The 1,153,433-nt window shown below is 39.1% G+C and overlaps 2 protein-coding genes and 1 pseudogene across 10 annotated transcripts; 2 read left to right on the forward strand and 1 right to left on the reverse strand.

Annotated features, from left to right (window-relative positions):
• Positions 1 to 315,863: 315,863 nt before the first annotated feature.
• Positions 315,864 to 529,928, reverse strand: Runx2 (RUNX family transcription factor 2). 8 transcript variants are annotated; one of them, XM_076860128.1, is made up of 9 exons: positions 435,812 to 435,904; positions 435,533 to 435,736; positions 426,786 to 426,942; positions 420,649 to 420,753; positions 367,676 to 367,849; positions 347,778 to 347,880; positions 343,193 to 343,199; positions 321,102 to 321,156; positions 315,864 to 316,448 (listed from the first exon to the last, which is right to left on the reverse strand). In XM_076860128.1, exons 1-9 carry the CDS (start codon positions 435,902 to 435,904, stop codon positions 315,970 to 315,972), a joined length of 1,377 nt encoding a protein of 458 aa, XP_076716243.1. In that variant the 3' UTR covers positions 315,864 to 315,969. The 8 variants fall into 8 exon arrangements, with proteins under 8 accessions (XP_076716243.1, XP_076716239.1, XP_076716246.1 ...); XM_076860124.1 differs by lacking the exons at positions 321,102 to 321,156; positions 343,193 to 343,199 and adding exons at positions 318,018 to 318,083; positions 529,856 to 529,928 and having other exon boundaries at positions 347,719 to 347,880; positions 435,533 to 435,888; XM_076860131.1 differs by lacking the exon at positions 367,676 to 367,849.
• Supt3h (SPT3 homolog, SAGA and STAGA complex component) lies at positions 477,906 to 936,395 on the forward strand. Of its 2 annotated transcripts, none has more exons than XM_076860132.2 (12): positions 477,906 to 478,062; positions 491,421 to 491,521; positions 695,673 to 695,757; positions 780,532 to 780,618; positions 783,624 to 783,714; positions 792,839 to 792,978; positions 821,624 to 821,699; positions 828,014 to 828,126; positions 828,894 to 829,001; positions 832,881 to 833,048; positions 843,477 to 843,587; positions 935,105 to 936,395. In XM_076860132.2, the coding sequence occupies exons 2-12, from the start codon at positions 491,421 to 491,423 to the stop codon at positions 935,144 to 935,146; spliced, it is 1,122 nt and encodes a 373-aa protein (XP_076716247.1). In that variant the 5' UTR covers positions 477,906 to 478,062; the 3' UTR covers positions 935,147 to 936,395. The 2 variants fall into 2 exon arrangements, with proteins under 2 accessions (XP_076716247.1, XP_076716249.1); XM_076860134.2 differs by lacking the exon at positions 477,906 to 478,062 and adding an exon at positions 514,765 to 514,830 and having other exon boundaries at positions 491,442 to 491,521.
• Positions 511,597 to 512,103, forward strand: LOC143401688 (eukaryotic translation initiation factor 1-like; annotated as a pseudogene).
• Positions 936,396 to 1,153,433: the final 217,038 nt, after the last annotated feature.

Raw genomic sequence — 1,153,433 nt, forward strand, 5'->3', positions numbered from 1 at the left:
ATTCCCTGTTCCTTAGCATCCATCTCTTGACTACGGGCACCAAGCAGGAGGATAAAAAGTCAATATGTTGAGGAAGAGCAAGTAGAAGGATGGAAGGATTCCAGGCTCTCAGAGGCATCACTGAGCCACCGAGCCTGTGCCTGAGCCTCCCATTACTGATACCTCCAGATATCAGTAATGGGATATCTTTGATTGTTGTTCCCTGCCACCCTTCATGGTCTGGTCCCAACCTACTAGTCAGCTCAGTTTCCTCTTCATCATGACTCTCATCCTCCAGCCTGTACAGGCTTCCTGTCATTCTCAGGCCACTTTGTATTTATGCGCCTCTCACTCCTTAGGATGCTGACTTCTGCTTCTGTTCCAGCTGATGTACACTCATGCTCTTCCTTCAAGATCCAGTGGTCCCGGTTCCTGCTCCATGAAGCCTTCGTTATCTTCCTCTGGGTACTTTGCTTCTGCCCCATCATTGGGCCAGGTACACGTTCACAGGCTGTGTTTACATCATGGTGTTCCCCACGATTAGGAGCCACTTCAGGTCAGGGGCAGCATTTTACTTACCCAGCACAGTACGCACTAGGGACTTAATAAATGTTTCCTGACTGAACAATCGATAAAGCCTGGCTTCTCAGTGGCGACACACCCCCTGCCATACTGGGAGCCCACACACTGTGGGCACAGCTCACAACCCTTCTCTGAGCCTTTTATTCTCCCAGGTGCTCTAGTTCCATGTTACCTCGTAGATTTCTAGAACACCAGAGTTAAAAAAGATGTCCTAGGGTTTATTATGATGATGGCGGTTGAGTAAAATAAAAGATTCCAGACAAAAATATATTTGGGAAACACTGAGTTAAATAAAATTTAAACAAAACTGCTGTGATTTGAGTAAGTGTCCCACAGGAGCATGTGTTGAAGACTTTTCTTTGTCATCAGCCTGTGACACTATTGGGAGGTGGGACCTAATAGAAGGGTCTTAGGTCGTTGGAGGCACATCCTTGAAGGGACCAGCCCCTGTCTAGTTCTCTCTCTCTCTCTCTCTCTTTTTTTTTTTTTTTTTGCCTCCTGGCTGCCATAAGATGAACAAGCTTCTTCTACCATGTGCTCCTTCCATAATGTACGGTGCCAGGACAGGCCCAAAATATAATATTTGACAGGATCAAATATAACCATGGACTCTGAAACCACAAGCCAAAATAAAGCTTTTTTCCCTCATTAAGTTAATTATCTCAGGCATTTTGTTACAATAATGCAAAGTGACTCACACAGAGTCCTTCGCTGGAGAACTTCTCAGTTCCACCCCCACCCCCCACTATGGAACCCTCTCTCTCAAAGCATTCCCTGGACTTGGTTCTATGGATACACCATGGAACTCGCTCTTCTACAAGATCCTCGTTTGACAGGTAAGAATTTTCTTCCTTGGGCTACAGAGTCAAGCCAGCCTGCCTGTATCTGTGAATCTCTCCACCCCACTCTGTGGCTCCTTCTTGATCTTCTCCACCACTTTCTGGCCACACCACTAATTTAGCACTTGGCCTGGTGGGTCATGTATGCACTTATGTCTAGAACTAAATTATAACTTTCTAAATGGAAGGAGCCGTTTCAACACTCTTCTGGTCTTTTCACTGTGCATAGAGTTGGTCATGTGGTCAATAACATACTGAAGAAGGAATAGTAAATTGATGAATGAATGAGAGAGATAAAATTTGATCACATTGTTTTGAAAAGTGATCGCATCTCTTTGGGGACTAGAATAGAGGCAGCATTATTTTTTTTTTGTTTGTTTCACTAAGAAGAATGTTTTCCATGACCTCAGCACAATACTTTCTTATCATAGCAGCATCCTAATTTCAAAGGTGTTAAAACAAAAACAAATGTGTATCTTACAATTAATGAAAGACAGTAAGAAGCCTAAAGCAAATTTCAGCTTTACAGATAACCTCATTCTACGGGGAACTCATTTCCAAATTGCCCAAAGCCTCAGAGTGGGAAGGGAGTGGGAAGGAGGAAGGTTTGGCATCACAGGGTTAAAGAAAAATAGCTAAGGAAGTTCTGCCAAGGGCCAAAGCGGTGAGTGCCTTGAGGTTTTCCAGGGTGGTGGCCATTGCTGTTGAGCAGCCTCCAGATGAAACCTAACAGGCAGGGCACACAAATGGCACCAATTAATCTGAGATTGGTAATGACATGTTTGTTTTGGATTGAAGGAATGCCATTGTGGCTTCAGTGCAGTGGTTGGGTTGTTGTGGACGGAGGGTGGGGAGATATGTGTCCTGGACACAGTCATGTCATGGCCCTTGGGAATGTTCCAAGAGGGTTCTAGGGTGTTTGGGGTAGTTGGAAGTTTGGGGGATAAAAGCATTTTCTCCAAGAAGCTCAAAGAAAGGCAGCAACTCATTGCACATGGTGATCCTGTGAACCAGAGGCTGAAGCTCACCTGCCGATGGCCACCAGGCATTGGCTATGGGCCCCTGCCCTCTTATTGACAGGAACCACTGTGCTCTGGAGTTGATCTGCATAGCCTCGTGTTTATTTGTTGTTTGTTTGTTTTAAGGAAGCCTTCTTTCCCTGACTCTATGAACCCAGGGGCAGGGAAGTCATTTCCCCATTTCCAGAACACAGTCCAAGTTCACAAGCCCCACATTTCAAACCAAGTCCAAGCCATCGGTGGTTTTCCTTTGGCCAAATTCAACCTTCTGCACTGGAGAGGGTGGCCTGGGGTGGAAGGGCACTTATAGGGCTTATTAAAAATGGGTACCAAAGTCTTCTGGGAGAGAAAATAGCTCTTTCCAGAGAGATTTTCATGATTAAGTGCAAATGAATCCCAAACACATGGATCAAATTTCCCTGAAATTACACACAGTTTTTAAAATTAAGGGGGGAAAAGGGAATGGTTTTTCTGGTAACCCCAAAACATCTGAAGAAGAAACACACACACACTCATACCAATGAAAATAAACCAAACAGTGGTGTTGGAGGTTTTCTATTGGTGCAGAATCCAGCTGAGTTTGACCTTTCTTGGTGAGTAAGGCTAAGACCTGCCCCCACCCCATCACCTGGCAGGGACAATCTGAGGCTGAAAGGCCTTCTCCAGCTGAGAAGCACTGTAATTTTGAAGAGGGAGGCAGGGCAGACAGGGAAAAAGCCCATTTTCTGTCAGTTAAGCTTCTCCATTAGTTACCTTTACCTTCATGAATGCTGTTAAGATTTGGGCTTTAACATACATAACTTTAAATCAGTAATATCCTTCATGGGTTCATGATTTGTTGGCTCCATATGTAACCTCTTGGCCCATTAAATTGGCTCCAACTCAAATCCTGTTGTTCTTTTACTTTCAGCCTTCTTTTTGTTGAAACAGAAGGGGGCATGGAGTGGAGGAAGGAGGGAGCGGGAGTAACAAGAAGAAACTAGGGAAAGAAACAAAAAAATGGGATTCCTTCTACTGAAATTTCTAAATGTGGAATTCATTGTCTGTACTGGCTTCGAGGCAGAAAAAAAAAGACTAAGAGTTTAAATATTTGTTGAAGTCTGGATTTCTCCCTGCACCCGTCTCCCCCACCAGCCGCTCTTGTGAAATTAAAGCTGAAGCTAGCAGTTCGCATCTAACTTTTGAAATGTCACCGGCAATGCTGCTATTATTTCGATTTTCTGGGGAACGCCCGTCGGTTCCCTGCTGCAGCTCAATTAAGCTAACTCCGCTTCTTGCAGATCTGGCCTGACAGCTGCATTGAATTTGGGTTCATTGGTTGATTTATCAAGCCTGCTGATGTATAGCCGCATGATTTAGGAGCACCAAAAACCCTGGAATGCACCGAAAAAGCAATATATGCATTATTATTAATAATAATAATAAAGATAAATGTCAGCCCCAAGTGACTCTGGTGGCCCTTGCCACTCCATTTAACATTTTAACGGTGGCATGTGGCCCCTGCGTGGCACTTGGTTCTGTCTGGTTCCTTCAAGGAGGCTAAGAAAAGGTTATTTGTCAAATGCTAGGTTGGAGTGGAAGGGGGATATTTTCAAAGCTCTAGGTCAGACCAGCCCAGCTGCATTCCTGTCCCTGTCATTGAACGAGCTGAACTTTGTCACATTATTAAGCTGTCAGCAACGCCAGGGCGTTGTTTAGATTTCTGGTGGGAACTCCTCACACATGCTCTGGGGCTCCATGGGGATTTTATCAACACCATTGTAAAACATGCACAAATGAGCTGAGCTGGAATTGCCCTGGGAAGACCAGGCTCCCTCCGCCTTATCGGGCAGGAATGGAAATACCAGAGCAGGGCTCTTGTGCCACCCACAGACAACCTCCCCGGTGCCCTCTGCAAACACCACCACGCCGGCAGGTCCTGTGCTGTGCCCTGACATCTCCCCCTGAGTGTCGATGACTGAAAGTTCTGCCTTGACCTTGGCCAGATTAGATGCCAGGAAGCTCAGAGTTTGGATGCATGCAGAGCTGATATGGCCCAGGACCGGGACTCAGGTCAAGGGTGCCCTTCAACTTCCCGGATTATCTCTTTTTCCTCTGTGATTCTACCCCTGAGATCCAAATGCTCTCCTGTTATTAGTCCTCCAGACTGGGAACTAGGAAAGCTCCAGATTCAAATTAGAGATGTTGAATTGTCCAGAATTATGGGGTGCACTGCCTCCACAAGGAAGGCCTCCATTCAAAGGCAAGAGCCATGCTTCAAAGTTTCACTATCAGCAGTGAGACTCCTGGGAAGGGGTTCAGGACTGGGGGTTTCCAGCAGCCTTCAAATCACACACTGCACTCGGCCCACGCTTCATATGGGGTGGGAGAGGAGTGCCTGCCACAGAGCTCCAGGATCCCTCCGGTCTCTGAAAAGCATCATTCTCCCGGCCAACAGCCCCACCAACCAAAGGAACTCCAGGCACATTCCAGGCACCCTTGGACTCCGTTAAAACATCAGGATAGCTTTGAGCAGCATGGGGTGAAGAACAAAACTTTTTCCCCTACTGGCTTTGTGGCCTCAGGCCATGAGGATATATATTGGATTTTTTTTTTTTTTTGGTAGTTCTGGGGATTGATCCCAGGGCCACGTGCATGCTAGGCAAAACAGTCCCCGGCTTTTACAATGTATAATAAGTAACAGCAGAACATGCCTTGTAGCCTGAAATGAGGATCAGATGATATGGCACAGATAACAATGCTGAGTGTACTTCTGAACACAGTAGGCACTCAATAAATTGTGGCTCTTGGGATGAATCCCCACCACAAAACAGCAGATCATTTTTTTCTGTTACATCAAATATGTGAACGTCGGAAGACAAGAAACCACCTCCTCAGACAGGACCACAGGCGATCACTTTACAGAGAAGCAATGTCTACTCTTAATCCATCTTGGAGGAATATCGATCATCTAACTATCCTTAGAAACTACTCTTAGGGTTCCTTTGACCTATTAAAAATTATTATGGGCTAGGGAAACATATGGATGGTTGGATAAATATGTGGCTTATATGAATGAATAAGTAGGGAGATGATTTATGTGAGTATGAATAGTGTGAATATCATATATGCATATACTTTTATACATATGGAAGTGTGCACAGAAATGGATGAATGGATGAAATATATATTACATATATTGTGTACACTGCTGCATGTATTTTTATCTATTTAAATATATGGACATGTTTATATAGAAAGATCACAAATTGACAGATGATGAGTAGATGGGTAGATAGATGGGTACATGTTGGATTGATGGATGGATAGATAGATAGGTGGATAGATGGGAATAGATGAATCTGTGACATGTGATTCATTGTCATGTAGAAGCCCACAACTCTGATGCTTTGTTTTCTAAAGAAATCATAATGCAGGCCTGGGTGCTCCTCAACACTCCTGGCTCTTTCGGCTCAGGTATGGGGCTGCTCCAGGTCCTGGACTGTCTCTGCATGAATTTGAGAAACACACTCGACTCTCTGGCCACTAAGGAAGGTTCACTAGTGATCCAGTCCTTCTTCAACTTCCATGATTCTTTTTCAATTTGCATGATCCAAACCAGGACAAAGGAGTCGGAGCCACTGTTCAGAATCCACAGGCTGCATGGGGCTGAAGCTATGTGGGCAGGGACACTCACACACCGAGCGACCCATACCTAAATAGAAACACATGGCCTCTTCCCCTCCCTGTTCCAGTGCACACCAGCACGTGGGTGGTCCCCACAGGGAAGTGGAAAAGAACGTGTACCTGCTTGGAGGATTTTTTTTTTCCACAAAGAAGAGCCCCAGACCTCTCTCCGGACCTCCCACTACTGAAAATTTGGTCCATCAAGCTGCAAAGAATAGTTCAAGAAGGGGAAATTTCTCCTAACAGGGCCTCTTGTTACCACCACTGAGATTTGTCTAACAACTTTGTTAAACTGGGTCCATGCCGGCCCTTGGATGGATGCTCTGGGCACAGCAGGTGGAAGCCACAGACCTGTCACAGGACACAAATGCCTTGAAGTATTTCTTCCTTCATTACGTGGTAGTAGGTGGTGTTAATAACCATCCTAGATGCTGCCGTGTTGTGAACAGGCAAAGCCAGAGGAAGATAAATGGCCAACCTCAGTCTCTTGAGCGCAAGATCCTGAGATCCTGAGAGAGATCACTGACATCCCATGGCTCCAGTGGGTTTAGACTGAGGAGACCTGAGAGGCACCTCAGTTCTGCCAGCAGATGTGTTTTTCATTGTGCCATCTCCTCTGCTGTGGGAAGGGAAAAATGATCATACTTTCCATGGTAATTTTCAAAGGGGCACTGATAATTAAGAATAAATGAAGGGGCTGGGGCTGTGGCTCAGTGGTAGAGCACTCACCTAGCACGTGTGAGGTCCTGGGTTCGATCCTCAACACCACATAAAAGCAAAGAAACAAAATAAAGGTATTTGTGGACAACTAAAAAAATAAATTAAAAAAGAATAAATGGAATTGAGGCCTTTAATAACACCTATACCCAAGAGGATTAAATAAAATAGTACACAATGTTCTTGATGCTGAGGCTGGCGTACAACAAGAGCTCGATAATTATTATTATTGCTATTGTCATCATTGTCAGTAGGTCTACCTTTTAGATGTGCTGCATGCTAAGCTAGATGCCATAAAAACTGTATTACATTTAGTCCTCACAACTTGAAGCGGGGAGAAAGTATTTTGTGCATTTAACAGATGACAAAACTGAGATTCAAGGGGGCTGAAGCTCACACCCAGGCTCTGTACTTCCAAAGTCAATGCTTTTCCATTTCTAATGAAATAATGTGTGTGGAAGCACAATGCTGTTGACGACTCTCATTACTATGACTTCACTACAGACCCTGGCTTCTCGTTCAGTCACTGGAAGTGAGGATACATTTGGCTACCTGCAACAGCATGTTCAGAAATCAGTGGCCCAGATGATAAAAGCATTAAATCATCTCACATAAAATCAAGAACGGAGGAAGGTGTTTCTAGGCTTGGTTCAGTAGCTCCACGAGGTCAGAACAACAGGGATTCGGATAGACATTTCCATGATGCTCCAGCCTTTACCTCCTGGCTGCAAGATGGTTGCCAAATGCCCCAAACATCATGTCTTCCATACCACAGTGTGTCACAAAGGAAGGAAGGGATCAGGAGTGCGTCTCTTCATGTGCCTCTGTTTTAATTCATTTTTGCTGTTATGACACTGAAACTGGGTAATTTATAATGAATCAAAACTGATTTCTCACATTTATGGAGGCTGGGAAGCCCCAGACCAAGGGCTATCATCAGATGAAGGCCTTCTCATTACGTCATTTCATAGTGGAAGGCAGGACAGAAATGGAAGCTAAAGTTGTCCTTTATAACAAACCCAATCCCACCCATGAGGGGGGAGTCCTCATGCCCTCATCACCTGCTCAAGGTCCCACTTCTTCATACTGTCACAAAGACAACTAAATCTCTACGTAAGCTCAGCAGGGGGCAAACAGTTAAACCACAGCAGTCTCCTTTTTTAGAAAATTATTATTTGGAGATGCTTGCTTCCCAGAGCCAACATAAATCCAGGGACTGGACACAGGCGCTCTGGGCCAGGGAGGGAGGACAGGTCTCCAGATATCTGTAGCAGCGTTCTACTCAGATCTTATTGGCTGAAGGGAGTCACATATCTATTCCTGAACCAATCATGGACAAAGAGGAAGAGGGCTAGAGTTGACTAGAACAGCCACATCCATCCCCTGGGACCGGAATATTGGAGCTCTCTCCTTAGCAAGAAGGAAAGGGGTCAGCTACTGGGTGACCAGCAATTCCCCTAGATAGTGTCCAGGCCCCACTTCTATCTCACTCAGAGGCCGTGCCCTTCTGCTGCCCACCTCTCCCTGCTCCCCGCTGGAGCCTGCTCTGGCCAGCCAGTCTCATAACTACTCGAGCCCACACCACAGTCAGGCTCCTTGCACTTTCTCCCCATGATGCTCCTTCTGTTGACAATACCTATCTCCTTATGCCTTTTGCCAATGATCCTATTCCGTGATAAAGCCCCAAGAGGCCACTCCACCTTTTCATAGACTCAGGCGCACTAGTGCTGTAGTTCGAAGGGAAAGAGTCTGGCATGGTGGTTAAGAGTAAGACCAGGGCAAAGGACAGGTAGCTAGCTATCAAAGAAATGGAAATGGGTAGATAGCACTCCCCATCATCTGGTTGCTAACAACCTCCGGAGGAAGGGAAGGACCACAGTTTCCAACACAAGCAATCACCCCCTAGATGGCTCTCTTCCTGCCCTTTTGGACACATTGGCAAGATACAGAGAGGAGGGGACGTGAGAAGAAACCAGACAAAATCTATAAAAGGTCCAGTTCTGGACCCCCTCCTCTCCAGAGTAGTCAGCCCCTACCACCCCCCACCCCTCTCTCCTATCCTTTCTACACTTGCCTTGGCCTTTCTTGGGAGTTCCATTTTTACCAGCAGTGGAACAGGAACCCAATCCTGATTTTCAAGACCAGTTTCAAAAGCACAGATTCTAGAGCTATTCTGCCAATATATGAATCACTGTCTGCTAGGTATTGTGACCTTGGGAAAGTCACTTGGTCTTTCTGGGTCTCAGTTTCCCCATATGAAAATGGGGTTAGCACTGGCACCTACTTTATAGGATTATTGTATAGATTAAAGGGGTTGATGTGAAATGACTTTAGAGCAGTGTCTGACACACAGAAATGACACTTATGTATTCCCTTTGTATTTTTTAATTATCCCTTCTGCAACTTCTAGTTCATAGCACTGCAGAAGGTTATCAAGGTCAGCCAATCCCCATAGCACTTCCGAAGACTGAGGGACAGAGTTTAAAATGGACTTTTCCAAGTCATAAATGGCAATTACCTACCTTGGCAAATCATTGAAATATGGGCCCTTGTGAAAGTGATAAGGGAGTTCTTAGGGAAACTTTGTGGAAAGTTTCAGAGCCTCTAACCCAGGGTTTCTCAAAGGTGAGGACTTTACCACCATCATTAAAATCCCATTGAAACATGTTTAAAATGATGACAAGGGACCCTCTTTCAGATCCTCTGAATCAGTCTGTCTTGGCCCAAAGCTCAAGTTTGCTATGCAAACTACAGATGATTTGAGAGTGAAGACTGGTACCCATGGCTGAAGGGGTGGCCACTCCCTCAGACAGAAGGTTAACATGGGTGATGACTAGAACCAGGGAGAAAGTCATCTCTGACGACCAACCCAGACTCCCATGGGGGACATGAATGTAGACTTAGATAAGAGGGCATATGGTGAAAGGATCTCTTGGGCTCTAGTTCAGTTGTCCTCAGTGAGAATCCTGTAGGACTCTATAGAGACTAAAGCATTTGTTCAAAATGATGGATTTTCCTGAAGGAGTCATGTTACGTAATGAGAAAAACGGGGCGGAGCCACTATTGCAAAACCCAGCCTGTCACTCAACTCTCAATCTTGGGAATTTTTCCCTTGGTTAATTCCATTTAAAATGTCACTGGAAAAGTCTGGAAGTCTAAACAACTTAGAGGAGAAAATGGGATAAAAGATCTTGATATTAATTTTCTGTTGTTATATAATAAACCATCACAAACTCAGCAGTTTGAAACAGCATTCATTTATTGTCGGGCAGCTTCTGTGGGCCAGGAGCCCAGGCACTGTTCAGCCAGGTCCCCTGCCTGAGGATCTCTCAGAAGCTGCTCTCCAGCCAGGGCCAAAGGCTGATCTAAATGTTCGACTGGGGAAGAATCTGCTTCCAGAAGATTCAGGACAGTATTCAGTTCCTTACAAGCTTGCAACTGAGGACCTCAGTTTCTTGTTGACCGTTAGCCAAAGACTTCTTTCAGGTCCTTGCCATATGGACTTCTCCAGAATAGACTTTTACTTCATCAAACCCACTGAAGGAGTCCACTAGCAAGAAGGAAGCGAGAATCTTTTTAACCTAATCATAGAACCTCATCAATGCTGCCATGTTCCATAGATTATAAACAAACTACTCAAAGGAAGGGGATTGCATAAAGCATGACTATCAGGACATGGGGGTTACTGGGAACTCTCCAGTGACTGCTTCCCACAACCCATATATTGAAAAACTGAAACATTCCTCTGTCAAAGGGGTTGAAGCCTTGAAGAGAACTATAGAAGATGCAAATATGTTACCTGGGCAGAATTACATTTAATCCACTTGGATCATCTCCGAAATTACTTTATTACATTAGCTAATCACCTTATAATCATTCACAAAATATTACTGATAACTGACTATAGTGAGATGTTTCCAGGCACACAAGCAGAAGCAAAAAGGGACTGCCCTCAAGACGGTTTTAGTTCAAAAGGAGGGATAAATTACTCAAGGGCCTCATGTTTAATTCCTCTTGCCAAAACCCTCACTCCGAAGAGATGTCCCTAGCATTTCCAGAAGCAAAAAATCTCAGGATCTCCTCCTAAAAGCAAATATATTGTCCCAGGAGGGAGAACCCAAGTGATACACTACAATTCAGCAAGTTTGGGCTGACGATAGTCACAGAACAGGTATAAATTGAAACGCAAACTCAGATTATGGTAGCAGGCTGTTAGGCCAATCCTGCCCAGAGCTTGGGGGTCTCAGAAGGGGCCCTCCATGACTGAGGAGAGAGGCTGTGGCCGAGAGTGCTAGAAGAGCAGAGGAAGGAAGCACCAAAGGAACATGCTTCACCAACATTTCTGTCTGGGGTGGACTCTGGTTTCAACCAATAAAAAGTTGGCAAAGAAAGGTGCTTGGTAAAATATGGGACCCTGTAGCCAATGTCCACCACCTCCAAACATTATTGATGACAAAGGAAGTAACAAGAGTGGGGTCATTCATTGTTTTTACGCATTCAACAGTGTTTCTTGAGTGGCTAGTTGGTGCAAAGCATGCTGGCACTCTCCCACAAGCAGGAGATATTGTAGTACATGGAGAGAATCATTCTCCAGTTCACTTGGGAATTGCTGCCAAGAAGGATAAAACATGGCTCCAACAGAACTCCTTTCACAGAGTTCTCTGTGTATGTGAACAATGAGAGAATCCAGCCTGACATTTATAAAGTGGGAGCCTCTGTGAAAAGCGCTTCTTGGAAAGAGAGCAAGAGGAAAGGGGCCCAGGGATTTGGGAGCAGCAGCTGATAATGATGCTAAATGAGCCGCTCCTGGTAGGGTTTTTAACTTGCTCATTGAATTCTAATTGGTGTGGGAGAACTGAGATGCAGAGATAAACAAACCGTCTTTGGGTAAGGAGGTGTGAGGCTCCTCCCAGCGCCAGCCCAGAGACCAGGATGCCAGGCTTTCTGGGCCTAGGAGGTGACAAAGAGCATTCTCCAGCTGAGATTCCTAAAAAGCAAAGTCAATTGCTTTATGCTTTTCAAATTTTACTGTTGGAAGTAGAGAGAAGAGAGTGCTTTCCCTGAGCTACTTATTCTTTTTTTTTATCTCAAGCACCTGAATTCTTTAATGAACATTACAGGATGTTAGTTAAGTCACTGTAGTCAAAACCATGCCCCTACAACGAAATCGGTCCCCTGCTGAGGGAAACAAAACCCAAAAGTCCACTTGTGAAGTCTTCTTGTGCTTTCTGCTTAGCAGGATCCCTCACCAACAAAATGTGCCCCACTTATCCTTGTGTCTAGGAAGTTTTATGCTTGCCATTTCAGTTGATCATAGAAAGCAAGGCTTTTACCAATAAATTGTAATAGCATCACATAGCAAAAGGCAGCCACATCAATTATTCTAGGAGGTAAGGGGACAGAACTTTAGAATGAGAAGCTTCTCCTCAGATGTGGGTCAGCACCAGCCCAGTCTCTAGAGGTACATCGGCCAAAGGCAGCTGCAGCTTTTCTTATTTCCAGTGCTTCTAGGAATCACAGCTCACCTCAAAGACACCCCTCTGCCTTTTCTTCATGGTTAGACCTGAAAGAGTTTAGTTCAATTAGATAAAAAATATTGAGTTCAGTAAATAATTACTAAAAATTATTAGTTCAATATACCAGCCTAGGATATGTGCCCAACAGTACGGTAGAAATAAAGATCTGGACATTTCCCTTGTAGGGCAATTTAATCCCTTGCATAGTTTTAATTTTGTTCTCTTGCCTTTGAAAGAGAGCAAAGGGCTCTTTCCTCCTTTTTATTTCAGTAGGTTAAAAAACAGTAACTTTGGGGAATAAAATTGAATCTGTGAAAAGCATATTAAATCAGCCACATATGAAATGAAACAGGAATTGTCATAGTTCTATTTGTTTTGCAATTATGTAAAAATCAATAGCAAAGAAATGAAAATTAAGTCTATGTAGGGTCCTCTGGAAGAGAAAAAAAAAACATTCCAAGATACTTCTCCCACATCCTAATCATTTTTCTCTTTGTATCAGTTCAAGGAAATCACTTGTGCCAATGAGGAGTGCCCAAATCATTGCCTTTGACCTAGACCAACCTCCCAGCTTGGGCCCATTTTCCTTGGCATTCAAGGAGCTCTCAAAATCCAGTTCATGCTGTGGAGCCAGCGTGGAGAAGAGGCTCAGAGACAGATGGCTGCACCTCTGCACTGGAGTTCCAGGAGAGCTATGTTTGAGAGCTCAAGGGCTCTGGGGGAAAGATTTGGAAACTTCAAAAGAGTTTAGAACCCTTGAGACTCTGATCATGATGCCTAACTCATGGCCAAATGGGATTAGTGTCCAGATGAGGAATCTTTCTTGGGACAAATCTTACCATATCTTGCAGAGATATTGAACAGTGCACATCAGGGCTGAGGGAAGAGACACTGTCTAACTTGGTGGTAACTCTCTTCCTGGGTCTGTGTTCATGATGTTCCCTTATTATTTTGATTTCTAGCCCTATTTCAACACTTGCAATATTAATACAATTAGAGACCAAAGACGTACATATAACACATTGCAATTTAACTCCCCTGACTTTATGTAATACTATGATTTGTGTTATTTCACATTTCTAACATTTACTTCTCTCCCACACAGTTTCTTTTCTGGAACATAGAAGATACTACATTAGGAATTATCCTGGTGGCATTTTATGAGACATGAATACTGAGAAGTGAGGACAAGTCACACCTACACCAAGAACTTTAAAATGAGAAGCTTCTCCTCAGATGTGGGCCAGCATAAGGTCCTCCTACCTTGACACTTCACATGACCACTTCTTCCTGCTACACGTGACCTATATCAAACCCGTCAGATTTGCTAAAACATTACCAGAAAATGAGTGATCTCTGAATTTCACCATAAGAAGCAACATGGAGATCCTCTGCTGTAATTCATTCTTTTCAGAAGCCAAGAAAGGGTACAAATGTTGCCCTGGTTACAACAAACCAAGACAAAGCTTGGGTCCAATGCCAGGTGTCCACACTGGGCTCCATGTTGGGTTCCCTTGAGAAGCTCAGACACTGACACCATGGAGACACTTAAGTATCCAGTACATTCATCCTCAGTCTTTTTGCAATGGCCATTTTATTCTTGAGTATGTACAATCTCTGTCCTGTTGCCCAGAAGGGTCTATGTCCTGACTCCTATGGTTTCTCTTCTCTGGTATCCCTTATGTCCAACCATCTCCTTTCCCCACTGGACAGATACTTGTCCAGTGGAATTGAACTTCTCTGTCTCTGTTGTAACTTTCCCTTGAATGATCTTCTAGCAGCTCTTCACATGGGCCTGTGCACGCAGAGAGAAACAACAATAGTCAGCAAGAGGAATCTGAGTTAAAGGAAACGTGAATATTCTAAAAGTGGAGAATATATTTTAGCTCATGAAGCAGAGCTGATCTGGAAATAATCTGGTTTCGATATGCCTCTCGTGGAACCCTTCAAATATAAAAACTCACTATCTCTAATTTCTTTTGTTGCAATTTTCCAATAAAATCTGGCAGGGGCCCAAGTTCTCAGAGGACTAATAGGGATAAGAATGTCCCTGATTTTCCCTTCAAAATTAGAAATCATTTCAACGTGAGGAGCCCAGCCACAACTGGCACAATCCCCATGGGTCTCTGGATTTCAGGAAAGGGAGTTGGGCCTCTCTCTGGCCATCCCAGCCGCCTCCCAGACTTATAATTATTCAGTCAGCAGCCCAGAATTGTGGCCTACTTAGTTTTCTCTAAAAGCACTTAAGGACAGTTTAATGAAAGGAAAGAGCAGCAGAGAAAGGGGAAAAATGCTTTTTTTAGGAACTGAACAAAATATCATGTTTTCTTCTCTCTCTCTCTTTTTTCCCTTTTTGCAATATTTCTCCTCAGAGAAAATTATAGTCTTTAGGGCCAGCAATGTGCTCTGTATGTTTTGCTTATTACAGTGGTTAAAATGAGAACCACGGGTGATGGAGTATCATTATAACATTCTTGATACTCCTGATATATTTGTGCAAACATAGTTGTGGGCCGTGTCTGCACCACCATGAACCAATGTTGTCCAGAGAAGATTCTCCTTGTCTTTGTTGATGTGCACAACCTCTGGCCTTACTCTGGAATCCAGAGTTTGTATTCCTTTTTACAGTTTCTGCCTCTTCCCAACCATCCTGTTCTTTAATGGATCTCCTTTTCCACCTCTCTCAAGCAGCCTTGAAAGGTTTCCGTGCCAAACAATTTGCAAAGGAAATGGTTCAAGTTAGAAACGGAGTAAAATGGAGTCTGTAATCACAGCGTTGGATTTCCAGTTGTTACCACTTCATTCCCTTTGGTTTGTATCTGGTTCTCTCTCTCTATTTTCTGTTCCTGTCAGTTGGAGCCCAAGAAGAGGCCCTCCCACCTCCTCCTGTACAGGGGGCCAGAGAGCCCAAAATTAAAAACATCACACCACCACCTGACAGCACTGAGAAAACAGAGACATGAAATATTAATAAGATCAGGCAGAAGCAGCGCCACAGGAGTGCAGGAGCAGAAGGGTCCTCAGAGGGCTGGAGCATTGCAGGAAGGCCCCAAGGGGAACCTGAGCCCTGAAGGAGGACTGGGGCTTCGGAAAAGGTGAGAGAAAGGAAGAGAACTTTCTAGACAGAAGGAGCAGTAAGGCTGGAAGGACTGCCTAGGAGAACCACTGTCTTCCCATGGGCCAGCTCTCTGCAGGGATTCTCAGACTCTCCAAAGGAAAGCTTCCTAAAAAGTCATCACTTACATTCTGTATAGGCTGATGTGCCCACTTTGTGGGCCTCTGGTGCTAATGACACATATTTTCTGAGTTTAAACCTTTTTCTTAAAAATGTAGGTTTCTCCTCAGTCATTGGATTCTAACTGGGAACAGAAACACTCTGATATTCTGACATAAGTTACAATGCTCTCCTCAGAAAAATTAACTTAAGCACAAAAATTATAATTTTAGGGGACCCCTGAAGTTCCCTCATGAAACTGAGGTTAAACATCTTGACCAAATTGTCAGGGGAGACAGACTGATTTTTATTCATCTTAGTATCCAATGTCCAGAACACAGAAGCTAATAAATAAATGTGAGTGAATGACTTCTGCATCCCCTTCACTCTTCAGCCCCAAGGGGCTTCCATCAGTCTTCCCTCCCAGGCTCATGGATTCACCTTACCTGCTGATCCCAGGTACCCACACAGAGGCTGTCCCTAGGACCTGCTCATTGCGATTTCTGCTCCTATCCTGGCATCCCCTCTTTACTTGTCCATCTTATATGTCCTAAGGCTGGGCTCTGATTGGCATCTAAGATGGTAATCAGTTGAAGGAATCCATGTTGGCATGTGAAAGGAAGAGAAACAGACGAGTCTGTTTCTTTCCAAGGTAAACTTCATGCATCTTCATGGCTGCTTTCTGGAGGAGCCTCCATCTTGTTTTCTAAACTCAAGTGTCTCCATGAAGAGAACTGAAGCCTAGAGAGATGGATGTGTGTCCTTGGAAGGCCAGAGGAAAGGATGCTTTGCTACAGGGAAGCTCTTAGCACTCTACTCGGTATACTCCATGTTAAAAAAGGATATCCCCAAATTAGAAATAACACAAAATGTTACTGGTTTCCCTACAGCTCAGAGTCAGGCCAGAGCAATGTCTGACAAGCCTTCCTCTCAGCCGCCTGATTCTGTTCTGGGATTTTTTTATTTTATTTTACTTAATTAATATTAAGAGCCCAGCCTCTGTAAAGTTAGATATTAACTTGTAGACGATTCATAAATTGCATGTACTTTTATCTGGTACAAATGCAAGCAACTTCTGACTAATAGAAGCTTGCAAAGCCTCCAGTTTTATTGTCTTGCAGGACTTGAACTAGTTTTGTATTTGAAGTTTCTGTCTTAATCCAGCAAACTTTGTTTTATTGTCTAGATGTAGTGTCATCTCGTATTCTCTGTCAAACTAGTGTTAGCACCTTGAAGAATTCCTGATTAATGAATTGAATAAATCTTTTGATTTATGCTCACCCTCTCATGGCATGGGAATTGTTATTTTAATTTTTTGAAAACCATCAGCTACATTTCAATGAGGAGCAGCAGCCAAAGTCAGAGTATTTTAACACTGGGCACTGTACCGCAGCTCTTCTCAGATCCTGGCATGCACGCGAATTACCTGAGATCATGTTTAAATACAGATTCTGATATGGCAGTTCAGGTTGGGCACTTCTCCCAATCCTCCAGGTAGTGCCAGCTCTGCTGGCCAACAGACACCATCTCAGGGGGTCTGAAGAATGCAAATTGTCCTTACAAAGCCTCCATGGGTGGTGCCCCCTCCCTGTCCTCCACTCCCCATACTCACCTCTTGACTACCAAGGAACTGGGCTTGGTGGGGAGTTGCTGGGAACTTTGGGGAAAAGGTTTAAGTGTATGTGGAGGGGGGTGGGTAGGAGAGTAGGGAAACATAAAGGAAATGAAGTGATTCATGCTCAAGTGCGATTGCGTGAGCACTAAATGCAATCAGAGGGAAACCCAATCTCCCTGCCGCAGGGGGACCGTCCAGCTTGCAGCACGCGGTCCAAGCAACACAGCCTCCACCCACGCCGACGGGCACCACCCAGGCTCTTCACCAGGGATCCCTCCGCAGCTGTCAAGTGCAAGGCCAGTTCCCAGGCTTCGTGTTTTCTATGGCAGTTGAGCCATGTGCACCTCCTTTGGGAAGAGGCGAGGTAGGTCCTTTTTGTTTTCAGTGGGCTCTTTTCAACACTGTGGTGGCCTGAGTGCTGGGCTGCGTGCTGTCCTGCGTCTTGGTACACTAGTCTTTTTAATCCTTCCCATTTCTTGGAAACACAGAGATCTCAGCGTCTCCAAGAAACACCCAGTTGGTTTAGTTCACTGCTACCCGGGGGCCTTTCCTAAAGGAAAGAGGCACATGTTCCCAGGGAGGAGGGGAGAGCTTTGGCCGGGGCCTCAAAGCCTGTTCCCAGGCTGGGCAGTGATTGGGTGAGAAAGGGAAAGAAAAATAGAACCGGAGAGCCATGGAGAGGAGGCAGAGAGACAGAGAACGCCGGAGAGACTTGGAGTTAGCTTTATTCCATGAAAGAGCTGTCCTTTATTCTGAGAATACAGTCTGCCTTTTTGGACGTAGTGATAATTATCTTCATTGAAATGATACTGGCAGGACACGACAGGTGGTTGCTTTGTTTTTGTTGGTGCTTTTATGTCCTCATTCAATAAAACAAAAATCCAACGATCCCAGGTTCGTCGTCCCATTTAGGAAGAGATTGATCTTCGTAGGAAAGTCACACACTAAGAACATCCTTTATTTTCCTCAGTAGGACTGATAAGAACCACTTGCCCTGGGCTCTTGGGCAGCAATTGAGACCTGCCTGAGTAACTTAGTGACCCTTAGTGACCCTCTTCCAGGTGACTGGAAAAACCAACCCTTTATTACTAGGCTGGCAGCACGGGAGCAGGTAACTTTCTACCAATCTACCCTCCATCACCAATCTGCTTGGAGGGAAGCAATGATCAATGAAGTATCTTCTCCAGTCCTTTAGTGTAGAACTCGGAGACCCGGGAATGAGTCTTGGCGCTGCCACTTGAGAAGTCTATGAACTTGCACAAGGGCTGTCATCTTTTTGAAGCTGAAAATACATTCAGAGTTGCCAAGATAATAAAATCAGTAACATGTATGGAGAGCTCTGTAAAAGGTAATGTAAAAGAGCTGTGAAACTCTAACCTATTGTTACACAGCCCTTCAGTCCCTCTCACCACCTTCCATGTACACCTGAAACACTGGGGAGTGGATAGGCACAATTTCCCGCTCACCTTACCTGCTTTTGGTGGGGCACAGTTAAATGGCCTTAACTGACTTCCAGTTATTCACTAGGTTTTATGGATCTGGAGTCTATTAGGGCATCAAGAACCATTCAGGTCATTCAAATGTGTATCCAAGGTCAATAACCACTGCTTTATAGAAACTGAGGTAGAGGAAAAATGGATAGATAACTTGGTAAGTGGCAGATTATCAAAAGCTCTAACATAATATCTCTAAAAAAGATCAAGGGTTATTGTTTCCAATCACACATGAAAACCAGGGATTCTAGAAATCAAATTACTGCCCCAAATCACTTACCATCAGTAAGTGGCAAGGATGCCACCCTCATTCCAGCAGATTCTGAAGCCCGCTCTTAACCCTACAAGCCCGATCCCCATTCCCTGTGTGGAGAACCAACTCCCAGCTCTCAGTCACTTGTCAAGGGGAAATTTTTTGGTTGGGAACCCAGGCCTCAGATTGTCCCAGCTCTACCACTTACCCAGAGTGTAGCCTTGGACATGTTCCTTCTGATAGGTCTTATACAGTTTAGGAGAAATAAAAAAATCATCTCAGTTTCTATGGAAACAGATGCACAAGACAAACACAGATACTTTGTTTCTGTAAAAATCGTACTACTTAGCTTTCTCTATGATGAATTCATACTCATCATTAGCTAGAAGTTATTCTTTTTACCATAAATTAAATGTAAATAAAATGTCATTGGAACATGGAACATCCTATACTTTAAGGGTTAAATGAAATATTTTTATACTGTTTATGTTGAACATTATCTAACTTCTTGGACTAATATTGGACATTATGCCATCAGTGTACATTAGATGTAACACACACACATCTGTTACCAAAGCTAAACATCTAACTGGGGGAGTGGAAATATAATATAATAAAGAGAAAGTATACATGAGGAAAACCGAACTCCAAAATGCTTCAAATTACAACATGATGCTTTCTACTTTATTTAATCAAGTCCTTTCTTATAACTCAGTTAAAATGAGAGGGAAGAGAAGAGAGGGAAAGTAATACTAAAATTTATTCCTAATTTTAACTCTAAAGTACACAATAATCATAGTGATTTGGTGAAATAGAAGTTTCCAAAGCAAAAAAAAAAAAAAAGAATAGTTCTGTGTTTTTCCTGCAGGGCCTCTCTTCAAGAAGATAAGTGCAGAAACTTTACCTTAATCATTTTAATATTCTGACCTTGGAAAATAAAGATGTTGGTAAGGTACACGTTTGCTTTAGAAAGGGATGTGGATCACAGATGGTGGGTCAGGTTCACTGAAGTTCTCAAAGCTTTTAGACAGGAACAAATTAGGCTGACAGAGTATTTCAATTACATATAGTGAAATGACCCAGGTACAGACTCAAAACTCCATATGTCCACTCTATGTTAGTCCACAATTGAGTTAAAAATGGGAAGAAGAAACCAAAAATAAAATCTGGGCACCTAAAACTTCCTTGACCTTGTCTATCTCACAAGCCATCTCCTCCTTCAAAACCCTCCTGCCCCAAAGTCACTAAAAAAATGGCAGGAGCCAGCAACGACTCTGCCTCACAAAGCAGCAATGAAGCTACACGCCCCCTCCTTGAAGGTGTCCCTGTCCTCCTACAGGAACCTTCCAACACTAGGACATCCAGAGATCCATTAAAATAAGGGTCAGTATGTTACCTTTTTTTCCCCCCTAAATAAAGTCATGTTGAGCACAGTCACCTAATTTGTTTACATATTGTCCAGGGCTGCTTTGGTACTACAAGCATAGTTGAGTGGTTGCAATTGAGACTACGCGGCCACAAAGCATAAAATATTTACCTTCACGGGAAACGTTTGCTGGACCCTGTCCTAGAAAGAGCTCCGTTTTGGAGCACCACTATTTGCATTTTATAAACTCTGAGGCTCTGGTTCTCAACATTTTTGTACACACTGCACACCTGATGTGGGGAAAAAGCAATTCTCCCTGTAGTGGAGATGACCCCATGCACATGTACCCATAAGCAAACGAGTGTCCGTGCAGCTAGTGAACTTTAAACTTCAGGATTGCTCACCTGCACATGGCCTTGGATGGGCTCTTGTGATGTGTTCATACCGTTGTGTGTTTTTGTCACCTTTGAAAAAGTAAGATGTAGAGACGGCTTTCTCTTTCCCTTCCATCTCTGCATCCATCAATCTTCTCCGAGTGTTGAGCAGGGCTAGAAGGCTTGTGGGAATTTGGGGATCCAGCTAAACAGATGTTGAGACCATGAGCTGGGAATACATCTAGTTTGGGTTTAGGGGACAACATGGAAAGATACATTGACAGAGAGAGATCTCAAAGTCACTTCTTTGTGTGGGTGAGCTATTGGCAGTCCTCCCAGATAGAAATGAATGACTTGCAGGCTCCCCCAGCTCACTGCACTGCCCTATTTGGTATCATAGTGCAAAAGTGCAGGCTTAGTTGTCTTGGAACTATCTGAACATGTGCTAAGATGCCCATCACTGAAACCGTGTGGTAGCAGGGAAGAAAATGTTTTTGAAATGTGTGACCCCAGAAGAGAGTCTGTGGAAAATGTTTCCAAGTCTTTCCATTTGTATATAGATTATATAAGTCCTATAGATTTATATAGATTTCCCAAGTCATAACATGTTGAATGACCCTATTAATAACAAATTGTGATATTGAAACTTTTCTATAAATAATAAAAAAAAACTCTCAATCAATAATGCTAAAGAAAAGGTCAAATTATTTCTGCAGAAGCTATTACAACATTGTTATTGTATAAAGATATGATCAGAATTTGCAGCCATTAAATATAGAAACTATTACAGAATGCATCAAACTGTTAATTAGTTAAAATATCACCTTGTTTTCTGGACTGTGTGATGTACGTGGTCAGCTTTTTTGTTCTTTTTAACCTCAGGTGTTGCTTTACCACTGAGCCACATTGCCAGCCCTTTTATGTATTTTTCATTTTATTTTAATTTGTTATAGAAACAGGGTCTCACTAAGTTGCTTAGAGCCTTGCTAAGTTGCTCATTCTGGCCTCAAACTTTCAATCCTCCTGCCTCAGCCTCCTAAGTCTCTGGGATTATAGGCATGTGCTAACACACCCGGCTATGGTCAGCTTTTCAGAATTAGTAATTTATTGTGAATTTATTTTCATCTAAAAACCTTGTATCATAATTGTATATCCTTTTAAATAAATAGGGTACCTCAAATAAAGCTTCAAGCCCACAAAATGAGGAATTTTAGTTATATATTTGCAAACACTAATATATAATTAAAATAAATTTTTCTTTTTCTGATTCTGGCCATGAGCATCAGGGCTTCTTAATGAAGGGATTGACAGTGCCTTAAAAATATAAATAAGTGAATTATTAATTTAGGTGAATTCATTACTCTCAGAGTACCTTCCAGTCCAAGCGGCCATGGTTCATGGTGGGCACACATTTCAGAGCGAGGCTGACCTGGCTCTGGATCCTGACTTCACTCTTTCTGCCCTGTGTGTTTTTGAACAGAATATCTAACTTCCCTGTGCCTTTATTTTTCACCCATCAAACAAGGATAGCCCAGAATGCAACACACTGTTGTTGTGAAGGTGAAACCAGGGAGCCTGTGTTCAAGGTCAAGTTCAGGACTGATGCACAGTGGGTCTTGCACGCCAGCCTTTCCCTCTGCTTCACCATCTGGGTCTCTCAGGGAGCCCCCAGCAGCTCACTCGCAGAGAACACAGCTGGCAAAGAGACACTGAGAGGAAAGCCTCTGTAATTAATGTCATATTCACTCAATTTCAAGTCTAGACAATATTTTTCTAAAACAATTGCTTCTGAGGGCCAGTAATAAAAACAGAACAATGTCAGTCATCAGAGCTCAGAAAGGGGAGGATAAATACTGCCTGACGGGTCCATTCTAACTTTGATCAGAAATTCTGCGATCCTCTGGGAGCCTGGGAGTAAATGATTTCCACACTTCTCCACGGCTGTTGGTCCTTGCTGTGCACGGCCCATGTCTCAGGAACAAAAGACAGGAATGCGGGGAGAAGACGCTTGAAGACCCTCTTTGAAAGGATCCAGAAGGCTGGGCAACTCGGGGAGCAGCATTCACTGCCCTCCAGAGATCCCTGTCCTGGATCTAGTGTGAGATGGGGACTCTGAAAGCTGTGGGCAGCCCCAAGTCTCTGACCCAGAGTGTTTCTCCGGTCAGCTCTCCAGGGGGCTGAAATTCCCAGCCATCTGCTACTTGGGGTGACCTTAGGAGCTGCCCTGGAGCAGCAGAGAAGGTGAAAGAGGATTGCAGCCTGCCCTCATATTGGGCCTGTTGGAGGATCACAGAGGATCGCAACTTGGAGAGGGCGGTATTTGGGCAGAATTCTATGTAAATGGCACCAAAAATGGACAAAGTCGTAATTCAGGTGCGGGCAATTGCATCTCCTGTCCGGAGAAGGTTCTTCACATTGTCCTCCCTGGAGCAGGGGATGAGGACTAGAAACAGGAAGTGCAGAGGTGACAAGAGGGGAAGAGTGTGAGGGGGCGACAGTAAGCAGGAGAACCAAGCCAGCGGCCTTTGTCACAGCCCCAAGGAGGAGAGGACTCACAGACAGGCCAACAGAGGTTCCCACGCACTCAGGGCGCAGCAAGAAGACGGACCTCCCAGCCCTTAGGCTCCTTCACCAGATCCTGGTCCTGACATTTCCTCACTCAGAGGAGATGTCTCGGCCAGCAGGGACCATGTGGGTCATCTATATCTACCCTACCCCTCCAGACTGCCAGAGTTGAAGAGGATGGGGCTTCTGAGATCCAAAAAGAACAACCACATTCTCCCGCCCCCCCCACCACCCTAGTGTTGTTTAGGTTAAGCTGTTCACAGCACAAAAGAGGAGCTTAACCCAAAGCTCTGTGCCATCTCCTGGGCACATGCACTCACCAGGCACCTGACTATATCCTGCAGGTCCACGTCATACTATCCAAGAAGCATTGCTCGGTTTACGTAGAGCCTGTGCCCTGTACTGAGGTTTATCTACCTTGTGATTTATGTGCATTTACTGATTTTCTTAGTACCTGCCCCTGCCACCTAGAGAAAAACCACAAGAGGGAGAGGGGCTTTCAACAGCTCTGAGGGCAAGAGGTGGGCCCAGGTGGAACAGTAGGAGTGGTGAACGAGGTGTTCTGGAAGTCGGGGACGGATCCTGCACCAGGATAGGAAATAGCAGGGCTCAGCACAGGGTTAGGCCTATGACAGCTCTCAGTCATCTGCAAGACTGCTAGCATCACTTTGCAGTTTCTCATTTTTAACTCCCAACCTATCACACAGGACAAAGAAAATAAATCAAATACATGGGACCCCCTGTGCTTTGAAAATTGGAGATGTCAATAATAATAATAATAGTGGCTAATAATCATCACAATGTTCTGCAATTTATAGAGTATTTCTGCATGTATTCTTCTTTAATCTTTGCAACAACAAAACAGTGAAATAAGAATTAATTTTATTCCCATTTTGCAAATTAAAAAACAGAGGCTCAATTGGGAATTTTTTCTAAGGTCTGATAGCCCATAACTGTGGAAAATTAGATTGAGTACCAAGACTTTTCTACCACCAAGGGTACATAATCCACTCTTCTAAATCAACTTCCATCTGAAAGCCCTCAACAGGTTGTGTATGGCAGTGGGGGCCTGTTAACTTCACATGCCCCCACTGCAGCCCTGACAACAAACTGTATACTTCACAGATAGTGTACTGCATAAGAATATGGTTTCTAAACTTGGAATGGAACCACCGTTTGACCCAGCTATCCCACTCCTTGGTTTATACCCAAAGGACTTAAAATCAGCATACTACAATGACACAGCCACATCAATGTTTATAGCAGCTCAATTCACAATAGCTAAACTATGAACCTACCTAGGTGCCCTTCAACAGATGAATGGACAAATAAAATGTGGTATGTAAACACAATAGAATATTACTCGGCCTTAAAGAAGAATGAAATTATAGCATTTGCCAGTAAATGGACTGGAGGATATCATGCTAAGAGAAAAAAGCCAGTCCCCAAAAACCAAAGGCCGAATGTTTTCTCTGATATGCACATACTAATTCACAATAAGCAGGGGACTGGGGAGGCTAGGAAAGAATAGAGGTACTTTGGATTAGGCAGAGGGGAGTGAAGGGAGGGTATGGAGGAAGGAAGGAGAGTCGAATGAATCAGACATTATTACGCTATGTGCATATATGACTACATGACCTGTGTGATTCCACATCATGTACAACCAGAAGAAGGAAAAGTTATATTCCATTTATATATGATGTGTCAAAATGCATTCTATTGTCATGAATAACTAATTAGAACACATAAAAATACACACTCAAAATAAAAAGAATATGGTTTCCAGAATCGATTTCTCAGGAGACCTGCCTTAGTTGAGGTGAGGCACCAGGAATGACAGCAAGAACTGGAGTGATGACAGGTCACTATGCCAAGACCCCAGAGACAGGCAACAAGAACACTGCACACAGGCTGTCGGCTGGGATCAACTTCGCCATCTAATTCCAGGTGGCCTTGAGCAAACAACCAAAATGTGTGGTTTTCTCTTTTGTGTTTGGGGGATTGTAATGCCTGACTTGCTTTCTGCACAAGGTGATTTGAAGACTGGACAGGCTAGGCATGATACCAGGAGCAGACACTGTGGATTAGTGATATGATAGCCCTCCCCCCAAAATCTTAAGAACCTCACCCATTTTTTAAGAGTCTTCCTCTCCCACATGGTCCTGCATGCTCACAATAGTGGCTCCATTCAGTGATTGTGGAGGGAGAGGCACAGAGTGTACACTGACCACTGAGATTGGGTCAGGGGCTCTGCTTGTTGGGGAAAAATTTTCCTTGCTTTTGAAAAGAGGCATCAGGAAAAAAATGTCTTCTCCCCCTGACCATGGCCATATCTGGATAAAATACAGGTCCTGCTGCAGACATCTTGCTACCATAAAGGGACATGTTGAGCCAACTCTCTCTGAGGGTGGCAGAGCAGAGAGGTGAAAAGAACATGGTTCTTTTAGAATTCACTGAGCCACTTAATCAACAAAGCCTGAAGATGCGCTCTCTCTCTGAAATTGACATATAAAATAATAAATAAATTTTTTACTAAAGACAGTGAAATCAGGATATTGTGTTGCTTGCCACTGAGAGCATCTTAAATAAACCAAGTGATTGGTTTATCACTATAATGTATACACACACACACACACACACACACACACATATTTACATTTATTTATGCATATATCAGTATTTATAAACACAGACACATATGTATACATAGCTGTACTGATATGTGCACATATATAATTACATATGCATATATAGTTATTTGTGTGTGTGTATACACACACACACACACACACACACATATATAGTTAAATATATAACTATTATTTGTATAGAATGCTCCAAACGCTCTGCTTCAGTGGGATAATATTAACAAATTTCCAGGAAAGGTCAGAGAAGCTGGTAATACTCAGGTACAAGGCCTAGATCAATGATGGGAAATGGTATAAAATGGAGCCTCGCTGAGCTCCACAGTTTCTTTTCCTTTAATGCTGTTCAGAGCTGTGCCTACCCATTGTTTATGCTTAGCAAATGATCACTTAATCCAAGACTTGAAAAGCACGTATTATGCAGTGTAGAAGGAAAAAATTCCACCACCTCACCAAATCTGAGTGTGCACCCACCTTTGCCACTGGAATTTCTGGAGCTCATTCATATCTACTGTGTATCAGAATAGGGGCAAGCCAAATGCATGAAATAATTTGGAAGTCATAAGTACATTGCTGCTGCTGCTGCTGCTCCTCCTCCTCCTCCTCCTCCTCCTCCTCCTCCTCCTCCTCCTCCTCGTTCTTCGTGAAATGGAGATATGCTGGCTGAACGAAGAGTTCTATTTTCTAAGTAGTAGAATGCTTTCTTTGGCCAGGCCAGAAATGACCTAATGAAAGAGATTCAATTGCATTGAAAGGAAGATAAATTAAAATATAAGTAGTAAAATTGCATATTTTACTCAACTGAACAAGGACAGGGTGTTTTCCTTCCAATAGCTGTTCCCTCATACTATCCCTTCTGGTTTGACAGCAAATGGTAAATGTCTTCAAAATTATTTCAAATGTTGCAGGATTGTGTTTGTTTAAATGTTTGAATTGGGAAGGCAGACAAGTGTTCCTGCTAGAGAATCAGGATAATGTCACAGGGATGCCTTGATTGGACTGGTGACTCCCAGTTATGGCAGAGCTCATGTTTATTCCAGCATATGGTAGGTGTCCGACACATATGTTTTAAAGAATGAAAACACAATATCTTCAGCAGAAGACCCCAAGCATCACCAAAAGGGGGTGTTTAATACTATGAAGACAGGTGTGAGATATGAACTGCAATAAGCTGCTAAAATAAATATTGCATTCATTGGAAAACCCCCTGCTTTTTGGAAAATATATGACAATGATAATTCATGCCCATTACGAGCTGTTGGAATTCATGATCTCAAAGCACCTTAAATGGAAACATTATTGTGAAGAGTATGGGATTTATAGTCCACCTTACTGGGATCCTGTTTCTGTTTCTCCACGTATTCCTCACATGACCACAGGCAAAGAACTCAACCTCTCTACCATAGCTTCTTTACTGGCCAAATAGATGATGACAACTGTGCTTTCCTTATAGTGAGGCTGCAAGGATTGATAGAAATAATGAATGAAAAATACTTGCCAAGGTGTCTGGCATATTAATCCTTGTTAGAATCAATGGAAGGAAGAAAGGAAGGATGAGTCAGAGGGAGGAAGGGAAAGTGGTCCATAGCTTTTAAATCCAACCAGTGATACTGAACCTAGTTCTCTAAGACCAATTCATGGATGATATACACAGGAACCTGTTGAGAGCCACAGCTTTCTGTGCATCTTCATGCCTTTCAAAGCTTACAAATCCAAATCCTTTGGATTTTCCACTTTCATCAGTCATTACTTTCACACTTAAGGCAGGTCCAAACTTGCCAAAGAGATCCTTAAGGCGCTCATCATCCATGTCTTCTCCAAAATTCTTGATGTAAACATTGGTGAACTCTTTTGCCCTAGCTCCAAGTTCTGCTTCTCGTTCTTTACGAGATTTAAATCGTCCAACAAATACTTTGCGATCATTTAGAAGCATTCCATTCATTTTTTCAATAGCTCTTTCGGCTGCTTCCTGTGTCTCAAAATGTACAAATCCATAGCCCTTGGAACCATTTCCATCACAAACCACCTTATATGAAAGGATGTTACCAAAAGCAGAAAATGTTTCATACAGTGCTTTATTATCAATGGAAGTCTGAAAGTTTGCTGAGGCACCTTCGGCTGTGGCTCTCAATAGGAATCCAACTGACCAGATTCTTTGATGAACCAGTACCCTCCTATAATTTGCTTACCTTATTGCATTATCATAGTTTGTTTGCAAACTTATCTGTAGCTTAAAAGTGAAGATCACAGGAGCATGACTAATACTCATCATTTTATCTTCAATACATTTCTCAGCTTTGGGCGAATAGTAGACACTTAATAAACATTTGTAAATTGAGTCCGTGAGTAAGTGAGTGAATAAAGAATTTTGCCTTAGGTCAGACCTGTTTTCTGTAAAATATTAAATGATTGACAGGGAGTCTATTGGCAGTTACTAAGTCAAATCTGAATGAAGCCACTACAGAGATCGTCTCTGAGGGCTAAAAAACGATAGGCTCCCATTGCTGCCCCGCTGCCAGATGAAAACCACATCGTGTGGCAATTTACATTGTGTTCTTCTAACATCAAGAGACGCAAGACAGCCTGGCTCCTGCCATCTTATGAAAAATTCTTCTCCAACACACTGGCTACTGTTCTCTCTATTGAATTGCAACTTTCCTCCCCTGGATATCGATAAACAGCTGCAGAGTCAAATTAGTACTGTTTACTGTCAAATTAAGATGGAAACTGATCCTTTCTGTTCTTTGTTTACAGCGCCTGTACTGCTTGTCCCAAACCTCCAGAGTAACTAAATGCGAGTGGATGGCTTCTGACGGTGGATGCTGTCCCAGATCAAACAGAAGGCAGATTTTGTTTGTCTTCTAAAATAAACTATCTTTTCAGGTTCATGGGCTCGGAATAACAGCTATCATATTTCGCCAGCTGTTTTTTATTCCTTTGCTAATTTTACAGCCTGGTCTTTTAGAGGGAGGGCTCTGTCTTTGTTCCGTGCCTATGGTGCTGGTTCAGTGCCAAGGGAACAGAATATTCACAGAAGCTTGGGAAGCTGCGAGAGTGTGTTTGTGATTTGGATGCGTGCATAATGGTGTTCCGAAGACTCATCATGAAGTAAACAGTGTTTATTGTCAAAACCTAAATATTGTAGCAAACTCTAAATAATAGTTTTTAAAATCCAGATCCTGTTACCTAATATTTATTTTCCTCCTAAGCTCTTCACCATTTTCATATTCCAAAGGCAGACCTTCAATAGATTGCCATAAGTTCTTTTCTTAAAATATTGAACAAGGCAGAGGTCTGTGGCATGTTATGCAGAACCACCTGCAGATCAGCATGATTCTACCAGTTGTTACTTTGGGGACATGGCTATGAAAACTGTTTTAAAATCAGAGAAATGTGCTATCCTTTGATGACACTCTTTCTATCTTGCGTGTCAGCCTGTTAGGAAGAAGAACCTTGCATATTGCCTCATTAAAATCCAGACATTCTGCTTCTGTGGCATTTTCTGGATGAGTCAAGGCCCCCACGACAGATGGAGCGATATTATGCTGACGGGAGGGCTTCTCGGGGAACTCATGCTGCCTCCGGGTGATTACCAGTTCTTTATTTTGTACTTCAAACCAAATTTTTTCAATAGCTGGGTCTAGATTCAATCTCAAGAGCCCTGTCACAGTTACTGTTCTGCAGATAGAGCCTCTTGTTGGATCCTTTTCAAAACCAAGACCAATAATTTTCCAAATTCATCCATAATTCATTCCACAAAGGTGTTCTGCATGCATTTTATAATCTTAATGATACTTTTGTAAGGCAAGTTCCACATTCCCACTTTATAAAAGAAAGAAAGAAAGAAAAGAGCAGAGCACTCAGAAAAGTTCATCCCTGCAGCAAGAGTCAAAACCTGCTTCTAGAACAGAGCCTGGAGATGGCCCTGCCTTCCCTCTTCTGCAGTTCAGTCTCAACCTGGCTTCCAATCATCTCTGATGGGACCCCACCCTTGCACTTCAAATTTCTACTCTTCTGCCTGTGGTTAGAACGTTGACCCCTAGAAATGTTGTATTGGGAATTTAATCTCCACAGTCATGTGTTGATGGTATTTGCAATTGGGACCTTTAGGAGGTGACTGGCTCGTGAAGGTTCTGCCCTCATGAAGGATTAATCCATTCAATGGATCAATGGATTAATGGATTATTAAATGCTTTTTTTAGGGTATTGGGAACTGAACACAGGGGTGCTTTAACACTGAGCTAGATCCCCAGATATTTTATTTTTAAGTTATCTTGAGACAAGATCTCATTAAGTTCCCCCAGGCTGGCCTCAAATTTGCCACTCTCCTGTCTTGGCTTTCCAGGTTGCTGAGATCACAGGAGTGCGCCACCACACTGGGAAGATTAAAAAACCAAGCTCTTTCTGGATCACTGTGAAACTTTGTGGAGAATCTCCACCTATCAAGAAGTCCATCACCAGATAAAATTATTTTCTTTTTAATTTAACCAATCTTAGGGATTCCAGTATAACAACAGAAAATGGATGAAGAAATCTTCCACTTAAAGCTCTAGACAAACCAGGCTACTTGGTGAGCCTAAACCAATCCTGCCTCCATGTTCCAATTCATGGTTCAGGTTCCAATGGGAATCTTGCCATTCCCTAGCATAGCAAGGGTCCAGTTAAAATACCACGGCTCCCATACATCCACTCATGAACACACACACACACACACACACACACACACACAGAGCTAATAACAAGACTGGCCAGTCATTTGACAATAACTAGGAAAAGCCCCTTGCTGGGAGGGTCTTGAGCTTTTGCTCTTTCCAAGATTCCAGCTGAGGAAAGTACTTAGGGGTCCCGGGGTCCTCCAGGAATACTGGGCTGGGCATATACAGTTTCAGTGACTTTATCTTGTCTTCCTCCTCTCATCGATGCTACTCCTGGTGACACATCCCCTTCCGCATTCCTCAATGCAGTCAGACACAGGAGAGAGGAGAAATGTCAGATTTGCATGGTACTCACAGAGTGACACTCTAGGCAGATCTCAGTTTGTAGGAAGCTAGAGCTACTTGTCCAATCAACCACTCATTCCCACATTCCTTCAGTAAGAAAATGTTCACCATCTACCATCACCATCTACCAAAACACAGTGGAGCCAGCCCGGTGGCCCATGCCTCTAATCCCAGTGGCTCAGGAGGCTGAGGCAGGAGAGTCACAAGTTCAAAGCCAGCCTCAACAACTTAGCGAGGCCCTAAGCAACTACGTGAGACCCTGTCTCTAATTAAAATGTGTTTAAAAGGATGTGGCTCTGGGGTTAGGTACCCCTGGGTTCCGTTCCCAATACCAAAAAAAGAAAAAAGAAAAACACAGAGGAAGATAAAAGATGGGTAAGATGGAAAAGAAAGGGACCCTGAGCCCAAGAGTTTATAAATAGTGTGAAAAATAACCTCAAAGGTCATAAATCAATACAGTAGTTCATAAGCAAATCCCAGTAGCTTGGAAGTCTGAGGCAGGAAGATCGTGAGTTCAAAGCCAGCCTCAACAACTTAGGCCCTAAGCAATTCAATGAGACCCTGTCTCTAAATAAAATATTTAAAAGGGCTGGGGAGGTGAAGAAAAGATAGTTAGGGGGCAGGGAGGGACAAATGCATGAAGGTAGAAATTGCAAGAGGAACTCAGGCAATGATAATTAAGTCAGAGCACAGGACACATCCATGCAAATTATGGAAACCAGACAGGAAGACTAGAGACAACTATGGGCACTGGGCTAATGAATTTTTCCTCTTCTGGATAGGTGATAGAGAGCCATGAAGGCTTTCAAGAAGGAAATTGATGTGATTGACAGGATATTTCAGAAGGTTAATCAGTAGCCTACGGTTAATCTGTGAGAAATGGAATAACAGGGGAAGAACAACGGCACATGCCACATGCTCTGGCTTCATCCCACATCACAAATCATTTTGGACATCCTGTGAGTCCTTCTCACTTTCCTTGTTCACCTGTATTTACATAAAACAAGGAATCCTGGAGTGGATTCTTTTATTATTATTTTTTTTTCTTTTTTTTTTTTAAAGAATAATCTTCAGTCATACATGATTTATAGACTGGGATATGTTCTGAGAAACTTGTTGTTCGGCAATTTCATCATTGCATGAACTACGGAGTGTACTTCACACAAACTAATATGGCTCCAATGTCACTCGGTGTCAAATATGTGGTTATCTCTTACGTGGCACCAACTGTGCCTGTGCTGGCTCTAGTTATGAAGGAAAACAGCCATGGTTGAGTGAGACCAGCTCCTAAGGATTGGAAGAAACTAAGCTGAGGACTTGGATCTGGTGTAACAGAGTCCAGCAGCAGCAGCTGCACCACTAACAATGATTGAACACTCACTGTCTACGAGGTATTTAATACAGACTCCTGATAAGATGAGGAGCTAGGAGGAAGTGGCTGAGTTTCCACTGATCCACACCATATTATAATTCTAAATTCTTTTTGTTGTGTGCATCATTCAGGCCCAGAACAGAATTTCCAACTTCCATCCTGAGAAACAGCTCAGGGATCAAGTTGGGCATACTGTATTCGGGAGTTCCAGTTTGGCTCTATCTTGGGACCTGATCAATATTGAGATCTAGATTCCTTTTTTCTTTTTTCAAATATTTTTTTGAGCCCAGCTATTTTGTCCCACAAGGCAGCCATGTTTCCTGCTTTCATAAGAAATGGTGATTTGTTGTTGTTGTTGTTGTTGTTGTTGTTGCTTGAAATACCTGAAGGTAGAAACATTCACTTCCAGTTCATGATAATGAGGGAGCCTGGGTATAAGACTTGACCCAGATAATTATTCTGGGTCCCAACCTTTAAACCTCCCAGAGCCTCCATTTCCCTGAGGTTAAAAAGACACAAGTTGCTGGGAGAATCTCAGCTCTTCGTCAGAGACTATGATTCCGGAGTTTCCAAGAGTTCAGTGGTACTGCAATCAGATGGCTCCCCCTCTCCCTGCTTCCGCTGCTCTGCCCTGCTGAAAGGTTCCTGCTTTAGTGGCGCATGCTTATTACCAGTAGGCCCTTTCCCACTGCTACTAACTGGACTCATTCTCATGTGGGTACATTCCTGTCCTCAGAAGGCCTGAAAGGTCCAGCCAGCTGTTCACTCATGTCACTCTGAATCTAAGCCTGCTCCTTGATGGGACGTCCTTTCTCTGTTTACCTAATAAGCAAATCACTGAATCCATTGTAAAGCTCATTTTGGAAATGGGGTAGGATCTGGTGTGGAAACAAAACTCTTCTCTCAACAACCCCACCTCATCTCTTTCCCTTTTATCACCACAACTCTTCTTGCACCCAAGAAATTAGACCCAGAAAAGGTATCTTCAGCAAAGACACACATCAGGGAAGAATGGACGGCTTTGGAGTGATTAGGTCACTAGTCAAAACCCAAAGGGCATCCATTAATTTGATTTCACAAATATGTAGTCAGTGCCTCCTAGACATGCTTCTCTGCCATTTGGTAGCCCAGGAAGAGCTGGATTCTGCTCCTCTATCTACCATTCATAGGCTCTGACCCTTGACAACTGCCAGGCCTCTCTAGGCCTCCCGCTCACCAAGGGGGGACTAGAAGGGACATCACTAATGACTCTTCCAGCACCAACCTTTTAGGATGTTAATGAGTGCAGGGACAGAAACCAAAAACCACCTCCTGCAAAAATGGAATCGCTTTGCCATTTCTGTTCTTTATTTGACCACAATTACTGGAATTATTTAGGACATATTTCCATGTTGAGGTCTAATTACAGAATTTTCTAATTTTATTTTGTTGTTGTTGTTGTTGCCATTTGAATCCAACTTGTTTTGTTCATTTCCTCGGGTGGAAACTTTGAGCGCTGAGTGCATTTTTATGAGTGTCTTTAACAGAGATTTAGATGCAGCCTCTCTGCCTTGGTATGAAGTTCCTTGAAATTTACAGCAAAATAAAACAGGGAGTCACTTTGAATTTAGGTCAAAGCAAATTTTAATATCCAAAGAATTTAATCAGAAGACTGGAGTCTATATTACTGCTTTAAGATACCAGATTTGGCATGTGTTCTATTTTGTTATGAAGGGACCCTACCCATCTCAAGGCTGATGCAGTACATATTAACATTCAAGACCTCGGGAAATCTCATTTGGATTTAAATTTAACTCTGTGTTGCCTAGCATTTGTTAGATTAAAAAAAAAAAATCCACGGTTCATGTGTAGTCTCATAGATCAAATCAAATGGAATTCCCTAGTTAAGAGTGATTCGAGAGTTATAAAATTGCTCAAAACATTCCCAAAGTAAATATAACATCTCACTAATTCAGATCTCACTAATTTAGAATATACGCATCTTAAGGAAACACAGACACACCTAAGCTAATAGTATACATGATTTTTTTTTAAGTATACATGATTTTTAAGGAGTGTTTAATATTCTTAGAAGACATTGTTTTAAGTGCATTAAAAATACCTTTTGCCTTTTTTTAAAAAAGTACAAAATACAAATGATTCTAAATGAGCCCTCCAAGTTGACTCAGTAGCTCTGCTGTGCATGGAATGTGTTTAGCCACGACTTGTGACATTGATTATAACTGAAATCACTTGTAAAACATCCTATAATTCTAGCTTTTTCCCTTCAGGATATACTGGTGCCACAACTTAATGGAAATTAATAATATTGCTGCTATATAATATACCACATTGGAAAATGTGATGTGTTTGATCATGGCGCAAAATTTGCTTTATATGACTCACCACAGGGTAATGGCGAAAGCATTTGTGGTGGGAAGACTATTGGAGGTAAGTTCGGGTAAACATAGAAGGAAAGTGTATCATCAAAAATTGATCCAATCATCTTGTGACCAGGCTAATAAAGCCCAGAAAGGCAAACCGATTTGTCTAAGTTTCTCTGGTTTAGCCTGAAGTGGAGCAGGAGGTAGAAGCAAGGCTCTTGGCTCTAGGGTCAGGTTCTTTCTTATTCTTTTTCTTTCTCTTTTCTTTTTTATTTTTTTGCAGCTCTCTTAGGTACTTATTTTTTAATGATGCATTGTAATTGTATATACATGCATGCAATATAATAATATAATTTGGCCAACATCCTTCCCTAACACTTCCCTCTCTCTCCTCACCTTCCCCTCCCCCCGTTCCCTTTTTTCTATTGATTCTCCTTTGATTCTCATATCATTACCTCCCACCTTTCTTCTCCTTTTTTCTCTCCACAGACAAGCCTCCATGTATAAGAGAAAATATACAACCTCTTTACTTTCTGAGTTCAGTTCACTTCACTAAACATGATGGTATCTAGATCCATCCATTTTCCTGCAAATTACATAATTTTATTTTTCTTTATGGCTGAGTAAAATTCCATTGTGTATGCATACCACATTTGAAAAAAATCCATTCAACTATTGATGGACACCTAGGCTGATTCCATAATTTGGCTGTTGTGAATTGTGCTGCTATTAACATGGGGGTGCATGTATCACTATAATATGATGACTTTAATCCTTAAGGATAAATACTGAGAGGGGTATAGCTGGGTCATATAGTGGTTCCATGCCTAGTCTTTTGAGGAACCACTCCCTTCCACCACTCCATTCCAGAGTGGTTGTACTAATTTACAATCCCACCAACAGTGTAAAAGTTTTCCTGTTCTTCCACATCCTCTCCAGCAATTATTACTTTTTGTATTTTTTTTTGAGTGTAATGAAATTTATTTCATCCAAAACTCCTACTTTGTGAGAAGGAGACATTGCAGAAGATACAACTTAAACTCAAAACCCAGAATAACGTCGATCCAAATAAGATGTGTTTGGGCAACTCCTAAAACAACACAGAGTAATGATAATGATGAAAATAATATTAAAGAGATTTCCGTAGAAGTGTTATTATTAGTTATTGAGCATATACTAATTTCAGACACTGCAACAGGCGTTGGCTTGTTGAATCCTTAAGACTGTAAGCCAAGTATTAGTACTCACTTTACAGATGGAAGAACTGAGGGCCCAGAGAGCATAAAAAATATGCCTGCTCTAAAAGAACAATAGTTCAGGGAGTCTAGGTTTAAACTCTACCATGAACTGTGTATCCTTGACATGTCCTTTTAAGAGTCTCAATTTTATTAAACTATAAAGTGAAGTAGGTTGACCACCTGACTTTTAAAGACTCTTTAGTTATGATCCCATTTATATTTCACTTTTCTCAAGCCTTAATCTAGATGTTCTAATACGATCTCCTGAAAATCTTAGTGATAATAGTGTATGACATAATATCAGCATTAGCAAAGGTTGAATAAAGGCTTATTATGAACTAAAATCCATGTAGAATACTTAAATTTTACTTCATTCAATTTTTTTTGCAGTAAATGTGTAGGGTATGGTGAAAATGCCAATTCTGCACCTACTTCTTTTTTTAAATTAATTTTTGGTTTGTCTTAATTAGTTCTACATGATAGTAAAATGCATTTATGCACTTTGATATATCATTCATAGATGGCTGCCATTGTGACTGGTGTGAGAAGAAATTTCAGTGTAGTTTTGATTTGCATTTCCCTAACTGCAAATGGTGTTGAACATTTTTTTCATCTATTTGTCAAGGTCAGGCTTTTTCATCACCTTTCTGTTTCCTTTATGAGAGGTGCAGAGCTCGCTCCAGGCATGTCTCGCTCTTCCTTAAATGATCTTAATGCTGACCCAGCACCTTAACAAGTGAACCTTAACAAGTGAACAGTCAATTGTTCATTTGTTCAAGGTACTTTAAGAACCCGCCTTCAAAATTGTTCAATTTTCCCCCAAGCCACGTACTCCGCCTCCAGGACTTATTTTGTTCCTAAGCATATAGCTCAGTGGTCACCCCACACAGACCCAATTACTATGGGAGGTCAGAAACACGTATGTCCCACCACATTACTTTGCCTGATCCTCTGCTTCTTCCACCCTGCTACTCACTGGTAAACCAAGAATAGGTGGGTATTTCAGGGAAAATGAGCTGGGAGATCACCAAGGCAACCTGGATTTGCTTCCAGTGCCGCTCAAGAGCCACAGGCCGTAACCTGACTCTTGACATGTTAACCACGGATCCTGGAAGCTGTTTTCTTTCTGGTTTGTGATTTTCAATAAGATCCCAAACAACCAAAGAGGAGAGAAAAAGAACAAGCAGAGAGAGAAAAATCCCCAACCTTCCAAAACCAGACATTTATCACAGTCATTCACACAATGACCTCAAGGGAGGTCACTGCTACTTAAAAATTGGCTTTGGTGCTGCGGTGAGCACCAACAGGCATTTTTGGCCTGACAAACCAATTAGCCAATGATCATATCCACTTCCTTGCTCCTTCCTGAATTTCTTAAACATGTGTTTCTTGGAATGCACCTCTTTTGCCACATAGACCCAAGTGACAAATCATCAACACCAAAGTACCAGTGCTCCATGACAAACCACTAGTATGTATTGCGACTGCCAGAGGGCAGGAGTGAGCGATAAGCCAGGGTACCAAATTTGGTAAAACGAAAAGAAAAAAAAAATTCTGTTTGTACGAGCTAAGTATTATGTTCCCAAGTGTGGGGATGGCACTTACTTATTTGCAAAATATTCTGAGATCTGTTACAATGATGAGGAATTTTGATGAGAAGAAGGCTTGTCATCAGGGGCAGGCTGGCTGGCTCCCAGGGAAGCAGTAACTTGATGAAATTACTGCAGTCCACACACACACTGGTCCTCACCCTGGCAGGCTCCACAGCAAGAATCAGTCTGCACTTACCTGGAAATGCAAATCAGTTTCTAATAGACTGGTGTTTGATAACCAAGCACCATTTAGGGGGCTGCTATATGAATCAGTCCTAAAAGACTACTGGAGAGCATTGACTCAGAGGTTAGCAAGATAATCTTGAAAGACCTTGGCCACAGCCAAAGCATCTGCTTCCTTGAACAGGTCTGGATGATCCTGTCCATTCAGGGAGGATTTTTTTTTCTTTCTTTGGTGATGCTGGGATTGAACCCAGGGCATTGTGCATGCTAGGCAAGCACTTTACCACTGAGCTACAGCCCCAGACCACATTCTGTCTTTCTAAGTTCTAAGCTTTCTGTTTCCCTTGCCTTCTCATTCTCCCCTAGAGTTCCTGAAGCCCGTATAAAGTAGAGCCGGTATTTGAAGTCATAGGTCTCTCTCCAAAGGCCACCAAAGCTACCCTTGGTTTCTTCAGATAGTCTGGATTCCTTGCTTCCTTTGGTTGTTAATTTTTTTTAACAGAGAAAGTGAAATGTAGGATTAACCATAGCAGAGAGAGGAGGAAGGAGGTTCTGCTCAAGTTTAGTCATAACAAGACCCTGATGAATTAATTGCCACGTTGGAGAGGACGCTGAACCTCAAAAATCAGCCCCCACCAATTAAAACAATAAACAACAATGACAATAACAAAATTCCATCTTTTCAGTGCCAATCTTTCTCAATTGCTTTGGTTGATATTTCTACCCTTATAAAGTCCAATAAATATGACTAAAACTTTACTAGGTTATTAACTACTTGCTGACCACAGAACATTATTAGAGCTATAGTTGGTATAAAAGATTGTCCTGAATCCTTTTTCCCCTGTCTCCATCCCCTAATGCAAACCTGTTTTCTTGTAACTTCTCCTCAAGCTGAGGTGAGGCAAATTCTGTTTACTCCAAGATTATGAGTGGTTAAGCTCTCATTAATTGGAATTTTTTTAAGCATGGGGATTCACAGAGTCAGATAATTTATATCTTAGGGCACTATAATGATCATATAAACCAACTACCTCATTTTATAAATGAGGAAATGAATGCCTAGAGCCTTGCGTCAAGACACCCAATTAGTCACAGAGTCAATATGTACAATAACATCTAACTACAAATCTGATGTTCATTCCTCCTAGTGGGGATGAAATTAAGCCAGGAAAACTGTCATATGAATGGGGGAAACGGATGCAGGAATGTCCTCCTGCTTCTCCATGCAGGTATTGAAATTCAAAGGCTAGAATGTTCCAGATATCACCAGAGACGTTTCCCCTCACCCCTGTAAACCATGCCTTGTACTCTTAGGCACTGGGAGACATCTAGGCCTCTCTTTCTAGGATTGAGGGAAATGAAGTTGAACATGTCCTTGTTTAGTGACAGAGCCTCATCTATCCCAAAGACAGTGCATTCAGGAGGGAAGGATTCGACATTGCACGTGGATGACGCTCCACAAGCAAGGCCGTCCTGGAGGGAGAACTGCAGAGTGTAGGGCAAACAGAAACGGGCAGAATCCCAGCTGAGGGAGGGCTGGAAGCAAGGTTTGAGGCATCACGGCTGAGAGAACTGGGGAGTTCTGTTCATAGCTGAGAGTGAGGTGAAGAGGAAGAGCTGAAGAGGAAGAGCCTGAACGGCCCCCCAGAGACGATGAGCTGCAAGAAGCGGGAGCCTTGTAATGGCTGCCTGAAATAGGCCCCACGGTGGGAGCCATGAAGAACTTCCTGCTGAATCTGACAGGAAGTGGAGGAGGGGAGAAAGAAACTGAGCACTGGCCTCCCCGGCATCTCACCCGAGCACTTCAGGGGGTACAGAGCAGATGGTGGCAGAGTTCCAAGTACTCTTTAATTCCATGGCCAGGGCAGATCCAGGTTATGTGGAGCCTGATGACAAAATAATTTGATTTTAAGAGAAAAACAATATAGAATTATGTTACAAATAATGAATTTTGTTAGAAATTATAATGTGCTACAAACATGAATTTTAACCTCAAATGAGAAAATAAATCAAAATATATTGCCAAATTTTTTTTAAAACATCAAATACCACAAACGTCACAAAGAGAGATATTTTCATCAATTAACTGTGTTACATTTTAGATTACTTTTTATACATTTTTATCTGCATATTCCTCTTGATACATTACTTCTTTAGATAATAATGATTTTAAGTATTATTTTCTATATGGAGAGAAAATAAGCAATTAAATAGCAAGATGATTTTTTTTTTTTTTAGCTTTTGAGTATTTGGGGATAATAGTTTGCATTGAACATTGATATAAACTAAATCTTTCACTTATGATTTTAGACCCCTGATGAAGAATTCCCCACAGCATAGCTTCGGCCCCACATATGTAATTAGCTTCCCTGATATCACTTCCATAATACCAGTGCCAGGTGCCTTAGGACACAGAGAAAATGGGAGATAATTTTGGTTTTATACCTTTATACCATGGGGGGAGGATTCTACCCATGGGTGCCAGGCATACAGATGCCATTCCCACCCATCCATGCCATAGAAACAATGGCAAACCAAACCACCCTAAGGCAGCCCCCAAAACCTGAACCAATGACTCCCCAACTCAGTTACCCTGTATGAGATAACCCAAAGGCCCATGGCCACTCCAGGGTCATCTGACAGGAAGGGAAGTGTGATAGAAGAAAAGTGTGGAGAAAGAGCAGCCCTAGCTGATCGTGTTAAGAGCTTACCTTTGTAAATCGTACCAAGACGTAGGAGCACAGGGCCTCCCGGCAAGGGGTGGGGGAGGGATCCCAGGCTAGGGGTGGGGGAGGGAAGGTCCCACACTTCACCGTCAATCCAGGTCTTAAATCTGGAGGTGTCAGAGCTGCTGATAACGCTGGACACCACCCCCCTCACCTGATGGAGCCACTTTTAGGCTTGTGGCTTGGGGAGAGTGGTGAAGGTGGTCCCAATAATCCTTAAAATGCATCCGTGTGTGGCTGGATTTGTCTGATGAAGTGAGGAGGAAGGTGAGGAACCTAGACCAGCAAACATCTACCTCCAGGGGTTGATGAGCATGGTGGGGAAAGGGAGCAAAGAGCAGTCCAGGGCCAGTGTGGGAAGCAAGGTGACAGGGAAGACAGACACACACAGCCAGTCCCCTAGTCAGCTCTGGGCACCGTGGAAAGTGGAGCTGCAGTGCCCACCGGAAGGAGAGGATTTTGAAAGTTTTTGGTCAGCCAGGGGCACTCATGTCATCACCTGAGCAAACCCCAGGTGACTGAAGTGGGTGACCAATGGGGCAGTGTCCCCTTCGCTTCTGAAGAGAACACATCTTATGGAACAAAGATTCATCTTTCCATAATTCCCAAAATGATGCAGAGAAGGGTGTTCTGCAGGAGATGGAGGCCAGGTAAGAATGGGTGAAGTTCACGTGGGTGCCATCAAGGCTGGGAGATTCAAGTCCAGTCCATGGACACCATGACTCAGCCTGCTTTGTCAAATCCCCTCTTAGCATCTTATGCATCTGACTTTGAAGGGTGGAAGACTGTGGTTCTCCTTTCCAGACCCAACATTTAGGGGCAGGAAGGTCAGATTGGAGCAAGATTTCGACTTACTCATTTGTCCGTCATTCATTCAACACTTCCTGAACTTCCCGGTGGGGTGAGATAGACTTTCAGCTCTTAACTGCCCAGTAAGATAGCCGTGCCGTCTCACCTATAGCTGGTGGGCACTGTGCAAGGAGACAGTATCACTTAATGCTCAAGGCTCAGGATTCTGGAGCCACAGTGATGTGGGTTTAAACTTATAGTCACCCCTCACCAGCCGTGAGAATGCAGGTGAGCCATTTGACCTCTCTGAGCCCCTGGTGCCGTGGTCCTTACCTATATAATGAAAATAGTCATTTGGCTTCTTGCAGGGCAAACGTGAGAATTAAAATGTGCAATCCCCACATGTTGGGCACCACTCCTGGTATACAGGAAGAACTTGGTAAGTGAGCTGTTCAGCTCCATTCACATTTTTATTCTCTTAGTGTCCCCATGTGGGAGTTACGCTGTAGCATAGAGCTGTGAGACTCACGTGATTGGAGGGAAGAAAACTCTGCCTTCAGCAGCCATTAGCAGGGGGCAGCACTGTGGCCCTGACAGCACCAGAGAAAGCTGGTGAGAGTGCAGGGACTTGGAGGCCTGTGCACCCACACAGAGCAGGAAACTGACAAAGACTGTGAAGCAGCTAGACAGCTATATAACACGGGCACGAAGGTAGCACCTTCTGCAGGCTTTCCAGAAAACTGGGGGAAGGAGCACTTGAGAGAAGTTGGGGTTCCTGTTGTCACAGGCAGAGCAGAGCTAGAGAGCTGAGTGCCGCTGAACTGGATCCCTCCCATCAGGCTGAAAGTGGGGGAACTCTTATTAAGCCTGCGTAAGCTTAATGGGTGAAAAGCAAGAGACAAAGAGCCCAGGTCAGAGGTCATAGTTTCTTCTTGTTTCCCATCTGAGACAAATGATTTTGATAAAAAGAGTCAACAAGGACATAAAGGAATAGTTCCTCATGCTGAGCCCAAAATACTTAGGGGAAAATGCAAGACTGGCCTTATCTTCCTCCCCAGCTCCTGTTTTCAAATTTTTACCCATAAATTTAGCAGCAGAGGGAGGGGTAGTGGGGCTCCTGGTAGTGGTGGCACTGAATAGCTTCTGAAATTTAAATAGGAGTTTACCAGGTAGGAGAGCCAACAGTTGAAGGAGCCAGGAGAGGCCTGCATGGGAAGAAGGAAGGAAAGGAATGGGAATAAAATTGGAAAGCTAAGTTGGAGTCAAACTATGAAAAGCCTCCTGTGCTAAACTCTATACTCAATTCTGCAGGATTGGGAGACCTGCTGAAATTTTATAGGCAAGAATTAGGAAGCAGATAGAACCATCGGGTATGTGTTTTACTAAGTAGTCCCTGTGGCTGCGTAAAAAGTGTTACATGTCAGGAAAAAGTCAAAGTTAACTCTCATGTTCTGAGTGCTGCCGTGTGGACCTAGGATGCAGTGTCACTAGGCCTGCTGACCTCATTTCTCTCTCCACGGCTGGGACATGTTACGAGGCCCTCACCAGCAAGCCTCTTTCCAGGGAGTTCCTGATTCTTCTGATTCCTCATCATAAGGACACAGAGACCAGATTGGAGTCTAGCTTTCTCAATGTTCAGAACAAGGCTACCCCTGAAATACCCATGCTATATATAATAAAGGAGCACTCAAGCTAAATAGGGTAAATTCACACTTTATTTTGAAGCCATCTTTCCATTATCATAGGAATCAGAGTAAGCTAGACGTGAGCCCCTGGGCCCCAGGCAGAGTGTGTATGTGCAGGAAGATCTAAGACACCAGGAAGCAATCTGGAGCATGAGGAACTGTTCCTTTATGCCCAGGTTGACTCTTTTTATCAAAATCATTTGTCTCAGATGGGAAACAAGAAGAAATTATGACCTCTGACCTGGGCTCTTTGTCTCTGGCTTTTCACCCATATCAGAGTGAGACACGGGGTAGAGGGGGGTAGAGGTAGGAGATTAAGGCTTTTTGTTGGGTGTGCAGCCCCCAAAATTCCCCTCACTCACAGGCTGTCAGAGCTTGTCCAGCCTACCCAGCCACTCTCACGCCTTGCCAAGGGGACCATCTGGGAGCAGGGACGAGGCTGCTCTCAGGACAGATGGGAGTCCCACACTTGTGGTGCTCTAGTGTGCTAAGAAGCCATCCTGTCTGACATGATTGAGAGCAAGCTTAAGACTGTCTCCAAGGCTGTAAATGGTCAATGGTGAAGCGACCTTTAGATGCAGGTCACGCTTTCCAACCCTGACACCCAGACAGCCTCTCCCATGGTACCGTGGCTTAATTGTAGCACCATGCCAGTCCCTGAGTGCCTATGCTGTTTGTTTGGTATGTGATGGACTTCACTTCTCACCTGAGGTCATTTAAGGCAGGGGCCCAATCATTTGTGTCATTATTTTCCATCACACCTGACTCCATGCTGAGCCCAAAATACTTAGGGGAAAATGCAAGGCTGGCCTTATCTGACTCCCCAGCTCCTGTCTCCATATTTTTACCCATTAATTTAGCAGCAGAGGGAGGGGTAGTGGGGCTCCTGGAAACTGCAAAACCTCCAGGCCACCGTCTGTCTCCAGTGCTGAGGAGGGCGAGCTAGTCCAAGGTATCAAGAAGCTTCCAAGTGTGCTGCTTAATCATGCCAAGTGTTGCAAACATATCGTGACATTCTTTATCTTCCTAGTAAATCAGGACTCACAAATTCCATAGCCAGGCATTGCTCTAGACGGCATCTGCACCTTGGAATTTGCCCAGGAGTGAAGGGGCCCCCGTAGGTTTTTAAACCAGCCTCTAATCTGGTTTTTAACCAGCCCTCCAGGTGCTTCTGAGCAAGCCAACAACGGGAAGCACTCTTCTGAAGGCTTTTTGCGTTCTCATTGCAGTTTAGTCTCCTTGGCACCTGGTGAGCCAAATTCGATTGCGAGCACCTCTTAGGCTGTGGAACTGAGGTGCAGAGAAGGTGGGTGAACTGCTCAAAGTCACACAGCCAGGCCTCGAACCCTGGCAGATGAGTTTCCAATCCCCTAGTCACGGAGAGAGGGCTTGACCTCAGGGCATTGGGGACCTCCAGTGATATCTGCAGTACCCTGGGAAGCACGTCCAGAGACAAGAGTCTGTGGGCACAAGACAGGGCTGCTGGGAGTTTGGTCTGGTGAGGACAGGTCAGTTTTCCTGGAACTTTCCAGGGCTTGTGAATTCAGGCCCATCTCAAGGCAGGGAAGAACAATTTGAGGAAGTGTCTGAAGGTGGCGCTGCAGAAAGACTAAGATGCTTCTAAAACCATCACAGGCAAAGTCCAGATTGTTCCATACTGTGCTCAGCTCAGGGCTTGACACAGCAATTTCTAACCACACTTAGCTAAGTCCAGTGACGAGGAGCTCATAGAACGCTGCTTCAGCCCTTGGCCATGGAGGGTGGTATCTATGTTGTACCAGAGGCCTCATGTCTCCTGTCACCGTGGAACCATTGTACCTAAAGGAAAATGGCTAAGAGGACAAAAGCACATCCAGGAAACTCCACCTGGGTTCTCAGGCCCAGTTGGGGCTCTCCAGCTGGGGTCCTGGGCAGAGCTACAGATGACAAATACAGAATTCCTATGACTGATACTATGAAATTTCTTTAAAAGTTATGCTTAAAGATTTTACTAGCCTCAGGGTTTGGAGTAAGAAAAGAAAAGAAATTGAAGGGATAATGGTCAATGGTAGAGCGACCTTTAGATGCAGGTCAGTGTGGGGCACACTGCAGTAAGTTAAGCAGAGCAGGTTCCAAGAGCTTTCACCTTTCTTCTTCTGAGCTGGTCCATCTCCTGGACTCTAAGGGCAGGGAATTAACGTTCCCTGGGAGCCTACCACACTGGGTGCTTCCCGCATGCCACCCTGACCAATCACTATCACCACCTTCAACACAGGTGCACCCATTGTACCCACTTTGCAGAACTTAGACGAGACAAAACTAATCTCAAACGTCCTTCTGTTTATCATCCACCTAATGCCTTCTGCTACAACCAGTTATCTCCAGGAGTCTTGAGCCTTTGGCTGTGGAAATAGGTCCCCAGAAACAACAAACTGTGCTTTAAAAATACATTAAATACCTCTTTCACTCTTCCCCTCATCCCTGCTCCTCCTTCCTGAACTTTCTTCTCTATTCTCATCTTATGGACACATGGACTTGTTAAGCATGTCAGTCCAGAAAGGAATATTCATTTATTTATAAGAACATGAAATGGCACTGTTTGTTTGAGTGTTGACAGGGAAGAGCCCAAGTGCAGGTTCTCTGGCCCCGTGGAAAACCCACTGTAACAGTCCTCCTCACCTGAACCATTAAGGTCTCACAGTCACTCACTTAAGGAATATTTATTAATTTTAAAATTTTCAAAATAAATCCTAAAGTTCAAAATAGTAGATGGAGCCTTTGTTACTTCTCCCCCACCCCCAATCTCATTGAAACAACCATGCATAAATGCAAAAATTAAATCCATAGCAGGCATGAAAGGAAGACTCTCAGAAGTAACACAGAAAAATTCACAAATATCTGAAACATGGAGATGGCTTAAAGCTGAGTGGATGAAACTGAGTGAAAAAAAAAAAAATCTAACTCTGAAAACAGGTTCAGGAGAACTGGCTGGAGGTGGGGCCACCCTTGTCGGGGAAGCCTCGGTACAAAGAGCCAGGACAGACTACAGGGGACTTGACTAAAGCCCTTTCCAAGTTTTACAGCCCCCACCCTCCTCCTCGGGGGGCATCTGGCTGCAATGGCATTTGCCTGTGTACAAGAGGATCCACTTGGCTTTGGCTTTGGGAACATTCTCCTCTGCAGGTCTCCTGTTCAGTGATGTGGATTTGCTCAGATGACTCAGTTCTGCAGCATAGGATATTTTCATAATCACAAAGCTCCATCCTGTATATTGCTTTTCAGTTTGTCAAGTCAACCTACAGACAAGACTTAAGAGACCTAGAATGCAAAATCTGTAAACCTTAAGAAAGGTAAAAGTAAATGTTATAATTTGGAGAAGGAACGCGGAGAGAGTAGAGAAGCTCCTGGTGCTGTTACCTCCTGTTCTAGTCAGCCAGGTAAGTTGTGTGTCGGGACTGTTCTTGGCTTTTTGAGGATGGAGGCACCAAAGGACAAATATTCTCCGCCCCAGAGAGCTTCTATTCCCGTGGCACATCAATAGATACTGCCCATAAGTTGAGGAATCATGAAATGAGGATCTAAGTCTATGTTGGCCTTGGGGAATGGATGTAGTTTGAGTTGGACAAATTCAAGACACAGATTTTAAGTGAATTATCTCAGTTTGATATGGGAAATAAAGACCAACATGGCTAAAAGAGGTATGCAGGCTTTGAGCTCAGGACTGGCAGGGGAGGGAGATGTACTCTCCAACGGCCCAGACACTTTGTGTCCTGTGGGTATATTACTGTTTTAAATGAAATGACTGGAAAACAACTTTGTTTATCCTGGGAGAAATATAAGGTAGATATTTTCATTTCCATTTTCTAAATGATAAAACAAAAATCAGACCTTAATCAAGTACTCATGGTTAGAAACCAGATCTCTAGACCACCCACTCCAAACGCCCACACCCCAACCTTGGGGCTTTGGATGTAGACTGACAAGGGGTGGAACCCTTGATTGATTGCTCATTATCTATCTTTGAAAATAAGGTCAATTGACTACTACCCCATAGCTTGAAGAAGAAATACATGCTCATCACCCAGTACAAGACACATCAAAGGCCATCAAAATGTAACTTTCTATTCTTTATGCTTATTTTGTCCCCCATTCAAAATTTAGGACATTAATACTATTTGTCAGTCATATTCTTTCTTGTCATGTCATGTGAATCATCACTAATTCTGACTAAATTGATAGCAATTCATTCCAATGTGCAGAATTGGCCATATCAAAAGACTTGTCACCATTTAGCAAGGTAGAAAACGTCAAGTTTAAAACATCTGGCAGGAAAGTGTGCTTCCGCTGACACGCGCAACCAATGGTCCCATTGCACAAGTGCTTGTGAGCATGTGGTGTGAAGAATGCTGGGAAGACTCTTACCTTTATCCCCCCAAGTACCTCTTTCTCACTCACCACAAGGAGAGGTCACCCTTAAAATCATCCATTTGAACCTTGAAGAATTTCCAATTTCCCTGGTCTCCTTTGGAAGTGCAATTGTCCCCAGCCATAATCACTTGGAAGATCCTTCTAAGGAAACAGAGTTCCCTGGGACCACAGCAAGGGGGAGCAGTCTTGGAACAGATGAAGGAGAAGAAGAGGGAGAGAAGCAGAACAACATGGCGGGGAAAGCGCAGGAGCCCTCCTGCCCAGGCTGCCTAGGTTCCTCTGCCCATCACAGCCAGGAGGAAGCAGAGCTCCCTCCCACAGGCACTGGGTGGGCAGCATATAAGCGCTTTTGTGAGCCAAGCACGAACTGTAGGCACTGTGCTAATGCCTCACAGGCACGGCTGCAGCGCACTCTCACAACCCCATTGGGTCGTCACTATTGTTATTTTCATTTTACAGATGAAGAAACTGAAGCCCAGAGAGGCTGACATACCCAAGTCACACAGCCATGTGATAGAGCCTGGAAGTGAGGTGAGGCAGTGTGACTCCAACACCGTGCTCTGCAGATCCCAATCCCGTAACACACACACACACACACACACACACACACACACACACACACACACATCCTGGGAGGACTTTCAGGGAATTCTTCTTTTTTAGGACTGCTAGGTGCCACGTTCTACCTTTTAGAGAATTCATTCAGTTTCATGTAGAGAGACCTAATCTGATACTAGTATAATAGATTTATTCCTCTGTCACTCAAGAGGACAGAACTGGAGCTGAAAGGAGAGGCTTACAGGAGGCAGACAGCAGCAAAACTTAAGTAGAATAATAATAAAACCAGGTTGCATGGGATGTAATGAGTTCCTGGTGAGTGGAAGTGTTTTAGCTTAAGCAACTGCAGTCAGGGCATGGACAGATGGTCTACACTGTGGGGAGGATGTTGGAAGAGATGAGAAGCCACCTCCCTCCCCGGGGGTCTACTCAAACACACTTCTCCAGATCCACTATTACGAAGCGGTGGGCTGACCCAAGCAGGCCTCTCAAGAGTGTACAATGTGATTCTCAGATTTTCTGATATCATCTTCATAGTTTCTGGGAGGAATTTAATAAAGAACAGTGAGGATTCTTCCCTTTCATCTCCTAAGGGTAGGTCCAACCTGACCTGCCCAGACACCCTTTCCTTTTGCTGTCTGCTTCCGGAGAGTGCTATGAGGAGTCAGTCTTATTTTTAAAAAAGAAAAAAAGAAACACACATGTATGATGAGTTCTACGTCTTTGCCTCTGAAGAGGAAATGCTGTGTTACTGTAAATAATGATTTGCAGGTCAGTGAAGGTTGTTAAATGTCGCTATCTTTTTCTCACTTCCCTGCAGACTCTCGTAATTACTATTGCTCTGCACCCAACCGGTGAGAGGCATATTTCTCTGTCCAGGAAATGACAGCAGCATGGTAACCTCTTCTCTGCAGGGAAGCCTGTGCATCTGTGCATCAATCCCCTCAGAAGTCTGGGTTGAGGCCGTCCACAAGCCTCCACAGAAATAGCCACATGGGAAGGCAGCAAGTATGCCCAAAAGACCTAAGGCTTCGAGTCCTGACACCTGAGTTCTAAAGCTCTCACACCAGCCATGTGACCCTAGACAACTCATGGGGGCTCCTGGACCTCTTTGTTCACAATACCGTGACTAACAAATACCACAGCTACATGAGAATTTATTATCTTATTCAATATTTCATTCAAATATTCAGATAATCACTAAGGACCAGGCACTGTTGTAGTCCCTGGGACTCAGTAGTAAACAAAGCAGGAAAAACTCTCCCTCACCCTGGAGGAAGAGCATAAAGAAATAAATAAGCAAAACATACAGGATTTCCAAGGTTTGGGGCAAGAAGCAAAGCAGGAAAGTGGGGTGAAAAGTGCTGAGGAAAGAATCTCTTAGGAGGATGCTAATGAGACCTAGACCCCAAAGGAGGTAAGAAAGTGAGCTAAAAGAACAGCTGGGAAAGAGCTCTCCAGGGACTAGGACTAGCAGATGCAAGGGCCCGAGGCAAGCATGAGCCTGGCGTGGAAAAGCATCAGAAGGCCAGAGTGGCTGAACCGAGTAGTCAAGAGGAACAGTATTCAGACAGAAGCAGGTACCGACAGGACAGGGCCCTGTGGGGCTTTTGACTTTAACTCAGGGAGACAAGAGCCCATGGAGAGTTTTGAGAAGAGGAGTGGTATGACCTGACATAGGTTTTAAAAGAATCTCTCTAGCTGCTGCATTTAGAAGAGAGAACTGGATAGTATTCCCCACGATGTTCTAGAAAGCACAAAGTACAATGTGAAAGTGAAATACGGTAAGAACTTGGCCCTCCAGACCTCTCAGGGAATAAGCTGTTCTGGAGACCAGGTGAGGTGGGCTAGAGATGGCTGCAGGTTCATTGCCACTTTCCTCATTGATAGGATCTGGTCCTGCGGCAACTTTTTATCCGGTAAGACCGCCGGAATGGTACTGTGCCAGAGCTCGGCCTTTGTGAAGACTGGCAGCTTCCTCTCTGCCATTTGGAATCCTCACTGTTCTCAAAAACCATGTCACATGGAAAGGCCACGTGTAGGCAGGCACTCGGGTGAAAACCCACAGGGGCTCCCAGACAACAGCCACCAACAATTGCCAGTCCTCCCAGTGAACCACGTCTAAATGTTCCAGTCCAACCTAGAACTCTGCAGCCCAGCCAACCTCCTCTGCACGGAAGGACCTCCCCGCTTAACCCACAGCATCATGAGATGCCATGAAGCGGCTGTTGCTTTAAAACCACCACATTTTGGGGGTGCTTTGTTATGCAGCAGTAGATAAATACAATTTCAGGGTTTTGTGTTTGTTGTCTTTGTTTTTGCTTTTATTTTCTTTTAATTTTATTTTTTTTAGAACTGAGAGTCTACCCAATTAGGCATCAAGAACTTGAAGAAGAAAAGCATTCACCGTATTGAATGAATACGGATATTCTATTTTAGAATATACATTTTCCTTCCTTCTCGAACAGAGTGTGCCCACATTGATTTCCCTTTTCTTGGTGATTCAAATTTACCAATGTGAATATTGGGGTAGGGCTGTCTTATGATGCCCAGGCGCCTACTGAAGCAGTTGGGCCTTTCCCCCTTTGACTTAATTAGCTCTGTGCTTGTCTTCTTCGTTCGGTGTCTTATATTAAAAACAAAAATCATCCCTCTTCGTCATGTATTTTTCTGCTGTGCCTGTCTATCCGGGCTCTTCTTCCATACCTCTTCCAATCCAGGCTTTTCATTTTGAGTGGAAGACGTTTAAGAGTAATTTGAAAAGTGGGAATAAGTGAGCTCTGAGTTAGGGCCCGATTCTTCACGATCTTGTATTCCTGGATTCCGTGGGGGTGGTTTTGCCTGAGACCTGGTTCTTTGCAGCACCCCATACGGATAGGCCTTCTGAATCACTGAGTTTAGGATGAAGGGGAGTTAGCCTTTTATTCCTATAAATCTATTTATAACCTCACACATAGGATCATGGATCTAGAAGAAAGCTGACAGAGATTCTTGAGTGCCAGTCCCTCTATTTATGGCTAAGACCTAGAACACATGCTTGATTTGTATGACGTTTGAGGAAGAGTTCATGGCAGAGGCAGGATTAAAACCTAGGCCTCCACCTGGTGGGCCAGTGTTCTCCCACCAGGTTGCTCTGAGTACAATTCTGTCTCATGATCTATAAATCCCCAGTGAGCCCAGCAGGCCTGAGGACCCACTCCCAAGAGACATCCTAAAGCACAGGGGACATGTGCTCAGCTGTCCCCCTTAACAGCCAGATGAAACGAAGCAAGTTGTTCAGGATAGTAAGTTCCACTACCCAAGATTCATAGGAAAAACATAGGAGAGGGACTGAGGTTGTAGCTCAGTGGTAGAGCATTTGCCTGGCACATGTGAGGCACTGGGTTCGATCCTCAGCACCACATAAGAAAAAATTAATAAATAAAATAAAGGTATTGTGTCCATCTAAACTAAAAAATGTATTTTAAAAATAAATGAAAGAAGACATGCTGAGATTTGAGGGCTGTCTGTGGCCCTGTTATGATTCCTGTACTTACCATCAGCCCTCTGTGTTAGCCCCAGCATGCAGGGGTGGTTCTCTGGACTGGAGACCCCAGCCTTCCTTTCTCCCTATAATCTAACCACTGGGTAGGAAAGGTTCAGCCCTAGACGCTCCGAGTGGCATCACGAAGAGGAGATGGTCCCATGAAATCTCTGCCAGCATGTGTGTGACTGACGGAGGTCGAGGAGGAGCTGTTGAGGGACCCAGCCTGCCCAGATCCAAGTCTGCTGGCTCCTGTCCATGGGTCCCAGTGAAGTGGGTGAGCAGTGACTTGCCACATAACCCTGAGGCCAGCAATAAGATGCAAATTCTTCCTTTCCTCCAGCCTCCTCCCCCTACCATCAATTCCCTGAAGACTGTGAGGTCCCCAATACTTGTTTTGGAGAGAATTTAGTCAGTGCTCAGAGGAAAGAGGAAAAAAAAAAAAAAGGCCAGTAAATCAATAACAGATTTTTCTTCCCATCAGTTGGTTTCAAGTATTGAGCCAATGTCAACCAATCTAGAATTTCTAAGTTGTAAATAAAAAAAAAAATGAATGGTAAGATTTTTATCTGAGCTGTCTCAAGAAAGCCACTATTGAGAGTCCTGGTTTATTATACTCCTCACGTAGCCTGAGGTGTGAGCCTGCCCCCCTCCCAACCCCCGCCCCGGGCCAGCCTCCAAGATTTAACGGGACAGTTTTCATTTCTACCTGATTCAGTCTATGGTCCTTGGATGTGCCACCTCTGCTGGATCTTCTTGTTTCTACTCCAACTTATTTCCTTCAACAGATTTCTTGTATCCTGAAATAATCCTACAGAAACATTCAGACCAAGGAAGGACATGACAGGACCCTAACCAACCTCCTTGTCCAGGATTAACCTAGCACTGCGTGGAAAACAACAACAATAATAATAACAGTTACTAATCATGGAGCACCTACTCTATGTCCAGCATGGAGATAGCCACTTTTCCTGTATTATTTCTGATTCTTCCAGAAAACCAAGTGCTTACAATTACCTCTGTTTTGTATACATATAAAGGAGACTTACACAGCAGGGTGAGTTGCTTAAACTCCACAACTAGTAAGAACAAGGAACTATATGACAACTTCCTTGTTCTCAAAGGAGTTTTGCTGGGCGTGGTGCTGACCTGTAATCCCAGCTACTCCAGAGGCCGAGGCAGGAAGATCCCAAGTTCAAAGCCAGCTTCAGCAACTTAGCGATGCCCTAAGCAACTTAGCAAAAAGGTATCTCAAAATTTAAAAAAAAAATTAAAAATTAAAAGGGCTGAGTATGTGGCCCAGTGGTTAAGCACTCCTGTGTACAATCTCTGGATCCTTGGTATCAAAAAAAAAAAAAAAAAAAAGAATTTTGAAAACACATCTCCCATCAATTATCCAGGAATGTTCTCTTGCTTCTAACCTTACGCTGACATTCATTCAGTCAATAAATTTTTATAAAGTGCTTATTATGGGTATCTGTAAAGGCACTATTGATGACAGAGGAAACATTTTTACAGAGAACAATTATTCATACAACTCTGAAACATAATGGAGAGAGAGAGGGCAGTGCAGGCCAGGGAAGCCGGGGGACGATTCTTGGAAGGAGACTTGGGTTGAGTCTAGAAGGACGAAAAAAGAAATTGTTCAGGGGGCATTTCTAGTCAGGGGAACAGGTTAGGCAAAGGCACACCAAGAGGAAGCCTGTTGGGAGGAAATGGAAATAGGTCTCAAATGGAGGAATGAGACTATGCTCGACTCCTACAGGGACTGGGCCAGAGGGGGACTCTACAGTTGGACGATTAGAAATAATAATTCTGATGCTTCAAAATCCTTCCTCTCAGAATGATTCAAAGAGTAATCCCCGTGTCGCTGGGATTACAGGTGTGTACCACCGTGCCTGGCACACTCTCTTAGTTTTCCAGTTTTCCTGGAGCATCGTTGGGACAGACACACACACACACACACACACACACACACACACACACACACACCTTCTGAGGACAAAGATTAGTTCTCAATGAACTTCCGCCAAGAGAGGCAGACACTTTCCTAATAACTTATAGTTTGCAGTGTTAACCTGCTCTCATTTAATATCAATGAGAACTCTAGGAAGTGCTTGTGGCACCTAATATTGTCCTCATTTTAGAAATGAGAGTACAGAGATTGACATCTTACCAAAATCTAGTCAGTGGTAGAGCCAAAGCTGGAGCTAAAGCACAGCTGGTTAGATGCTCTAAGAGGGAGGGTTAAAAGGTTCTCAATTAAATCTCTGCTTAGCTTCTTGTTACAGCTGCTGCCACCAGTACCCAGCTTCCTCATCTGCAGGCCATTCCTGCTGAGACAGTGCTCTCATTCCCACACCCAAGCAGGCAAAAGGCCAAGGAGCATCCCTGAGGCCTGTGGTTTAATTTTTAATCTTAAATCACAGTGACCTTTGGAAATGCAGAACAACTCAACCTCAGATGAAGAAGTCACGACCCTCGGCCTCATCTTTAAACAGAGGATCCCTGCTACCCTTAGCGGTTCAGCTGTCAAAAATGGTACTAGGGGCTGGGATTGAGGCTCAGCGGTAGAGCACTCGCCTTGCAGGGGCGGGACCTGGGTTTGATCCTCAGCACCACATAAAAATAAAGGCATTGTGTTGTGTCCATCTACACCTAAAAAAATTAAATAAATAAATATTTTTTAAAAAATGGTGCTAGGAAGCGCCATGTCTCAGAGGTTATCTGGGAATATCCCATTGTCTTTTGCAGTACACATATTCAGGCAGTCAATATATAGATTTAGAGGATGCCTTCTCAACCTTTGTTTCATTCTGATTCCCCTGAGGAAACTTTGTAGACATTTCCTCATCCCCCTATGAAAACGAATGCCACAGACACTCACACCAAGGCCACAGACCATCGTATTACCTAAGGTCTATTCACACCCTCTGCCTCAAGAATCAGTTGTTGTCCCTTGGGGGCATTGCCACTCTGTTAGAACGCAGGGTTCAACGTACTGGCTTTGTGTGAGGCTCTAAAGTGAGGAAACGACCTGATCTTTGCCCTCAAGTCCAGTATAAAGTGGGCTTTATCCTACATCATCAGCCATCCTGGGGAAAGAGACACCAGGGGCCCAGGCCTAATTTCTCACTCCAGGACTTGAGTAGCTTTCAATTGGGTTTCAGCTCCAAGCCATCGTCAGCGGGGGTTCTCGGTGCAGAAAAACTGGCAAAGACCTGTAATCTGTGTGGAAATATGGTTGGGAGGTATTCACCACACATTTATGGCATGAAGAATAATTTTTGCTAAGAGAAAAAAAGAGCTGTTTATAATGAAACACAAGACAGAATGGAACAAATTCCTTCAAAAAATAAAAAAATGGTTTTTTTTTCAATCACTTCTATTGAAAAACCATTCAGTAGGATTTAAATAGCCAATCCTACCCAAGATAATGTTTCAGTTTCTTTAACAAGGGAAAGAATTTGAAGCTGAAAAGCCAACTGCTACTTCATTACTTTAATGGAAATCCCCGTGAATGCTATGATCTACTCAATCATGGGCTCATAGGTTGAGTCACAAAAAGGTAGCACATGCTAAGAAGGAGACTGAATGGGAAAGTCATTCCATTTCACGTTAGCACCTTGAGACATGTTATTTTAATGCTTCTGGTGGGAGTGGGGGAGAAAATTAAACACGTGCCACACTCCTTCATTCAGCAAATATTTATTAAGTGCTACTATGTGCCGGCATCATGTGAGGTGTTTAAAAAAAAAAAAAACGAAGTCCATTAAGGAAAGATGTGGTACTTGTCCAGCATCTGTAGCAAGCCTGGTCTCGTACTTTATACGTGGGAGTTTCTAAGTGTATTATTGGAAAATTATTACACAGGAGCCAGGAGGCCTGGGTGCTAGATCCACCTCTGGGTCTAGCTGTGTGGGCCTTTGTCAGTTATCTAATGACTGGGTGGGACTGGATTTCTCCATCTATAAAAATTAGAGGGCCTTGTTAAATGGTGGTTCTCAACCACTGCTGTCACCTGGGGAACTTCAAGGAAATATCAATGCCTGGGTCTCAACCAAGACCTACTGACTCAGAAACTCTGGAGATGTGCTAGGCATTTTTTAAAAAGCTCCCCAGTGATTCTTCCGGCTCATTTTCTTTGATAAAGATTAAGGACAAGAACCTAGAGAGAGACACATCTGAAAACAAGATGGCAGCTCTGACTTCCTGACCACTTGGGGCAATTCTCAGCATATAGAAAAGGCAAGGTTTGCCTCTGTGCTACCAGTTCCTGTTTTAGCATATTTATGCCTTCCTTCCTCCTTTCCCCCATTACCATCTGCTTCCTGATTCCCTTTCTCTCTTGACCCACTTGCTATGGTCTGGTGCCCACTCTATTTCTCTTCTGCTTTTGGTAAAACATATGGTAGCATTCATTTGCAGCTTAAAAAGAATTCATCTCAAGAATTTCTGCTCTCAGGAAGAACAACCTTACAAGTGAAACCAAAGCCTTTATAACCCTGAGAAAGCAATTACAAGCTTCAGACAAAATAGGTTGGGATACTTACTTCTAAGAGGAGCAATAACGAAAGCAAACCATGTACAATAGCACATCTCTCCCTATTTGTAAGAGTCTTGGGCACTGATACCCAGTGGAAAATTAGACAACACTTCTCAAGGATTTAACCTAAAATGTTAAGAAATGAGGAATGGATTGAGAAGCCTTCTGGCCAAAAAAAAAAAAAAAAACTTCTACCCAATGTTAAGGTTCCCAGGCACATTCTTAAAAAAGGGAAATTCTATTAAATTAAAATGTTCTCTTAAGATTTCCAAACAGTGAAAACCCCAGGTGCGCCTGTAAAGTCCAAATGTTTTATCTTCCTGAAGACACTGACACTAAAATTTTAAATTTCTCTACAATAGCCTGAACATAGAAGGCATTCAACTACCCTTCAATTTCCCTTCTGATAAAAGAAGTATATTTTACATTGTTAAAGTAACAAGGGGGCATTTTTTTCTAAAGTCTTTTTTTTCTTTTGGTCCCCAAACCAAAAACCCTTCAAGGAAGAACTCAACATTCAACTTTCTCATCCTGTCACTTAGCAGAGTGTTGGGAAGAATTAATGAATGAATGAGTGAACAACTCCCTCCTTGAAGGCTTTTCCTGTAATTTTTTCTCTTATATAAACCACTATCCTTTCCTTATTCCCCCAAATGTAATATTTCCCACCACACGAAGACTTGAATGATAACAAGAATATCCATTGCCACGCCTATGTCCACCCACACTGTGGCCAATGCCACCCTCTTGCCTTTGCATATACATCATGGAAGTTTATGTCCAGGTGATGGGGTGGCTCCTCATGACACCTTTATAAAGAACTTCCTGTTCTGAATGTTCCATTTAGGTACATGAAAGTTCCCTTCAGTCTCCATTGGGAGATTAGATGTTTGGATCATATTCATTACGGTATTTTTTTAACTTTCATTTTGAAACAATTACATAGTCACAGAAAGCTGCAGAAATGTTCAGAGAGGTCCCCTGGACTGTTCAACAAATTTTCTTCAATACACCAATAACTTGCCAAGTATGTCTGTGTAAGGGAAGTGGGCTACAGGGTGACCGATTCGTCCTGTTTTACCCAGAACTGAAGATGTTCCCAGAACATAGACTTTCAATTTATATATATATATATATATATATATATCTTAATATATACATTTTTAGTTGTAGATGGACACAATACCTTTATTTTATTTTTATGTGTTGCTGAGGATTGAGCCCAGTGCCTTCCACATGTGAAGTGAGCACTCTATCATTGAGCTACAACCCCAGCCCTAAGACTTTCAATTTTAAGATTGGGACAGAGGGCTGGGGATGTGGTTCAAGTGGTAGCATGCTCGCCTAGCATGTGTGAGGCACTGGGTTCGATTGTCAGCACCACATAAAAATAAAGATATTGTGTCCACCTAAAAAGTGATTTTTTTTTTTTTTTTTTTAGAAAAAAAGATTAAGACAGACTCAGGCAAACGTGAAGGAGCTGGTCACCTTAGAAAGAGCTGAGCAAGCAGTCTTTGCTCAGGGACCATCTCCACAGCTGGTTCTGCAGCTCTTCTGGGCTGGCTCTCCACACCAACCTACCCTCTCTAGCTCTTGAATCTCACCTTCTGTTTGCTGGCCCTCATGTCCCACTGTCTGGATCTTTCTTTTCCTTTAGATCCCTAATTTAGAATTATCCCCTTTTGATAGCCAAAGTCCCCCTGTGGCTATCAAGATTTGCATTTATCCCTGCAGTTAAGACCCCTAGACAGGGCAGCAGGAAGCAATGGTTCTCAACTCTCCAGGTGGTTGAGTGATTTTGTGCAAATCATCTTCCAGCTTTGGACTCCTTACTCAGAAAATGAGGGAATTGGTATAAAATAGACTTTTTGCACTCAGCACCATTTTTTAAATGGTAATGGAACTTATTTTTTGATATTTTTTATTTGTTCTTTCTAGATATACATGAAAGTAGAGTGTATTTTTGACATATTATACATACATGGAGTATAACATTCTAATTAGGATCCCATTCTTGTGGTTGTACATGATGTGGAGTTTCACTGGTCGTATATTCACATATGAACACAGGAAAGTCACGTCTGAAGACTTGTTTGGTTGTCACACTTAGGGCTGCTCCTGGCATCTGTGAATAAAGGCCAGGGATGCCACTAATACCATGGCCAGGACAGTCTCTCACAACAAAAAATTATTGGGCCCCAAATGGCATAGTGCTGAGTGTCACACATGGCAGTTGGACTGCAAATTGGTGCAACCACTCTGGAAAGCAGCATGGAGATTCCTCAGAGAACTTGGAATGGAACCACCATTTGACTCAGTTATCCAACTCCTCAGCATATACCCAAAGGACTTAAAATCAGCATACTATGGTGACACAGCCACATCAGTGTTTATAGCAGCTCAATTCACAATAGCTAAGCTATGGAACAAACTCAGGTGCCTTTGAACAGAAGAATTGATTTAAAAATGTGGTACCTATACACACTGGCTGAGCAATAACTCAGCCATGAGGAAGAATGAAATTTTGGAATTTTTCAAAATTTTTCAGTAAATGGATGGAACTGGAGAATATTATGCTAAGTGAAATAAGCCAATCCTGAAAAACCAAAGGCTGAATGTTCCCTTTGATATTTGGATGCTAACACACAATAAGGGGTGGGGGGAAGAATGGACATTCATTGAATTAGTAAAAGGGGAATGAAGGGAAGGCAGGGATGGAAATAGGAAAGACAGTAGAATGAATCGGACGTGACTTTTCACCCTGGAGGTGAAGCCACCCATCTGAGGAGTAGTTTAACATATATTTCAAGTCACATCTAATTCTGAAAGCATCCGATGAAATTTATCCCCTGAAAATTATGGGTGATGAATAGCTTCCCCTCAGCCTCCCAAGAATATTTGCATTTTCAAAGTATGGCCTCTTTGGGAAAAAAGTCTACAAGAATCTTCACTGAAAATTAAAAGCAGTTCTTTTTATGGTCATAGTTTAAATTTTATTTCTTTCCTCCTCTTTCTCTTTTTTCTTCTTCTTTTTTTGTTGTTGTTTGTTTTGTTTTGTTTAATATCTATCTGACCATGCATTACTACAGTTTGTTTTTTTTTTAACTAACTGGCTGTTATTCGATTTAAATGAAATCCATCAGTGGAATTTCAAACCAGGCCTAGGAGTGTGGATTTGAGGGGGTCATAGTAAAAACAAGCCCTTGAACTCACATCACTGTGCGCTGTTGAGATATTCTCCAATGGTTGTATTTGCTTCTGATTTTTTATGATGTATTTATCCAAAATCGGATTGTTTTGGCAAATAAATGAGATTTTTGAAAATGCTTTTTATACCAACAGCAGCTCTCTAGCTCAGGATACCTCATCTAGAATTAACCAGTGCTCATCATCTCTCCTCCCAGAAGAATAGTCAACCAAAACCGATGGCCTCTCACACTGGGTCTGTCTGGCTAAGGGAGAGTCCTGGAGGATGGGATTCTTGTAAAAATAAAAATTAAAAAAATTTTTAAAAATATTCCAAAAGCTTATGGATTATTTACTTTTCATACAGAATGCCAAGTATTTGATTGAACCATATGAAACTGTCAATAGTTGACTATTTCTACAAATTGTGATTCCATATGGTTTTCCCCTAGTAATATTCATTAGGTGTCAAATAGGTTAAGAAACCCACCCATTAACTACAGTGGTCCTACTAAGTGCCTTGACATGGATTGGGGTAGAAAGTTGGAAAGCAGGAGCTTGCCATGACTTGGCTCAGTGTCCCCCAAAGGCTCATGTGTGGAAAACCTGATATGATCCCCAGCATGTGGCATTATGGGAGGTGGTGGAAACTTTAAGAGGTGGGGTCATTGAGGATGTTTCTTCAAAGACAATTTTGGAATCTGGTCTCTTTCATTTCCTCTTTTTAAATTTTTTCCCTTATTTCCCGCCACCATGAAGTGAGCAGCTTCCTCTGCATTGCTATACTGCTGTACCACAAGCCCAAAAGCCAGAGGAATAACCAACAATAGACTGGAAACGCCTGAAGTCATGAGCTGAAATAAACCTTTCTTCCTTCTAAGTTGATTATCTCAGGTATTTTTTCACAGTGACAGAAAACTGACTAATACAGTGTTGCAGTCAGGGAACCCTGGCTAGCCTAATCCACCCTCTACTGAGTGATGGGGGTCCTCTGGGCATCAATGTGACCCCACAGGCTAACTTGATCCATGATGTCACCAAGAAGAAATGTTCTGCCTACGCAGTGTGTATATTCCCTGAGGGCAGAAACCATGTACTATTATACAAATCTGTATGTCTCACTCTGTGCCTCTCACACTTGGGAAGGACATGGCAGGAACATCTAAATCATATATGCACTGAAATGATTTATTCTGATACCAATCATATGTGGATTTCTTCATCCAAAGTGTATTTATTACACAGTGCTTGCAAGGAAAATTCTAGATAATATAATTGGTTCAATATTTCTGACCCAGCTCTCAAGACATTTTCAGTCTATGCAAATCAGGCAGGCCTGACAAAGTGGTTTTGACATCAGAATCGAGGGCAACTTGGTTCCATGTGAATGGCTTTATCATAGAAATAACTGAACAGGGGCAAACTCCCTCAAGGTTTTGTTCAAGACCTCTGACAAAAGACAGAGCACAATTAAATTGAAGAAAAAAGTCTACTTGGAAGGAAAAAAAATGTGCCTACTTCATTAATAATTCAATGGTCTTATACTTTGCAACTCATTCTTAGATTCTTAAAAATTATGAATCGTCAAAAATACACATTAGCAGTAAATACTTCAAAAATATCTCAAGCTGCCAAAGTCAAATGAAAGCAATGAAGGAGATCAATTCTATTTTTTTAAATTATTTGGGGTGTATTCCTTCTTTATAGCATTTGTAGTCTCTGAGCAGATGTGGCTTAAATCGGGCCTTCCCATTGGGAGGAAGCCAAGGTGATCCATTGCCGCAGTCTGGCTGGGCACAAGATCACGAGCCACTCAAGCAGGAACAAACTTTATTTTTGAAATAGCCGCCAATACCCCGTAGGCTCCCGGGAAGATTGCCGATCCACCCATGCTGCGCTCTCCCGGTCCTCCCGGAATCCCAGAGCAAGTTTCTCCCCCGGAATTCCCTCCTACTGCACTTTCCCAACCAATGGGAACTCTCCAGGAGTCCCGCAGCAGGCCGAGGTGAACAGCAGGAGTCCGGTATCCATATGAATGTAATTTTTAACATAATCATATCATCTCAATGGCTAGCTGGCATCACCTTTCAATCAAAAATGCCATGCATCATATTAATTGGCTGTGGCTCTTAGCATCTCCCCCCTTCTGTTTAATTAAGCAACAAGCAATGTGGCCAGGGACCGTGCCTGTTAGGTTTGTCCAATTCAACATATGGTTCTTACCCGTCATCGGAAAACTGACCTTTAGGCGTCAGCCTCCTGTCTTAGGTTGATACCACTGCAACTGGATCATACCCGTCACTGACTACCGGTCCAGCATATAGCCATACTTGTGGATAGGCCTATGCACCAGTCGGGGGGTGAGGTTCTTTGCCTCACCTCTGTTGGCCCCCAGATTTGGCCTTGGTGCCAGTGGGGGGGTGAGGTTCTTTGCCTCACCTCTGTTGGCCCCCAAAATTAGACCATCACTAGTAGAAGGGAGGATACAGAAATGCCACGACACCAAATCAGTTGATGGCTCCTTAGGAAAAATTGCATCACTGGTGACACATCAGCAAAGATACGCCAGCATTACCATAATTCGCTGCATCAACAGATAGATCACAGTGCATACAAGTGATACATAGTCCAGGCAAGTTCTGTAAGCAGTTCAAAGCGGAGGAATCTATCAATATGTCCATTTCGTCCCAAGGTAAATCGACTCATTGATTGAGCATTACTTGTTGAGTTATTATTCATTGATATATCAATTTATACAGTTTGTTGTGATAATTATCGAAGAAGTTGTAGTCTGGTTTCATCTTTGTCTTCACCGGCACTGGGATGAAAATAGGAATTCTGACAATGATGTTAAAAAAAAAAAACATTTCAACAGGTACTAAGAAAACATTTTTTAGAACAATTTACATTATCCTGAACAGAATTATTAAATATAATGAAAAGGAAAGGTGAAAGTAAACAAACAGATCTGTTAACCTGCTTATTTGTACACATATTAAAACAATCTTCAACAGCTGTTTACCCAATTTAAATTAAACCATTAAAATCACGTGAATAATAAAAAAATTTGGATCCATATTTATGAGCGCTCCTCATATATGATATATGGACATACGCACATACAGACATATAACACAAAACAGAAGTATGCACACATAACATACAACACATAAGACAATAGCAAAGGCCTTGTAGCTTTATCTAGGTGAAATCTCCATTGCAATGTTAAAAACTCCACAGTCAAAAAATAAAACTGATCAGAAAAACATTAACCTAGGTCTGTATGAGCTCAAAAATAAAATAGAACTTTATGATGTGGGAAAAAGCAAATAATAAAATAGACATTGAAAAAAGCATCCTGGTTAATCACTGTCACAGATGTAAGAATAGCCAAGCTGGAGTTCTGGATATCAGCTGTTATGGATTTCAGTCAAATCATCTTCTTTTTGGTTTGTAGAAATTGTTTTAGTTAACCTCTCTGGAATCCAAACCGGCTGCTGTTCTCCCTGTGGAAAAACAAAAATAGAGCCCCGACTCCAGACAATCACTGGGTCAGGACCTTTCCATTGTCCTGTTAGAATATCCTTCCAAAGTACCTTAGGCTTATGTACATTTTTTGGATTCAAATGTCTTTCCGCAGCACTAAGCCCTGATGAATCCAAATTTTAAAAGTTTAGAGTAAAAAGGGTTATTTTAAGTTTATCTTTGGGGGATATATACCCCTTTCCAATTCCCTCCTTTTGTTTTAATAAGCACATTTTAATAGTTTGATGAGCTCTTTCAACTATGCCTTGTCCCTGTGGATTGTATGGAATTCCTGTTATGTGAGTAATGCCAAATGATGAGCAAAATTGTTTAAAAGAGGTAGAAGCATAACCAGGACCATTATCTGTTTTTAACTGTTTTGGAACGCCCACAGTGGCAAAATTTTGTAAGCAATGAGCTATAACATCTTTAGTTTTTTCTCCAGCATGAAGGGAGCCCATCAAAAATCTGGAAGAAGTATCAACTGTAACATGCAAATATTTTAATTTTTCAAATTCTGGCAAGTGTGTGACGTCCATCTGCCAAATATGGTTAGGTATCAGTCCTCTAGGATTGACTCCAAGATTAACTTGTGGTAAAAATGTCACACAATTTTGACATTGTTTTATTATATGTCTGGCTTGTTCTTTAGTTATTTTAAAACGCTTTTGTAAAGTATTAGCATTGACATGGAACCTTTTATGAAAACTTATAGCTTCTTCTATTGTGGAGACAATATGTATGTCATGTGTAGTTTTATCTGCTAATTCATTGCCCAAACTAAGGGCTCCAGGCAATCCTGTATGTGCCCTGATATGTCCTATAAAGAATGGATCTTTTCTGTCCCAGATTAGACTTTGTATAGTGGAAAACAAAGAGAAAACAGTAGAAGAAGGGGAAATCCTACCAGCGTCTTCAAGGGATACTATAGCATTAACTACATACTGCCTATCAGAAAATAAATTAAATACAGAATCTTTAAACATCATAAAAGCTTGTAATACTGCATTAAGCTCTACCTTTTGAGCTGATTGTTTGGGTACTAAAAATGTAAAAGTTTGATCAGGAGTAACTACTGCTGCTGTACCATTATTTGACCCATCAGTGAATATATTTGGAGCATTCATGATAGGGGTCTTTCTTGTCATTTTTGGAAAAACTACAGGATGCTTAGACCAAAAAGACAGCAAAGGATTAGATGTTTCATTATCAAATGAAACATTAGATTTACACATGATTATTGCCCAAGTGTTTAACTCATTAGCTAACTCATCAATTTGATCCATAGTATATGGAGTAATAATTTTATTGGGAGAAATCCCAAACACTCCCTTTGCTGCTTTTATTCCTTTGAGTATTAATTGTCCTACAGCCTCAGGATATCTAGTAAGAATAGTATTAGGAGAATAAGATAAATGTATCCACAATAATGGACCTTCTTGCCAAAATACTCCTGTAGGAATATTTTTGTTGGTAGTACAATAAATAATAAAGGCAAACTTATATCAATTCTATCCAAGTGCATATTTTCCATATATGTTTCAATGATTTTTAATGCCTTTCTTGCTTCAGGCGTTAACATGCAGGGTGAATTTGGATCTGATGGACCTTTTAGGATATCAAATAAAGGTCCTAGCTCTCCTGTTGGTATGCCTAGATAAGGCCTTATCCAATTTATGTCTCCCAATAACTTTTGAAAGTCATTAAATGATTTGAGTTGATCTACTCGTATTTGAATTTTTGGTGGACGGACCATGGTTAAGGATAACAGAACTCCTAAATAATTAATTGGAAGATTTAATTGTACTTTATCTATTGCTATCTCTAGATTATAACTTTTTAATAAATTTGTAAGTGTGGCATAACATTCTAGCAATGTGTTTTTATCTTTATGTGCCAATAACATATCATCCATATAGTGAAATATTTGTAGTTCAGGATTTTGATTTCTAAGTGGCTGGATTGCTTTGTTAACATAAATTTGACACATAGTTGGACTATTAGCCATCCCCTGAGGGAGTACTTTCCATTCATATCTCTGATCAGGACCTTCATGATTTAGTGCAGGGATAGTAAATGCAAAATGTGGACTATCCTCAGGATGAATTGGAATTGAAAAAAAAAATCTTTAATATCTATAGCTAAAACATACCAGGTTTTTGGTAAAGCAGACAATTGGGGAATCCCCGATTGAGCAGGTCCCATAATAACCATCTCATTATTAATGGCTCTTAAATCTTGTAATAATCTCCATTTACCAGATTTCTTTTTAATGACAAAAATGGGAGTATTATGGGGAGATACAGAAGGTTGTATATGTCCCTCCGCTAATGGTTGTTTGACCAGGTTATGGGCTACTTGTATCTTTTCTTTAGTCAGGGGCCACTGAGGAACCCACACTGGTCTGTCTGATTTCCAAGTAATTTTGATTGTCTCAGTGGCCCTTTTTGAAAACCCAACCCATGTTTATTTATTTCTTGATCTATTTGAATTGGTGCTGTCATACCTTGTTCTTGTTCTCTTAATCTTTTTTCTTTCCTAAAGCCTTGTCTAGCCCTAGTAGTGGGCACGTTAGGACTGATGTTATTTGTTAACGTCAAACCTAATTGATCTAGGACATCTCGTCCCCATAAATTTATAGGAAGATGATCCAATACATAGGGCTGTATAGTTCCTTCACATCCTTCAGGATCCTTCCAATCTAATACCATTGCACTTCTATGGGGATTAGTCGCCACTCCTAGGCCTCGAAACGTTTGAGTGGCTTGTTGTAATGGCCAATGTTTTGGCCATTCTTGACGAGATATGATGCTGAGGTCAGCACCTGTGTCCAGCAGCCCATTAAATTCATGTCCTTGAATATTTAGTTTTAGCATGGGGCGAGAATCTAAATTTAATGACAGCATAGCCCCATCTACACCTGTGGAGCCCAATCCCCTGGTACCTCTTTCTACAGTATGACTGGAAAATTTATCATGTAGGCTGGGTATTATTAACAACTGTGCTATTCTATCTCCTGGTGAAATTACTGATATACCTCTTGGAGAACTAGATATAATTTTTATTTCACCTTCATAATCGGGATCAATTACCCCAGGACTTATAAGTCCTTTTAGTGTAAAAGAATGTGTCCCAATAATAAGCCTACTGTTCCTTGGGGAAGAGATCCTTTTACTCCTGTGGGAATGATTTGAACTCCCATCTCTGGAGTTAGTACTGCTCTTGCAGAGGAGCAGATGTCCAACCCTGCGCTCCCACTAGTTTGTCTGATGAGGGATTTAATGGATAATGTGTCCTGGGCACTACCTTGATGGTGCTGCTGGGTTCCTCCATTGCCCCGTATATTTGTGGTTTTGGGCCCTGGAGCATTGGGCCCTCCAGTCCGTTTTTTGGCAATGGAGCCTGATGCCTTTCTCCACGATATCGTGGGTAAACACTTGGTCCTTGTCCATTTTTTGATAACGGAGTGCCCTCTATGGTGGTTTGAGAATGGCATTCATTAGCCCAATGTCTCCCTCTATGGCATCGTGGGCAAATACCTGGTATTCTATTCCTTTGATACCTAGCTTTGTTAAACCCTCCTCCTATGGGGCAACTCCTTTTAAAATGTCCTGTTTAATCACAATTGTAGCATGTTTTTGGCCTGGCATCTAAAGCCTATTGTACTGCTGCTAAGACTTGCCCTTGTACATTAATGTCTCTACACAATTTAATATATGTGTTTAAATCTTCATGTCTCCATGGTCTAATGACCTCTCTGCAGCAACGATTTGCTTGGTCATAAGCCAGTTGTTTTATAAATGGCATTGCCTGTTCTGTATCTCCAAATATTCTAGAAGCTGTCTGAATAAGCCTATCTACAAATTCAGCGTATGGTTCATTAGTTCCTTGTATTACCTTAGATAACTGTCCTTGTAAATCTCCATGCCCCTGTAAAGTTTTCCATGCCCTAACCGCATCTACAGCAATTTGTGCGTATACACCAGGATCATATTCAATTTGTTGCCATTGACCCTAATAAGGTCCCTTTCCTAACAACATTTCTAGATTTCTTTGAGGGTAACCGGCTGCTGCATTTCGCCTAGCTGTCTCCGTGCAAAATTCCTCATTGGCAACCTTCCATAACAAATATTGTCCTCCATTTAGCACAGATCGACACATGTTAGCCCAATCTGCTGGTGTCATGTCCAAGTTGGTAATAGATTCGACCATACTTATGGTGAAGGGTGCTTGCGGGCCATAGGTTGTTACAGCCTCCTTTAATTGCTTCACTGTTTTGAAATCTAAAGCACGGTGAATTCGTTGCCCTCCTGCCTGCTCAAGTACAGGGCACAGGGCATGCTAATCTTTGGGGTCCTGCCTCAGGATTTTGTCCACCTCCGGGAGTTGAGGGCCGCTCAGCTGTAGGTGGAGCTGTTGGTTGAATTACGCCCTCTGGTGATAGAACGGAGTTAGTAGCAGCCTCCTGTTGTAATTCCCCGCCTGATGGTTGTTTTTTCTCTAAGCTTTCTTTCTTCAAATTTTCCTCTGTCTGACTAACTCGAGAGACCTTCTCTTTTGCTTGACCTGACATGTTTTCTACCACAGTCTGGACCTCTAATAATTTACTTAACAGTCTTTCGGTTTGTTTTTTTACTAGTTTCTAATCTACTATAAAGGTAACGCAACCCAATAAGATAACATAAAACAAAACCGAAACAGAATGAAACAAAAACGGAGCAAAGAATAGTTGTATCAATTTTCTCTTTCTCAGGGCCGAACAACTTCAAACCTTGAGCCAACCATTTTTCCCAGTTTGCCTGAGAAAATTCTAGGGATAGGCAGCTTGAAACAAAAACAAAATAAATCAAAAGAAGAACACATTGTTTTTTGAAATGGTCACCCATTCTGTCGCCTTCCCTCAGAGGCGAGCAATTTTACTCACCTCCAAGCTTCAGGCGTCCCCCGCTCGGGCCACCAATTGCCGCAGTCTGGCTGGGCACAAGATCACGAGCCACTCAAGCAGGAACAAACTTTATTTTTGAAATAGCCGCCAATACCCCGTAGGCTCCCGGGAAGATTGCCGATCCACCCATGCTGCGCTCTCCCGGTCCTCCCGGAATCCCAGAGCAAGTTTCTCCCCCGGAATTCCCTCCTACTGCACTTTCCCAACCAATGGGAACTCTCCAGGAGTCCCGCAGCAGGCTGAGGTGAACAGCAGGAGTCCGGTATCCATATGAATGTAATTTTTAACATAATCATATCATCTCAATGGCTAGCTGGCATCACCTTTCAATCAAAAATGCCATGCATCATATTAATTGGCTGTGGCTCTTAGCAATCCATGCCTGCTAACTGGAGCTGTGGATGGTGCAGCCTCGCTAGGACCTCACATAAGGGAACAGGGGAGGCCCCCTTCTCTGGACTCTTTTTATAAAGGCACAAATTCCATTCACAAGACTCCATCATCATGATCTAGTCAACCCCTGAAGGTTCCACTTCCTAATATCAACATCTTAGGTGTTAGGATTTCAATATGTAAATTTGGGGATGCATGGGGGTATAAATGTTCACACCATAGCAAAGGGGAGGATGCTCTTTCATTTTCCATAGGAGCTCAGTGAAAGTCTCAAAGTCTGAAAACCTCATGTTTTCATTATTTTCCTGTTTCACGCTGACATTTACATAACTAATGGCTGCTTCCAACGTGGTTTTGACTGGCTTTACACTACTGTCAGACTTTGGGCAGGACCCTTGGTAGGTGGCACAAGCCCATGACTGTCAGCTCATGATCCTGCATCCTGGGACTTGCTGACTCTAGAGTTACCATGAAGGAACAATCTAGAACTGAGCTCAGTTCCAATCCCTCTTTCAAAGAGAACCTGGCCTACGACAACTTGCGTTTCATTCCTCTTTAGACAGTCAAGATCCCCAGAGAAAAAGAAAGCTATGGAGGACAGAAAAAAAGTCAGTCTGAGCAAAGGCCCACAGGAGTTCTGAGTACACCCTCACCCTCTGCCTCCTGAGTCACCTGGTGCCAGTCATGTACCCACTGGCCTCACCTACAAATCGCAGAGGCTAAATCAGACAACCTTGAAGTTGTTTCAAATTCTAATTCTCTGAAACTCTATAGCCAGTTATGAAAAAAAAATTATGCTTTTTTTCTGCTCTCCCTCCTTCCGTTCCTTCCAATCTCTGTGTCCCTCTCCCCCTCCCTCCTTCTCTCCTTTTTCCATAGGGCTTGCTAAAGGCTGGCAATTGCTTCCCAGCAGCCAAGTAGAAGTCATTACCAGAAGCACCGCAGCTAAACAGAGGGAAATGTTTAGGTAAGCATTATAATGGGCATGGAAATAAAGAGACCACAATTCAAAGCATAAGTCATCATAGATGAGAATGCACATGTTTGGGGCTAGGTTTATGAGAAATGAGCAGGATGATGCTGCGCTGGCGGATCTCGGGGCTTGTGTTTTCTTAATGCCAGGAGTGATTTATTTTCTGGTAAACAGTTTTGCTCAAGTAGGGCATCCAATTACTACAAACCTTGTTTAGTATAAAAACTAACTGCATAGAAAAATATTGCCTTAGCAAGGTTTAACTGGTTGTTAATCCAAACATGTGGCGGAGCCCGAATTCCAGGGCTCAAAATATCCTCCAATTCTCAGCAGCATCTGAACACCAGAGATGACAGTCATCACTCTCGATGAGGCGTGACTCAGAGGTAGTATATGGAAAGAGGTCATTTCCAGAAAAATCATGTATGGAAACCAAACCTGCAGGGGGAGGGGAGGTCTCCCTCAGGTACGATGGGCTCCTTTGAAGGATGAGGTTGGGCTGTTTGGTGGGAACATTAAGAAAGATGGAAAAAAAATTTTTAAATCCTCCTTTCCTCGCAAAGCTCTTCACATACAGCTCCATTGCCTGGGATGTTTCATCACCTTTAGAATATATTTAAAACAGACACTAGTGACAGTGGCTTTTTTAAGTAAAACAAAGCCCTTGACTTTTTACTTTTTAACAGAAAAAAATTTTAATTGCCTCCTTCAATTCTCAGGGTCCGCCTCTGAGCATCCAAAGACCTAATTGTTATACTTTAAAAATATTTTTTTTTCAAGCTTAAAAGAAGCTTGGAAGAATTCAAGAGAGAAAGAAAAAGGAAAAATGCAAGAGAGAGAAGAAGCAGGGAGATCTGGTCATTGAAAAAATTTAGCTTCTGTATCCAAACTATGTCTTAAAAGGAGAAAAAGAGATGATCAGTTGAATGTCCGAACTTCCCGTGGTGGCCCACCTCTCTTTTCTGGGGTGCCTCGGGCAGTTCTAAAACTTTCCAGCTGTCCCTAGGAGGTGTCTGGTGACCACATAGTCTGAGCACTGCGCATGCGTACTCTGCCTGCCTGTCCTGGAGGGTTTCTTTAAAATTCTTTTCCTATTTCAAGGTGGCAGTTGGCAGCCAGAAAGATCCTAAATGACTCTGGAGCCATCCGAGTGGAAAGGAACGCAAAGCATCAGCTCCTCCCCTGCACACAGGCTGCTGGGCTCCACCCCAGGCAGAGGGCTCCGGGCTCTGGGCTCGGGGTTCCCAGCCACAGGCGATGCTACCGACTCTGAGAATCATGGCGCCTCTGGGGACTTGGCCTCCGGGATCACCAGCTAGGCCTTCCTTCTGCTGGCTCGCAGACCGACAACAAAAACCATTCCACCACGTTGATTCACGCAGATCACATTAATTTAAGAATTCCAAAGAGGAGGATTTCATAATTCTCCTTGGTTGTTCATTCCAGTCTTGCAACCCTATCAACCAAGACCGGCTTCATCTCTCACCCTAATCTCTCCTGATGCAATTCTAGCCTCTCAGGTTTTTTTTCTCCCCCCCCTGTCTTCACTAGAAATGAAAAACAGCTGGACATCATCTTCTGCATAATAACCCTCCATAAACTAGGAGGCCATTATTAAATCACCCGGGTCCTTGTCTTCTCCAGGTTAAATGACGCCAATGCCTTCAGCTTTCCCTCATGGCTGCTGGTTTCCAACTCATTATTTTCATGACTCTCTGTGTCACTCAAATTGTCGAGGCCTAGGCTAGAAATTTTATGAGGATTTGACTAATACTAAGTAGGAGTGTGTGTGCATGTGCATGTGCATGTGCCTGTGCACACGCCCACATGTGTAGGGGGGATGTTAGCTCTGTTCCAACATGTTAATTTTTTAAACCTTTTTTTTTCCACTGTGAAAGATACCAAAAAATAGTTTATGTAACATACATCACAGTTTTAAAAATAAATAAATAAAATAAAACGAGAACTTAAGCACCCACCACAAGTTATTTTTTCTATTAACATTGACTTTGTGTTTGATTTTGCTTTGAGAGGAGGACGAGGGTGATTACATTTTAAATCACATTTACATTTAGAGCTCAGTGATTACATTTTGAACCATGATACTCTTTTAACTCTGACACACATGTTTATTATAGCCTCTTTCAAGTCTGACAATATTTAGCTGACGCATCAGAAGTTTTATAAGATGTCTCATTCTAAAAAAGCTGAACCCAAGACAGAAAACTCTTTAACTGGGGAATGTTTCCAATGAGCCACGTTACTGAATCTATTTCTCTCTTACTGAAATATGCATGCCATGAGCTAACGCACAACATTTTCATCAGGAAATGTCAGGGAACTGGTCATTTAATCATGCTTCTATCAGATGATATTTGATGGTATCAGTCTCATCATTCAAACAATACCAAGAATCAGATGTGCTTGGATTCAAGTGAGTTAGAGATCCAAGTCCCCGAGAATTTACATGGTGAATTTTCAGTTCTTATCAGACAGAAGGATACCACACTTCATGGAAACATTTGAAATGAGCAGCATTAACAAGTCACCATAGTTTTGGAGATTTTATCAGGGGAATATGCTAATGAGGTAGCATTGTCTTATTGATCTTCTGCTTTTCATTTATAGTCAACCTGCACTTTTGCTTGAGTCAAAAGCCAAAGAGACTCCTAGACATTAGTCACAACTTCCAGTTCACTTGTCAGGAGAGAACTTTGGAGCATTTGTTTTCAATGTGGTTATGACCTCTCTGATCTGCAGAGGGCCTATCCTGGGGCCTAATCACAGAAGAGCCCTCAGTTTACCTTCCTGACTCTGCCTTCAGAGCTCCATCAGAAGTGAAAGCGATGTTCTAGCCACCCTTGTATCTTTTTCCTCAAGCAAACTGGGGTATTTCTTGCTTTGTTTGGTTGGTTTGGATTTGCCACTTGGATCTCCCACCTGGTGATGCACTCCTGGGGCTGGGACTAGTCTTACCTCTCGTTGTGTTTCCAAATGCTTCCTCCATGACTAATTAAGCTTTGTGACTTGGTATCAAACTTTTTTTTGTTTGTTTGTTTCTTCCAACATCCCAGATCCAAAAATTGAAGCGATTTTTGACACAGGCCTCAACTGGCTTTTCTACATGTTCCCAGGAAGCTGCACTATTTGCTCCCTACATCCTGCCCCTGTATCCAAAACCCACCCCTTCCCTTGGCTTCTGGTAAAATGTTTTTAAAGCAACTGCATGCTTCCTGAGAATTTATAAAGACTATTCATTTCCATTTTTTTTTCTAGCTAATGCCAACATTTTAGTTCCCCAAGCTAAAATTAAGTAATATGCAGGATTTTTCTTTTCTTCGTTGGTAGCCACTTCTCTGTGGACATTTCCTGCAAGCTTTCCTCTCTGCCTGACAAAAGCAAGGACAGATTATTTCTCATCCTTGTAGCTATTCAGGACTCCAGGTAGGGCCACCCCAGCAGTCAGTTCTGTGCAGGATCCAAGGTAGGGATGAAGTGGGCTACCTACTCTAGAAAAGAGACACTTGGCCATGAGGGCCACCCACCTGACATCATCCTGGGGCTTTGGACTGGCCTTTTAAAAGGGGAAAAGAGAAAAAAAAATAATAGAGCAAAACTGATCTCAGTACTACCCGTGGAGGCATTAATGTGGTTTCTAGCAAACTGCTCATAAAATTCATGGCTGCAGCTAATTGCTACCATGTTCTTCCTCATATACTCCCATATTAAATTTGAAAGAAAGAAAGAAAAGCCCTTTCAAAGCCATATTAATCCATGCACAGCAGTGGAATGCATGATCTAAAGTAAGCCTTTCGCATCACCACAGCTATGTGGGCTAGCTGTCAAACGGTGGATTTCATGTCACTCGCAATACAATGAACAATGCCTTTGCCAGCCGCTAGCTCTACCCAGCCCGGCTCCCCTCACCCTCGGCAGCCTTAACCAGCATGGAATGCCGAGTGAGCGCACACATGTGGGTGTCAACCTCCCTGCCCTCTCCAGGGAATCTGGTGTCTGTCTGTCTCCCTGTGGCCCACAGAAGCACTGCTTGGAAATCCACAGCAGAGGAGCAGTGGCCAGGGGCCAAATTCTGGCTGCCGTCCTACCCCCCATGAAGATGTCTCACTGCATGTGCCATGCAATGTTCTAAGGTCAACCTTGTCTTGAGGAAGTGCTTGTAAGGACTTAACCATAAACTCAACAAACCTATCACACTTTCTAAAATTCTTACTATTAGAAAGTCCCTCCTGGAATTAATTATCCCAAGTATTCATCTGAACTGGGCGGCTGCTCAGCTGGTGGGCCCTGGCATGGCTGTGTTTGTTGCTAAGGTCAAATCCCATTCTGGTTGATCTGACATCCATTCTAATAGAGTGTAGAATCTATTCCAGTTGGTGCTGGCATCCCTTTTGATGGTTCAAACCAATACCTAGCTGATTGTGATGTACTATTCATATGTCAAATGTGATAAGTCTAGCCAAGAAAACAGTAAGTTCAAACAATATCAGAATAACTGGGTAGCAGTTAGCCAAAGGCATGGCCAGGTCTGCAATGGATAATTTATCTCAGAATTTCCTGTTTCCGGGAGCTGGCAGTGGCACAGGCCTATAATCCCAGCAGCTCGGGAGGCTGAGGCAGGAGAATCACAAGTTCAAAGCCAGCCTCAGTAAAAGCAAGGCACTGAGCAACTCAGTGAGACCCTGTCTCTAAATAAAATACAAAATAGTGCTGGGATGTGGCTCAGTGGTCGAGTGCACCTGAGTTCAAGCCCCAGTACCAAAAAAAAAAAAAAATTTCCTGTTTCTGCATAAAAATATGACACTCTCCTGAGTATAACAGGGATGTCATTGCAGAATTGCCACTTCTTTTTTCAAACCTGTCTGAATGCTGAGACAGGTGAAATGAAAGAGAATTGATGCAGCCTCCTTGATAGGGAAGGACTGAGCAGAAGGACTGAGCCTGTAACATCTTATCTCTCCCTCCAAGCTCAGCCTCATGTCCTGTAGTGCCGAAACACGTTCCTTTGATGCCCTGGATCCATTCTGGCCTTAAGCCAGCTCCAACCAAGCCAGGTGGTAAGTTAGAAACCCCATCCCAATCAAAGGATATGTTTGGAGTTGGTTTGGAATTACAATTGATGGCTCACAGGAAAGAGATAACCATTTTGTGTCCACCAAGCTTTAGTCTCATGCACTTGGTCCCTGTTACTCCATGTCTGACTATTTCCATGGAGATGGGTGCCCTTCCCACAATGCAGTTCTGTACTCCATTCACCTTCAGAAGCAACTCAAGCCTCTCCTCTTCTCTAGATGGATTCCTCAATCCCCTCACCCCTCCATCTGCTGCTAGAAGAATAATTCTGGAATCATGGAGTCTCAAGACAGTTAGATCTCAGCTCTAGGCAGTGAAGAGATCAAATGGACATAAATGTGATCAATTTTCTCTTTTTCTTGAGTTTTTTCTTTTTTCTTTTCTTTTTGTTTTGCTTTGTTTTGTTTTTGAGTACATCCTTATATCAGAGTGATAGAATAAAACCAGATATGGACCCAGAAAAGCCAGAGAAGAGAAGAGAATCAGGGAGGGGGATTTGGCAAAAGGCATGGTATAAACTAGGAGATATTTGGGTGTCCTTGTGAGTGACTGGTGCCTTGTAAAGTATCTCCGTAGGCACTAGTTGGCCTGATGTTTGGGTCCCATTCCTGTCTACCCATCAATCCCTGCCATGTAGATCCTGCTTTTGACTAACAGTGACATAACGTATTCTAAGACATTAAGGGGCTAACCCTTCTCAAAAAATAAGGAAAGCCAAACAGCTGGTACTCCACTCAATGGAGAAAGGCAGGAGACCAAAGCACATCCAAATCCTGGAGCATCTCTCACTCCATCCTTAGATGCTAAAGTGGGACATCTCAAGTGTCTCTTCATTCAACAGAAGTCAAGCAACATCTCCACCTGGTTAGAAAAAAAAAAAAAAGAAATCATTGCAGTTGAAATGAATCAGTCTTGAACAGATGGCTCTCAGAGGGCTATTTTAAGAGATAGGCACAAAAGATGAACACTAATTCAAACACTAAAATACAAGTTTGGTTTAACTGGAAGAAGAGAGAAGAGTCTCAAGGAGGTCAGTGTCTTTCCTGATAGGGTGACTGGCCATTCTGATTGTCCAGGGACTGAGGGGACTCCCAGGTATGGAATTCTTTAGGGCTAGAATTTTTGTAAAATTGGTGTCTTGTAAAGTATCTCCGTAGGGAGAGCCCTAAATAAACCAGGACAGTTGGTCACCCTGATCCACAATAAGTAGACTAATGCAAGAGTCAAGGGAGGTCTTGGGGCTAGTTTCATTGCTATGCATTTGAAGGATGATAGAACCAAACAGATCTTTTCAGCTCTTGTTTGGCTTTTATCTTATTCTCTCTGGAAAGAAGAATGCTCTTCAAGCCAAGAAGAGTGAAATAAAAATCGAGTAAGTGTCTATCAAAGCACCAGATGAATGTAGAACTAGTAAGAGTGGATCCAGCTGTCCAAACTCAGTCAAGAGTTCTGGCCTGGAAACTTTTCATCTGAGAGAAATAGCAGTAGGAATTACCAAACCCCTGTGGACAGTCATTAGAGAAAAGTTCTCAAACTCAAGCATGCTTGATGTCTTCCTGGGAAACTTTAATGGGAAGGCAGATATCAGGATCCCACCTTTGGACACTCTAAAATGTGGGATTCTACCTGCTCCATAATTACTCCAAATGATCTCTTAAAGGTGACTCTTTAATGGGCCACTCTTTAAAAAACACTTGTTTCAAGAATAATGGTGAACACGCAACCACTAGTGAACAAACAAGCAGGCAAACAAAAAGGATTAGAGATTTAAAAAGAAAATACAAATACATGTATGTGGGTATTTTGTGTGTGCATGGGTGGACGCCATTTTAATTTTCAAATAAAAAATTTCTAAGGCAGACTTTACAAAACACCACCTCAGGAGCCATTGCCAGTTCCTATCAGAGAAAGGAAAATGCTCCTCAAAGAAGAGACAAACCGATAGAGGCTTTAGAACCTGGTCCTTGATGCCCCATCTCTCTAGAGATCTTTGCTTTTAACATCACTAACCACTGTTCTGAGTCATCTGTATATCTGTCTGGATTCAATGTCTTTACACACACACACACACACACACACACACACCCAGTGAGCCTCAAGGTAAAGACCAAGGCACCTCAACAAACCAAAGTATACCATCGACAGCACTTGGGGACATTTTTGCCCCTCAGTGGGCTAGACAGTTGCAGGTATGCAAAGCAGAGTCCTGGAAACCACATGGCTAAAAATACCTGGGTTGGTACCTCCCTGCCACTCACTTGGCCCGCATGCTAATATCGGTATTTCCTTCCTATCTGGTTGTTAATTCTCTGAAATGCAAACAAAGAAGAAAGGAGGAAAAAGAAGAGACCTGCCAACTAGCTCCACAGAAGAATTCCTGCCAGATTGACGATACCTATCTCTTGTTAACTTTGGTTTCTGAAATAATAACTAACATGTGCATAGTACTTTACTCTCAGACGAAGCCCTCTTATGTCTATTATTGTTTCATTTTATCTTCCCATCAGCCTCATGAAGTAGATAGAACAAGTGGTTTAATGACACCTGAGCCCTAAGGGCTGAGATGGGGTCAGAGCTCAGAAGATCAGAGGTAGGATTTGAACTCAGGCTCCTGATTTCGAATCCAAAATCACAGTTCTCTGGGCCAGACATTGGCTCCTTAAATCCTCTGTGGAAAATGGGGCAGTGCAAATTACTTCACGAGCTAATTTGTCCATTAAACAAAGGGCTCAGACAGTTGTGGCTGATCACTGTTATATTTGTGTTTGCTTTTCCTCAAAAATCTCAAAATTAACTTCATTATGTTTCTGAGTGGGCAGATGCCAACACATATCTGTAGGGAATTATGACTCTGGGCTGGAAGGAAGCTCCCTCTTGGATGTCTTGCAAGACCCATCAAGGAACGTGATGGAAATTGAGCCTGTCATTAATGAGACAGGGCAATTTGGCACAGAGAAAAAAAATTTCCTAAAATGACTGTGTCAGCAACCTCATTGCACTCCCGGCTGAAACAGATCAGTAACCAGCTCCCAGGGGGCAGGGACCACGTGGCTAAACACTTACATCTGCCTCTGTGCCCAGCACAGTGTCACAGCCAGACGGGCTGCCTGGAATGTTTCTAAAATGAACCATTCAGGATGACTCCATGATTTGGTGTGAATATTCTATGTATACAACCAGAGATGTGAAAAAATGTGCTCTATATATGTAATAAGAATTTTAATGCATTCTGCTGTCATATATAAATAAAAAAATACATAAAAAAGAAAGAAGTCTAGGAAACATAGCTGAGGAGTAAAAATATTAGGATCAGAAGGTAGCCCATCCCAGCTCCTTTATCATAAGAGCATTTTCCTCTCCTTTCTCTTGGGTAAAGCACTCTAACGAAGAAGAAGAGGAACTTTGCATCTTTTTTCTCGTTAATCCATACAAAATCCACCAGAGGAAGCAAAGAAAGCAATCAAACCAAAGTGGGTTAATAGCCGAGGGGGAAGCTACCCAAATTCAAAACCTCGAGTCCGAGCTAGGAGAAAATCAGTGTCAATCACATACATTTGTAAAATGATCCTTCCCACTCACGTGAAGTTGCCTATATGTTTAAGGGTTAAATGCATTACCAGCTGGCAAATGACCTTCTGGAGAGAGAAAGGGGAAGCAAGAGAGGCCAATGCTTCAGAAGTAACGTGTTTAATAAAAATAATCTCTCCCCCCTCACATTTCTGACACCGCCAGGCAGTCACACCATCCTGTCTCGGGTCACCAGATGCAGCTCCATGAACTTGGAGGAAATTATAGAAATCCATCATGGCTGAGTTTTCTGACCTGGTTATTACTTGCTGCTTTTTATCTTCCAAACGGTCCCTAAATTTAATTGCCTCGTTGTAATGGATTAACCTCCGAGGTCCACAGTAGCATTTGTATTGTGTTCAAAGGGAAGTTTGCGGCTTCTGAACCAGGTTTTGGAGAACACTTGCATCAGACCAAAGCCATCCCTGCTTTGGTAACTGGGTAACTCCAGCAAGTTCTTGTCTGCAGAGGTCGCACAAATGTCCAGGCAAAGAGAAGCACACAAAGTCTCTCCTGGGACATGGAGGAATCAGCACCATCTCCAAGATGATTCCAAGATGGAAGAGGAGCGAGCAATAACCAAGGCACTAAATAGACATTAGAAGCTCTGGGTTGAGGAGGAGGGAGAGACACGGGTCTTAGTCTCTCCTGTCACATTTATCTCTCCATTTCTTCTAGGTCTTTCAAACATGTCTCTGCCATTTCCTACCCATAAAAAGCACCTTACTTGACTCATATCCTTATCCCTTTGCTATTTCTTAAAAACAAGATTCTTAAAAGATATTCCATACCTCGCTCCCCTCCTACTCATCTCGACCTTCTCTTGTCAGAATCACCAACAACCTTCCACGGAGCCCGATTCCCTAAAATCTTTTGTGGTTCCTCTTCATTCCCTTTGTGGTAGACACCTTCCTCCTTGAGACCCTCCAGACAGGTAGAACCACCCGTCTCCTGTTCCCTTCTGACCTCTCCATTCCTTCCCACAGGCCCTCTCCAGTTCCACGCCCACCCACCTATCACGTCAGCGTCTTTCCTGGGTCCTCTTTTCACTTCTCCCTCATTCCTATGACTTTAAATGTCATCTCTACCTGGTGACTTTAGAATGTATGTCACTTCTGAATTTCAGAACGTCTGAATTCAGACGTTCAATTGCTTTTCTGACATCACTGATGTGTCTCAGAGAGATCACAAGCCTCCTCCCAAATCTCTTTTCTTAAGCGTCCACTTTCTCAGTAGAGGTCAAGTACAGCCACACAGTCGTTCAAGCTGGATCTGGCTGGGCGTCATCCTTGAGCACCACTCCTCTCTCCTGGCCAATCCACAGGCCACTCCTGTTGCCTGCACCTTCCAAGGATATCTCAAAAAAGTTAGCTTTGTGCCACTGTGACCAAAATACCTGACCAGAACACACAGAGGAAGGAAAGTTCATTTTGGTTCATGGTTCCAAAGGTTTAGTCCATGGTTGGCTGGGTCCACTGCTCTGGGCCCAGGGTGAACAGAACATCACGACGGGCAAGGGTCAAAGGGCCACAGGGAAGATGAACCTTTCAAAGGCCCACGTGACCCACCTCCTCCAGCCACAACCACCTGCCTACAGTTCCACCCAGTCAGTCCATTCAGACTAGGATGAACTGATTGGGTCCCAGTTCTCACAATCTAACCATTTTACCCTGAATATTTCTCCATTAACTTTGGGGGGATATCTCCTACCCAAACCATAACACTCTTTCCATTTCCTTGTCTCACAGCAGCCCGTGACCCTCAAGGCAGGATAACACTCCCTCTCTCTATCTAATCCATCCTGCTTGTTTGTTTTCTGTTACTCAAATGCACCAAGCTCATTCCCACCCCAGGACCTTTGTACCTGCTATTCTCTTCACCTGGAATATTCTTTCTTCTGATCTTCTCATGCCTGGAGTCCTTCCTGTCATCTCTACAGAGAGGCAGTCCTTACCCACCTAAGATATAAAATGCCAGAGAGACTGCAGTACAAAATCTTGCTCAGGAAATTGAGAAAAGTTCATTATTTTATGGGAAAGGAGGACCCTTTGGATCAGGGATACAGAGAGAAACTGATAGGTTTAAAATCCATTTTGTAGATATAATTAAAGATACATGGTGATATTTGTGTATGGAAGAAGGGGTAGGAATTAAGGATAACTCTTGGATCCCTGACATGGGAACATGAATGGATGGTAATGTCCTTTCCCAAGATGGAAAAGAATAAAGTTGGGAGGAGAAGTCTAAGAGTCCCTTCTTGGGCATGATAAGACTGGGGTGCCTCAGAGGTACCCCAGTGAAGAGTCAATTAGGCACTTAGGCGTGGGCTGGGCATGCAGAAAAGAGGTCTGTGTATTTCCAGGTCTGCAGTAGGTGCCTTGAGAATAGGAAGTGTCAGCATCAATGATATTTAGAAAATCCTAAGAACAGTGGAGGCTGAAGAGGGAAAGAATGTGCCGTGAAGAAAGAATGATGCAAAAGACATAAACTCAGCAAAAGAGACGAAGCAGAAATGGCCATTTGTGCTAAGTAAAGGTCAGAAGAGAGTCTGGGGAAGCAGGAAGAGGTCGATTATGTCAAACACTGCAGGATAGTCACAAAGATGTGCCCTTGACCTTTTGCACCGTAGGGGCCATCGGTGACTTTAGCACGGGCAGTTTTTGGGCTGGTGGTGAGGAGAATACAGACCGAGACCAGTGGATGAGGAAGTGGAGGCGGACGGCGTAGGCAACACTTTCAAGAAACTTGGTGAATGATGGTAAATGGGGTAGGATGGAGGGTGAGAGTTCGGGGGGGGGGGGTGTCTTGGCTTCCCTTAGCTTCCCACTTGTGCAAATGGCTCCCCAAACTAACAGAATGAGCAGACAAGAGTGACAGGTTGAGGATATACAAAAGGAGCGAGATGATTAGAAGAGTAATGTCTCTGAGACCCTGGAGAATATAGGGTTTGGAGCATAATGAGAGACACATATGTCATTTTAACTTCCTAGTAACCACACTAGAAAAAGGTAAGGAGGAAGAAGTGCACTTCATTCCAAGAACATACTTCATTTTTCTCCGAATATTCAAAATACTATCATTTCAGCATGTAATTAGTATAAGCAATTATTTATGAGCTATCTTACATGTACTTCTCATACTAAGTAGTTTATATTTGCAGTACATTTCAGTTGCGACTAGATGCATTTCAAGTGTTCAATAGCCACATATGGTAGTGGCTGCCATATTGGACAGTCTTGGTCTAGAGCCCAGGTAGAAGAACTGGCTTAAAAAAAAAAAAAAAGATATCTTTTAACACAGTGTTGATATTGTACAGACTCTTAGTAATTCAAATGTCAAACATACTTTGAACACTTAAAATCCTTGTTATTACTTTTATGAAATTTCTTCATATTCAACTTTGAGTTCCTTGGCCTATTGTGTATTTGGAATTTATGTGCAGCAGCAAGAAGAATCACTCTATTTCTCTAAGTTATTCAGTAACTACATAAATAAAAGGGTCTAATTGAAAATTTAAACAACTAAAATATGAGAAAATTTCCAAAGAAAACCTTAAAATAGCACATCGCCATCCTTGGTTGGGTAAAGCATTATCTCTGAATACTTTAATGTAAATGATAATGCCCTAAGGCCTAACTTCAAACTGGCTTTTTAAACATTTAGGGCTTAAGAAATTCCCAAATGTGTTTGGTCAAGCATTACTATTGTTAACTATTTTTTTTACTTGTCTTTTGTCTCTCTTTTTTCTCTTCATCTATTATTTTTCATCTGTTCTAATTACTTATACATGGCAGTAGAATGCATTTTGACACATCATACATAAATGGAGCGTAACGTCTCGTCTTCTGGTTGTACTTGATGTAGAACCACACGGGTCATGTGGTCATATGTGCACACAGGGTAATAATGTCCATTCATTTGACGCCTTCCTACCCCCCATACCTCCTCTCCTCATTTCACTCCCCTCTGCCTAATCCAAAGTACCTCTAAAGTATTGGCCTTTGACGAGGCAAAGAAAATTTTCTCCATGGAAAGATAGAAAGGAATAAGAGCTAAGGAAGGTTGGAATGTTGGGCAATGGATGAAGGAGGAGCAGGGGAGGAATATCAAAGACCACTTTGTATAACTAGCCACCCATTACTTATTTTCCATCAACATGTCCCTCTCCCTTCAAATTCCCTTTTCCATACCTGTTTTGGAAGCTGCTAGGCTTCTTGAGTCCTAGGGGTGGGCAATCTTTATGTTGGAAAGCCTCCTATAATATCCAAAATAAATCCCCTTTTAAGCAACGCAGGGTCACTCTTACTCATTCTTCCCATATATTCGTGGAGACCAAGTGTCATTCTGTGGTAAAGCCAGTGCAAGTTCCATGTCCTGAGTCCAATCTTGTCCCTAACACTTCACTATCCTGGGCTGTTCACTTCCTAAGGATGGTCTCAGCAACCCACAGAAGAAAGAAAAACAAACACTAGCACATACCTAAATGCCCGCGTCCACAATCCATATTAAGAATCACAATGACAATACTACAAACAGAACCAACCACTTCCTCCTGGAGCTGGCAGCTGATGATCCTCAAACCTATCGCTCACTCATATAGGATCAGCAGAAGCCCAGGTGTGACTAACTGAAGCCTTTCCTCTTTCTCCCTTCACAGTTCCCACGTGGACTTTGAGGTAAATCTGATCCACATGTTTCTGATTCATTTACACTTAACTCATCCAAATGGTGTTTTCTAACAGCGATTCGATGGTCAAGAAGTCTTTCTTAAATATCCTTTCTTACAAATAGGGTGTTGTGGTGTGCCAAGGGGAAGGGGGGGAAAAAACCCAGAGCCCCCCCAAAGGTCTGAATTTGACTTGCAACTATAAAATCATGACATGTGGGCCAAATGCTTTCCCATCATTCCTGAGAATGTTTCTCCCCAGGTGATTTTTTTTCCATTTCTTTCAGTGATGGACGGAGTGAAATGCTGAGGCTGGGCAGGGTCCCTGGTCCAGGATCACTGAGATTGCTCTGGACACCAAGTGGAAACAGGCAACAAGATGCCTGCGGAAAGGATGTTTTCAGCCAATTCTTCTTCCCTCCCTTGAAATTCCCTTTACCTCCAGGGTTTACGGGGAACCCCCTGTGATCTGAATAGATGCTTCTTTCCTCACCGCAGGGCACTGTCTGTGCTCACAGACTTCTCCCCCAAGGCGTGGCCCTTTTTGCTGCTTGGAACCTCACTTCTTTCTTCATTTTTTCTCCTCAATGAGAGCTCTGTGTCAAAGGCTTCAGGAAAACAAAAATCTCAGAGCATGAAGAATTTCATGGCCCTGCAAAGAAACTGAAGATACATTAGTGCAGACGTTAGGCTGATAAACCCACCGACGCCCTTTAACTTAAGACTTTAATTAAAATGACCCTTGGAAGGGGGATTAAAAATAAACACTGGTTTATGGTTTCTTTCTGGAATCCTACAGAATTTATATGAATACACTCCTCCTGGTTTATTATAGCTTCCTAAGATACCCTGCCCAGATGGATTTTATTCCTGCCATTTGGAATCAGGACAAATCTTAAGCAGCCCTCATGGGCGTAGATACTCTGATCTTCCTCCATGTTTGTTTCTCTTTGGGAAACTTCCAGATATGGGCCACTGGACGTGCGTTACACTAGAAAGATGAATTTATGAGGTCTCTCTGGTGAAGGAGCAAACCGTGTAGTCTGGCACCAGTAACTAGGATACAATAAATGTCCAAAAAATATATGTGTTGAATTGATCTTTTTCAACAGAACTCAGTAGGTCTATGGACCTGGTAAAACAGAGGACAGGAATCCTAGTCATGGGGTACAAAGAATGGGGAAAAGTTGAAGGGTGCAGAGGGGAGTGAAACAAGGAGAAATGTAGAGAGAGGTAGGGTGAAGACAACTATAGACGCTGGCTGTTCCCAAAAGGCAACGAATGATCATTTCTAGAAAGTTTCACCAAGGCAAGCAGTATAGAGAGTCCTCAGAAAACTTGGAATGGAACCATCATTTGACCCAGTTATCCCAGTTCTGGGTATATACACAAAGGACTTAAAATCAGCATGCTACAGTGATGCAGCCATATCAATGTTTATAGCAGCTCAATTCACAATAGCTGAGTTATGGGACCAACCTCGGTGCCCTTCAACAGATGAATGGATAAAGAAAATGTGGTACATGTATACTATGGAATATTACTTAGCCAAGAAGAATGAAACTATGACGTTTGCTGGTAAATGAATGGAGCTGGAGAATATCATGCTAAGTGAAATAAGCTAATCCCAAAGAATCAAAGGTCAAATGTTTTCTCTGACATGCAGATACTAAATCACAATAAGAAGGGGGTGGCTAGGGAAGAATGGAGGTACTTTGGATTAGACAGAGGGGAATGAAGAGAGGAGTACGGGGGTAGGAATGATAGTAGAATGAATCAGACATTATTACCCTTTGAACATATATGACTACACAATCAGTGTGATTCTACATCATATACAACCAGAAGAATGAGAAGTATGTATGTATGATGCGTCAGAATGCATTCTACTGTCATATATAACTAATTAGAACAACAACAAAAAACCACAATTCTATAACCTTATCTATAAAGTAGCCAGATAGTGGCCCATTTTATAGAGGACACTGAGTGAGCTTCAGAAAGCTTTGTTAAATCTAAGCCTATTTGGTTGGTAAATTATATACTTGCCCTACTAGGTCAGTTCCTGAAACACAAGTGCTTAGTATATTTTGGTGGGGGTGGGGGGAGAAAAGAAAGGAAGAAAGAATGAAAGAAATTTTAACCAAGTGACAGTGGACAAGGCAGAATAATCAGCACTTTGCACAATATTCCCATCTAGGGCTATTTCACTACAATCTTTCTGGAACAAGAGAAGACCACTATTTGGTGTATATAAGTGGAATTATTTTGAGGGGGTCATGGAAGAAATGAGGCACAATCTTTGAACCAGGAAGGAGAATTTTCCTGTTGCTCTTAGAGACCAGGAGTTCACTGGGCCCAGGCTCTAAGACTTGGACACCCAGGATCTATTCTCACAGTATGAGCTGTCTCTGGGGAAGTGGAGGGAGCCAGTAGCACCAGCAATAAGGACAGTGGCCCGTTTATGGCCAACAACTCTGATGGCCCACAGCCTCCAGCCCAGTACCCCTGTATCAGCTGTGGAGGTCAAGAGCAAAGAGCCTGCCTCTATAAAGACCATGCCCTGCCCTGTGAGCTTGAGCCAAGTGGTGCCCCATCCTGAGGCTAGAGTCGGGTCACCACCTGCAGATACCAGATGAGAAAGCAGAAAGGCAATACCAGACTACTCCACACGGACGCAGAGACCAAAAGGAGAAGGTGGGGGCCTGAGGGTTTTCTCCAAGCACAGCCTCCTACAAAGCTCTCAGAAACGTCCAAGGGACATTTTGCAGGTGGTGTCATTCGGAAAGCAGAACTCAGTTCTTTAGAAATATGTAGGTGACGTAAGTAATGCCATCCTTGGGGGCCCAGCCAAACCCTTGACTACCTGATCCAATAGTAGCACTTCAGGTGGATTCCTCTACATTGGAAACCAGCTCTCTGCCATCTTTTGCCATCATGTAGCATCTTTTGCTGGAGTAGAAGGGTCAGAACCGAAAGTTGGTTTGTATTTTTAGGATGCAAGGAAGACAAGGTTAGTGTAACCCAAGTGACACTCCTAGATCCCCAGAGATCTCTCATCCTGGTGGGTTGGTCCCACCTTGAACCACCTAAGCTATTGCCCCCTGTTCAAGAGGATTCCTGCTGCCTCCCTTGGCCTCCCCCTGAGATGCTCCTCAGTGCCCCCTGCTCCCATCAGCTCCCGCCCCAATTTCCTGTTCACTCCCACTAGGGAGGGGGTCTCACTCCCTCACCTCATCTCTTCGTCTTTGGGGATAGGGAGTGTCCCCACAGTCCCTTCAACAATATGCTAAAAAAAAAAAAAAAAAAAATCACTCGCTGCTCATTGGCCTATGGACTTGTTACGTGTGTGACAGGAAAATATCTGGTGGTCATTTGTGTCCCCGCCTATCTCCTAGATGGCCTGGACCTGGAAACTCCGGAGATCTTTAATAAACTGAGCCCCACTTGATCATCCTCAAGATAATGCTTTTCACTATCAATGGCAATAAGACAAAGAGTGTCTCCAGACTTTCTTCACGGGGATTCATGGTATGGAATTCATGTGACAGTGCAGTTCTTGCACACACACACACACACACACACACACACACACACAGTCTGTAACTGTGCTAGTTTTCCGGGTTGAAGGACTGGGAATAGTCTGGCTCCCTGGTCTGTAGGACCATGGACGTCCTGTTTGTCTGGTTTATCCCTCCACGTCCAAGTCCACCTGGCCTCTGTCCCAGGAGGCTCCTTCGTGAGTAGCTCCCACCCTGGGCCTCCCGGGCCTTCTTCTTCTCTCTGGTTCAGGTACTAAAGAAAAGGAGAATAAATTCTGGATATTTATTCTACCCATTTTCCCCAGGCATCTGAGGTTGTTTTTTTCCTTTCCTTCCATCCCTGTGGGGATGCCCTGGGCTGCTGTGTCCCATCTGTTGTCCTTGATGGCCGTGACAGTGCCTCTTCTGCCCCTTCATGGGCCTACGTGGCAAAGGCTCTGCCTCTAGCCATGCCCCTGCACTCTGGGTCTCCTCTACATGGTGACAGCACCTTGGGAGTAGGCCTTGCAAAGACACTGTCAGAACTAACCTAATTGGAAGGCACAATCTGCCTCTATAAAGACCAGGTCCAGTGAAAGAGTCATGAAAGATTTCAGACTTCATCCTTGATAGTTAGCGACCAAAAGGACAGTTAATAAAGTTTAGTTGCTTTGGAAACCAATGGTTATACGTTTTTAAAAATTTGCATGTTTTATGTAAGGTAAGCATTTTTGTTGTTCAATAATATTAATGTAAATTAGGAAAAACAAACAGAGCTAAAATATGTGATAAAAATATTGGGGGAAATATTCATTCTTGAAATGGGACAAAAACTTGAATCATAAAACTTATTAATAAATTCTCGTGAATCTTTACAAATGTATGTGATTATTTATGGTCATATGATTTACATAAACAGGACACTATATTGAGTCTCTGTTAAAAAGATATTCACACACACACATACACACACACACACACACACACACACACACACACAAGCACCCACCCACAATGAAGAAACACAGTGATTGTTGCTGCATATCTATTTACATGATATATTATGTTTTTTTGGTCTAATGGTGTTAAAGAAAGAACAAGTATCAAGAATCTCATTAATCAGAGACATAGGTACATTGCCATTGAAAATTAAAATCATATATCTTGGGTAGTGATGATTTCATAGTTTATTAAGGATGTGTGAATATCTTGAATTTTGCTGGAAGACAGGGTCTCACTCAAGATAGGAGCTCATTAAAAAATATCAATAATTTGATATCTGAATAATGAATGGGCAACCAGATTATAAAGAGCATATGGCCAGGGTCCTCTGTTCACTTCTTCTAATTTTGAGAATTGTTCACAGCACTGAGCTCAGAGCTGAGCACCTAATGGTAATTGAAGTATGGGTCTGACCGTTGACCAAGTTGTATTATACCAGCTCATCTGTCACTTTCTCATACACATGTGCACACTCACACACACACACACGCACACATCTGCAATCAGATTAATGCCTCCTTTACTTGACATTATTGTTAGTACATTTCCCAAATAAATAAAAGTTCATCCATTGAAAGTTTTATTTTTTAATTGGAATCACAAAACTTTCTAAAAGAAAATATACACCAACTTCTTACACAGAAAAGTCTCAACATAACATAAACTGCAAACAATGACTAGTGATGGTTCTAATTAGGAACCTCACTCCCTCACGGGGCCCTCACATTCTGCTGAGGCTCTTGTTATCTATCACCAGGCTATTTATTATTTTAAAACTCCTTTCTCAACAGCTGAGGCAGTGAGGTTGCTCTCCTTCTTACGGCACCTCACATCTGCTGGCAGCAGAACATAACCTGAGAACTGGGCTGGGACCCATCCAGGTGTGGGGCTGAGTCTGAGTTTGTATGAAAATGTTTTTGGTAACTTCAATCATCACTCCAGTTAGACTTTTAGGAAAACCAAAAGCCAGCTCTTCCGGGAATGAAATTCACTGGAGGGCAATGACCTCACATTGAAGCCCTCATTTGGCTGCTCTTGGGGCTCTTCAGGATGCACCATATCCAAGCACCCTGAGTGGAACCCCATGGCCTGTCCACTTCCTCAGAGAAGGAGACCTTCCCGCTAGTCATGAGAGGAGACTGTTGGGCAATTGACTCTGCTCAAGAGCCAGACAGCCCTATGACCAGGTTTCATCCAGTGAGTTCCATTAAAAGAGCAGGATCTGATGAAGAAAGAAAACAGTGGTAATTCAGATAATAGAAATGATATTTTTTTCAAAAGTGTAATTAATATACACTGAGTTTTTTGTTTGTTTGTTTGTTTTGTACTGGGAATTGAACCCAGGGATACTTTGTCTCTGAGTTATATCCACAACCCCTTTTGTTTTTTGAGATAGAGTCTCACTATGCTGCTGAGGCTGGCCTCCAACTTGTGATCCTCCTCTGCCTCCCAAGTACAGGGAATTATAGGCATGTGTCACCGTGTCCAGGCCGTAAAGCATTTTAAGAAGGCAATGCTTTCAGAAACCAAGAACAGGCTGTTATGCAAAAGGAAAGCATCTAACGAACAATAAAGAGTTCCCAGAAATAAAATAATGATAATGATAATATTTCAAGCAATCATGATAAAATAATAATAAAAATACAACAATAGAGCAAAATAGCCTAAAGACCAAGATGGTGGTCTGGAATTCATCACTGAGCAAACACCTCAAAATGTGGATCAATAAACAGAGATGGAAACTGTGATAAGAAAGTTAAGAGACCAGTGAAACTCCACATCCATCACAACCACAAGAATGGGATCCTAATTAGGATATTGTACTCCATGGTTGTATAAATTTGAAATATACTCTACTGTCATGTATATCTAAAAAGAACAAATTAAAAAAAAATTTTAAACAGAAAAGTTAAAAGACAAGGGAAGGAAAATCTATTAAATTTACCATGCATCCAGTAAGAGTTTCAGAAAGACAAAGCACAGGGCTGGGGCTATAGCTCAGTGGCAGAGCACTTGTCTAGCATGTGTTGAGGCACTGGGTTCAATCCTTAGCACCACATAAAAAAATAAACAAACAAAATAAAGGCATTCTGTCCATCTACAACTACAAAAAATTAAAAAAAAAAGAAAGACAAAGCACAGAAGCAAGGAGAAAATAATCCAAGAAAGGAAGTTCCTGAGTTCCTAAGTTGAGGAACAATCAAAAATCTTCAGATTGGAAGGGGGCTATAAATCCTCAGAATGCCTACAAAGGGAGCCTCGCTAGGGACAGGATATATTTCATATTTTTTAAAAAAAAATAAAGGGAAAAGTGGAAAAACTTCTAAGAAAAAGGTAGTTACTCTAAGATAACTTGAATCAGACTAACCTCGACTGTTCATTACTAATGGAAGATGCTAGAAGTCAGGTAAGCAATGGAAACACACACGTTTAAAGACAGACCAAGGACTCATAAAATGCAATGCATCCTGCAACAAGCCTGGGGACAGACACTGCCAGTTTCTTGCCCAATATTATTAACATTTTATTTTTTAGAGAACACCCTTTCTCATGGGTGGAAGCAGTTATCAAAGTACCTGGATAAAATTGTTCATATGTGAGACTCCCTTGAAGAGTGAGCCAAGAGTGACCCTGTGACTCAGTTCTGGCCAATGAGCAAAAGTCGATCCTTGGAGCTTCCTGGATGGCTTTTTCAAAGGAACAAACACAACAACCTGGCTACTTAGACCCTTTGCATTTCCCCGGTGTGCTTTTCAGAAAGTGGCTTGATGCCATCTTTTGACCGAAAGGACAAAACACTAAGTAATAAGAAAGTAAATAGAAAAGGATAGAAATAACCTGGATTCTTGATGAAAAATAGAACCACAAAAATATTAAAAGAAATATGGGAAAATTAAAACAAAGATATCTTTAGAGGAGAAAAGGCCATTCTAAATGTGACACAAAATACAGAAGCCATAAAAAGATTAGCAAATTTGACAAATTTAAAAAGTTAAATCTTTGTGAGAAAAAAATAACACCACCAAAAGTCAAAGAATTAAAGACAAACTGGAAAGAAAAAAAACAGAATTGCAAATCATATCATAAAAAATGAATTTCTTCAATATATAATGGCATAACTGCAAATTGCTACAGAAAAAAAAGACTTAAATAGAAAAATGAGTGAAATGTAACAGTTCACAGGAAAAAGAATATAATCACCTGTGTAGGAAAAGATGTTCTACCCATAATTAGTGAAAACTGAAGCTACAGTGAATGATCATATTCTTGTTTGAGTTTGCATATTCTTGTTTGAGAATGCATATTCTTGCTTGTGTCTTATATTATAAAATATTCTGGGTAGATGAATAAGCAACTGCCCCAGCATAGTAGAACTGGATGGTTAAGTCACAATGACAGATAAAACATTTACATTTGACCAAATATGCTTTTCTTTTAATTAAACATCTTACTGGAGGTAATTGTAGATTCTCAAGTAGTTCTAAAAAAATAATACAGAGAGATTTCCTGTACAGTTTACCCATTTTCCCTAAGTGGTTACAATGTGCAAAACCATGTATTACAATTTCACACCTAGGATACTGATATTGATATATTCAACATGCAGGGAAATTTCATTAGCAGATTCCTCAAGTTGACCTTGTACGACCATGCCCATTTTCTTCTCACCCCTGACCCCTTTAGCCCCTGGCAACCACTAATTTGTGCTCTATTTCTATTATTTTGTCATCGTGAGAACGTTTTTACAAATGGGATCAAATAGTATGTAACCTTTTAAAATTGTAATTTTTCACTAAGCATAGTTCTTGGGAGATTCATTCAAATGATCTAGTGTATGGATTGACTGTTCCTTTTTATTGCTGGAATATTCCATGGTATGAGTATATGTCCCAATTCTTATTTTTGTTTTAAACTCTTCACCTATTGAACAATATTCAGGTTGTTTTCAGTTTGGAGTTATTTTGGATAAAGCTGCTATAAGCACTTGTGTACAGATTTTTGTGTGGACTCAAGTTTCCCTTCTCTGGGATCAATGCCCCAAAATATAATTGATGGGAGGCTTGGTAGCTGTATGGCTAGTTTTTAAGAAACTGCCAACCTCTTGTGACTGACTGCATCATTTTACAGCCCCCGCTTTCCATATGTGAGGGATCCAGTTTCCTCACATCCTCTCCAGAATATATGTCACTAATTTTTATTTTAGCCATTTATTTGGTGTTTAGTTGCCGCAGTCCAGCTGCAGCAAAATAGCCGGGGGGTGATAAACAACTTGTGTACTTTGATACAGCAGGAGTAGGAGCCGTTTATTGTAGGACAGGAGGGGTATATATACATTACACACAGCTTATCTAATTAACATAAATTAGATACATCAGTCAACCAATCAGGAATCTCCACACTTAATGGCTCGCTGGCCTTACCTCACAAACCACTCCCTCTGGAATTTTGCCAGGCGCCATGCAGACTTGTTTACAGACTCTAACATTTAGTAGCATCTCTTTATGGTTTTAATCTCCATTTTCCTAAACTTAATGGTTGTTAAGCAAATTTCCATGAATTTATTTGCCATTTGTGTATCCTCATGGGTGAAATGTCTCATCTTGTCTCTGGCCCATGTTTTAATTAGATTGTTCATTTACTGTTCAGTTTTGAGAATTCTTTATATATCCCAGAGACTATGCTTTGTATATATGTAGTTTGCAAGTATTTTCTGTCTATAGCTTCTCTTTGTGTCCTTTGACCAGGGTCTTAATGAGCCAAAGTTTTGAATTTGAATGAAGCCCAATTTATCATTTTTCTTTTTATGAATTATGTTTTGGGTATCAAGTCTAGAAATTCCTTGCCTAGCCCTAGATCCAGAAGATTTACTCCCTCTACTTTAAGTTATATAATTTTGGTTTTGAATGTACTATCTATTTTCAGTTAATTGTCAGGTGAGGTGTGAGATGGAGACCAAGGTAGTTTTGTGTGAGTCTGTGGAGGGGAGGGGGGGAAAGTCCAGCTGCTCCAGCATCATTTGTTGCAAAGGCTACCTTCCCTCCGTGACAGTTGGACCTCTATAAAAATTTAAGCCTATAATCCCAGGGACTCGGGAGGCTGAGTCAGAAGAATCACAAGTTCAAAACCAGCCTCAGCAACTAGTAAAGCCCTGTCTCAATAAAAGCGGGGGAGGGGGCTGCGGATGTGGCTCAGTAGTTAAGCACTTCTGGGTTTAATCACTGGTACAAAAATATTATATATATATATATATATATATATATGGAGAGAGAGAGAGAGATAATTTTATGCCTAACTGATATATATATATCAGTTAGGCATGTTTGTGCAGGTCTATTCCCAGGTTCTCTGTTATGTTCCATGGATGTATGTGTATTTCATACCACTAATACTACATGCTTTGAATTACTGTATCTCTAAAACTTTAAGTTGGGTAGACAGATTCCTCCCCTATTTGTTCTTATTTTTCAAAATTATTTTGATTATTCTAGTATATTTGACTTCCATATAATTTTACAATAAGCTTGTCCTACATCTATAAAAAATTATTTTGCTGGGGATTTTGAAATGGACTGAGTTAAACTGCAAATCAATTTGAGGAGAATTAACATCTGTACTGTGTTGTATTCCAGTGCATAAACACAGTATGTTTCTCCAGTTATTTAGATTGTGCTTTATTTCCTTCATTAGCATTTTGTGGCTTTCGGTATACAAGTGACGTTGTGGAGCAGGTCCCTCAGAAAACACATCAAGTCCCAGTTTTGTCCAAATTGAAATGTTTTTATTTACCTGGCAAGCCAGCAACTACTCCCCACAGGACACATAACTGTTTCTGCAAGGAACAGCCCTGGGCCTGAGCATTTTAGGATATTTAAAGGCAAAAAACACATCTTGTGTTGATGTAGCTGCAAGCAAGCAGGTACAGAAGCTAAATTGGGCAGTTAGTGAGACAATGCAATGGGTACATTAGTATTTCCCACAGGACTTTCCAGGTCAGCATAGCAGCAAGCAAGCAGAAGGGAAGTGGGTTAAATTTACCCTAGTTCAGTACAAGTTAGAGAATGGTTACTAACGTCTGGACAATCAATCTTTGGCAAGGTACATTGCCCAAGAAATATGGAAACCAAAGAGAATAACTTTACATTTGTAAGACTTGCTCTTTTGTGTTGCCAAGTATGTTATGCTAGGTCACTATTAATGGGTACAAAGGTGGGGATTTCCCATGGGAGAAGCATTTCTTACATGATATGGAGTCTCAGGGTATAATGTAGTCTGTTTGGTCATTGCCTATATAGCCTGGCCCATAACAGTCAGGAACATGTTTTGTTTGATTTCCATCTAGATATTTTATCTAGTTTGAGTGATTAAAACAGTATTGTATTTTTAAATTTTTAATTTGGTATTCAAGTGTTCATTGCTAGTTTAAAACTATAATTGATTTTTTTATACTTATCTTGCATTTTCCTAACTTTACTGAAATTTCTTATGAGTTCTGAGAGGTTTCATTTGTAGGTTCCTTAGGACTTCTGACACAGATAATAATTTTATCTTCCAACAGGGACAGTCTTATTACTTCCTTTCCAAGCTACATGCCTTTCATTTTGTTTACTTGCCTTATTGCATTGGCTTGTAACCCTCAGCACTATGTCGGACAAGTGGTAAGAGTGGTCATAACTTTCCAGTCTTTAAGGGACAAGCCTTCAATCTTTCACATTAAGTATAATGTCAGCTTTAGGTGTTTGCAAATAATCTTTGTTAAGTTGAGGAAGTTCCTTTGTTCACATTTTTTTGAGTTTTTATTATGAATGGGTGCAGACTTTTATTAAATGTTTTTATTAATCTGTAATAATTATGTGATTTTTTTCTTTAGCCTATTAATATAATAATACATTGACTGATTTTCAAATATCAAAGTAGATTTGCATCCTAGGTGGTATAAAAATCAACCTATTAATGCAAACTGGTTGTACTGTCTTTGAGCCTCATCTGAGCTATCCCTTCCCTGACCTCCCTACCATTTCTCACAAGCTGAAGGGGCTGCCAGCACTGCCTGCCAGCGTGAATCCAGGGAAGGACCACTCAGCCAGGATGCTGGCATGTGTCACGGGGAAACCAGTGTTCCAAAGAAGATAGCACTGTGGATACAGCAGGCTGGGGGAAGGAGAAGCCAGATGTACCCACTGGGCCAACCTTGCTGCCTGCAGAACAAGCTTTGGTTGGTCAACAATTCCTACTTGAGAACAATACGGCTGGTTAATGCTGACCAACCATACCCATAACCACACAAAGAAAGAAGAGAGAATGTATCAATCTATTGTTAAAATGTAGTGTTCACATGTAGAATCTCATATTCGCTTACTTTGCTTGCTAGATTCTAAAAACTCATTATGCTTTTTTATTTGTGTGGAATAAATTCTCATTAAATCCCAGACATTGCCACATTTATTCAGTGCTAACTCATAAAAATGCCCATAGACCTGAACATTGCTGGCAGGCTTGGATAACGCATCTGCAACAGATGGAACTCGGAAACTATTCCTTCTAATCCAAAGACTATATAACATCTAAGCATCCTGGAAAAAAAACAGGCAAGAGCGGTGTGTGTAGGATCTTTCTCTGGGTCCAAGACCTCCAGGGAAGCCAGAAAATGGGCAAATCTTCATCAGAAGCAGAGGCCATCTATAAATCTGATTCTTTCATATGAGTCATCAAGAGAAGAATTTATATATGTCTAGGAAAGTGGAAAAACATTGTCCAGCATTTTAAATTGAAAGGTCTACATTTTCTATTTTTCTTCCCTAAATTAGTGACTTTTTTTTTTTCATTAAAGCTCCTTTTAAAGAGAGACACTTTAGACATTTCTTTCCTAATTGTCTCCCCATGTCCCTGCCCTATGAAATTTGGATACCACAAATAGACTGTATGTCTGCTTATGTTGCTGGGTAGAGTTGAGCTTTGGAGGGTCCCAAACAATTGTAGTATTGACTTCATTTTCCAGTGCTCCCCCACCATCATGAACAATATTGCCCCTACTAAGAATGCAGTCTTGGATGAAGAAGTCTACACTCTGCATAAAGAGTTGGAGCTGTCAATTGTAAATTCCATCTTCCAGCTTCATATTCATGATGTAGTTCTTTTCTTTCTACCTTCCCAACCTCAAGGTGGGCTACACTTGGAGTTTGAGTGGTCTTGCCAAGGAGGACAGTGTGACACTACCTTCTCTCTTGTACTCCTCTCTTGTGTTGGGGAGGAGGGGCAAGGGATGGAAGGTATACACCTTCTTAGGTGAGTGCTCACTGTGAGCATTTACATTTCCAGACTTCTTGGTGGGTTATAAATGCCAGCCTAGTTTATTATTGATGAACTTGGTATGGTCAGGCCTTGCTAATAAGATATTTAAAGATACTCCCCTAAGCATAGGTGAGATAAGGCCATATCTTTCATTTGTCCTTCAGACCATGGAATCACCTACTTGTTCTGTTGTCCCAAACTGCTTTGGTTTAGAAAAAAAAAAAATATATATATATATGGTTCTAGAAATAATAAGTTTCCAGGTTCAAATTACCCTTTCAAAACCCCAAATCTGGAGCCCATAACATATTCAGGAGTTGTTTTCTACATTCTGCAACAAGGAACTTCAGAGAGTGTCGGGAGCCATTCTCACACTTGACTGGGTGACTCCCGGTTAGGGTCTGAGGCGCTCTGGCTGTGTCGGAGCTTTCCCGGCCCTCTCCTGATGAGAGAACCTGTCCGTGTGGGAGTGTGACTGACCACGGACCCCGGAGGCCCAATCACTGACCCTGACCTTGGAGTGCGCCCCCCCCCCTTCAACCTTCATTGGATGGAATTATCCCCTGAATTTCTTGCTCCCCAATAAAAGGCTACTCCCTGGGGTGCTCGCTCGCTCTCTCCTGCCAGCCCTGAGTAACCCTTGCTGCCCTGCCGGGCGGTTAGAGGAGGGAACCAGAGAGGGGAGCCGTCTCGGACCTGGTCATAGAAAAAGGTAACTGAGTCTGTGTGTTTATTTCGATCTCACTAGCTAACTTTTATGCCAAGAACCTCATTAATGAAACCATTGCGCTGGCCGCATGGTAGAAGAGAGGAATATGGAGGATTTGCTTTGTATACCCTCTGGAATAAGGAACTACAATATTGTTCATGGTGGTGGGAGAACTCTGGAAAAGGAAGTCAATACTACAGTCCTTATCCCTTCCTGGTGGCACAGTGCCATCTATCTTCAAGGGTCTTTCTGCCTGGTAGCCTGGGTATGGGCTCTCAAACTTAGTGATCAAAGAGTAAAATGTCCACCTTTTTCTACTTGTTGGACTCACTTTTAAGAGTCTATTACTCAGTGTACATGAAAACTTATGTGTGTTTTTCTTGATGTCTCCATCCTTTGGCCTCAGAGGGAAAGGCTGCCTGGAAAGGGAAAGGGAGAATGGTGTAGGGAATCATGGTATCCCTCAAATGGGCAGTCTCACCCCACTCCCTGGTGTACACTGTATCTATTAGAAGCATGGATGGGGACTAATAGGAGCCATGCTTCCTGATAATGCTTGACTCATCAATAACAAGAAAATAGGATCTCCTTTTCACTGTTGGCTTCCTTTCAGGTCTTTTGGTTCCTTTACCCTCATAATGATGACTTGCAAATATGCCTTCAGGTTGTTGGTAACGGGCCTAGTCACGACTCCACTCCATTGTGAAATTCCAGTTGGCTCAACCTGTGGGTTGCAGTCCAAATCATCAAGAGAGGGAAACTGATGGACCCTGCTTCAGACAGGGGTTCAATTAGATGTGGACAAAAGAGTACATCAACAGGTAATAAATGTCTTCCTATGGATAATAGATTGATCAGGCCTGTGGTTAGGATGCCTGTATCATCATATCAAACTGAGGTATTCTGGAGAGTGAATGATGGCATTACTAATAATTGCTCCAGAATCATTAAGCATAAACTAGGATTTTCTCAAGTAGACCAGGATATATGTTGACCCTACTAGAGGGACGTCCAGAAAAGGAAGAGCAGGTCCCTTCATCATATCGTGGAATAAATTACCCAAGAAGCTCCCTGAAGACAGGAATTCGTCTTGTACATCTTTCCATCTTGGAATACACACAGTACCAGAGAGAAGGTACTCCATAAATCCTTGTGGAATGAATGAAAGTATTTTTTATTTCTAACAAGAGTCTTCCATTTGCAATGTTGGTCTGTCTGGAGTTTTTACCCAGAACTTCAGTCATTCTGCACACACAGGGTGATGTTGGCAATTCCTTGCCAGGAACTTCAGCAGAAACTGTAGTTGCCCTCTCTCCTGACTCCATAGGGCAAACAGAGCAGGGAAATAGAGGATGGCTGGGGGTGATGAGAGGAAGGGTCTCAGAACAGGGAACATGAGGGCTCAGAAAGCAAGACAACCTCTAAATACAGGAGCAAGTCTACAGCCTGGGGGCGGGAGCTGAGAACTACCTCTGAATTCCATCTCTTTGCAGTGCCAGATGAGTGGTCCCTTATGGTGCCTGTGGAGGTCCACAGCTCCCAGCTGTTCTTCCTCTCAGACACTCCAAGATCCAAGATCCAAGATCTAGGCTATTCCTAGGCATCTCCCAGAAATACATCTTTGGAATAAGCAGAATCACCCCATGAGATTGGACTGACCACCTTGCCCCTTCCTGCATGTAATAGTTGCTCTTCTTACAACTCTGTCAATAGAGCCCCAGGTTTCTAATCATGTTCTGCAGGGCATCTTTGACTGTAGAGATGATAATAAGAATAACAACCATTAGCTCCATGAAATGAAAATTTTATTCTTTTTTTTAGAGTGTGAGACCACAGGGGTTTTGGGGTTTTTTGTTTGTTTGTTTTATTATTACATTAAGTTTAATATTTAATGATTTTCTACAAAAATAATATATGTGTATACCAAGAGTAACAGACATGTTCATGAGCAGGCGCCTATGTGCGTGCATGCGCACATGCGTGCACATGCACACACACACACACACACACACGCATACACACCACTTTCTCACCCAGTTCTTCTTCACATTTTGAAACTACATTTTTTATTTATTTAAACTGTCATTCATATTGTGTTTTATTGTTGACTCTTGGATTTGTGAATGTTTCACTTGCTTTATCTTGTTTCTCCTTATAAGTAATTAACACACTAGGAGGAGTTGCTTCCCCCCCACACACACCCCATCAGCACACCCCAGGTATTGCTCGGTGGCAGAAGCTCTAATGCCAGGCATTTCCCCTCCCTGGGTGGCAGCTGCCTGGATCTCACACATGAAGCCTCAGCATATTTAACTTGGCTCTAACGCATCTCCTTGCAAACTCAGACTTAATAAGGACAGGAAAATGATTACAGAGGTGTTCTTGAAGACATACAGAGTGAGGGCACCTTTGTCATTGGTCAGTGACAACAGCAAACATCCCACTATGTGTCTCTGCTAACCTTAGGCTCCTGGAATTTCCCTGAGGCCTAGTTGCCTCAAAAACCCTATAAACAGTCCAGGTTGTTTATTGGAGAGGGACTTTGCTTCTCACCCACCATTCACCATTGCCCTGGGTGGCCCGACCACCCTTGCTTTTAGGCTGGGGAAAAAGGGCAAATTCAGGTTTATTCGACACACTGAATTGTCACCTATAAAAAGAAAACACAAAGAGCAGGGTCCTCAAGAAGTCAGCCAGGGCATGAAAACATAAGAGTATTTAGATTTTAAGAAAAATAAGGTTATAGATTCTGTTTTGTTCTGGATATTTCAGATTATTTTGTGATGGTTTAGGGCTGATAAAAATACCATGTTTGAAACCACAGGTTGGCAGCCATGGCCTGTGGGTCAGATCTGGCCAGCCGCCTGTTTGTAAATAAAGATTTATTGGAACTCAGCCACACCCACTTGTTTACAAACTGTCCATAGCTGTTTTTGTGCCCCGAGGCAGAGTTGAGAAGTTGCAACAGAGACCCTATGCGGCTCACAAAGCCTAAAGTATTTAGTCTCTAGTCCTTTGCTGAAAAGTTCACCAAGCTCTGTTTTAGACCAATATTGACATATAGTCTCATTTTCCTAATTTATGAGGAAGAAGTTTATATATCAATGCAAAAGTGGAACAGATGACTTCCCTCAAAATGTACCCCCTCTCATAGTTCATAAGCATAGTAGTTTTGTTTTTTGTTTTTTTGTTTTTTTATTAGAAGTGTTTCCTAGATTGGCAGCAAAGAACAAAATGCGTGGGCTATAGGACCATGCACACAGGCTATAGGACTTTGAGCCAAATTCACTTTGAGCCTTGCCCTCTTGTGCCTCAGTTTTCTCATCTGTATATAGGGATAGTGATCATACTTAGCTCCTCAGGTTGTGATGAGGATTAAATGAATTAATACATGTGGTCATATTAATGTATTGAGCCTTAGTGCAGCCTCAATGTATGTTGGCTCCTATAAGTTCCTGCTATGGTTTGAATAAGAGGTACCCCGCAAAAGCTCATGTGTGAGACAATGCAAGAATTTTCAGAGGTTGAAATGATCAGACTATGAGAGGTATAAACTATGAGTGGATTAGTTCACTGATGTGCATTAATTTGGTGGTAATTGTAATTGTAGGTAGAGAGGGTGTTCCCAGAGGTGGTAGCCACTGGGGGTGTGCTTTGGGTTTACATCTTGTCCCTGGTAAGTGGAGCTCTCAATCTCTGCTTTCTGGGTGTTTTCCTGAGCTGTTTTCCTCCCTGATGCCCTTCCGCCATGCTTTCTGTCTCACCTTGGACCCAGAGCTAAGGAATCAGCCAACCATGGACTAAAACTATGACAACATAAGCCAAAATAAACTTTTCCTCCCCTAAATCGTTCTTGTCAGGTATTTTGGTAATAGCCACCAAAAAGCTGATTATGACAGTTTTTTCCATGTGTGGCCATTTTTCTACAGTGAGCATGTCACAAAACACACATGAATGGAACAAGGAGAACAGGGAAAAGAGGGTCAAGTCATGTTACCACTTAGTAAAGTCTAAGTATAGGCTGAATATCCCTTATCTGAAATTCTTGACACTAGAGATGTTTTGGATTTCAGGTTTGTTTGTTTGATTGATTGATTTTGAAATATTTACGAATATAATGAGATATCTTTGTAACGTGACTCAAGTCTAAACATGAAATTCATTTATGTCTCATATACAGCTTACACACATAAGCTGAAGATAATTTTATACATAATTTTTTAATAATTTTATGCATGTAACAAAGTTTCACAGTGTGGAATTTTCCACTTCTGGTGTCATGTCATTGCTCAAAATGGTTCAGATCTTGGATCTCAGCTTTTTGGATTAGTGATGTTCAGCCTTCCTAAACACCATCCATAATAATCCATGAACATGCAGCAGAACATGATCTACTGGATTCCTCGTATTAGATCCAAACAGTTGAACAGAATGACAACACTTAGCCCTGAAATTTGCTCGATTCACCCTCTCCAGAGATCCAGTTATTTCTATTCACACTCATACTTCAATAGGTTAATTTTCCCTTGGATACAATCATCCGCCTGGGCTTAGCACGCAGCTCTTTGCAAAGTGCTTAATAAATGAGTGGCTTTCCCCATGTCCTTACCCAAGTGCCGCAAAGTCAGACACACAGGTTAAAAGAGGCTGATCTGGGTTTGAAAACAGGAAAACTAATCAGGCTATTGCTCAAAGCAAGTCTAAAGAGAATGGGAATGATTTGCCCCGAGCACCCAGTTGGGCATTGCCCCTTGACAGGGCTGCGGAATCAATTAGACTAATTAAATGAGGTGGAAAATTACTCTTGCAAATAAGTTGCCATGAAAGGCGAGTCTTAATTTGGCCTAAGGGAAAGCAAACAGCCCTCCCCCTGTGTCTTGCCAGAGTCTATGAATGGGGAATAATTGGCAATTTATGTGTGTGTGTGTTTTAAGGCCATGGTACAAATATGTTTTTGTTGACAAGCAGCTGAGTCTTTCCCTGGTATAAAGAGAGAGTTTCTAATTAAGGGATAGTGTAATTGTGTGTGTTGGCAGAAATGTCACATGTTTACCGTGGCTGCCAACATAGGAGCCTGGGACTTAGGCCAAGAAGGACTCTGGGAGCAGCACCTCTCCTGGGTCCTGACAGCCTCTGCTTCCTCCCTTCCTGGAGGGGTTCCTCAACTCAGGAACCTGAGAAATACTCCATCACAAGCAACATGGGAAGACTCTGTGGGTTAAAGATAATCATAACCATAATAAAAACTCCTCATCTCAGGAAATCCACTGGAGAACTTCAGAATGATGTTGTCGAAGTGTAGGAAGGTGATCAAATTTACTTGAAAAAAAGAAAAGTGATCTGGTGGTCCCTGTCAGCAAGGAGAGGGGGGCAGGGCCTCCCTCTTCTGAACCCCAGGACCTTTCCAGCCATGCCCCTGCGTACAACCCCTGCTTCATCCTCAGCACCAGGGAGGCCTTGGATCCCTGGGACCAGAGTCACCCACAACCCTGCACGGCTCTCCATGCTGACCTCCTCGCGTTGTGTAGCTCTAACAAATGTTTTGTTTTTAAAAAAAAAATCTGATTGGTATGTCATTCCCAAAGATCTCTTCCCCCAAAGGTATGTGGGCTTTAAAGAAAGTGGGCTGTGGGGAGGAGGAAAATGCCTGCTAATTAAGATATTAAAATAATCACAGGGTGGGAGCCTCTCCCAACACCTTGCTCTCAGTTCCCGGTCAGACCTAGACAGTATGGCCCCACTGAGCCCCAGGGGCCCTTCAGGTGAGCAAGGCCAACGCAGGGTTCTTAGCCAGCTCTGATTGCTCCCCCTGTTTTCCTGGCCCCTCCCATGGGAAGCTCCTGATGTTCACCCACTTTTCCCAGTGAGCTCAGCTCATCTCTACCCTGGGCTCCTGAAATCCGGGACAGTCCATCTACCAGGGGACAAGGGGCTGATCAGCCAACCACCCAGAATGGGGCTGGATGGCTAGACCTGAGTGATCCTTGAGAAGTGGACCCTCACGGTGATGGAGGGAGAGTCCACAGATGCAATCCTTGAATTGCCAGAGGACTGTGTGCCCTACTGACACCAAAAAAAATTAGTATGAGTTCCTCTGTGTTGTGACAGGGCCCGGGGCTCCATTTATGAGACGAGTTCAAGAGGCACTGTGTAGCTTGGGGTTAAGAGCCGGGTTTCTGAAACTAGCTAGAAGGAGGGAGGGAGGAGGTGGGGGAGGAGGAGACCAGAAAGGAGTCCTTAATCACTGTGGGCTGTTCTCCAGAGTCACCTCATTTCACCTCTCCCAGTACCCATGGAACTGACCGTCCAAAAAGGACCTTTGAAAGAGAGCCCTCTTGATAAAGCTCAGACATTATATCATTAAACATTCCATTTGATCTGTAACTCTCAGTCCACCCTTGACCTTCACCCCATCCCTGAAGACCCTCTGTCCTACCTAAAATGAGGCTCATGGGCAGGTAGTCAGGAATGTGTGCCAGGGTCTTCCTCAGAAATGACTTGATATTTTTTTAAAGCTGACATTTTTTTAAAAAAATGGATTTTAATTTTTATTTAGTAGATCTCTTTGAAAATTAATAAAAAAAAAAGTAATAGATGCTTCTTGGGACAAATTTCACAGTACAACTATAAATGAAGTTAGTCATTCCTCCCCCAGATCCCACTCTATTTGATAATTAATGTTGATTAATTATCACATTACCCACTATGATCACTGTTTTCCAGATGCAGGAACAGTGCTCTGGAGAGAAGAGCTACTGGCGCATAGTCAGGGAGCCAGGCACTGGGGGACCTGGGGCTGCAAAGCTTGCTGGCTATGTGCCTCTTCACTGTCCCACGCTGTTTCATGTTTCAGAAGGGACTTGGGGTTGAGCTGCACAGCCCAGAGGTGATCCACGTACTGTCCCCCTACCCCACTCCCAGGCCAATACCACCTCTTCCTGGGTGACCAGCATCATGAAGCAGCCTGGACAAGTCCCTCCAGACCTTATGTCTGAATTTCCCTGGAAGCTCACTGTGTGGGATCAGTCTGAAAAAATGGCTGGGGAAAAATAAGAAAAATGGTTCTTATTAAGTGAAAAGATGAAGTTAGAACACAGGCCTCAAGAAAACACTTTGTTTTCTGGCAGGTGCCTTTTTTTTTTTTTTTCTTTTGTCCAAAACACATGGATTTAAAGTGGGCCAGATGTGGCCTTTTAAAGTACTACACAAAGATCACATAAATGAATCTGTGGGACAAGTTCCTATTTTCCATTTCCTGTTTAGTTATTTAAGCAACGGGGGTGTCATGAGTTCTTCAGGAAGTGGGAGAAGCCCTTGAGAACCCACAGGGAGCTCTATGGTGGAGTCTCAGAGACCGGCCTGAGCAGGGCCTGGGGGTAAACCTCACACTGGGAAGCATTCTCTTAGGCTGGTCCTACTCCACAATTCCTGTCCAAAGGCCTAGTTTTGTTTTGTTTTCAAGTTGCTTTTTTTTTTTTTTTGAAATTTTAACAATATTTATTCTTTCTTTTTTTTTATCGGTTGTTCAAAACATTACAAAGCTCTTGACATATCATATTTCATACATTAGATTCAAGTGGATTATGAACGCCCATTTTTACCCCAAATACAGACGGCAGAATCACATCAGTTACACATCCACATTTTTACATAATGCCCTATTAGTGACTGTTGTGTTCTGCTGCCTTTCCTATCCTCTGCTTTTTATTGATGACATTTCCATTTGAAACCTGAACACACAAAGCAAGAGATTCTTTCATCTGAACTCAAGAAGACCACAATAGACTGGAGTTTACCTCTTTCTGTTCAACTGTTTAGAAATGGCAGAGAGGAGGCTTTGCTTTAAGTTTGCCAGGAGACAAGCTTCCATACCTTGGAGTCATCTGACCACAGTCATCCCCCGCTGGAGGAACACACAGGAATGAGACCAGGACTGGCAGGTGTTTCCTTATCCCAGGCCCAGAGTCCCCCCTGGGTCAAAGAATGCCAGTGTTTTCTCTGCCCCTTCAAGTGTGACAAGCACTGGTGGTCCCTCATTTCTTAGTGTTCATTACAATTTTGTTTTAATATGAAACACATACTCTAATTTGAAAATGAATGAGTTTTGTTAAAACAAATAAAATTTGGCACATTTTAAAGAGTTTTGTTGCAACCCAAGCTAAGAAACCAATAGCCAGGGTTGAAGGTTTAGATAGAGAAGGATGGAAATGGGCTGATCGGATGTCCCTTTCTGAACTCAGAGCTATCTTTGGGTCCACTGTGACCTGATTGTCACAGTGTGTGGATCTTGCTCACTCCAAATACAGAGACATGTCTGAAAAAGAATCTGGAGGAATCAAAAGTGTCTATCCAGCCTGGTGATGAGTGACAGAGATAGATTTTTTTAAAAATTAGCCACAAAGCTTCTCATTCCTAAGGAAAGACCATAAAGCTTCAACAGCCCCTTCTGTGCCTCCGCCACACTGAAAGGTAAGCCAAGACCCCCCCCAAAATTTGTGTTCCAAAAGGACGATGCTGTTCTGGATAGCCACGGCCCGTGGCTCCTCCACAAGGTTGCAGGGATTGTCAACCTCTCGTTAAACAACTCCAACAGGAGCCCCAAGAAGTGAGGGATCTTTTTCAAAGTAGCATTTTTTAATCTTTGCATCTCTGCAAATTCTACAAGGCTCTGTGGGGTTGGGTTGGGGCCAAGGCAGGATTATATGGAATTGTAGTTTTCAGAATAAGCTGCTTCCTACTATTAGCAACTTCACACCTACAGGTAAGGTTCCACCCTCCCCTCCCTGCTTCTTAGCCAAAAAGGATATTTGTTAATTCTGTCACGTGAAGTGTGTGTGTGTGTGTGTGTGTGTGTGTGTGTGTAGCAGGCCCTGTGTATATGTGCACACCTATTTACAAGGTCTGCACTGCCACATCCTCACCTTCACCAAAGAAGACTTTGCCAAACCCCAAAGAAAATGCTTTTTGTAGATAAAATGCTTTTTGTATCTCCTTTCTCTTCTTACGGATTCTCCTCTAGATCTTGCACAAAATCTGATTCATTCTTTTCCATTTCAATCTCATCTAGGTTTTCTTTTACCTCTACTTCAAAATCACAAAAAAAAAATGGGTCAATTATTATTATTTTTTAACAGCTTCAGTCCCAGGACCCAGAGCCACTGTTTCCAGCTATCCTTGCTGGCTTTGATCTCTCTGCAATATCTCCTACCAGAATTCCCCAGAAATACTCCATTCACCAGGATGCATGGCCAGGCATCTCAAGTGTTCCTTCTGGGTTATGTTATAAATTTTGGCTGAGACATCAACACATGTCAGCATGTTACTTTCAGTGACATGTTTGTCTTTTCTTTGTTAGCTTTGGTCCAAGGCTGTAAATCCATTTGGGGAAGCAAAGTTTCCAAGCCTAAGCAAAAAGTCACCCAACACGCTTCAAGGACTTCGGGATTTTTCTTTCCCCGTCCCTCCCTCCTTCCACCACTCCCCTCCCCTGTTTTCCTTAGAAATCCAAGTGAAAAGGATATTTGATGATCAAAGTGAACTCAGCTGGCACGGCATGAATGAGCACAAACCAAGGGGCTCCCGGTGACCTGCTGCCTTTGCTCAGACCTTGAGGAGATCCATCCCCCAGGCCCACATTTGCTGCCTCTGGCGGGAGTGGGGGAATGACAGCCATCTCTCCTCGTTTTCAGATGAACTTCGCAATTTTCTTTTTGTCTTTTCATTGACAGTAGCGGTCTATGCCCAGGTTTTAGCCCTGCTTTATCAGATCTCTTGTCTCCTTTCTCATTATTCAAAATATCTCTGATCTGTCGGCAGTTGGTCCCTGGGGTGACTGCAAAAGTTCCTCCCAGGAGTTCTGAGAGCTGCCAACCAGCCTTGGCTCCAGGTGGGGCTGCTTCTTCACTCACTTCCTTTTGGTCTTGAGAGAAAAATTCCTCCTGGCTGACTTTCATCATCACCTGAAGTCGAAAATGAGATGCCACCACAACCTGGCCCAGAGACCAAGGAGAGTGTTGGAAAGGAGCAGGTGGGGTTATGCGTTCCTCGGGGGGCCTGCTGAACATGGTCAGCAGAAAGCCTGTTTACAGGTAGCAAAAGAAACGTGGTTATACTGCTCTTTCCTTAAAACAAAACAAAAAGGCTACCGAATATCAATATACAGCCTGAACACACAGCTTAATCATTGACCTTAAATCTAAATCCAGTTAGATGGTTCCAGAAACTCCCTGACAAAGGGTGAAGACTGATCACCATTAGGGTGTCCTAAAGAATTTGTCACAGACTCTGAAGAAATCTATAGCAGGAGATGGTGAACAGGACAATCAACCAGAAGTCAGGTTACCAGGATTTTAACGCCAGAACTGCTTCTGTGTAACTATGAGCAAGTTATTTAATTATTTTAGGCTTCAGTTTCCTCACCTGTAAAACGAGGGATGTGGGCTAAATCTCTAAACTTCGATGGGTTCCAAAAAAATGTTTTCAACAAGCAAGTAATACTGAACCAAGCAAGTATCAGTATTCTCTCAAGGAAACTACTTTGAAGGAAAAACATATATTTATTTGGATATACAAGTTCTGGTGTTTGTTAAAAAAAAAAAAAAAAAAGATTTTCATTGCTTTATAGTCACACCTCGTATATTCCAGCTTCTGTTAGAAGCCTTTTATGGCTCTGTCATTCATAAATTTGTCCAAACTCTTTTTTAATCCATTTACATTTCCTGTCTGTACAGCCTCTCAGGGTAATGAGTTCCATAACTTTATTACGTGCCAGGAGAAGTATTATTTCCCTGTTTTCCCTAAACTTACTTCAAGCTTCCAAACTGCCTGCTTGACCTCATATTTCTGGATGTTATGAACAAGTTCATCCATAGTCTTTGCCTTACAAGCTGGAGTTAAAATCATCTTAGTTTGCTTCACAAAACAGCAGGCCACACACACACCTTCTCCTATTATGGTTACATGGTAAATAATTCATACAATAAATGGCACTGCTGATGGTATGGGAATGTCCTGCTTCCAAATGATCGTGAGTCAGAAGAGCCTAGAAGTCTAAAGTGCAGGTTTTGGAGCAGAAAGACCCAGGCTCCAAATCCAGCTCTGCTGCTTGCTGTGCGGTCCCTCTCCGCCTCATTTCCTCATCTGGAAAATGGAAAACAGTACCTACCTCAGAACTTGTTGTGAGAGTTGACTAATATAATTTTTATAATGTGCCTAACACAGTGCCAGGTCCATTGTAAATATCTCCCCAACTCTCGCAGTTGTTAATGACAGCTAATGAATTCCAGGACACTAGGTAAACTCCAGTGTTCGGTGGTTCTAGCGTCATTGCTCTCATCGTGAGCAGGGCCCACATAAGTGGTTGACGAAGAATAACCTAAGCTTCTATGCTGGAGATGATGAAAAGGTAGGGGTGGAACTGATGTTTTAGTCTCTAGCAAAAGTGGGTAATGTTTAAGAAGAGATCATTGGCAACAGATCCATAGGAAATCTGCTCTCAGCTTGAACTAAGTGGCACCAGACATGGACAATAAATATTTACAAGGTGCTAGAGGAGATTTGGAATGAAAAGGAGGAAGGAGAAGCCAAAATGCTCTTTCCAGAGCAATGGCTATGGATCTCAGGTAGTAGGAATTCAATTTCTAGTTCTTACTAACCAGTGTGTGACCTTGAACAAGTCAACGCCTATCTCTAAGTCTAGGTTTTCTTACAGATGGAATAGAATGAATCTAGTTCACTGATTTAAAAACCATGCCCCTTGAAACCTATGTCAGGAAGGAGGAGGAAAGTGGTTAAAAAAAGAAAGAAAGAAAGAAAGAGAAAGGGGAATAGGATGTTTGTCCTCATCCCTAATTCAATCCAAGTCTCCATACTTGTAAGGTCCTAGAACTGGTTCTTAAAAGAACATTGTATAGAGGCAACATTACTTTTAAAATAACCTAAACCACCCAAATGTACACTATGAAAATTAAAAGGCACCAAAAATAAGTGAGGAAAAGCAGAGTTACCTCTCCCATCTCACACTGTCTGGGTTATGCTGTCATTGAGCCAAGTGGCAGACTGGGTTCCAATCTCTCTCTCTCTCTCTCTCTCTCTCTCTCTCTCTCTCTCTCTCTCTCACACACACACACACACACACACACACACACACACACACAGGTTTAAATCCTTTCAGATGCATAAACTAATGCTACTGCAATGAGCTTCCATTTCAGATTTCAAATTTGGTTAGCAAAAGGCTTTCCCAGCTATAAAGAAAAATAATTGACACCAGTAAACTAGAGACTGAGATGCCTTCCACTCCAACAGACCAGATTCCAACAAGAAGAATGTAAGCTTTGGATTCAGGAGACTTATTAGAGGAACTTGGACAGAGTCCATCCGTATAAGGGGAAATTGGGGCAATTTATTTGTGCACCTAATCAGACAACCAACAGGTGTGGGAATTGGAGGGAAAATAAGCCAAAATATGTAAGCATTTCTGCATGAACACTGGAAGTCTAACAACAACCACAAGAAGAAAAAAGAAAAAACACTTGGCATCCAGCAGATCCATAACTAACTGGCATCTCCACAAGTAACTGGTTACAAGACAGGAATAGAGGAGACTCTATAGGCTGTTTCCTGAAGACATCATCCCAAGGCGATGTCAGGGCCAAAAAGGCCAATAAAATCCAAGGCACATCATCAGCATGATTGCCTTTTTGGCAATACAGACACTTGATCCAACTCCTTAATAAAGGCATGGTGTAATCCATCCAGGATCATTTGCACTGTGCTCATTTTCCCATCCCCAAAAGGTATAATGAGCTGGACGAGGCAATCCCCAAGACAAAGAGGGTAAAGAGAGCAAAGAAGCAAGAGGATGGGAGGGAGAGGGAGAAGTGAAGACCATAGAAAAGCATATCAAAGAGGGGGACTGAAATTATTAAAGCGGTAGAAGGTTTTTTAATCAGGAACACTTGAGAGAGATGTTACCATGAGCTCTAAACTATCTACAAAATCACAAAAGAGAAAACAAGATGGCTGAGGGCTTTCCCTGGTGTCTCCCTTCCTTCTTACCAATCATAGGAGCTTGAAGAAAATAGTTTGGGACTCACAAAAAACATACTCTCTTTATTCAATAAAGTAACATATATTTAAAGAATACTTCCTGGGCATTTTATTTATCTGCAGGAAATGCATGGAACTTGCTATTCTATGAAAAGAATCTAATGGTTGTTATACATTCAAGAAATTATAAAAAATCACAGATACATTTGAGAACTTGTAGTAAGAAGATTATAACTATTTATCTTTGGAGGACAGCTGTCATCTTAAAATAGGAGTATGTTCTGGAGAATCTGGCTCAAGTGTCTTTAGGATTTCCCATTAGTCTGCTAGTTCCTGGAGGGATGGACCAGTCCTGGAACTTCCTCACATCTTGCTAGCACTCTGTCGTGTACATATTCAACAGTCATTAACAAACCACATTGCATTGATTCATTGAAAGAGTTGGTAAATATGGTCTCTCTAAAAGCCTCTAGGTACTTTCAATGTTTCAATAGGATACTTGAGATCCACTCCTAATAATCATTACATGCCTTGTCATCTGAAAAACTGCATTTTCTTAAAAGAAAAAAATTCTTTGGAAGATTTAACCTGTTTGGTTTTCTAAGATTCGTATCTAATAAACCTTTAAGAAAAGCATTCAATTTGAATAACAATAGAATAAATTCAGTCTATTTGTGATACTAGGAAACAGTCAGGGCCAATCAATTTCAAAACCAATCTCAGGGTTAGGGCATCCAAATAAAACAGCAGTTAACCAACAATTTTCATCAGAGCATGACTGTTAATGCTGAGCCTAAGCAGGAAAAGGGCTATTCATGAGCTATCAGGTTTGTCATCAGCCCCTTTGAGGATTAACCAACCAAGACACAGGAGATGGGGAATTAGAGTCTAGTTCTATGGTGAATTAACTGTGTGGCCTCAGGTGAATGATTTGGTCACTCTGGGCCTCAGTTTCTTCATCCATAAGTATGTAGAAATTATCAACTAAGGTCAAACCCCAATCCTAGAATTCTATCCTTTTAAATCTATGGGTTAAGAAAAATGTTGCGTTTTCTGCAATCGAGGTTTTGATTTCTTTTCCTAAAAAAGATAAACTATCTTATTATAACTTAACGTACAGTTCCTAGAGAAGACTCTCTGTGTGTCCATGTGTGAGTGTGTGTTTGTGTGTGTGTGTATACGGAAGGGTAGTATGGTATGAAGTAGGGTAGATGAGGAAAGTTAGATAATGTAAGAGTTTAAATAATAAACTCCCTTTAAACTTCCTTGATTCTAGAAGCAAACAGCTTCTCTCTGAGATGTGACCACAAGTCATGCCACGTTTCCATGTGTGGGACAACCCTCCAAGAAGAAATGTTCCTTCTGAGAATCTTCTTAAGGCCCACCCTCTACTCTGCCTCTAGAGGAAGATCTCCTTCCGATTTGGAAACTTGAGGACACAATTCTTAAATGATCAAGAAAGGAAAAAGCAGAGTCCAAGGCAAAAGAATGCGCTGAGGGAGGTGTAAGAAGTGGGCTGTGGAGAATGACAAGAAGTCTTGCCATAGAAGTCAGAGAGGGGTGGCTCATTCCAGACACCATGAACCCAGGAGGAAATGGAAGGACACTCCAGGACTCCTTCCAGAGTTCCAGATCTTTTCCGGCAACACAGAACCCAAATCAGTGAACTCCATGCTCTGCAATGACATACCAATGGGTTCTGACAAAGAAAATGAGAACAGGAAAGGGCATGCTTCTTGAAAGGTGAATGGAACCAAATGGCCAGTGCTTCACACATGGTAAATGCTATCTATGTAAGTGTTTGCAAATAAACAAAAATAAAAACACTTGTGGTTCAAATTCTAGGTGAACTATTGAGGCTGCCCCAGGCATCTTGAAGTTTTTTTGGCAATGTTATCTGCAAGGCTTTCTCCATTTATATGAATAATGGACTTGAGCTGTGTGAGTGTCACAACAAGTCTGCATGGAGAAAGGTCTTATTCACTTGCAGCCAACATCAGATGAATTGAAGACATATTTTGCCCTGTGGCAAAAGAGGATATGACCAAGTAGGATGTGTGACCTCTACCCTCAAGAAGATCGCAATTGCTGGGGAGGTAAATTTATACGTGTGTCCAGAGTTAAACATCTACCCGAGACGTGCCACCAGAACGTGTAAGAAATCCCAGATGACAAAGGCCACAGGAAAAAATGTGGGGTAGGCAGGTCAGAGAGGGCTCTGCAGAGAAGTGCTTGAATGGTAGGTATGAGGGGCATAATGGAGAGAGAAAGAGAGACTTCCAGAAAGTTGGAACAGTGAGTATAGGAACCAACATCAGAAGAGAAGGGCAGTTTGGGCAGGTTAATATGGAGACTCTCGGGGCAGGGGGCGGGGGGGGGGGAGCAGGAGTAAGATATGATGTTGCACATGCTCAAGCTAAGCCACTTGGACTTTATCTTATGAATAATAGGGATCCTTAAAGAGAGGCTCTTGGCCATCCAGATCCCTCAGTGAGTCTAAGATAGCATTCATTTCTGTCAGTGGTAGTCCTTGGCTCCTAGAAGCCATGAAAACACTATTCAGAGGTGCTACTTTTCCACAGGGTCTTGTTAGATCTTCTTCCCAAGTTATGGGCATCCCACTAATCTTGAACAAGATCTTAGACTTGTAAGAAATTACCAAACCCCAAGTCCTAATCGTGTGCAGATTATTTTTATTATTTAGTTAGTTTACAAGGTCCTTGGCAGCAATGTGCTCCCTGGGCTGGCATAGTGCACTGCACAGAGGAGAAACTAAAAAAAAATAGTTGGTAAGAAGCAAATGGATCCAACCATTTCTTAACCATTCTAGTAATTTGGACCTCACCTGCAGGCTCAGGCAGAATTTACTGTTCAGAAAGTTCTTCCTTACTTTGAGCCAATGTCTGTGTGTGGATTCCTGACCTCCATGGGTTCTAGTTCTGCTGTTTGAAGAATCGTGTGACAAATTCATTCATTCCTCCCATGTGACTGTTTTTTTTTTGGAGTATATGAAGACACTTGTTGGGTCTTCCTAGACTTTTCCTCTACAAATTAACGTCTCATAAAGAGCTCAAAGGAGCCAACCTGCTGGTGTGAATAATGCTGTATTCCTTTTTTTCTTTTTAATTTTCTGGGAAAGACGGGTTGCATAAAGTGTTGGATTCTGAATTTTGTGTTCTGGAAGGGAAAAGTTCCCTCCAGAGGCTAGATCCATGAGTCCCTGAACTTTTGGACACACATCATGTTCCTTCAGGATGTGTTATCAGTCTCACTACAGCCAAGTGGGCCACTTTCCAATGAGTCTGGTCCCTTCTCCCCACAAGTCCCCAAGACCCCCTGCTGTAGAAGATCTGGGCATCTGTCATCCTCCCCCACTTTCATTTCCCACAGATGGCATTTTCCCAGGCAGGAGCACTGTCAACATCTGCTGGCAGCCTTTACCTCCAGCCTCTCTCTCTACTCTAAATCTCAGCCATTACCATTTAAGCCCACTTCCTCCAGTTCAGTCCCCAGTGCCTCAAGCAAGCGGGAGCAGCTGGTTCCTCATCCTCCACACCATAATCCTTCAAATCCTTGAAAACCTTCATTAAATCACAATCCCACCAATGTCACCACACCCCTAAGCTTCGGGGAATGTTCAACTACAAACCAACATTTCACCTTCAAAAATAGAGGGTCATAGTTAGCCTTAAAAAAAAAATAGAAAACACTAGTAGTGAGCGGAGCTATTCTGTGTCTCTGTGCATAGAGTTTTTTCATGCATTGATATGAAATGTTCATATCTTTGTTATTGTGGATTATGGTCAAAAGAGTTTGCTAGTTTTCCCCCAGCTCAAAGTTATGGCTGTCCCTAGCTAAGGTCTGAGCTCACAGGGCTACATGGTAGAAAGAGCCCTAGGTCAAGGCTATTAGACTCTGGGTCTCAAGGTAGATACCACATCTCTCTTGTTCGACAACACCATGTCTAGCTCAGAATTTGCATAAGGGGAGTGTCTAATAAGTATCTGCTAAATGAATGAACACCCATCACTGGCCAGATGACTTTTGAGACTCGGTTCATTATTTAACTCTCAGTTCAGCATTTTGTGATGAACTTCGAGTCCCCTCAAGTCCTAGCCTAAGAACCTAAGACCATCCATGAGCCCTGGAAAACACTCTTTCAATGACAAAGGTTGGCTCTGGTAAACTCTCTGTTCCCCCAAACTCACACTGCACAAATAACCACCCCCTGGGTAGGAGGTATGGGGATAAGCTGGTGTTGAAAATGAGCTAAGAAAAAAATAATAATAAAGTAAATTCTGCCCAGTGTATGTCATGTTGTGGTTTATACTAGATTAATGAAAGCCCCACATGGCATAATTGTGTTTACAGTGAGCTTATGGGAGTTTTCCCCCAAGGTAGGGAAAGGGGATGAGGTTAAACAAATTATTTAGCTTTCCCTGACCTGACTGGCAACAGAGATGGAGAACAGTGGCTAAGGAATGCCCTTCTCAGTTCCAGCCCAGGTCATGCCTATCTTGAGCTGCTTTGCAACAGGGCACTGGTCTTCCATCAGGAGGTGGGAGAGAGTTTCAAGGGGTGACCCGAGAAGGTCTAAAGCTCCAAATTGCTTCCTGTGGGCACACTGTGCCTTGTCTAATCATGAGGAAGTGACTTCCAGCTACAAGTTAGTAAGCAGCTGGTATGGCAGGAATAAAAGTCTCTGCCTTTTTTGGATGGGAAAACTGAAGCAAAAAGCCAGTGTGATGGCCTAGAACTAGAATTCTATTATCTTTTTTTTTTTTCCTTTTTCTGTAAGAATGCCATTATCTTTATTGCCGTCACCCAGTTACTTCCCACACTTCATGGAATCATGGGCAGCCCACCCCTAAAGGATGTAATAGCCTGAGCTGCTATTAAAAAGAACACACCAATCCTATCTGGATGCTGAGTCTACACAACACCAAAGAATCTAGCTTGAATTAACATTTTACCAAATGAATTCAATGAATTACAGGTTGTACTGGCATGTTTGACTTTGGTCTAAAAACAAATTAATTTTAACTACAGCTTGGGGAGTGTGGATATAATTTTGCTTAGTTTTTATGGTTGATTTTTTTTTCTGTCAATCTATGGTCATTGCCAGCTTCTCTTTAGTCTGTAAAGATATTTTTAGGTATGAGACTGTACTAACAGGATGTATGTAATTTATTGGCAGAACTTTTCCGTCAACCCGTCAGTCATTTTTGATTCCAAATTACATGGGCCCAACCCAGGTCTGGGATACATTCACATTAAATGATTGTGGATCATTTATTTCAGAAATGATAGGTTGAAGAAAATGTGCTTTGCACATGAGAAATGAAATCCCACAGCACATCAAGTTTCCTGTTTCCTTGAGATCCTTATTTTTCCATTTAGCCTCTATTTTAACTTTTCCTCCCTTTTACTTAAAGGACTTAAGAGGATCCAAAAACAGACTACAAAAGGCCTCGCCACCCACTCCCAGAGGGCAGGAAGGAAATATTCACAATCACAACTGACACTTTGTAGCACCCTCAGGATCCCAGCACAGATGTTTTGACCCCCCACTATGCAGGCCAGAACACCTCATCTCACCTGTATTAGGTGATGTGACCAAGGTGAGCCAGTAAGGAAATCGGGGAGCCAGAACACAAACCCTGCTCATCTGTCACCCACTGTGTTCTCTTACCACACACAGTCTTTCCCCAAAAATGATTTCCACCATTTGTTGAGTCTCCTTGTATACAGTGCCTAGCCCAGTGCCCGTATCCACATACCAAATTCAGTGTGGTCAGGATTGGGTCAGAAAAGCAAAACCCCTGTGATCAGATGGCACAAGTTCTGAAATGGGTCCTGCTCTGATCTTGGAAATTGGCTAGCGTGGGCAGCTGGGAAGGGAAGAAGGAGGTGACATGGGGGAGGCCAATGACCAGTAGAACAGGGCACTTCTCACCACCTCCAGTCTGTGACCTGGAGGTGTTGGGATGAGCTGGTCCCTTACTTGGGAGCTGCACATGCACTGGGCCCAAGCACTGTAGAAGCTGAAAGAGGAGGTCTGTTGGAGCTGGAGGCCACCGGGGCCCATAAGGGGAGCAGCACTGTGCCCAAGCACCAATAACACCTGCCCAGAACTTTGTGAACAAAGTTAGCAGGACAATTATAGAGGTTCTACCCTGTGACAGTTCTTACATAATGATATTACTATTTACATTTTATCTATTTAAGCTTTTCAGGTATATAATATACACACTGTGATTCTTATGTGTAATTGTGATTGACTATGACAAATGCATACATCTGTGTAAAGCACACCCCTTTCAAGATACAATGTATTTCCATTATTCCAAAAAGTTCCCTCCCAGTCTACACCCCACCAGAAGTAACCACTACTGTGATTTCTTTCCCAATAGATTGACTTTAGTACTAGGTTGGTATTAATACTACAATAGTACTAAAACTTTGTATAAATGGAATCAAACTGCATTTTTACCCTTTTGTGTTTTGGAATCTTTCATTTGAGATAATGTTTAATAGATTGTCCATGTGGTTGCATGTATTAGTAGACCATTCGTTTTTGCTGCTGAGTACTATTTTATTAAATGAACATACAGCAGTTTATCCCTTCATGTTGACAGCATCTTAATTGTTTTTTTCATTTGGAAGCTTTAATGAACATAGTGACTATGAACATTCTTGTACAAGACATTTTGGGGGGAACGTGTGACTCTGCTTAGCATGGGATTACTGAGTCATGAAGTAGAGATGTGTTTAATATAATTAGAAACTACTTTTCAAAGTAGTCATTTATGACATAGGTTAGTGTCCTAGCACCCAGTACCTCTGTATGTGACTATATTTGGAGATAGGATCTTAAAAGGGATAATGAAATGATAATGAGGTTACTAGACAGGGCCGTAATCCAATATGACCAATGTCTTTATGCAAAGAGGAGATGAGGACATCCAGAGGGAAGACAAGGTGAAGACACCAGAGGAGTGGTCATCTGCAAGCCACGGACAGAAACCCCAGAAGAAACCAACCTGCCGACACCTTGGACTTCTGGTCTCCAGAACTGTGGGAAAATAAGTTACTCAGGCCACACAGTCTGTGGTGCCTTGTTACAGCAGCTGCATGAACTAATACACAGTAGCACCATTTTTACAACCCCAACAGAAATGTGTGTGATTTCTGACTGCTCCACACCCTCACCAACACATGAGGCTGATGGCATTTTTATTTTTAGCTTTTCTAGTGGGTAGATAGTACAAATATTTATAACTTTCATCTGCCTTTTCCTGCTAGCACAATTTCAGATGCCACTTGCCCAGGAGTCCACCATATCCTCTTTGGCCTCTTTCCAAACCATTTCCTCCACAAACATCTGATCCCAGCTACCATTCAAAATCTTTAAATGACTTTTCTCATTTTTCATAAGATTGACAATTTTGTGAAAAGGGAAAAAGAATGAATAATAACAGAATCTAACCTGGGAATACTTCCCTTGAATACCTTATAACCTATATTTTATTTAGCCAATAGGATTTGTAGCATTTCATGGTGCAGATGGTCCTGGACTTAGTTTGACTTACAATTTCTCAATTTTATGATGGTGTGAAAGTAATACACACAGTAGTATGCTTTGAGTTTTAATCTGCTCTTGGGCTAGCCACATGTGGGTACAAAACTCTCCAACGATGTTGGGCAGTGGCAGCAAGCCATGGCTCCCAGTCAGCCCTTCAATCACGAGGATAAACAATCAGTACTATACAGTGCGTGGTATTCAACAAATCACGTGAGGCGGTCAACAGTTTATTATGAAACAGACTTTGTATCAGATGATTTTGCCCAACTGTAGGTTAATGAAAGTATTCTGAGCATGCAAGGTAGGTCAGGCTAAGCTATGATGAAGTATGGTGGGTTTATTAAATTCATTTTTCAACTTAGCAATATTTCAGACTTATGATAGATGGATCGGGGTGTAACCTCATCATAACTTAAGAAGCCTAGTGCTTATTTTATGTTATTTATACACATTTCAATAAAGTCTCAATGTGGATAATACCCACTATGATTCTAGTACTTTTTTTTTAGCGGCAAATTTCCTTTACTCAGGTATAGCAAACACTAGAACTTGAAGCATAATATAGTAGTGCAATAAAAGGACTCTCAGAAAATTTAAAAGAGGGATGGTAGAAGAATTAATGATAGGGGATATCATTTTGTTAATTGCCTGCCTGGAACTTACACGGAGTTCTCTATATAAGGCCCTTAAATACAACAGATGTCTTCATCTTGAGTTGTATAGAAATCACAAAAACTAGTCTCAATAGGAACATAAAATAAAATCTGAAGGCACATTATCTATCAAGAAATATATTTCGGGGGGGGGCTGGGGTTGTGGCTCAGTGGTAGGGCACTTGCCTAGCACATGTGAGGCATTGGGTTTGATTCTCAGTATCGCATATAAAATAAAATAAATAAAATAAACGTCCATCAACAACTAAAAAAATTATTTTAAAAAAATATATTTCTTCAGGACCCTTGAGAACTATCTTTGTTCTGGTCCTATGACAAGTGAGATCCTGTCATGATGCTGTACAAACCCAGCTCTTCTCACAGTAGTTACCAGGACAACAGCAATGGCACAAGAAGTGAAAGTAAGATTTCTCCAGGGAAAGATGAAACTCCCAAATGCAAATGATAAGTAGCGGTAGGGAGATACTCTCTGCCCTGGCACAGAGATGGAACCTGAGCCCAGTGAGGTTTAGGTGTTTAGGGATCTGGGCTGCCTTCTGCCTCCAGAATTCAATTTTGTAAGTCTCAGGGTATTTGTGCCTGATGGTAGGTATAGCGCAACCACCCCACAGGTGGTGATCACTTGACAAAATAACTGAACTTGGTGAAAGCTTTGTGACTATGAGTCATTATTTTCAATCCAGGACAATGCAAAAATTAAACCCACCATTTCTGAACGAACCCTCTCCTCTTTTTTTTCCTATTTGTAACATTCATCTCTAGACCATTATTCCCCAACTCCTGAATAGTCACTAAATATGGATTGCCACTGAGATACCATTTACTTCTTCTAATTGGTATATATAGACCACTTATATTCAATGCAATTATTAACTTGTTTGGATTTAGACCTACCATCTTATTATTCTTGTTTGGCCTTCTGGTTTTTTCCCCTCTCATTCTTGCTTGTTTTGGATTATTAAAATAATTTTATTTACTTTTTTTGGCTGTATCTCATCACACTTTCTTGGTATCTGTTCTATACATAATCTTTCACAGTCTAAACAGAGCTAATATTTTACTTTACGTAAAATGAAGAAGTCCTCATGTAAAATGTAGATACCTCACCATCACATATGTCCCTTCACGTGTCCCCTTTTGTTATAGTTGACTTATGTATTATATTTGCATACATATTGCATACATGAATTATATTTGCATGAAGATTCCACCAACATTATAATGTTTGCTTTTGATGGTTATGCATATTTTAAGGAATATTAAGAGAAAAATAGTCTTATAGTATATTTACTCAGATATTTACCATTTCTTTTATTTCCAAACTATAAAGCTTTCCTCTGATACTCTCTTTCCTGAAAAACTTCTTTAGCACTTTTTTTTTTTTAAACAGCAGATCTGCTGGCAGAATTCTCTTAGTTTTCCATCATCTAGGAATGTCTTTAGAATTCTATATTGTTAAAGAAAAAAAATACCTCAAGAATAAAGATGAAATCTTTTGGCAATTCTTTCCTGTCAGCACTTTGAAGATACTATTCCAACACCTTTTGTCTTCCTTTGTTTCTAATGATACATTCACTCACTCAAATTTTTGCTTTCTCCTATAGTTTTTCTCTCTGGATGTCTTAGAATTTTTTTTTTATCTTGGGTTTTGAGAAATTTGAAGATTGATTATGATGTACATGAGCTAGATTTTCTTAGAGTTTATGTTGTAAAATCTCACTGAGATTCTTGAATCTGTACATTGGTATTTTCACTAACTTTTGGAAGAGCTCAAACAGTATGTCTTCAAATTTTTCATGCCAATGTATTTACCCAATTCTTGTGAGACCCATTTTGGACCATAGGACCCCATTATAAAAATTTCTCTTAATGGGAAAAAATGGTTTTATCATAGGGTCTTAGGTGCCCTATCTATCACCACAGTGATTGTAATGCAGCTCCACAAGGTGCCAACTTCCAAGCAGGTCCAGAAAAAAAATTCATATATGGACTCCCCCATACTCTTAGGCTTGCAAGAGCACCTGTCATTCTGACCAGAAAAAAAAGAGGATTGTTCTCAGATAATTTGCTGGTTTTGCCCACTGAGAAGTTTCTATGGCTCAAGCTACCCTACCCTCAAGTCAGGGCTGTGAGATTGGGGGAGTCGATGGGGACATTCTTCAAGTTTGTTTCCCTATCCAACATAACTGCTACTTTCTTTTCAGAGCCCTTAAGTACTTTAATTTTTATTTCATCCAATTTTTAGTTGTCTTTAATGAGAGAGTTGAGTTGTACCACTGTTACTCAATCTTCGTCACCAGCAGAGGTCCTATGGAAACTTAGCAAATATGAAAGATGTGAAATAGTCATATTTTCTAGTCCTTCCTGTGTTCATTTGGGTAATTTGTATCTTACATTTGTCTATTTAATCTTAGTTATAAAATTCACTGGCAGAGTTATTCATAATATTTGTTATCTTTTTAGTATCTTAGACTGTGTAATGATAAATTCTCTTTCATTTCTCATATCAGTAATTTACTATTTTTTTCTTTTGTTTTGATCAACCTAAATCTAAGGGCTTAACAAATTTTGTGATCTATCCACATAACTAATGCTTAGTTTTGTTGGTATTCTATATAGTTGTCCATTGTTTATTTGGTTGATTTCTGCTCTTAATTGTATAACTTTCTTAATTTCACTTATTTTGGATTAAATCTGTTCTTTAAAAAAAAAAGTTAAAAGAAAGTTTAGATCATTGATTTCACCTTTCTTCTTTTCTCAGTTAAGTATTTAAAGCTACAAATTCCCTCTCAATACTACTTTAACTATATCCCACAAAATCTGACGTTGTGTTTTCTTTATAACTCAATTCCAAATATTTTTTCTTTTCCTGCAATTTCTTCTTCCATTTATAGATTATCTGTATTGATTAGTTTCTAAATATTTTGGGATTTCTCAGTCATCTTTTAATAATATATTTCTAATTTAATTCCACAATGGTCAGAATTCAGGTTATATCTTATTTCAGTTCTTTGATGTTTACTTAAACTTGTATTGTAGCTCAAAATAAGATCTAACAATTAAGGTTTCAAGCACTTGAAATAAACTTGTACTCTGCAGTTGTTTGGTGGGGTATTCTGTAAATGTCAATTGGATCAAGTTAATCGCTAATGTTATTAGAGTCTTCTATGCCTTAACTCATTTTCTATTTGTTCTATCAATTGCTAAGAGTGTCAAACCTCACCAATGATAATTTTGGATTATTCCTTAGGTATAGATTTTTGTTTCATTATTCTGAAGTCCTATTATTAGGTGCACATACATATAAAATTATTATGCATTCTTTATAAGTTGACCCTATTATCATTTTGAAATGTCCCTCTTTGTCACTGGAAAGATCCCTTATTCATACGTCTACTTCATCTGATATTTATATAGCCATACCATGCCAACTTTTTTTAATTAGTAGTATTTCCATGGTGTATATTTTTACATTTTTCCCCCTTTAATCTGTATGTGTTTTACTTTCAATGGATTTTTGATAGACAGTATATTAGAATCTTACTATCAGTCTGAGAAATTTTGCCTTTCAAAGCAAATGTTTAGTCCATATATATTTAATGTAATATTTGATATGGTTGAATGTAAGTCTGTCATCTTTTCTATTCACTTTATCTGCCCTTTTACTTTTCTCTTTTCCTGCCTTATTTTGGATTTAGTTTATTTTATAAATGAGGTAAAAGGAAGGTTAATTTTTTTCATTAATAGTCATTGTGCTTCATTTTTCCCTGCTGTTTTGTTTTGTGAAAATTTATTATAAAACTTTAACTTATGAGTCCTCCAAAAAATAAGATTTTGTTATTTCATGCATGAGAACAAGTCTCAAAAATTATACTTCCATTTACCCACCCCTTGTACTTTATTATCATACATTTCAATTCTCTATATATTATAATCCCCAAAACACATTGTTAATATTTTTTCTTTAAACACTCTACTAGTCTTTAAATAAAATTATGAACAAAATTTAGAAGTCTTTGCATGTACTCCATATTTAGCATTCCTAGATCTTTTTATTCCTTCTTATGCCTCTGAGATTCTGTCTGGTATCATTTTCCCTGTGGTGAACCTTTCTCCAAATACTGACTTGGTAATGAAAAAAGCTCTGAGCTTTTGTTTATATAAAATGTCTTTTTTTTACCTTAATCTTAGAAAATGTTTATTTTTAATTTTGTGGAAACAAAAAGGGAATATCTTAGTTGATGTTTTTTATTTCAGCACTTTAAAGATGCTTCTCTTGTCTTCTAAGTTATGTTGTTTCTAAGGAGAACTCTTTGATCATTTTACCATTGTTACCCTGTTTGTTTGCAGGATGTCTTTTTTTCTTTTATGACTTTTCTCTTTTCTTTGGTTTTCAGTATTTTAATTATATGACTAGGTTTGTAATCTTTTTTTTCTGTTTAGAGTTTATTGAGCTTTTTGAATCTGTAGAATTATATGTTTCATCATTTTTTTAAAATCTCAGTCTTATTTCTTCAAATATTTTTCTGTCTCATCTTTTTTATTTTTTCCTTCTGAGATTACATGTTAGAGAACAGAATATTGTCCCACAGACAACTGATATTTTGGTCTTTTTTTTAATTTCCCCATTTTTTCCCTTGTTTCTTCTTTCTGCATGTTTCATTGAACAGTTTACCTTCCTGTTTTTAGTCTCATCAGTCTTTTATTTGGTAAGTGCTCAAACTGTGGTTAAGCCCACCTATTGAATTTTCTACTCTGACACTATATTTTTTTAACTCCAGAGTTTCTATTTATTTCTTTTTTTACATATAAAATTTTTGCTTGTCCATTGATATTTCTCATGTCTTCTGATTATTTTAATATTTTCCTTTAAATTTTTTACTATATTTAAAATAGTAGTTTTTTAAACCTTTGTCTACCAATTTTAGCATCTCTGTAATCTATCTAGGTTTAATTATATTGACTAATTTTTCTTCTAGCTATGGATCACATTTCCTACATTTTGAGTTTATATCAGCTTTTAATTGTATAGAGAACAATGTGGCTACTATATTGTTTTAAAGCTTTACCATATCTCATTGATTCTTAGAACTAACTTTTCCATTTTAAATCTTCTGAAATGAAAATGCATTCTGCAATTAACAAGACATAATTTTTCTTACTTTTACATAAAATGGTAATAATGGTAATTTTTTTAGTTGTTGGTCCTTAAATTTCATGAAATGTGGTACTAATGTCCATTCCATCAATAGTACAGGGAAGTTACTCTAAACTGCTTTGACACAAATTATCTTTTCCAATACAATGGATGAATAAACAATACATTTTTATTCCAATTTGTGTTCCTTAGCTATTAGAAGGGTCATTTGACATATAAAGTATCTGGGGCCTGGTGATGTAAGTCCTTCCTGTCCCACTCTACTCAACACATATCTTTGGATAAATTTTACTAGTTGGAGAAATTCAAGAGTCTAATAATAATTATTGCCCTTTGCTATTATTCTACAGACAAAACAAAAAAAAAATAATACTCACTTACTCTAAGGGCTGTTATTGAAACCAGCAAGCATTATGACAGCTACACAAGATATTAAAATATTTCCAAGTGCAATCACACTTGCCTGTAATTCCAGCAACTCAGGAGGATGAGGCAGAAGGATGGGAAGTTTGAAGCCAGCCTCAGCAACTTAGGAAGTTAGGAAGACCTTCAGCAATTTAACAAGACCTTGTCTCAAGAAAATAAAAAAGTTCTGGAGCTAAAGCTCAGTGGCAAAGTGCCCCTGGATTAAATCCTCATTAGAAGAAGAAGAAAAAGGAGGAGGAGGAGGAGGAGGAGGAGGAGGAGGAGGAGGAGGAGGAGGAGAAGAAGTTGTTAAAATGTTGACACATTTCTAGGCAACTTGGTAAATAAATACCACCTAAAGCAACTGAAGTGTTCCCAGACATCAACCATCCCAGTCATTCCTGTGATTCTCAAGGACCACACAAAACTTTCCCACCTTGTGCTATTGCCAATGGTCAGCCTTTAGGAGAAGCGGAGTGCATAATGGAATTAAGAGGACATTGACCTTCCAGTTATCCTCAGGGTTACCCCAGTACTGGGCTACTCAGCCTTAAAAACGTACCCTCAGAGAGAAACAGGGAAGGGGATATCATTTTCAAAAGTGGGACCAATAAGAAGTAGCCTACAGTCCCAAATCTTAATCACTTGAAACATTAAATTTTACTGTGTGAAATTTCACTTACCTAAAAGGTAAATTCTGCTTATCCTGTTGGTCAGCTGGTTAGCATTACTTATTGTCTACCATAGTAAGGGCACAATTTGGTTCTTGAAAAATCATATAGACAATGGGACAAGGACAAAATGAGATTCAGGAACAACTGAATATCTGATGTTTTTACCAGTAAGAAATCCTCATAAGCACCATGAGCATGGTTTCTTATATAGAGCCACTCAGAGAAAGAAGAGACTTACCTCTGCGTTAACAAAGGAGAATCCCAAGACCAGACACATTACGCTGCCTTCACAGAACACCATAGCAAACACATAAGAACCCATTTAGACAACCTCAGCTATTCCAGCTCAATTGTTCCCATTCCAAGTCTCTGCCTAGGACCATGGCTTGGTCACCTTGAGCTGCTGGTCACTCCCTGACTCAGTGTTCAAATGCTTAACATTCTTTGACTACTGTGCAGGACTTAGGGAAAGAGAGTCCTGGCCTCTCAGATCTCCCAACTAGACCACACCCTTCTCTACCCCACCCTCCACCAGGGTTCCTGCACTGAGATGCAGCTGGCTGCAGGCTTGCCCAGAGATTGGGTGGTGGGACTGATCCCAAATCAGGGCAAGTCCTTCTCAGACACCAAGTTCCTTCTTTCCCCAAGATTGAAACAAATTAAAAAAAAAAAAAAAAAGGGTATCCCATTCACAACTTTTCCTATTGTTTTGGAAAGAAAATTCTCTCTAGTTCGGCAGTGTTTGGGTATAACGTTTACAAGATGCAAATCACTACATCCTTACTTATTTGCATTCTAGAATGTACAAAAGAAAGATAAGCAGCATAAAATAACTCCAAGGAAATTTAGAAAAAAACCACGAACTCATATTCTATCTGCTGCTATCACCACTGCTGACTGATTAGATATGAAAGTTTTTAAGAAATCATATCTGTCCTCCAGGATCTTACAGTCTTACTTGAAAGGACGTATAAAATCCAGAGCTAAGCTAATTCCCATAAGTTATTTTCAAGAATCACTCAAGTCTCCATTTTTAAGCTCTTGCTAAGAACATTAAAATTCGAATTCTGCTTAAATGAATTTGGAACATCTAAGATTAATGTATCCTATTACTTTGGTCAATTTAGTCTACCAGTGAAAAAGCAAAGTAGTCAAACCACTGACTTGGAATTGTGTGGATACCTTCAAAAACGTAAAAGCAATCAAACTGACAACTGAAGTTCTGGGGATACCCTAAAAAAGGCAGCAGTGTCCACTTTTCAATGATTATACAAACATGGGTTTGTTGAGAAAGTTCATCAGCAAAAAAAAATAAAAAGAGAAGAAGCCTTGTACCTTTCTCCTCTATCATACTGGAAGGCCAGTTAATAAGAATTTCAGATGAGCAGAGAAATATCTATTAAAAAATTGAGTTCCTGTCTTCACAATGCCAAAATATCTAGTAAGTCTGGCTTAAAAAAAAAAAAAAATGTCAACCCAGATGTTTGGCACTGCATAGACAAAACATCCAGATGACCAGCTGAACTTGTGAATCAGTGGCTGAAATGGACCAGATGTTCCGGCTGCTTAGGGCTTCAAGGCCCAGCAGTCCTTGAGGACCTCAGGAGAGCAAATGGCCCCACCAGAACTCCAGCACTTGCACGCCTTCCCTGGAAACAGCAGTGGGTGTGCAACATAGTGAGGTTGCAATTAGACCACTGAGGACCACTGTAGGAAAACCTAGTAAAAAGCACAAGAAAGACATAATGCAATACTTATCTAAAACCCATGTTTTGGGAAGTTGCTGAGTCACCTCTGTCTGGAGGCCTTGTGGTTGCATTTCCAAATATTTCCCCCTCTGTCTTTCAGCCTAGCCTCTGGGATACCCTTTTCTAAACCAGGGTGCTGTGGGGCTTCTTTTAATAGGCAACAGACAAAACAGAAATCTAGAACTTTCTCTTTTCCTATCACTTGCCCCCTGCTTGCTCCATTCTCTCTCTCCTATTATGTGCAAAGTGGGAAAAGGAAGAATAAGAATTATATCCAGGGTAGCCAGGTATGGTACACATGCCTGTAATCCCAGCTACTTGGGAGGCTGAGGCAGAAGGATCGTGAGTTCAAAGTCAGCCTCAGCAACTTAGCAAGGCCCTGAGCAACTCAGTAAAACCCTATCTCTAAATAAAATATTTAAAAAGGCTGAATCCCTGGAACGCCCCCCCCCCCAAAAAAAAATCATACCCAGGGTCCTTCTGCTCTACCCAAGCAATGGGTAAACTGCAGACAAGGCCCAGAGCTGGAAAAGGCAGAGTCAAGCAGGAAGGGACCACGGGGACGCTGCCACTGGGAGAGGAAACCCGTGGGGCTGTAGCCAGAGAGGCCCAGGACAGCACTTAGGAGACTGTTAACCAGCAGGGTGGGACAGAGCCACAGAACCTGGAGTCCCCTCCAGCAAATTTGTCTAAAATGGTACCTTGCAGGAAACTGAGGGCAGCCGGCAGGGAAATGTCTCAAAACACCATGTGATTACTAAGCTCCCAACTGTATTTAGAAAGCAGCTTTGGCGGCCGTCAGAAAGTCCTGACATGCATTTCGTCTGTTATATAACTTTTGTTTTCCGAAAGGGGTTTATTTTGTTTCTTTTTTGAAAATTCATTAAAATAGTTCCTTCATGTCAGTATTTTCTGGGACCTTCCCTGGGACAATTTCTGGTGCATTTTAGAAGAAAAAAAGAAAAACTGCTTTCTTGCCTCCTTTCAAGAGAGACTTATTAAAGCAATCTTCCTACTGCCACCCGAGGAGGACTAAATGCTCATCAGGATACAATTAATAGAAGGAGTGAAGAGATGTGGGAAAGAAAATAGAAAAAGGAATAATTGCCTATTTCCCTCATGAAGTCAGCTCAAATCTCTGCTGGTTGAAAGAGATCAGAATCCCAACTGGAAAGTTCAAAGAACATCAGCTACACCCCAGTCCTGACCCCAAAGCACATGGGGCGCACCCCAGTTTCACTAACTCGGAAAGATGGCAGAGGCAGACAGGAAAATTTAAATATGAAAATAAAAAGTATTATTTTCCTCTCTTTGGATGAAAACATCCCTTCTCCCGTTTCTAACCACCCCCACCCTGCCTCGCTTCCCCCCTCCCCTCGCCCCCTCTTCTCTCAGGGATTGGCTTTATTTAAAAAACTATATTTCTGCCCAGGCATTCAAAAATGCTGAGTGCCTCAAGCAAAGTAGTAGAATAAGCATGTTTCTTACTGCTTCTTGGCAACTCTGCGGCCCAAGACCTGCTTCCAATTAGAGATCATGTGGCTTCAGTTTAGTATTATCATGAAAATGAAATTACCACTTTAGAAAAGTCAAGTTATTTTGGAAGTGAAAACTGCAGGTCAGAGCCCACCAAAATTCCAAAAAATTTGCTCAAGAAACATCTTGTTGAAGGGTCAAAATGGCCTGGCTGATAAACATCCTGGGGTAGTGATTTGTGCCACTCCTCCAACAGGCACCCCCAGCCCTGTTGGGAAGGTCAAGTTCATTGTCCTTCAAGAAAAGGCATCCTTCTGCTAGCAGATCCCTGCCTGCCCTGCATACAGAGAGACGGCTCCAGCTTCTCAGGCCCCTGACATGCTTGGCCTGTGATCTCAGCCACTCACCTGCTGGCTCTCTACCTTCTGAAGGTTTATGTCTTTTCCCTTCAATCCCCCGCCAAAGATTGTAAATTCCTGAAAGCAAAGGCCATGTCTTTACCTTTTATGTAGTTTCATAAATTCTTAGACTGGGAAAAGACCTAGTTCAATCACTTAATTTTAAAGATAAGGCATATTAGCTAGTTTCTGGCGGACACGCTCTGAGGACCAAGGCCTCCAGCAATATTGGGTCTTCCTTACAACCCCTGAGTGCTTGACCACAGGTACCCTTGAAATGTGAAGTTGACCTCACACTGCAAGCCTTGTATACCAGCACTGTGGTTAAGACCCTGGAGATTCAGAAGTACTAGGTCCAACTCCACTTACTAGCTCTGTGACTGGAGAAATTGCTGATTTGAGCCTTCATTTACTCCTCTGTAAAACTGGGGAAATACAAATATCTATCTCACTGGTTTGCAAAAGATTAAATAAGACAGTGCACGTAAAGTATTTAGTCTATGTATATACAGTCAGTAAGTACGGAATCAATGATGATCGTTTTATTGTCATTATTATTATTATGTGGAATGTGTTTGATGGAACTCAAACACAGGGTTTCTTTTATAGAAGGTTCTACAGCATGTGATATGAAAACATGGGTTTGTTTAGAGGAAATGGCCTGTGTCAGCTTTCTGGAACCATCTCTGTTATTATGAAATTCCAGGAACTGGAATAAAATAGCAAGGGGGTGGGAGAGAGGGTTGAGTGGGTTCTTTGCGAAGCAGCTTGAACAGCCAGCCAGGGATCAGCCATGGGCTGAGCACGATGCATGGGGCACTGTGTGGAGGACTGTGGGAAACTCGGGAAAGGTTCAGCTCAGGTTCTATCTTCCAGTCTTGTTGGCTATATGGAGTACATGGGAAGAAAACTAAAATTCCAGCTCTGTATATTGTCTCACAGGGTCTATTAACAAGTGCTTCAAACGTACAAAAAAAAAAATAGAATGGCTTCCAAGTGGTTTGGGTAGGGAGGATGTCACAGAGAAGGTGAAGATTAAGGTAGGTTTTCAAGGACTGGGAGGATTCAGCCAGCTAGAGACAATGGAGCATTCCTCCTGATGCACGGAGAAGGGTGTGTGCTAAGGCCCAGCTGAAGACAGTTTTGGATGTGTTTAAGGCAGTGATATTAAACTGGCTAAAGCTAACAGCACCCTTAGATTAGGGAGCTGAAGAGTGGAAGAGGTGCTTGTGAAGCACCTGGAATGCTGTACTTAATACGGGGCCTCAGTACATTTGTGCAAGGGATGGTTGTACCTTAGAATTGTGCAGGGTACAATCTTAAAGATGGTCCTAGCAGCTTGTCTAACTTTGGAATCATCCTGCAAGTAGCTGGGAGGAGCTGAATTTTTCTAAGATTTTTTATTTGTATCTATGATGTTGAGGATCACTTGGAAACTTTTTTGGAAATTGGCAGGAAGTTGATGAAATAACGGACCCGCATTTGGGGGGTACAATAAGAGAAAAGCTGTGGTAATTTAAAGCCCTTTTTTGGTATTCACGCTCTAAGCACCTTTGGAGGCTAAGAATCCTGATTCAAGTTAACAGGGTTTTTGAATTGAAGGGGGTAGAGGGTGAGGGGGGTGAATGAATTCAGAATAAATGTATCACAGTTGTCTGACCTCTCTGTGAGCTGTTCTAAAATGCTTCTTACCCAATAATAAGATTTCTGGAATGGTTTAAGGGGAGAAGGGGCAAGCTGTGGGGCTGAGGGGAGGGCAGGAGGAGCCATGGTCCTATCTATAGCCCATCACAGTGGCAGGAAATGAATGAGAAGTGGCTAGGGAGGAGGATTTGGTCACAATTGCCCCATTTCTTTTTTTTCTTTCTTTCTTTTTTTTTTTTTTTTTTTTTTGCTGTCTTTGGGAACAATTGTTCTGTGGCCTATGTCTAAAATAGAGACAAATCCATGATTGTGCCAAGAAAAACTTAATGACGTAGCACACACGAGGTGGGGGTGGGCCAAGGAGGGAATGTATTGCAAAAGAAAACAGTGGTGTGTGGTCCCCCTCACACACATTGGCAATCAATGGGTAACTTCAGGGATCACAGGCTACTGGCGGATGCCACTCAGCTCTGAGTTTTTACCAGGCCAGGAGGACAGAGAGGAGCCCGCAGCACCCTGAGGCTCTTCAGCTCTGGGTTCCACGGAACCCTAGGGAAGACCAAAGTTCAAAGGCGACTAGAGCTTTTCTGCAAGGTGTGGAGCAGATGCTGGGGCGGGGGTGCCAATAGCATGCGAACAGATGCCTGGGAGTTTCTGCCATCGACACCTACTTGTAGATTCAAGTTTGAGCTGTCATTTGCAAATGCCTGTGTAAAATAATCCTCCTCCCATGACCTCAACGGGGCATGACTTGGCTGGGACTGAAGCATCCTGAGGAGAAAAGCAGCTTGTCCAGACTTCACAGAAAACTTAAAAGATCCCGGGGAGGGTCCCACTGCTCCCAGGCAGGAGGATACTGTGGAGGTCAGGGATCCTACCACCACACCAAAGAAGTTTCTCCAGACTGCTGGGAGCAGGGAGGAGGAGATGGGGTGGGAAGCCCACAGGCCACAAGGCCAGGTCCTTCTCACTGTGCCCCCACCTAGCGCAGTGTCTTCTGAACAGGCCCAGGCAGAGGCCAGTTCATCCCATAGCTTCCCACCCAGTCCAGAACAGACTCCCAGCCACCCAGCCTCAAGGTATTCCTTGAGAAAGAAAAGGTCTCAGAATAGCTGACAGGTGGCCCAGGTCCATGGACTGCAGGAGCTGGGGACATGTCAGTTACAGAAGGGGCTCTGGGAAAAGGCTTTGCACCCAAAGGTCTCCAGGGAGAAAGGGTGATGACCTGCATTTAACTGTCCTCTTTCATTTCCAATGTTGCTTGGATCATTTCAATGGAGGTCCCCAAAAGGATGATAGAGAAGAGAGAGAGCCTGAGGTCCCTCCGTGCAGGCAACACTGCCCTTTGGGATATGCAATGCTTCCCTCTTCCCTTTGCCAGCCTCTGTCTGTTGACTGACCTTTTCTCCCCCACACAGGTGTGTGTGTGTGTGTATGTGTGTGTGTGTGTGTGTGCACGTGCACATATAGGTATATATTATATTATGTATCACAACATGTTATGGTTTAGATGTGAAGTGCCCCCAAAAGCTCCCGTGAGACAATGCAAGAAGGTTCAGAGGAGAAATGATTGGGTGGTAAGAGTCTTAACCTAATCTTGAGTTAACCCCGGATGGGATTAACTGAGTGGTGACTGGAGGCAGGTGGGGTGTGGCTATAGGAAGTGATTAGTTGGGGACGTGGCTAAGAGCTATCTTTTTTGTATCTGGAAAGTGGTGTCTCTCTCTTTGCTTCTTAATCATCATGACATGAGTGGCTTCCCTCTGTCACACTCTACACCATGATGTTCAGCCTCAACCTGAGCCCTGAGAAAGGGAGCCAGCCTTCTGTGGACTAAGATCTCTGAAACCATGAGCCCTCAAATAAACTTTCCTCCTCTACATTGTTCTGGTCAGATCCTTTAATCACAGCACCAAAAAAAAAGCAGACTAAAACACCACCCAGTGCAACCCAACATAGTCTAACGTAAGGGGAATCCACACAATGCCTTGCATGGCACCATGGACGTCAAGACCCTTGACGTCTTGATTTTTTGACCACATCAGTTCTACCAGCCCCACCATGATGAAATCCAGAAAGAAAAGGCTCTCTCCAAGACCCCTGCCCCCACCGCCATTTTCCCATCAGGTACCACATCCCATCAATGTTCCAAATATTTTTTTGTGGATGCATGTTTTGCTCAGTCCTCAAACTCAAAAGCTCCTGGGTCACTTGAACAGCCCATCATCAACAGGCCCCCAGGATGACTTCCATCCAGCCTAGACCCACTCACTCTTGAGGATGGCAGGAGGGGCTCCTCCCAGTGCCACGGGCTCTTGGGCCTCCTTTCCTGACTCCGTTTCACCTCCTTATCTGCTCCTGTCCCATGAGGAATGAGTGTCCCTCCTTGGACCTCCTGCCCGTGCCTAGGTAGTGCCAGCAGGTGCATCCCTCACTCTGTGAGTTGCTGATTCCTAATTCTCCTGCTCTTTTATATCCCTGGACATTTAAAGAAAAAAAAATTCTCCCAAATTTTATTCCAAATGTTGTAATATTCATATATCTGTGGGCATTCAAGTCACCCACTCAGGTCCCCAAATATGAATTTGGAATCACCCCAGCCATCCCCACCTCCCCTGAGTCACCCCCTTTCTCCTCCGGTGGCTCCTACATCTCCCGCTGGGCTCAGAGATGCATCTGCCTGCATCTCATCCCTCAGTAGACCTGTTCACTATTTCATCAGCAGACATTTGTTGGACAGGCACATCAGTTAGGAAGCAGCTGTCGAAGTCCTTCAGGGTCTCACAATCAGGAGGGGAGAAGATAATAAACAAATAATAATCAGGGAGTGACAGCCATGAAAGAAAAATCCAGCCAGCTAAGGGGCTAGAGAGTGACTGAGTGGGTAGCCTCTTGGGTGGTAAGGAGCTGACCAGGAAGGCCTCTCTGAAGGGTATACACTGGCCAAGAGTGAAGGACACCTCTCCTACTGGAAAAAAAAATAGCCTCAATTCTCCTGGCAATGAAAGGTAATAATAAATATTCCAAATCCTCATATTATGGTAGCACCTCTCATCGCCAGATCATTTGCCCCTCACACCTCCATGGACTATCAGCTGTGCTTCAAAGATACTGACTGAAGCTGAGGCACAGAGAAGGGAAGGGACTGTCCCAAGGCCATTCAGAGAGAAGCCAGTGGCAGAGCTGAATGGGAACCCAGTCCTCCTCATTCCCAGCCAAGGGCTTCCTAGAAGAATGGATCATGTTGGAAAATTCTGACCTCAGGTATTTTGCTCAAGATTTCCATCTGAAGCACATCATCCCTGGCTGGAGACTTCTGCATTCATTTTTCCAGCAGAAATGCTCTCCCCAAGGTAAAGAACTTCCTGAAGTAGAGAGGATGCTTGTTTCTTCTAAAATAGTCTCAGTTGTTGACTGAAAAGGGTAAAGTCTTTGAGGATGAGAATGGGAATAAATGGGAGAAGAAGGATAGAGTGTGAAATAAGAAAAGGAGAAGAGAACAGAAGGTGCAGAGAGAAAGCAAAAGAAGTCATGGGTGGGCGGGTGTGTGCAGAGGTAGGCACAGGAAATGACCTGGATAAGCGTTTCCAGAGCTTTGTGATCTGTTCCTTGTATAACACATACGGGCTTCATTAATAAGAAAGTGTGTGTGTGTGTGTGTGTGTGTGTGTGTATGTGTGTGTCCTGGAACATGTATTAATCATACTGGCAACAAGCAGATGAAATTGATGATTCCTGAAACTTCCTCTGAAATCAGCTGGATATGCCAGGTACATGATGTTTCCTCAAACTGGAACCAATACACACATCCTCCATGGGCTAGTGTCCAGGATGCCTCCCTCTTGTGCTAACCCCTCACTCTGGGATATACCCCCAAACTCTCTTCTCCTTCTCTCCTGGAGGAGGGAGCTTTGTATCATCTCCCCAACCGGCTTCTGCCAGGGAAAGCTTTTACTTCTCAACATTCACACTTTTCCAATAAACCTCATTACTCCACTTTCTTCCTTCTGGTTCCTTTTCCCATGGGTTCTCCCATTGGAATTTCACTTTTACTCACACTTCATCCCAATCTTTCAGAGATAATCTTCAAACAGAGTGTACCCAAGGAGAACCAGAGAGATACCATGACTTTCCAGAGGGATACCACGCAAGAATGATTTCAGGGAATAGCATTCCATGTCCTGAACGTCCACAAATGCCCTGAAGTTTGGCACCTTGAGCCCGCCATGTTTGCTTTCCCACTTTTTCTTTCATGGCCACCATTTTCCTACCTGACAAAACATGGCACATTTCTTGTCACCCAAATCTTGCTTTGGGGATTACCTTGGTGAGTAAAAACCTCTGGAATACCAAACAAAGGGACCGTTTGATAGTGCACAACTTCTGAAAGGAATCCCTTGAAATCAAAGCTACAAATACTTTGGTAAGAACCTTATTTTATCCAGGAACCAGTTAATGGCAGTACTCTGCACCTTTCATTATGTGTCTATCTAGCTATCTGTAAATTAGAAATGGATAGTTGTCATAGAGATGCGTTTGAATGAAACTTTGTCAGATACTTTGCTAAAAAATATAAGGCACATCTGACTGATTTGATGACGTAAACCACCTTTGCCAAAGAGGATTTATACAACTGGAAATTTTCACAAACTGAATGAGTGAGTGCTAAGGTTAGGAGAGAAAATATATTTAAAGTGCATACACAATATGCAGACATTACAGCATTTGCAACTATCAAACTTATAATTGAATTTTTCTAGATGTTACAATAAATCATATTTTTGTTCCCAATACCTTCCTTACAAGTAACTTGATTTGGATCAGGCATGGCTGTATGACCTGCATTGGCTCATGGAAAATGAGGCTTACTCATACAAAGACTTGAAAAGTCACCACCTAATTTTGGCAGAGTTCTTTTCCTTTTCCTATAAGTGGCATGTCCCAAACAATATGCTCCTTTAGCCTGGATCCTGGAAAACAAGTACATGTGTCACAGAGCCACAGACAATCTGTTGCCAAAGCATTGGATAAACAAAAACACTTTGTTTTTACAAGTAACTAAGATTTGGGGTATGCTTGTTATAGCAGCATAATCTAGTAAAAGCTGACTAAAAATATCTGAGTGGGTAAAAAACTTTTCAATTTATTTAGAGAATGTGAGAACAAAAATACTACAAATCTCCATTTTAGATCAGTGATAATTTCCCATGAAATAAATCATCTTTTACTCATCCCATTCTTTATGCTTATTGATCAGATGTTGGTAGTGAGCACAGGAAATACAGAGAAAGAACAGAAACTGCCCATTTTCAAGGAATTATAGTCTAATACAGCAACAATATGTGTCACAGAGGTCTCTGTCTGATTATCATGCCCATGGACAGGGGTCCAGAGAACAGAGGCCCCAAGGAGAAAGGAATGATTACATGAATGTAAGGTAGGGGACACGGAGGAGAAATTACTGCAAGAGATCAAGTAGGAAAGGATATTTTATATAGAAACAGAGGCATTTTAAATCCATAGAGATGTAAAAGAACGTGGTATGTTTACAGAGCTAGAAACATCTAGTATTGCTGCAGTTCGCTTCAGAAGCAGTGGAAAAAGGTAACACCTATGGCAGACAGACCCTAGCTCCCTGCCTTCTGGTGCTCTTGCCTTTGTGTACTGCTCTTTCTTTGATACTGGGAAGGACCTATGGCTTACTGCTAATCAACATGAAGACTTGTTGCCCCATGATTTCATTCCAATGCACAGGAGATTCGAACGCCTGTCCTAGAGTCTCTCTTCCCCTTGCTGGCTGAGAAAGCAAGCCACCAGGAAGTAAGTGCAAATCCATGGTCAGGGCACTGCAGTGGCCGCCAGGAGCCTTCGGATGGCCTCAGACATTGCCACACAAAGCGACAAATTCTGCTAACAATCCAAGTGAACACATGGGTGGATTCTTGGCCCATCATGAGACCACAGTCCAGGTTGATAATTCAACTGCAGCTTGTTGAGACCTGGAAGCAGAGAACCAAGATCAGTTTGTTCCCAGACTCCTGACCCACAGAGACTGTGAGATAATAAATGTGAATTGTGTTAAGTCACTAAGTTCGTGGTCATTTGTTACACAGCATTAGAAAACTAAAAGGCAGCCGGAGATGTGGAGAGAGGTTGTGCTAAGGAGCTCAGATTTCAATCAGTAGGTCGTGAGGAGCTCTCTCCAGGAGGACCGCTCAACAAGGAAATGCTACAGAAGTTCAGTTTTCAGAAGATTGCCCTGACAACAAGCAGGGAGAGACTTCAAGGACAAGGCTGGAAGCCTCTCATCTTCCCCTGAGCCAGGAATACAAATGAGCATTTGACCTCAGACCAAGAAAAATCATGAAACATGTATTTATTGAACATCTACAGGAAGCTGTGGTCAGGGAAGAGGAAGACAGAAAGAATTACAGAGCATGGCCCCGGCCCTTAAAACACTGTGTCCAGTTGGGAAGCGAGGCTCAGAGGCAGACAAAGGTCAGTTGATTGGTCTTGTTTCATTTGATCTTATTCACTAACAATTGGATCAGTGGATGATACTTAAAAGAAGAAATGGATTAAAATCTCTTCCCACGGGTAAGGCAAGGAGGAATCCTGTGAGGAGAGAAGCTGAGGTCCATCCTGAAGGGTGGGAGGATTTGGATGAGCAAAGGTAGTAATGGAGTGGCCTGCAGACAATTTCTTGGGGAGAAAGCCTAGATCTGGGAACCTGGGGAAGGAAACCTGGAAAGGATTGAAATGAGACTGGGAAAACTTTAATTTTTCCCCTTCTTTGCCTCTAGTGCTGACCACATTTTATAAGGGTTACCCAAGAAGGCTTCATGGAAGAGGTAAGTGAGATGGTTCTGAAAGAGAGGAGGGCTTAGACCTGTGTCAAGGAGCAGAGAGAATCTTTCTGTGGGGAGGAAGAGGAACCCAGCGCATAGCATGAAGTGGGGGACAGGAGGAAAGACCCGCTTGTTAGAGAATATGAAGAAGCAGGGAAGAGAAAAGTCAGGTAGGACCAACTCTTTACTTCAAAAGTCTTAAAATCAGTGTCCTTTTGAGTTCAGATGTCCTGAGCTCACGTATGATCGCGTCACTCCCTATTTATCTCCTTGTGTGATTTCCTATTTGGGATAAAATCAGTGCTCCCTCCCATCAGGTACAGAGCACACCTGCTCATCTCTCTGCCCTCAACTCACACCCCACAGTCCCCAGCATTCAGCCCATCTCCTCAGAACACCCAGTTCCTCTGTGCTCACCAGGCTCAGTGAATGGAGGAAGTAGAAGCACACTGGAGCCGAGACTTCCCTGAACTCACCCCCATCCAGGTCCTCCTTTGCCACTCGCTCTCATGGCACCTGCCTGCTTTGTGACACGTAGCACACTTGGGACCACAGCCTGGGTGATGGGTGGCTGAGTGTCTGGGTGTGAGTAGAACACACAAGGCCTGGTCTAGGTGGCCTACCTCCATGTTACCCAGACCCAGCCTGGTGTCTGGCTTGGAGCTGGCACTCAATAAACATGGGCCCTTTGAGTGGAAGGACCCCTGGCTCCACCCCCTGCTGGAACATAACCCAGTGTAGAGGTCAAGGACAAAGGCTTGAAGCTGTTGCTTCTACAATTCACTCTGTGCCGGGCTCCTGTTGCTTCTACAATTCACTCTGTGCTGGGCTTCATTCCCAGAGCATGAGAAGAAGCCACGTCTCTAAGGCTTCCTACTCACCCACTTGAGATAAAGCACAACCAGAGGCGAGTAGACACCACTAGTTGGCAATAAGTTGAATGCTTTCAAGGCCAATCCTCAAAACAAGGTGAGGAGAATCACAGGACAGCGAAACTGCGGCCACTTCTAGCAATTTATGATTCTCAAAAAAGCAGCGTTAAAAAAGAAAGGAACAAGATCTGGCCGGCACCCCTGCTCTCACCGTAGCTGCAGATGCTTTTACTGGCAAGTTCTCAGAACAAACTTATGGGTTTGTGTTTTTTAAATCACCATTGATAGATAAGAAACCAAGAGATTTTGATATGCCTAAGGTCACGTGGCAAATTAGCAGTGGAACTAAGGTTCAAACTCAAAACCACGGGAGAGTCAACATATTTATTGAACAAGCATTGTTCAGATGTGAGCTCTTGGGTTTCATCTGGTGACTTCATTCCAATTGTATGTAGACTGAGAGAAACCTCAGTCTGGCAGAGGGCTTAATAATCAGAATATAAGAGGATTTAGGACTCGCTGGGGTTGGTGCCAAACTCGGTACTGAGGACAGTGAGTTAAGAGGAAATGAGTGCCTGAGAAAGGTGACCTTCTTCAGAGAGGGAAGTGGGGAAAGGACAGCACTGGAAAGACTCAGCCAGGATGCTGGACGTCCCAGGAGGTCCCTGCGCAGGGGAAAGCAGGTCAATGGCTGGTGCCATTGAGAAGAATGGTTTAAAAGTGGGGTGTGGTGGTGCACGCCTATAATACCAGCTACTGGAGGGCTGTGACCGGAGGATCACAGGTTCAAGGCTAACTTGGGCAAATTATCGAGACTCTCTCAAAATAAAAAATAAAAAGGGTTGGGGATGTGGCTCAGTGACAGAGTGCTTGCCTAGCGTGTGAGGCCCAGGGTTCCATCCCCAAGGCTGAAGGAAAAAAATGGAGCCACTCAACTGGGTTTGAATCCTGGCTCTAGTACTTCTGCTCTGGGTGACCTCCGGGAGAGGACTTGATCCAGTTAAGTAGTTCCTTCCCCCATGGTATTGTTACACAAATTAAAGGGGACAATTCAAATAAAGCAGGGTGGTCAGATTGAACCCACTCCATGTCTCTTGAATAAAGCAGAAGTAGAACACAGAAGCACGCATTCATTTATGAGTGCACTGTCTTCACGCTACCATGAGGAAGTTGGGGGCTACAAGGGAGAACTTATGGCCAGCCAAGCTGAAAATACTTACTATTTGTCCTTTCAGACCTTTGATGTAAAGCATTTACACATCCATTGAGTAAAATACAGTCAGTACACAGCCTCGTGTGCTCAATAAATTCAGATGGTCCCCAATTTACAATCTTTCAACTTTATGGTGGTGCAATAATGATACACATTCAGTAGAAACCGTAGTTTGAATTTTGAATGTGGGTCTTTTCCCAGGCTAGTGATATAGGTCATGAGGCTCTCTTGATGAGCTGTGCAGTCTCTGGGAGCCGCACCTTCCAGTCAGCCCTGCCATCACGAGGGGAAACGAGCGGTACTCCACGGTACAGCATTGCTAAGCTAGGATGTTTAGTAAGGTAGCTGCACTAAATAATCTTTAGCTTACGATATTTTCATCTTATTTCTTATCAGGACAGAGTCTCATTATAAACCAAGAACATCTATATCATCTCTTATCATCTAATCCCTCTTCTCATGAGACTTGTCCAGGACTGCTAAGTAAGGTAGTAGAAAAAGAAACAGGATTCAATAAAGAGAGTTTGGCAGGAAACCTGATCCCAGAGAAGTGCATGTCCAGCTCAATTCAAGGAAATCTGCACATTAAATCCCATGTCTTATGAATTGAGCTGAATACAGAAGCAAAACTAACTAATCAAGAAGAAAAAGGATACAGATGGTAACTTTCCTAATGTGTGTTTATTTTCTTATTAAGAAAATTCAGAAGGAGAGACTTGGAGAAAAAGTTTTCCAGAAAGGATGCTTGATAGCATTATCTGAATTAAGTTTGGGAACTGTCTAATCTTTGCAGTCCATGATTTACATGCCAGTGAAGTAGATTGAAAACTTTTTTTTGGAGAGGTTTGTAACCCAACAAACACCATCTAAAATGTAAATAATGATAACAGGCACAGTTGGGTCAATCATACTGATTATGTAGATACTCGTCACCTGGCTTCCACATCGCTATCCATGGCAGACATTACTAGTTGATTACGACACATTTTTCTCCCTGATTCCAGACTGCTTCAAAAGTCTCTGGACTCTCATACTCTATGAATCTACCAGGTGGCATTCAAGGTGAAATAAAATTGTCATTCCTTAGATCCATGGCACATGGTGGATTTTTTTAAGTTTTAATTAAATGATTAATAAATAATTGAATTAATGAATGGATGAATCGGGATGTGATTCAGCAGTGGACTTTTCTAGATGCACCTAACTGACTGCAGCGGCAAAACTTGTTTGCTTATTCAATAAATCGTAATTGCATTAGTCAGGACCCCATCAGGATATAGACCATGAAGGAAACAGATCAGCTCAAACGGAATCATTTTGTGAGTTTAATGAAGAGATTATTAAAAAGGACTGTGCAGTACCCTGGGACTAGAGATGGAGGGAGCCACCATGTTCCACGAGTCTGGCAAGAGCTGTGGCTTCAGTGGAGGGTCCCAGCTGACTTGAAGGCTGATTTGCTCCCAGGGCCTTTGTTAGCTGTGTCCAAAGGGAAGCCGAGGGCAGGGGAGCCCACGGACAAGGCTCACAGGAGCCAGCCCAGGGAGCAGCGCAGGGTGGGCAGGGGCAGGGATGGATCTGGAGGGGCAAACAAAGATGCCCAATATTGTCGCATGAGACCCGCTCTAGACACAAAGGCACAGCAGTGAGCAACACAAGGGCATACTCATAAGACACTTGAGGTCTAACAAGAGAAACACTAAACCGATTACTGTGTTAAAATAAGATAATTTCACACATATGAGAAAACCCAAAGCTGGTGGTGTTTGTTTGTACTGCCTTTTCCTAAATTAAAAAATGAACCATCACTAACAGATAATACCCATGCCAGGAGAGAACACTCTGCCTAATCGACTGTTTACTCTTTAAAAAGAAACTAGGCTCTGTTTTCCTATCATCTTTTTATCACATGCTTGTTTCCAAAGTCAGTCTCTCTTTGATAGTTGGAGAAAACAGATTTTTCTGGTTTTGGAATGGGAGACTTGTTTAATCCTGGTTTCTTCAATCTTGGTAAATCAGGGAGAGAGATATGTCCAGTGGGCAACACAAGAATGCTTTATTTGCGTAAGAAAAAGAAAATAATATTTTTTTTTTCTGAGTTGCAGGAAGACAGTCTTGACAATACTTTGGTATTTAACATCCATCATCTCAAGAGACATTTTATTTCCGATCTGTTCTGGATTCTATCCAATGAGGACCATGACGTTTCTATTCACCAAGAATCTTTCAAGGTTTTCCCTGTAGGATAGACCTTAAAGGTTATTTAAAAAAAAAAAAAAAAAAGTATACTGAGCCAGGGGCTTTGAAGATTCTCTAAAAGGGACCTGATGGAGGGGTTGGCGAGTGGCTGGCAGGGTGTGGGGGTGAGATGGGGAGAGATTCTCTCTTTATTCTGGAGTGTTTGTTACCAGGACACCAAGTCCTGATCCCAGAATCAACCAAGCTCTGTCTTAAGTTAGGAAAATAGAGAAGGTCTGGCTAGACTTCAGAAAAACACACAAGCAAATGCACAATGTGATAGATTCACAATATTAAATTAAGTATTCAGCAATCAAACTCTTAAAACACATTCCAGAACAATGAAACGAGAGAGAGAAAGAGAGAGGGAGAGATAAAGATCCCAAACCAGCTGAGCCAGTATTTAAAGCCTTTTTAATTTCACAGAACCCATTTTTTTTTTTTTTTTTAATGGCATCCAGGATCTGCTGCTGGCTTTTCGAACGGTCACATGATCTCTTGTCCAGATGTGAGGGTGTATATCTGGGACCTGACCAGCCAAAAACCGCAGCACTTTCCTTCAGCTCGTAGCTTGTTACTGTAACTCAACCGTACTCCTCTCTGCTACAGAAGCCCCACATTAATATGTGGTACAACAACAATAACACAGGAGGGGATAAAGTTAACCAAAACATTCGCAGGAATCTGGAAAAGAGGAGAGACTGGGGCAGGGCGGGAGGGGAGCAAGGGAAAGCCCGCTCAGATAGGTTTATTTGTCAGCTCCACACAACACTGAAAATGAAACCTCCAAGTGGGTGGTGGTCTGAAAACTTCCCTTTTTCTCACCTACTGTGAACAGCTTTTACCCGGGACAAGACTTCCTGGAGCTTTCTTCAGGAAATTAGCAAATGCCTCTGTTTGGAACATCAGGTTGCAGGAACCCACAGCAAGACCAGAAAGTGCCTCAAGAACCACAGAGTGCAGGGCTTCTCCTTCAAAGAAATTTCTGGAAGCCCAGACCTTGACCACAGAGGGGGTGGGGAAGGGGGGGGCAGCTGCAAGGAGGCAACCGCCGGCCTGCCCGCCTGCCTTTGTGTCTTTGCCAGTGACCTTTGGGGGACTAACCCATCAAGCTGCTCAGACAGCTCCTGGCATTCAATTAAATTCGTTAAGCCTTGGTTTCTTCATGTGTGAAGTGGAGATAATAATAGAACCCGCCTGAAGGCAATGCACCAGGATTAGACGGAAAGCACCCAGCATAGAGAGTGCTTCCATTCCTCCTGAATCCACAAATACTGACTGAGCACCTACTATGCACCATCTGTTTTAGAGGCCTGGCAGACCTCTGTGAACAAAACAAAGATCCTGACCACAGGTCCTTGGTATGGAAAGGAACAGTAAATAAGCCAGCAAATTAGCATGCACAAAGGAGACAGGTGCTCTGGCAGAAAGAACAGTCTGCTGGGGTACCCGAGGCATGTGGGGAGCATGTGTCCTTCAATAAAGCGATAAAGACAAGCCCTGATGGGATGGTGGACTTTAAAAGTAATTAAATAAATGAATGTTATTTCTAATCTCAATGCACAAAACACATCTTTCCACCCAGCTGGTTCTTCTACCGTATTTCTAACTCTGGCTGTTGAGAACAAGTGACTTCATGTGACAGAATGGATTTTTGTGGACAGATACTTCCGACTGAGACCCCCTTTCCTGCTGGTCCAACCTCGGATTGGCTGGCCAAGGAGGTGGAGCAAGTCACTCCTGTGGAGTGCCCATCATGTCGCTGCCTCCATCTGGCTTATGTGTGTTTTCTCCCATGGTTAAAGCAGAGTGGTTAAGATGAGCAGAGCCCCAGGTCCCCTTCATGACATCGAGACTGTCCTCCAAAGGGGTATCAGAGGCGAGAGCCCGAGATGTATTGAGGGGAGGTCACATATTCTTTCTGCCTAACTCACCCACTTGCAGGCCCCCAGAGCAGATGCCGCTTCCGGGCCCTTACCCGACCTCGTCCACATTCAGGAGGACACTCTTCCCTCTTCCCCTGAGTGTCAATCCTTCCAAATCCTCGGTGCTCTGCTCGGTGTGACTTCAGCTCTGGTGGTGAGAGGGGAGATTTATTTCCATAACTTTCTGTGGAGAGCGCCTCACAGAAGATGCATTGTTCCAAGTGAGATTTTTTTACGAGGGCTGTGGAAAAGGCAAGAAATCTCCTCCCCAGAAATAATGTCACATTTCTTTGAAGTCATGGACTTTGAAAAAGGAATAAGGAAAAAAAAATGGCAATCATTTCCTTAAGTGGTACACAGGTATCTGTATGACGTGTAGATTTCATGTGGGGATGTCAAGGAATACATACACACGGTAGGTCACATTATCTCAGGGTTGGAAGGGCGATTGCAGCAAGATTTCTCTTCTCCCCCTAAAACACTGTGAATTGTGCCTGCAGGAAGTATATCCTGGGTCACAGCCTGGGGCAAACCCCTTCCAGGCTGCAGTAAGTCCATCTGCTCAAATTCTGCAGAGGGTACCTGACAATGCCCGGATCTTAATTCACAGCCTAAAGGTGATACTTGGGTTCATTTTAAAACATTTCATCCTGTTTAAGATGGATTTAAAGGCAAAAAAGTTAATAAACCCTGACTTTTAGCAGAGTTTCCTGTCTCCAGTGGCTCATAGGAGCCTTCTGGAACACAGTGTTTTTAATTCATACCTTTAGCGTCTTCACCACCAAGTATACCAGCGTTTACTCTGCTAGGTTCATTTTTGTGGCAGCAAGAAATAGTCCATTAAAATAACGAAAATGGGTGGCAAGAAGGCTCATGTATAATTTCCCCCTGATAATATCTGAAGTATAAATTACTCTCCTCTCCTCCCTATAGGCATACTCTGATTTTTTTTTTTAATTGAGCCTTTTGATTCTCCTTGCTGTAAGAATGTGATGGAGTTGAAAGAATCGTGGTCTGGGAAACGTGATCCTCTCTGGTTCTGACACCAACTGCCTGATTCCTTTTTAGGTGGGTTGTTTATCTTTCTGGCTTCAAATTGCTCTTCCATGAAAGGCCAGACTGTCCCAGGAAATCCTGAAAATCCCATGTTTTTGAAAGAGGGCATTAAAATTATGTGTGCTTCAGTTATCAGAGATGAGCATTTGATCCACAGCTCAGCCATTTCCTAAGCAGGTGACCATGGGCTAGGGTCCATTTCAGAACAGTCATCGGTGACATTTATTGGGAAAATGAATTGAAATAACATACGTGTCAGGGACACACATTTGCAAAACAGACATGATTAAATATTCGTTTTCATTTCACTGGGTTCCCTTTCTCCCCTCAAGCCCCGGAGTTGACAGGGAACTTGAATAAGGTACAAAATGGTTTAGAAATCCATCCACAAGGAATTTCTACCCATTTGAAAATCATTCTTTTCTACCCATGTGGCCCAAAACAGAGAATTGATCATGTGGTCAACAGATTCTCTTCTCTTTCTGGAATTGATGAGCCATGCTGGGCGGCCGATGGTGGTCATTTAAGACTCTGGCAGGACATTTGGGAAGCAACCACCATTGGACCCCTCCAAATCACATTCCATAGTCACCCACTGGTTTTTCCAATGTCAGATGAACCTTTCTTGTCACGGTCATTTCCCTGAATCACATCAGGTTGGACCCTTTGCTTATCTGTCTTTAGGTAAATATGATGTGTCAATCTTTTCATGGGAGGGAAGAGAGTTTTGAGAAATGTCTGGAAGGAAAGCAGACATTTTCTTTGCCCCCTCAAAAGGCTTTCCAATAGCCCAAGTATTCTGAGAATGTGTCCAGCCATCTATGGATGGGACTTTCTCCCAAGATGGAATAATCCTTTTGATCAGCCCAACCTGTCAAACCCAGAGGTCAGTAAGCCTCTGGGTTTGATAACAATTCCTTGCTGCTCTGAGGTAGTATATGGTTGTAGAATACAAGTCTGGTGTGTTGATGGTTTTGTGAGGCTGGCCATTGGAAAAATATCTAAATCTGCCTTGTTTCCTGAATGAATATGATTTGGGGTGTGGAGGTGGAAGGGAGAAGAGAAAAATGAACAGGAGCTGTGTGAAACTCAACCGTTTCAGTTCACAGGGCTTTGAGTTAACTCATTTCAGTTTCGGTTCATACAGATTTCCCTCGTTTGGAGAGAAGCTTTGACTTTCAGGTTGAAAGAAGCCAAACAGAGCTGAAACCACATTATTTGACGTACTTTCATGTTGAGTCAAGGAGAAGAAAGAGGTGGAAGGGCTGCCCCAGCCTCATTCCAATTTCTTCTGCAAAAACTCACACCTGATCCACGGCCAGAGTCCTCCTGCTCAACTTTCCCCCCAGCTAGACTCAAGTTGAAGTGTGAACGCAAACTGCCCATAAGTAACTTATCTCAGAGATTCCACTCCCTCAGCCCAGGCCCGACCTGGAGGAAGCAGTAGCAGTCAGCAGGCAGGAGCAGGGCCCACCCTGAAAAACCATCAGCCCCCACATTTTGCCCTATTGGTTTTCTGAAATCTGCCTCGGGGCCAGGGAAGGTGATCAGCAGGGAATTCCGGAATCCAACCCCACCTCCACGACTTCTGATCAGCAGGATCTTGGGTGATCTAATCACCAACCTCTTGATGCAGATGTCAATGTTTTGGTGTTTTTTCTTTGTTTTTGTTTTTAATTTCTAACATTTGTCTTACTACCCAGAATCACATTGTTTCTGACATGTTGGCCAAGTCAACGTGCTAAGTAAAGATGCGTTCGTGGTTGCTAGCCCAGTCTCCATGAAAGTGCTACAGGGTTTCTGGAGGAATTAGTAAAGGGTGGGTAAGAAGGGTTCAGGAGCATAAGAGGCTGCTAAGTACTTGAGACTGATAAGGATAAGCAGAGCACAAAGTACCCAGACCCCTGAGCTGGAGGGGTCTGCACAGGAAGAAGGAGATTTATGGAGTAGAGCTGGAGACTGTGGAAATCAACCCCACCTATTCCAGAGCTTGGCTGCAGACAGGAGACACGCTCAAAGGAATGGGCTCACCTCCTGTGGAAATTAAGGCCCCTCACCAGTGGGAGTGGCCACAGCTGGCCCTCTCAGTCCTACCCTTTCAGGCCAAGGTCATCTTTCAAGCCAGATCACATCCTATCCCCTGTGAGGTCTCACCTGAGGAAAAGGTTGACCAGTTCTCCAACCCCATGTTACATGCATGTCCAAATAGAAAAGAGAGAAAGAAGGAGATAGAGAGGGGAAAACACAGAGATAATCCTCCATGGAGGAAGAATAGCTGCTTCCAAGGTTGCTTTGATTTCCAAAAATTAATCAGCATGCATCCTGACAAAATTCCAACAACAGGTGGAACTGCTTTAGATAGAGATCATTCACTGGAAGGAGAAGGAGAAATCAGATTGGATCCTAAATAAGAGGAGGATCTCCAACGAATACAGATAGGCCCCAATCGATGAGAATGTGGTTTGCCAGACATTTTGAATAAACAAAAGTCCACATTTCATGGGCAGAAGAGCCTTGGTGAGATCCTATCAGGATAGATGTTTGGGGAGGCCTAGCATTGTTTTTCTCTAGAAGTAGATACAGCTAAAATGTCCAAGCCTTGACCTGGGCTCAGTATTGAATCAAGCCAATCTTTCACAGCCTGAACCTCATCAGCTGATCCCACAAGCCCCACGTGACACACAGCTCTTTACAGTCACGCTTCAGGCTATTGCAGAGTCAACCCAAGGACTGAGAGACAAAAGAATCCATCCCCACTGTGCTAGGGGAACTTGACGTCACTGCAAAGCCTGCTAGAAGAAAGTAGTTCTAATGAAAATCCTTGAGGTATGAATCCAAACTCAGCCTGGAACCCAAAGACCTCCCTGAGCAAAACAAAGGTAGCAGACCACCTTTCTCCAGACTCCACAAATGCCCAGCAGCAGTGAGTACTGACTGTCCCCTATGTCTATCCTCTCCTTCCACAGAACTAAAGATTCATGTGGTTTTGTGGGGCACCAGGATACAAGGCTAAGAATTGCATTTCCTGGGCTGGGGCTGGGGCTCAGTGACAGAGCACTTGCCTAGCATGTATGAGGCACTGGGTTCCATCCTTAGCACCATGTAAAAATAAATAAATAAAATAAAGGCATTCTGTCCATCTACAAGTACAAAAAAAAAAAATTTAAATAAATAAATAAAAAGGATTGCATTTCCTAATCTCTTCTGCAGTCTAGCGTGACCATGTGACTCGGTGCTTGTGTTTGTAATTCACGTGGTGTTCACAATTGACTGGAAATGGTTTGATAGCAAGGTTTTACCTTTTCCCAACCTGGGTCCTTCCCACTGGCTCTAATGTAGATATAACGGTTGGAGTTCCATCAGCCATGGGACAATGGCTGTGTAACCTGAAGAAGTTACACATAGCAGAGAATTAGGATCCCAGATGCCACGGAGTGTCACGTCATGTCAAACCATGGTGGCCATGGTTTGACACCTGCACATTTCTTGAACACAAGGTGGAAATAAACTCCTATCTTTTTACGCAGATGCTCAGAGCCGTGCGGAATTGTAACTGATACTTTTCCCTAACAGGTTGTTTGTTTTCACACTTATTTCCTCCTCTAATTATTCCAATATTTTCTATTTCAACCATTCCAATTATTCAGTTCATAAAAATTAAGACACATAGAGCATTTATAGAGCACTTATACACCAGGCACTCATGTGAATTTATTTATCACAACAACTTACGAAGTACACTTTCTTTCTACTCAAGAATATTTATTAAAAGAATGTTTGCAATAATCAAAGATAGGAAACAATCTATACTGATAGGAAACTGACTATATAACTGTGTTTGTGTTAGTATGAAAAGAACTATGAAGCTCTATATACTGTGTATTTTGGAAGCAATCTCAGGTGTGAGGTTAAGTTTAAAAATAATCAAAGTGTGCTTTTGAAAATCAGGAAACTGAGACGTGGAACGCTTAAAGAACGTGCTCAAGATTACATTTCTTATAAATGGTTTGGTGCCTGAATCTTGCTCATCTAATTTCAACTATGGAAAGTGGTGGAGAGGGATGGTTGGCCTGGATTTTCAGCCACTGAGTGGGGGTCACAGTGACAAAGGATGATTCCTGAGATCCATTCTAGTTCTCAAAGTTCCAACACTCCATGGACAGGAGACGTTGAAGGCCCTCGGGTAACCAGCAAAGATTCACTTGTGCGCATGACACTTTTCTTCCTGAGGGAAACAGTGAAGTGGAGCCTTTAAATATGATGATTCTAGATTCATCAGGAAACTCAGTCACAATTTGCATTTCCCCAACTTTCTGGTTCACTGAGTCTCCTTTCCTTCTACTCAGGATAAATTCAGTCAAGATAGAACTAACTCCTTTCCAATATTTTCTATTTCAATAATTCCAATTACTCAGTTCATGTAACCCCAGGGAGGGCTACATGGTCAGGGACATTTAAAAATAAAATTTTTAAAAACACACACACAAAATAAAGAACACAAAATTATCCAAAACCCCACAAAGACCATAAGCTCTTAACATAAAAGAATCCTATAGAAGAGTCTGAGACTTGAAAGCAGAAGACGTTGGCTTAAGTCCTGGACATTAGGAAAGTCACTTCTCCTCTCTGAGTATCAGTTTCCTCTATTCAAGTTGGGATTGATAAGACTTGGCTCAAAAAGCTGGCATGAAGATTAAGTAGCATGAGCAAAACACATTGTAAATCAAAAAGCACTATAAACATGTAATCCCTAGCTGCCCTTCCCAAACGTTGCACCTCCTTCATACGCATTTTCTCTATCATTCGTTCCTCGTTACAGTCCCATGGGGTGTGTAACATGGACATTATCCTCATTTGACAGAGGAGGAAATTGAGAACTGGAAAGGGAGAAAATTGGCCAACTTCACACCTATGACACATCAGCTTTTCTAGCAGACCCCCCACCACCACCCGAGCCCCAATCAGCCCTGTGCCATCAGTGAAGCAACAGACAGGGAAACTCGTGGTTAAGAATCTGGATGCTGGAGCCAGACCGCCTGGGTGTGACTCCCAGATCTGCCGCTGTAGCCTGTGCAACTTTAGGAGATAGCTTGACCCCTCTGGGCCTCAGCTTCCTCATCTATAAAACTGGGATGTATTAAGGTCAGAGACTGGAGAAGGCTGAATGATTCTGTGCACTATTTTAGCCATGTTTTAGAAGTTTTGTCTTCAAATCTCCCCACTTCAAGCTGGTACCTTTCCTAAATGACAGTGCTCTGCTTGGTTCAAAGGGGCAATGGAGTCTGTCCCCTTTTGTTCATTCCTCCCTCTGGGCTACAGTATCACCTTTTGCCATAGTCCAAACCTCTGGAAGGAAAAGGAGATCACAAAAAGCATACTGTTTCCTTGGAACCCCAGGCTATGAGCTCACCCTGGGCAGAGAATCTCCATCTCTGAACAAGAAAGGGTAGAACCTGGGGAGCATCAGGTAAAGTGGGAGGAGGGGATCCAGTCCTGGCTGTCCAGGCTCAACTCGCACTGTGTAAATACTCCCGGGCTGCACAGACTCCCACGGCCATGCTCGTGTATGCATTTACATTGGGACGAAGCGGATGAATTGGCTCAATTCACTAACACCCTTGTTTAATTTGGAGCCATGCACACCCGACTGCAAAGCAGAATGGCCGTCTTAGAAAGCACTTGTGTATTTAGGGAACATTGCATGCATTTTAACCAGAGATTTCCTCTGTGTGTTTATTTCCAATAGTGCAAGAGCCAACGGCTGGCAGGTTTGCTGCATCTCATCTGTGGGTGCTGGAGCAGGATGATGGACACCCTTGAACAGGAGGCTGGTGAGGGGAGTGAATTGAAAGTCAGTGGGGTTCCTCTGTTCCCAAGGGCTGGGGAGAGGAAAGGGCCAGTTTTGTGGAGTGGGAGGAGGATATGAAAAATCTGAAGCACAGGGTGCTTTCTGAGGGTCTATTTTATCCAAGCCATCAATGTAATGCTCCCTGTTTGAATATTGCTTTTCACACCTATTCTGTCAATTGCTAGGCAGTAGGGAGGCTCTGATTACATCTTGGGGTTTGCACAAGATGACCCGAGGCTCAGGTAGGCCGCCAAGCTCCACAGTAGCGGGGGCATGCCCTTGTTGAACTGACACCCCATTCCAGGCATGTGATCTTGGACAGGTGAGTTAACCTCTCTATTCTTCTCTTTCCTCGTGTTACTAGTCATGAGATGATGAGGATTACTTGAGTTCGTGCATGCAAAGAACTTAGACTAGTACCCAGCTTGTGGTGAGCACTCAATAAATATTAATGGCTGCCACGGCAAAACCGGTGATATCAATGGTGATGATCTGATGGTGAAGATGCTTCTCTCTCTTCCTTTTTGACCAATAACAGTAACAGATTACAGTCACTTAATGCCTAATGTGTGCCTCTGATGGGCACTTGGTGTACATTATGGTTGGAAAAGTTGAACCTCATGAATGTTAAATAACCGGCCTAATAAAAAACAGAGGATTTGGATCTGTCCCTCCTCGGTCCACTGTGCTCTGCCATACCCCATGCACACAGCCACTTCATCTCTAGGTTGGTGGAACCACATCAAATGGCTGCTGGGAAGGGTGGCATGGGATATAAATAGCTGAAGGTGCAAGCAGACCTCCTTGATGCTTGCCTCTTAGCTGTTTGTCCTTCCTCTTCACATTGTATTTCACTTCTGTCTTTACTTTTATGCCACCACCTACCAGCTCATGTTTCCAAGTGTCCTGTTCATGATCTCTCTCTTAGGAAATTGCTTTAGGAAGCTTAGAAGATTTAAAAGTTTTTCTGAGGTTCCAGGATATTTCAGTTCTAGTTTGGAACTCTAAGTGGAGAAACTGGTGACCAAAAATGATAATGGCACATGATCTATTGCTGGGGCCAATAGAAACTGAGCCCTGAAACCCTGACTGGGACAGGCACAGTTTTGCCTACAGAGACAAAGTCCCTACTCTCACAGGCCTGAATTCTGGAATGCGATGCTACAGCTCCGGATATGTAAATGACATAATCCTACCCCTGTTTCTCTGAAGCTGCATTCTTTATGGGAAACCACATTTCAAAGCATCCACCTGTTCAGTAGAGCCTGGAGTTAAGAATCTCTGCATCCAGCTCCATTTGGGAAAGACGGGGTGGGGTGGGACACCCAAGTTCAATCTTGGTTCTTCTTTCCTCATCTTTGATCTTCAGCAAGGATTGGCCCCTCTGAGCCTCGGTTATTTCTCTTCAAGAAAGACAATGCTTAATACCTCCATAACAATGCCTTGTTTTTTCTAATACTTTTTTTTTAACCAAAAAATATGTTTCACATTAATATCATATCTAATCATGTGAAGCCCATCACCAGAGTCATCTCAAGCACTGATTCTCTGGGTTTCTCCCGAGCGAACAAAGTAGTAGCTGACGACCCATATCACTACCAAGTGACCCAATTCCTTTTGCAGATCAGGGTACAGAATTGAGGAGAGTAACCCCAATACTACCGGATGTGCTGACTGAGAATGAGCAGTGTCCAGGAAGTGAGAGGAGGCTGGTTGGCCCCAGACAGGTGGCCTGTACCTCCCAGGCCCTCTGGCTTGCTCACAGTTGCTACTTAGCTTGCCAACAGAAATGCAGTTGCAGATACCTACAGTCAACCAACCAACCGTGGCCCAAAAAACAGTAGGTGGAAAATTCCTAAGTGTTAAACTGTGCACCATTCTGAGAATTGTGATGCCACCCTGCTACATCCCCCTGGATGACACTCAGGCCTTTGACCATTGCATTCGTGCCAGGTGGGGACTGTCACTTAGGAGCTGTCTTGGTTATCAGATCTACTGTCACGGTATCACAGTGCTTATGTTCAAGTAACCATTGTTTTCCACTTAATAATGTCCCCAAGCAAAAGACAGGTGATGCTGGCAATTTAGATATGTCAAAGGGAAGCCGTGGAGTATTCTGTTTAAGAAAAAAAAGTGAGATTTTTAATAAAAGAAAAATCTGCTGAGGTTCCTAAATTCTAGGGCAAGAAGAAATCTTCCATCTGTGAGCTCATGAAGGAAAAAGAAACATCCTGGTTTTGCAATTGTACCTCAACCTGCACAAGTTTTGGTCACGGGGTGTGATGGTCCATGCCTTGCTAAGATGGACAAGGCATTGGAGTACAGTGCTCAATGCTATCTGAGGTTCCAGGCTGTTATGGTTTGGATGTGAGGTGTCCCCCCACCCAAAGTTCACATGTGAGACAATGCAAGAAGGTTCCGAGGAGAAATGAATGGGCTGTGAGAGTCTTAACCAGTTAGTGAATTAATCCCTTGTTGGGGATTAACTAAATGGTAACTGATAGGGTTGTTTCAAAGACTCCATCAAATAATATGAGTCAAGAACTTAGGGCAGCAACCACTTAAAACGTATATAAGAATGACTAATTTTTATCAGGTAGAGGCAGGAGGAAGAAGAAAAGGGAGTTCAGGAGAAATAACAGGAGTCCAACACTTTACTTCAAACATTCATAACTTAATTTTATATTTAGAAGTTGATTTTTAATGGTTTTCATAATATACATTGCAAGATACAAAGTCCACAGGAATGTAAATAAAAATCGGCCCCAGTTCTATCCCAGGCAGGAGTCAGGGTTTGGATCAGCGTAAAATTGCCATGCTTTTCAGCAGCCACCAAGGGTGCATAAAGGACTCCTCAGGGTCCCCCTGGCTGTGAGATTCTAACCGATGGGGGAAGGCAAGGGGGAGTAGAAGAGAACCCTGCACCTCTGAGCCTGAGTGGGCTGGAGAGATGAGTGTGGCCACGAGGCTTCGTGTCCCTCACATGTCTTGCCAGCTCCTGGCCCTCGTCCCAGACCCCACTGAAAGGGGAAGCAGTGTTTCAAGGGGTGAGGACGTCGGGGTGGGTGGCAGTAGCAGATTTTATAGGCCGATGTTTTCTGTCTGCCTCTTCACAGAAGAGGCTCAATCCTGGAGTTCAAATGACCATCAGTATTCCAGAATGCTCCAGAGTCTTCGTGGGATTTGGGATTTTTCAAGCCATTAGTCAAGCTGAAACACTCTCCTAGATATTTAGGAGGTGGGGGTGGGATGAGAATGAGTATTGACATCTTTGGCTTCCAGATACCTGCTGCAAGTTTGGAGATCCATCTTCCCCTACCCTCCACCTGCCTCCCATTTAAGCCAAGCCCACAGAGGATCCTGGGTGACTTCTGCTTCCTCCACACCAGGTTCTGACCTTCTGGGAAACCCAGTGCCAGTCACCACTGCTTCCACGGGCTGGACCGCGGAGGGCACCTGCCCTTGGTTAGGATGTAATGGACACTGTAGAGACTGAGCCAGACTCAGCCCTCCCTTCCCCTGCCCAGAGCAGCCATCTCCTGTCACATCTGCTAATCTGACGGACTGCCAGACCATTGTTGCCAGGTAGGCTAAGACCAGCCCTGTGACAGCTGTAGGAAGAAGTTGAACTACTAGGAGATCGTCACCTGGACTTTCAATGCATTCTGGTCCTGCCAGAACCCAGACCCTACTCAGGCATCCAGGATGCTGCCACCAGACTCAGTTGGCAGCATGGGCTTCTGACAAAATTAGGCCCTGAGGAAACCTGAGCTTCCCTCTTCTTGGGCTATGTGAACTCAGAGTGCATCTGTCCTGTCCACATCTGTGCCTTCAGAGAAGCATGCAGGAATGAGGAAAAGGTGCCCCAGGCTAGTCTGAAGAGGAGCCCAGGAAAACTGTGCCAGGTGTGCACAAGACACCAGACTCACAAGAGTGGGAACATTGGGTGGCTCAGGGAGGTCACTGCCGTGAGCCATGAACACACCCTCCCTCCATTCCCCACCTGAGTTGGTTGTCTTAATAATGCCTGTATGTAGATAGGGAGGAGGCTAAGGGGGAATCTAGATAGCTCAGGGATACTTGTCCCCAAGACCACAGAAAGAACTCACCCAGCCCTGGCAGGTAGAAATAGACTCGCGCCAGGTAGAAATAGACTCACGCCATCTTTAACGCAGAAGGGCCACGCTTCTCATTAGCTCCTTTATCACAGTTGCCAAACTCCTCCATCTACTCCAGCAGTGTTCAGGGAGGTAGATGACTGCTCAGGGCTGGAGAGACTGTTTCACCAACAGTCCCCATCCTAGACCTAGAAGATGACAGACAGAGGGACTTCCCTGAGTACAAGCCTCTGCTCCCCAGAGCTCCACTCCCCACACCTCCCTCTGGCCCTGTGGCATCCAAGATGGCAGCCCTATCGCAGTCTCCTTGCCAGGACTGATTAGGCAGACAAGCCTTCCGCCACTGCACTGGCCCAGGCCCAAGTTCCCTGCACATGTCATTGCGCCACCAGCATTGGGGGAAGCAAGTGTCCTTAGGATTATTTAGCTGAAGTTTGACTGAACCGTGGATGGTCAAGTGGAGAAAGAGCCTTCTTTTTCAAACCCAGTTGAACTGCGTTATTACCGTTTCATTTATGACAATTCTTGTAACGTGTGGCTCATATCTATGTTGATCACAAGAACTGTGGTGTAGTGACTCCCAACATGATTCCTACTTAAAAGACCCCTAAGGGTCCCTTCAGGCTCCTTGCATAGGAAACTTCTCTCCTGCCTGTTTGCAAAATCCAAGGGATCACCGTCTTCAGAGTTTCATTCCTTTCGGTTAAGTTAGTGTCCTCTGTCAAAATATTAAAATTCCAGGGAGGGATAACACATCGAGTATCAGGCTCCAGCATCTGGGAATCCATTCATCATGTTTTCATCGCCTCCTCGCTGGCTGCCACGCGCTGGTCTCCCCTCCCTCCCACCCATCTTCTCCCCTGCCAGGCAGAAACGACCTGCATGGTCCCTTCTCGTTTCCCTACCTGCAAACCTTTGCTAACTCCCCTTCTCCTCCCAATGCAAACCAAACTCTGAGACTCCTTACAGTCCTAGGTCTCTGCCTGGGAGACAGCAATCCTTCACCGGCCTCACCTTGCTCCCAGCCCCTCAGGCTGCACGCTAGGCTCCTTGGTGTCCCCAGAACTAGTCAGGCCCTTTCACACCTATCTTGTCCCAGGCCATCCCACTGGCCTTCCTCCACTCTCCTCCTGAAGAAGTTTACCTCACTTCCTTTGAGATCTGCCTGGAATTCTCTTTGATCAGGCTGGTTTTGCACACCACCCTACTCTCTCTATGCACACACCCTCAACCGCCCCCAACATTCTTCCTGGAGAGCTCTGCACAGGCATGCATCATATGGTCCCGTGATCATATAGGAATATACTTAATACCACATTGCTCTGCACTTATGTAGGATACTACAATCCTACCCCCTTTCAACTAGGAACTCTTTATGGACAAGGACTATGTCTTGCTCATCTGTACCTCATCTGTACACCCAAATCTCAGCCTTCCACGAACATGTCCTCTTTAACCCCTGTCAGTCACCTGGGAAATTTTTAGACGGGAAAAGGAAGTGATGTGTGGTGGGGGTGAAGGCAAGGAGGATAAATGCAATCAGTACATCACACACACATGGACTAAAGACAACAGGCAGCCACATGAAACCTAGATGGAGATGATTCCCCAAAAGTAAGAATCCGGAGCAGATGTCACCAGCCAAGCCATGGTTTCCAGAGCCAGCCAAAGCTCAGCCAAGAGTGCTAGCAACTTTAGCTTTTAACATCTCTCTGCTAGACTTTACATTATTTTTTTTCTTTGATGACCAAGTTATTCAGAGATTTGTTTACATTTCTCCATGTGCATGTTATCTTTTTTGTTATTTTTACCCTAATTGCATTGTAGTCAGAAAACAGCATTTTTGTGATCCTGATTTCTAGTGCCTGAGGTTTGGCCAATTTCTATAAACATTTATACCAGAAAGAAGATATGAGCCCCATCTGGGGTGCAGGGCCCCCTGTCTGTCCATCATACAGGACCTGTTCACTGAGTTGTTCAAAACCTCCACAACTATGCTCGGAGGCCGTCCACTTGATGTACAGGACACCGTGCTAAACACCACCCGTGTGACAGTGGGATCCACACACTCTCCTTGTCGTCCATTCATTCTTTATAAACTGGTCTGCTCTCAGTTGCCTCCAAGAGTCTGTTGCCTCCAAGGACGAAAGGGTCTACAAACCGGAAAGCTGCATGTGCAGATTAGTTATTACTGTCGAAAATTTTTGCAAGACCTGTGATCATTGTCAGAATAAAACCCCTTTCAATAGCTCTGTAGGCCTTTCCCACTCCCCAGTGTCAGCTCGCAGCCGCTGCACGAGGCTCTTCTCACTCCTTTGGGGGGTGCCAGTGGTCACAGAGGGAAGAGCCTTGCTCAGGTCCCTAGTTAATAAACAGCAGAGGCTGGCACAGAGCCCAGGCTGGCCGCCTCCAGCACCTGTGCTTTACTGTGGTTTTTTTTTTTTTTTTTTCATTGCTTAAATTGCTTTTGTAATGACGAAATGCTTAGTATACACACAAGATAATACACATAACGCTACAGAGAAGGTACAAAGAATAAGAAAACAAAACCCGTGTCTCCACTCAACCCAACACAGAGCCACCGCGAATGCCTTTGAATGTCCTCCCAGTTCTCATTTCCTTCTCTCCTTCCCTCTCCTAAATTTTGTGGGATATTTTCACCTTGACTTTTTTATCAGTAATTTTACTATGTAGGTATATACATAGATATGTGTAATGCTCTGTTAGGAAGTTATGCCTAATTCTGTACCTTATGTAAATCGGTTATACTACACTTGTTCTTCTGCAACTTGGGAGATGCATCTGTGTTGCTAAGCTGGGGAGGAATACATTCCTTTTTTGCTGTGTAGTATTCCACTATATAAATATCTCATCATGTATTTATTTTTTTCTATCATTGGTGGGCGTTTAGTTTGTTCCTACCTTTGCTATAACTCTGACACTATAAAGATTCTTACCTCTTAGTGCACCTTTGAGTTTTTCAAGTGTCTGAATATGAGAAGTATGTCTTGCTTCAGATTCAGTGGCCTAAGCAACAGAATTTTATTTTATCGCAGTTCTGGAGCCTAGAAGGCCAAGATCAAGATTTCTGGTTCCTGGCAATGGCCTCTTCCTAGACAGCCACCTTCTCTGTGTGTCCTCACATGGCAGGGAGAGAGAAACAGGTGTCTCTCCTCATAACTAACCCACACTCATGACCTCCCCTGATCCTAGTTATTATCCTAGGGTTGAAGGAAAGCTCTAACATGAGTTTTAGGGGTGCACAGTTCTGTTTATAGTAGTACGCAGATCTTCACCTTAACTCAATAAGTGCTGTCAAGAAGTCAATTCAAAATCCATGCTCTGAACTACTTCCTTTGACAGACCTGCCGTGAACATCCTCCAGTCAGATTCAAAACATTCTCTCCCCAAGAGCTTGAGAATCCTCCATGTAGCATGACCTGTTTCCCTTTCCTGTCGGTCCCCCAACTCCCTGCTCATTTCTCGCCTCCCACCTGGAGTTTCTCTTCTGCTTGTCTTCCTGGCCATGACACTGGCTGGTATCACCTGTGCTCACCCATCTCCCCAGAATGACAGAGTTCTCCCAGGGCAGAGCTCAAAGGCCCCGGAGAGAGAGACCTCAGCCCGTCCACAGTCAACCATCAGGAATAAGCCATACTGCTACGATCTCCTTTTAGAGGAATTTATGGAGGGTCTTTTTATGTCCAGAGAAAGCTAGCAGTGATCAGCATCTTATACCAAGGGGTTTGTTTATGGCAAGTGACAATTCCCCGTATCACCCACTTTTCCTTCCTCCCTTCAGTCAGTCTTCATTGGGCAGCTGCTACATGTCCTGTCATAGGTACTGATGATATACTAGAGGAAAACTTTGGTGAAACCCATCTTTCTTTCTTTTCTTTTTTCAGTGCAGTGCTGGAGATGGAACCCAGGGCCTTGTGCATGCTGGACAGGCACTCTACCACGGAGTGACACCCCAGACCTCATTTGATTTTCATTATTTTATTTTGAGACAGGGTCTTGCTAAGTGTCCACGGTTGACCTTGAACTTGCAATCTTCTGGCCTCAGCCTCCTGAGCAGCTGCCATTATGGGAGTGCGTCACTGCCAGAGCTGACTTTCTAATGGATGACGATCGCAGAAACCAAACCAACCCACCAACACGGGCCTTCATCCCATCTGCAATGTGCAGCTGACCAGGTGAGAGAACTCTCTGGGCAGGCTCTGGGCAGTAGGCCAGGGACAGCTTTGGGGGCAGCCATTAGTCTGCTGACCACCAAAACCACTAAAAGGCTCTGAGTAGCAGAGAGATGTCATGTGACCTGCTTTCTAAATGGCTTCTGGGGGTGGAAGAGACCAGGGAGACAAGGGTGGATGTGGAGGAACGGGGAAGAGGGTAAGGGACCACAGGGGAGGGGAAGGCATGCATGAGCAGTGCGGACTGTGGGAAGGCTTATTGCAGGTGTGCTTTAAAAGGAGGGCCGGTGGGATTTCCTGATGGATTGGACCTGGAGGGTGACAGGAAGGAAAGAGTTGGGGTGACCCAAGGACTGTGCTCAGCACATTAGAGATTGAAGCTGTTGGAGGAGCAGACGCCCCATGAGAGGTGGGAGAGAGAAACCCAAGAATACTTCCACCAAGAAAAGCTGAGCTGTACATCCCTTTAGGATCTTCTGTGTTAATAGAAGAAATGAAACACCCAGGAAAACACAACTGATCACTGACTGAAACATCAGACCTCATTCTTACCAACAAACACTAGCCCCAGAGCCCTCATCTCGGGAGGCCATGTCTATTTATTCCAAGGCTGCTGCCAAAATATTTTTGGAATCCTCTTCTAGGACTTGGGTTGATTTACGGATCATACAAGAAAATCAGCCTTAGCTAGGCACAGTAGCACACTCCTGTAATCCCAGCAACTTGGGAGGCTGAGGCAGGAGGATTGCAAGTTCAAAGCCAGCCTCAGCAAAAGCAAGGCGCTAAGCAACTCAGTGAGACCCTGTCTCTAAATAAAATACAAAATAGGGCTGGGGATGTGGCTCAGTGGGTTCAATCCCCAATACCAAAAAATTTAAAATTAAAAAAAAAAGAAAGAAAGAAAATCAGCCTTGTCATTAATTTTTTTCTCTCACACGGTCATTTTAAACATTGACTTTATAAATCAGACCTGACCGACTTCCAATATTGAAATCATTTCCCCCAGGATGACCATCTGCCACCGCTGAGGGTATACAGGTCTCCAGCTCTGGTCCGGCCATTGGAGAAGTAGCCTATAACTTTGAGGGAAGACGAGTTTCCTCCTACACACCCATCTCTGCTTCGTGGAGGGGAGAACCACGTTTCTCCCGAGCTCCAGGGCTTCCTGTGAACACGGGGCAGCGGGCTGCAGTGAGGGTCTTTTTAACAGCCTGGCACTTGTTTGGATGAAAAGGTGCTAGAATAATCTGATTTAAAGTTGCGTTGCTGTTTGATAGTGGGTCATCCACACATTTCTCTTACCATCCCAACGAGCACGGACCTGATCTCATTTCTTGCTTCATTCTCGAAAATTCTTTGGATGGAGTCTGTTCATCTGCAAGATGTGAGTGGTAACTGTGTCTTCTTCAGAGGGGGATTTTGAAGAGGAAATCAGATACTTCATAAAAAGCACTTCACACAATATCCAAGAAACTCTGAAGAGACCTTAGCCATGGCTGCTTCCCTCCACCCACGTGTGTGAGCACCGTTACTAGATTACGGCTCACCTTTTCTTTTTCCCTAGAAGAAACCTATTTTCTGGTTCCAACTGATTTTTGCTTTCTTGTCACTCTTTTCCGGCTTTCCTAGGACTCCCTTTGAGTCCCTCTACTGCCTGGCTGGTTTGGGGGGAGGGTGGCTGGGTAAGCTCTCCTCCCTGTCTTCTCTCTGCCTCCCACTAATGTCCCCCAGGCCACCGTCCTGCCAGCCCGCATCTTACCAATCCTCAGCCTCCTCCACTTCCTTCAGGACTGACATGTGGTTGTCAGTGACCGACCGCCCTGGCCTCACCTCACAGAATGACGCAGATTTCACAGGCGCAATGTGGGATGCCCTGTCCTGGCGGATGGGGGTGATGAGGAGGAGGGGTGAGACCCAGCTAAACCTCAGCTCCCCTCCTGCCCCCCATCCACACATCCTCACATTTTCCATTAGTCTGAGAAATGACCATCTGCTGTAGCAGGAGCACTTTTCATCTCTCACAGGGAATTTTCGGAGCATGTTAACAGGAGGATCCTGAAAATCTGATTCCCTTGTAGTTGGTTGTTTGGAAGTTTAGCACCATGGGGGAGATGGTTTTGACTGAAATGTCTTCTAGAAGCTCCACACACAAGTTGCAGAGAATCATTATCCATTTCTTCTATTGGAACACAGGTTAGCGGGGACCCAAGGGGCAGCTTAAGGCTGTGTCCACCCACTCCTTCCCCTTTCTGTCCCACTTCTCCTCTAACCCTATTCCACCCTTAAATAAGAGTCAGTACCCGGGTTGATTAGGCCACTGCCCAAATTAGATGATAAAATGAATTTAAAAGTGCCTCTCTCTGTGCCTGGCACCTAATAGACACTTTGAAGACAGGTTAATTGTTTCTCCCATCCTCCATGTCTGCCCACCGAGACCATGAAGTTGGGAACCAAGAGGCCACATGCAGACGTGCTCCTGCAGGACAGTCTTGTCCGTCCTATGGAGGCTTCCCAGCCAGCTCCTCACAGGCCAGCTGCAACCGCCCAGCCCTGCCTGTCTGTCTTCCTGAGACTCTGGACTCTGTAGAAACTTCCAACCCCTTGATTTGACAAATGACTTTTTGAGTGGAAGGGGGTTTTACATTTAATACATATCATAAGAGACATCAGAGTATGCTCAGGAGATCAAATAGTTTCTTCAGCTAAGAATGTAAGCATTATCCCTATTAATATCTTTCCAACAAAGGCCCTGAGTTCTCCACCCCCGGTTACTCTATGATCTCAGTTTATTAATGTAGCAGTCCCTCCCCTTGTTAAGCTTCCCTCACCGCAGACTCTCATTCCAGCCTGATGTATACCCTCCGTGGAACACACCTCCTTGGCAAGCATTTAATGTAAGGGGGAAAAAATCCTCCATCATCATAAATCGTAAAATCAAACAACTGAACACCATCTCCTGGGAAATAAATTCTGAAGAGTTAAGAAGGGAAAAGAGAGGGCTATGATTATTTTAATCCAATTCCAGATGCTCCAGTCCTCTCCCCAAACAAAGCCCGAATTAAACCTGAGCCTCATTCAAAGGGATAATGACTGAGCAAGTGTGTAAGACAACGTTTGGCAGATAGTAGATGCTCAGTTAATGTTTACTTAAAAATAAATGAATACCTGCATCCAGCAGTCCTGCAGACCATGCTCCAAACAAGCCCTAGCCTGAAAAGACAAGACAGGCTTTTATAACTAAAGTCCCCACCCCGACCCCAGGTGCTCTGCTTTTCAAAACTGCCTTCATGCTTATTAGCTTGTTTGACATATAGAAGCTTGCACTTGTCCTTGAGAGAATGCATCTCTGTGAAGGCCCTCAAAGAATTAACTAATCCAAACAGACCTGCATGAACACTGAGAAAATCCTGTTCTCCCAAGATTTTGCAACCATCTAAAACATTTGAAATCTCTATGAATACTACAAAATAAATAAACAAACAAACAAACAAATAAATAAATAACTGAGATTGGATACTTTGACCTCCAAGGTCAGAATGGCAAATGTACTAGCCAGAAATGTTCCCTTACATTTAGCCAACGCAGTCATGAAATCAATGTCAAAATCATGCACCTCCTGGTTGATGCGTCTGTACAGTGGGAACAAGGTGGTGGGCTCCACTTCCCCACCAGGATTGCTGGGGGATGAAACTGGACAGTATAAGATCCTTGCAGAAAGGAAATCCATACACACAAGCCAGCCACAGTAGGTGAAGGACAGGTCACGTGAGAACCAAGGGGAGATGTGCTTGGTGCTGAGCTGAAGAGGGAGTCCCTTGCAAAATGACACCAGGCAATAACCAGGAGTTACTGCAGGTCCCGTTCCTTCATGACAAACAGTAGATCCCAGGCCCTGGTCATATTGCTAGTCCAGGACCTTAGCTCTCCTAGACGTGACTCCCAGAGTTGCCATCCACACGCTAGAGAAAATGGGGCTTCTCTTGCCTCCCTGCTCCTCACTCCTTATAGGTCGGGTAAACTAACATCTCCCTCCCAGAGAACTGCTGTCAGAATCCGGTGAATCCCGAGGCCAGGGCGCCCAGAGGTACTGTACACATGTGAATTCAACCTGAAAGTGTGGTCTTCAAAGAAACCATTCCACTCTCACAGCCCCTCAGAGGGAAGACGGGCTTCCTTACAGCTTCCTGTGTAAATTTTTCTCCAGTTCTGCCTCATTGCTCTGGGTTTCCTCCTACCACCCGCTCGGTGGCACTTCCAGGAGCCTTGGAGAGTCCCATGCTGGGAAGCAAATGGCCCTTTCCCTTAGGCTCTGTCTTCTGCTGACTGAGGTGGTGTCCAGAGGGCAGGGAGGACAGCCCGGCCTGGTGGCTGGTGGCTCCTGGTCTGCATGCCAGCTCTGGACTGGGCGGCTCTCCCAGCAGGCCCCAAGCAGCATGCAAAGCAAAAGGGAGATAGACAAAATCCTCCCACCTGGCCAACCAGGTGTGTTCCCCTCTGTCCCCACAGGCTCAGATCCCAGGAGTGCTGCACCTGCTCACCCACCCCCATAAGAACCTCCCATCAGAAGAACTCTGGGAACCAGATAGGACTTGGAGATCATCTGTCCCAGACTCTAACCTGGGTCCCTGAGCCCACTAGACATCCTGCCAGGCAACCATGGGCTTCCTAAAGGTATCCTCAATGTTTTTAAAAAGTAATCCATAAAGCATCTAAATTTGCCCCTAAAGAAACCAGGCTGGCTAATTGTGCTTCAAATTTCTTTGCTTTCAGTGAAATTATACCAACTCAATGTGATCGCTCTGCTTAGCAGATAATGATAAAAGTTCTGACTAGCAGTTTGTAATTTAATTATTTTTTAATAAATGCGGCTTGTAGACTTTTTTGGTTTTGTGTAAATCAAAGTCCATAGGAGAAAAAGTAATGAAAGAGTGCCTTAGTGCAAAAAAGGTGGAGAACCCACAACCTCCCCTCAATTTTACAGGTAAGGGATTAGGTCTTTCCCAACCCACATGGATATCCTGACTCAGAAGCAAGAGCGCACGTCCAGGGGTCTCCCCGCCTACTCCAGTGTTGCCTCCCACATCCCACATGCCATGCCCAGCCTTTCAGGCAGCCTTGCTAATTAAGTGGCCCTAACCAGGAAACTACTCATTGGCCAAGTGATACATAGGTGTGAACAGTTCCTTCTAGAACTATGCTGGCCAACAGGTCACCACTAGACACGTGACTATTTAAATTTAAATGAATTCAAGTTGCATAAAATTTAAAATTCAGTTTCTCTAGCCACATTTCAAGTGCTAACTAGTCACATGCAGCTAGTAGCAGCTGTGGGCTGGACTGAGCAGATACAAATCATCTCCATCATTGCAGAAAGTTCAGCTGGGCGGACTGCTTTAGATGTGGTGATTCTAATAAGGAACGGTTCCAGCCCTATGATTGGCGGACATGTAGGTGCCTCTCACATCACCCAGGCTCTGACTAGACTTATGCCCCATGGGTTGTCAAGGACCTGGGACTAGACAACCTGACTCCATTCCCTGGGGTCAGCTGGAACCACAGACGGTCCCACCTTGGCCAAGAAAAGATCCTCCCTGGAGTGGCCCCATGATTTCCATGACTAGAAACTGCTCTCAAGATTCAGCCACCCTGAATATCCATGAGTTTCTCTGTCCCAGGAAGTCAGGGGAAGGCGGTTCTTCACCCACCATTGCCTCTTACTAGCTGTGCACCTTCAGCAAGTAGCTCCCCCTCTCTGGCATTCAATTCCCCACTAGGGAAACAACGGAGGCTTTTGAAGTCTTAAAATTCTCTGCTGCTCCTGTCATCAGTTCATGCGTCTCCCGTGGACATGTCTCATCTTTCTTGGGTGTGTGTGCATTTAAAGGATTTTTCATCTTCGTCAAGGGAGTACTGTGGGGGATCACCTTAGCCAACTCCAACATGTGTTTGAACGTAGAGGATGTAGCTCTGCAGACCCTAAGGCAGCTGCTCTCCACGCAAGAGTCCAGTAGGGGGCGATATTGCACAGAGGCGATTTCCTAACAGCTGTTCCCTACAGCTTGTCCTTGTTCCTGCACCAACTCCGGAGGGGAGGAAATGTCTTTTTCATCCTTACAGCGCCCCGCGTCTCCTCTCCATGTACAGGGACAATGTGAGTCACAGCTGACAGCCTCCAGACAGGCTCAGGAAAGTCCCTTGTGCCCTTTCTATGCATTTAATCCTAATGAATTTTCTCTTCCCATTTCCAAATTACAAAATTGAGGTTATTTTCTCAGGTGTCTTATTTAGCAGCTGTCAAAAGTTGGATTCTGGCAAGATCAACCATTTTGAACAGCTTGATGTCCCAGAGGGGTTTTCCCCTTCTCTGCCCTTCCTCTCCCTTGTTAGAGCAAACTTTTATAGTTTGCCGGTTGCCTGAGACCCTGGCAGCACACCTCTTGATAAAGAATGTTTGTAAGGAAACAAAAATGCATTTCCCTTTCACCTGCCTAATTGTTTCATTTTCCTTCTCACTTTGACATGGCACTCTGAAATACTCCCCAGATGAGAGTTGACGCCACCCAGGATCCCACACCATTAATCTCTCACCATCTTCTGAGAATGAGACTGGTCTGACCTTAGCACAGCTAAGAACAAAAGGTTCATTGGAATTTCCAGCTCCTGTGATTTCTCCCTTCGGTTCTTCAGAGGTAATGTGAGAGTGAAAGATGTACAGAAGGCCCAGACTGCGAGCAAGTAGGGTGGGGTGCAGGGGGTCAGCAGGACCAGCATCCTTTGCAACTTCACAGTGAGTTTCCGTACAAAGGCTCTTTTCTTTGTAAATGTCCCATTGAAGGTGTGAGGACTCCAGATTCTAGAAGGTGGGCCTGGATCCAGCCTCACCAACACCACCCCATGCCAGACATTCTCTCTCCTGCCCTAGAAAGAGCAGGTGAAGGGGTGCTGAGGACAGAGACCTCCAGCAATCATGTCCTCAGTGGAAACCAGAGGCACCTGTCCCAGTCAGTAAAGCTATGTACAGCAGCCCGGTTGCTGTGTCAGAGCAAAGAAAACACAGCTCTAGGTGGAGAAGGATTTTGTTCCCTGAGGGTAGCTCTGCAGGCTGAATAGACAAAGGTGCAATAAATGGGGAAATTCTCAAGCAAAATAAGGTATATTTGCTGAAGGTCTATCTGAGTGGGGATTTTCAAAATATTTTCTAAAGCTCTGAACTGTTTGGAGATCTCAGCCACATTGGATAGAGAAATAAATGCCTGTGTTCATTAGCAGAGCTGGGGGTGTGGTGAGAAGCATCTGGGCTTTAGGGCCAGACATTGGTTCAAATCCCAGCACCATCACTTTCTACTCAGATAACCTCAGAGAGGTCCCCTGGACCCGCTGAACCTTTGTTTTCTCATCTTTAAAATATTTTGGTACCTTCTTTTATAACTGATTGCCAGGAGCACATTAAATGCTCTGGGTAAAGCAGCACGGGCCCTGGCATGCTCTGAGCACCCACTAAGTGTTAGCTTCAGCCATTACCTGGATAAAGAAATAACCCCACCATGTTCTTCTGAGTGTGGAGATGCAGAGGTAAAGACAGTCCTGTTTCCACAAGCAGTGGTCAAGATTAAAATTCTGATGCCCTGTGACTGACCCACAAGGAAATGTCATGGGGGCTTGTGATAGATGCTTCCTAAAATTGGCTTCACGTTCTTCCCAGCGGCCCTTGTGTGTTCGGTGCTCTACAAATGAAGCCACATGTCAGTATAAATGGCAGAGTATTAATCAACTGAAAAACAAATATTTCTCAGATCCAAGGCAATAAAACCCTGTGGAAAACCCCACTCCCACCCCATAACTTGAACTCAGGCAGGAGACTGTCTGTCCTCATTCTAGCTGTCAATACTCTGAGCCCTGCTCAGAACATCCTCGTGGAGGGGGATGTGTGAGGCAGGGTAGACAGCCCCATGTTCCCCGAGGCCACTGCCCTGTTGGTGTTGAATGGCTGGGGCCTCAGTCCTTCCCCTTCCTCCTAGAGGTGCTCCATGCTCACAGGAGACTCAGGACAGCCTGTCCTGGGACTCCCACACCAGCATGCTACTATTGCTAGTGAGGAATAGTAATAATGCAATAAGTTCCTTGGGTCCAGGCAAATAAAAAAGAATAATAATAATAATAAAAGTTTTTAATGAAGAACATCATTTCCACATCCTAGGACCTCAAGATTGGCTAGAAATTAACTATGATTCTTTCCACAAGTGGTCAGTAATATGTTGTCACTAACAAATGAAAACTGGACTGGTCTATTCATTTCACAAATTTTTATTATGTACCTATTGAGGGTCAGGCCATGTGCCAGACTCAGGAAATCTAAAACGAACCAGACATGGGACCAGCCTTCAAAGACCTCACAGGGGGCCAGGACATTGACAAGACAGGGGGATCAGTGACGCAGGGTGTGAATGGGGTACCATGGAGCCTGCAGGAGGGGGACAAGCCCAGGCAGTTGACATTGAGTGCTTCTACCTACAACCATAAGGCCAAGTTCTGTGTTGAGACAGTCAGCACAGCCTGGGGCGTGGGAGGGCTCCTGGAGACACAGAAGAGGAAGCAAGGGAAGAGAGCCTGAGGCCAGCAGGGGTCAGGGAGGTGCAAGAGCTCCCAGGTGGCCACCGGTGAGAAGCTCCGACTTTCAGTGAGTAAGGGAACCTCATTCCAAAACCTCATCCTTCCCCCAACCCACAATGTCTCTGATTAGTAGTTGCACCAGATTCAAAATACACAAAGCCAGAGCACAATTCACACTGAATTTGAAAGAACAAAATTCAGATGGTTGTTCCAGAACTAGAGGGGACCTGCAGGTGTCCCTAAACGTGTCCCTTCACGGTACCCCATGCACAACCTGATTTTTGGAAACAGATCCCCTTGTCTTGTCAGGGTCCTGGCCACCTGCTGAGATCTTTGAAGGCTGCTCCGGTGTCTGGTTCATTTTAGCTCATCTCCCCGACCCACCAGTGCTGAAATGAGGACCACGTGGCCAGGCTGTACAGCTCCCCGAGGAAGCACACGCCACAGCCTCCTTCCACAGCATTCCATGACCTCAGTCCTCAAATATGGAGAAACCTGTCTTCACATGGCCGCCATCACACTGTGCGCCAACGGCCTCTTGCTGGGCACTCATGATGCGAACAGCCTAATATTATTAGTTTAATAACAACCTTAAAAAACAAAACTTGTGAAGTCAAAGAATGAATCAAATGCCCAGACATTACACTCCACTCCCTCCCCGAGGTCAGCAGCTACAGATGTAAATGCTGGTTTCGAGCTGCTTCATCTAGTCCATGAGCAGACCTGCGGCCAGCTCAGCCCCACATTAGGTAGGATTTGAGAGGCGCCAACAGGCCTGCCTGCCCTTGGTGGCAGCGCTCCAATGACTTATTCATGTTTTAAGTGAAGGTAGTGGGAGTTTGGGGTTTTGTTTGTTTTGACTATTTTAAAAGCAGTGGCAACCCTCTTTCATATGAAATCTTGCTGAGTACCCCTGTATGGATCATAATAGCAAGTTCCTAACTGGCCTTGACTCTGTGCAGGATGTTGGACCTCATCTGGTCCAGCAGCCGCCCCGGCCGCCAGACCCTGCTGTTGTGCAAGCCTCCGTGCAGAGAAGCGAACTTGCCCAACACCCCACAGCTGGGAGTGGGTAGAGTCGGGGTTCAAACGCAGCTGGTTTGGTTCCAGAGTCCCCCTCTCACTGGCCGAATGTGTGACCCCAAGGCGGAAGGCAGATAAAAGCAGACCAGGCTGGCTGAGACCAAGGTGGAGGACAGGAGTTTTCAAGCTCTTCCTGATGACCTCAGGACACATCTGTGGAAGCTTAGGGCTCCGTGACACACAGCTTAGATGCCACTTAGCTATCAAAGATCATTTGAAGGTAGCTTCTCCTTCCTGGAAGAAGTAAAAACATCAGTGCGTTCGTGGGGATCTGTTTTCAAAAACCAGGGTTCTGAAGAGAATGGGACTGAGGACAGGAGAGTGGTGACTAGGGAGAGCCCAGCTGCAGGGTGGGTGCAGACCAGGCAGAGGGAGGGCTGGACCCAGAGCCTGAGCAGGAGGAGGAAAGGGGCCTGGGACAACAGAGCGTCCTACCAGGGACCAGGCTGACAGCAGGTGTTTATGAGGACTGTTCACAGGGGCCTCCTGGTGGCAATTTTCTGGGCACCGAGCACTAAACAATGGGGTAACTCCCTGGCAGAGGCATAGCGTGACTGCAGCCCTGGGGGGAAGGTCAAGAGAGCAGTCTGCTATGAGAGCGTCAGGGCTCCCCATAAGGTGACACTCTAGGTTTCGGTTTCTATCTTGATAAAAAATTTTGCAATTTTCGCAATTGCAGAACAAATAGAACCATGACTCATATCTCACAATTTGCCTGGCAAATCTACTGTAGGGTCATGTCTCTGTCAAATGCATGTTTTTCAGGGATGAAAGCATATCAGGTAGACTATTTGGCCCAAGGTGCGCATGATAATGGGCACAGCAGGACACACGTTGTCCGCCCCTCCCATCTCAGGTTCAATACCAGACACCAGTCATGAACCTGGTTTCCGGGTTTCAGTGGACCTGGGAGCCCAAGACTGCACGTTTTGATGTCTACGCAAGTGCATTTACTGTCTGCTTTTTAAATCATCTCTGAACCGCCTTGTTATCCTCTGTAACTTCATGAGCTGAATGGTTTGAGGCTCATTGTTTTTAAAGGGTTTAAAAATAAGAATGGTAAAAGTGTGAGTAGAAACTTTCAAGATAATGTAATTCAAGAGCTGATGATGCACAGGGTGAGATCTTGACATTTTAAAGGAAAAAGTTAAAACACATCATGAAACTGAAAAAAACAGAGTTTTGCCCTTTGGTTTCTAACTAAAGAATCAAGTCAAGAAGTTCAGAGTCTCCTGTGGAAGAAAAAGACTCAGAGGCCAAGTCTGTGTCACCAGTAGACGATGACCAGCATCGTATCAGCTACATAAGAGATGTTAGGAACTGTCAGAGGAGCGGGTGAAGGGTAAGAATACACATACAAACACTCAAGCTACTAAGTCTGCAGAAGCCAGTCTTGCCAGGCTCCCTACCCACTAACCAGATCTCACCACATTTCGGGACCATGTTCTTAGTCAAGATTGTGATTTTTTTTTCTTTTTAAATATGTATTAATACCTTGAGAATGAGTTAATACAAAACTAATCTTCTCCTGGTTATATCTCACATTCGGTCAGCACCTTTCACTCAGACCCTTTGAAATCATCCATATTTTCAATTCTCAGGCACAGTGGGCTGCGAAGCCCCAAGGTAAAGGTCATGGTTTCCCATATCTCACACCATCACTGCCTTTTACGCTCTCCTGGGTGCTCCTGGGGAGTAGAAACCCAATTCAAGGGACTCCGTGGAATCCTATTCATTTGGAGAATAGTCTGAAATGAGTCTTTGTTGTGTTGCCTACCTACACAGGCACGGGACAAACTGTAAATCCTGGTTATTGAATTTAATCCTCCCAAATCACCCAGGAGGGAAGCGTAATTTTGTTCATTTTAGGAAATAAGGAATTGAGAGACTTATCCAAGCCCCAGACGGGAAAGGGCAGAATCAGGATCCCAGGCCTGGTCAAACCCAGTGCCCATGGGTCTTTACATCAAGGGCTCACAGCATTAGTGGACGTAGGACTGGTCAGAAACGGGCACCTTAGCAGGGCTAACACCGCAAAGGATGCTATTTGGGAGGGTTTTTCAAAAGGCCCTTAGGTGGCGGTGGTATTTAAGGAGACCTCACTGCAACTCAGTTCTCACTGTGTAGCAATCCACAACTCCATGGCTGCAGCAGCTTCTCAACAGGTCCCAAGTCCACTCTTGTCCCTGCCCAGGCCACCCTCCAAAGTCGGCCAGAATGATTGAATACAAATACTTTAAAGGCACCCCTTTCACACTGAAAACCCTTTCACACTGCCCACAGCACTTAGAATAAAGGACCAAATCCCCATATACCAAGATATCCTGCCCAGCACTGTCCACCCCTGCAGGCCCATCCCACTCCTCTGCCCATGCTCTGTCCTTCAGCCTTGGGTGTCCGCTTCCTTCTTCCTGCCACAGAGCCTTTGCACATGCTTCCCCGCCCCCTCCCTGAGGGTCCTATCCCATCAGAACACCTTCTGCCCTTCTCTTATCTAAAGTGTCCCTTCCTTGGAGAGGCCTCTCCTGATGACAAGGTGACGCCCTCTGCAGCGCATTCAAGAAAGCCCCACACTCAGCTTTCATTGCACTTTTCAATGTTGGATTGGGATAATCATTTTTGTCTCATGTCAGTCTCACGTACTGCTCAGAAGGGGAGATTTGAATCAAGAGATAACTGTACAGGCAGGAAGCCCCATCAGTCTTGTTCATTTCCGTGTTTACTACCCCTGCCTGCCTCAGCATCCAGCATGTAGAAGAGGCTAAATCAATGCTTATTCCACTCAGCAGGCAATTAGTCATAAAATCAGGACACTCTTTAATCTAGTTTCAGGCCCAAGGGGCTAGTCATCTCCCATATCTACTATCTGACACCCTTAACTTCTGTCAGAACCAATATATGAGACGCTGATGGAGCACAGAGGTGACACACACGTTCTAGCCACCCATTTGCCAGGCTCCCCACACTATTTAAATAAGTGGAATAACAGTGACATCTAACATCTAGTAAGTGTGCTAAGAGATTGTCATATATCATAAGCCCAAACACTGTGATCCTGTACGGTTTTCACCTGGGAGGCTTCATCTCATTTCCAGGAAGAGTCCAGGTTCTAGGTTTGGCTCCTCTCTGACCTCATCCCCGCCTCTCTCTGCCCCTCTCCCAGGGCTCTGGCCACAATGGCAGCTTGCAGCTCCCAGGACACACCTAGCAGCTCCCTGCAGGCCTCTGCGCTCCTGATCCCCCAGCATGGAGCTCCTCTCCCCAGAAGCTGCAGCGCAGCCCCATCGGCTCCTTCCAGCCATCTTCCCACGGGCCTCGCCACCTGTCCTGCTCTTCCTAAGCCCCGTTCAGCTCCACTTTCCCGCTGCAGGGTCGCTGCCGCCTGTCTGTCCACTCACTGCCTGGCCGCCCCACCCCAGGTGGGGGCAGTGACCTCTGTCCATTTTGCTCCCTGCTGTGTCCCTACTGCCCGGCACACAGGGAAGACATCAGTGCCCCACAAGTGGATCCTTTCATTTCACCCTGGCCTCAGGCTGAGGGACAGGCACACCACCCGGGTACCTTCCTTGCCTCCTTTTCTGCCAATGCAGCCACTGCCCTGCTGGCTCTTGGAGCCTCAGGCCCCAGGACACATGGGGTTCATACCACACCCTCCGAAGCCTGCTCTGAACAGGTGGCCTGTTTCAATTTCCCACAGCATTAGCCAAAGGTGAGTTTCCTTATGTCTCAGTCGATCCTCTGCCGTTTGTCTGGCGGATGTTTGCTGGAAATGGAGGCCCTCAGCGAGCTGGCCACCTGCCCTCGCTGGCTCAGGGTTAGGTGCCACGTCTGCCTCTCAAAGGCCACTTCCGGTTCTTTCTGTTGAATTGTTCTCCTGTTCGCTCATTTTTCTGATCTCAAAGGAGTTTTTTGGTTTTTTTAACCTTTTCAGACATGGAGCACTTAAGAAACTTAGCATTTTAAAATAGTGGTCATGACCAGAGTTGGGAAAAAGTCTTACACACACACACACACACACACACACACACTCACACACACACATGCATGCACATGCATGCACTCATGCGTGCACACACATACACTAGGCCTAACCAACAGGAGTAAATGACTGTAGCCTGGCACGGAACAGGAAACTTCCACACCTGCTCAAAGCTGCCCAGGGCTCTGTTTCTGCACACAGGGCAGGACCTGGGCCCTGGGATAGCCATGAACTTGGTCTTTTTCATTTTGGAGGCCATTTCTCTGAACTCTTCCCCTACCCATGACGCTCAGTGCCGCCATTCATTCCTTCAATCACTTTGCTTCTGTTTGAGGCCTGGTAGTCCCCTAATGAACATCCCCAAGGGGCCCCACCAGGCTCTCCACTTCCTGTCCTGCAGCTACTTTTCTATCCCTTCCACCTGCATTAAGCTCTGTCATTCTCAAAGCTGCCCCTTGATTCAGTACAACCAATTTCTTTGGCTCCATCAAACCACCCTGCTTGCAAATTCCCCTCTCTCTCTCTCTCTGGCGCCCTCCTCAGCCATCAGCCTAGCTTCCTCTGTGTCTCCCGCCACTCCACCCTGAGAATCTGAAAGGGAAGCAGTAATAGTGGAACTGAAATTCAATGTCAGTTTCAGCTAACTTGAGCAAGGCACACTTTCACCCGGGTGTCTCAGATCTTGCTCCTGGCCGATGAAGATCACACAAGCAAGGGGAAAGGGCCTTTGGTCCCCTACATTCACAGATTGGGCAATCACAGTCAGTACCTGCTGCTGAAGAGAGGGTGTGACCTTGCCTTCACTCTCTGCCTCAGAGGAACCCTCAGGGCTCCATGCACCTGCTAATTCCTTGATTCAGAGCTTTGTGGGTGCAGCAGTCCATTCAGGGCTTATTTCTTTGCTAAAGGTGTCATGAGCCTCAAGAATTTCCTATAACTTGCAAATATTGTATTATGTATTATTGAATAGAATTCGATGGATAAAATTCAGTTCTTTTATTTGCACTCCCCTGGCGTTTTGTGACATGCTAAAAGAACACTGGACTGGGACCAGGGGGCACTGAAAAGGAACTCTGCTTATTAGACTTCCTGGCTGGTTAACTACAGGCCTGACTTCCCCAAGTCTCAACCTTGCTCCTTCCCTACCTGCATCACAGGGGTTGCTATCCCTTATTATTGATCTCAGTGTCCTTAGCAATCAACGAGATACCTGATATGTGGTACAGATGAAACTGAAAATATTTCAATTAAATTGAGTCCATGGTAAAGAAGGATCTTTCTGTGGAGTCAACCATCCCAGTGATGAAGGCCTCATTACTACATAAGAAAAAAATCTCTGCATCCTTCGGGGATGCCCATGGAGTGAGTGATCCATCCTCCAACCCCAAGACAGAAAAGAGCCCAGGAGACCGGGCAGTGTCAAGTACACCAGGCCATCCCTAGGAACCACAGCCCACAGGAACAGAGCTCTTGAGAGGGACCACAAGCAGAGACCCAGGGCAGGACTGAGTCTGGGAAGCCAGGCCCTGCCAGGAAGAAGAGGCAAACAAGGACCCAGAGTTAGAAAGGGAAGGCTCTGGGCTGTGGGCAGCAGGGATGGAGCAGATAAGAGCTGAGAAACAAAGTGGGGTGTTTTTGTGAAACAAGTAGAGATGGTATCGAGGGGCAGGTACACAAGGACAGACTCACACTCTGAGTGTCTGGAATGTTCTCAAGCAGCTGAATCATGCTGAACGGAAACCATCCCACCCTTTTTCAAATCCCATAGCAAGGCGTACTTCCCAGGGCACTGCCCAAACGGCCTATCTTTGTGGTTCTTTGAGGATGTGTATCTTCCCGCCCCTACCAGACTAGAAAGTCTGAAGGCAAGATCCAGGTCTTACTCATCTCTGGGCCCTTCTCAGCCCACACCCCATGCATAGCCCAGTGTCTCGCACATCATCCATCTAATAAATAGTTTGATGGGTTAATAAAAATATGACACTCATTCCAAATATATCCAAATAAAATATAACCCCAAACACTATTGATTCTTATAAACTAGTTTGCTCATTTAGCTTTAAACTCCTCTGGGTTTGTGAGTTTTCTCCTCTATTTTTCAGAATTTTATAGCATACATATTTAATATCCAAAAATATCGCTATTTACTTGACTATGTTTTTCATACCAATCGTGTAAGGATGGTTATCATTTATGGAAACTTGGGGCAAAATAGGTGGCTGTTGGTCAAAAACATTTGGCAGACCTTCCAGAGCAGCCAATCATTGCTAAGAGGTGGCTGCTAAGCTAAGACTGAGTGCCCCAGCTCCTTCCGGTGAGACTAGACAACAAAACCAGTGCTCATCAATGAAATGTGACCCAAAACAAATGCCTCACATTAAAGGCCAGGGCTATGAAGAAACCGATAAAGCTTCCCCACTCTCTCCTTCCCTTTGCCACCTGGAAGCAGAGGAGTTCAGGTCCCACGGGGTGGGAAAGTCACAAGATGAAAGACTAAATCATTGAATGACAGCTAAGAAGGCCTCTTGGGTCCTCCACTTAGGAGTCTCAGATGGAAGCCTGGATCCCTGAGTCACCATGTGGAGGAGAGCCTCCTGCTTTCTCCAGTTAGTCTATCACATGGGCAGAAAATAAACTCAGATTTCATTAAACCACTGAAATTTGACATTTTAAACAACTAGTGTGAATGAATTTAAGTACCTACTGCCTGCTCTGCACTTTATGCAAATTACTTCACAGGACATTTGCACCAGCCCTGCATTGTAGATACTATCACTATTGCTCTTTTTATTTTCCAAATAAGAAAACAAAAACAAAAGGGGTTAAGTTACTCAAGTTGTCACAGCTAATAAGTGTTAGAGCTGGAGTTGGACTGAAATTTGCCTGGCTATAAATGCTGTGTTTTTTCCCACTGCGTCAGACTGCCTCCCATCCATCAGTGATCTTGGAACTGTCTTTGACATCATTTTTAAATTAGGGTTTTCTGCCCTGATCTCGACCTACACTTTTCAAAAGCAGTTGAGATATATGTCTCCTATTTCTTTCCAAAACTCCTACCATCACCTGGAAGAATTATGTATTCCAACCCCTGGAGTGTTCTATAAAGACTTTAATTTCTTCCTCACCTGTTCTGACACAATTCTTTTACTATCAGAACTGAATTCTTTCTCTAGGCAAATACTTAACCTAATACTGTTTGACTTCTGTTTTTTCACCAGTTTGAAGGTTAAGAAGAGAATTCATTATGGGTTTGGGGTGGGGGACAGGAAAGAGAGCGGTGGGGGGGGGGTAAGAAAGTGTATGGATTTATCAAATCCCAACTAGTCTCTGCTTGCTGCAGAAAGCCCTCTCGGGCATTTGATTAATAAGATTTATGTCAGTGTTCACTCTGTTGCTTTTTTATCTTCTGACTGAGACATAGAATAGTTCCAGTGACTTATCCAGGGTAATACACTTTCAAGAGGCAGACATGGAAAGAAAACTAAGTTAGTGTGAAAAGAAATAGGAAGAAAGGTCAATTAAAAACCCATCTACAGGAGCTGGGGATGTGGCTCAAGCAGTAACATTCTCGCCTGGCATGCACCGGGGGCTGGATTTGATCCTCAGCACCACATAAAAATAAAGATGTTGTGTCCCCAGAAAACTAAAAAATAAATATTAAACAATTCTCTCTCTCTCTCTCTCTCTCTCTCTCAAATAAATAAATAAATAAATAAATAAATAAATAAATAAATAAATAAATAAAAATAAAAACCCATCTACAAATAGGAATTCATAAAAACAAGGTACTTCAAGTGATAAATAATGATAGTTATTCAACTTAAAAAGAATAAGGAGGTGACCACCCAAATTATTTTTGAGTAATTGAAAGTAACTCAGCTACTTTGATAGTATCCTTTGTAAAAGGTTACTTGATTATGTAAACTATATTCTTGATGATTTAACATACATATCAATTATATTGAATTGGATTATTAACTGATGAAGTTTTCAGAGGGCATCAAAAAATACAAGGCTGTTGTCTCCATACCAGACATCCTTAAAATGCTGTCTACTACCAACCAAGTGGACTCTGAGGGCAAGGATTTCATCTGTCTCCTCTGCTCAAGCACCTAGGCCAGTGCCCAGCACATAATAGTTGCACAGTAATAGCTTCTACAATGATTAAGTAAATGGGTAAACATTTTGCTTCCTAACCATTCCACCTTCTTCTTTGACTTGAGATCATTTTTGTCATCATTCCATGCCCCCTTAATTTGCTGTTTGCCACAGTTTGAGAAACTAAAAGAGAAAAAAAAAATGTATGGATAAAAGAAATTGTTGTATAAATCAGTAGAACTTTTAGAACTTTCTGCTGTAATGGAAACTTCTGTGTACCTTGTCTACTTACTATTATTGAGCACTCTAAATATGACTAGTTCAGCTAAGAAACTGAATTTTTAATTTTGTTTAATCTTATTAATTTAAATTAAATTTAAATAGCCCAGTGTGGCCAGTGGCTATTGTACTAGACAATAGAGGTTTTAAACTAGGAGTTGAAGAAAAGTCAATAGGACTTATCTGGGGCCAAGGGACAGATATTTTGAAAATTCAGCAGACTTTATTTTTTATTTTTAACTTCTGCCCTGTTGTCCCAAGGTCTAGGCACAGGCCTGGAGTTGGGCAGGTTGGTTTGGCTCAAGGGGGCCAGTTGCCTCTGTGATAACAAGAAGAAGTGGGAAAGCAGGTTGTCGGGATGCTCCTGAGGCCCCACGAAGCTGCAGAGGAACGCTGGTCTTTTAAAGAGAAACCTGTCATGGCGTCCATCCTGATCACTCGGGGCAGGCAGACCTTCAGAGCCACCCAGAGCAGCCCAGCTCCGAAACCCCTTGGGCACAAAGCACACAACTGCTACCAGCCTGGTCAAGGTCAGCACAATGCGGGTTTTGTTTGCTTGCATTTTAAATCCCCAGACTTGGTTGGAAATGCTTTTCAACAGGAGACTTCAAGTAATCACAGTTAGCATAAAGGCTCCTGAGACTGTCTCTATCCTCAAGGGAAAGGATTGTTTAATTTAGGCGGAAACTTCAGGATCTATTCATACATGCATATCTCTTTCCTGGTTGATGATGACATTGCTCACACACAGCCTGCAGGCCCAGACCGCTGACCTCGCCACTGACTCCCAGGAACAGGTTTGGTCTTAGCCACTCACACGGTGCACCAGGTCCTATTTCATGACCAAGTTTGTGTCATTCTTTTGCTTTTCAAATATATATATCCATATCTATGCATAGATACAAGTATGTATCATATGCATACAGGTATCTATACCTACACATACATGTATATATATGTAATATAATAGCAATGACTGATCATTAAAGAAATTGTAAAAATCAAAAGCAAAAAGCGTCGCAAAGGTCTCCATCCAAAGGCAACTTCAGTTGACATTTATTTTACTGCATTTTTTCACCTGTCATTCTTCTATGCATAGATGGGGAATTTCCCCACTTGACCTGGTTGTAAGCATTACATACAGTGTGTCTTGTTCTTTACTATCTCAGGAGCATTTCCCCTTACAATCGTATAGACTTAACAAACATCATTTATACTATCTGCACAGTATTCTGTTAAGAGAAGGTACCATATTCACTTAATCCTTCCCTTTTGAAAGACATTTGCTTTCTATCATTGCCTTGTATGAAAGCATAATAGCAAATAACTTTGTGTGTACAGGCCACACACACACTCACCAGTTTCTGATACCCTCCCTAGCATACAAACATAGAAGTAGAACTTCTAAGTTCATGAACCTTGGTTAAAGGGAAAATGCCATGATTTGAAGATGAAGAGCAGAGGATAAAAGTGGACAAACGGAATCAAGTCCATAAACCAATGATCTTGACCGACTTTGTGTAGGCAGGGCGGAATCAGGGGGTCTCCTAACAGAAACAAGTTTACATCCTAGCTTCTTATCAAAACGTTCACTTAACCATGCCACATAAAAATATGAAAATTGAGATCCCACGGATCCAAAACACGGTCTTCCTTCTCAACATTCCCCTAGCTGAGCTGCCTGCCCCTCCCTCTGCTAAGACACCGAGTCTTCTCTTCTCTTTTCTGGACAATAAGGAGGGGATCTCATCTGTTCTCATTATAAAGCTCAAGGACTTCACTGGATTTTAGTAACATAATGTCACAATGCCGCCTAAGGAAAAGCGTTTGGAATCATTGACGAGATCCTCCAAGGAGCACAGGCGGCCCTGGCTCCCAACCAGGCTGTGCAAAAACACTCTGAACTCTTACCCTGTCCCTGAAGCCGAGTGTGCGCCCGCTGTGCTCCTCTGATCAGGGAACAATGGGTTCACCCCAAGGAAAACTGAGAAACAAAGACGGACACAGAAGCCAATCAAAAGCAGGGACCAATTCTGAATCGTGCAGGACTTCAGGCCAGGCTGGGTGTGATTGCGACGGCTACCACCCAACAGGACCCGAGGGGAACAGCGGGCCTCCCACATCTTGGCCCTGGGTCAAAGTCTCCTTCTCAAAAGAGGCGCTGAAAAGAGTCTGAGTATTAATTTGCCTTTTGTGGGACATTTTTGTGAGGCTATAAATCCCTCTAGATCACAAACAGGCCCCTGTAGAGGTGTTCCTAAGCTGACTGAACTTGATGAGATCCGAAAGGAAGCAGTTTCATCTCTGTTGGGGTGGGGGACGGCTTGATCTGCATTCAGCCATTTGAAGCGATTGCGATGCCGCAGCTCTAGTGCCACAAGATTGTTGGAAGCAACAATAGAGAACCCGGCACCTGGGGGGCCCTGGCGGTGGAAAGATTTTTAAGGAAGCATTTCTCAAAAGCAGGATGTGTTGAGACCCAAAGGTTGAGGTTCAAGGTCAAAGGGAAGGAAAGGGCAACATTCAGCTATATGTGAGAGGCTTCCTATCATTATTAATCAAGCCGTCAGACAATCCAGGGAAGTCAGGGAGATGGTCCAGACACCAGTGACCTGAGGGGTCCTGGAGGTTAACTGCAGTGTAAGACTTCAGGGTTGCCTTACTCACATCTCTAACCAGGTGGCCCCGGGGCCTGATTCAGGCACCAGCCCCAGCCCCAGGGTCCAAGGCATAAGTGCTCCCAGATGCAGAAAACAAAGGCATGGCCCCAGCAGGAGCAAGCTATTGTGCTGTTGTTCCTTATATAACTCTTGTGTTAAGAGGCCCCTTTTCTTTCGTGTGCATGAGAAAGGCCTGGAGAAATCTCCAGTCCAACATGGAAAAATTCCCAGGGTGGAGCCCGTGCATGTGAGGCTAACTCCTCTGCCCCTCCAAGGGATTCTGATATTGGAGTTTGAGGGAACTTACTAGGGTTTGGATAGGGTTGAGAGCATCCTCCAGGAGCCAAGGGTTGGAAGCTTGGTCCTGGGTGTGACCATGTTAAGAGGTGGCCTAGCAGGAGCTCATTAGTTTATAGGGACATCACCCTAGGAAGAGATTGGTGTAGTTCTTAGGGCACCCTGGTCAGTTCTCCTGAGAGTGTTCTTATACAAATGCAAGCCCCTGGGCTGGGATTGTAGCTCAGTGGTTGAGCGCTTGCCTCGCATGTGTGAGGCACTGGGTTCTATCCTCAGCACCATTTAAAAGAAATAAGTAAATAAAATAAAGATATTGTGTTCATCTACAACTCAAAAATATATTTAAAAAATAAAAATAAAAATGCAAGGCCCTCCTTGCGCTCTGGTTTCCATCTCACCATAGGTTCTCCCCCTCTCAAATGCCCCTACCATGATGCCATCCACCATGCGGTACGGCAAAAGAGGCCCTCACCAGAACTAAGCCAATACGGGTGCCATGCTCTTGAATTCCAAAAACTGTTAGCTAACTACATTTCTTTTCTTTATCAATTATCCAGCCTCAGGTATTGCATTATGGTCACAGAAAATGAACTCATACAGCCTTATTATGACCAAGACCTTCTCCCAGAGCCACATGCCTGGTTCCATTCATGGACCCAGACATCACACTTTTAGTCAGGGTTTGATTAGCTCTGTAACAAGCTCCATGCTCCTGGGGTGAAAAGGCCATCATTTTGTGACCCCCTTTTTTGGAATGAATCACATTCATTGTCCTTTGTGCATAAAGCTGATGACTCAATTCTGGCAGCAGCCTTCTTGTAAGATGGTCCTTTCCAGGCCCCATAAGCAAAAGATTTAGTCAAATCTGCTAATGCAGGTAAGGCTATAATTAGCTGACTATGGTTTCATCCTCAGAATGGCCCTTTCGGGTTGTATTATTATTCTCCAATACTATTTCACCCCTTTTCAATCTACCAGAGCTGCAGCCAACACAGCCCTCAAATAATACAAGCAAGAAATAGTGAGTGGTTGGGGCTGTTAGTTATCGTACCAAGAACTGGCTAGCACATCCCAGTTCCTTGACAAGTGAAGGAATATAGTACACTCTTTCACCCAACAGGCTTCTTTTAAACACCTACCATATGCCAGGGATTATTCAAGGATGAATGTGCGGACTTGGCAATCAAGAGTCCGGCCATCCCTGCCCCTCAGCTTTATCCCCTCTGCTCTGGAAGCAGATCTCAGAACCCTTTCAAGGGCTCTCCAGCTAACTCCAAATTAAAGCCTTAGTCCTTTGTTCTGGGTTGTGAGACCCCACACAGAATCCGGCTTTTGTCAACTCTGGACCTCATTTTGTGCCACTCCCTGTGGCCAAATCTCCCAAACCCTGGACCTCTTTGCTGTTCCTTGAACATTCCAGGCAGGCTCCGAGCTCAGGGACTTTGTGCTTGCCTTTCAGAGACACCACAGGGCTCACTCCCTCACCTCCTCCGCTGTCACCTTGTCATTGAAGCCTTCTTTGAACACCCAGGCCGGACGGTACCCAGCCCCGCTTGCTCCCCCACCTCACACACTCAGGACCGTGGCAACTGTCTCGGCGGTTCTCTGAGCTTGCTGTCCAAGACTGAGGTCCCAGAGACACACCAGAACATGCTGCTTGCCCTTCTGCACTGTGTTGGCACTCACACTGATGGTGCAAAAGCACTGAGGAACTAAAGCACCGACGCCTGCGCATGAAGTGCGTCATTAACACCAAACCACTCTGGCGGTCATTGTCCCTCACTGCTACACACCCACTATGAAAATAGGAAGAATGTCCCTGAGGAACCTGAAAATTAGTAACTTTATTGAATCTCAGTCCTTGAGCTCATGTCTTTTTTTTTTACACGTTTTTTAGTTGTAAATGGACACAATATCTTTATTTATGTATCTATATGTGGTGCTGAGGTTGGAACCCAGGGCCTCACATACACTAGGCAAGTGCTCTACCCCTGAGCCCCAGCCCCAGCCCAAGCTCATGTCTTTTTAATATGCATAAAGCCCTTTTGCCACCTACCAAATATCTATTTGTCACAAGGGAAAGCACTTGTGCAGTTGTGTGAGTTGCAAACTGAACTAGCAATTTTCTTTTTTCACGGAACACATTTTTAGTTGCAAGAACAGACGAGACAATCAATGGTTCTTCAGCCTTGGGCATTTGAAAGGCATTTTCTGGAAAATAATTGACAGTGTTTGTTGCCAAAGATAAAATACAGGCTTTCGAGCAAAGATTTTAAAGGTTAAAATTTGTATCTGCTACTTTCCAATACTTAAGGGCTGTTCTGGTGAGATTGGTGAAGATTTTTTGTATTAACTAACAGTATGTTAACACTTCATAATATGGTGACTCCATACTTTCCAAATGATCAAGTCATGAAGTATACAGAAGATGCTAAAAGTGCAAGATAGACAGGTGGGTTTTAATGGAACAGTATGGTTAGAGTTTTAGATTTGATATTGCAATTGACCTGTAAGAAACTTGCTTAATAATGCTTGCTTAATAATGGTAAAGTGTCAAAAAATATATCCCCACAAGTAAACAAAAAGATTATTAAAACACTCTTCCCTTTTGCAACTGTATGTCCATATGAGGTCAGAGTTTCTTTACAAGCTTCAACCAAAACAATTTATCAGCACAGACTGAATGCAAAAGCAGGTATGAAAGCCAGCTGTCTTCTATATATAAACTAAAGAGATCTGCAGAAAGGTGGAAAAAGAAAAAAAAGAAAGAAAAAGTGCCCTTCTCCAAATTTTTGTTAGTTTTGACAAAATAGTCATTTTTCTCTGTTACTTGCACGAAAATGTAATGGAGATCGTATTGTCATTTTAAAATATCCATACATAAATATATTTTTTAAATTTCTAGTATTGTAAATCTTGACAGTTATAACTTACATAAAGGATAGCTCTTTGAGGGCCTGGGTAACTTGAGAGTATAAAGGGTACTGAGACCAAAAAGTGTGAGAGCTGTTGCAGCATGTAACTTACTTAATAACTAGTTTTTCGCCTCCCTCCTTTGGAAGGCAAGTTACAATAAGGCAGAGATTGTTTTCCGTCTTGTTGGGTGCTGAGTAGCAATGCCTGGCCACAGTGGGCACTCTGTGGGTACCTGCTGGATGCCTGGAGGGGTGGATCAGTGCATGAATGAAAGTGGCCTCAAGGATCCTCGGAACTCAGCCCAGGCACCGCCTGCAAGGAGAGCCCAGGCCCCCCAGGGCCCTCCGCCCGTTATTAAAGTGTTTTCCACCTTCCCATCCTCTCCACATCCAGTGCTCTCTCCCTTCCTGGACCCCCAGGCTCTGATCTTCATTTTACTCATCCTGGCTCTAATGGCCACTGGCTTACCTTGTTTATGTGAATTTCCTTTTCTTCCTGTCAGACTGAAAGATCTTGGAGTTGCCACAGTTCAGGATTCTTGAATCTCCTCTCAGCTCTGAGGCAGCACCTAAGGCTGAATGAGTCTTCAACAAATGCTTTTTACCCACAAGGGGGACAGACCACATGAACAACATCGCATGCACACCAACACTCAGAATTGTTTGTCTCCAGCAGCCAGTTTAAACCTTTCTCCAGTGGCACCTGGACTCCTCACATACCTTTTCCTACAGCTAAGCCCTTCAGGGGCTCTTGAAGGCTCCCCACCAAGCTTGCCCCAGGCAATCCAGCAGAGCAGTGAGAACAACTCAGAACCAGTGCTTCTTTGTGGGGATCCCTCACTAGCCAGTGCCCCAGATCTAGGTTTCTGCCTTGTGGCTGTGGGCCCAGGGACCAGGCAGGACTCTTGGTCTGAGTGACAACGGCAGCATTTCTTGAGCAGCTACTCTATGCCAGTGAGCAAGGACACAACAATACGTCATCCCAAGGCCACTCAACATCTAGTAGGCAGGGACCCTAGGAACTTGCGGTAAGGATCGGGTCTGATTGGTTTGTTGTGTCTCCGGACCCCGCAGTGCTTGGTACATAACGTGTGGCCAATCAATGTTTAGTGAGTGAGTGAACCCCATAAGATGAATGCTCACTTCCCATTTTACAGATGAGCAAACTGAGCCTCATAGAGGCCACCTCGTCCCTCCATCATGACACTGTTCCACTAGTGGCCTCTACCTGGACTTCCCCCGACATTGCTCTCTCCACCCAGGTGCACAAACCCCTTGTTCAGATCACAGGCCTTCCTGGTCTTATTGTTCATTCAGTAATAATCTCTCGGTTTCAGTCACCTGAGACAAGGCACTTGGGTCCTTCCAACTCCTGTCACCCTCAGCAGACCAAGCAGACCCAGTGGCAAAGGCTGATTAGCCCTTGATTTCAGCTGGTTAGGAGCCAGTCAGAGAGCAGCCCTCCCAGGCCACAAAGCCACCGGCTGTCGATGCACATGCCGCCCAGAACCCTTCTGTAGGCTCCCGCATCTCTTTGGCTGGAAGAAGAAGACAAAGAGGAGGTTGGGCCAAGTCAGGCTGATCTACTTCTCCAAGTAGTCCCAGCCTCCCTGCCCCTAAGAGCTGCCGTGAACCAGTGGACGCAGCTGGGGCGCGGCAAGCAATGCCCAAGTTCACCTCCTGCCCCAAGCCCAGCCACTCAATGGCCCGCTCACTCGCATCCTTTGCCCAGTGATTGCCACTGACAGTACAGGGATCCAGTGGCGCTGTGTGCAAGCCAACTCCATGGCTGAGGAGGACGGCCAGGCTCCAGGCAGGGGTGGCCGACCCCAGCATGGGAGTCCTCAAGCCTCCTCAAGCTCTTGCCTAAGAGACAGCACCTACTTGGCAATGGGGGTAGAAAGGATAAGGACAGTCCCCGCCCCTGAAGCTTCTGCACAGAACACAGAGACTATGGGGGCCTTCGCCAGAACGATAACAATGACAACAATAGTTTATATTATTTTCTACTTTAAAAAGTGGTACACTTCAAAGGCAAACAATTCAAATAACACATCAAAGCACTCAGAAGATTTCAATTACTGTAACCCCACCCATTACCTAGAATTAACTAGTGTGGCGATTTAGTACCACTCTTCTTTCTTCTATATGTATCTTTTTCTTTTTTTTCCTTTTTTTTTGGGGGGGGGTGTACTGGGGATTGAACTCAGGGACACTCGACCACTGAGCCACATCCCCAGACCTATTTTGCATTTTCTTTAGAGACAGGGTCTCACTGAGTTGCTTAGCACCTCACTTTTGCTGAGGCTGGCTTTGAACTCACGATCCTCTTGTCTCAGCCTCCTGAGCTGCTGGGATTACAGGTGTGCTCCATCACGCCCAGTGGTACATATAACTTCACTTGGTAATATATTACTACCTTAATGTTCATCCTGTTTTGTAAATAAGCTATCCATCTACCCAACCTGGTACACATTTTCTCCACCAAGTAAATATTATTTTTTTAATTTTAAAAGCATCCAAATGGAATTAATTTAAGCATTAATTTGTTTAACTATCCCCTCTTATTGACCATCTAGGTTATTTCCTTTTGTCACTATTCTGATCATTTGAAAATAAATCATGAACTTCTTCAATTATTTTCTTACTAGAAATGGAGCAACTGGGTCAAAATATGTTTTCATATATATTTTTAAAATTTTAAGCTTTATTAAAATATAATTGACATGCAATAATTGAAGTGCACAATTTCATAATTTTTGACATATGTATAAACCCAGGAAATCACTCAAAGTCAAGATTAAAAAAAAATCCATTACCCCCATAAGTTTCTTTTTTGGCTCTTTCTCATCCTTCTCCCAGTAACCACTGCTCTGCTTTCTGTCACTGCAGATTATTTAGCATTTTCTGGGGTTTTAGATGAATAGAATCATGCAGTCCATACTACTTTTTCCTCTGGTTGCTTTTGCTTAGCACAATTACTTTGAGACTCATTCATATTGTATTATCAATAGTCTGTTGCTTTTCACTGTTGAGTCATATTCCACCATTTGGATAAAAATGTGCACCTACTTTTTGTACTCTTGGCGCAGCCTACAAAATGGACTACAGAGCTTCTTGAGACCCTTTATCACAAAAGCACGGTTATTTAGAGGGTTGATACCCTACAAAGTTGACAATTGCAATTCCACTTATTGTAAGTGCTTCATTCTGCCCCCGAAATTACATGACCTCTGACCCTCCCTGTTTCTAACACTAGTTCCTGGGGAGAAAAGAAAAACCCAGCACAAGGACCAAGAAGAGACCAGGAGGAAGAGCAGCCGTCGGATATTGAGCCCTGTGGCTGGAAGCTCCACTCGGCAAGGCCAGCAGGGGCTGTTCCTGGGCCCTGCCCTGCTGGCAAAGGAGGTGACACTGAGCCAACCTTGCTCGCAGGGCCCAGGCACGATGCAGCTTCCCGGAGCACACAAACGTGTGTGTGAGGTCCCTGTTCTCCCTGTGCCCTTCACCCTGCATGAACACCATCGACACAGACAAACGAGACTCTAAAACAAGAAGGGAAAAGCCACTGTGTTTGTATCTGCTTCCCCACTAGACGGTAAAACCACTAGAGGGGACACTCTGCGGCTGACTCATCCTGCCCCACAGCTTCTCAGGCTGGTGACCTCGCAGCACACTGTTCCTGAAGGCTGCTGACTACATTTTCTTTGAAACAGCTCAGCTCCTACCCAGAACCACCGAGACAGAAATCAGGGGACCGCAGAGAAGACGGCTGGGGGCTGGGCCAGGGCCTGCCTCAAGGAGAACATACGAGAGTGGCCTGGTGGCGCTCCCCTCCTGCGGGCTGCTCCTCCACAGGCAGCCCTGGGCCTTCCTTGAGAGCCACCTCCAAACTCCCCAACGGGGCCGGCCACTTCCCCCAGCTCCCTTATTTCCTGTCGCAGTGAAACTACTTGTGTCACCACTCAAGTGGATTGGGGACTTATTGTGTGCCCAGTCCCCCACCCCAACACCCTTCATAGAGTCCAGAGCTGGTGGAGACCACTGCCACCCCATGTGTTGGAGGGACACAGGCAAAGGTGCCTCTGAGAGCAGCCTCCACTCCTGGAGTGGATAAGGGGGCTTTCTGCAGGCTCCAAAATAAACCTTGAAAAATAAGTATTATTAGATGCAAGGGGTCGGGAAGGAGGCAGAGGCCACACTGCACTGGGCAAAGGCAGAAAGGAGGTGGGTGTGAGGAGAGATGACGAAGGTCTCCCAAGCCCCAGCCTACTTAAAGTTGGAGTGACTGAGGTGAGCATTTCGGCAGATCACTTGTGCTGCAATTTGGGAGTGAGTAAGCTGAGACCAGCCCAGACAGACAGTATTAGGGAACCATAGTCATCAGCCAAAGAAGCATTAAAGGATTAGCAAGGAGAGTGTTGGCGGATGCAGAACCAGGGATTTAGAAGGTCAGATTGGTAATACTTAGTGTTTCACGGCAATGTGGGGGTTCAGGGGAAGGAAGAAGTCAATAGCGACTCAAGTTTCCAAAGTGACATGTATGTGGGTGCTGTCCCCATTAACCAAGACAGATAAGGCTTATTCTCCTTTCCACCCCCAGAGGCCAATACAGTTTCTAAGATATAACGAGCATTTAATAAAATGTTTCTGAACGGATTAATGGATGAATCAGTATAAGAACAGCCCCAGTCTTGCCTTCACGTTCCCCGGCAAGCAGACATCTACACAGAGCACAAACTGGTGCCCTGGAGCTGAGCAGCTGGAGATCCTTCAGGAAAACCTTGGGTAAGATAATGCACATAGTATATGCTCAATAAACAGCAGATTTTATTATCAGAAGCAGAAACCTGTAATACAACAAGTCAACCTCTCTGAGCTTCACTGCAAAAATAAACAAACAAAAATATGATCGGGTTTTGTAAGAATTAAATGAGATAATGGAGAGGGATGTGTTTGTGCACTGTAAAGAACTGCCTTAAAACTAAAATGATTATTGTTGTGTAGGATTAGGAAGGAAACTCAGACCCCTGACTCTCCTGGAGAGACCAAGGATTTCCACCCAAAGCTTATGGCTTTTTGTCCTTGACTCAGAGCCTGTGATTCAGGTTGGAGACCTGCACACTGGGCTGCTTGAAAGCCAGGCTTGGGACCTCCAGGACCACCCAGGAGCCTGTACAGCCATAGGACACCAGCGTCTTGTTGACTTAAGAATATGAACCACTGGAATGTATTACACCTGTCTACTGGCCACCTAGCCTTTTAGTTCCTCAAGGTGTTTAATTTAATCTGCAGAACTCTATACAGAGGGGCCCTCATTCCCTGTGAGGTTATTGCTTGCTTTTATAACATGAAGTTAGGAAATTATAAAATTGCAGAGTGTGGGAAAAATATCAACAAAAACCTTGGTTTGACCACCTACCTACCCACTGTGTGGTCCTGAGCAAATCATTTCATTTCTCTAAGACTTGGTTTCCTCTCCTACAAAATGTTGCTCATAATCCCTGCTTATCTCCCAAGGTTGTAATGAGGGCCAAGAAAGTATTTTGTGCAGTATAAGTCATTTAAGGGTACAAACACATGAAATTTTTTTTGTCATTTCTGATGTATTAGTTAGGTTAGGCTATACTATGCTCCAATAACACAAGAGTCATATTTTCTTCACCAGAAGTAAGAAAGATGTGGATTGGATGGCTCCTCAGAATAACTCTTCTCCATGCAGTGATTCAGGGACTCAGGTTCCATTCATCTTGAGATGCCAATATCTGGACATCTTGTTTCCAAAGTGACTGTATCAGAGTAAGTGAGGGATGGTGGTTTACCCCGAATGTTATTTAATGTCATGCCTGAGAGTAGTTATACATCACTTCCTCTGGAAGAACCCAGTCATATGGTCCCAATCACACTGCAAACAGAGGTTGCAGATGTGGAAACTTTAGAAGAGTCCATGAGATAACTGGTGAATACCATAGTCTTTGCTACCCCCTGCATTAATGACAAAGAATTAACATGTTGAGGAAAGTGCAGGACAAAGAGCAAAGATTTACAATCAAACAAATTTGCAACTTACTGCTATATGACTGAGAGGTTCATTTAATTTTTTGGATTCCCAATTTCCTCATCTTTAAAATGTGGAAATTGGGTGGGGGTATTGTTCAATGACAGAGCCTGTGCTTAGCATGCACGAGGCCCTGGTTTCAATACTCAAGAGTGAAAACACAATAAAAACCTAAAATGGGAGGTGTTAATAGAACCTACCTCACAGTGTTGCTGTAAAGATTATATGCAGTAATGGACATAAAGTGCTTTATATTTGGTACATCGTACATGCTTAATAAATGATAGGTGTTTACATTTGTTTTCTATTCTATGAACTTGGAAACTGTTGCCTCATTTCTTTAAGGTGAGTATTCTGTATCAATTTCAGAAGGAAAAAATTTTAAATATCTATCCTACCTATCACCCCTGACACTTTTTTTCTAGTATAATTTGATCAAAATGAGCTTTGGAAAGAAGCAGTCATCTGAAAGACTATATTTGTTTGTGAAATAAACAGGTTGCATGGTGCTACAGGGGCCAAGGGTTAGGACTCCCACTAGTCCACAGAGGACCTGTTTGCAAGTTAGAAAAAGCACTTCCTCTTGGTGTATTGTGATCCCATGGGACTTACTACCTGATGAGTATGGATTCCACCCACTCCTCACCCAGGCACCTTGGACAGTGACTAACCTGCACAACTGTAGAGGGATTTACAATGAAGAACATCTAGTGGGGCCAATTCTCAGCGCTCCAATGTCTTTGGTTTCCCTGAGTGGAGGCCACTCCCAGCCCAAGGCTCAGAAAATGTGGCCTATTTGAGACACACACCACATCCTTCCCGGGATGGGAAGCCTGGGAGGCATCTTCAAGACCTTATCTCTAAGCTAACAGGTCCCTTAACCTTCCCTTGTCTCAGTTTCCCCCCACGTAGAATAAACTCAGGATAAGTTTCAAGTGTATTGTGGAGGATCTAGGATGAACAGGATGAACTTAGAGGAATACAAACCAACACAGACGCATGGAGCATACTATTCACTTATGCGTATAGTTGATGAGCCTGTACAACGATTAGCAGTCATGGTTTCTGAGGAAATACCTTATAGGACGCAGTTTTACTTAATTGTTCTGAGCATTTGCTTCAGGTGAGGACAAGGTAGGTGCTAAAGGGTGATGTCAAGAATTATAATAAGCTGGGGCTGAGGTTGTGGCTCAGTGGGAGAGAACTTGCTTAGTACATGTGAGGCATTGGGTTTGATCCTCAGCACCACATAAGAATAAATAAATAAAATAAAGGTATTATGTCCATCTACAACTAAAAAATATTTTTAAAAAGCCGGGGACATCCCAGCAGCTCTGGAGGCTGAGATAGGAGGATTGAGAGTTCAATGCCAACCTCAGCAACGGCAAGGCACTAAGCAACTCAGTGAGAACCTGTCTCTAAATAAAATACAAAATAGGGCTGGGGATGTGGCTCAGTGGTCAAGTGCCCCTGAGTTCAATCCCTGGTGGAAGAAGAAGAATGAGGAGGAGGAGGAGAAGAAATAAACAAAGTTAAAAAAAAAGAATTACAATAAGCTACAAATAAGAAAAGTTTGAAAAACAAGAACATAAATGATTGAGAGATCTTTTTTCTTCCCCCTCATGTAACTTCAAGTCCATGAACAAGGGATCCAGAGCAGATATTGTGGCATTTCTTTCAGAGACCCTTGCTCTTTCTGTCCTTCAGTCATTCATAGCTTGTGCTGTCACCCTGAGTCCTAATGTCCTCCAGCAATGGGTTCCCATTCCAGGTAGGAAGAAGGGTTGGGCAAGTCCCTGCCCTCCTTCAAGGAATGCCGCTCAGTACATGCTTCTCATTGGCCAAAGGAGTATTATGTGACAACCGCTTTCTGCAAGGGAAGTTGGAGACTGTAGCTGGGCACATGGTTCTGTAGCAAGGAAGAAGGGAAGAATGGATATTGAGAAACCCTTAACAGCTCCAGATGGCACATATGACTAGTTGATCCAAACAAGGAAGAAAAGAAGTGATTTTTAAAAAGAAAAAAAGTACATGGGGTAATTCCCAGTGTCAGTCATCTCCTTCCGCTGTAATGCTGCCTTACAATCACAAAACCTCAGCGACAAGCAACGGTGAGCATCTAGGGTCAGCTGGGGATCAGTTAAGAGGCTCTGATGATTTTGTCTGGGCTTATTCTCATATCTGGAGTTTGTCTGGCATTTAGATAATCTATACTGGCCTCAGATGGGACAACTGGGGGACTTGGCTGTACTCCTCAGTGTCTCCTCCTTCAATGGGCTACCTTGAGCATGTTGTCATGGCAATGGATGATGCACAGGAGCAAGAGGGAACATGAAAGGTCTCCTGAGGCCCAGGTTTGAAACCAACACACACCACTTTCTCTTTCTCCTGTTGGCCAAAACGGGTGTGTGACTAACCCCAGAAACACCACAAAGGGCAACACCAAGTTACATGGAGAAGGGCATGGATATGGGGAGGGAAGAACTGCATCATTTCTATACTCTTCCACCGGCCCCCTCCTTGGCTCTCAGACCTAGGAGCTAAAGGGGCAGTAACGGTTAAAAGGATTCTCTAGAAAAAAAGGGTTCCTCACATGCACACTCATAGATCAGAAGCTAGAAGAGTTATGTCTGAGTAACATAGCTACTTTTTTTTTCATTTTTGAAACTATAAAACACTATATCATATATCTAAAACCTGACACTGCATTAAAAAATAACATCCTAAATACGCATTTTTTAGATTAAGAGTTTATAGCATTTTTTCCCATTTTTATTATGATAAAATACATATAACCTAAAATTGACCAACTTAACAATTTTCAAGCATACAGTTCCAGTGGTATTAAATACACTCAAATGCTGTGTAGCCATCACCACCATCCACCTTGTTTCATCTTATAAAACTAAAGCTACACCCACTAAACACTGTGCCCCCAACCCTGGCAACCACCTCTCCCATCTCTCTGTTGTTGGCTACTCTTCCTCGTGTAAGTGGACTCACCCAGTGTTGGTCTGTTTGTGATTGGCTTATTTCACTTAACACCGTGTCCTCAAGGTCCATCCCTGTTGTAGCAGGAGTCAGAATTTTCATCCCTTCTAAGGCTGAATAATATTCTGTCGACTGCATATACCCTGTTTTGCTTATCCATCATCTGCTGACGGACCCTTGGGCTGCTTCCATATTTCAGCTCTTAGGAATAATTCGGCTGTGAATATATGTGTGAAAGAATCTCTTTGAGACTCAGCTTTCAATTGTTTTGGGGATTGACTCAGAAGTGAAATTTCTGGCTCCTGAGGCAACTCTATCTTCAATGTTCTGAGGAACCACCATGCTGTGGAGACAGGCCTTTGACATGCCCACCAGCTGTGCAGAGGCCTTACTCCGGTTCCCCTTGTTGCGTTCTGGTCTGTAGGTTGCTTGTTTTCATCTTGGTGGGTTTGTAGCCATCCTAATGGGTATGTGGAGGCATCCCATTGTGATTCTGATTCAAATTTTTCTAATGATTCATGACGTTGAGCATCTTTTCATGTTTATTGGCCTTTTGTACATCTTCCTTGAAAAAATACCCATTCAAGTCCTTTTCTAAGCTTTTAATTGGGTCATTTTGTTGTTGTTGTTGAGTTTGGGGAGTTGTGTATACACGCTGGAGATGAATCCCTGTGCTAGACATGATTTGCAATCCTCTCCTCTCCCCTTCTGAGGGTTGTCTCTTTACTCTGTTGATGAGGAAAGAGAAAAGAAAAAGTGGGGGAGGGAACGTCTTTCCAGAAAAGTGGAGAGAAAATGTCAGAATTCTCATTTATGTATTTATTTATTTATTTACTTACTTACTTATTTGGTACCAGGGATTGAACTCAGGGGGACTCAACACTAAGCCACATCCCCAGCCTTATTTTTTGTATTTTTTTAGAGACAGGGTCTCACTGATCTGCTTAGCACCTCGCTAAGTTGCTGAGGCTGGCTTTGAACTCACGATCCTCCTGCCTCAGTCACCTGAGCTGCCGGGATTACAGGTGTGTGCCACCACCCCTGGCCAGGATTTTTAAGAGAGAGAAAATTCAGGGGGACCACAGCTGCAGACTCGTGGAGGAAACTTCTCCAGATATCCCACCAAATCTGTTTCGAAGCTGTCTGTCACAGTGCTTCTGCTGTGTGGTGGGGGTACAGATTTAGCTAACCCTACCAACTCCATCTCCCTAGACACATCCAGCAAGGTTGCCATGACCACCAAAGGTAAAAGACCAAAATGAAGCTCGCTCATCAGTAGCCTTGCTCCTCCCAGAGTCACGTACTAGAAAGAGGTTTTTCCTCTGGGTCTCATGCTTATTGTGTGTTTGTGGTCCTGTAAGTCACAGCAAGGAGAGAGGGACACCAGGGAGAAAAAGAAAGTGTCCACAGGAAATGGCCCACACAGAACCCAGGCTTGAGGACCAACCAGCTCTGAGAATCATCAAGGAACCCTCTTTCTCTACTGAAAAAAGGAGAGGAATGCTTGTGCTTAGGGTGAAGGGGGATGGATTGCAAGAAGCTGCAGTCCTACTTTAGGCTGTTTCCCCAAATGAGCAGGTGGAACTAGGTGAACTCGGGCTCTGTGGTTAGAGAGAACCCAGGTGCCACCAGCACAGAGTACTCCTGAGGACCATGTATGCGTCCACCCAGTGGGGAGAAGACGGCAGGCACGCTCCATCCTGGGATGGCGAGGGATTCCTAAAAGCTCCAAGCCCAGGAAAGCAGGCTTCTCACTATGAGCCTATGAGAAGGAGGTGGGTGTTCCTGGGAGTCCTTGAAGTGGAACTCTCAGAGAGAAGAGGGAAGAACCTGAGAGTGGATTTGGAGAGTGGGGGTGATGGAGAAGGGGTATTTGGCAAACACCCCTTTTTGCTTAAGCCCTCCCAGGAACTGGAACAAGGAAAGCCCTCTAGGCACATGTGGGCAGCGTCCACAGTAGACTACCTCAGTTCCCAGACCCCAAAAGGGTGGCCATGTCCAACCGAGAGGGCCAGATGGCATTTTTGAACCTGATGTGCAGTTCTAAGAGGAGAATGGATTGTTGTATTTATTATTGCAGTTCAGGGGCTCAGAGCCTTTAAATTCATTGGACCTAAACACCCATTCATCAACCAGACAGGATCTGGCCACCCACCCTGGGCCTGTCACCTGTGGGACATCTTATTCCCTTCCTAACTCTGTGCCATTACCCCTCTGCCACCTGTGGAGACCCTGTCCTGGGAGACATGTTAGAGCTACCCCTCAGTCCTAAACAGAAACCCAGCAGGAAGGCCTCATTTCCTCAGCCTCTCTTCTAGACCAAATTTCCTGCCCTGAAATGCTGTCCACGGACAGACCAAATAGCAAAAAAAGAGAGAGGCCTTTGAAAATGAACATCCGGGGTATGTGGCCGGTGAGAGGAGACAGGATCTGGCCACCCACCCTGGGCCTGTCACCTGTGGGACATCTTATTCCCTTCCTAACTCTGTGCCATTACCCCTCTGCCACCTGTGGAGACCCTGTCCTGGGAGACATGTTAGAGCTACCCCTCAGTCCTAAACAGAAACCCAGCAGGAAGGCCTCATTTCCTCAGCCTCTCTTCTAGACCAAATTTCCTGCCCTGAAATGCTGTCCACGGACAGACCAAATAGCAAAAAAAGAGAGAGGCCTTTGAAAATGAACATCCGGGGTATGTGGCCGGTGAGAGGAGGGTAATGCAAAGAAGGATCTTGGAAGAGCTCCAGCTATTTTATTCTGGCTTTTTCATTTCAGTCTGGAGATCTGGGACACATTGATTCACAACTTTATAGTTCTTATTCAGCATTGATTTATGGGCTGACCAATCTGGGCCTAATCAGTTGGAGAAGGATTGGGGATTTTTTGTCTAATAATGTTATATTTATGAGCCCACGAAGTGCACCTTGGCTGCAGCCCGGCCTGGAGTCAACTGCACAGAACTTCTAAGCTCTTGCAGAGGGAACGCAAAGTCCATTTTCTGCCCTCATGTCATGCTTAAAGCTCCGCTGTATGTTAAAGGCTCCTGGTGTCATCTCATATTTAAGCTCCAAATGGCTTTCCCGTAAATCTGTAACTACCATGAACAGCTACAGCAGTCTGTTCGCAGTTCCGTGTGCCTGTCACTTTGGTTTTTTTTTTTCCTCTTTCCTCCTCTGACCACGGCAGTCACTAGCTGGATGTGGGAACTCCAGCCGCTATTGGGTGCTTGCTGGATATCTCCCAGCTGCAGAGAGACCAGGGCAGCATTTATTTGCTTGGAGAAGCCCAGCCAAGGCCGTGCAGAGTTCAGCGGGTTATCATGCACTTCCGGCTTGATTTGTGGTTATTCTGGTTCAGTGACTATAAAGAAATGAGTGTCCTGGCTAGACAGGAACTAGTTGAGAAGGCTGCGTGGTGGGAGGAAATAGAGGCACTCAGATAGCAAGCATCTTTATGTATTTCTTTGACGGGAAGGCCTTTTCCTTGTCACACTCTAAGCAGCTGTCTGCTCTCAGCCCCTACCTTGGGTCAGTTCCCACCATGTCATTTGCAGGGTGCCTTGGACAGCAGTGCCACCTCCCAGCTCACCAGCAGACAATGGCAACTTTGATCCCTTAGTTCACCTTTGGAAGTCTCCTTACAAATTTAGCACCAGCAAGAAATGCAGAAGGAAGAAGGTTGCTTATTCTAAATTGCAGGGCCTGAGCCCTGAGGATGTGGCCAGAACTACCTGTAAAGAGGGAGACTTCAACACTCTAGGAAGCCTGAGAACCCTCCCTGGGTGAACAAATGGATCATCCAGGCCAGGGAGGGGCACACATTTCTGCAAAGGGCCAAAGTGGGTATATTTCCAACTTTGAGCATCACAAAGATGTCTGTCATGTATTCTTTTTTTACAATGATTTTAAAATGTAAAAATCATTCCAAGTTCACAAACTTATAAGAATAATTCATTGACCACATTTGCTGATCCCTGGTTTGGACAAACTAGAATTTTTTTTTTTCATTTAAAATTGATGATTCACTCCCACAAGTGAACACTTGCGTGCACACAAATGAACGGGAAGACTGTGGGAGAGGATGTGCGCGACAGCTCCAGGCAGTCCTAACCCGCCACACCTCATCCTCCTGGGATGGATGTAACACTGGAAAAACTCAGTTCAGGGGAAGCCAAGAAGTGGCACAGTAGAAAGAACACAGGCCAGGAGACAGGAGGGTTCCTTCCAGCCCAGCTCCGCCTTTGCCTGGTGCCCCTGAGCAGGTCCCCTGGTCTTTGTAACCTTTCCAATAGCCTTCATCAGGACCAAGGGGGTCAGGCCAGTTGATGTCCAAGTTCCCTCTCAAACGTGATCTTCCACGTAGGCATCTCTACAGAGAACAAAGTGTGTTGTCAGAGGAAGGACGGAATAAAACTGTTCCACGTGTTCACTCTAGCTCAAAGCACGGCCAAGTTCCAAGTGACCACCCTGCATCAGAAACCCTCCCTTTGGGAGCAGAGTGGCTGGCACAGCCTGATCAGGGACACCCAGGAGGAACGCTCCTTGGCCAGGAGGGCTGGACATCACTGCCATGCTCACCACGGAAACAAGTTCTGCAGCCCGCATGCTGCGCCAAGAATCTGGGCAGCTGGAGGAGCCATGCCACTGTGGGCAGACATGGAGGCTCCCAGAAAGCAAGCAAAGGCGAGGCCTGGAAGCTGCAGTGGAGACAGGTCGTCCTGACCTTCCCTCCTGGGCCAGCGCCAGACTGGCCCACAGACAGGTCTCCCTCTCCATCCAGGCAGCCAGGCATCCCTCAGGAAGCAAGAGATGGAGTTCGCCACAGCCGCGCTGTGCCTCAGGACAGCTCCCCCCATCAACATGTACTGAGCACCAGCTGCATGCTTGGATGGTGCTGGAATCACGGGGACGGTGTGGACAGATCGCAGCGCCTGCTCTGGAAGGCATGGCTGGGCCAGAAAGTTAGCACCTCCCGCGATCATGAGAAGGCATTTTGGAGGTAGAAACTGGAGCCAAGAGCCTGGGAAGATGCTCTTGGTGGTCCCTCAACGGGGACTTTGCATGTTGATATTGTGGAACCCGCTGGCCTTGTTCATGAAAGCCTGATGGAGCAAAGAAGCAGTGAGGCTCTTGTTTTATAGGAGGCTTAGTAATAATTTGGTGGCAAATGCCCCCTGGGCCTTGGGACTCTAATGCAGTCACCACAGGGACCTGCAGAAATCCTGGCTTTTTCAGATGCTCTGGGCAGAACTGGTTGTTGAAGTCAGATGGCCTGAGAGGGGAGGGAGGAGGGGAATAAAATACAGTAACAACAAGCAGGGTTATGTGTACCTTAAGTACGGTTAATGGCATTGACCTGAAGGACCTGGAGAGTTATCAGTGCTTTGGAGCCACCAAGGTGACACAACTCTTCTGTCCCGTAGTACTTCCCTCTCCCCCGCTCCACCTAGAGTATGAACCATGCCATTGGGGATGTAGCTGGAGGGCAGTGGAGGCTGAGGGTGACGAAGTCCCTTTTTTTTTCACTTTCCTGGCATTTTCTCCTTTTTCAGAGACATATTAACTTCCAGAAAGCAAATATGCTGCCACCCAGAGGGACAATCAGCAGCCAAAGGCAGTTCAACAGTTTTCAGGCTGTGAGCTACTAATAAAAGAGCGAGGCCACCCTGGACGGTGGCATAGACAGGGCTTTGGACACAGAAGTTCTGTTAGGTACCAGCTGTGTAATCATGGGCAAGTCACACGGCCTCTTTGTGCCTTGGCAAAATAGGGGTCAGGGGCTCCAGTTCCCAACTTGATTTATAGGGTCATGAGAAATAAATGAGATCCTTTATATAGAGAATAAGCAACACAGGACAGACACTTGACAAGAGCGCAGTAACTGTCCATGCAGATGTCCTGATAAAGGAATATGGACAGGATCAGTCCCTGGGAAGCTGCTGTGGTTTGAATGTATGTCCCTTCCAAATTTATATGTTGAAACTTGGACCAAATATAATAGAGATAAGTGATTAGGTCTATAGAACTCCACTCTCAATAATAAGTGTTGGTGAGGATGTGGGAAAAAGGCACACTCACACATTGCTGGTGGGACTGAAAATTGGCGCAGCCAATCTGGAAATCAGTATGGAGATTCCTTGGAAAATTTGGAATGGAACCACTATTCGACCCAGCTATCCCTCTCCTCGGTCTACCCCAAAGGACTTAAAAATAGCATACTACAGGGACACAGCCACATCAATGTTTATAGCAGCACAATTCACAACAGCTAAACTGTGGAACCAACCTAGATACCCCTCAGTAAATGATGGATTTAAAAAATGTGGCATGTATACACAAAGGAATATTACTCAGCAATAAAAGAGAATAAAATTATGGTATTTGCAGGTAAATGGATGGCGTTGGAGAAAATAATGCTAAGTAAAGTTAGCCAATCTCCAAAGAACAAATGCTGAAAGTTTTCTCTGATATAAGGTGACTGACCCATAAGGGGGTAGGGAAGGGAAGCATGGGAGGAATAGATGAACTCTAGATAGGGCAGGAGGGTGAGAGGGGAAGGGAGGGAGCAGGGGGTTAGCAATAATGGTGGAATGTGATGGACATTATTATCCAAAGTACATGTATGAAGACATGAATTGGTGTGAACATACTTTATATACAAACAGAGATATGAAAATTAAGCTCTATTTGTATAATACGAATTTCAATGCATTCCACTGTCATGTATTTAAAAAATAAAACCAATCAAATATTTTTTTAAAAAAATGAATGGATTAATGGCCCTGTGGAAAGGATGGAGGGAACTATCAAGCTTGTTTTTGCCCTTTTGCCCTCTACCACATGAGGACTCACCAAGAGAAGCAGATAGGACCCTCACCAGACATCAAACCTGCCAATACCTTGATCTTGGACTTCCCAGCCTCTAGAATTGTGAGAAAATACATTTCTGCTGTTCATAAATTTCCCAATCTCGGGCTTTTTGTTACAACAGCACAGAGTAAGATATGTCTTACAGGCAAGCTGGCTTCCTGTCTCTCAGAGTGGCAATACACACTGCTTTACCCTCTCTTACTCAGGGCCTCACAGCCACCAAGAAGGCTCAGAAAGCAATCCGTCTGCACTCTGCCCCAGAGCTGTCTCTCTGGGACTGTTTCTTATAGCACACTCTCCTCTCTTGAGTGGCTAAGAAAGCTGGGGCGGGCGGGGGGGGGGGTATTCACCTTAGGGCTCTACCTATGGCTGGGTCCAGAGGGCAGCATCTTCTACTGGCATGAGCAGGGCCCACGTTAATCTCTATGGACAGCCGCTGTCTTTAGATCTACTACTGCTGTGACTCACAGTACTCTGTGACAATCATTTGCCAATTTGCTGTCAGCTGCATTACCACCTTCTTTGCTCTGCTCTGTCAGAGGGACTGGGTCCCCATAAACTGCATTTCCCAGACTCCCTCCAACTAGCCCCCACTGGTTCCCGGAAGGGGCAGCACCGGCAGGGGACTGGAAGGTAGGAGAAGAAAGTAAGTGGCTTTTCCCTCTGGTTTCCAGTGGGGTCTCTGGCAATTGTGATAGCTCTGGTGACATCTAAGGGTGACAGCATCAGTATTGAGGACTCTGGCCAAGCAGTGCTGTCCCTGAATTCCTGCCAAATCACCTCAGTTTTACAGCCAGGGCCCTGCAATTACACCAATCCTGGGTCCCACAGAGACCTCCCTTGCTCCTCCAGTCAGATGGCAGCACTTTCCTGTTGCTGCTGGTTTCTGGGTGAACTTACCTCACCACCACTCCTCTTGCAGCCCTTCTAGAACCCTTATTTCCAATTTCTGAATTAGATGCCCTCAGTGGAAAACCCTGGATGGCTTCTGTTTCTCACCAGAACAGGACTACCACCTCATTTCAGTGACCACCCATGAGTCAGTTCTTCAAGGTAGGATAGTGCATCTCTGGTCTGGCCTGCTGTGCTCTGATTTTTAAGTTTAATCTCCAGGAAAACAGTCTTGTTGTTATTTCCCCATTTCCCACAAGTTCTTGAATGAAGCCACCCCAAGCCGCCCCCCTCACCATCCTCCTACTGGTCATTCACTTCCCCTTTTTGAACCTTGAGGAAGACATAGCAGTAACCTAAAAAAAAAAAAAGTGGAAGTGGATGTCCTGGGTCCCGCAATCCTACCTCTAGGAATTTAACATCGTAATTACCAAAGAGCAAAAATATATATTCCTTACAGCATTTACTTATAATAATGAAAAGTTAGAAGCATAAGGAGAAATTGTTTATGCAAATTTTGCTCTCTAAATAGCATCTTATTTTAAAATGAAAAGATTTCCATCTTTTATTTTCGAGATTAGAGAAAATGAAAGGTTAGAGCAGGAATACTGTGATCACAGGTAAGATTTCACACACATAAGATTTGCACATAGACACAAATGTTGCAAAGTGTGGTTGCTAAAATATGGACAGTTGGGCTGGGGATGTGGCTCAAGCGGTAACGTGCTCGCCTGGCATGTACGGGGTGCTGGGTTCAATCCTCAGCACCACATAAAAATAAATTAAAGATGTTGTGTCCACCAAAAACTGAAAAATAAATATTAAAAAATTCTCTCTTTCTCTCTCTCTCTCTCTCTGTCTCTCTCTTTCTTCTCTCTTTCTCTATCTATCTTTAAAGAAATAAAATAAAATATGGACAGTGGTTATCTCTTGGGAGTGGAACTTTCAGTGGGCTTCCTATTCACAAACCACCTAGTGGGCTCTGGCCAAAGGCTCAGTCACTGCATCTGAATTTAGGATTTATATACCAGGCCCTCTTTTTCTTGAAAAATTTCTATTTTTATTGCTTTTAATCTAATGCAACGGAAGTCAGATCAAATTGAAATAAGAGGCTGTTCAAAGAAAAACGAGTAAAATCTGATGCTCCCAGCGGCTGCTGTTGAATGCCAGGTTGGCTGTTCTTCTGCTGAAGGGAAGACCGAAGGGCAGTCCCTTTGGTCCATGGGCTCTCTTCCTGAAAATATGAAAATGTGAGTAAGGCTGAGGGCCTCAGACCTGGAAGGCAGATCAGACCAAGGCTGCCTCCAAATGATTCAGGACCAGGAAAGAGGAAGTAACAGTAACCGGATTACCACAGAAGGGCACTTGGGCAGCACTTCCTGGAGTGCCTGGCCCCTTCACCTCCAAGCTTGACTCAGGGAGCAGGTGTCAACCCCACTGGACACAGGTTAGGAGACCAAGGCTCAGTCCCCCAAAGTCAAACCACAAAAAACCTGTTCTACCTGTGAGTGACATTGTCACCACACCCTGTGGCTTCTCCTCCATCCCCTTCAAATTGGTTACAAGCTGGAACCCTTGATAACCCCTCTCTGTGAGACACTAGGCTGGGAGGCCCTGGGGGGCAGGGACCTGATCACATTCATCCTTGTGTCCTCCCGCCCCACCCTGGGGCACCAGCGTTGTAGACATCAGTAAATGTTGAATTGGAATGAACTTCACTAAAACTTCCTTAGAAGTGAATGGCTAGAACTAACATACCTGCCTCAGAAAGAGAGAGAATTTTAAAATATAAAAGTTTTAGTTTGAAGTTGAAGACTTTAGGCAGCTGTGGGGTACAAAGACAAGCAGAAGTTGCTGGAAAACAAGGTAACCTGAACTGGCCAGAATCCCAAAGCAGACAACCGCTTACAACTCTCCATTCAAAGCTGTCTTAGACCAGCATCAAAATCTCCTTGGAGTTGATTAGAGATGCTGAGTCTCAGCCCCCACACTCATCCCCTCCCCCAAGCTGTGGAATTAGAGTCTATTTTAACTGCTCTCCACATGGTTCCTGCTCACCCAAGTCTGAGAAGCACCAGGGTGGGGGTGGGGGCCTGCAGGGACCAGGCTGCTACCAGCACCAGGACACAAGCTGGGAGCCCTGCAAAGACTGGAATTTTACTCTGCGAAATGTGGTTTCAGACCCTTGGTTTGTTTCTGGAAAAGGAGCAGCATGTTTGCTTCTGGCAAATGAGCATAACTTCTTAAAATTCTCAAATAGGAAGGTGAGAAGAGCCTGCTAGGGAGTCAGATGGGGGGAGTTATCTCAGATTTCTGAGATTTACCTGAATAAATGGATTTCAACCAGGGGACACTGGAAATGTCTGGAGTCATTTTAGGTTGTCACAGTCAGGAAGACCACAGTCATCTGGTGAGTAGAGGGAGGCCAGGTTTGCTGGATCCACCCATTCTGCCCAGTTACTTGGGTCCAGAAGAAAGGAATGGAGAAATGGGAGTTTTAAAAACTCCTGAGAAGTATTAGAAGGCCACTCTTCATAGATATGAGAAAAGGTGAAATAAGATGCCAGGAGTAAAGGAGGGCCGGGCCAGGCCACTGAGCCCCGCAAAGGAGGGCAGATGGAAGGAGGAAATGGGCACCCACAGGCTAACATCCAGAAAGTGGATATAAAAATTTTTATTTATTATACAAAATACTTTCTTATTTATAAAAAAAAGATTTAAATACCCACTCCCATTTTCCCAAATGCATCAGTCTCTTTTCACTTCTCTATTTCCCAAACTTCTTGAAACATGGTTATAATGAGAAAAAATATAAATTCGTTTCTCAGAAAAGATTTTTAAGAAGTAATGTGTGAAAGTCACCAGAGGGGGATACACCATCGGCTCTCAAGAAGGAAACTCTGGAGCTTGAATTAATGCTGTGGTGACAGTTTTTTTTTTTTCCTCCGGGTTGTCTCCCCACATCACACACAAGTCACAGGAGGTGGGTGGGGAGCATGGTTCTCCAAGTGTCTTGCCCAGGCACATTTTCTGCCTGGAACTCAAAACAAAAGAAGGGCATTTGAAAGGCCAGGAGGGCCCACAGGATGGGGCTGAGAGGCAGCTTCCAGACTGACGTGCCAGGGACGTCCATTCTGCTAAGCAGGCTGAACAGAGCAACCGGTTCTTTTACTGGGTTTGCTTGACTCCCAGGGACCCACCGGCAGGGAGGCCTTGTGCACTGGGCACCCTTTGTCTTGGATGACCCAGCCACGCTCTTACTCCATTAGTTGGCATCTGGGGCATCCGGCAGGGGCTGGGGCTGGGGTCCCAGGGATGAGGCCAGTTTAGTGAGGGCCCTCGCTATGACGTCCAGGTGGCCGTTCATCGTCCGCAGCTCCACTAGTATGTCCCCGACATTGGCCTCCAGGCTGGCAGTGGCGGCGGGCCGCGCGCAGGGCGGCGGGGAGGCGCGCGGGTCCTGGGTGCCCTCCTCCTTGCCCGCTGCGCCAGGGCGCGGGGCACGGCCTGTGTCCTGACCCTGGGCCGACGTCCGCTCCCGCTCATCCCTGCGGACGCAGGGAGAGGTGGCCGAGGGGCAGCCGGGCAGCCAGTCGACAAGGCGTGGGGCAGCCTCCGGGGAGGAGGCGAGGACCGTGTAGAGGCCAGCGCGGCGAGGGGCGCAGGAGACAGGGGGCGCGCCCGCGGGGAGTGATGGCGGCAGCAGTGGGGTCAGCGCCGCGGGGCCCGGGGAAAAGGCCTGTGGTTCGCAGGAGGAGGAGGGGGAAGGCAGGGCGGTCGTGGAGGGACCAGGCTCCTCCGAGGAGAGGAACAGGGTGGTCGAAGACTGCGAGTCCAAGGTACTGGGCTCTGAATCTGTCAAGGGAGAAAGGAGAGAGGGTCACTCAGCCATCCATACCCATTGGCATTTATCAAGTGTCAATTCTGTGGCCAACTCCATGCTAGGTATTTGAGGAAATGAGTGCAAAGGTGGAAATTGATTTCCTACCCCTCAGAGCTTGCAATCCAGTAAGGAAGAGTGGGTTATATAGTAGCTAATGTCTCAAGAAAGAAATGGGCAGGGCTGGTACAGAAACCAGGCACCTGGAAGCAGGGAAGATCATGGAAGCCCAGAAGGCATCCTGGTGAGAGGATCTCCACTGGGCCTAGAAGGTAGTACTGGAGGGAAGACAGAAGGAGTTTCAGGCAGGGGATGACCTTGCATCCCATTTGGGGGCAGTCTGGCCAAGGGCAGTAGGTGAACACTTGACAAGAGGGCCCTTGCCTAGGATTCTCAGAAACAGAAGTGGGCTAAACAGATGACCCCCCAACACAATCCTAGAGTCTCTGGATGAATTTCAAGGAGTTCAGGGCCAGGAGCCAGATGACCTTAGTGCTCAGGTTGCCAAACAAGGCCATAGGACAGGGCAAACCCTGTTCCTCCTTTGGAACTTGGTTTCATTTCTCCAACCATTCAAGAGAGTAAGGCCTAGTTACCTCCAGGACCCTTCTGGACTGATTAGTCAAAGTGCCTTCAGAAGTCCTCAGTTTGAATCACTGATCTAAGTCCACATCACTCTACAAACATACCTGTGTCCGTTTTCCCCTAATCCTTTTCAGCCTCCAGGTAGAAAGTGGGTGGCAGCTTCTTGTGACTGGGAATGGTAACCAGGTTTACCAACCTCAGATCAAAGGTTCTACCTGAGTGAGAACCACCTTAGCTCAGCTGTCTTAGCTGCCGTGTTTGCCATCTTCAGGTGCGTGGTCCATGCTCATCCTGGAACCAGTTCTGAGTTTTACTGGAGCCAAGTCTCTGAGGCTCCTCTCCCAGTTCCAGCAAGAGCATCTGCACTTGGCTTCCTGCCTTGTCTGTCCCTTCTGCCCCACCCTTTGAGGATTCCAGGCTTTTCAAGGCAGAATTTGCAGGAGTACCTCAGCTCATTATCTGAGGAGAGTGGCAGGATGAGTCATGGGTGAGCACAGCCACTGCACGCGAAGATGTGTGCTCTCCCCCTCGTCATGGGTGAGCTGCTCCTTCATCTGGTGTCTGGCTGACACTCAGAGCAGCCCTAGTCATCTGGTGAGCGCTTGGTCCCACATCCGTCCTGACTTCAACGTCCAGACACAGTCTCACAGAGCTCTTGGCCCCAGATCTTCAGATATTCAGCTGGGTGGTTGGGGGGTCATGTCTTACTGGACTAGAGAGGCAATTATTCCTCAGGCAACACCATGCCACCCCATTTTGAGAAAAAGCCACCAATGGACCTGAGAACTTCTGATAGAAATTTCATGGCGCCTTCTGCTATCGACTTTCCCGGAACTGCCTCGCCTCCACCAAAAATAAATTTCCCCGGGTTACCATGATTATCTTCTTTTACAAATCAAGAATCGCAAATGCTCCTAAGCACATGGGTACAAGAGAAACTCCACAAACAGTTTAGTCTGATTTCACTTGAGAAAGATGATAATGAGCTTCACATATTCAGTCCTTGGAGCAGATGAGAGACTTGTACAGTAAATCAAGTCTACTATGTAAAAAATGAAATAGAAGCAAGCACACAGAATGTTCTAGAGCAATGTTTCCCAAACCTGAATGTCCATGGCATTTCCCTGGGACATTGTTAAAGAGAAGATTATTATTCAACATATCAAGGGTGGGATCTGAGATCCTGCATTTGATGTATGGGCTTTTTAAATCAATGTCATCATTTATTTGCACCTTCAGGGGTTCCTATAAAATAATATCAGGGTCTTGCTGTACAAACAGCCCTTTCTGGAGGTTGGCGGCTCCAGTGTACAGGTTGGAATTCCTCAAGCTCCGTAATTTCCTCCCTTGTCCCTTCCCACAGTCCTAGATCCTTAGCCTGCTTCCCTGATCTTCTGAGCATTATAACCACCTGACTCTGTGTACTTTGTTGTTGCTGTTGTTTATCAAGTGTAAGCCCAGTGAAGACAGGGATCTTGCTTACTTCATTCTCTGCTGTGTCAACAGGACCCAAATGGTGCCTGGCACATAGAAATGCTCAATGAGTGCCTATTGAACAAATGCCATGTAATCATCATCAGTCCAGAAACACAGCTCCAAACACAACAAACCGATCCAGCTGCATGCTATTTGGCCATTCAACCCTCCAATTATTTGGAACCCATGCAATATTTGGAACATACTTATGCTAAAAAAAATATTCCTTGCTTATCTGATACTTGAATGTTTCTGTGCATCCTGTATTTTATCTGGCCACCTTACAAAAAGTCTAAGCTTTCATCCTGTTTCATAGATAAGACTAAAGCAAAGATGAGTTAAATGTATGCATAGAATTAGAAGAAATCTTTGCTGCTATTTGGATTAATTGCTTTAAATGCAGAAATAGAGATCAATGAGGAACTTGCTGTTCTGTGACACGGATGAGAACTGAGAACGGCACCTCTTCTCTCCTAGTGGGCTCCCCATCATTCAGTCACAGGTCAAATATGCACTGAGGGCCTCTTGTGCACCAGGCACAGCATGAGGCTCAACTAGACAGTGTCTCCATCTGAAGGATCAGATGGGGCCATGGGATCTCTCTTCTCCCACAGGGGTTAGGTTGCCTCCTGCTGCAGAACAAAACCCAGTGGGCAGATCAGAATGAGGAAGAATTCCAAAAAAGCTGCGTGACAGATGCCCACCAGCTAGTTAGTTAGTATGGATTTGCTCACAAGATTCTGAACCTCACTCACAAACATGAGCTAGGCTGGTGGTGAGCCATCATCACCCAAAGATCAGGTACAAACTTCCCAAAGTTACACTCCTTCTCTCCCCCTCCCTCCTCAGCCCTCATTTACTCCACCATTCTGGGGAGAGCTGCTCCTTGAAATGCAAAAGATAAGGTGTGACAAAATTCCAGTGATTCCTGTTCCCATTCCAGTCCTAGAAGTTCTTTTGGAAAAAAATTGCTTGTGGAAAAAAAAAAATCCTGTAAGTCAGTATTTGAAAAAATATTCAGGGCTGGGGATGTGGCTCAGTGGTGGAGTACTTGCCTATAATGTGTGAGGTCCTGAGCTGGATCCCCACTGGGGGAAAATAAAAAAAATGTGCAGTGTCTCTAGAAATGAAAGGATGACAAATGAAAATAATAAATTACTATTTTTCACTTGTAAAATATTCAAAGTATTCTCAGGCAAACACTTGCTGAAGACAAGATCTCCAGGAAAGACACATTCTCATCCCCTGTTGGTAGCCGGTCGATGTGATCATTAGCAGTGGGTCACCTCTGCCTCTGCAGAAAGCAAAGCCACTTAGAAACATGTGCTCTACTATTGAGTGAAAAAAAAAAAATTTCCAGATCTTATAATGTGGATGACCTTTCAACTGCTTATAAAAAATATGTACAATAAAGATTGGGAGAAAGCACATAAAGATGTCAGGCATATGATTCCTTGAGCTTGCCTGAATTTTCAAAGACTTCCACAACAACCACACACAGGTAGCCTCCCCTCCTACTGACCTAGGCAGAAAGTGACCCCTTCACACCATGCCTGTGTGGCCAGGCCTACTGGCCACTTTCTGTTCAATCTTGTTGCTGAACTGGGCTCCATCATTTCTTGACTGGCAACTATGCACTTGGAAAATTAGGACCCATTTGGCATTCCTTGTCACCTCCCCAGACACCACAGGCTGAGGATGCCTGTGGAAGGACTGAAGTGTGCAGCCTGACTATGGGAACTTGAGACCCTTCAGATGTTCTCCCTGAAAACCTGTGCCTCTCACTGCCCTTCCCCTCCTGGTGAATAGCCTTCCATTTGTTCAGCCAAACCCCCAGGGCCAATCCTGACCCCTCTCTTTATCTCACCCTCCCCACCTCAATTCACCAGCAGTTATTATCAGCTCTACCTTCAAACTAGATCCAGCATCTGACCCCTCTGTCTCCAGGCAGGGCCCAACTATTGGTGGCTGGGCTCAGACCAGGAAATGAGCCTCCTGAGTTCTAGGGCTCATTCTCCCCACACCTAAAGCCTTCTAGATTGGAATGAATTACTTAGAATTGACCCTTGTTCTTCCACCTCTCCTAATCCTTTCTGACCACCCACTACCACTGTCCCAGGAAAACCCTTTGCCTAAGTCGGTCCTATTTTGGGCATTTTAGGTAATAGCTAAATTTATTCATTGATTCATCCAGTAAACATGTACTGAGTCCCTACAGAGTGCCAGGCAGGATTCTCTACAGTGTGTGAAACCAGAGCTAAACCCTGCTCTCATCATGGGGGCAGAAAATAGTCAAATAATTGCACAAAACAAATATGTACCTGCAGCAATGATGCAATCTACATGTTATGAACTAAATATGTAGGAGGTGGGTAAAAATCTGCTAAAAGAGGAAGGTTTGACCTAATCAAGGACTTTCCCTGAGGAACCACTGCTGAGGCAGACCTGAAGGGTGAGCAGTTAAGTAGCAAGGGAGGGGAGAATGTCGGAGCCTGAGCAAGTGCCTGCGGTGGAGAATGTGCTACAAATACACAGACACCTAGAGAAAGTCAGTGTGGCATGGGTGGAGAGAGCTAGGGGAAGGGGGCAGGAAGAGGGAAGGCTCAGGAGAAGAGTGGGGTTCAGGGGCTGTAATATATGACATGTACTACCAGTTGTCACCCAACATCCATTCCCTCACCCTCATTTTTAGCTGGACTTGCCGCAGTCTCTGGCTGGGCACAAATCACGAGTCTCCACACAGCTTGTAGATTCAAACAGCAATTCTTTATTCCCAAACTCACACCGGCTGTCTACAAACACGTTCTGGGGAAATCCACATTCTCTGCCCAAATCCGCACTCTGCCCTAATCCACTACTCTGCCCAAATCCACTACTCCTGGGCTTCTGTCTCCCAAATATACTGTCTGACCCTAAGAACTCAAGAGGAACTCAGCAGCAGGATACGCCCTATTCTAAAGGGGGAACACCCTAATCTCCTATTATGCTAAACCGCCCTATTCTAAAGGGGGAACAACCTAAACACGGATCCTGCCCTGGTCCTTGAGCAAGGTCACCTTACATGCAATGTCCTGCAAAATGTCCTATTTCCATGAGTCCTTCCACTAAAGAAACATGTGGGTACACTGGCAAGGAAATTGTCATACCTACTTGGCTGATGGCTCCCAGCAGGACTATGACCACGTAGAATAAGATTGCATTTTCTAGTTTCAGCTAGCAATAGCCATGTGACTAAGTGCTGTTCAGAAGAGTGAAAAATGTTATAATTCCTCCTTCTGTAGCCTGGGGGTTGGTTGCAATGGCTGGAGCCCAAGCAGGCCTCTTCAATCATGAGGTGGAAACCATACATGTAAGGATGACAGAGCAGAGAACTCAAGTAGCCTGGGTACTCCGTGACTTTTAGGAGTTGCTGTGCCAATTCTAACTGACTAAATTGTAGACTTTTCATATGAGGAAAAAGAATTTCGGTTCAGTGGTAGAGGACTTTCTTAGCATGTGCAAGGCCTTGGGTTCAATCACCAGTACTGAAAGAAGGAAAGAAAGAAAGGGGGGGAGGGAGGGAGGGGAGAGGGAGGGAATGAGGGGGAAGGAAGGAGAGAGAGAGAAGATGTTTATCTATTCAAATTTGGGTTTTCTATTACCAACTCTTAATATACATGGCCTTCCTAGATGTTTTAAGGGATTTTGCTGTTATTCTAAAAGCAATGAAAAGCTTTGGAAGGGTTTTGAGCCCGAGTGTGTGTGTGTGTGTGTGTGTGTGTGTGTGTGTGTGTGAGTGATGTTCAGTTTTGTGTTTCGAAATGTTCACCTGTCTGGCAGGTGAGAGGTGGTTGGGTGGAGTGGGCAGGACAGAGCTAGACAGAGTGAGAACAGTTAGCAGGTGGCAGTTACAGGTGAGTAGGGTGGAGGCTCTGGAGATGCAGGGGAGTAGACAGATTCCAGAGGCAGCTGGAAATGAAAGGACTTAGTATCTGCAAGGAGGTGGGGGAAGAAGGTATCAGAGAAATGCGTGTCCTCCCAGGCTTCAGCGCAAGGCTCCAGAAACCCTGCCTCTGGAAAGAGAACTTTCCCTTTCCTGCTCTCTGGAGTCTGGGAGGCTCCTGCCCAGACCACACCCAGGCCTCTGGCACCGCTCATCCCTGACACACCTCACCAGAGGCAGCCCTCAGTTTCCCAGGAGCCTGGAGGAGGAGAAGCTCTGGAGCCCCCCGGGGTGGGCGTGGGGGTTGCTGGAGGAGCAGAAGTCTGTGGGAGGCGGGGAGCTTGGTCTGCAGGAGAGACCTCAGGGCTCAGCACTGCAGCTGGGCCTCTGCCTTTGATGGCTCAGCCTTGGCCGGGCTGCTGCCGGCGCCCTTCAGAATGACCGGCACACAAAAAGGAGAGCTGAGTGTCTGATGAACTCAGCTCAATAATATTCACTTCTTTTATTTTCCAGGAACGTCATGAGTCCCACAGGGCAGTCTTCTGGTTTTAAGACCTGGTGAGTCAAGTCTACAAATACCTCTGACTCAATCTGATCCCAAGTTCTCACCAGGCATCTCCCAGGAGTGAGGCTCAGCAGGAGAGCGGGGACTGGCCCACCGTGATGGGGCGGGGATGGTCAGCTTCTGAGTGAGTTGGGTGGAAAGAGCTGGAGACTTGACCTGAACCACACTCTCAGGGAGAGCCCACGTGTACTGGGCACTTACTAACTCCAAGCCAGCCGGCATCTCTTCTAATCTTCATGGAAAACTGCATGGATTCTGTAATTGATCTCATCTTACCATTGAGGACTCCAAGGCTCAGCTACGCTAGGTCCCCTGCTCCCTGGCACAAAGCTGGAAGCTTATGCCAAAGGCTCTTCCATGTGCAGGAGGACCTGTGCTTTGGGAAGTGTGGCAGGCACCAAGAGAGGGGGACGGAGGAGGACCCCTGTGACGGGTCTGCTGTACACTATGCCAGAGATTTGCACTAGGACTGCACCTGGGAATAAACCACCTGGGAATGCCTGGCATGGGAAAAAGAAACAAGAAGTTCATCTGGAGAGCCTTCTCAACACTATCTGTGTCCCCAAAAATTCACTGAGGATGTGAGTGGGGTGGAGAGGAGGTGCCCTGTGGTTGAAAAGCTCCCCAGGTGATTCTAATATGAGGTTTGCCCAATAAAAGCAATTCCTGTGTTTTCTCACTTAATTCCAACAGTGACCCTATGCTTGTTTGCAAATGGACAAACTGAGCTCACAGATGCTGATGGCTTGGACATAACCCACCCACGGTGGGCAAGACCCTTATCTCAATCTGTTTCTGAATGACTCCACCCCAATGGTGGTGCTCATCCATGTTGATCCCATTCTCGCAGACCTCACAGAACAGAGAGGGTCAACCTCCTCTGTTTTGTGTTGAATTTTTGTCCCTTTGGTCTCCCTTTTGTTTAAACTCAAGTGCCATCCAGCAGCCGCCTGAGAGGAACAGGGCAGGCTCCAGCCTCTGAGTCCAGTGGATTGGCCCGGGGCAGCCAAACCATGGGCTCTGCTCCAGCCCCAGCAGGGATGTGCCCATTGACTCTCCCAACAGCACTGCCCACCTTGGTGGCCTCAGCCCCTGCTGGGCCACCATCTAAGGGTTAGAGGCCCAGCCTTGGGGAAACTGGGAAAATCCTTGTTCTCTATTTCCAGCAATGTTAGTGACTTCCCAAGGAGTGACAATGGAAAAGCCATCACTCATTTACCTCTGTGTAAATCACTCAGCCTCTCATTCCCTGGTGACTGAGGGTTGGGCTAAAGGAGAAGGACATTCCCCATGAATCAAGTTCATAGCAAAACTCTGGGAAGGGTGAGGGAGCCACATGGACTGATCCTATCAGCTGGAAGGTGCTCCTTGCTCAGAGTTCTCTTAAGGAAGGGAGGAAGAGGATATTAAAGCAGGTAATAGACACTCGTGGTCACAGCAGCAGTATACACAATAGGCAAAGGGTGGAAGTAATGTGTCCACCAGTGTATGAACAGATAAAGGAAATGTGGTGCATACATACAATGGAATACTACATGGCCGTAAAAAGGGTGGGGATACATGCAGCAACATAGATAGACCCTGAAGACATCATGCTAGGTAAAATAAGCCAGTTGCAAAAGTTAATGCACAAAATAGTATATGATTCCTCTTGCATGAAATTCATGGAGTAGTCAAATGCATGGAGACAGAAAATAGAATAGTGGTTGCTAGGGGTTGGGGATACAGGAGAGAAGAGAGTATTCCATGAGGACAAGAAAGTTCTGGAAATAGATGGTGGTGGTGGTTGCTGAACAATGTGAACATCCTTTATGCCACAGAACCATAAGCTTAAAATGGTTAGGATGGTAAAGTCTGTGTTGTATGTATTTTACTACAATAAGGCCAGGAGGTATGACACCTTAATTCACAATTGTGCCCCAGAACTTAAAAAAAAAAAAAAAAAACCTACATATGCATTTTGTAAATGTCCACAGAAGTAGAGTGGAGGAGAGGTGACAAAACACCTGCCGATGAGGACATTATAGATCAGATGCCATGAAACACCCCAGGAGGTCCCTGAGGATAAGGAGTACTTACCCAGCCCAGGCCCCACACTTCAATGCACCTCCAAGATGTTTCTTCTGCCAGTCAACAGAGTGAAAAACTTCTATGAAAGCCTCTTTGTTGAGACTGCAGATGCAGGTTAGAGGAAAGGAAAGTCTAGAACCACTCCTAGACCCATTCTGGTTCCTCAAGCAAAATGCTCACCACCTCCGAGCACTTCACAGACAAGCCGCTGCTGCTTCCTCAGGATCATGCATCCCCACTGGCAACAATGACCACGGACACAGGAAGGAATCATTTCTGTTCAGGAGTTCCGTGGCCCTCCACCACACTGCTGGCCACCTCACCCTGCTAGCCTTCGCCCTGCTTTAACTGTTCTTTGAAGCAACAGGTGGGAACCAGGCATGCTCTCACCTCAGGGCCTTGACACTTGCTGATCCCTCTGCCAGGGATGCACCTCCCTCAGTAACTGCATGGCTCGCACCCCCCAGTCCTTGCTCAAAGCACCTCCTCAAGAATCTTCTTAGAATCCTACCTACATGTGCCACCCCCACCCCACCGCATCAGCCTTCTGTCCCCCTGACCCTGTGCAGTCGATGCTGTAACTCTCCTGCTGGCGCCCCCAGAGCACTCCAGATGGATCAAACTGTGCCTGCATGAGGCTTGGAGGATCATGTCCTCAGTTTGAAATGACTGAGTGTCGAGTGCACGGGCCGAGGGACTTCATCAAATGGCTGAAAATTTAATGAGGACAGAAGGTTGAGGGAGCTTATCTACTAAGCCAAGGAATTTGAACTTTAAGCAGGCAACGGGGAGCCACCAAAGTGTCTTAAGGAGGCGAGTGATAGATTTGATTTGCGTTTTTAAAAGATTACTCTGGCATTCGGCCTAGTGGAGGCCGACCTGGAGAAGTAAGGCTGGAGGCGGGGAGACCAAATGTCCCAAAAGATGCCTCAGCAATAAAGGAATGGAAGAGCGAGTCCAGCCGACCAGTTTAGAAACATTTTTTTTTTTCTAGGAATAGATTGAATTTCAGCAAAAAGAAATTTTCCTGCCACCCTTTATGACAATACTGTGAATGTTGGCTCCTGCCCTCGTTCACGTTGGCCACCCTTGGTCTTTCATGCATCACCATTCAATAAAAAGCAAGCATGGGTTTTATGGGATTGTTTGTTAAGCCCTGAGCCAAGCTTTTTTACTCGCTCAGTCTGGCCACTCTGCCAATTTGTAAATTGGCTGTCTTTTACATATAGGGTGTGAAAGATAACTCTATGCATCTTGGTGAACACAGCCCTTTGGAAGGAGACAGATGTGACTGTCCATAACAGATTTTTTTTTAAAGAGCTGATTGTACAACCTGTATATTCTTTGGCATCAATATGTCTGAAGTACGGGGGAAAGGAGAAACAGAATGAGAAAGCTATTCCTACACCATAACCAACTTTGGCTCAGGAAGCAAAAGTCAAAATAGATTATGTTCCTTAGCAGTGCCTCCAGGGTTGAACAGTTCCCAAATCAACCCATTTAATCCTTCCTCCTGGAAGGCCACTCACCTTTGAACTTTCTTTTCTAAAATACCATTAAAAAAAAATAACAATGTCAGGGCACAGTCCAGACCCTGCAGAAGCCCAGGCTCCCTGCCTGCAGAGGGAGAACTCATCCAAGGGGCCATCTCACTTGTAAAAAGCAGGCTGCCTATGAACTCCACGGAAAGAGCTGGGCTATAAAAGACGGCATTTTGGCTTTAACAAGGCCAGGAAGCCCGAGCACAGCCAGCTGGGTAGTCTGAACGAACCCAAGGATATTAGAACCCGGGGTCACATGGAGCCAGGACGCCACCAGGAATGCAGGGAGGAGAGACAGTCTGGCGAGGGGCTGGGGGAACAACTAGACCCCTTGCCCCCAACTGCTGCCAGCTCCACATGAGTCAACAGGAGAGGGAGGCAGCTGGGACATCAGGCGGGAGGAGCGGTCTCACAGGATGGATGACAGGCAGCTCTCTGCTCAACCGCGTGGGGCTGGCCAGGGCCTCTTCACACAACAAAGCTCCAGAACCTCTGGGGGTGCCAGGTGTGGCAGAGGTACACAGCCACATCCACCCACCAACTCATCCAGGGCATGCATCTCAGAGTTTGCCCCAAGATGCCCCTTGCCAAGCCACTACCTGCACTGAGGAAGGACATAGTGGGACACCCATCTGGAGAGGGGAGGGGGTGATGGCTCCATTCCCTGAAGCGCCAAGCAGCACAGCTTTTAACACAGATAATTAGTGAGTTAGGACAGAGCTGAGGAAAGGGCCCGGGGTGCTCCAGGTCCCTCCCTTGTCTTGGGGAATCAAGTGACCCACTTGGTAAATATTCATTAATTGAATAGCCCTATCTCTCTGGCACTTCATGCAGCCCTGGGAGCAGATCTTGGTTCCTAAAAGCTGATGCCCTTGTGTCTGCTGCCGCCTGTGACCACAACCTCCATGCACTTAGGAGCAAATACTCCTAATTGCCCCGATGAGGCACTTTTAATACCCAGTCCTTTCTCCCAAGGATTCCTCTGAGGCTGGACCTCCCAGCCAAGCAGCTTTGTCTCTCCCTCAGGACGTCTTTTCTAATTTGGGCCTGAGCTTTCCTTTCTCTTCATTCCATGCCTTTCCTCCTAATGATAACCCTTTGTGCCAGGCTCAATTATATACAGAGCTCAAGTGAGCAAGCCCGACTCTAAATTTGGCCTTCTCCATTGGAAGGGAGGGCCTTGGGCATTTTGCTTTGCCCAGAAGGAAAGATACTGCTCCCTGTGGAGAAACTAAGCCAAGGAAGGGGGGAAAAACTTTTGCAAAAATAAAAATCTAGAATGAAGAAACAGACCAGCACCAGCTGCCCCAGTCACTGGGGCCTAAGGCTGAAGCCACATCTTCAGCCAGGCCTATTAGGACTCTTTGCCCTGCCACAGGCATGCAGAAGCAACAGACGGGCTTTGATTTTTCCTTTTAAAAACGTCCACCAGCCTGACCCTACCTATGCTCTCACTGCAGGGTTAGCAGAGGGTGAAATGAGAACATGCGCCGGGAATTTCCTGACTTCTGTGAATTTTTCTCAAGATCTGGCTGTGAGTCAACGTGATGCACTTGTGACACGTGGAAGAACTTGCAGTGGCTTCCCCTCCCTTCTGGAACACCATGAAAAGCATCTCCCTGCTGAGTAACAGAGGATGAAAATCCAGAATGCCCCCTCCCCCATTCTCCCTCCATACTGTCCCCAAGGGAGAGGAGCTAAAGGAACTGTTTCCACCAAACTTCACCAAGACATTAATACTCTGCAGAACTACAGGAAGAGCTCTGTGCATGCAGCTGACCTCCTTTCAAAATTAAGCTCTTGTGTATGATTTTGTTGAACTTTACATTTTTGGCATTTAGAAAATGGTAGGGGGTAAAGAGAAAAGAAATGAAGAAGAAAGGAGGAGCCTGGCTCCGATTTACAGTGTTTGACATAATCTGAGAACCTAAAGCATTCCCTGAAGGTCCAGGCCAACTGAGGGGAGGTAGGTTGAGTCACTCTTTCAATCATATTGATATGGACAACCAATCTCAGATCCTCAGACTAAGTAGATTCATTACAATTTCATGTGTGAGTTGTCTGGCTACCAAGAATGGATGTCACTTGCTAGTGGAAACCAGATACCACCTGTCTCTCCTAGTGATAGTTGATAATTGCCCCCCAGAGTTTCAGAGAGGAGTACTTAGATCAATGATATCCTTCAAAAGATCCTGGAATCAGAACTAAGGGAGTGTGAGGATGAGACTGTAAATGTCTGCGAAGCCTGGCCTCCCACGTGGGGCTGGGAGCAGATAATCAAGCCCTTTGCAAACTATGCAAGCACACCCAACAGCAGAGGTTGTGAGTGTCACCATCCTTAGGGTGCACAAGCTTCAGCACTTGGGACCAAAGATGAACACCTTTGACAAATACAGCACAGAATTTCTAAGGTCCTTATGAGTTTAGGTGGAATATCTTTCTCTTTTTCAAAAGCAGAAATAGAAGGACACTAAGAGAGTTGCACCAAGAGTGAAAACAAGACTTCCTGTGCCCCAAAGCCACGCCTCTAGCCACTTAGACCCCATCTCCTTCTAGCTCAAGACCCTAGGGGACAGCCAAGCATTCACAGCTGTGGAAAGCATAACTTGGAAAGGGAAACCTCAACTTGAAGCAAAAGCTAACTGAGGAGAGTCACCCCGTTTCTCCTCTCAGTCTTTCCTGAGCGCGGACCTCAGCTCTGAACAGTGACAACTAGAGGTCACGTGCCAGAGCAGCTCTGCACCCCCACAGATCAGGGCATGGGTTGCCCTGCTCTCCCGGGATAGACTTTGGCCACACACACTGGGCCACCACCAGACGTGATTCCTGAGGCCACCACAGGCTCTCACACTTTCCACCACTCTGGGTACTTTGTGTCACTCTTGGGTAAAAGTGAGACCTGTATTTTCCAGGGTGCTCTCCACCAAGGTGAAGGTCATTTCTCTTGTTCCCCTTCCCTCACCCTGTCCTTCTCATATGCACAAGCACACTGGCATGTGGTCTCACCACTGTCAAAAGAGACAACCTTTCAGTTTCCCTCTCATTCTGGCGGGGGGCGGGGGGGAACCTGGGGGGCGGTTATTTACTTACTTATAAAAACCAAGAGAATAAGAATGAGGTTAATAACATGAAACAAGTCAGAACTAAGATTATAAAATATTTCATTTTAAATCTTCGTTGCATATTATAGATATGGTTTGTTTATGGTTAACAGAACCTTTCCTTTTCCTGGCCAATCACTTCACTGCTGGCTCTTTGCTTGTTGGGGGGTGGGAGGGCGGGGAAGGGCTTCCTGAGCTGAGGTTCCACCCAGAGGCAAGACCCTCAGCCTGGATTTTGTTCAAGACCCAGACAGGACACTCTCATTGGTGGGTTCTAGAAACGTTTTCTTTCAACTCTCTGTATAAAAGCTGTAGTTCGCTTTTATATAAGATGAGCAAACGAACACTCCTTTCCATGGTTGATGGGAAGAAGTTTAATTATTGCAAATTTGTAAAGTGTTTTAAGGTGCAAATATTAAAGGAGTAACATGAGGGGAAAAAACACTACTGTGCAGCAGATCCTGCTTAGTTGTCATGAAGGACCCGCAGCCCTTCCCCAGGGTCTGATGTTACTTGGAACAAGTACCAGGAGCTCTGAAGGCTTTAGAAAGTCTTTATGTAACTTCTTGACCTGATTTTCCTTACCTTTTTAAAAAAATTGCCTTTTTTCCCCTCTAAATTCAGCCAAACCCTTTGCCTGCTCCGTGTATAATGAGAATGGAGGTCCTCTTGGCATTTCCTTGCCTCCTTCCGCCATGGCTCCCTCCTGTGCCCTGGTTCTCCACTTGTACCTCCTGTTTTCCCACTTGACACATTTTTGTAAATAAAAACAAATTTGACTTTGAGCCCTTAGCTGTAAATTTTGCTTCTGCCTCTTAGACTGAGCACCAAAACAAGGTACTGAGTCCCCTTCCTAAGCCGGTGCCCTGGCAAGGACACAGAGTCAGAGTGGAGCCCTGTGCCCAAGGAGCCCAGGCAGCACCAGATGGCTCTTCCCTACCCAAGGCTTTGGAACATAGCATCACACTCAGAGTGTGGGAAAGCACCCAGGCAGCTGCTCAGGGTGGCCCTGGGGCAGCAGCCAAGAATGCTCATTGTCCTGGCTGCAGCTGTGTCCCTAAACAGGTGCTGCCTGGAGGCTAAGTGCCCAAATGGGTGACAACCTCCCTGCCCAGGCACACAGAGACATCCCAGATCAGGAACTGGAGGGCTCTCTCCAATTCCCACTTCCTTTCCCTGAGGCCACAGAAATAGCGAGCAGAAGGCAAGTCACAGGTACCAAAAGGCAGCCGGGGCCATGTTGATTAACAGGGCACTCAGCAGGTCAGGGCAGCCCCTCCCTGACCCCAGACCGCTCTGGCATCACTCAGGGAAGGAAATGTCCTCAGAGGAGGATGCATCTGGTTCTTCACTGGCTGGCATCACACCAGGCACCAAACAGCTGCTGCCACCCACACCACCCTCCCTGAGAATCCCTGCCAGGCTCAGTGTTCTGCTCCCCAAGACCAGAGGAAGCAAACAAAGGAGAAATGGAGTGGGTCTCAGCCTGGGGACAGGACGGAGCTAGGCAACCTTCCTTCTGCCCCTGGGGCCCTCTTTGCCTCATCACTTCTTTCTTCTCCTTCACCTGTTCCTCCTCCTCCCCTACCAACATCTTCTCTCTTTGTCTCCTCTTCTGCTGGTCTATGTTCCCCCCTTCTGCCAGTCCTCCTTTCCTCTTTCCTAGCAGCATGCTGTCTTCTCAAGGCTGGTTACCTTGGTGTGTATGTGAGGGTCGTGTGTGTGTCTGTGTTTGTGTGTGTGTGTGTGTGTGTGTGTGTGTGTGTGTGATCTCTTCAGTGGGGAGGGACTGAGCCTGGTACAACTGCACAGCAACCCCCATCCTATAATCGTGTTTTATGCATCCCTGCAGAAATGAAAACCAGATCAGAAACACTGGATGTGAGTCCTGCTTGCTTCTGTGTATAAAATCTCCTACCCCAATGTGTTGTGCCTGGGGAATAAACTCCTATCTTTCTTACCTGTGTTCCACTTTGAAAACAGGGTTTCCAAGGGGCTGTTAGCTGGAGCTCCATGAAAATTCAGTCCCATGATCAACTCATGCTGGTACATTCTGAACTAAACAAAGCTAAGAGGTTTCCTTACTATAGGAATTCTCTAAAACCGTAACGTGATGAGGGGCATGGTAAACATGCAAGAACAAAAGACAGAATTTAATTTTTTCTCAATTTATCAAGTCCTCCATTTTCGAGGAATAGTTTGAGAGGCAAATATCCCCCTCGGCCTATGCTGCAGTAGCCATCAGCTCCTAATCTGCACAGTGCCTAGCACAGGACCCTGGAGAGTCTGTCACTTAATAAGCACCAGCCCCTCTGCCTTCCTTCAAGCCAGAAGAGCAGAAGTTCTTCCAGAACCTCAGACTGTCCCTTTGGCAAGTGAGGAACTAGCGCAAGTCTTTATTCTGGGGTACATTTCAGCCATGGAAAAAAATAAAGAGATACCAAGTTACTCTGTCCCCCATAAGGCCCCCATACAAAGCCACACCCCACAGATGTCCGTTACCAACAGTACCTGCAACAGTACAACCGACTCATTGCAAAACCGGGAGAACCACAGATCTGGCACTGCAGGCTAGGGCTATTGATTACAGCCCTTGCCCTCCTGTTCCCACTTCCTCGGACCTGCCTCACTCTTTCAAGCCCCTCACTAATTGACACACACGTCCTGAATCTGCAGGAGCTAGGGCTCTAGGACCATGTCCTGGTCTAGAACCCTCCAGATGGCCCCATGGCCAGGACACATGCCCTTGGCCAATTTTGTTTCCTTCAAATCAGGGGAAAGTGAGGGGTCTTCTTCCTGGGAATTCCCAGAGCTGTCTGGGAATGTTGGCAATGCTGCACAGCATGGGACTGAGGTGGGTAGGAGGCACTGTGGGGGCCAAGCCAAGGAAAGAGCCAGGGAATTCCCACAGGGCGCCATTAGCATGGAAGCTTTGAAAGGCAGCCTGTTCTTTACAAAGGGTCCATGTGCCTATTGCCATTCAGAGCAGCAGTGTTGCCAGAACACTTGTTCCTATCATTTCCTTCTTATTTCCCAGTGATACTGTCCTTACAAAGAGGAATGAGGACCATGTCAGAATCAGGCAGGTGAGAGTCCCTGAACAACTGTCAGTCTGCTAAGAATCATACCAGCACTGCAGACCAATACATGTTGCTTCCTCTTCTGGTGCCTTGGCAGAAGTACCTGGAGGCAGGCAGGAGAACACAGCTCACGAGCGTCCACACCTCTGTGCCCAGGTGTAAGTCACTTTCCAACCTGGACCTCAGTGTGCTCATCTGCAACATTCGCACAATGGCTCTCTCCTGGCCTGTCTGGTGGGGGCCTCTGAGATTCTTGTTGGCGGACAGCATATGTGAGAGCCAAGTACTCCTCACTCTTCTATCCCAAGCTTTCCTTCCTGCTGCTCAGCATCTCTTCCCCTTGAAGACTCATCCAGACTCCCTCTCTGCTAACACATGAATGGACAGGAGACCCAAAGTTCTCAGCTTGTTAGATGCCAATAACAGAATTTCACAACAAGGATCCCCTGAGCTGCCTTGCCTGGAACAAACCATGCATCTTAGAAAAGACAGGACCACCCTCCCATTCCCATTTTCCCAACCCTGACTATGACCGTCTCCTCACTTCTGCAAGCCCTTTCCAGAGAAGCTCTCTAAGAAGTGGCAGAGCAAGCACTGCTAATCAAGGTGACCTCACCTCCATCTTTCTTCCACGTGTCACTCACATGAGTGAGAGGGAAGTAAACTAGTGGGGGGAAAAACTGAGGAGGAGAGAACAGGCTGGCTCTCTCACCACTCCAACGGCCAGGGCCTGCACTTCCGCCACAGATTCTCTGAGGCTGGTTCCCAGCATCATGATCAGCATGATTCATTTGGAGACCTAAGAAGAGAAGATATCCTTTACCCAGGCAGAAGAGCCCTCCAAGTAGCCCAGGGCTCAGGACAGGTGCCCAGTGCATCTTTGCCTCCCTGACTATGACTCACAGAGCCCCATCAGCCAAGTCCCAGAATTTGGAGTCCCAAGATGAGTCCCAGCCCTTCCACCCGTCTCTGTCTCAGCGAGGAACCTACTGCAGTCCTTATTCCCAAGCTGATACTGCCAGCTTCCCTTCTTTAATGTCAGCGCCAGAATGCTCAGTGCTTGAGGTAGCACACAGAAGAGTCCAGAAGCACCACCTGTAATGTGGGGGCCCTTTATCTAGAGACAGCACACAGGGGGAGAAGCAGGAAAGGGAAAAAGAAATGGGGAGAAGAGAAGAGAAAAAGGGAAGAATGTTAGGCCAGGAAACCTTTAAAAATGAACTTTCTCTTCCCAAAAAGGGGGGTCTGAATGGCCAAGGAATGCCACAGAAAGGAGCACAAACAAGTAAATAAAAGTCTGGTTATTTTAGGACTCGGGGGAGAATGGCTGCTGGTGGTCTGCGCCTTCCTCTTGGGGGGTCGGCATTCGTCCCAGGGAAGAAACTGGCTCATCAGCAGTCTGGCCCTGCCGCCCGCAGTGGCCAGCATGGCAGCGCGGTGGGCGGCCACACGGGTGGCAGCTCCGGCCACACCTCAAGGCTGTCCATCCATGTGTGAGAGCAGTACTTTGATATCTGGCCACGAAAGGGCAAGTTCTCAAAGCCCCCATTCATGGACCCTACACACAGGAGCAGCAAACAGAAAAAAAAAAAATAGTGTTTCCCATTGGTCTAGAAAGGTGGGTTCCTGTTTATTAATGGAAGACCACATAAAGAATGCATGGTTGCAAATGTTTCTTCCAAGCAGCACAGAAGCTGGTGGCTGGAGGTTAAAAAAAAAAAAATTCCATCCAGGAAGTACTTGGGACAAAAAGTTGCCGCTGTGGGCCCCCATACTAGTTTTAGAGGGAGAGTTCTACCAAAGCACAGGGCCTGCCTCACCAGGCCTGATTTAGGGTATTGGGCTTCCCAAAGCCAACAGCGGGGATAGCAGTTGCAGTGACCCCTCCCCACCATCCTGTTTCCTGCTGATGCCCCCCTTTTTCTTCCTTCTGACTCTGCAGCAGTGAGAAACACCCAAGGGGGATTTTTTTTTTTAAGTCATTGGCAATTAGCTCCCTGTGAAAATCAAAGAAGGGTGCAAAAGAGTTCCCTTGGAGGAAGGAGGAAGCCGGTGGTTCTCAAGGCAAGATCGGCTCCCACCTTCCATCCCAGACCACAGGCTGAACTTCCCACCTACAGCAGGACCGTGGAAAGGGAATTAAGGAGCAAACTGGAGATAAGATGGAGGCTGGGGCTCTCTTTTGAAGCTTAATTAAAGCAAACTGATCAGTCTTGTGCTGCACATGCCACAGACTATACAAACAGCAAAGAAAATCCTTAACAGGGAGATATGTTGTTCAAGAGCAGGGGCGTGGGGAGGAAGCTGGTCCAGACTTCAAGTGCAGTGGAGAAAATCTGAACTATGATAATTAAACACAAATCATGCCTGGAGCTGGAAAAAAAAAAAAAAAAATCCTGGTCTCTCCAGATAAGGAGGAAAGGGACCAGAAGGGAAATGGATTCAGAGCTATCTACATTTAATTTATTTTTTTGGCAAATCCTAATTTCTAGGTGAAGGGATCAAACAGGTCTGTCACCAAATCACAAAGTCGTCTCAAATATGTGCAGAGTGTACCCCATCTAGCTCCCGGACCACCAGCATGTTTTATGATTTCTTTACACTACAAATATTTGGCAGTGCTGAAATCACCCAATAAAATGAACCTGGGGCTTCATCTGCAGTTCTGAGGTGCTCTTCAAGTGTTTTCTGGAGACTGGCCCAAAATAACCACTGCTCATCTTATTCATATCACAGCAAAATATGTCCTCCTTCCCGTCTGCCTACCACCACCTGTGAGGGGAGGGGAGGTCTCGATCTGGCGTGTGCGCTCGCTGCTTTTGCTGTTGATGCGGGCTCTGTTGTTTTCCAAACACACAGACACAGATGCGGTCAGGATGGATTGCCCAGGGGTGACAGCCAAGTCCCGTGAGCAGACTACAGAGCCAGTCTTGACCCTCTGCAGACAAGGAAGTCCAGGCCAGCCAGCAAGGCAGGGGCCACACCTGCCACTGTGGGCACCCACAGAGGTAGCTTCATGGCCTGAGTCAGGAGACCAAGTCACAAAATTCTTCCATCCTGAGTCTTTCTGCCTCTTACCCTCCATCTTCCAACCTAGAGAATGAGGCCAGGTCAAGTTCATTCAGGGATGCACAGGAGCAAGTGGGGAAGAAGGCGTGTAGGAGGCAGAAGGATGCCAAGGTTCAAAGGTGTCTGCCTCAAGAGGTGGGTATTGAAAGCAAGGAGAGGGAAGAAAAGCAGGAGGCAGCCTCCAGGACATCAGGCAGAGAGGCACCATCAGCAGCTTGTCTGTCCCTGACCACCCAATAAGAGCTCACCCACATGAAGACCTTCACCTTTCCCTGCTGCACCATCTTCTTTGTAGGTAGAAGTGCTTGTGTGATTTGGGTTTCACCCCAACCATCCTGGTCTTACTTAGAGAATTTGATGTACTTTTCCTTTCTTCACAGATGAGAAAATAGGTCCTAAGAATGAAATGAATCAGAGGAAGGCAGGCAGGATTCCTGTGGCTGGGCCTAACACTCTACCATCCAGAGTTGCTCAAGATCGACCAGGAAGGTCTCAAACACCTTCCTAAAAGCCTGCAGGAATCTTCAGTTGCCTTGCTAAGCACCTGTCTCCAAGAGCCCCCATTAGTGAGTTCCAGACCTGAACTTGATGAGCAATTTCCTCCACCAGCCCACAAACTTCTAAAGCCTGGACCACACTAGGAAGGAAGCAATCCAGGACAGCAGCAAAAGGACCCAGCATTGCACCCTCCTCCTCCTGAGCCGAGCTCATGGACACAGCAGGTTCCATCAGCATCCCCCCACACACACCCACATCCACACCACAAATGTGCCCCCTCCAGGAATAAAAGCTAGATCTGGGCCCCAGAGTGTAAGATAAAGAAAATCAGCCCTGCTGACCGTCAGATGGAGGCATATCTAAAAGACCCTGAGAAGAGCAAGACAGGGACAATACAAGTCAATGTTTCTCCCCAAGACCACACCATGCTGCAAAATGAGTCACGACTCCTCATTTTAGTGATTGTGTTGTTAATGATTTCCCCAATTCTTCTTCTTCCCTCATGGTCAGCAATGGCTGAGATACCAACTACTAAATGGCCCCCCTACGTGCTGACATGCAATATGGAGTAGGTCTGTGTTTCCTCCAGTCCCTCCTCACAATCATTCAGTCTTATAACAGTCCCCTCCCCTTTCTGTCCTCCTAAGATGCCCCTGGTTCCCGAGGTATGTTCTTCTTTGCTTCAGCAAGTTAACAAACCTAGTTCTAGTTAATGATGGGTTTATTGTCAGTGATTATCTGTTGGATTCAGTTTCCAAAGTAATTAAGGCTAAGTCTTCCTTCAGACCACAGTAAACCCAGCTTCCACCAGGACAATACTGATGTTCTGCTGAGACATCACCTAGTCACCAGCAATTGGTTTTCCAGAGAGTTGTAACAGTCCCAACCACAAGGTCAACCATCTATGTCCTTCACCTTCCAACTTCTCCTGGAGGCTGCATTTCCAGTATGCAACTAGGAGCTCCAGGAGAGGGAAAGAAGAAGAGAAGAATACCCTGAGCTCTGAAATGCAGGAGTCATCTTTGTACGCCTGTTGTTGTTTTTATTTTTGCAATATTTTATAATTTTTGAAATAATAAACACTGCAAAAAAATTCAAACTCTAGAAAAAACACAAAAAATAAAACTAACTTGAAACCCACTAACCTATTACTCACCATTAACATTTTGGAAACCATTCTTTTATCCATCTCTTTATATCTAAATATATGAACACATACACAGTTCAGTATCAGTAAGGTATCATGGGCACTCTTAGTACCCACCTTTTTCTCTTGTATGATAATTATTTCCTATATACCATTTCCCCACTTCCACACTCCCAGTCCAAGTAGCCCGGGTTAGCTCTTGGGCCTCCTGCCATGCTATGCCCTGCTCCACTGAAGGGTTAGGTTTTACCAGTGGCTTCCAGGGAAGAAATAAATGGAGACCCACATATGCAAGAAGGGAGTCTCTAGAAGTCATAAGACCTCAAAACATAAACACTGATGTGCAGCTGTCATTTTAATGATCACTGGAGTTGTTGCTGAGCCATAACTGAGTTCTGCTTAAAATACACTTGTGGAACAAACAGAGCTGCCTTAAGGTGTCCCCCTCTTCCTCCTCCCAGAACTAAGTTAGATGAGTGGGGGGGCAATGCGGATTCTGACATTCCCCACCGCCCCTTTAGGTGATTCTTTTTCTGTTGGTATTTTCTGATGGTTCTCTATGTGCAGCAGTGATTTGGGCAGGATGGTACCAAACCAGGCCATTTATAGCCTCCTTGATGGCTCCACTCCCCACACAGAAACCTCTCCCCAAGCATACTGAACCCAGCTCCACTCTACTCCCATAGAGTAGCTGCCTCCTGTCTCTCTTTCCCTCAGCAAATTACGCTAGATCTTGATTTTCCTGCCCTTCACCTAAATGGGCTAGCCATGTTTTGCATTGAACTCTTCATGCCTGCCGATGCATGCCACTTATTCAATGTCTCAAATGACATCTTCCAGATTCCAAGTGTGATAAATGCCCTCTTCATAATAAGCTACACTCTACAGCATGTGATAAAAATCTGTGTCACTTTAATCAAATCTGCTTTAAGAAATTCAGATGTATACTGAAGATGAATTCGATGGTTATTTTTTGCTTATAAAACAATTATTTGCATAAGGAAGGAATATTCTATTGGGGGCTATAGATTTGTGCCCAAGGTTACAGGAGTATTCTTATTGCATTCAAGAGAGGGGTGCACATCTGGCTGCCTGTCTGTGTGTGTTTTCTGCATCCTTGAGCCTGGGCCTCTGGTCTTTGGCCTTTTAAAATCAGAACCAGGTTGCCTGCCACATAGCTCTCCCTGTGTGTCACTCTCCAGAAGCACCCCTGCGAGCCAGATCTCTGCTGTGCAAACAGGTGCTGCAGAGTTCACCCAAAAGATTTTTTTAAAAAAACAAAAAACAAAAACTTTCCACTCAGAGCAGGCAAGCTTTACTTTTTTAAAATAAGTGTTACTTAACAGAAGGCCTCATAAAGCTCAGAAAACACGGGAACATCTGGTAAATGGTGTCAACTTTACACTTTCTCCAGCACAGGGTACAAGACTCTTGTTTCCACTGGCATTAACTCAAGAAAACAGAGCTCTGAGCTGGTGCATCTCTGCGTTCCTTGCCCATTCTGATTTTCATGGGACAGTCCCAAGCCAGCAGGTCTGTCTTTGCCTTCAACCAGGCCAGCAACAGGCAACCTCAGGGCCCCAATCCAAGAGGCAGGGAAGAGGTGGGGAGGGCAGAATAAGAGGAAAGCCCAAGGACATCACCCCTGCTCCACAGACACCCTGCACACTGGGAATTGGGCCACCGGGGCTGGGGGAGCCAGGGGTGTCACATGTGATGGCCTTTTCTGGGTGCCGTTAAAATACCATGAGAAATTGTGGTGTTGATATTCGTTCATTTATCCTAGATGTTAAAGCCCTTTGCCTGGGTTGGGTGCCAGGATCTGGGGAGGGTTACTCAAAAACATGTAAAGTCAACATTTCTGAAACTCTCTGGAAATGCAGTCAAAGTTCCATCAGCAGATGCTATTTTCTACACCTGTTTTCATATCATGGCAAGTAAGGGCTCCACAGTGAGGTCCTGGCTCTTCTCTTGGAAAAAAGGAAAACTGCCTTCCCACTGTGTGACTTTGAACCCCAAGGGTAGCCATAAGAAAATGTCAGAGAGACTATCTAAATTTTGTGTCCCTAAGAAACACCTCCAATAGCAAACACTCATCTTTGTGCAAAGCCTTTTGGGATGCACCGTATTCAGGACTCAGGACCTCTCACTGTCGTAAACCCAGCGGACACCTAGCAGACCAAGCACCTGGGGGCAGCTGAGCACCTGGACATGAAGGAGGACAGCTTATATGTTCTTGGGCAAGACCCTCAGTCTCCATGTCTTCATCTGAGAAACTGCTCTTTCTCACAAGACTAATATAAGAAGCAAAAGACTTCACACATATGAATGTGGTTTACAAGCCATTTCACAATTGTTATTTATGATTGTGTTTTCTGAAATCTTCATTTAAAAACTCTATCAGTCTAATGAAAAGTAACAGAAAGTCTGCCAAAAGGTTTCTTGGAAAGAAAGTCTGCTGCTGGTGAAATATACTGTGTTAGAGAAAAGAGTTCTTTGGCATACACACCCCTACCAGTTCCCTGTGTCTCCTGCCTTTGAAAGTGGAGCTGCAGCAGCCATTCTGTAATCGTGAGGCTACAAGCCTAAGGCTGCAAAGTGAATATGTTGAAGATGGCAATCTATGCCATCTGTGCCCGGTCTGTGGCAGGAAGGAGGCACAGAAAGGGTCTGAATATTTGATGATATCACTGAATCAATGCCAGCAAATGCCTGCTTTAGGACTTTTTGTTATTGCAGGGAGGTGTGTGTCTATTTACATAAACTATCATTGATTTGGTTTTCGGGACTGAAAAGTTGTAACATTATCTAGGCCCTCTGTTCTCACAGGACCTTGTGTTTTCCTCTAAGGAATTCATCATATTATAATCATTAGTTTCTGTGAGTGTGATTATCTCTTTAATTTCTCTAGCCCAGTTAGGTTTTAAGTTCTATAAGGGTAGCAATGACAGCTGTCTGGTTCACCATCAAACCTCCAGTTCCTGGCTCAGAGCCCAGCATATAGCAGAAGCTCAATAAATACTGGATGAATGAATGAATGAATGAATGACAAGCACTTGTTTTGAATAGACACTTGTCACTTAACTTCCTACTCCAAGAAGGATTAATATGAGGATCTCTCAAATTAGTATTTAAACTCTGGCAACATGGAATGACCTCGCCAGCACTTTCACTCCAACACTCATTTGAGTCAGATTTTCCATGCCAGTCAAGCCATCTTTCCTTGAGAATAATGCCCAGTGTAGACCGCCTAGAGGAACCTCAATACATACAAATAAAGATCGAACAGAATCTGCAGCCGCTGAGAATCATTTCCCATAAGATATATGCACTGTTTATAAAGGGTGATCAAATCCCTCCCTCTAAATGTCAAGCCTCCACCAAAGCTCTGAGAGCAGGAGATCCCTCCGTGAGCAACAACCCCCATTCAGTTACCTGATTTTGCTTCAGGAAGCAGGAAGAAATTTTTCTTAATGAAAATACTTCTTTAGCAAAGGAGCTGCTCCTGAGCTGTTACTACTTCTAGTCTCAGCTGGAACTAGCAACCCAAAAGCTGTCCCAGAAAAGAGAAGGAAAAAGAATTAAATCACGCCACCCACAAGGGAGCCAGAGCTTACAAACCAGTTTCCCAGGGGTTGGCTGTGAACACGGTGTGGAGGGTGGCCTCTTTCCTCCATTGCTGCCCCTTGTCCTCTTGTGCCAAAGGGTGTATATTACCTTTCCCCCTCTGCTAATGCCAGCACACAAACTCCTGGAAAGGGTCCATCAACAATTCCGAGGCAGGATCTCCCACATAAAGCAGGAGGATCCTGAGTTTCAACTTCCTGTCTCCACACTCTACCTCCCAAAAGGAGGGAGGCTGGCTCCCTGGAGGCCATAAAGCATAATGGTCAAGAACCACTATTCCAGACCTGGGAACTCTGCCACTTCCTGGTTATATAACCCTGGACATTTTATCCAATCTATAAAAACTCGCTCTCTGCTTTGGTAAAAATGGGAAATAAATGAGATAACCCATGGAAAGTGCAGGCTTGCCGTTTAGTAGATTCCAAAAATCGTCAGATATTTTTTATCCAGAATCAATCAGAGAAGCGCTTGCCTATGGCCCTGTTCTCTAGGAGTTGTTGATTGTCCCTCAAGGCCTTTTCTCCTGATTGGTCAGTTCCCACCACCTATCTCCAGTGCTGTGTGTCCTCTGAGTCCACCTGTCCCTCTGAGTCTCTCTCCCTCTAGGTGAGTTCCTTCAATTTGAAAGCCGCCTCTGGGGAGACATAGAGCCCTCAGTCACAGCCTTTGTCACCCTGAACTCTGCTCTCCCATTCTATGTCAGGGAAATTACCTCCCCTCAGCCTGTTTTCATGGTCTGAAAAAGCAGGCATAACAATTTCTACTTTGCAGGATTGTTATAAAGTTTAAAAATTAAATATCTGTAAGTGCCAGGCACATACTGGGCACTCAAATCACGCTTAATGTTGCTATTAATATTATTCTTCAAGATCCAAGTAAGCATATGCCTAAATCAATGGGGGAAGGGGTAGAAAAGCAGCAAGGGCGAAAAAAAATTTTTTTCTTTTCTTAAAGCTGAGATGCAACTTGGCAATCAGCTGGGGTCTGGAAAGGGAGCCGGCCAGCCACCCAGCGCGCCGCTGCTTCCCGTTAAGATCCTGCTTTCGAGCCGAAGTCCCGCTGGGCAGGGTCCAGAGATGCCTGGCACAGTACTGGCACCACCACACAAACAAAGAAGAATGTGTGGCTGCAAATACACACACAAATTTGGATTAAAAATAAAGTCCCCGGATGGATCCACCAAACTTATATTTTGGAAGGATTTCTTTCTCTGTGTCTCTCTGTGTCTCTCTCTCTGGCAATGTTCAAGGCTCCTGAAAATAGAGGTTTATTATGGAAATGCTGACAGACCCTTAAATAGAGCACTGTATTTGCAACACTGTAATTATGCCTCCATTGAAAAGCTCCAAAGAAAACATGATTTCCTTGTGCAAATAAATCACGCATGGCTTTAAAGACCCAGATTTAAATCATTCCACCCATAAACAATAGTTGTCTTCCCCGTAGGCATAGATTATAAATAATAACGACTTAAAAACAAGTAGGCCTACACCAGGGAAATATAGGCAGACCATGATATTTTGTAAAAATGAATTCACATCTCACTACCGTTCTGTGTGAGTAGGCACCAGATGAACCTTGTCCCTGCATTGATTTGACGGGGCCTAGAAATTGCCCCTGGGTAAATGAATAAAAGATCAAGATCTTCTTCCATTTATTCTCAGCACAAGATTCTCTGTCTCTCTCTCTCCCATCTAACAGTATTTGCTTTCAACCCTTCCTCAGCAAGATAATTTGATGTTGGACCCTGGCAATAACCACCTCAAGGTGACAGGATCTCGGATGTGCCCAGTGGCTACAGTTGCACTCTCCCCTTCCACAGAAAATAGTGTGTGCACTTCTCTGGGCTCTCAAAGTCTCACCAAAGATGCGAGGCCACCAATACTTTGGAATTGAATCCTGACCAGTACCCTGAGCTTGACACAGAGCATGTGTCTGTAGCCTCAGCAAAACATGCTCCAGATTTCACAGTCCTGCACCAAGACTGGATAAGGGGCCATTATGTGACTCTGCTGCAGCTCCCAGCAGTAATAAGAAGCACACCGTGGCATTGGATGATGGGCTTTTCATTTTTTTCCATCCAGATTGTGGTTTGCTTATTTTCAAACAGTTATTGATACTTCCAAATGGCAGTCGCTAAATGACAAGTTTCATTCTGGCGATTATCAAAAATGAAACTAGCAGAGTTGGGGCTATAATTCTTTTTCTGAACAGAAAAAAAATCTGCATGAAAACTGAATAGATGTGGCTATAAATACTTATTTATACCTATAAAAATTAAAGTATTAGTTTTTCCAATAATGAAATTCTATCTGGGTTTTTCACAGAGGTACTTTTCTTATTTGGGGATAAGTTAACTCTTAAGTGGTCTTTCAAATTACAAATGAGAGGGCTGGGGTTGTGGCTCAGTGGTAGGGTGCTTGCCTAGCACATGTGAGGCACTGGATTGAATCCTTAGTACCACATAAAAAATAATAATAAACAAATAAAGTTTTTAAAAAGGTTTAAAAATTAAAATTAAAGATCAAATTATGTTCCTTCTGATTTTCTATCTTGTGACATTATAACATAAGTCTATCTTGTAATATTCTAATTTTTTCAGAACTGGGTGGGAGTTACCTAAATCTACATACAACACATACAAACCAAGGAGCCCTGCTACCTAGGCTTGGTGCAGTGCTGTGTTAAAAACAATCCCACAGAAAACAAATATAATTGAAAGTAATTTGAATCTTTTCTTATTATTTTTAGAAAATATCAACTGAAGAGAAGGGAAACACACAGGCTTAATACAAAAAAAAATTTCTCTTTATGGGCTGAATTGTGTCACCTCCAAAGTCCATACATGGGAGCCTTAACCTCCCAGGTGACTATATTTGGAGACCGAGCCTTTAAAGAGGTAATTAAGGTTAAATGAAGTCATAAGGGTCATCAGGGTGGAATTCTAATCCAACCAGTGATGCATGCATAAAGAGAAAAGGCCATGTGAGCACACAGCAGACAGTAGCCACCTGCAAGCCAAGAACAGACTACACCTGCCAGCGCCTTGAACTTGGACTTCCAGCCTCCAGATGTGAGAAAGTAAATGTCTGTTATTCCAACCACCCAGTCTGTGGCATTGTGTATGACAACTCTAGCAGACTAGTACAATGCTTTTTAGATATCTTTCACACTTATTCTTTCTCTTACACCTACCAGTGCCCTTTCCTCCACTCCCACACCCTATGTCCTTCAAACTTTCCACTTTATTCCTGCTTTTTTTCCAGTTCCCTCTTTGGATTAGTCTTTATTATATAATTATATATATTTATTGGGCTTCTCTGACTACTTGAGATATTTGTATCTCTCTCTCTCTCTCTCTCTCTCTCTCTCTCTCTCTCTCTCTCTCTCTCTCTCCTCCCCCCCCCCTTTTCATCTTACCCTAACCAATATAGGAGATTCCAGAAGATTAAGACCTTTCCCATCAGGATCCTATGGAAAGAAGTGAGGAGAATGGTTATGTACATACTACAATCTGTTGCATTACATTTTTATTGTTATTATGCACATTATAATGTTGCCTTTTTGTATATTTTTGTATACTTCAAGATCATAATGTAGAAGTGGCTGGGAAAAGAAAAAAAGGGATAAAGGTTCAGAAGGACAGAGATGCAAATAACAGCACTGCCTCCATAATATTTAAAGTATAGTAAAAATAAAAATAAAAGACCAAGTATTGGGCTGGGCTCATGGCTCAGTGGTAGAGCACTTGCCTAGCACATGTGAGGCCCTGGGTTCAATTCTCAGCACTGCATACAAATAAATAAAAAATAAAGGTCTATTGACAACTAAAAAATAAAAATTTAAAAAAGATCAGTATTTTTTGTCATTTAAAACAAAGAATACAAATATTTGACTACTATGTTTGCCACACTGACAAAATTGACCAAAAGTCTTGACATCCTGTCCACCTGGTCAGAAATGAGTGTGAAGGTAAACAGGTTGAGACGGTGTCAACTCTGGGACTCTCCTCTAGGAAAGAGCAAAAGCTGAGTAAACCTCGCTGGGCCATCGCCAACAGAGGAGAAAGAAGGGAACCGGAAACGATGCATGGAACAGGGACAATTTTCCAAGCACCAATAGAAGATTGGATTTTTGTTTCGGAATGGGCTTGTTTACAATTGACAACCAAAATATTTAGAAATGTAATGAGAAGAAAAGGTCACCACCAGTTCCAACAAATTCTACTGTTAGTCAGCAGAGTGCCTGCCAGTCTGGATCCAGGCATCTGTGTGCAATTATGACAGCATTTACGATACCTCTTCCTCTTCAAAGCCCTTTCCCCAGCATTAGCTAATGAGTCCTCACAATACCCTTATCCAGAGGTGTCTTAGAAAGAGGGGATGAGATGGCCCAAAGAGGCTCCATCTTCCCTAAGCTGGAGAGAGGTGCTTCCTGAGGGTACAAATGTTTGTCTCTAATGGGGTACATACCCCCGCAGGTCTTCAAGGACTTCAGAGTTCCTGGCCTCCCCTGACTGCAGGAGCCATCTGGAGAGGAGACTATGAGCTTTATTGCTGCCATTCCCCACAATCTGTCTGAAAGACATGGCTCCCTTTCCCGGGAGGGAAACTGGCATCTATCTCTCTATCATTGGTTTTCACAGTCCTCCTGCAACATGGGCTGACTTTGGGCTGTGTCACCCTAGTAAAGCTGTGACTAGAATTCCCAGAATTCCATTTTCTGTCTGATTCCAGGTTAGGGTTTTCCTAACCCTAAGGACAAAAGTCTCCAAAGGAGCCCAATCTGGAAGATGGAGGGAAGGAGGTGCAGTGGTCCCAGCACCTCTGTGGCTTGCAATTGCTGCCCTGGCCCACTCACTCCTCCATCTTGAGCAGTGGAGCAGAGCTGGGCCCAAGTTCCTGCAGATCCTACAAGATCAGATCCCTCCTTCAGCTTCTCTGAGTCCTGGCCTAGGCATGTGCTTAGAACCATGGTGAAGGCCAACAGTTCCTGCAAGTCTTCTGCATTGTCAAGTTGGTGATGGTTATGAACTGAATGTTCAGGTCCTCCTAAAATTTATGTGTTGAAACTAAATCCCCACTGTGTAAAATTAAGAAGTTGGGCTTTTGAAAAAGTACCCTTATAAAAGAGATTGAAGGGAGCATGTGAGGACAGCTAGAAGGCACCATCCATGAAGCAGAAAACAAACCCTCACCAGACACCAAATCTGCTGATCCTATGATCTCAAATTTCCAAGCTATAAGAAATGATTCCTGCTATATATAAATTACCCAGTATTTGTTACAGCAGCTCAATGGACTAAGACACTGAGTAACACACAGGAGTTCCAGTGGTCTTTATAGGGGCTGTGTACAGATCCATTCCAATCCGTCCTTGGCTGTCCCCACTTCTTATCCAACCTTTGCTTCCCAACTGCTGGCCTTCAGTGACTTCAAGCCTACCATGACCTCTTCCCCAGCTCCTGCAAATGTGTGAAGTATAATCCCAGAAAATTCCTATATACCATATTACTCATAGTGGGTCAACTTTCTTGACCAAACTAACTGACACAGGTGATCACAGAACTGCCAAACAAAATGAGGCCCCAACCAGGAGTTGCATCCCCTGGAGCCACCCACAGTTCAGATGAGCCTCTCAGTTCCTCCATCTTTCTCTCTCTTGTAGACCTGCTTGGCTTCATTTCCTATTAATCAGGACTCAGAAGAGCTGTGAATCTGAGTTCTAAGTCCCTCATCCATCCACTGATGAAGTCAAATAAGTGTCTGTAGAATGAGGAGCTGCCTAACAAGGACTCCACCTGTACAAACTTCAGTCTCAAGTGGGAAACTAATTTGGGGGCCTAAATTAGCAGTCTAAATATTTTCCAAGAAAGGCCAACTATGGAAGAAAGAGAAATGGTTCAGTATAACCCTCCCAAGGAGCTACCACTTATATAAGGTGAGTGCATTCACATTCCCTAAATCCACACTGTAAAGGAGGGCCAGTGGAGTGTTGGGGAAGGCTATCGACGTATGGATGCTGCACTGATCATTTGCTTGATACCATCAGATCCAAAGTCCACCATTTCCCACTCATCCATCTATTCAAAATGGAATGACCCCTGTAAGCTACCTAGCTCCCCTAACCCCACATACACTTCTTCCAACTCCACTTGGACAATGAGAAACATAGGCAAGAAATTGGAGAATGGGCAGGAAAGAGAAGCCAGGCTTTAACACTCCTCCTGCATTTTGGACCAAGTCAGCCACAAGATTAATGATCTCTGAAAGCCACTATTTCTCCAAGGGCTGGAAGAACAACAGTATTACTTGAGCTCAAGAATTTGAGTGCCCAGTTGGAAGCTGGTTCTAGGACAAGTCCAACTGGTACTATCCTGGATGGGGAAGAATTCATTTCCACAATGTCTAAGTTACTGGGACTAGCTTTTTTCTATTGATTGTACAGAGCAATATACAAAGTGCTAAAGAAGAAGAAAATCAAATGGTATCTCTGCACCCAGTCTTTGGTGGGATTGTGGAGTTAGAGAAGAGACATTGATTTAAGTTTCCCCCTAACCTGTGAGAGCAGGTATGGACTAGAGGAGTTTCTCGAGTCATATAATGGGTTTCCACTCATTCCTTCCACATCATCTTACTCAAATTTCACATCTTTCATATATTCATCAGCATATAATGAATATCTGCTAGGCTCTGAGGATACAAGATGGACAAAAATGCTACTGATCTCAAGGAACTTCCAACCTAGCACTCAAGTATGGGCACATGAAGGCCCATTCTAGTTTCAGCCCTTTCCAGTTGATCAAAGGGCAGTTAACTAACCTACTGGACTGAACCAGTGGGATTGGCGTAGAATTACCTACTCCAATCAAAAGAGTGGGATAAATTCATCATAGCTAGACTCTTTCTAGTTCCTTGTGTCAAGTGTTCACATATGTAACACAGGGCTCTTCAAGTTCATCTTCATGGCAATCCCCATCCCGAGAGCCATTCATATTGGAGGTAGTGACAAGCACTCCCAGGGATCAGATCATCTTCTCCTCGAAGTTACAATCCTAGTCTCTTCAGGGTTGGACATTCTCATCATTCACATCTCTGCCCTGTGTCCTCTGACCATGGATAGTCCCGTCTACTAAACTTTCAAGGTTGCTTTATCCTTACATAGTCAATCTCTGTATCTTCCCTCTTCTTCCTTCTCCAAATGAGACACTGACCCTGATACTCTTCAAGGTTCCTTCAGATTATCTATCTACCTCATCCTTCTTATCAGCTTTGAATCCCTCCTCAGCACCTAGGAGGTTCTGAAAAACAGAAGGCACTCAACACATGTTTGTTGAATGAATGGGTGATTACTCTGTAGTGGGAGGTAGCCACTGATGTGTTAACTAAACATTGTCTACCAAGCACTGGTGTAGAAACCCTGCCATAAGTACAGCAACGGGCTCATGCTCAGACGTCACTGGAGCTAAATGCTAAAAATACAAAGAATAGCACTGAAGCCCCAGCCCACGCACTGGTCAACTGTCCACAAAAGCAGGCTGACTGCCGTCCCCAGACTTGCAAAACTAGTTTTTCCCAAGATTCAGCTGGTTTTATAAAATCAAGATTCCTAAGGAAACATTAGAAGTATCCACTTCCGAGTCCCATCCCCACTGACTCTTGCAGGAAGTTGGCTCAGTGTGGATCTTTAAAATCGTCAACCAGTATTTCAACTTGCTTAAAATGTGGATCATAACAGACTATGTAGGTAGAAAACTTCTTCATTTTCCTTTACCAAAGTGGCCTACAAGCCAAAAACCCACAGAGAAAGTTCCCCAGTGTACGTTAGAGATCACAGGAGAGTGTCTGTTAGTAGCTATAAGACTTTCCTCATTCCCAGACCTCAAACCAAGGTCTCTGGCTCATTTCAGTCAGAGGTAGACTTCCCTGAGGCCCAGACCTATGCCCAGCCCTACTAGAAATAATCAAGAAGCCAGAGATGACTCAGCTCCTACTTAGACCCAGGCTGACTCTTCTACCAGTCAGTGCATCCAGGTTCCTGACCTTGCTTGCTTTCACTGCCAAGGTATGTTTGCCCTGTTCAGCCTTCACCAAGCCACTGGCTGACCAGGGGCTTGCCTTGACCTCTGGGAGGACAGGCTCTTCCCTCTTGGCCTGCAGACCCCAAGCTCAATTCCTGCTCCTTGTCTGCATGTCCAGTCCTGACAGGAGCCACCCACACTCGGGGCTATGAGTAGCTCCCCCCCAGGAGAAAACAAAACAAACACAAACCAATAAAAACCCTGGCTGAAGATTAGACAGCAGATTTGCAGCAACTTGGGCGCCATGTAGAATGAACACAGAGTGCCTCATGCCATAAGATGAAATCAGTGTTCAAAGATGAACCCAAGGATGGATTATAATGTCCCCCTGCCTTGCTGGGATTGGGTGGCAAAGGCCTGTCCTTTCTCTGCCTTCTGGGCAGGAAGTCTTCTATGGCTCTTGCATTCCATCCAAAAAACAAAAGAGGGGGTGGATTTCTCTGAACCCTTGCCAGGTCGCACTGAGGTGGGTGTTGGGTCTTTTGAAACTGTCAGAATGAGTATGCTTCTGATTATGGGGTTCCCAAGACTCTGAGCCAGGTTTTTTTAAGCACATACATTTTCTTCCTGGACCACAGCCACATTGCTCTGGCTATGTTAATCCCCCCAGTAGTCACACTGCTTCCCAGGGCATCCAGGGAGTTGCTTGTTTTAGGGAAATCCTGTTAGTTTGAACTCTGTTCAAGAATGTGCCCAGTGTACTTCAGCCCAAGAGCAAAGTAGATTTTGCCTGGAGAGTTTAAAGCACTTGGGGTGTGGGGGCAGAGATAATCTGTGAACTTGGGAGTCAGGAAGGATAGTGTGTACATCCAGTGGTCAGTTAGCTCAGCCTTGCAGTCTTCTGACCAGTGATCCTGGACTAGCTACTGGAAGATTCCCAGGATGACCCGTTAATAAAGCATCAGTTTATACTAATGTGGCAAGAACAACCTTAGAGAGGGATTTGTCTTGGTCATTATAAAGACCTTCTTTTTCCAGTATGTTCTCTGGGCCCATGTCTGTGTCTGACAGACCCAAGACTTGTCGATGCGGTGCATTTGCTGATAAGATGATGTGCTTCCAGGCTTTCCCCTATTACTTTCCCAATTCATCAAAACTTGCTGACCCTCTGTCACTATACTGATAATAGACAATTATTATTCCCCATTAATATTTTTCATAAAAACCCTTAAAAATAACTGGAGCTGGGCTGGGGCTGGGGCTCAGAGGTAGAACACTCGCCTGGCACGCGTGAGGCACTGGGTTTGATCCTCAGCACCACATAAAAATAAAATAAAGGTATCGTGTCCACCTACAACTAAAAAATAAATATTAATTTTTTTTTTTAAACTGGAGAAGGCCACTTCTTACATAATGGGAATTCAAAGCATGCCAGTTGTTTGCCACCCTCACGCTCGGGACCCTCCACCTCTGTCTGAAAACTGCAGAAGCTCACCATCAAGAATCATTTATTTGGCTGAAAGCTCTTATTGCATGTTAAAAAGCAAGGTGGAGAGGCAGTGGACAGAAAATGGGACTGAGAATCAAGGGTCCAGTCCTCTTCCTGGCTCTCCATTGGCTAGTTTCGTTAACTCAGTCACTTCACTTGTCTGGTCCTCCCTGTGCCAGGAGTCTATCAAGGACCCAGGGAATAATGGCAATGTACTGACTCAATGAGATCACGCAGCCTGTAGGGGGCGCTGTCTAAATAGTAGCTGCACAGATGAGTTCTTGCAGCATACCAGTCTGCCTGAGAGAGAAGATGTTGTTATGGCTTGCACTTGTGCGTTCATCCCGATTCTTTTCTGATACTGAGTTTTATTTCTGAGGTAGAAGGAAAGAAAAAACTGGAGAAAGGAAGGTGGACTATGGAGATAATGAGCTAGAATGTAAAACATGTCACCAAGAAAAGGAAAAGAAAGCAAAAAGGGAATTTCAAAAGGACTAAATAGTGCCGAGGAGAAAATAAGCCTCCTTCATAGTCTTGCTCAACTTTGTAAACCTTCCTTCCTTACATCACAACTAAAATATACACCAGGGCCTGTGGCCCAGTAAATTGCGCTAATAGAGAATGTTCTGAATTTGAATCCAGACTCTTTCTCTCATTTTAGAAAAGTTATTTCACTTCCTTATCCCTTGATTTCCTATTCTATAAAAGGGGTTTCTGTTAGTCCTTAGCTGGCCAGGGACTAATTTTTATTTTAAGACTAAAAGCAATAAAGCATGTTAAGTTCTGCCCAAATGATGCATGTTAAGCTACCCCCATAATGAGTCACTGTGTGTAGGCTATTTTCATTTTCTTAGAGGGGAACACAAATGACCTGAACTCCAGGAGGTGCAAAGGAGATCATACTCTTTAAATAAGAGGACAAAGATGGTGAGTGTTGCAAACGGGAAAATTGGCTGTGCTGAATAAGCTACATGAAGGAAGTGTCTGAGACCTTCTTAAGAACCTCCAAGTAATCCATAGACACCAATTTACTCCTCTTCCGAGTGCACCCCCTGCTAAATGTCAAGTTGGACTTATCATAGCAGGGGACTTACCCTCACATGTATGATGTATTTTCTGTGACGCATTTGAATTTTGATGGTTCTTAACCAATGAGTTATTTTTAGCTAAGAATGAACAGTTAGACAAAAGCTCTTTAAAAGTTAAATGATCATCCTAGAACCAGGTCGTCTGAAGCCTGGAGATACAGCCATGCTAGAAGGAATGAAGATGGGTTAAGTGGGTGTGTTTTCTTCTCAAGCCACACCCTGAGATTTTTATCACCATCAATAATGATGTGGGCTCATAGCTTGAGCAACTTTGTGAACTACTAGGGCACAAAAAAGTTTGCTCAAAAAAAATTGATCTAATAATTTTTTTAAAAAAATTATTCCATAGGGTTCTTTTCCAAAGAATAAAGTAAATAAAATCCAAAATCTTACAATGGTTTCAGTGTCTTACATAACCCAGATCCTTTTGTGACCTCATCTCCCTTCACTCTTCCCCAGCTCCTCCTCAGTCACTGCCAGTCTCACTCTCTCTTCAACTTGTCTTACTGTGTTTCTAGAAATTTCTCCCCAGATATCTACATGGCTTGTGCTTTCACTTCATTTAAGTCTCTCTCCAAATGGTACCTTATCTGAGAATTATTTTCCCTCATGATTACTGTGGTGTTTACATACAGTGCCTGGCACACGGCAGGCACCTAATAAGTATTTCTTGAATTAATGTATGAATGAATTTACTGAGTGGATGAATGAATGAGCAGTGATGCAGTAAGGTGGCAGAGTCATTAAGCTAGTGTTGGTTGCAGGAGGTGACTCTTCTGGAGAAAGCTGCATGGTAGTAATCCTATATGTTTTATAAGGGGAACACAAAATAGAAGATCTGGCCATAATGGTAATCCATTGGGTATTCTTATTTAGTCCTAAAAGATACAAGTTCCTCTTCAACTCATTGTTGTATGTACAGAAGCCTAGATTGGAACGAGGACAGTTGGATTCAATCCCAATTCAGTCAAGTCTAGTACATGATCTTGGACAAAACACAAGCCAGAATCTGAACTTCCTCATTGTAAATAAAGCTAAAGACAACATCTTCCTCTGAGGGCAGTGAGAGTTAAATGAGATGCTGTACTCAAAAGATCTTGGAATTGTAATATACGATGTCAATGGGGTGGATGCCAATGTTATATAAGAAAATTTAGAGGGTGGCTTCCTTTTGAAAATTTAATATTTGATGATATCACTAGAGCAATGTTTTTTGAAACCATGGGTCTTTGCCTATTAGTGGGTCATGCAATCAATTTTACAACTTAGAACCAACTTTATGTGTGTTCTCTCTCTCTCTCTCTCTCTCTCTCTCTCTCTCTTGTTTTGTCTTTTGTTGTTTTTGCAACAAGTAAGAAAATAATGAAAAATATTTCATAAACTTTTATTTGAATTTTATGGATGTGTTTATAGTGTTATTAAATCAATTTGTCACTGTGGATTACCATTGGAAAGTTTGGAAAACCAAAGACAGTAGAATGAATCAGACATAACTTTTTTATGTTCATATATGAACACACAACCAGTGAAACTTCACATCATATACAACCACAAGAATAGGGATCCTATTTAGAATAAGCTATACTCCATGTATATATAATATGTCAAAATACACTGTACTGTCACTTACTTCTAAAAAGAATTTAAAATACATTTATTCATTTAAAAAAAAAAAGAAAATTTGAAAACTGCCATGCACAGTGGCACACGCCTATAATCCCAGCAACTTGGGAAGTTGAGGCAGGAGGATCACGGTTCCAGGCCAGTCTCAGCAACTTAGCAAAACCCTAAGCAACTCAGTGAGAACCTGTCTCAAAATGAAAAATAAAAAGGGCTGGAGATGTGGCTCCAAAGTCAAGACCTTTGAGGTTCAATTCCCAGTACAAAAGAGGGGGTGGGGAGATAAAGTTTGAAAACTACTGATTCAATAGAATCTGTTCTGGTCCTGATTTGGGTGATCAAAACCTGAACTGGAGTACAACACAAGTAACTATTATTTTATTTCATGTTGTCTGCATAACTCTGTGGGGTAGGTTCTCTGTTACTCTTGGTTTTTCAGAGATTGAGCATGTTCACAGTCACACGGCAAACAAGTTCCAGCCCAATTTTTACTTTTGGTTTCAGTGTCTCCTCCTGACCTTACAGTCCTATCACTGGAGTGGAAGAAGTGGAAAACTAAGGGAAAGAGGAGTCAATATTCACATCAAGGCTCCAGTCCTGAGTGGCTAGAAAATGCTTGTGCAAATGTCCAAAAGGAGCACATCAGCAGCGTGAGTTGGTCCATGGAAGGGAATGGAAAAAACCCGAATTTTAAATGATGGAAGGATGCCTAAGAGTCTATAATTTTCAAGTCAAAAGAGAACTTCAGCCCTTGGTACAGAATTGCTGGCATTTCATAAGACACAAAACCTCTCTGGGTTTGTATATACTGGGGTCAGAGCCAGCCCCTTCCCCTCCTCTTGTAAAGGAGCACGTCCCGCACCCAAAAGGCTAACAGGCGCTTAGGAACCGTGTACTTGCCTCATCATGGCACCGACATCTTATTGACACATTTGGATTGTGGGGCCAACATCCTTCCTTTTCTCCTCCAAATTGTAGCCCCCCCCCCGGCCCATTCAGAGGTCAAACAACATGACTAAAAAGTAATTTCCTGTTGTGCCTCTTCTGGCTTTGAGGGTATCTCTGAGCTCCTAACAGGTTCTTCCGAACATCTCAACCTAATTTCTCTGATTACCACGTGAGGACAGTGTCTTTAGAAGATGTGGACACCATGTGGGCTGCAGCCTTGTGAATAAGTGCTGACCCAGGGCAGCCATATACTAAGCATCTAAAGTGAAAGTCAATCTCATGAGCAGAGTGAAACTTAAGGTTCATATATCAACAAGGAGTTACCAACAGGACACAACACTGGTGTCAAGGGACTTAAGCTATTAGATAACACCTCTCTTCTCAGTTTAGTGACCCTCTGAGGTGAAGATACAGTCTGTGGTTAAAGCTGTGGGATCTGGAATCAGAAAAGTAAAAAACAACAACAACGTACATAAATGACTAAGCTGTTAACCTAAGATGTTCCATAACATTCATGATTAGTCTGCATGGTAGGCTAATAATAGTTCCCCCAAAGATATCCACACCTTAGTTCCTAGAACCTGTGAATGTCACCTTATGTGGGCAAAAATAACTTTGCAGATGTTAAGGATTCTTAAGATGGAGCATGATATAATTTGGATCTGAAAAGTTCTCCAAAGGCTCATATATTAAAGGCTTGGTTCCCAGTCCATGGTGTTATTGGGAACTGGGAACCTTTAAGGTATGGACCTTACTGGGAGGTTTTGGGTCATTAGGGACATGCCATCAAAGGGGATTGTGGGACCCTGAATCCCCTCCCTCTCTCTCTCTCGTTCTCGCTCTTGCTGTCGCTCTCGCTCTCACCTCACCACCATGCACAGTCGGCTCCACCACACTCTCTGCCATGATGTGCTGCCTTACCACAGGCCCAAAGTAATGGAGTCAATCAATTGTGGACTGAAACTTTCAAAACTTGTAAGTCAAAATAAACCTTCTCTTTATAAGTTTATCGTCTCATGTGTTCTAATACAGTAACTAAAAGCTGGCTAACTCAGGAAGATTATCCTGAGTTATCGTAGTGGACCCTAAATAAAATCACAAGTGTTCTTATCAGAGAAAGGCAGAGGGACATTTCACACTCAAAGAAGAAAAGGTAATGTGACCACAGAGGCAGAGACTGGAGTGATGTAGTCCAAGTAATGCTGGAGTCACTACAAGCTAGAAGAGTCAAAGAACATACTCTCCCCTAGTCCATCTGGACAGAGTGTAGACTTGCCAACACCTTAATTTTAGCAGTGATTCTGATTTTCAGACTGACTTCTGGCCTTCAGAATATGAGGGAATACATTTCTATTGTTTAACCCACAGTTTGTGGTAAATTGTTACAGCAGACATAGGAAACTAACACAGTCGTTAATGCAAGAGATGTGAAAATGCCTAGCATGATTAATGTTACATAGTAGACACACAAAAAATGTTTATTTCTTGCCTCCATGCTTTTTCCCAGCTCTTTCTACCGTTTTGTGCCTTCTGTTTTCTCACCTTCTTTTAAAAAGAACATTCAGTGTGTAAGGTACAGAAAAGGGAGCATAAGCTTTGGAGCTTCAGTTCAAGTTCAGTTCAAGTCCCATTGCTGCTCAAGAGATGAGAAAACTCCGGCTAGTATGTGACCTCTCAGTCTTTTCATTTGTAAAATGGAGATAATGTCCTCTACTTCACAGGGTTCTTGTGATAAGCAAAGGATGTAAAATACCTAAGTTTTCTATCATATATTCATTTGCCTTGCAGGTTCAACTTTCCATATTTGGAGAAAAAAAGAAAACCAGGAAAACACAGATATAGTACTTGATGATAATAATTGAACAGTGCTGGTAATTAAGACCAATGATTTTCTCTAGGCATTTGCCCAGGGAGCATGTGAGATGAAGCATATGGATATACTCTTTCTTCCAGGGCCTCAGGCCTCGGATGGTTCTGCTGAAGGCATTGGCTGAGTGCAAGTACAATAGCCAAAGACGTACTTTTATAAAGCAAGACAACTTTTTTATCTGGTGCCTCCAAAGAAACAGACATATTTAGGAAAAATCACCAACATGGTGTCTTTTTATGGTATTTTCATTTATAGTTTAAGCAAGCATGGTGCACACTGCACAGCCAACTTTAGAATGCAGATGCAGGCACCATGAGACTGATGTTATCTGAACAGGGATGCTCTGGGCCCACCCTGCCCTTTTCTTTAAACCTTCTCTGAACCAACTCTCAGGGAGCACCATAGGCACCAAAGGCCACTGGTTTACTAGTCTTTCAGCAACACGTATTTAGGCACAATTATCCTGCTTGTATCTAATCTTCATTACAAAACATTAATGCAGACTTGCAAAGATGCCACCACAGGGCATGACTCCCCAAAGTTGGAGAACTAAAAGTTCATGAGACCCATCAAATACCACATTATCTGTACTTTGCCCTCATGCCCTCAAAAAATAATAATTCTTTTTTTTTTTTTTAGAGGACACTGGTCTTCCTGCAGCATCTCCTACCACTTCAAAAGTGATTTTTAAAAATTATGGCAAAATTTATTACTAAACAACCACATCCATATCCTCTAGCTTTTGGGAGGTAATAAAACAGAGAAATAGCTCTATTAGAGTCGTAACAGCCAAAACCTGTCATTCCATTCAAAGGGGAGAACCTACCCACCTTAAAAATGGGAGTCTCTCAGAAGTAGGGGGAGGAAAAAATGCTTCTCTGGCTTCTTTAAATATCTTCCTGTATTTAATTTCACTGAAAACCACACTTCTGGCCCTACCATGCCTGCAGCCTTCTCATTACCTCCAGCAATTTCCATGGCATCTTTTTTGAACTCTGAATTCCCGGACAGAGTTGAGTGTGGTGTTGCAAATTAGTGAATCATAAAAATTAGAGCTGGAAAAGGCTTGTGGGGTCATGGGGTTATCCTCTGCCAATTCGAGATGGTTCTCTGTGGTTTATTCCTGAGTGCTTTGTTCAAACTGGTTTTAAGTCAACAGTACATCCCAGAGGGAGGGGAAAAAAGAACAACAACAAAAAAGTCTTTGGCCCATCTGTTTCAGTAGCCAGCCTAACCCAAGAGAGGGAAGCCTGGAGCCACCAACTGGGAAAGGCAAGATGAATCATGGAATGGAGGGCTGGAAGGGACTGCAGAGGGCACAGAGACCAACATTAAATCTTACAAATGAAAAGAGAGGGATTCAGGGAGTTTAGAGCACAGTACCATGAGGATCGCATGAGACCCATAACAAGGAAAGTAGGGCCTGGACCATCAAAGGGACTCAGCAAATATTGGTTCCATTTCCTCCATCGGATCATCTTCTGCTTGCCTTAGAGTTCGCTGCATGTGCACATTAAATTGTGGCTTGCAAATTTTGCGAGGGTGGATTCCCTAGATTGTTTATTTTTACATCCTCACAGTGCCTAGAGCAGGATCTTTAAGAATGGGATGGTTTAGCAAGCGCTAGTCATGTGGAGTTGAGTTACTATAAAAATGGTCTCTCTTCTTCATACAAATCTCACTAGCTTGTTTGTCCTTGCCCTAGTCTTCCAGACTTCAGAATGATGGGTGTACATGAGAAGAAGTGGGGTTTAGGTCCATGTGAGCAGAGTTTTCTATGGACTACTCTGAGACGGACTGGGATGCCTCCAGAGAGATGTCAGGCACAACTGGACACTGGGCAGAAACATGAAGGAAGAGGACTCAGGCATCTGAATTAGGTTTAGAGTACTGACCTCTGAGGTCTCATCCACCTTCAAGTCTTTAGACTTAATGATATAAAAGAGTTTTATTTCCAAATGCACATAAGGTTTCAACTAGTTGAATCCTTTAAAAGTCAAAGCCTTCTCAAGACAGATCCCCATAGTCTCTCACGCTTATAAATCAAACACATCAAAATATGGCTCCAACTGAGGGCAAGGGGGGAAGAGAAGTCCCCAACGTTCTCTCCCAAATGCACCTCTTGATCTAGCTTAGAGACTTCAAAAGTTATCCTTTAATACACTTTTTAAAACCTCATTTAACATAGTCCAAAGTCGAATGAGTTCTGTGAGTTAGTTTGGCAGAGAGATGAAATCACATCAAATCCATATTCATTATAGACATCCCACATGTCATCTGTAAGGATGGATGGGTGCTCTCGTGTGGGAGGAAGGGTAACTCAACAAAAAAGCTGAGGGGTTTACAGAGACCTGTCTGCTGCCTTCCTGTTTCACCTCCCTTTAATTGATTCGTCCCCAAACACTGAGCAGCCAGGGAGACTCATCCATTCTGGCTAAAACTCTTTTATGCTTAATATTCTTCCCAGTCTTCACATTAGCTAGTTATGTTTAAGCAGGTCTTGGAAGTCATTTGAAAATTCTTATGTGTTGTTTTTTTAAATTCTAATATATTTTGGTAGTATCATTGTAAAAAAAAAATAGAAAATATAGATAAACACAAGAAAAACCTCACCCTCTTGGGGAGAATCCTATATAAGTTTTAAATCTTCCTTTCTCCCCTGGTTCCTCTAGGGCAATAAGAAAAAATAGGGTTAAAGATAACTTTATAACTAGGGTCACATCAAGAATCTGCTATAACTTTTAGTTAACTTTACTCTTGAACTTTGAACAGGAAAAACCTAGAATAGGGGGTGAATGCAAAAAACAGAAGTGATACAGGCTATTTAAAACATTCTCCCCCTTTTGGAGTGGAGAAGGAAGAAAGCAATGGATAAGGCCTTTTGACCTAAATTATTCAGATTTTCAGTCATCACAATCACAGCTAGCAGTTATTCAACATTTATAATGTGCCCGGCATCCTTCATCTCATTGAATTTGGATCTTCTAGAGCTTTCCTAAGGGTGTGCTAGAAAAGGGATAACAACGGGCATACCTTGGAAGAAAGCCCTGACTTGTAGCGTTTGCCATTTTCTATGGTGTAAATACTCACAAACTTCAAGCTATGACACAGAGTTGGAAAGAGATGCTGAGGAATACATCATTGAGCATTTCCAACACTTAGACATAGGTATAAACATCCCAAAAAGAATGGATAATAAGTGAAATATAGTAATATAATTAGGAAGTGGTGAGCTCTGAGTATTTATTACTTATGTTTTTTAAAATATTAATTTTTAGTTGAAGTTGGACACAATACTTTTATTTATTTATTTTTATGTGGTGCTGAGGATTCAACCCAGGGCCTCACACTTGCTAGGCGAGTGCTCTACCCCTGAGCCGCAACCCCAGCCCCTTACTTATATTTTTAATAAAATTTATTCAATGAAAAGTTTGTACAACTTAATTTTTATTAATGGCTGTATTTAACAATTGTCTTGCAAAATTCTTTACAAGAACTAGATACAGTACTCCACTGAGACTTCCTCACGGCTTCTTCTTCACCTTGCTAGGAAAATACAACTTGATTCATGAGCTTTTGCTTTACCTAGATTTAGACTTTGTTTTAATATCTTCTAGAAGTTTCACTTATCCTCCCCGTCCTTTGATCTTGACTATCGCCAACAGGAGAGGTTGGGGTAGAGAAGGGAAGTTGATGTCCAGAGTTAAAGAGTCTTCCATTGAATAAAATTTTGAAAAAGAGGAATCATAAAAGCAAGAAATGTAAGGCATGATCAAAATGATAACCATGAGCTACATGTGCCTACTAAGCACTTGAAACGTAGGCAGTTTGAATTGAAATGTGCTATAAGAAACACACCAGATTGGAAGATTTAGTTCAAAAATAGGTTAAATATCTCATTAATAATTTCACATCAATTATAGGTTGAGTTGATATTTTGTACATGTTAAGAATTTATCATCAAATTAATTTTGCCTGTTTTTTTTTTCTTTTTAAAATACATCTAAAGAAAATTCTACTTATGTAGCTTGCATTATCTTTCTCTTGGATATCACTGCTCTGAGGAGTAGCCAGGGTCAAGGATAACCTTGTGTAGAGATGGCATTTTGAATTATGTAGTCTCAGATTTCTCAAGTTAGAGGCACTGTTTCTGAAGCTCACAGGCAGGCTTGGTGGGAAGGTTGATTCTCTCAGAGTTTTTCAGAAACTCAGGCTGACTCTGATTTATTTATTGCTGACTGTGAGGTGCTGTGTGAACAAGAGCCAGCATGTGCTAGCACAGCATGAACAAACACGGCCGCTCCTTCACGCCATCTGACTTCCTTACTACTACTGTCCCCCAGACCAGCCGCTTTAATCTAGGTCTACTGAGGAACTCCTGAGAACAGCTGGAGTCAAGTTATGAAACACTTGCCATGAGCTAGCCCTGAGCTGGGTCTGTGAAAGACTGCGATTCAGATTTATGGAAGAAAGAGGCCCACAGATAGATGGTCAATCAATTTCTGACATAGGAACGGAAGCATTTCAGCAGAGAAAAAAAAAAAAATAATTTTCAACAAATGTTGCTAGAACAATTATATATTAATATGCAAAAAAGAACTTCCATTCCTACTTTGAACCATTAAAAAATTAGCTCAAAATGGCTCATAGGCCTAACACTTAAAATTATAAAAATTTTGAAAAAAAATTAATAACTTCTGTTCTTGGAAAGATATCATTAAGAAAATGGAAAAGGGGCTAGGGTTGTAGCTCAGTGGTAGACCACTTGCCTAGCAGATGTGAGGCACTAAGTTTGATCTTCAACACCACAAAAAAATAAATAAATAAAATAAAGGTACTGTACCTATCTACAACTTAAAAAAAATGTAAAATGGACAAGTGAAGCCTCAGACTGGGAGAAAATATTTGTAAATCATGCATCTTATTAAAATTGTATCTACAATACATGAGAAACCCTCAAAACTCAAAAGCAACAGAGCAAGTGACCCAATATAAAAATTGGCAAGTTGTTTGAACAGACATCTCACCAAAGAGGATAGACTGACAAAAAGATGCTCATCGTTATCAGAGAAATGCAACTGAAAGCCACAATGAGATAACACTACCACTAGATACCTATTAGAATATCTAAATTAAAAGAACTGACCGTCAGTGCTGTAAGGATATGAACAAATGCAACTCTCATACAATGCTGAGTGGGAAGATAAAATGGTATGACCACCTGGAAAACTGTTAATCACTTTCTGAAAAGCTAAACATACCTGTGTGCCCCATTCTACTTACAGGCATTTACCCAGGAAAAATACAAATATAGGGTGTACGATATCACTCATATGTGAAATCTAAAAGCATTGATCTTGTAGAAGTTTAGCGAAGAGTGTTAACCAGAGGCGGGGAGAGTTGAGAAGGCTGGGGAAAGGTTGACCAAAGGTACTAAGTCATAGTTAGGAGAAAGAAGTTCTGACATTCTATTGCACAGCAGGATGACTCTGAATAATAATGTACTGAATATTTTTAAAAGCTAGAAGAAAGGATTTTTGAATGCTTTGACTATAAATAAATAATAAATATTTGAGGAGATTGATATATGTATATGAGCATTATATAATGCATATTCAAAACACAATATGATACCCCATAAATATGTATAATATAAATATGTACCAGTTAAAAAATAAACTAAAAAAGAAAAATGCATGTATATGTCCATACAAAGGCTTATACATGAATTTTCATTGTATCTTTTCTTGTAATAGCTCAAACTGAAAACATCCTAAATGTTTGTTAAAACATAGGTCAATGAATACAAAGATGCCCAACATCTGAACAATGTTATATTACTCCACAATAAAAAGGAGTGAATTATTTACATGCAACCGCATAGCTGAATCCTTGAATGAAAGAAACTGAATGAAAGAAGCCAGACCATCCCTGCAAAAAGAATATATATTATTTGTTTAAAATCCTAGGAAATACAAACTAATCTATAGTTAATAAAGTAAATCTTTGGTTGGCTGGGGACGGGGAAGGTTAGGGGGAATCAGGAGGGAGGAATTATAAAGAGCCACAAGAAAACTCTTTGAGGTGATGGATATATTCATTTGATTGATTGTGGTCATGGTTTCATGGGTATATACATATGTCAAAACTCATCAAACTGTACACATTAAAAATGTGTAGTTTATTTCCAATTATACCTTGAGAAAAAAAAAGTATAAGGGTTGGCCTTATCCTTGGGGAGCCTACAAGAGAAAGTACATAATCAATCACCCTGACTTTCCCTTTAAACCAACTAATGGATGGTGGCCGCAGAGTTTCTACAGAACAGGGGCTTACAGATGATATTCATGGGTGAAAATGGGGCCAGGAGCTCCTGGTAACTTATCCTGAAGGCGAGTGAGCATTGCAAACCGTTGGACTTTTTAGATTGTTTATTTGGGTGGTTCGTGAATGTTTATGGAGATCATGGGAGGGCTGCTGATACCCTCCTGTTCTTCTTGTTCTGCTGCAGAGAACACTCCGCTAAGAATCCTAAGTAAACAAGTAAACAAGATGGATTCCATTTATTATCTGGTCCCACATGGCCAGTCGAGGGCCCTCACAGCAGCTTCCCCACCTCTCTAGCACCTTCTTTTGTCTCAATTCCACGCATGCTCCCTGGGCTACCTTGTAGCTCTCTTCTCAGCTACTCTCTCAGAGAAATCAGTGCCTGGAAAATCCTTGTGCTATTTCTCTCAACAGGATTTGTGTTTTCCTAGACCTACAGAAAAAGACACAAAAGGATTCACATATAGAAGGGACATTTCAGATTCTGTTGGAGCTAAGGAGACCTTATCCCGGCATGGACAATCTCCTGCAATGGCCTACCTTCAGTGACAAGCCAGAAGAGCTTGTCCCCCTGGTTACTGACTTGCTGGTAGGGGGAGGCCAAGCCAGTTACTCACTTCCTTTCAACTTAAACACTTGCCGAAAAGCACACGGTGGGGAAGCTCTGGACCTGTGCTGCCTATTGGAAGCCCAGTCTCGCTGGCCACTGAAGTTCCACCTGTAACGGTGAAGTCCACACTGAGAAATGGGAACAAACTCAATGTCCTGTGAAAACATGTGCCAGTGAGACCATGCCTGCCAAAGGGTAGCTCAGGGTCTCCATGAAGAAGAGTCCTTTTTCCCTCCAGGTCATAATGACTGAGCCAGGTTAGCTCTAGGTGGTGCTGGAAGATGAGCGCCTGGCTTTCTGAGATGGCACAGGCCAGTCCTGCAGGTGGCCTCTCCACAGCCCAGCTCTCCCAGGGATGGTTGAGATCCAGGTCAGAACGCAGTAAGAAAGACAAAACAACAATACTGCTGCTAGAGTGCTTTTAATTGTTCTTTTGATTCTTTGGAAACTTAACACAGGATCAGGAAATCTCAGTTGGAAGAACAGTAGAAGTTTTCTAGCCGACTACCCCGCAGATACATGAATCTCTACTCCATCATCCCTGAGAAGTGGCTGTCCAGTTCTTGCCTGAATGCCTCCAGGGAGAGCTTTATTTTAAAACAAGCTCTAATTGTTAGAAAGCTCTTCCTTATATGTACAGCTGTGAAAAAGCATGAGGAAGTTCTCTGTCTTGATGTGGAAAAATCTCCAAGATACACTATCGAGTAAAAAAAAAAAATGTGAACAATGTTTATAATATACTAAATTTTGGACCCTAAAAATGAGAAAAAGTTGATATTAATATTTGCTTATATATGCCACTAAGAAGCTCTAAAAGAATACACATGAAACTTTAGAAAAAAATGACTGCTTATAAAGGAAAGGTGAAACCCAGCTGAAAGTAATGAGAGCTTGTGAAATTTACTTCATGCCAGGAACTGTTCTAAGTACTTTACACGAATGAACTCAATTATTTCTCACAACAACTAACAAGAAAAGGACAGTTATTGTCCCCCTTTTTCAGATTAGGAAGCAGAGGTTAAGTAATTTGCCAGAGATTACACAGCTAGAGAGTAGCAAGCTGGGACAAACCTAGGCCCCTGAGCTTCAGAGACTGCTATCTAAGGACCATGCCCAATAGTACCTACCAGAGCAGAGAAAAGGAAGGGAGGTTTGTCCTTGTATTTGTTTTTAGGTCTTTTTTTTTTTTTTTTTTTTTTGACACTAGAGATTGAACTCAGGGCCACTCTACTACTGAATCACATCCCCAGCCCTATTTTGTATTTTAATTAGAGACAGGGTCTCATTGAGTTGCTTAGCACCTCACCATTGCTGAGGCTGGCTTTGAACTCATGATCCTCCTGCCTCAGTCTCCTGAGCTGCTGGGATTACAGGCATGCACCACCATGGCCAGCTGTTTTTAGGCTTTTAGTTAGTTTAGTTGTTGACTCTTTGATTGGTTGGTTTTTGATCCACGTGAGTAACTATATATTTAATAAGAATTTCTCTGGCTGCTGTGAGAAGAGAATATTAAAAAACTGGAGGAGCCAGTCTGAGAAAGAAAGAAAAAGAAGGGGAAGGAGACAACAAGGGAGGGAGGATAAAAAGAGGATGAGAGAGAGAAAATTAAAGTTCCTTCCTAAACTGAACCAAAACCTGCTTTCCTGAAGCTTCTTTTGCTTTTTGGTCCTGGGTTGGTTCTCTGGGAAGCTACCAGGTCCTGCTAAATAGACTTCCAGTCTTCATGCTGATCCTAGATGCCCCAGGCTTCCATGCTCTTCACCATGCTGACTAGTTTTTCTCAAATAAGCTCCATGATATCCACTGCTCTCTTGAGGCTGGGGCCCCAAACAGAACCTGGATCTTCCACACTGCTCTGGCCATAGGATTATTACCTCCCTTATTTTTAAACTCTATTTCTACTAATGCAGCCTTGTTTGCACGTGCTTTAAAAAAAAAAAAAAAAAAACTCATTTTTGTGTTACAATTAACTAAAAGTCCAACACTTACTCCCATGTACTCCTGTTTATTCAACTCTTCCCCACTCCTGACTGGTATAATAGTAGTTTTCTGAGCCCAAGTCTGGGACAGTAAATCTCTCACCATTAAACTTTATCTTGTTAATCTGTCTGTTCTATCTCATTGTTCTAGTTGGATGCTGGCTCAGTTTTCCAAAATCCTCAAGATCCCTCCTGGCCTTATCTCAGCCATTTGGACAGATAAATACACTTAGTTCCATAGAGGGGGGGATTTGCCTGAAATCTCACAGATTATTGGTGCTGGGCTCTTACCCTCCACTCAGTGCCCATTCCAGAAAGGCCTTGTGTCACCTTAGGACCAACTTAGCCTGGTGCCTGCTGAAGCGCTCCATCCTGCATGCACTGTGTAGGCCCAGCATCCAGCAGGAGCACCTTCAATAGGAACTGGGAGGAAGCGCACAAAGGCAGTCCCATGACAGAGTGGTACAGTCAGAAGAGAAGGCCCTCATGTGCATGGCATATGTTCAAAGTTGGCTGGTGATTATACAGGCTTAATACATCATGTTCTAGATTAGCTGCCTGGGGTTTTCTGAAGCTTGTGCCGAAATCAGAGATGCCGTGGGGATGACATCTTCCTTATCTGTGAAGTGATGTGCTGTGGAGTTACTCAACAAGCAATCCCCAGAGACCACGAACCAAGGAGCTGATCCAGGAATTCCACTCCCGTCCGCCTGCCAGATGTGCAGGTTGAAGTGTGTTTCGATGCTCCGCGTGTCTTCTCTCCAAGAGACAAGATCAGGCAACTATTTCAGATGAATTTTTAAAAAGGGGGGTGGGGTGGTGGGAGGTTGCCTACCTAATCCTTATGCTGGCAACATGTCTGATTGGCAAAGTGGGTGGACAAAGTGAAAACAGGGCAAGTCCTTAAGATATCTTAATGTGTGATTGTAATGACTCCAGAAAGCACGGCAGGGGGACAGAGAAGTGCATTTGGGCTGATCGTACTCCCTCACCATGTCCCTGGGAAGAGTCAGGAAAGCACAAGTAGCAACGAGTGACTCCCTCCTCAAGAACTACGAATGCTTGTGAGCTGAGGTGATGCTGGTTGAGGAGCAAGGAGCCATAAGACAAGTGGAAGGCCAGCCTTCTGTAAAGGTCATGGCAGGACACACCACAATGCTAATTAAGTCTCAGATGTCATCAGAGACTTGGGCTTGACTACACAGGGGTGGAATTTACAATGAAAGCTTACTCTAGCCTAGAACCAAGTGGTCTCCAACTCTGACCCTTCCTCCCTAGAAGGGCCCTTGACTATTATATAACCCCTGGGTGCCTCAGTATCCCCAACTGTGGGATAGCTATCAGGAGGGTAGGATGCCGGATAACAGAGATGATTCATAGCAGCCACCCTGCCAGCCTACCTGATGTTCCATAAATAGAGAGATGATAACAGCAGGAAATTCTAATATCTGAATTACTTAAAGAATGATGGAGAAGAAATAGGATTCTTTATTATTGCTATTTTGATGAGATTCAAAAGATTACCTATGGGGGTATGTTTTTCGAAATCCTGAAACAAAATTTCTTTCTCAACTACATAACAGTCTTCACCTTGTCAAAACATGTAATAGAAAGTCCCCAGGACTCTACCAGGGAAATTAAAACCCTGAAAAAGTGGAAAGGCCCCTAAAACATGCCCTTCTGACCCCACACCAGGAGCGGGTTAGTGCAGGAAGATGTCTCAAGTATGTTCAATTGTGAACTGGGTGCAGCTGGCACCCCTTAATGGAGAAAACTGGTTCCAAGTATGAGTCACACTGATTATACCCTTGGGACATCGTTCATAAATATCATCTGTCCCCAAAGACTTCCAAAACACAGGAGTCATGGCAAAACACACACACATATATACATGTAAGCAAGGGTTCCAACAATTGGGCCATTGTTCACAGTAGAAAAACCAGGCACACCCTTTATCTAAGATAAAAAGAAAATGCAAAAAAAGCAATCAAATGAAATCTATCTTGCCTAACCTGAAAAACGACAGTTGGATTAGAACATTGTCTATGATCCATTTTCTGTGAGCCACCTTTCTGGGAGCTTTTCAGTGAGAAAAAAAAATCTATTTTGGCCAGCCCTCCCTTAAATAACAAACCGTTCCTTGCCATCTTCCCTGGGTCCTCTTTTGTGGCTATCCTTGCAATCAATCCCATTCTCAGGGGCTCAGCCCCTGGGTAATTACGTTTTCTTCTTTCCTATAAAAATGCGTTCTTAGAAATTAGTTCTCTCTCTCTCTCTCTCTCTCTCTCTCTCTCTCTCTCTCTCTCCCTCCCTCCCTCCCTCCCTCCCTCCCTCTCCAATTGGGAGATAAAATTTTAGCAATAACTGCCATTTTCAGCATTCTGGGCACCTACAATCTCCTAAATAGGTGGGGTGAAGTGTATTCTCCTCTACTCCACAAGGTAGAGCCTGTATTCAGCTCCTCAAGACATTCCCTTCCTCCTTCCTTTTCATTCCTGCCCAGATCAGAAAGTCACTAGCCTTCCACAATGGCCTCTTGTTGCCACTCTGGCATCCCACCCCAAACAAAACTCTACAGGATGCTTTTCTATAGTAAGGCCAGGTCCAGCTGCTTTCATCCTTACTGAGCCCCAGCAATGGGGTAGAGCTTGGAAGTTTGGGGGCTTTGTCCCCAACCTATCGGTATACTTGGTAGGGCTCAGGAGCCTTTCCGCACATACCATTTGGAGATACACATATAACTCTGTTCACAAGACCCCTCCCCAGAACTCCTCTCTCAAATGCAAAATGAGGAATTAAACAGGAGTCCTATCCCCTCATTAAAAAAAAAAAAAATCCAAGTGAGGTCACAACTCCCACATTCTACAAGAATACCATCTCAAAAGAGAAATGACTCACCTTATGCCTGTCCTTTAAAGGGCTTTAGTCAAACAACTTCCCATTGGACACCCATCTAATCTGCCCATCCAGGGAGCAAATGGAAAGTAGTCTAGCATTGATTCTGCATATTCTAACACTCGTATAAAAGGAGAGAGACCACACAGAGAAAGAGACAGAGAGAGGTGGACAAAGATAGGCAGAGAGGAAGGGTGATTCTCATAGACCACCTTTCAATTTCTTCATAGGTCTATTTGGTTTTTATATGTATTCTGAATCGACTTGGGTAATATACTTTAATAGGAAATTGTCCATTTAAAATACCAACTTCAGGCTGGGGTTGTGGCCCAGTGGTAGAGTGATTGCCTAGCACATTCAAGGCCCTGGGTTCCATCCTTAGCACCACATAAAAATAATAAATAAAATAAAGGTATTTACAACTACAACTAAAAAAAAAAATACCAACTTCATGGCATAAGATTATTCATGGTATTCCTTTATTTTTAAATTCCTATGTTTATAATTATGTGCCTTTTAAATAGTTGTTCATGCAAATTTTCCCCTACTTTGTCAATTCCCTGTTTGTTTCTGTTTCATTAATCCCTGCTCACACATTGTTTTCCCTCCTTCCATTTTCTTTACCTATACTCTTAAATTTCTCCTAATTTCCTAAGTTGCTCATTTAGCTCATAAAATATAGACTTTTCTAGTTGTAATGCCCACTCTCAACCAGTTACATGATCACATAAGCCGTGGGATCCACTCCTCTCAGGAGAATACAAGGCAGTACAAAACACCAGCCCAACAGATCAGTCATGTCTTTCTGTGGAAGTCCTCACCATAGTGCAAGGGCTATTCTATGGTTTTTAAAATGAGGTCCCTGTGGTCCAGTGAGAGAAGTAGTATAAGATCAACAGCAAGTTAGCAGCAGGGTTGCACCTTGACTCTAGGTCCTCTGTCTCTTTTCCATACTGTCTTAACTTGAAAACCAAATGGTAAGTGTTTAAGCATTAAAACTCTACCTCCACCAATTTCTTTGTCAGTCAACTGGAAATATGATCCTTCTTTTGACCATTCCAGATCACAATCTTTGGAACAAAACAGTTGCCTATAGTTAAAGGTTTTTGGTTGATTGGTTGGTTTTGTGTGTGTGTGTGTGTGTGTGTGTGTGTGTGTGTGTGTGTGTAGTATTGTTGGTGATCATCATTAAATGATGACTCAATGTTTATTACCAAGTCAGATTGAGGTCAAGATGTCTTTTTCTTGTCAGTTGGTTTGCCTGATCCATGATCTCTACATTTATTACCCAAAATGAGCCCAAAGGTCATAAGTCACTTAATTCATCAAATCACATCAATGGATATAGCAAATTTCCACAGAATTCAGTGCAGGAGAGAAGTTCTACCCAGTACTATGACACATTATTATCTGGATAGGACAGAGAGAATAGACCCAAATTTATTTGAAGCCAATTTCCAATCTATATATTTTAATGGAAAGACTTTCTTTACCAGTATAATTTCTTTATTTGTTATAAATCCATTGAGATTTTCTGTTTCTTCTTTCGTTGGTTCTGGCATACTTTCCTTTTAGGAATTTATTCATTTCATATAAATTGTTTAATTTATTGGCATAAAGTTGCTCATAGTATCTAACCCCTTAATCCTTTTATATTCCATAGGGTAATTACCAACTCTGGTAATTTACGTCTTCTCTCTTTTCATCCAATAGCCAGTTAGTTCAGTTACAATTATTCAAGTTTTGTTGAAATTTTTTTCTAAGAATAAACTTTGGATCTCATTAAATTCTCTTATTGCTTTTCTGTTTTCTATTTCTTTCATTAATTTTCTCTCTGTAATTTCTCTTCCTCTGCTTTCTTTGGGCTTAATTTACTTTTTTTTTCTAGTCTCTTCAGATATAAGCTAAAGTTATTAATGTGAGATCTTTCTTCTTTTCAAATATATATGCCTGGAAGCACATATTTCCCTCTAGAAGCACAAATGGAATGATGATGTGAGGACCCCTGAACGTTAATTCCTCCACAGAAGCAAAAACATTGGCAAAAATGTCAAAATAAATCTTTATGGAAATCTTTAAGTCTTTGTCTATCCTTATGTCTTTCTGTCTAGCTATTCTGTCAAGTATTGAATCTAGGGTTAGTGCCCTAATAATAAATGGTCAATAGAGAGTTAATACATTCATTAAGGCTTCAACTATTGTCAAATTATCTATTTCTCCCTTTAATTCTGCCAATCTTCAGGCATTTTAGTACTCTGCTCTTCAGTATGCCTAATCTTAAAATTTTTATAACTCCCTGGTAAATGTACCCAGGTATCATTACAAAATATCCCTCTTTGTTCTTAATGTTTTTGTCTTATAGTCTATTTTTGTCTTGAAATTTATTTTGAAATTAATGTAGCTAATTCCAGCTGTCTTATGGTTCCTATTTGTATTATATTTTTTTCAATCTCTTTGTGTCTTTGAATTTAGTCTCTTGAAAAGTAACACATACTGGAGTTTTGTTTTTTTATCCAGTGTGACAATCTCTGTCTTTTTTTTTTTTTAAGAGAGAGAGAGAATTTTAATATTTATTTTTTAGTTTTCGGCGGACACAACATCTTTATATGTGGTGCTGAGGATCGAACCCGGGCCGCACGCATGCCAGGCGAGCGCGCTACCACTTGAGCCACATCCCCAGCCCCCAATCTCTGTCTTTGATTGGAGTATTTACTCAATTTATCTTTAACACAATTACTGATATGCTTGGATTTACAGCTGCCATATTCTTTTTTAAAAAAATTTATTTATTTTTATGTGGTGCTGAGGATTGAACACAGGGCTGCATATGTGCTAGGTGAGTACTCTACCGCTGAGCCACAACCTCAGCCACTTCTTTTTGTTTTCTAGGTGTCTCATGCCCTTTTTAATTCCCTGTTCTTCCTTTACTATCTTATTTTGTGCCAAATAAATAATTTCCTAGTGTGTCATTTTAACTCCTTTGTTTGCTTTTTAAACTATCACATTAATTATCTTATTAATGTAATAGTTTAAAAAGAGATCACACAATCTCTTTTGGATTAATATTAACTAAATTCCAGAATAGCATGAAAGTTTGCTCCACGATAGCCCCATTTTATCCCCTCTTCTTTGTGCTATTATTATTATTGTCATTGTTGTTATTATTATTTTTTGATATATTTTTAGTTGTTAATTGACCTTTATTTTATTCAATTATTTATATGTGGTGCTGAGAATTGAACCCAGTGCCTCACACCCACGAGGCTAGTGTTCCACCACTGAGCCACAATCCCAGCCCTGTTGTTATTATTGCTATTATTATATTTTATATCTTTATATGCTCTAAGCCAGATAATACAGATATATGAATTATCTTTTAAATATAATATGAGAATGAAAGAGGAAAACATACAATAGTCTGTATTTATCTATGTAGTTACCTTTTCCAGTGTTCTTTTTTCTTTATGTGGCTTCAAGTTATTCTCTGGTGTCATTTCCTTTCAGTCCAAGTTACTTCCTTTAGTATTTCTTGTAACATAGGTCTGCTCACCAATGGACTTTCTAGTATTTGTTTATCCAGGAAAGTGTTTAAATCATCTTCATTATTGAAGAACAATTTTGTTAACCACATATGCTTGGTTGGCTTTTTTTTGTTTTTCCAGTACTTTGAGGATGTCACAGATTATCTTCTGACTTCGGTGTTTGTGAAGGATATTGAACTTCATTATTCTTGTGTATGATGTGCTGCTTTTCTCTTGCTGTCTCAAAATTTTCTGTCTTAATATTTTGTTGTGTCTAGAAATAAATCTCCTTTTACTTACAGTACTTGTTTATTGAGCTTCTTGGATATTTAAATTAATCTTTTAAATCAAGTTTTGGGAATTTACAACCATTGTTCCTTTAAATATTTTCACTGCTTCTTCTCCCTTGCTTCTTCTTCTGGAACTCACACCACATACATGCTAGCATGCCTGACAATGTTCCACAAATCTCTGGGGCTCTATTTATTTATTAGAAGCTGGGTTTTTTTTTTTCTGTTCTTCAGTTTGGATTATTTCTATTGATCTATCTTCATTCTTCACATTTGCCGATTCTGTCTATCATGATTTCAAATCTACCATTGAGGAATCCTAGGGAAATTTTTATTTCACTTATTGTACTTTTCAACTCCCAAATTTCAATCTGATCCTGTACAGAAGAATTTATCTCTTTGTTGATATTCCCATTTGATGTGTCATCACCATGCTTTTCTTCCATCCTTTAAACATGGTTTCTTTTAGTTCTTTGAACATGTTCATGGTATCTCCTTTGAAGTCTTTGTCTGGTTAGTCCAAATCTGGTTTTCCTCTAAGACAGCTTATTTTGGCTGCTTTTATTTATTTTATTTTTCTGTGTATGGATCATGCTTTTCTGTTTCTTTACATGTCATATTTTTTGTTGTTGCTGAAAACTGCACATTTCAGTTAATATATCAGCAACTCTTGATTCTGATCTTCCCCACTGCTGAGGCTGTTGTTGCTACTTTAGTTGGTTAGTAGGACATCTGTTGGCTAGTGATTTCCTCAGAATAACTGTAGAGTCTGTCTTTCTAGAGTGTTTAGCCACTAGTATATCTGCTCAAATGTTTTTAAGCCTAGCTTCCTATGCCTTATGTTCAGCTAAAAGTGTGTGGAAAGTTAAAGCCCTCTCTGGTCACTCCAGAGTCTGGCACTTTGGTGTAACTTTCCAGGATTTCAGGGATGCTCTCAATGTCCACCATGGCTGTCTCACTCCTTTGTTCATTTCCAGCAAGTTGCCTTCTTATTTGCCTAAACTAAGACTGCAACCTCAAGGTGGCTACAATTGATCTTTCTTATTCATTTGTCACCAATATGGTTCGTGCTTCCCTAGGGTTTTTCTGTATACTACTTCAAAGCAAGTCATTCTCCTCCAGCAGCAAATTGCTGGCTTTCGAGGCTTTCCCTGAACTGGTACAATTACTGTGAGATGAGCTGGAGTGCAGGTGGGGAGGAAAAGGAAGTCCCACTCCAAAATGCCACAGGTTTGCTCTGTTCTTAACTAAGGTTCAGTAGTTTATAGTGAATAAATGCTTCTCAATTGGTTGTATATCTTTAGCTGGTCTCTCAGAGTCCTTGTTGTTTTTGATAATTTTGTCCAGTTTTATCACTGTACCAGGAGACTTTTGTCAAGTTTCTCATTCTACCATTCCAGACATAAACCTCATACTATATCTGACATGCACAATATTATAAGGTAATATTATTGTGCCCATTCTATTGACAAGGAAACCAGGTTTCATAGAGGCTGAAAAACATGCTGAAAGTCATGACTCAGGTTTCTCAAAGGTATGTACAGAGAATTCAGGACTCTCAACTCTGGATCTGAGGTTCCCCACTTCTTTGAGGATACTCTTTATAAAGATGTCATCTTGAAGAATCTTATACATCTCCACAAATAAGGTTAGGAATCAACACTCTGGTTTTGATGATTCAGATAACTCTGTCTTGGTCTTGGTCATGCATGATGCAGATAGAGGTCGTTTTTATGATGTACAGCCCATGGTCCAGCTGCTAAGCAAGGTGCTGCCACATTGCAAATTTAATCCTCACAGCAATCTGGAAAGGAGGGAGGGATGCCTGGTCATGCTCATCCTAAGACTATAGAAGCTCAGGCCCAGAATTTTCTCCGTTTTTAAATGATGGAGGTAAGATTCAAACATAAACTTCAGACTCTAAGGGCTAGTGTCATACATAGTTCAATGTTCTCCTTCAATTGGAATGTCATCCAGCTAAAATAAAGCAGGGAACATGGAAAAGCCCTGAGAAAACCAATATGAATAATGAAATATTTAGAAATAAATCAAAGTAGGAAACTAAGGTTGGGGATGATTTGGTCTAGAAAGGAGCTAAAATAATAAACTTTAAATATATAAACTGATACCAACATTTGATAAGCACTAGATTTTATTGCTGAGGAGAAAAAAAAAAAAGCAAACAATAGGAGTGTATTTCTATTCCATCAGGAAAATCCTGTTTCTTCCAAAGATTCATAAGACACTAAAGCCAGATACTCAAAGCTTCAGGAACCGTTTTTCAAGTCACCTTATGGTAATATGGTTCAGATAATTACAGGTGAATGGGTCAATGAGTACTGAGAAAGGAGAGGCTTGTGGAAAGAGGGCTGACCTGTGCCCAGAGATGAGTAGGCTACTAAAGACGTGTGTCCCTCACAATCGTCCTTGAGTCCAGCCTTCACTCAGATTATCCAACATTTATTCCTTGGAGCAAAGAGTTAGGAGGGGGACTTAAATCCTGCACAGCCCTGACTGCACCCCCACCAGCAGCTAAAACCATAAGCATATGTTTTTACATTCACTTTTATATTAACTTCATTTTGCTAGAGATTTCATTAAAACCCACTTCCACTGCTGATATATGCAACATGAAATCCTCCAGATGAATTGGTTCTGTAGATGGTGACAACACTCTTGCCACACTCCATGGATCAAATTGCTCTTTATCCACTTGACTTGGCTGGAATGTAAAGGCAAACGCTAAGCAAATGCTCTGAAATCAATAGCTACAGAGTGTTGGTTGGTTTTTTCTTTTTTTTTTTCCCAATGTAGATCCCAAAGGAGACTGACACACAGATTAGACAAATCACTTTTCATAATCCTAAGGACGGCTGCATGATGTATCCAGAGTATTAATCAAAGGCTGAGACCGAGTAAAATGTGAATTAAATTTCTTAATGGAGAGAGACATGAACTCGCTGTCCTTAGATCTCTGGTTGTGGACGTCTCTAAGGCAATGAAAAATTTAGCTACCCAGTTTATAATATTCTGAGAGATATATCACCAAAGTGACAAAACTTATCATGGTTACAGTTTCTGTTTAGAGAACTGGGTTTCCGATGTGGTCAAAGGGAGCTCAGGGGCTGCTGGCAGAGAATTTAAGGGTAGCCCATGAAAACCAAGGTCCTCTATATTTGGGGTCATTTAAAGATTCCATGATCCTTCCCACTAGTGCCTGGGGGCCTGTCTGAGTCTCTACCAAACAGCCGGGCTTAATATTTTTTTTTTTTTATTTTGTCCATAGAATTGCAATGAAGTGAAATATTTTGCTTTCTATGCCAGAAAAGCCAAGATGAACCTAAAAGAAACAAGACTAAAAGCAAATGAGATTTAATACTAAAACTGGAAATAAGCCTGCATTGTGGTCTTCTGTGAAGGTCAAAGTCACACCATCTGAAGTCAGTGCTATAACACTGGTTGAGATAGGGATCAATGGCAAGAGGAAAATGAAAAGTCAGTAGAAGTGTTTGTAAAATGGGAACTTTTTTCTTGCCCCTCACAAAAATGGGAGCTGGGGTACTACCGAGTCAGTCCGGTACAACTGTGTATCCCAGGAGGAATGAACACAGCAGCAGTTGGAGAAGACTCCCCACAGAGATGGTCTCAAGTTCTTTGAGGATGGATGGAACCATCAACCCAGGGGGAAATGTTACCAAACACAGCATTTGTATGTAAGGAACTTTCTCCTAAGGAATTAAAAGACTTTTATGGGTAATACTGACTTATCCCATGACCATCTGGTAGAATGAGAGATTTGAGGGGAAGCCAGCAGTGAAGATGGGGAGACCAATCAGAAACCCAGAAAGCTCATGCTAGAAAGTGACTGATCCGAGAGAAAGCAAGCTGGTGAGAAAGAAGTAGAGGTGTCCAGTTTTCCAAGGACTCAAGAGCTGCAGTTTACATGCCTTCCCCAAAACACACACACACACACACACACAGAGAGAGAGAGAGAGAGAGAGAGAGAGAGAGAGAGAGAGAGAGAGTCTGAGCTTTCCTATGACTTGGTTTTCCTCATTTTAAAAACTGGGGTTACAGTGACTACCTCACAGGATTTTTTAGTACCAGGGATTAAACCCAAGGGCACTTAACCACTGAGCCACATCCCCAGCCTTTTAATTTATTTATTTTGAGACACAGTCTAGCTGAGTTGCTTAGATAGGACCTTGGTAAATTGCTAGGCAGGCTTGAACTTGCAATCCTCCTGCTTCAGCCTCCTGAACCACTGGGATTACAGGTCTGCACCACCATGCCTGGCAAGATTCAGGGAGATGATTTGAGCAAAATAATTGATCCTAAACCCTTGCTTTTCCATGTCCATCTAGAAACGGCCAGTCACTGACAGAGGCAAAAGGTAAGGGGCAGCCGGTTTGACTGTGGAAAGAGTGAAGCCTCTTGCGACCCCTCAAAAAACTGAATTCAGTATATATTCTAGACTCTATGTGGCCTGGATTAAAGCCACATGCCAAAATGACTTGCATTTTGTCAAGCTGAGAGTGCACTGAGTCATTACTGGAAGTCAGGCTTCTTCGGCCATGCCTATCTGCTTCTTTCTGTCTCCAATGGTGTTCATAGTAATAGGGAGGAGGCTGAGTTCTCTTCCAGTTTGGAGATTCTGTGAGATTATCAGCAATTATGCAGTAAATCTTGAAGATCTATTCCCCCGCCCCCCGCCCCGCCTTGAATGCAGCATGATATAGCTGCAAGGTTACAAGATGCATAATTAAAACCCATTCAGCTGACAGATTAATGGGGGTGCAGCAAAGGCCACATAGCAGTAAATCAGGTAACTAAACACAGCAACATTGGGCAGAACACTGGCACTAAACTGCACATCTTTGGCAGTATGCTGGCCAGTTCTCAGAGTCCTAAAAGAGTATCTGTTTTATGAGGTTATTTCTTTTTAAGGCACCTCAGCACAAATACTTCTGTGGGGAGCTTGTCCTACTGGCATGCATCCCTCCATTGCCCTACTTCAGAATCACCTGCTTACTATGCATAATATATGTGGGCTGAACAGTTAGTTAAATGTATATGTAACATCCATGACTTCTTAGGAGGACTTAGAACTACACTTTCTAACTAGCCAAAAAAAGAAAATTAACAAGCTCGAGATGTTCTTATTACCAACCGCTTAAATAAAATTTGGTAAAAAGGAAGTTTAATTCCAGAGTGTTCAACAGATAAAACCAATAGACCTGAGTGGTTAGATAGCCTCATTCTAGATTGGACAGTTTGCTGAGACTCACATTGCCAGACAAATTCAGTATCTCCTCTCCCAGGAGATCTCAATTCTTTTGACCTTTGTCCACTTCTTTTCATATTTCTATAATTTTGAGAGCATGTTTTCCCAATCCCAAGACACCTCTATGCCTAATAATGAGTTTCCTCCTTGTCTCTGTCTCTAATCTTTCTCTAAACCTGGGGTCTTCCAGTGATTTTTTTGTGTCTACCCTAATTTTTTTTATTAAATTTTTTAGATGGCATCTAAACTTCATCATGGTATGTTTCAATCTATAAAAGATGTACCGACTGGCAATTTGTGCACTCTACTAGTATTTTAACTCTATTCTCATCAAAACTTTCTTGCAACAGATTTTGATTATTGTGCAATTGGGAAATGTCTACTACATGACCTAAATGGCAAAACAGTCTCATTGTCAACCCTACTAGCCAAATCAGACTCACTTTCTCACAAAGAAATTCTAACTCCATTTTTCAGCTCAACTAAGTGTTTAAATATATGTTCCATGCCACAAATTTATTTCTGAATTGTTCTAACAGACCAGATGAATGAGTGGATAGATGGATAGTTACTACACATACAGGTATACATGGTGCTCACCATGAACACACACACATAGGTTCACTATAGGTTTGTCAAAAGACAAATAACTTCTTCCCCCTGGCAATATGTCTCCCTATAGTTCTTTGCTTTGTTCTCCTGGGCCTTCGCCTTGGGAGAAATGCCTCTCAAATGATCCCATTGTTTAGAGACCTAGAGGATATTTAGAACCTGATGTAATGTTCTAGAGTGAGATTGGGATGGGTGGGAGAATTATTTTTCTTTCTTTCTTTCTTTTAAAGTATGAGAAGGGCAAAGTATAAGGGAAGATTGGAAAGGAAAACGAGAAGTATGTTCTCAGGCCATCAAATGTTAGAAAAGAGTGTGCGTGGAAATTAAGTATCTGGAAATCCAGGCCAGTAAACCACCTGCATCCATATAACCTCTGGAAAATCTTCAGGTACTCCAGGAAGGATGCACCACCTCTCAACATAAAGATGACTGTGCTTGATAAAACACACAACATGGGGGTTATTCTGGGGCAAGCCCAGAGAAGCACCATCTGCTCCTGTTATTCAGCTGTTACAGGCAAGGGGCATCCCTGAGGGATCCTCATTCACTTATTCATTCAACAAACATCTTCTTTGTGTGAGGCACAGGGCTTTGAGTGTTCCCTTGACGTTGAGTAACAGAGATCATCTTGAATGGTCACTGCCATCAAAATACATAGGTGCCTACAAGCCATCCTTTGTGATAACTTCCTGTCAAACAAAACCAGGGCATGTGTAGACAGCAACTGGTTACTTGGTCAGAAAAAATCTGCCTGCAGTATTTCCAGACACTCGAGCCATCTAGATTCCAGACCTCGAGTAAAATAAAATAGTAGAGGTGGGAGGGGTGCCTGAGGGAAGAGGTCATATCCTAAACTCATCATTAAATTGCTGGGAAGTGTGAGTGATGAAAAAGGCCAGAAATTATGATCCTTTGGTGAATTGGGATCTTGCTAATGTTTAATTGGGTCTCCTGCGAAGCATTTAAATCTATGGGCAGTTATCAAGGGTGAGAATTCTACTCTAGTGGCCCCCAAATGATTTCACCTTCACTTTCATTTTAGTGGTGGAGGAAAGCCAGGACATTTGCTAAAATATTTGAACTGTGGGTGTGTGTTTTAAGGCCTGTATGTGTGTGGTAGCCACATATTTAGTATTAGATGATCTCTTTCAGCACATTGGTCACCAAAACCCAGGGCAGTCACATGGAGGTCCAATCACCTTAGACATGCCCTGCATTTCTGTTCCCCTCCATAAGTCTCCTTAAGTCTGAAATTTAAGTGCTTCCAAATAAACAAAAATAGTTTGCAAAGCACTCCATAACTTCTGTACCCAAGCCTCTTCAAAATAAGCAAAAAAAAAAAAAAAAAAAGTTGAATTTTCTTCTTTTAAATTTCACCTCATCACAGTTTGGGGACTGGATACATATAGCAAAAGCACTGGACCAGGAGGCAAAAGACCCAAGTTTTAAGTCAGCTTTGGGGAAGGACTAAGGGGCTCTAGGGGTAAATCTGGGCTCCAGGGTGTGAATCTGGGCTCCACACTTCCTTGCTCTGTGATCTAGATAAGTTATATAAACCACCCTTTGCCTCAGTTTTCCCATCTGGAGAATGAGGAGCCCATCTCACAGGAAGTGCTTGGCCTCAAGCCCCCCTCCACACACACACAGGACAGCTCCACCACAGCTGCTATGACATGGCAGGGGTCAAGGAACCTCGTAGTTTCTCTAGGCCTCTGTTTTCTGCTCTTCTCTCCCAACATGGAAAAAAATAAAACAAAAAGCAACACTTCATTTTTTAAATTTTTTACCAAAAAAGCAAATGGATCACATCCAGTTTTTTCCTCCATTAAACTGCAAATGTCTTTAGGCCTAGGACCCAACTCTTGTTTTTGTATCCCAGTCCTCTCCATTGCCTAATAGCGTCTTAAACATGGTAGCCATCAATAAAATGTTTATTGGCTCGAATTATCTCTGAGTTTAACTTTGTGATAAGGAGTAAATGGGTGAAGCAGTTTTTGTGGGGGTGTTGAAGTGAGCCTGGGAGAGCCTGCTTGAGTGAGAGTAGGTGTGTTTATTAGTGACTTAGCAAGGGACTGGGGGTGTGGGGGGGTACTGCACAGGGTATGAACATTTCTGTAATTACTGAGACTGCTTGAACTGACCCAAAGACTTCACCATAGCATAAATCTCCATCTGGCAGGCAGAGATTCTGTTATTAAAAGAGAGAGAGAGAAACACAGAGAGAAAGGCACATTTAAACTCCCAAATGAATCAGATTTTGACCTTGATCTTCCAAAGATAAATTTGCATGGGGAGAAAATGAGTTACATGTTTTCCATCTTTGCCCTTTCTTGCCTTGGTTTATCAAAAATATCACCTAGAAGGGGGCTTTTTTTTTTTTTCACTTCAGGAAACAACAAAAATCAACCCATGTCTCTCCATGGGGGCCGCACCCATTACAGTTGTGAATAACACCAAGCACAGATAAAGCTTTTTGAAGTGAGCCTGGGTATCCAATACTGTACTTAAGAAATCTAAAATTAAAAACAAATCTAAACAGTGGCTATTACTTTGTTTTATTTTTCTTTTTAAATAAAGGAAAGAAAAATTTAAAAACACCCAGCATTTTACCTAGTATGTATCTGTAATGACTCACCTCCAGAGCATTCTGGGGGGGGGAAGCCCACTTCTGTTCTATCTAGGAAATTCCCTTTTCATGGGAATGAACGTCTGGGCTCCCACGCTCACAGGTCTAGAGACCATGGCCTTGGAAAGTGGGTCTGTCTCCCCTCTAGAAGCCACAAGCCCTAAGGCAAGCTAGTGCTTTCTCCCTAACCAGATCATATTTTTGGATCTGAACGATTTTATGGAGGGGGCTTAAGCGACTTCCTACATTCCTGTTGTGGCTCTTAATTTCTTCTACTTGCAGTGAAACCCCTACAGGGAAGCTGTAAAGAAAATAGAATAAATAAAGAGGGAAGAAAATGTTTCTCTTCTCTTTCCTCCCTAAACCCCCTCATAAACATCCCACCCCATGTCACAAAACGTATGGCGACCACTAAGCCTTGGCAGTATTTTGACACGGTGCACAGTCCTTTTCTCCTCCCCTATTCCTTTGAGGTTCATCTTGCAGCCCGAGGCTCTGTTCCCCTGCCAACTTGGTGGGAGTGTTTAGTGACTGGAAGGCTGTGGCCTGCTCTCCCCAGAACTTCACACTTCATTTTTCCATATCCCTGGGAGCAGCAGCAAATATTTCACCAGCCTGGTTTGCCGGCTACTGCCATAAATCAGACTTAGGCCTCAAAAAAATATCCAGGCCTGTCAAGGCATTAAGCTTTTATTTTCTGACTCGATCCAGTGGTAAATGAGAGCTTGTATTTTCCTTCAAAACTGTAAAGGGATTTTTAAGGATTGTCACTGGATGGCTGCCAGCTATGAAAGATACAATACAGAGTGTAGCTGGTTAGGAGAGATTTGAAAAAAGTCTTAAGTATGAAAAATGTCTTTTCCTAAAGGTTTTTCAATGAAATGAGAAACAGGGCTTAAATTTCATAAAGGTTAAGAGAAAAAAAAAAAAAAAAGACCTGAACTATTTATGAGAGAAGCATTAGGAAATGGAAGAGTGGCGCTCTTGGAGAAGTATGAGTTATATTTGTTATGCGTGCTTACTCCTGCTCACCCCCCTTTCTTCCTCTTTCTTCCTCTGTGTACACAGATACTCAGGCCGGTTCATTAGTCAGTTCCTGCCATCATTACTGATGATATGACAGCAAGAACAAACAGACTGGACAGTTTTATGTGCTGTATATTAATTGCTTCATAATTTAGGCCTGCAAACCAGGACAGAGAGACAAGTCCACTTGGAAAACCCCCTGCTTAAAATTCTGAGCAAGTTTGCAAGGTGCAAACCATGCCTATGAGATCACTTCATAATGTTTCCCCTGGTTGAGTAATCAAATCTTAAACCCCAAATGCTGAACACCTTGTTGCAGTTGGAAAAGTGATGGAGTTCAAATATGCAGGTACTGCACCAAAACATCATGTCCAGGAAATCTGGAAAAAGGTGCAAGAGAGCAGGCTAAGATCGGGAGTAGGTGTAGAAAAACAGTCTGCTGAGGTTTTGTGATGTGTCATGTTTCATTGAGTTTCCCATATAATTTCAGTAAAATGTAATTAAATGAGAACAAACATAATCTTTCCTCTGCCTAGACCAGGACATATACTTGCAGGCTGGGATCTCAAGGAGGTATGGGAAGGAGGGCAAGAAATAACTATGGAAATGCTGAACCTCTGTGAAGTTTTCCAAGTAACATTTAAATCACGATGTGACTGATGCAGACAATAACCAGATCATTTCTACAATGTGATCTGACTTTATAGTCAGCAGAGTTGGGTAGGACTTATGGGAGCAGAATGGCAATGGACCCTGGAAAGTGGAAAAGAAATGAAGTTCAAGGTTGTAATTGTAAGGAGAGTGGGAGGGACACAAATCCTTGGTGACTTTACAAGGCTTCCACAGACCTTTGGCCTGACTAGTTAAGTTATTTATATAAACCTCTTCCACTACAACCTCAAGTCTGTTAGTTGAAAATCTCAGGTGTTCTCAAAGTGTGGGAACCTTGTTTTTCCTGGGTGTTGCTTTTTCTTCTTGAGGGAGTTCAGAAGAACCTAAAACTAGACTTCCTGTCTTCAAGTAGTTTGAGCAATGGTTCAAATCTTGGTGCAATCTCAGAATGGAAGTTTCTAAAACTCACCCTCCACTACTTCAAACCTTTCAGTGGCACACGGAGCCAAGAAGTCAGTGTCCTCTCTCCAACCACATCCCTCACCTCTTGCCTCCCATCCAAAACCTGTAATAATCCCCTTTTGAAGGAACTTGCTCAAGGTCCTCTTACCTCTGGTCTTTTCCCTCAGCCTGAAACATTACCCCAAATGTCTGCAAATTATGGCGCATAGGCCAAACCCAGCCTGCCACCTATTTGTGTATGGTTCAAAGGCTAAGAATCATTTCTACATTTTTAAATGTTTTTATTTTTAAACCAAAAGAATAATAATATTTTTGACAAGTGAAAATTATACAAAACTCAAATTTCAATGCCCAAACATGAAGTTTTTGTAGGGCATAGCCATGTTCACTGTTGTACTTATCGTTTCCAGCTGCTTGCAGACCATTACAGTGCAGGGGAGTAGTTGTGACAGAGATCGTGTGACCTGCTACTATTTACTATCTGGCTCTTCACAAAAAAAAAAAAAAAAAAAAAAAAAGTGTGCCGCCAACCCCCACTCACCTCCCCTGAACAACCACAAAAAATGTGCCTTCCCCACACTGAGCTGAACAACCAGGCTGCCCTTCAGATCCCCCTACTGACTGACTCCAGGCTAATTTTTCCTACCTTATACAGGCTACATCACTTCTTTCAGAACAAATATTTTGGAGCATTTCAAATTATAATATGACAAAAACTATTAGATGAAAAACTTAAAAAGTCATCAAATCAATCACTGAAAATACCCTAATTGAAAACTGGAATAAAATACCCAAAATGTTCATTGTGGTTACCCATAATAGTGGTATACAAATGAGTTTAATGTACTTTTGATTATTTGTATTTTATATGTTTCTATATCTGTTTTCTAAATGTTCTCTATAATAGACTTGTTCCAAATTTTCTATAATGTATGAAAGTTATTGAGTACCTTTCCACACATGGCCTGAGCTAAACACCATGGGAGAAATGCAAATTTGACTCACTGGGTTGACCATTTAGGAGAGCAACTGTTACTACTACTATCTGCTGAGAAAATGTGATTAAGTATTACTGGGTATTGTATATGTGTGTATATCTGCAATCTCCTATTTTGTTCTCTCTTCCAGAGGCATCAACTTGTTTATTATAAGTCCTTGATATGTCTATATCCTTTTTTAAAATTAGAGCAGATGTGTTTGAATTTACATTAAAGACATTCTGCTGTGATATCATTCCTTTACAACTATTTAAGAATTGTTTTCCTAATTTCCCAAAAAGATTTTGATTATTGTTAATTGTCCAAAGACCTTATATTAAGTGAACTCTCAGATATGTTGTGGGCTTAGCTGCTGTTGTGAATGGTATCTTGCATTTTCTCAACTTTTCTAGTTATTGCTGGGGGATAAAGACTCTTGAATAAGGCAAACTTGCCAGAGAAGGGAAGACACAAATCAAACAACAGAGGTTTCTCTTACTGACCACTGTACTGCAAAGTATGGAGTTTCAGTCCAAACCTGAGATCTAACAGATTGGGACAAGGCAGAGCAGACAGGTGAGGGTGGGAGAGACATCTCTTATCTGTTCCCAATCGCAATTCTATGCTCTTTGTGCCTGTGCACCTAGCATGTCTGTGTACCTGACACCACTTTGACTATCCAAACTCACCATACAAGCACGACCCACCAAGTAATACACCTTTCCTTAAAAAAAAAAAAAAAAAACAAAACACCTTAAACATCCTAATTTCTTTCCCTGGAGTCTTGCTGAGACTCCAGGCCCATAATCACTTCAATTAATCCGTTGGCAGGCAGCAAGCACTGGCTGTGTCCTGAGCACCCCTGAGCTTTCCTAGTAGATTTAACACGGCCTCCAGCATCTTGCAGATGGCAACAGATGGAGCACACCTACTGGTTCAACAACATTCGGAGAATTCTGGAGTGATTGTTCATCAGAGATTTTCTGTCCTGGCTGGTCCCTTTTTCTGCCGCCACCACCACCTGGGCTAAGTCATTTCATTGTCATCACTTCCTATTTTCTCCAGAGGTTTGCTAAGCATGTCATTTTGTCAGGTGAAAAACAAATCAGACAATATATACCCTTTGTCTACATCCATGAAGTATTGAGAATAAGCTTTTGAGAAGCTTTCCAAGAGGCATTAGATAGTCAAGCCATCCTTAGCTGATATTTGCTCAGCAATAAGCAATGCTAACTCTTAGCATGGCTGTGCCCTACTCTTCCCCAGTGACGTGCCTTCTAAGTATAGTGAGTCATCTGTTTCCTTCAATAACTAGACCAGTAGCTTCTGATCACCTGGGAGCTTTTAACAAATACCAGTACCTAGGCCCCACCCCAGTGAAACTGAATCAAAATGTTCCCATCAGCTATGCCAACAGTATCATATTCTGGTCCGAGACCAAGCAAGACATTTCTGTGGGGGCAAGGAAGGAGGAGTGGGATAGAAAGCATGTCTTCTGACCCCACCTCCCTCTAACCACATCTAAGTTAAAACCACAAAACCAAGTAAACAGGCAAAGGAAGGTTGATATAGCCATGGGAAGGAAGGGGGTGGGGTGGGTGAGGAGGATGAGGAGGATGACAGGCCCCATTTCAATAACAGAATCTTCCTCAAGTTCAGAGTTCCCATGCCCCATGGTGGAGTTGATCCTTGAATGCCAGGACAGGTTGCTGATGCTGACATGGGAAGGACTGTACCATTCTAGCTTCTATGCCAGAGAGGGTCGAGCTGTGGCTAACTCCAGATGTTACTTCCCTCTCTCCCTGCAGCTCCAGGCCACCCTCCAGCTCATCCGTGTGTCCCCCATGCTCACACCTGCACCTGCATAAATTGTGCCGATGCTTCTGAGTTTTCCACCCACTTCTGGGAATTCACTTCCTAAAATGCCAAAACTTTGGCAGGCCATTTCAGGAGCAAGGTGGACCATATGACTTAGTAGGATGTGTACTAAAAACTATGGGTACTGATTTCATTCTGGGGGTACTTGCGGTGGAACAGTTTGCACAGTGGGGGTATTTCTGAGAAAGGAGGAAACCCACACTTGGAGTCCTTGTCTGACACATTCACCAAAGTTACAAAGAAACAGAAAGAGCATTGTCTCCATTTCTGTTTTCCTAAATGACTCTTTCCTGGCTCAGGTCCTCTCTGCTTCCTCTCCATGCTAATAAATAGCTTTTTAAAAAATTTTAATTTGTTATATATGACAACAGAATGCATTACAATTCATATTACACATATACAGCACAATTTTTCATATCTCTGGTTGTACACAAAGTAAAGTCACATATTTCATGTCTTCTCATACATGTACTTAGGGTAATGATGACCATCGCATTCCACCATCTTTCCTACTCCTATACCCCATCTTTTCCCCTCCCTCACCTTTTCCCCTTTGCCCTATCTCGAGTTCATTCAATCCTCCCATTCCCCCCCCCCATAGCATATTATGAATCAGCATCCTTAAATCAGAGAAACCATTTGGCATTTGGTTTGGGGGGATTGGCTAATTTCACTTAGCATTATATTCTCCAGCTCCATCCATTTACCTACAAATGCCATGAGTTTATTCTCTTTTGATGCTGAATAATATTCCATTGTGTATATATACCACATTTTCTTTATCCATTCATCTACTGAAGGGCATCCAAAATAAACTTGTAGAACAATGGTACAGAATAGAGAACACAGAGACTAACCCACATAATTACAGTTATCTTATATTTGACAAAGGTGCCAAAAACATACATTGGAGAAAAGATAGCCTCTTCAACAAAAGGTGCTGGGAAAATTGGAAATCCATATGCAACAAAATGAAATTAAACCCCTATCTCTCACCATGCACAAAAATCAACTTAAAGTAGATCAAGGACCTAGGAATTAAATCAGAGACACTGTGTCTATTAGAAGAAACAATAGTCCCAAATCTCCATCATGTCAGATTAGGCCCCAACTTCCTTAGTAAGACTCCTATAGCACAAGAATTAATTTCAAAATCAATAAATGGGATGGATTCAAACTAAAAAGCTTCTTCTCAGCAAAAGAAACAATCAGTGAGGTGAATAGAGAGCCTTCTAATTGGGAACAAATTCTTACCACATGCATGTCAGGTAGAGCTATAATCTCTAGGATATGTAAAGAACTCAAAAATCTTAACACCAAAAAATAAATAAATAACCCAATCAATAAATGGGCCAAGGAACTGAACTGAAACATCTTTCATGTCTTCTCATACATGTACTTAGGATAATGTACATGTACTTCTCAGAAGAAGATATACAATCAATCAACAAATATATGAAAAAAATATTCAACATCTCTAGTAATTAGAGAAATGCAAATCAAAACTACTCTAAGATTTCATCTCACTTCAGTCAGAATGGGAGCTATTAAGAACAACAATAAGTGTTGGTGAGGATGTGGGGGAAAAGGCACACTCATACATTGCTGGGTGACCAATTGGTGTAGCCAATATGGAAAGCAGTATGGAGAATCCTTGGAAAACTAGGAATGGAACCACCATTTGACCCAGCTATCCCACTCCTTGGTCTATACCCTAAGGACTTAAAAACAGCATACTACAGGGACACAGCCACATCAATGTTTATAGCAGCACAATTCACAATAGCTAAACTGTGGAACTAACAAATAGCTTTTATTGAATGCTAGCTATATTCTAAGTGCAATGCATGAACTTCTTTTCTCTCTTTGGTTATATTCTGTCTGTAGATGAAGAAATGGGGGCCCAGGGAAATCAGGACGCTTGCCTCAAGTCACATGGTCAGTAGTGGCAGAGGAATGTTTGCACTCAGGCCTGTCCAAGACCAAAGCAATGGCCTGTGACCTCCACATCATGGTGTGAGCTTTTCAGGCTACTGACTTGGTTTGTCAGTAAAATTAAGAATTGTTATTCAAAGGGTCTGACCACTATTAACCCCATTCATCAGAACTCAGAGCTACTTGGGCAATTCTGATGGAAGCATTGTGAGCTCTTTTGGGGAGTACCCATGGGCTTAGGATCAGTTACTTGACTCTTCCAACCGCATTTGTAAAATGAGCCAATAGAACCTGCTTCATAGAGTTGTTGAGGGAATAAGATAACACAGGGGCAGGGACTGGGATTGTGGCTCAGCGGTAGAGTGCTTGCCTACCACTTGGAAGCCCTGGGTTCGATCCTCAGCACCTCATAAAAATAAGTAAATAAAGGTATTGTGTCCAGCTACAACTAAAAAATAAATATTAAAAAAAGATAACATAGTGGCAACATTCAGTACAAAGCCAGGTTTACCATAAGAGTACCATAATGTAGCCATTTCATTAATAGCATTATCAGAAATATAATTGCCAAATATTTCCTCACTCTTTCAGTGAACAGTGACAGAGGGCCCTGTACCCGTCACTGAGGTACCTTTATAAACTATATATTTAGTACTGCTCTCAGTTGATGTGTTCATTATCTCCCCAGGTAGACAGTCCTCTATGGAAAGTCAGTCACCGTTAAGAAGGTTGCCTAAAACCGTGGAGTCATCAGAGTCAGTCATAATGGTATTTTGAATTGTGACTATTTGAGGTGGCCACCTCCCTTCCTATACCTTTGAATACTGGAGCCAAGATTCAAGAGAGCCTGTCCTGTGGACAGGAGGGTTGGAAGAGCAGGGAACAAGCCTTCTTGAGCACCTCCATGTAGGCTGCCTATGACTCCCAGTGCAGGAGATGCTTTTAGGAGGCACCTGAGATGCTTTCAGGAGAGATGAAGGCATTAATAACACTGACTGACACATGAGAAAAGAAAGGGTTCATGCTGAAAAACTCCAGGATCAGGATCAAATCACTTTGGTTCCCATGTTGTCCACACCCCTAACTAGCTGTGTTCTGAACAGTGATTTTTTTCTCTCTCAATCTTGATGTGCTCATATGGAAAATGGATGGACATAATAAGATTCCTTTCTCATATGATCATGTAAGTGCTAGTGGGAAGATATTTGGAGAGGAACTCAACAACTTTTACCCATCTTTATTATCCTTGGTCAGATTTTCTTATTAGTCCAAGAGGAAAGTTTCTATTGAATTTGTTGATAAATCTAACACTTGTGAATCTCCCACTTGAACCAAAAGAGAGCAATCCTGAGGCCCAGAGACTTCCACAGTCTAGCTAGGACTTAACATTGCTTTCTTCTCATTGGTGTGTGTGTGTGTGTGTGTGTGTGTGTGTAAGTACAGGTGGTGAGAGATAAACATTTAAATAGTAGAGCAGGTTGCAGCTAGATAGTGCAGTCTGGCATCCTGACTGCAACATTCAAATGACTCAAGTTTAGGGAACATGAAGGGCTTCTGGCCTCCAGTTAGAAATAAGAGACTTCAAAAGATAGAGATGTAGAGCCAAGCTTGGAGTATGGTTTTATCTCTCTTTACCAATATGTCCCACCAATAGAATTACATCTTTGCTTTTGAGCTATTTTTCAGACTTCAGAGACCACCTCACGTTTAATGATCCCCTTCTTCTAACAGGTCACACTCCATTGCTGTAGTTTCACTCCATGGAATTGCTTCCAGGCTGGGGGATATGGGCTAGTCCCATAGTGGTATGAATTTGTTTTTTGGGTCTTCTTAAAAACATAACAACAAACTGTTTCTAGGTGTGGCCAACTTACATATGGCCAATCTCACTCAGAAGGCATCACTTCTGACTATTTCCTTCCTTAGATGGCAATTGTGGCACCTTGCTGTATGTAGCCTCTCATGTTCCAACCACACATGTGAGCTAAATGATCACCTCTGGGACAGATGACAGGGAGCCAAACCCACATGAAGGGTTTATCTTGTGGCTCTGATAACTGTTTCTCACTTAGTAAACCAGCGACTCTTGGAAGACACTGTTGGGAGTAAACAGTATTACTTTGCACAGCTGTGGTTATGGGTCCTAGAAATTAGTGAACTAAGAAACCCAAGAGATGTGGATAAGAATAAGAGATGAGAATCATAGAATTTAAATGAAGTTCCCTAAAATGCAAAGCAGTATAGAGAATTCTTGGAAAACTGGGAATGGAACCACCATTTGACCCAGCTATCCCACTCCTCAGTCTATACACAAAGGGCTTAAAAACAGCATACTACAGGGTCACAGCCACATCAATGTTTATAGCAGCACAATTCACAATAGCTAAACTGTGGAACTAACAAATAGCTTTTATTGAATGCTAGCTATATTCTAAGTGCAATGCATGAACTTCTTTTCTCTCTTTGGTTATATTCTGTCTGTAGATGAAGAAATGGGGGCCCAGGGAAATCAGGACGCTTGCCTCAAATCACATGGTCAGTAGTGGCAGAGAAAGGTTTGCCACTATTCTGCTTTACACTATTCTGCTTTACTCTGCTCTCACATGAGGCTATAAGAGATTACTTGAGCTGCCTAAGATCATACACATCTCAAACAGAATCCCTTTGTGTTTCTGAACCAAATTCTTGCCATGTCTTCTTTCTTCAATGGATAGTTTAAAATAAAAATAGTAAATATAATCCCTTGTTGTACATATGTAGCACCTTATTTCTAATAAATGGTGTTCCTTCAGCCTGCCCACCCATGATACACACAATGGAAGTGCTTCCGTGATGGCTCTGACTGAAGCCTCACTTCTAGTCCACACATACCACTATCAAAAGTATAGCTCAAAGAATCATTAACAAAGAGTACAGGGCTTATGTGTCACAGGCCTCATGTCTACCGTGCACTTTAGAGCAGTGCTGCAATTAAAAATCCTCTCCCCCATAATATATATAAGAAATATGTATATTTAAGTTAACTAATTTTTCAAAACTACAATGAGATAGCACTTCACTCCAATAAGAGTAGCTATTATCAAAAAGACAAAAGAGGGGGAGGGGATATATCTCAGTTGGTAGAGTGCTTGCCTTGCATGCAGAAGGCCCTGGGTTCGATCCCCAGCACCCACCCCCCCCACACACACACACACAAAAATGACTAGGAGTGTAGCTCAGTGGTGCAGCACCCCTGGGTTAAATCCCAGTACTACTAAAAGACAAAAGATAACAAGGGGGGTGAGAATGTGGAGAAAAGGGAACCCCTGCACACTGCTGTTGGGAATGTAAATTAGTACAGCTATTAAGGGAAAAAGTGTTGAGTTCCCTTTAAAAATTACAATTAGTGCCAGTGTGATGGCACACGCCTATAATCCCAGCAGCTGGGGAGGCTAAGGCAGGAGTATCACGAGTTCAAAGCCAGCCTCAGCAAAAGTGAGGCTCTAAACAACTCTTTATTAAGACCCTGTCTCTAAATAAAATACAAAAAATAGGATTAGGGATGTAGCTCAGTGGCTGAGTGCCCCTGAGTTCTATCCCTGGTTATGTTACCCGCCCCCCCCCCAAAAAATTACAATTAGAACTACCATATATTCCAGCAATCTCACTACTGAGTATATATCCAAAATAAATAAAATCAGAATGTCAAAGAGACATTATAGTCCAATGTTTATTACAGCACTATTCATAACAGCCAAGAAGATACAAGTGATGAGTGGGTAAAGAAAATGTATTACATATACACAACAGAATCCTATCCATAGAATATATATAATCCTATACAAAGAATAAAATCCTGTCATTTGCAACAACATGAATGGAACTGGAGATCATTATGTCAAGTGAAGTAAGCCAAGCACAAAAAAGACAAGTACTTCACTATCTTACTCATATGTTGCATCTAAAGGCATTGATCGCATACAGATTGAGAGTTGATCTCATGGAGTTGTAGGCCTTTTTGTATGGTTAGTTAGTAATAATAGTTGAACTAATAGTAAAACAGTGGCAGTATAATATAGCAGTAGTAATAATAACCACCATCACGTATTAAGCTTTCACATGGAAGGTCTGTATGTCCACTATCTTACTTAATCTTTACAAAAATCTTAATGATGTAGGTATCATTCCACCTTACTGATGACATAAACTGAAACTCAGACATATAACTTGTCCAATATTACCATGCAAATTAAGTAAAGTCTTGTCTTTTTTTGGCAATAGGGTAGACTAGATTTTTAAAGACTCCCTCAGAAGATGAGGAAAAATATAAAAACTGTTTAAAACATTTGACAGATCTAGCTAGAAAGTGAATAATTCCTTGGATTCCACAAATTACCAGAAAGCCCAAATCCAGAGTCATCATCAAATGACAGAGTTAGCATTTCCCTCACATGAAAGATAAAACCTGAATCCCATGATAAGTGAAAGGTCAGAAGGGAGACACTCAAACAAACCCAAGATGACTGAAGGACACTATTATTACTGAGTGAACTAGCAAAACAACCACCCACAAAAGCCAGAGGATGGGAATATATGCCTGACTTGGCCTTCACTCTGAGTAGAGAAGAAACAGAAAAAGAAAAAATTCCTCTTCCTATTTCTAATTACAAATTTGCACTTTTATGAGTTTTGGGCCTAAATATATATAGCGAGTGTGGCCAAAACAAAAACCCTGAAAGTTTAAATTGGTTCCAAGTTGGTGATACCCTCAGGCATCTAGCAGAAGCACGTTCCAGTCTTCTCAGGAAGAAAATACTTTCAAATAGCATTTCAACAAATTCCTACATATTAAGTTAAAAAGAAAATAAGTTCATTTTAAAAAATCACTAAACACACAAGTAAACAAACCACCCTGAGAGACAACAGAAACAAGGCCTTTAGAAGTCACAAACACTTGAATTATTTGAGCCTAGAATATAAAATTAGGATGTTTAATATGTTCCAAAAATATGATAAGAGATTGAAAGCACAGTAAGGGAAAAAGAAACCGTCATCATTGTCCACATTTTAAAAAGGATTAGATAGATTCAGAAATAAAAATATGATAAATTAGAATTTCAACTAATAGGCTAAAAAGGATAAAATGGACTGAGATACTGAAAAGACTGCACAGACTCTACTAATTGAGGAGCAGGGAGCAATGAGAAATAGTAAAGCAATTAAGAAAATTTCTAGAGGAAGTAATAAAGAAAATGGAGAGCAGCAATATTACAAGAGGTAATAACTGAAAAAACTCCAGAATTAATGCAAGATATCAGCTCACAAAAAAAAGCCCAGAAAATATCAAGCAAGATAAATAAAAAGAAATTAATTCCCAGATATGCTACATTAAAAATGTAGAACAAGATAGATAAAGAGATTCTTAGAAGCAATCAGAGAGAATAGGCAGATTATCTAAAAAAAAATTACAAGTTGATATCTGGGTTCTCAAGAATAGCAGGGAAAAATACATATATTAATAATCAATTATCTAATGTAAAATAAATAACGGCCTGGAATTATAAGCCAGGACAGTTATCTTGCAAAAAATGGAGGAGGGAAGTCAAAGAAACACAATTTCAAACCATTGCAAACTGAGAGAATTTATAACAGAACACTCTAATTGTACAAATTTTAAAAGGATGTACATTTCAGAAAGAAGGAAATTATCCTAGAAAGTAGGTCTGAAATTAAGTGAATCAATGGAAAATTAATTGTTTTATTTATTACCTTTAGATATTACCAAATTTATTATCTTTAATTATTTAAAGGTAATAAATAAAGGTAAACAGGTAGATACATCCAAATAAACACTTATGTCATAAAACAAAAATAATGTATAATTCATGAGTTTTTAAAAATCAAGAGATAATTAAAATACCAGACAACAATTACACACAAAATTTAGAGGTGAGAAATTAGAATGCAAGAATTCTTTGTTTCTTGTATTTTTCATAAAGATCTTAAATATATCGATTAACCTACAATTATATTATTTTAAATATGTATATTAATATTTCTATGGTGACCACAAAAAATTAGAATATGAGGGGGAACCTGAAAGGGTAAGATGAATAGGAGTAATCAATGTAAAGTAAGGAAGCAAAAGGAAGATATAAAAAGAAGGATACAAGCTATTAGAAAGCTCAAAATGGACTTTTGGAAGATCCAACATGGCGGCGGCCGTGGAGAGCTCAAGTCTCTGACCTCTTCAGCTGCTCGGGTATAGGGAGTCGTAAACTGTCTAAATGCTGTTTGCTCAGGATCACTAGGCAATGCTGAGCTGATGTGGATCTGGGGCAAACAGTCTGGGCCTCTCAGAACACACACCAAGCCCGGATCGGATGCATTCAAGCTCCGGTTCGCCTGCTTCTCGCAGCCATACTGCTGTGACTCAGCACTAACGATCCCGCTGAAACAACTGCTTGGCCCTTCTGAACTGAAGAGGTAAAAGCCAACCGAGCCTTCATAGGCAGTGGCCACAGGACTGAAACAGGACTTGGGAGAGACAGTTAGGACCCACCCGTTGCATTGGTCACCCGGCAAAGGGTCACCATTTGCATGGGATACCACCATGGCAGAGAACTGACATCACCAAAACGCAGTGAGGAGATAACTTCGTTGAAACCAGCGGCAACAGCATCAAATAAATTTATAAGAATAAACAGTAACTCAGCAGTCAAACAGAACAAGAAGTAACATGAGCAGCATGAAAAAGCAAGGAAGAAAAGGAGTACAAACAATGCAGGACAGCCTAAATATTCAGGAGGACATAGAGTCATCAGAAAAATGGTCATATAAAGAACTCAAGGAATACCTTAGACAGATGGAATGGAACCTTAAAGAGGATACGAGACAGCAAATTCAAACAGTGAAAGAACTCATTGAAAATGAATTACATAAACAGATAAAACAAGAAGTTAAGCATCTTTATCAGGAGAGAGAGATTATAAAAAACAAAACAATAATTTTAGAAATGAAGGAAACTATAAACCAAATTAAAACTCAAATGAGAGTATCACTAACAGAGTGGAGCATGTAGAAGCCATAACGTCAGATAATGAAGACAAAATATATCATTCTGAAAAGAGTCTAGCCAACTCAGAAAGGCTGGTAAAAAATCACGAGAAACCATCCAAGAGATATGGGATAATATAAAAAAAACCAAACTTACGAGTCATCGGGATAGAGGAAGGTATAGAGATTCAAACCAAGGGAATGAGTAACCTGCTGAATGAAATAATTACAGAAAACTTTCCAGAAATAAAAAAGGAAACGGATATACAAATTGTAGATGCATACAGGACACCGAGCACACAAAATCACAGTAGACCAACGCCAAGACACATTGTTATGAAGATATCCAATATACAGAATAAAGAGAAAATATCAAAAGCTACAAGAGAAAGGAGGCAGATTACATTCAGGGGTAAACCAATAAGGTTAACAACGGATTTTTCATCACAGACACTGAAAGTGAGAAGATCCTGGAACAACGTATTTCAAACACTGAAAGACAATGGATGCCAACCAAGAATTCTGTATCCAGCAAAATTAAGCTTCAGGTATGACAACGAAATAAAAATATTTCATGATAAACAAAAGCTAAAAGAATTTGCAGCCAGAAAACCAGCATTGCAAAGCATCTTGAGCAAAACACTACACAGGGAAGAAATGAAAAACAATAACCAAAACCATCAGTGGGAAGTGCCTCGGTAAAGACAGAGGGCGGGGAGAAAAAGCTAATCATGGAGAAACAAACTAAATTAAAAAAAAAGATAAATAATCAAACATGGCTGGAAGTACAAAACATATATCAATAGTAACTCTAAACGTTAATGGCTTAAACTCTCCAATAAAGCGACATAGGCTGGTAACATGGATTAAAAAAACAAATCCAACATTATACTGCCTCCAGGAGACACATCTGATTGGAAAAGACATATACAGGCTGAAGGTGAAAGGTTGGGAAAAAATATACCATGCACATGGTCATCGTAAGCAAGCAGGGGTGGCCATCCTCATATCGAATAAAATCGACTTCAAGACTAAGTTAATCAAAAGGGATAAGGAAGGACATTATATACTGTTAAAAGGAACCATTCACCAACAAGACATAACAATTATCAATATTTATGCTGTGACATTCAAAAAACAAATTCTCCTCAAGTTCAAGAATCAAATAGACCACAACACAAAAATTATGGGCGACTTCAACACACCTCTCTCACCATTGGACAGATCCTCCAAACAAAAGTTGAATAAAGAAACTATAGAACTCAATATCACAATCAATAACCTAGACTTAACTGACATATATAGAATATATCAACCATCATCAAGTGGATATACTTTTTTCTCAGCAGCACATGGATCCTTCTCAAAAATAGACCATATATTATGCCATAGGGCAACCCTCAGTAAATATAAAGGGATGGAGATAATACCATGCATTTTATCGGATCATAATGGAATGAAACTGGAAATCAATGATAAAAGAAGGAAGGAAAAATCCTACATCACATGGAAAATGAACAATATGTTACTGAATGATCAATGGGTTACAGAAGACATAAAGGAGGAAATCAAAAAATTCTTAGAGATAAATGAAAATACAGACACAACATATAGGAATCTATGGGACACAATGAAAGCAGTTTTAAGAGGGAAATTCATCGCCTGGAGGTCATTCCTCAAAAAAAGGAAAAATCAACAAATAAATGAGCTCACACTTCATCTCAAAGCCCTAGAAAAGGAGGAGCAAAACAACAGCAAATGTAGCAGAATGCAATAAATAATTAAAATCAGAGCGGAAATTAACGAAATTGAAACAAAAGAAACTATTGAAAAAATTAACAAAACTAAAAGTTGGTTCTTCGAAAAAATAAAGAAGATTGACAGACCCTTAGCCATGCTAACGAAGAGAAGAAGAGAGAGAACTCAAATTACTAACATACGGGATGAAAAAGGCAATATCACAACAGATGCTACAGAAATACAGAAGACAATTAGAAATTATTTTGAAAACCTATATTCCTATAAAATAGAAGATAGTGAAGACATCGATAAATTTCTTAAGTCATATGATTTGCCCAGACTGAGTCAGGAGGATACACACAATTTAAACAGACCAATTTCAATGGATGAAATAGAAGAAGCAATCAAAAGACTACCAACCAAGAAAAGCCCAGGACCGAATGGGTATACAGCGGAGTTTTACAAAACCTTTAAAGAAGAATTAATATCAATACTTTTCAAGTTTTTTCAGGAAATATAAAAAGAGGGAGCTCTTCCAAATTCATTCTATGAGGCCAGCATCACTCTGATTCCGAAACCAGACAAATACACCTCAAAGAAAGAAAACTACAGACCAATATCTCTGATGAACCTAGATGCAAAAATCCTCAATAAAATTCTGGTGAATCGGATACAAAGGCACATCAAAAAAATTGTGCACCATGATTAAGCAGGATTCATCCCTGGGATGCAAGGATGGTTCAATATACGGAAATCAATAAATGTTATTCACCACATCAATAGACTTAAAGATAAGAACCATATGATCATCTCGATAGACGCAGAAAAAGCATTCAACAAAGTACAGCATCCCTTTATGTTCAAAACATTAGAAAACCTAGGGATAAAAGGAACTTACCTCGACATTGTAAAAGCTATCTATGCTAAGCCTCAGGCTAGCATCATTCTGAATGGAGAAAAATTGAAGGCATTCCCTCTAAAATCTGGAACAAGACAGGGATGCCCTCTATCACCACTTCTATTCAATATAGTTCTCGAAACACTGGCCAGAGCAATTAGACAGACGAAAGAAATTAAAGGCATAAAAATAGGAAAAGAAGAACTTAAATTATCACTATTTGCGGTGACATGATTCTATACCTAGAAGACCCAAAAGGGTCTACAAAAAAACTACTAGAACTAATAAATGAATTCAGCAAAGTGGCAGGATATAAAATTAACATGCATAAATCAAAGGCATTTCTGTACATCAGCGACAAAACTTCTGAAACAGAAATGAGGAAAAACACTCCATTCACAATATCCTCAAAAAATAAAATAAAATACTTGGGAATCAACCTAACAAAAGAAGTGAAAGATTTATACAATGAAAACTACAGAACCCTAAAGAGAGAAGTAGAAGAAGATCTTAGAAGATGGAAAAATATACCCTGTTCATGGATAGGCAGAACTAACATCATCAAAATGGCGATATTACCAAAAGTTCTCTATAGGTTTAATGCAATGCCAACCAAAATCCCAACGGCATTTCTTGTAGAAATAGATAAAGCAATCATGAAATGCATATGGAAAAATAAAAGACCCAGAATAGCAAAAGCAATTCTAAGCAGGAATGTGAATCAGGCGGTATAGCGATACCAGATTTCAAACTATATTACAGAGCAATAGTAACAAAAACAGCATGGTACTGGTACCAAAACAGGCAGGTGGACCAATGATACAGAATAGAGGACACAGAGACTAATCCACAAAGTTACAACTATCTTATATTTGATAAAGAGGGTAAAAGCATGCAATGGAGGAAGGATAGCATCTTCAACAAATGGTGTTGGGAAAACTGGAAATCCATATGCAACAAAATGAAACCGAATCCCTTTCTCTCGCCATGCACAAAAGTTAACTCAAAGTGGATCAAGGAGCTAGATATCAAATCAGAGACTCTGCGTCTGATAGAAGAAAAAGTTGGCTCCGATCTACATATTGTGGGGTCGGGCTCCAAATTCCTCAATAGGACATCCATAGCACAAGAGTTAATAACAAGAATCAACAAATGGGACTTACTTAAACTGAAAAGTTTTTTCTCAGCAAGAGAAACAATAAGAGAGGTAAATAGGGAGCCTACACCATGGGAACAAATTTTTACTCCCCACACTTCAGATAGAGCCCTAATATCCAGTGTATACAAAGAACTCAAAAAATTAGACAATAAGATAACAAATAACCCAATCAACAAACGGGCCAAGGACCTGAACAGACACTTCTCAGAGGAGGACATACAATCAATCAACAAGTACATGAAAAAATGCTCACCATCTCTAGCAGTCAGAGAAATGCAAATCAAAACCACCCTAAGATATCATCTCACTCCATTAAGATTGGCAGCCATTATGAAGTCAAACAACAACAAGTGCTGGCGAGGATGTGGGGAAAAGGGTACTCTTGTACATTGCTGGTGGGACTGCAAATTGGTGCAGCCAATTTGGAAAGCAGTATGGAGATTCCTGGGAAAGCTGGGAATGGAACCACCATTTGACCCAGCTATTGCCCTTCTCGGACTATTCCCTGAAGACCTTAAAAGAGCGTACTACAGGGATACTGCCACATCGATGTTCATAGCAGCACAATTCACAATAGCTAGATTGTGGAACCAACCCAGATGCCCTTCAATAGATGAATGGATAAAAAAAAAAATGTGGCATTTATACACCATGGAGTATTACACAGCACTAAAAAAATGACAAAATCATGGATTTTGCAGGGAAATGGATGGCACTAGAGCAGATTATGCTTACTGAAGCCAGCCAATCCCTAAAAAACAAATACCAAATGTCTTCTTTGATATAATGAGAGCAACTAAGAACAGAGCAGGGAGGTAGAGCAGGAAGAAAAGATTAAACATTAAACAGAGACATGAGGTGGGAGGGAAAGGGAGAGAAAAAGGAAATTGCATGGAAATGGAGGGAGACCCTCATTGTTATACAAAATTACATATAAGAGGTTGTGAGGGGAATGGGAAAAAAATCAAGGAGAGAAATGAATTACAGTAGATGGGGTAGAGGGAGAAGATGGGAGGGGAGGGGAGGGGGGATAGTAGAGGATAGGAAAGGTAGCAGAATACAACAGTTACTAATATGGCATCATGTAAAAATGTGGATGTGTAACCGATGTGATTCTGCAATCTGTATTTGGGGTAAAAACGGGAGTTCATAACCCACTTGAATCTAATGTATGAAATATGATATGTCAAGAGCTTTGTAATGTTTTGAACCACCAATAAAAAATAAATAAAAAATTAAAAAATTTTAAAAAAAGAAAGCTCAAAATGACAGAAATTAATCCAAACATTTTGTTATGACAAATAATGTAAATGGACTAAAATTTACAATTAAAAGACAAAGACAATGAGGCTAGGGTCTGGCCTTGGGAGAAATCTTTTTTAAATTATTAACTAATTAATTAATTTAATTAATAACTTTTTATGGTTAAAAACTCAAAAATAGGCAATGGGCTTTTATAGAATTTTGAGTCAGGAAAGACTTGAGAAAGGAGTGTACTTTGGGGAGAGGAGCACAAGATAGACTGAGAGATCAGGAGACAAAAAGTAAAGTTGGAGAAGAAAAATGGGACAATTAAATCAATCAGTATGATAAATGTGTGTAGAAGGAAAGGATAAAGTAAAAGCAAAGAGGTGACAGAACTTGTTGACTGTTCTTGTTCCTACAGCTCAGTGGTAATAAGAACAACTGAATGAAATTGAAGAAAGAAGCAAATTACTTCATGATCATGATATCAAAATTTTCTCCAGTTTGCTCTGGTGGGAAGCTTACTTCCTGCACGTTCTGGAGCTTCCAAACAGAAAAGTGGCCCCCTTTCTGATATCTTTCCTTTCAGTTGTCTAGAAAAACAGGAGGTAAAGCACCACTATGGCCTTCAAAGCCTCCTAATATGCAAGTCAATTAAAAAAAAATCCCCATCTGAATGTTCCCCAAAGACACTTGCCAATCCCAAACCACAATACTGGAGTACTGGAGTATATGGAATAACCCTGAACTTTCACATAAATTGTTGGAAAGGAGCGGTAAGTAACCCAACTGTGTCATGGCTTTCTAATGGGGCTAGCAAGCACACCCTCTATACTCCGAACCAAGCTCTTCCTGAAATCACGTTTTTCCAGTGGTTAGGTACTAAATCTTAGGCAACCCAAAGGAAAAGAAACAGGGGAAAACAGGGGCACCTTTTCAGCGCCTTTGGAATGGTATCATTTTCAGTGCCTTCAGAATGGTATCCAAACTGACCATTCCACAGACCTTCTAGAGCTCTACTTGTGTGACTAGCACAAGTCACTTAAGACTCTCCGGGCTTTAGTTTCCTCATCTGTAAAATCATGATGGCAATAGCAGACTTGTTAGTTTGTTGTGAGAGATAAGTAGCATAATGCTATAGAAATTACTTGGCAAGGGGCTGGGGTTGTGGCTCAGTGACAGACGGCTTGCCTAGCATGTGTAAGGTACTGGGTTTGATCCTCAGCACCACATAAAAATAAATAAGGAAAATACAGATAAATTTTCTTTAAAAAAAAATTACTTGGCAAAGTACATTGGCTAGTTCACTAACTTAATACTTATTTATTTAAATAAGAATTTTTAAGAGTCTTTCCATTTCTAGAGAAATGCTAGTGGAGATGTAAAGGGAGATACAAATGATATGGAAAAATATGGAAGAAATGTAGTCAATAGGGCTGATTAAAGGGAAAGAAAGAGATGGAGTCTTTATGAATTTGGAAAATAAAAGCCTGTCCTATTATGGAAATCATCTTATCAGTGACCAAGGTAAATATGTCAAGAGGGGAAGCCTTGCTTCTGCAATGAGATGACAGGATCTTTGAGGCAAGAAACTCTGCTTCCTCACCACAGCACTGAGCACAGGTCAACCATTATTTCAATTCTGAAAAACTAAAAGCATTTGTTAAATAAATAATGATCAAGTGAAAGAGTACATGAGTGCAGGGGAAAGGACAGCAGGAAAGAGAATGGGAGAGAGTAGGAGGAAGGGAAGGAAAGGAGAGCAAACCATCATGGTGGAGGAGGCAGACCAGTAGCACCCTCACCAACTTCTCATTCACTCAAAAGCTGGATGGAACTCTGAACCTCGAGGCCATTTGTGCATTTTAATCAGAATCCTTTCTCAGTAGGCAGCATTCTCTTAGACTTCATCCCCTGCCTCCTCCTGGCATTTCTGGAGGTCTGAGCCCTGCAAAATGACAAAAGGCCTAAAAAGATGCACAAAGGAAGTGGCCTTCATTGGTTTTGCTGCTTTGTGGGTCCAGAGGCAAGTCTGACCTTGAAGCTCTGGTGCCTGCCCTGCTCCAAGCCCAGCTTCTACCAGAGTCTGCCTGTTTCCATGGCACTAGCCAACTCTTACCCTCATCACTGGTATGTAAAGTCAAATTCAAGCATCTGCACATGGAGTCAGGAAATGGAAGGAGGTATTTATTTTCCTGAAGACAGTTTGTTCTCTTGATAAACTACAGTTTTATTTTATTAATGCTAATAGTGGATTATGTTTATTCTCATGATTAAGCTTCTTCACCCCCTTCAGACTTCAGCTATAAATAGGAACTTCTTTGTTCTGTCTCCTCTGGGCAATAATTGCAAACATAAACTAGGGGAGACACCCTCATGTCCTCCGAGTCTGTTGGTCAGTTTCTCCACAAGTAGGCAGTCACACAAACAGACAGCTTTGTTTGTGTTTTCTCTGAAGTCACAATTTCTTCCACCAAATGTTTATGCATTCCAGCATCTCGAGAACCTCAGGACCAAGATGGATGGTATTTTTATATTTGTTTGAACATGTGCACTTAATGTGCTTGGTTAATTGGAGTAATTAGTAGTCTTTTCATTCCAAGGCCGTTGCTGAAATTAAAACAGGGCTGTTGTTTCTTTTAGTGCACTAACTGAAGAATTTTTATTTTGAAAGTGACTCAGGGTTTGTGGGTATGAAGTTCTGTGGTGTAACAGGAGGAAAGGACAGGATTCCAAGGATCTGGGCATCTTTGGGGAGCATTCCCAGCTCTATTTAATCTTTCCAAATTTTGATCTGTCAATGACCACAAAACCCAGGGTGATACAATTTATCACTCAAACTAGGGCACTTGTGAAAATGAAATGGGATTCCATTACTGATTTTACCCCAACAACATTCCCAAACAGGCTCTGTTCTGGCAAACCAGAGTATGGTCACTTTACCAATGCCTCATATGGTCACCTTACCAATCCCTCACAGGTTTTTGTGAGGGACTCATTACTTCTCATTTGTTCCTTTCACTAAACCAGGAGGATAAAGCCTCGCTCAGCTCTAGTTTCTCTTATTCTTATTCTTTGCCCACCACACTGGCCCACACACCTGGTCAGGCAGAGGGTGGGTTGGTAGCATGTGAGCATGTTTGGCAGGACTGTGAAGCAGAGGAGAGCCCAAGTGGCAGAGGAAAGAGCTGCACCAATGAGTGGGCAGGACATCCCCGTGTGGAAGGCTGAGCATATCCAGGAGCCTCAAAAATGGCTGCAGCCTTGTGTTCTCTCCCATCTCTGCCCGCAGGTATGGATGTTCCTACAATGAGCTCCAGGGATCCTATGTGGCAAAAGGAGATTAACTGAAAAAGCATGAGCTGTCATGATAGAATCTTTCAGAAGATAACTCTATACAAGTTTCTAGACTGAGAGGGCTGGCCACAGGCAGCCATGATCTGTGTCCTACTACAGTAACCCCCATCTGTGACTTACCCAACAGGCAGCACTGATTCTATTATCATTTCTACCTGCTGCTTCTCTCCACCTCCCACCTCTCCTATTCTCATCCTTCCTGCTTGGTGCAGGCTAATGTCCTCTGCTCTGCTAAGCTAATTCTCCCTGATGGCAGCATTTCTACCTTCACAATTTGGCATCCCTGTGATGTTTCCCTGTGTACATTTTCCTGTTCCTGTATTCTCATTATTCAGGTATCATCACTCAATAACCATTCGACAGCAGTAATACTTTTCACATGGAAAGAATTGAGTTTTTATTGATGGCAAATGTTGTGATGAACTTTCAAGCCTGCTTGGAGCCAGCGCAGCTTTCTACTGGGTGAACCACACTAAGATGTGGTTCCAAGGGAAGTCTTTGAAGGGTAGACTGAGATCTGCTTTTGAGAATGGGTCCTGTGAGCCAGCAAGGGGAGGGGAGAGTTTCCCATTAGCAAAATCTCATCAATTCAAAGGTAGAATAGTAACATTATTAATAACCTGATAGTTACATCCCACTGGGTATTTTTTTCCATCACTTCCCTGGATTCCTAAAATGAAGGCAGGATTAATATTATTCTTTCCATGTCACAAGTTAGACAATGTTGTAACAGGCTGACTCCGTGAGCAAGGAGTCGTGTGATGAGTGGGAAGGTGGCACGTGAGAAGGAGATCTCAGTAGGCCTGAAGGACATCTTTAGAGATCACAGATGCTCTCTGAAAATCAGGAGTTCATCTGAGGTTGACCTCTACTCAAGGTCCCTTTTTCCAAATATTAAAGCCTGGCCACCAAGTCCAGGCACAGTGCTCATCTAAACTGCTCACCTACAACACAACTAGACTTCCTAGCACCTGATCCAGACACAACAGGAAATCAGGGATTATTTAGCACCATTGGTATATGGTGTGGCAAACAGAATGTGAATGCCATGTAGTGACTGTCTCCAATTTGGCTGAAAACAATATTGACAAGACTTGGCCATTCCCAAGTGGACCTAACAAGATGATGACAAACACCAGGTGCTGAACTGGTGGTGACAGTGATGCTAGTGTATTCATACATATGAGCCTGTCAGCTTGTTTGGACCTAGCCCACCCCTGTACTCCTCAGAAGCCAGTCTTAGCACTGCCTTGGTTAAAAAAGAAAACTGGGGGACTGGGGTTGTAGCTCAGTGGTAAAGTGAGGCCCTGGGTTTGATCCTCAGCACCACATAAAAATAAATAAATAAAATAAAAGTATTGTGTCCATCTACAATTAAAAACAATTAAATAACTTTTTTTTTTTAAAAAAAGAGAGAAGTGGGAAATAAGACAGGAACTTGAAATTGATATAAGGACGCCACCATCACCACCATCACCACCATTTTGTAAATATGGAAGCTAAAGCCTCAAGACTGAGGGAACTTGCCTGGTAGCAAGGTTAGCCAGGGCAGAGCAGTGCTAAGAACCCAGGCCCCTGGCAGAGAACGTCACCCAGTCTCCTGTGTTGAACCAAAGGCTTTCTAACTGTCCATGGCTCTTCTTCTTCCTCCTTAACCTATTGACTTTCCTTTGTCTGCAGCTGGTATTCAAGGGACTCACCAGTCTACCTGAGTTGAGGATGTTTTGTCTACACATTTGTTTTCTCCACACTCCCGGCCACACTCATTGCCGTTGCGTAGTGTAGCAAGTGTCCATCCCCTTCCTTACAACAAGGGAACATCCCAGCAGAGTCCCCTGAAGGCAAAGTTACTTGGGCAGCAGTTTGTGCAAGGAGCACCTGAAGGCTGGTATGAGCCCCCACAGAATGTCTCTTTTAAGAGGGGAGATGCATGCTCAGTGTGCACCAGGCATGCCCCTGGAAGCTCACCATGGCCTGTATCCTCAGCTCAGCCTCAAGCTTGTCCTGCTTCTAAACACACCATATTATCTGGGACAGGGTTGGGAGGAAAGGTGCTTTCGTTTCTAGGCCACCTCACCCATTATTCAGGCATGTCCCTTATTAGGGCCACCATCTTATTGCTGGTCTTACTAATCGGTTCATAATACAGCATTCAAACTCTTTGGACCTCAGATCTTCTGTCACTTCAGACCTAGCCTCCCTGGCTCCTATTTCAAAGGATGTTTTCCTTCCTATCCATTTGGACTTTCTCTAATTCTTCATTTACTTTTTATGTTTTGATTGGCTTATGAAATGTCATATTTAATTCTCAGCCAATAGGATGCTCCTATAACAGTTCAGTGTCAAAGAATATTGAAGAGAGGGCCTAGACCATGATCAGTGTCTACACTTACAGATTGTAAGACTGTCGAAGATGCCATCTAACAGATCTGCAGCTGACCAAGCTATATGTAGAATTCTTAATTTGTATTTTGCTTGACAAATGAACCAACCACTGGAAACTTTTTTCTTCTTCCTTCCTTCCCTTCAGAATCAGCCATCTAGTGCTACCACCCCCAGCATTTGGTTGAGGAGGAAGTCAAAGCCACCAGACAGGGATGATGACTAATGAGACACTGCTTTCACAGCTGTTATAGTCTCACAGGTGCCTGATCTGCCACACTGTTCTATCGCATCCTCCATCCTTTCAATATCACTCACTGTCAGGTCTTCCTCATTCCATCTTTGTGGTTTGTTCCCCCTGGGTTCTTCTGAGGAGGGCTGCTTCAGGGCTGCTTTCCCATACACTCACAGCCATTGCTCTCTACACTAAATAGTATCAAGGATCAAGTAGCTATTCCATGCCAGACACCATGCGAGGCACTTTTTGTATTTTTTCATATAATTCATATATTTTTTCATGTAATCCTCACCATGTTCCTACACAAAGAAATAAGAAAATCAAACTCAAAAAGGACAGAAATTGGGCCTGGGGTTGTAGCTCAGTGGTAGAGCACCTGCCTAGCATATGTGAGGCCCTGGGTTCCATCCTCAGCACCACATAAAAATAAATAAATAAAATAAAGGTATTGTGTTTATCTACAACCAAAAATATTTTTTAAAATATAGAACAGAAATTGCCCAAGATCAATGAAAGATTCAAGTCATATACACCTAATCCCAAAGCCTGTGCACTATTCAATATTCCACTGAGTGTTCTCAGGCAAACAGTTTCTACCATGGACGTCTGCCAAGCACAAGAACTTTCACCATAAGCCAGGTTTTCTCCTTGACCTTTGTATTTAGTTAATTCTTTCTCGTCATATTACTGAAGCCCACAATCAAGGATCTGCCTTCAGGAAAGCAGATGCAGTCCAATGAACAAATACAGTTTGTGGTGCAATTAGCAATCCTGAAATAACAAACCCCTCAACCTCAGCCATATGATCCCAAGCACAAGCCGATCCCAACTGTACCCTAGCCTACAAGTTCATTTGTGGTTTCCACACAGACTCAAAAATTAGGAAGAGTCTCAAGGAAATCCAGAAACCTCCTAAAGAAAATTGTCTCAAAACTTTGAGGGAGCAGAAAGAGGAGAGATGCTGGAGCCGGTGAGCCCATTGTGTGTGCATCCTTCTCAACACTGGTTTTACTGACGCCATATTGGTAGCTTAAAATAGGTAATGTGATAGCATTTATATCACAAAAATCAGCAAACAATACAAACAAGAGTTTTTGTCTCTTCCTTCTCCTTCTCCTCCTCATCTTTTTTTCCCTTCAGAGAGATAGTTATTAAATATTTGTCAGCATTTTCAGAAATATATATTGTGAAAAGAGTAGAGGCTCCCTTGTAGCTTTGCAGACCTATTTGCCATGTTGTCCCCTCCCAGGCCAGATCACCATGCCCACTTAGGACCCCCCTTGTGGTCAAGGCTTTTCCTCCCCATCCTCCCTCCCCCAACCTTAACAAAAGTAGTCACCAGTATGGCTCTACCTCTGAGGAATTGCCACTCGGCAAGCAGTGGTGCACCTGGCAAAGACACAGAGGGACCATGACTCGGTGCTGAGGAGAGCAGTGAAGTCTTCTCTGTGTTGCTGGTTGGGGAAGGAAACCTGCAGGCACAGCAGGAAAGTCAGAAAGAACTTTGCAGGGGCAGGAAGCTGGGTTAAAACTGGAGACGACAGTTTCTGGGTTTAGAGTTTTCATGTTTCCCTCTCCAAGTTGTAGGAAAGGACTGCTCTTCCTTGAAAACCCAGATGTATTCTCTAGTCCCCTCCTGGGTCTGTGGAGTCCCCTCCTTCCTGGCAAAGGCCCCAGATTCCCTCTTATTCAGTTTCACATTTTAGATAAAGGAGTTGAAGGAAAGAGAGGTGGAGGGAAGGTCAGAAAGAAAGAAGGGCAGAGAAATGGAGCACAAACAAAACAGAGCCAGAAGCTGAAGAGGAGAGGCAGAGGGAGTATGGCTTTTTCTGAGGGACCCAGGATGAGGAAGAAGAGTGGGTCAGGCTGAGGACAGCCAGTGGGCAGAGGCGAAGGCCTCCATTTCACACATATCTGCCATGAAGGATTTCTCAGCTCAAATCCATTCTATGCCCTGCAGCCAAGTGAGCCATCCCCAAACATTACTTTCACTGGCCACCTCAAAAACTTTCAATGGCTTCCTCTGGCCCAAATCAGCTTTGCACCTGAAGTCTCCTTATCTGGCCTCAATCTCCCTTCTCAAGCCCATCTCCTTTTTTCCAACAAGCAGCTCTTCTCAGGTATCCAAGCCTTTGTCCTCACTGAGTTGTCTGCAGAGGACATTCCCAATTAAAAGAGACTAATGAGGCACAATAGCTAATGCAATGTATGATCTTTGATTGAATCCTAGAATTTTTGTTAAATCACTATAAACAATATTCTTGAGACAATTTGAGAAATTTAATAATTACGATGTGGCTCAGTGGTCGTCAAGTGCCTGAGTTCAATCCCAAGTACCCTCCCCCCAAAAATTACTATTTAGTACATTTCATATTATTTTCTATATTAATATATTACTTTAATATTTAAGTAGAGGTAAATAATGTTTTATTAAAGTTTCCTGGGTGTGATCATATCTTATATATATGTAATAAGTATTTAGGTACAAAGAATCATAATGTTTACTTTAAAATGTTTGAGAAAAAATACACATACATACGTGAATGTACACGTTTGTACACACACACACACACACACAGAGAAAATTTGGTGAAATATCAGTTGGTGATTAATCTAGGTGTACAATATTTATTGTAAAATTCTTTCAATTTTTCTGAAGCTTTGAAAATGTTTCTAATGAAGTTGGATTAAAAATAATATAACAAACCTAAGGTAACTCATATCCACCATTTACCACCACTCTGGCTTGCCCAGTCACCTCAGAATAAAATCTGAAGACTTTCAAGTCTACTGATCCTCCATGGTCTGGCCTGATTCCATCTCTTACCACTTACTCTCTATTTTCTAGCCACATTCTAAAATGTAGAATGTACATAAACCTCCCCATTGTTTCCAGAGCCAAGCCTGGGCATAATAACTAAGGAAGCAAACAAATATATAATCAGATAAAGAATTACAAGATTAGTTTGTATAAATGTAAGAAGAAAAACAAAGTGTTTGCCTGCCCCAGGGCCTTTGTATTTACCACTCCTGTTGTTTGGGATGGTTTTGCCTAGAGTTATAGCTCACTCTCTCTTCCTGCAGGTTTCTATCCAAGTAGATCCTCTTTGGGAAGCTCTTTTTGGGTTGGGGGTATAAGTTAGGCACTTTCCTAGCACGCAGGAGGCCCAGTTTCATCCCCAGCAAACTCCCCCCACCGCACCCCTTTCTTTGCAATATCCCCACTCACTCCTTCTTCCTTTGCTTTTTATTTATGCAAAACCCTTATTAAAACTTGATATTATCTTATTTTATTATGCGTTTACTATTTACCTGCCTTTGTTACCTACAGTGTCTTTAACAGTGGATGGCACATATTTCATGTGAAATATACACACGAATGAAGAAATTACTCTTTAAATTTTAACTTGACATAGGCCATGCCTGACTGGGTATTGTTGGTTATCTTTTCATGTGTATGTATTCTCCATCACACCTAGTTATGGTAAATTACTTTTGATTTAATAATTTTGCCTGAGGATAATTTCAGGCATCATATACACAAATTCTCCCTTTGGAAAGTGCACGTGGAGAGAGCCTGTGTTGTAATCCTGGCTCTCCCACTTGCTGTTTATAGGACCTTGGCCAAGCTGCTTAACCTCTCAGAACCTTTGTTACCTTGCTAGTAACATCATTATCTATTCTACTTTAAAGCTGCTACATTAAAAGATCAAGTATATGAATGCTTTATAGTTTACGAACTATAAAGTACTGCAAAAATATAGTCTATTATTTTACCTGTGAGAAAGACTTGGAAAAATAAATACCTCAAGTACCACTGAACTATTAAGTAAAATAGCAACAGTACTATTATAAAAATGCAATTTTCCTATACTTACTCTTTACAGCAGTACTGTCCAACAGAGCTTACCATAATGATGGAAAACTTCTCATGCCATCGAATCCAGCAGTCACTACACATGTGGCTAAGGAGCCCTTAAATGTACATAGTGTGACTAGGAAACCACATTTTAAATTTTATTGATTTTGTTAAGTATTAGAGTTGTGCTGTCGCATGTGACCAGAGACTATGCTATCAGACAACACAGCTCTAAGGCATTGTTTTGCAGAAAACTCCTTTAAGCCCTAACTGCAAAGGGATTAGGTTTTGCAAGAATCAAGAAGCTTGGTGACAGAATGGAAATCTTGTGGTTTAAAAGAAAAAGTGTGGCATGGAATGAAGACCAGAAAAGAACGATAGCAGAGGGTGGCTTCCTTTGTCCATCGCCACACAATTTTGAAAAGGCAAATGCCATCTGCCCCTTTGAAATTCCTTCTTATTTGTTGCATGGCCTTAGACAAGATATTGAAGCTTTCCGAGCCTTGGTCTATTTACTGTTAAATGGGAATGCCTACCTTATAGGATTATTGTGAAGATTAAATGAGACCAGTTAATGATACAAAGTGACTCACACAATCCCTAACACAGAGCAAACTCTGAACCCTCTAATCCTCCTCTCCCCACACCCTTCTGCTACTAGAGAGCACAAGGAGGTGGGGACAGCAGCCTTTCTGGCTGCTGACCTTGCTGCTGATTGGAGCTGCACAGCCGCACATGGGGCATCACTCCAGCTGCTGCAGCCCCAAAGCAGCCCCACTGGCGCACACCCAGCCTTCCTCCCTCCATTCAGCCTTCTGAATGCCTTGACCTCACCCAGTACTTTGCTCTGAAGATCTCTGAAGGCTTCAAAGCTTCCACTTTGGATTCAATACAAACGATGTTCCTTCTGGGTATGTACACAGGTGGGAGAAGGCTGAGGGTGGGGCCCAACCACCTCCTCAGAATCAATTTGTCCTTCACTTGGCTCTTGGGGAGATTTCCCTGCACCACCAATTCCTCTGCTGATGGTAGAAAAAAATGCAAAGTCTAGTTCAGCCCCACAGGGGCTGCTGAATGAAAGGGTCTCTTGGTGTCTGCTGGGGCAGCCCCACTCCACTTAAAAAGCAGGTGGTGGGGGCTGGGGTCATGGCTCAGTGATAGAGTGCTCGCCTAGCATGCATGAGGCACTGGGTTTGATCTTCAGCACCACATAAAAATAAAATAAAGATATTGTGTTTACCTAAAACTAAAAAAAAATACTAAAAAAAAAAAAAAAAGAAAAGAAAAAAGCAGGTGGGTGGCTCCAGGTTACAAATGTAGCAAATGAAAATCTTAAGCAAACCTAGAGACCAATCCATCAGTGCCCAAATCTCATCTCTCAGACTGTCTCTACCCTGTAAGTAGCACCAAAGCCCGTTGTGGAGTAGGGAACTCTGCCAGCACTCAATGTGAGTGGAAGTTCAACAACATGCTGGCAAGTTCTTGCCACTCCCACTTTAGAGTTGGGGCCTCCCCTTGAAAGTAGGTGGGCATGTGACTGCTTGGACCAATCTAGTACAGAGAAAACAGGAACATGTGTGACTTCTGAGCTGTCATGAAAGACTAGTGCTCCTACAGGTGGGCTGGGACACCTGCTATAGGGGCCTAAGCCTCATGGCAGAAGTCTAGTGACCTTCACTGAGACTGCTGCCCTGGAGAAGGCAGGGGGAGTCCTCCAGGAGGCAGTCTCAGCTAGGACCACCCCTGGACCAACCTAGCATGTCAGGGAAGACACCTCAGAAGATTCTAGCACTCACCTGTCAAGTATCCCCCTGCCTTTTGGAGTCTTCCCAGTGGAGGCCACAGGCATTTATAGAGTAGAGATGAGCCATTCCTGCTATGCCTGTCCCAAACTCTGACCCACAGAACTATGAGCATAATCAAATGTTGTTCTCTTGCATCACTAAGTTTTGGAGTGATTTATTGTGCTGTGACAGACAAGGGTCCATTGACTGAAGTGCCCTGACTCCTTGTCAGTGGACTCATGTGGTTCTTCTACCTGTTAATAAAAAAAGAAGCAAAGTTGGACATGCATAAAAGTCGTCTGGAGTAGAATTGGCTGGTGGGGAGGAGGACACAGCCAGGAGGAAGACTTCCTACGTTTTATTTTCTGAACTTGGATCTTTACTTTTTAAAATAAATCAGGAACTGATAGAAAGGAATGAAGACCTGCTAATGTAATTTAAGTGGGTGGCTTTATTTGGAAATTTTCATGTTGAAATTTGTTGGTTTTATTTGTTTTTTAATGTTTTGCTCTGTTTATTAAGCTAGCATTTTCTCTTTTGGTCACTCCATGTTCCTTCGAGTCACATGGAATATACCCCAGAATAAAGGCAAAAAGTGGACATTATGAGTTGCAGTGTGGCTATGACGAAAAAATACATTATGCATTTAAAGGGACTTTATTGTCTATGGAACAAGAGGAAGAAATATGGATCCACCAACATGTTGCTGAAGCTTGGGCAAATCAGTTTAACATCACCAGGCTCAGGGTGGGCATTCACAAATTGGACTGAATGAATTCTAAGGTCCCTTTTCTGATATTTTGGAAAGAAAGAAGTTGATATATTTATTAAGAATAACTTAATCTGTGGGAAGCACCATGCAAGGCTCTTTATAGAGATTATTTTATTTATTCATTAAGAAAAAAGTTCTGAGAGCCACAATATTTATTGTGCATATGAGGATAACAAGGGCTAGTGAAATGAAGAGTCCCATTGCTGGGAAGAGGAGGGGTGCGTTTCTAGAATCAGCATGAACACCTCCAGGGAACACTGGTTCCACAGTGTTTCCCATCCCTTGTGCCCACAGGCTTCCAGAATCTGGTTCCTAGTCTCTAATCCTCCATGGTTGGGGGTGGTGGTGGATCCTAAGTACACACCTATATACTGTCATTAAGAACATAGGTATCGTGAGTTGGGAATGTAACTGAGTGTGGAGCCCTTTTTGGATTCAACCCCCAGTATTAAAAAAATAATAATAAAAAAAAAGAGGGGGGATAAAAGGGGATTGTGACAAGAAATGTTAGCCTCTTTTTTCTGGAGTGTCACTGCTCTGCTTCCCTGAAAAGGGGGCTCTTTGAACCCCCGCTGCATCTCTAAGTGACAGCAAGGAAGCCCTTCCAGCACCCCTGATCCCAGGTGCTCTGTCTGTGTAAGCCTAAAAGAATCGTGTCACCCAGTTTTTCCCTGCAGATCTTGAAACTGTCAAGTGATATGAACTGGCATTTTTCCTTTAACAAGAGTCCCTCAAGTGTTGGTTTTCTGATATATACTTAGTTCATCTCAGGACTCAAGGACGCATATAATTACTCCTTCCACAAAATACTAGGGATTCACTTTTTTTTTTTTTTAGGGGATTCACTTTTTGCTGCCAAATAGAAACCTCTTCCATTACCATGGTGCCTCTTACCCCTGTATTTGAAGAAGAAGTGTCTACCTGTGCAGAGATGCCTCCTGCCCCTAAATCCCTTTTCCTTGCTACTGATGCTAGAATCCTGAAGTAATCACAGAATGTTGACCAAGTCCCATGCAATCAGACCTGAGAGGGATCACTGAGAACTGTGATATGTAAGAGAAATCATTGCAGAATGGTCAAGGCCGTGGGTTTCAAAGTCAGATGAGATGGGTTTCAACTACATGTGGTGGTTTACAAAGAACAGAAAATTCTCTGCTTCCTCTCCCCCTGGGTTGTGCACTAGCTTCTGTGATTAGATTTGACCAATAGAACACAGTGGAAATGATCCTCTTCCGAGGCGGCCCTTAAAAGATCTGCAGCTCCTGTTTTGGTGCCTCTCAGAAATATGTTCCATGAAAGAATTCTGACTGCCCTGGAACCTGTCAGGAAGCCCAAGCCAGCCATGTGTGGAGGGGGAAAGGCCTGTGGAAGACTCCCAAGAAACTAAACCCACCCTTCTTGGACATTGCAGCCCAGCTCCAACTGAATGCAGCCAAGTGAGCTACACCAGTGGATCCCCTGTGGAGCAGAACCATCTTGCTGAGCCTGCCTAAAGTCCTGACCCACAGAATTGATTTGTGAGCAACAAAATGACTGTGGTTCTAAACACTAAGTTGTGGCATAATGTGTTAGCTAGCAATGGATAACTAAAACAGAGTCAAGAGGATTAGAGTGCCAAGCTGACGGTATAACCTACACATACTACCAATGAGCAATTGGGTCAGAAATGTAAGGGAATCTCTCTAGAAGAGGGACCTAAAGATTTGTGGGAAAGGAGTGAACTTGTATGAGTGAAAGGACAGGGGTATAGGGGAGAAAATTCTACAAGACCCACTCCTTAGGCCTCTGGGAAAATGCCCTGAACATTTTGGACAGGAATTTTCAATCACTTCTACTGCAACCACCTAACAGCCTTAACTCTGGAGAGCTGGGCCTGAATTTGGCTTAAAATGATCTCTGTAAGTAAGAGGATTTCTCCAAAGTCCTGTTTTAACTTTATAACTGTTATGAATTCTACACTGCATCATGTAATTTTTCATCTATACTTAAATATAAAAAATGATCGAAAAATTATTTACATATTAAATTACTTAATTTTCCCCCATCCACACAAATCTCTTCAAGGAAAATAAATACTCTCAAAGAGGGGTCACAATGACACCTGAGACTCTGTCAGACTCTCCCTTCCTCTGGGGGCAAAGACTTGGGATTTTTCTTTCAGGGTCTAGTCACACATCTCCAGTAGCCAGAACTGGCTTCTGGGTTCCCCACTCTTCTCAGTCCCACCTTGAAGCTAGGCTTATGTTAACAAGGAGCCCCAGTCCAAGAGACCACTTGATGACCCTCTCCAGACATGGCTTAAAAACAATCCAGTTGTCTCTGAACTAGTCGTTCGTTACCAGGTCCCCAGACCTACAGAGTGTCTGAAAAGCAACCTAATGCAATTCTATCTTCCCAAATGTACTCAATGCTCCCCAAACTTTTTTTTTTCCTTCAGGCAATTCACATATATGTCTATAGCCTTTGTGGATGTTGACACTTGGAAGCAAAATAGAGGAAAGCTTTTATTATTGTTTGCCATTTGAAAATAATTATCAGAGCGGGTGATGTGTATTAAAAGAGACAGCTTGCAGTTAGCATCCCAGAGAAAGCTTTCTAGACCTGGGTGAGCCTACACTACCTCTCTGCTTTGCAAGAGGGGACTGCCTAGTGCCAGACTTGGATGCCTACCAACTCAAATGAGAGGACTGAGATGCCTCCTGGACAGGGAGGAGGATGCTGGAGTGAGAATGCTGAGAATTTTAAAGGGATCATCACCTCAGTGGGAGACCAAAAATCTGCCCCAGACAGAGTAGCTACCCCAACAGATGGTGCCCTCCAGTCCAGTAAGGCTGATTCAGTGTGACTGTGAAATTCCAGGCCCTGTTTCTCTCCCTCCATCCGTCCCTCCTTCTCTCCCTCTCCCTCCCACCTCCCCCGCCCTCCCCCTCTCTCTCCTCTGTGTGCACACACACATCCCTCTTGACCCAGCCCCAGCCCAGGATCTCCACTGCTCTCCACAAGAATTACTCCCTCCCTCCTCTCAGTCCTATCTGGAAATGTAGCTGCAGCTTTTTAAAAGTGAGGAGCCCTAATAAGGTACTTTGTGGAAACCAAGTTAACTGGGCCAAACTTGTGTTCAAAAAGTAATCTAGAGGTGGGAATGGGTGCAACTGCTTCTTGCATACAGGGTTTCCATTTGGGGTGATGAAAATGTTTTGGAACTAGATAGAGATGTGGTTGTTCAATGTTGAGTATATGCTAAATGCCCCCAAATCCTTCACTTTAAAAAAGTTTTATGAATGTTACCCCAATTAAAAAAAAAAAAATCCTAAGAAAGTAAAAAACCCTCTAGAATCCTACCTGCCAACACACCTTCACGCTGGATGTTAGTCTCCCATTTGCTAATGGGAAGTTGTAGGAGAAGGAGCAGTTGTGGCTCTCTCTGATAGTTCTGATTCCTAGCTGGGCAAAGACTTCAGATAATCCCAGGACACAGAGAAAATAAGATCAGCAAGCTTCCCAGTAGGGCTAAAATTCACTGGCCTTCCACAAGGTGGATTTGGCAAGTGGCTGAACTTCTCCTATGTTCCTCCTCTGTGAGCTCAAACATATCATATGAGACTCTGGAGAGGAGTCCATAAAAATGACTATAAGACTCAAAAACCTGGGGAGCTATATATCTGAATCCTATAACTTCATTTCTTCCTCAACCACTAGCTAGCAGTCAGCAATAAGTGCCTACATCAGGCAGTGCAGGATTTTTTTTTAATATGTGATTTTTATCTTCAACAGCCCTTGCCAATCCAATTCAAAATAAATAGAAGAGAGGCTATGGGGATCGTACACCACCCAAACCTAAAAAGAAAATGAAAGGGGTCCTTCTTACTTCAACAAGTTGACTTGATATTTAGAAAATGATCCTTTTGGCAGAAGAATATTTTTACTTTGTGTGTCTATATAAATACTCTTGATTTTTTTTATATAGAAAGCACATCACTAGTCTCTAAAACGAAACATGGTTTTGATTGAACCAGACTTGCATTTATATCTGAAGCTCATTTGCTAACAATAGAACTGGCTTTTCCATTTGCCAAGATCAATGTTGACCTGTTTTCACCTAAGTTTTATAGATGTCAGAAAAAGAAACCGTGCACTGCTCAGTGGCATACCCTGGCCTTTTTCAGCCACACTTGCTTGCATTTTTGCAGCTCCTTTAAATTCCCCTTGTCACAAAAGCTAACAATAAGGTCAAGTATTTCAGTAAGAAATATTGAATTATTATCCAACTTTGTCAAACAGCCAAGAACCTACGAAAGCTAACCACGAAATGTAGAAGAGAGCGGCTTAACCTCAGGCCTCCCGGTCCTGCCTCCATTGCATGGGGAAGGATTTTGGCACTGGGGGGTTAGGGAGGAAGGAGGGTGGGTAGATGGGTGGAATGGGAACTGGACGGCTCACAATCACGTCCAGGCTCCCGTCCCTCAGGGGTGTCTTGTTGCACTCATTTGCTGCTGCAAAGAGCCAGCTTTGATTTTTCTTGGAGAGGGCTCCAGGCACCCTACCATCTCAGCCATGCCAACATCACGAGGCTGCCGAGCTCTCCTGAACCCCTGGCCATATCCCTGTCCATCAAGGCTAATTTCTGTGACAACATAAACTTCGCTGTGTAGCCAATAAACTCAAACCCGATGGAACTTGATGTGGCCAGGAAGGAGAATGACAAACTGGCAAGATGTTAGGGCTGGAAATAGAACTCATTTTACCAGCCAGTGGTTTGGGAGGGGGTAGAGATGGATTTATGTGTGTGTGCATGTGTTTTATTTGTCCTAATAACTCTAATAAAGATTCCATTAATCAATAAAGTGACTCTCACAGGAACAGAAATAAATGCAAGGCTCCAAAATGAGCCTCAGGTAAAACCATAACTCTCATTTTCACCCTAACCCATGGTGGCTAAGGGCACAGCTCCTTACTTGAAGTGATCTGTGCAGGGTACTTGGCAAGAGAGAGAGGAGAATGAGGCTTGGCCTTCAGCTGGACAGGCAAGAGCAGCCTGAAAGCACAGAGCAGCCCCAGGAAGGGAGATGAGAGAGGCCAAAGCATCTCAAAGCACTTCCAATCCTCCAAGCAGTCTATGGAGCTTTGGGGGTGAGGTTTTAGTGATTCCAGAAAAACTCCCTTGGAATACAAATATACTTCCTCAAGGGTCAAAGTCAGGACAGGTTCATTTCATAAAGAGGAGGTCCACAGGACATGGTTAGCAGGTATGAGCTTGGGAGAAAGGATAAGTCTCCATATTGTCCTTTAGGGGCAAAGTGGGCCTCCCAAAGAGAGGTTCATATATATGGCTAGAGAAGACCTCAAAGTCCTGCTTTTAAATCTTATTTAGGGTGAGTCACAGGCATACCCATAGTGGAGCTCTCTGAATGAGTGACATTCAGAGTGTAGACCTACCCCAACCATTTATGTTTGTCTCCCTTCCCTATTAAATACTGAAGGGTCCTATGTGCCACAATTTTTCACTTGGCAGTAGATGCTGGGCAAGCAACTGGATAAAATGTATCCATGCTGTGTACTGAAAATGTGATATTTTATGCTATCATCTCAATATTTGTTACATCTATATCCTCTTGTTAAAGATTAAAATTTCATGTTCTTTTTTTTCTACATTTTGATAACATGGCTTTTAATTACTACATTCTACTATTGAATATGGCTTCCCAAAGTATGACTTTTATCCCACAGAGATTCTGATCTGCTCAGTCCGCCCTACTCACTCCAACTCCTTTCAGAATCCCTTTTGCTCTTCTTATCACAGGGCCTGGGGTTACTCTCGTCTCTTTTTCTTTCTGAAGAGCAGTCCTTGGGAGTTCCGTGGTGGAGGTATTTGCCTGCTCCCAGGTACTGTGCTGTGGGGGAGACGGGGGGCTGACACCAGCCTAGTGTTAGACCCAGAACAACACATTCAGATCAATTCAAATGTCATCTTCCTGACTTTCCCAGGAGTTGCTGTCTCCTTGGTGTCCCCATGTCCTTGATTCACATCTCTGTCAAAGCACTTTCCACACTGTTTCTCTCTGAGCAGATGATAAGCTTCATGAGGGTAAGAAATATGTCTCATTCATTTCCATAAAGTGAAGCAAGTGCTCAATGTTTATTGAAAGAATAAAATGCCACCTTTCTCTTAAGATCAAACCGGATTGAGAATTGTTAAGCAAAGAAATGACAATTGTTTTCTTTTTTTAAAAAAAATATATTTTTTTTTAGTTTTAGGTGGACACACTATATTTTATTTTTTATGTGGTGTTGAGGATCGAACCCACTGCCTCGCGCATGCCAGGCAGACGCGCTACCACTTGGGCCACATCCCCAGCCCAATAACTGTTTTCTAAAATAAGGGATAAGGTGAAGCTATAAATTCCTCTTCTCAGCCTCCCCCTCCTTCTGCCCTATAAATGCAAATGTCTTAGTACTTGTATCTGATAATCAGTTGGCACAGTGACAGTTGTGTCTATCATTAAACAGGAGGGTTACATGATTATGTTACTAGTTTTGTCTAAAAACACTACACTTTAGCTGTGCGCACTGTCATTGCCCTGTTAGCATGGGTTTCCTGTTCTATTTTTAAGTTGAAGAGACGTTGGCTCTAGGTAATTCAGATAGCAAGCAGATAAAAGGTACAATTGAGATGAGAAGTATTTTTCAAGATTAGCACTTACATTTGTTTAGGTGGCTAGGTTATAGTGTTAATCACATTAAGTCTCATCTCTGTAGAACAAAGCATGAAAAACTAGAAAGGCCTTTCCATCTCAAGGGCATCTGTCCTTAGTATGGAAGGCAAGGGACTTGCATGAGAAAAGCCCTCCTGTCTACTAAGGGAAAATAAGCTCAAAACATGTTGCCAATGGACAGGTCATCTTTGACCCAGAAGAAACGGCACCAATGCTCTCAGACTGAATTTTTCACCAATAAGGTAGGCCTGGTAGACAAACTTCAACCAAGTTTTTATAAAGTAATGAACAGCAGAGGTCTTCTTTAGGTTAGCTAGAGAGTGTGTGGAATCAGTATGTTGGAAATTAATTTATGAGTATAAGAAAGTTTTAATGAATCTAAATTTAATGCCTAAGTTTATAACAAGTCAAAATAGGCTCATGAAAACTAGAAAAGTAAATATGTATAACTGGTTAATGAAAACAGAGCAGAAGATGCTACTGTTATAAAGGAAGGAAATGTCTCTTTCAGTGAGCAATTTTAGGAACTGTTTAGAAGTGGACTTCCTAACCCTTGACTTCCAGTCATCTATCTACAGGGTCATTTGCTTCAGTGACTTGGGACTTCATTTCCTCATTCTCTATAAAATGGACACTTTTTTGCCAGTTCCACTAGAAGCAATGGACCCTCTTCTCTCTCCTGAGGCAAGGCAATTCCAACTGCTTCTCAAAACTTCCCATGGTTTCTCCATTCCACCTCTGTAGGTAAGAGTGGCATGGTCCTTCCAGGGAATATCTGACAGGCAATTGATGACCATCCACATTTAAGGAGAAGGTCTGGAGAGATTAAGTGGCTAGTTCAAATAACACAGCATGGGCTGGGGTTGTGGTTCAGTGGTAGAGCGCTCACCTGCCATGTGCAAGGCCCTGGGTTCAATCCTCAGCACCACATATAAATAAATAAAATAAAAGTATCGTGTCCAATTACACCTAAAAAATAAATATTTTTTTAAAAAGATAATGCAGCAAGTTAGAAGGGATTAAGGATCTGGAGCCCACATCTTTTGCCACTTCCTGCTGCCTCCCTTTAGATACACTGTTCAAACCCTTAATGCAGAATTGGCTTTATAACTGCTACACCAGGGAGGAGAAAATGGAAAAGTAGCTTTTCCCACTTTGACTATGTGAAAATCACCCAGTTTTTAAACACCACACCACCCATACATGTGGTGGGAATGAAAGGTTCATGTGACTAAATATAGATGCTAAGTACCTTACAAATACATAAGTGTTTTAGGAAATGAGAAATAGGAAATGAAATTGGCTATAAACAGAAATCAAAACTACCTAAATTCTCTCTACAAACAAATGGCTAACTTTTTAATCTCTATTTTTGGCAATCTGTTTTTAGCCTTCTGAATTTGCTTAAAATAAATAATGGCCTCATTTACTGAGATGGAATAAGAAATTCCATCTGAACAGAAATGCTTTCCGCTGTTTTCTGATGGTGGTAGTCTTCTTGCGTATTGCCCTGCCTATGGAAGGTGTTCAATAAATATTTATAGGGACGAGAAAGAAAAGAAGGCAGAAAAGATGGGAGGGAGAGTGGTCATTTCCATTATCTGGACTTTTAGTAAAATGGAATATGAGTTCCATATGAAATATATTTAAGACAATAGTCTGTTAAATGCTTTAAGATACACACGGAGATACCCACCTATTCATTCAGTGACTTCAGTGATGTAGTGGAGCCCAGCCCTGAGCTCCTCTGGCTTCTGCACATGGCACAAAGCCTTGCCCACCATAGGGTTCCAAGTCCCCTTCCAGGCTTCAGCCAGTTTTCCTCAGCCTCTCGCTTGCACCCCAGCCCTCTCCACCACACTCTTAGTTAGTGTTATCAAAAACAAGGGGAGTCAGGGGCGCCCCTTCATCAGGTGGACCTGAACGCCATTCATGGGAAAGAAGGGTTGAAGTTGACAGTAGTTTCTTGGTTTGGGTCTTTGTCTTATATATATGAGACAAATGCTGACAAATCAAGTTACTTTTTACTAAAAAAAAAAAAAGTTAGATTTTTCTCAGTAGCAATGTTTACATGAAACTAAATGGAAAACCTTGGAAGAGACCACAGATTTGAGACTGGGATCAAGGTAGAGTCAACATTCCTGTTCTGAATGTGTCAAAATGTCTCTTGTATTTATGTACTATGTGAAGAGATGTCTCTGTGTTCTTTATGGAAGGTACCCATAATAAATCTACTGCCAAACTTAGCTTTGATGGGCAATAGGGAAAAAAAGAAGTTTGAAAGTAAAAAATATCATTTTCAAAGAGCAATATTTTTTAAATACTAAAATAATATTTTTACAAAATTGCTCCACTTGGGACTTCAGCTCTATTGTGATCAAACTAATTAAAAATTTTATTTATGCTTTTAAAAAATAACTATCTTAATTATTATAAATAATAATAATAGGTGGCATCTATTTTACATCTATTATGTGCTCGACACTTTGCTATCTCACTAATTCATTTACTTCTCATGACCTCCATTAGACAGATGAGAGGAGATTGTGCCCAGAGTTGTAGCTTAGGAACACAGGCGTTGGGATCAGGCAGATCTGGGCTTGAGTCTTAATAGCTGTGTAGCCTGGGACAAGCCTGAACCTCAGTTTCCTATCAGTAAAATGAGGATGAAAACAGTACCAGCTTCTTCATAGGTTGCTGGGAAGATTGAGATAAGACCTGTGAAATATTAAGGAAAGTGCCAGGTACATAGGCCATTATGCTATTGGTAGCAGCTCTGACTTTTCCCCAGAAGGAAATTAAAACAATGGCTTCCAGTACCATCCTAAAGGGAGAAGGAGGAAACACATCTTGGTTCCCCATTCCTTCCTCTCCCAGGATGTTCATCCTGGTGAGATCAAGGCAACATGAACTTGAAGCAAAAAAGAAAATAGTGAGGAAAGCACGATGAGCCTGTGCTGCAGGGGAAGGAGTGACAGATGGTGAGAGGAAGGACGGGGGCTTAGGAGGCCGAAATGAAGAGGAAGGGTAGCAAAGGCGGCTTCTTGGAACTTATTATTGGGGTGAGCTCCCCACCTGCTTCTATTATCCCTTTCTTCTCGCTCTCTCTCTCTCTCTCTCACTTGCCCATTGGCCTTGGGTGCCAAGCCCCAAAAGAGACTAGAAAGTTTTATGTACACCCCTCCCTGGAAGCACCTCTGCTCTCCAGAAGTGACATCAGGGAAGCATTCCAAGGTGGCATGATCTGGCAACAACGTGTCTCCTGGTCACAGTCCATTCTGGTCATCCTGGCCCCATGGAGCCCCCCACCCCACTAGCTCTGGTAGCTCTCTGGGAAAGAAAGCAGCACGTTACATGCATGACATATTCTAGAACAAAATAGTATCTGATAGGTTTGATAGAATCTTACTGGAGACACAGGAGTGAAAAAGAAGGAACAAAGATGTCATTTTAAAATATTGGCTTATGTTCAGGATTTCACTATTTTCTATGGCAAGGAGCAAGTAAAAATTCCTGCTATTGATGAGTATTTTCTAGAGTCACTGAAAGCCCAAAGACCCAGGGCTTCTGACTTTCCCTCTTGGGAAAGCTGAAGCTGGTCTTCTGGATAACTTAGAACAGGGTTGGATGGCAAAGGCGAGAGGCTCAAAGGCCCCCAATAAGCAGCTCAGCCAAGGAATGGGTGCAGGGGGACAGGGGGACACACTGTGTTTTCAGCTCAGATTCTGTGATGTCTCTGCCAAACAGGGGTTTACAAAGCAAAACCCTCCAGAGAATTCTCATACTTTCTGGCTTATTCTCCTGGTGTTCATCTTAACAGGAATCAGCTGTTTGCCTTCTCACTTATACAGCATGTTGCCGGGGAGAAGTTAGCATCTGGTCTGGCTATTATTAAAAACAAGAACATCCTGCTCTGCTGGGAGAACAGCACCACTGGCAATAAAAGGACAGAGATCATTTGCATTCAGGATTCCAGAGATGGGTTTCGGCTTAATATCTGCTAGCCCTCCTCCACCACTGCTTTCATTTTAAAGTTTCCTGATGTATCCATCATTTGGTCTCCTTTTTCGGAAACAGAGCGTACTTTTTCCTCTCACAGGGAGGCAGGAACTCGGGAGCTGTTCAAACTCTGATCTGGTCCTGCAGTGTGATAAAGTTGAACTACCAGAGGAATTTTTTTCTTTCTCTCTCTCTTTCTTTTTTTTTTACAACTGAGGAAATGAAAAAGTAAACAAGACTGGGACAGCATTGGTATTTAGGCTCCAGCTTTTTGTTGTTGTTTTTGTCTTTTTCTGCTTTTGAGCATTGGGCTGGAGCCTGAAGGAACCATATAATATGAAAAACCCTAAGAGGGTTTTATTAGCTAATAAAAAAACTTAGTTCCTATTAACCACTTAACTCCTTACTAAAGCTCAGCACTTGCCTCCTTCTTGGAAGCTTCTCTGTCCCTCATGGCCGCAAGGACTGAAAGCTGGTCCACCAACCTCTCTGCAGTTCACAGTTTGTGTTCCAGAAGATGTGGCTGGGAATGATATTCAATAGTGATCTCCGCACTTGTCGCCTGTGAGTGTACCAATGAGAGGATTTCTGTCCCTAGATCCACTATGCCAAAAAAGACTCTTTAGGCAGAAAGAAGTCAAGTCATTTTGATTTTAAATATTAAATGACTGTTACAGAAAACAAAATGAGGTGAAGGTATTGCCCTGCTTGGGGCAAAAGAATGAAGAGAAATAGAGAAACAGAAAGTGAAACTGGTCAGAGTTGTTTCCCTGCTGGGGACGGATGGAATTATTTTTGAAAAACGAATTGATTAAGTAAGGAAAGTATATCAAAGGAAATTTAAATCATAAAGCCGTTTTACTAATATTCCCACAATTTTGTGTTTCATGTGGTTCTGTTGTCAGCTTTTTGCTGTTTTTTAAATCATGGTTTGCACATTCACCTCAATCCATCATCCAGATGCGCTTTGGGGGTTCTTGGTACTCCTCTAAGCACACCCTTGTGTTGTGCTTTATCTCTGATCTTTATCTCTGATCCCACTAAACCTGCTCCCTCCTCCTTCCCTTTCCACCTTCAGGCTAATACTGTTACTTTGGGTGCTCCAGGAGAAATTTTCTGAGGCCTATGGAGCACAGAGCCACTTGAGACCTGGTTGAATTTTTTGTGTACTGGGTCTAGTTCCAAGACTAGAACTTAGCTCCAAGAACTACTCTTTGAAGAGCTCAAGAGAAGAATTTTGCTCTTTTAAAAAAACATTTTGCTATATGTTCTTTGTTTTGTTTATTTATCTTGGTTTCAAGGATCAAACCCAGGGGCACTTAACCACTGAGCCACATCCCCAGCTATTTTATATATATATATATATATATATATATATATATATATATATATATATATTTTTTTTTTTTTTTTTTTTAAAAGAGAGACACATGCCAGGCGAGCGCGCTACCGCTTGAGCCACATCCCCAGCCCTATATTATATTTTATATAAACAAATATATATGTTTGTTTGTTTTGTTTTTGTTTTAAGACAGGGTATCACTAAGTTGCTTAGGGCCTAACCTAAGTTGCTGAGGCTGGCTTTGAACTTGCAATGCTAAAACATAAAGCAAGTTTTTCAGAAAACCCTACTAAGTGGCCCAACATCATTGCAACATAAGAGTAAGAAAATGAAATATATTTTAGTAAAAGTTAAGTGAGTTTCCAGAAACTTGACCCCCCTGCTTTCTAACTGGCTGAACATATCTGAATAGCAGGACTGGGTTGAGTCAAAAGAAGCTCTTGAATAACAGCTTTACAAAAATGAATAATAGCCTCTTAAATGTCAGCTTCCACCATGCTTCCTTAACCAACATCTCAAGGAGTGTCCAGGATCCCTAACCCTAATAACTCATCAGAACAAGAATAAGTAACTTCTTCACCACTTGTGGAGTGAAGGTGGTATTTTTTGTTGTTGTTGTTATTGTTGTAGCAATTGCAGGAATAACAAACAAACAGCTAAGACAAATCAATGCTGTGCCAAGAAGTGAGTTTATGGGGACAGTGAGCCTCATCTCCCTTTCCATTCTTCCTCCTCATACCCTGCTCTCTCCCTTCAGGTGAGCATGCATACATACATACCTGCACATACACACACATACACACACACACACACACACACTCACACACACACACACACCTTGGCATATTACTCTTTGTATCTTCAGTGGATCCTTTTCTTTGCTAAATTTCAATTCATAGCTTTTAAAAATCACATTTCCAAGACCTCCAAATTGAATAGCTACCACTGAAAAGCCCCTGGGAAGTCACACAGAGGTTTACCAGGATGTATGGGAAGGGTTGGCAGGAGGGGAGATTGCTTTGCCTTTACTCAGAGCCCATAACTTAAATATAGAGGATCAGCTTTCCATATATTCGTTCCTATTTGGTCTTTATTAAGCACCTTTTCCAAGGTCAAGGAGACAGTCCATGGTAGACAAGCAGAGAAATGGTTGGGGAATTATTTGGAGCATATCTGGGGTACGTAGTCATAGGGTGCAAGAGGGCCATCTTATCACCCATAAAGTCATGTCATTAGTGCTGGGACAATTCTGCCTCTTAGAATTGTCTCTGGGAGCAAATGTGAGAGTGTGCCTGCAAATTCACAGGTAAGCTGACCCCTACTCACAAAAACTGCAGCAACCACTCTTTGTCCTCTATCTCCCTAGAAAAATTTAGACTGCAACAGTGTTATCGTAAGCCTTCTACCTTTTCAGATGCCCCTAAACCAATTGTTTCCTTGGAAGGATCTCTAAACTGATTTTCAAGTAGTTGGGACAGAGAGGCCAATTGATTGGATTGTTTACAGTTTAAAAGAATGTAGTTCATTAAATCAAATGAGTCGGTCTCTCCATTTTTGCAGTGGTTCTTAGCTGTGTCATTATTATTTACCACCCATTTCCAGAGGGAATAAAAAAACCAACTCATGACAGTCTGTAAGACCTGTTCTCACTGACTATGAATGAGGGCTTCCTCAACATCCTCCTTTGCCTTTCAGAATGTTTTCACATCCCATAAATATAAACATGTGGCTCTTCAACCACATCTGTAGATAATAACTTCAGGGGGCTTCCTGTTTACATGGTAATACCCATTTCCCAGCCAAATAAACTCTGTAACAGAGAGTTAAGGTGTTTATTGGGCCAGACTCAAGCAGGTTTGAGTTAACAGGAAATACTCTCACAGAAATATCTGATGATTAAATATTTGGGACATGAGGAGTCAAAAACACTGAAGGAACTGCTTTCTTCTTCTGCCTATCCTTTCAGTGAGAACAGAGAAGCCGTGATAAATCTGGCCAACCAGTTTAGGCCTAGCAAAGCCCCACAGCTGTGCTATTCACTGACTGTTACAGATCAAGATGCAGACAGGAGGAAGAAGCACAGAGGAAAAGCCAGAAGCACCCTCACATTGCATCCAAACCTAAGGGTCCATCAGGTAAAGGAAAAGAAAAGGTCCATGAACATCTATTACTGAAAAGCCTCTCAGTCTTCTGCCTGGTGACCACTTTTTAATAAGCAAGGTATTCTCATATAGCTCTGGCAATAAAGTTTGACCTAAGAATTCAGACAGAACCTATAATCCAACTGTCCCCCATCAATGGAGATTGTTGGCCTCCCCCACCCCCACCCCAGGGACATTTGGCAATGTCTGGAGAAACTTTGGGTTGCTGTGCCTGGGAGGTGATACTAGGATCTAGTAGGTAGAGGCCAGGGATGCTGCTAAATGTCCTACAATGCTCAGGACAGTGCCCCTGGAATACACAACAAATAACTATCCAGGCTGAAAGGCCAATAGTGCCAAGGTCTAGCCCAATACCTTTCCATAAGCCAAGAAACCGAGACTCAGAAAAGTGATGTGCTGCACAAAACTGAAGAAATGCCCATGCCACCTCCCTTGTGGATGACCTTTAAAGTCACACAGATGCTTAATCTCCATAAATAAGTAAATACATATCCTCAAAAAGTCGCAAACAGACTCCCTGGCCTGAGCTCTTCCAAGTGCTTCTAAGAGATTCCTATTAGAAATCAGACTTCTCAGAAAACAGGGAAGGGTTAAGACTGAACACATTTTCCTAACGAAGGCACCTAACTCTCAGTATGATGTGAGCCAGCTTGGTGAGTGACCACACTTCTCCATAACATGGTTTCCTGGGTCCCTCTTTTAGAACTATGGTAAGCCAAAATATATAAAAAGCATAGGTCATGAAGCAAGAAACCCCCCTATTCCAGGCCCTCAACCTTATCATAGGGGAGAAACTTACCAAAAATAAACAGTGGCCAAGAAATTAAAATTTTCCAATCTACAGTTTTGTTCACTAGTAGAAATTTTCTGCGGCTAGAGCTCTCTAGACCACGGTCCATTTTTTTCTTATCCTTGGGCTTTGGCTGACTTCATTTTTAAGAACTCAAAAGAGATGGGAAGGAAAATAGAATATTCTCTATATCTAGGCTACTTGAGACCTGACTACAGCCAGGGATTCACTTACTGGGCCCTATTCATGTTCCCAGAGATTAGGAGACTGAAACCATCAAGGCTGCCATTTATATGCCATGACTGGTCCCACGGGTGGAATACAGCTTTATCCAAGGACAGAGCAAGCACTACTTTTCTTCTGACAGGTTAAGGACACAAGTTCACTGATAGATTCTGTGTTCACCCCTCTCCAAGCATAGGACAAACAAGAGCATAGTGCTTACCAAGATTTTTTTCCTCTCACCACTAACATTTGATCTCTGATCTTACCCAGCCCTTGCCAGCCCTGAGACCAATAAGTGCCCAGGTATAGGCAGAGTAGGCATCAGACTGAAGAAAACGCGGATGAGAAAAGATCCAATGTACACACATAACAAAACCAAAAAAGCCATTTTATTGAAAATTAAATTCAAACTTCAAATTAATATTACAATCATGAGAAAAATGCCAAATAATTCAATTTACAGTTGCAACATACAATACAAATAGTCCCTTTGAATTTAAGAGTAAACTCATCCACAATCATGACCTGTGGCACAAAGCAGAATTTGTACAATATGTGCATGGAAAGCAAATCTTGGGCAATAGCAATTGGAAAAATAAAATAAAAATGAAAAGCTTGTATTTACACAAAATGCTACAAATATTTTTGTTCCACAGAAATCTAAAAATGGTAAAACATATCCAAAAAATGGAATTTTATTCAGAATACCTAAGAAATTACTGTAAGTTATGGTTTTGGCTGATATATTTTAAAGTACTGCATTAAAAAGCAAACAATTATTTGTAAACATGAAATAAACAGACAACTAAAAAATTCTCACACAGAAAAGTATTTTTTAAATGCATTATCTTTTAAGAACAACAAATTCAAGTTGGAAGAGTCATCTTTTATTTTTTTTATTGTTCTTTCAAATATCATAAGTATGATGATTAATTTTGCTAATGCTGTGTTTTCACGGTTAGCCTCGATTCTGGGGACCCTTTCTTCAGTATGATGGGAGCCCTTTAAGTCATCACACATATCTCCTCCTTTCTGAATTTACAGTGGATAGTCTCTAATGATGTGGATTTATTTCTCTGCTTATTTTAAAAGGGCTCTGGGAGTGGGGGGTAGGGGGTCAAGGGGCAGGGAATGAGACAGTGTAGAGACCAAACAGGTTAACCTGCTAAGACTCAGTTCCAGCCTGGATGTCACTTCAATTAATCCAAAATCAAAGCTGTGGCACCTGTTCTGGAACTCAGACATAGGTTAAAATTTGTGAGACAACTTGAACAGATTAAAAAAAAAAAAAAAAAAAAAAACTATGGCTGTGTTGGTCCCACTGTGAATTCCAGCAATGTTTGTGCTACATAAAGAATGTGATTTTAATCCCAAGGAAGCAGAATGCTGACTTGGTACATGGTTCCATAGTAGGAGGAAGAGTGCTTTGGTCTCAAAATCACAAATCATACACATGACCCAGTGCAAAGTAAGGGTTCAGGGGAAGAGATGGGGGATAGGGGTATGAATGAATGAATTTTAGCCCCCAAGCCAAAAAAGACAGAATTTGTTCTAAAACAACGTGAATTATGCTTATTGGGGGCCGTCAGAGTGAGGGTGGAGAGAAGTGCTTGAATTTTTCCCAAGGAAAAAAACTTAAAGTGTTTCTGGGTTGCTGCCTGCAGCCACTATCATAACACTTCAACATTAAAGCATCCCTATGGTCACTTACTATGTGTACTGTAAACTTAAAAAAGCCCTTTTAACATTAAAAAATAATGTACAAATATAGTACCTTTTTATTAAATAGGGTGCAGCAGGCACTGATGGTAACATTTTTATGTCAATTAATTAAAAATTGAAATGTATAACCAGACACTGGCTTTTTTAAGTGCTGCTGAAACAAACACATATTTTATACTTACAAATAAATGGACAGTGGTGTGCTTCAAGCTACCACACACAAACAATAAATAGTATCAATTACTACTTCCATCTTAAGTGATAGAAAAGTGGCTTATATAGCTAAGCATACTTGGTATACAACCTTTAGAAGGCAAAGTGTTCGGGGTGGGGGTTGTTTGTTTGTTTCCCCTTAATTTGTATTAGGAATTAGGATGAATTCTAAGGGAGACTCTCCAGGAAGCAAACATAGGTCTGCCTGCCCCACGGCTGCGTTGTTTGTGGCCTTGAGAAGGACTAGAGCGCAAGGGGGCGACTGGGGACCAAAGGCAAATTTCTGCAGAGTTCTATTTAGAAAATCATGGGATTCAGATGAAAGTGCCCTGATGTGAGGGTGAGAGATTGGGGATTTGCCTGGTGATGTCATTAAATGATACTGACTTGGATTGAGGATTCACTCGTGGGAGTTGGCCACATGGGTCCCAGGAGTGGTCAAAGTACATCCTCAAAAGAGCTCTAGCTCAAATTTGTACATGGTGATAGACACCAATCCACACACCCAGCCTGCTCTTGGCCCTTCTGTGTGAGAAATATGTCAAAAGTGGTTATGTAGGTCCCCACAGCTCTAGGTTTTCTCACATCAGCTACCTGCTAGAACTTGGAACTCAGATGACTAGCTCCCCTAGGTCAATGACTACATTCTGTTCCTTTAAATGCAAATTATTTGGAAAGCTGCCAGAGGGGCCTTGGTAAAGCAGATTAGGTTCCCCTGATTTACTGTTCAATAAGGCTGGTTAAGAATCCACCGTGTAATTTTACTTTCCTGTAGTATGTGTATTATCACTGAACCTTTATCCACATGAGTGGCTTTAAGATGACTATGTCTTCATTAAGAAACCTGGCGATTTACAGTTTTGCTTAACTATAAAACCACAAAACATTTTTCTGCAGTTCAATGACTCACTTGTGCTTGTCTTTTTAATATGACAAGAGTCATAATTATCTGAAAGAAATTAGGAAACCACGTAACTCCAGCATTTCATGCTGATAAAGGGCAAAGGGTAGTTTTGTAAATTCCTAATTATTGCTTTAAAAGGCAAAGCTGTGTTAGAGGAAATAAAAGATTTGAAAGAACTAAACAAAAATTTCCTTCATACATTACAAGACAAGCTACATCTAAAATATTTGGAGATGGAAGTATTTTTAAAAATCACATTGTGCCTGGATGAACTGAAATTGCTTAGCAATATTTCAGATATGGCTCTAGCCCACTGAAGAAATTTGTTATTTAATAAAGAGCACTTTTAGAGACCGAAGTCAACATATCAATATGCTAAGAAATGTTTCAAAGGTCCAAATGTCATTAAATAATTATAAATATATCTTTAAAGTTATATGACCATTCATGTTAACAAGTTACCTCAGATTTTACACATATTCATAATTTAAAAAAAAAAAGAAAACAAATAACACACAGCCAAACGCAAACACTATCTATACCATTATGGCTATAATAAGGTATTGCCATTTTCAGTTTTGCATAAAAGGAGAGAGGGATCCTAGGGGTGGGATTTCTTTTTGGTTCAATGGGAACAGGGGGGAGTATTTTTGAAGTCACTTAGAATAGGGCAGGGGGAACTGAACTAAACAGTTCAAATGAGTGCCTGCAGCAAGTTTGAAAGCAAAGTTTGGAATAGTTACTCTGAATGGATGGTACCGTAAGGGAAGCATCCATCTATCTCTTGTCCCTTAATGTGCACCAAGACTGGCTTTGTAAGCTGGCCTGCCGATACACTGGTCCACACACAGCTGCAACCATGAAGTGCGTGGTTTCAAAACACAGAGAGGAAGCAGCTTTGCTCTTCTTCCTCCTGAGTCTGGAGTCCACCTCTCTCAACTGGCCTATGAACAGGTTATTTATGATAATAGACCAAACAACAACAAAAATACCTGTTCCTTGATTGTTCCTTTGTAAAAAATACATCTTAAGTAGTAAACAATCTGAAAACTAATTATAATTGTCTCTCTTGGGCCTCTGTTTTTTAATATCTACCCTCTTACGGTTGCAAGATCATGACTGAGTGAATGAAAAATCTTCTAGAAAATAGGCACTTTGTAGCTAATCGATATACATATATATGCACTCTCTTTATATATGTATATATTGACACATGTGGGATGTGGCCCCCCAGATGTCACTGGGCCACTGCTGAGGAATTTCAATATGGTCGCCAAACAGATTCATCCATTCTGCCACTAGAATTCAAAACAGTTGGGGAACTGCTGTGGCTTCCATCAGCGTCAACACCATCATTCTGGTTAGGCAAATTTGGATTTAATAGCGTGCTGCCATTCGAGGTGGTGGTGCATGGCGGAAGCATTCTGGAAGGAGACCGGTCTCCCCCCGGCACCATGGGGAACTGATAGGATCCTGATGAAGTGCCATAGTAGAGATATGGAGTGCTGCTGGTCTGGAAAGGTCCACTCTGGCTTTGGGAAGAGCCGGGGTAGGGTGGTGGCAGGTAGGTATGGTAGTGAGTGGTGGCAGACATACCGAGGGACATGCCTGAGGTGACTGGCGGGGTGTAAGTAAAGGTGGCTGGATAGTGCATTCGTGGGTTGGAGAAGCGGCTCTCAGTGAGGGATGAAATGCTTGGGAACTGCCTGGGGTCTGAAAAAGGGCCCAGTTCTGAAGCACCTAAAAATTACAACAGAAGATGGGGGGAAAAATCTGTAAATATCAATTAAAATGATAGAATTTTTACAAGAAAAAAAAAAAAAGAAAACTTTAGCCTTCTCAAAAAGGAACAGCAAGTCACAAACAAGACTTTCAAACGCACCAGTCACTTTACAGTCTTTTTTTTCCACTTTTATAGTTAACGGCATTGATCCTTAAGTTCTTCACCCCCAGAGAATCCCAAAGGACTTCAAAAATCCAAATGTGTGCTAGGTCATATGTGTAAGCCAACCCAACACTGATTAGATAGGTTCACTCACCAGATTTTAAGACCAAATCCTCATTGATTTTTTTCCCTCTTTTTGTTTCTTCTTGCACTTCAAATATTGGAAGTGAAACTTTTACTAAGTCAAGCAAATTTGTTTTTAACCCAATGTAAAGAAATTCTAAAATGATTAGTTCTATTATTGGTTCTCTTGGCAGGACTCCTTCTTCAATGAAGGGACATGAAAGATACCCTAACATGTTCCTACCACTTTCTTCAAACCCTTAAAAGAATTTAAAATCTTGTTACAATCTTCATCTGAGTTACAGTGGAACCAAACCAGCTTTCAATGTAATCTGAAACAATCTTGCTTTTCTGGGGGCAAAAGGGAGAGTCTAGTCCTCAGAAAATCTCCCTAAGGTCATAAGCTAGATGAGTAGGTTTTGAAAGTACGTAAGGAGGGAGGACAGGGAGGCTTAGCACTGCATTTCAAGTCTCCATGGGAGACACAGGACCTGATTTAGGCCAGGAGCATACAACAGCTTCTGCAAAAGGCTCATTGCCCAGGTAGATTAAGAGCAGAACACCTCCCCACCCAACTACCAGGCCCCCGGCACCAAGTCCTACAGAATTACCTTTAGGTCAATTTGATGCAGTGACCTACAGGCTATGACACTTCTCCTAAAATGTGAAGTCCTTCAACTTCTCACGTTACCAATATGCCTCTTTAACAGCTATTTCTGGTGCCCAACCATAGTTTTAAATGAACACATGTGGAAATTTGTTTTCTGAAATGCCTAAAAACACATAGTTATGATATCTAAAGATTGAGTTAATTATAATTTTCTAGAATTGACAGAACTGGGATGAGCCCTTTCATAACACCAGTGTTCTTAAGATTTTGATCCCTTCTAAAATCTTCTAATGATTTAGGTCTCATATATTTGCTTTTCCTTTTATCTTTTAGCTATAAAGGGAAAATACTTGGCAATTCTCTAAGACCTTAAGTGAATAGGTTATTTCTTCAGTCACATTTTTTATTCTGCCTTTGTTCTTGGATATTATAATGTCTATTAAAGGAATAATCCTAATATTCATCTTTAAAGGTACTGATTGAGGGTTTTTCATTTTTGTTAAAATGCACATTGCTTATAATCTTCATAAAATGCTAGTAGTAAGTATCACGATGTGCATTTATAATAAAAAGTGACTTATAAAAGGAACATATAGTTAACAAAACTTTTTCTCACAAATCAGACAGTACCAGTCAAACAGCCCAGCCCAGCCCAGCCCTACCCAGCCCCACAATTGTTTGAAAGTCTCACCTGCCTGGCTCTTCTTACTGAGAGTGGAAGGCCAGAGGCAGAAGTCAGAGGTGGCAGTGTCATCATCTGTAAAATGAGGGGGAGGAGCTCTAAGTTCCCTTCCAGCTCTAATGTCCTATGACCATGACTTCCAAGACAGAGGAGGAGCAACAACCTCAGGAGAGGAGTAGACAGAGATTCCCACCCTCACTAGTCCCGTCCCAGAACCCACAGGCCCATCTGCTAAGGGTGGAAAGCAAGTGAGCAGCTTCTGACACCAGAAGCAAAAGCTTTCAAGATGACAAGTCAAAACCTAAGCAGCCAGGCAGCTACTCTAGGCTTTTCACAAATCCCTCCCTACTCAACTTGCTTCTCCCTCACCCCTCCCCAAAATGAAATTCTGAGTTTTGAACTGTGGAAGCAGTGATTATGACAGAATCAGAAATGGGAACAGATGAGATTTAACAGATGAGATTGAGATATCCCTCAATGTTTATGCACTATTCTAAATATTACAGCAGTAAGTGGAAGCACAGCTGTTCCTTAGCAGACTCTCACTGCAGAGCATCTAGGTGAAGTTGAGTCAGCAGAGCTAATAGTTATAGACAGGTCACTTCTACATGCATTAAGTTCAATACTTAGAGCACATGAGAAAAAACAGAATTATGTAAGCAATTTAAAATGGAAAGCAGTTGCACTTAAAACGTCAATGTTTGCCCCCACAGAAGCAGAGTTCACACAGATAGACATGTTAATGTTAAAAAAAAAGCTTCTCATAAGCATTTGTACTTAAAATATACTATAGTAATAATTAAAATTCCATGTGGTTTCATTTATTTTGATGCAAAAACCTCATTAAAACCCTTTATGGGGGCCCTGCTAGTAAATTCCAATATGTTTTTGAATTTGCCACCCCGACCCTCTCTATTTTTACCTGATACATTCTGCTGATATTTTTATTACCCATCACGTGCCAGAACTACTGAAACTTCTTGGTTTATGGATGCTAGCTAACACAAATTGACATTCATTTTTCAATTAATGAGCTCTGGTTGTGGTTTATAGAAAACAATGCAACAAATTTCCGATAGGTTTACAGTATTTGACCAATCACTTTAGTTGTTTTAGACTGTAATATCTTAAGAATTAACACTTCTTGAGAAAATGAACTAAAGTGAACTTTATAGGGATTACAGAATAATTTTTATAATTTACAAATGACAAAATTTCCTGGAATTTGCTTAGTCATTTTATGTTACCAAGAAATGTTTCTGAAACACACTGCAAAGTGTTCTATGAAGAAACATCAGCAATTTGCTGTAGTATGATGTAATTCCTTACTTAATAACATATGGTAAAGAGGTGGGAGGAATCCTAAGCTTAAAAATAAAGAATATAAATCTCTTTCTAGTTTTCAGTTTATTTTTCATCATTGTTGCCAAAGCAAATAACAACTACATCTTTCTCCTTGAATAGGTAGGTATGTATCTGTATTTCCAATCCTTGTTTTAGAGATAAACTTGAGATCTCATTCTTTGGTTATTTCGACACTGTGTCGTAACTATTCTTACCTTGTGTCACTAGCCCCATTATGACAACTGAGCTTAAAAAAAAAAAAAAAAAAAAAACCCACTGTGTATTAAATCAACTAAAGAAAAATGTTAATTTGACTTAACAAAAGAGTCATCAAGATGAAAGTCTAGAGTTCCAAAAGTGCTATTACGTCAATCTAAGTTCATAAATGCAACCCCCAAACTATCCCAGTAATGTATGTGGTAGCCTCAGAGCTCCCCAGAGCCAGTTTATATTTCCTCGCTGAAATCTGCTGAGTAAATAAAATAGCAAGGAATGACTTAACACTAATGTATTCTTCCTGCTGTTATCCATGTACCTCTTCCATGTCCAGCACATTAAGCACATTAAGCTGAACCATGTAAACTGCTCAGAAGTTGAAGGTCTTTTGGTTCTAAGAGTTTCAAAAGAACATGAACCTACATTTGGGAGTGTTAGGGTCTGATGGAAGTTACTGAAACCTTATCAACACAGTGCCTTTCCCTGGAGAAAAAGTCCACTAAACAACAAACGTAAATATGATATGAAGGAAAACTCAACACTGAGGTGAATTTTTAGATAAATAAAGATGACTTCAACAAAACTCTGCTATGCCCTTAGAACTCCTAAATTAGCCATGAACTCCTTCTGCTAGTTGAGATATTCTCATGGCAAAGTCTAAACTCATATTTTACTGCTTAGATAACTACAATCAATCCCCATTTGACAAACAGAGAAGCTGAAATCCAGAGAAGGGGAGCCATTCACTCAACATCACCACACAGAACCATGTCTAAATAGACCACTCTTGACTTCCAACAAAGGACAGGCAGTGTTAGATACTCCTCTCTCTCTCACCTCCTGCTCTTCCTCTCTCTCTGCCTCTCTACCAACTTAGAAGAATATTTGCCTAAATGAAAAACACTTAACCAGATCCTTCTGATGCCTAAGTGTTGCCCCAATAAGAATTACTATTTGGGGGATAATATTAACAACTCTTTCTAGCCTTGTTGTTGATCTAATCTGCTAAATAGTGAGCAATTAGTTCAGTTGCTCAGAGCATAATGTGAATGAGACCAAGGTCAAGGGTTTGATCCTCTTAGGACTTGCTGGCTTCCTACAGATGCATTTCATTCCAAAGCTGTTGTCTACACCTCTAGCCATAGCCCGACAGCTTGCAAACAAATGGAGTTGTCATAAAGAGAGCTTCAAGATCCTTGCTCATTAAAACAACAGCAGCAGCAATTTTTCACAGCCTAATATACATAGGGAAAATGTTAATAAAATGCCTATGAATTTCAAATAAAAATAAAATCAATGTTAAAAGTAAAAACATCTTGCCCCTCCCCACAAAGTCTATGAAGAAAAAGGAAAAAAGTCTCTCTTAACCCAATCAGAGTCCTAGGGTCTTCAGAGAAAGTGGAAACTGGATGAACCAAAACAAGAGGTAGTAAAAGAAACCCCCTGCACTTCTTTAATTCTCACAGCCTGCAAGCCTCCACTGAATCTTGCACACACTGCTTTCTAATGCTATCACCCTGGGTCATGTCTAACTCCCAACTGAAGAGTGAGCTCTTGAGGACAGAGATGTAATACTGCTTTGTCTCCCCTTCGGAGCCTACTAACAGCTAATACTTGACTTTTCCAGGCCTTCATTTTAACATACATTGTCTCATTTAATAATAGATGGTTTATTTAAAGTGGGAAAGGAGATCTTAATTAAGGATTAAAGATTAAAGATTAAGAATTAAAGGGAGGGGCTGAGGAACTAGCTCAGTTCATAGAGTGCCTGCTTTGCATGCACAAGGCCCTGGGTTCAATCCCCAGCACCACAAAAAAATTAAAATTAAAATTAAAAAAATAAATAAAAGGAAATCCAAGTTTGAGAAGAGTGACCAATGAGGTACTTGCCATTTAGGGCTATCAGCTAAGAAACATGTTACCTTTCCCTCTAAGCAGCAGAATTTACACATCCCAGCTGAAGAGGCAGGTCAGGGCAGAAAAAAGGAAAAGGGCTTTGAATCCCAACTGAACATATGTTGGCACATTCGCAGTCCTCTGTCCTATTTATTTCATGCAAAAAGCCATCATGCTTCTCAGCAATGAGGTGTTAACTTCAAAGCTTCATTGGGGCCTTTTAAATGGTAGGAGTTATTGCTTCAACAAATCTCAAATAAAACCCAAGAATGTTTTATTAACCCCCTCATGGCAGCCTTTCTATTGGAACATATACAAGATCTTTGCAAAGCAGCTGCTCTCGGGTAACTAAGAAGCTTCTTCCCCTTTTGCAACACTTTGGCTGAACCTTTCCAACTGCTCTCTTCTGTAACTTCCTTCTTCACTTCTCTTCCATTTCTATATCATTTATTTCTATATCATTCTTTTGGGCCCTTACTACTTCATTAAATTATTAGCTATTTCTTATACTTTTCAACTATAGTCAGCTTTAGGTGGTAAAGGATTTATTTTTTCTTCCCACATCTCTCTCAGAACCCAGTACACATTGTAAGAACTTAAAATGAAGAAAAAGTGGGTGTATGAAAGGATGAACAAGTGAATAAGTTAATGAGTCTAAGGATCAGTAACTGTACAACAGCTAGTATTTTTTTTGACACATTAAATTGTCAAATTATATTGAAATATATTTAAAGTATTAAGCAGTGCTGATGTCAAACCTAAAATGTATTCCATACTGAAAGAACACTGTACAGCTCTATTTCAGAGTTCAAAGCTATTCTTGTCTATGATTATATCACTTGACTTCACACTGCATATAGGGGCCCCACAAGTAGCTGTTTGCCCCTAGTAAACAGGTGCCCTTGGTTTGGGAGCTCTAAGGAGATGCATAGCCTATCAGAAGGATAACACATCCTGGGTTAAATGTTGCCATTAAGGCCATGCATTTATTTGGAGTGAGCAAAGTAACAGGTAAAACTTAAAACTCTCACATGTCTGACTCTGACTTTCTAGACAAGTGTATAGGGCCAGTATGTAGAGTATCAAAAATCATAGGTACGGGCTGGGAGTATAACTCAGTGTTAGAGTACCTACCTAGCAAGTATACGGGTCAGCACCACCAATAAAAAGAAAGAATCATAAATGACTTTGATAGTTAAAACAGGAAGCCTGCAGACGTGGTGGATCTGAGAGGCAGCTTGAGACTCTTCCATGTTTCTCCCAGCTCAAGTCCAGTGTTCTACACTAGTCTAACACAGCATGCCAGTGGAAAAGGGTAGAGGATCTGCCTTGAGCTTCCTTAGATCTACATTCCATGAAAATACCCATGACATGGGAAATTCTTCCATTCACATCACTACTTAAAGTCATACAGGTGGCAGAACCTTAAAACAAGAGTATATCATCCCCTACACAAGCATTGGTTCACTGTCTTTTAAAAGGCACAACTAAACTCTGCAATAAAGAGGCAAAAAATAAGGAGGCAACTGGAGGCATATTGAGAAGCCTCTGCCCTATTTGCTAAAATCATGTCCCACTGCTCCTCAGAATGACTCCCTCTTCCTCATGGTATGACACAATCAGGAGCCTCAGAGTAGCTTTGCTCAGCTTCCCCTCAGCGCTCAGACGCCTCTCTCCTCTCTGCCAGACCAATGTAAGCAAGCACTCTCTGCAGAGCTCACAGTTACACAAAGACTTCCAATGTGATGTACAAATTATCAGCATCATTTTTTACCATGCACACCTTGGACACTTATGTATATAAATTTTGCCGCCCCATTTATTTTAAGGTATTATCATTGTTTTTGGTAAATATTTTCATTTTTCAACTAAAAAAAAAAAAACAAATTAAGAACAAAGTATCTCTGTTAGACCCTACTTGATACATAATCTAGTACTGAAAAAAGATCAGAACTTTGAAAAAATTGCTAAACAGATGAGTTGTATGCATAGTCTCAAGCAGGCAACATGTAATAAGCAGATATGCTATATAAACATTACTTAAAAGTCAAATTTAAACTATATGCAAAATATTACTTTGTGTTTTCCATATGAAGATCTTCAGGGGTTTTTACATTAGTTCTCTGAAATTCCTTGAATTTATCCCTCCACACTAAAAAATAATCAAGTATTTATCACTAAATTAAATCTAATTTCATCAGATGATAATTAGGGAAATATGCCATATGTGGGAGAAATGTAATGAATCATGCTGATGGAGAAGGAACCAGCAAAATGAGAAAGTAGAAATCAATTTTTTAAGATAATGAAATGACTAGCAAACTTCATAGTTTAAAAAAGAGAGAGAAAAGTACCCTCAACTATCCAGTATAAATATTTGTTTTCTGTGTTGTAATGAATTGTACTTTTCCACTGCATGCTCACAAATTCTGAAAGACTGCTTGATTCTAAGGTGAAAGTATGTTAATACTGAAAGGGAGGGGAGACTGGCGATCTTCAGAAACATAAACCATGCCTTCAATCCACCCAAATGTTAAGGATATTGCTGGAATAGCATATTTCCTTTTTGTAAAGGGAAAGGGGGCAGGCAGTAGCTGTGCGAGTGAACATGTATGCAGATTGGGAGGGAGACTAAGACAGAAAAAAGGAGCCAAAGGAGAAGGAGGTAGGAGACAGAACGGGGAAAAAGAAAAAGAGATCCTGCTAGGCCTTGATTAGGAACTTTTTAAATCCTAGGAAGGGTGGATAGTCTTTGAAACCAGATCCGCTGCAGGAAGGAGGCCAGCACCCAGGACACCGTGTCTTTCAGAAGGGGCCACCCACGGTGCCGTGGCGGTCATATGACTGCTCTGTCACATCCTGAAGCCATTTCCAGCCCATGCACACGTCTGTGCTCCCATTTAGAGAGGATGGGATATATTGGGAACACACATATGGAAACACTTTCAGAGAATCAGTTTCCATGAAATTCATAATGAGCCAAGTGGCTTCAGATGTGGTTGCGTTCCTCCGATTAGCCAGGAAAAAAAAAAAAAGGAAAAGAGGAGGAAAAAAGGGACAAATCCACTCTTTCAGACTTTATTTCAGTTACAGAAAAATTAAAAACCACTAATAACTTATGGCTACCAAAACATGGAGCCACAATTAAAGAGAGGAAGAACTAGGAAAAAGAGGCAAAGAGGTTTAAAAGTGATAGTCTTTCCCTCATAGAAGTAACAGCTCAATATTAGTAATCTTTTCCTAAATCAGGGGAGGCTTTCCTGTGATGTTATCTGCCTAAAGTGGCATAATTAATTTTCTGACATTCTGGCAGAATGTAGTGAGCATGCACACATGAGGGGGTGGGAAGAGATAGGGAGGCAGAGACTACAAGACCAATTCTTATTTGATAACATATGTGGTCAATTAAGATTATTTTAAAAATTGCAACTGAATGATAAATTGTTCCTAAGTAAATCTTTCAAAAAAGACTGAATTCGGAGAGGACAGTCTGGTATTTTCCTGTAGCCTGTGCTAGTGGTAACTTGGACTATATTAAAAACAGAAATTTATGAACTGGTTGAGATGTTATATATTATACACCAAAGCCTGGCTGATAGGAAGGCATGAAATACAAGAAGAGAACAAATGGGGGAGGGTTTCTAGAGGGGGACATTTAACTGATATTAGAATAAGTTAAAACATTATTTTTATATTAAAACTAAGATAGACATAAACTTCATAATGAATTTTTAGATACAACAAGAAACTTGAAAGTATTCTCCTTGGGGAAGAATGGGGAGAGCAGGCATGGTGAAGAAGTGAAGGAGCCCTTAGTTTTCCTCTGCCCTTTGGGGTGCATCAGTGGAAAAATCTGAGCCACATTTCCTTCAAGCTTGGTAGCAAGCCGAAACCCATTGTGCAGGAATGCTCTGACTCGAAGCTGCCTGATGATGAGCTGGGAACCAGACCTGACTGTTGCTTAACAGACCAGTCTTTGCTTTTCCACAACCATATGAATCCTATAAGTGATTTAATAGTCTTAGTATCCCGTGGTGTTAGCAAAGATTGACTAAGAAGAAAGAGTGGCTAACCAAGCAACTGAGATACCATTGTCATGGCCCAGTGCTGCAGAGAAGATTTATCCCACCAAAGCCCTTCTATTGGGTACACAATGTCACCAACCCCATTGTAGGGAACTAAACTCAAGCTCAAAGGAATGAAGTTATTTCCTCAGGGTTACAGTAAATGGTGGCCTGGGATCTGGCCCTAGATCTGTGGGGCTCTGCTACTACAGTCTCCTCTAAGGTGCACAGATTCAGGTCATTTTCAAGAGAATTCTAACAGCTGCCCATAGCTCATGGAGGGCAATGATGAAAAGGCTCCTGATCAATTATCAATGACAGCCCTTCGGATTAAGATGGGGGGGACACAGAATAGGGAGGCTAATGCCTGCCTCTGATTTGCCATGCTTAACTAGCCCTGGAATTTGGATACTGTTTTTACTACTAATGTTCTCAGTGATCAGAAGCAAATGGCATTTTATATTCCTCAGGTTATTATTACAGAAAAGACAATCCTAGCTAGAAAATATGTGAATTGAGACTCAGAATCCTGAAGTTCCTGAATAATCCCATGTACTCAGCTCCAGGTTCAACCAAACTCTTCTGTAAGAATACTGAGAAAAGAGATGCTACTAATGTAGAAAAAGGAGACTAAGAAAAGCCAACAATCACCTTAAAGGCCAGTTTCTGCCACTCCTGAACTGTGTTTTCAGAATTTTAATTCTCCATTTCATAAAGAAGCCATTATAAATCAAGGATCAGCCCAGTCTCAGACTATGTCTAACCAAACCTACTAGTGATCCAGAAGATAGGCCCTAGGAAAGGAGAAGTCAGCTCTAGGTGGCAGTTGATTACAAGGAAGAATCATGCAAAAACTGACAGTGTTGGTGAACCATTTTCTCAAATGCAATTCCCCAAAATAAGCAAAATAGACTGGAAAGGCTTCGTACCCTGGCAGGAACCAACAGTGCTGGTGCCATCCTGGACCTTAAGGCCTATGGCTCAAGCTGCCCAATGCCCCAGATTCAGAAACTGAACTGAATTACCACAGTGCTATTCAAGTCTCAGAAGTCAGCTCCAGCAGACTCCTCCACCCAAGGCCTAACACAGCCCATATTAATCTAGAGCCCAGGACAACAGGCATGGGCTTCAAAGCACATCCTGCCAAGATCCTCATCTTCGTCCTTTCGTCCTTTCTCCCTCCACAGTCAGATGCTTCCACTTACCTGTTCCCCAAGGTAGGCCTGGACTGGTCATGCCCTGGGATTGGTTCCTGTCCTAGGAGGAAATATATAAGAGGCTTCCTGATTGTGACAGAGGGCTGCCTTATATGCAAGGTCCTCTTTTGTTTGTGTTGTATCTTCCGCTCAGGTGGCTTATCTGGATTCCTGAATCCTTTCTTGTTCAACTTCCTGGTTCCTTAGAATTTCCTTGTTCTTTGCTGCCTACCTGGCCTGTGACTTCACGTCATGCTTTTCTACTCAGGCATGTTTATATTTCTAGATCTCTGCATTAGATACACACAAACATTGCAGGACCAACAATCTTGTCCCAACTTACCTTTCCAATCTTGTCTCTCATTCTACTTCTTTTTGACTTTAACAATCTAGTCAAACTAAGGCCTTTTCCATTTCTCATTTTCCCATCTCTGCTGCCTTAGTTTTCCTTATTCTCTCAGCCCTTAGTATTCTCCTTTCTACCTTACCTCAGTTTCTTGAAATTCTAAGCAGTCTTTAAAAATCTACTTCACAATCCCCTTCTTCCTGGGAGCTTCTTTGTACATTCTTGCATTACCTGCCCACCTCCCCCGCCACACCACCACAGCAATCTCTCCTTCTGGAGTTACTTAGTTCTTCATTGGTAACTCTCCTGTGGGCACCTTATCACCTGCCTCCACTGACTTTTAAATTTCTTAGGAATAGGAACCTTTGTCCTACTTAACTCTAATATTTAATGTGTAATAGACCCTCTCATATTAAAAAACATATAAAAATATTTTTTAAATCATGGCAAAACCAAATCTGACCTAAATTCTTGCTCCAAATGTAGTTTGTGAGTACCTTCAAACTTCTACTGGTACATCTTCAACTGCCATTCTTGACCTACTATACATCTGGGTATCTGAACCCAGTGCATCTCTTATTTTAGCCTGTGCCCTGGCTTGCCCTCTTGTCTGACCCATTGAACCTTTCTCTGACTCCTTTCAGTCCCAGTAAATGATCAGTTCTCACATTCAAGACTGACTCTCAAAAATAGTAAGTAAATATAACATCTCAAATTTGCACATTACTTTTTCACTGTTTTATACATCTGGCCTATCTTCACAAAGAGTCTGTAAAGGAGGAACAATAGGTAACAACTGATAATAAAGCTTAGTCAAAAAAAAAAAAAAAAAAAAAAAAAAAAGCCCATCTCAAGGACAGAGCTAGTTTAGTGGCAGAACCAAAGTGAAATCTTTAGGTTTCTCATTTGTGCTCCTTTCCCACTACCACTACACTTCCTTCACTAGCATGTACTACTTTTCAACAAAACAGAATTCCTAATAATGGAAACAACAATGTACCTTTAAAAATTAGGGACATTTCAACTATTTATTTTTAAAGTGATAGCTAGTATGCTTTCTCACATTAGATATTTGGATCCAGTGACATCAGAGACCAAACTATTACCTTCTATTTAAAATTGACTTACTTTGAAAAGAATTTATTTTTCCTTGTTGCTAGGATTTAGTCTAAAACCAGTACAAAAGTCTCTGCATTACATTGAGACAATGCTCCTTATGTAACTTCCAAATCCAAATGTGGTGTTGCAGTAACTCGTTCCTCTGACAGTCTCAGAGTCTTTCCACTCAAGCCCTGCACACGGAATTAACTCAAAACTTCTGCAAGAAAAACGTCCCTTTTAGAGTTTGATTTGGCATCAATTTCAAAGAGCTGTTTGTATATTTTAGAATATGTAGAATTTTCCTTTGATTGAAACCTCTCTTTTAACAATGGACAAGAGATGATTTCTCTTCTGAGTGATTTAAATAAAAACAAACACATCTTAGTTACATACAGCCTTGTTCTCAGAGTGGTTTTTTTTTTTTTTTTTTTTTTTTTTTTGAGAGAAATCAAACCCTACAGATTGTTAAGCATTTGGCAAAAGCCTTCAAACAGCCAAAGTCAAATAGTGAAATTTTTCTAGTTTTAGGAGATAAACAAATACTACAGGAAATCAGGGGGGGGGAAAAATAGAGACCTCCTTTCACTTTCTCCTCTGCTAGATAACACTCTTCCTGATACATACACACATACACCCCTCCAGAGGGGTTTCATCTCAATGTTTATTCCTGGTGCTATAGCAATAAACTTGCCACAAATGGACATTTTCAACATCTGTTTGTGGCTACTCCCAGACTCCTTGTATTTCTCTGGGACGTGAAGCCTTCTGTCTCCCAAGTGTAAACAGACACACCTAATTATGTATTAAGGTGTCTGAGAGGAGCTACTTGTTTTGATGACCCCCCCAAAAAAAGATGGGGAGGTTGGGGGGGAGGTTGGTGAGAGAGTAAGTAAGGTCTGCTCAGTGAGCTGTGGGACAAGGGACAAACACACAGCACTCCAGTAGTAGTTCCTCAAACAGTGAAGTTCTCCGCCTTCCAAGGACAAAATCCAAGTCCTGTTTTTTTCAGTCTGAGAATAATGTTCACTGAGACCACTCCAGATGTGGTCCAATACAGCTGGTGACTGATCAAGAGAGATGGTGCTACTACAGATGAAAGGCAAAATCTACTCAATCTCTTCAGAAGGACTTAATTTTAGGGTAAAAAGAGGAAAGGAGCAAAAGAGGAGGAAAAGATGGTTCCAGGTGAGATTGTTCTGTTTTGTTTTTTTCCTTCAGGTCACAATGGCCATGTACAGCAATAAAAAAGGAAGGAAGGACGGAAGGAAGGACAGAAGGAAGGAAGGAAGGAAGGGAGGGAGGGAGGGAGGGAGGAAGGAAGGAAGGGAAAGAAAAGAAGAGAAGAGAAAAGAAAAGAAAAGAAAAATGAATATCTGCAGCCTATGCGGAAGGTAGCAGGAGAAAATAATTCCAGAGCATTGGACCAACAGTAGGAAATGTGGGTGCTGGCCCCAACACTGCCCCCACTGAGCAGGATGATAAGGATGGAATTCCTTCTTCCTGACCAACATGTTATCCAGTTAAAGGAGGGAATTTGACTAACTTAACTCAATGGGCTTTTCAGATCTAAAAGTCTGATTCTGCTACAAATGAGACAACTCTGAGAATTCCAAAACTATCATCAAAAATTCTACTAGAATTCCTGTAAAGAGAAGTCCCATTCATTAAAAAACAGCATTACAGTTTTCAAAATGAGGTGATAAACTTACATACCCAATGAGCAAAAAAAAAATCTAGGTTTTCTCTCCAGTTACAAAATGTCAATTCAACATTTTAGAATATTTGCCCATAAAATAAAAATATGTAATTGTTAACAAAACTTTGTAACACAAGCCAAAATAAAATAGAAACACCATTAGTTTTTTAAGAAAACTTTTATCATTAAGATAAATGGAGGTTAAAACTAACGTTAGATTTACACATTCAATGAGTAATGTGAGACATTTCTTTATTCTTTTTTTCTAGATTCTTTAAGCAAATTGATTTAAGTTATCTGAAGTTAAAATAAATAATTTTTATACCAGCATTTCAATTCCTACAGGGCAGGATATCTTGTTATGTATAATTTAAGTAGCCTTAAATTTCTTTTTCTTATATATAAAAACACAGACTTTGAATTTTAATATGCCATTAATATGAACATTTTAGCTTCTAGAATAAAATGTTTCTATTTATAAAATTGGGAGATAGACTATTTCCACTACTATTTCTGGTTAGAGATTTGGCAAGTTTTACTTTATTTTGAGTCCCCTGACCTGCATCAAGCATGTGTGCTGGCTACTCAGTAGGAGCTACTGGTGTTATCTAGCTGTGGCCTTTAAGAACAGTAAAATATTGGGCTGGGATTGTGGCTCAGCGATGAACGCTCACCTATCATGCGTGGGGCACTGTGTTGGATCCTCAGCACCACATAAAAATAAATAAATAAAATAAAGGTTTTTTTTTTTTTTTTTAAGAACAGTGAGATAAAATTCTTCTTTGGATGATACCCATTTGGGCTTCTGTAGCAAAAGTCTGGTTTTGAAGTAGAGATTCCTATGATAAAGCATAGTAGGAAAAAGTAAATTATTTGGAGTCAAAGACCTGGGGTTGGGTTTTTATTCTCCCTCTCTTTCACATGTGACTCAAGACAAGTCTTTGTCTCTAAGCCCTAATTTCCTACTGGCAAACTACAAACCATAATGATAGTGATACTCCAATGAGTTTTGTAGTGATTAAATAAGATAATGTCTGTCAAAGTGTTTTCTATGTATTTAAAACAATATTTAAAACAATTAGTTACATAGCATTCACATTGTTCTAGGTGTTATATGTAATCTAGAGATGATTTAAAATACATAGGAGGATGTTCACAGGTTATATGCAAATACTGCATCTTCTTATATGAGGAACTTGAGAATCTGTGGATTTTTGGTATTCATAGAGGGACCTGGAACCATTTTTATTTTCAACTTCAGACTTGGTTGGTATGATTATTCCCATTTTTCTCTGCACTTAATTTGTTGTAGGTTCTAATATGGTATACTTCATCTCTAAGCCTTAAGTAATTTCTGCCTTCAGAAAAGTTACGATTTCAGATGATGTGAGTGTCCTGGGTCTTTTTAATTTCCTTAGTCTCTGGAGTTCCTGAACTACAGCAGAAGATGCTTCTGAAGATGCCTCCTCCTTCCTGCTGGAGTCCTTAGTTTTTTTCTTCATGTTCTTTGCACCTGTCCAAGGCTCGGTCTCCTGGCTAACACTGCCTTTGGGCCGGTGCCTTTGAAGACAGCATCTTGACAGGCTAACAGAGTATACTTGTCAGTTAACTGTGCTGGGCCATGGGCCTCTTCACATGCAATGTGGTGCTGTGAGAACTCAACAATCCTAACACACAGACTGTATTTTTATCTTTTTATTCTTTCCCTGTTTCTCTCAGTGATAACCTCATTATTATATTTTTTAAAGCCTCCTTTTCTGCCACATTTTTTGGTAACTTAAGCATTTTCACTCAATGTGAATGGCTCTATTTCACTTTCTACATAACCCAAACTGGTTCTATTTGACTTCTAGAAACCTTCAGGAATATTTTTTCAAATTTTCAATGAGAAGTTCTATAATATGCAGTTTGAAATTTAATTTTATTAAAGTATTTGTAGGAAGACTCTCAGGTGGGGTTCACTTTGATGAAATAGTTTTTTAGTTACCAGGAAGTATAGTAAAGAAGAGCAAAAGATGCAGATTAGCATCCATTAGGGACCCATGGCATAAGCTGTGGTTCTATGAAGCCAAAACCAACACTTCAAATAGCAGCTTCGGAAACTACAAAGAGCTGAAATATAACCGTATCTTCAGTTTTCTAGCTTTAAGTTTCCTTAACTATGTATTTAGTTACCTATCTCTCTAACCCATTTTTGAGATGATTTTCAATAATGTAGTTAAAAAGATCAGTAAAAAGCCATAACTGGAAAGAACTGTGAGGATGAGCAAGCCTAGCCTCTCATCTTCAGATGAGGCAATTTAATTATAATACATCTGTACCAATAGGATTCAGACCCTCTGGCTCATGGGGAGAAAACACCCATCTTTCTAGTAGATCACCCTCTCTTTACAGCTTATTTCTTTTAAAAACTACTAGACAATTTTTTATCCAGTGGCTCATTATTTGCTATTTGTTAGTCTGGCTTTGCACTCTCCTTACAGTGATTTTTTTTTTAACTTAGATTCTCTTTTACTGTACCCTTCTAAATAAAAAGTCCACAGAAAGGTTGAAAAGTACATCTTTCAGCAAAAGAAACAGCAGATCTGTCATCCAGTTTCAACCTATGAAGTTTTCAGAGCTCTTAGAATTATTCTTTATTTCCCACATGGATTCCCTTTGAATGGCATCTTCTTCTGGGTCCTTTGAACTTCCAAAACTCAAATAAAGCCATCAAGTACAGTTTCAGTAGCTTAGTGCACTGGGAAATGTGCTTTCTAGGTCCTGACTCTACAGTTCCCCATTCTTTTAAAATAAACCAACAAACAAATGGCTCTAGTGATTTTCAATACACACACCTCTGTGTTTTGGGATTACAAGCAGAAGAGGAAACGCGACCAAGCTCAGCAGGAATTTTGTTACTTTTCAAACAGGAAATGTAGGAAAAACTGCTCATATATCCATAAGGTCTTGAAGCTAATTTCTATAGCTCCCAAACTGAAGATTTTCATGAGGAAGAAGCTCTTTCTTAAAAAATTTTTTTTTGTAGTTGTAGATGGACAGAATTGCCTTTGTTTTGTTTGTTTATTTTATGTGGTGCTGAGAATCAAACTCAGTGCCATCACGCATGCTAGGCAAGCACTCTGCCACTGAGCTACAGCCCCAGCCCAGAAAGAAGCTCTTTTTAGGGCAGTTAACGGATCTGAGGAGGGAGTAATGGCTTAGTACAACGGTTATGCCGCCAGTTTTACTTATTTAAAGCTTTCTCTTTTAATTATAGCTTGTGGTTAAGGTTCTGCTTAGAATGAGTTCCTCATCCTTAGTTAAAGAGCCTTTCTATTTCAGATGTGCCCCAATTTCCTAGTCCTCTAGGAAGAAGCTGTGCTGGATGTCTGTTCCATTCATGAAGAGGACAAGTGCTAATATATTGCTCAGCTTTGAACTTTTCTCAAATGCAGGGTTATTAGCTTACAAGCTGGAGTTACTACTAGTCTCTTGCTCAGCATTTTCTTTACTTCAAGGACACTGCCATACACTACCCAACATGACCAGCAGAGCCAGTTTAGTCACACCTGGCAATTTTTATTTCAGTCCATTTTAAAAGCAGCAAAAGGAACTGGTGTGAAAAAGCTATGAAAGATAGGAAAACATACTACCTGCGTTTTTAGAGGAAGAGAACATACAATACTCAAAATTCATCTCATCATTATACACTACTAAACTGAAGTCTGGGTTTACACAGTGCCAAAGAAGGGAAGCTACTGGAAATAATCAGATTATTGTTAATCTGATTTTTGAAAATTAATAATTTTCAACCAAACAAAACAATTTGGTTGTTAAAATAGATTTCTGGACTGAATTTTCCAGGTGGGTGGTTCTGTACTCACCTAATAAGTCAAGTAATTCCTGAATTACCACTTCATTTTGGAGTGTATGAATAGTATCAAAACAATAATTAAAAATTTATAAGATGCAATATTTCTCCTTTCAAAGTAAACTAACAATTGGGAGAAAGCACCTACAAAAGGCTTTTGATGACCTAGCCAAATGCTCTTCTCTTCACTCCAGCAGCTCCATCCCACCACTTCTGGGCAAGCCACCATCCTTCCATAAGAGTGACTGTCACACCTACAGACCACACTCTTTTCTTCCTTCTTTACCCACTTCTAATTCTCTACTCAACAGTGAGAGTGGTCATTTGTAAACAGAAATCAGTCTGCATCATAGCTCTGCTTGACACCTGACAAAGTTAACACTGCACACACACAACAGCAAATCCAAAACCCTGATCTTGATCAGTAGAGGCGCTTGAAGTCCCTGACTTCCTGTTGTCTACATACTCCAGCCATGGGGCATCCTTCTTGAACACTCCAAATCCTTACTACCTAAGGGCTCTTTCACTAGCTTTTCTTACCACCTGGAATGTTCTCCCTTCTCCTGATCTTCACAGTGTCAAGTCCTTGTTATTGAGATCTCAGCTCAAAGACTGACTCACATCACCTAGTTTTACTTTTTTCATAGTACATATCTATCTCTGGTTAATATTTTCATATTTTCAATTGCTTTCCTTTCCTGTGACAGCTAACAATTACTGAGTGCCATTACTCTAAGGGCTTTACACATTCTTTAAACAATCTTTTGAGGCATTGTTTAAAGTATTACTATTATCACTGTTATTACCATATGCCCATTTTTCCAACAAAGAAATGAGGAATGAACCAGCTGAGTAAACTCTCCAATGATACAGCTAGTGGGTGAAGAAGTCTGGACTTGCACCCAGGAAATCAGGTTCCAAAGACTAAATGTTTAATCTCTATGTCATAAGCCAATAGCAAAAGTTCCATGCATTTTTCTGCCTTGTCCATCAGGATCTACTGAGTCCATCTAGTGAGTAGAACATTGTTCAATGAATGAGTGAATTTAATGTTGGTAATAATTTGTATTAATAGACATTTTTATCATGTGATCATAAAACACTATGACAAAAATGGTTCATTTTTTTTCCAGGAAGTATACTTTATTCACATATTTAAAATCTGTAACTAGTAAAAGGAACTCTGTTGTGATTCAAATCACACTTTCTCTAAGTATATCTAATTTCTTTAATATAGAAAGCCTTTCCTCTGATCTCATATGTTTTCTTAACAGAATTCACTTTTTTCTTTTTTTTTTGAGGTAGAGTCTTGCTATACTGCCCAAGCTATCTGTAACTCCTGGGCCCAAGCAATCCTCCTGCCTCAGCCTATTGAGTAGCTGGAATTACAGATAGGGATTACTGGTCCCAGCATAATTTACTTGTTCTTGTGTCTTGGTAACTCTTGGCTCATTTCTCCAGAAAGATAAATTATACCTCATTATAGCCATTCTCAGGTAAAGAAGATTAATGCAAATAAATTACATAAAATCATACAAAATATCAATAAAATAAAGTTCCTTAACTTTAAATTAAATCTGGGGTTTAAAATCTGTCCATGGACTGTGTTACACACACACATATATGGGGTTTCACCTTAAGCTTCTACTGGAATCAAACATCAAGTTCTAGATGTATAACTTTTTTACTTTAATCACCTGACCTTAGGTTCTTCCCTTCAGAATCTACTGAAGTGCAAAAGAAAGATTTTCTTACCATCAATCTGTAGTTATTCCTATTAATTTAGTTCTTCAATGAAATACTATCCTAGCCTTTGTTGTTATTATTGATGATAGTATTTAGTTTTCTGATATGATGATTACTAAATCTTTACTGTATGAAAACCTACCTTTTCAGGCTTTAATTTAGAAAAACAGACATCCAAAACTATGCTATGTTGGAAAACATCTCGCCCAACTAACTCAGTTCACACACGGGAAACTAAGACCCATAGAAATCCAGTGACCTGCTCAAGAACCCAGGAGCACATCCAAAGTTAAAAGAGAGGCTCCTCAATTCTTAGCTAAGCTCTGTGCCCAACACACTGCCAACAATGCTATGAGTGTTTAATCATGAGGCCATATGCCTGGATCTTGGGAAATTGTCTATGGGAAAATGTTTTCCTGATAAACCAAATAAACACAAGTTTATGGAATGACTATTATTTTATCAGTATTGATTTAATCGTCTTTTGAGATGTACGTTCCAATTCAAATGCTTCAACCATTTGCTGGATTACAGAAGTTATCTGAGGTTTATGAACTCTTAAAAGGATACCTGTGACACTTCGAAGGTCAGAGGACAGCTTTAAATTTCTCTGTTGTCTATTCAGAGGGTCAAACTCAACTCTTTCCTCTTTGGCATCTTTTTGGTCAATTCTACATGTACCTTTAAAGCCATGCTGAGAATATGTCGTTTTTCCAAGGTGTAGTCTAGGAACTTAGGGGTTTGTTTCCTTATACGCCTCAACATTATTGTCAGATTTTTTTCCTCTTTTCTAAAGCCTGGTTTTATTTCCTTTGTAGTTTTTATTTAGATAAGATCTTTCTTAATTGTCTATGGATTTATTGTGACCACATCAATGGATTAATTATTGATTTATCATGAATCACTGCTCTGCGTGGCACAAGGTAAAGTGTGTTTATAACCATCATTATTATTTGTTATTATTATTCTCTTCACTATATAGCATTATTACTAATTACCACAGGGAGCTGGAACAGTGAACATTTTGGTTGGAGAGAGAGCAGTAAACTTCAGATACTGAAACACTGGTCTTATTCTAGTCAATCATGCTTGGTTTTATTTCTAAGTTAACCACTAAGACCACAGTCTCTCTGGAAAAGACATGACATCTTCCTATTTAAGGAAAATATCCTTTGAGATATTAAGGAATAATGCTACCTGGGCCCCATTTTATTTTAACTTATATGACTTTCAGGGATTTGAAATTCAGTAATTTCTTGAGTCGCATTAAAAAAAAAACACAGTAATTTAGACAGTACAGTCATTCAAATGGGGTCCTTGGTTTACCTCTGACAGAGTTACTTAAACTCTGTCCCAATTAAATAAATAACATATGCCTTCCTGTTGCTGCTCTTCAGGAAGACAGACAAAATAAAGTACTGTCCACAAATAACTTGGAACAATTCAAATAAAAGTGCTGTCACTTTTTGTTTGTTTGCTCGTTTGTCTTACCCATATGCTCTATTAATTCACATCTATAATCTTTAAAGCCATTTCCTTTAGGAAAATTTAAAAATCCATTCTGTCTGTACAGATGATACTTTGAGTGGCTTCAATGATTATATTTTCAACTTGAAAAAATTACCTGTGTTGTGTGCGGCTTCATAACGCTTCTTAAGATATGACAAGAATATATAAGATCTTATCTTTTTTTCAGCTATAAAAAGTAAAATTTTATCTTATAATAATATATTAATCCTATCATATATTAATTATAAAAAGGGTTTTTTACTTGTTTAGTTACCTATTTTCTAGTTTCCCTCATAACTATTTCTACATATTAGCAAACCTAAGAGCTAATTTAAAATAATCATGCAGTTTTTTTGTTCTTTTTCTACCAGCAGTGATCAATTAATATTTCCTAAGAGGTCAATGCTCAATGAAGTAACAAAATGATACTAAAACCTAGTGATTTTAATGGTCTCATTTTTCCTGAACAAAGTATTACCTTGGTTTATTTTTATTAATATGGCAAAAATAGGCCTGTCAAGAATATTTATACGTATGTATATTCATTTTAAATTCAGCAAGTAGGTAAATACATGCACATGGGTGGGTATATGTTAAAATACAGGGTTAACAATTTTATTTTACTTCATCTGAGATATTAGCAAATTCCATAATACATCACGTGTTGGGACCCTTGTATTTATGGAAGTTGAAATTAAGGTAAATGGAAATATCATTAGTCTCCTACAGTACCCCACCTCTACATCTATTAGCCAATCTCTAATGACAGACATCCCATCAGTAACTCTGAAGCTTGCAGCACTGACTACTGGGTAGCCTTTCCTGCTGAATGCCAAGTACATCCCATGAGCAGACACATAAAGAGTACTGAAGTAGGAATTACAAAGAGATTGAAAAGGATCAGGAGGCCAGGCCCTTGGCCTAGGGGAGCTTTCAACATAGCTAAAAAAAATATATATACATATATATATATATATAATATATATATATGATATATATTATATATATTATATATATTTTTATATATTATATATATATATTATATTATATATATAAAATCTTATCTATTCTGGTCATATCTTTAAAAACATTATGAAGCCACAAACAACACAGGTAATTTTTTTCAAGTTGAAAATATAATCATTGAAGCAACTCAAAGTATCATCTGTACAGAGCAAATGGATTTTTAAATTTTCCTAAAGGAAATGATTTTAAAGTGGTTATAGATGTGAATTAATAGAGCAGATGGGTAAAATAAACAAAAAGTTTCCTTTCACTAAAATCCTGAGCATTCTTTGTTTATTCTTACATCTGCACAGGCTGGCTACATGATAAAACTGTGTCATATTGGCTTTCTGTTATTTTCTTGGTGAGACTAAAAATTTCTTGTCTGAATGTCTTTTTTCATTCCTTGCCTGCCTAAGCACATTTTAGGTATATGCTAAATACTTGCTGGGCTAAATTGAAATGAACTGAAAAAAGGATTCTTACCTAGGAAGGAATACAAAAGACTATTATCATATGACATTATTAAAGTCTATAAAGCTCTTGGTAGGCAAAAATTATTACCTGAATTAAATGAGATAAGCCTAACAAGAACAACAGGAAAGTATCATACACAGATTTTTAAAAGCAGCTTTAAAAAGTTAAAAAATGGGGAAAATGCAGCTTGACTGAGTGGACAAATATGAAAAAATAGTGCGATGTGGTCACCAAAAGAAAAACAGCCATTTTAGCCCACCCTAGCAAAGGCTAAAAATAAAGGAGGAGTTCGACTCTGGTACCAGGCATTAAGACGGACACTGACAAACTACAGTGCACCCACAGACCACTGACCATGACAGTGAGGTGACATTAAACCACATCCCATAGAAAAGGTTCAAAACGGAACAGGAGTATATAAAAATTCCAACTTGAAGAAGGTAAGAGTTCATGAGAAATAAGTTGTCAAAACCAGAACTTTTGCTCTCTTTTAGAGGAATACCTTTGCCTTTGGTTTACAACTTAGTTAATATAATTTCTATCATTTCTCAGAAAAAAACTTTTATACTTTATTACATGATGACTATAATTATTGTCAGATTCTAAATTAGAAATCAAAAATACTATTTGATCATTTGATTTCAAACTGGACCTAAAGTATGTCTTGGCATTATTACTAACTGCTAGCAACAAGTTCTGGAAACAGATGTAGTCTTGATATGTGTTCTAAATATGAAACACATTGCAAAAAGTCTTAGAGACTTTAAAAAATACATACTGCTTATATACACACTTACTGCACTATTTCCTGTCCTTATCAGTAATAAAGTTTCCCTTGTTTTGCCCTTTCTTTGTTATTCCAGGTGAACAATATCTTTTTTCTTCTTTTTCCCTTTCTTCTTCTACCTGCCCTTCTTCCTTTTTTTTCCTATCTTCTTTCTAAACTAATACTTGTTTCATTGCACATTACCAAGCACCTACTATATGCCAAAAACTGTGCCAAGCTATAAGGATTCAAAGGCACTGTCCTTGAGAAGTTTACTTTCTATAGAAAGAAAACAGCACATAATCAAAATATTATACTAAAAGAAGATCTGTACACATTAGAGGTGTGTCCAAAATATAGAGATGACACAGAGCAGATTTTAGATAAGAGAATGATCACTAAGAGGAAAGTGGTAGCTGAAATGGGAATTCCTAAGAGGGAACAACAGGATCCTCCCTACCAATGCAGAGAAGTGGGCTGCATGGAAGTGGAAAGCAGCATATGGCATATTTCAGAAATGCCAGACATCTGCAAGAGAAAAGGAGTACTCTTTAACCAAAGAGTCAAATATTCTTGAAGGTAGCTAGGTAATGGCATAAATGGATTGTTATCTTTAACTAGGTCTATTTTATACTTGAGTTGATATAAATGACTGCCTAAAGGTGAATGTTTAGAAATGTTATCTATGAGCAAAAATTAAGAAAAATATTTTTAATTAAAAAAACAGACTAAAGATACTAAAGATATGGAAAACCATTTGATAACAGTTTATGGCAGAGGAACTACTTCCTTAGGAAGAAATGCATAAAATATTTTCTAACAAGAAAGATCACTGACAAAGTAACAAAAGGAATTAGGGAGATATTATTTCTAGGTGCAACGAGAAAATCCTAATGTTTTAAAAACTACAACAGCATCCTTACTAAATAACACTATTAAATAGTAGAAAAAATGCTCCCTCCTCTTAAGCTATGAAAAGACATGGAGGAGACTTAAATACGTATTACTCAGTGAAAGAAGCCAGTCCGAAAAAGCTACATATTGTGTGATTCCAACTATATGACATTCTCAAAAAGGCAAAACCAAAGAGACAGTAAAAATATCTGTAGCTGCTAATTTTTCTTAATTTTGCCCATTTCTAAACATTCCCCTTTAGGCAGTCATTTATATCAACTCTCCTTGGGAGGAGAGAAGAGGGGGCAAGATACATAGGGGATATATAGGGTAGGGAAACTATTCTGTATGATTCTATAGTGGTGGATACGTGGTAGTACACATATTGTCAAAACCTATAGTATTGCATAACACTTTGAAGGAAGCCTAAGGTAAACTATAGACTTAATTTCCTAACAATGTATCAATATTGATTCATCAGTTGTAACAAATGCAAGATGTAAGTAAAGGGTTAAAGTAGAACAGAAGATAATAGGAGAGATGTGGGAACTCTGTACTTTCTGCTCACTTTTTCTGTAAACCTAAAACTAGTCTAAAAAATATGTATTGATTTAAAAACACATACATAATATCATTTTTCTACTCTTTTGAAACTAGTGATGCAATGCAGTTTTCCACTGGCATTCACTTGGTAAGGCAAACTTTCTTACTAAAAGTCCTAAGAACAAATGGACCGATGTCATCTTAATCCTTGCAGAACCTCTAGAGTCATATAGATGGGCAATTTTGAGTAATTAATTTATACAGGACCATTGAGACATAATAAATGAACTGATTTATCTTCAAATACCAAAGAATCTTTAGTGACATTGAAAATAAAACTCCGGTTTCCTAAGTTAAATTGCTTCAACCTTCTTCTCAGATACAGTGCACCAGAGAAACCATTGTATCACGAGAAAATTAATACTTTTGGTGAAATGAGGCTCACACTCCCAGGTTTACTTCTATGAAAAGGAGACTACAGCAAATCTTTCAATAAAATTTACAACCATGTGTTCACCATTCCTGCATAAGCATGATTCCTTTCATTACTAAATCTTTTCCCTATGTGTGGGTGGTTGTACATGTGTCAGAACTAAATCCTCACAACAACAACTGACAAGAACCACGTATAAAACCAGAGTCAAACTATGTAGAGAGGTTTCATCTGAGCTTTCGTGCCTCAGTCTAGCTACAAATAACTGTAATTAGTCATATAATCAAACTTAAGTCAATTTTGTAAGCAGGGTCAACTACCTCCAACTGATCTAGCAGAAATAGAAACCACTTCTTTGGTCCTCAGCACAAGTAAATCAAAAGTTAGAGTAAACTGAGATCCAAGTTAGATTAAAACACATCTGCTCTTGTCAAAAGATAACCTATTTTTTGGGAAAGAAAGCATAATAAATTTTGACTTACAGAATGCAAAAAAACATCCAATCAATCATGGTTGATAAAAATGGAGATGAATATTAAGCATTCCATTGTTAACACAGGGCTTTGCCTTTGTTTAGGGTCCATTAAATTTAATAACTTCCCCCTCTGTGGCTTTAAACAGAGAACTTCTTCAAAATAAGAGCAGCTCCTATTAAACTTAATTACTTGCCCGTGGCTGCTGTGGCAGAGGTATGTTTACCAAACAGGTGGCTCTTAATAAAGGAATGGGTCTGTAGTAAAAAGTAGATGTTTTATTATGGTTACTTTAACTTTCTGGTTTATTAGTATTAATTGCTGGAGTTTTCCTTTTAACCTTTCTTAAGGCGTTGTTCCCTCCTGTGCATTAGAGCTGCTATGTTAAATGAATGCTCACATATACTTGGCACATTACTGAAGCTGCTGGTTTCAAAAACTTGACTCAGGGGACTTGGTAAAGACTAGGTTTTAAGGAACTTTTTTAAGTGAACAATATCAAACACCACTGGGTTTGAAATTACATAAAACAATCCTCCTGACAGACCTCCAGTAACCAAATGCATTTTTCCACTGGCAATTTCTAGATTTTCTAGTAGTGATAAAATAATATCTTAGTTAACTTTACTTACTAGACTAATGACTATTCTTTGATCTTTGGAAAGAGAAGTTTGATAACTGAGAGTCAGAAAAAGGAATAATTCTTCAATAGTCCTGTGCAGTTAAGTGAAATTTTTTTAAATATTTTGAATGAAGAAACTCAAGACTATCTGCTTAAATAGTATTTTTAAAAACTTTCAGAAATATTATAGTTCTTAAATTTATTCTATGTTTTAAAAATCTCACAATTACAGAGAAAAATCTTCCATATAACATGTAGTGACTTTCCAGAGCAACTAAGGCAGCCAACATCTATGACCGTTCCCTATGAATTTCCAATGAATATCTCCAAAGTTTCTATGATTCCTCCAGAGAGCATCAGAGAAGTACACAATAACCAAGATCAGAGACAAATATGTATGTAAGTCCCTTCCACCTCCTGTGTGCCAAACAGTGGGACAGTGTTGGGTCAATCAATGCTATTTCATTCAAGTGGGTGAGATGGGGAGGAGTTATGTACAGTAAAAAAAAATCACGTAGGTTCTTCTTTAGGAAAATTATTAATAAGAGTTCATATCTGACCTTCAAGTCAAGAACCAGACTCTATAAACAGTTGTGCCTCTTTTCATGATAGGATTATTACATAAATACAAATACACTTTGAAGGTTAGCAATTATTTTGTAATAACCTCCAGAAAAGTAATTATAATCTTGTGTCAAGCTTCACAAGTTCTTTGAACATCCAAAATGCTATGGATGATATCATTACAATTATAAAGACATGCAATAGTTAGGGTTGTGTACAATTTGCTGGTCCTTGCTTTGCCACACCATGCACTTTTAACAGACTCACTTAGAAATAACTTTGGTTACCTCTGTATAGTGAAATATTCTTTTAAGACCATATAAAATTGAGATGACATATAAAATCATTTGGGGGATAAAGGATGGTACTTAAATACAGCTTATTACATGATAAGACCATACTTATCATAGTAAGTGAGGGGGAGGAGGACCAACTCCCACAGGGCTGCTTCAGCACTATAATGTCATCAGACTGGTTTCTGATATGTAGTATTTGGTCTTTACAATTTAACTGAGTATAATCCAAACACATTACAGTAAAGTAGACCCTACTTGTCAATTGCGTGGCAATTACATATTGTTCAGTTATAAACCTATAATCTATAACTGTTACATATTTATTTTTTTCTGTGTGATGGGGTTCAGGGCATTGAACCCAGAGGCATTCTATAACTGAGCTACATCCCCAAACCTTTTAATTAAATTTTATTTTCAGACAGGGTTTCACCAAGTTGCCAGGGTTGGCTTCAAATTTGTAATCCTCCTACCTCAACCTCTCAAGTAACTGAGATTACAGCTATATGCCACTGAATTCAGCTCTATTATGATTCTTGTTACAATATTTAAGGTATATAAAATTAAGGAAATATTCCTGAGTCTTTATATTGTACCTCTGAACTTTAAAACATGTAGTATACATCTTTCTCTGCAGTTAAGTAGGGATTTAGGTAATATACCTTTATCATTTTATTTTATCTTTATTTAATTTATAATTTCTTTCCAAAAAGGATATGATGAAGGCTACAGGAATTAAATGATATAATATCATCATCATTATTATAATTCACTAAGTTCTAGCACTGTGACAAACTTGAAACAGTATTCTGAAGGAAGAATAATAATAAAGGAAATTGTAAAATTTTAGGTCCTCTAAAGATCTTTAAATAGATTAAATCATGGTCTTTCTTTGACATGTTCTTTTAGGATGAAACACAATTTCTTTATTCCTAAAAAGATCTTCCTACAGAATCTTTCTTTATTCCTCTAAGCCCTTGGAACAGAACATTATCATGCCTAGTCAAAGTAAATATAACTCAACATATTCTATTTTATGACATAATTAAACAGCTATTTTTTTCTTAATGTTTTATTTACCTTTTGAGAATAGCACCTAGTTGCTTTTAGCCCTTTAAATATTATTTTAAATCTACATAATAAAAATAGTAAATGTGTGGGTACTTTTTTAAAATTCTGCCAAAATTTATTTAACTTTTTCCTATTTTAGGTTCTCTTTAATTATTCAATATTTTTTAAATATGTCAGTTGAATTTATTATTGTATTACAATGTCTTTCCTTTTTATTGGTTCTTTTTAGTTATATGTAATATTAGGATTCATTTGATATAATTATAAAAGTACAGAACATAATTTGTTCTAATTTAGTCCCCAGTACTTCTCCTTTCTTCTATTCCTCTCTCCCTGTTTCCTTCCCTCTAAATGTATTAAGTACTTCCATGCGCCATGTACTGTGTTAAGTGCTTTCTGAATGCCCTGAGAATATTAGCTCATTTAAATATTTAAATATTCCAAAGGATTTTATTTTCTATGTGTTCTGTGGTGATCCATTTTTTAAATCCCCTTTAAAAGTTTAGAATTTTGTTTACTTGATTCATTTAGGCCAAGACTTGCCAACAAATTATGTATGGATATATAATTTTTAAAACATCAGCTACGATCTATTTGGCACATACTGTATGTCAGGTCTATCCTGAGTCCTTTATACCCTCACAGTAATTGAGGAGATAAATATTTATCCCTATTTACAAATAATAAAATCAAGTTTCAGACAAGTAAGAAGCTTGCCTGATAATTCAAACTTGGATCTGTACCTCTAATCTTACTATGTATGTGAAAAACTATATTCTTTCTCATCCAAAAATCACATAAGGACTGATTTCTGTTCATGAAAGATGTACTGCTTTGGAAAGCATCTCAAAAAGGGATCACAGGACTGTTTAGGGATGTTGATGGAGGTTTATAGCTTAGCTGCCCATGTTACAGGGAAACAGCAGTTGTCCCAGGAGTTGTCTCAGTCCAGAAAGTTTTATTTACTAAGACATTGAAGCTCTCTCTCTCTCTCTCTCTCTCTCTCTCTCTCTCTCTCTCTCTCTCACACACACACACACACACACACACACACACACTCCTCATTATGAAGTCTCACTTGTAGAAGGCTCTATTGTCATGGATCTTAAGGATGGCTTTAGATATTGAGGAGAATAATAATAAAATAGAAACTGTTTAACCTGGCCTCTAGAAACCTATGAGTCAGGCTCGACTCCAAAGAGGTTCTCAGGATGGGTCCCAGTGAAGTAAAGAAGGTGCCCACTCCAGACATGACCCCCAAATCCATCAGGCAGTGCTCCAGTGTGCAGGCACAACTCCACAGTCAAGAGCAAGGTCAGGTGAAGCAGGGTTCCTCCAGTTCCCTGACAGTCCATGTCTAATTGTTTCTTCCTGTTTCCCTACATGCTGACAAGAGGGATTTTCTGTTCTCTGTATGTTTATACAGAACCTCCCACCTTGGCCCCATTTTACTTCTTTACCAATAACTCACAGAGATGCTTGTGAGGAGGAAAAAACTGGATTAAACTCACTTTTAAACCAGTTTAAGCAGGAGTTCATTTCTACTTTTGGCCAAAGATCAATAAACAGCTGTATAACTAACCATTATCCTACCCACTTCTCTGTGGAACAGGAAGAGTTATGGTGTGTTTTATAGAAATTTTTAAGTAATTCTCAATAAACTGACTCAAAATAACCTGACTTGTTCTACACTACACATGTAAATGATAGGCTGTGATGACTATCTGTTCAAGCAGCATCCTTTCAATGTTATTGTCAATGGTTTTCCTGGTGAATTCACATACAAATAAACTTCAGTAAGCAAATGCTATAGATAAGTGTATCTATAACGGTTCCCGGAGGTTTTTTCTTCTAGGTACTGCTACAGAAAAAAAAGAGCAAAATCTACTTCAGTTGCAGAGGGTTGGGCAGACAGAAACCCAAAGAGATCTCTACACACAGTAAATTTGCACAAATTTTGGCCCTATGTAAAATAAAACAGATTCTTGGTATGCAATACTGAAGGAATGACCAGAACTAACTCAACACCCTCAAATTCTGGGACTTCACCCCCACACCAGCTTTTGTTATCCCCTTCTGTGCCTACTCTTCCTTTCCTGTGTTTTTAATTAACGTCTGCCTAAAGGAGATAGAGATTCCAGTCAAGGGAGTTGATAACTAAAATTCTATACTCTGCACAATTCTCCAGTAAGTACTGTGTGATTCATAAAAATAGTAATAGCAATCATAAATGAAAAGTGGTAAACATGGTTTTCCAAAGACTCTTGCAGTTCTCCCTCCACCCCTGTTTGTTCCCTACTCACCCCCATGGAAGTCCATCTGCTGCAGAAAATGTGAAGGCACTAGGACCAGAGAGACCTTTCCTGCTATTTGCTTGAGAAACAAAGCTTTCCCTCCTCCCAAGGTGAAAGAAATAAAGGAGTCTGAACTAATCAAAACCTGCAAGCCTGCTGGTGGAGCTTCAGCTTGTCAGTGATGCAACTCAGCGGAGAGAGTAACGGCTTCGAGCTTTGCAGAAAATGAGAGAGGGAGAGAAACAGAGACAGAAACACAAAGAGAAAGAAAGAAAGGCATTAACCTGGCCAGGAGTCACTCAGGTGCTTGGGGCCCGAACGCTGAGAAGACAGTCTGGCAACATGGGATGCAGTATGTGTGTGTGCTTCTATGCATGTGTCTTTAGCTATTCTTACAGGGGACAGCATTGTATTTCATAGGTCAGGGTGAATGGACAGCTTGTTTTTCTTATTCAAAGGACTCAAGTGATTGGCTGAAGGCCTTTAACTTTTCTTTACTTGTTAGCCTAAAGTCTTACTGACATTTTCTGGCTCCCTATGATGAATTTGCCAGGATAAGAAGGAAGCAGCCATGTTCTTTTAGCACATGTATTTCCACCATGAGGCACAAATTTGTTGGGTACCTTTTAAATAGTGGATTTGTGGGTACTGAGGCTACCACATTAGAGTGACAGCAGTGTGCTGCAAAATTCCTGGAAAGGCTGCCTTGGTCTTGAGTGGGCCACTCATGGGCCACACATTGCCTTCTAGGACTCCCCCAGGCTTCATTGCTCTTTAAATGACTAGTTTCTGATAAGGATCCTAAGTTTCCAGGGTCTTTGTCTCTCTCTCTCTCTCTCTCTCTCTCTCTCTCTCTCTCTCTCTCAACTGGCTAGGATGGAATCCTGGCATTTATAAGTCTTTAGGAATAGTGGGCTATACCATCCATCTGTAATTTGGTTTACAGGCAGATGTTAGGAAAAGAAAGGAACACAAGCATAGGAAGGCATAAGACCTTCAGGAGAAGGCCCTAGTTGCGAGATAGTGCCCCCCCCTCCCCGCAACTTCAACAGGATACTAACTGGGTGACATTAAACACAATCTTAAGAAAACTGTGCCAGCTCTGGGGATTTTCAGTCTCTGAACTTAAAATGTCCAAATGTTTGATAATCCCATAATTCAAAAGTCCCAGTTGCTTATTGTCATTCCTTTGCTCACATGCCTCTAATAGAGAGTTACTGTGAGCACAACAGATAAGACAGGCTTGGTCCATCCCACTTCCCCAACCCCTGCACCGGGGTGGGTTTTCAGTTAAAGCTCAGTCTTTACCTGAAATACGCCTGGGCACATCGGTGATGGCAGGAAGCCCAGTACCCCGTGTGGAAGACAGCGGGGTGGTGGAGTGAATGGATGGGGACGTCATCTGGCTCAGGTAAGAGGGGTAAGACTGGTCATAAGACCACGGTGGGGAAGACTGTGCCTGCCTGGGGTCTGGGAAAAAGAAGAAGAAGAAAAAAAAAAGCTTTAGTATATCAGACACTGAAGCCTTAGAAACAAGCAATCCAAATTTAGAAAGGGTAAAGCAGGAAAAAAAAAAAAATGAGAACATATAAGAAATAACTCTTCCTTACAGCCTCACTCTTGAATGCCCTGAAGAGCACAAAGCTTTCTAGACTTCAAGTTCCACTGAAAGCAATGACATGGATCATACATGAGGACTATCGGTCTCTCTTATATATAAATATTTCCATTTGGATAGTTTAATATCATTTAGAAAACAATCTGCTCTGGTTATTTTTACAGAGTGGAATTTATTTTACTTATTTTCTGCATTCTCTTGAATTCCTCCATTGATATATTTTTATTTTTTTAAGTTAGAATTTCATTTTTTGAAAAATCAACTTGGTTAAAGAACATATACTGTGTCCTTTACTATTACATATCCAGGTACTATTAGACGTGCTTTTTGGTTTTGAAGTGCATGATTCCATGATTGCAGCACTGTCCAATTTCTTCCCAGGCATGTCAATGGAATAGTACTTTCTAGCATAGAGATCAAGGGCTGGGGTAAGAGTTAGAACAGAGGTAGCAACATATAAAAGAAGTAGAGAAAAGGAGAGCAGGTTTAAGAATTCCTGCAAAATTAAACCAGAAAAATAACCTTTAAGAAAAAAAGCAAACTTAATTTCAAAGTCAACTCCATTAAAAACCAAAAAGCTTCATCGCCATCCAGTTTTAATGTTAAGCATATGAGTTTCTAACAGTAAGTGACTCAAAACAGGAGAACAGAGAAATGTTTTTAATCTGATTGAAAAGTGTTTTTAAAATGTCACATATCTGGAATGTGGCCTAATATTACCTACAGTCACTATAATAATAAAAGTAATGGGCAGAAAACTAGTTAGGGTTAATTGCTTAGAATTAACAATGTCTTTTGATGCATCTCTATGGAGTTTCTTGGAGGTAAAAACTCAAGGCCAAAGAAATTTATTAAAAGACCTTCAGTCTATATAAGAAAAAAAAAGGTAAATTTTCTATATGTTCCCAACATAAGAAAGTGTGCACTATTTCAAACGGTTTGGCTTACTTGAAGACTAGGCGAACAAAATCATAAGCAAGTTTCACTCATATGTTTTAAAAATCTAATAGACCAGGCTGTTTACAGGACAGCTTGGTATATCAGAAAATGCATGAACTTCAGAATGTTCAGAATTAGGGTCAGAATTAGTTCTGAGATGACTTCTTTCTGTATGACCTAAATTAATTACTCAGTCTGAGCCTCCATCATCTAAAAAAAGAGAGGAAGGATTACAATACCTACACATCACAGGGTGTTAAGATTCACATGAGAAAACTATCATGATGAAGACTAAAATGGGAGATATTCAGTATGCATAAATTCTCTTTTTAAAAAACAGCTCTTAGGAATATAGTGCTAGTTCCATGTTTAAAACACAGCTGAACTGGAATGAATCCATTTGGAATAGACTTAAAATTATCACCTATCACTCTTTGAAAATGAAAAGCTTAATTTTCAAAAACTATTAATGTATTTAAACAGTTAATTTAGGTTTATCTCTAAAAATAAAAAGGAGTATATAATAAAACAAGGATTTTCCCTGAGATGATTCCTCTCAAAGTCCCTTGGTGTTTCTATACAGTCAAAGCAACTGAGTTTCAGCTATTTCTTGTTTATTTGTTCAATTCAGAAACAATTTATTTAAAGACTGTCTAAATAGGACATACTTCCTTGAGTGGAAATAATTAACTACATCTGGATATTTATCTCATGCTAACTAACATCAACAAAGAGAAAAACTATATCCAATTGAATTTTAAGGAATATTTACCTAAGTTTGAAATTTGAATAAAAAGTGCAGTAAATGGTCAACATAAACTTTTCCTTCAGAAATCTAAAAGATACTTGATTATTAAAAAGTAATGAACTTCTGGGCTGGAGCCTAGCTCAGTGGCAAAATGCTTGCCTAGTAAGGATGAGGCACAGGGTTCGATCCTCAGCACCATATAAAAATTAACAAATACAATAAAAGGCATTCCGTCCATCTACAACTACAAAAAAAAAACTTAAAAAAAGTAATGAACTTCTGAGTTTTAAAACTTTCAACACTGAGGTTATATAGACTGGCAATATTTCAAATGTGAGTGACTGGTCCTTACTACATATCTGATATTGACATACTTCCTTGTCTTACCCTACAAATATAATTCACTATTCATGGAACTGGTAAACGGTCTTCAGATGGAAAAAGATTCATTCCTTACAGTTCAGGAAAGCAACCTCCTAAAGGCAAGCAAGCCTACTTTCAAGCAACATTTCCAATAGACAGAAATGACAAGAACCACATAGCTAAATGAAGTGGGCACAGGACTAAAATTTGAATTTGAGTTCTAATATAACTTCATCAAATAACTCCCTAAACAAGTGGTTTAACCTGTATGTCCATTTCTCTATCGTGAAATGGTGCTAGTAGTGGGATAGGATACCTTTGCCTAAAAATGGAGGAAAAAATACAAGGAAATGTAAAGAATGACTAAAATGACTAAAGTTAGTTTAAACATGTCACAAAGTAATTAGGGTACTTAACACAGATGTAAGAGACATCCTTGTGCAGAAAGGCAGCCCAGTACAGTGGGAAACAGGTGGGCTTTTTTTTTTTTTTCAATTGTAGATGGACACGATGTCTTTATTTTATTTATTTATTTTTATGCAGTGCTGAGGATCAAATGCAGTTTCTCACATATGCTAGGCAAGCGCTCTACCACTGAGTCACTATCCCAGTCCCACAGATAGGCTTTTCTAATGAGAGAATCTGAGCTGGAGTCTCAGCTCTGCTACTAAAAATCTGACTTCACCTGGGTTATCCATCTTTATGAATCTACTGTTTCTCATCCAGAAATTAGGCAGTGTAATACAGCAACATGAACACGGCAAAGTGGCTGAGCATACTGACTGGGCAGACAAACCTAGACTAGAATTATAGCTCTCTACTGTGCTGATCAAGTCACTTTAACTTCTGGGGCCCCAGTGGCTCATTTGTAAAATGAGAATAATGATATTTATTGTGTTTTTTGAGCACTACATGAACTAGGCCACATCTGATAAAGGTATCTGGCACTCTTAGCACATATTAAGTAGATAAATAAATAGAAATGCTATCTGTAAAATGACTACAGTAATAACTACTGTTGTGATTGTTTGGAAAATTAGATGAGATAATAAATGTAAAAGCATTTTGATAACTGTAAAGTACTATATTAAAACTATTATTGTGCGTTTTAGGAGCTCACATGGCCAAGGCTCAGCCATGTCACCTTGGGTGTCTTGCTTAATGCTACTGAGATTTAATTTCCTCATCTATAAAGTAAGGGTAATAGTACTATCTCAGTTGGATTCTCAGAATGAAAATCAAATAATATATAGTGAATAGCAAGTCATCACCATTATTCCAAAAGGCTAAAAAATCTAACTTAAGCTATCTGGGGTGCTGGGTTTATCTAGTGTTTTCTTGAAGATTTCCAAGATCAGGTTCAGTATAATTAAGTGTAAGGCCTTACACATAATAGGTACTTAAGAAACAGATATTGAATGAACCTCCACAGTGGCTTGAGTAATGGAATATTAAAACAAGGTTATAATTAGTCATTCTCTAATTTCCTCTTCAGCTATGAAACAGTTGTATCACTGAGGTTTTAGATTTTACATAAACTTCCTGGCTGCCAGAATATATACTTAGAATACTCTATTAAAAAATAGTTTTGCTTTTTTAGTGGAGACCTTTCCTGAAGATATCCCAGATTAGAAAAAATAACTTCTCAATATCCCTAAAAAAGTGAAAAGCTCTTTGTTTTTGGACTCTCAGAGGACAGGCTATAGTTTAGCCAATCTCTTTCAAGGCCACTGTCCTAAGATTCTATGATAATGATAAAGAGAGAGAATTCCTAAAGAAAAATAAAATACAAGAACTGCCCCCAAGGGATTTCCTAGCTCTGATACAAGTCATGTTTAAAAGGGGCAGAAACCTTAAAAAATACAAGGCAAAAATCTCCAAACACCCCATGCACTGTCTGATACCCTGAGAATGAGTCGTCATCAATCTCATCTACACTGTTTTTGGACTGCACAACTGGACAAATCATATAACCTATCTAAGCTTCAAGCATCCTCATCTGCAAAGTGAGAAGAAATAAGAATACCTCTTCCAAAAAGTTTTTGTGAAGATTAAGTGAGATAATGTAATAAAGAGCTTAGCACATGAAAAGAACCAAATAAATGTTGACTACAATTAGAACCTCTACCTTCACTGAACCTGTATTTGCAATCAGCCCTTACCCTCTTCTTTTGGCAGAGGAAAATTTTCAGAGAGAGTCCTGAGGTTAATAGGTTCATAATTTGAAAAATAAAATGGTGTTAGTCATGTAGATATCCCTTATGATCTTGTTTTATTAAATTATTTATTTATTCTAATTTGTTATACACGATGGAGAATGCAATTCATTTCATATTCCCTCATGATCTTTTAACCTTAATCACATTCATTCTCAGTCTTGGTAGCTTCCCACAAAGAGAAATCCACATCTTTTTAGTGTATTTTCAAATACTGTACCCTTTGACTTTTTCAATCTTGTAGTTAAAAAAAAAAAAATTGCTATAAAATATTTTGACTTGCTAAGTGCTCAATCACTAAGAAAAATATAATCCTATCATAAATATATAATTACAGCATATTTGCTTTCTGTGAACAATTATTAATGCTTACAGTAGAGAAAAGTTACCTTAACCTGATCTCATGAAGAATTTCTGAACTCAGCTTCCTGAAGAAACCTGAGACTTCTGAGATTCATTCTTAACTTGGATGAGTCAGAGCAGGTGATAGTTGTTTTTTAGCCCTCAACAATCAATCCTAAAGTCACTAAGACTTTAGGGCCTTAGGAAGACATAGGGCCTTGCTATGAAACAACCTACAACTAATTAACCATGAATAAACATGAAACTGTCCTCATCTCACCTCAAGTCCCACAGAGCAAGTATAACCCATGCCCTTCCCCCGCCAGAGGTACTTTGAATATATCTTTGTCTTTCTGAGTTTGCAGAAACTCAGAGGAAGTATCATGCACTACAACTCACAGCATAAATAAGTACAGCCTTGATTTCTACATATCTGAGGTGTTGATGGTGGCCTTGAGGTTACATCCTGGGTGACGTGTAATTAAGTGAAGGCATTTCTTATTTTCAGAAGATAACTCTATATAACTCTATATTTCACAGAGAACATCAAAAAAATGAAAACTGTTGTTGAAATTTAAATATTCTTACATGATGATTTTAAAACTAAATTAATTTTTACAATGGAAATTGTCACAAACCACATACATGTTATTTTTATCACTAGGTTACAGAAATTTAAAGTTATCAACATGTTTTTATAAAGAGATTACAGCTTAAAAACATAACCCTCAGAGTGTATTTTTTATGTGCTTGGGAAATCTGAAATACTAAATGTCACAAATGCATTTAAATATGACTTCACCTCCATTTCTCTGCGAACTTCTATCCTGCCACCTAAAAGAGGGAGTTTTCAAGGGAAGTGGAAATCAAATTGTACTGTAAAAAAAAATTGAGAGACAAAATTAGGTCTTTCCTATATAATAGGCCTGCTGTATTTACAGGAAGGATGTGATTAATCAAATGCCTAAATGAGAGACAAGAGAGAGCACCAGAGAACTGAGTTGCTCCTAAAGACCATGAAGATGATGCACATATTTGACCATGAAGATGATGCACATGAGAAAATAGTCCCCAGTGCTGTGAAAGCAAGCTAAAACCTGCCACCAGGCATATGTGGCCAAACATTTATTGGACCCCTTATATCTGTAATTGCATAACTCCAGAAGAAACTGTGGTTTCCTTTGTGAGAGTAGACCAAATCCAGCTATTAAGAGTCAGATTAAATTCTCCTCTCCTGTCTTAGGTAGAAGTCACCAAAAGCCAGCAAAGGGCACCAGTCATTTGACATAATGAATTCCTTCAGCATTTGTTTCAATTGAGGCAAAGTCTATCACAAGCATGTGTTTTTTATTTTTTTTAAATCTCCAGAGTTAGGAATGAACAGTGGAGCACCAGTGTCAGAGTATTCCTTCTAGGGTAGTGTGCCTTCAGCTTAGACTTCCTGGAGAGTGTTGGCATCTGCCATCTACTCTATAAAGCCCCCAAAACCTAACAATACAGACTGGAATGTACCCAGGTATGTTGGAGAACTCTAACTGGGAGAGGGGTGGCTCAAATATCTCAAACTACCTTTCATCAGGCAAAAATGAAGACAACCACTGATGTAAACCTGGAACATAGAGAAATCAAACTGTCTTCTTTGAGCTGGACCAGCACTTTTGAAATTCAATCACTGGCACTGGGAAGAAGATAGGGTAGGTGCACACTTCCTAAAATGACATAGAGAATAATGGGCTCTAACAGTCTTCATACTTTCAAATAACTGGAATACCAAATTTCATGTCTGCATAACTGAACTTTAAACACTTGAGGTCACAATAAAAAAGGAGGGAGTAGGGAAGATGGTTATGGGGAAAAAGAAACCACAGGAAAATGAACTGTCTGCAGGAAGACTTATAGAATTCCTTTCTGGTAGATTTCAGTCGGGGAAGCAGAGAAGGAAGAGAGCTTATAAAAGTCCAGTAATGGGTCCACATGTAAGCTCAGAGGTTTCTGTTAGCAAATGTTTACCTCCCTTGGTAAACTCTTTGGTTAAATGTGTAGGTATGCAGAAAGGTCTGCTTTCCTAAGAAGAACTCATGAGGCACACCATGGACCTGGTGCTAAACTTCATGTAGGATGGGAGCAAACAAATCAACAGGGGCAAACCCTGAGCTAGCATACAAAATGCTTCCTCCTGTTTGTGCTGCCAGCAGGCTTCTGGGTAAAATGACTCCTCAACAGCCAGGGGTTTCAGCCAAAGCTCAGTATGTCTGCAGTGAACACCTGCTCTATTTGAGGAGTAGAGTACAATCAGAGATTTCCCTCACATTCCCACCCCTTATCCTCCACTCAAATTGGGCTGTGTAAACCTCAAATATTTCTTGAAAAAAACTCGAGTATTTAAAACAAAGTATATAAAGCATCTTCTAGTTCAGAACTATGCCTCTTGATTACTACCAGGGTCAAATATGGTCAATAATCTTAACATAGGGAAGCAAATTTATCATTTTCTATGACCTTTTCTGTCATATTATTTTTTCTGTCATATTATTATCATTCATCATACAAATATTTTCATATTAATACATACAGAGATTCCTATTTCAAAACAATTTACACTGAATACTAAATGTTAAATTCTATGTCTTCTCTAAGAAACCTTTTAGCTAGACTGGATTTTTTTTGAATGGCTCTCTCTAATCACTCCTGGTTTTCTTGACTAAAAGGAAATATGGTTTTAAAACAAACAGCCTCTTCAAGCATAGGAAGAGCACAGACTGGAGATTTGGGTACTACCTATGCAGTTGTGGACCAATAAATTACCTTCTCTGAGTCTCACTATTTTCACCTATAAAATAAGAATAGATGAGTTATCTCTAAAATGTTTTCCAGCTATGAAAATGATATGATTCTAACTATGATTCAGAAAATCAAGCTCCCTAAACTCAGTTCTTTATGGAGACATCAGTTTTAACAGAAACTACTGAAGTCAGCAGATCTGGGGTGGCTGATAGGAGCTGATAATCTTCTTATGGAGCATTTGGCTCACATCAGCAAAGCCCCCTAATTGCCTTCTTGTCTCCACCAAGAGCCTTCTCAAACTGACTAAGGTGGTTACCAGAATCATTCAGCAGAAGATCAAACCAATTGATTCACAGAGTTTTAAGCTGAAATTTGAGAAAAAAAAGCAATAAGCTGTTTGAATAAAACTGGGTGCTATTTAGAAAACAAAAGCATAACAACAAGTTTACAATGAAAACAATGGAAGAAAAAAGATTTAGTAAATGTAGGAGACAAAAGCAGGGAAGAGAATGAGAAATGATTAACAAAAGACAGCAGAAGGAAGATGCATTGTTAGGACAAGGTAATAAGAAATGCCTCTGGAATATCACCAACTTTTGGCTAAATTGGACTCACAACTGACCCACAGAAATGGGGCTGCTTTTCTTATTTAAAAGAAAAAAAACCTGAGAGAAGAAGCAGGAGGAACTACTACATGTCACACCTAAGCCTTGGCATATCCTAAACCTCAATGATTAAGCCAGGAGAAGGAGAAGAATAAGATACAAATGGGTAGTACCAGAAGTTGAAATGTAACTGGGATGTGATTTCTGGCCAAGTGGAGTGACCTTTAGTTCAAATCACAACATCAAAGTGGTTGTAGTACCACAAGAATGGGAAGTTATACTCCATGTATGTATGATATATCAAAATGCATTCTACTATCATGTGTAACTAAAAAGAATAAATTTTAAAAATCAGCCCTTAAAAAAAAGTGGTTGTAGTAAACTCAGGTTTGAATCAGGTTGGTGTCAACATCCAGGGGGTCAGATACAGCAGCCTATGAATTACCAAAGGTTCCCAATCATGGATGAGGATATCTATGGCTCTAAAATTGTCTTCCAGTCATTCATTCTTGCATTTAAAAATATTTATTGAGTGTCCACTCTAATACTGTGCTAGGCAGTAGGGATATTAATAGTGAGTAAAATAGACCTAATTCCTGCTCTCATGGAGTTTACAGTTAGATAGGAGAGACTGACATTGATCAAACAATCATATAACTGTGATAAGTGCTAAAAAGGAGATATCTATGGCACCATAAGAACTCCAACTTCACCTGGGCATCAAAGAAGTCTTCTCTAAGGTGATGACTAAGCCAAGACCTGAACAGCAAGCAGAAGTCCAGAAATGACTCGGGAATATGAAGAGAACTTTAGGCCAACAGAACAGAATGTATCCAGTTCCTGAGAAGGAGGCAGTATGGCAACTTTTTTTTATTTTTTTGAGGACTCGATAGGAAGCCAGTGGGTTTGCAGAGAACTGACAAAAGCTTCAAAATAGTGTGAGATGAAGATGCAGAGCAGCAGAGCAGAGAGGGAGGAGCCAGGTAATGCAGAACCTGCTGGGCTACGCTACAAGTTTTGGTCTTTATCCTAAGTACAAGAGAAGGTCAACTTAAGTTTTTTTTATTATGAGGTGACATAATCAGATATGCATTTTTTAAAAATTTTCCTCTGAGTATCTTAACAGAAACAGGTAGGAAGTTCAGACTCAGACCAGACATCCAGGGATGTATGGGGAAAACAGCAGTTGAAATAGGGTGGTGTCCAGAGGCTGCCCTCAAGAAATCCAGAAGCAGATTTAGGGCATTTAGTGGCCTCCACACATCATCTGACTATGGGGATGAAGCTCCTGAGAGATTCAGTCTCCAGGCTGAATTAAGATTGGCTCTTGGATGGGCAAGGTGACCTGGGGGTAACAGGCCTTAAGCATTTTGATTGGATCTACCTCATATGTTCTGACTCAAGGTTAAAGAATGGCCACCTATACTTTTTTAACAATCTCCCCAGGTGAGGCTAATATATGCCAAAGTTTGAGAACAATGGGCATAATTTTTATTCATGACAGTTAGAAAGGAAAATTACCCAACACTATTTTGATTTAATCATCCCTATCAAGAAGAATGATCTTCAAATAGAAAGAGCAGAACAAACATGCTTAAGAGGAAATTAAGGCCCAAGAGAAGTGAGAAAATAAGGAAGAACAGCTTGCTGCTTTAAATGAATTCAAGCCTCTGCTCCAAAATGAATTATGTCCCAAGAATTTATGGCAACTAGTAGGTAAAGGCCTTCTACTTGACAGAGCAGGATCTAAAAAGTTCTTCCTTATAAGTAAAATATGTCTCCCTATAATTCTACTCACTACTAATCTTAGTTTTGATCTCTGGATTTACTATTCCATGTTCATGTGATAGTTGGTAAATGACTTCAAAGTTGACTACACAATATTCAGTAGGTTTTATATTCCCTTACTCCGTTTACCTTATTCTTCAGTGTCTTTGCTATTGGTAAATGTTTCAACTGTTTTTCTGGAGCCACTGTTGGTGTTAACTTGCTTGCAGTCCACTAAAAACATAAGTCATTTTCAAAAGCCTGTGTACAAAGAACTCTTCACACTTGTTCACCACAGTAACTCAGAAAGCAAAAAGACTTTACTAAAAACTTGTTTTCTAAGATGACTAGGGCAATAGATTAGAAGAAAACTCATCTGCCTATTATGTAACTGAACCTCAGCAAAGAAAATGCCTTATCTCTAATGTGATTTATTGGTAATTAGAAAGCCTACCAGAAAGTGTGTTAATACAGATCATGGTCAGCTTAAAAACAGGTATATAGTAGCATTATAGTCCTAGATCTGTCCAGTTTCTTCACCAAAGTCTTAAAGCATTAGAAGCAACCTTTCTTAGCTTCAAAATAAGACAAAATTGTGAACCAACATAATGGATAAAGAATCAGAAGTATAAAAATAATCCTGTAAAATGGAAAGAGGAAACCAGATAAATAATTCATTTGGTCAACTGCAAGACAGGATAGGAGAAGCCTATCCCTTGGACTGCAAGCCACAGTGTGAAGGAATCACAAAAGGTGAACATAACCTTAGGATATTTTAATGGAATATCAGTAAACCCCTACTGACCTTATCAGACATAGCTTGAGGTGAGTATTTTTTAAGAACAATTGGCGTTAAGACTGAAGCCCTGATGACATCAGAACAGGGTGTGGGAACTTCCTCTGTCATGTGAGGATGAAGGAAAAGTCAAGAGTTCCCACCTTCCCTCCACCTTTTTAAATCATACTCCTACTTCCCACTTGAAGTGAACTCATATTTCCTCCTAACCCAACTGCAGTTCAACATCCAAGTTCACAACATAGGTTAATTCCTCTTGAGAAGCCTTCTTTACCACACTCTATCTCCTGCTAACTGGCTCAGCATCATCCTGTTTCCTTAACTTATACTATGTCCTCCTTGGAGTCCTAGGAGAAGATATCATCACACTGAGGACCTAGCACACCACAGCCTGCTCCTGTTCACAAACTGCCACCACTGCAGGAGATGATCACATATCCCACTGCTTGTCCCTTCCAATTACCTAAAAACTTACCATTTCTCTTCATTCTTTCCCCTATACCTTCACTGTCTTCCCCACCTAAAACTATATCTTGTCAGATTTCACCTTCCAGAGACACACATTTTCAATTTTAGTTCTGCAGGTTTCAGAAATCTAGAGCCTCAGTTTTCTTATCCGGTAAATAGGGTTCACAATACTGACTCTCCGGTTAAATCTGTCTTCTCAGTACTATTAAAAACAAATTGTTTTTAAACCACTGAAAAGCAAGTCCTTATCACAAAAAACAAAGCCCTAAAAATAATCTGAGAGTCAGAACTGGAAGTAGTGTCACACAATTTTATTCCCAGAATGCTTTTCCATATATTAAAATGAATAAATGAAATAAAAATACTTTTTTAGTCTAAAAAAGTCTAAATATATTATTGTTTCTATAAATCCTCGTTAGGCAATGTATCTCTACAGTGTGAAGCCCTGGATACCTAACCATGATTAAACATTGAGATATACCACTATAGCATCCCTCATACCAAAGTGCAGGCCTGACTTGTCCCTCTCCTGGGCTACCCCTATAGTTGATTCCTTCAAAGGTACTCCTGATCCTCTTTTCCACAGTCCATCGCAAAAGGTAAAAAGGAATGAAAAGGGATCCTAGGCAAATAGTAAAGGGGAAAGGTAAGCATACATATATGTAAACACATATACACACACAGATGTGTTCTAAACTAAAACCAAACATAAAACTATAAAGAGAAAGATGATGCTTTGGAAAAAAATGGGAGAATGAGACCAAGATTTCCTCTGGGCAGAAACCTAAAGACAGACTACAAATGAAATAGTCTTCAGGAAGAGAAAAATAACATGAAGCCAATATACAGGAACTGCATGGACTCTTCTTATCACAACTGTATATTAACTATGTGTTTTCAATTCCAAATAGAAGAAAATTACATTTATGGAACAAGAAATTAATTTTCTCTGAGCATCACCCCTGTCTACTTTTCTAAAATCATGATAAAGCCAGAGTATCTTTAGATAATAAGGGAATTCCAACTGACAGAAATATAAGCAAGAGTACTTTTAAGAAGCTAATCTGTGGATACTGCTAGAAGGCTAGGCAATAAAACAATTCATTGACCACCAACCCTTCACAGGGTCCTATGGAACATTGTTTCATAAAGCCAGCATAGGCTGCACCTAAATTCTACTCTTCTTCAGAAGATGAATGCCAAAGCTAAATAGATTATTTTAAAAAAAGTGTTTACACACAGGATTTGTGCTTTTTTTTCCAAATAAGGATTATGATTCAGCAACTTCCTCTAAAGAGATTTCCTACATATGCCTGGCAGCAGAGTATTTGCAGAACTATCCTACCCAAAGAATCTCAAAGGAAGAAGACAGGACAGGATTTCCAGTAACTTCTGAAATTCAAACACAGTACCATCAAAGTAAAGAAAATTACTTCCAACAGTGTGTCTTTGAGTATGGTGGCTCCAGCTACTTAAGACACAAGTTACCTACAAGTGAGTAGGACTCAGTGGCTGTGGGCCTGAGCTTCATGCCCCTACACTTCAGGTAGCCCACTGTCTTTCGTCCTGCTCACCAACAGTTCCTGAGGCTCTAGTGGGTTCCCTCTCCCTCACACTTATAGCCACTGCCACCCATGCCCACTTCACCTCCCAACTTGTTTCACATTACAGAATCATGCGGTCACCCAGCACTTGAAGAGAATGGTAATTTGAGACACACACTACTTAGTTGTGCTTTCCTATTTATGAGAGGGTTACACTGGTAAATCCTTCAGGATAAGCACAGTAAACTCAGGCCTACAACTGCCAAACATGGCCTAACTGGCTTGAGAGCCACTTCACTATTAAAGGAGTTATGGGTAAAGAATCATACTGAAGCTGGGAGGAAATCATTTCACTTCAGTCAAGGAAAACTGAAGATAAGATTTTTATTCTCAGGATATCTTTTTTAAAAGATATTTCTAGAAATATTACCTTGAATAAATGCCTTATATAAGTATAATTTAATCATATACTATTTTTGTTGCATTTTAAAGTATAATAATTCAGATACCTCTATCACATTCCTTTTAGGAAAATATCATCTCTGAGGATCCTAAATAATGCCCAATGGAGAGAAGAAAAATAATATATTTCCTTAGGACACATGTCACTTGAATTGTCAACAACATGCCCAATGTGATGGGGATAAAGGTGACTGCCTGCTAAGAATCTGGAGTTCACAGTCAACTATAAGAGCTGAGGTGGACTTCAGCATGTTCTTTTTATTTCAGAATTGTTTTAAGGATTTAATAAGAACTCACGTAAAACTAGTTTGTAAGTGGTAAAGATCTGTTTAAATTAAAGTTGTTAGATATAGAAATGGAAGAAAACTGAGTCATGTCAAAAGCACATCAGCCTCCCAAGGTTGCACAGTGGTTAAGAGCAAGTCTCAGGCTTTAATTTCTATAGTCACCATTTACTAAATGTAAGTGGGATCTTAGGTGAGTTATTTTACTTCTCTGGCCCTCAGTTTCCATAATAATGCTACCTAACTCAGAGAGCTATTGTGAGGATGTATGAGTTAAACTCATTAGAACAATGCCCACCATGTGATAAGCATTTAATAAATGATTGCTAATGGTAATTCAACCAAATAGGTACTATAAAATATTAGGGCTAGGACAACTGTGGGTTCCTGAAGAAGTCAATGAGATAGTTATTCAATAGCAAACAAAAACTCTTCAAGCAGCAGGCACTATTTAATACAACAGGGACATAAAGATAAAAACATGGCCAAGACTAAAAAGTTCAAAGTCTGCTGGAAGAGACAGACATGCAATCAAGTAATGGTCACTAAGTGGAACATGATATAATAGAGGGTTGCATAAGGTGCTATGGGAGTCTGACTCAGCTTGAGTAGGTCAGAAGAGGTGGTAGCATTTCATCTCAGTTTTCAAGAAAGAATAGAAATGTGTTTGGAAAAACAATACAAGGAAGAGTGTCCAGAATGAGAAAAAGGCATGAATACAATGACACATTAACTGAAGGTCCAAAAGAAACAGCAGGTGAAACTTCAAATGAATTGCACGTACATTACCAAAGGAGAAAGTCACTAGAAATAACATGATAGAATAACTAGCAGCAAATGCGGAAGTGTAAAGAATCTACTCCTGGCTGAAAGGCCACTCAAAATAGGGGTCTGAGCCAAGGGGAAAAAAAAAACTGTCCTATATACTTCCTTCCAATATTCACATACAGGCAAAATCAATTTTCAATGAATGCTCAAAAAAAAAAAACAACTAAGAATCAAGAGACACTTCTTTTTTGTTGTTGTTGTAGTTGGACACAGTATCTTTATTTATTTATTTTTATGTGGTGCTGAGGATCAAACCCAGGGCCTTGCACATGCTAGGCAAGCGCTCTACTGCTGAGAAACAGCCCCAGCCCCTCAAGAGACACCTCTAAAGAAGAAAGAAAAAGAAAATCACAAAAGGGAATAATGCAAACTAGGAAGTATCCAGCAAGTATCATGGGAGGAAAAACACCTTGAATGGTTCTCAGGGAAGTTTTACGAACTACTGCAGAGGTGAGAATGTCTCCTTCTTAGCATACTCTTCTTTTCTCCACCTGACTGTTTCTCTGAACTTCCCAGCCCAATCCCAACTCATTCTCCTTGAGTCTTACCCATGTAAATAAATGGCACTGCCATCCTCCAGTTGCCGAGGTAAAAAAACCATCAAGTCTTATTTTCCCCTTGCCACCAGCAAGATGGAATGAACTACCTTAACAGTTCCCTGAACGTAACCCTGCTTCTATCTTTGCCCCTTATGATCCAGTCTTCTTCACACAGCATCCAAACAGACTTTCTTTAAACATGTAAATAATTAGATAATATCCTTCTCTTGTTTCATGTTCTTCAATAGCACATCACTGCAAATAAAAGCTCTTTATCATGGCCATCAAGATTCTCCATAAGCTAGCCCCTGCCTAACTTTCTGTATTTTTTCTCTCTGCATGAGTTTCCACCTTACAGATCTTCAAAGGTCTTCAAAACCCTTTCTCGACTTTCCAACCAAAATTAGCTCCTTCCCGCCCTAAGTTGTTCTCTATCAATTATCTCATTTCATTTTCTCACAGCACTTATTATTAGAAATAATCTTGTATATACATTTATTTACCCATTTATCTGTCACTAAAAATAAGTTCCTTATGAACAAAACTATCTATCTTATTCACTTATATTGATGCCTAAAAAAGAGTAAGCACTCAGTAAATATTTTCTGAATCAATGGTTAAAAGAAATAGCAGCACATGTTCCACTCCAAAGATGAGATTAATGTTCCAACCTGTCAGACCCAAGTGCCTAAATTAGCAGAACTATTTTTCGGTATATCTGGTCCATCCAGAGTGTACTGAGTTTAAAACAGTAATTATCTGAGAGATACCTCCTAACATAGCATCCTGACCCTACTGCCATCACCACCATCATTCTGCATCAGAAGTAGACATTTGTTACAGACTAAGTGTTTCCTCATGCCCAGAGACAGACAGCAGCTGTATGAATGATAAAAAGAGGTACAGAGGAAGCCACTTCCTCAGGAAGCCCTGGGGAGACCCTGGGTTCTCAAGTGGAACATCAGCCATCAAAGACTTCAAAAATGAATGACACCACTGAACTGGCCATGCAGAGAAGGCAGTGCCTTGCCTTGGCTTGAACCTTTGGCCCTAAGAATTTCAGGAAGCATTAAAGAAAATTAATTATGAGACACTAAATACTTATAAGTTCCTCGAATTTCATTTTGCTCTTCTGAGACTCTGAAGAAGTCTTCTTTTATGTTGGCAAGTCAAAGTAGTAGTGATTACTATACAACCATGACTATTATCTTGAGTTTTGAGATAAGAACTGGAGATAACAAAAGTGACAAACCAATAAGAAGTAATGGTCCTATTTCAAACATCTTTGTCCAAAGGATGGCATAAACTAAAATTCAAATGTGGCATCATGGCATACAGCAAAGAAGCTACAAAATCCAGTATAGGCAAGTTTCAGGAATGTAAATTTAATCATGTAATTATGGAGATCCAAAATTAGAGTAAAACCAAATGGTTTAACTACATGCTGTTACATTGGAATGTTATTTCTGCTATTGTTCATCACCAGGGAACAATGGTACTCTGGGATAAGAAAATAGAAAAAAAAAACAGTTAATGCTAATAAGAAAGGCATGATATCCCAGCCCTTCTTGCACTGATTTCTTCTCATATAAATTTTCATTAATTCAATATTTAATGAAAATTTCTGCTAGGCACAAAAGAAAATAAATCCCTACAAAAACCCCTCAGAGAATTTACAATCTAGAGGATAGAAAAGGAAAATATGCAGAAGTGGCTAAAAAAGGGGGGGGGGATTCTCAATCAACTTTTAGAGACGGATAGGCAACATTTGGACAAAGATTCCAGGACTCTTTCCTGAAGACAGATTAGTGACCTTGAAGGATGAATGAAATATTGTTAGCAGACATACTATAGACAGAACAGCCTCAGTAAAAGGGTGCAAGGAGAAAAAGGTGTGCTCGAAGAACAACAGTACTTTAGGCTGGGGCCTAGGACATGTGGTGCAATGGTGGGAAGGACCCAGACTGACTCAGGGACATCACTTTTCTCCCCTGCTACCCACCCACATTACCTAAGACCCTATTCTCTATATATCTGGTAGGTTCTAGGTCGTACTTTGATGATAATGATGCTCTGGGGTATTCCTGGATTTTCCTGATTATGTGGGTTCCAGAAGAACTTTGTCCATCCTTGGTTAAGGACAGGTACTTATATTATCTCTCTAATGTATGGGAACATTTAAAGAAAGTTCACGTGACCAAGAACAAGTAGATGGCAAGTTTGTATTTGTACATCTGCAAATTTGGAAAGTTGTTGGATCTACTACCTTGCAAATAAGAATAACAAGGAAGAGGAAGACAAGAACAATGACTGATCTATAAATCAATTCTAAGTACTATAATTTCAAAATGAAGAGCTAATACTCTCCCCCACCACCACCCATGCCAGGGATTGAATCTAGAGGCGCTTAACCATTGAGCCACATCGCCAGGCCTTTTTATGTTTTATTTTCAGACAGAGTCTCACTTAGTTGCTTAGGGCCTCCCTAAGTTGCTGAGGACCGCACTAAGTTGCTGAGGCTGGCTTTAAACTCATTATCCTCTGGCCTCAGCCTCACAAGTCACTGAGATTATAGAAGTGCACCACCACACCCACCTAAAGAGCTAATATTCTTACAGAACTTCCAAAAAGCTATCAGTACCTATAAATAACTTGTTTTATATTTACATTTTATTTGTTTACTTATTCTCACAATACTGGGGATTGAACCCAGAGGCCCTCTACTATTGAATCTCACCCTTTTTTATTTCATTTTGAAATAGGGTCTCACTCGGTTGCTAAAACTGACTTCAAACTTGTGATACTCCTGCTTCAGCCTCCTGATTATAGATGTGTACCACCATGTCCAACTATAATTTTATTTTTAGAAATATACTCACTGCTCAGCTATTAACTTACTGTGCAACTGCAGACAATAAACTCAACCTTCCTGAGTCTCTCAACAGGAGGAGGATGAAGAGAAACTGACAGCCGGAGATGAGCCAGGCCTGAGGAGGTGGCCACACCCATGAACTAAGAGATGCTCTTCTGGTGTCAAAGTGTCCCGATCTTGGTGTACAGGGATGCTGCTATACACAACTTTTCCATCCTTTGGCTGGATGCTATCTAAAGCATCTGAAACTTCTAAAATGTCCTCTAGATCTATTTTATGATCTTGTTTTTAGATGTAAGCACAAAGCCTTGAAAGAAGCATTTTAAGTGAATCTAGTACTAGGCAGATTTCAAAAGCTGTTTTAAAAGCATCAGCCATTAACATAACAAGTAGCAAACTTAAGAGACTAGAACATAGAAATCAAACATCTAAAGAACTCAGTGTTTGTCAAATCATAGAACATGTATGTATGTCGATGTGTGTACATATACCTATCCACCCTCCCCACATACATACATACACACACACACATACACACAAACAAACATAATTAGTCATCCTAAGTCCATTACAAATCATATATAAATATACATACACGTACATACACACACGCACTCATGCACAGATTCACAGAAACTAAGGATTACCATAAGGACAAAGGACACATATTATGAGACATAATCAAAAAGCTAAAGTCCATACTATAAATGCAGTGGGTACCTAAAGCTACATGCTTCAAATTCACAAGTTAGTGTGAATTTCATCCTTATATTGTTATCAAGGACACATGTCTAATGTCATGTTAACCTTCTGAGTCCTACATATCAGTGTTTAAAGTTTCACAAAACATGGCCATATTTCTCAGAGCTCTAATATTCTTTCTTGATATAAAATTCCTGGTTCTCTTCTTTTATCAATTATGTGTGTGTATGTATGTATATATATGTATACACACATATATATATAATATTGATATATACACACACACTCAAGCAAACCTATACATTCAAACTAATAAACATATATTCACAGAATGTAAAACCTAGTCTAAATAAATATCAAAGAGTACCTTTACATAGTATAGACAGAGATCAGGAGAGGTAAGTCATTTCATTTACAAACAATTATGTTTTGAGATCACTAAGGACACTTAAGTCTTACCACTACAGACAAAAAAAAAAAAATCTGTTAAAAAAAAAAGATTTGTATTGAGAGTTTATTACACATTTTGTTTTACTTTCTTTCTGTTCTAGTCCACCTCTGCCAACAAGAGTAATTAGATGCATCTAGAATTCCTTTCGGCTCTCAAGACTTTTGATCTCCAAATTAAAGATCTATGATGATTAATACACTATCTTTTCACCATGATCTAAAAGCAATCAAATCAGTCTTAAAACAAGATGCTTTTGCACAAATGAAGCAGAAAAAAAAACAGTTGGGGATCTTAATGCACTAAATGTGAATGATTAGCCTGCAATTTAATGCTGATGTTAATTTTTAAGAAGAAAGGTAAAGTAAGCAACTTATTAGAATGTATAAGGATAAATGTCATATGAGAAGCTAGAGGTAAATGTAAACCAGAATAGAATTCTGTCTGCCTGATGAGCCATGTGTTGATCTTGCCTTACAGCCACCAATCACAGCTTCTGTTAGCTCTGAGCAATCTTCAAGCAAACTTAATGAAACAGTTGTACATGTGAGAAATGTAAGCCCAGATCTGAGTAGGTAAATACTAATTTTCTGACAGTGAGGGTGTGATGTTATTCCCTACACCACCTGGATACAACACAGAAAAACTTATAGCAAACATTTTCCCAAAGAGTGCAGTTATAACCATCCCACCAATGTGCAGATTGACAGTGTGGCTGAGTACAGCATTAGTAGAAATTTCCCCCAAAATTTTATCCCAGAGTTACTGAATATCAGAATTCCCTTAATAAAAAAGAAGAAATAAGTATCTTCAAGTCTCAATTCTTTCAAAATAAGCCATTCCACAGCTCCAAGAGTTTCGAAGTGAATACAGCTCATCTGGTAGCCCCTCACCCCCAGCCTGCCAGAGTCTGCAAGTGAAACCTATGAGTCTGTCTTACCTGTAATCTGACTCTGTCCTTGTGGATTAAAAGGACTTGGTGCAGAGTTCAGGGAGGGCCGTGGGTTCTGAGGCGGGACACCTACTCTCATACTGGGATGAGGAATGCGCCCTAAATCACTGAGGCGGTCAGAGAACAAACTAGGTTTAGAGTCATCAAGCTTCTGTCTGTGCCCTGGAAACAGCAAATCATAAAATAAAAGCATATTAATTAGCTGAACAATTGACCATGCTAAATAGATATGTGAACATACATATGGGGTGGTTTAAGCCAAGGAATTATCAATATAGATATTTATAATGATGTGTCTATATAATGCCTTCCTTTTCAAATTGCTTTTTAAGCATTATCTGCTGGCAAGCATTTCTAGTTCTGTTCTATAAATGGAGAGATGAACATTCCAGAGGGCAACTTAAGAGTTGAGAGCAAGAGGAGCTCTCTGGACACCTCCTCTGGCCTCTCAGTGAAAAGATGGAAAAAGTAGAGTTTCTCCGTTTCATGATGAAGGAAACCCCATTTGAAAACTCAATAGTCTATGCATGTTAGACATGCTATCTCAAAGTTTGGGCAGAAGCAGAGGCAAACACAGTTTTCAAAGAGAAATATTCCTGAAGACCATATTGACTTTTTTTTCTTTTCTATGTTACAACTACCCCTTGCACTGAAACTCTGTTCTTAAAACTTAAAAAACTCACACCTAGAGTTCCTCTAAAATAAAAAAATAAATAAAAAGAAAGAAAAAATGTAAGCAATAAAATAAAATTATCAAGAAAAATCTAGATATTTTGTGATATGCCAAAGCCCAAAAGCATATAATAAACTCTGTTAAATCACAGAGAAATTTTTTTTAATTTTTAATCTACTGCTGTGGTTTTATAAAAGAAGCTGAAAATACTCTTTGGCTAAACATGTGAATGTGACAATCATGTTTTTTAAATAACTTTTTCTCTTCTAGGTTATTCAAGTTTAAAACCTAAGGAAATTCTGAAAATGGAAGAAATCTGCAAATTAAAATATACTCAAGATAATAAGATTTCTTAAAAATCATCAAATAATTCTTAAAGGAGTATATCAGAGGCTAGGCACAAATATAATAGAAAAGCATCAGAATCTGGGTGTGACCTAGCGTAATGTACCTGCAGAGTGGTTCTGCAGTGAGTGAGTTCAGGGTTAACACACACACAAACACACATAAACACACAAACACACATAAACACACACACACACACACACACACACACTCTGAGGGTCCCCCTTCTCTACGTTCTGAACTATGAGGATCTAATATGCTGCCCCATCATTTTCCTAAAAATGTTTTGGTAACTGAAGTTGATTCAAGGAATAACTGCTGAGATGATGACTGCATTAAGAATTTGCACTTTGAAGAAAAACTAAGGAAATTAGGATTATTATCCTAAAGGAAAAGTCTTGAAGGAGTATTGTTAAAACTACTCGAAACATGGGAGTTCTTCACTATTTCACTGCTCTGTGGAGAGTGCAAATATCTCATCTCCCACTTAACACAAGACAAGAGGAATCTATCAGGATAGGGTTAAGTTGAACATTAGAATTTCCCAACTATAAGCTGTCTTCATAAGAAAAATTCCTTATTTTATTTGCCCCAAAATGTATTTTCCTGTCTCCTTTTTCATTGCCTACCCAGCCCAAAGAAAACAGACAGGAAGCCAAGGCTCAGTAATATGAGTGTAGCTGTCTCCCCAGCCAAACATGTTTCAACTAGGCCCATTAACTGAAATGCACCCACCACCCTATTTCCTGCCAGTGCAAGTCTAGGGCATCTGCTATAACAGAGGGACTAGATCTCAAAAAAAGAAAAAAAAAAAAAAAAAGACTGAGAAAAACTAGGGGGATGAACAGTTTGCTAATAGTTGTTTTCCCCCTTATTTATAGGGTTTTTTTCCCTCCAGATTACAAATAAATTTTAGACCCTAAAGGACTTTTAGAGGGGATCCAAAATAATTCGTATACCCCTGTTAGTAAGGTGTTTACAGACAAAGTGTTTACAGATGAAGTAGTCGTCAGAGGTAGGTCAACTAGCCAATGGTCTTCAACTATTGACTAGCTCAGTTTGGAAAGAACACAATCCTGTCCAAGTTGACTGCGCTTTCCACTCATCATGAGGTACAACCAATGCTGGAATGCTACCTTCCTGTCCCAGTTGCTATGGAAGATTAAAAATTATCTAGATCATACAGTGAGACACCTGAAACTAAGCCAATGAGTGAGGCATTAAGGCTCGTTTTCAACATAAGCAAAGAGAGTAGCAAGGATTCAATAACAAAGTTAATAACTCATCCATTACCCTAAACATATTGTTGTAGCCTAACTCACCCAACTTCTATCAGTACATCTTGCTGGGTCTAACTATTTTCACAGTTAGTGATTTACATAGTACTCATCACAAATCCACAGAGTCTGTGTCTTACACACACACACACACACACACACACACACACACACATTGGTGTGTACTAATTCAGCTGTAAATATTAACAAGGTAGCAGAATACAACAGTTACTATTATGGTATTATGTAAAAATGTGGATGTGTAACCGATGTGATTCTGCAATCTTTGTAATGTTTTGAATAACCAATAAAAAAAAAAAAGAAAAGTTGTGGAATTGTCTGTGGAAGCTATTTTTTTAATAGGCCATATTTTTGGAATGGCAGATTCCCTGAAGACTAAAGGCTAGGGTACATGATCTTGCATGGTTCCTTTATACACTGAAACTTTATGTGGGGCATGGGTCATAAGAAAATTTAATAAACTTTGCCTCTGCTTTCTACAGACTTTTCATTAGGTTTTCATGGAGACTGCATGAGATGTGAGCTCAGTGATTGGATGTGGGAGTACATTTTTTTTCTTAGCCCAGTGCTTTAGGAAGTAATGGGAGGTTATAGGTAAGAATAAAGGACTTGGAATAGCACCAGTGTGAAAAATTAAGAGCAGAAGAAATTTTAAAAGCTCTCAGTGATTTTCTTTTAGAAATTATCTTCAAAGAGAGCTACCAAGCATCTATCTGGGGAGATACATATATGCACATATATACATACACACACGCATATACATACATACACACATATATACACACACACACACACACACACATATATATAAAACATATTCAGTTTTCCATGTAGATATTTCCCTTCATAGCAACCACCAAAACCACAACAAAATTCTTACAGTACAATGAAAAGAAAAAAGCCAAACAGGTTCTTCATCTTTCAACCATTCTACCACCAAACTACATCACAGTATACTCAAATGACAGGCTGAAAGGAGATGTACTTAAACCTTCAGCACCAAGCAAACCTTTCAGAAATTGAGAACTCAGGAGACAAAGGACACACTGACTTGGATCAAGGACAGAGTACTCTGCCATGTTGCAGGGAGGACTAAACCTCATCCAAAGGGCTGAAGAGGAGCTCTTCCAAGCAAGAGGACACTATAAAGAATAGAAGATTCCTTTGTGTTATACTTGAACTCTTTATGTAAAAGCTCAGTAGTCCTGGATTCTCTTCACTAGCTGAACTTTTTCCCTAAAACAGTGGTCCCTTCCAGCCTGTGAATAATGAAATCCCCCAAAAGGGTTTCTGGAAAAAGTGGCTGTTCAGACCCCATATCAGATTAATACAGAATTTCTCAGGTGGGTCATGAGGAAAAGTTGTTTTTTAAAAGCTCACCACATGATAAAATATATGTCCAGGGATGGGAATTCCTGCCCAAGATGTAAGTTTTAGTCCCATCACTAATGCCTCTACCCTGACTTGCAGGTTTGTGTGTCCTACTGCCTACTTGACAGTTCCTCTTGAAATATCTAGAAGGTATTGTTAAATGCTTCATACTCAAAATAGAATTCTTGATTCTCTTTCCAGAAAAAACTTATTCCTTCTTAACATTCCCCCATATCAATGAATGGCACTAGCCACTCAGTTGCTTTAAGCCAAAAACCTAGACATTTTCCTTGATTTCTCTTTATTCCCCACGCCCCACATTCAACCCGTTACCAAGTCCTGTCTTCTCCATCTCAATACTACATCTTAAATCTATTCTATTCTCTGCTTTTCTATTGGCACAACCCCAGTCCAAATCCCTATCATTTCCCTCTGGGCATCTGACTTTGTCTCCTTTATAGTTTTCCATCCCAGGACCTTCCTACATCTCTGAAATGCTCTCCCCTTGTTACTTTGTATGACCCATTCTCATCTTTTTCATCCCTTATAGCGAGGATGAACACCACTTCAAGATAACATGTCTGGCCTGGTGCAAGGCACCCGCCTGTAAGCCCAGTGGCTCAGAAGGCTAAGGTAGGAGGATCACGAGTTCAAAGCCAGCCTCAGCAATGGTAAGGCTTTAAGCAACTCAGTGAAATCCTGTCTCTAATAAAATACAAAAAAGGGCTCGGACTGTGGCTCAGTGATTGAGTGTCCCATGTTTGCCTACCATAACCAAAGTGGGTTTCCACCTTCTCAAGCATATCCTCTCTTTGTTTCCTTCCTAGCAGTTATCATAATCTGTAATTATCTTGTGTTTTTAATTATCTCTCCTGAAAGAGAAATTTCATGGAACTGAAAGTTCCATGAGAATGAGTGTTTTGTTTTGTATACAGTGTCTGCCATACAGTAGGGTTCTCAATAAATGTTTATGCAATAAATGAATGAATATTCCCCTCTTTTAGATAAATGCCTTGACTAAAAGAAAATTTTCTGGCCCAGGATATCCTATTACAATACTATCTTTCCCAAAATACTCTTCTCTTTTTGTCTGGTAATCTAATGAAGTCAGGGAGCAAAATCTTTCTTTAGAGATAAGCCCCTACTGGTGCTTCCTATGAAACTACACTGAAGGACATTCACTTAAGTAAGAGCTTGCTTGCTTCCTGAAAAACCATCTTATTTCACTATAATTCTTAAACATTGTTGAAACTAATTTAGAAACAGAAAAATGAAAAAGGCAAATGGATATAATTTAGATTCTAAATTTTAGAGCAATGTACTTTTTCTACAGAAGAGGACCTTGAGTCCTTGAGAGGGGATGTGATTTGCCCAGAGTCCCATATTTAGTGGCAGGACTAGAACCCAGGTTTCCTGATTGCTGGTCCAGTGTTCTTTTTTTCATTGCCAACCAGCTTAATTTAGAACACAACAGAGCAGCAGAAGTCATTCAGGGAAAATAATGACCAATAATGAATTTAAAATGAAGAAGAAAAAGTAGTTTTCAAAAAAGATTTCTTTCAAAAAATTGAGTGTGTTTGGCTGAATATGACCTTTGTTGCAATAAATTCAGGGACACAAGAAGAATGCATGACCAAAAGGTCACAGCATTCACACATCCTTAAAGCTAACACACATAAGGATCTGTTAGTCACTAAGCAGTAGTCTAGTTAATTATTCCATTTATCCCTATCCACAATGAAAGTTAGAATACTGCCATTATAACTTCTGCTTTCAAAAAATCACACATCTGAAACTCTAGAGTCTTCATGACTCTAAAAATGTCAGCTCTATAAATTATAAAAATAAATTTGCCTCATGTGTGACCCATTTTGCCCATTTTTATAAAAGTTGATTGAGAAATGCTTAACATCTCTGGAGAAGCCCCAGCCAGAGGCTCACATTCCACACACCATATCCACACTAGGATGCACTATATCAGATAGAGTACTCCTCCTAAAGGATGGCAAAATGCACTTACAAAAAAAAAAAAAAAACACAAAAAAAACAAGATATTTCTTTATGAAGAATGCACTATGCAGTGTCTGGTCCACCCTAACACAGTACAGCAGAGTCATTCTGCTCATTATTTGGGATAAGATTTGGCAATATCTTTTATAGTAGTATTTTAAATTGATTTTCAACACTCACTCTCTTTATAAGGTATCTACTTGTATACTGGGTATCATGAATTATTCTTAAATAAAATAACTAAAGTTAAACCAAGATCTGCAATCTAGCATCAAGACCTTCAGTATCACATCCATAGAAGGGTCAGTTAGTCTGGCTGACTAGAGTGTGTTAGATACCTACTACATGCAAGCCTCATTGAGCATTATGAAGACAAAGAGATAGAAAAATGCATAAGATAATGTCCTTGCCTTCAAAGAGTTTACAATCTATGGAGAAGAAAGGCAAGTCATTAAATATAACCAAAGAAAGACTGTGGTGAGGGCAATAACTAAAATGCTGTGCTTGGAGATCCACTGAGTAAATTTGATCATGGTATACTTTAAAATATTAAGAAAGTGGTGATTTTGTGATTTTTCTAAGAAATGTCCTTAGTTTTTTAGAAGGGCTAACATATTTAGGATTTGTTTTATTTTTCTTTTTAATATTTTGGGCTTAAGTACCATGATATCTGGTATTTGCTTTAAGATATTTTGGCAAAAAAAAATAGATGAAGCAAATGTGGCAAATAAATAAGGTGGTGGGTAGGTGTGATTGGATTAAATACAATCTGAATTATCATGTATGTTTGAAATTTTTCTTAACAAAAAATTTAAAGTAATAAACTACTATAGGAAATACAGGGGAGAAATTGATTTTGATTAAAAGGAAAACTTCCCTGATAAAACCATTATGACTGTCCCTGAAGGCTGAGTAGGACTCTGATAAGCAGAGAAGAAGGAAGGAAGGAAATTAGCTGGAGGGCACATGACAGAAACATGATAATAAATATCTTGTGACAAGATGATGCTAAACATATATGTGATATGAATCTAAACAAGCACACCATTCTTCAAATCACTTAATTCCTCTAGCCTACACATTAATTCTTTAAAGCTATGCATTACATAAGAGAATCTGTCCTTTAAAGATAGATCTCCTAAACTATAAAACAGAACCTCCTCTATCATAAAGGCAGGCTTCCCTGGAGAAAACAAGTGACTGGGGAGACATTAGTTGATTTTGTTGTCACCAAGTATGTGATAGAATAATATCTGGTCCAAGCTCTAGGGTTCAAGCCACAGGATATAACAATTTAAGAATGTTCATGCAATAAATTAATGAATTTTGTCCTCTTTTAGACAAATGACAGTAATCTTCACAGTAAAAAGAAAGAAAGGAGAAGAACTTCGTTAGAATTACCATTTTTCAGAGTAAATTTGTTATGTCAACAAAGTTGCTGTCTACAGCAGTTCTGGGAAAAAATAAATAATGAGGCCCTTTAGCTTTAATCTCTCTGTCCTGAAAATATCCCAAGAAGGAGTATGTTTGTAGGGAAGGATTAGGGAATACGCTGGCTAATTTTAAAATTTATATATGTTTAGCATCATCTTGTCTCATGATGTTTATTATCATGTTTCTATCATTTGCACTCCAGTGAGCTTCAATTCCAAATGATGTTTTTGGGAATTCTACTACTGAGGAGACTTGGTGAATCTTGGGCATTTCAGTTGATGGTTTCTAACAAAAGCAATTTATCAGGGATAACTACATAGACTCAGGAAGTTCTAGGAAAGCTATGTAAAGCTCTAATCCAAATACTTCATAACTACTAAGGCTTGAGATTTAAAAACCCTAATTTTCTGCATCCCTATACATGTATAAAAATGCTAATGAGGAAAGTGAAATTCTCCTCTGTTTACATTCAGATGACTACATTTCACTAGTGATTTGTGAAATCTAGAAATCAAAGACCTATACTCTTATAATGTTCAGTTAAAACCATTGCCCCTCCACCCACACCAAACAGTCCCAAGCAGTTTCTCCTCTGATTTCCTTACTTTCATGAAGAAAGGAGGAAATCCAGCTTAGGGATATCTTTGCCACCTCGTTCCTAGTCCGTATCATCTACTCAAGCCCATCCCTACACTGTCCACAGGGATGGACCCCTGCTTTCCATTCCCATTGGAGCCACTCCTAGGCTCTAGCATATGGCTCACACCAGAGGAGCAGCCTGACATATTGGGAAGGACACAAATTACTCATATGACCACGGGAAGGGGTTTAATGGAACTCAGGTTTAGTGTCCTAATCTACCAAAAAATAGTTTGTTTCCATAATGTTTAAAGTTATTTCTGCCCCCAAATACTAACATTGATGTTACTTACCTGCTCAAATCCACTTCATGGCTGTTGAATTAAATAAAGTCCCTTGAGCCAAGGAAACAAGAAGCTAAAAAGTCTGTTCCCAACGTGCACTGCACACTCATTTCCGATGGCTACCCCTCCATTGCTCCCAGCCCATGCTCTGTTCACACTGGTCTATCCACAGCGTTTTCAGAGACCTGGTGCCTTTGCCCAAACTGTCCCCTCAACCTGAAACACTCCCTACCTACTCCATTTAGCAAAATCCTCTCCTTCTGATATTTTCTGTCTCAAGGGCCTCAGTGACCCTCTAGTTTCTATCACAGCAAGCTAAGAGTAGCTGCAACTGGTTTTTGTGTGTAACTCTTGATTACACCTAGGTGTGACAGGCATTTGGTAAGCATTAACTTACTATCAACTGACACAAAATATTTACACAAAATTTCAAACCCTATTATTCTAGATTTTCTAGACTTGACTATAAACTCAGCAGGGTTGTATCATATTCTATGTCTAGCACAATCTTGGAGCCTAGATACAGAAAAGAAACAAAACAAATGCTTGTTGAATTAATAAACATGAGCATGGATAAACTTAAAATTACCTCTCCTTTTGTCCAGTTAAAGACAGAGAGAAGGGGGTGGAGGAAGGTGGCTATTGGGAAACATTTCCCACAGTAAAACTGATGAGTCTATAATCTTTGCTGGGAAAGGCTGCTGAGTCATCTTTTTTTCCCTAAGAGTATAGTGTCTGGTTCAGGTCAAAAACTATTTCTGGACTAGAATAATGAAATAGACTAAGAAACTGTCTTCATGTTTAAAGCCTCCAGCCCCTCTGAGCCACTGGAAATTAACAACCATGCAATATGACACAGGACAGCTCATGAGAGGAGACAGCCCTAGAGCAATGTTAGTGTGTGGCTTCAGACAGAGGACTACAGACCATAAACAAGTCTCTTTCCAGGAGATTCTTCTCTGATGGCATTTCAAAAATGAGCTTCTCTCTAAGGGCTCCTCTTAATATGTAAACCAATTTCTAAAGGAAAGAAATCATAATCACTACCACATATCTTCAAAAGCTCCCTTTCAGCCCTTAAACAGAGTAAGGCATGTAGGATTCAGAGTTTATCGAGACAGAAAAGAGGAAGAACAATTTTACCCAAAGAGGTCTGAAGCCTTTCCAGTCTCTTGGGTAAAACATAATTATGGAAAGAAAAACATAAGCTACTCAAGAGACATAATTACATAGTTAAGCCATAGACTCCATAGAAATATTCTAGGAACTCCAGTTCTTAAAAAAAATATATTAAAAGTCAAATTTGCTTTCATTTAATAGGCACCAGTTTAGACTAGTGACAAAAAAGTTCATTCAATCTCATATGTAGTAATATTTTAAGTATAATTAGATGTGTGACAGAGAGAATCGAAGGCCCTCTCATTTCAAAATTTAGGCTTCTGAATTTAAAGAATTCAAGATCTTTCAATAAAATGCAAATGAAAGTATTATGAAGTATTAATTTGCATGTAGGTAAGGGCCAATTCCTTTATAACTTTTAGCTTTCAGGTTGTAGTAAATCACAATAATCAAAGCATAAAATATCTAGAAAAAAGGACAGGACTATCTGGCCAGTCTAACATCAGCCACACATCAGAGAGCGAATTTTCAAAAACATGCTTAGAGCATATTTTTTTTACTTGAAATAATGGACCTAAAATTTTTAATATACCTAAAGAAAAGAAATTCATGGGATGTTAAAAAGAAAAAGAATTTTAAAAACTTAAAAAAAGACCAAATGAAAGAATAATGAAAATATACAAGAGGAGACATGAGTGACACTGTGTAGGGAGGGAAAAAAAGAGCTGACAGGGAGTGTGGCTGGCTTTACCACAGCCCATTCTCCCACATCCTAACACATCCCTAAGCTACTATGCCTCCTCACCCCAACTCTCCCATACTTTGTTGTTCTAATTCTGCTACATTTATTTTATTTTTTTGTACCAGGGATAGAACCAAAGAACTTAACCACCCTTATCCAGATGGGTAGCCACATCCCAGCCCTTAAAAAAAAAAAAAAAAAAAAACACTTTTTAGTTGTAGATGAACATAATACCTTTATTTTATTTATTTATTTTTATGTGGTGCTGAAGATCCAACCCAGTGCCTCACACATGCTAGGTAAGTACTGTACCATTGAGTCACAACCCCAGTCCTCCAGCCCTTTTTTTTTAGAGAGAGTGTGTGAGAGAGAGAGAGAGAGAGAGAGAGAGAGAGAGAGAGAGAGAGAGAAGGAGAGGAGAGAATTATTTAATATTTATTTTTTAGTTTTCAGCGGACACAACATCTTTGTTTGTATGTGGTGCTGAGGATCAAACCCGCACCGCACGCATGCCAGGCGAGCGTGCTACCGCTTGAGCCACATCCCCATCCCCATCCCTCAGCCCTTTTTATGTTTTATTTTGAGACAGGATCTCACTAGGTTGCCATATCCTCACTAAATTGCTAAGGTTGGCTTCAAAACTGTGATCCTTCTGCCTCAGCCTCCCGAGTTTCTGGGAATATAGGCATGCTCCAAGCCCAGCCCAATCCTGCTACTCTTGACTTTGCCTGTGGCTTTGAAAGAATATTTCTTTCCCCCCTGCTTGCATTCAATGGAAAATTATATGAATTAGAACTTTTCAGAGCTATAAAGGAACACAGATTTCACTACACGGGGTTGTTCACTTTAGAAAAGTGATCAATGTCTAGAAAAACACCATAACTTGCTTGAAGTCATATACAGTGATACTGGGAACCAGGCTTCTGACCTGACCCAGCCCTTTTTTTTTTTTCATGAACCAAGCTGTCTTAGAAGGAAAGAAGAAACAAGCTAAAGAACAGAGACCAACCTGAGTGCAGTGGTGCACACCTGTAATCCCAGCAGCTCAGGACCCTCGAGACAGGAGGGTCGTGAGTTCAAAGCCAGCCTCAGCAACAACAAGGCGCTAAGCAACTCAAGTGAGATCCTGTCTCTAAATAAAAGTACAAAATAGGGTTGGAGATGTGGCTCAGCAGTCAAGTGCCCCTGAGTTCTATCCCCAGTACCCACTCCCCCCGAAAAAAAGAATGAACAGAGACCAAAAGAACAGAATAAGAAAGAGTGGAGAAATTTAGTAACATCTTTTCTCCAACTAATTACAACTGACACCCATAACCATCCTAGATCATCTAAATCTTCATCTCTCTTTATTTTCTGAGGGAAAAAAAACAATCTCTTTTTGTATGTCTGCACTTTACTCCCAAAACTTGGTAAAACTTGAATATTTTAGTTCTGAAACCATTTCCTTTGCCTTCTTCTACATACTCTCCACAGTTTTTTTGTGTGTTACTAGACACATAGAGCCCTCACTGGGAGATGTAAAGTTATTCTTAAGTAACATTTTTAGCAATGGAAATGGTAGTTTCCACAGTGGTTCAAAAAGTATTGCTTTTATTTGCCAATAATACAGCTAAACATGGATGGCATTATTCTTCAAAGAGTACAGTGACAACTAGCCTACAAACAGACTGCCATGCAACTCCTGGATCCTGGCTCAATTTCCTCAGCACGCAATCCTGTTTCCCTTTCATTATTGTGGGGAGATTATATATATATATATATACATGGAGTATATTTTGTGAGATGAGAGAGAGAGAACACAGAAGTAATTAAAAAGTTCAAGGGGCTTGTCTCTTGACATTTGCTGCTCCAGCAGCAGAACATCATTCTCAATTTTCCCATTTCTGTAACAGGAAGAAAATGTTAAAAAGTAATAACCGAGGAAAAAGGCAGCCAGCTTCTGCAGCCTGTTCTTACTGTGCTGAATGGCAGTGAAGATCATAGAGGAGAAGAAAAAAAGCAAAAGGAGAAAAAGGGGAAAATTTTCCTTGCTTAAACTGGACAGATTCCAGTTGGCAAGAAGAGGTGGTTTTCTTAACGCTTGCGAAACCTGATTACTTTTTTTAAAGGAATGAAGAAGGAAGAGATGTAAACACAGCCATTAAAACAGATTTAAGGTACTTAGTTTTAATCTAGTCTAAGGCCTCTCCAATTGTATGCTGGTCTGCAATTCTCTGCTTGCTAGACATTAATATGGCACAGACGGCGCATGTCACTGTCCTCTAGCCAGTGAATGCTGCTGGTTGAGCTCTGTGGTTACCCTCTCAGGTCAGGCATGGAGGGAACAGCAGCTTAAGCAATAATAGATGGATGTCTGTTATGTGCTATGTCTGTCAGAAGTCTGTTTTACTACATTAAAGGACTATTGTGTTTATATCTACACAACAGGTCTTAAACAGATTGTTTAAACATGATTAAACAAGAGATGTCTTTGAAACAACCCCTAATAAAATTCAGATGGGTAAGGAGCTGAAAAATGCAGTCAACAATATAAAAAGAAATCATTTCTCTCTAAGTTGCAAGGGTAACATGATATAAACTCCAAAATAAAACAGTTTTTACAAGTTAAACTCAAAGGATTACCTCATATATCAGCACCCTTTTCCAATGGAATAGCATTTACCCACTCATCCATCTACCCTTCCTTAATGCTGTTGCACAATTTACTAACCTTGATAGACAGATAATTGCTTTATTCAGCCATGTGTAATGAATGGAGTCTACTGTCTTAATCCTGGTATTCTTATCTTCTGTGAACTCTGAATAAGGAACTGAAAACTCTATCTCTTCATTCCAAAACTACTGAAGTTTACTCATATTCAGATCTGCTAAAGTGTTCTTACATTCCACTCTGTCACTAAAGGTGCCAAGTATTTTGAGTAGGATCAAGTTATTGTTATAAATAAGGAAATCTAAAGCAGGTTTAAATGGAGTTAGAAGACAGCGAGTTCTACCCCTTCTTTTGAAGCACAGCAGAGAGAAAAGTGCATTATTTTCAAGCCAAAGGAAGTGGGATGGTGTAAATTAATAAAACAACAAGTGATTAAAATTAAAACTTTTTTTAATTCCAAAAGCAAAAATGGTGTTTTGTGGATTTATGCTGGCTTCATGACAAATTATTTAATCTGTAATGACAGTTTGGTGAAATTGTTTCTTTTGTCCATGTGAAATATATAAATTATGCCCTTTCCACATATACATATATATGGATAGAAATTTATGTTGTCTCTATCATATGCATTCATGTATATATACAGGGAAGGTGAGTCCAGTCAAAGGGATAATAATATCACTAATGTGAGTTCCATGTCTCCTTCCTAGTAATTAGGGATGCTGTTCTCTTGAGGCCCAACACGCTTTATAGTACTCTACTTCCATCAAACACTAAAAGTCCTCTCTCTACTCAACACACCTTTCCTTGAAATATGATGTTCCCATCCTTCAGCCTAATTACATGCCTTTATTTCAAAGTGGCACATGCTCAAGAATCTATAAAGCTCACTGGAAAAAAACAGTAACACAATCTGGAATAGTGGAGTAATCAATGAAAGAATATTATCATTTGATTATTTCTCTTCTGGGTCCTGTTTCATAAACCTTTCACTGAGAATTTTCTCAGAAATTATATTCTTCCCACCCAGAAGATAGTCCTTTCCCAAGAATTAACTAGCCTATGGCTTAACAGATCCTACTAAAAAACCTTGAGATCCAATAGCAAAACTCCATTTTATAGAACTTATTATTGCCCAAAATATAATAAGAAAAAGAAGTGACTGAAAAGAGGCATAGGTTCTACCTCTAAGGATAAGTTGTAAACTTCTCATGTACACAATTTTGCTTCTATAAATTAACAGACTATCTAACTTCCAATTCTAAGAATAATTCATGATGTGGATTCCTTTCCCACTACTGTGTGGTGCACATATACACACATACACACACACACACACACACACACACACACACAATGAATTTAATGCAATAGTTTAAAAAACCAAGGCAAAATGTGAGACTCCTATATTTAAAGCTGGGCCTGACTATCCAAAGAAAACTTGGGAATCTATTCCTACTTTGCTACTAATTTGGTTGTGAAGCCTTAGGCAAATACTCCATCACCTCTATGACTCAATTTCCTCCTCTGTCAAACAAGGATCAAGGTATCTGCATTACATGTCATCAGTATGAAATTATGAGAGGTGAAAAAGTACTATACTGAAAAAAATCACTATGCAAATATAGTATTCATTTATCCAAAAAATTTCCTAAATCCTTACTATGTACCATGAACCATGCTAAGATAGGGGGCTCATTATGTAGTAAGGGATGTATCATTATAACAAATAAGCAGGGCTGGGTTGTGGCTCAGCAGTAGAGCATTCAACTAGCACATGTGAGGCCCTGGGTTAGATCTTCAGCACCACATAAAAAATAAATTAATTAATTAATTAAAGGTATTGTGTCCAACTACAACTAAAAAGTAAATTTAAAAAAAAAGCAAAGCAGTATGATAAACAGTGTAATCAAGGTATGAACTGGCAACCGTAGAGGAACCAAAAAATAAATGCTTAACTTCCAGAATAATCAAGAAGAGTTCTCAGAAGACATGACATTTGAGGGGACTTAAAGAATAAGCAGAATTCAGTCAAGCAAATGCAGAAGACATTCCAACCAGAAGGAACAGCAGGTGCAAAAGCACAGAGATAAGAAAGTACAGAGTGAAGCAATTTGGCATGGCTGGAGCTCAGTCACAGGGGTGTGGGTGGAAGACAGTTGGGCAGCTCAGATGCTGGAGAGACTTGTCACTATGCCACAGTGTCTGAATTTCATCCTGCAAAAAACAGGAGCTACATAAGTATTTAAAGGAAGGGTGTGCCTTGAGTTGGTTTACAGTTTAGGAATACCACTTTGTTTATGGAGAAGATAGATTTAGAAGGGAGAACAGTTAGAGGCATGAAAAGAATTAGGAAATTATTTTTATATTATAGGCCAGAAGATAAATACTGAGAGAGAGAGTGAACAAAGCTAATGTAACATGAACAGAGAGATACAAGGGAAAACATTTGAGACTCAGAAGTATAGACACTAGTACAGTGGGATAATTAGATATTAGATGTAAAGCAGAAAGGATGAATCAAGTTTCTGGTTCGGTCAACTGGATGAACTCAAAACTGGGAAAACTGAAAGAGGTTCACATTTGGACAGGGAGATTGGGAATCCCAAATGTTGTGCTAGACATGAGTTGGAAGTACCCATGGGACACAATGCAGGTGCAAATGCCCAGGAAGCAACTAGAACTACCTGCCTGAGGTTCAAAAGAGGTTCAAGTTGCATTTTTAGTAGTAATGGAAACATAAAGCCAGTTGTATCAATGAGGCCACCAGAGAAATGCGTCTAGAAAAGGTAGAGAAGAGATTCTAAAAGGGGACCTGAAGAAGCACAAACATTTATAAGGGATAGGCAAAAAGAAGAGCTAGTAAAGAGATTAGAAAAGAGCAGTCAGTGGTGTCATGAAGACCAAAGAAGAGGCAGCATCCCTCTGGAGGACACAAACCAGGAAGCTGTCACTGAAATCAGTCTGAATCTTCTCTCATGCTGCTTCAAGGGCCCTGGGGAGCTCGGCCAAAGAGCCTTCTATTCCAAGGCCAAGAATACAAAATTAATTTGGCCACTATGGTTAAAAGGACAACTCTCTTCCCTTCTTTCCATACCCATTCCCCAGGTGGTTTTGTTAACACCAATACCTTCAAGTTCCTATGACTACCAAAAAATGCATATTTCTAGTTGCTTCCTGAGCATCTTTTTGTAAGAATACCCCTAATAAAGATATAAGTGTACACAGTATCTTCTGGGGTTCAATCTTGATCATGTAAGTTTAAAGGAACAGGAGAAGAACCTGGTCTATAAGCCCTCCCAACTGTGTGGCAATCGTCCTTTTCTCAGCCAAGTCACAAGTCAGACTGTGACTGGGTACCTATTACTTGCACAGGTCATAGAGCAAGCAGAACTGTTCTAGTCTAAATATGACATTGGGAATGTCAAGATAAAAGAGTCCACATCAAAGATGAAAGAATGTAAAAGAAGACATGAAGCTCAGCAAAAATCTAAAATTAACCATCATCCTGGCATATCTCCTAAGCAAAGCTTCTCCCCAAAGCCTTCCCGAATTTCATGGGACAGATTATGTGACTACCTCCATCTTACCATTTGCTGCTCCAGTAAGTTTAAGAGAAATATGGAAACAAAACAGACTCAATCCCTCCTTCTTCTCCATCCTCCTTCTTTCTGCATTTTTACTTTAATACTACCAGAAAGTAACACATGCTGAAGGATGTATATGAGGATGGAAGAAAAGAATCCATCTGTTATGGATGGAGATATGGCAGGGATCCAATGCAAATAGTATGAATGATACCATTTGTAGAGCTGCAAACTTAACATATAAAAGGACTTAGAAAAGAAAGTATGAGGGCTGGGGTTGTGGCTCAGTGGTAAAACATTGCCTTGCATGTAAGGCACTGGGTTCAAGTCACAGTACCACATATAAATAAATGAAATAAAGATCCATCAACAACTAAAAACAAATTAAAAAAAGAAAGAAAGTGCAAAATTAAGCTCTATAATTTTATGTATTAGTTCACATTATAAATTTTTTTCCTTAATACTAATTTGAAAACAAACTTCAATGTGTATTAAAGAAATTAATTCAATTTCCTGACCTATTTTATTCAATCAAATTATTTTCAATTGGCCATCTATAATGAATGAGATGTTTCACAATGGTACTGGTGCAGTTCAACAATTATCACTAAGATCAACAATTACAGAACTAAAAAATACAGAATTGTTAAAGTCATTGAGAAGGTAGCATTTTAATTTAATACTACACATTAAATAGGCCCTAGATTAATCTAGAAAAGAGCAGATGATCGATGAGTTAGAAGGAACCACCTGAACCAAAGCATTAAAGCATATGCTATTCCATTCCCATAGAATAACTTCCACCAACAGATCTGCCAATGAAGCCAAAGACAAGACAGGTTGTGAAGGGACAATTGCAAAAATAAAAAACACATAGCGTTAGTCTTCTGAAAAGTCACAATCTACTTAGAATTTAATACCCAAAATTTTCAGCCAAGAAACCCAACTACTGATTCACATTCACTTCAAATTTCTTGTCTTCAATAAAACTTTCCCTCCACCCCTGAACAAAAGTAATCTGAACTTCTATGTCATTTCAGCTGCCACCATTCTCATTTCTCTTTTCTCATTTTCCATCACTTTCTGTTACACAGTCACTGTTATTGATATTCATGATATCCATGCCTTAATTCTCTTAGATTAAATTTCTAGGCCATATGATGGACCAGGGATGATCAGGTCATCTCTTAATTCCCATAGTTTTAAAGTATGTATGGTAGGTACCTAGTGTTTGTTGAATAAAAGACTAAACAGGAAGATTGTTCCTCCCACTCCAAAAAAAAGAGATGAAATCCAAATGACTCATTACAATGAACACACAGGACATATTATGTAATTAAATACATTCATAAAACTTAAAAAGATTGTTGATATTAGTTAACATATTTACCTACCTTATTTCTTCCTCCAATATTCCCTTATCCATTATGCAAACAACACTTTTACTCACTTTACCTATCACTCTAATATAACTGTCTCTGGGGCACACTAGAACTGTGACAACTAGCTCAGGAGAAAATTTTATAGCCACTGGCCAAATTCAGCAAAACCAACTGAATTTGCACTAATGTTTTAGACAGACAGAATGCCATTATCCTGACCTTAAGCAATGTTTTCAGTGTTGAAAAATCATGTTTCACTGCATTAAGGGCAATTTTTCTTTTAAGAACAATATCTTTTGGGGCAGGATGATCACAAGTTCAAAGCCAGCCTCAGCAATTTGAGAAGGCCCTGAGCAATTTAGCAAGACATTGTCTCAAAAACCAAATAGTTCAGGCTGGGGTTGTAGCTTGGAGGTAGAGCACTTGCCTCAAACTCATGAGGCCCTGGGTTCTATCCTCAGCATCACATAAAAATAAAGACATTGTGACAATCTTTAAAAAAAAAAAAAAAAGAACAATATCTTTCCTATGTGAATACACTATAATAAATCTCGATATCCACAAGACTTGTATCCTAATTAGAATAAGATATATTCACTGTTTTTATGTCAAAATAGACTCTACTGCCATGTATAACTAACAAGAATAAAATTTAAAAAAAAACTAAAAAGTAAACAAATATGAAAAAAAGAACAATATCCCTTGGCCCAGATAATAATTAAAACATTTGCACCTAAAGGGGCTAGGCTGCTTTGGCTTCATCAGCTTCTTTCTAAATAACTTATACCTAGTGACCATGATGACATTTGTGAAAAAGGCAAGGAAACATCTGACTTTCACAACTACACCCAGGATGAAAACTTGACATTCATTCTACACATATGTGACTCCTTTCAAGAACTCCTGACTCAAAATTTCAGAGGGAAGTGGCCCTGTAATAACATCTCTTCTGAGAATAGTGCCATATGGTTTTAACAGAAGTTTATTTCCTGAACCCAAAGAGGGCTGCTGATTCTCAATCCAAGGAAAATAATTATGCAGACAATTTCACTCTATTGCTTTCAGTTAAACCCATTCTGTGTGGTCCACACATGCCCACTGACACCTTCAAAGAAACATTAAGCCATTTTTATGTACTATACCCTTGATAGGTGGAACACAAGGTAAATTTCCTTGAAGATTAGCACCTGTCGTCATGCATAAGGCACTAGCAGCCCCCACCTTTGACTACCACATGTTAATTCTCTGAGTAGGCCAAGAAAAAGGAAAAAAATGAACAGGACATCCAAGTTAACTAACAATTAATTATCAGTCAGATATTAAGGCAAACACACACACACACACACACACACAGAACCAGAAATACTGCATCTCCCAAAGTCAACAGCCCTGCTGGGAAATTACCTCAGACACAATTGGCTGGTGGGAGGACTTGGGGGAGGGTAGAGATGGGGGAATGGGGAACCACTCCCTTGTGTAAATTCAAGCAACATTCAACTCCTAACCTTAATATAATCAAGAGAATAGGAAAATAAAATCCCTTCTGTGCAAAGACTGAAACACAAACACTGTAAAAATAGAGATTTAAACCAAAGAATACAACTATTAAACAGTGCTTTCAAAGAAGACCACCCTTTAAGCCTAAGAGTGTTCCCTGAAGAACAGAATAGGCTAACTCATGCCAGGTTGCACCTGAATCTGAATTTTATTACAGTAGTTGGTTTATTCTCCCCCTCTAGACTATTAAATATCATCAAGTTTGAAAATGAACTGGTGAAAACTGTTGTTTTTTTTTTTTTTTTTTTTAATCTTGCCAACAGACTTGGTACACTGCAGAATGATTCTCTTTTCTTTCCATAAGATCTCTGCCCTCCAATACCCACCCACCCACTTCTCTTTGAATCAACACAGAAACCACATGGGGGGGGGGCTAAAGATTCTCTAGAGGTTCACAGAAGTTTCACTAACTTGAACCAAATCAGAAGTATTCTCTAAAAAAAGAGAGAGATGAAGAGATGAAAGCAAAGACTGTAAGGAAAGCAATGTCCAGGCCCACAAGGTCAGAACAGGAACCACATACAAGCCCGCACAGGATTAACCCCAAGGCAGGCCCAGGGACTGCTCCCTGGCTGTTTTCTTTAGACTACCTGAAAGTCTTGCCAAGAAACAGACGGATGCTCCTGAAAGAGTATCTTCCCCAGGTGGGCATCTGGGTTCTGTGACAGACAGTCCTGCAGCTGTGCATGTGTGGCCTATGGAACACATTGAAAGCTTGGGAGGGAATGCTTGGCAGAATGGGAGAAAACTTAAAGATATTCTCTCTTGGGGTGAAAAGGGAATGTAATTCCAACATCATACATATCTGACTGAAACTTTCCCTTTGCTTCCCATACCCAGACTCAAATTTTGTTTCTCACTTTTGCTATGTTTCTTACTGACTGAATAGAGGAATCCCTCTGCTCACTTTAATTTCCAGTAATACTTTTGCATTTAGTTTTTATACCAGTCAACATCAAGGCATTTTTATTTTTAACATTTCAGGGAATGTTTAAATAAAAAACAAACTAAACTGAAAATCTTGAAATTTCTTTTGGGTACAAAGGATTGAACCCAGGGGTGCTTAACCACTGAGTCTCACTAAAGTGCTTCCCTTAGTTCCCCACCCTGTTCCTACCCCCAAAGTGGCTGTGTTTGTTAAGATGGTTCCTGGGTTGATTTCCTCCCAAAAGCCACAGGATCCACCAGGGTCTTGAGCTAACAAACATTAAGAAATTGCTACGTTGCTGAGGCTGGCTTTGAACTTGTGATTGTCCTGCCTCAGCCTCCCAAACTATAGGGATTACAAGCGTGCACCACCTGAAGTTTCTTAAAAGACAGAAACAACTGGAAATGGCCTAGCTATGCATTAGAACTATGTTGCCAAGCAAATTTTGGTTGAATGTTTTTAAATTAAAAAGAAAAATTCTATTAATGTTCACTTTTCAGATTCATTTTTTAAAACATTAGCAGTAACAAAGTTTAGCTTCAATACTGTATTGACTAAAGTGAGAGAACACAAATAGAGTTCTGTTAGAGAAAGAAAACCAGCCTCTATTGTGTGCCCTTCAAAGTAAAAAATCAGAGTTCAACAGAGAAAAGGAGGGTATGCCTGAAAAACTGTCCATTAAAAATGAATACCTAGTTTCCAATCTTAATTAAATAATAGAACATCACTTTCTTGACTCTTTTTAGGTTTTTAGGAATTTAAATACAGCAATTTTCTGTTTGTATGCATATATGTCACTCACACTCTAGCACTTTGTAAGAAAGCCACACATATTTCTTACAACCAGAAACTCTCCTTTGTTCTGTACCTACTTTTTGATACACAAATCTGGTGAAGTCAATGAAAAGGAACCACTCCACCAAATTTAAAAGTTAGGCACTTCACTGAAAGACAATGGGAAGAAATATAGTAGTAATCTCTATTAATCCCCCACCCTGTTCCTACCCCCAAAGTGGTTGTGTTTGTTAAGATGGTTCCTGGGTTGATGTCCTTTTGTCCTTGGTCCTAACTGGCAAAATCAAAAAACTGTAGCATAATGGTTACCAGAATACCATTATTTTATAAACTCATCTCAGATTTGGGGACTTGAAGTCACCAAAGTCTACAAAAATTTCCCTAGGACAGGGTGGTAGAGGGAATGGATTAAAATGAATCAGTTCCATGGAAACTTTTTGACCTCCCAAAAGCCACAGGATCCACCAAGGTCTTGGTCTAACAAACATTAAGAACCACAGAGTATATAAACTGAGCATCTCTAATCTGAATATCTTAAGTCTAAAATCCCCCAGAAATTCAAAACTTTTTGAGGATCCACTCAATACTCCAAGTTTCAGATTTTGGAGCATTTCAGATTTCAGATTTTCAGAATGGGAATGTTTGACTAGTAAAGCCTACACAAATATTCCAAAACCCAGCCAGGCATGGTGGTACATGCCTGTAATCCCAGCATTTTGGAAGACTGAAGCAGGAGGATCGCGGTTCAAAGCCAGCCTCAGCAACTTAGCGATGCTGTAAGCAATTTAGTGAGAGACCCTGTCTCAAAATAAAAAATAAAAAAAAAGGGCTGGAGATGTGGCTCAGTGGTTGAGCACTCTTGGGTTCAAACTGTGGTACCAAAAAAAATACCCAAATCCAACAAACTCCAAAACCTGAAACACTCCTGGTCCCAAGCCTTTCAAATAAAGGACACCAACATGCATTACAAAGGGAAATAGGCCAGAAAGTGAGAACTTTAAAGTCCTACCTCACTGCTACCGAAAACAGTTTCTGGGCCCAAAGGAAAAAACTCATAGAGACTCAGAAGTATTTCAGATAACAGAGAAGAAAAAGAACAATCTGATTAAAAGACAATCTTAGACTCAGAAAGGGGCCAAAATCATTGTGATACTCTTATCTGTCTCACTTGCATAACATTTACATATACTTCTTTGCAATATCCTTCAGAAGATATTTACAAATTTCCTGGCTCTATGTAAAATCCTGGAAGGCAGAGCACATCTTTGGCCTCTACTGGGTCTCAAACTATAAGAAGAGCTGTTTTTTTAATTGAGTGAATCATCTAGACTCTGGGTTTTTTTGTATCAAGCTGGGGTCTGGACTCGAATACATGTGAGGAAAGAGATGGAAAGAAAGTAATGAAAATTAATCATGTCATTTGGCCATATCATTTTCTTGGATCACTTTACATGGTCTCTATATTCAAAGACAAATACTTCCTACCTCAGGAAAAAAATTATAAGCAAAGAGCTGTTAAATTTCAACATAAACAGTAACAATGTTTTTTGTTGACCAGCACCTATCGTTTAACTATTTAATACATGAAAACCCAACCAGGTAACTACACATTGCCAGAGTGCTGCAGTTACACAGACAGAAAAAATAATATCTACTTTTCCAGTGGCAATGGTAGTGTGCAGTAGCCTAAATGTGTTTTTCATTGTCGAAAGGGTCTGATTTCTTTCATACGGATATTGTTAGGAGGCCAAGAATTGGTGATGGAGTTAAGATGACAGAAAATGAAGCCATGGCAGGAAAGAATGTACAAATGTTTCATGCTTCTCTGGTTAGAGATGAAAGGTGGGTGGAGTGGGCACTGGGTCTTCCTAGCTCATGTCATTGGAAAGAGATGCTCAAAAAGTTGAAAGCTTTCAGTTCTTGGAAATTTTGCTTATTCTTTCAACTGTATGTGTTAGAAGATATTGAGGGAATTACCCAGAGTGGTTTTGAGGTTTCTGAATAAAAGGGGAAAACAGGGGAATTACAAGGGCATCCTGATTGACTTCAAAGGTTATTTTATCTGCACCTTTCAGAATTGAAAAAAATGGCAACTGTATCCACATTTTCTCTAAAATGTTGGAATGTTGGTTTAAACTCTTGCTATAGATAGAGAATGATCTTATCTTTAATAATAATTCCAATGACTATATATTCATAAATATATATGCAAACCAAACCATAAGCCTACAGATTTTTTGTTTGCTTTTCTTATAATTTGTACTATTAGAAATTAATGACATAGGATACAATATAAATACCATAATAACAAAAGTTTTAAATGCTAAAATTGGAATCAATCTTTCCTTGTTTTTCTACAAATATTCTTTTCAAAGTATCTATTTATTTACACAATAAAACCTATTCACTTGGCACCTATTGTGTGCAAGGCACTGTCCTAGAAACACAAGGGAACATAACCTCTCACAATATGTCTATATTTAAAGACAAATACTTCCTTCCTCAGGAAAAAAAATTATAAGCAAAGAGCTGTTAAATTTCAACATAAACAGTAACAATATGTGCTCTGCAACAAGGACCTTACAAGCTGACAGGTCAGGGAATAGCTGTACATAAATAACTAACAATAAGGAATAAGAATTGTCAAGTTTTAAGAATTGTCAAGTGTCCAAACCAGAGTTCCACCAGACTTCAGACTGACAGACATCATTCGTGAAGGAAAGTTCATTCGTGAAGGAAAGGAGTATGAACCATTTATGCTAGAGAGATAATGTTTCACAAGGGTAAGGTTTCAAAAGGTAGAAGCAAAAGAAGATATTCAAAGTAAATGGCAAGGAGGAAAAGAGGTGTGCAGCTAGGAAAGGGCAAGGCATGTTTGGGAATGGCTGGAGTAATGCAATGCACCTTCCCAGCACAGTTTCTTCAAACCCCAAGAGGAGTTTTGGAAATTTGTGGAGGCAGTTTTGATTATCACATGGTTGGGGGTGCACAAATGTAATCTGATTGACACAGGTTAGGATGCTAATTGTCCTTCAGTACACAGGACAGTCCTACAGCATTAAATGTTTTTCCACATCCCTCATGGCTTTGGAGAAAACCCATCAAGAGTGAGTAACCTGAGCCTAGAACCTAATTCTACTTCAATATACACATTATTTTTCTTCTACAGTTTTAACTCATTGAATTTTATAGGAATAAAACTATCTGGAAACCAAGGGAAGAACATACTTTATTTTATTAGAAGCAACAGATTTCAGAAAATCTTTACCAAGGGTAATGTTGCTCTTGGTACATGAGCCACCAATATACACATAAATCAATCTCAATTTGTAGCCATCACATTCAAGGTGGTTCTACACATGTTCAAGTAGTAACTAGTTCATTATGCTTTCTAGCATATTCTTCTCCCAGTATTTGGATATAAAAATGAGTAAATATAGTTGTTTAAAATGAAGTTCCTTTATTTTTCTTTTATAGTATAGTTACGGCATTATATTGATCTTTTGAAAAATATGTAGATAAGACACAGGAAATGTATGTATTTCATTTCAGGATAGTAAAGGGAGATTATTAACAATATGATATAAAAGAATACATTTAAAAACTACTAGACTAGAATGTAGGTAGGTAGGTGACCAGAGTTGTAAAGATAAAATGGTCTAAAGTCATTCTAGGTTTAGGAAAACAGACTGAGAAGCCTGTAATTGAGTGTGTAACGGGTAGAGTAACCACTGAAGATTTCACAACGTGAACCCACCATGATGACATAATAAAAGGAAGCCTTAGGAGGACTGAGGTGAAGCACTATGTAGAGAGAACTCTAAGGTGAAAAACTTGTAGCTGTGAGAATCATGTGCAATCCTGGATTATCACTACAACTCCCTATATTTGATCTTTAAATAATTTAAAGATCAAAAGATTTCTGGCATTTGGTTTTTGGGATAAGGGAGACAGAAAGACTGAAGATAGTAAGGATGAGTTGCTTATAAAATTCTGGCGAATTGGATACAAAGGCACATCAAAAAAATTGTGCACCATGATCAAATAGGATTCATCCCTGGGATGCAAGGATGGTTCAATATACGGAAATCAATAAATGTTATTCACCACATCAATAGACTTAAAGATAAGAACCATATGATCATTTCAATAGAAAAAGCATTCGACAAAGTACAGCATTCCTTTATGTTCAAAACATTAGAAAAATTAGGGATAACTGGAACTTACCTCAACATTGTAAAAGCTATCTATGCTAAGCCTCAGGCTAGCATCATTCTCAATGGAGAAAAATTGAAGGCATTCCCCCTAAAATCTGGAACAAGACAGGGATGCCCTCTATCACCACTTCTATTCAATATAGTTCTCGAAACACTGGCCAGAGCAATTAGACAGACGAAAGAAATTAAAGGCATAAAAATAGGAAAGGAAGAACTTAAATTATCACTATTTGCAGATGACATGATTCTATACCTAGAAGACCCAAAAGGGTCTACAAAAAAACTACTAGAACTAATAAATGAATTCAGCAAAGTGGCAGGGTATAAAATCAACACGCATAAATCAAAGGCATTTCTGTATATCAGCGACAAAACTTCTGAAACGGAAATGAGGAAAAACACTCCATTCACAATATCCTCAAAAAAAATAAAATACTTGGGAATCAACCTAACAAAAGAGGTGAAAGATTTATACAATGAAAACTACAAAACCCTAAAAAGAGAAGTAGAAGAAGATCTTAGAAGATGGAAAAATATACCCTGTTCATGGATAGGCAGAACTAACATCATCAAAATGGCAATATTACCAAAAGTTCTCTATAGGTTTAATGCAATGCCAATCAAAATCCCAACGGTATTTCTTGCAGAAATAGATAAAGCAATCATGAAATTCATATGGAAAAATAAAAGACCCAGCATGTTTGTGACTGATAATTTAAATGAAAAAAAGAGAAGAAACAGGGAGAAAGGAATGCCATGTTCAGAATTTTTGGTAATGTACGCTTTTAAGAGATAGTGGGGAATCTAAAATATAAATCAAAAGAGAAAGGAGAGAAGCCAGACAGACCAGAGGAAATTAGAAAATGAAATGAGAGAAGACAAGGATAAAAACAGAAGAGGTAATCAACAATCTGCAGAAGGGACAAAGATGAAGAGAGAAAGCCTGCCAGAGTGAGAGGTATGGGTCAATGCTAGCAATCTTCAGGGTGGAAGTCTCAGTCAAGCTGGGAAAGCAGAAGCCAGACTGCAGGAGACTAGGAGTGAGTGGGCAATGAGGAAGTGGAAGCAACAAGTCTGACTCTTTCTAGTAGTTTGGTGGTTAGAAAGAAAGAAGAGAAGTAAGATGTTAGCTCAACAGAGTAATAAAAAAAGGGGATGTCTTAGAATAATAAATCTCACCAAATAAACAGTAAAACATTACAGGGATTGTTTGTAAATTTTGTCATCTGTAAAATAAATAAGTTGAACCAAAGTAGCCTTTGTTACAACTCTAAGATTCCATGATGAACTACTCAGGTGTACAAATTATATTAAGAAATAAAGCACTTCTAACCTAAAAAAAAAAAAAAAAAAAAAAGGTTTCAAAAGTCTGTTTTGTAGAAACAGGATTTATCTCTCCCTAAGATTAAGAGGTAAAAAGATACTTTTTACTCCTACTAGACTCCTACATAAAAACTACCAAAGCATTATGATACTTGGAGGACTCACCAAGGCCACCTGTGAAGAGATGTCAAGGCCAGACCAGCTACCCTTCCTGGAAACCTGAGAGACTACTGCATAACCAGACAGAAAGATGGTCTCATCCTGACAAGAACACAGGCTTGGACAATGATGCTGGATTCCAATGCTGGCTCTGCAATTCACTGGGTTTGAGAACTTGGGCACATTACTTCTCTAAGCTCCTTCCTCTCACATTTCAGTTGAGATCATATTTGCACCTATGGGCTATCATAAATACTACACAGTGTTAGGTATTATTATTGATATTCTTAATATCCTAAGATTAGAGCTATAAAGATTAGATTAGTTTTCCTAAGTTTCTCCAGAAAGATAAATTTACAAAAGAGAAATTTCTAAGCTTAATATATATGACCACATGAACTAGACGAGACTGCTTTTTTTAATATATATATATATATATATATATATATATATATATATATATATATATATATATATATATATATATATATTGTAGTTGTACACAATAACTTTTTAATTTATTTTTATGTGGTATTGAGGATCGAACCCAGGGCCTTGCACATGCTAGCACATGGGCCTTGCACACGAGCGCTCTACCGCTGAGCCGTAACTCCAGCCCCAAGACTGCTTTTTTATAACCTAAAAAGTCTGTACTAATTCAGATTAAATATTATATTTATTATATGAGGTAAGTGCAATACTAAAATCCTTTGCAAATAGAACTCTCATGACCAATTATATTTACCTGTAGATAATTACCCCCAAAATATCATATAATTAACTATGAAAACTAATATTTCAGAAGAATGAACTAAAAGTTGTGATATGTTCATTCTACTGCCCTTAGATGATTACACTGAGCAATGTCTCTGAAAAATCCTCAGAGATCATAATAGGAACTCAGAGTTTTCAATTATCTATGAAATGCCCATAAAAATGGCTTGGCCAAGAAAGGTGAACTTATTTCAGAAGCATGCTGCTCTCCCCAGAGCACTGGGTGAATTATAAGGATCTACAGTAGAAACAAAAAGAGTCAATGAAATTCTAAAGCATTACCCCAGCTTATACACATTTATCCTATAAAACACAAAGGACCACCAATCTATGTCCTCAAGAATCAGTGTTACTTCCCTGAGTTTCCCTGTTTGGAAAGCAATGAAACAGCCACATTATATTCATGTTCCAGATGATTAAATGGCTGCCACAATCCTACTGTGCAATGAAATATACTGTTATTCATGCTCAGCAGAGGCTTTGTCCAGAAAACTTTAAAAACCATAAATTTTACTAAGGTACAAGGTAAGAACCTATGACTATCAAAATGATAACTTCTGGTATTACTGATGATATGGGGATATTCCATTAGGGTAAAATGAGTGAATGGACAAGCTATACATCTGCTCAATTTTTATATACAGAGTCTGAAGGAGGAAATTCCTCCATTTCCTGTAAGAAAATAAGTACTAGGTAATGTTGTGACACTGGCCTAAGCTGGTTTTTCCAGCTCTGTAGAGAGCAAAGTAAAGGACACAACAATCTGGTTTTAGGCAGCAAAAGCCACCCAAGGACAATTGCAGATGTAGCTTTAGAAGCTGACATTTTTCAAAATGAAATAAAGGATTTGTATTTCATTTTTCATTATTCTTGTGTCAATATTCTAATTCATGAATGGGGAAAATTGTGTTTCTATTTAAAGTACTTATTTGGTTTAGCAGTCACTTATCAGTTCACTTACTTATTTGCAAACTTTAACGTTAACTACCACCTAACACAGAATGAGCCAGGACCTGTATATTACGATGAAAAGACATAGTCCCTGATACAAAGAGAAACTATAAATGATCATTTAGGAATCAAACTTCCTCTGCTATTCTGGACATTTTTTCTTATTTTGAACATTATCCACAATAAATCCAACTCATTGTATAGTTAGTCTTATCCCACAAGTTAGTTAAGATGGAAAAATTCCCAATCATTTATGTATTTCCAGGATAAAGTGAAGATTTGGATGCAAATACTTCACTGTACTGCCTCAAAACAACATAATCCAACTTAAGAAGAATAGCAAATAAATTGAAATATCCTATTCTTTCCAGGGAAAAGTAAACTAAAAGAGAAAAAGTAACAAAAGTAAGAGTAGGGAGAAGTAGTTTTCTTAAAAAATTTTAAATAAATTTGGCATCATTATATAGATAGATATCTATGGTTTAATACTGTGATACTTATGCTGAGAAAAACTGATCAGTTTTAATTCTATTATCAAAACAAAAATCTACAAAACCCAACAAACACCAAATGAAATAAAGATTAAAGTTGGAAAGAATTTTTCTCCCCAGCTAAAAAGGAAATACCTCCCCACTTCCCATTTTTTTTTTTTTTTGAGTAACAGAGCACTTAAATTGCCATAATACCATAATAGCAGCTTGTTTAGCATTCAGTCTACCTTATAAAATTACTTTAATATTTTATGTCTCAGTCAATTCATTTACTTTATACTCTGTGTGAGGATAATATAAATGCTTCCTTGTACAGCCTTTTCCTCTTATTTCTGTATGGCAAGATTTTATTTCTATTGGAGAGTAATGATATGTATTTTATTTCCATTGGAAAGTACCAGCATGTATTTTATTTCCTATGTTTACAGGACCAAAAAGAAAGAAGTGACCAGGAACTATATTGTTTGGTAAAGATTCCTTCTCTTTAGAAGTCTAATATTAAGTGGAAAGAGAAACTGGCTGTGGTGTGCTTCTGCTTAGTTCAGACAAACAAGTAGCTGCAGCTCTGTGCAGCCACTCTGCCAATGTATGCATCCTTCACACAGACTCAGATGGGAGGACAGCAGCACGTCGGCAGCCTCAGTTTCTGGCCAGTAGGCACAAGCCTGGGGTTACACAAGCAACCTGTTCCTTTTCTTCCAGGAGCACAGAAAGACAATATTACACTATGGCTCACAAAAATGTGATGCCTTCCAGACATCATTTTCAAAAGTATCTTGTAGTTGATGCCCACTTGCTTAAGTTTCATTCATTTGAGTTCAAATTATTTGCTCAGAAAGGGAAATGTTTACTTTTATACACATTTTAGTTTCAATCTCCAAAATCATTGCTAGAAATTAATCTTAACCACTGAACATCTGCTTAAAAATTCAAGCCCAAGTCCATAATTTTAATGAGATCAATTACAAATACACCCTATTGTGAATAGTGGCATATTGTCACCACACAAATCATTCAAATCAGAATCCTAGCCCTGTTAAATTATTCAAAACTATAGTTCACAAATTAGTGGGCATTCATTATTTCATACTTAAAGTTAGGTTTCAGTCAATACAAGAGCTCATTTATTCAAGTATTTATTTATTCTCACCTAAGTCTCCAGGTACAAGTTTTGTGACTATTCTGTAAATCCTTCCACAGCTATACATAATACTTGTATCTTCACATATTGCTATAAATAGGTGCAATCCAACTCACTAATTCTAAACCCTTTCATTCATTTAAAACAATTTCCCTAATATGGACTGCCATAAATCCCTTTCCTTTTTTTTTTTTTTTTTTTTTTTTTAAAGTAAGGATTATGCCCACCGGTTCTTCACCACTAAGCTACATCTCCAATCCTTTTTATTTTTTTATTTGGGGACAGGGTCTGGCTAAGTTGCTTAAGGTCTCAACAAGTTATTGAGTCAGATCTCATACTTGCGATCTTTCTTCTCAGCCTCTCAGGTTGCTGTGATTACAAGCCTGCACCACTGTGCTAGCTCCCTTTATTTTATTTATTTATTTTTAATTTACTTTTTAGAAATAGTTGAAAAAAATACCTTCATTTTATTTATTTTTATGTGGTGCTGAGGATCAAACTCAGGGCCTTGCTAGACTAGCGCTCTGAGGCTGAGCCACAACCCCAGCCCCTCCCTTTATTTTAAATAATTGTTTCTCTATATATATTGTCTAATTTATCTTAATTAATGTATTTTATTGTGATTGCTTACATGATGAGTGTCACATGAAGGACTGTGGGGTGGGACTTGGATTTGACAATAGTTTTTAGCAGCTGGACAAGCCAAATCTAGTTATACTTTCTAACCACAGCTGCCCTGGGAACATTTTTAAGCCTATTTAAGTTATACTGTAAATTCCTTTTTTAAAATTAATGTTGCTAATTCATTTAATAAATATTACTAATTCATTTAGCAAACTATGTGATAGGCATAGAAAAACATGCAAAATCCCTTAGAAAACAAAAAGAAAATGTGAGTCTAGTTCCAGCACAGTTTGGCTTCCTCCCACACATTTCCTGCCACTAAGTGTGTTTTAGTCATGGCTTAGAACAGAGCGTGAAGAGTGCTCAAGGAGTGTGGAGAACAGAATAGCACACAGTAGGTACTACTTGTTGACTGATGAGCTAAGACTCATTTCATGAGTGTTTCCCCCTTCTTAAAACACTCCTTTTCCTTTTGTACTTTCCTTCTTTATGATGTTAACATTGACTTTAATGACATGTAAACTTTCTAACAATAAAAATTCAATCCCGATTCTCATTGCAGTTAGTATGTAAAATACCTTGCCAGCTGGCTTCCTTGCCTCCATATGTTCCTGACTTCCTGTGTCTTCCTTTTATTTGGTTTCTGCTGCTTCTCCCAACAAACTAAAACATCCTAGTTGCTTCAGAACACTGGAGCTCTTCTGTAGACAGAGGCAGAATTTGTTCTAATCTCTACAATTCCATATCAGGAAGAACTTCCAACCGGCTCCCCTTCAACCATCCTGCTGGAGAATTAATGAGGCCACTCACCCTACCACCTGTCCTGCCCCATCAGCTCACACTCTTCTGAAAGGCTCTAACAACCTGAATTTCCTCTTCCCCCAACAGTCATTCTCTGTTCCAATTCAGCCTTTTTCTTTACTTCCTCTTCATGTTTCCTATCTTTCCCTTTCTTTTGCCTCTTACAAATGCCTTTAGCCCACCCAATCATTCATATCCATCTTCTTCAGGACTCAATTACCTCCAAGTGGTCATGTTTTTCTTTTAGAACTCTTCTTACCCACAAATGATGACACAACGTTTGCATTTATGTTGCACTTTAAAAAACAACAAACTCTTACTATGTTTTCTTTTATAGTCACCATTATAAGTAGCTTTTATTATTACCATATTCTGCTGAAGATATCAAGGATTTAAAGACAAAGTGGTTTGTCAAGGGCCACTCACTCTGGATAGATGAGATTCAGTTTGTTTTGTTTGTAATACTGGGAATTGAAACCAATTATACTCTACCACTGAATTACATCCCAAACCCTTTTTTTTTTCTTCAGAAAGAATCTCACTAAATTTCCCAGGCTAGACTTGAACAGCCAGAACATTCTCCTGCCACAGCCTCCCAAGCAGCTGAGATTACAGGTGTTTCCTGTAAGAACTTCAATTTCATAATTCAAAAATCTAAATGGTCTTTCTCTAATGCCATATCCCCGCTTCTTCATTACCTACCCATTTCTCTTGCCCTTTACAGCCAACATTCTGAAAGGAGGATTATCTTCTAAATTCATTGTCCTTGCCTCATAGCCCCCATTTCTCTTAACTCTAACCAAAACAGTGTTGAGTCTATCCTTCCACTGACAACTCTTCTGCCAAAATTGCCAATGGCGTCCACATTGCCAAATCCATGTAGTTTTTGGTTAGCAAGATTTGACACAGTAAGTTGCATTCTCTCTGGAACGCTTGAGCCCCTTACTTCCAGGATGCTACATTTTGGGGGGCTCTTCCTACCGCACTGGCTGCATCTGCTCAGTTTCCCTCACTGGCTCCTCTTCCTAATCTCATTTCAAATGTTGGGAATTATTCCAGGGTTCTGTCCTTATCACTCTTCCCTATCTAAAATTATTTCTTCCTGGGGCTTTAAATAGCACTTCAGACTTGACCCACAGCCTGATTTTCAGATTCACAATCTAGATCTTCATGATGTGAGCCTTCCAGATCCACTGTATGCCCTTACCTACTTCTTCACCTCATCACCTATCACTCACTTTGCTGCAGCCGCACTGGCTTCCTTGTAACTCCTTAAACATAACCAAAGAGCTTAGCTGCAATGTCTTTGCTTTTAACATCCTGCTGCCTGGATCCTTGCCTAGATATTTATAGGTGGCTCATTCCCTAAGGCAATTCAGGTCTCTGATTAAATGTCACCCTAACATCAAGGTCTGCCTATCCTACATGAAAAAGCATACTTACTCTCCATTATCTCTATTCCCTTACTCTATTTTGTGTGTGTGTGTGTGTGTATGTGTGTGTGTGTGTGGTGCTGGGGATTGCGCATGCAATGTAAGCGCTCTACCAACTGAGCTATATCCCCAGCCACTTCTATTTTTCTTTAAAACACTTGTAATTATCTGCATATCTGCATGTTTATGTATTTATTGGTTTACTAATAGTCTCTCTGTTCTAACAGAAAGCAAGCTTCATGAGGGAAAGAAATTTGTATTTTTCTTGAAGGCCACATCTCTAACACGTAGAAGAAAATCTGGCCTATAGTTGGACTCAAATACTTGTTGAAGAAACAAACATGTGAAAGTATCACACAACTGAATTCATAGGTGCCTTCAAATTGTTAATTATAGTACTATCTGCTGAACCATATTTTAATTCCTTAAGAGTAGAATTTTGTGCCATATATTCCAAATTCATATGTATTTGGCATAGATGTAGACACATAGTTTTGGGTGCTCAATAAAGTCTGTGGCTGCCTGATTTTAAAAAAAAAAAATTTTTTGTATGTGTGTGTGAGGGTGGGTATGATGCTTGGGACTGAACTCAGGGCCTTGCCTCATTAATTTAAACAATAAAGAGAAAAGAATGATCACAGAAGTATATTCAACAAGAACTCATTTTTAGGTAATTCTGTGAAGACTACTATGAAGAAAAATAAATGATACAGGCCCTGCAATGTGGAAATATATGTTTTATGATATTGAAAATGGAAAATCATAATATATATGACATAAAAAGGTATACAAATAAACTTGTCAAGCCATTTTGGCAAGAATCCAAGCTGAGTTAGGTTAAACTGACAAAGTAAGCATGAAGAAAGAATGTGGGATTTTCACTCACAAAATCTAGATAGAAATAAGAACTGAATAGTTACATACAAAAGAAAAAAGGGGATTAATCAGGAGATGGGAAGGAAGAAGGTTACTGTGGCTCTCATGTTTTAGAAACAAAGAATACAAAGAATGCTGCAATACGTCTCTGTTGACAAGTTTTCTCCTGAGAGAATCGAATATGGACCAAGAAGTGTATATCAGCAGCACCCACCACTTCAAACCAGAAACATTAAGAACACAGCAGTTCTGGAATTTCAAGGTGTCAAGAAATTCTATAATACTTCTGGATCATCTTAAAACCAATTTGCCTCTCCTGCCACACTAGTGTTATTTAGAATGGGTATATGAACCTTGACAGGTTCATTAATCTAATAGAAGTTTCTATTGGCAGTTTGTTTTTCAGATGTTTCTAATGAAATTTTTTATATTAAAAAGGAGAGGGGCTGGGGTTTTAGCTCAGTGGTAGAGCACTTGCCTGGCATGTCTGAGACACTGGGTTTGATCCTCCATACCATATAAAAAATAAAATAAAGGGATTCTATCCATCTACCACTAAAAAAATATTTTTTAAAAAAGAGGAGAAAACTCTACAAATCATTTTTGTTGACTTTATTTACATGGAAAAAGGGATTAGAAAGGTCATATTGTACTTGCCAGCTAGCACATTTGGGGCACTGAATGAATGTATGCTTTATTTAATAACTCAGTATTTCTGATTTTTGAAAGTTATAAAGGTGAAATATGAACTCAAGGAAGCTTCATCAAGATTTAAGATGTTAACCAATACTCTGCATTGACAAGTTAGAGCTCTTTTTGTTTTAAACTTCAGACCCCAGAACACATTGAATTTGTTTAGACCCCACATAGTCAGTCATTATTAAAAAATGAAATCCAATGGGCTCTAATATTGCCAGACAAATGAGAATAGAAAATTTATACCAATATTTGTTAAAATAATTTCCAAAATATTCATCTTTACCAAGCAGTTTTGGATGAAGAGTTGCCCTCTACTAATTCAAATATAAATTCAATTTAGAAGATGAAAAATAATTATGAAGTAAAAAGTATATATGAATATATATACATACAAACAGATATATATTTAGATTTTAAAGGAATTACATCAAAATACTAAGTGAGATTATCCTTGGTGTTGAGTTTCAAGGAACTTTTACTTCTTTATGCTTTCTAAATTTTCTAAATTTTTTACAACATGCTTTTCTTATGCAGTAATCCAATTAAAATAAGCATTATTTTAAATGTAAAAAAAAAATTAGAAGTACTGAATATCATAAATACACTTTTGTGACCAGTCCCACGATTTTATTTTCACTAAAACAGAACTTTCCAGATAATCTAAATTATCAAAAATTAAAATATTACTATTTCTCTGTAATGGCAGAGCATTTATCTATAATGGCATTAAAAACTTAACAGAAAATAATCCCATATAGTAGATGAGAATATTCACTACTTGTGATTAATAATATTCTTACTTCCCTAAGAAGAGCAGGCAGTTTAACAAAGACAAGCAAAGCCCAGAGGAGTTCAAAGGTGTATTCTGATCATCACATGAAACTGTCTTTACCCTACTCCTTTGCTTTGCTAATTTTCACACTATAACAAGCACAGATAAAAGGATCTCAAATTATATTAATTTTTTTTAGTTGGGCTGGGGCTCAGCAGTAGTGCACTTGCCTGGCATACGTAAGGCACTGCGTCGGGTTCTCAGCACCACATATAAATAAATAAAATAAAGGTCTATCAACAACTAAAGAAAAAAAAATTTTTTTTTAATTTTTGTTTAGTTGTAGATGAACACAATATCTTTATTTATTTATTTGTTTTTAAGCAGTGCTGAGGATAGAACCCAGGGCCTCACAGCTATAAGGCAAGTGCTCTACCATGAGCTACAGCCCCAACCCCTTAAGTTTTTAAGTTAGAGTTTTTAAGTTTAGATTGGTCTTAACTACTGATATTTATACAGTTTTATAAAATTTACTCTCAGAACCCCAGATTATTCAAGCTGTAGAAAAAGTACTGAGCTGAAGTCAGAAAACCATTGATTTTCCTACTATGAAAGACTTGGGTCAGTCAATGCAATCTCTTGAGATCTCAATTTCCTCATTTGTAAAAGAGAAACTAAAGGATGTAAAGCATCCAGCACAGAACTTCATGAACTAATGAGAATGTTCATTTTTATCCTCTCTACCATCCCCCACCAAAAAAAAATTTATTTCAATTAGACGAATGTTTGTTTTATTCTATCAGCTTTGGGACACTTCCTTTAAACCCAAATGTACTCAGGATCCCCTTTTGTCAGGCAGAGAAGTGCTCCATTTCTCTACTCAGAAATTAGGTCTAACGACTGACAAAAAGAGAAAGGCACACAAAGAAGTAGCATGATAAACTGAAAGTGGGAGACTGAGGGACTGAGTCCTTAATCAGGGAGTATGGTAGGGACAGGGGACTGAAATGTGGATGTGGTTATTGGCCAGAGGGTGGATGACTGACAGTAACGTATGAGTTACTAGGCATACACCTTTATGAGTTATTAGAAATAAAATCATTTGCTTTAAAAATTAAATTCTTGATGTCCAAATACTCTCAAAATACTCAAAATAATACTGGGCACTGATCTTGGCTTCATTACCAATTCTGCTTGTGGCCCTTTTAAATTATTTCATCAGCACTTAACACTCCAATGCCATGAGATAGAATAGGCAAGGTATAAATGTTTGCCAATTAATATAGAAATAAAGGATAGATGTTATTAAAGTTGATTTTCTTTCCTAAGGTCAATTTATTTTAATTACCAAGATCACTGAGAACAAAAGGATGTAAGTATCAACATTAAAATTCCACTGGAATACAATTATTATTGTCAACTAAAAATAAAATAAAACTTTAAGAATTTAATTGAATTGCTACTGATACTTTTTTAAGTTGTAGAGAGGTGCAAGGATTTAACATCCTAATATACAGATAATATTTTAAGCAGTTAGTTTAAATTACAAACCATAAGTTTTCCAATAGTCTAGCTAAAATGTGGAGGAGACCAATATGATTGCATTTACCTAACATAAAAACTATCAAAATCAATCCCAAGAATTGTCCAGGGATTGTACCAGGAGTAGAACTCAGCTATGGTTCAGTTTAAAAAAAAAAAAGAAAAAGAAAAAAAGAAAGAAAGAAAAGGAAGAAATCTTCCAATAGCTTTTTTGGGGAGTAATTTGTTCCAATTTACAAAAGAATGAAAGAAGACATTTAAAATTAAACAGAGGCTCCACCTCTTTCTTGAACAGGAGAATTTCTCCCCTCCCCATACAAGATTTTATTTACAGTTATAATTGACTCATGGATTGAGTTCTTAACATACAGGTGCTCAGCAAAAGTGGTAATAATCAGAAGCATCTATCTAGATCTTCAGATTTCCTTCCTCTGGTCAGCTTGTGCCACAAATCTCATGTTACAAAAGCTACAATTCATCTTTTGGTGTCAGATTTTTTTTTCAATTCGGGTGCATTTTTTTTTCTTTACAGCATTTCAGCTTTTCTAACAAAAGAGAATGAAGAAGTGGTGTCTCTGCACCCCATTAGGCTTTCTCCAGAACTTTAACTGACAATGGAAGGTTGACCCTCAGCAAAAAGTAATGTCTACAACTATTTGTATTGTAAAGTCCCTTTCTATTAACTCACTCCCTATCAGCACTGGGCTAGGAGGTAACAGATTTTAACTACAACACAACAGTTTCTCCACATACCATCCTGAGCCTGAGTCCTAGATGACCCTGGATGGAAGCAAAGGGATCTGGCATCTCTTCTTCTACATTATTTAGCCAACTTGGCTCTACCAAGGAACTGAAGCACCATGTCTCACAAAATATAGAATCAACACATAAGGTACAGAAAGAGGCAAAAAATATGATCTATAAAAAATGAAACAGGTATCCATCCTGCATTTTGGACCATCTATGCATTGTCCAATTGTAGAATCCAAAAAATATTGCCCACAGAGAATTTCCTTACTAAGTCTCATCTGTGCTACCAGAGTAGAATTTCATAAATACCCAAAGAGAACCCATGTGGAGATTCCCTGAGAAGTAATCAAAGCATAAGACCTTCACTGACATGAAATTCAAATCATCCACTTTTATTCCCTTAGTATCTCAGGACATCAGTCACTAAAGCCTTTGTCCATCTTGATTATGCTTTGAACATTATCATAGCAAAGCATACAACCTTCTGTAAAGCCCTGGCCCCTAAGAGCTCTCACTCTCTCTGCACCACAGTTCTTCTTAAGGAAAAAGAAGCTAGTTCTTAAGTCCTTCTCTTAAAGTCCTTAAGAGAAGAAAGGAGCTTAGGGAAGAAGAGATAAACAAACCATTTTTGTGTGCGTACACTAATGAGCCTTTCATTGCCCAGATAAACAGCTTATTCCTCAGGAAAATGCAGCCAACCTCAGTCATGGCATTTCAAAGGTACTGAAAAATATGGAACAAGTGCCCTTCTACTATCCCCATTGTAAAATGAAGAGACTTTCCCTATAACAACGTATGTAGAAAAGGGTTCCTTTTTATAAAGATTAACAACAGAAAAAAAAAACAAATCTCTCTTCAGCCAGTTTTCCTTCCAACTATCCGTGCTTCTTTGGCCTCAAAAGTAGAAAAAGGATAGAGTACCAATCCCCTTTAGGTTGCCTCAGGCAGCTATAGTTTTTAAGAATTCTTAGAAAGGGTTTTTAAAATAAATTATCTGGGAGTAAGAAGTGGGGGTGACCCAAATGTAGAAATCATGAAAAGGACTAAATAAAGACCAATAGTGCCAAGGCCACTGAACAAATATCACAGAAAAGAAAGAATGGAGAGCAAAGGAATTGGGCTATGTCTTCTGACCCACAGTGGGCTGCGGATAGCTCTCCCATGGAGCTGATGTTCTGAGAAGGTGAAGTGTAGTGGGGTTCAAGGGTCTAAATGTGTTTGATGATCCAAGGAGCCAAGTTATTTTGGGAGGAAAGAAAAATATTTTTTCTGAGTATTTTTCCTTCCCCTAGCCTAGCACCACACCCACTCAGTCTTCTTCCCAGTTGTGTCACCTGTCTCAAAGTCTGTTTCTTTGGTCTCTTTGATTAGTTTTTTCCTTTAGAGAAAACTGTATCCACTTAGTTCAAAACAAGACCTCATCTGAGAACTACATGTGCGTGTGTAGTTTGCTTCTCAGTGATTAGTGGTTACAGCAAACTATCTGTAGATACGATAATTTATTATTATAAAAGTAGCTCACAAAGGTTTTAATATGCCGAGGAGTGAATTAAATAATAAACTTAAAAATAAAAACTGTGATGTATGGCTTCTCTGAGAAGGGTTAAACCAGCAAGCAGGGCTCTTTGCTTTTCTGTAGCTCCAGCCTCCAAGTGGAAAAGAACAGCATGGTCAGCCAGCCTTTCTCAGATTTGCTCTGCTTGGCTCCACTTCTCTGTCAACTTTTAAATGCATGGAGGTTTATAATCCTGCCTATTTCCTTTCTCCTTCCTCCTATGTGGTGATGAATTCCTTGAGGATGATTTTTGGATTCCACCCCTCAAGCTCCAGGTTATAGGAACTTTGGTGTCACCTGGAAATGTTTTTAATTTCTCCCAGGAAGAAGGAAACAGAAAAATGAATCAACTTCATAAAACCCTATCTTTTGTATCTGGAATATACCAATCACATAAACCTGAGTTTTCCTAGCAAAACATTCTTACCCTCAAGAGTAAATTCCTCAAAATGTATCTACTCTGCTTATCAATAGCAATTTTTTGATCATGTGGCAGATCTATTCCTCCTTTTGGTCATATTTTTTTCTCAATTAAAGATACTAATGGCTACTGAAGCAAGACAAATTACCCTCATCATTTATGTCTACAAACCTCTGTGATTCTGAGCTTCAGAATTATAATGGGAAACAGAAATCATGTCTTTGATTTTAAAAGTAGAAAGGTGGCATTTTGCTGCACTTCATAAGGACACAGAGAATCACGAAAATGGAAGAGATTTGAAAAGCCTTCCATTCAACCCTTCAGCCTTCAGTAACCCACTCTTAATTAATAACCCCGATAGTGAAGGAGTTCTTTAAATCTAACCTAAATCTATCATGCTTCACTTAAAGCCTATTTTTTTAACTTCACCAGAAACAAAACAGCTGGCCACCATACATGGCTTAATAACTCTCATAATTTTGAAGTCTGTTATTAAGTCATTTTTCAGTCTCCTCTTCTTGAAGCTAAATAATCCCAAGTCTTTCAACTTATCCTTATAGGTTCAATTTTACAATCCTTTAATCATCATCAATGCTCTCTGCTAACCATTCTGAGGTATTCCATGTTGCTCTTATGTTTTGAAGCCTAGCTCACCTTTGCAATTGCTTTTCATTGTCCATAAAAGCCCAAGGTTTTAGTGCATTACACACAGTCCTAAGAGAATCTACTCAAACAGGTAAAGTACTGCTTTGTTTGGGTTATATTTAAGACAAGCATGCTGCTATGGTTCCTTCTCAAAGAAAAGCATGTTCTTTGGGACCCAGTGTCAGTTGCAGACAACTGTCCCCCAACCACCATCTATTCCCACTCCATTTTCCTCTTCAAGATTTTCCTCAACCCACTTTCCCTACCAATTTGGGTCTTATGATGCTTTATTATGAAATCAGTATCTAACTAATCTGATTTGGTCCACTTTTTTAAACAAAGTTGTTAACCAAGGGGGCTGGGGCTCAGCAGTAGTGTGAGGCACTGGGTTTAATCCTCAGCACCACATAAAAATAAATAAATAAAATAAAGGTATTGTATCTAACTACAACTAAAAAATAATATTTTTTAAAAAGTTGTTAACCGAAAATGTCTTAAATGTGTTAGCCTTTGCAGATAACATCTATGAAGATCCTGTCCTCAAAGCCCTAACTCAAATAAGAATCCCAGGTACCTAGTAAGAATAAAATGAGAGAAATTGGAGGCCAGGAGGAGGGACCCATGAAGAGTCCTTCTGTGCTCCTCAATTATACCACAACAGTCTTGGGAAGAATTGTGAAAAATATAATTTTAGGGCACATGATTCTACTCTACTCTTTTTTGCAAATTTCTCTTTTCTCAACCATTTAGACATTCTTAATATCCTCTTTTCTATCAAAATTAGATGTTAGATTTCAATACTTATAATGGTCAGGCCTTTGCACATGATATATGCTTCACCTTGAAGTCTCTTCCATAATTAATCCTTGACCTAGTTTTTTCTTATCCTTCTAGTCTGTGCCCAAAGGCCTCCCCAAAGAGGCCTTCCCTGGACCACTCTAGAATAAGTTCCTTTCTGACCCCTGCTGCCTCATTATTCTTTATTACTATACCAGTTTATTTTCTAGCACTTACCATAATTTATAATTTGATACAATTACAAATAAATATTCCTTTACTGGTCCTTGCCTGCCTTCTATACAGAATGTAGGCACCTCAAAGGCGATGATTTGCTACCTTGCTTTGTGTGCCTGGCAACCTGGCTAACAGGAAGCACTAAAAATAACCTTTTGAATGAATAAATTTCCCCACTGTTGGGAATTTTAGAACACACCTCTTAAGGTCACCAAAAAAGGCTATGTCCCCTATTTATAAAGGGGAATGGTGTTTTTAGTGGTGGGAGAGTATTGGGGGCAGAAAGGATCCTTTGCAGATCCATCTGGTCTCACATCATTCAGGAAGACTGGCCCTCGCCATCTTAGAGACAGCCATAGCTAGAAATTGCATCAGGCTAATAGTCATGCTGCTACTTAGAGCAACTATTCTCACTTCCATTTCTCTCTCTCCTTTGGGCTTCAAGACATTATTCCATTCAGCAGCATCCTATCATTTTCTTGATGCTATTTGCTCAATGCTGTTACCCTCACATCTGCACTAGCACTATCAAAGAAAAAAAAATTAAAGAGGATACCTATCACAATATTAGTAGTGGTGATCTTCAAAGACACTTTTTAAATTTTTTATTTATTTATTTTGCAATAGTGGGGACTGAACCCAGGGCCTTGCACATGCTAGGCAAAAGCCTTATCGGTGAACTATAAACCTAGCAGGGAGGTGCAATCTTTTTTTTTTTTTAACCAGAGAGTAAACCCAGGGGTACTTAACCATCCCTGGCCCTTTTATTTTTTATTTTGAGACAGGGTCTAAGATGCTTAAGGTCTCGCTAAGTTCCTAAGACTGGCTTTGAACTTGTAATCCTCCTGCCAGTGTCTCAGCCTCCTGAGATACTGGGATTACAGGCATGCACTACCCACACCTAGCATGGTGATTAATTTGATTAATTTTTATTTCCTAATTTTTCTGCCACATATGTATTTGTCTACACTTTACACTTGTATGATTTTTTTAAGTTGACTTTTTTTAAAAGTACTAACCTTATTTCATTGATATACGAATGCAACTCTACTGAGGGCTAATGTCTTCAACTTGTTAGTTTCATCTCAAAAAATTCAGTGTTTCCAGCCTTTGGATAAACTTTCCTCTTAATGAATTCAATGTTTACTCAACAAATACATATATATCTATGAACTCATACCTGCTGGGTTCCAGGCCTTAAACCTTGGGCTAACTGACTATTTGTCACTGCTACTACATCATCATGCTTCTCACATAACACTACTTTTTTAGCACCACCCAAGAATGCCCTGGGCCCAACAAGCAGGAGCTTCCACAACTTTAATGACAAAGACATCAGGAGCTTTATCAGTGACTAACTGAACAGGAAGAGACCTGGGATCCCTGCCCATCTCTATAAATCATCTACCTACTTACAGAGAGACATAAGGCAAATGAATTTTCAGGTGCCCGTGCCTCAGTCTACCTTCCTGTAAAATGCCTCCCTGAGAGGGATGTAAAAAGAATCAGTGAGGTAATGTCTAAGTATTTGGAACTCCTTGGCTGAAAGGCGCTACATAATTACTATTTGGTATTTAAGCTGCCCTTCATGTGTGCCAAGTACTTTATGATCATTCCTTAGGAGTTACTCCCAGCTACTCTGTGAAGTTATCTTCATGTCTATTTCCATTGAAAGGATGAAGAAAGTGAATTGGAGAAAAGTTTAGTGATTTGCTTAGGGTCACTAAGATGGCACAAAAGTCTCAAAAGAGGACTTTCCAAGTTCTCCGCTTCTAACCATAAGTGAACTCACACCTTAATACAAACCACCCTCACAGATGAATTCTGTTAGGCTACTCTTAAATAGCTGTCTTGGTATATAACACTCACCATCGCTTGCAGGATAGAGTGAATGATGAGGAGCTGAAACAGAAACAAAAGCTCCAGAATTTGTAATCCAGAATTCCCACTCACCTTTTTTTTTTAGCTTACACATCTATATTGTTCTCCCTTCCTGAGAACCACCTTTATAATTGGTACCTTTATAATTCCCTTACAGGCCCCATATTTTTCTACTGGTAATCTCCAGAGCAATCCTAAAGACGCATAAAAAGCAACAAAAATCATCCTGAGTATCCCCACAACCAAAACACACCTGAACATTTTTATGAGGTATAATCTCAAGAAAATTAACTTCAAGAAGGTAAAGAATGAGAAGAAATGGGAATGCTTATCACAGAAGGTACATATGCCACCCAAGGATTGACAGAAAGATACAAAGTATCAGCATGCTTCCATGCCAGCTGACCTCTTCCGCACCAGCCACTTCCTACACAACTCCAAGGCGAAGCACAATAAGCCACACTAGAGTCAACCTAACCACCTTGCCCAGAAATCACTCTACCCTAGATCATGGTCTCCCGGCTCTCTTAAACCATGCCTCTGTAGTCCACACATTTATTTTATTACCTCTTCTTCATTTGGTTAATTTACCATATAAAAGAAGCAGCATCTTTTGGTTCTGAGTCCTGTATTTTCATTAAAATGACTAAAAATGTGTATACACCAACATCTAAGGATTACTGTTCTGGATGATCAACAGGACTCTTAGGATCAAAAATGATAGAGTTCCTTAACATGAATTTGGATAGGAAATCCCAAAACTTAGGATCTGTCCACAATAAAACTGTAAAATAAAGTGATTTAATTTCTTCTTACTTTGCCTTCTCTTCTGCAGGAACATTCCCTTCCACCTCCTCACCACCCATGGGCCCTGGACTCTTCAGAGCTCCCCATGGTGACAAGCACTTAGACCCACTTCCCTTCCTCCATCTTCCCTCCTATATTCCACCTTTTTAAATGCTACTCCAGCTAACCTGATAATAATTACCTGAAACTCTTAACACCAAGGAATGAGGAAGAGTGTGGCTCTCAGGCACTCAGAGCAAGCAGACTTTCAGCACGGTGCCTCTAACTTCATCACCTGTTGACAGCAGCCACTGAACACAACTGCTAACATTTTCAGGAACAAAAACCAAGAGCTTGGGCTAGGGTTGCGGCTCAGTGGGAGAGTGCTTGCCTAGCGTGTGTGACATACTGAGTTGGATTCTCAGCACCACATATAAATAAATAAATTCCATTGACAACTAAAAATAAAAAATAAAAAAAACTGAGAGCTTACCAACAGGTTCTTACTGAAGGTACTATATCAAGAAAAAGAAAACAGAGCCCAGAAGAAAGAAGTGAGATATAAATGGATGAAAAAAAAAATAAATCAATAAATATAATAAAGAAATGTAAAGAAAGTATAAACAATTTTAAAAACTGATAAAGACTAATCCAGGAAGTATAATGTGAGGATAAACTAGAATATCACACAGTAGGAAGAAAGGGTGACTGCAGTTTAAAGGATACTAACATTCTTATATGGATAAACATCATGATTAATTTTATTAAGACAAATACACGTTAAAATGCTAACAATAACTACTAAAAAATTAAATGATGATTTTTCAAAGTGGTAGGGGAGGAAAGTTATCACATATCTAGAATAAAACTAGATAAAGAATTTTCTTTGAAATAGAAAACTTCAAAAGTAGGAAATGCAGAATACAAACACCCCAAATTCTCACCTTAAAATTACAAAATACTACACTGGAACTGAAAATCATTGAGAAATCCACACTGCTACAGTTAACCTTCAGTGAAACTGATGCTTGAAGTAGACTCTGTCTGCACACTTTGAGTCAGTGTTGATTATCTAGTGCCTAGGAGTTCACCGATCACTCCTGAAACCTGCTCCCATGTAAAGATTCTATGTAACTTGTTTTTACCTTGCTATGAATTTAAGTCTGAGTTACTTTTTCCAGAGGTGCTTGGGTTAAAGCCTTAGTCCTCAATTTTAATGAAGGGTTTTGGTCTACTAGCAAACAGATTTTAATCACCAGTGCACATTACCTGAGAAATTTTCAGAAGCATAGGGAATGCTTCCTTTTCTACTTGAGCATGTCATAGTCTAATTTTACCTGTTCTGTATGATCTTGAATTAATATTTTGGACCTAAATGGTTTTATGCTCTCTTTTAATTTCCAAAAGTTATCTGAGAAACAAGAAAAATTATTGTCCATACTTGCCTAAATTAAAACTTTTGGATTTTACATGAAGAACAAAGATGTGCTTTAGTTAACATCATAAAGGTTATCTTTTTAAAATCCTAAGTAGGAGCATTATGAATATCAAAAGCAACACAACAAATCTTTTGTCCCTGTTTTTTTTTAGGATAACCTATTCTCCTCTAGTCTAGTCCTCCTTGAAGAAAATGCTACATAGCATAAACAAAATGGAAATAAACAGAGTATCTTACTGATCTATCATATTATCTCTCTTGGGAAGGAAAAGTTAAAAAAAAAAAAAAAAAACCTTTTTCAAGTACCTCTTACTGTTTATTTTAAGAATGAATAATTTCTGACCTACACCAAGACACAAACTACTGACACATTTAGATGAAGTATGTGTGTGTTTTTAGAACACATATCACTTGAAAATCTGCCATGCTATATTTAGTTAGAAGTAAATATATCAACTGAAACATATGAATACAGAAAATGTGTTCTTATTGTGAAAGCTGCAGCTCCTTGTTAACACAAGTCCAATACCATGAGAAAGCATATTCAGAACTGGGAAGCCAGGAAGAGTGCAAAGGAGGGACATGAGCATGTTTTAACGGTTGTGATAATTTGCCATGAAAGGATGTTAAGGCCACAGCTCCTTGCTGCAGCATGCCATGTGCTGCTGAATTAAATTACTGCCATGCAGTCTGCTAGCAAAGGAATGTGTAAACAGGCCATATATCCTTGCATCAGTTCCACAGAATGTTGCACAACACAAAATGCCTCTCGATGTGTCATTTCCTTCTTGGCCATCTTCCCAGCTCCTGACAGTCAGTCAACAAAAAAATAAAAAATAAAAAAATAATAAGGTACTGAAAGAGATTTAAAACTTCTCTTCTCAAGAGTACATTCCACCAACCACCAGACATAACCCCCCTCCCCTCCTCATACTTCTGACCACCCACCCCCATCTTCCTTGAAGAAAGGGGAAAGAGGAAAATGTGATTTTTTTAAGCTGTTATTATTCATTTAAGTCAAAGATCTTTGACAATATTTTAAACACTGGGGACCAAATGATTTGATACCTTTGACAATCAAACTGCTGCTTGTATTTGCTAATTTGTATATACATTTACCCATTACTTCTATTCCTTCTGCACTTCAAGGACAGTGAAGAACTCAGGGAAAGTCTGCATGTCAAGAAGTTAAGGGCTTTCCTGCTAATGCTTTGCACTAAAAAATAAAATTCAGACTTGTGGCATCAGAAGCATAACACAAGGCCTATCGAATGTTTTGTCAATTATCTTTGTAGGTAATTATCTTTGTAGACAGCAGGAATGGGAATGCAAGCATTGTATTCAGAGATATCAAATAACCTTAAAACATTCTTCTGCTATTCCTCTATCCAAAGCATCTTACATGTCCCCCACCTCCTTTCACATATGACCATCCTCAGATAAGAATTCACTGTTGGTGAACATGCAAAGGTCATGGCAACCAGCAAAAAAGGCAATTCCTTTCTCAAACAGGATAAAAAGTAATGAAGGATAAAAGTGAGTTGTCCCTGATGTATCATCTGGAATGAGAAAGATAAAATGCCAAATCCCCCATTCTCAGCACACTTCATGGGTCTAGACAACATTCTCAGAACCAGATTAAACAGCTTGAGAGAAAAATGAGATGCTGCCTTGCCCAGTCCACCTGTTGTTAAGTCTGTTACCTTCAGTTTATTGAAGTAAAACTTTCACAATTAAACAAAGTCTCAAGAATATTTTAAAAATAAATTTTCTGTGGAGAATAATAAATTTGTTAATTAAATTGGCAGAGGTGAGAATGAACAAACAGAAGAAAATGGTCTGGATGCTGTACACTTAAACCTACCATGCCAAACAAACCAGGCATTAAGGCAGGCCTAGAAATACAAATAGCACCCTGTACGTCTGGATAATCACTTACTCACCTGAGCTCCAGTCCCTACTGAAGTTACCTAGGGAGGCAAGCAGAGAAATGTTGCAGCCATGTACTCCATGCCCACAGGAAAGAAGCTAGAGATCTCTCAGGGGAAAGGCAGAGCTTCTCTTTTCTCCCATCAGTTCAAGACAGGTGGCTGGGTAGCAATAAATGTTAGTGCCCCCAACAGGAAGTACACAGTTGACAGCTTTGGTTTCTCCTGGAAAGTAACTATGATTTACTTCCTTAAGGTTCAACACAATAAGTCTTAGAAACCCACTCACGTGTGTCATATATATCACGTTTGTAGGTATACAGCAAAGAATTTTCAAAACTGGATGATAAAACCTTCCGGCTTATCCATTCTAGGATTCATAAGATATTTCTGCTACAAATTTACCATGTCACCACTTCAGGCCCATACCTCTTTTGGTTAAAACACCTAATATTCTTCTCTTGTATGAATATTGATCTCCCTCAGCTTGATACTGATATGCTAATATCAACTACAACAAAGAATACCTACCCTGAATTTATATAATATTTGCCAAATTTGTTCAATTCATAATGAAGCTACTAAAATTTAAACCTGGAGTTTAAATTAAGTTAAAGTTAACATTAATAATAATAAAGTCATAATGTAGAACTTAAAATGTCCCTGATTTAAAAAGTCAAGAAGAAAAAAAAATCCCACAGGGATAGGGATATAGCTCAGTTCATAGAGTACTTGCCTCACATGCACAAAGCCCTGAGTTCAATCCCCAGCACCACACAAAAAAGTGATTTTTCCTGTTGCAGCAATGACTTTTGCTAGCTAAGCATTTGTGAAAGCTGATGATGTTGGTGGTCCAAAGAACCACTCTCCCATCACTCAAATCTTTGTGTGATGTCTTCCTCTTGAGTCAGGGCTTCACCTTTATCTTGCTTTAACCAACAGACTATGGAGGAAGCAACTCATGCTAGTTCTGAGCCTAAACCTTTAAAAGACCTGACACTTTGGCAGCTAAGAGATCACTGAGCTGCCATGAAAAGAGTCAAGACTCTGCTAGAGAGACCTCCTGGAAAGCCCACATGGAGAGGCCACATAGAAAGGGAGAGGTCCTAGTACTACATGGAGAGAAAGGGGAGCCCAGTTCCTTCTTTCCAGCTCATCCCAACCTTCTAGCCATCCTATAAAGGCACAGGCATATGAATGAAGCCATCTTGGAAGAACCAGCACTAAATACCATCTGACTGTAGCCACTGTGCCCTCAAGCAAAACCAGCAGGAAAACAACATCCAGCTGAACCCCAGTCAACCCATGGAATCATAAAAAATAATAAAGTTATTATTTTAAGCCATTATATTTTGGGGCAGTTTATTATATAGCAATAGATAACTGAAAATACATTAAGAGAATCAGAAAGACATATAAAATTATTATTTTCCATCTTATGCATAGCAAACAATACCATCAGTCCTCTTCCTAACTTGGAACCATTACTGTATAATATGACATGGCTAACCAAGTTTTCATCTTTCTACAGAAATTATTTAAATTAGACTGGAGTTGGAATCAAGTGCATAAATGGAACAGAGGATCCTCATAGAAACTGATGTCTAAAAGAGTCAGGCATCCAAATGCATTACTGTTGCTGCTGTTGCTACACTGACTTCTCCCACTGGTGAACATACAGCAATGTTTTTTCAGAGCTAACTTGCCAACAGAAAGTCAAAACACCTTGCCTGAACACAAGACTTACAAATTTTGGATCTTAAATATGATGTCATGTCTTAAAATGATAAGCTGCCAAAAAAATAAATGGTATTTTGTAAAGATGTGCACCGTTTTCATGTTTATGCTACTTAAGATGAGGGTTCTAATAAGTCATCGGCTATGTTCCTTTAAAGGGAAGTTTTATAACTGAGATGAATCACAACTGCAAAAGATCAAAGTTAAAAAACATCAATGATGCCATGGGGTACTTTTTAATCTTGTAATGAGTGATGATCATGTGCTCTTATGAAGTTAGTCCAAGTGCCAACGCCAGATGTGTATATTAAGAAAAGAAGTTGTTTGTGATGTGACAGCACTGGTTCAGCTGCCAGAGACAAAAAACATAGAAGGATGAAACCTTATGGATTTTTGAGTGAAAAGCAAATCTTGGCAGATGTATTGATAAGCAAGGCCTCAGAAAGGGTACCAGTGTCCTATCACCTTGTCTTGGACTTTGCTACAAATAGGAATTTATCACCAGTTCTGCACAGCTATCCCTGTACATCATGAATATCTGCACTAGGGAAGATTTATAACACTTTTAGTATAATTTACTATTGAGTAAAAATTAGTAAAGCCATCTGTAGGAAAAGAAATAAGACTAAATATCAGAATCTAGCTGGTATCCATTTCCTGGTGTGTACTGTAAGCAAAGTTCTATAGCAAACTTCTGACACTCAAGAAAAGTAATATAAAATAACAGTTAACATTTAATGACCATTTACTACATAACACCATACTAACAATTTCACCTGCATTACATCATATACTAATGAGGAAGATACTATTTTTATTATTCTCACTTTTTTGTCTTGGTGCTGGGAATCCAATCCAGAGCATCAAACATGCTAGGCAAATGTTCTACCACTAAGCTACTTTCTCAGTTCTTTTATTTTATTTTGAGACACTGCCTTACTAAGTTTTTTTTAAATTTTTTTAGTTATACATGGACACAATAATCTTTATTTTGTTTATTTATTTTTATATGGTGCTAAGGATCGAACCCAGGTCTCACATGTGAGAGGCGAGCACTCTACCGCTGAGCCACAACCCCAGCCCGTGCCTTACTAAGTTATCTCAAACTTGCAATCCTCCTGGCTCAGCCTTAATTATTCTCACTTTCAAGGCAGATTTTTGCCTGGAGAAATCCAAGGCAAAGAGAATCTAGGGAACTTGGCTGCTTTCAGGCAGCTAAAAAAAAAAAAAAAAATGGTGAAATTAAGATTTCAACCCAAGTAGTCTGAACCAAAGACTCAGTTAATCCATGTCTTGTCCTTATTCAAACAACTTAGCTACCCAAAGCAGCCTTTTCAATATATACTTATATAGTGAGAAAATCTAGAAAAATTCCATCTCTAAATAGTAACCAATAGTACAAAACCCTCAACTCCTTCAAACTACTACAGTAATGAACAGAAATATACTACCTTCTGTGACAATAACCACTACTTAACAAATTATAATTTGGGAAGAGAAAACAAAACAATTGGATTAATATCTCTTTTTCCCCCTCTAAGAAAGCCTTTTACTAAAATGTTTCTCTATTAAAGGTTGATAAAATAAACCACCTTGAAATCTGAAGTAAGGGTTGGTAAATGACAATTTCTGGGACACATCTGGCCTACCACCAGTTTTTGTAAATAAAATTTTATTGGAATACAGCCATACCCATGTGTTTATACACTGGCTTTGGGTCCTTCTGCACTAAAATGGCAGGGTTGAGTGCTTGTGACACATAACCAAAAACAAGATGGAAGGAAAGATTCCAGTACAGATTCCAGGCTGTAGGATTAAGCTGTTACTGATGCCAGTCCTATCCTTATATCCAGGCAAGTCATCACAAGACGTCAGGGAAATGACATCACATTTTCACAGATATTTTCGGTTTACAAGAAACGTTACTCAGGCTGAACTGAGACAGGTGGTCTGCTACTTGTAGATCTGTATCTCCTTTCCCACCTACCCTCAGCACTACCCAAAGTCTGAACTCAGGTCATACATATAGCATCTGGCCCCTCTATCCCAAAACCTCATCACTTTAGAAGATGTCTCTGCCTTTATAGAGCAGTGGTTCTATCAACTAATTCTGCCATAAACCTCTCTGAAATTAAGTAATGTTACCCACACTTGAATCAGAAGTAGCTTTCCCAAAACTACCCTGCCTCCTCACCTTTTGTCATATCTTTTAGAATGAGGAAGCATCAATTCTTCCATGTTTCCTTTTCCAACCATCAACTTTTGAGCATCAACTCCTAAGTGTACACACTCACACACTCACACACACACACATTCTTTCTCCCTCTCCCCTTCTCTCTCTCTCTCTCTCTCTCTCTCTCTCTCTCTCTCTCACACACACACACACACACACAAACACACAATAATGACTTCTCTAAGTATTGAAGAAAACAGCTGATATAAACAGGAAACATTTTTAAAAGACAACTATTAGCCAGGCACAATGGCACATGCCTGTAATCCCAGCGGCTTGGGAACCTGAAGCAGGAGGATCGCAAGTTCAAAGCCAGCCTCAGTGACAGCAAGACACTTAGAGACTCAGTGAGAACCTGTCTCTAAATAAAATACAAAATAGGGCTGGGGATGTGGCTCAGGGGTCAAATGTCCCTGAATTCAATCCCTGGTACCAAAAAAAAAAAAAAAAAACCACAAATATTAATGGTGCTAAATGTTAGTGTTAATGTTATCCTGCTTTGTGCATTACTAGAATTGTGACTGTTCCCTTTTCAGGAACTGGAGGAACTACTTAGGTAGAAGGTTAGAAGATGTCTTCCCTCATAAGGCATTATCCATGATTTGTGGCAAAAAAAAAAAAAAAAAGTCAAGTGAAGCCCCAAACCAGGCATAGCCCCTGCCCTATTCTGATCACCTGCACTAATGGTATGTAGAACTGGAGACTTGGAGCTCACACGCACTGTGCACCAAACCACCTAATAGGACATTCCCAAACTGAATAGACAGAATAGCCCTGACCCAATACAAATTTAGAAGAAGACCATACACATGAAAGAAGGAGAAAACAAAACCTCACAGCTTTTTGAGGCAGGAACCCGCCCCTAGTTCAGGCAAGCAGTCGTCCTTTAAGAGAGCACAAAAGGGACAGAATCTACTGTATATTTCCATTGCTAAAAGATATGCTATATGGGGAGAGGCAAAACCTTACCACCTCTTTTCTACCTAGAAGAAAAGATATGCTACCCTCACAGTTTAGGCAGCTGTACTATCATAGTACAAATAATCTTCCAGTTATACCTCCACCACAAACCAAATGAATGCAATGGCTAGGACCTCAGTGAAGTCCCTCAATAAAGGCAGAGTTTTGTATGATACTTTCATTGGCACATAGTGTTAATGTTTTTTAATGTCAAATAATCTTTAATTTCTAAATATACTTAAATACTACCATTATGGGTTTGTTCAAATCAATTTGGGTATTAGGATGGGGGGAAGTAAACCCATTTCCATTTAGATTTAGGAGGAAAATACATATTGACCCAAATAGGTTATGTGCATTACCTTAAACCTTCTGGATGCCCAGACAGAATTAAATAAACCAAGGTAGATTTAAACCTGGTTTGACTCTGTTAAAGAAACTATCTTAACAATTATTGGAACAGGACCAAACAACAGTGTTGTAACAATCAAGCAAGTTATCATTTGCAAATAAATTCTTTGTAATTAAGCAGTGTGCTCTTTACAAAGGGAATTGAGTGGGCGAGTTAAAAAGCTAAAACACATTCTTAGGCCATGGGAAACATACCCAAATGCTTTTTGACTAAGCTTAAGAATTTTTAATTTATTCTTTGCTTCTTTAGCTCTCCTGGTTCTGTTCTGCCCTGTCCAGTGTGTAGAGTAGATGAGCACAATTTCTTAGCAAATAATTGTAATGACAATAATTATTTACTCATTTACCAAAGTTATAGAGGCCTTTGCAATTTTGTGGCTAAGGTTAAAACTATAATTTTATTTTCTATTAACTGCTAAGGTCTACTAATTGTCCCTCACTAAAAATATATGCAGATAACTAACTTTGCAAAGACAGTACTTACAGATAGTATGTACATTACAGTAACATTAACTCATTTAGAACAAATTCCTCATAGGCTCTCTAAAAACTATCACTATTTTCAATAGAAAGGCAAGTACTTACTTCTGGGTTCCCGGGGTCCATCCACTGTAACTTTAATAGCTCTGTGATAGGTAGCTACTTGGGGAGGATTTGTGAAGACTGTTATGGTCAAGGTGAAACTCTTGCCTGCAGATTAAGGGGGGGAAATACAGAGTAAACATAAAAGGCAGTATTGATGATTATACAGTAACTGTCCAAATTTCATTCAAATCTCTTTTACAATGAAACAGAGAGTCAAAAGTCCTTACTCTAAACTGGAAACCCCCTGACAGCCACTTTTAGGATGATTCTAAATTCATTCAGTATTAAGATCATCTTTTTCACTACAGTACTATATAAGAAGGTTCTGATTCCTCCTCAATAGCTCCTCAGTAGCAATATTTGTAAATGAAAACAAAAACCCTAGTCCACTTGGGAAGAGTTCTCTTCCTTTTAATTTTTCTCCAACATCAGGAACATATCCAAACACAATTTTAGAAGCCCTTATTTAGGATTAGGTCATGACCCCATGAGAGAACAATAGTAAATCATTGTTGATTATGTTATTTACTTCACATGGCTTTAGCATTTCATTTGCTTAAATGAACTACAATAAGAAGATGAAAGAGGGAAGTTCTTATGGGAATCATTTTAACAGGAGCCAGTGTCTCCTATCCTGGCCTTAATGTGCCTGTGGTATGATGATTTCATCATTACTGGAACATTTTCTCCTCCCTGCCCAACCCTCCCCTAACATACATCCCTGCTGTTAAATCTTGAAATAACGCCTTGATGGTGACTTATTTTCTGCTAAATGTATAGGACATCTCTCAACATAAACATGAATTTTTACTTTTAGCAGAGGCTGTGCTTCATTGAAATACTATATCTGATGCTTCAAATTAATGAGCTAAAAGCAATGAACCAGGGTTGGGGGTGGGTTGGCAGCAGATTTGGATGTCTGCTTTCTCCAGAAGACACCAGACTCTGTTATACAGACTCACTGACAGTTGTAATCAGTTAGATTTGCAACGGTTAGTCATGTCAGATAGTCAAAACTGCAAACTGTTACAAGACAGGAAAAGGTGGGCGTGAAACAGTGACTCAATAAAACATTCAGCAATCTGGGGCCAGAGTACTCATCTAGTCTGCTCCTGAAACAGATAAAAAGCTCATTTCGTTTTGCTTTGTTTTTTGGTCAGACTTTCCTTTCTTTTACTGAAAGCTGAGGGTATTAAATCAAAACACAAATCTTAAACAATATGTAGTAATGCAAAATTTAATGCAGTGTTTTCAAAGCTTAATATGGAACAGGTTATATACGAGTCTTAATGTAGAACAGGTCTTTGGCTGTCAAGTCTAGTGAATGGGTTTTCTTTTCAACCCAGACCATGTAAGTTCCTAAAATCTGTTTAAGACACACATCATTTGTTACTGAGTATACACAGCCTTAAGCCAAGGTTCAAGGGGAGGGGGCAGGAGAAAGGAAAGGAAAGAGAAAGGGGAGAAGGAGAGAATTAGATGAATATTGATTAGAAACCCATTAATCTCCCTCTAGTCCATATACATTCTCTCATTTAACCCTGCACAGTTAGATTTATCACCCTCATTTACAAACAAAGCCAAGAGGGGCTTAGTAATTTATCCAAATTCACACCATCAATAAGTGGAAAAAGTGAGGATCTAAACCCAGGCCATTCTGACCTTAAAATTAATGCTCTTTTTAAAAATTTTATTCTGCCACTCTGCCAGAGAACATGAAAAAGAAATTAATTGGTAATTTACTTCTAAATGTTTCTCAATTAGCTCTCTGTGCCCAAGAAATAGTAAATATATAGAAAGTAATGTAATACCTTAGGCAAGGATGATGAAAATACTTTTAAAGTATCAGAGATATATCATATTTCATCCACTACATAGTAGATATTACATGGATTTAAGTAATTTAATTCATTAGGAAACAGAGGATTTATTATCAATATTATGATTAATCAGAAGAAAAACAAGACAGTCAGGAGTTTAACTTAGTCACAGAAAACTGAAAATCTATAGAAATGGACATTAGAAACTTAAATAGGAACCACTAGGTTCAGATTAAGACCTCAAAATAGTGGAAAGATTTGGAGGACTGAAATAGTCGATTCTCTAGACTGCAAGTTAATTTCCATTAAAACATTTTAAAATGCGCTTTTAGATGAAATTAGTGGTCCATGGATCTAGAACAGCAACTCTAATACTGGTTCCAATGACTTTTGTCATTGGAAGACAGTTACCATCCATGACACTAATCTTAATAAATCAAAGATATATGTTTCTGGATTATCCTTAATGTCTCTAAATAACAACATTCTAGATACACTATGCATGAATTTACCTAAACAGGGTGTGAGAATATTTCTATTTTGGATCTTTACAACCTTGAGATATTAAAAGTCATCCATGCTTCAAATTCAGGGAAACACTCATGCAAGGACAAAAGTCAAATAGAAAATTCACCCTTCAAATCTAAAGCACCTAAATTCTCAGAGCAGAACCACTTTTCCCTTAAAAAGAGGTGGGTTGGGGTTGGGGTTGTAGCTCCGTGATAGACTGTTCACCTCACATGTATGAAGCACTGGGTTCAATCCTCAGCACCACATTAAAAAAATAAATAAAAGGTATTATGTCCATCTACAACTAAAAAATAAAATATTTTTTTAAAAAGAGGTGAGTTTTCAGGCATTGTGATGCAATTCTATAATACCAGCAACTTAGGAGGCTAAGGCAGGAGAATTGCAAGCTCGAGACCAGCCTCAGTAAATTAGTGAGGTTTTAAGCAACTTAGTGAGACACTGTCTCAAAATAGCGGGGGGAAAAGAGAGAGTTCAGGGAGGAAACAAGTATTTAGGTAACAAATTTCCCAAAATCAAATCCTACGGATCACAACTAAAACAAAAATTAAAAAGGTTCCATCTACTTCTGATTGCCTGTTCAGTAGGAACAAGCATATTAAGTTGAAGAAATTATGACCCAACTTGACATTTGGTTCTTGTTTTCCTGGGTCAAACGTTTATGTAGGCATGATGATTTTCTTAAATTAAAAAAAAAAAAAGTTTTCCAAATTTCATTTTTTAGCTCCGTGGTAAAATTAAATTGACTTTTGTCCTTACATGAGTGTTTCCCTGAATTTGAAGCATGGATGACTTTTAATATCTTAAGGTTGTAAAGATCCAAAATAAAATTGATAAAAATGCAGTTCTTACTTAGTGATAACAAATTGTATCCTCCATAGTTTCATTTAGGAACTAGTTCTGCAGTATGTCCTTAAATCATAAAGTTTTCAAGATAAATATAATGAACTGTCATTGATTGTCAGTTCCAATCTGAGGGGCTGCTTGGAATAGACAGGAGAGGTAAGACTACAGGCCAGAATGTATCCTAAAATGACAATATACTGTAGATGCTTTAAAAATGCTAGTAAACTATGGGGAAGAGAGGAGGAAGGGAAAGGGAGGAGGCAGGGGATTAGCAAAAATGATGGAATGTGATGGCCATCATTATCCAAAGCACATTTGTGAAAACACAAATTGGGTGTCAACCTACTTTATATACAAATAGAGATATGAAAAATTGTGGTATATATGTGTAATAAGAATTGTAATGCAAAAAAACAAAGTACATGTATAAAGACATAAATTGGTGTGAACATACTTTATATACAAAGATATGAAAAACTGTACTCTATAGATGTAATAAGAATTGTAATGCATTCCGCTGTCATGTATTTAAAAACATAAAATCAATTTTTAAAAAAGCTAGTAAACTAAATTTACAATTAAAAATCATAAGGTATTTCTAATTCAATGCAAGTTTCATTGATAATCTACTCCTATTTCAAGCATTTTTAAAAGTTGTAATAAGACAACCCATAAAGTCTAGTGACATAACTCATTAATAAATCCAAGACCATTTGTCAGTTTCTGAGAGTTTACATTTCTATGAGTGAAAAGGGGAAATGAGTGTAATATCTGGGGAATTTGGTGGGTTTTTTTTTTTAACACTATTTATTGAAAACAGAAAACTTGTAAGCAGGGAAAGAAAATACAATAGTAGCAGCATGTTGATAAGACTCAATAACTTAAGAGAAATGGAGAAGTGTGAAAAATCAAAGAGGAAGCTGGAGTCTGTTATAAAAGCAGGTCAGGTACAAAGGGTACAAAGGCAAGTTAAAGGGTTTCCTGACACTGAAAAACTGACCCACTTTTTTTTAGAGTGTTACATCTTATCAGTGTCTCTCTGTTTTTTTCTCTCTTCATTCCAACTTGATATTACTGTCTCCTTGCATACAGTGTTAATAAAGTGATATAAAAATCTATTATTAGTGATAAATCAATTTTTCTGTCTCTCTTCACTGCTCCCCCCAACCCCCATCTAAATCTTGAAGACAAGTCTGGACCAATTTCTCCATCCTGCCTCTGGCAGCAGACTGTAGCATTTCAGATCCTCCACCAAGTCCCGGCTGCTTCAAAGGAAAAATCCTACTTTCTTCAGTTAAGATCATAAGAAATATAGGGGGAGGGGGTCAGCTCTGTTTGGACATAATTACACTTCATCAAAAGAAGCTTTCTTCATCTTCCATGCGTGAAAAGTCTGCAAGCAGTTAAGTCTGTCTTTTTTTTCTTAAATATAAAAATTGCTATTTGGGAAACCAGCCAAAACTCAGAAAGCCAATATAGTAAAACAGTGCACACCCTTTGTTTCTCTTTGAAGTTTCTTAAATAAATACGTTGAGGGTTTACAAAGTACACTATCACTTTGCCATAGTTTCTACTCAAATTGATCAGAAAAAAGTTATGTAGCATCTATATACAAAAAGACAATGGAAACACTAGATTGAATCTGTAAAATTAAATATAACACCCAATCCTTCAAATACTAAAATTCATTACTCTAGTTAAAATTAAGGTAATTTTACATAAGAAGAAAGATTCAATCTAGACCATACAGGTATATCATCATGTTCATATTTTTCTTAATTTTTACTAGGATAAAAGAGAAACTTTAATTGTACTATAGTCCTGCATGATAAACTGAAATAAAAGCATTATTACATACATACACACACACACACATACCCCAAGCCCCATCAGTCCATAATGATAGAGCATATGTCTTCTTTTCTTTTAATCAAAGTAAACTAAACATGATGCAGTGATAAACCCTCTAGTTTGGGTTCTAACAGAGGCTCTGAGCCTCACTGTATTTCAAATAACCTTTCAGTGACAGATTCTCATTAGCATGCATCATTTTTTTTCTTAAGTTAAAAAGTACAACTTCTTGGCCCTGTTCCTAGAAAGTAAACTAAAACTACTCATCGGAAACAGCCTTGCTTGAATTTCCCTTATCAAGTTTTTACAATGGTAATAATTTGACATCTGATCCAAACTACAGAAAAATTATTAGACATGGTTTAAAAATTGATGCTTCTCATTTCCTAATTCAAACCTGGGCTGCAGTGAATCCATAAGGCTTTCAATTCTATTTAACCTTATTCCTAAATAGATCTACTTAGTATCTTCTTGAGATACTTAAAATTAAAATTTATCATTCATTTGTTCAGGCAACTTTATATCGTCATCCTAACATAGTAATACCATTAGTCACTTATTCAAATGAACAGCTTTCTATAAAATATCATAATTTTAACAGGTTCTTATATATTATGAGAACAAATTAAATCACATAGAGACAGCATGCAATAGTGAAGAGCATTAGGTTAGCTGTCCTTGCTTCAACTTAGAGCAAAATTGATTAGTATCAAGAAATTGACTCAATGTATTCGTTTTACTTTCCCCTTTGCCACTCAACTTACTCAATTATGTGACTCATAATTCGGAACTTGATCCTCCAATTGGTCTTTTCTCTATCTTATGTGCTCACAGTCAGTGAAATTAGGAAGTAGTTCTTCTGGAAACATTGTTTGAATTTTCAGTATCATAAAACAAATGAAAAAGGCCTGAGTACTCAGAAAAACACTCAACTGCGTCTGGATGCATTTAAATAAAAAATTCTGTAATTCTATTCAGTAAAAGAAGGTGTTGATTTGTATGCACACTACATTTGTATACAGACAGTCCACATTTCATCAGAGGATCCTAATGTGCTTATTCCATTATCAGTATTAAAAATCAGAGACCTACCTCGTCCACTCCGGCCCACAAATCTCAGATCGTTGAACCTTGCTACTTGGTTTTTCATTACAGCAGAGGCATTTCGGAGCTCAGCAGAATAATTTTCATCGTTACCCGCCATGACAGTAACCACAGTCCCATCTGGTACCTCTCCAAGGGCTACCACCTACATAAAACAGGAAACACAGCAGCAATAATGGCACATCAGAAAGGCTTAAAAAATGAGAATAAATTCTCATTGTAAGTGATGTGTCTTATCAAGACTTAGTGCTCTGGTCCAGTAATGGCAGAAAGGAATGAAGCATCTGTATATGGGTTATGATGCCACTTCAAACAGACCAATATTTCAGGGTCCACCCATTTCAAAGGCAGGCATAAATTTCCCTCATTTGTTTTTGGATTCTTCACAGAATATATGTACATTTTTATTAAATCCCCATGTTAGGCTGTCCACAGGAATTATGCCTCAGAAGAAAGGTTGATGCCCCATCTGTAGATTGCATCACACACATTAAGGCATCTCTTGTCTACAGCTTGGAGAGCCATGAGGTGTTCTTATCCAAATCTCTGGATAAAAAGTAGGAAGTGTGATCAGCTCTGCAGAAGAAACCTTAAGGTGTAACACTTGATTTCCTTACTATATGGAGCCCCTGGATATAGTGGAGTCCACATTTCATCTCCTTACTTGGGGCTACATATTTAGCTTGCGATAAATGCCTACTTTGTAGTGGGACCCAGTGAAATACTCAAGGCTATCAAAAAACTTAAAAGTCTAGGTGCAGAATATATATACTAAGCTGAAAATAATCAATGACAAATGAACAGCAAAAACAAAAAATATACCCACAGCCACACTTCTAATCTGTTTTATTCCATCTACCATCTTGGAATGACACATTTGCCTCCTTAATCTTCAACAGTTAGGCTGAAGCAGATTTACTCAGTTGAGTAAATATTCAGAATAATCAGTCTTTGAAACTAACAGACATTTTCTCTGCTCTACTTCTAGGGAACGGAGTTTATCCTGGTTAGCCAACTTACATGTGTACCTGTAATTAACATGGGGCATGGTAATAGAATACTAGCAGTGTACAAAATTCACTATTCATAATCCACTACCAAGATCCTGCCCCCCAATAACAATACTTTAGCTCAACCAACTTCTATTCAGGTTATTTCCGTCTCCTCTTCACTTAGCATCCAGATGCCCTCTTGGTAACCCAGCTACAGCAGTCCATTGTCACCAGTCTCCAGCTACAGGAGTCCATTGTCAGTACTCTCTGACAATGTTACTCTAGTGTCACTCTAGGGTGCTTGCCTGTCTGGCAAATATCCCACTTATCTTTTTCTACACATAGTGCTACTCTCTTCTTTTTGAAGATTTCCATAAGATGAACCTAAGAATTTAATATAATGTTCCAAAAATGCTTGGTACGTATTTTCAATAAAGCAAATTTCTTATAATATAGTAAAATAGACACCATACCTATATTTTAGGGATAAATTTTCCCCATCCATGAGTCTTACCCCTCTCCTATGTCCTTTCCTCCAGCAAGGAAAACAAACAAAACCTTGTCATTATTTTCATCACCCTTACTTTTCTCTTAGGTTATTTCTAAGTTCTATTCCTTCTATTTACCACCCTGTTTTTCAATCCAAAACCATAAACCTTCCTGAAACTATAGGGCCCACTTTCCCAACAGCCCACTATACTCAAGTAATCTTCATTTCAATGTGTGTTTCTGGGTGGATGTATGTGTGTGTGTGTGTGTGTGTGTGTGTGTGTGTGTGTATAAGTATATATGTATAATCAACCTACTCCTTTTGATACACCAACCCAAAGCTGAGAGACTCACAAGTCCCAATTATATTAGTTTGAAAACTACATGAGGGAAGGGCCTTCATTTCATGTCTTATTTGCAGTTATATGCCTAGCTCCCAAAACAGTGTCTGGCACATAGTGTTTAAAAAACATTTTTTTAAATAAATAAATGAAAGAGCTCCATAAAGAGAACCACTTTCCTTAGCCAGAAAGTCTGTGGGGTTACCAGATAGAACTCTGAGAACCAGTTAAAGGGTGAGTCATCATCATTCCTCACCAGCAATAATGTGCCCTTGCCTCAGACCAGTTTTCTGACTTTTTCTGTCCCAGAGGAGAGGGGATCATGGTAATGACCCTTTACTTGTAGTATAAGGTTATTCTCAATCTGAGAAGTCTTCAAGGTCAAGAGCAAATCTTTTGAGAACTAGACTTCCTCCCTGCATGCTTGATCTAGTACTTCAAGAGACTACTGAATATAGTTAAAACTGTACTCCTGAGGGAGGCCATGTATCTTTCAAATTCATAATGACAAAAATGTGCACACTTGAAATACTCAAATAATTGATGTTTGCCAGTATTCATCTGAACCTTCGATATTTTGTGTTTTAACACCTGCTGTGTGGCTCTCTCTGTAAAAGTAAATATTATAAAGATAAAAGCTCTACTTTTCAGAAGAGAATGAGCACACTAAATTTAAGAGGTCCAATTTTTCCCTACTTTTGCTACATATCTACTATTTCCCTACATAAGTAACTTCATCCTCAGGAGCCACCATTTTTCAATATAATTTGGAAATAATTTTTTTAAAGTCTGTCAAATATATGCGTATCATACTATATAAACAGAGAATTGTTACCAATGATCTACTTTTTGTAAGATGAGGAGGATAGCATAGTGTTTTGCTCCAACCCTGCTGATGGCTAAACAGGCTTTTATTTAGAAGCATCCTTAAAGAGTTCAACTGAATATGTGATTCTTCGCTTCATGTCCTGGGATGTTCTTTGGTGTTGTTGAGGATAAAGGATGACTACTGGTGGGTTTCATTCAACTAAGGCTAAACTACAGGAAATAATAAAAGAAATCTGCCCCAATATGATGGTTTTCAAGAGCTATGGGACATTATTATTTTACTGCATATTTTTAACATAATGAATTTTTTTAGTTAGAAGAAAAATAAAATTGATTCAATATGGGAAAATATGAAAAAAGAGGCTAAGAGTGAAAATACATAAATCCATTTTACTTTGCTTAAGCAGCATAATAATTACCATATTAAATATTGGTATGTTTTACATGTCACATTTAACAAAACAAATAATCACGAGTTCACGAGTTGTGTAAGTATTCTATGAGGCTCAGAACTTGGCTTTTAAAAAAAAAAAAAAAACTAACACAATGCAGTGACAACCTTCCATGTTATGGCTGAACTCTGAACTCTGGTTTAATGGCTAAATATATTATGTTTTCTGCTATTCACTCTATCAAATCAGATTGCCCAATGTTTTTCTGAGGAGGAAAAAAGTGTGTGTGTTGGTGTGGAGAGTGTGTAGCACTGTGTTTGACTTTATATCAACCAGAAGGGTAATTACAAGTTTGACATTTTGTTTGTTTGTTTGTTTGAAGTAGATCTCTGAAGCTAAAAAGTTTCCCTGGGAAATTCTCAATTGTGTTTATTTGAAAGAAAACCAAAAGAAGGAAGAAATTTTTACACATTTCATGTGTACCAAACCCAAGCAATGGAAAAATATTTTAAGGAGTTAAGAGCAGTCAAAAATGGCTGCTCTTAACTCCTTACGCGTGAGTTAAAATTTTTATCCATATTACCCAAGACAAAAGTACTGCTATACAAATAATTCATGATGAAACCTTTATCCATTACATTTCTAGGTATTTTTAAAATATAAAATCTACAAATTAAATAAACCTCATGGGAAAGAAATTTTATGCACTGACATTTCTGAATTGATAAAGGAGTTCTTGTATTTAACATACTTCAATATGTTAAATCACATACTTCAGCATTTAAATCACATGTATATAGCATGTACAAAATAAAATAAAAGGATATTTAATTCTAGCAATGGTATTGAAATTTTGTCGGAAACTCATGACTAAAACTGTGAATCACACTAAAAGAGGAGTAATAGAGAATTAACTTAGACCCTTAAAATTATTTCTGTGATCTTAATATTGGATATTAAAATTACTCATGAAATTTTCATGGATAGAAGTATAATCTTAGCTAATCAATTACTCTTACAAAACAATTTGTAGTATAATTAAAATATGATTATTTTTCAAGACAGAATCTGACCAAATCTCTCTTTATAATAAAAAGAGAGGTTGAGCCAGTAATTAAAGAAAGCAAAAATTTTAAGTAAATTATCAAAAAGTTTCAACAACTACTACTAACTTTAAGAACTTAACCCAGAATTTAGGAATTCTAAAGAAAAAAATGAATATATCATTTCAAAACATTTTTTGAAATTCGAAGAAAATTTTGATGGAAATTGTTTCAATTTAAGCCAGCAATTTATATGTCATGTATTAAGGTGGTTTAGATCACCTAATAATGAATATTCTGGAATTTTGAAAGGACACAAATGGCAAGGCCAAAGGGGAAAAAATGAGACACATGTACCCTACTTTTTCTCAAACAGAAAGTTTCTAAAATTTTAAAAAATATTTCCACCTAGAAGTATTTGTTCCAGCTAACTTACCAATAAGTTTTATATGTTCAACCCTAAAATATTTAACTTTAAATAAGTTTTATTGCATTTAAAGATATAACAAAAAAATGTGTCTATCTTCATATAACCTGAAATCTGCTATGATTTATATAATTTTGTATGACAATTTATGTTGTTTAATAAGGGTTTAACAGGTTTAACAACCTATTTCCTCTTTAGGTATACTTAGATTTTATAAGATATAAACACAAAATCTGATCATTAAATACATAGGAAAAATTCGATTCACTAGTGTCACATATTTATAAACTGCATACTTGCTTTTGAAGAGAGGAAAATGGCTAAGGATGTCGAAAAATGATTTTCAAAGAGAAGCTGCTGTCATTTTGAAACTTTCTTTTTATAAATACTGAAAAGTATTATTAAAGATAGAAAATTAACTACAAGTAGTATATCATATAGCTAAAATTATGTTTTCTTTCTTTAACTTTGCCAGAAAAACATATGACACTGGTAAACATATATAGTTCAGTGTTCTCTTAACTGAAAACAGTGCTATAGGCTTGCACTACTTTTAGTTTTAAAATATACATCTGGACCTAAAAATTTCTGCATACTGTTTCAGCTTGAAGCTATTTAAAGAAACTTAGTTATGAACCCTGAACACAAAGCTTCACAGTGGAAATGCTGACAGACCCCTAACTAAAAAAAGTGCTACTGGACTGCAGAGTTGACTCTCCACTACTTCTACCTGACCATCAACTAATGAGCTGAATTTGCAAATTGCTTCTTTGTCACTAGAATTATCTGAGACAGAAAGGGCCCTGAATCTTCTAATAGCATGCCTTAACTATTTTAAGCTTAAAGTGAGATACACCTGAAAGAATGTTAAAAATATTTCCATTTCCTTGACACCTGGGGGGACTGAGTATTTCAAAACTGCAGAACTTTGTTAAAAATATCATGCTGATAAACAACTGATATAAAGTATAAAAGTTGCTTTTATATTTTTATATGTTGAGGAATAATGAATTATTTTAATATAATCCTAAAACAAAATCATATGAACAATACTAATACATTCCCTACTTAATGTAATACACTGTCAATATCCGCTGAAGCACTATTTTAAATTATTATATGAAAACAGCATACTGAATTCATCTGATTGTCTACATTTCCAAGCTCAGTGATAAAATATGAACTCAGTAAATACTGTATTGATTTCAATACCAGACTTCTCAACAATTCAGTTCTCTGTATTTTTAAAAGCATTTATCCCTGGCTGGGGTTGTGGCTCAGAGGCAGAGCGCTTGCCTAGCATGCGTGAAGCACTGGGTTCGATCCTCAGTGCCACATTAAAAAAAGCAATAAAACTTAAAAAAAGAGATACTGTGTCCACCTATAACTGTAAAACAAACATTTTAAAAATTTTAAAAAGCATTTACCTATCTGCTATCTACCTAACAACACTGTAATTTATTTTGTACGGATCTGTGAATATGATAACCAATTTGCTGTCATCACTTTTAAAAAGGAGACTTCATATTATTTTTTCATTACACGTGTATTTGATTATGTTGCAAGAGTGTAGAAAGTCTATTGCTTTCAGGCTTTTATCCAAAAGCAGGATATTTTTTAAATAGGAATGTTTTTACATCATTTGAATGAAAAGGATAAAAACTGCTGTCAAAATCTGAATGTTCAAAAATCTATATACATTTTTTAGCAGAGATACAACTTCTAAGTAAATCTCAACTGTCACTCCTTTTTGTAATTCCATTAAACACAGAAATGGGGATGGTAAAACACTGAATCAGGGTTTAAGTTAACACGATTCATTATTCAATTAATATAAGTTGCAATATTCAATTTAAAATGGTTTTGTGTTATCTATGGTCTGTTTACTAGTTAAAATAATAAGAATATGTTCTGTGTAATTAGTAAGTATGATTAATAGAAAAATTTATTTTCAAAATAGTTTTTAAAGGATTGAAGTGAGAAAGCCTCGCCGACAGCCAAAATATCTGAGAATAGCTCACACCACATAGAATTTTATCTTTATGTGAAAACATCCTTTCTATAGAGAATACTCATGCTCAAGATCAATTCAGCATCATAAATCGTAAAAACAGTTCAAGACAGTTATACCTTAAACGTGTAGCAAAACGTTACATCAAACATGTAAATGATATAATCTAAGAACCTAGCCTTATATGTTCACATAGCCTCATTTGTGGCATTATACATACTAAATATCTACTTATTTGTATTTTTTGCTGTTTTCATTCAGGTTTTCTGTCTCGTTTGGAAGCGCTATGAGAGACTGATGTTAACAAATTTCCACCCTCACATAAGGCTAATTAGAACATTCTGGGCCCTTGTGCGATGAACATTATGAAATACACCTCTCATGTGGAAATTTCACTTTCTACAATTCACTTATATTCTGACCTTTTTCATATTTCAAGGAAGAAAATATTAACCTACAGAATGGGTGCTTGATAAAAGGAGGAATGTCACTTTTAAATTATTTTAAAAGACCATTTCTTGAGCCAACTGCAAAATGAAACCTGGCCCAGAATACAACATCCCCTTTTCCATAACAATCCATTCTGATTCCTGTTCTGATAGGAGACCCAGCGAGATAACCGGCTCTAATTGACCTGGACTCCTCTTTCCTCCACCCCGCCCACACACGGACTCGGAATCGGTGCGTGGGCTGGGGGTGATCCACAGCTGGGAACCGCCAAGGGCCCGTGGGAGTTTGGCCCCGGGTCCACCGCGGAGGGACTGACAGCATGTCTCCCTTTCCCCCCAGGCCTGGCCTATCCTGCTCCCCACAGTTCCCAGAACCCGGGGGACCCAGGCCCCCTACTGAGTTGGAGGCCAGCTCACCTCGCGGCTGGCTCACCGCCCCCTCCACCCTGGTCTCTAGCCCCGCGAGTGCGGACGGCGGGGAACCGCTCCCCGGGGGTTCCGTGTCTCCCCCACGGCTAGGGCTGTCCCGAGGAACCCCAACCGCGTGGCGGAGCCGCCTTGGCACTCGGCCCTGAGGGAGGCTCGGGACCCCACACCCTCAACCTGCGACCTTGGCTGCTACTCCCGCTGCGGCCGCCCACCCGCAAACTAACGGGCCCGCGGGGCGGAAGAGGCCTCCTGGAAGCCGCGGACTCCCACCTCCGAGCCCAGGCCACGGGCGGGAGCCACCCGCGACCTTGCACCGGCATGAGGAACCGATGGGACTTCAGGCCTTTAACAATAATAGTCAAGTAAACCTGCACATTTTCACCTCCGTTTTCAGGTCTGGCGAACCGAGGTTGTTCCACAGGTTCCCTCATCCCTCCCAGGCGGGGCGAGGCGGGAAGTTCGGTCCCCGCTGCAATCGGCGGCCCGAGCGCCGGCCCCTTCCCGCGGCCCGCGCCTCCCCGCACTCCAGGTTCCGCGCTCGGGACCCCAGAGCTGCTCCGCCTCGGGGTACGCGGAGACCCTGGCGGCCCCGCCTTCCTCCGGGTAACGGGAACTGGCGCGGGTCAGCGAACAGCGCAGACGCCCCCTGTCCCGTCCCCCCTACCCCGCCCTCCGTCCCCAGGCTCGCCTTGGACCCTCCCAAGCCCCCGCAACGCTGCCCACGCGCCCCGGCGGCACCCAGCGAACGCCAGCCCCCGAGCCCGGGAGGGGCCGGGGCCACTGAGCTCCCGCTGGTCAGGGAGAGGGATGCCGGATGGGTATCTGGCTGGGAGGGAAGAGGGAAGGACCGCACGGAATCCCGGAGAGAGGCGGCACGGGCACCCGCAGTGCGGGGCTGGCCGGGAGGAGGACGTGGGAGTCCTAAGGAAGAGTGCCGGGGACCCTCGCCTCCTGGAAAGGGGGCGGGGAGGAGCGAGAGGGGCTTCGCTGCAAAGAGTGGGCACCTTGGGGCGCCGGGGGGGAGGGGAGATGGCGCCAGCGAGTGGGTTAGAAGAGGGGCTGGGAGATCTGAAGGGTGGGTACCTGGAAGCGGGTACGTGGGGCTGAGGTCGAAATGGCAGTGGGCACAGGTGGGAAAGAGAGGGTTTGCGGGACGACTGTCCGGAGCCCACCGGGGCATCCAGAGGAAGAAGGCCAGTCAAGGTCCCTCCTGTCGGAACCGCCGAGGCAGGAGGTCTTGGACGACCTCCGGGCGGCCCCCGTGGGCTTGGAGACTGCCGCTGGCAGGTTCGGCGGGGCCTGACCCGGGGCGGGGGGCAGCCGCAGCCTCTTACCTTGAAGGCCACAGGCAGGGTCTTGTTGCAGCGCCAGTGCGAGGGCAGCACCGAGCACAGGAAGTTGGGGCTGTCGGTGCGGACGAGTTCGGCCGGGTGGTCGGCGATTATCTCCACCATGGTGCGGTTGTCGTGCGGCGGCCGCAATCTGGGCACAGCTGCCGCTGCTGCTGCTGCCGCCGCCGCTGCCGCCGCCGCCGCCGCCTCCTGCTGCTGCTGCTGCTGCTGCTGTTGCTGCTGTTGCTGCTGCTGCTGCTGCTGCTGCTGTTGCGCAGCCACCACCGGGCTCACGTCGCTCATCTTGCCGGGCTGCAGGCTGCTGGAGGGGGGGCTGAAGCGCCGGCTGGTGCTCGGATCTACGGGAATACGCATCACAACAGCCACAAGTTAGCGAAGTGGCCGGGGGAGGGGGAGGAGGGTGGAAATGGGGGGCGAGGAGGAGGAAATTGAGGGGGTGGAGGCGAGACGAGGGGAAAGGATGGAGGTGATGGGGCTGAGAAGGTGAGAAATCAAGTTCGACGAAGCCAACTGCAGGGCAGAGTCTGATGGGGGCCCCAGGCGGCGATGCGGAGCTGTCGGGTTGGCGGGTAGGGAGAACCAGGAGGCGCAGATCTCTGCCGGAGCCTTTGGATCACCCGGGGTGGCAGCTGTGAACGGGCGCGGGGGTGTGTTTGGCCCGGGGAGGCGGGGGACTCGAGTTTGCAACTTGCAATGGGGTCCCTTGGGGCACCGCGTCCTGGGTGCGCTGGCGCCCCCTCCCAGTTCGAATCCGGCGGTGGAGCGGAGTGGATTCAGCAGACCAGCCCCGGGGTCGGCATTGCCCCGCGCTGCCCGCCACCGCCGCGCCGCGCGCTGCAACTCAGCTACAGGCGTCCGCGCCGCCGCCGCCCGCCCGCGCCGCCGCCGCCGCCGCCTCCTCCGCGGCGGCTGCCTCTCCCCCCGCGCCGGCTGCACGCTCAGATTCCTCCAGCGGCGGCTGCCAGCTCGGCTCCTTCCTTTTTCTTCTCTTCGCGCCCTCTCACCGCCACCTCCTTGCATCCACTCCCTTCTTCTATTTGCAAAGCTTCTTGGTCCCTCGCTTCAAGGTGCTAGGGGGTAAGTCGCGGGCAGCGGATCTCGGGGCAACGGATCTCGAGCCTGCGAATCGTAGTCGCTGCCGCCGCCCGCCGGCCGCGAGAAGGAGCCCCCGGCACGCTGAGTTCAGCTGCCGAAGCCGAAAGAGGCGGCCCCAGTCTAGGGGGATCTCGCTTGGGCGTCTTTTTGCTCCCCCCAACCCCAGGACGAGGAACCCCTTCTTGGTCCGACGAGGTTGAAGCTGAGATGCCAGAGAGCAGCCGGCTGATCTGACTGTCGTTATTTTTTGTTGTAACTTCAGGAGAGGAGGAAGGAAAATACTTGAGTGTCTGTGCTGACTTCTCAGCGCTCTTCACCCTCCCCTACCCCACCCCCACCTCTGCCGGAGCAGCTCCGGGTAGGGAAAGACAGATTTTGCTGGATTTGGGTATTTTTTGTTTTAGGTGACATTAAAAAAAAAAAAAAATAGGGGCTGGGGAGCTTGTCAAAATAGTTTTTAGAAACTCAAGTGGAGAACCGAACACTTCTTTTTTCTTATATATTCATTCTTGTCATTCCTAGAGAACAAGGATGAGTATTTTTTAAAACTGGGAAAACTGTCAGCTTGATAATTAAGTTGCAGAAGCCTTTGCTGGGGGAAAACCCTAGCAGTTTTCCATGAATTTCAATCTTTTATTAAATCTATCCTGCGTCTCAGACTAAATCTAGTGTCTTAACGTTCTTCCTCACCGCTCCCAGGGGAAAAATTTTTTTAAAATAAAAAAAAATGCTTCAATGGATATTTATTTATGTATTTATTTCCCAGTGTGGGTTTAAAAAGCGACTTTGGATCCCCCAAAAGGTTGTGGTCGAGAGGATGAAGGAGCGCGGAAAAAAAGCGGCAGATTTTTACCTAAAATGTGGTTTTTGGAGGCTGGGATTTCTAATGATTAGGTTTTTGTGGTTTATATAGACACGACTTTGGCTAAGGCGATCATTACGCTGATGAGAGTCAGAAGCACGTGGGTGTCTCCGACCAGCCTCAAACTCTGAGTCTTCAAAACAAATAAAACAATGTGCGGCGCCCGCAAAAGCCGGGAAATCCGCTGGAGGCAATCGCACCCCAAGAAGCGGACACGAGGCTGTTTCACCTTCTGTGTTGTGTACTCTTACGTTTCCAGTTTATTAAGTTATCTTAAACCTCCCAACACCTGACAACGTGTTTGCAAAAAGAACAGTCATTTGTTCTAGTTTCAATGCTTCCTAATAAGGTAACAGAGAGTAATAAGTTATTTTATAAAATAAATGAAAAATTGGAATGCCCCCCTCGGAGTATTAAGGAAAAAAGATGGTTGAGTCATTACTTATCTCCTCCCATCTTATTTAAAGGTCTTCACATACCTATTATTTGGTGCTTTTATTGCTCAGTGCAAAAACCTCCCTCACCCTAAAGGGACCTGCTGCGACCCTCGGTTCTCGACACTTAAAAATACCACTTCCAAAGGATGAGTCTGTGCCGGGGGTCGGCGCCCGGGCAGGGGCCTGCGTGGGCTCCGAAGGCGTGTGGGACGCGGAAGAGGATTCTCCGTGCGGGTCGCGAACTCCGGAGCCCATTTCAAGCAGAAGATGAACTTGTGGTCGCGCTACTTGGAGACCCAAATTGCACAGCCAAAGCCATGCTCGGGGGATTGAGGGGCTTCCAGACACCGTGGGCGGTAACTAGGCGTGCCCTCTCCCCCGGGTAAGGATGGAGATGTGCGACACTACTCTGTCCTTCCCGTTTGGTCTTCATTTTACCTTCCCTTTCTCCATTCACAACTTCACGCCTTCCTCGACCTTCGTTCTCTTTCCCACTCTTCTCTTAAGTTCCTGGCTTTTCCCCAGATCCCACCACAAACACGAGCCTCCTCGCCGCGCCTCTCCCGCTCCCTCTCCACGACCGCCTGCCACCGCCACCATCCTGTACACCGAGAAACAATTCTGTGCCAACCTCTGTGACACACCCTCCCCAAACTACTCCTCGCACCTAGTGGCCTCCGTGCCCCGCGCGCCGCGGGAGTGTGAGAACCCTCTCATCCTGACCAACTGGAAACGTAGCGAAGAACTCAACTGCGTCCTGCGCGTGCGACTTTAATTATCTTTTCGGTCACAGGGGAGAGCTCTAACCTTGGGTACCGCGGCGCGCGCCTAGTGCATTCTCAAGTCTCCCCAGGCACAGGCGGCCAACACCGGAGAAGCCAGGCTTCCCCTCAAAAAATATAGGAGCTTTTTGTGCAAAAGTTATTACTCTCCGCAAGCCTTACACACTCACTCACATGTAAACTTGCGCATCCACACACACACACACACACTTATAATGACAAAACTCATACGTGTGGCTTTTTTTTTTTCTTTTCTCCCTCAACCCCACCCCACTCCACTCCTGCCTTTAGTAGGGCAGTTTTATTTGGGGCAAGTTGTGCCACTAACAGAGGCTTGTTTCCTTTTTAAATGTGTTGGGACTGCGAAGGAAGGGAGGAGTTACAGGAAATGAATTTTTCTGTGACCAAAGATAGAAATTCCTTAGTAGGTGACATTCTACCTTCTCTGGGACTTGTTCACAGAATAGGGAACTCCCGTAAATTTGGAGGCACTGGAAAGAGCTAAGATTTCAAACATGAGCTCTCAGAGGGGCTTTTTAGAATAAGAAATTCTAGGGCCATTTGAATCTAAGAAATCATCTTGGGGACTTTTCCAATCTTTCTCCATCACTATTTAATCCTTTCTTTGTTTTACTTGGTGGGTAGGAAAATATGCAGGCCTCAAATGGTTAGAGGTTTTAAGGATGATTTAATCAATAATGAGATTATTTATTTTAATTAATCATATCCGGTAATTCAATTTTATAGGCTTCCTCTGCATCCTCCCTTCATTAAATATTTCAGTGGAACTAATATAAGCAGCTCTTGGAAGTTACTAGTCTTGGATCCCTTAAAATATCCTACAGTTATTTATAATGTGGAAATGAAATTTTCCACTGAATACCCTAATAACATTTCAGGTATCTGGCACAGCAGATTTTGTCTCCTTTCAAAAATATCCTCTTGCTGAACATTCACACTTTCAACTGGAACTGGCTGAGCCTGGAACTGATGATGTCTTGGCTCTGACCATTATATTTAAAGAAGAAAACATTTTTTACAGACCCCTGAACTAAACCTCTCCTGGTAATAGCAGACACAGGAAAATCATGAGGTTTTACATTCATGTATTTTATGCTATATAGTTTGCTTGATCTCATCCCTGAGTTTAGATTTTCTTCTCTATTAAAATGTTTTTTGGGGAAAAAATCCCCCATTACATTTCTCTTTAGAAACACTTCTTTTCAGGTGTATGTTATGTCATTAAAAAAAAATCATACATTTTTTTTCCTGAAAAGTGACAACTCTGGAAGACACAAGCATAATTTCCCCCTCCCTGTCCTTTAACACTTAATACAACTGTTTAGTAGCAACACCTGGCAATTCTGACTTTCCAGGCAAAGAATATGTGAATTATTTATCCAGTCAAAGAACTGAACTCCCAAACTGGAAACAAAACTTGGACTTCTTTATTCTGGTTTCTTGATCTAACTTCTATATGTTAATATTTTAAAAGACCCTGTAAAATCTTAAAATATTTTTCAATGGATGGACCAGCTAATAAAGTGGAACAATCAAAGGAAAATTATTAATATACTGATAATCCCTAAAGCTTTCAATGTGTTATATGGGAAAACTTTGCAAACACAATCATCGTTGTAGAATTTTCCTTTAGACCATGATTGAGTGAAGGTTGAACCCTGAAGAAGTTGCATTGTCAAGGGACCAGGAGTCATCATACACATAAGGCCAATGTGCTAAATTTGGCCTAATGGCTATTTTTGTAAAGCCTACAAGTTGAGAATAGTTTTTGCATTTTCAAATGGTTGAAGAAATTGGGGCTGGGGTTGTGGCTCAGCAGTATAGTGCTCACCTCGCATTGCGAGGTCCTGAGTTCGATCCTCAGCACCACACCACATAAAAATAAATAAATTAAATAAAGGTTTTGTGTCCAACTACCACTAAAAATATATATATTTTTAAAAATGGTTGAAGAAATTAAAGCAGTAATATTAATGATTCAAGAAAACAATGTTAAATTTCAGTGTCTATAAAGTTTTATTGAAACACACCTATACTCAGGTGTTTATGTATTATCCATAGCTGCCTTTACCTAAACCAGAAAAGTTGTTTATTTGTGTCAAGGACTGAAATGACCCAGAAAGCCTAAACTATTTACCATCTGGTTTTACAGAAAAAGTTTGCCACCCCCTGCCCTAAAATGAAAAGCAATCCAGAAATGTAGTGGAATGAAACAATGGAAAGGAGTTGATATGAAGGAAGCTATTGGGATGGAGTATTGGGATGTGCATGAGGTTTTGATTAGGTTTTGTTTTTTAGTTGTGGTTATCAATACCTTTATTTTTTAATTTATTTATTTTTATGTGGTGTTAAGGATTGAACCTAGGACCTTGCACGCACTAGGTGAGTGCTCTCCCGCTGAGCCACAATCCAGTCCAGTGATAAGTTGTTTTTTTGTTGTTGTTGTTGTTTTTTTTGATGTTTATTTTTCAGTTTTCGGCGGACACAACATCTTTATTTTATTTGTATGTGGTGCTGAGGATCAAACCCGGGCAGCATGCATGCCAGGCAAGCACGCCCCCGCATGAGCCACATCCCCAGCCCGATGAATTTTTTTTTTAAGTAAAAAATGAATCATTTTTTGTTTTCTGCATAAACTGTTAATTAATTGGGCAAATATTCTTTACTTAAATACAGAGAGAAAAGAATGAGTTAGTGTGTTTTCCTGGGATTCTTAAGAAGAGTTGTCTAGAACATTTCTATATTTCCATATCTTCCATTATTCTTCAAATATAATGGTAACATATTAACTAGATTAGAAAAGAATGAGGGGCCGGGGTTGTGGCTCAGTGGTGGACCACTTGCCTCACATGCGTGGGTCCCTGGGTTTGATCCTCAGCACCACATAAAAAAAATAAACAAATAAAAGATATTGTGTCCATATACAACTAAAAAAATATATATTTTTTAAAAAGTAGAGTGAGGAAATTCTCCTGTAGTCTGACATGGAAAAAAATAGCAAAGGCTTTCTGTTTTATACATGATTATACAAGAAACACAAATGAGCTTACCAAGAATTTTCTGGAATGTAATATAATCACAAGTCCTACATATACTTTTAAGACAGCTTAATAACTTAAATGATCCAAAGCTTTCTGACATTTTTTCCATTTTAATTTTTTTATACAGTTAACTACTGTCTGATTTGTTTTAAGCTCAGTATTTTTTTCCTATTGTCAACAGACTATAATAATTTGCATGGCTGTAACAAGAGATAAAATGTTTGTAGTGGCAGACTTAGCATCATAAATCTTTCCTTGTTGTTCTAGTTAACATTCCCATGGGCCATCTTTGGGTGCAATGTTGTCATAAAAATGGTGATGTTTGCCATATGATCTTTCAGAACCCTATTTATGCAGTATCTATGTAATTACTCTTGAGGAAGAATATTGACTGAAGAGATATATGTTGTGTTTGACTAAAATACCAACTTACTAAATGACATCCTAGTTACCCGAAGAAACCATTTTCTAAAAAGAGTCTATCACCCAGGAGTCAGAGAAATAAAACATTTTCCCAAATCAGCCCTTTGGTATTTAGGTGTTGGCAATTGGCCTATGGCAGTGATCAGTAGCAGTGATCTCTGAGCAGCAGTGGAATATTATATATAAAATTTACAGAAATCTGAAATGAAACATCTAAGCACACCCTAAAATTAAAGGTTTCCTATCGTAATTCAATCATTTTTTTATCAAATGGATCTCAAATTACCTTCAATGCACTAAAGAAGGTGCTGTCTAATTCTGCACTCATTTCCCATGGTTCCAAATTTTCACTTTTGATTGGGGTGGCTACTTAACCAGGTGTGCCAGCCCCCATACCCTGACATTAGCCTGAGAAATGTAAATCATAACACTCTCAATACATCTAACAAAGTCTTTTTTTAAAGTCATTATTTTTACCACGTGAGAAATTTGAATCACAAACTAGGGAGGTTTGAAAAATAGAAAAAAAAATAGCAAGAGTCCAACTTAGTCACCATTCTCAGTGCTTTGTTCCTCTGGTTTCCTCATCAGAAATGCTTCCTCCAGTTTCCTCCCACACCCCCAAGCTTTTCTGGATTAGACTTTTCTTGGGGAAAACACTTTCTTCTTCCACCTAGTCATGATCAAATTCTATCAGCAATGGTTCTTTTATCTTCTCTGGCTTGAAGTGATTCTCCTGATTTATCTTCTTAATGGGCCTATCTTTTTAAATCACATTCCAATCAGTCACGATTTTTCTTTTTTTAATATTTATTTTTTAGTTGTACACAATACCTTTATTTTTATTTTTTATGTGGTGCTGAGGATTGAACCCAGGGCCTCACATGTGGTAGGCAAGAGCTCTACCTCTGAGCCACAACCCCAGCCCCAGTAACGATTTTTCTGCATGACCATTTTTCTGCCTTAGGCATGCCAGTCATCAATTCACTCCCTCTCAGCTCCAAATTCACCCTTTTTAACCGGTTCTGTGAAAATGGTTCTGGGCCCATTATATATTTCCCTTTACCAGCTGACATTGACATTTTGTCAGAAGAGGGTATTGGAGAGACATTGCAGAAGGAAAGATTTTTGTTCATATAACAGGTTTCTGCAGTGAAGCACATGGATCTTACCAGCTCATGACTCCTGCAGTATGCACACACTTGCGTGTGTGCACACATGCAGACACACACACACATATACACACACACATACACACACACACACACACGCCATCTTCAAGGGCCAGATTCTACAGCAAGGCTGGCTTCTTCAGAACCACATTCCTGCAGTGCACATCAGCCAACAGCAGCTTCCCCTAGCACCCTCCCCTCCTGGGCTATTTGTAGCAATGTGCTTCTAGTGAGACATCACCTTGTAAACAGTTTTCCCCTTCACCCTCCAAGATATATTTGCAGTAAGTTCTAACAGCATAACTTCTCAGACATCCAGTGAGTCAAAGCTTTGGAAGGCCTGTACCTCAGCTCTGAAAAGGAAGTGGGGAAGATTCCTGGAAACAGTGGATGCTCTTTATTTTCTATATTCTTTTATTTATTCTCTTTATTTCTTTTTTAGCCAATTCCTTATTACTCCGATCTTTCTATTCTAGTTAATGATTCTTTATATTAAATTTTTTTTTCTGTTCAAATTATTATGTAATTTCTCTCTTTCCTAATGAGACCCAGTCTGAAATGCTAAGGTTTTCATTTTCTAACCCCAAGGATAGTCCTGTTCACATTGGTTCCCATTTTGAATCACTCCATTGGGTCATTGTAAGATAAGCATTTCCAATAGTATGCACATTTATTAAGTGACTTGTCTTTATCTGATAGATATGATGAGTATATACTTAGAAGGTATGTACATTCTTAAGAGATGAAGATGTGAACTGAGAATAAGGCTATTTTAAAGCCCAGAGAAAAATTGGTCATTATTTTCCACCAAGTCCTCTTGACATCTTCCATGAAATCCCATAGCCCACACTGCAATTGAAATGTAAGTAAAATCACACACAAATACTCCAAAGCTCCTCCATGTCTATGTCTAATAAAAAGCCAGTGCCAGGGAATGAGGATAAAACATTGCAGTATCAGAAGAGTGAAATGCTACTACCAAGGAAAGGGGATTAGGTCTAGGTGTTTGCTGCCTTATCATAGTTGAAGTCAGAGAGTAGATGATGCTTTGGCTCTATAATAAAACAAAGTTGGAAAATTACTGGATTAAACAGAATAAACAGGGGCTGGGATTGTGGCTTAGAGGTAAAGCCTCGCCTAGCACGTGCAAGGCCCTGGGTTAGATCCTTAGCACCATATAAAAATAAATAAATAAAATAAAGGTATTATGTCCAACTACAACTGAAAAAAAAATATTTAAAAGAAAAAACCAGATTAAACAGATTTAGAATGGCCAATTTTCTCCCAGCTTTTAACATGCAATATGTATCTTGAATCTCTATAAGAAAACTTAAAATACAATATTTATAACCTTATGTAATCATTGCTTGTAAAAAAAAAATTAAAAGCTCTTTGAAGTATTCTAGAAAATACTGAACTAAATCAAAGGGGCAAATATGTGTTGGGGGCCCAGCACGGTGGTGCACATCTATGACTTGGGAACCTGAGAAGGGAGGATCTTGAGTTCAAAGCCAGCCTCAGCAACAGCAGGACATTAAGTGACTCAGTGAGACCCTGTCTCTAAATAAAATACAAACTAGGGCTGGGGATGTGGTTCAGTGGTTGAGTGCTCCTGACTTCAGTCTCCAGTACCCCTTCAAAAAAGGGCTAGAGATGTGGTTCAGTGGTTAAGTGCCCCTGGATTCAAGTCTTAGTACCAATATTGACATATATTTATGTGGATGCACACAGACACGCACACATACACAAACACCCATGTGTGTGTGTATATATGTGCGTGTCTGTGTGCATGTATGTGTGTGTATTAGGACACTAAAGAGATCATTCTGTCTAGAAGATAAAATAAATAGTAGTGTAGTAGAGAAATGTAGTCGTAGCTTAGTCACAGGAGGACTTGGTACCATGATTCCCATCTTAAATGCACAATTATAAAAGGGAGAAGATTCAGGTTGCTTTTAGAAGCAATACTCTTGGTCCTTGCTACACTATTTCAGCACATCACCTTCCTTGGTCTGAACAGGAGAGTTGAATGAAGTCTATCTGATTAGGTACTAGGATAAAGTGGAAAAGTCATGCAATTGCAGAGTCTAAGATACTTTATCAAGGATATTTTTGGTATTAAATTTAAATTTTAAGAATTTTAAAAAAATATTTCTTTGAATACTAGGCTTTTTGGAACCCTCTTACATCATGTACCCAAAGCAAGTGCTTTATTTATTTCATTCTGGTCCAGTATCAGCCTGTTAGTATCCAGAACTTCCAGAATGATGTCTGACTTCTCTGCTTTATCATCAACATCTTTTTTATTTAATGTATTGCCAAATTTAAATACAAATTGCAATAACTCCATATTCTCCCAGGAAAGAATGCATTTTTAAACTTTCAGTACCCAATCAAGATACCAGTGGCAGATATAACAGAATTTGACATTCACTAATTGAGGGCATTTTGTGCATGTGTCTGTGTGTCTAGACAAAAATACTGTCACATACCACACACATGTGTGATATGTTTAGCTGGTAATCACTCTTTATCAAAAAACACATAGATCATCTGTTTATTATTAGGCAATTTTTAAAGCTAGAAGATGTGCCTTCTTTATTGTTTTTATACATTTTAGAACTATCTTCAATTTTAGTTAAATATGTTGCAAACACAGTTTACTTAGGATTATTATCTTTCATTTAAGAATGTCCTTGATATTAAATTAGTTAGATTCTTTCTTTTGGGAGGATACTGGAGATTGAACTCAGGGACACTCAACCACTGAGCCACATCCCCAGCCCTATTTTGTATTTTATTTAGAGAGAAGGTCTCACTGAGTCACTTAGTGCCTCACTGTTGCTGAGACTGGCTTTGAACTCAAGATCCTCCTGCCTCAGCATCAGCAGAGCCCAGCTGTTAGATTCTTTAATAAGTGAAATGGAGTCCATTATCAAATGTTTACAAGAGTTTAAAAGAGACAATTCCCATTGTGCCAATTTACAGGTAAACTTTTTCGCCAGTGGGAAAAAGTAGGTAAAAGGGTATAAGGAAAAATAAAATCTCACTTGGCCAATAATATTCTTTGCTCTGTCAATATAGTTATTTTTCTGTTCGTTTGTATCTTTGCCCAGAAAATACATTTATTTCATTTTCTAACTTTTTGTATAGTTTTTTAAAAGTATTTTTAGTTGTATATAATACCTTTATTTTATTTATGTATTTTTTATGTTGTGCTGAGGATGGAACCCAGGGCCTCATTTATGCTAGGCAAATGCTCCACCACTGAACCACAACCCCAGCCCCAACTTTCTGTATAGTTTTTCATAACCAGGTTTTCATCTTAACTATGACATGTTGAACATTTTATTTATTTATTTATTTATTCATTTATTTATGTACCAGGGATTGGACTCAGGGGTGCTTAATCACTGAGTTGCATGTCCAGCCTTTTTTATTTTTTATTTTGAGACAGGATCTCTCTAAGTTACTTGGGGCCTCTCTGAATTGCGGAGGCTGGCCTTGAAATTTCAATCCACCTGCCACTGGGATTACAGGCCTATACCACCATGTCCACTGTTCCTTTGATTTTTAATTAGGGATATTTCACACACCTTAAAACCACACTCTTTACTCCTCATATATACAATAGAGTCTTAGCAAGTTGTAATTAAGATTTTTACTCAATGTTTAGGCTAGATTTATATATGTGTTTAATCAACAAATCCAAAATTCTATTGGGTGACATTATTCTCATTATTTCCAGGTAAGAAATTCTTCAGTAAATTGAACTGAATGAAATGTTCCAAATCTTCATCTGATTTGCTCAGCTTAAAGTTTATTATTTTCAGAATGCTGAAAATATGGGTTACATCTAGCAGTTTCATTAGGTATAGTTTTTTTGGTTTTGTTTTTGTTTTGAACTTGCTTCACTGGTGTTTATTCTGGTTTTACTAAAGAGAATTAATATGGGGTGCCTGTAACCATAAACATGGAAACTGATTGAGGGGCTAGAATTTATTATCCATTGTCATTCACAATTTACTTATGGGTTCTCTGATGCTGTTGGCATGGCATTGATTCCTATAGAAATAAATACAGTTTTCAAAGACTTCTGTGATAAAATTTAATGTGAAAAATAAATTGATAGAAAGAGAATTGCTGGAAGTATGACAGATAAGCAGCATAATTTATCTTACAGTCAGCTTGAAAATTGAAAGCCTTTCAATTTCCAACTTCATTTTGCTAGAGTTTACAAACTCAACCATAAAAATTCCCTCTAGGCAGAAATCTGGCAAAAATGTTCCAGTTCAACACTAGACTTTCTATAGAATGTTTCTTTCTGTCATTGTTAAAATTATAAAACTGGAAGAAAAATAGTTGGAAAGTTGGTTTGCATTTGTCACTGAAAAAATGAGGGGAGAGCATATATCTTAAGAGATTAGAGTCTAAACCATCTATCAGCCCTTTTTATTAGACATGTACGAAAAACAAAAGAAATTAGTTTTAATTCACTCAGTCATTCAATCCACCCTTGCAATTGTTCTGTTACGCGAAAAACTAGTGTGGCCTTGATAGTTTTAATGAGTTACTCAATTTTGTGAACTTCTCACTTGGAGAGTATACAACTTTGAGCCATTTAAAGAAAAAAAGCACTTTCAGAAGGCTTTAAATTTTCAAGCTGACTGTAAGATAAATTTATCTGCTTACCTGTCATACTTCCAGCAATTCTCTTCCTATCAGAATGGAGACCTGACCTGGTCTCTTCCTTTTGAACACCCTCTTAGCAGCAGAGCAACTAGACCACATGTAAACTATATTTCTTCTCAGCACATCCTACAAAAGTAGGTAGAGCTGCAAAATGGAAAGCCCATTGGGAAACCTATTTAACTCGCTCACTATAAAACACTAAAAAGTGTGACTGGGACTGTGGCTCAGAGGAAGAGCACTTGCCTCACATGTGAGAGCCACTGGGTTTGATCCTCAGCACCACATAAAAAAATAAAATAAAGATATTGTGTCCACCTATAACTAAAAAGTAAATATAAAAAAAAAACACTAAAAAGGGCTCTAGAATAACGAGTGATATGGTATCACAGAAATTTCCATAAACTCCACAAGGTCAGTATTTTCAATGTCCCCTCCTGATTGTTTCAGGCAGAAAGAAAACAAGGGGAGACATTTATGCTCCCAAGTTCCACCACCACAACATTTTTACTTTTTCTCTGTCTTAGTAGTTCCACTGTACATTACAAGAGTCCTATAATGGCAGGTACTACATTTTCCTGGTTCTCAGATTCTCCAAAACCACATCATTGAAGAAAGCCAGGGACCACCATTCCTGCAGTGGCAGTCTTCTAACCAAGTGAAATGTAATTTGCTGTACCATTTAAAAAATATTCATTGTCATGAAAAATAAGAAAAATAAATAAGAAAGATGAATGAAACTAAATATAAAATCTAATAACTTGTGAAACATTAGACATTAAAGGAAATAAAGCTTACGCAGCCTGAAAGCAGGGAATGGGGGAAAAAAGAGCCAAGAGCACCAAATATCCATGATACACTAAATATGTGTCAGAAACTAGTTATTCATAAGGTCTTCAATTGGCTTCTCCTTCATGACATTCATTCTGGCCCATGTATCCTCTGTCCAATAAATTCTATAATTGCTTATCAATTTAATTGGCAAGTTAAAATTGTGGTTATGTGTACACTAACACACCACCCTCTGCCAAGCCCTGTTGCTTAAACCTCAACTCCTGTTTGCAACCCTTGCACCGAGAAGGGAACAAGATACATGAACTTTGCATACATAGATCAGAACTCAAGAGTAGTCCTTCCATTCTGCTTATATCCTATCCTAAGCCATCTCAATCCCCTTGATTTTCTTTCTGTTTTCAATTAATTCAATAATTTGCATGATTTGAACTCTTAATTTGGTCTGAAAAACTTTGTTCAATGACTTTTAGGATAGCTTGCCTTTTAGTTTTCTTAGAGAATACCTTTGCATCAAGGCAATTTCCCACATGATGCAGAGTCATATATATATATATACCTGAAGGACACAAAAACTTCCTATGAATATAGAACATATGCAACCTCATTTGTGGAGGGTTGGGGTGGAGGAAGATAGATAATTTTAAAAGAATTGATTCTCAAATCATCAAACTCATGTATATGCCTTCCTGAAAGTGAACTTTGCTTGTGAACTTTGCCTGTGGTTCCAAATTTCTCCTTCACATTTCCCTTTTCCTATTTCCCAAAAGAAAGAATACCTCCCATCTGCCACCCAGAGTCCTTGTTAAAAACACCACTTCATTCAACTTCTTTAAAGTGAATTTTCAAAGTAAAAAAAAATTAACTTTCATGTTTAATAATTATTTATGGAAAGTTGCAATGTAGTTATGTTATTTTTATCAATTAAATACTATGAAAATAATAATGTAATAACTCAAACCAGAAGTATTTTAAAAGAAACTATGTACCTTGGAAATTTGACAATTTGCAGTTTCAATTTATATACCTATTTTTCTGCTAAGAAATAGTCAAGCATGACTAAAGAATATATAACGCATAAAATATATGACATTAAAATGTGGCAGAAGTGGGATAAAAAGAAGTAATGTAAATTTTCTGACTGAAGAAATTCATTCATGTATTTTCTAAATGAATGAAGGCAGTCTCAAAGCACTATGGTGTTTAACTTGCACAAAATACCCCTGAAAGAGAGAAATTAATATACAGGCTTTATTTTTAAGGCAAATAACTATAATATATTGGAAATGGCATCCTTTGCAATTGTTTTAAAATATGATAAAGTATGTTAGGTGTTTTGTCAATCAAGTCCAATGAAGAAAACAGAAGTATTTCCAGGTATTTTTTAGTGGAGGAAATTTATTAAAGGCATTTACAGGCTATAGGAGAATTGAGGAGTCAGCAGGGAATGTGAAACAGTCCAGAGGTTAGCAAGAGCTGGAATTGCTCCCAGCCCAAAACTATAGAAAAAAACAGCACTAGGTATTGTAACCAACACTCAGAAAGCAGGGCCACCTAGGAAGCAGAAGCACAGTGGGACCACCCTGAGGATCTGGGAACCACAGAGAGAAGTGTTATTTAATGTAATGTGGAGCCACAGAAGAAAGACATGAACTGCTGGCAATAACACCTGAAGCTGGGTAAAAAACAACAACAATAACAACTCTCTGGCTTTTCCCTTCCACCTGTCCTCTAATACTCCACAAGTTCCTCTATCATCTGACACTGTTAAAAGACTCATTCACAAAAAGTGTTTTTAAGAATGCTAGTTAGATATGGGATTCAGAATATGTAATTTCAATGGCTGGATGTGTTCCCCAACTATTTTGCATTTAAATCTCTATTTAAAGACAGACAGACAGACACACACACACACACACACACACACACACACGAAAGTCAGTTGGCAAGGAAGGGAACCTGGGAAAAGTAATTCCCTGAAACATACAGCAGAACAAGGAAGGGAAGACACATAAACAACCAGAATACCAGTCAACTTTTGGGTGAGTAAAATGCAAAATAATGAAGTTAGACCCCTACCTCACACCATATCCCAAAGATATCTCTGAAATGGATAAAAGGCCTAAAGGTAAAAGGTAAAACAATAAAGCTCAGAAAAAAACATAGGTACAAATCTTTGGGGCCATGGATTAGGCAGTGGTTTCTTAGATCTAAAAGACAAGCAACCAAATAAAAAAATTAATTGGAGTTAAACACAGGAGTTAATTGGTTTTGTCACTTGACAATTTTATGTTTAAATTTAAAATGTTTGAACACCAAAGAATACTATTGAGAAAGCTCACAAAATGGGAGAAAATACGGTATTTCAAATCAAATATCTGATAAGAGTCTAATGTGCAGATTATATAAAGAACTCTTCTAAATTAAAAAGAAAAAAGAACTCTTCTAAGTCAAAACAAAAAGCTAAAGAATCCAATTCTTAAATGAGCAAAGGACTAGAGCAAACATTCCTCCAAAGAGAAATGCAAATGACTAGCCAATAAGTATATGAAAAGATGCTCACCTTCATTAGTCTTTAGAAAAATGCAAATCAGCCTGGCACAATGGTGCAGGTCCGTAATCACAGTGATTTGAGAGGCTGAGGAAGGAGGATCATGAGTTCCTCTTGCCTAGGAGAGGTCAGCCTAGGCCACGTAGTGAGACCTTTTCTCAAAATAAAAATTAAAAAAGGGGTGAGGGTACAGTCAGTAGTAGAGCACCCCTGGGTTCAATCCTTAGTACCCCTCCCCCCAAAAAATTCAAATCAAAACCATAATGAGACAACAAATACTCACTAAGATGGCCACACAGGCTCAGCAAACCTAATTTCAAAATTGAAAATCTGGAATATTCCAAAATCTAAAACTTTTTGAGTACCAACCTGACAATGCAAATAGAAAAACCCATACCTGACCTCATTGGCAGGTATTGGGAGTTGCCCCAGCTCCAAAGACTAACTTCCCCATCCCCCAAGAAGAGCTGTCCAATGGTGAGCCCTGCTGGCTCACATGATCCTTACCCACCAATAAGATTAGCCCTGCTGCCTCACATGATTCTTACCCACCAATCAGAAAGCACCCCAGCCAACTGTCAAACCATTTAACCATTAAACTGTCATAAATGTCAAACCGCCCCCTGCTCTATAAATGTGCAGAGCTGTTCCTCAATAAACGGGCATTTTCTCCAACGGCAAGCCTTGATCGTTATTTCAGCAGGTAATAGTCAAAACACAGATACCCTAAAACTATTATTCAAAAATTATCTTCAGGGCTGTGGATATAGGATAGCTTAGTTGGTAGAATGTACAAGGCTCTGGGTTCAATCTCCAGCACCACAAAAATAAATAAATAAATAATCTTCAGGCTATTTGTATGAGGAGTATGTGAGACAGAAATGAATTTCATATTTAGACTTGTGTCCTATCCCTAAGATATCTCATTATGTATATGCATATATTCCAAAATCCAAATATGCAAATATTCCAAAATCCAAGTACTTCTGGTCCTAAGTATTTTGGATAAGGGATAATTAACATGTAAAAAAGAATGATGGATGATAACAAATGTTAGGGAAAATGTAGAGAAATTAGAACCTTTATACATTGCTGGTAGAAATATAAAGTAGTGCATCCATTGTAGAAAACAAGTTTTGTAGTTTCTTAAAAAATTAACATAAAATTACCATTCAACATGCCAATTAACTCCTAGGTTTATACCCAGAAAAGAGAAAACATATTCTCATACAAAAATTCATATATGGATATTCATAGCAGCATAGTTCATAGTAGTCAAAATGTGGAAACCAGTCAACTGTTGAATGAATAAACAAATGTCACATGTATATTGTTGGGAGTTACCCCGGCTCCAAAGACTAACTTCCCTATCCCCCAAGAAGAGCCGTCCAATGGTGAGCCCTGCTGGCTCACATGATCCTTACCCACCAATCAGAGCCCTGCTGGCTCACCTGATCCTACCCACCAATCAGACTAGCCCTGCTGGCTCACATGATCCTTACCCACCAATCAGAAAGCACCCCATGCCAACTGATAAACTGTTCAACCATTAAACTGTCATAACTGTCAACCTGCCCCCGGCTCTATAAATATGCAGAGCTGTTCCTCAATAAACGGGCATTTTCTCCGATGGCAAGCCTTTATTGTTCTTTCATATATATTGAATGAAATGTTAGCCATAAAAGGAATGAATTACTGATACACGGATGAACTTTGAAAACATTAAGTAAAAAGGAGCCAGACACAAAAGATCATATATATATTGTAGGTTTCCATTTATATTAAACGTCCAGAATAGGTGAATTCAGAGAGAAAGAAAGTAGATTAGTGGTGATCAGGGGCTGGTGGGAAGGGGTAAATGGCAATGACTACTATCAGCTATAAGATTCCTTTATAGGATGATGAAAATGTTCTGCAATTAAATAGCAGTGATCATTATACTACCTCATGAATATATTTTAAAACGCTGAATTGTACTCTTTAAAAGACTGAATTTTGTGATATAGAAATGTCTCAATTTTGTAAACTAAACAATTAAAAATGAGTGAGTGGGCCCATCATTTTCCAGAACTTTATGAGGGGGAAAGGAGCTATAGCATTTCAATTGGGAAGTTATTCCCTAGAGAAAATGGGTATATGTGTTTTAGGAGAATGTAAAGTATTGACAGCAACTCTAGAAACCATGATAAATGTGTTGTGGAGCATGCATGCATGGGGTACTATCAACAGTGCAAATGACTAAGCCAACCACACACAAAATGATTGATGAATCTCAGGAACTTATTTTTGAGCTAAAACAACAAATTGTTTGAGAATAAAGACATATATGAGGATGATCATAGCTATTCTCTCTCCCTCTCTCTCTCTCTCTCTCTCTCTCAGTTGTAGATGGACAGAATACCTTTATTTTATTTGTTTACTTCTATGTGGTGCCAGGGATCGAACCCAGTGCCTCATGCATGCTAGGCAAGTGCTCTACCACTGAGCTACAACCCAGCCCCATAGCTGTTCTCTTCATAATACCAAAAAGGGATATACTCAATACTTAGTGAGCATGAATAGTAGAATGGATAAATCATGATATATTGACACAATGGAATAATATGAGCAGTATAAATGAAGAACTAAATCTCATAATATCATCAAATACAAAAGACAGAAGTGAGAGTGTATATGTTGTATGGTTCTCTTTACATAAAATTCAAAACCAGTTAAAACTAATCTGTAAGACGCTCATGGTGGCACCTGCTTGTAATTCCAGAGACTTGGTGGCTAAGGCAGGAGGATCTCAAGTTCACAGCCAGCCTCAGGAATTTAGTGAGACCCTCAGCAGCTTAGTGAGACCCTGTCTCAAAATAAAAAATTTAAAAAGACTGGGTGGGGATGAAGCTTAGTAGTAAAGCACCCCTGGGTTCAATCCCCAGTACCAACTACAGCAAACTAATCTATGAGATTAGAAGTCAGAATAATCATTACTCCAGGCAAGAAGGAGAATAACTACAAGGTGGTGTGGCAGACAAGGGTTTCTGGAATGCTGGTAATATTAGGTTTTCCTATCTCAGTGCAGGGTAAAGAAATATGTTCGCTTGTGGAAACTCATGCAGAAACACATTTGTAATCTGTGCACTTCTGTATATATGCCGTGTATACAGAACTATAGTTCACTTCTGTATATATGTCATATATATACAGAAGTGCACACAGGAGGTAAAAACAACTAGTTGCTGGAGAATTAGTGATCAGGATTTCCTTTATATAGAGTTCAATAACTTGCAAAATTAAATAATATATTGGAGAAACAAACATTGGGTAAAATTATAAACGAAATCAAGGAAATTATACTATACTATATACTGAGGCACAAAATTGTTCAGTCAGATGTGATGGTGCATGCCTGTAATCCCAGCGGCTCAGGAGGCTAAGGCAAAAGGATCAAGAGTTCAAAACCAGCCTCGGCATGGTGAGGTGCTAAGACCATGTCTCTAAATAAAATACAAAATAGGGCTGCAGATGTGGCTCAATGGCCAAATGACCCTGGGTTCAATCTCTGGTACCAAAAAAACAAAATTGTTTAAGTTCCAGGTCTTACTGTGTGGTAGTGATAGTCTGAATGGAGAGATAATATTTGTATTTATGAAACATTAAATATCATATATACAACTTTATAAAGGAACAATAGGTTCACATTTATTGCCAAAGAAATATTAGAGATGTTAGCTTGTGGGTGGAAAATTGCAGTTACCTCTATGGGTAAGATTTTATGGAAATTATTGATAAATTATTAAATAATTGCAGAATTTCCATGGGTAGAGAAGAAAGCATTCTAAATATCAAACATGTTCAAAAGTGTTCTTTAAGTAAGTTAATGTTCTTTGAAATCATTTAATAAAATCAGACTATGAAGAAAAACTGGGAAAGTTCTTTCACTGGAAATTTTCCTAGCAACCTTGATAAGTTTCATCATTAATTTGCTAAGAGTCAGAAAAATGTATCAGATAATATTTTTGAAATAAAAATTTCCAAGTTCTTTAGATCTTATTCTGTATCACTTCCTGTCTTTTTTTGGGGGGTGAGGTACTGGGGATTGAACTCAGGAGCACTTGATCCCTAAGCCACATCCCCAGCCCTATTTTGTATTTTATTTAGAGACAGGGTCTCACTGAGTTGCTTAGCACCTTGCTTTTGCTGAGGCTGGCTTTGATCCTCCTGCCTCAGCTTCCTGAGCTTCTGGGATTACAGGCGTGAGTCACTGCGTCCAGCCTGTATCACTGTCTTTCTAAAAATACACTCATGAAGACAGCATCCAAATCTGATCTTTCAAAATAGAATGTCCTATCTAGAGTTAATCTAATCATCCTATGCTCCCCCTCCCAACCCCCCACTATGAATCAGCCTCCTTATAACAGAGAAAATATTGGGCATTTTTTGGGGGGGGGATTGGCAAACTTCACTTAACTCTAGATAGGGTAAAGGAGTGCAAGGGTAAGGGAGGGGGTATGGGGGTAGAAAAGACGGTGGAATGAGATGGACATCATTATCCTAAGTACACATATAAAGACACGAATGGTGTAAATATACTTTGTATACAATCAGAGATATTAAAAATTGAGCTCTATATGTGTAATATGAATTGTAATGCATTCTACTGTCATATATAACAAATTAGAATAAAAAAAATTTTTAAATAGAATGTCCTAGTTCTGGGATACTTGGAATCTTCCTCTGACCTAAATGTAATTTTATAAGCTTCTTTTGTTAAACTGTGAAGTTTGCCCTTTGGTCTATTTCCTAGTACTCATTAGGTTGTTATGGGCCAGGCTATATGGGCAATGATCAAACAGACTACATTTTACCCTGAGACTCCATATCATGTAAGAAATGCTTCTCACATGGGAAAGCCCCACCTCTGTACCCATTAATAGTTACATAACATAACATATTTGGCAACACAAAATGGCAATGCTTATACAATGTAAATTTGTTCTCTTTGGTTTCCATTTTTCTTGGGCAATGTACCTTGTCAGAATTGTCAGATGTTAATAACTATTCTCTAACTTGTACTGAACTAGGGCCATTTTGACCGACTTCCCTTCTGCTTGCTTGCTGCTATGCCAACCTGGAAAGTTCCATGGGAAATACCAAAGTACCCATTGCATTGTCTCGCTAACTGCCCAATTCAGCTTCTGTACCTGCTTGCTTGCAGCTATGTCAACCCAGATGTGGTTTTTGTGGGTTTGCCTTTAAATATCCTAAAATGCTCAGGCTCAGGGCTGTTCCTTGCAGAGACAGTTATGGGTCCTGTGGTGGGTAGTCACCGGCAGGAGGCTAAATAAAGACTCTTCAATTTGGACAAAACAGGAACTTGGTGTGTTTTCTGAGCGACCCGCCCCACAACAAGTTTGGTCCGTCATGCTGATGTCTAATATGTTGTTGACACACACCCTGATAACTGTAAATTGTAAATTCAGTTCAATTGCATGTCTATTTTAAAGAATCAATTAATACATGTCAATCATCATTATCAAAAAGAATGGATGAGCTAAAAGAGGGAGGGTGCAGAAAGCTGCATCCATACTAACTGAGAAAAATGGGGGACACACCATTGAAGGACAAAGAGGAAGAAGTAGTGACAAGGGAGGGACTTGGGGAATGGTGACATCTTAGAGGAGGAGAGGGTGTCAAGAAAGTGGGTCTCTGCATTTGCAGTTCCTTATGTCTAGAACACTTTGTCCAGGATATCTACCTGGTTCACTACCTCACCCTTTTAAATGTCACCTCCTCTATAAGTTCCCCAGACTATGTTTGCAAAATAGCAGTTTTACAAACTAGCTCCCTATTTCCCTTCTCCTGCATTATTTTTCTCCATTTCTCCAATAGTTCAACATTTGATGTATCTTTACTTGTTTATTTGGTTATCATCTGTCTCTCTCCCCCTAACTCACACTCTATTAGAATGTCAGCTCCAAGAGATCTTGTCTGTTTTGTTTATCACTGAATCCCTAGCACCAGGAACAGTGGTTTACACATAGTGGGCATTAACAAACATTACTTTGAATCCAAGGAAATGAAGATGGTGTGGTCAAAGTAATAGAGGTGTTCTGGCTCCTAGAATGGACTACATCTCCAACATTGGTAAGGTATTAAGAAGAAAATCAACTTGATTAATTATGAAAGAAGATAGCTTAAGCCCATTGCCAACCACTAAAGAAAAAAAAAATGTGAATCCTAATTTTACATTAGTAAAACACTTAATGTAATGAACTTGGATCTTTTCTATAAGGTTGTTGTGATCATATTATTTTGTTTCATATCCTTAAGAAGAAAAATGTCAACAGTGAGTGTGGACTACTTTATTAAATTGCATAAGTCTACCAAAATGTTTTGTTATATGTGTGGTAGAATGTATTTTTTAATAATGTATTTTTAATTTTTTTTAAAAAGATAATTATGTAGATTTTTAAATGCTGATTGTCATATCCAAGGTTTTAAATGAATTTTACAACTAATTATTATTTTGGGCATTTTATAAGAAGCTCTATAAAAATTCTTAAAAATATCAACTGAGAATTATATAAATGTTAATATGTATTTACTCAACTTGGCAAAACCCATTTTAAGCCTCTTTAAAATCCTTTGTATTCATCTGTTAAAATGCTAGTTTACAGGGGTTGAGGGGATTGTGGCTCAGTGGTAGTGCACTTGCCTAGCATGCATGAGACACTGGGTTCGATTCTCAGCACCACATATAAATAAATAAAATAAAGGTCCACCAAAAACTAAAAAATATTTTTTAAAAAAATGCTAGTTTGCTGAGCACAGTGGTGCATGACTGTAATCTCAGCAGCTCAGGAGACTGAGGCAGGAGGATTGGGACTTTAAATCCAGCCTCAGCAAAATCGAGGTGCTAAGCAACTCAGTGAGACTCTGTCTCTAAATAAAATACAACAAATAGCTTGGGATGTAGCTCAGTGGTCGAGTGCCCCTTGAGTTCAATCCCCAGTACCAAAGAAAAAGCTCGTTTTAAGTTACCTGCTCTGGAAAACATCCTGGTATTGACTGTTCTTTCATAATTCAGTTTCTGATATATTATTTTTGCAACTCCAAGCTTGATATGAGGCAATTTGCAAAATTCAATGGTTATTAAGGGAACAATTGTTTTCAAATTCCATTTATGTTAGATTCAACTAAGGAAGTAGACAAGTTAAAAGAAGATAAAAGATTTTTAAATTATTTTCAGAAAATGAAGTGGTAGAAAGTCTTCAAAGGGTAAAGAAAATTTGTGGAGAAGTAGATGAATACCCAGTGAAATTATCATTACTATTAGTATTATTTTTTGTGGTACTTGGATTGAACCCAGGGATGCTTAACCACTGAGCCGAATTTCCAGCCTCCCCGCCCCCCCTTTTGGTATTTTATTTAGAAATAGGATCTTGGAGAGTTGCTTAGGGCCTCACTAAGTTGCTGAGGCTGGCTTTGGACTCATGATCCTCCTGTCTCAGCCTCTTGAGTCAGTGAAATATTATACTTTAAGAGCATAATGAGGGGCTGGGGATGTGGCTCAAGCAGTAGCGCGCTCGCCTGCCATGCGTGCAGCCCGGGTTCGATCCTCAGCACCACATACAAACAGAGATGTTGTGTCCACCGAATACTAAAAAATAAATATTAAAATTCTCTCTCTCTCCCTCTCTCACTTTCTCTTAAAAAAAAAAAAAAGAATTAAAAAAAAAAGGATAATGAACCAACACTCCCTGGTACTTTCTAATCCATTTTTCATAGATTAACAGGGTGCCAAATGGACATTGCTTTAGGTCTCAGACGAAATTGGTGGAACCCAACATACTCAGGACCCAAAGCCCAAGACAGAGAAGTTGGATATCATGACCACTATGTGGATTGATAAGGACGTGTGAGTTTTGTTTGTACCAAATTGGCACTGCAGAAAGTAGCAGTTCTACAACAGTCTGAACAGTAGTAGCTCATTTAACAGGGGCTCACATGGGAGTAAGATGAGGGAGGGAGGGAGGCCCTTGGGAGATGTGAGCTTCTACATAAGGGAAATGTGCTGGCATTTGAGTGCCTGTTGTTCATTAGCCAGAAAGGCAAGGACCCCCAAGAGTCAATCACACAGTCCATTCACATAAACAGGTTCTGCCCTCTTTTCATTATCCAATTATTCAATTACTGGTTATAGTTTTAAAAGCCCACATTATCCAATTTAATTCTCATGGCAATCCTGTGAGGTAGGCATGATTTAAAAATCATACCTTTTTTTCAGGTTAGGAAATTTGGAAACAGACTCAAAGAAATTATATAGCTAGACCAAGGTCACACAATTATCAAGAAAGCCAGGATTTAAACTCACTCTTTGGCTCCACACTCCCTGCTTATTCTAAAATGCAACATGGCATTCAGTGTCTCTTATGTATAAGGCATTACTAAGTTGCTAAACGTGTTAAAGAGTATGTAAATAGGTATCAGATGGCTCTTTCTCTTGAAGAATTTTTTTTTTTTTTTTTTTTGGTATGGGAGATTGAACCCAGGGGTGTGCTTAACCACCACTAAAACACAGTGTCTTGTTAAACTGCTCAGGGCCTTAAAAATTTGCTGAGGCTGACTTTGAACTTGCAATCCTCCTGCCTCAGCCTTCTAAATTGCCACAACACCTGGCTTAAAGAATTCTGAAGGAGGTTTTGGTTGAGGAGATCTTAAACAGCTTGAGTGAAAAGATTAAGGGTGTGGTTAGTAAATAATACAACAAAGAAACTTAAACTGCTTTCTTTAAGAAAGGAGCAGAAAACCTGGCAGGGTTTCCCTATTGGAAGATCATTTAAACTGAAGAGAGTAGGATGGATAGCTGAATGACTTGGCAGAGAGGCTAAGGGGATGTTTTGTTTTTCCTAATATTATAAAAAATTTAAAACTGCAAAGTTGGAAGTATTTTTGTTTTGTTTTACTTTTTTAAAATTTTTACTGCAGTACCCATACACTCACCACCTAGGTTCTGCCTTAATCTTTTACACCTTCCCACCCCTCTAAGTATCCAGAAACTCATCTTTCTAAAAATATGAATTGCATATTAAAGTGCTAATATAAGTATAGTTAAAGGCATTTTTTAAAGTATTATATTCACTTTGAATTTGTGTTGCTATTCAGTAAAGCTTACCATACACAAAGTGTCCTTGTGAAAATGGTATTTTTGAATAATAAAAATTAATGGAAGTGGATGCAGAGATTAAAATAAAAGAATATATAAGGTGTCACACTCCGTGTATGTGGGAGATTGGTTCCAGGACCCCTTATGGATGCCAAAATTTGCAGATGTTCAAGTTCCTTACATAAAATAACATAGCGTTTGCATCTAACCTCCACGTATTATCCTGTATACTTCAAATCCTCTCTAGATTGCTTATTATATATAATACAATGAAAATGATATGTGAATAGTTTTTATTCTGTATTGTTTAGGAAATAATGAGAAGAAAAGAGTTTTCAAAGGGTAAAGGAGGATTTCAGTACAGATGAGATTTTTAAAAATCATTTTTACCCTGCAGATATGGAGTGCTGGCTTTGATCAACAGTGGAGAGAAGCTCAATTCAATGGAATCAGGAAGTCAGAACTAGAGGTGACCATGACTATTAACTCCCAGCAATGTGAAGAAGTCTTAGGGAGGGCATCAGATTTCACACAAGTTTAACAGTGGTCTACTTTATGCTTTGAATATAGCCTTTGCTACTTTGCCACTGCAATTTATTTTTAAAAGACTTTCTTCTCTCTCTCTCTCTCTCTCTCTCTCTCTCTCTCTCTCTCTCTCTCTCCTTCTCTAATCTGAGGGGAAACAGGATTACCTTTCTCTAATCTCCCTCTCTAATCTGAGGGGAAACAGGATTACCTTTCTTCCCCATCCTGTGGTAGAGTTATCTGTCCTTGAGTACACACCCACCACGAGAATGAAGTAATTCAGACTCAGATATCAGAAATGATGATCTCCCAAATTAAGGAGTAAATTACAACTCTGTCAGAGAACATGCGGAATGTAGTCTTTGAATCATCTTTTTAAAAGCCCCCTGGTCCCCCTGTTGGGCAGAATGACAGCCTAAAGGACAGGAATCCCCTATGTTTCTCATTTGCTAGCATGGCAATAAAATTTCTTTTCCCTTTTTCTCAAAACCGCGTCCTCATTATTGGATTGGCATCAGGGACAAGGACCAAGCTTTGTGTAACTCAAGGTGGGAATATAGATTTGAGCCCATTTTATCTAAATCTTCTAAGGCACATTATAATGAAAAAAATGCCTAACAAACAGAATAAGGAGAGAATATTAAAAGCCACGAGGGAAAGGCATCAAATTCCATATAGGGGGAAACCAGTTAGGTTATATACAGATTTTTCAACACAGACCCCAAAAGCTAGAAGATCCTGAAACAACATATATCAAGATCTGAGATAAAATGGATGCCAACCAAGAATTTTGTATCAAGTAAAATTAAGATTTGGATTTGAAAACGAAATGAAAACTTTCCATGACAAACAAAAGTTTTAAAAAAAAAATTACAGCTAGAAAAACCTGAGGTGTTCTATCACAAAAGGAAACAACCATTGGAAGGAGGAGCGGGAAGGAGAGGACAGGAAATAGGACTCAGCCACTGCCAGTGATTCTCCCCTCTTTACTTCATCTCCCACCCTCACCCCTCCGTAATTTCTCTTCTTCCTTCCAAACTCTCTCACTTGCTTCTTTCCTGCTACCCATCCATTCTTCCTCTTTCCTTCTCACTCCTTCCTTTCCTACCTAACTCTCTTCTTCCCTTTGGATGGGGAAAGAAAGAGAAAAACATGAAGAGAAAGGAAGATGAAATAAAGAAGAAATGGGAAGAAAAGAAAGGGATAAGGGGAAGAGAAAAGAAAGCCCATTTTGGACACAGAGCACTTCTCTCTGCTTCCATTGTAGATCTTGCTCAATTTCTACTTCTTCCTTGAGACTCTTCATTAGTATAGAGAAAGATGAAAGGAGGCGAAAACAAACTGGGAAGAAGAGTAGAAACATGAGAGAGAAGAGAAGAAAAACTCCTGCAAGGTATCATCACTAATTTTTCAAAACATCATTCCTATGCACAAAATCTCAAATTCAGTTCCAGCAACTAAGTCTCACATGCCCAGGTGGATCAATGACTTTTTAACCCTGATTAAAAATTTCCCTACAGTTTGCTTTTGTAAACAAAAGCTTAAAACATTTGTGTGTGTGTGTGTGTGTGTGTGTGTGTGAGTGTGTGTGCAAGAGAAGATAGCCCATGAGAGTTATAGAGATACTGTTTTCAATATGATCTCTTCAATGACTAGAGGTGTGACTTAAGGACAATCACCAAACTACATTGAGTGTCCATTTTTTTTACATGTAAAATAGGATCAAGAAAACATACTTTCCTAGGTTGCTCTGAGGACTAAAGATGTCATGCATCACAGCATATGCCACACAACAAGTACTCAATAAAAGATAGTTATTAATGTTACAAGGAGGAACATCCCAACTTGGATCTATGAGTGATAAACTAGTGTGAAGGTGAGACGACCTCTTTTGTGGGGGGACTGACTGACTTCAAGAACATAATTTAAGGTGAGTTAGAAAAACTGTTCAATGTAAGTGCAGACATCAAATGTTGTTAAGAGTTAGGTAGTAGTAACCAGGCATGGTGATGCACACCTACAATTCCAGTGATAAGAGGTCACAAGTTCAAAGCCAGGCTCAGCAACTTAGCCAAGCCATGTCTCAAAATGAAAAATAAATAAAAAGGGCTGGGAGTGTGGATCAGTGGTTAAGCACTCCTAGATTCAATCCCCAGTACCAAAAAAAAAAAAAAAAAAAGATTTAGGTATTAATAATAAAGATAGCATATTGTATTTACTTGCAGTTTCTTTAAAATCTTGTTCTTCATATATCTTTGGAATATTTGTAAGTTTGTAAAAGTTATTGGCTTCAAAAGAAGAAAAATTCATATAAAATATTTTGAGGAGAAAAAAAAGTAGCCAATCTACCATTTTGTTAATGGAAACTATACCTAAAGTTTGGCTACAAACTCTTTTTATTATTTATTTATAGCCAATAAATAAATAAATATCTGGCAAATAAATAGATAGATAGATAGATAGATAGATAGATAAAATTGAGACCAGGATCAGGCTCTACCACTGATCCCCTGATCCACTGTTAAAATTTTATTTTGAGACAGGATCTCACTAAGTTGCTGAAGCTGGTCTTAAACTTGTGATCCTCCTGTATCAGGCCCTCCCCAACCCACACCTGGGCTGGCTGTGGACTCTTCAATGGTAATAGTTCATGTTTATTGAGCACTGCCTTAACCAGGCCATGTGCTAAGAGCTTTACACAGATAGCCTCACCTACTCCTCACTATAATTCTATGTAACAAATATAATTAATAGGTGCGGAAACTGGGGTCTAATAAAGAGACTAAGTAACTTTCTCAAGTATACATAGAAAGCATAAAGTCAGGCAATCTGACTCTACATCCTACCCTCATAACTACTACATTTTATTGCCATGTGTTCCAAATCCAGGGAGGCAGCTCAGTGGGACCATTGGCAAAGTTTGAAGGTGAAAACCTCACACAGCCTGGATTTCCAAACCTGAATGTAAAACAATAAACACAAACCAAACATTCAAAATGTTTTAGGCACAATGCTAGGGCTTGATGTTAGTTGCCAATTAGGAAATACTAAGATGAGATGGGCTCTGTGCTTTTTTTTTTTTTTTTTTTTTTTTTTTAAAGAGAGAGAGAGGTAGAGAGAGAATTTTAACATTTATTTTTCAGTTATCGGCAGGCACAACATCCCTGCTTGTATGTGGTGCTGAGGATCGAACCCGGGCTGCACGTACGCCAGGTGAGCGTGCTACCGCTTGAACCACATCCCCAGCCTGGCTCTATGCTTTTGAAGACCTTAGCAGGTTTGTGTGGTACTAGGATTTGAACCTGGGACTCGAACCTGGGACTCTCTATACCAAGACTTTTTATTTTTTATTTTGAGACACAGAATTACTAAGTTGTCAAAGCTGGCCTTGAATTTGCAATCTTCTTGCCTCAGCCTTCTGAGTAGCTAAAATAAAAGGCATATGCCACCAAGCCCAGATGCTTCAGTATTCTATTGTTTTGTCTTTAAATTCAAAGACAATTATACAACAATTATATTAAAAGTATATGTGCAATTCTTGCATAAAATTTAAATTGAGGGCTGAGGTTTTGGTAGAGTGCTTGCCTAGCACATGTGAGGCACTGGGTCCATCTCAGCACTGCATAAAAATAAATAAACCAAATAAAGGTATTCAGTCTCTCTATAACTAAAAATATTTTTTCAAAATTTAAATTGAACTAGGAATGGTAGTGTGTGCCTATATTTCCAGCTACTAAGAGGCTGAGGCAGGAGGATTTCTTGAGCCCAGGAGTTGGGGCTAGCCTAAGCAATATAGAGAGATGGAAATCTAAAAAAAAAAAAGAAAAGAAAATTGAATCTGAAATACTCATTGATAATTCTTTATTTTAGTTCCTTAAAATATTATGTATCTAGCAAAAGATTTAAATAGACATTTCACCAAAGAAGGTATAAAAATGATTAATATGCCATTCTTTTTTTTAAAGAGAGAGAGAATTTTAATATTTATTTTTTTAAGTTTTCGGCGGACACAACATCTTTGTTTGTATGTGGTGCTGAGGATCGAGCCCGGGCCGCATGCATGCCAGGCGAGGGTGCTACTGCTTGAGCCACATCCCCAGCCCCTAATATGCCATTCTTGAAATATTAATAAGTATCACAAGTCTGGTATCAGTAGTCATTACGGAAATTATTCCACAACCACCAATATGGATATAATCAAACAGACGATAATAAATGTTGACAAGGTCATGGAGAAATAGGAAACCTGAAATATTACTTGTGGGAATGTTAATGGTATAGCCACTTTGGGAAACAGTAGCATTATTTCTTTAAAAGTTAAACATAAACTTATCACATGACCCAGAAATTCTACTCCTAGGTTTATACTCAAGAGAAATGAAAATATACACCTACACAAAAAGTGTACAAAGTACACATACCCATTATTCATAACAGCAGCATTCATAATAGCCAAAACATATAAACAACCTAAATGTCCATATACTGGTGAATGGACAAACAAAATGTGCTATATCTATTTGATACTTATTGATATTTGACAATAAAAAAGAATGGAACTGACATGTATTACAAAATGGATGATCCTTGAGAACATTACACTAAGTGAAAGAAGCCAGACCCAAATGACTACATTTTCACATGATTCTCTTCATGTGAGATGTCCAGAATCAGCAAATATATAGAGACAGAAAATAGATTTGTGGTTGCCTAGGAGGGCTAAGAATGAGAGCCAAGATTAACTGGACATAATATAATTGAAGTGATAAAACATTTTAAATCTGGATTCTAGTGATGGATGTTCAACTGAGTAAACTCACTAAAATCACTGAATTATAAAACCAAAGTAGGTGAGTTTATTTTATGCAATACCTTAAAAGGTTCTTTTAAATCCTAAAAAATATTATGTGGGTAAAATTCTCAGATGTTTTAGCTGTGAATGTGGGATATATTTCTGTTTTACATGATATTTATTTTGACAAATATATTCTATAACATTTTATTAGAGAAATTTCCTATACTAAAGCTTTATAATTTCCTGTCACTAGATCATACCTATTTGGTGTAAATTCTATCTCAATTTTAAAGCACTTAATTAAGAAATATTTTCATAAAGCAAAGAATCATTATTAATATAGTATACTTAATTAATCTTTATATAACCAATTAACATTGAAAATGGTTATGTGGGGGCTGGGGTTGTGGCTCAGTGGTAGAGTGCTTGGCTAGCATGTGTGAGGCCCTGGGTTCGATCCTCAGCACCACATAAAAAAAAAAATAAAGGTATTATGCTAACTACAACTAAAAAATAAATATTAAAAAATAAAAAAAGAAAATGGTTATATGTTGCACAATATATTTTACATTCTATATTTAAATTTTTTTGTTGTTTTAGTTGGAGATGGATGCAATACTTTTATTTTTATTTATTAGTTTTTAATATGATGCTAAGGATGGAACCAAGTCACACATGCTAGGCAAGCACTGTACCACTGAGCTACAACCCTAGCCCTACAATGCATTTTATATTCTTACTAGGACTGGAAGTGTAACTCAGTAGTAAGGCGCTTGCCTAAGAATGTGTGAGGCCCTGGGTTTATCCCCAGCACAATAAATAAATAAATAAATAGATAGATAGATAAATAGATAAATAAATAAATAAAAAGAAAGAAAGAAAGAAAGATGCTCACTTTTATTGGTTATGATGTAAAGAACCACAGAAATTGCCTCCTTTTGCACTGAATTTTTGTGATAGCTTTTTCTATTCAAAATGTTTTTTCATATATTCTTAATTTACCTTCCCTTTAAGTCTGTGTTCAGGAAGAATGGATTATTATATTCATTTTATAGATGAAGAAATCTGAACTCAGGGATGGGGATATATCTCGGTGGTTAAGCAATTGCCTAGCATGTATAAGGCCCTGGATTCAATTCTCAGCACTGCAGAAAAAAAGAAAAGAAAAAAATAAAGAAACCAAATGTTATACTTCAGAGTAATTTTGGAATTTTTCTCCAAAGGATAGGCCCTCCTCTACTGTACAAATCTAATCTTTTTAGGCAACTTGGATTCCCAATCATCCCCTTTTCCCCTATGACTTTCATATCTCTATTTTAATTGTCTTTTCCTTTTTTTTCTGTGAGCTCTTTTTTAAGGGAAAAAAAGAAATCCACAACTAAGTCTTTCCATTTATGCAACTACCCCTTCCATCTTCCATCTTGTTCCCTTTAACTGCTGAACTTCTCACATGATATTTAACATAGTCACATTTATACACCCATCATAATGGAGACTTGATACATCACATTAAAAAAAATTGAACTCAGAAGTCACTTCTCAATTTTTTATCCTCTTTTAAGTTCCCCATGCTTTAAAATGTTTTTATAAAGCAAACAGTTCTTTTGTGAAGTGAATAAGCACATGATAATTTATGTGTCCCTAGTTGTTTAAAAGAAAGGCAGGAGCTATGATTTGGATAAACATTTTCCCAAGATCCACGTGCTAAAGGTCTGGTTCCTAGGGTGGTGGTATTGGGAGATACTGTGTACTGTAAGAAGGGAGGACCCTATGGGAGGTCTTTTGGTCACTGGGGGCATGTCCTTGAAGGGAATTATAAAATCCTGGCTCCTTTTCCTTCCTCTCTTTTGGTAATCAGTTTGCTCCACCACATACTCCCTGACCAATATCATCTGGTATGCCCAACAGAGGCCCAAAGCAGTGAGTCCACCCAATCTTAGACTGGAAGCTACAAAACTGTGAACCAAAATAAGCTTTTTCTTTCTCTAAGTTAACTATCTCTGGTATTTTGTTATAGTGAAAAGCTGACAACAGAGAAGTGTTTCCGAATACATCTCAGAGTGATATTCAGGTTGAGGAGTCTGCCTGCCGTAGGCAACAAACATATCACTGTTCCAAGTAACTCACTTTAACTTATAAGAGATACAGCATACAAATAAAAATGCCGAGTTACTGATTGGCAATTAGAAAATACAACTGTGAGGTGTAATGTAACTTACTGTTGGTCTGATTATCATATTATTTACAAGGAAGATATTGTTCATGGAAACCATCATATTATTCATGGAAGCCAAAAAATCTAAAGCTTTCTTGGTTGACAGAGAATCAGATTGAGGGGAGTTTGCTACTAATTTGAATTTTAAAATGATATTAGGACTCTGATAGCCTGACCAATATATTTTCTTATTTAACCTCCACCATATTGGCATGTACTACATAATACATTCTAATTGTGTTTTTTCTATGTTTCATGACTAATTTCTCTTATTTCCATAATATTTTAATCATAATAAAGGTTTTCTGGCTTGGATCTATATTCCTACTATAATCTATTAATTACTGATTGTACAAATTAACTTTCAGAGATTAGTTGTCTTCTTTTTTTGTGTGTGTGGTGCTAGGAATTGAACCCAGGGCAATGTGCATGTGAGGTGAGCACTCTACCAACTGAGCTATATCCCCAGCCCAGAGATTAGTCTTATCTGTACATAATTTGGGAATATTTCATTGTTACTGTATAGATTCCTACATGTGAAAGTATATATATATATATTATTCCAGGGTTTGAACTCAGGGGCACTTGACCAATGAGCCACAACCTCAGCCCTACTTTATATTTTATTTAGAGACAAGGTTTCCCTGAGTTGTTTACTGCTTTGCTTTTGCTGAGGCTGGCCTGGAACTTGCAATCCTCCTGTCTCAGCCTCTGGAGCCACTGGGATGACAGGCTTGCACCACTGTGCCTGTGTGTCATATTTCTTTAAGCAAGGTACACCTGGTTAAATCAGCCTGATCACCCATGTGTATACTTGGCTGTAAAATAAATCTTTAAGATCTTTTTAGATTATGAATGTGTTGAATTGTCCATTGTTTAGGACATTCAAGAACATTCCTCAGACCATGAAAGTAGTTCCAAATTAGGTTCCAAATACTTGAGCAATGGCAACATTGTTGGAATAATGAGAGTATAAAATGACTTTATTATTGATATGAAAATAAAAATTATAGTCATGATCATGTGTTCAATTAAAAAGAAACTACTGAACTCAGTCTGACTAATTTCAAGTTTCATTAATATTCATTTACTATTTGTTCACTTATTTTGTCATCTGTTAGTACTTGCTGCAAGATAACCAGTAGCAAGGGCCAAAAGTTTAAGAAAAATTTATGGGAGAATAACTTAAAATTGAGAAAATTTAATTCATAAACATTTTCCCCCATGAATTGAGAAGGGATCATCATTATTTAGTTAGAATGAGATGACACCAGTGCTGGAGCATAATTTGAGAACTGCTATTAGAGGGTGAGTCATTGAATATTTTTGATGCAGTGAACAACAATTTCATTATTCTCTATTATAAATGTAAAAATTGAGCAGAGAGGGAGGCAAGATTTTTTTTTTCAGTATTTGCTTTGTAAAACTTGGAATAAAGGGATCTCTTTGTTCTGTTTTTAAAAATCTTGTATAACACCCATTTCCAGAGAGAAACCAGTAGGATTTTAAACATCCATAAGGATATTGTTTCAAGTAAATATGTTTTCTTGTAACATGGAAAACATTACTAAAAAACGATTAGGATGTGGTAGAATATCATAGTTTGTGCTTTATCAGTGCCTGATAGATGGGGGAGTCACAAATTCTACAGAAGCCCTAGTACAAGGGGTTCTCAAAATCAGTGTATTTCAAAATTACCTGGAGAGCTTGTTAAGGCAGATTGCTGAGCTCCACCCTCACAGTTTCTGATTCTGTGGGTGCTGGGCAGGACCCAAATGTTCATTTCTAACAAGGAGCAGATGCAGCAACTTACTTTGAGAACCACTGCTCTATACCTGGGTTAGCTGCAATTTAACGAGTCTCTGGTTCTCTCTCTCCCATTCCCCCTGAGTGGTTCAACCAACTTTTATCACCTCATTTGGGGTTGACCCTGTCATCCTTACTTTTTCAGTAAAATACAGTTTCTCTCCTCTATTAGGAAAAATTGGTGCCATCAACTATGAATTGTTTCATCAATTTTTTTTCTTCCAGTCTCTCTTTTCCATTTTAGGGCTCATCGTAAATCTTGGATTCTTATCCAAAAGGTTCCTTTGTCTTCCAGGTTTAATTCCATCCTGCTTCCTAGTGATTCTGTCATTTGCTCTCTTCTATATTGAGAGTTCAAACTTCCCTCTCTACCATCTTCCCCAAAGCCTCCAAACAAGCTCAAATCTTGATCCTGAAAATCTTTTCCTTGGTCCTGAATATTTTCTCTTTCACAGATCAGTTCTTGGAAATAATAAGGCAATTGATTGTTCTACTTCCTTATCTACTCTCCCCCTTTGAAGTTTCTATAGCCCAAATTTTATTCCTATCCTTCTACTCAAGCAGTTTTGCCAAAGGTCAGCTTGAACTGGTCCAAACAAATTCATACTAATTCTCATGTTAGTGTTATTAATACATTAATATTTTATTATGTCTTTGAAACTCTGCTTTCCTGGTCTTTGGAGACACTACTACCTTCTCAATGTTCTTTATAGACTCAGCCTGCCCCACTTGTTGAATGTGTTTCAGACCCAGTCTTTGAACTCACTTCACTATTCTATACATTCACTTTTGGGCATTTCATGGTCTCCCTTGGCTTCAGTTATGCCCATGTAGATCCTCATGAGAATGTTTTCAGGCTGCATCTAGCAACAGGGCTGTTTCATATCTAAGTGACATGTGTAGAATAATATATGCTGTATGCTGCTGGTTCCTAAGTCTAAATGTTTACCTACTCTCCCAAACTGCAGATTGTGCTCTATCTTCTATCCCCACCACTTTGAATATTTCAGTTGGTTACTGGTTATGGCCACCTTGGGTTTTGTAGTTACCTTAAACACAACATGTCTAAAATTGCCTCTTGTAATATTCCTTGTTTTGATGAATGGTACTACCATCTACTCAGTAAGTCAGGAAACCTTGGAATTATCCTTGAGTTTCCTCTTTGGATAACTTCTATCTTTATATTTTACAAATAACTATGTCCTATAAAATTCAACTTCCTTAGTCTTCTGTCATCTTCTATTCTTTCCTACTCTGTTGACTTAGTTCTAGTCTATATCATTTCTTTCCTGAATTAGTAGCTCATTTGAATCTTTCATCCTTCTAAATTTTCTTGCACATTACTGCAACTTTCTTACAGGCAAATTTAACCATGTCATTGCATTAAAAAAAAAATCATCCAAGGTCCTCATTTTTATTAGATATATCCCAAATTCTTTAATAAAACACAAAATAGTTTGTTGATCTGGTCCATGCCAAATTTTTAGTTCTCCCTCTTATACCCTGTGAGCCCATCACCCTGGACAAAACTTGCAATTAATTTCCTGTAACACACTGTGACTTTGCTAATGCTGCTCCCTCTGCTTAAAATTAGCTGTGCCCCTATAGAAAAGCCATTACATACTTCCCAAGATAAGAGTTTGGGTTATCTTCTTAATGGTAATACCAATAATAATGAAAAACAACATTTTTTAAGTGCTTACTATGTGTGAGCCTCATGTAATCCTCATAACAAGACTTTGAAATTCATTATTTTGTATTTATAGATGAAATCATTAAGACTTGGAGGGGCTTCCTTTCTTGACATCTTTTCCTCCTCTAGTCAAATATAGGGCCCTCAAATAACCTCCCCAACTGTGTTTCTGTTATGATCTATACACAGAGAGCTGAAATAATTTGTACTACAGCTGATAATTTTGAAGGAAATTATTCCAGAATTGTTAAAGAAAATACATTAGTAAAATCTCAGTGCATGATGCAAACCTGTAATCTCAGTGACTCCAGAGGCTGAGGCAGGAGGATCATGAGTTCAAAGCTTCAGCAACTTAGCCAGTTCTAAGGAACTTAGTGACACCCTGTCTCAAAATAAAAAATAAAAAGGGCTGGGGATGTGGCTCAGTGGTTGAGTGCTCCTTGGTTTAATCCCTAGTACCAAAAATTTTTTTAAATAAAAATATAGAAAGGGGCTGGGGTTGTGGCTCAGTGACCGAGTGCTTGAGGCACTGGCACACCACATAAAAATAAAGTAAAGACATTGTGTCCATGTATAACTAAAAAATAAAAAAAAATAGAAAAATACATTAATAAGATATTAGGTTGCTAATAAGTTATCAAAGACTGGAACTGCTAGAATGTTAAAAAAAAGATAACAGTATCAGACATAAATAGGAATATGTGAGTAGAAAAGAGCAGTAAACATTAAGTAGGAAGAAGAATGAAGGGCATTGTAGAGAAACATTTACTTTTGTGTTTCTGTGATGCTTCAAAACTTTAGTATAGTGCCCCATACAGAGTTTTGTGAAAATGCTTTTATGTAAAATCTAGGAACAGAGATACTTTCCACATTTGAGAGGATAAACTTTAATTCCCCAGATACATAAAGAAATCTTGTGTTGGGCATTAGGCTTGTAAATAGGTGGGATGGAGCAAGCCAATATTAACCTAGAACTTAAAAGTCAGGAGATCTGCCAAGTATGGTAGTTCATGCCTATAATTCCAGCAGCTCAGGAGACTGAGGCAGGAAGATTGCAAATTCAAAGCCACCCTCCGCAATTTATCGAGGCCCTAAGCAACTCAGTGAGACCCTGTCTCTGAATAAAATATATATTAAAAAAAAAGGGATTGGGGATGTGGCTCAGCACCCCTGGTTCAATCCCTGGTACGAAAGAGAGAGAGAGAGAGAGAGAGAGAGAGAGAGAGAGAGAGAGAGAGAGAGAGAGAATTGTTGTTATATTGATAAAATGCATTAAAATATAAACAAAAAATTTTAATAACTAAAAACTAGAAAACAATGACAACTACAAATCACAGAACACTTTCAGTTTGTTAGGAATATTCCATTTAAAACCTAACAACTCTACCATGTAGGTATGTATGCTTATCCTTATTTTATAGTGGAGGACACTTATTTTCAATGAGGTTGAATAACTTGTCCAGGTTACTATGGCTAATAAGTGACACCAAAGGCCATATTTTAATACTATATCGACTGAATTAATGAGATTGTTTTAAATATATTCTGGAGTGAGAAAAGTATAACATAAGCTGCATCTGAAAAAATAAAGTAACTTGGTTAAACTTGTTGGTATGGTTCTCTGAACACTAACAACTGATCTAAGCACTACTTAGTCAAAATAGGTTTATTGCATCCAGATTCAGAGTGTGAATTAGGAATAGCAGGTTGTATTAGCCACACTGTGGTTTATTTCACATGGCACCAATTAATTTTTGGCCCTGTTTCCATGTGTACTAGAAAAGGAAGGCAGTTATTTGAATAATTCACTGAAACACATCCAGTTTTACATTTAAAAACTTTACTGAAAATACTCTAAGGAACTGGAAGTTTTCATATATTTATCTCTGAGTAAACTGAGTTCTCCAATTTGCTTTTAGGTATTGATAGATCCCCAACATTTCCTTTAAAAATTCTTTTTTATTTTTTTAAAAAAGGATAGTTAGCTTTTCTCACATTTTCTTAAAAGAAAAATAAAATATTCCTTAATATATACTAGGCAGGTCTAAATGAGCTTCTATTATACAAAAAGGATTAGAAATTAAGTAATTATTAAATGTTACAAATCTAAATGTTCTTTCATTTTCTTATCTGTGATGGCAAAAACACTAAAGATTACACAAATGTATTAACTAGTACATTTTTTCCCCAAACTGAATTGTTTTTTCTTTTTAAACTTTTATTTATTTTATGTGGTGCTGAGGTTCAAACCTAGGACCCCATAGGGTGCTACGCAAGTGCTCTACCACCGAGCTACAACCCCAGCCCCACAAACTCAATTCTTGATTGCTTATATTAACCCAACATAGTCCACATCCAGACTTACCCATCTCTGCTAATATAGGCAAATTCATTTTTCCATTTTGATCATCCTTGATTTCTCTATTTTTCTAGAACCCCAAATCCATTATGTCATCAAATCATTTAGATTTTCAAAATATATCCAGAACCTAGATTTGTCTCAAAGCCTTTACAACTCTAGGACAAGATTCCGTCAATTTTTTTTTTCCTTGGCCTAGGATACTGCAATAAGACCTCTGTCACTCTACACACTATTTTCAATTCAGCAATCAGAGTAAGCATTTTAAAGCCTAAATCATATGATGTCAGTCCTCTGCCAAAATCTTCCCAGGCCCAGGCACATAAGACCTTCTACTCCATGACTTCCTAGTACTCCTCTCACCTCTTATAATTTTCTTCCTGGGTAAATCTTTGTCTGCTAAAATGGCCGCCTGGCAATTCTTTCAACTTTACAGAATTGTCCCCGCCTCAGGGACTTGATATAGGTTGTTCTTTGCTGTCTGGAATACTTTCTTCAGTTATTTGTACTTTCCCAAACCCTTATTTAAATACCACTTTCTCAGTGAGGCCTACCCCACGTGCCAATTTAAAATTACAACTCTTCCATTTCACTTGTGCTTTATTTCATTCCATATCACTGGTTTTACAATTTTTTCCCCCTCATAAGGCTCACTGTCTTATAACATATTATCTAACGCAGGTATTTATTTTATTGTCTAATTCCTCCTACTGGAATGAGTTCAGTAATGGCCTGGATTCATGTCTCTTGTTCACTGCTATATCTGCAGCTTCTAAAATATGTCAGGAACATCGTAAACCCACAGTAAATATTTATTGAAATGTAAAAGTTGTTTGTTTCTACCACAAGAATCTTAGATATTGGATTCCACGGGAATGGGAATAATTAAGTTCCCATGTGCCTACAGAGTTCAAGGGCTTTTTGAAATCCTGATATTCTGATTCCCTTCCCAATCTTACTCTTAAAAACACAAACTGTTTTCTTAGAAGCCAAATGCTAATCTTAAAATATACTGGAGTGTTAAAACTACAAGAGGTTAATGATGATTATAGTCTCATAAGTTACCTTAGTTCTCTCTTTCCCCCTCAGTGCTATGGATTGAACTCAGGGTTTTGTGCATGCTAGGCAAGTAGCACTGCAATTCTTAACATTTCTTTTCTCAACATTGTGTTGCTCTTCCTGCTTTGAAATATGAGTATATAATTGGAAGGTGTAGGAAATAATTTAATTGCACATGAATAATTTTGTGATCCCCACCCCCTCTATATGTCAATAAATTTGATTTTTTTCATGTTGGTTTTTATTTTGAAATGAATAACATCAGTTGAAAATCCAGGTCAGCCTAAAGCAAGAGTTCTGCATATTCACAAAATTTTTGGTAGTATAAATGCTATCATTATTCTGTACAACTTTAGGATCCATCTTTGGTCATTCCTGTATTAAAGGGGAATAGAATTTCAGGATTGCAAGGTTTTAGCTCATTTGGTTCAATCACTTCATTCTACAGATATGAAAACTGAGGCTTATAGACTTGCCCAAGTACCATACAACTGTATGCTTTTTTGGTCAGAAAAGGTCGCTCTAAAAATAAAACAAGATTTGAGATTATAATTGAAAACTAGTTCTCAATGTCAGAAAATTAGATGAATATAGTAACAAATGCTATTTAAAATTCGAAGTAATGTGCAATTCTACCAGTTTACTTCCATCATGACAACTTCAGCATTACAAAACTAAGGCAAATGTAGCAATGGATAAAATAATTGATAAATATTAATAAAGTTTCCATAGGCATCCTAATAAGTCCTGATTCACAAGAGAGTAAAAATTTGCAGGCCACTTGAAGCAAACCATCCCCATTGTATCCACAAGTGAAGAAACCACTTTATTACAGAGATGGTTGCAAATTAGCCACAGTTTGTGCTGTTCTTTAGAGAATGATAACAGCTTTTGTTACTTAATCCAATAATTTTTATGAAGCCAAAGGACCTTTTAGATATGTGGACTTTTCTCTCTGTATAGGTGATTCTTATATGAAGGTTATCATTCCAGAGGAATGTAAATATCTATGCTAAACAATGTTTCATATTCCTTTAGTGACTTTGTTCAAGGTATAGGGACATTTTTTGTGGTGTGATGAATTAATCCACTTGGTCTCCTGATGTGTTTCCTCATCAAACTCTTAACACTTCAGCAACAGTTTTATTGCTTGATTTTTGTTATAATTAAGATATTCTAGTAATGTTGATAGTTTAGGATATTTGATACTAGTATAATAGAAAGTAATTTTGTACCACTGTGGACAACAATGTTTCAAACTACAAGCAAAACTGTGGCTAAATCAAACTCTGAAAACCAAATTTGTACAGATTACAGGAAGTAGAGGTAATTCAAGAGACTTCAAAGCCATGATCTCTGCCAACAGTATAATTCAAAATGTCTTAAGAATGAATTTTTAATCTCTCTGTACCAAGGCCTTAGCTCAGTTTTCTTTCTCCATGTTCCACTTTCATTAACTCCAGTTGTATGTGATCATAGGGGAGTAAAAAATCAGTAGCCTGACAATAAGATATGTATTCTAATCTGATAAGCTAAGTCAAATCTGATTTCCATGATGCTGGTAAAACTCCCATGCACCAGTTACTATGCACAGCAATATTAACTGAACATAATTTTAATTAAGATAATCTGCTTGGAGTTATATTTCTTTCAATATGATTTTTCTCTTGACTATTTTCTTGGCAATGTATTAAACATCTTTTCAACTATTTTATATAAATTAGTCTTCCTTTTTAAGAAGTAAGGACAATTCTGTTGCTTTCCATTGTCCTGCACTGCCTAGCAGGAACTGATTCTGGATTTACATATTTTTCTGAACTTTCATAACCTGAAAATATTTATTTGTTTTTCCCAAGTTTTAAGGATTTGGCAAACATCAAAGTGCTTGAGCGATTGAAAGGAACCAAAGGCAAAATGCATAGATAATCCAACTATAATTCATAAAGGAAATAACCAAATAAATCACTATTTTAAACAACATAAGCAAATAGAAAAAAGGGATTATTTCAGAACGTAGTATTCATAGGCAAGAAAATAAATGAAGCAGTAATGCTTGTAAAGACCTGGTAAAGGTTAACAGTTGAATTTCTATTAAATATTTCATAATATGTGACATGTAGGAATGGACGTGAGCATGGATAATCTGTTTTCTTTTCTAAGAAGCTGAAAATATTAAAAATATAAATAAGAATGTAAATGTTCCAAAGAGTGAAAACAGCCAAAATCATTGTCTTATAACTGTACTATTTAAAGATTTTCATCTCTAACCAAAAATCGGAGAGAAGACTGTTATTGAGTTTGGGGGCATTCCAAGAAGCTGGGGCAATGGGAAAACCCTTTCTCCAAATCCTGATTCCTGCTACCAAGACGTAAATTGCTTCTTAGAAAAGAAAACATGTGGGGATCAGCACAGTGGGCCCATTTTACAGAATTATTCTCTTAACCTCATGTTCCCACCATTCCCACAATTCTTGAAGAGAGCACTGTGTTGGCCCCTTTGGGTTCTAGAGTGGAAATCAAACTCCTGATGTAGGTGACGGAATCCTGCAGGAACGCTGGTTCTCCCACGCCAGGCCCACTCCTAAGGCCTTCAAGCCCCGACAGCGTACACCTTTTGGCTCCCATATCAGTTCCAAACCACTCGCGACCCAAGGCCCATAGCGTGGGTTGGGGATTGCACACGTCAAACTCTCTGGCCACACAGCGCCCCGCCGCCGGGAGCCTGGCGGAAGTAGCTTGCTCAGGACGGAGGGCGCGCGTCACCTGGCTCAGTGCGCATGCGCCCGCGCCGCCAGGAGTGGGGGCGTCGGTATGGCTACCAACGCAGTCTCGCCCACCCCCGCCCCGCCGAGTGGAGCTCCCGCCATCTTGCCCCGCCCCCCCACAGCCCAGTCACCTTTTCCCTTTCTACACTCTCTGTCCCCCACTCCGTCCCTTTTCAATCGTGTCCCAGGCCTCAGCAGCAGAAACCGCGCCATCTCTACCCCTACATTCTCCACGCGGGACGCGCAGCCGTGCCTACAAGTGTCCTTAAAGCAGAGGTTGTAGGGGGTGTGGGGAGCGGTGGGGAGCGGGGAAGAGGTCAGGGGACGCGAGGGGCGCAGCGCGCGGAGCCCGGCGTTTCGCGCTCGCGTGCCTGCCCCGCCCTGGCCCCGGCTGCCGGCGAGCAATTGTGGTGTCCGCCCAAGGGCTGCCAAGCGGGCGGCAGTGTGCGGCGCCGGCCCAGCGCGGCGCCTGGGTTCCCTGCGGTTGTGGGGTTGACTCCTGACTCCTCCCCGTTGGCCGGTGGGCGTGGGGCTCGCTGAGCTGGGCCGGCGAGCCTTGGCGGTGCTGGGCTCTACGCTAAGAGGCGCCCTCGCGGGTCCTTAAGGGAGTGCTGGGGGAGCGGGGCTCTGGAGGAAGAGGTCGCAGCATGGCCCGGTGGAGGAAGACTTCGGAGAGCTTTACTCCTCGTGTAGCGCCCAGAAAGGAAAAGCTCTACCGTTCTAGATGAAATGAGCCCACATCTGTGACCACCGGGGAAATTGTGTAGCCTGTCTTTGCCTCGGTTTCGGGGTTTGTAAAATGGGGATTGTAATAGCTTAGTTTAAAATCGTGAGGTTTCTAGAACAGTGTTTGGCACTGCTCAGTATGACAGTTATGATGCTTTTGATCTCCATGTTTTAATAGTTCAGAAAGACTGATTCTTATTTTCTCAGTTAAATATCAGGACACTTGGCTGACAAATGAGACTGAAGTTGTGGTATAGTACCTAAAAGAGCATCCTGGACACAGTGCTGTTATTCTACACGTGAATAAATTAGCATATCTTGGGAGATGTAAACTTTACGTTATTCTAAATAAGTTGAGTATATATTTATCTGGGAGGAGAAGATCTCTGCAAAGATGTACTTGAATAAGGAACTGGTGGAATTTCTGGAATGTTCCAAATAGGCTGAGTTTGACCTGCTGTGAGGAACAATTATTTGATAGTATTCTGCAAAACCAGAATGCACTTTTTTTGTGTGCACTTGCAGGTTTCTTGTCTCAGGATATTCAAGCAAAGCGTTATAAGTCTAAAGGCACACTGCCCAATAGAACTTTCTGCCATAACGGAAATACTGTGCAATGTTATTTAATCTTTGTGGTCTCATTATGATAGCTACTAGGCACCAGTTGACACTGAGCACTTGAAGTGTGGAAAGTGCCACTGAGGAACTTTTTTTTCTTTTTTTAAGATTTAAAATTATTTTTTTCTACATTTAAAAATTTATTTATTTATTTTAGAGGAACTTAGTTTTTAATTTTATTTATTAATCAATTAATTCCAATGTAAATAGCTGTATATGACTACTGGATACTGCTTGTGATAGTGAAGGTCTAAAATTTTGACAGCCCTTCTAATTTTTGTTTTGGTTGAGTTTTAAATCGGAAAAGCCCGGTCTTGTAACATTTTCTTAAGTATCATCATATATATATTCAAATAATGCTTTTAACTCAAATACTATTGTTCAAATCATTGGTCTGTTAGTACATATTTATCTTTAACAATTAAAGCAAAAGATTCTTTGGACTCCTAGCTTGTAAAACGACTGCAGGATTTAGTTGGAGAGGCCTAACAATGCTAACTAGAATCATTGTTGTACTATATTGTTGATCATGGGTTTCCATCATTTTTTATAATTTTGGTTATTTTCTTTAAAGCTTTTTCCATTTGAAAGATTTTGTTTTTTTGGTGTTTTTAACCTTTTGTATAATAAAGCAGTTTGATAAATTATAGTAGTTTGAAAATTTGCAAATTGGGACATTTGAGAATAGTTTTATTATTGTGTTCAAAACTTAGATACGTGAAATTTGTCGATAGATCTTTCAAAGATTCTTTGAAATATGTGTTTTTCAGCGTATAAAATATAGAAATTAAACATTTAAAATTTTTTTTGGCTGCGCTGGAATGGAACCTAGGACTCCCAAATGCTAAGCATGTGCTCTACCTACCACTGAGCTACCCCCAACCCCTGAAAATAAAACTTAACCCCCCCCAAAACAAAACAAAAACTACAGATAGCAACCTTAACTCTGGCCTGATGCCTGTACAATGACGCCTTTTTTCTCAAGGCTGAAAATAGTTGGTAGATCTGGAACAATAACTTAAAACTCATGAATTAAGTCATGTGCAGAGAATAGTTCATAACATACTAATCAAAATGGGTTCTTATGTAGGGTGGCCCTGTACTTTAATGCTTCTTCGAAGCCATGTTTGTTCTAGTATAGTTATTAATAGAACCTTTTCCATTATCAAAAATGTCTCATTTGGGGCTGGGGATGTGGTTCAGTAGTAGAGCTCCTGCCTAGCATGCATGAGGCACTGGGTTCATCCCCCGCACCACATAAAAATAAACAAAATAAAGGTATTGTGTCTATCTACAACTAAAAAAATAGTAAAAAAAATGTCTTATTTGGGACTAAATAATAATATGGTCACCATATTTTCAGGCATGTTGAAATCCATAATATATAATTTTAGAGAAATTAACCATACTGCCATTTCAGAAATATTATTACTTCTAAAACAGTGACAGTTACTGCTTTTGTTTTTAAGTAATAGATGAGATACTTGGAATAAGGCCAGCAAGTTACTTGTCCATTTAAGGCACAGGTAATTTTAAGATTTTGTTTTGGATAGAAATCTTAAGTAGGTTGATTTTTGATTCTTGTAGTGGGGGGATCTGTTGTTGTAGTGGACTACAAAGAAAGTCTCTCTCAGTCAAATCAGAAGATTGATTATTTGTATTGAAATAACATCTGTTTTGTTTTATGGTGAGGTTGAATAGTGAAATCCGAAATCTGCTTGCTGTGTGTTAGAATGTTAAAGAATTTGCTTAGAGTTGTTTACATAAATAATGAGAAATAATTTAGACAAATGCATTACTGTATTAATTGAATTTGTACTGTAGTGGATAAAGTATTTTATTGAGAGTAAAGCACACCTAGTTTGAGTCTTTGTTCAATTACTTAATAATGATGTGATTTGGGGCAAGTTATTTAATTTTTCTAAAAAGCCTCAGTTTTTTTTTTTATTTATAAAATGAAGATAGTAATAGCACCCACTTCCTGACTTATAAGAGATAAATGAGATGCAACTTTATAAATATTAGCAATTATAGCCTTAAGTTTGATCTTGAAGAGACACTAATATTCTGAGATGCACTGTGGATTGATGGAAAGAACACTTAAAATGAATTAAAAAAAAAAAAAAACTAGCTTTTGTCCTTTCTACCATATTCTCTTTGCCACTTTAGTTGAGATATTTCACTTTTCTGAGCCTCAGTTGCCTCTTCAGTAAAATGAAATTAGTACTTCTTTCCATTCTCCCCAAAAGATTGTTGGTGAGCATCCAATAAGATTTATATTTAGCTGAGCGTGCTGACACATGTAATCCCAGTGTCTTGAGAGGCTGAGGCAGGAGGATCCCAAGTTCAAAGCCAGCCTCAGAAATTTAGGAAGGCCCTAAGCAACTTAGTGAGATCCTGTCTCTAAATAAAATTTAAAAAGGACTGGGGATGTGGTGCAGTGGTTAAGTGCCCCTGGGTTCAATTCCTGGTACACACACACACACACACACACACATATACACACATTTATAAATTATAGTCTTATTTTATTGACATTTTTATGTTTATTTTATTTCATCTTGTCAACCTAGTACCCCTCGCCATAAAGACTGACTCTGAATCTGTAAAAATTGTATATTTTGTGTAAGAGCATAAGTAGTATATAAAAAGGCACTATTACTGCAAACTTTTTTCCCCCCAGACAATACTGTTGAGTCACTGCAGTGGTACTTTATTGAGCTGGTTACAACTCTGTACACAGTATTAGCAACTCTACTAATATTGCTAAGAGAGAACCAACCTTTTTCTTGGGCACTTGATGTGTTCCATGGAGTTTGCTGAAAATACTTTCCCTGTATTTATTTATCAAGGCACGTAAGTTTTATCTAATGATACCAATGATGCTCTTTCTTTCTGGAACAGGTTTTTTTTTTTTTTTTTTTAGTATATATATATTTTTTAGTTGTACACAATACCTTTATTTGTTTATTTATTTTTATGTGGTGTTGATGATCGAACCCAGGGCCTCGCACATGCTAGGCGAGCACTTTACTGCTGAGCCACAACCCCAGCCCTTGTCAGGTGTTTTTGCACTCTAGTACTGGCCTTGATAATATTTGGCTGATAGTTATTGAATGTTTAAGGTTAAATAAAGATAATGAAAATTAAAATCATGTTATTTGGCATATGGTATGTGATAATTACTGAAAAAGTGCTGTATTCATTGAATTCAGAGGACAGTAGATAGAAGTAAGTTCTTTAATATTTGCATAATAAACTAAAGTATTAACAAATGTAAATTATTTAAACTATCTTGACTTGTACTTTGCTATTTTAAATGGTGTAGCTGTTTCTGACTGAATCCTATATATTTTAACTTTATTCATATATCTATATATCTTCTTCTGTAAAAATATATTTATTTTTTAGTTGCAGTTGGACACAAAATATTTATTTTATTTATTTATTTTTATGTGATGCTGAGGATTGAACCTAGGGCTCCGTATGTGCAAGGCGAGCGCTCTACTGCTGAGCCACAACCCTAGTCCTTAAACAACTTTTTTAGATATGAGGGAACTGAGGCAGAGAGGTGACATGACTTGCCCAAAGTCAGATGGTAATGGATGGAGCCTGTGTTTGAACCCCATAACCCTCCTCTTTACGGCTGCATTGTGGTTCTGTTTAGGTAGATATTTCACAACAGAATTTCCTATGACAAATTGTGGCAGTCTTGTGAGTTGTGATAAACTTTTTTTTTTTTTTTTAATTTTTATGTTTCTTGTTGGATGGTAGAAAGAACTCTGGACTACAAGTCAGCGGGACCTTAGTTTTAGTCCCGACTTGTATTGCCAAATAGTGGTGTGTTCTTGAGCAGTTCAAGAAACTTCAATCAGAATGGCAATCATCAAGAATAAAAGTAACGGGCAGGAGTTGTGGCTCAGTGACAGAGCGCTTGCCTAGCATGTGTGAGGCACTGGGTTTGATCCTCAGCACCACATAAAAATAAATAAAAAATAAAGGTACATCAACAACTTAAAAAACATACAAGTAACAATAAATGTTGGTGAGGATGTGGAGAGGAAAGGTACTCTCATACATTGTTGGTGGGACTGCAAATTGTTGCAACCACCATGGAAAGCAGTATGAAAATTCCTTAGAAAACTTGGAGCGGAACTGCTGTTTGACTCAGTGGTTATCAATATCTAAAGGACTTAAAAACAGAATACTACAGTGATACAGTCACATCAATATTTATAGAAGCTCAACTCACAATAGCTAAACTATGGAGCCAACCTAGGTATCCTTCAATAGATTAATGAATAAAGAAAATGTAGTGTATATTACTCAGCTTTAAAGAAGAATGAAATTATTGTATTTGCCAGTAAATTGGTGGAACTGGAGAATATCATGCTGAGTGAAATAAGCCAATCCCCAAAACCACAGGCCTCAGGTTCTCACTGATTTGTGGGTGCTAACCCCAAATGGGAACTTGGGAAGGGGAATAATAGAAATAGATTGGACTGGATGGGGGGTAACAGAGGGAGGGGAGGAGGAAGGGGAATAGGAAGGACAGTAGAATAAATTGGTCATAACTTTCCTAGCCTTGTGTTTGTGTACATGACCATGATAACTCCATATTATGTATGACCACAAGAGTGGAAACCTAATATTATAAGTTATACTTTATGTATGGATATTTTGCTGAAATACATTCTACTGTCATGTGTAACTTAAAAAAAAAAAAAATCCTCTGGATTGCTGTTTCCTCACCTGAAAAACGAGGGATTTGGATGAAATTAGTGATTTTCAAACTGTAGTCTGAAACTTGTTCATATGTCTTTGGTCCAGTTCCTACCAATTAGTATAGTTATGTTTTTGTCTGTTAAATTTATCCTTCTGTTTCTGAGATTTTCTTTTAACTGAACTTCACATTTAAAATCACTAGTCTCTAAGATAATTAAATCATACCATAAGTTCATGACTCCTATGTACATAACACTTTAATAATTTCAAATTATTAGGGTATTAAAAGGAAATAGGCATCTCATTTTTAAAAGTCTCTTAAATATATTATTTTATATTTACATATTTTTCCAACATGTTGGGGTAAAAAACTTTTTTTTTCTTCTAATTTGTTATCTGTGACAGCAGAATACATTTCAATTCATAGTACACATATACAGCACAATTTTTCATGTCTCTGGTTGTACACAAAGTAGAGTCACACCATTCTTGTCTTCATACATGTACTTAGGGTAATGATATCCATCTCATTCCACCATCTTTCCTACCCCCATGTCCCCCTCTCTTCCCCTCCATCCCTTTATCCTGAGATAGGCATCTTTTTTTTTTTAATGATTTTTTTTAAGAGAGAGAGAGAGAGAGAGAGAGAGAGAGAGAATTCTTTTTTAATATTTATTTTTTAGTTTTCAGCAGACACAACATCTTTGTTTATATGTGGTGCTGAGGATCGAACCCGGGCCGCATGCATGCCAGGTGAGCGCGCTACCGCTTGAGCCACATCCCCAGCCCGAGATAGGCATCTTTTAAAAAGAAAAAGACTAGGTACTAAAATGGGAGAGATTGGTGAGTTTTTATTAAAATACTGTCTACATGAGTGGAATATTTTAGGTTATCAGTTATTTGGGATCAAAGCCTAATTTTAATTTTTGAGTTAAAATTGGGGATAGAACCCAAGGCCTGTGTGTGTTAAGTAGTTGCTTTACCACTGAGCTATATCCCCAATAGACAAAGACTGATTTTTAAAAAATTGTGACCTTTGTTTGGTGTTTTTGTTCTTAGTGTTAGAGGGAAAATACTTACCTTGTAGGTGACTATGAAAAAATGTGAGGTAATACATATGAAAGTTTTATATAACTCCAAGTTCATCTATTTTTTAAATACCTACACCAAAAGTCCCTTGTTCTTTTTAGTCATTTAAATTATGTTTTTAACTGCATCAGATTTTTTTTGAATTGTTTGTCTAATAATAGATTCTCATAAGGTTTATTACTTCTAAATAAGAGACTCTTGATGTTTAAGAGGCCTGTTTTTTTTTTTAAACATCTTTGTGAAATATACTTAACCTCTTACTATTAGGAGGATAATTGATTCCCAAGTTTCCTACATATCTGAAAAGTTAACCATTAAAGTCACTCAGTTTGTAAAAACAGTAGTGTTTTAACGTTGGAAAAATAAGTTTGTTATGTGTCATTTGTCAGGGTTTATATGAGGTGTGTTTTAGGACGATCTGGTAGGCACATTTGCAGTACACTTTAGGATAACTTTTGCAAAGAATAAAATTTATTTTTTTCTATAAGAATACTGGATGTGAAAGCACATGGAATAGAAACAGGTTAATATGAGACTAAAGAAAATCCTGAAAAAACTTATGTCTTTGAGCAGTCTGTCACAGGTCTACTGTGTCTGTCAAAGTTAAAAACAAACAAACAAACAAACAAACAAACAAAAAAACCCTTGCTCATGTAGCTAAGATTTGTAAGTACTCAATTTGTTTCTTCTAGAAGGGGTAGGCTTTCAATAGTTTACAAAGTGTTTGATACTATTTTCAATTAAATTTCTGTTTTAAGTCCCCATTAGGTGTCCACTGTTTTCCTCATAACACCCCTGTGAGACAGAAATTATTTTTCTGACAGAGTTTGAGAGATTAGTTGGTCCTTATACAAGATTCTATATTGATTAATCCTTCTCAACAGAAGCTCTGTCCCCGTGACTTCTGATTTTCTGTATTACAACACCTCTGTTTGAATGTTGGGTAATTGCCTCAAATTTAATATGCCTGAACTAACTCCTTAATTTTTCCTCCTCAACCTTTGGTAAATGGTACCACCATTTAAGTAGTTGTTAGAGTCCCAACTCTCAGAATCATCCATAATTGCGCTTTTCTTACATCCCATGTCTAATCCATTAGAAGGTTAGCTGTGCTTTCCAAATTCTGCATTCCAGAAATCTGATCATATATTGCCATCTCCATTTGTTAATTAAAGCCCCTATTATCTCTTGTGTGTACAACTTTAATAAGTTCCTGAGTGTTCTTGATTATACCTTTCTTTTTTATAGTATATTCTCATAGCAGCTAGATTTATCTTTTAGAACCTAAAACATTTCAAGTAACTTTGCTTTTCACATTTTTTTGGTAGCTTCACATTACACTTGAGTATAATTTAACCTCCTGTGGCCTATAAGGATTTCCAAAATGTAACCTCTTTGTAATTCTCAGATCTTATTTTCAATTGCATATCCTCTTTGCTCACTTCACTTTACTCATTGGCCCTGATAGTTTGGTAGTTTGCTATTCTTTTTGCGTGGAATTTCTTGAGCATTGCCTCAGAGACTTCATTTAGATCTTATATTAAATGTCATCTCCTATTTGAAATCAACTTGTTTAATTTATTATCATAGCATTTGCTGCTTCCTCAAATTTTATTTGTTTTTGTGCTTATTCCCTGCATTCTAATGTTTTTCTTTTTGGTTTAGTGACTGCTATATCCTTAGCTCATGGAACAGTTTTAGGTCTGTAGTAGGTGTCCAATAAGTAGTTATGAATTATCATCCAAAGCACAGATGATGTTGGCTTTAAAGAAAGGCTGCCTGTGCCTTTATTCTAAGAGGAGGAAGAGAGGGAGGAAGGATATAGTGCCTTGGATGAGGAGAGTGAGGGAATTACTAAATGATGGTTTTTTATGTCTATGAATTGGGAGATGCTATCTTCTGTCAGTAGAAGAGGGTATTAAACTAAAATAATATTAAGTTAATATGATTATTAAACTGAAATAATTAAATATTAGAGAAGGTAGAGTGCATTATATTTGTGTATCTGAGAAGTTTTCTTAGAGATACTGAGCTTATGTCAATCTCTTCTAGACCACCAGATTTCCATAGGTAGAGAGGCATTGTTTCAGAAGATGTCATGAGCAGAAGAACCATAGGGATAAGGTTTCAAAAGAACATGGGATGGTTTGGGAGACACCAAATATTTAATTTGACTGCTGTAGAATGGAACCTGATGGGGGTGGGGGGCAGATGGAACTGATTTTAGACACATTTAAAACACAGGCTTTAAAAAACCTTCCAAAAGCCCCTTGAAGTGGTTTGTGTGTGTGTGTATGTGTGTTTTTGTGGTGCTGCGGATTGAACCCAGGGCCTTGTGCATGCAAGGCAAGCACTCTACCAACTGAGCTATATCCCCAGTCCAATGCATATATTAATACATAGAAATCAGCATTGTGTTATCCTGAATACTAGATATGGAAGTTTTGTGATACTTTGTACATTTTTAAAAATTTAATTCTCAGTAATTGACCATTTGGTATTATTTTTCACATTTGTAGAAATTTAGATTATGCTATAACTTGAGTTTTTTTTTTTTTTTTAAAACAACAGAATTGATGTGCTGTGTATAATAGTGTTGCTGTAGCCATAATTGTTTCCTACCTTTGGGGTTTTATGAAAATATTCTAATTGTGAAAGTTTATTTTATTATGTGAGATTTTCAGACTGGATGATTAGAATTGAGACTGTATAGGTTTATAAAATTAGTGTATAGGTTTGAATTAATTTTTCTTAGCAGTGATGTAACTGAGGAAATGATGAAAAATTCCATTTTTGTTACCTGATAATTCCACTAATTAATGGGTTGATTGCTAGATTTCACCGTCTAGATTTTGCTTTTGCTTTAGGGTGCAGAAACTAGTAATAATGAGATTCTTAACTCTTTGATGTCTTCTAAGCTTAAAGATATTTCTCATGGTAGCTCTTCAAAATATGATATCTAAATGGAAACCCAATGTCATGTTCCTTGCATTTTGTTTGATTCATTTTTTTTGTGTTTACAACAAGTAACAATTTTTTTTTGGTGGGGGGTGGCGGCGGTATTTTCTGTGGAAAGAAGTATATCCTAAATTCCATTGCTGTAAATTAAAAAATGCTGTTTTTTTTTCCTTTGAAATGGGATTTTACAGGTGTGACATAGTATTGGCTGTTGGTCAGTGATCAGGTTTACATAGTATTAATCAGAAATGAACTTCTTCTTAGGTTCACATTTAAGCTGTGGCATGTTGAAATAATCTTGATCCCAATCTGCACATCTGAATTCATTTTGTAAAATATGGCAAACAGCTGCATTTCAATTGAAAGCTGAAACAACTGCAGGACATTAACCCATTGAGAAGATTACAGTAGGTTTTCAGTTCCATGTTAACTGTATTTATTAGAGAAAATTGACTTGAGTGCTTCTGCTTTTAACAGACTTTTTTAATGTCTGGAAGAAAGGAAATAAAGCATTGAAATGATAGGACTTTGATGTGAAAAGAAGTTAATGTCTAAAGAAGTTAATTATCTAAATCATCAAACAAAATATATGGGTATGGGAAATAATTATTTTTAAAAGTCTAATGAGCTATCAGCTTATCATGTCAAGAGAAATGTTATTCACCTGTTTGATTTAAAAATTAAATAACTTGACTGTAAAAGGATGATCATGGTAATTATAAACTAGGACTGGGATCCTTTACCTCTTACCAATAAATACTCTTGATGTGAAACATTCATAGTAGGGAGACAACTGAAGAAAGCTGTGTGTGTGTTTTGTGGTGCTGGGGATACAACACCAGGGCTTCCTTGCATGCTAGACAAGCACTCTATCATTGAGCCACATTCCCAGCTCAGAGCTGTGGTCTTAATATCAGTTTACTTTATGAAATATGTCCTCTTCACAGAGGGTTGAAGCAGGGTGACTTGATTTTAAATGTAAAAGGGGCAGATTGCTCCAGCAATGTCTCAGTGAAGTTTTGGTCATAGGATAATTCTACAGAATAGCATGTATATCAAATGTGGTATGAGTTAACTTAAATCATAACTGTTTTGGAGACTGGAGTTAATATGTAATGTTGAGTTTAATGTTTTCTGCTAGATGTCACTGTCAGCTTTGTGTTGGGACAACAGGGGAACATATTCTGAGGTCCTTGAGAAATGCAGGCCTTTTTTTTTTTTTTCTCCCCACATTGTCTTATTTCTTTTGGACTGTTCGTGGAAGTCCTTAGTTTCCTACCTATTTTTGCCCAATTCTGGACTGGTGATGTCTTTTTTTTTTTTTTTTGGCCCAGATTTCAACAGGTAATGTTTCTTTTCCTCTAAGTTGTCTGGTAACAACTCCAGAACTTGACCTCTTAGATATTTTCTAATATCATATTCTTTTAAAAAGTCTTTATGAAAAATTAGAAAAAAAATTAGGCTTAAAAAAGTGATATTCTTTCTTGCATTAGATTCGTCATATATTGTGGAATTCTGGATTTTAAGTTTAATTTGAGTGGAATATTTTTCTTCTCTTTCTTTGGCCCTTGTTCTGTGCCTATTGGTTTTGTCTGGGCCCTCAGATGAAGCCAGAAAGGTCAGTGTGCTGCTTGTCTTAGCTCTTTGTCCTGTTGCCTCTTCAGAATTGAAGCACAGAGAAATTAAGTCACTTGTCCACACTTGTGGCAAGGTAGCAGAGCTGGCAAATCAAACTTAGGCAGTCTGCCTTTGAGGCCAGACATTGACGAGATTTCTTCCATACATCCTATTTAACTTCATTTACCCTTTAGGTGAAATATGTTTTCTTTCATTATATTGAATTTGATCAGCTCAAGAGAGCCTCAGGGTAGCTACCCACTCTTGCCATTCTATAACAACTCAGGAACTACACTTGGGCAAGCTAAATCAGTGACAAGTCTAGCTTGAACTGTTTTCTTGAGATTTGCAGAACTGAAAAGCATCTTCAGATGTGTAAGCCATTTGTTCCACAAACCTCCACTTGTGGGGCTGGGATTGTACCTCAGTGATAGAGCATTAGCCTAGCATATTAAGGCACTGGGTTCCATTCTCAGCACTGTATATAAATAAATGAATAAAATAAAGGTCAATGAATGTCTAAAAAAAATTAAAAAAAACCCACCTGTGAAAATGTGCTTATCAGTCTGGTGTTTCCCCATCTCCTGTTTAAACTGACCCTAAATCAACCCCCTGGGCAAGATGATCCTTTAAGTTGCCATCTTCAGCTCATTTAGTTAATCCATAAGAAGGGCTTTCTCTACTACTGCCTTGTTTCCTGAATGAGTGAATCTTTTGTCTGGTAACAATTCCAGAACTTGCCCTCTTAGACAACATTTAAAGTTCTAGGTGCTATTTTATGGTATGTTCTGATTTTTTTTTTTTTTTTGTCCCTTAGAGTCTGTTTTTATTTTAAAGAAAATTACAATATTGCAAAGTTTACATCAACTTTATATGAAATGATATTAAACTCAGTTGTATAGTAGTTGAACTTTTACCTACTTTCATGACCTTTTTTTTTTTAATGTGGTGCTGAGAATTGAACCCAGTGCCTCGTACTCGAGTACTCTACTGCTGAGCCATAACCCCAGCCCCTCATGACTTTTGAAATGCTATTTTTTTTTTTTTACTAATTCTTATTTAATGTTACATTCATTTTTAAAAAATTTGTAGTTGTAGATAGACAGAATGCCTTTATTTTATTTATTTTTATGTGGCCCTGAGGATCAAACCAGTGCCTCAAGCATGCTAGGCAAGTGCTCTGCCGCTGAGCTACAGCCCTAGCCCAAATGCTACATTCATTAATTAAAATAATATACATTAGGATTGGAATCTAGTTTTCTCATTTTGCATTTGCTTAATTTTATGGGGAAAAATCACATTTTAGATTAAATGAGTTATTTACTCATAAGATTATAAAATTTCACAATGCTTTTCTGATCTATTGACTTTATTTGTATTTTAGACTTTGGTTCAAGTAGAAATTAGATTATGCTCTAGGTTTCTAATTTTGTATTTTATAATTGTAGAACTCTTTCTTTAAATGAATTCTTACTTGGAATCCCCATATATAAAAATCAGTAGAAAAATCAGTTTTCTGGTGGTCTGGAAGAAATTGTGTTCAGGGGCCACTGGGAGCTCTGAAGAAGTACTAATGAATCTTAGCGTTTCCTGGAACACATTTTGAAAACTACTGAGCTCTATTAAAATATTTTAATGAATACTTTTGTTACATTTTATAGAGAATAGGTACTGAAATGTTTATCACTCAAGTAATTGTTTATCTTACTTGACTAAGAAGCTTTTTCATCCATACTATTTCATTTGAGTAAAGAATATTAAGTATAAGCAAATAGGACTTAAGCAAAACAAATTATCAGAAATATAATATTGTGGATATTTTTGAATGGAATTTGTAATTGCTTCAGTTTTTTCTCATGCATTTATAAATTTTTTAAGCTTTATTTCTCCTTTTTATTTAGATGAATAATACTGCAGCTAGCCCAATGTCTGCTGCCACTTCAGGTAGTGCAAGAAGTACAGGAAAGGCTATAAGCTTTGCAGCAGAATTGCAGAGTATGATGTAAGTATGTGTTTGCATGCTATTACTATTTAAAATTTATTTGTTGAAGAAAGACAATAGAAATAAAATTTATAAAATGTAACTTGTAAGTAATGTGTGTTTAAGCAAGTAAAAGTGAAAAAAAATCTCTTAATATTTTAAAGAGCCATGTGCACAAGAGGCAAAATTGGATAAAAAAATGCTATAAGGGGGTACTGTATTTGAAAAATGAATGTTGGTGCATCTTTTTAAAGATAAGATCATGTAAACACATTTTTTGTAATTATTATCTGCCTTAATCTATTATGGATTGTTTATTGCCACATTAGTTTTAGATTTAAAAAATTTTGAGACTGAGTATATATTTGGATAGTCAAAGGTTTTCAAAGTTCTTAGTTTCTTTCAAATGTCATAACTTTGTGAACCTAGCTTAAATTAGTTTTTAGTTTTGATATTTGAAATCACCATTTCAGAATGTTGAGGAAAATTTGAAACATTTATAAACATATTTATTCAGTCTTTGAGAAATTGCACATTCATTTATATTTCTTTCCTAAGGCTCTATTTAGGTTGATTTTTGGCTTTGAGCATTGATTGAGACTACGTATTTTGATTTGTGTTGCATTTATTAGAAAACTCTATTGGCACATACTGGTTTTTATTTTTTATTGTTTCAAGAGACTAACTTTATATTATATGTTTTATATATTATTGGTTCATTGATTAACTTTATATTTTTAAAGTTTTAATGTGGAAATTTCCAAACTCTTAAAATTATTATCTGCACAAGACTGGGGCAACATTACAGTTATTCTTTTCTGATGATTTACCAAGCAGTTTAAAAGAATATGTAAGTTGAAGGTTTAAGTGTCTTCCTCCTGTGGGTATTGATAGGCTTCATGGTGGACTAAATTCACTGTGGGATGGTTATTGTTCAAAGGTGAAATAAATTTAAATATATATCTTGTGGTTGGCTTGTTGAACATACTTCAAACAACACTGAAAATATTTAGGTCATAATTTCTCAGATTTTTCTGGTCTGCGGATCTCTTTATACTCTTAATTATCAAAGACCCTAAACATTTATCTGGGTTATATTTGTAAGTATTTAGTTCTTTGTATTTAAAACAGAAAGAGCTGGGCACTGTGGCACCTGCCAGTACTCTCAGTGACTTGGGAGGCTGAGAGAGGAAGATTGCAAGTTTGAGACCAGCCTCAGCAACTTAGCAAGGCCCTAAGCAACTTAAACCTTGCCTCTAAATAAAAAATCAGAACCACATCTGATTAAGTGCCTCTGTGTAGTCCCCAGTACCAAAATACAACAACCCCCCCAAACAAACCCCCAAACAAAAACAAAACAGAAATTAAAAAAATTATACATTTATTTAGAAAGTAATAAACATTTTTTAATGCAAATAAAGTATTTTTTGAAAAATTGATAACACTTATTAATAAATAATATGGAAATAAATTAAACATTAGTGTATATTGTGAGCTTATTTTTAAATTGTGGAACATTTTATTATAATTATATAATCTTTTGTGGATTACTTTAAGTTTTTTCATTATAGTTTAATGGCTTTTTGTTAACCATCTTATGTTAATTATGTTTAAAAATATTAAGACTCTTTTTAGAAGGTCTTAAATAAGGTCAGGAAATAAGATGAGGAAATTCATTTTCCTGTAGAGCAGGTTCATTGACTATATTTTTAAAGCTTTAATATGGAAATTTTCAAAATTTTAAAATTAAATAAAACATAGTATAATGAACTCCATGTATCCATTGTCTGGTTTTAACAATAATTGTCTTATTTAACCTTTTCCCTACTCTTTTTTTTAATGAAGTATTTTAAAGCAAATTCTAGAAATTTTATTTCAGAATTTATAGTATATATTAACACAATATATCTCTGAGTAGATTATAAAAAAGATGACCTAAGGGTTCAGCAAACTACAGACAAGGATTTGTTGCTGTTGCTGTAAATAAAGTTTTATTGGACCACAACCATACACTTATATGTTGTCCATTGCTACTTTCATGCTACATAGCAGAATTCGGTATTTGTGACAGAGACCATATGGCCTCTAAAGCCATAAATATTTACTATCTGGTCTTTTACAGAAGCAAGTTTGATGACCTCTGATCTATGAAAACAACTCTCTATAAGAAGAAAGCTGTAGAGTAATGTTTCCTTTTGTCATTTATAGTTAGGAAAGGTTCTCCTTAATGCATTTGATGGACCTCAGGCCATTTAAGAAACTGAAGGGAGAGAAAAAAGCTAAATTTAGTACTTTCTTATTAAACACTTTGATAAACATCTTCCCAACTAATGTACCTAAGTCGGATTCAGAATTCAAAAGTTATTGTTGGCTACAACTCTGGAAGAAATGTACATTTTTCTTCTATTTCAGACCTTATAGAGAGGCTACTCTTAATAGTTAATATTCATCATTTAGAGTCCGAAGTTATTTTTTTCCATTTATGAATTTCTTCACAGAAAGGGAAATAGGTCCAAAATTAGGGGAGTCTTAAAATTTACCAATATTTTTTATTGGTATAAGATTTTCAGGTTTTCAATTTTATAAAATTAGAATCAATGTACATTTGATCATTGTTTATTATGCTTTTTTTCAGATGAGAAAGTACAGACTTAAGCAGTGTGTTTGTGTTATAGGAATTTCATTCTCAGAAAGTACAGACTTAAGCAGTTGTGTTTGTGTTATAGGAATTTCATTCTCTGTATCCTTCCTTTTCTGCTGCTGTTTCATAATTCTTGTAAGCCTGTTGATATTGCTGGTTTTCACCCTCTACTGCTACTTCTTCTCTGTCCCCTCATTGTTAAAGAGGTGTTTTCCTATTGATTTTCTTCCCTCTAATTGAGGAACAATTGGTTAGTGTTATTTCCTGGGATTGGTTTCACTGAAAGGTATTACCACCTTTTCTTTTCTGCTATTGAATGTAGATCTGGTAGCCAGTCTGTTCTGTTAGGGCATTATCATATTTTAAATTTAAGTAGTAAATAATACCGGTGAAGCATTTTTTAGAAATTGCTTCTACAGATTTTAAACTAAAGGATTGTAGTAAAACAATTATCAGTGGCTTGGAATGACAGTAGCTGTTTCTTACCTTATATAGTTCATATAACTGAGCACATTTATGATGGAACTCCTTATCACAGTTCTTTGAATAACATGGATAGGGTCCAGAAGTTTTTTTAAGTTACAGAAGTTAACCTATTCAATCTCAGGTTTTCAGTTCTGTAAATATTTCGATTAAATGGACACAGGTACATGAGAATAGGTTGTAAATAATAATCTAGAGCTTATAAATATTATTACTATTTTATTATGTTCTTACTGTGATTATATTTTGATTATATGTTATATACTCAGTTTTTATAGGTGTTCCACATCTGGGACAGTGGGACAAAATGGATGTAAATTAAAAGGCGAAATCTTGGGGCTGGGGTTGTGGCTCAGTGGTAGGGCTTTTGCTTCACATGTGAGGCACTGGGTTTAATTCTCAGCACTGCATATAAATAAATGAATAAAATAAAGTTTCATCAATAACTAAGAAAATATTTTTTAAAAAGTAGAATATTTTCAGTTAACATTGCAGGTATTTTTAATGAACTTCTTAAGAATTTTAATGTACTTCTAGAGTCTTCTTTAGGTTCTCTCTCCCTTATTTTATCCATTAATCAATTTTCTGCCTTGTTATGTATTTGTTCAGACTTATAGGCCTCGTGATGATGCCAGGTTTTGTTGTTTGGAAGCACTTAGTAATTCTTTGACCAAATTAAAAGAAAAAAAATTATTTACCTATTAAAAGAATTCTTCAAAATGAAAAATTCATTCTTACTAAAAATCACGGAGTGAAAAAAATTTTGAACCAGTTTTTTTTTACATTTAGTAAAATTTACTATTGTATAGTTCTACAAGTTTTGCATTTTTAAAAATCAAAATTTATTGAGTTCTTATTATATGGTAAGGTCTAAATTTCTTTAAGAAGCATGTGTTCTCGCACTAGAGAAGTGTATATAGACAACCAATTGTCATAAAATAACGTGAAAAATTTCATGGTAGTACAAAGAAGGAAGTGATCAACTTTTCTGCGGGTGAGCTCTACAGTTTTAATCTGTACTTATAATTATTTCCTGGAATATCTTGAAGTATTCTGTGAGTACCACAAACATAGTATGTTCACAGTTGAACTAAAAATTTTCCTAGTAAGATTTTTTGTCTTTTGGGAATTTTGGGGATAAATAGCAACAGTTTACCCTTTGCTTCACTGGATTAGGGCATTTTTGTATATTACAGTATCACTCACATATTCAGTTGGCTCTTCATAGAACTATGAAGTTAAGAGCTGTGAAAGAATATACACCCTGTTTGTTCTCACCTTAATCTGGCTTTAAAGAACCCTTATATGTACATACCTGAATTATTAATAGATGGCTTTTAAACTGACATAGACTTCCTTCAAATATTGTTTCCCTAGTACATTTAATTAGTTTTACAGAAACTGAAAGAGAAACTCATGAAGATAAGTTGTGCTAATATTGATATATTTTAATAAGATGCTTTCCTAATGATGATAAATGCTTGTGTAGCATTCTGTGTACCAGACAGTCTTGTGAGTGCTTCCACATACCATTTTATGTCATCCTTACACAACCCCATGAAGATAGATGCTGTTTTTCCCCTTTTGTAGATGAATAAGTTGAAACACAAAGATGGACTAACTCACTAAATATTACTCTGTAGTCAGTGGACAATCTTGGATTAAAGCCAGAAAATTTGATTCTAGAGTCCATGTTCTTAGCATATAACCTAAACTATATTTCAATTAATAAAATTTTTAATTTGATTTATAAATTTAATTCATAATTTTTTAATGAAAATTAGTTTTGAATAAATGTTATGATAATATGAAAATTTGTTTTCTATACCTAATCACCAAGTCATTCTCAACAGGGGCATATTAGTAACCAAGAGAAAGTAGTTTTTCAAAAAAATTTTATACTTTTTATGTATTCTCTAGAGACATATTTGTGTTATTTCATAATTTTGGACATAAATGTGACCACATTGTTATAGAATATTTAAATGCCTGTTCTTATGTTTTATCACTATTAAATAACATCAATTCCTGATATTTAAATTACACTAAAATGTCTATAAACTTATACTTTTTATGAAATGTATGTGTTCAGATATTTTAATGTATACTCTGGTTTATAAGTAGAATAATAGGAAAATTTTCAAATTGTAATGTAAATTTGGTCACAGTTTTTCCTGAAAATGAGAATTTGTATAAAAGCAGGTTGAGAATATAAAATCACTGTTTAGTGAAAGTTGGGTATACTTTTTTCCTTTGGAAAATTAAATAAAAAATGTTTAAATTTCTAGATCCAATTGAGTTATGTACTTGTATTAAGAGTGTCATTTTATAAATGTGGCAAAATAAAATTTTGAATTTTGTATATAAATATCACTGTAAATTCTTTCCTATGGAGAAAATAACTAGAACTTTCATTTTCAGATAATAATATAGTTGTCAGGGAGAAAAACATATTGCTAACTCTTTGAAATGAATTCTTGAAATTCAGGAAGATGGAGTCATTTGAGTAATTAATTTTTTGATGAAATTTCTTTGTTATATGGGGAAAATAGTTAACAAAATCACAAATTAATTATCTTAAAATTCTGTTATGGTTGCTAATTATCACACTGGAGAATGGAAGTTCTGTTCATAACTAATTTGATTTCTGAACCTTATTTGTCTTAATTGATGTGCAGGGTTTTTTGATAGTCTTCACTTATCCTTAGTGTAAACAATCATGCAAAGATACTGTGTTTCTGAGTGTTTCCCTAGACCTTTCTGAAGGTATTATATAACATTTGGTTTATGGACAGCATTAAATTTCTGAAATCTTAGAAATACTGAATTCGACAATTCCTGATTCAGGTAAGGGATTGTGGACTTGGATCTACCTCATGAGGTTAATATGAAGATTAAATGACTATGGTTCTTGGCACATTGTAAACACTGTTAGTTGTTGTTATCGCCTTTTTTTTAAAAAATTTTTTAGTTTTTGGTTGTAGATGGACGCATACCTTTATTTTATTTATTTATTTTTAGATGGTACTGAGGATCCAACCCAGTGCCTCACACATGCTGGGCAAGCGCTCTACCACTAAGCCACAACTCAGCCCCTTGTCATCGTCTCTTAAAAAAATAATTATCATCATCAACTGATAGATTAGGTCACTTAAGTTGTCCAAATTTGCTTCCAACTTGTTATTCTTCTACCTCAATCTCTCCGGTAGCTAATATTATAGGCCTGTGCCACTAGGCCTGGCTTACAAAGTATTTTAAGTGTAGGAGGAAAAATTTGGAATTTTATGAGAAGAAGCCATAATTATAGAGAAAAAAAGGTATGTCTACATTATAGCATGCTGTTCAGTAGAACTTTCTGTAGAGATGGAAGTTTCTGTTTCTGTGTGCTGTTTGGTGTGGTAGCCATGAATCATATGTACCTGTTGAGTGTGTTCAATAAGCTATGTAACAGAGCATCTGAATTTTAAATTTTATTTAATTTTAATTAGGTTAAAATGGAATAAAATTAGTTTAATATGGAACAAGAGGCTACCACGTTGGATAGCATAGAAGAAAGGAAGAAAATATAAATTACGCAATACTTTTTTTCTGGCATGTCTGTATTTTTATTGAAATAGGGAAAATATATTTTATATATATTATATGATCTGTTGATTTCTATATCTGCTTATTAAAAATATTTTTAATTTTTTTAAGTTGTAGATGGACACAATACCTTTATTTTTTTTGTGGTGTGAAATATTAAACCCAATGCTTCATGCATGCTAGGCACGTGCTCTGCCATTGAGGTACAACCCAGCCCTTATATCTACTTTTTTCTTAAGTTTCATTGTCCTACTGTTCTTTAAAGCTTTGAAAATGTTAATTTTTGGCTACTTTAGCTTGTTAGGTTTGATTGGTAGTTTTAATATTACATTAATTTTGCATTGTAAAAAGTATGAAAAATACTGAAATGTGTTTTTTATTCTTTTTCGAGTACATGTATTTATATTTACTATTCTGCAAGTACTATAATAACTCCAGCTCTGAATACATTTCATTACACTCAATTATGCCAGCACATGTATGTAACTGAATATGTAATATTATGAGTTTTGAGTCCTTTTTTTCTTTTCTTTCTGTGGTGCTAGGAATGGAACCCAGGGTCTCTCACATGGTAGGCAAGCACTCTACCACTGAGGTATCCCTCCAACCCCTGGTCCTCATTTTTCTGTAGTAAGACTTGGCCACATTTCTGGTAGATCTAAAATTAGCAATATGTTGTGTAGTTTCTTGTTAATTCATTGTTTTTATTATGCTCAGATTTTGAGAACTTGTTGGTTCTTGATTAAATTTGTCTTTTAAAAAAGTGCTGGGTAGGAATGGATTATTCAGTAGTAAATATATCAGTGATTAATAATTTTGGGTATGAAATTAAAGTTTCATATCCATGGTTATATATTAATTTATAGTGAATCATGTTGGTACAGGATATCAGCATTCTAAATTAGAAAAACGTAATTTTAGAGTAGTAGATTCTTAATATGGAGGAATTAATCTTTTTGATTTTTGACTTAGTAGATTCTAAAGGTTCATAACAGTTTTTAAGTTTGCTAGAGCAAATTTTTGATTTTCTCTAGATGTGAAATACTTATGCAGTTTTATATTATAGTAAAAAAAATGAAAATTGACTTATTCTGTGATATATTTTATTATCACACATATATATTAACTTTTCTTCTATAGCTATTTTTTCCCACATGGAATTTTTTTAATAACTTTTTTTAAATTTATGTGGTGCTGAGGATTGAACCCAGGGCCTTGCACGTGCAAGGCGAGCGCTCTACCACTGAGCCATAACCCCAGCTTATTAACTTTAATTAACATTTATATATATAAATTTCAATCTTGAATAAAATACTATATGCCTTTAAAAATATGTTGCTATTGTTAATAGGTTCTCTAATTGTCATTTTATGTTTTCCTAAGGCAGAACACCGTTCATAAACCACTTTCTATAGAATAGTGAAAACTAATCCTTAATCTGTTAATTTTTTTATATTTATTTTTTAGTTGTAGTTGGATACAATAACTTTATTTTGTTTGTTTATTTTTTTATATGGTGCTGAGGATTGAACCCAGGACCTTGCAAGTACTAGGCGAGCGTTCTATTGCTGAGCCACAACCACAGCCCCTTACTTTGTTCTTTGACTTTTTTCTTTACTTTTCATAGGTTTTTCTGTCTTAAAACATCTCATTATGGTCAGTTTTTTTCCTGACTAGAAGAGTTTTACTAGCCTTATGTGGCTTTTTCATTATTCCTCTGTTAAACAGTTTGACAATGTGTGTTTAGCAAAAAGGGGTAAATTAAGTTTTCAGGGGTTGGTCTGGTGATTAATATTTATTTTTTCAAGAAAATGCCATTTTTTCGCATCAATGTTCATAGCGGCTCCATTCACATTAGCTAAGGATGGAACCAACCTAGGTACGCTTCCACAGATGAATGGATAAAGAAAATGTGGTACATATACACAATGGAATATTACTTAGCCATAAATAAGAATGAAATTATGGCATTTGCCTGTAAATGGATGGAACTGGAGACTCTCATTATAAGTGAAATAAGCCAATCCCCACAAACCAAAAGCTAAATGTTCTCTCTGATATGCAGATACTAATTCACAATAGGGGCAGGGAGGGAGGAGTGGAGGTTCACGGATATGGCTGGGGAAATGGGGGAAGAGAGGGAGGATGGGAATGGGAAAGACAGAATGAATCAGATGTAACTTTGCTATGTTCATATATGAATACATGACCAGTGTAACTCCACATCGTGCACAACCATAAGAATGGGAAGTTATACTCCATGTGTGTATGATATGTCAAAATACATTCTGCTGTCATATATAACTAAAAAGAACAAATAAAAAATTTAAAAAATGCCATTCTTTTTGTATGAAGTTATTCTCTAAACAGTTAAACTTGGAGTACAACTCATCTTTTGCCCTCTTGCTTCCTCTAATTCTCTCCCTCCTTCCCATTCTCTATTATTGGGGTTTCTGTGTGTTGCCCAGGCTAGCATTCAGTTCAGCCTTGAGTAGTTGGAATTGTAGGCATGCACCACTTTTCCTGGCCTTTCAACCCATTTCTAAGTTAAGCACTGATAGTATTTTTTATTTACCTCTTCCAACCTAGAACTTGAGATCATTGGCATCCTTCATGTATCTAATCCTTTGTAAGCATGTGAACAGCTAATGTTTATTTTTAAAGGACAATAAAACTTCACTTCTGTGCAACTTGTAATAAATTATAAATATTTTAATCGGCAAATTGATTTGAAGAAAAATAATGCCACATCTGAGTGAGTGATTAAGGTAGCATGATACAGTGGAAAGAACTGTAGATTTGGAGACAAAGTTCTTGGTTCACTTTTCTATTTTACATGTTACCCCCCCCCCCCATTAAAAAAAATCTGGGAATGTTCTGGGTAGGGGACTTGAATTGTTATCATTTTATTCAGAGTGGTGTGATTGTTTTATATTTATTATAGAAGAAGTTTGTATTATTTTCTGAAAAGAAAAAATTCAGAAAATACAGAAAGATTACAAGGAATACCTAGCCTTTCTGAGTTAGTGCTGGTACTGTTTTGGTATTTATTGTTCCAATGCATTGAAAAAACTTAGATACCAAAATCCTATATTATAATTACTTCTGTGTAACTTATACAATCAGATTTTTCATATTGACAAAATACAGTATTATTGCTTTAGCTACATTGATTTATATTCCATTATGCTGTCTTTAAACACTTATTAGATATCTTAGGTTGTTTTTAATATTCTGGTATTATGGAGAGCATTGTAATCCATCCATCCTTTATTTTATCCTACTAATTTGTCTTCTTACCTGCTAACTATCTTTGAACCTATTATAACTGGATATTTCATTAGGACCAATCCCCATAAATGGAATTCTTGGCTCAGAAGACATTTCTACTTATTTTTAAGATTCTTTTTTTTTAATATTTATTTTTTTAGTTGTAGTTGGACACAGTACCTTTATTTGTTTTTATGTGGTGCTGAGGATCGAACCCAGGGCCTCGTGCTTGCTAGGCGAGTGTGCTACCACTGAGCCACCATGCCAGCCCATTTTTAAGATTCTTGATGGATTTAAGTAAGTTATAGTTCATTGTTATAGTTTCACCAATTCAATACTTATTATGCCTTGCCACCATTGAGTAATGTTTTTTATATATATGTACATATGATTTATATATATATATGTGCATATGAAAATTTTTTTCAGGATACTTTTACTAGTAATACATGTATACATTTGAAAATAGAAATCAAAAAGTTCTTATACTTCTGTTGCTTGGTTTCTTCCCTCTGAGTTACAACTTGTATTTTTCCTTGTGTATTCTTCAAGAGTTTCTTTATTCATGTATAAACACGTGCAAATATATTCTTTTGTATTTTTTCACAGAGAACTTTGTTGGAGATCTTTGCATAGAGGAGATTATTTGTGTGTATGTGAGTGTTTGTCTTTCGAGAACTTTGTAGTCAATTTTTGATTAGCTCAGGAAGTCTCAATAAATATGTGGAAGCCTCTCATTCAAGAAAACTGAGACACCTACTAAATGAGTTACCTAACTCAGAAAAGGTTATAAGATCTTCATATTCATAAGCAAAAAAACATAAAATCTGTCTAGAATCCTTTAGAAAGGAGTATCCTACATTTGAGGTGTGTGAGTTGATTTTTTAAAAGTTCTTAGAAACTTTTAATCATTACTGTCCTTTTGTAATATCTGCCTTTTTCCCTATACTCAATATATCATGAACAATTTTCTGTTATGTGACTTTATTTCACTGTAGGAATATCTATCATGTTATTAATTCCTTGTTGAATCATTAGATAATGTTCAGTTTCTCAATATTATTAAAAATGATATAATCTTGATAACTGTATTAAATTCTTAGAAGAAGAATTTTTGAATCTTAAGTCTTTTCGGATACCATAACGTCTTAGTTTTTCTTCTAGGAAAGTTGAATAGATGGGGCTGGGATTGTGGCTCAGTGGTAGAGCACCCCGCTAGCACATGTGAGGCGCTGGGTTCAATCCTCAGCACCACATAAGAATAAATAAAAACAAAGGTATTGTGTCCAACTACAACTAAAAAAATATTAAAAAAAAAGTTGATGGGCTGGGGTTATAGCTCAATGGTAGAGCACTTTTCTTGCATGAGTGAGGCACTGGGTTCAATCCTCAGTACCACATAAAAAATAAGTAAATAAAGATTAAAAAATGTTGAATTGATTTACGTTTATATCACATTATAGGAGCACCTCCCTCCATCTCTCCATCACTATCACTTTAACAGTAGGAACATGTGTTTAAAATCTTTTGATTGCTGAGTTTTCAAATATTTTGGCCATTTATATTTCTTATTTTGAGGTTCTACATATTCTTAGCATAGTTTTACCAAGTACTTATTTTTTCCTATTGCTTGTTAATGACTTTTTTATATATTTATTTTTTAGTTGTAGTTGGACACAATACCTTTATTTTATTTATTTATTTTTATGTGGTGCTGAGGATCGAACCCAGGGCCTCACACATGCTAGGTGAGTGCTCTACCGCTGAGCCACAACCCCAACCCCTATTAATGACTTCTAATAGATTAAGAGACTTTAACTCTTTGTTGATTATATATGGCATCTTTCACCAATCTTCTGGTTTCCTTAAGGTTTATTTATTGTGATTCTTTATTTTTTATATTTTTAAATTAAAAAAAATTTTTTATTCCATCTGCTGTTATTTTTTTAAAAATATTTTTGTTGTCAGTGAACCTTTATTTTTTTTTAAGTTTTATTTATATGTGGTGCTGAGAATTGAACCCAGAGCCTCATATATGCTAGGCAAGTGCTCTACCATTGAGCCACAACTCCAACCCCTGCTATTTTTATTTATTTATTTTTATGTGGTACTGAGGATCTAAGCCAGTGTCTCACACATGCTAGGTGAGCCACAGCCCCAGTCTCTATCATGATTCTTAAATTTGTGAGATTTTGTTTTTAATGTAGTTTAATCAGTTTTATATATCTTGTTGCTTCTGCCTTAGACCTTAAGTCCTATCCTCAATTTTGATACATATGTCCATATTCTTTTATATTTTATATTTTTAGTTTGTATAGTTTAATATTTGATCCCTTTGTTGTATGATGTCAAGAAGGTTCCAAGTTTAAACAGTTTTATTTTAAATTGATTTGCCGGTGGTCTTAACCACCACAAATTACATAAGCCTTTCTTTCCCCTCTAAATTGAAATTCTACCTTTATCAGATAATAAATTATTACTTTTGACTTTTCTGCTTTGTTCCATTGAATTTTCTATCCCCTTGCCAGTACTACATTATTTTAGTTATTATAGCTTCTTAATATGTTTTAATATTTGATATTACAGTTCAAGTTAATCCACATAAGCTTTCTTTTAAAAATATTTCTGGACTTTTATTTTTATTCCTCCAGTTGAATTTTTAGAAATTATTTCATCAAGTTCCAAAACAAATTCTTAAGTGCACATTTTAAACAGTTTCATTTTTCTTTTCTTTTTCTGATTTTTGTTATATACTCAAATTTTAGACATTGGTCTTCGCAATTCATTTTACTTTTAAAGTTGATTAATGAAGTAATTTTACATTTAGAAAGTTTATTTGAAATAACACTGGATACAAACAGCAACAACAACTAACTAATGAGTGAGTTGGTTTACCAGTTTATGATTAGAGACTGAAAATCTTCTCAATTTTCTTTAATATTTGTTTTTCTTGTTCAGATGTAGAATTTTGCTGTGACTGCAGTATATAAAACTCAGCCAACTTATTCTTAATTTTAAAACATACAGTCATTGTCTTCTTATTAAATGGTGGACATGGTTGGAAATAAGATGCAAGTTTAATTTTTTAATAGGAATGTAAAACTGCATTCTAATAAATTATATATTGATGTCTAATTTCATAGAGAATAAATACATTTATTTTATAAACATAATTTTGTGATCAGGTTTTTTTTGGGCCATTTTAATGCAAATATTTCTAGAGTAGATTGTGGACATTTTTAAACTACTTACAGAAAGAGTAACAGGTATAATTGCACTATAGTCCATTCCACTTATGAGATGCTCTATCCAAGACATCATAGAGACATAAAATGTACTTTGCTTCTATGATAAGTTGTCCTACTTTGCCATTTTATTTGAATTTGTATATTTGAATAGTTTTTATGTTTTCTGTTTCATTGCAGCTACTAATTTTGTTGCTGTCGTGTCAGGTTTTTAGTTTATGATAGACTGGGAGCTGCGGTGTTTCACCTTCTCCCTTTTCAAATGCTGCTCCCACAGTCTACTCTAGACTATTAATCAAATGTATTAGGTCATTTCTAAAGTAAGAGTCATAAGGTAGGAAAATCTGACATACTTTATTTTCTGAAAAAAAAATTACTTGATCTTAATAGCATTTTTGAAAGTTGAGTTGCTTGTTTCTCAATTTCTTTTGTTTTATTTTCAAAGGCTGAGATTGTCAGGTACTAAATATAAATTCATTAGTTTTATGTTATTTAATCTCTTTTGAGTGAAATAATGTTAGGACTTTTACTTAGATTGTTGGATTAGTTCTATATAATTTTTTTTAAAGCTTGTATAGAAGGTCTGAAGTAATGATAATTTTTAATTATGCCTAATTACTCTTCATACCATTTTGAAGAATTAGGCAAGGCCTCTGGCAAAGAAAGGAGATAGGGAAGCTTGAGAGTGGTGAAGGTTTGTAATGCCAGGAGTAGAGTTAGGGAGAGAAAGCTAATTAGAAATATGGTAAGTGTTGCATAAGTTGTTAAGGGTTCAGCTGAGCATAGTCATCTCTTGGAACTAATAGGATGTCAACAGTAAGGTTGTATAGTTTTCTATAGCAGTGCTTAGCTGCTGGGCACAAAGCTCAGAAATAGATGATTAGATTGATTCAAAAAATTGGAAGGACACACCGTAGCTTGGGAGGCCGAGGCAGGAGAATCACAAGTTTAAAGCTAGCCTCAGTGAAGCAAGACACTTAGCAACTCAGAGACCCTGTCTCTAAATAAAATACAAAATAGGGATGGGGATGTGGCTCAGTGGTTGAGTGCCCCTGAGTTCAATCCCTGGTACAAAAAAAAAAATTTTTTTTTTTGAAGGACAGATGTAGAAGAAGGTTATTGAACTTGAGGTGTTGGTGATTCTGATCACTGAGCCTAGTGTGGTAGGGAGGGATGGGATAAAAAATACAATGGGGTTTATTGACCTGGAGAAAAATGGGGGAAGAAGAAGAAGAGATTTCAGTGAAGTAAAAAGGAGGTAGAATATCAGTAGTATTTAGGAGAACTAGAAAAATATGAAATTAACAGAAAGTAGATGTATCATCTTGGACATATCCTCCAGGAAGTTTTCTCTGACCTTTCTGGTATTGTAAAATTAACTTTATGTGTTTGGCATTTTGTGCTACTCCTGTAAAACTCTTCATTTTATGGTGGTTTATTTTATTTATTTATATTTTCTGAAATAGAATTACAGGGATTTTTTCTTGTTTTACAGTGCCTAATACCTAGTAGATGCCTGTTAAGTGTTGTTTTTGTACAATGACCAGGAAGTTGTGATAATAGTGGGGTAGCATATTAGAAGGACAACCTCCATGGGAATGGCTGCAGTTGAAAAGAGGTTAAAAGACTTCAAAGTAGCTGGGTGTGAGGGTGCACCCCTGTAATCCCAGTGGCTCTGGGGACTGAGGCAGGAGGACTGAAGGTTTAAAGCCAGCCTTGGCAGTTTAATGAGGGTGTGAGCAACCTACTGAGACCCTCTCTCAGAAATGAAAAAATAAAAGGTGCTGGGGATGTGGCTCAGTGGTTAAGTGCCCTTGGGGCATGGGTAATCTTTATATGGTGCCCATATTAGAAATTCAAATGACTGCTTTGTTTTGGTCTTTTTCTTATTTTTTTTTAAGACTTTGAACATTTTAATGTATTATCTTAGGTAAATTTTTTCTTCTTTATTATTAACTTTAGAAATAAAGTTTAACATCCCAGTATTCTCATTACACTAACTTTATTTTTTTCATCTTAGCCTTATGAAAAACAGTTTTAGGTGCTACATTCTATATTTAGAATTCTGATTTACTTGGCACCTCTTTACTGCTTCCTTAGAAAATTATAATATATATGAAAAAACCCCCTAAAAATAAAAATTATATATAATATACATGGTTTGTGAAAGGAAGGATACTGAAAGTTTACAAATACAAATGAGTCCTATTCTATTTTAAAATATCTCTGAAACTTATTTATGAAATCCAAATAACATCATTCATCTGAGTTCTTGGGTGTGAATTAAATCAGATTATACGTGTAAATCATTTACATAGTGTTCTGTGCAGAGCTCTATGTAAATATTTATACTTTTAAAATTAGATTTTATAGCATTACAGATAGAATTGAACTTTAGTGTGTATATATATATGTGTATATATATATATATATATATATATATATATATTTTTTTTTTTTTTTAAAGAGAGGGAATTTTTTAATACTTATTTTTTTTAGTTCTCGGTGGACACAACATCTTTTTTATTTTTATGTGGTGCTGAGGATTGAACCCAGCGCCCCGCGCATGTCAGGAGAGCGCACTACCGCTTGAGCCACATCCCCAGCCCCAAACTTTAGTATATTCTTGTAGGACCAAATATCTGCTATTTAGAAGCAAAGGAATCTGAATAGTATATCACTTAGATGGAATAGAAATCAAAGTGTCTTTAGAAATTGCTGTAATTGGTGTTGACTATTCCTCTCTTGTTCTCACTTTTTAAACTGCCAGCACATATTTAATTCTTTATTTTACTTTTATATTTGAGATGACACTGCAATATTGAACTCACTTTAAAATGATGGGCAAGGACATACAGACATACAGACCTTAATTTTTTTATGTGCATTTCTGTGTTCAGCTATTATAAACTGCTTTGAAAATGTAATGATTTCAATTAGTAATTACTGGGATGTCTTAAATTTCATAATCAAAAATGGACATTTACCTGACCCAAAAAACATTAAACTTTGTTTTTTGTTGCTTTCGTGTTTCATAACTTTTTGTTAAAAGACACAGTGGTATAATTATAGCCACTTTTGGGCTGTGGCTGTGGCTCAGTGGTAGTGCACTTGCCTGGCATGTCTGAGGCACTGGGTTCGATTCTCAGCACCACGTATAAATAAATAAAATAAAGGTCTATCAACAACTAAAAATGTATTTAAAGAAAATCACTTTTCAGAAGCCAGACATTATTTTTACAAATTATTCTTTACTTCAAAGTTAGTTTTTCCCCTATTTTTCCCTTTCATTTCAACTCTTAATATGTAATCTAAAGTACTGCTACTCAGCATAGCCAGTTTGGGAACTGTGACTGATCTGTGAGATAAGTATCTTTAGCCAGAATGTATATCAGTTTCCTACTTCATTGAGATGTTTTCTTATGCTACAAGTATAATTAAGTGTTGTGTATTAGAATCACCTTTGTAAAAAAATTTTTTGTAGTTGTAGATGGACAGAATGCCTTTCTAAAATTTATTTGTTTATTTATTTTTTAATGTGGTACTAAGGATGGAACTCAGTGCCTCACACATGCTAGGCAAGCCCTCTGCCACTGAGCTACATCCCCAGCACCTAATGCATTTGGTTTACATTGTGGTGCAGACGTCTTACTGTCTTACTTCTCATTGTAGCCTTGAAACAAACATTTCTTAACTAGTATTTGTTGGCAGACCACATTGGTTCTAGAAAAACAAATTTGTATTGTATGCTAATCTTTTTATACAATAGTATTGTAGTATTAGAATCTAATGCTTTTTGTTTATTCATTCAACAAGTACCTTTGATTGGCTCTGGAAATATGGCAGTGAATGAAACCAACAAACAGAATTTCTAATTTCATGTAGCTTTGAATTCTAATTCATTTAGCAATAACATTATTAGTTCCCCAAAATGCTGTTGTTTTTGTAGTAAATTCTTGTACTTTACAGATTTGCGCCCTAAAAGCCTTTGATTTAATTATATATACCTTTACATAGGTAGCAGGATTATTTTTAATTGCATTTTTCAGTTCAGATTTTTTTTACCTATGACATAAAACCTTTGAAAACAGTAATTTTGTGTTTGAGCCACCTTCTACTTCTACTTGAAATTAGTTTTTTTGAAGCAAGGATCTTTTGCTTTAGAGGTCATAGAAGGAATGAGTTTCCAATACAATAGAATAGTGATAACATGAATTGATTATCCAAGCAAATGGAATAGTACATTAAACAATCATCGTTGCCTTTTTTATGTTACTGACAGATGACCTGTTGGTCAAACTTGAGAGTATTTCATAGGTTACACTGAAATATTATAATTTTATTGATGAAATATAAAGACTGGCAAATTGATGAAAACCAATGAAACAACATATGACTTCAAAAACAAGTCCTCTAATGCAGTTGTTCTCAAATTTCAGTGTGTGAAATATGTATGTAAAACCATTTACCAATATCTAGACATAGAGCATTTTACTGAAATAGACATCTTCTTTTGAAGTATGAATTATTTGGTAAATAATATCATTTTTTAAAAATACTTTTTGTAGTTGTAGATGGACAGAATGCCTTTATTTTGTTTATTTTTATTGGTGCTGAGTATCAAACCCAGTGCCACATGCTTGCTAGGCAAGCACTCTACCACTGAACTCCAGCCCCAGCCCCAGCCCCTAACATACTAATTTTTAGTCTTCATATAGGTAATGAGAAGAGATTTCACATTTTTTTTTTTTTTTTTTAGTGAAATGAAAAACATTCTATTACAGTCACATTTTAGAATCAAATCTGGTAAATCATTCTTTAACCTTGTTGTTCTGATGAAGTGAAATTTTTGTTTATATCCTATTATTTTATACATAAAGTTATTCATTTGAATTTCAGCCTTTTATTGAAGATACAGCCCCATAGTATTGTGTTTCTTTATTTATTGTGTTTCTTTTACTTGTATTTCTTTTTATTTTGCTTTCATAGACTAGCCTTACTAAGGATGCCAGAGTTTAAAAATGTATGGAAAGAATGGAACACTTTGTTGCATTTATGTTTATTAACTGATTTTAAAAAATATTAAAGGGTGAACTTTGTTTTTTAGTTGTAGTTGGATACAATACCTTTATTTTATTTATTTATTTTTATCTAGTGTTGAGGATCAAATGGAGTGTCTCGCCCGGGCTAGGTGAACGCTCTACCACTGAGCCACAACCCCAGCTCCGAACTTTTGTTTTTCTCAAAGTTATCTTCCAGTAATGATACATGCCTATTTTTTGGGGGTTTATTATGTATAATAGTGATTTAGGTTGAGTTATTTCTTTTGTGTACATCTACCATCAAGAGATTTTAAATACAGCTGTAGAACTTTACATTTGTAACTTGAGAAACATGGAAATACATTTTAAAAAGAAAATTGAAACATTATTCCTTAACAATTACACATAAATCAGTGAAATAGAATTCATTTAAAAACTTATAATTTCTCACTGTAATTTGCTATATGTCTTAATTTTAAACTGGTGTATGTAATTTGAGTTTAGATATTAGCCAGACATGATATAAATACTAAAGCCTTAATATGATGTGTGTAAATAATTTTGTTTTTAGTTTTGGCATTTTTTGTAGCAAATTTACACTTAGATTTTAGTTGGAAACATATCCAGTTTTTTTTTTTTTTTTAATTATGAAGTACCTACCACCTTTCTTCCTGTCCAGCCATAAATGCTATTTTTAAAGTTTTGTCCTTTTTCTTTTGTGGTATTAAGCATGTCTTTTTCTTCTTTCTCCTATAACTGTTAACAAATCTCTTTTCTAAGTCTTCGACATTGTGGTTCATTTGTTCATCTGTCTGCTCATTAATTCAAGAAACGTTTGTATGTTAGGCATTTGACTAGATGTAGGAAGAAAGTGAGCAGAAGAGAGAAAGAAAATGAATTCTTGTGTTCTTGTGCTGTCAGTACTATGCAGCATGTCTTTTGTATCTTGTGATTATGTGATCATCGATGAGAAGTTTTGCTGTTTTCATTTTACAGTTGTGGATTTAAATTTAAAGAAATTAGAAATTTGAATAAAAAATAATTTGTAAGAGGAAGAGGTAGGCTTTGACACCAGGAATATCTGATTTTACAGTGTTGTCTTCTTACATGGATTATAGGTGAATAAAATAAGTACACTTCTTGTTGTCTTGGAGTGTGTAGTTTAGTGTTCATTTTTATAGAGTATGTAGTTTAGTGTTCTTTGTGCTTTGTGAAGATGCCTGTGGGGCTGCTCAGGAAAGGGAGTGAGGTTCCAGCTCCCTGTCAACCCTTCTTCAGCCTAATAGTCTCCTTTCAAATTTGATTTTATTTATTGGGTTTTCTTAGAGAATCCCAAGAGAAAAATGGAGTTTTGCAGTTTTAATCATACTAGAATCACCAGCCTAGAATTATATATGTTTACATATACATAGAGAGAAACTGAGACCAAATGATGTGGTAGATGGAGATGAGTATGAGAAGAGTTACGGATGTACTACTGTGGGAATACAGAGGGAATCTGTCATGACCTAGGAAACATTTCAGTTAAAGAGATGAAAACTTGTGAAAATAATGCCATTCTTCAAGGATAGGTGTTAATACTACAGACATTTTGGGGGAGGGTGGTACTGAGGATAGGTAGGAAACATTGCAAGTAAGGGAGACAGCATGATTAAGACCTAAAAGCAAGGATGAGGTACTGATAGCTTAATGTGTCTAGATAGAACTTGGTTGTAGGAAATATAGATTAAACTATCAATTAGTATCACAATGTGGGAAGCTTGAATGGTAGGCTAAGGAGTTTAGTCTTTTCCACAGGCCATTTTCACCAAGGAAAGTGAATTGTATCACATGTCCACTATCCAGAACCTCCACTCTTTTGACCCCTTTGCTGATGCAAGTAAGGGCGATGACCTTCCTGTTGGCCCGAAGATTATATTCCATATTAGAATTCAGCAGAGAAATGTTAGGAAGACAGTTACTATTGCCCAAGGAATTGCTGATGATTATAATAAAAAGAAACCAGCGAAGGCATTTAAGAATAAATTAGGGCTGGGGATGTGGCTCAAGCGGTAGTGCGCTTGCCTGGCATGCATGTGGCCCGGGTTCGATCCTCAGCACCACATACAAACAAAGATGTTGTGTCCGCCAATAACTAAAAAATAAACATTAAAAAGTTTTCTCTCTCTCTCTTTAAAAACAAAACAAAACAAAACAAAAGAATAAATTAGCCTCCAGTGGTACTTGAACATCAAGAATATGGAGAAATAATTCAGCTATAGGGTGACTGACCAGTGCAAGAACATACACCAGTTCCTTGTAGAGGTTGGACTGGCTAAGGATGATCATTGGTTTTAAGTGCTTGTGGCTCACTGAAGCTTAAGTGAGGATTTCCTTGCAACGAGTAGAATTTCCCTTCTGTCCCTTGTCACAAGTTTAAAAACCTCACAGCTTGTATAATGTAACCACTTGGGGTCTGCTTTTAACTTGGACTAGAGTAACTTTTTCCTGTAGTAAAATGGAAAGAACCATGCTGTCTAGTTTTAAAGTCTCTCACTTAAAAATTTGAGATCAAGCAATAGGTGCCTGGCAATGTCCACCCTGAAACAAGTAATAATGTGATGTTTCAGCAAAGCCCAGATCCCCAAGATCAGTTAGTTGTGTCTGACCAGAAACTCTTCACTCAACAGAGTCCCCTGTCCTAAGAGTGTTATGACCTCAACAGTCTAGAGGATGGGGTAAGACAGCTGTACCACCAGAGGGGGCCTTTGGTAGTTGAAAGAAAAAAAAAAGTCCCTGGTATCTAACCTGACCAGGTGGGCAGAACTCAGGCCATTGTCCTTCCAGTGAGGTTGTGACATCTGGCTTGCCACCAAGGTTTTCTTTGTGATCAGACATATTCTAGCTAAGGGGTATCGAAATTACAGAAAGTGAGGCCATCTTAATATCGGTTAAACTTTTGACAAGGGAACAAATGCCAAACTGATGTTATCAGTCCTGTAGCAGCTATAGAACCTGTGACTCACTGGGCTGGGGTTGTGGCTCAGAGGTAGAGCGCTCACCTAGCATGTGCAAGGACCTTGGTTCCATCCTTAGCACCACGTAAAGTAAACAAATAAAGGTATTGTTTCCAACTACAACTTAAAAAGAAAAAAAGGAACCTGCAACTCACTAGCAACAGCTGCCCAGTGCCATGTGAAGTAATAAACTGGTTTTGTTTTCTTTTTCCCTTCTGGTTTTAATGTTATGTAACATATTTTAAACCCTTGTTTAAATAAAACTTGTTTTCAGGGGGAAAAAAAAAGATTTTAAGATTGTCTGTTTTCTGCTTGTTTTATTGTCTCCCTTGTCTTTGCTCTGAGTCTTGGTATATCACATTTTTTATTTCTGAAGTGGCTTTCCTCTTCCACAGAGTCTTAAAGGCAAACTCACCTTTCATACTTAAATTTTTTTCTCTAAGCCTTCTTAGCTAAGAGTAAAGTGTTGGTTTATACATAGCTTATTTACCCAGTTAAATGCCTTTTTTGGATACTCTTAATTTTTAATGCATTTTGTGTTTGTGGCAAGCATAGGCTCTTAATAGTTATATGTTCTAAAGTGGTTGAGTGCTTAATTGATTGTTAATATTCTAGGTGATATTAAAAGAGAAAACTACAAACTTTCTGCTATAAATTTAGAATGTAGGGCGATGCTCATGGTATACCAATGAAAAGAAGGTTCAGAGAGAAGAAGGAAAAGAGTAATTAATGCATGAATGGGTAATAAAGTGTATCTGCAGCTAAAGGCAAGCCTGTATTAGTAGTGGACAGCAAGAACAAATGCATGGGTAGGGGGAGTTTTAGGTCAAGTAAATGAGGGAGTTTCCAATATAAGAAATAAGGTAATCAAAAGTTCTGCCTAAGTAGTCCTTTTTTTTTTTTTTTTTAAGTTGGAGATGGACACACAATATATTTATTTATTTGTATGTGGTGCTGAGGATTGAACCCAGTGCCCTACACATGCCAGGCAAGTGTGCTACCGCTGAGCTACAACCCCAGCCCTGCCTAAGTAATCTTAATGAAATTTTTTCAAAAGATGTTTCTAGGGGTTCTAATGGACTAACTTTTAGTATATGGCTGAATCTAGCAGATGTTTTCTTTGTCACATTTATTTCATATTGCCTTTAATCTCTAAATAAAGGAAATATGAATACTCTGGCTTGATAATTCTTCACACATAATATTGTCTTCAGTATTTCTCGTTTTATTCAGTCAGTTGTCTTGGAAGAGCTGGGTGAAGAATAGGCAACTGTGATTGTAAAATATTTTACTAGTAAACAAGTAGTGTGGAATATCAAAGGGGAACTACATGCACAGTGGAAGTTTGAAGCATCTGCTCTCTAAATTTCTAGAGTGAATTATTTAAGACAGTATTTCTTTCTTTCTTTCTTTTTGGTACCAGGGATTGAACCCAAGAGCGCTTAACCACTGAGTCATATTCCTAGCCCTTTTTATTTCTTATTTTGAGACAGTGTCTCACTAAATTGCTTACAGCCTTCGCTAAGTTGCTGAAGCTGGCTTCAAACCTGCGACCCTTCTGTAAAGACAGGATTTGGGAGCTACTAGAGTATGAATACTAGGAGCCAAATGGTTTTAATCACTGTAGCTATGGCTCACAAAATGTGCTATTTCAAAGCTACTAAATATTGTCTCAAGAACATGGAATCGATAGCATTTGACGAGTTAGTGGTGAGATATCATTGACAACATGAAGAAATATAGATGAGTAGCTCTTAATACTGTTGTGCAGCTTAATAATTTGCTGAATGTCTCAAATTATTGAAGACATTGCTCAACAGGAGGACTCTCTTGTTCAGTCATGGGTATACTGAGGAGGTGGGTGAATGTGAGCATCATCTTCAGATTTGAAAAGTTGCCTTTTGGAAATGGAATTAGATGAAAATTTTCTGTAAAAAAGTCTCTTGATTCCCCCAGAATTAGGAATTAGAAATAAACAACCTGGTGCTTTTCTTAATGTCAGAGCTCTGTAACAGATGAAGAAGATGACTTCAGGGACTGGTAATAAACAAATTGGACACTCTGATAGGTGAGTATTGTTTTGAGCAGACTTCTCAAACTTTGTTTCCTGGAGATCTTATTAAATTGTAGATTCTGATTTAGAAAGTCTGAGGTAAGGCCTCAGATTCTTTGTTTTAGCGAGCTTTCAGGACATGATGCTGCTGCTGGCCTGGGGACCACATTATGAATAATTGAGTTTAGATTTCAGAGGATTTAAGGATTGAGGTGGGAGGGAAAAGGAGGGGGCAGGGGATTAGCAAGGATGGTGGAATGTGATAGACATCATTAGCCAAAGTACATGTATGAAGACACGAATTGGGTGTCAACATACTTTATATACAAACAGATATGAAAAATTGTAGTATATATGTGTAATAAGAATTGTAATGCATTCCGCTGTCTTTTTTTTTTTTTAAATCAATAAACAAAAAGGATTTAAGGATTGGAAAGTTGGTTATACTCAAATAATTGTCAGATTGAATGTAGGCACTTTACATTTTGTTTAATTTTCACGGAAAACTTTCAGACTAGGTGATAGTATGTAGATGAGGAAATTTAGACACGGGGTTTAAATAGCTTGCTCAAGTTTATAAATTGTATAATTGGGATTTAAGCTTAAAGAATATCAAAACACTTGTTATGTTTATCATGTTCCATGACATTCTGTGGTTTTTGTGATAATAATTTCTCCACTTAAAAATAGTTTCTAATTCGGTCTTTGGTTCTATTTCTTACAGCTGGAGCATGTAAAAATGAAAAAATGGTTCCCTGTATCACAAACTTTTTGTATGGTTTTAGGAAAGATAACCTTTTCAAACATTAAAGCATACTATTAACTGAATTTTTAAGTTGTAATATGTAGTCATTTTTTAAATTAAAAATATTGGCAAATATATAAAAAACAAGTTTTCTTGTTTCTTGCCACTTCTTAAACTTAACTGTTTACTGTTGGGGGTCCCTCTGACATATACACACATCCCTTTATAATTAAAAAAAATGAGATTTTGTTGTATATAATTTTTTCTTTCTAAGCACAACTTTATTAATGACAAAGAAGAAAACTCTTCCTACCCTTTCCCATTTTCCTCATAATTGTTAGTATCATCACGGTTCTATCTAGACTACAATCTCATTTTCCTTATTTTCCCCTCACCTAATAACTCTGCTGTGAAATTCTTCTATTCATTTATTTTTAAAAATAATTTTTAATAAATGTTTATTTTTTAGATTTAGGTGGACACATATCTTTATTTTATTTTTATGTGGTGCTGAGGATGGAACCCAGTGCCTCACGCATGCCAGGCAAGCGCACTACCATTTGAGCTATATCTCAAGCCCCTATTTATTTCTTTATAATATCTTCCACTTCCCTATGTTTTTTGTGTTCAGTCTCAGTTGTTGTATACAATATTAATGACTACTACCCATGCTGTTCCGAAATTTATAGTATTCTCTGCTTCCCCGATTGACTACTTTGGATGTACACAAAACTTTTTGTCTTACATCTTTAGTGTCTTCTGATGAAATAAGTGTGAGCATTTGTGGAGCCTATTTTAAGGGCAATGCATTATCTTAACTCTGCATTTTTATTTATAATTACATCTTTTTCTAATTTCTTACATCCATTGTCAAGTAGGCTACTAGAATTTAACTTGTATTAATATCCCAACTACTGAAGACTTTTAACTTATTATACCATAGTTATTTCAAAAACTATACTGTAGTTTGCCCATTTCATTGCTTTCCTTCTCTTGAGTTGTACTTCTTACTAAGTTGTCAAGACAAACTCACTTTTAACCTTTTTCTCTGGACATTTCTCATCAAAACAACATGTTTCCTTTTCTAAAGTGTTATGTTGATTTTTACGCTTGTATATGAGTTCATTTAATTGGTAAATGTATCTTACTAGTCTTCTTAAAGTTGTTGGGTTTGATCATTAAAACATAGTCTGTCAAGTTAAATGTGGGTGCAGAATGATTGGAGAAGTCTGCTGATGTTTGTAGATCGCCAAATAGCTTTCTCTTCTCCTCAGTTCTTTATCTTGGTAACAAGTCTTGTTTGTCTACTATCACTTAGGGGTTTTAGTCAGGGCATCTTTTCTCAGTAAAACCACATAGACTGAAAAAACATAATTTTACAGCTTTATTTCACTCTATACCAGGGTAAAAAGTAGGTACAGTTCTTTTGTGGCTTCTCTGAGAATTGTTTACAAAAGTAGTGTTGAATTTGTTGTGGATGAAATTGGGGTGAATAGTACTTGTCAAAGATCGTTTCTAGAATTTTGTACAAGTTTTGTTTCTAGAATTTTGTATCTTCTTGGTAGTCAAAGAAAAAGGTTCACTTACTAGTGAATCTTTAGGAATTTTACAAATGAATAAGGATTTAACAAATTATAATTAGAAATTAAGGTTGTATAGGTCACTTAGCATAAGTGTGGGGGTACATTTTAGGTGGGACAGATACTATAACTCTGGTTTAGGAATACAGATTAATATAAGAACTGGGATTTGACTCCAGATCTGACTGACACCAGGGTCCGTTGTTGTATCATTATTATTTTAATTTCATACATAAGGAAACATATAAATTTTTGGTGTTTAAGGTTTAATTTTTTAACTTCTAAATGGATTTTCAATACACCTGTAGTATATGCTGTGTGGTATGGACATTGAATAAGATTATTATGATTGGTTAGGAACTGATTTAGTTCCTTGAAATTTTCACTTTCTAATCAAACCTAAGCTAAATCTTATCCACTGATCATATACTGTTTTGGGTTGGGAGTAGTGCTGGGAATTGAACCTAGCATGTGCTACCACTTAGCTATATTTCCAGCCTTTTTTTATTTTGACACAGGCTTCATTAAGTTGCCCAGACTTGCCTCAACTTTGGGATCCTCCTGCTTCAGCCCCTTGAGTAGCTAGGATTACAGGTGTGCACCACTGTGCTGGGCTCCCTTGATATTCTTTTATTTTGTCTTGAGTTCCTTTGGTTCTTTCTGATCAGTCTTAAAGATGTGTGTTAAAATAATTGAGAAACACAAAGATTATTTCCTTTTTTTTTGGTATTTTGTCAGTTTAAAAGCTTTAGAGTAATTATGTTTTGCACAACTAACACTTTTGCCAATGAAATTGAGAACTAGAAAGTTACTTCATTAAGGTCACGAGTAACACTATGAAGTAGTAATTAAGGGTTAAAAGGCTTGAGTTTGAATGTCAACTCTTCAACTGTGTGACCTTGAGCAGGTTTCATTACTTCATTCTGTTTCCTCATCTGTAAATAATTATGGTACCTACCTCATATAAGAGACGTGATAATTAAAGGAAGTGATGTTTACAAAAGTCTTATCACAATACCTGGCACAGTAAACACTCAACAAGGAAAAACTAACATGAAAACAAAGTACAGTTTCAGCTGAAGTGTACTCTGTAAAAATCATAGGTCTTGTTAGGCACTTTGATTTTTCAAAATATATGACTATGAACCCAATTAAAGTTTAAAATACTGTATTTTTGGAGTAGATTCATCATTACTTAGAATAGCTATTTGAACCTATTAAAGAAATAAAAATACTGATGTTTTTGTCTTTGTTCATCTTACCGAATCATCTGTCCTTCTTTATTTTCTTCATTAATGTTATTAGTCTAATGTTAGATGACTAACATCTCTACTAGAAGAAAGGGAAGGAAAGAAAGGAGCTATTAATGTTCTATTTCTTGTGAATAAGCTTTAAAATGTTTAGTGGGGAGACAGTTTGGAATTGATTTTTTTTTTTTTTGTATATCCATCTTGTCTTTTACCTTATTTTAGGGCATATTAAAAGTTCGCCTTCTCTTGACCCCCAAATTGGCTAATTTATCTGGGCATCTTTTTAAAAAATTTCCCAAGGCTTTTCCTCCCTCATTTGTTATCCCAAAGCCTATTTCTCAGGCAGTTCAGTTGATCAGCCATATTTAGATACCATTGGATTATACAATTTATGTATAGCTCTGTGAACTCTTTAATGGAACATACTCTCTCAATTAAATTTTTTTAGAAAAGCTAAGTAACTTAGTGAGACCCTGTCTCTAAATCAAATGTAAAAAATGGCTGGAGATGTGGCTCAGTGGGGAGTACCCTTCCCTTGAGTTCAATCCCAAGTATCAAAAGAAAAGAGAAGTGTTATAGTCAAGTAAAAAAGCCACTTGATTAACTTTGAAAGATATTATTGGCAAAGACTTTTAAAGAAAATTTCTGAGCTGTTTGTATGATCTTAAAATAACTAATGATAGAGATTAAAGTCATTAGATCTGAACTATTTGCGCCATCTGACTACTGATTAGAATGTGTAGTGATATTATTCTTTTAATGTGTTTAAATGTAAGTACATACATAGAACATATAAATCAGTATCATAGACACGTAAGTCATATTTTTAATTTTTATTATTCTTATATTCCTGTGTTTCTATGTTTTGTGTTACTCTGCTTAGTATATGTTTCATGAAATGGTCTGTACTAATAAGAGCAGAACTAGGACTATAATAAGACAAGCAAAGTGCCTAAGGCACAAAATTTAAACAGATTTTCTTTTTGAGGGTTGTATAAGAAAGAGTATGCTTCCTTAAATTTTATACCTTAGATACTTCTTGTGTCTCATCCTAGTCCCAGCTTTAAAGTAGTAGTCTGCATATAAATTATTTGATTTTAGTTTAGCATAGTCTCATGCCTGCTTGCAAATTTAATATAAAATATTGACAAGATGAAAGTAATGTAGTCAAATCCAAATTTATGTTATCCAGAATAAAAATGTTAATTATTTGAAAAAATTACATATTCTTGCATGCTCAGGAATTGTCAGAACTTTGGAAAGTCCATTTTAGTAGACACTGAAATAGTCTGACACTGAAATGAGCTTGGCTGTTTTACTTACTGGTAGCTACCTGAAGTCGGTGCTTTTGTAGCTAATCATAAGTTTTTTATTTTGATGTATAGTACCCGTAGCTCTTTAAACTTATGGGTGGTCATTGAAGTAATTAATATGTAGTGACTCCAATTTTGCTACATTGTATTGATTTAGAATTCTTTGACAATTTGCCTATGATTGTGTGTGTGTGTGTGTGTGTGTGTGAGAGAGAGAGAGAGAGAGAGAGAGAGAGAGAGAGAGCGCGCTACATCTGGAAATGCTCAAAAGCTGTTTGCCTTTTTAAGAGAACAGTCTGCAGTGAAAGGAAAGTAGGGCTTCTTTAGAGGTGAGGTTCAAGTTAAGGAATCATGAACCATAATGTGAGGAAGCATAATACTGTGAATTATTTGGCATACATGCGTAACGTAGGCATTGGCTATGATAGCCATTTGTGAAGTATCACTTGTAGAAAGCTAGAGAGATAGTCTACACAGAACTTTCACTGTAAACTCTCAGAATGTAAACTAAACACAACTTAGTTTTTTATTCAGTAAGGACTAAATTCTATAAATTTGATATGCTTGTAGGGTCCATGATTAAAGTATAATTAGGGTATGGAAGGAACAGTTAGAATAATGTCAAAATTTGTATATGTGACATCATTGTGAAGTTAGGATTTTTATTCTTTGAAGTTAGAATTTATTTAAATACGCTTTCTTTTTTCCAAAAAAAATTTTTATTTCTACTTACAGTGGTGCCAAGATAAGTTTTCCCAAGTAGAATTATTCAATATTTAGGTCCACTGATAGTATTTAAAATAAAAATAAACCCATAACAACCAAGGGTGGAGGGGTGTCTAGATTTGTTTTTAGCTTTCTTTTTCATGGCTTCTCAGAAGTGTATCATATTATAAATACATTCAAAATGTTTTGCTCTGAGGATATGTAGCATTCCTATAAAGGTTAAATCAATAAAAATGATTTGGACACATTCCTAAGCATGGCTAGAACAGGTAGCTCGTTGTTTTAGGTACCCTTGAGTTTCTGGAGCAGATCATTATGGCGTAGCAAAAGAACTTACTAAAAGTTGCTTTCTATGTGTAGATGCATCAGCTTTAATAAGATTTTCTAGCCTTCTAGAAATGAGTATTTTAAAAGTAGCACTGTATGTATTGATTTTAATTAGGCATTTGAAACTCAGTTTAAAGTTTGGAGGTTTTTTCTTTTGAATGCTGAAGATACATCATAATTGATAAGGAAGAGGTACGTACAGGAAAAATGCAATAGTCAAGGCTTTTCAGCAAATTTAGAATAAATGATAGTACTTTGATTAAAGAAAGTATCACATAATGAAAAATTAGGAATTAGATATTTCTTTATAGTGTTGCCAATTTAGAAGAAAATTCTGTAGTCATTGAGTTGTTCTGTTCATTTGAGCAGTTCAGAAGGCAAGCTTAAGTTTGAATTTTTATTTTAAAAAGCATATGTATATCTTCTGAGCTCAAAGTTGGCCTTTTGTTATGTTGTTATTGGAAGTTGTTTTATTTCATGTATTTTTGCATTTTTCTTGTTCGTTTTATATTTTGAGTATATAAGTTTTCAGATCACAGTTTTATAGCTACTTTTGAACAAATATGTCAGTTTATAATAATGAATAAGACCATTTTTCTTAGTTTCCTTTAAAGCAGAGTTGAAGATGTTAAATGTTCTTGTATTAAAAAGAAAAAATTGCAATGAGCTGACCGTGAATTTGAATAATGTTTTAAATAAAGATAGCCAACTTGAGTTACATGTATTAATGAAGTCTCATCATATAAAGTATCTTTCTATCTTTTGTACATGTAATATGATTGATTACTTTATAAATAAATACTTTATATAGAATAATGTGTTACATTATTTGTTGGAGCACATGACTTAATTTCATAGCTAAGAAAATGGTTTGGATATGTCTCAATAAGATTTTTTTATATATATATATGTATATACACACACACACTTAACCATTTAATAATAAATAATTCAGCAATTTAAGTAAAATATTTTGCTTTATTAAGATAATAATTATTTAATTGTGTTTTGATAGATTTAGAATGTTTATGAAACTAAAAATAAGCCTAATAATCAACATATGTTTCTAAATTTTCTTTCTGGGTCCTTGTTAATTATGATTTTAAAAAATTGAGTGTGTATTTTCTAATCTTATTGGAGCACTTGAATATTTTATTATGCTGCTTATGCATGTTATAAGGGAAGTACACTTTTAAATCTTTACTATTGGATCAAGAAAAATTCTTCAGATAACACTATTGCCCTTATCTAGCTAAGATAATACCATTTTAAAATGAGAGGGTTGATGGTTGTAAAAGTTTTAAAAATGTTATTTTCCTTCTAAATTATGGAGGAAGGGAGGGAGTGGTGCAAGGGTGGGGGAGAGAAGAAAAAAGGGAGGGAGGGAAGAGGAACTGGGATGTATGTGTATGTGTTTGTTTAGTTTTAACAACTGGAAGAATTCTGTGTGAATACTGGAGTTTATAAGAATTTGTAAAAGAAGAATTTCTGCTGTGGAGAGAAGGTGGGATCAATGATCAAATGTTGGATTACATTGCATTTATATTTAGGTTCCTTTACAAATGCACTGTAATACATTGTCTTTATGAATAGTATCTGCCTTATGGATTGTCTTCTATAATATATTCATTTTTATATTGAACTTTATATTTATTAAGAGAAATAGCAGTTTTTTTCTGCAGTTTTTGAAGAGCTGAATTACTTAAAAACTTTACAAATTTCATGAGAAGTAAAAATTACTAGGTTATCTTTTCTAACCAGTTATCTTACCAAACAGTAGCATGCTACTTTTTTGATGGATATTTTCTTACAGACTTTTCGTAATGTCTTAAATTTTTTGAATTAAATATTTAGATTTTTTTTTGTGTGACATGCTTACATAATTATATGGGTATCAGTTTTATAGAAAACACAGAGATCAATTATAGTGTGGATTATTAGCATAAGGAAGTTTTCTTTCTATGATACCATATTGTTGCATATATCTGTAATCTGATTGAAGTTAATGAAATAAAGTGAGAGTTCACTTTTCTCCATAAACGGGGTTTTTTGAGCTTCATTTATAGAAAATACCTTTTCAGATTATTAAAGAGAATCCATACCCTTTACCTTTTTGAAACTCAGAAATCTTTTTTCTATAATCAAGTGACTGTGATATAGCAATGAATTGAAATACTAATTATAGAATATAATGCTTTATCACATAAGTATGGTGATCCTTTATTTTTAGTTTCAAAGTGAATTCATGTTGGTTAGATCATTTAAATAATTTTAAATTATTTGGTAGAAGTAATTTAGCCTTTAAAGGACCTTTTAATTCTGTAACTCATCTTGTTTGGGGATAATACATTAATTGATGTGGTTTCCATTTATTAGAAGAAAGCATGTTTATGAAAAAATATGCTTTAAGGTTAGCTCCTGTTCTTCAATAATAACAAGAAACTTAAAATGTTTTATAGGCTGTTGGTTACATTCATTCAACACTGTTCCAAACCTTGAATATACATAGGATATTTTTCATTTAAAGATTAGCCTGGGAATTTGAAGTATTAAATTGAAAAGTTTAGTACAGAGATTTTTTTAAAAAAATAATAATATCAAAATGATCATAAACTAATGATCCCCATTGCTTTGTTCACCCAGTTTACATGGAGAATGAGTACACATACACAAGATATATCTGTTTAACTTACAGTCAGGGTTGCTCTTTTTGATGCTATCCATAAACAGATATCTCTTATCAAATTAATTCTATTCATATTTGTCCTTGTAAATGTAATGATTTATGTAGCCAACGTCAGTTTCTAATAATTGTTATTAAGTGTATATCTAGAAAATTATGGTATTAATTATTTTTACTTCTTGAATTTCTTCACAGATGCCTAATCTGTTACTGTTTTTATAGATGTTTCTCAGTGTACATGCATAAAGTATTTTTAAGGAGCTACAAACAGTACCTCAGTTAAAAATTTACAGTAATTTTTCTTGGGTAAAGATCATTATTCCAAGTTCTGTAGTCACTAGTTTGTATGCATTCACACTCATACATATGTAAATTCTGTATATAAAAATTTTAAGTCAGACCAGTGGCCAAAGAACTTAGGTTGAACATATATGGCAGGCATTTTGTTTCTTTATAAAACTATTCCCATGTTCATATAGAGTTTCGTGGAATACCGCAACATTGTTATCCTAGTTTTTCCAAAGAAAGACTGTGGTATGTGTTTTAAAAATTTTACTGATCATTGTAACTGTGTTTTGGCTAGCATTTTTCCTTTATTTTTTGCTTTTACTGAACCACAAAATAAATTTAGTTGTGAGATACCTGACCATAGAAATAGGTAAATAATGGTTTGGCACACTCAAGATTTATGTAATTTTTTTGGGGGGGGCACTATAAATGTATATTTTAAGTTTTTGGATTTTTTTAAAATATTTTTTTTAGTTGTAGATGGACACAATACCTTTATTTTACTTATTTATATGTGGTGCTGAGTATCAAACCCAGTGCCTCACACGTACTAGGCAAGTGCTCTACCACTGAGCTATAACTATAATCCTAGCCCATATTTTTGGATTTTTAACATAATCTTTTTTATAAATATATATTTGTAGTTGCTAGCATAATGATTCCAGGTGACCATAATAATGTTAAAAAGTCATTGGAACTGAAAACAGTATAATAAAATAAGTTATTCAACTTTGTGGTAAAAATTATTTGCCTTACATAGGATATTTAAACCTACCATACCTTGTTAGAAATGGCACTAATCGTATGTAACTCAAGAGAATTGTCAGTAGAACTAGTGGAGATAACAAAGACTTTAAACTAGTTGTCAAAATAATCTTAATTACATTTTTGAGAATAAAATGGTTAATAGGTAATTTTCTAATATCAGTATAATTTTTAACTAAACATCATTAAAATTGTATTCACTTCATATGTGTATAGAAAAATTTCATTTCTTCTGGCAGGAAATATAAAAATGATGAAAATCATTGAATCAAGGTAAACTAACATTTATCATCTTTCACTGAGAGTCTAAATTATACTAATAGGTATGTATGGTTTCAGGTTCTTTGATACATGCTAGATTTTACTTTTAATGGTACTGGTGATTGAACCCTGGACCTTGCACATATGAGGCAAGTGCTTTCCTGCTGAGCCATACCTCCAGCCCTTATATATTGAAATTTTGTATATTGATAACAATATAGGATATATTTTTAGGAAACATGAATAACATTTTTTTCACTGCAAATATTAAATGCTTAATGTAGCAACTAGCCTTTAAAGGACCTTTTAATTCTGTAACTCATCTTGTTTGGGGATAATACATACATAAATGGTTTCCATTTATTAGAAGAAACATGTTTATGAAAAAAATATGCTTTTTAGTTAGCTCCTGTTCTTCAATAATAACAAGAAACTTAAAATGTTTTATAGGGTGTTGCTTACATTCATTCAGCACTGTTCCAAACCTTGAATCCTATGTCCTTAATAGTAGTATAATGGGGAGGAAATTCCTATGAATTCCACATAAGGTGAAGATATTGTGTACAATATAATAAAGAAGCATTGAATGTTAGTTGCTATACAGGTCTTAAAAAGTTATTTGGGAATGTATGGTCTGTTTTATGTGTATTTTCTGTTGAATGGACAAAAGCCTGTGGTTAACTGTGGTTAAAATTGTAAGGAAACTCCCTTTGAATAAGGTATAGAGTTTCACCATTATTTTTTTTTGAATTGTAACACATTAATCAAAATATATATCCAGCGAATTCCATAATCTTTTTGAAATGACAAGAGGTTGTACTAAGGTATATTATTTCATTATGTGAGAGTTCCTTTTAAAGATTTGTTTAAAATATTAAAACATTTCAGATTTGATGAAGATTTTCCACATACTTTAGACAGAATTCTTAAGAAAATAATCAAGTATTGAAATTTATCATTATCTTTATTATAGTAGCTTAGTGGTAGTTTTTGTTTTTTTTTTTTTTTTGAGTAGAAGTTCATTGACATAAGAGGGAAAAAGTAATGCATTAAGGTAACCTGTTAGGAAGTCTCTGCCTAAGTTCGCATTGATTTTGCTAGTACCCGTTTAATAAGCCTGGCTTGGTAAATGACTAGAGAAAAATAGTTATGCATTGTATAATTATAATCTTAGTTTTGGCAGGAAGGATTTTTTTCTTTTCATATTGAATTGATAGTATTTGCTTGGCCACATGTATAATATTTTTAAAGAGACACTGCAGAGGTAGATAGTTCTAGTTAATTCTTTATATAAATATGTCTCTAAAGACTTTAAGTAATAGAATTTTCAATCTTAATGCTTATGATGAGCTTTTGCATGACTTCACTATTGACATAGAATTGTCAACAAGTGTCTAACAAGTGTTAGAATAGCATGGAAGGTTGGTATTTGTGTGCTGTGGAGAGCATTTTGATGTTACCCTGTTTTGCCATGGGTGTTCAAGTATGCACGGGTGCATCATTAATCATAGGAAATGCAAAAATAAATAATTCAGTCCCATTGGATTTTTTAATATGAATACTTACCTTTTCCTTTTTTTATATATACAGTTGAGGTATTTAGGTAACCCCTAACCTTTGCTTTAACAAAGAAGTACAGTATAAAAATATTACCACAGTTTTCATTTGAGCAGCTCTTGAGAGAGTGAAAAAAAGCCCTCTAGATGAATATTTGTTAAAAAAAAAAAGTTGTGATACAGAATGTCTTAACTCAGCCCCAATATAGTACTTGAGGACCACCAGTGTGTAAAATTGAAAGCACATGAGTTTTGAAGCACTAGAAAAGGTTTGTAATTGATTAGCGCTGCTTGAAAGTATTGAAGTACAGTGAGATTTGATTTGTGAATGGTTCTATTCAATAAAGATTAATTCTGTGTGTTTGATAAAATCTTAGTGCCTTCAATGAGTTAGCTACCCCCGCCCTCACAGTTTATTTAACCATCAAATATTTCAGTGTTCTAACAAACTGGAACATTTACATCTTACTGGATTTAACTTTAGCATAACTGATTTAAACAAGTCAGACTATTAGTGATTAGTTTGAAGAGTGTAATTGAATAGATTAATTTTTGTTCCATTAAAAGAACTAAAATATATCATAATGTAATCATGCATATTTCATGCTTTTTTTGTAATTTATAGAGACTATCTGGAGATTCATACACGCTAACAAGATCTTTTTCTTTGATGTCTTTTAAATTTTTTATATATTTTAACATTTAAAAAATTTAAAAATGAAACCTTCAATAATTTGTCTTGTAAAATTAGAATTTCATAATTTAAAATAATTTATAATATAAGTCTTTGGAAATTGCATTGGTATTTTTCACTTTTTAATAGTTGTCTTTGTTCTTGACTTTTTAACTCATCTCCCTGGAAAGCAGAATTTAGCTCTCTTGTTTTAGGAGCAAATTATAAAACTTTGTCACTAGTAAATCTTTAAACTATAAAAGTATTATTGATATGGAGCATAATTATTGTTTTGGAAATCACTCTTCACACGTGATGTTTAATCAGTTACTTTGGTCAGTTAAAAAGATTTTCAGTAGAAATTTAATCAGTCAGCAAATATATTTTCGTAAATAAGTTCTTAATTGTAAGATACTTGATTAGTCAGTCTGTTTATTACAGGTTTTAATTATGATAAATAATGGGCAGATTTTGAGTAGCACATATTAAAAAATCATGATTAATTTAAAGTGAAATATATACCAAGAGATCAAGGACACTGAGACTCACATTCTGTTTTACACACACACACACACACACACACACACACATTTTTAGCTCATTATATTTGAGGTTCAGTAATTGGGCAATGTGTGCTTTGTTCTTCATCTAAAATTCCTATTTTGCAAAATTGGGTCACATACTTATTATATTTATACTTTATTAGGTGGTTATGATAATCATTGCAAAAACGTAAAGTCTAAAGTGAGGTTTTAAACTTGACAGAGATTATGGAATGGGAAGATGTATGCAATGAGTGTACACTACTATAAAGAATGTCCACTACTCACCTGTAATTAGTCTGGTGTAGTGGATTCATAATTAGTTTTCTATCCAGACTCAAAAGTACTGTTGGATTGGTGGTGGGGGGAGGGTGAAACTTTTCAGAAAGGGAAGGATTAGTTATAATGGTAAAAAAGTTTGACATGCAACACAAGATGAGCTTTATTTAGTTTACTTTTATGTCTTATTTAGGAACTGGCTTAGATTTTGGAAATTTTATTATTGATTGGCTATTGAGAATGTGACAGCAATATAAGATGCCTGTTAAGTTAGAATTAGGAGCATTTCAACATATTCTTGGGGACAATTTTAACATATTCTTTGTGGCAGCTTTACTTGTAATGCTGAGGTGTTTCTTGAAACTTGTGATGTTCCCGAACTGGTTAGAAAAATCTATTTTTAAAATAAAAAACTAAGTAATATTATGAAAGAGCAATTAAAGTGCTTGATGTGCCTGTTAAAACTAATTCTTCTGTACAACAATATTTTAAACCATTTCTTTCCTAGGGTAGTAAGCGAAAGTTCTCATGTATGGGCTATAATTATAACATGAGCTATAAGGCAGTCTAGTTGTAGTTATTTTCTGCTTCCTAAATTCAGAAAGTTTTAGAGTAATGCTTAACACCTACCATTAAAATTTTAATAATCTTTGATTATTATATGTATTGTAACTTTGAGGAGACCCACTTATAGCTATTGAGGGAGTTATTACAGCAATTTTACTTTTTTTTTTTTTTTTGTAAAATACAAAGTACACTTCCTTAACCTGTAAGAGAAATTTTCCCTACTTCAGGTTTTATTATTTCTCTTTGACCTAAACTAAGACTGATCCTCTAGTAGTAGCCAGTTAAAATGTGTGAAGTAGGAGGAGTAAGGGAAACTCCAATCGTTAGTTGAAAATTGCAAAGTTAAGTTAATGGAGGTATATGTAGCAAAAAGATTTATTTTAAAGGATAAAAGAAAAATTTAAAAAACTGCCTTGTAGCTGGAACATGTTGGACACCATAAGGAGTATCTTGTAAGTGCTTGGATATTTTATAGTAATACCATGTCAGCTGATGAATGTTGAATGTTTACATATCTGTATCAATACTAAATATTAAAGAACTGTATTATGCCTGTTTTGTTTAAAAGTTGAGCATGATTTAATAGGTATGGCTCTTTTAAATCATACAGGGAGGGTATCCTTAAGGAGTTTTGTTTTTCATGAGACTAAAAACGGTATTCATTTTGGTAGGTCCATAAATGTGATTAAAAGACTCTTAGACATTTTGATGTCTGTTATGTTTATAAGAAGTGCTATATATGGGCAACAGTATATAGATGTAAACTTAAAATATATAGAAAAGTACAATTGTATGTACGTTTTAAAAGACTTCCACGAACTTTTAAATATCCTGGGCAACTCTAAAGGTCTTTTAAAAACAGCTATAATATACTTAGAATGATTTTATTTCAGTTGAATGTATATTTCAGTTATATAAAGTTGTTTAGAAACAAATTAATGTAGTTGTCTTGTGCAGTTTAAAATTATAAATACATTCCTTTTAGTTGAGCTGGTTAAATTGTTAACTTTACTGCAGGTTTATTTCTATATTGTACATGGTAGACTGTAACATTGCATTAATTCTGTGGTGTGCTATTTTGTAAAATTGCTTCCTTTTTGAAGTTTTCTCAAATATTGGGAGCTGCTTTGTCGATAAGTCATAGCAGTGATTAATTTAGCATCAGATTTTTTTTTCTAATGAGGGCTGATAAGTATATTACATTTCACTGTTTTAACATCTCATTTCTGTAATTCTGGGAAGTCATTTTGATTAATGAATATAATTTAATTTTTGTCTATTTCAAGTCATTACTCTGAGAGTTAAAGTTACAGATGCCAAGTGCAAATATTTATAGCATTTCATTTTTCAATTTGTAATGAACAAAACCGCATTATTATTATTATGATCTTTAATATGCTATTATCTCAAAAAGCTAGCAGTTTTAGAATCAAACCTTTATGTTTAACAGATTAATACAGGATTTTAAAATATGGTAATACTTACCCCAAAAGAAGTTTTGCTGACATGGTGTCACTGTGCTGAAGAGGCTGTTTGATGCCATAGTCCCTCCTTTTTTTTCCAGATAGAACTTGTACCCTCTGTTGTAAATACTGCTTGCAGCCTTAAACTGAAAATACAAACCATACCCAAATCTTGTTTTAGTTTTACAGTATGCCTGGAGTACATAGACTTTATATTTATTTTTTTCTGTCAAGAAATTATGTAGCTGGTAACATGTGAAAAGTAAGGAAACAAAACAAAAAGAGAATGAGCAAATATTTGAAGGACCTACTATTATTGCATAGACTGTGGTTAGAGAGCACTCACTGACTCTGTTGGTCTCGGTGGCTGGTAGTGACCTGCGGAGATTAACCATTTAAAAACCAGAGACTTCTTGCTGTCCTCCTGGAGAAAGTTTGCACCGCACTTGTGGTTCTGTGGTTGTTTGTGAGGCGAATGAAGCATTCACACAATCCAAAAAAGCAAAAGCTTTAAAACTCCTTTTTTTTTCAAGCACTATTACTGGAGAGACAGAATCATGTGGTTTGTGACCTCACAGTACTCAAAGTAAAGTGGGACTGCCTACTACTGTGGCTTTCCCCCCTTGCTCTTTCCTTTCTCTCTCTCTCTCTCTCTCTCTCTCTCTCTCTCTCTCTTTTTCTCCCTCTCTCCCTCTCTCCCTCTCTCCCTCTCTCCCTCTCTCTCTCTCTGACAAAAGGCTTGTGGTAAGGCCTTTCCTGGCATCCAGAGGGATATAGCTTTTTAATTTTTGTGAGTCATGAGGATTTGGATAGAATACAAATACTGAAGGAGACTAAACTCCTGTAAGGTTAAGCATTTGTAGAACAGAATGCTGCAGTTAAGGGCTTTCCTTTCCTACCACCTCCCTACCTACCCCCCCCCCCTCTCTTTTTCTCTCTGTTTCCCCCCTCCCTCTCTCTCTCCCTCCCTCCCTCCTTCCCCCTCCCCCTCCCTTCCTTTCCCTCTTTCCCTCTCTCCCTACCCCTGTCTCTCTCCCTCTCTCCCTCCTCCTTTCTCTTTTTAGCATTATTATGTTTGTGGAAAAGTTAGCAAAATTGGCTCAAGAGGCCGTGTGAAATTCTGAACAACAGTGATGATTTACAATAATTTACATCTTTGGATTGTATCACATTCTGGGGTCTGCTTCATATTTGCTAGGGTGGCTGAATTCCTTCTGTTTTCCTTTTTCTTGTCTTCTTAAACTTGTGAATCTGTAACTCATTGTAAAAAAAATAGTTTACCTTTCTTAAGGTCTGGTTGCAAACTGCTTGCTGGGCTTGACTATAATTGGCTGTCATGAAAGTGTTAGTCTGGGGATTCTTTTACAAATATTAAATCATGTCTGTCTACCTTATTTTCAGTGTGATTGTGGACCTTAAAATAAAGGTTAGTTGTAATTAATATCACTTAATATTATGTCTACCTTTATCTCACGATTACTTTGAAGATCTTAAAAAACAAATGGCAGAACTATAACATGTAATCTATATATATGACATGTTATAGTTTGTTGGAAGAATATTAGTTTTCTATTTTATCCTAATTTTGTCATTCAGGAAATGTACTCATTTTGTGTAATCTTTAGTTTGTACCATAACAGTTTTTGAGTGAGAATCTTATAGAAAGTAAAATACTATAACTTGGATTGTTCAGTATTATGTTTTATGAGCTCAGAAGGGAGTGGGTTAACAGAAGCTGTATTTTTTTGTTTATAATGGAAGCTTTGAAATAAATTACAAAATGCTGTGTGTAGTAAGGAATAATGCACACAGACAGAATATGTTAGTCGTCTCGATTTGCTAATTCTGATTCAGAAGAAAATTGAAAACATCTTTGGGAAACTGTCTTTTTTTTTTTTTGCCCCTTTGGATATGTATGTATAGAACTCATTTTCTTATTAGGATGATTATATATCATAGGCAGTGAATTTTATATTTATGAATACTGTTTCCTGTTTTCATCAGTTGGGAGCAATGGGGTATTTTTCAACAAAAACTATAAAGGTGAATAGACCAATTTTCTAGGCATTTTTGCCATTTATCTACACCTCTCTGAATTTGCATGTTAGGCGTCTTATTATTGTGATAGTAACTCAGTTGTCGAGAAATAAATGACCGGGAGTATGGGCGGAGACAGTGAATTACAAAATATTATTTGGAGTGTACCATAGAGTGAGGGCACAGAAGGGTGTTAGAATTGTGTATTCTTCCTAGCACAGCTCATTGTCAATTTTTAGTTCATATTATATAAAGATAACTAGACAAAAATATTCAGAAGATTCTTCAGAAACATTTTCAATTTATTCAAAATACAGTGGGAGGACATGGGAATGATTTAGTCCTTTATTATTTAGATATCCTGAATTTTTTCAGAATGAACTTCTGATGTAGAAATCCATAAATACATGTTGGTGATTTATTTTAAATTTAGATTTGATCATTTCTTATTGTGCATGTGAACACATTTTACATTAAAAAGTAAAAGTTTTCATTTAACAAGCAGTTATTCTTGCAGTGGAGAGAAAAGTTAGTTATCCTCTTTCATAAATAAGGTGTGATCTCTGTTATCAAAAGTAAATAAAAGGATTTTGTCCATATAATTTGTAGAATTTCCAAACATAGTTCCATATGCACATTTAGTAGCAGAGACAGACAATTGAAAAAATTTGGGTAGCTGTTATATTATAGTAAGCAAATAAATGCTTTTCTCCTTCTTTTTCTTTTTTTCTTTTTTTTTTTTTTTTTTGGTATTGGCAATTGAACCCAGGGACTTGAATATGCTAGCATTCAATTCCTAAGCTGCGTCCCTAGTCCCATGCTTTTCTTTTAGAAATGAGTTTTCAGTTTCTGCATCAAGATTCTCTTACACTTCTCACAGTCCTAACTTTTATTGCCAAATATTCCCTTCCTTAATTTTTTTTATTATGTACTTGGTTCTCCAAATGGACCTGAAATAAATTTAAATAATTTTTAACGTCTCTTTTGTCTTTTAATAGATTGTTCTCTTTTTGTAGGTAACCCTCCTGCATTTAATCTTTGGGTGAGGATTTATACTCATTTAAAAGGGTTAAGTAGATATTGTTGAATATGTCCTTTCTGTCCTTTTTTAAGGCCCATCAAATTCTGGCAGGAGAAAGATAGTGAAATCATGTGCTTTAGTAAAGTTTTTATATTTATTATCCACATGTATTTTCACGTCCTAAATCATTTCTCTTTGGAACAAATATCTGTCTTTTAGTAAAAATTAAAAAAAAAATACAGTGATAACCCCAGGGTACATATTAGATAATCTATAATGTTTCATTAGAAATGGCTTACTGCATATGATGAAGAGAGCTCGATTCAGTGCAGTCATTGTAGATAAAGCCCTTGATTATAGATTTATACTATCCTTATAATCAGACATTGATTGTAAGTTCCATTGTATAAATTACGTTTTTTAATGCTATTAAAATAGTTTTGAACTTGAAATTAGTGTCCAAAAAACTGAAACAGTGTCTTGCTTTCCATTACTTTATATTAATAAAATTTGTCAAAATTGGTAGAGCTTTTAAAAATACCAAGACATATAGAATATAACAGTATAATAATGTTTTAAGTGCTACATGTGTTTTCATTGTTATGTTTTCAATCCATTTTTATTGTCTCAAGTAATGATTGTATTTTAATATAATGGTTTTAATTTCTTAATACTGTGTCCATTTTGGGTTTTTTTTTAAAGAGATTGTTACTTATATTTGCTGTTTTTAAAAATTTCTTTTAATTGAAAACAATAGCAAATAGTTCGTAGCAATTTTATAAATTGTAGAAATTCTAACTTTGCTTAAATATTCTGGTTATGAGGCTTTAGCAAGGGATTTTCTTATTAACTTGATATTTGATATTTTTTTGACAATTTTTTTAGATTATATATAGCTACTTAAGCTTATACAATATGTATTGATGACTTGAAACTTTGTGTATTAGTAAAATATGTACAGTTTTATTTTTAAAATTTTGATTGAGACATTCCATTTCCTTGTTTTAGTGAAGTATATGTGTATATATACAACTAGATGCTTATTTGTCTGAGTTGTTTAAGTATATAAGGTACTATTTTGTACTTTTTTGTTAATGAGAATAACTTTTTTTTTTGTTCAGTTTGTTTTAATTTGATCATGGTAAAACCCAAATGTCATCATTTCCTTGATTGTTTGAATAAATTCATTTGGTTAGTTTGAACAGCTATGTTTCTAAATGTGATATTATGTAGAAATTGGATGCCAGGAGTGAAAATACTAAATCAGTATCAGTCTCTCCCTTTTTCTATTTGTCTTGTCTCCTGCCTCCTTCTTTCTCTCTTCCAGATTTTCTTTTGTTTTGCTTTTTTTTTCTTTGTTTCTCTTTCCATTTTTTGATATCTTATACAGTGTCAAAGTAGATTCTGAAAGTTCTAAGGGATATTGACATTAATTCCCACTAATGAATTATCTAGTAGATTTGAAGCTTTTGACTTTCATTGCAAATTGTTATATACAATATATGCAAATTGATACAGTATATCTCATTTGTTAAAGAATATTGGCATCTGGTTACAGAGATTTTCTTTCTTTTAACTGCTTTGACTTTCTTGAATCCTTCCTTTTTAACACATTAACACATTGTTTCACATGATATTAACCCACAAGGATTACTTTTTTTTCTTTGATCATTCTTTGAAATGCAGCATGATCCTCACTTGATTAATGTAGCTGTAAGAGTATTGTATATTTCTTATGTTTATCAGAACAATTCATCTTCTAATGCTGTCACTTTTGTAAGATGAAAAAAAAAAGGTGACAACTTGCAGAAAATATAGGAAACATGCTCATATGACAGCTAAGGATGTGGCTAGACTAAAGCAGGAAACTACTACCCACAATGCAATATTACATACACTACCACTTAATAAAATTTATATCAAACATGCTACTGACAAAACCAAAGAAAAATAATATCCAAACGCTGCTGGTAAACTTATCCAGGGAAAAGTGAAACTAATCTTTTTAGAACTTTTGTACCTAAGAGAATACAGTAATTGAAACTCTGGGACATCATAGTATATTGCAGTAGTGCTGTAATTTGCCTTTGTGTTATAGGACTTGATTGTGGGTGAAAGTGCTCTACGTGAGAACCTTTTGGGTATTAGCTTTCTTGGAAAAGTCACAAAGGGACATCTCTCTTTTTCGTTTGAATTGTTTCTGTATGTAATAGTGTTAGAAGATATTGTCATCTAGAAGGGAAGAGAGTTAAAATTTGAGATACTGATCATTGATTATTGAAACTTTCTATATAGCCAGGTATTTTCATTATGGTTTGAGTTGTCCTTTATTGCCAGAATGGGGTGAAGGGTGGCATTTGAATTATCCACTGAGAAATTTCAGAGTAATTGTTTTTATTGCTCTTTATGTTAATCTACTTGTACCTTATCCAGTAACCTAAAGCAAAAATGTGAACTGCTTTTATAATGTGGTCAAAACAATATTAAGACATCTTCTTTAAAAAATCAGGTTTCACAGTCACTAGTATGGCAACATGTAAAAACGTGGATGTGTAACCGATGTGATACTGCAATCTGTATACGGGGTAAAAATGGGAGTTCATAACCCACTTGAATCTAATGTATGAAATATGATATGTCAAGAGCTTTGTAATCTTTTGAACAACCAATAAAAAAATCAGGTTTTAATATATTTAGAGTTACTTTTATAAACCTTAATCTGCTGTGCTCTTAGCTGTCAGATTTAAGCAATTTTGATGAATTTGGTACCTTAGTAATTTAGATATATTTTGAGGCTTTAGAAAGGATGTTGTTTAAAGCTTACATAAGAGCACATAATAGAGTTTTCAAATTGATAAATGTATAGAAATTTTATTAGATGAAGAATAGAAAAGACTATAAGTTGGTGTTGCTTATGAAACATCCCATCTGAGTATTCCAATCTATAAATTTTTGTCAGTGTTTTATTTCAGAATTGGCATGGTAATTGTCACCTCATCATTTAAATGTGAATATCATTGTCTATCTAAATTTCTATTAAGGATGATTTGCTTAATTGTTTGAAGTTTTTTCTCCTTTAGAAACTGCTTATCAATAACAGCTGTAGCATTGTGGCTTTTCTCCATGGACTCATGGTGGTCTTTGGAACAACGTTATTCAACTTTGACAGGTGAGACAGAGGCTCTCCAGTGCCACTGCTTTTGGATGAATCTTAACTGTGGTTGGGTAAAGTGCATCTTGCCAAAATATATGGGTGAGACCACACACAGCCTTTAAAATAGTTATTGTAGGCTTATTTTTAGGAATACATGTCTTGACAGTTCTTTTATTTGCATGCCAGTTCCATTGCCGTGTATACATTTTTCATTGGTTTCAGTGAAGGCAATTGCAGATTTAGGACTCCTTTTCCTAAGGTTTGTATATAATTTATGCTGGAAAATACTCTGCATTCACGTGTATAGAATATACATTGAAAATGAAACGTTAGAATACTGTTTTTTTTTTGTTTTGATAAATTTGACAGTATCCTGTTGAAAATCTTAAATTATCAGATGTTTTAGCAGTGACAAATTGCTTCATTTTGACTTTAAAAAATTTGGAAGTGGATGCTAAAATTTTCATATTCTATGAATATGAATATTAAAATTGTTATCAGAAGTATATATTCTTATAATATTGTATAATAAGCATTGTTTAAAGTATAATTTCATATTTTAGGAAAAGCTTAAAAACATTGAAGCAAATTGCTGAAGAATTCAGTTTGTTAACATGTGGGCCTAATATGCAAGTTATCCAGCTTTATGGGATGATTAAAACTTTATTCAACTTGATAATCACAAAATTTAAAGCTACAATTAAAGTTAAAGGTTTTAAAAAAAGTATTTTAAAATCTTTAAATAAAGTGGCTGTTTTCAGTGAACGGTAGAAAAACTCCATTGTAGACTTTTACACAATTTTGTTCCTTTATATAAAATGATGTATTTGAAGAATTAATCATTGTTATTACTAAGTTATTAGTGATAGCAGTATTAAAATTTCTTGAGTCTTGGCAGGTCAGAAACCTTTTTGCTTGATGAGTGAATGCTCTTAATATATTTTAAATATGTTTAATCATCTAAGATAAGATTACAGTTTTGTTCTAGTTTTATGGGGGAAACCGTCTACAGAGATAATTGGAATCCAAATTTCCCCCCACTTCTTTTGTAACATCCTTCCATTGCTGAATTGTTCTTGCAAGAGTACTGGAGTAATTGTGTTTGTATAGTTTTTCCAAAGAATGCCTGGGAGAGAAAAGAGCGTATGTTATATACAAATAGGTTGTTTTAAAATATTTGGTCTTTATCTCTCAGAAATTAGCTAGATATGTGAATCTTGATTGGATGCTAGATTGAAAAGAGAGTTTCATAAGGTAGTTGTAGACTATTTGAATAAACTCAAATATGGACCTTTGATTTCAGTTATATTATGGAGTATTTATGAAATTAGTCTTTTTAATTGTTTTTTTTAAATACATCACAGTGGAATGTATCACAGTTCTTACTACACGTATAGAACAATTTTTCATACCTCTGTTTGTATATAAAGTATGTTCACCGATTCTTGTCTTCATACATGTACTTTGGATAATGAAGTCTATCACATTCCACTGTCCTTGCTAATCTCCTGCCCCCTCCTTTTCCCTCACACCCCTCTACCCTATCTAGAATTCATGTATTCCTCCCATGCTCCCCCACTATGAGTCAGCCTCCATACATAAGAGAAAACATTTGGCATTTGTTTTTTTGAGATTGGCTAACTTCACTTAGCATTATCTTCTACCATGCCATCCATTTTGAAATTAGTCTTGTGAATGCTAATGCCCTTATTCTTAAAAGAGATGCATGCCAAATTATTGTTATGAAGTCAGTAATATACTTAAATACTTTTATGAAACAATGTGTCAAAATCTTAATTGATGAAGTTAGGTAAAGGGACATAACTGCATTCATTTGATTGCTTTTCAGCTTAAACAGTGAAATTTGAAAGTTGATACATTTTTTTAATGGTTATAGGAATTTGAATCGAAATTGAAATCAAATAATTGTGAATAATTTATTTATATATAAATAGTAAATTTTTATAAAAGAATGGATAGTTAATAGCTTAGACTATATACATATATGCATTAATTTTACAGTTATACTTTTATCTTAAAATTTTATTTAGAGCAAAAAATAATTAATTTTTTTAAACTTACTTGTGACAAAAACAAAATGAAGATGATAAACTGTTCTATAAAATCCCAGTTTTAAAAATATCAAGTTTGGTCCCTCACAGTGGTGCATGCCTGTAATCCCAGTGGCTTCGGAGGCTGAGGCAAGAGGATCCCAAATTCAGAGCCAGCCTCAGCAATTTATTCTATAAAATGATATACATTAGACCACGGGTTCTATAAATATAGTAGAGGTAGCAGGAGTGGGAAAACTACTGTAGCAGTCCAGCTGCTTGTTTTAGTGGAATACGGTTACACTCATTTAATTACTTATTGTCCACTTTCAGATTGTGCTGGTAGAGCCTAAATTCACAGAAACACTATGGGCCATGAAGCCAGAACTGTGAATCATCTGGACTTGAACAAAAAAAAGGATGTTAACCTCTGATAATATTAAATAGCAAAACACATTTAAAATTAATATTTCATAGATAGAGAAATAGACATCTGCTCATGAAATACTGCTTTAAAGCCTACTATTTGGTAGTAATTTAGTGCATTTTAGTAGTAATTATTTAACATCAATTAATTTAAAAGTACTTGTTTATAGCCTAAAAGAATTAATTAAAAATATTAAAAGTGATAAATGAACAACAGATGCTTGATTTGTTCCTCTAAAAATACTTGATTTTTTTTGGGGGGGGCAGTGTGGGGATTAAGGGCACTTAACCACTGAGCCACACACCCCTAATCCTTTTTTAAATTTTTAAATTTTGAGATAGTGTCTCAATAATTTGCTTAGGACCTTGCTAAATTGCCGAGGCTGGCTCTGAACTAGTGATCCTCCTGCCTCAGTCTCCCAAGCCACTGGGATTACAAGCGTGCGTTACTGCAGGTGACCAAACTTAAAATTTTTAAAGTTGGGATTTTATAAAACAGTTTAACATCTTCATTTTGTATTTGTCACATATAAGTTTATAAAAATTAATTATATTTTGCTCTGAATAAAATTTTAATATAAAGATAAAAGCATAAACTAAAATATAAAATTGATACTTATATTTGTATAGTCTAAGCTATTCATCATCCATTCTTTATCAAATTTACTATTTATGCATATGAATACATTTTTCTTAATACATTTATTTGATTTCAGTTTCAATTCAAATTCCTATAACCATTAAAAAATGTGTCAACTTTCAAAATTCACTGTTTAAGCTGATAAGCAATCACATGAATGCAGTTATATTCCTTTACCTAACTTCATTAATTAAGATTTTTTAATAATGATCAAAGGTTTTAAAAAAATATTTTTAGTTATGGCTGGACATAATACCTTTATTTTATTTGTTTATTATGTGGTACTGAGGATCAAACACTGCCCCTCACACATACTGGGAAAGCGCTCTACCACTGAGCTACAACCGTAGTGCCATGATCAAGGTTCTTATAAATTAAAATGGAATTCTTCAAAGTATTGACAAGATCTTTTAAAATAGTCTATTTTCATGTGGAAGGTGACGTCTGTTGTGTTTAATAATCATCTATTAAACTGAACCATCTAATGAACTTGTAGTGCAAGTTCTTTTTGGTCACCTAATTATTATATTGTATATAGTTATAAATTACCTTGACATCCTTTTAAGGATAAAATTGGTATACAAATAAGTAATCTTGCTTAGACTCCATCCCTAAATTATAAATCTTGGTTTTTATTTAATTCTTCATTTTTACTTCACTAGTAGGATGTTGTTTCCTATTCCTCTTATCCACAGAAATGTTTGCTTTTTAAAAAATTCATCGGCTTTAATGCCCAAGTATAATATATGTAAAAGAAGTCTTACTGATGGTTGTGATTAGTTACTTTTCCTCTTTTTTGATCATATTTTAATTTTATCCTGATTGGCAAAATTTTTATTATTTTTAATATTACTTAATTTCCAGAATCATTCGTTGTGCCCACCAATGGACATAATAACCTCCAAAATTAGCTTTCTGAAGAATCACCTATTTTAGCTGGACTTTGAGTATTATTTATTTGTGATGATGAAGATAATAACTACTGTGTTATCTGTATGTTTTTTATTGGTGAAGATCAAGTAAACCCATGTTTTGATCTGAATTTCAATCCTTTACTGTATTAATACTTAAGGTTTGAAAAAAACTGTGATATGTATACATAGACATATATACAACGGCTTTAAGTAACTGCTTGTGATTCATATTATTGTACACCTTTTTTTAATGCATGATTATTTTAAGCATTTCCAGTTATTAGACACAATAGCTAAGGATCAGACAGTTGAAAAAGTACTGTTGGTCTTACGTAATTTTATAAAGGAAAAGTCTTCCTGCCACCTTCCTTCTCTCTTACAAACTCTGGTCATTTCTTGTTTGCTCTCATTTATGATAAAGTGCTAACATGATTATTTAGACAATTCTCTCTTCCTCCTAGTATTTGATAATAAGACAGACACATAAAACAATGTAAGTAGTAAGGATAACCTGTTTGGGAGGAAAACAAAAGAAAAAATAGAACAGAAACTCAGAGCTTCATCCAGGGTCATTTAGTATGAAGACAGATTGGTTGCCTTATCTACTTTAATAAAGTTTTAAAAGGGTAATCACTGTTATAGTAATTTGATAGACTAGAGCTGGAGGAACATTTAGATTGTTTACAAAGATTAGAAAATATTTATGTAGGGAAGATTTTCTTCCAAAATTAATAAGCTAAAAAGTTTTGTCATTTAAAGTTATAATATTCACTTAGGAAAATAAACATGCGAGCACTGAAACCTTACCTAATAATAAGTCATCAATATAGATGTGTATATTTTGTTGTCTTTTGGTACCATTTTATATTTCTAGGATTCTTGCTCAGTTTTGTTCTAAGTTCATTCTTGAAAAGAATTAAGATGGCCTATTTCTGAAAGAATTTATGAATTATTGAATGTATATATACTATAGCATTTGGTATTTAAATATTTTTAAAATTTGACTAGTGAAAGTGTCAAAAAGAACTGTTTTAAACAAATTAATTGATTTTTTTAAGTGCTGTTTTAAATTTATAGAAAACTGAGAAAGAATTCACATAAATTCCTTCCTTTACCTCCAGCAACCCCCAACTTTCTTTGTTAATGTATTGCATTGGTGCCTTACTTTTGTTAATGGTTGATGAACCAATATCAGTATTATTGTAATGAAGTCTTTATTAGAATTCATTCTTCCTGTTGTAGGTTTTATGGATTTTGCCAAATTTGTAATGTCATGTATCGAGTACTGTAGTACAGACATAGTCTTTTCATTGTACTTAAATTTACCTGTGTGCCACAAATTTATCCCTTTCCCATTCCTGTAAACAATGATCTTTTCTTCACTTTATTTTTACTAATTTATTTTTCATATGTGTGCATATGCACAAGTATACAAATTTACCAATTTAACTGTTTTAGCAATTGATATTTTAATTCTTATCTGTGACATTACTTTTTCCAGAATACCATAGCCTCTTTAGACTGGTTTCTTTAACTTAGCAATATGCAGTTAAGTTTCCTCTGTGTCTTTTTGTGGCTTGATAGCTCATTTCTGTTTTAGTCTTCAATAATATTTCACTGTTTGGATGTACCATAGTTTATCCACTAACATATTGAATGACATCTTAGTTGTTTCCAGTTGGCATTTATGAATAAAGCTGCAGTTTTCTGTGACATAAATTTTCAGCTCCTGTAAGTAGATACCTAGAAATACAATTGCTAGATTTTTTTGGTAAGAGTATATGTTTAACTTCATAAGAAACTACGAAACCATCTTTTGTAGTGGCTGTATTCTGTAGCAGTCCCATCAGCAATGAACGAGAATTCCTGTTGCTCTACATTATTACATTTGCTGTTCTCAGCATTTTGGACTTAACCATAATAAGGTATATAATGGTATCTCAAACATTTTTTTACTTTACAAATTCTACATTTTGATGCTGACCATCTTTTCATATTTTTATTTGCCATCTATATATCTTTAGTGAAGATTTCTTTGTGTCTTTTACCCTATTTTTTAATTAAGCTGCCTTTTGTATTGTTAAATTAGAAGATTCTTTGTATTTACTATATTTATCTGTTTTATCTGTTGGATAGGCACTTGGTTGTTTCCACTTTTTGGCTATTGTGAATAATGCTGTAGTTGAACACTGACATAAATATCTGAGTTTTGTTTCAGGTCTTCTGGGTACATATAGCTAGGAGTAGAATTGTTGGGTCATAGGGTGATTCTATGTTTAGTTTTTTGAGTCTGTCCTAAACCATATAATGTGTGTTTTACAAATATATTCTCCTGGACTGTGGCTTGCATTTTCATTCTCTGTGCAGTGTGCCTGACAAAGCTGCAGTGTTTCATATTAATGAAGTCTAACTCAGGAATTTTTTATCACAAGCCATACTTTTGGTGTGTGTCAAGAATTCTTTTATTCAGAAGTGCCAGTGTCACTAAATGTTTTGTTATTTTTTAGAAGTTTTAGGGTTTTGAATTTTATGACTTTATATTTAGGATTATGACTCCTTTAGAGTTATTTATTTATTTTTATAAAAAGGTGTGTGGGAGGTCATTGTTTATATGCAGCTTTGTTTTTTTAAGTTTTGATTTTTACTTGAATATCCCACTGTTATAGCATCTCTTGAAAAAACTGTCAATTGGATCTCTAGGTGCTTTTCAAAGACCAGTTGATTGTATTTGTGTGGATCTCTTTCTGGATTCTGTTTACCCATTCATTTATTTGTCTATTCTTTTGCCAATACTACAATATATTATTGTGCCCTTATTATATTAAAGTAACATTCACTTTCTTGATATCCAAAACCTGTTGGGGTTTGTATTGGAGTTTTAATGAATGTGTACATAATGTTGGGAAGAACTGACATTTTTTTTTTTTTTTTTGTAAATGATGCTTTAATAGTTATCAAAACTTAAAACCAGAAATGAGTAATGCATTAATATGGAACCTCCACATTTTTCTGACGCAGCAAAAGTCCTCTGAAGGTGGCAGCGCTGTGACAGAGAAGGTACTTGGTGCTAAAATTCAGAGGTTCTTGTGAGAGAATGCCACAGCAGAGGCCCAGTCAGCCTGAGCTGCAGGCGACCCTTTAGGGTGTGGGGGGAGTATCCTCCAGAAAGGCATCTGCAAAGGAAAAATTTGTAATCATGATTCCAAGGCAAAATGGCTACTTAAAGTTAGGAGAGGAAAAGACCAAGAGAGAAGATAAAACGATTGCACCAGGGATCGAGGAGTGAACCTTACAAGGACTTGTCAGCCAGCTGTGCGCTTGTGTTGAGCTGGTATCTTCAACACTTCCAGGAGGTTCTGCAGACTTCACAGGAGCAGAACCTTAGCCAAGAGCTAAGCGCCCTCCTTGCTGTGATCCCAGAATACACTGAGTCCCTGCTGGCAGCATTTACAGGTATTGCTGGTTCATAGCAACATCCGTCTTAGGGATTTTCTGATACAGCCTGAAGACAATGTGAGGGTTTCCACTTGATCCAGAACTCCTTGGCAATGCCCAGTGGCTTTTGGGGCCTTCTATGAGCAACAACGGATCAAGCTGTTGTTCTCCCATCAACACTCAGAAGAGCAGCATGAATCTTTTAGATGGGTGGGAAAAGGGAGATAAATCAGTGGTCTGAGGGTCTTTATCCTAGTACCATAAAGTGCACCATGAATGGAGGCTATGAAAAGCCACTTGTTCGAGGCTGAAGTATGGGGAGAGACTACCATCGCTGTCCAGTGGGATGGTGGGTCATTTCCCTCAGCCAAAATGTTGGGTGCTGAGACTGTCATTATTGCTTTTTTTTCTTAGTACTACAGAACTTTTTACTGTAAAGAAAAAGAAGTACTTGGTAGGCTTGGCAGATGGTGTGTCACCATATCACAGCAATTGGCTGATATTTAGGGAGTGTCCATAAGAATCTCAATAATGTTGGATGATGGCTGTTTTTCCCCTTCATTCTGATGAATTCAGGAAAATACAAAATTCTTTTTAAAACACCTATCAAATTGGCTCATGATGCTTCTCAAGAAGCAAGACAACTGTTTATGGCCAATGTAGTAGAAATGGCTGTCACTGTTCTTTCAGATTTCAGATGCATTATGGAAGAAAATCCACCTACTATCACATTTCAGGAAATTTGACTATGACATATTGTAGGCTTCCATAAACTCTTTGGAAGCTCTTTCAAAAAAGTGTAAGAAGAAAACTCTGATGTTGTACAAAGAACCCTGCTCCACTCAGGATTCCATGACTAGGGTCCTATTTTGCTGCTTTCATATAGGAAGGTATCACCCCTCTTGCAGTCAGGCCTTCGAAGTGCTTGTAGGTGTAATTGATGAAGACCCAGTCTTTGTTCTTGTAGTCAGTCTCAGGGTGATTACTCGTGGCCACTGTTGGCTTAAGAATATCATGTATGAGATGCTCATTGGCTACCCACCTTTCTGTTCTGAGACCCCTCAGGAGACATACACGAACTGACATTTTAACACTGTTGATCCTTCCCATCAATAAACATGCAGTATCTTTTTATGTATTCAGATGTTTGATTTCTTTCATCAGAGTTGTTTAGTTTTCCTCATACAGCTCTTTTTCTATATACTTTTTTAGGTTTTTCCTAAATATTCTTTTTTATGCTAATGTGTAAATGGTACTTTAAAAAAATTCATCTTCTAATTGTTTATTGTTGGAGTACAGGAAAGCATTAATTTCTTTTTGCTAACGTTTTACCTTATAACCTTGCTATAATTGCTTCTTATTTTTAGTAGTATTATATTGAGTTTTGGATTTCCTACAAAATCATGTCATTTTTGAACAAAGAGCTCTTTTTCTTCCATTTTAATCCTTAAATTCCTTATTTCTTTTTCTTGTGTTATTACATTGTTTAGAACATTCAGTACACTATTGAATAGAAATGATAAAATGCAATATCCCTGCCTTGTTACTAATCTTAAAGCATTTAATTTCTTAGCCATTAAGTATGATTTGTTGAGTTTTTTTTTTACCAAAATGAAGAAGTTAATTCCCTTCTGTTCCTAGTTTGATGAGGTCTTTATTATGTGTGCTGTTGTATTTTATAAAATTCTTTTTCTGTATCTATTGATAGGAATATATGATTGATTGGTTTGTTCTGATTTGTTATACATGACAGCAGAATGCATTTCAATTCATACTACACAAATGGAGCACAATTTTTCATTTCTCTGGTTGTACATAAGGTAGAGTCATCCCATTCAGGTCTTCACATATGTACCTAGGGTAATGGTGTTAATCTCATTCCATTATCTTTCCTACCCCGTGTCCCTCCTTTCTCTCCCTCCCCTTTGCCCTATCCAGAGTTCCTCTATTCTGCCCATGCTCCCTCCCCACACTGCCATTATGGATCAGCATCTACTCCTCAGAGAAAACATTTAAGAGTTTCGAAACTTTAAAAATTTCAAAGTTTGGTTTTTGGGATTGGCTTACTTTACTTGGCATGATATTCTCCAAATCCATCCATTTATCTGCAAATGCCATGATTTTATTCTTTTTTAATGCTGAGTAATATTCCATTATGTATGCATACCACAATTTCTTTATCCATTCATCTATTGAAGGGCCTCTAGGTTGGTTTCACAGTTTAGCTATTGTGCATTGAGTTGTTCTTCTTTTTCTAGGTCTTTGACATTTAATGTTAGGTTATTTATTTGTTGACTTTTTTTTTTTTAAAGAAAACTCCATGCAATGAATTTTCCTTTTAATACTGCCTTCATAGTGTCCCAGAGGTTTTGATATGTTGTATTGGTGTTCTCATTTGCCTCTAAGAATTTTCTAATATCCTCTTTGATGTCTTCTGCAATTCATTGTTCATTTAATAGCTTAGTATTTAGTTTCCAGTTATTGGAGTAGCTTCTATTTTTTATTTTATCATTGATTTTTAATTTCACTCTATTATGATCTGATAGAATGCAAGGTAGTATCTTTATTGATTATATTATCGAGTTTTATAGTTTCTTTGTTAGCTTTTATTTGGAAAATTTATCCAGTGGTGTAAGAGGTGTGTTAAAGTCATCCAGTATTATTGTGTTGTGGTCTGTTTGATTCTTGAAATTGAGAAGAGTTTGTTTGATGAATGGAGTTGCTCCATTGTTTGGGGGCATATATATTTATAATTGTTAAGTCTTGTTGATGTTTGGTTCCCTTGAGCAGTATGTAGTGTCCTTCTTTATCTTTTTTGGTAAATTTTGACTTGAAGTCTGCTTTATTTGATATGAGGATGGAAACCCCTGCTTGCTTATATTGATTTCTGACCTGCCATGTTGGTTATGATGTTGCTCCCATTATTGGATTTTTAAGGAAGGGAATGTCTGATAGCAATGTGGAGAATAATATATAGAAGAAGGCACTATGAGGATTTTGTAATGAAAAGTACTGAGTTCTTAAAAGAACTATCATCATAGAAGAAAAGGAAACTTTGAAAACCATTGTTGAAACTCTGAAACCATTGTTGAAATGGCTCAAGTGGTAGCGTGCTCGCCTGGCATTCGAGGGGCGCTGGGTTCGATCCTCAGCACCACATAAAAATAACAAAGTAAAGATGTTGTTTCCACCGAAAACTAAAATAAATAAATAAAATTTAAAAAAGAAGTTGACAAAAAGAGCATTTTCTTGAAAATTATTAGAATAGACACATCTAAATGAATTTGGGGAGATATATTTGTTAAATGACTTTTGTCACTTCTTGAAAAATTAAAAACACAAGAGAACACATTAAATGAAGTAATTGTTAAGTAGAAATAATAAATATTACAGTTATATTAAAGCTGATATGAAACAATATGATGTCATATTATGCAGGTGGTGATATGAAATGAGTTGTGTTTAATAATGCAACAGCTGTTAGTTTATTTGCTAAAGGCAGACATTTCATATTTCAAATAGTGTAGCTAGTTTGATGTTTTAGATTTTGAAATTCTATATGCTAGGGTCAGTATTTTTTCTTGAATTTATGCTTTCAGATAGATAACACTGCCCTCTTTTTGGATTTTCCTTTGGAAAATAAACAAACAAATGTAAAAAGAATGGAGGAATATCCTATCCATGAGTGATTCCTGTTGCAACATTGTGTCTTCAGATTTTAAAGATCAGATCTTGGATCTAACAGAAATAGAATTAATGCCTCCTTTGTTTTATGTTCTTCAGGTTGAATTTCTGCAGTCAGCTATTTTCAAGTTCAGAAGTTTCTCCCTGCTTATTTCTTATGTTCTCGTAACATTTGTAATATTGAATACTATTTCAAGTTTTTTTTTTTTTTAAGATAAAGGAAAACAAAGTTTTATTGTTTTGCCAGCAAAGGAGAAACACAGGGGACTCCTCTCCCAGAATTCTCTCAAGTGGGTTTTAATGACAAATATATTATAGATTGGTGTAGATTTTGTACCATTGGAGCTTAGAAAAACTAGTTACAATGGCATTGTGCATTTTCTTAAGTTGTTTTTTGGCATTCTTAATTATTGAAATGATTTTATTGATAGTGTGAAGAACTGAAAATACAATCATTGAAGCCATTCTTTTCTATTTGTGTGGGGTTTTTTTCTTTCATTTTGACTATTATTTCTTTCATTTTTCACTCCAGGTTCTTAATAATTTCTTCTTGCCCTTTCCTTTTAAGAAAAAAAAATTCCCCCACCCTCCAAAAAAAAAAAAAAAAAAAACTTTAGAGAAGTGTTAGTGCCTGCTAATAGGCTGTTTAGTTTCAGAAGAATAATACCAGCCTTTTAGAGCACTAGAGTAGTCATTGGTATTGTTAGTTTCAAACACAATAATATAGTGGTGGAAAATTAATTATGTCTAACTTTTTGGATTAATACATTGAAGTGTGTTTATCTTTGAGCATAATTTTAAAATGATTTATCTTACCTTTAAATTACTTAAGTAAAATTCTTCACTATGATGAATTGGTTTCCAGAATTAACAGTTCTTTAATTTGGGTGAGTGGGAAGAGAATAGTTACTGTTATCTATAGTATTTTCTTGTAGCAAGTAGTTTTAGATATTTCTTAATGTATTCATAAAATTATAAAAAAATTCAAAAATGCAATTGGCTTTTATTTGCCATTCTAGAATCAGGCTACACCTCATTCTGTAAAATAGAATGAGTGTACCAGTGAGGTAAGCAGAGGAAGCTGGCTTCATGGACAGAAAATGGCTGAAGAAGCATAAATAGAGAATGGAAAATGACTAGATTGTTTTATAGTTGTTTTACTTATAGGATAAAAACAGAGGGGACTTCCTGTCATACTGATGCAGGTAAACTATGTCTCTTCTCATTGGTTTTTATGAAATTACCTGATTTTTTGAAAACCAGCTCATTTTAATTTATTTGGTTATATTTCACTTAGCATGAATGACTACTCCATTCTGGAGTAGACTATTTCCAAGACTGTATTATTCTGGTTTGGTCTGGTCTGCTGTGGTCTAGTGCAGAGGCTAGTTGAAAAAGCTTTGTTGATTATAAGTCACTTGAATAAAGGGCATTGACAGATTATATACTTTATTATATATATACTTATTATATATAACTCATATATAAGTTATACACCTGGGTATAAGTTACATTATAATAAAGTATAGTTTAACTGAACAAATTTTTTTTAAAAAAATTTTCTTTTGGGTGCTGCATACCAGAATTATAAATATCAGTAAAGCCAATTCATCCTTGCTTTCAGTTATATGACAATTTAAAAAGACAGTTTTATAAACATAATGTTAAATCATAGCTATGAACAGGGGTTTTATGGACACAAATTTGAGCAACCACTTTTATGAAGTGATGTGACATGAACTAGAATTTGATAGGGAAGAGAAAGATCATATCAGGCAGAGCTGAAGGAATCATTCCCTCTCTCCTCTTCACCCCCAAAACAAATAAACCCACCCCTAAACATCCAAAATGATTAAACAGAAACTCAAAACTAAAATCAAGGGATAGGGAATAGGAGGGGAAATAACCCTTACCATTGTGTTTTAATAGCTGAAAGCCATGCAAAGGTGGGATGGAAAAGAGTATAAGCTATAAGGGAAAGAGAGTTAATTCATACTAGAGCTGTGGTTGCTATGTGATCTCTAGGTAAGTCCCTTAATTTTAAATCGTGTTTTCTTTTTCTTTTTTAAAATTTTTTTGTAGTTGTATATGGACAGAATGCTTTCATTTATTTGTTTATGTGGTGCTGAGGATCAAACCCAGTGCCTCACACATGCCAGGCAAGCGCTTTGCCACTGAGCTAGAGCCCTAGCCCATGTGTTTTCTTCCTTATAGATACTGTTGGTACCTCATGTAGGTTCCTTTTACCTGGATGGTGTATCTCTGCCTCGCCCTCACTGTGGAGTTGGTGACTCACAGCTCTGAGTTCTTTTTTTTTTTTTTTTTTTTTAAATTTTTTATTTGTTCTTTTTAGTTATACATGACAGTAGAATGTATTTTGACATATTATACATACATGGAGCATAACTTCCCATTCTTGTAGTTGTACATGATGTGGAGTTATACTGGTCATGCATTCATATATGAACATAGCAATGTTATGTTGGATTCATTGTCTTTCCCATTCCCCTCCCACCTCCGCCCACCATGTCCTCCTTTCCAATCTGGTGAATCTATACTCCTCACCTCTACCCCAGCCTACTGTGAGTCAGCATCTGCATATCAGAGAGAATATTCAGCCTTTGGTTTTTTGGGATTGGCTTATTTCACTTAGCATTATAGTGTCCAGTTCCATCCAAATGCCATAATTTCATTTTTCTTTATGGTTGAGTAATATTCCATTGTGTATATGTACCATATTTTCTTCATCCAAAATTCATCTGTTGAAGGGCACCTAGGTTGATTCCATAGCTTAAATATTATGAATTGAGCTGCTATAAACATTGAGGTGGCTGCATGACTGTAGTAAACTGATTTAAAGTCTTTTGAGTATATGCTAAGGAGTGGGATAACAGTCCAATGGTGGTTCCACTCCAAGTTTTCTGAGGAATCTCCACACTGCTTTTCATAATGGTTGTACCAGTTTGCATTCCATCAGCAATGTATGAGTGGACCTTTTTCCCCACATCTTCTCCAATGTTTATTGTTACTTGTAACACCTTGTCTTTTTATTTATTTGTTTATTTTGGTACTGGAGATTGAACTCAGAGCTTCACACATGCTAAGCACAGTTGTCCCACTGTGACCTACACTGCCAACCTGTCAAAATTAACCTTTCTTTCCTCACATTGTAATTTGTGGTTTGGGGTTTTTTTGTAGTGCTGGGTATTGAACTCAGACAAGTGCTCTACCACGGAGCTACACGTCCTGCTCTTTTTAAAATTTTATTTTGAGACAGCATTTCAGTAAGTTGCCCAGGCTGGCCTCAAACTTGCGATCCACCTGCTTTAGCCTCCAAGTAGCTGGGATTACAGACATGTGCCACCATGCCCAGTTCCACCTGCTAATTTTAATTTATATCACATTTACCCTGCAGTGATACCCCTGCAATCAAAATGGGTACCCATCCCTAGATGGGGCTCCCTGAATTTAGGAGGCAGGGAGACCAGGAATGTTGTTGGCAGTGGTGTTATTGCTGACTCCATTGGACTGACGAAACCCAGCTTATGATGACTTTAAATGTCCTCTAATTAGGGACACAATGGATCCGAAGATAAGCACTTGGCAGAGGCCAGAACTCTTTTCACAGAGATATTCTTTTGAGGACACTGGTCTTATGAAGGGTATCTACTTCTCCAGCTCCTTCCTGTCTGATGTAAATCCACTGAATCACTCTTGTCCCATGCCAACCCTGGGCAGCCATCTGAGCTCAGTTAGAGGCAAGGAAAAACAGCTGATGTTGACAAAGGGCGCTCAACTCTCCATCCACTCTGAAATGGGAAGACAAGGCCCTGAGCTTTAGACTCAACTCGGCCACTACCTTCCTGTTAGGATGTGGCCAAGCCAGTTAGCCTCTTGACCCTCTTTGCCTTATCTAAGAAAGACGTGGTTAAACCCTGAGATAAGAAATGAGGATGTGTTTTGTCAGACTGTAAAGTGCTGTAAAAAAAAAAAAATACTATGATTAATAACATCTCTTTCTCTGAACTAACTGGTGCTTTTTTCCTCATTCTTGAGCTTGAAAGACCTGCCCTTCCCTGCAGGTGCTGCTAGCCTCCATACCTACACAGGTGTGCTTCCCTCTGCCTCCGCTTGGGTTTCCTCCCAGTGGCCTCCTGCTCATTCTTCAGGACAGCTCCAGGGACTTCTCCTAGGAATTCTCTGCTGACTCCACCCTCTGCAGTGGGAGTAGAGAGTACTATGTGTCAGCACAGAAATGTGTGTAGGGACATAAAAACAAGGTCCCCTGCTCTGCAGGAGTTCATGGTTTTGAAGAGGGACATGAGGCAAAAGGTAATACAGGGAGCCCAGGGAATTAGGGATCCAGAGAGGTGGATCCAGCTCTGAGTTCTTAACACCGCCATGAAATTGCTGGGAGCTATCTGCCCAGAGACACCTGAAATAATAACTCACCTCTTTTCTAGGAGGTGGGTGGGTGACCTTGTGTAAAGAGGTGTCTTAGATTTTACTTCTCAGGAACTTGACCTAACCAAGCCTTCTTCCTCTACTTATAAAAATTGTGATTAGATGTACATAATAAAAATTGACCATAATGTAAAATTAAATATCCTCATCATCCTCATCATCATCTAGTTCCAGAACTTTTTCATCAACACATAAGATAACTTTAAACCCATGAATCAGTCACTTCCTATTCATCCACCCCTAAATAGTTACTGATAACAGAGACTGTCATAACACCTAGGAGTCATGATATTGATAACACCTAGGAGTGCAATATTGGGTCATGTACTAATTCTGTTTTTAATTTATTGAGGAACTCCCAACTCTTTTCCAGAGGCTACGTCATATTACATTACCAAGAGCAATATCCTAAGATTCCAGTTCTTCACTTGCTTACCAATATTTACTCTTTTCCATTTTCAATTTTATAGTTATCTAGTGGATGTGGACACTTTTCTCTAGAATTGAACTCATAGTCATCTTAAATGGCAAGAATCATTTGGGATATTGCAAAGCAATGTAAGTGCCTTATGTGATTTGTGGTTCAAATTGAACTTGAATTTAAACAACAGGTTTATATTTAGATTTTTTAAGACTTGAAAGATACCATAAAACTCAGTTGTGGTAAATCATAGGGTGAACTTATTGAATTCTACAGTATTAACCTTTTTGCTTTTCTCTTTTGCAATTAAAAGATGTTGCTCTGATGATATAGTTTAATTGTAAGAAGAAAGAATTGAGAACCTATTTCATGTCCAGTGCCTCCTATTGCTTAAAGGGCTACTTTTGCTAGACCCTGTTGTTTTGTTGTTTTATAAATCATGTTTATATACTGTGAGGAATAAAACTCCAGCAAAATGTTGGGCAATATGAAAAGCATAAAAATATGTAAAATTATTTTTACTAGATATGAAAATTTTATTTTTTCGATATGTATTTGAGACATATATATGTATATGTTGATACTTATATGATTTTGTTGATTTTAAAAATTATCATATTTTGTGTTTTCTGAATGTATTAGAAGTCTCTGTAGCATCATTTCAGTGACTATTTAATATTCCTTTTTGGGGGTGTTATAACATTTTCATATTATTAGACTTTTATTTTTCTATTCACGTGAATATTTTATATTTTTATGTGTGCAAACATATTCTATATTTTTGTGTGTGCAAACCTAAGATATTGTATCTTTAATCAAACATAAGATCTTTTTTTTTTTAAGGGGATTTTATTTATTTATTTATTTTTATTTATTTTTTAGTTTTCGGTGGACACAACATCTTTGTTTGTATGTGGTGTTGAGGATCGAACCCGGGCCGCACGCACGCCAGGCGAGCGCGCTACCGCTTGAACCACATCCCCAGCCCAAACATAAGATCTTGTATATTTAATTATTTTAAGATTTTTGTTTGTTTCCAGGGTTACTTACTTTATAGCTTGGTAATATTGTTTTTACATAATCATCAGTTTAAGATCATTGCTTAAAAAAATATTGCTTCATGTAATTCTTTTTCTTTTGTTAGTTGTCAGTGGACTTTTATTTATTTTATGTGGTGTTGAGAATTGAACCCAGTGCCTCACACTTGCTAGGCAAGTGCTCTGCCACTGAGCCACAACCCCAGCCCCTGCCTCATGTAATTCTGTAGAATACTTGTACTTGTTTTGATGTTTTTTTAAAAATATTTCTTAATTGTCGATGGACCTTTGTTTTATTTGCTTATTTATATTTGGTGCTGGGAATCGAATCCAATGCCTCACACATACGAGGCAAAGTGCTCTACTGCTGAGCCACAACTCCAGCCCCTGTTTTGTTGTCTTTAACATCCTACTGGAGTGATTTTATGACTTTCTGTCAGGAATAATGAAAAGTTATTGTATAAAAATGATCCATCCTTTTGAACCATTAGTTTTATTCTGTGGTAACCTAACATAGATTCTTGTGAGATTAAGATAAAGTTGGCAAGAAATGTAAAGATAAAACTGGAGGTTTCAAAAATATTTCATATGTTCCAAAGAGTACATGGGTGAAAGGTTTAGTTTGCCATATGTGATGTTTTCACATTTTATCATTCACATTATTAGAAAAATAATGATTACTTTGGTAACCCATACACATTTTCCATATTTGATCAGTTCTGGTAGCTGTGTATATTTTATAGTGTATTGGCTGGGCATTTGAGTAATTTTTTAAGAGTTAGACAACATTTTAATAAATAAATATTCTTGACTTAGTTTTGGACCCATTGAGGAAGACTCCTTTCTGATTTTTGTAAACAGTTCTTTTCATATATTACAATTGAATCATGGCACAAATGTCTGAGAATTAATTGTCAAAAATCTCCAATTCTCAGGATTCCTTGTTCTTTACTTTTAAGTAATAAAATTAATTTTTTTTCCTGATCCTAAAACTTACACATGTACATTGTTGAGTAGTGTAGAAAACAAAAATTTCTAGTGGCACCATTATTTTTCCAGTAATTAGTTTGGTACTTGCATTATTTGGCTTGTTAATTTTTGTTGGTTATTGTCAGTTTTTTGCCCTCTTGTCTCCCTTCTTTTATTTCAATTTGTTCATCTAACCTTATTACCCTTTGACTTAAGAATTATGATATGGCTTTTCTACCTCTGAATTTATGTACTCTAGTAATTTAGTAATTTTTTTCCCTACCTCTCCATTAATCTTTACAAATCTCCTTTATGTTCTCCTAAGTTAAATGATTGTTTGGTTAATGGAACTGACCAGATGTCACTTCCCCAAATTGCGCTGTCTTCTGTGTTTGTGCTTCAGTTTGTTTCTCTGTCTGTAATGGCCTCTTTGTCTTCACTTCCTGCAGTTCTGGTACCCATTAAGTTATTACAGGATCTATCTTTTCATAAAACTTTTTAATATATCCTTAAATGAAATGAACTTTACTGTGAGCAGAGCATGAGACTTTGAAAAAAGTACTAGCTTTGGATTTTGTCAGAACACCTTCTGGTTCTAGCTCTGTTTGCTGTCAACCTGGTGACCTGCAGCAAGTTATTCATCGTCTGTTTTTCTGCTCCTTCATCTCTGAGACGGGCATAATAATCCAGTTAAGGAAATTGGTGAGCATTAAAGGAGATCATGCTTGTAATGTTACAAACCTTAGTGCATATATATAGCACCCAATACAAGGAGCTGGTAAGCAACTGAAGTTGAATTGTTTGTTCAGTAAATGGTATGGGATGTCTGGTAGGTGCTGGGCTTTCTTTGGGCATAGGGCTGCATAGGTGATAGATGTTGAAGTTTAAGCTTTTTACATACTATTGATAATTTGGGAAATTGCAAGTATGAAACTGCATGAAAGCAAGATGGTCTTTTTTATTTTTAAGAACAAGAGGAAAATTCCCTATGCTTTAGTGTCTGGAGGGTCTACTTCTTCTATAATACTGCAACTTAGAGACTTGTTTACAAAATGTGAAGCATTTTTTCAGACCTAAGTAAGCATGGGAATGGAGTGCTATTGGATAAACCCACTTTATCTTTAAAGTGGGCTTAAGACTGTAAACCCCTTCTCTATTTAATGCATGTAAAGAAAGCAAAGTGCTACCTGCGATTTCTCATAATAACACTATGGAATAAGTACTGTTATTTTCCCATTAAAAAAAGATGAACAGATGGAAGTATAAAAAATTAATGGACTTATTTATATTTTTCAGTTAATTTTAGTGACATCCAAAGCGGCTGTTACCCACTTCTCTTAGTTCTGATCTCATCAATTTTGACTGTATTGATTTTCTAATACAGATCTTTCTTACATAGGAGAATAGAAAATTGGAGAGAACTACAGTGAGTTTTCCTTGGCTGATAGTATGATTTGGATGTGGTTTGAGTTGTGTTCCCCAAGGGTTAATATGTTGGAGGCTTGGTCTTTAGTCTTAGTGTGGCAGTATTGAAAGGTAGTGTGAACTTTCAGAGTTGAGGCCCAGTGAAAGGTCCTTAAGTCACTGGAGGCCTTCCCCTCAGAAGGGATTAAGGCAGTTCTCCTGAGGTCTGGAATTAGTGCTTATGAGAGGAAGTCCAACCCTAGAACTGATGTTCTCTGGCTTCCTGTCTTGAAATGTGATCTCTTTCTCCTGCAAGTCCTCTTGCTGTTTTGATTCCATCTCTGGGAGTTCTTAACCAAAGTTGAACCAATGCAGTGCCATGTCCTTGAATTCCCTCAACTCTGAGTAAATAAACCTCTATTTTTATAAAAAAGTTACCCAGCTTCAGGTATTTTATTACAACAATGAGAAATGAACTAATACAGCTCGTAAGTTTGATAGGAAGTGGCATTTCAGTGTTACTTAGTGTGGTGGTAAAGGGACTAGAAAATCTTTGTATTCATAATTGCCGTTAGATTATTGAAAGATTATAGGAACTGATAATTTGGCTATGGTTCAGATTAATTTTTAAGATAATAAGTAATGTTTTTGAAAACTATTCAACTTGGTGACACCATTGCTATAAGGGGAAAGACTCAGTACCTTTGATATTTCTAGGGTCTAATTAATCTATGCATAATTCTGTGACTTTAGGTAAATTATATTGATATTAAAAAACTATCTTAAAATGTTATAAGGGATCATAATGTATCTGGTATGATTATTGTTAGGTCTAAATGAATATGTTTAATTCCATATGGCATAATAGTTAGCTCATAGTAGAAATGATATTTATATTTTATATCATTTAATTTTCATAGGCTGTGAGGGTGGTTCTGTTTTTATCCTTATTTTGTAAATGAGGATACAAGTTCAGGGAAAAGTTGTATGAATTGCTCAAGTTCATTTAGCTAATAAGTAGTGGATTCAAGATTTGGAGGCTTATCTATCTGTGGGTCATTGGTAACTAGAATATTGTTTAGTAGAATGGTGTCATTAATGGAGATTTATAGTGAAGAGGCAAATTCAAGTCTACTGATAGTTTTCGTAGAAGCTTCCTCTCAATTTTTTTGTCTGTTTTTTTTCTTTTTTCTTTTTTTCTTGGTTTAAAGGATTGAACTCACGGCCTCACACATTAAGCAAGCACTCTATTATTGAGCTACATCCCCAGTCCTAGAATTTTAAAAACTTGAAATGTAATATTTATGTATCTTTATGGTGTACATTATAACAACTTGTTACATGTATACAATGTGTAGTTATCCAGTCAGATTTGATATCAGGAGTTTTTAGCATTTCCATCTCAATCATTTTTATGTGTTACGAGGTTCATATTTTTCTAGTCATTTTGAAATATATCTTAGATTTTTTAATCCTTAGTGACTCTACTGTGCTATAGAAAAATCTGAATTAATTTTTATTCTCTGTGTTTTGCTGCCCATTATTGAACTGCTTTCTTTCTCTCTTGTTCTCTGTACTTCCTTGTCTCTTAGAGACCTCAGTTGTGTTCCATTCTTCTCTGAGATTAGTGATTCTCACAAGTGAACATGTGGTGTTTGTCTTTCTGTGTCTGTCTTGTTTAACTTAACATAATGACCTCCAGTTGTATCTTCATTGCTGCAAATGACAGGATTTCATTATTTTTTATGGCTGTGTAATATTCCATTTTGTTTATAGAACACATTTGTTTTATCCATTCATCCCCTGAAGAGTAAGTAGGTAGGTTCATTCCATATTTTAATATTGTCAATAGTGCTGCAATAAACATGGGAGTGAAAGATCTTTGAGATTTCATGAGTTTATCTCCTTTAGTTATATAGCAGTAGAGGAATTTCTGGATAATAGTTCTATTTTCAGTTTCTTGAGGAATCTCCATACCATTTTCCATCTTGGGTATATTAATTTTGCATTCCCACGAAGTTTATGAGAGACCCCTTTCTCTGCATCCTGGCCAGTATTTATTTTTTGTGTTTTTCGATAATAATCTTTATAAATGGGGTGAGAATGATATCTCTTTGTGCCTTTTATTTGCATTTCTCTCATAATTAATGATATTGAGCATTTACAAAAATCTGCTTTTTCTCTCTTGTGGCCTTTAAAATTCTATCCTTATTCTATATGCTAGACATTTTCATTATAATGTGTCTTCGGGTACATCTGTGGTAATTTTGTACATTTGGTGTCCTATAGGGGTCTTGTATTTAATTTTCCAATTCATTCTTCATGCGTGGGAAGTTTTCTGATATTATGTCATTGAAAAGATTGTGCATTCCTTTGGTTTGACTCTCTGAACCTTCCTCTATCCCAATAAATCTTAAATGTGGTCTTTTGATGGAATCCCATAATTCTTGGATGGCTCAGTTCTTGGTTTCTTACCATCCTCACTGTGAGGTCAACTTTATTGTCAAGATTGTATATTTTGTCTTCATTGTCTGAGGTTCTGTCTTTCTCTAGTTTATTGTTGATGCCATCTATTGAGTTTTTAATTGGCTTATTATTTCTTTCATTTCCAGGATTTCTGTTTTTTTTTTTCCAGTATTTTTGTCTCTTTCTTGAAGTAATCTCTTGCAACTTGTATTTGCTCTTATCTCTGTTGGAGTGATCGTTTTTGCCTGTATCAGCTCACTTAGGTCTTTTTTAAATTCCCAAATCATTTTAGTTATATATATTCTGAACTCCTCTGATATTTTATGTACTTCACTTTCTATGGATTCTATTTTTGTAGTGTCTTCTTTTGTTTGGGGCACTTTCCTCCCTTGTTTTTTCATGATGTCTATGTGTCTTCCTCTCTTGCAGTGTAGATCTGAAGTATTATAGCTTCTGCCCTCTTGTCTTTTAGTGGGCCAACAGATTATCAAAACCGCATGTTTAAGGGAGAGATCAATATTATAGCACTCAATGTATCCAACATGCAGCCATATATCAGGATCTATTTTTACATTTACAGTTTTGTCATTATAAACAGAAATGATGAGTTATCTTCAACCATATAATCAATAGGTTTGCGTAATGGTTTACAGTTTCTGATGGTGGAAGGGGGCACTGGGTGTTGGCTGAGATGTTTATTAGGTAGGATGTAAGAATATGGAGGTATTAGATTTCATGACTAGTGAGAGGGTAATCATAGGATCTGGCTATTAGTAGGAGAAACAAGAGCTAGGCAACCCTATGCAAGACTCCCTGTTACCTCAGCCACAGGCTACCCGTTAGCACCCCTAGTAGAGAAAACTCTGGTGATGTCTTACCAGGTCCTTATTGTTGTCTCTTGATAGAAGCAGTGATATCCCAGTTTCATGGTGGTGGCAGCCTCAAGCCTGTATGTTTCCTGATGTTGGGCTATGGAGCTGGGCTGTGGAGCCACGCTTTGGTGAATAAGGAACCGCAGTGCGGCATGGCTCTGCCCCAGAACTCAGGGCTCCAGGCTGTGGGTGTGGGGCGGGTGGGCTCTGCCTCTGGAACTCCAGGCCACGGTGTGCAGGCTGGGGGGATATAAAACATTTTTAAAGGGAGAACATGAATTTGGTAATGCATAAAATAATGTTAATCTGCGTGTATCTGTTCTCTCATTAGCACTTTTGGTGAAAGCCATTGGGAGTTCTGCAGTTGGTTTCCCTTCACACACAACAGATCCTCTATAATTAGTTGATGTTTTAAGAGGATCAATTTATATGTTTTCTTCTTTCTCAAATGTTTAGAATTCCTTGAAAGGAGATTGGCAAATTATGATAAAAATATCAACTTTTAACTAATAAGCTGATTGGAAAACATGGTTCTTTATCTCTTAAGAATTTTTGCTCACATTTTTGTCTATTCTGTCTCTTTTTAGTCCTAGAGAAGTATTTGATTTGAGTTAATCTTTGGTATAGATAAACTTTTGTGGTCTTATTATTTCATGAGACTGTAAGGCACAGAATGAACAAAAAATTTCCACTATCTGTAAGGCTCTTGAAAGGTTTATCCTACTGCATTTAGACATTTGTTAATGAGGGTACTGAATTAATGTGTGTGAAAGGTGGAGTGAGAGCCTTTTTTTCCTCTTTTTGTTATTTACAGGGTCTGTTCAGGTATCATTTCCAATGTTTAGAGCTTTCCCACCCGTTTACCTACTTAACTCATTCATCATCTATCTGCTCAGTGTGACTTTCTCTAGGGAAAGAAAAAGTAGAGCAAATCACTCTGTGTACTTCAATTAGTGGTTTGTTTATGTAGTCCTGGAAACCCTGCAATGACTGTAGACTTTGCTGAGTTTCTCTGTATTTGATTTTAAATGTAATGAGCCCCTGTTTTTTTTTTTTTTTTAAAGATGGTACCAGAAAATGAATGCATTGGTAGAACACAGTATCATCTTTCTTCTTTCTTAATGTGTACTATGATTTAATAGTCTAGGTAGGTATCCTTTGAGCCGTATTCTTCAATATTCCCAAACCACCCTGGTTGTCCCAGTAGAAGTATACTATGTTGTCTTCCAGTTTGGGCTGTGTTCAGGGAAGTCAGGTTCTTTGTTTTATCTTCACCTGCTCTATTGTGATGGCATTCAGTTATTCTTATCTCCTGGGTAAAATTTAGTCTACATGGTATCTTTGTGTAAATTAAGGAGTCCTTTCTTGGCAAATTATTTAGAAAAGGACTCCCTCTCTGGGCTAAAAGCCCTTGGCTATACACATTGATGAGAAGATGGCAGTCATAGATTAAAAACAAAAAAACGATTTCTTCTCTCATCATGTACTCTCACAAAAAGGTACATGACTAAGGCGATTCAGCCCTTGCCCATTTTTGTAGTCAGGTGTGCTTTTTTACCTTGTTTAATTCTGATATGCATCTTTGGTAGCCCTGTTTATTTATTTCCTATATTGAAAACCATGTGCCATGGAATCATTTTACCCTTTCTTTCAGTTTTTCATTCTTAATAATTTTCAGTGTACCGTATAGTTATATTTGTGCTTTGTAATGGCACGAAAGAGAGATTTAAAGGATATTAAAATATGTTAAGTGTTAAATTGGGGGTACCTAATTAACCTGCATTTGTCCTGATACATACTGAAATTGAATCTTAAGGGAGGTAGTAATTATAGCTAACATTTAAAGACTATGTGGCTCATTATCTTTTAAGGCCTTTTTCCTCTTTCCTTTATAATTTTAATAGTTTAAAAAATTTATAATAATTACTATTGCATGCTAATTGTATCTTTTAAGGCCTTATATATATTAATTTCTTAACATCTCAACAACCCTGTGAGATAGCTACCATTGTTATTTACAGTTTGTAGATAGAGAAGCTGTGTGGCTGTGGGATTTAGTTTGGTTTTGAGCAGGTTTTCAAATACAGACAGTTTGACTTCCAAATGTGATGTTAACCACTGTGCTACACTGCATTTCAGAACTCAGAGAGACCCATGTTTGTGGGGAGGGCATAGAGAGACAAGAGGTTTTGTGGGAAAAGTGGTAGAAATTGTGGGAACAACAAAGGAGATAAGATTAAATTACAAAGATAGAGAATATCATCTAGGATAATTCAGAGACTTCAATGATCATGTCTGTTCTGAGGGAATTGCAGATTCTGTATTTGTGTGCCTGAAAGTTTGGTGGATGATGAGGCTAGGAGTTGAATGTTTTTTTTTTTTTTAATTAATTTTTATTGTTGGTTGTTCAAAACATTACATAGTTCTTGATATATCATATTTCACACTTTGATTCAAGTGGGTTATGAACTCCCATTTTTACCCCGTATACAGATTGCAGAATCACATCAGTTACACATCCATTGATTTACATATTACTATACTAGTGTCTGTTGTATTCTGCTGCCTTTCCTATCCTCTACTATCCCCCCTCCCCCCCTCTTCTCTCTCTATCCCCTCTACTGTAATTCATTTCTCCCCCTTATGTTTTTTTCCCTTTCCCCTCACTTTGTATGTAATTTTGTATACCCCTGAGGGTCTCCTTCCATTTCCATGCAATTTCCCTTCTCTCTCCCTTTCCCTCCCACCTCTCATCCCTGTTTAATGTTAATCATCTTCTCATGCTCTTCGTCCCTACTCTGTTCTTAGTTACTCTCCTTATATCAAAGAAGACATTTGGCATTTGTTTTTTAGGGACTGGCTAGCTTTACTTGGCATAATCTGCTCTAATGCCATCCATTTCCCTGCAAATTCTATGATTTTGTCATTTTTTAATGCAGAGTAATACTCCATTGTGTATAAATGCCACATTTTTTTTTTTATCCATTCGTCTATTGAAGGACATCTAGGTTAGTTCCACAGTCTTGCTATTGTGAATTGTGCTGCTATGTAGCATGCTGTAGCATGCTCTTTTTAGGTCTTTAGGGAATAGACCGAGAAGGGGTCAAATGGTGGTTCCATTCCCAGCTTTCCAAGAAATCTCCATACTGCTTTCCAAATTGGCCACACCAATTTGCAGTCCCACCAGCAATGTACAAGTGAACCCTTTTCCCCACATCCTCGCCAGCACTTGTTGTTGTTTGACTTCCTAATGGCTGCCAATCTTACTGGAGTGAGATGGTATCTTGGGGTGGTTTTGATTTGCATTTCTCTGACTGCTAGAGATGGTGAGCATTTTTTCATGTACTTGTTGATTGATTGTATGTCCTCCTCTGAGAAATGTCTGTTCAGGTCCTTGGCCCATTTGTTGATTGGGTTATTTGTTGTCTTATTGTCTAATTTTTTGAGTTCTTTGTATATTCTGGATATTAGGGCTCTGTCTGAAGTGTGAGGAGTAAAGATTTGTTCCCAGGATGTAGGCTCCCTATTTACCTCTCTTATTGTTTCTTTTGTTGAGAAAAAACTTTTTAGTTTGAGTAAGTCCCATTTGTTGATTCTAGTTATTAACTCTTGTGCTATGGGTGTCCTATTGAGGAATTTGGAGCCCGACCCCACAGTATGTAGATCGTAGCCAACTTTTTCTTCTATCAGATGCCGTGTCTCTGATTTGATATCAAGTTCCTTGATCCACTTTGAGTTAACTTTTGTGCATGGCGAGAGAAAGGGATTCAGTTTCATTTTGTTGCATATGGATTTCCAGTTTTCCCAGCACCATTTGTTGAAGATGCTATCCTTCCTCCATTGCATGCTTTTAGCCTTTTTATCAAATATAAGATAGTTGTAATTTTGTGGATTGGTTTCTGTGTCCTTTATTCTGTACCATTGGTCCACCCGCCTGTTTTGGTACCAGTACCATGCTGTTTTTGTTACTATTGCTCTGTAGTAGAGTTTGAAGTCTGGTATCGCTATACCGCCTGATTCACACTTCCTGCTTAGCATTGTTTTTGCTATTCTGGGTCTTTTATTTTTCCAAATGAATTTCATGATTGCTTTCTCTATTTCTACAAGAAATGCCGTTGGGATTTTGATTGGCATTGGCTAGTTGAATGGTTTTGATAAAGACTTTTTGAAGCAAGCCCATGTTTATATTATCCGGAGATCCTCCAGTGGCTTGAGGGCAACTATCCATATATAAGTTCCTTTGTTCTACTTTTAGTTCAAAATGAATCCCTACCTTTAGGTTCTTTAACATATGTTGTAATGATGTAAATAGAACCGGGTGGGGTGGGGACTATAGTAGATGAGATCAAAGACACATTAGGTCTTCCAGTATGTAGCTTTGAACATCAGTGTAAGGACTTTGCTTTTGCTTGGTAAGGTGAAGAACCCACTTTAGGCTGTTAAACAAAGGAGTGACATAACTTTAGTCTCAAAGGGATCCTTCACTGCCCTGTTGAAGAGAAACTATAATGGGGCAAAGGTAGAGAAGGGGGAGACTTATTAGGAAAGAGGCTGTTGAAATCAAAGCGAGAGATGGCTTAGTTCAGTAGACAAGATGATGAGACATGATTAGAATTTGGATATATTTAAAAGGTAGAGTCAATAGGATATGTTGAGTGGATATGAGGTTTGAAAGGAATTAAAATGATTCCAAGGTTTTGCTTGAAAAGTCCTTGAAAGGTATTGCCATCAGTTCTAATGGAGTTGAGTAGGTGAATTAGTAATTGAGTTTTGATTATGATAAGTTTGAGGTACCTATTAGGTAATCAAGTTAAAATATCAAATAGGCAGTTGAATGTGAGACTAGACTGGAGATTACAGTTTAATGCTATGAAAGCTTTTATGTATATCTGTCTGTCTGTGATACACATACAAATATGTGCACAGATGCATGTAAACTTGACATAATTGTTTTACCTCAGATTTTTCATTAAATATCTTGAACATTTTTACATTGTCCAGAAACGCTCTGTATAATGTAATGCTTAATAGTCACCTGGTATTCCATTTTGCTTATGTAGTATAATTTGGTTTAATCAATTGTTCTGGGAATATGTAAAAGTCATTTTAACTTTTTAATAAGTGGTAGTAAGTGCCAAGGCAAAGAAGAATTTTAAACAGTTTAACTGAGTAACAGTTTTTTCTATTATACTTGTGTGAGGGTATTAAATTTTATGAATTATTAAAAAATTTCCAGAAATAATATTCAAATAGTCATGTGGTTTTTGAGATAAGGCAAATCAGTTAAATATTTTTAAAAAGTTATTTTAAGGTCAAAATAAGCACTTTTTGTGTTTATTGTGTTATTCATAAATGATTTACAGTACTCCTAAATATGTGTGCTTGTTGTCCAAGAATTCTGCAGTCTTCAGCTGATTATTCTGTCATTTTTTAATAATCATCTTTATTGAACAAGTCACAGACTTCTCATTGTACTCTCATCAGTGTAATTATTGCTCATAAATTGTAGTACTTTGAAGAAATCATTAGTTCTTTTGAAATGCCATTTAAAAGGAAATCAACATTTACTTGTTAGAAAAAGTAACAGCTGTGACTGTGAGCTACAGTTAGTGGCTTTGGAAGTTAGTTGGTTAGCCAATTGTCATAATGAGGTCATTTTTCAAAAGAATATGAAATCATTTAACATCTTGTTTTAGTCATAGAAGGCTTTTTCTGTACCCAAATATTTTAAAATTATATATTCTTACTTATTTTCATAGTTATGAATTTTCTATGATGGAATAAAATAATGATGGAACTTTTCAAAGAAGAAAGGTTTTGCAAGTCATATGTTTGGTAAATACTTATCTCTGGTAAGTTACTTATTTATAAAATAGAACTTTTACAAATCAATAGTAAAAAGGCCAATTAAAAAATGGTCAGAGTAATTCAATAGCCATTTCTTCAAAGAATATTTATTTAAAAATGATCAGTAGACACATAAAAAGATGCTTATCATCAGTAGCCCTCAGGGAAATGCAAATCAAATCCACAGTGATAGGGTACTTGTACCTAATAGGATAACCATAATCAAAGATAGATAACAAAAGTAGATGATGTGAATAAATTGGAGCCCTCTTAAGTTGTTGGTGGGAATGTAAGATGGTTCAGCCTCTTTGGAAAATGCTTTGGCAGTTTCTCAAAAGATTTACCATATGACCCAGTAATTCTGCTTCCAGTGAAGCAGAATGAAGAGAAATGAAATTATGAAGTCCTCACAAAAATTTGTACAGGGATGTTCTTAGTAGCATTATTCATAATCAAAAAGTAACCTGGTGAGTGGAACCTGTCCAGAATCTAATGAATGGATAATAAATGTGAAGTTAGCCATATAATGGAATATTATTTGACTTTAAAAAGGAATGAACTGATTACATACAAAAGAAAGTGAGGGGAAAGGGAAAAAAAAACAAGGGGGAGAAATGAACTACAGTAGATGGGGTAGAGAGAGAAGAGGGGAGGGGAGGGGAGTGGAGGGGGGATAGTAGAGAATAGGAAAGGCAGCAGAATACAACAGACACTAGTATGGCAATATGTAAATCAGTGGATGTGTAACCGATGTGATTCTGCAATCTGTATATGTGTTAAAAATGGGAGTTCATAACCCACTTGAATCAAAGTGTGAAATATGATATGTCAAGAACTATGTAATGTTTTGAACAACCAACAATAAAAATTAAAAAAAATAAAAAAAATAAAAAAGATGTTGTCCACCCATATTATTTAAAAAAAAAAAAAAAGGAATGAATTGCTGAATATGCTAAAATGTGGAGAGACTGTGGAAACTTGAATTAAAGAAGCCAGTCACAAACTACCACATATTGTATGATGTCATTTATTTGAGATGTGTAGAATAGGGTAATCTATAGAAACAATATGGATTTAGAACTGGAGGAGCCAGTGAGTAGGTCAGGATAAGGCAGTGACTGTGAAGGTACAATGTTTATTTTGTGGATGATGAAAATGTTCTGGAAATTATATTGTGTTTTTAGTTGCAAAACTCTATGAATATGCTAAAAAATGTTAAATGGTACGATTTTTTAAAAAATTATTCTTTCTAGGTATCCATGGCAGTAAAGTGTATTTTGACTCTTTTACATACATAGAATGAGTGTAACTTGTTCTAATTAGGATCCTAATACACTGGTCATGTATTCATATATAAGAATAGGAAAGATATGTCTGATTCATTCTACTGTCTTTTCTCTTTGTCTTCCTGTCCCCTCTCCTTACCCTACATTCCCTTTTGTCTAGTCCAGTGAACTTTTAATTTTAACCCCCTTCTCTTGTTGGGGGTTAGCATCCACATATCAGAGAGAACATTATGACTTTGTTTTTTTGGGACTGGCTTATTTCACTTAGCATGATATTCTCCAGTTCCATGCATTTACTGGCAAATGCCATAATTACATTTTTCTTTTTGGCTGAGTAATATTCCATTGTGTATGTATATCACATATTCTTTATCCATTCATCTGTTGTAGAGCACCTAGATTGGTTCCATAGCTTGAGAATGGCACAGTTCAGGTGATAGATTGTGTGGTATATCTCAGTAAAGTTAAAAAATGATCAAAGACTCTGGCCCCTTAAAATCTGTCTAGTATAGCAGGCAAATGTACATATCTTAATGATTTTATTTCTCTTTGATTGTAAGTTTGGAAATCAAGGCTTTTGACTGTGTGGAAGGAGAACTAATTTTATATTGTTGATGTTTGAACATTGTTGTCAAAACAATCTACCTGCAACTCTTTTTGCTATTGCTACATAGGAAATCATACCATGGTGGGAATAATTATTTGTATGTGAGTTGTCAGCCTCTGCTGATTTTTGCAGATGTGTAGGTAGCTGGATTGATTATACTCTACATGACTTTCATCTTTTTTATTTTTTTTTTTAATTAAGGGGCTTCCCTAAGGGCATACTATTGTTTTTGGCATTGCCTATGGTCTCTGGAGGTCCTTTTAAATCCTTTTAAGGCTTGTGCTTTTCACTGGCACAGTTTGTCACTTCTGCCTATTTATCATTGTCAAATAAGTCATGTAGTCAAATTAAAATTAAGAGGTAGAGAAGTACAGTTCACATTTGTCATGTAAATAGTATTTTAAAAATACTATTTTCCAGTTTAAATTCATGAATATTTTCAAAAAATTATTTTTCAGGTGCATGATCTTTATTTCTTCTTGTTTTGGAATGTACAATATCATTTAAATGAAATGATACCTTGGCTTAAAGTATCCATTATTTATGTTGTTTGTAAATTGTTTGCTCTATTTCCTTTTAACTTTAAATTTTTATGCTAATATCTAGCACTTGATATTGTAATGTAATTCTTTCAAGAATAACTACTAAACCTGTATTGAATTTTTCCATTGATCCACTCTCTTGCTGTTGCTCTTAATTTTTATTTTTTTATTTTTTAAATCAGTAAGCCTTATATGCTTCCAAAGCTAGTATTGATTGCGTTCAATTCAGGCCAGTGTATCTTTTCCACATTTCGCTTTTTAATTCAAAATAAAATATGATAAAGTGCTCTGAAACACAAGAAACTTTACTAGAAATTTAATATGAAACAATTCTTTTTTGAAAAAGAATTCTATGAAGAAAAGAGGTTTGATGTATAGTTTGGCAAAAGGCATGAATAAGTTGATATTTTGTCTTTGGGCGGGGGGTACTGGGGATTGAACTCAGGGGCATTTGACCACTGAGCCACACCCCCAGCCCTATTTTGTATTTTTTTTTAGAGTCAGGGTCTCACTGAGTTGCTTATTATAAGCACCTTGCTTTTGCTGAGGCTGGCTTTGAACTTGTGGCCCTCCTGTCTCAGCCTCCCGGGCCTCTGGTATTATAGGTGAGAGCTGCTGTACCCGGATGAATAAGTTGATTTTTGATCACATTTTGGTAGATAAATTTTAATGTATTTTCATTTCAAATATTCATCATTTTGATTCTTGAGGTGTGGTTCCATTTTTAAAATACCTTTCAAGAAATTAATTGATGAAACATTATTCTTGCATGTATAATATATTCAGAACCTCTATACAAAGAAATGGTATATTTTGTTAGGTTGCTTCAGGGAGCATACTAATTTTGTGTGGTTCTTTCTTGCTTCTGTAATATCCTTTGTATTTTTTCTGATTTATTTCTACAAACAATTAGGAATAATTCTACCTTGCTGTTCCTTGTATATTTATGGATTTCTCCAAAGTGCTAAGTTTAATGTTTGTCAGTGATCTCAATATGTAGTTCTTTTTTGCTTACCTCAAAGTTGTGATGGTAAGACTGTATCCTAGGGTGTGTAAAGTTTAAAAATTATGAAAAATCTCTTAAGACCTAATCCAACTGAAGTCCTGCAAAGTATTACTGCATTAGCTAAAACAATTGGTAGTTGATGCTATTTGACAGGACCTAATTCAGTTTCAATATTCTGTACCTGGATAGCTTAGACAAAGTGTAAGGGTTTTTTGGTAACATAAAAAAATAGAATTGAATATTTATTTATTTTTCTTCCCCCCCCCCTTATTTCCTTTTTCTGTTTTATTGATCTCCCTTCTATTTTAAAAAAATTTGTTCTAATTAGCTATACATGGCAGTAGAATGCATTTTGACACAATGTATACAAATGAACAGAACTTATTCCTTTGGCTATACATGATGCAGAGTCACATCAGTAGTGTAATCATACATATATATAACGTAATAATGTGTGTCTCATTCTGTGGTCCTTCCATCCCAATAGGCCACCCCTCCCCTAACTCCCCTCTGAGAATTGAACATTTATATGGAAAGAAAGAAAGAAGTACAAGGTCTTTCTTAAGAATCTTTGTCATGTTTCCTATGGTTTATTTCACTAAAATTTAGTTTTGTTTAAAATAAACTGATAATGTTAAGTCACCTTTTTGTCAGTACTTTTTATTGTATGTATTTGATTCACTTCCCAAATCATTTCTTTAATAAGATTCAAAATTTTGTTGAGGATATTCTCTGGACTTGAAATAATTGAATTTATGTGAAGGAAAACAATGAAAATCCTAGCTGTTCTTTTCTCACGAAACACTTCATAGGGGAAATTTCAGTTCAAATCTAATTGATTTTTTTTCTTTCCATTAGATAAGTATACTCTATTTACATTTATTTTTCTGACATGGTGGTCTTCTCTCACATAAAATTTTTCTTTTTCTTTTATAATGGTTCTTGTGTTCTCTAAAATTTTGCCTGTCTTCTTCTTTCCTCTCCTTTTTGTCCTTTCTCTTCTTCATCATCTTTTCTCCCTCCCTCTGTTTCTTTCTTGCTTGCAAATACTATAAGAGTTAGGCTTCTGTTAGGCATTGTACTAAAAGCCTCACAGATAGTGGTTTAAACAAGTGGTTTTTAATTTTTTAATCCCTCCCTCACTTATTGTAAGAGCAGGATGGATAGTTCAGGGTTGTGACTTTCAAGACACTTGCTTTCTTTTGTGTTCTTGTCTATCAGTATGCTTTCTTTCTAACAGTTGGCACTACCATTAGTTTTATCCAACCTCAACTGTACTTTCTTATGTCTACCATTATCTTTTGTTTGCTTGTTTCAGAATGACTTTATTGAGATATAATTTAAATATCATAAAATTCATCCACTGTAAGTGCAAACTTCAGTGACTTTTAGTAAACATAGAGAGTTTAGCAATTATTATCCAAATTCAATTTTAGAATGTTTTCCTCACACCAAAATAGTCATGTCAGCCATTTGTAGTCCAGCTTTGATCCCATCATAAGTCCCAGTTGATCACTGATCCTCTGTTTTTCATAATCTCACATTGCCTTTAAAGTTTGGTTAGCTCACTTTTGAGTTAGTAACATTTTTACCCATTTCTGATGGATTTGTTTGTGGGCTAGAGATCATTTCATGTTATGGCTGTGTTAAAAATCTCCCTTGTCTTTTACTACTTTTGTGGTATCTCATGTCTTTTCTGTGTATGTGTATACACACTATAGAATACTGATGTTTCGATGACTCTACCCAGGTTGGTCTCTATTTTATGTGTACCCAACCCCTCCTCCATCTAGGGGATGTGAAAGGCTCATCAGCCCTTGTTTGGCTATTCTTTTGTTAAACCCTTGGCTAATCTTCCTGTTTAGTACTCCATACCTAGTGAGCCCACTTTAGCAGCAGCTGCTGGTTATCATAGCTTCTTCTTCTCTAGTTGAATTACTGTGCTGATAGAACTTTGAGTGATGAAATCATTCCTGGGCTGAATTCTTCATACTCATGCTGTTTTTTTTTTTAATTTAATATTTTTTCATGAATATTTGCTTCTCAGTTTGTTGTATTTTCTTGCATGATTTCCACAGATGTTCATTTTCAAAGTTTTTCCAGCTTTGTAAGTGTATTTGTTGCCCTCCTTACTGTGTCATGCCCAAAGTGTATTCCTAGCCCTATTGTCTCTTGCCTGTTCCCCCACTTCTGTGGCCTCAAGCCTCCACTAGTATCCTAGTTTCCGTCCTTGCTCTCCCTATATTCTGTTATGCATGTAGCCACTGAAACTTTAAAAAAACAAACAAACAAACAAACAAACCCCAAAACCAGAAAGGTATTTTTTTTTTTTTTTTTTTTTTTGGGTACTGGGGAATTAACTGAGGACCTCACACTTGTTAAGCAAGAGCTCTATCACTGAATTATATCCCCAGCCCTTTTTATGTTAATCTGAGACAGGTTCTGGCTCAGTTGCTCAGACTAGCCTCCAACTTGTGATCCTTTTGCTCAGCCTCTCTAGAGTAGTTGGGATTATAGGTGTGTGCCACTGCCCCTGACTTAGAGTAAAACTTTAAAAACAAAAATCAGATCATGGATTTTTTTTTTTTATTGTTGTTGCTTAAAATCTCAGTGGTTTCCTATTTCGTTCATAGTAGAAGCAAGAAAGATTTATGAAGGCCATTGTAGTCTTCCATGATCATTCTCCTTTATCTTTCTGATCTTTTCTCTCCTGTTTATCTCCTCTTACTATATTAGTTTCTTTGAATTTCCTCCGAAATGCCAAGGATATGCCTATGCTAGCTCTCCTGCATTTATTCTTTTCTCTATCTGGAATGTTGTTTCTTTAAATTCACATAACCCATATCCTCAGTACCTTGAGCCTGTGTTGAAATGTGAAGGCTTCTTAGTGAAGCCTTCTCTCATTACCTTATAATATCTCACGTTCACAAACAATATTTCCCCTTAAATACACCAAATATCATTTTCCCCTAGCATTTTATATCGTAGATATGTATTGACTCATTATCTGTCTACTTCATTCTGATATGAACTTCACTAAGATAGATTTTTCTTTTTTCTTTTTCTTTTTGGTTCTGTCTATCTTTAGGGCCACAACTGTGCTTTTTATAAAATAGGCCATTGTTAGATACTTACTGGATGAATGAATGGGCACAAGACTTTTCCTTTTAGGTAGATAGTGTTTAGGACTATTGGTAAGACATGGCCGGCCCTTTATAGATTAGGTGCTGATTCACTGGGAGTTAAGTAGGATGCATTAACTACAATGGGAGGAGTTTGTGCATAATGTGTGTTCAAGTAGGAATCTTGTGCTGGTTTAATTTAGCTTGCAGAAGTCCAGAAATATTTCACTGAGGAAGAGACCTTTGAAGTAAGCAAAGAAGTCTACTGAATGGTAAAAGAAGAATTTTGAAAGTATCCATTCTGTTCTTTTCCAAGCAAATCAGGAAAGACAGCTTCATGAGATAATAGTTTTATCAAGGAGGAAATAAAAATCTATTTAGAAATCCTCTTCAACTGTCAGTGTATTACACATTCTACCTAAGACAGTCAAGTGCAGACCTGTTGAGAGAAAGCAAGCTGGGAACATGCTTCAGTATTTCAGAATGTCTGCCTTTTGAAAATTGGATTAATTGTAGAGTCATTAACTGTGAGGGAAATCCACAGGGTGATGCATATGTATGGGAATACTATTTACTTATTATTGTTTTCTTGACTTGGAAGGCTTATGTAAGGCTTTTGCTACTGTGTTTAACATTTCTCACTTTTCTCTTTTCTTTTGAGTTCAAATTTTTGTTAATGATGCTATTTTTAATTCTTCGAGACTTTGAACATCCTATAAGGCTTCTTCTATGCTTTGCTTAGACAGGTTTTCAGTGTAGTCTCAAAGGGAGAGAGAAGTGCTTTGCTTAACTCAGGCTAAATACACATCCCAGATAAGACTTTTTTTTTTTTGGTAATAAACATGTGAAGATATCTGGAGACTGCTTTGATATTGTTAAACCCATTGAGCCTTGTGCATCCAAGGGAGCACTGATTGTCACCCATTTCATATGTTATCTTTGTTTATTTCACTGGAGAGAAATAGACATAGCTGCAGGAGGGAAAAACATTGGTTGTTTAATCTCCTATGTGAAACAGAAGAACTCCAAATGTTATATTCTGGGAAATTATATCTTAATTTGCAAACTTCTTTTCAGTTTGTGAACTAAGTATGTACCTATCTAATTTGATTCTTAATCAAATTCTTATCAAAATTTTATGAGGCATGCGTATCAGTATATAGTAATGAATACATTTTATAGATTTAAAAAGCTGAATCTAAAAAAAGATTAGTGATTTGTCTATTGTGTTTCTGCTATTAAAGAAGAAGCCTTGAATCCACTTTCTGGCCTTTTGATTTTAAATAAGTTTAGGTACGAACAGATAATACTTTAGACCCAAACTCAAAAGCAAAAGTAAAAAGAATAAATAAGAGTGCTAAAAAGTAGGATTATCTCTAGTTACTTTTCAGTGAAAACTGTTACTGATACTTTTTTTTTTTTAAATTCACAAACAACCTGCTTATTAAGGACAGAAAAAAAAAATAAAACAGAGGTAAATGCTAAATATTGTGTGATCTACCTCACTATCATGTCTACCTCTGAGCTCACTGTCTAGTTCAGAAACAGACATACAAACAAAACGTAATATGGCATGAGTAATGACTTAATTGTGATATGATAGCTTATATTTATATATGCTATTTTTATTATAGTTAGAACATGTCAGTATTTTGTTCCCATGTACCTCTCTTGTTTTATCTTTCACTATTCCTAACATATATTCTTTGCTTCAGCTAGCAAAATTATTTTGTTGTTTTGATAATTAATCTCTTTCATTTTTTTTCCAGTGCCTTTACATTCCCCTAATGCTGGGGTTCCATTTTTCTACTTGTAATAGCATGTCTTTCAGTTACTAGTATTCTTTTATGCCCTGTCGTACTGTAGGGCTTTTCAGGCTTAAGAAGGAATCATTTTTGACTTTGAATCCTCAGTACTTGGCCAGTGGTAAGTTTTAGTAAAAGTTTATTGGCTAAATTGAATTGTCTTAACTATAGCTTCATAACATTCTTTTGAGTTCATATTACTATTCTGAATTTACATATAAGGTAATGACTGTGACATTTAGTTAGTTATTTAAATTCTCACAGTTGGCAAGTGTTAGAGCCAGAATTCCATTTGTATTCTTGTGCTTTACCTGAAAGATATACCATTGATGACTATTCAGCAAAGTAAAGGTGACAGATTGTGCTGGTTTAATTTATCCTGTAAGTACTTGACTCGCTTATCAGAGAGTAATGGAGAAAGTAAAAAAAAGTCTTGAAATCATTACAAGTTTGCAGTGGAGTCAATTTTTTCCACTGGAAATTAAATACTTCTAGGTCCCTAATTTTGACTTAATGATGTCTTAGCAATTCAAGTTTTTTTTTCCTATTTATTTATTTATTTATTTTTAAAATTAAACTTAGTAGTACATGGAGAGCAGAATAAGGTTTCAAATCATCTTACACAAATGGAGCATAACATTTCAATTACTGGGTGTACGTGATGTAGAGTTACCATTTGTGTAATCATACATGTACCTGGGGTAATGATGTCCATCTCATTTCACCATCTGTCCTATTCCCATGATCCATCTCTTCCACACTCTCCCCTTTGCCCAATTCAAAGCTCCTCCATTCTTCCCGTGCCTGCCCCCTTTCCACATTATGGATCATCATCACTTATCAGAGAAAATATTTTTGAAGATTGGCTTACTTTGCTTAGTATGATATTCTCCAACTCCATCCATTTACCTGCAAATGCCATGATTTTTAAATTTTTTTTTAAATGACAAGTAATATTCCATTGTGTGTGTGTATTTTATATATATATATATATATATATATATATATATATATATATATATATATGAAAGAAACTGTGGTGTTTCTTTTTTCATTCATTCATTGATGGGCATCTAGGTTGGTTCTATGATTTAGCTATTGTGAATTCAACTGAATAAACATCTATGTACCTGTGTCACTATAGTATGCTGGTTTTAAGTTCTTTGGGAATAGACTGAGGAGTGGGGTAGCTAGGTCAAATGGTGGTTCCATTCCAAGTTTTCTAAGGAATCTCTGTACTGCTTTCCAAAGTGGTTGCACAATTTGTAGTCCCACCAGCAATGTATGAATGCACCTTTACCCCACATATTGCCAACACTTATTATTGCTTTTATTCTTGATAACTGCTATTCTGACTGGAGTGAGATGAAATCTTAGTTTTGATGTGCATTTCTCTAATTACTAAAGATGAGCATTTTTTCATATATTTGTTGATTGCTTATATATCTTTTTGTGAGATGTATCTGTTCAGTTCCTTAGCCCATTTTTTGATTGGGTTATTTGTTTTTTTTTGTTTTTTTTTTTTAGTTCTTTATATATCCTGGAGATTAGTGTGTTTTCTGATGTATGTGTGGTAAAGATATTCTTCCATTCTATAGGCTCTCTCTCTCTCTTCACATTATTGATTGTTTCTTTTGCTGAGAAGAAGCTTTTCAGTTTAAAGATTTGGGCCTACTTTTTCTTCTATTAGGTGCAGGATCTCTGGTCTAATTCCTAGGTACTTGATCCACTTTGAGTTGAGTTTTAGGCAGGGTGAGAGATAGAGGTTTAATTTCATTTTGTTGCATATAGATTTCCAGTTTTCCCAGCACCATTTGTTGAAGAGGCTATCTTTTCCCTAGTGTTCAGTTTTGGTGCCTTTGTGTAGTATGAGATAACTGTATGTATGTGGGTTGGTCTCTGTATCTTTCATTGTGTAACATTGGTCTATACATTCTGTTTTGATGCCAATGCCATGCTGTTTTTGTTACTGTTGTTCTGTTGTATAGTTTAAGGTCTGGTATTGTGATGCCTCCTGCTTCACTTTTCTTGCTAAGGGTTGCTTTGACAATTCTGGGTCTTTTGTTTTTCCAAATGAATTTCATGATTGCCTTTTCTAGTTTATGAAGAATGTCATTGGGATTTTAATAGGAATTGCAATAAATCTCTATAATTCTTTTTGTAATATGGCCATTTTGACAATATTAATTCTGCCTCTCTAAGAGTATTGGCGATCTTTCCAACTTCTAAGGTCTTCGTCAATTTCCTTCTTTAGTGTTCTGTAGTTTTCATTGTAGAGGTATTTCACATCTTTCGTTGGATTGATTCCCAAGTGTTATATTTTATTTTTTAAATTGTTGTTAAACCATTTATTTATTTATTTATTTATTTATATGCTGTGCTGAGAATTGAACCCAGTGCCTCACACATGCCAGGCAAGTGTACTACCACTCAGCCTCAGCCCCAGCCCCAGCCCCAACCCCAGTATTTTATTTTATTTTTTGAGACTATTTTGAATGGGGTAGTTTTCCCAATTTCTCTTTCATTGGATTCATCACTTATGTATAGAAATGCATTTGAATTATGGATATTGATTTTATATCCTGCTAGTTTGCTGAATTCATTTATTTGTTCTAGAAGTCTTCTGGTGAAATTTTTTGGATTTTCCAAATATAGAATCATATTGTTGACAAATAGTGATAATTTGAGTTCCTGTTTTCCTATGTGTATCCCTGTAATTTCTTTTGTCTCTCTGATTTCTTTGGCTAGAGTTTCAAGGACTATGTTGAATAGAAGTGGTGAAAGAGGCTTTTCTTGCCATATTTGGTAGGGGCAGGTCTCAGATCTGATCTCCATCTGGACAGGTACCTGGTATCCAATGCTCCCCCACCTCCCCAGCAGCTATAACCACCCAACAGTGACCACCCAACACACACAAAAAAAACACTCAGTTGGGCATGTGTTCAGTGCGACCAGGGCGCCGCCCACCTGATGTGAGCCTTAGTGTGAGAGATCCCACAGCTGGAAACTGCTAAGTGAGAGGGAGATGGGTCTAAAGTTTGGAGCCTAACAGAGAAACCAGGAACTGGGAAATCTCCAGGCAAGAGAGAGAGAGAGATAATACCAGGTGCTGAAGTCAGAGGACCAGTCCCAAAAAGAGACCCGTGAAGTGCAGTCTCCCTGCAGGGTCTGGCAGGTGGCACTCCCCACTTCCAGACGCCCTACATCAGGACCAGTCTTCCCACCCTGGTTTCCTAACCCATCCTGAGGGCAGAGACACCAGCTTAAAACATTCAACCCCACCTACTGGATGAGAAGAGAAACAGAAAAGATACAGATCTCTAAAACTAGCAACAACCCAGGTTTCTTCTTTTGAGTATTTTTTTTTCTTTTTCTTTTTTCTCTTTCTTTTCTACACCTCTATTCCTCCAGCCCTCTCATCCCCAACATATGTGAAACCAAGAAGTTAGCATGAAATAGGATTTTGAGGACTGAGTCATCTGAATAATATAATATAGAGGAGTTGTATATGCCCTTTTTTCTCTTTTTTCTTCTTTCATTTTTCTTTTCCCCTCCAAATTTTACTATTTTAACATCCTGTATTTTTAAAAGTTTTTAAAAATTTTATTATTATTATTTTAATATTTATCTTTTAGGTGTAGATGGGCATAACACAATGCCTGTATTTTTATGTAGTGCTGAGAATCGAACTCGGGTCCCGCCCATGCTAGGCGAGTGCTCTCCCGCTGAGCCACAATCACAGCCCTAACATCCTGTACTTTTCTAAATATATATGTGTGTTTGTATTATGTACTCTATTGTTTTCTCATGTACTCGTCTACCCTAAATTACTTCCTGTCTATTCTCTTGCTACTAACCCTCTTCATTAGATTTCTCTTTCACATTTCCTAAGATATATTAACTCTATATCCTCACATCCTTTCTCCTCAGCATATTGTTCTAGCCCCGACTCCCAGTTCATTGTTCACCGTCAGAAACTGTAAACATTTTTACAAAACTACTGATTATAATTTAGATAATAATTGAACCCAACGTTTCTGTACATTGAAACTAAACTGTAAACGTTCTTAATAATAACAAATTGTTAATAAGTGTTTGTCACTATATATTGTTGATATTGGGATCTGTTAACATTGTCTTTCCCCACAGAGGGAGGGATCTTGGAACCCTACAAGAGCACTATAAACCTACAGGGTAAAAACAATAACATCCCAGACCCACAGAGATGGAAAGGAAGACACACGAGCAACTTGAAAAGACAGTATGGAAGAAAGTACCACAAACAAATCAAGACACCACATCATTAGAATCATTGGCAGTCACAGCAGAAAAATTACAGAGAAAGACTTCAGGATATACATGGTTAAAATGTTCTGTGAATTCAAGGAAGATACAAGAGAGCAAATACAAGCTGTGAAAGATTATTTCAACAAGGAGCTACATAAACAAATCTAGGCAGTGAAAGATGACCTCAACAGGGTGATACAGATTCTAAAAAAACAACAAAAAAACAAAAAAATCAAACAGAAATCCTTGAAATGAAAGAAACAATAAACCAAATTAAAAGCTCAAATGAAAGTATCACCAACAGAATAAACCACTGGTAAGATAGGACTTCAGACAATGAAGATAAAATATATAACTTGCAAAGAACATAGACCACACAGTGGTAATGGTAAGAAACCAGGAGCAGAACATTCAAGAAATATGGGATAGCATAAAAAGAATAAATTTAAGAGTTTTTGGGATAGAGGAAGGCATAGAGGTCAAACCCAAAGGAACGAACAATGTATTCAATGAAATAATATCGGAAAACTTTCCAAAAAATTAAGAATGAATTGGAAATGCAAAATAAAGACGCCTACAGGACGCCGAATGTACAAAATCACAATAGATCCACACCAAGACACATTATAATAAAAATGCCCAACATACAGAATCAGGAGAGAATTTTAAAAACCATGATAGAAAGGAATCAGATTACATATAGGGGAAACCAATTAGCATAATGGGAGATTTTTCAACATAGACCCTGAAAGCTAGAAGATCCTGGAACAACATATATTAAGCTCTGAAAGAAAATGGGTGCCACCCAAGTATCTTCTCTCCAGCAAAAGTAAGCTTTAAAATTGAATATGAAATAAAAGCATTCCATGATAAAAGTTAAAAGAATTAATAGCTAGAAAAGCAGCACTATAAAACATCCTTGGCAAAGTATTCCATGAAGAGGAAACGAAAAACATCATGAAAATTAGCAGAGGGAGGTAGTATCCTAAAGGAAAATCTAATCAAAGAAGAAAATCAAGTCAAGTTAAATAACAAAAATAAACAAATATGGCAGGAAATACAAACCATGTCTCAATAATAACCTTGCAATGTTAATGGCTTAAACTCACGAATCAAAATACATAGGCTAGCAGACTGGATTTTAAAAAAAGACCCAACAATATGCTGCCTACAGGATACTCATCTGGTAGGAAAAGACATACACAGATTGAAGGTGAAAGGTTGGGAAGAATTATGGACTGTGGAAGCAAGTAGGGGTTTCCATCCTCGTATCAAATAAAGTAGACTTCAAGCCAAAGTTAATCAAAAGGGATAAAGATGGACATTACATACTGCTCAAGGGAATCATACACCAACAAGACATAAGAATTATAAATATATATGCCCCCAAACACTGGTGTAGCTATGTTCATCATACAAATTCTTCTCAAGTTCAAGAGTCATATTGTGGTCAATATATTGTGTGTGTGACCACAACACAATATTCTTGGATGACTTTAACATACCTCTCTTACCACTGGATAGATCTTCCAAACCTAAGTTGAATAAAGAAACTATAGAACTCAATAATACAATCAATAACTTAGACTGAACTGACATATATAGATTATTTCAACCTGCAATTAAGCAGATACACTTTATTCTCAGCAACACATGGATCTTTCTCTAAAACAGACCATATAATACACCACAGAATAACTCTTAGCAAATACAAAAAAGTAGAGATACTACTGTGCATTTTATCAGATCATAATAGAATGAAATTTGAAATCAATGACAAAAAATTTCTCCAACACCTGGACACTAAACAATATGCTACTGAATGAACATAGACACAAAGGAGAACATAGACATAAAGGAGAACATAGACACAACATATTTAAATCTCTGGGACACTATGATAGCAGTATTAGGAGGAAAGTTGATTGCATGGAGTTCATTCCTTCAAAGAAGAAAACGTCAACAAATAAATGACCTCACATTACATCTCAAAGCCCTAGAAAAAGAACAAATCATCAGCAAAAGCAGTAGAAGGCAAGAAATAATTAAAATTAGAGCTGAAATTAATGAAATCGAAACAAAAGAAACAATTGAAAAATTGACAAAAAGTTGGTTCTTTGAAAAAATAAATAAAATTGACAGACCTTAGCTATGCTAATGAAGAGGAGACAGAAAACTCAAATTACCAGCACATGTATTGAAAAAGGTAATATCACAACAGAGACTACAGAAATACCAAGAATAATTAGAAATTATTTTGAAAACTTATACACCAGTAAAATAGAAGAGATTGAAGGCATTGACAAATTTCTTAAGTCATACAGTTTGCCCAGATTGAATCAGAATGCTATGCACAATTTAAACAGATGGGTATCAAGTGATAGAACTTGCCATCAGAAGCTTACCAACTAAGAAAAGCCCAGGACCGGACAGATAAACAGCTGAGTTCTACAAGACCTTTAAAGAAGAACTAATACCAATACTCTTCAATTTATTTTAGGAAACAGAAAAAGAGGCAGCACTTTCAAACTCAATTCTATGAGGCCAATATCACCCTGATCCCCAAACCAGCCAAAGACACATCAAAAAAAGAAAACTTTAGACCAATATCTCTAATGAACATAGATGCAAAAATTCTCAATAAAATTCTGGCAAATCAAATACAAAAACATATCAAAAAGATTGTGCACCATGATCAAGTGGTATTCATCACAGGGATGCAAAGTTGGCTCAACATGTGGAAATCAATAAATGTAATTCACATCAGTAGACTCAAAGATATGAATCATATGATCATCTCAATAGATGCAGAAAAAGCATTTGACAAAATATAGCACTTTTACATGTTCAAAACAGTAGAAAAACTAGGGATAACAAGAACATATCTAAACAACATAAAGTCTATCTACGCTAAGCCTCAGGCCAGCATCATTCTAAATGGAGAAAAATTAAAAGCATTCCCTCTAAAAGCTGGAACAAGACAGGGATGCCCTCTTTCACCACCTCTATTCAACATAGTTCTTGAAACAGTGGCCAGAGCAATTAGATGAAAGAAATTAAAGGGATATGTATAGAAAAATAAGAACTTAAATTAGCACTATTTGCTGACGATATGATTCTATACCTAGAAGACCCAAAAAGCTTCACCAGAAAATTTCTAGAACTAATAAACAAATTCAGCAAAGTAGCAGGATATAAAAATCAACACCCATAAACCAAACCATTTCTGTATATCAGTGACAAACCTTCTGAGAAGGAAATGAGGAAAACTACCTTATTTACAATAACCTCAAACAACAACAACAACAACAACTTGGGAATCAACTTAAACAAAGAAGTGAAAAATCTATACAATGAAAACTACAGAACCCTAAAGAAAGAAATCAAAGAAGACCTTAAAAGATGGAAAGATCTGCCTTGCTCTTGGATAGGCAGAATTAATATTATCAAAATGACCATACTACGCTAGAATCAATACATACTCAACAACTATTAATTGAGCAGCTACACTATGCTGAGCAGTTTGTTGGTTGCTGGGGACATAGAAATACAGAAGGCAGATGTGGTCCCTGACCTCATGGGGCGTACAGATAAATAAACAATCTGTACAGCCTACGAAAAGCACTATACAGATTTAATGCAATTCCCATCAAAATCCCCATGGCATTCATCATAGAAAAGGCAATCATGAAGTTCATCTGGAAAAATAAGAGACCCAAAATAGCTAAAGCAATCCATAGCAGAAAGAGTGAAGGAGGCGGCATCACTATACCAGATCTCAAACTATACTACAGAGCAATACTAACAAAAACAGCATTGTATTGGCATCAAAAGAGACTAGTAGACCAATTGTACAGAATAGAGGACACAGAGATTAACCCACAAAATTATAGTTGTCTTATATTAGACAGAGGTGCCAAAAACATGCACTGGAGACAAGATAGCCTCTTCAACAAACGGTGTTGGGAAAACTAGAAATCCATATGCTACAAAATGAAATTAAATCTCTATCTCTCACCCTGCACAAAATTCAAAGTGAATTAAGAACCTAGAAATTAAACCAGAGATCTTGCACCTAATGGAAGAAAAAGTAGGCCCAAATCTCCACCATGTCGGTTTCGGCCCCAACTTTCTTAATAAAACTCTTGTAGCACAAGAATTAACTAAGAATCAATAAATGGGATGGATTCAAATGAAAAAGTTTCTTCTCAGCAAATGAAACCATCTGTGAGGTGAACAGAGAGCCTACATCCTGGGAACAGATTTTTACCTCTTACACATCAGATAGAGCACTAATCTCTAGGGTATATAGAGAACTCAGATGCTAAGCAGCAAAAACCCCCCCAAATAACTCAATTAATAAATTGGCCAAGGACTTGAACAGACACTTCACCGAAGAAGATATATAATTAATCAACAAATAAATGAAAAAATGTTCAATATCTGTAGCAATTAGATAAATGCAAATCAAAACTACTCTAAGATATCATTGTACTCCAGTCAGAATGGCAGCTATTATGAAGACAAACAACAATATATGTTGGCTTGGATGTGGAGAAAAAGGTACACTCATACATTGCTCGTGGGACTGCAAATTGGTGCAACCAATATAGAAAGCAGTATGGAGATTCCTTGGAAATCTGGGGATGGAGCCAACATTTGACCCAGCTATCCCTCTCCTCGGTCTATACCCAAAAGACTTAAAAGCAGGACACAGCCATATCAATATTTATAGCAGCACAATTCACAATAGCTAAACTGTGGAGCCAATCTAGATGCCCTTCAGGAGATGAATGGATAAAAAAAATGTGGCATATATACACAATGGAATTTTACTCATCAATAAAAGAGAATAAAATCATGGGATTTGCAGGTAAATGGATAGCATTGGAGAAGATAATACTAAGTGAAGTTAGCCAATCCCCCCAAAATAAATGCCGTATGTTTTTTTCTGATATAAGGAGGCTGATTCATAGTGTGGTAGGGAGGAATAGATGAACTCTAGATAGGGCAGGGGGTTAGCAAGGAGGTGGAATGTGATAGACATCATTATCCAAAGCACATGTATGAAGACATGAATTGCTGTCAATATACTTTATATACAACTATAGATATGAAAAATTGTGCTGTATATGTGTAATAAGAATTGTAATGCATTCCGCTATCATTTATTTTTTTAAAAATCAATAAAAAATAAATATGTTCTAATGTTCAAAAAATAAATTTGCTGCTGAACTTAAAAACAAAACAAAAAAGTGGTGGAAGACAGTATTTCTGCCATGTTCCAGTTTTTAGAGGGAATGCTTCCAATTTTTCTTTATATAAAATGATGGTGGCCTTGGGCTTATCATGAATGGCTTTTACAATGTTGAGGTTTGATCCTCCTATTCCTAGTTTTTCTCATGTTTTGACCATGAAGAGGTGCTCTATTTTATCACATGATTTTTCAGCATCTATTAAGGTAATTATATGATTCTTATTTTCATGTCTGTTTGAGTTGATGTATTATATTTATCGATTTTCGTATATTGAATCAACCTTGCATTCCTGGGATGAAGCCCAATGGATCATGGTGCACTATCTTTTTAATATACTTTTGTATGCAATTTGCCAGAATTTTATTGAGATTTTTGCTTCTATATTCATTAGGGATATTGGTCTGATATTTTCTTTCCTTGATGTGTCTTTGTCTGGTTAGAGATCTAGCCTCATAAAATGAGTTTGAATGTTTCCCTTCTTTTCTCTTTCATGGTATAATTTGAGGAGTATTTGAAGTTCTTGTAGATCTCGGTGGAGAATTCCTCCTGTTCTGGGCTTTTCTTGGTTGGTAGTCTTTTGATGGTGTCTTGTATTTCCTTGTTTGAAATTGATCTATTTAAATTGTGTATGTCACTCAATCACTATAAGAAAATCTTACTCTCTAGCTCTCAGTTTCATTGTAAAAGGACAAGTCACATTCAGTTCTATAATTATTTACATATATATATATATATATATATATATATATTTTTTTTTTTTTTTTTTTTTTTTTTTTTTTTTGGTACTGGGTATTGAACCCAGGGGCACTTAACCACTAAGCCACATCAGCAAACATTTTTAAATATTTTATTTAGAGACAGGGTCTCATTGTGTTTGTTAGGGCCTTGCCAAATTGCTGAGGCTGGCTTTGAACTTGAGATGCCCCTGCCTCAGCCTCCCGAGCTGCAGGGATTACAGGTGTGTGTCATTGTACCCAGATATAATTCTGTTATCATAAACAAAATGCCTTTAAGGGAATGGCCCCCCTCTCTTTAGAATCTACAATGTAGCAATGACATCATGATGGAGAGAAACTTTAAGGATACATATTAAACAAAAGTAAAAGTGCACAAAGCGTGTATCTTGTAATGCCAAAGTAAAGACAAAAATAAATTGGAAAGGACATTTTTAGAGTTCCAAATTTGAGGAGAAATATTTCTAAAGATGACAGTAAATAGCACATAGAAATGCTCACTACCTGCCAGGTATATTTGACAATGCACATCTCCTGTAATCCTCATAACAACCCTAAGAGGCAAGTAGCACTGCTATATCAACATTTACAAACATAAAAACTGAAGCTTAAAGAAGTTAGAAATTTGAACATGATCATGCAGTTTATAAGAGACAGAACCCATAATCCAATCCAGGTCTGTCTGACTTGAAAAGTAGAATCTTTAAGTATGATGCTATCCTTTCACTTCCCTCTACCTAATCTAAGGTAACGTATTCTTTTGTTTGTTTGTTTGTTTGTTTGCATTACAATTCTTAACCCAAATATATACCACAATTTTTGTATCTCTTTTTGTATATAAACTATGTTGAAGGCAGGGGATGTGGGGATAAGAAAGATAGTGGAATGAAACAGAAGCTGTTACTGTATATATGTATGTGACTGTATGATTAATGTGATTCTACAATATGTATACTCAGAAAAATGAGAAATTATATCCTATCTATGTATGATATATCAAAGTATATAAGTGCATTCTACTGTCATGTATAAGTAATTAAAACAAATAAAAATTTAAAAAGTAAAAAAAAAACTGTATATGTCCTCCTGTTTCAGTTTGGGTAGATCATATGTTTCTAAAAATTTGTCAGTGTCTTTGAGATTTTCTATTTTATTGGAGTATACATATTAAAAATAGGTTGTAATTATTTCAGTAGTATTGCTGTGATATTTCCTTTCTCATCATGAATTTTAGTAATTTGAGTTTTCTCTGTCCTTCTCTTTGTTACTTTGGCTAAGAGTTTATCAATTATATTTACTTTTTTAAACAACCAACTTTTCCTCTTGTCAATTTTTTGGATTATTTCTTTGGTTTCAATTTCATTGATTTCAGTTATTTCCTGTCTTCTATAACTTTTGGTGTGGATTTGCTCTTCTTTTTCTAGGACGTTTAGATTTAATGTTAGGTTATTTATTTGTTGACTTTTTATTTTTTTAATGAATGACCTTAATGTAATGAACTTTCCTCTTAGTATTGCCTTCATAGTGTCCCAGGGGTTTTGATCTGTTGTATCAGTGTTCTCATTTGCCTCTGTGAATTTTTTAATATCCTCCCTGATGTTTTCTGGAAGATCTATCCAGTAGTGATTGAGGTGTGTTAAATCACCTAGTATTATTGTGTTGTGGTCTGTTTGTTTCTTGAAATCTAGAAGGGTTTGTTTAATATATGTAGATGCTCCATTGTTTGGGACATAGATATTTATGATTGTTATGTCTTATTGATGTATGGTTCCCTTAAGCAGTATGAAATGACCTTTTTTAGCCCTTCTGATTAACTTTGATTTGAAGTCCACATTATGTGATATGAGGATGAAAACCCCTGCTTGTTTACTCAGTTCATGTTAGTGACATTTTTTTTTCCCCATCCTTTCACCTTTAGTCTGTGGATGTCTTTTCCTGTGAGGTGAATCTCTAGAAGGCAGCATATTGTTGGATTTTTTTTTTTTTTTTAAATCCAATCTTGCAGTCTGTGTCTTTTAATTGATGAGTTTAGACCATTAACAATTAGGGTTATTATTCAAATATGGTTTGTATTCCTGGTCATTTTGGTTTATTTTTGGGTTTTAAACTTGACTTGTTTTCTCCTTTGATTGCCTGTTACTTTAGTATAGTTCCTTTCATAGCTGATTTTCATTATTGTTTTTTATTTCCTCCTCATGGAATATTTTTCTAAGAATGTTCTGTAGTTCAGGCTTTCTAGTTGTAAATTCTCTTTTGTTTTTCATGAAAGGTTTTCATTTCTTCCTCAAATCTGAAGCTTCATTTTGCTGGGTATAAGATTCTTGGTTGGCATCCATTTTCTTTCAGAGCTTGGTATATGTTGTTCCAGTATTTTCTTTAATGATCTGTTTGAAAAATCTCCTGAGATGCCAATTGGTTTTCTTCATATGTAATTAGACATTTTTCTCTCATGGCTTTTAAAATTCTGTCCTTATTCTGTATGCTAAGCATTTTCATTGTGATGTCCCTTGGTGTGAATCTATTGTAATTTTGTACATTTGATGTCCTGTAAGCTTCTTGTATTTGATTTTCCAATTCATTCTTCATGTTTGGGAAATCTTCTGATATTATTTTATTGATGAGATTGTGCATTTCTTTGGTTTGTATCTCTGTGCCTTCCTCTAATGCCTGTGCTTTCTGATAATTCTTAGATTTGGTCTTTTGATGTTATCTCATAATTCTTGGATGTTCTGTTCATTGTTTCTAACCATATCCACTATGTGGTCAATTTTATTTTTAAGATTATATATTTTGTCTTCATTGCCTGAGGTTCTGTCTTGCAGATAATCTAGTCTGTTGTTGATGCTTTCTAGAGATTTTTTTCCTGCAGAGATCTGAATGATGATCTTGTAGGTGCAGGCTGTTGTCACTAAATGGAAGCTGGTGGGGAGAGCCATCCACATGTTGGTCGATGGAGGGCCACAGCATGATCACTCCCCTCCTTTTGTGGGGTGGGCTGGGGTGGCAGGCTGTTTCTCCTCCTTCCTCATGGAACAATTGAAAGTTGATAATCAAATTTTAGTTTTCAGAGATGACACAGGGGCTGGGGCTCAGCAGTAGAGTGCTTGCCCAGCACTTCTGAAGCGCTGGGTTTGATCCTTAGTACCTCATAAAAACAAATAAATAAAACAAAGGTGTTGTGTCCAACTACAATTAAAAAATAAATATTAAAAAAAATTTAAAGATGACACAGTAGTAGTGCAAATCTTTTTGAGTAAGAGGGTCAGTGGAGCCATCTTGAAGAAATTCTTTAAACCCATTTATTACTATCACATATTTTAATGAGATGTAATTAGTTTTGCTTCTTCAGTGTAAGTTTAATTTTTTTGATCACTTTGGCAAATAAAAGAAAGTTGCCTGGTGAAATTTCCCCCATCTTATTGCACTGCAACAATTTAAAAATATGTATGAAAACACTTTCTATAAAATACAGTATGATTTTGTACCTGTCTAAAAATGAGATTACACATTCAATCCAGTTTTAAAAAATGCACTGAATTAATGCATTGTTTGTCATTTCTGTTTTTGTAGGCTTTGAATAAACAATAATACTTATGCAAATAATACTTCTCAAATAATGAGATGTTTTTATTATTTTCATTTTTGTTAATCTATTTTTAGTAATTCATCACTTACTGCTTCCCACATTTCTGATACATCACCACTAAGTTGCTCCCTAATGAGATAAGTAATATTTTTCTGTAATTAGAATTTGCTTATTTAATCTAATCTGATTTTCTTTCAGTGTTATGTTGGAGGATTGATCTTCTGGAAATTATTTAAGTATGTACATAATACATTTTAAAAAAAGGTTATTGATAAGTTAACATAATTTCATATAAATCCATGTACATCTTTTAAAAATTATAATTGACTTACCACTTGTACAAATTTCTGGAATTCAGTGTGATATTTCCATACACATACACTGTGAGCTGAGCACATCTAGCCAACCATCTTTGACCACTTCTACCTTGTCCCTAGTAAGTCTTCTTCTAATTTCAGCTTATCCTTTTTCTTTTAAATTTATAAATTTGAACATAATAGGACTGGTGTTACTTGTCTTCTCATTTCTGGGTTTTTCTTCCTTAACATGATCTCTTTCAGTTTCATCTTTGCTGCAAATGACCAGATTTCATTCTTTTTTCTGGCTGAATAATATTTTATTGTGTGTATATGTGCTTTATTTATTCATCTGTTATACATTCAGCTAGGTTGATTCTGGATATATTGGCTATTGTGAAGTATGCTGCATTCAATGAGGGTATGCTGATGTCCTTTTCTTTCCCTGAATTTCCTTTGAATATATACCCAGTAGTAGGATAGCTGGATCATGTGATAATTCTGTTTTAAGGTTTTTGAGGAACCATCATACTATTTTCCCTAGTGGCTATACTAATTTACATGCGAACTCCATCAAATTATCAGTGAAATTCTTCACAAAACTAGGAAAAAGTTATTCTAAAAATCATATAAAAACAAAAAATACCCCAAATAACTAGAACATTCTTGAATAACAATAGTTTATAAGGATCCCTTTTTTCCTACACATCCTCACCAGCATTTATTTTTGGTTATGTTTGTTTTTGGTAATATACATTCTTATTGGGGTGAAATGGAATTTCATTATAGATTTGATCCACATTTCCCTGATTGATATTGAACATTTTTTTTTCATTTATCGATCATTAGCATTTCTTCATTGAGAAGTATCTGTTTATGTCATTTATCTAATTTTGAATTGGACGGCTTGTTTTTTGTTAAGTTTCTTTTGAATTCTTTTATAGTCTAGATAGTAATCTTCTTTACTTGTATGGCAGGTAAAGATTTTCACTTATTCTGTAGGCTGGTCTTTTCAGTCTCTTGATTGCTTCTTTTGTTGTATAGAAGTTTTTTTTTTTTTAATTTGAAGCAATTACATTTTTAAATTCTTGATTTTGTTTCCTGTGCTTTGGAGTCCTTTATAGGAAATCATTGTTTTTACCAATGTCTTAAGTATTTCCTGTAGTAGTTTCAGAATTTCAGGTCTTATGTTAAGTTCTTTAATCCATTTTGAGCTGATTTTTGTACAGAGTGAGAGAGAGGGGTCAAGATTCAGTCTTGTTCATAGGCATATCCAGTTTTCCCAGCATCATTTATTGAAAATACTTTTCCTTACTCTGATGTATATTTTGGTACCCTTGTCCTGAATGAGATGACAGAAAATGTGTGGATTCATTTCTGGGTTCTCTATTATGTTTCATTGGTCTGCTTGCGTTTGTTTTAAATGCCCATACCATTATATTTTTGTTACTATTGAAATCAGGTACAGTAATGCTCTGGCTGTGTTCTTTTTGTTCATCTTTGCTTTGGTTATTTGGGGTACTTTTTGCTTCCATATGAATTTTAGGATTATTTTTCCTAGTTTTGGGAAGAATGTCATTGGTTATTTGATGGGGCTTGTATTGAATCTGTGAATCACTTGGGTAGTATGGATGTTGTACTAATAGTCTTCTAATCCATGAACATGGCAGGTCTTTCTGCCTTTTAATGTTGCCTTTAACTTCTTTCTTAAGTGTTTTCTAATTTTCATTGTAGACATCTTTCACATATTTATTTACATGTATTTCTAGGTAGCCATGTGCACCTTATATAACGTTTTCACCTGTGTTATTTCCAGTGTGATTCCCATGTTGAAAGATTTTTCCCTTAATGTAAAGGTTCAGGTAGAACAGGTGATTGAGACTCAAACAAATCATTTTATACAGTAAGGATGATTTTTAAAAATGTATTTGACAATATGTAGAAAAAAATGCTCACAATAAATTGTATTATATTTTAATATATAAAATTGACAGCTATCATTTAGAGCTATATAGACTTGGGACCGTTTTTCCCTGCCTAGTTTCTGTATGAGAATATTAGAAATTATAGTACTTTTGTAAATAACAGTTTCCTGGATAGGACTCCAAAAACACAGAAAATAAAAGCAAGAATTGGCAAATGAAATTATATCAAATTAAAAAGCTTCCCCATAACAAAGGAAGCAGTCAACATAGTGAAGAGACAATTTACAGACTGGCAGAGAATTTTTGCCTGCTATTCCAAATTCTAAATGGGATGGAAAAAGACCTATTTTATGTATGGATTATAATAAAATAAGTAAAATATATAATTAACATAGTACCTAGCACATAGTAGGTATATAAATGTTTTCCCCTTTCTTCTTTATTTCCTTTTTTATTCTCTCTCCTCCCTTCTTTTCCTATCTTTCTTAATGGATAAAGGACCCCACAGGTAGGAAGTTAACAAGTAATAAACCATAATTTGTGACAAAGTCACAGTTTTGAGAGGGTGTAGCATTTAAATGCTTATTTGGTTGAATCTGTTTTGAAATATATTACTAATTCTCTGTTTTATGTTGTTGTAAACGTTAGTTAGCTCTTTTATTGACTCAAGTGACGTACTGTGACATTTTCATTGTTTTTAGATAAGGAATTTACTTCAAGGACTAGGACTAGGACTGGACACAGCTAGATCAAATGTCTCTGCTGGTAATTTTCATCTTAATGGCTTCTGTGACTCAGTTTATGTTTTCATATATTTCTTTACTCCAAGAGTAGATATTGAATTGTGATTTTTTTTTGGCTATTTACTGAATTGGTAAGAAATTCTTCTTTTGTTTGCATAATCTTTCTATGGGTAACCCATGTAAGGAGTTTTCGGTGACAAAGTGTAGTGAGGATTTTTTTTTTGGATATCTTCATACAGTTATTCGATAAGAAGTCAGCAAAAGTTATTAAGTATTCTTATGCAGTTAATGTGTTGTTTTATTTGTTGAATTAAAATGAGGGGACAAGAAGTAATGATCTGTATTATAAAGGACCTAAACATCTATAATAGTTGGCCTATTATTAATTTTAATACACTTACATTTAAAAGTGATGTATTATGATTGTGTTTCAATCAGCATGCTGTTTATTTAGAAAGCTGAAATTTAGCTTAAATTTTTATAAACATATTAAACTATTTTTATCAATTTTTTGATAGTAATAAATTGCATGTGTAATGACTTTGGCAGTTTTGACCATAATTATTTATATAAACCACAACTAATTCATAAAAGTGCTGTGGACCCTTCAGTATCTACCCATTATGGGCAGACTGTCAATTTGAAAGTTTCCATGTGAAACATATTCTTTCACTTGGCCCCTGAAAAACTCCCTATCCTACTGCATGGAACTTAGTTTATTTACTAAGAAGAAGGAATGGTTGAGTCAACTCACAGGAGATAAATCTGTGGTAGGTATTACAGGACTGATTTTTAAACCACACAACATCTCCCTCTTTTAGTTTATTTTACTTGCTAATATGTAAATTTTATTGATGAAGCCTGCCATGCTCATTCAAAGGTTTTTTAGGCTCCTTTTCATTGAAAAAATAAAAATAAAAAACAGTGCCGTTGTGGGAAAACGATAAATGAGTTCAAAACATTTAGAATGAAATTAAGTTCTTTATTTGATCTGTGTTAAGACCTGAGAAAAATAACCATCCAATGTTAATTTATGTTTAAGGATTAATTTACACTGTTAAATTGCAGCATTCAGTGTTATCTTCCTTCAGATTAACTGAAGTGAGCCTGTCACTTTTTTTTTTTTTTTTTTTTTGGGAACCTGTCATTTTCAACATCAGTTCTGTACATCAACTTTATGCTGACTTTAATGGAAGGGATCTGTGTAAACAGCATCTAGGTTGCAACCAAGGCCCAGACAAGGCACCAAAGATACTAGTTTTTACATAGTTTGATTTTAAAAAGAGGAGATTTTTATGCACTGAAATTTTCTCTTTTAAAATGGGCACATTTCCCAGTGCAAATATGATACTTCTATACTAATCAGGATGGAGTCTTATCCTGCAACGGGACTTACATTTTGGGCTTTTCACCACATCATTGCTGTTTTCTACATGGTCAAAAATAGATATAGAGTAAACCAACCCCAAAAGTCGATTACAGGGTTTTATAGTGATGTACTGTGAAAAATTTGGTCGTGTTTTTCATTATACAGAATGTTCTTTCCAAAGACATAAACAGTAAAAGCACATATGTTTGATTTTAAAAATAACTCTGCTTAGCTCTTTCAAATGCTGGAGACATTCTGGATGCTTTTAAATGATCAGTATTATAATTATATAATAAACCTATCTGAAGGGAGGCCTTGTTTGTAATTATTTGTTCAATTGTTGCCTTCCACCTTTAAAATTATTTTTTTTTGGTATGAAGTATCAACAGATAGTTTGGAGGTATTTCTGGTACACAATGAAATGATCCAGTAAACTCATTTTGCAAAAAGTAAATGCTCCAATGTACTTTATCACTTTTGGAGTGTGCATGTTGATTACAGGTATTACATTATAAATGTTTACAAAATGAAAAACCATTTGTTATGGAATAATATGTAAAATATGAATTCTGAAATCAACTTTCTAATATAATTACTAGAGTAATGTAAAGTAGTTTTAAAAATTATTTAAAATTAAACTTTTCATTTCTAAACTTATCTAAGCCTCACAGAACTTTAAAGTGAATGAAGAATTATTATAAGGATATTTTATTGGAAGAGATACTTTGAAGCTTTGTAATTTAAAATCTTGATTTTTATTAATGATTATTTGCCAATATTTTCTGCTTTAAACTCCAGTTAATTTTCCTTGAGGGTTATAAAATGTGCAGATAAAATCTATCTTGTTTAATACTTTATTTACTTCTATAGTCAGGCTTAATTTTAATAGTAACATTTCAACGTAACCTGAGTTTTGGTTTCTTTGCTTTATTCAAATAATTGCTTCATTTGTTTTGAAGCATTTTGTTAACTGCCGAAATATTTATCCATTTACTCATGCAGATAGTACTAGCAAAATAGAAACTGAATGGTAATTCTTTTTGAAGTGTGGCAATTTCTCTCATTTCTGAGATGATATAAACAAGAAAAACAAAAATTTTATTTGTTTCCATATATACCTGTAGCAGACACTATCGTTTGGACTGATCAAGAACCATTTCATACCTTTGCTCTTTCTGGAAGAGCATTAATTTTCCTAAGAAATCCTGAGTAATCTAATCCAATTATGGTTGTTCTGATTTGAATGCCCCCTTCAAAATGTATGTTGACATTTATTTACAGCACTACTAAGATGTAGGATCTCTGCGTGTGTGTGTGTGTGTGTGTGTGTGTGTGTGTGTGTGTGTGTGTCTGTGTTGGGAATTGAACCCAGGGGTGCTTAACCACTGAGCCACACCCCCAGATTTTAAAAAATATCTTAGAGACAGGATCTTGTTAGGTTATGTTGAAGTTGCTGAGGCTGACTTTGAACTTGTGATCCTCCTGCCTCAGCCTTCTGAGTTGCTGAGATCTCAAGATGTGCCACCATGCCCAGCAAGATGTGGGATTTTTAAGAGGTAATTAGGCTATTAGGGCTCAGTCCTTAGGTGGTATTGATGACACTATAAAAGGATAAGATTGGCCCCCCTTTGCTTGCTTTCTTTCTTTTCTTTTTTTTTTTGACACAGTATTTTTCATTTTATTTTTATGTGCTATTGAGGATTGAACTCAGTGCCCTGCACTTGCTAGGTGAGCTCTACTGCTGAGCCCCACAATCCTAGCCTCACCTTTTGCTTTCTTGACCTTCAGTTGTTTGCCATGGAATGTTGTAGCAGGAAGAGGCTTGCCAGATATTGGCCCCTCCATCTTGCATTTCACAGCTTCCAGAACTCAGCCAGTAAATTTCCGATCATACACAGGATCCAATCCGTGATAGTCTGTTATGCCAGCACAAAAGAAACTAATACAAAACTTCCCGTTCTTTTTATAAGTATCTCGTTTAGGAAGGGTCTTGTGATCCAGACCTAGTCTGTGAGATATGAAAATTTTAAATGGCTTCTGGGAATCTTTCCTCGCTGATAAAACAGACTGCTTGGAGAAGGCCACCTTTCTCCCATTGGATAATAAAATAAATGCCTGAAATTGCTCCAGGCATGAAGAATTGAGGCCAGGGAGCAAGGTTGCTTGGCTTAAAATCCCAGCTTCTCCTGTCCTAATGTTGTGACTATGGGCAATTTATTTAATCTCTGTGTATCTTTTTTTTTTTCTTATTATAGGTCTCATATGGTACATTAGTTATTAGGGAATAGCTCATTAAGGAAATGCACATCAAAATAATCAGATACCACTTCATATTCCGTAGGATGACTAGAATAAAAAAGTCATATAATAAGTTGTGGAGAGGATATGGAAAAATCAGAAACTTCATGTCCTGCTGGTGGGCATGTGAAATGATCCAGCCACTTTGGGACAGTTCCTCAAGAGATTAAACAGAGAGTCACTGTACAACCTAGCAATTTTATTTTTAGATATATTTCCAAGAGTATTGAAACCCAAGAGTATTGAAAATATATACCAACAAAGAAACTTGGACCTCAATTTTTATAGCAGCATTATTTATAATAACCAAAAGACAGAAACAATAATAGCCAAAAGTTAGAAATGTCCATCGTGATGAATGAATAAGTGTGGTATATTCATATAGTGGAATATTATTTAGCCATAAAAGGACTGAACTACTGATTCATGCCACATTGGTGAACCTTAAAAATATTTTGGTAAATGAAACAAGCCAGTTATAAAAGACAATATTGTGTTATTCCAGTAATATGAAATTGTAGGGAAGTTTGTACAGTCAGAACATGGATTAGTGTTTACTTGGGCTCGGAGAAGGGTGTTCAGGCAGATTGGCAGTGGGGGCCAGGAATAGAGGAAAGTACTGTGATCTGAATGTTTTTGTGTCCCTCAAAAAGGGATGTTGAAACCTCATCCTCATTGTGATTCTGTTAAGTAGTATAGTTTTTAGGAAGTGCTTAGTAGTAGGTCATAAGGGCTCTGCCCTCATGAATTGGATTAGTGTCCTTATAAAAGATGCTTTGCCCCTTCCTCTATGTGATTGCACTGAAAAGCACCATCGAAGAGGACACTGTCTTACCAGACACTGAAGGTGCTTAATCGTGGACTTTTCAACCTCTGTAACTGAGGAATAAATTTCTATTGTTTATAAATTACTTCATCCGTTATATTTTGTCATTGCAGCTAAAACTAACAGTAATAGCTAAAGGATTCCAGGTTACTTTCTTTTGTATGATAAAAGTGTTCTGAAATTGATTCTAATGATGGTTGCACATATCTGTGAATATATGAAAAGATATTGAATAGTATACTTCAAATGGGTGGTGTGAAGTATATCTCCATAAAGCTGTTAAAATGGGTTTAATAGTATCTGTGTGTTCATTAATACTTTGTTTATTAATATATTCAGTTCTTACAATAGCCTGTAATGAATGCAAAGTTTGAAAAACTGCTTGATGCAATGCAAGTATTCAATAAAATAAATATGGTAAAAAATTAGTTATATCCATGTGAAGAGCAAGTCAAGAAAAAAGATAGTACTCAGAGGAAGGAAGGTCCTTGAGTTGGAAAGAGCTCAATCTGCTTTGCTTTGGGGCTAAGTATGTTATAAAATAAAGCGTGATTTCAGGGTTTTTTGTTTCCAAATTTTCTTGTAGCTCAAGGCATTTTATTTGCTAAACCCTTCTTCTATAATCTTACTTATCATTTTTCCCAGCATTAAAGCTGTTACCTTCTCTAAATTTTTGTAATTAGAGATGTTGCCATTTTTAGTCTTCTATTACTAATATCTGTGTGCTTATTTTTAGTTTGTTTGTCATCACTGGGTTAAACACTTGTTTTAGGGCATGGGCTGTATTTTAAATTTTGATGTCTTGTATACCCCGAGTTGAGGATTGAGCTTACTAATAGTACATAGTTAATTGTTAATGAGAGAGTAAAGAAAGTGACTTAAAATTTCATAGCCTCTAAATTTGCTAATTTATTCTGTTTCTCTTCTGTGCTTATGTTTCATGGTTGAGATTTAGTAAAACTTATGTTCGTTTTTCGATTTTGATTGAAATAGAAATAATGTTTAAAATGCTAATAACTACTTGACTGAGACATTTACCTAGTTGCCAAATAAAGTGAGACTTCTTTTCCTAATTATCAATTTGGCATATAGTCTTTTAAAGAAAATGTAGACGCAAAGTATTTTTAAAAAGTATAAAATACTAGTAAACCCAACACTTCAAGACAATGTTAATTTGTTCTTTGATATATATTGCTTCAAATACTGATACTGATATAAATTTAGATGTAGATATAAGTGTGTGTATACGTACATTTATTTTTTCTTTTTGATGAAATACATGTATGTACACACACACTTATATCTACATATAAATTTATATCAGTATCAGTATTTGAAGCTTACACTTAACTTTTGATTTGTGATATTGATATAGGTATATATAAGTATATGTGTGTGTGTGTTTCCCTGGTACTTAAATTTTAATTGTGAGTTGGGAATAGAATGGGGTACGATGGAGATCTGGATTAAATGAAGTCTAAAAATTATGCTCAATTATGTTCTCTGGGAATGGAGTTCAGTTGCCCAGTAGTGGTAGGTAATTAATAGATCATCCCTAACTATGAATTATGGTTTTGATTTCTAGGTCCATACCCATGCTCTGAAGAATGTTTTTTTTTTTGTTTGTTTGTTTTTGTTTTTTGTTTTTTTTTGTTTTGCACTGAGCTACAATCCAGAACTTTTTATTTGTTGAGATTTGTTGAGATAGGATCTCACTAAATTAGGGCCTTACTAAGTTGCTAAGGCTGACCTTGAACTTGTGATACTGCTGTTTAGCCTCCCAAGCTGCTTGGATTAACAGGTGTGCTGCCACTGAATCCTGCACTTCAAAAAGATTCTTTTTGAATTATGCATCATTCCTTAGGCAAGTTAAAAGTATTGAGATATTTTCTATTCTGAGTTATAATCACTCTATATATTAAGGGAAGTTCTTTAAACTTTTTATATTGCAAGAAGTTTTCAGTTTATTACTTGAAACAATATACTTACATGTTCATAATATTTATTTTTTTCATTCAGAAGTTTAAAAATCTGTATATCACATATGACAGTTTTCTTTCTTTTGGTTTTCTGGTCTTGGTGTCCTGCTGTGTAAATACTTTTTGGTAGTGTTAGTAATAATTTACTCTCTCATAGCTACAATGAATAGCTCAGTGAAGACAGCTAGGATTACATGTTATTTATATGTGTGTATGTATGTATGTGTGTGTATAAAAGTTTTTTGTAGTTGTAGATGGACAGAATACCTTTATTTTATTTGTTGATTTTTATGTGGTACTAAGAATGGAACCCAGTGCCTCACACATGCTAGGTAAGTGCTCTGCCACTGAGCTACAGCCCTAGCTCATAGATGTTATATTTTTAGTCTGTTTTAATGATTATTATACACGATTTCCCCATTTCTTCTTTCCATCATAACCCCAAACTACTCACTTAAGTTTATCTTGTTGATTACCACTAAATATGATTGGCATGTTAAGATTGTAGAAAGTATTTTTTGGATATCATAGAAGTAACTGGTAGATACTTATTTTTCTTGAATCTATGTTTTTTTTTATTATTTTACTAGAAATAGGCTTCACAGCATAAGAGGTACATTCCAGTGAAAGTTTTTATTTTAAAATTGTGGTATAAATCATTTTTGGACTAGAACCATTTCACTTGTAGAATTCAGTCAGGAGCTCTCTCTCCCTTATTAATTGTGACCTTGCCAAATTACTTGAGCCTTCTCAATAGTTTCTTGTCTATAACATGGAACTAATGCCCATTGTTGATAAGGATTAAAGGACATGTCTATAGTATGTTATGTGGTACATAGTTGGGAATCAATAAATATATGCATGTTTTTGTTATCTACCGAATTTTGTTTATGAAATGTCCCCCTAAAGGCCAATGTGTTCAAGGCTGGGCCCCAATCTCCTGGCACTACTGGGAGGTGGTAGTTCTTTAAGAGGTGGATCCTAGTACATGGAAAATAGGCCACTGGAGACACCTTCAGAGACATGTGGGATTCCTTCCCTCCTCTCTGTCTTTAGACTGTTTGTGACATGAACAGATCTCCTTTGTAACATTCTTTTAATGTGAGATTTTTGCCTTCCCACATGCCCCAAGCACCCCGACTTAAAAGAAAAAATGGGGTGTGTGTGGGGGGGGATATTGAAAACTTCAAAACTGTGAGACATTGTTTTTTTTTTTTTTTTCCTTTTGGTACAGGGATTGAACTCATTGAGCCATATCCCAACCCTTTTTATATTTTATTTAGAGACAGGGTCTCACTAAGGGGCCTAGGACCTCTTGAGTTGCTAAGGCTGGCTTTGATCCTCCTGCCTCAGCCTGCTGAGCAGCTGGGATTAAACATGTGTGCCATCCCACCTGGCTAGGTATTTGTTATAGTAATTGAAAGCTGACTGCCTTACTATTATTCTCCTTTTAATTTGAAACATAAAGGTTTTGAACATATCCTCTTCATCTTCCAGTCCACTGGATATTTTCTTCATTTTTATTCTACTTACCATTTATAAGATCTCTTTGATTTAAGAATAATTAATTGAAATTTAATATTTGATGTAATGTTCTGATTATGTTCTTATATGTAGCCTTTATTTTCTTGATGTCTTGTTCTTTTACACTTATTTTATTTTATTTTTTTTAAGAGAGAGAGAGAGAGAGAGGGAGAGAGAGAGAGAGAGAGAGAGAATGAATATTTTTAATATTTATTTTTTAGTTTTCGATGGACACAATGTCTTTGTTTATATATGGTGCTGAGGATCGAACCTGGGCCCCATGCATGCCAGGCAAACGCGCCACCACTTGAGGCACATTGCCAGCCCTCGTTTATACTTATTGACAGTATCTAAGACTTTGGAGACTGTATAGCCTTGTGAAGAAACAGTTAAATTTATCAACAGGTAAAGGGCAATTCACTTATTTCTCTGACTTTTTCCAATGACAAAATGAAGCTAAAATTTGCACCCCCATCCCAGTATGCAAGGTATGTGAAAGTTCTTTGAACTTGGGAAATATTTCAGTTCTGTAATTATTGGGTAATGATATTTCATTGAAGTATATGCTTTATTTTTTACTTGAAATGTAGTTTACTCTATTAATATGGGAGTTTTTTTTTAGGACTCAAATTATCATAAATACCTTTATAATTAACTCTGTGTGGGAATTACCCACAGCAAATTTTTAATGTTACTCTGACTTTCTACTGGTATTAAGTAATCCTTTTGGCAAACTCTCTTCAGAGACTTTTATTTATTTACCTATTTGTTTCTTTTTGGGTACTGGGGATTGATCTTAGGGGCACTCAACCACTGAGTCACATCCCCAGCCCTGTTTTGTATTTTATTTAGAGACAGGGTCTCACTGTTGCTTAGTGCCTCACTTTTGCTGAGGCTGGCTTTGAACTCATGATCCTTCTGCCTCAGCCTCCTGAGATTCTGGGATTACAGTTGTGCTTCACCGCACCCCGCTCTTTATAGTCATTTAAAATGTATCTATAGAAGAAACTAGTTTCAGAAAAACACCATTTAGATGTTAAATATTGTTGAAAATTTGTATATAACAAATTATAAAGCTAAGCATAATGGTTGAGAATATATATACACATTTCAGATTATTTTTGAATAAATTTCATATTTGACAATAGATTTTAGGTTGCAATTCATTTTTTCATAAAACTTTGATGCCTTTGTCCCATTCTTTTCTACCTTCCATTTTCACTGTAGAGGAGTCTCATACTATCTGATTTATAGCTTTTCTTTCATGACCTTTTTCACCCCTTATTACCGACCTTAGGATCTTTGATGTATGTTTTGAAATTTTATTATATTGTGCTCTGTTATTCTTTTTATTCATCTACTTTGTTGTAAACATTTATCTCCAGTTCTTGGAACTTTTCTTTCATAATTTCATAGATAATCTTTTCTTCTAGCTTTCTGGAATTACTGTTGTTAAGCAGTTGTACTGCTTGAATCAGTCCTTCAGCTTCTTATTTTTTCTGTCCCATTATCCATCTTTTACTTTTTCCTCCTACTTTCCAGGATATTATTCTCAACTTTGTCCTGGAAACTTTTCATCAATTTTTGTTTTCCTTCTAGCTTTAATTTGAATTTATAATGGTGCTCTGTAAGAAATTATGCTGTATTCTGGTCTTTAGTCCCACCAAGCATCCCAGTCTTTGGTTCCCAAACTTTGTCAGGGTTTCTGTAGCACAAACCTGCTTGAGTTTTGTTGACTTTTTCTCCCCGGGGGCCTCGATTTTTTACTTCATGGGGTCTGCTTTCTAGCTTCTAAAATGTGATTAACAGTTCTCTTTTCTGTCCTTTTCCTTTTTCTTTATTCGTTTGGTATTCATTTAGTAGTTTTACTAAAGTAGAAATATTTTTACCTCATTGTTTTTAAGTGTAGGGCAGAGATAAATGTCCTTTAACTAGACATATCATTTTCTTTTTAAGTTAGAGCATATAATGGTTACATAAAAATTTATCTACATGACAGACAAATGAGATACAGGAAAAGTAAAATGACAGTACAGATAAAGATAAATATCTTTAAAGAATGATATATTAAATGTTAGAAAATGAGGAAAGATTATGGTATTTAACAAATCAATTATTGAAATATTCTCCCATCTATTGTATAACAGCTCCTTTACTGTGGCTATTAAAGTTTCTAAATTGGTAATATATATAGGAGTGGAATTTCTAGATCATATGGTAGGTATATGCTTGATTTTATTAGAAATGAACAATTGTTTTCCAGAGTAGCTCTAATATTTTGCATTCAGAAAAACAGTATAGAGAGTTGTAATTCCCTTGCATCCTCATTGTTACTTGCCATTGCTAGTTTTTGTTTTAATTTAGCATTCTAATAGGTATGAAGTGTTATCTTATAGTTTTAGTTTTCAGTTCCCTAGTGACTGATGTTGAGAATCTTTTCATGTGCTTAGTAGATTCTGTGTGTGAATGGTGTTAAAGCCACACACTGAGAAACATTCTTTCAGTATGTCATACTTCCTTCTCCTCAAATGATGAAATACTGTAGATCCTTTAATAATCCCATTGAGAGAATTTCATGCTACTTAGGGGAAGGACTTACTTACACGTGGGTCATGACATCTTTAAGTGGACTATGCAGTGGAAATGGAAAAGGCCTCAAATAGTGAATGGTAAGAATGTTGTTGATTAATTTTAAAGACATAGTTGCATTTTACCTGTCTACATTATTATATATGACTTTTAATACTGTGTATAAATTTTAAATCATTTATTTTGATACAGTATTATCATATATCCTAAAGTTGATGTGTAAAATATATATTCAACTCAAATATTTGTTCACATTTTTATGATTTTTAAATGTAATCTTTATAAGCATTTCACTCATAGGAGTGTGTGACTTGTAATTTAACATTGTTAGATTAAGATTGTATTAATATTTTAGATTAAGGAATTCAGTATACCCCAGTAAATTAGAGCTTCAAAGTAAGGTTTAAGTAGAATTCTGAGTTTGATTATATGTAATAATTTACATTATAATGTGATAAGTATAGCAAATATATATTTATAATATTTTTGGTAATTTTGAACTCTATTTATTCAGAATTTGCTGGAATTTAATTTAACCCACAAGCTACCTCTAATTTATCTGTTATAAGCAGGTAGGTAAATTAAGGATATATATCAAGAAAAAGTTTAACTTTTATAAGCAATTTCTTTAATATACACTGTAGAGTATGAAGATTTATTAATCAATAAAAATTTAAGTCCTATCGGTAATAGGATATTTTAATTTTAGGAATCTCATATTTTAGGTTATAATTACTAATTACAGAGGATTTATATACCTTAGTGAAATTTTACAATAGCATATTGTATAGTTTTTTTCTTTTTTAAATTTCAACTTTTTTTGTGATAATATTCAATTCAAATATATTTTCAAGAAAAAATATGGGGAGGTGTGTGCATACTTTATCCAGTTCCCCCCATTAGTAACATTATACAAAACTACTATCATAGTCAGGATATTGACATGGATAAAATCCACTTATCCTATTCAGACTTATAGTTTTACGTGTGTGTGTGATTGCTCTGTTTATTTAATTATTTTTGGTACTTGGGATTGAACCCAGTGGTGTTTAACCACTGAGCCACATCCCCAACCCTTCTTGAGTTTTATTTAGAGACAGTTAGGGTCTCACTGAGTTGCTAAGTGCCTAAGTGCCTTGTAAGTTGCCAAGGCTGGTTTTGAACTCTGATCTTCCTGCGTCAGCCTCCTGAGCCTCCAAGATTATAGGTGTGCGCCACCATGTTCTATTTATTTTTATTACTTGTACTTCCAATTGTCTATTTCTGTAGTCAAGATACAGAACAATTTCTTTGATATGGAATTACTTGTGTTGCCCTTTTATAGCCTCTACTAAATCTGTCCCATGTCTTCCACCCCATCCCTATCCTCTGGAAACACTAATTTGTTCTTTTTTTTTTTTTTATTGATTGTTCAAAACATTACAGAGCTCATGATATATCATCTTTCATACATTTGACTCGATTTATGAATTCCCATTTTTTCCCCAAATACAAATTGCAGAATCACATTGGTTACACACTCACATTTTTACATAATGGCATATTAGTGACTGTTGTGTTCTGCTACCATTCCTATCCCCTATTATCCCCCCTCCCCTCCCCTCCCCTCCCCTCCCATCTTCCCTCTCTACCTCCTCTGCTGTTGTTTAATTCTCTCCCTTTTTTCCCTCCTCCTTTCCCCTCACAACCTCTTATAATATTGTGTAACATTGAAGGTCTCCTACTTTTTCCATATGCTTTCCCTTCTCTCTCCCTTTCTCTCCCCCCTCTCGTCTTTGTTTAATGTTAGTCTTTTCCTCATGCTCATCCTTCCTGTTCTGTTCTTAGTTGCTCTCTTTATATCAAAGAAGACATTTGGCATTTGTTTTTTAAGGATTGGCTAGCTTCGCTTAGCATAATCTGCTCTAATGCCATCCATTTCCCTGCAAATTCTATGATTTTGTCATTTTTTAGTGCTGCATAATATTCCATTGTGTTTAGATGCCACATTTTTTATTCCTCTAATTCTGCCATTTTAAGAATGTTAGATGGATTTATATAAAATATAGTCTTTTTGTATTTATTTTTTTTTACGGTGCATAATTCCATGGAGATTCATCCAAGCTCTTGCATTCATCTATAATTTGTAGTTCTGGTGCTAAACCATTTCAAGGTATAGATGTATCATGGTTTGTTTCATATTCATCCTTTGAAAGACATGTGAGTTCTTTCCCATTTTTGGCTAGTATAAATAAAGCTTCTGTGAAAATTTGTATACAGGATGTTATGTGAACATGTATTTTTGTTTCTTTGGAATAAATACTCAAGAAGATAATTGCTGGATCATATGATAATTATATGTTTAGTTTTTGAAGAAACTGCTAAACCATTTTCCAGATACCTATACTATTTTATGTTACCACTAGCATTGTGTGCATGAGCCAGTTTCTCAGCATCCTAACCATCCTTTGGTGCTCTTACTTTTTTTTTTTTTTTCCGTTAAAAAAAATTTAGACATTCTAATAGATATATAGTCTCTTCATAGTTTTCATTTGCCCTTCCTTAATATGTAATGTGTTGAAAACCCTTTTCTGTGTTATTTGCTATCTGTTTACCTTATTTGGTGAAATGTCTGCCTGTCCCTTTTGCCATTTTCTGATTGGATTGTTTGTTGTTTTACTGTTGAGATCTGAGTATTCTTCCAGATTGTAGTTTGGCTTTTCATTCTTATAACATGGTCTTTTTGGGAGTAAGAGTTTTTAAATTTGATGAGTTCCAGATTGTCAGTGATTGATGTATCTTGATTTTGATTCTTAGGATCAAGCTTACCTCTAGTTCCTGAAGATTTTCTCTTAAAACTTTCATGTTTTACTTTAGGCCTGTGATCTATTTTGAGTTAGTTTTTGTACAAAATGTGAGTATTAAATTGAGTTTCTTTTTGTTTTTTGCATATGAATGTTTAAGTGCTGTATCACCATTTGTTTCAAAGGCAACATTTTCTCCATTGAATCACAATTGTAAATTTGACAAGAATCCAGTAGATTATATTTGTTTGCTTTATTTCAGGGTTCCCCATTCTGTTCTATTGTTATATTTGTCTATCCACTAATACTATCTTGTTTTATTATTGTACTGAATATTGCATAGAGTGAGTCTTCTCATTTTGTTATTTTAAAAGATTTTTTTAAGGTATTATAGGACTATATTTGAGAATAAGCTTCCCTATTTCTTCAAAAAAACTTTGATGAAATTTTGATAGGTATTATACCCACAGATCAATTTAGGGAGAATTGACATCTTTAATATGTTGAGTTTTCCAATCCATGAACATGATATATGTCTTCATTTATTAATCTTTGATGTCTTTCATCAGCAGCTTATATTTTTCATTATATAACTACAATTCATGTTTTTTTAAAATATATAGGAATTCAATTTTCTGTAATTATAATTTATTTACAGAGTTTTAATTTATCTTTCAACATATTCATTGTATGAATATATTTATGTATGTATGTGTGTTTGTAGTTTCAAGAGATTCTCTTTAATTCCAAAGAGATATACCAAACTTAGGATATACATAGTTGGTAGCCCATTTGAATAAGGAGAAGGGAGACAATCTGTTAGGAGGACAGTTCTAGGCATTGTTCACTCTGATAATTCCAGGTGGGCACATTCTCTTCATTATAAGCATTTAGAAATGGCTTGATTTTTGTTTTGATCTTTTATTCTATATTTTTGGGGATGTCAGGAAATAGATGTTATTAATGGAGGTGTCTTGTTTTGAATTTTCTCAGATAAACTGGAGCTCTCTTACCTTGATAGTATACTCATAAAAGGTGATGGCAATTAACTTTGTAAATTGTTACATCTGAATTTTATTGCCTTGAAGTAAATTAGGGTTGTATAAGCTCCTGGCGCTTACCTTTTATATGGAATTATTTTGACTAGTTTTGGAAACAGCTTTCTAATGACTTAATGACCTAATGACCTAATGACTTACCTTAATATCCTCAGAATGTGTTTTTCTTGTGTGTTCATAAGTGGCTAAAATGAAATAGTCCTATTTAAGAATCTATACTTAATGATCATTTTAAAACATGTGTTTTCATTGTTTTACATTTATAGAGTTAATCATTAGACCAAATTTTCTTTAGATCTTTGTATATTTTTTCTGTATTTCTTTCCATTAATTGTTTTTCTTTCCTTTACTTTTACTATCTCTGGTATTTTTGAATGTTGTCAATCAAGTAACTTTCCCATTTGGCATAATTTTATTCATTTTCAGATTGTATTTCCTTAGTTATTTTTGCTCCTCCCTAACTACAACTATTGAGAATGTGTGTGGTCACATATTTAAATTTTTTTTCTAAGGTGGTATAGAAAACTGCTTTCTTCCTTTGGAGCTGTTATGTACTTGGGTGGTCACTGACTAGTTTGATACTGAAGCTGTGTGCTATGCTTGCTGACTTATATATTGTTTTATTGTTACAGATCTCTTCCTAGAATTAATTGATTTTAGTATATTGACTTTTTTCCCTCTGTGCTTTGTCTCAGAATTTTGAATGTTGTTGACATGTTTGTTTATATTTAAGTATAACTATGAAAACTTAAGTGAATTTTTGAAACTTTGAAATAGTTCCTTTACAACCAACTTTCAAAGTTGTCCATAGATCATTGATTCCAACATGAGAACTTAATAGATCTTTTGGTAAAATGATAGCATTTTATTTAAAATTATTATCTTAATTGTAAAATTGGAGTAATTTTGGTGTGACAGACTAAAAACTTAGAGACATTTGTATTGTTACCAGCTTTTAAATATTCACCTAATAGTTAATGGATGTCCTTGTTTTTAATTTGTTCAACAGATGATTTTTAGATATAATCCTAGAAATGAAACCACTGTTTCAACAGGATTGTGCTTTTGGAGATATGATTAATATTACTAAATTCTTAAGTGAATGTTTTTATTTTTACTCTTTTTAAGTGTCTATGGAAATTTCTTTTTTTCAGCAGCTTAAGCACTAATGTTTATCTGTTTTGTCTTGCCAATGAAGACTGACAGTTTTTTCCCCTCCTCCTTCTTTGGTGTACTGAGGATTGAACCCAGGGCTTTTTGCATTCTAGACAAGTGCTCTATAGCTGGGCTACAACTCCAAACTTTCACTGATAGTTTATTTAATTTACATTTCTCTTAGTGGTATTGAACATTAAAAGAAATGTTTTGGCCACTTAATATTTGTTTTTCTGTGAATTACAAACCATTCATTTCCTTTTGGGGCATTCATTTTTTTATATTATATTTAAATGGCTCTTTAGGTATTAAAAATATTGACTTTTTTTTTTTTAATGCGTTTGTTACATTCTTCATCCAGCAGTTTGCTTTAGGATACAGTTGATCATGAGAATGCTTGCATTTTGTGTTTGAACAGTGAGTTCTCAAAGGTATACATTCAGTGTGGTGAGATTCTCAAGCTAAATAAAACATGAGGGAAAAGACAACCACATCTAAATAGGAAAGAATGGTATTTAAATAACACTGCATCCCTTCTCCCCTTTTTTTTGAGTACTGAGGTAAGAATGGTATTTAAATAACACTGGATCCCTTCTCCCCTTTTTTTGAGTATTGAGGATTGAACTCAGGGGAATTATACCACTGAGCCACACTCCTAGCCCTTTTAAAAAAATTTTATTTTGAGATGGAGTCTTAAGTTACTGAAGTTCTCTCCAGGTTGAGGCTGACCTTGAACTTTTGATTCTCCTGCCTCAGCCTCCGCAGTTGCTGGGATTACAGCTGTGTGCCACTGTTCCCGGCTTCAACACTGGCTCCTAGAAGATTATTGCCTAAGAGTTGTGAGGGAAGGTCTTTTTTCTTTTTCTTTTTTTTTTTTTTTTTGGTATTGGGAATTGAACCCAGAGGTGCTTTGCCATTGAGCTACATCCCCAACCCTTTTTATTTTGAGGCAGAGTCTCACTAAGTTGCTTAGGGCTTTGGTAAATTGCCTACGCTGGCTGTGAACCTGGGATCCTCCTGCCTCACCCTCACCACTGGTATTATAAATGTGAACCACCACACCTGGTTATTTAGAATTCTAACGTAAGCAAATTGACAGCTGTGAAGTCAGAACAAAAAGTATTTTAGATATTCAAGCATTCAGAAACAAGAGATACTTTCTGTATCCTCTTTGGAAGTTTCTTGAGGGTACCAGTAAAGTAAGGGAGAAAATTAAGAAAAAGGAAGTCCTAGGACCTGGAGAGCAGCGGATCCATCACATGTGTGGGTATGCGCATCCAGTGAATGGAATTTTGAAAATTGAGGTTCTGGAAGAGTATTCTGCAGGAAAGAGAAGGAGACTCCTTGTAATAGAGCAACATGATTTAATTGAATGGAAAAATTTGAAGATGTCAGGACATTATTTTTCAACAAAAAGAAAACAATTTAAATGCCAGCCCTAGAAATTATATAAGAAATTCAGGAAAGAAATGAGAAGTATAGTAAAATGAAACATGATTTTAAGTGATTGATAGAGTATAATAAGTAAATATGTTTGATTTTGCTACTAAAACACTTCTCTTTTAATTAGCCTAGGGATAATTGGATAAGCACAGAACATAATCATAATAACCATAATTTGTATTGTTTTTCATTTTTAGAGTCACTCTGGTGAAAACATAAATGACTTGGTTGTGTTTAAGGGGCAAAATATGAATCTTAACCATGTTTGTAATATAAAGACAACTATAGATGTAAATGAAGAGGAACATTGCAATGGTTTGAATCTGTCTTTCAAAAGTTTATGTATTAGAAACTTAATGTGGAAGTGTTTGTAATTGTGGGAGTGGCTGTGTGTGTGTTACAAAGCAGTTGCAGCCTCCTGTTGCTTTCTCACATATACACACTGAGAACCCCCACCCCTCCATTTGTGGTATTCTGTTATAGCAGCACAAAATGGACTAAGACACACAGGAAAGGGCAGGAAAGGGCAGGAAAGGGTAGGAGTCTTAATACCGTAATGGTACAACAAATAGTGTATGTAGTATGGTAAAAATTAAAATTTAATTTACATTTACAAAGATTAGATTTTTCCTACCACATAAGTATATATTTACAACTTTTGCATTTGTGCAATTTTCATTTATATTGTTGTTTATGTTGGGAGATTTTAAATTAAAATTTTCTCTGTATAAAAATGGCAATGTGATAAATGAGTCCTCTGAAAAAATACATTTTCCCAGCTCCCTCATGGAATGGTCAATGAAATTGAATTATTGGGTGGAGGCACTTCAGGAATAGTATTGAAAAGAGACTGGCTATCCTGAGGCTTATCTTAGCCCCCTTTTCTTCACTTTTTTTTCCTTGAATTTCTGCCTGGTGGCAAGAGGTATAGTGGCCACATTGGAATCATGAGGGAAATAAAAGTATTATAAAAGACCTGGGCTTTGAAATCTTTGAGCTGTTTACATAGAATAATGGACCCCAAAGAAGTTTCATCCTAATCCTTAGAACTCATGAATATTTTAGTATACATATGAGAAAGATTTCATGGATTTGATTAAAACTCTTTTAAAATGATAAGATTGTTTTGTATTATCCAAATGGTTCCAGTATGTGGTTATAAGGGTTTTTATTAGAGGAAGACAGAAGAGTTATATTGAGAGAATCAGAATGAGAATTAAAGATACCCCACTGCTGGCTTGGAGAAAGGAGCCACAGGCCAAGGAATGTGGGCAGTTTTAAAAACTGTGTAAGACAAGGAACAGAGACCATATCTGAAGGTGTAGGTGAGACTTGCCAACAGCTTATACTAAATCAGTGGCAGCTAGACTGAAGAAAAGTACAAAAATGTGAGAAATGGAAGAAGTAGAACTTATGAAGCAGAATGGATGAGAGTCTAGAATAGAATTTCGACCTTGAGAGGTGATCTGTTAGCCAAAAAGTAGCATAAAGGAAATATAGTTTTAGGAAGTGATGCTATCTTCTATTTGAAGCAAGTGAAACTTGAAGCGGGACTTCAGTTGATAATCTAGTATTTTAACTACTAGATTAGTTAAAATATGCGTGTAGAAGAATTTGTACACTAAGGTAAGCTTTTCAGAATTAGCATATGTGTAGCAGTTTAAGCCATGGCCATGTTTGAGTTTTCTCAGAGAGAATGTGTATAGGGCACAAAAGAGTGAAATAGAGACCCTTAAGATACACCAAAATTGTGAATGTTAGCTTTTTATTGCTGTAACAAAATAACTGGTACAATTAATCTATAAAGAGTAATGATTCAGTTAGCTCCAGTTTTGGAGGTTCCAGTTGTTGATTTATTTGGCTGGTTGCTTTGGGACTGTGGTAAAGCAGCATAGCATGGTGGAAATGCATGGTAGAACAAAATTGTTCACCTCATGGCCAGCAAGAGAAAGAAAGAGGAAGGGTCTGGTTTGTGATGTCAGTCCCCTTCAGGGGCATGCCCCTTATTTCCTAAGGACTTCCCTCTAAGGCCCAGCTCTGAAAAGTTCCATCACCACCGTGTAATGCCACACTGAGAACCAAGTCTTTAACAAATGGGCTTTTGGGGGACATTAAAGATCTAGACTACTGTGTCTGAAAATTAATTTGGAGAAAGTAAAGTAAGCAAAAAAACTGCGATGAAATAATTAAAGAAGAGATAATACCAAACAAGACTTTCTAAAAGTTTGAGAAGTAAGATTTTCAAGGTAGAATTTATCGAGAGTATTAAGTAAGATAAAAAGTGCTAAGTACTCCTTGTGTTTGAGGGAAAGAGCTGATTTGTGGCAATGGAGAGAAACCTGTCAGTAGAGTAATAGAGGAGAGGAGCACAAGCCAGATTATGAGAGTAGACTGAATTCTCTCAGCCTAACAGAAGTATCTGTGTCTGGACCAAAAATACAGTTGGATTCCTGAAGTGCACTCGCCTCTCTTCTCATTCCCAACTGTGAGGGTCCTTTCTTCCCTCAAACATGCTTTTCTAATGTCTATCCTTCATTTCAGTCTTTGACATTCCTATATTTCCAGCAAATCAAATCTTTACTGTTTTTGTGGATGTGGCTTATTGGTAGGGGGCGTGTTTAATATGCCAAGGCCCTGGGTTTGATCCCTAACAGTGAAAAAAACAACAAACAAAAAACTATAAAACTTTACAGTCATCTTCAACTCCTCTTTCTTTCACAACCTACATTAATTTCCATGTCTGCATATTGGCTAAGCCACCACCATCATCTTTCACCTGGATTCAAAACAAAACAAAACTAAACTAAACAGTCTTTTAATTGGTCTTTCTGAATCTACTTTTACCCCTTTCATTTCTATCCTTTATCCCTATCTTTATCTCTCTTTTTCACATGATAGCCAGAGTAAAACTTTAAATTTCAGTTCACTTTCATTTGCTCTTTTGTTCAGAATTCTCTAATGGTTTCTCATTTTACTCAGAGTAAAAGCCACATGTTTTATGATGGATTATGTGTCCTTGTTCCTGTCTACTTTTCTGATCTTGGTTCTTAGGGCGCTTACCCTCACTATCTGCAGCAAATTTACTGTTCTTTCTTGAAAATTATAAGTGAGCTCCTGCATTAGGGCCTTTATACATTTTTTTTTTTTTAAAGTCCTTTGGAATGTTTGTTCCTCAGATTTCCTCATAATCTGTTCATGTCTTTGCTTTAAGGTCACATCATCTTTGAAGATCGCATTAATCACCCTATTTGAAATAGCAGTCTTTCCCTTCCCCCTTTACTTGTCCCTACCTTATTTTTCTTCAAAGCCTTATCAGTGACTTTGTAATTATTTAACATATATTTATTTGTTCATGTATCATCATTCTCTATTATTAAAGTTCGTCTTTCATGAAGATATTTTAGTCAGTTTTGTTCACTGATATTTCCCCAGTAATTGGTAGGTTCAGAGTAAATGAGTCTAACATTCTGTAACAGGGAGAAAGACAACTAAAAATTAATATAATGAAATAGCAAAAAGTTTCAAGTAAGCCTTGTAACCTGTATTCAAACTCCAGCATTGTTGAGTCTAGACTCCTCTTTCATAATTTTGGTACTATAATGCTTTCTGTTAAGATAGCTGGAGTAGACCTTGATCAGAAAAACAGTGGTGAGCTGAGCTAGACTAGTTAGTAGTCTAGTTTCAGAACTACTAATTTAGCTGTGTGACCTTGAATAAATTGCTTACTTTTTTTTTGTGTATCCAGGGCATTTAGCCAGGGAGACATATCCCTAGCCCTTTTTATTTTTTATTTTGATACAGCCCCTGGCTAAGTTGCTGAAGCTGGCTTTGAATTTGTGATTCTATAACCATGCACCACTATGCCTGACAAAATGCTTACTTTTTTGAAATACAATTCCTAATCTATAAACAGCATATGGTAGGCCATATATTTCTTGTGTTTTCTTGCCTTAATGCTTAGCAAATATGTTTAGATTTTTGTTTAGGTTCTGGGGAATGGTAAAATACAAAAGGATGTAGTTCCTCCCCAGTGGAATTTATAGTTTACTATAGAAGCCATCAATTAAAGGATAGTTAACAATTAAGAGTGTAATCAATACTGAGATTGAGAAATTGCAGATGCTCTGAGTTTGTAAGAAGATCCCACACAGTCCTGAGGGATTGAGTTGAGGGATGGTCAAGGAGGACTTCCTTTGGAAAGTTACAAAACTCTTCAGAAAGCTCTCCTGGAGATAAGAGAGAGAAAAAAATCATGTATGTGAGGAACTGAGAGAAGTAGAAGTCCTTCCTGGCATTGGCATTAGGCTCCACCCAAGGCTAGAGAAGTACAAGGTCTAACTGGAAATATAAGTTGAGAACCCAATCAAGAGGCTTCACATTTAAGATTCCCTGCTTTGTTCTGTAAATGTTGGCAATCCATTTAAACTTTTCTTTTTTTTTTGAGTAACACAATTCAGTTTGCATTTCAAATAGACCAAGGGAGACTGACTACCTTGGATGACTGAAAAGTAGTTCATGTGAGAGTGAGTGTGAACATGGATGGTGTCACAGGGGAACTAAAGATGGGAACTACAGGTTAACATAGGAGGTAGAATTAACAGGAATTGGTGATAGGTTAGCTACATAGTGTAAGGGAGAGGAAAGAATGACACTTGAGATTTTGACCTGAACAGTTGGATCAGAGTGTCATTTATTAACTTTATGACCTGTATTTTCTTTAGTTTTTTTTCATGTTGTTTTCACATACCACTTTCTATTTCTTGTGTTCCCTCAGTATCTTTGTTTATCAGCATCTACTTCATGTCCCCATGTTCTCTGAGGTGAGCATGTATTTTGACTTGTGTTCAGTTCATTTTGAAACCTTCTAATCCATGGTAGAAGACTTTCTTTGTGGAGTCTACCATTGATAGTCTTAGCTTTGATTATGTTATATTTACTATATTGTTCGTCATTATCTGTGTATAATTGTACTTTACTGTGTTGTTTGACATTGAATTGTAATTGCCCTCTAGCTATTTTTATTTTTATATACATGTATTTATAAGGTGTCCCCAATTTATATTGTAATTTTACTCTATGTGCTGAATATCTGCACCTGAAAATCAGAGTAAAAAGCACAAATACCACATCTTGTTACATAAATTTTTCTTTGTAGAATTTTATATTATTTTAAAATGTCAGATTTATATTATTGAGAAATATTACCCCTGGTCTAGGTACATACACTAAATTAATTAACAAAAGGTATTTAAAGTAGAGACTTGGAGCAATAGTGATATAACCTTAGCTATTAAGTAAGGTTTATGGACAATATTATGTAGGCAGGTTTCTTAAATGGGATATTTGACTACTTTATACAAAAGGTCATTGAGTAAAACCAATCTGATTATGTTTATGAATTTAGTAAACACTTTTAAATTTACTGTCAGAAGAAATAGTAATCTTAAATTTGTGTTACAGATTTTTGCTTTTTAAATACTTTACTAGGAAGCTTGGGAGACCATTACTATTTTCCTGTTTTGCCTTTCTCTCTTTTTTTTCTTTCTCTAAAAATTTTGTTTTTGAATCATACTGGAGCTGATAGTTATTTTAATCCATTTCATAATTATCTGCAATCTTAAATTTTGTAGAAGTTTCAAGAAAGATACACTTAATTAAAAGATTCTTATGGTATGTTATGTTTTAGAGTTCATGATTTACTTAATTTTTAATTTCTAATTATTGGGTAAGTCAAAAGATAATTATTGAAAATTAATAGTATTGATTTTGATATCTAATTTTTATAACTTGATTCCTTATTCTGGAGGAGGTTATATTCAAAGTGAAATTAAAATGAAGCCACTTTAATATTAAAATTAATTTGTACCATTTTAGGAAGTGACATGAAGGCCAGTCAAAATAAGTGAAATTTCAAAATTTAGGAAATTACTGATGTAAAATGTTGACTAGGTATTCATGCCATGCTACTTTTTACCGTGTTAATAAAATAGAAAATTTGAACAATCTTTTATAAGCTTAACCAGTTATAAATTAAAGCTAAATAAAACCATAATGTTTTACAAACTAAGCATAAGGCAGTTTGGTAAAATTTAAGAACATGAATGTTTTAGTTGGAACAGATGTAAAAGACATATTATTTTAAAGAAAAATGAGGTCCACAGCTATCTGTTTGGAAATGTCTTTCAATTACACTGGCGTCCCTGAATGTTGGATTTGAATGAAGATTTGGCCAGAACCTCCCTCCATCCTATTCTATATTTCCTTCTGAATAAGAAATAGCATGTGTAAAATACATTTACAATAATCCATTCCATGCTGGCTAATAAAAATTCTGTGAAGAATGATTTTGCATAGTAGGAAATTATCCCGATTATATGTTGTTTTTTTTTTTTTTTTTCAGTTTCAGCTGGTAGTATTTTAAAGTTTGTATAAACAGTAGAGTGTGTTGATATATTAATTTATTTTTAAAAATAGGAATATGGAATAACTAACTCTCATTATAGATAATCACATTCCACACTGGTGGTGTGACTTCCTGTATTTAACCAAATGTGAAACATTATTCACTGAAAAAAAGAAGTAAAACACTTTTCCGAGTGAGCAACAAACCAAATAATTAGAAATGAATTGCTTGCCTTTTTGGGACGTTGCTAAATGAGATTATTTGCATTTACCAGTTCTTACATTAAATTCTAGGATTGCCATTAGGTTTTTTTTTTTTCTTTTTTAACATAGGGATAATTAAGACATTTAAAAGGGTAATTTAGTCTAGATTAAAAAGAAAGTGAATGATTTCGTATCTATATTATTCAAACTTAAATATTAAAATTTTAGTTAATAAAACTAGATTTAATGTATACACTTAGTAATGTTAATATTTGTTACTGATTGTAAGAAAATATTGTATTTATTTTGAAATTTATTTTTATAATTCTGAAATTTTCATAAGGAAGTAGTATGTATGTGTGTAGATTTATACACATGATTAATTAAAATTGCCAATTGATAAACCTGATAATTGATAAATATCCTTTCAATGTAGATGTTAATTAGCAAGGTACAAAATAAATAATTCATTACAAGTATAATTTGTATAAGGTTGTATAAGAATATTTACATATTTGATCCAGGAATTAGTATTAGTGAATGTCATAGTTTCTTTTTATATTTCAAAGTCATATTTAATTGTGATGCTTACAAAGATAGATAGGCCTTAAGAGCATGAATTGGTATCAAATTGTTGCTTAATAACTGTGTGACTTCTGTTCAGTTTCTTAACCCCTCTGAGTTTTATTTTTATTATCTTTAAAGTGAGGGATGTTTTGAGCATTAGGGAGGTTCACAAATATAAAGTGCTTAAGCACAGAACTTTTACACATAATAAGTACTATTAGTATATAATATGTTAGATTACCAGCATACTTAAATAAATATGTCATTTTAGTATCTTCTTAGGATTTGTATAAAAAATATCTCAGTAAAATCTGGATATGCTTTAAATGCTTTACTAGACATTTTGATTATGGACTAATTTTTTGTTAATGTATTAATTCATACTTATTTTAATAGTGGAAAATTTGCCTTTAATACTAGTAATTTTTAGAAAATTAGACAACAAAATACATAGCAGTAATATGAACAAATTTTGTACACTAATACAGTTAGAGAAATTTCTAAATGTTTATAGAGGCCCTGGCATCCCATAAATCTGGCACTCATTATGATTACATATTAAGATTTTGTTAAATGTTTGCCAAATTGAAATATGTTACATCACTACTTACATTTATGATATATTGTTACTAATTATTTATACATGTTTTACTTTATATGATTTTGCTTTTCTTTTTTATCTGTTTGTTGCATAGAATAATAGTTTGTTATTTGGTTGATGGAAGATATAACATTCGACTAAGTGCCTGTCCTGCAGATAGATATCTGCTAGATGGAAGCTAAATTCTGGCATTTCAGATTCAAACTGACTAACTTTCCCTGGAACAGAAAAATTCTTTTCAGTTAAGCCACAGACTCAAATAAATAAGGTTCAGGTCTTAAAGAAACATAATGTTTAACTGATCTTTGAAAAATCTGAGTTCAAAGTCATGCATTGCAAAAAAGGAAAACATTTCTGAATTATGAATGTTTTTTGTAATGCTGACAGATAAAAGATATTACTTTTAGGGTTAAAGATAGAAAAAAATACCCTCAGTGAAACAGAAAATGTGTTATAGGTTTAACAGTGGTTTTAAGTAATGTGAAAAATTATGCTACTGTAAAACTACTGAAGAATTATCATCTAACTATTGAATTACCTACCAATGTCAGTCTTCAATATTTGTTAGGATTTGTTGCCTGACCATAATAGGAAAAATAGTCTATTTGACTTCCATTTTTTTGTGTATTCAAGTGAATGTTTATACGATAAAAAGCCTAGGAAATGGTCTTAATGTGAATAAGTAATCAATGTGCAAAAAGTAAATTTTTCATAAAATTATTTTAGGTGTTACTGAACTGTGAAGGTTCATGCTTTCATTGGTAATTCCCAGATGACCATTGTATGCCTCAGATTACATTATTTGTATATAATGTAAGCTTTGAATGGTGTGACAACACTTGGAAATTAAACTGAATTTTTTTTCAGTAAGGAAAAATAAATTTGATTCAATTGGAAGTATTCATTAATCATATTTATAAATTTACTTCAATATAACAACATTTATAATGTTTTTATAGTATAGTTATTATCTTTGCATTAATAAATTTTAAAATATAAACTTGTATTCATTTATAGCTTGAAATAGACTGTCTCTCCAAAGATGACAGTAGCCTTTTTGGAGCACTACTTGAAGATGAAATTATACCTCTTAGATTTTAAGTTGTTATAACTTAATACAAATATTTGTACAGAAAGTTAATAGCATGAGAAAGTGTTATAATCATTCTGTTTGCTACTATTCTTTTACATTTTTCTGTACCTTTAAACAATGTAACTTGTTTTCATGTTATTCAGAGCTTAAAATGATAATTGTGATTAGAAGTTAATATGCCTACTCAAAAAAGAAGAGATAGGTATTTAATAGTAATAATTAAGACATTAGTGTTTCAAATATAATTGCAGGAAGTATGACTTAGCCCAGAGTAACTCAAGAGCTCTCTAAATTGAATTAAAAAGGAAATAGTACCTTATATAGTCAAAAACTACTTATGTCAGCTAATGTAAGTAATCAGAATTAGTATTCCTCAAAATCAATTTTATTTCATGAAGTTAGAAATGGATGTTCTTTTAAGTGTTGAAGATGGGGAATTGATTAATTGTTATGTGGTTATTCCTAAATTCCAAAACTTTATTTGTTATTACAAGTTAAATTTTCAGGTATTTATTCTAATATATTGGTACTAGGTCATTCCTTTTCTCTCCATTCTCTCATGGTTAATTTAAGGGAAAAAAAAGATCTTTTACTCAAAAGCTATTATAAAGTATTAGGAGGAAAGTTTGTAGTTTTAAATTGCAAGGTTTGTGTATACCATTAACTGCTAGGGTTTAATTTTGTATTTCTTTCCATCTCAGAACTTATGATTATAGTAAATTGGGTAAGTAGACATTTATACTTTTATTCTTTTCTCCCCACTGTTCTAAATACAAAATGACACTCCATTTTTTATATAAGTGATCCTGTTTCAAATTAAAAAAAAAACTACATGAGTGGAATATATATTCTTACTTTGAAGAGCTATTTTAAAAATCTTATTTTGTTCCTGGCTTTCATATTGATTAGACCAACTCTTGTTTTAGGAAAATCTGATTAAGTATCATTTGAAAGTAATAATGGGCAATTTAAAGCAGCTAACCATTCAGATAATACTTTTTTCACCAGACCAAAAGATGAGAACTTTGAGACATTTTTAGATAATCTCTGGAAATGCGTAATGCAGTGTTTTCAAGTTTGTGTTAAACAGCATTCAGAGTAGGAAAAAATTAGCTCTGAATGATTTTATAAGTTTCAGTCCTGAATGGATCCTAAAATGAGATTAGAAAAATGCATCTTTGTTTCATAAGTAGTGATTTAATTTGTATATTTTTTGAGATTGTATTTGGCAGTTGGATTCATATTCTGATTTATCAATTCAACGAAAAACTATTGTCTTTAAAAAATTTCATATGCAACAGTATAAGATTTGGGGAAGTAAATACTGCTGGTAGATTATATATAAGGACCTTAAAAAGCAAAGCATATTAATTTTATGATCTTGATCTTGTTTTCACTAAATAAGAAAAATAACAAAAGTCAATTTTTTCTAAATGCTCCAGAACCTTTCTATTTGTCTTTCTCTTTTACATTGCATAATATAATTTGATTTTTTTGCATTTTTTCATTAGTTTAAAAAGCATATAGTAGAAGGGACATGTAAGTATCTAATTAAAAAACACATTTAGTGAATCTTTAGTTATGTTTACTGGTTAAGTGTGATTGGCAAAAATGCATATAAGAAAGAAACTCCTTGAAAACAAGAGCCACTTAAAATTTTCTTGTTAATTTCCCTTTCATTCATTTAAGTAATTAGATCACAGTATGTCATGTTTATTTACTAGTGTTTGTTTCTTTCTTTCGAGAAGGGGTCTGTCGTTTCATCACTGGTTTCAAATTCCTGGGCAGAAGTGATCCTCCTCCCTCAGCCATCAGTGTACCTGGTTATTGTGCACGCTACTGCACTAGGCTTCACTAATTTTTGAATCATTCAGTTAAAAAATTTCAAAAAATTATATGAAGTGATCTAATACCATTTTGATTTCATTTTTTTAGTCATTTATTCATTAAGTGTTAATTCAGCACCTTTTTGTTTTATTTTGAAGGTCAGCTTTTTTATTGAATAAATCAGAGACTAAACAACAATCTTTCAATATTCCTAGTTTAAATAGGTAGCATTAGGAATTTTAATATTGAAATGAAAAATAAAAATATTGAAAAATTATTCCTGGTGACAAAACTTTTTTCTACCCTTCCCTGTCACGTTTAACATTAAATATTGTTTATTTTCACCCTTTGTACCAGGGATGTTTTCCTCTTCTTTCTCCTTAAAAAACTGAGGATGTGTTATTTTTAGATATATACCCATAACAGGGAATAGACACTAATCTATGTTGTGGCTTTTATATATTTTATAAAGGGAGTATTTTTTTCTCCTCCTTTTTCAAATTAACAGCAACATAGTAAATCTGTCTTCCCTGTGTTTCCTTGAATCTTTTTAATATTCTTGCCCTTAGCAGTAATTTTCACAATATTTTTGTGGAACCAAATGCCTCATAATTGAAACACACACATAATCTTCAAGTAGTCATAAAAATACAATTCTTCTGCTTAATGACATCCAGAAAGCATAATATTCTGAAAAAAGATATTCCCTTTAGTCAATTTAAGATTAAACACTCTAATGCAAAAGGATATCTAAGGTGAAAGATGTTTGTGTAATGCTAAACATAACCAAAGAAACTGTGGTTTTAGCAAAGGTACTATTGCTCTATTTTATCAAGTGCCAGAAACTGCATAATGGAGGTCTTTCAGTTAGTGAAAATATAAGTAAAAAAAACATAAAAATACCACCCAGCTGGTAGAGATCTTCCTAATTTTTACCTGATTGTATTTCTGAAGAAATATGGCAGGACTGTCGTAAATTTTCAACATGAACTGCATTTTTGTTGCCAATTTCCATATCCTTTAAAAAGTGCTGAAGCGTGCATTTGCTATTTATGTTTGCAGTAGACTGAGTACACTTTTACTATTTGTGGTTTTAGAAATTGGAAACAACCAAACAGTGGTGCTATGGTCTAAAAAAATAAATTTTAAACAGCTGCAGGACAGTATTTTTAGAATGGTAGGAGTCCTTCTAAAGTAATGTAACTGTCCCCTTCCTTTTTAAATGATGGAATATTATCACAGATATCATTCAGTAAGGTTTTCATTGTCATTTTATCTATGATGGATTAGATAAAGTAAACAGAAGTATGCTTTTGATTGATGTGAAACATACTTTTATTCTCCCTAGTGTTCAGGTCTCTGCTAAATGGTGAATGTTTGTCCTTGTATGCTAGGTTTTAAGACTAGATACTTTAGAATACAAAGACCCTTCCTTGGATAACAACTGTCATTACTCCTGTAGTGCAGATGAGAAAACTAAAGATTCAGAGGCAGTTAATGTGCCTGGAATTAAAAAAATTTATTAATGTTAGACCTGGGGCTAGTTCTGTCTATTCTAGCCCCACTAATCCAAGTGTTTTTTAGTCTTATTAATGAGTGCAGATCTCATTAAAGAGTGAAAAGTAATCCAAATGGACTCCATTTTTCACTTAAAGCATTTTTCAAATAATGTTAAATTTGTACAAACATAAATATGTATATAACAATTCCTAATTAAAATAAATTGAACCCATGATATAAATCACTGTCAAAATAATGATTTAAATGTAATATAGCAGGCTTCTGACTCATGAAAATCAGTCCCCTTTCTTAATGTTTTAATGATGTGTACTCTAAAAGTTGGTCACATATTCCTAATGGTTTGCAGTCTTCTTCACTTAATGGTATAGTGAAAAATGATAATATTCATGGACCTCTTAATGTACAAGTAGTGGGTTGTTCCTGAGAGCGGACAACAAACCAAGGGACTCTTAAATGCTTCTGGCCCCAGCCAGCCGCTCCATACACTGAGGGGATTAAAGTATGTTATAAATTCTGATTATTTGTTGTTGTTGTTTCCTTGAGCAAATTTAATTTCATGTGCCTTTATCTATTCCAGTTATTACAAAACATTGTATAGTATTTCACAGCATTGTTTGGCCATCATTTGTACATTAAAGCTAGGCTCAATCCACGTTTTCTCTCTCTGCCCTTTCCATTATCCTGCTACAACTAAAGAGGCTTTGGCTGCCAGTTGACTTTTTTTGTTGTTGTTGACATACAATTTTTATTGTACAAGAAAAATTAGAAAAAACTTGAAAATTGCCAAGAATTAATGTCCACACTTTAACTAAACAACATGTTTTATAACTTGAATCCTGTAAACAGATAAATGTGCTACAAAAGTAACTACTTCTTTTGGAGTCAAAATTGTTAAGCATTATGAGATTTGATGAATACTACTCCAGATGAGATTGGGTTTAAATTGAATTGAGTCACTATAATAAAAATAATCACATTAGGTTCAGTTTAATTTTCCTTCAATTGCAGCTGCATTCTTTTTGTTGCATACAACTACAGCACATTTTCTCTAGAACTAAATGTTTTCCTATTTGTTTTGGGGCCCTTTTGGAGAACTGCTTTTGACTTGATATTTAGGTGTGTATTTAAAATATTTTGTTACATACATTAGAAATTAAGCTACTTTTGTATCAATAATTTAGTCATAGAGGGTTTTAGTGATAATTTTACTCTGCTCATTTTGGGGAAAACAGTTATCACTAATACAAAAAGCAATGGATAGCATTCCTTGAATTCGTGATTTTTAGGTTTTCCTTTTAAATAATTGTTTTAGTTAAATAAACATTTACAGATGTATGATAGAGTTGGGTTTTTTTCCTTCCTGTACATCACTAACAAGATTTAAAAAAATTTCTTTTTGGTACTGGGGATTGAACCCAGAGATGCTTTACCATTGAGGTATATCCCAATGAGGCATGCCAGCGGTCTCCCCACCTCTTTTAATTTTTGATTTTGAATCAGGTTCTCTAAGTTATTTAGGGCCTCTTTAAGTTGCTAACACTGGCATGGAACTCATTAATCCTCTGACCTCAGCCTAGTGGTGCTTGGCACCACTAACAATACTTTTTGTTTTTTAATCAACTAAGTTTCATAAGACATGATTCTCCTAGAGACAAAGGCTATGTATGTTGTAGTAAAATAAAGTTAATATAAGAATGATAGAAAACTGTTTTCCTACTTTATCTTTTTTAATGGAAACTATAAAATCTACACATTGACAGAATCTTTTTGGTTGTGAAGTCATGTCAGTTGTAAAACACCAGCATAACCTATGATTAAACCTACCAACAATCAACAAAAAGTTTTCATTAATTGCTAATGAATGAGTGAATTAGAAAAGGAAGTTGAACACTTGGATGCATAACCTGATATTTTAAGTTTCTAATGTGGAAAAGCTACATATGCTGTTCAGTGTCTCTTTAAACTAAGAGACGTTTAACAAAAATAGATAAAATAATTTAAATTTCAAAAGCATGTTATAGAACTAATGTTAATTATTTTTGTGTGTCAAAACCTTATACTCTACATGAAGGCTAATTTTTTATAATACTTCTGTATAACAATCTTTGATATTTATCTCTACTATTATAACTATTATTGACTATACCTTGAACGTTTTTAAAAAAGCTAATAAGAGTACATTGACTTATTCACTGGTGTTCACTTGTTCAGGAATAAGTATTTGTTGAACACAGCCCTGTTGTAAACCCTGGGAATACAGAAATTAATTTGATGCCGTATACTCATATTTAGTTTTTCTTATCAATGTTTTTCATGATGTAATTTTAAAATATTAAAATATCCTTAATTTTAAAAAGTCAGAAATTTTTAATTAAGATTTAGAACTGAATTTTAAAATGTTTTATTTTATTTGGAACTTCAAACATTCCTGAACAGGGCTTATTTATAAATAATATATTTTTTTAGGGACTAATGTATACCATTTATATCAATGTATATTCCTTCTAATTTTGGGGATGTATATTTGTTAATCCAAACCATCGGTGTCAGAGAGCTGCCTTGTTCCCTGACTAAACATGCCTGCATTCTGATTTTGTCATCCTTGCTGTCATCCCTTTCCTTCCCTCCCTTGCCCTTCCCCTCTCTCTATCCCCTGCCCCTTCTCCTTCCCCAGGGATCAAACCCAAGGCCTGGTACATGCTAGGCAAGCAAATATTACTTAGTCACACCTCAGCCCTGATAATTCATTTTTGAAAGAGTAATGGTCATGATCTGTCTTAATACCAACTATGTGAGTTTTAAAACGCCATCATAGAGAGTTCTTTGAAACTCTATCATTGCTGTTTGTTTTTGTCCTAGTCCTATGACCTCTACTTTTTTAGATTCCACATACATGTGAAACCATGTGGGATTTGTCTTTTTCTCTCTTTCTTTATTCAAAATTATGATCTCCGGTTCCACCCATGTTGCTGCAAAAGACAAGATTTTGTCCTTTTTGTGGCTGAGTAGTATTTTATTGTATGTGGCTAATCTTGTCTAATATTTGCCACTAAGAATGTTTAGATTTGATTAGTTCTTAGATAGGAGTATATTTAGTTTTGTAAGAAACAATCAAGCTGTCTTAAAAAGTGGGTGCTATGTTTTATATTTTCATTAACAGTGAATGACAGTAGCTGTTGGTGTAGTTTTTTGCAGCATTTGATAATTGTCAGTATTTGTTTTTTTGCAGTTTAATAAGTATATACTTTTAGCTCATTATTTTAGTTTGTAATTCCCAAATAACATGTTGAACATTTTTTCATATGCTTATTTGTCATCCATATATCTCCTTTTATGAGGTGTCTGGTCATCTGTTTGGCCTCTGTTTAATTGAGTTGTTTTCTTATTGTTGAACTGTTAGTGTTCTTTGTATATTTTGGATAAATTTGTTTATCTGATAGATGTATTTTTCTTCTCTTTAAGTATGTCTTTTTGAATCTTATAGACTGTATGCATTTTACTTTTTATTTGTCCTAATTAGTTATACATGGCAGCAGAATGCATTTTGACTCATTGTACACAAATGGAGCACAAATTTTATTTTTCTGGTTGTATGCAACACAGAGTCACAGCATTCCTGCAATCATACATGTACATAGGGTAATAATGTCCATCTCATTCCACCATGCTTCTCAACCTCATACTCCCCCCAGCCACTCCTCTCTGCCCAATCAAAAGTTGCTCCATTCTTCTCCCCACTCCACCCCCATATGGATCAGTATCCACTTGTCAGAGAGAACAAGTTTTTTGGGGGATTGGCTTCTTTCACTTAGCATGATATTCTTCAAATCTATCCATTTACTTGCAAATGCCGTTATTTCATTCTTCTTTAAGGCTGAGTAATATTCCATTGTGTATATATACCACAGTTTCTTTATCTATTCATTGATTGAAGGGCATCTAGAGTGGTTCCATAGTTTAGCTATTGTGAATTGAACTGCTATAAACGTTGATGTGGCTGCATCATTGTCATATGCTGATTTTATGTCCTTTGGGTGTAGATCAAGGAGTGGAATAGTTGTGTGAAATGGTCATTCCATTCCAAGTTTTTAAAGGAATCTTTGTACTGCATTCTATAGTGGTTGTACCAATTTGCAGTCCCACCAATAATGAACGAGTGTACCTTTTCCTTCACATCTTCACCAACACTTAATGTTGCTTGTATTCTGGATAATTGCCATTCTGAGTGGAGTGAGATGAAATCTTAGCAGAGTTTTTATTTGCCTTTAATTGCTAAAAATGTTGAACATTATTTAATTTTGTAATATATATTTTTTCATATATTTGTTGATTGATTTTATATCTTTTTTTGTGAAGTGTCTGCTCAGTTCCTTAGCCCATTTATTGATTAGGTTATTTGAGTTTTTTAGGCAGTGAAGTTTTTTGAGTTCTTTATATATGCTGGAGATTAGTTCTGTGTCAGAGGTACGTGTGATAAAGATTTTGTCCTATTCTATAGGCTCTCTCTTCAAGGTATTGATTATTTATTTTGCTGAGAAGAAGCTTTTTAGTTTGAATCCATCCCATTTATTGATTCTTGATTTCTTTTTTTTTGTGCTTTAGGAGTCTTGTTAAAGAAATCAGGTCCTTAAGCTGACATGAAGAAGATTTGGGCCTGTTTTTTCTTCTGTTAGATACAGGGTCTCTGGTCTAATTCCTAGGTCCTTGATCCACTTTGAGTTGAGTTTTGTGCATGGTAAGAGATAAGAGCTTCTTTTCATTTTGCTGCTTATGGTTTCCAGTTCTCCCAGCACCATTTGTTGAAGAGGGTGTCTTTTCTCCACTGTATGTTTTTGGTGCCTTTGTCTAGTATAAGATAACTATATTCATGTGTGTTTTTCTCTGTGTCTTCTGTTCTGTACCATTGGTCTATATGTCTGTTTTGGTGCCAATACCATGCTGATTTTGTAACTATAGCTCTCTAGTGTAATTTAAGGTCTGGTATTGTGATGCCTCTTGCTAGACTCTTGCTAAGTATTTCTTTGGCTATGCTGGGTCTCTTATTTTTTTCAAATAAATTTTGTGATTGCTTTTTCTATTTCCATATGGAATGCCATTGGGATTTTAATTGGAATTGCATTAAATCTGTATAATGCTTTTGGTGTTATGTATATTTTGACAATGTTGATTCTGCCTATCCCAAGGTTCTGGGAGATCTTTCCATCTTCTAAGGTCTTCTTTAATTTCTTTCTTTAGTTTTCTGTAGTTTTCATTGTATCGGTCTTTCACCTGTTTTGTTAGGTTGATTCCCAAGTACTTTAAATATTTTTTTGAGGCTATTTTGAATGGGGTAGTTTTCCTAATTTCTTTTTCAGAGGATTCATCACTGATGAATAAACATGTATTTGATTTATGGTTATTGATTTTATATCCTGCTACTTTGCTGAATTCATTTATTTGTTCTAGAAGTTTTCTGGTTGAAGTTTTTGGATCTTCTAAGTATAGAATCATGTCCTTGACAAATAGGGAAAGTTTGAGTACTCCTTTTCCTGTTTGTATCTCTTTACCTTCTTTTGTCTGTCTGATTGCTCTGGCTAGAGAAGTAGTGAAAGAGGGCATTCTTGCTCTGTTCCAGCTTTTAGAGGGAAGGCTTTCAGGTTTTCTCCATTTAGAATGATGTTGTCCTTGGGAATAGAATGTGGAGATAGAATCAACACAATAGAATATGTTTCTATTATCCCTAGTTTTTCTAGTGTTTTGAACATGAAGGGGTGTTGTAGTTTGTCAAATGTTTTTTCTGCCTCTATTGAGATGATCATATGATTCTTATCTTTAAGTTTATTGATGTGATGAAGTACGTTTATTGATCTCTGTACGTTAAACCTAACCTTGCCTCCCTGAGATGAACCCATTTGATCATGTTACATTATCTTTTTAATAAGTTTTTGTATTCGATTTGACAGAATTTGAGAATTTTTGCTTCTATGTTCAATAGGGATATTGGTCTGAAGGTTTCTTTCCTTGGTATGTCTTTGTCTGGTTTTGGTATCCAGGTTATACTAGTCTCAGAATGAGTTTGAAAGGGTTTCCTCCTTTTCTATTTCTTGAGGAGTATTTGTATCAGTTCTTCCTTGAAGGTCTTATAGAACTTGTCTAAGAATTTATCTGGTCCTGGGGTTTTGTTGGTTGGTAGGCTATTGATGCCGTCTTTTATTTTAGTGCTTGAAATTGATGTGTTTAAATTGTGTATGTCATTCTAATTTAGTTTGAGTAAAACATATGTCTCTAGAAATTTGTCAGTGTCTTCGAGATTTTTTATTTTATTGGAGAATAAATTTTCAAAATAGTTTATAATTATCGACTCTATTTCAGTAGCATCTGTTGAGATTTTTCTTTTTTCGTCATGAATTTTAGTAATTTTAGTTTTCTCACTCCTTCTCTTCATTACTGTTTCTAAGGGTTTATCACTTTTATTTATTTTTTAAAAGAACCAACTTTTTCTTTTGTCAATTTTTTTGATTATTTCTTTTGTTTCATTTTCATTGATTTCAGCTCTAATTTTAATTATTTCAGCTCTTATTAGTCTTCTACTACTTTTGGTGTTGATTTGTTCTTCTTTTTCGTATGGCTTTGAGATGTAATGTTAGGACATTTATTTGTTGACTTTTTTTATTCTTTTAAGGAACGAGCCCAGCGCAATGAACTTTCCTCTTAGTACTGCCTTCATAATGTCCCAGAGATTTTGATATGTTGTATTATTGTCTCATTTACCTCTAAATTTTTTATATATCCTCCTTGATATCTTCTGCTATCATTCATTAATCAGCAACATATTATTTAGTCTCCCGGTGTTGGAGTAGCATCTATTTTTTATTTTCTCATTGATTTCTAATTTTATTCCATTATTTTCTGATAGAATGCAGGGTAGTATCTCTATTTTTTTTGATCTGCTAAGAGTTGCTTTGTGACATAACATATGGTTTGTTTTAGAGAAGGACCAATGTGCTGCTGAGAAGAATGTATATTTGCTCGATGATGGATGAAATATTTTATATGTGTCTGTTAAGTATAAATTATTGATTGTATTATTGTGTTCCATAGTTTCATTGTTTAGTTTTTGTTTGGAAAATCTACTCAGTGGTGAGAAAAAATATGTTAAAGTCATCCATTACTTTTGTGTTTTGGTCTCTTTGATTCTTGAAACTGTAGAGAATTTGTATGATGAACACAGATGTTCTATTGTTTTGGGGCATAAATATTTACCATTGTTATGTCTTGTTGATGTATGATTCTCCTAAGCAGTATGAAATGTTCTTCTTTATCCATTCTGACTTTGGTTTGAAGTCCGCTTTATTGGATGAGATTGGAAACCCCTGTTTGTTTAAGCAGTCCATGTGAGTGAGATATTTTTTTCCCATCCTTTTACCTTCAGTCAGTGGATGTCTTTTCCTAAGAGATGAGTCTCTTGAAGGCAGTGTATTGTTGGGTCCAGGCCATTAATTAATATTTAGGGTTATTATTGAGACATGAATTGTATTCCCAGTCATTTTGGTTTATTTTTTATTTTTAACTTGACTTGGTTTCTCCTTTGATTGGCTTTTCCTTTAGTGTAGTTCCTCCCTTAGTTGATTTTTATTGTTGTTTTTCATTTTCTCCTCCTGGAATATTTTGCTTACAGCATTCTGTGGTGCAGGCTTTCTAGTTGTAGATTCTTTTACCTTTTTTTTTAATCATAGAAGTTTTTTATTTGTCCCCAAATCTGAATCTTAATTTTGGTGGATATAAGATTCTTGGTTGGCATCCAATTTCTTTCAGAGCTGGGTAGCTGGGTATATGTTGTTCTAGGATCTCCTACTTTGAAAGTATAAGCAGAGAAATCTGTGTTGGTTTCTCCCTGTATGTAATCTGATATTTTTCTCTTTCGGAAATTTAAAATTCTGCCCTTTAAAATTCTATCTTTATTCTGAATGCTAGGTATTTTCATTGTAATGTGTCTTGATGTGGATCTGTTGTAATTTTGTACATTTGGTATTCTTTAAGCCTTCTATATTTGATTTTTTAATTCATTCTTTATGTTTCGGAAATTTTCTGTTATTATTTTGTTGAAAAGATTGTGCATTCCTTTGGTTTGTTTCTCTGTGCCTTCCTCTATCCCGATAATTCTTAAATTTGTTTTTTCATGTTATTCCATATTTCTTGGATGTTCTGTGCATGGTTTCTTATCAGCTTCAGTGTATGATCAACTTTATTTCCAAGGTATGTGACTATATTTTGGGGCTGGGGTTGTGGCTCAGCGATAGAGCACTTGCATAGCATGTGTGAGGCACTAGGTTTGATTCTTAGGACCACATATAAATAAATGAATAAAATAAAGGTCACCAACATCTTTAAAATATTTTTAAAAATTAAAATTAAATTAAAAAATTAAAAAATATTTTGTCTTCATTGCCTGAGTTTCTGACTTCCAAATGATCTGGTCTTGTTGGTGATGCTTTCTACGGAGTTTTTTATTTAGTTTATTGTTTCCTTCATTTCAAAGATTTCTGTTTGGTTTTCTTTTCAGAATCTATTTTTATTGAAGTATTCTTTTCCTACCTGTATTTGCTCTCTTATCTTTTTATTGAAGTGATATTTTGCTGCCGGCACATGCTCTCTTATTTCATCCTTACTTTGCAGATCATTTTAATTATGTACATTCTTCTACTCTCCTGCCAGTGGATTCTATTATTGTAGCATTTTTTAAGTTGTAGAGGAACACAGTACCTTTCTTTAAATTTATTCTTATGTCGTGCGGAGCATCTAACCCAGTGCCTCATACATGCTAGGCAAGCGCTCTACCACTGAGTCACCACCCCAGCCCGCATCTTGGTTTTTGTGTGGTGCTTTCTTCCCTTTTAATTTTCATGCATTTGTGTGTCTTCTCTGGCCGAGTGGATTCTAGGTATTTTAATTTCTATCCTATAGTTTTATAGTGTCCTTGTAGGTTTCCAATACCTCACTTTTTAGGGGAGATCAATATTAACACATCCAATGCAAACAATATACCTCCTTAAACGAAATAGCTTCTATTAAGATGTTTCCAGTTTTGTTGTAATAAACTGAAAGGATGTTTTCGATTATTAACTACAGTATAAACAGGTTTGTGGAAGGCTCTACAGTTTCTAATGGTGGACAAAGAGAACTAGGGTGGGGTGTAGAATGAGTTTATAAGGTAGGAGGTGAGAATATAGTATTAGATCATAGGAATTGTGAAAGAGAAGTCAAAAGAAGTTTGCAGTTAGCAGGAGAAAAGAGAGAAAAAAACTACTGGAAGACAGATAAGTGGGAGGAATATAGAGAGTGAAAAATTTTTAAAAAGAAAAAGAAAAAAAATGTGAAAATAAAAGAATATATAACAAACCTGTAATATACTATTCAGACATCCTCAGTTGTCTGATGCATGAGAAGTTCTTGCTTTCACAAATGTTGGGGATGTGAGGGCAGAAAAAGAAATAAAGAAAAAAAAATCTTGAAGGAAAAGTGAACGATTGTTTCTTTTGGAGTTCAATATTTTCCCTGCTTCCCATTCTCATGGTGGGGTTGTTTGGAGTATGCTGGTATCTCCACCCTCAGGATGGTCAGGGTTACTTGGGTTATAGGGTCACTCCTGGAGGTGGAACACCTGGAGGCAGGTTATAGCAATTGCAGGTTCATGTTGGAAGATTGCTCCACAGGAATCTACGTTAGGGTCTATTCCTGTGATATGGGAGCCTGGTCTCAGCCCTTTATATCCCCTGTGAACCCCACATTTCCTGGTCTTTAATTTAGTCTCTAAACTATATCTCTCTTGTCCCTTAACTTTCCCCTTCATGAACCTCTCTATCTGGAGGTCCTGAGGGCTGAGTGCTGGGACCTGTGTGCTGGTCATGGAGAGCTGTTCTGTATTGGGAGATCAGGACCAGGTGTGGAGAGCTGCGGGTGACGGCCACATAGCTGCAAGTGCTGGGCCCGGTTGGCGGCTAGGGGGGTATTGGGAGACTGAGATTGGGGAGCTGGTGGGCTTTGTTGATTGCCAGACTGGTGGGACCAGATCATCTGTGGGTGCCAGATTGGGGAGGGAATTGGGAAGTAGCCTGGTGTCTGGTCCCGGCAAGTGCTGCCTGAGTTGGCCCAGGGAATCCAGTTGGTTCTGGGCTGGGTGTGTGAGTCATGATCAAAATTCCTTCATACCCTCTTCTGTCCTAATGACCCTGTGCTAGGCTCTCTTCTGTCTCTGCAGCAAAATAGTGGCAATTACTACACCTAGTGGGGAGACCTTAGTGTAACCAACCCTGCAAGAACCTTGGTGATGGTCTGCTAGGCCCTGACTATTTTCTCTAGTTGGAAGTGGTCATGTTTCTAGTTGGTGGCGGCAGCAGCTAACCAATAGGTATCTTGATGTTGGGCTTCCAGGCAATTGCTGTGGTCCCAAGATGGAAACTCCCCCAACTAAAGATGGCAATGACAGCATTGGAGATAACCCAAGATGTTGGCGGAGGTGTCTCAAGATAAAGGCTTTCAGAAACTGGGGTATGGAGGATGGGCTGTGCGGTGGAGTTGTGCAGGCTGTTCTGAGATCCAGTGTTGTGGTGGGCTGTGTTGCAGGGAATGGCTGCCTCCAGGCCCTGTCCTCTATCTCAAGGTAGAGGCTACCAAGTCCAGGGAGCTATGGAGGTAGCTGCAGGGTCTCAAGATGGAGGTGGCCAGAAGATCTCTGTGTTGGTAGGTGGTGGCCTTGTACAGGAGGTCCTGTGGGGGTGGTGGTCTCTTGCACTAGCGGTGGGGACAGGGTGACTACATTTTTTAAATCCCTATTTTTATTCAGACCTAAGGATCCATTCCCAGCTTAATTTAATGATCCAAATGAGAATTATTTCAGAAAAACCTGTATAATTTTTCACTTCATTTTCAGTACAACAGATTAGTATGTGTATAGAGTTTAAATATGTAAAAGTGTTTGTATAATTTGAATGTCAGATTTGAAATCATTTGGTATGTCTTGCTTTTTGGAGCTTTGCCCTGAACCACTGATTTCTTTGGGTTGATTAGAGTTTCTTATTCATTTTACTTTATACTTAAAATAATAATTTCTTCAACTGTGGAATTTGAGTATTTTTGTAGGATGTGTATATAGATTCTTTTTACCCATTAAATTTTTATTTTTTAATCACATATTTTGGGAAATATTTTACACTATATTTTATCATTTGGATATTAGCAATACACATTAAAATTCTTAACAAGTTTTTAAAAAACAAATGTTTTTTATTTATTTAATGTAATAAAGTCCTTGACAACGAAACCTGCTCTTTTGGAACTCTCATTAAAGGTTTCAAAATGCCTTTATGCGAAACATTCCTGAAGAAAATGATGCCCTAGAGCGGCATTCAGTAGGAAAATCTCTTGGCCTAGTTCCAACGGGAAGATAAGTTAAAAAGTTTAAATTTTTGCTATGAGCATAGAGGGATTTTTCTTTGGTAGTATTTCAAAAGATATCTCCAATCCTGTGTTTCTTAAGTTGCCATTTGTGTTTCATATAGTTTGGGACATCAAGAAAAATGGGATTATTACTTAATGGCTTTCCAATTAAAATACAATCATTTGCTATTTTATAAAAAAGTGGTCTCAAAGGTAAGGGTTTTGGTTTGATTCACAAATAATTCTTCTGGAAAGGGTGTTGTTTTCTTTGGTGGTAAGGACTTCCTTTTTGATTTTATAAGCTTCGATCAGTGAAATGTCTCTGGGTGGCCTTTTAGCTTGGGGGATTGATACAGAAGTCTTTCTTTACCTTTTGTGATAAATAGCCATTACAGTTGTCCATATTCAAGCTTCATCTTAATTTCCTCTATAGGTTTGGCCAAATGAATAGGATTAGCTCATGTACTTTTCTGCGGCTTACTATTTTAAAAGAGAAACATGTTTTCCTGAAATTTTGTGCTGATGAGAATTTTATAATTTTTTATGTGAACTGAAATGAACCTAAAATCTGTTTGTATTGAAAATCATACTTTTCATTTTATAGACTGATATTTCAGAAGTTTTGTTTCTAATTTAAGACTGAATGAGCCTTTAATGCCAAGTTGTCATTTATGAACATGAAAAGGAAAAAAAAAACTCTTCCTTTTGGCTTTTCATTCTTCAAGAGTCTATTGTGTTTTTGAAATTTGTAGGTTAACTTTCTATGTAGCTTTCTGCATTCATTCATTCTTCATATGCTTATTTTCCTTGAATATTTTATTTTGCTGTACAAAGTCATTTTAGTACATACATTGTATACTTTATTATTTCCAAGTAATAGGAGTCTGTTAAAGATAGTTTGTAATTGGCTTTTTAGGATTGTTATTTCTGAAAATAAAAGAAAGAGGGAACTGGAGAAAACTGTTTATTTAGATCAAAGAATGAGTATCATCAAACCTATGTAACAGCACTCAGTGATATAATAATTATATCATTTTTTTATTTTACTGCCCAGAGTTTATAATGCCTAATATTTGCTTTTGCCCACTATAATTTCATTCATTTGGGAACAAGGTAAATGATTTCTCACATTTGTATTTTCAAATTTCTTTCTGGGGAATTGCCAATGATATAGTCACCTTAAAGAAGATTTATTATATAGTGAATTAATTTTCTAACTATATAGCAGAATAAAAAGATTTCATTGAGATGAATTCATATTACCTATAAAATGAATATCATAGTTTAAGGAGGTAGACATTGCGCTATAGTGGAAAGAGATCTGAACCAGAGACCAGAAAGTTGTTTTCTTAGCTCTTCAATTGCTTCTGGTATGCTCCCCAAGCACCCTTTGTACTTGCTAATTTCTTCTAGAATTCTCTCCTTAGCCCATCTCTCCCAATATTTTCATAATTTTACTCAATTCTCTTCTCATATTACCCCTTATGAGATCACTTCCTGTCCACTCTATCTACATTAACTCTCATTACTCTGTTCCTTTTTTTTTCCACTGATTTTTAATTTTTATACTTTTTTGCTTCACTGTACTTTTTCCTACCTGTCATGATAGTACCATGGTTTAAGGATAGTAAGCACTGAGCTACACTGTGGTGTAGGAGAGAGAGATCAGAAGCAGAAATGGGCTGAGAGTTTTTTTGATCATTAAATGTTGGATTATGTGATATGCTTCTGTATCAGTTTCTGTGATTCTATGTTTTCCTTAATCTGTTGATACAGTGTATTATATTCATTGATAAATGTTTTAATGGCTTTTTCTATCTGGAATGAATTTTACTAGCCATTTTGTATAATTTTTAAAGTATATTAGTGGGTTTGATTTTCTAATTTTTTTTGTTGAGCATTTTTGCATCTTGGTTCATGAGAAATATTGGTCTACATTTCCTGTTCTTATTCTTTGATTTTGTTATGCTTTGGTCTTTTTGTACTGTGTTGTTTTCACAAAAGCAATTGGAAATTTTCCTTGGTCCTTTATTGTTTGGAACAGATGTGTAAATTTTATATGTAGAAGAGAAAAATTATCATTTTCTTACTCATTGTAGTTTAAGAGCAGGTTAATAAGAGAAAGGATAAGTTTATTTAATATAAGTTTTGTTTGTCTGGATAACCTTCATAAGGAAATGTAGACCTGCAGAAATAAGTTTAACCTGTGTGTTTTGATGCTAGATTTGATGAAGGTGTGGATGGGCATGGAGAACTCAGTTGGATGAAAAGGTATGAACTAATGGTAATAAACTAGACGAAACATAGTAAGTTCTGTTTGTTCAGTTTGTTTTCTGTGACCCTGTATCTTCAGAGGTAAGGATATTCCTTTCTTCTAGGTATGGAGAGGGTCTCTGTCAAGTGAGGGCCTTTGTCAGGGGCAGTTCTGAAGGCCATAAAATCTTATGACCTGCTTCAGGAGTAATGATAGGAAGAAGGTGAGAGTTGGACTTTGTGCTCCTGAGATTTTCTCAAATTCCTTTAGCTTAAAATATTTTGGGGTAGTGTGTCCTGAACCTGTTACTATTTTTAACATTTGATAGAATTTTCCTGTGAAACTCTCTGGGCCTTGAGTTTCTTCATCATCTCCACTGCCAGCATCCAGTTCATCCAGTAAGTTCATTTTGGTTATAATCTGTTTATTTTTAAAATTTCCTTTTCTTTTTCCTGAGAGTTTCTATTTATAAGATTTTCTTTTTGGTGTGGAGAATTAAACAGAGGGACACATAACCATTAAGATATATACCCAGCCATTTTTATTTTTTATTTTGAGACATATTCTAGGGCGTTGCTAAATTACTGAGACTAGTTTCAAACTTGGGAACCTCCTGCCTCAGCCTCCAGAGTCACTAGCATTCCTTGTGTGTGCCACTGTGCCATCTGTTTCAAGAGAATTTTAATGGCTTTTTGAACGTGTCTATGATGGTTACTTTAAAACGTTTGTCAGATAATTTTGTCATCAGATTCAGCTTGGTTTAACATTCGTTGGTTGTTTTCTGTCATTCATGTTATGATTTTCTGGTTCTTGGTATTACCGGGATTTTTAAAATCAAATCCTGAGTTCTGAATCATGTTTAACTAATCAACCTCTCTCCATCCCTCCCCTGTTCCCTACCTTGCTCTGCTAGGCTCTGTTATAAAATGAGAAGAGCTGGCTGGTTGAGTATATATGTTCAGCTTTCTACTGCCCTCCTGTTACGGTTTGGATATAGGTGTCCCCCAAAAAGTCCTGTGTTGACACCAGGATGTTCAGAGGTAAAGTGATTAGATTATAAAAACTGTAACTGAATCATTTATCCTAATATGAATGGGCTGAATGGGTGGTGATTATAGGCAGGTGGGGTGTGCCCTTGGGGTTTATATATTGTCCCTGATACCTTAGTCCCCCCCTCCCCCCAGTCTCTCCCCTGTCTCCCTTTCCTTTCCCCCTGCTTCCTGGCTGCCATAGGTGTCTAGCTTTCCTCTGCCACACCCTTCTGTCATGATCCGTCTCACTTTGGGCCTAGTGTGGGTAAATCAAGATCTTAAACCCTTGAAAGGAAACTCTTCCTCCTCTGAAGGTTCTTGGCAGGCACTTTGGTGACAGCATTAATACACTTCCAGTACCACTACAGCACAGTGGAACACAGACTTGTGCTTATGCTGCCTTGGTGCAGATGAGGATTTGGAAGTTTACCACCTCTTTAGCTTCCTTGTGAAATGGGCCACTTTCTTGCACTTCTTTTTTGGCAATGATTTGAACTGTGAGATCAATTCCCTGCTGAGTCCACTGCCACCCATAGTGGGAGGGGAAAGTGGAGTACCAACTATCTCTGCATCCTACCATCTCCTTTGGCCTTACTGATGCAGAATTTGTCCCTTTAACCCTCTGGGTCCTGCTGACCTTGAGGGTGGGTTTGGGGTGGGGAATGGAGTTCTGACTTACCCTTGGTATTGCATCCCACAATTAATCACTTGAGGTCACTCCAGGTGAACTGGGCTGGCACGAAATAATCACACAGTCACAGAAAAATATCTTTTTCTTTGGGTCCTGTGACAGCTCCTCTGACCTTAGGGGTTTGTGGAAAGAGAGGGAGCAGAGGAGCACCTGCTGAACCCTTTTATTGGGGAGAAGCCATACAAATGAGTAAGGGGGTCAGGTTTCAGGGGGTTGAGTCTAGCTTCCTGATGTCTGTTGTCAGCAGATTGACTTTTGGGAAGGCCATGCCCATCTCATTAGCTGTGTGGAGTTCATAGGCAGAGTGCAGGAAAAGACCAGAGCGAAGCCCGCCCAAACAGAGGGGCAAGGTTGGTTCAGTCCACTTTGTGCGCCCAGTGTTCATAGTTCACACATACACAGCCCATGGCTGGCCCGCCACATCTCCACATTCTCATCGCTCAAGGGTAAAGAGCGCTCATTTCCTAGGTGGTAGCTCCTGACACCTTGGCACTATCTATTCTGTCTCTTTGCTGCTAGGTATTCTAGCTCTACCCTGGGCCTCAGTGACACCAGGAACAGGAGAAAAGTATAGCTCTGACCAGCCCTCACTTGTACTGCCTTGGTTAGTCTCTTTGGTGCTATTTGGGGATGGAGGTACAGCTCCTTTCTGGCTCCTGCTGACAATAGGCCTAGCAGTAACTAGTTTTGTTTGGAATTGTGAGTTAAGACACCTTATTGCTACTAGATGGACATGGGGGCTCAGCTTACTGCTGTACCCTGGAAGAGACTATTCTGTTGGAGTATTGAAGCAACAGCGGAATTCCCCACCTGTGTTCCACTGGCAGCACCTCCAGGAGTGGAGTTGGGGCCCCCATGGATCTACATGTTGGATGATGGACAATTAGCTTGCCAACTTCTGATTCTTTATTGATGGGTGAATTAGGCTGCTTTCAGTTGGGTGGTGATTTTGGAATGAAAATTTAACTTACCATTTGGTCTGTTGAAAGGAGGGTAGAACTCTTTTTTTCCATGGTGATTGGTTAGAGTGAGGCAGATATTGCCAAAAATGGATTTTTTTTTTGTTGTTGTTGGAATACCTTTTTTTTTTTGTAAAATGTTTTGTTTGTCTCTGCTTCTTCATGGCAAGAGGAAACCTAGGGGACTCATTACCATGTTGTTCCTCAAATTGTGAGGTCTGTAGGCATCAAGGCTTTCTTTTTTTTTTCACCTTTCAGAAATTTCATGTGTCCTTTTGTTATGTGATGTCCTGGATTTTTTTTTTTTTTTTTTTGAGAGAGAGAGAGAGAGAGAGAGAGAGAGGGAATTTTTTAATATTTATTTTTTAGTTCTCGGCCTACACAACATCTTTGTTTGTATGTGGTGCTGAGGATTGAACCCGGGCCGCACGCATGCCAGGCGAGCACGCTACCGCTTGAGCCACATCCCCAGCCCTGGATTTTTTAATTTTAAGAGGAAAGGCCTGGGAGTTCTGGGACTTTATATCTTTGTGGATTCAGAGATCTCTAAAGATAAGTCTTTTTTGTTCATATGGAAGCACTCAAAAATAAATCTTCTTGGGGCTGGGGCATGTACTGGCCTGGCATGTGTGAGGCACTAGGTTTGATTCTCAGCATCACATATAAATAAATACAATAAAGGCCTATCAACAACTTAAAAAAAATCTTCTTAATATAGTGGAGTAATATTTGGTGAGATTTTTTTCCCATGAAGATTTTCTTTGTTGTCTGTATTAGACTGTGATTATTATTAGCTTTCCCCTATGTCAGATATTTTTCTTATAAATTAAGGAATGCCTGTGACTTTAAATTTTTTTATGGATACAATGCAATATAAAGTTTGCAATCAAACCATTTTTAAGTGTATAATTCACTGGCATTACATTCACAATAGTGTGCAGCCATCATCAGTATTTCCAAAATTTTTTAAACATTGATTTTTTTTGAGAAGTTTTAGGTTTACAGAAACATGAAAAGAAAGTATAGTGTCACATACTATCTCTCTCTCATCCTTCTTTTCTGTTTAGAAAGTCTTTCATTAGTGTGGTACATTTGTCAAAATTGAGGAGTCATTTTGACAAATGTATAATGACTTAGATCCACTTTCACAGTATGATGTAGAGTCACTGCCCTAAATATCCTGTGCCCCACCAATTCATCCCTCCCTCTTTCGCTTTATGCTAACACTGAGGGATTTTTTTTTTTAACTGTCTCCATAGTTTTGTCTTTTCCAGAATGTCATACAGTTGGAATCAGAGAATATGTAATCCTTTCAGATCAGTTTCCTTTACTTTTTAGTGTGTATTTGAGGTTCTTCTGTGTCTTGATAACTTTTTTTATTTATTGCTGAATAATATATTCCAAAGCATTTTCATCACACTTAACAGAAACACTGTATACATTACATAAATCAATCCTCATTCATCTCTCCTCCAAATTCTTGGTAAACACTAATCTACTTTCTTAGAGTCAGTTATCTGTGTTGTAGCACGTATCAATGCATCATTCTTTTTTATGTGTGAATAGTATTCATTTGTATGTATATGCACTTTTTAATCCAGCTATCTTTTCATGGACGTTTAGGTTTCCAATTTTTGGCTACTATAAATAATATTGTAAGGTAATATTGTAAGGAACACTGACATACAAGTACTTTTTAAAGTCTCTCTTTATAAGTTGTTGTGTATATAGGTAGCAGTAGAACTTCTGGGTTGTGTGTAAATTATATGTTTAATTAAAGAATCACCCAGCTATTTTCCCCAATGATTGCACCATTTCATATTTTCGTCACCAGCATACAATGATTGCAGTTGTTCTATATCAGTCCAATTCTTGTTATTTTCTGGATTTGTGTGTTTGTGCTTGTTATTAGACTTAAAAGTGGTTGTGAAGTAGCATTTTTGTGCCCATCACTTTTTTCTTGATGCAAAGATAGGTTGTCTGAAAAGCAAATATAGTAATCTACCCTATGTTCTGTAGATAAAAGACTTCATGTTAGATATTACTAGAATCAGATACCACATAGGAATTGCCACTTAAAAATTGAAACACTTTGGTGTGAACCTAAAACTGCTCTAAAAAAATAAAGTGTGTTAAAGAAAGAACCACTGAGTTATTTCTGTGTAAGATCCGTGGCACAGTGGTAACGGCAGCAGTAGTTCCTTCAGAATATTGAACGGTAGACATTGGAGTAATTGGTTCAGGTTCATCTTCTATTATGAGTACCTTTCAAGGCAGCAGCTGAAGCACCACTGGTCTGTAGTACATAAAAATTTATTAAGTTGTAAAACTGAAAAAAGGGGAAAACTTCAGGAAACTATAGGGTAGGCTTTTGGCAACCACTGTGCCTTTGAGACTACAACTAGCATTTCCTTTCTAGGCATACATTTACTTAGTCACTTTGAAAAGCAGTTTTATTACACAAAATATATCTTTCCCTACCACTATGGTGTTCTAGTAGGGTTCCTTCAAATATCTGCTATTCAGTGAATTCATGAGTTCTGGGTGCTAGAGATAAAAAATGTTGGTGAAGTGGCAGTAACCTGTGTCATCTAAGACCTCATTCTAATAGTAAAAGATGATCTACTGGACATATAGTTGTGTGTGTGTGTGTGTATGTGTATTATTGCATGTAAACATAAAAGTATGTTATTGTACATCTATATGCATAACAAAGTTTTTATTACATGATAAGTGATATAGTAGGAAGTTCCATGTAAATAAATACTGCTGTTTACTATCTAGAAAATATTTTGACAAATAACATTTTAGATGAATCTGTGAGGAGAAATTAATGAAGATACTTTAGATAGAAATTTCAAGGAAAAGCTAATCATTTTATTTTTATATATACCTAATTGTTTATTAAAGTATTCATTTTTTAGATTATAAAAACATTTGGGGAATATAATTATACTTCAAAATGTCAGAAAGATGAAATAATAATGTAAAAACTTTAAAAAATATTCAATTTAAATAGGATCTCTTTCTACACTATTGTGTTCTTTTGGAGTATTTTCCAAAGATGCTATTTTGATTTTTAGCTTATAAAAGTGAAAGTCAATATAAGCAGTTAGCATTGTGTGCCACTATGGCTGTTGATGGTCATGTTTGCCCAGAGTTCCTCTTGCTCAATCTCTCTCTCTCTCTCTTTTTTAGTATTTATTTTTTAGTTTTAAGTGGACACAATATCTTTATTTTATATTTATGTTGTTCTGAGCCACAATCCCAGCCCTCAACTTCACTTTTTATAATTTGTGGTTCTAAAATTACCTTATGCTCTTTATCTTCTTAGATTTGGAGCATGTATAATAGATTATCAATAAAGGGGTCAGAATCTTTTATGATATGTTCTTAAGTGTCGTTATGAGAGAGGAAACAAACTTATTTGAAGAAAATAAAAAACTAACATATATTAGAGTTTTACTTTGTGATAGTGTCTTCATATATTAAGTCTATTGACAAACTCAGGGATCAGAACTGTGGGTAATTTTGTACACAGTCACATAAAGAGTTCATAGCAGAACCCAACATTATCTTGTGCACTATTTAGTACTTCAGCTAGGAAGGGTGGGCTACACATTCAAACTTTTCTTCAGACTTCTTTCCTTTGTGATGTTGAAACCTAGTTGCTGAAGTGAGCTATATGAAAGAATAGAATCAGGTGGATTCCATTTATTCCTGGATACAAGAATTATTGGACAAGTTTCTTAATTTAACCATTGGGGCTATAGTGTAATACACATGTGCTGTTATTAATAATTCTGTAGGCACCATAATACAAAGATAAAAGAGCAGTGTTTTGAATAAACAATAAAGCGGATAGTGACAGTACAGTGTGTTCAGTAGTGAAATAGGAATACATGGTAGAGTATTGGTGATGTCTTTTCATAAAAGTGAGTAGCGAAACTGAATTTTATTTTCTTTAGCATTAAAGGTATGTTAATGTCTTTGAAGCATCTGTCATTTAGACTTTTAAAGTACATATGTTGCCCTTTGTGGCTCTGTGTTGACATGGTTTTCCTAATCCCTCAAGTTTCCAAGCCCTGCTTGAGAAACTTTGGTTTTCAGTTATTGGTTTAGAACCACTGAAAAGCATCAAATTTCTGTATATATTACAAGATAAGACTTGTCAGTGATAATAACACTCAATGAAAACTAGTTTTGTGATAGTAAGATATCAGCTGTTAAGTTCACTAGACCTGATTTGACTTAAACCCTGCTCCTACAACTATGTGACAATGAGTAAAGTAGATAACCTCTATAAAACACTGCTGTTTTGTCAATTATATGAAGTTATGCTTATACAGGTCTCAGTGCCTGATATGCTCAGAACTGTTAGCTGTATTTATTAATAAATGACCCTTACCTAAATTGTGTTTATAATTGCAAAAAATATAGTGGTTACTTTAGTGCTAAATTTGTGCTTAAAATAGTTAGGAAAATGTTCTCTTTAAATTTATGTAGACTTACAATAATATTTTCAATAGTAACCATAAATTTAAATATGTGTGAGAGAGTGAGAATTAAGAACATTTTTATTTTGGTAAATAGATATTTATACAGTGTTTTTCTAAGAAATCCACAAAGAATTACCCAGAGTTTTTCATTATGTGGCATCAGGGTGTTTGTTATTTGATTGTTAACGTGCATCATCTCCAGTATTTGTAACTCTAGATGCTTTGTGTACATCTGTATTTTCTCACCTCTTTGGACTGAAAAGGATTTTTGTTTTTGTTTTTTGTTTTTGTACTGGCAGGTTGAACCCAGGGGTGCTCAACCACTGAGCCACATCCCTAGTCCTTTTTGTTATATATTATTTGAGACAGGGTCTCACTGAGTTGCTTAGGGCCTTGCTAAGTTGCTGAGACTGGCTTTAAACTCAAGATCTTCCTGCTTTAGCCTCCTGAGCTGCTGGGATTATAGGCATGTGCCACTGTGCCTGTCACAGTTTTTGAAAAATCAGTTTTTTTTAAATTGATAATTCTAGATTGGTTCTTTGGTCTGCTGAAGGATTACCAATATAATTTTTTTTCTGTCTTTTGGGGGTTTATCGCCAGACATCTTTCCTTTTTTGGGGGGACATGTTCATATTTAATCTTAAAAAAGTTGTGATCCCTGGTTTCAAGAAGTTAAAAATCTGAGAGGAACAGGGCTGATATAGATACATATATGATTTAACTTAGGAATAATAATTTAGACATAACAACAACAACAAGAACATGAATATGTATAAGTGACCATGTTCCAATGGAATCCTGGCAATTTTTAAAAATCAAGTGGAATTTCAGTGAATGAAATGATTTTAAGGAATCATCTACATTTATGACACCCAAGTGTTTAGTATTACATTAGATTATGATCTTTTATCAGTATTGAAGTGACTTACTGTTCAAGTTAGGGGCACTGGTTTGAAAAGTCCTCTTCAGTTATAAGCCATAAAAATGCCAAGGTGGTTTTGGGGTTTGGTTAAAAATAGCATGTGCTGATTTCTCTGTAGGTGTGCTTACCATATTTATTTACATTTATTCAATGTTGGTTTTGCGTTTATTTCAAGCAAATATTTCCTAAGTGTATTTTTGACTTGTTTGTGTTGCAAAATACAAAAACAAAACAAAAAGCCTGAATGTACAAAATCATGCACAATTTATAACACTAAATAAAGTATTTGTTCTGGAAAATAATAGAGAAGTTGCCTTTTTTTTTCTTTGCCTCTTTTTGTACTTTCCTCCTGTTACATTATAACCTTGAAATTAATGAAAACTTATTGTACAGATCATGCCTAACTGTAATACAGAAAAAAAAATAATATTTAGAAGTTTGGACAGTTACTAAGCATTTAAAAGCAGCAGTATCTTACACATATGTGCTACTTTTACAGAGCCTTGTGTCTACAGGATGTTCTTCCTGGTTTTATTTAAATGCAAAACATGCACAAGGACTTTTTCTTCATTTTTTTTTCCTGCATAGCCTAGCATTCAGATTCCGGGACTGCTCTTTCAAATATGGCCTTGCAATTCTTGGAGGAAATGTTGCAAACATTCTCAGCACAGTAAGATTTGTTGCATATAAGCAGCACTTCCAGCTTCTTGACTTTGTGGACTAGGTAATTCTGGAAGCCACTGAGTAGCATGTGTGCTGTTTTCTTTTTGCTCCTAACTAGTGTTGGGCATCAGATGTGACCCTGGTATTTAATCTGTACTCTGTTGTCAATGACTGTGGGTTTTCACCAGGTAGGCTTAATTTTGTCCTGTTGGTATGACTGTAGTCAGATGAACTTGGTTGTCTTTGTTTTTTTTAAAACTATATTGGGCTTTAAATGAGTTCTGAGAGAGGCAAAATGCTGAATAGGAGATAGCTGCCATCTCCATCATCAGTACTAAAGAGGAGAGAGCAGGATGTCTTTTCAATGCTACCACTATTATGATGAAGTGTCGGTATCTCAGGACTTGCCTGTGTCATGGCATCTATTAAGTGACACCACCAGAATGTTAAGCTTTAGATAGCATGTTCTTTTTTACATTCCACAAGAAAATGTTTTGATTTTAAAATTGATCTTGGATATTGGACCAAAAAAATTAAGCTATCATTCTAATGTTAATAGTTAGGAATAACAGTGTGGAGGTACTGGGCAAAAGTTGGGCCCTATGAAAATAAAGTAATTTAATATCTTAGTTAAGTAAAAACAAATTATCATTCATATTTTGAATATAGAATTGCATGAGAATACAAGATTCAGAATTTTTAAAGGAAAATAAAATAAAAACTAACCCAAACTGCTTGTTTTCCGTGTAAAGTCATTTTTATTTCAGTGATGCTCTTCAGATACACCATTTAAAATTATGATAGCCTTGTGTGCAGGTGTGTACCTGTAGTCCTAGCTACTCATGAAACTGAGGCAGGAGGATCAGTTGAGCCCAAGAATTAAGGACCAGTGTGGGCAGCCTACTGACTTCATCTCTCTTTTAATAATGCTTATGCTAAACTACACAGATATACTTTTAAAAAAGTTATACATTAATTGTGTATATTAGTGACATTCATTATGATATTCCATATATGCATACAGCATGCATTCATCATTTCCAACCACCCTTCCTGCTTCCTTATCTTCCACTTCCTCAATAACTATCCTTGTCTCTTGTAATTACTTTCCTACTTTGAGGTTGGCTTGTTTTTTTAAGTTTACATATATGAGGAAGAACACTTGACTTTCTGTATGTGGGTTATTTTGCTTAACATGATATCCTCTAGTTCTGTTCATTTTGCTGAAAATGACAATTTCATTATTTTTATGACTAAATAATACTTCATTGTATATGTACATTGTATTTTCTGTATCCATTCATCTGTTGGTGTACCCCTAGGCTAATTCCATATATTGGTCATTATGAAGAATGCCACAGTAAATATGGACATGCAGGTATCTCTTTTACATGCCAACTTCATTGTCTTTGTATATACATTCAGTAGTAGGATAGCTGGATCATATGGTAGATCTGTTTTTAGTTTTTTTGTGGAAACTTTATACTGGTTTCCCTAAAAGCTGTACTGCCGCAGTCTGGCTGGGCACAATTCAGGACCCACTTGTCAAAAGAAACGAACTTTATTTTTAGAACACACACAATGTACCACACAGCTCCTCAGGAAAAACCCTCAGAGCCCAGCTGCCACCACCAGCTTCCCCCAAGCCTCTCAACCTCCCCCACTCCTCCTGCTCTTGAGGCGGAATGGCTGGGTCTTGTGGGCGGAGCCAAAAAAAGTCCCCCAATGAGCAGCTCTGTGGTCTGAAAGGGCGGGGAAACAGCCCAATGAGCATCACCGCAGAGGAGCCAATCAGTTGGCAGCTAGAAGTTTGCTGGGGCCGCTGTGAGCCAATCATCAGCTGGCAGCTAGAAGTTTGCTGGCAGCTGGAAGTTTGCTGGGGCCCCTTCGGCTGTGGCTCTCAACACTGTACTAATTTACATTTCCACCAATAGTGTATAAAGTTACTTTTTCTCCACATCATCTCCAGCATTTGGTATTTTTAATTTTTTTGTAATAGTCATTCTAACTAGGGTGAGGTTGTATTCCATAATTTTGTTTTTCCCTGATGGCTGATGATATTGAGCCCTTTTTCCCATATATTTATTGGCCATTTGTATTTCTTCTTTTGAAAGTGTTTATTCAAATCATCTGCTCCCACCCTTTTGTAGTGCTGGGGGTCGAACCCAGGGACTTGTGCATGTGAGGCAAGCAATCTGCCATCTTCCCATTTTTTAATTGGAATTTTTGTTGTTGTTGTTTTTCCCCCTCCACTTTTGATACTGGGTGTTAAATGCAGGGGCACTTAACCAAGCAGCTAAGTCCTCAGTCTTTTTAATTTTTATATTTTCAGACAGGGTCTCACTAAGTTTCTGAGACTGGCCTCAAACTTAGGATCCTCCTGCCTCAGCCTCCCTGATCACTGGAAATACAGGCATACACAACTATGACCAGCTTTTGTTCATTTTTTTTTTTTGAGTTTTTAAAAACATGTCCTGAATATTAATCCTTCGTCAGATAGTATCTAGTGAAGATTTTCTCCCATTATATAGGCTGTCTCTTCCTTCTGGTTTCATAAATCATTTCTGCCTCCTTGGAGCTATGCCCTAGTGACTATTTTAAGTTTTCAGACTATAAAGTAAGTATTTTTACCCACTGGCTTGAAACTTAACTTTTTCAGTTACGAACAAATTACAGTTAGAGCAGTTTATTCTTTTTCGTTGACTTATTTTTTTTTCATATACTCATTAGCCCTTGAAATAATGTAATGAAGATTATTTAGACATTTTCAATATGTCATTGTTTTGGCTAGAAAATAATAAAATTAACTTTCACAGAATGAGGCTTTTAAAGTAACATCTTAAATCACTAGCACTCATCAAGGAGACATCACTGTATAATCTGAAGAACTTTTTCTCACTTTCCCCAGATGATTTGATTGCACAGGTCTGAAGTACTCCTGTGCGTGGCATAGTTTTATAAAGCTTCTGAGAATATGATTCTGATGGACATTCATAGTGCAGAATTTTTTAAACCGAATGGCTTACTGTTTCATATGAGTAAAATGAAGTCCTTGAACATGTTCTGATTTATCCATAGATTTGCTCTTGATAGAGCCCAGATCAGATCTTGGTTTCCTGCCTCAGGTTTTACACTTTTTCTCCACTTTATCAAAGTTGTCTCCAGACTTGGATGTTTATACTAATACTAAAGAGCATTCTTTTTGTTTTCTCAGTTGTTTCAGGCTAGTGAGCTTTTAATGCATAGTATTATTTACTTTTTTTGTGTGTGTGTGAATTGCTATCATATGAAATGCTTTTAAAAATCTCTAAGCAGTGATATTAAATATTAAGCAACTGTGAGATAGGGATCGAATGCTGTGTTTTGAATAGTTATTTTTACAATGCCACTCAATGTTTATTAAATGCATAAGTAATTGTAATTTGAAATAATGTAGCATCTGGAGCCACACATACTAAGTTTGTAGTTGAAGCTTAATAATATTTATTGAATAAAAGCCAATCTTCAGGGAGTCTTTTTACATTTTAGGTATAAGTCTGATTTTCCACATAATTTATATAGAGTTTAGAATGACTTTTTTTATATTTATTTATTTTTTTTAGTTATTGGCGGACACAACATCTTTGTTTGTATGTGGTGCTGAGGATCGAACCCAGGCCGCATGCATGCCAGGCGAGCATGCTACTGCTTGAGCCACATCCCCAGCCCCGAGAATGACTTTTATTTTTCTAGAATAATTGTTTTGTGTCATAGCACAGTTGTTACTATGAGTAGTAAAAACGAGAGTAGTGGATTTAATGTGAAGCCAAATTCACATCACTTCATTTGGGCTCAATTTCTCTTTATTTGTAAACAAATGAGTTGGGCTAGATTTCAGCTCTATTATTATATAAATATTTTTTGATATTATAAAAATATATAGACTCTAACTATAGACTTTTTATCCCCCACTCCTGTTTCATTCTCTGATCCATTATAGTTAGACTTCCACACCCATCACCCCACTAAAACCAGTCCAGTGATAATATTACACACAGTTGACAAGTCTATGAAGTCTCTTGAGCAGATCAGCAAGTTTTTGTCTTTAGTTTCTTATCCCTCCAGTCACTGTCTCTGCAACATGTTAAGCATTATTTCATAAAATTTAATTCTATATTTTCATGCCCAAATCTCTTTAATGACATTTTTATTCTCTATCCCTGTGTTTTTCAAACTCTGAATGCAGTTCATTGGTGGATCGTGATTTAAAAGTATTTCATTTTGTGTACATCTCTGCGGCAGTGTAACTAACACCCCCCCCCCCACACACACACAGCAAGAGAGAGCATGAGCGTGCAAGAGAGAGCATGAGTGTGCAACAGAGATATGGTTTGGAGATGTTTGAGCCTAGATTTCATTGTATGTTATTGATGGCCTTTCAGAGTTTAAGCTGAGTTTTCCCTTCTTATAGTTTTTATTAAAACAACAAGAACAACAACAAAAACAAAACACCTTTTCATTCTCTTTCTGTGCAAGGTACTTATGTGCCCACCTCTCTGTTCACAGTGAACACACACAATCCAACTTTGGCTTATTTTTAACCTGAACCTGATGGAATTAGAACTCCAGGTTCAGGGATTTTAAGTAATTAAAAGCAATGATGGAGAGTTTCACCTGAGATCTTACTGATTTAGTAACAGAATAATTTGTTCCCAGATGATGCCGTTACTGCTGATATGGGAAACACATTTTGATATTTCTTATAAATCATGAATCTTCGATTCAGAGCCTGTAGAGATTTGGTTCTAGACCCCTATCCTAGACCCACTGAAGTAGAAACATGAGAATGGGACCCAGTATTTGTATAGTAATAAATCTTCCAGGGGATTCTGATGCATTCTTAAGTTTAAGGACCATTGCTATGCCGAAGAATATGGTTTACATATTCCTGTACCATTTCTTAAACTCTTCTTTCAGCCAAGTTTAGAAAGAACCTACTATTAATACTCTTGCTAACTTATCCTGATTCTTTTCCATCCTGGAAATCACAGTACAATGCAGACTCCCTATCAGATATATCCAGTTGTAGGACAATTTCTTTTCTTCTTTTCAGCCTTTCTTCCTTTGCTCCTTTCTCACTTTCCTTCTCTTGCTCGCCCTTCTCTACTCTTCTCACCTCATTTCACTCCACCTTAGTACCCAACACTATATTAAGCAGAGGAGATAGAGCAGTGAGGAAAACAGGTTCTTGCTCTCATGGAAGTAATAATGTTTCCTCTACTCAAAGCAGATAACATGCCAGATATCTCCCTTCTAAAATGTGTAACATAAATGATGGTAGTGCTAACACCTTTGAAGAAAAAAAAAGCAGGGTAGGGATACTAGAGAGAAGAATAGAAGTCTATCTGACTTGGTGACATTGGAAAAGAGTCCTGAAAAGTAAAGAAATGTGATATATGGGTATCTTGAGGGCAAGGATATGTTATGTTTGTATGTTCAAAACCACTTTATTCATAATAAGTCAAAACTAGAAAACTCCACTAACTGGTAAATGAATAAATAAACTGGCACATACATACAGTGGAGTACTAGTCACAAGAAAAATCAACAAATACAAAAGTCAGTATTGATATTTCTCAAAAGCATTATGCTACATGAAGAAAGTCAAATGTAAAAGACTGCATATAATATAATTCCTAACGGTGACACTGTTTCAGAGATGAGGAGATGGCAATAACTGTAAGGGACATAAGGAGACTTTTGGGGAGAGATGAAGATGACACATGCCTGTAATCCCAGTGACTCAGGAAGCTGAAGCAGGAAGATCACATGTTTGAAGCCAGCCTTAGCAATTTAGAGAGACCCTGTCTCGAAAAATTAAAAGGATTATAATGGATGTGGCTCAGTATTTAAGCATCCTTGGGTTCGATCCACATAAATAAACAAACAAACAAACAAACAAATAGCTTTATCATCATTTCAGTATCTCAAGGTGAAGAATTCTAACAGTTTCACAGGAAAGATTAATGCTTAGTATTTAGTAAGCTCTTTGAAAGCTGTGGAGCTAGATGGAAAGTCCTAAGAGACATTCTAAGAGAGTAGCCTTTGGTGTAACTGAAGTATATGCTGAAGTGGATGCTTTTCTTCTTTGTTCTTGTCATGCATTAGGTTAAAGTGATGAGAAAGTAATGACTTTGGCTGGCTCCTATGCATACAAAGCACTTCATCTAGGTCAGGTCTTTAGTTTAGAGATCCTGGTGTGCTTCTTCCGGTTCAAATTTAAGACTATTGTTTAACCGTTTATTACCTAACAGTGGGACTGCTGGGTCATATACTCTGTGTTTACTTGTATGAAAAGTTGTTAAAGGATTTTCCAAAGGGCTTTTGTATAATGTTACTGACCTACTAGCAATGCATGAGAGTTCTGGTTTATTCATATTCTCCCCAATGCTTGTTGTTGTCAGTCTTTCAAATGTTAGCCATTCTAATGGGTGTGTAATGGTATGAATGTGTGGTTTTAATGACCAATTGGATTGAACATCTTTTCATGTGCTTCTTAGCCATTCACATATCTTCTTTTGGGCAAGTGTCTGTTCTACTCCTTTGCTAAGTTTTTGTTGTTTGTTGTTTTGTTTTGTCTCATCTTCTTATTGAGTTATGAGATTTCTTTATTTAATCTAAATACAGGTTCTTTATCAGGTATGTGTTTTACAGATATTTTCATCCAATATGCTGCTTATTTCTTTTCCTTCTGAGATTATAATTTTACATAGGTGAGACTATTTACTACTGTTACTAAGCTCTTCAGTCCTCTGTTCTCTTTTTTCCTTTTGTGTTTCAGTTTGGATTATTTCTGTCTGCTCACCTGTCCTCAGGTTTACTGATTATTTATTTAGTTCTGTTGTTATTGCTGGTAAGTTCAAGGAAGTCATCTCTAATGTTCAATTTTTTATTTCTATTATTTTCACCTCCTTTTGTTGGTATGTGTGTATCTCTGCTGCAGTCCCCCATCTGTTCATGCATGTTGTACATTTTTTCCACTAAGACCTTTAACTTATTAATACTAATTATTTTAAAGTTCCTATATAATATTTCCAGCATTTTTATCATCTCTAATACTTTATTGATTATCTTTTCATAAAGGTTGTATTTTATTTACATTTTTTTTGTGTCTCATGATTTTTGATTTAATTCTTGATATTGCCTGTTGAAGAACAGTATACAGTGTCCTAAATAGTATTTACTTCTGAAAATGGGCACAGCTCTGTTAAATGTAAGTGCTTGAGTCAATCAGTGGTTGAATCGGTTTTGGATTTTGTTGTTGCTGTAGTCATCTTTAGAGCACAAGACTTCCTGTTGCTGATATGTTTTCTCCATTTTCCTACTCTTAGGAAAGCTTTCAGAGTCCTTGAATGGTTGTACTACTTTAGTAGACCAAAGACTGAGTCCAATAAAGTTTCCTCTTGCTTTTTTGGTTCTTTCAGCTTTTATTTAACAGTATGAGATAATGGGGAAGAGGAATGGATTTCATGTGTCACTGAGACCCATACTCACCCTTGGAATTTCATTAAAATTGTAGCTATTTTGTTTTTACCCACTTTTATGATGGTTGCTTTTTTCTTTCTCCCTGAATGGTGAAACACTTTGTACATTCAGTTTCGTGTGGGAGATTCTTGTTATTGTTTGGAATTTTTTTAATTTGGTGTCTTAAAGCTTTGATATGTTCTAGAAAAGTTATAATGTTGTACATTATCTGGATTTTTAAAAAATATTTTATTGTTATGTGGTGCTGAGGATCGAGCCCAGTGCCTCTCACATGCTAGGCAAGTGCTCTACCGCTGAGCCACAACTGTAGCCCCCATTATCTGGATTTTTATTATTTATTTATTTATTTTAGGGGTGTGTTCTTGCTATGTCATGTCCCCCAGGCTGGCCTAAAACTCTGTTTTTTGTTTTTTTTTAGAGAGAGTGTGTGGGGGGGGAAGAAAGAGAGAGAGAGAGAGAGAGAGAGAGAGAGAGGGAGGGAGGGAGGGAGGGAGGGAGAGGGAGAAAGAGAATTTTTTAAATATTTATTTTTTTAGTTCTCGGTGGACACATCATCTTTGTTTGTATGTGGTGCTGAGGATCCAACCCGGGCCGCTCCCATGCCAGGCGAGCGCGCTACCGCTTGAGCCACATCCCCACCCCCTAGCCTAAAACTCTTAGGCTCAAGTGATCTTTTTACCTAAGCAGGGACTACAGGTACATACCATTGTACCCAGCATTTTATTTTTCTCTTAGTAAAGGTTGAAACGACATATTTTGTATTGGTGTTTTATGTCCTAAAGCAGGGTGTCCAATACCTTGAAAAGTATTTTTAATGCTTCTGAAAATATGAAAAAAAATGGGATAAAATTTTTATGATGAAATGAGTCCACAAGAAATATCTGTTTATAGCAAACTGTTTGTTGCATATTTCTCAAACTGGTATTCATATTCCTCTCTTCTGACTCTAGAGAAACTTTTGTGGAAAGTTTGACGAGTACTGAGTCTTAGGCCAAACACAAAACAAAGGCAGAGAAACGTACCTTAAAACCTCATTGAGTCATCAGTAAGGATACCCTGGTAGGATGGCTAACTCAGCACTCATTCCTAGACAACTTCCTTATCTACCCTTATAAAGAGTATGGGAAAGCTAAATACGGTCAACTTCTGTAGTTTGTGGTTTTTACGTTCTATAAAGTCAACATGAACACTAAATTAGTGAATAATAATTTGTGTGTGCATACACATACACACACACATATTTATATTGACTATAAATCCTAAAAACAACTCATGCTGGTAGATTTTATTTTCCATCCTAATAGATTTTATTTTATTTTTTTATGAAAAAATAAGCTGAGATTCAGATTTATGACAACTTTCTGAGGCTACCCTACTAACAGGTCCCAAATTTGGAATTCAGGCCCCATTCTCTGTTCTTTGAGTTGGAGAGCTATTTTTTTAATACCGCACTGCCCACCAGAGTTTCCATCTTCCATCACCTCTGTATGTGAGCTGAAACAAAAAGACAGAGTATCTCCTTGTGAGTCCTCAGCTGGGAGTATGTGCATTGGGCAGCTCAGATTTTTCATTATTCTGCACATGTCTACTAACAATCATGAGAATGCTATACGTATTGATTTTGAAGTTGCAAGTAAATTTTAGTAAGTGTGGAGATAAACAGCGTGGAATTGCAAATAAATGAATGAATGAATGAATGAATGAATAATTTTTCCAGTCTCTCTAATAGTTGGGGGTAGGTTTATGATGGAGTTTTGTCTAAAGAAGAATAACTAAAAACCTGCTACAGGGCTTTCACTTCTTGACAGAAGTAACAAGTGACCAGTGCTATCTGACTCTTTTCTTTCTGAGTTAATTTTGATTTAAGTTGGAAAGTGACAACATAGTAATAGACATGAGGATTAAAAGCAGAATAGTACAGTTGAAAGATCCTGGTCCTTAGTTGTGCCAGTGACAGCTAACCCCATCCTAGCAACCAACTACCTGTAGTTACTTTAATTTAAAAGAACAACCTTTTGCTTATATAAGTCATCGTTGATTAAGCTGTTATTTGGAATACAATGCTTTCTTAATTGATGTAGCCAATAATTCTACTTTTACATTTTTAAAAATTGAAATTGAATGTTAATATACTTATTGCCAGTTGATTATGATCATCACTCTATGCAAAATTTATGTATTATATTAGATAGAAGATCATTTTAAACTGGTTCTGTTCATGAAAATGCAAACAGTGATTTTCAGTAGTGTTGGTGGTACCTACTTTTACATGATGTTTTAAAGTTCTGTTTCATTTTTCTGAAGACTATACCATAAATTGATTTTTTTATTAGACAGCTTAGTCATGTCCTTCAGTGGGAGTGAAATGGGACTTAGAGATAGGATTCCCAGTACAATAACTTTGGATCTTTTTGATAGACACCATTATTAATTCTAGAATGTAGAAATAGTGATGGATAACCAGTCAGATTGAGTGGTGTGTTCCTTGCCATTTGGATTTGAGCCCTTTACACTCTCTTATTTCTTTGCCCCTGTACCTACCTTTCCCACTTTGGAGTCCATTGCTTAGCAGTGACCATCTCTGCCTGTGGGTAACTAGTACTAGGGTTATCAGTTGTTGTTTTTTTTTTTTATCTACACATTGTGGTGATAGTGTACTATACAATGTATTATGATTATGACTTCTGGTTCTGCACCTTCATAATATAAAACAGGCATGTTGGTGTGGTGGGCAATAGAAATATTTCTGGAAACTATTCTTCTACCATGAGGAAGTTTCTATTAACCACTAATTCCAAACTAAAGGTATCTCTTATTCATCTCTTCTTAGCAAGATTCCCAAAATGCCTGTTCTGGAAAAGTATTATCCTGCATAGGGGTCAGATCTTCTGAATTGGTTGTAGTCAGCCTAAAAATTATAATGCAGCTGTGAACTATTATTCCTTCTGGGGCCTACGAGTTGGTTCTATAGACAAGCTCTATAGTATCCTCCAGATACTATACTTTCTTAAGTTAAATATTAAGTTAAATAGAGGCAGGAAGGTTATAGATTAGGGTATAGGAAAATAACATATATGAAGGACTTCACATTATAAAGTAATGATATTAGTTTTCAAAAGTTTTAATTTTAGAAATATTTTTAGAATTCTGATCACGGTCTAGAGCAAAGATTCTTGATTGCAGATTAAAATTATCTAAAGTGCTTTTTAAAAATACTAATGCCTGAGTCCTTACCCATAATAATTGAATCAGAATCTCTTGGGGTTGAGGTTTGTATATTTTTCAGATCTGTAGATGATTCTAATGTGCAATCTGAATTTTAGAATTGGGGGAGAGAGTTAATATCGTATGAATGATATGTTAAATATATTGATCTTTGTTTTTAAAATTATTCACTTTCATAATAATGTGACATTTCAAAGTAAAAAAAATTGACATCCTGTTTTCTTTATCTTATATTGATTAAAAAGACTCTTATATCTTATATTGATTTCTATATCTTATATTGATTAAGCCTCTCCAATTATGACATTATTGCAACTTCTTTCTACAGTATTATGTAAAACATAATAAAGTTGAATAATAGTCTGTGAAGCTGAAACAAGGAAAAGTGAAGGTTTTAACAGTGTTTTTAACAACAAAAAAAACCCCCATATTTTTTGGCCAGGAGAGTTCCTTTTTATGGAAAATTGTAGGACATAGTATTCCTTAAACTCATTAGTATTCTCTGATCAAATCTGCAGAAATTTAATGTAAGTGGTGATGCCTGTTAATTATTTACACATTTCTTATAGTTAACTACATTATAAGAATCCCACATTTTTCTCACTAGAACCATATAGAAATTATGGCCTTAATAAATCATTGACTCACTTCTTTATATCACTTTTTACCAAAAAAAAAAATTAGAAGTTATTTTAAAAAGTCATTTTGATGAATTGGAAAAATATTTTCATTTTTCATCACTTTAAAATAGACATATTTTAATAGAAAGCCAGTTTTAAAAATATTATGTATTTATTTCTTCACCCTTGCTTATAATTACTATCATAGAATTCAATCATTAAAAACATGTTTCTTGTTCTGAAAAAATTCTTAATTTTTTTGGGGGCTGATCGATGAACACAGCAAAGATGGCATTTTGATTTAAACATTTTATAATCAAAGGTTCCTGAAAGCTTTTTAATCCTACTTAATCTTATGAGAAAATAAAGAAGAAAGAAAGAGAGAAAAGGCCACATTTTGAAATTTATGCCAATCATTAAGCATATCCCTTTAAATGTGACAACAAAATGTATCTCAAGAAGTGTTTGCATTGGACCCTTTGACCATTCTAGTACTCAGGAAGGATTCAACAGTTTTGTTAGTTAAAAAACACTATACAAATGTTGAGGATGTCTGCATTACATTAGGGGATTGAAAGCATTTTGTCATCCTGTGATAAGAACAAAACCAGGTGGCTCTCTATTCTGTGGCTTAGGATGTGGGTTTCTTTGGTTCTGCTAGTCTTAGACACTAAGAGAAACATGTTACATATGCAAAACGAGCTGTTCTTTTTAAAGCTCCTTATAGCTTGGTACCATAATTATTGGCCATGTAATCTGTTCTACTTACCATTTCTTGTGAGAAACTATTTGTTAAATTCCATAGTTTAGATGGGTCATGCTAAGAAATCACACATGTATTAAGATAAAAATAATGAATTTGGCTTCATTTTGTTGCATTTGAATGTCAGGTGAATTATTTGCTGTAATGTGTATTTCAAAAATGAAAATTTGCCCGTTTGTGGCTAGATTAACTTATCAAAGGGCGCATGCACACACACACACGCACACACACACATTTTGGTTGTAATTCAGCAGAGGCTCCTAGTAGCCTTGACACAATTCCCTAGGGTTTTTCCTGAGCACAGTGACCTAGAATCTCAGTCCTTTAGTTCTTCTTATCTTACTTTTCTGTGATTCTTTAAAAATCAACATTCTCAAGTCATTTGTCCATAAGGCAAAATCTACTTAATATTTTATGAGAAAATTCATGGTTTTTATGCTTTGTGTGGGGATTAGAAGTAACCAGCTTACTCACAGATTTTAATGAGCCTAAGAAGTTTCTCCTTTTAGTTTCTACTTGTTCCACACTAATTTTGGTGTGCTGTCTTTCTCAGATTTACCTTCATTTTTTCTAAGATCTCCAGAGTTACACTCTACAAATTGGGGATCAAATACTACCTTCTCCTCAGATCATGTGTTGAAATCCACATATCAGGCACTTAGGTGTAAGTCATCTTTCTTAATTCTCATGACATTTGTAGAAATTTATTTCTTTCTTTTTAAAAAATATATTATTTTTAGTTGTAGATGGACACAATACCATCTATCTATCTATCTATCTATCTATCTATCCATCTTTCTTTCTTTCTTTCTTTCTTTCTTTCTTTCTTTCTTTCTTTCTTTTCTTTCTTTCTTTTCTTTCTTTCTTTCTTTCTTTCTGTAGTGCTGAGGATTTAACCAGGTGCCTCACACTTGCTAAGCAAGGGCTCTACCACTGAGCTATAACCTCAGCTTCCTCCCTCCTTTCTATCCCCTGGCTCCCTTCTCCCCTCCCCTCCCTTTTTAAAACCAACATTAACTAAGCATTCTTCTCCAGTCATTTTGTTTCTAACACTCTACAGAATCCTTGGTAAATGTAAAGCAAATAATGTTTGAATGGCTTAATGATACAGATAGTAAGCCACCTGCGTTTTGAACCAAATATGCAAAACAAAGGGCATTGGTCTTTAGGATTTTTTTCTTCATTCTAAATCATTTATGAGTTAGAATGACACTGATTCCTCAGGTTGCATCAGTTATCTCTTACTATTTTGAGTAGACTTTAGGATTCTTTCTGATTTCGTGTCTATGTGGTTAACATCATATGATCATGAGACAGATTGTCAGCAGTATTATTCTTATTTTAATATAGCTATTCCAATAATAGTAAGCATTGGTAATAAGGACTCACTCTACCCTACTCCTCAAATAGCTCCCTCCATTTAAGTTTTATATATATATATATATATTTTGGTGAGATTTACTTAAATACAAGATTCCAGTTATTTAAAAAAGAAATAGCACAGTCATTTCAAGTAAATTTTCTACCTAATCTTTAAAGTCTATTGTTTTACCCTAGGCAAAGGCTCTACCCCTGAGTTATAATGTCAGCTCCCTTCCTCCCTCCCTCCCCTCTCTTTCTTTCTCCCTTTCTCCCTTTCTCCCTCCCTCCCCCCTTCCCTCCCTCCCTTCCTTCCTTCCTTCCTTCCTTCTTTCCTTCCTTCCTCTCTCCCTCCTTCCCCCCTCCTTCCCCCCTCCTTCCCCCCTTCCCCCTTCCTTCCTTCCTTCCTTCCTTCCTTCCTTCCTTCCTTCCTTTCTTTTTCGTACTATTTCTTCCTTTCTTTACTATTTCCTCAGACTAAAGAAGACATTGAATTCAGAGACAATTCTAAACATGAAAATAAAATCAAATTGAATTTTTCTAGATAAGTCACTTCCATAGACAATATGGAAGAATTTGTATAGAAAGGGACTTTAATGTTTACAAGTAATTGCATGCATTTTGTGTGGTGAATGGTGATCAAGGGAACTACATGATTTGACAGGGTGGGGTTATGGAAATATTGTCACCTAATATTAGTAAGAAAAATTAAACCTAATGAAATTAGTAAATTTTTCATACCTATTTTTATTTTGGAATTATGGGCTTGGAATTCAAACAGTGTATAGCACCTTGTGAATGTTTAGCATTATCTTTTGACCTATCTTTGGTTAACACAAATAAGCACAGTCATTTTCTATTTAAAGTTTTAATAAAGTATTACAGTTTCTGTGTAGGTTTAGCCATCAGTTTCTTTTCATTGTTCCATTATTAATTTTACTTTGTCATTATTTTCAGTTATTTCATAAGCATAAGAAATACATTTTAATGCCTTCCTGTTATCCCTATTTAGTGATTAATTCCTATTGTGGCTATTAATTTCTCTCTTAAGGGACCGATTAATTAATTGTTTTGCCTACCATCCTTGAGGTATTGTTCTAGGAGTAGTGAATAAGATAAAGTTTCTGTCCTCATGAAGCTTATATGCTACTGGCAGAGGTAGAAAACAAATATATGATGTGTATAATATAAATGTTCTAGGAATAAAATAAAATAGGGTGAAGAGATAGAATGAGATAGAAGGTGACTTTTTGTTTTTAAGGGGGGGGGGATGGAGGGATGCTGAGGATGGAATTGAGGACCTCAAGCTTGCTATACAAGCACTCTGCTAGTGAGCTATATCCCCAGCATAAAGCTGATCTCTTCAATATGATGATGAAGAATGGCCAATATGAAAGGAAATGTTTGAGAGGAGATCTGAATGAAATTCTGCCAATAGGTGGGGAAAGAGCAGTTCCCATTAGTGGGAATAGCAGATGTTAAATATATTTACTTGGGAGTGTATTTTGTGAGTTTGAGTATCAGCAGGAAGGTTGTTTGTGTAGCTAGGATTGGTTTTGCCTTTTTAACCTGAACTTAATTTGTCAAACCACTCAGTGTCATTTCTTTATCTGTAAAATGAGTATGATAATAGTGTTTATTTCATAGAGTTATTGTGGTAATTAAATGGATGGCTATTGGTATTTAGAATTACAGCTGGCATATAGTAAGTGTTTAACGAATGTTAATTATTTTTACTATTCTCAATTATTATTAGCTATCATCAATATGTGCCACTGCACATTTTTCATATAACTTGCTGTTAAATTTCCAGGACTTTTCTCCTTCCTGTGCTCTTGAGCATCTTGCTTCATTCTTTCCTACTTGCTTATTATATACTGTTTCTTCTCAATAGAAGAAAGAAAATCTGGCCAGATTGTCAGTAATAAAAATTAATCAAATTCAGGTACACTGGTGCACAACCTGTAGTTCCAGAGGCTCTAGAGGCTGAGGCAGGAGTATTATGTGTCAGAGCCAGCCTCAGCAACAGTGAGGTGCTAAGTCACTCAGTGAGACCCTATCTCTAAATAAAATACAAAATAGGACTGGGGATGTGGCTCAGTGGCTGAGTGTCCTTGAGTTCAATCCCCAGTATCCAAAAAAAAAAAAAAAAAAAAAAAAAATCAAGACTATGTCTAGTTCATCCAGTATTGTCGCTCTAAAGAAATCTTTTGTATTAGCCATCAGTCACTGAGTCTATTTGTATTATTGCTACCTGAATCATGTACATAATCTTTTTAGCTATTAACTGTGAGTAAGAAATAAGAAGAAAAAAGGGCTGGGGCTGGGGCTCAGCGGTGCAGCACTTGCCTAGCACATGTGAGGTACTGGGTTCTATCCTCAGCACCATATAAAAATAAATAAAATAAAAATATTGTGTCCATTTATAAATAAAAAAAATTATAAAAAAGAAATAAGAAAAAAATGTTTTAAAACCATAATATTATCTAATGTTCTTCAGAGTTTTTGGTAAACAGTAATTGGTTAAATATAATAGAAGTCATTTTATAAAATCAGAAAGATTTCATTCTGTATTTTTATTACCAGTTACTTACATTTTTACTGGTCTTTCTCTGATTATTATGTGTTTTAAGTCATTCAATTTACTTTTAACTTTAATTTATAATAATAATATAACAAAAATAGAGGCCTTCCTCTGAAGAATGAGACATTATTTTCATGATAGTCTAATTGAAAAGGGAGAGATTTTTAAATAAGGGCTATGTTTATATGCTTTAATTACAATTTTTCCCCAATATTTATGAAGATGACAATGCCACTGAACATATCAAACTCTAGGAGATTTGAGTGCTATTTTATGACATGAGAGTTGAAGTTAGTGTTGCAAAAATAATACATTTCACACTGGTTTTTACCTACTGTTAAAAATTGATACATAGTATAATATTTACTATGTGTTGACTGATTTTTAGTAAACTTATAGAGGTTTGTAACCATCACAATGCAGTTTTAAAAATTTCTATCCCTATTAATTTGCATCTTCTGAACATTTCATATAAATGGAACCATATATTAGTAGTATTTTCCACCTGATCTCTTCTATAAAGCAGAATGTTCTCAAGATTTATCCACATTGTAACATGTATTGGTATTTCCTCCATTTCAATAGCACGTCTGTGTTTTTCTTAAAAAAAATGTTTTTTTAGTTGTAGATGAACACAATATATTTATTTTTTATGTGGTGCTAAGGATCCAACCCAGTTCGTCACGTGCAAGGCAGGTGCTCTACCACTGAGCCACAGCCTCAGCCCCAAGCAAAACAATGTTTTATGAACATTTGGTTTAAGGTTTACCAATTGGATACTATTTGCTTTTTATTTCTTGTGAGTAATGCTGCTATGAACATTTTCGTCAAGCTATTGCATGGATTTATGTTCTCTGTTCTCTTTGATGTATTGCTAGGACTAGAATTATTGTGTTATATGTTCAGTGTTTGTTTAATTAAGAAAATGTCTGGTTCTACCAAAGTTGTTACTTTTACTAGTAAAAGTTGATACTTTTACCAGTAGTATATGAGGATTCCAGATTCTTGTGTTCTCACCAATACTGTTTATTGTTTATCTTTTTGATTATAGGCATCCTAGTAGATATGAAGTTTTATCTGATTGTGTATTTGATTTGCATTTCCTAATGAATAATAATTTTGAAAATATTTTATGTTTTATTGCCCATTTGTATAGATTCTTTGGAGAAATGTCTACTCAAATCTTTGCCTGTTTTTTAATGTGATTGTTTATCTTTCTATTGAGTTTTAAGGATTTTTGTGTGCACAACTCCATTTAATATGCAGATATTTCCTGTTATGTGTCATAAGCCTTTTCATTACTTTGTCTTTTGAAATGCAAAAGTGTTCAATATTCAATAAGTTCAATTTATCAGTTTTAGTTTTTATTGCTGGTGTTAGGTAAGTTGGGTGTTGACCATATTCATGTTCATTTAATGTAAGCAAATACTGTTGTGGTTGGATTTACAGCTGGTATTTTTCAATTTGTTATCCTATATCTTTGGGTTTTTATTGCTTTGTTTCTCCTTTACTGTCTTCTTTTCTGTCAGATGAATATCTGTCTATCTATCTATCTGCTTTTTTCATTAGTTGAACACTTTAATACTTGTGCTTTTTGACTTTTTTAAATGTATGTCTGTTGTAGTACGTTGTCTCTGTTGTAGTATGTGGTATGTCTATGTGTGTAGTATGTTCTTGGAATCATACTATACTTCTATATTTGTTCTTATATGTTTCAAAATAATACTTCCTCGATTCTGGTAAAATATAGAAACTGTTGAGGTATATTTCCTTTTTTCTCTCTTTTGCTCTCTTGTCATATATATTATACTGGTATATATTGTAAACCTGGTATACAGTTATAATTAATGCTTTTTATAATCATATATATATATATATGTTACTTTGCATTTTACATTTTTATGTATTTTAAAGAAGTTGAAAGAAGAAATGTGAAAATGTATATTTTGAGTGTCTTTTATTCTTACCCCCACTTTTTTGTTGTAAGCACTTTACCTTTTGCAGGATTTGAATTACCTTGTCATGATGTTTGCGTTAGTATTTCTTTTGAGCCTGGTGTGATAGCAACACATCTCAGATTTGTTTGTCCTTCAGTTTTTAAAAATGATTTTGCTAGATAGAGACTCTTGGTTAACATTTTTTTCTTTTCTTTTCATGCTGTGAACACAATCCATTGCTTCTTGCATTCATTGTTTTTGAATGAGAAGTCAGCTGTAAATCCTTCTGTGATTCCTCCATATGAAACGAGTCATTTACATTTCAGTGCTTTTAGAATTTTTCTTTTTGGCATATAAGATAACTAAACATGGAGTCTCCGAATTTTTACTAAGTGTAACTTATTGAGATTAAATGTGTAGTTTAGATTTTTCTAAGTTTGGGATGTTTTTTCAGTTTTTTTTTTTTTTTTTTTTTTTTAGCTATTTTTCATCTCTTCTTTTTTCCTCCCTTCTACTTCTGAGACTCTAATACAGGTATGGTGCACTTATTGTTCTCAGAGGGTCTTGCTAATTTCTTTTTCAATCTTTTTTCCCCTTTAGAATCAACAGTTTGTGTAGTATTCTGTTTAAGGTCACTAATTCTTTCTTTTGATATCTCAGTTTTGCTATCCTGTTTCTCTGGTGAATAATTCAGTTCCATAACTATACCTTTCTGTCCTTGAATTTGTTTAAATAATTTTTTCACACTTTCTTTCTTTGTACAAGATTTCCTTTATATTTTTGACATGTTTGTAACAGCTGCTTTGAAGGTTTTTATCTGTTAATTCAGTATCGAATATTCAGAGTTTTTTTGACTGCTTTTTTTTTGCTATGCCAACAAAGTTATAATTTTATTGTTATAATTTTATGTTTCTTTGTATGTCTTATAAGTTTTTGTTGTTATTGAACTTTTTAGATAATATTTTGTAGAAAGTATGGATTTTTCCACTCTCCTTACAGTATTGTTTTGTTTTCTGTTGTTTTGTTAAATTTCTAGTTGAACCATATCACCTATGTTTTGCATCTACTGATATCTATGTTTAATTTTTTTTTTTAATTTTCAAGCTTAACTTTCTAAGTATTTCCTCCATTTTCTTAAAACTTTTCATTTCAATTATTGATTAGTCTGAGATTGTGCTCAAATAGTTTGAGTAAGTCAGACTTCTACCTCTGCTCATGGATCTATGTGTGGACATGCAGTGGATTCATTGACTAGGTTGTTTTTCCTGTATTTTCTTTTCTATTGGGCCCCCCTGTGTTTGTGTGATCTCAATTTCTGTTGCTAAGGATATATGAGTGGCTTATGTACATTCTTGTCTGTGCTATGCAGACATATATCAGCCTCAATGAATGCTGGATATTTGGTGGTCCTGCTGAAACCCATGTGGGTGAATCACCTTCCAGAATTACCTTTTACATCCTTGTTTTGCTTACCTGTCTTCTTTAGTCAGGTCAAGGTGCTATAACAAAGTATCATAGATTGGGGCCACTCATTAACAACAGATTTGTTTTCCAATTTGTAACTGGAAGTCTTATGATCAGGGTTCTAGGATGAGTGGTTCTGGTGAACACCCTTTTTTGGGTGCATATTTCTGACTTATTGTGTAACCTCACATGAGGGTCGAAGGGGCAAGAGAGCTCTCTGTGGTAGTTTTTATAAGGACACTAATCTTATTTATGAGGGTAGAGCCCTCCTGAGCTAAGTACCTTCCAGAGGCCTCATTTCCTAATACTGTCTATCACTTTGGGGCTTCAGAATTCAACATATGCATATTGGAAGGACACAAATATTTGATCTGTTGCACTGCCAGTCTGTCACTTACATGAAAAAAGGCACACTACCTCAGTTAGTGGAGGTGCTGGCCTTTTCTGTTCATGTGCCACTAACATTACCACTTTGACAATACTTCAGGTTAGCTCCCCTTTGGCATTATTAGCAATATTTCTTGTTATCACATCCAGTCTTATCCTGGTTGAACTATCATATACAGACTGGGAGCTTGTCCCAGAAAACCCTCCATAGACTTGTACTGTTCTTAACCAGAGTTCAGTGGTTTTCATGAATAACCACTTCTCAGTTTTTTGGTAAGCCTATGGTTGATTTTTTGAGGGCTGAAACAGTTGTTTTTGACAGTTGCGTGGAGCTTTATAATTTTTTGAAATTGCACAGAATTTTGTTGCCCTCCTGTTTAGCAGGAATAGATCTGCTTGAGCATTTTAACTAAATATCTGGTGCAATTTATTTTTAGACTTAAAATCATTCAAAAATGAAATATAATCTGAGTTCAGTTTTGCTTAGCTATCTTCTTTTCCTGAATACACTGTATTTGAAAGAACAATTCTGGGGAAGAAGAGAACTCTTAATTTATATTTCAAAACACTTTTTAAAGATAAAATTGCAAGAAATTATGTATCAGGGATGGAGATCTGAATAAAGTAGCAAAAGAGTTCTAGCACGAAGGAAAGATCTTTGTATGGAGATGCTCATTCTTGAAGTTTAGAACCTAGATATACCTCTTCAATTTGAGTATGTACTGTCAAAGCTAAGCAAATAAGTAGCTTCTGGCAGAGTAAGCAGTCAGGTATTATTATGTGCATGCCTGTGTGCCTGTGTTTGTGTTTACTATTTAAAGATTCTTTTTCTTCTTCACCCCTTTGTTGTTCAAATTGTGTCTGTTCTTGGGAGGCAATATTTGAACTGGTTAAGAGGTCAGGTTGTGTACTTAAACTGAGACTCAAAACACTTAACCACCTTTATATTCTTGGAAAAGTCACATGACCTAAAAAGTCTAAGTTTTCTTTTCTATTTTATTTTATTGTTTTAGTTGTAGACAGACATATGCCTTTATTTTATTTGTTTATTTTTATGTGATGCTGAGGATCAAATCCAGTGTCTCATGCATGCTAGACAAGCGCTCTACCACTGAGCCTCAGCCCTCAGTTTTCTTTTTATAAATGAGATTAAGAGTAACATTTTCATGTCTTTCTTTGAGAACCGAATTAGAACATTTCTATTATTATGCTTGTTCTATCAGTTTCTAGAACAACACATCTCTAGGCAACCTGTGTTGAATCATTTTGCAAAGTAAATAAAATTAATATATAAGAAGACAATCTCTTTCTAACTTCTGTATATTTCTTTGGTATCTTCTAAAGCATAATGTTTGGTATCCTTTTTTCTCCATGAATAATCACCAACAAAGAAGTAATGGAATGATAATCTAATAATTTTCTAGAATCATTACTAAAAATTTCAATAAAAATTTAACACTTTTAATAATTATGATGATGATTTGATACCAGGGATTGAACCCAGAGGCATTTTACCACTGAGCCACATCCCCTGCCGTTTTAAATATTTTATTTAGAGACAGGGTCTGGCTGAGTTATTTAGGGCCTTGCTATGTTAATGAGGCTGGATTTGAACTCATGACTCCTGCCCCAGCCTCCTGAGTTTCAGGGATTACTGGTGTGCATCACTATACCTAGCCATTTTAAGATAATTTAAGATGAAAAATCATTGGTCTTAAGAAAGGCCTAGGGGACAAAGAGATTTTCTATTCTGTTATTAGTTTTGTTGGATGAATTTTGGATTATGCTATCATGTAGTACCAAAAATGTTTAAAAGTAGGTATAAGGTCATCTTTTGCAGCAATTTTTATTTTAAAAAAATAGATCTGCTAGGCCTTACTATTGTCTGTCAGCCTAGTTGGTCTAGAAGAGCTGATGAGAGATTGTAAACAGACTGAGGAAGCAAAACTTCTTATCTTTCATTTTTGACTGCTTCTGGAGAATGCAGAGATCCAGTTTTAGAGGGGATTTGAAATTGCCTACTGGTACAGGAAAGTTAACTGAACATTGTTCTAACCACCTTGAAATATCTGTGTAGTATAATTAAAATAAAATAATATTTAACTAAAGTTGTAATTTATCTCTTGGTCTCTATTCATGTTGCTTGGGAATAACTTCATTTCATAGGCTCAACTAGATGATAGTAGTTAGAAGTAAGCATTAATAATGTTAAATAGTTTTTTCATATTTTCACTTTGATATTATATCTTTTGTTAATCTGGAGATGTTGTCTTGTGTGATGTAAGGAAGAGGGCTTTCTTCTCTAACCCAAATTGCTTGTCTTGTTTTTGTAGTACTACTGAATGAATGAATGATCCATTCTTTCCTCATTTACTTGAGAATCCTTTTGTTAGTCTTTTATATAAGTGGTTATATTCTTATAGTTTCATTCATTGACTCATTTCTTCAATAAATGTGTCTTGAGCACTTAGTGTGTATCAGGCAATATGTTGTAAAATACCTTAGGGTAGGTGAGATAGCTATTAAATAAATGATTTACACATCATATATATCTGCTACAGTTTAAAGCACTATATTAGAGGTGCTTAATGCTGTGCTACGTTATGTAAATTATTTGTCTATTCCTGAATGTTGTACTCTTTTTGTAGAATTTATTCTTTTATTAATAAGATAGTACCCTTTCCATAGTTACTTTAACATATTTCTTAGTTTTGAAATCTGCATTCCTGTTGGATTGGTTTTGTGATAATAAATCTTTGTATACAGAAGTATAGTGTGATTTTTCTGTATCTGGTATATTTATATATGTCTATCAGAAAAGTTTATTCATATAGGACTTATGTAAATGTTTTTCTTGTGAAGTTGGTAGTTACTATTGTAAATGAGATTTTTGGGTATGTATTTTCTGTTAATTGGTGACAAATAGAAAAGCTACATTTTTTTGTTATTTCTGTGTCTTGCCTCCCTTATAATCTTGTTTTAAAAAATTTTATTTGTGATACTTTTCAGTAGATTTACATTCTTTTTCAAAGTAGACTGACTTGTTGTATGCATATTTTGACAGTTTGTGTTCTTTCACATCATATTTCATTGACTATGACTTCTAGTTTCAATATTAATAGCACATATTCTTGCTTTGTTTCTGATTTTAATGGAATGTGCCTTTGTTTTCACACTTCAATACTGTGTTAGCAGTGTGTTTCAGATTATTAAGTTAAATAATTTTTTTTTAATTTGTAAAGGATGTTGAATTTTATTATTTATTTTTTGGTAGCTATTTAAATAATGTGTTTATACAAAGTCATGTACTCACTCATGTACTCACCTTTTTATTCTTTAACATATCAGTTTTCCCAGATTCTCCTAGTTATAGATTGCACCATGTCATTGAGTTCTGGCCAATGAAATGTGAGTAGAAGACCATCTGAAGGCCTGACTCCTAAAATATCTATTGCCATCCTCCATGCTTTCTTTTGTCCTTCTTTCATATGCTTGGATGTCTCCTCTCAGGGTGATCTCAGGTGCTGCCTGCAGATATTCCTGAGTGTTTGCCTGAATTATTGCATTAAGCAGAATTGCTATTGTGCCATCCCCACCTCCAACTGTGACTTCAACAAGACATTTAAATTCTGGGATCGATTACCTTGGCCACTAAGATTAATTCTCTGTTTTGTAATTTTTTTGTTGTTGTTGTTTTTGGTTCTTCTGTATTTCTGATGTTAAGAGGCTTTGCTAATTTTTCTATCTCTGTCAGAGAATAGTGTATTCTGTTGTTTGGAAGCCATGGATTACTGTGATATTTTCTTTGTGTTTTTTCCAGGTATTTGGCTGGAAAGTGTTATTTAATTCTGTAGTCTGTTGTATAGCTTCTATAAAGACTTAAATGTTGGCATAAGTTTTATTGTTCGATATTTTTCTTTTAAGTACCAAAATGAATTTTTAGAGGAGTGTTTTTGAGAATAACATTTGTATTATCGATGCCAAGTATTTAAGGTGAGTAGTAAATTGAGAAATTGAGTTAAATCTTCTGAAGCATGTTTGGAGTAAGCATTTTTTACAATATTTTTTTTTATTCAATATTGTTTGTCCTCAAGCAATGGGTGCTTGTCATAATTATGGAACTTTACTTTGTAGAGCCACCAGCAGGTTACAGAGTAGTTTGAACTTTATATACAGTTCTGTAAGATGGACAGAATGAGTGGTTGGGATTCCTTTTTTTTTTTTTTTTAATGAGAAAACTAAGGCTGAGGCATTTAATAAATATTGCTGTTCATTCATTGATTAAAGCATCTGTATGCTGGGAAAACTGGTTATCCATATGTAGAATAATGCAACTAGATACTTTTCTCTTATCCTGCACAAAAGCCAACTCAAAATGGCTCAAAGACCTAGGAAGAAGACCAGAAACTATGCAACTTCTGATTGGGGTGGTGGTGGTGGTAAAATCTAGGGTCCATATTCCAGCAAAAAGACACAGGCAATGCTTTCTCAATAGTACTCCTAAAATTCAGGAAATATTGCCAAGAATTAATAAACAGGATGGCATCAAAATAAAAAGCTTCTGCACAGCAAAGGAAACTGGAATGTGAAGAGAGAGCCTACAGAATGGGAGAAAATCTTTGCTAACTACTCTTCTGAGAGGATTAATATCTAGAATATATAAATAACTCAAAAAGTTTAATACCAAAACCCAAATAATCTTATTAATAAATTGGCCAATGAATTAAAGAGTCACTCCTCAAAAGAAATACAAATAGCCAATAAATATGTCTAACATTATTAGCAATCAGGGAAATGCAAATCAAAACTATACTAACATTTCATCTCACATAAGTCAGAATGGCAGTCATTAAGAATAAAAAAAAAACAATAAATACTGGAGGGAATGTGTCAAAAAAGGAAGACTTTTACACTCTTGGTGGACTGTAAACTAGTACAACCACTATGGAAATCAGATTGGATATTCCTCAAAAGACTAGACATGGATCCTCCATGTGATCCAGTTAAACCACTTGAAGGTATTTACTTTAAAGAATTAAAAGCATCATACTATAGTGAAGTATATATATACTCATATTTATAGGAGCACAGTTCACAGTAGGCAAACTATTTGATTTTGAATTTGATGTTTCAGTACAATTTAAATTAGTATAACATAATTGGAAACCACTTTATCTTCAAATATTTTTGTGTTACACTATTGTACATGATCATTGTGTTATTCAAGTGCTGAATTCTTTTATTCAAGTTCATTTTTATGATCCAAATACCTAGATTGTTTTTTTGTTTTCAAGGATAACTTATTGAAAAAGCCACATTCTGAAAATTAAAGAACTATTTGTGGTATTGGCCTATATGTAACAATTTGACTTTAATTTTTTTTATCAGAACTGACATGTAGGATATTAGTATGTGTGTTTTTCTTTTGAGCATTTATTAGAAGTGCATGTATACTTGAGGTACAGTGGTTATATGTAGGCTTGGAAATATATTAAATTATGCTGGACCCTGGGTAAATATATAATTAGATAAAGAATAAATTCCTAATTTATTGTAGACTTTGTGAACATAAGGGAATGAAGTTTTTCTTTTTGCTGCCTTATTTCACTGTATCTGGACGGGGTAAGTCATTAATTTTAAATCATAATACTTTAAAACATAAAACAGTCTTTAGTTCTCTTTAGCCCAACATCATCTAGTTACAGATAAGGAAACTTTGGTTCTTACAGAGGGAATAACTTAATCAGGATCATGGAGATGAAAGCAGTAGCACTGAATAGGTACCTCAAATTCTTGGTCCATTTTTCTTTCTTGGTACTTGAATTGTTTGCTTTTTTTTCCCCCTCATTTAAAGTTTATTTCCACTAATGGGACTCAAGTTCAAAGGATAAGGGCTATCCTCAAATTATCTCCTTTGATGAAGTTACAGTAAAAGTGCAGAGAAAGTATAGACACATGGGCCTGTCTTCTCAGAGCTCTGTCCCCATAAAAGGGTAGGAATAAGCTTTTATATAAATGTTCACTGCAGCCTTATTCACAGTAATCAAAAAGAGGAAAACAGTCCCATCAGCTGAAATTTATTATAAATAAAATATGATTTATTCATATAATGAAGTATTATTTGATAAAAGTTATATGATAAATGAACCTTGAAAGTATTATATAAATTATTCACAATTTGCAAACCTATAGAGATTGGTTGCCTGAGACTGAGAAGACATTGGAAGAGGCAGTGAGAATATGGAATGACTGGGTAGGTGGCAGAGGTAGGGAAATTCATTTTAGAGTGATGAAAATATTCTAAAGTTATATTGTGACAATGATTTCATAACTAAGTGAATGTATTAAAACCCAATCACCTATATTAAATGGGTAAGTTTTATGATATGCTAATTATATTTTAATGAAGCTACTAAAATAATTTTTAGAACACTCTGATCATTTTGTTGTCTTGGCCATTTTTGTGACATGACTCCTTTTTATTTCTCCTGCAGTCCTCTCAGTTTCTGTCTTTCCCAAGTTCTCCATAACGAATTTCCCCCAAAGAGAAGATATGATTAATTTGTTAATTGCCAATTGCAGTAGACACCTTTTTTTCTTGCATACTATAATTATTGTCATAGTAGAACGTTTTATTTTAAATAACTTTATTGAAGTAGAAATGTATATTTGGTTATAGAAAATAATAAGTAATAAGTACAACAGCACAACTGGTAAAGGTGGTAGGTAGTCAACTGATTGAGATTTTGGTCCATACTGGTCTAGAACCTCATAAGCTTTCAGTAAGTGATCTTTAAAACAGACAATAGAACAAATCAATGAAAATAAAAGCTGATTCTTTGAAAACATCAATAGTCTAATTCTCTTTAATAGTCTAACTAATTCTCATTATGATAAAGCCTAAATTATTTAAATATTTATACAATCATATAAAGAATTTGAAATGCAAGGCCATATAACTAATTTGCTGAACAAGGATTTGATTCCACGTCTTGAGAATCCCATACTAAGTCTTATTTTATTATTGAGCACCATTTTCCAGATTGCCAAGCTAAAACTTTCTTACTCATCAAAGATTTTGTTTAGAACATATTCTAGTAGTGACTAAATATGTTGTTTTTTGTGGCAGTAAATAGTAGTTTCTGTGGCAATGCAGAGAATGTATTTGAAAGGCTTTGTCCTGTGGAGTGTCAGGTCAGAATCTCTGAGTAATAGATAACTTAATTCGTACCTAGTGATGAATGTGTTTTTGCTTTTTAAAAAGTACTAATACAAATTGCAGTTCCCATGTTCATGTTGTTTATGCATGTGCGAGAAATTTAAAATTTTTATTATTAAATTTTAAAATGTTTTACTTACTAATGTCCATGAAATAATAAGTTTGTTATAGTTAAATGGAATAAAGATTTTTTTAAATGGGAAATAATAGTCTTTTAGTTCTAAAGACTGGATTCTTAGGAATGATTATATTTTCCAAGACTGTTTTAGTTAATGAGTTATTCTTGTAACTTCTCAAGAAAAGTCATTGGATTTTCTTGGGCATGCAAAGTCTACTGACAAGAATTGGTCAAACTGGCATAGCTGTTTTAGTATCAGACAAAGTATACTTCAGGATACGAAACATTATCAGAGATAAAGAGGGATGTATTAATAAAATGGTCAGTTCATCAAAGCAAAACAATAATCTGAAGGAAGTGTTCACTTTATAAAGAGAATCTCAAAATAAATCCTCTGGTGATACCCACATTCTCCTTGAATGTGTTCCTCAAAGACATCTCATTTTTCTCTTGAATGTGTATATACTTCCTATATGAACACTATCTATGCCTTTGGGGGAAAAATACCTAAACCAAAACCAAGAAAACAAAAGGTAGAAGTAAAAACATACACATAAAAAGCACAAGATATCAGATCTTGTAAGATAAATCTGAAACAGTGTTTACAGGGAAATTTATATCTCTCAGTTCTTATTAGAAAAGAAAAATTTCAAAATTAGTATTCCACCTTAATAAGATTGAAAAAGAAATGCAAATAGAATCCAAAGTAAGTTGAGAAAGATATAATGTGAGTATAAATCAATTATGTAGAAAACAAACAGTAGAGAAAATCAATAAAAATAAAAGCTGATGCTTTTGAAAATATAAAAAAGTTGATAAATTCTTAAACTGATCAAGAAGGCATATATCACCTGTATCAGGAATGGAGGAGACAACATCACTATTGAGATTAAAATAACAATAAATTTATATTGATAACAAACTAAATGGATAGATTTCTTTAAAATGAGATTGCCAAAAATGAGGAAAGAAGAAAAAAAAATTTGAATATTCATGTATCAAATAAAATATTTTAATTACTTACTCAAAATCTTTGTACCAAGTGAGCCCCAGCCCAAGTGGCTTACTTTATGAGATCAGATTATCATTCCCAAAATAAAAACATTACAAGGAAACTGCTGACCACTACCCTAGCATAAAATCTAAAAATCCTTAGCAAAATATCTACAATTGTAATACAGAAGTATATTGAAGGGATAATATATAATGACTAAGAATTTATCCTAGCAATGCACTTATTCAGCATTAAAAAAATTTATCATGTTTTTGTACATTAACAGGATAAAGGGTAAGAATTTTTAACAACAGGTATAGCAAAAGCAGTTGATAAAATTCAGTGTCTACTATAATAACTCTTATCAAATTAAATATCTTATCAAATTAAATATAAATGGATATATGCTTAAAATGATTAAGGTCATCTCTGAAAAACCAAATGTAGCATAATTAATAGGAAGACTGGATACTTCCTATTAATATTTTCTATTACTTTGAGGATAAAGTATGATGTTTGCTTGTACCTCTTCTATTTGAATACTGGAAACCTTCACAGTACAGGAAGAGAAGGCAAAGAGAAATTCTAGTTGTGAAAAGAAGGAAATAAAATTGTCCTTATTGACAATTTTTGTGTATAGAGAATAAAATCTCGTATATAAAAAATGCTTAAGGGGCTGGGGATGTGGCTCAAGCGGTAGCACGCTCGCCTGGCATGCATGCGGCCCGGGTTCGATCCTCAGCACCACATACAAACAAAGATGTTGTGTCCGCCGAAAACTAAAAAAATAAATAGCAAAAAATTCTCTCTCTCTCTCTCTCTCTCTCTTTAAAAAAAAAAATGCTTAAGGGCTGGGTCTCAGCAGTAGAACGCTTACCTCACACATGCAAGGCCCTTGGTTTCATCCCCAGCAGCACTTAAAAATAAATAAACAAAATAAAGATATTGTGTCCATGTATAACTAAAAAATATTTTTTTAAAAAAGCTTAAGAAATGACAGTAATTTGTATAACTAAAAAATATTTTTTTAAAAAAGCTTAAGAAATGACAGTAATTTGAAAACTACCTAACCAAAAAATTATCAGCATCATAGGATATGATAGTAATGTAAATTAATGTATTTCTATTAACTAAGCAGTTAAGAGTTAAATGTTCAAACAGTAGCATTTATAACAACTTTAGACATCATAAAATAGTAATAAATTTAAAATGACTCTTCTGTACAAGAAAGTTATAAAATACTCCTGAGAGAAATTAGGGACCAAGTTAAATAGAAAAATTCACAATTTAAATTTAATGTCAGTTCTCCTTAAATTGATATTTAATTGGATGTTACTGCCAATCAAAATCATTGTAGGCATTTAAAAACATACAAATTGACATCTTATAAAATTTAGAAATAAAACGTGGCCAAAGCAATTTTTTGGGGGGGGAGGGGGTAACACGGATTGAACCCAGGGCCATTTAACCACTGAGCCACATTCCCAGCCTTTTTTATTCTTTAATTTGAGGACAGGGTCCCACTAAATTGCTCAGGGCCTTGCCATGTTTTTGAAGCTGGTTTTGAACTTGCTATCTTCCTGCCTCAGCCTCCCAAGCTGCTGGGATTATAGGCATGGGCCGCCATGCTTGGCCCAAATCAGTTTTTAAAAAGAACAAAGTTGGAAACTTTACAGTATCTGATTTAAGGGCTTATTAATAAGTAAAATTCTTCAGTAATCAAGCTCTTGTGTAGTGGCTAGATGATAGACAGTGGAAGAACATAGAGTCTAGAAATAAACCACATCTGTTGGTTTCGTATAAACATAACAAGATAATTCAGTGATAAAAGGATACTTTAAAAAAAAACTCATGCAGAATTAACAATATTTATATTGACGAAAATAAATAGGCAAGCCATAGACCAGGAAAAAATATTCTCAGTTCCTATATCTGACAGAAGACTTATACCCAATAGATACGTGTGTGTGTGTGTGTGTGTGTAATGTATAAAATAATCACACTTTACTAATAAAATGTGAAGGAAACCAGTAAAATTTGGCAAAAGAGTTGAACTGGCCCTTTATACAGGAAGGCCTACAAAATGCCAAGAAGCATGTGGAAAAGTACTGAACATTATTAATATTTAGAAAAACATAAGTTGAAAGTATAATGATATAGCATTATACCCACTCTCTATGCAGCCTACTACTTTTTGATGCTCTTTTCTTGGTCTCCTGTTTTTTGCTGTGGCTTTCCTCTCCATTATTTCATTCTCTCTTTCCACTCTCCTCTTTTTACTCTTGTAGCGTTTTGTTTATAAAAGGCCCCTTGCTTGAACTTGCTGCTTTTTCTTTTGTGTTTCATTGTTTCCTGCCTACTTCTGATCTTTGTCAGTTTTCCCAAACAATAAATATAACCATGTAATAATACTCTGTAAACAAAACTATTATATTGATCCATTCATTATCTTCTGGCTTGCCAATAAATGTATATCCTTAAGCATTCATTTCATATATCCCGGATATAGGTCATCAGGGAGAATGTTTTGTCTCTTTCATTCACTGCTTTATGCCACCAGTGCTTAGAAGAATATTTGTCTTAAAGAAAGTGCTCAGTGAATATTTTGATGAATGTGTTCTTTGGTATCTTTGGAGGATTATTTTCAGGATCCCCATAGGTATCAGAATCTGCAGATGCTCTAGTTTTTTATGAGAAATGGGCATTGTATTTGCATGTAATCTATGCACATCCTCCGATATATTTTAAATCATTTCAGGATTATTTATAATACATAGTACATGTGTTATATTAGTTTAGATTTGGAATGGCTCCCAAAGGCTCATTCCATTGTCCGTAATACAACAGTATTCAAAATTGCAATTTTTAGGATGTGATTGAATCTGATTGTGTCAATGAATCAATCCTTTTATGGGTTCATAGTTGAATGGCCTGTTGAGAGGTTGTGGAAACTGTAGGAGGTGGAGCCTAGTTGGAGAAATAGGTCATGGGGGATGTGGCCTGCAGGTATATATCTGTTCTCTAGCCTCTTCCTTGCTTTTGTAAGTAGTCTCCTATCTCACATACTTCTGCTACCTTAATGATCTGCTTTGCTTCAAACCCAAAGTAATAAAAGCAATGGAGCTTGGACTGAAACCTCTGAAAATGTAAGCCAAAATAAATATTTTTTCATTCAAGTTGATTTTTTTCAGGTGTCACAGTGACAGAAAACTAACATAGAGTGTAAATGATTTATTAGTATTTGTTATACTGTATTGTATAGAGGATGTTATGGTTTGCATAGGAGTTTAGAAAGCACCTGTCAAATATTCAAATGATTAGAATGATTAGATTATGAGAGCTGTAACCTCCAACTCCATTGTCATTGGAATGGACTGACTGGATGATAATTGTAGGTAAAGAGTGCATGGCTGTATAAAGTGAGGCACAGAGAGAGGACTTTCCCTGAAAGGTTTTTCTCTGTGGCCAATTCCCCCATCCCCCTTGCACTGCTTCCTGATCTCATCATTAACTGAGCAGCTTTCTTTTGCTGGGCCCTTCCCCCATCATGACAAGCTGCCACATCTTGGACCCAGAGCAATTGAGTTGGCTATCTGTGAGCTGAGACCCCTGAAACTGAGAGCTCCAAGTAAACGTTTCTTCCTCTAAGTGTTGCTGTTTGGTATTTTGGTCATAAAAAGCTAACTGAAACAGAGGATATTAAAAAATCTGTACATGTTCAGTATAGATGTAGCTTTTCTTTTGTTTCAGATATTTTTGATTTATGGTTGAAAACACATATTTGGAAACTTTGCATATGAAGGCCTGCTGTACATTTGAGGAAGAGGCTGAATGTGACTGCTTCACTCGTAAAGGGACATGAACATGTCACATTCAAAATTAATCCTTACAAAGTGATACTGTCAGGGAATGCTATTATTAGGAAACTATGTACTTTCTTCTTCTTTTTCTTCTTTCTTCTTTCTTCTTCTTTATTCTTCTGATAGAGACTAGCCTAATACTTAAAGGTTTCAGTATTCACTCTGGAATCAATTTTCAGTCTATCATAATAGGCAATTCTGCTGTGTTTATGTTTTTGATGAATTATTTAATCTCTTCTTCTTTTTTCTCATCTATGAATTGAAAGTGACAATATTTATCTCATAGTATTGTGGCAATTTATGAGTTAATAATGTCAAGTGCCTAAGGTGAACGCTTGGCACAGAGTGATGTGGGGTTGTTATTTATTATCATTGATATTGATTTTAGAGTTAACACTGCATTATTCAGGTCAAATAGGGTATTTTTGGAGTTTAATCTGTTTTTAACTGAATTTTTTTAAAACATAAGTCTTTTTCCCCCCTCTTTCCTCTCCCCCTTTTAAAACATGAATTAAATTACAGAGGTGTTTAAACATTAGGAGTCACTGTAGCAACTTACAAAACACTTCGTAGTCAATAGAGAAAAGATATGAAGTTTTGCTCCATGCCTCTTTCTTCCTAATCTCCCTTTTTGGTAAGTACTGTTCATTTTTGTTGTTGTTGTCCTAAATTCTAAGCCCCTCCCTTTAAGGACAAGTGTGTTCAGTGCCCTCATATGTTCCGTGCTGTCATATCTTTTTTGGAGAATCTTTAATTATCAATCCCAGAACATCCTATAAATTTTCATTAGGAAATTCTGTCTGAACTTTTGCTGAAAAGTAGTTACTGTGCACTCTGTGTGTAGCAGCTGTTTGCCTAAGTTTAAAAAAAAAAAAATCACCGTTTTAATTTGCTTTAAAAATATCCACTGGCACTGGTTCTTATTACAGATGTGTGGTTGTAACATTTCATTTTTTAAATGTGTATCCATCTTTTTTCAGTTCTAAAGGAGTCCAAAGAAACCATCTCATATCTTAAAAATAACCACTAAACCTACAGTGTTTTTGGTTTTTAAAAATTCTCAAGGGAGGACATTTTTTATCTTGGACCTAAGCTTCATACAGGGTGGCCCATTTAAAAGAGGCCCTGTACACAGCCACATTATTAAATGGGAACTGTTTTAAATGGGCCACCCTGTAAATCAGAGTTTTTCCCCCAATGGATATTTATTTCTTTGCACACTTCTGAGTTTAGTGCAAGTTTTGAGTTACTGTACTTGATAAGTAGTCTTGAAGTTTAAATTTGAGCATTTAGGTGACATGGAAATATGCAAATATGAGTTCAGTTGAAAGATGTAGAAGCTGGTAAGTTTATAATTTTGAGATATTATGTTTGGATCTTATTGAAAACTTGGCCAATATTCTGTACTAATCTCTTTGAATACGTTTTGTTTTAAATGGATGGAATAAAAATAAATGGAAATGGTAACTCTTAAGTTAAGCAGTAAAATTGGTTTGGACTCCTTTTTACTAGAAATCTCTTAAAACAGGACAGAAATCATTTTTTATGGTTTAGGACAATTGTTCTCAATATTTTTTAATCTAAAGCTTCCAAACACACTATTCTTTACACACACACACACACACACACACACACAAATTCTGTGCTAGAAATGAGTGCTTGGATCATAATCTGTCTCATTCAGGTTTTGATGAAGAGTACCCCTAAAATTTATAATGCAGAGAAGGTAAATGAGTGGACAATCTGTACTGTATGAAAATGGTACCTTGTAATGCAATAATCTGTTGTATTCATAGCACATGAGAAGATTTGAGAACATGAGCTTTTCTGTTACTGAAACCTTAGCAGTCTTCACAGCAGTGTCCATTCCTGTCAGCACCAACATTTCCCACAAGCTTTGGGGCATTCTGTTGCAGCTGCCTTTTGTTTTGAGGACTGGATAGAAGTTTCCTCCTATGGCCTGTGTGGTGTTAGTCATAAGAAAAGTTACCTTGGGTAATGGGCCTTGCTGCACCAATGATGAGTATTGATGTTGATGTGTTTGTGACATTCAAGCTCAGAATAGAGCTCCCTCTTAATACATTTTTAGATAATATTATTAAAGCTATATTAAGTTTAATTGACTGTTGTAGAAATCTTAGCTTCTGCATTGAAAATCAGTAGAAGTGGAATACATGTCTCCAAATTTGTACCTAGTTTATCTCTGATTTATTAACCTAAGACATATTTTTTATTTATTTCCCTAGTATTTTTTTCTTAGTACATTACAGGTCATTATAATTTTGGAACTGTGGTTAATGGCTTGGTTTAGAACCAACTACCTTGTTTTAGTTCTATACTTTAGAGAAAATAGTACCAGCAGTGGGGTAGGGGGAGAATATTATAAAATTTCAGACAAAGTGTTTGCATAAATTGGAAACCTGAGAAGAAAAAACAAAATAAGATGTTTTAACAGCTAAGTATGGCATAGATGAGTCAGCTTCCTATATGGGAATGTAAAGCAACTCAAAGGTAAATTTTTCTTTAACATTCCTAGTAAAGTCACATTTTCATAGGTATTCCCTCAAAACATAGAATGAAGGTAATTCCAGTCCCTCTTAATAGTCATAAAATATACTACAGTGTTTAAATTTAAGTGATTCATGAATATTCTTAAAATAATTTTAAAAGCAATCTAACAATTCTGTGGTAGCCTTGATGTGACTATCTGATCTCTCTCTCTTTTTTTTATGTGTCATTTTTTTTTGGATAGTTTTAGATGGGCAGCATGCCTTTATTTTATGTTTCATTTTTATGTGGTGCTAAGGATCGAACCCAGTGCCTCACACATAGTAGGCAAGTGTTCTGCCCCTGAGCTACAGCCCCAGCACCTGACCTCATTTTTTTCTGAGTGGTTTGACTCCCAATAGTGCCCCAATTCCTCGTCCTTCACTCTTCTCTGCTCTCTGCATTCTCCTTCTCTTCACCCTCCCCTTTTTCTTTTCCTAATGAAGTGAGGCTGTGCTGCCATTTAAATCATTAAGAGACCATTTATTAAAAATGTTAAAGCAAAACTACTCTAGGGAAAGATTTCTTGTGTAGGGCATATATGCTTTTATTTGATTTAAGAAGAATATATTATTTAATGTGGAGCTTCACCATGAAAAAATTATATAAAAATAGATCTAGGGGCTGGGGATGTGGCTCAGGCGGTAACGCGATCGCCTGGCATGCGCGGGGTGCTGGGTTCGATACTCAGCACCACATACAAATAAAATAAAGATGTTGTGTCCGCCAAGAACTAAAAAATAAATATTGAAAAACTCTCTCTCTCTCTCTCTCTCTCTCTCTCTCTCTCTCTCTCTCTCTCTCAATAAAGTCTATCTTTAAAAAAAATAGATCTAAATGAATTTTCTGGTTGCTTATGTTTTCTCCATTTGGAAGCAACGTGGTCTTACTGGTTGTTACTTGGATTATTCAGGAGCACACTAGACATAATAAGCCGATTCCCAAGTGGACATTGAGGATGCCAGGGCCTGCTAATATCATCTATTTCATGATATTTTCACCTTACACCAAGTGGCAACGAGATAGGTAAACATGCTTTTATCTTTCCTTCTGCCTGCTTGCCACAAAGCCAAAGAACATTTGGTTTGAAGTAAAATGGAAAAAAGACAAGGAACGATTTGTTTTGTAGCCATATCATGCATGCAATGTCAATTTTATTTTAACACAATAATGATTTTTTAATGAATAGGTTCATTTTATTTTGGAGTTAGTATTTTATTTGTTCATCAAATGGTGACATGTTATTTAATCACTGTAGTGTTTGATTTACAAAGTGAAAAACATTCTTACTATTTTGATGTGCTTTTATACATTAGTTTCCCAGGGCTTTTTTCATAAAGTTAACCAAAAAATATAAAACATCAGAAACATATTGTCCACAATTTAAGAGGCTAGATTTCTTTCTTTCTTTTTTTTTAAGATTGATAGAGAGAGAGAGAGAGAGAGAGAGAGAGAGAGAGAGAGAATTTTTTTAATATTTATTTTTTAGTTTTTGTAGACACAACATCTTTATTTTTTTATTTTTATGTGGTGCTGAGGATCGAACCTAATGCCCCGTGCATGCCAGGCAAGTGCTCTACCACTTGAGCCACATCCCCAGCCCCTAAGAGACTAGATTTCTAAAATCAAGGGTCATGCTCCCTGAAGACTGCTGGGGAGAACCCAGTCTTGTCTCTTTCACCTTCCCATATTTGCTTGCAATCCTTGGCTTTCATTGGTTTTTACATGTTCTACTCCAATTACATTGCTCTCTTCTCTGGGTGTGTTTTCATAACATTTTCCCTCTGTGGGTCTGTTCAGTTGTCCTCTTTTTATAAGAATACCAGTCCTTTCCAAGTCATATTTCCAGATCAGGTCATATTCTGAAGTATTGGGGAAGGAGTAGGATTTCCACCCATACCAGTATTTCAAAAAGTAGTAAACTATACATTAAAACAAGAGCATGAAGCCTAATTGCATATTTTCTACAAGTTCTGACAATTTTTAAAATTTTAGATGCATAGTTTTCTTCCATATACTAATTACATTGTAGCTGTATTACGTGAGTTATCAGTATCCTTTAACCAACCCAAACCCTAACTTAACCATTTCTTTGAAGAAATTTTGATATTTCTAAACTTATTTTCCTTTGTCTTTTCTCTGAACAATAATAGTAAATGGTCAGTATCTACTGGAGTCACTCTTAATTAATTCATGTGTTATTTGATATTGGTTTTGATTATACCAGGGAATAAGCAGATTACAGCTTGGGGGCCAAATCTACTCAGCTGCTAATTTTGTCTAACGTGTAAAGAATGTTTTTTACCATGTTTAAATTCTTGGGGAAAAAAAGAAAAAGAAAAATAATATTTTGTGACATGCCACAGTTACATGAAATTCAAATTTCCCTGACCATTAATAAAATTGTACTGGAACATAGATCCATACATCTATAGATTATGACTGGCTGCTTTGGTGTAACAGTGATAGTTGTATAGTTGTAACAGACACCTAGTGGATCACATAATTGGAAATATTTATTTATTTATTTTAATTTTTTTTTTAGTTGTCAATGGACTTTATTTATATGCAGTGCTGAGACTCAAACCCAGTGCCTCACACATTCTAGGCAATCACTCTACCACTGAAACACAACCTCAGCCCTGGGAATATTTATTGTATGACTTTTTTCCTGAAACCATTTGCCTATACCTGGATTTTAATAATAGTTTTTTTCCTAACCTATTAGGTGATCTTACACATTTAAAAAAAAACACAAGTCAGTGTTTTTTCCAATTGTATATTATATATTTGTGCCAGAAATATATAACTTCTAAAATTTTGTAAATTTTATAATAGTATAATTTTACATTAAACTAACTGAAAGGGAAAATTATATTGATTTGTATGTGCACTTACTAATGTGATATATTCTATTTCCACAAGGACTTAATGTTATTCCTGATTGCATTTCTGAAACCTTTATGTTCCTGGTTGATGCTCAGTAAATATTGTTAAACTGAACTAAATGTACTTGTAAATTAATATGTATATGTATGTCTGTGTTGGGGATTTTTAATTAGAAAACTCAGTCCAAAAAACAGGACTAAATTTAGTGTTACACTTACATGTGAAGTTCTGGAGCTCTCTGTTAAATAACAGGGTTCTTTGAATATTTAATGTAATGAAATTTACTGTAGGTTTTCAACATGTTAATGACAAAACTGAAAATAGAATATATAGATTCCAAATTTCTACTTTTCATAACTCAGAATGAAAGACTTTAGCAATTTGCAGATGATTATTGCAAATTGGATCTGAATGTGTAGTATTCAATGTGTTTTCAGCTTAAAAGACACATATGAAGTATCCCTCCTTGTTTAATTTCAAATTATTTCTTTCTTACAGTAATCCTCTTCAATAATGCTCCAATTTTTTCCTTTCTATGGAAATTAGAAACAAAACTATTTTAGTGTTATAAGAACAATCCTTGTTCATCTTTTCTTTTTAAATTATTTATTTGATGATTTATCTTTAAGACTTAACTTTGTTAACTAGTCCTTAGGGTAAAGTTAATTACCAAAATAAGAACTAGAACTCTTTCAAAGTCTGTTGTTTTTTTCTAGTAGGAATCAGATATAAAAGATATATTTAATACATCAATAATTTATAAAATCTTTTTTCTTTTTTTTTTAAATTTATTTTCTCGTTGTAGTTGGACACAATACCTTTATTTTATTTATTTATTTTTATATGTTGCTGAGGATCGAACTTAGGGCCTCTCACGTGCTAGGTGAGTGCTCTACCACTGAGCCACACCCCAAGCCCATCTTTTTTTCTTATTTTAGTGGTATTGGGAAATTTTTATAGTATATAAGTTCTTTTACTATATAAAGGATGTGTAATTGTAAGAAATTGAAATACTTATACTGAATTAAACCAATTATTTTTCCTGTTATGTCTTGGTCTTATAACATGGAGTAAAAGTGCTACAGACAGGCTTGTTAGTTTTCTATCCCTGCCAGCTCCCTACTTTACTCCTGAATGTATGTAGGTTATTGCATTTAAAAATTTTTTTAAGTTGCAGATGGACACAATACCTTTTCTTATTTATTTTTATGTGGTGCTGAGAATTGAACCCAGTGCTTCACACGTGCTAGGCAAGTGCTCTACCACTGAACCATAACCCCACCTGGCTATTGCATTTTAACAGCATAATAAAGATAACACCCTTGTTGAGAATATAGTAAAGAGATTAATTTTACATTTTCTTTGAAGTTGAAGCTTATATATGTAGAAAGCATAATTTCATCACTCTGGCACTTTTATTTTTCTACTTCATTTTTAAAGAATGAAACCTCTTTCACTTAACCATCTTAGAGTGTCTATAAGTAGAAATAATTTCTGTGATTTTATTGAAGAATCAAATAGTGTATTATGAACAGTTTAATTTGTAATGCTAAATATGATTTTGAGTCATCTGTGAAAGATATACTTAGTCAGATAAACATAATTAAAAAGATTTTGAAATCTTTGCAGTGGTAGGGAAGGGGGAGATCCTGTTTCTGGGAGAACTCACACTGTATATCTAATATTCTAGTTCCTTATCAATATTCAGGTTGTTTAAGCTTATGCTTATTTGGATCCTGGAAACCCTATGGCCTTACAGCATAGACTTTTCCCCCCATCAGAGTTGATGAGGCCTTCTCTCTCAAGTTTAAGGGGAGAATCACTAACAGGTTTGAGAAATGAAGTTCGTTTCCAGTAAGAGAAAAGATAGTAACTTACTCCATAGGAAACTGAGGTAATGGATATTATAGATCCTATCCTGGGAGTCATTTGAGGAAGTTCCAGGGATGAGATTTTTCTTGGGAAATTATTACATCTTTTATAGAACTCCAGAAACCCAGGAATTTCTATTTGATTTATGTGTAATGACACCATGGATTTTTCCAGTTAGTATAATTTCACTATATAACATTAATTCTTAAGACTTAAAAGTACTGTGAATTTCATGTGATAAATTCATGTATATGAATCCATTTAGAGAAGGCATTTATTTACATTTCCTTGGAAGATTTTTTTTCATCCTTCTAATAGATACCTTTTCTTGGTTAATAATACAGAAAATGGTTTGATATTCCAGTTCTCCAGATTTTCCTCTAAATCTTATAAGCTGAATTATTATATCACTTGCATATTTCATGCTTAATTTTTCAAAAAGTCGCTTGTAATTTTATCCAAATGTCATCCAGTACACTATTGGAGTCACCACCCTTGTTGAATATATGTTGTTTTAATTTATTTTACTTGTGATTGTTGTAGAAGTTGAAATAATCTGTGATTTCTTCATTTCCTATGAAAGATAATATATTAATAGCCAGGAATTTGATTTTAGAGTTTGTTGTCAAGACTGGTGGGACACCGTGTAATCTCCTTAGTCCCTTCAATAAAAGAAATGGAAATAATAGTAGTACCAATGTCATGTAGTTGTTTTGACATTAAAAATAAGTTCAGTAGTGTCTAGTGAATGTAAGTCCTTAGTATGAATTGTTTGAGATTGTCATTTTCCTCACCACTATTGTCATCACTACTATTATTGTTGTGCTAACTATACATCTTCTGTCCTTTCAAATTAATTTATCTCCCTCCCCTTCTTTCCCCTTCACTTCCTTCTTCTAAATATCTGCTGCATATAAGAAATATATCATTAGGACTTGTGGTATAGCTCAGCAGTAGAGCACTTGCCTAGCATGCTCAAGGCCCTGGGTTCAGTCCCCACTTTCACAAAAATCAGAAACAAAGAAAAAATCATGAATCTGGTAACTTTTTGAATAATTTTTATCTATCCTCAATGCATAACAAATGCTTTAGTCAGTTTTTGCAGTGCTGCGATCAGGAAGACTGACAAGAACAATTGAGGGAAGGAAAATTTTATTTTAGGCTCCTAGTTTCACAAGTTCTTTCCATGGTTGGCTGATTCCATGGCACTGGGCCTGAGGTGAGGCAGAACATTATGGCAGAAGCATGTGGAGGAGGAAAGCAGCTTATGATATGGAAATAGGAAGCAGAGAGCTCTCCTCACCAGGGAAAAAATGTAAACCCCAAAGCCATACTCCCAGTGATGTAATTCTTCCAGCCACACCCTCCCTGCCATACATGCCCAGTTAACCCATATCAGTGAACCAGTTCACTGATTATCTTAAAGCTTTCTTAATCTAATCTTTTTACCTCTGAACCATTCTTGCATTGTCTCAAGCATGAGCTTTTGGGGAACACCTTTTTGGTACTGAGGATTAAATCCAAGGAATGCTTTACCAATGAGCTACATTCCCAGCCCTTTTTATTTTGAAATAGGTTTTCACTAAATTGTTTAGGGCCTTGCCAAGTTGCAATCTTCCTGCCTTGGCCTCCTGAGTCACTGGGATTATAGGCATGTGCCACTGTGCCCAGCATTGGAATTCTTCTGGCAGTAGTTTCTTAAGCAAAGGGGGCTCATTTAAAGATTGGACAGTTTCTAAATGTGGCGACAAGGATAACAGCATTTTGCTCCATTGAGATGAGTCACTGTACCTGCTTTTTCCTCTGTCCTCCAGAGCTAAGGAAACTGGCTTTAAGTCAGTTTTTTATAAGTTGATTTGTCAGTGCTATGTACTAAAAATGGGCTTAAAAAGTGATTACATAAACAGTAAATACATTGAAAATCAAAACTTTTTCCTGCAGGGGCTGGGGATGTGGCTCAAGCGGTAGCGCGCTCGCCTGACATGCGTGCGGCCCGGGTTCGATCCTCAGCACCACATACAGACAAAGATGTCGTGTCCGCCGAAAACTAAAAAAATAAATATTAAAACTCTCTCTCTCTCCCTCTCTCACTCTGTCTTTAAAAAAAAAATTCTTTCCTGCAGAACCTTTCAAGCATCTAATATGGTAACATGCATTCCATATCTAAAGAACAGTAAAATATGAGGCATTTTCCAAACTCATTTAACTATAGAAGTATTTTCCTAAGACTCCATCAGTCTGAACAATGCTGCTACAGTATTTCACACTTATATCCATTTTGTATGGTTAATTTTTCTAAAGATCTGATATTGGAAAATTCTCCTATCTCAATGTGAACTGACTATACCATGTAATTGTTTTGCTTACTATTGCTGATGCCATAGACAAATCTCCTAATTTTATCGAGTCTCTCCAATTCCCAGCTTATGTAATATGAGTCAAAATAACCTTTATGCTTATTTTACAGGACTTTTGTTTTTGTTTGTGGTGCTGGTGATTGGAGCCAAAGGCCTCATGTATTCTAAGCCAAGCTCTACCAGTGAAGTATACCACCAAACCTACAGTGTGTTTTAAGTAGTAATGAGAAAAGTTCTCAATGAATGTAGGATGTTATTGTGTTTATAGTTGATTTTTTTGGGATCTGGGAGGTACTGGGGATTTAACCCAGGGATGCTTTACCACTACCCTAGATTTCCAGTCCTTTTTATTTTTTGTTTTGAGACAGGGTCTGCTAAATTGCTTTGGGCCTCGTTGAGTTGCATATTTTTGTCCTGAACTTGCTATTCTCCTGCTTCTAACCCTGAGTTATTGGGATTATAGGCATGCGCCTTTGAGGCTGGCTATGATTGATCTATTTTGAAAGTTGTAGGAAGTTAGGGTTTTTTTTTTTTTTTAATGTGTTTTTGTAAAAATAAGTTGTAAGTTATTAGAGTTATTGGAAGTTTGGGGGGTCTAAGGAATGAAAATAACTTTCTTGAATCTATTAGTTCTCTCTCTGAAAGCTCTGAAAAAATAACTGTTACACAAGGTAATTGAACCAGGTATCCCGTTTATTAATTTATTAACCTTAATGTTTGGTAAATGATCATGTAAGGCCAGTTTTGCTAATTTGTTACAGTTTTTACTTGTTTAGTGTGATATTGTACAGAAGAGTTCTGGGTGAGTTAAAATTTCTAGCTTTTGCTCCAACTGGATTTGTGACTTTGATAGGTTACTTAACTTCTCTGACCTGTTTTTTATCTGCTTTTGTTTCAAAACAAAAATGAATGGACTGAATGTTAGATTTAGGTTCTTCCCTAACCACATTTAGTAATTATGGTTCTCATTATCTTTCTTATTCCTCAAACACTATTTATAATAATTTTCTTTATGTTGTATTGGTGTTTGAAGATGCGGATATTAGGTTCTTAGAAGTACAGGATATATAAGCAAAATTATCTTACATATTGTAGAAGTTCATGTAGATCTCCTGCTATGTTTATAAATTTCCTTATATACACATTTTCTTGCTTTGTTTCTATATGAATAATTGATAATTCTATATGAACTTTCATAAATTGTTTTCTTATAAAATTTTCTAATTTGTATATTTATTTTTCTATTTCTTTAAAATTATTTCTTTCACACATCAAAAAATTTTAATATTTCACCTGTTCCCCATCTCAAACTTCCCATCTTCCTATTCTGATCTACACTGCCTTATTTTCTGTCATCTTTTTAGAGAACAGATTATTTAGTAATTTATGTAACTTCACTCAGTTTTTTTTTTTTTTCTGTTTTGTTTGCCAGTATATCCCAAGTCACTAGAACAGCACAATTAGTCACTCTTTATTACTTTTATTTTGTACCAGGGATTGAATACAGGGCCATTTAATCACTGAGTTACATCCCTAGCCCTTACATTTTTTAGTTTGAGAGTAAGTCTCAGGAAGTTGCCTTGGCTAGCTTTGAATTTACAATCCTTCTATCTCAGCTTCCTGAGTCCCTGGGATTATAAGTGTATACCGCCGTGCAGGGCTTTGACGCTCAATAAATATTGATCTAGTGATTAATACGTATAGATGACTTGTGTTGACTTTTTCAAAATGTTTCCCTGTTACCTTTTATTTTATTTTAAACAAATATATATACTAATATGTCTGTAGTTTTCCATATCAATATTACTTAAATATCTATTTTTATATACCTTCAGATATTTATACTTATTTTATGGAATGTGATAAGATTCTAAAAATATTCTCAAAGTTAATTCATATCAGGAATGGGGAAATGAATGTTGAGGAGTCAAGCAAGCAAAATGAAAAATTTTGCTAGGAAATCTCTTGTCTTAGATGTCTATTTGATACTTTGATTTACCTGTAAGTTTGGCTTTCTCAAAGCCACTATCAATTGAATTAATTTCTTCCTTTGAGAAACAGGTCGATAAAATCAGAGTTGTTGACAATTAGAGGTGTATTGAAGAATAAGGATAATTAGCATATGTTTATGTTTCTGATTGCTGTAAGTGACTGATCATAACCAAACTTCTGTACTCTCCCACTCCCTTAAACAGAGGGCAAATCAGTCTCAACAAATATTGGGCAAAAATGATGTATACGTACGATTTCTTTATTTGCATATGCTGTCTAGTGCTAAGTAACTGCTGATGAAAGTTCATGCTTTTCACTCTAATTCCAGTTAAGAGAAAATTGTGAGTATTATAGTAATATCTAGTTTATAAAAGTGTAATGAAGTAAGTTGCTTTGAAGGGAAAAAGGAAACTTTATTTTGGAGAGGAGAATCATCCAGGGTCTTCTTAAACCAAGCAGTAGTCATACGGTGTACATTCCAAAATAATGTTAATTACCTGGGGGTAGGAAAACATCCAGAAAACCAGAGCTAATAAAAAAAAAAAAAAAAGCAACTAGCTCCCAAGACCACAGCAATTACTTAACCACAGCATCCAGAATCATTTAACCACATTAATGTTTGTAGGCAGTGGAAGTATTGAAAGCAGCTCAGCATCCAGAAGAAGCACACATGTTGTTGAAGAAATATCTCTTTGTCTTTTATTTTATATTTGGTTCCTGGATACTTCAGTAACAGATCTGCTGTGGGTCTTCTGTTCTTAGTAAATAACACAGATTGTTAATAAACTTAGCCACTTTGCTTCTGTTTCAGAAGTTCTTTAATTAAGACTTCTTATAAATTAGAACTTAATATGTACTTTTCTTCTGTTCTTTATCAAGGCTTAAGTATTTGAAAACTAATTGTTTTAGATTCAAAACTAAACTTATCTATTAAATATGACGAGTACAAAAAAAGAGGTAACATTCTACGATAGTATGCCCAGTCTTTTATAAAAATGGACTATTTCTTGGAAATTATTTCCACATAAAACACCAACAATAAATTATAGACTTTTCCCCTCTCCTCCTGACCTTTTAGTATTAATTAGGTTGATCTCTTTGGTAGAGAGTATTTTGGAAAACTCTTCATTCCCAGGCAAACTGCAAAAGGTTAGTCATGGTAGTAACCCTATATATTACATATTTTAGGGAGAGTAGCAAAATGATTTTCTCACATCTATAAACAAAATACTTACTTAAAAAATGTTCCTTTTTAAAAATTTTGTCTCCTTTGATATTTTTGTTTCATGTTATGCTTTTATACCCAAATCATGGACATTTGTATAACTGAAATAAATATATACACATTGCATATGTTTGCTTAAAGTATGTTTTGTCTCTGTTAGTTTATGCCATTAAAGGAATTTGGAGTTGACTGCCTTTCATAGCAGGGATACTTACATTTACACAGGATCTAGAAATTAGAAATAGATTTTGGCAAGGGAAACGATACTTTAGAATTTAGAGAGCCAGGCATGATGGCACACTCTTGTAATCCTAACAGCTTGGGAGGCTAAGGCAGAAGGATCACAAGTTTGAGGCCAGTCTCAGCAACCTAGGTCCCAAGCAGCGCACCAAGACCCTGTCTTAAAATAAAAGGTGAAAAAGGGCCGGGGATGTAACTCAGTGGTTAAATATTCCTGGATTCAATGCCTGATACCCTCCACCCCGACCCTTGCCAAAAAACAAAAATAGAAATTAAAAGACTAATGCCATATTTAGGAAGCATCTTGGCAGAAATAACTGAGGATTACAAATAGGGGCTCAATACAAAGTAAGATGTACATATCTTGTTCCTTCCTTTTTAAATCTTAAAAATAAAACAAAACAAAACTCTTGAGGGCTTTGAGGGCTTAGCAGTAGAGTGCTCGCCTCGCACTGGTGGGACCAGGGTTCAATCCTCAGCACCACATAGAAATAAAGGTATTGTGTTGTGTCCATCTGCACCTTAAAAAAAAAAAAAAAAAAACTCTTTTGAAAAAGTGGTGTGAGATCCTACTGATTTATTGTTTTGTTGAGAACACAATGACTATGTACATATTTACTGTTTATTTGTAAAAAGTGGTTTACTGTGTTTTAGAAATGTCTCTATAAAAGGTCATTTTTTCATTTTTCTGACCACTTTCTATTCACAGATTTTTTTTCTTATTAAATGTTTGTTTAAAGAATCTTTCACAATTTTAGACTGTATTGGACATATGCATAACAGAACAATATTGAAAGAGTTGATCATAAATTCTGTAGGCTTTTTGAAACAATCTTGCATGGTTTTGTTTAGTATACATATTCCTGTAGTGGAGCTTCACTATAAGAAGGATCTTATTTCACACTTCGATTATGTATTTTAGGGCTAACTACCTTAGTGCCCATTGAAACCATTGATTCTGGGATTGAATAAAATCAATCTTGTTTGGGTGAGAGCAGAAGTGGCTTTACCAATCCCTTTATTAAATAGAATTATTTTGGACTACTAATTGTAATCATGGCTACCAGAGTCACAGTCCTTCCTAAAATGGAATGTTGTTTGTTACAGTGGTAAAACTATTGCAGGAAACCAAGGAGGGGCAGGCTTTTCAGGAAAGTTTGCTCAGAGGTTCAGTGGTTAAGTGCCCATGTATTCAATGCCTAGTACTCCCCCCCCCAAAAAAAAATTAAAAACAATAACAATAAAAACAAAATAGAAATTTAAAGACTAGTGCCATATTTGGGAAGCATGTTAGCAGAAATAACTAACTAAGGATGACAAATAAGGGCCCAATACTGGTCCGACGGTATGGGTATTGTTATAGGCATTTGGCAATACATGTGAAAGAAATGATATTAGATTCTGTTCATAGGGACTACATGTCAGTGACTAGCGAGGCCCATCTTCAAAGGGACCAACAGTTAAAGAAAGAGTCCTATGAGTATCAATTACTTAACTGTTAGTGGCTTACAAATATTATATTATTTGGATTTTCTCTTTAACTGGCTTACAAATACTACTTATGTTGCAGAGTTAAAAGGAAGTATCTTGGCCTGTGTACGGTGATTTTTCATTTTTATTTTTTCCAAACTAGCCAAATAATATTTTGTTTTATCTGTGTGTAGGAGGGTAGAAAGGGGGGATGTGGTAAAAGTAATGTGAGAAAAATAGAGAAAAGCTGAAGTACCAAGTCTTGAAAATTAATAAACTCATTAAATCATGTATCTGATTTTAGATATGTGATATTTAGATAGCTCATATATGCTAATAAAAAATTGGTAGAAAAGTCTTAACTTTTCTAAAAACTTAATGTTTTGTCAAGCCCTTATGAGATAACTTTAAAAGTTGACAATTGTATATTTTGTTATTTATTGGAGGTATGAATTGAATTTGCGTAGCTTTGTACTTCTTTGTTGTTGTTGTTGTTTTGTTTTCTTGCTCTACTGGGTATTGAACTCTTGGGTATGCTCTACCACGGAGATACCCACCAACCCCCGCCCCCTACTCTTTTTTTGGTTTTGAGACAGGATCTTGCTATGTTGCCCAAGCTGGCCTCAAACTTGTGATCCTCCCGTGTGGCCTTTCTAGTTGCTGAGAATGTTGTACTTTGTGATATTTCAAGTAACTTTAAATAATGGGAGGAAAATAGTGCATTTTGATAAATACACTACTTAAAATTTAAAGCATTTTTGACTTTTTGGTCTCTCATAGAAAGTTATATATATATAAAATTTTAGTTGTCAATGGACCTTTAGTCAAAATATTTATTTATTTATATGCGGTGGTGAGAATCAAACCCAGTGCCTCACATGTACTAGGCAAGTGCTCTTAACACTGAGCTATAACCATAGACCATGGTTAATAAATTTTGTTCAGTGATTTTCTTACACCTATTAAGATGATCATAATAGTTTTTATCTTTATTCTTTTCTTGTTGTGTTTTGCTTTATGTTGTTTGATCCACACCCCTCCTTTTTAAAATATTTTATTTTTTAATTGCAGTTGGACACAATTCCTTTATTTTATTTACTTATTTTTATGTGGTGCTGGGCATCGAACCCAGGGCCTCACATGTGCTAGGTAAGCGCTGTACCGCTGAGCTGCAACCCCAGCACATCCCCGGCCCTTTTGATGTTTTATTTTGAGATAGAGTCTGTCTCGCTAAATTGCTGAGAACTCAAAATCTTCCTGGGTTATCCTCCAGAGTCACTGGGATTACACTCATGTGCCACCACAACTGGCCTCTTTTTCGTGTTTTAAAGAATGTAGTTATATTAACACATACATTTAATGTTAAGCTCCTGCTCTCCTATTAGGTTTCTCCAGAGAACCGAGGCACCCCCCAACACACACACACACAAACACACACACACACACACCCCCCGCTTATTCATCCGAATCTCTTAGGTGAAAAGTCCAAGATTTGCGGTCAGCACACTGGCAACTCAAAAGGGCCTGTGGTATGTCATTTGAGTTCTATTCCAAAGACCTGAAAAGCAGCACAGTTGAACATGTAAGTTCCAATTTTATTTCAAGCCTGAATCTCAAGACAAAACCAGTATCCCTGCTTGGAGAAAATTAGGAAGACAGAGTGAATTTTCATTTAGTCATTCTTTTGTTTTATTCAGGTCTTCAGTAGATTCGGGGAGGCCAGTTCTCAAAGGGAAGAGCACTTTGGTTGAAATAGTCTACAGATTTAAGTACTAGTCCCATTAAGAAACACTCTCACAAATATACATAAAATAACATTTAACCATCTAGTCCTAGGCTTTTCTTGCTTGTCAGGCTTTTGATGGCGTTTTCTCAAAAGATGCAAGAAAAAGCATTTGACAAAATACAGTACATGTTCAAAACACTAGAAAAACTAGGGGTAGGAACATAACCTCACCATTGTAAAAACTTTATATGCTAAATCCAAGCATCATTCTAAATGGAGAAAAATAAAAAGCATTCCCGCTACAAACTTGAACAAGGCAAGGATGTCCTCTTTCTCACTTCTATTCAACATGATTCTTGAAACTCTAGCCAGAGTGATTAGTCAAAAGAAAGAAATTAAAGGGATACAAATAGGTAAAGAAGAACTCAAATTATCAGTGTTTGCTGATGACATGATTCTATACTAGAAGAACCAAAAAACTCCAGCAGAAAACTTCTAGAACTGATAAATGAGTTCAGCAAAATAGCAGAATATAAAAATCAATACCCATAAATGAAATGCATTCCTATACATCAGTGATCAATCCACTTAAAGAGAAATTAGAAGAACTATTCCATTTACAATAGCTTCAAAAAAGTAAAATACCTGGGAATTAGTCTAACAAAAGAGGTGAAGGAACTCTACTGTGAAAACTATAGAACACTAAAGAAAGAAATTGAAGAAAACCTCAGAAGATGGAAAGATCTCTCATGCTCCTGGATAGGCAAAATTAATACTGTCAAAATTGCCATACTACCAAAAGCATTATTATACAGATTTAATGCAATTCGTATTAAAATCCCAATGATATTCTTCATAGAAATAGAAAAAGCAACCATGAAATTTATTTGGAAAAATAAGAGTCCCAGAATAGCTAAAGCAATCCTTAGCAAGAAAAGCGAAGCAGGATACATCACAATACCAGACCTATACTACAGAGCTATAGTAACAAAAACAGCACACTATTGGCACCAAGATAGACTTGTTGAAGACCAGTGGTATAAAATAAAGGACACAGAGACAAATCCACAAAACATGGTTATGTCATACTAGACAAAGGTGCAAAAAACAATCACTGGATAAACAATAGTCTATTCAACAAATGTTGTTGGCAAAACTGGAAATCCATATGTAGAAAATGAAATTAAACCCCTATCTCTCACCTATACAAAAATTAACTCAAAGTGAATCAAAGACTAGAGACCCTGTGCCTAATAGAAGAAAAAATAGGCCCCAATTTCACCACGTCAGCCTAGGATCTGACTTTCTTAACAGGACTCCTAAAGTGCGAGAAGTAAAATCAAGAATCAATGAATGGGAGGGATTCAAATTAAGAAGCTTCCTCTCATCAAAGAAAACAATAACGTGAGGAGAGAGGCTACAGATTGGGAGAAATTCTTTACCACATCCACCTCTGATAAAGCATTAATCTCTAGGATATATATAGTAAACTCAAGAAACTTAACACCAAAAAAAAAAAATGAATAACCCAATCAATAAATGGGCTAAGGAACTGAACAGACACTGCACAGAAGAAGAAATACAACTGATCAATAAATATATGAAAAAGTGTTCAACATGTCTAGCAATTAGAGAAATGCAAATCAAAACTACTCTAATATTTCATCTAAATCCTGTCAGAATGCCAATCATCAAGAATACAGGCAACAATAAATGTTGGCAAGGATGTGGTGAAAAAGGTATACTCATACATTGCTGGTGGGACTGCGAAGTGGTGCAACCACTATGGAAAGCAGTATGGAGATTTCTCTGAATATCAGGAATGGAACCACCATAAAACTCAGTATCCCACTCCTTGATTTATATCCAAAGGACTTAAAATTCAGCATACTATAGTGATTCAGCCACATCAATGTTTATAGAATCTCAATTCACAATAGCTAGACTATGGAACCAACCTAGGTGTCCCACAATAGATGAATGGATAAAGAAAATGTGGTATATATACTCAATGGAATATTACTCAACTTTAAAGAAGAGTAAAAATATGGAATTTGTCAGTAAATGTTTGGAGTTGGAGAATATCATGCTAAGCGAAATAAGCCAATCCCACAAAACCAAAGGCCGAATGTTCTCTCTAATATGCAAATGCTAATGCACAGTAAGGCCTGGGGAGCAGGGGTCAGGGAAGAATAGTTTTACCTTAGATTAGGTAGAGGGAAGTAATGGGAGGGGAAGGGAGGTGATGTTTGGATAGGAAAGATAGTAGAATTAAACAGACATTATTACTATATGTATATATGTGATGACATGACCAATCTGATTTTGCATCCTGTACACTCAGAAAAATAAAAAATTATATCCCATCTATGCATGCTATATTAAAGTGCATAAATGCATTCTACTATCATGTATAACTAATTAAAACTAACAAACAAAGAAATAAATAAAACTGAGAATAACATTTAACCAAACATCTGGGCATCCTGTGACCTAGTCATTTTGACACATAAAATTAATCATCACTAGGATAATATTTACTTGGTCATGATATATTATCCTTTTCATTTTAATACATTATAATATTCAGTTTACTATTTTTAAATTTATGTAGATGACTGAAATTATAATCTTCATTTTTTTAAATAATCTTTTTTCAGATATTTTTTTTTTGGATGTGTGGTGCTGGGGATTAAACCCAGGGCCTTGTGCATGCAAGGCAAGCACTTTGCCAACTGAGCTATATCCCCAGCCCGCTCTTTTTCTGATTTTGATACAGAGGTACACTAGCATCAAAAAGTGAGTTTGACAGAGTTTCCATTCTCTGAAACAGTTGTATAAAGTTAGAATGACCTAGTTTTGCAAATTGGGTAAAACATAACAAGCGAGGAAATGTTTATTTTATTTACTGATAGACTTTCTTTAAATTTATAGGACTAATCAAGTATTCATTCTGTTTCTTCCTTGTTGGTTTGGTTTTGGTTATTTATATTTCCTAGAAATTTATCCCTTTCACTACAGTATCCAAATTTTTGGCATAGCTTTGGTCATGATAGTCTCTTATTATCCATGGTTTGTTATGGTTGATTTTCTCAGATATGTTGTTGAACACAATTTTTTTTTCAAGCAATTCAAAATTTATTTGCTTATAGTTCTAAAGTCTGCAAAGTCCAAGAGAACACAATTTTTTTTAGCTCCATGAACGCTACTCTTAAATTCATTAAGTTCTTATCCTTTAAACATTGTAAAAATATACATGACATAAAATTTACCATTTTAACTCTTTCTAAGTAAACAGTTCATAACATCACATGTATTCACAGTGTCATGCAGCTATCTCCACTGTCCTTTGCCAGAAATTTTCGTCATCCTAAACCAGAAACTCTGTTCTCATTAAGCAATAACTCTTCATTTCTCTGCTTTCCTCCATTTTATTTTCTGTTTCTATGAATTTTCCCATTCTATATATCTTATATAAAAAAGATTATCCAATACATGCCCTTTTGCATCTGATTTTTTTCACTTGACATAGTATTTTCAAGTTTGACTTATGCATCATTATGTTCCAGATCTTTGTTTTCACGGCTGAATAATTTTCCAGGAAATATATGTACTATGTTTTGTTCATCCATTCATACATATATGGACACTTCAGTTGTTTCCACATCTTTGCTATTGTGAATAATATGAACGCTGTTGTGCAAGTAGCTTTTGAAACTTCGTTCTGTTTTCCTGTGTCACATAGGAGTGGAATTGCTGGGTCACATACAAATACTGTGTTTAATATTTTTAAGTTTCCCCCTACTTTTTTCCCAGAGCTGTCACACAATTTTATATCACATCAGCAATGTGGAAGATTTTCAATTTCTTCACATCCAGCCTATTTTTAAAAAGGATTATTAAACTATCTTTTCTCCAGTGAATGTTTTTGGCACCTTTGTCAGTCTGATGTAACTATATTTACGCTGGTTTGTCTCTGTGTCTTCTATTCTTTACCATTGGTCCAGAAGTTTGTTTTTGTGCCGATACCATGCTGTTTTTGTAACCATAGCTCTGTAGTATATTTAAGGTCTGGTATTGTGATGTAACTGGACACAATGTCTTTATTTTGTTTATTAACTTTTATGTGGTTCTGAGAATCGAACTTAGTGCCTCACACATGCTAGGCAAGTCCTCTGCCACTGAACCACAGCCCCAAGCCCCTTTCCCATTAATTTTAAAATGCTATTATCATATTTTTTATTTATATTTCTCCTTGGTGCTTTTAAAAATATAACTAACCAATGTGTTGTATTTATTCCTATGTGTTCTTTTCATTTTTTAAACATGAGTTATATAGTTAATTTATTATTTAATTTTTCAGGCATGTTTAGCTTTATGGGTCTGATTCTGCCATTTGTTGCTTCTGCTCACTTTCATTCATGATGATTTATTTCCTAGTGTATGTTGTAAATCATAAGTTTGAAGTAATGATCCTTGATATGTCCTCAATGGGAATGCTTTCAGGTGTTTGTTTAAATATGTTTTTCAAGGGATGTTGCCAGGTATCTATGAGTGCTATCAATAAAATCACTTTAAACTATTTTTTTGCTTTATTACTCTATAATGGGTATCAAGTATTCTGATATTATGAAAGTTGAATTTATGGTTAACAATTCTTAGGGAAGATTTTTATTTCTTCAATGTAGAGCCTCTATAGGTAAAGTACATTTTGTTTTGTGAGGTAAATTGAACCCAGGACCCCTCTACCATTTAGCTACATCTCTGGTCTTTTTTTTTTTTTTTTTTTTTTTTTGAGACAGGATCTCACTGAATTCCTGAGGCTGGCCTCGAAGTTATTATTCTTCTTTCTAATCCTCTTGGGTTGATGGGATTATCGGCTCATGCCACTGTGCCCTGCTCCACTTTAAGTACATCATTAAAATGGATGGTTGCCTAGTTCATGCACTAAAAATGTTATTTACCATAACTGGCTGTTATCTTTTCAATTTTATACTAGGTTCGTTAACTATACCTCTTACCTTACTTGAGGGGACTACTTTCTTTTCTATATATTGAATACCATGCTAGTTCAATTCAGACTGTGGTTTGCTGTCAAAGGAGTCTTATTCAATTTGGGTCTAGAGTACTTATTCTTTGGAACTATACTTTGTCCTCTTACCTGACTTCTGTTTTGTCTTTTCTACTGCTACTTAAAACATGCTTTGAATCAAAGGTTTTAATTCATGATTTTGCATTTGAAATGATTTTTACCTGGAGGCAGTCTCTGCACATCTTGTCTACTGTATGAAAGTAAGAAGTCTTTTAAGACCAATTTGTAATCCTGTTTGTAATTGTAAACCATCATTAATGTCATTTTCATAGAAATTTTCAGTTTTTCTTATATCATATGTTTTAATAACTTTTTATGTGGCTATTGTACTTGGGTATTGATGATTTGGATGTGATATGAACCTCTTTTCTGAAGTAGTTGTTTATTAGCTTGCATTTTGACACAGTAAAAGCCATTTTAACATACTATACAAATCAAGAAATAGTGTAGATAATACTGTAGATAATAGTGTAGATAATACTACACTTTGTGTAGGAAACATTAACTTTCTCAATAAAAACTTTTGTATCCTTTGGTCATTTGTGGCAAGAATTTGTATTCTCTTTATGTAACTGATTCTTAAAATACATATATTTCACTTTTTGCCATTCTTCATTTACAGTTCTTAATATTAGTATGTTTATATTTCTTTTTCTTTTGCAGGTTTTCTTTAGGTGATGCTAGGAGGCCTCTTTATGAAACAGCAGTTTTGGTAGAAGATGTGGTGCACACTCAGTTAATTAATCTGGTAAGAACATATATAACTTTATTTGGTATGCATTTATGATCTATTTGGTATGTCTTCTCTAAATGCTGCTTATGTTGGGATTGCAACCCAAATAAAAAAGTTTAAAATTTTTTTCTTTTTAAATCAGTAATTTTTTTTCTCATTTTTATTGAGATATAATTTTATTGTATTTACTAGTTTAAGTGTATAATTTGATGAGTTTTCACTATGTGTTATTGTCATTAACTATCAGAACAATCATAATACAGAAATTTTCCACCACCTAAAAACAATCCCTTGTTTCCCTGTGCAGTTAGGTTTTTCATCCCAACTTCTGGTACTTAGCCCCCCAATGATCTACTTTTTTTTCCTTTAAATTTCTAGGAATAGTTATTGAATGGGCTTCTTTTTAAATGTTTTTTATTCTGATTAGTTCTACAAGACACATTTTGACACATTATACATAAATGGAGTATAACTTATTTTTCTTGTTGTACATGATGTAGAATTATACAGGTCTGGTAATCATATATGCATATAGGGTAATAATGTCCATTTCATTCTACTATCATTTTTCCCCCATGACCCCTCCTCTTCATTAGCTCCCCTTTCTAATCCTAAGTACCTATATTGTACCCCTCCCCACCCCCCACAGTTGTGAATTAGCATTGTCATATCAGAGAAAGCATTCAGCCTTTTATTCTTTGGGATTGACTTATTTCAATCAGCATAATATTCTCTAGCTCCATCCATTTACTGGCAAATGCCATAATTTCATTCTTCTTTAAGACTGGTATTAGTCCATTGTATATATTCCACAATTTTTTTATTCATTCATCTGTTGAAGGCACCTAGTTTGGTACAATAGTTTAGCCATTGTGAATTGAGCTTCTTTAAACATTGATGTGGCTACATCACTGTAGTATGCTAATTTTAAGTCCTTTGGGTATAAACTGAAGAAATATAACTGGGTCAAATGGTGGTTCCATTCCAAGTTTTCTGAGGAATCACTGTACCATTTTCCATAATGGTTGCACCTATTTGTAGTACCACCAGCAATGTATAAATGTACCCTTTTACCCTACATCCTTGCCAACATTTACTGTTGTTTGGATTCTTGGTATTTGCCATTCTGACTGGACGAGACAAAGTTAAGTGTATTTCTGATTTGCATTTCTCTAATTGTTACAGATGATGAATATTTTTTTATATGGTTGTTGACCAATTGTATTTCTTCTTCTGGGAAGTATGTATTTAGTCCTTTGTCCATTAATTGATGAGTTTTCTTTTTGGGGGGCGGGTTGTTGTTGCTTGGTTTCAAATTTTTTGAGTTCTCTATATATCTATATATCCTGGAGGTTAATGCTCGTATGTGTGATAAAGATTTTTTCCCATTCTGTAGTCTCTGTCTTCAGGTTTTTGATTGTTTCCAACTATGAAGAAGCTTTTAAATTTGATTCCATCCCATTTATTGATTCTTGATTTTACTTCTTATGCTTTTGGACTCTTATTGAGGAATTTGGTTCCTAAGCTGACATGGTGGAGATTTGGACCTACTTTTTCTTCTCATAGGTGCATGGTTTATGTTTTGGTTCCTAAGTTCTTGATCCACTTTGAGTTGATTTTTGTGCAGGGTGAGAGACAGGGATTTAATTTCATTTTGCTACATATTTATTTCCAGTTTTACCAGCACCATTTGTTGAAGATGCTATTTTTTCTCTAGTGCATGTTTTGACACTACCATGAGATAACTGTGTTGATGTAGGTTTGTCTCTGTGTCTTCTATTCTTTCTATACCATTGTTCTGTGTATCTCTTTGGTGCTAGTACCATGCTGTTTTTGTGACTATGGTTCTATAGTATAATTTAAGGTCTGATATTGTGCCTCCTGCTTCACTCTTCTTGGTGAGAATTGCTCTGGCTCTTCTGGGTCTGCTATTTTTGAATAACATGAAATCATGAATTTCATGAATGCTTTTTCTATTTCTATGAAGAATATCATTTGGATTTGAATAGAAATTGCATTAAATCTGTATCATGATTTTGGTAGCATGGCATTTTGACAATGTTAATTCTGCCTATTTAAGACCGAGGGAGATCTTTTCATCTTATAAGGTCGTCTTCAATTTCTTTCTTTAGTGTTCTGTACTTTTCATTGTAGAGGTCTTTCACTTCTTTGGTTAGGTTGATTCCCAAGTATTTTATTTTATTTTTTTTGAGGCTATTGTGAATGGGGTAGTTTTCCTAATTTCTCTTTAAGTGTATTCATCACTGATATATAGGAACACATTTGATTTATGGGTGTTAATTTTATATCCTGCTACATGAAGTAGCAGGATATAAGTTTAGCTCTAGAAGTTTTCTGGTGGAATTTTTTGGATCTTCTAAATATAGAAAAAAATACTTATACAGGTAAATGAGAACAGTGATACAACATATCAAAATCTCTAGGACACTCTGAAGGCAGTGCCGAGAGGAAAGTTCATTGCATTGAGCTCATTCAATAAAAGAATAGAAAGTCAATGAATAAATAAATGACCTAACATTATATCTCCAAGCCCTAGAAAAGGAAAAAATCAATGCCAATAGCAATAGGAGACAAGAAATAATTTAAAAAAGAGCTGAAATCAATGAAATTGAAACAAAAGAAAAAAATTCAAAAATTGACAAAACAAAAAGTTTGGTCTTTAAAAAAATAAAAAATATTGATAATTCTTTAGCCACACTAACAAAGAGGAGAGAGAAAACTCAAATTACTAAAATTTTTGATGAAAAAGGAAATATCATAATAGACACTTTTAAAATACATAAAATAATTATAATCTATTTTGAAAATTTATACTCCAATAAAATAGAAAGTCTCAAAGGCATCGACAAATTTCTAGAGACATATGAACTACCCAAACTGAATGAAGAGGACATATACAATTTAAACAGATCAATTTTAAGCAATGAAACAGAAGAAACCCTCACATGCATACCAGCACAGAAAAGTCTGATGGATTCTCAGCTGAGTTTTACAAAACCTTCAAAGAAGAATTAGCACCAATATTTCCCAAATTATTCCATGAAACAGAAAAGGAGGGAGCCCTTCCAAACTTATTTTATGAAGCTAGTATATCTCCTGGATAACAAAACCAAACAAAGACACTCCAAGGAAAGAAAACTTGAGACCAGTATTCTTGATGAATAAAGATGCAGAAATTCTCAATAAAATTCTGGCAAATTGCATACCAAAAACATATTAAAAAGATAGTGCACCATGATCAATAGGACTCATCTTAGGGTTGCAAGATTGGCTCAATATATGGAAATCAATAAATGTAATTCATCACATCAATAGACTTAAAGACAAGAATCTTATGATCATCTCAATAGATGCAGAAAAAGAATTTGCCAAAATACAGTACCCCTTTCACGTTAAAACACTAGAAAAACTAGGGATAGTAGGAACATGCCTCAACACAGTAAAAGCTATCTATGCTAAACCCAAGGCCAGCATCATTCTAAATGGAGAAAAATTGCTCTAAGAACTGGAACTAGATAAGGATGCTCTCTTTTACCATTTTTATTTAACATTTCCCTTTAAACTCTAGCCAGAGCAATCAGGCAGACAATAGAAATTAAAAGGATATGAATAGGAAATGAAGAACTCCAACAATTACTATTTGCTGACGACATGATTCTATATTTAGAAAATCCAAAAAATTCCACCAGTGATCTAGTTTCTATCATTTTATCACTACACTTTTTTCTTTTAGAATTATTATAATATTTTTTATTTTGAATTTTGTTATAAAAAATTTTATAATTTGTACTAAGAATGCTCAGATATCCTTCAGTTTTCTTTAATGTTAGCATCTTTTCTGATTATAATATGATGATGAAACCAGGATATAACATAAGTATAATACTATCTATCCATATTACTTGAATTTCATTCATTTTCCCTCTTTCTATGTCCCATTTTATGTTCTAAGACCCAATCCAGGATACCATGGTACATTTACATATTATGTCTTTATGACTTCCTATGATAGTATTCCATTTTTTTCATATCTTTAGTATTTTTGCAAACTATTGGTTATTTATTTTATAGAATGCTTTTATCTTTCTGTTGTTGCAGTGTTTTCTTATGATTAGAATGAGGTTATGAATTTTTAGTAAGGTTACCATAGAAGTGACAGATTCTTCTTAGTATACCTATTGAAGGGGTTCATGTTATTGATATGACATATTTGTGATATTAGCTTTGGTAACTTATTTAAGGTGGTGATGCCGAGTTTCTACACTGTAAAGTCACATTTTTTTTTTTGTGTGTGTGTGTTTGGATTTAACTCAGGGCTTTGGACATGCTAAGTATGTGTTCTTCTCATCTTACTGTGTTTTTTTAAAAAAAATTTATTGGTGAAATAGAATTATACATACAAGTATACTTCATTGTGATATGCTCATATGGCCTGTTTAATTCCACTATACCTCCTTTCCCCCCACCCCCTTCTCCTTCTCCCTGATATCCATTCTTTGCTCTGCTGGTCTCCCTTCTGTTTTCATGAGATCCCCTTTTCTCTCAGTTTCCATATGTAAGAAAACATAATGACCTTTGTTTTGTGTTTGGCTTATTTTGTGTAACATGATGTTCCTTCCATTTTCTTGCAAAAGACATAGTTTTATTGTACTTTATGGTTGAATACAACTCTTCTATATATGTATACATATATACTACATTTTTTCCTGATTCATCTATGATCATCTCTTGATCTAGGTGTCTATGTGGCCTAGTTCCATAGTTTGACTATTGTGAATTGTGCTACTGTAAACGTGGGTATGCATGTACCATTTAATACTGTGGTAGATGACTTTACTCCTTTAGGATAAATTCTGGAGAGTGGTATATCTGGGTCATATGGTGGTTCATGCCTAGTCTTTTGAGGAACTTCGTTCTGCAGTCTTCTTGCTACTGTTTACTTTCCTAATTTAAAGATATCACATGTATTCTGTGATATTCTTTGTCTTCAGTTGAAGAGGCAATGTAGAGTGTGCATACTCCATCTAAATTGCCTATGTATATTATTTTAATCGATTTTCTTAACCTGAGTTGATTTGGGTCAATGAGTACAGTTTCTGATTTTTTTTTCTTTATTCTCAGAGTCCCTTTTTTTTTTTGGTCATAGCATGTTTATTTTACTGTGATCTAAGAATTATTCTTTCAGATATTGATGAAAATAAAAAGTACATTACAAATGGCAATTTATTTGTAATAAAATGAAGTAGATCATTCCAGATTTAAGCTGCTTAATTCAAAAATAAATTGCTTGTTTGGATACCTGTGGTAGTCTCCTATTATTCTTTTTCTCTTGAGATTGAACCTGCTAGGTTGGGCTCTTGATAAGTTTTTAAAAAATTGTTGTTGTTTTAAGCTATAGATTATGTTGTGATGTCACTTGGTGATGGTTGGATGTGACTTAAACACCACAGAAAACTCTTCTATGTGGATAAGGCTTTATGATTTACTATTCAGAAACCAGAGTTTTCAGCGCTATGGTATGTTTCCAGATGCAGTAGCCATATATCTCAAAATATTCTGCTGTTGATTTGCTCTTATGAAGGAATCCCTGACTAAGGTGTTAGCATGCAGTCTCAAAATATATATGTAAATGGCTCTCAGGTGTTCTTAGTATATTAAAGTTTTCTTTTAAAAATTGTTTTAAAAGCAAAAGTGTAATAAGGCTATCGATTAGTTTTCAATTTGCTGTATATTGTTTCATCTGGTTTCTGATTTAGTAAATTATTAGGTATTTTTATTTTTTTTAATTCATTTTTATATTTATTTATTCAGAAAGCCTTTCTTGAATGACACTAGATGAAGCTCCTGTCTAGGACCCAAAGATGAATAAAAGCATGAAGTTTTTTTCTGATATAGATACATAAGACGTGATTTGAAAACTTTATGGTAACTGGTAATGCTGATGTGCAAAAGTGAAATGGGGTTTTGAGAAGAGGAATCAGGTCAGCCTGAAATTCTTCATGCATTTGTATCTTCATGTCTATATAAAAACATATGTCGGGCTGGGGATGTGGCTCAAGTGGTAGCGCACTCACCTAGCATACGTGAGGCACTGGGTTCGATTCTCAGTACCACATAAAAACAAAATAAAGATATTGTGTCCATGTAAAGCTAAAAAATAAATATTAAAAAAACCATATTGTCTTTCATAGGATTCAGCGTCTGTTTATTGAGTTGAATTGAGGGAAGTAAGTATCAGCGTAGAGCTTATAAACTGTTGACTTGAAGATGTGATGTAGAAACATCTTTAATTTCATTTGCACTGATTTTTAAAAAGTGATATGTATTTAGTTGCCAACATTTAAAAACCAGAGCATTTTACCATTAAAACTTAGGATTTCTAGCTTCTCTTGAAACTTTGGATTGCTTGACAACATAGGCCTGATTTTAGAATGGAAATCTGAGCTTCATAGCTGCTTCTACTTATAGATTGGGTACAGTCTGATCATTCCCATCCCCTCAAGTCAGGCCAGTCTTATTTCCTTGATGAGTAAAACACCCAGTATTTATGAAGTGTACCACAAAATTTTGCTGTTTTTTCCATCTTAGTCCTTAACTTCAAATTTTCCAGAAAACTTATTTGTTAATTTTGGGAAAAAAAGTACTGCATTTTATAAGAAATCTTCCTTCCCTTCAAAAGCTGGAGGAGGAACAACATTATAGAATTTTATAGGCAAAGATAATAAAGGTTATTTACCAGTATGATATACCTTTTTTTAAAAAATCTGCAACTTAGTTCTGTTAATGGGAGTGTGACTTTTGAAGTTAATACCAAATTATGAAAGAAATAAAAAGCACTTAGATTCTTGTTGCTTTCTATTTAGAAGAAACAAAAGTGATTCCATCAATATATCCTCTGTTGTGTCTCCCTGGGACAGTGAGCTAGGACTTTTGCAGCTAATTTATCTTTTTTTCCAGTGGAAGGACCCTAATACCTTCATCTGAAGCTCAATGTGAAAGAAAATATGGAAAGTCAATACTATTACTCATATTTCTTCACTCTTCTTTGTGTATCCTCTAGCCTCTTTTTTGTTAAAAAAAAAAAAGCAAGTATATATTGGATTGATGTTCATTTTTTCAGTTGAATAACTCTTCTATGTCATGGTGGTGCCTATAAAATCTAAACTCTCCTTAAATGCAGATTCAGTTTTTCTTATCAAAGTGTGTGAGAATTCTTTGCAGAATGTGAAATTCTAAATTCCTAAGAGATTTTTTAAAATAATGTCTTCTGGTGGAATTATTTCAGTATCTTTGTAATCCAAACAGTCCAAGGATGAGATTTGAGAAACACTAACATACATCTATCTACATATACATGTAAATAGACACATATGCCTATAATTATATTTATGATATGTACATATATACATGAAGTATCTTTTTCCTCCCCATTATTCTAATGGTTTTAAATTTGGCAGTTAATATCCTTATAGACAGATCTTGTATAAAGTACTGTTCAATTCTCATGACCAGTTCACTGAGGCTATTACTTTTGCCACCTCAGTAATATCTTATGGGTATGTTTTAAAATTTCAATAAAATTTCCTGTGAGAACTTTAATTATAAGAGTTATCAAAACAGGACAAACCAATATAATTTATGATTGCATAAAATAAAGGAAGTAGAGGTTCCACGGAGACCTAATGAATCATATGATGGAAACTGTCATTTAGCTAACCAGACATTCTGACTTTCTACTAACATTAGAACATATATATATATGACTCAGTAAACTAGTATTTACTTGGTGCTTACATGAATGAGATATATGAGTTTACAAATACCATCTGGGGAACTAAATGTGAAGAGTAATTGTTAAATCTCCCATGTGGATTAACATTTATTGAACTCTCAGTCCCTCTTTCTGTTATTTGTAATGCTTTTTAATTTGGAAAATGTTGTGCAGGTGCTCTTTTCTCATTCATTTACATTTTGTGTTCTCTTCTGTAGCTGAACTAAGAGAAGTTTAGATTCCTATTTTCCAATTTCTTTTCAAGATCTTCAGAAAAGTCTTTTATCAATAACTATACATATTCTTTCTCCAGTGCTGCCATTACTCCATTGGTGTAGTGATTTTGCAGGAAAGGAAGTAGGAGTTAGTAAGTATCTACTGTCTTTGAGCCAGTCTGATAAAGATTTTATTTATATTATTTGATAATACATATTATAAAATACAATAATATTAATAACATTATAGCATATAAGACCGTTTTTTTTCAGGTTTCAAAGTAACCTGTTATTTCTGTATAGCTTTTAATTTAGAAAAGTTTAACTCAGTTTGACTTTATCTTATTTGTTATATCAATTCAATTAAAAGCTTTCATTAATTTTTTTGGATTTCAGTTTCATATATTCTACTGTTGAATAACATGTAACAATTATTTTTTAAATATCTATTTTTAGTCTTTAAGTTATGAAAATAACTCATCACATCCATCATGAATTTATATTTTGCTACACAAGTTGCTATGAAATTCTGTGTTGTATGTATATGAAATTTAAAAGGGATTATTTATAGTTGAAGCACTGAGAATGAAACTGATTTTGAGTTTTCAGTGAAAATATAATTAAGGTCCACTAAAATATGTGTGTAATTACAAAAGAATTAAGTAAATAGCATTTATTTATTAGTAAATTTTACTGACTTTGCTTGTAATCCAGCTAAGAATTTGGTGTTAGGTAATAAATGTCAGAATAGTACTCTGAAAATCATGCTTACTATTCAGGGTGTGTTTAATCTAAAAGTTTGTCTGCTTTTCCTTTTTGCAGTATAGCAGAATGCAGAGAATCAAAGCAATTAGTTACTAAAATAAAAGTTGATAAGAAGTAGCAAGGCGTTGTTAAAGTGTAGAACCAAAATTAAATATTTTTCTAAAAAGCCCTCAGATACACAAAATTTTAGGTCATCTACTTGGTTTAAAATTTATAAGCTACATTCTAAAACATATATATTGAAATATTTAAATCCTTCTAAACTTTTTGGTGGAAAAGACCTTCACTTTGTTTTATATAGCATGTTAGATTGGTATTTGCAGCCAGTAAAGACTTGAAACAATTAGACAAGTTGGTATATTCAACACAGTCTTTAGAAAGTGAAGGTAGTGTGTAGGTCACTTAGAGGCTTTTGCAAAAATAAAATTTCATATTTTTAAAAATTAATCTGGAAATTTCATATAGAAGATGTTTCTTAAAAGACCAAAACTTTCTTACCCACAAATGTTTTTTGTAAAGATTCCTTGATTTAGGAAATATCCTTAATGAAATTTAAATAAAATTATAGTTAACCTTTTTTTCTATGTAGGTTTTGACAGAATGGCAGCTTAAAAAAAATAGTTTATATACGTTTCCACATACGTACAGAGAAGATGCTGTCTTCATTTATAGATTTGGAAACTGAAGACCAGAATAATTAAGCAACTTGCTCGTGTCATACAACTTCTAAGCAGTAGATGTATAATTGAAATTGTTTCTTCTCCATAGAGTTTGGGAGTCTTTTGTTTGAGAAATGCTGTTTTCTTTGTTTTAATGTATATTTACCTGAGTTTACTGTATGTCTCTCAGGTCCTTTGTAATTCTCAGTATTCCCTGGCTTTCTGAAGTGGAAAGAGTATTCCTTTCAGAATAGAATTTATATTTTTCAAAGGGCTAATGGTGAAAGAAAGGGGTCCCAAGAAGTTGGTAAGCAGAATCTTCTTTTTATGTGGAAAATAAAAATTTAATTTCAAAGTCTATAATATTTATCATACTTTAAGTTTGTAAAGAGAAAGATTAACATTCTCCAACACAAGGCATGGCCCCAGTAGCTAACAACACATATAAGCATAAGGAGTAATTTCAAAATATGAAAGTAGGGGCCATTTGTAGAACTCTAGACAAAGGTAATTAAAAACAAAGAATAAATATAAACATTCTTGGAAAAGATACTTAAAATATTGTGGGCTTTTCTAGAAATCTACTATATTGTTGCATTGGTAATAGACTTCATAGAGATAATTTCTAGTAGAGTCTTTTTTACTGAAGTTTCTTCTTAAAGTTTCTCCCTAAAGACAGTTTTCATGAAGATCAGCAGACAGGGTATAAGACTTGATGTTAATAGCCTAAATAAAAAATCCAAGTATTCCTTGCCAAATTTTTAATGTATATATAACAAAAAAAGTAATATTGTTTTTCATTGCTTAATTTTTATTCCACCACTAAAGTCTCACCTTTTATTTTCAATCATTCTTTTTTGTAAAGGATTTGATTTCATTGGCAAACATAAGGTTGCCATAGATACCTTGTGTTTATTGGATATTCACTTTTTAGTAATATTTCCCTTTAAAAGAAAAAGTAGCATATTAACATTAAAAAAGTAACTTTGTTATTTTATATCATGTTGAATATAAAACAAGGTCACTGCCTTGTCATTAAAATCAGATGAGGCCTGTTGTGGTTGCACAGGCCTGTAATCCCATCTACTTGGGCGGCTGAGACAGGATGATCAGAAGTTTGAGGCCAGCCTCTGCAGCTTAGTGAGGTCCTGTCCAAAGTTTTTTAAAAGGTGGGGGGTCTGGGAAGAAGCTTAATGATAGAGGGTCTCTGGTTCAATCCCCATTACCAAAGGGAGAAAAAGTTCAGATATCAGGTAGTGATACAGCTAATATTTTCAAATGTCTTTCTTGAGAAAATACTGAAATTTAGTTTCTTAGAATGAACATTATTTATTTGTTGAAATCCAGTTGTTATTTCTAATATAATTTATTTGTTATTCCTTTTATGCTAGTTAGGAAATCAGTTTCATGCAAGGCAAGAAGGAAGTTATTTATGCATGTCAGTATTGAAGACTCAATGACTACTCTCTCTAGAAGAGGGAATGATAATTAATAAATTATTTTATTTACACTTGAGTATCAAAGTGAATTGTTTCTTTGTCTTATTTGTTTTTATTCTCCCATAATAAGCTACTTAGTATCCATTAATAGCTAAAATTAGTTTTAGATATCAGAATGGATTTAAATGATGTTGTCAGGGGTATTTTTAAATGTCAGATAAATTGTACAAATTTTACATTTTATGCCTTGGAACCAAATACAGCCATTAAAGTTTTATATGAAATCACCTCTGATCAAGCCATATGGATTTCTAATTGGGATATGAGCAGTGTTTCCTTAATATATACAGGGGAAAGGGGATGAAAAAAATTGGGAACAGATTTTCAAGGTCATTGAATTTCAGACTGAGTAATTCTGTAGATAGCTGGGGGCTATTAAAAATTTTTAGAGAGTTACATAATGATGAAAATGGATAGCATGACTTGTCATTTTTATATAGGATAGTAACTCAAGATGCCCGTTCTGGAGAGATCAGTAAGAAGGATATTGCAATGTCTAAAAAAGATATGCCACTAGCTTTAAGTTAGATGATGATGAGTTCTGAATGAAAGACACAGGAGGAAAGACCCTATTTTTAAAAAAATAAGTATGGAGTTTAGAATATGCAGGATTTCTTTGCTAGACAGGGATAAGATAAGAGAGAGCAAGTCAGAGATGATCCCTAAGCAGTTAGGAGAATGACAGCTTCATGGCTTGAAATAGAAATATTAGGGGGAAGAACAGGTTTGTCAAAGAAATTAGGGGTTTAGACCCATATGTATTTGATGCTTTGATAAAAAACTTAGGGTTAAAAAATGGTTTTAGAATACTTGAGAGTAGTGTTTCAGGGATATGCTATACTTGCCTAGAAACGGGCTGGTTACAAGTTAAGAAAGGGAAACCTCACCCAAGGGGAGGCTCAAGAACACTGAGTTCTGATGTGAGAGAGAAGAAAAAAAATAACTTGTAGATTTATATTTAAATTTATTAGAATGATACAGAAACTTTTTGAAATTTTTTTTTATTCTGGATGCTTGGAAAGAAACTTTGAAAAGTGTATGTATTTTAACTTTTATTTTAAAGTATACCAAAGTGAAATGTAGATTTGCCTTGGTGAGTTTTTTTGTGATAAATAATACCTTTCTGGTATGGATGAACAAAAAGCTAAATGTAAATACTTGTTACTACATTTTCTATTCATGTCTCCCCCAACCTCCACCCCTGTACTGGGAATTTAACCCACTTTACCACTGAACCACATCCCCTCTTTCCTGTACTGGGGTTTGAATCCAGGAGAGCTCTACCACTGAGGCATATTCCTAGCCTGTTAAATTTTTGTTTTATTTTGTTCTTTTTAAATTTTGAGGCAGATTTTCACTTAGTTACCAAAGGTTGTCCTTTTACTTGGAATCCTGCTGCTTAGGTTCCTATGTACCTGGGATTACAGGTTTGTGCCCCCCACATCAGCCTAATTGGAAAGAAACATCATTGATTTTGAATCTTCACTTTGTAATTTGATATTTATGCAATTTTGAGCATTTTCCTTAATCTGAGTCTCTGTTTATCTATTGCAATTTATCTGTCTCACAGGCATTATATATGATAATATATGTTAATGACCTAACAGTGATTCACACAGTGTTTGCCAGTGAAAACGAGTAATTCATGACAGCCAAAAATTTATTCATAAATCTAAAATATTCAGACTAACAAAGTATCAAGGACAAAGACAGTCCACAGAGAGTTTTAAGATTTATATGGCGTATGTATTTCTGGGGCCACTTTTCTGCTTTAGAATATTATACAATTCTTTCATTCTCAACATTCTTAGATAACTTAAAACTCTTATTTGGCAGTTTAGATAATTTATTGTACGTGAATTTTCCTGTCTGTTTTCTGCCAGTTCCCACATGACTTCATGTCTAAGTGAAAAATACCTGTAGATGAAACCTGTCTAAATTTGTCAATGCATTTTAATCACAGGGACTTTGGAAGCTTTTCCACGTACTTTATACCTTTTCATTTTATAATTGTGATTGGACTAGAATTTAATTGTCATTGAAAAAAGAACACAGTCTTTATTAAAGCCACCCACTTTTGTTACTAGGGATTGAACCCAGATGCTTTTAACCACTAAGCCACATTCCCAGCCCTTTTTTGTATTTTATTTAGAGACAGAGTCTCACTGAGTTGCTTAGGGCCTTGCTAAGTTGCTGAGGCTGGCCTTCAAATTGGGACCCTCCTGCCTCTATTTCCTGAGCCACTGGGATTACAGGTGTGGGCAACCATACATGGCTAAAGCATTTATTTTTATTCAATAATTTTTTGAATGTTCTCCTAAATTTTTGAGTTCTTAAATTTTATATTTTAGCAAAGACTACTATGCTTATTTTGTTCCTTTCAACCACAGCGGTTTTCAGAATACTGTATGAAAATGCTCCAAACAGGCTTCAAAAACACAGAAGTGTTCATAAGTACAAAGTGATGTAGAGTTTGAGAGAGGTGGGACAGAGAAAAGGATAAATAGGTACACAGAAGAGAGTTCAGGGGGCTGGGGATGTGGCTCAGGCGGTAGCGCGCTCGCCTGGCATGTGTGCGGCCCGGGTTTGATCCTCAGCACCACATACAAACAAAGATGTTGTGTCCGCCGAAAACTGAAAAATAAATATAAAAAAAAAAAAAAAAGAAGAGAGTTCAGTAGATGGAAAAAGAATATTCAAGCCCCCTAAATGACCACTTTGCTAAAAATAAAAAAAAGCTTAGGTTTATGAAATGACTCTTATTAGGCCTTACATGAGAAATTGCTCTAACTGTGCCTTATAAAATATAAGTCACTATTTTGATGTTAACTTTTTCTTTTATTGTTAATGCTAGTAATAATTATCTTTTAAAAATCTATTTTTTAAAAGTCTTTACTTTGAAAAATCAATACAGAAAACCTTATCTGAAATATTGAAAAAGCTATTACTTGGCACTTTTGTATTATCATTTATATCTTAGAAATCTTTAGGTAGCAGAATTTGGGGAGAACCACTCATATTTTCAAAGTTCATGTGTTCTTTTTTTCCAAGTTAAACTTTTGAACACCTTGTAATAATTTGAAATTTTTCTAGGATACTTCTGTTCAGGAGAAAGCTTAAATTTCAGTACTGTTTTGTTTTGTTTTTGTGGTGCTGGGGACTAAACCCAGGACCTCATACATGCTAACAAGTGCTTTACCCACTGAACCACATCCCTGCTAGCACTCAGTAACATTTTTAATCATTATTATTTTGAACCTATTTTTTACTAAATAAAATAGTGCAACATAATACTTACAGACTTATATCTGAAAAGGTATACCACCACATCAGGCTAGTTATAACACCCTTCTTCAACATGTGTATTTTTTTAAATCTTTTTCTCTGTAGTTGTAGATGGATCTTTATTTTATTTATTTATATGTGGTGCTGAGACTCTAACCTGGTGCCTCACACATGCTAGGCAAGCATTCTACCACTGAGCCACAAGTAAGCAACTTTATTCTCCCCCCAACTTTCTTCAACAATGTTATTTCTTGAGTGTTTAATATGGATAGGTTCTTTTGCCATACTATTCAATCTTAAGATCCTCTTTATTCCTAAATATTTTTAAAATTTGCATTCATTAAGCTTTAGTTTTTTGTTATTTTTTTGAATTACAATTCATATTACACACATAGAGCACAATTTTTCATATCTTCAGTTGTACACAAAGTAGAGTCACATCCTTTGTGTCTTCATACATTATTTAGGGTAATGATGACCATCACATTCCACCATCTTTCCTACCCCTTTGTCCCCTCCCTTCCCCTCCCTCCCCTTTTGCCCTCTCTAGATTTCATTTAATCTTTTCATCCCCCACTGCCAGCATCATATATTAATCAGCATCCTTAACTCACAAATCATTTGACATTTGGTTTTCTGGGATTGGCTAATTTCATTTAGCCTTACATTCTCCAGCTCCATCCACTTACCTGCAAATGCCATGATTTTATTCTCTTTTAATGCTGAATAATATTCCATTGTGTATGTATACCACATTTTCTTTAGCCATTCAACTACTGAAGGACATCTAGATTAGTTCCACAGTTTAGCTATTGTGAATGGTGCTGCTATAAGCATTGATGTGGCTGTATCCCTGTAGTATGTCGTTTTTAAGTCCTTTGGGTATAGACCAAGGAGTGGGATAGCTGGGTAAAATGGTTCCATTTTTAGTTTTCCATAGATTCTCCATACTGCTTTCCATATTGGCTGCACTAATTTGCAGTCTCACCAGCATTGTATGGGTGATTGATTTATGGGTGTTGATTTTGTATTCGGCTACTTAGCTGAATTCATTTACTAGTTCTAGAAGTTTTCTCGTGGAATTTTTTGGGTCTTCTATGTATAGAATTATATTGTTGGCAAATAGTGCTCATTTGAGTTCTTCTTTACCTATTTGTATTCCTTTAATTAACTTATTTTGTTTCTCTAATTGCTCTGGCCAGTGTTTCAAGAACTATGTTAAATAGAAGTGGTGAAAGAGGGCATCCCTGTCTTGTTCCAGTTTTTAGAGGGAATGCTTTCAGTTTTTCTCCATTTAGAATGATGTTGGCCTAGGGCTTAGCATAGATAGCTTTTATGATGTTGAGATATGTTTCCATTATCCCTAGTTTTTCTAATGTTTTGAACATGAAAAGGATGCTGTATTTTGTCTAATGTTTTTTCTGCATCTATTGAGATGATCATATGATTCTTATCTTTAAGTCTATTGATGTGATGAATTACATTTATTAATTGTTGAACTAACCTTGTATCTCTGGAATGAATCCCACTTGATCTTGGTATACTATCTTTTTGATATGATTTTGTATTCTATTTGCTAGAATTTTTTTGAGAATTTTCGCATCTATGTTCATTAGCAATATTGGTCTGAAGTTTTCTTTTTTTTGTTGCCTAGTTTGGAAACAGGGTGTTATTAGCTTCAAGGAGTTTGGAAGTGCTCCCCTTTTTTCTATTTCCTGAAATAAATTGAAGAATATTGTTATTAGTTCTTCTTTAAAGGTCTTGTAGAACTTGGCTGTGCATCCATCTGGTCCTGGGCTTTTCTTGGTTGGTAGGCTTCTGTTGGTGTCTTCTGTTTCGTGGCCTGAATTTGATCTGCTTAAATTGTGCATATCATTCTGATTCAATTTGGGCAAATCATATAACTCTAGAAATTTGTAATGCCTTTGATATTTTCTATTTTGTTGGAGTACAAGTTTTCAAAATAGTTTCTAATTATCTTCTGCATTTCTGTAGTGTTGTGATATTTCCTTTTTTCATCACATATGTTTGTAATTTGAGTTTTCGCTCTCCTTCTCTTCATTAGCATGGCTAAGGGTCTATCAATTTTATTTATTTTTTCAAAGAACCAACTTTTTGTTTTGTCAATTTTTACAATTGTTAATATTTCAGTTTCATTGATTTTAATTATTTCCTGATTTCTACTGCTTTTGGTGTTGATTTGTTCTTCTACGGCTTTGAGATGTAATGTTAAGTCATTTATTTGTTGACTTTTTCTTCTTTGAAGGAATGAACTCCATGCAATGAACTTTCCCCTTAGAACTGCCTTCATAGTGCCCCAGAGATTTCAATATGTGTGTCTGTGTTCTCATTCACCTCTAAGAATTTTTTAATCTTTTACCTCATTTTTGATGTCTTCTGCAACCTATAGTTCATTAAGTAGCGTTTTATTTAGCCTCCAGATGTTGGAGTAGCTTTTATTTCTTATTTTATCATTGATTTTTAATTTCGTTCCATTATAATCTGATAGAATGCAAGGTAGTATCTCTACTTTTTTATATTTGCTAAGAGTTGGTTTGTGGCCTAATCTATGGTCTCTATTAGAGAAGGATCCATGTGCTGTTGAGAAGAAAGTGTATTCGCTGTTTAAAGATGAAATATTCTATATATGTCAGTTAAGTCTAAGTTTTTGATTGCTTTATTGAATTCTATGGTTTCTTTGTTTAGTTTTTGTTTGGAAGATTTATCCAGTGTTGAAAGAGGTGTGTTAAAGTCACCCAAAATTATTGTGTTGTAGTGAATTTGACTCTTGAACTTGAGAAGAGTTTGTTTGATGAACAGAGATGCTCCATTGTTTGGGGCATACCTATTTGTGATTGTTATGTCTTGTTTGTATATGGTTCCATTGAGCAGTATGTAGTGTCCTTCTTTATCCCCTTTTAATTAACTTTAGCTTGAAGTCTACTTTATTTGATAAGAGGGTAGAAACCCCTGCTTGCTTCCGCAGTCCATGTGAGTGGTATGATTTTTCTCAACCTTTAATCTTCATGTCTTTTCCTATGAGATGAGTCTCTTGGAGGGAGCAGATTGTTGGGTCTTTTTTTCTTTTTTAATCCAATCTGCTAGTCTATATGTCATTTGATTGGTGAGTTTAGGCTATTAACATTCAGGATAATTATTAAGACATGATTTGTATTCCCAGCCATTTTTGTTTATTTTTAGTATTTAACTTGACTTGTTTTCACCTCCGATTAGTTTTTCCTTTTGTGTAAAACCTCCCTTTGTTGATTTTCGTTATTGTTTTTTCTTTCCTGTTTGTGGAATATTTTGCTGAGGATGTTCTGTAGTGCAGGCTTTCTAGTTGTAAATTCTTTTAACTTTTGTTTATCATGGAAGGTTTTTATTTCATCTTCAAATCTAAAGTTTAATTTTGTTGGATGTAAGATTCTTGGTTGGCATCCATTTTCTTTCAGAGCTCCGTATATATACCATCTCCTGGCTTTGAGGGTCTGGGTTGAAATATCTGCTGAGATACGAATTGGTCTACCCCTATATGTTATCTGATTTCTCTTTCTTACGGCTTTTAAGATTCTATCCTTATCCTGTGTGCTAGGCATTTTCATTATAATCTGCTTTGGTGTAGATCTGTTGTAATTTTGTACATTTGGTTTCCTGTAAGCCTCTTGTATTTGGTTTTGCAATTCATTCTTTATGCTTGGGAAATTTTCTGATATTACCTCATTGAAGAGATTGTGTATTCCTTTTGTTTGAAACGCTGTGCCTTTCTATCCCAATAACTTTTAGATTTTGTCTTTTGATGCTGTTCCATAATTCTTAAATGTTCTGTTCATGGTTTCTTAGTATATTCATTTTGTGGTCAACTTTATTTTCCAGATTGTATACTTTGTCTTTATTATCTAATATTCTTTCTTCCAAGTGATCTAGTCTGTTGGTTATGCTTTCTATTGAGTTTTTTTATTGTTTCCTTCATTTCAAGGATTTTGGACTTTTTTTTTTTCATAGTCTCTCTCTTAAAGTAATCTTTTTGCTACCTATATTTGCTCTCTTATCCCTTTGTGGGAGTGACCAATCTTTGCCTGTATTTGCTCATTTAGGTCATTCTTTAATTCACAGATCATTTTAATTATCAACCTTCTGAATTCCTTCTCTGACATTTCATCACTTTTGCTGTCCATGGTTCTGTTATTGAGGTATCCTGGTTTGTTTGGGGCACTTTCCTCCCTTATTTTTTTATTTTGTCTTTGTGTCTTCCTTTCCTGCAGTGTGGATCTTAGATATTACAGTTTTTGCCCTATATTCTTGTAGTACCCGTACAGATTGTCTCTACCTCACCTTGATGTTGGGCTTCCAGACCCTGCTGGTGTCCTTCAATGTATGCTACAGCAACTAAAGGTGGTTGCTGCAATAGCCGAAGTAACTGGAAGTAATAGTGGAGGTGCCCCACGATGGATGCAACCTCTTAAGAGATGGGGCTAAAGAGTATGCCTTATACTGTCTTTGGGATGCCTGCTCTGAGAAGCAGCTGCTTCTAGGCCCGGTGGATTGTTGAAAGGTAGGGGCTACTGTGTAGGGAAGGCAATCGTGATGTCTGCAGTATCCCAAGATGGAAGTGGGTTAATCTTGGGCTCCCAGGTTGGGGGGGCGGTGGCGAACTGGGACCTGCCCTGGGCCTGGGTCCTGTGTATATCAGTGTGGGTGGATCTGGGCCAGGCCTGAGCTCCTGTGGTGGTCTGCTTTTTAGAAGTGAGCTCTGGCGGGTGTCTGCTGGTGGTAAGATAGAACCAGGCCTACTGTGGGCCTGGGTCCCTGACTGGTCAGTGTGGGTGGATCTGGGATGGGTCTGAGCTCCCATGGTGGTCTGCTGGTCTGAAGAGGTGGTCCTATGCAGTAGCCTGAGTTCCAGTGGGTGTCTGCTGTTGGCAGGATCGACCCCAGCCTACTGTGAGCCTGGCTCCAGCGCAGGTTGGTGTCAAAAATGTGTATTCTTAAAGGTAACATTTGCTTCAAAGTATATATTCTTAGAAGTTAACAGTTTCCTGTGCTTTATATAGCTGAGGTCACAAAAGACTTGTAACTTTGAACAATCAGCTTAATGTGATTTTAAACTCTTAATAGTTTTGGAACAGGAATTTTTGTTTGAAAGAAAGATTGGCTTGTTAACTGAATTATGCAGTTATAAGTAAATTTGGTCACAGCTGGTTTTGGTTATTTTTGTTATACACCTGATTAGACTGTAACGGGTTTTTTTTAAATTTTTTTTTTCCTATTTCTTACACTGACACCTAGTGTTCACTATTTCTGATATCTTATATATTGAATTCTTTATTAATAACTATGGAAATGACTAACATAATTGAACATTGAACATAATTTAAGAAGTTTATCTCTTCACGATCAATAATTGTTATTTTCTACACCTGTGATTATAATATTTCTAGTTACTTTTATGATATCATTATGACCCAACTGCCAGGACTATCTTGAATGCTACAGAACTCTCAGAAGCATAGAACTTAGAGGTGGAAGGAACTTGAAGAAAATTTTTAAACAAAAATTCTTAACATCCCAGTATTTTGTTATATACAGAATTCCTTCAAGTAATAAGTCCAAGTGCATTATTTAGTTTATGTGAGTTTGATCCTTGAGTTATTGAGATATTCAATCATACAAACTTTATCTTTGACATTATTAATTGGCCAGGAATAAAGCAAAGTTAATTAGCTTTTGGAATGGGGAACTTTGTAATATTCTGTTTATCATTTTCTATGAATTCCTAAGGATGATTTAAAAGCCCCCCAAAGTCTAGAATAGTATCCAATTATCCTTAATTCAGGGAAAATATATAACATGTAAAATGGAAAAATTTATGAATGATAGTTACTAGAAAAATGAAAAATTTTAACTAAGATTGAGTGTTAAAATTTACAATGTCAGTGACAAAGAGTAAATTTAGTATCATTTCCAATAGAATTGCTGGAAACGTCAGTGTTTGAATTTTCAAGTGTATCTTTCTATAAAATATTAATTCTTTTTTATTGGTTATTCAAAACATTACAAAGATTGCAGAATCACATTGGTTACACATCCACATTTTTACATAATGCCATAATAATGTAGAGGATAGGAAAGGTAGCAGAATTCAAAAATGTTAATTCTTAAACCTAAAAAGTAAGCACTTTAAATATAGGAGATAATAGTGAGATTTATTTTAACAATTTTCAGTGTATTTGTGCTTTTTATTCCTACCTTATAAGCTGTCGATTTGTAATTCATGAATTTATACTTTTTCTGTAGACAGGTAAAACTCCCATTGATCCATCTAACAGGTATTTATTGATCATCCTCTGATAGATACTATCCTAGGTAGATTCTGGAGGTTAAGGTGAAGTCATCATTCATGTTGTCTTTGTTCATCCAAAAGATAACAATAGAGAAATATAGAAAAATTATGACAAGATGAGATAAAGGATTTTTCATTTCCATTTATATACTTTTGGTATATTTTTCATGCAATCCTTATTTTGGGTGGATTTCATTAACTTCTGAATAATTGTTTTCAGAATAATCAGGTTTACCCTTGAATCCCTCAAGTTCTTAGAAACACGATGCTGAGCCTCTTTAATTGTGTCTCTAGCACTTAAAAGCTTTTAAAGGAACTTGTCACATATAACAAAAAGAGTTGTAGATAATAATTGTGGAGTACATAGTTTTTTCCTTGGTTTGAATGGGTTGAAATTTATACTTTGGGAATGTCATATACACTTATGCTGGATTCAAATTATACTAGTATTAAATAATGTGCATAAGTACTTTGTTTCTACATGTACATAGATAATTAAATATTTAAGCCTTCCTGTTGAAAAGCAGAACAGAATAAGATTTCAAATTACATTTTTTTTTTCTTCTGGCACTTAATGAAAATGTATAGATGTTATGTTTTATTTATTTGAAAAAAAATTGACTTCCATTTTATTCAAATTGCTTTTTTCACTGAGAAGTTGAAATAAAATAAAAGCAAGACAACACACTTACATATAATTAAATGAAAGTTTGCCTTGTTTTTTTCTCTCCTGTCTGTTCTAGGTGCAAAAATTGGCTGAAATTGCTGGAGCAGGCAGTTATTTTAGTATAGTTTCTGGTTTAATATTGTATCAGGCCCAAGAGTAAAATATTTTGCAACTACTTCAGTTTTTTTGCTACTACTTTTAAAGTAGAACTCTGTTAAAAATAGTGTATAATTATGTGAATTCTGATATTATAGAAGTAAAATCCTGTTTTCTAAGTCATACTGTAGATACCAGAGATGGAGTTACATTGAATGGTGACTGTTATCAAAGATTGGTAAGTATTTCAAACATCATTTTAGGTCTTAGGGATAGAATGATAAATAAAACACAGTCATTGCCCTCATGGATCTTATATTTTGTATGCAAAAATATAATGTTAACAAATAAATAGTATCAAATATGAAGAAAATAATGCAGAATAAGGAATAGCAGCAATAAAATTAGATTACCTAAGAGGAGCTGATACATGAGTAAAAATTTAAATAATGTGTAGGAGAATACCATACATAGATTTAGGATAAGAGCACCAGACTGCAGGAACAGCAAGTAGAAAGGCCTGGAGCTAGGGATGAGCTCCAGAAACACCAAGAAATACAATTATGTCTGGAGTGCAGAGAGTGAGGGCTACCATGGTAGGAGATGTAGTATGAAAGGTGGACAGGTCAGATTATGTACACATTGTTTTTCAGTCTGAGTCCCCTTTCATTCTCTTTGGCTTTGTCCAGGAGAGAGGTTTTAAAGGGTTTGGTTTACATTGATAGGAAAATAGTGTTATGGAGTTGGATCTGGCTCTGGGCATATAGGAAGCCATTAAGTATTTAAGTAGGAGTATGGCTTATACTCGCGTGTTTTTTTTTTTTTTTTTTTTTTGTTGTTGTTAATTTTTTTGTTGTTGTTTAATAGTTTTGGTGCTGGGGATTGAACCCAAAGACTCTTAACCACTTGGCCACATCCCCTGCCTATTTTTATAATCTATTTAGAGACAGGGTCTATCTGAGTTGCTGAGGGAATCACTAAGTTGATGAGGCTGGCTTTGAATGTGGGAACCTCCTGCCTCAGCCTTCTGAGCTATTGGGTTTACAGGTGTGTACCACCTGTGTTTTATGGTGGATTTCCCCCCATTTTCCAGAATTGGATTCTAAAAAAAAAGCAAAGTTTGACAAATTTCAAATGTATCTCTCATTGAGGTGAAGTAAACTCACTAGTTGTTTTTTCACCCTCCGAACTATTTCCTAGTACTAAAAGTCACCATTTTTACCCACATTGAACATTGTTACATGACAGATCCCCAGAACTGTTCCTCTCCCACTCCTTGATGATTTAAGTTTAGAGATTATTTTGACCATTTTATGGTGATTAGGCTATAAAAGTTTCAGTGTGAAAGCAGTAGCATTCACTGGTGTGGTGGTGGTAGTGGCAAGTGGTAGTGATAAGTGGTTCAATCTGGTTTGATTTTTAAAGGTGGCATCAAAAGAATTTGGTAACAGACATGAGGTTTGTGAAAAACAATGGTTTCTAGAATTTTTATCTAAGCAGCTTGATGAATATTGTTTTGTTTTTATTTTGTTCCAGAGATTGACTGCAGGAGCCCTTAACCACTGAGGGACATCACAGCCCTTTATTATTTTTTGAGACAGGTCTCATTAAGTTTCTGAAGCTGGCTTTGAACTTGTGATTCTCCTGCCTCAGTCTCCTGAGCTGTTGGAATTATAGGCATGTGCCACCATGCCTGGCTACTTTTTTTTTTTAATATATAATAACACATTCTCAGAGGAACTAACTCATTTCTCAAGACACAACCCACTCTTACACCATCTTTAGTCTATTCATGAAGGTTGACCCTTAAGTGATCGAACTACCTTCTACTAGGTGCTACCTCTTAAAGATTCTACCACTTTAACATAGACACAGAAGGGACTAAGCTTCCAACAGATGTACCTTTTGTGGATACACTTAAAAACTTATTCAAACCATAGTTTTCTAATAAGCGTGTAATGGTATTATATCTAAAAGGCAGTGTATATACCTTAATTTAGAAGTATTTAAGAGTTTAAGAATGCTAAAAATGCCAAAATCATCTGAGCCTTTGGTGAGTTGCAATTTTTTTAGGTGGAGAGTCTTGTTTTGATGTCGATGACTCTTGACTAATCAGATTGGTGGTTGATCTGTCAGTTTCTTAAGATAAGACGATGAAGTTTGCCACATTGATTGAACTTTCCTTTCATAAAAATTTTCTCTATAGATTTTTTCAAATGCTGTTTGATACCATTTTGCCTGGAGCAGAACTGCTTTTAAAACTGAAATTAGTCCTCTCAAATCCTGCCATTGATTTGCCACCTTAATTTATATAATGTCCTAAGTGTTGTCATTTTTAGCAGTATTTATAGCATCTTCACTGGGAGTAGATTCCATCTTTAAAAGTCACTTTTTTGTTGTTGTTCATTAGAATTCTATCATGAGATTTCAGTAATTCGGTCATAACTTTAGGCTCCACTTTTCAATTCTAGTTCTGTTGCTGTTTCTACCATATCTTCAGTTACCTCTTTATTGAAGTCTTGAACCCCTGAAAATCATCCATGAGGAGTGGAATCATCTTCCAGAATCCTAGTATGTTGGTATTCTGACTTCCCCCTCCTCTCATGTATTGAAGGTGCCCTTAGTGGCATCTAGAATGATGAATCCTATCTAGAAGTCTGCCCTACTCTGTGAGAGAAATCATTGCCCATGCATCTATAGCTTTATGAAAAGTATTTCATAAATTTAAGATTTGAAAGTAAAATACAGTCTTTTATCTGTGTGGTTCAGAATTGATATTATATTAGCTAGCATGAAAACAACACTAATTTCATTGTACATCTACATCAGAGCTCTTAGATGACCAGGTGAATTTTCAGTGAGTCATAACGTTTTGAAAGAAATATATATTTTTTTCTTTCTGAGTAGTAGGTCTGAACATTGGGTTTAAAATATTCAGTGAAATATATTGTAAGCAGATTTACTGTCATATAGGTTTTTTTATTCTTGTTAGAGACCAAAGGCAAAGTAGATTTAGTGTAATTCATAAGGGCCATAGGATTTTTGGAATAAGTGAACCTTTGCTTCTACTTAATTGTCATCTGTTGTTAGCTCCTCATAGCAGATTCAACCTGCCTTAAAACTTTGAAACCAGTCATTGAATTTTCCTCTCTAGCTATGAAAACTCCTGAATGGCATTTTTCCAACCTAAGCCTGTTTCATCTATTTAAAAAATTTGCAAAGGTAGCAGATTATTTTAGCTAGATCTTTTGGATTACTTTGTGCAGCTTCTACGTAAGCACTGCTTCTTTACCTTGTATTTTTCTGTTATTCTTTCTTTTAATTTTTTTGTAGTTGTAGATGAACATCATTCCTTTATTTCATTGATTGATTGATCCCTCCCCTCCCCTCCCCTCCCCTCTCCTTTCCTTTCCTTTTTCCGTCACTTCTCTCAGCCTTCATTGAATTGAAGACACTTAGGGCTTTGTTCTGGATTCAGCTTGGGCTGAAGCCTAATGTTATGGTTGGTTTGATATTCTATCCAGACCACCACAGATTTCTCTATATCAGCAAAAGGGCTGTTGAACTTTCTTATCATTCATGTGTTCACTGTAATAGCACTTTTAATTTCCCTGAAGAAGTTTTCCTTTGCATCCACAACTTGGCTAACTGGCACAAGAATTCTAGTGTTCAGCCACTCACCTTTCAACTTCTCTTCTTCAGTAAGACAACCATTCTTTCTTTTGGTTTAAAACAAGATATGTATGACTCATGCTCTCACTTAAACATGCAAACGCCATCATGATTATTAGTTTGGCCCAATTTCAATGTTGCTGTCTCTCAGGAAATGGGGGGATCCAAGAGGGAGGAAGATGGAGAATTGCTTGATGGAGGAGCAGCCGGAACCTACACAATATTTATTGTTTGCTTAATCCTTGATAAAAGGTTTGAAATATTTGCAAGAATTACCAAAAGAAAGGCATGAAATCAGCCCCGAGTCCATACTGTTGGAAGGATGACATCAAAAGACTCGTGCCATGCAGGGTTTTCACAAATCTTCAGTTTACCAAAATAAGTCAAATTTAATAAAATGTAAATATGGAAATCATTGGCATATAAAATTATAAGATTGTATGTGGTTGATTAGAAAGAGGGGAAGAGAGAAAAGAAAATAGAAGAAAGCCCGAGAGTAGTTATTCAGATACCTAAAATTCACAGGTTGGAGAAAAGAAGACCTATGTGAAGAAACAGGGGGCACTAGGATAGTGTGCTATCCTGATAATCGAATGAAGAAGGTGTTTTAATTCCTTTGAGAAGTTGATTAAAACAAGGATAGTTTACTGTTTGCATTTGATAAGACTTGAGAAAAGTAGTCCCACTTAAGTAGTGAGGATGAAGTCTTATTGTTGGCCATCATTAGATTAGACTATATCCACTTAGTCCATATAAAGTTTATTTAAATGCAGTTTTGTAAAGTGAAAGTTTCACTACACTGCTTATTTATTTTGTAACATTGTTATAAAACACTGATACTGTTAAAAACATGTTGCCATAGAAATTAAAATTGATACTGTTTTACCAACCCATAACATTTTTTAAAGTTAGCAAGATTTTTTATATGTATACCTATGTTTAGAAGTAAAATCTGCATGTGTGCTTCCTTGTACATTTTGTAATTTTCTCAATAGCACTGACAGATGAAATGCTCCTTTTTGTAAGACATGATTAAAAGTGTTCTCTAACCAAAGCAATATTTCATTGTCTAACCTCAGCACCCTATTTAGGTGCTTCGTTGTTCTTTGGATTCATATAACCCTGGAGAAATGACAAGTATTGATGGTTGCCTAGTTTTAGCTTCCAGACTGCCTGTTTATTTCCTTCCTGTTCCAAATTTATTTTTACTGATACACCGGTGCTCTTGGCCCTTACATATGTTTCATTGACTAGTGTGACCACTGGTGTTTGAAATCCTGTGCTATGTGAGATATTTTTTCTATTTCACTTTTCTTATTTAGGCAGTTTTTGCCTTATTAAGGCAGTTTTCTGTATTGGAAGTAGAAACTGATTTCTTTATCTACTTTAGTTTAGAAGACCATTATGTATTCTTATTTTTTTTTTTTTACATCTGTAAAAGAAACCAAAATAAAAATGAAAAAGCACTTGGTTTGCAACCATAGCACTACTATCTAATCTACCAGTTCATATGAAGAATACTTACTCCTAAGACTTTTCTTCTGTGGAACAACAGTCCTATAGATGTTTTGAGGTTACTATGATTTGTAAGTACTATTAATATAAAATAAATGAAAACTTATGTGTTTAGTTGTTCAACTTCATGCCTTAATGTTGCAGCTTGTGAGTAAAAGTAGGCCCATTTCCATGTGATCTTTCCTCCTGCTAAATGATATATGGGAGCTGCCTAAATCCAGACAAAATCATGACCTAGGATTTTATTTTGTTTTATTTTAAGTAAATATCATGAGAAAAAAAATGAGTTCTGTATTGAAAATCGGGAATCAAAAGAATTTTTATTTAATCTATATTAGCCAGTCATGTTTTGAACTTAAATGTTTATTTTTATTTTTGTCTGATTTTTTTTACCCAGTGATATATCTTCTGAACTCCTCTTGTATATATCTTCAATAATTTACATAATGAAAGTAGCTTTTCATTTTTAATTATGTAAGTACAAGTTATTGTCCTTAAAACCAAAGAAAAAAGTAAAAATCATCTGAATTTGAACTAGTGGTCATTTTGAGGTGTCATCTTTATGAACATTTTGAAGATCATTCTTTTACTTGTCCCTTATTCTCATGAACACACATAAAAGTTTATAATTTTAAATAAATGGATTATGTCATTTACCATTTATAGCCCCAGGTTTTCTTACTGCCCCCACCCCAGTTCCATTCTTTCCTTCCTGTTTATCTGGCATGTAGCTTTCCATACCTTCTCCATAAATATGTAAAGTGAGAACCATATAGAATCATAAGTGTTATATACGTTCCCAGTGTTTGTGTTTTATACTTAACATTGTATTAATATCTCATTCTTTTTCATTGCTTTGTGCTATTTCAGAGCATGAGATTACCATAATTTGTTTAGGTGTCCTTTCATTTATGTTCATTCACTTCTAGTTTTTTGCAGCTTTCAATAAACAATGCTTCAGCAAATAATCTTATAATGCATATCTTTTTGTACCAGATTCCCCAGAGTCCATTGCTGAACAAAGGATATGTTAATCAATATTATGGTATAGGTCTTTAGAAATACACTAACAGTTTTTGTTTGCACTAGCAGTATTTGACCTTAGCCTTGTGTCAACCATGATTTCCCCTGTCTGATGACTTCTAGTGACATGTCACTGCTGCATTGATTTGCATTTCACTACTAGTGAGACACAAGTACTTATTATACATCTTCAGCTGCTTAAATTTGTTACTCTGTGAATAGACTATTTACAGTTGTTATCTACTTTTTCTGTTAAATATTAGTTGTATTTTTGTTATCCCTTTGAAATATTTTGGTTTTGTTGGAAATAGTTTTTACACTTCTCCATTGAGAAGGGTGTTAATCAGTTGTTACTGTATGTAAGTAGTAGTTTGTTTTTTTTTTTATATAACTTAGAAGTTTTATTTAGGAAGACTGCTAAATTTCATTATACGTATTTCATTACCACAAATATGTCAACGTTGATATATGATACATCTTTCTTTTTTCCCTTAAATCTTTTTGTTTCAGATGAATAGGTTCTCTGTTAATGGAAATTCTCTTGCAGTCGTGAAACTATAATTCTTTGAGATGCTGCTGGATTCTATTTGTTAATATTTTATTTAGTGTTTTTACCATTTTTTCCTAGTTATTGTATTTGTCAAGTTTTTTTTTTAAGGCATTGGTTTTATCAAATGAACTGGCTAGCTTTCCATTATTTTTTGAGATTGAAAAAGTATAATTAAAATTGAAATTTTTTAAAAGGTTATATTGAAATCATCTGAAATCTTTTTAAACACTTGGACCATTTTAAATGTTTAATGTTTATTAAAGTTTTCAGATTCTTTCATGGTAATTGGTCTGGTCATGAGTTTTGCTTCTTTTTGGGGGATGAGGGGGTACCAGGGATTGAACACTACAGTGTCATTTAACCACTGAACCACATTGCCAGCCCTTTTAAAATGTTTTATTTAGATACAGGCTCTCACTGAGTTGCTTAGGGCCTTGCTAAGTTTCTGAAGCTGGCTTTGAACCTGGGGTCTTTCTGCCTCAGCCTCCTGAGCTGCTGGGATTATAAACATGTACTACTGTGCCAAGCCATTTTTCCTTCTTCTAAGGCTAAATTTTATAATTTGTTTTGCTAGGTGTTATAATTAATTCTGTTTGTCAGCTTGACTGTATTGATGAGTAAAATGTTACTTCTGGGGTATATGTGAGGATGTTTCTGAAAGATATTAACATTTGAATCAGTGGGCTATAAGTAAAGAATAACTCTTGCCAATGCAGTATTCATCACCCAATCATTTTGGGTCCTGGAATTGAACCCAGGGATGCTTTAGCACTGAGTTACATTCCTTGTCATTTTTATTTTTTAATTTTGGGTAGGGTCTTGCTAAATTGCTGAGGCTGGCCTCAAACTTATGATCCTCCTGTCTCACCCTCCTGAATCACTGGGATTAGAGGTACATGCTGCTATGCCTGACTTATCCAAACTTCTAAGATCTTAAATAGTATAAAAATATAGAGAAAGGGTCACATCTCTTTATGCTGGGTCATCTGTTTTCTGTCCTTGGACAATGGCATCACTGGCTTTTCTGTTTTTTCAGCTTTTAAGTGGATGTTTCTTTTTAGAACCCTCAAAACTTTGATTTTCATTGCAGTTTCCAGTTGCTTACTTTTGCATCCATTCTCCTTTTCTTCTCGAGTAACAGAATTTCTAATTTTGGTAGTCTGCCCCAAACTAAAGACAATTTTTCAGCATTTCTTGCAATCATGTATTTCTCTATGACAGATCTTTAATACTTGGGGAAATTCTGCTTTACAGGAGCTGCCTTTTCTCCTTCTTTTTGGCTGATACTGAAGATGATAACTGGAGCTCTAGCAGCCCTTGTATTTTCAACAGTGGCTTAACTAGTAAGCAATTACAGGAAGCTTGCAAGATACAAGAATAATATACAGAGTGAGTTGCATTCCTATATACCAGCAATGGTACAGGAAATATTAGACATCTACATATAAGAAAGGAGTCTAGATACAGTCTTCATAAAAATAACTCAAATTGAACAGAGACCTAAATGTAAATTATCAAGCTCTTGGACTATATACTCTAGGAGAAAATCTAGATGTCCCAGGGTCTGATGATGACTTTTTAGATATGACACTAAAGATGTGATTTATGCAAAAAGAATTGATAAACTGAACTAAATTAAAATGTTTGCTCTGTGAAAAATGTCAACAGAATGAAAAGACAACCACAGACTGGGAGAAAATATTTGTAGAACACATTACCTGATGAAGGAATGTTATCTAAAATATACAACGAACCCTTAAAATGTAATAATAAGAAAAGAGATAGGCTTATTTGAAAATGAGCCTAAGACTTTTAACAGGTATTTCATCAAAGAACATACACAACTGGAAAATGGGCATATGTAAAAAGATGCTGCATGTCTTATGTCATCAGGGAAGTACAAATTCAAACAATAGTGAGAACCATACATAATTAAAATCTTCCAAATCCATAACACTGTCAACCCCTAATGCTGGCAAGGACATGGAACCACAGGAACATTCTCCTTCATTGCTGGTAGGAGTGAAAAATGTCGTAGCCACTTTGGAGCATAGTTTGAAAGTTTCTTACAAAACTAAACCATGTAAAACAGCTGTTGTACTCAAACCCATTTACCCTTAAGTTTTCAACTTCATGCCCTCACCAAAATCTGTACACAAATGTTTGCAACAGCTCTCTTTGTTATTACCAAACTTGAAAGGGACCGAGATATCATTCAGTAGTACATTCAAATAATGAAAACTTATTTGCCGCTAAAAAGAAATGAGCTATCAAGTCATGAAAAGACATGGAGGCAACTTAAGTGTAGATTAATAAATAATTAATAATCCAGTCTGAAAATTGTACATATGTATGATTCCAAATCAGTTACAACATTCTAAAAGAGTCAAAAATATGGAGATGGTTTAAAAAAATAATTTGTCAAGGATGGAGGGAAGGAGGGAGGGACAGATGGAGGGAGGAATTGATTGTAGGAGGAAAATTCATTTTAACCCAATTTCCTCTTTTGCCTCAAATTATAGTTCTTTGTGTTCTGATTAATTTGATGCTTGTCTACAGTTTATCCTCAGGTGTTTCACGTATACAGGGTAAGGCAGGAAATATATTTACATATTTGTATATACTATAAATACTGTCCTTTACTTTGTGGAAGAATAAAATAGTGTAGTTTTGAAAACCAATCCATACCTATCATAGTATTATGTCTAAATATCTAAAAGTTATGGATTGAGCTAATTATCACATAGAATATGTTTTGTACTTTACCTTGATAAATATATCTTTCTAACAGTGTAAACTAGCTTCAAATTTGGAATTATTTTGCCTCATGGAGTTCATGCTGGAAATTTATGGCATCTCCTTCTCTTTCAACCCTACCTCCGTGATGAAGGATGTTTCATATATGTGTGTGATACCTAGACTTCATATTCAGGCACACATTCAAGGCATGTTTTGTTGTTAAGAAGCTGTTCCTGTGAAGAAACCACTAAGGTCTTGAAATTAGGATGCTTGAGACTAAGCAGAGTTTCTAGGAATATAGGCTTTGAGTGGACCTACTCTCCTGTCCTATGAACTGTACTCTCCATGGGATTTACCTTGGTTTAGGAGAGGACATCTTGATTCTTTTGTGATCACTTGCCGCTTTACCTGCATTAATCACCCATTTGATTGACCCAGGGGTCTCTTTTGTTTTATAAGCTCTTTGAGTTTGTAGGGTTCCAGGAATTGATCCTGCCTAATTGAAAGTCTCATTTTGCTTATGTTTGAGATAGTGGTTTTTCAGCCAATCCTTTCTTCCATCTGATTTTGTTTAATTTCTTTTAGGAGTTCCTCAAAAGTTTGGTTCACTAATTCTGTTCTTTATTTTCCAGGGTTGTTTTGATTTACTGCCACGACCCGCCCCCCCCCGTCCCCCCCGCCCATACACATTTTTAAATCTTTATGAAATTTTAAGCAAGAAAAAAAAGTTTAGGCATGGACAATTGGTTATTTTAATCTGTATATCCTTTACTTTATTTATTGTGTTTTTCTACTGATAAGGTGGCATTCTATAATATATGAGAAAAATATCTTAAGTGTTTTCCATTCCACTGCAGTACTTAGCCCTGCAGAAATACAGGCTTTTATTAATTTGTTCTGTGAATATTTTTTAAGCACTTATCCTAAGATAACTCCTTATATCTATAGTGGTTATGGTCCATAGTGGACATATTTGGAAATTAATGCCTTACTAGTAAGATGGAATGTTTAATAAGGTGTCACAATGGTTTAAAGAGTAAGAAATTACTACTGCCTCCATGAATTAGGAAAAGCTTAATAAAGAAATGATTTTTAATCTGGTCTTGGAAGTGGTAGTGTCATGTAGAGATTGAGAGTGAGATAGTGGAAGGTACAGGTAGGAAAACAGTTCCAGAAGAACAAGTAGTTAATTTTGAGGTCCATATGGCATAATGAAAGGAAACATGAAGATAAAAATAAACTTTTAATAGTAATTGAGAGCCATTGAAAGTTTTGAGTTTAGTTTTCAGCTGTTATTTTTAAGATGATAGCCTAATATTAGTACCTAGATTAGTTTAGGGCAGAGAGATCATTTTTGGGGAACCTTTTGTGAAACTGGGTTCCTGGACTCCGAGGACATTACAATAGGTTGGATTTTATTTGAAGCTGATTGTAAGAAATCAGTAATGTTACTAAGTAAGCTTTAATTTAATCATTTTTATAGGAAGAAAACTAATAATCAAGAGTGTCAATTTTTCAAAACATTTTGCCATATATATGTAACCTCATATCACTGTATTTAAAACTACAAAAGCATATGGTTACTGCAGAGCCTTTGACTTTGCTGATCAGCATAGATAAGTTGTATCCAAGGATCCAGAAGAGTTTCTGTCCAAGTTGTCTCTCCTTCCCCCACCACAGTTTCACAACATATTCTTTATGATATCAGACACAGTAACAGGAAGAACATCTCCATCTGGTAATCATTATCTTTAGGATGTATAGCTTGTATGTGTCTTCTGGAAGTTAACTTCTAGTGTTAAACAAAAGAAGCTGATCAAAACCAGATGTAAAACCTTTGTATAGTTCATATTTTATACACTAAGCATTGAGTTACTGTGCACAGAACTGCATGTCTGAAGTTTAAAAAAAATAAGGTAAATCTTTCCCTTTAAATGAAATTAGTATAATTTTGATTTTCTAGTTAAGTCAACTTTGTTTCACTGTTTAGCAGGAAAATGTGATGTAGTTGACATCACTATGTATGAATTTTATACACCTTGGAGAAGTAATGGCTCATTTATTGACTGTGTACCATTATTAATATATTTTAAATGTACTCAAAGTAAGAATAATAAGTATGTTGAAATTTAATTTTTCTAATTTAAAATTATAAGGTAAATGTAGAAACTCTCCTGCCAAACATGTAACAGACCATTAAATATATCATTTGAACTAATTATATAGATACTGAAAATTACTCTAGTAATATTCCCTTTGATACATGGCATTCATTGTAATTCTAGATGTGCACAAACAATAATTTGAGACCATTATTATTTATGATAAGAAATGACTCAGGATTTTAAGTCAAGAAAACATCTCTCTTCTTCCCTTTTTCTTAATTGAACTTAGAATTCGAACTGTGGAATTTGGGGAATTAGGATGTTATACTGGTCAGTATTTTATATACTATTAGAACATAGGGTATGTTAAATAATAACAGTTTCTCTTGTCTAGAACTTGGTGCTTGTTATGTACACAGAACAATTTTGAAATCACAAAGAAGCACATGAATTTCTAATAGCACATAACTTGTGCAAGATCAGTAACACAAAATATTGAGGATTTGCTATCATGAGGTGGAATTTCATGATGAGAAAATGTACTAGATAATGTAATGACTCAGGCATAACAATCTAAGCAAAAGACAGTAAGCTTTTCTCTCCCCCCAAATATTTGGAAATTCATTGGTTGTTTTTGCAAATGATTAACACTGTTTTCTTGGAAACATTCTAGACTGAAGAAATCCAAGTGTTGCTCACAAATATCACCTATGCAGAAAAACCAAAGACAGTTAAAAGCTATGGCATAATTTCAAGTACTGTCGTGTCTGATATTTGTGCCACTGTTGTGATCATGCTTTTCTCAGGGACTTGTTTACTATTAAGTTTAGGAAGATATTCTAAAATGTAAATAAGCACATAATGACATATTCTTTTTTAAAGATATAGGATATTTTAATTATATGCTGAAAGGGCACTGAATCATGTTAGCTCTCTAAAATTGACCAGTTATTATTCATTAAGAGGGAGATTTTTAAAATAATGTTTCAATCATAGTATTTGTGTTGGAACATTGAGGTCAATTTAAGACATGTCCGTTTTTAACATAAAAATAAATAATTTGAGCTGAGTGCAGTGGTGCATACCTATAATCCCAGCAGCTCAGGGAGCTGAGGCCAGAAGATCACAAGTTCAAAGCCAGCCTCAGCAACTTACTGGGCCCCTAAGAAACTTAAAAAGACCCTGTCCCAAAATTAAATTTAAAAACAACTGGAGATGTGGCTCAGTGGTTGCGAGTCCCTTGGTCCAATCCCTGGCACACCACCTCCACCCCGATAGATAGATAGATAGATAGATAGATAGATAGATAGGTAATTTGAGTACTTAGCATATACTAGGAACTCGGTAGATACGTGTTAGGAACTCAATAAATGCATGTTTATGAAACTACTGTATCAGAAGACTTAAATATATTTAACACCACTTCTTCTATTCTTTATATGTGTGCATGTGTATATGTAAATATTCATGTTTGTATTTATAAAATTGACCAAAAAAATGAAGATTCTAGGTGCTCAGGTTATGAAGTTTTGACAGTTTAGCAGTTCCCTGAAGCCACAGCCCCAAACAAGGAATAACTTTTCCATTAGCTTAGAAAGTTCTTTCCAATTTCAGTTCTCCTTTTCACTGTCCCCAAGTGATTTTTTTTATCATTATAGTTTAACTTGTTTAATCTTGTATTTCATGTAAGTAATATTATATGGATTATGCTCTTATGTATAGCTCCCTGGTTTTGTTAGCCTTTAAACATTTTATATATTCTATCCTACTGGGTATGTAATGTTAGTTTTACTTTGATTTTAATTTGTTTCTCTAATGATGAATGATATCGAGCATCTTTCAGTTTTCTTAACTGCTATTCATACACCTCACTTTGTGGGTGACTGGTTAAATTTTTTGCCCTTTTTATAATATTTTACATGTTTGTCCAATAAATTGTTGTGTACCAGAAGTTGATAAAGAGGTTTTTTTTTGTGTGTGTTTCTTTATGGTTTTGGAGGTTATGGGCTTTCCATTGAAGTCTGCAATCCTCCAAATTAATTAATTAATTAATATATATATTATGATGTCCCCTAACCCAATCCAGCTGTTCTAGCAGCATTTATTACCATGTTTTAGGAGCAGTGTTGGACATGGCTAAAGGACAATGTAACTCAAATTATGTGTTTAGTTCATTAGAATTTCTGTTTTCTTAGCCCCTTTGAATTTGCTTTTCTCTTCAAGATACATACCTTAGGCTTGGTGAAATATGGAGCTTTAGCCTGTAGCGAGACCACAAAACTATATCTTTTACAACATTTCAAAAAGTTGATATCATTAAGCAGTGCAGTTTTCTATTCTCTTCCATGGAAATATATATAGACTAATTAATCTGTTAATATGGTGTTACCTACAGGTGAATTAGTATCTAGCTTCTATTGTGCATCACTCCTCATACTCTTATTCTTTACCTGTTCTTCTCATAGCTGAACATAAATATATGAACCCCAGGACTCCACAAAACAAGTCATAGATCTCATGTGTTTTCAGAAAAGATTTACCTGAGTTTTTAGAACATGATGGAACCAACATGTAAAGGTGTTACATATTGTATTGTCATAATGATTGGGGCCCAGCGGCTTTTAAGATTTCCTAGGAGTCATGTGTTCATTTTGGGAACACATTTTGATGATTCCCACCAAAGGATAGATTTGAAGTTTTTAAAATTAAATAATTTATTTTGTCTATTTACCCTAGACTGATTTATAATCTAGATGGTCAGTTTATTAATTTTAGCTTAGATTATAAGTGATTTTTACCATATTAATTTTTTCTGTACTTTTTAAGCTTTCCATGATAAACATTTCTTGCTTTCATAAGCAGGGTTGAGAGTAATCATGAATAATATCTATAAGTAGAGTATGTTTCCAAAACTTTTGTCAATACCTAATTAATTATAAGCAAGGCATGATTCAATATTAGACATTTTGATTAACAAATTCTAAAGTTAATGTAAATAGAGGATGGAGAAAGTAGAGCTTCTAGAAAGCTTTCAGATAGTATGTTTAATCATAGTTGTTAGAGCTATAGAGATGCATAAGTTTAAGTAATGCATAGACTACCCACACATCTTTATTGTAGGTGATGATGACTGTCCTTCAAAGTATCATTCAAAACTTGGTATGCATAAGGGTTGAAAAACAGACTTTAAGGGAGAAAGTAATTTTTTTTTCAAATTTATTTTCCTGCAAATAAATAGAATATGAAAAAATTTTAGAAATGAGAAACCAAAGAGACCTTTGTTTCATGGCTTCTAAAATATATCCTCCTCCATCGCCGTCCCCCGCCCTCACCAACATGCACACACATACTTTTTTTTAAAAGCCTGATTACTTGAATATATTAGGACAGAACTGTTGCCTGAGTCCTTCTGGTAAGATAGAGAGATAAAGAAAAGGCAAATATCCTCTTTTGAAGGGAGTGTCAGTATCTGGGATTAAAGCCCTGGAGTTCTTTGGAGATAGCTTTGCAACAGGAAAGAAACAGGGTACCAGTGACTCTTCATCTAAAAATGATTGAGTCAGACTGTGAATGTGAAAAGTTTTATGCATACCCTAATCAATTTATCTTGCAGCTATCTGTTTTCCTTTTTTATCTGCAAGTGAAATAATACTATGCCTTTTGTCAGTGTTTCTCAGATCACCTGATGCAAAAATCTTTTTTTTTAAATTTTTACCACTTTTATGAAGTATAATAAAAATTGTCACCACAATCTCCAAAGGTTATAAAAGTTTCTAAATAATCTCATATTTTCTATTCTTAACTAACAGTTTATGATCTAACACTGCTCAGGGCCTACATTTTGAATGGCACTGATAAGAAAGGATTGATTGTGTCAATTTAATTCACAGAATATCTGTTTTCCTTAGTGGTAAAATAATGCTGATCTCACACCTGTTGGTGTTAGAGTTTTGATAAAATATTTGATATGTATTATCTAATTTCTGTAAAAGCAGAGGTTATGTAGTCAGCTTGCCTAGGTAACTTTTGGGCAAGTCCTTTATTCTTTCTAAGGCCCAGTAGTCTCCTAATGGTAAGGACTAATAATAGATCTTCTCTTATCTCACAGCATAATTGTGATGATTTTTTCTTTTTCTTTTTCTTTTTTTTTTTTTGTGTGTGGTAGTGGTGATGGGGTGGGGGGGTGGGTTACCAGGGATTGAACCAGGGGCATTTAACCACTGAGCAACATCCCCAGTTCACCCCACCCTTTTTGTATTTTTTACTTTTGAGAACCTTGGCATCACTAAGTTGCTGAGAATGGCTTTGAACTTGGGTTTCTCCTGCCTCGGTCTCCTGAGTTGCTGGGATTTCAGGCATGCACCACTGAGACTTGAACTGTTGTGATGATTAATTGAGAAATTTCATGGAAATTATTTGACATAAAATTTTATTATATATAATGGCAATAGTCAAGACTTTTTCTCCTAGGAACTCAATTACAGTGAACTGTAGAGAAGCCATTAATTAGTGCACCAGGTCTGTTTTGGAAAACTTAGAAGAGATTACACCTCCTCATAGAGCTATTTCTTAAAAACCTGTGATGTCAGATATAATCTAGGGAATGCCAGTAGCCTGTGTATTTCTTTTGGTAGGTCTGGATATCAGGCATCTCTGTCAAATTGAAGGAAGGACATCTGGATGGATCAAAGTTATTCTTTAGTGAGCAACATATAGAAAAATCAAGATCAGCTTTTCCAGGGGAGAGAGATCAGATAAAGTCTAAGATGGCTCATCAGGAGTCAGTTTAGAGAGGCTAGTATTCAAGGTAGGACCCTAAAAAAATAAAACAAAACAAAAAACCCAGAGTGCAATGTAATAATCAGGATAGACCCTCAAGTTACAAGTAATGGTATGTACATGGCAGGGTTCCCGATGCCTGTGTGTACTGAACTGATGTGAATCTTAAGATCCTAACTGTCCTAGATGTTGGGCTGGGAAAACTAGTTCTCCTTTTCTGACTGCTGACTCCTCATTGGCTCTAAACAAAGTTAGGACTAAGTTTGGAGGTCATTGATCTTTAATGGATATAATAGGGAAGGCAAAGCCGGAAATAATAAAAAGTTTACTAGATTTGGTTAAGGAATTACTTGTGATTTTTACAGCTTTTAAAAAAAAATATTGGAACCCACCTTTCAAAAAGAATAGAGACAAAATACTGAGGAATAGTTTTTTTAAATTCTTGAGCTGATTGTTCTTTATATTATTTATTCTAATTTAATAGTAGATTGAACATATTGATTATACTAAGAATAAGTGGCAGGAAAAGGCTCAGATGTTTATTGCTTATACGTGTGCCTTGTTGCCTCTTATATCCTTGATGACTCCAACCTCAGTGATAGGAGATGTTTTCTGTACACTGATAGTCACACTAGCCTCCATGTCATCACTCCAGTTGTAAAAATAAATTGCTATTATTCTGAGATTGAAAAATTTGATTTTCCCAACTGTTGTCCAGTCATATGACCCCTTCACCAACACCTTAAACCTCTCAACTTAAACTTGAACTCTGAATGAATTAGATTGGATCCTATATTTCTAGACTAACTAAGTGATTTGGAAAGGTCAGAAAATTTCCTTTATGATCTTAAAGTTCTGTGTAATTTTCATAAATTATAACTCTAGTCTGAATGGTGAATATTATTTGGGTAAGTTTGTTGGGTAACAATGCCCCCCCCTAGAGTTTTCATATACTGTGAAGTAAATCATGATATGTTATATATAGCCGATGAAAATAAGAATATGTTCTTCTATGCTTTGAGTAGCTTCAAAACCAGTTCAGTTAGAAGTCCTTTTTGGAAATAACCATGATTTATTCATATATATAGCATTAATCTGATGGTTCTTTATGGCCACTTTGTTGCACACCTTCGCTAAAGTGAGCAAAGCCACTCCCAGCAATTACAAATGCTTGCTCTCAGTAGCTATTGATAGTCTCTTCTCTGAGCATATTTAAAATGGTTAAACTATGGTTACCGTGTTTTCCCTTCACATGTGGGAAGTTAACTTAAGACCTGCAGAGAAGATAGCTCAATATAACCATTGACACATTTTCCAAAAAGTAAAATAAATTCACTGACTGCTTTTCTTCTCTCCCCAAACTGGGTTCTCTGAAAATATAATTTTGTCAAGTTAAACCATGGATCTTTTTTGGTGGTTTCCTTCTACTCTCCTCATGTATTTAAGAAACTTTTGGTATAATACTAAGGCAGTTAATCTTTAAAAATCTTTACAGGAACTTTCTAGGAAATATGAAGGCAACTCTGAGGATTCTATTTCCTTTCATTGGTTTATATATACTTATATGAATCATACTTACATTTTTTTCCTTTACAAACACTCTCTAAACTGAGCCAAATATGCCATGCCAGTTTATAGGGACCTATAAATCTAAGTAGTATTAAACGCTTGGATCCATCCTTTTTTTCCTCACTTCCTACAACTATAAAATGAGTTCCTGTGGTGGTGTTTGGATTTCAATATTCATTTCTCATTTCTCCTCCCCTTCTCACACATACTTTATACCTAAACTCAGCTTTTATCATGTCACTCCCCTGGCCTAGGTTCTTAGAATGTTGTTTAACACCTTTTGCATTAAGTTTGGTTTCTCTGATACCTTTTGTTTGTACAGAAGATTTTGTTGTGGTGTTTTTCACAGTTTGCTGCCTTTATCAGTTTTTGGTTGACAGGTTTTAGAACAGTGTTTCACGCTCACATGGTCAGTGTGGTATTTATTGACTCTTTACTGTGCTTTAGGTACCATAAAGTATATTAGGAATCAAATGAAAATGGTAAAATATACTCCTAAGAAGCTTGACCAGCTTCAATGCTCAATTTAATGTGTATGGTCTCTGGCGTTTACTAGTATCTGATACTGGTAAGAAATTTGTCTAAAAATTTTAGTTTTATGATGTTTACCCTCTTGCTCTGGATTTAGGAACCTATTATTGTGTAGGTTCATAATTTTATCGTTTTAATATTTCACAGTTTTTGTGTCTATGTGTCACTTTACTTTGTAAATTAGTTAAGTTATAAGATATATAGTACTATTGCTTTGAGATTATCATGGACTGTATTGAAATGAATAATTTTAAGAGACATCTGTATCCCTTAATTCTATCATATATGCTAGATAAAGTGTATATTCATACAAAAAATTTGCTTACTTTGTATTTAAAAGTGAATCGATATTTGGATACAGTTGAAACTGACATTTGGATGTCAAATAACACTTTAATATTGATAGCTTATAACTCTTTATGTAACACATTATCACCCAACTGAACCCTTTCAATTTGAATTTGGATCCTTGCCAACAAAACACCTCATACATAAAAAGCTGGCTGGGGGCTGGAGATGTGGCTCAAGTGGTAGCGCGCTCTCGTGGCATGCGTGCAGCCCGGGTTCGATTCTCAGCACCACGTACAAACAAAAATGTTGTGTCCGCCGATAACTAAAAAATAAATATCAAAAAAATTCTCTCTCTCTCTCTCTTCTTTCACTCTCTTTTTTTTTTTTAAAAAAAAAAAGCAACAAAGGTTGGCTGAATGTATAACAATTGATTTTGGACTGTAACATTGAATTTATAGCTCAGAACAGTGGCTGCCTTTTTCAAATAGATCATAGCCACAATTCTTTAAAGCATCAGTATTATCTAAAATATTAGTGTGTTTTATATATATATATATATATATACATAATATTTACTTATGATGTGTTTTTGAACTACTCCACATTAGTTACCACTTATCTGTGGGATACATTCTAAGACCTCCAGTGGATGCCTAAAATCCTGGGTTTTGAATCTACATTGTAATGAGTTCTATTTTTATAAGCATAAGTAATCCCTAATTTCTGAACAGGGTGTGTTTCAATGTTATATACCACAAATTAATTCCATACTTTTTAGAAGTCACTATACTAAAGTGCTAACAGAAAGGAAAGCAAAGCTGAATGAGATATAGATATTACCCTCCTGATACTTTCTCTTATAATCTATGACATGTCATAAATAAAACTAAGATAAAGTTTATTTTATAAATTACAGTAAGAAATTAACAACAATAATGAATAATAAAATATAACAACTGTGACAATATACTATAATAAATTATATGAGCATTGTTTTGTTCCTCTCAAAATATTATGCAGTATTCAATACCCTTTTTCTTGTGATGATTTGAGTATAGTGCTTATAATCAGATGAAGTAAGGTGAATGCCTAGCATTGTGATGTAACATCAATCTACTACATTAGCAATATTTGACACAAACTCTGTAATACCACAACAGTTGGCATGATAACCAAGGTGGGTACCGAATGACTAACAGTAGGTAACATGTGCAGCATAGATATGCTAAACATAGGGTGTCCTGCCTGGGTAGGATAGACTAGGTCAGCTCAAGGTTTTCATGATCTTACTCAGAATGTTTTACAATATAAAACTTACAAATTATTTATTTCTGGAGTTTTTCTTTTCAAAAATTTGAAACAGTTGTGCCCGAAGCCACAGAAAGTGAAAGCACAAATAAGGAAGGAAGACAGCTCTTTACATAGGATGTTAAAAAACTTAAAATAATAAAAAATTTTAATCTACATTGTAATAAGTTCTATTTTTATAAGCATAAATAATCCCTAATTTCTGAACAGGATATGTTCCAATGTCATATACCACAAATGAATTCCATACTTTTTAGAAGTCACTATATTAAAATGCTAACAGAAAGGAAAGCAAAGATGAGTGAGATAATAGATCTTACTTTCCTGATACTTTCTCTTAAAATCTATTACATTTCATAAATAAAATAAAATATATAGAGTTCTTAGTTATTTGAGGAAGAGAGGTTGATTTAAAATATCAGGGATGTGGATATAGTGCAGTGGTAGAGCGTGTGCATGCATAAGACCCTGGGTTAGATCCCTAGCTCTACAAAAAAATAAAATAATAAAAATGAAATTAAAATCAGCTTATTAGTTTTGAGGTGATATCTTTAAAAATTAAAAAGAATTTGAGTGGAAAGATGGATGAGGAGGGGCAAGCATTCAAAGCCAAAAGTAACAGATGTTTGTGAACATGTACAGTATAGGCAACTTCGTAGACAAGTAAATACTGAATAGTAAGTTTGACTACAGCTAAGAATGATGGTGGGGAAAAAAGGGGGTAATGAAATTGGAAAGGTAACTCAGATGATTCTGCAGAACAGTGTTTCTCAATGACAGTGGAAAGGATTAACACTTTAAAAGAAATCAGTGCACTATTTATGTACATGGGAGGCTTGAAAGAGCCCCACAGGTACTTCTGATAAGTCCTCTCTAGAGAATGCACTTCCCAAATTGAAAATTACACTGTAGAAAATAACAGTTCTTTATGCTGGATGTAGTACTAAGAGCTTTGCAGTCATTATTGCAATTCTTATAGCAAGCTTGTGCATAGCATAATCCCCAGAACATACAGAAGATGTTCAAAATGTATTTGTTGAGTGAATAAATAAAAAGGAATTTAAGAAGTAAGTGCAAATTGTGTAGGTATTGTTCAAGTTTTCCAGATGAGGAAACTAAGTAGAAATCCTTTAGTCAGTTGATAAACTGAAAAAAAAAATGTGCATTGTCTCAAGAAACTGGCTGGTGTGAGATTTTGTTTTATGTTTGGGAGCTCTCATCTCTTCACCTGGATTATTTTGTTTTGTCATGTTATTCATCTTGCTTCAATTTTTATCATCTTTTTCAATAACAAAGAGTTTAAAAACTGAATTTACTTCTTTTCCAAATAATCTACTATTTTACATTAAAAACTTTTTTTAAAAGTACCCTTATAATTTTCCTACATTTATTTGCATTTCCAAAAGGATACTTTTAAGTTACATAACTTAGATCACTGCCTAAGTGGCTTTACTTCATGTACATAACTAAAATTAAGAAAACATTTTCAGGCAGATTTCAGGTGAAATATTTTCAATGTAAGTTTTGTCTGGAACTGCCTTTACTATATTTGCTGAAACCAATTTTTTTCATAAATTTTTTTCCCTTGTTTTTCATTCTGCTCATCAGTTTAAACTAATTTTCTCTCACTGTGGCTTTCGTAGCAGGTTAACAGCTGAGGTGATGGTCTTTCCCAAATTCAATTTTTAGAAGCGTCTACTGTTTCTTTTTACAGGCCCAGTAATTAAACCTTGTATTCTAGGTCCTAAAAAATGTTTGCTATTTTCCAAATATTACTTTTGGTCCCCAAATAAGACACAAGTGGCTATTGAGAGAATTAAGTTATATTGAGCAGCAAAATAAATACTGCCCATATTTGATTCCTAAACCCTCCTCCCCCAAAGATAGAGGTTTAAAGCTTAGGTCAGCACATTACCATTTCTTGCTGTACTTTCGAAAATTTGTTTTGGTGTCACCACAATACGTTTTTCTTTCCTCCTCCTCCTCCTCCTCCTCCTCCTCCTCCTCCTCCTCCTCCTCCTCCTCCTCCTCCCCCCCCCTCCTCCTCCTCCTCCTCCTCCTCCTCCTCCTCCTCCTCCTCCTCCTCCTCCTCCTCCTCTTCTTCTTCTTCTTCTTCTTCTTCTTCTTCTTCAAAAAAAGTCTTGCTTTTTCTAAGTGAGCATGCCTGAGGTAATGTGGCTGTATTTAATTTGGTTTTACATATGCCTAGAAAGTAGATGAAAGGCTTATTTTGTTTTCAAATTATAATGGTACAGGTATTGATCTCAAAGAAGAATTGATCAAAAATTGGAACTATAGTAAGAATGACTTTAAATAAAAAATGATTGTCAATGGAAATAATTTAAAATTTGTTGTTTGTTCTGATTTGAAATGGCAAGTAATATTCCTCATTCATTCCCACTTAATTCAAATGACAGTAGCTTTCATTTTTATAGTCAATTTTTGGTTTCTTAAAATACCTATTTACTTATTTTTTTTTTTTTTAATGGTACTGGGGATTGAATCTAGGGGTACTGTACCACTAAGCAACATCCCCAGACTTTTTTTATTTTATTTTGAGACAGGGTCTCACTAAGTTGCCAAGGCTGGCCTTGAACTTTGACTAAGATATGCTTTTTATATATATTTTTAGTATTCTTTAGGTTTTAAAAAGCTGATAGTACTTATTTTTAGAGTTATTAAGTTCATTCAAATACACGCTTCAAGTTTTTAATAACATTTAATATTTTTATCTGTTAAATCCAATATCTAAGCCCCTTCAAGGACACTTTTTATTGTTTTTTTTCTTTTTTCTGTGTGTGGGTCACACTTTCCTTTTTCTTTAAATATCTAGTAATTTTGTTGTTGTTGTTGTTGTTGTTTGTTTTTTTAACTAGGACTAGAAAGAACATATTGTAGCAGCACTCAGAACCACCTGTGGAGTTATTGTTGTACCTAGTGCTCCACAATTCTATAAAATCTGCCTTCACTGCTGTGGATAGCCACTGAAACCTGCTCAGTGTTTTTGTTTGTTTGTTTGTGTGTTTTAAGTGTTTATTTTATTGAACTTGGCTTCTTAATGATCATCACTTGGTCAGCAATCTTTAATGGTCAAACAATTATTGGAAGTTTTCTTTGAACACTATAAGCCAATAAATCTTCTACCTTTTGCTAAGAAGAGCTTTGTATGTGTAAGAGAGTACACAGTTAAAGTTCAGGCATTTTTACAAGTCTGCCTTTGTTTTATCTTCTTCATAGTCAGCTTGTGGTTTCATGATCTTTACTGTGAAAAGTAGATAACTAAAATCCTTCTTGGCATCTGTTTCTTCATTCCTTCCCTCAGGGTAAAGGTGGTACATCTGTCATGTGGGGCTCTTCAAGGAAAAAAGGAGAAGAGAGTAACTTTCTTAAGGTTTATGGCTTATTTTAGCAGAAAGGGTAGAGGAAGATAAAGATGGCCTTTTTACTTTGTGTTCTCAGTTTCCAGCATGCCCTATTGGGGTAGTAAGTATTGGACTCCATTTTGCTTATTTCTCAAATCCTAAAATGCTGTGTTTTGAGGTAGATTGTTCTGTACTCCTATCAGCTATTCTCTGCAGATCTCCATTTTTAATTTTCAGTTGATTTTTGTTTGCCACATTTGTGTTCTTAGACAGCTGTATGCTGCTGATACTTCTGATTACCTTCCACCAGTTGCTTTTGTTTTCATAACACTTTTAACGAGGCCCTTTTCCCACAGGACTTTTTCACTAAATTCCATTTGAATTGTCTTTTTCTAGTAGCAGCAGTACCATCTGGAACTGGTAGGGGGAGAAGAAGTTGATGGTTGCTGTCCAAATTAATATACTGCACACTGTTTTTCTTATCAATTCCAGATATGTTTCGTGGATAAATAGTGCTTTTCAACTTGTTATTTGACTTTTGATTAATTTCCAGAGTTTTAAAATAGTTGTTCCCTCCCCCCCCACACCCTGGTTTCTCTCTCTTTTCTTCCATTTTTCCTTTAGGGAAAATATTTGTTGAGCTCTCCACTCCATCATACCTGAAATCTTGCTGTTTTTAATACTGGGAAATATTAAAGTTATTTAGAGTGACATGAAAAAGTGTGTTGTGAAACTCTTAAATCTTGCTAGTTTTCAATTTGCATTATAATGACTAATTTTTAAAACCTTTCCTGAGTAAAATAAACAGCAAGGAAGTTAATTTACAGTACAGATTCTTGCACACCTATTGCAATCAGAGATCCTGTGAGAGAGTAGCAGGCTCTTCTTCATGAATTTATTCATCACCAACAGTGGCCAGTGATTTAATCACTCATGTATGCGTAATGAAACCTCTGTAAAAGTCCTCATCAAAGGGATTTTGAGAACTTCCTAGTTGATGAATTCATGGAGGGACATTGTAGGGATGCAGGGAAATTTCCTTTCTGGCCTCTGAAGATCCAGTGGAATAAACTAAGACAGACAGATTAAGTAGGAGAAAAGACATACAAATTTATTAATGGGCAAAAGGGGAAAATCACAGTACAAGGAAAAATCACAGGAGTATTATTATTCACTAGCCCAACATGATTCAGAAGCTTAGCCCCTTTTTCTATAGGGCCAAGGAGAATAGGTGATATGGACAGTTCTTAGGGGAATAGTAAATGACTTCTTGGAGAATATGCAGTGGCCTGGGATAAAGTCTGTTGGGCCCACATAATAGATAATGGATTGTAAATGACTATCTGTGGGATCAAAATAGAGGACAATAGTGTGTGATAAAAGTCTTGTGTAGGTGTGTTGACAGATTCAATCTTTTATCCTTTGATATAATTTAGTCTTGTCTGGTTAATGGAATTTCATTAAGAAGACTAAACTAAAGATGGTGTTCCTTTTCCAGTGAATCAGGTCAAATATTTAAGAAAACTTTGCAGAAAGTCTCTTTATACCCTGTGAGACAGTGAGAGTGGAGAAGGGAAGGGCAGAGGGATCTTAATTTTGAGGTACTTTAGATCAAATGATATTTCATGCCCCGCAAAAGTCATCCTCTCTGCCTCAACAAGGTACTGGGAGGGTAGCATACATCGAGAGGGAAATCTTATCCTATGCCTCTCTTCCTGAATTGCAATAAACACATGAATGTAAGTAAATATTTCCTGAGACTTTGAATAATTCTAGCAAATTATAAAACCTGAGGAGGATCTCTGAGAATCCCCATTTTATACCCAGTTAGTTAGAAGTACAGTTCACACCAGGACTTGCAATTAGTGCTGAAGTACGGAAGAAGGATATAGTCTGTGGGATTGAGCCTATAAATTGTGGAATATGAACTAACTCCAGTTAGTCAGAATTGAACTGACTTGTTGAATACCCAGTTGTTGTCAAGAAAGTTGGAGGATTGCTTAATGTGAAAGAAGAAGAAGAAAAACATGAATTAGGTACAGGTGTATTATGTGAGTATAGAGAAAAATAGAGTTTATATTTTAAATGCAAGTCTAAATTTTGGGGAGTCTAAAATTGAGGGTGTGTACATATTTCTTAGTATATAAATTTTATGTAAGAAAGGTGGGTTGTTTTAATATAAATAACATTTTCTATTCATTCATTTATTCAAACATTTATTCAAACATTTATTCAACTGGTATATATTGAGGGCCTACCTAGTGTCAAACACTGTTTGACAATATCCCATATCTAAGGGTATTTCCTCAAAAGCACAGTGAAAATTCTCACCTTCGTGGAGCTTATATTTGACTGCTCTAGATTTTTTTTAATGTTTACTGTATGTGACAGTATTTAAAAGCATTTTACAAATATTAACTTACATAATAGTCTCTCTCATCCTGAGATATATACTACCTTGTTTTATAGATGAAGAATCTGAGGAAAAGAAATGTGAACTAATTTGTTTAAGGTCATAAAGTTCAAGGAATTTAAAAATTGATATTTAGACACCTGTCTGGCTGGCTTCAGAAGTCATTACTCAGGTAATTTCAGGTCATCAAGTAAACTCAATGCACATAGGATTCAGTTAGTCAGCTTAAATAAGTGTTGGAATAGAATAGAAACATTGAATAATAAGAATTATGGTAAACATTAATACACGGCTATAGTGGGTTGTTGCCATGCAAACCTCATATTATTAATTTGAAAATATTTCATTTCAAGAGAAGTTGGAAGTCTGGAATTTTATGTGAAATCTCCTGATATTTAAACATTACAAAATACTTTAAATTTTAGTAATTGTGCAAGTCAACTAAAACATATTCATGGACTGGATTTGATGCAAGGGATGCAATTCTACATGGCTTGTTCACAATTTTATTATTTTGGTTCTAAGTGTCTCTTTAGTCTTAGACATTTACTGTAACTCAGATATGTATCTGAAACCAAACTGCTTAGCTCATCCTTCAAATTCTTGGTTTTTGCAAATGTTTTAGTTTTTCTGTGGGATACTTTCTTCCACCAACTTAATGAAACTAAACACCAGGAAATCATTCTTGGCTCTCTGTCTCCCTCCGGCTCCCCCCCATCCCATGCCCTCTCACTCCTATGTGCATCACACATACTTTCTGATCTCACGGTTTCAGGAATGCCCTTGTCTTCTTTCATACTCTTCTCCTTACCTTTCCTTTCCTGGTCTTTATTGCACATTAAACTATGGCCTATCTAAGGGTAAGGACCACATTTTCGTCATCTTTGCATTCCCCGCCTCTGGCGTAGTGTCCAGGACACAACTCAGGAGTTTAGGATAAGGTATAGTTTATGTATTTATATCTCATGATTGTGGGACTAAGGTAATGTCTCTTAGTAATAATGGGGCATTTTCCAAGAGCTGTATTTATGTAGTAAATTTGTTTTGCTATTGCTTTAAATTGGTGAAATAAGAGTGTCTGAGTCAAAGGTGTTTAATTATATTGGCAATCATCATCTACTGAGAAATGCAGACTATACAGAATTTCGCCATTTTATATGTTTGCATTTTTTTGCAAAACTATTTTAAGGTAGTTGTACCATAATCCGGAAATTGTTTTCAGTGCATTCCTAGAAACTCTTTCAGTGAAACTTGGCATATATGTGTATGTGACAGTCTTATCTCTGATAAAAATTCCACACCCTTCTTTAGTACCAATTAAATTTCAGAATCAATTAAAAACAAAACAAATTAAATTAAATTAGATACAAAATTAATACAACATTAATAAAATAGAAATTAAATTAAATACAAACAAATATAAAACAAATTATATCTTATTTGTTTGTTTGTTTGTTTACTTATGCATACATTCATACTGGGGATTGAATCCAGGAGTTCTTAACCAACCCTTTTTTAACTTTTTATTTTGAAACAGGGTCTTGCTAAGTTGCCTAGGGCCTTGCTAAGTTGCTGAGGCTGGCTTTGAATTTGCAATACTCCTGTCTCAGCTTCACAAGTCGCTGGGATTACAGGCATGTGCCACCAAGCCAGGCTGCAGTTTTAATTTAAAGGTGCTTTATAAAACTCATAACGTCCTAATTACGTAATCCTCTCAGCCTACTCATTAGCCCATTTCAGAAAATATGTTTAAATCTCCATTACTCTCTCCAAGAGAAATTTTTGTTCACCTCCCTGTTTTAACTAAATATATCATTTCACCAGATAATAACACAAAATATCTAGCTCAATATTTCTGAATTCTCAAAATATTTTATTATCTGGCCCATTTTCCTTTTGTTCATCATATCCCTGCATTCATTCTTGGTCATTTCATTAGCTATATACACAGTTCTTCTAACACCCCCTGTGTTTTTAAGTTCCTGTCCTCCAGTGATACTCTTCCTCAACTTAGATGGGCCATTTATTTCACAATAATGCCCTACACCTAGACAGTAACTGCCACCCTATATAACTTCAATTCCAAGTAGTCTACTCTAGGGCTGGAGGTGTAGCTCAGTACTAGAGTGTTTGCTCAGCATGAATGAAGCCCTGAATTCAATCCCCGGTAAAGCAAAAACAATATTCTGCTGTTGTTACCATCTTCCTTATCAGTCACTTAAATTTACATTTCATGGTCAATAATTATAATCTCTCCTTGCTTATGTGCTTAATTCCTTTGACTTCTTTTCCTTTATCTTACTCACCCGGCAAAACCTAAAGCTGATCAAATTTAGTTCTACATTAGTTCTTAGCTTGTACCATGCAGCTGAGTATTGCTGGAGGAAAAAGCACAAACTTGCTGATTGGTCTCACATTAAATTCCTGACCAATATCAACTACTACTACTGTAACTTTTCTTTGTTTGTTTTTTCTTTCTTTCTTTCTTTTATTTTCTTTTCTTCTTCTTCTTCTTTTTTTTTTTTTTTTTTGGTTTTGTTGTTGTTGTTTTTTTTTTGGGGGGTTTTTTTTTTTTTTTTTTGGTATGGAGAATTGGACCCAGGAGTGCTTTACCACTGAGGTACATCCCAAGCCATTTTTAATTTTTTGGTCTAAAGCCAAACTCTCCACTGTGTATCCTATTCTTTTGCATCTACACAAAGACACCAGCATTTCTGTCTTCTGTATAATCACTTTCCTACTCTGTTTGATAATTCTTTTTTAAAAAAAAATATTTTTCAGTTGTTGATGGACCTTTATTTTATTCATTTGTTTGTGGTGCTGAGAATCAAACCCAGTGCCTGACACATGCTAGGCAAGCACGCTATCATTGAGCCACAACCCCAGTCCTAGATAATTCGTTTTTAAAGAAAAAAAGTGTGTTTTGGGGGGATATCAGGGATTGAACTCAGGGGCACTCAGCCACTGAGCCACATCCTCATCCCTATTTTGTATTTTATTTAGAGGCAGGGTCTCACTGAGTGGCTTAGCACCTTGCTTTTGCTGAGGCTGGCTTTGAATTCACAATCCTCATGCCTCAGCCTCCCAAGCTGGTAGGATTACAGGCATGTGCCACTGTGCCTGGCAAAGAAAAAGTGTTTGGAGAATGGTGAGTCAGTATATAAATGTATCATCAGTTTTTGAAGTATTTGAACATTGAGGAATGCGAAGAAGTAACTTTTGAAATTTATCATGCCTTAGCTCATTGGACCTTGATGCAGAATAAGAAACTATCTTTTCTGAGGTTTGAAAACAGAATCAAAAGCAAAAATACATGGCATGATCTATTTTTTACTATACAGTGCTATAGGAACCAAAAATATTTCAGTAAGTCTCTTTAATGCATAAGTTGAGATGCTTTTTGTGCCTCCCTCCTCTTCCCCCACAAATCAAAGTTTCTTTAATGGAAACCCAAACTATGTTTTTTCCCCCTCTACTTTTTAATATTTTTGTATTAACTTTTTATATTATTTTGTGCTATGTTATACAAAATATTTTGCAGAACATGTTCATGATCAGATGATTTTAAAATATATTTATGAATGTTTTAAGTGGAAGTATGTCTTTTACACACACACACACACATACACACACACACACACACACACACAAAACAACCTTTGCAGAAAAGGCAGCTTGGTAAAGTATTTGCTAGTCAGTGTGTGGATTACTGCCTGCATGCTTCCAAGTATTCTATTTCTTCATCTGTTGCTTGCCTAAATCATCTGCAACTGCAGAGGTAGTTTTCTAACCATGTTTTCTAGAAGTGTTTCAGGGACAGGATTTTTTTTTTTTTTTAATCTGATTCAAGTATGACTGTTGGAGTCTGTAAACAAGTCAGGATGGCGCCTGGATTTTGCCAGGGGGAGTGGTTTGTGAGGTGGCGCCAGCAAGCCATTAAGTGTGGAGATTCCTTATTGGTTGACTGCTGTATCTATTTTATGTTAATTAAAGTAAGCTGTGTGGAATGTATAAATACCTCTGTTGTCCTACAATAGATGGCTCCCACTCCTGCTGTATCAACATACACAAGTTGTTCGTCACTCCCGGTTATTTTGCTGCAGCTGGACTGCAGCATATGACATTTTTACCAGAAGGTTCTATGGCTTAATAAAGATTTGCCAAATATCTATTTACTGTCAAATAATTAGTCTTATTGTAGTTATTCTTTTGATTCTTATTTTATCAATGGATACATAGATTTTAAGTATATTATGTAGTTATTCTTATGCAAATTTGAACCCTTATTTTAATTATAATAGGCTATTTAAAAAGCATTATTATTTTTATATTACAAGGATTAGCATTCAGCAGAAGTAATCCAATCAGAAGATAAATGCAGTGAAGAGTGAAGAGATTGGATTTGAGTTGTTTTGGTTTTCTTTTGCTTTTTTTATCTGTATTGAGTATTAAACAATAAATGTGCTTGGATAGATTCAAATGTAGACTACTTTGGCCATGTCTGTCCCTGCCCTTACTTACAATGGTCTTAAGTTGTGAGCTGGCCTAACTTTGGTAGGTGGGCAGTAAAGATAGTGATAGTCAGCCTTGAAATGGAATACATTCATACAACATCAGAGCTTATAAAAATTAGATTCCTGAAAAGTTTATACCCCTTGTTTTATAGTGGTAAAGTAGGATCTCAGGAAGGAAAAGTGACCATTTAGCGTCACATATAAACCTAACTTCCTGCTGTCATCTCTGATGACATGCTTCTTGGGCTGTCTCTGTTGGTAAGGCTAACCATATGGAGCTGTCTTAGGATATATTTGAATGAGAAATTCTCTTAAGGATCACATGGTTAAGATCTAGCACCAAAGACTTAAGAGTTGGAGGCAGATCTCTGGCTGATGCTAGAATGTTTCTTCTTTTCTTATTCCATTTTTAACCTAATGAACAGGCTGGAGGGAACGTTCCCATCCATCCCTCCTGACACGTGAGGACATAGTGCTTTCTCTCTGTGGGGCACAGCAATAAGGCTCCATCTTGGAAGTAGGAAGAGCAGACCTCATCAGACACCAGACCTGCCAGCAATTTGATCTTGGACTTCTCAGCCACTAAAACCACAAGAAATGAATGTCTTGCTTATGAATTTTTAAAAATAAGGTTTCTGTAATTGACAATTAGGAATCATATGTATTTGTTATGTACAGCATGTTATTTTGAAATGTACAGTGTGTTGTGAAATGTCTAAATTGAGCTAATTAACATATGCATTACTTCATAATTTTTTTGTGGTAAGAACACTTAAAATCTATTCTTGCCAATTTTGAAGAATATAATGCTTTGCTATTAATTATAGTCTCCATATTGTGCAGTGCATTGCTTGAAGTTATTCCTTACTAAAATCTTGTATCCTTTGACTAATATCTCCCTAATTCCTACCCACCCCAGCTTTGGTAACCACTATTCTCTCTACTTATGTGAGTTCAAGTCTTTTAGATTCAGTATAGGAGAGAGAGCAGGTGGTGTTTTTCTTTCCATACCAGACTTAATTTGCCTTAACATACATTCTCTTTGTGTTTATTTTCCCATCATCCATGTGAAATGATTTCCTTCTTTTTAAGGCTAATTAGTACTCCATTGTGTATATGTACTACATATTCTTTATTCATATTTTGTTTACACTTAGGTTCCACCTCCTATTGTCGATAATGCTTCACTGAACATAATAGTGCAGGTTATTTCATTGACATATTTATTTATTTATTTTTGATTATATACCCTGTCAGTAGTGGATCTATTTTAAATGGTGTTGTTGGTTCTATTTTATTTGGTGCCATAGCTATTCTTCTACATGCAGAAGAATGTAATTAGACCTTTACCTTATACCATATAGAAAAAATCAACACAAAATAATTATGGAAGACAAATGTAAGACCTGAAACTGAATGCTACAAGAAGAAAGTAAGGGGAAATGACATTTGTTTGGGCAGTTATATTTTTGGATATGAGCCCAAGCAACAAAAGTAAAAATACACAAATGAGATCATAGCAGACTAAAATGTTTCTGTACAACTAAGGCAACAATCAACAAAATAAAGAGACAACCTATGGAATGGAAGAAAATACTTGGAAACCACATATTTTATAAGGGTTAAAGTCTAAAATATGTAAGATATTCAATTCAATATTAGGGAAAAAACCCCAAGAACCTGATTTTAAAATGGGCCAAGGATCTAAATAGACAGTTTTTTCAAAAGAAGACATACAAGTGGTTAACAAGTATATGAAATTATGCTCAACATCAGGAATTGCCAGAGAAATGCAAATTGATATAACATTGAAATATTACTTCACATGTTTCAAAATAACCTTTATGAAAAATAACATTTTATTGGAAAGAATGTGGAGAATAGGGAACTCTAACATTGTTGGTGGGACTATCAATAATTAGTAAAACTATTTCATTAAACAGTATGAAGGGTACTTAACAAGCTAAAACTAGATTATTCCCTGCATAAAAATATGCACTTACGCCTTTCATCGAAAACTTCTTTTTAAAAAACATTCTTTCTCTAGATGTGGTCTTTAATAGCAAAATATTTGGACCATTCCTGCTATTCTTCCACTTTTCCTTATCAGATTCTTATTATTGTATATTTTCTTCTTTCTTTCATAACAAAAACATGGCTACCAACAACCTCAGTGTAAGTACTTCTTTGTTTAGTCTTCAGATACACAGGAAAATAGTTGCAGGATTGCTATACCAGGTACCTTGTCCAAGAAAGCAAACCTACTTAGTAAAATTCAAGACTAATGTTTTTCTCTTAAGAATGAGGGCAAGACCAGGGATAATGGTGCAAACCTGTAATCCCAACAGCTTGGGAGGCTAAGGCAGGAAGATCCCAATTTCACAGCCAGCCTTAGCAACTTAGGCTCTGAGCAAATTAGTGAGACCCCGTCTCAAAAAATGAAAACAGCTGGGGATGTAGCTCAGTGTTTACATGTCCCTAGCTTCAATCCCTGGCACCAAACTAAAAAGAAAACAAAACAATAATGAGGATGCCCCAATTGCCAAGTATTAGACATCCTAATCAAAGATAAGAAAATTTAAAAGCCATATCAGATAAAAAGTAAAAAGCAAAACTGCAGACAACATAACCATGTAATAGAAGATTCTGTAAAGTTCACAAAACAAATTTACTAGACTTAGTAAGTGATTTTTACAAGGTCAAAAATGGACCAGTCTGTAAAAATCAGTTATATTTTTGCGTACCAGCAATAAAACAGAATTTTTAAACTGCTTTTTAAAATACCATTTAAAATAAAAGGTACCCAGGATAAATTTGACAAAATCTATATGTTTTGTACACCAAACTCCAAAACATTGCTAAATGAAGTTAAAGAAGACCTGAATATATTTAGTGAAATGATTGTTTGTGGATTAGAATACTTTTTATTGTTCAGCATAATTTTTGTCTATTGAATGCAACTCCTATTAAAAGTGCAGCAGTGCTGGATATAAGGGCCCATTCCATTGACTCTGGAAGCTGAGGCGGGAGGATTTAAGTTTGAGGCCAGCCTCAGCAACTTGTGAGACTATCAGGAATTTAGCAAAAACCCTGTCTCACCTGTCTCCATGTAAAAAAACGAGAAGGTTGAGGTTGTACTTCAGTGGTAAAATGCTCCAGGGTTCAATCCCCAGCACCATCACCCTCACCAAAAAAGAGAGAGAAAAAGAAAAGAATAAAACCAGAAATACAGAAAACAAAACGATAAAAAGAAATCAATGGTGATGCGTGCTGGTAATCCCAGCTACCCAGGAGACTGAGTCAGGAAGTTTGCTTGAGCCAGGAATTTGAGATCAGCCTGGACAACATAAAAAGACACCATCTCAAAATCAAAGCTGGATATGGTGATGAACACCTGTAATCCAAAGGATTTGGAGATCTGAGGCAGGTAGATGGCAAATTTAAAGCCGGACTATGCAAATTAGCATGACCCTATCTCAAAATAAGATATAAAAGGGCTGGAAATATACCGCTGTGAAACAGCACCCTTAAATTCAATCCCCAGTACCATATAAAACAAAAAAATGCAAATTACAGGAAATATTTGTAAAACATTTATGTAGTAAATGTATTTGAATGTAGAAGAATATATAAAGTACTCTTTATCTGTAATAATGTGACAAATAATCCATTAAACGGGCAGAAACTTAGACACTTCAGAAAAGAACATACAAAAACTAACAATAAGCGCATGCAAAGATTCTCAACATCATTAGTCATCAGACAAATGAAATTAATATTCCAGTGTGATACTGTTATATCTCTGTTACCATGGCTACAAACTGAAAGGGTGAAATTGTCTTTTTTTTTTAGTGAGGGTGACTTGCTGATGGGAATGTAATATGGTATAAACACTTGAGAAATCAATTTTTCTTTTTCTTATACCCTTATCATAGGACCCTACAGTTTTACTCCTATGTATTGATCCAGGGAAATTAGAACCCCAATAAAAAGTGTTTTCATGAAAGTCCCATGTACTTTTCATATGTATGTATACATAACACATCCATACGTATACATTTCTATATCCATTCATATACATATGTGTGTGGATATGTGTATATATACATATGTATATATAAATATCTTCACAGAGATATCTTGTTTTGCATTTAGCAGTGTCTCTTGAAAATGACTCTATTAATTCATAGAGGTAGTCTTTATTTTCTTTTTCACAGGTACTTACATCTACACTATACAACTGTACTGTAGTTTTTCAGCCAATCTGTGTTGTATGTGCTTTTAGGTGGTTTCCAGTACTTTGATATTTCTGACATTTAGTGCTTACAAATATTTATTTAGTGGTGTATCATATCTTCACCTTTCCCACTGTGTTTTTTAAAAATTAAATACTGAAATTCCAAATGTAGTTGGATATATTTCTGAATTTTTTATTATGTTGTGCTGGCTTATTTATATGCCAGTACTACACTTATTTAGTAACAAAGGCTTTATAGTACATTTTAATAATCTAGGTAGAGCTAGTCCCCCTCCTTTATTCTTCTCATTCGAGGTTTTTCTTATTATTGTTACAAGTTTATTTTTCTGGCACATAGCCACTAACCAATAAATATTTGGGTCTTTACTGCAAAATGTCAGGACTACTCTCTTCTCATAAATTGGTTGAGAAGGCAGTTGCAAAATGCTGTCAGTGATGACAGCATTATAGACATAAGAATATAACCATTTAGACAGACTGCTTTAAATAATAGAGTGGTCTGATTGTGTTTATGTTTTAGACCTTGACATTAGATATGTTAGAGAAAATTTTTTTATTGAAGGTAAAATCTTTAAGAAGAAAAAGAGAAAGCTCTATTACAGAACAGCTGGTGATTCCATTGTTTAAAAAGAAGAAATGGGGAAAAATTAAATCAGAGCTGTGTTCATATGTATGTATCCTACAGTGATACATATACTCGTTCATATGTTAAAAAGTTCATTGCCTTATTAAGTGTAACTACATGACTGCCTACCATAAACAAGGTAATTTTGGGATTAGAACAGTGTTCTAAAAGAATTTTGGGGTCTTAATACTTTGATATTTTTGGCTTCAGGACACTGTGTTGCCCTAACCAAAAAAAAAAAAAAAATCAATATCCTGAGTTACTAAGGAGGAAGCAGTTTCATTTCTTATAACAGTCATTCCCAAAGTATGTTCCTCACAAACTGCTGATAGTCTCTTAGGATTCTATGGGTGGTCTGCCAGCTGGTTTCTTGAAATACTAGGGTTTACTATATGACAGTGTCTGTAGTCTGTTTTATTGCATGGATTAATAATTTACTTACAACATTTCTAAGGTATTTTCTCTGGTGCCATTCTCCCCAAGAATAATGATGATGTTTCTTTTTTATGGTGTAGTGAGTATAAGTGGAGTTGGTGATTCACTCATTCATTTTTCTTCTCATGAAATAATCCACAGTGTGAAATTGAGAACTCTTACTTTAGGAACTCAAGATGTAGGTATGATCATTAAAGCTTTGAGAAGTTTATCAATGGCAATTTCAAATATTAAATTAATTTTTAAACAGAATTCTTAGTTCACATGCTTTAAAATTATTCTTCTGATGATCAGAGATTGGTGGTTTGATTTTCTAACGGGAAGAATTACACCCAAGAACCTAAGATCTAAGAACTTTAGATCTGAGAATATTCTTTCAGGTGCCAGCATAGGGATCACCTGGCTTCAAACCCAACCACCCTGGGTTTATTCCTAACCCCATCACCCAGTAACTGAGACCTTGATCAAGTTATTTTCCATCTCTGAAACTATATTTTCATTTAAAAAATTTTTATTTGCCCTTTTTAGATATACCTGATAAATATTTTGACATGTTATTCTTACATGGAATATAACTTCCTATTCTTATGGTTGTACATAATTTGGAGATACTCTCGTCAGGTATTCATATATGAATATAGGAAAGTTATGTCTAATTCATTCTACCATCTTTCCTATTGCCATTCTCCCTCCCTTCCCTTCATTCCCCTTTGTCTAATCCAATGGATTTCTTTTCTTCACCTGCCCCCTTATCGTGTGATAGCATCTGCATATTAGAGAACATTCCACCTTTGGTTTTTTTGGCATTGGCTTATTTCACATAGCATGATAGTCTCAAGTACCACCCATTTACCAGCAAATGCCATAATTTCATTGTTCTTTATGGCTGAATATTATTCCCTTGTGTATAGGCACTACATTTTCTTTATCCATTCATCTGCCGAAGGGCACCTAGGTTGGTTCCATAGCTTAGTGAATTGAGCTGCTATAAACATTGGTGTGGCTATGTCACTATGATATGCTGATTTTAAATCCTTCGGGTATACCAAGGAGTGGGATAACTGGGTGAGTGAGTGAGTTCCATTTGTGAGTTGGTGGTTCGATTCCAAGTTTTCTGAGGAATCTCCATACTGCTTTGCAGAGTGGTGGCACCAATTTGCAGTCCCACCAGTGATGTATGAGTGAGCCTTTTCCCCCACATCCTTGCTACCATATATCGTTGCTTGTGTTCTTGAAACTTGCCATTCTGACTAGAGTTGAGATAGAATCTCAGAGCGGTTTTAATTTGCAGTTCCCTAATTGCTAGTGATGTGGAACATTTTTTCATATATTTGTTGACCAGTCATATTTCTTCTTCTGTGAAGTGCCTGTGCAGTTCCTTTGCCCATTTATTGATTGGGTTATTCGTGGTTGGTTGGTTTGTTTTCTGGTGCTAAGTTTTTTGAGTTCTTTATATATCCTGGAGATTAATGCTCTATCTGAGGTGCAGGTGGCAAAGATTTTCTCCCTTTCTGTACGCTCTCTCTTCACCTTCTTGATTGTTTCCTTTGCTGGAAGAAACTTTTTAGTTTGATACCATCCCGTTTATTGATTCTTGATTTTACTTCTTGTGCTTTAGGAGTCTTGTTGAGGAATTTGGTTCTTAAGCCAACATGATGGAGAGTTCGGCCTACTTTTTCTTCCAGTAGGTGCAGGGTCGCTGGTCTAATGGTCCTTGATCCACTTTCAGTTGAATTTTGCATGGGGTGAGAGATAGGAGTTTAATTTCATTTTGATACATATGGGTTTCCGGTTTTCCCAGCACCATTTGTTGAAGAGGCTATCTTTTCTCAAACGTTTGTTTATGGCCCCTTTGTCTAGTATGAAATCACTGTATGTGGGTTGTCTCTGTGTCTTCTCTTCTGTACCACTGGGCTTCATGTCTGTTTTGGTGCCAATACCATGCTGTTTTTGTAACTACAGCTCTGTAGCATAACTTAAGGTCTGGTATTCTGGTGTCTCCTGCTTCACTTTTCTTGCTAATGATTGCTTTGGCTATCCTGGGCCTCTTATTTTTCAAAATGAATTTCATGACTGATTTTTCTATTTCTATGAATACCATCATTGGAATTTTGATAGGAATTGCATTAAATCTGTACAGAGCTTTTGGCCATTTTGACAAAATTAATTATGCCTATCCAAGAATATGGGAGATATTTCCATCTTCTAAGGTCTTCTTTAATTTCTTTCTGAAACTATTCTTATCAGTAAAATATTAAAAGGATTTGTTACACCATGTTTATCTTCCTACTGTAGTACTTGACACATGTATTCATTCAATCAATTTATTGAGTATATACTCTAATGTTAGATGCTAAAACTGAATAATGTGATAGGATGTGATTTCTGACCTTAAGTTATTTTGAAGATGAGCGGTGGATATAGAGAAGATTCTACCCTTTTGGCACAGTGCAACCATTTATTTAGTAGGGCTCTGGACACTCTGAGAACCAGGGAGTTAGGTAAGTTTTCTCAAAGGATATGTATCCTGAACTGAATTTGGGGGGTTAAGTAGGTGTTAGCTAGACAATGGTTGGGGAGATTGTTCAAGACTGATGGAGCAATAGATTCAAATTCATAGCAGCAGTATGGAAATCATTTGGCCCATTGCAGTGATCAGTACCTTGTCAGTGGAGTAGGAGATGGTAGAGATTTGGACAGGGGCTTAAGAAGTCAGCAGATGCACACTGCCATCAACATTGACTGTACTTCACTACTCTTTCTTCAATTTTTATATCACTTGTATTATAATTTTAGATGATCAGATGAATTAAAGGGAACTGAAGCAGCTCACCTGGAATGAAACAGTTTAGCTCACTCTGTTACAAATTAAATACAGGATATATGTCCTTTTCTTGACTCATATACCTAAATGTAATAACTCTGCTTATAATTTGCATCATTCTGAATTTTCCCAGTTTTTGAAAAGCAATTGATTTGTTCTTGAAAATTCCAAATTGTTAATAACTTCAGTGCAAATTCGTTATGTTCACGTGGAGTAAGAGTTTCAGTGTCCAACATGTCCTACCAACTATAAATGACGATGATTTTTGTCAGAGGCTATTGCATGACTATAATCTGGTGGAACTTACTTACGAATTTCTCTATCTGTCTGTCTGTCTATCTATCTATCTATCTATCTATCTCTCTATCATCTCTATCTCTCTTTCTTGCCTTTATTTGTATCTTCTTTGTAATCTGCATTGGATTTTGGACTTTGTTGTTAAGAGGTAAAGCTTCCAGAAAAGTGTGTTTTTATGTAATAATCCAAATAACCCAGTAAGACAGAAAAGATTGTTTTTGCGTGAGTTGAATGAACTGTGTACATACTTCTTTTAATATTCAGAAACAGAGAGCAGTACTATTTTGTAAAATCTTATTTTGAACAGAAAGTGAAGAAAAGAATAATTCTTTAATAAAAATCAAGTATTAGGGGTGTATAATTTAGCTATTAAGCCCTAAAAGCTAGTTTTCCCTAATATGAATATCAGCTCTGTTCTAGGGACATGGCAAGCTGTCTAGGTATTTTGTGGGTATGTTGTAGGCTTTTAGCATACATTGCCATTATAGGGAGAGATCACGCTGAATGGATTCTTAAGCAAGTTTGATAGTGGTTTTGAATTTTTCTTTTTTAATTAAAAAATTAATTCACATTTTGTGTTCTATGCCATAATGTTTCTGTGGACATTTTAATGTAAAATCGTCTTTTATTCATTCTCTAATAAAGTTGGTACCTCCTGAAGATTGCCACATTTATTCTTTAGCTTCTCTTATGCTGATGTATAGGCTTGCCTACACATGTTTGTAAAAGTCTGTAGTCATCTTATTATCCTAAGGAGGAGGAGTTGCTATTATGTCACATTTTAACTGAAGACACTGGAGCCCAGAAAGACACAGTTACTAAGTCCTGAGAATATTCAGATATTTCTTGCAGTGTCCTATTGGTACAGCACATTCAATTTTACATGGTTTTCTGAATTGTGAGGAGAAAATATTTGGATTATGAAAAAGTGAAAGATAAGGATAAAGACATGTTTTTTCCTTTGCATTTTCTACTCTTCCAGGAAATTTCCATTTTATAAAGACTTTTTCTTATTTGCAAAGTTTCCATTTACTCTTCATTAATTTTGAAGATTATGATCAAATTTCCAACTTTATCCTGCCTGAGTTGGCTGTTGCCATTTTCTGTGTCCTCATTTGTTCATTCATATGTCTCATTAAAGGTTGTCATCTCTGTTTCTCCCACAATCTGAAGCTAGTTCTATGTATTCCTTCTTCTGCCTACCTGATATGCTAGTATGGACCAGTTTTCTTTCCACCAGGGAGTTCCCTTTGAATGGAACTGGAACTTATAATTCTTTAGGTCTCAAATCTTACTTAAAATGTCATCTACTTACAGAGGTATTTCTTAACACCCTTTCTAATATGAGCATTAGACTCTATTTCAGTGAATTGTTTTCTTGGGTTTTTTTTGTCATTTATTTTGACTCAAAAATATTATATTTGTTTATTTATTTTCTATCATAATGAACTTGCTTCTACATAGGGACCATGGCTATTTTTTTTCTCACTATAGCACCCTACCTCCTACCTCCTACCTCCTAGTAGCTACTATTTTGTAGGTATCCAATAAATATTTAAATAAATGGAAACAGATTGAATGCAAAAGCTTGCTTTATTCTTGCTTCTATGGGACAAGAACCCAAATAACCACCAGTTCTCTAATGAGATTTGTTTGCTAAAATTTTTAAACAGAAACAGATTTTACATCAGGACATTGAGGCCTAGTTTGTTGCCTACACATATAAGGCAGGAAAAGATCTCTCACAAAGAGGAGTGAGATAATAACTTAAATAAAAGGAGTTAAAAGCTTGTAACTTTTGTGGGTTTGTTTGGATTTCCTTATCAATGTCAACATTTTAAATTAAGATACATGTTCAAATTGTGGAGCTTCTCTGTCATTCAGCATGATTATTAGTAATCAGTATCATGTAGTTTACTATTTGAGATCAAACGAGAATATAGTAAAAACACAATGTTTAATGTGTTGGGCTTATACTTTGCATTAAAAAGTGTAAAAACACTGTTAGAAAGGGTAAAAACCCAGAAAATAAATATCAAAGTCTTTTTATGCCCAGCTCTCTGGAAAAATGAATCAGGGAGATCTCAAGATTGAGACCATTGTAGTAAACATAGGGAGACACTATAAAATAAACTTTTAAAAAAGGATCAGACGTATCTCAGGTGTTGAGCACTTGCTAGTATGCACAAGGGCATGGATTCATGGAAAAAGAAAATTGTGTGCTCTCCTTCCTTCCTTCCTTCCTTCCTCCCTCCCTCCCTCCCTCCCTCCCTTCCTTCCTTCCTGTTGTTTTGAAGTTTAAATTATATCTTTTTAATGTATGTTTTTAAATTAGAGCTTTATAGTTATATATCATAGTTGAGTTTATCCCAACAAAATCACACATGCATGGAATTTGATTTCAGTTTATGATCTCCCCATTTTCCTCCCATCCTTTCTCCCCTTCTCCCTCTACTCTGCTAGACTTCCTTTCACTCATCTATTTATTTATATTTGATTGGTTCTTTTTCTTATACATAAAGGTGAAATTCTCTTTGATATATTTATATATCACATAACATGATTTTATAAAAATGCATTCCTCATTTTCTCTCCTTTCCTATTCCTCCACTCTCTGCCTCTCGATCTCCTTATTCTGCACTATTGATCTTCCCTATATAATCTTTATGATAGTCTGTCTTTCCCTTCTCCTCATGTTTATTTTACTCTAGCTTCTACATATGAGAAAAAATATTAGACCTTCAAGTTTCTGAATTTGGCTTAGCATGATGTTCTCCCTTTCCATCCATTTACCAGCAAATGCCATAATTTCATTTTTCTATAAGGCTAAGTAGAACTCCATTATATGTCTATACTGCAATTTCTTAATCCATTCATGTATTGACAGGCATCTGGATTGATTCCATAATTTAGCTGTTGTGAATTGTGCTGCTATAAACATTGAGGTGTCTGTATGGCTATAGTATGTGGATTTTAGTTCTTTTGGGAAAATACCAGGGAGCGGGATAGCTCGGTCAGATGATGGTTCCATCTGTAGTTTTTTAAGGAATATCCATGCTGCTTTCCAAAATAGTTGTATAAGACTGCAGTCCCATCAACACTGTACAAATGTACCATTTTCCCCACATCCTTGTCAACAGCTATTTTTTTGTGTATTTTTAATTATTGCCATTCTGACTGGAGTAAGATGAAATTTTGGCATAGTTTTAATTTGCATTTCACTGATTGCTAGAGATGTTGTATATTTTCTCATATATTTTTCAACCATTTGTATTTTTTCTTTTGAGAAGTTTCTGTTTAATTCTTTTGTCCAGTCACTCATTGGGTTATTTGATTATTTTGGTGTTAAGTTTTTTGAGTTCTTAATATATTCTGGATGTTAATGTCTTATCAGAAGATTGGTGGTAAAGATTTTCTCCAATTCTGTAGGTTGTCTCTTCATGTTTTCCCCATTTACCATCATATTGGCTTTGGGTTTGTTCTGTATAGCCCTTATGATTTCTCAAGTGTTTTTATCATTAATAGATGCTGAATTTTATGGAAAAATCTTTGCCTCTCTTGAGATGACCATGATTTTTTATCATTTATTCTATTTATGTGGTGAATTATACTTATTGTTTGCATATGTAAAACCATCCTTGCATCCCTAGATTGGAAGCAGCATGGTCATGAAGTGTAAACTTCTTAATATGTTGTTGAAAATTATTTGCTAATAGTTTATTAAGGATTTTTTTTTTATTTAAGTTCATTAGGGGTATTGGTCTGTAGTTTTCTTTCCTTGATATGTTCTTATCTAGTTTTGATATCAAGGAGATAATAGCTTCCTACAGTGAATTGGAAGTGTCCCATTTCTTTCTGTTTTATGGTATAATATTAGGAACACTGGCATTATTTTTTCTTTGAAGGTCTGGTAGAACTCAATTGAGAATTTCCGATTCTGGGCTTTTCTTTGTTGGAAAACTTTGTATTACTTCTTCTATCCCCCTGCTTATTTTTGGTCTGTTTAGGTTTTCTGTATCTTTTTGGTTAATTTAGACAGGTCATATGTATCTAAAAATGTATCCTTTTAATTTATTTTTTCTCTTAATTGAAGTATACGTTTTCAAAATTGCCCCTATTTTCTGGATATTTTGGATCTTCTGGATATTTGTGATGTCTGGAATTTCTCCTTTTCATTTTGTTAATTTAGGTTCTCCCTGCTTCTCCATTTTTTATGGTGGTAAGTAAGCATTCATTAATCTTGTTTATTCTCTCAAAGAACCAACTCTTCATTGATCCTTTATATTTTTCATTTATAATTCTCTATTTCCTTGATTCTGGCTCTGATCTAAATTATTTCTTCCCTTATGCTGGTTTTGTAATTGGTTTGTTCTTGTTTTTCTAGGGCCATGAGGTGCATTATTTGGTCATTTATTTGGGATCTTTCTGATATTCATGGCTGTAAACTTTTCCTTTTAGAACTGACTTCATAGTGTTTCATAGGTTATGGTTCATTGTATACTGCTCTTTTTGATTTAATTCTAAGAATTTTGAAAATTGTTCCCCTGATTACTTTTGGCACCCTTTCATCATTCATAAGTGTATTATTCAATCTTCATGTGTTTATATTGTTTCTGTAGGTTGTGTGTGTGTGTGTGTGTGTGTGTGTTTGTTTTCCAATTTCATTTCATTATAATCTGATAAAATCAAAGGAACTATAGTGATTTTTTTTAAACTAATAGTTTCTTTTTGACCTAAACTATGGTCTGTTGTTTTGGACAAGGTACCTTGAGCAGCTGAAAAGAAAGTACATTCAGCTCTTATTACATGAAATAATCTATAGATATCTGTTAGTCCATTCAATTTACATTACTTTTTAGGCATAAAGAATCTTTACTGAGTTTATGTCTGAATGACCTATCTGTTTGTTAAAGATGTGTTGAAATTACCCAGGATTATATTAGTGATGTTTATCTGAGTTTTTAAGTCAAGTAGTGTCTGTTTTATATAATTAGATCCAGCATTTATTATTATTATCAGAGAGAACATTTGGCCTTTGGTTTTTTGGGATTGGCTCACTTCGCTTAGCATGATGTTCTCCAACTCCATCCATTTTCCTGCAAATGCCATAATTTTATTATATTTTAATGCTAAGTACTATTCTATTGTGTACATATATCACAGTTTATTTATTCATTCATCTACTGAAGGGCATCTAGGTTGCTACCACAATTTGGCTATTGTGAATTGAGCATTGTAAAATGAACATTGATGTGGCTTTGTCCCTGTAGTATGCTGCTTTTTAAGTCCTTTGGGTATCAACCAAATAGTGGGATAGCTGGGTCAAACAGTGGTTCCATTCCAAGTTTTCTAAGGAATCTCCATACTGCTTTCCAGATTGGGTGTACCAATTTGCAGTTCTACCAGCAACATATGAGTATGCCTTTTCCCCCACATCCTCACCAACTTGTATTGTTGTCTGTATTCTTGATAACTGCCATTCTGACTGGCATGAGGTGAAATCTTAGAGTGCTTTTGATTTGCATATCTCTAATTACTAGAGATGTTGAAAATTGTTCATATATTTGTTGGTTGAATGTATATCTTACTTCTAAGAAGTGTCTGTTCAGCTCCTTAGCCCATTTATTGATTGGGTTCTTTTTTTTTTTTTTTTTTGGTGTTAAGTTTTTTGAGTTCTTTATATATCCTGGAGATTAGTGCGCTGATGTGTGTGTGGCAAACATTTGCTCCAAAAATATAGGCTCTCTGCTCACCTCATTGGTTGTTTCTTTTGCTAGAAGAAGCCTTTTAATTTGAGTATATCCCATTTATTAATTATTGATTTTATTTCTTGCAATTTAGGAGACTTGTTTAGGAAGTTGGGGCCTAATCTGACATGATGGAGATTTGGGCCCACTTTTTCCTCTATTAGGCATAGGATCTATGGACTAATTCCTAGGTCCTTGATCCACTTTGACTTGAGTTTTGTACATTGTGAGAAATAGGGGATTATTTTCATTTCGCTGCATATGCATTTTCAGTTCTCCCAGCATCATTTGTTGAAGAGGCTATCTGTTCTCCATTGTATGTTTTTGGTGCCTTTGTCTAGTATGAGATAACTGTATTTATATGGGTTTGTCTCTGTGTCTTCTATTCTGTACTGTTGGTCTACATGTCTATTTTGGTGCCAATACCATGCCATTTTTATTACTATAATTTGTGGTATAGTGAAGGTCTGGTATTGTGATACCTCCTGCTTCATTCTTCTTGCTAAGGATTACTTTGGCTAGTCTGGGTCTCTCATTTCTCAAAATGAATTTTGTGATTGCTTTCTCTGTTTCCATAAAGAATGACATTGGGATTTTAAATGTAATCATATTGAGTATGTATAGCACTTTTGGTAGTGTGGCCATTTTGACAATATTAATTTTGCCTATCCAAGAGCATGGGAGATCTTTCCATCTTCTAAGGTCTTCTTCAATTTCTTTCTTTAGTGTTCTGTAGTTTTCATTGTGGAGGTCTTTCACCTCTTTTGTTGATTTCCAAGTATATTTTTTTTAGGCTATTGTGCATTGAGTAGTTTTCCTAATTTACCTTTTCAGAGGATTCATCACTGATATATATACAAATGCATTTGATATATGGGTATTGATTTTATATCCTGCTACTTTGCTGAATTCATTAATTCTAGAAGTTTTCTGGTGGAGTTTTTTGGATCCTGTAAGTATAGAATCATGTCTTCAGCAAATAATAATAGTTTGAGATCTTCTTTTTCTATTCATATTCCTTTAATTTCTTTCATCCAATTGCTCTGGCTAGAGTTTCAAGGACCATGTTGAATAGAAGTGGTCAAAGAGGGCATCCCTGTCTTGTTCCAGTTTTTAGAGAGAATGTTTCCAATTTTTCTCCATTTAGAATGAAGTTGGCCTTGGGTTTAGCATAGATAGCTTTTACAATGTTGAGTCCCTATTTTTTTCTAGTGTTTTGAACATGAAAGGGTGCTGTATTTATTTTGTCAAATGCTTTCTCTGCATCAATTGATATAATCATATGATTCTTTAAGTCTATTGATGTGATGAATTATATTTATTGATTTCCATATGTTGAACCAACCCTGCATTCCTGGAATGAACCCCACTTGATCATGATGCACTGTTTTTTAATATGTTTTTATATGTGAGTTGCCAGAATTTTATTGAGAATTTTTGCATCGGTGTTCATCAGGGATATTGGTCTGAAATTTTCTTTCCTTGATGTGTGTTTGCCTGATTTTGGTATCAGGATGATACTAGCTTTGGACAATGAGTTTGGAAGGTTCCTTCCTTTTCTATTTCATGGAATAATTTGGGGAGTATTGGTATTAATTCTTTGTAGATTTTATAGAACTCAATGGTGAGTCTGTCTGGTCCTGGGCTTTTCTTGGTAGGCTTTTGATGGCATCTTCTATTGTTTTCCTAAATAATTATCTTATTCCTTTGTTTAGTTTTCTGTGTATCTACCAATAATTCATATCCAGCTCTCAAGAAACGTGGACCTCCTATCAATATAAAATCGTCATTTCTCACAATGACGTGTTTTGGGAATATCTTTCCCAGATCTTTCTGTCTGCTTGCTTTAGAAGTTGCTCATCCTGGGATCCACAGTCACATCATGGAAACTTCCTTTTATTTCCCATTGGACCCCTTATGTCCCACACAACTTCCTACAAAAGAGTAAACCAATGAAAGGGCATCCCTTTTCTTGGTTTATTTCCTTATTTTGCTGGATCACATTCTCTATTAGCCTTGTAAAAAGAGACTGTGATTGGTGTATTTGTATATAATTTGCATGTCTTAAATTACCTTACCCTATCTTGATAGATTTTAGCAGTGTGAAAACTTTTGGATTAGAAATTATTTAACCTCAGAATTTTTAAGACATTTCTCCATTATTTGCTAGTGTTCAGGGTTGTTAAGATGATATTCTAATTATTTAACATTTACAAGTGATCTGTTTTTCCTTTATCTCTATAAATTTTTAGTATGGTTTGTTCTAGGAGTTCTGAAGTTTTATAATATGCCTGAAATGTTTTACATGACATGCTCCTTTCCTCCACCTTGGATACTTCTCTGATTTCATCCCCCAAGCACTCTCCCATCTTTCAGTATGCTGTGGCCATGTTAGCTTCCCTTCTTTCTTCCAGCATGTTCAAGCACAGTCTTCCCTCAGGACCTTTGTACTTCCTGTTCCCTCTGTATGGAGTATTGTCCCAGATATCTGTGTGATTCACCCTTTTATTTCCTCTGGTTTCTGTCCAGATGTTACTTTAATAGTGAGTACTGCTCTGATCTGATATGAAAAGTTGTTTGACTGTGTAAAATAACCTACATCTATCCCCAGCATACTTTTTTTAAAAAATATTTTTTAATATTTATTTTTTAGGTGTAGATGGACACAACACAATGCCTTTATATTTATGTGGTGCTGAGGATCGCACCCAGGTGCCGCCCGTGCTGGGCGAGCGCTCAGCCTTCTGATCCACAATCCCAGTGCCCCCCCCCCCCCAGCATACTTTATCCTCTCTTAGTTCTTATTTTAGCATAGAAGTTATCATAACTTGTTAATTTGTTATTTGTCTTTTCACCATTAAAATATAAGCTCCATGACAATATAAATATTTATATATTTTGTTCAATGTTATATCCCACTTCTCAAAAAATTATTATTCCCACTTCTCAAAAAATACTCATGAATGGATAAGTGAATATGACTTGGGATGGTCTTTTTTCATCCAACATGTCTAGCATTTAGTAGAGTTATCTGGAATATTATATTTTTATTTTTGGAATATTTTTTTAATTTTTTCTTTAATCATTTTTTTCTCCCTCTTCGAAAACTTCTGTTTCGAATGATGAATCCATATCAATCCTCTAATTTTCTTTTTTACTTTTACATTTCTTGTCTTAATAATAATATACTATATAGTAGGACTAAGTGCTTCAGAAAAGCAAATAAAAGTGCTATTTTGGGACTGGGGTTGTGGCTCAGTGGTAGAGCACTTGCCTGCCACGTGTGAAGCCCTGAGTTTGATCCTCAGCCTCACATAAAAATAAACAAAATAAAGATGTTGTGTCCATGTATAAATAAAAATATTTTTTTAAAAAGTGCCAAGTGAACTTTCTACCCATGGTTATTTGTGAATCTGTAATAAACACTTACCACTTGGCAATGTCATAGAAGTTAAATACAGTTTGGGGTACTTTTTCATTTCTACTTCATACTTGCAACTAGGGCAGAACTTTAACTCAACAAATGAAACAAAATCCATGGAATAAATATTGATGGAGGTTGGACACCGAAGTCTGTACATAAGTGGCACTGAAATCAAGTTAGGTGTTAAAAATTCTCCCTCCCACATCTATCTCTACCTAGTAAGGAAGCAGAGAGCTGGATTCTAATCAGAGTGTGGGATAGTATTTTTTTCATATTAATTCTGCATATCACCCTTTGGACAGAAAATAGTAAAGATGCAACTAAAATTAATGTCTTTTGAGAATCTGATATAAAAAACTATGCCAGACTCTTTGCATGTACTATAATACCTGTACCCATTCTGAAATAACAGTGTCATTTAATCCATATTAAAAATGGGGAAATTGACCTAGATCACAAGGTCATACAACCAGTATTAGATCTGATACACCAACTGAAAAAAATGAATTTCATAAATCTTAAAAGCATACTAAGACTTCTAAAAGAATGTCTTAAAGAATTGCTGTGTATTTTAATAATAGATCTGTTACAGACCATATGAAAAGTTGTTTACCTATTTTTCAAAACAAAACATTTGATCTGGAATATTCATGGAATTTTATCAGAGTTTTAAATCTTCATAAAAATTTTATTAAAACCTGCTAATTTTGCCTAAGTCCAATAATGGTGAATGTTGATTGGGCAAGTTATTTCACATATTTAGATATAATTTACATGAAGAAACCATTAAATATTAGAAAGTTAGCTATCTACTAGCTGTGGAATTAGGTGGAAACAAGGAATAATTGTCTGACAGACTTGTTCAAATACTCTCTTCTTATTTTAATGTTGTGATTTACTGTTCCCTTGTATGTAAAATGTTTATCTGAAAAAAAATCTATAAAATACTAATATCACCTTACCTTTAAGTTTTTTTTCAAGGATTAGAAGAATAATTTTTCAGAAGTATGTGAATCAGTGAGACATTTCATAGTATACTCAACAAGTACCAGTTTATTCTTGTTGTTCTAATTACTGATGCTGCCCTTTCTTAAGTTGTGGAATCTAGAATTACAGTGTTCATCAGTGGACCACATTATTTATTTGGCAGAGTACACTTTCCACCCATTTCTATTTTAAAATTTTCTGAAGAGAAATATTTTTAGAAGGTGGCAAAGAGCATTCCACTTTAAGCATTTGAGGGGTAAAATGGTCCTGGCAAGTTTATCCTTGTTAAGTTTAAAGACTTCATGATAGTGGATATCCTCAATTTATCCCTTCATCCTCTCTTTGTCCTAAATACTCCTGTATCTTATGTGGTTCATTTCTTTAGATCTCTCTTGCCCTTGGCCTTTTAGCTGAGTGTGGCCATTAGGTCCTGAGTGGCATTAATGTAAAATTAGGGTTGGTTGTATCCCTGTCAGGTGAACTTCTCTAAGCTTCCAGGTTTGGGCAACTTCTATATCCCCCTGCTTTTCTAAGCCTAGATTTAGAAAGGATTTCTTGCTGTTAGTTGGAGGTGGGCTGTATTAGAGTAGTGACATGTAGGTACCATACTATCCCTGGTAGTTTCCCTAAACTGCTGCAGATTTTAAAATAGTTCCTGTGTTAAACTCTTCTGCAATTACCCTCTGATTTCTGTTTTTCTCCAAGCTCCTACTGATAAACATGTATTCAAATAAATATTAATGATCCTCCAAGATGACTTAGACACACATACATTAGTTTAAGTTCAGCCAGATATATTCTGAAAACTGAGTTTTTCTCCAAATCCTGATTAAAGACTAGGAGATACAATCTGATATGCCTTTAGGCTGGAAATTAATCATGGCTAGTATTCAAACATTAACTCCAGATGACTATGGATATTTTCTATAGACATTTTATATAATCCTTAGAATGTTATTGGAACTCTCAAAATTAATAACCTTAAATTTTGGCTTGACTTCCTTATACAACTTTTGCAAAGGTTTTATCTTAATACACTGTTCAACATTTTCAGCATAGCCTCATTGAACTTGTATATTTCAGAATAAAATTTTATAGTTGTCATAAGATCTGCTGACATTTATTATACATCTTAACTAGAAAATAATCCATCCATAAGGTCTGTTAGATTAAGGACTATGCTTTAATTTTTATTCTTGTTTGTTTCTGTTGTTGTTTGCTTGTTTCCTTTGCTTTGCTTCTGATTCGTGTAATTTCTAGTTCCCACCCTCATGACTTGTCTATTAGGTGTTCCATAACTGTATATCAAATGAACAAACCAGAGATCAGTGTTAAATTAAAAATAATTGATCTTTTACTCCCCATGCTTGTATATTTCATTTTAGCCATCACCCCCACCCAAAAAAAAAACAATAGTTGGAAGATTTGCCCCTCTGTAATATCACTGTGTTGAGAATCAAGAAAAGGAAATGCTAGATCACTATAATGTGTTGTTATTATTATTATATTGTTATTTGTTATTGTGTGTTAGGTATTACCATTTCTCTCTGCCTTTTTTCCTCACTTATTTTTAATATCTCTGCAATATAATTGGTATTTCTTCTGGATCTCTTTGTTTCTTTGCTTTGGTTAGTTAATACACTCTCTGTTGCGTTAAGTTATTGATCACATTCTCTCAGAGCACAGAATATTACTCAGCAGTCCTTAGCCTTCCCGCTGTAGTTCTGTGCCTGTTCCCTGTATCTGCCATACAACTGTTAGTCTTTCTTGGCTTTTGACAAATTACATAAATACCACTTTACTTCATTCTAGAAATATACCTTAATGGAGAGTTTTCATCCTGGAAGGGAAACCTTCTTTAAGAGATTATTACAAAACAGAAGTGATACTGGTAAACTGGCTGAAGTTACACCAGGTACCTAGGCAGCCCAATGAAAAGGGAATGTGATAGGTCTGTGCTTCAGTTAGAGAAATCCTCAGAGATATGGGGACATCTCACTTATATTTTTGAAGGCTATAAGTTTCTATCTTTTTATGTTATTTACTTTCTCAGAATATGACTATGTAAGTATTGTTGGATAATTATATCCTGACGTGAATGAATCTAATACAGTATCCCAATTTTGGTTTTAGTAACCAAAGCTAAACATTTTCCCAGCCTACCATATTCTCAATGAAATCTCTTGGCCTTTCCCAAATACACTGCTGTTTCACCTTCCCCCTAACCAAAAATGCACCCTTCCTAAGCAATATCTTATGTTTATTTAGTTTGTTTTTATCAACACAACATTATTTTATTTGATCTTTACAGTGATCTGAGTGTAATATGATGTAAACTTTTCATCTTATTGAGCCCTTCTTAATAACATGGTAGTGGAATATGGGACTGACATCTGGGCATGAGAAACCTACCTGATTTTTCATTTTGTTTTACATATACACATCTAATTTGATAAATACTGTATACAACATATATTACTTTTACTATGCAAGCAATCTTTAGATAAAACATTTGAATAAGGGCTACTTTCTCAGACAGACTAAGGGGGAAGTATATACAAATTATCTCTATTCACCATATGATAAAACACAGGGCAGATAGGAAATAGATACTTTGTTAGTGATTACAGTGCTATAATCCCATTTTGCAACTGTCTTTGGCTTTCAAATACATCTGAAACTATTAGGAAGGATACTGAAATAATTGCCTATATCACCTGCTGATTTGTGTACTGTGGTAACCATTATGGTAAAATAAATCATTAATACTAAGTAAGAGCCCAACCTCATAACTGCCTTCCATACTCATACAGTTAATTGGGTTGGTTGTTATTTCCACTGATTTGAAAATTGATTCCCATATGCATTTTACCAGGTTGCAATATTGCTTTTTGTGATTCTTATTTATTTCTTCTCTCATTGATGCCAACACTTAATTATGAAACCAAAAATAAACTCCACCAGGGTTAAACACTAGGATCAGATAACAAAGGCAGAAAGGCTCTTTGGAGCTCATTTGGTATTTATCTCTCTTTGCTTACCACTTGAAGAACTTGAAAATGAGAAAGATCAGCTTTTTTGTTTAAAGCTATTGCTGTGAAATTGTATGAATACTAATGGATGCATTGTATTTAATTAATATCACAGTGATTTTTACATGAGAAATTATTAGAGAAACAATGAATTCTTTATCAAAAGAAGCCAAATAATTTTTCCATTTAAGTTTAGGTGAGAGTTACTTTACATCTTTGAAGAAAGTGATTTTAGTTATATATACTTGTGCGCGCACACACACACACACACGTATCTCCATATTTATCTTATAAATATGTATTTTCATACATGTGTGTAATATATCAATACAAGTATTGATATATATTTATATATATAATATATGTATTTTCATATATGTGTGTATATATATCAATGCAAGTATATATGTATATGTGTGTATATATATAAAAATACACACACACACACACACACACACACACACACACACACATTAGAAACTATTGTACAGGCATTATGGTGATACACACCTATTATCCCAGCTACTCAGGAGGCTGAGACAGGAGGATTGCAAGGTGAAAGCCAACTTAAACAACTTGGTAAGACCCTGTTTTAAAAAAAGAAACGAAAAGAAAATTAGAAAGGGCTGTGAGTATAGTTCAGTGGTAGACCACTTGTCTACCATTCTTGAGGCCCTAAGGGGAATCGCAGTGGGTGGGGGAAATATAACATATTTATCCACAGAAATTATTTAAATCCTAACTTTGTTTATGGGAAAGCATTAATGCTAAATAGATGTCTGGTAATGGCTCTCAGTCTTTATGAATACTAAAAGCTACAAACTTTTTTATGAGTACCCAAAATTTTAATTTCTCTTTTCTCAATAAATGTAAATTATATTTGAGGCTTTCTATATGATGAAAGACATTATCTCACTTAAGCATCATAAAAATGTTATGAAAAGGAAAAAAACCAAGATGTTATAGAAAATTTACCGGGGGGGTGGTATCAAGGATTGAACTCAGGGACACTGGACCACTCAGTCACATTCCCCAGCCCTATTTTGTATTTTATTTAGAGATAGGATCTCACTGAGTTGCTTAGCACCTTGATTTTGCTGAGTCTGACTTTGAGCTTGTGATCCTCCTGCCTCAGCTTCTGGAGTCGCTGGGATTACAGGTGTGCACCACCAGGCCCAGGTAGAAAATATTTTTAAGGTAATGGTTTTTAAATCTTATTAAACTAGCATGGAGATTATTCACTAAGTTAGACCATAAAATGGAGGTATAGTAATCTTAAGTGCTCTGAAACACTCCAGGATCCTGTAGTGACCAAGAAAGCCACACCTTCACTGAGTATCACAGCATATCTCTTCTTCCTGCTTCACACCTAGCATCAGAAACTGCAATTCTAAAAGTCTAAAATTGGCTTTCTGCATATATTTTCTTATCTAAAAAACATAATCATAAAGTTGTATTTGCTAAAACAAGGGTAGTAGTAATACAGATAATATTAGAAATCAATTTTCTCAATCCCCCTAATTATTCTTTGGCATTACCTTCTTTCCATTTGGTAAGGATCACAATCATTATATTGGTCTGTGTGTGGTCTGGTGTAATTTGATGCTTTTAGTGCCCTGATCTCCACGTGGGGATTTAATTCAAGACCTATGTTTATTCCTACACATTCTAGAGTGAAATGAATTCAAGCTATCTTATGAAGAATAAGGAAGAGTTCTGGAAATATAGCAATAAACATTGTTTTTTTATCTGTTATATTTTTGGCTTTTGAAGAAATAAGAAATAGCTATAATTTTTTCCTAGGGTACCTTTTTAGAAATGTGAACAGAGGGGAATGAGGAGGAGGGGTGCAGATGCATCAAGAAATATATAGAGAAAGAGGAGGCATAGAGGCATATTACATGTAGACAAGGAAAGCACACATTCTGTAAGCTACCAAAAGTTTTTATGTTTATAAAATTTAGGAAATGCAAGTGAAATATATATCTTAGGACTTTAAAAATATAGAACTTTTTAGTGAGATCCTAAACAACTTAGTGAGTCCCTGTCTCAAAATTTTAAAAAAATTAAAATTAAAAATTATATATAATTGTCTAGTTACTGAGTTATAAAAGATAGCTCTAAATTATGTAGTACAGATTCAAGATAAGCTTCCATCTTTCAGCAATTTTATTGTATCTTAATTTAGATACTTAAATAGATTGTATTTTCCTGTTAATAGTTAAATAGTAGTTAACATTTTAAACAGTATTTATGTAATTAACAATATTGTACTTCCAACTATGATCTAGTTTTAGTAGAGAGTGGTGTGTAAGTTTTAGTATAATAAGTACAGTTATTCTATATTATTTAAACTAGAATCTGGTTTAATACTTTTATATTAACTTTTAAACATTTCTAAAATACCCCTTTTCTTACTTTTAAATAAATGTGGATACATTTAAACTTCAAAGTTACTTATGAATGGCTTTTATGCAAAGTAGGTTAAAAGAAAGTATTCAAATGTTAATACTTGCTTTCCTAATTTCACATTTAAATGAGTAACCAAAGAATTAGTTTCATGTCGAAGTTGCTATTTTCAGACAAATACAGAATCGTTGTTTTTTGGACATTTGTTAAAGCCTTGTAGGATCACATTGATTGTGGTTTGGTAATTCTTTTGAAAATAAATATATTTACATATATATGTATATATAAGAATTCTTTGAGCCCTGAGATATATTGATAATTACAACCTTATATTTTTAAAATGTTAATGATTTGACTTACTATTCTAAAAATAAGAGTAAGAAGCAAAACTTTTGAAGACCAGATACCAAGCAAAAAATAAAGCATCATATGATAGGAAAATACCAGGTCAAATATCTTACATTTATAGTGTTCTGAATGTTTATTTCATTTAGTTATGACTATATTTCCTTTCAAACACTTGCTTTTTTTGAGGGGTGGGAACCAGGGATTGAACTCAGGAGTACTTCACCACTGAGCCCCATCGCCAGCCGTATTTTGTATTTTATTTAGAGGCAGGGTCTCACTGGGTTACTTAGCACCTTACTTTTGCTGAGACTGGCTTTGAACTTGTGATACTCCTGCCTCAGCCTCCCAAATACCTGGGATGACAGGTGTGCACCACAGCACTTGACCAAACACTTACTTTGTTCTTAGTTGTTAAGCTATATGTGTGTATAAAGCCACTGGCTTACATTTTTGATCCAGTATTTTGTTTTTGAACCATTCATTTGCCAGCAATGGAAGAGATTTTTATAGGTAAATACAGATGCGTTTCACCTTATTAGGGGTCACCTCCTGTTAAGCTAGCTTATCATCAGATGAAAACATCCCAAGTCAGAAATGCATGTAATATGCTTAATGTACCTTAGAGCAACACAATACATGGCAGTATATCAGTTGTTTCCCTCATGATGCCAAGGCTAGCTGAGTATCACCGGAGCACATAAACCTGCATACTGCAATCATGGTACCATTTCTACTGAAAGAGTGGTGTTTTTACACCATTATAAATTTGAAAAAAAAAATTGTTAAGTTGAACTTTGTAACTTGGGAGACATCTGTTAATATTTTTATGCATAATTTTTTTTCAATGCAACATCAGGTTTAATTTGGTGATCACATTTTCCTTTATTCTGAATAAGAAATAATCTTGGAGAGAAACATGAACGCCTGGATGTTGAAATTTTATTACTAAATATAACAGTTTTGTATGTCTGGACATCTCTCATAAATATGTCTTGAGTATTGAATGAGATAATATGTAGAATATCTGAAAGATATGGTATTACATTCAATACATGTTAGAATTAAAAATGGAGTTTAACCTTTTGATTAAACTTGGGTGGAACATGTGCTTTTATCAAAACTCTCAACACCCCAGTAAAAAACAGCACAGTCATCTATAAAGGCATAAACCCACAAAGACACAGAAAATGAGAATTGTCAAAAATTCTGGTAGGTTAAGGCAGATAGAAATAACAGACCTGAGAAAAATAAAGCCTTTGGAGCATAGGAAAATTCAGGATTAAAGGTACCTCTAAAGTTTTGGATGAACTAAAAACAGGAAGATTTATAGAAAGAAAAGGCAATATTTTATACAAGTGTCCTATCCAAACTATATATCCAACAATTCCTTTTCTATTTTGGTAAAACAGAAAAGTTTTACTGTCTTGAGAGGTTTAATAAAAAAGATCATAGTATCAGATCCCAGGGACACGTCCACCAATATTCAATTAATAGACATTCCAGGAAGAACCCATGAAACAGAAGGAAGGAAATTTTCACGAAAATCAAAGAAAAATTTCCAGATGTAAAGGACAAGAATATGCAGATTGTAGTATCCCTGTGAGTACCCAGCAAAATATATGAGGAAGAGCCTTACCAAGGCACACCTCATGAAATTTCAGAATCTGAAGTATAAAGAGGGCAGCAGTAAAAGTTTCTGTGAAGAAGGAGAAAGTCGTATAATGGCTTAGGAGTCAAAATACATGTGACTTCTCATTAGGAACATGTTAAGCTAGAAAACAGTTACAAAGAGTCTTCAAGGTTCTGAGGGGAAATGATGTTAACCTAGAGTTCTATTCTTAGCCAGATTATCAGTTCAATATGTAGGTGTCATAAATACATTGTAGTCATACATATATTTAAAAATTTATTTTTTAAGAACCCTTTCTCAGCTCTCAGAGGTCCATTTCAACTGTGGAGAGAGATGATGTAGTTTGAGTTCATTCTAATTAACTCCCTATTTAAAAAGAAAAAAATTGCCTTTTCTTCAAGATGGCACTGAAAGCAAAGAAGGAAGCTCCTGTCCTTCCCAAAGCTGAAGACAAAGCAAAAATTTTGAATGCTAAGAAGGTAGTGTTAAAAGGCTTCCATAGCCACAAAAAAGAAGATAAGATCCACTTATCACCTAACTTCCTGTGGCCTAAGACATGCAGCAGTAGAGGTAGCCCAAATATCCTTGGAAGAACTTCCCTGGAAGAAACAACTTTGACTATTAGACTATCATCAAGTTTCTTCCACTATTGAGTCAACCATGAAGATTGAAGACAACACCACACTAGTGTTCATTGTGGGGCTCAAGCACAACAAACACCATTTTAAACAGATTGTAAAGAAGCTCTGGGACGTTGATGTGGCCAAGGTCAATGCCCTGATCAGACCTGATGGAAAGAAGAAGGCATAAATTTGACTGGCTGATGATTCTGGTGCTTTGGACATTGCTAACAAAATTGGGATCATATAAACAGATATGTAGATATACATTTTTTTCAACATAAAGAAAAAAGTCTTTTTTTTTTTTTTTTTTTTTTTTTTTGCTACTGGGTATTGAACCTGTGGCCTTGTGCATGCAAGAACTCTACCAACCAAGCTATATCCCCAGCCCCAAAAGTCATCATTCTTTAAAAGAATGTAATGTCCAGACTTCTTATAATATGACAGTCCCAATATCTCAGATGAAGTCCCAGATTACTTAAAATATGAAGTATAAGGAAAACATGACTCATAACAAGGGGAAAAAATATTCAATAGAAGTTAACTCTGAGATGTCTCAGATGTCGAAATTAATAGACAAGGATTTTAAAGCAACTATTATAACTGTACTCAAGAACTAAAAGGAAACTTTTTCTTTTTTTAGAAAGAGTGAGAGAGAGAGAGGGAGAGAGAGAGAGAATTTTTTTTTTAATATTTATTTTTTAGTATTTGGCGGACACAGCATCTTTGTTTGTACGTGGTGCTGAGGATCGAACCCGGGCCGCACGCATGCCAGGCGAGCGCGCTACCACTTGAGCCACATCCCCAGCCCCTAAAAGGAAACTTTAGAGCATTTGTTCTACCAAAATGAGAAAGTGCATCAAGAAAGATCAAAAGCTGAGTTGAAGAAGGACCCAAAACAAGAATAAGAGAGTCTGGAGGGCTCCAGGTGAGATCTCATTAAAAACAACAAAAAAATAAAGCAAGAAATCCAAGTGTGTTTCAAACTGTCAAATGTCTCCTATGAAATAGTATTAGGTTTACTGGGGGAAAAAAAAGTACAAGGAAAACCAAGAAGAAAACAAATTATAAAAGAAATTTAATTATAGTGGCCAACCTGTTTATAATGTTAACATATACATAATAATATAAATACTGGTGGTTAATTTGACAAAAATTACAATTTATAGGTAAGATCAGAATAAAAGGAAGATGATGTTTAAATTTGGGGCATTTAAAAATTCTGAATATTTTTCACCTCTTGTAATAGTTGCAAATATATAAAACTGAAAATTAAAAACTTCTAAGTTTTTGGGCTGGGGATGTGGCTCAAGTGGTAGTGCGCTCGCCTGGCATGCGTGCGGCCCGGGTTCGATCCTCAGCACCCCATACAAACAAAGATGTTGTGTCTGCCTATAACTAAAAAAAATAAAAATAAAAATATTAAAATTCTCTCTCTCTCTCAAAAAAAAAACTTATAAGTTTATTTCAGATATGTAGACAACAAAAACAAGCTCAAAAAGTTGAAAAGGTTTGCTGATGAAAGCAGGATTATGGATTGGAAAGAAATATGGCAAGGTTCTCCTATCTGTCCTTAAAAAATTTCTTGTATTATTTGATTTTTACTGTTATATACATTTTACCTTAGATACTAACTTTTTAAAATTGGAAGCTTAATACTTACAATACACATAGCATAGAGCCTAGTACAACTTAGGTACTTGACAAATGGGTGGGAGGGGAAGGAAGGGGGCATGGGTGTAGAAAAGATGGTGGAATGGGATGGACATCATTACCCTAAGTACATGTATGAAGACACAAATAGTATGACTGTACTTTGTATACAACCAGAGATATGAAAAATTGTGCTGTATATGTGTAATATGAATTGTAATGCATTCTGCTGTCATATATAACAAGTTAGAATTTTAAAAATGAAAAATAGGTACTCAATATATACTAAGTATTATTATACCAAGATTATTAATTCTAAGATTCATTCAAGTCCTAAAGTATCTGTTTTAAATGAAAGAGAATCATAAACCTACAAATCCAGAGAAGTTACTCACTGTATCTAAATGTGTGCAGTTACTTGATAGTAAAACCAGAGTTGTAATATATATATTTTTTAACTCCAACTTCTTGAGTCACATTGTGGAAAATTCAGAGAGGACCTTTGAGGTTATTTGTGGCTGGTAAATATAGTTGTAAGCAGGACTGTCCTTTCATAGCCCAGGCTGGAATCTACCCTAGTTAGATAGTTTATGCTTGATAGATGGACAGATGGCTAGAAAGACAAATAATTTAGATCTGACAATAACTTAACCTAAGATCCTACCTTTTTATTATAATGAAACAAAGCCTGTCTTTCACTATTTATCTTCACAAAGGAAAAGACCTAGGATTTGGGGAAAACATAAAGAAAAGAGATATACAACAGAAGCTTTGTTGAGATGTACTATTTTCAATGTTTTAATAATTAGGGAATTTTCAGCTTAATTGTTGAACATTTAAAACCATATTAAACTCTAGAGAAATCTGTCTGCTGAATTTATGTGGGCCCTAGCTTCAATATAAGTATATGGATTTCATGTAGCTCTTCCTTATATTATAGATAGAAAACTGAAAATCTTGGAGGGGAAAATAGGTCGCTGACACTTAGCAAATAATTATAAACTGCCTTTTGGGGATTTGTTTTCCTAGACCTAGAAGTTTTACTTGAAAGGGAATTGGGAGATGGGAGTGTTAGGAAACTGGTTGAGGTAGATAAAAAAGAAACTTGGTAACAAGTACAATTAAAAGATTGTGCACTGAGCATTTACATTTTATGGTTAGGGTATGTGATAAACATTGTTATGTGAAGATAACCGTAGCTCTAATTTCTTTGAGAACATTATTTTGAAGCCTATATTTTAATAAGAAAATGCTGCATCTTTTAAGAAGAATCAAGAATTTTCATAATTTGAATATACTACCATATTAGGATTCACACCGTTATAGAGGCCAAGTCCCAGAAGAGCCAACTTGTAGATACATAGTCTGAAAGTTGGCAGCCTCCAGACACAAGAAGAGGTGATGTCTCTTTCAGGTGAATGCACACAGCAAAAAAAGACCTATGTCCCAGCTCAGTGAGGCAGAAACTATTTCCTCCTATGCAGCATTTTCTACTCTATTAAGCTTATTCAGATGCTTGACTGTCTGGATGAGGTCTGTCCACTTAGGAATGATGCTGTGGTTTGAATGTCCCCTCCAAAACTCATGTTTAAAATTACCACTGTAACAATATTAAGAAGTGGGGCCTATAGGGGTGACTAGGCCATGAGGACTCTACTGTCATTCATGGATCAATTATCTTATTGTGGGAGTAGATTAGTTATAGCGGGAGTAGACTAGTTATAGTGGGAGTGGGCTCCTAGATTAAGGATAAGTTTGGCCCCCACCCTTTCTGTGTCTCGTACATACTCACTTTTCTTTCCATCATGTTATAATGCAGAATGAATGCCCTCACTAAATTCTAGCACCAAGCTTTTGGATTTCACCACCTCCAGAACTCTGAGCCAAATAAACTTCTATTGTTTATAAACTACCTCGCCTGTGGTATTACAGCATCAGAAAGTGAGCTAAAACTGGGCAGTCTGCTTTACATGGTCTATTTGCTGATTCACGTTAATCTCATCCAGAAGCATGCCCATAAACACACCCAGAATAATGTTTGACCAAATGTCTAGACACCCTGTGGCCCAGTCAAGGTGACACATAAAATTAACCATCATAAATACACAGACAGAAATTATTGGAGCTTAAATGTGGAATTATATGAGAGAAAAACAAAAAATGGCATGGAATGAAGATATAGAGGGAAAATCTGAGTCATTCAGGGTAAAGACCATTCTTATGTTAGATAATAGTGAATTATTTTCATCTCCAAATAAGAATTGAAGATGATATTTGAGTAAAGTCATCATAGCAGTTAAATTAGGATATTATGGGGCTGGAGTTTACTCAGTGGTAGAGTGCTTGCCTCATACGTGTGAGGTACTGGGCTCCATCCTCAGCACCTCGTATAAATAAATGAATAAAATAAAGGTTCATTAACAACCAAAAACCATATTATCTTTAAAAACTTAGGATATTATGCTTAATAAATATCTTAATGCCTAGCTTATATACTCATTAATAATATAATCCAACACCATATTTGAGGGAGATCATTTTAGCAGTTAAGATGAATAACAATTTGTAGGCATTGCAATTTAGAATCCAATAGGTTAAAGGTCCCCTAAGGTTTGCCAATCTGTTTTGTAAGATAGTGCTGTTATATTTGTTTTGCTCTTGCTGCTAGGTGTACATGGAAATTTTTAGAAGTATTCCAATGATAATACATATGTTGGTGTGGATACTTTATTTAGCTAATCCATTTGATCCTCTCCTTTGGTAGAGAAGAAAAGGTCAAATTACTTCATGGGAGAGTAATTTTGAAGCCTGGGACACATCAGAACTGGACAGGCCCTGGTAAGATAACCTAGTGATAACTTTCAGTGCCAGTGGCATACTAACTAGACAGAACCCTGGGCATTCTAGGGAGTGTTACAGTGCTAATGCTAGTAAGAGTATTTTATTAGTTGAGAGTAATTAGAAAATCAGGTAGACAAATTTTGGCTGATAAACATGACAACTTTGGAGAAGGTGATTTATCATGTTGAACTCTCCTGTGTCTTTGTTTTCTATTTTCACTATCTTTCTGGTTGTACTGTTTAACACATTTGTACATTTTTATAAACTCACATTTTAAACAGTGTGATAGAGATTATTTATATGTAGTATGGGCAAACCATTTATTAATTGGGGGATACATATTTCTCCTGATCCTTTCTTAGCATGAGTGAACTTACTTATATCTACGTATTGATTTTCAGTTTTCAAGAACATTACATTTAAGAACACAAAAAAGTTACTTAATGTACAATGCTGTCTCCTGGTTCTCTCTGTGTGTGCAGCCAAATGGATATGCAAACCCATGTTGTTCTACATACTGACTGCATGTATTTTAGCTTATAGAAATGTTTGTATTTGAAAAAGGATATGTATACATATTTTCCTGACACTTCCAGTTTTTAGAAAAAGTATGTTCATACATTCTTAAAACTGTCGAGTTTATTTTTGGATAGATACATCATCTTTTAAAAAACCTTTTCCCCAAGATTTCTTTTTAAATGGTTAAATTTAAATTTCTATATTTAGGTAGAATTATGTTTATATACCAACCACCAGTATCCAGGAAATTCAGTGGTAAATCTGACAATAAGGAGTGTATAGTCTGTTTTGTAGTCTGTATATTTAGAGAAGGTTTGAAGCTTATTTAGTAAAATTGTGTTAACATTGAAGCTAAATTTCCTTAGCACAAATGCACTGTTTAATTTGATATAATTGTTAAGATAACAGTGCCACTTTTAAAAGATTAGTTTAGAAATATGTATTAGATTTATTTCTTTTAAAGAAGAATGCATTCAAGAACAGCTTTGATATATAAAATGTTTATAATATTTCATATTGGATAAAGTTGCTTCAGTGTAATCAGCATGGCTTGATCATATTTGGAAGAAGTTACAGGCTCATTTTTGTAGTGTTTTCTTCAGCATCTTTATTTTTTTCAGATGGATGTATTTTATGTTCCTTCTAACTAATCAAAATAAGAAACTGAGTTTGTCTTTGCCAAAAAGTAGAACTATCATTTTTCACATTCTTTTATTTTCCAGGTCAGTTTCAAGTAAGATTGTGTTTCTAGGGCTTCTGAATTCCTGCAAACTTGACTTTGTAGATATAAAGGCCCAGATGAGCATTTCAAGGGGAATCTAACTTTTCATGCAGTATGTTTCATGTTGTTGTGCATTCCAGATACAGTTAACTTTTTGTGTGCATGAGATTAGTGTGGATAGAAATTAATGTAGTCCAGTATTATGATTTATGGACTGAATCCTTTCCTCACTGAAGACTTGCCAAAACTAAAAGTATTTTTTTTTTCCTTTGGATATTAGAAACAGCTACTGTTTTTGTTGATCTTTTAAAGTTTTGAATGGGGCTATTTCAAATCATACCAGCATGGGAGCTCAGATTAATAATATACTTATTCAGCTAGTGATACTGAGTGAAACCATTGCTCACATGGGTATGAAGGATAAAATTTCATAAAATTATTTTCAGGTGCATTAATGCATTTCTGGAAGCGGTGTATGATTTTTTCTATTGCATGAAAGAAATCAAGGATTTCTGTTTATTATATCAGTTACAGGTGGGCTCATAATTTAATTGCATTTTTGTATATCTTAAAACATAGGGTATTTTGCTTTTAAAAGCAATAATGTGATTGCTGAATTACTCCCAAAGGTTTTTAGTTCTTAGTATATTTATCTCTCTTAAGACATCATAATTATACTGTGTTTAATTTATATTACTGAGAAAAATTCCTAAATTTCCTTTATTAATAGTTACAGCAAGCTGCTGAAGTTTCTCAGCTGCGGGGAGCAAGAGTAATCTCTCCTGAAGATCTTCTGTTTTTGATGCGCAAAGATAAGGTAACATAAAACAATTTTATTGTGTTAAAATGCTAGTCCTGGTGTTTAATTGAACTCATAAGGAAACTGTGTCCTTGTTATATAGCTTTTCATTTCGAATCATAACTATCAAATTGATGTTTTAGTCAATAGTTTACACACCAGAATAGATATATAGGGTTTTAGAAAGGCACTTGTGTCAAAATGTGCTCACAACTAATCCTCACTTATCCTTACATGTCTGTGTAGGTATTTTCTTTTCTTTTTGCTTTTTGCTTTTTGTTTTAAGTACTGGGGATTGAACCCAGAGATGAACCCACATAGCAATATCCCTAGCTCTTTTTATTTTTAATTTTGAGACAGGGACTCAGTAAGTTGCTTAAGGCCTTGCTAACTAAGTTGCTGAGGCTGGCCTCACACTTGTGGTTGTCCTACTTCAGCCTCCAAAGTTACTGGGATCACAGGCATGTGCCACCACACCCAGCACAATTTCTATTTTTTATAAACATCTCCTTTTCCTATTTAAACTCTTGGTATTAAAATATTCACACTGCTTTTTGTCTAATTTTATAATTATTTTCCGAGTGTAGCTATTTGAAAATAGTTTATAATATTTAATATGCTGTAGTTAATCATCTCTTAGTTAATAAAAATATAAAGGGAGAAAAATAATGACTTCAGTCTCAAGAGATTATGATCTGGTTTAAGAAATCTTTATGATTTGAAGAACCACTTTGAGGCTTACCAGAATTTCAGAGTTGTGTGATTTAGATGGAGAGTCTGAAGGATTTGTTGAAGTTGGGATTTCTAAGGTGAAGCTTTTGCAGTCCTGCAGACATGACCAAATAACCCAGGATATTGGTTCAGTAATCAAGGCAAAATATGATTAGTATGGTGACTGGAAATGGGAAGGGAGAACTCAGATAAAAGTAAGCATTTGCAAGATTTGTTCACTCTTTTTTAAAACTTGGGAGATTTTTAAGGAGAAATTCACATCAAGTACTACATAGCAGTGGTGCTGTGAGGAAGAAGCCTTGACTGCTATTGGGAGCAAGGAGACCCTAGAGCAGAGATTCTTTATAAAAACAGCTGGGAAACTACAGAGTTAGCATTAGTACCTTGTAGAACATTTTGTCAGGTTTTTGTTTCACTAGTGGAAATAACAAAAGATCAGTACATCCTACATTCCACTCCAACATTTTTTCTTGCTCTTTTGTGGAAATCAAATTTTAAATCATATTTAAGCTTCAGAAATATATACCATTTGATACTACTTTCTACAGTTCAAAAGGAATCTTTTTATCAACCAAAGACATAGGTCTTAGGTGATAGTTGCCAGTTTTCTCATCTTTCTCTTCAGCATAATAATTTTATTTATACACTGACATGTTTCAAGAATTTAAAGTAGATTACCTAGGTGAACTATCAGATAAAACAAAATGAAAATACCAAGTGGAATCAGAACAAAGAGAAAAGTAGTGTAGCCATCCATGGGCAGGTAGGTTTTTTCCTCTTAATAATTTCTAGTTTTGCCAGGCGCAGTGGCGCACACCTGTATCCCAGCAACTCGGAAGACTTAGACAGGAGGATCACAAGTTCAAAACCAGCCTTAGCAAAAGTGAGGCGCTAAGCAACTCAGTGAGACCCTGTCTCTAAATAAAATACAAAAAAGGGCTGGGAATGTTGCTTAGTGGTCGAGTGCCCCGAGTTCAATCTCTGGTACCAAAATTAATAATAATTTCTAGTTTACATTCAAGCAGTAGCTATTGACTGCTATGTTTTACATATTGACTAAGCAGCTTCACCTTGTTTCATGAATTCCTCACAATAGGCATGTTAGGGAGGTACTTTTCTTACTTTCCAAATGAATAAACTGAGATTCACAGGTTATGTTCTACTTCTGGCTATGCTGAACTTCGGTTGTAAGACCAATCTTTACCTCTGTTTTCCTGTATATAAAATGATAATTATATTTGTCTATGTCTCAGGGCTATTGAAATGCTGGTGAGGAGCTTTGCAAAATATAGTACATTTCAGTTATTATTAGAAATTTTGGACTAGGGAGCCAGGCATGCTGGCACTTGCCTGTAGCCCCACCTACTTGGGAGCCTCAAGGCAAGAGGGAAGACTGAATGTTCAAGGCCTGCCTGGGTATTTTATAGCAAGACCTTGTCTCAAAAATAGAAAAGGACTGGTGATATAGCTCAGGGGTGGATCACTTGCCTAACCCAAGGCCCCAGGTTCTATCCTTAGCACCACAAAACAAAATGAAAGAAAGAAAGAAAGAAAAAGAAGAAGAAAAGAAATCGTAAACCTGAAGGTCGGGAATCAGTCACAATATCTTCTGAGTGTAAACACAAAACAGAGTACTACTATGTATTACCAGTCACTTTTAAAGTTAAGTGATATTGTAGTTTTCTAATAAATCCAAAGAAGGCCATCATTAATATCTAACTATCATTCATGAGCTTTAAGTTTTTTAAAAATAGTTTCTCAGGTTACAGAATAGTTTCACCAAAATATTATACACAAACCAATTCTTCTGGTGAAAAGATCTCAGATGATAGAAAAAATATATGTAAAGGATACATATATTTTTTAAAACAATTGTTATAAATCCATTATCTAGATGTTTATGAGTCACTGTTTAAAAATAAAAATTTGTGTATAAAAATTCTACAGCATAAGGATACTTACATTAGTATGGCAAATGTGGTATTTATTACAATCTTCAAAAAGAATTTTAAAACTTTTTATAAGACACACACAAAAATAATTATTGTGATTCTGGAACATCTGGATACTTGCATAAGATAGGTAATTTTAAAACTACTTTTTCTTTTAGCATTTATATTTCATTTAATGACTGCATATTTATTTTATAGAATTGTTCTATAGATTGCTGTATTTTCTCCAGTGATTCTGGGTTACTGGTTTATTAAATTTCATTAATCATAGTAGTCCTTATTAAATAAAATGAATATGTATGTAAGTTTTATTATTTACTTATTTCATGTTTTTAATAGAAAAAGCTTAGAAGACTACTAAAATATATGTTTATTCGAGACTACAAATCAAAGATCGTCAAAGGCATAGATGAAGATGATCTTCTAGAAGGTAATCAAAACAAAACACTAAGATAAAAAAAGTAGCTGTGACACATGTCTTTTGAATGACACATTTTTTCAAAGTTAATGTCAATATCCCCTTCATATTAGGATATATATATATATATACTATTAAAAATAATACAGTTTGGAAATTATCCAAATATTTAGTTGTTGGCAGTTTAATATTGTGATTTTCTATTTAGATGACTTCATCAGAGTTTATTTCCTTTTAATAATTGTGTACTGTTTTATATCAGAAAATCATGACACAAAGAAAATTGTATTGATTCAATACAATTGGTTTTTGCAAGAGTGATTTTTCTATGGTGGCTTAGAGAGCCAGAAAAATTTTGTATTTCTGTGTGTTTAGTTTTGAAATTGACATGTACAGATTTTACTTATTTGTAATAAAATGTATCTGATGTTTTATAATATAAAGTCACCTCATTCTGGTCTATTTCTAACAAAAAGCATAATAACAGCTGGGTACAGTGTTGCACACCTGTATTCTCAGTGGCTGGAGATGATGATACAGGAGGGTCAGCATCAGCAATTTAGTGAGGCCCTAAGCAACTTAGTGAGACCCTATCTCAAAATAAAATATTTTAAAAAGGGCTGGAGATGTGACTTAGTGGTTAAGCCCCCTGGGTTAAATTCTCAGTACCTTCCCTCCACCCCCCTAAAAAAAGGTAATACAAAGTAGAAAATTTTCTTTCTCTGATCTTTTGAAATCATTTCCTATTTTAGAATATTTAGTAAAATATTAATGTTGCAAAATCAAATATTACTAAGTTGAAAATAGGTAAGTACTTATTACTGAATAAAAATAAATTCATAGACTTTATTTAGAAATAAAACTTATTTAGAAATGTCTTAAGAAATAATTTATGTTATTTATAAGTATTTTGTGAAAGAATCCATTTTTAGAAATAGAAAACTATTTTACAAATAGTTTTATTGATTATAGTTATTATACAATTGTGTCCATTTCTAATAGATAAATTAAAAAATAAGAAACTGACAAAATACTAGCTAATGAATATTTCCAAAAACTAAGGTTAACAATTTTGAAAAAGATCCAGTTTCTGTCAACAAATGATGTGAAATAGCCTTGAAAAAAGAATGTTTCTAATTAAATATATTACACAGCATCCCATATTTAACATTACAAAATTTTTTAAAAATTTAATTCTGGAAAACTGTTGTCAAGTGGATTTAAAGTTTCCTTTTATTGACTGCTTAAAGAATACAGACTTGGAGTAAAATAGACATGGATTCCAATCAACCCCACATATTCCTCTGTATGTGACCTGTACGTCAGTTTTCTTATTTCTAAGAGGAAATTGTGCTTCTTAACATGTAAATTCTTTTGAGAGTTCAACATAATATTCTAAAAGCATTTGATACATGTGTATCACTGAATAAATGATAGTTAATACCATGCTTTCAATACCTAGAAACTTAGAATAATAAGTCTACTATTCAGTTTCGCTAATACCAGAATTTGATCTGATGTGCTCTTTTTATTTATTTGAAATCATTCCTCTTAATCTTCATTTATAAGCTCCAATTTTGTGTATATTTTAAAAAGTCCACTATTTTTTTTTTTAAAGTTGATATTGGCCAGGTGCAGTGGTGCATGTCTTTAATTCCAGCTACTAAGGATGCTGAGGCAGGAGGATCACAAGGTCAAGCCCAGCCAGAGCAACATAGGAAAATCCTGCCTCAAAATTAAAAAAAATAATAATAATAAAATTAAAAAATTAAAGGCTAGGCAATATAGCTTAATGATAAAGTACCCCTGAGTTCAATCCCTAGTACCAAATATAAGCAATTTTAAAATTCTAAGACAGCCTTCTATAAAGTCCCAAGAAACAACATCATACTTAGTGGTGAAACACTAGGTACTTTATTTCCTGAGATCCAGAATAAGACAAGGATGTCCACTTGTGCCACTTATATGTAACATTGTGTAGGAGGTTTTAGCAAGGGTACTTAGGCATAAAAAGAACAAAGGACATCCATACTGGAAAGGAGGAAGTAAAATTATCTCTATTTATAGATTACATAGTCTTATATATAGAACATTCTTAAGAAACCCACTAAAAACTGTTAAAGCTAATAGACAAGCTTAGCAATTTTGTTTTGTTTCTGTTTTTGTTTGAAACTGGCAATTGAACCCAGGAATGCTTTACTACTGAGTTACCTTCCTAGCCCTTTTGATATTTTATTTTGAAATAGGGTCTCAAGGTGCTCATGTTGTCCTCAAACTCACGATCCTCCTGCCTCAATCTCCCAAGTAGCTGAGATATGGGAAACTCAGTGAGTTTTGATCATACAAATATACAAAAATCAAGCAGATTTTGATAAATTGGCAATGAACCCTCCAAATATGAAATTAAGAAAACAGTGCAGTTTGCAGTAGCATCAAAAAGAACAAAATATTTTGAAATGAATTTTACCAAAGACCTCTAAGACTTCTACATTGAAAATTACAAAATATTGTTCAAAAAAAGAAGGATTAGATTAAAATAGGTATCCTGTGTTTATTGATTGGAATACTTAATATTGTTAAGGTGGTAGTACTCCTCAACTTGATCTATGGATTCCACCTGCTTTTGGTAGAAATGAGCAAATTGATCTTATCATTCACATGAAACTTTCCAATTCTGGCATAAAATGACCCATTTTCTAAGATAATCAGGACTCAAAATAGGTAAAACAATCTTGACAAAGAACAAAGTCAGAAGATTCATGCTTACTGATTTCAGCTCCTACAAGAATCAAGACAAAATGGTACTGACAAGAGGATAGACATATTGGTCATTAATGAATAACCATTTGGAATAAATTGAAATTGAGAAACCAGAAAACGTCTTCACATTTAGGGTCAATTGATTTTGACAAGGGCTTCAAATTAATTTAATGGGGGAAAAATAGTCATTTCAACAAATGGTGCTAGAACAACTGGATACCTACGTACAAGCAAAAAAAAAAAAAAAAAAAAATTGACTGGTTCCTAACAAAATATACAAAAGCTAACTCATCATGGAACTAAATGTAGGAACTCAAGACTATAAAACAAATTCTTAAAAGGAAATTTTGACTATTCCACAAATAATACTTTTTTCATAAAAAGCCAAGAGTACAGAGAGAGGAAGAAAGGATGAGGCAAACATTTTTCACAGGTCTGTTGGTGGGAAGTGGAAACAGGGAAAATGAAAGTGTTCTGAAAGTCTTGCACTGAATTGTGGGTAAGACTAGGAAAAAAATATTTTATTGGGGAAATGTTACCTCTTGTTAGAAGTATACTTGATAATTTCTTTTAAATAATAGTTTGAACTATATTGTTTAAATATGTTTAAGTAATGGGTCTAAGTAGAAGAAAGGGAGGTCAACATTATGAAAATGGAAAAATAGAAGGTAACCATGAAGAAAATGGAGAATTTTTTACAATTTTAAATTAACATAAGAAAATGGAAGGATTAGCAACATAACCAAACCAGTAAAAATAAAGGAAAAGGAGAAAAAATGTAAGATAAATGCTAAACATGAAGAGAAAATAATAAAAATCATTTGTACATTGGTCATCATATTAAATGTAAATGGATTGAATTCTTCAATTACAAGACAAATTGCAAACAACAGCAAAAAAATGGGAAGCTCAAAGTTGTAAATAATGAAATGAACAAATATTACCAGGAGGGACAATATTAACATGCAAGATAAAATTAAATATTAAATGCTCCAAAAGGATAAGGAAGAATATTATAATTGTAGAAGACACAAATTTTGGAATAGTAGACCTTAACAATAAATTAGCAAACTATCAACATATGCTTACCTCCCTTGTTAAACTGACCTCTACAATGAAAACTATAGAAAACTAAACAAAGGAACTGAAGTTGAAAATATTGCATGTAAATGGAAGGAGACCCTCAGGGGTATACAAAATTACATACAAGAGGAAGTGAGGGGAAAGGGGGGAAAATATAAGGGGGAGAAATGAATTACAGTAGAGGGGGTAGAGAGAGAAGAAGGGAGGGGAGGGGGGAGGGGGGGATAGTAGAGGATAGGAAAGGCAGCAGAATACAACAGACACCAGTATGGCAATATGTAAATCAATGGATGTGCAACTGATGTGATTCTGCAATCTGTATACGGGGTAAAAATGGGAGTTCATATCCCACTTGAATCAAAGTGTGAAATATGATATATCAAGAACTATGTAATGTTTGAAAAACCAACAATAAAAATTACTTAAAAAAAATAAAGAAAATAAATTATGTGGGCTGGGGTTATGGCTTAGCGGTAGAGCACTTGCTTCACAATTGCGGGACTCTGGGTTTGATCCTCAGCACCACATAAAAATAAATAAGTGAAATAAAGATATTAAAAAAAAAGAAAATAGATTGTGTAAAAGTACTGGTTTTACATAGATTATCAAAGAAAAGGGAATAAAAGTAAGTTTTCACTTATCAGATAAAAATAATTATAATGACAGTGTGTGGTAGAATGTAACAACATAATTGGTAGTACAAATTGGGACACTTTTTTTTGGAAGGTAGCCTGAAAATATGTTTAAAATATAAAATGGAAATCTCAACTGCTTGGGAGGCTGAGGCAGGAAAATCACAAGTTTGAGGCTACCAGGACAATTTAGTGAAACTTTGTCTCAAAATGAAAAGGGCTCGGGATATATCTCAGAGATTGCTTCCATAGCATGTACAAGGTGCTAGGTTCAATCTCCACTACTAGAAAAAAAATACACATACACATATAATTGCACATATATAAAGACATACGTGTGTACGTGCATATGTGTGTGTGTATAATTTATTTGATTCAGATTTTTCCAAAAACAATGACAAAGGTATGTGTATGTGTGTGAACATGTGTACATAGCTAAAAGATGTTTCAACATTATTAATAAAAACCAAAATTGAAATTAAAAAAAAAAGACAATATCTCCCAGATTCTTGGATAGGCATAATTAATTTTGTCAAAATGGCCAAAAGCTCTGTACAGATTTAATGCAATTCCTATCAAAATTCCAATGATGGTATTCATAGAAATAGAAAAATCAGTCATAAAATTTTGAAAAACAAGAGGCCCAGGATAGCCAAAGCAATCATTAGCAAGAAAAGTGAAGCAGGAGACACCAGAATACCAGACCTTAAGTTATGCTACAGAGCTGTAGTTACAAAAACAGCATGGTATTGGCACCAAAACAGACATGAAGCCCAGTGGTACAGAAGAGAAGACACAGGGACAACCCACATACAGTGATTTCATACTAGACAAAGGGGCCATAAACAAACGTTTGAGAAAAGATAGCCTCTTCAACAAATGGTGCTGGGAAAACCGGAAACCCATATGTATCAAAATGAAATTAAACTCCTATCTCTCACCCCATGCAAAATTCAACTGAAAGTGGATCAAGGACCATTAGACCAGCGACCCTGCACCTACTGGAAGAAAAAGTAGGCCGAACTCTCCATCATGTTGGCTTAAGAACCAAATTCCTCAACAAGACTCCTAAAGCACAAGAAGTAAAATCAAGAATCAATAAACGGGATGGTATCAAACTAAAAAGTTTCTTCCAGCAAAGGAAACAATCAAGAAGGTGAAGAGAGAGCGTACAGAAAGGGAGAAAATCTTTGCCACCTGCACCTCAGATAGAGCATTAATCTCCAGGATATATAAAGAACTCAAAAAACTTAGCACCAGAAAACAAACCAACCAACCACGAATAACCCAATCAATAAATGGGCAAAGGAACTGCACAGGCACTTCACAGAAGAAGAAATATGACTGGTCAACAAATATATGAAAAAATGTTCCACATCACTAGCAATTAGAGAACTGCAAATTAAAACCGCTCTGAGATTCTATCTCAACTCTAGTCAGAATGGCAAGTTTCAAGAACACAAGCAACGATATATGGTAGCAAGGATGTGGGGGAAAAGGCTCACTCATACATCACTGGTGGGACTGCAGATTAGTGCCACCACTCTGCAAAGCAGTATGGAGATTCCTCAGAAAACTTGGAATCGAACCACCAACTCACAAATGGAACTCACTCACTCACCCAGTTATCCCACTCCTTGGTATACCCGAAGGATTTAAAATCAGCATATCATAGTGACATAGCCACACCAATGTTTTTAGCAGCTCAATTCACTAAGCTATGGAACCAACCTAGGTGCCCTTTGGCAGATGAATGGATAAAGAAAATGTAGTGCCCATACACAAGGGAATAATATTCAGCCATAAAGAACAATGAAATTATGGCATTTGCTGGTAAATGGGTGGCACTTGAGACTATCATGCTATGTGAAATAAGCCAATGCCAAAAAAACCAAAGGTGGAATGTTCTCTAATATGCAGATGCTATCACACGATAAGGGGGCAGGTGAAGAAAAGAAATTCATTGGATTAGACAAAGGGGAATGAAGGGAAGGGAGGGAGAATGGCAATACGAAAGACGGTAGAATTAATTGTATATAACTTTCCAATGTTCACATTTGCATAAGTGCAGTGTAACTCTACATTATGTACAACCGAAAGAATGGGAAGTTATACTGCATGTATGTATAATATGTTAAAATATACTCTACTATTATGTTTATCTAAAAATAACAAATTAAAAACAAAATAGATACGCTTATAACTTTTATTACCCTGGAATGTCTGCATTATTTTTTCCAAAATGTTCACAGAACATTTACAAAAATTCTTCTTGTCAATTGATCACAAAGATTACCTTTACAAATTAAGAGTATATCTTTGATAGTAATCAATTCACTGATGTTAATTCAATACAATTCTAAAAAATAATAAAATCCCAAAATCTTAACTACTTGGAAATTAATAAATGTATTCCTAAGTAATATTAGGACGGAGACAAGTATTTTAAAAAGCAATGAATAGCAAAATGTTTTGTACAATTATCTGTAGGATTTAATGAGAGCAATCCCGAGTGTTGAAATAGGGGAAACTTGTCAATTTTAACTATCAAAACTAATAAAATTAGGAACAAACACAACAAGAAAGGAAAATGTAATTGAAGGGCATTAAATATGTCAGTTTATCCTAAATTAAGTTTTAAAAAGTTTTTTCCTAGAATTTTGTAAAAATATGCTTAGGTTTCTATGGGGGAAATAAATGTTCCTATGTAGCTAGGGATCGCATAAAGTAGAAGAATAACAGTGTATATAAAGGGTTGCGGTTGAGGCTCAGTGGTAGAGTGTTTGCCTAGCAGATGTGAGGCACTGGGTTCGATCTCAGCACCACATAAAAATAAATAAATAAAATAATTGTATTGTGTCCATCTACAACTAAAAATCTAAATACATTAAAAGATATTTTTAAAAATGTATATAAAGCCTGTGGTGTCACTGAAGACTAAACATAAAGATGAGAGAAACAAAGTAAAAGAATCTAAGATATATAAGAATTATAAGATGTGGCAAAAGTTTTCTAAAATATAAAAATGTATATTAATGGTACTGTACCAGTGATACTGACTGCTAGAGAGAAAATAAAAGTGAACCTACAATATCACTATACACCAATAGATTATAGATGGATTAAAGATGAAAATCAGAAAAAACAAGACTTAAAATCTGAAAAGAAAACTTAGAACTTTACATATACAATATATAGGTGTGGAGAAAAGTCATCTTAAATAAAAGACGATATGTGACCATGTAAAAATGTTAAAACTCTTCTATTGCCAAAGATGCCCCCAGATCCATAGAAAAATGAAGGGCTATTTTTCACTCACTCACATTGTAAAAGGAAAATATAAATGAGCCCTTTTAAATTAGCAAGAAAAAGACCAGAACAGTTGAAAGTGAACATTGATTAAAAATAGAGAGTAAATAGGGGCTCGGGATAAAGCTTCATACAAAAGGCCCTGGGTTCAATTCCCAGCACCACACACAAAAAAGGTGTGAGAGAGAGAAAATATAAAGGCTTATTCAGATAACTGAGAAAAATGAGGAAATAAATAAATTGATTGGTAATTAGGGAAAGTAAATTTTACTTTTCCCATGGCAAAAATCTAAATCAAAATGTGTGCCTGTCAACAGGATTGGTTGAAAAGCTTTGGTGTATATATACCATAAAATATGGTGCAGACCTTTTAAAGGAATCTGAGCTATACCAGTAGGCTGGGAGGGAGTTTTTCTTTCCCATCAACTAAGAAACATGAAAAGAACCCTTTTCTAAAAAGAAAAAGTAAATAAAGGGTTTCTAAATGAATGTGTTTATATGAGTATAGGAGCAGGGAAAAACATGGATGTGTGCAAACTGGATGGTTAATGTGGGTCATATCTATCTGGAATTTGAGATTGGCTGATAAAAGGGAAGAAAATGGGGACATTGAATTAAAGAAAAACCACTTGAAGAGGCAACATTTCACTTATGGATATTTATGAAAACTTTTGAAAATAAAGTTTTTAACAAAAATAATAAAAGTGAAGAAAAATGATTTATGGACCTAAGAGAATAAAGTGAATCCTCATATCTATATAGCTATTAAAGCACATTTGATCCATGAACTTTACCTTGTTAAATTGTTCAAATATCTCATAATTATGCTTTTTAATAAGTTTTCCTTTTTGTTATTCATTTGTTATTTGTTTTGCTGTTATCTTTGTTGCATAAAAATTTATGTTAATTCTTTTATTATCGGATGCTATCCTACTCTACCTCATTTAGTGCTCTTGGTCATGACTACATTTTGTAACAAAATGTTACTAGTGACTGTGTTTACCTCATATATTCTTACTTTTCACTTTTTTCTATTATTTGTTTCACAAGTATCTACTATAAATAGTATATAACCGTATTTTTTTCCGAATCTTTAAAAAGTAATCATATAACCCTTTCTCACTTAACTATAGTAATTAATAACTTGATTTTATTCTTTTGATCTGATTGTGATGTATATAGATGATTTAATTCTATATGACTTCCACATTTATTTTGTATACAAGAATTCTCCTTTCAAAGATAATTGTGAAAGAATTCCAATTCTGAATTTCATGTATTTAATAAATGCAGTGGTTGATGCAGACAAACTTACTGAGACTATTTTTCTTTCTTCCGTGATATTCATGAAGATAAACTAAGTGGCAACAGTAACACAAACAAAAGACAAAAAATTGCTCAGGACTTTCTCAACTCTATTGACCAGACAGGAGAACTTCTGGCAATGTTTGAAGATGATGAAATTGATGAAGTTAAACAAGAAAGAATGGAGGTATAGTACATGCTTCTCTTTTTACAGTAATGTAACAATCATCATGGTGCTTGTATATTTGGTTCTTGTATTCTTCAACTATTTTCTGAAATCCCCAAATCAATTGTTTTATGTCTCATGACCGCAGTATACGGAGGAGTAAGGTCTGGAGAAAGATTCAGACATTTCCATGGCAGCAGAATACAACAGACACTAGTATGGCAATATATAAATCAATGGAAGTGTAACTGATGTGATTCTGCAATCTGTATACGGGGTAAAAATGGGAGTTCATAACCCACTTGAATCAAAGTGTGAAATATGATATATCAAGAACTATGTAATGTTTTGAACAACCAACAATAAAAAAAAATAAAAAGATTCAGACATTGCCTTTACAGTTGAGTTCAGGAAATAGATTAGTGTTTCTCTGTTTCTTTAAAAGTGAGTAGGTTTCCCTAATCTGGATCTGACATTTGCTGGGTTTTATTTCATTAAAACTTGTATATAATTAATCATTTACTTATTTTTTTGTTATAAATTATCTAGTTGTATTTGGGCAGAGGTAATTTTTACTGCTTTTGTTTTGGCCTGTAGAGTGCAGAGATGTTTTTTAGACTGTTTCTTATAGGCTGTGGTCAGCCTCATTAGTCAAGATAGTATCTAAAGCAATTGCATGTTTTATATCACTGTAACACAAAGTTAGTGACATATATTTGGATTCCATAGATTTATTGTAACAATGAAGAAGAAAACATATGTCTTCTACTTATTTTAGCTATCTATAAATAAAATTGGTTCTTTAAATATACTTCAATAAATTTAAGAGTAATAATTTTGTCTCCATGCCTTCCAAACTGCAAGGCAGTGGTCTTATATTCTTATTATAATACTTTTACATGTAAGACATCCCAGTTTTTCTCTTTTCTTTAAATTGGGCAAGAGAGTTAATTCCAGAATTCTAAAAGATGTTGCTAAATGCCTACATTATCATACACTTTATCTATACATGCTAAAAATATATTATTTCATGTTAAATTCTGGAGGAAGTCCAATAGACATAATGCTTTATACACTGTAACAACCTTCTTTAAGGAATTAGTATGCTTAGATCATGAACTGTGATCTAAAGGCAATGTTCTTTTAGGTATCAATTACTTTAGAAATGTGTGGTTATCTTGGTTTGGGGCAACTGCAAATGGTTTTAGTTCAACTTTGCCTTGGGCCAAAAACATGCTAAGTTGTCCAAAACAGATGATAAACATGAATTTCTGGTGTCATTATGGCCTAAACAGGATATGATTGTTTAGTGGCATGGTTTTGTTTATGATGTATTATGTAGAGAGAAAGTCTTGTTTAAGCTTTATTTTTAAAATATTTTATATTATAAAAATAGGCATCAAAAGTCATTAAGGAAAGGGTCTACATAAAACAATTAAAATTGAACAAGTAGCTTTTCAAGTTTGATGTGGAAATTTTAGCTAACCAAGCTTGTTTCCCGGAAGGGGATTCCACAATCAATGAGGAAGAGAAGAAATGGAGCATTTTGTAATTCTGAGCTCATGCTTGGAAAATCAAGTCAGTAAGGTACTAGTTGAAATCAATAAAATATTTGGAATTTAAGATTAGAAAAATCTTGAGCATTTACATAGTCTGTATACCACTTCCCTATGTTATATTGGATAATAAAACATCAATAGTTAATAAAAATAGTGGAATTCTGCTTCATCTATACAGTAAGCAAGAGATTAACAGCTTAAGTTCTTATAACTAAAATCTTCTGTAACTCAGACAATAAAAAATAGTTTTGATATTCTACTCATCCATATAACAGAGTGCATCTGAATAAAATGTGATGGACTTGTAGACATAACTGTAGACAGTAGAAATTGGAACTGTTAAGAGCAGAGGCCTTGCCTGCTTCTCATTTGACAAGTTACAGTTTCAAGAGTAAACCACAACTGTGGCAGTCCATCTGAAACCACTTTGGACTCACAGACTGCAATCTCTTGCTTTTAAAGTGCAGTAGAATAATCATTCTTGGCATCATTGAGTGATTTGATAGTCCTCTAAGTATCACTTGGAGTCACAAAAACTATTTACTATCTTCTCCTCTAGAATGTTAGAAAATGGTATAGACCTACCAACCATGCCTACTTTGGGTTCTTTTTGTTGTTGTTGTTGATGTTTCATTAGTTTATGTAAATTAATTTAAGAGAGAAAAACTTTTATAGACATAAAATCTAACTTGGGACTCCAGTTTTGTCCCAAAACATTGAGCAAGCATACAGAAAACCGAATGGCTTATTTGCTATGGTTTTTCAGCTGATATGTGTGTGCCTGCCTTTGTGTTTCACTCCTAATGTACTTCATTATTATTAAGTACTATGTGACATGAAATATGAAAAATGACTTACTTTTACATCCTTTTACCTTGCTAGTTCATCATCAAGATAGCTAATTAATTCCTACCTTGTTCATTGGCCTCCAGCACCAAATTTCGTAACACTTGGGTATATCTTTAGTAGAGATACATAAATATGATCTTTGAAGAGCCTGTCAGATTATCAAATAAAAATTTAAAAATGTTCAGAGTCATTTTTAGTGTCTTTGAAGGACTGAGAAGTATAAGCTGGAAAATGGTAATCATAATAATAAATAAAAATACAGCTCTCTTCCAGCTACCCCTCATTATACCTATTCCCCTCCTAAATGAGGCAGGTGTGCTCTGACGTTGATAATGTTTTGTTATTTCATTTTTTAAATTCTAATCAAGTAAATGGACTGTGTAAACCAGAAGCTTAGAAAAAAGGGAGAAGTATTGTCATTCACAGAACATTTCTACCTAAGATGCTGCTACTCTGCTTATGGAGGAACCTGAGAAACTCAGGTTTACTATTGGCAAAGTAAATTATCTAGCTACTGAGTTTGCAGAGGGCATGTAAACAGTGGACACTTTAAAAACTTAAGTAAACTGTGCCTTCACTCCTGTCTTCAAATTGATTATAAGTATTAGAGAGCAAGAATTATAACTTACTAGAGAAAGTGGTCTTTAAACAGGTTAGGGTGCAGAAAATCCTGTGTCTATTTATGTTAAGTCAGTGGCTTCATACTTTAATCTGGAAAGAAAGCAGAAAGGTGGAAAAAAAATTTAAGGCAGCTTTTTTTTTTTTTTTAAGTAAACCCAGGGGAGCTCTATCACTGAGTTATATCCCCAACTCCTTCTTATTTTATTTTATTTTAAATTTTGAGACAGGGTCTCTAAGTTGCTGAGACTGGCTTCAAATTTGCAGTCCTCCTGCCTCAGCATCCCAAGCAAGTGGGATTACAGTCATGTGTCACTGTACCAGACCTAAAAGTTTTTTTTTAATAACCTTAATATTGAGTAATATTTTTGATGGCTATTTGAATTTGCTTAACCTGAAATGAAATGGCTATCAATTTTTAAAACAAGCTTGAATGATAAAAGAAATTCGCATATTGTTCAACTGTGCCTCAAGTATTATGGGGTTGTGATCCTTAGGGATTTTCCTTCCCAAACTTATGAAATTTTAACAGGTAAATGAACTAGAAAAGACATCAAAGAGCCAGGAGGAGTAAATGGCTATGAAAGTTCTCTGTCTTCTTCTATTTTTCAAGTGTCTTCTTTCTTTTAGTCCCTATTTCTACCTGTGATGATATTTATTAATTATGAAGGAAAGGAAAATAAAATGCTTTTAAAATCAAAGAGTCCAAATATACCTTAAATAAGAATAACACAAAAGAAAAAACACTAATATCAGTTCAGATAAACATTTACAAATATCAAAAAATTAAAAGGTTGATGTAAAAACTGAAACTCAAAAATATTAATAATTTAAATGTGTGTGGCATTAAGAAATTAAGACATGGTTGAGGTTGTAGCTCAATGCTAGAGTACTTGCTCAGCATGTATAAGACCCTTGGTTCAATTCCTAGCACTGGAAAGAAACAAGAGAAAGAAATAAGAAAGAGCCAGGCACAGTGGTGCATGCCTGTAATCCCAGTGGCTTGGGAGGCTGAGGCAGGAGGTTCGTGAGTTCAAAATCAGCCTCTGCAAAAGCGAGGTGCTAAGCAACTCAGTGAAACCCTGTCTCTAAATACAATATAAAATAGGGAAGGGGATGTGACTCAGTGGTCGAGTGTCCCTGAGTTCAATTGCTGGTACCCCCATCCCCCAAAAAAGAAAGTAGAAAGACTAGGAAGATGTATGTAGTTTATATATATACAGTTTTATATAAATATATACACCTATGTCCATGTAGATATAATATATAGGAATGTAAATCATTTGACTAGATTTTTTTCCATATTTTTATTGGTGCATTATAGCTGTACATAATGCTGGGATTTGTTGTGCATACCCTATAAAGACTAGTTTATTTTTAAAGGTAAAAGAACAGTCAGAGGTATATCAGACAGCCCCAAAGGCTTATGATAACAGTGAAAAGAGAATTTAAAGAGAAAAGCTTTTAAATGGAATAAAGACAGTGATTTTATATTACTGAATGATGTTGCCTATATTGAAAATAAAGTAAATATAAATCCCAGAGCATTCAACATAACAAAAACACTTTGGGTAGTTCAGAAAGGTCACAGAAATGCATTTGTGTTAGAGTCTGGAACATACCATCATTCCTGATCTTTAACAGATTGATTCATGGGAAATAAGATTCAAATAAATATCTATCTGCTGAATATGTGTAAATTTTATAAATAAGCAACAGTTTTAAAATCTTATTCAGGTAGCTCCAAAGAGTCCCTGAGGAGTAGGTGGCCCCTACCTAACCCCCACACCTTCTTTAGTCATCATTCTACAGTTTAATGTAATGCCTCTTCATCTCATCAGTGAGGAAACTGTTTGTCTACTGTTTTAATTGATAAACTATTCAACTGTCCATAATTAAGAGTCAACAAAGGATAAGATTCATCAAAAGAGCATATTGCTATGTCTGGTTATTTTAAGGGTAATTTTTATTCAAATGATTTTTAAAGTACTTTTATTATTATTCAGGAAATGCTAATAGAAATACCTCAAGGACTGGATAATTCTAGCTATACAGGGCAGCATTAACATAACTTACTATGTTTTTCTGACCTAGAAGCTACAAAAATGGTAGTATTATTTAGTTGTAGAAGAACTCAAAATTTTACATATAAGATTTAGCTCTGATTTCTATTTGTGACTTTGTATATGCTATCAAGTTATATTTTATCCATATCTATCCTCTTATAGTAAAGGTAAATACAAATCACAGGAGAAATAAAAATAATGAGCATAAGATAACTGCTTGCAATTAGCAAAATTCATTTTTGCCTATAAAATCATGAAGAGTAAGAGGATTGGGCACATACTAACTATTAGTAGAAATGTAGAACGGTAAAATACAAAGTATTTCATCTGATACCACATAAAAAAGATCACTAGGGATAAGTATGAACCACTGTATGCTAATGAATTTGAAAACTTGAAAGAAATGGTTGAATTTCTGAACACATTTGACTTAACCAGAATTGAATTGTGAGTTCAATAATGTTTGTCTAAAATTTCCCTTGGAGAAGGCACTTTCAGTGTTTATTGACATGAAAAATAAAATAGAGAACATTTTCAGGTTTTTATTTTGTTTTGTTTTGTTTTTAGCATTTTCTAATTCTTACCCAGGTCTTTGCCAATACCATTGATCTGACAGGTGGTTGTCAAGGATCTTCTAGGATTTTCTTTTCTATGTGAACTAAGTTAAAGTTATTCTTTGTTTGGTACTTCCATGCATTGTGTGAAAGTAGAGGTGGTTGTGGGATTTTTGTTTATTTTATTTCTGTTTGTTTTTTAATTATTCTCTAGTATTTCTAAATATATAATCTCACATTGTTGCTTTCTGTGGGAAAATGTTACAACAAGATAATTCAGATGACTACCGTCTTTATGATAAAAAATGTTAGTATTACTACCATTTGTCTTTTACCTTCAGAGTTATTCAAAATTCATTACCATAAGTTTTGGGGTGAGATTTAAAAGGATTTTTTTTTTCCCCTCCATGATCCTCTCCTAAGTCTGCTGTGGAGCAAAATACATGTTGGTAGCATTGAAACTTTACTCAGAAATCCAGTTTTTCCTCATCTAAATCAGAACATATGATCTGACATCCACAGGTATCCTTTGTTATTGAGAAGGAATATTTTAAATCAGGATTTGGTAGTAAAATGTAGGAACAATGATTACTGTTCACTTCCACCTTTCCCACATCAAGGGGTAAAGATAGATATCAGCACTACTAACTATAAACATTACTGTCCACCAGTGGTAATACATGTGTGCAGGCCTTTGTAGGGCTGCTGTTTATTCTTGCACAAATAGATTTGATGAACACATACTGATTAAACTGTTCACTTAAGTTTTTATAGAACCAATCAATATTTTGTCTCAAGTAATTTCAGTTCTTTTTAAAATGAAATCCTCTCTTTTAGGATACATTTCAAGGGTTTTCTTAGACATCCAACTTGTTTATAAAACACCTTGGCAGAGAAGAGTTTTAAAATATCATTGAATTTAAGAATACCACAGGATTTACCACTAATTTACATTTAATGTTTATAGTTCTCAAATTGTGGTTGTTGTAATAACCAAACTATTTTTGCCTTGAATATTTTGTGGATTATATTTCCTTATTCTTTCTCCTTCACCCACATTTTCCACAGTAGGTGGGCAGATTGTTGTTTTATAGTCTGGTTTTTATTTATCTTTATTGGTGTAATCTCAACAAGTTAGTGTTTCTAAATCTGGGAATAAGTGTATTCTGTGGCAAGAGTTTTGTCTTTTTAATGCTTCAGTTTATTTAGTGAAATTAACAGATCATTGCTTCTTTAGTCTAAATAATTTCTCTCTGCTCTCTTCTTTGCATCTTTGGTAAGGAGCTACCATTAGTTTACTTATTGTTGCCCCTACCTTCTGATAAATTGTACAAATGAGGCTCTTCAGTATAACTAGATTTATTTCAGTGTCATTGTATTCTTCATTTAGAATTAAGAATTTTGGATTAAGTCATAAATATTTAGTTAATCACTAAATTACACAATCATGTATCCATTGTATTAACATATTTGTTTGGAACTTTTCATAGCATCAGTTTGAAAAAAGGCTGATCAGATCTTGCCAGGATACTGCTTTTCATGGCTATCTTTTTTTCTACAAGAGTCTTTTCATCCTCATCTCCCATCCTCCCAGCACCCTCACTTTTTATGTGTATGTACTGTACCTTCACACATACATACACTCACAAACACTACCGAAGGAACTCTCTTAAACTTGTGTTTTCCTAAATAAGACATTTGCTTTGTTTTCTTTTCCTGGACTGTTCTTCATCTTACAATACCTCAGTACAGATATTTCAGTATATGATAAATTATGGTGTAATTAGTTATGTTTGTTTACTTTAACTTCCTCAATAAGTTCCTTGAGGGCATGCACTTATGTAGTTTCATCTCTTTTACACTTAGCATGGTACCTCAAACATTATAAATTTTCAGAAAATGTTTGTCCATATACAATGAATAAAATAGATGTAATTTTACAGCTGGAAGTGTGACTATAACTGTTTTTCAACTTAAAAAAATACAATTTCTAAGTATATGAAATTAGTTACTTCTTCTGACTCATATAAGATTATAAAAAAGATGTAACCATATAGTTATTTTTAGGTATGGGCCTTTTCAACACCGGGATTTCTTTGGCAAATCTTTTATGGGTGCTTTTCAGTTGCTAAAAGTTTTCATTGCTTTCATAAATTCCTGTTCAAGTTTTAGCAGTAACTTCGTATTCTAGCTATAGAAGTTATCCTAACTGCACTGCTGAGTAGTGATAAACATTAACAATTTGGGCATTTCATCTTACTAAATCTTACTTTCAAACATATCACCTTGAAGAAAGGACTTCTACACCTTGTAGTATTTCTGCACCTCAAAGAATAGAAAACAATTATTATTAATAACAAATTAATTTTCCTGCTTTCAGGAGGCAAATGGAGAGGTTGAAAATACAAAAATGACCACATTTTAGGAAAACACTTTAGAAAAATTCAGAAACACTGGGTGATTGTTTTTATTTTGAAAGAATACTTTATTACATAAAAACTCTACCATTGTATTTTAAATAACTTAAATAATTAAAAATACAACTTTATTTCCCAAAATGTAGCACATACACAAATATCTGCCAAGAATGCTACTGTATCCCTTACTGTATCTGTAAAATTTATCCAAGCATGGGGCAACAAAAAGAAGGGGAGGGAGAGAACTGGGGTTGACAGATGAAGAATTGAAGTCCCTTTTTCTAGGAGTAGCTCTGTGTGAAGTTTTCATTATCCATCTATCTGGAAATGAAATCAAGACAATAGTACTATTTACCATAGTATCAGAAAGAATAGAATATTTTTTTCAGAGTTTGTAACACCTATTTTATTTGATCTTCATCTCTTTAATTAATTTTGATTTTAGCAATCTCTTTGTCTTTCAAAGAAATGTCTGAAATTCTTTTTTTATTAGTTGTGCATGACAATACAATGGTCTTGACATATCATACATTTGAATCAAATGGGGTATAATTTCTCATTTTTCCAAGTGTACAGGTTGCAGAATCACATTGGTTATACAGACACATATATACATACAGCAATACTAGTGTCTATTCTGTTGCCCTTCCTGTCCCCCCTGCACCTCCCCTCCCCTCCCATCACTTCTCTCTACCCAATCTAATGTGACACATTTCTTTTTTTTTTCCCCTCACATCATCATACATGTATTTTGTATAACGATGAGGATAAGTTTATTCAAGGAGATTAAAGAAATCGAAGAGGCATATAAATGGGAAAAAACCTGTGTTTGTGGATTAGAGGAATTAAAATGTCCATGCAACCTAAAGCAATCTACAGATCCAGTGGTGTCTCTAACAAAAATCCCAATGGCACTTTTCAAAGAAACAGAAAAGCACAGTTCTAAAATTCATATGGAAATCACAAAGGACCAAATAGTCGTCATCTTATGAAAGAAGAACAAAAGTGAAGGCATCCTATTTCCTGATTTTAAATTGTATTACAAAGTTATAGTAAGCAAAAAAATTTTGGAATTGACATAAAAAATATGTAGGGACTGGGGTTGTGGCTCAGCAGTAGAGCGCTTGTCTGGCATGTGTGAGGTGCTGGGTTCGATCCTTAGCACCACATAAAAATAATAAATAATAAGTAAAATAAAGGTATCCTGTCCAACTACAACTAAAAAAATTTTTAAAATTCATACATGGACCAATGTAATAGAAAACTTAGAATGAATCTATATATATGTAGTAATTAATCTTCAGCCAAGGCACCAAGAACAAAAAATAGGAAGAGGATAGTCTGATCAATAAAAGGTTTTAGGAAAAATGAATGTCCACATTGAAGGGAGGGAGGGAAGAAAAGAAAGGAAAGGAAGGAAAGAAGGAAGAAAATTAGGAAGAAAAGAAATTAGATCTTTTTTTTTAATTTTTATATTTGGTACCAGGGATTGAACCAGGGGTGCTTAATCATTGAGCCACATCCCCAGCTCTTAAGTTGCTGAGACTGGCTTTGAATTTGCAGTACTTCTGCCTCAGTCTCTTGAGTCACTGGGATTATAGGTATGCATCACTACACCTAGCAGATCCTTTTCTTTTTAAAAAAATTTTTAATTGATTTTTTAAAAATAAATGACAGTGGAATGCGTTACAATTCTTGTTACACATATATAGCACAATTTTTCATATCTCTGGTTATATATAAAGTATGTTCACAACAATTTGTGTCTTCATACATGTACTTTGGATAATGATGTCCATCACATTCCACCATCCTTGCTAACCCCTGCCCCCTCCCTTCCTCTCCCACTCCTCTGCCCCATTTAGAGTTCTTCTATTCCTCCCATGCTCCCCCTCCCTACCCCACTATGAATCAGCCTCCTTATATCAGAGAAAACATTTGACATTTGTTTTTTTCAGGATTGGCTAACTTCACTTGTCATTAACTTCTCCAACGCTATCCACTTAACCTGCAAATGCCATGATTTTATTCTCTTTTATTGCTGAATAATATTTCAGATCCTTTTCTTACACCACACAAAACTCAACTCAAAATAGATTAATGGATTAAAGATAAATAAAACAAACTGTAAAACTACTAGAAAGAAACATAAGTGAAAAAGCTCATTGACATTGGCTTTGGCAGTGTTTTTTGTATATCACACCAAGAGCTCAGGTAACTAAAGCAAATATTAACAAATTAAACTATATCAAACTAAGAAGCTTCTACACACTAAAGAAAACAGTGAAACTGAAAGGCAATCTGTGGACTGGGGAAAAAATATTTATAAACCATACATCTGATAAAAGATTGATAGCTGAGATATAGAAGACACTCACACAATGCAATAGCAAAAAAATTTAAAAAAAAAACAGCTAGCAAAAGATCCACAAATCTAATCATCATGGAAATGGAAGTCATAACCACAATGAGATCACTCACACCTATCTGAAGGACTAGTATCAAATTGGTAATATATGTTGTATGTGTATGTATGTGTGCATATCTATGTGTGCATGTGTATAAAATATTGTTTAGCCTTTAAAAAGGATATTATGCTAATGAAATAAGTTAGACAAAGAAAATTACTGAATGATCTTGTATATGCACTCTAGACAAAGAATGAGTGGTTGTCTTGGTGGCCCTGGACTTTATTTCTTTGAGATATCCAGTCACCTCAAAATAATAAAATCTTCTCCTAGTGTCTCATGGTATTAATATAAATCATTGCATCTACTTGTTTGGGACTTTGGTACTTTTTATACATATCATGGCGATAGGTCAGTTGGGTGTTTTAAAAAAAATGGGATTTTCTGAGGCAAGAGACATCTATAAGAAAATTTACAAATCACTTGTAGTACATTTTAATAATACTGAATTTCATCTTCCCCTTCCACATTGCAAAAGCAAAATCAAAACCTGGAAAAAAGAATTCACACTTTGAAATGCTGGAAAATGTGTTTTGTTTAAATGTACCAAGAATTGTCCAATGTTTGTATGGGTTTGTAGAAATAGGAATCTCGTATATAAGTTATATAGCTATCTGGAAGTACATAGGGCAACATCTATTAAACACATTAAAAACAAAACTCCTCTCTACATGTTCTTTGATCCAGAAGTTGCATTTCTAAGTATTGTACTAAGGCAATAATTTTTTGTTTAATAATGGAAATAGTAAAGCTGTAAATTTTCCTCTTAATTTGCTTTTGATAAAACCTATAGATTTTTAAAATAAATTATGTTCTACTTATTAAATAATATTTTGTAAATTGCTCTTTTGAATTGCCATTTGACCTAAGTTACTTAGAATATTCTAAATATAGAGACATATTTTACAAAGTGATTGTTTAATTTTTTTCTTCATTAAATATTTTAGTTGTTTTATTGTATGCAGACTATTAGATGTATTATTTTTAGCTGAAGAATTTGGTAGAATTTTTTTGGTGGTTTCTTTGTGAATGTTCTATGAACAAGTTAGGGAAATTTTTACCTATTAGATCATCATTATTAATAGAGTTAACTGCCTTTTTATTCATTAGTCTCCAAACCTCCTTTTATGACAGATCCTCACTGGTTAGAATTTGAGAAACCACACTTATTCCTGCCCTCATAAAGCCACAATTCTAATTAAATTCAGTTCTTTTCTTATTACATGGCTATTATACATCTGTTTCCTGGGAACTGAACATGGTTGGAGAAATATCAGGCTGACAAGTTTTTACCTCAGATTTATAACTAAAAGCATCATATAGCCCTTACTGCTGCCCAGCAATCCTGGAACAGTCCCTAGTGCACTCATGCTTTAACTGTACTTAATGATTATTTAAATATTTCCTCTCTCATCAAATCTCTAGCACTTCTCCCCTTTCTGGTTCTCTGATTCCTTGTATCCTGTTTCACTGAGAAAAGAGAAGCAATCTGAAGAACTGTTCCAGAAGCTCCCAGCACAACACTGATATGCCACATTGGTTAATGTTTAACAGCACAGAAAAATGCTGTAATTTCCCCTTTCTTAAAACCAAAAAAAAAGCTTCCAGCTACATTTTTCTGCTCTCCTTTAGTGTAAAACTCCTCAAATAGATTACATTGCTCGTCTCCAATTCTCTTTAGAGCCCACTTGTCTTACCCTTTCATCCCCGGGACTCTATAGAAATTGCTCATGTTAAAGTCACTGGTAACCTCCATTGTTACCAAATACATTGATTATCTTCCACCTTATCTTTCTTCAGCTATTTGCTCTCAGTGATTTGGAACCAGACAAATATGTGGCAGCTTCCAGACTTCTTTGTGCACTATTTTCCAGTTCTTTTATTTCCCTTAGATCTCATATCAGAGTGATTCTGTCAGAGTTTTTCCCCAAGAATGCCCTTTGAAAGATACTGTTGTCTAATTTGTGTCCTAGCACCACCACCACCCCAAAATAATTTATTGAAGCCCTTGCTCCCAATGTAATTGTATTTGGAGATGGAGCCTTTGGAAGATACTAAAATTTGGATGAACTTACAAATGTAGGACTGTCATGATGAGATTAGTAAATGTCCTTTTAAGATGAGGAAGAGACTCTAGAGCTTTCGCTGCCATGTAAGGACACAGTGAGAAGGCAGCTTTCTGCAAGCCAGGAAAAGAGCCTTTATCAGAGCCCAACTGTGCTGGCACCATGTGGTCAGACTTCTAGCCTCCACAACGGTGAGGAATAAATTTGTTATTTAAGTCATGCAGTCTTTGGTATTTTGTTATGGCAGCCCTAGCAGACTGTGACAAAAGGAATATTTCCCATAACCCAAGCCTCTTGTGTCTTTACCCCACTATATTATTGTTCATGGCACTTGCAATCTTTGATCTTTTATGTATGCTTATTATACATATGTCTTAACCCACTAGAATGTAAGCTCCAGGAAACAAGAGTTTTGTCTGTTTTATTCACTGCAAACTCTCCTTTGCCCAGAACACTGTGTAACTATCGTAGTTCCTCAATAAATATTATGTGAACAAATAGTAATAATGAAAGTATTTACAAACACCTGTAGATCATGGATATTTCATCATATGGAAAGCACTTATTTTCATACCACTTTTACCTTGAAGGTATATATACATGTTTCTTTAACCAGTGGTCATCACTGAAAAGTTCAACAAATTGTAGTACTTGTCATTTAAACAGGGAAAACATTCATTTGTCTTTTAATTTCTTTATGCACCTCTTCTTTGTTGGAGAGAACCTCTAAACCTTTTGGTAGTATAAAAAAATTTGTGTTTACTCTATATTTGAATTCAAAGTATTGCAAAAACTCTGCTTTTGATGATATTTTTTTCCCGTGATGCAGACATCTCCTATTCCAAGTAAAATGCAGTGAATTGTAATGTCCTGGCAATTAGCAGTAGTAGTACAGTCCTGTGTAGCACTTACTACATGTTGGATACTGTTCTAAACCCTCATCTATGGGTTATCTCGTGTGTTCTTTCCCTCAGTCTACCTAGGAGATAGTTTCTATTGCTGAACCCACTTTGCAGATGGAGACCCTAAAGCACAGAGATTAGATAACTTACCAAGGGTCGTGACTATAATATGAAAAGCACTAGGAAGGAAATAGATGGTTGTATGTATTATGTGGAAAAGGAAAGTAGTTTTATATTTTTTTCATTCTGGCTTTTATCTAGAAGAATTTCTTGAATTTAATGTCTTAGGGTTACTAGTCTCCCTGATTTCAATGCTGATAAAGTCATTTTCCTTTATTTTTAAAGGCATTTTTCCCTTTATCTTTAACCACTTCAGTTAATTTCTTAACAGAATCACATTTTTAAAGATAGCATTTATCAGGGGCTGGGGTTGTGGCTCAGTGGTAGAGTACTCACCTAGCACGTGTGAGGCACTGGGTTTGATCCTTAGCACCACATAAAAATAAATAGATAAAATAAAGGTATTGTGTCCAACTACAACTAAAAAAAATACATTTTAAAAAAGTTAGTATTTATCATATTTGATTTACAAAAATGAAACCTCGTTATTGCAAGTCCACAGTTTCTTAAACCATACTTGATAAGGGATTATTGTGTCTTTCAGAATTCTTCAAAAACATATGAAGAGCCAAGGAATTCAGTTGCTTACATATTAGTAAGAATCATATTGCTCATCTCTTCAATATTAGCTGAGAGGGACCTCGAAGAATTTTGGTCACAAAGAATAGAGACAAAGTAGTTTTGAACCTTAAAGAAATTTGAAGTGTAGAGAACTTTAAATGACAAAATAATAAATGTATTATTGTGGGAAAAAGAAAATTCTAGAGAAAGGTGCTGGGAAGTTGAAAAGTTTTCAAAAAAAATGGCATGAGAAGAAGTCAGAAGCCAACTTTATATTTTCAGAATCTTGCCTAATATTGACCCTTGTGGAAAGAGAACAAAATTTTCAGAATTGTGACCCTTCTTATACCTACATAAACTGAGTATAGTCCAAATGCATATAGGTTAAAGAGGTTTTCATAGATTACTTGGGGACTTGACAACCATTTAAGACAGTGTATCTGTGGGAAGACACATTCTGAATTTAAAATAGACTTTTAGGATACAACTTATTTGTGAATTTTAGGATTCTGTATTTTACTTCTAAATATCATTTTTTGAGACAATAGATTTTTATTTGAGACATGACTGCTTGTCATCTCTAAAATCTTTGTGTGTGTGTGTGTGTGTGTGTGTGTGTGTGTGTGTGGTGCTGGGAATTGAACCCAGGGCTTTATATGAGGCAAGCACTCTACCAACTGAGCTATATCCCCAGCCTGTCATCTCTAAAATCTTTTATCTAAAACTTGTTCTCTGTGGAAACAGAAAACTACTAGTATTAAAGATGAATATTAAGTAAAACTTGGCACTCTTTTTAGGTTGCTTATCAGATTATTATAAAGAACTAATTATAAAGAATTTGACAATATTGCTTAAGCTTTTATATAATTTATGTTCAAATTTCTGGCAGTGTCCTGATGGTAAATATCCTGATAGTAGCTAACATATGTATATTGATTATTTTTACTACTATTAATACAAGTACTGGTTACTTAAGAGAACAAGGTAAGTTATTTGAGGATACCCATATTTGTTGTGTTTCAATAGGAAAACAACTGTGATTGATGTATGACTATATAAAGATCATGGATTCATATAGAGGCTAGGGATCATAAAGAGGTTACATATACAGTCACATGTTATTTGATAGGTTATTTTGAAAAATATTTAAATTTTCATGAACACAAATTTCTTATGTTATAAGGATGTGTATCTTCTTGTGTGTGGCCCTGGGGGTGGAACCCTAGGGTGCTTTACCATTGAGCTACATCCCCAACCCTTTTTATTTGTTATTTTAAGATAAGATCTCTCTCAGTTGTCAAGTCTGGCCTTGACCCTGCCTTAACCTCCTGAGTAGCTGGGATTGCAGATGAGCCTGGTAGGATGTGTATCTTCTAAGTACTCTAAAGATGGAAATATAGCTGGCCCTCAGGAACAGATATAACAGTGAAAGGAATTTTTTGTATGTTTCTGATCTTTGCTCTCATCCCAGTCTTGAATTTTTCTCAACACGTTGAACTGTTACCTGAAGGACAACATACCATCAGCAGTTCCCAAAATACTTTGATCTCCAGAGAGAAGCAGGCCCAATTCTCTGCATTATCAATATCAGATCTCAGGAAATGGTCTCTACTGGACCCAGTTTTTGTCAGTTGTCCAGGACTGGACCTGGCAGCGTAGCTGAAAGGCAGGGACTTGTTGTATCTCTTGAACATAGAGGATTTTAGGGCAAACTTACAGAGATGTAGGCAGCAAGAGTAGACAGTGCCTTAGATACTTACTCTGCTAGAACACCTGTCCATTCATCCACTTGACATTTGTAACAGACACACACACACATACACACAGAATTATCTTGAAACTGACTATTCATGTTTTATATAAAAAATGTTTTTCATAATCTAAACCTCATTTTCCCTCCTTCTTTCCTTTGCTTTTTTTTTTTTCTGCCCCTTGCAAGATGGGGTCTTGCTATGTTGCATAGGATGAAATTTATTTTTCTTTAAAAAAATTACAAGGGATATTTAAAGGAAAATGAATCATAGAGGAGTAAATATAGACTCCCCTTAAAGTTCACAGAATGACAATGAGCAATTAAAATATGCTTCTAGTCAACTCTTTCTTTTAAAAAAATGTTTTCACCAAAACTACAAAACATTTCAATAAAAGTATTTCTTCAAATATGTTATTTTAAATACTATTTTACTTTAGCAAATATTTAAATACTATATTAGTTTCTCTGCATGTTAATTCTCTGCATGTTAATTCTACCTATTTGCCAAGTGTGTTGAAAACACAGATTCATTTTTATTTGCCAGGTTAAATGTTTATTTTGTTTTCCCACATACTATATTCTTTAAAGCGTTACAAGCACACCAAATCCTATTTCTTTCTAATAGGGACCTTGTAGGGCTCTTTCTTAAAAAAATTCTTTGTTTCTTTGTTCAGTTTAAGGGATAGGATGTGCTTCTCTAAAGGAGTATATAAAGGTAAAAGCATACATGTTCTCTAAGACCTATTGCTTTGTTAGCTGTTAGAAAATAGAAAGTTTAAAACATGTTCACTGAACTTAACATACATTTTTAAAGCTTCACTCTTATTTCCTTATAATCAGAATACCAAAGCACTTCTTATACTGTAGAGTTTCACCTTTTATCTAACAGGTCACTCTGAATAGACGAGTACAACAAAAAAGTATGAGACTATGGTGATTTATAAATAACTGGCATTATTTGATTATGGATTTCTCTTTCCATGCTTGTGTGACTCAAACATCCATTTAAAACTTTATTTTCATAGTTATTTTCAAAGAACATTGATGTTCCTCTGAGCACTATGAATTCTTAGATCTATTCTTAAAAATATCTATTTGATAAAAGCTTTTAATGTATGTTTTATTTTTTAAAAGATAGACTTCATATTTGGCTTCTCTGTGATTCACATGATAGTTTCTGCCTTTTGAAGAGTTCATTAGTATATCTTTTCAGGTTTCTTACATTGGACCTAATTCACTTTAGTAATGATCATCTTGAAGAGAAGCTATTTGAAGTGATTTGGTAGTGATTATCCTGTTTTAATTTCCCTGATTAAAAAGTACTGGAATTCTCTTTTGTTATCTATTATGAAAGTACAGATGAATGCCTATTCTATCTTTCATTACCAGTATCTCAAGGCATCCTGATACCTTAAATCAAAAGGAAAAAACATTTCTTGTGAGAGGAGACTCATACAGATAATGCAGTAGATTACATAGATGTGTCATTGCCACAGCTGAAATGATTCACACACACAATTTTGAAATATCTGGGTGTTTCCCAAAGTTAAGAACCTGATGGCTTCTTTCAATAAGTTTCTTCTATATGAAGAATAATTGAAAATAACTGGAATCTATTTGAACAGGTCCTCTGATGTCTTATAACTTAGGACTAATGGCTATGAGATATTTCTGAAGATCTCAGGACTTCTCTGAGATACAAGATACACACAGAACCACAAAATGTCAAAATTGTATTAAAGAGAACTCAGTCACAGTGAGATGAGGCAGTCTAACTAGATTCCTATGATGTGTTAGAGGTAAAACCAACACCTAGTACCCAGGTCTTCTGATTCCCACATCATCATTCTAATTACCACTAACTCTGATGTTTCTCTAAGGGTATAATGTGGTTTTATAATGTTTAATTAAGAATATTTCAAGCATTTTGATAAGTGATTAAAACTTAGTGATCTCTGTTCAGCATTGTTGAGATTGGGTTCGAATTATATTAACCCTATGAGGTACCCTACTTATTCTTTTGCAGATATATCTTGAATGCTATCTTATATACTTTTTATTTGCATTTTCTCCTCAAAATAAAACTTCATCTTGAGAAGTATGCAACTTTTTGCAATATTAAGCTTTTCATTAAAAACCAAAGCGTGGGCTAGAGAAACAACTCATTTGGGAGAGTGCTTGCCTTGTGTGCACAAGACCCTGGGTTCAAAAATCCCCAGTACAATCAATCAATCAATCAATCAATTGGCCAACTAACACATTATTTTCCAGGTTTATAGCTTCTTCATTAAAATCCATCCTGCATTTATTTCTATCCAGTTCTAAAGACATTCTCTCTAACTTTCAAGTTCTTGTTCTTGGGATCACTTTTGCCCTCACACACTCCTCATTTACTTAAATAGTCTTCTTTTTCTTTGATGAAGTTTGACATCCATGGCTTTTCATTAGCTGTATCTCAGCTTCCAGTAAATGGTTAGAATAGGACAGGTCAAGAACAATGATCCATTCTGCCAACCGGCACTTATATAAAAATGCTAAATGAAAAATGGCGGGCTGGGGATGTGGCTCAAGCGGTAGCGCGCTCGCCTGGCATGCGTGCCGCCCGGGTTCAATCCTCAGCACCACATACAAACAAAGATGTTGTATCCGCTGAAAACTAAGAAATAAATATTTAAAAAAAAATCTCTCTCTCTCTCTCTCTCTCTCTCTCTCTCTCTCTCTCTCTCTCTCTCCCCCCTTCTCTCTCTAAAAAAAAAGAAATGAAAAATGGCAAAATATTTGAGAAGCTACTGGAGTGATTCTTTGTCAAGTCCCTTTTTATATCACTTACCTTTCATGAATTGTTATCCTCTGTGTGAGCTCTGAATAGATTGAAATTAACTAAATTAATTTCTTTCTAGACTAGCACTTTTAAGCCTTTTTGAATTTAGGACAATATTAGTGGGTATTTATTTTGTCTTAATGTTGCCCTCTGAAAGGACTTCATGAAATTTAAAATTACATAAAATAATTTGCATTTAAAAAAATGTTGAATGATGTGATGAAAGAGAGTTATCTTTAAATTCATTACAGGCTCCTTTGACTGCTAAAGATCAGTTCTGGAAATCAACATGGCACATAAATGTAATGAATTTAAACCTGTATCATACCACGATGACAGAGATAGCTACCAGCCACCCAGAATCTGTACTTTCTTCCTCTGTAACAAATCTGATTTGTAACTTGATATTTTGCCATCCAGAAAAACTACCACATTTCTCTTTTTACCTTGTAGCTTGGTTTGATCACATGACTGAGTTGTGGCCCGTGAAATGTAAGCATAAAAGTTCAATGGAAATTCTAGCAGTTTTTTTTTAAACAGAAGTAGTCTACCCTCTTTCTTCCCATTGTACATTTGATTGGGTTATGCAGATGTGAGAGCTAAGAAGCCAATATGAATCATGAAAACAAGGCCACAGCCTGAAATGTCAAAGCAGATGCTGGATGAGACTGAGGATTTATTGACTTCATTGTGTAATTATGTTAAGCCTGAATGGTTATCTCCAGAATTCATTTGTGTGAGAAAGTCAATTTTCTATCCTTCCTAAGTAACTACAATTTTTGGTTAGAGTGTATGTAATAAAAAAAAGTCTTAACTAATAAAACTTGTGAATGAGCCCTTAGATTATTAAGAATATATTTACTTCTGGAAAATAGTTGTTGAGGGAGACATGGTCTAATATAAAAGTTGTGCTAGTTAACAGTTTGATAAATGGAAAGATTTGGGCAGTTCCCATAAATTTGGCAGTATTTGGATTCTTCTTGCCTGATGCTAATAGAAATCTAGGTTCTCTCATACAGTCTATATCTCGTTTTTGCTAGTGAACTAAACTCATAAGTTTATAAATTGTGAAACTTCTTTATGCCAAATTTTGTTAAGACTTATTAACATCAAAAGGTTGAACAAATCATTCAGTATTACTTAGTATGTTTCCTGTCTCTTACATTCTGGAAGAATGTGGGAGAAAGGATTTGATTTTAGGTGTTGTTTTGTTAATCAAAATATTCATCCTGCTACTTGTGAAATTAAAATATTATGACATAATGAATAAGTACCATCTGGGCTATCTGTTTTTCTACCTCCTCTAAAGAACACAATGCAAAGGAAGGTATGCAAAGTAACAGAGCATGCTCATTTAACTATACTTATGGGATATCTGATATGGTATAATAGGAGTATTACTTCAAAGTTATGTATAAATCAAATCATAGTTTATCACATGGTAAATGTACCAGGAATACACCAATATAAAAAAAATCCTAAGAAGATAGCTTTTGTTCTGTAAAGAATCTTAACTCATTATTTTGACCAGTTTGTATTTCCATTGTGTGGATTTCTGTCACTCATTTGAATATTGTCCATGTTTTATTTTCTTTTGTTTTTAATCCACTTATAACATTTGAGCCATGCAATAATGAAATCTGTTACTCCAGTAATCATTATGTTTATTGGCTTGCTTTAATGAAACTCTCCTCTTCCTACTTACCTTGTACTCTGCTTGCTTGTTAATCCTAGGTAGATTAAACCATGCTTATAATGCAGTGTTTTCCTGCATAATTCAGGTAATTTTAGTTATTCAGATAGAAAAATTTCTATCTGAATACGGAGTTTTCTTTTAGGAATCAATGACTAGTAGAAAGAGCACTGGTTTTGAAGTAGGAATGTTAACTCTTTCTAGCAATGTCTTACTTGATGAAAAGCTACAAAAACTCTTAGGCAACTACTAAATAGACTTTTCCCTGAGTAGCTGGCAAGATCAGTTAAGATGTGATTGGGGTGAAAAGGCTGGGCAAAGAGTATACAGAAACTCTGTACTATATTTGAAATTTTCTGTAAATTGAGAAGTTTTTGAAATAAAAAGTTGTTTTAAAAAGTCAGAGTCATTGAGCTTCAGTTTCTTCATCTATAAAATGAAAATATAATGGCTGATCTTCCTAGCTCCCAGTTATTCAGAGGATGGACACATAAAGCAGTAAATAAAATTTTAAAATGTTGCTGTTCTGTGCTATAATTCTTCCTCACTTCCCCCATTTACTAACTCTAATTGTTCCTTTCTCTAACTGCCAAAGTTGTCATTTGCTTCTTTAAAGCATTTGCAGTTCCTTTATTTAAGTTGAATACTACCTACATTGCCTAGTCACTAAAACACTTCTCCTTTCTTCATCTATCTTTGGAATCCATTTCACACTCCCTTGGCATGCCTTCCTTAAGCCTTCTTACCTAAGTACTGGGCCTAATGACCACTGACATTTAATCAAATAACAGTTATAATACATTTACTCATAAGAAAAGAGAATAAAATTTGGGCACTGACTTCTAAGAAGATGGGAATTTCATCATCAAATATCTTAACAGAATCCATTTTGTTAAATAACCATAATTACAGGTTTTGCCTGTCTGATTCCAGGGGATTTTGCCATTCTACATTCTTTGAAGTCCAGGAGGCAACCATAGTGCTCAGGCTACTTGAAATACCCATACTGAATCTAAATACAGACAGGCTTTCTTCAGATCAGTCTCTGTAGGACTCTTTTAGAGTTTTTCACTGTCAATTATTTTAAAGATGGTTTCTAGATTTTTAAAAAATGTTTTTAAATTTTCTATGTAGACTTTTAAGATAAGAATTGAAAATAGACATTAATTTTCTGAAGATGTAGACAATTCTGCTTTTTCTTGTTAAGTATTTGGGGATTTCTGTTTATTGCATTTTAAACAAAAGCAGTCTTGACTATTTTGCTTATTGCTGTATTCTTATGATAGTCATATTTGATGAAATGATGATTTTCTCTTTTTTTCAATGTTAGTCATTGATTTAGTGTCTTGCCCTATCAGGAAATCCTTGTCTTCTTTTTATGTGAACTCATGCTCCTAGCTGGATCAGCCTTTGTGGCAAGGTCTGTGGATGAGTTAACTCATCTCTGACTCATGAAAACAACTCAACTAATTATGAGAAAAGAAATGTTAGATTTAATATGATTAAATGTATTATTTTTAGGGAAATAAACCATTAACTTGATTTGTTTCTAAACTTAAATGTTGTTAAATTGTAAAGCCTGTTTTTCCTCTGTAATATATTCCCTTGAGAATTTTTCCAGGATTAGTGACTTCATTTCTTTAGTGACGCATAATGTAATAGCCTTCATTATTCATAGTTTTATAGTTCTTTCTTTTAGAAATTTTAAAACGTGATTCAGATTTACTGTTAAGCAAGTTTTTTGATATCCCCATTTCCTTTTCAGTTTATCTGCAACAATATTTTCCTTTAGTTAAAAATTCCTACTGTATAATTTAACCATCTTCGTAAGATACCTTTTTTGTTAGAATACTTAAGGCTTACTACATAGATTTTCAAATATAAAGAGAGTCAAACTATCAACAAATTATAGAGATAGTACATGATATAAACTCGTGGTCTTAATACATCTCTGAGGCAACTATTTCTGCTGTTGATTAACTTTTCTGGCAACAGTAGTATAGCTCTCAGAAAAAGTATAAGATGAAGTGATGGGAGGTCTTAGAGTTTTGACTCATAAGAGTTAAATGCAGTGGCTGTGCTCTGGTCTATGTAGTAGGAGCTCTCTTTCCCAAGTGTTCTACAGATAAGCCTGCCATTTTCACAATAGGCCATGATGTTAAAACCAAGGAGAGGTTTGATAGAACACAACATGATTCATATTTGTAAGAGATTACTCTGACTGATTTGTTGTTCCTTTGGTATCATGATCATCCTGTGAGTCTCACATGTGAAACGGCCTCTGTTTTGAAGTCTGAAACATGTTTGGTGTTTGTTCCTTGAAGGGCAAATAGTGTAGGCTAGTACAGTGGAAGCAGGAAGACCCTTTAGGAAACTGTTATAGTAATTCAGGGGAGATGATGATGATAATTGAGACCAGAAAGGTAGTAGTTAAGGAGGAGGATGATGAATGTGGTTTATTTCAGATACATTTTGACAGTAGCACAAAGGAACTTGCTTCAAAGGAATTAATTGATGACTTAACCTGTGATAAGTATTTCATTTTCACTGAAAACTTAAATATGTCACATAATAGCAACCAAGAAAGAATACAAGCTGTTCCATACAATTTCATAATCTATGAGGAGTGTTGCACTGACAGGCTTCCCTTTTCACAAGATTTTCATTTAAAGATACCAGAATTTCAGGTTATGTAAGTAAAACCAGGCTCTGTTGAGTATGCATGTTTGACCACTGGAGAACCTGATCTTGGCTAGGCCAAGATGGACAGATCTACAATTCTAACTCAAAGTCAAAAAGAAAGTATCAGCTAGATTTTGTGCAATAATGCTTTGTATACATATTTTCCAGGCAGTGTCCTGAGGTTTTAACCTGAAATGACTAAAATATTTAATGGATATCTTTGTAAGTTTGCCTTATACATTTTTCAGCTCATCTGGATATTACATAAACCTCTGAGAATTTTTAGGATTGTTATTCAGAATATATAAAATATCTTACATGCTAACCTAGTATGCTAATTTTTATGTATACAGTCAAATAAAAAACACACAGAAAAAGGTTATAGCATCCTCAATTAGGAAAAAAATTAAAGGGGGTGTTTAATCTTCTATTAATCTAAATAATTAGTTTGAGCAGAAACTTACATAGCTTTTTATGTTATTTGTCATTTTTGATATTCCAGAGCCTGTTTACAATGTCAGGGAAACAGTAGCAAAAGCTTATTGCGCTAAATGTGAATTTACAACTAAACATGAAATTAGACTGTATAATACTATATTATTTTTTTAAAGGATACTTTTCTTAGCATACATTTTATCCCAGGACAGGATATATACATAATTTCCCCCAACTACTAGCTCAATATATTGAGATTAAAAATTTTAAAGCTGTTAAACCATTTTTAAATATATTAGTTTGATTTTAATACCTATATTTTTATATATAATCAATTTATGCTCAATCTTCCCCCTGCCAGGTACTGATATAATCTTTTCTAAAATATTTTTAATGTTTATTTTTTAGTTGTAGTTGGACACAATACCTTTATTTTATTTATTTATATGTAGTGCTGAGGATTAAGCCCAGGGCCTCACACATGCTAGGCGAGCACTTTACCGCTGAGCCACAATCCCAGCCCTCTGACATAATCTTTATTGATTAAATAATTGAAAAGTAAAAGATGGCCACATACTAAAAATGATCTTTCATTTTATAGCAAACTGAGTTTTCCCCCCACATTTTTAAATTGGTGCATTATAGTTAAACATACTGATGAGGTTTATGCCCAATTTTGATATCTCAAAATACATTAAAAAGTTAAAAAGTCTTACATTCACCTTAACTAATATTTTTAGCTACATTGGGTGTAGACCAAAACTGTATAATCCATTATTTTAAATTATCTCCATTATGAACTAAAATCCTCTCAGAAGTGAGAGCAGATGAACTTTCATTTTGATTTGACACTTATATTCTCTAATTCTAATACTGAAGAAAGATGAATGTCATAGGTCTTGAGAAACTGCTAAGAGATATGGCAGCACATAGCTTCTGTAACTGTTGAATATGCTTCAGTGAAAGCAGTCAGAGAGGTTAAATGTATACACTGTACAAGTCATCAACCATCAGAATGGTTTTATTGATGGGGAGCAAATGGTGTTTGTCCTCACTGAAAGTAGTTGTCAAAGACGCAAGGAACTTCATGTTAATTAAAGTTAGAACCATTCACAGAATGTTCATATTTAAAAATATATACTGAAAAATCTGTTATGTTCAAGATATTGAAAAAATTATTCTGAGTACTATATGTGTAGGGATATTTCCTTTACTGTTTTCATTTAGATAGTACCTAGAAAATGAGTTCATCTGTATAGAAATCTGCCTTCTAAGTTTGTTTTACAATAACCAGAGAACACTATAACTTCTTGATAGTCAGCATATAGTAACATAGCTATTCTCATAGCTATCTCTTTTATTCTGTTAAATTTTTAAAATATTTTTGAGTGTTTAAAGGAAATTTTAGGAATAATTCTTCCAAAAGTAGTTTTTCCAATACTTGACTATATTGCAATACTAATAAGATTTAATTACAGAAAGAATGAGTATGTTATGTATTTTTTGGAAGATTCAAGAAAACTGTTTTTGGCGCCTAAAGAAACCTGGAAGTGGATATAGTTGACACATTAAGCACAAGATAAAGTGAATTTGCAGATAGAAACCATCACCAGTCTGATCATGACCTTACATTCATGTGACAGTCTGAGATAAAGAAAATATTGTGTGATTTGAAAATGTTCAATATGAATAAAGCTGGGATAAACTGGCTATAAATTTTCAGTGATTTTTACTTTGGAGATTTGTGTTTTTAATATTCTAGCAACATGATATCTTTTTTATTCCAGTTTCATGACCCTATAGAATGGTCAGATGGACTTTATAACTCCCTTTAAAGTGACACTTTTAAAATTAAGTTGGTATTCTAATACTTGGTTCAGAATAAGCTAGAACGTAAATGGAATACAAATTCATTATAGTGAATATGATAGATATATGTGATTCTTTTCTTGTTTTTCTTTTTTCTTTATTTTTTAACAGTACTGGGAATTGTACCCAGGGCCTTGTGCATGACAGGCAAACACTCTTTGACTAAGCAACACACATCCCAAGCCCTTTTTATTTTTTATTTTGAGACGGTCTTGGTAAGCTTTGTCAGGCTGGCCTTGAAATTGCAATCTTCTTGCTTTGTCCTCCCTATTAGCTGGGATTATGGGCATGCACAACCATACCTGGTTCTAACTCTTTTTGTAAGAAATTTTGTGTACTTAGGGCCTAAATTTTACCTCTAGCTTTGTCTCTTCATTAACTATAAACATTGAAAGTTTTTTTTTGTTGTTGTTGTTAACTTCTCTAAATCATAGTGTTCTTAGCTGTAAAATGGAGTTATTAAAACTTCTGTCTTAGAGGTTTTGCTGTTCTTTGTAAAGAGGAGGCATTATTATTTTGATCATGTTCTTACAGTAGGCTTATGATTATTTTTCCCTTTGTGCTTTGTCAAGAGATTTCTTACAGTACCAAGATTAGAAAAGAGCTGCCAGTGTGCACTTCAGTATGGATTGGAGTCTGAATGGGTGATCTGAATAGAGGCCAAATGAAGAGGAAATTTGCGTACCACAAAAAATAAGAGTCAGACTTATTTAACATATGTTCAGGGGCTTGGTTTTTTTAATGGGTCAATGGTTTAAAAGCTGCCTACTCTGTCTGTAATTCATATAATTTGATTACAGTTCCTATGATTCCTGGTCATAGAACAGCCAAGGAAGATACTGGAGTAAAAAATTACTATTGTTTGGAAATAGCTTTTTTATATTTCCAATAAGTTAGCTTGGGAATTGGAAGTCCTCAGCTTCAGTTCTAAGTTAGTCACCTTTGGCAAATCATCTCTCTCTGAACTTCAATTTCCTTGTCTTTTTATAATGAAGAGGATTGAATAAGATAAACTTTAAGCTACTTTCTAGCTATAGTACACCATGCCTATAAATCCTTGCTGTTGAGTCAACTGCCTTACATTGAGTATTTCCTGTGTGCTAGGTGCTGTATAAATGGTTTGCTATGAATGTTCTGGGGCCAACTTCCTGATGCCCTTCAGATCAAGGCTTAAATACTGGAGAAATTAAAAGAATAAAGATGCTTAAGGAACAAAAGAGGTTAGGCACTGGAGAGGGTCTCTGAATGGAATGAAACTAGCCATAATAATTGAAAACCCTTCAGATGTTTATAGCTATCTCTGAAATGTAATCAGATTGATAGGCATTGAAGTCCAAAAATGTTCCAGCTAGTTATTTCACTCAAAGCTGGCCATCCTGACAACCTTAGTTTCTTAGGATAAGTTTTCCTGATTTAAATGTCTAGAATCACTTAGTGCAGATACATCAACTATCTAAGGATGTTTACAGATGCCAACTTTTGATTCTCCAACTTGGTAGAAGAAAAAACATTAAGAATCCATTTAGGAACCTTCTCTCTTTTTCCACAGCTAGTTTATCTAAGTCCTTTTTGTCTAAATGTGTCATGTAGATGAGGCTGTTTAGTAGAACTGCAGAGAACTTATGTAGGAATGCAAAGATAATTAAAGACTGGTTGCATTATGGTGATAGTCATTGTTTGCCCTGTAGAATAAAATGATAGCATTTGTTCATTCAAAAGTATTCATTACTTTTTATGTTCAAAACACAAACATATCTTCCCATTCTTTCTTTGTTTTCCATCAACAATCATGAATCATGTCAGATACATTGAAAAGAAGGTCAAAACTAAATAATGCATTTATATATCAAAAATATTTTTAAGTATACAAATATTCACCCAATAATATATCCTTAAGGATGGTACGTCTGATGCATACACAAGAGAATACATATGCAGTCATCTGCATATACAAATGTATTTGTGTGTACACTTCATATATGTAAAATATTTGCTTATATATGCTCCAAAAAGACACTTGAACCTAGAGGGTAAATAAACATGAGAAATCTGGGTTTATGCCTGCACATGTGTATGTTTGTGAATAAGTATGGGGGTAGGTGGAGGCAAGGCAAAATAAGTGAGAAGGAGGGTAAGGGGGGGAAAGATAAGGAAGGGAATAAACAGTGTTCTTAGAAGGAACCACAGTAGTTACTAATTTTCACTATAACTTCTACCACCCTATCCTTGTTTTCTGCAGAGCTCTAGCTAGTACACCATTATTCAGCCTGTCAGCTGATGTTATCAGTGAAAATTGACTACCCACTAAAATTTTAAAAAAAGAAAAAAGAATGACTTCAGTTTTAAAAATACAAAAACATCCACAGACATTAGAGGAAGTAGTCCTTATGTGCTCCAACAACTGTGATAAAGATAACTTGCTAAAAGTCCTTCCACAGCAGGGAAAAAAAATTAAATCTCAGGGATTTTTTTTCCTCTACAGGCCAGAAACCCATTCTAAGAAGTACCACCCTGTTTCATTTCAAAATGCTCTCCTTACCAAGGAAGCGGAAGTGGTCATATTCTTTCCCACCAAACCATGGGTGAATTATAATTATCCTACCTCTTGTGGGACAATGAAGCAGCAAACATCTGCTATACTGAATCAAAAAAACCCACGAATGAAACTATACCAAACTCTGAATCATACCTGGACTCAGATTAAAGGATCTGTATTGTGTTTACTACCTTTTTTTCTTTTTCCTTTGCAATTTAAAAAGGATTTGTTAACTGTGGCACCAAGTTCTAAGGGGAAATATGGATTTCATTTGCTGAGTCCATTGACTAACATTGAAAAAATTACAGCTTTAAAGCAGATGAACAATAACATTTAATAATATTTTGTTTGGTTTGTTGGTTTATTATCCCCTAACAGTTTTTTTTTTCCTTTAAAAGGATGGTCTAGTAAGAAAATTTAGAAGTATATAGTCTTAAGAAATTCGGTTTTTTAGTTTTAGTTTCAATAACGAAGTAGAAATAAAATTTTAAACTTTATTTCCAAAAGAAGCAAGTTTCACAGCTACTGTTACTTATCATGTGTGTCATGGTATATAATGTAGCACTTGGTAGTACTTAACTTTATTTGCCTGGGGTAAGGAAAGCAGAATAATACTTCAAACTTAAGTTTTAGCTGTGAAAATGTATGTAATAGTCTACTTCCTTGAAAACGTTTTGTCTTTTCATTTTTTCATTAGAGGGCAGAAAGACAGACACGAAGTATGGATTCAGCTCAATACGCAGAGTTTTGTGAAAGTCGACAATTAAGCTTCTGTAAGTATGCATTTAACTACTTAATTATATGTTAATATATAAGAGATTTGTGTTACAGATGCATAAAACTGACATGTTCTTTATTCCTTAGAAATTGGTATTTAATATATACATAGTTGTTGCTGTTACAGAACAACTTGCATTTTGGGGGAAACCTAAAGATTTTACAACATTCTACTGTTTTGCAGTTAATACTATTAAGAGATTTTAAAGGGCACTAGTAATATACAGAGTTATGTTAATTATTCATATTACCTTTAGTCAGAAAAATTTTCATTTTAATTTCTTTTCCAGTTTCTTGGTCATATTTATGCTAGTGTTGCTGAATCTAGTTGATCCACAATGGACTCCAGTAGTACAGTCATGACATTTAAACGCCCCCAGTATTAATTATAATACCAAACTTTGCCTTTATGCATACTCATATTTCCACAAATGAGCATATCAATAGTCTTTTCCATTTTTGTCTTTAACCTCCTGCTGTGGCATGCATTCAGCATGCTAACATGAATGACCTACCAGTATTATTAGTGCTTACCCATCATTGAATACCAGCTTATTAAAAGTACATAGAGACTCATCGTAGTGAACTGAATTATGGAGCAAAACATCTTCACAGCAACTGTTTAGTGATGACTAAGGCTCTTGTGGTAAAGGTCAGAGAGAAAATGTGATGAAAAGTCCAGTTAAAAAATATGACAAAGTAGCACATGACATTGATTTGAGGGATTATAGAAACAATGATGTCGTTAAACAAAAAGCTATTATCTGGTCATAATAACAAAGTATTTGATTTGGAAAAAAATGAGAGCTTCATTTATAGATCATAAAATACAAATGAATGACACATTTCAAACAGTGCCCCCATGTAAATGTCAGAAAAATATAGGAAAACATGTTTTGAAAGATTTTTTTCTAACTAAATATACTTTCCAATCTGACTAACAACTTGGCATGCATCTGTGAAACATTAAGTAAATGACACTTCAGATCATGGCAATTTCAGCAAATGAGAGGTTTTTGTATCATAATTTTTAGGTTTAAAAATGGCATTCAAGTCTTTTATAACTATAAATCTCCACTTTATAAAATAACATTTGGTGCAATATAACTACTTTTTAAATCATATTTTAAATTTAATTCACTTAAAGGAATAGAGGTAGTATTTTACACTAAAACTGACAATCTTAAATTCTCATACCTTTCATTTGAAAATTAGATTTTTGTTCACTTTTTGCTTTTAACACAAAAACTAGATTAAAAGTAACATTTTCCCCTCTATAAAATAATTGTGGTTTTTAAATTTTTTTTTAGTTGTAGTTAGACACAATACCTTATTTTATTTATTTTTATATGGAACTGAGGATCGAACCCAGAGTCTCGCACATGCTAGGCGAGCGCTCTACCGCTGAGCCACAACGTCAGCCCCAGTAAAATAATTGTAATATAAACAGTACACTATGCTTAATTTTCTTTTTTGTAGGAAAGAAGGAATTCATTATTTAAAAATATTTGTTCAAATGGTGTCCATAGAGGCTTCCTTATGAAACCTTGGTGGAATGATCTGTTTTATATGATAGAATACTGAGGTTGAGAATACATTGTACAAGTGAGTCACCAAATTTAGAAAGCCATTGCTGTACTGGTTAGAAAGTTAGGTTTTTTTCTTCTTCTCCTGATAAATAATTACCAGAATATAGGAATTGTGATTCTACCATATATGTCTTCTTACATACTTGTTCATGGCAGTTACTGGTATTATTTTAAAATAGTGAGTATCACTTTTTGGGCAGTGGAGCAAAACATCTTTACAGCATGAGTTCAGTTATGACTAAGGCTCTTGGTCTGTCTTTTGTTTGTATATTATTTATATAATTCAGATAGTCATTTTACTTAAAGTCTTTAACACCCCCCACCCCTTGTTTCTGTGCGTGGGCTCTTTCTCATTCAGCGAGGAGGTCCACGGAACAGGGTAGAGGAGAGTGTGGCTGCGGAGTCGCTAATCAAGACCTCCAGAGACCAAGCAGGAAGCAGGTCTGATTTATTGCGCAGTTACCATGTATATATATTCAGGCGGTAGCTAAGCAGATTACAGGCAGCCACCAATACAATTTCTGGCCAACTGTTCCTGCAGTGACCAATCGAGGAGCGGGCATATAGCAAGTGCAGGGACTGCAACACATGGCCTCATGCTCAGGGCTGTGCCTATGGGATAAGTGGTTTGCCACTTACATGCCTAGCATGGGAGAATGGTTTGCCACTCAGAAGCCCTTAATGTATGTCATGTATACATTACTCCATGCACTTGTCCCCACATGTCTGTCTGTCTTTCTGTGTGTCTCTTCGTGTTTTTTTAAGTACTGGGAAATGAACCCAGAGCCACATCCCAAACCACCCCCCACTTTTTGTTTGAGACAGGGTCTAAGTTGCTGAAGCTGATCTTAAACTTATGATCCTCCTGCCTCAGCCTCCCAAGTTTCCAGGATTACAGGTGTGTGTACCCCTACTGGCTAAATCTTTTAAAACTTAACATTAGCATTGACTCACAATGGTTTTTCTGGCAAATCATATTGCAATTCTTTCAAGCATTATTTTTATTTTTTTCTGAACAATTATTACTAGATTTTTAAAAATCAATCAGATCTAAGAGTCTCTTTTAACTGATGAGTTCAAATTGTAACTACATTTGATTTTATATGTACTGTTATATTTTGTGTTTTAAATGTACTATGTGTTTTTATTTATTTTTCCTCCTCCTTTTCTGTGTTCTGTTGGATTCATATGACTTTATTCATTTCAATTTTTCTCTACTAGTTTATTTATCTTATATTCTATTGTGCCATTTCAGTAACTACCTTTATTTTTTAAATTTATACCCCTGATAATATTTTAAAATATTAATAATTTAAACTTTCCTTCGGGCCTAATGTCATTATTCCTGAGACTCTGAGTGATCAAAGTACGCATTTTTGTCTTGAAATGGCTTTATTTTCTTGCCATAATTAAATGATTATCAGGTGGGCAGGAAATTGTGTATTATAGTTATTATATATATATATATATATATATATATATATATATATATATATGATTTCATTCTCTTTTTGCCTCTGTTAGAAAACTGCTGTCCATTGACTTGTTCTGTATTTTTCTTGTGAGAGTAGCTTCAAGAGAATGAAGACATTGCCTGAAGGCCCTCTGTTATTGGGAAATGAGCAGGCTAGATAACCAATCATAGCTGCCCATTGAAGACATATAGAAAGAAGGGAATAGGAAATCCTTACTCTGGAGGTTCCAGAGGAAACCTTACCCTCTGAGGAAGGCTATTTTCAATTAATGCAAAGAATAGTAATTTCAAAGGGTTGAAGTCACAGAATTCTTGGTGAGAACAGATGTAGTAGAAATCATGAAATATTAGTCAGGGGTGGGAGAAAAGAATTTTGTTATAAACTTAAATTTGGCTAGTAATTATTGACAAGAGATATAAAAAGTGTATGAGATTAACCTTAAATTCCTGTATGAAATTATAATGTAAAGTTGTTCTAAGTGTAATCTAGTATTAGAAAGCTGATAACACTAGGAACTTTTGGACATTGTTCAAAATTCTAATTAAATTATTAGTCGGTTTCCAGATTACCCATTTTCCTGATATATGGGGAAGAGGAGTAAAGAAGAAACTCATTTGTTTAGAAGCTCCTTCAGCTCTCAGTGAAAATGAACTGTTACAGCTGGGGATCATTGTGCTGCTTTTGGTAAAACCAATAATATCCTGGAAGCATCAGTCTCTGAAGCAGTCCTTTTCCAGATGACAGGGAACAAATGGCTCAGAGAATGTTCGTTCACTTGTTGATGGAACAGCAATAATGCAAGTGGTTTATGGGAAATCTGTGCATCTTTTTTGATACATAGAAAAGTTTGGGCTCTGCCTTTTTGTTAAAGAAATATCTTTTTCTTGCCTTTCTTCATTTTTTTTAGAAATACTTACTTGTGAGTCTGCCAAAGAAAGGCATTATTTTATTTTCTGAGGATACAATGGTGGAGTCATAGTCCTTGTTTCTGTGCTTATAGTCTAGTAAGGAAGCTACTAATTCTTTTGCTTCTATGCATAGGTCTGACCTAATACTAATAATCATCCTTTTCATAACTTTCAAAGTAAAATTTTTAGAGCATAGTCACTAAATATCTGTTTCTGTATTCCTAATGATCTGCCAAAAGGAGAAGTAAATAAGGTACATTTCATTGATCTTGCCCGATTGCTTCCTGGTGACTTTAATTCTGTCAGAAGTATTTCAGAGATGTCTAGCAAGTGTTCATGAGCTGTTGCAGCTTACTAGATAGATGGAATGTTTCATGTCTGAATATGTGGAAGATGAGTTACTGTAGGGAGATAACTTTAAGGGGGCTAATCATAATTCTGCCACGTTTGACAGCTTTCGATATAGCAGGATTTCATGTCTTCTGTGATTTATTTAAAACAAAACTCTTCTGTATATGGAATCCATGAAGATTCTATCTGTAAAGATCAAAATGCCATGCTCTAAGTTATTGTTAAGTGTTCTGTAGACCAGTGGGATGATGTTAATCTAAAGAATAATAAGTAGCTTTTTTTAAAGATCATGTAGATTTGATAAAAAAAAATTTCCCTATCAATCATTTTCCCTCTAGAGTACTGTTTAAATTAGTAATGTCTAGGGAAAGCTCTATATCAAATTAGATTTTTCTTAGTACTACAGCAGTTTGGATATAGTTAATTGAAGGTCCCTTATGTTTCTTGGTCCCATATATGCTTGATACTGTTAGGTATGCAGAGAGACCTGATTCATGATCTTTGCCCACAAAGAACTTATAATATGGTTTGAAAAATGATAAGCACATATGAAAAATACCCTGTATTTCAATACATGGCTAGAGTGTGAAAGTATATCCATGACTTATATGGTCAAAATTCATATGAATGATGAAGAAAGATGGGAGAGCAATGCATGGAAGGAAAGGAGCAAGAATGACCATAAAAATGGTTAAACCCAAGGCCACATGACAGTTAAATATAGGGAAGCAATGTAAAGAAAGGCTGGAATCAGCCTGAATGGTTTTGAGAGTCAGGTTTAAGAATTTGGGCATCTTAATCCAGAAAACATAGCCACAAGTTTAAATCAGGCCATATATCAATTTATTTTATTCTAAATTAAATAAAGGGGAAGGCAGAGGGCATGGGGTTATTAATGATGGTAGAATGTGATGATCATTATTATCCAGAGTACATGTATGAAAACACGAATTGGTGTGAATATACTTTGTATACAACCAGAGATATTAAAAATTGTGCTCTATATGTGTAATAAGAATTGTAATGCATTCCACTGTCATATATAAATAAAAATAAATAAATGAATTCACAACTTTGAATTTTTTTGTATAATAGACACATTTTGAAAAGTGTTAGATGGGCAGTTTCTGTATGTTTCTTTCTTCATCATAGGCTTTCTCCTAGTTTTTTATTTTCACAAGTATAAATTAAAGTTACATCAAGCTAGCATGATAGTGCATGCCTGTAATCCCAGTGACTCTGGAGGCTGAGGCAGGAGGATTGCAAGTTTGAAGCCAGTGTCAGCAACTAAAGAGACCCCTAATCAACTTAGAGATTTAAAAAGGCTGCAATGTGACTTAGTGGTTAAGCATCCCTGAATACCAAAATAAATAAAAATCAAAAACAAAAACGTTACATCAAACAAATCTCTGTTGATGCAACTTAAGCAGTGGCCAGTGGTAACATATTTTGAAGCAATATGAAAAGTACTAAACTTTAAGTAGTTTAGTATACTGTCATGTACCACAGATACAGAATAAATGCATAGGGATTTCTTAAAGGCAGCCATTGTGTTGCGTTGTAATCAAGAGTTGAAACTTGTACATCTTTTCCTTACCTTGGATGGGCAGGGGATGTACCAGAGATTGAACCCAGGGGCATTTAACCACTGAATCATATCCCTAGCCTTTTTTAATTTTTAATTTTGAAACAGGGTCTTGCTGAGTTGCTTAGGATTTCCCTAAGTTGCTGAGACTGGACTTGAACTTGCCAATCCTCTACCTCAGCCTCCTGGGTCTCTGGTATTCGAGACCTACTACACCACTGCACCTGGCAAAACTTGTATTTCTTGGGTCTAGAAAACCTCAAGGTCAAACATTGCTTTGCTTTTATGGGCATTATTCTTTGTATAGAATTCTCAGGAAAGGTGTTTTTCAATTTATGATTGTATTTGCAGTATTAAGATACTTTAAAAATTAAATTTTTCCACTTGTTTTTTAATGACCAGCCAAAAAAGCTTCCAAATTTCGAGACTGGTTGGACTGCAGCAGCATGGAGATAAAACCCAATGTTGTCGCTATGGAAATTTTAGCTTATTTAGCATATGAAACAGTGGCACAGGTAAAAATTCTAAACTGTCTGTCAAACCACACAGGGCTGGTTTCTCATTTCTGTCCTTGATCAGTTCTACTTACACCCTCTGCTCTACCATCCATGAGTTCTTTTCTGTGACAGTTATATCATTTACTAGAATTTAGTTCAGTTATGTTTCTTTGTATCCTTAGCTCTGGTGGGTGTTAGGATAGAAAAAGATTCTAATTATTCTTTTTTTAATAGTTTTTTAATTGTAGATAGACACAATACCTTTATTTTATTTATTTATTTATTTTTATGCTGAGGATCCAACCCAGTGCCTCACACTTGCTAGGTAAACTCTGTGCCACTGAGCCACAACTCAAGCCCCTCTAATTGTTCTTGAAATTGAACTCTGAAGTCCTCACCTGCCTTTAGAGATACTGTTTGAAGTTTGGAAAAATGCCTGTCTAGGTATGTGAGGTCTCCTAGTGCTCAACAAAATCTGGATCTGGGATCACTGCCATCTGCCAGTTTCTCCAAGTATTACCATCCCCTCTGTACATGTTTACAGTGGGAACTCCCAGACTACCCATTTAGAACAGACCTACTAACCTAGAATCTATGGGCTTGTAGCCCAAAAATCTATATTTTAAAATGCTTCCCTACTGATTCTGAAATGAGCTTTGAGAATTACTTCCATAGAAAGTCAGAATATATCATTTGTAAAGTATTATCAAAAACATTTTGAATGTATTGCTTTTAGGTTCACCACTTTAATGGTATTCATTATTTTCATTGCTCTGATCTTCTAGTTAGTGGATCTGGCTCTTCTTGTGAGACAGGACATGATAACCAAAGCAGGGGACCCCTTCAGTCATGCCATTTCTGCAACTTTCATTCAGTATCACAACTCTGTTGAGGTAAGTATCAGAAAATCTGACTTTAAGACATTGGTGGATTTTGTTATGTATCTGTATTTACATTAGTAGTTCTTTGAAAAAGATTAGTAAAGTATAGCCTTCAGTCAAAAAAACTTTAAAACATACACCAAATAAACATTTATTGAGAACTTACTATATGTCAGGACTTAACAGTCTGCTTACTAGAACAGTTTTTGTTTCAATTTTTCTTTTCCTCACTTGCCTTTCTAGACCTTCAGTAAAGGTGGGATATTTGCAAAGCATTTTTCATTTTCACAGAAAATAAACAACTGGTTTAGTTAATTGAATAACATTGGGAAAAAATTATTTCTTTTTGCCTCAAAGATGAGAGAATTTGGCTGGGATGTAGCCTGGTGTTAGAAGAGTGCTTTCCTAGCATGCAGAAGGCCCTTGGTTCAGTCCCCAGCACCTACCCATAAATTAGAGAATTATTATTTATATAATTACTAAAATTTATTGAAATTTATTAAAAGCTTCCCATTTAATTTATTGATTCATCTATAAACATGATTTAAACACACTTGGCTCATTAGCTTTAGATTAGCCTATCATGTAAAAATCAGATTCTTTTCTGATCTATTTATGCTGATGGGCTTCCTATTTATGGGGACTCTAAAGTCTTCTTTCCAGTTTTAAACATTTACATAATAATTTTCCACAACTTTTAGTATATTGAATATTTTCTGTAAACAGCATGTGCTTAAAAGCCAGAAATAAAATAAAATATAACATGTTGAATATATTTGCTAGTATCTGACCTCTTTTTTGCTAACAAAAACAGTAGTTTCTTACAGTTAAGTCAATAACTATAGAAAAGACATCAAAAATAGTAACATCCAAATGTATAATCGCAAAGTGGATTTTAGATCACGTGAAGTGAAATGTTTAACCTGTTTGAAAATTACAAAGCCCTGTGTTATATCTGTACCTAAATTATAAATGTCTGCTCCTTGTTAATATCTATAGGTAAGACTGATAACTAAAATAGTTTCTAGGAAGTAATTCTAATTTGTTTTAGGCCACACCTCTTTGAGAATCTGATGAAGACTACAAACCTCTTTTCCATAAATATATTTGCCAATTTTGCATACAATTTTATGTTGTTCAGACACTTCTGAATTCATCTATGATCTCAGGAATCTATAAACCCTATGAATCCCAGGTTTAAATATCTTACTTTACGGTATTTAGAAAATAATATTAAGATATCATCTTATTACATACTTTTTATTACATAAAAAGTCAACTTGATGTCTTTTTATACCTCTTAGAGAATCAGATTGGCTTGAAATCCAAGTAGGAATTAAATGTTTATGCCCATTAAAAAACCATTTCTTTTCTTGGAAAAGGTCATACATTATTATCAGCCAACATACTTTAAAAATCCCTAAAGCTTACTTAGTTGATTAAACACTGTTTTCTTTATGTTTCAAACCCAAATTATGATGTCAAAGAACACCCTTTAAAATGTCTTTGATGCACATTCACTTTATGAATGTGTATATAAGTATGCTTCCCATTAACATCAGACAAATTTGTTTTAACATTTCTAATTGAGGAAATTTACTGTGAACTTAACAAGGCTAGTTTTCCCTTAACATTCAAGTGATTGCTTGCATGGCTAGGAAGGTTCTTTGTGTCCCCCACCCTGCTTGGTTCTCCAGGGTGGCCAAGCTGCCCTGGGCAACTGCTCAGCAACCACAGCCTCTGTTCCCAGCTACATGGCAGTTAAAAAAAAAAAAAAAAAAAATGTCCTATGTATGCTGGATTTCCTGGGCTCTCTGGGAGGTGGGAACATGAGTGTCATTGAGCATCCTTACAGATTATTAGTATAAGCCTCAAGCTTTTCCTGGCCTGGCAGACACATTTCTTCCTCTGTGACTGGTAGTCAAAGTGGACATTCATAAAGACTGTCTTCTTTACTGCCCTTTATTACCTAATGAAACACAAAGAGAATGATACTATAAATCAGAAATCTTAGTCATCAACACTGTAAATCAGCAGCCAATCTCTAGAGCCTGCACCTTAAGTAATGTACCAAACTGGGTCCAAAGAGGTCTCTGGAGACTAATAGGAGCTGTGTTCAGGGAAACAGAACATTTTGTAAAACAAACAAGCAAATAAATGAACAAACAATTTAAGATAATGTAACAAAATGAGTGGCCCAAACAGAAAGTACAGGGGTTGAAATAAAAGATTCTCTCTCTTTTCCCTCACTCAAACACAAACACACACACATTCCCCAGTTACAGTCAGAAAGCTGAGTATTGAAGGAATGAGAACCTCAAAGTGGGGAAGATGTTCTGGGCCTGGGATGAAGCATAAGTATGATTATACATGGGAGGAACAAAACCAAACCCTGTTTGAAATATTCAAGCAAAACATTCATTGAGAAGGGATAGTAGCAGGTTTGGTTAGAAAATCATGGCCCAGATTATATAGGGTCTTAGAGTGCAGGAATCATTAAGAAGAATTTGAATGATTCTTGGCTGAAGGATAATGTGTTCAAAAGGATGTTTTAAGAAGATCCAAATGATTGTGCTACGTTTAGTTGATTGGAATTGAAAACTCAGCATCATGATGTTAATGTTCAGTGCCTTACATTAAAAGGAAGATCATTCTTGAATACTAACCATAGATGGGATTAAGCAGGTTAAGCTTGGGTTCCTCAGAGTAGATTAGCAAATTTAATATTAATTCAAGTTAATTTCCAGGTTTTGTTGTAACATATGATTTGCACAGAGGTAGCTATGATCCCTAAGAGCTATGCAAATATTCCAAAAGAAAAAAAATTCAAATATGAGACACTTCTGTTCCAAGCATTTTGAATAAAGAGATACTCAACCTGTATCTTGTTTTTCCAGGAACAAGTCATGGCAGGTTAGCCTCATTCCCTTTTGTTTAACAGTGGTTCTCGAAAGGATCAAGGAAATACTCTTAAAACCAGCATCCAAATTTTCAGCAAATCATTTTACAAAGTGTGGCATAAGTTTTTAATACATTATAGAAATCATGGACAGTAGATAGTATGGCTGGTATGGTTGATAGGATGAGGAATGTTTAGATTAATCATATCATACTAAAAAAAAGACAGATTTTTTTTTTTACTTGTATATGTCTGAGATGGCAATCTTGTGATGCAACAAAGATTTTTTTTTAGTTTAATTTATTTTAGGTGCCATCCTTATTGGATTGACATTTACCTGGTGCAGAATGTCTAAAGGAAAGTAATGGAGATAGTGTGTTTGAAGGAGCATAAAAGCATATCTAATAATAACTGGTTGGAATTATTTAGAATATTTAACCATAAAAATGAGGCTACAATGTATAGCAATCTTCAATATTGAAGTGCTTCTACATGAAAGAAAGAACAGACATGCATTCATGACCCAAGAAAGTAGATAGTTATGAGGGATATCAGAAAGGAAAGGAAGAAAGGAAGACATTGCATGTGGAAAGGACTGGAGTAATCCACAGTGACTCTAAGGGTGAGTTTGAGTTACTGGGAAAATTCTAGTCACCATTGTCACAAATATCATCTAAAAAGCATCTTTTTAAGGAAACTTGTGAGATAGGTAAGTTTGAAATGCTAACAAAATTTCCATCTATCTAACAAAACCAGAGGCTAAAAGTTTACACATGAAGAATTCTGATTTTGTCTAAATAATTAGATTAAAAATTAATGTATTTAGAACCTCAACAACAAGATAGTCATTTCTATGGACTAAATAGGAATAATTTGTGTTTTCATATTTGAAAGTCATAAGTAACATGAAATTCATTAGCTATTTTTTTTAAATTGTAATGTTAGTAAAGGGCCTGGTTATTTATTACAAAGCCATGTGTCTCTTTGGGCAGGGGTCTTGCATGAAGTCCTGCCCTGACTCCCCTGAGAACACGCCACCTCCTACACCAACAGCTCCATCATCTGGATCCCAGCACTCGGGGAGAACCACAGCAGGATCCCTAGGGAGTGGGAGTGCTACACAGGACTCTACTAAAACCAAGCAGAGGAAGAGAAAAAAGGTCAGTGATGATTTTTTTTTTTTTTCTGGTACAGAGTGAAAAGAGCCTTTAAGTTTCTTTCAGAGATAGGAAAAATGTACGGTTTTTCTCTCAACTCAAAATATTAGAAGTACCCAATTTACATTCTACTTAAACTTTTAAACAACTGTAATCTGGATAAAGAGGATGCTGATTTTCTCTAAAATTTTACTATAAAAATCTTCAAACATATAGAAGATAAAAGAATTATAAACACTTCATATCTACCATCCAGATTCTGTAATTAACATTTAAGTATATTTATTAACTACATATTTACTGTATAACATTTACTATATCTATTTATCTAATCATCCCCTTTATTCTGTAGTTCATTCTTTTTAATGATACATTACAAAATAAGTTGCGGACATCAGTTCATTTTATACCGAAACAGTTTATTGTTTATAATTTATGGCTCCTTTTTTTTAAGGTAAAATTTATGCTCAATGAACCATTTGATTCTTTTTTTTAATATTTTTTTAGCTTCAGATGGACACAATATCTTCACCTCTATTTCTATGTGGTGCTGAGTGCATGCTAGGTGAGCCCTATACCACTGAGCCACAACTCCAGCCCCTTGATTCTTATATGTACTATAAAATATAATTTTTTAAAATATAAAATATAATTTTGACAAATACATGAACCTATGTTTTTCCAAAACCCTTTCAAGATACAGAACATTACCATCATCTCAGAAAGTTCATTCATTTTTTTCTCCCAATTATTGACACTATCTTCTGAAAAGTAACCACTGTTACAGTTTTTTACTATAGATTGGTTTATTATATTCTAGAACTTTAAATAAACAAAATATAATATGTACTCTTTTGTATGAAATTCTTTTACTTAGGAGGTTTTTTTAAAATTTGTTTTTCAGTATAATGTAGTCCTCTTTATTACTGATGAGTATTTCATTATGTGAATATGTCAACTTAGTCATTCTTTTGTTGGTGGATTCTTGGAATATCACCAATGTTTCAGGTAATGTGAATAAATCTGTTAGGATATTTCTGTGTTAGTCTTTAAATACAAATGTTGTCATTTCTTTTAGGTAGACAGCTAAGAAGAAAATTGATGGGTGGTAGAGTTAAGTATTTTTGATTTTTAAAGAAACTGCAAGACCTTTTTTTTTCCAAAAGGATTGAACCATATTATACTTCCACGAACAATATTTAAGAATTCCAGTTGTTCCACATCTGATAAGCATTTTATGTTGTCATTGTTTTTACTTCCAGTCATTCTATTGAAAATTTAGTGGTAACAATAGTTTGTGCATTCCCCTAACGATGTTGAACACTTTTTTTCCATTTACTACTTTTTCATTCATATAGCTTCCTCTGAGAAATAGCTGTTCAAATTCTTTATTCAGGTTTTTATTTTTTGTTTGTTTTATTATATTTTGTTTGCGTGGGGCGGGGTCACGTTGACTTTCATTACCAATTCATAGGGATTTTTTTGTCAATTTTTATTTTTGGTGTTTTTTTGGTACTAGGACTGAACCCAGGCCAGGGGTGCTTTACCCTTAGCTTTTTATCCAGACCTTTTTGTTTTTTATTTTGAGACAGTGTCTTGCTAAATTGTTGAGACTGATGCCAAACTTGCAATACTCCTGCCTCAGCTTCCCAAGTGGCTGAAATTACAGGCATGCACCTCCATGCCCAGCTATCAATTTATAGGAGTTTTTTATATATCTTGAATTGTCCTTTGTCAAATATATACTTTTCACATATTTTCCCAGTTTATGGCATACTGTTTATTGTCTTAATGGTATCTTTTGATGAGCACAAGTTCTGAATTTCTGAAGAAGTCTTAATGGGTCCTAACCTAAGTCAGGGTGATATTTTATAGTTTTAGTTCTTGCTTTACTTTTGGCCACATATGGTTTTTACATGTGGATATCTAGTTACTGCAGAACTTTTTGTTCTTTTTTTTTCTCATTGTTTGACAGGTTTGTTGAAAATCAAATGACCATATATCTATATGAATTTATTTTGGGGAATTCAACTGTTTCATTGGTTTGTCAGTATTGATTTCCCATCTTTATTACTATAGCTTTATAGTAGTATAAATACTCAAACTTTTATTTTTAATCTGTATGGGTATGTTATGTCCTTTGTATTTCTATAAAAATTTTAGCAGAAGCAGAAAAAAGAAAAAAAGAAATGGTTGGTGGCATGTTGAAAGGGATTGAATTGATTGCTTATATCCATTTGGGGTGTGAATTTCTAAATGATATCAAGTCTTGTAATCCATGGATGTGAAGTAATCTATTTATGTTTATGAAATTTCTCTTTTTCTTACTGGCATCAGTATCCACCCTGATGTCTGTTTTATCTGATTGATGTAGCCATTCCAGCCTTCTTATGGTTCTTGTTTTTTGTTTGTTTGTTTGTTTGTTTTTAATTCAATTGCTTTTGATTTCATTGTGTCTGTGTCTTTAAATTTAAAGATAAATATATTTGAAGTGTATCTCTTGTCAACAAACAATTGGGTCTTACTTTTTTATCTTTGCTTTCTGCCTGCATATTTTAATTATGGTCATTAACTCTGTGACATTTAATGCATTTATTGACATGGTTGGATATGGGACAACTACTTTCTATATGTTTTTGGCTTTTATTTCTATTTGTACTTTTTGTTTCTCTTTTCTTCTTATTGCCCTCTTTTGGGTTAATTGTATAACTTTTTTAGAAATTAATTTTAAGTATCTGTTGGTTTCTTTATGGTAACTTCACATACTTTTTTCAGTAGGTATGCTAAGGATTAAATTTTCAGGATATAAAAAGATGTATTACAAATATATTACATCTACATATGTTGTAAGCCACAGTATTACAATTTTTGCCTTAAGTAATCAAATATATTTCAGTGAAACTGAGAGAAAAAATAGACTTAACATTACCATTCCCACAGTTGTTTTTCTTTCTAATGATCAGAATTCCCTTGTTATCATTTTTCTTTTGTGTTCTGCTAAATTTCAACTTTTTTATTGTGTTGATTGGCTAATGATAATTTTATCTTAGTTTTCATATTTCTGAAAATATCTTTACTTTCATTTCTGGAAGATATTTTCACTGTAGAATTGTAGGTTGGGAACTTTTTTTTCAGTCTTTTAATGCTGTCACTCCACTTCTTTCTGGCAATCATTATTTTAAAATATAATTCAATAAATATGTATTGTTGTTTTTCTGTATGCATTGTGTTTATCTTGATGCTATCAGAATTGGGTCTTTATTTTTATCTTCAGCAACTTGACCATCATAATGATAGGAATGGTTTTCAAAACTTTGTACTTCTCCCACCTACAGTTCACTGAGCTTCTTGAATGTATAAATTTATGTCTTTAACCAAGCTGGGGGAATTTTTGAGCAATTATTTCTTCAGATTTTTTTTTGGCCTAATTTTCTCATTCATTTTTGAAATTCCAAGTACCTTATTATATTAGTTTGTTTGGTACTGTTTCATATGTACACGAAACTCTTTGATTTTTCTTTTAGTATTTTCTCTTCTTCTGATGGGATAAATTCTACTGATCTTTCTTTCTGTTCCAGCCTTTTTCTTTCTTCTCCCAACTCCAATCTACTGTTTTCTTTCTTCTCCCAGCTCCAATCTACTTTACTTCTCATATTTTACTTTTATACTTCTAGAATCTCTATTTGATTTCTTTTTTGCAGTTTGTTTATGTGTTTTTATATTTTTATTTGTTCATTTGTTGATTTTTCTTTATGCTCTTGAGCATTTTTATAACATCTGCTTTAAAATTCTTATTTGCTAAATTATATATCTGAATTTTCTTATTTTTCATTGAATATAGGTCACACTTATGATTTTGCATGTCTGGTCATTTTCAGTGATATTGTAGATATTGTGAGTAATACATTATAGTTATTTATTTTTTTAAGAGAGAGAGAGAGAGAGGGAATGTTAATATTTATTTAGTTTTCGGCAGACACAACATCTTTGTTTGTATGTGGTGCTGAGGATCGAACCCGGGCTGAACGCATGCCAGGCAAGCATGCTACCGCTTGAGCTACATCTCCAGCCCCATTATAGTTATTGTGGGATTCTGTTATATTCCTATGAAGAGAATTGGTAGCAGTGGTGACAGTACATGTGTGTTTATCGGTTAAGCAGAAAATTTATTCTTCTAGACTTACTCTAAACTTCAAACTTCTCTTTTGTGGTAACATCTAGAATCTCTGTTATCTTCTTTTAGCTTTAGCAGAATTTCATGGATTCAGTACCACACTGGAACAATTTAGGAGTTAGTCAAGGATTTGAGTAAAACTTATAGATTAAATTTGGGTTTTGATTCTGTTCTTTTTTGAGACTTTCTTCCTCACTTCACACCTGCTTTGGTTTGCCTTGAACTCTGGCCTGTACTTCATCAAGTCTCTTGGGTTGTGTTTTAACCACTTCCATATCCACTGGAGCCTGACCTTAGTAAAAGTGGAAATTCAATCCACTGCCATTCCCATCTTCTAAGAGTAGACACTCCCCCTTCCAGTTTCTGCCTGATTTGGTTAATCTTCAGTGCTTTCATGTACTTGTTTTTTGTCTGAAGCTTATATTTTTATCTACAATTAGGTTAGTACAATAGGAACTATTAGCTACTGCAAGTAGTGAAACCATGTCAAGATATAATTTTATAAATGATAGTAAGCAAATTTAAATTTCATCCTCATTTCTGATTTCCCCTTTCATTTACAAAATGGCAAAGTTCATTGCTTATTTGTTAAAGGAAAATCTGAACTATGAGGAATTTCTGTATTGTAAAGTAGTTTTAAAGAATTTCAACTATTGTACTAATTTGGCTGATAATAAAACTAGGATTGCCTACAAGACCTTTTCAGTGGATTTGCTTTCCAAAGTATGTGAGAAAGAGTTGAAATTAGCCTAGTAATTATGTAAGCACAAGTATATATAGCATAATTATAACTTTTTGGAAATTGTAAATGTATGTGTATTGGTCAGTCTGTCTGTCTGGTACAGAGGTCTCATGCATGCTAGGCAAGTACTCTAACACTGAACTGTATCTCCAACCAGTTTTTGGAAATTCTTGAGATTTTTCTCTTGCATATTTAAGCATTTTTTCCTGATCTTGTTGAAAACTTGAATTTCATTTATTTTGCAGCAAAGATTTGCTGATTGAAACAAGTATTAGCCCAGTCTACATCCAGATTCTCCTAAATTCAAAATTAATATTATCAAAATTAATAATGTTCATTTTCAAGGTTATTAACTTCAAACTCTTACTACACTTTGATTTTTTTTTTCTCACTGGAACCCTCAGCTGTGGTGGTATCATAGTACAGTTCATTTAACATAAAATAATGAAGTTTATCAAATAATACATAATTGGAGAAGAATGAGTTTCAAGAGACCTACCAGCAATGATGATCTGTTATATTATTGAAAAATGTAAAAAGTGAAAGTTATGTGTTCTCACCATACAAATGAATATTATGTGAGGCAATACATTTGGTTATTAGCTAGATTTCACCATTCCATAATACGTAGTACTTCAAAAAATGCTTTCTGACATGATAAAAAACATAGTGTTATCTGTTGTTTTTTAAAAATAAAAATAATAAAGTTTCTACTATGTACCAGCTATCTTGACTTCAAGATGCCAAGTAACTTGAGGCATATTCTTTATTTTTTACTTTCAACAATAAAATTGGGTAATAATTGGAAAAAAAAACTTAGAATGAATGATGTCTTATGTCCCATGCAGATTTAGTTATATGTGACTCCTCAAATTTAGTGATTCTTTTTTGTCTTATCCTTAAATAACTTTTATAGTTTTAATTTCCTTTAAGTTTCCTAATTATATAGAACTTCAATTTTATCAATTATCATCTTGATTAGATTTTTATATGAGAAAATTGGCTACCTATTGACCCACCTTCATCTGCAAGGAAATCTAGAAGAGTAAAGCTCTAGGAAGACAGTGTATATGATGGACAGCAAGGAGAAAGAAAACACTTTCCTGGCCTTTGTGGCCAGTGAGTGGCAAGAATATTAGTAATACTAACCTTTCGATGACTCTAGTCTGCTATATGTATTATTCTTCTATAAGATTTAAGATTTCAAATTTAGCAAAAGATGTAGCCTACCATTATAGATGCGGAAAGAAGAGACAGTTGTCTAAGATTCCACATCCTTCTTAAACATTGAATTACTGTGGTAAAGGGAAGTTTGAAAAAAGATAGGACACTTTATAAGTCGAGAAGAAAACAGAATAAATAAAAGATCTAGGAACAACTGAAGTTTCAATGTAACTGCCTTCTACCACAGTTGAAAGTTCATGCTTCTGAGAGATTTTGTTCAATATAAACCAGCAAAGACAAACAGGCAGAAGTAGAGTTAATGTGTATGATGTTTATGATACTTCAGCTTCCAATACCTACCATCAGTTTTAAGGTGAAGAAACAGAAATAAAATATTTAAAGTCAATGAAAAGGAAATTAAAAAATGAGTATGAATACAGCCAAGAGAAAGAGGACCTGACACAGGGAGAACTTACCAAGTAGAATTTTATTATTTCATTTAAGGTAATATAGAATTCAGTTCCCCACAGATATCTCTGCTAGCACGGTATAGACAACACTACTCAGTATTTTGTCAAATATGTGGATTTAATTTTTGAAAATTTCAAGAATACCTAAAATGTGAACATAATGAGGATGGAAAAGATGAAGTGACATATAAATCTAACAGTTCTCACATGTATTTATAACATATATGAGATCCTTAATAACAGAGAACAAATATGTAAATTTAATATTAAGTTTTCTTAAGTAATTTTTTAAATGTTATAAAATGCTAGAATTGTTGTTAAATTAAAAATTCTAAACTTGTGACAAATTTTTAATTTTAGTAGATCATGAGCACCTCATTAAGGGACTGAACATTTTTAAAAATTTTTTTTTAGTTGTTGATGGACCTTTGTTTTATTTATTTGTATGTGGTACTGAGAATCGAACCCATTGCCTCACAAATGCCAGGCATGCGCTCTTCCACTAAGCTACAACCCTGCCCCAAGGGACTAAATATTGATGGAAGATATTTGTTGAAGTGGAAAATAAAGTCTGGGAATATAACATTTCAGGTTAAAATACTCCATTCCAAAGAACCCTGTGGGTAAACCAAGACAATGTAGAAGTACACATGGTAACTTCATTCATACTAACGTTAACAGTTGTTTAATTATGGCAGATGAACATGAAATTGGCAAAGTGGATAATCTATTGACTTTTTTCTCAAAAATGATTTTTTTATTTGTTTATAAGTTAACGTCACCTTTTTTGTCAAGGGCAGTAAGATTCAATCAGGCAAAATTACTTGTCTCCATATCTTAGAAATAGCCAAAGCAAGCAATTTCTAATTTGTGATTCTAGCATTGCCCATTTGGACTGCTATAACAAAATGTTTTAAAATTCACTTAAAGGCAGTAGCAATGTATTTTTCACTTTCTTTAGTCTGGAAATCCAAGATCAAGATGCTGGCAAATTCATTGTCTGGGGAAGGCTTAACTTCCTGGTTCACAGTTAATCATCTTCTCACTCTGACCTCACATGGTGAAAGGGTTGAGGGCTCCACCCTCTTAACTTCATCACCTCCCTAAGGTCCTATGTCCTAATGCCTTGGGGGTTAGGATTTAAACATGAATTTGGGGGAAACACAAAGATTCAAACCCTAGCAGTCTCCTACTTCAGTGTTCCCAAGTCCTATTTGATTACCATGCTGGTGGTTCTGAGATTTGATCAAAGTGTTCTATACCAAAACCAAATTTATTAGAGAATATAGAGAAAAAGTATCATTTCTATTGGCCAGGGAGAAAATAAATGAAAACAATTTGTAGGTAGAAAAGAGTGAATTTAGGAGAAACTGTAGAGGAACACATGGGCAGGAGTTCCTCTCTGACTTAGCTCATCGGATTCTGACCCTCTCAATGCCTCTTTCTTTTCACTTGAGATTATACTGGAAGACTTACTCTTTAGATTCCATCCCAGGTAAATTCTTGTACGTATTTTACTGCAAATACATAGAATGTCTCAACCTCCTTCATAAGTAACTGTGAAGCCTAGCAAAAAAAACGAGCCTATATTAGTCATATTCTTATTGTGAAACAGAATAGATTCACAGAAAAGTCTTTACCCTCATCTAGGGACCTGATGATTGCATTTATTCTAATATATTCCAACTGAAAGTAACTGGAATGAGAATTTAAAAATCATTCAAAGAAACCTTGTGTACTTTTATGCAAGTGCCAAAGTGAGGATTAAAATAACCAAATTTGTGTTGTTATGGGCATAGAAGATACATTATTTAGGGTATTTTGGGAATGAAATTGAGAAAGATCCTCTAGAGTATGTCCTATTGGCTTATTTAAAATTTAGTTATAATAATAATCAAGATCTATTTTGAATTTTAATTTGTTTCAGGCTCAGCTTGAGTAACTACCAGATATTCTTGTAGAAATTTTAAGAATATTTTACCAGTTTGTAAAGGAAATCATGCATGTAGTATAAAGGTACATTTTAAAAGTACAGAAGAATATATAATGAAATGCCAGTCTCCATGTAACGCCCATCCTTCTGCCACCCACTTAATATCCATGAGATAAGCATTGTTACTCATTTTTGGTGTACCTTCACAGTGTATTTTATGTGCTTAAATAAGTATATAATAGTCTTTTTAAAAAAAGTAGTAACAGTGTCACACAATTAGATACCTTGCATTTATCTTAGAAATAGTTCCATTGGGAGTGATTATGAAATGGCCCCAAAGTGGTTGCTGTGGTTTTCTTCTTCCAATAGCTGTATCAAAATTTATTTAACCAGTTCCCCTCATGGTGAACATTTGATTCATCAGTTCAGATACTACTGTAGTACTGTAGTGAATATTGTGTGTGTGTGTGTGTGTGTGTGTGTGTGTGTGTGGTTTTGCACCCATGTTAATAAATTCTTCAAGGTGAAATTGCTGGGTTAAGAGTTTGTGCTTTTTCATTTTGGTAGATTTTGCCAAAGTATGATCCAGAGAGGTTACTGTCCATAAACTTTTATTACCTTCCAAGAATTATGAGCCATCTGATTCAAATGTATGATATGTCAAGATCATTGTACTGTCGTGTGTAACTAATTAAAACAAATTAAAAATTTTTTGGTAATCATCAGGAAAATTATAGTAATTATAGTAGTGATCAGAATAATGATTAGTTTTAATTAGGTGACTATGAATGAGTTCTAGATCACAGTCAAAGCAATATGTGAGCTGAATATTTCTTTCCATTGATTCTTTAAGATTGATGATATGATGTCTGGTGTCTAATACCTACTATACTTTAAATTAGCTTACCATTTCAAGAACATGGAGGTTCCATTTTTAATCCTTAATTTAAATAATAATCTAGTACTAAGAATAGCTAGCATATGCCAGCTATATTTATATAGTTGGCATATGCTAGCTATTTATATAAACATTCTATGTTTATATATTTCACCTCATTTAATTTTCACAACAATCCTATAAAGCAATTATAATTTTTGTCCCAATTTAAAGAAGAGGAAATTGAGGCCCAGAGATACTATGGTAGAGACAGAGCTGATAACTGATAGGACTGGGATCTGGACCCAGGGTAGTTGATAAGCCAGAACTTGCAATTGAATCATTAAACTATAATGCCCTACAGAACATTGTAATTTCTTTTGAAAAATCATGTTATATACACATCCATACACCTCTATCATTTCTTGAGTTGATATTTGTACTCATTGTACATTAGCTTTCTCTTTCTTGTCTGTTTTTGTGCTTTCAAACCTGCCTTCCATAGATGAGACAGATTAAAATAGAAAGTTTTTGTTTTATTTCGTTCTGAGGAACAGAACACTTAGAAAATTAGGCACCAAGTTGAAACAGTCTTTTATGACATTCACCAGTCTGATAAATGAATGCATAGAAGTTTTACATTTTTCATTTTAACTTGATGACCCTGTGTTGTTTCAGAAATATGCTCAAGAATCTCCCAAGAAACATTTATAATAATAAATGTTTTTTAAAAAAGAACTTCATGTGGTTCTTTCAACAAGCTCCTTGACACTTTTTGTCAGCATGCAAGTGGCTGTATTCTCCTTACCTTGACATGCTGGCTTAGGTGAAATATTATAGGCATAAAAATTGCATTTGGTAGGTCTAATAGGAAGGGGTCATGTAAAAGTCATCTTTGATTTGTTAATGGAACTTTTTTTTTTTTTTTGGATGTAGTATATGGCTGCAGTGATGTGCACCCTAAGGGAAAAAAATGATCCTTTTTATAAAGGTTTATTTTAATATTTTATACACTGTAGTTCTGTTGTGTGTTTTTGATTTAGTAACAATTTATGTGTTTTTCTGTTGCAGAGCACTGCGGCCTGTGGTGTTGAGGCTCACAGCGATGCCATCCAGCCCTGCCACATCAGAGAGGCCGTTCGACGCTATGGCCACAAGATTGGCCCCCTTTCCCCATTCACAGTACGTAATAACAGAGTTATAAAAAGTTATATTTATAATCTGAAAGAATTTTGATTTTCAAGTGGTCAAATGAAGAAGCAGTGGAATTGTTGAAAGCAATTTGTGGTAACCGTAATTTTGTTGTATAAAAGTGGCATAATTCTCTTGGGAAATAAAACTCATTTTTGTCTCTTTTTGAAAGGACAGTTTTTTTCCTACAAAATATTATTTTCTTTCAGTTACATATTAAGCTTTTTGTTGGAGCTTATATTTGCTATTTTTCAAAGCTTAAGTTTATAAAAAATTTTGTCAAATTATATGTATTCAAATATTGCCAGAAGCACTTTATATTTTAAAATTGGTTAGATTGGCATTACCACTTCTATCAGATATCCTTCCCTTAAACATACTTTGAGTTGGAAGAAGAAGAAATGATTTTTTTACTTGGCACTGAACTTGAACTGTAGACAGCCTTTCACATCTTCAAATGACCTGAAAGCTTCTAATCGGGCTTTTTTTTTTTTTAAATGAGGAATTAAAGATTTTATATTTTAGCAATATGTTTGGGGTGTTTAATTAAATACTCATCGCCTTTTAAAAAAAAATCTTTGTTACTCCACGTGGTTCTATTTCTAGGAAATTTATTTAATATTTACAAAGTAAGATTTGATTTATGTAACCAAGGAACTGTAAAATTTATCTTTTTTGATATTTACTTGTCTTAACATACTAATGCAGAATATATAAAAATAACATTAATGTAATCAGTAAATGAGTAAATGAGAAGCAAGTATGACATTGTGTATGTTTTTACCTAAGAGGGGAATTTATTATTCTTTGTTCATTGTTGTCTTGGTTTCTTTTAAAATTATCTCCTTTTTTTGCTTATGTATATAGACAATGTTTTCTTTCCATTCTTCTCACAGTTATTGTGAATTATATGAATTCTCAGTGTGACAGCAAGAGTGTATTTTATAAATGTCTCGGGAAACTTTCTGTAGTAGTGATCATTTTTCACTTTTGTTGTTGCTGGGGTTTGAACCCAGGACCTCATACATACTAATCATGTTCTCAACCACTGAACTACACCCCCACCTTGCACATGATTTAAATACTACTAATTAAAACAATTATACTTTTGCACAAATATGCTTCTGCATAAATATTTCAGAGTCTTGAAAGAAGGAAATCAGAATCCTTGGTCCCCCTCCCATTCTACAGATAGGTTAGGTTATTTTAAGGGACAGGCCAAAATGAAGATGGGATTTAGAAAAACTGAAGATAATTGGAAGTAAAAATTTTAAAACCAACTAAAAAAGAAAGAACCAAGTTATAGCTAAAGGCTAAAAATATAAAATATCAAATCCATAGATAAGAGCCAAATAATGTCCACTAGGTTTAGGCAATGGGGTAGAGAAAGAAGAAAAAGGAGGCAGTGCTGATAATGATCTAGAAGACAAGAAAGGGAAACAATTTTTGAGAATAAACCAAAAATGGTACCTAAACATAGTGAATGAAATATCATAATTGTATCCACTATATGGGGAGAACCTCAAAATCATGAAGTCTTCAATATATTCTCAAAAAGCAGCTGCTTGTTTATTGAGGTTTTTGTTTTTAAATAGACTGAAGGGATCACGTTATTTACATGTGTGTTTGTGTGTGACACCCTCCATTCCATGTCCAACCTGGTACTCATGTGCATGATTACTTTTACAGCCTAAGATTGTGGTATATGTTTTTTTTTAAAAAAAAAAAAGGACTTTAATTCAGGTGCAAATATAACTCAGGGTAATTTTTATCTAATAAAATATAACTGATTTTTTTAACTATGCAATTTTAAAATGCCTAATTTAAGTAAATCTAGAAAATAGAATTAAAAAAAAAAAGACCCTCTCCAGAGAAGTACCTCAGGTTTTATCACTCCTCAGAAAAGCTTCACCAGGAAAGATCTGCTCCATTACCTGCATCTCTAAGAATTTGCCTAATTATCAGGTCTAAATATGCCTGTTCCATTTGATATCATGGGTGTTATCATCAAGGAGACATAGTTTTGTATTATAATTAATTATTCTAATTTTTAAATTTGTTCTTTTTAGATATATATGACAGTAGAGTGTATTTTGACACATTATACACACATGGAGTATAACTTACTCTAATTAGGATCATTCTTGTGGTTGGACGTGATGTGAAGTTTCACTGGTGGTGTATTCACATGTGAACATAGGAAAGTACTGTCCAATTCATTCTGCTGTCTTTCCTATTCCCCTTTGTCTAATCCAATGAACTTCTATTCTTCTCCCTCATCCCTTGTTGTGTGTTAGCATCCACTAAATGGGGAATTAAAGATTTTATATTTTAGCAATATGTTTGTGGTGTTGAATTAAATACTCATCTTATAGCCTTTTAAAACAATCTTTCTTACTCCACATGGTTCTGTTTCTAGGAAATTCATTTAATATTTACAAAAACCTTTGGTTTGGGGGGGGGATGGGCTTATTTCACTTAGCATGATAGTCTCCAGAGCTGTTCATTTACCAGTAAAAGTCAAGAAGTCATTCTTTCTATGGCTGGATAATATTCCATTGTGTATATATACCACATTTTCTTTATCCATTCATCTGTTCATGGGTACCTAGGTTGGTTCCATAGCTTAGCTATTGTGAATTGAGCTGCTATAAACATTGGTGTGGCTGCATCACTGTAGTATGCTGATTTTAAGTCCTTTGGGTATATACCTAGGAGTGGGATAACTGGGTCAAATAGTGGGTCTATTCCAAGTTTTCTGAGGAATCTTCATGCTGCTTTCCAGAGTGGTTGCATCAATTTGCAGTCCCACCAGCGATGTTTGAGTATACCCTTTTCCCCACCTTACCAGCATTTATTGCTGCTTGTATTCTTGATTCTGACTGGAGTGACATGGAATCTCAGTGTAATTTTAGTTTGCATTTCTCTAATTTCTAGAGTTATTGAATATTTTTCCATATATTTGTTGACCAGTTGTATTTCTTCTGTAAAGTACCTATTCAATAACCCATTTATTGATTAGGTTATTTGTTTCTTGGGGGGTTTTTTGTTTTTTTGTGTTTTTTTTGAGTTCTCTGTATATCCTGGAAGTTAGTGCTCTATCCAAATTGTAGGTAGCAAAGATTTTCTTTCATTCTGTAGGCTCTCCTTTCATATTTTTGACCGTTTCTTTTGCTATGAAGAGGCTTTTTAGTTTGATACCTTCTCATTTATTGATTCTTGATTTTGCTTCTTGTGCTTTAGGAGTCTTGTTGAGGAAGTCAGTTCCTAAGCTGACATGATGGAGTGTTAGGCCTACAGTTTCTTCTAGTGGGTTCAGGGTCTTTGATATAATACCTAGGTCCTTGATTCACTTTGAGTTGAGTTTTGTGCAGGGTGAGAGATAGGGATTAAATTCCTTTTTGCTATATATGGATTTCCAGTTTTCCCAGCACCATTTGTTGAAGAAAATATCTTTTCTCCAATGTATGTTCATGGTAAATTAATCTGCTTTTCAAAGTTAAAAATTATCTTTTTGAAGTTTAATACTCTCTCCTCAGAGTGAGATAGATTTGCAGACTCTTTTAGCCAATAACATGGCTACCCTTCCTGGCTTCCATGTACTTCCAGCTGCTGAAAGGAGTAGCTCATGGGAGAAACTTCTCCATGTTGAAAGATGCTGTTTTTCATTTTTCGAAGGTCCACTCTGAGTACTTGAGTACTGAAGATGATACCTTAAGCAGGTACAATAGGGACACTTTGCTACCTAGACTTTGAACTGTAGGAGAGGAAGCATGTGGACTGTCAACCATGGGCTGACAACCTAAATTTCCAGGCAGAAAGGCTTAGCTGATTTACTCTCAACATGAAATTTTCTTTGTAAACTAAAATGCCACTGAATTGAACAACTAGTTTATATTTATGAGCATTTTATCTTTGTAGCATTTCATTCTGAATCTAGTGTTTGTATATTTATTTATTTTAAAAATTATTCTTAATTTTTAAAAATTTTAACTAATATACAAAAACAAAAGTCATATGTATTAACAAGGTATTGTGGAATGTTTGATAGATGTATACATTGCATAATGTTTAAATCAGGCTAACATTTTATCTCCTCAAACATTTGTCATTTCTTTGTGGTAAAAATTTCCAGAATCCTTTCTCCTAGATTTTTGAAATGTATAGTACAGTATTATTATCTGTAGTCATCATACTATGTAATAGTACCTAAGAATGTCTGGCTCCTATATAGCTGTATCATAGTACCCACTAATCACCTTTCCCCCTCTTAACCCGAAACCCCATGCATACTGTCCCCAGCCTCTCTTTAACTACCATTGTACTCTCTACTTTTATGAAAACAACTATTTTAGATTCCACATGAGTGAGATCATGTGATACTTGTCTCTTTTGTGTCTAAATTATTTCACTTGGCATAATAATCTCTGGTTCATTCATATTGTCGTAAATAACAGGATTTCATTCATTTTTATAGCCAAATAGTATTGTGTATCTGCTCCACATTTTCTTTATCTAGTCATTGGTTGGAAGACACTTAGGTTGTTTCTACTCCTTGGCGATGATGCTGCAATGGACATGGAGTACAGATGTCTTCTATACATACCAATTTCATGTTTAGATAGATACACAGTAGTGAAATTGGTGGATTACATAATAGTTCTGTTTTTAATTTTTTTTAGGTACTTCCATTACTGTCTTCCATAATGGCTGTACTACTTTATTATACTTTCAAAAAGAATATATGATTTCAAATATCCATAAATTGGAACATATACATCAGATTTCCAATAATTTGAAATTTAAAACATTAAAATAATAACCAGTTATTACTTTGGAAAGTATGTTCCAGGATAAGCCACATACACTTAAATACCTGCTTTTAATGAGGTATCAGTCTCTCTTCTGTGACTTCTGAGGTAATTTTATACCAAATTACAACATAATCAATTTTAGTATACAACTCATTATACAAGGAATTGTGAGTTCTTTCACTTTGGGAATACTTGCAATGTTAAAATAAATTACTTAAAGCTATCTTAAGTAGAGGAGAAGGAAGAAAGTACAATGTTCTGCACTGTGGTAGCTTCAGAGGAAGGGAGTAAGGGCAGGATGGCATAAACATCAACTGTCTGCCACTCACCTCTGAACTCTGCATTCACAATTGCCGTGGAGACCCTTATAACCCAGTGCTCCCTCTCAGCCAATTGTAACAGTATCATCTTTGGTATTATTTCAGTGGAAATAATGTGTCCTTAATAATTCCTTGTTCTCAATAATTCAGAATCCTACCAGAAGACCAGAGACGGTAACATGCCTAGAATTTTTTATTAATTTTCTCCAAGTTAAGCTATTAATTAGACTAAATGGAAGAATCAGAACTAATATTCTGACCATGATAGTACCTACCTCTAATTTTTCCCCAAAATACCTTTGTAACTATCCCCATCCCATATACCTCATTTTATGTACACACATTCGAGTAAACCATTAAAGAAGCTAACTTTACTTTTTGCTTCTTATTTACTTTTCTTAATTCTAGAAATCATTTCAGAGTTTATGGTTCGTAATAGTTATTTTAGATACAGGGATGTAGCTCAATGGAAGAATGCTTGCCTAGCATGTGGGAACCCCTGAGTTTGATCCCCAACACCAAAAAATATAAATAAATAAGTCACTAGTTACTTTAGGTGCTCATGTGATCTAGAATGTCCTAAGTGACTTTTACGCTTGCCATCTTATATTATCCTTTTGCTTTTATTAGTCAATAAATTGTAAGGTTTTATTATACAGTGATGAAAAATTTTGATCCTGAAATCAAATAGCCAGGGTTCAGATCTGCCACTTACAGCTCAGTTTCTGTATCTGTAAAACAAGGATAATAATAGAAATACTTGATGATAGACTTTCAGAAGTATTATGAACTTGGCATGTAGTGGCTCTTAATAATAGTGGAAGTAATAGTAGGCTGCATTATATTTTCTAAAAGATAGGAGGTAAGAATACAGAACAAAATCTATTCTATCCAACCACACAGATGTGTGCATGCCTACATACACACACACACACACACACACACACACACAAGTCATTCTGCCTCACTTTGTAATCTCAGAGAAAAGCTAAATATTTTAATAATGTGGCTTTGTGTCTTTTTTTAATGGACAGAATGCCTTTATTTTATTTGTTTAGTTTTATGTGGTGCTAAGGATCGAACCCAGTGCTTCATACATGCCAGGCAAGTGCTCTGCCACTAAGCTACAGCCCCAACCCCTACTAATGTGACTATTTTTTTTTTTTACAAATAGTTCATACCATTAAAATTTAAATACCATATAAAGATTATGTTCTGAGAATAAATGTTTATTTTTACTTTTTTGGATTAATAATGGTTGAAGAACCTGAGTTTTTTTTTAAATCATTGAACATTATAAAAAAAATAAAGTCCTAGTAACTGAGTGTACAAAATTACTACTCATTTTTTGTTTTTGTATACTAGCTGGATTTTGCATACCACTTGTATGGAATGGAAATGTAAAGACCAAACCAGGATGCACTTTAATTTATATCAGTTTCATTAGGTACGAGTTTATATATTTATGTAAGCTATCAGAAAAAAAAACAAGTTGTCAAGAGGTTGATGAATATATCAAAGTTTATAATTTTTAAAATAAATTAATAGCCATATTTTCTCAGTATAGTTAACATTTCTTCATTTTACTGATTATCAAAGAAGTGCTAAGCTTGGCACTGTGGCATGAGCCTGTTATCCCGGTGACTCAGTGACTCAAGAGGCTTAATCTGGAAGATTGCAAGTTCCAGGCCAGCCTAGGCAATTTAGTGAGACCTGCCTCAAAAAAAAAAAAAAAAAAAAAATTAAGAAAGGACTGGGGATGTACTAATAGAGTGTCCCTTGGTCTAATCCCTAGTACCACAAAGCAGGGGGTGTGACTATGTTAGAAAATTAATAAAATAAAAAGTAAAAAATAAAGCTTACATCCTAGTGTTAATTTATTATTGCCTTTTCATCTTGTCTTTTTTTTGTATTATACTTATTAATAATTTAAGCAAAACTGAGACTCTGATTTTTTTATACTTTATGTATGGTATGTTATATATAGCCTTTCATAGGCTATACAAGCTTCATAGCCTTATACATCTGAATGTACCTTAATTATTAATTCACTTAACCATTGCCATTTTATTCGTTATTTAGATTAACTAATAAGATATATTTTATATGTAAATCTTATCTGATGGTTTCCTTAGAATAGTCAACTAGAAGTGAAGTTCTAGGATCAAAGGATTGTTTAAGTTTCCTAATAATCTTGTCAAAATGATTTCTAAAAAACTTAAACCAATTTATAATCATATAAGCAATGAGCGAGGGTATAATCTCTAATCATCATTGAATATTAATTTTGTCATTCTAATAGGCAAAAATAAAATAGCAATTAGAGCAACTAATATTTATTAAGCACTTTCATATCATGCACTGTACTAACTTGCTTCTCACCACAGTCTTAAGTGGAGACTACTCTTCTCATTTTATGAATGAAGAAACTACCAGATTTTCACTAGCTTTCTCAAGTTCACATTCAGTAGTTTGATAATGTATTTTATTTGTATTTTATAACTGATGATACTAAACATTTTTATGTACTTGTTGATTATTTGTATTTCTATAAATTTTTATCAGATCTTTGATCAGAACTTTTTCTGTAGGGCATTAGTAGATTCATTTTTATCAATCTAATTTATGCAAATATTTATAATTTTTAAAAAATGAATAGTAAAACCTTACATTAGGTTTCTTGAAGATATGTTTCCCAGTTCTTCATTTATCCTTTAATTTTTTTCTAATATGACATTCTTTTCAGTATACAGGATTTTACAAAGGATTGGTAGATCTACCATTTTTCTCTACAATTTTTCCATTGTCCTGTGATTTTAAAAAATCATTTTACAGCTTGAAATTAAATATGCATATGTTTGCTCAGTTTTTTAATTTTATTTTTGCGATTTTATTTATTTATATATTTATTTTTTGCATACCTGCAATTTTACTACTTTCTTTCACTGTTTTTTTCTTTTTAGTGCTAGGAATTGACCCAGGGCCTATGCGCACACTGAGCAGGTGTTCTACCACTGAGCCAACAATCCCAACCCTTCCTCTACCTTTTGTATATAACATGTGAGAACTTATATGAGTAGTAAACATGAAAAAATTCCACTTAATTAAGTGAACAATCCTATTCTATTTGTTAGTATTGCTTTATTATAATCTACTGTTATTATATTAGTGTATGTCAGTTTTTTCTGTTTTCTTTTTCAAAAATATTGGTAATATTTTATATATATTATATAAACATATAAAGACAAAAATGTTAAGAAAGGTATTAGGGTCCCTAAAAAAGTATGGAAAAAGATTTGAATGGATTATCCTATCAGAAAATTCACATTAATAACTGTTTAGAAAGGTTTTTTTTCTTGTGTATATACACAATGGTGAGATTTCACTGTGGTGTATCCATATATGTACATAGGAAAGTTCTGTCAGATTTATTCTACTGTTTTTCCTTTTCCCATCCCCTCTCCCCTTCATTCCCCTTTTTCTAGTCCACTGAACTTCTACACCTCACCCTTATTGTGGGTTAGCTTCAACATATCAGAGAAAATATTTGACCTTCGGTTTTTTGGGATTGGCTTATTTCACTTAGCATTATAGTTTCCAGATCTATCCATTTACTGGCAATGACATAAAGTCTTCCTTCTTTATAGCTGAGTAGTACTCCATTGTGTATATATGCCCATTTTCTTTATTTATCTATTAAAAGCCACTTAGGTTGGCTCATAGCTTAGCTATTGTGAATTGTGTTGTTATGAACATTGAAGTGACTGCATCACTGTAGTTTGCTTTTTAAATCCTTTGGCTAATCTACTGAGGAGTGGGATAACTGGGTCAAACGGTGGTTCCATTCCAAGTGTTCTGAGGAATCTCCATACTGCTTTGCAGAGTAGTTGCATCAATTTGCAGTCCCACCAATAATGTATCAGGTAGCTTTCTATTGAGCTAGAATAGTGAGGCGATAAAATTGCTCTATTAAGCATAGTTATTAACCTAAATAACCTTAAGTACTTCCCCTAGAAGGGATTCTCCATTATCCACTCAACTGTCTTAAATTCTAAGACAGAATCATAGTATTTTAAAGCTGTTTAGTGGGCTGGGTATGGAGATACATAGCTGTAATTCCAGTTATTTGGAGGCTGAGACAGGAGGATTGGAAGTTCAAGGCCAACTGCTGCAACTTTATGAGACCCTATCTCAAAATAAAAAATGGAAAGGGACTAGGGGTAGTTTAGTGTAGAGCATCTCTGGATTCAATCCCTAGTGCTAAAATAAGCTGTCTAGGAGGGAACCAGTTAGAATTGGCCTCAGAGAAGCTTTGCAGTGCACCAACCCAAAGACATCTTTCTTGCAAGGGTGTGACTGGACTACCTCTAGACTCCAGCCTCCTGATGATTCTCCATTTACTGCACTTCCACTTCAGTCACTTACTTTGGTGTATATAGATTTATTCAGGGGTTCTAGGGATGTTCTCACATCATTAATTTTCCAGGGATGTTCATAATAGATCAGGAGAGATAAAAAAAACATGAAATTTTCTGTAAGAATTCCCCACATTTAACTTTCAAAGACAACAGTTACATGGCACATGGCTTTGAGTATTTTGATCTAGTTTCACATTCATGAATAAAACACATTATGTTTGTCCACATTTTGTGTTCACCTAGAAAATTTAATATCACAAAATACTAGAATAATTTCAAATGTAAATACCAAGTAGAAATTGTGTAGAATTCTTAAATATTTGTATTTTTACTAGAAGTAAAATTCTTTTCATTAAATCTTCTTAGAGTACTTACTAAACCTATCATTCTAGTTTGGAGCCAAGTACATTTTTATAACTATAGGCCACTTATTCTCAGAAAAAAATTAACATGTAGCTTATTTATCATATGAAAATAGCCTAAAATGGAATATTCTAGGAAAGCATGAAACTTACAATTGTTTTTAATTGCAAAATAGGGTGGAGTGTATATTTTAAGTTATAGAATATATTAGGCCAGTTTATAAGCAACTACAATTTCTTTAGGTCAAAAACAATTGAATAGCAGAAATTTTATATGGTCCAGTTAGTAAAATATTAAGTTTAGGAGTATTCAGAGAGATCATGTTGGAAATGGTGGGAATAAAGAAGTGGAAGAGTTAGGAAGACAAAATCTAAATCACCCAAGCATCTTTCTCTGACAAATATTTGCTATAAGTTTCAGAATCAAATTTATTTGCTTTGCTTATTGAGTCCAAACTTGGAGAAATTTGTTACTCATACTTTTTTTCTGCTTTAATAATGTAACATGATGATTCTGTACGGATAAATGGAGTTGGTGTAATCATGTTGTAAAGCTTTTTAACTTTTTTCATCAGCACAAAAATGGAGGAGAAGGAAGAGAGTCCCTACCTCCTACCTCCTTTGGGGGAACTGAACCCAAGGTGCTGATTACCACTGAGCTACAGAGCTACATTCCCAACTTTTTTTTACTAGATACTTTTTTCTAAGAGTTATTAGAATTACAGACATGTGCCACCATGCCAAGTGCTCTTACCTCTTTTGCTCTCTGAGCAGCAAAGTCTTAACTTAGGACAGCCAATGAATTTTTTGAATGGAATTATCCAGGTCTATATTTTAAAATCCTGTTGTTATTAACCACTATTTTTTCTCTGCAGTATACACTGACTATAGAGGCAGGCACATTTTGTTTATTCCTCCCTTTACTTTTTTATTAGTAGAAAGACCTCATATGAAGTTCAACATAGGGCTTACATCCTAAGGTGATGCACTCTTGCACAATTTTGTGTAGGATATTTCAGCTGCTTTAAATATTAAAAAAAAAAAACTCAAATTCCAAGATATAACTTCCTAATCAATAAAATGTTTATGCAAGTTCAAGTAAAACTATAGATGACAGACCTATGGGTATTCATACCAAATATATGAAACCCTAGAAGCACACCAAAGAATTTTAGAATTTCCAGAAAAGTAATTTGTAAAAAAGAAAATCAGTCTTCTCCAATGGGGGTGTATGGCTAAAATAACAATAAAGGCTAGTAGCCCAAATCTGTCCTAGATGTTTGTTCCACGTTTGCCTTTTTCAGTCTTTTTAAATTGGAAGTAGTTAAAAAAATTAATGAGTTGTCCTATAAAGAACTAGAACTCTGTTCTAGGGAAAGGAGGAAGATTTTGGACATGAGAAAGAGAGGTTATTGACACCAAAGAGAAACTTTTTGAACAGAATATTCTGTAAGGACTAAATCTTGAGGTTTAAGTGTGTTGTTATAGTTTCTGGAGATAGAATGGAAAAATATTTTGAACATCTCCCAAAAGGAAAACATCTCTCTTTAAAAAAGAAAAAACAAAATCACAAAATTTCTTTAACTCATAACTTTATGAAAGCACCAAAAGAATTTGTTGGGAGAAACTAAACTGAGTTGAAATATTTCTACATTTAAATATTATGCTCTAAAAATAACAAGTCTATAAATAAGCAGGAAGATTATAAATATTCAGTTTAGACTTACAACTCATTCAGTATATCAAACTGCTATTGACTTAGCAAAAATACTATTTAAAATTTTAAGTAGTATTTTATATCCAAATTATATGAGTATTAGGTAACATATCAGTTTTATTGAAGTAGATCCTTTGCTTACTATTGCCACATCCACCTAGTAGTCATAAGCAAGTTGTTTAAGTGAAACATTTTATACTGTTTTATTAATAGTGTGACAAATACCTATGATGAGAGCCTGCTAAATTGGTGGTGATTTATTTTTGGGGTGATTTGTTAAGCAGTGTTTCACCTTTTAGTTAACAAACATAATCATTGAACTATCATTTAATTTACTGATATACTTGCAAAGTTAACTCCACATAATGAGTAGATTGTTATAAATGGGAATTTGTACCTTCCAAAAATGAAATTGATACCTTGCTCTTTTTGTGCTTAACAATAATATATTTAAGGTTATACACAAGGTAGGAAAAATATGTGCAAGAAATTTAAAAAAAAAAAAAGAGTATGGCTTGTTTTCCTGACTTGTGTTTTAATTATGATTTGATTTAAACCAAATCCCCTAGGCTGTGTATGCACAGACCAAATATTCCACTCCCACATGCTGCCTTTGCATGACCCTAAGCTGTGAGGAGAGAAAATTCATAGCCCATATGTCAGTCAGATGTGAAGTTTTGCTCTGGCACCTGGATAGGCGCTCCTACCTGATTAGAGTGCACTTGCAATTCTGGGCATATGCCCAATGTATGGAGTATGTGTCTATATCTGGAAATATTTTGACTGATTAGTTGGCAGAAGTCATGAGGACAGAGCCCAATGTCAGGCTCTGAATTTTCCCAGGTGCATTCAGGGTGATACTTGGGAACCAGACCCCTAGTGAAATACCAGGGAGGGAGTTTTTGAGTTCACTGTCTGGCCGTGGATGTCCACAGCGTGGTGTACAGCTTCCTGTCTATTCCAATTCAAACAGTTGTGCAGACTTTACAGTTTTCAGTAGAGGAGTAGGAGACTATATTTCTGGATCATATTTTATTCTACATTCCTGTTATAACCTAAAATACCCATTCCCATATTCCAGACTAATTAAGTAAGACCCCAATATGTATAAGTTCTAGTTGACAAAATCCCTCATCCAAGCAGGCTTACAGTGGAGGGGCAACAGGAGAGAGGAGGGGAGAAGAAAAGATGAAAAAAGCAAAGAAAAGAAAGGTAGGCCTCTATGCTGAGTCTTTCTCTGAAGCCACTGTCCAAAGAAGATAGCACGAGTGGCTGCTTCTGACGTGGGTGAACTAAATATTCAATTTAGTTTTTGATGGCAAACAATATCTGTCATCCATACAGGTGATTCACATATAGCCAAAAAATAAAACAGTAATGAAGCAAAGCAGGACAATATACAGCTATGCATCAATCTGTCACCTGCTGCTTCTAGAAAATCAATTCGAAGCATATGCCTTCCTGACTGAATGAAAGTGCATTTCACATACCATAAGAAGCCCTTGATTTCTGAGTATAAACACTTTATTTGGTGGAATCCATATTCGTACAACTGAACTACACACAATTAAGAAGTGAAAGAAACAGTGTTAACATACCCACATGTCCTAAAATTAAGCTTTTATTTTAAAAATTTATTTTTAAACAAGGAACTAATTTGGTGGGAAGTTGGAGGGGGGTTGTTTGTTTGTTTGTTTAAGCAAGGGGCTAATATGAATAGCTCTGTATGAGAGAGTTAACTCAAATGGTAAAGTAGAGTAGAGATTGACCTAAGTTGATGCAGTAGACTGACAAACCAGCGATGTGACCACTGCAGTACCACAGCAGGAGACCATCTTTGGCACTGACAGTGAGGATGGAGAAAACAAAATGTATTCAAGAGATGTTTAACTATAGAAGAAGTGAGATTCTTTAATGAGAGGAGAATAAGTGATGACAAGTTTATAATTTGGGACATTGCATAGAATAGACAATTTAAAAAGTTCTCAAGACTAAATATGGTTTTACATTCTTAAAAAGAACTTGCATGAAGTTTTAAGACTTAAGAAGGAAGCTAATTTCAAGGGAATTTCCTGGTTAGTGGATTGGGGTGGGTGGATGGATGGGGCTTAATACTTAGATAACCTAAACTTAAATATAAAAAAGACATTCTAACTTTCGTTTTGAACTTCTGGGAGTGTTTATATGAGCAGAAATTCTCATGTATTATTATGCTGTGTATTATTATGAAATTTGTTTTGATGAACAAAACAAATTTTATCTAAGCCATTAATGAATTTGGTCTTACATTCCTGAAAGATAACTGTAATCTAACCAAATTTCAAATTTTTTTTTCATTAAAGCCATGGCTTTGATAGCTTTGTGGCAGTGTAAGTTCCAAAGCATCTTTTTTCTTAATTTTGATTAGCAGCTTTTATCTCTGTATGAGCATATTATCTCTACCACTCCTTCTCCTCCCTGACTCCCAGAAAGAAACTATCAGGAAAGTACTCAGACTCCAGATTTTATAGGACTCATGCAGTGACATGTTAGCATTTTTTCCTGTTTAACAGAAATCCAGTCATGCTGATTGTAGTGATGCTTCTAAATAGAGATTTGCTGTGTAGTTCACTCTAACCCACATAGTCACTCCACCTCAGTGAGCACTTCTAGGCTATAAGGAGCCCAGTCTCAGTTTTAAACTTTTTGCCCTTCCCTACTAAGAGTCCCTCCTTCAGATTTATGAAAGAAAACATTTCTTTCTGTGAAAGGTTTTTGTACACCCGCATCTGGAAGTGTTTATTTCAGTGGCATGTAAGCTATCTGTGGATTTAGTTAGCACCAGACCCCCTTTTGTGTACTTCTGCCTTAAAATTTTTATAAATGATCTTATTGAATTTGTGCCAGTGTGCACATGGTTTGGCTGATTGCTGCACATATCCTTTACCTGCCAGTCACCTTTGATTTATGTTCATTCTGCTAAGCTTTTGCCTTCCAAAAATGGTGCCACTGAACTGTCCTCTAAATCATCTTATTGGTTAAATTACTCCAAGATGAGTTGGTATGTTTTTGGTTGCCTACAGACAGAAGAATTTATATTTTTCTGCCTCTACCCTCTTCTAGTAAAGCCACTTATAGGGGAGGATTGGACAAGTTGTGTCATCGATCTCTTTATTCCAAATGAATACCATCTGAAACACTGTGCCAAATCAAGACTGAAGTGATAAAGTGTTCATTGGCATTCACTTCTGTTGTGAGTCCTTCTTTTCAAATAAGTCTGTGCCTCGAACTCACTCTGATGTGGGGACTTATCCTTTTCAGTTCTCAGAACAGGGGAAATAAAGTCTCTCAAATAAAATAAGTAAACTTTGTCAGAAAGGTAGAGATTTTATAGGCTTTACATAGCTTTACTAGCTTGTGAGTTTTATGAGGTTTCCTGGAGAAAAGCAGGTGGCTTGGCAGTTACCTAAAGTGTTGGCTATTTATGGTAGTGGTTTCAAGGTGTCTCATATTCTAAAGAGGAGTCTTGAAGAGCTAATTCTTAAAGAGTGTCTGAAAAAAATAATAAATCATTTTGAACTAATTTTCTAGATGTTCATTGGTCCCCAAATGTGCTGTTTAATCTAATGTTAGAGGTTACCACTGAATTTGCTAATGAGGATTCCAGTTTGTGTTGATAGAGCTTGACATTATTATATAATTTTTAAGTAGGCTCTAGGTACTAGGATATTTCACTTAAGCAAATTTTATAGAGAACTTCCCTTCTGATTTATATGATGGTGGAGAGCATTTTCAAATGTTCATGATTATTGTTGAAAGTGGTGTGGAAGCATTTAAAATACTTGAACTCTGTGGATCTCACATCATAGTTCACAAACTATTATAAGCAAAGAATAGAACTTCTAGGCTAGGCTGCTGACTGTGTTCTCATCAAGCCTGGAGGTGTTTATTCCAAAAGACTCTGGAGACTTCATTTATAGTCCTGAAAATGTATATGGAACTCCCTGTGTTCTTCCCAGTTAAAAGCTGTCTCAGGAATGTATTAGTCACGTCTTCATGGTTTAGTCAGTCAGGCTACTGACATACCTTTTCATAGAAACAGCACATGGAGGACTGCTGCTATTAGAAAGTCAGCAGCAGAGATGTGAGCACTGTATTTCCATTAAGGTTGCTACTTTCATTTTAACAGTGTCATCTTTAAAGAGAATTTATTTATGTGTACATATAATTTTGTTTAAAAAGACTGTCCTAAACAAACCAAAAATTTCATTAATAACTGTTTCATTTATATCACTACTTAACATTCTGCTGTCTTTGATGGCTTTTCAAGGTCTTTTGAGTCAGTTTGCCTGAACCTCAGTTTTATCATTTATAAAAGTTAGCAATTTTTACTGTTAACAATTTTTATTGTTAAAAATAACACTTAAGCTTTTAGCAGTGTCTGGTGTATATAACATATTTTTAAAAAATGTGAAAAGGGCGTTTTGTTTTTAAATCATGGTCATCCTAATATAATTTAAAAGTATAGATTATAGTGGTAGTTTGTCAGCAGTGACCTTCGAGAATTATAAAGGGAGGCCCAGCCTGATATCTTGAGTATGAGGTAGAGACCCAGATTCACCTGCTGGTTTTCTTCATGGCCTGCAGAAAATGCGCTAATGTTCCTGTGATTATTTCATGTGTGTAGAATGAGTAACAGTGTGTTCTTGATGCCAGAAAGCTTCAGGGTCTCTTGAGATCCATGAGTTCTGGACTCCTTTTCTGTCCCACACGTTTGCCCTTGTGTGGGTAGGCAAGCCATGCTGAGAACCATTTTACTTCCGGTGGTGGTGGCGGCATTACTGACCACATATGGGGAGTAAAGCTTAGAGACAGAAAGGGTATGGTAAAAAGATGAAAGCTTTCAGAAATCGTGGGTTCCAGAAAGTGACTGCCAAAAGCTTTTCCAGGAATGAGAGCTTACAGCAGTTGGAAGCTTTAGATTGAGAGGAAAAAATGAAAGATGTAGTGCATTGTGAACTGGCTTTAATTATAAGTTTCCAACTTGAGAGTCAGGGAGCGATCCTTACCCAGAAATGGTTCTACTCCTACTTTCAACAAATTCCTAAATTTCTACTAGTATGGAGTCATTGTCGTCTTTTAAAATACATTTTATATACCTCTGAAAATTTATTGTTTGAAACATCTAGGTCAGAGAATCTATAATTCAACAAAGTTGTTTGGTAATAGTACTTTAACTTGGTTACTTAATATAATCTTTACTCCATTCTTTTAGTCTATTTCAGCAGGACTTAAGTAAGACATGTGAAAAATTTCCCAAAATCTTTTGTTTCCAAAAATTTCCTAAGAATTTAATTGTGAAATCTCTGTTGTTAGTTATTCCAGCATCTAATAGTTATATGCTTTTTTCATACATCAGTTGAAATTTTTTCTTTATTTCTCTTCATTGGAAAGAAAAATATTATAATATTATATGAACAAACCCTCTGAGGTCCTTCCTAAGTTTTATAGCAGTATTTTTCAAATAATTAGTTGAGAAAATTTTGCCACTGACTTCACTTTAATCTCAAGATAGCTCTGAGTACCCATTGTTTTTTAAAAAGCTGGTGTAAGGCATGGTAGGAAGAGTCCAGATCCCCTCTCCTTCCCATTTCCTTGACTTTGAGCTGTTTTCTCTTTTTGAGTCCAGTTGTAATCTTTGACCCACTTTCTCCAAAATGTATTTTATTTCTAAATCTGATCCAAATATAGTTAGGACCTATTCTCGGTTAGACAAAGGGATTACATCTTAATCATTTTGGTACCTCCCTCAGCAAAGGACATTTTTTTTTTTCATTTGGAGCTCAACATAAAAGATGGAAGAATGAATGAACAGGTGTACAGAATGATGGTCCGAAGAAAGAACAGCTTTCCAATGGCAGAATCTAGTTCTAATCTTGCTGATTAAGTTTTAGCACCAACCCCAAATCTGCTCTGACAGAGTACATGAGGATACATTCCTTTGTACTATTTTTTCCTTTGCTTATAGTCTTGAGAATTCTTCTATTTTCCCGAAGAAAGTAGAATCACAGCATCACTAAGGAGATTGTGTGTGTGTGTGTGTGTGTGTGTATGTATGTATCATAAAAAGAAAGGTGAATTCTCCAGTGAGGAAACATATCAAGTCCCATCTTAAACCTGAATTTGTCCAGCTCTTCTATTTACTATGTGATTAGAAAGACTTTCTCTGGACTCAGGATAAATCTGATATCCTGATAATTGCAGGCATCAAAAAGAATTATTTGTTTGCTTTATTATTACTATCCAGTATTGGTCATTGATTCCTCAGGAATCTAAGACAGAATAACACACAAGCTATTTCATGAGTGGTACCTGTTTTAAAATGAAATGTTTAGTGACTAGTTATATACCAGACATATTGAAAAACCCTAATCATTCTGGGAAAGGTATGAAGCTCTGCTCCTGGCATCATGCTGGAACCATAATTGGAGCTAACTAATGCCTGTTTGACCTGTATACTTAGAACCTCATTCAACACCCATGAGCAAAGGGCATATATCCAACCTATAAGAAAGAACTTTGCCAGGAGTTGTAAGACTCTCTAAGGATTATCTTTTAACATCATTGAGGAGACTCTCCTATCATTTTTCAGAGTGGTATTTCAGAAGTTAGGTAATATGTATAAAATATCCAACCTTCATGGTTATTATGTTATCTAGAACCTGATCCTGTTTGCGTAGTTGTTTTTAATAATAAAATTTTAATCTCTGTATTTAGTTGGTTAGTGGCCAATTATTAAGCTCTGGAAGTACTATCTTGGAACAGAATATTATTCTTTGTAATATACTTGATAAGGCTAACTGAAAACATTTAGTGAGGACTGAAATTTATATTTAATAAATATTTGATATTAAAATCACAACAATTATAAATAGAAAACTGTACTATGATATGGTAAGGGTACACTGACTGCATCATTGCTATCCATTTAGGAAGCTCCTGTCCAAAAATGTTCAGTCTCAGAAATAATCACTTAGAAAACAGTATTTGAAGAACTCCAAACAGAAAAATGATTTGGTAATATTAAGACATATCTACTTGTTAGCTGATTATGTGTTCTCATGGACACCAACCTGATTTTTCTGATAAAAGTGCTTATGTTAATTGTATGTACCTGTATAGCTTCAGAGACATCTTTTAATGATACATTTTAATATGTCATTAAAATACATTTTAATAGACATCAGTGAGGAAAAAAGTCTAGGCATCTTGTTTTCAAACTTGTAAGACTTGTTCTGTTCTTGGATAATGACTTCACATGCTGCCATGAAAAACATCAGGTTCCCACACAGATGACTTGTCTCTTTTCTTAGCAAGGCACATTGGTTTGCCTCTTTTCACCTCTCAGGGAAATCAGTTCCCCGGGGAGCTAGGAAGACTAAGGATCATGAGTAATTCGCACATTTTTTAGGAAGAAGGTGTTTTCCAATCAGCAAAAATTTTGAATTCTCAGCTTATAATCCAGACCATGTTTGAGAATGAAAAGAGGAGAAGAGAAATAAAACTGAACATCTACTGAGCCCAATTACCTGGCACAGTAACTGGCACACTCAGATCTAGTGTATTTTCCTTCTCAGTTAAATACTAATAACTGGGAACAAAAAGGGATCTTGAAATTAAATTGTGGGGATAGCAAGGGTAGCTCATTCTATTGATAAGTGTCAAACTTTACTTCCTTAATTGGAGGTACTTTAGGAAGGGAAATCTAACAGCTTGGTGTAATTAAAGACTCTGTACCAGTACCTGTTGTGGGGCAGCAGTATAGTATGCTCCTAGACTCAGGCAGGAAGGATTCCTGTCCTAGGCCCCAGAGTATAGGATACCCCCATCACAGATACTGCTCAGTTCCCCATCTCCATATCTTCTAACACTACCTGGAATCAAAAGTCAACTGCTAATGAGTGGGAAAACAGAATGTAGCAAATACCCACAATAGAATGTTATTAAAATGTAAGAAGGAACACTACATCAGAGATGAACCTTGGAAACATCATGGTGAGGGAATGCACCAGATACATGTATGGAACTGTTCTACGTATTTGAAATATCTAGATTGGGAAAACTGATAAAGATAGACAGTAGGTAGAGGTAGAAGGAATGGGGAAATTTGTTTAGAGTAATGAAAAGAAGTTTTGGCAAATAATAATAATGGTTGCACAGTATTGTTTGTGTAATTAATTTCATTGAATTGTGCACTTAAAAGTAGTTAAAATTGCCTGTGGCTGTAGCTCAGTGATAGAGCACCTGCCTTGCATGTGTGAGGCATTGGGTTCAATCCTCAGCACCACATAAAAATAAATAAATAAAAATATAAAAAATAAAAATTAAAAAAAAATCATTAAAATGGCAACTACTATTATATTTTACCACCACCACTACTCTCCCATCAGTGAAAGACAACTGTTGCCAAATGCCATGAAGTATGTGGAATCTGCTGTCCCAGGTGTCTTAGAAGGACTCTGCTTAAGTAAGAGTGAAGGATGGATTTGAGCTGCAGAAGCTTTTAAATAAGAAAAAAAAAGGCAAATTAGCTAATTGAGCTTCCCTTTCCACGTGAATGCAGTACATTCAGACCTTATAAAGGATTGTTTCCAGTGATGCCAAGCAGATTTTGCTTTTCCATGTTCTAATTCAAGGCTCCAAATAGCTCACAGGTTAACACAGTGTCCACAACAGTTGCATATAGTGTCTGAAAAAGCAGTAACAATTACTGTGTGTATACATGTGTATACCATATTAAGTGTGCATATAGTGGCTGTAGATGTGGTGTATGATGTGTATAGTCATTCTTTATATTGGCAACTAGAGTGGCATTGAATTTAGAATTGCAAATACCATTATTGTTTAATAAAATATTAATAAAATTATATTGAACTTTTAAAAAATAAAATAAAAACGTAAGCTTTATTTAAATAATTTAAAAGCATCTCAAGGGCAAAAGGATCCTAAAGGTATTAATATATCTGACAAAAGAAAAAGTATATGTGCCAAATTTTGGCATAAATTCCAGAAGTATGATTTATGCCTTAAGCAATGCTTAGTTTTGAATTTGTTACTAGGAATAGTGGTCACAACTTTGCCAATAATGATGACATTTTTTGAAATAATCTGAATATTATTTATGCTTTTTTCTGTATTTGCCCAAAGAAAGAACATCTTAATAAAGTAGATCAGAAATTTGACCTTGCAACCCTTGTCAAACCTATAACAGATGCTGACTCAACAGTTAAAATGATTAGATTAATTTTGAGAGAATGAAAAGATGCATTAAATAACAGAATATTCTCAGATAAAGGGTGAATCAAGGTCTTTGGAGGAAAATGAAACCAGTTTTTAATTGTGTTACCAGCAGTTACTTCCTACAAATAATAACACTAACAAAAGCTTACCAATAATGTGAGCAATAGCTTGTAAAACAAAAATTTTTCACAAACAGTTGGTTATTTTATTTATAAAAGGCATTGACTTTTTTTAAGTTTAAGAGAAATTGTGTTTTTTTTTACTTGAAAGGAAAATTTGAACAAGAAAATATTTGCCTATCATGGAGAAGATTCATAAATAATCTTAAAACTAATTTTGGTAGAGAATGTTTTGTGGTTTTTTATAAATCAAAGTACATTCTTTAGAGAAAACCATTTCTGTGAATCTCTTATTTCCTGGTTTTTAAAGTTTACTGTTGTTTTATTGTTGCTGTTATTTCTGTGGCTTAAGTCCTATGGAGTGAGGGGATGTACATTGTTTGAAAGTTTCAAAGGTACCATTTAAGTTTAATTGGAAAATGAGAAGATGCTTACTAAGTTTGAAAATGTAAACTATGAGAAATAAAGAGTCATCTCTACTAGTGAGATTAGCAGTAGAGAAACCTTGGGTGAAGATAGGGACTAGAAGTTAAGCTGACTAGGAAGAATCAGAAGCTGATGTTAAAGAATGGCCAATGGAGGAGGTGAGGGGCCTGTCAGTGAGGCCTTTCCAGCCCTATGGTTCAGGATTTAGGAGAGAAAGTGGAGGGGGTATGGAGGAGGCAGGTTTTACAGATAGACAGAGATGGACATGATGGCTCCTAATGCTGTAAGGAAACAGACCCCCCTGGAGCAGAAGGTAGGAGTTCATGAGTAGAGAGGAACATGGACTTCAGTAGCATAGTTCTCTTCTTTCCCTGAAATGCTTGAGTACCATTGGTATATGTTACCCAAATGCTTTCTCCCTTTGGCCATGCCATTTTACTCTCCCAGCAGCAACTCATGTAAGTTCTGATTTCACTTCATTCATGCCAGTTGTTCTTACATTTTAAACTTCATTAAATGTTTCACAATTTGTTAACCTGCCAAATTTCTAAAATAGTAGCACTGCAATAAAACTAAAACCATACCCATTTTTCATATGTGTCCGGAAAATTTGGAAAAAAAATAAAATATAAATGTACCCTGAAGACTCATAATGCTCTTTGCCTTAGGTATAGTGAGAAGAGCCCTATGCCTAGGGCAAGTGTCAGAGCCCCTACCTCTGGGCTTTGAGGCCAAATCTGTGAGCCTTTCTCCATCTATAATGTGAAAGTCATAATATACGCCCTGCTTCCAAACATGGTTAAAGATAAAGGGAGAGAATAAAAGTGAACAGTCTTCATAAATAATTAAATTCTAAGTGAATGTATAATTTCAGATAATTTTTTGTGTTACATTAGTATAGCTTATGTTTGACTTAAACTGAGTACCTGGTTCATACAATTGTATGAGCTGTTGTATCACTTCTGATCCCAATATTTAAAAGTCAAAATCAAAAGTGGGGGAAGGGTCTAAATAGGTGATTCAGAAATTCATTAAAAGATTAAAAATACAGAAATAGCCAGTAAATTTCCCAGAAAGCATAAGTTCAAGGGTTTTAATTAGCCAGGTGGATATTAAAACATAAAGCTATAGAAATGTAAAAGTTCAGTATTGGCACATGGATTAATTGAGCAGCCTCGAAAGACCAGAAGTACAACCAATATGGGTGATTAATTTAAGCATATGATATGGATCAAAAAACAATCTCCAATATTTGTTGCTAATCAAACCAAACAAAAAACTTGGAATTCTTATATTTTTCTTGAATGCATATTGCTTTCATGTCATCTTAAAAATCATGAGTCAAACCATTGTAAGTCAGGAACCCTCTGTATGTCTACATCTATATGTATACACATAAATGTATGTACTAATATTTACATTGAATTCTCTTCAAGGACACAAGAAACTGATAAAAGGTGTTGTTGAGGATATGAATGAATTCAAAGATGAGAGGGAGGCTTATAATTTCATATTACCTTTTACTACAGATTGAAGTTTTTAAACCAATTTCAAGCATTATCCAGTTTTAAAAATTTTAAAGAAAATATTAACTCAGAATAAGGCTGAGCCAATGGGTAGTGCTACAAATCAAATATCTCAATTTTTTTTTTTAACTTTTCACTTACTATTTTAGTGTTCTGGATGTCTGAACAAGAAACTGCCAGATGTCTAGTATCAAGAAACTACCTTTCCGTAGTTTCTTTGCATTAGTCCTGGGCACAGAGTTGGCTTGCATTGGAAACTGAAGGTGTGGAGGTATCTTTCCTTTTCCACGGAATGGGTCTAATTTAGGAAGCAGGATTGCATAGTTGGCAGTCCTCTTAAATAGTTTCCCCATAGTACTAGTGTTAAATAGCAACCTTTTGGCAACCAGACAGGTTCCATGAATTCATGTGTAGTATTTCTTTTCTGTTTGGAATTGAGATCCAGTGCCTAGCTTTCAAAATCGATCTTTCTAAAAATCTTGCTCCATTTCTGTACTGATTGAAATTAAGCACTTTGGACACGTCAGGAATTGTTAAGGTTTTCCTCCTGTAGGAAGTCACTGAATGAATTTCGGCAGATTTGTTTCTTACTGCACTTTCAAATTCCCCTTGTTTTGGCCCTTACTTACTTCATCATACTCAGAGCCACAACATCAAATTTATCTTCAAAAAGTAGGCAAGTTTCCTTTTTCTTTTTCTAACTTCATATTGGAGAAGTATAAACATTACAGATAAATTAGGAAATCATGAATTTTTTAGGCTGTGAAGTCAATATCTCAAAAATGACAACAGCCATGTTGTACATATATGATTATCTTAAAAAATATCATCTCCCAAAATAACATTTGCCCCCCGGTAATCATTAGAAATGGTATATTCTGTAAAAACTGATGTTATTATCGCATTATTTCTGCGAATTAAGAATTTGGGAGCAGTTTAGCTTGGCAGCTCTGGCATGTTTTCCGATGAGATTGTAGTCAGAAGTCGGGTAGATGCTCACTGCTTTAAGGTGGCTCACTGAACATAGCTGACAGATCAGTACTGTCTGTTATCTGTAGGCCTCACTTCTTCTCAGGAGTGCTCAATGTTCTTACTAGGTGGCACCTGGATTACCCCAGAGGAAACAATCCAAGAGAGCAAAGTAGGAACCACGGTGCCTTCTATGACCTAGCCTCAAAGGTCATACACCATTACATTTAGGTTGGGAAGGCACAAATACCAGGAGGCAGAATTGTCTGGGGCCTTCTTGGAAGCTGGCTACCACAGTAGTTCGTATCAGAGCATTTTGGCTTTGAGCTAGCAGAGAACTCAAGGAATCATAAGATGCAAGTTTTTAGTCACTTATTTTCCATAATTAAATGAGCACATATGTTCTGGAATTAGAATTCACACATGAGACCATTGGGAAACTCGAGCTTTTTGGGGTAAACTTGTATAAATGTATAATAAGCCAAATGTAATTTGATTGGGTAACAAATTTTTAAATTATCTGGTTGGGAAACCAATGAAATCAAAAGAAAAAGCATAGCAAAGATGACCTTAAGGAGGGGAAATAAGCTGCATCTGAGCTGCATGAAGGTAGAGCCTGGATCACCTTTGTTTACCATGTGTCCCAAGAACCAGCACAGCACTTTAACACAAGTAGTTGCCCACTGATTGTTTTTTTTTTTTTTTTTTTTTTTTGACTGACTTGTGAGATTGGAAACTAGGGTTCCTGGGACATGGAGAATGTATACAGGGATTTGAACATTGGGGACTGGGCCCTTGCAATTAGGTTTTGTGATTTGTGTGCATTACATTATCAGTAAAAAACACAATGCAAAGTCTGGTGCTTCATCCTTCCTCCGTAAGTACACTGTTGAAGATTATGCTATATTACTATAGTAATTGGTGATTTTAAAAGAAGAAATTTCTGTTGAATAAGGAACCACAGCCAAAGAATGCTGAACATCGTTCAATTTCTGTTCCCACTAAATTTTTTGGAGGGGCAAGGGGGTACCAGGAATTAAAATCAGTGGTACTTGACCACTGAGCCACATCCTCAGCCCTATTTTGTATTTTATTTAGAGACAGGGTTTCACTGAGTTGCTTAGTGCTTTGCTTTTGCTAGTGCTGGCTTTGAACTCATTATCCTCCTGCCTCAGCCTCCTGAGCTGCTGGAATTATAGACATGTGCCTCTTTGCCCAGCCCCACTAAATCTTAAATGAACATTTTTCTAATAGTGGATTTCTATAGGAATACTTATGGGCTGTAAGGGAGTTCAGACATTGTTTAAACTCATTTTGTAAACCTGAGATTCTGCTGAAAGAGTTGAGATTAAACCCAATTCTTTCAAAATGTACAAGTCTATGTGCTCATCATAGAGAGAAGGCCATCATTTCATTCTCTATTTCTAGGCCAAAGCCCATGCTAACTAATGTGCTTGGCCTTCAGTTTATTCTCCAGTAGGACCTTGAGCTGAGTTAACACAACTAGGATTTGCATTCTTAACTCCAGAAAATCTGCATTTTGGTTAAACCTCAGGCTTAACCATTCTCTAGTTTTAAAACTGATAACATTTTAAATCATACTCAAAGGTAGATCTAGTATTAAATGAGATGATGTATGTAAGACGCTTTGTCACGAAACCCTGAGCAAAATTTGGATGCAATAAAATAAAATGTGGCCATCCTCATTGTGTCATTAATTTTATCATACGGATGACCTTGACCCGATGTCCAGCTGTACTACATGCTGACTTCAAAGTTTTATATGAGTTTTCTAATCTGTTATTTTAAAAAGTAAAAATTGCATTTCTTTCCCACTTTTCTGCCCTAAAGGAAATTGTGTGTGTGTGTGTGTGTGTGTGTGTGTGTGTGTGTGTGAAAATAATATATGAAAATTGCTTAGTGAAAAGTAAAAAGGAAATAGGTACTTTTTAAAGGCCATGGGAAGACTGGGCTTTATTTCAGTGATAGAATACTTGCGTAGCATGTACAAGGCCCTGGGCTCAATCCCCAACACCACCAAAAAAAAAAAAAAAAAAAAAAGGCCATGAGAATAAGAACAAGAAGATCTGGTTAGAAGTCCACAGTTATTCTTTTATGCACCTTAGGTACCTCATATTTATAGTTAGAGCTTATATTAGGTATTCTGAAAGATCACTTCTTGCTATAATTTAGATCTATAATGTCCCCCAAATGACTTGGGGTTGAAGGTTTGGTTTTCACTTGGGCCTGTTGAAAGGTGGCAGAAACCTTTAAGAGGTGGGGGAAAAGTGAGAAGTTTTAGGTTATTGGGGGTATACCCTTGGAGCAGATTGTGGGACAACAGTTTCTTCCTTTGTTTTTGCTTCTTGGCTACCATAAGGTCAGTAGGCTTTGCCCTAGATCATGCTCCCTGCTCTGATGTGCTGCTTTGCCACAGGCCCAAAAGCAACAGAGTCAATCAACCATGGACTAAAATGTTCAAAACTGTTAGCCAAAATAAACATTTTTTCTTTTTAAGCTGAGGGTCTCAAAGTATTCTTTTATAGTAGTGGAAAGCTGATGAACACACCTTCCATTATTGATCACCTTACTGATTTTCTGTTTGATCTCACAACAATCCTGTAAAGTATAATTATCTTTGGGTAAGTTACTTAACCTCTCTAAGCCTCATTTTCCTCAAACAGAAAGTGTGACTAATAACAATGCCTTTTATGGAGTTGTTAAGGATTAAATGAGTTAAAACATGTAAAGCCTTTGGGATATGGTAAGCACCCTAACTGGTGATGGTGATGATTTTGAAGAAAAGAAAACTAAGCTTTGCAAAAGTTACTTAATTTTTCTCAGGTCTACAATGGTACAGCTATAACTTGAATTCAAGTCTTATGAATTCTTCTAAACCATATTATTTGCATATGTATCTTTTCAGACCTTCTTATCTATTTTTTAAATAATATCCATCACAGCATCTAAACAGCTTCACCCTCAATCATATTCTGCTAGCTTTTTTATAGGTTATATTACAGAAAAACAGTAAGGAATAAGCAGTTGGGATATTGTTCATTCCCAGTCCTCTGAATGTCCATGGGACTATGGCAGTGCCTCCTTCAAAAATAAGAAGCCACACTTAGTAGGGCATCACTGCCTAGGATAGCAGAGGGAAAATATTCCTGCTTTATTTCCAAAGGCTATTTGTTTTCATCTCACTTATTACTTCTACCTTAATAATGTCTCCACATGTTTTTCACTTACTTGGGTGAAGAGTATAAATTTCATTTTATATTATGCAACCTATTAAAACAGTAAAATAATGGTTTAGTTTTGAAAAAGCTTCTTTGTTCTTCAATTCTCCAGTCTTTTCCCTAATTATGGTTCTGCCTTGGGTGAATGCATAAAAAGTAAAATCACATTCCCTCTACTGCACCCCAACCCCTAAAAACACAAATATTGTTTTGCTAAAAAGATAAGTGAAACTAGAAAGTAATTGGTTAGTTTGGTGGTTCTTGTTTTCAGATATAACCAGAATATTATTTCACAGAGACTCACTCTTTCTCAAAACAGTATGTCCTTGAATATCTCTACTATTCTAAACAGTGCTGCCTTTGCTCAAAATATTTTTGAAATCAGTCTTACAGTTGTCTTCAGAGCTAACAGCACATTTTTTTGAAAGGACAGAGTGGTGACAAGTTAGTCACATTACTTTATTCTCACACCATATAGTTACAGATTCAAGCTGCTACTTACATAAAAATGGAAAAAGAAAAATTGTGGCATGCACTTTATTGTGGCTCAATTCAGTGACCATGTAGAGTGAATCCAAATTGAGGGAAAAAAATTAAAGAAATGTTAAAGAAAAATGTTTGAATGTTAATTTCTAGATATTATTGGCACCTTTCCATTGTATCAACATCATTAAGAGTGTTTATCTTCATGCACTCAAAATTTACCTAGTGGAAAAGTGAAATAAAAAGTTCTATAAGAACTTTTTAAATGAAATAATGTTCAAATATTATATTGTTCAATTTTTGTGTTTTTATTTTAAATGTCATAAATGTGTTGTTTTAATGCCCCATAAAACACACATGCTTATTAACTTGGTTTTCTTGGTCTATTTATATGAAAGTTGTATCAAAATGGATACTTTAAATGTTATAACGATGTAATACTTTGCTAAATTAGACTATAAATGATTAATTTGGAAAGCAAATTCATTTTTATTATTTGTCTTGAATGCCTTTGTATGTTGTAAATAGGCAATTTATTAGAGAATAAGATACCTTCTAAGTGCAAATATGCTCTTTGGGCACATGGGCCTCTGCAGCAAATTAATTATTGAGTCAACATTTGTCCGATTTATGTTTGATTTGGGGGTGGTTGTTACTTCTCCTTTTGAATATTCACACATATTTTGTATTTGTTCAGAAGATTTCATGTTAGTTTATATCCTATGTGGATAAATTGATGTGTGGTTAAAACAGTGTAAGAGTAGAGAGAAAAGTACAGTCTCAGAAAAATGAAACTGAATTTCTGAAAGAGATACTAGTGGAAGGAAATTATTTTGGCTGCTAACACTTAGCTCAAAGATTTGATTTTCTGAAGCTGTGGGCATGATGCAGAGAGAAGTCAAGAAAACCTATAATGGAACCATCATATGACCCAGCTATCCCAATCCGGGGTCTATTATACACAAAGGATTTAAAATCAGCATACTGTATAGTAACACAGCAACATCAATGTTTGTAGCAGCTCAATTCACAATAGCTAAACTGTGAAACCAACCTAGATGCCTTTCAGTAGATGAATGGATGAAGAAACTGTGAGATATATATATATGGTTTTACTGAGCATTAAAAGAGAATAAAATCATGGCATTTGCAGGTAATAGATGGAGTTGGAGAATATCATGCTAAGTGAAATAAGCCAATCCCAAAAAATCAAAGGCCAAATTTTCTCTCTGATAAATGAATGCTGATCCAAAATGGGGGAGGATATAGTGGGATAAATGGAGGAATTATGTTTGGGCAAAGAGGAGGGAGTGGAGGGTAGGGGGCATGAGGGCAGGAAAGATGGTGGAATGAGATGGACATCATTACCCTAGGTACATGTATGTACATATATGGTGTGATGCTACATGGTGTACAACCAGAGAAATGAAAAGCTGGGCTGCATTCTGCTCTCATAGATCTAATTAGAATAAATAACTAAGTGAAAAAAAAAATTTGAAATAATAAAAAAAGAGCCCTGGACTTATGTCCTTGTTTCTACCACAAGTCTTTCTGAAGGACCTCAGACCAGTCACTTGACCTCTGTGGGCTTCTGTTTTGTCATCTGTAAAATTAGAGGTTTAACAGCTTATTGCTCAAACCCCTTCAGCTGTGACATTCTGCCATTCAAATTCTGCATGTACTGATTCACATCTTGTTTTTCCTCTGTATTATTTGCATGCAATATATCTAAATATCCATAGATGTCTACACTCCAAACTTTGTATTAGTCAACTCGGCCTACCATAAAAATACCATAAATATAGATTGGTGGCTTAAACATTGGAAATTTGTTTTCTTATAGTTCTGGAAACTGAGAAGTGATTTTTGAAAGTACAAAATCAGTTCCTGAGACACTGCAGTTAACCAGCCTGACTTGTAAATGGCTACATCTTCACTGTGTCTTCACGTGACTTTTCCTTTGAATATGCACATAAAGGACATTTTATTGTATTTTATTTTAGTTCTATTCTATTCTGTTAGCAAGGCTAGGGATCAAACCCAGGGCCTTGCACATGCTAGGCAAGTGCTCTACCACTGAGCTGTATCACAGCCATGAGAGCTTCCTTTTATAGGAGGCCATCAGTGCTATAGAATTAGGACCCCACCTTTATGAATTCACTTACCTTTAAATCCTTAAAACTCATGTCTCCAAATATAGTCACATTGATGGTTAGGGCTTCAACATATAAATTTCTGGACGGGTGGGGATATGATTTAGTGAATTGCAATTTCATTAGACATTTTTATTCTAGACCCTCTCTTCATTCCAGGTTCTTTGGTATTCATTATCCTCCCTTTTAAAAGAGAAAAAGAACCAAAATTTCACGAGCTTCCAAAATAAATTTAGAAATAATAAATATAACATCAACAATTTAAAAAAAGAAATAGCAAATAGAAATTTTTAATAAAATTTTTCCTAACATTTCATTATGAATGTTTTGTAACATACATAAAAGTTGATAAGTTCATCGTGAACACACACTACCTTGTATCCACAGTTAGTACTTCTCTTTTTGTCACAGATCTATCCATTCTTTATCAGCAATCTTGTATCTCCCTAGACTTAATCTTTTTCTTTTCTGTGTTAAAATGCACATAAGGTTTACCAGTGAAACCACTTTTAAATGAACAGTTCAATGGCATTAAATGGGTTCATAACATTGTGCATCCATCACAACTATCCACTGCCAGAACTTCTTATTCCTAACAGAAACTCTGTATCCCTTAAATGATAATTCTTTCCCAGAACCCCATGGTCCTGGTAACTGTTCTACTTTGGGTCTCTAAGAATTTGCCTATTTTAGGTACTCCTATAAATGAATTATATTTTGTGTCTGGTTCACTTCACTTAGCATAATATTTTCAAGTTCATCCACTCTGTAATATGTCAGAATATTTTTTAAGTTTGAATAATATTCTAGTGCATTTATACCTCATTATGTTTATTCATTTGTCTATTTACTGACACTTGGATTGTTTCCATCTTTTAGCTATTGAGGAAAATACTATGAACTTAATGTTTAAATATCTATTTGAGTTTTTGCTTTCAGTTTTTTTGAATGTATACCTAGTGTATACCTAGGAGTAGAATTGTAGGATAATATGGTCATTGTATGTTTAGCTTTTTGAGGAGCCACCAAAATATTTTCAGTAGTAGCTACACCATTTTACATTCCCAACAGCAATGTACAAAGCTCCACTTTCTCCATATCTTCACTAAATGACAAATAATTTTAAACAAGGAATTAACGTAATGTACAGTGTCCTTAACATGATACTCTGTTTATCATAGAGTCCTCATCTTCAGAACAAGCCCAAATAAAATGTGTCCAAAAAAAAAAAAAAAGAAAGAAAGCCACTCTTAGGATTCATGATAGGAGATGTCACCTTCTTTTGGAGTTCAGATTCCATTTAAAGTTAAAAATACATCTTCCTTTGATGAGCATCACCTTTGAATATAATTTAATCTGGCTACAAATGCTTTTAAATCAACTTTGTTTTAAAAACAATGTCAGAATTGATGGGGCACCACATTCTATAAAATAAGTTCAAATTAAATTTTGGAATGTTGCTAAAGCCTTTATCACTATTCAGAAACACACCTAAGTGTTTATAGTAGCTCATGAATAAATTAGAATATGTCAAGACTATAGGTAGATCTAAAATCAGAATACCTAGATAAGAGCTGCTATGATTGTATTCTGCTCATAGTAGTTTGCATGTAGTGCTGAAAGTGTTTACTTAAGGGTCTTACTTGCATTAATGTCTGAACAAATGAAGAGACAGCATATTATTATCATAAATTTTATATTTAATTGCTTTTAGACATGCTACAGGAATTTACAAAAAAACAAAAATTCTAAGCTGCAAATTACATCAAGCTTATTCAAAGAACCTTTGGAAATCAGTAAGGAAAAAAAAAAAAAACACCAGTAGCCCAGTACAAAACTAATCAAGATGAAAACAGATAATTCAAGTATGATTACAAATATCAGACTTCAGGGATAACAGAATTCTATAGAGACAGTGATAAATAAAATGCCTACATTAAACTGACAGATTTCAGCATAATGCTTGATACTGCAGAAGTTTACATGAGAAGTATAGTCTCAAGGACAATTAGAGAAAACACATGGATACCACTTATGTCACTGTCTCTGCCCTATAGCCATCCTGCAGAAGCAAATGAGAATGAACAATTTTCATTTAAGGGTAATTACTGCAGTATACTTGCGTTAATGAAAATTTGGAAACAGTGTACTTACCAGTAAAGAGGCAGCTAACATATCAGTGCACTGAAATATTATATAGTCGTTAAAATAGTGTTTTAAAAAACATTAAGACTTGGAGAAACTTTCAGCATATTATAATGAATAAAGAAGGCTCAATTACTTTTTTTTTTAAAGAGAGAGGGAGAGAGAGAGAGAATTTTAATATTTATTTTTTAGTTCTTGGCGGACACAACATCTTTGTTTGTATGTGGTGCTGAGGATCGAACCCGGGCCGCACGCATGCCCGGCCAGTGAGCTACCACTTGAGCCACATCCCCAGCCCCTCAATTACTTTATATAGAACCAATCTATAGGAATAAACTAGAAATAACTATTAAATTAAAAAACAATTTCCAGTTTTATTGAGTTATAAATGCCCCATCTTTTATGCATTTCAAAGTTAGTTGCAGAAATCAGTATTTAAGCATGCATGTTATTAACTAAAATTTAATATCCTTTTTTTCTTTCCAGATTAATTATCATACACTGAAATGCACAAACCTTGAGTATTCTATTCTGATGAAATTTTCTAACCATTTAAAGTATTGTTTTGTTCTGTATCCATATTAGTTGAAGAACTATGTTGTTGGAAAGGGACATTATCCTGTCAGTAGAAGCTGTTTGAAGTTAGGCTAGTTGTTGAAAGCACCATTATTTGCTAGATTGAAATTGAATCATCAAAAAGATGGTGTTAGAAAATGCAGAAATTAAGAGAAATGGCAAAATTGTTTCTTTGTTTGTTTTAATGGGCAAATAATTGGGGAAAAATGGTTACAGGTGTTTGGGTACTTATACATAATTGCTTGTATACTTTGCTGTGTACATGTGGGGGCAAGGAAATGGAGATGTTCTTCTCATCTCCACTGTCTTCTTTAGAAATCCTCATCTAATGAAGAGAATTTCCTGTTGTCCTGGCATATGGTTGATACCTTGTTAAAGATTGATGGGTGAGTGGATGAGCGAACAGACTGTCCTTAGCAATCTGAAAGTACTTTCTAGGTATTTTCTAACCAATGACTATGAGATAATTATGACATACCTTCCAATGGAATGTTGCATTATTTTCTCCAAAACTATTAAATCAAGTCTTAGTTTCAGAACAGAGTAAAAGGGGGCTTTTTCATTCATGGTTATGCATAATTTGTTTATATTTCTTTGCATTTAATTAGACACACACACACACACACACACACTTTCTGAGAATATTAGTAATATTTGCCAGGATACTACTTCTGCTAGTCCCTAAATTAGTTGCAGATTTTCAGAACAGTTAGAATATAAAGTCTGTCTGATTCTACTGGGTTTGTAGTTGCTCTTAGTGGTTTATATCTTAGCTTTTGGTTCACCAGTATCTAAATGAGTCATCCAGCATCCAATGTGTAGCAGTATCCATGAATATTTTTCTCCCAGACACTGAAAATAGTTATTTGTACAGAAGACAATTAGTGAAGATGGGTTTTGGGATTGACACAGCCCATGTGGTGTGATAAACTATTTATCTTTCCAAGGAAACACTCTTGAAGATGGAAAAAAAAAAAAAAAAACAAGCTGACCTGTTTTCAGTGTTGAGAATTGCTTACTTTTGATGTTCGAACAGAAACTGGCACTGCTGGAGATGTTCTCCCTTTGAAGCAAAGCTCATGCTATCCACGTGAGCACAAATCTTGTCAGCTCTCCTTTCTAGTTTAACTGTGGAAAAGTGAACAATACAAATATCAGTGATATTTGGCCCTTTTTATTTAGAGCAATCCTCTTTACAAAGAGGAGCCTGGATCAACAGTACAGCCACTCCCTGGGGCAGTATAGATACTAAGGAATTGGTCAGCATAGAAGCCTGGTCTCAAGGCCAAAGCATAGCATTCAAGGATTGCAGCAGGGGGTTTCAATTATGATGTAGCCAAGAACCAGCATTGGGAGTCCAAATGAGGCAACAAGGAATCTATACCATCTGGAATTTGGGACAAACCTTAGGCCACACAGGAAGTTCAAGAACCTAGGCACAGCTAAGGTGCTTCAAAGAGTGGGGAGAAAAGCAGGAGTCAGTATATATAGAAGCACCCACAAGCAGAAATGATACCATCAAGAATCCCAGTAGCAGTATACTTAAAGGAGAGGTAGAGTGGTGTTGGTGGACCAGTAGCTAAACAGTCAAGGGCATGACAAATGGACAGGCTAGGTTCCAAGCAGAGAAAGCCATCTACTTACCTTGTCACCCTTCTAGATAAATATTGTGAGATGCAGTCTCATCTAAGTAGGCGGTGGTGACATCATCCTTACAGGCTAAATGGATAGTTCCATCCTTAGAGATTTTTCTTTAAAAGTTATAATTATTGAAGCAAGAAAAACTGTTTTGAACTTGGTTTTTAAATCTTACTTTACATTTTCCTGGGGTTTAGTTCTGTTTGCTTCCAGCATGGTCCAAATACCTACTTCAAAGCAAACATTCTAACAAGAACTTGTTAAAAGGAAGGGAAACCAGCTCCTGTGGCTTCTTGTGCACCAGCTATGGAGGAACTCACAGAACCACGTTTGTGAGTTGAGTGTAAATGAATCCGAAACCTACAAATTAGATTTCCCTTGAAATACACATGGGCTTAAAACCTTAACGGGAAAAGAACTTGGCAAATCAAATCTGACCATATTCAGTAAAACCTCACTAATTTGCACTAATGATCAAGAGACCCATTGAGAATTAGCTGAATTTTTGTGAGTGTGTTAGCATGGTAAAAAAATACCAAAACAGGGAGGGGAGTTGGGGATAAGGTGGGATGCAGAGAGAGGGGAGGAGGGAAATAAAGTTCCAGCATCAAACAAACATACTTTACGGTACAATGAAGAATGTATTTGAACAGTTACTGGAATGAAACTCAATAGCTTAATGAGTGCCTTACTGCCGTACGCCTGCCCACTGGGGAGGTGGCCATGTCATATGGCCTGCCTAAGCCAGCAGCTAATGTGCACTTAGGCAAAGAGGCCTCTGCTTTATTGAAAGTCGGGGGGTTGTGGTTTTTGCAGGGGTGTTAACCTATGAGGTTCTACTATGTGGCATGCACATTTGTTACGGATTTTCACATGCATGCTATGATTATAGATCAGAATCGGAGGTGAGATTGCTCATTACTGCTTAAAAAGGAAAATATGCGAGAAGGAGATAGCAAAGGAGTTTGTAACTCTGTCTTCCTTAGATGAAATGAATTATACATATTATAGAAGACAGGTAATTTGAAGACTCCTAAATCAAAGATTGAATATTTTATAGCCAACTAGTTTAACCTGAATTTTATTAAAAATAAAAGGAGTCTCTTCCTTTATAAACAACTGTCTTAAAAAGTTCTTTGAATATTTAATTATTCACAGTTCAAATTTCTGTAATCATAATGGATTTTTTTTTTGGTGGGGGGGTGGGTAACAGAGATTGAACTTAGGGGCACTCAATCACTGAGCCACATCCCCAGCCCTGTTTTTTGTATTTTATTTAGAGACACAGTCTCACTGAGTTGCTTACTGCCTCCCCATTGCTGAGGCTGGCTTTGAACTCATGATCCTCCTGCATCAACCTCCGGAGCCACTGAGATTACAGGCATGCACCACCATGCCCAGCCATAATGGTAGTTTTTCATCAACTTCACTTAAGCCATAGAATACTGTTTCAAGACATGCTATTAACAGGACAGTGGTGTTTCTCTCCTATCTGAGCATATCTAGAGTTGGGCATGCTTTGTAACTGTGGAATATATCTTAACAAAACATGCTGTTCCTACGCTGAGGAGCAGCCCTAGGTAATGATTTGTGTTTATGCAGGTGTTGATGGCTCCTTCAGACTTGCCTTCCTTCAGTCTGTCATTTTACCAACTGAAGAATCCTTTAGGACTTCCACTCAAGCAGCCATTGGAGGCTGTGGGAATTAATAAATATGTATGGCCAAGGCTTTCTCTGGGACCCAAGTTGATACAAATGACTTTAGGTCTTATGATGCTGCCACTGGACCAGAAAAGGAATTGTCACACCAGCTGGTGCAGAAAAGATCAAATCTTATTTGACGGATAATAGAGCCTTCAGCTTTCATCATGTTTAATCTTCCCTTTCCCCAATTTAACACTAAAATATAATTCACTCAGACCTTTTGTACCATTGCTTCCTCCTCAAGTTCTGTCCTGTTAGTAGCACGTCTTGAAATAGTATTCTATGGCTCAAGTGAAGTGGATGAAAAGCTACCATTATGGCTGGGCATGGTGGTGCATGCCTGTAATCCCAGTGGCTCTGAAGGTTGAAGCTGGAAGGAGATTTGAGAGACTCATTGTGTAGCCATACAGAAGTTGTTCACTCTCCTCAAGTCCCTAGTTTTGCTCTGTGACTCACACAAACAGTCTGCTTTGCTGGCCAGAAAGAAGGAGGGAAGGATTCCAAGACCAGTTATTTTCTTTTTCACCTAAAAAAATCTCTGTAGTTTAACTCCTTTTTCTGTCTTAGACCTTTCTGAAGAAGTACTCATTACTTGGTCGAGCAGGGCTCCTAGGCTACCTTCCCTCACCTCACTGCAGGCTCTCTCACTCTGCTCTCCTCCCTCTGCATATGAACAGACTGAGCTCTTTCCCATCTTAAGTCCTGGCCTTGAAAGTTCAGATGACTGTTACTCTTGCTGCCCTTTATAATGGAACTTCCTAGAAGGTTATATATGATATGCCCTAGGTCGACATCTCTATGCCCCTCCATGATCTCACCCATGGATGTCTCTCTTAACTCATCTTCCACTACCTATCCTCTTGTTCATTCTGCTGCAACCATACTGGCTTCCATCCTGTGCCTCATATACCCCACTTGTACTCCTTCCTCAGGGTCTTCTCACTTGTAGTTCTGTCTAGATTGCTCCTTGTCATATATCTGTGTGGCTTACTCCCTTGTTTACTGTAGGTCTCTCTGCTCAGATGTCACCTTCCCAGGCAGGCCTTTGAGCCCATTTATGAAATAGTAACTCCATGGCCTCTGTAGACTCCCCCATTGCATTTCCCCCAGCAGTCCTCATCCCCTGACCACACTGTACAGTTGTCTCCTGTATGTGTTGTGTGAGGCCATGGACTTTGCCTGTTTTGCTCATAGGTCTATTCCTAGCACCTAGAAGAGTGACTGGTAAATAATCAGTGAATGGTGGAAGAAAGAGAATATAGATACACATAAATATTCTACCAGTATGGAGTGAACCTTTATCTAACTTTGTTGTTTTGTTTTTAATTAATAATTTTTCAGTTTCTTCTTTGGAGGGTTTTTTAAAAATATTTATTTTTTAGTTACAGTTGGACACACTACCTTTATTTTATTTATTTATTTTTATATGGTACTGAAGATCCAACCTAGGGTCTCATGTGTGCTAGGCAATCACTCTACCACTGGGTTTGTTGTTACATATTCACACATGCACACTCCAGCCCTTCTTTGGAGTTTTTATAACAGCTTTTTAATAGAGTTTTGTTCTCTTGGCTACAACCTATTGCTTCATAAGAAACAGATAGTATACCACACATTCAAGCCTTGTTGAGACTCAGTTCCTAATTTATCTTGAAATTATGATGTTCACAAAAGAGGAGAAGCCTTTTTCAAAATTTTTAAAATTAAAGGCTTTGATTAAGTTCAGGATAATTTTTTTAAGTCCTTAATAAGTCTTTACTGAACTTTTTTCCTCTGTTTTTCCTTCCACATTTTTTGTTAGTGCATTGTAGTTTTACATAATGATAGGGTTTGTTGTTACATATTCATACATGCACAGAGTAATACTATACAGTTTGGCCAATATCACTCCCTAGCACTTCCCTGCCTCCATCCTTTGATTCCTTTCCTCTATTGATCTCTCTTTGATCTTCATGAGACCCTCACACACACACAAACGCACACACCTTTCTTTTCCTTTTTCCTCTCTAGCTTCCATTTATTGAACTTTCAAGCACTAATATTTTAACAAATATAAAAGATAGTTTCAGCCCAGAAGAGACAGTATAGAATTATATTTCTTTATAAGTTGTAGTTACTGTGATACTCCTTCATAGGTGTAAATGAGAGCAATAGAGGGTACAATTCCTGAAGAAAAGGCTTACTATTTCATACAGAAATTTCTCACTCTTATTAAAAGGGTGCAACAGATGTGACAAAGAAAAAGAAGCAGTACCCAAATTAAAGAAGGCTTTGGAGAAGGATTGACTTGGCTGAATTTTAAAGGATACGAAGAGTTTAGCCAAGCAGAGGGAGGTGATGCAAGAGGCAACATGAGCCTTGCAGAGTTCCAAGGAGGTGTGAACAGTACCACACAGTCAGGAAATTAACCAACATTTTGAAATTATTAAAGCATGAAGTGCATGGTGTAAGGAGTTGCTGGAGATGGGAAGAAAAGGAGAGGTGGGACCTGAGGATGGAAAAAGCTCTATTTAGGAACTTGAGCTTAAGGATACCTGGTGGGTGTCCTTGCAGGGTTTTACAAGTAGAAGTGAACATCAGAGTAAAAAGAAATATGATGGTAATTTGTAACTATTCAGGGATTTTCAAACTTCAGCCACAGAACTTATTTTTCCAACAAAAGCATTCATGTTAGCTTAATAAGAAAATCAGATCAAAACAGAACGTACCCATTGAATTTGGGTGGAAAACTCAGAATTCCTAAGCTTGACTACCTCACTCTTCTGTCCTCTTTGGGCATTTCCTAGGACACCTTCAGAGAATTTCTGGGACTTTTCTTAAAACATGACCCTTCTACACAATTAAAATATGATCCCTTCAGTTTATAGGGTAGAGAAAGTTGACTTAGAAAGTTAGGGCGTTTTTAGTGAATTCATGGCAGAGCCCATGATAGAACCGGGTCTCTTGATTTCCAATCTAGCACTTTTTTTAGTTTAAACGTACTATTATTGGAGGAAAAAAATAGTATTTTATGAAGCAACTTCTCACTCTTATTTCATAGGTGCAATAAATGAGATTAAAAAATTATCAAAGTTGAGTGACTTTTCTATATTGAATGTATACTTATTAGTCATTTTGCAAGATTTTTTTAAAAGCCATATTAGAATCTCTTAGAATTTATCATATAGTTCCCTTTGCTTTTTTTTTTTTTTTTTTTTGGTGGAGGAGGGGAGTACCAGGGAGTAAAGTCAGGGGCACTGGACCACTGAGTCACATCCCCAGGCCTATTTTGTATTTTATTAAGAGACTGAGTTTCACTGAGTTGCTTAGCACCTTGCTTTTGCTAAAGCTGGCTTTGAACTCACAATCCTCCTGCCTCAGCCACCAAGCCGCTGAGATTATTGGCGTGCGCCATGGTGCCTAGCTGCTTTTTTTTTTCCCCCTCAGTATTTTTTAGTTGTCGATTATTTATATGTGGTGCTGAGAATCGAACCCAGTTCCTCACACATGCTAGGCAAAGGCTCTTCCACTGAGCTACAACCCCAGCCCTCCCTTTGCTTTTCCATGCTGGTGGAGAGTGTACCAAGTTATTCCTCAGCTTTTTAAGAATTAAATACAGGGAGTTTTCTGTTAAGCCCTCTTGTAGGCCTTCTGTTAGTAGAATCCATTTTCATTAAGCTTGATAGTGCCTGAGTCACTGACCTTGTTTAAATAGTATGTCATGGCTGAAACCTGTTATAATGGCAAAGGCAGTAGAATTAGAGTCAAGAGACCTGATTTCACTCCCAGTTCGGCCATTAACTAGCTGAATAACATTTGGAAAAGTCACTCAAGCTGAATTGTACAATGAGAAGGTAGAAGTAAATTACCTCTATGGCCCATTCCTGCTCCCACAGTCTGTGATTCTAATTATAGCATATGCTATCTCTGAGAGTTGTGGCATTTTATAGACTACTATAAGCTCTCGTTTTTGGTGGTCCAGATGACTCAGAGTAATTGGGTGCACAAAGCAATTAACTGAATATCTCCAAAGAGATGTAGAATGGGCATTTATTCAGGGCAGAGGATATATGTTAATGATATGTGTTATTTGTTTGTAATTATATTCCCATTCTGGGAATTTGAATGGTTTCTCTGAAATTCTGATTATACATTCCTCATGACTTTATCAATGTACATCTTAGCCTTGGACAATTCAGTTAGCAGATAGGAGGTGTTTTTATATAAAGAGTTCTGTTTATTTCAGTGAAGTCATGGTATATAAACTCTTTTAGAACTCTCAGAATTATAGATGGCCTTCTTGGTCTTTTTCTGAATCCCCAGTCTTTCATTCCACAGTCTCATTCTCCTGCAAAGGGCCTTTTTCAATGTGCTATTTAAAGTCCTTCCAATCAAGCCTCTTACTTTAAGAATAAATGTGATATAACAAACAATGACATTATTATATTGTAAGGACAAGAAATAGGAGTTAAGTTATAAAGCAGAACATTTTTATTTACACAGCAGTGTTTTAATAACCAGGAAAATTTTGGAAGAGAACTAGAAAAATAGTTAAAAGATAAATGGACTTATGTTTCAATGTTATGATTTTTCACATACACTAAAGTTCATTTTTACTTTTCTAAAATCCTTGAATTTCGGACAGGACCCTAGGAGAGTTGTTGGCATCCTTTGGTCAACACATTTGTCAGGGTATTTTCTTTTTTCAATATCCTTCTATGGTTCTGTTAAGCAGTAACCTCATTAGCAACACATTCTGAGTGGTATGGTATGATAGCTTTCCTACAAAGGAGTTCTGTATTTCAGGTGCCAGGATATAACACTCTTATGACAGGGGAGAAAAGGAAAACTTGCTGTGAAGGGGAAGCTTAGAAATTATTTACTCTAAATATTGGAGCTTTCCATTTGAAAGTTTATAGAGGCTGAAGAATTGTTGAATTTGGAGATTTTGAAATAAAAATCTCCAGCAAACTCTAAAAATGTTCCCACCTTAAAAACAAGTTCTGTTCCCTTCTGTGAGCATTTGCTATACATAGCTTTGAATTAGCCTATGTTATTTTCATCACAAATACCTTTCACTAAGAGACACAGTATCACCCTCTTCTAAAGTGAAACAAAACATTCTGGTTCCAGGCTGGGCAACTTGAGAACAGACTGCCTGTTATGTTGGGTCTTCATATCAAGTCTGTTTTTTAGGCTGCATCAGGTTAGAGTAATGTAAATTCTGAGAGGCCCAATCCAAATTAACGCTGGCAATATTCCAGAAGTGTTGGGAACTGGCAAATTTAGATCATTTTTTTTTCTAAATTATTTTATTTTCCCTTTGACTTTATGTCATCCTACATGAGCTAAAATTATAGAAAAACATTTTAATTACTGATTTTTCTCTCTTCTGAGAACCTTGACATGTCCCACACAAGCAGAATGTACTACAGCCAATACCATTGTTCAGAGAAGAGTTATGTGTAGGAAAGATATCCGGCAACCATAGAAATAAGAATGTTGACAAAGTTAAAAAGAATTTTGTGCTTGAATGCCCTCCCAGGTCTCTATCCATGTACCTGCCACTCTTTAGCATGACAATATGTAAAAGTGCACTATTTTTTAAAATTGTGGGTGATATAAAGATAGGGCACAGGAATGAAGACTAAACTATGGTTAAACTCAATATATAAGGTTGACTCTCATGAAACTGCCATATATATAAGTCAAAACCAGTTGATTGTCAAATTTCATTTGAGTCAACCTAATAATTATTCTGATCTGTTATTAATTAGCAGTTTCTCTTAAATCTGCCCTCGTTCCTAACACAAAGACTAAATTCACCTAAATTGACAAGCTGGTCTAAAATAAAGCAACCCCAAAGATCCAGGAAGCTCTTTATAAAAAATTCAGTTTCTTCATCTATAAAATGGGAATAGGAATGGCCTGTATCTTATAGTGTTGTTGTGAAGATTAAATGTAAAGGGTGTGAAGGCAAGGAAAATTTGCCTCTGCCCTTTGAAGGTTCACTGAAATAGACTGATAGTAGACAGACTAACAGGAGAAAAAGCAGGTAAATAAATATATTAATGTTCTTAAATTCAGGGGGCCTACAAAATAGGGAACTCAAAGGGACAGAGATTTGAAACATAAATACCTTCTTCCTGGGGTAGAGGGAAATGGAGAGTACAACTAGACACTATTTTAGAGGGATCATAAGTGATTTGAGGAAGAAATAATTGAGCTCAAAGGACAGTTTCCTGGGACAAGGTTCCTCTCAACTGTGGGGAAGGTAGCAAGGCATCCTCAGCGTGATAGGCAGAGCTGCCTTGAGGGCAGATTGCCTTGCTATGCAAAATTCCAGATAATCTCCTGGAGCTTCCCACTGAAGTTGAAAGGAAAAGCCTGTCTGGGCATGTAGCATTTATTTTCTTCTCTAGTATGTAATGTTTCCTGGTTATGTAATGAGATCCCTAGGGAGGAAAATCTCATTTTTTTTTAAGATAATCCCAGTGTTATGTGAGGGAACTTCAGAGAGAACCCCTCCCTGCTAGGGTGGGTGATAAGGGAAGGCTAGAAAGAACTTAATTCAGAGGCAACTTATAAGGCCTTCCAATTTCCTTACATTCAAAGTGCTCAGCATTTCAAACTGTCATAAATTGGGGTGTCATTTTTTTTTTTTCTGAGATCCAACAAGGACTTAGGATAATGGTTGGCACATAATCAGTACTCAGTAAATTTAGCCATTAGTAGCACTGTCATCATTATCAGCAGGTTACTAATTTGTTCAATGAACATTTAGTGGCATCTGATTGATTTTAGAACAGACTGTCTTCTATTCTCAAGAGGCTTACGGGCAAAGACATAGGCAACTATGATTCCATGTAGTAAGTTAAAGGTAAGAGATGATGTGAAACCTAACTTTGTCGGGGGAGGCTTCCTCATGGAAGTGTCGTCTAAGCTAAAACCTAAAGGATGAGTCAGGTTTGCCAAGCAAGAAGAGCCAAGAGGTGCAAGCTAATCAGCACAAGTATAGAAGCCCAAGGAAGAGAGAGCATTAGATATTTTGAGATCAAGTAGTTAAATGTGGGAAGAGCAGGGAAAAAGAGTGAAGTCAATGCTCCCCTCGTTCTTTGCGCTTGTTCCCCGTGCATGAGCAGGTTTCATTTCTTGCCACTGAAGCAAAAATATCCATGATTCCTACGAACACAATCAAGAACTTATTCTAGTTGTGTATTTGGATAGCCTGAAAGTGGTCTACTCTGGGATTTTTGACTATAATGTCTGTCTTCCTCAGAATTGGCTTTCTCTAATGGTAATTTTTATGTAATCCTAGGCAGAAAAAGTACACCATATACATGATCCTATTCTGGCCTTTAGAGTGAAAAAGGACATTTAAAGGAAATTTGTTAATAATTCCACATAATAAAAGCATAGTAAAATGGTGGTAGAAGAGCTGGATTACCTACTTACCTGAATAAGGGTGCTTTAAAAAAAAAAAAAGAAGAAGAAGAAGAAATAGGCAGTTAACATGGACTTCAAAAATCAACCCAATCGATGTGTATTCTTTTTCCGAGAGCAGAGTAAAGTAATTTTCTATATCTCTGTTTATGGTGCTTTATGTTTTATAAAGGTCTTATAAGTGGTGCCTTACATCTCTTTTATTTTCAGAACATCTTCATAAAAAGTTTTAAAAAGTAAATTGTGGGAGAAGCAAAACAGAGGCAATATAAAGGAAAAAGAAGATCTACCAAATAGTATCTTCTTGAGAATCTGAATTTTTAATAAGGCAATGTGTTTCTTTGAACCTAAAAGCCTGCTTACTCTTCACCCCTAATGGCTTGGGTTAGTTTACGATACAAAAAAATTGATTCAATTGAAATGTATATCTTTCTCCCATATAATAATATACCCAACTCTATACTCATGAATGTTATAAAGTCACCATGATTTCTTTACTGCAGATTTTATTCTCATTTATGAGTTCCATGTTAAACTGTTAAATCAACAGAATCATCACCTTATCCTTAAATTAGCATACCACATCATTAGGGAAAGCAGTGCTATACATTTAATTGTCATTTTTTAAAGTTCTGTCATGTTGTCATGCCCTACATTTGTGTTTGTGTGTTACCATGTTTAATTTATAAGGAGTTTATTTAATTTACAACAAGCTTCTGGGCTGCTTCCTGTTGTTCATTAACTCCCTCGAAGCTCAAGTATTCAGTAATAGCCGTAGCTATTGCTCTGCAAATATTTGAAATATAGTGAAACTGAAATGATATAGGGTAAGAGGGCAAATGTTAGAGAATTAGAAAAATAGAAAAACAGTGCAGCATGAAATGTCAAGCCACATTTTAGGGCACTTTTACTGTATTTCCATAAATGCATGAAGGAATTATGTTGCAAATACTTGAAACTGTTTCTTTTCATTTTTGGCCTGAATTTCTAGTATTGAAGAAACCATGTCTAATGATCTTGAGTATTCTTAAAGAAAAAGAAATTTTATTTTACATAATGGTTTGCATGTGTGAGTCCCTCTGGCAGAAGCACTATAATTACTGTGTCGTCTCTCAGAAAAGAGACTATCAGTGTTAAAGATGCAGTGGCCACATTTGACTGCTAGAGCTGAGGGCAGAACACTGTGATTTTGTTAAAAGATAAACACCATCCCTTTTCACTTATTCCTTCTCCCCTTGCTGCTTTGGCTAAAGCAGGAGAAGCAAAGGATAACTTAGTATAGTTTTCTTCTTTCCTCATTCAGCAAACCATGGAAAAGATCTTGGCTTCTTGACATTAATAACTTTGTTTCAACTCTACTTGAAACTATTTGGGCAACTTTTCAAAAATGGAAAAGGTACAATAAAAGAGGACCGAACTTCCTGTTTTACTCATAAAGTAGCAAAGTCAGCAAAGACTCACTCTCTTCTGGGAACAGCCATATTCCTCCCTGGAGACCAGAAATTGTAGGATATTATTTCCTTGCACAACTTTCATTGAAACTATTAAAAGACAATCAGCTTGAGTAGAGGAGTGACAGACAGTATGAAGCTTTTCAGTCTTGTTATTAAACAAGAATAATGTTAGTATATGTATGCTTGGCTATAGCCAGAAATATCCCTGGTTTGGAGTGGTGGGGTGGGTACCTAAAGGCTGTCCTTAAACCAAACCAAACAAAAATGTGAGTGCATTTGTGACGGGTGTGTGTGAGATGTATGGCTGTGTCTGATATCTATCTGTACTCGACACTTCCCACAAACTCGCACACACCATCTGTCATAATAGCTTTGGCTGCATAATAACCCTTAATTCCCTGCAATATTTGAGAAATTCAAACTGACCAAAGGTCAAATGTGGCACATATCCGGTCAATACCAGTGACTACATGGTAGGAGTAAAGAGGTGAAGAAACCATTCTGCACATAAAAATGACAGTTTGAATAGAAGAGCAAAAAAGTACGACAGTGCCTACTGATTCTGTTTTGCATTAGTTTGAATTCGTTTCTGAGTACACTAGAGACAGGATGTCTGCTATTCCTTATCTATTACAGTGTGAGCCATAAAGCCTGGGAGATGAAAAACTGCTGCTTTGGTAGAAGCATCTGCCAGTCCTAACTGGCCACCCTGAGATGGGACTCGGCCCTAGCAGCACCTCACTGCTCCACAAGTGACTGGAAAGAAAGGGAACAGCATTGGTGTGTGGGATTTTATGACACTGCCTAGAAAGTACAACATGTTTCTACACAAGACCATGTGATGGAAAGAGTTGTGAAATCAGAAACCAGGAGTTTGTCAGGCAGAACTAACTGTTCATTGATAACCCAGGAATTGCAAGTTACACAACCAAATGGTGAAGAATGAATTCTGTGGTTGTTTCCATTGTTACATGTACCTCACTCATCAAGGACACATATTTTGTGTCCTGTTTATTTTTATCTTTTAGATAAGGAAATGTTATGTTTTATCTTTGGGGGTTTTCTTGGAATTTTTAAGGGACAGAAGTAACTGCCTCATAAAATAGACCTTCAGGTATTTGAAGATAGTGATCATGTTTCTAGATTCTGTTAGAAAATCTTCAGTTTAATAGAATTATCTAAGTTAAAATAAATTTCTGTTTGTCTTATGAATATTTTTTAAAATCACATTTTAGATATATTTTAAATGCTTACATTTTTGTTTTAATGTGTTTATGATCATGTGCAGAGACTGGAACATAAGGGGATACTCAGTGAATTCAAAACTGAGCAGAACTGTGTCTGTAAGAGGTGTAAAGACAATAAAGGAGGATTTTAGGAGGTCAGTTATCAACTGGGAAAAGGGAGAGGAATCTCAGCAGAGGGATGATATTGACCCCACTAAGCCATCCCACCTCAGAGCCAAGTTCAACAGAACATACTGACTCACTCTGATTGACTGGTTGTTTTCACAATAGATGGTAAAGGATCACTCCAAGTGTCCTACAGTCCTGAGGAATAGCAGGGAGATCACTTAGGAGGAGATTAGTGTCATCCCTGGAAAGATGATGGTGAAGTGTATTTTGCTTTGGGAAAGTTGACTTGGGAAACTCAGTTCTTTCCAAGGATGAAGTCCTTCAGTAGCCTTAGAATCAGAACAGGTTCAGTAAAAATGTAAAAGCAAAGACTGGTAAAACTCATTCTCTAAATCCTTTCAAGGTGGTCCCATGTTATATGGTGTGGTTTTCAGTGTAGTTAATGAAGCTGAACATATCTCCGCCAAGCTTAATTAGGGGAAAATAGAACAGTGGAACTAGTTGAAAGGTAAAAAAGCAAAGTGGAAAAGGTGACTATAGTGGGGAATTTACCTTATTCCACCAAGAGTTACTTTTCCTCAGGTGTTCATTTACCTAATTCTGGCTTAATTACTTCTAGATGGTTGATTCTGAGCCTCTTTCTTCCTCACTAGAGTAGTTAGTTTCCCCAAAGCTGAGAAATAGAAACTACAGTATCATTTCATCAATTGGTCTTCTAACCTCTGAGGATGATGGATTTTCCATTTCATTTGGCAATCAAATTCATAGAAAATTCATTGGGGTCCTCCTTTTTAAACAAGGAGTCAATCTTTGTCCCTTTAGCAAGTTAAGTTCCTGGAAAAGGCCTGATGAGTCAATACAATATATGTCAATTTTTATTTTTCCCATAGAAACAGTGTTCAGTAGCAGTTTATAATCTTGATCAAGGGTTTGATGCTAATTTCTTATAGAAATAATTCCAGATTTCAGATATCATCAACTAAGTCAATTAATGGAGATATTCTAGTATTTCATTAATTTTTTTATGATTTTTACTGTAAGGCCATAGTAAGCCATCTGGATTCCTTTTTGAAAGTTGTTCTGTCACATTTTTATTTTAAGCAACAATATGGAAAAATATGTTTGTATTTAAAAGGCTACTTGGGGAATGTTTTTACACATTTCTTTATATGATGGCTCTTTCACAAAGAAATCACACTTTTTCTTATCACAACCCCACTATATCCAGCACAAGTTTGAGAGAATGAGTATTTTGGTCAATCAGTTTGAGGTTGGATTCATTTCCTCATAATTGTCTGACAAGTTGTTCTGGGTTGCCAACCGTAATTGTGGTGGATACTACACAAGCATGCTAATTGTTGTTAGTCACAGCAGTGTCCCTCAGAGCCTGTTTACCAATAAAACAGAATCTCTTATATCCTCACTTTGTTTACCCAGCCATTTGCAAAACATTTTATCCTTGGATGTTGCTGTGGCTTTATTTTTCTCCTGTATTTAAGTAAATTTATGTACAAATATTTGAAAAATATATCTACAAAACACCATAGAAAAGGTTCTCAAAAGTATTGAAACTATTCTTACGAGGAAGGATAAAAGCAATTCTCTTCCTTTGGTCTCTACACATAGATAAACTTGAGTCCTTGATGTTTTTATCCAGAGTTCGGTGTGTACTGTCAGTACTCATGCCTTGTCATTGGATTCTGAGCTCCCAAAAAAGAGAGGACTTGGTTTATGGTTGTAATTTCTACACTAGCAAACCTTGACCAGCTGGGCATGGTGGCACACACCTGTGGTCGCAGCAGCACAGGACGCTGAGGCAAGAGGATCACAAGTTCAAAGCCAACATCAGCAAAAGTGAGGCACTAAGCAACTCAGTGAGTCCCTGTATCTGAATACAAAATACGGCTGGATATGTGACTCAGTGGTTGAGTGCTCCTCAGTTCAAGTTCCGGTACCAAAAAAAAAAATTGAGTATTAGTACATTCTTACTTAAGTAATTTTTTTTGTATTGCCAATTCTGTTTCTTGGAAGTAGTCTCACCATTGACTAGTATTTTTGTTTCACAGATTTTAGTCATCATCTCTAACCAGTTTTTGGCCTCATATCCACTCGGCAACTTCTCAGACTTGACTGTCTAAGGAGGAAGTGGTATCTAATGCTTTGCTCCAAATGTCAACCAGTGGTGATCCTCAGGCCATTGTGTTAGGAGCATTATTACAAATACATAATTGCTGTGCTCTTCCAAGCTAAACATATCACCACACAATGAATTAGCTTTTATAAATGTACAAATACATAGGCTCTACTGTTATACTCAGGTCCTACATCTGCTTGATGTGCTGGAATAGCTATCCTTTATTCTTCCTGCCTAGTGACTTTAATTTAATACGTAGGTCTTGTGGGCTGTTTTCAGTTAATATTTTCTCCTGTGAATATTTAGTTACATCCTGAAAATATTCTTCCAGACAGGAAGAATACAGGACCATGTCTGTGTGTCTTATCGCCCATTAGTCTGTCCTTGTCTTCCTTGAAGACTAATTCAACCAGAATGCTGTTAGATTTTCTGACCCTTTCTCCATGTCCTTACAATTAGATCAAAAGAGGATAGAAATTAAAGATTCATTTGGAGTACTTATCTCTACATCTGTGCTGTGTAGAAATATGCATTGCAACAATCAAGTAATTTTGTGTACATTTGTTCATTCAACAAATATTTGCTGACCCATACTGTATTCCAGGTACTTCTTTAAAGTACATTAAGATGTTCCCATGTACAGAACACAGTATTATAGCTATAATTTAACCTTTAATATCACTTTTGAGTTGGAATTAGTCACAAAATAATATTTGTTTCAGTAGTTTAGTTATTTAACCTAAAATACCCCTTAAAAGTAAGTCATCCTGGGCTGGGGATATAGCTCAGTTGGTAGAGTGTTTACCTTGCATGCACAAGGCCCTGGGTTCAATCCCTAGCACCATAAAAAACAAACAAACAAACAAAAAAATAAGTCATCCTTCATTAACCACTATTCTCCTTCAGTGGATAGTCAGGTGGACTAAATAGTAGAAAGCATAGTGAATTGATTATTACATGAGCTGGTTCTGTATCCTGGCTCCGTAAGTGAACTGTGAGATTTAGACAAATCATTTAACTTTCCTGAACCACAGTTTTCTCATCTAAAATGGACATAGTAATTCTACCTGCTTTCCAGAATTATGATGAGGTTCACATGAGATAATGCATATAGAAATACTTTGTCAGCCATAAACCGGTTTGTAAATATGCACATAAAATATACTCTTATTGATGTAAACTGAAACAAATGATGAACATAAATCAAGGAAAATGCTGTAAGAGCTAGCAGTTTGGACGTCTTTTAACATCTATCAGTCTTTAAGAGAAAATGCTATTTATAAGCTACTTTACAGAACCCTGATTAGACCAATCCAGTTAAAGAGATCCACACAACAGGAAAACATAGAATATTACTATGATATTTTTCTTATCACAGGGGATAAAAACAATGGGAAACTAAGAGTGGAAATAAATCTGAAAGACATGGAAGTTTGATTTTTTTTCCCACTTGGACTAACTGTCCACTCCTCACCCCACCAAACATTGTGATTGATGCTGAGGCCCCACCTTGAAAAATTAATTGGTCTAGGATACAGTCTGGGCCTTAGAATATTTAGAAGGTCACCAAGTGGTTCTGATATATCACTATCTAGTGCTGAGAAAAGTCACTGTGCTAGAGAAATGAAAAGACCTTCAGAAGTCTAATTGCAAAGATAAAATTTATAGACACAAGAAGCTAACTGTCAACATATGTGTTAATTGTTGGATGTGAGGTATCCTTGAAAAGCTCATGTTGGAGACAATGCAAGAGGTTCAGAGAAGAAATGATTGGGTTACAAAAGCCTTAACCCAGTCAGTGAATTAATCACCTCATAAGATTAATTGAGTGGTAACTGAAGGCAGGTGGGGTGTGGCTGGCAGAGGTGAGCATTGGGGGTGTGACTTTGGGGTGTATATTTTTATCTGGCAAGTGGAGATCTCTCTCTCTCTCTCTCTCTCTCTCTCTCTCCCTCTCCCTCTCTCTCTCTCTCTCTCTCTCTCTCTCTCTGCTTCCTGATCATCATGTGAACTGCTTCCCTCCACCATACTCTTCCACCATGATGTCTTGCCTCACCTCGAGCCCCAAGGAATGGAGCCTACTATCTGTGGACTCAAGACTTCTGAAACTGTGAGCCCCCAAATAAATTCTTCCTCCTCTACAATTGTTCTGGTCAGGTCTTTTTGTCCCCACAACAAACAAGGATGACTAAAACAATATGTGTCTAATGAATCCTAGAGAAAATTATTAGGACCTATAGGTCTCCAGCAATAGTTAAATAGCTTAGATTGACATTTTATTATTGGAAAATAAGAAGAGGAGGAGAAAAGACAGGAGCTTAAAATTTAAATCTTTCTGTTTAAAAGGTAATTACAGTCAGTAACATGATAATTATAGTGAGTCGTGTCAACAGATATTTGTAAACATAAGTGTTATTTTTACAAGTCTTATTCCCTGTAGTATTTATGTAATGGTTAATCTGAGTTGTTATAACCAATCATGGCTGGTTCCCTTTAATGTATACTTTGATTGTGATCAGACTTGTAGTCTCAGATCAATTACAAAAATGCCAAAAAGGAAAAAAAATTAGCCTAAAATGGCGTTTTATGCCTAGCAAAATAATGTATCAGCAATTGGGAAAGTATAAAATAGTTAACACTGTTTCAAAGTAAAATACAAGGACGAAAATACCATCCTTTCATTGTGGTGCTCAGGGTCCAGTTCCCAGAACATTATCTTGATTTATGCCCAAGGGTTTAATCAGATCCTTAATGTCAGTCACATTCTTGTGCTTTTAAGTTCTGGGTTTTTGGTTTTGGTGGGGGGAGATTTTTGTTTTGTTTTTGGTGTTTGGGTTTTTGTTTGCTTGTTTGCTTTGTGGGTTTTTTTCTTGTGTGTGTGTGTGTGTGTGTGTGTGTGTGTGTGTGTGTGTGTGTTGGGATGGTCTGAGATCAAAACAAAGCCTTACACATGCTAACCAGGTACTCTACCACTGAACTATACTCCCAGACCTCAAATGCTGTTTTTAAACACAAGAAAGTCAAAATAAAGCTAAAAATTCTACTTCTGATGTAGAAAGTTATTCTCCAGTCTTCAAAAAAAAATTTTTTTTTTAAATTGGGGGAAGACAAATGTTCAGAAAAGTCAGGAATCCTGTGTTCTCTCCAAAGACGTTTCTGCTTTCTTTTCCCTGCAAAATACATCTGACTGTTCCAGTCTTACCTCCTTTTCCCAACTCCTTTCCATCTGAGAGCTGGGGCAGTTCTCCAGAATGAGATTTTAAGTGCTCCAGAGAGGAAGACCATTTCAAAGCTTTGAAGTGACTGTTGATCATGCCCAGTGGTAAGGTACACATGAGTGGTTTAGATCTACTAAACTATGAGTCCCAGGATACCCTACTTTGAACCTCAGATATATGTTTTCCTCCCATAGTGCATACCCAGTGCCTGGTAAATAGTAGGCATGCAGTAAGTATTTGCCAAAATGAATTTATTTTATAATTATATACACTGTTTACCTTGCTCTTAAAGAAATAATGCTAGCCATATGATTTTTCTATTCAACTGGACCTTTCTAATATAAACATAGTATGTAGCCAGGTGGAAAACCAACAGCATGGAAATTTTAAAAGTGTTGTTTTCCATTTTCTAGTACTCTTCAAGTCAAATCTTCTTTCTGCCTGTGTTGTACAAATCTTGACCATCCCCCAAAACACATCATTTAAAATTTTTTTTTTTACTAATGGATAATTTTCATACAATAAAATTTACTCTTTTTAAGTTAAGTATCTAACTGAATGTTTTGACAAATGTATGCAACCACTATGACAATTAAGATACAGAGCATTTCTGTTGCTGCAAAAATGTCAGTCTTCTCTCCCCATCATTTCCAGCCCAGTCAACCATGGATCTATTTTCTGATCATATAAGTTCCCATAACTAGAATGCCATATAAACAGAATCATACATGTTTATGCCTTTTGAGTCTGACTTCTTTGGCTTAGTATAATGTATTTGAAATTCATCCATGTTCTCATATGTATCATAATTCTTTTATTGCTAAGGGATGCTATGCATGTGTCACATTTATCTATGTAATGAATATTTGAGTTTATTTCCAGTTGTTGGCAATTTTGAGTAATTTCCATGAAAACATGTGAATATTTATATACATATCTTGATGTGGGCATATTTTCATTTTGCTTGAGTTTTGGTTTGTTTGTTTGGCAGTACTGGGGATTGAACCCAGGGCCTTTCAAATGCTAGGCAAGCTCTGTATCATTGAGCTACACCCTCAGCCCTTGAGCTTAGAAATTTGAAGTAGTCTAATTTATCAGTTTTTCTCTGTATGTAAGTATGTTACCTAAGAAACATGACTTACCATAAAGCCACACAGATTGTCTCATGTCTTTTACTAGAAGTTTTATAGTTTCTTATGTTTTGAGTCTGTGATTCATTTTTAATTAATATTTATATGGTGCATTTATTGCTTGGGCTATTTGGGGTTTTTTTGTTTGGTTGGTTGGTTTTGATGTTTAGCTTTTTGAGTTCTTTATATGCCCTAGAGATTAGTGCTCCATCTGATGTGCGAGTGGTAAACATTTGCTCCCTAGGCTCTTTATTCACCTTAATGTTTCATTTGCCAAGAAGAAGCTTTTTAGTTTGAATCCATTCCATTTATTGATTCTTGATTTTAATTCTTGTGCTATATTCTTGGGTCCTAATCCTACGTGATGGAGATTTGGGCCCACTTTTTCTTCTAATAACTTCAGTGTCTCTGATTTACTTCCTAGGTCTTTGATCCACTTTGAGTTGAGTTTTGTGCATGGTGAGAGGTGGGGGTTTAATTTCATTTTGTTGCATATGGATTTTCAGTTTTCCCAGCACCATTTGTTGAAGAGACTATCATCCAAGAACCAGGGAGATCTTTCCATCTTCTAAGGTCTTCTTTAATTTCTTTCTTTAGCGTTCTGTAGTTTTCATTGTATAGCTCTCTCACCTCTTTCGTTAGGTTGATTCCCAAGTGTTTTTTTTTTTTTTTTTTTGAGGCTATTGTAAATGAGGTAGTTTTTCTTGTTTCCCTTTCAGAGGATTTGTCACTGATATACAGAAAAGCCTTTGATTTATGGGTGTTGATTTTGTATCCTGCTACTTAACTGAATTCACTTACTAGTTCTAGAAGTTTTCTGGTGGAAGTTTTTGAGTCTTCTAGATATAGAATCATATCGTCAGCAAATAGTGTTAATTTGAGTTCTTCTTTTCCTATCCATGTCCCTTTTAATTTCTTTCATCCGTCTAATTGCTCTGGCCAATGTTTCAAGAACTGTATTAAACATAAGTGGTGAAAGAGGGCATCCCTGTCTTGTTCCAGTTTTTAGAGGGAATGCTTTCAATTTTTCTCCACTTAGAATGATGTTGACCTGGGGCTTAGCATATAGCTTTTATGATGTTGAGATATGTTTCTATTATCCCTAGTTTTTCTAGTGTTTTGAACATGTAAGGGTGCTGTATTTTGTCAAATGCTTTTTCTGCATCAATTGAGATGATCACATGATTCTTATCTTTAAGTCTATTGATGTGATGAATTACGTTTATTGATTTCCATGTGTTGAACCAACATTGCATCCCTGGGATGAACTCCACTTGATTGTTGTGCACTATCTTTTGGATATGTTTTTGTATTCAATTTTCCAGAATTTTATTGAGAATTTTTGCCTCTATGTTCATTAGAGATATTGATCTGAAGTTTTCTTTCTTTGATGTGTCTTTGCCTGGTTTTGGAATCAGAGTGATATTGGCCTCATAGAATGAGTTTGAAAGTGCTCCCTCCTTTTCTATTTCATGAAATAATTTGTAGCATATAGGTATTATTTCTTCTTTATAGGTCTTGTAGAACTCAACTGTGTATTCCTCTGGTCTTGGGGTTTTCTTGGTTGGTAGGCTTCTGATGGTGTCTTCTACTTCCTTGCTTGAAATTGATCTGTTTAAAGTGTGTATATCATCCTGATTCAATTTGTACAAATCATATGTCTCTAGAAATTTGTAAATGCCTTCAATTTTATTGGAGTAGATGTTTTCAAAATAGTTTCTAATTATCTTCTGCACTTCTGTAATATCTGTTGTGATATTTCCTTTTTCATCATGTATGTTAGTAATTTGAGTTTTCTTTCTCCTTCTCTTTGCTAGCATGGCTAAGGGTCTGTCATTCTATTTATTTTTTCAAAGAATCAACTTTTTGTTTTGTCAGGTTTTTCAATTGTTTGTTTCAGTTTCATTGATTTCAGCTCTGATTTTAATTATTTCCTGATTTCTACTGCTTTTGGTGTTGACTTGTTCTTCTTTTTCTAGGGCTTTGAGATATAATGTTAAGTCATTTATTTGTTGACTTTTTCTTCTTTGAAGAAAAGAACTCCATACAATGAACTTTCTCTTAGACTGCCTTCATAGTGTCCCAGAGATTTCGATATGTTTTATCTGTGTTCTCATTCACCTCTAAAAAATTTTTAATCTCCTCCTTAAATGTCTTCTGCAACCCATTGTTTATTCAATAGCATATTATTTAGTCTCCAGGTGTTGGAGTAGCTTTTATTTCTTATCATGGATTTCTAATTTTATTCCATTATAATCTGATAGAATGCAGGGTAGTATCTCTACTTTTTTATATTTGCTAAGTGTTGCTTTGTGGCATAATATATGGTCTGTTTTAGAGAAGGATCCATGTGCTGCTGAGGAGAAAGTTTATTTGCTCATTAAAGGATGAAATATTCTATGTATGTCAGTTTAAGTCTAAGTTATTGATTGCATAATTGAGTTCTATAATTTATTTGTTCAGCTTTTGTTTGGAAGATCTATCCAGTGTTGAAAGAGGTGTGTTAAAGTCACCCATAATTATTATGTTGTTGTCAGTTTAACTCTTGAACTTGAGAAGAGTTTGTTTGATGAACATAGAAGCTTCATTGGTTGGGTCATATATATTTACAGTTGTTATGTCTTGTTGGTGTATGGTTCCCTTGAGTAGTATGAAATGTCCTTCTTTGTCCCTTTTAATTAATCTTTAGCTTAAAATCTACTTTATTTGTATTAGAATGGAAACTTCTGCTTGCTTCCGCAGTCTACTTTATTTGATATGAGGATGGACACCCCTGCTTGCTTCCACAGTGAGTGATGATTTTTCCCAACCTTTCACCTTCAGTCTGTATATGTCTTTTCCTATGAGATGAGTCTATTGGAGGCAGCATATTGTTCAGTATTTTTTTTTAATCCAGTCAGCTAGCCTATGTCTTTTGATTGGTGAGTTTAGGCCATTAACATTCAGGGTTATTACTGAGACATGATTTGTATTCCTAGCCATTTTTGTTTATTTTTGTTATTTAACTTGACTAGGTTTTTCCTTTGATTAGCTTTTCCTTTAGTGTAAATTCCTCCCTCTGCTGATTTTCATTGTTGTTTTTCATTTCCTTTTCATAGAATATTTTGCCAAGGATGTTCTGTAGTGCAGGTTTTCTAGCTGTAAATTCTTTCAACTTTTGTTTTTAAGGTGGGGGGAGGTATTTCATCATCAAATCTAAAGCTTAATTTTGCTGGATACAAAATTCTTGGTTAGTATCCATTTTCTTGCAGATATCTGTTGTTCTAGGATCTTCTAGCTTTCAGAGTCTGGGTTGAAATATCTCTATATACCCTAATTGGTTTCCCCCTATGTTTCTTTTTTTTTCCATTCCACTAAAACTTTATTTACAAAATGATCAGTGATCCTAGATTACACATGATCTTGCCTAGGTCTTTGATTCAATAACTTGAAAAGAGCAGAAACAAATAGTTATAGAATTTAAGGAAAGACTTTGTGAGTGAACCCGGTCAACTTCATTTTTCAGATGAATTCTAAGAGATCCTGGGTCAAAATAACAAACTGGTAGCAGAACCAGGCCTGGAACCTATTACTTCTGACTCCTGATACAGTTTCTTCTACTTATGAATTTTACCTCTAGTCTTCTGGGAGTCACAGAACTAATTGTAATCTTGTGCCATGTATAAGAGAACATTTTTCTTTGGTTTCTTGGGGTCCAGATATTACTAGTTTTTAAGAATTCATCCATTCTGTTACTGCCACCTCACCTGCACCACTGTCTCCATTGCCGCCATTGCCAGGGTCATTGCCACCACAACCACCACCACTAGCAGCAGCATCCATGTTATTACCACCAGAATCACCACCAGCCATCTCCAACAGAAGAGACAACTAAAGGTCCTTACTGACAGTCCGTAGGTCACAAAGTTGGATTTTTCGGTTTGGTGTGGCAGATTCTGGGAAGAGGGATTGTGATGAACTTCTTATAGATTTGGATTTATGCTGGCAATGCTGAGAAGGAGTCACAACACAGAAATCCATTCTGGATCGCATGCTGTCAAGAAACGGACAGCTTAATGATTGTCTTTTTTTTTTTTTTTTCATCCATTTTATCCAGTAGGTGGGAAACTTTTTAGCAGGACTATACGAATCATGGCTTTTAATATTCTATCCTTATTCTGTATGTTAGGCATTTTCATTATAATGTGCCTTGGTATGGATCTGTTGTGATTTTTGTATATTTAGTGTCCGCTAAGCCTCTTGAATTTGGTTTTCTAATTTGTTCTTCATGTTTGGAATTTTTTCTGATACTTCTTAGTTGAATAGATTGTTCATTCCTTTTGTTTAGAACTCTATGCCTTCCTCTAACCCAGTGTCTCTTAAATTTGGTCTTTTTATGCTATCCCATATTTCTTGAATGTTCTACTCATGGTTTCTTAACATTTTCACTGTGTGGTCTACATTCTTTTCAAGATTATATATTTTCAGGGCTGGGATTGTGGCTCAGTGGTAGAGTGCTCACCTAGCATGCATGAGGCACTGGGTTCTATCCCAAGCACCACATAAAAATAAAATAAAGATATTGTGTCCACCTAAAACTAAAAAATAAATATTAAAAAAAGATTATATATTTTATCTTCATTGTCTGAGGTCCTGTCTTCTAAGTGGTCTAATCTGTTGGTGATACTTTCAATTGAGCTTTTAATTTGGTTTATTGTTTCTTTCATTTCAAGGATTTCTGATTGGTTTTTCTTTAGAACCTCTATCTCCCTATTGAAGTAATCTTTTGCTTCCTGTATTTGTTTATGTAGCTGTTTGTCAAAATGATCTTTTACTGCCTGTATTTGCTCTTTTATATCATCCTTTAATTCACAGAACATTTTAATTATGTACATCCTTAACTCCTTCTCTGTCATTTTATCTGCTGTGCTGGCTCAGGATAATGTGGTTTCCTGATTTGTTTGGGGGACTTTCTTCCCTTGTCTTTTCATATTGCTGTATGTCTTCCTTTCTAGCTCTGTGGATCCGAGGCATTACCGTTTTTACCCTATAGGCTTATAGTGCCCCTATAGGGTTCCAGTACCTTTGAGGTGAAGGACAATGTTAACAGATCCCAATATAAACAAAATACAACCTAAAAACAAATAGTTGTTATTAAGTGTTTACAGTTGGGTCACAATATACTGAAATGGTGAATTCAGTTATTATCTACAATATCATCAGTGGGTTTATAAAAGGGTTTACAGTTTCTGAGGTAGATAAAGAACTGGGGGTGAGGTGTAGGAAGATATGCTGAGGCGGTATAAGATGAGGAAATAGAGTTATACTATCTTAGGAAGTGTGAAAGAGAAATCTAAAGAAGAAGGTTAGTAGCAGGAGAATAGAGAGGTAGTAATTTTGGGTAGACAAGTAAGAGGGAAGACAGTAGAGTACATAACACAAACACACATATATTAAGAAAAATTTTAAAAATGTTAAAATAGTAAAAATTGGAGAGAAAAAAAGAATATACCACACAACTATAATAATATACTATTCAGTCATCTCAGTCCTCAAAATCCTAATTTATGCAAAGTACTTGGTTTCACATATGTTGGGGATGTGAGGGCAGGAGAATAAAGAGTGGGGAAACAGAAAAAAAAAAAATCTCGAAGGAAGAAACTGAAAGGAAAGAAAGCAAGAGACCAGGGAGCAAGAAATGAAGGATGGAGACCAGGCAGATATTCACACGAAAGTTTATTTGTCAAAGCTGACAAATAAAGGCCATCTCTCTGTAGAGTGGAGAGGGGCCTGGAGATGTTGGGGTATTGAGCTTTTGTGGGGTGGGGACTTGAAGTTGTAGCTGTGGTGCTATGGGATAGGATCTGGAGTGCTTGCCAGAGCTAGATGTGTGGGAATAGCATGGGATGGGTTTAGGTCGATGGCACCATGGGGCTTTCCAGCGTCAAGGGGTCGTGTCCTTCTGGGATTGGCTTAGGGTTTGGTAACATGGGGTAGGTCACTAAAGGGAGTGGGGGGAGTTCAGGTAAGAGGAAGTATAGAAAAGTGAAACTTTTCTCATAAGGTGGTGGTTAACATTTAAGATTGCTACTCAGATGTTAAATCAAGACCCTATAGAAACAAGGATTGTTTGGTTGGAGATCATTATCTTTCCTGCTTCCCTTCTAATCCAGTAGGTACGGTTGTCTGTTCTTAGTTGGTATCTCAGCCCTCAGGAATGGTGGGGGCTATCAGGGTGTGAGGGTTGGTCTTGGGTGCAGGGCACCTGGAAGTGGGGTATGGTACCTGCCCATCCTGTTAGGAAACTGCACCTTAAGGATCTCCTTTGGGCTCTGCTCCTGTGATGTGGGCGCTGGGTCTTATCTCCTCCTCTCCTGTAGACCTCACAGTTCCTGCTCTCTAAATTAGTCTCTAAAGTATATCTCCCTCACCCTCTCCTTTCTACTTCCTAATCAGGAACCTTTCTCTCCGGGGTCTTGTGTGTTGCACTCTGGTGGCTGCGCACCTGTCACAGAGAGCTGTTTTTAGAATTGGGGACTCTGCTGAGTTAATGGCTGCTGGGGATTAGGGGAATTAGAAAACTGGGTACCTGGCTATCTGGTGTTCCCAACTGATAGTTGGCCCCACTAAAGATGGTGATGGAGGTGACCTGAGATGGAAGCTGCTGCTTTCAGCGATGGGGTGTCGGGCCAGGTCAGGAAAGCCAGGCGATGGCATTGTGGAATGCATTCAGAGATGAGCTCTGTGGTTTGTAGTGCTGCCGCTGTTGGCTTTCTTCAGAGCCTGTGATATCCCCAGGTGCAGGCAGGCTACCTCAAGTAGGGGACTATGGCAGTCCCAAGATGGAGGCGACTGGGAGAGCCCCACATTAGTAGATGGGGGTCCTCACAGAAGTGGTGGCCAGAGTTCCTGTGCAGGGGTCCTTCATGGGAGCAGGGGCTGGGAATTCTGCGCTGGTGCTGATGCCGGCGGTCCCGCTAAGTCACCCACGAGACCTGCGTGGGCAGGTAGTCGGGAGTTGGCAGAACTTTTCTAATGCTGAGGCCAGTGACTGTGATTCCTGTGCGGGATCAGCTGTGGATCAGCTGTGGAGGGGTTCTCTATCATTCTCAGCAAAGCAGTATTCCCACTAGTTGAGACCCGGGTCACGGAGAGTCACAGAATGCTGCCTCCCTCTGGCCTGCCATCTTGGATTTCCTGTTTCTCTATATCATTAGAGCAGTGATATAATTTGATGCTATCAAGATTTTTTTATAACACCAAACTCTATCTGTCCTGAAACTAGGCTTTTATTTCTTAATATTTCTAAAATTTTAGCAATATTGTATACTTTTTTATCCAATCCACTTTGTCATTTGGGTGACTATAATGTGCCTAGATAATAATTCCCTTCCACATAATAATATGTTTCTTGTCAAAAGGCAGTTGACATGTCTTTGTCATTGAGCAGTGTCTTTCTCCCACCCAAAATGTGACATCATTTAACATTGAGTATGGTTCATTCTGATGTAACCATGTTCACAGTCGCCTCCATAACCTTTTGCTGGTGGATAGTAATGCAGTGAATCGTACCCTTCTGTCTCACAAGAGATTGGATAAACAGGCCTTTCTTTAACCACATAGTAATCATGTCCCCTTGTGTCAAAGCAGGAACCATCAAGCTAATCTTAAATCACCAGTGTTTTAAAATATTTTTATCTTTATATTATAGTATATGACACCGTGAAAAATCTTTGAATGATTTATAGGTGGTAATTTCTTTCTCACCTCTTTACATTCATTCCTTTACATTCATTCCTAGTGATCCCCAGGCAGTTAGGCAGCACTGGCCAGCCTCATGATCTTGTGTCCTGACAGGTACTTTTATAGAAGAAGTAGAACTTCCACATTTATTTCTAAACCCAAGCTACTTTCATAAGGCTTTACCCATGGCCTAGCCTTCTTAGCAGTTATTAAAACCCTGTTTCTTTTTGAAAGAGTTCATATGAGAGGTAGACAGGGTAGCAGATACCTGTAATCCCAGAGACTCGGGAGACAGAGGCAGGAGGATCACAAGTTTGAGGCTAGCCTCAGCAACTTAGCAAAACCCTGTCTCAAAAAGAGCTGGAGAGGTAGCTCAGTGAAAGAGTGCTCCTGGGTTCAATCTCTAGTACTGCAAAAAAAGTTTGTATTATTTCTCATGGGTAGATGAGCTCCCTATAAGAATCTCAGAATGAAGGAAGTAGGTCATGTATACTACATGAAGGGCTTTGAAATACTGGTTAAGATAATATTTCTGTGCTGCTGTATCTAAGGACTTCAGATGAGTGCCCTGAATATGTATACAGTCTCCTTCAGGGGCCTTCACAGTATTGATGGGATTGGTTTAAAGGACTTTGTGAGGGAAATATATCATTTAAACTAGCCTTTTCTGAGGAAAGATAATTTAACCACTGAATTGTCTTTAGAGGTTACAAAAGAAAATGAGAGAATTGGTTGGAAAGTGGTTTATTATTTGCAAATATAAATAAACCAATAGCTCTATTGTTAGCACCAACACTTAGCACTTGCCAATGAGAGCATTAGCAAAACCACTGACTATTAGTTATACTTCCTTTTTTGGTTTGAAGTTATGGCTTTGTCACTTTCTTGGGTCTGAGTAGGGTTGTGACCATCATTCTTAAAAAGATTGTCTTTTAAGGCTTTACTGTGCATGATTATACATGTACACACATGAGTGCACACATACACCTGCATGTATGTGTATTTCCCACCACTACCACCCCCTGGCCCAAAGTGAGACTCTGTCTAATAAAAACCATGACTGTTTCACTATGTGCCTTTCACAGAGAACATACACAGCAAAATAAAAATGTTAGAAGGAAGATAGGTGAGACAACACTCCCCCCATCTCTCTCTATCATCTCGCCTTTTCTTATTTGTCTTTATAACATTTATTGCCACTACAGTATGGGTGTGGGGGTGTCAGCCCACTAGAAAGGAAGATTTAGTGTGTTCATGATGTATCCTCATACTTAGAACAATGCCTGGCATATTATAGGCAGTTAATAAATGCTTTTGAGTTAATGAACAAATGAATAAACATTTGTAAGCCAGGAAGGCATTCCAAACCTGTGACCCTAAGTTCCTCAAGAGTCCCAGAGTTAGAATGGCACATCCCCAGACCCAGATGCACATTGAGTTTTTCTGCAGAGAGAAGAATTGATGTCTTAATGTTTTTTAGTGGTACGTGGATGTTGTTATGATTAATGAAGAACACATGACTGAAGGCTTTTGATCATTACTATATTTCACTGCATAATCATTGTGGATTTTATGCCAAGTTTGGAGGAGTTTTGGTGTTTTGTGTTTTGGTTTGGGGGGGGGGGTGTTTGTTTTTTGTTTTTGCAAAAAAAAAAATTGGGGTGTGACCATTATGTGAATTTTTTTTTAAATTGTGCTGGTATTACTGAAAAATCATTTAGTACTGAACTCTTTTTGGTGCAAGACTAGGATACGTGGAATACTCATGAATATACATTAAAATGAAATAATAAATCAATGCACATTATGTCTTTGTGACAGTTTAGGAAATATTCTTCTAATCTAAAACACTTAGTTGTTATTGACTTGTATGTTATTCATATAATTGAAATATACTTGAGAATTTATTGCAATTTTGTGATGTATGGACTTACAAAATTTAATCTTCCATGTTCAAAGTTTCTGCACCACTATCATTGGTTTCGTTATCTGATATGGTCCTCAGCTTTAGATGTGTTTACTATTAGTACTGCATCTCTCTAAACAACCCATGCAAGTTAGCTTTTGGCAATATGTTCACAATGTGTATTTTCTGAAAATTCTCGCCTTATAGAGCACAAGAAAAAAATGTGCATCCATATGCCCCTGGTAAAGACATTGCTGCTCTGTTTGCCTTGTAAGTGGCCTGCGAATAGAATTATACCATGTGACAATTATGCAGTGAAACACTGTAAACCAATCTTTGGACTGAAAAAAAAAAAACAGGGTAAAATGATTATACAGTAAAATATGGTACATATTTTCTCAGTCATTGACTCCCAGAAGTACAACTACTGATCCCATGTGTCCTTAACATTTAGCTTATATTCCCTTAGACACAAATTTTTTTCACCACAATATGTTTTCTAATATTCCTTCATACATTATAAAGATGGAGGTTACTGATCCTAGGATTTACTAGGCCAAAAATAAAGTAAGTTTCTCTTTCTTAGTTAACACTACAACAAAAGGATTGTGTTGTGAAGTCCATTATCAGGAACTTCACTTTTAAAATACCACAGGCTTTTTCCTTTAAAGGCCAATACTCGATGTCATCTTTTCTTGTACTTTCATACAGTGTCTTAAGTGAAATGGCCACAGTCTTGAGGAGATCATCTTAAGTTTTCCTGTTCTAGGTTTGTCATTTAGGAAAGCATTTCTAAAAGTACACTTTGGGGCCAGTCTTTGTTTCAAGTAACAGTGGTACTCCTGTACTTGCTGTGAAAGCCAGAAAGGGAAAATTTCCTGGCAGGGTGGAAGCAGAACCAATCTCATTTTGACCATGTCAACCCCAAAAGCAACCAATTCTACTTCCTGGGCTGAATCAGGTTTTTGAAGACTTTAGCAGTGGCCCTAGATTCCAGGCTATTTGGATTAAAACTAAATGGCTTTTTTCATAATACACAAATCTGTGCTAGAAAATAGTATGAGTAAGTGGGTTACCATCTGTATTAGTTTTCTAGGACTGTTGTAACAAAATACCACAAATTAGATGGGTTACAACAACAGAAATTTATTGTCCCACAATTCCAGAGGCCAGAAGTCTGAAATCAAGATGTCAGCAGGTTTGGTTCCTCCTGAGGGTTCTGTTTCATATCTTCCCTTTTGGTGATTACTGGCAGTTCTTAGTATAAACCTGGCTTGTAGATGAAATCACTCCAGTCTCTGCCTGTATCTTTATAATGGCATTTCTGTCTCCTCTTAAAAGGACACCAGTCATTTGATCAGGACCCATCTTACATCTTAATCTGGTTACATTTGCAAAGGCCTATTTTCAAACAAGATAGCATCCACAAGTTCTGGAGATTAGGACTCAATATGTCTTTCTGGAGAATACTTACAACACCATCTGATTACCATTATATCAAGACGTTACTTATAAATAAAATTAGTGCCAGTGTAAGATCCATTATTATGTGAAACAAATAATAAAAAAAGAAAAAAAATCAACTTTGACTCATTAAAGTTGTATCAATAAATTTTCAACATCTTTGAAAAAATCTCAATTATAACCTATGTCTAGAACAATAAAATAATGGCATATCTCCCTTCCACCTGCTCATTTATAATAGAAGTTGTCTTGTTTTCACAAGTAGGATTGATTGTGAGCAAAACTGAGAGTGGTCAGAGAGTTGGTCTTTGGTATCATCTCATCTTACCTTTCTGCACTCCACACAAAGAACTCTCAGGTGGACTAAAGATTAGAGAATCCAGATTAGAAATTTTAGAAACTTGTCACTCAGCACCAGCTCTCCGGAGTCCCTCTGCCCTTGAATAGCAAGACCCTGCCATGCTTTACCTGGATAACCCACCCATGTTCTAGGGCAAGGTTGGTGATTCACAACTGTCCTCAATAGATTTTGTTATATGTTGATATAATAGAATTAAAAATAATACTTAATACAATATTAACTACAGACACCTCCCACTTAATACAGGCTTGTGTTTTACCAAATACTTTTATCTGTATTATATCCAAACTCCAAATTTCTCCAAAGTTAGATGACAACATCATGTTTTAAGATATTATAACCTTACTGGCCTTTCTTTCATTAGAAATCTGACTCTTTAATATCACCATATAATTATGTTTATATGAAGAATTGGAAAGAAGACAGAGTCTCCATATGTTCATTTCAGCCTGGGTGGCTAAATGGCTTATAATAGAGAATGCATGAAAATGGCCTAGATTGAATAAATTAGCAAAATCACAAAAGGAAACCACTATAGGAAATAGTTTTACACATGTAATTGCTGAAATCCTCTAGTGAATGTGTCAATCTGTACTAACTAAATAAATTTGTTTATAGACATGTTCTGTATTAGCTTCCACTCTTTCATAGTCCTTTGCCAAACAAAATCCCACCAGAAGTAGGATGTTCACACCCGAGTAGGAGTTTCTTGAATAAATATTTTTACTATATGGAGACCAAAACCACTTTTATAAATTTTAGACTTTGATTGAAATACTATATTATTTCTTTAGTTTTCCCCCTCCTCCCATCTTTTCTCTTGGCAACTACTTCTCCATGAGCTTTCCTCCTCTCACCTCACACAGCTTCGGTGAGCAGGAGTCTGGCTGCATGCACAGGAGGTGGTGGGTCCTGAGACTGGTGCGACCCGGTCTATCTAATCACTGCCACCACCAAATGAACTGGAGAGGCAGAGAAAGGTCCATTCGTAGAATCGCTTTCCTTCTCCTCTCCTAAAACCTAGTTGAAATGATTCATTGAATAATTTAAGTATAGAGAATATACATCCTGAGGCTATATTTTATAGAATGCCTGTTTATATTTCATTTGAGTGTCACATGAATAGAATACATAAAGGTAGAATTCATTCAACTAGCCCTCAAGAAATCATGGTAAGAGTTGTTGAAATATAATAGACACATTCATTCATAAGGACGACTGATTTCAACTTTTGCCAGCCAGTTTGGAAGAAGAGTATCAACTGACTTCCTAATTCTCTAGAATTGGTACTTAATTCTGTATAGGCCTACTAAAGATCTATTTTATTTTAGCCATTAACTATGAAAACCAAATGTCTGTAAAAGTATGTTTAATTGTAATAACTTCTATTAATAGTGAAACTAGGAGTATTTTTTTATGTGCTAAATCTAAACCTTTCACAGTTTTTGAGAGACAATATGACCAGTAAACACTTGATTTGGACAATAATATGACAGGGATCTAGGCTAGTACCTGACCTTAATTTCTGTGACCCTAAATGCTCACTTTTTAGCATTAATTAAAACAACACACAATAAAATGAGTATTTTACTACATAAACAATATATCTGACTTGGGATGGCTTCATATCTCAGTATGATTAGATTTTTTGTGTTTTTATTAGTGCATCATAACTATACATAATAGTGGGGTTCATTTTGACATAATCACACATGGATGAAATATATGTTCCATTTCATTTCCCTCTACCTCCTCTGTCCCTCCCCTTCTCCCCACTTCTTCATCCCCTTCTCTACTAACATGATAGTTCTGTTCAAATTAATCTTTCACACGGGATAAGAAGCTCTTTTGATTACTTATGACAATTTAGAGGTAAATTTTCATAATGGCTTTGGTATATTGTAAACTTACATGGCAAATTTCATCAATACAACTCTGTTATAGAAATACAGGTGTATAATGCCAGGCACAATGGTATGTGCCTGTCATCCCAGCGGCTCAGGAGGCTGAGGTGAAAGGATCACGAGTTCAAAGCCAGCCTTAACAAAAGCAAGGTGCTAATCAACAGTGATTTAAAAGAATAGGTTGTGATATTAACTACTACTCCTGATGATTCTGTCATAATTTTTAGTATTTATTGTCTCATTCTTAAGAACCTTAATTATAATTTTTTTACTATTCAATAAAATTCGTTTCACCCATTCACAAACAGCTATTGCTATGCATGTTCCTATTCCTTATGTTGTCATTTTTTTAATTTTTTATTTTTGGTAGTTGTAGCTAGACAATACCTATATTTTATTTGTTTATTTTTAGTGATTCAAAGGAGTGAACCCAGTGCCTCACATGTGCTAGGCAAGTGCTCTGCCACTAAGCTACAGACCCAGCCCTATGTTGTCATTTTTTGATGTGGCAAAAGCCATTGAGGCAGTATTTATCTTTTTGTCTTGTATCATTGTCTAAGACCTTAAAAATTCAATTGAGTTACATGACCTCAAGACCAAAAAAAAAAAAAAAAAAGTAATTATCTACTATAAACTTAATTACAGTTTTCAGTATTAGAACCTAAAATGTTTAGACTGATAGTGGTATTGTAGATAACTTAAATACTCTTTCTCTGGCAAACAAGGCAGTTTTCCAGATTAATGTGTAAGTTTTCGATCCTGACAGACCTTAAAGAGAAGCCCAGAAATGCTCCCAGTGGAAACCTGAGATCTAACATGAGAATAACTGTTTTCTTTGAATCATTGTTAGTGATTAGATTATCAATCTCTTTATTCCTCCCCATAACAACTGCTGCTGATAATTATCTTTCAAAATGATGTGTGGCCTAAGCTTAATTTTTAGGAACTGAGACTAACCCAGCTCCTGCTCTTATAATGAACACATTAGAATTTCTCATTATTTTCCAGAGAAAACTAACCTATACACTCATCAGATTCATTAATTCATGAAATGATTTTTAAGCAGATCATGTGTTTCGTTACCACATACCAATTGTATGTATTAACGGCATTCATTGTGATACTTGCATACATGCATACAGTGTATATGTCCAACTACCCTTGCTGCAAATGACAGGATTTCATTTTTGTTTATGGATGAATAATACTCCATTGTGTGAATATTCCATATTTTATTTATTCATTTATCTGTTGATGAACACCTAGGCTGATTTCACATCTTAGCTATTTTGAATAGTGCCACAGTAATAAACATGTATATGCAGCTATCTCTTTGGTATGCTGATTTCATTTTCTTGGATATATACCTGGGATTAGAATTGCTGATCACAGTAATTCTATTTCTAGTTTGTTGAGGAACCTCCATAGTGGCTATACTAATTTTTATTCCCACCAATTATGTGTAAGAGTTTCTTTTTTCTCCACATCTTCTCAGCATTTGGGGGAGGGGTGTTGGGGGTTTTTGTTTTTATAATATTCGGTCTAAGTGGGGTGAGGTGGCATTTCATTGTAGTTTTGATTTACATTTCCCTGATGGCTAATGATATTGAGCATTTTTTCTTATATTTGTTGGTCATTTATATTTTTATTCAAGTTTCTTGAGTTCTTTATATAATGTGAATTAGTACCCATCTGTCAGATGCAGAGTTAGCAAGAATTTTTTCCCGGGGGGACCCAACATGGTGGCTGGCGGGGAGGCAGCACTTTCAGTACCTCCTCATTAACGGGGTCAGAGAGACGCATTAATACGCTTAGATTTTACCTGCTGAGAAACTTCTAGCAAAATTCCCCTGAAATGAGACCTGCCAGGAATTAGTAAGATTATTGGAGGTGATAGTTTGCCCCAAATGAGTAAATCTCTGCCACGCGGCGCGGAGGTCCAGACCCACCGGCCGCCGCTGAACGGCCGCCGCCCGCCTGGCTCAGCGACCAGCCTCCAAGGCGCTGCTCAGCAGGCACGGCGAAGGGACTCTAACCAAGCCTTCATGAAATAGCGAACCGGGAACCAAAACCAACCGAGATTGGGTCAGACCAGAGACAAGCCAGTCCCACCCCTCTCTTCAGACACTCCTGCAAGGAGCCTGGGGCTCGCCATAGCAGAGAGGTGACGTCACCAGAGTTCGGGTGACGAGATTCCTTCCCAGCAGAATCCACTTTAGCAGGTGTGTGACTCCCACCCCCACCAGATACAAAGAGCCGGGAAACCTCAAAAATCTCTCCGTGGGCGTGGCTGTAGGGGCCGAGGGACTCCCAACCCCCAACTCCCCCTACCGCCAGCGGCGTGGGCGTGACAGTAGGGGCGGAGGGAAGCAGAAGGCACTCCCGACCCCCAACTCCTCCTACCGCCAGCAGAGTGGACGTGACTGTAGGGACCGAGGGAAGCAGAGGGGATTCTCGATCCCCAACTCCCCTTACCACCAGCGGCTACACCCAAGATCTTAGCCACCAGTTTCCGAGGGCGTGCCCACCAAAGGGGTCCGAAAAAATTAAACTGTTGGTTCCAAGATCACCGCTCCACAGCACTGGGACTTAGATGAATGACAGAGAGAGTGCTCAGTCGTTTGGGAAATAGGGCACACGGTGGGGCTGCAAGTGTAACCAGATCCTTGGGGAGCCGCCTCCGGTGAGCAGGACCTGGCTGGCTGGCAGGAGGAAGGGTGGGAGGGGCCGGAGAAGTGAAACGGCGCTGGACTAACAGGATTGAGAGACTTCCAGGAGCTGCCTTACAGGGATAGCTGTCGGCACATAGAGGGCAGAAGTTCGGCTCGGAGGGCACAGCTCCGCCTACTGGAAGAGAAGAAAATGGATCTCTAAGACCTCATTTTTTTTTTAAATTTTATTCTTCTCCCCTTTTTCTTATTTTTTTTCTTTCCCTTTTCAAATTGTTCTTTCCATTCTCCTCTATTCTATCTATCTCTCTCTCCTTCTTTCTTTTTAAGAGCACCTTCCTTCCCCTACCCCACAACATTCAACCCAAGCATTACATCTTCCATTACGTGTAATTGTCTAAATGGAAATAGGTGAATGTTTCAAGGCTGTCTATAGGGCTCCTAAATACCTTGCTATTACCAAACACCCTGATCCAATCGCCTGTTAATATCCCCCTTCAGTAGAGCAATCTTCCAAAGTAGCCAAGACATACTAACCCTCATACCATCGTAGCACCTAATCTAAACATAAAGTCCTAAGACCAAATAACAAATCACTATATGTATACAGAATCCGGAAGCCTTGTATGAATTCAATGAATCAGCTTTAAAGTACAATAAAGCCCTACATTTTTAGGCATAGTCTCCCACCACAAAGGAGAGACCACAGAGATATACAAAACCAAAACAAATTTATAGGAGAAAACAGAAACACAGCAGTTAAACAGAGTTGGAAAGTAACGTGAACAACATGAAAAAACAAGGGAAAAAAGGAATACAAACAATGCAGGACAACTTAAATCTACAGGAGAACCTAGAGGCATCAGAAAAATGGACAGAGAAAGAACTCAAGGCATACCTGACTCAGATGGAATGGACTCTTAGAGAAGTCATGAGACACCAAGTCGAAACAATGAAAGAATACTTTGAAAACGAATTGCATAAGCAAACTCAAATTGCAAAGAAGGAACTCTACCTCAAGAGATTTTAAAAAATATATCAAACAGTAATCCTAGAAATGCAGGAAACCATAAACCAAATTAAAAACTCAAACGAGAATATTACAAATAGACTAGATCAAATAGAAGTCAGAACATCAGATAATGAAGAAAAAGTTTATCAACTCGAAAAGAATATAGTCAATACAGAAAAGATGTTAAAAAATCACAAGCAATCCATACAAGAGATATGGGATGTCATTAAAAAACCAAACTTGAGAGTCATTGGGATAGAAGAAGGTATAGAGGTTCAAACCAAAGGAATGAACAATCTGTTGAATGAAATAATCTTAGAAAACTTCCCAGATATGAAAGATGGAATGGATTGCCAAATCCTGGAAGCCTACAGGACCCCAAACATACAAAACCATAATAGACCAACTCAAAGACACATAATTATAAAGATATCCAACATACAGTACAAGGAGAGAATATTAAAAGCTACGAGAGAAAGGAGGCAGATTACATTCAGGGGTAAACCAATTAGTTTAACGGCTGATTTTTCATCACAGACTTTGAAAGCAAGAAGATCCTGGAACAACGTATTTCAAATGCTGAAAAATAATGGATTCCAACCAAGAATACTGTATCCAGCAAAATTAAGCTTCAGATTTGACAATGAAATTAAAATATTTCACGATAAACAAAAGTTAAAAGGATTTGCAGCCAGAAAACCAGTACTGCAAGGCATTTTGAGCAAAATACTACAAGAAGAGGAATTGAAAAATAGCACCCAAAACTAACAGTGGGAGGTATCTCAGTAAAAGGGGAGAAAAATAACCAAAGAGGAAAAACTAGCCAAATTAAAATAAATAAATAAACATGACTGGAAGTACAAACCATATATCAATAGTAACCCTAAATGTTAATGGCTTAAATTCACCAACCAAGAGACATAAGCTAGTAACCTGGATTAAAAAAACAGATCCAACAATATGCTGCCTTCAGAAGACTCATATGATAGGAAAAGACATTCACAGGCTGAAGGTGAAAGGTTGGGAAAAATCATACCACTCACATGGCCTTCGGAAGCAAGCAGGAGTGGCCATACTCATATCAAATAAAATCAACTTCAAACCTAAGTTAATCAAAAGGGATAAAGAAAGACACTATATACTGTTAAAAGGAACCATTCACCAACAAGACATAACAATTATCAATATGTATGCACCAAACAATGGTGCTGCAATGTTCATAAAACAAACTCTCCTCAAGTTCAAGAGTCAAATAGACCACAACACAATAATTATGGGTGACTTCATCACATCTCTCTCTCTCTCTATTAGACAGATACTCCAGACAAAAGCTGAATAAAGAAACTATAGAATTCAATAACACAATCAATAACCTAGACTTAACCGACATATATAGAATATATCAACCATCATCAAGTGGATACACGTTCTTCTCAGCAGCACATGGATCCTACTCAAAGATAGACCATATATTATGCCATAGGGCAACTCTTAGTAAATATAAAGGTGTGGAGATAATACCATGCATCTTATCTGATCATAATGGAATGAAACTGGAAATCAATGATAAAAGAAGGAAGGAAAAATCCTGCATCACCTGGAAAATGAACAATATGTTACTGAATGATCAATGGGTTACAGAAGATATAAAGGAGGAAATCAAAAAATTCTTAGAGATAAACGACAATACAGACACACCATATCGGAATCTATTGGACACAATGAAAGCAGTTTTAAGAGGGAAATTCATTTCCTAGAGTTCATTCCTCAAAAAAAGAAAAAACCAACAAATAAATGAACCCACACTTCATCTCAAAACCCTAGAAAAGGAAGAGCAAAACAACAGCAAATGTAGTAGAAGACAAGAAATAATTAAAATCAGAGTGGAAATCAACGAAATTGAAACAAAAAAAACCATTGAAAAAATTGATAAAACTAAAAGTTGATTCTTCGAAAAAATAAGATCGACAGACCCTTAGCCATGCTAACGAAGAGAAGAGAGAGAACTCAAATTACTAACATATGGGAAGAAAAAGGCAATATCACAACGGACACTACAGAAATACAGAAGATAATTAGAAAGTATTTTTAAACCCTATATTACAATAAAATAGAAGATAGTGAAGATATCAATAAATTTCTTAAGTCATATGATCTGCCCAGATTGAGTCAGGAAGACACACACAATTTAAACAGACCAATAACAAAAGAGGAAATAGAAGAAGCCATCAAAAGACTACCAACCAAGAAAAGCCCTGGACTGGATGGATATACAGTGGAGTTTTACAAAACCTTCAAAGAAGAATTAATACCAATACTTTTCAAGCTATTTCAAGAAATAGAAGGAGCTCTTCCAAATTATATATGAGGCCAACATCACCCTGATCCCAAAACCAGACAAAGACATTTCAAAGAAAGAAAACTACAGACCAATACCTTTAATGAACTTAGATGCAAAAATCCTCAGTAAAATCCTGGCGAATCGAATACAAAAGCGTATCAAAAAAATTGTGCACCATGATCAAGTAGGATTCATCCCTGGGATGCAAGGCTGGTTCAATATACGGAAATCAATAAATGTTATTCACCACATCAATAGACTTAAAGATAAGAACCATATGATCATCTCGATAGATGCAGAAAAAGCATTCGATAAAGTGCAGCATCCCTTTATGTTCAAAACACTAGAAAAACTAGGGATAACAGGAACTTACCTCAACATTGTAAAAGCTATATATGCTAAGCCTCAGGCTAACATCATTCTAAATGGAGAAAAACTGAAGGCATTCCCTCTAAAATCTGGAACAAGACAGGGATGCCCTCTCTCACCACTTCTATTCAATTTAGCTCTTGAAATACTTGCCAGAGCAATTAGACAGACAAAAGAAATTAAAGGCATAAAAATAGAAAAAGAAGAACTTAAATTATCACTATTTGCGAATGATATAATACTATATCTAACAGACCCAAAAGGGTCTACAAAGAAACTACTAGAGCTAATAAATGAATTCAGCAAAGTGGCAGGATATAAAATCAACACACATAAATCAAAGGCATTCCTGTATATTAGCAACAAATCTTCTGAAATGGAAATGAGGACAACCACCCCATTCACAATATCCTCAAAAAAAATAAAATACTTGGGAATCAACCTAACAAAAGAGGTGAAAGATTTATACAATGAAAACTACAGAACCCTAAAGAGAGAAATAGAAGAAGATCTTACAAAATGGAAAAATATACCCTGTTAATAGATAGGCAGAACTAACATCATCAAAATGGCGATATTACCCAAAGTTCTCTACAGGTTTAATACAATGCCAATCAAAATCCCAAAGGCATTTCTTGTAAAAATAGATAAAGCAATCGTGAAATTCATATGGAAAAACAAAAGACCCAGAATAGCAAAAGCAGTTCTAAGCAGGAAGTGTGAATCTGGCGGTATAGCGATCCCAGATTTCAAACTGTACTACAGAGCAATAGTAACAAAAACAGCATGGTACTGGTACCAAAACAGGCGGGTGGACCAATGGTACAGAATAGAGGACACAGAGACCAATCCACAAAATTACAACTATCTTATATTTGATAAAGGGACTAAAAGCATGCAATGGAGGAAGGATAGCATCTTCAACAAATGGTGCTGGGGAAACTGGAAATCCATATGCAACAGAATGAAGCTGAACCCCTTTCTCTCGCCATGCACAAAAGTTAACTCAAAATGGATCAAGAGCTTGATATAAATCAGAGACTCTGCATCTGATAGAAGAAAAAGTTGGCTCCGATCTACATATTGTGGGGTCAGGCTCCAAATTCCTTAATAGGACACCCATAGCCCAAGAGTTAAAAACAAGAATAAACAAATGGGAAAAAACTAAAAAGTTTTTTCTCAGCAAGAGAAACAATAAGAGAGGTAAATAGGGAGCCTACATCCTGGGAACAAATTTTTACTCCTCAAACTTCAGATAGAGCCCTAATATCCATAGTATACAAAGAACTCAAAAAGATTAAACAAGATAACAAATAACCTAATCAACAAATGGGCCAAGGACCTGAACAGACACTTCTCAGAGGAGGACATACAGTCAATCAACAAGTACATGAAAAAATGCTCACCTTCTCTAGCAGTTAGAGAAATGCAAATCAAAACCACCCTAAGATACCATCTCACTCCAGTAAGATTGGCAGCCATTATGAAGTCAAACAACAGTAAGTGCTGGCGAGGATGTGGGGAAAAGGGTACACTTGAACATTGCTGGTGGGACTGCAAATTGGTGCGGCCAATTTGAAAAGCAGTATGGAGATTCCTGGAAAAGCTGGGAATGGAACCACCATTTGACCCAGCTATCGCCCTTCTCGGACTATTCCCTGAAGATCTTAAAAGAGCATAGTATAGGGATACTGCCACATCAATGTTAATAGCAGCACAATTCACAGTAGCTAGACTGTGGAACCAACCTAGATGCCCCTCAATAGATGAATGGATAAAAAAAATGTGGCATTTATACACAATGGAGTATTACGCAGCACTAAAAAATGACAAAATCATGAAATTTGCAGGGAAATGGATGACATTAGAGCAGATTATGCTAAGTGAAGCTAGCCAATCCCTAAAAAACAAATGCCAAATATCTTCTTTGATATAAGGAGAGCAACTAAAAACAGAGCAGGGAGGAAGAGCATGAGAAGAAGATTAACATTAAACAGGGATGAGAGGTGGGAGGGAAAGGGAGAGAGAAGGGAAATTGCATGGAAATGGAAGGAGACCCTCATTGTTACACAAAATTACATATAAGAGGTTGTGAGGGGAAAGGGGGAAAAAAACAATAAGGGAGAAAATTGAATAACAGCAGATGGGGTAGAGAAAGAAGTTGGGAAGGGGGGAGGGATAGTAGGGGATAAGAAAGGTAGCAGAATACAACAGTCACTAATATGGCATTATGTAAAAACATGGATGTGTAACTGATGTGATTCTGCAATTTGTATTTGGGGTAAAAATGGGAGTTCATGACCCACGTGAATCAAATGTATGAAAGATGATATATCATGAGCTTTGTAATGTTTTGAACAACCAATTAAAAAAAAAAGAAAAGAATTTTTTCCCATACCAGAGGAGGTTGCCTCCTCCTCCTCTGTTATTTGCTTTGTTGTGCAGAAGGTTTTTAATTTGATGTGATCCCATTTGTCAATTTTTGCTTTTGTTTCCTGAGCTTTTGGGTTCCTATCCAGAAAATTGTTGCTATACCAATATCTTCTTGAAGTGTTTCCCTTATGTTTTCTTCTAGTAATTTCAGTTTCTGGTCTTTGATGCATTTTGTGTTGATTTTTGTACAGGGTGAGAGCTAGAGGTTAAATTTCTTCTTTTTTTTTTTAAGAGAAAGAGAGTGAGAGAGAGAGAGAATGTTTTAATATTTATTTTCTAGTATTCAGCGGACACAACATCTTTGTACATGGTGCTGAGGATCCAACCCAGGCCGCACGCATGCCAGGCGAGCGCGCTACCGCTTGAGCCACATCCCCAGACCCTAGAGGTTAAATTTCTATCTTCTGTATATGGATAACCCAATTTCCCTGCACCTTTTGTTGAATCCCCTTTCTCCTGTGTGTTTTGACATCTTTGTCAAGAATCTGTTGGCTGTAGATGTGTGAGTTTGTTTCCTACTTCTCCATTCTGTTCCATTTGTCTGTCTGTTTTTATGCTAGTACCATGCTGTTTTTTGTTACTGTGGCTTCTGTAGTATGTCTCAGAATCAGGTATTGTGATGCCTCTAGTTTTGCTCTTTTTGCTTAAAATTGATTTGGATATTCAGGTCTTTTTTCCTTCCATATGGACTTTAGAATCCTTTTTCTAGTTCTGTGAAGAAAATCATTAGCATTTTGTTTGGGATTACATTGAATACAGATCACTCTGTGTAATAGGGACAACACTTTGTGTAGTATTTTCACAGTGTTGATTCGTGTAATCAATCAACATGGGAGGTCTTTTCATCTTTTAGTGTCTTCAGTTTCTTTCATTGGTGGTTTTGTAATTTTCATTGTAGAGAACTTTTACTTCCTTAGTTTAATTATTCTTAGGTACTTTATTATGTGTGTTGTTGTGAATAGAATTACTTTTTTGATTAATTTCTCAGCAACTTCCTTGTTGGCGTATGAAAAGCTACTGATTTATGTTACATTGATTTTGTATCCTGCAGCTTTACTGAATTTGTTTATAAGTTCTAACAGATTTTTGATGAAGTATGTGGGGTTTTTTGTGTATAAATTATGACAGCAGCTGGGCATGGTGGCACATGTCTGTAATCCCATTAACTTGGAAGACTGAGGCAGAAGGATTGTAAATTCAAGGTCAGCTTCAGCAACTTAGTAAGATTCTGTCTCAAAATAAAAAATAAAAAGGTCCAGGGACATAGCTCAGGGGTGAAACACTTCTTGGTTCTATCCCTGGTTCCTCCCACCCCCTCAAAAAAAAAATCATGGTAGCTTCAAACATGGACAATTTAGCTTCTTCCTTTCTAATTTGGATTTGCCTTTTATTTCTCTTGCCTAATTGCTCTTGCTAAGACTAGCTGTACTATAATAAGAGCAATGAAAGTACACACACACATCTTGTTCCTGATGTTAGAGGAAATGCTTTCAGCTTTTCCCCATTCAGTGTGATATTGGGTTGGCTGTAGATTTGTCCTATATGTAGCCTTTAATATGTTGAGGTATGATCCTTTTGTACCTGTTGTTGAATTTTATCAGATGCCTTTTCTGCATATATTGAGTGAATCACATGAATTTTAGCCTTCATTCTGTTGATGTGTGTGATATGTTTATTGACTTGTATCCCTGTAATGAAACCAGCTTGTGTGCTGCTGAATTCAACTAAGCACCTAGCTTTTTTTGTTTGTTTATTTATTGTTATTGCTTTTTCTTCACTATTGACTATACCCTGGACATACAGAGATAAATAGAATAGCAAGTCTGTGCCTTCTGGAGGCTGTGGCCAATTAAGAGAAATGAGGTTTAATTGTTAGAACTGAGCATTTGCCCTGCCCCCCCCCAAAATTATCACTTTTCAGTTAGTAATTCCTGTCAGTTTGGCATTTTGTACATATACATTTATGTATATGTTTAGTGCTTAGAATAGTGTTAAACCTCTTTATTTTGATTATGATATAAAGTAGCTGAATTAATGTTTAATATTATTGGCATTAAACTATTATTAACTGTAGATGTGTTTAAACATATAAAATATCATGGAAAGAATAATGTATACATGGAAGTATATACACTTTTAGTCTTGTAAAATTGCTAGAGATAACATTTATTTTAAAAAAAAAACTTTTTTTCTAAAGTACAGCGTGGTTTGTATCAGCCACTTAATTATTTTGCTTAACAAGAACAGGGGGAAGACTTTATTAAAACATCTCTCATATAATTTGAAATAACTTGGGCAATTAGAAATTGTAATTTTTAATAATCGAATTTAATTTAGTGATTTTTGTATTAAGAATGCCAAAACAATAAAATTCTTGGTAGTAACCCAAGAATTTATAAAAGTCCAGTGTTAGTTTTCTTTAATAAAGTAAAAATCTGACAGAGAGGGAGGAGCATGCATAAAGCCATAAGTTCCTCAGGATTTGTGGGTTCCACATTACTTGGAATAAAGAGAGTTAACACTATTCTGCCAGCCAGAGAGGACCTGCTACTTAAGAGGCAGGGCTCCATCACCGTTATTAAATGAAGACTCTGCTCTTGGACAAACAGCCCTCCATGATTCTCACAGGGTATTTATAACATGGGGGAAGTACCCAGAACAGAATGTTTGTAGAGAATTTTGCATGTTATAGTGCTGTACATCATATGGTTCAATTTAGGTTCTCTGAAATATCAGAGTTACAATGAAATTATCAAAAGGGAAAAAGTCACAGGCAGTATTACAAACAAGATGCTCCTATTTGTATATATGCTTGCTAATGCAATTCAGTCATGATTCTCACTTTGATTTTAAGAGTGTTAGACCAACATTCAGCTTTATTCCTCATAATTAAATCTCTTGCCCACACACAGACACAGGGCAGCAAAGAATAGAAGCTCATTTTATCTTTTAAAAAGATATTGCATGGCTTTGATGAAGCTCCGGAGCCTCAAAGAGTTATAGTATAAAAGCAAAACAATATGTCTCTGAGGGTACAGTCATCTCTTAAGCAAGAGAAGGGCCAGAAGAGGGTTCAGACACTAAATCCATCAGACCCACAGAGGACAGACTTGATTTGAGTGTGTGGGGGCTATGGAATTTGAGACAACCAATTTTGGTTTATTCTCCAGTTTTGCCACCAGAAGAGAGGAAGAAAAAGGCCAATTAACAAGCACTACTAAGTTTTACTGTGAAACTTGGGAGTGAGTGGGACAGAAAGGAGGTCTAATTTAGTTGACTCAAGAAACAGCATTTATACATAAAATTTAGAAAAGCACCTACCTTTCTAGCCCCAGCTCAACTGAGTATTCCAGTAAGCCAGACATCTCATAAGGGCCGGTGGAAGCCTTTTGCTCTCAGTTTACTCTGCTGTCCCCCTCCCCATCCTTCCCAGTAGAGCAGAGCCAGGACTGAGGAAGCTCTACCCTTGTGCTCACCGTCTTCTCTCGTGCATGGAAAAGAGCATTGGGGAAACTGCCAGGCTTTCAGTAACCAGCGTAGCTCCTGTGGCCCAAAAGTCATCCAGAATCTGTCTTATACTTAATTAAGAGTTAATGGTGGTTTGGGAAAGGGTGACTATATGCCCCAGATCTTTTTATTGTCCCTATTACTGCTAGATTTAATCCAAAACAGATACAGGTAGGCCACATTATTTGCTCAACCCTAAATCAGACACTGAACACAGCCTTAGTGGGACTTCACTGTCACCCCTTGAATGTACTAAAGATGCTTAAATTTCCCACAGAACCTTTCAGCCAGTTTTATCTTAATTATTTTGATATTTCAGCCATTTACCAAAATTATTATTTTGACTACTCAGGGAAATGAAGTGATTCTCCACAGACTGCCAATCATGTAGCAGAAGAGCTACAGCAGAACAAAAAGCTTCTAACTACTCAGCTGTACTGGTTAGGACATCATTAAGTCCCCACCCCATTCCCTGATCTCTTCAGCTTTGTTCTGCTCCCAAGGGCTCTTAATATTAAAAAAAAAAAAAAAAAAAAAAAAAAAAAATCTTATATCTGTTTTCCTCATTAAGACCAGAAAAGCTAAACACATAGCTCTGGGCAGAATCAGAACTATCCATAAAGAACCCTAAGCTAAGTAATCCTGGACTCTTCTTGGTCACTATCTCTGAGTATTAGGTTTTTCATCTGTTAAATTAATAATTGGGCTAGAAAATTTATCAAAGATACTTTCTAATTCCAAAGTTCTATTGTGCCTTGACTCTAGAAGCTAGCAAAGGGTTTATTCAGCTTTGTTTAGCAGGCTTAGTTTCCAAATTTCTTTTTCTATGGTATGAATAAACATTTCAGCACCAGTCAGTCAGGCTGAGCTCCTTACAGTGACATCTCACCATCTGAAAAGGAAAAATACAAGGAGTCTACAGATGGCCTGAAACTAAGAAATGTGAGAGATATAGGTAACCTATATGCTGTCTGGGTAAAAGCCATAGTGTGAAACACACAATTTCTACCTCTTTTGCATTAAGTTCATTAGATACCAACATTAGGAAGTTAAGAAATATTGTTTACTGAATAATCATAACACATTCTGAAAGCATGCCATTTATTGACAAAACTGTTTTGGGGTCCTCTTAATGGTATATGCATCCATTCTACCACCTTCTCAGCCCTCATTGTATATACCCTGGGGTGCTTCAAACATGTTCTAAAACCTAAGCATTAAACACCTATTGACTCTGAAGAGCTAAAGCATCTTATTTTTTTAAAGGTTCCCTAGTGATCTGGACATGATGTTCTGTATGCTGTTCTTATAAGCATTAGTTAAGAATCTCTCTAGGGCTGGGATGTGGCTCAAGCGGTAGCGTGCTCACCTGGCATGCGTGCGGCCCGGGTTCGATCCTCAGCACCACATACAAACAAAGATGTTGTGTCCGCCAATAACTAAATAATAAATATTAAAAAAAAATTTTAAAAAAAAGAATCTCTCTAAACTGAAAATGATTTAGATTCAGGGTCCATCTCTGCACTTGGAAGTATTATGCAAAGATGATTGAGTTTGAATTTGAAGTAATATTTTAATTTACCCTTTAAATGAAGTTTAACAAGAATTGAGCTTGCTAGGACTGAGAGAATATGTGTGAGTGGTAATTTGGGTGGACTACATTATACCAGATTTCTAAGAGGGGTGAATGTTGTTTTGTTTCAAAGTAAAATAGTATGGTATAATGAAAATAATACAGGCCCCAGATTTAATCCTAAATCTAACTCTCATTAATCATGTCACTTTAAAAAGAAGAATATGTGAGCTGGGTATGTGGCTCAAGTGGTAGTGCGCTCACCTGGCATGCATGGGACACTGAGTTCAATCCTCAGCACCACATTAAAAAAAAATGAAGTAAAGATATTGTGTCCACCTAAAATTAAGAAATAAATATTTGAAAAAAAAAAGAAGACTATGCAACCTTTTAACTTGTTATGGCTCAAATTAGATATACACATGAAAGTACTTTATAAAATCAATTTTGAGAAATACATAAATCTCGTGCCTTTTTAAAATGTTAAATATTGTGATTCAACCTTTGAACAAAAAGCAAATAAAAATGCTTTATTTTCTTCCTCTTTTCCTCCTTAAAAGTGGCTTCTCAGCTCCTTTTATTGTGGTAGTTAAAACCTTATTGTTAAATTGGAAACTTTAAGCCAAGGATAGTCTTAGTTATCTTGGTATCCTTTGTAATACCAAACACACAGTGGTTTACACAGAGTAAAATGAAGTATTTGTAAAGGAATTTGGAACCTGCTACAATGAAAGTTGTTATAGTTTAGATATGAGGTGTCCCCCAGAAGCTCATGTTTGAGATAATACTAGAACATTCAGAGGTGGAAGGATTGGATTATGAGAGATTTAATATAATCAGTGCATTAATTCACTGATTGGGATTAATTGGTAGTAACTATAGGCAGATAGGGTGTACCTGGAGGAGGTGGCCCCTGGGGGCATGCCTTTGGGGTATATACTTGTCTCTGGTGAGGATGTCTTTCTCTGCTTTCCTCCATCACACCCTTCCACCTTGATGTTCAGCCTTACCTTCACCCCAGAGCAGTGGAGTGGTCCGTTTTATAGACTGAGACCATGAGCACCAAATAAACTGTTCCTCCTTAACATTATTTCTGTCAGGTCTTTTGATCACAACAGTAAAAAAGCTGACTAAAACAAAGTCTTATGCTTTTATTTAAGTTTCAAGAAGCAGAAAGGAATCAGGGAAGGTAATGAGAATAAAATATAAGTCCAAATTTGGGGACTTACATGGTTTTTATCTAGAGTTAATGCTTTTTAGGCTAATGGCACAAATAACATATACATAATAGTATTTAACTTGGGACTATCAGATACATTTTACATATTTATCTTCTTATGCTTAAGATAAATATTAATGCCTTCTTTTCAGCCCACTGTGTTGCCCTGAATGGCCTTGAACAATCCTCTTGTCTCAACCCCTCAAGTAACTGGGATTATATGCACATGCCACTGTGTTCAGCTCTCTCGTTTTCTAATACTAGTTTGTGTTCCCTAAAATCTGCTAATCGATGACCCATTTTTAAGAAAGAAAGAAATCTGATAGTTAAATGATTTCTCTAGCTTATCCACACAGAGTTAACAACAACAACGAAAACAGTCCTTTTATTTTAAATGCACACTTATGAATGCCCAGTGTAGCGAGTAGAGAGTCTCTGTCTGCCTATCCAGTCATAATTTTTAGCTTAGTCAATAAACAAATGTCAAAAATTGGGAACTAGCTTGATACTCAATTAAAAAAACAACAAACCTATGAACTACAACTGGTCTTTGACAAATTAAGTCTCGTCTTTACTGCTGACTTTGAGAGAAGCTCAAATGTTTGAGCTTTTCAATAAATTCACAGAAGAGCAACTAGTAATTGAGAATAGAGTTTTATTAAATCAGAAAGAAAACTGACATGGCACATGGCAGTTAGGACCCAGTTTTGGCAGGGGAGATCTGATTGTGTTATTGACTAATTTATAATTTTCAGTGTGGATGGGGGTCCGAACTGTTTCTGGTCAAAGTCTGAGTTTTACTATCTAGGAGTATGTAAAGTTGTGGAAGTGGGAATCATTTGTAGGATTCAGCAGAAGAAAGTAAGTAGGATGCAAAGTTTCATGAGAATGTGACCTCTGGAAAACCCTTACACCAAGCAGTGTTTAAATTTGGTTAAATATTCACAACACAAATAGAAAAACATTCATAGTTGACACAAAGATGAGCTTTGTTCATCTTCCTGTAAAGTTGCTTACTCAGGAAAGGATACCAAATTTGGGACATTCCCATGGTTGCCTTACATAGACAACCTACCTCCTTTGTACACCAAAAGGAAAAAGCAGTGATTCAGGGTGTAGGACTCTAGGAGATTGGTTTGCTGAAATTGTTCTTCACTAATTACACATGATTGATTGTTCCTTCTTTATTTTAGAATAGTAATGACTCATCACAGAAATCTGAGTCATCTAAACTTTGATTCTCTCATTAGAGTTAGCTACTTGAACATCTTTGTTAAGTAAGCCCATTATTTTTTTTAGTTATTTGTGAAGAATTCAGTTAAATCATCTGCGAAGGCGAATTAATTTTAAAGACACCTATCCAGTATTAAGGAGAATCATTCCATTTTGCCTACTCTAGAAAGGTTCAACCTAGTTATTTCTCAGGTAAGTTCAGCCAAGACTCAGTTTTCCCCTACCCCAAACCTCATTTCATGAGCAGAGCTCATTTCAATCATATTCCTTTGGGAAGAATCTGGCGTTACTGCCAGGTCCATTACCTACATGTAAAGTCATCCCTGAGTTTTAAATACTATGTTATGTTGAAGGTTGTCATTTCGATTGTGACATGTAAAACTTCAGGGTCATCGAAGTGTTACTTTGGCATGAGCCCCCGTGGCTGGGGGCTGTTCAGGAGCTCCCCTGCCTCCTGTTGTGGAAAGATACCCTCCTCCCCATTCCTGTAAGATTTTGGAGGAATCACTGAATGCTGTTCTCAAATCTTAGGAGGTGGACTTGGGAGTTAGTGTTTGCTTCAATCCAGAAGGCTTCTATCTGCAGCAGAAACAGCCCTGTGTAAGAATGGAGAGAGAGAGTGATGAACTTAGATTTCTTACCCTTAATAAACTGATGCAGGAGGACTGCATAACAGCATAACAACTGATAAAATTCTAGCACGACTCCAAAGCCTGATAGCCCTGATAAATCCTCTCTAAGCAAGATATTTGGAGAGGTTTTCGAGTTAATTGAATTTTTTTTTTTTTAAGATTAAGAGTCTTTTGTACCTCCTTATCATTATCGTGATCATAAAAGGGTAGTGTTTCTTATTTAGACATAATATTTATACCTCCTTATGGGGTACATTATAACAATTTGATACATATATATATAATATGTAATTATTAAATCAGCGTAACAGGCATTTCCATGTCTTCAAACATTAATCTTTTTTTTTTTTTTTTTTTTTGCATTTGGGAATTTGTACTCTTCTTGTTATTTTGAAATACAGATTGTTTTAACCATAGTTAGGCTGATATGCTAGAAAAGCCAGAACCAATTCCTCTTGTGTTTTGTTGGTCCTTATCTTTCCTCCCTCCCTCTGCCCTATCCTTCCCAGTCTTTAGTGACCACTATTCCATTCCATTATTCTATGCAATTGACCTACTACTTTCCATAAATGAGTGCGAAAATGTGGTATTTTGTCTATCTGTGCCTGGTTTACTTCACTTACAAAATGACCTCCAATTGTTCTAGAACCATTTTTTAAACACACTATCTTTTCTCCACTGTATGTTCTTGTGCCTTTGTCAAAAATCAGTTGGTTGTGTAAAGATAGGATTAATTTCTGGATTCTCTACATGTCTGTTTTTATGACATCTCCTTACTGTTTTGGTTATTATAGCTTTGTGGTATGTTCTGAAGTCAGATATTATGATATCTCTTCCTTTGGACTTTTTTCCCCCTCAGGATCACTTTGGCTCTTCTGGGTCTTTTATGCATCCATATGAATGTTAGGATTTGTTTTTCTGTTTCTGTGAAGAAAATTGTTAGCATTTTGATGAGAATTGCTTACTTTGGTTCATATAATCATGTTAATAATATTCTGCCAATCTGTGAACATGGGATATCTTGTGTGTGTGTGTGTGTGTGTGTGTGTGAGAGAGAGAGAGAGAGAGAGAGAGAATTTTTTCATCAGTTTTATCATTTTCGTTGTAGAGTTTTTACTTCCTTGATTAAATTTATTCCAGAATATTTTTGTAGCTATTGTGGAGATTGCTTTCTTTTTCAGCAAGTTCATTATTGGTGTATAAAAGTGATAGTTTTTTTGTTAATGTATTCCTGCAACTTTACTGAATTGTTTATAAGTTACAACAAATTTTTAAGTATATTTAGGTTTTTCTATTTCTAAAACCATATCATCCTTTCCAATCTGGATGTCCTTTATTTCTTTTGCTTGCCTCATTGCTCTTGCTAAGAATTTGAGTTCTATGTTAAATAAGAGTGTTCCAATTTAGAAGAAACATTTGGGACTCTTCTGTGTTCAGTATGTTGGCTGTGGGATTTTCAATTTATCATTTATTGTGTTGAGGTATGTTTCTTCCATATTCAATTTTTCAAGAGTTTTTATTGTGATGGGATATAGAAGCTTTTCAAATGCTTTTTCTGTGTGTATTAGGTGGACTTTATCCTTCATTCTGTGGATATGTTTTATTACATTTATTAGTTTACATGTGTTGGACCATCCTTGTAATAAATTCTACTTGATCGTGGTATATGACATTTTTGATATGCTTTTGAATTCAGTTGACTAGTATTTGATTGAATTTTTATACCTATGTTCATCAGCGATATAGGCCTGATAAACTACATTTTTGTTATAGTTCTTGTAAGTCTTTGTCTGGTTTTACTATCAAAAAAGTTTGCTAGAGTTCCTTTCATTTTGTTTATTTGGAGTAATTTAAGAATAATTAGAATTAGTGCTTCTTAGAATTTAGCAGTATGGGAAATTTTCACCTGTGCTTTAATTTCTTTACTCATTATTGGTCTATTTAGATTTTCTATTTTTTTATTCAGTTTTGGCATATTGTATGTGTTTAGGAATTTATCCATTTCTTCTAGGTTCTTCAATTTTTTCATATATATTTGTTCTAGTTTCTTATGATCTTTGTGTTTATGTGGTATCAGTTATAATCTTTTTCATCTTTGATTCTATTTGAGTCTTTTTTTTTTCTTGGTTAGTTTACCTAAGGTTTTTTTTTTTTTTTAATTTTGTTTATCTACTCAAGAAACTGTTTCATTGATCACTTGTATGTTTTTAGTTCTTATTTTTTTCTTTGATTGTGATCTTTATTATTTCTTTCTTATACTAATTTTGGATTTATTCTTTCTTTTCTAAATCCTTGACATACATTGTTAGGTTTATTTAAGATCTGTCATGTTGATGTATGAATTTGTTACAAAATATTATATTACTGTCAGCTTCATTCTCAGTTCTGCTTTTGTTGTGTCCCATAGATTTTCATGTTGTGTTGTCATTTTCATTTGTTTCTAGACACTTTTTATTTCCCTTTTTAATTTATTCAAATACCCATTCATCATTTAGGAGGATGTCATTCAATTTTTTCATATATTTATATACTTTTCATTCTTATTTTATTCTTTCGTGGCCTGAGAAGAAACATGATGTGATTTCAGTATTTTAAAATTTCACATTGAGACTTGGTTTGGATCTGTTATGGTTTCAGTGAGGTGTTCTCCAAAAGCTATGTGTAAGACAATGCAAGAAAGTTTAAAGGTGAATTGATTGTGTTGTGAAAGCCTTAACCTAATCAGTGTATTGTTACCCTGATAGGGATTAACTGGGTAGTAGCTGTAGGCAGGTAGGGTGTGGCTGGAGGAGGTTGATCCCTGAGAACCAGCCTTTGGGGTATGTATGTCCTGAACAGAGCTAGCACACACGTACACTCTCCCCTCCACCCCTTCTCTCCTTCCTGGTGCCGTGTCCCTAGCTGCTTTCCTCCACCTCACACTTCTGCCACACAATGTTCTACTTCACCTCTGGCCCCAAAGAATGGAGTCAGCTGTCTGTGCACTATGATCTCTGAAACCATGGGCCTGAAAATAAACTTTTCCTCCTCTAATTGTTCTTGTCATGTCCTTTGATCACAGCAGTGAAAAAGCTGACTAAAACATGGTCTATACTGTAAAATGATACATTTGCTGATAAGACTGTGTCTTCACTGTTCAGTGCAATGTCCATTTGCACTAAAATGTGGTTCAGATATTTCTTTGTTGATTTTCTGTTTGTATGATCTGTCTATGTAGATGGGAAAAGTGGAGTGTTGAAGATTCTGGCTAACATTGTGTTTTTTAAAGTTTATCTCTCCCTATAAATCTAATATTTGCTTTATATAGATGGTCCTGTGTTAGGTACATACATAGTTATCATTCTTATATCTTCTGGCTAAATTGACCCTTCATCAATATATAACAGCATTCTTTATCTCTTTTTATAATTTTTACTTTGTTGCTTTATTGGATATAACTACTCACTTTTGTTTTCCATTTGTACAGCTTCTCTTTTACTAACCTTTCACTTTTAGTCTATGTGTATCTTTACCAGTAAAATGGGTTTCTTGTAGGTAACATAGAGTTGGGTCTTGTTTTTATCCATTGAACCTGTCTATGCCTTTTGATTGGTTGATTTAGTCCATTTAAATTCAAAGTTGTTAGTGATAAGTTTTAACTTCCTTCTGTCATTTTGTTAATCATATTCTGCTTGTTTTGTATTTTGTTTCTACCTCTCACTATTTTTGTGATTTCACTTAGTTTTCTTTTCTTTCAGTAATTTGAATATATCATCCCTTTTAAGATTTGGGAAGTTTTGATCTCTTATTTCATGACATAGGTTTTCAATGCCCTTCCCCTTTTTTTCACCTTCTGGAATTCCCATAATGAAAATATTTTTTCACTTAACAGATATTATGGAACTCATATTATGTCCCATAAGTCTTGACATTGTGTATGCTTTCTTTATTCTTTTCTTTTGGTCTGGATTAATTCAAAAGACCTGTCCTCAAGCACAGATACTCTTCTATTTGTTCTACTCTGTTTTGGAAGCTCCACAACCTTCAGTCAGCAACTGTGGATGTGACCCCATAGAATGTAAAAGACACCTTCCCCAGAACTCTCAGGATGGTTTGGGGAGATGTCTGGGCGTATAGCACCAGTAGCCATAGTTCTGGAGCCTCAGGATGAGATGGGACCTTCTTCACGTACTACAGGGATGAGCACAGGTGATGCTGCAGTCTGTGACACCAGGAATTGTAGACTTGAGGTTGGGGGACATAAAGGGGACATTCTGTAGGTCCTAGAGGACAATTGGTGCTGAGATCAATAGTGCTGTTATCCACTTTCATTGAGCTGTAGGACCCAGATAACTTCTTCAAGTCCCAAGGGACAAGAACAAGCAGTCCCAGGGATTTTGGCATCAGCAGCTATAGTTCCAAGTCCATGGGCTGTGAAAAACCTTCCCTGGGACCCTCAGGGTATGTGCAAGTAACATTTGGACCTGTGGTACTGGTATTCACATACTGGAGATGTGGGATGTGAAGGAGACCTTTCCTGAGTTCCACAGAATGAGTACAGGTAATATTGGGACTTTTAGCATTGGTATCTGTGGTCCTAGAGCTTCAGGAGGTGGATGGGAATTCCTAGGTCACGTGGGGCAAGATTTGGTGGGGACAATGTTTGTGAGATTGGTAACCACAGTCCTGGAGCTGCAGAACATGGATGGAACCTTTCCCTCATTCCCAGAAACAAGCTTGGAAGTGATACCAGGTTAGTTTGTACCAGCATCTGCAGGCCCAAGGCAGTGGGAAACCTTTCTGAGTTCCTGACAGGTATACTCAAGGTACACAGGTGGTTACAGGGTTGGGGGCTGCTGGGATCTCCCCAGCTCCCGGTGAACAAGTGAAGGTAAAGCCAGGACTTTGTCCCAGTAGCTATAGTCTCAAGGCTTTGGGCTGAAGAGGAGATTTTACTAGTTTATTCCCATGAAGCAAGCACAGATGGGACTCAAGTTTGTGGCTGCAGCAGTCACTGATCCGGAAGCTGCAGGACACTGAGAGGGCTGTCTTCTGCCCAGTGAAGCAGTTACCAGGGAGAGACTGGTTGGCTCTGTTGGGCAGGTGGCTGCAGTCCCTAAGGCAAGATGGTATCCAGCAGTATTATGGCAGCTTGGGTTCTAGGAGTTGGAGGCCCCAAGTGAGTTCCTTCGTTGGAGAAGAACAATCACTTTTATCCCAGCCAACTCCCTGGACTCTACTTAAAGCCCTTAAAGATATGCACTTCTCTTACTGTTGGGACTGCCAGTCTGCTGCTATGATTGGGGCTGCTGGCACTCTCCTGCTTGCCTTCTCCCAGAAAGAAATACACCAGCCCCTCCACTCTGGCTACTGGAAAGCTGGGGCTGAAGTGACTGTTTGCTTGTTCTTTCCTCTAGGTTGCCCTCTACACCTTCTATGCTGTTTAGGGTTCCCATTATTTCCTTACTGATTTTCAGAGTTCTCCCTCAATTACTGTCCTCAAAAAAGAGTTTTTGCTTTGTTGTTGTGATTTGTCCCTAGGCCAGAGCTATGAACAGAGGACCTCTAGTAGCCTGCCTCTTCTGTTTCTCAGAATTAGGCTGCTGGTGACAAATTCATTGAGCTGAAAGAGTACAGGCTTCATAAATAGCCCAAGAGTTGTTAGCTTCAGTGGCAGAAATCCCTAATATGAGATTTTATCATTTTTCTCCATTTTTCTGAAAACAGATGGTAGAAAAAATGAGGGTTGTGTATTCTCTGAATGTGACTGCTACAGTTCAAATAATGCAAATTATGCCAGTGAAAGGGGGTGTGGTTAATTTAATTTTGCTTCATATGGATTTCCAGTTTTCCCAGCACCATTTGTTGAAAAGGCTATCTTTTTGCCAATGTATGTTTTCTGAGCCTTTGTCTAGTATGAGATAACTGTATTTATATGGGCTTGTCTCTTTGTCTTCTATTCTGTACCATTGGTCTACATGTCTATTTGGTGCCAACACTATGTCATTTTTGTTACTATAGCTCTGTAGTACAGTTTAATGTCTGATATTGTGATGCCTCCTGCTTCACTCTTCTTGCTAAGGGTTGCTTTGGCTATTCTGGGTCACTTATTTTTCCAAATGAATTCCATGATTGTTTTTTCTATTTCCATGAGGAGTGTTGTTGGGGTTTTAATTGGAATTGCATTAAATCTGTATAATGCTTTTGGTAGTATTGACAATTTTGACATTATTAATTCTTCCTATCCAAGAACATGGGAAATCTTTCCATCTTCTAAGATCTTCTTCAATTTCTTTCTTCAATGTTCTGTAGTTTTCACTGTATAGATTTTTCACCTCTTTTGTTAGATTTATTCGCAAGGTGGTTTTTTTTTTTTTTTTTTTTTTTTTGAGGCTATTGTGAATGAAGTAGTTTCCTAATTTGTTTTTCAGAGGGTTTAATCACTGATATATAAAAATACATTTGATTTATGGATATTTATTTTGTATCCTGCTATTTTGCTGAATTCATTTACTAATTCTAGAAGTTTTCTATTGGAGGTTTTTTGTTTTTTTTTTTATCCTCTAAGTATAGAATCATGTCATTGACAAATAGTGATAGTTTCTCTCACCATGCACAGTACTCAACTCAAAGTGGATCAAGGACCTAGGAATTAGACCAGAGACCCTGCACCTAATAGAAGAAAAAGTAGGCCCAAATTTTCATCAAGTCAGATTAGGTCCTGACTTCCTTAACCAGACTCCTAAAGCACAAGAAATAAAATCAAGAATTAATAAATGGGATGGATTCAAACTAAAAGCTTCTTCTCAGCAAAGGAAGCAATCATTAATGTGAAGACAGAGCCCACAGAGTGAGAGAACATCTTTACTACACGCACATCAGATAGAGCATTAATTTCCAGGATATATAAAGAACTCAAAAAACTTAACACCAAAAAATTTAACCACCCAATCAATAAATGGCCTAAGGAACTGAACAGACACTTCTCAGAATAAGATATACAATTAATCAACAAATACATAATTAGAAAAATGCAAATCAAAACTACTCTAAGATTTCATCTCACTCCAGTCACAATGACAATTGTCAAAAATACAAGCAATGATAAGTGTTGGCAATGATGTAGAGGAAAAGGTACACTCATACATTGCTGGTGGCACTAAAAATTGGTGCAACTATGCTGGAAAGCAATATGGAGATTACTTAGAAAACTTGGAATGGAACCACCTTTTGACCCAATTATCCCACTCTTTGGTCTATACACAAAGGACCTAAAATCAGCATACTGTAGTGACGCAGCCACATCAGTGGTTATAGCAGCTCAATTCACAATAGCTAAACTGTGGAACCAACCTAGATGCTCTTCAGTAGATGAATGGATAAAGAAACTGTGGTATATATACTCAATGGAATATTGCTCAGCATTAAAAGAGAATAAAATTATGGCATTTGCAGGTAAATGGACAGAGTTGGAGAATACAATGCTTAGTGAAGTTAGCCAATCCCCCAAACCCAAAGGCTGAATGTTTTAATAAGTAGATGCTGATCCATAATGGCAGGGGGCTGGAGGAGGCCGGTGAATGAGAAGAATGGAGGAACTTTGGCAAAGAAGAGGGAGGGGACAAGGGAAGGACTTGGGGACAGGAAAGATGGTCGAAGGATGGATTTTATTACCCTAGGTACATGTATGATTTCACATATGGTGCAACGCTACATCATGTACAACCAGAGAAATGAAAAGTTGTGCTCCATACATGTACAATGAATCAAAGTGCATTTTGTCATATATAATTATTAGAATTAGTTAATTAATTTTAAGTTCTGGATTTTAGTTCTCTTCCACTTTAGAATAAAATAAGATTCAGGACAATTTACAAGAGGCCCTGTGTTTTCCAGTTCTGAAATGAAAAAAAACTATTGACATGAAAATCATGTAGTTTTGCTTTTTTCATTGATTCATTTACTATTGCAATTCCTATCCATTTTCCTGTTTTCTTTTATGGCAATATTTTATCATACCATGTATATACATTACTATACCAGTATATATGTATGTATGTGAAAGTATGTAAGGGTTCAAGTTTTCCATACTCTTTATTATGTGCAGAATTCTAAGATCATATTTTAGTGAAGAGGTAAGCCCTCTGTTGGTATCTGTTCACTCAGACTATAAATTAGGGTTAGAAAGGCTATAATGAAATGAGTCAGTAATTTATAAGCTATTAAGATAGTTATAAGTGATTCTGGAGCATGTTGAATAGAGAACATATGTTTATGAAAGAAGCAGATTCAGCACAACATCTCTTTGGTTTAACCAAACCCAATCAATTAACAAAAGGGGATGTCTTTCTTTGCCTATCTCCCACTTTCCAAAAATAGCATCACTAACCGCTTGTTAACCACACTGATTTTTGTAATAGAATGGTTGCTATAGCTTTGCTACCAGAAATATTCAGATTAAGCACCCTACTAGATAATAGCCAGCAGTCTACAAAACAGAAAGAAAGCTCTGCTTGCTTCTTGCCTTCTTTCCTTGTTTGACTTGATGTGATAATTCATTGCAGATTTCTTTTTCTTTGACAGAGTGCCTACCGCAGAAATGGGATGGCTTTTCTAGCCTGTTGATGTGACTGTGCCTGCGATGACTGGAAAGGCAGTGTTATACTGAGGTGATCTCTTGAACAAAATAAAAGTTTACCTTCTCCATGTCCTAGGGAGTGGAATGGCTTATTATGACTCTCAACTGGCTGACTCCTGCTCTTTTCCAACCCCCTCAACACTTAGTCTTGTTTACTAGATGGACCATTTAGCTAATAAATGGCAGGATGTTTGGGATAGCGTGTAGGTGGACAAGAATGTAGATCACACGATTTTGAAATTTTAATTTGGCATGGATTTGCTACCCTCAACACACATATCCTAAAAGCAATGTCTCCCCACCCCACTGTGTTTGGTCAGTGTTTATTTGATACCTTTGTAATCCAGGTTTGAGACAAAGGAGACAAAATTAAAAGGACAGTTGATCTTCTCCTCCCACTGTCCTACCAGCTTTACTTTCCAACACTTGTTGACTGCATCTGCATGAATTTTACAGATACCTGTTTGTTTTATAGCTAATCAAAGATCTAATTGACCTACTGAGCTGCCTTTTTCCCTCTCTTCTTCCCTCATGTACTATATCTGAATATGAGCCATTTCCATGCCTTCTTCCCATCTTCCTGCCATCAGTTCCTCATACAGAACTTTTTCCTACATTTCCCTCCTTTCCCCTGGTCCACTTGCCAGGGCCACCATCCTATCCATTCCCTGTCCTATCAGAAGCAGTAGAAAGGAGCAGAAAAGTTTGCTTCCTCTCTTCAGCACCCCACCCAGTTGGAGACTGGGCAGCCGCATTGCTTGCTGGGAGCAGCTACGCTACCCTCTGGCATCTGTGTTTTCTGTGGTAAATGAGGAACTGTAACTCCTGGGAACAAACCAAAATATGGCAGATGAAGTTGTACAGTTCCTGATTAAACATGAATTGCAAAGAAGGAAGTTATTTCTTTAAATTCTGTGGGAATTTTGTGTAATTTAACTTTTATCATGGTTTCATACAAACCAAAACAGTCTTTTATAAAGAATTAATAAAAACAGAAATGAGAAGCGTGAAATTTTTGTTTCCTTGGGACCAGATCATTGAGAGTCTCGGTGTGATTGTGCCACGTTATTCACATTTGTTAACTGTCATTTACCTGTTCTATGTTAATACTCTTGGAAAAAAATCTGCACGTCAGAAACAAAAAACAGATATATAATATCAAAAAATTGCTGAATGGTTTTGATATTGCATCTGTGCTGATTGAAATGTACAATTAAACTTTTCTTTTTATCATCATCCTTATTTTCCTTGGCATCCCTAATGGTGGAAAATTATAAGTCTGCAGTAAACATCCAAACTTTTAAAATGGCAGCATTTATTGTATTTGGTTTCATCTCCCAGCCTTATGGAAGGTATAAAATTTTCAGCGGCTAATTTTTCATATTGAAATTTCTTCTATTCCCACACATTGTATATTTTAAAGTTTGCACAAGATAGAAAATACAGGGGTTAGTTTTTTCCCTTCATTTTATTCTACCTGATCTCCATATAGTCCCAGAGAAGGAAGACTCAATGTACATTTCTCTCAGAAATATGACAGGTCTGTGTTTTTGTTGGTCTGGTGTATGTTTGTCTATCTTGAACAGTCTGACAGGTAATTATTTATAAAATCTGGTTTTGCCCAGTAAGTTCATATAATAACCTTTCACTTTTCATCATAAGCCAGAGAGCTGAATTTAGAATAAAACAAGGTCATTTCTGTCTGTCCTGAACCAGCCTAGATGTCCCCATAATTGCTCAATATTTATATTTTTAATTCTTTTTTTTTTCTTTTCTACACTTAGGTTCTTTTCTTACACTTTCTACAAGACTAAATTTGAAGTGAAATAAAATTCCTTAAGTAGTGAGTATAGAAATAAAAGAAAATTTACAGAATGAAAGTTTCAGAAAATGTAGTTTAAGATTAAAATAACAGAGCAGAATCTCTTAGATAACAGAGCAGAATCTTAAAGATAGTTGAGAACAGACATTCATTTTGCAGATTAAAAAAAAAAAAAAAAAAAAAACATTTCCTAGAGAGGAAAGTGACTTTCCCTAAATCACTCAATAATGGCAGTGACAGAGATTAGAACCCATGGTCCCTTGCTTTTAACCTAATATTATATTCCATTATATTGGATTTGCATTAGAAAATTACCAAGACTCACTGGAGTTTTATAGCATATTTATCCCAGTAAATTGGAACATATTTATCCCAATGTAAATTTATTTTTAAAATAATACCAACTATGGACATTCCTAAAGCATAAGTCCTGTGTGTTAAAATCTTCTTCAGAGGGACTTTGGCATTAACTAACTGACCTATGTTCCTAAACATCAGGCTCAACTCTAAGTCAGTGACTGTACACACCTAGTTTGTTTTTTGTCCCTTGTGTTTTAGAGCTTCAGTGTGAAAACAAACCAACGAATAATGAATAACCTCTCTTCTAGATTTACCCCCTAGATTAAGGGTAAAGGAAAGAGAAATACTTCTCCCTTCACCTAAATTTGGAAGCATGACTTTCTGAACATAGCACTTGGAGGTTATGTCATTAACCTTCTTGTCTTCACATCTTGTAATAGTTGAGATTCAAAAATAATATTCCAGTTTTAGGACTGAGAGTTTTTATTTGAAAACCATCAGAAGCACATTTTTGAAAAATGGTGTATATAGTTTCTGAATCTAAGGAGAACTCTTCATTTATTACCATCTGTCCTTTGTTTTTATGAAATAATAAACAACCCACATTTAATGCTTTTACCACATAGAAGGCAAATAAACACAGTAGTGATTCTTGGTCTGAAAGGAAACAAGTTTACTTGTCTAAAAATTATAAAGTTTAATTTTATGAATTTTTTTAAACATAGTTCCCAAATCAGGCATTGCTTTCCAGTTCCTGTAACTCCTTATATAAAACTAAATCATTATAGAGAATGTATTCTGTCATCTGCCCTTCTGGAATTTAGATAGAACCTTCCCAGGTTGCATTTAAAATTCTACCATCAACCATGTATACATCTCATAAAATATTTTACAGATTCCTGTATGCTCCAGCTGAACATTCATAGTATATAAACACTTCTGCAAATAATCTAAGGGCAACACGTTGAGTATGTCATAGCAGTGTCCCCTTATAAAGTTAATTCTCCAGCAATGTATTTTCTTATTCTATCTTCCTAGTTGAAATCCAAGATGAATATTTCTTGTGCTGTTGTACAGTGGTGAAGGTAGGAAGGAGCAGAGGACACAAGCGGTTTCAGTGGAGTTGTGTTTATTAAGGCAAAGGCTTTCTGCAGAGGGCATCAAGCCAAGCTTAAACAACAAAACCAGGCCTGCAGGAATTGGATGTAAATGTGATGGTTAAATAAGGGCCAGATGCCTTTAAAGATTCAAATATTAAAAAGTCACATCTCTGAATGTTTCAAGTTTAAGACAAGAATACCATGGCACTTTAAAAAAAAAAAGAGAGAGAGAGAGAGAGACTTTCATTTGTTTTCTGGGATAAAATATCAAGTATTCAAACTGTCATAAGTCATGGAAATTTTGGCAATTGGAACATATTTTAAAACAATCAATTCCTACAAAGGCACAAGAAACCCACATACAATATTTCATTGTTGACAAGCCACTGTGATGCTGCATAGAGCTTTATATTCATGGTCCCTTTTCTGCTCATCACCACCCAATACTCACTGTTCTCATTTTTTCCCAAAGGAAAGTAAAAAACAAAAATATTAAAATGAAGATGACCAAACGATAGTTTTACTTACATCAAATAAAGCTGCATTTGCTATTTTAACAAAACACATAACAGCATTTTAATCATTACAGCACATCACACGTGCTATGTACTTTGTGTGTTCATCTCATCTGCTGTCACAGCCCCTCTTAGAGTTACACACAGTTACAGGAGAGAAGAACAGCAGGTCAGTACCTTCTGCAGTTACCCAAGATGGAGCTGACACTATGCCCAGCACTAATCCTACAATTAAACAGCATGAACTGTCCTAAAGATTTTTTAAAACATATTAAAGAGAATTGCTGCCTAACTTTGAACCTAGAAGCATTTCTCAGTACCAAAAGACCTCAATTATAAGAAAAGTTTAACTTACCATTCCTCTCCCAATGCCAAGTATTATATATACACAATAAAATAACATACACATATAATAAAATTATACAAAATCATGCCAATTCCTCTTGAGTGTCTTAAAGCTTATAGGGATACTGCTACATCGATGTTCATAGCAGCACAATTCACAATAGCTGGACTGTGGAACCAACCTAGATGCCCTTCAATAGATGAATGGATAAAAAAAATGTGGCATTTATACATAATGGAGTACTACTCAACACTAAAAAAATGACAAAATCATGGCATTTGCAGGGAAATGGATGGCACTAGAGCAGATTATGCTAAGTGAAGCTAGCCAATCCCTAAAAAATAAATGCCAAATGTCATCTTTTATATAAGGAGAGCAACTAAGAACAGAGCAGGGAGGAAGAGCATGAGAAGAAGATTAACATTAAACAGGGACGAGAGGTGGGAGGGAAAGGGAGAGAGAAGGGAAATTGCATGTAAATGGAAGGAGACCCTCATCATTATACAAAATTACATATAAGAGGAGGTGAAGGGAAAGGGGGGAAAAACAAGGGAGAGTAATGAAGTACAGTAGATGGGATAGAGAGAGAAGATGGGAGGGGAGGGGAGGGGAGGGGCGATAGTAGAGGATAGGAAAGACTGCAGAATACAACAGACAATAGTATGGCAGTATGTAAAAATGTGGATGTGTAACCAATGTGATTCTGCAATCTGTATACGGGGGAAAAATGGGAGTTCATAACCCACTTGAATCAAATGTATGAAGTATGATATGTCAAGAGCTATATAATGTTTTGAACAACTAATTAAAAAAAAGATGTATGATCAATGAATGTGTTAAGAGTCCCTATAAAATTATGAGAAAAACTTCCTTAAAGATCTACTTATGCAAAGTCTCTCTTGTTTAAAGATGAGATTTCTCCAGATGACTAATCATACAGGCTACTATTTTATGATTTCATTAAAATTATTTATCATGTTACAAAATAATCCCCATCTTGCTTACAGTGTGTTTGCAGTAGCAGATACTAAAGTACACATGTCAGTGCTCTGCAGCTTTATAAATGACCCTTTAAAGTGTTCTCCTTTATTATGATACAGTAGTCATGGTTTCTTCTAGCCCTGCATGCTTGTATGTGTTTGGAGGGAAGTCATGAACAGAGATAAATAGAAAAATGCAAAGAAAGTTGATGAGCACAATTTGAATGACAAATGATAACTTCCCATTCTAGCCAGTAGTTAATGTCTTCTTTAATTCAACCCTAGGTCTGTTTTGCCTTAGGACAAGTCACTTCTGATTTATGTCCTTATAGATGACAGGTAACAGAACACCAGCTTGTGGTACTGTAGCTTTTTTTCCTCATGGCTTTGCTTTGCTTCTTCCAGCCACTTACGAGAAGCCAGTTCACCTTCCAATGCTTGGGCTACTTCTTATCACCCCTCCCTGACCTGTCTGTGCTCTTCATCAGCTGTCCCTAAGCTGTGGCAACTGCTGCTTTGGAAATTTATTACTCACACAGCAGCATAAGCAAGATCTTTTCACAGTCCTAATCCCACAAGAAGATAAGACAGTGGGGCCAGATGGCAGAAGATCTGAATAAGTGGTAGTTCACTGTGTCATGGAGTTAAGAACCAACTCCAAACACAGGAAGTTTTATGATTTGTATCCCTACCCAAGGTGGGGCTGGGGGTGTTGTAGAGATAGAAAGTGCTGTGCCTCCCAGAACCAGGGAGGTGGACAAGAGGCAACCTATTGGCAGCCTGTGTGTCTTTGGGGATCACAAGCTATGGGTGAGCCTTGCCTGGGTGGCCTGCCCGGGGATGAGTGAGAGCTCCTTGTGCTCCTGCACGACACTGCATAGAAGTGACTGCCTCTTCTTTCCTAGGTTCTCTTAGTGCTTTCTTTTCCTATTTCCTTGCCATAGTTTCCTGCGTGGCTGAGCACAGGCAGGAACTCATTCCCTGAATCTTTAAGCTCCTGTTGTTTTCTCTGCTTCCTGTGTAGGGTCCCCAATTATCACTGCATTGCCATTAACTTGCACCACATTAAGAATTTCTAGAGGGCAAGTCTTGAACTGACACCTCTTTGTAAATCGCTACCTGTACTTACTACATACTCAATAAATATTTGTTGTTTGATTGACAGAAGTTACTCATTTAAACAAAAGCTCAGAAGCCTTTAAAATCTTATCAGTGCTTGTTGCACTTATGAGCCAGCAAATCTCATGAACTATAGAAAATCACTGCCTTTTTCTTAAAGACAAATACAGTTATCTCAGAAAAACAATACATGCTTCAAGTTTCTTGTGGCTTTTGTTAGAAGGTCACTTTGACTTGGAGTCCTGTTTTGCAGGGGTTAAGGACCTCATAAAGAGATAGCCCCTGTCACATTTGCACTGCTAAAGACCTAAGAATTTTTGTGTCTCATCTAAATTTGTATAAACTTGAAAAAGAATTACAGACTAAGAAATTCTCTATTTTTTTAGATGGTCCATCTTTGAAAATGTACTGTTTCTCCCAATAGTTTATTTTTAAAAACAATTAGCTTTTTAGGATGAGATTTCCCTACAGGTATTGGAATAACATGTCCACTGAATTTAAAGTACATATAAAAAAATATCTATTGAGGCTAAAAATAATGAATTTTTCTGTTCATTCATTCAAAAAAATTCTTCGTAGCACCTATGAAAGCAGGCAACCAATTGAAGCCAGAATTAATAGACAGGCTGCTTATGTCTTCAGAGCCCTTCCTTCACCCTTATCAAAATAACCTGCCCCTGCTCCAACCTGTTGCTAAGGTAACCTGTCCTAGGAATTGTCCCTCCCTACAGGGAGCTGTTAATTACACCCTCTTCCTGCCCAGATCACTCCTCCCTGGCCCCCACCAGCTCATCTGCTTCTCACCTTTTGGCCATCCCATTGAGCATCTCCTGGGCCTAATCAAGTAAAACAGCAGGAGAAAAAAGGAAGCCTAGGACATATAAAAAGAACACCCCCACTTCTTGGGATACCAGGATACAGCTATGGCCCCCTTCTCCCTCCAGAGAGAAGTCTATGTTACCCTTTTTTTAAACAAACCCTGCTTCATCTGTTTGCCTGGGCGTGCTTCTCTAATATTATGCTCCAACATGTGAGGAAGCAGAACTCACCAATAACGGATATCACAGTCATGGAGCTCCCCAAACAGGGAGTCCAAGGCCCAAGGGGAACTCTGGAATTCCAGAAAGGAATTAATTAGCCACCAGGATTAATTCATCTGTAGCGTAAATAAAACATGTTTTCCCATTATATGTGCCACACTTTATATTCATACATGCCATTGTGATTTTAAAAATATAAATTTATTTAAGAGTGATACTAAAATCCTGGTAACTTTTTGACATTTTTTTTTAAATTAAGAAACTAAAAGCCAAATGAATTTATGTTACAACTTGTTTTTCAAGCTAAAAATAAGAAGGTAACCATCGTTTTTATATTTTTGCAGTAAATGCCATAGTCTCCTTAGTGCTTCAGTAGTGAGTTGACTGTACTCTCTGAAGCTTTGGTGCTGCTTTAATTTAGGCTTAAGGATAGTTTTTTCTCTTGACATAAAGTATCACCTGAACTTTTTACATGTGTCTTATTTGGGGAAAATTTATGATATTTTTAACATTAGGAAGTTTTGCTTTTCCTGACATTTTATTACTTTGCATATTTGAAACATTTCAATCCCAGACAATAAATATTATGTGATTATTGTTTTCATATGGATAGACTGTTTCCTCCTGTTTTTTCTAACCCCCTTCCCAGCTTATGATACTAAAAATTTATTAATACTAAGCTGTGCCATTCAGCTTTCCCAGAAACACATATAGTGAAAATTGAAAGAGGGGCAGGTTTGAGAGAGAAGGGGTAATAGTAGTTAAAAATAAATTAAGGTATGTGATTTTCTTTTGGTTGGAGCTCAATTCTTTTCTTGTTCAGTTGTAATAAAGATTATATTTATTCTGTAAATCATTTGTATAAATTGTCAAAGCCAGTTATCACATTAAAGGATTTTTTATATCATTGATATGGAAGCTAAATGACGTTAGCTTAGTACACTGCATGTGTAACTCAGTGGTAGAGTGCTTGCCCAGCATGCACAAGGCCCTGGGCTTTATTTCTAACACCACAAAAATACATAAAAACAATTCCTTTATTAAAAAAAAAAAAAAAAAAAAAGCATTCACATTTAAAAGCTGTGAATGTGGCTCCCTCGCTCACTTTTGAGTTTTCCATCAAATATCATCACTATCTCAATAAGGCTTTCCCTTTTAAATATTAGAACCCCAGCTTCTGCCCTTGCATACTATCTTCCTCTTCCCTGCTATTTTTTACTTCTTCTTTTGGTACCAGGGATTTAACCCAGGGATGCTTAACCACTGAGCCCTGTCCCCAGGGCTTGTTTGTTTATTTGAGACAGTTTCTCTCTAAGTTGCTTACTTCATTAAATTGCTGAGGCTGGCTTTGAACTTGGGATCCTCCTGCCTCAGCTGGGATTACAGGCAAGCATCACTGCTTCTGGCCCCTGCTTTCTTTTTTCACTCTAACATTTACCATCTTCTAGCTTACCACATCATAGATTGATTTAATTTGTTTATAAAGTCTCTTTCCTGTAGAATGATAACTTTGTAATTAAAGATTATGGTCTGTTTTGTCCATATCCCAGCACTCAGAACAGTGCCTGACACATAGTACATGTTTAGTCAGTGTATACTAAATGAAGGAACAGTTAGTTGATCAGCATTTAATTCTGTGGATTCTTGAAACACTAGTCTTATTTGTTTTATTCCATTTCTCAATATTAAGCCTTCCCTTGATTTCCCCCAACTCCTTTGAACTTATTTCTTCAACTGTGTTTTTCAACACAACTCTTTTTAAACATTTTTTCCTAAATCACAATGCACGTTCATCAGAGTAAGAAATCTAACCATCACAATCAGAAATTGGCAATAATGTTATATCAAATTAATGTCTGTTTCAATGCTTATTCAGATTTTCATTACATCACAACTCCAGATTAGCATTTGCTTATCATTTCACATACTGCAGAATTTTTTAGATAAGGCACAGAGAACCTGTTTCTTTAAAATCAGTTTAATGTGGTATAGTTTACATATAGTAATTAACCCTTTTTAGATGCATAGTGCTATTCAGTGACTTGGGATCACAGTTGTGTAATCACCACCATAATCAGCATACAAGAACTCAAAGAAGTCCTCTTATGTCCCCTTGTAATTGATCCCCTCACTACCACATCACTAGCCCCTGATTTTCTATCCCTAGCTTTACCATTTCCAGACTGGCATCCAAAATGTAATCATTCCATATGAATTTGAATTTCAAGTTTTTTTCTAACTTTTTTGACTTAGTATAATGCTTTTGAGGTTCATTTGCATTGTTTTGTATATCTTTATCTTTTATTGTTGAATAACATTCCATTATATGGGTGCATTATAATTTGTTTATCCATTCATTAAGTCAACATTTGGGTTGTTTCTATTTGCTGGGCATTAAGAATAGAGTTGTTATGAACATGAATGGACAAATATCTGTGGACTCATATATTTGTGTGAATAGGGTGAATACCTAGGAGTAGGACTGCCAAGTTATATGGTAAATGAATATTTAACTCTGTAAGGAATGGCCAGCTGTTTTCCACACTCCCTGGCATTCACGCCAGAAATGTGAGATTTCTAGTTACTCCCTATCTTCACTAACATTTGGTATGTTTGTTTTGTTGTAATTTCAGGCATTCTAATAGGTGATTTTACTTTGCATTTCCTTGATGACTAATGATATTACACATTCTTCATGTATTCACAGTCATCTGTATTTCTTTCTTAAGTGATTATTTAAATCTTTTGCCCATTTAAAAAAAATTACTGGTTGTCTTCTACCTACCATGTAGGAGTTCTTTGCATATTTCAGATACAGAACCTTCTCAGAAATGTGTTTTTCACAACTTTTCTGATTCTTGGACCTATCTATATTAAAGTATCTTTGGAAAAGCTGAAGTTTTAAATTTTGAAGTCTAATTTATCAATTTTCCTTCTTTTATGGCTCATACTCTTTGTGTCTTCTCTAAGAAATCTTTAACCCAGACTCACAAAGGCTATGTTTTCTTCCTGATAATTTAACTTTTGCTTTCACGTCTGTGATTGACTTGGAGTTTATTTCTATATATGGTATGAGGTTAGAGTAGAGGGTCTTTCTTTTTGGTGAATGAATGTCTGATTGTTTCAACACCATTCATTAAGAAATCCATCCTTTTTTCACTGAATTACTTTGGTGATATTATCTAAAATCAATTGACCATAAAAGTATAAATCTGCTTTGGATTCAGTTTTATTCCATTAATCTATACGTTCTGTCCCTATACCACCACTTCGTTGTCTTGATTACTCGTTTTATACTAAGTCATGAAATCAAGACTATGAGTCCCTCAACTTTTTCCATATTTATATAAAAACATTTTCTTGGGTTTTGATTGGAATTTGTTTTAATCTATGGCCCAATTTGGAGGGAATTGATGTCATAACTACATTAATCCTTCTAATCAGTGAATGTGGGTAGCTCTGCATTTATTTAGGTCTTTTCTTTTTTTAGTGGTAGATTATATTGATTTTTTTAATGTTGAACCAAGCTTCTGTTAGTGGGATAAATGCCACTTGATAATGATGTATTAGCCTCTTTTTAGTTTGATGGATTTGATTTGCTAATTTTAAAAGTATTTTTGTATCTGCTCATGGAAAATATTGAGCTTCTTTAAAATGTCTTTTTTTTTTTCCTGTTTTTTTTACTAGGTCATGCTAGCCTCATAAAATGACTGATTTTGAACTTTTTCCTTTTCTATATTCTGAAAGTGTTTCTTTGGAAGTAGAATTATTTTTTCTTAAAAAAAACTCATACAATTCACCAGTGAGTCCATTAGGGCCTGAACTTTTCACTGTGGGACAATTTTTAGCTCTGAATAGTATTAGATCATTGCTGTTTGGGTTTTCTGTCACTTCTCAAAAGAGCTTTGTTAACAGATACATTGGCATAAAATTGTTCATAAAATTCTGTTATTATCCTTAAATGTCTATAGGATCTGCAGTGGTACTCCTCTTTTTAATTCCTGAGAATGGGCGTTGGTCCCTGCTTCATCTACAGGTATTCATCAATTTTATTGATTTTTTTCAATCAATCAGCCTTTGGTCTCATTCATTTTTTTCAATTTTTTTTTCTGTTTTCAGTGCCAACAATCTACTTTTATCTGCATTATTTCCTGCCTTCCATTTGCCCCAGGTTTATATCATCAGTTTCCCTGTAAGCACTCTTTAGCTATACCCAACACACTTTGATGTTTTAGTTTTTATTTAATTCAGAATATTCACGGATTTTCTTTTTGACCCATGACTTATGCATTGATTAGCTTCAAAATATTTGAGAATATTTTAGGTATCTTTTTATTAAATTTTAGTTTATTTTCATAATAGCTAAAATACTTTATATTACAATCTTTTAGGTTTGTTAAGGTTTACTTATGGTCCAGGATATGTGTATGTGAAAACATGTATATTCTATTATAATTGGATATAGTGGTCTATAAATGTCAATTAGGTCAAGATGATTGATAGTATTGTTCACTTATTCAGTCTACTTACTGATTTCCTACTTTTTCCAGTTAGTTACTGAGAGAGGAGAGTTGAAGAAGCTTAATATTGCATGTGTTTGACTATTTCTCCTTCACTTTTTCTTAGTGTTTACATAATGTATTTTGAAGTTCTGTTCTTAGTTGCATACGTGCTTAGGAATGGTACATCTTCTTGATTCACTAACTATTCCCTACAGCATTATGTAATTTCAGTCTTTACATTGGCAACATTTCATATTCTGAATTTTGCTTGTTCTAATACCAATAAATCCACAGCCTGTATTTTGATTACTGTTTGGAATATACACACTTTTTCATGATCTGTCTTTTAACTTTTCTGTTTCTCTATATTTAAAATACCTTTTTTGGCATGACGCAGTGGCGCACACATGTAATCCCAGTGGCTCAGGAGGCTGAGGCAGGAGGATCGCGAGTTCAAAACCAACCTCAGCAAAAGCAAGGTGCTAAGCAACTGAATGAGACCCTGTCTCTAAATAAAATATAAAATAGGGCTGGGGACGTGGTTCAATGGTCTGGTGCCTCTGAGTTTAATCCCTGGTACCAAAAAAAACAACACTTTCTCATTGACAGCTTAGAGTTGAGTCTTGCTTTTTGACCCAATTTAGTCTCTGCTTTTAATTGAAGTAGACTAATTAAATTGAATATAATTTTTGGTTCACTTACATTCAAATATATGGTCTTGTGCTTTTCACAACTCTCTGACACGAATTTGTATTACTTGGTTTTAATAATTTTTTATCATTTGAACCCTTTGACTCTATAACTCTATTTAACTTATTACTTTTTAAAAAACACATTCATTGCAAACAAAAACATAGAAGACTCATAAAAGCACAAAGAATAAGAATTATCTATAGTCCTTTCAACACTGAGACTAAACATTGATATTAAACATGTACCACACACACACAGTGTGTTCATTCAGTACACACTCGGTAGCCTGTCCTCACCTTTCCTCAGGACAGTCCAAGACCACTGAGTATTCCATATTATGTCTGATTCATTTGGGATATTTTTCCTAAAGTTTTGTCATTGTTATAGAAGAAGCATTATTTTTGCACACATCAGATTCCTTTCTTTGTTTTTTAACCCCTGCCATTGTGTTGTCCACCTTACTGTTGCCCTCTCTGTGAAGGTAATGTGTCTGCTTTTCTCTGGCTACTTTTGAGATTTCTTTTTTTCTTTTATTTGTCAACAGTTGTAGTATGACATGTCTACAGATAGTTTTCTTAGTATTTATCTTTCTGATGTTTGTAGAACTTCTTAAATCTGTGACTAGACATCTTGTCAATTTTCTTCAAATTTTAGCTACTTTTTTTTTAAAAAATGCATTCATTTATGTCATCTTGGCCTTAGTCATGTGTGTGCCATACTGTTTAACTATATACATTGTGGCTCCAGTGTTCTCTTCTGTATTTCCCATCTCCTTTTCTGTCTACTTCAATCTGGATTATTTCCTGCTGATCCTCTGACCTTTATTGAGTATCCTTTCTGCATCTAAAAGTCTATTCAGCCCAAATGATCGCATTCTTAATTTTAGTGACTTTTTAAAATTATTTCTCATTCATTTACCATTGATTCTTTAAAATATTTTTTAAAAAATCCAGTGCCACTCCTTTCCTGGTTACCCCAATACTTGTGGATCTATTTCTGTTGTTTGGAATTTTTCTTCTTGGTTTCCAGTCACTGGGGTGTTTCCTGTTTTGCTCAGCAGTTTTTTTATTGAATGCCACACACAGCATATGGGGGGTGGGGAAGAGTGAAGTTCTGGGTGATTTCTTCCAAAGAGAGTTTAGCTTTCTGGCCCATGGAGCATCATCAGATGGAGACTGCTGCATGTCTGCTTTGCCCTCATTCCTAGGAATCATCCCTGTGTTGTTTCCCAGACCCCCACCACCTTGGTGGAACCTGAACTCGAACCTCTGACCCTCCTGCCCCATTAGATTGATGAAATTTCTGGTCACCCTTCAGTGTGCTGCTGCTGCTGACACTGGCCCACACACGTGCAACCCTAGGGTTGACATGCACTTCTGGGGGAAGCTGCAGAATCACAGGCTCCCCTCTGCAGCTTCCCCCTGTCTGGGATCATAATCCTCAGCTACCTTGGTGGCCCCAAACTCCCACCTCTGCTTCCCTAGCTCAGCACTGTGCCACGAGCCCAGACCACTGCTTCGTGCCTGGCCTCTGCTCCCTCACAGCTACAAATTCCCTAGGGAAAAATGATTTTTGTTTTCTTGGTCTCCAATATCTTGCTCTTTAATCCTTCCTACTTCAGGTGTTTTGTTTTGATTCATTTTTCCTGATGCCTCCAATAACTCACAGTCCCCCAACGATGTCCAAATCCCCAGAACCTCTGAATATCTTACATTACCTTAATGGGGGAACTGCAGTCGCACATGACATGATGGTTGTTAATCAACTGGTTTTAAGATGGAGAAGTTATCCTAGATTGTGCAAGTGGCCCTAATCCAATCGCGTGGGCTTTTAAAAGCAGAAGAAAGGATACAAAATATGCAACATCAAAGGACTTAGCACTGCTGGCTTTGAAGATGTAGTAAGGGGGTCACAAACCAAGGCCTGTAGTGGCCTCTAAGATAGTCCTTGGTTTCCAGCCAACAAGAAAATGGGGACCTTGGTTCTACAGCCACAGGAACTGAGATCTTCCAACAACCTGACTAAACAGGAATCAGTCCTCCCCAGGGAGGACTTAATTGTTTTTGTTTCTGGTTGTATACTCAGTATATTCACACCATTTGTACCTTCATACATGTACTTAGGGTAATGATGTCTATCACATTCCACCGTCTTTCCTACCCCTCTGTCCCCTCCCTTCCCTTTGCCCTGTCTAGAGTTTGTCTATTCATCCCATGCTCCCGCTCCCTACCCCACTATGAATCAGCCTCCTTATATCAGAGAAAACATTTAGTATTTGGTTTTGGGGGATTGGCTAACTTCACTTAGCATTATATTCTCTAACTCCATCCATTTACCTGCAAATGCCATGATTTTATTCTCTTTTATTGCTGAGTAATATTTCATTGTGTATATATGCCACATTTTTAATCCATTCATCTACTGAAGGGCATCTAGGTTGGTTCCATAGTTTAGCTAGTGTGAATTGTGCTGCTATAAACATTGATGTGGCTGTGTCCCTGTAGTATGCTGTTTTTAAGTCCTTTGGGTATAGACTGAGGAGTGGGATAGTTGAGTCAAAAGGTGGTTCCATTCATAGCTTTCCAAGAAATCTTCATACAGGTTTCCAGATTGGCTGCACCAATTTTCAGTTCCACCAGCAATGTATGAGTGTGCCTTTTTCCCCACTTCCTCACCAACACTTATTTTTTGTATTCTTAATCACTGCCATTCTAACTGGAGTGAGATGGAATCTTAGGGTAGTTTTGATTTGCGTTTCTCTAATTGCTAGAGATGTTGAACATTTTTTCATATATTTGTTGATTGATTGTATTCACCTTCTGAGAAGTGTCTGTTCAGTTCCTTGGCCCATTTATTGATTGGGTTATTTGTGGGGTTTTTTGTTTTGTTTTTGGTGTTTAGCTTTTTGAGTCTTTTATATACCCTAGAGATTAGTGCTCTATCTGATGTACAAGTGGTAAAAATTTGCTCCCAAGTTGTAGGCTCTCTATTCACTTCACTGATTATTTCTTTTTCTGAGAAGTTTTTTAGTGTGACCATCCCATTTATTAATTCTTGATTTTAATTTTTAAACTATAAGAGTCTTATTAAGGACGTAGGAGCCTAATCCGATATGATAGAGATTTGGACCTACATTTTCTTCTATTATATGCAGGGTCTCTGATTTAATTCCTAGGTCCTTGTTCCACTTTGAGTTTTGTGCATGGTGAGAGATAGGGGACCTTTTATAGTTGTTTCCAGTTCAAGAATGTCACTCACAGCTGACTCTGTCAGGGTTTAGCCACAGAATCAACCTCTATATGCCATGGGACAGGGCACCAGGATTCAGAGCTTATGCAGTTACAAGTGGAGCTGGGAAAATGAAGGCCTGGGAGAGATGTGGGAAGATCAGAGAGAGAGTCACCAGCTCATCAGTTGGAGAAGCCAAAAGTGTGAGGGCATGTGTGAAGCCATGTTTGTGTGTGACTATCACCTCTGTGGGCCCACTTAGTGTCTGGTAGTGAACCAGGAGCCACTGTGGGTCAGCAGGGTATTCAGTCAGCACTGGATACAGAGTAGAAGAAGGTGAGGGAGCCAGAACTCGGTGGCACCTCTGTTCCTTTTGTGGAAGTGCATTGACTGCAGCATACTTTAGCAAAGTAAAAGTTGCTTCATGTCCCCTTTCCAATTTTTCATAAATTTCTCTTTTGACCAACTCTGACTCAGAACCATATAGGGAAGGGGATTCTAGGAGAGAAGTTTTAATGTTACCAAGCTGGCATACTAGCTGTGGCCACAGCCTACCCTTTGTGAACTGACACCCCACATGCCTTCTAACCACACTTAATCTCCAAAGAAAGCCAACAGCAAGATGCTCCCAACTAACGTGAAACACAGCAACCCTTGGCCGTCTTCCTCTCAAAACCAACCACCCCACTCTAATCTTGGAGAAAGTGTCACAAGAATCTCAAATATCTTACTATCAACTGTCAAGCAATGTCTGAGAAACTCAGCTAAGAGGAGACAAGGTACAAGTGCATGTGGTGTCCTGGATGTGATTCTGGAACAGAAAGAAGACATTACTTAAAATTTAAGGAAATCTGAATAAAGTATGGGCTTCTATCAATAATACTATATCAGTATTGGTTCATTAATTGTGACAAATATGTAAAATATTGGTAATAAGAAATTGGGTATGGCTTATATGAGAACTTTATTATCTATGCAATTTTTCTGTAAATTTAAAACTACTATAGAGTTGTTGTTGTTGTTGTTGTTGTTTTTTAAAGAGAGAATATTAAATCCTAGATGGGATATCTGTTTTGGGGTGATGATGGTTCCTCTTTCTCTGAGTTTCACTCCCTTTAATATTCTATAATCTAAATACTGAAATATGTGGCTACTGTTAATACATCTTAGGTTAAATAGTGAGGGAACAGGAGAGGAGAGAAATTAAGAGAATGAACTCATACCTAAACAAAAAAGCTTAAGAAGAAACACTCATAACCATATTGTCACCAGGCCCGACCCTGCTTGCCTTCTGAAATCAGGTGCATTCAGGGAACCATGGCTGTAGATTGTGTCATCATTTCTGTAAGTGATCCAGACAGAGGTCATCAGTAGCCAACCCACACTCCCTCTGCCCTCAGTAAACGCCTAATAGAGTGATCCTCTCTGTTCATATTTTGTTGTGTAACAAAGCACCCCAGAAGTTAGTAGCTTAAGATAACATGATTTATTCTCATGCTTCTGGCAGTCAGGAATTCAGATGGGCCTTGACTAGGCAATTCTCCCCAGTTGGCATCATCTGGTTAACTCAGCAGCCATTCAGCATGCAGCCCAGCTGGACCAGAAGGACTGAAGGGTCTCCCTTGTCAAACTAGAGCCCCATGCTTCTCCATAGGATCTTTCTCTTTGCATAAGACAAGATTTGGCTTCTTTACAGCATGGTGGCCTCCAAGTAACTGGACTTGAAAAGCAGCCACCTTCCAAGAGAGAGGAAAAAGAAATGGCCAGTCCTCTGGAGGCCTCTCTTGGAAGGCCTACATCACTTCTGCTACATTTTGCAGTCAGAGCTAATTACAAGGCCAGTCCAGACAAAGAGAAAGATAACAGCAGCAGTGACTTTGTGCTCATCCATAATTCTCTACACTGGTTGTAGAAATCTTTTTATTTCCTTTATGGTAAACTGGAGTTGAAATTGCTGCATCACAGATATTTCCTATTTTTAAAACGTAACACATCCAAGTCGCTTTGTCTTCAGGTCTTACCAATTTGTATTCTCATTAGCAGTGTTTGAAAATCAATGTCCCTGTGTCTTCCCCAATTCTGGATATCACCCTTCTTAATCTCCAGTTAAATGAAGGCAGGCCTGACTACATCTATTTGTACTTTTGAGTACCATCCAAGTGGAACGTTTTGTGTTTATTGGCCATGGATAGATGTTCTTGTTGGAGTTACCTAATCATGTATTTTGCGTATTCTTCTCTAGGACTATTTCTTTTTTGAGTGTTGATGTTGTTCTGAAACCTGGGTCATTAAAGTTTAATTGACCTCAGACAACCCTGCTAAGTTTTAAAATGTAATGAATTATTACTCTTGCCCAGAATAATTTATCTTAATTTCCATTCATTTATTCTATATTTCCCTAGGTCATATCACCTTCTTCAATTCATTCTTTTTTCAAGATTCACAATTTTAAATTCACATTTTAGAACAGCAAATTACCTAGTTTTTCAGGTTAAGCCACTGACACCAAAAGAAGAAAGGACCTTGTTCAGAGATGCCGAGAGCAGTGTACTCGATCCAGACCCACAGGTCTCATGCTGCCTTCTGGTCAGAGCTACAAGTCCCGAATGTCTGGCTCTGTCACCACAGGTCTGTGCCTTCCTTGATCTGGCACTCAGAAATTCAAAATTCAATCTGTCCATAATTTGCCTGATGAATAGCATGGGTCCTAAATTCTCCCTCTCCAAGCTAATTTTGGCATTTGATAAATTGCTTTAACTTAGGGGCCTTGGACCCCCATCTCCTGATTGGGAACACTGAATTTATGCTAGATGATTTTAAGATGCTTTTTTTTTTTTTTTTTTTTTTTTTTTGTTAACTCATGAAATCTGATATTTAAGAGGGGCACTTAGAGAGTATAGATTAAGGGAATTTAAACTTTTATTTCCACCTAAAATGTCTATTTTTGAAAAGACCTAATCAAAACTTTTTAAAAATAGTTTTTAATTATAGGTTTGAAACTGTGTTATTTGTAATACCTTGTTAGAAGCATGAAAATAGCATTTCTCTCTCTGTACCTACTTTGTGCTTTTCCATTTGGTAAACACTGATTTTATTTCTCTCTGCCTGTGGGAGTAAACCATGCCAATTCAGCACTTCCTCCTTGCTCCCTTGCCATATGTACCATCAAGGGTGACAAATCTGCTCTCAAAATAAGCTTCTTTGGCCCAGTTCTTCACTTTCTGGTTGGGCCGCCAGCCTATCAGTATTTGAACCAGGAATCGATTTGGCTACTACAACCTTTGCTCTGACTTCCCCCTTCAGCTTATCAGAGAAAAGTACCTCTGTGGAGGAGGGATGGTTTTTAGCTGAGGGATCACACAGTACCCTTCAGCTGAGAGTGTCAGAGCAAACAGCTCAAGCCTGGCATGTGTGGTACAAGGACACCAGACACCCTGATTTCCTCTGGAGAATCTCAGTGCTCTAAATGTCTACTTTTTTAAGTAAGAAAGCTGAGTTTCATTTGTATTGAGTGACTAAAGTGTAAGTTTAGAAATATTTTATGTTTCCATCATAGTTGATTCTGCTTAGCATAAATCATCAGGGCCAACCATAACTTCCCATTTGCTGGAGCTTTCTCAGAGCCAGTTGTGTTGCACTCATGTCAGACACACCTTCCTACAAGTCCCTCAAGGTCAATAGTTTAGAAATTCTGCTTCTTCCTTCCCCTGCCCCACTCAACACTTATGGAAATATATGCTAATTGGAACAGAAGCAGCCTACACAACTAACAGGGTTAGACCACTCTTAACACAAGATTAATGAGAAAGAAGTTTAAGGAAAAAATAACATTTCTCAAGCAGTGAGAGTATATGCCAAGTAAAAGCCAACAATCTGGATCCCTCAAATCCCAAGCTCTGCTTTCCCTCAACTTCCCTCAAAGGAGTTGAAAAAAGGAAATCATGTGCGTCCAGCCTGGCTCAAGCCACTCTTGCCACCCCTCTGGCTCCCTGTAGCTCCTTCTCGAGTTCCTCTGGCTTCAGCTCAGCAGTAACCATTGTGGAAGACAGAACTACAGAGTCAGGGGTTGCAATGAGACCACACACCATTTACTAGGGTGATGAGTGACAAGGAATGATCAGGCACAGAAATACCACAGAGCTGCCTGTTTTCATGGCTGTATCCATGCCCATGTGTGATTTATATCAATTTATATCCATAACAGTTTTTTAGACAATGGATGTTTAAAGTCACAGATATTGGCAAGAAGTTAATTTAGTGAAATAGTTGATCTGTTGATGTTGACTGAATCATGAGTTAACAGATATCAAGAGCCATCAGAAGGGTTGACATACTTTTGAAAGAGTGGTTGACAACAGTATTTGCTTAGAAAGACAAAACCCTAAGGATCTTACCAATTTTCTGAGACTAACTGGCACACTGAGTTGTCCCCTGGGGGCAGAGAGAAGCTGATGTCCTAGATTTCCAGCTCTTTCATGATACAAAGGCAGGCCATCACCTCTGGAACATGCTCTGCACTCTATAAACGCTCTTCCAAAACTGACCAAGCACACTAGAGATAAACTACACCTTTAAAAAGTGACAGTCCTTCACACCAGCTACCTAGATCTTACTTTCAAAATATCATTCTCCTTTGGTATTGAGGGCTTGCTCCTTGGAGAAACGGCTGATTCCAGGAGGGCAGGGCAAAGATTACTGAAAAAATGAGTCTGGAGCATCTTATTGCATAAGAAAATAAGGAGTTGCTCAAAGAACCACGGAGGCATGTCCATACCAGGAGCTAGAAGAGGCTCTCTCTCAGCAGCCAAATCTGGAATAATGTCTGCATCCAAATAAATAATGATAGTAATGAGTGGTCATCCATGGAATAAAATAAATACTCATGAATCCATACAATATAAGTGAAGCATGTAAATGGAAGAAAAAGGGAAAGTCCTTTGCAATAAAATACCAACTGATGAATATAGATGAAATCGTGGCATTGAAAGGCCATATTGGGTGAGAAAGACTAACAAGGAGTAGCTATTTATACAGTCAAATTATCTCCCCACAAATTACTTATTCATTACAAAGAAAAATAGTAACAAAGAAAAAAACCCAGTGGTGTCTCAATTATTGACCTCCAGGTGACATGAACCCTATAAATACCTTGGTTTTCCTGTGCATGTATGTCTATGATAAAGTTCAATTTCTGAACTAAGCACAATATGAGTAACAATATCTAAAAATAGAACAATAACAAATACTGGGGTAAAATTACCAGCATCGCTACTCTTGCAGTTTGGGGCCATTATTAATTGAACACAAGTACTGTGATACCATGACAGTTGATCTAATAATTGAGACAGCTCTAAGTAATTAAGAGGTAGGTAACATATACAGTATGGATATGCTGGGAATAGTGATGATTCATGTCCCAGGGAGGACACAGCAGGATGTTGCAAGATTTCATCATTTGTACTACTAAAAATGGTGCTAAATGATTTTAAAACTTGTGAATTATTCCCTTCTGGAATTTTCTATTTCTTACTTTTTTTTTTTTTTTTTGTACTGGGGATTGAACTCAGGGCCTCATGGGCACTCGACCACTGAATCAAATCCCCAGCCCTATTTTGTATTTTATTTAGAGACAGTGTCTCACTGAGTTGCTTAGTACCTCACTTTTGCTGAAGCTGGCTTTGAACTCTGATCCTCTTGCCTCAGCCTCCCAAGTCGCTGGGGCTACAGGTGGGTGTCACTGCACCCAGCTGTTTATTACTTTTAAGACCGTGGTTGACCATGAGTAAGGAAAACTGGAAAGTGAAACCACGTATAAGGGTCCCCCAAACAAACTACCATATTTTTTATTTTTGGGGTTCACAAATAGGTAAGTACTTCTTTTGCTTAAATTTCACCTTTCTGTATGTCATGCTATTTATTAAAAAAACAGGGAGAAATTAATTCATAATAGCTCAAAGAATATCTCCAATGATAGCAAATCCTTGGATAAAAAAAAAAATACTGTGGTCAAATACCTAAGACAAGTCCTTTTGTTCAGACTCATTCTGGAAATTTCTTCCCTCCAGAAGTCAGAACAGGATAGGCTAACACTGGAGCACATCAGGATGTAAGAGGAACAGAGCTCCTAGTGCTTCAATTAGGAGACAGAGCTCTACAGCACCTGGTAGGCAAAGATGTGGCCATTCCAGTGTGCCACCTGAACTGTGTGTTCTCTCCACAGTGAGGATGCTGACCTTTGCTACTCCCCTTTTGTTATCTATGTAAGAACCAGAAACACTGCTTTCAGTGATGGTGGTGGTCATCCATCTAAGGCAGGATGCCAAAGTCTGTGAGGACAGATAGGGTGAACAGGATACTTAGATAATGCTGGTTCAGCCACCTGGTTAAGTGACAGACGCAACAGCACTCCCGAGACTGGACCAGCACCTCTGAGACTGCATGCAGACGTTAAAATGCACACCCACAAACAGCCATCCCAGACCTCTAATCTTACTTTATGACCAAACTGTAATTATATTACAGCAATTACTTGAATATTACATTTTTATTACTGTTATGTCATTATGTCTACTAGGAAAAATATATGCCTACTTTAACCAATAAAATTCTTAATGACTCAGTTAAGCTGTGTCTACATGAAACCCCTGACTTAAACATTTTAGTCAAAATAAATTTTAAGGCCTGGGGGAAGAAGAAGGTTAACCTCCATCTATATGATTGCCCCAAAAGCAAGAAAAAGTTCCATTTGTAGATGTATTTCTAGAGGTTAAAACATTCCAGCAAAGGCTAATCAGAAAGTTATGATGGTTATGGTTAAGAACTGAATTTATAAAGCCATCAGTTCTTTATCTTCTGTTGATCGGTTCCAGCTATTAACAAAAAGTAGAGCTAGGAAAGCAGGAAGGAGCCGTGTCTCCATCCTGCACGTGCATGGGGGTGATTCTCTGTTCCTCCAACTTGGCCCAACTGTGAAAAGATTCTTATAGACCAAGCAAGGCACACCAGGTTTTTTTCTTTTGTTTGAAGCTGGGGATTTATTTGGAACTCATTAAGGACACTCTCTCATAAAGTCACTACTGTTTGGTACTAATATTTTTAATCATTGCATTTTGTCCCATTACTCTTTTAAGATAGTATCTCATTGTCTGTACATCAGTGGCCTGTAGAGCTTATCTTGCTAAAAAAAAAAAAAAAATCCACGATGTCAGTCTTGTCAGGATCTCTGACCCTTGTCACCTCCCAGCTTAGCTTGAGTCCTGGTGTCCCTTTCCCAAGCTTGGCAGGCCCAGACAAGTATAGAATGTTGTCTCAAAAATAATTCTATTCTTCAGGAGCCAGAACTAAGAAACTCGAATTTTGAGGACTTAACGTCTGAGCTGAAATGAGTAAAAACACCTAGATTTTGTCACTTTTGAATTAGCCCAGAATATTCTATGCAATAAACAAACACTTCCCTACAAGAAAATGAAGTGGTTCCAGGTTTTGCTTCCCCTGGATAAACCAAGCCCAAGACAGGGATTTTTGTAGCATTTTCTAAAACTCCTTTTGGCAAATATGTGTTCTCTTTATAACTGTAAAATCCAGGGCTGAATTCTGAAGTCCTGTACTGGACACACACTGTTAGACGTTCGTGATTGCCTACAAATGTGAAAAGTATTACCCAGGTCTATTTTTAACACTGTTTTTGGCAAGACTGTCAATGTGAGGGGAAAAATCCTATAGAATCTTAATGAGAAAACTGAATGATTCTTTGAAATGTGGTTGTGATTCCCTGACTTATTAAGTGGTGATGTCATGGTGTCGAGCCGCAAGACACAGTGCAGCTGCTCATTTGCCAGTGAGCCAGAGACTCACAGCAAAAGGGATGAGCGCAGCTCCATGGGGATGCATCCACCCTGCAGCACAGAGTCAGCGCACATTCCTACCAGGACACACCACTACCCTTGGCTTGTCATCTCTTCGAGCCTACATCATGGGAGGGCACAGTGTTTATGTGTTTGTCGCCTGATGTGATCTGCATGTGGCCTTTTTATGTCCATTACCCACAGCTATCTTACACAAAAGAACCACCTTCTTTCCACTGTTGAAGAATGACATTTTTCAGCCTACCTGAGTCCTCGCAGTATTTAGTTAGCAAGAGACAGAAGTTCAAAGAAGTCTGGCAGGACAGGAGGATGCATTTAAGTCTAAAGAAGGAGGCCTTTGATTTTGATGTTTGAGTAAGATGTCCAAACTGTATTTTGTGCTCAAGGATAGGGAGGGTGGTAGAGGACAGTCACCTTTAATTGCAGCAAGTATCCTTTCCTCATGTCCTGACACTGTCCCCCGGCTCTCTTCAGACCTCCGTGCCACCTAATTTAACTCCCACTTGCCTAAGTGGGCACATGCCCTGCAGGAACAAGGCGAGAGGCTGTTTGGTTGCAGCAGGTGGGACTGGGCAGGGCTGTGCTGATAGTGCCCAGCACAAAGGGCACAGGCTGGGGCCATGGTGGGGCTGGCTTCCAGCCTGGGCTCTAGTCGCCAAGCCTCCTGTGCCAGCACACGAGCTGTCAGCCACCACCCACTCAACGCGAGTGTTGCTACCTTTTCTGTAATTCTTTGTCCTAGGAGGACATTTGCCCCTTTGTACAGAGTTTCCTGTGTGCTCACAGGAGCTTGCATTAGCCCTGGAGGACATGGGACGCTGCGTGCTAGAGGGGCGGATCGGTAGCAGGGAATGAGGTCATCACTTCTCTGGAAAAACTGCTACAGAATGGGCTCTTTCATCCTAGACAGCAAGCCTGGAACCTTTCAAAGGATGGGCCCCAGCTTCAGGAGGAATGATCCCTAGCCAGCCAGCCCACAGCACCAGTAGCTGCAGTGTCCTGTGTTCCATCCAAATCAGGGGCATTGATGGAAATGGGATGTGAGGGCGGCCTCGCTGCTCTGTAGTCCTCCGTAAAGTCACAGTCACTGAAGTCTTGAGCAGGAGGACATGTTGGGCCCCCTAAGCCCCACTCCTAACTTTGTGAGATGGGCACAGGAACTCAAGGCCAGGCCTCATTACCCCCGGAGGAGGTGCTCCCCAGCCCCAGGAGCCTGCCTCTCCTTCCACACCCACTCTTCTCTATCCTGATACCCTGGATCTTTGGGGGAGAGGGTCTGATTCCTGCGCATAGACCTACTTGTGTGCTGCTTTCTTTGACCAGTCTTTGTGAAAGACCACAAATGACCCAGTGATGTCCACCATCTGCACAGAATGACCTGGTAGCTCAAATTCTCTTTGTCTGCCATCCATGATTGCCACAAGCTTCCAGAGGAACTCAAAGCCACCAACCTCCCATTTCAGCCCACTCCTGTTCCCATCCCAACACACTTGTCATGATGCCCATTCTCACTAGTGCCCAGAGATGCTGTGTTTCTGTCCTGGGTTCTTGAGGGCCCTTTTAAGTCTACTAAAGTGGTTCAAGGACCCATCCAGTCACTCTTGTGCACTCTTTCCAAGACACTCTTATTTCCTGCCCCTTCACCCTCTGTCTGGCTGAGATCTAGCTTCAGCTAGGTGGGGGAGGTCTGCTAGCATCAATCTTCTGAAGACCCTGTAAAGACACCCACCAGGCCCACTCAGCAGGGCAGACTCCCACCTAGAGCCCTGTGTAGTGCACTCCTTGGACACTGACTTATTATTATTGGACAGTTATTAGGGCCATTGCTCGTCTTCCTTAGAGAAGACTCTATATTCTGTTCAGCTGTCGTAACTCCAGCACCACACATTACTCAATGACCTCCCTCTGTCTACCGGTCCCCACTGAGGTTACACTGGAGATGGTATGGCATCTGAACCCACCCTTGGAAGTTTGTCTTTGCAGGACAGGCAAATTTGGAAAATCTCTAAGGATAAGGATTCTAATTTCACATCACATTTATCACACTGCATGTTATTTTAGGATTCCACTGAAATAATTCACTTACTGTTAGAATAACTTGGGTTTTTATAAACCTCATTGACTTCCTTTCAGAGACTGCCTCTCACATACTAATATTACATTATTCTGAAACCCAAGACCACCTAAGACATGACCAAGACACTATTTGATGTGCTGTCACATCCTCCTGTCCAAGAATGTGGCCCAGGGAAGAGCCCTCAGGACTGGCAGCCACATTGCTCCTCTTGGTGACCAATTATGTGTGCTGCTGCTGTTGTCCAAGATATTGACTTTGCCCTTAAAAATTAGTTCTGGCTGATTAATTTTGGCCAAATCTTCCACAAGTTAGTTATGCTGCCTAACAGACATCCCCAAACTCAATAGCTTAAACCAAAAAGCATTTACTATTATTGATGAACCCAAGATCTTTTAATCTTGGCTGGACACTATTAGCTGCTTGGAGTCAGTGGCTGTATCTGGTTAGGATGGCTATAGCTAAGAAAACAGGGCTCTTATTCCTATGGTCTGACCCTCAACCTGGGCTTATGCTTATAGAAGTGGCAAGATTTCATGAGAGAGGAAGCACACTACGTCTCTTGAGCACTAGGCTCAGTACTGGTGCAGCATCACTTCTTCCATATTCTCTTGGCCAAAACCAACCACCAGGACTGTCCAGGTTCAAGAGGTAGGAACTTTTGTGAAGCGTGGATATTGTGATGGATCTACCAATGGTCTACTAATAGTTCTTTCTCTTATATTGTTTTACATAATATGCCCAATCCACAGGCTTTCTGGATGAGGAAAACAGAGGATATAAGAGATTAAGTTGTTTGCTAAGAGCTTGTATGTGGCAGTATCAGGACTATAACCCAGGTATTCTGATATCAAATTCAGAGCCGTTACCTATATTCTACCCTCAGATGATCCTCTTTGGGATAATGTGATACCTTTAGGAAATAGTTTCCTTTACAGGAGGGAACATTTGTAGCCTGTGAAGGGAGCAGAGGAGGGAGTTCCCCAAATGATCCAGTCAGAGCCTGACCTCATTTTCTTGGTCTTACCTCCTCAGCACAGAGTTGGGACCCTTAGAGCTAAATAATCCCAGCCCTGCTGTGTTCGTCAGCTTCTCATTGTTTTGACCAAAATACCTGAGAAGAACAACTTATCAAGGAGGAAAAGTTTATTTGGAGCGCACAGTTTCAGTGTTTCAATCCATGATTAGATGACTCCATTGCTCTGAGCCTGAGGTGAGGCATGAGGGTGTGGTGGAGAACTTCTCAGCTCATAGCAGGGAGAAAGAGAATGTGCAAGGAGCCAGGGACAAGACATAATCCCTAAGGGAACACCCCTAGTGACCTTCTTCCTCCAGCCATACTCACCTTCCCTCAGTTACACCTAGTATGGCATTCAAATTATTAGTCCATCAAATGGATTAATCCACTGATGAGGCTACAGCTCTCATAATCTAATCTCACCTCTGAACACTCCTGCATTGACTAACACGACATTTGGGGAGCATTAAGGATCCAAACCATGATACCTATCTTGGAACTTTAATCTATTTCCACAGTCACACTGCAGTCTAGCTGCATATCCCAACCTCAAGCCTGCCACTCGTACTTGGAGAGTGCCTCCTCATTTCTGGTGTCTTCTTGTCATCTCCAGGTTGTTGGGCTTCTCCCCAGAACTCCAGCCCTCAACCAGTTTTGACAGGACCAGCTGGTGCCCTCACGCCCTCCTCAAAAGTGCTACAAACCACTTAAACACAACCAGCAGCCTGGGAGTTTTAATGAGAAACTTGACCTGGGAGCAACTGGGTGGCAGCTCAGTGCCTGCTAAAGTGTTGCTTCCCCTGGGCCTCACAGGAGGACAGTAAAAGGCTGGAGTTCTGGAAGTTGGAGAGGAGGCAGATGGCTGCCTGTGGCCTCTTTTAATTTCTTTCTGGCAGTGTGTGTTCTCTGGAAGTCCCTCTACTGAAAGCCATGTGTTCAAGGCCAGCAGTGGCCTAAGAGGCCAGGTGTGGTATGAAGAGAAGTGGTGATGGGTCATACTGTTTCCCATGACCTTGGTGACACTGTTTGGCTGCCCAACTCTACTCTGGAGTCTTGAAGAAAGCTCGTGGCCACATGAGGGCCTACTCCAAAATTCCCCTTTGACCTTCTTTTATCCAAAGCAGGTCCTAGGTAGCAAAACTATCTTTGGGGATTCTGGAAACTGCCGTTTTCTGCTCCTAACAGCTTAGTGTGACCCCTTATGAGAAAGGAAAAGTGAATCTTTGAGATTGGGTCAAGACTTGGCTCAAGATCTGCCAAGTGATGACACCTGGCAGGTCTGGACAGAGGCCCCAGCTTCTCACTCTGGGGAGGTAGGGGGACAGTGAGAACTGCTTGTTTATTTGGTGTTTCCTTGGGGACTATAAAACACAAACAAACAAAACAGCTTGATAAAGAGACCATTTACAGCAACCTGAGATGAAGAGCCCCTGAGCTTATTGCTGCTCTCCAATCAGCCCCGATGCAGCAGGCTGTGCTAACGCAGCACTGAGCCCCTGCCAAACACCTTCTCAGGTTTTTTCCCCTCTGCATTTTGCTAATCCCTGCATGAAACATAATCGCGGAGAAATGTTCAAGGTTGGACAACGGGGAGGAACTCGGCATTGGCTCCCACCCAGTGGAAATAGCATGCCACAGACCAAGCAGGCAGGAGTAAGGACGTTAAACAAACACGCTTTCTCCAGCCCTCCCTAGCAACCGCGAGGTGCTTTCTGCAGAAGCCCTGAATTTCCTCAGGTGGTTCATTCCGCTCCAAGGTTTCATCACCTGAGATACATTTGCTAAAAGAGAAATAGGCAGGGGAGTCAACCAGCAAAAATTCCAACCAGGAAAAGAATGGAAAGAGAATTAAGTCATTTATTCCTCTCTAGGGCAAAATAAAAGCAACAAAGTTATTTATATATAATAAATATAGAATTATATGTAATAATTAAACTCCAGCAACTTGCAACCATTATTCTTTTTCACTTTTTCTCAAACCAGAGGAAAATACTTCTCCCTATTGTGGTTTCACGTTAAGATTTCTGAATTTGAAGTTCCAGGTTCCAACTGCCTCCTGTCGTCTGTGTTCTGCTGATGGAATGGAAAAGGAAAACAGAGAATGCAACAGAACTTTCTGTCGTGGAAAGAAAAAGGGAAAAAATGTCCAATGTTACTTAAAATATCATATATGTCTAAAATATACATATTTAAATCTCATCTAAATCTCACAACAATCTTGAGGGTGATGTCATTATTCCTATTTTATAGATGAAAATCTGAGGTGTGGAAGAGTTGAAGACCACACAGATGAACTGCCAAGGGGACTGGAGATCCCCACACAGTTCTCCCAGAGACGGGACTCAGAACCTTTAGAGAAGCAACTCTACCCTAAAAATTACAGCACATTTACCTACTTCCTGATGGCAAATGCATACCAGAACATGGCCAAAGTTCTCGACCTTTCCCTGAGGGACTCAGACAGTGCTCAGTGGAGGTCTTGATATCTCTGCCAGTCACTGTGGAGAAAGCTCTGGTGACACAGATTTGTGAAGTAGATTTGCCAGAGGGCATGACATAAATTTGTACTGAAACCAAACCTGGACTAGGCCTCCCTGTGACAGTGAGTCCAGCTCTCATGGAATCAGACATGGCACCCAAGAGGAACACTAGCATTTTTGCAGGTTCTGAATGGAGAGAGTAAAATGGCGGCCCTGGTTACTGCACCTCCTGGAATGGACCCTTGTGGCTTTCTTCGGTTGCTTGGGACTTCTCTTTTCCTGAAACAGAAACTGTTTCTGGGTCTGAGACCATAAAACCTCAGGCCCCAGCACTGGCTCAGGAAGCTGTCAGAAGTGAAGCTGTCAGGAAGCATGGCAGGCACCCCATAGTTCTCACATCATCCAGGACTCCTCTTCTGTTCACCCTCCATGTTCCAAGCTCTATGGCACACAGTGACAGTGCAGGGAGGAGGCAGGACCTGAGTGTTTTCTCAACCAAGTAGAGGGAAGCTCTGCTCTGTGCAGTCACTATTAAATGTGAAACCCTCTCACCCTGAACTCACAGTTTGCTGAGACTTGGAGGCGACAGGAAGGAGTGACAACCTCCTGGGCTTCAAGCCCTGGTTCTGGTTCTAGTTCTAGCTATCAACTGATGAGCCTACCACTTGACTTCTATAAGCCCTCATCCATAAAATCCAAGTGATAATTCCTACCTAGCAGGACGTGGGACAATGCCAGTTAATGCAACTGGCACAGAGCACCACATTTGGTTTTTATCAACACATCTCGAACTCCAGTTTATTCTGAAGATTTCTTTTTTTCCTTCCACAGTAATTAATCCCTAAAAGCCAGATATTCCATGCACATCCTGGTGTTTGGTTGTTTTTTGTTCTTTATTTGCTGATTTCCTCCAGTAAAGTATTTTGCCTCCCTCTTGGGTAACTAGCCAACTTCTTTGAAAGCCTTTGGCTGAAAGGAGTAGATATCTAATGAAATGCCACGGGAGAAGTGTGGAGGGAGGGACCGTGCACACTTCTGTCTAGAGAGTCTTTTACAGCACGAATCGCTTCCTCACCTACTGCTTCAGTTCTTCCCTTCACGATCCTAACAGTAGTCAAGATGGAGACTGACAGCCCATTTTACAAATGAAGAAACTGAGGTTCACAGACTGTATATCTTTCCTGGGAACAGAAATGAAGCCAGACTTCTAAGCCCCTGACTCCCCACCAGTGCACCTTCTCCTGCAGGAACCTCTTCTGGGAAAAGTTCTTTCTTGTTGCAAATCAAAGGCAGGGAGGGTTTTCAGTTTTCTCTTAAGGGCATTGGAGTGGATGGCTGAGGGACCCCGGCCTGCACTGATGCCCACATTTGCTGAAAAGTTCTTACTACAGCTTCCTTTTCCAGGTGCACAGGGAGTTTGGGCCTCTGTTATGGTTGCATTAATTCAAGTCTAGAGTCACTGGAAGTCCAGGATCTTATCCACCAGCCCAACCAGTTAAGCGTCCATGTGTTACTCCCTGTGAAACCCTGTGTGAAGACCCTGTGTGAGCCTCGGTCTCCTCACCCCTGCTGGGGTGTTGTGTGTGAAAGCACCTTCCATAATGAAGGCACCTTAGGTAGGTGTATTAGATGCCAGCAATTTCTCCAGTGACGGAGATTAGCAGGGATGGGGATTAGAGGCCTCTTCCCTGCTAGAGGGGGATTGGGGATAATAACACGTAATGGACAAGATGCAGTCCAATAGTAATAACTGCCCTGATATATGATTTAACACATAAATGAATATTTAAAGATTATATTAACAAGAAGAAATCAATTTAACTTTATATCAAGTCAGTGATATAGCCATAGACAAAAGAAATACTCCAGATCACTCTAAAAGATGGTATTTTGATTATAAGAAGATCCCTGAAAAAATTATCAGGACAAAAACAGCCACAAAGAAATCTTAAAATGCATTGAGAATTCTTATTGTAATCTTAAATTCATACTGGAAAATCAATATGAGTTCATAATATTTTTTCCCTTAAAATATAATGTGTTTCCTAGTTCTGTTCACTAAAGAGGCTTTACAAGCTGACAGCCCGGTAGCATAAGCTCCTGGGTGATGATCTCTAAATGTCATTTCCTATCCAAAGGAATCAAATATTCTCGGAGAAATGGTTGATTCAAGGTCTAAAGCAAGAAAGATACAAGATGAACTTGGGCTATATTGTACCAGGACTTGCATCAGAGAGCTGTTATTAGGATGATATGTACTAGCACTTCTTAACAGAAGTGCTTATATATCACCCTGGTCATTGCGGTGGGGGCAGGTACCTAGGATTGAACTCAGGGGCACTCTCACTGAGTTGCTTAGCACCTCAATGTTGCTGAGGCTGGCTTTGAACTTGCAATCCTCCTGCCTCAGTCTCCTGAGCCACTGGGATTACAAGCATACACCACCACACCTAGCTCATCTAATTATTGTTGACAGAGGATATACTACATGCTAAGAACTGTGCTAGGTGCTGGGGGTACAGTGGTGAACAAAGATGGATGCCATCCTAACACTCAAGGAGTTTACGATGCAGAAGATACTGACTGAACCATCAGGGTTATGCAGTTACAGTTGTGCCAAGTGTTGGGAAGGAGAGGGGTCTAACTATCAAAGACCAGCTTTAATGCGTCTACTCATTAAAACAGAATATAGAGGCCTACCTGAGGGGCTTCCATTGGCCTCCAACAGAAAAACTGGAACATCAAAAAGATTGAAACATATCATATATGTACATGAATCTATGAGTTTAAAACCATTCAAAAGTGAAAATTCATGTTACTTTGTGCGGATAACTGAGCTATCAACTCATATTCTGAGACTTGCTTTCAAAAAATGATGAATTAACATTTATCCTATGCTAAATAACCAAATTGTTCTTAGGGGGAAACTTTCATTTATAGAAAAATCTCAGATTTTAAAAAATGGAAGGAGGAATTATGGCAGTATAAAAATCACCATTTTGTGGCTTGGGAGGCTGAGGCAGGAAGATTATGAATTCAAAGCCAGCTTCAGCAACTTATCAAGGCCTTATCTCTAAATAAAATATACAAAAGGTCCTGGAATGTGGCTCAGTAGTTAAATGCCCCTGGATTTAATCTCCAGTACATGCCCCCCCCCCAAAAAAATCATCATTTTGCAGCTCCTAATGAAATAATGTATCAATTGGTAAGGACTGAAGGCTGTCCAAATGACCAGATGAAAAGTTGAGGGGGATTTACACTGGCAAGGTCAAACATGATGTCATTGTATGACATATGTCCTCTGAAATACTGCCAAATTTGAATCTGATCCTAATTAAACCTTAGTCCGAACTACCAGAGTGTAGGAAATCCAGGGGACAGAGGGACACACCAAACAATACTATGAGGAAGCGAACAGCCAAATAAAACATGTGGACATCCTTCAGGTCAAAGAGCCTAAGGAATAAAGAAGACTTAGCAGCCGGGACTGCCAAATACAACCCGTGGTTTCTGCTTAGAACCTGATAATAAACCAACTACAGGAAGACTGTAACAAGTCAGGAAACCCTGAATATGAAATATTAAGGAATTATTCTTAAACCTTCAGGTCTGATAATGGCATGGAGATGTAACTTAACAATTACAGATGCCCACTGACTTATTTAAGGGAAAGTTAAATTCTTCTGGAAGGCAGAAGAATGATCCTAAAGATGTCTACATTTTAATCCCCAGGACCTGTTGTTACTCTTCACGGCAAAAGGAGCTCTGAAAATCTAATGAATCCAAGGGTCATTATGGAAGGAAAGAGTATTCTAGATTATCCAGGGGGGCCAAATCTAATTACATAATTGCTAGAGAAAGGAGGCCATAGCCCAAAGAAGCCAGAGAAGGCAAGGAAACGGGTTCTCCCCCAGAGTACCCAGGGGGACCCCATCCTTCAAAAACCTGTAAAATCATAAATTTGCATTGTTTTAAACCACTAAGTTTTGAGTAATTTGTTAACAGTAGGAACAGAAAACGAATACATATGGGATTATTTTAAGATATTTCAGAAAAAAATGGTGGAGAATACATGAAAGATCAGAAAAACACCAGTAATTATGGAAATGGGAGGTGAGCACTTTGAGATTCATTTTACATTCTGTCTACTTTGTATTTGAAAATATACACCAAAGAAGTTTTATTTAGGGGTTGGGGTTGTGGCTCAGGGATACAGCGCTTGCCTAGCATGTGTAAGGCACTGGGTTTGATCCTCAGCACCACATTAAAAATTAGCAAATATAAAATAAAGGCATTCTGTTCATACACAACTATATTTAAAATTTTTTCCAAAAAAGTTCTATTTATTTATTTTCTAAACTACTGGGGAGGGTGGGTGACAGGTGAGAGGAGGCAGGTTTGCAGGAGAGGATGAGAGGAGGTTTTGTGACACAGCGTGGGATCAGAGGTCTCAGACCAGAGACCGCAGAGAGTGACACATCACATGGGTTAGAGCCAGGCTCCCAGCCTCCCCTGCATGGTGCTGAGTGCTTTCTGTGCAGACTGGACTGAAGTAAAGGACCTCCTCCAGAAGAGGCACAGACTCATTACTGAACACCTCTCGGGCATCTCTGAGGCACTGTAACTCGGCTTTGCCATTGCTGGGGCCAAAAGTACCTGGCGAGAACTCAGAAGAGGAGAAGTTTATTTGGGGTTCATAGTTGCAGAGGTTTCAATCCATAGAACTGACTTCATTGCCCTGGGCCCAAGATGAGGCAGCACATCATGGCAGAAGGGCCCAGGGGAGGAAAGTTGCTCCCCTCAGGGACAGGTCATGAAGGAGAGAGAGAGAGAGAGAGAGAGAGAGAGAGAGAGAGAGAGAGAGAGATGGCAGGGAATATGGTCTCTGATCTTTGCCTGAGCAAGGACAATGATGAAACTCTGTGCCTCTCATCTGTGACTGAGGATGGAGAGACAGAGTCTCAGAGAGACAGAGTCACGTAGCAGGGGTGGTGGTGGTGGCCGGTGTCCTGTGTCCTGTGTCCTCCTTACTAAGGATCATGGGAGCCAGCCTCTGGTTCCTTCTATTCCAGAACCCACCCTCCAAGTCTTTGTCATCTCTTGAGATCATCAGTGAGTCCACACTGCCAAACCCAGTGGTCAGCCTTCTCTTCTCAGGAGCCTCTCAGCAGCACCTGGCCATTGATCACTGCCTCCTTCCTACTCAGCTCTCTCAAACCGAGGGACACCTTTCCTTTATTTTATTTTATCTTTTTATTTGTTTTAATTAGTTACACATGACAGTACAATGACCGTGACATATCATACATTTTTCTACCTGGTCTCCTCCTACCTGTTGCTAGTCCTTCTCAGTCTCTTTCGCTGGCTTTTCCTCTTCTGATCAAACATTTAATGTTAGACGCCAAAGCTTGCTCCTAAGTCTTTTCTACCCAGTCTCTCCCTAGATCAAAATCTTAAGACTTTGAATACCATCCCTGTGCTCATGATTCCCACATTTATATCCTGACTTCTCTAATAAGTATCTCACTATTATTCCCAACTGCTTGTATGACATCTTCATTTCTGTATTAATTCAAATATGACATGGCAAGCCGGGTGTGGTAGTCATGCCAATAATCTCAGAGGCTCAGGAAGCTGAGGCAGAAGGATCACAAGTTCAAAGCTAGCCTCAGCAACTTATGGAGGCACTCAGCAACACAGTGAGACCCTGTCTCTAAATAAAACATTAAAATGCTGGGATATGTTCAGTGTTCCTAGATTCAATCCCAGTACCAAGACAAGACAAACAAACAAAACATGGCATGGTCTAAAGATAGCTTTTATCTTCTCCCATAAACTTGTTCTTCCCAGTCTAGTAAATGATCCCAACAGTCCCCCAGATGCTGGAACCCAAAATGCAGGGAGTCATCCTCATCATCCATCCTCTTGGCCCCCACATCCCATACATCAAGTGGAAAAGCAGCCCTGTGCACCCTCCTTCCTCCACCGTCACAGCAACCGCCCTAATCCCAAACCACATTCCTCTGACCTGAGCTCCTGAAGTCATCCTCTAACTTTCTGCTGCTCACCTCCCTACAGAGAGAACATGGCTGATGGCCTCCTGTCACTCATTCTCAGCTCGAAATCACTCACCTCCTAGGTGGGGACTCCCTGGCCTCCTCTGCTGACCTGCTCAATCTCTGCCACATCACACTATTTTATTTTATACCAATGTTATCTTGTTAACTCAGTTGATTATTTTATGTCTCTCCTGATCAGAATATAAATTCTATGAGAGCAAGAATTACTTGTACAACTACACTGTACCAGGCATTCGATATTTATCAAATGAATGAATCCACAAACTTATATGAAGCTGGGACAGTGTTTCTGCTCCAAAAGCAAATAGGGTGTAGGGGAAAAGAGTGGGTAGAGCCCAGACTTGATAGGAATCACGGCTTAGGGAAGCACAACTGGATTTGGGGATTGAGGAATGAGGAGTCCCTTTCTTAGTTTCTCATGGTGAGCCAATCAAAGAAGTGATTTGCCAAAGTCACACAGCCAGTCTACAGGATTTGGGCTGCCAGACACTCACACGGGTGCTCCTTCATGACCAGGTACCACTCTGCCCTTCCCCTGAGCTCATGGGAAAGCTGAGCAGTGACCTGCCTGAATGGAGTGAGCTGTACCTCCATGCTCTGGGCGGCCCCCCGGTTTAAGGACACCAGCAGGTGCAGGACGATGCCAGCCAGGCTCCTTACTGAGGGATGCACTCTGTGCAGACCTTCCTCAGCCTCATTGAACACGTGCTCGGGGAGCTCATGGCACAATCACCCCCAGGCTTCCTTTTGGGTCTTTGAGCCATGTAAGGGGCATTGGATGATCTACTCCAAACCTCTGACTCTACAGATGAGGAAACAAAGACCCAAAGAGGAGTGTCACTTGTCTGAAGTCATATGGTGAATGAGTGGCAGAGCTTGAGCATAGTCCAGCCCCCTGCTTAGAGCAATGTAATGTGCCCACCTCCCAGCTTGAGAGGATTTTCACATTTTGCCAAAATTGGCTACAGTCTTTGTTTTACAACTTGGAAAAAAACTGGTTATTTTTGTTACATAAAATACATGACACAATTGAAGGTCCCCACATATTCTGTCACTTTCAAATCCTCTCTGCTTCCCCAGAGGTTACCACTAACCTGAATTCCATATTTACCATTCCCATGGTTTTAAATTGTTATAACACATGAATGCTCCTACCAACAGTGTGTAGGGTCCTTGTTATGTTTTTAAAATTTGATACAAACAGCATGGCATTCTAAAAGTCCTTCTGCAAGTGACTATGATGTCCTCAAGATTCAATGATGTTGATCAACGCGGGGTTGATTCATTCATTCTAACTACTCAGATACCACAATTTATCTCGGACTGAGGACACTTAGGCTTTTTTCCATTTTCTCCCCACTGTTACGAAAAATGTTGCTGTAAGTATTGAGGGGACACAATCTCCCATTTTTCTATCCACAGACTCATTTTTCCTAGCATGTGGCCATCTCTGACAATGCCGCAATGTCTTCTAGACATGTGGCCCAGAGTTTCTCTAGGGAATTTAGCCCGGAAGGGGAGTTGCTGGGCTTCAGCTTTACTAGATATTGCCAATTTGCTCTCCAAAAGTGGTCGTACCAATTTACACTCCCACCCAGTTCAGTAATCTTTCCATTATGCCAAGCTGCTGCCTTACTCTGCTTTCAATTCCTTATAATTTATGAAAGGAAAATATAAAAGAGGTGCTATTACCTTATTAAAAAATCCAGCTTCCTTTCCCTGCAGAAAGGAGAGGAGAAAGAAGGGCAATTGCATATTGGATTAGGGCCTGGCACGCATTCATCAACTTTATAGTAGCGCCGGCTTGGAATTCGGGTCTCCTGAGGGGAGAGTGGGGCCACTGGAAACAAGAGACACTTTCACCACGGCCTTCTCCAGGAACGCAGATATAATTTACTCTAAGGTACAAAAACGTTTGCACTTACAGCCTCCCTGGTTCCAATCAGGACATGAAGGGAAAGTGCCAAGACACCAGAGAATAAGCCAGTTCTCATAAACTTTCCAGCCAAGTGCTGCACACTCTGGAAGGTAGACTCAGGGCTGGTAAGGAACCTGAGTGCTTGGGCCTGGTCAGCTCCAAGCTCTTCTGAACAGCAACTTATCTGTGGCCCCTCAGGATGGGGAGGGCCCACGCTTCTCCCCCTGCCTTGCAGTGTTTACCACAGACTTGTCCAGACCGGTGCCTTCTTCCCCTGGGGTCTTATTTCAGAGAAGAGTTCTTCCAGTCTCCCTGAAGCCCTTCTCCCTCCCCTGTCTAGACTCATCGCTCCTGCTCCTTAACTGTGGTCCCCTGAGGGCAGGGACCGTGTCTCCCCACCCTGGCACCCTGCCTGGTGTGTGCCCACGGGTTTGTTCTGGGATGAAAACAGAGGAGGCAAAAAACAGACACAGCCATTGGGCTGTCTTTGCGCTCCCTGTTCCTTCCCAATATCACTCATGCTGTGAAGATTTGCCTTCCCAGCAATCTCCACGCCAGGCTGAGGGTTTCTGGGAGCAGGGCCCACACTGTGCATGAGTGTTCAGTAGTTGGGGAATGGCGCGTAGTAGGTGTGTGTTGAACTGAAGGGCCCTGAAACTGCACCTTCCACTTCAGAGTCTCCCCAACTCCTGGTGTCTAATTAGCTGCAGGTATCTCTTTATTGGTCGAAAGAGGATGGAAGAATTCACTCATAATAGTTTGAGGTGGAAGGAAAAAATTAGGGTCCTGCTGACTCCCCTTGAACAAAGACTGAAGACAAGAGAAAGCCTGAGGGGAGCAAGAAAGAGGCCCATTTTAATTGGAAGGCTTTTACCCCTTTTCTTCTTCTTGTTTTTAAGTTCAGACTTGGATCCTAGAAATTACAGGCTCTTTCAGCATCGCCTCTGCGGTTGGAAAAAATGCTCATTTCACTTTTAAAACAAACAATGGAAAGTTCCTTTTAAAGGAAAAATCTTATTAGCCCAAGTCCAAGGAAATCTGCCCAGAGTTTCTGTTGAATCTGCAGGGATTGCCCACCAGGCAGAGATGCCCCCCACCGTGGGCAGCCCCAAGACAGGGTCTGTCTGACCCTCCAACTCAGTGGCTCAGGAGAACCCCCACCCCTCCCTGCAGAGCCCAGGCGCACAGAAGACCTCACAGTGAAGGCTCACAGGAGGAAACGGCCCAGACATGAAAGGGAGGAGAACATCCTTTACCCAAATAAACAGCCAGGGGAAGATGCAGAGGGAAGCAAGTCCCATCAGACAAAGCCACAAATTAAGATCACAAGAGACTGGGCTTGGGATGCGGGCTCTGGCTTTAAAACATCTTCCAGGAACCTTCCCCTGGGGCAGCCCTGTCATCGTGGGGCCCTCTGTTCATTCTGGGCCTTGAGTGGTCCCATGGTGGCATCTGTGTTGAGTAATCAGCGACACTGGGTGGCTGGGGGGGTCTGAGCAGGATGGGGGTAGGGGTGAACAGGGCCATAGTTTAGGGTCACTGAGGTGTAAGGGGGACTGTGGGAAGGGGGAGACAGAGCCCTTCACCAAACCTTGGGTGGCACTAGATGAATGAAAAGAGCCTGGGGCCCAAGCTGGCTCTCCGTCCCTGACACAGCCCCCTCCTCCCACAAGTGAGGGCCCCGGCTCCCCACAGGGACCAGCACAGACAGATTCCCAGGACTCAACTCAAATTTTTACCTTGCACGGCGGGCTCCGCCCAAGCCGATCCCCCTCTCTGTCACCACAGCCCTTGGCCTGGGTTGGCAGCCTCCCTGATGCCAGCTCTACCCGTGTGGTGAAAAGTGGGGAGGCGTTCCGGTGCCTCCTGGGGGCTCACCTGGCCTCGCTTAGATGCTGTGTGCTAGGATGTGAGAACACAGGAACTGCCAGAGGCAACACGAACAGGTACAGCCAGCCCAGAGAAGAACAACGGTATTTAAAGAAAACGCCATGTTTCCCCAAGCTCAAGCAGTTTTCCACATGCTGGCCAGGGGCTAGGTACGAAAATCTCCGTGTGATATCACCGCAGCAACGGGGGCACTTAGAGAATCCTAAATGTCCATCTCTAGGGGCGTGGACAAGTCAAAGGAGGTGGATGCAGACCACGGGCACCATGTAGGTGGCTCTCAGAGCTTGCGAGATGCAGCTAAGGAGAACTGGAGGATGTTAGTTAGGGTTCTCATTGCTTAAACAGAAGGTAAGTCAGGGTCAAAATGAATGAGATGGCCATCTGACTTAACTAGTCAGGAAAAGAACATAATAAACTAAAGTAGAAGGAAATAATAACATTTAAGGCAGAAAATAATGAAACTGAAAATAGATACTGGAATTGACAAAATTCTTTGAAGAAATCAAACCTGGCAAGATTAATTGAAAAAAACAACAACACAGAAGCACCAATTTTAGTAATGAAAAATGGGGCATAATCTATGTCTTCTATAGAGATTAAACATATTGTTAAGAAAATATCACAAATAAATTTTTTAAATTTTAGATGAAACTAAAAAGATAAATTTTTAGAAAAATACAACTTGCCCAAAATTACTTAAACAGAAATAAAGAATCTGAATAATATCATAACAATTAAGTAAATGGAATCAATTGTTTAAAATAGATTTTAAAAGAAAATATCGGTTTAGAAGACTTTATACTGAGTTCTATATATCACTCAAAAAGAATTGATAATGCCAGTATAATCCAAGGAATAAAATAAGAGGAATTTAGTCCTTACTCCAACTCATTGAATAGAATGAGGACACCAAAGCCAGATAGGAAAGAAGGAAAAGTCACAAGACAATCTCACCCCTAAACATAGATACATAGAGTCTGAACAAAAAAATCAACAAATAAGAAAACGAACACATCTTTACTAAGTTAGATGCTATATATTAACAAAAAAACCCTTATGATCATCTCATTGCTTTTAAAAACAATAAATTTCTTTAAGACCATTAACTGATTCAAAAATTCATAATGAAAACAGAAGTTTTTGGCAAGCTAGAAATAGAACTGTTCTTGAATCTGATAAAGACCACTCACAAACAGCTTGCAACCAATGTCCTACTTTAAAAATCCGGAAGCACTCTCTTTGTGACCAGAAAAACTTGGGGATGTCTACTCTTCCTCTTCCTGTTCAATGATATCCCAGCTATCACCACAGAACCAGAAAGAAATGGAATGATGGGATTGGAAGAAAATTATCGTTACTTGCAGATAATTTTGTCTTCCATATAAAATCCAAAAGAATCTAGTGATAAATTATTATAATCAATACAATAGATTTAAAAGGTAATAAGTAATCCAATTTCCTTTTTTTACACCAGCAACAACCAGCTAGATACTGTAATTTAAAAATGTCATTTACGGTAGGAAAAAATAATATAATATGTTCAGAAGTAAATCTTCCAAAGATTTGCATGTTCTTCATAGATAAACTTATAAACATGTTCTAAGAGATACAAAGACCTACATAACGCTATATGCACATTCCAGGAAGATTGTATCGACTGAAGATTTCAGTATTTTCCCAAGTTGATTTATAGAGTAAACGCAATTGCAAGCAAGGTCTTATTAGATATGTACACAATGGTGATTGGGGTGGGGATAAGTAAGCAAGATGATTCTAAAACATATATGGAAGAACAAAGGGTTAGAATAGTCAGAGGAAGAACAAGGGGGAGGGACTTTTCCTATCCAATCTCCAAACTTTTAATAAAGCCATAAAAATTAAGATAGTGTGGTATTGGCACAAGAAAAAGACGAAGAGACCAGCAGAAAAGAACAAGCCCAGGACAAAATGAGCATTGCTGGGCAGACTGATCAAACATAGCTAAGGCAATTTGTTATCTATATGGGACAAAAATGAAATTAGATCCTTACCTCACACCCTACATTAAAAACACACACAAATACCAACTTCAGGTAGATTAAAAACTCATTGGGGTAGGGAAGGGGAGTATGGGAGGAATAGATAAACTTTAGATAGGGCAGAGGGGTGAGAGGGTAAGAGAGAGGGCATGGGGTTAGAAATGATGGTGGAATGTGATGAAGACACAAATTACTGTGAATGAATATATGTTGTATACAACGTCACCTCCACCACGAATCCCTGAACTTGAGATGGAAGGTTTTTTCATTCTTGTTCCTGGTATCCATGATGATAAAGACATGAAAAATTGTGCTCTATATGTGTAATAAGAATTGTAATACATTCCACTGTCATATATAAATAAAAAAATAATTAAAAAATAAAAATAATAATTAAAAAAACTCTTGAAAAGCAAATGTTTACATCTTTTAGAAGACCATGGGGCAGTATATTTTTGTGATCTCAGAGTTCAAGAAGGAATTCTTTAACAAGAAATGTAAGGGCAAACTATAAAGGATGAAATTGACAAACTTGACCATATGAAACTAAATGACCATCCAGTGTATAGTATACAACAGCAAGAAATGATGAACTACATGCTCATATAATCACATGGATGTTTCTCAAAACATAGAACTGAATGGAAAATATGAAACAGAGCAAAAATTATAGCATATTACCATTTATGCAAATTAAAAACATATATACACAAAACATTACATATTTTGCAAGGATACAAACAAATTTAAGGATTTTCATCCAGTGAGCACCAATTGAGAATAAAAGAGAATGTGAGTCAGAGACAGGGGAAAATGGAACAAAACAGAATGGGAGGAAGGCTCGCTCAGGCTGGCAAGGAATAACCCAGTGAACTAGGGAGCTCCATGACCTCTGCTCTGCTCCCGAAGCCCAACAGGAAAAACAAAGCAAACAAACAGGAGCTGCCAATGTCACCTCCACCATGAATCCCAGAACTTGAGATAGAAGGTTTTTTCATTCTTGTTCCTGATATCCACGATTTCATAAAATGTCCCAAAATCCCACCATGAAGTGCACATATCTTGAGTGAGCAACACTTACTGTCATTGGTGTTTTTAGGCTGAGATTCCTAGAAGCAGGTCTGACATAAGTGTCCTGCCCGGGTGACTCACTGAGGGAGTGAAGAGAGGAGGACAGGACAAGGGAAGAAGCAGGGCAAAGATATGGACTCAGCTCAAGTCTAACCTCAGTCTGATCCCATGGCGGGTAAGGGAGTGCGAATGACACCCCAGTTTGTCTCCTGGCTCCCCCAAATTCGCATCCTTCCCATTCACCCCTCCCCAAGTTTCCCATTACAGCATCAGCTCAAGTTTGGAATGTCATTATTGTAACGGGGCTAGGTAGAAATGAGGCTCCCTAGCTAGTTCTCCTAGCTCCTTAGGTGAACTCCTTGGATACAGTTCCTTCTGATCTTCCAACTAAACAAATTATCCTCCCCCTCCCCGGCATACAATATTGGAACATGGATAACTGATACCTGCATTCCAGTTCAAAAGGGGGAACTGGGAGATACAAAGGCGGGGCAGCCCTGTAGCAATCCTGAAATCCACTGGGCAAGTGCTGGAAATTCCTTGATTAGAACTCACTCTTACTCCTTGCAGGGAATAATTCTCCATGGTTCTTGACTCTACCTTCTGGACTCTTAGTTCTACTCTTTGGGGCTCTGGATTTCATCCTTTGAGTCACCCCTTTTTCCTCACCCTATTTCCTGCCAGTAAAAATTTGGAGGTTCAAAAGCCTCGATTTATTTTGTACGGTTTCTGTCTCTTTTCAGTCCACAATGGCGGTGTTTTTGTGAATATAATTATCTTGTGTTTTAAATATTCTTAAAATTGGTTTTTCTATGAATGTCACTGGTGGTTGTCTCCATTAGACAAAAGCTACACACAGTGATCTCCTTGCCATGAGCCTTCTTTGTCCTTGAGCTATCCCTGCAAGGGGTGAGCTTATGTCCAACTGCTTCTTATGTGCTTGAGAGATCTGAAAAACACATACTTAAGCATTTTAGCACCTATTGTCTAGCTGAATGGTTCTAAGATGGCCTTTACATCTTTTGAAGGTCACAAAGGATTTTATAGCTATACCCTCAGTTTTAATTTTGGCCTATGGTCTCCTGATAATACCTTTGATTTCATCCATAGTTAAAAGATATTTCTTAATTTTATCATCACTTGGTATCTACAGATGTGAAGAAGTTTCTAAATGAACAATTCCTGGATCCTTTTTTTTTTTTTTTTTTTAAATTAGGGATTGAACCAAGGGGCGCTTTACCACTAAGCCACATCCCCAGCCCTTTTTCATATTTAGAGACAGGGCCTTGCTAACTTGCTGAGGCTGGCTGTGAACTTGGATCCTCCTGCCTCAGCCTCCTGAGCCGCTGGGCATGCACCACTGTGTCTGCCTTCAGCTCCTTTTTGTTGAATGCTTTTTTCTTTAGCTTATTTCTCTCTGTTGCATTGTGGTATAAGCTTCAAGAACCAGGTGAAACACTTAACGCTCTGAGGACATCACACAGTTCATTAGGTGCATTTTCTATTTCCAGAGAACTACAGGTGACATTGTTGCTAAACTTCCTGCCAATACATATTCAGAGTTGCCCCTTTTCCAGTTTTCAATACCGTGGTCCTTATTTCCCCCTAAGCTCCAGTAGCAGCCTTCTCACTCAGGCTGTTCAGGGCCCTGTAGGCTTTCATTAACGTCTTCTTCAATGCTCTTCTAGCTCCTGCCTACCACCTGGTTCCAAAGCTATGACTGCATTTGTGGATGTTTGTTATGGCAGCTCCTCTATTGCAGATGCCAAAAAATTGTATTATGTTTTATGATAAATTACTACTAAACTTATAGTATCACAGTTTCTTTGGTTCAGGGATTCAGGAGCAGTTTAGCTGGGAGATGGACTCAGGGCCTCTCATGCCAGCAGAGACTTGCCTGGGGCTGGAGGATGGCAATTGGCAGGAGGCTCAATCCCTGTCCCTGTGGCCCTCTCCCTGGGCCCTGTGAGTGTTACCACAACACAGCAGCCACCCTCCTCCACAGCAATTGATGCAAGAAGCTTAACTCTGTGTTTTAACAAGGATCGCTCTGGTTGCTATGTGAACACACTGTAAGAAGTCCAGGGTAGAAACAGGGAACTTATTAGGAAGCTAATATAACAAGGCAGGCAATAGTGGCTTAGGCCAGAGCAAAGCAGCAAAGTTGGTGGGAAGTGGTCAGATCCGGGTGCATGATGATTTGTTTGAAGGCAGTGCCGGCCAAATGTGTTTGTAGACGGATAAGGAGTCCGAGATAAGAGCCAAGAACAACAACTTGGCTTTGATCTGAGCAAACCGAAAAAACAAAATCAAATCACCATTAACTGAGATGGCCATCCTCCATGTGACCTAGGATCCTTCACTCTCCATATTTTACAAGTGAAAGAAGTGAGCTTTTGAGTGATTAAATAATCTGCTGAAGGTCTCCAAGATAGCAAGTGAAGTCGTGGGTTCTTAACTGTCACCATTGCCTGCTGAGCCAGGAACATTCCTAGATGGAATCACTTGTCAGCACTCTTTGCTAGAAGCCACTGGCAGACGCCTGGGCTGCTTCCAGATGGCTGCTCCATGGTAGGGACAGGGGCACAGAGGGAAGGTCCATCCCCTCCCTAACACGTGTGGAGACATGCGCTTGCTGCCTGGGCCACTCACTCTGATCCTGGGACTCTGGCCAGGGTCTGGTGCTGGATGTGAGTCATGCTAAAGTCATGCTCCAAGCATCCACCCAGCACTCCAGGGAGAAGGCAGAGGTCAGGGGAAACCTGTCCCCCACGTGCCACCAGGCTGGCTGCTTCCAGCAGGCAAATGTTCGCACCCCTTTTGGAATTCTCTGGCGGGGCCAGCTCTGCAGTGCAGACCTGCTACTGGCTTTGCTCTAGAGGACGGCATGGGCAGGAGGCAAAACATCAAATCAAGCCCCGGAGATAGTCGTTTCTGCAGCTGCCCACGTCTGGACCGCCAGGAGAGGCAGAGTTCAGTGTTTCCTAGTCTCAAGATTCTTATCCAAGGACATTCTAAATTTCCCCCTATGACCCCGCATTAGCCCTTAATAAAAAGCACCTCCTCACTTGCTCTGAAAACGTGATCTCAATTACTTTAATTCATTAGTTGAATGAACAAATGTTTGTTGAACTATTGGCATGTGCATTTACTGTAAAGACACTGCTGGAAGACACAGGGCTTTGGCTTAAAGAAGGCTCACAGTGGCTTTGCTATCTAAGAAAACAAAATGTTGGAAACAATGATAGGAAATGGATGTGTAAGTCATTAAAACTCGGTTGACATTGAAATTGTGGTAGAGGAGGACATGTTGTGATACAGGAAAACAGGCGTCTTGTATTGTCAAAGACAAAGCTAGACACGACAAGGAGTCCTATACAAGTAAAACCTATGTATCTCTCATATTATGTAAGATGGACAACAGCATGGCACAGTGACTAGGAGCTCAAATTCAAGAGCCAACTTAATTCACTCTCTCCAAGTCTCAGGTCTTCACCTGGGAAGGGGTGACAGAAGGCCCTTCTTTACAGAGTCGCTGTGAGGTTGAGCCTGGTGCCCATGGTCTGGAACCTCTGCCTGCAGAGTGCTCAGCAAATGGTAGCAGGTAGAAGTGTCTCTGCCAAAGTGGAACAGTGGGTCCTCCCGGGGAGGCGTGCACACATTAATTTTCTCAGTTGTCGTCTCTTGGATTGTCTGTGTTTTCTATATATTACTAATGCAACACGTAAATCCACTAACTCTTAAAACAAAAAATTAACTCTAGGCCCAGAGCTTCAGCAGAAGGGGAAATCTGAGGGGCCAGCCAAGGAGACTGGGAGGGGTGACCCTCGGCAGGCCTCAGGCCCACCCTGTCCCTGCCCAATGGGCTTCAGTTAGCACTAGGGCAGGAGAGCGGATCCTCCATGGTGCCCAGGCTTGGCCCCTCTCTGCAGCAACTCATTTAGCCCATGCAGAAGCTGTTCCTGAGAGTCTGTCACCATAGAGGTGGAGATAAAGTGCCCATGTGAGCCAGGAGCCCCCCGCCATGCTAGGACCCCCACATTCCTTTACCCAAGGGGGATCACTGCCTGGAACTCTGCTCTCCCTCATCTGTTTGCCCCTGCCCTGATCCTCCTCTGCCTTCCTCGCCCAGCTCAAGGGCACCTCCACCGATAGGTTTCCATGGGCTGCCTTAGGACCCAGAGTCTCTTTCTCTCCTAAACACTTAAATCCCTGCAGAGCTTGTAAATTACAACTCCACACATACCTGAGGATCCTCCCCAATTCCTCAGCTCTCATTTCAATTAATAAACATGGTTCCAGCTTACAATGTGTATGGTCTGCATGTCACCTGACCTCTCTGGGCTTATTTATCATCTATAAAAGGGGAGATAATAGCACTGCCCTGCCAGGTTGTTGTTGGCATTAGAAATAAAACATGCAGAGCAGGTACCACTCAATAAACAGTAGCTGTTGTCATTAAGACCTAACATCTCTTTTCTTTTGGAATTCACCCTTCCTATCTGTAGAAGAGGGAGCATGCAGGCTGTATGGAGGCCAGAGGAGTTCAACATGAGTAAAGAACATAATCTTTGGCACATGAGCCTCTGGGAGGTTCCAGAACTTTTCTGCTTTCTTCCTCAGCTGAGCGCAGGAGAGGGGGTTTCCCAATGTGTTGTATGATTTAACCATTTTACGTAGGTTTCTGTTCCCACTTTGGAAAGCATGTTTCGTATCTGATGCCACATACCTTGAATCTGAGGAAAACTTTCCAGTACTTTCCAGGTTTAAAAAAAAAAAAAAAAAAAAAAAGACCTGCCCAATGACAGAATTTCCCACGTTGGATGAGTCAGTTGGGGCAGTGGCACTGGCAGAGACCCTGCATTTCAGGCACAAGTAAGAATCCAGCATGTCTCCTTGAAGAGTTCACCAAGGAGACCACATGTGCAACCAACCAGATCGGCCAGATTAGAGGCTGCCACTCGGGTGACAGGCACGGGTCTCAGTGATGCAAGGAATCCAGGTCGAGCTAAGAGTGTGCTGTGATGGCCACTTGGCGGTCCCGCAGTCCCCTAGCTGGGCACCACCGTGGCTGACATTCTCCCCTGTGCTTATTCCACTGGGCTCTGCACCCTCTTTAAATATGATCATACTTGGGGCAGGGGCAATTATTTAGCCAAGTGAGCTTACTTTCACTTAGATGTTGTTGAAAAAGACTGACAACTCACATGAAAAATGGCCAAAGGATATGAACAGTCCGTTTATAGAAAATGAATATAAATGTCCTCTAAACATACGAAGAAATGGTCAATCTCACCCAGAAATGCATGTCAAGACCCCAGTGAGATACCATTTCTCACCTGCCCAGCTGGCAAAAAATCCAAATGTTTGACAACTCAGAGTAATGCCAGTTTTAAATTATCCATTTTCAGCTCCAAATCCACCTTTCTCTCATTTGGTTTAGACTGCAAATCACACCTTGCTTTGCCGCTAATTTCCTTAGGCTCTGCCAACAGGTGACGCTAGAAGGAGATGGCAAGACCCCTGCAGAGGGAACTGAAATCCCTCCTTCCTGTTTTGCACAGGGGTTGTTCTTGAGAGGACTGCTCTGGCCCTTGACTGATAAAATTGGTCAAAGTGCAAAATAGTTTAACACTTATGTGGACCAATTTAGCTACATCTAACTAATTCACAAAGTCAATTGCCACTTGACCCAATAACCAATACAGTTCATTCCAAATGGCGCATGTTCAAGATCATCTATTTAAGCATTATTAAAAAGAGCAAAAAGTATCCATTTTTAAGGGACTGACTAAATAAACTGTGGCATGTCCATACAAGGGATACTCTGTAGCAGTTGAAGAAAAATTTATACTGTTAAGAAGAGCAAAATAGATCACTATGAACACAGTGTTCTGCTTTTATGTAAGAGGGTAAAATTAGAAAATACGTTTTTGATGATATTTGCATATAGAAACTCCAAAAGGACACACAAGAAACAGAGACACCCAAGTGCTAGGCATAGGGTGCTGGGAGACAATTTTCTGTATGCCTTCTGATCAGAGGACCTGATGGTATTTGTTGTTAATTATAGCTTCAAGCATGAATGTATAGCCTTAGAAGATAGAGACCATGTCCCTCTATATAAGAAGGGTAAGAAGGAAAGGTTCAAGGCTTCCTTGGAATTACCTCAAATTCCTAATAAGTCAATGGCAAAAAGAAGAAGAAAAAAAAATTGGGTAAAGCAGTTTGAGTGGGCTCTTCTACAAAAATATTCATGGACCAAAAATGAGGTCCAACTATTCAAGGATTGCATTTGGCCTCAAAAGGCAGAGTACCTATAGAAAGTGCTTAATAAGGGTTTTCAAATGAGTAAAAAACATTTGTATTGCTGTCACTCAGGTAGATTTCTTGAATCAACAGTATCACATTTGCTAATATCTGAGGACCAGAGAAGGATCACACTGGTGTCCCTATTGCTATGAAGCTCAATAGAATGTTGGGAGAAAAAGGTGGAGGATGGGCCCTGAGAAGATAAACCTTCTCACTGAGAAGGTGTATCTTCTGTGAGACCAGATTCTCTCCCCTTCCTTCCTTCCATCACCATGTATACCCACTCCCCATCTATCCAGCCAGCCAACCCCTGTCCTCAAGGAGTTTGTGTCTTGGTGGAGGGGAGATGTTCAGAGATCCCAAGAACAGAGTGTAGAGAGCTGGAAGGACATCATGCTCACCAACCAGGGAGCCCCTCAAAGGCAGGGAATGTCACCTCATCGATTCAGAGTTTTGGGTTCAGGATGGCACATGGTAAGTCAACACATTTGTTGAACGAGAGAGAGAGAGAGAGAGAGAGAGAGAGAGAGAGAGAGAGAGAGAGAATGAACTAGATTACACTCTGGTAGCCAAAATCTCAATGGCTTAGAATAAACAATTAACAAAAAGTTGATTTTTATTTTTTTGCTCATGAAACGTGTCCGTCTACTAACCAGGAACTCCAGACTGTCATCACTGCACTTGAGTTGATGGACAGACAGCACCTGTCATGAAGGCTAAGGAAGAGACAGAATGGCAAGTGGTACATGGCCCAGGAGCAGCCATGTCACCTGCACTTCAATGACTGGAGCAAAGCACAGAGCTGTGTGAGAGAGAGAGAGAGAGAGAGAGAGAGAGAGAGAGAGAGAGAGAAGACAATCCCCCATGGGCTCAGGGACAGGGAATATTTGTTGTTGAGTAATGTGGTTATCTATTACAGGCTGCCATTCTGTTCACAAAATATTTGATTAACTCTCTTGACCTCATGAAAAATCAAGTCTCTTCATCCCCAAGAAAGAGACATGGAAGCCCATGTGGACTTCCAGGTGAGGCACTATGGTCTCAGGACCAGGGCCATCTGGATCCGGCTGCCCATGAGAGATTATCTACCTGCCTCCCCCATGTGTGAAGGGGCTCAGGAACAGAATGACACTTCAGTCCCAAAGGGGGAACAAAGGAAGGCCTCTCAGACACAGATGCCCGGCTGAGGGCAACTGTCCTCAGATGGGGACTGCTTCTCAATCGGACCCTGACTTTATGCTCTGGGAGAAGCTCCCACTGCCCGCTGCCCTGTGCGACCTCCAGACCAGCCGTCTGGAATATTCTTTCTCTTTCAATTATCTTCTTTGGCCAAATCACCGATGAGCTTTGGGGACTATGTCCCCACTGGGGCCTGAAGAGCTTTCTCAAGACGCTACTATTTGGTACCAGGGTAGCCGCCACAGCAGAGGGAAACACACACATGGAAGACCGCATTGGCTCCGAAGGCTCCCCCCGGGAGGGGCACATGTCACTTAGGGGTATATTTATTGGCCAAAGCATGTCACATGGACAAGCCTGGCTTGAAAGGGGGCAGGGAAAAACAATCCCCATGTGCCTGGTAAGAGAGTTGGAAGCACTAGATGAATGACATTTACGGTGACTGTTTCCTTTGGCTCTGGAGATTGGACTAGTTTCCAAAAAAGGCAATTTGCTTGATTTAAAGAAGGGTACAGAGGAGGGCAGCTTTGACCCAGAGGAAGCAGGAGAAGGGGAAGGAAACCTCACTAGGGCCATTCCTCAGGCTGAGGGGTGGGAGCTGAGACAGCACACTGGGACCCAGGACCGTAGACCCAGGACTTGCGGCCCATCCTCCATGAGTCCAACACGCCTGAACTCGACACAGGGTGAGGCTGCAGGGTTGAGTAAGGCCCCTCCCCCCAGGGGGACGTGAGGAGCTCACGGAGGACCTACATCATTTCTTAGGTGACACAGAGGAGGCCCTGTAATGCTCAGAAATGAAGCTGTCTTAAGGGTGATGTCACCAGCTCCCAGCCCAGCAACTCCTCACTCTGCCCCAGGCACCGGAAAGCAGAGGGGAGCCTGGGGCTGACCTGGATGGCCATTTTTCTGGGTCCACTTCACATGAACTAACTGGAAATAGAAAGAATTTATAGAAACTTTCAATTACAGTCTGTTCTTAAGGAAATCAAACATTAAAGACATGCATCTCACTTCTGGGGACAAACAGTAACCCGAAACAAGCTCCTGGCAGGCAGAGGTTCTCGCGGCTTCCTCTGGTGTGACAATGGAGCATGAAATGGAATTAGCACATCAGCGGGCTACAGGAAAACTGCGAAGTCTGAAGTGAGCATGAGCCATTTGTTCCCCTAAATAGATTAAATACCCCCACCTCCATCTTTCTTCCCTTTGCAGGCAGTAAGCTCTCTGACCTGGCCGCTACCCAATTATTGCCATGTCCCACCCAATTATTGCCCCCATGTCCCACCTGTGGCGTCTCCCAGGGGAAGCTTTATCCTTCTAGTAACCATCATTTCTCCATTTGTAGAACTGTGTTAAATCACGGACTATTTCTATAATTAGCAGCAGAAGCTCAGCTACCTGATCCCGATTTTTCAGAAAATTTAAAGCTTCACATCCATGTGGAAGAATCCCTTCCTGTCTGGAGAGATGGCAGGGAGTGGAAGGCTTTCTGGAGTAAGGAAGTGGCATTCACAGGTGACAGTGCTGAGAGAGGAGGCTGGGTTCCCAGGGAGACGGCTTTTCAGCCTTCTCTGAGTCCTGGAACTGGGCTTCCTGAGCTATTTGAAGGGCTTTATATGAAAGCTTTTGCAGGACAGTTTACTGAGATATGATGTGTGCTGTGATTTTCCCTGTATTCTAAGAGGGAACTCTCTGGGCCCCTGCTCCTCCAAGGAAGCATGGTGCAGGTTGGGTAAAGGCTACCTGGAGAAGATCCACTTCCTGGTCTTCAAGATCCAGAAGGCGGAGCTGTGGACCCCCCTGCAGTGGGGCAGGAGGGGTCAGGGAGGGAGGCAAGGCACCCACTGGGGTAAGAGAGAGCCTGCAGGGCTTCCCCAGGGAGCAGGACTGGGAGCCCCCCAAGAAGACGGCAGGACCTCCAAGAGAAACGGTCGCCTTGTGTGCCCAAGTGACACAAGGTCAGAGTAAGGGACCCATGGTCCCAACTGGTCTAGACTGAAGGGGTTCCCAGGATGCAGGACTTTGGATGCTCAAACTGGTAAAAACCTGGTCACCCTGGGGGTGCAAAGGTCCTGGTAGACCCCAGAGAGAAAGTCTCACTAAGAGGACCTAGAGGGGAGCCTGCCCCTGCCCTGTTTCTGCCCCCTTAGACTCTTGTGCTGTGTTAGGAGAGAGACCCCCCAAACAGCAATGGGGACTCAAGAGTCAGATCTGATTTAAATAACAATAATTAAATAACAGGTTTGATGTTTCTTCTATAGCAAGTTTCGGGTACACTCTGAGAACCCCCCTCCCCCCACTCCAGGTGTCTGCTTACCTCTTCCTATTTCTTTTGCAAACTTTCCTCATCTCTTCCTGTCCCCACCTTGAGCCAAATGAGCTCCATGGTTTAGTGGCCGTCAGGGTAGCAGAGGAGAGGCCACGCAACTGACTTCTCTCCAACCCCTGGCCCTAGCATCCCTCCAGGGTTCACCTTCCCTCACAAACAGGAGGACATTCCTGAGCAGCTCTTGTTCCCTCCCTCAGGAACTGGTGGGTCTGGGGACAGTGCCAGCACTCAGCAGAAATTGCTTCAGTGCATGCTACTTGTATTCTGAGACTTCCTCTGACACTTGCAGGCTGCAGCCAGGGTACCAAGCTGTTGGCAGGCATTAAGGAATAAGCCAGGTGTCCCTACCTTCTGCTCCACAGAAGCTGCCCACCCAGCAATCCCTCCCAGATGCAAATTGCCCGAACCCCACCCTCCAGGCAAAGCCAGGTAAGGGAGACCACGGGAGGCTGAGCACCCCCAACTCAGCTCCACCCATGAAAGCATGTGTCCTGTGAGGCAGCCCTTTAAAGATGAATCCTGACAGAGGCTTCTCCCACAAAGCCCTGTAAGATGGTGCAACCCTGTGTCAGTAGCCCTTCAGATCCAGACCTGGTGAGCTTGAACCTGCCCCATCGCATGCCCAGGGACTTCCCCAATGATAGGGGACAGACAGATGTGGCAATATAAAGTTGAGAGAATAATTCTATAAGCTGGGCCCACTGTGCTGACCCCCATGTGCTCTCCCTTTAAAAAAAGCAATTGTCTGCAGCCCTGCCTGGCATAAGTGGGGAGGTTATGTTACATTTCTCAGCAAACTACCTGTTTTCTGCAGGAGAAATGTGGGCTCAAAATAATTCCAATAAGAGGAACAAAGGGGGTCTTCTGTGATCTTTTCACAGACCAGACCTGGAATTCAAGGAGATAATAAGGATAATTTCCCCCTAACCATAAAATGTGTAAGAACAGGTTCCAATTAGAACCAATCAGCATGGGTCAAAGTGATCTAGAGTTGTCATGTACTACAGGGACCTGAAAGTCTGATGTCACACTGCTGTCAATCAAAGGCCAGAGGTGGACCTGGGTGGGACTCTCTGGAAACTTCCCTGGGACCCCCAATAAAATTGGAGGACAGGAGAGGTGCACATCCCTCTCCCCTCTGAGAAGACCCACTCTCTCCCTTAAGAGTACCCCCTTTCCCCCTTTCCTATTCCTTCTAAAATATCTCATGCCTGCTACTCTGAGTGACATGCCTGAAATCTTTCTAACTTGATCTTAAGAAGTGGGGTTTGAAGGGGGGCTTTGCATTGCCTCAGTTTCCCGGAAGGCCCCAGTCCTTTAACACCAAGACCTGGGATTCTCAGAGTCACAGTGTCTAATGGCCTCCTCCGGCTCTGGTTTCAACCTCTCTTCCAATGAGGCCTCCCCAGCATTGACCCAGATACTTGCCCAATCCCCAAGTCTCTGAGCACAACCAGATATGAAAGTTGGAGGTGGAGACTTTTCTAAAGATTCAGGGGCAACAGCAACACGTGTGCATCTTCGAGCAGCAGAGAAAATGGAAAGCGGACTGTGAGGTTCTTCAGAAGCCCCTGGGCATCTCCTCCCCTTTCCCTTCAGGGCCTTGTTGCTGTAGCCCTCCCTCCCAGGCCCCTCCTTGGCTGACTCAGGCCCTTCTGGTGCATAAAGAGCTGGTTCTCCATTCCTCCTCTCCCTCCAGCCTGCCCTAAGGCCCTTCCTACCCCCAAGTGTCAGATTGGTGTATTTTCCAAATCTAAGAGTGGAACTGGTGCTGGCAATGGTGAAGTCATCATTTCTTCCTCTGAAAGTACCATTAATTTTACAGATGAGGTCATGTGGATTCAGATGCCCTAAATAACTCATGATGCAGGAAGAACAGTAGTTTTCAGGCTGTGCCTGACCCCAGGTTACTCCATTTTGTGAAGCAGTAGCTTGTCATGAGTTCCTCCACCACAAGAGTCAAGATAGAATGATTCTATCTGGTGCAGTTAAGCCATCATCTGCATAGCACAACTATATGGTGTAAACTGATAAATTAATTATGCTAATAAGTAATGACCACCTATGAACTTATCAAATTAAATCAGTAGAGCATGGATGCATGGACATATCAACCCCTGATCAGAAAAACAAGGCCATGAGTTTATTAAACACACCAGCCCACCAAATGAAACAACTCCCTCACATGTGCCCATAAAAGGTGCAGCTCCCCTCCTCCCCACCGTCCCCCAAGACTGGCTGCAGCAGCACACACCAAACGGTCATCAGGACATTCATAGAACACGTCATGAGGTTCACAGGTGACAAACCTATGATTCTCTGTCCCCAGGCTTCAGCTCACCTCAGTCTTCCAGCTTAATCTTCCTTCCAAAACTACCTGCCATCCAGGCCCCCTGGCCTAGATAAGTGCCACACTCTGACAGTTCTGAACAAATTCTTTGGCTGGTGGTGACCCCACTTTTACCATACCTGTCATCTTTCATTTCTATCTTTTTCTGCCTTTGCTCTCACAGCCTTCAGGAGCCCTGTGGCCACCTTAACCCTTTCTATTACATACACATGTATTTAAATCTATATTTATATGTCTCATTATGCAAAGTATAATGTGTGACTTGAGTATTATAGATATTCATAATTATTTTTAGAAAAAAAGAACATGAGGTTGCCCAGCTTAGGACTACCAGGTGACTCATAAGAACTCCTTGAATTGCAACCGATAAAAGTGATGAAGCATGTGTGCTTATTATTATTCAATAAATTCTGACACTGTGGAAAGACACCAACATGTTTGGTCTATGTTAATGGCAGAGTTCACACACAACAGTTAGCACTCAAATCTGTTTTTACCCAAAGCTGTCTTTCCTCGCAGGCCAACTTCGGGTGCAGCCCAGGCCTTGGCCTGGAGGAGAGGTCTGCATGACCCAGTCATAAAGCAAAAGTGCCACTGCCTTAGTTCAGTTCCAGAGCAGTAGGGCCTGGAATGCTGACAGAACAGGCAATCCTAGGTTCCAGGGAGCCCCAAGGTACAAGCATCTCTTGGAGAGCCCATGCTGAGTGGCTGGGTCAAGCCCCGCTGAAGCTGGAAGCAGGCTGAGGGGTTGGCAAGGAAGGCAAGGCCTCAGCCCCCAGGTAGTGGGATTCAGGATGGAGGGAGCAAGAAAGCAGGCAGGACTGGGGCGGGCGGGGGGCGCTGGGAGGAGAGTTTAGCTATAAAACACAGTTACAATCCCAGGTACCAGGAATAGTGCTAAAGGCTTACAGCATCATTTCTAATCCACATATCCAGCCTGAGAGGGAGCATCCTCCTGATTTTCAAAAAAAAAAAAAAAAAAGGAATCTGAGGGTCCATGGGCTCAGAGTATCACAGGTAGTAAGCAGTCAGCCAAGATTCAAATGGAAGACATCTGTGATCTGTGTCCAAGGTCTACTATCCATTCCCAGCTCCACATGGACCCAGTTAGGCAAAGGGGGGAGCCTTAGGCTCAGTGCAGGAGCAGAGCGTGTCTGGGCTGCTGATTCCCAGCCTGGGTTAGTGTCCACTGCCAACAGGTCCAGACCGCCATGTTGGTCTGGGAGAGTGTTCAGCTGCTGGGAGTTGATAAATCGTATCTGTCTGTTTTCCCCTCAGAGACTTTGTACCTCCTCTGGAATACCCTGCTCCCAGATTTCAACATGGCAGGCCCCATCTTGAGGAACTAAACTCAGACATCTCCTACTTGAAGAAGAGCCCGAGGCCTCTCCCTTACCCTATTACACTGGCTTCACAATCTTGGATGTTCTCATTCATTCTTTGTCTTCCTTCTCCCCAAACATAATAGCATCTGTCCCTGTCTTCCCGAACCCCCACTGCCTAGATCCACCGACACTCATCTACAGCAGGTGCTCACCAAATATTTGGTGAAGACATCAGAAAAGGTGGCAGAGTCTGACCACCAGCAAAAGCTACCTCTGACCATCCCAGTGGTCCTCTGTGCAGCTGCCACCTCAGTGGCCACGTGGCCCTTGGCAATCACTTGACCAGACGTCGTCCAACAGTCCAAAGCAGACCTCACTCACTGCCCTACCTTGTGGGTCTCCAACATGGCTGCCCCTGCCCTGGTGAGGTCCCTGAACCCAACTCTGCCTTCTGGTCACTCCTCATGCCCTCGCACACTGAGGCTTTAGGAAAACACAAACAGTCTTTGAAATAGGGCCAGGGCCCTGGTTTCAGATGGCCAGACCCTCTCACAAAATGAAAAGAATGCAGGGCCTGGAGTCAGACAAGGCCCAGACCCTGGGTCAGGGACCCCGGCTCCTGGTCTCATGTACACCATGTTTAGCATTCCTGGGCCACAGCTAAACTCCTCCTCCATCGAGTGGATTCTGCCACTTTCTCCCTTTAACCCCCTGCAGGGAGGCCTGCAGGTCAAGGAGACACAAAATTGGGTGCAGGTTGTGCTTCTCAGATGAAAAGTCAGACAGCTTCACAGCTGTGCTGCCTGACTGTGCCAGGCAAATGGCTTTGTCTGGGAGATTTTTATATGCATGTGAGGTTTAGAGTTTACAGAGAAAAAAAAAATACAGCTCATTTCTTAGCACTATTCTGGGATTTTCTCTGAGGCACAGTCTCCACACAGCCCTGAAACGGTTTGACAGCTCAGGCAAATCTTCAGGAAAACCTGAGGCCCCGTGAGATGCTTGTCGCTCAGCTCCCCACACCCCCACCGGGAGCCCACACCACCACCCTGACCTCGGGGCCAGCTGCGCAGGCCACTTATGAATCAGCCTTGTCCTCCTGTTCTGATGCGGGAAAATGGGATGATGAATTCATTTCCATCACCACGCTGCCCATAAGTCACGCTTGAAGGGCCTTTTTTTCTTTTGGAGTTTCCAATGACAAAGATTTCATTATCCCAAGCAATAATTTTTAACCAGAGCAATGTACGATTTCACTCGACCTGGATTAGGCCCATATGTGAGGGGCCGCCCCAGAGCAGCAGTATCTGGGGGAGGCCGGGAGAGGGATGCAGGGTCTCCTGTGCTCTCCCCTCCCCAATTCTTGCCCCTTTCTTCTCGTTGGGTTGATTTTCTTTGTTCTCTGTCTCCCTCCTCTACTTGTGGCCCTGTGCCCCCCAGGTGAAGAATCCCTCCTGCTGGTGACAGCCAACAGGTCCAGCTGACATTCTGTTCATTCTGTCTGTCTGCCCCCCTCTCCTGTGCCAGATCCCCTCCCCCGAGAATCAGAGGCAAAGAGGGGCAGTGGTGTTTTCAAATGGAAGCTAAAGGGCCTTCCCTCTGAACTGAAAAGCAATTCCAAGAGCAGGGCAAGAAGGACCATCCTGGGGGTTGACTCCCCTCCTGCCAGGCTGCATCCCTCCTTGCTGGTTTTCAGGGAGGCCTTACGTGTCCAGACTGGGAGCCTAAAGTCATAGAAACACAAGAAAGAACCCAAAGAGCAGCTGTGGAGATCTTCAACAGCAACTTGGGCTCCTGGAAAGCAGCCGCTGCCCTTTGGGCTTTCTTCCTGAGACTGCTAGGCCCAGGAAGACCAGGAGCCCTGCTGAGATGGGCTGACCCTGGGGCAGGACTGGGGTGCCTCTGACATCCCCCACTGCCATGTCACAATGCATGGAGTCCCCCTGCTTTCCTGTAAGCCATGATGCCACCATTAGTGCAGGGGCAGGCCCAGGTCAGAACACCATCAATAAGCCCAAGATGAAACCTTGGTTTCATTGGGTTTGAGGGAACATGTCTGTATTTAAATAGCAACTACTGTTTATAGAACACTAACCAAGCACAAAAGGTAAATGCATAAGATGTACTGCACCTCCTCATACAGCAGGTACAAAGAGGCTACCTGAAATATTCGAAGTACCCACATGGTGGTTTCATACTGCTGGCTGACATCCAGGCCCCGGGCAGACAGACTCCAAGGGGAAGGCCCAGTCAGTGACTCCTGGGAGTCCAGGAGGCAGAAGCTTCAAAAGAGTCCAGGGGAGCAGCGTGTCCTTCAGCAGCTGCTAGGGACCAACCACTGAGTCTAGGAGCCCAAGCTCTGGACCTCATAATGGTACCCGCTCAGCCACACAGGAGGCATCTTGAGACTGTCTGGTCCCCAGGTCTCAGCCACCACTATTAGCTCTGAATTCCTCCCACAATATGCCATAGAGCAGATGACGAGCCTTACACTGTGTGGGGACCAGGAGGAGGGGGAACAAGCTCAGGGCATGGCCCTCAGGGTGGCAGGCCTCTCTGTCCACTAACTGGCCAAGAGCAGCCCCAGCTGCCCTTGCCCCTGGCCCCTCTTTGGGCCAGTCCCCAAGTCCCTGCTTGATGGCCTATGAACCACCTCATGTCATGAATTAAGAGTTCTGGACAAGGAGATGCTGACGATGTGCCAGGGTGCTGAGGGATTTGTACGAAGTGACAATGATTTTTTTTTTTTTTTTTTCTTCTTCTTGTTTTTTTAATTCAATAATTTTTTCTTAGAGGTAAAACTCACATAACATAAAATTGGCCATTTTATTTTACTCTTTTAACTTTTTGGCATTGCTGAGGACTGAACCCAGGGCCTTGCTCCTGCTAGGCAAATGCTCAACCAACCGAGGTACAGCGTCAGCCCCCAAATTAACCATTTTAAAGTGCACCATTCAGTGGCATTTTGCACATTCATAATTTTGTCCTGCCTTCCCCTACTCCCAGACCATTCTTATCACCCCAAAAAGAAACTCCATACCACCCGCAGTCACTGACGTGCTCTCTATGGATTTACCTAATCTGGATATTTCATATAAACAGAATCATACAATGTGTGACCTTGAGCATGTTTTTGAGATTCATCCATGCTGAGGTATGTGTCAGAATTTCACTTCTTTTAATGACTGAATAATATTTCATTGTGGGTACACTAGATTTTGCATACCCCTTCTATTGTTTCCACATTTGGCTGCTGTGAACTGCACAGTAAACATGCATGTGTAAGTATTTGTTGAGATCTTGCTCTCAGTTCTTCTGGGTATATTCTCAGGAGAACTGTGGGTCATATATTTTATATGTACTTTTTGAGGAAGAGCTAATTTATTTATTTATTTATTTAAGGGCTACATCCTCTTACATTCCCATTAGGGGAAAAGGTTCGAGTTTATCTGGCAGTTTTGTGTGATGTGGATCAGGGCTGTGGGAGGCCAGGCTGGGGCTCCTATCTGGCACCCCCCTCGTACCCAAGCCCTCACCTTGCCCAGGGCCCAGCACAGCATGCAGCTCAGAGCAGGCCCTCAGAGCTGGAGGTGTGAAAGATAAAAGGGGTGAGGAAGGAGGGCAGGATGGGGCGAAGAGTAGGAAGGAGGTCTTGATCATGGCTGTGGGCCACAGAGCCTTGAGACATGACAGTCACAGTGAAAAATCAAGGTCAAGCACCAAGACCACACAGGGCTTCCTGCTCAGGCCCTGCTGTCCACAGCTGGCTGGGCCGGGGCTGGATGCCCCAGCAGATCCCATAATTGGGGACTAGGCCACAACATAAAATGATGAAAATGTAAAACTCGAGGGAACATGTTGAAAGTCACTTATTGGCAGTCACATCCAATCTGAGCAAGACGCCTCAGTAGCTCAGTATTTCCACGCTGACCTGGACCAAGTTTTCCCCTGGGGTGCCAAGATCCTGACCTGAGAACTGAAACCACGCAAGGAGAACACGTCAGGGGCCTGACTCATCCTGTCCTCCAGCCAAGGCCATCACCCTGAGTCTGCTCTGGGCGCTGAGCCCACCAGCCCTGGGCCTGGAGAAACCTTGCTCCCCTCGTGCCTGCATTTCCCTATTTGCAAAATGATGACGCCTTGGCTTGAAGAGCCTTCCAGCATATTCCAGATGCATTCACAGAATTTTCCCACCTTGGCTCTCTTACCTGGTCCCCTTGAGAAAACTCAGATACAAGGAAAAGAAGTGACCATTTCCATGAGGTCCTGTGGACAGGATGCACAGGGCCAGTGTCAGTATCAAGGTTCCCCCACAAGTCTGGGCCAGGTGGGAAACAGGAGCTGCTCGGGATGCCTAGGATTCCAAGCACTGTTGGCACCCCCCATGAATGTGCAATATGAGGAATGCGGTCCTGGCTGCCAAACCTGGATTTAAAATCCAACTAAGAGAGAGAGAGTGAGATGATGGGCTGTCCACCTGCTTTCCAAAAGGACTCCCTCTGATCCTTCAACTCTGCACCTTTCTGCAGTCATGTGCAGGCTGAAGTCGAGATTGATGGGAACGGCTCTGCTGCCACCAGGTGGGTTTCCTCAGTTCCCTCTTTGCTGGACCACCAAGCTGCCCTGTGCAGGAGGTGGGGGAGGAAAAAGAGATAGGACTTGGGGGCTCAGAGGCCCCGCAGGCCACAGCTGACTCTGGCTAGCATGAAGGCCAAGGATGGAGGAGAGAAACTTGAGTGGTCTCAGCCTGCGCTTCTCACTTCTGGACTTCAGTTTCCTCCTAGTGATGACATCAGACCAGATGATCCCTGATTCTCTCCAGCTACAATGTTCTGGGCTGTGTTCATGGAGCATCTCTTTGCAGCTCTGGGCAGCCAATCCCACCATGAACCGAGCAAAAGCACAAGCAAGTCTCCCCCACCCCCCAAAGAGCAAAGATGGTGACATCCCCACACAGACCGCTCAATTCCTCATCTCATTTCTCCTCTTAGATTCAGAGTCCATGCAAATGGTTCCCATTAAGTGCATGCTGTTGTCCTGCCATCTGAATAGCATTTAGCAAAGGAGGAATCCCAAGGCATTGCCATGAAGTGAAAGATCAACCTCCAACTATGGCACCGCTTACCAAGTATACCAGCTACAACAGCTCTACAGTGAGGCAAAATGTCGGGACCACCAGCCACTTCCCTCGCCACCTAGCAGGTTCCCCAGTGCCTCTTCAGACTTCCTGCATGTGGCGGATCATCTCCCCAGACTGACACTTCCTAATCAGAGTCCTTCCATTACCATCCAATAGTTCCTCACACAGGCTTGGGCACAGTGCGGGTGCTCAATGTATGTGGATTTGTTTCCAAGAGCGGCCTAGGTAAAGACACCAGATCTTAGTAGCTATGGCTGCCAAAGAAACCACCCACAACTTAGTAGCTTAAAACAATGATTTCTCACGAATTTGAGCACTGACTGGGCTCAGCGGGGTGGCTGGCTGGGTTCATTCAGCAGCAGAATTCATCTAGGAGCTTGGTTGGGGCTGGAGAATTCCCTAAATGGCCTTCGACACTCCAGAGCCTCTCTTCCATGACCCCACATTATCCAGTGGCCAAGTGACTTCTTTAACGCATGGTGGCTGGCTTCCAAGGGGAAATGTTCTGAGAAGACAAGACCAATGTGCAAGTACTTAACAAGACTCTGCTTATGGCACACTTACTAATGTCCCATTGGTCATAGGAGGCCCCATGGCCAACCCCAGTCAATGTGGGAGGGATCACACAAAAGTGTGAATTCTGGGAGATATGCATCATGAATGCAATAATCTACCACAGCTGTGAATCTCTCATGGGGAAGGAGCCATGGCACCCTGGCCCACCCTCCACTCTCCAGGGAGCGACAAGACAGGAAAGGTTTCTCAGCAGCCAGCATTTTCACACAGAAGGTGAGGGAATGAAGTTATTCACCCTTAAGAAGGGGGCAAATTTTCCCCATGATCATGCTCAAATCTCACATTCAGTAAACTTTTGCAGCAAAGTTTAGCCATTTCACAATGAAGTTAAACATATTTTCAAATGCTCTAATTATTCACCTGTTACTTTTCTCAAAAGAACTATAAAAACACAATACTAATTTCAAAGTTACCATAAGTGGTATATTTATTGCTCAGGTTTTTTTTCTTGTTTGTTTTTTGTTTTGGTACTAGGGTTGAACCCCTGAGGCACATCCCCAGCCCTTTTAATTTTTTTTTTTATTTATTTTGAGACGGAGTCTCACTAAGTTGCTTAGGGCCTTGCGAAGTTGCGGAGGCTGGATTTGAATTCATGATCCTCCTGTCTCAGTCCCAGAGTTGCTAGAATTATAGGCAGGCACCACCATGCTCGGGTGTAGCTCAGTTTTTTATAAGTGTCCCATGTACAGGACAATGGGACATTATTCTCCAATTTGATTTCATGACTGCCTGTTTTCATATGCAACCCATCCTTACTGTGGGACATTTACAGGATTTGTCATTTCTCACAAGTAAAACTATGATGGCTATCCTCGTGTCACCTGACTGTGTCCTCAGAACGAATTCCTAGAAGAGAAAATCCTGGGATCACAGGGAATGCCCAGTAATAGGGCTGTTGATTCACATGTTGCTGGCTGGCCTGGAGAGAATGACCGTGCCTACAGCAGCAGTCCAAGAGGAGTGGGTGCCTGTCCTCCATGCTGATGGCCACAGGGACTGCCTTGTTCTTACCAGGGACATCCTGCAGTAGTGTGGGCCAGAGCCACCTTCAGAGTCCCAGGGGCCTCCTGCCTGTCCACCACTACTGACTGCCCCAGGTTCCCACCTGAGCTTCTTATGCCCCTCTCTAGAGGCAGGATGGCCCTCCCGAGGCCTCCAGCAGGTGACTCAGCCACGTACCCTGCTCTGATGCCTGGACCTGCATCTCTGCCTCGATGTCCCACAGGTCCTCACACTCAGCCAGACCTCACTCAACCTCCTTGTCTTTCCCATAACTGGCTCCTGGAAGCTGTCTGAGCAGGAGCCCTGGCTTCCACTCTGGCTCTGCCTTCACTAACCAGGAGATTGGGGACAGGAGACTCAGCTGAGATACAGTTTTTCTTAACTGCAAACTGGAGATTCTAATGTGGGCCTCTCAGGGCTGGGAGGACTCACTGGGGTGACAGAAGGCCCTGGGACTTGAGTTAATGCTTGATAAATAGTAACAAGAGCAATAATGATTGTTACTTTCATGGTTCTTACCCAGCACTCCAATGGGAAATCTCTTGGTCATTCTGCCTGCTCTGAGGGTCTCTGCCCTTCCACAAGTACAGAAAGTGACCCTCGGAAATGGCCCCTGAACCTTCTCATTGCACTCATCCATCCAGGGGCCTCCCATGTCCCTCCCCACAGCAAGTCAGCACATAGCAGATGCCCAGAAAGTTGCATGAGTGAACAGTCCCCTCTCTAATGAGCTGCATGAGGCAGTAGAGCATTTCCTTCCCCAGACCATACTTCCTCAGCTGTTAAACCAGGGGCCCTCACAGCTAGGAACACTGTGATCCCCCATCCCGGTGCTGGCCCCTGGAACAGGGAACACGAGAGTCTGGCTGCGTCACTCAGGCAGGCAGATTCTGAGCAGAGATGACAACTACGAGATGACTCCTTTTTTATCTCCTAAACCATCAGACCCTCCCTGAGATTTCTGGACCACCATCCCTTGCTGGCTCAGAAGTTTATTAGCTCTACCAATATTTTCTTTCGTCGTTCTGTAAAGCAAGCTCAAACTCAGTGAGCACTGCCTATGCAAAGACCTTAAACCACATGTTTATTTTCCTGAGCTATAAAAAGTTTATAGGGGACTGGACTTCTTGTCCAGCACCATGCTCAGAATTGCTACTGCATTCCACAGGAAGACAGAAGGCTCTGTGTCAGCCCGGGGGGGTGGGAGGGAAGTAGGTGGGGTAAAACTGTGTGACTCCAGTGGAAAGGGCATAGGGCATGGGATGAGACATCAGAATCGTATTCTTATGGGGGAGGAATACAGCAAAGTCACATGATCGGAATGCCAAAAGGCATCGTTTAGCCACATGTCCTGCTCTTCATGTCTCCCTCCTGTCAAGGGAGCTTTGAAGACACCAAGTCGGCAGACGCCCCAGGCCTGGCCCTGGCTGAAGCTCACTTTCTGAACAACCCCTTGGTTCTAGCCCATCTCTTTACTCATTTCCACCTAGCCCAGTGACTGATGAGACTCAGATGCCACTGTGTCATTTGGAACTCAGACCCCAGGACATGTTCTGAGACACAGTGAGCCTACCCACCAGCCTGGCATTTCTGAAACTCCTGATTCCAGCCATGGAATGAGTCTCTGAGAGTACTGCACTTCCACTTGGAATTCAGGTCCAGGTTTTCCACTGAGCTGGCACCAAGGTCTTTAAGTGGACAACATCTTGAGTGGTCTTGAATCCAGCATCTACATACCCTCCTGCCAAAACACTGTGAGGTTTGCTGAGACTGAGTCCTTGGTTCCCAAGTCCCATTTCTCATTGTATCCCATCCTGGGACTTCAAGGGGAGCAGGGTGTCATATAATAGGAAGAAGGAAGCAGGTAGATAGAGGTGTGTGAAGATTCTTAGTCCTCACTGCAACTGGGCATGGTGGCATGCTGGGAGCCATCAGCCAAGTAGGTACGACAATCTCCTTGCCAGCTTACTCCCATGCTGTCTAGTGGAAGGACTTCTGAAAGGTGACCTTGCTCAAGGACCAGGGCAGGATCCGTGTTTAGGGTGTTCCCCCTTTAGAATAGGGCGGTTTAGCATAATAGGAGATTAGGGTGTTTCCCCTTTAGAATAGGGCAGTTTAGCATAATAGGAGATTAGGGTGTTCCCCCTTTAGAATAGGGCGTATCCTGCTGCTGAGTTCCTCTTGAGTGCTTAGGGTCAGACAGTATATTTTGGGAGACAGAAGCCCATGTGGAGTGGATTTGGGCAGAAGTGGATTTGGGCAGAGAACGTGGATTCCCCCAGAACTTGTTTGTAGACGGCCGGTGTGAGTTCGGGAATAAAGAATTGCTGTTTGAATCTACAAGCTGTGTGGTGGCTCGTGATTTGTGCCCAGCCAGAGACTGCGGCAGTGGCACATCTCTATAATCCCAGTGGCTCAGGAGGCTGAGGAAGGGGGATTGCAAGTTTGAGGCCAGCCTCAGCAACTTAGTGAGGCTCTAAGCAACTTAAGTGAGACTCTGCCTCAAATAAAAAATAAAAAGGGCTGGGGAAGTGGCTCAGTGGACAACTGCCTATGGGTTCAATCCCTACTACCAAAAATAAACAAACAAACAAAAAACTCTCATTCCAACTGCACAGATTTAAGCACTGAATGAAGATGAGGGAGGCGGACTCCCTCCAAGGCCACTTCAAACACTAAAATCCTATGATTCTTTATGGAGGGAAAAAAAAAACAACCTATCATTTACTTTGAGCAGTGATTCTAACCTTCCCAAGTACAATACCTGTTTTCTATTACGATTATTTCATAATGCTCTTTTACTATTCTGAAATGAAAGTGAAAGGTGATATCTTCACACTCATACTTTTAAAAGGTCAACATCTTAACTGTATCAAAAAGAAGGCAACTTAAGATAAATTATACAATAGCCTAAAAAAGGGGGAAAAACTTAGGAGTAAATCTAACTAAGGAAAATTACAAAACACTAAAGAAAGAAATTGAAGACACGAAAAGATATAAAGACCTACCATATTCATGGATAGGTATAATTTATATTATCAAAATGGCCACATTACCACAATCTACAGACTCAAGATATATTCCCCAAATACCAATGCATTCTTCAGAGAACCTGAAAAAAACAGTCCTAAAATTTATTTGGAAGAATAAAAGACCCAGAATAGGCAAAGCAATCCTGAAGAGCAGCAAGAACAGGCAGGAGGAATCACAATATCTGATCTCAAATTATACTGAAAAGCTACGGTAACAAAAATGACATGGTGTTGGCATAAAAACAGGTATGAAGACCAATGGAATAGACTAGAAGAAGGGGGAAAATCCACATAATCATCTGATCCTTGACAAAGTTGCCAAAAGCATATTTTGGAGAAAAATAGCCTTTTGGAAAAATGGTGCTGGGAAAACTGGCTATCCATATATAGAGGAACAAAACTAGATCCCTCTCAGCCCACACAGAAAACAATTCAGAGTGGATCAAACACCTAGAAATTAAACCCCAAACAATAAAACTACTAGAAGAAAACAAAGGGGCAACCTCCAACTCATGGGTGCAGACACTGACTTCCTTAGTAAGATCCCTAAAGCTCAAGAAATAAAACCAAGAATCAATAAGTGGGATGGCATCAAATTAAAAAGCTTCTGCACAGCAAAGAAAATAATTAAGAGAATGAAGAGAGAGCCTACAGAAGGAGAGAATCTTTGCCAGCTACTCTTTCAACAGGGTATTAAAAACCAGAACATATAAAGAACTAAAAAACTTGATACCAAAACTATTAATCCACTCGATAAATGGGCAAAATATTTAGAGACATTTCTCAATAGAAGAAATGTAAATGTCCAACAGTTTATGAAGATATGTTCAACATCCAAAGAGACACAAATCAAAACTCCACTGAGATTTCACCTCAATCCATTTAAAATTGCAATTTCCAAGAATACAAATAATGATAATTGCTGGTAACGATGATGGGGGAAAGTTATACTTCTACATTGTTGTTAGGACTGCAAATTAGTATAACCACTTTGGAAAACAGTATGGAGATTCCTCAAAAGATTAGCAATAAAATCACCATATGACCCAGCTATACCACTCATTGGTATTTATTCAAAAGAACCCAAATCAGTCTATTATAGTGACACATGCATCCCAATGTTTATAGCAGCACAATCTATAATAGCCAAGTTAGGGAACCAGCATAGGTACCCATCATCAATAGACAAATTGATAAAGAAATGTGTTATATAAACACAATGCAGATCCACTCAGTCACAAAGAAGAATGAAATTATGTCATTTACTGGTGAATGGATGGAACTGGAGAATATCCTGCTAAGCAAAATAAGCTAGGCTCACAAAGTCAAGGACTGAATGTTTTCTCTCATATGTGGAAGGCAGAGAGACAGAAGGAATAAAAAAAGGGAATCTTGTGAAAATAGAAGGGAAGTAAGTAGAATAGAAATGTGGGGCCATTGTGTAAAAAGGTGGAGAGGGAAAGAGGAAGAACTGGGCAGTACAGTTGACCAAATTATGCTATGCACATGTATGGGTATATCAGGATTCATTCCAATTATATATAATTATAATGCAACAATTAAATAAATAGAAGGAAGCCCAACATAGTAGAGAAAGGGGATCAAAGGGAGTGAGGGAAAAAGAAAGTACTGGGGATTAAAATGGAACAAACTATGTTACTTATGCATTTATAAATATGTCAAAATGTACCCCAATATCATGTATAGTTATAATACACTGATATAAAAAATTAAATTACCTTATATATTTGTAAATTATAAAGAACTTTTTTCCAGATTTTTTTTTTACCAAAAATATCTTGTCCTTTCTCAAACCAACATAGTGTTCTTCCCTAATAACATTGTTAACATTGATGGATTCACTTGCTCATTCCAAAGACTTGACGCCTCCAGTGCACCTATTAAGAGACTGGGTCTTGTTCACAGTGCCAGGAAGTTTGTATGGAGAGCAGATGGGGGATAGGGGTGCTTCAGACAAGAGAGGAATGAACTGTGAATCACAGGAAGAGGGGGACCCCACTTGGTGTGCAGAGAGATGCACCTGTCCCTCACTTATGGAACCTAATTTTATATCATGATACGTTACGACTGATAGCATTATCCTCCAAGTATGGTTTCAAAGGATAAACAAATAATCAGAAATGTTTTCTTTTACACAGTAAAAATTCACCTTCATAGATTTAAAATGTTTTCCTTACAGACTATTATTTTAAAAGGCATATCTGGCTTCAATGAAAATTAATAAAAGATAATGTGTATTCCCATATGAAAATGGACACTGAACTCCAGGGAAACACAGTGTGGTACCTCTGCATGGGCTCTCTGGGCTGGTGGCATCGCCAATGCACGATGACAAGATGACTCACACCAGCATCCAAAGCTAAAAGCAACATGGCTACTAGATGCAAGTCTCCCTACTGTAACCACTTCTGAAGTATGGTTTTAATGTTCATGTTGGTGGCATTCCTGGGAAATTCAATATATCCTAAAATTATGCAAAAGAATTATATTGGTTTCTAACATAAGATGATTGTTGAGAACCACAGCCGAAGGGGCCCCAGCAAACTTTCAGACTGCCAGCTGATGATTGGCTCACAGCAGCCCCAGCAACATCTAGCTGATTGGCTCCTCTCCGGTGATGCTCATTGGGCTGTTTCCCTGCCCTTTCAGGCCACGGAGCTGCTCATTGGGGGACTTTTTTGGCTCCGCCCACGCGACCCAGCCAATCGGCCTCAAGAGCAGGAGGATCGTGGGAGGTGGAGAAGCTGGTGGTTGGGGGAGTGGCTTTTGGGAAGCCGGTGGTGGCAGTTGGGCTCTGAGGGTTTTTCCTGAGGAGCTGTTTTGTTTGGTGTGTGTGGTTCTAAAAATAAAGTTAGTTTCTTTTGACAAGTGGCTCCTGAATTGTGCCCAGCCGGACTGCGGCAGATGATAAAATAAGGTTTTTCACCGTAAGGGCTCTCTAGCTGGACATCTGACAGTTGTGCAGGGCACAGGACAATTCTTTATTTTGTAGGACAGGGACAGTGTCAGGCACACTTTGGTCTGCCTACAAAGTGCTAGCTGGGGCTCTCAGCCAGTGCTGTCACCTTGTTCAACATGGTGAACTGCAGTTTCCTCTCCCCCCAGTGCCACAGGAGGCAGGAGATAGGACCCTGAGCATCCTAGGTTTAAGGACCACAAGATTTGCCAGGACATAACTATGGTTTGTTGGAGAAGATATGGCGGTACCTGTGTCAGGCCACTCAAGGCTTCTGACCAATGTCTCCAAACTCCTCATCCCAGTTTCATCTCTCACATGATCATCAGCCTCAACCCCAGCCCTGACACCATGGGCCTTGTTTAGCTTTAAACCTGCTTACAAACCAGGCTGGTAGCAGCCATGGGGCCCTAGGAGTGGCCTTCTCTTGTTTGGGAAAGAACTCAGAAGCCCTCACTTTTGAAGCAGACACTGTCTACACACATGTCATTTTTTGTAGTGGTTTTCCTTCTAATCCCTACCCTAGCTTAACTCTGTAAAGGCTTTTATAATCAGAAGACTGAATGGGAGGAGGGCATTCAGTGACCTAGGCAAGTTGCTTAACTTTTCTGTACCTTAATTTACTCACCTGTAAAATGGGATAACATTAACCTCATAAGATTGTCCCAGCTCAATTAGACAATATTTATGAAGGGGCATTTCAAACCTTGAAGCACAAATGTAGGGCACTAGTTTTATTTCAAAATACTATTAATAACACTAGTCACTGAGCCCATCCAAGGCACATCCAACACCTGCTGACCATAGCCCATGTTTGGCCTCTAAAGAAAAGGAGGTTTTGGAAGTCTGAGTCTCCTACACCAGGACTGATAGGCTGTGCGAGGCTGGTGCAGGGGAAACTCCCCACCTGTGGGACCCTGGCTGGGCGCCCTGCAGGAAGCCTGGGCAGACAGCAAGTCCACTGTGGGGGAGGTGGGCAGGGACAGGCTAGGGCACTCATTCCAAGGTCCAGTTCCTAGAGGAATCTGGCCCAATCCAGGGGAGAGGCCCAGAGCCATATGTGTGCTGTGATACATTGAGAAACCAGGCTGAAAGTACCAGGACCACAGCTGAGACCAGACGATGCAGGATCTGAAGGCCTGAGAAGAAACAGAGAAGGGCCCCGGCTGTTTAATTTGCTTGATGGCCATTCATTGCTCTGACCTGGCTCTTGTTTCCACGGGCCTGAGCTGGACATTGCTCCACGCAGGCAGCGGGCTCAAGGACCACTCAAGTCTAATGTCTCTCCTGGGCCTCCTGGGCCTCTGATCCCTCCTCTGGCCACTACCAGTAGGTGAACACCAGGGGAACCCTCAGGGGAGCGCTGGAAGTACTCATGGACCTGCTACTTGCTTGCAGGTCCGTGGTGTGGATCGTATGTGCTGGGGCTAACCCTGCGCACGAGTAGTGCATGCTCACGTGGCCCCCTCTGAGCCCCTCGTAGGCTCCCTGTTTGCTTGTGCCAGATCCTACACGTGCTGATGCCTGTGCCCCAGCAGCTGGCCCTCCCACTGACACGTTGCAGTAAAGTCCCCTGGATCCTGCTCCTTGGGTGGTGCTGTCCACTGGCTGAAGAATTCACGGTGCTGGCTGCCCAATGAAAGCCTCCAGAAATTGTGGAGACCTTCCCTGAGCCCTGGGGTCTGCAAATTTAACACTGGCTCAGTGCAGCTGGTATCACATTTGACATCTAATTGGAAGCACCTGAAAGATGCCAGAAAAGACTGAGAAGGTCAATGCAGACCGAGAAGGTCAGAAAGAGAAATTCTGGTCTTTCACCCAAGCTTGTCTCCTGGACTGGGGTGAAGAGGAGGAGCTGAAATGAAAATTGGGACTCAGGCCCTGGCAGCCCTGGAGAAAGCGCATCCACAGGCAGGAAAGAACTTGATTTTCCAATTGAAAACTCAATTGTGTTTCACCCCTTGAAGGAACCAGGTAGGTGTTTTGTATACATTGTGAGGTAAATACTCCCATTTATGTTCTACAGGTAGAGAAACCAAGACCCTGGGCAGGTAACTCACAGCTAAGAACTGGCAGAGTTCAGATTTGAACCTGAGTTGCCCTCCTGTGGAAATGTTTCCTCTTTCGGCCACTCCACCCAGCCTTTCCAATTTAAAGGGAACAGAGGCCTCCCTCTTCAGCCCTCTCAGGGCAGGGTGTGGCTCTTGAGCAGGACATCTCAAAATTCCAGAGACATGTCTGTTCTTTGTAACAGGGAAGGACACTGATGGTGAACCCCCAAAGCTCTGGAGATACGTCCAACCAGCCACACACAGAATGCATTTAACCTTTCACGTTTTATCCCCAAAACTCCTTGTAAAGTTTACTTTTTACTCCACAATACATCCATGTTTCCTTTCCTATAAAAAAATGTTTGAAAGATGTTACACATAAATAAAATTGATTTTCAAAGGTGGACTCCTTGTCTCTGGGCAGTTTGGGGAGCAGAGCCTTGGCCCCGGGAATCTCAAGTCTCCTGTGTTGTGGACCCTTCTGACTCCCTGGAGAAGCCTAGAGTCCCCATCCCAGTAAATGCATGAAACACTAAGAAAAGGAAACGAGCTATATCAAAATACAATCAACGTTTTTTACAACTTAATTTGCAGTATTTGGGGGATGTTCTTTTTCACTGGATTTTTTTTTCTAATCAACCATATTAACCGTTTTTAAGTGTACAGTTCCAGTGGCAGTAATTACATTCACATTGTTGGACAACTGTCACCACCATCAATCTCCAGAGCTCTTCATCTTGCAAAACTGAAACTCTGCACCCATTAACTACTAACTCCCCATCCCTCTCCCCACTGCCCCTGGCAACCAACCACCAGTCTACTTTCTGTCTCTATGAATGTGACTCTTCCAGGTACCTCATATCTGTGGAATCAGTATCTTTTTGTGACTGGCTGATTTCACTTCATAATGTCTTTAACATGCATCCATGTTGTGGTCTGTGCCAGAATCTCCTTCCCGTTTCCAGGATAATATCCCATTGTGTGTCCACGTTATGCTTTATTTATCCATTCATCAGTCGAAGGGCGCTTAGGTGGGCCTACCTTTTGGCTCTTGTGAGTAATGGTGCTATGAACACGATACAAATATCCTCGTGGCCCTGCTTCACTTCTTCTGGGTACAGACATGGAAGTGGAATAGCTGGATCCTCTGGTAGTTTCATTTTTATGTTTTCAAAGAGCTGCTATGTGGCTTTCCATAGCAGCTTATGGCACGGTTACATCTCTGCCAAGAGAGCACAGGAGTCCATTTTCTCCACATCCTCACCATCATTGTGATTCCTTTTTCTTTTTAAGTTGGCCAACCTAGTGCATGTGAAGTATGATAAAGTTTTCTATGCACTCCTTTATTAAGCTCTTAAATAATAAACCTTAGTCATGGGTCTACTGACTACTTATCATGCCAAAGTAGTGATGGGTATAAATAATATTTCCTGATAGATACAACTGGAATATGAGAGTACTTGTGATTCTGCTGATAATAAAGGCTACATTGGAAAAGAATGCTAACTTTCAACTTAAGGTGAGTAAAAATATAAATGTATTTTTTTTTCCTCATCTAAATTCAGGAACTTCCTGAAATCTTGACCTTAGGTTAAGAAAAATCTGTACTAAACAAACACCTCAGAAAAGGACATCACAGATTTGTGAGCAGGAGGTCTAACTTCATCCTACCTTGCAACAGTGACCTGGTGGAATGGCCCAGGGGGTAAATGTCTCTCTTCCACCATATGCTCCATCACCATCATTGGCTGAACTCCACCCATGACAGGAGTCTCTGAAGAGACTTTGCCATCCACTGTGGCTCTACAGCTGCTCAGGGTCTGTTAAGGTTTGGATGTGAGGTGGTCCCAAAAGCTCAAGACAATGCAAGAAGATTCAGAGGAGAAATGATTGGATTGTGAGAATCTTAACCCAATCACTGATTTAATCCCCTAGTAGAGATTAACAGTGATAACCAAAGTGGTGGGGTGTGGCTGGAGGAGGTGGGAATTGGGGTGTGGCTTTGGATATATATTTGTATCTGGAGAGTGGAGTCTCTCTGCTTCCTGATGTTATGTGAGCTGATTCCATCTGCCATACTCTTCCACCATGATGTTTAATCTTACCTCGAGCCCCGAGGAATGAAGCTGGCCTTCTATGGACCAAGACCTCTGAAACTGAGAGCCCTTAGAAAGACCTTTTCCTCCTCTACAATTGTGCTGGCTGGGTCCTTTAGTCACAGTAGCAAAAGAGCTGCCTAAAACAGGGTCCATCCCCACCTCTCCAAGCCTTGGTCCTCAAGGGCTGGGAAGGAAAAAAAAAAAAATCACCTACCAGGTCATGTGACTTCTGGGAATTCTGGCTACAGAAAAGGGGAGGGGTCACGGATGTCCAGAGGGTTGACTGCAGGTACAGCACCACTGTGAGAAATGAAGCTGAGACCAGGTAGGGCCTTTCAAAGCCCAGAAGTCAACCGCCCAGCCGGCCCAGCCACATCTTGAAGCATTTTTACTATCAAGAAGGATCTGCATGCAAATTTCAGAATCTGTCGGTTCTTTTTGCAAAGAGTGTTGGAAAAGTGGCTTGGAAGGAAATCCAGAGAGACAGGGTAATGGGTGTGGATGACTGCTAATGGGACCTTCAAGTCCCCGGGCTGTCAGCCCTGTCTCCCTTAAACACACATTTTGTAGTTCAAATTCAGCAAGGTAGAGTTGTGTTCTGATTTGTTGATTCTGAGGGGAAAGAAGAAACAGGAAAAAAAAAAATCACTTTTCTTTCAGAGACTTTGCATTTTAAGAAAAAAATCAACATTTTAGCCATTCATGTATTCAGTGAGGGCCATGGCTTGTTTCAAACACTAGGTTCTGGAGAAGTTATGAACAATTTTCCTCATATGCTAAAAATTACTTCTTTGTATTTTGCTACACACCGTATGCATTTGGGGGGAAAAGAGTGACACCAATTTTGAACAGGAGGAAATTTCTTTACAACTTCTGTTACTATTTAGTTTTTCAACAAGTTTTTTCATCCTCAAGATGGAATCTTTTTAAAAGAAAAACTGAAAATTGTAACAGTAATGCACCTGGGATGTCTGGCTTTACAGTTTAGGAGTCAAAATATAAACCCCAGTATTGGCTGGAAGGGCCTTACTTGAGGCCCAGGATATTGAGGCCTTCTATCACCTTGTCTCTCCCTTTACCTTCCCTTCCTTATATGTTAAGGAAACTCCAATAGGCTGATGTGGCGGTTCTCAACAAAACCCAGCTACATAGGGAATTGGGATCCTTCCATTTGAGGCTCTCACACTGTGCAGGAAGCACTGTGGTTATTAATGTGGGTCCTGAGCTCTGGTCATCACCACTCCCCTGACTTTATTTCAGGAGACTTACACCCCTTTATGTCTGTGGAGTGGGGACCAGCTTCAGATTTAGCCTAACTAATGTTCACTTGAATTCACTGGGAAGAAAAGTTGGAGTCTCATTCTAGTTACTCTCAGAAGACTCCTGAGTTCCTTATGCAAATGTACTCACATCTTTCCAATAAGTTACAAGCCAATCATATATGTGCTACCAGAGTAATCAACCTGCTATAGATGGGGTATCCAGTATTCATGTCCGTGTAACAAGCCATCCCATAATACAGTGACTTAAGAATCATGATTTTACAGTCTTGTGACAGGACTGAAATCGAATAAGTCAAGAAAGTCTCACCCAGACACTTGGTCTTTCAGCTGTTGTGACTGGAACAGCTGAGAGCAGGTGGGACCTGTGTCTCTAGCAGGTTGTCTGACTTATGTGGGGTATCTCAGAGTGCCAGGCAGTTGAGCTTACAGGCCTCTTTCAGCCTGGGCTCAGAAGTTCCAGAATCTTACTTTCTACAAAATCAGCCCAAATTAAGAAATAGATTTCTCAATGTCCATAGGATGGGAAGAATTGGTATTGACTGTATTTGCAGACAGTCTAGTCTTTCTTTTTTTAAAAGAGAGAGAGAGAGAGAGAGAGAGAGAGAGAGAGAGAATTTTTTTTAATTTTTTTTTTTTTTTTAGTTTTTCGATGGACCCAACATCTTTGTTTGTATGTGGTGCTGAGGATCGAACCTGGGCGCTACCACTTGAGCCACATCCCCAGCCCCAGTCTAGTCTTTTTAAAAATATATTTTTAGTTATAGACAGAACAATACCTTTATTTTATGTAGTGCTGAGAATAGAACCACTGAGCCACAACCCCAGCCCCGAATCTAGTCTTACCTCTGGACGATTTTCTACAAATAACGATCGCATCCCTAACTAGTAGGTTTCCTGACAGTGAGAGAGAGGATGTCATGTGCTTCCTTCAATTGAGGGCAAGACACAGGGGCAGTTATGGGGCAAGGTGGAGTGCAGGGGAGGACACCATGTGGCTCTGAGGACAGGATTCGTGGAACTCCTTTCCCAGCTTTAGGAGTTGGCTTCAGAAAGATGCAACAAAATGAGAAATGAAGACAAAGAAAAATCCTCAGAGGTTGTGGAAACCTTTTCATACAGCAAGAATGATGGCCTCTAAGCAGTTAATAGAAACACAAGTTTGGTCAGGTCAAAGGCGGGAGGGGGCCCTGTATCCCCCGACCCCTTCCTAAATATGGACTGCAGTGAAATGGGAAACACAAGGGAGCAGATTTTGTGGCAAATTAGGCTGTCATCTGCAGAGCATGTGATAGTTTACAGTGTGCTTTGTCATTACTTGTTTAATGTGGCTGATTTAACTTCACCTCATAAACTGATAGCCCAAGCTCTATGGTCATGATATTTTAATTTTACCCACAGGACTGTTTAGCTTAGGACAAGCAGAGGAGGCCTAAGTTGGAGTTTTAGACTTACGTGGGTAGGTCTGAGAAGCACATGGAGGGTTCAGTATGTGACTGAGGGAACAAGGAACAATTGAAAGAACCCAGGCCAAAGGACACGGCAGCCATGTGAGACCATGTGTGCCAGTCAAGAGAATCCCCACAGGGTCCATGGGCACCATGATTCCAAGAGTCAGAGCTTTAAACCTCTCACTCTGGTCTATCACCTCTGAAGAGCACGTGGGCTTGTTCCTGGGACCTCAGAGGGTAGAAGGCAATGGGGAAACAGATTCTTCATTGCAGGGACATGTGACTACATCAATCAGGGTCACTCCGAGTGAGTTTGGGCTGACTAAAAAAGACACAGACACAGAAAGTACCTTTTTCTTTGGGTTCAGTGACTGCTCCTCAGACACAGCTCCCACAAGGGAGGCAGGTGAGCAGGAAAGAGAGAGACCACACGAACCCGGGTTTTATTAGGGAGAAGCCATTTAAATGAGGCAAGGGGTCAGGTTTCGGGGGGTTGAGTCTAGCTTCATGATTTCTTGCTGTCAGCAGACTGACTTCCGTCTTGGAAGGTCATGCCCATCTCAGGTGCTGCGTGGGTACCTTAGGCAGAGAGAGTGAAAAGGACACACATCGCCAGCCCAAACAGAGAGTCAACGTCTGTCCAGTCCACTTATGTGCTCAGTGCTCACAGTTCTGCACAAACAGCCCATGGCAACAAGATGTGGAGGGACACAGTGGTGGGACCCTTCAGCAGGCCCAGACAACAAGAGGGGACTGGCTTCCCCCTGGCCACAGGCTGGGCCTAGGAGGACAATTCCTAGAAACATTTGGCAATGGCTGTGGAGGTGAGAACCGTGAAATGTGGGCTCTTCAGTTAAAGAAGCCTGCATCTGTTCCAACTGGGGACAAGCCTGGGAAAGTGGGACCCCAGCTGGAAGTTGAAGGTCAGCAATGGACATGAACTTAGAACAAATATCTGCCCACCTCTCAGGTGAGACTTGGTCCTGCTGAAGGCTCTTCTGAGTGCTCATGTGCCTCTTACACTGTTTATAAAAAACTGCAAAACAATGATAACAAAATCCATCTGCGCCAGGGTCCTACAATGTGAAGCATGTGGTTCTAGGACCTCTAAGACTGCTGTGTTTCAAGATGACTGTGGGCCTCCAGTAACTTGCAGTATTTGCAGGTGTACTGAGAGGCTGCTGTTCTTCCCGCCCTACATGCAACAGGGAACACAGGTCAGCGCTCATGGTCAGCCTTTGAACTGAGCTAAACCATCAACTCCAGCCCAACCCAAGCCGCTCTCTTCAACTGAAAGCCAAACCAAACCCAAATGCCATTTTTCAAATGTTGCCTCTAACCAAAGCAAAGATTTTCCAAAACTCCAGCAAACCTAGTTTAAAAATAATAATAATAATTGGACCTGTATAAATTTTTAAAAATGAAAACAAGAATCTGAACTGGGACAAAAGCAAAACATAAAAGTAGTCTCCAAATTGGATACAATGGTTGGGCCTGTGGTGAAGTATCTACAAAACTTCATATGACATCAAATCAAGGTTCAAGGGTCTGGTAAATACAAGGTCACGGTCTGTGCCTAAGCTGTAGAATCCATTAGAGAAAGCCTGTTTCTTGTAAGAATAGCTCTCTTACAGGCAATTATATGAGTTTTCATATTTTTTATTCATTCAGCTCCCTTGATACCTCTGAGACAGTTTCCACCTTTGTCTCCATCTTATAGAGGAGGGGACCAAGGCACCGAGAGGCAAGGAATTTTTGCCCTTTACTAACAAAGCCACTGGAGCTGGGATTTGGTGTCTGTGCTGAGCCTCCCCTTGTGACAGAGGCAGACTGTGGAACTGAATAAGTGGTTCCATCATGGAGCAAGAGGCTCCTTGGCCAGATCTTCGGCACTCAGGAAGCCTTCGTCATGCGTGCCATGTGAAATGCTATTTTTATTACCAAATCACTGATGTGGGCTTTTACATTGGAAAGTTCAGGAAATAGTATCTGATGATTTTGTGGCTCATGTTTACATGGATTGGCACCCTTGGGAGACCCAGAGGCCACAGGCTCTATGCTAGAGCTCCTCAGCACCTCCAGGCCTGCTGCCTCACCTCTGTCACACTTGCACCCTCTGCCTGCTGTTCCAGTTGTCCACCACCCTGCCTCTGGGAAGGAGGCTTCAGGTTACCTTGCATGACACCATTCTGATCCACCCTACTGCATCCAACAGCTTATTGGTTCTACCGTGTCCAGGAAACAGCTCAGGAACCATTTGGCCTGAACTCTCTGGCCAGGTGGAACCTCTGATAGAACTCAAAGCATGTCTCCAACTCTGTCTGCTGCAAAGGCACCCTCTGGATGGTCAAAGTAGCTGTGCTTTGTTCACCTTGGAGATGGAAATAAGATTCCTTGAGGAAGCAGGTGGAAGAGGGTGAGAGAACTGTCCCTTCACCCAGAAGGTCCAGGAGCACCTGTGTGAGCCATCAAAGTCCTGCACTCATGCTAGTCAGGACTGACAGACATCAAGAACTGGAGGCTCATGTTAGTAGGGCTTCCTTTGCACTTTGTAAGTACAGACTGCACTGTTATAACAGCCCCAAACTGTAATGTCTCAAAGCGATACAAACTAATTTCTTGCTCACAGCTGCTCAGAGAGGCAGGGAGATTCTCTATTATTCAGGGATATTGTCTCCTAATTCCTGGACATTTTGATGATGTGCATGTGTGAGGGGCTTGGATGTCAGAGAGGGAGCCAGGTAGCTGGATCAGGGAAGTCAGGGGGAAATGGGGAGGGAGCTGAGGGGGAGCAGGGGTTGGAGGATACATGATCTTGAAGGTCATGGTTGGAAGTTTGGATTTAATTCTAACGACTGTGGAAAGCCACTAAACATTTTTATGCAGAGAAAGGACATGATCTGAATTACATTTTGAGAAAAGGGACCTGGAGCCATTGTGTGGAGGATGGATTCGGGGAGAGACTGGAAAAGTAGTGAGTACAGAAGGTGGAGGCCACTTGGAGGTGACCAAAGTTGTCCAGACCGAAGAGTCAGTGGCAGTGTGTGGATCCAAGACACACAGGACTTCCCGATGACTTAGGTTTTGAGGAATGAGCAAGAGGGCACCACTGAGGAGGAATTAGAGATTTTCGGCATGAGAAGGTGCCAAGTACCCCTGGCTGAGGTGATCATCAAAGCAGTAATCAAAACAAAGAGTCCCATTTGAGGTTTGCTAAATATGAATTAGTAGATTAACTAATGCATTTGATTTTCTACAAAGGACCACGGTTGGGCCTCTGATGAAGTATCTGCAAAATTTCCATATGACATTAAATCGAGGACATACTCTGAGAGATTCCTCAAGTATTTTCATATTGATTTCATTTTCAAAACACCAGTGGAAGGCAGCTCTTCTTTGAATAGAGAAGGTAGCTGTGTGGTAGAGGTAGCCACAGGTTTGGGTTGGTTTTGCAGATTGAAGAATAGGGAGGCAGCAATTCCTCTACAGGAATTGGCAAAGCCACTGTGCAGAGTTGTGAGTATCACCGGGCATGGATGTGGAGGAAGGGGGAGGACCAGCCTAGGGACAACTGCTGGAACAGGTCATCATCTCCAACTCCTCCATTTCCATATTTTGAGCTGAGCAACACCCCATATGCATTTGGGCTCCACATTCCCTAGCTCCGGCATGGAAGTGCCTACATATTTCAGGGAAATCTGTAACCGATTTGTGAGCAATCTACTTACCCTGGAGCAACTTTGTCACAAAGTATAGGATTTTCGCATTCTTGGTGAAACCACTGATGTGTCGGCCCGGCTCTCAGCACACTCCCACCCCGCCAATCAGGGCCTCTGTGCACACATCTAACTGTTTCAGAATGGATGCCAAACCCAGCAACTGGTTATCTCCAAAATAATTTCCATCTTCCATGGGGCCATGTGCTCCAGGGGAGTGGTTAAGAGAAGGTATACTGTAAATTAGAACCGTTTATTTTCAGAAGCCATGTTTTAGAAATTTGATAGCAGCCCCATGTTCTTGATAACCAGGCCCCTTGGGGGCCGCAGAGAATCTCTGTGGATGCTTGAGGGGGCACTTTCAGATGAGCTGGTTGAGCAGTCAGATGGCTCCGCCCCTATCCTTGCATTTTGGACTTCTGGAAATCCCAAATGCCTTTTGCCTCCACCCTTTCCCTCTGGGTTGAAATTCTGTGTATTTCAGAGAAATTTCATCCATCTGTTTCTGATTCATTTACCCCAGCTCATCATGATATTTGTTTTGCAAGAGATATTCAACAACGACAAAGTTATGTTCAAGTTCTTTGAAGAGAAAGCTTATGTCTCCTCACGGACCAAGAGAATGTCTAGGCTGATAAAAGCACCTGAATTCCTCAACTACAGACAAGACAGAAACCAAGATGGTAACAGGAGAGGTTTGGAATCTGGTTACACGTCTCACCCGCCTTTTCTGGTGAATCCCGGGTGTTGAGGAATCAGGAGGGGCCACTCAGGTGGCAATCCAGGCTTATTCTAGGAATGTAGGACAGGGAGGGAGGAGACAGAAGACACCTCCCAATGGTCACCTGGGTCACACACATGCTCCATCAGGGCAGCCTCCTGAGGTTATGGAAGCAGCAGAGGTACTGGGGTGGCAACCTGGGATGAGGAGCCTCCAGGATGTGACGCTGCGTGAGGGCGATCCATGGGGACTTCAGTCCCAACCTCCCAGGAGCAAAGATGCTCCGAGATGGGAACTTTAATCATGATGGACACCCTGTCTCATTTCAGAAAGGGTTTGGAGCTCTTTATCCTACTGGGTCCAGAGGACCCCAATCCAGGGGGTGCAGGAAGGGCAGGGGCTTCTCCTGAGTTAGGTGAGGGTCTGCGTCCAGCCAGCCCCTCCTGGGAGGCAGGATGCCGTGGGCCCCAGGAGCCTGGCTGTGGGCACAGCTGAGGAAGGTCGTCCTGAGAGGAAGGAGGCACACAGCGCCTTGGTGGTCTCAGGGCTGAAGTCAGAGCCAGGCCACCAGGAGCTCAGCCACGCGCTGAAGGGAGAGGGCGCTGGCCCTGGTGGCCCATTTCCACGGTGGTCACAGGGTGGTGGTTGCTGCCCGCCCCTCCCACCACTGCCCCAACTGCATCTGGCTGTGGCCACAGTGGAGGGGGCGAAGGTCCGTCCCGGTCACCATCCGTGTGTCTGGCAGGCCCGGCAGAGGCGCGTGGAGAACACAGCGCAGGGGCAGAGCAGGCGCCATCTGGGAACCATTAGAGGCTGACTCTAATCCCGGGGCCTCTGTAAACCATCCATCAGGGAGGCCGGGAGGGAAAACAACCTTCTTTCCCTTTTTATTTATTTATTCTCTGCTTTGTTTATAGTGACAGTGGTCACAGTTTCCCTGAAAGGAAATCACTGAAAATTACAGGGTGTTTGGTTGGGCTTTTTAAAAATTAATTTCCTCTATTTTTGCATGAGTTTGATTTGTTCTCATTCCCGTCCACCACCTCACGCTTGGTGAAAAATCTCTTTTGATTTGTTCTTAATGTGGAAAATGTTGGCAGTTCCACAGGGCGATTGGAAAAAAATCCAAGGAGCACACACCAGGTAGTTTTCTGAGGCTTTCCAGAACCCAGGAGATCATCTCTAGGAAGCCAGGCCACAGCTGAAGTCCCCGCCTGGCCTTTGCCTGATTGCTAGGGAGCCCCCCGCTCCAAGCCTCTTCCTCAAGCAGGCAGGGCCCCCAAATTCTGGCTTTGTCTCTTTCCTCTCTTCACAACCTCCTTCTCTTTCTATCTCTAGTCTAATTCCCTCTCCAAAGACCCACTTCTCCTGCAAAGTGTCAACCACTGTGTCCAAACTGGAAATTCACTCTTAAAATCAACACAAGATGCTGGATGGCTTCTGTGGGCTCAAGTTATAAGGTCCTCAGGATTCAAAAAAAAAAAGTTCCTACAACTTAGTTCCCTACAAAAAACAAAACCAGGGGCACTGGACATCTAAGGACCCAGTGGCAGCCAAGGCAAGGGCCCAGGGCTGCCATCCACAGCCTGAGACGTGGATCACATGGCTTTGGCTGGGGGTAAGAGCTCCAGAGGGAGAATCAGAAAACCTGCTTCCTGACCCAGTCCTACAACCACCAGAACTTTCATTCACAAGTTGCCCAACCTCTGCAAGCTTCAGTTGCCTTATGGGATGTTCTCAGTATTGTTAGCATTGTGCCTCCTCTATGTGTGGAGGTTTGCCCTGGCACCAACTCTGTGCCAAGCTGCATCCTCATGACAACCCAAAGGGGTAGGCATTTTTATTCCCATTTTATAGATGAGGAAACCGAGACTCTGGGAGCTTAGATTGTTATTTGAGGATTAACAATGCAATAAGAGGCAGACCTGGGATTCAAACCCAGACTGCCCAGCTGTAACTCAAGTGCTCATAACCACCGTTGTTTTATTCTGCCCACCTTCCAGAATAAGTTTTGAGTGTTTATGTTGTTGTCCGGGCATGGCAGGTAGCATGTGTCAGGGAGGGAGGCAGAGGCCAGCTCAAACCTCGAGAAGGGCCTGGAAAGAGCAAGGCTGGGGCAGAGCAGGGATGCAGTGGGCAGGGATGGGGGAGGGTAAGCCTCAGCCCAGGTGACACACAGGGAACAGGGTAGTAACATGCGTGCTGGCTGGCCTAGAGATGAGGCTGGTAGTCATGGCCCAGAGGAAGGCAGCAGAGGAGGGACCAGGCCAGGCAGAAATTACTTGTATTTGACTCTTTCCAACTGATAGGGTGATGCCAAACAAAGGTTGAGTCAGGGAATCTTCTGCAAGGAAAGATGTCCATTTGGTCCTCATTTCACCTGCTTTAAAAATGTCACACTGGAGTATAGACTGTAGCCTGACTCCTTCCCCATCTTTCCCCTCTGTTTTAATCAGTTTTTTTACAATGGTAGCTAAAATACCCAACCAGAGCAACTTTAGAGGAGGAAGAGTTTACTTAAGGGCTCACAGTTTCAGAGGTCTTAGTCCACAGAAGGCTGGCTTCGTTTCTCAGGGCTTAAGGCAGACCATCATGGTGGTAGAGTGTGGTGGAAGGAAGCAGCTCACATGATGATCAGAGAGCAGACAGAGAGAGACTCCACTTGTCAGATACAAAATATATACCCTAAAGGCACACCCCTAATGCCCACCTCCTCCAGCCACACCCTACCCACCTTCAGTCACCACTCGGTTAATCCCACCAGGGGATCAATTCACTGATTGGGTTAAGGTTCTTATAACCCAATCATTTCTCCTCTGAACCTTCTTGCATTGTCTCACATGAGCCTTTGGGGGACACCTCACATCTAAACCATAATACCCTCCCTCTTCCTTGGAGATAAGAGGTAAAGATTCCTTTGTTTTCCTGATAAATCTTTTATTTCTATCACTTAAGAGCTATCTTTCACATGCAAACAACACATACAGACCTGAAAGAGTCTAAAGTTAATCAATATATACTTTTTTCTTTTTTCTTGGGAAGCTGAGGCAGGAGGATCACAATTTCAAAGCCAGCCTCAGCAGTTTAGCAAGGCCCTAAGCGACTTAGCAAGACCCTGTCTCAAATTAAAAAATGAAAGGACTTAGGTTGTGGCTCAGTGGTTAAGTGTCCTTGGGTTCAATTCCTGGTACCAAAAAAAAAAAAAAAAGAAAGAAAGAAAGAAAGAAAAAGTTTCTTGATTACCACTTTTACTTTTGTTATTATTTTCTAGTACATGTATATTTTTTAATTCTTTTTTTCCTTTGCTTCAACTCAATTCTTAGTACTATTTTTAAAAAAAATCAATATTATTTACTGATTGCTTTACTTACCATTTTATCTTGCAGCTCATTCTTTCCTTATTATTTCAATCTCCTGTTTCCTGGAATTCATCCTTTAGATCTTAGTGAGGATCTCTGAGCCACAAATTCTCTATATCTTTGCACTATGTAAAAATCTGTATTTTACTCCTTCAATTGAACAGTATATTATCTAGGTATAGAATTTTGGGCAAACAGTTTTTTGTTTTATTTTTCCTTCAACACATTGGAGATATTAGTGCACAATTTGCATTTCTCTAATTGCTAGACATGTTGAACACTTTTTCATATATTTGTTGATCAACTGTATTTCTTCTTCTGTGAAGTGTCTGTTCAGTTCCTTAACCCATTTATTGATTGGTTTATTTGTTTTATTGGCGTTTAGTTTTTTGAGTTCTTATATATCCTAGAGATTAATGCTTTATTGGAGGTGTATGTGGTAAAGATTTTCTCCCAATCTGTAGGCTCGTTCCTCATGTTATTGTTTCCTTTGCTGAGAAGAAGCTTTTTAATTTGAATCCACCCCGTTTATTGATTCTTGATTTTACTTCTTGCACTTTAGGAGTCTGGTTAAGGAAGACAGATCCTAGGCCGATGTGGTAAAGATTTGGGCCTATTTTTTCTTCTATTAGGTGCAGGGTCTCTGTTCTAGTGCCTAAGTCTTTGATCCACTTTGAATTGATTTTTGTGCAGGGTGAGAGATAGGGGTTTAATTTTATTTTGTGGCATATCGATTTCCAGTTTTCCCAGCACCAGTTGTTGAAGAGGATATCTTTTCTCCAATATATGTTTTTGGTGCCTTTGTCTAGTATGAAATTAACTACATTTTTGTGGGTTTGTCTCTGTGTCCTCAATTCTGTACCATTGGTCTACAAGTCTATTTTGGTGTCAACACCATGCCGTTTTTTGTTACTATAGCTCTGTAGTATAGTCTAAGGTCTGGTATTGTGATGCTTCCTGCTTCACTTTTCTTGCTAAGGATTGCCTTAACTATTCTGGGTCTCTTATTTTTCCAAATAAATTTCATGATTGATTTTTCTATTTCTATGAAGAATGTCATTGGAATTTTAATAAGAATTGCATTAAATCTATATAATGCTTTTGGTAGTATGGCCATTTTGACAATATTAATTCTGCCTATCCAGGAGCAGGGGAGATTTTTCCATCTTCTAAGATCTTCTTCAATTTCTTTCTTTAGTGTTCTGTAGTTTTCATTGTAAAGGTCTTTCACCTTTTTTGTTAGATTGTTTGACTTACATTTTTTACATATTGCTAGCAGGTGATAATGGATGATGATGGTCATGCAAAATTCAAGCAGGGAATATGATACCCTTGAGTTTTGGATGTTAGTTTCTTGACATTCTTACTTTAGTAGCATGAACTTAGAGCTCCAAATAAAACTATTTCAGTGCTGGGCTCACTACCCTTAACCACAACTTTATAGTTGACCACTCCACAATACAGAATCTGAGAGGCTAAAAACTGCCATTTCCTAGACTCCCTTTCAACCACAGTTCTGAATGACAAGTTTTGCAAATAATTTTTTTTTATAAATTTACAGCTCAAAACCCCTCCCTTAAAGATCTAAAGGATGAACTTCAGGAAATGGGACATTGAATTGACTCAGAAAGAATGACCTGAAAGATAAAGTGATGAGGAAAGAAATTGATAAATACTAACTAATTCTAAATAATTATTGATTTTTGAAATAGTAATAAGAACTGATTTGAAGTAAGGGAGCAAAGAATAACAACAACAAAATTATACCTATTCTAGAAATAAGGCAGAAGAGCCTCTGGCTATTTTCTGGTGGCAAGAAATTCATGAAGATACAGAGTCCAGTTTTATTTTCATGGATGTCAAGAGGTAGTTGATACAGTGTGAGCTGAACTCAGCATGCCAGAGACCAATCACCAACATTTTGGGTGTTTAGGAGCAATATTGGGATGGTGGTTTCTTTTTGTCCCCTCTCCAGTCCTGGGAATTAGACTCAGGGGCATTCTGTCACTGAGCTATATCCCATTCCTTTAAAAAAAATTGTGTGTGTGTGTTTTGAGGCAGGGTCTCACTAAGTTGCCCAGGCTAGCCTTAAATTTATGATCCTCCTGCTTCAGCCTTCCAATCACTGGGATTACAGGTAAGCACCACCACTGCCTGGCCTCGCCTGATTTCTGAAATCCTAGTTCAGTCACTGAACTCAATGTGCTCACCAAACTTAGTCCTGAACTCAAAGGCTCCTGTGATGGACTCCTGATTTCCTACCTCCCTACCTTCCTAAGGGTAGGTGCTTTCTGTTGTCTTCTAGAGTCATTTCTGGTGGTCCAGCTACAAGCCTGTTCCTCCACTCTTTTCAGTGATTTAAGAAGAAACTCCTGCATGGTATAAAATTCCTTCCCACTTAAAATATAGAGTGGTTCAGTTTTCATGCGTCGGATTCTGCATACCATACGGCAATGTCAAAACCAGGTCTCTTAACAATGGAGAGAGTGGGTGTTTGGAGCTAGCTGACCAGATCTGGGTTAAACCCTTCTCTTTCACTTTCTGATCTTGTGACCCTTGGAAGGCCACTCACACTCTCTGAGCTTCAGTAAAGTGGGTCATATTCACAGGGTGTTTAGAAAAATGAATTAGTGTATGAATCATTCCTTGTAAGAAAAGGAATTCAACAAGTTTTAGAAAGAGATCTTGAAATAAGATTTCTCCAGGGCAAAAAAAAAAAAAAAAAAAAAAAATTGAGAGAAATAAAGCTTTTAAAATACTTGTATCAGGGGCTGGGGTTGTGTCTCAGTGGTAGAGCTCTTGCCTAGCACGCATGAGGCACTGGGTTCAATTCCAGGAACCACATAAAAAAAAATTTTTAAAGGTAAAAAAATTATTATAAAAAATATTTGTATCACCTTAACCTAATATTTCTCATTTTTGTTCCATCCCCTTTTAACTTTTTTTTTCAATCTGAGTAATTTCCTTAATGCTATTTCCTAGTTCACCGATTCTCTCTCCAGCCAAGCCTAATTTATTGTTTAACTGGTCCACTGAATTTTTAAATTTTTAACCCAGGAGTGCTTTACCACTAAGCTACATCTGCAGTTTCCAGCCCTTTTTAGTTTTTGTTTTTGAGGCAGGGTCTTATTAAATAGCAGAGGGTCTCACTAAATTGCTTAAGCTGATCTCTAACTTGAGATCTTCCTGCCTCAGTTTCTCAAGTTTCTGGGATTACAGACATGTGCCCCATGCCCAGCTTCCCTCTTTATTTTTAAGTACCCCTTATAGCAAGGCCCTCTAGTTATTTCTCTCACTATCTCCAAATGATCCACTCCTGCTATGAATATTTATGTGTAGCAAAGTATTGTTTTCTAACTAATGACCCTTGAACTATCTAAGGCCTTAACCCTCTAAGACCTAATGGAAATAGATGCCAGGAATGTAGTTAGCACAGCCAGGATCCCTCAGACCTAGTGAATGTGCCAAGTCCCTCTAGACACCAAAATCTTTCTAGGGAAAGAAATCACTCCAGGTTTGCTTTTGTGCAGTCTCAAAACAGACGCCAAGCATAGAACTTTCTTTTCTACACAGTGAGCATTCTTGCTCTTACAAGAACCACAGGCGTGCATATATCGCCACACCCAGTTGACAGCACCTGCCTGGGTCAGGCCATACAAGGTGAAGGCCTTGTTGGGGTGATTTCTTTTCATCCTCTTGCTCCCATTCCTCTCTTCCCATGGAGAACTCCTCTAATATGCTTTGCATGTATGTTTGAATGTGTGTGTGTGTGTGTGTGTGTGTATGTGTGTGTGTAAATACATAGTATGACATTTAAGAGTTTAAATAGCTGCTTCATATAAATGATATGGTGCCATAAGCCTCATTCTGCTTCTTAGTTTTTTCTCCCCACTAAGCACCTTGCTCTTCAGCTGCACCCACAGAAGGCTGTGCTTCTGTACGCACGATATTAAATAACATGCTTTTGCTCCATTTTGCTTGTTGGCCCTGGAGTTTCCTCCACCTCCCACTTCCAGAAACAATAGGAATGTGTATGGAATGGGGACGTTTCCTCCCTAGGCTCCTTATGGACCTGGATGAGGAATCCAATGGACATGTGTGCAGGTGTGGGACTGCTGCGGCACGGGCACAAGCACACTCTGAGTGTCACCGATTGCCTCTTGGCATGGACATGGCTATCTGCACTTCTACCAGCCATGTGCAAAATTCCTGCCTCCCAGTCTGTGCAGTCTTGGCTATTCCACCTCCCAACTTTGACATCCCAGCATGTGTAGGGTGACACATTAGTGTTGATTTGATTTACATTTCTCCACTTCCTGGTGGATTTGAGCATCTCTCTTTAGGCATGTGAGTGCCCTTTTCTGTAAAGTGCCCATTCGCATCCTTTGCCTACTTTTTCTCATTTGGTTTCCTTTGTGTGGATGTTTGGAAAGGCAGTTCCCTCCTTGTTGGTCAACTCTTGTGGGCATAATTATTTGTAGGGTTTTATGTTTGTGTGGGAATTTTTAAATAAATGTATTGTTTCTTAAAAAATTCAATGACTTGGGCTGGGGCTGGGGCTCAGCAGTAGAGCGCTTGCCTAGCAGGTGCAAGGCCCTAGGTTCAATCCTCAGCACCACATAAAAATAAATAAGTAAAAGGTATTGTGTCCAACTACAGCTTAAAAAATAAATATTTTTAAAAATGCAATGACTTTTTATTAGGATTGTATTGAATTTATCATTCAGAGAGGAGATTTCATCCTTATAATGTGATGTCACCCCATCTAAGCGTATGGAGCATTCCTTTCTAGTAACTTAGATTGTTTTATGTCCATTAGGTAAACTTTAACTTTCTTCCATGGTGTATTTTTTTATTATTATTATTTTATTTTAAGGCGAGGTCTCACCAAGTTGCTTAGGGCCTTGCTAAGTTGCTGAGGATGACTTTGAACTTGTGATCCTCCTGCCTCAGCCTCCCAAGCTGCTGGGTAAACAGGGGTGCACCATCATTCTCCCATGGTATATTCTTTTTTTTCTTTAATTGTAGTGCTGGGGATTGAACGCAGGGCCTTGTGCATGCGAAGCAAGCACTCTACCAACTGAGCTATACACACAGCCCCCCGTGGTATATTCTTAAATTAAATTCTGGATACCCCAATTATTCTGTTATTAACAATTCTCTATTTTTATTATGTTTTTAGTCATCTATTGCTAGTATAGAAAAACAATTAATTGAATTTATTTTAAACTTGTGTCTAGCAGCCTTGCTAAACATCCTTTTCAGTTCTGTGAGTTTGCGGATTATTAATATTATTGTTATTTTGTTTCATTATGGATTTTGGGGGGGAAGGGAAATGATTACCGTTTTTTGCCAAGACTAACTCTTCACTAAGTCATAGTAGCAATAGTAGGATCCCTGATTTTGTTCCAATTCTAAAGGGGATATTATTCTGTAAAGTGTCTCCATTAAATATAATGCCTACCATGCCATTTGATGTATATGACCTTCTTAGGTTGAAAAAATGATTACTGAGTTCTAGTTTATAAAGAATATTTACATTTTCTGGTCATGCATTAATGCTGAAATGTAGAAAATGCTCAAGGTGATAATGTGATTCCTTTTCTCCTTAATACATGAAAGTAGGTGGGGAAATATGTTGATGGATTTTCTGGGTTTTAAACAATCCTTTTCTTCAAAGTGTAAAATCTATCTAATTGGGATGATAATTTTAATAAACTATTGAAATATATTGGCTAATATTTTATTTGAGATTGTAAAAATTAAACCTCCTTTCTGAACATCGTCTTTGAGAACATATACTGGAAATAGGTTCAAGTCACAAAACCACTCATCATGGCTTTTGCTCAAATGTTAAGAAGTCCTAGGTAGCAGGGCATGATGGTGCATACCTGTGATCCCAGCAACTAGAGGGGCTGAGGCAGGAGGATTTCGAGTTCAAAGCCAGCCTCAGCAACAGCGAGATGCTAAGCCACTCAGTGAGACCCTGTCTCTAAATAAAATACAAATAGGTCTGGGGATGTGGCTCAGTGGTTGAGTGCCCCTGAGTTCAATCCCCGTTATCCCCCAACACCTCCCCCCAAAACAAAAAAGAAGTCCTAGACAAGGTGCAGGCTGAATTTAAGAATGCTAAAAGAGACCAAGGAGGGGTTACAGGGTGTGTGAACAGCACCAGTGCCTGTGGTCACAGCCTGGTCTGCAGGCACACAGGTGCCCTCTGTACCCATCCAGAAGTTTCCTGCTGAAGGCTGGACAACCCACCCTCCTTCTGAAGATGGAGCTGCAACTCCCGAGGCTCAGACCCCTGAATGGTAAGACAACCACTGTCTCAAGCTATTTTCTGAGATTCCTAAGCAAATTGGAAACAAGGCTGGCATAAGTACACAGTGGTTTAAAAAAGAAAAAAGAAAGAAAAGTACAGTAAAAGACATTCATGTTAGAGTAAAGCAAAGACATTTGATGTATTCATTGGAGTTCGTGTTTCCTTGGAGAGGGAAAAGCAAATGAGAGAGAAAGAAAAATCTCTGAACTCACCAAATTTTCTTCTTTTCAACCATGACTTTAAATCAGTCTTATGATGTTAATCAAACATCTGTTGCTTTTCAATCAGGGCTTCATTTTTCAAACATCTTCCTCAAAGATCAGACAAGCCTTCCAAGGAGTTCCAACTTGTTCCACATGTTCTACAAGACAGGCTTCTGGCAGAGGGATTCTCTCCTCCTTCCCACCATCCCTAGGAGCCCAGGCAGTCTCCAGTGGTGCCCACCTTCTGTCCCTGTCTGGTCACAGGTCCGTGTGTCAGGGTGGCAGTGTGCTTTCTCTTTTGTGAGAACAATCCTTCCCTCAGGGCCACTCCATGCACTCGTCCTCTGGAGCTGATGGTGAACACACAATCTACTTCCTCTGGCCCAGGGTGTTGGTCTTGTTTTCATTGGAAGAGGATATTTAATCCCTTGGGAGAAAATAACAGATATTTTTCTCCTGAATTTCTCTGACCCCTTAGTATCCCCAACTTTCCCAGGACTGGGTCCCACTGGCCCCGTGAAAAGCAATGACAGGAAGCACTTGGGTAGCTGGAGGGAGGCAATGCACAAAAATCAACTTCCAATGCATCTTCTGGGTGATGGAGAATATGGAGACTATCCCTCAGCAAAAGGAGCCATGTATCATCACAACCAACAGTAGCGGGACACTGTCATGTTTATGTGCCCTGCGGATTCACATGTTGAAATCCTCACTCTCACTGTGATGGGATTAGTGCCCTTTTAAAAAGGGTTCAGAGCCCGGTGAGGTGGTGCACACCTATAATCCCAGCATCTTGGGAGGCTGAGGCAGGAGGATTGTAAGTTCAAAGCCAGCCTTAGCAACAACTAGGTGCTAAGTGAGACCCTGTCTCTAAATAAAATACAAAAAAAAAAAAAAATAGGGTTGGGGATGTGGCTCAGTGCTCAAGTGCCCCTGAGTTCAATCCTCAGTCCCCCTCCCCCTCGAAAAAGGGCCCAGAGCCATTGTTCCACTTTTTCATCATGTGAAGACACAGAGAAGGTGTTGTGAACCAGCAAGTGCGCCCTTACCAGATGCTGAATCTGCTGGCAACTGCTCTTGGACTTCTCAGCCTTCAGAACTGTGAGCAACAAATTTCTGTTATTGATAAATGATTCTGTCTATGGTATTTTTGTTTTATCATCCCCAAGAGACTACACCAAGCACCATCAAGGCCCCAAGGCTAAATGACAGGCATTGTGCAGAGAACTTTGTCATGATCTCATTTAAGTCAATCAGCCTCCACAAAAGACTGGGATGCTAATTTGAATAGGATATACTTCATGTTTGCATAAATATGTCAAAATTGATTTTACTGTCTTGTATAACTAAAAAGAACAAATAAAAAAATAACAGATCCATCAGCCAACCTGACAAGGTAGGTCTTATTATCCCCATTTTATGGGTGGAGCAACTACAACTCAGCAGGTTAAAAAAGTCACACAATGTCACACCATGGTGTACATAGGGGCCTAGATCCAAATCTGGCTTTAGGCCTGTTTTACTGTCTCCCTTATGCTTTTGAGCAACATGGTCCATTATGCAGCTATCTCACAAGAGAGTCCTGGAGAGTTAATCAGGAAATGCAGTGTCTCATCCCACCTCTACCCATGACCCACGAGCTCTTCCTCTCTTTAGTACAGCAGGAGGTAAAGTAGATGAGTTTTCAATGAAGACTTCTAGCCATACATTTGGGGCCAAGAAAACATCACACTCTATTTCACACTAAATTCCACCAAATTCCTCATGTCCAGAACCCAGTGGCCCACATGGAAGAGCCCCCAATTAATACGTTTGTGGAGCCCGGGTGTGGACAAGCAACTTCATAGGGCACCCAACCAAAAACACTGCCACCAGCAAAGACCACCAGCACAGTCTCCAAACCTGTGCCGAGAGGCTGGCCACGGTGGAAATCTGCAATTAGCTGTTTTAATCCCTGAAACAGCTTTGCTACTGTTGAATATAGTAACGTAGGAAAAGAGAAAACCAGGGGCCGCCACAGCCAGGTCAGAGGGAGATGGAGATTCAGGCCTCAGAGCGGCAACCTTCTATTTGAGTTGTGTGTGGTTGCAGATAATGTTCTGATTTCCAGGGAGCTGACAGCTGGGATGAACGGCTGCTTAACCTGATTAGATATGCCTCAGCCACAGACGCTGGGGCCACAGACAACTGCTCATTTGAGATGCATGCCACTGGCACCCGTCTGAAAGAATAAAGGCCAGCCTCAAACAGACAACACATTCTTGGATGCAAACCTGATGGTTTCTGCACAGCAAAAAAAAAAGGTTTGTAACCGCCTGGGGTTCCTTTGCATTGAATATTCTTTGTTGAAGAGTGTTTAGAACAACTTGTAACTTTAGCACTTAAATGTAATTGCAGCTTGTCATTCAGGACCTAGTGGTATGTGGGGAACCCCAAGGAGGAGGGAGGGGGGATCGGAGAGCTCCTGAGTTCCTCCGTCGAATCCACTGTCTTCTTGCTTGTCCTGGGGAAGTAGCTCCTGACCTCTCCGTCAGGACCCCAATGTAGCCAGGAGGTCCTGATGCCCCCCTGACTCCCTGTTGGTCGTGGAGAATGTGAATCCGCAGGGCACATAAACAGGACAGTGTCCCGCTACTGTTGGTTGTAATGATACATGGCTCCTTTTGCTGAGAACATCTTCTCTCCACCAGTGGAAGTCACCACCCAGAGGTTGCCTCCAGGATGCACCAGCAACCTACTCCACGTGGTTCTCAGCTGCCGTTATTAGGACAGCAAGGCCCCTTTGGGCTTCCCCAAGAGCCTTGTCAGGACCCCGAGGAGGCTGGTGGAGAGAAGAAGCGCTTCTTCCAGATGGTTCCTTCCTCATCACCTAAAGCTGGCAATCCTCAGCTTTAGGCCTTGTGGTGTTTTGAAATGTCAAACCCAAGATATCATGGTATACGCACACACCATGGAGAACAAGAACTTTTTAGTGTTCTGGTATTGTTTGGGTCTGGATCATCCCCCAAAGGCGCATGTGTTGAAGACTTGGTCCAATGCAGCCATGTTCAGAGGTGAGGCTTTGGGGAGGTGATCGGATCATAAGGCTTTGATCTCATCGATGGATTAATCCAAAGATGGATTCAAAATCTGAAGGCATTATTGGAAACTGCAGGAGGTGGGACCTAGTTCGAGGAAGTAGGTCACAGGGGGCATTCCCTGGGAGGGTATTTCTTGTCCTTGACCCCTTTCCTCCCCCATTTCTTCCTAACTGCCATGAGGTGAGCAGCTTTTCTCCAATGCATGCTTCTGCTATGATGTTTCTGTTACCTCAGGCCTGAAAGCAAGCCAATGGACTGTGGGCTAAAACTTCTGAAATGGTGAGCTAAAGTCCATTTTTTTTCCTTTAAGTTAAGTTTTCTCAGCTATTTTGTGATAGTGATGGAAAGCTGACTAACACAGTTTCCCTCCTGAATGGACAGAGGTGCACATTGCACCCAAAAGTGCAGCAGAGAATTGATTCCTTCGCAATCCCACATGGGAACCTAGTATATATACTGAAGTGTCAGTCATCCTTATAAATTCAAAATCCAATTCAAAAATTGAAACCTACTCAAATATTAACTATAAACTATGAATCCTAAGTCTTCCTACTCATTTATCTCCAAAGGATAGACTTTTCCAAGTCCTTTAGTGGATCTTCCTGCTGTAGTTTGGAATCTGGAATGTCCCTCAAAGGTCCATGTGGTACAGACTTGGTCCTCAGCTAGGTGCTATTGGGAGGTGGTGGACCTTTAAGAGGCGGGGCCTAGTGGGAGGTCTTTAGGATTGCCCTTAAAGAGAAGAGGGAGACCTCAGCCCTTTCCTCCTCTCCCTCACTTTCTGGTCATGAAGCAAACAGTTTTGAATCATCACACATGTTCACAGGTACTGCCTCACCTCAGGCCCACAGCAATGGGCAATGGGCCCAGTCATTTATGGACTGGGCCCTCTGATAATCCTTTTCTCTTTAGAAGTTGATTATCTTGGGTGTTTGTTACAGTAATGGAAAGCCAACGCGCTCCCCTGTCCCCACAGTGATGAAAGAATGGACGGGATTGCTGAACTCAGATGCACAGAACACAGCAGAACCTGACTTGGATGATGGAGAATGAAAATGCTGACTTAAAGTCAAATACTGGCTCGGTCTGTTTCCTCATCCTTAACTGGGAGTGATGAGGACATCTCCTGACAGGTTTCTGTGATTGAGTGAGATGAGGAGCAGAAGGCCCTTAGAGAGGACCCGATGGACCACAGGCTCAGGGAATCTGAACGTCATTGTCATAACAGCTCATCCTCTCCCCTATGACCAATCTGACTTTACTTGAACCACTCTGGGGTCACTTCCTGGCTTAGGTTTCCTTATAGGAAATTGCTCTGCCCTTGTTCTGTCTCTGTTCTTTTTCCTGTTATTAGAGTTCTAAGGTCCTGGATGGCAGCTTGGATCTAAAACAGCCTGTGCATGCTGAGCAGCACCCTCACACACGGTGATACATCAATCACTGCTCCAAAGCCCTCCATAATGCTCTAGATCCCTCCGATACCACAATGTCTGGATTTCTTCCCTTAGGCCCAAATTTGCCTCAAGTTTCTGTGGTCTCACACCTTTGCTCATGCTGTTCATGTTGCTTACAATCCCAGTCCCACCTCCACCAGTGTCAAACCCACCTTAAGTTACACTTCCTCAGTGACATATTCCCAAATTCAACAATCAGATTGGCTTCTTCCTGCTTTTCCCCTCCTATAAATTTTGAAGTTAGTCCAAGAGTCCGCGAACTTTTGTTCTGTAAAGGGCCAGATAGTGAGTATCTTGACCTTGCGGGCCATGAGGTCTTTGTGATAATTATACAACTCTGCAAAAACATAAATACACACAAACATACACAAATGGACATGGGTACATTCAATAAAACTTTATTTTTAAGACAAGGGGTTGGCCTGAAGCTATAGTTTGCCAGCCTCTCCTCTAGTCTCTGATGAAAGAATGGACGGGAATGCTGATGTGGATCATAAATTGCCCTATGGAATAGTTATTTGAGGTCAAATCTTTAGTGAAAGTTTCTTGGGGGCAGGGACAATATCTTTCTATAGTCACACAGAAAGTATTTAATAGATATCTTAGGAAGGTTCAGGAGTGTGGTAGGGGGAGGGTCTGGGGGGAGGGTAGAAGCCACAGACACAGAGAAGGACGCACACAGAGGTACTCAGGATACAGAGTCAGAAAGAAAAAGGGGTTCAGAGACAGAACCAAGACAGAGAGACTAGCCAGGAGAACAGGCAAGTAGACCCACAGCAGATCTGTCCCATGCAAAGGTAGAGCGAGTGTAAGAACAGGGTCATGGCTTCTTGTGCCCCACCATTCCTATGTTGAAGTCCTGACTCTCCCAGTACCCAGTACTCTGCATTCAGAGTTAGGATTTTTCAAGAGGTGATTAAGTTGAAATGAGACTGTTAGGGTAGACCCTAATCCAATCTGACTGGAATCATAAGAAGAGGAAATTCAGTCACACAGATAGACACCAGGGACATGTGTGGTGAACAGAGACAACCACGTGCTGACACAGCGAGAAGATAGTCATTTGCAAGCCAGAAGGAAACTTTGGAAGAAACAAGACCGGACCTGCCAACACCTCGATCTTGAACTTCTGACCTCTTGAAATGTGAGGAAATAAATTTCTGTGGCTTAAGCCACCCAGTATGTGGCATTTGTTATGGCAGCTCACGTTGACTAATACACAGAGGAAGGCCAATTAGAAAAAAACAAATGGGAGGGTCCTGGCAAACTCTAATGATTTCAAAAAACTTTGCATTTTATTTCCCCCAAATAAACATATAACTTTCTGAAGATATTAGAGTTTTATTCTGGTGGGAGGTGAAGGCCAGGAGAGTTAAGAATAGCTTTGGTTTCTTATTCTGGTTTCAAGTTTGTCCTCCGGGCTTGCATTTCTCATACCGTCAAATCCTGACGATGCTGCCGAGTGCTCTCCTGGCCAGTTGCCTTACAGTTTTCCAGAAACATTTCTTACATGTCCACTCAAACTTAATCACCTAAATACCTGCCATGGATCTTTGAAGGGTTTTGTTTGCTTTGTCGAGTTTAAGGAAAGCATTTGATTTTTCTATCCTTGTAAAAACTCTAGTTGGGAGAAATAATTTTATTTTCCCCTCTGGGTTTATTTTGTTTAGCTAAAGCCATTAGAAATAGCTTCAGTTTTACATTTTTCTTCAGTCTGCTTGCAAAGTGTGTTAACACGGTGGTTGAATTTCAATGGTTTGGATGGTTTTAAATGACTTCTGTGTTTTTGTTCCCGATTCCTCAAATACTGGTGGCTATCTAGGTGACCAGGTGAAAGAGTTAATTATCAAGTATTTTCACTGAGTAAAGACTTAAATGTGCGTATCAAGGTTGAAGATGTGATGTTCCTATAGCTACAAGTTCAACTTGTGTACCAAAAGACCCAGCGGCCAGTATTTCCTCCCAGTAGCAAGTGACTCTAAGACCTCACAAAGCCAAGGCCTTGGGGCACATGCTGTGGCCTCCGTCCCTGGAGAGCACACCCCTGTTAGGTCAGTAACCAAAACCACCTGGAAGGGTTCAACAGAATTACACCTCTCTGGAGCCGTCTTGTGGCCAACAGTGTGGTAGGAAGTTTCCACTTTAGCATAATTTCGAGATGCTCATACCAGACTCCCAGACTTCCTTGTTTTCCTAACCACCCTGTGGAGTTAGGCGGTTTTTGTTACCATCCCCATCACACAGATGAAGAAACTGAGGCAAGGGAGGCGGGTGAAAACTACCTCTAGCATCAGTTCTCTTTTGTGGCTATGCCTTGTCAATCAAGAACTCAAGGATGGAGATCCTGGGGGCAGGACTGGGGCCCCGTCACTCCTTTATGTCCCCTCTTGATACCTTGTAATATTAGAAACAGTGACAGTGTGCTAAGGATTCTCAGTACTTGCAATTTAACAAAATGTTAACCAAAATGAATGAGATCCTTAACCGAGGGATTTCCGGGATGATGACAAACAAGTACCAGAGAGATATTCTTGATCTTGAATTTTCCTAAGGACGCTCCTAAAATCACACCATGGAGGTGACAGTGGCTCCTCTGCTAGCTGTAAACTTTGTCAGACGGACATGGCCTGAGTTTTACTCGCTTCCCTGACCAAACTGAGCATGGGCCCTGGGAGCTGGGTCAGGAGGGAGTGCTCCCTGGGGCAGGTGGGCTGTGGGGCAGGCTGGCCCTGTCCTGTTGGAGACGCTGACTGTGGCCAAACCAGTCACCTCATGCCTGGTGGCACTGGGGCGATCACATGGCCTGCTGCTGGGGAGGGCTCTTCTCCTGAGGTTGGTGTGTATGGAACAGTAGTTAGGACTGACTCTTACAATCAACATAAATCCTGAGAGTCAAAGAATCGACAACCAGGTTCTCCCCGTTTCACCAGGTACCTCCCCATTTCATTTGAGGTACCTGGGGCTCGATCTTAGTGAAGAAACCAAGCATTGACACACGCACGTCAAATTAGACTTCTGCTGTAAGTGTTCCTTCCAGATTGGGACCGTTCCCTGACCTGGCTGTCCTTATCAACTTGGGAAACTGCCCTATCCTACCTTGCAGAGAGTCCAAGGACAGGGCACCAGGCTTCTGGCCTGGGCTGACACTGTGGCCTGGGGCCCAGCCCCACTCCCAGCAGCCTTCGCACCTGCAGTGCCATGATTCAGTGAGGGCTGTCAGGGATTATCGAGTTGGGAACTCTCTTGCATCCGCCAGGTTCTCATGAATGAGGCATTTTGTTCAGCTGCCTCACTTGGTGTTTCTTGGAGCCAACACAAAGAGAAAAGGCGGCCGGTGAGCAGCTATTTTGGGCCAGGGTCTAATATTTGAATATTGCATGATGAAATAGTGGAACGATTGGGTTTGTTATTTCTGTAGCTTCCTTTTCTCTTGCTCTTCCTCCCGCCTAGCCTCACCCCACTGTCTCCCTCATCCTGGCCCCTGGGCCCTGCGGTGCTCCTGCCTGTGGGCTGACTACGGTGACTCTGCAGCCCGTGAGTCACAGCTCAGTCACTGAAACAGAAAATACCTGTTGCTGCAAATCCCCAGATGAACGGTCACCGGAAACTAGGGCCTGCAAAGGAGGGGCTGGAGGCCAACTTTTGAGCTCCCTGAGCTGGGTGGACTTAGCATCCGACTCACACTGAATCCTTCTTGATCCAAGTTAATTTTCTGGGGGAAATCTAATGGGGAAAGGCCTTAAGGTTTAGTAGTATTTTGAGGTTTAAAGAACATTCATCAATTAAAGAAAAAGAGAACGGGGACCTGGATATTCAGTTGCTTTCGGTTGATGACATTTTGGTCAGGCGGAGGCAGACACTCAAGGCGGGTGAGGCCCACTCTCCTGGGAAAATGGAGAGAGGCAACTGGGCCAATCTCAGGCCTGCAGGCAGGACTCTCCTGTCACACGATGCAGTTGCCATCATTAACAACAATGATAAGCATGTATTCCTTGGTTCTTTTTATGGTTATCACCTCCAGAGAAACCCAAAGCCCTCCTCCATTGCTTTTGGAAAAGAAAACTGGTAATTTTCATTATTGATAAACCTCCTTCTCACTGCAGCCCTGAGAAGACTTGTGTGGGACTTTACAGTTCACAGGATATCTTCACATACGTTTTTTCATACATAAAAAACATTTTCTCTTGAATTAAAATGTTCTCTGTCGATGACTTATCTCTGCATTTGAGGGGGTATTTTCCTCTCCCTATATACAGACTCTGAAGGAAGTCGTAGACTGTAGGCAGTTGGAAAAGCGAAAACAAAAAATAAGCAGGTTGGAGACTCACAGGTAAGAGGTTCAGGAGAAGAGGAAAGAGGCCATTGTTGAGTTGGTAACCATTAAAACACAGTCAGGCAAGACGGCCCTCAACAAAGTAGCTCTTTGTGGCTGTTGAACGCGATTCTGGACTGAGTCCACCACAAACCACAGGAACATACAACTTAGAGTTCTTGTAAGGATTGAAACGCAAGCCCTGAACTTTGGTGTCCTCTGACAGGCATGGCTGCTGGACATCCCGCCTACTCCTCAGAGAGCCCGGGGAGGGGTGCCTCCCTCTCATGGGGCAGCCTTGGCCCCGGGGAGCTGTGTGTCCTGAGGATGAGGGTGGCTGTGTGCAGCTGTAGGCTGTGGCTTAGACTTCGTGTGATTGCTACGGATGCAGTGAAGTTGGCTACGGTGTCATGTAACCAGGGTTGGTCAGCGGTTCCGGAAATCTGAAGGTAAAAATAACTGCAAACCCGCCAACCTCTGGCCAGTGCCACCATGGTGGACAGGAATGGCGGGCTGGAAAGTGCTGAGTTTTATGATCTTCCTTCCGGTGGTGGGAGCTTCTCAGAATAAGAAGATCTGGGCTTAGGTTTTTCCAAAAGACTTCTGGATGCTTCCCGGAGCTGCTGAGTCAGGGTAGTTGGGCTCAAGTGCGCTCTCAAGGAGGGCTGCGGGGCTGTGAGACGGGGGTGTGAGCAGTGAGCCCATGTGGGCCCAGTGGCCAGGGGTCACCACAGAGAGCACCCACCGGTTCCCAGCTTCCCATGGCCCCAACATCCCATCACTGAAGGTGACAAATGGGCCCTTCAGAGCCAAAGCCTCAGCTTGGCTCCTCCATCTTCCCAGACTCTTGCTAAATCTGCCTCCGCATTGTGCTGTTTTCTGACTAACATCTGTCTCCATTCTTCCTCTTCTGTCTCTGAGGGAACTGGTGACATGCCAAGTCCATGGTCCAGTTCCCCTCCATTGGGTACCATTGTATTTCTTCACCTCCTGATCTTACCCCTGAATCTCTCTGTACCATATTCTCCACATTTTTTTTCTGGTAAATTCTCAGTGCAAAAATGCTTCAGGACTCACTGAGAAATGGACAATGTAACTTTTCCTCTGACGCCCTAGAGAGACTGTTCTAACCCGGACTAGAAGAAAGACACCTTCGGACCGGATGCATGTCTATGTTCTAGACTGTCTCTGGAAGAGAGGAGACCTCCATATTTCAATGCTCAGTAATTTCATGTAGGCTGGCTAAAGTTGAGGTGGGACAAGCCCTTTGATATCCCACATCAATGATTTGGGAATAATTTTTAATCACTAGGTTCATCTTCCAAATAAAACGTTCTTCTGAAAAGAATGGGCTTCTGAAAATATTTGGTGGAAACTTAAGTTTTCTTGGACCTTGTCAAACCCAACTTATCCCTCTCTTCATTCTGCTCATGTGAAACTGGATTTTTTATATTTATTGTGTATGTGTGCGTGTGTGTGTGCGCGCGCGCTCGCCCACATGTGCGATTTACTGGAAGGCTGGCCTGTGAGCTCCCTTTGAAGGGGACAGATTCATTTCTGTCCTCCTTCCCAGCACCCAGAAAGTGCTTATGAAGTGTTTATTGAATTGGACAGGATTACATGGATTAAGGATTCTTGTGGGAAATCTTGTTTACATTATTAATTTTTGTGGCAAATTCTTTCCTTCTAGATAGCAATAAGACACCCTTCATTTTCAGCCCTTTCTCAAATTGAAAACTTTACCTTAGGGGGATTCCACCATCTCTCACTGAGCCTGTGGATAGTTATGTCTAATGGGTCTATATTTCTTCCCACAAGTCTGAAGCTTCTCCCATCCCTGGAGTGTGGCAAACATGTGGTGAGAGTCATGTGCTTGGCCCTCTGTGGTCCATGAAAGGCCCCATCCTGCATGCTCCCAGGCCCGGTGCTGAGGGGAGAGGGAAGCTGGGAGGGAGGGGCTTTAAATAAGAGTCCCCGTGATTGAGATCCTGGCCCCAGCACTTTCTAAGTGTGTAACCTTGGTCAACTTAGTCACTCTCACTGATAGTCTCCTTTCCTGTAAAATGAAGAAAATAATACCTTACCTACAAGAGTTATGAATGAGTTGTAAATAAAAAATGCAAAAATGGTTGTTGTAGGGCCTGGTAGCTGTTTAAACATGTGCTTTGGGCTGAGACATAGCTCAGGGGTAGCAGCACTTGCCTAGCATGTGCAAGGTCCTGGGTTCAATCCCTAGTGCTGCGAAAAATTTAAAACAAATGTTCTTTGCACACTGTGGGTGAATCACCCCATCTTAGGACTCTGCTTCAGAGTCCTAGGCCAAGGAGATGTTGAAAATCCATTCATAGCAGGAAGTTTTGACTGGAGAAGAATAATAATAGTAGTAAATAGGAATCAGGCTTCCACTATGTACCAAGTACGTTTCATATAATCCTCAAACTACCCGTTTTACAGATGAAAAAAGTAAAGCTCAGAGAAGCCAAGTCACATGTCTAAGTTCACCCAGCTGGCCGAGAGTTGGGTCAGTTCCAGAAAAGAACCAGCTCCACTCCAAGGCCAGGATCCTGGGAGGTTCAGCCTCCCTGCCTTCACAGGACCTTCAGAGGTCAGCCTTTCCCTGGGCCTCCTTATAAGGATCCAGCCTAGCAGGGGTAGACATGGGTTAAAGGGAGGAACAAGCCCACTCTGCACGTGCCACAGAGCACAGAGGTTAGTCCAGCCATACTCCCAGGGAGAGAGCGAGGCTGTGCAGGGGAAAGGGGAGCTTTGTTCATCAAGTGACTGCACTGTGCAGAGCTGGGACCAGCCTAGTCCTCCCAAGTAGAATATCGAGAGGGTAGGAACCAGCCCACTGGCCTAAGCCCTCAGCATCCTCTGCCTGACTCATGCTAACAAGCTCTGGGGCGGGGTAGAAGAAAATGGACAAAACCAGTTACAGAAAAAAAACCTGGATCGGATATTTAGCTTCATTCAGGAGCAACAATAAACCGCACCTCTGCCTGCCAAACCCAACCATCGTCCCATGGTCGAGCCCTTACTTGGTCACTGTCAGTTGCTCCAGAGGGGCGTGTAAGACAATTATGAGAATTCAGCCCTAATCTCTCCTTAGTTTTCATCTTTCAGTTTTATTTCCCAATTTTTCAGAATTTACCCTCATTAAACATACAAGCCCATGCTTCCCCTAGTGCTGAGCTTGCACCAGTCCAAAGCCATTTGACCTGTCAGTGTCTCCCTCTGCCTGGTTCTGTTATGTAGACCAAAGTCCCACAGCAGAATCCTGGGGTCTCATGTCAGCGTCAGCAAGATTAAAAGCCCCCCACCCCCACCCCGGGCTGGGTGCAATGGCTCATGCCTGAAATCCCAGCATCTTGGGCAGCTGAGGCAGGAGGATCGCAAGTTCAAAGCCAATCTCAGCAATTTACCAAGGCCCTGAGCAACTCAGTGAGACTCTGTCTCAAAATAAAAAATAAAAAGGGCTGCAGATGTGGCTCAGGGGTTAAGCACCCTTGGGTTCAATTCCTGGTACAAAAATCTAAAAAAAATCCCCTCAGAAGCGAACAGACTTGAGGAGCTGCGGGCCAGCCAGTGACATGTGCACACTATGGTGGCGTGAAGACGGAAGGCCTCAGTGGAGAAGGCCAGTGACGGCTTCCCCCCAAGTCCAAGGCTGGTGGGGGTGTCACAAGCCATCACAGCTGAACAACTGGCAGTGCACACAGAAGGCAAGCAGGAGCCTGCTGTCCAGATGGAGGCCTTGTTTAAATTCTCAACCTCGACCCTCTCTGTCCAGCCCCGGCTGCTCACAAGTGTGTATGCACGTGAGCAAGTGTACCCACGACCTCTGGGTAAAGAAGGAAGACCTGGAAGTTCTTGGTCAGAGGGAGTCCTTGGACATGAAGACTGAACACTCTGCTTCTTCGGAACATGGCTTCTGCCTTTCTGAGTTCAGGACATGGTGGGACGCTGAGAGCCATGAGGAGAATTTCCTAGCACCATCTCTGGGTTCACAGAGTGGGCAAGGAGATGCCGCAGGTCACACAGCCAGTTAGTAGCTGTGCCCTCATGCCATCCCACATTCTTTCCAATAGTGCAGCGACTTCAGTTAACATGAATGCACAAGTGATTTAATGAGATATTTGGGAGATGAAAGGTCACCTTGGGCAGGACAGAGTGATTTAATGAGATATCTCGTGTTATTACACGAACAGCAGTATCTCGATTGCCACAGCACTGTGGACCCTCCAAATCACTTAACTGATGCCTAGAAGAGGCCCCAGTTCTGGCCAAGAACCTTCCAGAGAAAATGGGGCTGGAACGAGTTGCAATGCTTCCAAGGAGGTGGGACTGGACCCCAGCCTGAGCCTTAGAACACAACATTCAGGGCCCATCCACACTTAAAACAAAAAGCACACTCCATTCCCTCTGCCCATGCCTATCTTTCCTTCCATGGGAGACAACCCTAGAGGAGGTGCCCCAGGGGCCCCTCTCACCTTCATGGGGGGTTTGACGCTCAGGTTTGGGCGCTGACAGCTGGCCTGGCTGAGAGGCGTCTCCAAGCCACAGGCCTCGGCTGCCGCAGTGTGAACTGTCTCTGAGCCTCCTCCCGGGGCAGCCACGGCTGACACTGTGGTTCTTAAATGGCTGACAGATTATCCTGTGAGCCCGGGAGAGTTGCAGGAGGATTAGAACTGTCTGCCCCATCCCATTACCCCTCCAGCTGCCTCTTCCTCCAGAGCTCCATTCCGGCGGCGTGCAAAGATGTCATCATCTCGGCCACATTAAAACATTTGTAAATGACATTTTCAAAACTGGAGCGTGACGGATGTGTGCAAGTGACTGAGTGTGTGTGTGCGTGTGTGCGTGTGTGTGTCTAAGCCATGAATATGTCGTATGTATCCTCTGCCTCCAGGGTGGGTTTTGGGGTTGGAGGGGAGCTGAAGGAATACATGAAAGTTCCTTAGGGACCTGTCCACCTCTCTGTCCTGCCCACAGTGACCTTTCATCTCTCAAGATCTTTGTCCCTGAACCCCTTCCCCAGCATGGAGGGAATCCATGATCCAAGAGCACATGTTGGGAAAGCACATCTGGAGACCAGCCCTCCCGCGGCTCTGCCTGTGCCATGGCCTAAGGCAGCACAGCTGGGCCCGGCTGGCAGCTGCACATAGGCCTCCCCTCTCCTCCCCACGCCCCAGATGCTGCTTTCCTTTCTTCTCAGCCCATCCCTCCCTTGCTGGACGTGTCAGAAGTGTCCATAGGACAGAAGCCCTCCCTGGCTCAGGAACGACATCAGACCTGCCAGGTCTGGCTGAGGCCCTGTGCAGTTGCTGTACCTGGGTGCCACTGTCTCCAGCAAGCTCTGTGGGGTCAGTGTCCGAGGTGGCCGTGCTGCAGGGCTGTGGGTTGCTCCTATGCATCTGGCTGTGCTGCCCACCAGAGGCTGCAGGGAGACTCCCATCTAAAGGGGCAGAGGCCACATCCCCATGATGGGATGGCATGTTCCCTTTAGCCCTGTGTATACCCTGGTGTCCTTAGAGAGGGACTCCTTGGGAAGAGCCAGGCCCTCCCTGAGTTGTATTCCAGGTCTCTCAGGAGTCAGAGGTGAAGGGGTTTGTCACCACTTGGGGCCATTTTCTTTCCAAGACCAAGTGAGCAGGCAGGCTGGTAGTCTCCTCCCCGCCCTACCACCTCATGATGCCTGCCATCCTGCATCAGCGCAGGGCACTCTGGGTTGAAGCCTGGGGTCTGTGTCCCACTTCAACCAATGGAGGGGGAATCAATCTCTCTCCCCTGGCCCATATCTAGGAAAGGCAACAGCTTGGAAATATCACGAATCTCATTCCCTCCACCATTTTCTAAGTTTTATGAAAAATTCTGTGGTTATGCTTTTCAACCTCAGACAGAGAAATCCGAATATTGCTTTGTTCAAGAAAGAAGATAGTAAAGGATGGATTGTGTTCTTTTTATTGAAATTCCCCCTTACTTAAATTTGTTTCTACCACCTAATGATCATAATCCATAGTAAGATGACTGATTCTTATATTGCAACAAATTAAAATAGGAATCAACGTATAAATCAAAAATTTAAAACCAAGTATTTTATTCCTAAATAAACTATACTATAAATAATATTAAACTATTTGCTGTTATAGAAGCTATCCTGCAAATCAATCAGCAAACCAATTGATAATTTCCAAATCGTTTGTGAAGTTTTAGAAATTATTAGTATGATCTTATGATACTCTACACAGCTGTCACTAGCCAAATAATAATTATATCCAATTATTTTTACCTAGAGGACTACATCAAACTCTCCCAAAGACTCCCTTTAGAAGCTAAAGTCACTAGGTAGCTTTAGTTTGAGAAGGTAGATATTATTTATGGTGCTGGGTCTTTTTACAGCAGCACATTAGAACTTTTTCTAACTCTTGTAATACTGTTTTTGACATTTTCTATTCCACATCTCTATAATCGAAGGAGTCACCCCACATTATTTATTGGAATGTCATACCCAATTGGCCTAAATTTATGAAGTTGTTCACCTTTAAAAACCCGAATATCATTTGGTCATGTTTCTGGATTGAATACATTGGAAGATCATGAACTTTCATTATATTTTTCATTTTGTCGTTATTGAACAACAGATTTTCTTTCTTTTAAAAATAATTTAATTTTCTTGGGAAAGAGACTTTTTGTTGTTTCAAATGACAATGGAATCAGCCCCCTGGGGTCCCAGCAGGAAACATGGAACTCGAAAGTAGAAAATTGGAAGAAACAGAAATAAAGGGACTCTTCACTATTTCATTATTTCTGTTAAAACAAATATCCAACCCCTGGAAGGATTTCCACCCTCCTTTTACCGTCTTAGGCTGCGGCTGGCTGGGTGGGTTTGGGGAGGTGACAAAGGGCTGCGTAGCATCCCAGGGCCCCTCATGGGACAGCCACTGCTCCACCTGGTCCTGATGTGTGGAGAGGATGAGGGCAAAGGGCAGCCCTGTGGGGGCAGGCCTGGTGATAATGGCTTTGACCTTCACTCCAGCCTCTCACAACCTCTGCCTGGTGCTCTGAATCAAGCCCAGCTGGCAGGCTGAGCTTGGGAACCCCACGATGAGCCTCACTAGGACAAAAGGAGAGAAGGCTGGAGGCAGCAGAGGAGTTCTTCCTCATCACTAGAACCTCTTCTGCTTCTCGTGCAATTTCCTATCTTTAATTTATCATGCTCCGTCTCTATAATCATCCCCAAATGATCCATCTCAGAAACATTTCTTCTCTAAAGAAGGAATTGATATTTTTGTCAGGATATCACTTATTAAAGTAGAATCTCTAAAAACAAATTTCATTTCAAAATGTTTAACCATTGCCGTTTTTATGATTTCTGTGAAAACAAGCATCTCACCCCAGCAGGATTTCCAGCCTGCTTTTATAGTTCTGAGGCTGCAGCCTGGCTCTTGAGTCTGGATATTCTCCCAGTTTTCATAATTTAAACTTGAAGCTCTTCAAATATATAATTTAATCCTTAACAGTCTTTTATTTGAAGAAGGGTGATACACATAAAAGAAAGATGGAGGAAAGATTGAAAGTGGCGTGTTTTACACTGTGGCTTGAATCTCCCCAAGTCACTGAACACAGGGACAGACGTCAACAAATTAAAACACTGGGAAATTTTTCTAAAATTTTAGGTTGATCAGATTTTCTTCATGGTATGACACACTCAGTACAAAATTCATTGAGAATTTCATATAACTATTATATCTCCATGAAAAATTAGTATTCCAAGCATTACAAACTCTTCTGTATTATTTCAGATGTTAGTACTTCCATAAGATCAAGAAAAACCCATTAAACTATCTTTAAAGTTTTAAATTTCACAAAGTTTTAATTTTCACACATAAATTAACGTTTTAATGTGGAAAAGTTGAAGCTTTGCCAACTTTTTAAAATTTTTTTTACCAAAAGCAGTTCCACATCCTAGTAGATAAATGTCCTATAGCAAGCAGGACCAGAAATCTGGAGTATAATAATATGCTCACATTAAAATTATTGTTTTTTAAAGTTTATCAAGTATTTCATATCCAAAAATATTCAGTGATTTTTTAAACTAACCTCTCCATAGTGCTAGAGAGTCTAATACAACTTTCAAAATTTAAAAAAAAATTTTCATTAATTATTTTTCTTAGAAATGCTGATGGTTTCAAATGCTGTTTTATGTAAAATTGATTCACAATCATCTTTTACTTTTTTCCTCACCAATGATTGCAGACTTGGGTTACAAGATTTACCAGAACAAGATTGCCATTCTGATAAAATAACTAAATATTTAGCGTTCTTGACTTTTGATGATTTGATTTCCAAGCACCATTTGTAGCACATACTTAAATTACCTGCAAAATAAGCCAGCCATGTATTGGTTGAAAAAAATCAAATTATAAATTATCTTTCATCCCAGAAATATAAAATATTTGGTTTATTTTGTACCAAGGCTTTAATAGTATTGCAAAACATTCCATTTAGCTGTGTGGCATTGGGTTGGGAGACGTGCCAGGCTACAGTTGACTAATTCTGTCTTCTTTGTTTCCTGAAGAGTGGGAAGATTAACTTTTATGATATTTTAAAAGTAACATTAAGAAACTGGTCTCAACTTTGATGTTTCTTTGCTATGTGTGGGTAGGGTTTTGTTTGTTTTTAAGAATATGTTTCATTAATGGGACCGGAAAGATGGTAGACTGACTCAAAAAAAACTGGAGAGAGCTAGCTATTCATAGTGACTGAGAGAAAGAATGCTCAAATATGATTGCTGATTTAGATGCGGGACTGTTAATATCCCACAATGCAACCACACTGTCACTTCTGGGGTCTTTTTTCCCCTACCAGATAGAAGTACTTAAAAACAAAACAAAATCCACTTACACAGCCACTTAAGTCATTGGCATCACTCTCAATTTTCAAAAAGTTAACACCATCTTAATAGATTAATAACATATCCTAAATCAATAGTAAGTAATAAATCCAAGAAATATACCTCTAGGAATCCAGTAATTTCTAGGGGCCTGCTAAGAAGTGCTTAGTACTGAAAAGACATGTAATCATCCCTTTGCCTAATTCCAAGTTTTGACTAATTTTTCTGAATAGTCTTCCCTATGATCATAAATAATTTCCAAGTATTATTCAGGGGCTCTTAGGAAGAAGGAGGAGAGGGAAATCTAGTAGATTATATTATGTAGCTATTCTATAAAAGTTAGACCCATGTTTCTCAGGAGAGCATTCACAGGTCTCCTGGATTTTCTCGTAATATATCCAAACCTTGGGAGCACGTTGATATTTACCTGAAAAAAAAAATTATCATGACAAAGGTAGCTCTTTGACTTGCCAACACTTCCCGTACAGCTTGTGTGCTAGTGCAGGACTCTCTAAGAAATATGAACAATAAACGATCCTTTAGCATCCCTCTTTTGATAGGGAGAAAAAAATTGGCAATCTTCTTTGGAACATCTCAGTCGATCATTGTAAGTGTGAAAGAAAACCCTGAAAGTTTTATTTGATTTTAGTTTTTTGAATTTAGGATGTGATTTGGGGCAGGCAATCCCCAGTGAATTATCAGAGGAAATTTGGCCACTTGATTAAGAAGAATTATTAGAGTCTGAGCACAACAAATGGCTGCAGCTAGGCTACCTGTTCATCAAAATGACAACACCATATTTTTATATTTTAAACAGCAGAGAAAATTGTAAAATAATGCTTTTGTGAGGAACCAATTAATACTTTAGGTCCGGTTGCTCTCTCTCGCACATATCAATAGGATCTCTATAACTGACCCTTGGCCAGTCCCTAGGAATACAGTCCCTGTGTTCATGACTTATCATTTTGTTCTGTACACCTTGAGCAGTGGATGTGCCAACTTATCAAGATTGCCATGCACAAACATCAAGATGGATGATGCGATTTTGTTGGAGTTCTGAATTCAGATTGTCATGCCTGGCTGCAGAGCAGAATGTCCCTGCGTGATCAGCCCTCCATAAAAGTCTTATACCCTGAGACTCCAGGCAGAAGCTCCTCACACGTGTTCCTGAAATACAAAGCCAGAGAGAAAACGTGCTCTGTGCATCTCCAGTTGGGGCCAAAGACTGTCGAATCTTCTGTTGCTCATGCTTCACAGCCTTTTTCTGTAATTACCTGAGCTGTGATTATAATTGGCTGACAGGTTTTGTGAATCCTAAAACCAGCAAATCTTGAAAGGTGGTCTTGAGTCCCCTGAAACAACCCTTCAAAGAAGCTCAGCTTTTTAAATGAAAAAAGAGAGTTTTTGAAAGAGAGTTTCATAGTTTGCTTTGGTAACCTTAACACAAAGCACAGAAATTCAATCTGAAATATGGAATATCTGCTATCTAGGGAAATAAAAATATTTTACTACCATTTATTTTAATGCAGGGCTAAGGATCGAACCCAGTGCCTCACATGTGTTAGGCAGGTGCTCTACCACTGAGCCACAACCCCAGCCCAACAAGTTTCTTTAATTTTTTTTCAGGTTTGTCTGTAAACTCATTTAAACTTGGCCAACATTGACAAAATTTTAATGCATTTTGTAACCAAATACAATGGGTTTTCCTATTGATAAGTGTAAAGCCAATAAGCACAACCAGATGATAAAAGATTAATTACCCTCAGGGACTAACGAGAGTACTAGAGTTATTTGCAAAGCAATGTTCTCCCAGGAAGGGATCATGGGGATTTATTCCAGGACTTATACTTAGACAAAGTGAGGGCACATTTCTGGGCATGTTCAGCTCAGGGTCTTAGAGCACATGTTCAAGAAAGATGGAGTACACCACACCATTGGGCATGCTTAATTCTATGTTATTCTAGGTGCCTAAAAGAATGAGTCAGTGTGGCTCAGTGACCTGGGTTTGTTCTTCATAAGTTTCTCCAAAAAGTTTTAACTGAAACAAAAAAGGAAGCACACTTCGAAGGTGTGTCAGTGTAGGAGAGCTGTCTGCCCCAGTTAGCAGCTTACACTTTCATTGATCTATTCTATTTATGATCATTTCAGTTATCTGCAAATGTTATCATTTAAGGAAAATAAAATTCTTTTCATAAACCTTCTATATGCTTCATATATTCTTTATAGAGAGAGGTTTTGTCCTTTACTGTCCTCTTTCAAATTCTAGAATAATCATTTTCTTTATTTTAGAACCAAAATGTCTTACCCTTAATAAGCAAAACACTTCCTACTATCTTGCAAAAACAGATGTGCATTCCACCACTATTATTCCTAGTATAATCTCAATAACCCATGTTAACTATTATTTTTTTTTTCCAAAGTAGGCCAATTTGGTTCCACAGTGAAACCGGAAGGTACTTGTAAAATTTTGTCTTATTTATTTATTTTGGTCTGAGAACATTTGTAATTCCACCCCAATTTTCATATAACAGACTGTTAGGTAGACTTTATAGAGACAAAAAAGACAAATTATATTTTAAAGTTGAGATATTTGATGAAGAGATTCTAGATGAATTCTGTGCAAACTTGGATGCTGGAAGGCTGGGCTAAGAGGTCTATGCTCTATGGATACAGACATGTCTGAGAGTGTTTGGGATCAAGGAAATTTCACATACAGGCTGGAGAGCCTAATGAATCTTGAAAAGAATTCTCCAGGCAGAAGAAGGTTGCAACTAGTTGTCTGGGTCAACATAACTGAGTTGATGTGGCTTCTATATCAGTGATCCCCAGAGAGGTGTGGTCAATGGATATCTCAGCTGAATGGATTAGGTCTGAAAGTGGCAGAAAACACAAAATAATAAACAATGGCTAACTGTGGAAAGCAGACTGTGCCCTACTCTGAGTTTCTCCCTGATGAAAAGAACAGTGATTTTCAGGCTGTGACTGACCCTGAGTTACTCAATTTTATAAAGCAGTAGTTTGCCAAGAGTTACCCCATGTTGAATGTAAGTGCTAAGGTGGAATGACTCTACACCTTGTTCATATAAATAAAAAACCACCATCTGCCAAGCACAACCATAAGTCATGAGCTGATAAATAAATTAATTGTGCTAATAAAGATGACCACCTGTGAACTTAAATTAATCAGGAGCACATGGATGTATGGGCACTATCAGAAAAACTAGGCCCATGAGCTTAGCAAATGAAACAACCCCCTCCCCTGAGACCCATAAAAGGAAGAGCATTCCAAGACTGGACCCAGCAGCACCCTGACCCAGTCACCTGGTCACTCATCACAAGCCCTGCCCAGGAAAATAGCTAGCGACAAACCTCCGGTTCTCTGTCCTCAGGCTTCAGCCTTTCTCCTGCAACAACCCATGGACAACCCATGGTCCACCCTACACAGTCCCCTCCAAACCAACATCTCCAGCTGACAGTCTGAAGCTGCCATCCCTCTAGACAAGGCCATGGCCTAGAATAAATTCCGTGCTTTGACAGCTCTGCACCCGAAAGTTCTTGGGCTGGTTCATAATCTTATCTGAACACCTACAGTGACTCTTGCATTAGTATCTGCTCTCTGCCTCTGCTCTCAGCTCAGCCCCCTGAGCCCCTGTGGCTGCCTTAACACTTTCTTAGCCTTTCTATAACACACACACACACACACACACACACACACACACACTTTTATATATATATATAGTGTGACTTGGTTGTTATAGATATTATTAGTGAAGATTGGAATAAAAGAACAGGTGATTGCCCAGTTTATGACTATTGGATGACCCATGAGTATTTGGTGCATTGCAGCCCCTGAAAGTGGTGTAGCTTGTGAACTTACTGTCATTCAATACATTCTGGCATTGTGGAAAGACACGAACATGTTTGGTTGGCATTAATGGCATAGGTCGCTCATGACACTAACATAACTTTAGAATTTTTTTTCCTCACAAAATAAGAGATCCAGAAGAATTTGTTCCCTGTATTAGTTCAGGGGTTTAAGAATTTGGAGGCTGAGGTTTCTGCAATTTCCTTGGTCATAATATGACTGCTGAACTTCTAGATACTAAGTCCAAATTCCAGCCAGAAAGTAGAAAATAGTAATAAAGGGGAGGAAAGAAGGAAAAAAGGGCACTATCCATGTCAGAAAAGCACAATGTTTCCCCACATGCTCAGTAGACCTTTTGCTCATGTTTATCTGTCAGGATGGCTATCACTTGGACCTTTTAGCCAGACAAATGGCTGCCTTACTAAAATCAGGATTCTATTCATAAAGAAGAAGTTATGAATGGATTTTGGGTATGTTTACCAGTCTGAAAGACAGGCTCCATTTTATGTGGTTCAAGTAGGAAGAGAGTTGTTACAAGGATTTGAGCACATGCCTGACTGAAGGACTAAAGGAAGGGAAGATTGGTGCCAGCACTAAGGTTCTTTGCTAGATTTCAAGACATTAGATAACTACAGGAAACCACCACCCGTGGTTGGAGCATCCTGCAGCACCCAGGCAGATGTTTCACAGAGAGAAAAATGAGAGGCAGCTGCAAAACCCCTCGCCGGTCAAAAACCAATGTGTCTGCTCACCACTGCTAGAGGGAAAATATGACCCGTGTTTTTATCCTGTCCCTAATTCAAAATGAGTGCCCCTCACTGGGGAGTCTACCAGAGGCCTGCTGGCAATGGATTCTGGGAAATGTAGTTCTCAGGCTTTCAGCCCCTGCATTATAGAGGAGATGGGCCCTGAATGGTGGTGAGTTTCAAGAGCCATTTTTCAGAGTAGGCAACTAGTAGAGTGGATTACATCTGAGCCTCAGAATCTTTGGTATGGATATGGGAGAAATGCAAATTCCCCTTTGAGAGTTGTTCTGTAAGGAAAGAGAGGTACAGGTGCATATATTTGGCACAAGGACAATGTTTTTTTTCCAGAGGGGTGTGGAAGTTCTGAAAATAATTTGAATGTTTGCAATTTGGATCATTTTCCTCTGTCCCATGCTCTTTTATCCAATGTCCTTAAACAAAGGTTACCTGGACCTGTGCCAGAGTTCCCAAGGAAGGACATTGGTGCAGAAGGATTGTGTTGCTAGGACCAAAGTTGCTCCTTCATCAAGGGAGGGTGCTTTGCTCACCTCAGGCCAAGAGCTCTCAGCACAGGGACAGGGCTGGGAGCAAGTTGGAGGCTGCAGTGACCTGGGAGCTACCTGGCTAATATCAGGAGTGAAAGAAGGTCTCAGTGAAAGAGCCACCTGGAATGGCAGCCTTGCCAACAGAGGCCTTTGTGGCCAGGACCTAGAAATGCCACTGAGTGGCCCCCGTGGTGCAGGAGCCAGGGAGTGATTTGGGCACAACCGTCACAACTCTGAGCTACAGAAAATGCTGCCTTCTTTCATTATTGTGTGTTATTAGTGTGGTCTTACTGGTTCCTTCCTCAAAGATAAGGGTCAGCCTCAGTTCCAGGAGCCCGACCATATGAAACTTATTACTCTAACAGTGATGAGCCGCTCCTGGCAGCAAACTAGACCCTGTGGGAGGTGCAGATGGGAGCGGGGAGACAAGCAGCGAGGGGCGGGCCTGTTTCTTTCCTCCTGACAGTCTGGGAGCAGCTGAGCTTCACTGCTGCTTTGTGTCTTGAAAGCTTGAACATATTTAAAGGGGATTTGAAACATACTTGGTCGCGGTTGCAGGGATTTCCGCCGGAGGGCTCCCAGGAGCCAAAGGCGTCACACGCCTCGGCCCTTTGGAATGGCCGCTGTGTGAGCTGCAGTTGACCTCGCAGCCACGAGCGGCTCTTTTTAGGTAACATGGAGCGAGTAAGACCAGTGGCTCTGGAGCCAAACCCTAAAGTGAATGTGAACTCATCAGTGGAGCCAAGGCGGAGGTTTTTAGGAGGGTGATGTCATGACTGAGTGGAGCTCAGCCTGCTACATGGTCATCTGGTCACAATTCTGAGCTGGAGCTGGAGAGCAGCCTTGGCTTCATGAGCCGGTGTGGGGTGAGGGGGTGGGGGATGGAGGAGCTACAAGCAAAAGGGGATGGGAGCCACAGGGGGGCCTGGACAAAGCTGGGGTGGCTGTCCTGGCCTCCATCCCTGGAGACTGACAGCTATCTTGTGGAGGCTGGGGGTGCAGGTGCACAGTGAGTCCTAAGGGTCAAGGATTGCAGACTGCTGGCTTTGGAACCGCTAGTCCTCATCTCCCCAGAGTGGACAGAGCAGCGCTGCTGTCAAGGATGTCACTGTGGAGTTTGTGAGGATAGGCCCACTGTCCCCTGCTGGGGTCTTTAGGGGCTGTTGGAGCCTCCTATGATTTCTCCAGGAAAGGCCGGGGGGACCTGAGATGGGTGGATCTGCTGGCCCAAGTGGAAGGAGGGAGCCCCCACTGACCCCCGCTGCCTCCTTGGTATGTGAGTGGGGCAGGGTTGGCCCCAGCCAGAGGCAGGAGTCAGAGCTCTGGGTGGGACCTGCCACCAGGCGCTCAGCACCAAGCTCCCAGCTGGCCGGATTGGATTCCACTTGAGAAAACTTAGAGTCATCCAGGGTTGACCTTCTGCAAACCACAGGGCGACCCAGCAACCGCAGGACGGGGATTGGGGAGCAGGGACAAGCTGGGTCAGAGAATTTGCATAGACTTAAAAAAAGAGCAGCTTGTCACACTGGGGGCTACACGCCAGGGGTCAGGCCAGGGGTCAGGTGGTGGGGTGCAAATCGCAGCTGAGGACGCTGGTGGAGCTGTGTGGGGAGCAGGGAGACCGAGCAGAAGCCAGAGAATGAATAATGGGACCCAGATGAACAAGCTTCTGCAGGGGACGGAAGGGGGGTGGGAGAGGCTGCTGGGAAAACCGCCGTTTATGTGAAAATAAATAACTGACCTCTGACAGCTGCATAGACGCATTTGGTGTCTCCTTTCGACCACTCTTGAGCACACCTAGGCACAGCAGCAGGACTCCTCATGGAGGAACAAGGAGCCACACCGGCGGGGGCTGGAGAGGGAGACTGTGGACACATAAGAGATGATTCTTGAAGTGCCCTGTGGGTACAAGGAGCCAGAGCCCCCTGACTCATCTATCAGGGCAAAACCAAGGTCACCAGAAAGGCCAACATGCCTGCCCTTCTATGTGTCACCCATGCCCTGCAATTTAGCTGCCCCAGAGGTGTGAGAAAAGTGAGGCTTTAGAGAGAGATTAGAGGAATGTGCTGGAGGCTCTCAGAGGGTCAAGGGAGGGGTTCAAGGCCTCATTTGACCTTGGCTTTACAACTTCTTTCCAGGTCCTATCTCACCTGGGACAGAGAGGTAAAAACAGCCTTCCAAGGCCCCTCCTCGGTCCCCCTCCTCTAGAACACTTGTGACATTTCTACAATAACTGAGCATTTAGGTCATGTCTCCTAAGGGTCCAGTGTCATTTTAGTCTTTTGGGAGAGTTAATAATAATAATAATAATAAAACAATAATAGTGACGATATTGAGATGTCCTCTCTGACTTCACAGATCTTATACTGTATTGGGAGTCTGATTTGCACACCTGTGACTTAACCCGGCCATAGTTACCAAGCCAGCAAACCCAACAGGTGGAAAATGCAAAACACCTGCTAAGGAACGCAAATACAGGGTGTCGAAGTGGAGCTGGGGTGACCAGGGAGGCTTCCCCGGGGGAGATGAGCTGTACAGGGACTTTAGAGCATGCAGTGTGCCCAGCTGCAGAAGCCTGCCTCCCAAGAAGGGGTGAGGTAGTCACAAAAGAAGGAAGGAACCGGGGAACAGTGGTCTGGAGCAAGCAACTAGGATAGGAATTTGATCGGCTTTGCTTTGGAGCAGAGGGTCTACGGAGGAGAGTAGCCAGCCGTGGGCTTGTGAGACCATGTGGTGGCTGTTGGAGGAGACCTAAGGGATAAATAATTGTTGAATGAAGGAATCACAAACATTCTGTCCCTATTTATTAATGATTTCCTTTAACAGGGTCACTTTGACTTCCACCTCTGGGACTGTTGATCCATTGTATGACATTATTTGATTCTGAGGGGTGTCACATAGACATGTGAGCAGAGAGAAACCAGGGAAACAGGAATAGGAGAGGCCAAAGGCATGTGTGTGATGGGTCTCCCTGGCAAATGGACAGGGTTTATCTACTCTTAGGTCTGAGCTTTTTCACATGAGGGCAAAGTTGACCCTGGAAATGGTAAGTGGTATCCATAGCAGTCATGCTTAGTTGACAGAAGATTTGAAACTGCCTCATATATGAACCATGAACCATGTGAAAACAAAGCCCCTGTATCACCCCAGTGTGCCTTGAATAAGTACTGAGAGGGGATGTGATATTTGGAGCTGTGGCTGCCATATTGTGACAAATGAGGAACCCAGCATAATCAGAGAGAGGATGGCAGAGGAGATGCTGGGGAAATCCTGGGTTTGGTGACTTTTTTAAATCACTATACCAAGGGACCTATCTGAGTTTCTTATTCCATATTTAATGTCTTTGAGTGGATTCAAATTTGGGTGCCCTGTTATATACGGCCAAGACTATTCCGGACACCCCATTCTATCACTCACGAGAGACTTCCCCACAGTGTCTGTTGGCAATGGTAGGGCATCTCTGGACAGGAGGGCACTGGAGTGGGATGGTGCCCTCCCTCTGGGTAGGTAGAAGAGCTAGAAGAAATGTCACACACACGAATCTGTCACGTTGCATGGCAAAAGAAACTGCAGGCATCATTGAGGTCAGGGAACTTAAAAGAGAAAGATGATTCTGGATTTTCTGAGCAGACCCATTATGATCATGAGCTCTTAAAAACAGAGACCGTTCTGCAGCTGGAGCCAGAGAGCTGCTCCAGAGGGGAAGGCAGAGGGATCCCAGTATAATAAAGTGAACTGGACCCATCGGTGCTGTTCAAGGCGGAGGGAACGATGGGGAAGGTGGATTTGGGGAGCTCAGAGAGGCTCCCCGCTGACCTACAGCAAGGAACCAGATTCTGCCAACACCTGAATAATCTTGGAGGCACATTTTCCCTCGGATCCTCTAGATAAGAGCCTATACCAGAGGGCATCTTGATTTGGGCCCATGAGACCCTAAGCAGAACCACACGGTCCAGACCTCTGACCTAGAGAACTGTGAGAGGAGGATCGGGTGCTGCGCTAAGCTGCAGGGTTTGTGGTCTTTTGTCACAACAGCAACAGGAAGCTAACACAGCCTCCTAGTTGGCTTGGCAGAGCCCCAGGACACCAACCTTGGTCTTAGATGATCTCTTTTCCTTAGGGGGAAAAATATCACCTGCTCCCAACTCTATGCTTCCTGGGACTTGCCTGGGAACCAAGAAGCCAGTTCCTGCTCATACGCCAATAGCAGCAGCTGAGATATCTTTTGGCTGAGGCTCTGGAGTGGATTTCATAGGAGACTCCCAGGCGTCCACAGGGGTCAGGGCTGGTGACGCAAACCAAGCCAGCAGGGCTGACTCTTGCCTGGCTCAGCCTTCTCTCACAAGTAGGACTTCCAGTATCACTTTGGAGGGATCCAGTCATTCACTACCTTGGGGCTGACTCAGCCCAGGGTCTTATGGGATTTGAAAGCCAGGCTCCAGAGTGTCTAGGACTGGGACAGGAGGCCACAGGTTCTGGCCAGGCCCTACCTGCTGGTAAATACCTTCTTCTGCTGATGGGGAGTGCTTTGTTTCCTGGAAGCCACCTCTTCAAAGCTGCTAATCCGCCCCTCTTCTCCTCCAGGGAGACCAACAACTGGAAAGATGGAGCTTTTTGAGCCACACAGACTCTTCCTACCTCTACAATCCCCTGACGTAGCTCTCCACTTGGTCTCAAGTCTCTGGTAGAAGTTTCCAGCATGCCAGGGCTCAGGGTAACGATGGTGGAGACCTGGTTCCAAGTTCCAGGATTAACTCTAGGCCCTGTGGCCCTCCTCCAGGAAGTGACCTTCAGGGTCACCTCCACCTCACCCTGTCACTGCTCCCCCATGACTTCAGTTCAACTAGTCATTCTCGCACACACATGGGCCCAGGCCAGAAACCCAGTATCCGCTGTCTGCTGAGAGCTAGACCTTGCCCCAGTTCAAGGCGACACGAAGAGACGACATATGTGCCTCCCCCATCGTGTCCCCTTCTGGGAGACAGTCACCAGTGTGGCCCTGTGGTTAGGGCTGCTGAGGCATGAATCCTGGCTCTGCAGCTGGCTATCCACCTAGACCTGTGGTGTTCAGCCACAGAATGTCACACCCTTACCTGCAAGGCAGAAGCCACCACCACCCCTATTTTACAAGGTGGCCACGAGGGTGGGATGGGCAGTAGTACAAGCTCACACTTACTGTCATCTCTACCTGCTCTCTAGGTGTTGGCAAGCCCTCACCAAACACTCCATTCCAGATGCCCCTGCTCATTATCTGCTTTAGCTAAATATTCCAGGAGTGCCCTGCACGCCCACTGAGCAGCTGTCCTTATAGCACTGGCTATTTTAAAAAAAAAAAAAAAACCTTCTATCAAGGTTGGGAATAGGGACACTGCAGGTCAGCAAGCAGAGTCTCGACCCTGGGCAGAGACGGCTTCCACACACTGGAGTGCGAGGCGGGTGCACGGCGCAGTCCTGCCCTCTCCAGATTTCTCCAGGACTCCGCATGCTGATTCACAGGTACTTTTTCTGAGTGAACGAATGGAAGAACAGTAAAAGACGACATTCTCTGGACATTCAGGATTGAATCCAGGGGTGCTCCACCACTGAGCCACATCCCCGACACTCTTCGGATTATTGCGAGATAAGGTCTTGCTAAGTTGCTGAGGCTGGTGTTGACCTGGGGATATCCTGCCTCAGCCTCCCCTGTAGCTGGGATTACATAGTGTGCTCCTGCACCCAGCCTGCTTTGGACTCTTCTGATGGAAAGACCGGATCTAGGTTTCTCTCAATTTGGAAGATTAAACTGTGATGAAGCTTGTGGGCCATTTCCTAAATATCACCCACTGGGTTACCTACATCTGCCGGGCCCTCACGGTTCCCAGCCCTGAGCCTGGGTCTGGGCCTCCACAGCCAAACTGGGGAGACAGACCTCCCGGAGGAGGAGGGCCACTCCGCCGGTGATCCAGGGCAGTGGGCCCTGTCAGACCTGGTGGAGAAGCCTGGCAGTGGATCTTGGTAAGACCTTTGCCCTCTGAGGCACCAGCTCCACCCCAGGTAATTCTCTGCAGGAACTAGATTTAGAAGCTGGGGGGACCGATGTGGGTGACTAATGGCTGCACCCTGAGGGTGGAAAGGAGATTTGCATACAGGGAGGGTGTGCCTCTGTGCACTGGATTAAGGCATTTTGAAGTCTAATAACAGGCTTTCCAGCAGCTCCCTTCTGAGACCAGTAGGATCTATGCAGACTTCTGTGGATTGTCTTCCAAGGGCCTCAGCAGGGTTCCATTAGGGCGCCTCCAGAGGGGATTTCAAATGTTAGGTTACTGTCCTCCCAGCCCAGCTCAGGAGGAAGGCACAGCCCTGACCTGGAGATCTGAAGTCGGTTCATCTTTCTGAGCTGGGGCTGCTGGGCCTCCTGTCCCTGAGACTCTTCCTGTGTCCCCATCTCCCCTTGTGCTTCACAGCCTGGCTCTTGCAGTGGCTGAAGAAGTTCCAAGTATTCAAAGACACAGAAATGTCAGGACCTTGGAAAGGTTTTCGCACAAGGTTGTACCAGGAGGCCTGGAGAACACATGGGCCTTCTCCCGGCCTCCCTCTTAGGAAGCACCTCCAGCCTCCACCTGGTTCTCTCTTTCCCCTCCCCCAGCCTCGTTAATTCTGCATCATTGCACACATCTGAGTTTTCCATTATATAATGGTGGGTTGATTTTGATGAGGAGTAGATAGAGCTACCTGTATGGAACTGCATGATTGTACACTGTGCAATTCCAGGCCATGGGAGGCGGGGGCATTTACATAGATTAGGATGTGACTGCACACCAGGAATTGTGTAGTACACGACTCGGACACCCACAGATGGAACCCACTGTGTTTTCAGTTCCTGGCAGAGAACCTAACATTTGGTAGATGCTCAGTAAATGCTGATTGAATGAACACATATGGGTGCAACTTAACTAGAAAAATAATATATGCATCCTACACATATTATTTATTATAATATAATATCATTTGAATATGATATATTACAACATAGTTTAATACAATATTATATTATTAGTGAACCTGGATATAATCAAAAGATCCTAGAACATTAGAGATGTCGTGAAAAGAGCATCCCCAAATACAAATATTTTTGTTGTCATTTGATCATAATAGCAATAACATTGATCAGCCATCTTCCATTCCCCAACATAGTCCACATAGTCCCTGGTTCCCAGCACACCCGGTGGAGGGAACCCAATGATTATTTTCTTTTTCTTCTTCTTTTTGAGTTATCAGTGGCCCTTTTTATTGCATTTATTTATATGTGGTGCTGAGGATTGAACCCAGTGCCTCCCATATATTAGGCAAGCGCTCTACTACTGAGCCACAACCCCAACCCCCAATTATTCTTTTCTTATTGCAGAGGGGGAAGCCATCCCTCAGGGGAAAACCACTCAGGTACTAACCACTGCACCGAGTGCTGTCTGACTCCCAAGCCCATGCTCCTGCCCTGGACCTCAACGCCAATGGCAGGGTCAAGACCATTCCTTTATTTCTTCCCCCAGAGAGGTCGAGAGGGGCTGAGCTTACTCCTGAGCTCTGGGACCCAACACTGCTCCCACCTGGCCTTGCCTGGGGGTGAGAGCGTCGTGCACACCCTTCTGCTTGTGTTAATTCCTGGAAGGCAGGTAGAATCATGCCTGTTTCACAGCTGGGGAAAGTGAGGCTCATTGAGATCAATAACTTGCTAAAGCTCCTTTAACCCAAGAGTGGCAGGTCTGAGAGCGGAGTCCCAAATAGGACCCACCAGATCTAAAGCCCACGCCCAGGATGCTCTTTGCCTAAGACCAGCTCTCTGGGTGTGGACAATGTGAGGACCTCCTAGCCCCTTCCACCTCCCCCAACCCCCGCCACCAGAATGGGCACCCATTTTCTGTTTGGGTGGAATCTATCCCTTGCCCAGCTCATGAGCCAATCATGTCCTGCTCCATCTTCTCCTGGCCTTAGTGACTGTGTCAGGCTGTCTCACTTAGAGGGAAGGGCAGGACTCCTGTCAAGTATTTAGGAAGGGTGGGAGGGTTCTCTCTCTCTCTCTCTCTCTCTCTCTCTCTCTCTCTTTCCCTGCCCACGGTGTGGTATCTGTACAGCTGTCTACTTGTGGAAAGTGATGCTGAAATGAAGGCAAATCCCACCCGTAAAAGGGCAGTGCCGAGCACATTTCAGAGAAAGGGAGACACAGTCCTGATCAAACCGCTCCTGAAGGTGTTCACTCCTGGACATTCAGTTGCACTTTCTCATCTTCCATTACTGTTCAAGCCCATTTTGAGCTGCCTTCTCTATGAATTGCACTAGCAATGAGCACACCCAGTGAGAGGCTGCAGTGAGCCAGCCTGGGGTTGTTCTCTCCAAAGCTGGTCTCTATTCAAAGCAACCGGTCACAGATGGGGTGGAGAAACAGCTGGTGGAGGATCCAAGGTGCGGGGATACAGAGGGGACCCTGAGTCTGCAGGTGAAGGAGTGAGGGAGGCGAGGAGAGAGGATGAGGGAGGGGACTGGGGAGGGTGGTGTGGTGAGCTAGGAGGGAGGTAGTAGAGGGAGGGATGATGCTGGAGGAAAAAGTGGAAGAGAGGAAGCAGGTCAGGAAAGGAGGGGGAGGCCCTGTGCCACCAGCAGCGTCCCTCTGGATTTCCGCCCACCCACCTCTGGCCAGCAAGGGGAAGTCACTTGTCAGGGCCCCAGGTTGGGGGAGGGGGTGGTGGGGTCAGGGTAGGAACCAGGAGTGAGAATCAGGACCCTGGTGAAGGATGTTGTTGGGGCCATGTTCTCAATTCCTTGTTGCCTGATTTGAGGACGCTAGCGGTGAGCTTTCCAGATCTTTATTACAGAGAACTACACACGGGGGAATTTGCCTACTTCAAGGAGAGGGACGCTTTGGGGAATGCAGACACTACCCCTACCTCTCACCCCAGAAAGAACTTGGTGAGATTCCAGGGAAGGAAGGCAGGCTCCACCGTCCCCTGTGAACATGGCATACAGGAAGCTGAGAGGACAGTCCATGGCACTGGCCACAAAATGGGTTCCACGGTAGCCTACTTAGGTGTCTTTAAACTAAGGTCTCGAGACAGGCACGATGGCACATGCCTGTAATCCCAACAGCTTGGGAGGCTGAGGCAGGAGGATCGTGATTTCAAAGTCAGCCTCAGCAACTTAGCAAGGCACTTAGCAACTCAGTGAGACCCTGTCTCTAAACAAAATATAAAAAGGGCTGGGGATGGGGCTCAGTGGTTAAGCACCCTTGGGTTCAATTCCTGGTACCAAAAAATACATATGGTCTCAATTCATTCTCACGAATGCACCTCTGTGGGCAAGCAAGGCACTCCCAAAGATAGGGGGCACCCCAAGGACTGGCCACTGCCCAGTGACCTTTTCTTTGTGCATTTGATCCCTTGCCTCAGTGTCTCTGCATCTGCTTTTCCTATGGTAATGCAGACAGGTCCCCTCAAAGTGGCATATTGGGCCTCCTCATTCTAAAAAGACACACATGCCATGGTCCTTTCATTAGCCCATCCCTCTCCCAGAACTTTTGGTTATAGAATAGTGGTGAGCACATTGAAAATCTTGCCCAAATGTGGCTGTGTGGCTTGAGTTATGTTTCTCAACCTCTCTGCGCTTCATTATATTCCTTTCTAGCACATATAACCAGGTCACAAGGCAGCTGTCATATGAAGTAAGAAAAATGCACATCAAAGCACAAAACCTACAGAGAGATGTTCAACAAATTATTTAAAGAAAAGAACACACCTGTGCAACGTATGGAAGGACGGATCGACCACAGTGCTCAGATGCAGACTGTAGAGTCGACCCCAGCTAGTCGGCATGAAAAGGGCTTCTTATTAAAGAGCACTTGAGAGTCTGTAAAATTTCTTGGAAGGCCAAGATGCTGCACAACCAGGAACTATGCAGAAATGCACAACCACACCCCAGGACCACCTCAGCAAGGGACTCCATAGCTGGGATGCTGGGAACCAGTCAGGATGGCTCCAAAATCAGACAAACAAACAAAACAAAAAAGATAAATGTCTCTCCAGGAGATCCAAGGTTCCCCAGCACAGGGTCAGCTGTATTCCCTGCTCATGGCCACTTCAGTGCCTCACGTGAGGACGCCACCTGATAAGCCTGGGCCACTAGCAGAACTCGGGGAGGCCAGAGAAGGCTGCTGGGGCAGGTGCTTCCTGGGGTGACTCGTAGGGTCTGCCATGGGGGGGCCTCTCAGAACCTCGTGGCTTCTAAATCCAGGTCCAGAAAGTGCCAGTCCTGCTGTGGTTCCTGCCTCAGGTCATGGCCCTTAGCTACACACTCAGTCTTGGCCATGCCCCTTCACCCGCTCCCCAACTACTCCCGTGGCCTCCTGCCTCCTGCCAGCCCGTGGGACATCCGGGGAAGGTAGGCACGGTGCATGCAGTCACACCAAGTCTGAAGATCAAGTTGCACCTCTGCTGTTCATTAGCGCAGAGCACAGCGTGACTGGGACATAGGAATTCCCTCTGGGCTCTAAATCCCTCATCTACAACCAGACAATTGTGACACCTCCCGCTGACAGGCTCCCAAGAAGAACCACGTGGGACAAGTATTTGGTAGAGTGCTTCTGTCGCCTGTTACTCAAAGCTTTCCCAGGGTCCTTGGAGGCTCAGCTCCACCTGGACCTGGCCCGCCCATCCTGCCTGGAGTCAGCTCTTTGGGGACTGTCCTCAGAGCATGCTCCACTGTCTTGCAAACATCCTTCCAGGCTGCTAGTTCTCCTCATTGAAGGGTTGATCTGAAATTTAGAAGCAACTGAAAGGCCCTGGAAGCCAATCCCAGTGAATTACATGAGTAATCAAACCGGGGAGTAGAATTTTTTGGTCAATAATGAGGTGGGATGGAGTGGTTTATTATTTTTTCCACGTGGCCCACACAAATGGACTCTGAAGGCAATTCCAAAAGAGATGCCACAAGGTACTTGAGCGATGGCAGCTTCCCTGGAACAGGCTGGAGCTTTCCAGTGGAATGTCTTTGGAGTCCTCTTCTGTTTGCTGAAAAAACACAGTCGTTATTTTATGATCGCATCTTGCATAAACATCAGCTTTTCTCTGCTGGCTTTGAAACTGGCATATATAAACAGTGTTCCCTCAATTTATTTTGAGCAAATGACCATATTCCACAGACAAGAACCTACAACGACGGAATCTATGGATGTGAAATTTTTAGTGTTGTAATTAAATCAAACTTACAGTGAGTTCATCGGATGCCTACTCACCAATTTACCTAGTCATTGCCATGTGGCTTGGTAACAAGGCTTCATCTAATTCTGGCACAAACGATTCAAGCAGTTTGGACATGGGCTGGGATGGAGAGAGGGAGGGATGGGAGGGGGAACAGCTTGCCAGCCCTCTCCTCCCACCCAGCAGAAGCCCTCCAGACCCCAGCTACAGTGTTCCCCTCACACGGAGCCTGTGGGCCAGCACTCTGGGAACAGAGGGCTCTGGATGCTGCCAGTTCTGTCTTCTGGAAGGAGAAAAATGAGTTAGAACTTGGGCCAGTGCTTCTGAGGCCGGGAGGCAGGCGACTCCGGTGCAGGCAGACAAATCCAGCAGGGAACAGGATTCCTCCCTCTCTGGCAGGTGACTCTGGCTGCCTGTTAACTGCCTGAGCTTCAGCAGTCTCTGTGATACATTCAGACTCTGCAGGGTTCTGTGGGCATGGTGTTTCACGCTGGTGCAGAGTAGGTGCTCTATAAAATAAATTCTGGTCTCTTCTTTCCTCTGTCCCCAGAGAAGCTGAGAGGACACAGAAGCCCCAAAGCAGAGGCAAGGGCACTGGGTTGGGGAGCAGGAGCAGTAGTAGGTGGCTTTGCAAAAACTGCACAGGGCCACGGAGAAGGGTCCTATGCAGAGCTGCTCAAGTGGGGCACCCTGCCTTTCTCCCTCCCCCGCTCCACCGGAGGAGTCCCTAATACCAAAGAGAAGCAAGAGGTGTTTTTATAGGGCTAGAGGAAAGAACGGACTTTCTCAAGAAATAATAATAGGACATGGTCCCTTGTGAAGCCTCCAGTGGCTAAGGACACTTGGGGTCAGGGCACAGGCTTGGCAGCACAGTGAGGCCTGCATATGAGGCAGGTGGTCAAGGTCCAGAAGGGAGGGGCCCCCTGGGAGGGAGACCAGAGGGAAGGCCTCCCGTGAAATGGGGGTCTTTGTTTTCTGTAGATGGAGAGACTGTTCTCCAACCATCCAACGACGGAGCTATTTCTATCATCACTGAGGGGTGCCCTGGGTTGAGGGTTCTGATCACAGGCAGGCACAGGCATGAGTGAGGGGTGTGGAGAGAAGTCGGGGCTCCACTAGACATCCCAGCAAGGTGCCCGGTGGGCGGCTCTCCAGGTTTGCACTGTCCAGAGCCCAAGAGAGCTGTTCTGCTTAGCCTGGAACTTGACTGTTCCAGGTGTGGGGTCCAGCCCCGGAGGGTCTCCATGACGGGGGTGGGGGTGGGGTGTCTCCAAGTAAGCAGCTGGTTAACCAGAAAGATCTTTTCTCTGGAGATAGATAGAAAGGGAAAGAGAAAAGCAGCCATGGGTTGAAGAGTCCAAACAACCAGAGAAAATGAGATTGTCAGAGCCCGGCCCTCCCTCGCCTCCCCCACAGAGGCCCTTCAGGCCTAAAGACTAGCGTGACTCATTCATTAATTTGAAGAGAGAATGGGACGAAAACAACAGAATAGTCCAGACACAAGCATTCTTTTAATGCCTTCCGTTCCCCAAACACACATTTTAAACCAGATTCCTTTGGCTTCCCAGAATGTCTTAATTTTATGCTTTCATGAGTGATTAGAGAGAAGAATTCTGAACCCATAGTGGGGGCAGCAGGCAACGAAGCAACTTAAGAATTGAGGCCCTGAGCAGTGGCTGGGAGAATGACAGCCTGGGGTCCCTGAACTCCTCCAGCCATGTCCCCTTGTCCTGGTGAGGGGCCTGGGAACTGGAGCAGGGAGCTTCCCCACCCCCCCCCCACCTTCCTCCCAACCTTCCAGGAGCCTCACACCTTTTCTTGCCACTTCTCCCCCTCTGGGTTTCCTTTAGGTGGCCTGAGGTCACAGAGACACAGCCGCTCTCCTTGTCTTATAAATAAAACTCCCACAGAGCAGATCAGCCTCTGCCTTGCTGCTTTGCAGCACAGAGCCAACTTACCTGCCTCCCTGCATGGCTTAACCAATTATTTTAAAAAAGCAACAGCCGGCTTGGAACACTATGTGAAGGGGCTTTTCTTTCTGCTTTGGCTTTTTCCTTTTTGTGAACCAGCATCTTCTCCCAGCCCGTTCTGCACCTCTCCGGGCCCCAGATGCTTGCTTTGGCTTGGGGGAAGAGGTTTCTCGATATCTGACACCTCTTGAAAGTGTAGTTTGGCAAACAGAGAGTTTGAAATCCACTCCAGCCAGCCAGGCCTGCACTGAAGGCTGCCTAAAAACACCTGGGTACCTCCTCGTGTCGATGAAAGCCAGGCCTCCTGTCTAAAAACCCAGTGGCAGGGCCTCCACCCTTCCGCCCTGCTCCCTGCTCTGCTCTGCTGTCCTTTGAACACTGAAATCAATTAACAGCCTTGGTACTGGAAACAGGTGGTAGAAGCCAGCAGGAGGAGGTCTGGCTGGACTGGAAGCATCTTTTGAGAGTTCGGATGGGGGATTTTTGTTTTTGTTGTTGTGATTTATCTATTTCTCTCTTTTTAAAAATTTTTTATTTGTAAATTATACACGACAGTAGCATGCATTTCGACACATCATACATAAATGGAGTGTAACTTCTCATTTACCGGGTTGTACATGATGCAGAGTTACACAGGTCTTGGAATCATATATGCACATAGGGTAATAATGTTGGATTCATTTTACTGTCTTACCAACCCCCAGGCCCCCTCCCCTCCCTTCACTCCCCTCTGTCTAATCCAAAGTACTTCTGTTCTTCCCTAGCCTCCCTCCTTACTGAGAATCAGCATCTGCATGTCAGAGGAAACGTTCAGCCGTTGGTTCTTTGGGATTCGCTTCAGATGGGGGATTTTTGAGGTGGACATCTGGGTTCATCCCCCCCAGGCCCTGATGCACCCCTCCTCAAGGCCTTTCAGGTGTGTGGACTAATTTAGGCCGTCCCTGGAAATGACAGGGGAGATTGTCAAGGGGTCTTTAACAAGCTTCACCAAGAAGCCCTCTCTTCAAAACCACCCAGAAGGCTGTGGAAGTTGGTACACCTCCTCTTCCTGGGAATCAGAACTACTTTCCAGAGCTCACATGTGGGTGGGTTTCAATGGCCTCCACATAAACTAGCAAATACCCTGTTTAAAGAAAACAGTTTTTAAGGTGCAATAGAACAAATCAGCGTGGGTAAAGCTGTATCTGGGCAAGCAACCGTGGGCACATAGAGGAATGTGCACACTGTTAAATCAACACAACGGGGAACACGTCCTAGCACTGGGCAGGAGGGGTCTTGATGCTGGGTGGAAGGGGCCACTGCCACACAGACTCACATGGTCTCATCCAGACCCACACCCAGCGCAGTCCCTATCACACTGTGCGTGGGTGTGCACGCATACCGTCACAGTCATAATGAAGGGATTTTTGCATCATGTGATAGACACATGATGTAACTTGCATTTTAAAAATTTTGGTGGGGTACAGTGGCACACGCTGGTAATCCCAGTGGCTTGGGAGGCTGAGGCAGGAGGATTGAGAGTTCAAAACCAACCTTAGCAAAAGCGAGGTGCTAAGCAACTCAGTGAGACCCCATCTCTAAATAAAATGCAAAATAGGGCTGGGGATGTGGCTCAGTGGTCAAGTGCCCCTGAGTTCAATCCCTGGTACAAAAAAAAAAAAAATTCCCCTGGGTGTAAATTGTTAGGGAAAAAAGGAAAATGAACCCCAATACCTACCTACCTTCCATCCTTCCTTCCTTCACGCCCTGCCCGCCCCCCAGCTCTGAGGATTGAACCCAGGAGTGCTCTACCGCTAAGCTACACTCCTGGGTCCCCATTTCTATTTGAGACAGTCTCACTAAATTCCCTACTCTGGCCTTTAATTGGCAATCCTCCTGCCTCAGCCTCCCAAGTAGCTGAGATATTCAGTTTCTTTTTAAATGGTGTGTTCTCAGAGAAGAGTGATGTTGCTGAGAACAGCCTCTTAGTCCCCAAGCCATGGCGGTGCTGCTCCTGAGAAGAGCCTGTGTTGGGGGCAGGGCACGGGGTTCTTTCAGTATCTGCTTTCCCTGTCTGTAATCCAGGCTCCTCCTCTGGGACCTGTTTCTGCTCCGCTGTACAGTGAAAGCGTGAGGCCTGATGAGCTCAGGAGCTCTTGGAGGGCTGATTGATGGTTTGGAAACCTCAAATGCATAAAAGCTTTGGTTACTTTGCAATTTATCCGTTTGCTCCCACTCACTCCCAGCCCAGCCCATCGCCCTTGCTAATGGCCTGCAGTAATTCCATTTGGACCTGCCTGTGGGCATTTCTCTAGATGTCTGTCCTTGTTCTCTGTTAAGGAGGGGGAGGAGAGTGGCTGTGCAGCCTAGATGAGGGCCACACTGGGCTACCCGTTCTGTGTACCCTGGGTCACAGGGTGGGCACAGAACCCAGATGGGGTCTTGGAGCATGGCTTCCCCACCTTGTGCCAAACTTCTCATCTAGATGACTTCAGGGCAGGGCCCTCTTGGCCGTACCTGGGATTTCTTTTTTGCCTAACTCAAATATCTCCACACACCAGGCTGGTCTTGGGGAGCTGTGAGCTGAATCCCTCTCTGGCTAAGTGCATAACTTTTCTTTGGCTCCACATGCATGTTCCAAATACAAGGGTTTACATATAGACATATCTATTTGCAGATAATTTGTCTGAGCCCTTATTATCCTGTAATTGGGTTAAATACTGCTGTGTAGGCAGCAGCATACCAAAGCCATTGCGGAATCCTTGTGAGAACTCAGCACCCACCCCCTTTCCTCCTGCAGGCCTATTGAAAGAAAAAGGTAGAAACATGAATTAAGAAAAGGAGAATATATTTCTTTTTTTTGGAATGAGCTATTTAAAGAATGAGCCAGATGTGCAAGTAGACTTTTTTTTTTTCCCTTTGCTCTTTACATTAAAAAAACTGTCTGTGTGCCTGGATGTGTGTGTGTGTGTGTGTGTGTGTGTGAGAGAGAGAGAGAGAGAGAGAGAGAGAGAGCCTGAAATACACCACTCCCCTCTTCCTGTGGAGACCATCACACTTAAGTAAATAAATGCTGCTAGCTGGTGGATCTGCTGTCCTTGGCTTTGGTTCAGAGCCCCTGGTCTGTGGCAGACGGGCCTGCTCAGAGCTCTTCACAAAGGCCACACACGCTGTCCTTTCACAAAGACTTATCACTTTCCCATGAGTCCCCAGGTGAGATACAGCCCTTCCAGGAGACCCCTGCCCTGCCCTGGCACCCCCTAGGATTGACAGGGCCTTTTGGGGAGCCTATGTGTCCTAGTGGCTGGAGTGCAAGCTTTACAGTCCCCGCTCAACAGTGGGACCCAGGCCCCATGTTACCTGGTTCTCCCCAGGGAATACACTCTTTAATATTTAAATGGTTTTATAGAATTCTTCCTAAAAAGTGCATATATTGGAGTTGAGGGTGTAACTCAGGGGCAGAGTATGAGGCCCTGGATTCGATTCCTAATACTGAAAAATGAGAGAGAGAGAGAGAGAGGGAGGGAGGGAGGGAGGGAGGGAGGGAGGGAGAGAGAGAGAGAGAGAGAGAGAATATACTTTAATTGAATATGTAAAATGGAATAAAATGCAGGCCAGCCCTGCCAGCCTGGAGCAGGCTTGGCACTGAGAGTCAGAGCCAGAGGGCATCATTTGCTATCTGAGGTTTTTTTTTCTGGTCCTGGGAATTGAACTCAGGGACACTGAGTTGCTTAGGGCCTTGCTAAGTTGCTGAGGCTGGCTTTGAACTTGTGATCCTCCTGCCTCAGCCTCCTGAGCCACTGGGATTACAGGCACGTGCCACCATGCCCAGCTATCTGAGGTCTTGATAGTGCCAGGAGTTGTCCCCTTACAGAAGGATGGCCTTGGCCTTCTGGGGATGTGGGAGGGTGAAGGAGATGAGCCCACCGTCCCTTCCCTTCCTCTTTGTTTGCACTTCCTCATGCCTTCTGCCTTGCTTGCCAGAGTCACTGTCAGTCCCTAAGTCCCTAAGTCACTGACAGTCCCTAGTCAGCCTGGCTCTGCCATGCCACCGCAACCTCCCAGGACCCTCTTCTTCTCACCTTTTCTTTCCTGATGCTTTTGGTCAGAAAAACTTTTCCAAAATGTAAATCCCCTGTGCCTCCCCTACTGAAAATCTTCAGAATTCCCTGTGGCTCTGGGAACAGTGTGAGTGCTTGACAGTTCCTCGGTCGCTGGGAGCATCCTCGTCCAGTACTGCCTGCCACCCGCCTGCCGGGCCCCTGTGCTCTGCACTCCAGGCCACCCCCTGGCAGGTCAAAGCAGGTAGGTCTTTTGTCCCTTTCCTTGGCTAGATTCTATTTCTCTTGGGCTCAATCCAGTTGTCACCTCCTCTGGGAAGCTTCCCTGGACTGCATTAGATCTACCTGCTCTGGGCTCCCTTTTCCATGGAACTATTACCCCAAATCCTTCCTGTTTGCCCACATAACTCTCTCCAAGGGGCTGGGCCTGTCTCTGACCCCCCGACTCCCAGCATCCGGAGCAGTGGCAATGAGCAGCTGCTGTCCATCCTTGAGGCTCTATGGCTCCTTTGTCGCTCCTTCTTGCTCTTGAGGATCTAGTGTCATCCCTGGTGACAGGGATGGTAATTACCACCCCAGGAGCTGCAGGCTGAGTGAGGCTCTTCATCTCCACCCTACTTAGGCCCAAACCATGGGGACTTTAAATAGTCCCTCTGTTGGCTCTGCTGTCAATTCTCACCTCTTGCTGCTGACTGCATGCCTCACTTTAAGCAGTTACTGGGCAAGGGCCTCGCCTATCTTACAAATTAAATTGCAGGGCTCTGAGCTGTTTTCCCCATGGGGCAGGAGTCTTGTTCCCTACCTTTGTGTCTGTGGCTCTGTGGACTGTTGGGTGACAGGCGTCTGGCTTTTGGACCAGCGGCGGGGGGCTGCTGTGTGAGGTGTGCGAGCTACTTCAGTGTCAGCTGCAGCAGGGAGCACTTCCGGATTGTTTCAAGGGCTCATTTGATTAAGAATAACTTGAATTCCTGGAACCTGCTTTGAAAGCTTGCATCTGTGTAAATGTCAAGTTTCTTAGTGTCAAATTAAAACCACAGAAAGGATAGATGTTTTGCTTAAGCTGGAGGAGGACTGGCCCACTTGGAAGAAGGTTGCCCGGGGAGGCCAGATGGGGCAGCCAGCGCGGAGTCCGGGCCCCAAGGCGCCTCTCCTCTCACCCTGTGGGAGCGTGACAGCGTTGCCTGTAGCCATGTCCTGTCTCTGGGGCAAGTCAGTGCACAGGGTCCACCTTGAGAAAGACACGGGAAAGCCAACCATCAAGCTGATTTGGCTCCAGGAAGATGGGTGATTGCACCATTGACCTGTAAAGAGCAGACCGCCAGACCCCCCAGCAGCAGGACCCCAGGACCCCACCAACTCTGATTCCTCGAAGAATAATTTGCCAGAAAAAGAGAGAAGGAGGTAACCTATGGACCAGGGTTTCTTGATCTGCACACTCTTGCCCTCGGGTCTGGGTGATTCTTTGTTGTTTTGGAAGGTCAGGAGGCTGTGCTGAAGTTCAGCGGTATCCCCACTAATCTCCACCTACTAGATGCCTCCAGCTCCCCTCCCAGTGTGATGACCAAAACTGTCCCCAAACATTGTCAGGCACCCTCTTGGGAGCAAAATAGCTCCAAGCTAAGAACTCCTACTATACCTTATTTGGATACAGAAACAAAGTGTTCAAAAATGAAAACAGGACCATGTAGGAGATAATTACAGGGCTATATATTTGATGCTATTAAAGAATTGTAAATTTCCAGATGCGTAATGACATCATGACTATCTTTGTCAAATTCCCTTATATTTCAGAGATATACACTGAAATATGTGAATGAAACGATCATGAGAGGTGGCTGATGTGTGGGGCTCATTATTCCTAGCCTCTATGTAAAAGGAAAAAAAAAGAATAAAAGGAGGGAAATAATAGGATTTTGAGGCTGGAGACATTTTTTTTCTCCTCAAGGAACCGCTGTCACGTTCTCATCGCCTTTTCCAAATTTGCCCTTTAATCAGATCCCTCTGGAACCCCGTGTCCGTGGCATTTACCACCTTAAGGAGCTCAAGCTGTGCAAAGAAAAGTCCCATTTGGTGGAGCCTTGGCTCCTTGAGAATTTTAATTGTGAATGTTATCTGCATGACCCGTCTTGCCCAAGCAGCTCTCTCCGTAATGAGTTCTGGCAGTGGAGGCCAGGCATGCCACAAATGGCTTTGGCATGCAAGCATCCGGGATTGAAGGAAGGAGCCAGCACACGGGCAGAGTTCAAGGTCGTCTGCTGGGTGTGAGAGAGATGGGGTAAGACGTAAGTCACTGCCTAGAGGAGTTTGCTGTCTAGCTGGGACTAGAGATGTTTAAACCACGAATGTGAAAGCCATTCAGAAGGAAGTCAGCGCTCAGAATACTCAATGCGACAGGGCATGGCCAATTTCAAGGAATGAAGAGCAAAGTCCCAGCTAAAACCGTGGGGACTGAGCTCAGGAAGAGCGGCACGAATTCTTATGACATCCAGTTGCTTTTCTTCGGTCCTTTCAGTTGTGAAGTCATAAAAGCCTCCCTACTCCCTAACAGATTTACGGGGGGGACTTGGCTGGCTACAAAGTGGGAGAGTCTGCTTACATTCAAAAGCAGGGGAAACCCTCTTGAACTACTGCAAGAAAACGAAAAAATCAAAAAAAGCTGTTGATGGCTTAATATGCTCTTTAGCGGCTTCAGAAGATCTGAGTCATGCCTTTTCCTAATGTGTCTTCCCATGTCAAAATCCACCACCTCAAAGGGAAGCGGAAGATGGTCTTATGGAGACCACGCTCATGACAGCCACAAGTGAGGGGTGCCAACGCGTTAGCTCATCGCCCGGAGCGCAAAGCCCTTTTAGGAAATTGATTTTCCTTGGATAAAGTCACTTCCCGTCCCTGCACCTCAGTCTCTTCCACTGCAAGATGAAGCAGTTGGATGAGATCAAGCGTGGCAAATTTGCGGCTCGCTCGCCACTCCTTCCTGCTCCCTGCCCATGGCAGACATTGCTAATTGATCTAAGCACCCTTTTCCCCACCCAGCCCAGACATGCTGGGTCGCCTCAAAGGAGGATTCCAGGTGCCCACGATACACGAGAGGGAACAGATGCTTGCCTCAAAGCTACTTATATCGATAAGGCCTTCGATATCCCAGAATCCAATGAGTAAGAAAAGCCCTGATCACGAATACATCAATAAGGAGAAAACCCCGGCACACAATCAGTTCACATCATTGTTGTCAATAACTGAAAGGGCTGAGTGATGTCACAGGAGCTGAAATTTGGGCAGAAGACATGCTCCACTCATCTCCTTCCTCCCACAACGGAAAGGGCTCATGATTTGGGCAGGAGGGAGGAATTTGAGAGGAAAGACCATCATCAGTGCAGGGCCAGTCAGTGACTCGGGATGTTCAGCAACCAGGCTGCAGAAGCTGGGGTTGGTGACATGAAGCGGGCAGCTGGAACAGGTTTCCCAAGAATAGGAGACTTGAGTTAAAGCTTGAAGGATGAGCCGAGCAGACAAAGCAGCCAGAAGAGCCCAGGTCCCCCAGAAGGTGGGTCCTGTTGAGGGTGCTCCTCTGCTCTCGGGGTGGTAAGCACGCCCCCTTCTCTGTTTCCTTTGCATTGGCCTCTTGGCTCTACCCATTCTCCCAGTGAGGCAGCATCCCAGGGTGTTAGGTGGTGAGGCCGTCCTAACAGCCTCCAGCGGTGGAAAAGGACACTAAGCTTGAGAGACCCACGTTTTCTCCCCACAAAGGAGATACCTGGATGATGTTCATTGGTGTGTGAGTCTTCTACCCATTTGCCCAGAGATCAGGGAGCCCCTGATCTTAACTATGCACACACGGGGGATAAGTCAGGGTGTCCGTGTGTGTTTCTATCAGCTGGATCTTTTACCTGCTTTCAAAACCACTACCCCAAACTGTTACTGAAGAAATAAGACTGGCCAAGGCAGATTCTGCAAATCAAAAGTCTGGTTTCATTGCCTGGGTAATGGGAGATCGCAAGACGGTGTCACGGGAAAAGACCCTGTTCACTATGGTAAAGGGAAATAACAACTTATCTTAATTAATTCTTAATTAAAAAGAATCCAGAATGTGCCTCAGCCAAACTGTGAAGGGGTGTATTAGAGATCTCCTGTGTCTCTCTCTTGGGTCTGACCACAGCTCAATGGAGTGTGGTCTGAAGGCAGATCCTCCCCTCCCAGTGGCCAGCGTTTGATGCAAGCTGGAGCACAGCCCCTGGACTGTGAGCCCTGGGGGAGGCCACTCTCATAACAAACACCTCAAGCAGTCCCCAAGGCCACCAAGGATCCCATCCTTCAGAACCTGCCTATCTCCAGGCCCATTTTCTTACTATTGTCTGAGAAATCTACTTAACAGGTCCATTGGACTTGCACGTCAAATAAAAATCAACATCTTAGGGCTGGGGATGTGGCTCAAGCGGTAGCGGGCTCGCCTGGCATGCGTGCGGCCCGGGTTCAATCCTCAGCACCACATACAAACAAAGACGCTGTGTCCACGGAAAACTAAAAAATAAATATTAAAATTCTCTCTCTCTCTCTCTCTAAAAAAATCAATATCTTAGAAGTCTGAAAATACTCTACCTAAATACCCCTCAATAGTCAATGGTTATGTAAATTGTGGTATAGTCATATGGTGGTATACTATATTGCAATGAAAACGAACAAACTGCAACCATACTCGGTGTAGGAGAACAAGTAAACATGATCCAGGATATAGAAGTCAGGAGAGTGAATCTCTTTGAAGAATAGTCAGCAAGGCAGTACGAGGGGATTCTGGGTGCTGGTAATGCTCTGTTTCTTGATTTGGGTGGTGAACACTTGAGCTGATCTATTTATGAAAATTTGACTTGTTCAGTTAGGATTTGTGTGCTTCATGCATATTATACATCAATAAAAACATTTTAAAAATTGGTCTTTTGTGTATATCTTGTTGTATGAAACACCCAGAATGGATAAATCCATAGAGACGTAAAGCAGACTGGCAGTTGCCAGGGGCTGGGGGTAAGGGTAGCAGCAACTGCCGGATGACTGCGGTTTCCTTTTGGGGTGATGAAAATGTTTTGGAACCAGACGGAGGTGGTGGTTGCACAACATTGTGAATGTGCTAAATGCCACCGAATCATTCACTCTAAAATGAATGGTTAATGGTTAATTCTATGTTCTGTGAATTTTATGTTAAAAAAAATCATTGTCCGGCATGGGCCACCCGCTGGGACCATCTTTGTTGCGCAGATTCCTGCAGACCCCTGGCTTTGCCTTCCCTCCTGGCTTCTGCGGAGGCTGCAGATAGCTGAGGTTGAGGGGCTCTGGTCTGAGCTCCACATCAGCAGGGCATGAGGCCTAGTGAGCTATGACAATGACGTCCATCCCACTCCAGAGCCAAAGGGTTCTGGGCTCCAGGGCCTGCAGCTCTGTCCTTACCCGGTCCTAGGCAGAACTGGATCTGGACTCTTCCTTGTAGCCTTGGGAGGAGGCTCCCATGCGTGGCAGTGTGGGAGCCTGGCTGGCCAGCAATGGCCCCTCACACTGTTATCCCTTTCTTAGCAATAATGTTTAGGTTCTGGAAAGAGTTCCAAGATATATATAATTCCTCATGCTGAGTAAGGGCTCCAGCCCGTACTCTGCTGCTGCAGGGGCTACTGCTCTCTCCAGGAATGTTATTACACCAGTCTTGGCCGGCACTAGGGATGGGAGCCTCTCAATGTCCTCATTATATGCTCCGTATTTTTCAGGTCATGTAATTCAGCTGTAAAAATTTGCCCCTGGCTGCACCTGGCATAGGAGTGGCACAGAGGGTGTGTTTATTTTTTTTTTTTTAAGGTGCTGTTAAAAATAAATTTAATAAAAGAAAGAGCAAGAGACTGAGACTGTGTTTAATTTGAACTATGGAGGAAAAGACAGGAACACAAGGGCTGCAATCCTGGCGCTGGGGTTTTGTGTGTGTGTGTGTGTGTGTGTGTGTGTGTGGTGTGCACACGCACGGGCGAATGAGCTTCTTCTCCTGCATAACTTAAAGCCAGCTTTGTTTATTAAACTGAAATTTTCCAGATCGTTAGGTTGTGATGTGGCTTACTTTATACTGTGCCATATCCCATCTTAAACACACATAGGTACATAAGTGAAAACCAACGGAGCTACTTCAATTAGTAACAGCACGGGCAGCAGTTAACTTTAAATGAACATTTTCATGAGGTCCCCACCTCTCCTCCTTCCTTCCCATAGCCATGTAATTAATGAGCTTCTGAATGAAGCTGGTCTCTGTCTGTGGGACTGAAAAGTTTTGACTCTAGAATCCAGGACATGTAAAGGGAGAGGGAGGTAACTTCCATCCCCCAAAGCTCAGGTGGTAGGTGACACAGCATGGGAGATGAGATGTAACCCAGCTGACCTTATGATCTAAGCCAGACCCCAGAATATTTGGTCTGACACGGTCTGTCCCATGTGGCTGGGGGCATCTGTTTGGGAGATGCCATGTGGGACGTTGGCTTCTCCACATGATCTGTAATGATTTCTGAGAAAAACTGGAATGTCTGAAACAGGCATGTCCTGGAAGGACGGAGATGATCCTGGTAATCAAGAAGTCAGGGTGAGGGGTGGGGGGGACCCTGATGTACCAAGTCATGCCTTTTCCCACTAAAGTTATATGGTGAGGTTTCTGTCATGTCTGTGACCTGCTCAAAGTTTCTACCACAATGAAAGCAAGAATGGAGGCTGGGTCCACCACAGAAGACAGGGTCCTGGACGGCAGGGACTGGTTTTGAGGGGCAGCCTGGCATCAGAGACTCCTTTTTCCCCACTAGGAATAGAAACTGGGGTCCTAGGAGGATCCTTCCTAACCAGATTCATTGGCGGTGTCCACGTGGGCACCCCACTAGGTGAAGCCGCAGAGCTGGTGCGGGCTGGTGCGGGCGCCTCTCCAGGGACTCTGGGAAGCCAGCCCGGGCTGAGCTGCAGGAACCTTCCTGCAGGTCCTGTCCTCCGCCCTGGGCGCACAGCCCCTGACGGTCACTATCACTGCAGTGGACAGCAGCCGCGCCACCGCTGGCTCACGTGGAGATGAGGCGCACCCACCTAGGCTCCCAGCCACATGTCACCTGACCTCAGCTGGGACACCTCTCTTGCTGGCGGTAGCCTTCCCCACCCTAGGTCTGTGGACGCAGTTTCCCTTCAGACATCAGCCCACGTGCGACTCAGTCTTCAGCCCGACTCGGGCGCCACCTGGTGTCCACGGGGGTCACTGCCGGTGGATTCGGGCGACCAGAAGAGCACGGGGGGGGGGGGGGCGGGGGGGGGCGGGGGGGGCGGGGTTTGCTTGGACTTTGTTTTCCATGTTCTTCTTTTATACCTGGGAAGGTGGGTAGGCTCTGTGGTGAGAGGTGGGGTCTGTCTCCATTAAGTCAGCTTGACATTCACGTCCAAGGTCACGCTGTGTTGTGCTTTCACAGGGAGCTGGCAGGGGCCCTCAGTATTTCAGGGGGTTATTTTTTCTATAGGTGAATGATCCATAGGTAGGTAGATAGTAGGAGATGTGGATAATGAACTGGTTAGGAGCCTTATCCCAACCAGTTGCTAACTGTCTGATGGTGGGCAAGTTACTTAAACCTCTGTGAGCCTCAGTTTCTTTGACTGTAAATAGGGATAACTGTACCCACTTCAGAGGATTATGTGAGATGCGACATGAGAGAAGTCTTGCCCAGCTCTTGACAACCAAAAGCATCCAATAAATGTGACTACCTTCTTTCTTAGCAGATGTAAGGAGACAGAAAAAATATAAAGTTAGTAGCACAATGAAAGTTTATTTCTTGGTATGTGTGTACAAGCTAGAAGAATTGTGGGGTTGGGGGACTGTCCCTTCTTGCTGGCCTCTAATTTCTTCCATAGTGTTTGCATAGCCAGGGAAAGTCTGGACGCAGTGTGGTGACACTGGCCACACCTTTTTCAGAGAGGCCAGTGGCAACTTTCCATTCCAGACCTTGTATAAAACTGGTTTGTAAGTTATGAAGAAAACCACTGCTGACTGCGGGCTAGGAAAGTTCCCCAGGACCAGGCACCCCACATGGGCAGACTCCACAGGGCCCTTCTCCCCCTCCCTGATGAACACCACTGTGACAGAGGCTCACTCCGGAAGTTCAGGAACACTGCCCCATGAGGACTTGCAGCAGCCACTGGGCCAGGGGACAGTGAGGGCCATACAGCTGCAAATCCTATCTGTCCTCTTCCTGCTCCTCCCCTCTGCCTTTCGGAGCTGATGAGCTCTTCGGGGTCTCCTTTTGGAGCAACAGCCTGTCCCTGAACCAAACAGAATCGCCTTTCCCCATGGGCCTCAGCCCCAGGCATAAATCAAATCTCCGTTCCTGCCCATGGGTCATTGGTGGGGCTCCCAGCTGTCTTCCAGAGGTGGTTCCTGGCATGTGGCTATATTGAGAATGTAAACCGTAACATTAACACTTAAAAGAAAGAAAGAAAGAAATACCCCTAAAGAGACTAACATCAGGTCCAGCCAAGGTCATAAATCAATGTCAGTAAATTTATAAACAGTTCATAAATGTAAGTGCTTTTCACAGGGCTGTTTGTTATTGTGTCGGCGGAGGAGGGCGGGGGGCGCAGGGAAGCCCTGCTGCACTCTGTCCTCCCAGTCTCTGCCGCTCAGAGGGCTCTGCTGCACAGGGACAGCCCTAAATGCTGACATCCCTTTGGTTAGGGCTCAGCAGAACCCGAGTGAGGGTGTGAGAGCCAGCCTGGCTGACAGATAAGCTGAGCCCCGAACTTGAACTGAGATTTTGAAGACATTTATCAAAAAACTCTACAATAGCAACTCTGACTCTTTCTCCAGTTTCCCTTGGCTACTTTTCTAAATATTCTGCTCTTGGGAGCTCTGGTGGGTAGTGCAGGGCTTGGGAGGGTAACAACCTCGACAGAGGGTGGAATTCTGGGTGCACACAGCCCCTCTGCATGCTCAGGTGGAACTCCCACCAGCGCTTGCCTCCCCTGGGCCCAGACACTGGCTCTGAGACTGAGGACAGGACAAGCCAGAGAGTCTTGACTATGTAAGCCAAGAAGGGAGAATGGCTGACCCCCACTGCCATCCTCTGCCACGGGGCCGCACAGCAGCAGTGCTTGGGAGTTGGAAACTCAGAGCAGGTCTTGGAAAAGGGCTTCTTCCTCTCTCTCTCCATTGAGATTAGGAAACACACACTGTCCCCTCTGTAGTTACCCCTTGACTCATGTACATACCACTTTCCCATTAGCCCAAACCAAGAGCCCCTATGCATAGAAACTCCTGCTAATGAGCGCTTAGGGGTAGGGTCAGGGCATGGGGAGGCCCCCTTTTCTCCCCAGAAGGCTCAGGTTTCTGGGGCTCCAGCTCTGGACCAGCCCTGGAGCCCTCTGGAGTGTCTGCCTTGACACATAGCCACGTACCTGACCCATAAAAGTGGAGTGTGTAAGACTGTCCACCCTGCCGTGGGCCACTTTACTTTCCAAACTCAAGATTCATGAATCCCTCCAGAGTGGCACAATGAAAGTAAGTGCTTAGATCCAGTGCCTTCTGGAAGCTTCTCCCACCTCAATTCGGAGTCATATACATTTCTAGGTATGATTGTAGCTCTGCGCACAAAGCAGTTCTTTTAGAGAGTTTTTTTCACAATGCAATTGTCCATTGATTTATAAAAGTTGTTCTATTTGTTCTATAACCTTGTCCCACCATTTCTGGGAGACCCTGGTCACTGCACCCTCTTTGAGAGTCTGCTGAGTTTGGACAGAGCTGCCCTGTGCGGGCAGAACTGCTCATGAAAAATCCCTTAACCGATTGCACCTTCCAGGCCAGTACTAAACAGGGATTTCATTTATTTGAAAAGTAGGTATTAAATATGTCAGATATAGGAAGTTAAATGTAATGGGCCCAATTCCACACTCGGTTCCATATGCGTAAATCCCACTGATGGAGAACAGAGCGTGGCTGGAGCTGCAAAAATGAGGTCCCAGGTCTGTGGGAGGAAATTGCGCCCTTGATGGATCTTAGCTGACATTCTAATGGACATCAAATCAGGACTGTTAAAACTGCAAGGGGCCCTCAAGTTCCCGGGGTTTGGTTGTACGTTTTCAAGCTGTGGGGGTTCTCACACACCTCTGCCTTATTGCTTGGAGTTTTTGTTTATTACTTCCAGTAATCATTTGCCATTTTTGTTTCGGTTCAGAGGTACTTGAGCTGTTTTCCAAGAAGATGACTGGATGCTTGACTAAAAAGCAAACGTTTCAGAGCTTCAGCGTGGGAAACAGCCCGAAAGCCTCTAGCAACTGAAACAGGATTTCAAGTCTTGCTGCTCAAAGTGTGGTCCCCGGACCAGTGGTACCAGCATCTCCTAGAAACTTGTGAGAAAGCAGGGTTTCCAGTCCTGCACTAGAAATACTGAATCCAAATCTGCATTTTTTGGGGAGGGTGCCAGGGACTGAACTCAGGGGCACTCGACCACTGAGCCACATCCTCAGCTCTATTTTTTATTTCATTTAGAGACAGGGTCTCACTGAGTTGCTTAGCACCTCACTTTTGCTGATGCTGGCGTTGAACTCTGATCCTCCTGTCCCAGCCTTTGGAGCCGCTGGGATTATAGACATGGCCACCACACCCAGCTCCAAATCTGCATTTTTAACACAGTCCCAAGTGATTCATGAGCACATTAGAGCAAAAGAAGCCCTGGATTAGAAAATAAACGTTGGACATGACCCATTCTTTGGTGTGAATTTATCACCAGGGACCATCTTAAGAACTGCAAGAATCAGTTCAGATGCTCATGACATGTCTGCAGCGGTGCCTGACTTGCACCAAGTTTGTCCCCCTGGTTCGGCACTAGACTCACCAAGGGAACTTTTAAACAATGTAGGTGTGCAGAACTTACCCCAGAAATTTTGACTGAGTTGGCATCTGAGACGGGGCGGGATGTTCATGTTCACTTCAAGTTCTCCACGTGACTCCACTGTGAAGCCTCCTGACAGCCCCTGGGATAAAATATGGCCTTAAACCGCCAGACTTCTTTAGGAACAGGAGTTTGTTATTTTCTGATTCAATCCCAGGAATAGCGTGCGGGGCCGCAGGATGACACAGAAATGGATGCTGCTGTTGCTCTCCAAGGACTTGGAATTCAGATGAGGAAACATGAGGTCCTTCCAGGGTGAAGGGAGAGCTAAGATGAAGGGCCACAAGCATGATTCGAGGGCCTGGCAGGAAGGGATGGAGAGAGCTGGGAAATGCTGGGTCTGGGAGAAGAGCGGAGAAGGCCCTGAGTGGCATGTCCCTGTGGCGTGTCAGAGCTGGCAGGACCTTAGGAACCTTCTAGTTTTGCCACAGGAGACCATAAACAGGGTTTTTCAATCTCGGCCCTATTGACAGTTACAGTTAGATAATTCTGTGCTGTTAAGGGCTGCCCTGGGTGTTTGGGGAGCTTCCCTGGCCTCTGCCCACCCAATGCCAGTAGCATCTCCCTTCCCAGCTGTAACAACCAGAAATGTCTCTGGACCTTGCCAACTATCCTCTAGGGAGCACGATGTGGATGCTGATCCCAATAAAATGGCATGTGTATGCGCCCGCAAGTGCATGCAAGTGCATGTGCAAGGGTTGTGCCCAAACAACAGAAGTGCTTGCCTCCTCTCTGGGTGGTTAAAGCAGGATGCTGGTGCCAGAGCTTCTTATTTCAGCTCGGCCACTTTCTACCTAACCTGGCCAACCTCCTGCATCTCCATGTGCCTCAGTTTCTCCATGTATAAAGAGGGTCTAGCAGTGCCTGTCTCCATGGGTTATCATGAAGGTTGAGTTCAGTCACTGGGGCTTGGTACAGCATTTCTAGAACGTTGTTCTCAGGCTGGAGCCTTGCTGACCATTACTGGCTCTGAGGTGGCGTGTGAAAGACAGAGGTATAAGAAGAGATGGAGGTTCCAGATTCTGTTCTGTCCATTTATTTGAATCTTGTGGGATGAGATTGTATTCATATACTGATTGTGTAATAATACCCAGAAAAGAAAGATTCTAGTTTAGCCCACCTTATCTTTTTAAATGAACTCTTCATTTTGGAATAATTTTAGGCTCACCAAAAATCTGCAAAGGTAGTATGACATTCCTGTATGCTTCTTAGCCAGTCCCAGCTTCCCCTAATGCTATTGTGTTTCATTTCTGTGGTGCAATTGTCTAGATGAAGAAACTTTGGTACATTACTATAAGTAAGAGCCAGGCTTTGGATTTCACCAGATTTTTCACTAATGTTCTTTTCTGTTCCAGGATCCCATCCAGAATATCACATTTCATTTAGTCATCCTGTCTCCTGTGGCTCTTCTAGCCTTGGCCGTTTCTCCATCTTTCTTTGTTTGGATGACCTTGACACTTTTGAAGAGTACTGGCCAGATATTTGGCAAAATGGCCCCCAATTGGCTAGGAGCTGTGGCATATGCCTGTAACCCTAGCTAATTGAAGGCTGAGGCAGGAGGATTGCAAATTGGAGGTCAGCCTCAGCAATTTAGCAAGATCCTATCACAAAATAAAAAAATAAGAAGGGATGTGAGTATAGCTAAGTGGTAGAGCACCCTTGGATTCAGTCCCCAGTACCACGCACACACACACACACACACACACATGCAACTGGATGTGATGTTTTCTCACAATTAGACTGGAGGGTGGTTTAGGGGGGCAATAGAGAAGTGAAGTATCCTTCTCATGGTGTCACACTAAGGGGTCCAGCCATCAACACAACCTCTCTGGTGAAGCCACCCTGATCATCGGGCCTTGGGCGTGGTTTCCAGGTGTCGCTACTGCAGTGAGCCCTTCCCTCTACATTCTTTGGGAGCCAGTCACCATATGCAGCCCATGGTCAGCTGAGAGAGAGACAAAGTCCCTCCAGGAAGGAGTTCTTCTGCAGATTTGTCTCTTTTCCCCCAGTATCTCTTCATTCCATCATTTCCTTATGTTGATGTGGACTCATGGATATTTATTTTAGAATAAATTATGATTTATTAAAAGAAATCAGCTCATGTGCTTTTACAGACTGGCAGGTTCTAAGGTTGACAGTCATCAAGCTGGAGACCCAGGAGAGCCGATGATGTCAGTGTCAATACAAAAGTGATATGGCTGGAGACCCCGAAGGGTTTCAGTTCACGTCCAGGGACCTGTGAAGGCTGATGTCTCAGTTCTAAGCAGGTTTGAGGAGCCTCTTCCTCAGCCCTTCTGTTCTATTCAGACCTTCAGCTGAGTGAACAAGGCCACTCCCATTAGGGAGGGCGATCGCTTTACTCAGTTTCTCAATTCCAATGATAAATCTCATCCAGAAATACCCTCTCAGGAACACCTGGAATAATGCCTCACCAAATAGTCAGCACCCTGTGGTCTAAGGGTTGACTCATGAAATTAGCTATGTGGGATTAGCAAGCTTGGAGCCTGGACAAGGACCCTCAAGACCCCTCTGTGTGAGGTCAGAGGGGACCCCTAAGGGGAAGGACATAGTCAAGGGATCTAGAAGTGCAATTTCAAATCCCTTCTCATCTGGGAAAATCAGGCACGATGTGGGAGACCGAGGTCAGGACAGAAACGGTCAGAGCTGTTGGACTTTGCGTTGTTTGGGGATCAACAACATGTTGAGATCTCCAGTGTTTAGGGACAAAATGTGGGATGGAAAACATGTAATGACAGACTGTGACACTGAAGGGGATGGACCAGCCTTGTGACCGGCAGTCAGGCAGTCTGGTTGAATCTTGTCGTCTTCCCCCATGGAACCCAGGGGGCTGTGGAAAGGCCTCTCTCTCCCTTCCTGGCTCCATGGCACCTTGGTCCTTAGCTCCCCTCCCCCAGGCTCCAGTCTTCTCCTTCCCATGGCCTCCCAGGAGGGGTCTCAGGTCCCTCTGCTTATTCTACCCACACTGGTCCAGAGGTGGGAGAATCGTGGGGAGGGGGAGAGATGGGACAGGAGCTGAGGCTGGCCTGGTAGTAACGGGATCTCGGCCAATGTCACGCCTACGTCCCCTTGAAGTGTCCTTGGAGTTAACTAGGAGCTGTGGAATTCTCCACAATTTCTTCCCACATGGTGTGGCTGGTCAAGGCAAGAATAACTCACTCTGGAACAAGAGGTGAGTCAAAGCCAACAGTGTCCAGGAGTAGGGCGCAGACAGCCTGACCACAGGCAGGCCCCCTGGTGGGCCTGACTCCCACACACCGCTGGGAGAGCCTTCCTGGAAGCTGGAACCCTCTGGCCAGGAAAAAAAAAAAAAAAACAATCAATGCCAAAACGAATCACATGTGGATCCCTGGACTCAGACCATCAAAGAGGAGGAGGAGGTAAGGAAGGTCAAGAAGAGACTGCAATGCAAACGCACTGTCCATAGATCAGCTCCCAGAAACCATGGTGTGACATGTGAGTGAGATGCTCCAGGCACAAAGGGACCCCAGCCAGGCTGCCTCTGGCTGAGAGGGCTTCCCCTGCCAGGCAGTCCCCAGGGGAGAAGGGGCTGGGAGAGCGGGGGTTTCTGGGCCAGGCAGACAGCAGGACGGCTGATTCTTGTCCCAGCAGACTGTACCAGGGCTCTAGGGGACCCAGGAGACATAGTCACTGCCCCCCAGTGGGCTGAGCATCCTCTTGAAGAGGCAGGCCTGGCCTGGGGGAGTAGCACCATGTGGGGACCCAGAGCCTGGGCTGGGGCCTCACACAGCCCTTCATGGGGTGCAGGCTGGTGTCCGTGAAGGTGGCATCAACAGACTGAGAGGCAGTCCCGGAGAGATCAAGGGACTATTGAAAAGAAAAACTGAAGGGCTCAAGGCTTACAGGACAAAGAAGATAAAGACAACTCACAGATGACTTTCTAGAAGGACTGCAGAGGCCTGGCTCACACTGCCACCAATGTAGCTAGCAAAGCAATCAGCCTCTCTAGGTCACACTCCCATAGTTCATCAGTTGTCCTGGCCTCCCTGCTCCCACCTTTACGTCTCAGGCTGTCATTGCCCTGCCAACCCCTGCTGTCAGCATCTGGGTGGGCGCTGACCACTGAGACAGGTGCTCTGCTCTGTCTCCTTCCTCCTCTCCTGTCCCCGGATTGTTCAGGGTCTGCAGCTCCTGCCCAGTGTCTCAGCCATTCTTTCCTGACTCCAGGAAACCTGGCTTCCAATGCCTCCTGCTGAGTTGGACTTAAGGTCACTGCACCCAACTTGGAACCCACAAGTGTGTCCAAGACAGATGCATGGGACAGTGTCCCTCACGGAACAGCCTGTCATTGAGAGAGCAAAGAGGTTCTGACCCTCTGTTTCCATCCAGCTTCATCTTTTTCTCTTTCATTCTTAATTTTTTAACTCTGGCTCTTGGAGAAAGTTTGTGATAGGATTCTTTCATAGTGATAACATCAGTGATCCATGACTGCTACTTATTAAACATGTCCCCATAGAAACGAAGCTTCTGAGCTAAGTGTTTTGTAACATCTAATCCTTACAAGAACTACAGAAAGTAGTTGACGTTATTCCCATTTTACCGATGTGGAAATTGAGCAAAAGTGACAGCAGAACTCACTGGCAAAGATTTCTGATTTGGGAATTATCAAATGTAGACTCTGTTTTCAACAAATGGAAAGCATCTTTAAGATGTGAGTAAAAGTGTAAGCATATTTGTAAAAGAATGAAGCAGAACTTCTAGAAATTCATAGGCTAAAAATGAAGTGGAGGGGATGGAGATGTGGCTCAAGTGGTAGCGCGCTCGCCTGGCATGCGTGCAGCCCGGGTTCAATCCTCAGCACCACATACAAACAAAGATGTGTCCGCCGAAAACTAAAACAATAAATAAAAAATTCTTTCTCTCTCTCAAAAATTCTCTCTCTCTTTAAAAAAAAAAAAGAAATGAAGTGGAAATTAAGAGCTCAGTGGATGTGTTTAGCAGAAAAATGTACGAGAGAGAGAGAGAGAGAGAGAGAGAGAGAGAGAGAGACTGACTCTGACTCTGAGGACTGAGGACAGAACCAGAATGTAGCCCAGAGAGGCAACAAAGAGGAAAACATAAAAGAGATTAATGCCATGACAGAGAGTCTGAGAAGGTCCACTATGTGTTTCAAAAAGTGAGGAAAGATGGAATGGGTGGGAGGTAATGTATAGCAGCAGAGAACTTTCCAGAACTAATAACTGAGGCTGATGTACAGAGCCAGTGTGCCTTCGTGGGCACCAAGGTGGGAGGGGTGGATTTGGAGGCTCTGGGTAAGGTGTGTGAGAAGCAGGTGCCTGGGAGAGTGCTGGGGCGAGGCAGCCCCTGGGAACTGGCCTCCCACACCTGCCCAAGAGCCAGGGCTTGCGGGGGAGCTTGTGTAGCAGGAGGTGCGCCATTCCTGCTGGTGGGGGAATATCACGCCCCACGCCTCAGGGAAAAGCAGAAAGAAGAGCAGGATGGGGTCTGTCATTTGGTGGCAACACCCTCTGAGAAAGGGAGAGAAGGGACATTAATGTGTCCATCGAGTGGATTAGGGAATCGTAGCACAGATGACAGAGTTTTGAAAAGAACTATCGTGGGCAGCAGCCCACAATCAGAGCTCTTCTAAGGAGGACCCTGGGGTGGCCCCTCTGGATGACCACCATAAATGCGCCAGCCTTAGTGACCAATGAGCCACAGCCATCATTTTTAGAAGCAGAAACAAATCCCAAACATCGGTGTCTCACAATCCCTCGGAGACCCAGTCTGACTTTCCCCGCATCCAAGTCCTAATTACTGACTGTGGGCACCTGATGATTTAGAACCCACCCATGCAGGCTTGTGACGTCCATGACAGTGACCCGAACAGGAAATTTAGGAACAGTCACTGGGAACTAAAAACAGGGCTGACACCCATTTTCCCACGTGCGAGGTGGTGAAGCACAGGTGGAGGCCAGCGGGCCAAACTGCCCCTGCAGGTCTGGTCCCTGCCCACCTCCTCCCACTTGACCTTCACCTGGGTCATTCTAAGATGCTTGAGTTCAGGAAGCAGGAGACAATGATGGCTGCCCAGAGCCTCTGAACATAAATTCCAGGCCTCTGACTTTCACGAGTCATTTAGCAACTCCTAGTCTCCCTTTTCTGGCAGAGGACACACTAACTCTGGGGATTAAATGAGATGATGTATATTTTGGTACATTTATCAGTAAATGGCAAATATTATTACGAGGCTAATTTCTACTATTCCCACTTTATGATTGAGTTAAATATCTGAAGGATTTGGTTCATCTACAATTAGACATGGTTTCTTCTGACTTAAGGTTTTGAAGGAGGACTTGGAAAATGATCATGGCATTTCAAAATGAGTTAGCAAGAATGGTTAAAGAAAGAATAAAACTGGGGCTAGGGATATAGCTCAGTTGGTAGAGTGCTTGCCTTGCATGCACAAGGTCCTGGGTTCAATCCCCAGCACCAATAAGTAAATAAATAACAAGAAAGAATAAAATTGCCTAGGGGGAAAAAGTAATGAGCCTGTAATCCCAGTGGCTCAGGGGGCTGAGGCAGGAGGATAGTGAGTTCAAAGCCAGCCTCAGCAACTTAGCAAGGTCCTAAGCAACTCAGCAAGACCCTGTCTCTAAATAAAACATAAAAAGGGGGCTGGGGATGTGGCTCAGTGGTTAAGTGACCCTGAGTTCAATCCCTGGTATAAAAAAAGAAAGAAAAAAAGTAAATGGGTTAGAAGTTTCACTTCCTCTAGATCCTTGTTTGACAGCGATTCTCAAGTGAGGCAGCCTGACTTTTGCATGCATCTTGAAGATGTTCTTCCCATTTTTGCCACATTCTGCATTTTTCCTACTTCACTGTACTAAACAGAGCCCAGTGGGTTTGAGAGTAGAAACAGTGGGACCCTGGCAGAAAGAGGTGTGATGGTGTTCGTGTGTGTTAGAGGATCAAAGTTGTGGTTAGACAGATGGCCCAGCCTGGAACACATCAAGATCTAAGGGACAGGACCCAGTGTCTGGGTGCTGCAGCTCTGAGGGCTGAAATTCGAAAGTGTGTCACAGACCAAATAATGTTGGGAACTAGTGTTCTGCACATTTGAGGAGCAGGCACGGTGGGTGGTCTGAAGGGATCCGGGCAGGAACATGACAGGAGGAAACGAAGGAAAGGAAAAATTAGATTCAATAAAAAGCAAAAAATTCCAAATGGTGAGTTCGTTCTATTTGGCTGCAGTAAAAACCCCTCCAGGGAACATGGTGGAACTTGAGTCATTGAAGCCTTGGCTGGGAAAAGCCGTGGAGGATGTATGAGAGACAAAGCTGGAGTGTGGATTAGTCTGGTGGTGGGAGCAGAAGACCCAATCGGTGATTTTAATCGACGTGGCTCTGACTCACCAGACATTCCCCCCTGCTGTCAGATTCTGTTGAGGCTCAACTCAGGCCAGATGATGGACGGGGCCTGACCCGTGAATGGATCCGTGTGTAAAGAGAGGTGTTTTCCAAGTTGTCGTTGCCACTGTCCTCAGGCAGACTGGAAGGTTTAGAAAGTTAGCCTGTTCATTCTCATAATAAATTTCACATTTCTTGCAGAGTTCGTTTTTATGGCAGGGGGGGAGAAGAGAAGCAAGAAAAGGAGATTCCATTCGAGTTTTCAGGAAATAATATTTTTAATTAGAAACCTCCCACACATTTCAGATTTCTCACTAGTGCTTAAGTTCACTGCCGTCTTGTGTGTGTGTGTGTGTGTGTGTGTGTGTTTCAATAAAAGCACACTACTGTTAATTATTTGTTTTTCCTAGAAAGTCCTGGTTAAGGTGCGAGTTCTTCGAAATTAGGCCACTTGGTGCCATCCATGTGATCTGTGTTTGGTCAAATGGCACACTCTGTGTGGTTTGATACTTCATAAAGGGATTGGAAGCCAGGAACCTGCACTCTGCACTTGATATAAACCATGATTTTACATTCCGAATCATCCATATCTAGCACAACGCTGGGTAAATAGATAGTGCTCAATAATTGTATGTTGACTGTTTTGAGATGCTGCCTAAAGTAATAGACTTTCCAAGGTCTATGTGGGGAGCAAACCAATTGGGTGATTAAATCTATGCCACTTTCTCAAAAACAGTTTGAGCCAGGCACGGTGGCACACACCTGTAATCCCAGCAGCTCAGGAGGCTGAGACAAGAGGATCCCGAGTTCAAAGCCAGCTTCAGCAAAAGCGAGGTACTAAGCAACTCAGCGAGACCCTGTCTCTAAATAAAGTACAAAATAGGGCTGAGGATGCAGCTCAGTGGTTGAGTGCCCCTGAGTTTAATCCCTAGTACCCCCCCAAAAATAAAAATAAAAACCAGCTTGCTTTTCATTTCAGAAACACACAGGAACACCAGGCAAGGAGAAAAAACAAAACTAGATTTTATTTGAAGAGCCCTGGTTGGAATGCCACTCATCAAAGACTTAGGCAATATCCCATCAGCCCCTCCTGCCTTGGCTTCTGCATCTGTGAACTGGGGAAGCTGCACCTGATGATTTCTGTGGTTCCTCCTAGTGGTGCAAAGCCATGCTCGGCCCAGCAGCAGCTGGAGTCAAGCTGCACTACTGGGTCACCCTACTGCTCCTGCCCAGGAGCCAATCCTGGGTAACAGCACTGCTGTTTGAAAGATGAAATGGGAATATTCTCCTAGAGCAAATGAATGATCCGGGAAGTAAGTTATACTAACACATCCGAACAGAGGAATCAGGAATAAGGATGCTGTGCTGGGATGTAAATGTACCCCAAAGGCCCATGTGTTGCAGGTTTGTTCCTCAGACCATGGAACTGTTGGGAGATGGTGGAACCTTTAAGAGGTGGAACCTAGTTTTAGAAGGTTTTAAATTATTGGGAACATGCCCGTGAAGGGGATTATAGGACCCCAGTCTGCCCACCTCTCTCTCTCTCTCTCTCTCTCTCTCTCTCTCTATCTCTATCTCTATCTCTCTCTCTCTCTCTCTGGTGCACACACACATATCCTGACCATGAGGTGAACAATTTTGTTATGCCACATGTGCCCTTGGGATGTGCTGCCCCCTTCCCAGAGGCCTAAAGTTATGGTTCCAAACCAACGTGGACTGAAACCTCCCAAACTGTGAGCCCAAACAATCTTTTCTCTTTGTTCGTTGATTTATCTCAGGTATTTATTACAGCAACAGAAAGCTGACTAATACAAAGGACACTTTGGTTCTGGTTTTGATTTTTTTTTTCCTGGCCTAATTTGCTGTATGATCTTTGACAATTACTCAATGTGTGTCTGTACGGAATGTTCTACAAACATAAAGGGACATTATTGTCAATATTACCAGCAGTCATTCATTAAAAGTGTCTTTGTCTGCTTATTTCTTTAGCAATTCTCAGTCCTTCCCCCAAAAGATTTGTAATAACTTAAAAATTAGGTAAGACCCTAAGGAAAATCTGCCAAATCAGAATTCCTTATCCATGCCCCTCCCTCTCTCCCCTCCATCTCCAATGGTAATCATAAAGAGGACAGTGAACTAACTAATGGGTATTCTATTCTAATCCTGGTCCTGCTAAACCATTGACCTTGTAACTTGAGGAAAATCACTTCACCCTCTGGAACTTGGGGCCTTGAAATTTAAAATCCTGCCCCACATCTTTTGCACTCTTTCCATAGAGAGGTGATGCCCAGTTCCCTTCCCAAGACTCCCCCTCCTCCTCCGTGACTCACTTCTAACTAGTTGAAGTGCAAAGTGTGGCGGGGCAACCCTGTGTGACCGCCAAGGCAAGGCTTGGTGCCTGCTCAGGATGCGTATTTTTGGATCCCAAGTCACTGTGTGGGAGTGAGGCTACCGTGAAGCCACCTGGTAGAGAGGTCACAGAGAGGTACCTGAGGGAGCCCAGCCATTCAAATTTCCCAACTCACCTCCCAGACGTGTTGGTGAAGGAGCTTTCAAGATGACTCCAACCACAGACACTGACTGCAAGCTCATGAGAGGCACTGATCTAAAACAACAGACAAATTGGCCAAGACACTCTCAACCTCTTTCCAATGGTGGGATCTGCAAGCCTACAAAGCTAGGATGGTGAACAAGACAAAAAAGAAGAAAAGATAAGAGTGTCACCTTCGGAGATTTTCCAACATGGAGAGGGGGCCAAGCACTGCAGATACTTGCAGGCAACAGACTCTCTATAATGTTAAGGGGGGACCTGGCAGAACCTGAAGTTTCCCCAGGACAGCATGACACAAAGCCATTTCTTCAGCCACTCTTGAAGCATGGCACCAGTGGTTGACTGTGTCCTCCTAAAAGTTATATGTTGAAACTTAATCCCCTGTGGAATAATATTGCAGGTGGGCATTTGGGGAAGTAATGAGGTCATGAGGGTGGGACCCTCCTCAAGAGGATTAGTGCCCTTATACTAAAGATGGGAGGGCCATGGTCTTTTTCTACCCACCCCCTGTGAGTATAGAATGAGAAACTAGCCATCTAATCTACAAATCAGAAAGCCAGCCTTCCCCAGACGCTGACTTGGCTAGCACCCTAATCTTGGACTTCTCAGTCCCCAGAACCATGAGTTGCTGTTTAAGCCATCCTGCCCAGAGCACCTCGTTATAGCAGCCTAAACCAAGACAGAGTGTTTACAAACAGTAGAGTTCATTCTGGTTCATTTAAGAAAAAAGGTGAGTTTAATCAAGAATATCTTAGAGCCCATAAAATGTCCAAGAGGGTCAGACTCTGACATTGGCCATAAATAGTGCCCCTACCATATAGCAGGATATGCAGAATGGATCTCCTAGGCAACCAAAGGTCCACAACAATGGGTAGGGTGTGAATAAGCAGGATGGGGAGAAGCTCTTTTAGGTGAGGGGAAATGGGGTGGGTAAGATGGGGAGCAAGAAGGGCCCGGGGAACACAGCGACTCCCCTAAAGGCAGGCTGAATGGCTGAGGGCCGGAGGAGGGGAGGCAGGCCGACGTGCCACGAGCCCTACATCGCAAGATGCCTGTCGCCTGGCTGTCTGCGCCCCTTCCTCCTGGCTCGTGCCAACCCCACTTGGTCTTTTGGAAGCCGCCGTGCTTCACAGAGCTGGCGGTTCGCAGTTGGCAGGGAGCACCCCGCTCGCTCTCAGCAGCCGTCGTCGTCTTGTCTTTCCCCTTTCCAACAGGGTGAATGCATTTCTCTTCTGCCGCGCATGCCAACGTACCTCGGATTTGCTGGCAACAAGTGCTTCTCGTGTGTTGGTTTTGGAGCCCTTTCGGAGTTTGTCCTATTTCTCTTCCATCTGGGCTAGGAACATGCCAACCAGGGTTTCTCTGGATTTTTTTTTTTTTTCCTTAGCCCTGGGCTGCAACCCAAGGAGTGCACATCTAGACCTGGTGGGTCTCAGGCTCTAGGGCGCTTCCCCCTGCTCACCTCCCAGCGGGCAGCCAGGCAATCAGCCCATCTAGGTGGAGTCCCGATTGGTGACCCCCTCGGATTTGTGCTCAGGAACCAGGTTATTACAAATGGACATTCGAGCTTCCACTGGAAATTGGTAATATATATTCTTGGCAGCAATCAGAACAGGCTGTGAAAATTCTTTTAGTGTTGGGCGGTTCTGGAGTGGCGGTTTGTTTTAGCATATTCACAGGCAGTGCCAGCCAGTGGGGGCTATGTAATGGGAAAACCAGGCTGGCCATGGGGATGTCCGAGGGTGGCAGGTGGAACCCACAGCCATGTGTTTGGGAACATCAGTCCTGCCGCCTGGAAGCTGCTCCATTATTATTTGTTGCAAAGATGGTTGGATAAATGCAGGAGAAAGGGACGCTTCCTAACACTTGGACTTCACTTGATTGACAGATTCATCATCAAGTATCGGTCTTGGGTTCCATCTCTTGAGAGTCTACCTCCTTCGCCTTTCCAGCCCACTGTTCTCCCCCTTCTCTCCCCTTCCACAAAAGTTCCAAGTCCTGCCCTCAGCAGCTCCCAACCAGGCTTCTGTGACAACTTCTGCTCAGGTCACCAGCCTCCAGTCCATTCTCCACACCCTGGGCACCATTCATCTTTCTGAAAACAAATCTGTTATATGTATCATCCTGGATTGGACCCTAGAAAATACAGATGACATCAGTATCAAAACTAGGAAAATTACAAAATTCTGAAGCCGACTTAATAACAACGTACCTGTATTCACACTTTACTGCTGCCAAATGTGCCATCTCTGTGAAAGATGTTCACAGTGGAGGAAATTAGGTGAAGGGTGTTGTCTTGGTTTATTTTGTGTTACTATAACAGAACACCCAAGACTGGGTCATCAATTCATTAATTGATTAACTTCAGTACTGGGGATTGAACCCTGGGGCTCTCTACCTCTAAGCTATATCCTCAGTTCTTTTTATTTTTATTTTGAGACAGGGCTCACTAAGTTGCCCAGGCTGGCCTTGAACTTGCAGTATTCTGCCTCCACCTTCCAAGTCACTGGGATTATGGGGTTTGCAACTGTACCACATGAGACTGGATAATTTATTAAGAACAGGCACTTACTCTTTATAGTTCTGGAGTATGGAAAGTCCAAAATCAAGATGCCAGTTTCTGACCTGGGCCTTCTTACTGCTTCCTCACATGGTGGAAAGCAGAAGGACAAGAGAACAACTCTGCTCCCATGTGGCAGAAGAGCAGGACAAGGTGAGCCCACTCCTGCTGGCCCTCCGCATAGTGCATGAATCCATTCATGTGGCCAGAGCCCTCATCACCTGAACACCCGATATTGGGTCCCACCTCCCAACATCGATGCATTAGGGATTAAGTATCCAACACATGAACTCAAGGGGACTCCTTTAGACCATAGCAGGTATACCGGAGCTCTCTGTACTATCTTTGCAACTTTTCTTGCAATCTAACCTTATTCCAGAATAAATTTTTTTAAAGGCAGCAAATCTGACCATATCACTCTCCTGCTTAAAATCAGGGTGACCACTCATCTGATTTGCCCTAAGGTGGAAAGATTATTACCTGGGACGTGGGGTTTTTACTCTTAAATTCAAGAAAGACCCTGGGAAAACCAGAACAGCTTGTTACTCTATACCCACAAATGGTTCCTTGTTAGATAAAGATGAAGTGCTGCTTCCTCAGGCTAGCTGACCAGGCCATGCATGGTTTATGTGCCAACTCCTGCCTTTGGCTATAGACCTCCTACAGTCCCCTGTACCTAGAGACTTTGCTCATGCTGTTTCGCTGCTTGTAGAGTCTTCTCTTTCTTTTTTATCCCCCATTCCCCTGCCCCGCCACCACCAACATATGCAGTACTCTTGTTTCAAGGACAGCTTGGCTTTTATCTCCTCTAAAAAATCTTTATCTACTCCAGTAAGTTGAAAAGTTATGACCACACAATAACCTGCATGTGGATGTGTGTGTGTGTGTGTGTGTGTGTGTGTGTGTGTGTGTGTGGTGCTGGGGATCTAAGCAAGGCCTTGTGCATGCTACACAAGTGCTCTACACTGAGCTCCATCCCCAGCCCTCACACACAATAACAGCTTCATTCATAATTGCCAGGACTTGGAAGCAACCAAGGTGTATCTTCAATAGGTAAATGGATCAATAAACTGTGGCATATCCAGATGATGGAATAATAGGATTCAGCACTAAAAGTAAATGAGTTTTCAAGCTCTGAAAGACATGGAGGCACTTTAATTGCACATCACTAGTGAGAGAAGCCGGTCTGAAAGGGCTACACACTACAATTCCAATTATATGATGTTCTAAGAAAACATATAGACACAGTGAGGCCAGTGGTTTTCAGGAGTTGGAGGAAGGGGAGAATGAATAGGCAGATCACAGAGGATTTTCAGGGCAGGGAACAACTTTGTATGATATTATAATGGGGGACACCTGTCATTATACATTTGTTAAAACCCACAGAAATGTACTGCACCCATAGTGAACTCTAATGTCAACTATGAACTTTGGGTAATAATGACGTCCACATGGGTTCCTTGATGTAACAAATGGACCCCTCTGGTGCAGGATGTGGATAGTGGGGGAGACTGTGATGGGAGGGGATCTGGGGTAAGGTATGGAAACTCTCCATACTTTGCTCTCAGTTTTTCTGTGACCCTAAAACTCCTCTAGAAAATAAAGTCTACTTAAAATAAACAAAACAAACCAAGGGACTGGACATCTCTCCAGGAACTTGTCCCAGTCTCTCCTCTAGGGTGGCCCAATCTTACTCTTTTCTGGTTCCTCTGCCCTGAGCCTTGATCTGCCACAGCCCCAGGCTGGGGGGCTGGTGTCTTCTGGTGCACTAGGAGCCCAGCGAGCAGGGGTGGAGGCCTACTCATTCCTACAGTCCAGAGCCCAGGGCATCCTGGCATGATCAGTGTTACCCCTCTCCTACGGGGGCCAGACACCCTTTCTGCTCTCTCTGAATGCTTGTATTCTTCAGGAAGGACAGCCAGGGAGAGGACTTTCTTTTAACTTCTGTCTAGTCTGAAGGGAGTCCTCTCCCTGGCTGTCCTTCCTGGATACTGCCATATTATTCCCTTGTCATGACACACGCCAGCTTCACCTTCTGCATTTCCTCGGGTTCACTCTTGCTTCCGGCCGTCCAGCCTGCGTGCACCTGCAGCCTTGCTGGGTGCAGCTTCTGCTGCCCTCGTTCAGCTCAGACCTGGACCTGATCCGCCCACCTTGACCCCCCAGTTTCCTCTGCGTCCACCTTGGCCTCTCACTGAGCAGTCCTCCCAGTTCTGGCCTCACCTTGTCCTTGGCCAGAAGCTGGGCAGGAGTCCCTGCTCTTTCACTCGGCTCCTTCACCCCAGCCCTTCCTTCTCAGCCTTCTGCTGCCCTGGGGTGAACATCTGGCCCAGTCACTTTCCATGGCCCCATAGCAGGGTCATCTGGGTCCCCCGAGAACAGGAGCTGGGAGCTCTGCCCTACAGCTGGTGCACCAATGGCTCCCTGGTTCCATTTTCACTAAACCAGGCCCATTTCCAGGCCTCTTCTCACCCAGACTCTCTTTAGGATTGGCTGCTGTTGGCCCCTCTAGCCAGGACGACCCTTGATAAGGGATATGGGTCAGTAGGGGAGAAGAACTTCAGTGGGTTTTATTTAAGAGAATTTTACATGCTGATACCCTGTTCTGGGACAGAGTAGGAGAGCATGGTCCACTTACTTCTCATAAGAGCCCAGCTCTATGGACAGAGGAAGACTAGGGGCCTCTGCCACACAGACACTGTTATTTGCCTTCTCAGAATGTATCAATATTCAAACTGTGTATGCCCTTTAATCCTTCCACCTAGCGATTCCAAGTTTAGAATCCTACTCCAAAGAAATGCTCATACATATGAATAGAGATGTGTGCACAAGATATTCTGTTCATCAATAAGGGAATGGTTGTAAAAACTGAGCTAATTCATGCAAGGGAAAAGTTTTGTTAGAACACAGCCATGCCTGTGGCTCAAATGTGGTCTACACCTGCTTCTGCCTTCATCAGCCGAGTTCAGTAGGTGTGACAGAGACCACACCTTTCATAACCCAAACTGCTTGCTATCTGGCCTTTTACCGAGAAAGCTCACTGGTCTCTCTGGTTTCCACCATGTGAGGATAAAACCAGAAGAGGTCCTAGACCAGAGCCCAGCCATGCTGGCATCTGACCATGGACTTCCAGCCTCCAAACTGGGAGAAATAAATTTATGTTGTTTATAAGCCAAAAGAAGAAGGAGGAGGAGGGGGAGGAAGAGGAGGAGGAGGAAGAGGAGGAGGAGGAGGAGGAGAAGGGAAAAGAAAAGAGAAAAGAAAGTTTACTGCCCCCAATCTAAGTGATAAAAAGCAGAATACACACACACACACACACACACACACACACACACACACACACAGAGCTGATTCTTGTTATTTGTGGCGAGCACATTCTGTAAACTCTGCAAACACTGGAATAGAAAATACTGAACTCTTCCTTCCAGGGAAACGCAAGGTTAGGCAGTTGTGAGTCTCTGGTCACATGTTTGTTAACTGATCAGCAGGTAACCTTGCTGTAGTGCTATTCTGTACAAAGACAGCTTCTTTTTCTCTGTCAGGCACATCACACTCTTCTTTGGCTAAGAACACTAAACAGCTCTCTGGCATTATGCTTGGGGGCCATTTTAAATAGTGAAATCACCAACTAAAAGCACAAAAATGTGAAAAATGTGGCACTAAATAGACCACAGTTTACCCTTGTTTACAGTGTAAGAGCTGGAGCAGAAGAGAGTTGTCATCTTGTTTGTCCTTACTGGAAAAATGCCCACTGGGTGACTCAAATTCTCACCACTCTGCCCACCTCTGAGCATGGGTGTCAAAGTGTCCACATTGACTGGGAGGAGCAAATAAAATTTAGTAAAGTGCAAACTCACAAATACAGAATTGCCAAATAATGAGATCAACTGTGTGTGTGTGTGTGTGTGTGTGTGTGTGTGTGTGTGTGTGTGATACATACACACATGAACATATATTTATATATTATGTGTTTTAGTTAGCTATTTCATTGCTGTAACCAAAATGCCTGGTAAAAACAACGTTGGGGAGGGAAAGTTTATTTGGGGTTCACCATTTCAGAGGTCTCAGTCCATAGACAGCCAACTCCATTGCTCTGGGCCCAAGTGAGGCAACACATCATGGCGGAAGGGCCCAGTAGAGGAAGGCTCTTAACCCATGGCAGGACCAGGAAGGAGAGAGAGAAGGGGCACCAGGGCAGATGCACCCTTCCAGGGTAAGCTTCCAGTGACCCACCTTCTCCAGTCAGGCCCAGCTGTCTACAGGTACCACCCAGCCCCTAGGGTGGACTGATCAGGTCACAGCTCTCATAATCCAGTCATCTCCTCTGAACATTCTTACACAGTCTCACACATGAGATTTCAGAGCCAACTTGTATCCAAACCATAACGGTCCATATTTGTGTGTGGCTTTTATGTGTATCAATGGCCTCCTAACAAGGCAGAGACAGCAGCACAGCAGAGAACGTGCCGGCACATCCTCACAGCCCCTGTTCTTGTTGAGCAGTTGACTTCTTGGGCGTCTATGAACAACTGCTTCCTGGGGACTGGCAAAGCCACATGGCCTCTGTGGGGCAGCACGGACACCATCAGGCCGGCCAGAGGCACATGGCGGAGAGCAGGCTTGTCCTCACTTGGGCTTCCTTTCCTTCATTCACTCACAGGATTCATTCGCAACTGATGCCTTCGCCCTCTTCTTGCACCCTCTCCACAAACCTTCACTGGGACAATTTGAGAGGCACAGTGTCTTGCTCTGTTTTGTTCTTCCTTCCCTTGGTACCACCTTCTGTGGCCAATTTGGTGTCACCACAGCTACATTCTATGATGGGAATGAGTGCCTGGGTGGACACCCCAACTGGACATTTCACAGGAGAGCCCTGGCAGAGGAGTGAGCAGTTGGAAGGGGAATTCTGAGTACGTGCTGCGTAGCCCCAGCTCTCCTACTCAACTGCCCGCCTCCTCCCAGAGCGGCCCACCCAGCACCCCCACAGAGCAGGCACACAAGGCCCCATGGGAAAGAGCACCAAAGAGTGTCCGATGAAGGGGAGCCTGTGAGGCTGCAGGACAGAGGGCCCCACCATTCGGGAAATATGATTTCTAGGTGGAAAGCCACTGAACAATCTTGCCCTAAAATGAAAAGTGTGAGGTCAGCACCACGTAGCACTAAATTATACATGTTAGCCTATTGTCTCATGGGTGTTGGCATCTTAGGCTTGGCTTCCCACTGACTTTTAAGAGTCCTGTGAGTAGAACCATGTCCTCCTGTCACCCATCCTCCTGAAAGACTCTTAAAATGGCTGAAAGGGACAGTGGGACAGTCAGAATCATTCAACAGAAGCAGGTTCAAACTGAGTTTGATGAAACAGGAAGGTGAGACACACCCAGGACCATGTTTAATTAACTTCCAACTCAATCTGAAGCTACTGAGGGAATTCTCACACTGTCAGGGCGAAGGACCTGAGTCCAGTCCTCGAAGAGCCGGACAAGGTCCCGCCCTTGAGCTTGGGGTTCGTGCAAAGCTCTGTTGCCATCTTGTGGTCAGCAGAGGTGAGCCTCGGAGCTCTGGCTGCCTCTTCCAGGCCGCTGTAGAGTAAGTAACAGGCTCCAAACACAATCGATCCTTCCCCAGGTCTTCGTCCGCCTGACACCTCCACTGGGAGGTGCCCTGGACAAGGCGTGGGCTGGGTTCCATGGGAGACTGGCTTTGTGGCTGGGGGAGAATCCTTCTTGCACTCTGGGCCCTTGGTCTTGCCACTTCAGGCTTGTCCAGGTCGCACCTCAGAAACCTCTCAGTCCCTTCCAGCTTTTACAAACAAGTGGTGAGGTCACTGTTCTGTACAAGGCCCCAGGAGAGGGAGGGCAGGGGTTACAGAAGCAACTTTTCCCTCAGAATTCCTGACATCCTGTGGGGCTGGTGCAGTGCTGCATCAGACGGCCTGTGGGTAAGCTCCTCTGTCCATATTGTCCTTAGAGAATTTCCACTCAGTCTATCTTGGTAAGCAAGGGAACCTAAGAGGACAATGCCTATTGTGCCATATGCAAAGATGGAGGACCGTCTCTAAATGTGGAGGCCATAGGTACCATGCAGACCAGACCTAGGAGAGGCTGTCCGGTGAGAGAGAGGATGTCCGGTGTGTATATGTGTGTTGTGTTTGAGATGTGTGTGTTTCTGAATATGCATGTTTCAGTGTCTTTTTCATACAAGAAGAGATAGGCTTGGATAAGACCTGATGTGGGGGGGCTGGGGTTGTGGCTCGGTGGTAGAGCGCTCATCTGGCATGTGTGAGGCCCTGGGTTCGATCCTCAGCACCACATAAAAATAAATAAATAAAATAAATACATTGTGTCCAGTTACAACTAAAATATAAATATTAAAAAAAAAAAAGATCTGATGTGGGAGAGAGGGGACAGACGACCTCCTGGGCCTGTTGGCCTCTGGGGAAACTGCATTGTGGCTTCTCTTCCATGAAAAGTGAGACTGAGCTGGAGAAAAACATCAGTCTGCTCCTGGGCTGTCCGTAGGACCACAGTCTGCAGCCCTTGTGGTCAGTGTTTCAAGTCTGGGTGAGATCTGTGTCGCCTGTGATGGCAGAAACAGAGTGTCCCACTGCAGGTCACAGAAGCCTGCCTGTGTCTCTCTGGGCACCCCAGCCAACCCCACTCCTTCTGGATTACCCCCTCTCATTCATGCCGTCTTCTCCCAGCCCTGTTCCATCTTCACCCTGGTCTCTGCTGTCTCCGGCACAAAGCCAGGCTTTACCCCTGCTACCGTCATAATCATCTGCCCCAGGGCTCCTGGAGATGCCTGGGACCCAAGTCTAAGGTGGGTTCCTGCTCATGATCCAGTGCTGCCTGTGGATCAGGAGGCTCATGCTCCAGGGTGCTAACAGGGCAGCCGTTGACAACTCCAGGCAGGTGTGCCTTTCATACTCTCCAGAGGAAATGACAAGCTGACATGGGCCGGGGTGGGATGGGAGGACAGGGAGAGAGTACCAAGAGGCTGCAGTTGTCCCTACTCCATGGTGGGGAAGACAGCCCCAAGTTGGGTAGCCTAGTGGGTCTCTGGAAGCATCAGAGTTCAGAGGTGAAATGTCTTTGCTCATTGTGAAGGATGTCAGCATCACCGGGTCCATTTTACAGGAGAGAAGTCTGAGGTGTGCAGTACCAATACCCCGATATTGTATACTTACATGTACTTATCTGACTATGTATATTATTTACATCTAATTTGCATTTTTACTTTTCTTTCGTGTGTGTGCGTGTGCATGTGTGTGTGTGTGCGCGCGTGCATGTGTGTGTGTGTGTGTGCGCGTGTGCATGTGTGTGTGTGTGTGTGTGCGCGTGTGCATGTGTGTGTGTGTGTGTGTGTGTACGTTACTAAGGATCCCACCCAAGGCCTTGTGCATGCTAGGCACCCACTGAGCTACACTCCCTCGGCTCCGTTATCTTTCTTCATCCCCATAAGCTCTGTGAGGTAGAAAGGCTAGACCTTCAGTCCCTCGGCCCATAATAGAGCTCTACTAGAACTTAGCTCCCGAGTTTTCTGGCGGGGACCATTGTTGTTTGTTTGACTGCTTTCCTTCCTAACCCTCTGGCCCTGCTATGTAACACCTGTGCCTCGGGGAATCCAATCCCAATGGTTAGGGTGACTCAAAACTTCTTGTTTGTGTTGGGTTCAGAATCTTGAGTAGGCCAGGCAGCCCCAGGTGGTAGTCTAGAGGCGGCTATTTGTCCAGGTGGTGGCTTAAATTTTTCCCATTCAGACTGGAGGGGAAGACACTTCCTCTTTCTCCTTAAACATGTCCACCAGCAAGTGCTAGAAGGTGCTGCTGTGAGGGAAGTCAGCTGAACCACCAAGAACTAGCAGAGAGCAGAGTGAGCAAGACCGCAGGAAACCAGAGTCCACACCCTGGTCACACACACCCCCGTCCCCAAGACCCGATTCTGGGTTACTATGAAGCAAAAAGAGACTCCACACTCCTTCCCAGTTAGGTCAGCGTGCACTGACTTTTCTCTTTGTATCCAAAGCATCCTCGGAAGCCCATCTGGATGGACATGCTTTCCTCTACTTCTGCTGTTAGACGTCTCCTTGTCTTCCTCCAGCCCCTGTCAAAGCCAAGTCAGCCCACACTGAAAGGGCCAGGGCAGACTGAACGCCTCTTCTGGCCACCACAAGTGTCTTTTGTGATGTCTTAAGACTTTAAAAACTGTGCAGGGCACTGTGGCCTAGCTTGGTCCTGCTTCCCATTAGGATAAACACATCCCTCTGTGGAGGGACCCATGAACAGTTCCAGAAATAGCCTTCCCACCAGAGAAAATGTACTTTATTTGACAGGCTTGCCACAGCCATATCATTATCATATAATCTCTTTTATCCACCCCTTTCCCCCGCCTGGAAGTCAAATTGCATCTTTAAAACGTCTAAATAGCAGCTTGCTGATCTTTGGGGAAGCTATACTTGATTCTGAGCTGGGAAAATCAACGTCAAAAGCCCAACTTGAGAGAAGTTCTGGTGAGGGGGTGGGTGGAATGTTCTACATCCAATTATTTTTCTGAAAAGAAAGATGGGCTGAAAATACTTGACAATGGACTAACTGTCAACATCCCAAGGTCGAGCTTTCAACTTCAGGGTCAACAACATCAACTCCACAGACCCCCACCTGAGCACCAGGTGCTGATTCTTACTCCTGGCTTCCTTCTCCGGGGCTGGTGTGGCCATGCACCGTGCAGCTGCCCAGGGGTTCCAAGAGAAGTTGGGCAAGATGCTAAGAGGCAGCCCCTGGAGAGAATGGAGGAGGCTGCCTTAAAAGACCAAGCTATTCACATAGGGGCTGCTCAGGGCAAAGACAGGGTCAGAGAAAACTGGGCTGAGTGCACCAGAGGATGCAGGGGGGCTCCCCAGGGGTTGCTGAGGGAAGAAGACTCCGGAGCTCACTATGTGGCTGGTGGGTGACCTCCACTTACCCAGCACTGGTTCTGCCTGGCCACCCCTCCTCCCTTAGTGCCCTTCACTCTTCCTCCTCCCTCACTGAAAACTTGCTGCAGATGTTTCCTGGGTCAGAGTGACAAACTGCAGCCCCAGAGCTGAGAGAGGGTGGGACAGGACCCTGGGAACAGGGACTGGAGAGGTTTTCTGAAAGAGAACAAAGCCTTCTGCCATGTCCCTTTCCAACAATGGACTGAAAGAAGGCGTGGTGGGAGGTGGTCTCTGACCTAACATGGGGCTTTGACTCCTTATTGCCTCTGAAACCTACCTAGGGTAGCAAATAACAGTGTCCAGGCCACAGCAGGCAGAAATGGGCAGGGTGGATCATTGCAGGCCTCAAATTCAACCTATCTTCTTGTTGCAGGTTGTACCCAATCAATGCAGGATAGTTGCATTGGCCATTCTAGGAGAAAAGGCAATATAGAATTTTCTGGAAAATCTCCAAATGCCCAAGCTCACAGGGGTGGTTGGAGCACTTCCTCCTGCTTCTATCAGATCCCCCAGCAGTTCTCAGCTCCTCAGAGTTCCCTTCCCTTTTTCCTCCCAGGATCCCCACCGTCCTGATACCCATGTGTATGCACATACTCACACACACAATGAGTTCTTTTCAAGTTAAAAAATATATATATATGAGCACATATAATCATATTTTCTTATAGATTTCTGGAATATTTTTAAAAGGTGAAGGTCTGAGGCTGTAGCTTGGTGATAGAATGCTTGTGTAGCATGCATCAGGCCCTGTGTTTTATTCCCAGCTTAAAAAGAAAAAAAAAAAAAAAGGTCATTATCCCTATACTTTGGGTTAAGGAAAATTTCAATCATCACAAAGAAGTAACACAGAAGCAGAGAGATCTGTTTCCAATGACCACGTTTGGGGGAAAAGGCAGCTCCTTGCAGGGTCCTGGACGGTTCGCAGGCACTTTCTACTTGTGTGAGCGGCTGCATAGGTCTGAGCGGGTGTGCACACGGGTGCCCAGACATCCAGCAGCTCCAAGTCCCCTCGTCCAGCTTCAATCAAGCAGCAGAAGATCTGCAAATCATTGCAAATGTAAAAATAATTACACAGAAGCCCAAGCTAGCATCAAAGCTAGGCGTCCTTGACTTAGGGCCTGAGCCACGGGCATCTTTTTACTGAAATGCTTATAAAGCTGTAAACTATAAGTCAAAATTTCTTCAAGAACACGTCTTCTCTCATTAGGGTGATTTCACTTTTAAGAGCATCCCGGCCTTTTCCGGGAAAAGAGGATGGGGTGGAGATGGGGATTTGTAGGGCGAGGGAGGGGGACTGGCAGGACGCCTTAGATCTGTCTTAGAGATGTCTTCTTGTTTTTAATTATCCGTGTCTTGGACGACAGTGAAGTCAGCCTCTCTCTCGAGTTTTAAGCTCAGATGAAATGCTCGGCATCACAGGCTTCTCTCTGCCTCCCAGACGGCAGCCTTCCCCTATTTGAAGATTATTTATTGCTTCTTAGCCACCTTTCACGCGGCTAAACGATTCTCCACACTTAGGGAGGAAAACGGCCCCGCAGATTTGATTCGATTTCTCCCAGCACTGACCTTGTCCTCCCACCTCTTCCCCAGGAGCACCTGGGGCTGGACAACCAGCTTAGCTGTCTGCCCTCCTGCCTGCTCCCCGTCCTTGGCTTTAGCGAAAGGCCCAGAGACTCCCCTGGTAACAAGGCTGTCTCTGGGTCTGGATCTCTGCACTTGCAAAAGAAAAAAAAAGGGGGGGGGGTGGGAAATAAATTACTTTTAGAAGCTTGCTGAGAAGGTCTTCAGTCTGAAATGCCCCCGTTCCAACTCCCCACCCTCTGGGCTATTCAGTAGGTGGTCACCCTGATGGACTTTAAAAATGCAGATTTAGCCGGAGTGGGTGGATGCCAACCTCTCCTGGCTCCCCACCCAGGTCCAAAATAAATTCACACCTCCTCATTTCTGTCCTATTAATCAGTCAGTCCGAGGGGGAAAAAAAACACGCCAGCCAACCCTGGCCAGTTGGATGTAGCCACAGAATACATGTTTTCAGAGATTTTTAAATTAATTTTATTTCCTGCTCATATTTTTAATTTTGCTCCCGTTACCAGAATGCAACTGGGCTGTACCTCTTAAAAGGAAAACAGTCAATTCTATAGTTAGACTCCCCCCCCCCCCTTGGAAACTTGGGGCTATATTTGCAAACTCCACTGCCTACCTCCTAGACTGTGATCTTAGGGAGGAGGAACCTTCAGCCCCCTCCTCGGAGTCCTGGCCCAGGTTGGCCAGTGCCCACCAGGCCCCAGACCTGGCTCTTTCCAAGACTAGTTGCTCTTCCTGGCCTCCTGGATTGAGGCAACCTCCCTCCTCCGCTGTCCCATTTCCCCACTTTCATGTTTCTGGCTCTTCCTGCCTCCAATGTGCCTCCTTCTTCTTTTTTTGAGTCTCTCTTTTTTTTTTTTTTTGGGGGGGGGGAGTCTAAAGAGCAGGTCAAAAATGTTTAAAAGATATTTTTTTTTTTTTTTTTTTTTTAAGTGTTGGAGCCAGGGCCTCATGCATGCTAGGCAAATATTCGGTACCCCTGAGCCACACCTCCAGCCTCTAAAACAAAATTTAAAATGTTCTTCTACATTTACCAAGTTCCAGGCACTGGCCTAAGCACAGATTAATCCATCCACTCACAACCACCCCATGAGGCAGACACTATTATGATCCACGGAAGCACAGGGAGGTGGAAACTTGCCCGACATCACCCAGCTAAGAAGTGGGAGAGTCAGGATTTGAATGCAGACAGCTCCTAAAAATGGCACTATTCTCCTTTTCTTGTGAGAAATTTTCTCCAGTTGAAAAGTACGTTTTATCATTTTTACTAAGTAGTATCTTACTTCTCAAGAAGTCAGCTATTTGATAATCTTAGTCATGCAGACTTCAGCCAAGAAATGAACAAGTACGTAAAAGGGGCTCGTGAAAAGCCAAAGTAGAGTTCACAGAGTTCGTATTCAAAGGCTCCCAGGAAAGCCTCTCAGGCTTCCCGCAAGCTCCCGGGGCCCACATTGACTCCAACTTTACACCTAGTTCTAACAAACTCGGTCGGTGATTTCCCAGGGTCCTAGAAGCAGCACATTAGAAAGAAATGACCATTAAGCTTAAAGGGCTGTGTGAGTTAAACCATCGTGCCTTGCCCAGCAATTTTCGCCGCAAATATTGATGTTGGTGATGAATTTAAAATCAGCATAGGGAAATGACTTACAATGTTAGTTAAAAGTAAGCAGAATACAAAATTGTGTTTATGGCATAACTTCATTTAAAACAAACAGCAGTCAAAACTTATGGAGAGGTAAAGTGAGAATATGCCAAAACTCAGGGGTCTCAAGATGCCCTGGGCGGTTTCATTCTCCACTTTATGGTTATTTCTTTCCTTTTTCCCCCTATTTTCTATCATTGGGCTTTCTCTAATGAAAAGTTCCCAATGAACTTTAAAAATTTAGAGAAATCAGGAAAGAGGAAGAGAGAGCAAGAAAAGGGGGAGGCAGAGGTTCACCCGAGTCAGGTGCAAGCCACTGTGCAACTGGCGGCAAGGGAGAGGAAGAGAAACCACTGAGTTCATGCCCAAGGACGAGAATGCCTCACTGTCCAGGGGCCATTTCCTGGAAGGCCAATTGTTCCTGTTGAATATCTCACCATATAATCCACTGACAAGAGAAAAGTTACTTAAGCATCTACTTCTTTCCAGACCAGCGCTTTACTTACAGAATCACTGGGCCTCACAGGACGCCTGAGGGAGGTGGCCTTTCCTCAGTTTACCCATGAAGACCTGCGGCACAGTAGTGGATTTGCTACGGGGCCCAGGGTTGCCTCTTTCATGGCACCCAGCTGAGAAGGCCATGGAGCAAGAAATAAAAAGGGGACATGTTCTTATTTAAAATAAAGTGAATGAAAACATTATTTGGAGGGAAGTTTCAGGTATGAGAAGCACACCTGATGGGGCTGGTGATGAGAAAATGGGGAAACCCTGTTTGATTCTTCAGACCTCAGTGCTTCAGCCAGGGAGGCCCCATGCCTGGACAGGCCCTGCCTCAGGCACTCCCTTCTGGACCCTAATGTCCTGGCATGGGTCATGCTTATGCTTTACGTTGTCCTGTTGTGTCCACAAAGTCCATTGGAAAGAAAAGAGAAGGGAGGGAGGAAAAGAGAGAGAAGGGCAAAAGAGGGAGGGGACGGAGGAGGAAGGTTCTATGACCTGGGCCACAACTCCAGGCTCAGCCTCAGTGGCTGGGGCCGCCTCACACACTGGCATCCGGGGCCTCTGGGAAGCCCCAAATGGTCAGTCTGGAATGAGCAGGTTCAGGGAGCAGAGTGTGGGAGGGGTGGGCGCTAATGAGGTGCTGTGGGGAGGAAAACCCGAGTGGCTTTTCCTTCCAGGCAGAGTTCATTTGAAATACAGCTGTTTTCACAGTGTCTTGACATTTACCTCTGAAAGGTACCTCCACCGTCATCTGGTTCTGGTCCCTTTGTCTTACTTGACATTGAAGAAAAACGAGTCCCAGAGAAGGGAATGGGATTTTACCCAGGGATTTACCCGGGACTAAGCTGTATGTCTGTGGCTGAAGCCAAACCAGAAAGCACTTCACACTAGACCAAACTCATTTCAAAGCCACCGCACAGAGATAAGGCTCCGTTCATCTTCCAAAGGCCGCTTGACGCCACCGCCCGCCTAGAAAATGCCACGTGCTTCCCACATCAGATATTGAAAATTCTCCCTGTTGGGGTTCCCAGGCCACGTCGTCCCAGCCCTTTCTCTCTGGGATGGGTTGAGATAAGGGTCTTAAGAACAACCACCCTGTAAAACCCAAACCAGAAGGGACCTCAACCCTGGGTTAACCCTAATCTACACCTAACCCAAATGATGATCTTTCGTTGAACCACAAAAGGAACTGAAGTCTTTCAGAAAAAGTCCTGGTGAAGCATTGAGAAGCAGATTCAACACGACACAATTCCAATGCAGCTGGAGCAGAACAGGACCACGGGTCACTATGTTCTGACTCGGAGGAGCTTCAGCTCTTGGCTGTCAGTGTGACGTGGGTAAAGAACAGAGGGAGTGGTCTCAAAAGAAGCCCCTCCCCTGGTAGGAGGTGGAAGTTAGGGTTAAATCCCTATGGATGTGCCCCCTGTTGGATTCCTAGGACATCTGGGACTCCTGAGTGTGGGGTGACACAAATAGCCCATGTCCCACCAGCCTCCATAGCATAGACCCCTACAAGTCAGTAATACCAAAGTGTCCCTTGTGACAAAGGTAAAGACTGAGACAGTCAGGGTCTTGTGTAGGCATCGATTGTTAAACTGTGCTTTTTGTTATAAAAGGGGCATTGAATTAGGAAGACTAGATTTGAAGAAAACAGCAGGAATATTACATATCTTGCTTCTTATCAGAAGGGTGGTATTTTAGGAATTTACCAACTAGTTATGTCAGGAGAAGGCATACACCAGCAGATTGTGTTAGCTCTCAGGATGGGTGTCCCGGAAATGCCAACAAATAATTTATAATTCATCTTTTATTTCCCAACTCAAATGTCCCTCCCTCCACCGAACCCCCTTGATTATTCCACACCCTCCCACCATAGAAACACTCCCCCCTCTGATCTGGCATGGAAGTACAGCCAGACACCTCTACATCCCTGAATCACTTCTACTTCTCATGGTGTTTATGGGTCCCTGTGGGCAGTTTGGGGAAAGTCCTCCTGTTTGATTGTCCCCAACTCCTAGATGCCTCAGGTGGCACCTAGCATGTGAAAGCCACACAATACCTGTTCATTGAATGAATGAATGACTTCCCAGATTGCTCTCTCTCAAGAAGAGCAGCCTTAGCTTCAACGGCTGGGCTGAAGAGAGCGGTAAACCCACAGCCATCAGCCCAATCTGTGAGGACTGTCCATACACATACGCACCATTTGGGAAGAATCCATGATTTTTATCAGATTTTCAGAGGGATTCCGTTTTCAAAAGAGTTAAGAACCATAGCTCCAGGATTGTCTGGGGATGGTCAGATGAGGTGAACCCTGTGAGAGAGCTTTGGGTTTCCATCTGGGGGAATGTTTGGGGTTGACCTTCTGGAAGTTGGCAGATAGGTGACATTTCTACTATGTCCCTCTCCAAGTCTCACTCAACAATAATGCCATCCATCTTAAGGATGTATTGAGTGTCAGACTTTGCTGACATTACAAACGGAGAACCCAAGGCTCAAAGAGGAAGAAGAATTGAGATCACAGAGCTGGTAGGTGCAGGTGTGGAGTCCTGATAGCACTTCTGGGGTGGCTTATAGGACACAGACAAGGAGGACTTCAGTAGTGTCCCTGGCGTGATATGGCTTCCAATGAGGAACCCCCAGAGTCCCACATATATAAAGTATGTGTGTATGTGTGTATGTGTGTGTGTGTGTAACAAGAACTAGACAGATTAGTGGGTAGATGGATAAGTGGACGGATAGATGGTCGGACAGACTGAACACTGAATGGAGAGGGGAGAGAAAAGAACCCTTGCCCTTAGCTTCTTCTAGATGTTAGTTTTTCCCTTCAGAGGTGGCCACAGACTGTCACCCAGATACACACTGACTTAGAGAACAATAAATTCAGACAAGAATATATGTTCTATTAGGAGTTGAGTGGTAGTCCCCTCCCCCAAATACACTAAAAGCCTAACCCTCAGAACTTCCAAACTATCATTTGATTTGGCAATAGGTTCATTGGAGACATGATCAGTTAAGACGAGGTCATACCGGAATAGGTGAACTCCTAACCAATATGACTGATGTGCTTATAAAAAGGGCACACACACACACACACACACACACACACACACACAATGCCACATGAAGGTGAAGGCAGAGATCTATACACAAATAAACACCCAAGATTGCCAACAAACCATCAGCAGCGGGGAGAGAGGTGAGGAATGGTTTCTCCTCTCAATCCTCAGAAGGAGTCAAACCTGCAACACCTTGACCTTGGCCCTCTAGGCTGCAGAACCGTGAGACCACACACTTCTGCTGTTGAAGCCCTCCCAGCTTGTGGTACTATTACAGCAGCCCAAACAAACACACTCTCTTCCTACAAAAGAAGTGTGAAATGTGAAAAGGTGCATGTGAGCTGAACTCTCCCTCTGCCCCCATGTGCCACATTCCAACCCCTAACTCCTTTGGTCCCCTGCAGAATGGGGACACACGAGGCAGGCAGCACCAGCTCGGTCACGGCAGGAAAGCCAGCAGGCATGGACTGATTTGGCCCAGCGCATGCCTTGGTTTTCATCAATCTTTTCTTGAATTTTGGACACTGCTTCTGAAATCAACCCACTGCTTATTTGCTTGTTTATTTCCCAGGGATAATTGACCAAATCAGAAGCCAAGGCTCTGGAAATCTGGCTGGAACACTCCTTCTCCAGTTTCTAGCCTTATGATTTGAGCTCCAACTATGACCCAGGAATACCAGGCCCAGGAAGAGGCCTGAGGACAGATGACCCTGACCACAAGGACCTGGAGTCTAGCCCAAAGGACAATACAGAAGATAATACACTGCACAAGGTCTACATAATGACAACGGGCGGGAGTGCCAGAGAAGTCATGGCAACGACCAAGTGCAAGACACTAGAGCCAGGTGATGAGTTTGGAGAAGGAAGGAGGAGGTTTGGGGAAGTTGAGAAGATGAAAACATAAATGTGCAGTAACTTGAGATTCAGGCTTTGTCCAAGTCAAGGGGAATTGAAACTCAATTGTTATCGGATCGCAGCTACATTTAGAGCTGGAGTTATAAGTGGGTTTGAAACCTGGCCAAATTGCCTATCTTTCTGGTCTAAAACTCTGGGTCTATCTGAAGCCAAAAACACAGCATTTCAAAACAGAGGAACCAAAAGCAGAGCCATCAGCTGGGCTGGGCCCTTCCTTATGGTTAATGTCCCCAGGTCCCAACGGAGAAGGTCTTCCCCCCATTGAAGGTGCTTCATTGACATTCTCTTTTCACCTTGTTCACCTTCACTTTGCCCAAGGACTAAGCCATATACAGTGTGCGGCACCAAGCCCAGTCCTGCAGGATGGAGCTACAGAACGGGCCAGCACAGATGTGAGAGGGAAAGTTCCCTAGGCAGCGGCTGACATCCCTTGTCCAACTCATAGCTGTCAGGATTTATACCCAAGATGGTCAGATCTTTAGTGAACCCGTGAAATCTAGCCATGGAGGACTTGCTCTCCTGAGGATTCTACTGCCACGGACATTCTAATTCTCAGTCCCGGTGAGTTGGATTTGACCTGAAGGAAGCTGCAGACTCCTTGGAGGTGCTGGCGGGGGTGGAGAGCGCTGCGACTCCAGCGCTGGCTGGGAGGAGATGACAGGGCAGCTGTGCAGGTGATGTGACGTGGTCTTCCACCCGGTTCTCCCTGATCCTTAGAAGTGGAGACCTAGGGGGTCCTCCCAAAGGCAGGTGTCTCCCTCTTCTACTTCAGCATCCTTCAGGAACACTAAGCAACCAAGGAAAGCAGAGCAGAGAAGCTGCAAGACCAGACGGAGCAGCTAAATGGTTAAGAACTTGGAGATGGCTGAAGGCCCAGGACTCAGAGTGCTGGTCAGTATGCTGCAGGCAGCTTTCCGGGGCAGCCCACAAGTTCAGGTTCACACCTGGATTCTGTCAGTTTGCCATGGGTGTGTAGGACCTGAGGAATCAGGTCAGGTTAGGACAGATCAAAGGGAATGCCAATGTGCCCTCGCATGGTAGGGCAGCTGGCTTGGCCACTTCTTCCCAGGGGGTAGGTCTACTCAGAAATCAAATCCCCAGGTTCTTGAGTAAGCAGAGGGTTAGGGTTAGGGTTAGGTTAACAAGTCTGTTTCTCTCTCTCTCTCTCTCTCTCTCTCTCTCTCTCTGCTCCTTCTTGCTGCATCCTCAGTGGTGAAAAGGCTCAACTTTCTGTTCTAAGAAACCTAGCACCTTCCTCTGGAACCAGACGCCCACTCATTGGGTATTCTACATTCTCTCTAAGGAGGGAGACACGTGTAAAATGAGGTGACAGGTGTATGAAATGGGCCAGCTCTGAGTTCTGCGTCCATCACTACTACTCTCTTCCGCACAGTCTCTCAGACCCTAGATGAGAGCTTCTCTTGTTCCATTTAGAAAGTAGAACGATGGATTGCTAAAAGTCCAGTACAATCTACGACGAAGAACCAATGCCTCATCTTTTCAAGCTGCTGTCTCCCCTCCCATCTAACCTGGAGTCTCAGCAGAAACTCAAAAACAACAGGGATAGCATCTCTCACATGCAGGGAAAGCACCAAGGGTTCAGTGACATGTTTTGTCATCTTGCACTAAACTATGTGTGGTAATGACCTAAAATCTCAGCAGCATGAAGCATCGAGACTCAGTTCTTACTTGCAGTTTATGTGCCTGTTGGTATGGCTCCGCTCCATGTGGCTTTATTCACGAGAGCCCAGGATAAAGGAGTAGTTCCATCTGGGACACCCTGTACCTGCAGCAGAGAGAAGACTGCAGCGGCCAAGCTGGGCAATGGCTTTTGAAGGTTTTGACTCAGGCAGAATGTGCACCACTTCCACTCACATTCCATTGGCTGAATTAAATCATCCAGGAATGGAGCCAGGAAGTAAGTTCCCACCCCACTGTGTGCCTCACAACACAGGTAGGGATGTACAGTCCTCCTACAGACAAGTGGCAAACAGCTGGAACAATAAGATCATTTACCACAAATAATCTTTTAATAATTTCCAAAAGGAATCATCATTTTTTCAACAACACTTTTAAAGAGCAAGAAGTAAAATCAAGGATCAATAAATGGGATGGCATCAAACTAAAAAGCTTTTTCACAGCGAAGGAAACAATAAAGGATATGAAGAGAGAGCCTGCAGAATGGGAAAAAATCTTTGCTACCTGCACCTCAGATAGAGCATTAAGCTCCAGGATATATAAAGAACTCAAAAAAACTTAACACCCCAAATAAATAAATAACCCATCAATAAATGGGCAAAGGAACTGAACAGGCATTTCACAGAAGAAGAAATATAAATGGTCAACAAATATATGAAAAAAAAATGTTCAACATCCCTAGCAACTAGAGAAATGCAAATTTAAACTACACTGAGATTTCATCTCACTCCAGTCAGATTGGCAATTACCAAGAATACAAGTAACAGTAAATGTTGGCAAGGATGTGTGTGTGTGGGGGGGGAAGTACACTCATACATTGCTGGTGGAACTACAGATTGGTGCAACTACTCTGGAAAGCAGTATGGAGATTCCTAAGAAAACTTGGAATGGAACCACCATTTGAGCCCAGGATAAAGGAGTAGTTCCACCTGGGACACACTATGCTTACAGCAGAGGAAAAATTGCAGTGGCCACTGAGGAGTGGCATTTATCCCACTCCTCAGTTTATACCCAAAGGACTTAAAATCAGTATACTACAGTGATACAGCCACATTAATGTTTATAGTAATTCAATTAGCAGTAACTAAAGTTATGAAACCAACCTAGGTGCCCTTCAAAAGATGAATGGATAAAGAAAATGTGGTATATATAAACAATGGAATATTACTCAGCCATAAAGAAGAATGAAATTATGGCATCTGCTAGTAAATGCATGGAACTGGAGATTATTATGCTACGTGAAATAAGCCAATCCCCAAAAACCAAAGTCTGAATGTTCTCTCTGATATGTGGATGCCAACACACAATAAGGAGTGGGGGAAAGGGAAAAATAGAAGATCACCAGATTAGACAAAGGGGAATGAAAGGAAGTGAGGGGGGATGGGAATAGGAAAGACAATGGAATAAATTGGACAGAGCTTTCCTAAATTCATATACGAATACATGACCAGTGCAACTCCACACCATGTACAGCCACAGGAATAGGAAGTTATACTCCTTGTGTGTCAAAATAAACATGCTGTCATGTATATCTAAAAAGAACAAATTTTAAAAATCCTCATTTCATCTGAGCCTATGTAATTAAATGAGATAAGCTATAGTTTCTCTTAAAATAATCACACAGGTGTCTACTTTCAACATTCTAAAGTGGTTCTAATTTCTGATTTATATCTGAGGGTGGAGTCTTGAGGAAAGCTTTCAAGATGGACATTCACACGTGTGTTGTCCTAGCTTGTATTTCCAAAAGAACACTTCTCATCTTGTCCCTAAGTTCTTGGACCTACATCCACTCAACTCTTAAGTGGCATTTAGTTTAGGAAAGAGAAGGCAGGAGAAGGGGTTTTAGATGGTGCCTCCTTCTGATCAGTCACACAGTAGGTGCTCATCTGGTCACTGAGTGAGTGAATGAAGAAGGGAATGGATCGTGGTTAACTTTTGGGCATGTCCCTGGAGGATCTGGTGACGAGGAGACTCAGGCTCTGATTTCAACAGGAAGAATTTTCCATGTTTGAGCAAGCCTTCTGGTTTGAAGGTGTTAGAGGTGGCCTGTGTGACTGTCACCTCCTGGTTGTTGCTCACATCCTTGTGTGACTCCACCCCTCGAGTGTGGGACCTGCAACTTGCTTCTAACCAGTAGAACATGACGAACACGGCAGGAGTTGTGATTCCACTTATGTGGTACACAATTCCACTGTGTAAGACTGTCGCACCGGCTTCCCTGGCTTCAGAGAAGCAAGCCGCCATGCTGTGGGCTGCCTCACTGGAAGGCCTAAGGAGCAAGGAGCCCAGGGTGGCCCTAGGAACTGAGGGTGGAGCCCACGGACAGCCAGCAGGAAACAGCAACTGGCCCTGCTACAGCTGCAGGGAACCGAACTGCACTGATGAAAGCAACCTTCCCCAGACGAGCCCCGAATGAGACCAAGCCCCCGCTGACATCCTGATTGCAGCCTTGAGAGACATCGTGGAGAACCTACTCAGCCAGCCCCAGACACCTGAGCCACAGAACCTGAGATGATAAGTGCATGGTGATTTATTATGCAGCGATAGAAAACGAATGCAGCACTTAATCTTTGCAAGATTCACCCCAGAGGGTTGTGGAGAAGATATCAACCACCTGTCCACCCGAAGGCTGCACTCGGGGCTGAATGACTTCACCTGAAGCCACACAGCTTGCCGGTGTCACAGCCAGGATGAGAATCCCCCTTTCCCACCTTCTTGCTCAGTGATTTATCAACACTGGAGGAGCTCCCTGTTTGGGGTGGTGTGAGTCTCTGTCTCTGCTAAGGATCCTGGGACCTTCTGATGGAGTCACCCAGCAGAGGGGGATGCTCCGCTGTGGCATTTAGCCTGCTGAGCCTGGGAACAGAAGACTCCACCTAACCCAGCTCTGGTTCTGAGCTCTCTCCCTCCTCAGCCACAGGAGACTTACTGGAAAACGACCAATTAACCATTCCCCAGAGCGCCCATGAGGTGCCTAATAAGGCTTAACCGTTAGGGCCCGAGCAGCTTTGATCTACCACAAATTCCTTAATCACCCCAACAACTCCTCAGGAGGACCTAGAAACTTCATTCAGAACCCCTCCTAAAGGACAGTGGGGATGGTGGCTTCGGGAAGGGACACAGGAGCAGCCTGAAAAAAAAAAACAAAAACACAAAAGTGCATGTCATAGAGCAAAGGAGCCAGGATTGTCAGAACTTTTCTGAATAGAAACTGTCCATGGGGGAAGAGGTGAGCTCAGACCACCCCTGAGAAAGAGGGACTCCCAGCTCTGAAGATCAAGGGCCTCCCTTTAATGCACAAGTAGTTAATGGTAGTTGTGTTTTTCACATCAGTGACGAAGAAATTCTTAAAGATGAAAAACAATTTAAAAAATCAGTATCATTTTTAATCAACAGGACCCACATCTGTCATGTACCTAAGCCCAATATCAATATTTCTCTGGTCTCAATCAAGACATCAGCTGGCTTATATTAGAGTCACCTTGTCAACTCACTGTACTGAATTGTAGGTCTTTGTCAATTAGAGGTTTGGTTGAACGATAAAAGTTTCTACCTTAAGTCTAGTCACACACCCAACTTGTTTTCGAATTTAATTTTGGTGCCCTTCTCCTGCCTTCTCTTTCCTAAACTAAACCTGAGTATCCGTTTACAATAAGCAGCCCAGCAGTTCAGAAGTGCTTGAAATTAATATCCTGAATGGTAAAAAACAGGCAAGCTATCCCATCACAGATAAAAGAGAAAGATAATATCACTTCCAAAAGTCAGAAAAAAAATTGTTTGTTAGGCACAAATGAAGCACTAACAATAAAAAAAAAAAAAAATCAAGTCCATTTGGGAAGCACCAGATTGTCATGATTGCAACTAGTCAGATTTGAAGTGAGACCTCAGTGCGCATCCCAGCTCTCTGACCTTGGCCATCATCTAAGTCCCAGTTCTCTCAAGTAGAGATGCTCGTTTTCTGCGTAACAAGTTACCACAAGCCTCAGCCTTGAGCAAACCCATTTATTATCTCACAGTTTCTGTAGGACAAAATCCAGGCGGGGTCCTCTGCTCAGGATTCACAAGGCTGAAATCAAGGCATTGGCCAGTTTGTGTCCTCTCCGGGGCCTGAGGAAGAGTCTGCTTTCCAAGCTCCACTCAGCTCCTAGCAGGGGTAGGCCGGGGTCTTCGTTTTCTCTCTGGCTCTTGGATTGGATGGCACTCAGCTTCCAAGGATGCCCTTAGCACCTTGCCATATGGTCCCTTCCATGGGCACCCCTCAACACTGCAGCTGACTTCTTCAGGCCAGCAGGAGAAAGAGGAAGTCCGATATCTCACCTAACCATGGGAACAACTATCCCGTCCCCTTTGCCTTATGACCTCATCTAATCACTGGAGTGGCGTTCCAGCATGTGAATAGGTCCTGTCCACATATTCAAAAGAAAGGGTTGATTCATTAAGGCGTGTTGGAATTCTGCCTACCATGGAGATACCGTTGCCTATACCTTAGGGTTACTGTGACGTTAAATAGAAATTATAAATAAATCTCTTAGCTCAAAAGGCTTAGAAATGGCCATTATAATCCCCACCATCAAAATGTCTGGGAGAAAGAATAATTAACCTCCAAAGATGCCCACAGAACCTATGACTATGTCACGCCACAAGGCAATGAAGTTTTCAGATGGAAACAAAGCTGTGAATCAACACCTTAAAATAAGAGCTGATCTGGAGTTAGCTCTTTATATAATCACAGGACCCTGCAGAAGAAGAGTCAAAACCGGAGGGAGGGTGGCGTGAGAAGACTTGGCCTAGCTTTGTTGGCTTTGAAGATGGAAGAGGAGAGCCATGAGTCATGGGTGATGGGTGGCCTCTGGAAACTGGAAGAGGCAAGGATGAATTTTTCTTTAGAGCCACCAGAAAGGAATGCAGCCCTCCTGTCCCCTTGATTGTAGTTCAGTGAGACCCATTTCAGACTTCTGACCTACAGAACCGTAATGTAACAACTTGGGGTTGTTTCAAGCCACCATGCTTGTAGAAGTTCGTTACAGCAGCTATAGAAACTGATTCAATATCTTATCAGTTGTGTTGGGTCTAAAGATTAAGTCCACGGCATTCGGGGTGCATATTAACCATTTGTAAAAGCTGATTGAGAAACTTTGAAGTGGAAAGTCCAAAATGGAGTAGGCGACAGTCTCTCTGTGTCCAGTCTGCGTGGCCGGAGTGTACACATGGTGTAAGGCCTGCAGAGGACAAAGACAAACAGATGGAGCACAGATGTGAAGGGGAGTAGCGTGTCCCACACAGAACAGTGGAGAAACCAGAGGCATGTGGCTGGGGGGCTGCCATGCTTATTGGGAAATACCAGATGGACTGTCTTTGGGAAGAAGACTTAGAAACATTGAGCAGCAACTGGATGGGAGCTACTGGAGCCCAGCACGCAGTTCAGTATCAGTAATTGCTTTCTGGATTATGTCAGTTAAGACTAGATTGAACTGTGAATATCAGAGCCCAAACGAACAGTGGCTTAAAAGATGAGCATCTTCTATGTAGTAAATGCCTTCTGGAGGGATCATTCAGGGCTGTTTTGATAGCCCCATGATGTCATGGATCTGGGCTCCTTCTCCCCCGTGAGCTGCCTCCAGGAGGTTGACAGTGTCATCCAGGTGGTCCATGCTGGAGCAACAACACATCCACGTACAAGCCTGCAGCAGGGAAAGAGGGACAGCCTGTAAGTTCACATCCCAGTAACTGCACGTATCCCTTCTGCTTTCATCCCAACCACAAGAACTAAGTCACGCCCTCACCTGGCTGCCAAGGAAATGGGAAAATGTTTATTCTGGGTGGCTTTGAAACTTAATCAAAATTTGGAGGTTCCATTACCCTGGGAGAGGAAGGGAGAACAGACTGGGGACAACCAGCTGGCTCTGCAGCCGTGGCTGGGTGATTTTGGAGGTGGGGATTTTCCTCTCTGAGGAACCTGCACTCCTTTAGAACTTCAATAGCTAAATTTCTTTAGATGATTTTGTTCTGAGGATCAAAACTTCATCCCATGGAACCTTCTGGTGGATCTATCAACAGGCTCTTCCACAGCCAAGAGTGCTATCATTCACTCTGACTCCAGCCTCAGGGACAGACTGACTCCATTGATCCCATTGAACCACCCAGTTCTTGCCCTTTCTCAGACTAGTTCTAAGTCTTTCTTTTGTCTTTCCAAAAATAAAAACAGAACAAAACTTCCTTTCTGCTTAGATCAGTTAGAGGAGGTTTCTGTTGCTTGCAACCTATAAGCCTGCCTCTTTGAATTTTTAAGCAGATACCAAAAACCTCTTGGTGGAACTGGAAGCAATCTGATTGCAGGGCAATGTATATCTTAGTATTGCATTGGAGAATCAGACAGCAAAACACTAAGTTAGATAACTTAAGCTGGATTTATATTGCTATCACTAAGGTACTTGGGGATAAGCAATCCAGAATTGGTATAAGACACACTGATCCCATTAAGAGGTATTGGCAAACTTTCTCTGAAAAGGCCAGATTGCAAATAGCGGAGGCTTTGGGGAGTGCATCACCTCTGTTACAACTAATCCATCTGTTGTTGAAGTACAAAGAAGAAAGAGATAATACATAAAGAATTGGGCATGATTGTGTTCCAATAAAACTTTATTGACAAAAACAGATGGCAAGCTGTATCTGACCTGTCTGGGTCCTGTTTTGCTGACTCCTACCATGAAAGACTCCTCTTGCTCGTCCCACTCTGCCTTCGCCCACGGCTTCCGTTATTCTTGTCCCGTCGTTGGTACAGGAGGCTACTCTACCTCTAGCATCCTTTTCTTGTGGAGGGTCTTGCTAGATCCAACCCAGTGACTTCCACCTGCACCTTATTGGCCCAAACCATACCTCATGATCATTTCTACCAGCCACAAAAAGGAGGGGGGGAGATACGTAGGTTTTAGAAGGATACTAAGTAAACCATGTTTTACGGGGAGATGAAAGGAGAGAGGGAAGGAGGAGGGATATGGATTGGGTACACCGTGGGGAAAGAGCTGAGTGTTCCACAGGCTGAGACTATGTCTGGTTCGCTCTGATGTCCCCACACCCAGCACGGCGATGGATGGTAAAAATCTTCACAATGAGCTAACTGGGTTCCATTCACTTGCTTATTTAACCCTAAAAAGAACCAGGGCGACATCAGTACCATTATTTTTTCAGGTTTACAAATCATGGAGATTGAAGTTAAGCCACTTGCCCAAGGTCACTGATAGGAAGTGAATGGCTGGGATTCAAACCTGAATCTGTCTGACTTCGAGCCAGCTCTCAAAGCCGCTGGATGGCCAAGACATGTTTATGGAAAGACTGAGGCTGAAGCAGCCCCGATGGCTGCGATAGCTACTGTTGCCTACACAAACTGAAATAAGCCTCCCTGCGGCTTCCTTCTCATACCCAGGACCAGGCTCCAATTACTGTCCTTTCCAATTTTTCTTTCCCCAGTTATGCTGACCATATTTTCTGAAAGAAAAATCAGGACACATTTGTCTGGCACTAGCCTGACACGTGGTCTCCCAACACAGCAGGGTGTTTGAAATAAAGACTTTCCTGGAAATTCTGGGATACACAGTGGCCACCCCAGGGTGCCTCTGACCAGAGAATGTGGGCCCCTCCCAGCCCAGGCACAGGAGCGGGGGGCCTCTGCCTCCCCCTCTCATGTTCATTTAAGTCCAAGAAGATGCCGGGTAACTGAAGGCATTGGAGACATTACAGAACCTACAGACTTTTTCTTGCCTCAGAACAAAACGTTAGCAATCAGAAACCTGGAAAACTCGGGTCTAGAAGATGAGACCCTGCCTCACTGAGGCAAAGATTCTGAGAATCAGAGACTAGGACATCAAAATTACCATTGGGGTTCAAGTTTGACACCCAGACCAGGTTTCTCTCAAGGGTAGGGAAGGAAACCCACAGAATCCAGTGCCACTGGCTGGAATGGCCCGCTGATTGGGATTTGCTCAGCTTGCTGACCCTGGGTGTAGGAGTGAGGAGGGAGCGTGGACACTTCCCTTGCTCTGCCAGTGTCCTCTTCCTCTTTGGAGACAAGCCCTCTTCTGCTTCAGTACATCTCTGAGCCACCTCCATATTGTCCTGTGAAGCCAAGTCTCCTCCTGGAAGTTCCCTGCACACCTCTCTCTCAAAAAGCCCTTCTCATGGGCTGGGGTTGAGGCTCAGTGGTAAAGCACTTATCTAGCACATGTGAGGTACTGGGTTCGACCCTCAGCACCACATAAAAATAGATAAAATAAAGGTATTGTGTCCATCGACAACTAAAAAGAAAAAAAATTAAAACAAGAAAAACAACAAAAAGTCCTTCTCATATTCTCAGCTGCACTTACACCTAATTTATAGCTGGGAGAAACAGTCACAAGAGGCCAAATGGTACCCCATAGTTGTCCAGAAGAAAGGGCTGGCCGTTCTTCCTCCACTCATGGGACTGCCGGTCTCCCTGACCCCACCCAGAGCTAAATGAGAAGGTTTTGTAAACAGAGCAGGAGGTGTGAGGGTGGTGTGGGGACTCACAGGGATCACCACAACCCCACAAGCTTAGACTGAGCAATGACAGTTTAATCCAGGCCTCGACCCTTCCGCAGCTCCTCTCATCACACCCCGACTCAGACACTCAAGTGCCCACAATGCTCCTTCATGCAGAATGACCTCCCCAGGAAATCGGATCCTTGAGGAAAAGGGCCATGTTGGGTGATCCAAAGAGCACTGTTTCCATCTGCAAATGGGAAAAGATTATTGTTCTCCTAGAACTGCCAGGAGGATTCGAGGTGGAGAGGTGCCTCAAACCACGCCATGCACACAGGAGCTGAGGGGCAGAAACACGGATGAGGGCTCTGGACATCTGTACACATACAAAAGGACAGTCCAGGGAGAGGGGACCAGGTCTCCATGGAGAGGGTTTGTTTCCAGGCTTCATATAAATTCTATCTGTGCAGAGAGGCTGTATAGCAAGCATGCAGTCTGAGCCTGTCCCCGGTCCGAATCCCAGCTCTGCCACATACTAGCAAGACAGCAAACCTCTCTGTGCTCTGCTACTTTACAGGTCAGTTCCCTCAGCTGTGAAATGGGCTAAGGGGATGGATGGGATGTGGGGTATAAATTGCTTAGCAGGACTCCTGACTCCTGGTGAAAACTGAGGAACCGCTTACCACAGTCACGCAAACCAAAGGTAACAGTCACCTTTTTGGAGGCACTGACAACATGACCAGTACGGAGTCGGGCACAACCGTCGTCTTCAATCCTCACACAGCTCCACCATCTGATCACAGTTCCACCATCTGATCACAGCTCCACCATCTGATCACAGCTCCACCATCTGATCACAGATCAGGGAAGCAGGGCCGTCGAGGTGGAAAGAGACTGGGCGGGGATCGGACCTCCAGGGTCTGGCATCAGCAGCAGAAGCCAGGGCACAAGATTTTACGGTCACTCTCGGGAGGTCAGTGGAAACCAGAATCCCTCGGTCCAAGTTCATCTGCCTCCACCATCTGTTTCTTGCCTCCCTACCAGTAAAATGATACAGAGAGACAACTCCCCAGCACTTTGGGATTAAAACAATAAATTTTTTAAAAGCTGGTTAAAGATGGATTGAAATATCGAGCTGGTTCTCAGATTTTCCTCCTAGCCTGGCCACATCACTGCCTCACGGGGGCTTTCTGAAAGACTCGTTCTCATGGCTGGGGCGAGGACTCTGGCTCCCAAATATGCCTCTTCTGTCCTCAGGAGCTGGGCCTGCCCTGCACTGTCCACCCTGTGTTTCCTCCTCTCTGCCCTGCTCTGCCCCCACCCTGTAAATCCTGCAGCTCATCTTGGGCAGAAACCTGAGTCTGTAGGGCCACTTGATCAAATTCCACTTGTCCTTGTGTGGGTACCCTCCTTCTGTTAGTATCCCCAAGAGTTCCTGGGAGCAGGTGTGCACGTGTCTTCGCCCCTTCTTCCTTGGTTCATCTCCCCCCACCCCCCCGTTCACAGTTCTCTTTCTCCACTGATGAATGACACCTGCCAGTCCCTAAGTTCAACCCTCTACAAACAACTCCCAGAAGCCCTAGCGCAAGGCCAAATTTGAGCACCTTGCCTATCCTTAGCCCTGCTGGAATGCCTGATAGGTCATTTTAATTAGGCGATAGTGCCTGCAGCCAGGACTTTGAAGGGAACAATGTAGCCACATCCCATTCCCTTTCTGCTCTCAGTCACCCCTTTTCCCAAAGAGAGACCCCCTCCTCTGTTATCGGCAACCGCCAGCATGGCAGCCTGCCCCCAGCAGATGGCCCATAGCTTGCGTTTATTCTCAGGACCCAGTCAGCACCTCTGAGGAGAACCCAGGGAATGGAAATCAGCAAACCACAGGCAGAGAGGGCCATCCAACATGGAGCTGACCCTTTAGCAGGTCCCCTGTCACCACCAGATCTACAAGTCCAGGAGAGGATCAATCAGAGGTTCCAACCTCAACCCACAACCCAGTACTCCACACAGGCCTTACTCCCCCAGAGACACAGATGCTTAGCCCTGGGAAGGCCTCAGGCACATAAGTCTTCTTGCCACCTCCAGCCATGTTTGAGAACCACTGGGCCAGACCATCTTCGTTACAGGTTTTTGAGGGATGTGAGGAGTCGATGGTTAAACATTGCTCAGTTAAACTAGCATCTGTTAGCAGACTCACTGCTGCAAAAACTTGAACAAAGGCATGTGAAGAGGAAGAAGGCACGACTGTGGTCGTCTGAGGGCCACCTAGAGATCTGCCAGAATAAGAAAATGACCTCTCGGCCCTTCCAAACCTGACACCCAGGGTGCTTCACTGCACAACACCATGAACTTTAGGGCTGTCCCCGGAGGGCGCCACCAACACAGAATGGATGCACATAATGCCCCACATATGCCTCCTGGAGATACTGCTGAGAGCCCACGTTATTCTACAGAAACCTAAACAGCAAAGGAGAAGGGAATGTTAGTTCACCCCGTAGCTGTAGCCAGCTTTGTCTTACTTCCCTCATTCTAAAAATGCAAGCTGCTTATTTTCTCCTACTAGATTGTTCTCCCATGGCATTATTACACTGAGGATGAACATATTTGTTGTCTGAGCCAAGGTGCTCCTGAATTAAAAGGAGGCACTATTAGGAGTTGCTCCAGGACACCAGGTAGGAGCCAGGACTGCCCCAGACAGGTAGGGCCTGTGGCTCCCCATGTATGTTCTTTCTGTCCCCTCTCTGGACCCAGCACAAAACTTTGTACGTAAGCCCTGCTGAGAACTGAGGAGAATGTTCAGTGTTCTCGTAGCCGATGGATTCACTTCCCTTTGTTGACTGAACCAAGTACAGAAATACTTGGAGAGTGTCCTACTTTTCAGCACCAAAGAAGGAAGCTGCCTCCTTAGGCTCTCTCAGTATTGGGTTAATTTTCCTGGTAAACAGAAAAGCCATGTTGCTGGTTCCTTTATCCCTCACAGAATGTTAGAAAGTGGGGAGCCAAATGGGCCCCTCCCCTCCACTTGGAGGGCTTGTGGAGGGCTGCTAGGCCTTGTTCCTGATGTTGGGTTGGGTCAGGGGAGGTGGGAGCAGGATTTCCACTTCCTTTAGAACCTGGTGGGATAACAGGAGGTCACTGGCAGAAGGGTAAGTGGAAGATCTGTCCCACACAGTCTGGGACCAGCGCACACCCTTGAATCAGTTGGCCAAGACAGTGAATTTGGTGGAATCCGGGCCTTTCTACCTCTCTGAACCCCAACAGTTTCTCCACACTCTGCCCTGTAGACACTTTCTCCACTGGGTCTTCTCTCCCAGTCAAAGCGGCAGATATTTTCCTGTGCCTGCCTCCATATGAAAGACTCCTGTCCTGTGTGACCCTCCCTTCATCATGATCCTCCCCAGCAAAAGCCTGCCTGGGTGTCCGTGGCTGCCGATGGCTACAGTAGCTTGGCCCTATCTCTTGGGTCATTTCTTTTTTGACAGGCGCCTTCTTGTCCCTAACACATGTCTCCTACAAGGAAAGCTTCTATTTCAGGCCAAAGGGTAGTTGGGCACTTTGAAACTCTTAAAATTACATCCTAGATAAGTGGACACTTCTCCGCTGACCCACAGAAACTGTGAGGAGAGACGCCAAACCCATCGGTAGCTGAAAAGTGGTGCTCTGGGACACTGAGTCGCGTTCCTTGGTTTTGTCTGTGACTTGCTCACAGCCCAGAGTCTTGCAAATAGACCCACTGCCATCCCTGTGGCTGGTCTGTGTGGTTGTCCCCACCACAGAGCCCATCTGCACACAGCATGATGCCGCACGAGGGGACAGACACCAGCCAGGGACCTGGAGGGTCTCCTGGGGAGATGGGGATTGGAGCACATAGCTGTTTGCAGGTATCATGTTCCCTGGGAAGTCTAAAAAAGGAGAGGGGAGGGGGGAAGCGGTGGAAATGGCCTTGTGTCTCCCAAAGCTGGAGGCTGAAGGGGGCGGGAGGCTCTTCTTGTTTTCATTGGCTTTCCTCACAGCTGTTTTTGTTTTGTCCAGTGTACTGGAATTAGGATGCTGATTGGAATTCAAGTCTCAGTTTGAGGCTTCAAACAGGACTTTCTTAGATCTCTCTAATGAGGGGACTGCATCTCATTAGCTACACAGCAAGGAACACGTGGTGACCACTTGCCCAGGTGGACTGCAGAGCCCCGTGCCCACCACAGGTACACCAAGGGCCTCCATCTCTCTGCTTGAGTTGAGGCATCCAGGACCAGGCAGATCCTGTCCCTGGCCCTCCCAAGAGCTCTCGTTCCCAGACCCTGGGAGGACCGCCCTGCCACCCTGGCACAAGATCCACTCAGCCCATCTCTGAGTGCCTCCTCTTTCCCGCCTCATCCCTTCCCCCAGAGCCCGGGAACTTCCCGGACACTGCTCCATCCCTCAGACCTTTACAGGGAGAGCTAACATTTGTTGAGCATCTAGATGTCCTAGACACTCTGCTAACCACCATCACATTTAATCTCCATGACCCAAACACAAAGGGGGATCTTTCTGGTCGCCCAGATGGCCCTTGTGAGAGTGGGCTTTTGAAACCGTCTCTGTACAGGTCCCTTTGTCCCCACTCTCCTATTCTCAAAACTTCACTGTTAACTTTGAAAACCCTTTGAGTCTAGCACTCTGATAACTGAAAAGGTACCCTTGACACTCACAAATAGCCAAACTCCAGAAAGTGTCTTCTGAGGCCCCAGGCACCAAGAATCCTGAGCTTCTGATTCTATCTTCACATTCTCTTGAAGTTCTCTTTTCACCCAAAAACAAAGTACTGAGGTGCACGCACAAGGGGAGAACAGGGTGCACTCCCTGCATACAACCCACCCGCCCCCGTGCCCCACACAGCAGTGTCTCAAACTTGAGTCTCAACAGATTTCCCTATTCCTAGTTACTTCTGGGAATGACCAAAGATAGGAACTCCTTAGGCTCTACCCAGAACACCAAGGGCTGGCCAAGCGGAGACCTCCTGTCTGTTCCTTCTGGGTCCAAAAATTTCCCAAAGCTCTACTCACAGTCCCCTCCCCATGGATCAGGCAGGCTGTCTGAGCCCAGGGTGCCACTCAAAGGCCTGGTGGGTCCCAATGTTGGGGGGGGGGGGGAATCTCAGATTTCTAATCTTGGGAAGGGGCTAAGCCATGGAAGACAGCTAGGGACCAGGAGCTGGAAACACAATGTCCTGGAGTAGGAAGAAGGGTTCTCTTAGTCCTTGGGTAAGAGGAGAAGGTCTCTGAGAAAGCAAGAGAGGAAGGGAACAGAGAGGAGCATAGGTGGGCATCCAGCAGCCACAGAGAGTGATGGCAATCTAATGACCTCTGGATTGCCTTAAAAGACCCACGGCCAACTGGGCTTCACCGCCTGGCCTCAGTGCTGAGATGCCACCTCACAGACCGTCACATGGCTGCTTTAAGTGGGCTTCTGTTCCCTGATAATCTGCTCAGGGTTGGGTTGCTGCACAAGGCCCAAGGGCGTATGTATGCCCTGAGCTGCAGCCCCAGGTAGGGGTTGGCTTGGGCTGCCACTCTGAGCCAGGCAGCTGGGAGCTTTCAGGGGCACAGATGCATCCCAGCACAGCAGCTCCCTTCCCCCAGACCCCTGCTGCAGGGCCTGTCTGCAGGCCTGTACTCTGCCTCCCTCTCCTGATGGGCTCCCAGGTCTCCAACACCAGCCTGAGTTCTACTCCCCTTTTCTGTGCAGTTCAGTCCTGGCTTTGAATTTTTCAACATTTTTTTCTTCATGATGACAGCACTTGTCTTCTGATCATAAAAAACCAGGACATGGACCTCCCTCTGCGAGAGCCACAAGGAGAGCCTCTGGGGTCCTGGTAAATGTTCTCTTATGCATGTTTATGCTTTTCTATGTTTATGTCACTTCTTGCAATAAAAAGAATACCCAAACCCAAGACAGCAGCCCAGGCTGTCTCTGCAGGGAGCAGGAGGTGAGGCAGGATGGAAAGAGACCACGTGGAGAAGCCCACTCATCTTGCCCTGTCCCGCCCCTGCTGCACCTGCTCCTGGGCCTGGGAACATGCAGATGACCTCTCCTGCTGCTGCTCCATCCCACCTGCCTCGCTCCCCTCCTAGTTTCTCTTCCTCCCCTCCTGCCCACAGGCCTCCCCACAACCCTCAGCCCTCAGAAGGCCCCCTTCTTCTTTCTATCTTTGTCTGAGGTTGCTAACTTTCTGTTCTGGATATTCACATGGTGTCCCCTCTCCCCACCTCCAAGGCCCCTTCCCTGGTCTCTTTTTCTAGGTGTTAGTGACAGACCTTCTCGTTCCCCAAACCCCAACCCAAATGCTATGCCAAGTCAATGTGGAGGAGAGTGAGCTTGGGCTTGGAGGGAGATGGGGGAGACGGGGCAGGGTCCCTAGTTGTTCATGTCATTATGAATAGCTAAGCTCACTCTGGATTTGGAAATGTTCCCCATCACCTGACGACGGCTTTCCACACCGAAACAGGATGAAAACTGATGGAAAAGCAAATAGAAGCCTCCAGTCAATGGAAAGTCAAAGTCAAGGTGCCCTGAATCTTGGCTAGGAAGACTCAACATTAGAACAGAAGAAAGGAAAGAAAAGATGCCACTCTTTTCTTGATTCAGGTTTTGATTTAATGAAATTTCAGTAAAATGCTAACGTGTTTTTGAACTAGATTATCTGATTCTAAGTTTCATATGGAAAAATAAATCATAGTCTAGACAACTCTGAAAAGAATAGAGAAATGAGGGGACCGACCCTGCCAGATATTGAAAAGAAACATTCTCACTATTCTAAGGACTGACGATGACACTATAACATAGACAAGTTAGCAGATGGCACACAGTTAACATTGGTTAAAAAAATGTTATTCCATAGATGATACTGGAATGTCTTGGTAGGAAACAAAATAAAATGTGGACTCACTCTATTAGAAGATTCAAAATTGATCAAAGACTTAGATAAAATAAAACTATAAAAGTAGCTAGGAAAAGATGTGGGAGAATTCTTTTTAAGACCTCAGATAATGTCTAACTATAACAGAACATCCAAATTATAAATCTGACTTGATCTGTGAAAATCAAAAACTTGTGCACGTCAATACGAGAGAACAAAAAACACCCTAAGGAAAATATTCTTAAAAATCACATGAACATGTCAATGGGAAGAATGTTTTGCAGCTTGTCTCTTGACAAAGAAGTGATCTCCAGAATAAATTGAAAGATTCCCTACAAATTCATAGGAAAAAGATTAATAACACTACAGAGACAGACCAAGGATGGCATGGAAAATTGATATCAAAAGAGAACTATAAAAATATTTCTTAAGCATATGAAAATACATACAACCTTACTTATGATGTACAATATGTGAATAAAAACTACTTCATTTTCTCCTGTCAAAATGACAAGTCTGAAAATTTGAACACCAACCCATTTTTTTGATAAAACTACAGAAAAATGGTGCTCTCATACAGGGCTGGAGGAATAAAAATCGGCACAAAAAACTCCCAGAGAAGGGCTGGGTATGTGGCTCAAGCGGTAGCATGCTCACCTGGCATGCGTGCGGCCCGGGTTCGATCCTCAGCACCACATACAAACAAAGATGTTGTGTCTGCTGAAAAAAAAAATTAAATAAATAAATATTAAAAAAATTCTCTCTCTCTCTCTTAAAAAAAAAAAAAAAAACTCCCAGAGAGTGCAATTTTGTATCTATCAAAAATGTAAAATGCAGCTGAGGGCCAGTGTTCATGCCTGTAATCCCAAAGGGAGGCTGAGGCAGAAGGACTGCAATTTCAAAGCCAGCCTCAACAATAGTGAGGCATTGAGCAACTCACTCTATTAGAAAATTTAAAATTGAAATACATACAATGCTTTTATTTAGAGACCTTGTTTCTAAATAAAATACAAAGTAGGGCTGGAGTTGTGGCTCAGTGGTCAAGTGCTCTTAAATTCAATCCCTGGTACCAAAAAAAAAAAAAAAAATTGTAAAATGCAGCTGGGCCCGGTGGCACTTACAGCTACTTGAGAGAATGAGGTGGGAGGATCACAAGTTCAAGGCTAGCTTGGGCAACTTAGCAAGACACTGTTTAAAATTTAAATAAAATAAACAGGACTGAGGATGTAGCTCAGTGGTAGAGTGCCCTGGGTTCAATTCCCAATACCAGGAAAAAAAAATGTAAAAATGCATCTCTGACTGAGCAATTTCACTATTAAGAATTTATCCTTCAGATATATTTGGATATATGCAAAATGGCATATATGGATGTTCATTGTATTATTATTTATACTAGCAAAATGTTGGAAACAACCTAAATATCTATCAGCAGGAAACTAGTTAAATACCTCATGGTGTATGCTTATATGGTGATAGAAAATCATACATCTATTAAAAGAGAGAGGATGATATTTATGTTCTTTGTTATTGTACAAAAATACTACCAAGATGTAGTCAATGAAAAAAGCAAGATGCAGTATACTGTCGCAGTTTTTATAAGAAAAACAAAGATACCCAGGCATAGTGGTGCATGCCTGTAGTCCAAGCAACTCAGGAGGCTGAAGCAGGAGAATCACAAGTTCTAGGCCAATCTGGACAATTTAGCAAAATCCTTTCTCGAAATTGAAAAAGAGAGAGAGCAAGAGAAAGAAAGAAAGAGAAGAAGAGAAGACAAGACTGGAGACTGAGTTCACTGGTAAAGTGGGTCTGGATTTAATCTCCAGTATACCACATCCCCGCCCCAAAAGAAAAGCAAGGAAAAAAAATACTGCATATCCTGCAAATTTACAAATAGAATCTAAATGAAAATAATAAACTAATATTAATAGTTGCTTGTGAGGTGAAATGAGAAGTGAACAGATGGGGAGCATGTATATATCTTTAAATACTTTTTAATGTTTTATCCATGTATATATGTATGTATATATAATCTATTTAAAACAGCACAGAAAGAGAAAAACAGAAACGGCAGTTAAGTGGCTTAACCATAAAGGATGTGGCTGGTAAATAGGCAAGTCCCAAAGAGGAGCCCCAAACCAGCTTGAGCAATGCAGCCTGGCTAGAATGCAGCCTACCAAGCAACCCTTGGGGCTGTTCTCCATGCTGCTGCCGTGACTGCTACACGTTGCTCCAGTCCAGAGCACACCTGGGACCGGGCCCGTGAGGCTCCACAGATACGCTATGTGATTCTGCCCTGGTGCTGGGGGCCTTACACAGGGCACCCCATAATTCCAGAAGGTCTCGAATCCACCCTGAGGCTAGGGCTATGGAGGGACAGAATTGAGGCTGCCCTTAAAGTGCTTCCTTCTTGTGGTGCAAGGTGGCACCCTCCCGTAATCCCAGCTGCTAGGGAGGCTGAGGCAGGAGGATCGAGGGTTTAAATCCAGCTTCAGCAACTTAGCAAGGCCTAAGAGACCCTGTCTCTAAATCAAAAATTTTAAAAGGGCTGGGGACGTGACTCCGTGGTAAAGTTCCCCTGGGTTCATTACCCAGGATCCAAAAAAAAAAAAAAATGCTCTCTTCTTTCTCTCCTTCTGCTGCCAGTTCCACTCACTTGCCGACCTCACTCTCTAAACCAAGTTGGGTGGTCCCTTCTTCCTCCCTATTGCCACCTCTGAACTTTTGCTTGATATTCAACAGTCCCATCTGTTATATTCTACCTGCATGACCCTGGGCGACTCCCTGCTATAGTTCACTCCTCCATAAAATGGTAAGATAGAACACATTCCTTTCCTAGGGTGATTATTTATTTGTTGGTTGGTTGGTTGGTTGGTTGGTACCAAGGATTGAACCCAGGAGTGCTTAGCCACTGAGCCACATCCCCAGCCCTTTTTATATTTTATTTAGAGACAGGGTCTCCCTAAATTGCTTAGGGCCTCTCTAAGTTGCTGGGGCTGTCTTTGAACTCGAGATCCTCCTGCCTCAGCCTACCAAGCAGCTGGGATTATAAGTGTGCGTGGCCACCATGCCCAGCTCCTAGGGTGGTTATGAAAGTTGTGTCTCTCCACAACTCCTGGAGAGACACTGGTGCAAGGGGTTGAGGTAATCCAGGAGTCCATGCTACAAAGGCACAACAGACCTCCACTTCTCAGAGGCTCAGCATGATTCAGGCCTCGTGCTCACTTGGTGAGAGACGGGCACAGGTTGGACAGCCTTCCCTTATCTTGCAGTGAAGCCATAGGGACTCATGCTCTTCAGTCTTGCAGAGGACAGGATGTAAAAGGGGTTCTGGCTTTAATGCCTCAGCCCACGAGTGACCCTTGGCCAGAGGAGCCTGGGCTCCACCTTTGCTCTAGACAGGACGCTGTCCTTGGCTCCCCAGGACCCTCACCGGGTCAGCTCCAGCTGCTGCCCACCTTGCCATCCAGGAAATTCTTGCCTACCTTTGCTGTTCTGGGTCCGGGTGCAGTGGTGGCATAAGATACTAAAGATGGAGAAGGTCCTTGTCCCCATCCCCTGACCGCGTGCGTAAACACCAGCTCACTCCTTGCCCAGCCCTCCAGCCCTCGCACTGTTCCACCTGGACTAAGCCACCACCAGAGGAACCCAAGCAGACAGGGGTGTGCCATCAAGAACCAGAGGCAGTGGGAACGACCCGGTGGTGACCAGGGCCGGAAGAAGACGCTGGTCTCTCTGACCTCTGACCTCCAACTTCCTTGCCTGCAGTGGCTGTGATCACTCAGTGCTTACGTGGGACCATGTGCCAATAGTCCACAAGGGGCCATCATACGATTCATGTCACTTTCTTTTGTCCACAAAACCCCAAAGGAGTCCCAGTAGGGGCAGAGTCCTGTGGCCCTTTAGCGAAAACCCAGCCAGGGGAGCCTGAGGAGGTTTGGAGGAGGGGAAGGCCTTTCTCTGTCAAGGTCACTTACATTCTGAGGCCTCTGTGGCAATGAGGGCGAAAAACAAGTCACCCATGTGTCAGGGAGATCAAGTGGAGGGAACTAAGGCACATCTCTTCCCCACACCCCCATCTGACCCCACCCCAGCTCCAGTCCTCACATCCCCTCCTTCCCAGAATAGCCTGGGTGGAGAGGAAAGGAATGGGTGGCGCAGGCACACACCCCCTGCCTGGGCTCCGCAGCTTCTGGCTGCCCCGGGTGGGCAGCTGCAAGGGGCTGCTTCCTCCTGCAGACTGTCCTGGGCAAGCAGCAGTTTCTGTCACTGCCTGTGGGAGCAGTGGCCTCCCGCCCCATTCCGGTCACCCTCTGAACCTGTGCAGCCCACATCTGGAGACCCCCCTTCTTCTCACAGCCATGAGAACTCGCTCCGATTTCCTCCAACAGGAACATGGGAGACGCAGCTTCACCCCCAAGTCTGGAGACTCCAGGGAGGTGCCTGTTCTCAGGGTCACCCTCTTGTGGCTGCTGTCTTTCTGGAGCAAAGTGCAGGCCGGAGAGCTGTCCCCTGAGAGCCTGCTGACACCTCCAGTGCAGCCTTCTGGCCTGCAGGACCCTGGAGAACAAGTGTCTGGTTTTGTTTTTTTGAAAGATATTTTTAGTTGTAGATGGACATCACTTTATCTATTCATTTATTTATATGCAGTGCTGAGGATCAAACCCAGTGACTCACGCATGCGAGGCAGGTGCTCCACCACTGAGCCACAACCCCAGCCCCATGTCCGTTGTTTAAGACACCCAATTTGTGGTAATTTGAAATGGGAGCCCTGAGAAATGAATAGATGACTCAAACAGTCCCTGGCACATAGTAAGTGTTCAATAAATATTAGCAACAATTAATATTGGATATATTATTAGGTCTAATTATTTTCCAAATCTAACTTTTCATTAAAAATAATAATTACAGGCAAAAAATCAGCACAATTTTGCTAAACCAAAGAGACATCTTCTCACCCTTAGCTGTATAAAATACCTCCTGAAACTTTGAAGTTACTTTCTTTGAAGAGCAAATCCTGAAACTGGCTTCCTGTCCCCACCACCAGTGTTGGGTGGACTCTTTCTTGTCATTCTCCAAAACGCTCCAATCCATCCCTTTGGAGCCTGAACTCTTGGTCTGAGTGGTTTCTGATGACTTGCCAATTCCCCCACCCCTTGCTCCTGCCAAATAGGGGACTCATTATTTAACCATAGTTCCCTAAATCTTCCCCCATCCCTTGCCTGTGCCCACCGTATTTCTGGAGCCTGAAATCACCCCCTACCCCATTTCCATGGGTCCCAACATTGCCCACCTTTCAAGAGCCCACATAGACCCTGTCCCTCTGCAAACCCTCCTGGTCAGGGGAGAATATGACCTTTCTTGCCTGCTGTACCTCTGCGGGCACTCCTAACCTTTTAGTAGGATGCCAGATTCCACAGCTGATCCCATTTCTGCAGCCTGGGTTGATGCCAGCAAATCACTCCTCAATGGTTCTTCAGAAAAGTAGGACTGATCATTTCTTATGCTGTGAAAGGGGCATGAGCAAAATCGGTTCATACCTAGGATCCCACTAAAGGAATGTTCACAACTTCCACACAGTTCTAGTTCTTATAACTGCAAAGTACCTTAACATTACTCCTCAGAGTAATCTTACACAATCTCGTTTGAGATGTTTAGTAGTGCTATCAAGAAAGAAGGCTGTTTAAAAGACTAGAAAACGAAGGCCTAGAAAGATTCAAGTTCAACTAGTATTTACTGAATGCACTGTCCAAGCAGGTGTTGAACTCAATTCAATCATGTCTTGGGAAACTTCAAAGCAACTACTATTTCTCCAGTGTTATAGATGAGAAAGTGGTTAAGAGAAGGAAAGTATCTTGGCCAGAGTCACTCAACTAGTTTACATCAATGCTGGAAATTGAACCCAGGTGTCCTGACTCCCAGAGCAAGAATCGGAATGACTCACATTTCCACCCATAGAGTCAAGTGGCACATTCTGTGGGTGGTGATTTAGAGCAAGAAGGAGAGCAACTCTGTAGGAAAGTTGCTTCCTGTGATTCAATTTCTCCATCTGCAAAATGGGAGAGCTTGCAGAATACCTGGGGAACACTGGTTTGTTAAGTACTTTGGCATTCACTGTCTCAACTAATTGTCACAGCCATATTATATCCATTTAACAGATAAGCAAATGAAGGCTCAGCGTCCATGCCCATTTAGCCAGAAGAGGTAGATCTCAAACTCCAAACTGCTGTTCAGAAGCAGCTCTCACACCCAAAGTGTTCCAAGGTCTGCCCTCGGAATTGAATTTCTGGGCTAAGGGTGACAGACAAACTGGATTGCTTTTAAGGTTCAAATAGAGAGGACAGGAGGTGAGTCACATGACTCAGGTAAGCCCCCCCCTCCCCCATTCCCCTCACCCCCCCACTCCACCCCCTGAGCTGGAAGGATCACAAAGGTGAAGGGTGCAATCCTAGGACATCACCTGAGGCCAGTGGCATGGAGCCACAGGGCTGGTAGAGAGATAATGGATGTGTCAGGCCCAAAGCATTCATCTGGCTCCTAAGGGGTCATGTTGCAAGGTTCAAGCCAGGGTGCAGTTTGGGAGCATAGAATAATGAGGTATTTATTGAGCACTTACTATATCAGACTCTGAACCAATAGCCTTAGGAATATAAATGGCACATAAGGCTGGGTGCTGTGTTCGAGGACTTTCAGTCCAGTTAGGGAGACAAGGATAAAATATTAAATGGCAGGAGAAATGAAGTCTGTGCTCAGTGTCATAATGTAAACTAGAAGTTGTGCAGATATCCAACCAGAAGACTCAAACCAGAGTAGTTAAGAGAGGTGGGAGGCAGAATGAGGAGGCTGACATTTCTAATCAGAGTTCTAGAAGGAAAGAGGAAAGAAGATGGAGGAGAGGTAATTGTCAATGAGATAGTGGCTTTGCTTTCTCTAGGACCCACAAGAGAACTGGACCCACAACTTTCCTACAGAGTTGCTCTCCTTCTTGTAACACACTATATCAATCAGGTCTCTTTCTCACCCAGACACATGATAATGAGCCATAGAACACTGACAATAAAGACACAATATTAAAATAGCCAGAGAGAGAAAATACAGATCATTAAAAGAAAAATTTAAAAAGGCTTTAACAATTAGGGAGCAAATATAGAAACCATCTTCAAAATACTTGGATGCCACAGTCCGGCTGCAGCAAAATAACCGGGGAGGTGACGAACAACTTGTGTAGATTGATACAGCAGGAGAGGGAGCCATTTATTGTAGGACAGGAGGAGTATTTATACATTCCACACAGCTTATCTTAATTAGCATAAACTAGATACAGCAATCAACCAATAAGGAATCTCCATACTTAATGGCTTGCTGGTGTTACTTCACAAACCACTCCCTCTGGCATTTTGCCAGGCGCCATCCAGACTTGTTTACAGACTCTAACATTTCTCTGGCAAAATGCCAGGCGCCATCCTGACTTGTTTACAGACTCTAACACTTGGAGAAGACCATTGTCTACCTAGATTTATGTACTTTAAAAAAAATTTATCTTTAAGACTTTGGGTAAGATAAAGATATCTTCTGATAGACAAAAATGAGCCATTGTGAAAAATAAAACTTCTAAAACTATGCTTTAGGAAAAAGAAAAATGATCCCATTAGATCATTTTTGCATGTAGGATGCAAGAAAGATTGAGAAACAAAGAGATTAATAATCCTGTATATAAACCCAAACAAACATTTTTTATATAAAGTTATAACAATATCTATTTTTTAGGGTTTTTAAAAACACAGAACTAAAAACTGAGCATAAATCATCCAAGTCTGAAAGGTATGCACAAAGGGTTACTATTCTACAGATTCTTGTATTACTTGGAAAAATGGATGAGATATTAATTAGCATTTATTTAATATGCATCATAAATGTCAATGAAAGATCAGAAAGTATGTATAACATCCTAGCAGGTTTGCAAGGGGTATAAGAAAACAAAAAAGAAGAGCAAGAAAGGAGTAAAAAATAATAGAAAAAGCAGGAATAATATAAAGTGCAAGACAACTATAGAAACAGGTCCAAATATGGCTGTAATCACATTAAGTATAAAAGGACTAAATGCATCACTTAAAAGACAGAGATTATAAAGTTGCAATTTTTAAAAAAAAATTCAACTATATGCTACTTATAAAGACATACCAAAAACATAAGGACACAGAAAGGTTGAAAGTTAGAAAGAATGGGAAAAAATACAGCAGTCCAATACTAATCAGAAGAATGTTGGGAAGGCAAACTTAATATTGGATAAAATAGACTCGAGAACCGGAGGAGTGCAGGAAGACTCATGGTGGAGGTAGGACCCACTTATTGTTCAGATAAGCAGAGAGGTCAATCTGAATGGGAAGAACTAAATAGATCCATGCCATGGGGAGAAGTCTAGACACTTGATGGCACATTTGGGCTCTTCCAATTATACAAAAATATAAAAATGTCCTCCCAAAGACCACTACAGATTAGCAACGCAGCAGCTGCCAGAATACACACGGAGCCTGAGCTCACTTACATGAGGCCACCGCCCTCTGCAGATGGAGAAATGAAAGCCTGGCTTTGTTGAATACCCAGCCCTTGGACAGGTTCCTCCTAGCTGATGTCAGGGCTGCCACTGGGGCTTATATGCCGTGAATGGGATATAAGGGCACTTTCTATTTAGTTTCTCAAAAGGAGCTTCTTTTTGGTGAGTGAACAGGATTCGGATGGATGGTTTAGGAAATTCTCCTGAAATGCAACATCTCCCTTATGCCATTAAGAGAGGGCTGTCAGGGAGAGAGCTGAGTTCCTCAGTGCGTCTGTGAATCTGGTCTTAGTCACAGCTATGCCTGGCTTTTACCTTTGCTCCTACGTTCATCACAGCTGGCTCCAAGTTCCATCTGCTTCACCTGTTCCAACTTCTACAAATCCAGTAAATCCTGGGGTAACCAGAACTTGAGATCACACAGTGTCTATATTCTCAGAGAGAAATCATTTGCATTTTCTTTGAAAGCTCAGCTTCTGGAATAAACACTGGGATCAGTTTGTATTCAGCCCAAATCCAACAATACCTTTTAGTGATTATTTATATTCCAAATTCTATCTCTGAGTAACTGTTTAAACAAAGAATCCATTATGTTCACTCTCAAAAGCCACAGCAGCCACAATGTGAGGAAGGATCATGGCTAGAGAAGGTCACCCTCAACCTCAGGCCTCAGTCTCCCAACTTCCCTAGCACAGGAAGGGACTGCATAGCCACTTGTGCAACATTCTCCATGTCATCCACAAGGCAGGTTTGCAAGGACAGGGTTTGACAGTTATCCTTACATTTTTATCTTCTTTCATGGAGATACATTGTGTTTGGGGTAATGTCCAAGTGCAAATCTATGAAACCATTCTAGGCTATTTGCTTTGAATAATTTAAAACTTCTCTACACGATGACAAAGACAGTTAAAAACACAACTTATTTTTCCTTCTGGAACTGTCACCCCACCAGTCACCCACTCAAAGGAATGAAGATGACTGACATTTGCCCTATTGTGCCACAGCAGATTTCAGGTAGGAAGTGGAACTCATGACTCCCCTGTGCCTCTGCTATTCACACCCAAGTCTCCAGTTTCTTTTTCTTTCTTTCTTTCTTTCTCTCTCTCTTTTTCTTTTTTTTTTTTTTTTTTTGGTACTAGAGATTGAACCCAGGGCACTTGACCACTGAGCCACATCCCCAGCTCTATTTTGTATTTTATTTAGAGACAGGGACTCACTGAGTTGCTTAGGGCCTCATTAAGTTGCTGAGGCTGGCTTTGAACTCGTGATCCTCCTGCCTCAGCCTCCTGAGCTGCTGGGATTACAGGTGTGCACCACCACGCCCAGCTCCAGAGTCTCCAGTTTCTAGACAGGCCTGGAAACACTTCCAGAGGACAGCCAGAGCCACGGTGAGAAGCACTTAGAAGCAGTCTAGATAACAGAAAAAGGGAATTCCTGTGACTAGTGACAAAATAATAAAGTCTTACCTTTGATTGCGTCAAGAAGTGTTAGAGAAGATGGAAAAGGCAGGCATGGTGTAAACGAGGTTCTATTTTTTAAAAATACACAAAAGATGAATTTCAGAGACAGCTAACAATTTTCCACCTGATTTTTGCCTGAGGCCTTGCTGCTTCCAGAGTGGCCTCCCTTCGTCACGCTCTTCTTACTGAGACAGGGATAGAGTCTGATAAGTTCATCAGGATTTGCATCCTGAAGATTCAAAACAAAAAGAAGTTTCTTCTTGTCACCCGTTTTTTGGAATCATACCAAAGCCCTTTCCTTAAAGCTAAAAGGAACAACTCATGATGAGGTTGACATGGTGCAGTAAAGTCACTTCGGGGTCCTGAAGCTGTGCTTACATTAGCAAACTTTAATAATAATGGTAACAATTCTTGGCCAAAATCTAGTGCCTCCAGTCTACAGCAATGGTATTATTTCCTAGAAGAACCTGTTATTGAGCTAGAACTTAGCTCAATCGTTTTTTGTGTTTGAGCAAAAGGGGAAAAAATTCAAAGACCAGGAGTCGAGTTGTGTGTTGATGCTGCTGGCGAGAGGAAACAGCCCCACGCCCTCCAACAGTTCTAAGACCACCACTCTGATTTTTTCTTCATCCCCATCCTTGGGTCTCATTCTCTCAGGATTCTGATCCCTCTCAGAGGACTGATTGGCCATGCCCATGGAGTATGTTGTGACGAACACACGCAGGGGCCTCTCTTCAAGTGAATCTTATTGGTCTCTTTAGGCCTATCCGCCCCCCACCCCGCCCCCTGCCCCACAGGAAGAAGAGCAGAGTAAACTAGAGAGAGAAAGTGGAGGCCACACAAATCGTGGAAAGCCTGGCTTTCAGTGGCACCGTGATGTCCAGCCAGGACTCCTGCTGCCTGCTGCCTCCCCCTTCAGACCGCCATCACCTGGCCTTGGTAACTATCAAACTCAGTCAATCACAGTTAGCTGGCCTTGGTGACCGGTCCAGAGGGTGAGTGGCATGACCCAAGACCTCACCTGGGTTTTCCAGCTGGGGTTGAAGAGATGAACAGCTGCTTTAAAAAAAAAAAAAAAAGGCACAATTATTCTTCATTCCCTGCTATAAGTTAGAAAGGTGAGATGATGATTTTTTGGTTTTCAAACTTTTGGGTTTTAAAATGTGCAACCCCAAACTAAGCTTGAGAAGAATCGAATGACTCATCTTAAAAAGAGCTATCAGGGTGGCTCAAGTCAGTGTGGCCAGAAATAGCAGGAGGCTTCTGGTCCTTTAGTGCATGGGCACTCTGTCGTGACAAACACATACAAGGGCCTCTCTTCTAGCGAATCTTATTGGTCTCTTTAGGCCTGTCCGCCCCCCACCCCGCCTGGGATCAATGGGTCACTAGCTGAAACTTCTGTGGCTCGGGGATTTCCATTCACTACCCTGGGTAATGACAGATCAAGGGGTTTCAGGTCATCTGTCAGGGAAGCAGATTCCAAATTGGGTGGGTTGAGCAGCGTGGAACTAGAAGTGTCCCTGGAAGGTTGGTGCTGAGTATTTTTCTTCTCCTCCTCCGAGAAGTCTAGGAGTTAGCAGATATGAGCCAGAGTCGATTCTGTTGCTTGCAACTGAAAACTGTGATACAGGGTAGAATGGAGGTGAGTGGGGAAGAAGTATCTTCCTCAGACCAAGAACCACAGATGGTACAGACACGGCCTTGTGGATCATCCAAGAAGCCTGTGAGAGAGACATGCTGCCTTCCCCGTGCACACCCTAGAGATTCAAGTCACGGATGTTAAGCTGTCTTACAGAATTTTAGAGGGCCCAGATTCAAATTCAAGTCTGAATCCAAAGCTGACTCTTTCCTCAGCTCCAGGCATTCGATGACTTTTCATGAAAGCATGATTTTTTTTTTCCATTATGTTTAAATCTGACTTAAGAATTAGGTCTGACAGATCTGAGAAAGGTCCCTGGGATGCCCCAACTCCTTGTGGCCTCCCCGAGCCACGTCTCTGTGTTTCAGATCTCTCAGGACAGTGGGTGCATAAACTGACCCCTCAGATCATCCTGCTTAACGTGATCTCCACCTCTCTTTCCAGACGCTTCCTGGATCACTCTTCCGCCACTCCCTCGCACTGTTCCTCACTCTGGCCTTCTGTCATCTCTAGGAACATTCAAAGCTCTTGCCTATCTATTTGTTCAGCAGGGCCAGCAGAGAACCTGACGCTTATAAGGGCTCAGTAAACCTTTCTTAAATGAATGCATGGGGATTTCCTCTGAGGAGGTTTCTGTGTTGAACCTCATGTAGGACAGAGAGGGTTCCAAAGACTTGGAGTTCTCCCCAGGTCCCCATGGTGAAGGGCTATGTGCTGCAGGATCTGGCCCTGTCATGTGATGGGAAAAGGTAGAGGGACACAAAAAGCAAAGACCTTCTGTAACTCTTCCAAAGAACTTCAATGATCCTGTCCATTGAGTCAATTCTCTCCAGAGACCTCAAGCTGGGATTGGGGTTGGAGAGGTAGGTATCCAATGGATGGGGAAGGATTCCCAAGACACCCTCACTGCATAAGTCCATTCGGCACCATTCAGCTCTGCCTGGCAATTGTGTGCACACACAAGCACATGTGAATGTGTTTAAGTGTCCACCTTGAATATTGACCCATGGGTTTCATGGGTAGATGATCATCCTTCAGGAAAGAGGAGGAGGATGCACAGGTAGAAAAGAAGGATGAGTGTTTTTCCAGGGGACTTCAAAGGAGCCGTGTTCTCACCCAGCCAATGTCTATGTCGGGTTCCAGAGGCCTGGGTTGTTTTTCCCAGGCATGGTATCCTTAGACCCGTCCTCGTGCGTTTTCAGGAGGTGACCTGAAGTGAGAGTCATTATCATCGTACAACCCATCTTGATTCCTTTGCGGTCACTAGATTGAAAGTTCACAAATTCTTTGGAGGTGAATAGATGATTTATTTGCATTCTTCTTAAGTAATAAAATAAATCAGTGTAAAACTTATAAAATACCTTAGAGTTCACCCAATGTGGTTGCTCCTTATTTTAAAGGATGGGAAAACTGTGTTCCAGGGAAGGAAAATAGTTTGCCCTGAGTCACTCTGCTGGCTGAAGCAAGCATCAGGCCTAGGTGTCCCAACACCCGGCCCAGGTCTCTTGTCGCAGCACCACAAATGCAACCACCCAGGACCATGGCTTGATTTACACCCCAACCTGTGAGCTTTTATAGCCCCCCAACCTGAGCTCCCCACCACCCCATGGGGTCTGGATGTGCCCCCTCACCTCACACGTCGACTTTAGCAACACCAGCCCATTGGTGGCTCCCATTGTTAATCATCTCTTAAAAGAGTTTAACATCTGCTGCAGAGAAATTTACTGGCCTCAAGTTACCAGCTATAATTTTGGTCATTTGGGGGAAATAATGATGCTATAGTCATCACTTTCCAAATGTTGCAGGAACCTGACCCAAATCAAGAAACCTCTCAATAAATCAGCTCGAAACCAGCATCCATTTCTAGCCTTGCTGTTTAGAATGCTGCAGCTCTGAATCAGTGTCTGGGCTGGAGAAAGCATCCAACGCACAGTCTCTAGATTTTAATAATAGCTGCCATTGTTCAAAGAGGGATTCATAACTCTCAGTGGACTCCAGCCAAAGGTCCCAAGCCAGACTCAGTATTTATGTGTGTTTGGATGTACTAAGTGCTCTATGGTTTTCAAAAGGAGGGGTTTTTTTCAACATTTGGAGCTGCCCAGATCTCCAAGTCATGGTCCTGCTTGAGGACATCACTTCACACCGAGCCCTCCCTGCCGACAAGCTACCATAAGTCTTCTTGGGCCCTAGATTTATGTACAGATGGCTGGGATCATTATACATCATGACATCGGTCATTAACAGTAAGAGCAGCAGCTAAGTCGTATGAAGGGTTTGCCCTGGGCCAAGAGCCATTCCATTAATTCATACAGGCCTCACAACAACCCAAGGACACAGGTACTACTGTTGTTCTTCATGTGTAACATCAAGAAACCAAGGTACCAAGTGTGTAAGTGACTAATATAAGATCACGCCTATAGATATCAGAAGAGCTTGAGTTTAAACTCAAGGAGTCTGGCTTCTGAAACCCCCATCTCACTTTGAAATAGATTTATTGATGTATCATTCACGTACTGTAAGATTCACCCTCTTAAAGTATACACCATCTAAAGTATACAACAGACGTTTTTAGTATATTCATAGTTGTACAATTAACGTCACTAATTCCAGAACATTTTCATCACCCTTTAAAAGAAACCCTGAGAAAAAAAATAGAAAAGAAACCCTGTACACAGTTACTGCCTTCCCAATTCCCCCTTCTCCCGGCTCCTGGTGCTCACTGTCAATCTACTGTCTATCTGCTGTCAATCTACCATCTCTGGGAATTTACCTGTTCTGGGCATTTCATATAAATGAAAGCATGTAATAGGTGATATTTTGTGTCTGGCTTATTTCATTTAGCATGTTTTCAAGGTTCCTTCATCTTACAGCAGCATCAATACTTTATTCTTTTTATGGCCACAAAAGGTCCCATTGTATGGAGGTACCATATTTTGCTGATCCATTCACCAGTTGATGGGCATTTGGATTGTGCCCATAATGTTTAGTGCTGCTAGGAACATACATGCTTATTCAGGTTTTTGTGTAGACATATGTTCCCTTTCTCTTGGGTATATACCTAGGAGTGAAATTACTAAGACACCTGTTAACTCTATGTTGAACTTTTTGAGGAAATGCCAAACTATTTTTCAAAAATGCTGCATCGGTTTACATTGCCACCAGCAATCCATGAGGAGTCTGATTTCTCCACATGCTCAACACATTTTTTTTATTGTTTTGATTATAGCCATCATAGTAGATGTGAAGTAATATCTCACTATGGTTTTGATTTGTATTTCCATAATTACTAATGACATTGAGTGTCTTTTCATGTGTTTATTGCCCATACCTATATTTTTTTCTTTGGAGAAATGTCTATTCAAATATTTTGCCCATTAAAAAATCATTCTTTTTTCTTGTTAATGTTGAGTTTAAAAAGTATGTGTGTGTGTGTGTGTGTGTGTGTGTGTATTATAAATATATACATATTTCAGGATATATGTCCCTTATTAGTTCCTTTCTCTTTTTTATTTTTGTTGTATATGGACATAAAACATTTACTTATTTATTTATTTTATGTGGTGTTGAGGATTGAACCCAATGCCTCACATGTTCTAGGTAAGCTCCACCCCTGAGCTACAACCCTTGGTTCCTTTCTTGATGGTGTCCTTTGAAGCATAAAAGTTCTACATTTTGTGAGGTCCAGTGTGTCTATTGTGTTGTTGTTGATCATGCACTTGACATTGTATCTGAGAAGGCTTTGCCCAACCCAGGACCATTAAGATTTGCAACTGTTTTTCTCTAAAATTTTTGAAGTTTAGGATATTATGTTTGATATTTATTTGAGTCTATAATCTTTTTTGAGTTAATTTTTGAGATGGTGTTGAGGATCAACACAACTCTTCTGTAGACAGCCAACTGTTGCAGCACCATTTGTTGAAAGATTATCCCTTCTCCACTGAATGGTCTTGGCACCCCAGAGGTCTCTCTTGACTACTACACTCAACTGCCTGTCTTGATGATCTTGGGGGATGAATGCCAGTGTGTGTGTGTGTGTGTGTGTGTGTGTGTGTGTGTGTGTGTGAGAGAGAGAGAGAGAGAGAGAGAGAGAGAGAGAGAGAGAAAGAGAGAGAGAGAGAGAGAGAGAGAGAGAGAGAAAGAGAGAGAGAGACCTAAATTTTTGGCCTCTCCTGAATTTAAATCAGCAGATATCTAAAAATCTAAAGGACAATAATACGAAGGCTAGATTTCCCATCTACCCTCCAAAGGTTAGATCACACTATTGGAAAGGAGATGGGGGTCTTAGAAAGCTTGAAAAACAAAATTCTCACAAGGGAAAAGGGAGATAACTCTGCGAGGAGATGCTGCTAAACCAGCAGATGTCCTCTGGTCATGTCACAGATGGGATCTAGTGTTTTCTGCCAAAGACACATTTGAACGGACATATAAAGTCAGTTAGTTTCAGACCAGTGATGATTTCTATCTGTCCTTCTTCTGAGATCTTAAGGCTATTCCTTTCTTTGTCACAACTGTTAATATAAACTTCTTTCCCATTAGGCTAGACTCTTGGCACCTCAGAGGTCTGCCCCATTGGTGACTCATGGTCCCCAACTCCTAGCTTCTCCTGTAGTAGACAGACCATTATTTTATTACCCTGACCATTCCACAAACACTTGTTAAGCTTTATAAGGGGCCCTGGCATTATCCAGTTAGTGATTTATTTCTGCTTCTCCACAAACAGCACCTCATACTTGAGGGGTGCTCAGGTTACTCAGAAAGCCATGTCTTTCAGAAATTATTCCATTGAAAAGAAAGATGTCATATTGAAGAGAACAATATGTGGCCAAAACAAGTGTAGTCAAGTAGTCAAGCCCCAATTATTCTTCTTTGAAGGGCCCCTATAAGGGTTGCTTTCCTTTCCTCTACTTTCATGAGCTACCTACTCATCCACACTCCCAAAAAGCTTAGAGTCAGGATAAGTAACACTGGTTGCTATACAAGCAATCCCCCAAATGACAACAGTTTAATTCAATAAAGGATCACTTATCTGTCCTATAAAGTCCAATGCAAATGTTTCTAGCCACTAAGCAGCCTTCCATGCAGTCATTCAGTGACCCGGGGTCTTTATCTTGTATCTCTGTTATATTCTTAGGACTCTTAAGTTCTCTAGTGGATTCTTTCCATGAAGCCAGCAGATGGGAAGAAAAGACTGAGAATGACTCAGCTGGTGTTTGGAGGCTGGGCAACATGGTGAATGGGCAACATGGGTGAATCACATGGACACACCTATCTCCAAAAGTGGGAAGGTCCTGTGATGAGGAGAAAAGGGAAATGTACTTTGGTGAATACACAGCATCTCTGTATACAACTCTGAAGATGCAAACTTCAACTGCCATGTTATGACAAAGTCTTTGTGATTCCTCCAAACTGTCCTAGGATGCTCCTTCCTCTGGGCTCAGAAAGTCCTTCCTAGGCACCTGCCCTCCAAGTGTGACCAGATTGCTAAGTGAGGTCAGTCTAGGCAGGATCCTTCCTTTCCATACAGTTCAAGGCTGTCAAAAAAAGCATTTCACAATCTTCAAGCTCCTTCATAAATCAGGAAGAGGTCCAGAGAGCCTGGCCTGGATGCAGGAAACTGGGGTTTGCTGTGGAGTCTGAGAGCATGGGCACCAGAAAGTCACAAAAACAGCCCTCTCACTCCAGAGGCCTGAGCGAGAGGTGAAGCCAGGTACCAGGCCCTGGAGCATTAATCAATCTAGATCAATAGCTAAACTTCACAAAAAGAGAAACAACCAGATATTCCATGGCTCTAGAGAAAAGAGCACACCATCCCCAATTATCTAAGGGGAAAACTCAAACCTGAATGTGGTCAAGCTCAAGTTCCAACTACTACTTTCCAGAAATTCACAAGATGAAGGAACCTGCTAGAAAGCTATCTAAGATGTGGGCCAAACAGACTTGTAGTGCTTGCAGATGCATAGTAGCATACTAAGACGTGACCACCACAAAAGCCAGTCACCTTGGCCTAGGAGAACAGTCTTGGTGTCCCAGAGCAGTTGAGAAAGTGGCATGAGCTCAGGGGAGTTGAGCTCAGCTCCCTGCCTGGTTCTGATAATCAAAATTAATTCAAGCGAGTCTCGCCTCTCTGGGTCTTTTTCTTCTTTAGTAGCAACAGTGAAGTCAATATTAATTCTCCCAAATTCCTCGGATTGCCTGAGATCCAAATGAGCCTGTGCCACCCACATGACTCCTTGTCCCTGGTGAGCTGGATCGGCATCCATCCTCACCCTCCTGAAGACAGAGCCCCACCCCCACCCCACCTACCTCCTGCTGACCCCACAACCATCCGCATGTCATGGACACCACCGCTAGCTTCTTGTGAGTCTTTCTCAAGCTACAGTGCTATCTGTGCCCAGTAAAGAGCCTGATCGCTGTAGATAGAGTCAGTTGTAGACAGTCTATTGTATAAACAACATACAGGAAAGTCTCTGCAATGATTTCAGTGTTGAAAATGTTAATTATTGTGCTTATTATCTTCACTGAGCTACAGGGTGAGGCCACCAGGAGGGAAATGTCAAATTATCAGGGCTGGAAGCTTTGACAAGCTGGTGCCTTTCAGGCAAAGAAGACCCTGTGATGGAAGAAGGGAAAACAAAGATGGCGGTCCTGGTCACTGCTTTGCCTTGGTAGGGTAAGCAGATGGCGGCACCGGAGAGTGTGGCCAGAGGAGGGATGGGGATCCTCAAGTCAAACCTGTCTACAGTTTTAACTTTGTTAGGGCTCATCTGTGATGACTAGGTGACAGACACACTCCGCCCCTGAAACAGCTTGGAGAAGAGACTTCATCAACCCAACACCTAGCCTTCGCTCCTGGCCCTCATACTGACCTTGAACTATCTAATGGTGTCCACCTGAGTAGTGGGCTTCCAGGAGGCCACGCTGGCATGAATGAAACCACACAGGGTCCAAGATGGAAGGTGCCGAGCAGGTCCAACAACCCATCTTCAGTGTGTTTCCCAGTGGTTTATTTGGGAACCCCAATACTAAGGGGTATTAAAAGTCAATAAAGGATAAGGGATTGAATGTAGGAAATACTGGATTGACCAGAACAAGACAGATTACTTTAATGCGGAACTTATCAGAAGCTTGAATAGGTTAACACCTGCCAGGAATCTCCAAGAAAGCAGGCAATGCTTCCTCAAAGTTCTTGGATTTAGAAGCCTATTTTCATGAAGCATTTTAGGGACTTCATGTGCCAGGGTACAGTTTCAGGGAAGGTTGGTAGAGACAGATGTCAGGGGTGGGGGCTGGAGTGTTATTCAGGCTTTAACTAGGGGTTTGAGGGACGGACAGCATGCAATCACATAGTATTCACGAGTGATGGTGGATGTTGGTCTGTCCATCTTCACCTCCCTGCTCAGCCACATAGGTAGATACTTTGGTTGGACGATCCTCTGGGCTCTTGATTCCACTGGCCTTACATCCGAGTGTCACAGAAGGCTCTTTGTCAAGGCAGATTTTAGGGCATTGATTATTTCTTCTAAGTAAGCAACAGGGATGTACGGCACCTGCCGGGCTATCCCCAGACAGCCATGTGGTGTAACAGCCCCACCCACCATAAGGCCAGAATCCAGGAGTAGGTACATCAGACCATGAGATTGGTGCAAAGACTCATGGTCCCCCTCCCCCACTCCAGAAGCTTCCCAGCCCAGGTGGTGAGGCCCGAAGTAATTTATCAATCTGGTGGCTCCTCTTTTCAGAGGTCTGGGTGGCACATGTAACCAAAGTGACATTTCAAATGCCTCCCAAGCAGCAATCCCTCTTGCCCACCATGCAGGCCGCGTGTGGCAGGATCTACAAGATGATATCAGAATTTCCTACCTGAGAATCCTCTGCTGTGTTCCCAGGACTTAAGAATAACACCCCAGACCTCTTTCTGTGACAAGCTTTGGAAAAACTGAAGTGAGGCTGAGCTGGAAGAAGCTCCTTGAGCCACGTCCAAGGCCAGGTCTGTGAGGAAGTGAGAGGGAACAGCCAGTCCCGGCTCCTCCTGCTGCTGCTGCTGCTGCTGGGGCCCCTGTTTTCTCAGCCACCCCCAGCGGCCCTCCTTTCAGCCGCGGCTGGGGTGAGAATTATGGAATTGCTATTATTACCCCAGCCCCGCGTCCAGGGCTTGATGGCTGCTGCCCTGGCAGCGCTGGCCCAAAGGGGAGCCAACTGCAATGACAATAAAACAAAGTCCTTGGCAGCTGAAGGCCTCTGTCTGTGTGCGAGGCCTGACAAACGGGATATGGAGCCAGCCCTGACTCCGGCTCCTTGGGAAGTCTTGGAGCCGGCCCACCGCCTCCCCAGCATCTGATTCCAACAGCGTTTTTCAGCTCAGCTGGGAAAGCCGCGACAGTCAGACAAGGCCCACTCTACCCACCCTCAGGAAAGTCTCCAACCTCCTGTCTCAATGCTCCAGGGGCATCTTCTGGAAGAGGAGGAGATGGGCTTGCTCTTATTTTTCCACTGGCTTTGTCAACCAACAAAACAGCATTTAGAGAGCACCACTGCACGCACAAGAGCATTGCTCAAAACTTAGGCACTTAACACATTTTTCAGAAGCACCTACTATGTGTCAGGCATTGTGCTAGGGCGTAGGGACACATCCATAGACAGAGAAAACAGAAAGCCCTGCCTCCAGGAGAGAGAAGAGAAACAGAATAAATCGGCAGTAATATGGTGAATTAGAAGGTGATCAGGTGCCCTGGGGGGACCTGGGTGGAATTCAGGGGGTAGAAGTGTAGCAGGCAGGAGTGAGTCTAAAGTAGGCCACTGGGGAGGGACTTGCCAAGAAGGTGGCATTGGAACCAAAGGTTTGAAAGAGGTGAAGGGTCAAAGCCTAAACCCCAAAGTGACTTGCTTTCCAGAGTTTACTTCTCTGAAGGACAGCAGGCCCGTTCCTAGATGGCTATAACACAGCAAGTGCTGCATGCAGTACCAGGCAGAGAGTGGGTGAGCGCTCAGAGCGGGCAATGAGCCTAATCTCTTGCAACCAGTGGTGGTGTGGTGGGGTGCGCCTGAAGGCTCTCACTGCCTGAAATTTGAGTGAGATATCTTAAGACAGGAGGCCTTGAGCTTGGGAAATCATGAAAAAAATGAACTGGAACACAGGAAAACAGAGTAGGTGGGCCAGGGACCTGTTCCAAGGGTGGCACAGCCCACCAGGGTAAGTACCTGGGGAGGTTTGGTGGACTGAGCCCAGGAGAACCTCTCTTCCTCCTGCCTGAGAGAGGTTCAGCTCTGTTGACTGCTCTAAGACCCTCTGGAATAAAGGGTCTCACACATGCCTGCTCATCAATGCCACCTGCCTTATAATAATATAGTGTGCTATTTTTATACTAATGGTGTCCTGGGTCCCATTCTAGATTTATAAATCAGACTGTGAATTTTTAAAAGCTATCTAGATGGTTCCAAAGATCAATCAGGTTCGGAGACCACCATTCTGGCTCTTTGCTGTCTGAGTTTCAGTGCCTGAATCATCCAGAGGAAACTCAGGGGGTAGGAAAAGGGAGGGGCCTTTTTCCCTACACACCAGGCTCTGCGATGAGGACAGGAACTGTATCTCACTTTTCTGGGTGAAAGTATAGTCCCCCAAATATAAGAAGCATCAGTAAACATGTTCTAAACAGATCAGCTAAGCCAGGTTCCACCAGGTACAAGCCTTCTGGCCGTGGGCAGGATACTTAACCTCCCCGGGCCTCAGTCTGCCTCTATAAAATGGGTACAGAGATTCCTCCTTTCCTGTCTCCCTGGATTTCTGAGAGATCCAGATTAGGGCAATCTGTATACCTACAAAAACATGTGAGCAGCTTCTCAGGAATTCCCAGTAGAAGGAAAGCTTGGCACAAATGACCCAAAACAGACCATCTTCAAAGCGTGCGTGGACTTTGGAATCCATCCTGTGAAGGGTTTGCCTTGCTGAATTTTTCTTTCGGTGTGACTAAAACTCGTCCATTCATATGAACAAAGATTTAATGATCTACTATCTGCCACACACCCTATTTGATGATGGGGACCCACAGATGAATGAGACCTAATCCTGACTGTCACAGAGCGCAAATCTGAAGTGGGAGGAGCCAATGCATGGACTGCGAACTCTGACCTAAGCAAGTGGAGGGAGGACTCTAGCCACCGGCTTCACTCTCAGACCTGAGGCAATGAGCAGAAGAAAACCTTGGGGAGGTCAAGGCAGAAAGCGCACCGTGACCAGACAAAGGCAATGCGATAGAAAATAGAGAGCTTATGTAGGACCAGCAAGTCAGGTGACATGACTGGAGTGAAGAGAAAGTGCAAAAGATGCAAGAAAGAGGCAAAAGGTGTGGAAATCAGTCTTGGTCCCCACCCTTGAGCATGAACTGTCCCCAGGCACTCACTTTTAACAAATAGGGCATGGCTGAAGTGATGGGTGTCACTTCCAAGACCAGATTGCAAAAAAAAAAAAATTCTATGGCTTCCTTCTAGAACATTCTTTCTTGCCCTCTTACTAGCTCACTCTGATGGAAGTTGGTTCCATGCTGTGATCTGCCCCATGGAGGGTTCTATATATCAAGGAGTTAGTGTCTCTGGTCAACAGACAGCAGGATCTGAGAAACTCAGTCCACCCGCCTGCCAACAGCCACATGAGTGAGCTTGGAATTGTGTGTTCTCCCAGTTGAGCCTTCAGAGGGACACATGGTCAGGCTGCCACCTTGATCACAGCCTTATGTGACCCGAGACGGAGGTCCTAGCTAAGGTGTCCCTAGATTCAATGGTCCGCAGAAATTGTAAGATAAGCGCTTGTTGCTTTAAGTTCCTGAGTTCAGGGGCAATTGGTTACCCAGCAACAGATAACTCATACATCAGCGTTTTCAAGCATGAGAGGGAAATAATCAAACCTGTTCTTTAGCAATTGTGTTGATGGACAATGAGGGGCCTCTGCAGGAATTCCAGCAAGGAGTGACGGGAGCCTAGACAAGGCAGTGGCAGAAGGCACAAGGGAAGAAGTGGGAGAGATGAGGAGGTAGAGTTGGCAGGATTTGGGTGCCGGAGCCCAGGCTGCCCATTCATCAGACCCCTCAAGCCAAACCCAGCTGTTGCTATTGTTCTCCTAACCAACCTTCACCTGCCCGAAAATCCCACCCTCACCTTTCCATCCCTCCCCAGGACTACTCTCCTCGGGACAGCCAATTCATGTTACCACCCCACTCAAAACCCACCAATGGCTTCCAGCTTCATTTAGAATAAAGCCCAGCGTTCTCCCCATGCCCTTCAAAGCCCCGGGTGATCTGGCCTCCACCACCCTCTCCCCACCTGTCTTTCCCATTCTTCCCGCTCACTCAGCCCCAGTCAGAGTCCCTTGCTTGCCCTCTGCCTGGAATTCTCTTCCAGCATTTACTGTGTTTGCAAGGTTTACTCCAGTCCCTGCAAAGTGGCTTCCTGATGGGAGCCGCTTAAGCTGAGATCCTAAAAGAAAACCATGGAACACGCCACCTTGGACAGCTTCGGGGGATTTGCCACACCCACTGAGTCACATCACCTGCTGCAGGATTCATAGTATTAGTGGAGTGAAAGCTTTGCTGTGTGATGACTATAGACCTTGGGCCTGATGACCAGAGACAAAGGGGACATTCTTCTTGCAGGTGTGGAGCATCTTGATAACAGTTCCTCACACCTGTCACTGCCCTTTAATTGCCTCAGATGCTTCCTCTCTTAGTCCATTGTCTGTTGTTGTAACAAAATACCCGAGGACAGACAATTTATAAAGGCAAGAGGTTTATTTTGGCTCACAGTTCTGAAGGTCCCAAAGTACTTTGCCAGCATCTGCTCAGCTTCCTGCTGCCCCATACCTGGTAGAAAAGCAGAATGGCAAGTGGGCACATGCAAAGGAGGTCACACGTGTAAGAAAGGAGATGCCAGGCTTGCTTTACACCAACCCTCTCTCAAGGAAACCAATCCAGTCCCTCCAGAATGAGAACCCACTCCCAAGAGCAGTAATCCCTCTGAATGAAACCATCACCCTTGACAGAACCCAACACCTCATAATGCTGGGCTTTGGGGACCAAGCCTGCACATGAGTTTTGGTGAGGATAAACCATATTCTAACCGCAGCCCTTCCCAGGCACCAGTGGTGTTGGTCTACCCAGCAAAGCTGCAGAGAATGCATTCTATTGTCACTGTCACTACTACTGGACATTTGAGGCAACAGAGGCCAAATGCCTTGTCCCAGGGTCCCTAGGTTGCCAGTTCAAGTGTTCCTCTTTCTCCATGGGCCTTCAAAACAAGGACAGCTAGACAGGAAAAAATACATCTTAATAAGAAAATAAGTGGCATGTAAAAGTGCTTTGCCAGTTGCTATTCATTTAATGGCTTTTAGCTTACTGTTGTGGTCCCGAAGTAGCCACAACAGTGAATGTCACTGGTCAGCTGCTGACCACATGCTTAAGCAGCTATTGACACAAAGTCCCCAGAATGTGCCAGGGTGTAGCTGGTGGGGTTCAGGGTGGGCTGCTCAGTCTGCAAGTCTGGGGAAGTAGACTTGGAGAAATGGGGGCTTTAGGGGTCAGTTGCCTGGAACTTGTGAGACTCACAGCCTCTGTGGGGCACCCCACCATCTGCCCAGTGAAGGGTCTCCAAGGTCCTCTGCAGAGTCACTTGCACTTCTTTACACTCATGCAGCTGGTGTGGCTCTGGGCTCCCAAGGGACCTCCTGTGGGTGCTGGAATGGGGTCAGCAAGTCCACATGGAGTGGCGATCATCTCTTGGTGACCCATGAGTCAACAGAGAGCCCCTCCTCCCTGCCTTCTAACTCATCACCCCCCTCACAGGCTACCCACAAGGTCCGTGAAACACCAGCCATTCTGTTTTCTCTTTTTCCCTAAAGACAGAAGGAAAATGGCCAGGGACTGGGAAGAGTCCAGAAGCCAGGTAGTGCCTCAAAGAGGAGCCAACATGAGGAGCCAGACAGGGTGGTGGCTAAGCTGGGGGCACAGGGATTTGTGACAAGGGACATTCAGACCTCCAGGGTGGTGGCCCCTCTCCTGTGCTGACACGAGTCTCTCAGACCCCCTTGTCTAGAACAATAAGGGCTTTTAAACCATCTTGCCCAACCCTGGATTCAAGTCAACTGATGTTCAAAGTGACCAGCTGATTTGCCTATGTCCATCATTAAGCCAGATTTGTTCTGGCCCCAGAGAATGGAAGAGAAAGTTGAAAAAATAGTTACCTTGGACAGAAAGTCCAAGTTTGGAGGCACTGGACCATAGACCATAGAAGACACCTAATCGTCTACCGACCCTGAGTCCCCGCCCGGCTCCCTCCAGGCCAGTCTCTAGCTCCTTGAGGTCAGGGGCTCCTGCCAAGCTTCCTCTTGTTCTGGGCACCCAGGAAATGTTGGCCTAAATTAGGTTAGCCCCAGAGAAGGGAACAGACGAAGCCCAAGCCATGAGGAAGAAAGGATGAGCAAAGGGACACCTCCTTCATGGCCCACAGCTTGTTCACACTGAGAAGTCAAAGCCGAAACTTAAAAAGAAAGAAAAAAAAAAAAAAAGTGTGGTCCTAATGGAAAAACACAGAATCATCCATAATTATAGCAACATTATTAACAATAGCAAGAAACAAATGTCTCCTAGACACTATTTTGTCACAGAGCCACTCCATCACAGTAAGTGGTGCTGATCGGGGCAGGTCTGGGCCACACTGGGGCGGCTGGACCCTGAAATCTCAGGGAGAGGAGCCGCCCACTCTTTCTTGCCCAAACCCAGGCAAGCTCTGACCAACTCAATTTCCACACCTGCCAGGAGTGAAAAACAGCCTTTTTCAGTGCCTGCCTTGTGTTGATCAGATTCTCCAGGAAATATGAAAAGCTTGGGGAAAGTATGTTCTAAAATTACCATTGATTTTTTTTTTTTTTTTTGAAGTCACTATTTCATTTATTTTGAAATTTCAAAAAGCATCAAGAATGGGTGCAAGATCTTTTAACGCTCATCAGAAGGAGGCCTGGGTGGAAGGACAGAAATCTCACAAACAGGCCTGCTTCTGCCCAGGCCACGCTCCCCGGGGACACGGGTCCTCATGAACTGGTGCAGGGGAATGGGGGCTGAGGTTTTCTTTTCTTGCCCTTCTCCTGGAAAGGGCGACAAATAACCCTCCAGTGACATTAGAGAATCGCTGTCATCGTCCTGCTTTAATTTGATCGTGAGCAAGCATTTGTCAAGCAGCCTTGGTGCTCTGCAGACAAGCACCCGGCCTGGGCTTTCTTCCCGTGGGTCTGGAAGCAGGGCCTTGCTAAAGGCCTCCAATTTCTGGGGGAAGGAGGCCCAGAGTAGAGAAGGAGTTGTCTACTATCTCCTCGTCAATGCTGGGGCCAAGAACAGATCCCAGCTCCCTACAAGCCAGTGTCCTGGCCAGCACATCACACAGCGCCTTCAGCTGTCCCCAGTCTGGAGAGGGAAAGAGGACAAGAGAGGGAGCCCAGCAAGCGATCTGCTCACAGTGGGCCCAGTGGTCTTCTGTAGCTTTGAATCATTTCACACCCAAACCACCAGCACCACCACCAAGTACTGGGAGACTCATTACCGCCCCCGCCCCTGGTGTACCCAGCTGTAAATGCTGTAACCACGTGTGCTCCCCAGGGTTACAGGGAGGACCAGAGAGTCCAAGCTCAAGGACACAGGCACCAGGTCCCCACCCCCTAGGCTCGGTCCAGCGGTCCAGCGATGGGTCTCCTGTGTTTCTCATGCACATGGCCTCTGCTTGTTCCTTAGCCTTGTTTTGCATCTGAATCATGGAGATGTGTGATGTGCTATTGCTGGTTGGTGACATCAAAGTTCCTGACTCCCCGCTGAGAGCCCTTCCCTAGCTGTGCCGGCAATTAGCTGGATTTACCCTTCAAGAGCAAGGGGAATTCCAACAAGAAACAGTCCTGAGGCTTCAGAGCACCCCCACACACACACACACACACACACACACTAACTAGGAAAGCAAGCACCATGGAATTAGGCCAGACAGTTTATTTCAAACCTCAGATTGAGAGGTTTGCCTCTCCACAAGGTTTGTTGCAGGCATGTGCAATTGTTTTTAGAGCTTGGGAACTTTTGCTGGGACACCGGAATAACCCTGGATCACGTTCCCTGTTCATGGTGGTTCTCTTCCAGCGATGGGTCTCCTGTGTTTCTCATGCACATGGCGTCTGCTTGTTCCTGGCGTTCACACAGGTTCTAATCCAGGCAATCGTGCCCCAGGCTGCAAGTGTGGGTAGAATCTGAGGCCTCTGCTCACCAGGGTCCTCACACTAACCAGAGTGCACAGGCCACACTTGGCCAGCCCCACCAGTGTAGGATGTGGTGATCTCTACCAATGTCTGATTCTTTGAAAATTGATAAACTCCATATGAAAATGTGAAATTTCTGGTTACTAAAAGAGATTTTCAACTTGAAGAAACCCATTCCCCACCCCGCAGATACTGAGGCTTGCTCCTTTGGAGTTCATCTTATTTCTCTCCTTAAACCCTCTTTATGTTCCTCTTGGGTTCTCAGAGTAGTTCATTGCAAACAACAACCCAGAGGTCAGGAAAGGGTTCTCTCACTTACTGATTTCATAGAAGACATGTGAAGGGGCTCCAGATGGCTACCGAGGGCCGCTGTGCACTTCTATGAGTGCCTGGGTTCTAGCTCTAGCTTGGTCACTATGCTGTGTAGTATTGAACAAGTTACTATCCTTCTCTGAACCTCAGTTTTCTGATTTATAGAACAACCTGCTTGTTGGAGATGGAGTCTAGGTAGCCTGCCAGCTTTGAGTTCATAAGGACTGGAGAACCAGAGAGACCTTGAATGAGTCACTTAACCTCTTGGTGCCTACACTGAGATGGTGAAAATAAGATGACTCCTTTGGGTTGTGAAGAATAAATGAACTGATGCAGTTAAGTTCATTGGACAGTGCCTGTGGAATGTGGTCTCTGGTGGTGCTTGGGTTACTTGGACAGCACAGAAGGAGCTTCCTTGAGGCAAGAATGTACGGTCTTACCTTCACACCCTAAGCACCTGGTACAGAGCTGGACAGCCCAGGAGGATGAGAGCGGAATTTAAATAATGACTGAAGAAACCTCTAACTTTAAACAAATATAGGAAGGGGAGGGCCAAAGGGGGTCAGCTCTTCTGTGGAATGACAAGTAGATTCCCTGACCCCAACCCTTGGATGGCATTGGGGGGTGGGTAGGTCGATATCTTCAGCCCCTCCCACCCCCTTCTAGATGCTGGGGAGACCAGGCTCCCCGACTCCTGGTCCGGGTGGCCCCACACAACCCCACCCTGCTTGGCTCGTGTCATTTGCCCCTCTTTCAGCCGGCACTTCATCTTCCAGCTCCAGGGAAACGGTAGCAGAAAAGAAGCTGCCGGCGCCCCTGGCCCTGGCGGTAACCTGAGCTGCCGCAGGAGAGCAGCAGTCGGGCTGGGGTTTCTCCGCTTCTCCCGCCTCTGCACCGGGTCATCCTTGTCCTGTCTTTTGAGGGCTGGATGGGTCTGCACCCCGGGGCGGCTCGAGGGGCCCAGCAACCCCGCTTAGGGGCCGGGGAGGGCAGGGGCTGCGGGGCGCCGGGCGGGCCCCGACGGCAGCGGCAGGCGCGCCCCTCGCAGAAGGAGATTTATTAGCAGAGGCTGCGGGCGGGCGGGGTTTCTGCGACTTCATTACTCTTACAAAATATACTGTGGGACGTTTACTAGTGTCCCGTGAAGTGTGGCCATAAATCAGGGGCTCCGCAGCACTTGTCAGAAGGAATGGGGAACGTGCGTTTGCTCGAGAGCCCGCTGGGGCCTTGCTGGTGACCAGGAGCGGGTCACTGAGCAAGGCCACAGCGCAGGTTGCACGTTCTGGATGAAAATGTCACCCAGTTTCAAATCCATGCGCATCACACTTTGAAGATCTCCTGGAAAGAGTATTTTCCTCTGCCAAGTTTATTCTCCCAGCCCAATGGACCCGTTTATGGGGGGGGGGGGGGAGAGGGAGAGAGAGAAATACATCCAAAGGTTAAAATTGATTCTGAAACAATCACAGGTGATTTTTATTACTTTCTTTATACTTCCCATACTTTTCCCACTTTAACAAAAATGTGTTATTTTTATAATCATAAAAATATTACTTTTAAAAAGAAAAGGAAAAAAAAATGAGAATGGACCACAGGAAAATATGAATAGGTTCATATTATTTATAAAAACATGAAACTGTAAAAGACCTAAATGTGCAGCAATTAGTCCACATTTCTGAAACAAGATATCACACAGTCATGAAGATATTTGAGGTATTTGATTTAATGCTGAATTTACAAAAATAAAGCAGGTGGGGGCCACTGGGGGCTTAAGACTGAAGCAGAAAAATCACAAGGTCAAGGCCAGCCAAGGCAACCTTGTTTCAAAATAAAAGCAAAATTTTAAAAAGGATTAGGAGTGGTGGTGCTCACTTGTAATCCCAGCAGTTTGGGAGGCTGAGGCAGGAGAATCGCAAGTTCAAGACCAGCCTCAGCAACTTAGCAAGACCCTAAGTAATTTAGCAAGACCTTGTCTCAGAATAAAAAGTAAAAAGGTCTGGAGATGTGGCTCAGTGGTTAAGTGTCCCTGGGTTTGATCCCCATTACCAAAACAAACAAACATAAAACCCAAATAAAAAGAAGGCCATTTTTACATGAATATGCTCATAAGTAGTATATTAAAAGTATACTAAGGAAAATGCCTTGAAAGAAGTATTACTGTCATAGTAAGTGGTGGGCTTCTGGAGTATTTTCCTTTTCTGTTTTCCAAATCATAGCTTTTGTGTCATTTTGAAGTAGTTGAAAAGCAAAAACGTGATGCGGATCCCGACCCCCGCTCCCTCCCCTCTGGCAGGTACCACACACGTGTTCTTGCCCCACATGAAAACAGGGGGCCCGGGATGCCATGGTGGGTTCAGTTCCGTTGAGACAATCTGGAACAATCAACTCCATCAATGAAATTTTTATGGAGTTTTGGACTTTGAAGCCAAATAATGAGACTTGGCCCCTGACCAGACCTTGGAATGTTCAAAGTGGCCTCCTCCTCAATTAGCTAATCCCAGGCATCCAAGGTAGGTGGGCAGTTGGGCAGCGAGCCGGCAGGAGTTGATCGAAAAGATGGCCGAGGTAGGTGCCCCTGGCCAAAGAGGTTGAAGGCCCATGAGGGTGGTGCTCCGGCCTGTGGCCATCCTGGGGCACCTCATAAGGCCCCCCAGCAGCCCTATGAATGGGCACCTTCCTCCTGGCTGACATCTAGGGACAGATCCAGAGAGGAAGGTGGGTGAAGGGTATTTGGAATTCTCAAGGCTCCGAGTGGCTCTACCAATCAGAGAAACTTGTGCCTGGAGGATTGGGCTGGGCACTAGCATCCCCGGTCAGCCAGGATGCCCCTGCCCGGGCCTCCCCTCCCCCCTTCAGCACAGCCTGAGGCTGCTTACAAAGGAGCTGTTCCTCTCTCCCACCCCAAGAATTTAAAACTGCCTTGACAGTCCTCAGTAAGGGGATCCTTCAACCTCAGAAGAAGGACATATTTTGTTAAGTTTGGCTTTTGAGGGTTTGTTGGGCTTGCCCCTTTGTTTTTGGATAAATAGTCTCTGTGTCCTGCAATGGTGGGGAGTGGGGGACAGGTGAACTCTGCCCCTGCTGCTATAATCACCCTTCACTCTACATTTTGAATGGGTCTTGCAGCATTTGGAATTTCAGTGGCATTTGGTTTTGATTTAAAAAAAAAAAAAAAAAAAAAACTTCTGCCTGAAGCAATGACTTCTCTCTGTTGCTCTCTGGAGTCTGGCAACGTTGAGATCTTTACTGGCAGGCCTGAGAAGATGAGCTGGTTGGTTGTGGTGTGTTTAGAAGTTTTAAACAGCAAAAAGACAGAGTGAGGGTTTGCAGGAGGGGGGCTGTGCCTGGGGCAGGGGAGGCGGGGCAGGACCTCCAGATCTGTTCTCCTCTCCACTGCAAATTACAAGCCTGCTTTTTAAAATTTCCTTTCCCAGAACAATGTTATTCATTCAATTCCAAAGTAAACACTGGGCTTAGATCCTCAACAGTTTGGGAGAACAGACTGTCCTGGTTGTTAGGGTCTTTACCTGTCAGGGCCCTGATTAAATCCATATATCTTCAGGGCAAACATCAGCAGCCACAGTGGGCTACAAGGAGGGACCGGGCACCAGACTCCCCCAGACCCCGCCCCGCCCCCACACACATATTCCTGAAAGAATGGGAGCAGCCCTTCAGTGCCAGCCCTGGGCAGGCGGGACCTCTCTCAGGAGCAGGGTTACAACAGGGGATCTGTTCAGGGCTGCCGCCTGACCCTGAACCTGTGGGGCAAGGAGGCAGATCAGAGGAAATGCTGGGGGCCTGGAGGGCACTGGGGAGGGGGAGCAGGAGGGAAGGGTGGCGTTCCAACAGCCTTCAAAGTGATAGATGTTTGTACTAGAGGGGAGTTGATTTGGGGAGCAATGCGAGGCTTGGGTAGTAAATCGTGCAATCTGACGTCGGTGTTAAGAATATGGAAACCCATTTCCTTTCTCCGAGGGGAAGGCCGCTTAATTAAGAGATCTCCGAGTACTCGACTTTCCTCATAAATTTTAGAGAGCTATAAAAGGCAGCATTGCGTGTGCGCATGCGCGAGTGTGGGTGCACATTCAGGGTGGGCAGAGAAGAGTGCGTGGGGAGCTCTGTTCCCTCACACCACCACCCACCTCAGCCCTCCGTGCCTCAGTTTCCCCATATGGGGAATGGTGATGATGAGGCTGCCGCTTCCACCCAACTTGCAGATCGGCATCAGGACCCCAGTTTGAATGGAAGCC

This window comes from Callospermophilus lateralis, chromosome 6 (assembly GCF_048772815.1).
Source record: "Callospermophilus lateralis isolate mCalLat2 chromosome 6, mCalLat2.hap1, whole genome shotgun sequence".
Classification (NCBI taxonomy): Eukaryota; Metazoa; Chordata; class Mammalia; order Rodentia; family Sciuridae; genus Callospermophilus; species Callospermophilus lateralis.

Coding starts and splice junctions, on each gene's coding strand:
- Supt3h (XM_076860132.2), top strand. CDS start 491,421: ATGAATAATACTGCAGCTAGCCCAATGTCTGCTGCCACTTCAGGTAGT. Junction 780,619..783,623: donor TTTTGATGCGCAAAGATAAG/GTAACATAAAAC, acceptor TGTTTTTAATAG/AAAAAGCTTAGAAGACTACT. Junction 792,979..821,623: donor TTAAACAAGAAAGAATGGAG/GTATAGTACATG, acceptor TTTTTTCATTAG/AGGGCAGAAAGACAGACACG.
- Runx2 (XM_076860124.1), bottom strand. CDS start 529,913: ATGGCATCAAACAGCCTCTTCAGCACAGTGACACCATGTCAGCAAAAC. Junction 435,889..529,855: donor TCAGCAAAACTTCTTTTGGG/GTAAGTATTACC, acceptor GTATTCCCGTAG/ATCCGAGCACCAGCCGGCGC. Junction 426,943..435,532: donor CCCTGCCTGTGGCCTTCAAG/GTAAGAGGCTGC, acceptor TGTTTTATGTAG/GTGGTAGCCCTTGGAGAGGT.